We start from the raw sequence: 1,153,433 nt of genomic DNA on the forward strand, positions 1-1,153,433 counted from the left end.
TTGGTGTCTTGCGCGACGTCCATCGGCGGCCTCGTCGAGTCCAGCGTCCGTCTGCGGCTTCGGGTGTCCTCTTCGTCTGGTCCGGCGTCCGTCTGCGGCTTCGGGTGTCCTCTTCGTCGGGTCCAGCGTCCGTCTGCGGCTTCGGGTGTCCTCTTCGTCGGGTCCAGCGTCCGTCTGCGGCTTCGGGTGTCCTCTTCGTCGGGTCCGGTGTCCGTCTGCGGCTTCGGGTGTCCTCTTCGTCGGGTCCAGCGTCCTTCTGCGGTGTCCTCCCCGCTTTCCCGCGCCGAGTTTGAACACTGCGCCGGCATATACCGAGCGCAGTACACTTGTGTATAGTCGGGCAGGCTCAGCTACTCTCGCGCTCACGTCCTGTACGTCCAGGATGTGAGCGCGAGAGGAGCCGAGCCTGCCCGACTATACACCAGTGTACTGCGCTTGGTATATCTCGGCGCAGTGTTCAAATTCGGCACGGGAAAGCGGATATCGCGCACCCATGATTTTGCCCTGATTTTCAGGGCAAAAAAGTGCGCGGTATACGCCGATAAATACAGTAAATATAAAAAGGGCTCTAAAAAATGGTGATAAGTGTCCCATAAGTAAAATGCAGTAACGAGCTGCCAAAATGGGGATAAAGATGCAGCTGAATGTCCACTAGGCCAGGTGTAGATAAATGACTGACAGATGAATGGTCATATCCATAAAAGGGCTCCCAGAACTCTCACCTCAATGACAAAAGTATAGGGCATCAAAGATATCCTTAGTGTCAACCACCTCCTTGCAGCCACAGCGTCTTCCCACCTGTCACACTTCAATGGTGCTTCTCCTCGATCAATCCCTAATACACACTCCGGTCCAGAGGAGGGGGGAGAGAGAGAGAACAAAAAGCCTCCGATAGTGTAGTATGTAAACCCAGGGGAAAATTTTAATCAAGAATAACCTGCGCTTACATCAAATTACATCAAATAACCTGCGCTTACATCTCATCGCACCTGTGAAGTCACTGGGGTTCTTCCTGCAGTATTATTCATATGACATCTTTTAAAGTATGTGTATAGTCCAAACTTTTGTTCTAGATTTGGATCAAGTGGGGAAGGGTTAAAACCCTGCCAGGTTATTTTTTGCTGTCTGTGTTCCTTTCGGAGAGACTTCCCTTTACTTCTTGTCCCACAGACACAATGGGAAGTGAGAGGAAATTTCCTCTGTTATTGATAGATTTGGTTCACCCCATGACAGGAACGTGCTGTGCGATTCACATGCGATCCAGGTACAGTATGACTTAATTGCGCTGGACCACACTAAAAGTAATGCAGAGGAATGTGTCAGTGGTCCCTTAGGCCTCGTACACACGACCGAACATGTCTGCTGAAACTGGTCCGCGGACCAGTTTCCGCGGACATGTTCGGTCGTCTGTACGGCCGACCGGACCGGATTCCCGGCCTAGCGGACAGGTTTCCAGCGGACACATGTTTCTTAGCATGCTAAGAAACATGTCCGCTGGAACCATGTCCGTCGGACATGTCCGATGGTTAGTACAACTCATCGAACATGTCCGCTCGGCCGAAAGCCCTCGCATGCGTCGAAGTGATTCGACGCATGCGTGGAAGCACTGACCTTCCAGGGTCGCGCACGTCGCCGCATCATCGTCGCGGCCACGTCGCGACCACGTCACCGTGTTCGCTGTCCACTGGGATTTTGGTCTGATGGTGTGTACACACATCAGACCAAAATCCGGCAGCGGACATGTCCGATGAAACCGGTCCGGCGGACCGTTTTCATCGGACCGTCCGACCGCGTGTACAAGGCCTTAGACCAAGGGTTATTCATCTTGGAACAATAACTTTACAGCTTCTATAACACTGACACGTTCCTCAGGCCGTTACAATTCAAATCTGTAGGTTGAGTTAGACCTCCACATACTCCATCCACTGACAATGTCAGTTTCAGTCTTGCCTGAATATTCTGGTGTTTGATTGCGGTGCCATTCACCAGATCTCAAATTTAAAATCTCCTATACAAATACCCCTCATGAAAGGACTTTGAACCTGAAACACATTGGGTACTTTTGGGTAGCTTTTTTTGGATTTGGTTACCGGAAAGTGTTCTACATACGTACTTTTGTATTCTATTGCAAGATATTGTATTATGTTTGTGTCTGATTCACATGTTTATTTTAGTAATCATCGCATGATGATTTTTTAGTTTCTACAGGTGAAACTCGAAAAATTTAAATATCGTGCAAAAGTTTATTTATTTCACTAATGAAACTTAAAAGGTGAAACTAATACATGAGATAGACTCATTACATGCAAAGCAAGATAATTAAAGCCGTGATTTGTCATAATTGTGATGATTATGGCTTACAGCTCATAAAAAAAAAACAAATCCACAATCTCAGAAAATTAGAATATTGTGAAAAAGTGCAATATTCTAGACTCAAAGGTCCAGATTCTCGTAGAATCGCGCAAAACTCGGCGGGCGCAACGTATCTCATTTACGTTACGCCGCCGCAGGTTTTACAGGCAAGTGCTTTATTCACAAATAACTTACCTGTAAAGTTGCAGCGGCGTAGCGTAAATCACCCGGCGCAAGCCCACCTAATTCAAATTAGCCGGGTAGGGGGCGTGGAGCATTTAAATTAAGCGCGTTCCCGCTTAATCCTCAAAAAGGTAACTGCAAAAGAAGTTGGATATTCCCAAAGTGCTGTATCAAAGCACATGGATAGAAAGTTATGTGGAAGGGAAAAGTGTGGAAGAAAAAGGTGTAAAAGCAGCAGGGGTGATCGCAGCCTGGAGAGGATTATCAGGAAAAGGCCATTCAAAAGTGTTGTGTTTTTTAATTTCCTCATATCCCTCTCCCATCCGCTGCCGGGGGGAAAGATATAGGTTTACCTATTCTCTCCATGCCCATTTGGATGTTATATACATCCACCAGGTTAATCCATGGCAGCGGTGGTATTTGTTTTTTTCGTTTTGTTTTTTCAGCTGGGGGTCTAACAATGTACTTAGAGGGGTTTTTACTTCTCCACGTGATCCTCTCCAGGAGATGGCTTGTTTGGTCCCTTATTTTTGGAGGGCCTGATGAGTCCCACACAACTCCCGGATGGGCTTCTAGTTCCATCTTGGCGTTATTGAGTAATTGAGAACAAATTGCTAAAATAAAGCTAGGTTGGGACTTTGAGTGAGGCAATACCTAGTATATACCTCCATCCCCAATAGGTTGAATGAGAAGACTAAATTGTGGGACTTTTAGATGAAGCACACTGCTAGATTAAATGAACCAATTATGGTAAACATTGTTTATTAATTACAAAGAGGGCATGACATACACATAATATAAGATTGATAAATATAATGATTATGAGTCTCAACAAATAGAGTCTAGACAATGCAAGATAGTACCTAATTGTCTCAATATAGCATACATGGTAATGTATAATAATGTATAATGTATAATAATCATAGGTCTCACTAAATAAAGTCTAGACAATACATAGTTGTACATATTAGTCTCACAGTAACATAACATGGTAATAAACCTTGGGTATGTGAACCGAATTTGTAATGGTAGCAAATAAATATAATGACAATAGTGGTTGGTCCATTAAAATATTTAAAATGCAGATAGTAGGCATATACTGTGACATATCATTATGAAGAAGCTCTACGTGTTTCGTGGTTTGTACCACTTGTCAGGAGCAGATATACAGTATGAGGGTATCTATAATAGAATGAAGAAATGCCAAAATGATATAGTAGTAGTAAAAACTATATAAAACATATATAATGCATAGAAGAAAGAGGGGAAGCAATGAAGGTCCCAAACACTCTCACCTATCATTAGCATAATAATATGGTTGTAGGATGGTATCAATGGTAGGGGGCGGCTATAGAAGGCATCATCCCCGGGAGCTGAGACGGTTAACACCAAAGGCACGGCAACAGCACCAGCAGTCAATGGTGAATAAAAAGGTAAGGTGACCGGTCATCAGCTGGGATATGTGTAATTAATAGTAATTCATTGTACGATCAAATTCCCAGAAGTATCTGTGGAAATGAATAGGTAAAAAATGGGTTGGTGACACAGCTGATAGACTGGGAGGAACATTCCAGGTAAGTGAATAGAGAGATTGTGCAGGGAGTAGAAAACTTATTAACCATAACATAAAAGGCATAAAAGAACCCCAAAGTGAGGGTGTGGAATTGTGGGAGTAGTGACATAGAGGTAAACCAAGGTACCTGCAAGGGTATGTAGAAGGGAATATTCCACAAGGTGCAAACGTGTCATGGGGATAGAATAGCATGCAGTGTTGGAGCAGTGGGAAGAGATTGTATATAGTGGCCGTGAACCAATGGCGACCGCCAAGGCCACGCAGCGTCCTAAAGAGGAAGGGGCGGCGCCAGCGCCCAAGCAGCATAGAGCGCTCGGCGTTTGCCGCCCAAACCTCCCTCGTGGTGAACGTGGATGGACCAACATGTCAGCATCACGGTATCACAGGTGACGTCACCCGCTAGCCATGTGAGCGTGGCGTCGACCCTCAGCGAGTAATTCCCCCTGGTTTACAACCAAGGGAAGTGTTGCCATCCTCTTAGCCCAATATAGCCCATTACCAAGATGGCCGCAGACGAATTTCCGGCAGTCATCTGATCAACGGAAATTTCGCCTATGTATGCCGTTTGACGGCTTCACGTCCGTCACGTCTTGATGACGCGGCACGCCTTCTTTCATTCCCGCAGCAGAAAAAACAGGGCTCAGGGGGGAAGGGAGTCGATAGGAAAGAGGGGGGGACAGCCAGGGGTAGGGCATCGGGGGAGCCCGGTCTGGGTCAGGACGGCCCCAAGAACACTCCACGCATGAGGAAAATGCTTCCTCAGGAAGTTCTAAGTGTACCACCCTCTGATGAAAAGATAAAGTGGTGCCATAGTTCCCACGTCTCTTTAAATTTTTCTTGCTGTTGTTCCGTAGTGAGCACCAGGTCTTCCATTGCCCTGATGTCTTCCACCCTCCGGACCCAGCAAGCTATTGTAGGTGGCGTTTGACTTTTCCAGTGAAGCGGGATGCATGATTTCGCGGCGTTCAATAAGTGTCATATGAGCGTTTTTTTTATTTTTTTATACCTCTTAGGTGATATTGTGTTGACGTGTAGGAGGCAGAAGGCCGGGTCATCCGGTATATTGTAGTCAGTAAATTTCTGAATCGTGAGCCTGACTGTAGACCAGAAATGTGACAGTTTGGGGCACGACCTGTACCTTCGTACCTATGGAGTTCTTCAGGGCAAATAAGATAATACGCTGGGACTCGTATGGGGTAAATGTGCGATTCAGGTCTCTGTCCCACTTAGTTAAATAGGTCAGGTGCGCGTTGTCCGTCAGGGAGGTCAGGAGGTTATACATGGTGGATAGTGTCCTTGGGAGCACACCCTCTTCTGAACAGTAGGCCTCGAAGGTGGTAAGTGATTTGGGCAAGGACATTAGAAAGTGTCTCAGTTGAACCGCCGTCCAAAACGGCAATTGAAAGGCGCCCCTTTCATCTCGCAGCCCCTCCACAGAGGGCCCATGGTCATTCACCAAAAAGTGCCTGACTTGTGTACAGCGCAGATCTCTAAAAATGTTCCTGACCTGGGGGTCCAGACCTGGCGGGAATTTGGGGTTCCCTATAATCGGGTATAGGGGGGAGCTAGACGTGGATAGAGCCTGTTTGGAGAGCATCAGTGCCCCCACTCAGAGTGTCGTCCCTATCAACGGGTGATTTTTATCGGCAGTCGGGAGGTGCTCATAGCACCACGCGGCTCCCTGCAAGGGTATGTGTGTTTGCGACTGTTCGAGGCGCGTCCACAGTTTCAGGTCGAAGTGACGGCACCAGTCTATTATGCTTCCTAAGTGCATCGCCTGGTAGTATTTCTTTACATCCGGAACCGCTAGGCCGCCACTACTCTTCGTCAAGGATAGGAGGGCTCGGGGCAACCTCGGTTTCTTGTTAGCCCAAATAAATTTGGTGAACTGGCTGTGTACTTGTTTAAAGAACGCAGCTGAGATGGGGATTGGAAGTGCCTGTAGTAAATAAAGAAATTTGGGTAGAATGCACATTTTTTTCAGGTTACATCGGCCTAACCATGAGTGGAGGCCCTTGTGCCAGGACTCCAGCAGGGACCTGGTCTTAGCCAAGAAAGGGGGGAAATTTAGTGTAAAGGTATGTTGGAGTTCGGCCGGAACCCAGGTGCCCAGATATTTCAGGGCAGTCTCCGTCCATTTGAAATTAAAGTTGGACTTCAGCGTTTGCCGGATAGTCTGTGATAGCCCTACTACCATGGCCTCTGACTTACTATAATTGATTTTAAGGTTGGATACGTTTCCATATGAGTCGAATTCGCGGATGAGATAGGGAAGCGAGATTGACAGGTTTGTGAGAGAAAAGAGCATGTCGTCCGCATAGGCAGAGACTTTGTAGTGGGAGTCCCCCACCCTGAGGCCTTGAATATCCGGGTTATTTCTGACTTTACATAGAAATGGCTCTAGTCATAAGATAAAAAGGAGGGGTGACAATGGGCAGCCCTGCCTAGTGCCATTCTTGATTGGGAAGGGGTCAGACAGGATTCCATTTACTTTAACCTGTGCGGTAGGGGCCGAGTAGATTTGAGCTATCCACCTGATCATGGTTTCTCCAAGACCAACTTGTCTGAGGACCGAGAACATTTAGTCCCAGTTAACCTGGTTGAACGCTTTCTCAGCATCTGTGTTGATAAAGACTGAGGGAGTGTGAGGTTAGCTACATGTATTAGGTTTAGAACTTTGATTGTGCTATCTCTAGCTTCTCTAGTGGGGATGAAGCCCACCTGATCCAGGTGGACTAACTCTTGTAGGTGGCTAGCTAGTCGGGTTGCCAAAATCTTGGTAAACAGCTTGAGATCCATGTTTAGGAGGGAGATCGGCCTGTAGCTGCTGCATATTGAGGGGTCTTTGTCGTCTTTAGGGATGACCGTGATGTGTGCCCTCAGGGTATCACCGGGAAAGGCCATCGTGGACCCCAACTTGTTGTAAAAGGACACCATGTGGGGACTCAGAGTCGGGAGGAGTGTCTTATAACACTGTAAGGTGAGACCATCCGGCCCCGGCGCCTTACTTAGTTTAGTGGATGCCAGAGCTAGAGCCAATTCCTCTGGCGTGATCAAGGCGTCTAATTCATTCATCGTCTCTGGAGTCAGTGAAGGAATCTGGGCGGAAGATAGATAGGCCTCAATCAGGGGCTGCGTTCTGGGGGGGGCCGGAATATTATACAGCTTTGCATAGTACTCCCTGAAGGTGTTGGCTATTTGACGGGGTAAACTGACCTTCACATCAGTTGCTGTCTTAATGTGGGGGACGTAGGTTTGCATTCTGAGGTCTTTAACTGCCCTGGCCAGAATCCGCCCACATTTATTCCCTGACTCCCTGACTCCTAAGCTACAGGGCTGCCTTGGCCCAGCCACAAAGAAGCACACCAAGAGGGTGGGGGGGGGCATTAACCGCAAAGCTCCAGCAGGGGGAGGATAATCAGCCATGGTGGGGCTGCGTGGCCTGAGGGGGGGCACACCGCGGCGGTCAGTGCAGGGCAGCTCCGGATTGCAGGGCGCGTTGGTCCACTGTGCTTCATTAAGTCCAGGGTCACCACAGCTGTCTACCAGGAGATTTTGTAGCACTTCATGCTTCCTTCTGCAGACGATCTCTATGGGGATGCTGACTTAATTTTCCAGCAGCACTTGGCACCTGCCCACACTGCCAAAAGCACCAAAACCTGGTTCAATGACCGTGGGATTACTGTGCTTGATCGGCCAGCAAACTCGCCTGACCTGAACCCCATAGAGAATCTATGGGATATTGCCAAGAGAAAGATGAGACATGAGACCGAATAATGCAGAAGAGCTGAAGGCCGCTATTGAAACATCCTGGTCTTCCATAACACCTCAGCAGTGCCACAGGCTGATAGCTTCCATGCCACGCCGCATTGAGGCAGTAATTGCTGCAAAAGGGGCCCAAACCGAATACTGAGTACATATGCATGCTTCTACTTTTCAGAGGTCCGATATTGTTCTATGTAAAATCCTTGTTTTATTGATTGCACGTAATATTCTAATTTTCTGAGATTGTGGATTTCGGGTTTTCATGAGCTGGAAGCCATAATCATCACAATTATGACAAATAATAGCTTGAACTATCTTGCTTTGCATGTAATGAGTCCATCTCATATATTAGTTTCACCTTTTAAGTTGCATTAGTGAAAAATAAGAACCTTTGCACGATATTCAAATTTTTCGAGTTTCACCTGTATTTGTATTAATAAAACGATTTTACTAATTTCATTAGTATTTTTGCCAATTTAAAGTCCCAATAGGGGGTATTCAAACTCTCCCTAATAGAATTATAAATGACACAATGTATACAAATAAAAATGTTATTAAATACATAAAAATTTCTTATATTGTTTAAGACATGTGTAATAAAAATATGAAACAGCAAACTCTCTATATACACCTGTAAACAGCCCCTACAACAAGATGAGCAATTTACTTAATAGTCACAAAAATGTGTAATCATGAACTATGATAAACAATTAGGACCAAAGTATGAGAAAAAAGACACAGACCAACACGCTTTGCATGGTGGCTTCTTCAGGGCTTTTTTCGTTGACAGAGAGGTTGGTGCAATAGAGTTGCTGTAAAAGAAACATAAATACAGATAATATCTATTCATAGACAATAGTACAATAAAACATCACCGTCAGTTATTCATTTCTATGTTCATTCAAAAGACTTGGATTTAGTAAGTAGTAGTTCTGGGAAACCTCAAAAGAGGCCGTGCATGTTTCCACCAGGGCACTGCAGAATGGGTCAAATGTCTGTCTCAATCATGTACAGTAGGTCTGAAACCAGCCCAAGAAAATCTGTCCCACAAAACACATCAGAGGGGACTCACCCCCATCCCCCCCTCCTCCCCAGCAGAACACACTGATCAGCACTCGCAGCCATGGGCTTCCAGCCAGCACTGATTGGATGCAGGTCGGATGCTGGTTTTCCAGCATGCCTGCTCAACAGAAGCCAGTTGTGAGACCGGCTTCTGAAGAACAGACAGCTGTACACACGATTTTTTATAGATGGCGATATTGCATCTGCTCCTGAAGATTGAAGGTTATCCATGAAACGCATCAAATTATATAGATGCCACTATGATCATTAAATCAAGAGGGTTACCAACCATTTATTTTAATATGCTATACTGGCCTATATCAATGTGTCATGGTTTTGTTACTATTTTGTGTGCACGGATCCTTGAGTCTGGTGTTTTTATCACTATTATTATTGCGTCAATATCATTAATATACATGCTTTTATGCTACCATGTTACTATGTGTTGTATATTTAATAAATCCAATTATAATTTTACAAAATGTGGTTATGTTATGCTATTGTACATATGAGATTACACAATGTTATTAGGTTATTCTTTACTTCATACCTGTCAGCAGAGGTGTATTTAGGTTTTGTGCTGCCCTAGGCCTGACTAAACTCGCGCACCTCCCTCATTTAAATATGACACACCCCTTCCTGGCAAGGCCACACCCCTTTCTGTTTAAGACCCGCCCTAAAAAAATGAATGGGGACACCAGTTCTGAGGGCCGGTTGGGGGGGCAATGAATTCCCTTAATTTGCATAGATTTCCTCTCACTTCCTGTTTGGCTATGGGGTAGGAAGTGAAGGGAATGGGACAGGGATGGTAAAAAATAAACTGACTGACCCCCCCCCCCTTAATCTATCCAAAATTAAAAATAAAGTGTAGCCTATAGTTCTATTTTTAGCACAAATTTCTGATAATTTTATGGAGAAGACTAAGAAGATATAACCATGCCAATGGTGCAGCAGAACCCCCCCCCCCCCACAGTTGCAGAATGCCGGCCGCCTGCATACCAGAAGCAGTGCGGCTGCTTTATGGGGGTGCTAGACTAATTTGCCTCTCAGCCCAGTCCGCCCCATAAGACTGCCGCTACACTAACAGTGTAGTGCAAGCCGACGGGGACTCTTACCGTGCTGCCCCCCTGCAATGTGCTGCCCTAGGCCTGGGCCTTGTTGGCCTAGGCCAGGATACAGCCCTGCCTGTCAGCCACTCCATGTTCATATTGCAAATTCGGTCGCATACTTCATATAAAATCCCAAACCTTCTCCCCATGCTAATAGCAACCAGGGACTGCGGCACCTGCACCTGATGTTCTATGTCTTGGCCTCATACGAAGTCCCAAACCTCTTTCCTTTATCAATTAATCAGGGATGGAAGTATGTGTTTCCGATTATTTTTTGGTATTGTCCACTAACAGCATTAATAGAGTTTAATACTATTACTCTTGCTAGATCCTTTATTTGGGTTTTTACCGAAGACAGGCTCATGGGAATGGCAATGTTTGACACTATCTGCCCGGTTTATATTTTTTGGGACCAGGACTTTGTGAGTGTGGGCGGCTTATGGGCCTGGTTACTTGCTGGGGATCTCAGTCCCGAGAGCTGTGATGCATACTGGGAGCCCTCCCTTTCCATCTCCGCCCCTCGTGACATTGAGGTTCGGGTGGACGTCCCATTGCAAATTAATGCCACGCCCCTAGTGCCGGGCATGTGACGTTGACCCTTGACGTCATCACGCTATGTGTTTAACATCCAGGCGACTGTCATGGGGGAATTGATGCCAACTGCTGAGCAGCTCGATCTGCTCAGGTGGGGGCTGCCCTCCTTCCAATTAGCCGCCCACGTGACGTTGTTGCTCATCCATCGGCCGCGTTGGAGTATTTATATTCCTCCTAGTTGGATAGTATATTTCCTGTTGGGGGTCATGTCAGTGTGCACCATTCAGCCTATATGGAATCACATGGAAATTCTAGGTAATACCATGGCAGATATTCTGTCTTTGTTTTTGTCCCCACATTATTTTTTTTGCCATGTGTGCGTTTCAGTTTAAATATTGTTTTGAATGAATTCCCCTATTGGTTTACACTGTATCACTTTGTTATCTATTATTTACACTTACTATTAGGTTAAGAGCCCATTCACACAGGGTCGACTTTGGATCCGAATTCAAGTCGCCCCAAGTCGCCTCAAGTTACGCTGCATGAGAAAATCAATGTAAGTGAATGGGAGCCGTCTTAATGCACACAGAAACTGTACTGTACTACTTCAATCCGACTTCTAGGCGACTTGTAGGCAACTTGTACCCATTGATTTCAATGGAAGTCGCCTCAGAAGTCGGATCACTGTCTTAACAGAAGCAACAATACAGGAAGAGAATATACATTTCTCAGGCAAACCCCTCCCACAGAGCTGATTGTTGTTTGATTGGCCACTGGAAAGCCTCCTGTCCTAGAGGCAACTTGAAGTTGCCTTGTAAGTTGCCTCAGGTCGCGCTGTGATTCATACTCAAGTCGTGTTCAAGTTGCCTTCCAAAGTCGTGCTGGAAGTCGTGTTGACCCTGTGTGAATGGAGTCTTACTATCAATTGGTATTAGTACACTTTTGCCTATATTGATAACTATGTGACTTTTTCACATATAATTTCACAGTTACTCTTTAGTATTTTATATTTTAGGTACATGGTGATGTGGCTACATCACTTTTTAAGCTTTATGGTGGAGCATTCCCCAGGGATCAACGCTGTATCTTGGCATAGGGCAACAAGGCCCAGGCCTAGGGCAGCACTTTGCAGGGGGGCAGCATGAAAACAGTCCCCGCCGGCTTGTGCTACACTTTTAGTGCCAGTCTTATGAGGTGGACTGGGCCGCAAGACAAATCGGTATGATAGGGATGGCACAGACACAAGGGGCACTGACGTGGTCACCTATACCTGTCAGGTAGGTAGTAGGACTCTCCTGTAATCCTTTGCTTGGGTCAGTTGTACATATTAAGGAATCTTAATTTTATTTCTGTTGATTGCTGGCGAGAAAAATAAACAGATGGATTTATTTGTTCCTGCCCCCAATCCTTCCTTTGCTCACTGCCTGGACCACATACCTTCATCACTGTGCTATATGTTTTCTGCTGCACCACTGGCATGGTTATATCCTCTTAGTTCTCCATACATTTAGCAGACATTTTTGCTTAAAGTAGAACTATAGGCAACACTTTTTTTCCATTTTGGATAGAGTAATTTCCCTTCATTTCCTGACCCATAGCCAACCAGGAAGTGAGAGGAAATCTCTGCTGATTAAGGGAACCCCCCCCCCCCCCCCCAAGACCCTCAGAACTACCACGCTGGAAAATTTCAGGGCAGATCTTAAACAGGAAGGGGTGTGACCTTGACAGGAAGGGGTGGATCATATTTAAATTAGGGGTTGCACGAGTTTAGTCAGGCCTAGGGCAGCACAAAACCTAAATACACCACTGCCAGGGATATCCATTTCCTACAAGCGTTCCATCTATTTGCCCATGGGGTCACCGCCGTAGTTTTTGAGACTGATGATATGTTTCTCCTCCGTCGGTTTCAGCCCTTGGCGTCCTTCACTCACACACACATGGGTCATCTGTAAGTAACAATGGATGATTTAAGGTTTTCATCCTTAGTCCAATATACATTCCTATCTCCCTCTACCTGTCATCTGGTTAGCCCTTAATATATTTTACAGATTTTTTTTATTCTTATTTTTATAGATGGCGATATTGCATCTGCTTCTTAAGATTGGAGGTTATCCATGAAACGTGTACACACAGGTCAAGAGTCGGCCGATTCCCACCAAACCAGGCGATTTCAGTCCGTGTGTACAAGGCTTTAGATTAGGGGTCTCAAACTGTCACCCACTGCATTGCAAGGCTGACAGTTATAAGCATGACTCTCACAGGCAGAGGCATGATGGGACTTGTAGTTTCGCAACAGCTTGAGGGCTACCAGTTTGAGACCCCCTGCTTCAGATTGTTACATCTGTAAAGTTTGTGTCCAGACTCAGGATGGATGGAATGGTTGTACTTCACAGATTCTTGGCATGTTGAAGAATGATAAAAGACAGATATAGGGATCAACACTGGTAGTGTTGACGGAAACAATTAGAAGGAATTTAGTGACTGAAGTTATGGGTCTGCCATGAGAGTCAGGAAGGAAGACTGACCAATTTACGCTTCCTTCTAGTAAACAGGAACATCAGCCATTAGGAAGTTTACAGCTGGAAAAAAAGTAGGGAAAAAAATGCAGCCTATATAGAGAGAAAAAAGAGGAATAAGAAGCAAGAAAAAGACAGAAAAAGAAGAGGGAGGGAGAGTGAACAAGAGATATAACAGATAGAGGAATAAGAAAAGATAGAATATACTTCTATATGTAGCACAATACCCTAAGGGACTGCTTGGAATTACCTGCTCATCTGCACTGCCATGACCTAGTGAACATTCCAACCCACCTGACACTCTGGGTTCCGATGTCCTGTACCACTGTTAAGTAATAAATCAGACAATTCTGTGTATTTATGTTCTAATATTTACTTGACAAAATTAAGGGGTGTTGTCACAAAAGGGAAGTAATAGATCTGCTGAGTTTTAGACAACAGCACCAACTCAGCAAAGGAATTCTTCTGAATGACACAATGCAAGATATTAACAAATAAAACAGTATGTTATACACACTTCCTTAAAGTGGTTGTAAACAAAAAAAACACCACCTGCAAGACAAAGGCATAATGAGCTAGTATGCATAGCATACTAGCTCATTATGTAATACTCACCTCAGATCGCAGCCGTCCTCATACACTGCTCGGGCGGCCGACATCTCTCCCAGGGGTTACTTCCGGGTATCGCCGCTTCCGGCATGGTGATTGGTCAGAGCTTCGATGACGTTACTACTGTGCATGCGTGCGGGAGCCACCAGTCACAGCACGGCCACCTTTATGAACGGCACGATCGCTGTTTCTAAAGTGCGCCTGCACCGTTGTCTACGGTGCATGCGCCGTAGGCATCGTGCCCGTCATTATTGTAAATATCTCCTAAATTGTGGAGGTTTAGGAGTTATTTCGAGCACCTAATGGTAAGCCTTAATCTAGTCTTACCTGTAGGTAAAAGTGGTTGAAAAAGGGTTTACAATCACTTTAAAGAAATAATACTATATTCTAAAGGGATGAATACAGCTAACAGATCATACGGACACACTGTAAGAGATGAAACCTGGCCATATATGTGAGGAATACAGCGCAGGTCTATGAATATAATTAATGATGACGTGATGTCAAAATAAATTGTGTGTGTGGCTGCTGCAGCAAAAAAATGTTAGATGAACAAATGATATAGAATGTAAAGATGACTAATGCTGCGCTGCTAGTATACTGTGTATGTGTAAATCATTACCAACATGATATGGCAAACATTGTACAAACCACAAGAAAAAAAGTGCTTATGTGCTAAAATTACAAAGTGAAATAGTGCACAGAAATGTATATAGTCCGTATAGCTGTGGTCAGCTAAAAGATGGTTAAATATAACAAATCTTCATGTAAACACCGAGTTGTGTTGGAAAGAAAATCCACAATGAGTGTATGACAGCTGATTGAAGCACCTCCACCTCAAGTAAATATTCTGCTTACCGAACACCAAATAATAAATCGCATGTAGCACTGAATCTGAAAGCCTCCGTTCCCCAGCTAGGTTCTTCCACACCAGATGGGAAAAATATGGATAATCCTTAGCCTGAACGCACTCGTGCGTTGAACCCAGGAGTGAAAACAAGAAGGGCAAACATAGGGTAGTACTGCTAACAAAGCGATTTATTGATAAAATAAAATTTATGCACTCACATGTCCAAAGTAGTACATAGGCGTGTATTTAAAATGTAAAAGCCGGCCGGCTTAAATAATCCGCTCGTTCCTTCCGGATAGTCGCGGGCAAACAGTGATGACGTCAGCACGCCGTTCCTCCCTACGCCGTTTCGTCAGTAGAATGACATCTTCCAGGGGCACGAGCGGCGTGCTGACTCGCCACTACTTATGTGCATTCAGTGTCGATAGGACCGCCCAGACTTGACTTCCGGGGATCGTGGACACAGATCCGCCATTTTTGTTGAGGGATCCTAGCCCAAACAGTGTGTATCTCAACAACAGTTAGATGTTGGTGCTGACAATAATTCCCAATAATGGATAAAATTATATAGCAGCTGATCACTTTGGCTAAAAGTATATAAAAAATATATAAAAAAAAGGTAATGCATTGCGGTCATTCAGACTGATCGGATTGATCTGACTCAGATCGTATGCCGCAAACATTTCAACATTAAAACACACCTGGATTGATAGGTGTAACCTAGTTAAAAAGACACATTCAACCTAAACAGAATCTAGGTACAAGCACTTAATAAAGTGCCAATCCCGATTCAGCTATTGGCTGACAATGTGACATCATGGATATGAAATCAAATCAAAGAGAGGATTTATGTCATTAAATCCACTCATGATCCGATTGTATGACATTCTAAGATGCTCGATCATATATGGCAGAAAATGATCGGAACAACAAAGGCAAGAATCAATAAAAAAGGATTTTTTTTAAAAAATAGCAACATATCAAATTGAGCCGTTAAGGCACACATAAGGTGTAATGCTAGGAACAGAAAATTTGTGAAAAATGGAAAAAGTGAAAAAGAAAAAACAATTTTTTAGGGAAGTCCTGATACCCCGGATGTCAAGTCAGGTTCACAACGTATATTTCAGAGATGCTATTAAGCATTCCTAATGTGAGATGACCTAACTATTATCAATGAAAGCGTTGACATCAACGTCTATATTTAATCCGTATGGGGTGTATGTGCGGACACGGTGTATCCAGGCCATTTCTAGCCTGGATAGTTCTCTTACTAGAGAACCACCTCTCCAATGGGCATCATACTTGTCTATGCCCAGGAATAAAGTTCCCTCAGGATTCCTGTTATGACACAAATCGTAATGGTGTGATACTGAGTGATTTGGGAACCCTGATCGTATGTTGGTTACATGTTCCCCCAATCTAATCTGCATGGACCTCTTGGTTCGGCCTATATATTGCAACCCACATGGGCACTGTAGCAAATAGACTATACCCGTTGAGCTGCAGGTAATGAATGGTTCGATGGAATGCTCTCTCAAGGTGCTAGTTGACATAAACTTCAGAGTTTTTTTAGATGCAACCTTGTTTAATGTACAAATTTGACATCTGCGACATTGATGGTATCCAGAGATACCCCTCTGAAAAAAAGAAACCTTTTTAGTTGGTGGGTCAACCACATTTGGTGCTATTTTGTCCCTTAATGAAGGGACACCTCTGAATATAATCTGAGGGTTAGCAGGAAGAAAAGTGCTAATTAACCTGTCATTACCCAGCAGATGCCAGTGCTTTTTGATGATCTTCTTGATAAGATAATGCTGGGTAGAGTAACTAGTAACAAATGGTACAATGGGGCCCTCCCTGCGTGACCTAGTGGTGGAATCTAAAAGTTTTGAGCGGTCGATATCAGCAACCTCTTTCCTTACACTATCCAAGTCACTAGGTTCATAGCCCTTCTCAACTAGTCTGATTTTAAGGACTTCAGATTGAGATAGGTAATCTTCAAGAGACGTGCAGTTCCTCCTCATTCTGATGAACTGGCTCTTGGGTACAGAATTGAGCCAGTTTCTGTGGTGGCAACTCCCCACCGGAATGAAGGAATTCCTATCCGTCTTTTTAAAGTATGTTTGTGTTTGAAAGTTACCTCCCTTCTTATTGATGGTAAGGTCAAGGAAGTTAATTGTTTCCTTATCCATCTCATGGACGAGATGGATCCCCCTGTTGTTATTATTAAGGGAACCTATAAATTCATCAAGTTGGAGTCTAGTGCCATTCCATAGGAGGAGGATGTCGTCGATATACCTCGCCCACAACAAAATGTGTGGGTTCCGGTCCTTATAGACGACATCCTCCTCCCATTTAGCCATGAAAAGATTGGCGAGACTCGGCGCATATTTTGCGCCCATGGCGACACCTCTAATTTGCTGGTAGAAATTTTGATTGAACCAGAAATAATTATGTCCAGCGGCATATTCCAAAAGTTCAATCAAATAATCTCTCTGTACTTGAGGTAAATCAGAGAGAGCATCTAAATAGTATTTGACAGCTGATATACCCAACTCATGTGGAATGATGGTATATAATGAACTTACGTCAGCCGTCACCAGCCAGGTATCATCGCTAGGCTGAATCTGAGACAGCATATTAATAACCTGCTTGGTATCTTTCAGATATGATGGCATTTGTTGGACCAAGGGTTGTAAGAAATGGTCAATGTACTTGCCCACCCTGGACGTAACCGAGTCTATGCCACTGACTATCGGACGTCCAGGGGGGCAAGTGAGGCTTTTATGAATCTTTGGCAGACAATAGAGAATTGGGGTTCTAGGTGCCCTAGGAATAAGAAATTCCCGTTCCTTCTCGTTCAATATACCTAGATCAAAGCCTTTCTTAATTAACACCTCCAATTCATTTTGGTATTGATTCACTGGGTTGCCCCTAAGGAGTGAATAGGTGTTTCGATCATCAACCAATTTCATGGTACCTTCAATATAATTCGAACGATCCATGACAACAATGCCTCCTCCCTTGTCCGCTGGACGGATAACCAATTGGCTATTGTTACATAAGGAGTCTAGACCCTTAATTAATTCCTGGTCCATTTTCTGATTGGTTACCTTAATAGATTCCAAGTCTCTGAGTACAACATCCCTAAAGACCCTAAGGGATGGTGCCAACGTTCCTGGAGGATTCCATGTGGATGCGTTAGCCAACCCTGAATGGATGGAGGGATGTTGAGTTGTAACTCTATCTTGGTTAGGGAGGCCAGCGAAATATCGCTTAATGTTAATTTTCCGTATATAACGATGAACGTCCATATACGTAGAAAATTTATTCATTTTTTTAGGGGGGGCAAATTTGAGTCCTCTATCCAACAGTGACAATTCAGGTTGTGTCAAAGTGTGAGAACTCAAATTATAAATGCCCAAATCCCCTACATCCTTTGTTTCTTTGGGTCTTGTTCTCCTCCCCCCTCTGCACCCTCTTTGTTTTCTACTGGTCTTTTCACACCGTGATTGGCCCTGGGAAAACCCCATTGATCGTTTGTGCGAGTGCCTAGTTGGTCTAAAGGGAAGTCCCTTGAGGGGCCCAACCTATAAAGTTCTTGAATCTGGTTAGCCCTCTCATAATCTAGTTGACTGGTATTACGTGGTCCATCTCTATCTCTTAATGGATAAAATTGGTTTCTCACATCAGTATCACTGTCATCATCATAATCATCTCCACCTCTACCTGTATGATGGCGAATACCATGGTGACTTATAGGTCCCTGATTGGGGCCATAGTAATGGCCTTCAGCACCATGCCTTCCATTACCTCTTTCTCTCCTTGGGGAGTCACTATATTGGTGGTATTGACCTTGGTAATAAGCACCTCCATTACGTTCTGTATTACCCACATGTTTACCATGAGATGGTTTGACCCAACCCGAGTTGTATTCTTGATGGTAATTGTTGGGGAAAGTACCAGATGTTTTATTTGGAAGTGTATATGGAGTCTTATTTACTTTTTTGGCAATCTTTTTCTTTTTAGGAGTCTTGCCTTGATCTTTATTAACCCGCGGGGTTTGTGGGAGAGTGACCCTTGTGATGGGGGTCTCCTCGCCCTGCATAATAGCTTCCATTCGGGAATTAGATTCAGATTGTTCCTCAGCAGCCAGTTTCTTCTGCCATTCAAAAACTAGACTCGATTGGTAGTCACTAAAATCTCTATTATATTTTTTCTTTTTCTTTATTTTCTGTTCCTTTTCTTCTCTATCTAAAATTTTTAAAAGGTTAGAGGATCTATCCTTATATTCGTCACTCTCCTTATGAGATGACATTGTTTCCTTTAACGCTTTAATTTCATTATCTAGTTTGGTGAGCTTCGTATTTTTCCTGGTAACCAAAAATTCCAAGAAATTTACCCCTGCTTCATTAAAATATCGGAACCATTCCTGGAGATCTAGGTCGCCCTTTTGGGGGCTCACCTGCCATCTCAGGCTTCTTGGAACCATACTTAACTTGATATAGGTTTCCAAGAAGGCTACATCCCATTGTGTATGTATCTCAGCAATGGTCAGATTTTTCAGTCTGACAAACAGACCACTCAAATCCCCTTCTTGATACATCTGGAATACTCCATCAGTATTAACTCTTTTGGCAGCTCGGTATTCAAAAACATCCATAATTAAATATGTGATATAAAAGTGAAACAAATTACCAACCCAGATTAATCAAAATCTAGATGGAAAAAAATGTGATTCCAAACTGTTAAATGTATATGATATACAAACTCTACCTTATGTAGTGTAATGACCGCTGCTGTAAGTGGTATCTAAATAAAGTGCAATATATGTGAGGAATACAGCGCAGGTCTATGAATATAATTAATGATGACGTGATGTCAAAATAAATTGTGTGTGTGGCTGCTGCAGCAAAAAAATGTTAGATGAACAAATGATATAGAATGTAAAGATGACTAATGCTGCGCTGCTAGTATACTGTGTATGTGTAAATCATTACCAACATGATATGGCAAACATTGTACAAACCACAAGAAAAAAAGTGCTTATGTGCTAAAATTACAAAGTGAAATAGTGCACAGAAATGTATATAGTCCGTATAGCTGTGGTCAGCTAAAAGATGGTTAAATATAACAAATCTTCATGCCACCACAGAAACTGGCTCAATTCTGTACCCAAGAGCCAGTTCATCAGAATGAGGAGGAACTGCACGTCTCTTGAAGATTACCTATCTCAATCTGAAGTCCTTAAAATCAGACTAGTTGAGAAGGGCTATGAACCTAGTGACTTGGATAGTGTAAGGAAAGAGGTTGCTGATATCGACCGCTCAAAACTTTTAGATTCCACCACTAGGTCACGCAGGGAGGGCCCCATTGTACCATTTGTTACTAGTTACTCTACCCAGCATTATCTTATCAAGAAGATCATCAAAAAGCACTGGCATCTGCTGGGTAATGACAGGTTAATTAGCACTTTTCTTCCTGCTAACCCTCAGATTATATTCAGAGGTGTCCCTTCATTAAGGGACAAAATAGCACCAAATGTGGTTGACCCACCAACTAAAAAGGTTTCTTTTTTTCAGAGGGGTATCTCTGGATACCATCAATGTCGCAGATGTCAAATTTGTACATTAAACAAGGTTGCATCTAAAAAAACTCTGAAGTTTATGTCAACTAGCACCTTGAGAGAGCATTCCATCGAACCATTCATTACCTGCAGCTCAACGGGTATAGTCTATTTGCTACAGTGCCCATGTGGGTTGCAATATATAGGCCGAACCAAGAGGTCCATGCAGATTAGATTGGGGGAACATGTAACCAACATACGATCAGGGTTCCCAAATCACTCAGTATCACACCATTACGATTTGTGTCATAACAGGAATCCTGAGGGAACTTTATTCCTGGGCATAGACAAGTATGATGCCCATTGGAGAGGTGGTTCTCTAGTAAGAGAACTATCCAGGCTAGAAATGGCCTGGATACACCGTGTCCGCACATACACCCCATACGGATTAAATATAGACGTTGATGTCAACGCTTTCATTGATAATAGTTAGGTCATCTCACATTAGGAATGCTTAATAGCATCTCTGAAATATACGTTGTGAACCTGACTTGACATCCGGGGTATCAGGACTTCCCTAAAAAATTGTTTTTTCTTTTTCACTTTTTCCATTTTTCACAAATTTTCTGTTCCTAGCATTACACCTTATGTGTGCCTTAACGGCTCAATTTGATATGTTGCTATTTTTTAAAAAAAATCCTTTTTTATTGATTCTTGCCTTTGTTGTTCCGATCATTTTCTGCCATATATGATCGAGCATCTTAGAATGTCATACAATCGGATCATGAGTGGATTTAATGACATAAATCCTCTCTTTGATTTGATTTCATATCCATGATGTCACATTGTCAGCCAATAGCTGAATCGGGATTGGCACTTTATTAAGTGCTTGTACCTAGATTCTGTTTAGGTTGAATGTGTCTTTTTAACTAGGTTACACCTATCAATCCAGGTGTGTTTTAATGTTGAAATGTTTGCGGCATACGATCTGAGTCGGATCAATCCGATCAGTCTGAATGACCGCAATGCATTACCTTTTTTTTATATATTTTTTATATACTTTTAGCCAAAGTGATCAGCTGCTATATAATTTTATCCATTATTGGGAATTATTGTCAGCACCAACATCTAACTGTTGTTGAGATACACACTGTTTGGGCTAGGATCCCTCAACAAAAATGGCGGATCTGTGTCCACGATCCCCGGAAGTCAAGTCTGGGCGGTCCTATCGACACTGAATGCACATAAGTAGTGGCGAGTCAGCACGCCGCTCGTGCCCCTGGAAGATGTCATTCTACTGACGAAACGGCGTAGGGAGGAACGGCGTGCTGACGTCATCACTGTTTGCCCGCGACTATCCGGAAGGAACGAGCGGATTATTTAAGCCGGCCGGCTTTTACATTTTAAATACACGCCTATGTACTACTTTGGACATGTGAGTGCATAAATTTTATTTTATCAATAAATCGCTTTGTTAGCAGTACTACCCTATGTTTGCCCTTCTTGTTTTCACTCCTGGGTTCAACGCACGAGTGCGTTCAGGCTAAGGATTATCCATATTTTTCCCATCTGGTGTGGAAGAACCTAGCTGGGGAACGGAGGCTTTCAGATTCAGTGCTACATGCGATTTATTATTTGGTGTTCGGTAAGCAGAATATTTACTTGAGGTGGAGGTGCTTCAATCAGCTGTCATACACTCATTGTGGATTTTCTTTCCAACACAACTCGGTGTTTACATGAAGATTTGTTATATTTAACCATCTTTTAGCTGACCACAGCTATACGGACTATATACATTTCTGTGCACTATTTCACTTTGTAATTTTAGCACATAAGCACTTTTTTTCTTGTGGTTTGTACAATGTTTGCCATATCATGTTGGTAATGATTTACACATACACAGTATACTAGCAGCGCAGCATTAGTCATCTTTACATTCTATATCATTTGTTCATCTAACATTTTTTTGCTGCAGCAGCCACACACACAATTTATTTTGACATCACGTCATCATTAATTATATTCATAGACCTGCGCTGTATTCCTCACATATATTGCACTTTATTTAGATACCACTTACAGCAGCGGTCATTACACTACATAAGGTAGAGTTTGTATATCATATACATTTAACAGTTTGGAATCACATTTTTTTCCATCTAGATTTTGATTAATCTGGGTTGGTAATTTGTTTCACTTTTATATCACATATTTAATTATGGATGTTTTTGAATACCGAGCTGCCAAAAGAGTTAATACTGATGGAGTATTCCAGATGTATCAAGAAGGGGATTTGAGTGGTCTGTTTGTCAGACTGAAAAATCTGACCATTGCTGAGATACATACACAATGGGATGTAGCCTTCTTGGAAACCTATATCAAGTTAAGTATGGTTCCAAGAAGCCTGAGATGGCAGGTGAGCCCCCAAAAGGGCGACCTAGATCTCCAGGAATGGTTCCGATATTTTAATGAAGCAGGGGTAAATTTCTTGGAATTTTTGGTTACCAGGAAAAATACGAAGCTCACCAAACTAGATAATGAAATTAAAGCGTTAAAGGAAACAATGTCATCTCATAAGGAGAGTGACGAATATAAGGATAGATCCTCTAACCTTTTAAAAATTTTAGATAGAGAAGAAAAGGAACAGAAAATAAAGAAAAAGAAAAAATATAATAGAGATTTTAGTGACTACCAATCGAGTCTAGTTTTTGAATGGCAGAAGAAACTGGCTGCTGAGGAACAATCTGAATCTAATTCCCGAATGGAAGCTATTATGCAGGGCGAGGAGACCCCCATCACAAGGGTCACTCTCCCACAAACCCCGCGGGTTAATAAAGATCAAGGCAAGACTCCTAAAAAGAAAAAGATTGCCAAAAAAGTAAATAAGACTCCATATACACTTCCAAATAAAACATCTGGTACTTTCCCCAACAATTACCATCAAGAATACAACTCGGGTTGGGTCAAACCATCTCATGGTAAACATGTGGGTAATACAGAACGTAATGGAGGTGCTTATTACCAAGGTCAATACCACCAATATAGTGACTCCCCAAGGAGAGAAAGAGGTAATGGAAGGCATGGTGCTGAAGGCCATTACTATGGCCCCAATCAGGGACCTATAAGTCACCATGGTATTCGCCATCATACAGGTAGAGGTGGAGATGATTATGATGATGACAGTGATACTGATGTGAGAAACCAATTTTATCCATTAAGAGATAGAGATGGACCACGTAATACCAGTCAACTAGATTATGAGAGGGCTAACCAGATTCAAGAACTTTATAGGTTGGGCCCCTCAAGGGACTTCCCTTTAGACCAACTAGGCACTCGCACAAACGATCAATGGGGTTTTCCCAGGGCCAATCACGGTGTGAAAAGACCAGTAGAAAACAAAGAGGGTGCAGAGGGGGGAGGAGAACAAGACCCAAAGAAACAAAGGATGTAGGGGATTTGGGCATTTATAATTTGAGTTCTCACACTTTGACACAACCTGAATTGTCACTGTTGGATAGAGGACTCAAATTTGCCCCCCCTAAAAAAATGAATAAATTTTCTACGTATATGGACGTTCATCGTTATATACGGAAAATTAACATTAAGCGATATTTCGCTGGCCTCCCTAACCAAGATAGAGTTACAACTCAACATCCCTCCATCCATTCAGGGTTGGCTAACGCATCCACATGGAATCCTCCAGGAACGTTGGCACCATCCCTTAGGGTCTTTAGGGATGTTGTACTCAGAGACTTGGAATCTATTAAGGTAACCAATCAGAAAATGGACCAGGAATTAATTAAGGGTCTAGACTCCTTATGTAACAATAGCCAATTGGTTATCCGTCCAGCGGACAAGGGAGGAGGCATTGTTGTCATGGATCGTTCGAATTATATTGAAGGTACCATGAAATTGGTTGATGATCGAAACACCTATTCACTCCTTAGGGGCAACCCAGTGAATCAATACCAAAATGAATTGGAGGTGTTAATTAAGAAAGGCTTTGATCTAGGTATATTGAACGAGAAGGAACGGGAATTTCTTATTCCTAGGGCACCTAGAACCCCAATTCTCTATTGTCTGCCAAAGATTCATAAAAGCCTCACTTGCCCCCCTGGACGTCCGATAGTCAGTGGCATAGACTCGGTTACGTCCAGGGTGGGCAAGTACATTGACCATTTCTTACAACCCTTGGTCCAACAAATGCCATCATATCTGAAAGATACCAAGCAGGTTATTAATATGCTGTCTCAGATTCAGCCTAGCGATGATACCTGGCTGGTGATGGCTGACGTAAGTTCATTATATACCATCATTCCACATGAGTTGGGTATATCAGCTGTCAAATACTATTTAGATGCTCTCTCTGATTTACCTCAAGTACAGAGAGATTATTTGATTGAACTTTTGGAATATGCCGCTGGACATAATTATTTCTGGTTCAATCAAAATTTCTACCAGCAAATTAGAGGTGTCGCCATGGGCGCAAAATATGCGCCGAGTCTCGCCAATCTTTTCATGGCTAAATGGGAGGAGGATGTCGTCTATAAGGACCGGAACCCACACATTTTGTTGTGGGCGAGGTATATCGACGACATCCTCCTCCTATGGAATGGCACTAGACTCCAACTTGATGAATTTATAGGTTCCCTTAATAATAACAACAGGGGGATCCATCTCGTCCATGAGATGGATAAGGAAACAATTAACTTCCTTGACCTTACCATCAATAAGAAGGGAGGTAACTTTCAAACACAAACATACTTTAAAAAGACGGATAGGAATTCCTTCATTCCGGTGGGGAGTTGCCACCACAGAAACTGGCTCAATTCTGTACCCAAGAGCCAGTTCATCAGAATGAGGAGGAACTGCACGTCTCTTGAAGTTTACCTATCTCAATCTGAAGTCCTTAAAATCAGACTAGTTGAGAAGGGCTATGAACCTAGTGACTTGGATAGTGTAAGGAAAGAGGTTGCTGATATCGACCGCTCAAAACTTTTAGATTCCACCACTAGGTCACGCAGGGAGGGCCCCATTGTACCATTTGTTACTAGTTACTCTACCCAGCATTATCTTATCAAGAAGATCATCAAAAAGCACTGGCATCTGCTGGGTAATGACAGGTTAATTAGCACTTTTCTTCCTGCTAACCCTCAGATTATATTCAGAGGTGTCCCTTCATTAAGGGACAAAATAGCACCAAATGTGGTTGACCCACCAACTAAAAAGGTTTCTTTTTTTCAGAGGGGTATCTCTGGATACCATCAATGTCGCAGATGTCAAATTTGTACATTAAACAAGGTTGCATCTAAAAAAACTCTGAAGTTTATGTCAACTAGCACCTTGAGAGAGCATTCCATCGAACCATTCATTACCTGCAGCTCAACGGGTATAGTCTATTTGCTACAGTGCCCATGTGGGTTGCAATATATAGGCCGAACCAAGAGGTCCATGCAGATTAGATTGGGGGAACATGTAACCAACATACGATCAGGGTTCCCAAATCACTCAGTATCACACCATTACGATTTGTGTCATAACAGGAATCCTGAGGGAACTTTATTCCTGGGCATAGACAAGTATGATGCCCATTGGAGAGGTGGTTCTCTAGTAAGAGAACTATCCAGGCTAGAAATGGCCTGGATACACCGTGTCCGCACATACACCCCATACGGATTAAATATAGACGTTGATGTCAACGCTTTCATTGATAATAGTTAGGTCATCTCACATTAGGAATGCTTAATAGCATCTCTGAAATATACGTTGTGAACCTGACTTGACATCCGGGGTATCAGGACTTCCCTAAAAAATTGTTTTTTCTTTTTCACTTTTTCCATTTTTCACAAATTTTCTGTTCCTAGCATTACACCTTATGTGTGCCTTAACGGCTCAATTTGATATGTTGCTATTTTTTAAAAAAAATCCTTTTTTATTGATTCTTGCCTTTGTTGTTCCGATCATTTTCTGCCATATATGATCGAGCATCTTAGAATGTCATACAATCGGATCATGAGTGGATTTAATGACATAAATCCTCTCTTTGATTTGATTTCATATCCATGATGTCACATTGTCAGCCAATAGCTGAATCGGGATTGGCACTTTATTAAGTGCTTGTACCTAGATTCTGTTTAGGTTGAATGTGTCTTTTTAACTAGGTTACACCTATCAATCCAGGTGTGTTTTAATGTTGAAATGTTTGCGGCATACGATCTGAGTCGGATCAATCCGATCAGTCTGAATGACCGCAATGCATTACCTTTTTTTTATATATTTTTTATATACTTTTAGCCAAAGTGATCAGCTGCTATATAATTTTATCCATTATTGGGAATTATTGTCAGCACCAACATCTAACTGTTGTTGAGATACACACTGTTTGGGCTAGGATCCCTCAACAAAAATGGCGGATCTGTGTCCACGATCCCCGGAAGTCAAGTCTGGGCGGTCCTATCGACACTGAATGCACATAAGTAGTGGCGAGTCAGCACGCCGCTCGTGCCCCTGGAAGATGTCATTCTACTGACGAAACGGCGTAGGGAGGAACGGCGTGCTGACGTCATCACTGTTTGCCCGCGACTATCCGGAAGGAACGAGCGGATTATTTAAGCCGGCCGGCTTTTACATTTTAAATACACGCCTATGTACTACTTTGGACATGTGAGTGCATAAATTTTATTTTATCAATAAATCGCTTTGTTAGCAGTACTACCCTATGTTTGCCCTTCTTGTTTTCACTCCTGGGTTCAACGCACGAGTGCGTTCAGGCTAAGGATTATCCATATTTTTCCCATCTGGTGTGGAAGAACCTAGCTGGGGAACGGAGGCTTTCAGATTCAGTGCTACATGCGATTTATTATTTGGTGTTCGGTAAGCAGAATATTTACTTGAGGTGGAGGTGCTTCAATCAGCTGTCATACACTCATTGTGGATTTTCTTTCCAACACAACTCGGTGTTTACATGAAGATTTGTTATATTTAACCATCTTTTAGCTGACCACAGCTATACGGACTATATACATTTCTGTGCACTATTTCACTTTGTAATTTTAGCACATAAGCACTTTTTTTCTTGTGGTTTGTACAATGTTTGCCATATCATGTTGGTAATGATTTACACATACACAGTATACTAGCAGCGCAGCATTAGTCATCTTTACATGAAACCTGGCCAGCCCATACCTGCTACCCTAATGCCCCGTACACACGATCCGGAAATCGTACAAAAAATGCTGATTTTGAAATGATCGTACGATAATCGGATCATTAGTACAGAGCTTTTGAGAGCTGATCATGACAGTTCATCCGATATTATTCTATCGGACATGCACGGAAAAAAAAATCGTACGATGACAGATCGTACGATTTTCATTTAATCAGTACAGCTGTCATTCAAAAATGCAAACACATGACATACTTCTGAATTTTTATTCTGTAATACGAGAATTTGTGACATTTGTAAACTCATCAGATTCAACGTGCAATTAGTATGCAAAAAAAACAGACAACCATTCGTCCGATAATCTCATCGTGTGTACGGGGCTTAACCACTTAACGACCGCCGCATGTAAATATACGTCGGCAGAATGGCACGTACAGGCATACGTCCCTGCCTAGACGTGGGTCAGGGGTCCGATCAGGACCCCCCCCGGTACATGCGGTGGTCGGTAATCGCCTGGGAGCGATCCGGGATGAGGGGGAGGCTATTCATTTCTAGCCACCCCCCCACGATCGCTCCCTGGAGCTGAAGAACGGGGAGAGCCGTGTTTAAACACAGCTTCCCCGTGCTTCACTGTGGCGGCTGCATCGAATGTGTCATCCCTTTTATAGGGAGACACAATGAATGACGTCAGACCTACAGCCACACCCCCCTACAGTTGTAAACACACACTAGGTGAAACATAACCCCTTCAGCGCCCCCTGTGGTTAACTCCCAAACTGCAACTGTCATTTTCACAATAAACAATGCAATTAAATGCATTTTTTGCTGTAAAAATGACAATGGTCCCAAAAATGTGTCAAAATTGTCCGAAGTGTCCACCATAATGTCGCAGTCACGAAAAAAATCGCTAATCGCCGCCATTAGTAGTAAAAAAATAATAATTAATAAAAATGAAATAAAATTATCCCCTATTTTGTAAACGCTATAAATTTTGCGCAAACCAACCGATAAACGCTTATTGCGATTTTTTACCAAAAATAGGTAGAAGAATACTGTAACGGAATGACCCGGGACAAACAGAGACTTTGGAAGGATGAGGGGTACTCCTGTGCCAGCGTCATTAATAACTCTTATGTCTAGGGTCACCTTATGTCCGATAGGGCCATAGGGTGACTGAGAAATGATATCCTAAAATTACAGGACAGGGGACATTACTGATAGCTCATATTGCAGAAGATAGTGCAAAGTGTTGGTTTATTCTATGACTCATCTCTCTGTGTAGACTGTTGACATACTAATTGAGTCTGGTCCAGGATCTGGATCTCTCATTATGTATGCTAAATACTGTTGTGTGTGTGGAATGGAACTTGTCAAGCTGTATGCGGAGACAGAACGTCTGTCTAAAGATGTGGATTGAGGGGGATTTATTGTGTGATGGGTTTTTGTTTGAATTCTGTTAATGAAGGAATTTGACTTCTCAGGTGCAGTGATAGTTGCAGTGATAGCCCGGCGCCGAGATGTCTGGAATGTTTAGCAATTAGCCATCTGAAGGTGTATTGAATCCCCCCCAGGGTGTGAGGTGTGGGTGGAGAGTTTGATTGTTCCTTTCATGCCTTAAAAACTGTATATAAACTTGAGAGCTAACCATTAAAGTTGTCTTTCATTTGAAACCAGAACAGAGCTGTGTGTCTCGTGTCTGGGGGGAATTCTTATGGGCCGTGTTCGTTTGCCTGATTGTGGAGTGTCGATAAGCTGTCGTGGGTTGATGGAAGGTCGTAAACGGTGGTGACCGTTACAAGTGGTGGCACAGCAGTGGGATGTTTCCATCGTCAGAAGGACGGCTACAAGGACACAGGACAATGGAGACGCTGTATGAACGGCTGAAGCTCTCTTCCCTCAAGGACTTACTGGAGAGCCGGGGCAGATCGGCCTGCAATCGTAAGAGAAGGGACATTATTGCAGAGCTTGTCCAAATGGATAGAGCTGAAAGGCCCAGCGTAACAGAAAGGCCCAGCATAACAGACAGGACACCCGAGGAAGAATTTTTTGATCGGGCTGTTAGACGTGGACTGGCACAGTATGGACCTAATCCTCCACCGGAGATCATAGACTGGGTTATAGCGGATGTGGATGCCACTTGGCTACAGCAAAGAGATGCTGCAGCAGCAGCATATTGTGCATATGTTTTATATTTCCTATGCAGGTTCTGGACCCACCTACTATCAACACTGCAGAGAATGGGCAGCTAGATAGCTAGGGTTGTGTATGTTGTATGTCATATGTTATTTAAATGATGTCAATATTGTAAATGATGTTACAATTGTGTTCTTTCTCTTTTACCTACTTTTCTATACTGTTTAGCAGGTACCGGGCTGGCATTCAGGCTTGAATGCCTTAGGACACTGGGGACAGTGTCATTTCAAGTGGGGGGAGTATGTACTTTCAGTATGGCACTACGCTAAAGTTAGTGTGGAATGGGAGAGTTATTTTGCTCCCATTCACAATTTGCTCAATTCTGGACTGCTGTCATTCCTGAAGTCCTGTAGGTCAGTCTGCGCTCCAGGGGTGCCGATCTCACCCCTGGGCGGCAGTTGGCGCTAGAGGGGTTCTGGCAGAGAAACTTTCCCCAGCAGCCAATGAGAGGAGTTGAGCCTCGCTGTGCATGCTGGGAGAGAGTATTGTGATAGACGTGAAACTAAAATGAAAATTTTATGTTATGATTAGAAATATTAAAGTGTATTTCGGTAATATTTCTTTAGTATATTGCTTATTTTCCTTGATAAGTTCTATCAGAGATTGTTTTAAAGGGATTTGATGTTTTGTGAAAAGCAGAACTGTTTTCCAAATTAAGAAGCAGAGGACTTTTCAAATGAAGCTTCCCCATCCCCCATTGTAATTCACTCTTCTCTGCATTCCTGATCATTTCAAGAGGAAATTGTGACTTTGCTACATCCTGCCTTTTGGAGATGGAAAAGGAATTTGTAGCCTGGACTGTTTTTCCCTTAAAAGGCAACGTGCTGGTTTCCTGTGTATGGATTTGTAAATGGGCGATTTGCTGGAACTATTTCCCAACGAATATCCTTCCTCCTGCCCTGGACATGCCCCTTTCCAGCCCACCTCACTACATCCTTGCAGTTCTGATCGAGAGACCCCTATCATTTATGATGGAACAAAGACTTTGCCATGTGGATTAACAGAATGGGAGGGTAACTGGGTGGAGTAAAGGGTTATTGGGAGGGATTGATGGGTGTGTATTCTGTGACGACATAAGGAGAATAAAGCTAAGAATGAGAAGATTGCCATCAGCATTCTGCTCACATTTTCTCACATTCTCTGTGTGTGCATCTGTCTGTTCTTCTCTTCTCTCATCTTCCTGCTGTGCACTTCAGCTCCAGACCACAAGAAGCTGTGTGTGTGTGTGTGTGTGTGTGTGTGTGTGTGTGTGTGTGTCTCTGTTTGTTTCTGCTTATTTTAACAGATTATAGCAGTGAATCATGGCAAATCCAAATCAATTGACGCTCAACGTGCTTCTTTTGGACTTCAAGGACAGACTTTGTGGACGCACAAGAAACTGGCTGAGAATTGAGGGACCGTCTACCATTGAAAGGGGCGTCATGAACCCCTAAACACGGTAAGTGCGAGTTTTTTTTGGCTCCCTTACACCGTGTTACAGGCTGGACGGCCTCTGTTCCCATCTAGTTTGTCTACAAATTCCGAGCCTTTGAAACAGACGGTATAATTCTGGTCCAGAAGCGAACCCCGGTTTGTGTTGATTCACTGCTATTAATTTTTTTTGGTGTCTTGCTGCCTGTGAGTAGAAGGGTGCGAGTAGCTTGAGTAGAAGGGTGTGAGCTTGTGGGTTGTTTGCTGCCTGTGTGTAGAAGGGTGAGCTTGTGGGTTGTTTGACTGTGTGTGAAATCGGCCTACTAAGTTAAGGTACTGGTCGTGCATCGTCTCGGATTAAGGCGATGTGATAAAGGGGTGTGCACGGGGAGTGCATGCTGGCTGGGTTGAGCCTGGGACAGCTCTAAGGAAGTTGGCTGCGAAGATATGGGTTTGTTTTATTTTATGCTTGTGTAAAAATATTCCAAACCTCCTTGTTTAGATTAATTGGGGAACTGGGATTCTGGGGTTTATTTGAGTATGTCTGTGGTGAGATATTGAGTCAGCTTTTCCACATTTTGTCCTTGCTTTGAATAACGCGGGGATTTTTGTTTACTCAACTTCCCTGTGCTAGGAAAGGTGGGGGCTGAGCTGGAGGAGGTCGTTTTTGTGTGGCTTCTGCTAGCTGGCTATTTGTGTACATTTGTGTGTCTTAAATTGCTTTTTCCCTTACACTTCTGCCTTTTGTTACAGCTGGCTTGCAATAGCTAGCTTACTTAACCCTTTATCTAGACAAAGGCTGCTAAATTCTGTGTTTGGCTTCTTGCTCTGCCAACTGTGCTAATTTGTGGCCTGAAACCTTTTGCTTTTTGTCACAGCTGCATGCTAATTAAGGGTTTTCTGCCTAGCAGTCTTAACTCTTTGCAGTCTGAACAGGAAACTTTTTCATTTCTGTGCCTTTCCTAGTTAATTTTTTTTGCTGGGATGATCCTTTTGTCTTTCTCAGTATGTATGTGTTTTTATTATGCTGGATAACTGTGTTTGACTGAATAGAATATCTGTTTTTTTTTTTTTTTTATATATATATAAATCGACTGCTTTTGTCGCTGACTTCTGTTTTTAATATCTGGCTGAAGTTTGAAGTTTTTTCTCTCCTCCTTGCTTTGTCTTTACTTTTTCCTTGATTCCTGATTTCCCCCCCCTCCGCCATCTTCTTCTTAGCTCCTCCCTTTCTTCTCCAAATCCTTGCCGCTTTTTTTTCATAGCTCCCCCCCCCTCTGCCATCTTTTTCTTAGCTCCTCCCTTTCTTCTCCAAATCCTTGCCGCTTTTTTTCATAGCTCCTCCCCCCTCTGCCATCTTTTTCTTAGCTCCTCCCTTTCTTCTCCAAATCCTTGCCGCTTTTTTTTTTCCCATAGCTCCTCCCCCCTCTGCCATCTTTTTCTTAGCTCCTCCCTTTCTTCTCCAAATCCTTGCCGCTCTTTTTTCATAGCTCCTCCCCTCTCCACCATTTTCTTCTTAGATCCTCCCGTCCAACCCTTTCTTTGCTGCCTACTACACAGCCCTCTAACTTCCTCTCCCTCTATGTAGCATGCCAATTGTACTGACTGTGCTAGAAGTGATTTGATTGCGTCTAATGGTACATTGTGTCTGTAACATATAACTTATGGTGTCTTTCTTTGCATGCACTTTTCGTTTGGGTTCTCAACTCTGTGCTGGAATCGAACTCTTTCTTTCTTATTTCTTTCTCCTTTCTTCAACCCTTTTTTTCTTCTTCCCATTGAAATTCATTGATCCCTTTTCCCAATTCCTTGTTGGCAAGTGGTGAATGAATTCTTCTTATTATTATTTTTGCTGTTTTTTTTATATTTCTGGGATGCCTCCCTGATATAATATATATTCCTGCCCCCTCCCTGGTGGGGGGATAGAACTGGGTGTGTGAGGAATGTGGGAGGTCCAGACCCCTGCATCTGAGCTCTGCCACATTTGCAAGTTGGAGGATAGCCCCCCTCTTCCCCCCCAGGGACGACAACCTAGGAGACAGTTTTTTTGTAACACAGAGTTTTTTTTTTTTTTAACAAAAGGTTGCCTTGGGATATTGCACTGTCTATGTCCATTAGATTGTACGATTTCAGTTGCTTTGTCGCAATTAATAAACGGTAATCAGTAAATAATGGGATATTTCTCCTGAGGTTTAACAACTATGGAAAAGACATTGGATGCACATAATAAGCAATTGTTAAGTCTTTATTTTACAGTTAAAATCTTCTACAGAGAATTAATTTAGGTGAATTATTTCGTCCCGTTTTTTTTTATCCTTTTAATCGGATAGATTGAATGCGTGTTCTGTGGGGACCTGTCCCATCTGGGTTGCCCACTTACACTTACACTGACGATGCCATGCACTGTATTTTGACTTGATACATAGAGGGCTTTTTGCCAGTTTTGAAATTTATAATGTGATACCCAGGGCCTGTTATTGTCTTTTCGTTTCCCTCATGTTCTGCCCACGATGCCTGCTGGAAGCATGGGCCCCGCCCGACTGCTTGAGGCCGTGCCCCTTCCTTCCCCTTACGTTCTGCCCAACTGTATGCCCCGCTGGAGGAAGCATGGGCCTGCCCGGATGCTCTTCCCTGCTGAAGGCTTTGCCTCGTTCTGAACGCATATGGTGTCGCCTCCTGCCCGCTGCCCGCTGCCCATACTGGATTCTGTGCCCTCCGGCCCACGGGCCTTCTTCTTCATGCCCTCCTTAGTCTGTCCAGGGGGGGGTAACTACAATGCCACTTCGCTGGACAGACGCGTTGGGATGAGAATGATGTAGATGGGAGTGGCAGACCTACCTGAAGGTAGAATCCGCTCATATGCTGTCATGTGTGCCCCGACCTCAATGCCTTGACCTCATGGGGTGCCCAAAAGCGGTAGAGAGAGTGTGTAAATCCTGGCGTTCATGACTACAGAAGCTGTGTTCACAAGTCACAAATGAGGGATGAGGAGATTCTGGGTATCACATTGGAACAGTAGAACATTTTACATAGTACATTTAAATGGTTTTATTCCACATGCTGTGCCATGCCATCCTCAGGGTTAAGTGGGTAAGTGGCCCCAAGGGGGGAGCATTCAATACATTATCCCTTTCTGAAATCTTGTTTGAGACAGTCTCTAGATTAGATTGTTATGAGCTATGATTATGTGACCGCTTTTGAAAATAGGTAACTAATATTCGTGTACGAGTTTTTCTCACATTTCTGATGTAGGTACCGATAATTACCAATATCCCCTGGGTGATGATTAAGAGGTTCCTTCGAAAATATTCTCTGGAAGATGAGTGATATTATGGATTGTGCCGCCCAAATCTGAATGAAATTATATATCTTTTTTTCAAATACATGGGATTGTGACCACTGGGGTTTGTGGGTTGGAATATCTCAAAGGGGGGTCCCGGTTACATAGGGTAATTAGTTAATTCATGTCAGAGTGTAAAGAAGTTCTTTAATGAGATAATTAAGTTTAATTCTGCCTGTAAATGTTTATGAATATGTTTACCCCAACAACTGAAAATGTATTATGACATGTCAAAACATGCATGGGATTAGAACAAAGGTTTAATGGGAAAATTGTTGATTGAGATTGTGTGAAGAATTGTATACAATTCAGTCTATGGTAAACAACATGGTATTTTATGTTTAACTGAAATCCTACAGATCTGGTTGTAAGAATTAATAAGTAGAGGTTTGAGCAATGTTTACAACAGATTCTAAACTTGGGTTTGGTTTATTATAAGGTTCCCCAGAGAAAAATATTAAAATATGAAAGTTATGTTCAATCTAACAACTTTATAAAAAATATTATTATAAAAATTGTAAAAATAAAATTAAAAAATAAACAAGTGTTAAAAAGTTATTATAAAATGACATTTCTGATAAAATATAGATTGTGAGTAATTATGAGTGACTTTATCAGTAGAAAACAATGGTCGGTTCATGCGCAGGGACTGGTCAGTGGATTTCATGAGATTTGTCCTCTAAGCGATCTTTTGTCGCTATTGGAAGTTAAGGAATGTCATGTTATAATGTGGTGTACATGATTTTTGGCAGAAGTACAAACCAAATATGTTTTAAAATTTTTGAAAAAGAGTTAAAAATGAGAAAAACGATGCAATTCGATTGGATTGTATATGGTCTAAAACTTGTACAATCTGCTCCAAGCATGGGGGGGGAACAGATGTTTTCCCTTAGAGGTCATTAACAGCAGATCAGGTTACAGGCTGTGGTGGATTACAGGAGTGAGTGCTAGCTTGAAATCCGACACCCAGTCTAAGCATCCTCAGCTGCTGTGCTTTACAATGGCTCTTTTGCAAGTTTGAAGGGAAAAACAAATAAATATCAGAGTTTATGTTAAGTAAACTATGGAAGCGTATTATGAGGGTAAATCTTTCTTTAATAATAAAAGGTAATTTGTACACAATCTTTAGAAGATCTGCCCTTAATAATAAAATATTCTCTTTCTTTCTTTCTTTTTCTCTCTCTCTCTCTCTTTCTGTGGGTTTTTGCACCATTTGGTTTGAAGAATACCTTACTTAAAGGGTGTTATTTTAAAGAGAATGAAATATGGTGTTAATCTGCATAGCTTAAAAAAGGTCAGATAAAATAGTGAAAAATAAAGTAATAAATAAATAAAGTTTCTTTAGGAAATAAAATATTTAGGACAGAGCCCAATATAAAATTAAAATGCTAATGAAGGGAAATATAGTAATTTGGTGGGAACGGATGCTTTTATGAAATTTAACTTAGTAATGTAAATGTAGATTGGATAAATTCTGGTTGCTATGGTCAATAGAGGTTTGTTTACTATAAACAAGAATGCATTCCAGTATATTACTGAACACCTAGAGGCCACTTCACAAATGACTTTGTATAAAATTATGGCCTTATACAGGATATTAGGTGAACAAGGGGGGCATTTAGAATGTCACCTGCGGACAATATTTTGGGTGATAACACATTTGTACTCAAATAGGTATAGCAATTTTGTTTGTATTGGTTATGATAATGTTTTGTTATATTGACCATGTCCTCCATTACCGTCCTTGTCTGTTAAGAAATAACAAAGAGAATGAACTGATAAAATATTCATTTCAAGGGGGGGCTGTGATAGACGTGAAACTAAAATGAAAATTTTATGTTATGATTAGAAATATTAAAGTGTATTTCGGTAATATTTCTTTAGTATATTGCTTATTTTCTTTGATAAGTTCTATCAGAGATTGTTTTAAAGGGATTTGATGTTTTGTGAAAAGCAGAACTGTTTTCCAAATTAAGAAGCAGAGGACTTTTCAAATGAAGCTTCCCCATCCCCCATTGTAATTCACTCTTCTCTGCATTCCTGATCATTTCAAGAGGAAATTGTGACTTTGCTACATCCTGCCTTTTGGAGATGGAAAAGGAATTTGTAGCCTGGACTGTTTTTCCCTTAAAAGGCAACGTGCTGGTTTCCTGTGTATGGATTTGTAAATGGGCGATTTGCTGGAACTATTTCCCAACGAATATCCTTCCTCCTGCCCTGGACATGCCCCTTTCCAGCCCACCTCACTACATCCTTGCAGTTCTGATCGAGAGACCCCTATCATTTATGATGGAACAAAGACTTTGCCATGTGGATTAACAGAATGGGAGGGTAACTGGGTGGAGTAAAGGGTTATTGGGAGGGATTGATGGGTGTGTATTCTGTGACGACATAAGGAGAATAAAGCTAAGAATGAGAAGATTGCCATCAGCATTCTGCTCACATTTTCTCACATTCTCTGTGTGTGCATCTGTCTGTTCTTCTCTTCTCTCATCTTCCTGCTGTGCACTTCAGCTCCAGACCACAAGAAGCTGTGTGTGTGTGTGTGTGTGTGTGTGTGTGTGTGTGTCTCTGTTTGTTTCTGCTTATTTTAACAGATTATAGCAGTGAATCATGGCAAATCCAAATCAGTATATCTGTGGCAGACGCCATTTTCATTGGTTCTTCACGGGTTCCTGGTTCCAGGTGCGGCACCCACCTTTAGGGTGTGCGCATTCAACAGACCCCGGCGATATGGCCTACCAGACCGGGGTTGCATGCTACGCGGAGCTCCATGTTGCTGAAAGGGGCCCCAGTGACTTGCTGGGTCTCACGTGCTATTGAGGAGATCCCAGGCTGAGTGCCGTTCGATGGGGGGTCAGCTTGAGGAGAACCCGGAGGCAGGTTGTCCAACAGGGCTTGAACGAACTATCGAGGATCTGGTGACCGGAACATTGGCAGGTACACTTCAACTGTCACCTGGTGACCCTTACTTAATCTACTGGGAGGATTCGCTCAATCCGTTCGGTTCACTTAAAGTACTAGGCCTGTGGCAGAGGCCCTAGAGCCAGGTCTGTGGCAGAGGCCTGTTCCTCCCAGAAATCTAAAGTGATACTTCGCCTGCCAGGCTTGTGGCAGGAATCTGTCCGGGGGCACTTCACCCACTCTGGCTAGAGTGGCGACGAACTGTGACTACTACTACTGTGCTGTTAAGAGCAGGATTGCTCGGTTCCTATCCAGGCCTGATACCGCAAAGTTCTCTATCACTTCATCAACCTTTTTGCTCTACTTCATGTTGATGTTGGCCATGTTGGGCCTGGAAATAAAGCATTTTAAAACCTTATTTTATTGACTGGACATTCGCTCACTACTCTACTCATCAGCTACACCCCTGGACAACACTGAGAGGTAACTTAAATATGCCGATTCCCAAATCAAACAGCGGCCCCTGAGGGGGTATCGCTACACACCCATTGAAGTGAACAGCCTCAGATGATACACGGAGATTAACCAAATCTCCCTACATAGGTTTTTATATGTATATATGCTGTGTTCACATTTAGATACAGTTCAGATCGTGTTAGATTTTCTCTTCCTGGTTAACACAGAGTGTGATGTCTGGGCATACAACCAAGATAGCTAGCATTGCTGATTGGAGGAAAGGCACACACCCCCTCTCATCATAAGCAAAGACTCTCAAAGCTGTTTTGTAATAGGAGCTGCTCTCTGCTACTCTATTTTAGCAACCTCCTTTGACAAAAGATTAAGGCTGCTTTTGTCTAAAAAGTCAAAAAATATGTCAGGAGTTCTCAGGCTGATAACAGAGGAACCGTTAAGAAGAGAGCTGTAAAGCCTCGTACACACGATCAGTCCATCCGCTGAGAACGGTCCGAAGGACCGTTGTCATCGGTTAACCAAAGAAGCTGACTGATGGTCCGTTGTGCATACACACCATCAGTTAAAAAAACGATCTTGTCAGAACGTGGTGACGTAAAAACACAACAACGTGCTGAAAAGAACGAAGTTCAATGCTTCCAAGCATGCATCGACTTGATTCTGAGCATGTGCGGGTTTTAAACCGATGGTTTTGCATACTAACGATCGGTTTTGACCTATCGGTTAGGCGTCCATCGGTTAAATTTTAAAGCAAGTTCTCATTTTTTTGATTGAAGGTTAAATACCCTATAGGGCCTACACACGATCGGTTTGGACTGATGAAAATAGTACTTCAGACCGTTGTCCTCTGGCGATCCTATCGTGTGTACGAGGCCTAAGACTTAACTCGTTGAAAAGAGATAACAAAATACTGCAGATATATGTGCCCAGCTCAAATTTCATGAATCGGGTTTACATCCACTTTAAGGAAAGATAAGGCCTACAAGTAATAGTATAATGGCCCTTGTATTAGTAATAGCATTAATGTCCCTATTGCAGACTTGATGGTCTTCACCGGTACATAGGAGCCCAGTAACTGTAATTTGATTAGGTGTAGTGGGAAGCAATAGGTTTCTTGTACTGAGGAAGGCTAAAGATGTCTAAGCACAGTGTTTAAATAGGTTCAGCAAAGTATTCCTAGGGTTGAGATGTCTGTGCAAAGTGTCCCTGTCAAACCATGACAAAGGTTGGGCGATTGCCCTATCACCAAGGATCAGACCAATAGAAAGTGTTCCGGACAGTGACTTTTGTAGCGACACTCGTGCAGCGGATCCGCCGGCTCGATCACCCAATGTGAAGCTTGGTAAACCTACTGGCAGTCGACCAAAGTGGTGCTGAATGAACGGCAAAGTTAGGCACCTCTGGTACGGTTGGAAAGTGGTAGGCTGCGACCCCTCTTTCCATGCACGGAGAGGTCTGTCTCGCATCAGGCCCAGGAGCAAGAGCTTTGCGCTGGCTTTTCCTCCTGGGCCTGATAGTAGCAAAGATCCCTGGGATATGTAGTCCAAGCACATAATGCAAAGCAATTGTCAGTCTGAGGAACTACTCATCCCACAATCCCTTTTGTTTGTCTCACAAATATGATATCAAATGATAACACTAAGCACTAGAGGGACATGTAATGAATGGGAATACCAGAGGATCACTGTACTTTACGGTGGTAGTCCATGTTACTACATCTACAAGAGAAGATGAAACTACATTCTACTCTAGAATGAGGAGCCAACTATGAAAATACTGTAGGTGCACAATGGGGGAGATTTAACAAAACTGGAGCTTTCAGAATCTGGTGCAGCTGTGCATGGTAGCCAATCAGCTTCTAACTTCAGCTTGTTCAATTAAGCTTTGAAAATAAAACCTATAAGCTAATTGGTTTCAATGCAGTTTGTGACAGGGGGGCGGGGTCTCCAAGTGACGTCTCCAGGTGGCCATGCCCCATGGCTATATAAGAACCAGCAAACACAAGACCTGACACAACAGCAGGAGCAAGCGTCAGAGGAGGACAGGGTCAGCAGAGGAAGACGAACTGGGAGAAGACACAAAGCTACGACGAGGGACATTCTTCATAAAGGACTTTTCGAAAACCATCTTGTTTTTTGTAACCCATACTCATTCACATGGGGCGGCGAGGATCTGGGAGCCCCCTTGCTAAAGGGGGCTTCCAGGTTCTTATAAGCCCCCTGCCCGCAGCCCCCCACAACCACCGCACCCAGGGTTGTCGGGCAGAGGCCCTTGTCCCCATCAACATGGGGACAAGGTGCTTTGGGGTGGGTGGCGCAGAGTCCCCCTTGCCCCAAAGCGTTCGCTTGTCCACACACCTTTCCTGACCTGCCGGGCTGCATGCTCAGGTAAGGAACTGATATGGATTTTGGGATGGACCCCATGTTGTTTTCTTTGGTGTGGGGATTCCCCTCAAAATCCATACCAGACTCAAAGGGCCTGGAATGGTCAGATCAAATTCAGATCCTGTTCATTAAAGTCGGACATAAAGTCACAGCGATTTTCGTGTCGGATCAGTGTGAGCCTAATGCCGCGTACACACGATAATTTTTCAGCACGAAAGAAAATATTGTTTTTCAGCATGTCCAAAAAACAAAGTTTTTCCAACTTCATCATTAAAAACGACGTTGCCCACACACCATCGTTTTTAAAAAATGATGAACAAAGTGCGGTGATGTACAACGGCACTGTAAAGGGGAAGTTCCATTCGCCTTTGGGCTGCTTTAGCTGATTCCTTGTTAATAAAAGACGATTCACGCTTTTTTGCCTGTTACAGCGTGATGAATGTGCTTACTCCATTATGAACGGTAGTTTTACCAGAACGAGCGCTCCCATCTCATAACTTGCTTCTGAGCATGCGCGGGTTTAAAACGTAATTTTAGCCCACACACGATCATTTTTTACAACCCGAAAAACTAAATTTTTTAAAACGACGTTAAAACATGCAGCATGTTCGGGAAAAAAATTGACGTTTTTCAAAAACGGAAAAACGATGTGCAGCCCACACACGATCATTTTAAATGACGTTTTTTAAAAACAACGTTTTTTTCATGCTGAAAAATGATTGTGTGTACGCGGCATAAGAGCTATTCCCTTCATATTATTCTTTACCCATAATAATGTCCTCGGACATAACTCTTCTTCCAACCCAATAAAACTTCTGAATTGCGTTGTCAATGCTAAAATGTATTTGGTCCTGCCAAAGCTTTTTTTTTAACCGGAAAAGAGAAGGGTAAAAAAGGGAGAGAAGAAAGAAAAGATAAAGAGGAAAGGGTAAAGAAAAGATAAAAGCAGTGAGAAAGAAAAGAGGAGGGGAGAGAGAGAAAACGGAAGAGAGGTTAAAGCGGAGTTCCACCCAAAAGTAGAACTTCCGCTTAATCCACTCCTCGCCCCCTTACATGCCACATTTGGCATGTAATTTTTTTGGGGGGGAGTGGGGGCTTCAGGAGGAGTGAGACTTTCTGTCCCACTTCCTCCTTCCGCCGAGGGGCTGCTAAGGCGAATAGCCTAATCGCCTTTCTGCAGCCCCTCCCTGTAGGCGACAGGTCCCAGGCGATCGCCTGTCCAATTGGATGGCGCAGCACCGCTCGCGCATGCGCAGTGGGTGCCCGGCCGTGAAGCAGAAAGCTTTCACGGCCAGGTGCCCACACTTGGAATGAAGACGCCGGCCGGAGAGGAGCGGAGCCCCGGCTGGCGCGTCGCTGGAACGTTGAGCAGGTAAGTGTATGTTTATTAAAAGCCAGCAGCTACACTTTTTGTAGCTGCTGACTTTTAATAAACATAAAAAATTAGTGGAACACCCCTTTAAAGAAAAGAGAATGGAGGGGAGAGAAGAGAGGGGAAAGAAAAGATAAAAAAAGGAGGAGAGGGAAAGAAAAAGAGAACATTTAGAAAGAGAGAGAACATAGAGGAGAAAGGAATAAGAAGGGGGTGGTTAATTAAGAGTATAGTCGAAAAAAAGGGGAATTTAATAAAAAAAAACAACAATAGAAGTGAAGAGATACAAAATTCATAAAAGAATGGAATGGGACAGTCACTGATTGGTCTGAGCCCTCTCTAGGACTCCGCCCTGCTTTAACAAAGACAAATAGGATTGTTTGAACAGACATTAGCTTTGGTTACTTTGTTCTCACTGAAGAGTCAAATATTTATTCTTCGGTCCGGTGAAATGAGTGGAAGCAGAACATAATTCTCTTTAAACACTCGCTTTCATGTCCCCCCCCAGCTGGAGCTGAATTAATGGCATCCATTGATTAGGTGGGGAAACGGAGTCAGCAACCCCAGAATTAATGAACTGCGCTCCACTCAGATCCGATGGGAAATTAGGCTCCACAATTAGTTTCTACTTAACTCTTGCCACGCTGGGAAACTACAAGCCAGCAGCTTGGTGTGATTATTTCCCCCAGGTAGACACTTTGGTCCAAAATAAAAAATAAATTATTACCCATATTTATTTAGTGCTCATATATTCCACGGCACTTTTCTGGATACATACAGGTAATCACATCAGTTTTTGACCCAAAGAGCTTACACTCTGCTGCCTCCCCCCAGTCACACACTGAACTGTCAGGGTTGTGAGATGTAGAGACCGAATGTAAGGCCTCGTACACACGACAGAGAAACTCGACGTGCTTGGCACGTCGAGTTCCTCGTCTCGTTTTGGGATGAAGCCGCCGAAGAGCTCGGCGGGCCGCCTTCTCCTATAGAACAACGCGGCCAACGAGAAAATAGAGAACATGTTCTCTATTTTCTCGTCGAGCTCCTCGGCGGCTCCATCGAGCCAAAACTGTACAGACGACAGAGATTCTCGGCAGAATCCGGGTTTTGACCGAGTTTCTCGGCGAATTCTGCCGAGAATCTCTGTCGTGTGTACGAGGCCTAACAGTTAACATCACTCTATCCTTTATTCTATAACCTTTTTATGTTTCAGCTACTATTTTCGCCTTCACTGTCAGCCTGATTTAAAATGTCAGCAGATTTACAGGAGCCAATGGCGTTTCCATATAGAGGGTGGTTTGGTGACCAACGTGCGGCTCAACTAGAGTGGAGAAAATTATCTTAATGACCTGGTTGTTGGGTCTGGCAGGGGTACCTTGGGTCACGAGACCAGTTGAACAGATTAACAACCTGTAAAATTAAAGTGGAGTTCCACCCATAAATATAACATTACATCAGTAGTTTTAAAAAAAATGTCATTAGTCCTTTAAGAAATTTTTTTTTTTTTTTAAATGCCTTCAAAGTGTTGTTGCTAGGCAGAATAGTTAATCTTTCCACTTCCTGCACCTAGGTGCTTAAGCTTCCTAACCTACACCGCACAGACTCCTGGGAATGTAGTGGGTGTAACTTTCCAGGAGTCTGTGCACTCCCCAGTCTCGAAGAATCATGTGACTTGGACAGTACAGGTGCTGAAACCTGATCTGAAACCTAATTCACTGCTTGTGCAGCACTGAGCATGTGCGAGATCTGCAAGGCTGAAATCCAGGAAGTCATACAGTCTGGCTTCATGATGCCCACACTTAAGATGGCCCCAGTCAATTTCTATTTTATAAAGTGTCTAAATGCTGTAACAATCTAACAAAACGGACCTTAGTTTACAGACTAACTTTACTAGAATACATTAAGCTTGTGCATTACAGGGGTATTTATATTTAAAAAGTGAAATTGTGGCCGGAACTCCGCTTTAACTATTCTCATACAGTTCAGCTTTTAAAAGAAGTCCAAAAGATTTGTGCTAAAACATCTACACTATATTTACATTTCTTTGAATGTTCAATAAAGAGCTTTGATTACTTGGCCTACATTCAACTTCTTAAAGCAGATCTGTCATCAGATGTATACTACGTGTATTTCATGTTAATTGCGGTATGGTAACTCCTGTGTATGTGTAGCACTTCAGGGGGCAGATCCTCAAAGAAATTACGCTGGCGTATCTGCTGATACGCCGCGTAAATTTCAAATTTTGCATGTCGTATCTTTGTTTTGGTATACGCCAAACAAGATACGACGGCATCTGTGTTAGATCCGCCATCGGATCTTAAATGCAATTTTCCGGCGGCCGCTGGGTGGCGTTTACGCCGTAATCCGCGTCGAGTATGCAAATGAGCTTTTTCTGACGATCCACGAACGTACGAGCGGCCGTCGCATTCTTTTACGTCGTTTCCGTTCGGCTTTTTCCGGCGTATAGTTAAAGCTGCTATCTGGTGGCGTACTCAATGTTAAGTATGGCCGTCGTTCCCGCGTATAATTTTGAAAATTTTACGTCGTTTGCGTAAGTCGTCCGTGAATGGGGCTGGACGCCATTTACGTTCACGACTAAAACAATGACGTCCTTGCGATGTCATTTGGAGCAATGCACCCTGGGAGTTTTGACGGACGGGCATGCACAGTTCGTTCGGCGCGCGGACGCGCTTCATTTAAATGAACGCCCCCTACTCGCCGCATTTGAATTCCGCGCCCTTACGCCGCGCGAGAAATACACTACGCCGCCGTTACTTATGGCGCAAATTCTTTCAGGATTCAAACATTTGCAAAGTAAGTTACAGCGGCGTAGCATATCTCACATACGCTGCGCCCATGCAAATGAGGACCTGCCCCCAGGTATTTATTACTTCTCACAGAGATCACAGTACTCCCCCCCCCCCGACTTCCCCCATGTCTTTATCGCCTTCTCCCTTCAGAAGGATGGCACCATCTTTTGTTTAGGCATCATCCAGGGTCACCATCTACTCCCTGTACTGAGATGCTGGCTCAGAAAAGACACAATCACGTAAATCTTGGGGCCTGTGCAGTTCTTGGCTATATTCCCAAATTGCTGACACAGATCAGCCCTTGCTGCAGCCTCTCACTTTATGATTTGTTCTGATGTTGCAATCTGATGACTGTGGGAGAGAAGACTGAGGAAATGCTTGCCTGCAGCAGACTGATGACTTATCAGAAAATTATTAACGCAAATATGTAAAGTTACTAAGGAGCTCACTATAAATTAATATAGATTATTATTGCTGTGGTAAGTGCTAGAAGGTAATATTTCAGATAATTTGTAGCTGTTTGTTTTTAATAATTTCTCCCCGAATGTTGAATGCAGATTGTTCTAGCAGGAAATAAATAAACACTCTACCTCCAGCTCTGCCCACTTTCTGTCTGTGTATAAATTAAGTTGTAGAAATTAACAGTCAGCGTCCCGGAGCCCACATGCTGCATTGCAGGTCTAAGAACCTAATACTATCCAGCACACAACTACACTGCCTATTCCCACTACTCAGTGTTAAAGTCTATCTCCAGAAACAAAAACTTTAACCACTTCCATACAGGGCACTTATACACCTTCCCGCCCAAGCCAATTTTCAGCTTTCAGCGCTGTCGCAATTTGAATGAAAATTGCGCGGTCATGCTACACTGTACCCAAACAATTTTTTTATCATTTTGTTCCCACAAATAGAGCTTTATTTTAGTCATATTTGTTAACCTCTGCGATTTTTATTTTTTGCGCAACAAATAAAAAAAGAGCGAAAATTTTGAAAAAAAACTGTTTCTGTTAATTTATTTTGTAAATAAGTACCTTTTCTTCTTCAATGATGGGCACTGATATGGCTGCACTGACGGGCACCGATAAGGCGTCACTGACGGGCACTGATAAGGCATCACTGATGGTCACTGATGATGGGCACTTATAGGCGGCACTGGAATGCGGCACTAATGGGCACTCATAGGCGGCACTGATGAGCACTCATAGCTGGCACTGATGGGTACTTATGGGTGGCACTGGTAGGTGGGCACAGATGAGCACCGATAGGTGGCACTGATGCACACTGGTGGGTGGCACTGGTGACACTGGTGGGTGGCATTGCTGGGCATCACAAATTTTGTTGTGCCATGATGGTGCCAGTCAGTGCCCATTTGTGGGCACTGATTGGCATATGTTATTTATACATTTGTACATGTGGATGGCCATGGGGACTTACCTGGCCATCCACATGTTGGGTGCTTCCCTGGTGGTCCTGGGCGGCATCCTGGTGGTCCAGTGTGGGCATTTGAGGGGGGCTGCGCTGATAAACAATCAGCGCAAACCCCCCCCCTGTCAGGAGAGCCGCCGATCGGCTCTCCTCTACTCGCGTCTGTCAGACGCGAGCGAGGAAGAGCCGATCAACGGCTCTTCCTGTTTACATCGTGATCAGCCGTGATTGGACATGGCTGAACACGTGGTAAAGAGCCTCTGCCGGAGGCTCTTTACTGAGATCAGTGTTGCGGTGTGTCAGACTGACACACCACACCACCGATCGCCGCGATGCGCGCCCCCACGGGCGCACAGCGGCTGTTTACCTGCAGGACGTCAATAGACGTCCAGTCAGGATAACAAAACCACTTCCCGGACGTCAATATGCTACATATATTTCTTAAAAGCCACACAGGATATTAATCCACTTTGTGCGCACCAAATGCCTTTACAAACTCAGATGTTACCTTGCACAATTATCAGTTGCATCGTCACTGTGCTGTACATAGACTTTACGCAGAGCAGAGCTGTGGGAGGGAACAAGCAGGCTCCACCCACTATGGACTGACTGCTGAAAACTAGAAGAGGAGGCGGAGACAAGACCAGTCACCCTGCACATGGAGAGAGAGCTGCAATGACTGGTCTTTATTACAGGAAGCTCCTACACAGAGGTAAAGTGTCACACTGCATTACTGCACAGATATGGAAGAAATACACAAAGATTTAAATAAGATTCTACATGCCTTTTGTATTTAGAAAATATTTGCTTATGCAAGGGTTCAGATTTATAGCAAACGTGCCAAGGCTAACACCCTTCTGGAAGTGCTAGTTGCTCTGCTGTTAAGCCCAAGGCTTCAATACTCAAATATATATATATATATATTCAAATGTATAGCCAGGCAGATAGCATTTTTAAAAGGAGCTCCCCCACCTGAACACTGGAGGAGCGGGTCTCACTTGAGGCATGCATACGTACATGAATCATACATACTATATTGACAAAAGTATTGTGACACCTGCCTTTACACGCACATGAACTTTAATGATATCTTAGTCCATGGGGTTCAATATTGAGTTGGCCCACCCTTTGCAGCTATAACAGCTTCTGGGAAGGCTGTTCACTAGGTTTAGGAATGTTGGAGAATTTTTCCAGAAGCAAGGTCAGGTCAGGCACTGATGTTGGACAATAAGGCCTGGCTTGCAGTCTCTACTCTAATTCATCCCAAAGGTTTTTTTAAATAAACATACTTACCTCTACTGTGCAGCTTGTTTTGCACAGAGTGGCCCTGAACGCCATCTTCTGGGGTCCCTCTGTGGCTGTTGTGGTGAGAGCCAATGGCTGGACTGCCATCAATCTATCCAATGAAGAGCCAAGAAGCTCGCAGGACTTTCGAGGGTCAGGTAAGTAAACCGGGGGACTGGTAATTATCAGATGTTTTTCACCTTAAGGCATAGGATGCTTTAAGGTGAAAAAACAGGAAGGTTTACAACCCCTTTAAGGTCAGGACTCTGCACAGGCCAGTCAAGTACCTCTACCCCAAACTCGCTCAGCGGTGTCTTAATGGATCTTAGTTTGTGCACTGGTGCGCAGTCATGTTGGAACAGGAAGGGGCCATCCCTAAACTGTTCCCACAAAGTTTGGAGCATTAAATTGTACAATGGCATACCAGCCCCTTAAGGGTTACCTTCTCTGGAACAAAAGGGCTAAGCCCAACCCCTGAAAAACAACCCAACACCATAATCCCCCCTCCACCAAATGATTTAGACCAGTGCACAAAGCAAGGTCCATAAGGCCAGGGATGAGTGAGTTAGGGGTGCAGGACTGGCCTGCACAGAGTCCTGACCTCAATCCAATAGAACACATTTGGGATAAATTATAGCGGAGACTGCGAGCCAGGCATTCTCGTCCAACAATAGTGCCTGACCTCACAAATGCGCTTCTGGAAGAATGGTCAAACATTCTCATAGACACACTCCTAAACCTTGTGGACAGCCTTCCCAGAAGAGTTGAAGCTGTTATAGCGGCAAAGGGTGGGCCAACTCAATATTGAACCCTACAGACTAAGACTGGGATGCCATTAAAGTTCACATGCGTGTAAGGCAGGTGTCTCAATACTTTTGACAATATAGGGCTAGATTCAGAAAGAATTTACGCCGGGGTATCTATTGATACGCCGTGTAAATTCAAAGCTGCGCCGGCGTATCTTCTTTCTGTATTCAGAAAGCAAGATACCGTGTTTCCCCGAAAGTAATACCGGGTCTTATATTATTTTTGTCCACAAAAAAAACACTAGGGCTTACTTTCGGGGTAGGGCTTATTTATTTACGGAATGTACACATTTTACAAAGATTCTGTGTCCCCCTGTCACCCCCCAACTGTCAGGTCAGGAGTCATTACGGTATTTTGAGAAAGACATCTTGGCACTGTATAAGGTGCAGAACCATAGAAAATACCTTTTACCATAGGGTATACAGCTCCCTGGTGTACTGGTATTCACCTGCTCTTCTTTCGTCCTCCGGGAGGAGAGAGTGAGAGAGAAGAGATCGCGCTGACGTCAGCGCGCTCCGCACGCTGAGGAGGAACGGGCTGAAGACGTCAGGCGGGAGGAGAGAAGGAGAGAGAAGAGCCGAGGTCAACTGTCATCGGCTCGCTCTGTGCAGTAAGAAGGGACGGGCTGAAGATGTCAGGGGGAGGAGAGGAGAAATGAGAAGAGCCGGCCCGCTGCTTACAGTAAAGAGGGACGGGATGCAGACGAGGTGAGAAGAGGACGGATCAACAGTGGCTTTAAACATAACGGTACCATATTTTTCAACACAGTAAAAAACAGAAACAATGCAGCAATGTATAGGTTTGAAAAAATAGATTTTTAATGAACTTTGACTAGGGCTTACTTTCGGGGTAGGGCTTATATTGCAGCCCGTCCCGATAATCACGCTAGGGCTTACTTTTGGGGTAGGGCTTACTTTCGGGGAAACACGGTACGCCGAAATTAGGCTAAGATCCGACTGGAGTAAGTCTCTTACACCGTCGTATCTTAGTTGCATATTTACGCTGGCCGCTAGGTGGCGCTTCCGTCGATTTCAGTGTAGAACATGCAAATGAGCTGGATAAGCCGATTCAGAAAAGTACGTGCGCCCGGCGGATTTTTTTACGTCGTTTGCGTAAGGCTTTTTCCGCCGTAACGTTACTCCTGCTATATGAGGCATAGCCAATGTTAAGTATGGACGTCGTTCCCGCATTGAATTTTAAAAATTTTACGTCGTTTGCGTAAGTCGTTCGCGAATAGGGCTTTGCGTAAATTACGTTCACGTCGAAAGCATTGACTATTTGCGACGTGATTAGGAGCATGTGCACTGGGATACGTTCACGGCCGGCCCATGCGCCGTTCGTGAGAAACATCATTTACGTGGGGTCATGTTTTATTTACATAAAACACGCCCACCTCTTGACAATTTGAATTTGGCGCACTTACGCCGACAGATGTACGCTACGCCGTCGTAACTTAGGGCGCAGGTTCTTTGTGAATCCAGCCCCAGCCATACTAAGTTACGGCAGCGTAGCGTATCTGAGATACGCTACGCCCGCACAAACTTACGGCGGGCTTTCTGAATCTAGCCCATAGTGTATATGAGGTGTAGAAGAGCTGGTAATATTTCTGTGGTGCCTCTACTTGCTCCAGTTGGCACCCAGCAGGACTGTACAGGTTGTGTGTAGCCAATGCTGGCCTTGTGTAAATCCTCATCGTAACTGTCAGGATTGAGTTATCCAGGAAAGATGAAATCACTGCAATGTTCCGGATCACACTCACACTTCCATGACACAGACATCCTGAACATATCAAATGCTGCATCATTGTTTTCCGTGATGTCACAGCAAAGGCGACTCATAATGTCATGGAGCACCTGCAGGCCTCATCTACATGATCAATATAGAACTCCAGGAAAACAGCTAAATACACAGATGAGATACATGAGAGATGTTTTACTCACCAAAGGATTTGAAATTCTGTCAGTCCAGTCCTGAGATTTATTCAGCTCCACCAGAATGTAGAGGCAGTTTGGTGACCAGACCTTTCTCTTCTGAAGTTCAGCAATAAAAGAAGACAGAGAAGGAAGGGGCAGCAACTGTTAACCCCCTTGATGCCTAACCTGCATCCCTTCTCAGGCCCCTACAGACAGTGTACCAAGGTGCTTCATTAGGTTAGGTCCTCAGGTCAGTGATAGAAAAAAATTCTTCAGACCAAATTATAGGTTTGTTTTATTTCCTTAGCACGTGTCTTCTGTATTCTCCAACCTTTTTCTCCTTTTATGTTTTTTTCCCCCTTCTGATCTTTTATAACCACTTAAGCCCCGGATCTTTAGGCAGCTAAATGCCCAGGCCAGGTTTTGCGATTCGGCACTGTGTCGCTTTAACAGACAATTGCGCGGTCGTGCGACGTGGCTCCCAAACAAAATTGGCGTCCTTTTTTCCCCACAAATAGAGCTTTCTTTTGGTGGTATTTGATCACCTCTGCGTTTTTTATTTTTTGCGCTATAAACAAAAATAGAGCGACAATTTTGAAAAAAATGCAATATATTTTACTTTTTGCTATAATAAATATCGCCCAAAAACATATATAATGTTTTTTTTTTCCTCAGTTTAGGGCGATACGTATTCTTCGACCTATTTTTAGTAAAAAAAATCGCAATAAGCGTTTATCGATTGGTTTGCGCAAAATTTTATAGCGTTTACAAAATAGGGGATAGTTTTATTGCATTTTTATTAATTTTTTATTTTTTTACTACTAATGGCGGCGATCAGCGATTTTTTTCGTGACAGACATTATGGCGGACACTTCGGACAATTTTGACACATTTTTGGGACCATTGTAATTTTCACAGCAAAAAATGCATTTAAATTGCATTGTTTATTGTGAAAATGACAGTTGCAGTTCGGGAGTTAACCACAGGGGGCGCTGTAAGAGTTAGGGTTCACCTAGTGTGTGTTTACAACTGTAGGGGGGTGTGGCTGTAGGACTGACGTCATCGATCGAGTCTCCCTTATATAAGGGATCACTCGATCGATGCAGCGCCACAGTGAAGCACGGGGAAGCCGTGTTTACACACGGCTCTCCCCGTTCTTCAGCTCCGGGGAGCGATGGCGACGGAGCGGCTATAAACAAATAGCCGCGCCGTCGTCCCGGATCGCTCCCCGAGGCTTACCGATCGCCGCATGTATGGGGGGGGGGTCCCGATCGGACCCCCCACCCGCTAGAAGGCAAGGACGTACATGTACGCCCATTTGCCTGTACGTGCCATTCTGTGGACGTACATATACATGCGGCAGTCGGGAAGTGGATAATGGATCTTGCAGATGGCAATATAAAATAACACAGGTAACTTGTAAGGGGGCTGTAGGGGGTACACATGTGGAAGCATTGATTAGTAAAGGGGTTGTAATAGCCATGATCTCTAGCTGTCTTATGTAATCTGTCTTCAGTTTAGCTATGATTAAGCACTAAAAATTAGTGTGAAACGCGTCAGCTTGTATCCTGTGTTTTTCATTTTACAATAAAAGCAACAAGTTTTGGAGTGCGGCTGTCCAGAAATTCTTCCTTAGTTTTGCATTATCCTATGCATTGCCAGCACCCGTGGCTTTGGATTTGGTGAGGAGATTCCTAATTGGTATCCTTGAGCGGTGATCCTTTCTCTCTATTTGTCTTCAATTTATGACGGCCTCCAGAAGCATGTCCCTAAATTGTCAAAAATGTTTGTAACCCGATTGCAGTCTCTGACAATATGTCTGCAATCTGACCTCTCTTGTAGCAAGTCTCTGGCCATCTCACATACCACACCTCACACATGTCAAACACAAGGCCCGTGGGCCAAATCTGGCCCCACAGGCCTTGTCATGTGACCCTCACATACAGCCGCAATGTGGCGGACCTCAGTTTACTACCTCCGGCTCCTACACTCCGCTCCCCGCTGTCGCTTGTAAACACAGAAGCCTTCTGTGTTTACAAGAGTCACCTTTTCTCTTAGCCGCTTCTGGATCTCTGCAGGCACTCATGATGGGGACAGATCTCCAGAATCTGAGCAAGAGAAGGATCTGCTTGCAAGGCAGCACCACCTACACAGGGAGGTACTAGAGCTAGGCCACGTAGGAGAGAAAGATGCTAGGAAGCTTTGGGGAGGATTGGGGTTGCAGACTGTGCATAGCGCATCTCTAAACCCTGCACCCAACACACCTCTGAACTTTGTACATATTTCACCCCTAAACTCCGCACTCTCTAGGTAACGCACTCCTGAATCCTGCACTCTGTACTTGGCTCACCCCTGGAACTGCACTCTGTACAAAGCGAACCCCTGAACCCTTTACTCTGTATGTTGCACACACCAGATACAGCTGGCAACCATACTACTCATGTGGCCCGTGATGAAATTGAGTTTGACACCCCTACCATACCTACAGTCTCCGACAAGCTCCTGAAATATATATATATATATATATATATACACATATAAAAATGCAGTATCTGCAGTCCCTGACTATTGTCTACAGCAGGGGTTCCCAACCTTTTGAAGAGTAAGGACCACTTAAGCGACTTGGTAACCGGTCGCGGGCCACAATGAGCAGAGCGGGTGGAAAGGATGTCCATGTCACGTACACAGCCCACTATAATGTTTTTTTTTTAGCGGATCGGATTGGAGGTAGGACACAAGTCGGTTTACTTCTGCCACTCCTTGGAGGTGCATGGAGGGTCGAATTGGGTAAGACTGACCTGTGAAAGGGGCCCAAGGCTGCTTTCACACTAATGCGCTGCGGTTTTTCCTGCACTGCAGGTGCAACACAGTGTACCTTTTGGCTTTGCTGCACTTTGCAATAGACTTCTATTATATTCTGCAGGTTTGGTACACTTTCAGAAAGCTCAGGTAATAACAGAGGTCTATACACTTTCAGAAAGCTCAGGTAATAACAGAGGTCTATGGCTCAGTGCAGGTAACCCGCAGGTGCACTGCTCTGCACCTGCGGATCAATTTAAAATGTACCACTTAAGTACCGCCTAACGTAGATATACGTCAGCAGAATGGCATGGCTGGGCACAATCACGTAAGGGTATGTCCCCTTTAAGTGCCCAGCCGCCGGCGCGCGCCCGCGACCCGGTCCGAAGCTCCGTGACCACAACCGCGGGACCCGCGGACCCGATCGCCACCGGTGTCCCGCAATCGGTCACAGGAGCTGAAGAACGGGGAGAGGTGTGTGTAAACACACCTTCCCCGTTTTTCACAGTAGCAGTGTCAGTGATCGTCTGTTCCCTGATATGGGGAAATATGATCACTGACGTCACACGTCCAGCCCCGCCCTCCTACAGTTAGAAACACATATGAGGTCACACTTAACCCCTACAGCGCCCCCTAGTGGTTAAATCCTAAACTGCAATTGTCATTTTCACAGTAATCAGTGCATTTTTATAGCACTTTTCTCTGTGAAAATGACAATGGTCCCAAAAGTGTGTCAAAATTGTCCGATGTATCCACCATAATGTCGCAGTCATGAAAAAAATTGCTGATCGCCGCCATTAGTAGTAAAAAAAAAAATATTAATAAAATGCCATAAAACTATCCCCTATTTTGTAAACGCTATAAATTTTGCGCAAATCAATCGTTAAACGCTTATTGCGATTTTTTTTTACCACAAATCGGTAGAAGTATCGACCTAAACTAAGAAAAAAAAATGTTTTTTAATTTCTTTTTTTGGGGATATTTATTATAGAAAAAAGTTTAAAATTTTGATTTTTTTTCAAAATTGTCGCTCTATTTTTGTTTATAGCGCAAAAAAAATAAAAAAAATCGCAGAGGTGATCAAATACCACCAAAAGAAAGCTCTATTTGTGGGAAAAAAAGGACGCCAATTTTGTTTGGGAGCCACGTCACACGGCCACGCAATTGTCAATTAAAGCGACGCAGTGCCGAATCGCAAAAAGGGGCAAGGTCCTTTAGCTGCATAATGGTCCAGGTCTTAAGTGGTTATGGACCTTGCCTGTTTTTCAGACTTGGTGTTTACAAGATTAAAACAGTTTTTTTTTTTTGCTAGAAAATTACTTAAAACCCCCAAACATTATATATATATATATATATTTTCTAACACCCTAGAGAATAAAATGGCGGTCATTGCAATACTTTTTGTCACACCGTATTTACGCAGTGGCCTTACAAGCGCACTTTTTTGAATAAAAAAATAAGACAACAGTAAAGTTAGCCCAATTTTTTTTATATTGTGAAAGATAATGTTACGCCGAGTAAAATGATACCCAACATGTCACGCTTCAAAATTGTCTGAAAAACAGGCAAGGTCCATAACCACTTAAGACCTGGACCATTATGCAGCTAAAGGACCTTGCCCCTTTTTGCGATTCGGCACTGCGTCGCTTTAACTGACAATTGCGTGGCCGTGCGACGTGGCTCCCAAACAAAATTGGGTTCCTTTTTTTCCCACAAATAGAGCTTTCTTTTGGTGGTATTTGATCACCTCTGCGATTTTTTTATTTTTTTTGCACTATAAACAAAAATAGAGCGTCAATTTTGAAAAAAAAATCAAAATTTTAAACTTTTTGCTATAATAAATATCCCCAAAAAAAGATATAAAAAAACATTTTTTTTTCTCAGTTTAGGTCGATACTTCTACCGATATACCAACACAGGGGTTTTCCAGGAAAGTTTAAGAGGTTGTGTGTGGGGGCCATGCTTGGACATCTCCGGACTCAGTCTGCACAGATGCGGCTACTGCTGTGCCCTGGTTGACCAACATATCTCATGCTGGGTTACAGTGGTGTTAAGTTCAAGGCTGTGTATGCTATTGTTTATCGTTATGCTTAAATGTGGATATCCATGTGTGTGTATTGTGCCTAAGAACAGTGGAATACTATGCCTTTTCTTCTTTATGACTGATGGTTTATATTCTGCTGATGTTGACAGCAATTTCATGATGTAGGATTGCATCTGTTTATCTACAATTTAATAAAGAACCTGTTTGATTTAAAAATAACTGTTCTGTGGTCAGACAATTTGCAAATTGGGTGGTCACAATATTGGGCGGGGATGGAGAGGACCCAGCGTTCATGGTACATGTTGGTACGAATGACAAACTGAGAGGAAGGTGAAGACTCCTAAAAATGATTTCAGGGACTTAGGGAGTACAGCCATGGCCAAAAGTTTGCTTCAGTTTTTATGATGGCCATTTACATATACAGTAACTTGGTTTGAGAGCATTTTGCAAGACAAGCAAAATGTTTTAATAAATTTTGCCTTGATATACAAGCAATGTCTTGATATAAGGTAGCGTCATGTCACAACTGAGTATAAAAAAATAAGAGAGGAGCCTCGAAGTGTAGCAATATGGTTACATTTCATAAAGGTACAACATTTAGCAACTTATTGCTACACTTAGAGATGCCTCTCTTCTCTTTTATACCCTGTAAAAAAAATGCTTTGATATACAAGTGCTTTGGATTACAAGCATGTTTCTGGAATGAATTATGCTTGCAAACCAAGGTTTTACTGTACTCCAGACTGTTATGAAGTGATCAGATCAATTGCAATTCATTGCAAAGTCCCTCTTTTCCATGAAAATTAACTTAATCCCCAAAAAAATAAAATAATAATAATAATTATTCCACTGCATTTGTGAAGAAGGCTTTATGGCACCAAGAAAGTCAAATTGTGGGTTTGGGGCACCACCAATGCATAGCTTGTTTAGGAATGGCAGAAGGCAGGTGTGAGTGCATTTGCACGCACAGTGAGGTGAAGACTTTTGGAGGATGGCCTGGTGTCAAGAACAGCAGCAAAGAAGCCACTACTCTCCAGGAAAATCATCAGGGACAGACCGATATTCTGCAAAAGGTACAAGTATTGGACTTCTGATCATTTTCTCTGGTGAATCCCCTTTCCGATTGTTTGGGACATGCAGAAAAAACCTTATCCGGAGAAGAAAAGATGAGTGCTACCATTACTGTGTCATGCCAACAGTGCCTAAGAACACAATGCCTAAGAACACAATCATGAATAAAGAATGGTACAAAACATCACCCAAGAGCAACTTCTCCCAACCATACAAGAACAGTTTGGTGAGGAACAATGCGTTTTCCAGCATGATGGCGCACCTTGCCATAAGGCAAAAGTGATAAAAGAGTGGTTTGGGGAAAAAAACATTGACATTTCGGGTCCATGGCCAGTAAACTCCCCAGATCTTAATCCCATTGAGAACTTGTGGTCAATCCTCTAGAGCAGGGGTGTCAAACTGGCGTCCCTCCAGCTGTTCCGAAACTACAAGTCCCATCAAGCCTCTGCCTATGAGAGTCATGCTTGTAACTGTTAGCCTTGCAATGCCTCATGGGACTTGTAGTTTTGCAACAGCTGGAGGGCCGCCAGTTTGACACCCCTGCTCCAAGCACTGATTATGCAAGAATGGTCTGAAGCAACAGACTTTGTGAAACATTTGGCCATGGCTGTAGTTGAGGAGAAGGACCTCCAAGGTTTCTCTGAAACACTACCAGTGCCTCGATCAACACCAGAGAGGCAGCAAGACCTGAACAAGTGGCTGAGGAACTGCAGTAGGAAAGAGGGGTTTGGGTTCCTGGATAACTGGGCTGACTTCTTAGTCGCTTACCCGCTCTTTAGTAAGGACCTTAATGGGGATGGTGTAGCTCTATTGGGAATAAAGATGGTCACAAACTTAGAGGGGCTTTTACACTAGGTATTGGGGAGAGGGGGTGGGGACAGAGGAAGCATTAGCCAGCAATGAGCAAAGAACAGAGGGTAATAGTGGAGTCAACAGTGATAATACAGTTATAAAATCTAACCTTGGAGTGAATGTGTGGGCAATTGAAAAACAAAGCCAGAGGAAACATGAGGAAATAATATGCACTCATTCAACACCGAGGCGTATACACAAATTCTAGGAGCCTAGATAACAAAATAGAGGAACTGGAGCTGCTATTACACGAGGAGTACTTACTGAGAATAACAGAAACCTGGTTTGACAGCTCACACAACTGGCTGCCAAATATCTAGGGGTAATCCTTGTGTTGGAAGCACAGGGAAGATAGAAGAGGGGGAGAGGTGTGTAAATGTAAGGGTGGCAGAGAGGAGAAATATTGTGAATGGGACAATGGAAGAGAAGGAATCAATGTGGGTAGAACTTCAAAGAGAAGAAGTTAGTGGGAAATTAATAGTGGGGGTATTTGATAGGCCCCCCAACCTGAAGGAGGAAGACCTGGACCTACTATCATAGTTGGAAATGGCAGCGAGACAGGGAAATTTCATCATAATGGGGAACTTCATGTTCCAATTGGTGACTTCTCCAACTAGAGATAATGCCCTGCTAAAGCTATTCATTACGAACGATCAAAGTCTGATCTAAGATGTGGCAATACGGGACAACTTGGGATCTAGCAATCATAGGATGATCACATTTAGTGTAAACAATAGAAAAAGGAGGCACAAGGGAAGCACAAGAACACTAAATTTCAAACGAGCCAATTTTTCTAAACTGCGGTCATTACTACATGACATCAATTGGGACCAAATCCTAGAAACATTGAACACGGAAGAAAAATGGAAATGCTTTAGAACAGGGGTCTCCAAACTGTGGTCCTTTGCTTGCCTTTATCTGGCCCTTGGGGCAATATTTCTCCCACTGACACCAACAATGGGGCACAGTTTCTTCCACTGATTCCAATGATGGGATACTATTCCTCCTACTGATAGGGGCATTACTCCTCCTCCTCCTACTGACCACCAACCCTGAAGCCAAATTTATTCTCACTGATGCTCGGCCCAGGACATTTTCTGCCCCCACTGGCCACAATACGGCCCTCCTAAAGTCTGAAGGACAATAAATTGGCCCTTTGTTTGAAACATTTGAAAAGCCCTGCTTTAGAAGCATATTAAAACAAAAAAGGTATCACACAGTGCATGCCAATGGGCAATAAATATAGAAGAGCGAAGGTTAAACCTGGGTGGCTAAACCGTAATGTAAAAAGCCTCATTAAAGAGAAAAAAATGGCCTTTAAAATATAAAAAGGAGATGGATCACCGTCCGCATTCCAACACTACAAGGAATGCAATAAGAAGTGTAAAAACGCAATCAAGGCAGCTTTTTAGATATATCAACAGTAAAAGGTCAGATCAGAGCACATTGTCCACATAAAAGACGAGGATGGTTACGGATGACACAAAGAAGGCAACTGTACTAAATGCCTTCTCCTCCTCAGTTTCTACGAGGGAAAAGGAGGGGTATACCTACCGTGACAGCATTGTTAGAGACACGTTATAGGGCATACCCTCTTGGCCAAGAGAAGCCAGAGTGAAGAAGAAAAAGACTTTATAAAATTAATACAAATAAATCACCAGGACCAGATGGCGTATACCCGCGAGTCCTCCGAGAACTCAGTCAGGTTATAGCCAGACCATTGTTCCTAAACTTTGCGGACAGCATACGGACAGGAACTGTACCAGCTGATCTGAGAAAAGCCAATGTGGTACCAATATTTAAAAAAGGACAGACAAATCCCTTGAAACTACAGGCCAGTCAGCCTCAGATCAATAGTAGGTAAAGTATTGGAGGGACTATATCCAAAAATGTACTGAAGAAAAAAACATAGTAGTTATCAGCATGGGTTTACAAAAGGTTGTTCTTGCCAGACCAATCTGTTAACATTCAACAAGGAAGTGAGCTGCCATCTAGACAGGGGAAGGCCTGTGGATTTAGTGTACCTGTATTTAGCAAAAGCATTCGATAGAGTCCCCCATAAACTCTTCAAGGTTTGTTCTTGGGTAAAAAAATAGGTTATCCAAAAAAAGGTTGTCCAAAGGGTGATGATAAATAAAGTACAGTGGAACCTCGGATTGCGAGTAAAGCGGTAAACAAGCGTTTCGCAATAGAAGCACTGTATTTAAAAAAATCCTAACTCTGTTTGCGAGTGTTGTCTCGCAAAATGAACAGGATTCAGGCCAAAGCAGTGTGCAGTACCGCGCTTGGCATGAGGTGGGGGGCGCTGGAGCCGAACGGCGCCATTCGGAAATGCACGGAAAAGGCCAGAGGACAGCGCAGCAGACTATGGCAAACCTCGGGAATGGAGTCTTTCCAAGGTGTGCTCTGGCTTTTTCGGCCGTTTCTGAGGCTCTCCGGCGCCCCCCACCTCTGGCCGCATGCGGTATTGCATGCCATTGAAGTCAATGCAGAACAAATTATTTCAATTATAATCAATCTCAGTTTTTGAAGATAACACAAAATTAAGCAACGTCACATCAGGATATAGAAATTTTACAGAAAGACCTGAACAAAACAATGGAATGGGCAAATAAGATCTCAAGCTTGGACTCATCAGACCAAAGCACAGATTTCCACTGGTCTAATGTCCATTCCTTGTGTTCTTTAGCCCAAACAAGTCTCTTCTGCTTGTTGCCTTTCTTTAGCAGTGGTTTCCTAGCAGATATTCTACCATGAAGGCCTGATTCACACAGTCTCCTCTTAACAGTTCTAGAGATGTGTCTGCTGCAAAAGGTGGCTACTTTGAAGAACCTAGAATATGAAATATATTTTCAGTTGTTTCACACTTTTTTGTTATGTATAATTCCACATGTGTTAATTCATAGTTTTGATGCCTTCAGTGTGAATCTACAATTTTCATAGTCATGAAAATAAAGAAAACTCTTTGAATTAGAAGGTGTGTCCAAACTTTTGGTCTGTACTGTTATATATATATATATAAAATACAACTTTTTTTGGAATTGGGGTATGTCTGCAATCTCTGACCATTGTCTACAGTCTGACCATCTCTTGTAGTAGGTTTGCTGTCTCTGAATATCTTCTGTATCATGGCTGTAGTCTCTGCCTGTCATGTAGTTTATGTGAGGTTTTAAACCAGCTTTTGTATTTTTTCTGCAGGCTCAGGCCATCCCCCATAATATGTCTGCAGTCTTTGGCCATAATCTGCAGTCTCTGACCATCTTCTGTAGTATACATGCAGTCTCTGATCATCTCTTTTTGCACACCTCACATTTTTCTGTGCCATTTCATACACTGAATATTTTGTGCTCCTTTGGCCAGGGTTCAAACCTGAGGCTCGCTTTATCAAGAAAGTTGATTACCACTGAATAACCTTCTCTGCTCTCACCTTTTGTCAGCATATGACTGGGTTGTGAGTCTTTCATACTGGCAAACTATTCAACACAACAGCATCATATTTTGTGTGCAAATACAATCCGATTCCCCAAGCAGCCTTGTACAAGGCTCCACCCATTAATTACACATTTTAACTGCTGGACAATGTTAAATATAAAAATCTAATTATCTGATTTTAATTTTCCAAAACATCAAATCTAATGTTGCTAGGTAACAGCTCAGCGACGGTCAGAAAATAGAGCCAGACAGACAATGAATCAGGAAATGAAAAGTTTATTGCAGACAGCAAACTTTGTAGTTTCCTTGGAACAAAAAAACAAAACAAATAAAACAAAATATTTCAGGCAGAGACATTTGCTGGCTTCTTATATTTTTTAGGAATTGCAGAGCTTTATAAATTCCCCACTCCCCTCAACCACATTGACAATTACCAGGGGGTCTCTAGCTGTTGATTTTAATTTTACATGAAAATTCAGCTAAAGGAGCAAAATACTTATCTTCTGAACATCTGTCCAGCTGCCAAGATAAAAAATATAAAAAGCCAGCCTACAATGCTCCACCTATAACTGAAATATTGGTGTGAGGTTGGTAATATGTGTGCAGTTTCTGAAAATAGACATATTCCATATTACAATCACAAGAGGAGCAGGATCAGTAAAGTACTTCCTCCCCCCACATTGTTCAGGTGACATCACAGAATCAGTGCTTTTTCTTTCCGTTGACCCAACTGCTTGAAGCTACAGAAAAGCTCCTCAATGGTTATAAACTGAACAGATGGCACCACCTGGAGGCCACTGTCAGAACCACACATCACTGCCTCACTAGTGATACACTGGGCAGATGGTGGCACCTGCAGGCTGCTGTCAAAACTACACACCACTGGCATTTCTCCAAAGACTGGGATATTCAATAAAAAAAATAAAGTACTGTACTTATACTGGGATTCTTGTGAAAAAATATCTTTTATAACTCTTGCCATTATAAAAATACAACTTTAGCATTCTGTTTATGTAAACACATTACATCTGCTGCCATTAAAATGGCACGCTACCAAAAAAACAGCAACTTCTTTTATCTCTCATGGAATCCAACAAGTAGGATTTTACTGGCGATTTTCACCAGCCTTCCATTGGGACAAGAAATAAAGTCTCACTTCTTCAATTCTCCATAATGGAGAATATACTGGTGAAATCAGAGTCAACTTTTGATTGTTCAGGTAGACGAGGGGAGTCAAGTACTTATTTGCTAAGATCTAAGTGATGGAGTCAACAAAGGGCTACAAGTAACTGGTGCAATGTCTCTTCTGCAATAAAATAAAGCTACCCGATGCTCACAGCCTTCTTTGGAATTAACACCAAGCTGCGCAAATGCAACTTAATTTATATTCCAAAACAGTGCCTCTGTGCCGGGTTGACTTCACTCCTGCGGTGATGTAATCCCGCACCATCCAATGAAGACCCCCACACTTGAAAGAAGCCAGGAGGAAGTTCCAATTTCAATCTCTCCATGTTTCAGCGCTGTCCCCGACTTTCTTCTCTGTTCAGTGCCAACAGTTCTCTGCAGGCAGGATGACACTGTCATTCTGACCATTTCCTGTGAGCAAAGTCTTTCGTTTACATTCCCCCAAGAAGCGCATCATCACACAGACTAAGCTCACAGTACTCCAGGACGGAGCAGCATGCATATATTATTTAAGTAATAAAACAATTTCTTTATGCTGTACAGAGAAAGTATGGTTAACATTTTTTGAACCGGCAAACAAAACTGTAGGGAAAACGTTCTTATTGTTTTTTTCAGTAAAATGTATTGGGGGTGAGGAGTTTATAGCGCTCAGTTCAACTTCTACCAGAGCCAAGAGCTCTGTGTTGTTTATGGCCATATCTGAAATCAGCCATGGTGAGATGGGCTTGTTGCTAGTGAAAAACACTGCCATATATACCCACTCCGCTCCAGCATTACCTTTTGCAGCACTCTCCCTGAAAAGCAGTCCATCTCAGAACAAAGCTTCTTGCCATTTCTTCATACTGTAAGTTATTGTGCTGAGAACTGTAATAAACATCCCCCTCTGGGAGGTTTTCCCTGGAAAACCTTAATAGAAGGCTTATAATTCTCCAAGCCTTTTCTAAAAACCCTCTTCTCACCCTTAAAGCAGCCAATACTGGTCGAGATGCAGCTTGAAAGATAAGTTCAGTTTAAAACAAAGTTAATTTAATTAGTTTTGCCCCTTCCCCTGCACCCTCCACTGATGAATAGGTAATGTGATCTGATGGCTGCAGTTACGTGCAGTACCGCTATAGGTTTACATCCAGCAGGACAAGTCTTCATTGCCTTGGCCACAACTGCGCATTAGTGCCCCATAAACTTCTATTGGAAGTGCCTGGATGCCAGACACAATCAGACACAGTCCCATATACGTCCATTGGGCCGTAATGTTCAGAGCCAGGATAGTGAAGATCTCCAAGACTGGATGTAAACAAACAGCGGATCTGCAGCTGTAAGATTGAGGTAATGATGCATGTGTGGATGGGGAGGGTGGGTGAGGTTAGATCAGGGGAAGGAGGCAAAAAAGCATACGTGCACTTATCCTCTAAAGCTTATCGAATTGGTCAAGCTCAAATCTAAAAGCTCAAGTTAAAACCAGCTGCAATTATTGTATTGTGGATTAGACAATTAAATAAGTCCTCCGATCACATTGGGTAGAACAGTTCCTGTCCTCTGGTTTTACTACATTGTCAGAATAATCTTGAAAGACTAACCTGAGAATCTGTTGTGGCAGGTGCACAAAATTTTCCTCAGCAGACCCCATGTTTTAGGTACACAGGACTACTTAACAAGGCAGCAGCTCACAGCAACCAATCAGAAATAATTTGGCAGCTGATCAATGTACAATAAAATGAGCTGCAATTGTTCATGCACATCTTTGTTGCTCTTAATGATGTGGATAAATAGAGGGTTAAAAACATCTGTACGATTTTATCACAGCTGCAGAAATATAGATAAAACATTTTTAGTTCCATGTGATCTCTCAAAAAAAATGCATTTCGAGTTCAGACAATGAATTTCCCTGAAATCTCTTTATGCAAAGTCGTCCTTTAAGAGTAGCTGCCTCTCAGGCGCAGACTGGGAACAGTATGATTGGCCTATTGGTCTAACTTACTGAAACATTGGTCCAATCTCCAATGTTGTTACCGCCATAATACACTGAAGATGTGTGCACCATCATGGAGTGATGAAAAGATGGAAATATCATCCAATCACACTGACTGCAGCCCACCCGATACACAATATGGGAATCGATGAAAAGGCTTCAGAGCGTCCCAGTTGGAGCACCCTTTCTGTTCAAGACTGAGAGGTACGCCTCGTAGATGGTGTTCAAAAAGCTCTCATCATTCTGAAAAAAAAGAGACAAAACAGAAATTCCATTTTATTACATGTATTTATAGTCGACATATTCTGCAGTGTACAGAGAACACTGGGCTAGCCATTCACATCAGTCTCTGCACCAGAGGAGCTTACTCTCTATTGTCCCACTAGAGTTGCACACCATTTATATAGCTCCGACATATTCCCCTATGCTCTACACATAGACCGCTGAGACAGTTACATTATTTGAGCAAACTCCAATGTCCCACCACAGCCACAAACTCTTATGCCGCGTACACACAATCATTTTTCAGCATGAAAAAAAACGTTCTTTTTCAGCATGTCCAAAAAACGAAGTTTTCCCAACTTCATCATTAAAACGACGTTGCCTACACACCATCGTTTTTAAAAAAATGATCTAGCAAAGCGTGGTGACGTACAACACGTACGACGGCACTAAAGCTTTAGCTGATTCCGGGTTAGTAAAAGACGATTTGCGCTTTTATGTCTTTTACAGCGTGATGAATGTGCTTACTCCATTATAAACGGTCGTTTTACCAGAACGAGCGCTCCCGTCTCATAACTTGCTTCTGAGCAAGCGCGGGTTTTACAGGGAGTGCAGAATTATTAGGCAAATTAGTATTTTGACCACATCATCCTCTTTATGCATGTTGTCTTACTCCAAGCTGTATAGTCTCGAAAGCCTACTACCAATTAAGCATATTAGGTGATGTGCATCTCTGTAATGAGAAGGGGTGTGGTCTAATGACATCAACACCCTATATCAGGTGTGCATAATTATTAGTCAACTTCCTTTCCTTTGGCAAAATGGGTCAAAAGAAGGACTTGACAGGCTCAGAAAAGTCAAAAATAGTGAGATATCTTGCAGAGGGATGCAGCACTCTTAAAATTGCAAAGCTTCTGAAGCGTGATCATCGAACAATCAAGCGTTTCATTCAAAATAGTCAACAGGGTCGCAAGAAGCGTGTGGAAAAACCAAGGCGCAAAATAACTGCCCATGAACTGAGAAAAGTCAAGCGTGCAGCTGCCAAGATGCCACTTGCCACCAGTTTGGCCATATTTCAGAGCTGCAACATCACTGGAGTGTCCAAAAGCACAAGGTGTGCAATACCCAGAGACATGGCCAAGGTAAGAAAGGCTGAAAGACGACCACCACTGAACAAGACACACAAGCTGAAACGTCAAGACTGGGCCAAGAAATATCTCAAGACTGATTTTTCTAAGGTTTTATGGACTGATGAAATGAGAGTGAGTCTTGATGGGCCAGATGGATGGGCCCGTGGCTGGATTGGTAAAGGGCAGAGAGCTCCAGTCCGACTCAGACGCCAGCAAGGTGGAGGTGGAGTACTGGTTTGGGCTGGTATCATCAAAGATGAGCTTGTGGGGCCTTTTCGGGTTGAGGATGGAGTCAAGCTCAACTCCCAGTCCTACTGCCAGTTTCTGGAAGACACCTTCTTCAAGCAGTGGTACAGGAAGAAGTCTGCATCCTTCAAGAAAAACATGATTTTCATGCAGGACAATGCTCCATCACACGCGTCCAAGTACTCCACAGCGTGGCTGGCAAGAAAGGGTATAAAAGAAGAAAAACTAATGACATGGCCTCCTTGTTCACCTGATCTGAACCCCATTGAGAACCTGTGGTCCATCATCAAATGTGAGATTTACAAGGAGGGAAAACAGTACACCTCTCTGAACAGTGTCTGGGAGGCTGTGGTTGCTGCTGCACGCAATGTTGATGGTGAACAGATCAAAACACTGACAGAATCCATGGATGGCAGGCTTTTGAGTGTCCTTGCAAAGAAAGGTGGCTATATTGGTCACTGATTTGTTTTTGTTTTGTTTTTGAATGTCAGAAATGTATATTTGTGAATGTTGAGATGTTATATTGGTTTCACTGGTAAAAATAAATAATTGAAATGGGTATATATATTTTTTTTGTTAAGTTGCCAAAAAAATTTGCACAGTAATAGTCACCTGCACACACAGATATCCCCCTAAAATAGCTAAAACTAAAAACAAACTAAAAACTACTTCCAAAAATATTCAGCTTTGATATTAATGAGTTTTTTGGGTTCATTGAGAACATGGTTGTTGTTCAATAATAAAATTAATCCTCAAAAATACAACTTGCCTAATAATTCTGCACTCCCTGTATACGTCGTTTTAGCCCACACACGATCATTTTTTACAACCCGAAAAAACGACATTGTTTAAAACGACGTTAAAAAATTCAGCATGAATTTTTTTTTTTGTCGTTTTTTAGAACCTGAAAAATTATGTGTAGCCCACACACGATCATTTTAAATTACGTTTTTTTAATGCCGAAAAATGATCGTGTGTACGCGGCATTATACTTTTATATAGCTCTGACATTGTGTAGTGCTGTACAGAAAACACTAAGCTAGTCACATCGGTCGCTTCACCAGAGGAGCTTACACTCTAATGTCCCACAACAGTTACACACTATTATTTATATATATTTATATAGTTCTAACATCTTTCACAGTACACTGTACTGTATTTTGTACAGGATTTTTGCACAGGTTTTAAAATTGTACTCCAGCCTTCTCTTTAGTCTTGTACAGTTGTACAGGCTCCTCTCCTGTGCTGAAAATGCTTATTCTGATTTCACTGCACACTGAACTTCTCACAGACCGACATCCACCCATCTAAAAGGCATTTGGATACCTGCATAACTCCGATCAAGGGCCACCCCACTGCTTGCATTAGGGCAGAGGGCGCTACCGGAAAGTCTGGGGCAGAGTGCTGGGATGTTCTCAGGCCCTTCTCACCAGCTATGATGTGCCTACGTTGCATCGATAAACACAGGGACTAATTGATAACATCAATAGCTATAAAATGAGGTATGTAATGAAAGAGGAACCATGAAAGGCAAAAAAAAACTGATTAATCAGCTTTAATTCAGCAGAAAGCAGGTATTGAACTTTCTGGATGTTAAAAAGGAAAAGTAGAGCCAAGGCTCTTTTGGCCTTACTTGTCCTGAGGGTCACAGGAGTGCACCTAGTTCTGCACTCCTGTTTCTTAGATTCAGCAGTGGGCTAAAGTCTGCTGTTGACTGACATCACAGAGCTGCTCCAGACTCTGCAGGGATCCTGACAATAACATCGGGATTTGCCAAGATGCCTGACAGGCAGATCACTCAACCTCTCAGTATGCCACTGAGCCAGCCCCTACTCCTGGCCCCTCCAGAGCGTGGTGCTCCAGTGAGCACTAGAAAGGTAGCGCGCAGAGCGGTGACTAGCGAGAACTGAGTGATCAGCGGTCTTTGATTGCTCAGTTCTCAGTGTATAGCCGGCAAGGAACAACTGCAGTTGGGATCAGTGCTGCAGCCATCTAGGCGAGTATGATTGATTGTTATTTTTAATTCTCACACTTTTCTTGTAAGTATGCAAATTTTCTGTCACAAGCAGACAGTGTACAAGAGTCTGCTGATGTCCTCTCACCTTGATAAGATGCAGAAGGGTGTCACAGAGCTGGCTCTTGGTCAGTGCGCTGTTCTGATTGCTGATGCTGTTAGTGGGTGTGTCTATAAGCGACAGAGGAAGGAGTAGATTTGTGGTCGCATCGCTATCAGACAGCGTGGGTTTTGTCATATCGGCCGACTTCTGTGTGCTTGCATTTGTGAAAACCAAAGGAGACAGGAGGACAGATGGTGACACAGTAGCTGGGATCCGCTGTGGGGATATAACCTACACAACAAAAAATCACAAAACTGGCTGTTCAGAATTAAAAATTCTTTGACAGGTAAACATTATGTGTATTTCAGCTCTGTATTTACAAGTTTTCATTTACAATCTCCTGCAATGTAAGACTGAGAAGGAAGGGCAACACATCAAGCACAATTCTATCTGTAGAACACTAGAAGCTTCCTTTCAAAGAAAGCAGACTGATGGCCTTACAAGTGCACTGAAGCTATCCAGCGACAGGCTGCAGTTAGTTTGGCTCCCGTTGACTCAGTAGATTGTTTCAAGAAAAAGGCAGAGTCTAATGCCATGACTTTTTTTGTGGAGTTTAGAAACACAAACATGTGTTTGTGGCATAACACGTAGGGCGTAACGAAGGCAGCCGCGGACCAGAAGTGATGCAAGATCATTTGGTCCCAGTTTTTTGTACATTATAAGTGCAATTGTTATTGAATAAAATCGATACATATGTAAATACTGCACCATGGGAGGTTTTTTATATGCTTTTTCCTAACATGCATTAGATCGCATGAGTGATCCGGAGTCTTAAATGCACCAGAACCAAATTATATTATTATTATTTGCACCGACATCTGGAGGGTCCCTAGCAGACAGGAGGTCTGGCAATTACGCATTTTGCAATGTATGAAGGTGAAAGTTTGGTGAGCACAGAGGTGGCACGTGTGGTTTTATTTACACACACTTTAACGTAACAATGAGGTGTGGGAATTTATGGGCATTCAAGAAACATTGTGTTAATAATAAAAATTATAATAAATGAAAAATTCTTTAACACTTATGTTTTATAAGCAAGACTGGGTTATAATATAGATCGGGGATATGCAATTAGTGCACCTCCAGCTGTTGCAAAACTACAAGTCCCATCAGGTCTCTGCCTCTGGGTGTCATGCTTGTGGCTAGTCTTGCTATGCCTCATGGGACTTGTAGTTCTGAAACAGCTGGAGGTCCGCTAATTTCATATCCCTGATATAGATGGACTAACACATTAGTGCTTTACGTGTTGTATTTAGATTACATATTGATAATTTGCACTACTCTGTTTAACTTTAGTTGGTCAACAGCACAGCACTTTTTTCCTTACGATTTGTTTTTATTTTTTCACTGATTGGTTTGCACACATTATTGGTAGCGCAAGAGTTTGCTGGTTTTCATTTTTTGGTATCTACTGGTGTATAGCCAGCTTTACTGGGATACCTTTTGATACTTTTGTAAACTCACCTAAATCTGCCATCCATGTCACTTACTATCACCGCATCTTGGAAGTCCTGACTGGTAAAACCAGTACTGCAGTGGAGCAGTTTCTTCTGCTTAAAGGTAATTTTTTAATTTATTTTTTTAAATGCCAAACATGTTATACTTACCTCCACTGTGCAGCTCGTTTTGCACAGGGTGGCCCCGAACCTGGTCCCTCTGCGGCTGTCTCGGCTCCTCCCTGCAAGAACTAACCCACTTCATGCAAGCTCTCTCCCATGGGGGTTAGTTCTTGCAGGCTCGCTGCCGTGATACAGCCGGCGGCCATACCTGCAGACTGCATCGCTCGCCCCCCGGCGCACCGGGTCATTGGATGTGATTGACAGCAGCATGAGCCAATGGCTGCGCTGCTTTCAATCAACCATTGAATGAGCCGAGAAGCCTGGCCAAGAAGCCAGCGTGGTCACGGCGTGGGACTTTCGAGGGGTCAGGTGAGTAAACGGGGGGGGCTGGGGAGCCGGTAATCCTCTGATGTTTTTTAACTTAATGCAAAGAATGCATTAAGGTGGAAAAACGTGTGCCTTTACAACCCCTTTGACATCCTCTGAGGACCCCACTGATAACAGTCAACTGGAATTGTTCATGTTACCCAGGCAGTAACGAGGACAGGAAGAAGATTCAGGAGATGGGGGTTTTAATTTACTAAAACAGTGATATCATCAAGAAAACCTGCTGTAGCGTATTACCTGAAGCAGTGGATTGGACTCTCCCATCGGCAACTTCTCTGCCCAGGTCTGTTTTATTGCTGGCTGAGAGACAAGTGGGAACTTGGCAGCCAGGGATGGTTTGCTGCTGACCTGGTACTGTTGGTCCTGACGCACAAGGTTCAGTTTCTTCAGCAGCTCATGAGGAGAGATGGTTCCAGATGGAGGCGGCAGCTGGGAGGAGAGCGGCATTGCGGAGAGATTTGATGGAGTCCTTTGGCTCTGCTGTGCATCATCATAAAAGTGATGCGGGGCACTGCCTGTATTTTTCCCCGAGGTGCTGGTCGTGGCACTGGTTATAGGACCACTGTAATAAGGTTTTGAGGGGGTCAGACCTAGTTCAGAGTAGAGAACTGTGGAGTGGGTGCTGGCAAGTTTGTGCAGAAGGCTTTCTCCACCATCAGGCTTTTGTGCAGGAAAAGGGGAGACTTCTTCTATGGGCAGGAAGAGGCTGCTGAAGACGTCTCCAGGGGGATGGGAGCTCCCAATCTGACTATGCTGGTTCTCTGGGATCTCCGAAACTGGTATCAAGTCAGCACCACGCACCATCAGCTTCTGGATAGCGGGGCACAGCTGCTTTTCTCTGCATTCAGATAATCGATCTGGTTCTTCGTACGACAAGGAGCGAACCACTGCCGGACGGACCTTGGAGGGGTCCTGATATTCATGACCCTCTATGAAGGTCTTTTCTGCCTTTCCAAACAGAGCAGTCAGTGACAGGTGATGAGGTCCTGGATCTCCAGACTATGGAAGAAACGCACAATTTTCACAGACAGTTTTATGGTTGTTTATATAACAAACAAACAAAATCGACAATTTTTTTCACAGGTGAATGAAACAAAGTATATCTAAAACAAAATATTTTTTGGGTGATTTTTATACATAAGGAACATGCAACAGGAATGCTGTTTGACCACTGTCACTATAAGAGGTGCCCCCATTGAAAGATGTCCTATATAGACTCTGGTGACAAATGTATAAACATTGACATGGGTTCTGATCCTAAAACAAAGGATTTAGAATCAAATTAATACAGGTTGGATTCATGTGAACCGAGTTTGTTTCCAAGATACTTATATTGCCAAACATATTGGGACGCCTGCCTTTACACACACAGGAACTTAAATGGCATCCCAGTCTTAGTCCTTATGCCGCGTACACACGGTCATTTTTCGGCATGAAAAAAAATGTCATTTTCAGCATGTCCAAAAAACAAAGTTTTTCCAACTTCATCATTGAAAACGATGTTGCCCACACACCATAGTTTAAAAAAAATGATGAACAAAGCGCGGTGACGTACAACACGTATGACGGCACTCTAAAGGGGAAGTTCTATTCGCCTTTGGGCTGCTTTTAGCCGATTCCTTGTTAGTAAAAGACGATTCATGCTTTTTTGTCTGTTACAGCGTGATGAATGTGCTTACTCCTTTATGAATGGTAGTTTTACCAGAACAAGTTCCTCCACCCCAAACTCGCTCATCCATGTCTTGTAATTTGGTGGATGGGGGGGGTGATGGTATGGGTTTTTTTTTAGGGGTTGGGCTTGGCCCCTTAGTTCCAGTGAAGGGAACTCTTAAGGCATCAGTATACCAAGACATTTTGGACAATTTAATGCTCCCAATTTTGTGGGAACAGTTTAGAGATGGCCCCTTCCTGTTCCAACATGACTGCGCACCAGTGCACAAAGCAAGGTCCATAAAGACACGGATAAGCAAGTTTGGGGTGGAGCAACTTGTATGGTTTGCACCTCAACCTGATAGAACACCTTCGGGATGAATTCGAGCGGAGACTGTGAGCTAGGTCTTCTCGTCCAACATCAGTGCCTGACCTCACAAATGCGGCTCTGGAAGAATGGTCAAACATTCCCAACACACTACTAAACCTTGTGGACGGCCTTCCCAGAAGAGTTGAAGCGATTATAGCTGCAAAGGGTAGACCAAATCAATAATGAACCCTACCGACTAAGACTGGGATGCCATTCTTATCAGTTATCAAGGAAGGAAGCAAAAGAAAAATCTCACTGGTACTTCAGAAGGGGTGGTTCCTTTAAGGATCAAGAAGATATGGTGGGTACTGGCACATACTTTAGAAAAACCCCGGTCTCTCTGTTTCCAATAAAACCATTACCTCTCTTGTGCAGCACTAAGGAACTGTCAGCATGGTAGAGCAAACAGTTCTGCTGCACATGAGAGATAATGAACTGCAAAAAGCATTTTCAAAGATACACTAATCCTCACAGACCCTACTAGAAGTTCAAGTGATTGTAAAGTCTTATTTTTGTTCTTTTCTTTTTTTTTAAACATGTTATACTTACCTCCTCTGTGCAGTGGTTTTGCACAGAGAAGTCCAAATCCTCCTCTTCTTGGGTCCCACTTCGCTGCTCTGGGCCCCTCCCTCCTGTCGAGTGCCCCCACAGCAAGCAGCTTGCTATGGGGGCACCGGAGCTGAAGCTCTGTGTGTCCATTCAGACACAGGGCTGCCATATGGCCCCATCCCCTCTCTCCTGATTGCCTAACTGACTCTGATCGACAGCAGGGACTTGTGGACATTGATGGATAGATAGGGACCTCAGGTAAGTATTAGGGGGTGCTGAGGTGGCTGGTACACACAGAATGCTTTTAATCTTCATACATAGAAATCATGAAGATAAAAAAAAAAAAAAACTTCTGCCTTTACAACTTTTCATTTATGAATTCAGCACATTACAGAAATGTAATTAGCTCAAAAAGGCATGACGGGAGGATCTAGAAATGGCAGTTCATATTTGTACATCACCTTGCTTTGTTGCGTGCTGTTCACGTGCTCCGACGAGTCGGTGGGTTTCACCGCAATGGGTTTGATTAAGTTGGGGTTATTGTGGATGGCTGAGGAACTAGTTATTGCCTTAGGCTCGGGACACGGTTTGCACTGCAATAAGGAACAAATGGAAAGCAAAAATCAGAAGTGAGCATGTGCTAAAAGCAACACCAATACTGATAACAAATTTATTGAACTGTTCATTTGTGATGTCAAACATGCCCTTGCATTTTTATTAAATACAACTGATTGTTCTGCACACAATCAAAGAACAAGGATTCAGTTGCAATTTTTACATATTTACCTTTGACCATCTTTTAATCTTTTCTCTTCAGCCTTGCACAGTTGTACAGGCTTCTCTGCTGTACCGAGAAAGTTTACTCGCTGCACACTGAGGTTCTCACGATGTGCATTAGAATCTGCAGCAAGTCACATACAAACCCCCCCTTATTTTCTGCCTAGAGGATGTCTGGCTTCCTCTAAGCGCCTCTCTCCCCAGCCTAAATGACCATGGCACGCTTATTTCATTTATTCAATTTCAGTTATTTCAGTCATGGAGGTACAATATCAAAAGTGGGCACAACCTAGGGCAATCTGTATTCAAAGGCTGTATGCTTACAAAAGCCCAATCCTCCAATCAGGGCACCTTAATAAAGGCATATTTCCTCCCTAGAGCCAGCCTACTGCTCGCCACCACATCTAAAATAATGCATGTAATGAAAACAAAGGCTTAATTTAAAAACTTTCATAGCATGTTGATGAGGAAAGGGGGGGGGGGAGCGACCAGGGAAGGCAAAATATAAGCATATTATCATGTCCCTATGTATTACATTCAACCCACTATTGTTACTAGACCAATTCCCAACCCCTTGTCCGGTTCAGTTTGGTTTTTTTTTTTGGGGGGGGGGGGGGGGTCGGGTGTTCTCTCTGGCTCCGGGGTTGCGATGCGCAGCAGCCTGGCACCCCCGACCCTTTGGTGGGGGCGGGGACTGGCCTCCTGCGTCATGCTTCGACGCTGCAATAACAGCGTCATTGGCTTCCAATTGATGTCTCTTTTTTTCCATCCCTGACCACATACGAGATGGGTGGGGAACCCACTGCTGATGGCTCCACCACACGCAGCTGGGAATCTCCTCTCCGCCTTCTCTGTGTAGAACGGCCAATCAGGCATAATGTTGATGGGGCCCCACCTGGGAATGGGGGTATATAGTAGCCTTGGAGCAGCTGATGGTTCATTTGCTTGACTCAATCACAAGAAACCACACACCTGATCTTACACACAGGTCACTATTATTGCTGGGAGTTCAATCACCACCTCTTGGTATGTTTTTCCTCCCTTGTTTTGTTCCTTACACATTTTCCCCATGTCATCCCCTTATGGGAACACACAGATATCTTGCTACACTATTTTTACACTTTTGGATCAAGCTGTGACCACTGTGTTATTCTCTGTCCTTGGAGGGTTCCCCCGTCTCAACGCCGTGGGAGACACCATGCTCGAACCCCCCTTTTTCCTTGGCAGATACCAGACCTGGCCTTGAGGCTGTAGAGTAAGTCTCCCAACTGTCACCTCTCCTATTCATAAGGCATTATCATTTATCCTTGTTTATTTTTCTTTTCAGAATATTACTTTAAAACACTCCTGATGAATGGCTGAAATGCCAGGAAACACTGCATAGTGCCACTAGATGCCAACAGTTACCTGTCTATATTTCATATGTTTTTTAATTGATTTATTTTACCATGTTTATTTGCAATGTCAGTTTTTTATATTTTTGTATTGCATGCTATGAGCAGCATATTTAGAGTAAGTCTTGTGACTACCTATCTATTTGATACAAAATATCTGATATGTATTTAAGATTGTAATAATAAATCAATCATGTACTGTTACTTAATTTTTATGTTATTATTCCCTTTGACATGGCGTTCCCTCATTTAAAGTCCCACAAACCCCTCTTTTCTTTAAGCAGATTAAACTTCAGCTTTAACTTTCAGCACATTCTCATTATGATCGAAAGCTCATCAACTGGGGGGAAAAAAAATGGCTATCCATGGAAAGATGTTCTCTTGAGATGAGGCCAATTCAAACAATGTTAAAAACAATGAGCCAGGTAAAAGGAAGTTCACAACCACCTTGGCCCAGGGTATTTAGAATAAATCTCCTGGCCGCTTTACTGCGCAGCAGTCCAATGCCATGATGAGAGTGGTTTAAAAAGCAAATCAGTGCTTAGCCCATTCAGTACAAAGCAATGGGTTTGCTATAATCCTCATAAACCCCAGCCTATAATTACCTTTCCATTCATTCCCCTGTCACTCTGTTCAATTTTGGTTGTTAATAGAAATACCTGGTACTTCTGAATAGTGAGGAGCATGTGACTCATTCCATGTGACAGCGTTGATTAGAAGTCTTGTGTTTCTGATTCCGATGGTATACACAAGAGTTTCCTTTATTCCCAGAGGCTGAACAGAGTGACGGGGAGCGAAAGAAAGTTAAGCATATGCAGAGTCTGAAATTAACCTGTTGCTTTGTACTGCATTGGCAAAGTACAGATTTACTTTAAATACCTTAACCACTTGCCGCCCGCCCTATTACAGAATGACGGCGGCAAAGTGGTTTCAATATCCTGACTGGACGTCATACGACGTCCTCAGGATATTGAGCCGCTGCGCGCCCCCGGGGGCGCGCATCGCGGCGATCGTTGTTGCAGGGTGTCAGTCTGACACCCCGCAACACTGATCTAGGTAAAGAGTCTCCGACGGAGACTCTTTACCACGTGATCAGCTTTTCCTCACTCGCGTCTGTCAGACGCGAGTAGAGAGCCGATCGGCTGCTCCTCTGACGGGGGTTTGCGCTGATCGATTATCAGCACAGCCCCCCCCCCCCCCCCCAAGGATGCCCACAATGGACCACCAGGGATGCCCACCACAGGTATGCCACCCTAGACCACCAGGGATGATAATCACAAATAATGGATGGCAATCAGTGCCCACAATGGATGGCAATCAGTGCCCACAATGGGCATCACTGATTGGCATCCATTAGTACAACACATACATTAGTACGTTAGTGCCACCTATCAGTGCCCATCTATGCCCATCCATGCCGCCTATCAGTGCCCATCAATGCCGCCTATCAGTGCCCATCCATGCCGCCTATCAGTGCCCATCCATGCCGCCTATCCGTGCCCATCCATGCCGCCTATCAGTGCCGCATATTAGTGCCCATCATCCGTGCCTATCAATGCCACCACATCAGTGCCACCTCATCGGTGCCCATCAGTGCCCGTCAGTGCAGTACCATCAGTGCCCATTAGTGAAGGAGAAAACATACTTATTTACAATGTTTTATAACAGAAACAAAAAAAAACTTTTTTTTTTCAAATTTTACGGTAATTTTTTTATTTTTTTTGCAGAAAATAAAAATCCCAGAGGTGATCAAATACCATCAAAAGAAAGCTCTATTTGTGGGAACAAAATGATAAAAAATTTGTTTGGGTACAGTGTAGCATGACCGCGCAATTGTCATTCAAAGTGCGACAGCGCTGAAAGCTAAAAATTGGTCTGGCGGGAAGGTGTATAAGTGCCCTGTATGGAAGTGATTAAAGACCTTAAAATGACAAAAATATTTTTTTTAACCAAAAAGTCTATTCGAGTATGTATTCTCGACTCAAAAGTACTTTCCATTACTCTCAGCCTCCTGCAAAATCCTTTTATTTTTGCTGCTGCGACCTGACTTCCTGTAAGAGGGTGGCTACGTTCGCTCTCCACAGTCTCATTGTATGTAGGAACGTAGCCACCTTAGGGACTACAGGTTATTGGTTTTGTAGCAAATATGCATTACTTGCTGCAAACAAACAGAAGTGTAGGGAAAAGGAGGAAGAAATACTTTTCATAAAAAATTGATTACAGGGCCCCTAAAAAGGATTTTTACCGCCACTCACCTTTGCATACTCATCCTTTGCCTTGTTTAACATCTGCAAGATGTCCACTTCCTTTCCATCGGAGTAAAGAATCATGGGAGAGGCCCCACAGTTGGCTGCTTGTTGTGCCTTCATCTGCTCCTGTTGGGTTAAACTGAAGAACACACATTATTATCATGATTCTTCTGGGACAATCCTTTGAAGTTCAGGATAAGCAAATATTGTCTAAATACAAGACATGTGTATTCATACTTGAATTAGTGCCATTTTGCTTATTTGTTCCAGATCTGAGCAGTAATCCAGTGTGAAATTCTGCTACCTGTAATAAAGACCAGTCACTACTGCTCTCTCTTTGTATGGAGTGACTGGTCTTATCTCCGCCCCATCCTTTTTTATGCATTAGTGTACAGGCCTGCTGGGTTTGCCCCCCCCCCCCCCCCAAAGCACCTTGTCCCCATGTTGATGGCGACAAGGACCTCTTTTCCCACAACCCTGGCCAGTGGTTGCGGGGGGGGGGGGGGGGTCGGTCTGCAGGCAGGGGGCTTACTGGAATCTGAAAGCCTGCCTCCAGATCCCATTTTTCTCATTAAATTAGTGTTCAAAACTGATGAGATGTGCAACGGATTTGCACCGCAGTGTTTAGAAAATGCACAGGACTCTATTCACATTCACAGCGAATTTGCACTGTCGCTGCACCGCATATTTTTGAACTGGCTCCATGGAAAAAGACGGTTTGGTTCACGTGTCATTCGAATCGGATGTGGTTCAAAAACTGAGCCTAACTGTATATTCAAGCTCCACTGATCCCTCCCCTCCTTGGAACTACATGTCACATTAATCTGAGCTCCCCTTCAAGTCCTCTGGCTGCCCTTACAACACACAAATGCCCCTTCAAGTCCTCTGGCTGCCCTTACAACACACAAATGCCCCTTCAAGTCTTCTCTGGCTGCCGTGCATGTCTCATAACATAGGTAGTCTCTTTCCAGAAGTGTGCATGAAACAGTGGCTCTACAGAATCTTGCAAAGGGAATGGAGTCATCTGAAATAAGGAAACCTGGGTCAGTGAACCTTGCACCGACTCAGTCAAAACAAAAAGGAATGCTTTTAAAGAAGCAGCTATAAGTGTTTAGAGTTAGATAGAGTTAAAGGAAAAAAAAATTTTTGATGAAATTACTGTTTACAGGGTATAGAGACATAATAGTTAACTGATTCCTTTTAAAAATGATTAAAAATAGATAAAAATCAATCATAAAATGTGCCTGCAGTTTCAGTTTCGCTTTTCATCTAGTTTCATGCTTCTGTGAAGGACAGAGACACAGAGCCAATACAGGGCAGTGTTTGTTTTCACACCTTCTTGATTAGAGACCACAGAAAGAAGCTCCCAGTACTTTTTTCATAAGGAAACAGACAACCAGGAAGTGTGCAGAACAGAGAAGGATTACAGCAAAAACGAACAATGAGGAAATGAAACCAGGACTGCATTAGGGTAAAGGAAGCTATTTAGCAAAAAAAAAAAATTCCTTTAGTGACCCTTTAACACTTAAAGTGGAGTTCCAACCACAATTAGCATTTTTTAAATGTATGTCCTTTCATCCTGCGTTTTTACAATATAAAGCCGGTCACTTACTATTTTACAATCCGCCGCCGATCCGCATAGATATTCAAAAAAGATAGTTTATAAAACTATGTCTACACCGTTGTCCTTTTGCTTGTGGGCATTGTAAAGCCTACAAGCACTTACTTCCTGGAAGTTTTGGATGGGGAGTGATAATTGGACAGCGCACTGCATCCTGGGAAATGATGACACACATTTCCCAGGAGCATTAGAGGGAGATGATGTCAGAATCCTAGGTGATTTCAAAGGCAGATTTCATGGGACCGCATAGCAACAGGCATTTCCAGATGAGTAAAAAAAAAAATATATATATATATATATATATATATATATATATATATATATATATATATATATATATATATTTTTTTTTTTTACTTTTTTAGGTCTAATGAGCACAATAATGAAAAAAAAAATTGGGATGGAAACTCCACTTTAACTTCCTTTTTTTCTTATGGCTCAAGTACCCTGTGAAATCTCTACATGGACAAAATAAACAAACAAAGATGGGAGAACAGGAAGTCCATTCACAGCAATGCCTGGGTGTCACTAGGACAGGAAATTAAGATAATTTTCAACACTAGAGACAAACAAACAAAAATACGACACAGGATCCAATCCCTCCTCACTTAATCCCTTATGAAGATCAGCAAGGTAACTCAACAAGGTAAACGAAATTAGACCTGGCTTTAGTCTAATTTGTAAAAATGTAAGTTAGCATGGGACTTGCAATGTGCAACTGTAAGGTATAATATACAAGATATGTGGGGGGGAGTTGGGGAAAGGAGATAAAATTGGGAACTATGGAAAAAAAAAAAAAAACGAAAAAAGTTGTATGTCCAGCCAAAACTTTTCATTTTGGATGAAAAAAAAAAAAAAAAAAAAGGTGGAAACCATGTAGGGTTTTACTGCTATCTGGGACACCATTAGAGGGATTTCCCCTCACCAAGGATGAGCTCAGGCGTTTTCGCAATCACAGCAGTAAGACATTTTCCAATCTCTGCAGCTGTGGATCGGGAAATGTCTCACTGCCTGCGATTAGCGCTGTGGAGTGCCAACTTCCTGGCGGACTCTGCACATGCGCGTTGTGAACACACCTGAGCTCATACTCACCCCTCACTTCCTATTCCGCTGACAACAGTTTCAACAGACAGGAAATGATCACCTCAACTTGTCTCAGGGATGCAAAAATCTAGTAAGCGATTCTGTATAATATTTTTGTTTCCAAGATAAAGATGAAAAAGCACAGTGTTTTTCTTACTTTTTCATGAGCTCTGCTATTCTTTGGCATTCGTCTTTGTCATAGAACCAAATCCCATAGATACAAACTGCAATGAAAACAAAGAAACAAGTGTCAGTAAAACAAAAAAGCATACCATTATAGACTTCATAATAAATCTGTGTGCCTTTTCAGGAGCCACAACATCCAGTATTGCTGCTGGTGATCTGGTGACATACGTAGCTGGGAGCCTGACAAGGTGGGTAAGAGTATTTGATTGGCAGTGGCTCCTCCTGTCCCATAGCCCAGAACTCATCAGTGTGATTGACAGCAGCTTCCCATCTTGCATGTTTTTCAGACTGCAGTAGTCAGGAAATTCTTAAGGGATGTCAATCATCCTTGTAATGCCGCGTACACACGGTAGATTTTTGTGATGAAAAAAAAAACTTCATTTTTTTGCATGAAAAAAAAATATGTTTTTCAAACTTCATTTTAAAAAACAACATAGCATACACACCATCGTTTTTTCAAAGAGCTCTAGCAAAGCGTGGTTACGTTCAGCATGTACAGCGGCACTCTGTTCCATTTAAGCTTGCGTCATAACTTGCGCGGGCATGCGCAGGTTTAAAAACGTCGTTTTAGCTACACGTTTTATGACACAAAAAACGACGTTTTGAAAAACGACATAAAAAATTGAAGTATGCTCGAATTTTTTTTTTTTTTTAAGTTTTTCAGAAGACATAAAACAACGTTTTGCCCACACACGGTCATTTTAAATGACGTTTTTAAAAATTTCGTTTTTTTTCCCATCACAAAAAACAACCGTGTGTATGCGGCATAAGAGTGAGGTTTTCCCTGACCTGTGATGTTGGTGGAAGCCACCAAATGTCTTTTGCAGTCTCTGTCATAAGGAATTAGCATTGCAAGTTTTGGGGAAAAGAGGGGCTCTAGCCATCAGAGGACCATAGAGAATGCCTAATAAAAGGTCACTGCAGAGGTTTACGATTAAAAATGGGGCAAAATCCTTAGTGGTGGTGCCAGGTATATTAATAGTGGTTTACCTGGCTTTGAATTTGCATATTACGTTAAAGTGATGTAAACCCAAAATTACCGTCCAGGGGTCTCAAACTGGCGGCCCTCCAGCTGTTTCAAAACTACAAGTCCCATGAGGCATTGCAAGGCTGACAGTTACAAACATGACTCCCACAGGCAGAGGTATGATGGGACTTGTAGTTTCGCAACAGCTGGAGGGCCGCTAGTTTGAGACCCCTGGTTTACACCTTTCTTAATGGATAAGTTCACCTTTTAAAATAAAGAAATGCACTTTTTTTGCAGGTAAAAAAAAGCATTTTTATTTTTTTTTCTCAGGGGCCTGCAGATATCCAATGATCGCGGGTGCAATGTCAGGAAGCTGCACACTCTCGCTCCAGCTTTGTGCCAGTACCTCTGTATGGACTTTCCGTTGCAAAGCTAGAGGTAGAGTGCATGGACTACAAGGGTTCTCATCTGCGCCCTCGCAGTCCATTGAGAATTACAAGCTGTACGCTGCGTTGGAAGATGGGACTAGTTTCTTCATTCACAGATTCCAGAAGCCCCACACAGCTGTTGCAGTTGAGGGGAGCGTAACCCCTGCCTGCTGTCACGGGGGGTTGGGGGAGGGGGGTAAAGCATAGTAACATGTTACACCTGTATACAAGGTGCAACATGTTACTAAAAGTAAACCCATCCTTGTATTACATAATTGCAACTGTAAGCCACTGCCCTGCCATTATTAGCATTGTCAGCCTGCTGTGTGAGCTCCATCAGTTTGCTTTTGGACTGCCTATCAAGTCTACCTGACATGCAGCGCAACAACCAAGTTAAGAAGCGCACGCAACATTGCTGCTGCACATTAAGAGCCATTGGTTAGGGCACCCCATTTACACATGCGAATGGGGTCTTTTGTGGTTACAAGCAGGAGACTCAGCCGGGATTTCATGTGAACAGGAGCGCGTGGGAAGCCCCATTGAGCACAATGGGAGCCTGATCGAGTCCACAGCTATTCACAGCTGCACACGTGCAATGATTGCCTGTGGTCTCATTCGCAAGTATTTGCAGTTTGAAATGAGTATGCTGTTACTGACAGGATCACCTGGGATTATTTTTAAATTGCAGATTTAACAAGAAAACAACCTTTGAAATGATAACAGGGTAAAGCTTATAGGATTTTCTGTTTCAATGGTTTTTATTATTATTTTTTTTGTAAAAGCAAAAAAAAAAAAGATTGTTTGGTAGAACAGCAAACAAATCGTTGCATGCTCCAAGCATGCAACATAGAAAACATACAAATTTGGGGCTTATAAAGAATTATTGAAGACCATAACACTCAGGTTAGGTCTGCCATGAGGCCCCCAACATATTTTAACCAAGATATAAGGCAAGACAGTAACTAATTATAAAATACTGATGTAAAAATGCAGCGCTATAACTACATGTAATATCCAGAAGTGAACTGGGTGATGAGTAAACACACGATAATCAATTGTGAAAAAAAAAATGAATAAAATAAAACTTCACTAGTTAATGAATCCAGTATAAAAATATCATACTTGATTAGTACCTCAACCACTTGATGTTTAATGCACTGACCTTATGGTACCATATACTAGCACTGGATTCATTAATTAGAGAAGTTTTATTTTATTCATTTTTTTTTATACACACATATCAGTGGATTACTTGTGAGTAATAAAATGCCACTTAAAGCGGAGTTCCATCCAAAAATTCCGACATCGCGGGCGCCCGGGACAGGTAAGTGTCCTAATATTAAAAGTCAGCAGCTGCAGGGGTAGGTACTCCAACCATAGGGCGTGGATGCACACACCAGCGGCGGTGAGTCAAACAGACATGTAATGACACCCAAGTCCAAGGTCACGGTCTCCAATGGTGGAAAAATGCAGGCACACAAACGCAGCAGTGGAGTAGGCAAAACATCACAGCTGCTTTCTGTGGAGACACTGAACAGGAGGGAGGGGCCAGGATCACAGTAGAGATTATGAACTTGACTAAGCGAGGTTATGATTATGAGCAAGGCCTTATACACGCGAGCAGACATGTCCGATGAAAACGGTCCGCGGACCGTTTTCATCGGACATGTCTGCTGGGAGCTTTTGGTCTGATGTGTGTACACACCATCAGACCAAAATCCCCACGGACAGAGAACGCGGTGACGTATAAGACACCGACGTTCTCTAACACGCGAGTTCAATGCTTCCACGCATGCGTCAAATCAATTCGACGCATGCGTCAAATCAATTCGACGCATGCGCGTGATTTCGGGCTGCTGGTTATACGTCATAACCAGCTAACCATCGGACATGTCCGATGGACATGTTTCCAGCGGACAAGTTTCTTAGCATGCTAAGAAACTTTTTCCTGCTGGAAACCTGTCCGCTAGGCCCTACACACGGTCGGACATGTCCGCGGAAACTGGTCCGCGGACCAGTTTCAGCGGACATGTTCGGTTGTGTGTACAAGGCCTTAGCGAATTTCAATTTGTGAAACGCGTTAATCTCAGTCAGGTCTGCACTGATGTCTACGATGCCGTCTGATGATTTTTATCTTTAATAAAGTCTTCACTTTTGCTTCAAACCTGCGAGTGTGGTCAAACCTTTTCCTGTTCCAGTGGCTCCTATCCAGATTGCAGACTGGACATGCAAAGTGAGCTTGAAGCATTGGATTGATCTTACCAAAAGCGGTTTGCTTTGTTTTCTCTTCTCACAGAAGAGGGACCAGAGAAGAGGAGGATCCAGGCTGATCTGTGCAAATCTACTGCAACAGAGCAGGTAAGTATAAGATGTTTGTTATTTTTAAAAGAAAAAAATACGAGACTTTATGATCACTTTAACATCTGGGTAGGGCAAGGGTGTCAAACTCAATTTCATCGTGGGCTGCATCAGCATTACGATTGTCCTCAAAAGGGCCGGTTGTATCTGTAAGATTAGATGTCCAGCGCATTCCCTCCCCTTACATTAGATGTCTAGAGCCACCCCACCATCAGAAGTTGAGTCCCCTCCTCTCCCTTGCATCACAGTGCACCCACTTTCCTTATGCTGCTGCTGGGAAGAAGCTGGATGGATTGCTTGAAAGTAAGGGTCTGGAGGAGGACTAGAGGAGGGCTGGAGCTCTCCTACGGCTACAGGAGAGGTGCGAGGGCCACATGAAATGGCCTGGAGGGCCAAATCCGGTCCGCGGGCCTTGTGTTTGACACCTGTGGTCTAGGGACATTTTCCACTGGCCTATTCAGTAGGGCGACTAGTGTCTTTAATAATGTTAACTATTGGTGACCGAAAAAAATAAAACGAGTGAACCCCTATCCCAAAGCGCCGAACCCTGGGTCATGTCCACGTTGGTGTGCCCATCTGACCACAACCCCTAAAGCAGAAGGCCAAGGTTCCTAGATCCCTCTCCCACGCCACTTGATATTACAATCTAGTAGAGGGGGGAAATAAACGGTTTAGAGAACGGAGACACCCCCCCCCCCCCCCCCCAGAGAGCCCCATCCTGCATGCATCCATTTTCAAACAAAGTGCATACTGCCAGGTCAGAGCCATATTTTCGTAATGAGTTAAGAAAATGTTGTATTTGTCTTTGTAAAAAAAGGCCCCACCATGTTACCTAGAGCATTTGTGGGATAGAGGTATGAGAACACGACATGTGCCTTTGTAGCAGTTCTCAGTCATCTGTGAACAACGGTAACTCGTCAAATATTTTCAACATCCACTCCTGGGCCACTTTATATCAGATTTGCACCCTGACCCTGTGCCAAGCCAGACAAAAATATAGCTGTTTCATTTCTGCCACACTCAGGGAACCAGGCGTTTGGAAAGAGCTCACAGCCCAGTCACTGGAGGAAGAATTCCATTTGCGCCGGATAACAAGTGTGAAAAACTGACGTATTAACTGCTGGCCACTGAGAACCAAAGCAACATAAACGTTTTTTTTTTTTTCCAGAATGCTGAGAATGGGCACCTAAGGAAGCATGCCTCAGTAACTTTCCTGGATAACAGTCATTTTAGATGCATATAACTGCAAGACAGAAAGCTAGACTATTTTCTGCACTCAGGACTTACTCGTAGTATAAAAGACCTGTAGAATACGGTTGTGGATGGTACCAAATCTTAAAAGGAAGTCCAATTTGTTATTTGGAATTGATGAATAGGACTGGGCCCTGGGTAGGCAGCTCTAACGTGCAGAAGTTTACTTTGGGGGCACTAGGACTTGGAACTTAGGAAAACAGAAGCACCAGTGTCTTTTCAGATGCACTATCACTTAGACCTGCATAAAGACAATGAAAATGTCCACAGACGCAGAACAAGCACTGAAATCAGCAATTGAATTCCTCATCTCTATACTTGTTCTGGATCAGTGACCTAGAAAGCATTGATGCCAATACATAAGCATGACATCCAGGGAACTAGCATTTTCAAAAGGAAAGTTCAGCAATGGCAGCCTCTAGGATTCTTATACGACAGGATCCCTTGTACTGGAGGGCTAAGATCACAAGCTTCTGCAGACACCCCGTGTTGCCTTCACTTTAGCAGGACCGTTATTAGGACCCGACAGTCCACTTCCAGCCAGCCTAGCTCTGAGGAAGGGGGTGCGCCCCGTAACACATTAGCTATACCCTGTGTTCTGTGCACCATCACAGCACCCCCTCTCAGTATTCCTTTGAAGAGTCCTCAGTTCTGATACAAACACTGGGCTGGCTCTTGGGGGCAGTTATGCAAATATCAAAAAAGCCTTGATCAGGCTATTTGTTGTTATGAAAGGTCCAATATAAAATGAACACTGTACTGTATCACTTTTCATGTGACAACACTGGAGAAATTACACTTTGCTACAATGTAAAGTAGTGAGTGTACAGCTTGTATAACAGTGTAAATTTGCCGTCCCCTCAAAATAACTCAACACACAGCCAATAATGTCTAAACCGCTTGCAACAAAAGTGAGTACACCCCTAAGGCCCCATTCACACCCGAGCATAGCGTTTTCAGGTCCCAGAAATTGTTTGAGCTTCAGGCGTTTTGGAGCTTCTGGCTTCAGGCGTTTTGGAGTGGAGATGTGAACCATCTTCACAGAGAATCATTTTTTTCCCCCCTCCAGTGTTTTGTAGCCTTAGGCTTCCAGCTACAAAATGCTCAGGTATGAATGGGGTCTCAGTGAAAATGTCTAAATTTGGCCCAACGTATCAATATTTTGTGTGGCCACCATTATTTTTCAGCACTGCCTAAACCCTCTTGGGCATGGAGTTCACTAGAGCTTCACAGGTTGCCACTGGAGTCCTTTTCCACTCCTCCATGATAACATCACAGAGCTGGTGGATGTTACAGACCTTGCGCTCCTCCACCTTCCTATTGAGCATCTGTGGGGCATCCTCAAATGGGTTTAGGTCTGGAGACATGCTTGGCCAGTCCATCACCTTTACCCTTAGCTTCTTTAGCAAGGCAGTGGTCATCTTGGAGGTGCGTTTGGGGTCGTTATGTTGGAATACTACCCTGCGACCCAGTATCAGAAGGGAGGGGATCATGCTCTGCTTCAGTATGTCACAGTACATGTTGGCATTCATGGTTCCCTCAATGAACTATAGCTCCCCAGTGCCGGCGGCACTCATGCAGCCCCAAACCATGACACTCCCATCACCATGCTTGACTGTAGGCAAGACACACTTGTCTTTGTACTCCTCACCTGGTTGCCGCCACACACACTTGACACCATCTGAACCAAATAATTTTATCTTGGTCTCATCAGACCACAGGACATGGTTCCAGTAATCTATGTCCTTAGCCTCTTGTCTTCAGAAAACTGTCTGCAGGCTTTCTTGTGCATCATCTTTAGAAGAGGCTTCCTTCTGGGACGACAGACCAATTTGATGCAGTGTGCGGCGTATGGTCTGAGCACCGACAGGCTGATCCCCCACCACTTCAACCTCTGCAGCAATGCTGGCAGCACTCATACATCCATTTCCAAAAGATAGCCTCTGAATATGATGCTGAGCACGTGCACTCAACTTCTTTGATCGACCATGGCTAGGCCTGTTCCGAGTGGAACCTGTCCTCTTAAACTGCTGTATGTTCTTGGTCACTGTGCTACAGCTCAGTTTCAGGGTCTTGGCAATCTTATAGCCTAGGCTTTATGTAGAGCAAAAAAAATTTTTCCAGAGTTTTTTCGCCATGGAGGTGCCATGTTGAACTTCCAGTGAACAGTATGAGAAAGAGTGAGAGTGATAACACCAAATGTAACACACCTGCTCCCCATTCACCCCTGAGACCTTGCAACACTAACGGAGTCCCATGACACCGGGGAGGGACAATGGCTAATTGGGCCCAATTGGGGTGTACTCACTTTTGTTGCCAACGGTTTAGACATTAATTGCTGTATGAGCTGTGCACTCACTACTTTACATTGTAGCAAAGTGTAATTTCTTCAGTGTTGTCACATGAAAAGTGATACAGTACAGTGTTCATTGGGCACAAATTCTCCCAAGGAAAACTGAAGTTGGCCACATAAGCAAGTGTGAATGGGGACCAAGTCTTCCCCCCACTATTAAAAACTTAAAAAAATAAATAAAACACAACTCACTGGAGTAAGGCTCCAGAATTAACAAAACAATACATTAAAAAGTTTAGATGTGGTAGTTGCATTTGTTTTCTCTTTTCAGACTTTTCACCTGGTGAAGCCTTTTAAAAGGCTATTTTTTGAGTAAAGATCAAATATTGTTAAACAGTTGCATTCCTTATTTACATATAAAATATTTTAAACTAGTTTGCCACTTTTTATGGCTATAACACTGTAGTGTTTTTTCCCCCTGTGTCAAAGAGATAAGGGTGACACATATAGTGACCAAAACACCTGGTAAGATATTCGCATTTTCGATGCGAAGAGCCAATCTGATTGGACTAGGCCACTGGTCTTTGCCCTGTAGGACACCGCTATCAAACTCTTCTCTCTCCAACAAGAGAGCCTTTATCGGTGCTACTGGTGATGGAGACAGAATACAGGAGCATATGTGACGCTGTGAAGTGGCTGAGTGACAGGCAGACAAAGTCAATCTCCCTGCAAGTCACAATCAGTAAAACTCCACTAGACAGGACTGAAGCAGGGGGCAGAGGAAGCTACAAATCTAGAGAAGGAGATTGGAGACAACTCAGCGGACTCAATATCTGAGGCATGGGGGTTCCTGCCAAATCCTACTGAACACAAGAAGCATTTCTGCTTTTCAATCGAGACGAGAGCTTGGGGTTTATTTGTATGAACGGCAGTGGGCAGTAAGAAGATCCAAGATGTTTCACTCCCTCATCCGCAATGCCACGGATTCTTACCGGCCTATGCCCAAGGACATCATGGCTCCGCGACCCAGCATGTTCTGTAAAGGCAACGTAGTGTCTGAGATGGAGCTGGACTATGTCCACGTAGCTCCAGGAGGTAAGACTGAAACTTTATGATGGATTTTCATGGTGTTATATGACCCAGGCATGTTGAACTGGTGTTTTCCTGGCCTGATTGAGGCCCCAAACATCTCCATAGTTCTTAAAGCCTGGGTTTCCCAACAGTGGGCCAGATTCACAAAAGAGATACGACGGCGTATCTCCTGATACGCCATCGTATCTCTGTTTCCATCTATGCGACTGATTCATAGAATCAGTTACGCATAGATATCCATAAGATCCGACAGGTGTAATTGTTTTACACTGTCGGATCTTAGGATGCAGTACCGCGGCCGCTGATGGGGGGAGTTTGCGTCATAAACCAGCGTCGTGTATGCAAATTAGGAGTTACAGCGATCCACGACGGATTTTCGCGTTCGCTACGTCGCCGCTAGTCTAGTTTCCCGTCGCAAAGTTAGTCGTCGTTTTTGGTGCCTTAACTTTACACAGCAATCGTATTGCTGTATAAAGTATGGCCGTCGTTCCCGCGTCGAAATTTAAAAATGAACGTCATTTGCGTAAGCCGTCCGGGAATACGGAATTACGCTACGCGCGTCGCCGTTCGAAAAAATTACGTCACTGCGCGCAAAGCACGACGGGAATTGCGAAACGGAGCATGCGCAGTAGGTCCGGCGCGGGAGCGCGCCTAATTTAAATGGCACGCGCCCATTTGAATTGGCCCGCCTTGCTCCGGACGTATTTAGGATACACCGCAGCAAGTTTCCAGGTAAGTGCTTTGTGGATCGGGCACTAAAACTGGAAACTTGCGGCGGTGTATCGTAAATGGGTTACGTTACACGGCCGCAAATGTATGTGAATCTGGCCCAGTGTTCTTAAGTATTTTCGAAAAATGCTTTCTGTCCCCTTAACCACAGATGAAATACTGTATTACATTTAATGCTTGCAGGTGTTATAATAAAATCAACAAGGTGTATTAGATGGTTTTGAAAATAGGTGTCCCTCTGTGAAAAAATGTGGCCCCTTTAAGCGATATTCTGATGAGTCAGGTTCTTTGTTTTATTAGTTTTAAAGAGCAAATATAAATTGTGCATCTATAGAAAAGAATATCGGGTGGTCTGTATAATGCATATACATGATCTGATATGCACAAAGTTCAGAAATATATGATGACCCCCCCCCCCCCCCAGGGGAGGGAGATTGAGTACCCCAAGGTTATCATGGCCGGACTTAGATGGGAATATACTTGTGACTTGTCACTGGTTAAGAAATAGTAGGAATTATATTTAGCATGGATTGGTAGGATGCTCAATATGGAGATTTCTAATTGATACTGTACTATGAAATATTTGGCTGTCGGAAGCTGACTGTTTGTAATACTGATTTGTACAATAAAAACGTTTCTGTTAAAAGTTCAGAAATATATAGACTAAATAAGCAGCAAATCTGTTCTGGAAGGAACAGTTCTGCAGCATGCACAATTCAAGTGCATCTATACTCAGGAACACGATTTAATATATTGCAACCCAACAGTCCTTAGATGTGGTGACTGCATTCAGTTTTCTCAGGCACAGAAAACTACCAGCTGATCCTGCCAGAAATCCGGTTCGCTTGTAATTTCCTTTGCATTGAAAACCATTATCTTTTACAGTTCTCTTCTGTGAACTAACTGAAATCTTATGTATACAGCTCCCCTTAATGCATGGGGTCTCAAACTGGCGGTCCTCCAGCTGTTGCGAAACTACAATTCCCAGCATGCCTCTGCCTGTGGGAGTCATGCTGGTAACTGTCAGCCTTGCAATGCCTCATGGGACTTGTAGTTTTGCAACAGCTGGAGGGCCTCCAGTTTGAGACCCCTGCCTTAATGTAACGAAGCTTGGGAGGGGGGGGGGGGGGGGGGAGTTTATGCAGCAACTCTGCTCCTCCATACATACAATTTAATGATTAGGTGTCGTCGCCCTATGGCAGCAAGTGTGTTACTAGCAGGATAACCAGATGAAAAAGGAAAAAAAAAAAAGAAGAATGCAGCCATTACATCTAGAGGCCAATAGTGTATCTCACAACCTTTGAACTTCAGAATGAGGGACACTTGAGGAATGACGTAACCTTGCATAGCATGCTGTGGGCGCGATCAAACGCTTGACAGTGGGAGAAGCTTAAGGGTCATCATTAAACAAAACTCAAACTTTCTTGTACCTATAAAATATGCTTTTATTATTGTTCCACAAGCAAGGGTCTCACGGGTACACACAAACCTCAGCACATTCATTTTTTATTTATTTTTTTAAATGAAGAATAAAGGGGTGCACAATTCTGGGATGAGCTACGTACAGAGTGCCGGATTCTGGGATGAGCTACGTACAGAGTGCCGGATTATGGGATGAGCTACATACAGGGCGCCAGGTTCTGGGATGAGCTATGTACAGAGTGCAGGATTCTGGGATGAGCTACGTACAGAGCGCCAGGTTCTGGGATGAGCTACGTACAGAGCGCCAGGTTCTGGGATGAGCTACGTACAGAGCGCCAGGTTCTGGGATGAACTACGTACAGAGTGCCGGATTCTAGGATGAGCTACATACAGGGCGCCAGGTTCTGGGATGAGCTATGTACAGAGTGCAGGATTCTGGGATGAGCTACGTACAGAGTGCCAGGTTCTGGGATGAGATACGTACAGAGTGCCAGGTTCTGGGATGAGCTACGTACAGAGTGCCAGGTTCTGGGATGAGCTACGTACAGAGTGCCAGGTTCTGGGATGAGCTACGTACAGAGCGCCAGGTTCTGGGATGAGCTACGTACAGAGTGCTAGGTTCTAGGATGAGCTACGTACAGAGTGCCAGGTTCTGGGATGAGCTACGTACAGTGCTTTGCTTGGCACTGCATCCAACAGACCTGCAGCTTCTGCCAAATCTGCACTAGTGATGCAGCAGCCCATGTTTTCCTGAAACAGTTCATGATCACCAGTTCAACTAGCAGGGCCCTGGCCTGTAATGATTATTGCAGAATGCAGATAATATTAATGATTGCATCTGCAGTCATACAGTATCTATCTCACATGCTAAAACACACCTAGGTAGGTACCCAGGCCAGCAGCACCTTCTGTCCCCGTTTGTTTCTTCCTCCTTGGCTTGCTTTTTTCCCCACACTCTTTCCCCCAGTCTTAGGCCCAACCACCCAGTCCCTCCCTCCTGTGATGTGATTGTCCCTGCTCCGATTCCATATCCACTCCAGTGAGTCCACACTGCATAAGTTAACTTACACAGCAGACAGTCAGCTCCTTGGGCAACTGGGCTTTAGGTGAGATGCCTTCCAGAAGGTTCATCTGGCTCTGCTCTCCCGCCACAAACCTGCACTGCCTGGCACTCCACAGACAGACTCCCAGCTTCTCCCTCTGCAGCAGGAATAAGGACTAGTGGGCAGCGCCGCTCCCGGCCGGACCTACACAGACACGTAGAGCCTTGGCTGGAGAGACTGAGCAGGACAGTGTGAGCAGAATCATCAACATTATACCTCCCACACAGCAGGACAAGGGAGGGAAAAAAAATAATAAAAAAAGGAATCCATTGGACTCGTATCAGTTTTGTGATGTTCACATCCGTTTTCCAGACTACATTTTAGCCAAAGCAGGTAGATCTAAACACTTTAGCTTATTTTAAACTTTCCTGTGGTTGGAGGAGACGGCACGTGCAAAATTCCCAGCATGTTCAACATACGTAGAGGATGCTCGAGCAGTACGAACCATAGTGGGTCCTGAAAATGTAATACAAACTGCATCGTAAATTACAGTGGCAATAGGCGTAAATGTAGGTTCGTAAGACGCTCAGCTGCAATAGGGCAGTGAATGACTGGCAAATCACTTGAGTCTTTTTTTTTTTTGTTACATATCCCATACCATCAGCACAATTACGTTAACGATTGCAGCTTGAGTTTCCACAGTTGTTTCCTTCCTATTGTCCAACAATCTTCTCCCTGACATGCCCCAATTATTGCTGTGCATGTAAAGAGAGTTCCGAAGGCAGTTAATTACATGCGTTTAAAAAAAAAAGAAGGGGGAAGACCTTCGGCAAATCGGAGGATGCTGGGTATTTGTCAAAGCAGAAAAATCGAGAAGCCAGTTAGCAATTGCTTCCTTCTTCAGCAGATTTCCGCGTTTTTATTTTTTGCTACAATTGTGCGAGCGGTCTCTGCGCCTCGTGACCTTTGAATCCCGCTGGAGGCTGTGCTGTCAGCAAAGGCCATAATTACATGCAAATAACAGAAATTAAGGTATCAATTCTGCGCTTGCACAATTTATTATTTCTAAGGATACCCATACGTGGCAGGGGATTTGTTGTTATAGTAAAAAAAAATTATGTGCTGCAGAATTCAATTATAATTCGATCTTTTTCTCTTATTCCCCCTGCAAAGTCCCACAAATACCTGTTGAGCCTGCTAGTGGAGTCCATCTAATGCAGCTTGATGTGACAACAATGCTGCACTGTTCCTGGATTGAGAGCAGAGTTGCCACCCTCATGAAATGAGAAGATGCTGAAGGAGGTGTGGCCATCAGCATTCTCTCTGCCAATTCACACCGTAGCTTGCTAATCAGCACTTGGCTACATGTAGTCCTCCACCGCTTTTTTGGTTTAAGCACACTGCCTGTTGCTGAAACCCTCTCCTTGTGAGATGCAGTGTCTGCGCGGGAAAACATACGAAACACAAAAAGGAGGGTATGGTTCAGCTAGGGAAGGTAAAAGACAGTTTTTGGTTTACCTTTTGAGGTTTGTTTATCGCATAGTAACTGGATTTGGGGTTTGTTTAGACTGCCATATAAGATCCATTAATTGTACTTAAAAGGGTTGTAAAGGCAGTAGGTTTTTGCATCCACCATTCACTCCCAGCTCTTCTCTGCAGTTTGCGGCTGAAGTAGTTAAGTTCCTATATGCCGGTATGGATGAACTATGGTGTCTCCACATCCAGGGAGTGCTTCGGGGGGTCACTTTATCTCCACCATGCAAAGCCGCATGTACTGCATAGAATGCATGAAGGTAAAAAAAACTTGTGCCTTAAAGTGATTGTAAACCCAACCAGAGAACTTGCACCTACAGGTAAGCTTAGATTAAGGCTTACCTGTAGGTGCAGAAAATATCTCCTTAACCTACACAGTTAAGAAGATATTTGCAGAAAACACTGAACCGATATCTACGGCACATGCGCGCCGTAGACAACGGTGCAGGTGCACTGAGCGTGCCGGTTTTTTTGAATGGCATAATGCCGGAAACCCGCGGGAGTGACGTCAGAGCGCCAGAGCGGTGAAACAAGGAAGATGCTCCGAGGGGACATGGCGGCGGCGGGGAACGAGGAGCGATTCAATCTCAGGTAAGTGCCACATAATGAGCTAGCATGAATACTAGCTCATTATGCCTTTCTTGCAGGGTTTTATTTTCTTTTTTGGGGGGGGGGGGTTACTCTTTAATAACCACTTTGTGACTCAATCGTGTAAATCCTGTGCAGTTTTTGGCTGTGTTTACACACTTCTGCTTATACTGCAGCCTCCTGCCTGCAGCAGACTGACTACATCATCTCAACCTAGGCATAATCATTATACCAGACCTTAAAGCAGGGCTTCATCCAAAAGGGGAAGCTCTGCTTGTTTGCTCCCCCCCTACACATTTGGCAGTTTTTGGGTGGGGAGAGGGGTGGAACGGGTATCTGGTTTTGACAGGTACCCACAGCAATATGAGCCAGTAGTTTACCCCCCTTCCCACACAGTCTTCTGGGACACATCACAGGTCTTAGAAGACTACAGAACCATTCACAAGGCGCGTAGGAAAGAGGCTGTAAAGCTGCAAGGCTCCACTTCCTGTTTCCCTTACTAGAGATGCTGGCGCCTGCACCCAAAGCCGATTGAAGTCGGTTTGGGTGAGGACATCGCTGAATCCCTGGACAGGCAAGTGGTTCTTATTTTTAAAGTCAGCAGCTAAATTATCTGTTTTTTTTTCTAAAAGGAGCATGGAGCTCCTCTAAGGAAAGCTTCTAATTATAAAAAGGTGGAGCTTTCTGAAAAATGATACTGTTACAGTATGTTTTCACATGTCAGGTATTTATTCATGCAGATTTAATACTGAAAACGCCCACTTTAATCTGATCCCTTTACATAAACTGAATAGCTAAAGAAAACTGTAAAAGTTTCCCTTTAAAATAGCAATTTATTGCAGGTCTGTAAAATCCCTGAAAATGTATTGTATTAAGTGACACGGGTTCCGCATTCTCAGTGAGATACTTGATAATGATTTTGAGCCCCATAGGACAAGTGTCTTGGTGTATTCCCCTATACTTAATTCTTGCTTTCAGTAATTATAGCTGTAACTCCGCATGGCAGCTGGTGGATCCCTGGTTGGGGCGGTTCTGCTGCTGTCAGTGGGCGTCCATCTCCCAGGAGCAGTCCCTGTACTAAAAACCAAGCTGACTTTCTGCTTAGAATTTTAAAGCTGAACGCAAGGCAAACAGATAAACAAATACACAGATGAAATATATGCAAGAGCTGTTTTACCTGCCAAATATCTGTATTTCTGTCAATCCAGTCCTGAAATTTAAATAGCTCTTCTCAAAGCACAGTCCTGTCTCACTGGGCCGGAGACTGAAATTGTTCTCTGCTGTAGTCCAGTAATGCTTAGGCTGGTCAGACAGTTCAAATCTCAGCTGGTTCAGCCGGAGAAAATTCACAACGTCTATGGCCTGCTTTCAGATGAACATTCCGATCAGGTCCGCCTGTCAATTACCTGATCAGAAGGTTTATTCATCCCTATGGGCAGTTGGGTGTAAAGGGACTTGTGTCCTCTGAGCATGCTGATCAGGCCCCCCCCCCCCCCAAAAAAAAAAACCCCGGGAGAGGACTCCATCCTCTTCCATTTTGGCAGAGGAGTCTGTTTAATCTCAGCTGCCCACGGAGCAAAGCAGGTTCTGCCCATGTCCTCTGCAGATACTGAGAGGACACTAATGTATCATCCTCTCGTTCTGCTCTGATCAGCTCACAGATCCCCTGCTGATTGCAATAGCTTCTGCCCCGTGTGAAAGGGGCCCTACAGGTATTGTCCCTCCCACCAGCCTGTTATTGGATAGTAAAATACTAAGTAGCAGACTGATGAGCTCATCTCCGTCACTCTGCTCTCCTCCTATTAGCATGTCCCATGTTAGAATATGAACATTGCAGCACCACCGATTGGCCCCTGGTGTTGCTTCCCCCTGTCCCAGCCTAAGCTCTACTGTACAGTGACTTCAAGAGGCTTATAACAAATATATATATTTTTTAAATTGGCTGCAATTTGCATACATTTTTGTCTTTTATATCTACCAAGAGTTCACCTTTACAGACAAACTCCACTAAGCAGCACTGGTGTCTATTAATCCCATTAAAATATAACGTAAAAAGTTATATTTGTACGGTTCATTCAACGTTATGACAGTGGCGCTCCTAGTTATTTGTAAAACAGCCCCGCTTCTGAAATTATATTAAGGGTGTTGTACATTTTCTCTAAATAGCTTCCTTTACCTTAGTGCAGTCCTCCTTCACTTACCTCATCCTCCCATTTTGCTTTTAAATGTCCTTATTTCTTCTGAGAAATCCTCACTTCCTGTTCTTCTGTCTGTAACTACACACAGTAATGTGAGGCTTTCTTCCTGGTGTGGAGAAAGCCTCTTGAGGGGGCGAGCAGGAGTGTCAGAACGCCCACTAACACACCCCTCTTTTCTCCATCTGCAAAGTAGAGAGCGTCCTGACACTCCTGCTCGCCCCCTCAAGAGGCTTTCTCCACACCAGGAAGAAAGCCTCACATTACTGTGTGTAGTTACAGACAGAAGAACAGGAAGTGAGGATTTCTCAGAAGAAATAAGGACATTTAAAAGCAAAATCGAAAATGAGGTAAGTGAAGGAGGACTGCACTAAGGTAAAGGAAGCTATTTAGGGAAAAAAAATTCCTTTACAACCCCTTTAAGTATTCTATTAAACTCATCATCTCATTGATGTCTCAGCTGTAAGAATTGTAAACAGTAACAAATCTAATACACAAGCAGAGGCGGGTAACTGCAGGGCAGGTGTGAGGGAGAAGGGATCACAGCGATTCATCTGCATCCAACTTTGAAAAGAATAATTTCTAGTTGGCGTATGGCTGCTGGAAGGATAAGGAAGTGCTGTATATGCATAGGCAGTGGTGGAGGCCTCCAAGCTGTGCTTTCTGTATGACAGCCCATCAATCATCTAGAGGAGGGGGGTCTCAAACTGGTGGTCCTCCAGCTGTTGCGAAACTACAAGTCCCTGCCTGTGGAGGTCATGCTTGTAACTGTCAGCCTTGCAATGACTAATGGGACTTGTAGTTTCGCAACAGCTGGAGGGCCATCACACAGCTCCCGGTCCTGTCAGGGAGAGAAATGCTGATCATCTGTTCATACAATGTATGAACAGAAGATCAGTCATTTTTCCCCTAGTGAGGCCCCCCCTACAGTTAGAAGTTAGAACACACCCAGGGAACATACTTAACCCGCCCCCTAGTGTTAACCCCTTCCCTGCCAGTGGCATTTTTATAGTAATCCAATGCATTTTTATAGCACTGATCGCTATAAAAATGCCAATGGTCCCAAAAATGTGTCAAAAGTGTCCGAAGTGTCCACCATAATGTCGCAGTACTGAAAAAAAAAAAAAAAACGCTGATCGCCGCCATTACTAGTAAAAAAAATATTAATAAAAATGCCATAAAAATACCCCCTATTTTGTAAACGCTATAACTTTTGCGCAAACCAATCAATAAACGCTTATTGCCGTTTTTTTTTACGAAAAATATGTAGAAGAATACGTATCGGCCTAAACTGAGGAAAAAAATATGTTTTTTTATATATTTTTGGGGGATATTTATTATAGCAAAAAGTAAAAAATATTAATTTTTTTCAAAATTGACGCTCTATTTTTGTTTATAGTGCAAAAACTAAACACCGCAGAGGTGATCAAATACCACCAAAAGAAAGCTCTATTTGTGGGGAAAAAAGGACGCCAATTTTGTTTGGGAGCCACGTCGCACAACCGCGCAATTGTCAGTTAAAGCGACGCAGTCCCGAATCGCAAAAAGTGCTCTGGTCTTTGACCAGCAATATGGTCCCGGGGTTAAGTGGTTAAAGCGGGGTTCAGGGCATAATTATCTTTTTTTTTTGCAAGCTAAAATTAATCACATTAAATAGTTCGTGAAACGTATGAATAGCTCCCCAGACGTTCCAGAAATCATTACAAACACTTGCCTTATATCCTCCAGCTCATGTTGTGGCCGTATCCATCATGTGTGTGGGCATGTGAAGCCCAGTTCTTTTTTTCTACCTGGTTTTCAGGGAGAGGTGCATGCTGGATGATTTTACTCCTGGGAAATGAGTGTCATTTCCCAGAAGGCAATGGGGTCTTAGGACAGGAAGTTGAACCACCTAGGACCAGGAACTAGGCAGATTACGATTATTTTTTTATTTTTATAGAAAGTTAATTTTTAGGGTGGAACTCCGCTTTAACTAGAAGTTTGGGAGACTAAAGCCATACTTGTACGCCTGTAAAAGAAAGTACTGGCATTACAGATGTATTCAATGTATTCTGTCAATACAGACCTATGAACAGAATTATGCACCAGCTGGGACATCAGGGCGGCACAAATGCAGGTGTATTTTATGCTGTATTATATATTATATTGTATCCGGATCTCGCAGTGGACCGTGGTTCTATATCATTGGCTGTTTACATCATATGACACCGATGAACCGCTCTCCACATCGAGGCTTAGTTTTTATTGCTTACTATATAACGTGATGCGTCAGTGCGTCACCCGTTCCCCAGACGACGTCACATCTGACGAAACGTACGTCGGGTAGGAGACGCTCTGACCCACAGCGTTCCGGTCCACGAGGACGGGTGATTGTACAAGCCGGCCGGCTTACTTCTGTCTTTTAATCGTTCATCTTCTGTAAGGGTATTCTTTTTATATATTAAACCCAAATCTTATGGTACTTCACTATTGTCGGATCTATTCATTTTTCCGGTGGTTCATTGTGCCGTGGAAACTAGGGGAGCCCTCCATCATCAAAACTGGGGATAATCCCTTAAAGGCCCTGGCTGGGGTGCAGCCGCAAGCTAACTTTTAATATCAGTCTGGTAAGCGCATATTATTGACGGTGGTTCTTCCCTCTAGTGTGCTATCATATAAATCCATAAATATTTGTTTGGTACATCACTATGTGAGTTTTTCTTGGTATTTTTATGTCACTCCACCTACTGGAAGGATTACAACTTCTGTTTTGGACCGCAGCTCTGGTTAAAGACCCTGGCTGGGGTTCAGCCGCAAGCTTTTTATTGCTTGCCTTCTGGTAAGCATACATCTGTTACACTATTTTGGTGTTGATCACGGTTGGCTTCATTTGCAATTTTAATTATTTACACGTTCTTTATCCCACAAGTTTGAGGACTTTGGAGAACCTTTATTGTTTGGACTTATTTACATTGATTTTCAATTTTCATTTTTTCACTTTATCAGCGCAACTTATTCTTCTATTGCTTTGTATTTTGTGTGTATATCACATATTTGTTGCAGCTTATTTTTGGTGTTAGGTATATTTAGGTTTTTAGCGCAGTAATTATTTTTTGTTCATATTTTATGCTGTATGCCTATATTTAAATCAGAACTATAATAATTTTCTTATACAGGTCTGCTATGTCAGCGGTCAGTGGGGAGCTCTGGGAAATATTCAGCCTGGTGGCTTTTGGGTATTGATCCCTGGCCGTTTCTATTGGCCAAGCCAAGATGACGTCACTTCTGCACAGGTGCAAAAAAAAAAATATACAAAAAAAAAAAACACTCCAGTACATCTGTGCAATACATGCACATTTCCCTGTGCGAGAGCGAGCTTTAACAATGCTGCAAATACAGAAAAATTCCGGTTGATCTGCCAGAAATTCAGTGTACTCTCCAACTTTCTGCAATGAGGTAACGATGTTGCCTCTGCTGCAGTGAAATTCCAAACAATGTTGTCAGCCCCACCCAATTTATCCCTGCTAAACAATAGAGCGGCCTCTCTTTTCATCTCTAGCCAATAAGTCGATCATGACATGACCCTTGAAATGTATACAACTAAAACAAGGCCACAAATAGATCTTATACTCACATCGGGCATTCCTGTATAGCAGAAAGGGATCTTGCACCTGGAAGTCCAAATCTTTTGTAATAGGTTCTGTGCGGTTTTCCATACTCAGCCGGTTCATAATAGTGAAGCCATGTTTAGGAGATGCAGATCTACGAGCATGCGACATTAAGAAATAAATTAAAGTGGCTTTAAAGTCTAACAGTTTCTATAAATTTTTTAATCCAGAGATATAGAATATATATATATATATATATATATATATATATATATATATATATATATATATATATATATATTATATAAAGTAGTTTATACACACACAGAACATACAGTGCCCTGAAAAAGTATTCATACCCCTTAAAATGTTCCACATTTTGTTGTGTTACAACCAAAAGCTTAAACGTATTTTATTGGGATTTTATGTGATAGACCAACACAAAGTGGCACTTAATTGTGAAGTAGAAGGAAACTGATAAATGGTTTTCATCATTTTTTACAAATAAATATCTGGAAAGTGTGGCATGCATTTGTATTCAGCCCCCTTTACTCTGATACCCCCAACTAAAATCTAGTTCAATTGCCTTCAGAAGTCACCTAGATAGTAAATAGAGTCCACCTGTGTGTAATTTAATCTCAATATAAATACAGCTGTTCTGTGAAGCCCTCAGAGATATGTCAGAGAACCTTAGTGAACAAACTGAGGGAGAGATTTGCTAAAACTGTTGCACACAGCTGTGGATAGTAACCAATCAGCTTCTAGGTTTTATTGTGAAAGCCTAAGGCCACTTTCACATGGGCGCCTCCGTGGAACGGAAACCGCTTGCTGAGCAGGCGGATGATAGGTCCGTCTCCGCTCACTGTGCAGAGCTCAATTGGGTGAAACAGACCGCCTGTCTGTTTTTATCTGACCCGCCAGACAGATGGAAAATAGAACCACCATCCGCCTAGATTTTCCGGATAGGATCAGATCGAATAGCGATGGATGTCAGCAGAAATGTCACTGCTGACATCTGCCACTCCATAGGGGAGACTGGAGGGTACAATCAGGTCCACCTGAAAAACTGACAGGTGGACCTGATCGGACAGCCCTTGTGAAAGGGCCCTATGGCTCCTTTTAACACAAGTGGACCGATGCTCAGCGGAGACCTGCTGGGCATCCGATCCGCTGAAAACAGATAAGCAGTCAGTTTTTATCTGATGGCCCCATAGAGGAGAGCGGGCTGTGTCCGTGTCTGCTATACATAGTGTAGTGGACATGAACTTGTCATCCACCTGCTCAGCGGGAATCAGCAAAGAGATCCCCTGCTAAGCAGGTGGATTCCGCTTGGATGGATCCACTCCATGTGAAAGGGGCCTAATTGAATAAGCTGAAGTTAGAAGCAGATTGGTTACTATGCACAGTTGCACAAGATTCTGAGTGCACCAGTTTAAGTAAATCTCCCCCACAATGTCTTACAGGGTTTCTGTCTAAGCACTGACAAAGCTCATGCAGGTAGCTTGTTTAATTGTGCTTGACGGAAAGTCCAAGTGGGTCGCAAATTTAGTTTTCAATTCGCTTTGATTCAAGGGGTGATTGCCCATGGATCAATTGAAATATTCCTTTTCTGTATGAGGGCATGAAATTGGGGATTGGAGCAGCTATGTCTAACAGTTTTTTTACCTTAATGCATTCCTGGAGGGAGCAGGGGGCAAGGCCAAGCTGCGATATGTGTGTGTCCATGGATGTGCACACAGCCCGGCTCAGGAGCACACCTGCACAGGTGTCCCAACAGCACACGGTTTGTTATGAGCGCACCCACAGGAAGAAGGCGCAAAGAGCGCTGGTGGGAAACTCCAGAACAGGAGATAAGGGACTGCTCAGTGCAATACCATTGCATAGAGCAAGTAAGTAAAACTATTTTAATAAAAGAAAAAAGGAGCTTTAACATCACTTTAACGTTGATGATCTGCTGCAGATATTTCGATCTGTGGTAGTTACTTCTATCAGCCCATGAATACAAGCTATACAGAACACACAGGAGGAATGGATGTGATCTGCAATACTCACGGACAGAGGACTATTGGGGAGGACTTCTTGTCTACCTGAATGGAAAGTTGCAGGACAAGCAACATCAAATTTAACCTGAGATAATCAGATAAGCTTTCACTCATATATACGGTTAAAAAAATTAAATAAAAATAAAAAAAGTGGAGAAAAATTTTAATAAATATTTCTCCTATCCCTGGCTTCTGTCCAAAGCATCTGAAGAGCAAGACCTTTAGGGCCCTTTCACACTAGCGGACCGTATGTCCGCATTTTCATCCGTCCGTTTGCGGATGAAAATGCGGATGAAAATGGGACATACATGGGTCCCTATGTAATTTGTCCGCCTCTGCAAAGATCCGCATTTGCGGACGGAAGAAATCCTATTTTTCTTCCGTCTGCTGGATCGGATGAAAACGGAAATACAGTCCGTGTTCATCCGATGCCCCATAGGGGAGAGCGGAGGAAAGACAGGGCGGTCCCTGCACAGTGTGCGGGGACCGCCCTGTCAGCCGACGGCTCAGCGGGGATTTTACGGAGGATCCCCTCTGAGCTTTGCGGATCATTACTGATCCGCCCCGTGTGAAAGGGCCCTTAGGTTGGATTCACACCTATGCACATTTTTGGTGCTTTTGCACTACAGATTGTGTTCCATAGGAAACCATGTTAAATGGACTGTAGTGCAAATCTGCAAAATGCACTAAAACTGCATAGGAGTGAATCCAGACTTCGAATGGCCTGAATCCCAACCTTGAGAGAGTGCACGGGAGCATCTTTTCACAAAATCTGGGTTACTCAACATGCCCAGGATCCCAGCAGAAGGTCTACGATATCACCTTTTCATGTGTGGAAAGTGAGGGGGGCAAGGTAAATATAGCTTTTCAATTTCTCACAGGTTTTTCTTCGGAGCCCACAAGTGCGCGTTTTTTTTTTTTTGTTTTGTTTTTTAGGGCTTATTCACACTATGACATTACTGCATGCTGAATGTGGTAACATACACGCTAATGCGATGCCATGGTGTGGCTGGGCCCTCAGTGGTGAAAAGCGTTGTTTTCAGATGAAGGGACAGGTTAATATTTATTATATCAGACCTTATTATTATGTAATTTAACTCTCTGGCATCCGTCAATTTCCCTAAAATATACTGTTATTGTGGAGGGGAATAAGGAATGTTTTCCAGTGACAGATAACTGGAGATTCGGAAGTCTGTAAGCGCACAGCAAAGCATGCTGGGAGTTATAGGTTTAGAAGAATCTAAGTAATATACAGTACGACATACAAAACATATACACATATCTCATTCTCACCTAGTGTACACAAACAATGTCCCCTCCACCTCTGTCTTTTCCTGCAAGAAGGAAAGCAGCAATGTGAGGAATTTAACATATTTTCCCTAAAAGACCCCTGAGAATGTGTGATTCCCCAGATTCAATGTTTACAATATGTAAAGTCTATGCAAGCCACAATAATGAAATTCTCTGATCGGGTTCATTTTAGTCTTTTAAATATAACAATTAAAAAGAGTTTTGTTATATCTGTATATACCTATCAATCTGTCAGAAATCCAGTGAGCTCCTAAGGATTCATTCATATGAGTTTTTAGGACAATTCTAAATGTAAGTAATGATTTCAAATGGTTTAATTCAAACTGTGCATTTACCTGTGTATAGGCCTCATTCATACAGATGTTTGGAGGAGCAGGCTGGGTCTGGCATGAAAATCCCAACATGACTAGAGAGCTGCGGGTAGCGCATACAGTTGCAGTTACTCATGTAAACAGCAATGCTTTTTTAGCATCAGCATTTACTCGCACATATGTGTATGAGGAATACAACTAATGCAAAAAAAAAAAAAAGCATTGGTGTTTACACAAGTACAAAACTGAATAGCCATTCACCTCTACACGTGGTTGCATGCGCGACCCGTGGGGATCCACAGAAAATGTGTTTTTATTACGCTATACCCTGCCAGCCCTCTAAACATGAATGAGGCCTTCGGTGTATTTAAAGTAGCTTTGTCATGTCAATTTTTTTATACGCTAGGTTCACACTTGTGCAACCTGTGCTCTGCATTTTCCAATGTGTGGGGGTTCCATTAAGAATGAATGGCAACCCCACGCATCTGCTAAAGAGCAGCACATTTTACCTGTGGGTCCGAGAACGTGTGCAATTTTGTGAGCATTCCCAGCCTGCACAAGTATGAGCCTAGGCTTAAACACAGGAAAGTGATCTAGGAGGTATAAAGTTTGTTTGTACTTCTCAGATCGATTTCTCTTGGTTTTAGGCTCCGTTCACACCTAATGCCGATGCAGCGCCCAGCAGGGGTCCAGTGCGTCCAGTTCACTGTTTCAGGTCCGATTTCAGCCTACATTTTTGGCTGAATTCGGACCAAAAGACTCACAGGGCTCTTGTGCAAATGCACCAGAGCCACATCGGAGATATGTGAACCGGCTCCATAAAGAGCCATTCACATTCTCCTGCTATTGCGTATTGGATGCTAGGAGCCTGCATCCAATTCGTAATAGTGTGAACTCGGCCTAAAGAACACAAAAGCAGGAGAGGCTTGAGTGAATGTAGCCTTATGTGCCCTATGCAGACTTTTATCAGTTACAGTCAGCGTTCTGAGGAATGCAGATCACCTCCCCCAATTTTATGGTGAAGAGGAGAGAGGTGTTCTGTAGTCCTGTATGGATACAGTACAGAGAGGGAGCGCTGTCATCCTAGGATGTGGGTTGTGTGGATGGGATTAGTGTGGGAGGGGATGATTCTAAATTTAAACATAATATTGCACCCTGAACAATTTGGGAGGAACATTTTGTCGAGAAATAAAACCTAACACACTTTGATGTATTCTACAGTATCTGGAGAGCTGGTAAACCAATTGAGGCTTACCAAGGGTAACTGCAAAATCTTTTAAAAAAATTGGCCTTTAAAAAAAAAAAAAGTAAAACTGCATTGGGTGATGCTTAGTGCAACATAAAAAAATAACACTTATTTATCTGCGATGTGAACAGAAGGGGGCACCATCGCAGCAGAGCTTGGATCATCCACACTGACATCATCTGTCATCTTATTTTACAGTCTGCCTCTCAGATGAGTGACCTGATCCCTCACAGGAGTGCTGGGGAGACCCTGGGGGGGTTTCTGCATGACTGTGGTGGGGACATTAGAGTGTGAGCTCCTCAGGGTGCAGATGTGGAGTCCTGCCCCATTTTGGTGCGGATGTGATTTTAGCTATACATAATGTATGGCTGAAATCACACTGCAAAAACATTGCATGTGATGTGCACAGGAATGCGGTGCGATTCCCGTGCGAGTCACATACTGTATTCTGCACACATCAGTGTGAACCTAGGCTCAGACTTTGATAGCTGCACAAGGTTTCTAAGACCCTGTTCACTTTTGACGCACTAAACTGCACCTTCCCAGCACGTCAAAAAACATGTAAAATATTCTCCTTTTAATTCTATGTAACTTCTCACATCTGTGTGCTCTTTTTTTTTTTTTTTTTAAACAATGTGTTGAGCTTTTAGAAAGTCCTGCTTGCTGCATCAGTGTGCTTTGTCAAAAACACAGTCAATGTGCTTTTTTATTAAGTGCATTTTTGAGTCCCATGTTAATTTTTTCCAGGTAACCAGGGAAGAGCAAAACGCATGTAAAATGCATTTTGCGTTGTATTTTTAACATAGAGGTGATCGGTTTCTCAGGGCGCTTTTACAGCCGTGCACGTCAAAATGTGGCATGCATTTTAGAAAAATCCTGACTTCCAGCATGCACCTGTGAAACTTGGACACGTGACTCAGAAAATGCACCAAAAATGCACAGCAGTGCAATGCATTCTCCTTGAATTACAATGGAAGGAAGGTTTTTCATGTGCTTTTGTGGTGCTGTACCAGTGTGAAAGGGCCCAAGTTTGCTCAGGACAATACATGTTCCATCTCTGACACATGCGTGTGACTGTCCAGAGTCCTGAGGAGCCAATGAACAGCGCAGTGACTATGACAACCAACAAGCACTCACTTTACTGCAGCAAAGTAAGGCCCCAGGTTGGTTGCTATGGTTACTGCTCTGCAGGAGCCGGTGTAACCTATAATGAGCCTCTCTGGCGCTCAGTCTGCTCCCCCTCCCAGCAGGTGACTCACCCACTCGTTGGACCGGTGGCTGAAGGTGTAGAGGGCCACCTGACTCGCCACGTCCACGATACTCTGAATGTACGGGTCCTGCCTGCGCAGAGCGGCCAGACTGATATCCAAACCCCGGCCCATAGCGTCGCCACCGGAGGCCGCCATCTTTCCCAGCCAGGCCCGAGCAAGGGAACGCCGAGCAGGGCTGAGAGCGGCGCGCCGAATGGCGTCGCCATGGCAACCAGGAAGAGAGGAGTGTTGCCATGGAGACCAGTCGGAGCGCAGCGCTCCGCCCTTCTTGTGGAGGGGGGGTGGCAGCTTTTGGTAACGCCCCTCTCCGCCCACATCGCAGGTGATAATACATCTCGGTCTGCCCAGCGCGCCTTGCCAAAGTTTAGTGTTAGACACGCCATTCAGGGTTCACTTCTCGGTGGACACGCCCCACCCAGAGTGCAGGACGCGGTGTTTCCCGCCCACCACGCAAGGTGTTTATTTTTGACACGCCCCACCCCGCCCACACTGCAGGGCACAATAGCTCAGCGTTATAATGTAGTCTATGATTCCATCAGATGGCTGTCTTGTGTGCGCTATCATGTCTCTGATCAGGAGGCACATGATGTTGTCAGCTGCTCCCGCTGTACACAATGTAACACGGACAGTGCTTGCTCTATGTTCTGTGTATCATCAACAATTTTTTATTTCTTTTTTTGAACTCCGCTTATTTACCCACTTAGTACCGAGTCTCTTTCTGAAATTTGGTTTTTACAAGTTCAAATCATTTTTTTATTTTTATTTTGCTAGAAAATTAACCCCCAAACATTATATATTGTTGTTTTTTTTTCTAAAACCCTAGACTAGAGAATAAAATATCGGTCGTTGCGATACTTTCTATCACACCGTATTTGCGCAGCGATCTTACAAGCACACTTTTTTTGGAAAAACATATAGTAAAGTTAGCCCAATTTTTTTTTAGATTGTGAAAGATGATGTTACGCCGAATAAATCGATACCCATCGCTTCAATATTGCGCTATTATATTGGAGAAGTTTAAAAGATTCTACTTCTACAGGTTGCATGTTTTCAGTTACAGAGGGGATCTAGGGCTAGAATTATTGCTCTCACTCTAACGATCGAGGCGATACCTCGCGTGTGTGGTTTGAACACCATTTTTTGATGTGGACGCTACTCACGTATGCGTTTGCTTCTGCACGCACGGGGCACGTTACATTTTTTCTTATTATTTATTTAACTTTTTATTTTTACACTGTTCTCTTAAAAAATATATATATTTTGTCTCTGTAATTCCTATTACCGTATTTTCCGGCATATAAGACGACTGGGCATATAAGACGACCCCCTAATTTTCCAGGAAAAATGTTGATTTTGGGATATACTCACTGTATAAGACTACCCCCTTCTTACTAGTTACATATCATACTTACCTCCACTGTGCAGTTCGTTTTGCACAGAGTGGCCCCGATCCTCCTCTTCTGGGGTCCCCTGGTGGCGCTGGCAGCTCTTCCCTGCATCGTATAACCCCCTAGGAGAAGCACTCTGCCAGGGGGTTACTTTTTGCAGGTGCGCTCCCGAGTCCAGCATTTGCATCCATAGACACAGAATGCCGGACTCGGCCCAGCCCCCGTCGCTTGCGTCATTGGATTTTATTGAGAGCGGCGGGAGCCAATGGCTGCGCTGCTATCAATCTATCCTATCAAAACTTTTGGCACATGTGCGACTACGCATATTGTGTATTTGATCACCTGCCCGTGCGGAAAACAATATGTAGGTCGCACCATACTATCCTTTTCCGTACGGGTAGATGAACATGTCACTAAAATCCTAGGTGGAGGTACTAAACCCACTGTACCAAGACACTACAGAGAATACCATGATCGCAACCCGAGGGGCACACAGTTCTTAATCATTGATAGGTATGTGCCACCTTGGAGGGGAGGAGCTAAAACGAGAGAGGTATCCAAGCTGGAAACTTATTGGATCTATGAATTACAAACCTATGTCCCACATGGTCTCAATGTTGAGTGGGACATTAATGCATTCATCAATCAATCTTTTTTTTTAAAGGTTAACTTTTTTTTTTATTGTTTATAAAAAAACATAACAAACAAACACTACACAGGTGTATTATCCTAGCGAACATCGCTTCAGTCAAAGTGCAATACAATACTCGGGTATACAGGTAAACATTGTGAAATAGCATACAGAAAATATCATCACATAGCACAATCTACCCTAGTCAGGGCCTAGGCACTGGCAGTTCTGGAACCATAGTATCCCTATTAAGAGCTGTACCCTAGGGGGCAGGTGGTATGGTACTCTTTGAGTTAACCCAGGAGTCCCATACTTTGGAGAACTTTTTTGGGCATCCTCTAGCTTCGTATGTTAACTTATATAATGGTATCGCTTGGTTGACAATGGTAAGCCAAAGCTTTATATTTGGTGTGGACTGAGATTTCCAGTGCATGGTAATAGTTTTTTAGCATAAAATAGCACAATGCTTATGAAGGATTGTACGTTTTTGGATAAATCTTCATTATCAATGTATCCCAGTAAACATCTAAGAGGATTGCAAATATTAGGAATCTCAGCTACAGAGCTGATGAAAGCAGTAACATCCGACCAGAACTTCCTTATCGGAGCACATTCCCACATCAGATGGAAAAATGTTCTATCGGCCATTCCACATCGAGTGCATAAAGGAGTGGATAATCTCTTTAATTTATATAACAAATATGGTGTAAAATAGGATCTATACAATAGTTTGGTCTGGATCACCTTGTCCCTTGAGGAAATGACGGAGGTCACCTGCAGGGGAAGAATCTCCCCCCAGATCTCCACCGTCAACTCAGGTATGTCTGCGCGCCATCTTTGTTCAATGGTGGTAAGCCTAGTGGTCGTAGAGTGTAGTAGAGTCTTATAGTAAGACGAAACTATTTTGGTATGGGAGGGGTCAGTCAGTAAGTTTTCCAGTGGGGAAGTTTGTATCTCTATATTTCGTAGTCCGAATTGAGCAGCAGCGGTATGTCGTATCTGTAGATATTGGAAGTAGGCTGTGTGTGGGAGTCCAAAGTCTCTCTGGAATTCCGCAAAGGAACGGAACGAAGTGTCTGTAAATAAGTGTGATATTGTTTTTACCCCTTTCTTTAACCAGTATCCCCCATCAGTTCTCTGATTAAATTCTGATAGGCTTGGGTTTCCCCATAGCGGGGCATTGGGAGAATATATAGCTGGGGTACTGGGTGGTAACAGTTTAGAAACTCTAAAGATCCTCAGGGTCATGGCTAGAACAGTTCATCAATCAATCTTAGTTTGTTTGCATTGTGGCTCCTTATAGATAGGCTTAGTGGACCTATATATACCTTTTTGGAATTGGTGTAATTTTGAGCTATTGATCTAGTTCTTATTATTGTCAGTTTTTTTATTTATCTCGCGGTATCTCCACTCTACCAGTGGATTTAGCGTTGGGCATAAATGCATTTGCCAATGAATTTTGATATTTTTGCCCGTGAGTGTTTATTATATTATTTCTCCTGTTCCTTTTATACTATTTTTTATTTTTATTCTGTAAGCGTTAATTTTTAGTGGGTTTTTTAAATTATATATGTGTTAGCCTTTTAAGAGAGGCTTAGGACACTCGTTTACGGTTTATTTGGTTCTCACAAGCTTGGATCTGAAATGCACACATATTTCCTCCTACGAGTGTCCGCGAGGTGTCTCTAGTTCCGGTTTGACGAGCCAATGGGGCCTGAGTACCAGAGCGATAACGAGGCTTGGTTGTTTACCTCACGTACACTTCCGGAGGCGGATCCAGTTTAGCGTCACGCTGGTGGTGTTGCGTTCCAGCCTCCTTTTCATTGTGAGTCCTGGAACGCACGCCGTGGATGCCATTTTTGACCAAACCCGGAAGTAGCGACTAATTATCGTCCTTCCCTCATTGGAGCCATAATTCAGGTATGGGGGTCTATTTTTATATATAAGGGTCTATTTTAGCAGTGGGTCAGTACCCCAGATGACGTTCATGAGAACGAAATGCGTCAGGACAGAACATTGACCCCACTGCTTGATTGATTTTAAAGCGCTTGTTATGTTCACCTAAATGTGAGTGTAAACTTTTTAAATAAATACTGCAAGGTCATTTTTTACGGATTTACACCATGTGCACCCTTGTTTTTTCTTTTTGTTCCGTACATTTTGAAATACTTGGATGATTTATCATCATTACTGGAAGTGTCCATTATTACCATCTGGCTGGTTTCCTATTGAATGGATTTGTATTGAATAATACCCACACGAATGCCTTAGGAGTTCCATAGACTTATTCAACATTGGAGTCGATTTGGATTTAGACACCAGTACTTTATAAGCTTGATCGGCCTGATAAGTGTACACTTACTTGGGTCCGATCCCTCTGGTAAGCCTCTCAATATCACTATTTGGTGGTGGACCTTCTATCAATTTCTGATCACACACTTTCAGCTGGATTGTTTGGATTGTTTTCACAGACTTTAATCATCCTGCACTGTGCTTAGCTGATTGTATGAACACTTGTGGGTTTTCCCACTTCATTTGCTATAAGACTTATTAAGAGTTTTTTTCATTCCCCTTTTTTAGCGCTACACTTATTTTCTATGTTTGGTTTGTGTTGCAAAATTGATCTATTTTGTAGTGTTGGCTGCTATCTATTTCGGTTAGCGCGGTGAACATATGTACACATTGTATATATACTTTTGCATTTATCCAATCATAAGGCCGAGACAACGTGCAGAGGGGGAGAGCGCGTCTCAGCCGTGGGAATTTACCGGGCTTTGGTGAGTAAAATGGGGGGGGGGGGGCTGGGGGGCCGGTCAGTGACAGAAGTTTACAACCACTTTAAATAACCTCTTAAATATGATATCTGGGGTCAAAAACACCTCAGATCTCATATTTACACTAAAATGCAATTAAAAAAAAAATTAAATTAAATTTGAAGAACATTGTGTCGGGTGGAGCGGGGCACTTTCATACATATGTTTTGGACGTGTCCGGCTCTGGGGCTCTTTTGGACGGGTGTGTTTGATCATCTGTATGCCCGTCTGAAACTTTCAGTCCCCATGGCGCCTGCACTGGCTTTGCTGGACGTCATGGACGACGATCAAAGGTTCCATCATAGCAAGCTACTGATCTTATACCTCTTGTTCTATGCCAAAAAAGAAATACTTATCAACTGGACCTCCTCTGCCCCCCCTTCTGTGTCCGCGTGGGAGAATAGGGTAAATGCAGCGTTGCCACTATATAAATTGACCTATATCAGTCGTGGGTGTCCCTGGAAGTATGATAAGGTGTGGCTGCCATGGATGGAACTTTAATCAGCCGGGTGGCGGAGTGTCTCTTGGGATGGACTCCGCCGGTCCTGGTTCCCTGGAGCGCATTCCGCTTCCCTTACGCACTCTGTGGTCTGGGTTGCGATCCTGATTGTACTGTTGAGCGTGCATAGTATGTGAAATAGGTGATTGTCATGCTCTGTAATGCATTATTCTTGACTGACGAACTGTCTATATTGCTGTTATATTATATATCTGTTTTTCCTTCAATAAAGCACTCCTGATTGTTAAAAAAAAATTGAAGAACATTTTTTTTCCCTCTTAAGAGCTCCAATGGTATGGAGCTGGGTGGGGGCCATCTTCCCCTTACTCAGCTGCATGCCACACAGGGAGAAGGATCCGATCGGATCCGGTAAGCCGCGGAGGGCACCGGAGCAAGGCGGGAGGGGGGCCCTCTCCCGCCACCGATAAAAGTGATCTTGCGGCAAATCCGGCGTAGAGACCACTTTTATCTGAAACCGGACCGCTCAGGGTGCTCCAGTCCGGTCACATTATCGGCTCCTAGGACCGGCTTCAGCAGAGAGGAGGGACAGCCGACTACGGGTGTCCAATAGTAAGTCTCAGGCATTACAGCTGTTGTAGCTGCTCTCTCCTCTCTCTTGAAGTCGGTTGTTGGGGAGATCATGTGACCTGACAGGATCACCCCGAAAATAGTTAATTATATACATATTTCTTCCACAGGGGTAGTTAGTATAGGAGTTAGAAGGAGGGGGAGGGGTGGTGGTAGCAGATTTAATATTAGATTTAATATTAGATAGGTTTAGCCCAGACTTCCACTTTAAATTCTGCTTTAAAGCCCATAGAATATTTTAGTGTTTGGCTTTATCTACCTCTCTGTAGAGTATTTCATTTTAATATCTTTTATTTTATTATCTATTTTTATATTTTAGTCTATAGAGAATTTAAAAAAACATGTGCTCTTATGTAGTTATATATTTTTATTGATTTCTCTGCAGTGCTGTCCCAAATTATCATTTTATGATCTGCTTCCGTAACATATATTTTACTATATACATAATTACAGACAATCAGGGGAATTTACTATAGGCCTGTTTACACTAGCAATAGTGCTCTGACTGGAGAATCAAGGTGAATCACTTTTCAGACGGCACATGACAGGTGGTAAAGAGGTAATATGTCGCCTCTTTACCTCCTGGTTTACCCCCTAAAGCAGCGGTCTCCAAACATTCTAAACAAAGGGCCGGTTTATTGTCCTTCAGACTCTTGGAGGGCCAGACTTTGGCCAGCGGGAGTAGAAATTTTCCTGGCATCATTGTTGGTGAACATCTGGTATTAGGGGGAGGAATAGTGCCCCATTGCTGGTATCATAGGGAGTAATAGTGCGCTATTAATTTTGTCAGTGGGAGAAATGGTGCTCCATTGTCGTTGTCAGATGGCAGAATAGTGCCATGTATCAGTGGGAGGAATAGTGCCCCAAGGGCCGGATAAAGGCAGGCAAAGGACCGCATCCGGCCCACGGGCCGCAGTTTGGAGACCACTGCCCTAAAGCCTTCACCATTGCGCTGCAACACCATGGGGGGTTATTTACTAAAGGCAAATCCACTTTGCACTGAAAGTGCAGTCGCTGTAGATCTGAGGGGGACATGCAAGGAAAATAAAAAACAGCATTTTAGCTTGCACATGATTAGATGATAAAATCAGCAGAGCTTCCACCTAATTTCAGATCTACCCCTCAGATGTACAGCGACTGCACCTCCAAGTGCACTTGTAGCGCAAAGTGGATTTTCCTTTTGTAAATAACCCCCCATACATTGTACTCTCATCTGCAATAAACAACACTTACCTGCCTGTTTGCAGCGTTCCCGTTCATGTGCACTAGGCTGCGCATGCGCAGGTCAGCTAACCGTGATTGCATTTGCAAGATGCATAAAGGTGCCATTAGGAATTATTAGCACCCGTGCATGTTTGCATAAGGACAGCGCATTTTGTGCAGGAAAATGCACAACTTTTCACTCGCTCTGACACTGCACCTGATTTGACCGAAGGCTCAAACATATGTTTCTCTTACTTATACATTATTGTAGTGTTCATCTCTTATTCTTTATATCTTTATGTTATTTTGTGACTCTGCGCTGTACGCTCTCCAGTCACATTTTATTGTATAGTCCTGTCATTTCTAGATATTCAGCAGTTTACAGAGAGACATCAATGTTCCCTAGAAGTACTGTAGGCATATCTAGCCCTGGGGTAATTGCAGCATTAACCTTCATCCTATTTCTTCAGATTGATGAGAGGTGAAATCTGATTGGATGTAAGGGCATGCTGCACTATGCGGAACAATTGTTGTTTTTTTGCTTCCTTGCTGAACATTAACATATATCCATCCAAAATGTTTTTCTTAGTTCTAGATAACTTTTTCATCTTGATCCTGGAGTTCTGCCTTAAGGGCACTGAAATGCCGCGTACACATGCTCGGAATTTCCGACAACAAATGTTCAATGGGAGCTTTTGGTTGGAAATTCCGACCATGTGTAGGCCCCATCGGACATTTGTTGTCGGAATTTCCGACAACAAAAATTTGAGAGCTGGTTCTCAAATTTTCCGACAACAAAATCCGTTCTTGTAAATTCTGGTCGTGTGTGGACAATTCCAAAGCACAAAATTCCACGCATGTTCTGAATCAAGTACGAGACGGAAGCACTCGGTCTGGTAAAACTAGCGTTCTTAATGGAGATAGCACATTAGTCAAGCTGTAACGGACTGAAAAGCACGAGGCTGAAAAGCGCAAATCGTCTCTCACCAAACTTCTACTAAGACGACTGGTATTTAACTTCCCTTTTCTAGTGCCGTCGTATGTGTTGTACGTCACCACGTTCTTGACGTTCGGAATTTTCGACAACATTTGTGTGACCGTGTGTATGCAAGACAAGTATGAGCCAACATCCGTTGGAAAAAAATCCACGGTTTTGTTGTTGGAATGTCAGATCATCTGTATGCGGCAATAGGCAGCACTGATGGGCAATAGTAGGCAGTAGTTATAGCTAGCACTGATGAGGAGGAACTGATGGGCACTGATTGGCAGAACTGGTGAACACTGATTGGCAGCACTAGTGGGCACTTTTGTGACTGCACTGATAATCAGGACACTGATAATCAGTGCCCTGAGTATCAGTGTCGATGTGCCTTTAACACAAGCCAGTCATGGGCTCTCCTTACAATGTCACAGCTTGTGTTTACTGCATGGACACAGCTGGTCACGTGGTAAAGGGCCGCTGTAAATGGCTTTTTACCCGGATCTGTGATCAGCTGAGTCCAAAAGACTCAGTGATCACTAAGCGACCCGCCCGCCATCCTGCATGGACATCCCTCCTGGCAAAATAAGCACGCTCTGTAGCCGTATTTCGGCTATAGCGCAGGCAGGAAGTGGTTAAGTGAGGACATATGCAGAGGAAAGGTCACATTTGATCTACATATATATGAAATCGTAAATACAATGAAACAATGCATTGATACTTTGAGGGCAATGTACCAAATCTAAAGCAGCCAGAATCTGGAGCAGCTGTGCATGACAACCAATCAGCTTCGAGCTTTCATTTTCAAGATTAACTAAATAATTAAGCCCAGGTTCACATTGGCTGCGGGAATGAAGCCGTGCGAGTTCAGCTGAACTCGCACGATTTCACTCCCACTTGTCAGTCCCGATTTCAACCGCAATTTCAGAGACGTCTGTGCAGTAAACAATAAAACAGAAAAAAATGCGCTTGTCACAGAATTAGTGGTTGGTGATGACCAGAAATCACCCCGACTCAAAATCAATAGGGAGGCAGCAGCTTTTGTGCAGAGGCACTGGAAGAAATTGTAAAGAAAAAAAGAAGTTTAAAGCTGCGCCTTTAACCCAGGTTTCTGCACAGATGTCAATGTAAATCCCAGCCTGAAAAAGCAAAAAGTAGTACAGAAACTACTTTTTGAAATCGGTGCAGCGCCGCAAATGCCGCCGATTTGACATGTGATTTGATATGTGATTTGACATGTCAAATTGTACCAATGTGATCCAGGGCTTAAAGATAGAAGCTGATTGGTGACTATGCACAGTTGATTTACTAAAACTGGTGCACTCAGAATCGTAATTCGACAAATCGCACCCCATTGTCAGCAATGGAACCGTTCCAATTGGCGCGACTCATGTTGCAGCGACTTTGAAAATGGTTCCTGCACTACTTTTTGCCGATTTCATTGTGACTTTTGTTAAACGAAATCACTAGCCGTAATAAAATCGGAGTTGCAAATTGCACTGATCTGCAGCTTTAAAATTGTGCTGATGTAGTGCTTTTTTTCTTAGGATGCATCTCCTACGTTCAAAAAAGTGGCTTAAAGCATATCCTAAGGAAGGGCTTAATTTCCATGTTAAAAAGCATAGAGAATCTTTTTTTTTTTGCCTGCGGGCATCCTTTTGGGAAATTTCCCTTCACTTTCTGCTCTATAGATACAGTACAATTGCACGCATTTACGAAACGTGTAATCATTGTGTTTGAGATGCCATTCCTTGTAATGTCACCCCAAGCATGTCAAAACAGATGCACCTTTTTTGCATGAAATACATGCAGAAAAACATACAGTTTAACCTCCCTGGCAGTATTTTAATTCTGAAAGCAGTACAATTGTTTTGCATGGAAATTTGGCGTTTTATATTGTAGACCTATAATTCTTAGGCCTCATGCCCACTGACGTTTTAAAAAACGGCCTGTAAAGCTAGTACAGACGCCAGGAAAAAAGCTGCGTTTTTACCACAATTTTTCGCATTGAATTCAATGCACGTTTTGCCGCGCTAGTTTTCAGCCGCGTTTTTCTTTCTCTATTCAAAATCAATGGTTCCCTATGGGAGCCCATTGATTTGAATAGAGGTCGCACCAGAAGTCGGATCAAGATGATCCGACTTGCGGAGCGACTCGTATGTGGAGAATCTTGAAGGGGAACTTAACGCAAATTAAAAAAAAAAATTGTGTGAGGTTCCCCCCAGGGTGATATCAGACCCTTTGTTTTTAAGCTGCAAAAAACGCTCAGAAAAGTGGCTGTAAAAACATCCGTGGGCATGAGGCCTTAGAAGTAACTCACTTAAATTTGTCCAAACCAGAGTCTAGTAGACATCTCGGGTATGATGAAGTTTGAAACACGAAATCATTAATTATATATATATATATAATAAATAACTATAAATAATTATAACAAATAATAATATAATAATAATAATAATAATAATAATAATTCAATAATGTAATCAAATCAAAAACACTGAAATTTGCTCAGTTGCAGAATTGTCGCTGTCATTACTTTCAGTGTTTGATGACGAATTTCCCCACAAATCGCTATCGCTCAAGCCAACCATAGATGGATCGAATCTTGGCCAGTTCAGCAGGGACCTGCCTGGATTTGATCCATGTGTGGGCAGACTGGTTGTACTGAAGTCGATCCATCGCTTGACTTCAGTATAACCAGCCTGTCAGATTTTTGGCTTATGATTACTGCCAGTGTTCTGCCGATATAGCAAACTTATCAAAATCTCCAACCATGTCACTTCTGGTAATTCTCCAGCAGCAGATTATGACGAGTTGGCTCTACTGCCCATGCACGTGCGTGCACCTGACAGAATAACAGAAACTCCCAGCAGCTGTTGGAGAACTTGACAAATTTTCTTTGGATCTACCAATCGCTGCAGTGTGCATGCGCAAGGTAGGTTACTAATATTTTTTGAAAATTTGTCGAGTTTGTCAACAACTGCTTGGGTGTCTGTTATTCTGTCAGGTGCATTCGTGTGCGTGGGCAGTAGAGCCAACTTGTCAAAATCTGCAGTTGGAGAGTCACCTGAAGTGACGTAGTTGGAGATTTTGGCGAGTTGGCTATTTCAACAGAACATCGGCAGCTATAGTTCCCCTGGCCAGGAATGCTCCCCATGCCCCCCTGCTGGCAGAACACAATAGCACTGCACTGACTGTGCTGATGGGGGAAACTAGCAATTTTCTTTCCTGCAGCTCGTGGTAGCAGGAAAAAAAGTTGACTTATCTATGGCTTGCCTAAAGAATATTTTTTAATGCCAAAATGTGGAACAATGATACTGCTGTATGTTGGGACATTTCAGGAATTTATTCATGCAGACTTGCAACATTCCTAAGAGGTCCACTTGAACTGGTGTTTTTGCTGATGAGAGTCAGCAACACATATGAGGTTGATGATACATATATATATCATAATGGAGAAAGACATAATGAATATACTTAAAGCGGAGTTCCACTCAAAAATTGAACTTTCGCTTTTTGGATTCCTTCCCCCCTCGGTTGTCACATTTGGCACCTTTCAGGGGGATGGGGGAGGGAGCAGATACCTGTCTAATACAGGTATTTGCTCCCATTTCCGGCCAAAGATCGCTGCAGAATATGCGGCCATCTACACCATGTCTGGCCCCTCCTTCGTCCCCTCCGCTGTCTTCTGGGAGACACACAGGTCCCAGAAGACAGCAGGGACCAGTGGGATCACGTAGAACACGCAATTCTCGCATGTGTAGTAGGGAACAAGGCTGTGAAGCCGCAAGGCTTCACTTCCTGACTCCTTTACTGAAGATGGTGGCGCCTGCACTTGGGAGCCGAGGGACAGATCGGCTTTGGGTGAGGACATCGCGGGCTCCCTGGACAGGTAAGTGTCCTTATTTTAAAAATCAGCCGCTGCAGTAATTGTAGCTGCTGACTTTTATTTTTATTTTTTCGGCGGAACTCCACTTTAAATAAAAAAAGGAGCTTCACTGTTCTGAAGTTTTTGCATTCTCATAGGCAGCAAAGGTTACAGTGATCTCCAGTGTCTCTCTCTGAATGAAGCAATTATTTAACCACTCTGGCGGTATTCCCGAGTCTGGCTCGGGGTAGAAATCCAGTATCATAAGCGGTACCCCCGAGCCAGACTCTGGATTGCATCGCAGTATTCAGGCGGAGATTACTTACCTTGTCCCCTGGATCCGGCAATGTCTCCCCGCTGTGTGAGCGAGCTGTCTCCTCACTCGATTTACACAGTGCCGGTGTGCCGCCGAGCTCCGTTCCCTGCGACGTTACGACGCACGGGGGCGGAGATCGGCGCCAAATTCAAAAAAATAAAAACACAGTACACATACAGTATACTGTAATCTTACAGATTACAGTACTGTATGAAATAAATACACCCCCCCTTTGTCCCTAGTGGTTTACCCAGTGTCCTGCATGCACTTTTATATAATAAAGACTGTTCTTTCTGCCTGGAAACTGGAGATTGTCCATAGCAACCAAAAAGTGTCCCTTTATGTCAAAAGTGGTTTTAGACCAGCTAAAAATTGAGCGATAGTGATTTGTGGGGAAATTTGTCATCAAACACTGAAAGTAATAATTTTTATTATTATTTGTTATAATTATTTATAGTTATTTATTATAATTTATGATTTTGTGTTTCAAACTTTATCATACCCAGGATGTCCACTAGACTCTGGTTTGGTCAGATTTAAGTGAGTTATTCCTAAGAATTGCAGGCCTACCGTATAAAACGCCAAATTTCCATGCAAAATAATGGTACCGCTTTCAGCACATAAAATCTGAAAGAATCATACCGCCAGGGAGGTTAAAGTGGAGGTTCACCCGAAAAGTTAATTTTTAACCTTAGATTAATGCTCATTTTGTCTAGGGGAATCGGGTAGTTTTTTTAAAATCTAAGCAGTACGTACCGTTTTAGAGAGCGATCTTCTCCGCCGCTTCCGGTATGGGCTGCGGGACTGGGCGTTCCTATTTGATTGACAGTCTTCCGACAGGCTTCCGACGGTCGCATACATCGCGTCACGATTTTCCGAAAGTAGCCGAACGTCGGTGTGCAGGCGCCTTATAGAACCGCACCGACGTTTGGCTTCTTTCGGCTACTCGTGACGCGATGTATGCGACCGTCGGAAGCCTGTGAGAAAACTGTAAATCAAATAGGAACGCCCACTCCCGAAGACCATACCCGGAAGCGGCGGAGAAGATCGCTCTCTAAAACGGTAAGTACTGCTTAGATTTAAAAAAAACTACCCGATTCCCCTTGACAAAATGAGCATTAATCTAAGGGTAAAAAAAAAATTCCGGGTGAACTCCCGCTTTAAGCTGAAGTTTAGTCTGTTTATTTGCCCTCTCTGTTCCCTCCATTAATATGCTAATGATGCTTTGTAAATATTATCTTTAATTTGTCATTACATACGTTATTTTAGATCCAGGAATTTCATCACTGAGTCTCTGTGTGCTTCTATGCAATGCAGACGGATCATGGCGGGTAGGAGGGGTTGGCAGGGGGCTGTATATAGCTTTCTAAAAACATCACATCACCCTGCCTCAGTACTTCTCTCAGTATCCCATAGTCTGATGCAAGCAGTGGGCTGGTTCTTGGGAGGAGTTATGCAAATATCAAAGTGCCTTGATGGGTGGAGGTTGGTCTGGAGGAGTGGGCATTTCTACAAACTACATTTGAATGCAGACCGTCCTAGGGAACGCCCACTTGTAAACCTGAGCTTCCATGACTGGAGGAAGCCAAATCCAATAAATGAAAGGGGCAGGCCAGAGACAGTCAGGCTGGCTGGGAAGGAAAGAGCTAAGAGATGCTGGATGTTCTCCAGCCAGGAAATGAGGCGGGCTCTGTGTGACTTGCTGCAGCTTTCAATGCACATTTTGAGAAGCTCACAGTGTGCAGTGAAATCAGAGTAGACAATTTCCGTAGAGGAAAGGAGACTGTACAACTGTGCGAGACTGAAGGAAAGGATGGAGTTCAGCTTTAAATCCTAGCATAATAATTACAATGAATTACTTATGTGTTAATAAACTGTGGCTCTCGATAACATTAAATGATTTGATAGCTGGTATTAAGTAAATTGGATGATGAAACGCATGCTGTCTGCCAGGATTTCTGAATGGCAGGCGGTCAGGAATACGGCTTTCTAGATTTCAGCGTTAGAGATAAATCCCAGCAGTTGAATTTATGGGAGCAAATGCATAGGTGACAAAGTTAATAATTTAAATCACAAGAGGTCAAGATATGGGTCCAAACTAAAAATCCCGTCATGAAGATACCTACCTCTATCTTGGAGCTGGGCTTCAGCGAGTCAGTCTACACAAACCCCAAATTTTAGCTTTGTTTTTGTTGGGTCTCAGCAGCATGCTTTGATACACTCAGGGCTTTTTTTCAGGGGGAACTTGGGGGAATTCAGTTCCACCACCTCTGGCTCAGACCCTTTGGTGACTGCTCACCACAATCACTTGTAAACATAGAAGTCTTTTTTCTGTGTTTACAAGATACAGCTCTGCACTCTGTGTGCAACCCCCTGAACTCTGCAACCCCCTGAACACTGTATGTAATGCAATCCTGGTATTTAATGCCCCTTTAAGACCCTTCTACTGTTTGTGAAATCTGAACGGGGTCGTGGTTGAGTTCCTGCACCTATTTTCTGAGAAAAAAAGCTCTGGATACACTATATTTCCTAAAGTATCGGGACTCCTGCCTTTACACGCACATGAACTTTAATGGCATTCCAGTCGTAGTCTGTAGGGTTCAATATTGGGTTGGCCAACCCTTTTTCAGCTATAACAGCTTTAACTCTTCTGGGAAGGCTGTCCAAAAGGTTTAGGAGTGTGTCTATGGGAAGGTTTGACCATTCTTCTAGAAGTGCATTTGTGAGGTCAGGCATTGATGTTGTACGAGAAGGTCTGGCTCGCAGTCTCCGCTCTAATTCATCCCAAAGGTGTTGAGGTCCGGACTCAGGCCAGTCAAGTTCCTCCACCCCAAACTTGCTCATCCATATCTTTATGGGCCTTGCTTTGTTGGTATGCTGATGCCTTAGGCCCCTTTCAGACGGACGGATAGAATGGTGCTTTTAGCTGCGGATTTTACCGCAGCTAGAAGCACACAATGCTTTCCTATGACATCATTCACACACTACGGTTACCTGCAATGTTTTTCCCCGCGGTTTTGTGCGGATAGAAAAAATAGAACTGGATGCGTCCAGCTGCGAAATCCCGCAGCTATCGGCACATAACCGCAGGTAACCACAGTGCACTGTGTCAGCTGCGTTTGGTATAAATCTTGAGGAGGAACTCCACGGCAAATTTCAACTAAAAAAACGGCATGGGTCCCCCCTACAGGAGCATACCAGGCCCTTGGGTCTGCTATGGATTTTAAGGAGACACCCCCTGCGCCGAAAAAACGGTGTGGGGGGGTCCCCCCAAAATCCAAACCAGACCCGTATCCGAGCAGCAGCCCGGCCGGTTAGGAAATGGGTGGGGCGCCCCCCTCCTTAACCGTGGCAGGCCGCATGCCCTCAACATGGGGGGCGGTGCTTTGGGGCAGGGGGGCGCCCTGTGGCCCCCCACCCCAAAGCACCTGTCCCCATGTTGATGAGGACAGGGCCTCTTCCCGACATCCCTGGCCGTTGGTTGTCGGGGTCTGCGGGAGGGCAGCTTATCGGAATCCGGGAGCCCCCTTTAATAAGGGGGCCCCCAGATGCTGGCCCCCCACCCTAGGTGAATGAGTATGGGGTACATCGTACCCCTACCCATTCACCTGGCGGAAAAAAAATATGCAAAAAAAACAAAAAAAAACATGACACAGGGTTATTAAAGTAATTTATTAGTCAGCTCCGGGGGCCCCCCCTCTCTTCTTTAGCTCTTTTACGAGGGGGGGCTGCTTCTTCGATGTCTTCTGGGGGGGGATGTGCAGGTCTTCACCACCGTCTGGTTCTCTTCCGCCGGGGGCCGCTTTCTTCTTTAGCTCTTTTACAGCGGCCCCCTCCCGGTCTTCTCATTCGACGTCTTCGGCGGGGGGTGCCCGGGCTTCTGTCGCCTTCTGCCTTCTTCTTCTCCGATGTTGACACGGCGCCCGGAGCATGCTGGGACTGTGACGTCATAAGAGGCCTATATAAATCGGTGCGAGCCGCCGCACACGGCATTGCAGCGGTAGGAAGCGACGTGTCAACATCGGAGAAGAAGAAGGCAGAAGGCAACAGAAGCCCGGGCACCCCCCGCCGAAGACGTCGAATGAGAAGACCAGGAGGGGGTCGCTGTAAAAGAGCTAAAGAAGAAAGCGGCCCCTCCCCGGCGGAAGAGAACCAGACGGCGGTGAAGACCTGCACACCCCCCCCCCCCAGAAGACATCAAAGAAGCAGCCCCCCCTCATAAAAGAGCTAAAGAAGAGAGGGGGGGCCTCGGAGCTGACTAATAAATTACTTTAATAACCCTGTGTCGTGTTTTTTTTTACATATTATTTTTCCGCCAGGTGAATATGTAGGGGTACGATGTACCCCATACTCATTCACCTAGGGTGGGGGGCCGGCATCTGGGGGCCCCCTTATTAAAGGGGGCTCCCGGATTCCGATAAGCTCCCCTCCTGCAGACCCCGACAACCAACAGCCAGGGTTGTCCGGAAGAGGCCCTGTCCTCATCAACATGGGGACAGGTGCTTTGGGGTGGGGGGCCACAGGGCGCCCCCCTGCCCCAAAGCACCGACCCCCCCATGTTAAGGCATGCGGCCTGGCACGTTTAAGGAGGGGGGGACACTCGCCCGCCCCCACCCCTTTCCTGACCGGCCGGGCTGCTGCTCCGATACGGGTCTGGTATGGATTTTGGGGGACCCCCCCACGCCGTTTTTTTTGGCGCAGGGGGTGTCTCCTTAAAATCCATAGCAGACCCAAGGGCCTGGTACGCTCCTGTAGGGGGGACCCATGCCGTTTTTTAGTTGAAATTTGGCGTGGAGTTCCCCCTCAAGATTCATACTAGACACAGTGCTTGGTATTGGCAGGCATCCAAGTCGGATCCCCGTTCAATATCGTGCCGCGGCTAAACGCAACCGCAGCTAAAAGCACTGTACAAATGCAGCTGATCGCTGTGCCTGCAGAGTCTTGAATTCCAGCAAAACATAAACATGCTTTTAGCTGCGGTAAAACTGCCGTTCGTCTGAAAGGGGCCTTAAGATTTCCCTTTACTAGAACTAAGGGGCCAAGCCCAACCCCTGAAAAAAACAATCCCACACCATAATCCCCCCTCCACCAAATAATTTGGACAAGCACACAGGGCAAGGTCCATAAAGACATGGATGTGCGAGTTTGGGGTGGGGGAACTTGACTGGTCTGCACTGCACCTCAACCCGATAGAACACCTTTTAGATGAATTAGAGCAGAGACTGCGAGCCAGACCTTCTCGTCCACATCAGTGCCTGACCTCACAAATGCTCTTCTGGAAGAGTGGTCAAGCATTCCCATAGACACACTCCTAAACCTTGTGGACAGCCTTTCTAGAAGAGTTGAAGCTGTTATAGCTGCGAAGGGTGGTCTAACTCAATACTGAACCCTACGAACTAAGATTGGGATGCCATTAAAGTTCATGTGCGTGTAAAAGTAGGTTTTCCCAATATGTTTTTCAATATAAGTATCTTGGAAACAAACTCAGTTCACATGAATCCAGCCTGTATAAATCTGTATCTAAATACTTTGTTTTATGATCCGAACCCATGTCAATGTTGATACATTTGTCACCAGAGCCTATATACTGTAGGACATTTTTCAATGGGGGCACCTCTGATGGTGACAGTGGTCTAACAGCAAATTTCCTCACTGGGATGTTATTAAAGTTGCTGTGCGTGTAAAGGCAGGCATCCCAATACTTTTGATAATATAGGAGTTGATTTACGAAAACTGGAGAGTGCAAAATCTGGTGCAGCTGTGCATGGTAGCCCATCAGCTTCTAACTGCAGCTTGTTCAATTAAGCTTTGACAATAAATCCTGGAAGCAGACTGGTTTCTATGCAGAGCTGCACCAGATTTTGCACCTTCCAGTTTTAGTAAATCAACCCCACAGTGTATATCCTTGAAAAAAGGGCATGATGCTTCTCACCCAGGGCATGTAACTCCCACAGGGGACATACAGTAAGCCTGTGGACAGAACTTGTTTTGGCCTCTGTACTAATATTGCTCCTTAGGCCTCATGCACACTGGACGTAAAATGACACTTTTAAGTGCATCTGTTTTGTTTTCATTTCAGCTGTCAGCAATGGTATAAAAGCATTGAAAAAGTTATTTACAAATGAAATAGATTTTTTTTTTATTTTGTGCTTTTTTAATTCAGGGTTAATAAGGGGTTAAACAGAGGAACATTTGTTCATCCCTTTGATCTGCAGATGAAGAAACAGAAAGATACAAAAAGAAACAATGTTTCTATTTATTTTAGTGTTTCAGCGACTGAGCATTGTTGTTAATAAACATTGCCAGCTGCTTTTTTTTTTTGACAGCTCCAATTACCAGATTTCTTAAGGCCTCTTTCACACTGGGGCGGGAGGCGCGGTGGCGGTATAGCGCCACTAAAAATAGCGGCGCTATACTGTCGGAATTGCCGCGGGATTCGGCCGCTAGCGGTACGGTATTAACCCCTGCTAGCGGCCGATAAAGGGTTAATACCGGCCGCAATGTGCCTCTGCAGCGGTATTTAGGCGCTATTTTTACCGCTGTACCACCTGAAAAACTCAGTGTGAAAGGGGTCTAACACTTCAGCTGTCAACAGGGGAGACCCACTGACAGCAGAGGCGTCCCTAGGGGGGGCCAGAGGGGGCACTGACCCCCCCAACATCATGCTGTGCCCCACCATGTGCCCCCCAAAAAAAATTATTTTTTTTGCAATTTTTGTATTTTGCTCCCCGAGAGGGAGAGCGTCCCCAGTCAGCTCTGTGGGGGATTCCTCCCCCTCCCTGTGCTCGCCGACACTGCATAATGCGAGCGCTCACACAACCAGATATTCTAGCCTGGGCCGTGTTTAAGTGTGTGCACTGCAGACTGCAGTACACTGTAATCACTGAACTACATTATCTCCATCCCTTCTCTCCCCCCCATCTGTCTCCCTCCCCCTCTCCTGTTCTTTCAAAACATTCACAATTTACTTTCAGTTAGGCAGGTAATATATGGTGCAAATTTCTTTCCTGCATCCACAGATTGCAGGAAAGAAACTTGCATGATTCCCCCATCAACACAGACACTGCTGACGGGAATATCCCTCCTGCCCAGCAATTGTATTCTCCCGACAAACAGTGATTATCACTAGTGACTATACAGCAACCACTAGTGATAATTATAAGAGAATCTGCTCATTAATGGTTCAAATCTCAGCCAGTTTCTGCTGAACCAGCTGAGATTTAAACTGTCTATGGCTGGTCTTAGCTCTTAGGCAGCCCATACATTGATTAGCACTGTGGAGTGTCGGCTTTCTGGCGTGATCGGGCATGTGTGAGTTCAGACACACCTGAGCCCATCTCTATTGGTTGTAGACAGTTGAGCTCCCTGCAGGTTGCTTAGCAGCAGTGGAGCCTTCTCTGACATGCTGATCGGGATGCAATCCAGGTGATGCTCTTAGTCAAATCCTAGTCATAAATATCAGAGATTTTATTGATCAAAGCCCACACTTTACAGGCATAGAGCCCACATGGCTGCTGATCATACGGTTGATTATATTTATGTGGTTGTACTCTTGATGCTAATAAATACTGTGTTTATTAGATCTGACTGGGAGCATCACCTGGATCACATGCCGATCAGCATGTCAACAGAGAAGGTTATACAGCATTACTGCTGCTAGGTGACCAGCTGGGGGCTCGGCTCTCTATAACCAATAGTGCCAGCCTTCCCCTGCATGCACCCATAATGTCACCAGCACTAGGTCCTAATAGACTGCCGCCGCTGCCAAGGAGACAGATGCCAGACCAGCGCTGTAAATAGCAGGGACAGAACAACTGGGGATCCCCACTGTGGCAGAACACCAGGGCCCGGTGGCAAGACAACCTTTGCAACCCTGATAGTTCTCCCACTGCTTTGGACCCTTATATTCTCTTGGTGTGCTGGTGACATATATCTCTTGTTTTCTGCCACCCTGGGGGGCCCCAGTATAGTAGGAAGGGAGCTCACTGCAGAACATGTGAAAGGGCCCATAGTGGGATCGTAGTAAAGGGCCCCAGGATATATATATATATATATATATATATATATATACAGTGATGAAAATAAGTATTTGAACACCCTGCTATTTTGCAAGTTCTCCCACTTGGAAATCATGGAGGGGTCTGAAATTGTTATCGTAGGTGCATGTCCACTGTGAGAGACATAATCAAAAAAAAAAATCCAGAAATCGCAATGTATGATTTTTTTTAAACTATTTATTTGTATGATACAGCTGCAAATAAGTATTTGAACACCTGAGAAAATCAATGTTAATATTTGGTACAGTAGCCTTTGTTTGCAATTTCAGAGGTCAAACGTTTCTTGTAGTTTTTCACCAGGTTTGCACACACTGGAGGAGGGATTTTGGCCCACTCCTCCACACAGATCTTCTCTAGATCAGTCAGGTTTCTGGGCTGTCGCTGAGAAACACGGAGTTTGAGCTCCCTCCAAAGATTCTCTATTGGGTTTAGGTCTGGAGACTGGCTAGGCCACGCCAGAACCTTGATATGCTTCTTACAGAGCCACTCCTTGGTTATCCTGGCTGTGTGCTTCGGGTCATTGTCATGTTGGAAGACCCAGCCTCGACCCATCTTCAAAGCTCTAACTGAGGGAAGGAGGTTGTTCCCCAAAATCTCGCAATACATGGCCCCGGTCATCCTCTCCTTAATACAGTGCAGTCGCCCTGTCCCATGTGCAGAAAAACACCCCCAAAGCATGATGCTACCACCCCCATGCTTCACAGTAGGGGTGGTGTTCTTGGGATGGTACTCATCATTCTTCTTCCTCCAAACACGGTTAGTGGAATTATGACCAAAAAGTTCTATTTTGGTCTCATCTGACCACATGACTTTCTCCCATGACTCCTCTGGATCATCCAAATGGTCATTGGCAAACTTAAGACAGGCCTTGACATGTGCTGGTTTAAGCAGGGGAACCTTCCGTGCCATGCATGATTTCAAACCATGACGTCTTAGTGTATTACCAACAGTAACCTTGGAAACGGTGGTCCCAGCTCTTTTCAGGTCATTGACCAGCTCCTCCCGTGTAGTCCTGGGCTGATTTCTCACCTTTCTTAGGATCATTGAGACCCCACGAGGTGAGATTTTGCATGGAGCCCCAATCCGAGGGAGATTGACAGTCATGTTTAGCTTCTTCCATTTTCTAATGATTGCTCCAACAGTGGACCTTTTTTCACCAAGCTGCTTGGCAATTTCCCCGTAGCCCTTTCCAGCCTTGTGGAGGTGTACAATTTTGTCTCTAGTGTCTTTGGACAGCTCTTTGGTCTTGGCCATGTTAGTAGTTGGATTCTTACTGATTGTATGGGGTGGACAGGTGTCTTTATGCAGCTAATGACCTCAAACAGGTGCATCTAATTTAGGATAATAAATGGAGTGGAGGTGGACATTTTAAAGGCAGACTAACAGGTCTTTGAGGGTCAGAATTCTAGCTGATAGACAGGTGTTCAAATACTTATTTGCAGCTGTATCATCCAAATAAATAGTTAAAAAATCATAAATTGTGATTTCTGGAATTTTTTTTTTTGATTATGTCTCTCACAGTGGACATGCACCTACGATAACAATTTCAGACCCCTCCATGATTTCCAAGTGGGAGAACTTGCAAAATAGCAAGGTGTTCAAATACTTATTTTCCTCACTGTATATATATATATATATATATATATATATATAATTGCATTTTATAGTTGGCCCCCCTACTTTTGTCCCTGTCCCCCCATGTGCCCCCCCTAAATATGAAAGCTGGAGACGCCACTGACTGACAGCTCAAAGAACCGATCCTGAAATGATCGGTTTCAGGTATCAGTGCATTTGCACGAGTACCGATACTTGTGCAAACACTCGGTGCAACCCTAGTGCTGAGTCAGTAAAACTGATCCCATTCAGCTTCACTACAAATTAGGTCATTTGGTCACAAGCAAGGCACAGAGACTGGCAGCTTGCATCTGATGACACTCACACAGGTAATATATTTTGTGACAGATTGCTTTGAAATAAAAAAAAATTATTCTAAAAAAGTCATTGCATTATTGTCAGCTAAAATCCTGAAACAACACTTATTTTCCAATCCGTCCTCTTGGCAGCACAGTGGCATGCAGTCTCTTTAATCTGTCACATTCTCTTCCATATGAGCTGAAGACACTTTCCCGATTGCCAAGAGATGCTTTTTCTTTTTTCCCAGAAATTGGGCGAGCTCTTGCAGCCTAACGCCTTGTCAATAAAATTACCCTGTGACAGACCCATAAAACGAAATCTGTACCTACAACCATTAACGCTGCACGATCATTAATTACCCTTCTATTATCCTGGGATGCGCGTCGTCAGACAAGATGCTGTTAAAATACGGGGGCTTCAAAGCGAACATCTCGAAAAGCACTTTTTTTTGTTGCTGAAATTTTTACTAAGCAGATGGAGTTTAACAACGTCGTACAAAGCACACTCTGAAAATATCCCTTCCACAGATGATTCAAGATGCTCTGCTTTGGCAGTGAGAAATCACAAAATCAAGCCAGCTTCTGCCAATGTTTTTTGGGGGGGAAGGGGGGAGCATGAGGCACAATTTTAAGAAGAAACGCCAGACGAAAAATAAAAAACAATTTTAAAACAGTTAAAATGCCGCTTTTTACCTACAAATATATTTTCGTTTGTAGTCAGTCTCATAATAATAATAATAATGATAAAAAATATTATAATTACAGTTGAGGGTCGGATAGCCAGATTTGCGCAGGAGGCTTTTTTTAAAAATGATAATGCGCGCCATGGTTTTTGAACCATGTCCATCAGGCCTTGTACACACGAGCAGACATGTCCGATGAAAACGGTCCGCGGACCATTTTCATCGGACATGTCTGCTGGGATCTTTTGGTCTGATGTGTGTACACACCATCAGACCAAAATCCCCGCGGACAGAGAACGCGGTGACGTAGAAGACACCGACCTTCTCTGATACGGGAGTTCAATGCTTCCACGCATGCGTCGAAGTAATTCGACACATGCGCGGGATTTAGGGCCAGCGGACATGTCCGATGAGTCGTACTAACCATCGGACATGTCCGACGGACAGGCTTCCAGCGGACAAGTTTCTTAGCATGCTAAGAAACTTTTGTCCGCTGGAAACCTGTCCGCTAGGCCGGAAAACTGTCCGGTAGGCCGTACACACGGTCGGACATGTCCGCGGAAACTGGTCCGACGGACCAGTTTCAGCGGACATGTTGGGTCGTGTGTACAAGGCCTCAGACTTAGAAGAGTCAATAAGGAAAAGGAAGGGTGGGGTGGTTATACCAAAATAAATCAGAATGGGCTGCTGCTGTACGTAAAGATAGCCATACACTGGTAGATTTGCATACGAACGTTGGTATGAAAAATCTCATCAATACATTATTATTTTTTTCTAAAATTATTTTTTATTCAGTTTCAAAGTTAAAGGGGTTGTAAACCTTCAGTTTTTTTCACCTTAATGCATCCTATGCATTAAGGTGGAAAAACATCTGATAGTTACAGGCCCCCCAGACCCACGGTTTACTTTCCTGAGCCCTCGAAAGTCCCGCGCCGAGAAGACGCTGGCTTTTCGGCTCTTCTCAGCCCAGTCTTCTCGGCTCTTCATTGGATAGATTGATAGCAGCGCAGCCATTGGCTTGAGCTGCTGTCAATCAAATCCAAATGACGCGGGCGTCGGGGCGCCGGGCCGAGTCTGGCATTAGTGTCTATGGACGCAAATGCTGGACTCGGGAGCGAGGGGGTTTTCTGATGCGGGGAGGAGCAAAGACAGCCATCGAGGGACCCCAGAAGACGTGGTTCGGGCCACTCTGTGCAAAACGAGCTGCACAGCGGAGGTAAGTATGACATGTTTGTTATTTTTTTAAAGAAAATTACAAACCGAAATTGTTGGCACCCCAGAAATGTTTCCAGAAAATCAATTATTTCTCACAGAAAAGTATTGCAGTAACACATGTTTTGCTATACACATGTTTATTCCATTTGTGTGTATTGGAACAAAGCAAAAAAAGGGAGAAAAAAAGCATATTGGACATAATGTCACACAAAACTCCAAAAATAGGCTGGTCAAAATTCTTGGCACCCTTAACTTAATTTTGGTTGCACACCCTTTAGAAAAAATAACTGAAATCAGTCGCTTCCTATAACCATCAATAAGCTTCTTACACCTCTCACCCGGAATTTTGGATCACTCTTCCTTTGCAAACTGCTGCAGGTCTCACTTATTGGAAGGGCGCCTTTTCCCAACAGCAATTTTAAGATCTCTCCACAGGTGTTCAATGGGATTTAGATCTGGACACATTGCTGGCCACTTTAGAACTCTCCAGGGCTTTGTTGCCATCCATTTCTGGGTGCTTTTTGATGTATGTTTGGGGTCATTGTCCTGCTGGAAGACCCAAGATCTCGGACGCAAACCCAGCTTTCTGGGTTATATATTATATGACTGTATATTACAATTGCAAAAAAAACAAACCAAACAAAACACCAAAAACAGTGTCACAAGTGCTTATTTGACACTAGAACTAAACAACGTGCTCCAGTGACTTTCAAGGATGCTTAGATGATGTAGGGCAGGGATCTTCAAACTACGGCCCTCCAGTTGTTGCGGAACTACAAGTCCCATGAGGCATTGTAAAACTCAAACATTCACGGACATGACTAGGCATGATGGGAATTGTAGTTGCTGAACAACTGGAGGGCCATAGTTTGAGGACCCCAGATGTAGGGTATCAGCTACACAGGATGGTATTGGGCAAAGCTAAAGTAAGATGAAATTCACAACTCTCTGGGATGTGGCTTGGATATGGCACTTAAATCATGCTGATACCTTCGTCTGGAACCTTTAAAGGTAATTTACTAAATGAGAGGTTCAGGGTCGGTATTAGTAGAAGGGGCCTTGACCCAAATGTCCCAAACTTTGTGGAATTTCTTAGGGCAACCTCTCGCTAAATAGGTGGCCTTATATAGTGGCAAACTAGCACTGATTAATTTTTCCCATATGGTTAGATTTGGTGCGGATGGAGATTTCCACTGTAGTAGAATTGCTTTTCTTGTGTAAAACAATACCAATCCTATTAGGGTTCTGGAGGCTCTATGATGAGCCAGAGTTTCAAGCAGACCTAGATCAATACATTTTCTAATGCCACTAGAGACTGTTGTTTGTAAGTACAATATTTTTGAACAAATGGACTATTCTGAAGAAAAGCCTACATGCTCTGTTAGAATTTTGTTTGTTAGAAAAAAATGTTCCACCCACTCCTGTTTCCTCATCCCACCCTAAAAGCTCACAAAACTTGCCCACTTAGTTTCACACAGCAAAACAGCCTAGATGTCCTGGCTTTTTCAGTCTCCCAGACTTGTGTAGCTCCCTCAACTCTCTCAGCCCAATGAACATGGAACCTTTCCAATATGGAGCACTGTCTATTGAGTAGAGCAACTCGGCCTCCTAACTCGATCATGTCTGTCTTGAAAGGGGAGCACACTTCCCTCTTGGCTAGAGCTCCGAGCTTTACCCCAGCCTTGTTTATAACAAGTATGCACACCTGCACACTCGCACAGCCTGCAGGCAGGTCTCCAATAAGACCTAAACACAGGATTGAAGGCTTCGTCCTACCCAAGACACTTTGAAGCCTTCAAATTCAAGACCCCAATTACAAAACCTGGAGAAAATCAAATTCCCAGTTTTCTCCGCTCAGAGACATTACTCTGGAGGCCCACACCCTGCATTAATGCAAACCCTGTGTTGTTTTTCCCATATTTACACAGTGGCAGGGCCTCACACTGTCAGATTGTGTATGGCCATCTTAAGTCAAGCTAACAGTAAAAACCACCACCATATATGCAATGCCAGTGTATGCTGTCAGTTGCCACTGTCCAGCCGTCACAAATTCTCCACTCCTTCTGCTAGGGCTTTCTGGTATAGTACGCTGATACAATTTCATTGCATGGGGTACTAAGAATAATCCTTGCTGGATTATTCTTTGAGACAAATGGAATGAGTAGTTTCCTGACAAGATCAGTATCTGTCACTACTATAAGGAAATTCTTGGTGACTCCAAATGGACAAGGACAAACGATGGTTAAGGTGTCAAATGTTTCTGATTGCCCAACCAAGGGATTGAATGCAAACTTGATTAGCAGATACCAATCATAAGGGAACTTCTGGGTTCCAATACTCCAAATTTACAGATCTTCCAGCTTCTGGAGGGGTAAGTGCTTTAGATGTTTATAATAGGAATCCCAGTTCAACAGAGTCACCTGTACTCTGGTATCCAGAATGGTCTTTGTGTAGATGCCTTCTACCTGGACACGATGGGGGAAGGGTTTACTAGCTTGTTTGGGATTTTCCTTGAAGCAGCTGGGGCAGTAGATCCAGTAATTTGCACTCAAGCTCCTTTCCCTGCTTGTTTTTGCTTGTGTTGATGTCTCCATTGAGTTTTAGGGCCCTTTCATCCATCAGGAAACAGATGAATAAAAAAACTGACATACGGTCCGCTGGTGTGAAAGGGCCCTTAGGCAGTGGCGGCCCGTCCATAGGGGGCGCCTGGGCGCCGCCCCCCACCCCAAAGCCACTAACAAAAGAAAATAAAAAAAAAAATGAAAAAAAAAATGAAAAAAATTTTTTTTTTTTTTTGGCCCTTTAAGAAAAAAAAAAGTCCTTTTAGTGTTCGGCGCGGGCTCTGGGCGCCGGGAACAGTGCGATGTTAAGGCATAGGCATCATTGAAACGTCCTGCCAATGCTGCAGCAAGACGTTTCATTTGCAAGTTTTTTTTAAGCTCTGTGGCTATGTGCAGGACGCCACTCCAGCCAATCACATCGGTCCTGTGTCTCTCCAGCCCCTCACATTGGTTCCTTCTGCACTGCTAGGAAATTAGCAGTGCTTTTCCCGGGTGGGCGGCTGTGTCACTTTCAGTTTCAGTTCTCTGGCTCCAGGACATGGAGGTAAGTAAAATATTCTTATTAAAACCCTTTATTCTTTTAACCCAGTGTCTGTCCAGTGTCCATCCACATAGAGCAGCACCTTGCTGGATGTATTGTCAGCTTGTGTTCGAGAGTGGAGAGTGGAGGGGGGGCCATGCTTCACCCGATCTGAGAGGGCTCCCTGCTCTGCGACCTACAGCCATGCTTTACAAGTCTCTTATCTCTCTCTCTCTGTCCTTCTCTCTGTCTGTGTCTGTCTGTCTCTCTTTCTCTGTCCCTCTCTCTCTCTATATCTATCTATCTATCTAATTATCTGTCTGATTATCTATCTATCTATCTATCTATTTCTATCTATCTATCTATCTATCTATCTATCTATCTATCTGATTATCTATCTAATTATCTGTCTGATTATCTATCTATCTATCTATCTATCTATCTTTCTATCTATCTATCTATCTGATTATCTATCTAATTATCTGTCTGATTATCTATCTATCTATCTATCTATCTATCTATCTATCTATCTATCTGATTATCTATCTAATTATCTGTCTGATTATCTATCTATCTATCTTTCTATCTATCTATCTATCTATCTGATTATCTATCTAATTATCTGTCTGATTATCTATCTATCTATCTATCTATCTATCTATCTATCTTTCTATCTATCTATCTATCTGATTATCTGTCTGATTATCTATCTATCTATCTTTCTATCTATCTATCTATCTGATTATCTATCTAATTATCTGTCTGATTATCTATCTATCTATCTATCTATCTTTCTATCTATCTATCTATCTGATTATCTGTCTGATTATCTATCTATCTATCTTTCTATCTATCTATCTTTCTATCTATCTGATTATCTATCTCTAATTATCTATCTATCTATCTATCTATCTATCTATCTATCTATCTATCTATCTGATTATCTATCTAATTATCTGTCTGATTATCTATCTATCTATCTATCTATCTATCTATCTATCTATCTATCTATCTATCTATCTATCTGATTATCTATCTAATTATCTGTCAGATAGATAGATAGATAGATAGATAGATAGATAGATAGATAGATAGATAGATAATCAGACAGATAATTAGATAGATAATTAGATAGATAGATAGATAGATAGATAGATAGATAATCTATCTATCTATCTATCTATCTGTCTGATTATCTATCTATCTATCTATCTATCTATCTATCTATCTATCTGATTATCTATCTAATTATCTGTCTGATTATCTATCTATCTATCTATCTATCTATCTATCTATCTATCTATCTATCTGATTATCTATCTAATTATCTGTCTGATTATCTATCTATCTATCTATCTATCTATCTATCTATCTATCTATCTATCTATCTAATTATCTGTCTGATTATCTATCTATCTATCTATCTATCTATCTATCTATCTATCTATCTATCTATCTATCTATCTATCTATCTATCTATCTGATTATCTATCTCTCTGTCTGATTATCTATATATCTATCTAATTATCTATCTATCTAATTGTCTGACTATCTATCTATCTATCTAATTATCTGTCAGATAGATATATAGATAGTCAGACAGATAATCAGATAGATAGATATTCAATCTATCTATCTGATTATCTATCTATCTAATTATCTGTCTGACTATCTATCTATCTATCTGACAGATAATTAGATAGATAGATAGATAGTCAGACAATTAGATAGATAATCAGACAGATAGATAGATAGATAGATAGATAGATAGATAGATAGATAGATAGATAGATAGATAGATAGATAGATAGATAGATAGATAGACAGACATATAATTAGATAGATAATCAGATAGATAGATAGATAGAAAGTCAGACAGGTAATTTGATAGATAGATAATCAGATAGATAGATAATCAGACAGATAGATAGATAGATAGATAGATAGATAGATAGATAGATAGATAGATAGTCAGACAGATAATTAGATAGATAGATAATCAGATAGATAGATAATCAGATAGATAGATTGAATATCTATCTATCTATCTAATTATCTGTCTGACTGTCTATCTATCTGATTATCTATCTAGATAGTCAGACAGATAATTAGATAGATAGATAATCAGATAGATAGATAATCAGATAGATAGATTGAATATCTATCTATCTATCTAATTATCTGTCTGACTGTCTATCTATCTGATTATCTATCTATCTATCTAATTATCTGTCTATCTATCTATCTATCTATCCATCTATCTGATTATCTATCTATCTATCTATCTATCTATCTGATTATCTATCTATCTATCTATCTATCTATCTATCTATCTATCTAATTATCTGTCAGATAGATAGATAATCAGACAGATAATTAGATAGATAGATAATCAGATAGATAGATAGATTGATTATCTATCTATCCATCTCTTTATCTGTCCTATCCAATCTATCCCTCTGTCTAAATGCAGGTCACATTGTCTGTGAGTGACATTGGGGGGGGGGGGTTGGTTGGGGTTTTGTTTGCGCCCCCCCAAAAAAATGGAGCACCAGCCGCCACTGCCCTTAGGAGGTTGATGTGCATTGTCCTTCTGGGGCTAAGGTCTGAGGCCAAGGTGAGTGAGTTGGATGGTCGCTCAGAAACAGCAGGGGGGCCTTCTGTGAGGCTTTGGACCTCCACTGTTGTTTCCTTACTTTTTTGCATTTGAGTTGGCTATTGTAGGTGGGCTTGTGCATTTGCATCTGTAGTGTCCCATTCCTCTGCAGTTGAAGCTAATTTCTTTACTCACCAGGTTCTCAGCAGGAACAATTGTATGAGTGCCAGGAGCGTCTTGTGCTCCTACGCCTCATTCCAGGATCATGTCTGTCCACCTGCAAGGTGATTGATGTGGCAAGGCTCTGGGGTGGAGACAAAACCAAGAAAGCTTGCAGTCTCATGCTTGTGATAGCATGTGTAAAACCTGATCAAGCTCGCTGTTTGTCTGAAATGCTCGGCTAGATTGGATTTCCTTGTTGATGACCTCAGACCGGAGATCAACTATTCTCTGAACTTTGCCTACCTTTTTGACTTTGGACATTGACCATGACCATTCTGAACACAGAAGCTAGCTATAGTGTCTGACCACCTGCGTTAGAGGTAAGCGTGACAAGGAGACGATAACTGATCAGGTTCCAGAATACTCTTGACAGAAGATATGGTGATTTTGATTGCCAGTAGAGTCATTATCTTCATCAGATGGGTTACCTGGGTTTTCAGAAGCTCTATCTTGGGGCTGCCACTGACTGCATTAACCACCCTGATCACCCGGCAATAGGTTCTGACCTCAGACTCTTCTTTTTGTTCTCCAACATGGCTTCCTCTTTTTGCACAGTTCTAACTAATGCAGGGCGTCAGACCAGGAGTTAGATAGCAGGTAAAAGTAAAACAATTTAGATGTGCTGATTGAGCAAAAAGTTTAGTAAAAAAGAGCAAATACTATGAGCGGGACTGCAAGCACAACAAGCTAACTGGTATTTGTGATGCACCGCTGCAGATGAAGGTGGAACAGCAAGAGACTGGCGCATAGCAGGAGCAGGTACAGATAGCTAAGTCATAATGGTGAGTCTGGTAACACAGAAGGGTCAAGCAAAATAATAATCTAGACAAGTTGGGTCACATACGTGTAAATCAGAGTTCAAACTGTACTGAATCAGCAGTGAGAAACAGCAGGGTCAGAACAAGCCAGGGTCAGAAAAAGCCAGGGTCAAGCAAGATCACACAACGGTAGTTTTGCTATCACAAGTACTGGTGGTGTGCTGAGACAGGTGTTTGAAAGGCGAACAGTGATGAGCTGTCCAGTCACTTTCCACGAAAGGGTTGTCTTGGGTGAATTTTGCTTAGTCTTAAAAGGACAACCCGAATTCTCGTACTGTCATTGCTTCCCCCACCCCCCCTTCTTCAAGGGAAGCTCCCCCACTCCCAGGCTTACATGGATGTCGACGATGGAACTTCCTATTAAATTGGTCGGCATTAAGGTCATGAGCTGGGAGCCAAGATTGAGCCTCTGGGCTGAAGCCTTTCCAATTAACTAGATACTGCAATGAATTTAATACTCATCTGGAGTCAAGAATGGATGCCACCTCATATTCCTGACTGTCCCTGAAGTCCACAGTTTCTGTTTTTTTTTTTTTTTTTTTACTTGAAGACTGGAATCAACAGGTTTCAGCAACTAAGCAAGAAAGATATTTAAAATTGGCATAAATGGGGGAAGTTTTAGTCCAAGGGTCACGGGGTAACAATCTCTGAAGTTTCTTATCTGGTACATGCAGGGACAGATTTCTTGAAGATAGCCTTACTTTGTCACCAACTCTGTATGTAGATGCTTTCGTGTGCCTCTTGTTAGCCATTTTATTAAATACCTGCACAGAGTGAGAAATAGTGGGATTGACATTGGACCGGATTTTGGATTTTGGATTTTTTCGCACAGTTGGTATCCAGAACATCAGAAGATGGAAGATTAAAGGAACACACAAGAGGATGCAACCCGTAGACACAGAGGAAAGTAGAGATACCCGTGGAGGTGTTGGCACAATCATTGAAAGCTAACTCAGCCCAAGGAAGAACGTTAACCCACTCAATGTCATCATTGGCCAACAGACAGCGTAACATCTAATCTAGAATCAAATTAGTCCTTTCTGTTTGGCAATTTGTCTCAGATTGATAAGCTGACGAATATGATCCCTTGCTGAGTGCAGAGGGCCTCCCAAAACTGGGCTATAAACTGAGAGCCATGGTCTGAGATGATATTATTGATGCAAGATAAAAAAAGAAAAGACAAAGATGGCAGTTCTTTAGCTGATGGAAGTTTTGGAAGTGGAACAAAGTGAGCTATCTTGCTAAACCTGTCTACCACCAACCATATTGTGGAACATCCCTGAGATGGAGGCAAGCATAGGTGTGCGCAGCCTATTGCATTAGGGTCAAACACATGCTACTAATCACTCACTTTGTTTAATCAGAAAGAGAAGGGGTCAGTAAATTACATATTTACCGGCCCGTCCCCCATTCATCCTAAAACATCCCCGCAGCATCAGCTGCCGGGAGAGGAGAGGAAGCAAACCAGCAGTGGTGCGCCATGAAGGTGGGGCTAGGGCAGTAGGGGGAATCTATGCTGCACAGGATGATTAGGGTGTGCCTGGGCACATCTGGCACACCCTGTGTGCACGCCTTTGGAGGCAAGTCTGTGATAAAGTTCATGGATAAGTGGGTCCAGGGACAGGTAGGTATCATAAAAGGACTAAGAAGATGGAGGGCTTAGAGTTACTGCTCTTGCATCTAGCACAAACTTCACAGGTCTGAATGAAAGGTAACACATCGTGTTTAACCACTTCAGCCCCGGACCATTTCGCTGGTCAAAGACCAGGCCACTTTTTGCAATTCGTCACTGTGTCGTCACTGTGTCGCTTTGCATATTAGTTTATGTATACTGTGATTCTGTACTTGCCAAATATGCTGCAGAAATCTCCCTCCACTGAGTCTGACTGCAACCATTTTAACTGTGGCCAGCTGAAGCTGCTGCCTGTTCACTTACTGGATTTAGACAACACACAGAGGCACACCTCCAGCTCTGCAGCTCTCATTGGCCCTCTTATGACTCATCCCCCTCCCTTCCCGGCAAACTCTCACGAAAGTGTGAGAGAGAGCTGTGCATGATGTCATAAGCCTAGGCTTTTTACCAGACAAGAAACAGGAAGTGGGCTGTATATGGTATTTACTGACAGAACATTTTTTTTTTACTTCAAAGTTAAAACAACAAGAGCAGAAGATTTAATAGATGGAAAGTTGAAAAGATTACTGGAGTTCCACTTTAATGATACTACAGCATAGCAGTATTTTTAACGACAAATCTTACTAGCCATGTGATTAGCAAGTTTCATAATGAATGTTATGTCATGGTTGGGAATTGTAACACTGTTTCTGTGAAAATAAAATATTTATATATATATATAATAAAAAAAAAGCATACCTGAGGGAGTAGATGGAGAGATAACAAGACCTCAGAGATGTCCATTTGAAATCTATCTTCACAGATAATGAGTTATGGAGGAAGCAGAGGAGGGAACTCTGACAAGAAACTGTGAGACAAGACATCTGCCTTAACCGGCTCACATCTATTTACGGGGCAGAATGGCTCCCCTGCACGAAACCCTTTACCCATATGGGATTCCTTTAAGAGCCACCAGAGGGCATGCCTGTGCCCGCTGCATGGCGGGGGACCCGATGCACATGGCCAGCAGTCTCGATCGTCGCCGGGCAAGCCTGATCACGTGCATGTGTGCAAGCACGGGGATGTGTGTAAACACACACATCCCTGTGCTGTCAGAAGAGAGGAGACATGTCATTTTTTCCTAGTAAGTAGGAACAGTAGGAACAGCGATATGTCTCCTACTCAGTCCTATCCCCATACAGTTAGAACACACTGAGGGAACACACATTTAACCCCTTGATCGCCCCCTAGTGTTAACCCCTTTCCTGTCAGTGACATTTATACAGTAAACAGTGCATTTTTGTAGCACTGGTCGCTGTACAGGTGTCATTTGTCCCAAAAATGTGTCAAAAGTGTCCGATCTGTCCGTCACAATGTCACTGTCAATTGTCCCAAAAATGTGTCAAAAGTGTCCGATCTGTCCGTCACAATGTCACAATACCGCAAAATCACTGCCATTACTGGTTAAGTATTTTAAATAATAATAATAAAAATGTTATTAAAATGCCATAAATATTTCCCATAGTTTGTAGACGCTATAACTTTTGCGCAAACCAATCAACATATGCTTATTGCAATTTTTTTTTTTTTTTACCAAAAATATGTAGAATAATATATATTGGTCTAAACTGATGAAGAAATGTGTTTTTTAAAAAACATTTTTGGGGATATTTATTATAGCAAAAAGTAAAAAACATTTTTCAAAATTGTCGCTCTTTTTTTGTTTATAGCACAAAAAATAAAAACCACAAAGGTGATCAAATAGCACCAAAAGAAAGCGCAATTTGTGTGAAAAAAGAATGCAAATTTCATTTGGGTACAGCATTGCATGACCACGCAAATTACAGTTAAAGCGACGCAGTGCCAAATTGTGAAAAGTGCTCTGGTCGGGAAGGAGGTAAAATCTTCTGGGGCTGAAGTGGTTAGAGTGGTTGTAAACCCTTTACAACCACTTTTTACTACCGGTAAGCCTATAATAAGGCTTACCTGTAGCTACCGTGGATATCTCCTAAACCTACACGGTTTCTCCTAAACCTTGTAGGTTTAGGAGATATCCCCTGTATCAGCATGTGCCGACATCAATGGCACATGCGCACTGAAGCAACAGCTCGTTCGTGCCATTGCTTCAGCTGACATACCGTCACCGGCGGCTCCCGTACGCACGTGTGGGAGTGACGTAATCGTGGCTCTGGCCAATCACAGAGCCAGGGCCTGCTATACCCAGAAGCAGGGCTTTTTTTCAGGGGGAACTTGGGGGGACTCCACCACCTTTGGCTCAGACCCTTTGGTGCCTGCTCACCACAATCACTTGTAAACACAGAAGACTGGTTTCTGTGTTTACAAGTGACAGCTTTGTAACCCCCTGAACTCTGCACTCTGTATGTAATGCAATTCTGGTATTTAATGCCCCTTTAAGACCCTTCTACAGTTTGTGAAATCTGAACGGGTCGTGGTTGAGTTCCTGCACCTATTTTCTGAGAAAAAAAGCTCTGCCCGGAAGTAACTCCGGGATGGCAGTTGCTCCTTTTCTGCCAGCTAAATGCAACATCTGAATTTGACTAGTCTTACTTCTGGCTCAGATTAGATCGCTTGCAGTCCTAACCTTTGTAAATTTATGATAGTCTGCACAATGGGAGCACATGCATTCTAATGGAGAGATAATGGGCAGGTGGGCCTGGAGGTTCCCAGTGTGTCCCCTGACCAAATTTACACTAGTAGCAAAACCACCTATAACTGACCTTCACACAAGGAGCACATGGAAGGGCAAACGCATGAAAGACAAAATCAAAGAAAATTCCCATCTCAACTAACCAACCAATCTTCTTCCCAACCAAATTAACCTGTCCAACACGTGCTTGCAAGTGTGTGCTAACTAAACCCCTGTTTTTAATGTATACTGTTGGACAGGTTAATTTGGTTGGGAAGCAGACTGGTTGGTAAGTTGAGCTGGACATTTTCTCTGGTTTTGTCTTTCATGCGTATGCCCTTCCATGTGTTCCTTGCTGTGAAGGTTATATGTGGGGGCAGAGGCCATCTCTTTGTTTCAAATTAGATAGCCTGCAGCAGTTGAAAAACCAATGCAATCTATGCATTTTGGATTGCCGTAGGTTGCCATCTGCTGTGGATGGCTAGCTTTTTGGTAAATATTAAGCGCACCTGAAGTGTGTGAAACGCGTCTACCAGCATTCTGTTCCTGTAGTGTTTTTGGGATGTCGCAATAAAAGTTTTCTGGATCAATTGTGGTGTGTGGCCAATTCTTCTACATTCTTTGGCTAGCTTTTCTGCCAAGCAATGCATTCAAACACTGGCAAAAGCTACATGTATGTAACATAGTGACTAGTGTAATACAACACTTGTGTAAGAGAGTGACCCTTCTGTGTGTCACAGTTTGCCTTTGCACCCATAGCTCTGTCTGACATCTTTATCAGGTGACAGGGTCTTTACTCCTTGACTAACTACTGTCCATGACCTCTTCATGTAGTATCAGCACTGGTGACATGGTTCATCTGCCCACCCGACCTTACCCTACTAATCGGGACTTAGAGGAGCATTCTCCTCTTCTTATGATGGAGCTTGACATGATACAGTTGAGACCCTTCATTGTAAGCAGGCAGACATCCTCCACCTTTTATACTTTATCAGTTAGCTGTCTCCTAGATCCCAGGCCCTCATCTCTCACCCATGCCCCCCTCTTCCCCACAGAACACTGATTATTTTACAGAGACAGGAATAACTTGAGGTTCTCACACACACACACACACAGGAACTGCTGGGAACTTGGACATAAACTTTATTTAGCTTCATTATAAATAGGGTTGTCCCGATACCACTTTTTTAGGACCGAGTACAAGTACCGATACTTTTTTTCAAGTAGTCGCCGATACCGAATACCGATACTTTTTTTTAATGTCATGTGACCATTTTCAAACCACAATACAGACCAAAGATATTTTCTTTAGAATTATGAAGAACTGGTACATCATGGTGTGGGGCTGTTTTTTAGCATACGGTACTGGAAAACTACATATCATTGAAGGAGTGATCACTGTCAGTGCAGCTCATCGGTGCCAGTGCCCAAAAGTGCAGCTAGCCAGTGCCACCTATCAGTGCAGATCAGTGCCCATTAGTGCATCAGTGCAGGGAGGCAGCTTATTAGTGCATCTCATCAGTGCCACCCAATCAATGCCAGTGCCACCTATCAGTGCCATCCATTTATGAGTGCCATTCAATCAATGCCAGTGCCACCTATCAGTGCCATCCAATGGTGCCATCCAATTTGTGTTCGATGTCACAAAAAAAAAAAGAAAAAAAAAGTATTCTATTTTGGTAAAAAAACGAAAAGAACTCTGGACAGCCGCACTCCAAAATGACTTAAAATAAAGTTGGTCTTTTAATGTAAAAAGTACATACAGGCACTGCAAACAACGGATACAGAATGGCCATTCTATTTTGGTATCGGGAGTATTTGCGCGAGTACGAGTACTAGCGCAAATACTCGGTATCGGTCCCGATACCGATACTGGTATCGGTATCTGGACAACCCTAATTATAAACTGTCCATAAACTGAAGAGCTTGAAATTGCTGGCCGCCCTAAAAGCATTCATTGTTTGCTTTGTGGGCAGCATTAGATCATAAGAAGAAGCCCAGGGGAGCACTCCAGAATCCATATGTGCCTGGGAGGGCATTCCACAAGTAGAGACCCCTACATGGTACTTAAGATGGGTTTTGTCACTGGGAATAATAATATTTTGGGCCCCGCCTGTGTCCTCAAGGCTCCATGCGGCCCTTTGATACCTTTAGGCCCATGGGCCTGAAAGAAAGGATGATGGGATGGGTGATGGCACTTTATGCAAATTCCAGAGCAAGGGTAAAAGTAAACGGGAGACTCTCAGATTATTTTGAGATATGGAATGGGACCAGGCAGGGGTGCCCCCTGTCTCCACTGTTATTTGCTCTGGTGCTGGAGCCCTTTCTATGTAAAATTCGGGGAAATAGGAAGATCAAGTTGATAGAGATTGGATCCATGGAACATAAGATATTAGCGTACGCAGATGATTTATTGTTGTACCTTTCCTCACCTCAGGAATCCATGATTGAATTAATGAAGGAGATAGAGAAATTTGTTTTTTTATCAAATTTCAAAATAAATATTGAAAAGTCGGTAGTTATGCCAATTTATGTATCCCTGAGGTTGAGAAGAAAGTTACAGGGAGCTTTCCCCTTTGAATGGCGTACGAACGCCCTATCGTATCTTGGGACCTATATAACTCCAGATGTAAACCGGTTATACGATTTAAATTATGGTTCACTGGTTGTCTCAATAATACAAGATTTGAAGAAATGGAGAGGCCACACACTGACATGGTTTGGGAGGGTAAATGCACTGAAAATGAACATAATCCCCAGGCTTACTTACGTCCTACACGCCATTCCGATAACTCTGCCACAGAATTTTTTTAAGCAAATAAGGAGTGCCCTCATGACTTTTGTATGGGAAGATAAAACACCCCAGACTGGCATATGAGATGCTGAGGAGATCAAAGGGTGAGGGAGGGGTAGGTCTCCCGGATTTAGGGACTTACTACAGAGCCATGGCCTTGGTTCGTATTATGAATTGGTGCCATGACTCAGACAGTAAAGGATGGGTATCAGTGGAGAAAATGTTGGCAGGGAGAAACTTGGCAGGGGCACCATGGATTCAAGCCGCTTATAGGGGACTGTCGGAATATGTATCACCCTTGACCAAAACAACACTTACAATATGGGACAGAATGAATAAGACAGGAAGATTTGCCCCCCCGATATCGCCCTTGACACCCCTGGAGGGTTTTCCCTGGTTTCTCCCGGGGGAGGAAAGAGGTAGTTTAGGGTGTTGTGGTAGGGAGGGGAAAGGAAACTGTGCAGGAGTGGCACCACAAGGGAAACGTCTTCCATTGTGGGATTTAGTAAAGAATATGGGGGGGGGGGGGGGGTAGTAATGGCGGAATGGAAATGTGGTCAGTTGAGGGATTTGTTTAATAAATGGAAACATCAGATTAGACCTGCAAATCCCCTGAACACTTTTGAGGAGTGGTGTGTTAATCTATCAGAGCCGGGTCATATGCTATCTCGAATGTATAAGTTGGTGCTGAGTGCTCACGGTCATACAACTCCCTATTACATTCGTGAGTGGGAAAAGGAACTGGGCCATAATTTTACGACAGAACAAGTGGGGATTGATGGAGACAACACACCATTCCTTAATTAGCTCCTATATACAAGAGATGTCCTATAAATTTCTCATTAGATAGTACCGGACTCCGACTCGCCTGGTGCACATGTACCCGTCCGCAGATATTAATTGCTGGAGGGGATGCAACCAGAAGGGGTCATTTTTACATCTATGGTGGCACTGTCCCAAGATTAAGAAATTTTGGGATGAGATAACACCTTGGATAAAAAAGTTAACACTTAGGGCCCTTTCACACCAGCGGACGAACGGTCCGCTTTTCATAAGTCCGTTTACGGACTTACAATGGTTCCCTATGGGATCACGGCCATTAGCGGATGGAGCATCCGCTAACGTCCGTAATCACCCGCCTCCGTCAGGATCATTTTTTTTCAGACGGAAGAAAACCCTATTTTTCTTCCGTCTGACGGATCGGATCGGATGAATACGGACAGACGGTCCGTATTCATCCGATTCCCCATAGGGGAGAGCGGAGGAGAGACAGGGCGGTCTCTGCACTGTGTGCGGGGACCGCCCTGTCAGCCGACAGCTCAGCGGGGATTAACGGAGGAATCCCCGCTGAGCCAAACGGGCTAACGGAGTGGATCAATACGGACCCGCTCCGTGTGAAAGAGCCCTTAGAGCTATAGAGCCCTTCCCAGTACATTTCCTTTTTCATGGGATGCCATCATCTATTACATTTTATAAAAGAAGTGTCACTCCACACTTGCTAAATGCAGCTAAGGCACTAATTCCTAGATTCTGGAAACAATCGAGATGCCCCACGATAAAGGATTGGAAGGGGGAGGTAGAGAGGATTATGGAAGCGGAGAGATGGGTACATATAGTGAGAGATCAACAGGACAAATTTAAGGATATATGGGCAGGATGGTTATATTACTCCTCCGAAATAGGGACGGATTGACCCTGGGGGTGGGGTGAGGGGAGGAGAGCCAAGCCAGGGTTTTTTTTGGTTAGTTGTTGTTTCTTTCTCCTTTTTTTTTTTTTGAGATTTGGGGATATTGTGTGTATGTGAGTATTCCCCACCACCCCAGGGTGCTCTGGAGGGAAGAGTAAGGTTATGTGAAGGGCAGGAGGGTTACCTGCCCAAAAAAGGAAATTAAAAAGGAAGAAGGGAAAGAAGAGGAGGGAAGGGGGTGGGTAAGAGGAAAGAGAAGGGAGAGATTTTTTTTTTTTTTCCTTCTTTCTCTTCTCTCCTTTTGGGGGACTACGCAGGATATGCACAGAGTATGTAAATACTTGCTCAGGACGAGAGCAAAACTAAAATAAAGGGAAAATAAAGGGAAAGGAGAGGGGAGAGAGGGAGGAAGGGAAGAGAAAAGTCTCAAGTAATGGAAGGATCGGTGGGAGAGAGGAGGGTGGTTTTAGGGGGGAAGGGGAGAGATTTAAGAGAATTTTATCAGATTAAGGTGGAATTTTCTTGCTGTTTTCCCCTTGCCTTACTTTCTTGCTCTCCTTACTGAGGGGGACAGAGAAATATGGAGCATTATCAAGCTCCTTAAGTTTTTTTATTTATTTTTTTCCTCTCCCTAAAATAGAATGAAAAGGGTAAAACAGGAGTATAGATCCAGAGCAATCCAAGGGGAAAAGGGGGAACGAGTGTTATATGTTAAAAGGATTTTATAGGGGTAAATTGTATGCACAGGTTTTGTTTGTCTCTGTTTATTGTCTTTTTCTGTTTTGTTTTTTATTTTATTGTTTGTAAAATGAAATTTGATACAATAAAGGAAAAAAGTGATTATTAAAAAAAAGATACCTTCAGGCCCCAGAAACCTGTAGTCAGAAATGTCCCTGCTTTGGTGCCTCTTCCAGGCCAGTGAAAGAATAATGATCATTAAAGTGGTTGTAAAGCCCAAACATTTTTACCTGAATGCATTCCTTGCATTAAGGTTAAAAACTGTTTAGGTGTCAGCACCCCCCCCCCCTTTACTTACTTGAGCCCTCATTCAATTCAGTGCCAAGCACGTCTGCAGCTCTTCTCTCCCCTCACTTCTAGGTCTTGCTTGGCACCCAGTGCTGTCAATTAAAGCCAGTGACAAGGGAGGGGGGCAGGGCCAAATACCGCTGTCTACGTCAATGGACACACGAGTGCCCCCATAGGAAGTGGCTTCCAATGGGGGCACTGGACAGAGTGGAGGGGCCAGGAGCATTGACAGGGGACCCAGAAAGAGGAGGTTCGCGGCCGCTCTGTGCAATTCCATTGCACAGAGCAGGTAAGTATAGACATTTTTTTTTTTACCTTAAGGCTGGGTTCACACCTATGCAAATTGGTTGGAGCTTAAACCGCAAAACATTCGCATAACATTATAAAATACATTGATTTCAATAAGGCTGGTTCACATATGTACGATGCATTCGCACTGCGCATTGCCGAAAAAACGTGTGCGTTTTCCAGGCATTGCGGTGCGGCTCAGGTGCGAATTCAGGCCCATTATCTTCTATGGGCACGCATCTGATTCGCAGATGTAATCATTTCTCATCTGGATTTCTCTCATTCACCTCAATACACTTCCCCCTCCCCCTCCCCTCTCCCAGGTCTCCAAATTCGCAGCTAAAATGGAGATGATCTGCTGAACAGTTCTCTTATCTCTCTGCAGAGATAAGAGAGCTGAAATTCGCACCGCACTAGTGTATATCCGGCCTTACAATCACTTTCATTTCTGCTAGTTAAATTAGTTATTTATTTTACATATGAATATTTTCTCTGTGCCATCTTTGTGGAAGACCAGTTTCACACAGGCTTCAGCTTGTATAAGAGCTGCATAAATAGCAGGCTTTTACAAAGCATTTTCAGAGCTTTCAGCAAGCTTTGTTGAAGCTTTTAAAACATCCTTCAGCTCCATGTGTAAATGTTGAACACAGATCTTGATAGGGGTTCTGAAAGCCACTTTAATCAAGCTGCTAGCAGGCTCCAGCACTACTTGACAATCAGCACTTCCATTAGGATATGTGTATAACATTTCCAAAAAGGAGCTGAAGGGTGCTCCTAAGCCTTTTAGGCCGCGTACACACGGTCGATCAAAACCAATGAAAACGGACTGAAGGACCGTTTCATCGGTCCAAACCGATCGTGTGTGGGCCCCATCGGTCAGTCATCCTTCTGTCAAAAAAAGAGAACTTGCTTTAAAATGTAACCGATGGACTGATAACCGATAGGTCAAAACCGATGGTTAGTATGCAAAATCCAATTAAAGGCAGTGACAAGGGAGGGGGGCAGGGCCAAATACCGCTGTTTACGTCAATGGACACACGAGTGCCTCCATAGGAAGCGGCTTCCGATGGGGGCTTCTGATCGGACCGTTCTCATCGGTTGGACCGACCGTGTGTACGCGGCCTAAAGGCTTAGAAAAAGCTGCTTAAAACTTGGCATAAGGTCCCGGGCCTCCTTTGATCTGATGAGAACCTCCAGGGCCAGGGATGGCTGACATCTTTCTGTATGTAGTGGGTTGTGAGCAACGGCGGATCCAGGGGGGGGGGCAACAGGGCAATTGCCCCCCCCCGAGGCAATCATGTCACATTGGCTTAAAAAAAAAAAAAAAAAAAAAAAAAAAAATTTTTTTTTTTTTTTACTATTTTTTTTTTAAACTGCTTTGTGGCAACGGCGGATCCGGGGGGGGGGGGAACATGGCAATTGCTCCCCCGAGGCAATCATGTCACATTGGCTTTAAAAAAAAAAAAAAAAAAAAAAATTTTTTTTTTACTATTTTTTTTTTTAAACTGCTTTGTGGCAACGGCGGATACAGGGGGGGGGGGGCAACATGGCAATTGCTCCCCCCCGAGGCAATCATGTCACATTGGCTTTTAAACTGCTTTGCGGTGCCTGCAGCTCCCGCTGCCGAGTCTCTAACTCTCTCTCCCTCTCTCATCACCAGGGCTGGTAGGCTGCCTGTCCTGAGGCTGCTTTGAGCTGTAGCTGACTGCAGCACTCCCCTCTCTCCTGCGTGTATGACATCGGGCATCTCTGGCTGTGTGTGAGAGCTGGATCTGTGTTCGGCTGTGCTGCCTGTGCTAGACCTGCTCGTGTGATAGTAGATGGAGATGGAACACTGATTGAATCAGTGTTTTGTCTATCACACAAGCCCGTCTAGGGTGGGACTTTGCTAGAGCCGAACACAGACCTACAGCTCCTGTTTGTTCCATGACACACGTCGGGAGAGGAGATACCTGCTGTGTGTGATCGAGGCAATGCCATGGTGAGTGCCATGCACAGTGTGGCTGCATTAATAGACAAAAGTGGGGCTGCATTCATATACAAAAGTGGGACTGCATGTATATACAAAAGTGGGACTGCATTCATATACAAAAGTGGGACTGCATTCATAGACACAAGTGGGGCTGCATTCATAGACACAAGTGGGGCTGCATTCATAGACACAAGTGGGGCTGCATTCATAGACACAAGTGGGGCTGCATTCATAGACACAAGTGGGGCTGCATTCATAGACAAAAGTGGGGCTGCATTCATAGACAAAAGTGTGGCTGCATTCATAGACAAAAGTGGGACTGCATTCATATACAAAAGTGGGACTGCATGTATATACAAAAGTGGGACTGCATTCATATACAAAAGTGGGACTGCATGTATATACAAAAGTGGGACTGCATTCATATACAAAAGTGGCACTGCATTCATATACAAAAGTGGGACTGCATTCATAGACACAAGTGGGGCTGCATTCATAGACACAAGTGGGGCTGCATTCATAGACACAAGTGGGGCTGCATTCATAGACAAAAGTGTGGCTGCATTCATAGACAAAAGTGTGGCTGCATTCATAGACAAAAGTGTGGCTGCATTCATAGACAAAAGTGGGACTGCATTCATAGACACAAGTGGGGCTGCATTCATAGACACAAGTGGGGCTGCATTCATAGACAAAAGTGGGGCTGCATTCATAGACACAAGTGGGGCTGCATTCATAGACAAAAGTGGGGCTGCATTCATAGACAAAAGTGGGGCTGCATTCATAGACAAAAGTGTGGCTGCATTCATAGACAAAAGTGTGGCTGCATTGATATACAAAAGTGGGTCTGCATTGATATACAAAAGTGGGTCTGCATTGATATACAAAAGTGGGTCTGCATTGATATACAAAAGTGGGTCTGCATTGATATACAAAAGTGGGTCTGCATTGATATACAAAAGTGGGTCTGCATTAATATACAAAAGTGGGACTGAATTTATACACAAAGGTGGGGCTGCGTTCATATGCACAGTGAGGCTGCAATGGTGGGCACTGATGAGGCTGCATTGATCTCTTGTACCATGTGTTCAGTCTCTGACCATCCCTTGTACCATGCCTGCAGTCTCTGACCATCTCTTATACCACGTCTGCAGTCTCTGACCATCCCTTGTACCACGTCTGCAGTCTCTGACCATCCCTTGTACCACGTCTGCAGTCTCTGACCATCCCTTGTACCACGTCTGCAGTCTCTGACCATCTCCTTGTTCCATGTCTGCAGTCTCTGACCATCTCCTGTACCACGTCTGCAGTCTCTGACCATCTCTTATACCACGTCTGCAGTCTCTGACCATCCCTTGTACCATGCCTGCAGTCTCTGACCATCTCTTATACCACGTATGCAGTCTCTGACCATCCCTTGTACCACGTCTGCAGTCTCTGACCATCCCTTGTACCATGTCTGCAGTCTCTGACCATCTCCTGTACCACGTCTGCAGTCTCTGACCATCTCTTATACCACGTCTGCAGTCTCTGACCATCTCTTATACCACTTCTGCAGTCTCTGACCATCCCTTGTACCATGCCTGCAGTCTCTGACCATCCCTTGTACCACGTCTGCAGTCTCTGACCATTTCTTGTACCACGTCTGCAGTCTCTGACCATCCCTTGTACCACGTTTGCAGTCTTTGACCATCCCTTGTACCACGTCTGCAGTCTCTGACCATCCCTTGTACCACGTCTGCAGTCTCTGACCATCTCCTTGTACCACGTCTGCAGTCTCTGACCATCTCCTGTACCACGTCTGCAGTCTCTGACCATCTCTTGTACCACGTCTGCAGTCTCTGACCATCTCTTGTACCATGTCTGCAGTCTCTGACCATCCCTTGTACCACGTCTGCAGTCTCTGATCATCTCTTGTACCACGTCTGCAGTCTCTGACCATCTCTTGTACCACGTCTGCAGTCTCTGACCATCCCTTGTACCACGTCTGCAGTCTCTGACCATCCCTTGTACCACGTCTGCAGTCTCTGACCATCCCTTGTACCACGTCTGCAGTCTCTGACCATCTCCTGTACCACGTCTGCAGTCTCTGACCATCTCTTGTACCACGTCTGCAGTCTCTGACCATCTCTTGTACCACGTCTGCAGTCTCTGACCATCCCTTGTACCACGTCTGCAGTCTCTGACCATCTCCTGTACCACGTCTGCAGTCTCTGACCATCTCCTGTACCACGTCTGCAGTCTCTGACCATTTCTTGTACCACGTCTGCAGTCTTTGACCATCCCTTGTACCATGTCTGCAGTCTCTGACCATCTCCTGTACTATGTCTGCAGTCTCTGACCATCTCTTGTACCATGCCTGCAGTCTCTGACCATCTCTTATACCATGTCTGCAGTCTCTGACCATCCCTTGTACCACGTCTGCAGTCTCTGACCATCTCTTGTACCATGTCTGCAGTATCTGACCATCTCTTGTACCATGTCTGCAGTCTCTGACCATCTCTTGTACCATGCCTGCAGTCTCTGCTCATCTCTTGCTGCATGTCTGCAGTCTCTGATCATGTCTTGCTGCATACCTGCAGTCTCTGACCATTTCGGGCTGCCTGTCTGCAGTCTTTGGCCATCTCTTATTACATGTCTGCAATCTCTGACTATCTCCTATAGTATGTGAACTATCTGTGCATTGTAGTATGGTGCAAGGAAAGGTACAGGTAAATATTTTTAAGCACTGAGATGCACCGCAGGCCCACCCCAAATTGTTATAAATTTTTTCTTACAAAGTCATGTGGTGTAGTGAAACACACTTACAAAAACGTAACACCTGATGCAAAAAAAAAAATGTCCACACAAATGTGAGAACACAAGAAAGTGCACATGGTGTACACATATAGGTTGATTCAGGTAGCAGAGCCTATAGTTACGGCGGCGTAGCTTAGCGTGTTTAGGCTACACCGCCGTAAGTAAGCTAGGCAAGTACATGATTCTCAATGTACTTGCCTGCTAAGTTACGACGGTGTAGCCTAAATCGGCGGGCGTAAGGGCGCCTAATTCAAATTTGTTGGGGGGGGGGGGGGCGTGTTTAATATTAATGAGGCTTGACCTCACGTTTTTTACGTTTTTTTTAGACTGCACATGCGCCGGGCGCCTACACTTCCCAGTGTGCATTGCGGCTAAGTACGCCGCATCGGGCCTATTGATTTTGACGTGGAAGTAAACTACGTAAATCCTGATTCGCAGACGACTTACGCAAACGACGTAAACATTTCGAATTTCGCGGTGGGAACGGCGGCCATACTTAACATTACTATTCCACTAGGGCCTAGCTCTAACTTTACGCGGCCTATCTCTTACGCAAACGGCGTAAAAGTACTGCGTCGGCCGAGCGTACGTTCGTGAATCGGCGTATCTCCTCATTTACATATTCTACGCAGACCGCAATGGAAGCGCCACCTAGCGGCCATCCAAAATATTGCAATCTAAGATAGGACGGCGCAAGCCGTCGTATCTTAGATATGTTTAAGCGTATCTCTGTTTGAGCATACGCTTAAACATAAGTCGGCGTAGATTCTGAGTTAGGTCGACTTATCTACTGATAAGTCGGCCTAACTCTTACTGAAAGCGGGGGTTCACCCTATAAAAAAAAAAAAAAATTTTTTTCCTCTAGCATAAAATTAGGCATAGTAGCGCGAGCTACAGTATGCTTGTATTTATTTTTTTAGCCCGGTACTCACTGTGCAATCGTATATTGAAGATTCCGACTCCCCACGGGGAATGGGCATTCCTATCCAGAGGGAAGGTGATTGACGGCCGGCTCTGGCACGTCACGCTTCTCCGGAAATAGCCGAAATAGGACTTGGCTCTTCACGGCGCCTGCGCATAGTCTGTGCGCAGGTGCCGTATAGCGCCGTGAAGAGCTGAGACCTACTCCGGCTGTCTTCGGGGAGCGTGACGTGCCAGAGCCGGCCGTCAATCACCTTCCCTCTGGATAGGAACGCCCATTCCCCGCGGGGAGTCGGAATCTTCACTATAGGATTACACAGTGAGTACGGGGCAAAAAAATAAATACAGGCATACTGTAGCTTGCGCTACTATGCCTAATTTTATGCTAAAATCTTGTTATGGAGGGTGAACCACCGCTTTAATCTACCTACTGGTCCTCCTCTGAAGAGTAAGGACCCTTGGCCTGATCCCCTGGGGCACAAGGCTCTGAGGTACTCACAAGTCCACCTGGCCAAAACCAGGTGGACTCCTTTCTTTTCTCCCCCACCATAAGAATTATGCCAACCCCTGGATTTGGGAGTGGAAGCATTCACAGCTCACAGGAAAGGAGAGCAAAGCTGGATATCTTCAATATGACGATGCTTAGTCATAGTCCAATGAACAGACAGGTGACATGACAAACTGCAGATCTGCAATTCTGAGTGACTCTTGAGTGGCTGATTAGAATTTCAAATTTCCATGTTTCACCTTTTAAATGCCTCACGCCAACTTTCTATCATATCAATCTAGCAGTATTTTCAAGACTCTTCATTACAGAGCCGTTTTTGGCAGCTCCCTTCCACAGGGGAACGAAAAAGTTTAAATGTACATCAGCGTGTACTGACGGAGCGGATCGATCAGGCCAGCTATTGATAGGATCTGTCCGCAGCTTCCAGGTTTACAAACCAATCTATTGTCTCACTGAATCTCCATCCTGCCAAGTGTATGAAAGTGTCCCCAGAGGAGGATTAACGCTCATATCTATTAACTTGCAACAGTCAGCCTGTCTAGACCTGAACCTCAGAGGACGGCTGCGTGTCGGAAGACCATGAAATAATCCGCGGACAACACACAGGAGGGATAACTTGGAAATATAGGGATTCCCATGACCGACAGCTGCCAGACTCATATGGGACACATTTTGATCTTTGGTTCTTTTGATGGTACAGGAATGTTTCATTCTGAAAATTTTTTATTCAGCTAAATTGATACCATATGTTCTAAAAGGAAAAAACAATTGACGACATATTTCACACTGCAGATCTTTGGGAATCTTTGGGCATTTTTTCAGACAAAGCGCATTTTTTTTTTTTTTTACTCTTTTATTTTTGTAGCGGGGTATCTCCCTTTCTGATGTGATTCAAAAGACTACCATTGCTGATCGTGAAGGATCTCAGCTCCCTCCTGTGACCGAGTTGGGTTAGAGCCACCTATTGTTTACAATTCATCCTGGTACCGCAGTGAATGTTGGGGAATTGAGTTCAGAAGTAGGGATGAGCCGAACAACCCCCGTTCGAACGGACCGAACGTTTGTGCGAACATTTAGAACCCCATTGACGTCTATGGGACTCGAACGTTCGAATTCAAAAGTGCTCATTTTAAAGTCTAATATGCAAGTTATTGTCATAAAACGGGTTTGAGAACCCGGGTCTTGCCCCAGGGAACATGTATCAATGGAAAAAAAGTTTTAAAAACTGGTGTTTTTTCAGGAGCAGTGATTTTAATGATGCTTAAATAAAAAAATAAAAAATAATGAAAAATTCCTTTAAATATTGTACCTGCTGGTGTCTATAGTATGCCTGTGAAAACGTCTTTGAGAACCCGGGTCTTGCCCCAGGGAACATGTATCAATGGAAAAAAAGTTTTAAAAACTGTCGTTTTTTTCAGGACTCCTTAAAACTTTGGGCCAGATTCACGTAGAAGTGCGGCGGCGTAACGTATCATAGATACGTTACACCGCCGCAAGTTTTCATCGCAAGTGCCTGATTCACAAAGCACTTGCAATGAAAACCTACGCCGGCGGCCTCCAGCGTAAGCCCGCGTAATTCAAAGGGGCGTGTGCCATTTAAATTAGGCGCGCTCCCGCGCCGGACCTACTGCGCATGCTCCGTTCTGAAATTCCCGCCGTGCTTTGCGCGAACTGACGTCATTTTTTCGAATGGCGACGTGCGTAGCGTACTTCCGTATTCCCGGACGTCTTACGCAAACGACGTGTTTTTTTAAATTTCGGCGCGGGAACGACGGCCATACTTTATACAGCACATATTTGTGCTGTGTAAAGTTAGGGCACCAAAAACGACGACTAACTTTGCGACGGGAAACTAGACTAGCAGCGACGTAGCGAACGCGAAAAACCGTCGTGGATCGCCGTAACTCCTAATTTGCATACCCGACGCTGGTTTACGACGCGAACTCCCCCCAGCGGCGGCCGCGGTACTGCATCCTAAGATCCGACAGTGTAAAACAATTACACCTGTCGGATCTTAGGGCTATCTATGCGTAACTGATTCTATGAATAGATACTCTGAGAGATACGACGGAGTATCTGAGATACTCCGTCGTATCTCCTTTGTGAATCTGGGCCTATATTCATTGCAGCATCCAATGGCCCGGATTCAGAGAGCAATTGCGCCTGCGTAACCATAGTTACGCAGCGCAATTGCTGACTTGCGCCAGCGTTACGAATGCTCCTGATTCAGGAACATCGTAACGCTGACTGCAGCCTAAAATCTGCGTGGCATAAGGCTCTTATGCCACGCATATTTTAGGCTGCATTCTTGCGATGGCCGCTAGGGGGCGCTCCCATTGTGCTCAGTGTATAGTATGCAAATTGCATACTAACACCGATTCACAATGTTGCGCGAGCCCTGCTTACGCAAGTTACGTCGTTTCCGTACGGCGTGTTTAGCGTAAGGCTGCCCCTTCTAATAGTAGGGGCAGCCAATGCTAAAGGATACCTGTCGTTCCCGCGTCGCCAAATTTGAATTTTACGTAGTTTGCGTAAGTGATTCGTGAATGGCGCTGGACGCCATTCACGTTCACTTGGAAGCAAATGACGTCCTTGCGACGTCATTTGCCGCAATGCACGTCGAGAAAGTTTCCCGACGGAGCATGCGCTCTACGCTCGGCGCGGGAGCGCGCCTAATTTAAATGATTCCCGCCCCCTACGGGATCATTTACATTAGGCGCCCTTACGCATGGCAATTTTAAAGAGCGCACACGCAATTTACGGAGCTACTGCTCCGTGAATCGCGCGCAGCGCAGATAATTTGCGGGGGTACAGGGCAAAAACGCTGCCCTGTGCCTCCGTAAAAAAGGGGCAAATCTCTTTGAATCCGGGCCAATGTTTTTTCACCTTAATGCATAGATTGCATTAAGGTGAAATTTTTTTTTCTTTACAACTCCTTTAATGCTAAACTCCAGGCATTCCCCTCCTGTGTAGTTAGGCTGTGCCCGCACTGAATAGGTTAACTACTTATTTTATTTTAGGGAAGATAACAGCAGAGATATACTTATCTGATTCACTGATTCTTCCTGCACAAGACCAGTCTGGCATCCCCACACTCTAGCAGTCTGGAAACTGGACTGTTCCTGAAGGAACACAGAGGAAGACCCAAGACAAGATTCATAGACAGGAACAGTCCACCGCTGGACCATGGGGGAGCGCGGTTGTCAGGAGGATCGGCGGATCAGCTGAGTGTAAACGTTGTGCTCACCTTGCAAAAATGGGCAGTTCACCCATGCAGTGCGGGTACAGCCCAAACGCATGGTAAGAAAAATTATTTCTCCAGCAGTGCAGAGTATTTCAGGAGGGGAGAGTTAGATAAAGGAAGGAGCAGAGTCCTACAACAGTGCAGAGTATTTCAGGAGGGGAGAGTTAGATAAAGGAAGGAGCAGAGTCCTACAACAGTGCAGAGTATTTAAGGAGAGGAGAGTTAGAGGAAGGAGCAGAGTCCTCCAGCAGTGCAGAGTATTTCAGGAGAGGAGAGTTAAATAGAGGAAGAAGCAGAGTCCTCCAGCACCGCAGAGTATTTCAGGAGAGGAGAGTTAGATGGGGGAAGGAGCAGAGTCATCCAGCAGTGCAGAGTATTTCAGGAGAGGAGAGTTAGATGGGGGAAGGAGCAGAGTCATTCAGCAGTGCAGAGTATTTTAGGAGAGGAAAGTTAGATGAAGGAGCAGAGTTCTCTAGCAGTGCAGAGTATTTCAGGAGAGGAGCGTTAGAGGAAGAAGCAGAGTCCTTCAGCACCGCAGAGAGTATTTCAGGAAGAGAGAGTTAGATTAGTGCAAGTAGCAAAAGCCACACTGACAATACCAAAACAAAAACAGAAAGTTTTAGTAAGAGCCAGTTCACACAGGGGCAACACCACTCTGGGCGCGACTTTGCGAGGCGTCTTCAGAGCGACTTCAGCGCAACTTGGGGCGACTTACAAGGCGACTTCAAGTCGCCTCCAGACCAGGCGACTTTTCCAGTGGCCAATCAAACAGTAATCAGCTCTGTGGGAGGGAGGGGTTTGCATGAGAAAACTAGTTTCTCTTCCTGTAACGTTGCTTCAGTTAAGACAGGGGAGGCGACTTCCATTGAAACCAATGGGTACAAGTCACCTAGAAGTCGCCTTGAAGTAGTACAAGAACCTTTTCTGAAGTCGGAGCGACTTCAGTAGTGTGCATTAAGACGGCTCTCATTGACTAACATGTAATTTGACATGTTGCGTGACTTGGGGCGTCGCAAGTCGCCAGGTCGCGGTAGTGTGAACCGTCTCACTTTACCACACAGAAGCTGTTTTGCTTTAACAGAACATTGTGAGATCACCCTGACACATTTTAAGCCTCTGTTGCCAGAAAAGCTCACACGTTAAAGTGAGAAGCAGATGAATTACGTCATGTACCTGCCGCTCGGAAAAAGGCCAGACAGAAATCTCTATATAAACTGTCACGTCACAATAATAAAGACAAAATGGCAGAGTGTAGCCACCGTGAAAACAATAGTCATCCTTCAACGTTTCCAAGTCCTGCATGATTCAGACTCCTGTCTGCCGCCGAAGCCGCTCACATTTTTTAGCTATATTGGGGATGAATGAGTTGTATTGTGGTGCAGCACCCTGCGCGTTTCTCATAAATGTGAGCCTAAACGGCCAGGCTGAGGATGTCAAAGCATCAGGGTAGAGTAGACATCTTGGCAAGTGGACACAGGACGATTTCGCAATGTGCGTCTCCCTCATTGAAGCTCATAGCTTATTCATCCTTTATAAACGTGCTCTTCACCACATCATTACTGCTTTTGGCCTCAAAAGAAATAAGCCCCATTTAAGAGTTACTTCACGGTTTGGAAGAGAAGAAAAACACATGAAAAAAAAAAAATTTAATATGCCTACGTCTTTCTGTAAGTACCGACTCTTGAAGTTTCCACTTTGCTCAGTCAGAACTGTTATGCTGCCTACAGACGATTGGACATTCCGACAACAAAACCGTGGATTTTCTTCTGACGAATGTTGGCTCAAACTTATCTTGCATACACACGGTCACACAAATGTTGTCGGAAATTCAGAACGTCAAGAACTCGGTGACGTACAACGGCACTAGAAAAGGGAAGTTTAATACCAGTCTTGTTAGTAGAAGTTTGGTGAGAGACGATTCACGCTTTTCAGCCTTGTGCTTTTCAGTCCGTTACAGCGTGACTAATGTGCTATCTCAGAAGAGAAAAGGCCTATTTTAACGTGCATTAATCGCAGGGTGATACTGCGAATGCACCGAGCTTAGGGTGTGCCACCGCCCCGATATTAAGGGATTTTGAATGAGAACTAGTGGTTTGGGCTTTAAAGGCACACGGTATAATTGTATGAAAAAACTAGAAAATGTATTGGTATGGAAATATCATAAAATCAGTTATAAACATAAAATCACAACGGAAATTAAATGAATAGCTGGTTCTACACAGGTTAACACAATGATTATATGATCTCAAATACAGAAGCTTAAATATAAAGCAGAGTCATAAACATAATTTTGTAGTGTGTAACCCGAGTAGTGATCCGGAGGATATGGAGGGCTTGCTCTACATGTTGCGCGCTTTGGAATATCGCTTCCTCAGGAGCATAGATATTTGAGTCTAATAAAACATATACAGGAAACGTGGTAAGTTTACAAGTATATATACACATCAAAATTACAAAAAAATACTCTTTTTTTGTAATTTTGTCTAGGTAAGGCTCAGGGGCTTACTAGGAGGTTTCTGCTCCCCATTCTACTGACTCCATCAGCCACCTCAACCCGCAAACGGGTTTACTGCCTATGACAATACATTGGTTTGCAGCAATATATATAAAACAATCATAACAATAAAGTACAGCAGCAAAGTACAGCAACAAAGGGAGGGAGGGTGGGGACTCTTGTAAAAATTGTACAGGCTGAGGAACCAGTAAATCACATGACTTGACGTGATGCAGAAGACTCCTCCTTTTAACTTTTCCCCACCAATAACCCGTCACCAAATATATACCACCTCACCAACCCACCCCTTTACCATTCCTTAATGCTTTTGACGCCGATGTACTATCCCGAAGAAACCATCTCCAGTCATGATGCTTGCTCTGTTTATAACATAGGGCATTGCATTCTAACTGGCCCTATTTACACTTGTACACTCAGTTGCCCTACGCATGTGTTCTGTTTTTAAACATTATGGGTTAGTGTCTTGCTAAGTATTGCAGCTAGAAGATCAGCACAACTGTATGAAAACTGGGGAACTGGGAGCAAAGGTCCTTGTTCAGAAAGTGCTATGGGGTGATAAGGATAAGTGTCTGGTATGGACTTGGGGGGGACCTCCATGCCATTTTTTTGTTAATTTTGACACAGGGTTCCCCTTAAAATCCCTACCACTCAATTTTTTTTATTTTGGTGTGGGGTTCCCCTTCATATCCATGCCTGGTTTTTTTTCAATGATTTTATATATATATATATTGTTGGGATCCGGCAATATATTACAGCCGCAAGCAATTTTAAATTAATTTTTTTCCTTTAGAAATGTCATTTTGCTGCGTGACTGTTATGAACACGGGAAAGATGCGCTACTTTACATGCAGACTTAGGGGACCCCAGGCACGATATTTAAAGGAATATTTAATTGTTATTGTTTCACTTTAAGCATTATTAAAATCACTGCTCCTGAAAAAACATCAGTTTTTAAAACTTTTTTTGCATTGATACATGTCCCCTGGGGCAGTACCCAGGTCCCCAAACACTTATTATGGCGATAACATGCATATAAGCCTAAAATTAGCACTTTTGAGTTTTCATGTTCGCGTCCCATAGACTTTAATGGTGTTCACGTGTGCGCACAATTTTTTTGCCTGTACGCATGTTCTGCTGCTGCAAACCAAACCGGGGGTTGTTCGGCTCATCCCTATTGAGGAGTCAGATTGAGAGGTAGCATCTGTACAGTAAGGGGGGTTGGGGGTGAGAGGTTAGAGCTGTGAAGGGAAATCTGTGCTGAGTGGTTATTTGTTTATGGAGGGAGTAGGTTTGACTGAATATATAATTTATGGTTGATGTTGTTTACTAAGTGGCCCGTTGGCCCTTTGGTTCTTCTTGTTGTACTAGACTGGCGGGGTTTCTCTGACCGGTCCGGTGCAGGGGGGAAATTTTGTTATGATTATTCCATTCTTTGGTATGATGTGTCATTGTATTATTTTTGGTGCCAATACGTTGTTCTATATGCAATTTGTATCCATGTCTTTTATGCATACACAGTAATGCCTTTTCTTTCTATGTACGTTTGGTGCAATGTATTCTGTATATTGTTGTGATTGGCCCAATAAATTTTTTTCTGATTTAAAAAAAAATCTGTGCTGAGTGGGAATTGGGGCAGTTAGGGGAGATCTGTACTATGGGCTTGGGGGGGGGGGGGGGGGGATTTGTACTGGGATGATGGGGCTTCATCCAGACTGGCCCACTTTGACAGGTCTCTTCCATGGGGGCCGGAAAACTCCTGCACCCCCCGGTCACCCAAGCCTCCTCTCCCCATTCACTAGCCACTAGCTGTTCTACTTTATTAGAGTAGAACGGCTGGTACTGGTACTCTTATAGGCAGTACCAGTGGGGAAGCTAGACATTATTTCACCCGGGGAAAATAATCAGTTTGGTGCACCCCCCCATGGGACAAGATTAGGCAGAAGTGAGAAACTCCCAGGCCATAGCTGTTGAGTCAGCTGTCTGTCCCCTCCCCCATGCTCCTCTGTCATCCCCCCTGCTCCTCTGGTCCTCCCCCTGCTTCTTTGTTCCCCCCAGGTGAGCGCTGTGGGCAGGGAGAGGAGGTGAGCGCTGCGGGAAGGGAGAGACAGAGGAGCGGAGGGGGCAGCGGTCCGCTATCACTGAAGCCGGCCCACTGAGCCATCGGCCCACCGGGAAACTCCCTGTAGTCCCAATAGCCAGTCCATCCCTGGTTGTACCTGACCTCTGCTTTCTCTGAATCATGCACTCCTGACTTCCACTGCACTCTATGTACATTATATGCCTGACCCTTGCAAGATATGCTCTTGTACGATATTCTCCTGTCCCCTGCACTTCATACACTACATTGTTTGTTATACTAGTCCTCCTGACCAATGCACTGCCATCACTACCACCTAAAAAAAAAACTGCAATCTATCAGCAGCCACAAGAAGATTCAACAGTGCTCCGTGAGATGTTCAAAGCTTGGGATATTTTTTATAAGGTAACCCTGCTTTAAACTTTCCCACAACTTTATCCCTGACATGTCTGGTGTGTTTATTGGCCTTTATGATGATGTTTTGTCACTAAGGTCACTAAGGTTCTCTAATAAACTTCTGAGGGCTTCACAGAACCGCTGTATTTATACTGAGATCAAATAACACACAGGTTGACTCTATTTACTGTGAAGGTGACTTCTGAAGGCAATTGGTTCCACTAGATTTTAGTTAGGGGTAACAGACTAATGGGGCTAAAAATAAATGCACGTCACACTTTTCAGATATTTATTTGTAAAAAAATCTGAAAACCATTTATCATTTTTCTTCCACTTTATGTTGGTCCATCACATAAAATCCTAATAAAACACATTTGCGATTTTGGTTGTAACATGACATAATGTGGAAAATGTCATGGTGTACGAATACTTTTTCAAGGCACTGTATACTAAGAGGTATATATGTAGGCTATCATTGCTGCTTTAAGATTGTCAGATTGTAGGGTGTGGGGCTAGTTTTATTCACGCTGAAGGGCAGGTGAATGGGCCACGGATTTGGCGGTGGGAGAATGTTGTTTGTGTTATGCGCTCACCTCTATCGATCCTCACCTGAGTGATTCATACTTAGTTTCAAGTTTCCATACATAACGCTTTATTCAGTCTCAGAAGAGAATTTCAGGTCGGTCTGATTAAAAGACACAATAAAACGGAGTTCTACCACATCCAATCACAAGATTAAGTAACGAGACATTGATCTGGTGATATGTTGGATTAAACGCCCACTAAACCAGACACTTTTGAAGCTTATCGGAAATGATGGCGTTCAGAATAACGTTGGGAGAGGGTTTTATTTTTCCTGTGTTCTGTATCGTAGAATCAGTACCTCTAAAAGCTGCTTTCTTTGTGGGGGGAATTCAAAATTACTAAACTGAAGTGATCAAGAAATGTCAAAATTTCAAGTTAAGCAAAATTCTAAAGCTGAAATGAATGTTTTTGGCTGGTGCAATTTATAATCGAAAGACAGGATCTCTGACACAAAGAATTTCAGCACAGGAGAGGTAAGTATGCAGACAAGGGGGCTACAATTAGATTTGGAGAGTTAGGAGAAGTGTTAAGCCTAATACACGCAGCTGGTTTTCTAGACAGGAAAACTGCTTGGCCGTGTGTATTTTCAGATGGGAAAACTGGCCAAAAACCGCCAGATAAAAAAAGAGAACCAGCTCTCTTTTTTCCCCGCCGGGAAAACCAGCGGACTTTTGCCCGACATTTTTGGGCAGTTTTCCTATGGGAAAAACTGCAATGGAGCATACACACGGCCAGGATTCCCGACCAAAGCTCCATCGCAGTTTTCCTGTCGGGAAAATCAGCCGTGTGTAGGGGGAAAGATTGCCCGAGCAGGTTCTCGGCTTTCCATTCGGGATTTCCGACGGTAAACATTTCCCGTCGGAAATCCCGCACGTGTGTACGGGGCATTAGGGTTAAAGGGGGGAGTATAGGGAGGGTCAGTGTTACGATAAATGAAAAGGTTATTGTTAGGGTTACAGGGAACATTAGCAATAAGGATGCAGGGAGGGTTTTAGAGAGGTTTAGGGTTAAAGGGAGGGTTATACAGAGATTTATGGTTAGTATTAGGGGTAAATGGAATGTTATAGGGCAGTTTAGGTTAAGGATTAGTATTAGGATTAAAGGTGGGGCAACAGTAAGGTTTATAGGATGGGTTAGTGTTAGGATCAATTTGAAGATTAGCTAAATGTGAGGATTAAAGAGAGGGTTTTAAGGGGGTTTTAAGGGGGTTTAGGTTTAGTGCTAGGTTTACAGGGGGGTTTATGAGAAGGATTGGGGTTATTGTTAAGTTTGGGGCTAGTTTTAGGGCTACAAGGAGCGTTATAAGATGTGTGTTTGTGTTAAGGGGTGGATTAAAGGGAGATTTATGATTAATGTTAGGGTTGAAAAGTGTGTTATAATAAGATAATACATATGGGTAGATGGCGCATAATTAGAAGAGCACAGTCAATAATCGAAAGGTAAACATATCATGAGGTCCATGTCAATGACTTTAAAATGAATAAATAAAAAGTCCAATAAAAGTCCAATAGCACATTAGCGGCAGCAAAATCCTGAAGCAGAAGCGAACTCTGAAAGATATGTACAAACAAGAAGAAAAATGCGCCAAACTAAGTGCAGTAAGTCGGTATTTAATTCACATAATTTGTACACAGTAAAAATGGCTACTCACAAAACCAGTGATAACACAAGCATGTTAGGGAAAACGGCTGGTCCGGTCAGGGCCGTCTTTAATATGGTTTGGGCCCTGGGCAAACATTTTTTTTGGGCCCCCCTCCAGCTTATTTTGGGCCTGGTTGGTTCACATGTATGTTTTGGCGGTCCTCATTTGTGAAGGTACAGCAGCCCATTGATTTGAATGGGCTGCCATGCCTTTGTTTCCTGCAGAAAAAAGGTGCATTCAGCATTTTAAAAATACAGTTGCCTTGAAATCCATTCTGCTTTTGCACCATGCTACTTACCTGCAGTTCTTGCACACACAAACGCACTGTGTTTTTAAAAGCGTGACCTAAACGTCTAAAAATGCAGCAAGTTTGACAGTGCGGGAACTGCAGATAAGTCACAGCAGACAGCATAATGGACAGACAGTGCTGTATTTCAGTGCTTGATGGGCATAGGCGTGCCGTGTGCGCAGCCTATTACATGAGGCATGCGCTTTTCTTTGCAGGAAATGCAGGCATGGCGGCCCATTCAAATGAATGGGCTGCTGTGCCTGCGCAAATGTGGGCCGCCAAAACACATACATGTGAACCAGCCAGGCCCAAAATAAGCCCATCAAGCAGTTAAATACAGACAGTAATGCCATGTGCTCTGAGGCCTTACTCAGCCTGGACTGCAGGTCTGGTCTGTGATTTAAAGAGTTCCTCTATTTTACACATGGCATGGCATGGGGTCCCATGGTGCTAAAGCAGAATGGACAGACGGTGCTGTGACCTCCATGCCATGCCATGTGTAAAATAGAGGATCTTTTTAAAACACTGACCAGACCTGCAGTGAATCATCAAATATTATAAAGACTTTGGGCACACTCTACAGAAAACTTCTATATACAATATAGATTAGCAAACAGTGACATACCTTGAGGAGCAGGACATGAAGAAGTCAGCCTCGGGAAGAGTTTGTGTTATAAAATCACATTATAATTCACTTTTATATACAAGCAGCACCCAGTGGCAGGAAGGGAGAAGTGCACATCTAAAGGGAAGCCAGGGGTGCTGTACATTTTAAAACACTGGGAAGGGAAGCAGTACTGTCACTGGCTGCGTGCCGCTAATGATTTTCAGCCTGATTTGTGGGCAGCACAGGGGCTTAACGGGTGGCAGGGATCAGGAATTATGGGGCCACTTACACAGCTTCAGGCATGGGCCCCCTGGAGCAGAGAACCGGGCGGGGGTGCTGCCGCCTGAAATTGAGAAGCAGGGGGGGGCTGCCGCGAATTTAGAAGCGGGGGGCCCTTTACAAAAAAAGAAATAAAGAAAGAAATAAAGAAAAATATATATAAAAAAAAGGGGTGTAGCCATCCGGGGCCCTGGGGACCTCTGGGCCCTTTAATAAAAAGAAAAAAAGAAATAAAAAAAATATATATATATTTTTTTTAAAAAGGGGGTTGCCATCTGGGGCCCTGGGGACCTCTGGGTCCTTTAATATTTTTTTTTTTATAAAAATAAATTACAAAAAAAAGGGGGTTGCCATCCGGGACCTCTGGGCCCTTTGATAAAAAAAAAAATATATATATAAAAAATAAACATTTATAAAAAAAAAGGGGGGGTTGCCATCCAGGGCCCTGGGGACCTCTGAGCCCTTTAATAACAAATATATATATATATATATATATATATATATATATATATATATATAAAAAGAAATAAAAATAAAAAAAGAAATAAAATAATATGAAAAAAAAAATATATAAAAAAAAGGGGGGTTACTATCCAGGGCCCTGGGGACCTCTGGGTATAATAATAATAATAATAATAATAATAATAATACATATATATATATATATATATATATATATATATATATATATATATATATATATATATATATATATATATATATATATATATATATATATATATATATATAATAAAAGAAATAAAGAAATATATATAAAAAAAAAAAATTTATAAAAAAAAAAGGGGATTGTCATCCGGGGCCCTGGGGAACTACGGGCCCCTGGGGACCCCCAGATCTCTAAAAAAAAATTGGCCCTTTAATAAAAAATAAAATAAAAATATATTAAAAAAATATATTTTTTTTATTTAAAAATAAATAAAAAAAGGGGGGTTGCCATCTGGGGCCCTGGGGACCCCTTAAAAAATTGTCCCTTTAATAAAAAAAACCTCTAAAAAAAATTGGCCCTTTAATAAAAAATTAAAATAAAAATATATTAAAAATATATATTTTTTTATTTAAAAATAAATAAATAAAGGGGGGTTGCCATCTGGGGCCCTGGGGGCCTCCAGGGCCCCTGGGGACCTCCGGACCCCTAAAAAAAAAAAAAAAAAAAATGTTTTTTTTTTTTTTTTTTTTTTTTTAAAGGGGGTTGCTTTGGGCCCCCAACAGTGACAGGGCCCTGGGCAGCTGCCCCATTTGCCCTGTGGTAAAGACGGCCCTGGGTCCGGTGTCACAACATGTCATCAACAGCTGTAGGGGCTTCACAACAGGCTGGTCTCATATCCTGGTCCCATGGGCGATGGAAATAGAGGTCTGAGGTGTTCGGGAGCCTTTGGGGAACCCCAGGGAGTACAGGAGGCGTGGATGCTGTTTCAAAATGGCGTGCGTTCCAGCGTGGAACGCAACGTATCGCTGTACGACCGGAAGTGACGTGGGGACTCCGGGCAGCCAATGGGATGACGCGTTTCTCAGCCTCCGCTGGTTCATCAGATCTGAACCACTGACCACTGTCAGAATACAATAGTGCGGAGAGGAAGATCTCTGCATCCACATCCCTTGTGTGGATCTGTCAGATTTTTTTCCGTTCAGCCTGCAGGAGGAATGAAAACAAACTCTGTATGTATTTCCTGCTTTACTGGTAAGGAAAGGTTCATAGGGAGGTTTATGGTTCATGTTAGCGGTGAAAGGAGAGTTGTAATAAATTGTAGAGTTTAGCATTAGGATTACAAGGTGGGTTATAAGTTACAGTTAATGTTAGGATTTCTGAGATATGGTGGGGAAGGTTAAACTTTGAGGAAGTGTGAATGATTTGTATCAGTGATCGTATGTGTCCCCATGGGGTGCCAACATCCAAACTAGTTAAACACATCAGATAACCCCTAAATGGACTTTAAAGGCACTAACATAATAGATTACTTGAAAAGGTATAATTTATTGGACATAATACACAAAGTAAAAGTAAAATACATTGGAGGGGTTTCAGTTACTGTATACAAAATGGTGAACCCAAAGAATCTTAATCTGTTTGGTGATTTTGTATACAGCAACTGCAACCATTCCAATGTATTTTACTTTTACTTTGTGTATTATGTCCAATAAAATATATTTTTTCAAGTAATCTATTCCACGTAGGGGTTATCTGTTTGTGTTTGAAGAAATGTGAAGGTTAATGTAAGAGTAGTACACATGGGCCAAATTACAGACGGCATTGGCTCGATGTATAAAAACCGGCCGACATTTGGCCCGTGTGTACCGCAGCCAGTCCGACAGAAGCTGTCTGGCTTCTGTCGAAGGGGAATGATTGAAAAAGGTCTGTCGAATGGCTCCCAATCATCACTCTTAGCCAATGGTGGGGGGGCCGCCTCCCTGTCAGAACACAATAGCTCAGCAGGGGAGATCGCTGTGCTAACATTGCATAGTTAGTATAGTGGCTCCGACCTGAGCCGTCAGTTTTTTTTAGTTCAGCCCACTGGGTTAAATGAAAAAAAAAATAATTAGTAATGTGTACCAGGCTTATAGAAGCACATATATTCATTTTTTTTCCCATTCAACCAGAAGGTTGAATAAAAAATAAAATGATCCCAATACCCCATCAACACACATTAAATCTTCACCGCTGAGCTATTGTGTTTTGTCAGCGGGAAGCCTACCCACCATCAGAATAGAATGATCAGCGCCGCCGGCTATACAAGTGTGAGATTTGGGGTTATGTTTAGAATGGGCAGCCAATAAATAGCAAGTGAATGAAAACACCTTTCAGAGTGCTCTGAGTTAAGGCCCGTACACACGGTCAGACTTTTTGACAACAAACCTCCGACGGACCTGTTTTTGCAGATCGTGTGTACGCTCCATCGGACAAACTTTTTTGCTTTTTCATTGGACAAATGTTTGCTGTGTGAACAGACAAACTTTCTGGCAACAAATGTCCTACGTCGGCTAATCCGATCGTGTGTACACAAGTAGAAACACACATGCTCAGAACCAATGCTAAAGATCAGACAACAATAGCAGAAGTTGCCCAAAAGGTGGCGGTAAAGAGCAGAAAAAAACACATAGTGAGTCTATATTACGTTCGTGTTGTTGGCTGAAAAAGTCCTACCGTGGGTACGCATACCAAGTTTACGGACAACGCTCTTCAGAGCAAAATCCACTTGGAGAAGTCCATTGGGAGTCCGATCGTGTGTATGAGGCTTTACAGTGCTTTGTGCTAACTTGCTCAAACACACATATAACCATGCATCACCACAAAGCATACTGTAGGTCTGAAGAGGGCCTTCAAATTGTGACACATCTTCTTCTGAGTGTTTGGCAGAGAAAATTGATCATGTGGTGCTTTATGGCAAGGGGTTGAGGAGATAATATTGTGTTGACTTTTATGTGATGGACCCAGCTCACTTCTCAGGCTTGGAAGAATATTATTAAAAAAAAAAGAGTATTATTGGTTAAGCAGACTAAACATGAAAAGAATTTGCTGGCTCCTTCTTAAGAGACTTAGCTGGAGATAGAGTCTAGGAACTGTGCTTTAAACACATTGGCTCTGCAGAATTAAAGGGATTTTTTTTCACTCCGGAACCCAACGAGGAGTTAAGAACACCTGGCAACCGAACAAAATGAGCTAACGCTACTCGAGCCAGACTGAAATAATTCATGTCAGCGTCACAATCCTCCACACAGAGAAATAAAATAAAACTGTGCTGAGTACTGTTGGTTCTAAGCAGGCCATGTATATCTGGTTATACATACACCAGTGGAATTTTTGAAATGTTTAGTTTTAAAAAACATTAATTTGATTTGCTAATGATTAGTGGGGTCAAATCAACACTCATTTTCAACCATAGTGATGAGAAAGTTCAAAGGAGCAGAATGGAAACTTGTGAAAAAATTGTAAAGGGAATCTCTCACACTGCCACATCCGTATATATGTAAGGAACAAAAAAAATTGGTGCTACAAGAGACACAAAAAGGGTCGGACTTTGGAGGCATAGACAACAATGTGAAGGTTTTTAGAAAAATTATTTTACAATTTATTAGAAAAAAAACATGGTATAATCACATAAATTTACAATATGGTTAAAAATCATGTAGGATGATAAAGTATACATAGTGAACCCTTGCGTATCGACACATTTCACCGTGAGGCTTCTTCAAGGATATGAGCAAGGTTCAGAGAAGAAAACAAGTCTTACTATCTGGAATGAGATATACATAAATTATACATATGAAAAAAACACATAATATTGTCAGTCCCATGAGACAACCAACACAGAAGACACAGACAGACCAAGAGGATTCTTTTTCGATGTGTGGAGATGTGTGCCCTGTTACTGCTGATTGTCGGTTTGTGTCCCCTTATTGCTTGCCAGCATTGTGTGTCCCCTTAATGCCAGACAGTGGACAAGATCCACCTTACTGATGGTCAGCATTGTGTGTCCCCTTACTGCTGGGCAGTGGTGTGTGCCCACTTATTGTTTGTCAGGGGTGTGTGTCCCCTTAGTGCTGGCAAGTGGACAAGTATACCCTTGTTGCTGGCGGGTACCATCTTTTTGCTGGTCAGTGGACGAGTGTCCCATTACTGCAGGTAAGTGAAAAATGTGCCCCCTTTGCTGCTGGTCAATGATTAAATACCCTTTTACTTCTGGTCAGTGGACAAGTGTCCCCCTTGCTGCTGGTCAATCTTGTGTTCTCCTTTTGTTGGTGGTAAGTGGAAGCAGTTTTTGCTTACATTAGAAATCTTACCAGCCACTGCTTTGTACCCCACTGTTAGCTGGTCACTGCCTGCTGGCTGAAGGAGTCACACACTGTATTAGAAGGAAGGGCTACAAAATTCACAGTGTAAAGACTGACAAGTGGAGGTCTCTGGTCCCCCTTGTCCTGGCCCTGTGGACTAACAACCATGGACACTAGGCAGCAGGTACTGCCTGTGTTCTAGCAACCACTGGTTCTAGACTGCAGGGCTCTCTTTTGTCCTAGCAACCAAGAATACTAGGTGGCAGGCGCTGCCTGCTTCCTAGAAACAGATGTGTATGATAATGCAGGAGAATCTGTGTCCTATATTGAATCAACATGGGGCGTAGCATTTTAGTTTGAATACCAAGATAAATCTGTACTATATGGGATTAGTAGCAACTCTAAGTAGAAGTGACATCACTGTGCTGTACAAATATAGCAGTTATGGAAGGGACCCAGCAGGCCCCATCCACTACAGGCTGCTGAAAACCACAGGAAGAGGTGGAGACAAGACCAGTCAACCTGCACTAGGACATAGAGCAGCAGTGACCAATCTTTATTACAGCAAGCTCCTGCACAGGGGCTTGCTGTAAGTTTCCCCCTAGTTTCCCCCTAGATTAATGTACAGATCTGGAAGAAATACACATAGCACACCAGGATTCAAGTAGGAATACACGTGATAAATGTATTTAGACAACATTTGCTTATACCAAAGTTCATCTTTAAAAGTCCAAAAGGGAGCAAATAAGAGAAGTTTATTGTTGGGACAAGAAAGAAGAGCAGCGCCATCTAAGTGCAGGAATGTAAACACTTTAATTCCAGACGATTACATGAAACTCACAAGATGCAAGGGATGCGTGGGGAGAGGTGCCTCCGGTCACGGCTGCGCCGGTGGCTCACACTTCTTCACATCTTGTAAGTTTCATTTTATTGTCTGGAATTAAAGTGTTTACATTGCTGCACTCAGATGACACTGCTCTTCTTTCTTGTTTCTGTTTCTGCAGAGTTCCTTCTAGCTCTTACCTGAGCCTGCAGCCGTCCTCAGCCAGTAACACGATGTGCCCTTTCTAAAGGATATATAATGCTGAAGACAGCAGACATCAATGTAAACTTATGTAGGGAGATTTGTATCATCACCGTGTATTATCTGAGGCTGTTCACTTCACAGGGTATATGTGAGGGTTTGCATCCACTTTAATGCATTCTATGCATTAAGATAATAAACTTTCTGTGTGCAGCAGTGACAATCAGCCCCCTAATACTTACCTGAGTCCCCTCTAGATCCAGCGATGTTGTAGGAACATCTTGACTTCCCAAGACTCCCCTCCTCTTTGGCTGAGACAGCAGCATGGTACCATTGGCTCTCGCTGCTGTTATTTAACCACTTCTATACTGGTTAGAAAATTGCTAGAAAATTACTCAGAACCCCCAAACATTATATTTTGGGAAAAAAAATGTTTCATGAATTAAAAAATAACAAAATAATAAATTTAGCCCAATTTTTTTGCATAATATAAAAGATGGACATTCCTTTACTTATCTCCTGACCTCAACATAATTGAAAATCTATGGATAGACCTTAAAAGAGCAGTGCGTGACAGACAGCCCAGAAATCTCAAAGAACTGGAAGACTTTTGTAAGGAAGAATGGGCAAAGATACCTCAAACAAGAATTGAAAGACTCTTGGCTGGCTACAAAAAGCGTTTACAAGCGGTGATACTTGCCAAAGGGGGCTGTACAAGATATTAACTCTGCAGGGTGCCCAAACTTTTGCAGACGCCATTTTTTTGTTTTCTGTCATTTTGAAAGTGTAAATGATGGAAATAAAATCTAACTTTTTTTGACATATTATAAGAATGTCTAATCTGTAATTTGATGCCTTTTGGAGATTTTTCCATCTTTCCTTGGCTTCGTTATGCACATTAATACAAATTTTTACCTGGGGTGCCCAAACTTTCAATCCCCACTGTATATCCTTCCCTATATAGCTGTAGACTCTGTTTTCTATGTAACGCTTGTGTTTTTCTATTGCAATCTGTGTTTCATCACAAGCGGCTGGAAACCTAAACACGACTGTTCCTGTGTATATAAAACCTATACGTTATTTATGACATAACATGGCGAGCTTCAGTGAATTTCGAGAGAAGTCCGGCTAGGATGACAAGTCTTGCTGCACTGGGCTGATACTCCAGCCTGCAATCCCTGGTGTAAATTAGGGAGAAGAGTAGGCAGAGCTCGGAGAGGCTTTCCTCTTATCTGCTTGGAATAGAAATCAAAGTTTTAGGCTGTTACTGTAAACAAATTTCTGTAATTCCAATTTCACATTTCTCAGACGTGACGCAGGCCAGAAGTAGGAGCTTCGTATATTATAAGGGCCTCGTTCCTGAACGTCAGGCTATATAGTTTATAAGAAAACTCAGGATAATGATGATTACCACACTACTCCAGGTGAATCTGTTTTCATAATTTGTTGTGGATGGAGTGCAGAAGGGTAAGAACCTCCGTCAGGATTGTATTGCTGTCTTTGCCCCCTCACTTCCTCTCCTAATGACACCATCTGATTTGGAAGTGAGAGTGTGTCACCAGGACAAATCCCAAGGGGTGAGAAAGCAACAAAAGAAAGGCTTTCAGCCTTCTGAACTCAGCTGATTCACTCAGACAGTTTGGGTTTTGAATCATGTGTCCAGGTTTCAGATCATCTGAAACCCGGACACAATATTCAGAATGGACCACAAATGCCAAGTGCACAGGTGTGCACACAGGGGGTCACACCCCCATACACGAACAGGAGTGAGTGCTTGATCTGCTCCTCTTCCCACCCCTACCCCTCTGTTTGCCCACCCACACTCCAATCCCCAGAGGATATAGAAGGAAGGTGGCACAGGGTATTTATGGGGAAGGGAATGCAGTTTATGTAGAAGAAAGGGATTGCAGGGTATGAAGTGGGAATGAATTGCAGGAGGCACAGGGATATAGGGCAAAGGGAATGCATGGGGCTGCACTCTGCACAAATGACCCAAAAATAACTCCAAATACAGCCATACATATAAGATAAAGGATACAGAACACAAAATTGGCCAGGCACTTTATTGGTTTTACACATTCAAACTAGGGCTGTGGAAATTAAAGATTAATTCCTTGATTAATCGTTAATTTTTTTTATTGATCAAAATTCTTTTGATCGGTACTAGTGGTGCAACGGATTGTAAATGATCCGTGATCCGAACGTGTCACCATATGCGGATCGGCACACCATGTGATCCGCGGAGCTCTGCTGCTGCCTCGGCCATAGGAAAGGCCACGGCTTGGGCCTAGCTGCCGTAGAGGCGGCCATTTTGGTCCACCCAGCGGCGGCCTAGGTGAGCCTAGAGCGTCGCACTGAGGTCATCACCCGGCTTCAACTGCTCATGTTCGGCTGACTTATCTGGTAACAATAAGCAAGCACTAATCTTCCTATACCGTGGGGGAGACGTGGACCGTATTACAGTGGGGAGATGTCTGTGGATTACAGTGGGGAGATGTCTGTGGATATTACAGTGGGGGAGATGTCTGTGGATATTACAGTGGGGGAGATGTCTGTGGATATTACAGTGGGGGAGATGTCTGTGGATATTACAGTGGGCAGATGTCTGTGGATATTACAGTGGGGGAGATTGTGGATATTACAGTGGGGAGATGTCCGTGGATATTACAGTGGGGGAGATGTCTGTGGATATTACAGTGGGGGAGATTGTGGATATTACAGTGGGGAGATGTCTGTGGATATTACAGTGGGGGAGATGTCTGTGGATTTTACAGTGGGGGAGATTGTGAATATTACAGTGGGGAGATGTCTGTGGATATTACAGTGGGGGAGATGTCTGTGGATATTACAGTGGGGGAGATGTCTGTGGATATTACAGTGGGGGAGATGTCTGTGGATTACAGTGGGGAGATGTCTGTGAATATTACAGTGGGGGAGATGTCTGTGGATATTACAGTGGGGGAGATGACTGAGGATTACAGTGGGGGTGATGTCTGTGGATATTACAGTGGGGGAGATGTCTGTGGATATTAGAGTGGGGGGAGATGTCTGTGGATATTACAGTGGGGGAGATGTCTGTGGATATTACAGTGGGGGAGATTGCGGATATTACAGTGGGGGAGATGTCTGTGGATATTACAGTGGGGGAGATGTCTGTGGATATTACAGTGGGGATAGGCCTGTGGATATTACAGTGGGGGAGATGTCTGTGGATATTACAGTGGGGGAGATGTCGATTAATCGATTTTAAAAAAAACGATTAATCGAACATGAAAATTTTAATCAGTAACAGCCCTAATTTAAACTATTTAGAACATAATATAATAATACCATTATATTAGCAAATACCAAAACTGAGCTGTTTAGCCGTAATGACTCAAGCAAAACATAACTTTTAATAATAATAAAGTCCCCCTTCGATACAAAGGTGACAAACCACATAAAGTGCTTGCAATAGGTGGCTATGCACCTTTTGCTCACCAACCAACCAAAAGGCTGACAATCTACCAGAGTCCCTTTATATACTGAGGCCCCCAGGCCTCTGGCAAGAATCCTGCATGCCACTGGACACAAAGCACCTGTCCACAGGTGTTCCCTAACTAATTAAAGGGGGAGAAAACTTGGAGAAAAAAAAAACTAAAACCGTTCTAAACCTCAGTATTACATTTTAGGCTGCAGCAAACCCATGAAAGCGTGCTCAAATAAATTGTGCCCACTTTATACAGGAGAGTGATATACTGAGGAGGGAATTCAGGGGGGAGAAGATGTGGAGGATGTGAGGAGATGGTAGTAAAGGGTTTGTAGAGGAATGGGAAGGCAGAGGATATAGAAGAAAGAGGGTGACCTCCTCAACCAGATTTTATGCATTTTGTGAACCTGAAATCAAAGTGGAGATGTGGGAAGATGCGGAAAACACACAGGGGTAGATCCACATAGACTTACGACGGGCGTATCAGTAGATACGCCGTTGTAAGTCTGAATCCCTGCCGTCACAACTTTAAGCGTATGCTCAAACTGAGACACGCTTAAATGTTGCTAAGATACGACCGGCGTAAGTCTCCTACGCTGTCGTATCTTAACTGCATATTTACGCTGGCCGCTAGGGGCGTGTACGCTGATTTACGCCTAGAATATGTAAATCAGCTAGATACGCCGATTCACGAACATACGCCCGGCCGTCGCAGTAAAGATACGCCGTTTACGTAAGGGGTTTTCAGGTGTAAAGTTATTCCACCAAATACATGGCGCAGCCAATGTTAAGTATGGGCGTCGTTCCCGCGTCGAAATTTAAACATTTTACGTTGTTTGCGTAACTCGTCCGTGAATGGGGCTGGCCGTAATTTACGTTCACGTCGAAAGCATGACTATTTGCCGGCGTCATTTGGAGCATACGCACTGGGATAGGTCCACGGACGGCGCATGCGCCATTTATTAAAAACGTCAAATACGTGGGGTCACTAGTATTTTACATAGAACACGCCCCAACCAGCCTATTTTGAATTAGGCGGGCTTACGCCGGCCCAGTTACACTGCGCCGCCGTAAGTTTCAGCGCAAGTTCTATGTGAATACAGGACTTGCTGCTCAAACTTACGGCGGCGTAGTGTATCTGAGATACGCTACGCTCGCCTAATTCTACCTGAATCTAGCCCACAGAGTCCAAGTGCAGTAACAAAAATATTGTAACAGAGGTCCAGCAATACAGATCCGACCCAGCAGGAAGGTAACCTGACCAGGAACACTTACAAGTTGTAACAGCAAAGCGAAAGTTGAATGGTGGACCTCCGTTGACGACACAGATTATCTTGAGGAACGGAATGTGGTCTGGCCAGTCTGCACCCAAACAGGGAGGCTTCCAGGAAGGATGGCATTTTCTCTACTTCTCTGCAGGGAAAATGCATCAGGGGAGTACAGGCAGTACGGAGCCAGAGGTCCCCAGGGGCCCGGATGGCAACCCCCCCTTTTTTTATATATATATATATATATATATATATATATATTTTTTTTTTTTTTTCTTTTCTTTTTTATTATCATTATTATTATTATTATTATTATTATTATTATTAATATTATTATTATTATTATTATTATTATTATTATTATTATTAAAGGTCTCAGAGGTCCCCAGGGCCCCATGTGACAAACCCCCTTTTTTTTATATATATATTAATGTTTATATATTTTTTGTTTATATATATATTTTTTTATTTTATTAAAGGGCCCAGAGGTCCCCCTTTTTTTTTATTTATTTTTTATTTTTTATAAATGTTTATTTTATTTTTTTTATATATTTTTTTTATTTTTATTGTATTAAAAGGCCCAGAGGTTTCTTTTTATTTATTTTTTATTAAAGGGTCCAGAGGTCCCGGATTCCAACCCCCCTTTTTTGTAATTTATTTTTATAAAAAAAATATAATAATGTGTATATATATATATATATATATATATATATATTTTTTTTTATTATTATTAAAGGGCCCAGAGGTCCCCCAGGGCCCCAGATGGCAACCCCCCTTTTTAAAAAAAATATAAATATATATTTTTTATTTCTTTTTATTAAAGGGCCCAGGCCCCCGGATGGCTACCCCCCTTTTGGTGCCAGCATCCAATCAGATGGTTCTCTATGACCAAGGAAACCATAGAGAAGCTAGGTTCCTCTTGTCCTCCTCCACCTGCATTGCTGCTTTGGACGAGTGCCACCTGTGGTGAAGAAAATAGACTGCATCTGCATACACTCCCTTCTTCTTTGACAGATGCTGTCCTAAGCATCGCAACACAGTAAAGAATAACAAGAAAACTGCAATAAACGTAGTTAAGACAATGCCAACAACATCTAAAACAACAACATAAATAGAGTACTTTGCAGGCAGTTGTCTGCAATTAGACCATGTTTGATGCCGAACCTCCCTGTCCTCTGTAAAGTCACTGTTTTGATAGATATCTTCTGTCCATGACTCCGGAGCCTCGGGATGGTTGGGGGTTGATAGGGCAAGCCATACCCCCTTCTCCCGAACTTGAGGTTGAACCCTCAGAAGAGTCCAGACCGTCAGCAGGATCACAGGGGCTTTTATACTGTTCACAGGCACTGTACTAGAACTTCCTTTTTCCAAATCTGTGAAAGCTGGAGGTTCTAGCACAAGAGGGGGGACTTTCTGTATTGGTCGAACATACACAGAATCTTGTTCCTCTCTGTCTCTGGCAGGCTTGGCGGAAAAATCAGCACTCAACACGCAGGGTTGCAGCAGGTTATGGTGTAGTTGCCTCTTACTGGGGTTGGAACCCTCCGAGACCACATCGTACACTGAAGTTAGAGGGAAGGGCTGCTTCTCCACCCGATAGGCAGTGTGCTCCCACTTGGGATCCAGCTTACTGCCTCTTTCACTTCTAGTGTTCGCTACCAAAACCCAGTTTTCTTTCAGTAGCACCATCACTGCTCGGTGGCCGTAACAGCAAAGAGGCAGTAGAGTGAAGGATCTGAGGTGCCGACATCATCTGTCTCAAGGAGCAGAATGCAGCCTGCCTGGCTAGTATGCACCCAAAAAGGGAGGCTTCTAGGAAGGATGGCATGTCCCTACACTTTCCCTAGTCCTCCGAAACCTTTCCCAGATGCTATGCACTGTACCTGACAGAAGTGTGACCTGTCCCTATTATAGCCACTTGCAAAATGCAAGCCAAGCCCGGAAGCCAGACCCATGATGGCCCCCAAAGTCACAGGGGGTGCCAGCTACCAATCAGATAGCTGCCTCCCTCTGACGAGGAAACCATAGAGGAAATAGAATTCTATTGACTTCCTCCTCCACCTGCGTTGTCATACTGCAATGCTGTGGTACCCAATAAAACTGGTGGTGATAATGATTTCCTCACTCTGGTGAAGGGGGTATGGGGACATTTTGGGTAATCCGTTGGGGGGGGGGGGGCTTTAATTGTAAAAAGGGTTAGGACATGTAGCGCTACCCCCAAAGGAGCCGCTGATTAGTTTGGGATCGGCGTACCAGGTTGCCCCCTCGTTTTTGTCTAGGGTGATACTTGTGAGTGTGGATAAAGAGCGAGTGTCCAGACATCAAATAAGTTTTCAATGCTTTATTCCAAGGCCCAACACGGCCAACATCAACATGGCACACAATAGAGAAAGGTTGATGAGCAGGGAGAGAACTTTGGTATCAGGCCTTGGATATGAAGGAGAGCAAGCCCGCTCTCAGCAATAATTAAGCTCAACTCGTCGCCACTCCAGTCAGGGTGGGTAAAGTGCCCACGGACAGGCGATTATCACAGGCCTGGCAGCCGGAGCGCACCTGCAAATCACTGGGAGGAAACAGGCCCCTGCCACAAGCTCAGCAATTTGAGATATAAGCGATTAGATTGAGTGAATCCTCCCAGCCAGTTCAAATAGTGTCACCAATTGACAGCTTTAAGCATACCTGTCATATGGTGTGGTGATTGGATCCCCGATGGTTCGTCTAGGCCTCATGGACAACCTCTAGTTCTAGGTTCTCCCCGAGCCGATACCCATCGCACAGCTCCCAGCTTAGGATCCTCTCAGCAGAGGGTTTGGGACCCAGCAAGCCGCTGGGGCCACTCTCAATGTTAGGTTGAGGCTCTGCATGGTGCGCAACCTTGGTGAAGTAGGCCACGGTGGCGGGGCCCATGGATGCGCGCACCCTGAAGGTGATTGCCACACCCGAAACTCTGGCCCCGCACAGAACAGAACAACTAATGGCGGTTGCCACATATATACCCCCCCCCCCAGCATGCCCAACAAGGTAAACACTCCTCTGATTGGCTGCTGGGGAAGGTGGGCCTGTCAGAACCCCTCTAGTGCCAACTGTCGCCCAGGGGTGGTAACGCACCCCTGGAACGCAGACTGACCTACAGGACAGTTCTAAATTGACAACAGCCCAAATTTTAATACATTGTGAATGGGAGTAAACTAATCCTCCCATTCCCCATTAATTTAGCGTAGTGCCCATACTGAAAGTAAGGGGGCGCTACAGAATTTTTTTCAAGGATTTCTCAGTATTGTCACTTGTATCCCACATAGAAATGAAATAATCCAGCCGGGTCTGTAGAATTATGTGTTAGTGCAAAGTCACAGGCCGCCTAGTGCTGCCATGTGTCTAGTGGAAAGAGACGGTTTTTAGAACATGTGTAATCGGTTTATATAAAAGGCACGTGTCATGCTGAGGGAGATGGATCCTTTGTATACAGAGGAATGGCTCCAAGGCCTGACCCTGAATTGAGTAAAATCATTTCTGTTTATTTATTCACAAGCTGTATTGTATCTTAGAGCCGGGCTTGGCAACCATACCCGTGAACTTGCTGGAACAGAGTTTTAGCGCACACGGAGGGAAATGTGTTGATCCAGAGAATAACGCACGTTGCCAGTTAGAAGTATGAAGGTCTTGAGGGTTGTATCCATAACCAGGTCCCTTTCTCCAAGGAGACCCCCTTCACAACAACCCCAAGGCTGTAGTCACATGGCTTCTTGCACTATATTACAAGAATCACAAGTGAGTGTAAGCTACTCAGGGCCGGCCTTTGCGGTGTGCGAGCTGTGCGACCGCACAGAGCGCCCTGGGCAACATAGGGCGCCGTGCGGCCATCACAGCTCGCAGCAAGCTCTGCCACCAGCACAGCGCCCGGCCGCGAGTTGGACAGATCAGCAGGGAGATCGGAGCTCATTGAGAGCTCCAGAGAGAGAGAGAGATGAGCTGGGCGTATCACAGCCAGCTCTGACATCTCTCCCCCCCCCTTGCTTGCCCGCACAGCCAGTTAGAGGAGAGGAGCTGCTTTTACTCCTCCCCCTCCTCTCCTCCTTTGCTTGTGTCTGCCCCGCCCACTCTCCCCGGTATACAGGGGATGTGGGCGGGAATTTTCAAGCACAGCAAACAGAAGGGAAAGATGGAGGAGTGTACACTGATGTAGGGGTGGCCTTGATTTCTCTCTCTCTCTCTCTCTCTCTCTCTCTCTCTCTCTCTCTCTCTCTCTCTCTCTTCTATCTTTCTTTGTCTATCTATCTTGCCTTTGTTTCTTTCTATCTATCTATCTTTTTATCTATCTATCTATCTATTATCTATCCATCCATCCATCTTTTTATCTATCCATCCATCCATCTATCTTTTTATCTATTATCCATCCATCTATCTTTTTATCTATCTATCCATCCATCTATCATTTTTTCTTTCTTTCTTTCTTTCTCCTCCCTTTCTTTCTTTCTTTCTCCTCCCTTTCTTTCTTTCTTTCTTTCTTTCTTTCTCCCTTTCTTTCTTTCTTTCTTTCTTTCTTTCTTTCTTTCTTTCTTTCTCCTCCCTTTCTTTCTTTCTTTCTTTCTTTCTTTCTTTCTTTCTTTCTCCTCCCTTTCTTTCTTTCTTTCTTTCTCCTCCCTTTCTTTCTTTCTTTCTTTCTTTCTTTCTCCTCCCTTTCTTTCTTTCTTTCTTTCTCCTCCCTTTCTTTCTCCTCCCTTTCTTTCTTTCTTTCTTTCTTTCTTTCTCTTTCTTTCTTTCTCCTCCCTTTCTTTCTTTCTTTCTTTCTTTCTTTCTTTCTTTCTTTCTTTCTTTCTTTCTTTCTTTCTTTTTTTTTTCTCCCTTTCTTTCTTTCTTTCTTTCTTTCTTTCTTTCATTCTTTCTTTCTTTCTTTCTCCTCCCTTTCTTTCTTTCTCCTCTCTTTCTTTCTTTCTCCTCTCTTTCTTTCTTTCTCCTCTCTTTCTTTCTTTCTTTCTTTCTTTCTTTCTTTCTAGATGGGGGGGGGCGCCACAGGATTTGCTCGCACAGGGCGCCTGAACACCTAAGGCTGGCCCTGAAGCTACTCAAACCTAAAGAGCAAAGCCCAAGTTCACTATAAGAGCTTAATCAATAAGGGTCATAATCGCCTAATGGCACATAAATTAAACCTAACCTGTAAACTTTAGGTGGATGAAAACTCATCCACTAAATTCTCATATAATCTTCAACATATTACAGTTTTTCTCTATTGGTTTGGCTCATTTCTTGAAACAGAAATGACATTCTCAAAACTCTAAGATCATTTGGCAAAACAGTCTTACAGTTCAGCACAACACTATAACTCAGGTGCAAAAGCTCATATCTCTCCCAAAACTGTTCACTCTTGCTTCAAAACCATATTCCTTTCCCATATAAAGAGTCAGTGCCCTCAAAATGGCAAATATTTTTCTCAATTGCTTTGGCTCATTTCTTGATACAGACCGGACGTTCTCAGCTCTCTTGGTACTTTTTCCAAAATAACCTGGATGGTTCGGCACAACACCATGGTTCACCTTCAAAAGTTCATATCTTTCCCAAAACAGTTCACTCATGTGTCAAAACTAAATTTCTTTCTCATTCAAATAGTCAGTGCCCCCAAAATGCTTCATCCCTTTGGCATTGTGTAAGCACTGCAAGTCAAAATGTTTAGATGTTTTGTCTCTATGGCAGAGGACCATTGAAATATCTAACTGAATACAATTGTGTATAAAACTGAAAAAAAAAAAAAAATTGGGGTAAGGGTCGCCTCCAAGGTTTGACATCACACATTGCACTCATACTGCCAACGAAAAATTACTTTACAGTATTGTAACCATTATCATTCACACACAAAGTACCGTATTTATCGGCGTATACCGCGCACTATTTTGCCCTAAAAATCAGGGCAAAATCGTGGGTGCACGGTATACGCCGATACCCGCTTTCCCGCCACGAGTTTGAATACTGCGCCGGCATATACCGAGCGCAGTACACTCGTGTATCTTTGGGCAGTCTCGGCGCCTCTCGCGCTGATGTTCTGAGTGTACAGGACGTCAGCGCGAGAGTTGCCGAGCCTGCCCGACGATACACGAGTGTACTGCGCTCGGTATATGTCGGCGCAGTATTCAAACTTGGCGTGGGAAACGAGCGGGGAGGACGCGAGGACGCCGCAGAAGGACGCCGGACCCGACGAAAAGGACACCCGAAGCCGCAGAAGGACACCGGACCTGACGAAGAGGACACCCGAAGCCACAGACGGACGCCGGACCCGACGAGGCTGCCGCGCAAGACACCAAAACTGTAAGTAAAAAAAAGGATTCGGGGCAACTTTAGGGGTGCGCGGTATACGCGGGAGCGCGTTTTACCGCGATAAATACGGTAACTTCCATACTTCAGATTAAAAAGAAAATGTATACAGCATAATATATACGGAAATATAAATGCACAAACATGAAACAAGGAAAATTACATGTAGCCTACAATGCTGTAAATAAAGCTGGAGTTTTATAACTACTGTAACATCTCTTCACTGGTCGCTGTCCTCACCCTCCCTCTCCTGTCCACCGTCCTCACCCTCCCTCTCCTGGGCACCGTCCTCACCCTCCCTCTCCTGGGCACTGTCCTCACCCTCCCTCTCCTGTCCACCATCCTCACCCTCCTGCCCATCCACACGCTGCTGTCTGTCTGGCCACAGATTTTCGTCAACATCACAGCGTATATTCTCCCTTGCGATGCAACGAGGGAAGAAACAGCGTGCATGTTGCAACCATCCCCTACACTGATCTCTGTAATATCCTCACAGGCAGCGTCCATTGTATGGAGCGGGGACCTCTGATCTTGAGCCCAATGCTCATACACTCTCCACCTCCAAGCGGAGAAAAACTCCTCAATAGTATTGAGGAAATGATAGTAAGGTGGTAGGAACACCATATCCATCCTTGGATGAGCAGTGAACCAGGCCCTGATAAGCGGGCCATGGTGAAAATTCACATTGCCCCATACAATTATATTTTGTGGTAGGTGAGGCCCTATGAGACCTCTCTCATTTTCAGGGATCAAATCCAAATGAAGGTGGTCCAAGAAGATGAGGAGCTTCTGTGTATTGTATGGGCCAAGACTGGGGATGTGAGTGGCCACACCATTCTCAGAAATGGCAGCACACATAGTTATATTGCCCCCTCGCTGTCCTGGGACATCCACCGTGGCCCGGTGGCCAATAAAATTACGGCCACGTCTTTGGCCCTTGGCCAGGTTGAAGCCAGCCTCATCCACATACACGGGTATGTGAGAGGTCTCATTTCCTTCCAGTGCCATTATTCTCTACAATAGAGTAAAAGAAAACATCAAATCAGTCATACAGAAGAGTCATACACTAGAGTTACAGACAGCTACATAGGAATGTTCTATGTTCCACAAGTTCAATATACTACTGGCCAGTATTCCAGTGGTTCCAAACCTGGGGTACATGTTCTTCTAAGAATTGGGGACCCAGTCGAATACTGGGGCCCCCACCACAGCTTTAAATTTTCAGGGCCAACATGGTCCCGTAACCAGGAACACTGCGTGGCACGCGCACCCCTGTCTGGTAGGCCATCTCGCCCGGGGGCCGTGATGTGTGGTCACCCTAAAGGTGGGTGCCACCTCAGAAAAAGAACCCCGCCTCAATGGCGTCTGCTCCAGAAGTACCCTCCCCCAGCATGCCCCGCGAGAGAAACTCCCTCCCGATTGGCTGCTGGCAAGAGGCACCCCAGCCTGGACTCCACTGTCGCCCCGGGGTGGTATGACACCCCAGCAACCACAGAATGGACCCGCAGCACAGCCCAGCTGAAACAGAGACCCTTTGTAAAATTGCAATCAGAATCAGAGTCAACTACACTTTGATTATCCCTTAACTTTTACAGTAATAGCACCGGTACTTGGAAGTACACAGGCGCTACATCTACAATATTTTTCTTGTCATTGTTAGTATCATACGTAACATCCCACTGAGGTAAGATACTGTTATACTGTAGGCCTTTCACACACACTAAATGAATATGTAAATGAATAAACATATTTGTGTCCTGTCCTATACATTATATGATTCCATCATTGATTGTGAGGCCATGGTTTCATGACATGGTCTATAATTGTGGCCCAAATTTCATCAGGGACAGCATGGTGTCTTCGTGCTCCTCGCCCTCTTCCCCCTATTCCACCACCACACACCCTTACTCCTCCTCCTCTTCTTTTTCCTCGAGCAGACAGTTGCCATATGCCATTGTTCATTTACTTGGCCAGGTGACTCCATGTTCAGAAATTGTACTGGTCCTGCATGGTCAAGCTTTATATATACATGTTTGGCAGCATTCACAGTTATGGACAGCACCTGTCAGGTACAATAACTAAACATACTGTTTGATTGGTCATCTGAGACCAACTCCAACTCCTCCTTCGTTAGTCAAGTTCTAGTTGCACCTGACTGTCAATTGCTGTAATCATTTTATCAAATGTTCCAAGAGATTCATATATGGTATTCATGTTATTATGTTCCTGAATAATTTTGACAATTGAACAGACTATTGTGCATGTGATGACTTAAACAATGAAATGACGCTGACACGTTTTGGAGAGAACGACCATAAGACTGAAGAAATGACAATCAGTTTAGATCAACAAGATCTATTCAATTGGAAATTGTGCTAAATGTAGGCTACTTGTACTAAATCATTTGAAAAATGTACTGAGACAGTGAGACATGTACTGAGACATTTGCAATTTGATGAAATGAATGAGAAATGCCATTCAGTTGTGAACAATTGCGAAGTGGTTTGGAGATTTGTCCATGTTATTTTGAGAATGTCATTTCTGTTTCAAGAAATGAGCCAAAACAATGGAGAAAAACTGTAAAGTACTTTCCAAAGTAGTTTTCAAACATTTTAAATCTGCAGCTTTATTTAAAACCATCTCTGATGATTCTGCCATGTTCAAGCACTTCTTGTTATGCCGCGTACACACGACCGTTTTTCGGGTTCTAAAAAATGATGTTTTTAAGGGTCTAGAAAAAACAAATAGGTAAATTCAGGTACATGGGTGCAAACTTGCGGCGGCGTAGCTTAGCCTGTTTAGTCTACGCCGCCGTAAGTTAGCTAGGCAAGTACATGATTCTCAATGTACTTGCCTGCTAATATACGGCGGCGTAGCCTAAAGCAGGCGGGCATAAGGGCGCCGAATTCAAATGTGTGGAAGGGGAGCGTGTTTAATGCTAATCAGGCTTAACCTTGCGTTTTTGACGTTTTTTTGTTACTGCGCATGCACCGGGCGCCTACATTTCCCAGTGTGCTTTGCGGCTAAGTTCGTCGCACGGGCCTATTGATTTCGACGTGGACGTAAACAACGTAAATCCCGATTTGCGGACGACTTACGCAAACGACGTAAAAAATTAGAATCTCGCGGCGGGAACGGCGACCATACTTTAACATTGTTATTCCACCTAATAGATGGAATAACTTTAGGCCTGCTTATGCCTTACGGAAATGGCGTAAAACGACTGCGGCGGCCGGGCGTACGTTCGTGAATCGGCGTATCAACTCATTTACATATTCTACGCCGACCGCAATGGAAGCGCCACCTAGCGGCTATCCTAAAAATTGCAACCTAAGATAGGACGGCGCAAGCCGTCTTATCTTAGATATGTTTAAAGCGGTGGTTCACCCTAAAAACTACTTTTTTTTATTCCACTGCCCCCCCACATTACAATCCGATTAAGGCTCTTATTATTTTTTTCATGCTGTACATACCTTAGTACAGCATATTCACCCATGCATCCGGGTTGCGAGTCCCGCGGGAGTGGGCGTTCCTCACATGTGTGTGATTGACGTTTTGCCCAAAAACGAGCTCCCCCCCATCGCGTAAGCCGCGTCATGATTGGCGAAAGGAGCCGAACGGCGATGCGCATGCGCAGTATAGCGCCGACTCGCCGTTCGGGTGAATATGCTGTACTAAGGTATGTACAGCATGAAAAAAATAATAAGAGCCTTAATCGGATTGTAATGTGGGGGGGCAGTGGAATAAAAAAAAGTAGTTTTTAGGGTGAACCACCGCTTTAAGCCTATCTCTGTTTGAGCATACCTTAAACATAAGTCGGCATAGATTCTGAGTTAGGTCGACTTATCTACTGATAAGCCGGCCTTACTCTTACTGAATCTACCTAAAAGTTTTTTTCCACCCGATCATTAAAACGACCTTGCCTACACACGATCGTGACAAAAAAAGGTCTAGCAAAGCGTAGTGACGTACAACACGTACGACGGCACTATAAAGGGGAAGTTCTATTCGGATGGTGCCACCCTTTGGGCTGCTTTAGCTGATTTTGTGTTAGTAAAAGACGATTCGCGCTTTTCTGTCTGTTACAGCGTGATGAATGTGCTTACTCCATTACGAACGGTAGTTTTACTCGAACGAGCACTCCTGTCTCATAACTTGCTTCTGAGCATGCGCGTTTTTTTCACGTCGTTAAAGCCCACACATGACCATTTTTTACAACCTTAAAAACGACAATGTTAAAAACGTAGTGAAAAAATAGAGCATGTTCGAAAAAACCCAGTAAAGAGAAAGCCACGCCAAGCCACGCTCTGTGTATGAATGGACAATGTCCGTTTACAGGAGCACACCTGTGAAGCAAGCCTGTTTGAGTGCCCCCATAGCAAGGGGAGGAGCCAGAACCCCCGGCGGGGGGACCCAAATAAAAAGAGGACCAAGGCTGCCCCGTGCAAAACCATTACACAGAGCCTGTAAGTATAACTGTTTTTTTTTAATGTTATTTTAAAAGCGAATTTTAACTTTTAGAATTACTTTAACACATATTACATTCACTGTTGTCAGCCTCAGTTAATCCAAACAAACCTGAGACATCTACCCCCCAGTCACTCCAGCCAGCCACGCCCCACCAACCACCCATGGTCGGCGGCTCAGTCGGCACTTACCCCATCAAGGTCGTGGCTGTGGCTTCCCCTTTCTGTCTCCTCTGTGTCCTGGCTGTCACTGCTTCTCCTCCCGACCAATCGGGTCTTCGGACTCCAGGCCAATGGAATCTTAGGAAAATCAGGTCTCAGGACCCGCTTTCTAAATATTACTTTGCTAATGTCACACAACTGGGTGGGCTTAGGGCGCAGTGCCTCAGGCTCTAATCATGTGCTTCAAAAAAAGAAAACCCCCCAATGAAATCCGGCGCATGTAGATTAGGGGCCAGGCACATAGATTAGGGGGGTGGCGCCCCTACGCCCCATATAGACAGGCCACCACTGTTCCTCAGGCAGATTTCTGCCATTTCACCACAGCTTTCTTGTCTAATTGGGTCCGATCATTGTATGGAAAATGTGGGATTCCTTGTATATGCCTCCTGAATGCTGTCATTAGTGCTATATATATTTGAAAAGACTGCATATAATTTGGATGCAAAGTTCCAAATCATTGGCACCAAAATTTGTATAAAAAAAAATAATAATAATTGTAAAATCATTCCAGTCAAGTGAAAGGATACAAAATATTTGTTGTGTTGTCATTTGCTGTCATTTTAATAAAAACATATTTTCTGGATAGTTTTTGAATATTTACACAGCCACAATGAAATCTTCTCCCCCAAAAAATCACAAGCCTACAATGGGACAAATGAACATGAAAGGATCTCCATGGCTGAGCTGCTACATAACAGCCTATAGATGTTGATAAATAGAAGGAAAATGACAGTAAATACAGAACATTTGTCAATGGCAGAGTACATGGGAAGAATCCCTTGATAAGAGCACTGTCTCCCGCTCAATCTCCATTCTCCTATTGATTCCTTCATATGTCTCCCATCAATTCAAGGTTATAGGCCGAGGTAGATGTGATTATTGGCTCAGTGCATATTGCATTTTTATCAATCGCTGCTCAGATGACACATCACTTGACAGGCTGTTTGGCATCACCAATACACAGAGGACAAACATGGACGGTTGAAATTTAATTTATGACTTGAGGACACTGGCTACCCTGTGCTAAGTGGCCGTAATTCATAATATTTCATATTTCACACTTCACAGTTGTGCTTGATAAATGGTAGCAAGTGCCCTTCCCTTCTGAATTGCCATGAATCTAAGCCTGGGAATGAGGTGGGCCACACGTGTCCTTTGGTTCCAGCTCCACCTTCTCTTTTTCTTAAAGTGAATCTAAACTTAATCAGTAACATCTCAAACAATCTTTAAAATGTTAAAGTGTATCTACAGCTCCGGCATGCTCTACAGAAACAACAACAAACACGATCATTGGTGGTAACTAGGGTTGTCCCAATACCACTTTTTTAGGACCGAGTACAAGTACCGATACTTTTTTTCAAGTACTCGCCGATACCGAATACCGATACTTTTTTTTAAATGTGTCCCCAAATGCAGCCATGTCCCCCCACAAATGCAGCCATGTCCCCTCACATATGCAGCCATGTCCCCCACATATGCAGCCATGTCCCCCCACATATGCAGCCATGTCCCCCCACATATGCAGCTATGTCCCCCCACATATGCAGCCATGTCCCCCCACATATGCAGCCATGTCCCCCCACATATGCAGCCATGTCCCCCCTATATGCAGCCATGTCCCCCCTATATGCAGCCATGTCCCCCCTATATCCAGCCATGTCCCCCATAAATCCAGCCATGTGCCCCCTATATGCAGCCATGTCCCCCCTATATCCAGCCATGTCCCCCCTAAATCCAGCCATGTCCCCCCTATATCCAGCCATGTCCCCCCTAAATCCAGCCATGTCCCCCCTATATGCAGCCATGTCCCCCCCTATATGCAGCCATGTCCCCCTATATGCAGCCATGTCCCCCCTATATGCAACCATGTCCCCCCTATATGCAGCCATGTCCCCCCTATATCCAGCCATGTCCCCCCTATATGCAGCCATGTCCCCCCTATATGCAGCCATGTCCCCCCTATATCCAGCCATGTCCCCCCTATATCCAGCCATGTCCCCCCTATATGCAGCCATGTCCCCCCTATATCCAGCCATGTCCCCCCATACCTAGATGCCGCCGCCGCATGGGTTAAACAGCGTGCGGGGAACATCACAGATTTCATTTGAATAGCTGTAGTATTCCCCGCTGCGCTGCGTATAGACACTCCCCCTTGCTCGGGATTGGACAGATCCCAAGCAAGGGGGAGTGTCTATACGCGGCACGGCGGGAAATACTACAGCTATTCAAATGAAAGCTGTGATATTCCCTGCACGCTGTTTAACCCATGCGGCGGCGGCGTTGTTGCGGTATGCGACGGGGTCGGCGGCGGCATTCGTTGCGGGGGGGGGTGCTTAGGGGGGGCAAGTATTTTATTTAGGTATCGGGGGTATTTGCGGGAGTACAAGTACTCCCGCAAATACTCGGTATCGGTCCCGATACCGATACTGGTATCGGTATCGGGACAACCCTAGTGGTAACCTCACCGTCACCTTTGATGACGGCGGTTTTGCAAGCAGAAGCTCGGAGAGGACTGATAACCAAAATATACGAGGGACTGTTAGCAACAATTCAGAGCCATGCCTCCCTTAGAAGCCGCAGGAAGTGGGTGGAAGACATTGGGGAGATAGACAGAGACCAGTGGGAGAGGGCACTTGAATCTGCCCTGGTGGTATCTGTCTCAGCGTCGCACAAATTGTCGCAACTCTTTATCCTACACAGGGCTTACAGAACAGCGCCACAACTACATAGATGGGGAAAAAGGGATACCCCTATGTGCCCAAAGTGTAAGCCCAGCAGGGGGATTTCATACACCTGATTTGGAGATGCCCAAAGCTTCACAGGTACTGGGAGGAAGTATCACAGTGTATCACTAGAGTGGCACAGGTTCCAGTGCCACTGGATCCCCTATTATACTTGTTAGGGGCCATTGACCCTGGAGAGTACACAAAAGGAAAGTACTATATGGTAACAAGACTGCTGTATTTGGAAAGAAAACTCATAGCACGTTACTGGATGGCCCCGGGGGTTCCCCACAGAGAAGCAATGGATTGCATATGTCAACTCCCTGTTGGGTAGAGAACACCTGGCTTACAAACGAAGGAAAGCAGAGGGTAAATTTGAGGAGATTTGGTATTCCTGGTTGAGAGATGTGATTGTCGCACCACCAAAACTGGTGATGGATAGATTCTCTATGTAGAGAGCAGAGGATAGGGGGTGGGGGCGGGGGGGAGGGGGCGGGAGTTAAAAATATAGAGACGTACATTGGAATTTTATAGGAATGTAAAAATGCAGTATAATGTATGTCAATTGAAATGCAATGGATGCCGAATAGGCATATTTATGTATGAAATAAGAAAATAAATAAAAATAAAGTGGATTAAAAAAAAAAAAAGTGTAACTAAAGGCAACATTGTTTTTTCCATTTTGGATAGTGTAAGTGATGCCTCGTACACACGGTTTTTCCCAACGTGATTCCTCTCCAGCCTGTCTTGTATACAGACGATCATGCCAAATCCCACCCGACCAAAGCACGGTGACGTACAACACATACAACAGGACTATAAAGGGGAAGTTCAATTCAAATGGCGCCACCCTTTGTGCTGCAAAAAGCAAACATGGCAGTTTTCCCGTCTGGAAAACCGGTCGTGTGTACGAGGCATGAAGGTTATAACCCCACCATCAGTTTTTTTCTTGCTATCTGCACTCCATTGAGATTTCCCTTCATTTCCTACCCGTTTGCCAAAACAGGAGGTGAGAGGGAATCCCTCCAAAGTAAGGGTATCCCAGTGCGTCACCAGGGTCACCAGAATCAGTGTCCCCATTGGAAGATTTTCTGTGGGCTTTGTTTTCTAATGTCAACCCAAAATGTGGGATTTTATTTTACTTTAAAGTGGTTGTAGACATGACCTCAGATTATATGAAATCTGAACAGAGCATTTCCCTCTATAATGTGCACTTGTCTCAATTAAAAGCGATAAGTGTCTTTTCTGTCGGCTGCTTCATTCCTCTGCTATCAGTATGACTCACTTCTGACAAGTTTTCCTGACACCAAGAGAAAAATGGTGACATGGGAGGACCTCCAGCAGATTGACAGCCAAAGCTCTGTTCCTGTGAGCCATGTGAGGAGGAGCATTTACATTCCCTCCAATCAGCTCTCAGGGCTTTCCTCAATGAGCTCTGCAGAATGTAACTTCAGCTCTCCGCCCCCTTTTTCCTGAACTCTCAGACAAGCTTATAAATTCTGCACTTTGAATGGACATAGAGAAGAGAAGACTGCAGATAGATAGATACAACTTATGTAGGAGGATTTGTTTCATGTCTGTGTATCACCTGAGGCCAGTCACTTCACTGGGTATATGTAAGGGTTTTAAACCACTTTCACTTTCAATGATAATAGTAAACAGGACAAATAAAAAGGGTGAATGAATCTCCCTAACAGGAGCAGACAGCTATACAAACAGTGGGCCAAATCCTCAAAATTCCTGCCTAACTTAACTTTTCCCATTTAAGTTACACTGACTTAAAATTTCTACCTAAGTGCCCGATCCACAAAGCACTTACCTAGAAATTTCAGGCCGTGTAACTTAAATGTCTCCGGCGCAAGGCGGTCCTCTTCTGCAGGGGGCGATGACAATTTAAATGAGGCGCGCTCCCGCGCCGGCCGTACTGCGCATGCTTGTGACGTCATTTTCCCGATGGGCAGCGCGCGAAATTACGTTACGTCGGGCTTTGTGGATTGCGACGGGACAATAAAGTTGCGTCGGGTAAAAAAAAAGTTACGCGCCGGAGAAAAAAATTCAAAATTAAAAAAAAAACGCGGCGATCGAAAAAAAGATCTGTTTTTACAAGGTGTTACTAGTTTACACTTTGTAAAAGCAGAACTAATTTTACGTATGCAAACGTAAACTTACGCAGAAAACACAAAGCTGAAAAGCTTTGTGGATCTCCGTAAGTCCTCATTTGCATACGCAAAGCGGCATTTCGACTCGAAATGCCCCCAGCGGCGGATGCGGTACTGCATCCTAAGATCCGACAGTGTAAGTCTCTTACAGATGTCGGATCTTCTGCCTATCTTTGGAAAACTGCTTCTGAGGATCAGTTCCAAAGATAGGCACAGGGATATGCAGGCTGAACAGCAGTTCCGCCTGCGTATCCCTTTTGAGGATTTGGCCCAGTGTTCTAATCCCTCCCCACTATATCCAAAACTGGGAAAAAAAGAGGTTGTGCCTTTAGTAACACTTTTCATTTTAAATGTTTTTTTTTTGATTATATTGAAATTGTATATCAATCCAATTGTTTTTTTCTATATTTGGAAGGCATTGGGAAGGATTAGAACACCTACCAGGTTTTTAGTGCTATCTGGGGCTCTGCTAAAGAGATTTCCCCTCACTCAGCTCTGTCGGTTCAAAAAAAAAAATTATAGAAATTTCAAAAGGGTACCGTGTTGCATGACTGCACAATTGTCATTTAAAGTGTTACACCCCTGAAAGCTGAAAATTGGCCTGGGCAGGAATGTGGTGAAAGTTTCTGCTATTGACGTAGTTAAACACAAATAGGGTGACCCAATAAACTGAGGGCCTCAGCTGCAAGCTACATATACAAAGTCAAACAAGAGAGTCAGACCAATGAGCAGAGAGTCCAAAACATTCAACAATAGTGTTCATTCAGCAAAACACCATGAAATGGCCAACACGTTTCTGGGGTGCAATGGTATGCTCCCTTCAGGGCTCATATATTGCATAAACTTATAAGAACTCAAATGGCAGAAACATCACAAGTTATTGTTTAAAGACTGAAAATAAATCACCCAGGTGCCCATAAGCAAAGTAGCTCCCCAAGTGTATGCAATATTTGAGCCCTGAACGGGGGAGGGGTGCCTTTGGACCCCCAAAACTTGCTTAATGCTTTATGTTGTCTTGGTGACTGAACAGCAGTGTTGAAAAGTTTTGGATTCTCAGCTCATTTGTCAGATGCTCCTTTTTGAACTTTGTATACACATACAGGATCTCACAAACGTGAGTACACCCCTCATATTTTTGTAAATATTTTATTATATCTTTTCAACTGACAACACTGAAGAAATTTGATGTTTTTTTCATTTCTGCTATAAAATTGTATAAAAGTAATTTTTATTTTTCACTGATGTGCACTGATGAGACTGCACTGATGGGCACCAGGGCTGATGCAGGGATTTTTGGCACCCTAGGGAAAACCTCATTTTGCAGTCCCCATTGGCTCCACACCTGACTCCACTCCCTTTGCCCTGGCAATGTGACAGGAGGTGGCGCTATACTGGAAGCATCAGCTCTGCTTCCTCTAGTGCTGGCTCCAGTGCTGCTCTGTGCCTCTAATTGCACAACCGGTCAGACGGAGCAACTGCCTGAGACTGAGTTAGTTACATGCTGCAGCCTGCAGAGTATGCAGACGCAGAGGGAAACCAGTGGCTGGGCACCCCTAGGCAGCAGTGCGCCCTAGGCGGTTGCCTAGTTTGTCTAGTGGTAGCTTCGGCCCTGATGGGCACTGAAAGCTGCAATGATAGGCACTAATGAGGCTGTGCTGATAGACACTGCTGGGTGGCACTGATAGGCGCTGATAGGCAGCACTGATGGGCACTTATAGGACAGCCTCACTAGAGCCACTGTGCCCTGTATGAATTAGTTTAATTTTCCCGATCATGATCCACTAATGAGTTGAATCCACCGTCTCAGTTACACACATTCCACATTTATATACATAAGAAGGCTATTATTCCACCAGAGGATGTCCTGTTTTAAGATGAGATGTCCTTGGGGACTTATGAACACTTCTTCTGTTGCAATGCTATCTCTACACACATTTACAAGGATGATAATAAATACACAAAAGCTGTGAAGTGTGTCAGGACTATGCTACGATATGTTGAAGAGTGATGAATGTGATACTATACATTGATGCTGGTATCCTTGGGCATAATATTCCAATTAAGGTTTAGCCAATGTATCATAAATGGTTCCTTTAGCACAAGGGTGTCAAACTCAATTTCATCGTAGGCCGCATCAGCATAATGATTGCCCTCAAAGGGCCAGTTGTATCTGTAAGATTAGATGTCCACCGAATCCACTCCCCTTACATTAGATGTCAAGAGCCACCCCACCATCAGAAGTTGAGTCCCCCACTCTCCCTTACATCACAGTGCATCCCCCTTACTTTATGCTGCTGCTGGGAAAAAGCTGTATGCATTGCTTGAAAGCAAAAAGTAAGAGTCTGGAGGAGGACCAGAGGAGGGCTGGAGCTCTCCTACAGCTGCAGGAGAGGTGCGAGGGCCACATTAAATGGCCTGGAGGGCCGGATTCGGCCCGTGGGCCTTGTGTTTGACACCTGTGGTCTAGGAAATAATTTTCAGTATGAGCTTTGAGCAGTTGTTCCTAAAATGATATTTTGAGCCAGGGCCGATCCGCCCTATAGGCTCACTATGCAAGCCGCTTAGGGCCCCGCAAAGCTGTGGAGGGCCCCCCAAATTACTAGAGGCCCCACCTGGTGAGAAGTAATTTTCAGCCCATCACCCCGCTTCTCAAGTCGCTGGCTGCATGTGAGAAGAGGTAAGAAGTCAGCACCCCACGCTTCTCACTTTAACCACTTGCCGCCCGCCAATGACATATTGACGTCGGCAAAGTGGTTGTAGAATCCTGACTGGACGTCATATGACGTCCTCAGGATTCTGAGCCGCTGCGCGCCCCCGGGGGCGCGCATCGCGGTGATCGTTGTTGCAGGGTGTCAGTCTGACACCCCGCAACACCGATCTCGGTAAAGAGTCTCTCACGGAGACTCTTTACCACGTGATCAGCCGTGTCCAACCACGGCTGATCACGATGTAAACAGGAAGAGCCGTTGATGGCTCTTCCTCACTCGCATCTGACAGACGCGAGTAGAGGAGAGCCGATCGGCGGCTCTCCTGACAGGGGGGGTTCGCGCTGATTGTTTATCAGCGCAGCCCCCCCTCGGATCGCCACAGTGGACCACCAGGGAAGCCCACCCTGGACCACCCTTTTGCCAGGGAAGGGCAAAAAAAAAAAGTCTGTGCAAAAAAAAAAAAGTCTGGGCAAAAAAAAAAAGTCTGTGCAAAAAAAAAAAAAAAAAGATGCCAATCAGTGCCCACAAATGGGCACTGATTGGCAGCAGGGGTAAATCAGTGCCGCCCCACAGTGTCCATCAGTGCCACCCCACAGTGTCCATCAGTGCCACCCCACAGTGTCCATCAGTGCCACCCCACAGTGCCCATCCATGCCCAGTGCCCACCTATCAGTGCCCATCTGTACCACCCATAAGTATCCATCAGTGCCACCCATAAGTGCAGCCCATGAGTGCCCATCTGTGCCGCCTATGAGTGCCCAGTGCCGCCCATCAGTGCTGCCCATGAGTGCCCATCAGTGCCGCCTATGTGTGCCCATCAGTGCCGCCTATGTGTGCCCATCAGTGCCACATACCAGCGCCGCCAATCAGTGCCACCTCATCTGTGCCCATCAGTACTACCTCATCGATGTCCATCAGTGCCATCTCATCGGTGCCCATCAGTGCCGCCATATCAGTGCCCGTAATTGAAAGGGAAAACTTACTTATTTACAAAAAATTACAGAAAAAAATAAAAACTTATTTTTTTTTCACAATTTTCAGTCTTTTTTAGTTGTTTGCGCAAAAAAAAAAAAACGCAGAGGTGATCAAATACCACCAAAAGAAAGCTCTATTTGTGGGGTAAAAAAGGACTCCAATTTTGTTTGGGTACAGTGTAGCATGACCGCGCAATTGCCATTCAAAGTGCGACAGTGCTGAAAGCTGAAAATTGGCTTGGGCGGGAAGGTGCGTAAGTGCCCTGTATGGAAGTGGTTAATGTAAGATGTCACTTCCGACAGCAGAACACCCCTACCCCACTTCTCAACTTTAAATGTGACATGTCATTTTCGGCAGCCCTCACCTTTAAATGTGACACGTCATTTTGCTTAGGGCCCCAGGGAGGTCAGGATCGGCACTGTTTTGAGCATTTATATATTGTGATTAACATCATATGAACCTTAATATATGTTATTTAGATATGAATACTGAACACTCTGCTCTGACGTGGTATTCTGGGAACAGCTCACAATGTGCCATCCCTTTGGCTGGAGAACAGATAGTACAGATATTGTTATGGTGTTGGAACATGATGTAGCAGATGACTGGATACATATAGATTAAATCATTGGATATGTTTTTAACACTGGTCATGTTTTTGTGACGGTTTTGATTTTTACTATTTGGCATTTAATTTAATATTGGCATTGGGAAGCAGGCAACGTATCTAATCCTAAAGATTGAGGGTAAAATAGATATTGTGCAGTTGGCTTTTAATAGTTCAGGAGTCCATAACCTTTTTTTAATGAATGGGCAATTATTTTTTTATGCCTCTACAATAAAGACACCACTGTATTTTTATTTCCTGGTAACTAGAATCATAACTCTGTTAACCTCCCTGGCAGTATGATTATGATGTCGCGTACACACGACCGTTTTTAATGTCATGGAAAAAACTATGTTTTTTTTTCGACGTGATTCTTGTCAAGCCTGCCTTGCATACACACGATCGTGGAAAAAAAAATGCTCGAGCACAGCGCGGTGACGTACAACACGTATGACAGCACTATAAAGGGGAAGTTCCATTCAGATGGCGCCACACTTTGCACTGCTTTTGCTAATTTCCTGTTAGTAAAAGTTTGGTGAGAGACGATTCGCGCTTTTCAGTCTTCGTGCTTTTCAGTCTGTTACAGCGTGACGAATGTGCTATCTCCAATACAACCGCTAGTTTTACCAGAACGAGCGCTCATAACTTGCTTCTGAGCATGCGCATTTTTTTCCCGTCGTTAAAGCCTACACACGACCGTTTTTCACAACGTGAAAAACTACGAGAAAAATTAGAGCATGTTTTAAATTTTTAATTGCCATTTTTCACGTTGAGATAAATGCTCTGGAGCCTGCACACGATCGTTTTTAATGACTAATTAAAAAAATGGCATTTTTCTCGTCATGAAAAATGGTCGTGTACGCGGAATGTCAGATTTTTGATGCTGAAAGCGGTACATTGTTTTGCATGGATATTTGGCGTTTTATATTGTAGGCTTGTAATTCTTGCGCCGTGTACACACGATCATTTTTCGGGTTGTAAAAAACGATGTTTTTCAGGCTCTAGAAAAAACAATGTTTTTTTTCAACTTGATCATTAAACGGTCTTGCCTACACACGATCGTGAAAAAAAAATTCTCTAGCAAAGCGCGGTGACGTACAACACGTACGACGGCACTATAAAGGGGAAGTTCCATTCGGATGACGCCACCCTTTGGGCTGCTTCAGCTTATTTTGTGTTAGTAAAGAGAGGCACCGAGACCCAGTTATTATGTCATTTGACCTTAAATAAGGTAATGGATTTTATATTTTTATTAGCTTGCTGATGAGGGAGGAACCAGGGAAAGAAGCACAGTGGGAATTTCAACTAGCAGCCTTAGGGTCATCAGTGAATCCCAACCACAGCACTACCTACCTGGTAGAGCTGCACGATTAATCGTCAAGAATCGTTATCGCAATTGTTTTCCCGTTGACAAATTATTTCCCGATCTTTCTATGCAGAGAATTCTCTCTTCTCTTCTGAAGCCACAGCTGTAAAATCCGGGCAGTCTGCCAAGTATCAGAACATTCTTTATCAGTGTAACTTTAAGTCTAAACATTGTATCAATTTGGCTTTTACATCAAAGGAATATACTTCTGTGTGTAAATTAGGAACGTTTAACCACTTAAACACCAAACCTTTTTCTGACATGTGTTGGTTTGAAGTTCAAAATATTTTTTTTTGCTACAAAATTACTTAGAACCACCAAACATTTTATATATATATATATATATATATATATATATATATATATATATATATTAGTATTTTACTAGAGACCCTAGAGCATGGGTCTTCAAACTACGGCCCTCCAGTTGTTCAGAAACTACAATTCCCATCATGCCTAGTCATGTCTGTGAATGTCAGTGTCTCATGGGATGTGTAGTTTTTCTTTTTTTAGAAGCACTTGATTGAAACCAGAGGCTCTAGTAGGTTTAAAACAAGTGTGGGCTTGAGAGGAGAAGCGATCACTTAAAGGGTCTCAGTGGCAGTTGGTGGATTGTTTGCCGCCCTCCCCAAAAAATATATAAACATATACCACCAGCCGCCGCTGATTGATATTTGGCTCCTGTCTAGGTTGGCTCTAGTATGTATGAATGGGAATTAAGAACCTTAGATTGTAAGCTCCTTGCAGGCAGGGACTGATGCGGATGTACTATATACAGTATGTAAAGCACTTCATAAATTGTTACCTATAAATAATTATGTAGCCAGGAGCTATATATATATATATATATATATATATATCTGCAATCAGGAGACACTGTGTGGCTTTGCTGCGCGCGGGAGCCGTTTCCCTCTAGTGCTGAGTTGGCGCTGACCTGTTGCATCATTGATACAGAGACCAGGCAGAGCAAAGCATCTTGGGACATGTAGTCAAAATGGATACGATTTGCCCTCTTGCTGAATCATCAGGAACTACAACTACCAAATGGCGGATGGGGAAGACCCACCCATTAGCTGTTCAGCGGCAGCCTGGAGGCCACTCCTATCCCAACTATCCATCGGTGACATCAGATTTATGTGATTCCCTGAGCTATATTTTAAAGAGACAGTCACCACTATCATCACCATCATCATCATCATCCTTTGTTCCAGTGTGGTAAGCGGGCAATAGCCCAACCTTATAGACACTGTATATAGACACCCTTGCATCCTGCAATTTCTATCAGGTTTAATGTCAAGGATCTAGACCAGGGGTGTCAAACTCAATTTCATCATGGGCCACATCAGCATTATGATTGTCCTCAAAAGGGCCGGTTGTATCTGTAAGATTAGCTGTCCAGTGCATCCCCTCCCCTTACATTAGATGTCAAGAGCCACCCCACCATCAGAAGTTGAGTCCCCCCACTCTCCCTTACATCACAGTGCACCCCCTTTCCTTATGCTGCTGCTGGGAAGAAGCTGGATGCATTACTTGAAAGCAGAAAGTACAGGGTCTGGAGGAGGACCAGGAGGGCAGGAGAGGTGCGAGGGCCACATGAAATGGCCTGGAGGGCCGGATTCGGCCCGCGGGCCTTGTGTTTGACACCTGTGATCTAGACCTAACATCATAGAAACTATATACATACATCTCTACCTCCTATCACCCTGCTTCTACTTGTAGTTCTACAGAGGGCATCATCTTTAAGTCAGTGATCACTGTGAATCCAGTTACAGTTTGTTTCTACACAGGAAGATTATTTCTCTTTTATTCACAACAAATTAATTCAGGTAACTTTGCTTTGCTATTCAAAAAAGGTTATAATATTGTATTTACTTTTCTGCATCTATGTGTTGAGGAACAGTTGCGTTTAGGCAGTTGCGTTTTATAGGCCTTTTTTTTAAGGCAAAAAAATGAGTTCAGACGCCAAAGTTACCGACGTTTCAGACGCCAAACGTGTCTAAATGCATCTAAATGCGACTAAACGCGGTAACCCGTGTTTAGCCGGGTTTCGTTTATAGGCGTTTTTTTCGTTTTTGGAGATTAAAAAAACGCTTCTAAACGCAAACGTGGCTAAATGCAGCATGTAAACGCGGCAACGCAGACATTTTAACCGTGGGTTACTATCTGTCAAGTTAAATTCAGGAGAGGTTGTAAAAACATCCCGTGTACATAAAGCCTACCAGGGTCATGGCAACAAGGGGGGGTACCGATGTAGCCTGCGACCCTCATGAGGGCAACGCTACAATTAAACTGCAGATTATTCTTTTTTTACCTCCAGCAGCATCTAATAAACACTAAAATATGAGTTTTTAAGTAGAATTACTCTTTAGAGTTATGCTTTTTTTAGATTTTAAATATCTTGTCTCAATTTTGGCTTTATTGGTCCTTTGAGTTGTATACATTTTCAGTAATCTCTTTGTGTTCTCTAAGGCCTTCCTGGGCCCGGCAAAAGAAAACAAATCACATTTACTTCACAATGTGAACATGACTGGAGTGCTCTTCATTTCAATTTGCATCTCTCTCCGCTCTGCCTTTTCCGCGCCTCCATATATATTAGTTGGAAAACAAACGCTTCGGGAAGATATTGCGCATTATCTCTGTGTTGTGGGCCTTTATCTTGCATGTATCTCGCTGTAATCTGATGATTGATGGAATGTTCCAGAAATCTTGCCTGTGTCGCTCCACGTTCCATGATTTCTCTGTCTGGCTAATGTATTTACTGTGAATGAGACGCTTGGATGCTGATTTTTCTCATTATCTGGTGTACTTAAAGGAGTAGAGCCCTCAAAGGAAAAAAAATCCATCTACTGGCTCAATGGACACGATCTGCCTGCTTTAAATCCTTCTTAAAGCCTAGTACACACGGGCCGAATGTTGGGTGGCATTGGCCGGTTCAATAGAAACCGGCCGACATTCTGCCCATGTGTACTGTAGTCATTCTGAAAGAAGCCGGACATTAGGGGCTTCTTTTGTAGGGGCATGATCAAAAAAGGTCTGACGATCGGCTAGCACTCTCAGCCAATGGCTGAGAGCACTGACAGGAGTGTTCTGTCAGGGGGCCGTCCTCCTTTTAGAACACAATAGCACAACAGGGGAGAAAGCTGTACTAACATTGGATAGTTAGTACAGCGGCTTAGTGTGTACAAGGAAGTTGTAATATTATTGAAAGGCCCACTTAAAAAAGGTGGTAGGGCTGAGACTACCTGGCTTAGTCTGGCAGGGTAGAATCTTTCATCTATGCTGTTTAGCTTTGCTGGAGGAATCTGTCAGATTTATTTTATTAAGCCTGTGTTATGGCCAGCTTAAGGCTTCCTATCAGTTTTTGCAGACATTAAAAAATGGAGGATATGCAACCATTTTTTTCTGATTTCATAATTCTTGTAGCAAAACAAAATGTCTGCGTCAAAATTAAAAAATGCAGGAAAGCATTGTATAAATTCAACAACATCCTTTGGGTAGCGCTTACAGAAAGGCATTCTATTTATAGCGGGGAACGTTGCAGCCAATCATGTGTCAGAAATGACAGAAATATTATTAGTGTGCAACCTTGCATGTAAACGCCTCAGCCACACCGCTGCCTGTCACTTAATGTAGGAGTTAGGTTGGTCCTCTTGTCACATGTGCGGCAGCCTGATAGGTCTCCAGCTGTGCCACCATTAGCTGCTACCTGATGGGTCTGCAATGCGTCGCCACCAGAGTCTTGTGTTTATGGAGAGAGTGGCTTTTCAGAGGGCCAGAAAATCTAAAATGGAAGTTATAGTATTTCTTGTGAAAGAGCTGCAGATATTTGGGGTACAGGACTGCAAAGAGCTAACATTGTTATAAGATTTGTTATAAAGGAAAGTGCTATCACAGGGCAGCCATATTGGTTAACAGCAGAGACATACTTCAATGCCCCCCCCCCCCCACCACCACAGTCATACACTATTAGTATTATATATTAAAGAGGAGGTCCAGCCTGGGTGAAAAAAAATACAAGGTACCAATACTGTAGCTGTTGACTTTTAATATTAGGGCACTTACATGTCTAGGGAGCCGCAATGTCGGCACCCTAACCGATCTTCAGATCCCTGGGTGCAGCCACCACCATTGCTGGTATCCATCTCTCAGTCGTTCAGACACAGACCAGTCTATTGCTTTGTTTTGTTTGTTTTTTATTTAAGTGGATTAAACCTAGATGGGGATTTGGGAATTATGGAATGCTCGGGATTATTCAGTGCAAACCTGCTTGCTTGGGACTCCTATATACACTCTTGTATATACACCTCAATCTTCTCTCCTGCACACTTGCTACACACTATTCCTCCTCCAGCACTTTACTTGCTGCAGACTGTTAGGCCCCGTACACACGACCGAGTTTCTCGGCAGAATTCAGCCAGAAACTCGATCAGAGCCATATTCTGCTGAAAAAAACCCGGTCGTGTGTACACTTTTGGCCGAGGAAACCGATGAGGATCTCGTCGGGCCAAATAGAGAACATGTTTTCTATTTCCTCGTTAGTCAATGAGAAAACTTGGCTCGCCGAGATCCTCGGTGGCTTCACAAGGAACTTGATGAGCAAAACGATGTGTTTTGCCCGTCGAGTTTCTCGGACGTGTGTACGGGGCCTCACTCCACCAGCACTTCCCTTGCTGCAGACTGTTACTCCTCCAGACTAGCTAGCACCACATAAGTAGGCCTGACACGACTTCAGCCAGGCCTCAGTGGACCTCGGGCCCCTGTGGTGTAGTAATAGTTCTAAATATTCTCTTCTATTCAGCTACCACTCCATGATAGCCAGTGGCATCTTCAGAGCATTATAGGCCCCCGGGCAATACAGTGCACTGGGCCCCTGTCTACACAATCGGGCACGAGAATTTACTGACAAAAATCATGAAATTTACTGGCAGAACCACATTTTTTTTACTGCCACTGCAAAAAAAGTACCTAAAATTATAGTTTTACAAATTTCTTCATTGACATGAAGGTTAGGTTACTATAACCCAGCCTGCTCAGAGTTTCCTCTTACATCAGAGTCTGCAGGATTCCCCCTTACAGTGAAAGGGAACTCTTATGTAAAGGGGAATGCTGCAGATCATGATGTAAGGGGGAACTCTGATGTGGAGGGGGACTCTGGTGACCAGAGACCACCTTATATCAGAGTTCACTGCTTTCTCTTTACAACAGGGTCCTTGCACTGTAGGGGGGAATCCTGCAGACTCTGATGTAAAGGGGAACACCAGGAACTCTGATGTGTGGGGCACTCTGGTGACCAGAGACCACCTTCCGTAGAGTAAATACACTAAGGTAAGGGGGGTCACTAATATTTTTGTATTCACTCCCCCCTTACATCAGCAACCACCCACCCCTTAGACTGGCCTGGCGGCGCTATCACTGACCTCCTCTCAGGTGCAACATGCACGGCTCAGTCAGATGGCTCCAGCTTGGCTGCTCTGGTTTTATCCTACAGTCTCCTCGTGTCTGACTTCTCCCGTGACCCCCATCTCGGCAGCGCTCCCACTCTTGACTCCTCTTCAGACTCTTCCTCAGAGACTGTATACACGATACAGTTCTACAGTTCTGACCCGCTGCTCTCCACCATTTTTTACTGGGGTCGCTGGGCAGCCGATTGGGGGCCCCCCAGGCAAGTGGGGCCCCCGGGCAACTGCCCAGCGTGCCCAATGGAAAAGACAGCCCTGATGATAGCTCTCTTCAGGTCCTGCCAACCAGCCTGGCTGCAATAACCTCTCTCCACTGCCCTTTTCACAGTCCTCTCTTCTGGTTCTGCACCCATCTTAACACCTAAATACTCCTCCCCAGCTGGGCTGACCCCAGATATTTAAGGAGGGCTGCCCCCAGATATTTAAAGAGGGCTGCCCCTTGCCAATCTAAATTGGGGATTGGTCAAGGCTACTTAAGATATCCCAGGTAGCCCCACTTCTCCTCCCCTCCTCTCCTTCTAGCACTTTTTGGAAGGAAGAGGGAGGTGACAGTTAAGTGATGCTGCCTGTGAGTCACCAGCTGCTACCCTGAGCTGCTCCCAGCCCAGAATGAAAACAAACCGGCCGAGCAACCAGCTAGGCCTGCCTAAATTCTCCTACTCTCAGAAAAATCCTCACTTTAGCACTTACCTAGCTAGAGGGTGCTACATTATTATACATTTATATAGCTCTGACATATTCCAAAGTGAGTCGGTCACATCAATCTCTGCACTAGGGGAGCTTACACTCTAATGCCCCTACTACAGTAACACACTATAATAATTCTACATATATTTCAAATAGATCTAACATATTCTGCTGTGTTGTACAGAGAACAGTAAAGCCTAATACACACAGGCCAAATGTTGGCCAGGCTGTCAGTTTTCTTTTCGTTCAACCCAAGGAGCTTACAATCTTTTATCCTCACCGCAGTCACAAACTATTATTTAGGATACCAATCACAGCCCTGTGCTTACTTACGTATACATTTGTGATTTGCATTTCTTCAAGCTCTACAGATTTTAATGTATTTTGCAAGTAAATATGTACTGTATGTTCCACAGGGAAACATATGTAGTTCAGTACATACTGTACATCCTATGCATTTATCTATGGTATCTATCTATCTTTAACTATCCATAGCTCATATGTATTTATGACCTACGTATGTATGTTTTTCGGTCTCTAACAATCTATTTTTAGAGCTATTTCTATATATCAATCTATCGATCTATCTAGGCCTTTATTTCTCAGACAATAGGTGCAGGAACTCCTCCTTTTTGAGTCACTATTTTTTTTTGGGGGGGGGGCTTTGGTAGGAGTGGGACTTCCTGTCCCACTTCCTCCTTCCACTCAGGGACCGCCTCTGCGACTTCTCCTCTCGCTTTAGGCAGCCCCTTCCTCTAGGAGATCTCCTGGGACACGTGGCAGGTCCCAGGAGATCGCCTGTCCACTCAGGGAGCGCAGCCCCTGGCTCGCACATGCGCAGTGCGTGCTCGGCCGTGATGCCGAAAGCTGTCATGGCCGGGGGCCCACAAAGTGAATGGAGGTGCCGGAGGAGAGGGGGGGGGAGCGGAGCTCCGGGTGGCCGCATCGCTGGACCGTGGAACAGGTAAGTGTCTGTTTATTAAAAGTCAGCAGCTACACTTTTTGTAGCTGCTGACTTTTAAAAAACCTAAAAAGACTGGAACTCCCCTGGAAATAGATGGAAAGTTGAATAAATTACTCAAGGTCCGCTTTAGGCTGCAAAGGCTATTCACATGCCATGGCCGTGATGCTTTGCTTCACACCTGTGTCAAAAATTTGAACGGCTGCCAAATCCAACCCACTAGAGTGAATGAGGATGCAACGCAAGCGCCCCGCAACCGCGTGCAATGCATGTGGTTTTGTGAATGGTGTAGAATGGGTTTAAAACAGGCGGTGAGGAGGTGTCATATCGCCTCACGAATTGTCAAATGCCTCTGAAAAGCAAGCTGAATGTGGACTGCTTGTCAGAGGCACTGCATATTAGGCAAATTAGGCACACGTCTAAACCTATCCTTTGGTGGTTGCCAAAGAATTAGAACTTATACAACCTTTCCGTTCACACCTGAGCAATTTCAAGCGTGATTTGAAGCGTCACCAGAGGTGCTTATTTATTTATTTATTTATTAAAATGCTTATAAAACACAGCGCAGTCTTACACACGTGCCTCGATGTGCTGGCGGGATAAAAACAGAACAGAAAAGGGGCAAAAACTACATCGACCAAACAAGTGACAATAAAACAATAACAATCAGCGAATAAAAAATATAAAACATACAAAGCTAAATATATAACATTTTTGAGCTATCAGAATACTTAATATTTAAGTCACCCCGAAAGCCTGGATATATAGCCATGTTTTTAACAATCTCCTAAACTTTATGCTTGATAATAGGATTTCCCCTTCCTGCTCGTCAGTAGATTTACTCTGCACTTCTGATGAACAGGGAGGGTATCAAGGAGTCTTAAACTGACCCCGTTGCTTTCAAAATCTGTGCCCAAAAAACAAGCACCCTGTAAAAGAAGAGCATTAAAACCCCCCTCCCCTGCCACCCGTTACCCATAATTTTGCTTTATTACAGAGTTATAGTTTCCACCAGGATGCATCCAACACATTTGGGCATGTAGGATGCCTGAATCCCTCCTGCTATAAACAGTGGTTCATGCTGCTGGCATGGAAGCACAGCGCAAGTTGGGGGATCCAGGTCACTCCTAAAAAATGGCATGTTATGATTTGTTGGAGGCTGTAGCTCTCCAAGAGAGTGAAGAGATGAGGAGCAGTTGGCAGGACAGGTGAGCATTCATTTTTTTTTTACAGGTTACAGGCAACATTTTTTGCAAAGTTTGTGGAAGTGACTGAGTCTCTGTAATGAGGCTTTATCATAGTCACACATCATTCCTTCTAACTTTCAGGGCCCATTCACACCTCTAGGTTGTGGGAATGCGAGTGTTTCCACAATGCATGTTATGTGCATTAGCGCTTTGTAGCGATATTCAATTTCAATGGCATTCTAATGCAATAGCCCAACACCTCCGAAGCACATGTTGCAGCTCACTACTAAGTGTGGTTTTGGAATTAAATGTTGCTTGTCTGATTTTTGGTCTATTGACGACCCATTCAAATGAAAAGCACCAAGACAGACTAGTGTGCGAATGGGCCCTCAGTGTCGTGAAAGAACATCAGTTCATCCAGAGGCGGGACAAGATTCTTTGGCACCCAATGTGAAAAGAACAAAGTGCAGTCCCCACCCCTCATAAGTTGTGAATTACTTCAGCCGTAAAGATTGCAGGTCCTGCCCTTTTTGCACCCTTCTAGTAAAGTGCTTAAGCAAGGCAGCCATCTATTATGCCTACCACCTAGACCAGCCCTGTGTTCAAAACATAAATCTAGGACCGCACAGCACACATGTGTATGATTTACTAGATAGGTTCAGGTAGAGGATTCCCTATGTACATTCATACGCCTGTAAGTGTGCCATATTAATTTATACCTATTCTTGTTCATTTCACTTTATTAAATGTGATCCAATTTTGTTACTTATATCTGTTCCATCTTTTCCCATAAAAAAAAAAAAAAAAAAAAAAAAACAAGTGTAGCATGACCCCCCAAGGGCCTGCTTGGAATTACCTTCTCATTTGCACTGCCATGACCCGATGAACATTCCAACCCACCTGACACTATGGGGTTGATTTACTAAACCTGGAGAGTGCAAAATCTGGTGGAACTCTGCATTGTAGCCAATCAGCTTCAAACTTCAGCTTTTTCAATTAAGCTTTGACAGTAAAACCTGGAAGCTGATTGGTTTCTATTAGGGATGTTCCGATACCATTTTTTTAGGACCGAGTACAAGTACCGATACTTTTTATCAAGTACTCGCCAATACCGAATACCGATACTTTTTTTAAATCTCATGTGTCAGTAGTTTATTTATTTATTTTTAATTTTTTTTTTTTTTACAATTTTTTAGTTTATTTATTTTTTACAATTTGTTTATTTTTTACAATGCTTTATTTTTTTTAAGGGGGTGGGGGGGGGGAAATATACATTGTCAGTGTGTTTTTTATTTTAATTTTTATTTTTTACAATTCATTTTCCTTTTTTTTATATTTTTTTGTATCAGCCCTGTTGACCCTGGGGGGTCTTTGGTGAGATATCAGGGGTCTTACCAGATCTCTGACATCTCCCCTCTGAGACAGGGAAAGGGACTAGGGACACAAATTCCCCAGTCCCTTTCTCTACAGCCTCAACTGCGCTGAAAATGAAAGGAGAGAAGCCAGCGGCTTCTTTTCATTCATAAACTGAAACATCGTAATCACAGGAGGTTACAATGTTTCAGTTATGTAAATGTACAGAGTCAGTGATCACTGACTCTGTATATTCCGCCACTCTCCATCCTGACAGATCGAGGGGAGACACGGCGGCAGCAAGGAGGGGGGCATGACGGCGGCAGAAAGGAGTGGGGACACCGCGGCAGCAAGGAGGGGGGCATGACGGCGGCAGAAAGGAGTGGGAACACGGCGGCAGCCAGATGGGGGACACACGGTGGCAGGACGGAGGGGGGACACACGGCGGCAGGACGGAGGGGGACATGACGGCAGCATGGGGGGACACGGCAGCAGGACAAGTACTCGGGCAAATGCTCGGTATCGGTCCCGATACCGATACTAGTATCGGTATCCGGACAACCCTAGTTTCTATGCAAAGCTGCACCATTTTTGTAAATAAACCTATAGGTTCTTTAATCTTTGCACCACCTTAAAGTAATAAATCAGACAACTCTGTGCGTTTATGTTCTGGTAATGTTTACTGTAACAATTCGAAAAAGATAATAGATCTACTGAGTTTTTGGGCAACACAACAAAGGAATTCCTCCAAATAACACAAACCAAATATTTACAGGTAAAACAGTCTAGTATATACACATGTACAGTGGAATTCTGCTTGCACCTGAAAAGATAAACTTGTTAGATGGCTATACTGACACACTTCTAAAGGGGGCAAGCTAGGCCAGCCTATAACCCTTTAACCCTAATGAGAGGTCAGACTTAATGGCAATCGTATAAGGACCCTTGTAGCAATAATGACAGCAATGTACTCATTGCAGATCTGATGGTCTTCACCGGCATGTAGGAGCTCTTTAATTGAATTCAATAAGGTGTAATAGCAAGCAATAAGATTTCTTGAAATGGTAGTAGCTAAAGGTGTCTATGCACAGTGTTCAAGATAAGTTCAGTAAAGTATTCCCAAGGTAAAGATGTCTGTGCAAAGTGTCCCAGTCAAACCGTGAGAAAAGGATTTGTAAAGGTGGGCAATTGCCCTGTCACCAACGACCAGGCTGATTTAGGACCCTCCGGACAGCCGCTCCTGCCATATCGTTCTCCCAATGCAAAATTCTGATCATAGGTTGGCGGGCCGCCGAGGTGGTGCTGAATGGATGTCTGACGAACAGCAAGCAGCGGTAGGCCCCTCTCACCCGGGTTGGAATGTAATACACCACGTGGTAGGCCGCAACCTCTCTCTCCTTGCATGGAGAGGTCCGTCTTGCATCAGGCCCAGGAGGAAGAGACAGCAGGGCAGGGCTTTGGCTTCTTCTATAGTTCCTCCTAGCAAAGATCCCTGGGATATGTAGTCCAGGTACGGAGTCATGTGGAGAAATTAACAGTCTGAAGAACTACTCATTCCACAATCCTTTTAGCTTGGCTTACAAACATGATGTCAGTTGATAACACTGGGCACTAGAGGGACATGCAATGCATAGAAATATTGGAGGAACAATTTTTCTTTATACCTGTAGTCCACATTGCTACACATGTTTTTTGTTTCCATAGTTGACATGCATTACAAACAAATGATGTATTATCCTTACAGGTGAAATACACATTATGCACCAGGATCTTTTTATGTTGACAAAAAACATACAGAAGCAATGTTATGTGCGCCACTTACACTGCAAAAAAAAAAAAAAAACGCTTTCACTTTGTGCCGTGGAGCCATAGCCATGGAGCTCTGAAGCACATCACTGGTCATATCTTACAGCCTTAAGCCCTGTACACACGATCAGTTTGTCTGATGAAAACGGACCGATGAACCGATCGGACGAACCGATGCGCTAAAGAAAAAAAAAAGAAGTGGGTAAAAAATAGAACCTGTTTTGAATTTTTCCTATGGATTAAAAAACAATAGAAAAAAAACGATCGTCTGTGGGGAAGTCCATCGGTCAAAAATCCACGCATGCTCAGAATCAAGTCGACACATGCTCGGAAGCATTGAACTTAATTTTTTCTCAGCACATCGTAGTGTTTTACGTCACGCGTTGGACCGCGTTGGACACGGTCGGATTTTTGACTGATGGTGTGTAGGCAAGACTGATGAAAGTCAGCTTCATCGGATATCCGACGAAAAAATCCATGGGATTCGATTCCATCAGATATCTGATCGTGTGTACAGGGCATTAAGCCTAGTACACACGATCAGAATATCGTACAAAAAATATTACTTTTGAAACGATCGTAGGATAATCTGACCTTTAGTACCAAGCTTTCATCTGAAGGGACAAACACGAAAACATTTCTAGTACAATACCAGATCATACGATTTTCATTTAATCAGTACAGTTTTTGTCTGAAAATACAAATACATTACATCACTTCTGAAATTTAATTTTGTTGTGCAAGAATTTTGGTACTTTAGTAACCTATACATTTTCAGGACTAGCATGCAAAAAAATGGACGATCATTCGTTCTATAATCTCAGCGTGTGTATTAGGCTTTAGCTGAGCCTTCATTCCTGCCAGGACCCTGTTTATAATCACAACAGTTTGCAAAAGGATGGAGAGCTTGACTGAGGAAGCAAAGTGCATTGTGTGCAATAGCTAAATGTGGTCATGACTATAAAAGAGAATGCAGCATTGTTTTATAGACAGACCCCATTTTGTATCAAAGAACTGTAATTTTGTTGTCTGCTGAAAAAAAAAAAAAAGCCAGTAGATACATTTTTATGTTCTGTAATATTTTCCTGCACTGTGCGCCCTGCTGATGGTTCTCCTCACATTAAAGTGGAACAGCCTGTAAATTACTTGGTGGATGCTGTGGAATGAATCTACAGAGAGCATACCCTCACGTGAGCAAATGCGCTAAAAAAAATAAAAGAAGTGGGTAAATATGTTTAAGGACTTCGCTTATCATGGAACATTAACTCACAAATGGTGCAGAACCTACGGAGGTCCTTTAATCCGCAGGGAGCATGCAGCATCCATCCAGGGCGCCTGGCAAGAGCGAGATACATCGCATTTCCCAGCTTTGCTGATCTCACAGCAAGAGATGGTCACGAGATGCCAACTGGCACGATGTGCAAATCTGCAGTACTCAGCCTAAATTGGAGCAGGCCTGAATATTTCCCCAAGTGTCATTTTTCTTCTTATTTTTTTTAATTGCAGACTGCAGTTATATTCCTTAATCAATGTAAGAAATAGGCACGAGTCGTTGGCAGGAGGTTGTTAAAGAGTACCTGTGGTGAAAACAAAACTAGTGTGGGCCGAACCACTCATTTTTTTAATTAATGTATCCACATCGATATAAAAATATGTGATTTTTTTGTTGTTTTCATTGGAACCTGCAGGGAATTGCAACCACGGTCAATGCATCCTTGGTGCAATGCACAGTCTCCTCCAGACTGCCCCCCCCCCCAGGTATGTACAGAACCACAGACCAACGATTATGGGGTTGAAGCAAATAAAAAATGGACTTGAGATATACAAGTCCCTCTGATGTGGTGGTCTTCCACAGAACAAATCACTGTGAATATATGCATGAAGGATGATGTGGCTGTAGAGGCGGAGCCACGCACAGCCACTCTGAATCAAAATACAGAATACTGTGGGAAAAAGAATCCTGCAATTCAGGTAAGTAAGGGGTGTACACCCTAAACATGTATGTAACATAAAACACGGTCCCCACGTTTTTCCAAACTTATATAATGTTGCCCTACTTATATAAAGTTGCCTGGATATACATTAGGTATAGTGTCAGCAATAATATTGAAGTATAACTAAAGACAAAACTACTTTTATTTTTTTAGAGAATGCAGAGGAGTTAGAACACTTGTCAGGTCCTTATTGCTCTCCGTGAGCCCTTTGGGGAGATTTACAGTTGAACCTTGGATTAAGAGCATAATCCGTTCCAGGAGTATGCTCGTAATTCAAAGTACTCGCATATCAAAGTGAGTTTTCCCATTGAAGTCAATAGAAACGAAAATAATTTGTTCCGCATTGGCTTCAATGGGATGCAATACCGAATGCGACCAGAGGAGGGGGGGGGGCGCCTGCACCTCAGGCCAAATGAGGTACTGCAGGCCAATGTTCAGCTTTTCTCGACTCCTGCGCCCCCGTACCTCAGGCCAAATTAGGTACTGCAGGCCCATTTTCGGCTTTGCTCGGCTTCTGTGCCCCCATAACTCAGGCCAAATGAGGTACTTCAGGCCTATTTAGCTTGAATTCTGCTCGTCTTGCGAGTCAACAATCGCAAACCGAGTCACAATTTAAAAAAAAGTTGCTCGCAAATCAAAACGCTCCTTAACCAAGTTACTCTTAAACCGAGATTCCACTGTACCTGTTTAATTTGCTGTTTACAATTGTGGAGGACAGTCTCTCATTTTGGGTTGCCATCAGAACAGGAGTAGATTGGAAATCTTTGAATGTGAACACTATTTTTGGTGACCAGGGTAACAAGGGATTTCATCACTTTGGAAAGATTTCTTCATACTTCCAGTCATGTAGAACAGGAAGTGTCCTATGGGACAGGAAATGAAGAGAAATCTCCCCAATGGGACACAGATGGCAACCAAAACCTGATAGAGGTTACAATCCCCCCTTACTCTATTCAACATTAAAAAATACTTTTTGCCTTTAGTTCTACTTTAACAAGTCTTCAAATCTAAAGCTGTGGTGTCTACTTTAGCAAGATGACCTTTCTGGCACAGAAGAATAGAAGTCTGTGTAATATACAGTATGTAACCATAATATGGTCAGGTATTATTGTGTGTAGATGAAATTCCAGTAGGTCAAGGCTAGAGTTGAGCGGACACCTGGATGTTCGGGTTCGGGTCCAAACCCGAACTTAAAAAAAAAAGTTCGGGTTCGGGAACCCAAACCCAAACCCGAACTCCGAACCCCATTGTAGTCAATGGGACACAGACTTTTAGAAAAAAAAATGTGTGGAGGTCCCCGCAAATTCAATAACCAGACCCTTTAGGTCTGGTATGGATATTTAGGGGAACCCCGCCGTCAATTAAAAAAAAAAAAAACACCCCCTCTGGTAAGCCCCGGTCTTCCCTCTTCCTGGGCTTCCCCAGTGACGTAGCAGAGGGTACGTCAGAGGGTGCGGGGTCACGTGACGGGTGGCCCTGCCCCCTCTATATAAGTAATGTCACAGCTTCAGTGCGCCATTCGCTGGGCTGTGTCCAGTGGTGAGAGGAGGTCGGGGATGCTGCGCTCCGGATGGATCTTCTCATCGCTGGAGCGGAGATCACCCGGCCGTCGCTCAATCTTCTCATCGCTGGAGATCACCCGCAGCCGTCGCAGGATCGGGACAACGTTGGAGCAAGAAGCCGGGAATGAGTGGATTATCACCGCTGGAGTTTTTTTTTTATTATTATTAATAAAGGACTTTATTCTACGGTGTGTGTGTGTGTTTTTTTTTACAAGACTTTACACTTCCTTCGAGAAATGGTAGGGGTACAGTGTACCCCATTACCATTTCACACAGGGGGGGGGGGGTCAGGATCTGGGGGTCCCCTTTGTTAAAGGGGTCTTCCAGATTCTGATAAGCCTCCCGCCCGCATACCCCCACAACCACCGGGCAAGGGTTGTGGGGATGAGACCCTTGTCCCCATCAACATGGGGACATCCTCCCCATGTTGAGGGCATGTGGCCTGGTGCGGTTCAGGAGAGGGGGGGCCGTACTCTGTACCCCCCTCTTTTCTGCGGCCGGCCAGGTCAACGTGCTCGGATAACGGGTCTGGTTATGGATAGTTAGGGGGAACCGCACGTCATTTTTGTTTTAAATTGACGGCGGGGTTCCCCTTAATATCCATACCAGACCTAAAGGGTCTGGTTATTGAATTTGCAGGGACCTCCGCGCATTTTTTTTCCTGAACTCCGATCCCGGACCCAAACTTTTTCCAATTATTCGGGTTCGGGTTCGGGAAAAACCCAAAGTCCGTACCGAACCCGAACTTTACAGTTCGGGTTCGCTCAACCCTAGTCAAGGCCCAAGGTGATTATTAGCAAGCAGTGTATTTGCTGGCAATTGGGTAGGAGTGTAGAGCATGACCAAAAGATGTGAAGAATGTCCACTGGTGTTGTGGGACCATGGTGGCGTTGGGCCCAGTCACTAATCTAGACTACTTTTCTAGTACGTGCGTTAATTTGTGCATGCTAGACAATCTACGTCCATGGTCACACATTCATACACATGTATATGTGTATACAAGTATTGGCGTATACCCAAGTACAGTCATTGGTTCCTATGGTCGACAGTATGCTGCAACTGTGGCTCCTAGGCAAAGAAACGTGCCCAAATTTGACTTTGTACCACCCACGGTGCCCATGTGTATGAGACCTTAAGCCTCGTACACACGATCGGGTTTCCCGGTGGACTTTTTACCGCCGAGAAACCAGAGAGGAAAGCCGGGAACCTGCTCTGTTCAGTCTTTCCCCTACACAGCCGGTTTTCCCTGCGATGGAGCTATGGCCAGGAATCCTGACCATGTGTATGCTCCATCACAATTTTTCCCATAGGAAAACTGCCAAAAACTGCAGGACAAAAGTCTGCCGGATTTCCCAGTGGCAAAAAAGAGAACTGGTTTTGTCCAGCGGATTTTGGGCAGTTTTCCCATCGGAAAAACTGTGAGGAGCATACACACGGCCAGGATTCCCCGGCCAAAAGCTCTCCTCACAGTTTTCCCATCTGGAAAACTGATCGTGTGTAGGAGGCTTCAGGAATAGCTAATGCATGCAGTAGTCTGTCAAGAAGAAACCTGTTGATCCAGAGGTTGTAAACCTCATCGAGTCTGAACAGCACGTTGAAGAGTGGGAATTCTACTAAATGGTCACTTATTCAGTTGCAAGTTTGATTTCAAAGGAAAAGAAGTAAACCTTGATCGTAGAAATAATGAACATACTTCATACCCCCTCTGGGGCCACCACAATGCATCTACAGAAGTATACAGAGTATGGAGGTGCAGGTGAAACCAAAAGAGTCATCATACACTTTACAATCTGACCATGTAATCTTTGTATATTCAACTTTTGATCTACCATAACATATGTAATATATATGAGGGCCTACCTAATCTAACCAATCAATTTGTATCCAGACATGTCCTTGCACTACATATGGTCAAAAAGTGAGGTCCTATAGTTAGCTCCCTCCCCCCAGCCTGTAAGTGAGTTATATACTGTGTTTTATCATATTCGCTCCCACTTCTGCCTTCTCTGCCTAGGTGAGGATGATGCCTCTTGCACTGCCCCTTCCCCCAACCATGGGACACATCACATTTCCCAGGAGGTTTCAGGACCATTTACAGAATGCTGAACAAGTTCATGCATTTGCAGTGGGGAGCTGGTTGTGGTTCCTTAGAAATTCTTGCCCCAGCACTTGCATTTTACTTTGCATTTTGCGCCCGCCGTGTAGAGCTGACTGCGCAGGCGCCGTATAGCGCCGACTCGCAGCTCGGCTATTTACGGAAAACTGGTGACGCGCCTTGTGCGACATGGGAACTTTTTTACAACACGTCAATCATCATCTAGGAGGATGCATGTGATCAGCACAGGGCCAATCAGCACTGTCCTTACAGAGGGTCAGGGGTCCTGCAGCCTCATAGGAAAATCAGGGGAGAATGAAAACCTATCCTACAAGCTTTAACCAGACACTGATAGAAGTCACAAGACTGCTCTAACTGCTGACGAGAAAAGGTATTTAGCAGTTTATATTGACTAAAACTGAATTCCCATGTTCTGTGTACTTTGGGAGACCAGATATAAGGAATGCAGAGTCCATGGTTTTAGTAACACTTTAATTTGTGAAGATCGATCCCCACACATTTACCATCCTTTTATTCACTATGTCCTGTGAGTAAAAACTACTGTGTCACACATTTCACAGAGCCTGCCTTCTGAACTACAGAGGTGCTGAGAGAAGGAGTTTCAGTGGGCAGAGGCAGTACCGAAATCACTGCTTGTAGGCAGCAAAGTACCATAGGATATGACGTTTTTAGAAATGAAAGTGAACAGCAGAGCAGAAGCTGCAAAGCATGCAGGGAATCCAGGAAGTTATGGAAAGCATGAAAGAAGATTTTCATGTAATATTATATTGAATGATCAGATATATTTATTGTTTGTATTATTACTATTACAATGATGATGTTATGAAATGAAAGACTATGCTGATCATAGATCTTATTTTAAGGGAGTATTTATTAGGTGAGATTTGTGCAGTGTTTTCACTCCTAACCATTCATTTTAGGAACACAGCCTTTTGGCTCGGGACACACAAAACCACCTCCTGAGGCCTCCATCTTGTCATGATAGGCTCTGTACTGCAGAGCATGGATACTGGCATACAGTTCTATTCTGCCAGACAGTGAGTGGAGAAAAGGCAATGCATGCAGCTGTTACCCATGGCAACCAACTACAAAAACAGTATGTCTGGTTGCTATATGAACAGAAAAAAAAGACACCCAGAAAAGGGTAGATATGTTCGTCTCCATATACAATATGTGAAACTTTGTTGAGGTATTTATTGAGGTAAAGTACCGGTAGTCATTTATTGAGGCATTTATTGAGATAATGTAGTAATTTACTGAGGCAATGTAGTAATTTCTTGAGGTATTGTAGTAATTTATTGAGGTAATATAGTAATTTATTGACATAAAGTAGTAATTTATTGAAGCATTTCTTGAGATAATGTAATAATTTCTGGAGGCATTTCCTAAGGTAATATAGTAATTTATTGAGGTATGTCTTGAGGTAATGTGGTAATTAGGACCCTTTTCACACTGGGGCCATGGCTGCGTTAGCGCTAAAGAGCCACCTGTTTAAACTGCACTTTTTGGCCACTAGCGGGGCACTTTTAACCCCAAAGAAAGGGTTAAAAGCACCGTGTTGCGGTGCTTCCAAAACGCTTTTCAGGCGCTTTGGAAACGCTGCCCATTAATTTCAATGGGCAGGGCATTTTCGAAAAGCTAAATACAGCGCTCCCAAGCCTTCTCACAGATGTTGCTTGCAGCACTTTTCCTAACGTCCCGCAAGCACACCACCCCAGTGTAAAAAGTCACACTGAAATGAATGGGAGGTGGTTTACATGCGCTATTTCTAGAGCTAAAATGCCTAAAACCGCCTTAGTGTGAAACGGGTTTTATTGAGGCAAAATAGTAATTTAATGAGGTAATGTTGTAATCATAATATATTGAAGTATTTATTGAGGTAATATAGTAATTTATTGAGGTATTTATTGAGGTAAAGTAGTCATTTATTGAGGTAAAGTAGTCATTTATTGAGGTAATGTATTAGGGTATTTATTGAGGAAATATAGTAATTTATTGAGGTAAACTTTTTTGGAGGTATGTATTGAGGTAATGTTATAATGTATTGAGGTATTTATTAAGGAAATTTTGTAATTTATGGAGGTATTCATTGAAGTAATAATTTATTGAGGCATTTATTGAGGTAATGTTGTAATGTATTGAGGTACGGTATTTATTAAAGCGGGGGTTCACCCTAAAAAAAAATTCTAACATTACTTGAGCCAAAGTCAAAATTTAGGGTGAACCTCCGTTTTAAGGTAAAGTAGTCATTTATTGAGGTATTTATTGAGGCAATGTAGTCATTTAATGAGGTATTTATTGAGGCAATGTAGTCATTTAATGAGGTATTTATTTGGTAATGTATTAATTTATTGAGGTAAAGTAGTCATTTATTGGGGTATTTATTGAGGTAATATAGTAACTTATTGATGTATTTTTGAGGTAAAGTAGTATTCAGTTATAAATCATTTGCCATTGCCAATGTTCGATACTGAAGAAACTAAAACTGACTGTTTGCTCTGCACACATTACCCATAACTACGGCTTTATTATACAGGCCGTACAGCGATTGTAGAGCATTCCTCAGATATCTTTACATAGTCTGCCCCAAACAAGATGGAGGCCTGAGGTAACCATTTTTATATTAATAAACAGAGCAGACCTGTGCAGATCAGAGAATACACAGTGGAAGATTTGGAGGAAGGTTTAACTGGTGAGGTTATACAGACATTTGTCATTCATTTTTACTAGGACCAAGCCCAGGTTCACACTGAGCTGCGGGAATGAAGCCGTGCGAGTTCAGCTCTGATTTCGCTCCTGCATGTCAGTCCCGATTTCAGGTGCAATTTCAAAGACATCTGTGTGGGTTTCTACACAGATGTTAATGGAAATAGCACCCTGAAATCGCAAAAAGTAGCACAGAAACTACTTTTTGAAATCGGTGCGCCATCGCACTGATTACAATGGTACCATTGCTGGCAATTGCCGCTGATTTGACAAGTGAGCTGACATGTCAAATCGTACCAATGTAAACCAGGGCACAATGAGGTCATTTTATAAAAGGGAGGGGTCTCTGTTACCCATAGCAACCAATCAGAATCCAGCTTGCATCTTTCCAAGATGGATGGGAGGAGTAAACCTGGTTGCTATGTGTAACCACCATTTTCTCAGTTTTCCACAATCTGCACCAAACTGGTTTTCACTGGTTGGTAAACAAAATAATGGAATAAGAAAGAATTAACGTTTAGAAGGTGATATTACCTGGGGGTTCTATATACCCTATAATAACAGAGGGTCTCTGTGAGAGAAAGAGGAGGCCTGCGCTGTCTCTGTAGGCCTAAAGATGACTAGATTCGTAAAACCCTCCAATCCTGCTTGGAAATGCACTCCTGGTGAGACTTGATTTTAGTGTTACTTGACATTACCACAAAACAACAATAAGTTGCCAAACTGCAAAATACTGTTACAAAAAAATCTCCTGAAGAAAGATGTAAGTTGAAGCAGGCTGCTATAGAAGACAGAGAGGCTTCTCCTCCTCGGGTTCCTGAAGACTCCTGCAATGGTGCAAGGGACTTCTGGAGACTGCCCCAATGTTACAGAACACTGCTGGCAGCTTACAAAAGACAGTAAGATAGCTACTACCGAGTTACTTTATATGGCTACTTGATTACGAAAGACTGTTAAAGGGTACTCCCAAGTATCTTTAGGCCTTGTTCATGCGAACATACTATATTGTATGCTGGGGGGAGGGCCGTGTTTGCCCGCACACTGATGCACGCGTGTTCCATACATCTCTATGGCAGGCAGACTCTTTCATGTCAATTGGGACACAGTGGCTGCATAGACACAGTCACTGCTTCCAATTTGACAGCTGTGTAAGTGCAAGGCCCCAAAAGCACAGCGTACTAGGCCATTGCACCTGCATTTGCACCACTTTTAAATTGGGATCAGCGATTCTGTCTGCTGAGTCGCTGTTTCTCCGAATTGACATGAATGAAACTGCCTGCCACAGGGATGCGTGAAACACCTGTGCAACCCTGTGCGGCCCTTGGAGCCCCTGCAGACAGTGGTCTTTTTTCCTATTTACTCAAGCCAGTAAATTAATAATATTCATTAGAGTGTCTCATAGAAATTAATGGTTTAGCGTATTTCTCTCACAGTATTCTTACGTTTTTCAGTGCTGTCTGTCTCTCTTTTTTTTTTTTTTACTCTAATCTTTTATAATGTACCTCACTAAGGCCCCATACACACGAGAGGATTTATCCGCGAATACGGTCCAGCGGACCGTTTCCGCGGATAAATCCTCCCGAGGATTTGTGCGGATTTCCATGCGATGGAGTGTACTCACCATTGCATTGAAATCCGCGCCAAAATCCTCTGGCGATGACGTGTCGCGCCGTCGCCGCGATTATGACGCGGCGACGTGCGCGAAGCTGTCATATAAGGAATTCCACGCATGCGTCGAATCATTACGACGCATGCGGGGGATCCCTTCGGACGGATGGATCCGGTGAGTCTATACAGACCAGCGGATCCATCCGTTGGGATGGATTCCAGCGGATAGATTTGTTTAGCATGTCAGCGAATATTTATCTGCTGGAAATCCATCCCAGGGGATAAATATCCGCGGAAACAGATCCGCTGGAGTGTACACACCATAGGATCTATCCGCTGAAACCCATTCGCTGGGATTTTTCAGCAGATGGATTCTATCGTGTGTATGGGGCCTCAGAGAAATATCAAATGTGGCAAGTCCATGTTAAGAGGGCTGTGGGGAATTAAAGCGGAGCTCCACCCTAAAGTGGAACTCCCGCTGATCGGAACCCTCCACCCTCCAGTGTCACATTTGACACCTTTTTAGGGGGGAGTGGGGTGCAGATACCTGTCTAAAGACAGGTATTTGCACCCACTTCCGGCCACACAGTCCGCGGGCAGAACGTCAGTTCCCGTCCCCCTCCCCCGTTGTGTTCTGGGAACACTCTGCTCCCAGAACACAGCGGGAGCCAGTCAGACGGCGCAGCGTGACTCGCGCATGCGCCATAGGGAACCGGGCAGTGAAGCCGGAGCGCTTCACTTCCTGGTTCCCTCACAGAGGATGGCGTTGGGGCAGCAGAGTGACGAGCGATCGCTCGTCCTCTGCTGCAGACGGCGCTGGACTCCAGGACAGGTAAGTGTGCTGATATTAAAAGTCAGCAGCTGCAGTATTTGTAGCTGCTGGCTTTTAATATTTTTATTTTCAGCGGACATCCGCTTTAAAGGTGCTGTAGTAGCAATGTGTCTCCAGGCTATGACACTCTCTATGCATCTCCTGTAGTATGTCTGCAGTCTCTGACCATCTCCTGTAGTACATCTGCAGTCTCTGATCATCTCATGTAGTATGTTTACAGTCTCTGACCATCTCCTGTAGTACATCTGCAGTCTCTGATCATCTCCTGTAGTATGTCTGCAGTCTCTGACCATCTCCTGTAGTATGTCTGCAGTCTCTGACCATCTCCTGTAGTTCACCTGCAGTCTCTGATCATTTCCTGTAGTATGTCTGCAGTCTCTGATCATTTCCTGTAGTATGTCTGCAGTCTCTGACCATCTCCTGTAGTTCATCTGCAGTCTCTGACCATCTCCTGTAGTACATCTGCAGTCTCTGATCATCTCCTGTAGTATGTCTGCAGTCTCTGACCATCTCCTGTAGTATGTCTGCAGTCTCTGACCATCTCCTGTAGTTCACCTGCAGTCTCTGATCATTTCCTGTAGTATGTCTGCAGTCTCTGATCATTTCCTGTAGTACGTCTGCAGTCTCTGACCATCTCCTGTAGTTCATCTGCAGTCTCTGATCATCTCTTGTAGTATGTATGCAGTCTCTGATCATTTCCTGTAGTACGTCTGCAGTCTCTGACCATCTTCTGTAGTATGTCTGCCGTCTCTAACCATCTCCTGTAGTAAGTCTGCAGTCTCTAAGCATCTCCTGTCACTTGCCTGCTGTCTCTAACCATCTTCTGTAGTATGTCTGCAGGCTCTGACCATTGGCCCCCTGAGGTTTGTGCAAGGTGCAGTGTTTGACCCTTGTGTAGAGCAATGTGACCCATAAAAGCTCATGAATAGAGCAGTGTGGCCCCTGTACAGCACAGTGTGGCACTTGAACTTCTCTGGTCCTTGTGGGCGCAGTGGCCCCTGAAAGGTTCAGTGTTTGGCCCCTGTATAGAGCAATGTGGCCCACAGAAACCCATGAATAGAGAGAGCAGTGTGGCCCTTAGAAGTAGCAGTTTGGCCCCTGTGTATAGCATCGTGCGTGGGCCGTTCACATCCCAATGCGTCCACTGTGGCCCCCGTATAGATCAGTGTGGCCCCTGGAAGCAGCAATGTGATTTTAATCAGTGTGCTCTCTGCATCGCGCATTGTGTTCTCCCTGGAAGAAGACGTGTGGCCCCTGGAAGCAGTGATTTGGCCCCTGTACAGCGCAGCGTCTCCCGACAACAGCAGCAGCACATCTGTCCAGCAGCAGCATCAGCCGGAGGAGGGGGGAGGAGGGGGATGGGGGGTGAGTGACGCCGACGGAGGGCTGAGCTGTCTCTCCCTCTGCAGAAGCGGCCGCTGCCAGCACACAGAGCATGTCTCCCCCCCGAGCCTGCTCTACACTGCTGGGGGGCCCGGGGCCCTAGACTCCCCCACGGACCATGTCCAGCAGCATCCAGGCCAGCATGGGGATCAGGTAATTTAGACTAAGAGACAGATAGATGGGGAGGACATATTACTGAGGACCCCCAAATCTAAAGAGCTTTCATCCCTGGACATAGAGACCTTCACTGCTGGAGACACAGGGACCCTCATCACTTGAGATCCTCATCTCTGGACACAGAGACCCCTCATCATTGGAAACCTCTTATCTCTGATCACAGAGACCCCTTATCATTGGAAACCATATCTCTGGACACAGAGACCCCTCATCTTTGGAGACCCCATCTCTGGAGACAAGGAACCCTCATCATTGGAGACCACCATCTGTGAAAAGAGAGAGCTCTCATCGTTGGAGACCCCCCCATCTCTGGATACAGAGTCCCTTCATCCTTGAGGATCCCCATCTCTGGACACAGAGAACCCCTATCTTTGGAGAAAACCCCCTTAGACATAGATCTCCCATCTCTGGACCCATTATCATTTCTTGTAGCTCCCCCTCACCTTCACAGGTGTCCAGGGACTGCCCCCTCCCTGGTAGGTGGCATAGAGACCCCCATACAGTACCTCAATCACTATATCACTTCCCTCCTATCTCATTTGTTTCTGGTGACCACAGATAGCCCCATCATCACAGAACACGGCCCCCTTCTTCACTTACTGCTCATTGCACCCAGCTACCTATCTTCCCTGAATAATCACTGGACGCGTCTATCCCCCCACCCTTACACACCATTCCTGGACCCCAAATAATTTCTAAGGACAACTCCTACCCCCCAGACACCCAAAATCACACCCCAACTCTACAAACAGACGTTCATTGTTGGAGAGCCCCTCTCCAGTCCCTTGGAGGGACCCCAATATTACTGACCTCCCCCATCACCAGACTGGACCCAACACCCTACCTTTACTGGACTTGCCTCCCTCCTGTAAATTAGGCACCTACCTCTGGACACAGCTCCATCCCTCCTTCCTCCCTGTCTCCTGGACACAGATACCTGGATCTGGCCTTCTGCAGGGGATTCAGCTGGGACCCTCTTCTATTCCTCAATGGTCAATGAAAGCCGGACAATGTACATCCCAGAGGGAGACCACCAAGGTGAGGGGTCTTAGACCACCATCCCCCAGTAAACCTGTTCCCCCATCATGCTTGTTGGTTCTTCATCCCTCCTTTGGGCCACCGAGATGATGTGGAACTACAAGTCCCAGCCTGAGCTTCTGCCTGGGACTTGTAGTTCCCCTGCACCCTCTGGGCCTATCTCTCTCCCCATGAGCCCTTGTCATTAAGGTCCTAGCAGTGGTTGTCATAATGGTGATTCACGGGTCCTTCAGGCAGCTGTCATGTTCGATGCAATCCACAGGTCCTTCAGGATGCTCTGACACCATCCTCTGTTGTCTAGAGCTGGCATGTACGTGCTGTAGCATGCAAAAAAGTCTATTTCGAGGCGGTGGGGTGCATTTTATCAAAGCTAGCCCCCCTCCTCCTACCCCAGCCTCTCTCCTATCAGCATTTTTGGAGGGCACGCTGTCCGAGAGGGCCTCATCTCCTGAGCGCACATCTGCTGGCTCAGGCCTGGTCAAGCAGAGAAGGTTTGTTGAGGTTGTCTGCAGTGTGTCACCTCCTCGCTTGCTGTGTGTATGGTTTGTAACATGTATTTTATCAGTTGCCAAAAGATTTCTGTGTATTTTTGCTGTATGTGGCATGGCACTTGCAACATGCATTTATATATCTTTCTATATATTTGTACATGTGGAACTATTTATACCTTCCTATGTTTGATTTGTTGTTCCCTAATTGCATTTACAGTTTATTTTTCAACATATGAATTCTTAGGCCGGGTACACACGGACAAACATGTATGGTGAAAGCGGTCCGTCGGACCGTTTCCACCATACATGTCTGCCAGAGGGCTTCTGTACGATGGTTGTACACACCATCGTACAGAAGTCCGCGCGTAAACAATACGCGGGGCGTGTCCGCGGTGTCGCCGCGTCGATGACGCGGTGTCGCCGCGACAATGACGCGGCGACGTGGGCGGCCCGCCTTTAAAATGCTTCCACGCATGCGTCGAAGTCATTCGACGCATGCGAGGGACGGCGGGCGCCTGGACATGTACGGTAGGTCTGTACTGACGACCGTACATGTCCGAGCGGGCTGAATTCCAGCGGACTGTTTTAAAACAAGTCCAGGAATATTTGTCTGCTGGGAAAAGGCCCGGCGGGCAAATGTTTGCTGGAATTCGGCCCGCTCGCGCCCACACACGACCAAACATGTCTGCTGAAACTGGCCTGCGGGCCAGTTTCAGCAGACATGTTTGCTCGTGAGTATGGGGCCTTAGAGTTCATTGTTGCCTGCATGTCTATGCACGCTAGGATATTTTATATCTGCCCCCCTTCCTGGTCTCTTAATCATTTGCCTCTTGTAACAATAACTCGCCTCCATGCCCACCTGCAGTGCCTGGGGACCACATGCACCAAGTGCCCAGGGCGGCCGGTTGGCACTGCAGGGCTTACAGGCTCGGGCCTGGACACGAAGGCTGCCTATCATTATGACGGATAATACCGATCATATTAAATAAACAGATTGCTCTCTTCATCTTGTTATTGCATTACCATAAAGCCCAGAGCAGCCGCTGACTCGCAGTGCTCGCTGGGGGAGGGGGTTGGTATGCTTGCCGGGGTTGTGGTAGTCAAAAAAATGCTGTTTATTTCAGTGCTTAAAAGGGAAGAGTAATAATACTGTATCTCAATTATTTATAACAACGTAGCGATTTTAAGTATCGCACGTGATAATCTGGTGGTGCATCCAATGTTGTTGTTGCTCAGCATGCTGGAAAATCTTCTACAGACTATTCTTCTTCTTTTCCGAAAGAAAATGAGAACGATGCTGTCACTGCGCACTTGTTGGCCAACTCCTACTGGCTTTTCTGTATTTTTAGGATGCAACGATTTAATTGGAGGCGGATGTTCTAATTTCACCGCCGTGCATTATTTGGGAAATTTTTAGACCGTGCTGTTTTCGCCTTCACAAATTTTAATGTGTCTCAGGTTTACTCTTCTTTATCATGTTGCTTCTTTTTTTTTTTTTTTGCGGTGCACATACAAAAAAGTCAGTTTCCAAGAATGATCGCACGGGTTCTCACTCTTGGCGACTGCTGCTAATTGTGAGCTTTTTATGAATCGTTTATGAGGAGAGCAGAAGGCGGATTTGTAGGTGAAGATAATGCAAATCAAAAAAAATTAGCTATTCGTGAGGCAGACAATTGATAAGCAATAAATCAATAACTATAAAGACTTCATGTTTCAGTGCGTGACCTGAACGCTTCGATGAGCAAGTGATTGATAGATGAGATTGCAATTATGGCTTGGTGAAATGACGTCAGGATCTGCCTGTCTTTAGAAGATTAGAAGACAGTTACTGTTAGTAAATGGAATCAGCGTGCTGGAAAATATCTGACGCAGAAGAACCCACGGAAAAGGAATTGGCGGAGTGGCCAAAATAATCCATGTGGAAACAAATATATGATACAAAAATATCCAGCGATAGACCGGTGTGACTCTTTTGAAGGATGAAAAAACTTTTTTTTCGTCCTCATGGGCGCAATGTCGAGTTTAATCGAGAGCTCCGCCCATTTCAGCGCTCAGCCCTCCCCAGGCTGGGATAGCTGACACTATCCAGATACACCTGGGTGATGTCTAGATTTGGCGATATGCACTGGACCAGTGCTGTGGGGAGGCCCCAGAATTAACTCTTTTCTAGCTAGATCTATCATAGTTAATGTGAAGGGACAAGCGTTGTCCAAAGTTGGCGATTCATGGGACCCCGAAAAGTCCATTCACTCACATCTTTTTTATATCTTGGCATATCCCCTCATTCTCTGCCACTGGGCTATAATGAAGGTTTCACCCTCTTGAAGTTCAGCCCCCCAGTTATCGGTTTGCTCCTCAAACCAGGAAATATTTTTGGGATCCAGCACGGGCTTTAAAATTACTGCAATGATAAAAAATTGAGATAACATTTCTGGAAGGAACTGTTGATCGGTTTATGTAAGACTGTTAAAAAAAAAAAACTGAGGCAACCAAACCTAGCTCATTACCTTTTTGCTGTAGATAAGGGAACCAGCTTTTTCCTTGTACTTGTCCTGTTGGGGGGAGAGACACGTTACTCTAGGTAACCAAAACATGCAGATATTTCATGTTCGATTGGCGATCAGCTAGTGATTAGTCAGACTCTGGGTGTCCGTTAAATAGTCGTCTTGTGCGAGTTTTCTCTTGAGGTTGTGTGCATCAGAAAACAGGCCAGACTTTTTTTTCCCTGTTAAGCCCGTACACACGATCCGAAAATCGTACGAAAAATTCCGCTTTAGAAACGATCGTACGATAATCGGAACGTTAGTACAGAGCTTTCGAAAGCCGATCAGAACAGTTCAACTGATATTATTCTATCGGAAATGCACGGAATTTTTTTTTTTGTACAATGCCAGATCGTACGATTTTTGTTTAATCCGTACAGTTGTCGTTCGAAAATGCAATACAAATGCATTACAACACATAGTTACATAGTTAGTTACATAGTTAGTCAGGTTGAAAAAAGACACAAGTCCATCCAGTCCAATCACAAAAAAAAAATACCGTATTTATCGGGGTATTGCACGCTCCGACGTATAGCGCGCACCCCTAATGTAGACCCGAAATTCCTGTAAAAAAAAAACATTTTATTACTTACAGTTTTGGTGTCTTGCCCGTCGTCCATCGGCGGCCTTGTCCGATCCGGCGTCCATCGGCGGCCTTGTCCGGTCCGGCGTCCATCTGCGGCCTCGGTGGTGTTCTCCCGGCTTCTCCCGCGCTGTCTCCGAGTCAAATGCCCGCTTCCCACGCTCAGTTTGAACGCCTCCGCCGACATATACCAAGTGCAGTACACTCGGCCACGCTCGGCTTCTCACGCATAAAAATCACAGAGCGTGACCACGAGCGAAGCCGGGCCTGGCCGAATGTACCCGAGTGTACTGCGCTCGGTATATGTCAGCGGAGGCGTTCAAACTGAGCGTGGGAAGCGAGTATCGGCGTATATATCGCACACCCACGATTTCCCCTTATTTTAAGGGGGGAAAAAGTGCACGGTATACGCCGATAAATACGGTAAACAAACAAAATAAAAAACACAGTACAATCCCATACACCCAACTCCATACCCACAGTTGATCCAGAGGAAGGCAAAAAACCCCAGCAGAGCATGATCCAATTTGCTACAGCAGGGGAAAAAATTCCTTCCTGATCCCCCGAGAGGCAATCGGATTTACCCTGGATCAACTTTACCTATAAATCTTTGTACTCAGTTATATTCTGTACATTTAGAAAGTATCCAGGCCTTTTTTAAAGCAATCTACTGAGCTGGCCAGAACCACCTCTGGAGGGAGTCTGCTCCACATTTTCACAGCTCTTACTGCGAAGAAACCTTTCCGTATTTGGAGGTGAAATCTCTTTTCCTCTAGACGTAAAGAGTGCCCCCTTGTCCTCAGTGTTGACCGTAAAGTGAATAACTCAACACCAAGTTCACTATATGGACCCCTTATATATTTGTACATGTGGATCATGTGTAATTCTCAACATTCAGTTCCTCTAATCTCTCCTCATAGCTGAGCTCCTCCATGCCTCTTATCAGTTTGGTTGCCCTTCTCTGCACTTTCTCCAGTTCCCCGATATCACTTTCGAATTTTTATTCTGACGTACGAGAACGTTCGTGACTTTAGTCATGTAATGTAATGTAATGTAATGTTTTTGCTCTAAAAATTGGAAGTTTTAGGTACTTAACCCCTTGGGTGCTTTGTGGAAATTGAAATCTGTCATGTTTTATTCTTGCTATGCCTTAGCTGCTTGTTTAGAAATATGCTGGGTTGGCAGCCCGCGTGCACGATACACTTGGATCGCCACGGCCCCACACACAGAGCACATAAGGTAGAAGAGAGCTTCTTTGGGAAGGTATAGAAGGTCTGTAGCGATTCTTGCTAAGGTCGCTGACCTCGTGTTAATTCTGCAAGTGAGTCATATGATGGAGAGATTGGATCTCTGGTGGAAAATGGGGGGCGGCGTTGCGGTGCAGCTATCTGAATATTCTGCTTTAGAACTACGGGGCAGAAGCACATAAGAAATTGGTGAACTGTTGCTAAATTTGCACATAAACTCTGCTTCTCTTATCTTTTTGTATGAAATTGTTTGCCTAAAATGAATCTAGTTCACTGTGTTGAGTTGCAGACAAACAATGTTAAATCACTCTGGCCTTTTAAACCCATCCTGCCAGTGCAGATCAGTCAGCAGTGGAAAACTCTGCCTGCTGTTTCCATTTCCTAGAAAGCTTTCTTCAGGTAGTAGCTCTGCCTTTGCCTGAGCACTGTAGATAATTGTTTAAAATGGTTGTGCCCCCCCCCCCATGAGTTTACATGGAATGCTACTCAAACACTCTTATCTTAGCTAACGTTGTCGTATTTATAAAGCAGTGAAGCTTTTAGCAAACCTTCACTGCAGGTGAACAGGATGGATTTGATTGAAATCGTATCTTTTAAAGAGCAACTGTTATCTCTGACCTACAGCAGCTCCTCCTCTCACCCGCTGTTGACTCACCGACAGTCTTATTCACTTTAATGGGACAGCTGGTGATGCGGTGGTGACACAACAAGGTGAGGGATGTGGCGGCAGCAGGTGAGTGGATGCCCGCTAACAGGCGCTTCCATGAAGGATATGAAATGACAGGTGCTCTTTAAATGTAAGGACTTATTCTTGCTGGTAGTTAGAATTTTTAATATTTGCAAACAAAAAGGTGTCCTATTTAGAATAATAAGTTGTCAGGTTAGACCCGGTTCACACAGAGGCGGCACAACTTTGGGGGTGGCTCGGCAAGGCGATCTTGAGAGGCGACTTGCAAAATGACTTCTGTATTGAAGAAGTCGTACAAGAACCTTTTTCTAAGTCGGAGCGACTTGCGTCGCTTCTATTAGAACGGTTCTATTGAATAGAGCGGAGCGAGACTTGTCAGGCGGCTGAGTTGCCTGACGAGTCACCCCTGTGTGAACCAGCTCTTAGGAAAACAGTGATATCAAAACCGATTCAATCATACAGTTTGTAGTGTACATCGATTTGCAAAACAATGGGATAAAGGGATATTCCTGAACTTTGTTTTATCTCATGGTTACTGTGACATTGTGTGAATGCATCAATGCAGTGCATGTTATCTCAGCTTGCAGAGCTTGGATTCATTGAATGAGTTTACCAAAAATGTAAATATTGCAGAATATACAGCCTCATTCTACATAACTAAGCTCCATTTCATGCTGAATAAACTAAATTATTAATGCATCTTAAATAGAAAACTGTCTTTAGATGTTTACTCCAAAAGCATCTTAATAAAATTTTAAAGAAATCAAACAAATCGATTTAAATAGAAAAAAATAAATAAATAAAAAAAAAATCTGATTTAAATAACAAATAAACAAAAAAACATTGATTTATATCCACCCTGCAGGTGAATCTTACAGGTGCATCTGTTTTCAATAACAATAATGGATTCAGTGCTGCTGGAGGTTTAATGAAAGTCACTTTCCGTGCTTTATAAATATGCCCCTAGTTGTACATCAGGAATTATTTGAACCCATACTGGGTTATGGTAAGGAGGTTTCTCCCATTGCAGTCCAGGGTCCACTCTGTGAAATGGTGTTTAAATTGAGGGGAAAAAAAATATATATATATATATATATATATATATATATATATATATAGGCTCCCCTTGCATATTGATTGTAAGATTTTTGTGCTATTCATTACTCTGACTTCACTGCACACTGTGAGGTTCTTACAATTTTCGTTAGAAGCTGCAGGACAGCCGGCATCATCTTGCTCTTTCTTCTCCAGCCTTAGGCCCCGTTCACACCTAGGCGTATATACGCCTGTAGTGTGAACGCCGCTGCCGCCCCGACACGCCAGAGGGATGCTTTAGCATTGCCCTCTATGGAGATGGTTCACATCTCCACGCCGAACGCCGGACGCCTGCCGCCTGAAAAAAGGTCCCGGACCTTTTTTTCAGGTGTCTTTCGGCGTTCGGCTAGGAGATGTGAACCATCTCCATAGAGGGGGTCACAGGCTGCATTCACAATCGCGGCATTTTGTCGCCGCAAATCGCGGTACAAAACGCCGCTATTTGCCGCCGCAATTCGCGGGACAAAACGCCGCGATTCAGTACGCTATAGTGTGAATGCAGCCTTACTGTCCCAGGAGCTTCCGTACACCTCTCAAGGGCCCTCAGTCCGAATGCAAGCAATGGGCTGACTCTTAGTTATCGTGGCAAAATGCCACGATGAGAGCGATTTAAGGCTAGTACACATGGGCCGAATGACAAGCGACATCGGGTGGTTCAATAAAAACTGGCCAACATTCGGCTCATGTGTATGGCAGCCCATCCGACAGAAGCTGACTGGCCAGCTTTTGTCAAAGGCTCATGAGCCAAAACGGTCTACGACCAGCTCAAAATCAACGTTCTCAGTCAATGGCTGAGCAAACTGACCATAGTGTTCTGACAGAGGGGCATCCCCCTGTCAGAACACAATAGCACAGCAGGGGAGATCACTATACTAACATCGGATTGTTAGTACAGTGTCTCCGACTTGAGCCGTTAGTTTTTGTTTTTTGGGGTTGAACGGAAAAAAATTGTGAGAGTGGATGTAAACCCACTGTCATCGTTTCTAAACGACTGCCATAGTGCTGATCTATAAGGATTTACATGCCTCCTGCATGTATCCTTACCTGTCAAATGTCTCCCCTCTGTCTGTTATAAGAACTGAAAAACTGCAGATTCTGTGGGTGGGTCTGTTGTCTGGCGCTCGGTAGGTGGAGTTGTGATGTCAGTAGACTCCCCGCCCACCTCTACACTTCCCTTGTCAACATGCATTTTCTCCTGTGTATTCCTTACACTAAATTTTGCTATGATCACTAACATCCAGTCAAAATCCAGAAAAGTAACCACATGACTTCAGAAAAGGAGTGGGGGTGGGAATTAAAAAATAATGTCTGTCTCCAGGCTAGTGCATGAGATATGTAAATAACCTGTCACTCACAGCAAGGGGGAAGAACGGACACAAGTTTTCTCCTGTTTGTCCGTTTATCTCACTGAAAAAATAAAAGAGGATTGCTCAGAGCTGGATTAACTCTTTGTGGCAAGACTGGGCACAGATGATAGGAAATCTTATACTCTACATTGTGACAGCAAAAAAATAAAAAAATAAATTCAGGTTTACATCCACTTTAAGTGTGGAAGTTTAAATATGCATATAGACCACCATTAGTAATGCCCACATGTGATGCTGAGCCTCTGATTGAAAGAAATGAATTCCAATGAAAAGGGTGGACCAGGGACAGTCAGGCTTGGGAGGAAACAATGCTGGACGTCCTCCAGCCAGGAAATGAGGTGGGCTGTGTCTGACTTACTGCAGCTACTAATGCACATTGTGAGAAGCTCACAGTGTGCAGTGAAATCAGAGTAAAGAAATATCAGCACAAAGGAGGAGACAGTCTACCTGTGCAAGTCTGAAGGGATGGTTGGAGTTCAGATATAAATTAGAAAAATTTTACGTAATTATCGATCTGTGCGTCTATCCTAACTTGTCTGTACGGCTCTAACTTGTCTGTGTGTGTGTATATATATATATAAATAATATAACATCATTTTTTATTTTATTTTATTTTTTTATTTTTTTAATCAGCAGTTTGAAACCCAGATTGATCTAGCAGGCAGATGTCATTTTCCATAAAGAGTAGAAAAACAGAGTGCTGAAACTTTCTTTCCGATCAAAGTGAGAGAGGATCACCTTGGCAACTGATATCATTAATATAGCAGGTTTAGGATGACGGAACTGAAAACTGTATAGCCAGGATTGCGCAAAAGCTGTGAACAAGCAGGCGTAAGTAGAGCCGCAAAGACAAGGAGACTTACTACAGCTTGGAAACCCCTTTGAAATATCATAACCCCCAGTTTTCTAGAGATGTAAGAACTTACCTCTGTGTGCAGTATGTACCTGCTTACCATGTTTGTCTGAGTTTCCTCCTTTTTTGACCACTTGCACTTTTAGCATTTTTCAATGTGTTCTCTAAGTATTTCTTAAATGTTCACAGAGTGTCTGAAAAGTGTTCACTTTATTAGATTATGATTCATAGGAGATTCTTATCAAACCCTTTGAGCCCAATTAAACACTCACGTTGTAGTAATGTACGTAACAAGCGTTGTGGTGACATTCATTTTGAATAGGCTTCCTCTGGTATTAAGTGTGACATAAAGCACGTTAATGCACTACAAAGAAGAAATATCAACCCTTTTGCGGGGTACACACCATTTGTTTATGTCGCTCAACCCAGCGCTCTGAGTGATACAAAAACATACAGGCCCGGATTCAGATAGAATTGTCTAGCTATAGGCGGGCGTAACGTATCGCAGATACGTTACGCCGCCGTAAATTAGGGCGCAAGTTCCGTATTCAGAAAGGACTTGCGCCCTTAGTTACGGCGGCGTAACGTATGTGTGTTGGCGTAAGCCCGCCTAATTCAAATGTGGATGATGTGGGCATGCGCCGTTCGTGAAAAAATCCCAGTGCACATGCTCGAAATTACGCCGCCAATAGTCATTGCTTTAGACTTGAACGTAACTTACGTACAGCCCTATTCGCGAACGACTTACGCAAACGACGTAAAATTTTCAAAACTCCACGCGGGAACGACGTCCATACTTAACATTAGCTACGCCTCATATAGCAGGGGTAACGTTACGCCGGAAAAAGCCTAACGTAAACGACGTAAAAAAATGCGCCGGCCGGACGGACGTACGTTTCTGAATCGGCGTATCTACCTAATTAGCATATTCATTGTGTAAATATACGGAAGCGCCACCTAGCGGCCAGCGTAAATATGCAGCCTAAGATACGCCGGTGTAAGACACTTACGCCGGTCGGATCTTAGGGAAATCTATGCATAACTGATTCTCTGAATCAGTCGCATAGTTACGACCACGCACACTCAGAGATACAACGGCGTATCCGGAGATACGCCGTCGTATCTCCTTTCTGAATCTGGGCCGCAGATTGCTGTACTAACACATCCACTGTTAGTGCGGTGACCTACCCTGCTGAGCTACCCCGCCCCCGGTGCCAGAACATAGTGATCAGCCTTCCTTGGTTGTGAGACCGGCTTCTGTCAGATGAGGAGCTGTACACACAGGCCAAAAGTTGGCTGGTTCCTGCCGTACCTACCATTTCCAGCCGATATTCAGCCTGTGTGTACCCAGCTTAACAATAAACTTCTCTTATTTGCTCCTATTTTGGTGAAATATACGTTTGAATTTTTTGTGTTATCTCTTTGGTAAGTGCAAGAAAATACCCTTTGATGCCAGATTTTTTGTGAGCCGATAACTTCCTGTGCTGTCCGCCTGTGCTGCAGTCTTATCAATTACATTGTTCCCAGCTCTCTTTGTGACTCACAGAACGCCCCCCCATGCTATGAAGAAAAGGGGAAGGTTTCTGTAGTCTTGTCCTAGGGTGACGACAGTGTTTGTCTATAGATACTGTATGGTGATTAAGCGTTGTCACCCAGGGACAGGAAATTAGTTATTGAATCACCAACTAAAACAGAAAACAAATTCCACCATCACAAATATGCTTAAACGCTTTGTAAGCATCTTATTATTTGGGTGTTTGTTGGCTTTTTACATCTGTAACCAGGAATTCTGTACATTCTGTTTAAAGTGTACCAGGCTGTCACAAATCTAGCTTATCAATCTGAGACATCTTTAATGAAAGCCGTGTGTTAAGATATTAGTAGATCCAACGATATGAGCAACAGAAGTTATTTTCTATTGATTGATGTGTTAGGCCGCGTACACACGATCGGTACATCCGATGACAACGGTCCGACGTGCTGAAAAAAACGAAGTTCAATGCTTCCAAGCATACGTCGACTTGATTCTGAGCATGCGCAGGTTTTTAACCAATGCTTTTGCATACTAACGATCGGTTTTGACCTATCGGTTAGGCGTCCATCGGTTAAATTTTAAAGCAAGTTCTAAATTTTTTGACGGAAGAATAACTGACCGATGGGGCCCCCACACGATCGGTTTGGACCGATGAAAAGGTCCTTCAGTCCGTTTTCATCGTTTTTGACCGATCGTGTGTACGCGGCCTAAGAGGTAGCAGGGATAAGCTCACTTTTTAGAGCCAGTTCTCAGTACAGAAAAAAAAAGGTTTGAAAAAGAAGTGTTCTGAATCCACACGTTTACTTAAAGCGGGAGTTCACCCATTTAAAAAAAAAAAAAAAATCTCCCCTTAGCTTCCTGCTCGTTCAGTCTAGGGGAATCGGCTATTTATATTAAAATATGAGCTGTACTTACCCGTTTTCGAGATGCATCTTCTTCCGTCGCTTCCGGGTATGGGTCTTCGGGAGCGGGCGTTCCTTCTTGATTGACATTCTTCCGAGAGGCTTCCGACGGTCGCATCCATCGCGTCACTCGTAGCCGAAAGAAGCCGAACGTCGGTGCGGCTCTATACTGCGCCTGCGCACCGACGTTCGGCTTCTTTCGGAAAATCGTGACGCGATGGATGCGACCGTCGGAAGCCTCTCGGAAACCTGTCAATCAAGAAGGAACGCCCATTCCCGAAGCCCATACCCGGAAGCGACGGAGAGGATGCGTCTCGTAAACGGGTAAGTACTGCACATATTTTAAAATAAATAGCCGATTCCCCTAGTAATAACGAGCAGGAATCTAAGGGGGAAAAGTGCCCTCTAAGGGTGAACCCCCGCTTTAAAGTGGAGTTCCACCCTGAAAAAAAAAGTTAAAATAAAAAAAAAAAATGTTTTATACTCACCCGAAAATACCTGTTGCTATGCGGATGTTCTTAATCTGCCTCTTCCTTATCTGCGGTGGGTCTTCTTCTGCATCCTCTTTTAGTGAATGGGGCGCGCTGCCTTCTGGGAACTGTGTGTATCCCAAAGAGCAGCCGCCCATTCACAAAGCGGCGCGAGTCTCGCGCATGCGCAGTAGGAAACGGGCAGTGAATCCACAAGCTTCACTGCCTGTTTCCCTTACTGAGGATTGTGGCGCCGGGACATGCAATGATCCGGATCGGCATCGGGGGCACCTAGGACAGGTAAGTGTCCTTATTAAAAGTCAGCAGCTACAGTGTTTGTTTAAAATGGCGGGTGGAATCCCGCTTTAACATTTGTTAAATGGAACTTCCGCTTTTTGGAATCCTCCCACCCTCCGGTGTCACATTTGGCACCTTTCAGGGGGGAAGAGGGAGCAGATACCTGTATAATCCAGGTATTTGCTCACACTTCTGGGCATAGGTCAACGTGGTGACCTACACCATGTCCTGTGCCTACTCTGCCCCCCCACTGTCTTCTGAAAGACACACAGGTCCCAGAAGACAGCAGGGACCAGTGGGATCACACAGCGCAACTCGCACATGCGCAGTAGGAAACCAGGAAGTGACTTCACTTCCTAATTCCCTTACTGAAGATGGCGGCGCCTCCACCTGAGAGCCGAGGGACAGATCGGCTTCGGGTGCCGACATCGCGGGCGCCCAAGACAGATAAGTGTCCATATATTAAAAGTCAGCAGCTACAGTATTTGTAGCTGCTGACTTTTTTTTTTTTTTTTCGGCAGAACTCCGCTTTAAGCCGGCCATACATGAATTGAAATTCGGCCAATTATGCAGGGCCCAGACAAATTTGATCCATGCATAGACAGAGTGGTTGTACAGAAGTTGATCTGCCAATTGATCTACCAAATTTCTGCTTTAGTCGGAGGCTAAAGCTACCCGCTGGTTGAGCGAAAAAAATTACTTAGGCTCAGCCTAACACTAAACTTTACTCTTACCTAAATGGGTGACTTCAACCCTCAAATTAACCCTTAATACTTCTTAGCACCAAACCCTAAGCCTAGGTTCACACCTTTGCGTTTTTGCAGCCTGTGTTTGCACGGGGGCACAGAATCCCATTCATTTGAATGGACTGCCATGCCTATGCCTGCCAAAAAGGTGCATGCAGCGTTTTCAAAACATGGACCGCAGGGAAATCGCATGGTCATTTCCCGCACCTGCAAACACGCTGCTTTTTTTACATGCATGGGGGTGCCATACAGAATGAATGGCAGCCCTGTGCGTTTTCTCACAGCAGCAAATAATTTATGTGCATATACTTCCAAACTCAAATGCTCAAAAATGTACTTTCCACGCCATTACATGCGCTTTTTGCACTGGATCTTTCTGGCAGCTTTTGGAAACAGGTTACAGCTCTTATATGAGTATTTAATTACGCCCGCGTGCACGAGTCTTTACAATGACTTTTCAGTCAACAAAAAAAAGGCAAAATTTAGCAGCACAGTAAAATGAGGGGGAGCAGAACAAAAAGCATCTTTGAAAATTTGTCCCATTGATTTCGGTATCCTGAGGCGGAACATTGCGTCACACCTGGAAAGCCACTGGAGTTTTTCCCGAAGCAGTCGTTAATCATGTGACATCTTTTCCGTCATAAATAAAGGGGGGAAAAAAAGCCTGGAGAGGGAAGGACAGATAATCAATAAAAAAAAGTACAGAAGCTCGGGGTAAAACCATCACCCCTCCCCCAACCAGGAACATCTGTCGAGTCCAAAGGGATTTCATTTATTTTTATTATTTTCTGGGAATAAATTTAGGACGGTTTTCAGTGATTTAGAGATAATGCAGAAAAAAGACAGCATCCAGTTCCTTTCCTTTAGGAAATTATAGGGCTTTCACACCCCCTGTGTTGCCTGGATACACGGAGCCCTTGGAGCGAGAATAGAATCCTGCGGAAACCAAAAGTTCTAGAATTATTTCATGTCTGTATCGTCGTGGTTACATAATGGCCTTACTGTAGATGATCTGTCAAATGGTTTCTTTGTATCTGAACATCAGTTAAGGGAAATAAAACAGCATAGGTCAAGGAGCATCATCATGATACATAGGCTGGAAGCCTGGTATGCTGGATTTTTTGGTGTAGGGAGCCCATGCTGTTAGTTTATGGCTGAAAATTATTATTGTTCAGGCTAAATACTTGTTATTTAAGCACAGAAAAATACCTGTTTATCCTGATAGAATTCCAGTGTTGTTGACACTTTCCGTGTACTATACTGAAATCTCATGCAATGATATCAGCCTTCCCAGATAGCAACAGTGAACTACAGAACACCTCCTCCTTTTATAATGCAGATGGGGGGAGGGGCGGTGTTTGTAGTCTAAATCAGGAGTGCAACCTGGGGTGACAAAACCAATAGATGCATGGCAGTGAGTTGTCACCCTAGGAGAGGAAGTTGGGGCCAGATTCACGTAGAATCGCGGCGGCGTAACTTATCCTAGATAGGTTACACCGCCGCAATTTTTCATCGCAAGTGCCTGATTCACCAAGCACTTGCGATTAAAACTACGCCCGTGGCCTCCGGCGCAAGGCGGGCCAATTCAAATGGGTGTGTGCCATTTAAATTAGGCGCGCTCCCGCGCCGGACCTACTGCGCATGCTCCGTTTCCTAACTCCCGCCGTGCTTTGCGCGCCGTGACGTCATTTTTTTAAATGGCGACGCACGTAGCGTACTTCCGTATTCCCGGACGGCTTACGCAAACAACGTTAAATTTTGAATTTCGACGCGGGAACGACGGCCATACTTTAGACAGCAATGCACTTGCTGACTAAAGTTAGGGCACCAAAAAAAACTTTGCGACGGGAAACTTGACTAGGGACGACGTAGCGAACGCGAAAAACCATCGTGGATCGGCCGTAACTCCTAATTTGCATACCCGACGCTGGTTTACGACGCAAACTCCCCCCAGCGGCGGCCGCGGTACTGCATCCTAAGATCCGACAGTGTAAAACAATTACACCTGTCGGATCTTAGGGATATCTATGCGTAACTGATTCTATGAATCAGTCGCATAGATAGAAACAGGGATACGACGGCGTATCAGGAGAAACGCCGTCGTATCTCTTTGGTGAATCTGGCCCTTTATTTGTAGCAAGATCAACAGGTGAAAATAAAGGGAAAAATCTGGAAAATAAAAACAACAAAAAAAAAAAATGATGCGCCCACCACATCTAGGGACTGGTAAGATGCAATTTATTACATTTTTGGTTTTGGGTTTAGACACAATTATCATTTTACCCCCGAAACCCTTAAGCTGAAGTTAGACTTTTACGCACAGATAATGCACAATGATTTTCTAAGGGATCAATAACTTACATTTTTTACATGATTTGTTTCTCTATCGCTCAGGGATCAAGATTCTGTAGTGTTTTGTGCTGGCGGCAAAATTGCCAGCGACAATCGTTCTTTATTAGCCTTTGTGGCTTAGCTACAAACCATGGAAGGAGAGCAATTTGTAGCAGAGCACAGCCCCATGCTGTAGCACTGCCGTCAGCGACTCAAGCGATTAAATCACTAGCTGCAGCACTGGCATTGGTAATTTGCAAAAGTGGTTATTCAGACATCAGCCTAAAGCCTGGTACACACTAGGGGACAGATCCACAAAGAAATTACGCCGGCGTATCTATTGATACGCCGGCGTAATTTCAAAATTCCCGCGTCGTATCTTTGTTTTGAATCCTCAAAACAAGATACGACGGCATCTCGGCTTGATCCGACAGGCGTACGTCTTCGTACGCCTTTGGATCTTAGATGCAATTTTTCGGCGGCCGCTAGGTGGCGTTTCCGTCAAAATCCGCGTCGAGTATGCAAATTAGCTATTTACGGCGATCCACGAACTTCCGTCGGGCCGGCGAATTTTTTTCCGTCGTTTGCGTTTAGCTTTTTCCGGCGTATAGTTAAAGCTGCTGTTTTGAGGCGTACTCAATGTTAAGTATGGCCGTCCTTCCCGCGTACAATTTTGAATTTTTTGCATCGGTTGCGTAAGTCGTTCGCGAATAGGAATTTGCGTAGAATGACGTCACTGTCGTAAGCATTGGCTGGTTCCGGTTTAATTTCGAGCATGCGCACTGGGATACCCCCAGGGACGGCGCATGCGCAGTTAAAAAAAAACGTAGTTTACGTCGGGTCTTGACGTATTAACATAAAACACGTCCCCATCACTTCCATTTGAATTCCGCGCCCTTACGCGGCAACAGATACACTACGCCGCCGTAACTTACGGCGCAAATTTGTTGAGGATTCAAACAAAACAAAAGTAAGTTACAGCGGCGTAGCGTATCTTAGATACGCTGCGCACGGCGCAGATGTATGTGGATCTGGTCCTAGAAGTTTTTTTTTTGTTTAACCCAGCAGGCTGAACGTAAAAAACCTGACAGATTGCCACACTAACACAAGCAATGTTAGTGTGGAGATCTCCCTCTCTGTGCTTTTTTATTCTGACAGGGGGACTGCCCTCCCGCCAGAACACACCAAGTGGCGCACGCAGCTGTTGGCTGCCAGCGCTGATCACATGCAGGTTGGATGGTTTTCATGCATGCCTGTTCGTCAGAAGCTGGTTGTGAGACTGGGTTTAGCCTAGGTTCACACTGAGCGCGGTAATGAAGTTGTGGTGAACTCGCATGATTTCATTCCCGGATGTCAGTCCTAATTTCGGGGACGATTTCAGAGACATCTGTTTGGGTTTCAGCACATATGTCAATGAAAATCGCACCCTGAAAATCACCAAAAGTAGTACAGAAAATTACTTTTGAAAATTGGTGCGGTGCTGCAAGTGCGGCGTCACACTGATTAGGTTGGTGCAATTGCCTCCTATTTGGCATGCAATTTGACGTCAAATCGCATGCCAAATTGCACCAATGTGAACCAGGGCAAACAGAAAGCTGTATAAACAGGCAGAAAGTTTCGGCCCATGTGTACAAGGCTTAACCTTCACACTTAAAGGCGCCTTTCACACCGGGCGTACTGCGGCTGCAATACGCTTGCTCAACATTGGATCTGTCCACTGAACCCTGCTGAGCAAGTGGATGACAGGTCTGTGTCCGCTCCACTTATTCAGAGTGGACATAGACACAGCCTGCTCTCCTCTTTGGGTAGTTGGATGGAAACGAACCACCTGTCTGTTTACACACGACTGCCTTCCCATCGGATCCATCTGTCTATTTTTGGCAGCTCAGATTGGATGTCGGTGCATGTAAACAGACACATGTCCGTTTACACCCGCCGCTCTATAGGGAAGAATGAAGGTTCTGATCAGGCCCACCTGAAGAACTAACAGGCGAACCCGATCAGAACGTCTGTGTGAAGAGAGCCTAATACACACGACCGTTTTTCGGGTTGTAAAAAATTACGGTTGTCATTAAAAACGATTGTGTGTGGGCTCCAGAGCATTTTTCACGATGTAAAAAATGGGCATTTAAAATTTAGAACATGCTCTAATTTTTCACGTTGTTTTTAACGTTGTCGTTTTTAACATCGTAAAAAATGGTCGTGTGTGGGCTTTAACGACGCAAAAAAAAACCGCGCATGCTCAGAAGCAAGTTATGAGACGGGAGCGCTCGTTCTGGTAAAACTAGCGTTCGTAATGGAGATAGCACATTCATCACGCTGTAACAGACAGAAAAGCGCGAATCGTCTTTTACTAACATGAAATCAGCAAAAGCAGCCCAAAGGGTGGCGCCATCCGAATGGAACTTCCCCTTTATAGTGCCGTCGTACGTGTTGTACATCACCGCGCTTTGCTAGAGCATTTTTTTTTTTCACGATCGTGTGTAGGCAAGGCCGTTTTAATGATCGGGTTTAAAAAAACTTTGTTTTTTCTAGACCATTAAAAATGTCATTTTTTACAACCCAAAAAACGGTTGTGTGTACGCGGCATAAAACTTCAAGCTTTTAAGTGGTTCTAAAGCCTTAAGGTTTTTTACTTTAAAGCAGAGGTTCAGCCAAATTTTTGTACCCAGCAGCTACAAATACTACAGCTGCTGACTTTTAAAAAATGGACACTTACCTGTCCAGTGCACTGCAATTATCTTCAGCCAAGCTCGTCCCTTGGCTGCACCTGCTGCCATCCTCGTTTAGGGAATCGGAAAGTGAAGCGTTGCGGCTTCACTGCCTGGTTCCCTACTGCGCATGCGCGCCGCGCCATCACTGGTCCCTACTCTCTCCTGGGAACAGTGGGCTAGATTCACAAAAGAGATACGACACGTCGGCGTGTCGTAATTTCGCGCAAAACACGTCGGGAAATTTGCGAACGGAGCATGCGCAGTACGTCCGGTGCGGGAGCGCGCCTAATTTAAATAGTACCCGTCCCATTTGAATTGGGCCGCCTTTCACCGGACGTGTTTACGATACACCGCCGCAAGTTTACAGGTAAGTGCTTTGTGGATCGGGCACTTAGACTGAAAACTTGCGGCGGTGTAACGTAAACGGGTTACGTTACGCTGCGCCGCAGGTACGAGAATCTGGCCCCGTGTGTTTCCCAGAAGACAGCGGGGGCAGCGGGTAGAGGCGTGTCTGCTGCAGTCCCGTATTCCCGGAAGTGGGTGCAAATACCTGTCTTAGACAGGTATCTGCACCCCCCTCCCCCCTGAAAGGTGCCAAATGTGACACCGGAGGTGGGGGGGTTCCGAAAAAGCGGAAGCTCCATTTTTGGTTGGAGCTCTGCTTTAATGCATTCTATGCATTAAAGTGAAAAATTTCTGTGCTGCAGCTCCCCCCCCATAGACCCACCCTTTTTCTTACCTGAGCCTGATTCGATCCATCGATGTGGACGAGCGCAGCGGCTCAAGCTGCTGTCTCTCTCCTCATTGGACTGCTGCTGTCAATCAAATCCTGTGACATGAGAGCGTGGGGTGGGGCCAAGTCCTACTGTCTGTGTCCATGGATGCAGCAGTGGGACTCAGGAGCCCCCAGGGAAAGTGGCTTTCTGTTGGGGCACCCGATGAAGAGGAGGGGCTTGAAGCGCCAGCAGGAGACCCCCGAAAAAGAGAATTGGGGCTGCTCTGTGCAAAACTATGTATAGAGCAGGAGGGTATTGTCATGTTTGTTGTTATTTTTTGTTTTAAAAAAGAATAAGATTTACAACCAATTTATACCAAACCCTAACTTTAACATAGATCTAAACCCTAACTAGAAGACATGTTGTTTGCTAAAGTGCTGTGTATCATAAACAAGTACCATTTTTTTAAATAAATAATTTTTTTAAATACTTTTTTCATCCTCTTTTTATACATGAATTTATCTCCTCCAGCCACTGTCTACATCAGGGGTCTCCAAACTTTTGAAAGAAAGGGCCAGTTTATTGTCCTTCAGACTTTTGGGGGGCCGGACTATGGTCGGCAGAAGTGGAAATTTTCCTGGCATCATTGGAAATAAACATTGCCACATTTGGTATTAGTGGGAGGAATAGTGCCCCATTGTTGGTATTATTGGGAGGAATAGTGCCCCACTGTTGATGTCACTGTAGTGGGTATAATGGTGCCCTACTGTTGATGTCAGTTGGCAGAATAGTGTCTCATATCAATGGGAGGGATATCTTTCAAGGACCAGATAAAGGAAAGCAAAGGGCCACATTCGGCCCCCGGTCCACAGTTTGGGCACCACTGGTCTACATGCACTCACTCCAGTGTTGGCTGCATGTCATTCTCCTGAATCTAGGGTTTGTGGTTGCACCACCCTGTCTTGGGATACACGGCACCAGCAGAGGATTCGGATCCTGTTCCGGCCGTCATATCGGCTCCTTTGCCGTTTCTGCTTCTCTGGGGCTGTTCCATCACCCAGTCTTGCTGGGCCTCTTTGGGATCCTGTTAGTGTGGTGAGCGGATATTTGGCTCTTTGAGACCTTTGGATGGACGTTGACGCTGATATTCTGTTTGTGTTTTATAATGTCAACATCGATAATCTAATACATCCACAAAGAAAGAAGGGATTCTGAAACGCGTAGGGTGTGGCCTTAGGATTCAGTCTACGACAAATCCTGGACCCATGAGTATTACTAGAGATATTGCCGTTGATGTTGACACATTGTTCATTAGCCACCAATTCTTGTTTACATTTCATTTTAAACTCTTTGTATTAATAAAATTAATATTTTTCTATTTTGTATTTTTACCTGTTGTTGATTATATACTGTGATTGATTCAATCACTAGGGCTATTAAAGTCCCCGCAGGGGGAAAAACATTTCCACTATTTCTCCGATAGTGATAACAGCAGACCATGCCAACGTGCATGGTTTCTTGTAGTGTTCACAAGGGATGCATGTGAAAGGGAGGCAACACAGGAGAATGATTGAAAGACATAACAGGAAGTACCTGAACAAGGACCATCATGGCAGGACCACCAGGTATTCTTTTCACGAAAGCTGCAGATTTAATGAATGAAAACAAATGTTGCAATTATATGGTGATGAGCAACACAGTTTTCTTTTGACATGAGTTGGAGACACTAATGACCCCTTTCACACTTAGGCCTTGTCTCCGCTGCTCGTTTTAGGTGTTTAAGCGCCGCTTTTCGGCCCCTAGCTGGGAGCTTTAAACACCAAAGAAGGGGTCAAAAATTCCTGTGTTTCGGCGCTTCTGAATCGCTTTTCATTCTAATGGGCAATGCTTTTTGGGAGCGTTAAATGCAGCGCTGCCAAAGATGCAGGACTTTTCGGGAATGTCCCCCATCCGATCGTCGGATCGTGTGTACGGGCCTTTAGAATGAGTTATGCAAGAAATAAAATGCCTTGATAGGTGGGTGTCATCCTGGAGGAATGGGCATTAGGCTTCATGTACATGTAGATATTCCTAGGTAGCATCCACATGTGAGGTAGGGCCTCCATGGTGGAAAGAACTGAAATCCAATGAATGAAAGGGTGGGCCAGGGACAATCAGGCTGTGTAGGAAGGAGCTAGATGATGCTGGATGATATGGGCTCTATCTGACTTTCTGAGCTTTTATGATACTTTCAGAATACACTGATCAGTGTTGCTGGCTACAACTGGCAGCACTGATCAAGTGGCAAAAAATCGATCGTTAGACTTCTGTACAACCATGTATTACAATTTGGCTGGTTCCTGCTGAACATTGTGAATTTCGATCCATGTATTGCTGCTTTGGTCCATTGAGTTGAGGAGGAGAACAGGCACAGCGATCAAGTGATTGGTTTTGCTCCCTCACAATGTTACTCCGTGAGGCAGGTGGGCTGATGAGCGATGTGTTCCTGATTGCAGATTCCAGGTTGATTAATTGGAGATATTTCACGAACATGACATGTTGGGAGTCTAGAGGCCAGGAGTTTGGAAATATTATATTAGTCGGTGTGTGGGACAGATGTGAAGATCACTGACGTATCGCGTGTCCAGATGTTTTTCGTGATGCGTAACGACGAGACCCACAAAATTTCTGAGATCGTTTTTTTATTAGGATGGCAGCCTGGCTGAGCTCTGTCCTTCCTCTGCAGCTGAAATTACGGCATCTGCAAGAAACTACGTTTATTATAAAATAACCCTGCCCTGCCCTTGATTAATGTTTTCATCTTCCCATCTATTAAATCTTCTGCCCTTGTTGTTTTAACTTTGGAAAGTAATTTTTTTTTAATCTGCCAATAAATACCTTAGGCCCTTTTCACACTACAAAATAAATCCGTTTTAATAATCCGTTTTAAAATCCGTCAGATAATGTTAAAAAACGGAAGTTATACGTCCTTTATAAAATATCATTAAAGTCTATGGGATTTTTTTATGTTCCGTAAAGATCCGTAATAGTCCGTTATAACATACGGACGTTAGTTATAACGGAATATGTGACGGGTCTTGCACTATTTTTTGTAAATTATTTGTCCGTTGCAAGTAACGGATATATTAACGTCCGTTATATTTTAACATTGAAGTCTATGGCACATGGACGTTAGTAAATGTCTCCGTAAATGTCCGTTATGTTAACGGACGTTAATTTTACTGAGCATGGATATTCAGGGGAACCCCGCTGTCAATTTAAAACAAAAATGACGTGCGGTTCCCCCTAAATATCCATAACCAGACCCTTCAGGTCTGGTATGGATATTCAGGGGAACCCCGCCGTCAATTTAAAACAAAAATGACGTGCGGTTCCCCCTAAATATCCATAACCAGACCCATTATCCGAGCACGTTGACCTGGCCGGCCGCAGAAAAGAGGGGGGGACAGAGTGCGGCCCCCCCTCTCTCCTGAACCGCACCAGGCCACATGCCCTCAACATGGGGAGGATGTCCCCATGTTGATGGGGACAAGGGTCTCATCCCCACAACCCTTGCCCGGTGGTTGTGGGGGTATGCGGGCGGGAGGTTTATCAGAATCTGGAAGACCCCTTTAACAAAGGGGACCCCCAGATCCTGACCCCCCCCCTGTGTGAAATGGTAATGGGGTACACTGTACCTCTACCATTTCACGAAGGAAGTAAAAAGTATTGTAAAAAAAACACACTGACACAAAAGAATAAAGTCCTTTATTAAAAAAAAAAAAAAAAAACTCCAGCGCTGAAAAATCCACTCGTTCCCGGCTTCCAGCGTTGTCCTGATCCTGCGACGGGTGCGGGTGATCTCCCGCGATGAGAAGATCCAGCGTCGGGTGATCTCCGCTCCGGCGATGTGAAGATCCATCCATCTGGCGCAGCAGCATCCCGGACCTCCTCTCACCGCTGGGCACAGCCCAGCGAATGAGCGGCTGAAGCGGTGACATTTCTTATATAGAGGAGGCAGAGCCACCCGTCACGTGACCCTGCCCCCTCTGACGTACCTCTGCTACGTCACTGGGGAAGACCATGAAGAGGAAAGGTCTTTCCGCTTCATGGTCTTCCCCAGTGACGTAGCAGAGGTACGTCAGAGGGGGCAGGGTCACGTGACGGGTGGCTCTGCCTCCTCTATATAAGAAATGTCACAGCTTCAGCCGCTCATTCGCTGGGCTGTGCCCAGCGGTGAGAGGAGGTCCGGGATGCTGCTGCGCCAGATGGATGGATCTTCACATCGCCGGAGCGGAGATCACCCGACGCTGGATCTTCTCATCGCGGGAGATCACCCGCACCCGTCGCAGGATCAGGACAACGCTGGAAGCCGGGAACGAGTGGATTTTTCAGCGCTGGAGTTTTTTTTTTTTTTTTTTTTAATAAAGGACTTTATTCTTTTGTGTCAGTGTGTTTTTTTACAATACTTTTTACTTCCTTCGTGAAATGGTAGAGGTACAGTGTACCCCATTACCATTTCACACAGGGGGGGGGTCAGGATCTGGGGGTCCCCTTTGTTAAAGGGGTCTTCCAGATTCTGATAAACCTCCCGCCCGCATACCCCCACAACCACCGGGCAAGGGTTGTGGGGATGAGACCCTTGTCCCCATCAACATGGGGACATCCTCCCCATGTTGAGGGCATGTGGCCTGGTGCGGTTCAGGAGAGAGGGGGGGCCGCACTCTGTCCCCCCCTCTTTTCTGCGGCCGGCCAGGTCAACGTGCTCGGATAATGGGTCTGGTTATGGATATTTAGGGGGAACCGCACGTCATTTTTGTTTTAAATTGACGGCGGGGTTCCCCTGAATATCCATACCAGACCTGAAGGGTCTGGTTATGGATATTTAGGGGGAACCGCACGTCATTTTTGTTTTAAATTGACGGCGGGGTTCCCCTGAATATCCATACCAGACCTGAAGGGTCTGGTTATGGATATTTACCGGGAACCGCACGTCATTTTTGTTTTAAATTGACGGCGGGGTTCCCCTGAATATCCATGCGACTTCTGGAGCTGGACTTCAAGAAAGGGTGAAATGTTTTTATTAACGGACGTTAGAAAGGAATGATATAACGGATGTATACGGATATATACGGATAAACATTATCCGTTTTCAATAAAGGAAGAATGGTAAAATATTTATCCGTATGTATCCGTTATTAAATCCGTTAATAAACGTCCGTTAATAGGTGTAAAACGGATATTATAAAACGGACATACAATCCATAGTGTGAAAGAAGCCTTAGCCCACAGCCCACTTCCTGTTTCTTGTCTGGTAAAAAGCCTAGGCTTATGACATCATGCACAGCTCTCTCTCTCTCACTCTTGTGAGAGTTTGCCAGGAGGGAGGGGAATTGAGTCATAAGAGGGCCAATAATGGCTGCAGAGCTGGAGGTGTGTCTGTGTAAATCCAGGAAGTTAACAGGCAGAAGCTTCAGCTGCCCACAGTTAAAATGGTTGCAGCCAGACTTAGTGGAGGGAGGTTTCTGCAGCATATTTGGCAAGTACAGAATCACAGTACGGTATATGTAAAATAATATGCAAAAGTGGTTGGAAAGAAGCTTCAGAATGGTGAAGATGTTTTTATTACAAATTATGTGAGCAGACTGCAGTTTCTCTTTAACTTGTGAATGTTCCTGTACTTTGTGTGTGTGTTTGTGTTTTTTGTAAGGTTTTTTTATGTGTAATGTTTTTTTATTTGTAATGTTTTTTTATTTGTAATGTTTTTTGTGAGGAAAATAATTTTGACAAATTGTGTAGTTTTTGTTTGGGTGGAGAAATTAATGATGTCTGCACAGGTCTTACATTGGCCATACACTTCCCAATCCCATAAAAAATTTCAGCACAAACAACATTTTTACTATATATTATTATTATTATTTATGATTTATATATAGCGCCAACAGTGTGCAGGGCTTTATAAGCTCTATGTATACCTTGGCTGAGTCATAGAGAAGATTCATGGTGGATCCCAACACACTGCAGGCCCTAACAGCTCTCCAGCAGGGTTCAGGATCAGCACATAACCTCTACCTATCGGTCCAGCAAGTTTTGGAGAAAGGGGTAGAGCCAATTGAATTTCGGCTGCCTATGTGTCTACATTTACTTATCACATACTTATAAACATATAATTATTCCAGACCCTAGGACGATGTCACCCTTGCCCATGTCACACACCTGACACTGAGATCACACCCACTTTCTGGGTAGTCCCTCCCCTAATTTTGCAGTAACTACTTGCTTGTGGCCTTGATCCTTCCAGTTAATACCTTTTGATTTGGGCCTGGTTCACATCAGCCTGCAGGGTAAAATACAGGCGGCTGGGCGTCTCATACCTCACACAAGTCGCCACCCATGGGGCGGTCAGGTCCTTCCAGTCCCTCAAAGAAACCTTTGCCCTGCCTAACCACATGTTTTTTCGCTACCTTCAACTCCGACACACACTCAACACACAGTTCAAGGACGCTGTCCCTGTTCTCGAGATCCCGCTGCCATTTGACATCGTTCTTGGCAGAGACCCCCAAGAAGGTGATCTCCCAGTTCTACACCTATCTTTTGGCACCCTCGGCCGCCGCTACCGCCCATCAGCTGAAGTCCCGCTGGGAACCTGATCTGGGCGAGGTGTCGGCTGAGGACTGGGACGAAGCTCTCGCTAATTGTAGAACAGTCTCCCCCAAGATTTTAGACCGCCTTACCCACCTGTATATCCTCCACCGCTCATACTTGACACCTTACCGCATCTCTAGATTTAGACCAGGACACAGCCACAACTGCCCCGGCTGCGACCATCCCAATGCCACATTCTACCATCTTCTCTAGACATGCCCCTGCGTGGAGGGATTCTGGACCCAGGTGGTCCGGTTTCTCCACGACCGCATGGGATCCCCATTGTCTCTTTGCCCCCGTCAATGTGTATTGGGACTCTTCTCACTGTCTGAGGCCGAAAAATACCTGAATATATTTTTACAAGAAACATTATTCCTTGCCAGGCTCCAGATAGCCAAGACATGGATGAGGGGACCCCCCCCCCCCCCCCCCCGTTACAGCAGTGGATCAGAGCTGTTAATATTACACTGCCTTTTAAAAAGTTACTATAAGTCCACAGGGGATGCCCAGAAAAATATCATAAAGTTTGGGACAGATGGCTGGGGGAGGCCTCCACCTGCGATGCTCCCGACTAGTTATGCTCCTCCATGGTCACCCCGGGTGCTCCCCCCTGCCGACCCTGCATCGTTCTGCCTCTTCCTACGCTATTTTATGTATGCACATGCAATGCTTCTTTTTCTGTCATGTTTGTATGTACAACAATGGGATGTATCTGAAATTGTAGTGCCTGTTGCACTGGATATCCGTATGTCTGTAATTTTTTTTTCTCTATGCTCAATAAACATCGTTTTGATTAAAAAAAATAAAAATACAGGCGGCTGTCAGTGTGAGCTCCAGCAGAAAGCAGCGTGATGTACATTTCATTGCGTTCACGCATTGCACTTGCTTTTTCTTTTTTAATGTTGTTTGAAGTGTCACATTGACACTTCATTTATATCCTTGCACATCAGCGGGGTGCTTTGCGCTGCAGTGCGGTGAAATGTGGTGCCATCCAGTGCGCTGAGAGAAAATGGAGACTTGCTGCACTTTTACTGCACATTACTGCAGCATTGAGATGTAAAGAGGGCACATAAAAAAAACAATTGTTTTCCAGTGCGCTAAATGCAAGCTCTTACGCGATTATGCCCTGTCCACACACGTTGTATACTGCAAAGGCCAGCACTACACGCTACTGGTGCGATTCCGTGCCAATCACTCAGAATGTTACCTCAATGCACCTCGCCAACAGAGTTGTGCCACGCCATAGTGCACTGTTAAGGAAAGGTGCAGGTCTGGTTTCTGGACCGCTGAGCCGTGTGACAGCCCATCCATTTTGAATTGGCTGCTTAACACAGCAAATGTTGATGCGCAAAGAAAGTACTTTTAAAGCACTGCACATCAATGGTAATGTGTGGCTCTGGATTTAACGTGCATGCTCAGTAATTCTCATAAGTGATATTGGGGCAAAGCACCTAGACGCAGATTACACAGATGTCTTCATTGTGATCTTTTTCACAGGTCTCCTCTTATGGATTTATTTATCATTTGCGGCGTTTGAATCGCTCCCAGGTTTGTGACATCTAAATATCTGATTATACTAAGCATTTTTTTTTATTACTTTATTTACCTATGTTATTTAAAAAAATATATATATAAAAAAAAATCTAAAAAAAAAAATTACAGGATGGCTTAGAAAAGCTGAAGAGCTCAACTGGGAGAAAAGTCAGCTTCCATCCAGCATTGGGAGCTTTCCCTGCTCTGTTACTGCAGTGCTGTATGTTGTGGTGGGTGGGGAGGAAAAAATACAGTATAAACAGCACAAATCTTGGAAATATATATTTTTTATGCTTTTCGGAATCTCTCATAGATTTCCTGACACTGCCCTTATCTGTTTGCCAAATAAGGCTCCTGCGTTTGTTTTCCATACTGATCACTTTCTCACCAACTGTTCTTTATTGTGGTCTGTTATGGTTATTCAGGTGCCTTTTTGTTTGTATTTATTTGTTAGTATTGCAAAGCTTGACCATCACAAAGGAATGTATTTATAAAGCAGTGAAAGTGATATTCACCAAACCTCTGCAGGTGATTGTTTTAAATGACAGGGGTTGTCTTTCCATCAGTGAATGTTTGGCAGTCACTAAATTTCCTCCTCAGCTGGCCATAAATTTGACAGATTGTTCAATTCCCATACAATCTTTAGATTGATCAAAACGATAAAATGACAAACCAAACAATACATTCAATTTGTATCTGATCAGACTTAGGTAGACTCTGAACTACATAATTGATGGTAGATGGAAATGAGATTGCACAGCCATATTGTATAGTAGTGTATGGCCAGCTTTACTGTGCTAGCACATGACAGTAAAGCTGAGTATACATGTATCAAACTTTATGTTCAACATGTGTAACCATTGGCTTCTGTCAAACAGTCCTGCTGAAAAAACAGGATTTAATCAGCCACTGCAGCCAATGGCCGCAGTGCTGCTCTGTGTATTCTAACCGGGGGGAGGGGGGGGGGAGTCAGAATACAATAGCGCAGCCGGCAAGGTCTCTGCATCCACATCTCTTGCGTGGATGGGGATCTGTGTTCGAGTTAAATGACAAATAAAAAGAGCTCTGCATGTATACCCTGCTTAAAGAGGAGCTCCATTAAATTTTGTGTTTGTTATAAGTCAGCACCTATAAAAACTGTAGCTGCTGACTTTTAATAAGCAGACACTCACCTGCCCCAGGATCCAGTGATGTGCTCACCCGAGCCATTCTTTTCCTCACTCTTCTGTCCTCGGCGCCGGCATCTCAACTGCGGGCATCCGGCTGTGACAGCTTGCGGCTTCACAGCCGGGTGCCCACTGTGCATGCGCAAGCCGTACTACGCATTGCGAATAGTCCCACAGTCTTCTGGAACCTGTGATGTGTCCCAGAAGACTGCAGGAAAGGAGGGGGAAAGGAGAACTCGGATTGCCTAGGTCAGTGATGGCGAACCTTCGCACCCCATATGTTTTGGAACTACATTTCTCATGATGCTCATCCACGCTGCAGTGTAGCTGAGCATCATGGGAAATGTAGTTCCAAAACATCTGGGGTGCCAAGGTTCGCCATCGCTGCCCTAGGTAATCTAAGCAGAAGCAGGTAATGGTCAAACCGAGGTACCTGCTCCTTTCCCCTCGCAAAATAAAGTGCCATTTGATGAGGGGAAGGGGTGGAGGATGCATTAAAGTGGAACTTCCCCTTTGTTCTTTCCAAGAGTCTCATGCTGGCCACACATGTATCAATCAATCTGCCATTCATTTTGTCCTGCATACAATCAGAATCTGTGATTACATTTGTCAATATTGACACTCGATAGGTGCCAAACATTATTTTAATTTTGTTTGATTTGTTTAAATGTAATCATTACCTATGATTGTTAAGCAATAAAAAATCTGAATAAAAAAAATTTCAGCCTGAATTTTGGGCTGAATTCGGACCTGAAAACGGACCAAAAGATGCCCAGCATTTTGTGCAAAACGCACCGGATCTGCTGCGGAGATATGTGAACTTTCTCCATAGAGAACCGGTCAAAATCTCCTGCTATTGCGAATTGGATGCGGAGAACCCACATTGAATTTGCAATGGTGTGAACCGGGCCTTAGAAATTATTGGTGTTGAGGAGAGATTGAGGAAATGCCTCCTGCTGTCTGCAGAAGACTGATGATATCATCTCAGCCTAGGCAAAGTCCCTGACTGGAACCCAAGGATGGCTTTGTGATGATCAGGACATTGTGACATTTCATGAATGTAACAATTCAGACTTGTAGAGGTATTGGTGGAAACACACATATAATATAAAATATTATTGTTTAAAGCTGAATTTTAGCCCCCTCTTATAGTTATACCGGGTCCTCTCCTGTACTGATATTTCTTACTCTGATTTCACTGCACACTGTGAGCATTAGAAGTTGCAGCAAGTCAGAAAAAGCTTGCCTAATTTTCTGGCTGGAGGACATCCAGTATCATCTTGCTCTTTCCTTCCCAGCCTGACTATCCCAGGCCCACCTCTTTTATTCATTGGATTTCAGTTCTTTCCATCATGGAGGCTCCGCATCACATGTGGACGTTGCCCTGGGCAGCCTGCATTCAGATAGAGTCTGTGCAGAAACACCCAATTCTCCACCCATCAAGGCATTTTGATATTTACATAACTCCTCCCAAGAGACAACCCACTGCTTGTATCAGGGTTGAGGCCGGGTTCACACCGGTGCAAATTGGATGCGGCTTCCCTTCATTCAATTCGCAAAAGCAGGAGATTGTGACAGGCTCTCTATGGAGCTGGTTCACATATCTCCAGTCTTTTGGTCCCTTTCCGGTCCGATTTCAGCCAAAAAATATGTGCTGAAATCGGACGTGAAACGATGAACGGGGACGTACCGGACTCCTGCGGCTTAGATTATTATAATTATTATACAGGATTTATATAGCGCCAACAGTTTGGAAGACAATACAATTACAATACAATACAGGAGGAATCAGAGGGCCCTGTTCCTTAGAGCTTACACTCTAGAAATGTGAACCCAGCCTGAAGGCTCATGAGAGGGGCAAGGTGCTGTGATGTTTTCAGAAAGCTTTGTACAGCACCCTGCCAGCCCCTCCTACCCGCCATGACTTGCCTGCATTGTATAGAGATGCACAGATACCCAGTGATGACGTCACTTGATCTAATATAAGGTATGTAATTAATTTTCATTAGCATGATTTCATTGATGAGGGTAGGAAGGAACCAGGTCAGGCAAAACATAAGCAGATTAAAGTTCAGCTTTAAGAAAATGATGGACTCTCTGTAAAGGGTTTAGAGCAGATCCCTCAGCCTGATTCAGACATTTTTGCACTTTGTGAGGTATCCGTTGTGTTTACGTGGAATTCCTGTGAGGAAGATTTACAGCAAACATAGGAGGAGACAGAGTTGTCTGGCAGATGTGGAGGGTAAGCAGCAGGCAGGACTGTACAGAGGGCTCAGCATACTGTGTGCTGGGTGGGCTTCATCTTTATTTAACCCTCTCCCTCCCTGGCAAGATATCACTCTGATGTCCGCAGTGAAAGGGCAATGCGGTGCAGCGATAAGCTAGCGCAGTCAGGCGTTACATGAACACAAAAGGATAACTCGATTTCATGTCACATCGGTGGAAAATGAACCTTTTCCAGGGAAACAGCTGTTAGTTAGATTAGCCTATCTGAGGCCAGAGAAATCCTAGAAGCTAGGTTTACAATATCTACAAGTTACAACATTTAAAGTAGATGTAAACCCTACTGGATGACATGTACAGTAGTTTTATTTTTGCACTGTGTGTCATAAATTAATGTTGATTGAGTTCACCTTTTTTCATTCTTTGTTAGGCTGGATTCACACCTATGCATTTTTAGTGCTTTTTGCATTTTGCACTGCAGTCCATTTAACATGGTTTCCTATGGAACATGATCTGTAGTGCAAATCTGCAACATGCAAAAAGCACTAAAAATGCATAGGTGTGAATCCGTTGTGCTGCCTGTGTGTGAACCGGCTCTTACAGATACAACCGGGCAACCATAATGCTGATATGGCCCACAATGATACTGAGTTTGACACCCCTGGTTTAAAGGGTCAGTCCATGCAAAGCTGGTATTTTAGTGTTTGGTAGATGCTACAGTTAAATCCCCTGACTGTGGTTTCTCTATTAGTGCCATCTCTGTGCTGTGTTCCCAAGTCTGCACACCTACTGTGCCCATTATGAGGGCTTCCCAACATCCCTGCACTGACTTTTCAGCTTTCTGGACTTGCTTTGCCCATATAAAAAATGCAACAGAAAGGGTGGGTATATCCCGTGGGAAAAGACTAAATAGTCCAGTGATGGCGAAGCTTGGGACCCCAGATGTTTAAGAACTATATTTCCCATGATGCTCATGCACCCTGCGGTGTACTGGAGCATCATGGGAAATGAAGTTCTAAAACATCTGGGGTGCCAAGGTTTGCCATCACTGAAATAGTCAATGGTGGAAGAAACTATAGTAAGCAAATCTTCACTGGAGATAGAAGAAGACAAGGGTGACTCCGATCCGTTCAATATACCATTAAAGCATTGTTTGTATCTGTTTAACTACATGCCGACCAGCCACCGCAGTTCTACGCGGCAGGTCGGCTCTCCTGCGCGAGAGCACGTTGTATAACGTCGGCTCTCGAAGCGGCCACTAGGGAAAAAAAGGACGCCCATTTTGTTTGGGAGCCACGTCGCACGACCGTGCAATTGTCAGTTAAAGCGACGCAGTGCCGAATCGCAAAAAGTGCTCTGGTCTTTGACCAGCAATATGGTCCGGGGCTTAAGTGGTTAATAAGTGCAATAAAATACCTGTTGATCCTGCCAGAAATCTTGTGAGCCAAGAACTTTCTGTGCTCTCTGCGTCAGCTGTACTCTTATCAGTTACATTGTTCCCAGCTTTCTCTGAGAACTGGAGAACACCTCCCCACTATGTTATGGGAATGAGGAAAAGGGAAGGTGTTTGTAGTCTTGTCCTAGGATGACAACACTGCTCTTTATTAGATACAGTACAGAGCATTGTCACCCTAGGACAGAATGAGCAGATGAAAATAGAATAAAAAAAAAGCCCAAAAAAAGAACTTAGGGCCTGATCCACAAAAAACGTCCGTAACTTAACTTTTGCTATTTAAGTTACACCGCCGCAAAATCTCTACCTAAGTGCCTGATCCACAAAGCACTTACCTAGAAATTTTCAGCGGTGTAACTTAAATCCGTCCGGCGCAAGGCGTGCCTAATCTAATGGGGCGAGTCCCATTTAAATTAGGCGCGCTCCCGCGCCGGACGTACTGCGCATGCTCCCGACGTTATTTTCCCGACGTGCTTTGCGCGGATTTACGTTGCGCCGGGTTTTGAGAATCGCGACGGGCGTAAAAAAAAAAAAAGAGTTGCGGCGGGAAAAAAAAAAAAAAATGACAGCGACGTAAGTGCTAATTTGCATACCCGACGCTGGATTTCGACAAGAAATGCCCCCAGCGGCGGCCGCGGTACTGCATCCTAGGATCCGACAGTGTAAGTCCCTTACACATGTCGGATCTTCTGCCTATCTATTGGAAACTGATTCTGTGGATCAGTTCCATAGATAGAAACAGGGATACGCTGGCGTATCCCTTTTGTGGATCTGGCCCTTAGTAGCTACATTCCTTTTTAGTTTTAGTTTACTATCTCTTGGTAAGCTTCTCTTTGGTAGATACACCAATGTTACTTGTTAGTTTCTTGGGGGGGGGGGGGCAACACAAAGCAAACTCTGTTGCAGCTCTGCATAGAAACAAATCAGCTTCCAGGTTTTATTGTCAAAGCTTAAAGGGTCACTAAAGGAATTTTTTTTTTTAGCTAAATAGCTTCCTTTACCTTACTGCAGTCCTGGTTTCATGTCCTCATTGTTCGTTTTTGCTTTCATGTTGCTGTAAATCCTCTCTGTTCTGGACACTTCCTGGTTGCCTGTTTCCTGATCACCACAGTACTGGGAGATTTCTCACGGTGGTCACTAATCAAGGAGGTGTGATTACTGTGTGTAAAACGAAACTGGATTGGTGCTGAGGAGTTTTAGACAAAGTATCACTGCTCTCTATTGGCTGACTGCCCTCTAGTGGCTCTCTGTACATCAGAGAACCAGCAAACAACAGCAAAAACGAAACTACACTGCAGGCACATTATATGATTGTTTTTTATCTATTTTTAATCATTTTTAAAAGGAATCAGTTAATTATTATGTCTCTATGCCCTGTAAACAGTCATTTCAGCTAAAACAATTTTTTCCTTTAGTGACCCTTTAAAGAAGTTGTAAAAAATTTTTTTTTTTGCTGAAATGATTCCTTTTAAAAACGATTAAAAATAGATAAAAATCAATCATATAATGTACCTGTAGTTTCTAGTTTCGTTTTTGCATTTCCTGCTTCTGTGATGTACAGAGCCAATACAGGGCAGTGATGGTTTGGAAAACAAAACTGATTGGTGCTGTAGGATTTTAGACACATAGTAATCACACCTCCTTAATTAGTGACCACAGAGAGAAAGCTCCCAGTACTGTGGTTATCAGGAAACAGACAACCAGGAAGTGTGGAGAGCAGAGAAGAATTACAGCAACTTGAGAGCGAAAACGAACAATGAGGAAATCCAATTACGTGGGCGTCGGGGGTGGCGCCGAGTTCTGCATTTGAATGCTGGACTCGGAAGTGCACCCGAAAGGTAACCACCTCGGGAGAGAGCTTCCCAGAGGAGGTTATCTGATGCAGGAAGGAGCCGACAGAGCCGCCGAGGGACGCCAGAAGAGAATGTTCGGGGCCACTCTGTGCCAAACTAACTGCACATTGGAGGTAAGTATGACATGTTTGTTATTTTTTTTTTTTTATCCAACCTATAGTATCACTTTAATTGAACAAGCTAAAGTTAGAAGCTGATTGGCTGTAATGCACAGCTGCACCAAATATTAAGTGCTTCAGTTTTAGTAAATCTCCCCCAAAGTATCAGGAAGAGACAAGCTTGTGTAAACAGCAATGGTTACAGAAGTCCTCATTAGTAAATAATATGATGGAAGGAGCCCCTGGGTACATCGCAGTGTTGGTTTGTCAGATGCGTGGCTGCATTGCAGTTGGCTCGGAGGCATGGCTGCAGCTGTCACTAAGCACCCTGCACGCGCCTTGGAAAATGTAATGCAATGCAGCGCATGAAACTCACATGTTGCCACGGCAACCAAGCACCTCTCTCTAAAGCCAGCATGTGCTGCTGCGGCTTGCAGACACTACGGATGCTGCACCATATTTCCCCAGCAGCCTGCCCCTTTAAGAACACAAGCTGTGAAAAATTGGAGCATCAGGCTCGGAGCTTGTCGATAGTAAAATCCCAGCGCTATGGTAACCTGGGATCACTGCCGCCTCTGGATCCGCAGTGCTTATGTAATTTCCAATCCTCGCCTGAACGCAAATCGCAGAGCTCAACGTCGGCAGTGAATATTTTATTTTCTGGCATTTATCTCAGCTCGTTGGAAAAAAAAAAAAAAAAAATCTTTACTTTTTGTTACAGCCAATGATTTTTTTATCTGTATTTAAATATTCAGGTATTTTTTTTTCCTCTGTTGTGGTTTCAAGTGGCTGAGCTATCGCAAGCGAGAGGCCGGGAATGAAAGTCTTATTAGGAGTCGGGCAATGTAGAAAGCACAGAGCGCGGTTATTAAAGTGCTTTGACCTTGCAGAGGTCGTGCAGGCTGTTCTGTATGATCCTGTCATGCAGATTTCACTAGGAAAGGCAGAACAAACTTCTACATGGGCGGGTGCGGTGGATGGGGTGCCCAGTAATCGGATCAATGTCCTAATCTTACCTAAAGTCAGTTCCTAAAGGCCCATAAACAATCAGAAAATCGGACGAGAAATACTGCTTTCAAATCGATCGTACAATAATCTGATCGTTAGTAAAATAATCCGAAGGGACAAACACGAAAAGTTTTCTCATGCGATAACAGATTGTACGATTTACGTTTAAGCAGTACAGTCATCTGAAAATAAAATACAAATGCAATACAATACATTATGCCACTTCCATATTTGTATTCTGTCGTACAAGCATTTTTGTAACCTCTTTTTTTTTTTATATGGCGACTAGCATGCAAAAAAAAATAACAGGCGATCATTCATCTGATAATCTCATTTTGTGTACCAGGTTTAAATCTCTCCATTGACTGTTGGATAACCACTTCAGCCCTGGAGGATTTGGCTGCCCAATGACCAGGCCATTTTTTGCGATTCGGCACTGCGTCGCTTTAACTGACAATTGCGCGGCCGTGCGACGTGGCTCCCAAACTAAATTGGCGTCCTTTTTTCCCCACAAATAGAGCTTTCTTTTGGTGGTATTTGATGACCTCTGTGTTTTTTATTTTTTGCGCTATAAACAAAATTAGAGCGACAATTTTGAAAAAAATTCTATATTTTTTACTTATTGCTATAATAAATATCCCCCAAAAATATATAAAAAAACTTATTTTTTTCCTCAGTTTAGGCCGATACGTATTCTTCTACCTATTTTTGGTAAAAAAAAAATCGCAATTATCGATTGGTTTGCGCAAAATTTATAGAGTTTACAAAATAGGGGATAGTTTTATTGCATTTTTATTAATTAGTTTTTTTTTATTACTAATGGCGGCGATCAGTGATTTTTTTCGTGACCGCGACATTATGGCGGACACTTCGGACAATTTTGACACATTTTTGGGATCATTGTCATTTTCATAGCAAAAAATGCTATAAAAATGCATTGTTTACTGTGAAAATGACAATTGCAGTTTGGGAGTTAACCACTAGGGGGCGCTGAAGGGGTTAAGTGTGACCTCATATGTGTTTCTAACTGTAGGGGGCGGGGCTGGACGTGTGATGTCATTGATCACCTTTCCCTATATCAGGGAACAGACGATCAATGACAGCGCCACTGTGAAGAACGGGAAAGCTGTGTTTACACACAGCTCTCCCCGTTCTTCAGCTCCGGGGACTGATCGCAGGACTCCGGCGGCGATCGGGTCCCGCAGCCGCAGTCACGGAGCTTCGGACCCACGGCTGGGCACTTAAAGAGGACGTACAGGTACCTGATTGTGCCCAGCCGTGTCATTCTGCCTACGTATATGTGCAGGAGGCGGTCCTTAAGTGGTTAAAGGTGGATATTGTAACAACAGTTTTTGTTATTTATTATTTCATGGGTTATTTATTTTCGCCTTGTTTTTTTGGCAGTAGTTCTGCTTTAACCAGTTGCCATCTGGCCTATAACAGATTGACGGCTGGGCAGTGCGGCAATCCGTGGTGCGGTGTGTCGCTTGGACATACCTACCGCATTACCTATCACAGTAAAGAGCCTATGATGTAGGCTCTTTACCATGTGATCAGCTGTGTCCAATGCAGCCTATCAGTGCCCATAAGTGCTGTCCATCAGTGCCACCTATCAGTGCTGTGTATTAAGCCCCCTACACACAGGCAGAATGTGGGGGGACATTTGCCGGTTCCAAAAAAAGTCTGACATTCTGCCTGTGTATATGTCAATCTGTTCGACAGAAGCCGGGCATTCGGCCGGCTTCTGTTGGACGTGCATGCTGGGAAACCAGCATCCGACTGACTCTGGATCAGCGCTCTCAGCCAATAGCCCTAGGACATAAGTGGGAGTTGTTCTGTATTTATAGATAGCTGGAACATTGTAACAGATAACTCCAAAACAATGTTGTTTCATCAAAAGTGGACTAAAATGTTGCCACCATCCTGTACATAAATGTGTAAAAAGGTTCCCCCACAGAGGGTTGGGATTTTGAAGGCAACTGAATATAGGTACAAAACCAATTTGATAGTAATGTAGTTTATTAAATATTGTAAAAAAAAGTCAAGAATGTGAGAATTGACTGGTTTAAGAACAATATCAGATAACATAAAAGTTACAATATTAGGAAATTGACAATGATGTTGTCTCCTAAATAGAGATTAGGCCCGATGCGTTTCAGGATCTTGTCCTTTCTTCAGGGGCATTCCCTAATGGAGAACAGTGTGCTTTCACACTGAGGCGCTTTGCAGGTGCTGTTGCGCTAAAAATAGCGCCTGCAATGCGCCCGTAAAGAGCCTTTCCTTTCTATCTATGCTTGTGTAAACAAGGACGCTAAAAAAAGTCCTGCCAGCCGCATCTTTGAGACGCGGTAGGAGCGGTAAAAATACAGCTCCTATAGCCCAAAAATCGCGGGCTATAGGAGCGATTTAGTGTGAAAGTAGCCTAACAAAAACATACATTAACGTTGGAAACAGAGAGACAAGGGACATGTAGGGAGCATTGTTTGCAAACAAGGGCCTAATCTCTATTTAGGAGACAACATCATTGTCAATTTTCTAATATTGTAACTTTTATGTTATCTGATATTGTTCTTAAACCAGTCAATTTTTATGCTTCTCACATTCTTGACTTTTTTTTTACAATATTTAATAACCTACATTACTAATAAATTGGTTTCGTACCTATATTCAGTTGCCTTCAAAATCCCAACTCTCTGTGGGGGACCCCTTTTTACACATTGTAACAGATAACAGTCAGATAACAGTCAGCAGAGGCAAGAGAGCACAAGAAGTTATCCGGATTGGTTGACTGGATTTTTGACAAAGTAGACCTAAAGGGAGCAAGCAAGAGAAATCTACCTGATAGGGCCCAAGTGGGGTGAGACGTTACAGGCAAGTTACAGCTTCATTGTACAACCTGTGGCAGGTAATGAATCCTGCAACCCACCTGTTCATGGAGAACAGATTCTCTGATTCTTAGAGGCCCCTGCAGATGTAACAAGGATGGATGAGTGTGTCAGACCTGTAGTGCAGCTATAGATGGAGGGCAGCAGTTTGTAGTCTCTCGTTGTACGGTGGGACATGTTGTTCATGAGATGTTAACCCCCATGGCGGTATTCCCGAGTCTGACTCGGGGTTACATTTCTGTGCTGCGATCGGTAACCCAGAGTCAGACTCGGGCTCGCCTGGCTGAATCCACAGGCAGGGTTTACTTACCTTGTCCCTGGATCCAGCGATGCCACCGAAGTGCCTCTGTGTGCCGCCGATCTCTGTTCCCTGCGACGTTACGACGCACGGGGGCGGAGAACGGTGCCAAATTCAAAAAGGTAAACAAACACATTACATACAGTATACTGTAATCTTATAGATTACAGTACTGTATGTAAAAAATACACCCCCCCCCCTTGTCCCTAGTGGTCTGCCCAGTGCCCTACATGTTCTTTTATATAATAAGAACTGTTCTTTCTGCCTGCAAACTGTAGATTGTCCATAGGAACCAAAAAGTGTCCCTTTATGTCAAAAATGGTTTTAGAGCAGCTAGAAAACAGCGATAATAAATTATAATCACTTGCAGAATTGTGCGATAGCGATTTGTGGGGAAATTCGTCATAAAAAAATTAAAGTAATGACAGAGACAATTCTGCAACTGAGCAAATTTCAGTGATTTTGAGTTGATGACATTATTGAATAATTTTTATTATAATTATATTATTATTTGTTATAATTATTTATAATTATTTATTATATTATAATTTATAATTTAGGTTTTTTTTTAAATTCATACCCGGGATGCCTACTAGACTCTTGTTTGGTCAGATTTAAGTTATTCCTAAGAATTACAGGCCTACAGTATAAAACGCCAAATTTCCTTGCAAATAATTGTACCGCTTTCAGCACCTAAAATCTGAAATAATCATACCGCTAGGGAGGTTAAAGAGGAAGTAAACCCTGATGAGTGTTACTTCCTCTTTGTTTCCCTGCAAAGGTAAAGCATAATGGGCTACTATGCATCGCATAGTAGCCCATTATGTGACACTTACCTGCAGCAGAAGCCCGCGATGTCCCTGTCTTCCTCATGAGTAGCGAGCGGGCATTCTTCACCCCTCTTCCTTCCGGGGCCGCAAACTCTGGCTCTATGAGTGGCCGGAGTCGTGTGATGTGACGTGACGTCACTCCCGCGCATGCGCGTGGGAGCCTCCACTTACAGCATGACCCGAGTTAGAAACGGCACAGCGTGCTGTTTCTAACTCTGGCGCATGTGCAGAACAAATCGCCATACGGCGATTTGCAAATATCTCCTAGACCAGTGATGGTGAACAATGGCACTCCAGATGTTTTGGAACTACATTTCCCATGATGCTCAACTACACTGCAGAGTGCATGAGCATCATGGGAAATGTAGTTCCAAAACATCTGGGGTGCCAAGGTTCACCATCACTGTCCTAGACCGTTCAGGTCTGGGAGATATTTCTTGCACCTACAGGTAAGCCTTAATCTAGACTTACCTGTAGGTTAAAGTGGTTGTAAAGGGTTTACAAGCACTTTAATGAGATGCTGAAAATATCAATTCACTATTACCTTATTTACCTCACATAATAAAAGCACTCTGTAATTACCTCAAAATACACAGAATACATCTTCGGAAGTGATGTAATGTCATGTATTTCATTGTAATGTATTCTTTCATTTCCGAGCATGCGTGTTCTTGGTCACACCATTTTTTTCATACAAACACCATACTAATTACACGAAAATCGTTCGTTCTGTTATTGTACATGAAAAATTGTTGTGTTTGTCCCTTTAGATATTTTTGCATGAACTGCCATGATCGACTCTCAAAAGCTGTGTACTAACGATCAGATTATTGCACGATCGCTCCAAAAGCGGGATTTTTCATTAGATTTTCTCTTCTCATCACTAGGCATTAGGCTCCATTCACACCTATGGAGGCTTGATGGTGTGCGCGCATTTTTATATGTGTTGATGTGTCCTGCATTTAGGGAAGCCTGTTCATTTCAATGTGTTGTTCTATGTGTAAAAATCGCACCAAAGTAGTGTAAGCACTTTTTTTAGATCGCACTGCACCAAAACGCAGTAATTTGCTACAGTGCCTTATGACGTGCAATTTCTCATACACATTGGCAAGGTACGTTAAGATGTCATTAAGAATTAATAGCAACACAGAGTATCTGCAAGAAAGGATGCGTGTTTATGTGTACTGCGGGAATGCGCGAGATTTTGCTTGTGTTGCTGCATTGCACAAATGTGAATGGAGACTTTGGTCAGGAGATACAGTACTACAGTCACTTTTTTATTTTTTTTTGGCAGGGGGTAGTCTTATGGAGGGCATACATGCTTTGATTTTTATTATCTCATCAATGTGTAATTCTATCAAAATGATTGAATCTGTAAACAATCGAAAAGTCATCATTTTCCTTTCAACCAATTTAAACTCAAATTTGATTGGATTGATTGAGGGCCAGGGTGGAAAATCATCAATCAGTTTGTATCAATCAGCAGCAGAGAGATGCCCTATTAACTACTTAACCCCCGGACCATATTGCTGGTCAAAGACCAGAGCACTTTTTGTGATTCGGCACTGCGTCGCTTTAACTGACATTTGCGCGGTCATGCGACGTGGCTCCCAAACAAAATTGGCGTCCTTTTTTTCCCACAATTAGAGCTTTCTTTTGGTGGTATTTGATCACCTCTGCGGTTTTTAGTTTTTGCGCTATAAACAAAAATAAAGCGACAATTTTGAAAAAAATGTATATTTTTTACTTTTTACTATAATAAATATCCCCCAAAAATATATAAAAAAAACTATTTTTTTCCTCAGTTTAGGCCGATACGTATTCTTCTACTTATTTTTCGTAAAAAAAAATGGCAATAAGCGTTTATTGATTGGTTTGTGCAAAACTGTTTACAAAATAGGGGGTAGTTTTATGGCATTTTTATTAATATTTTTTTTTACTAGTAATGGCGGCGATCAGCGATTTTTTTCGGTACTGCGACATTATGGTGGACACTTCGGACACTTTTGACACATTTTTGGGACCATTGGCATTTTTATAGCGATCAGTGCTATAAAAATGCATTGATTACTATAAAAATGCCACTGGCAGGGAAGGGGTTAACACTAGGGGGCGTGGAAGGGGTTAAGTATGTTCCCTGGGTGTGTTCTAACTGTAGGGCTGGTGGACTCACTAGGGGAAATAACTGATCGCTGTTCATACATTGTATGAACAGACGGTCAGGCATTTCTCCCCTGACAGGACCGGGAGCTGTGTGTTTACACACACAGCTCCCGGTCCCCGCTCTGTAAGGAGCGATCGCGAGTGCCCGGCGGTGATCGGGACCGGCGGGCACGCGCGCGGGAGTCAGGAGCGAGCGGGGGCCCTAGTGGCCGCTTCAACTGCCGACGTAGAGCTACGGGCTCTCGCGTAGGAGAGCCGACCTGCCGCCGTAGAACTGCGGCAGCTGGTCGGCAACCAGTTAGTGAAAAAGATCATACAGTAAAACCTTGGATTGCAAGCATAATTCGTTCCAGAAACATGCTTGTAATCCAAAGCACTTGTATATCAAAGCAAATTTCCCCATAAGAAATAATGATAACTCAAATAATTCATTCCACAACCATTTATTTATAAGTCCTTCAGTTTATAGTCCATATAAAAAGATCATAGGGGGGGGACAAATTAGACAAGGTTGTTTGATTGTCCAGTTTACCCCTTTCAGAGGCGTCCTCTGCTCCTTCCCCTACTTCTCTCATAAGCACTAAAATGTATTCTTCTATATAGACTTCCCAAGCACCCAGCTATAAATCATACACTGTATCTGGTATACATCAAATCATATAGATACATTGTATTATGCAGAAACCCTTATCTTTATTTTACATATTATAAAGGCTTTTTAAACTCTCCGGTATCTCTGGGACCCGTCATTATTTCATTAGATAATCTTGTACATTAACAGATATCTATAGCGTATTATATATACATTGTTAACATTTTGCGCAGCTGAATGCAGTGAATTTATTTGTGTTTAGTTCTGGTCCAGTGCCTTATCCACATATGAACAAAGCTCTTCATATACTGTATTATATATGTCAATTTTGGGCATCTAGGCAGAGTGGGGTCTAAACAGGGTATCTGCTTTGCCTCCCCCCGCACCCCATTGACATTAATAAGGATTGCAATAGGACAGATTTCAGCATTGTCCTTACTGGCCCCATCCTTTGTGGAGTGACAGGCAGGTGCACAGCTTTGACCAATTTCACCATCCCCCAGGTTTATTGCAGCAAGACTAATGCTGGACCCTGGACATCCACTGTGCCCTGGGCTCCTGCCTGGGTTGAATCTTCAATTTCAGCACGCTTCACTGGTGCCTAGGCAAACGGCTCACCCCTGCCAGTTCACTGTGTATCTAAAGGCAAAACAACGAGGTAAAATTTGAAGCAAACCGAGCGCACTGGATAGTGTAGGTAAAACACCTTTTAAAGTGGTCGTAAGCCTACAATAATAAAAAAAAGTACTCCACTCAGGAGCTCTTGGCAAATATCACACTGCCTTGATGGTTCGGTATTAGTCTGGAGGAGTGGCCACATTTTCATCCAGACTGCAGTAGATAATACCCATATGTAATGCTGTCTCCATGATTGAGGGAACAAAAGTGAAAGGGGCGATCCAGGGACAATAGGGCTGGGGAAAGGGCTAGATGATGCTGGATACCCACCAGCCAGGAAATTAGGCAAGCTGTTGCTGACTTGTTGCAGCTTCTAATTCACATTATGAGAAGCTTGGAGTGTACAGTGAAATCAGAGGAAGCAATTTCAGTAATGAGCCTGTACAACTGTGCAAGACTTAAAGGAGTTCACCGTTTGTAACATTTTACACCCATATTCAGGGTGCAACATGTTACAAATACACCGGCCCCCGCACACCTTCCCTGGCCGTGTCATCTATTCAGTTCTGTGAATGAGAAAACTACAAGTACCAACAGCCTTTGTGGCGTCCTCAATGAACTACAAGACTACTGATTGCTCTACGTAGTTCATTGTGCTTCCTGCCAGAGTGTAACTGCCAGCCGCGTATCGGAGGTATCTGCTGATTGTAGGTGCAAATTGCAACATCCATCATTTTATTCTCCAGGGCCTCTGCTTTAAGAAAATATATAGGGGTTGATTTACTAAAGGAAATTAGACTGTGCACTTTGCAAAGTGCAGTTGCTCCAGAGCTTAGTAAATGAGGTAAGACTTTACTTTGCAAAGAGTACCCATCACATGCAAGTGAAAAAAAAAAGAGCATTTTTGCTTGCACATGATTGGATGATGGAAGTCAGCAGAGCTTCTGCTCATTTACTAAGCTTTTAAGCAACTGCTCTTTCAGATTGTATAGTCTATTTGCCTTTAGTAACTCAACCCCTAATGTTTGGGGAAACATGTATGTGAAAAATGTCAAAGTTGATCCAGACAACAAATAGTTAAACACATATAAACCTTACTAAAGGGGGACAGTAATGGTTTTAGGTCTAGTTAAGGTTTGACACTGTTTTACATCAGACTTTCTTTTAGGCCTGGTTCACATAAATGCGACTTGAGTTGCACAGAATCGCATGACAAGGGAAATCTCATTGTTTTCAATGGTGTCCATTCCAATCAATGCATCTCAGAGCAGTGCGATTTCAGAAAAGGTTCCTGCACTACTTTGCTGCGATTTACAGTGCGACTTGGCCCCATAGAATATGCAGTAACATTAACCACTTGCCGCCCGCCAATGACATATTGACGGCGGCAAAGTGGTTGTAGAATCCTGACTGGACGTCATACGGTATGACATCCTCAGGATTCTGAGCCGCTGCGCGCCCCCGGGGGGTTCGCGCTGATTTTTTATCAGCGCAGCCTCCCCTCGGATCGCCACATGGACCACCAGGGAAGCCCACCCTGGACCACCAAAGAAGGGCAAGAAAAAAAAAGGGGGGCAAAAAAAAGTCTGGAAAAAAAAAAAAGTCTGGAAAAAAAAAGATGCCAATCAATGCCCACAAATGGGCACTGACTGGCAACATAAGTAAATCAGTGCCGCCCCACAGTGTCCATCAGTGCCGCCCCTCAGTGTCCATCTGTGCCACCCCACAGTGCCCATCTGTGCCACCCCACAGTGCCCATCTGTGCCACCCATAAGTGCCGCCCACGAGTGCCCATCTGTGCCGCCCATCAGTGCCGCCCATGAGTGCCCATCAGTGCCGCCCATGAGTGCCCATCAGTGCCGCCCATGAGTGCCCATCAGTGCCGCCTATGTGTGCCCATCAGTGCCGCCTATGAGTGCCCATCAGTGCCGCATACCAGCGCCGCCAATCAGTGCCACCTCATCTGTGCCCGTCAGTACTACCTCATCGATGTCCATCAGTGCCATCTCATCTGTGCCCATCAGTGCCGCCATAACGTACTTATTTACAAAAAAAATTACAGAAAAAAATAAAAACGTAATTTTTTTTCAACATTTTCAGTATTTTTTTAGTTGTTGCGCAAAAAAATAAAAAATCGCAGAGGTGATCAAATACCACCAAAAGAAAGCTCTATTTGTGGGGAAAAAAGGACGCCAATTTTGTTTGGGTACAGTGTAGCATGACCGCGCAATTGCCATTCAAAGTGCGACAGTGCTGAAAGCTGAAAATTGGCTTGGGCGGGAAGGTGCGTAAGTGCCCTGTATGAAAGTGGTTAAAGTCGCATCAAAGTCGCACCACATAACCACACTGTAAATCTCATCAAAGTCGCATCGCTGTAGTGTAAACCAAGCCTTACAAATAAAGTTGCTTATGAGCATATTGGGTATTTTTGTTGTTGAAAATGGATTTCATGTAAATATTGTGTTCTGTCATATGCGTCCTGTAGTGTCAGGGATACAGTACTTTGCAGTGTGTATAGACTTGTGGTTTTTCAGGCTCTTGTGGGGGGGTAGAAATCCTTGGGAAATTCTCCCAAGAACACTAAATGAGTTTCCTCGAATGTCCCTTGTGAGAGTATGCTTCTGGGTGCGGCACTGTTTATATTCCCTGAGAACCGTCATTCCAGCCTAGTACACGCTCACTTGGGTATACCGGCTGATGGATAGCTGAGAAAGAACATGGAGCTTCCCAGGACCTCTTGTTTGGTTTAGAACACCACCTACAATTGGCATTTTACTTTCTGGTGGCTATTGGTGGACTGGGTCATGGCCAGTAGTTTGTGTCTCTGCTCCTCCCACAGTGGTGAGATTTTTTGCTGCAGTAAGGCTACTTTCACACTGAGGCGCTTTACAGGCGTTTTAGCGCTAAAAATAGTGCCTGTAAAGTGCCTCTCCTGTCACTCCATCGTGAAAGCCAGAGTGCTTGCACACTGGGGTGGTGACCTTTGGCGACATTAAAAAAAAGTCCTGCAAGCAGCATTTTTGGAGCGGTTTAAAACGCCTCTGCCCATTAGAAAGAATGGGCACCACTGCTGAAGCGCCTGCAAAGCGCTACACGGCAGCGGCGCTATTAACCCTTTCCTCGGACGCTAGCAAGGGTTAAAAGCGCCCCGCTAGCGGCCGAAAAGCACAGCTAAAACTTGCAGCGCTTTACCGCTGACACACTCACCGCCCCAGTGCCCTAAATTGTGTAGTTGTGTAGTTTGTGTCTTTACCTGCCATATTTTTTTTCCAGGCTCTTATATAGCGCTGTCAATTTACATACAGTATATATTGTACATTCACATCAGTCCCTGCCCTCAAGGGGCTTACAATCTAATAGGGGTGCAACGGATCAAAAAACTCACGGATCGGATCGATCCTCGGATCAGGAGTCACGGATCGGATCATTTTCGGATCAGCGCAAAAAAAAAAAAAAGGGTGTTTTCATTGGTCCAAAAAAAAAAATGTGTGTATATATATATATATATATATATATGTATATATATATATATATATATATATATATATGTATGTATATATATATATATATATATATATATATATATATATATATATATATATATATGTATGTATATATATATATATATATATATATATATATATATATATATGTATGTATGTATATATATATATATATATATATATATATATATACACACACACATACATTTCAGGGGTGGATTAAAGAGGAAGCAGGTGAGGCTGTTTGGGACTTGTTAAAAGTACAATCTTGATGTTTTTACAGCTATATATATATATATATTATATATATATATATTTTCTGTAAAAACATCAAGATTGTACTTTTAACAAGTCCCAAACAGCCTCACCTGCTTCCTCTTTAATCCACCCCTGAAATGTGCTCTTTCCCCCCCCCCCCTCCTCTCACACCAGTGCTTCTCTGCTAATATTCCCTCTCCATGTCGGCTTGCCAGAGCCCAGTGCACAGCGTGACACGCCTCCCCGGGGAGGCGTGTCACGCTGGGCTCTGGCAGCAGACTGGCCGCCGCTCCGGAGCTAGGCCGAAGCCGGGGACTTTCCTAGGCCTAGGCTCCGGAGCGCTCCGCGGATCGCGGGGTGTGCCGATCCGAACGGGGTGGCCCGTTTGGATCACGGATCGGTGACGATCCGTTGCACCCCTACAATCTAAGGTCCCTAAATCACATTCATACACATATTAAGGCCATCGCAAATTTTGGGGCCCCTTACACAGCTTTAGGCAGGGACCCCCTGGAGCAGGGGCCTCTTCTCTCCTGCCGCAAGATGATAAGCGCGGGGGGGGGGGGGGCGGTTTGGTAACGAAAGTACGAAAGTGTCATCTCTTCTCTTCTCTCTCCTGCCGCGAGATGAGATGATAAGTGGGACGGGAGGGGGGTTGGTGCTGACGACCAAAACAAAATCAAGTCAAGTCTTCTCTTCTCTCTCCTGCCACGAGTTTCTAAAGGTGGGGGGGGGGTGTCAGACGGAAAAAAAAAGGGGGGGACAGGCCAATTTAGACTGGAGTCATCTAACCTACCAGCATGTCTTTGCATGTTCTGCCTTTATGGGTCTCCTTCCACACTCCAAACACCAGAAATGTAGTGCCGTGGTTGGGATTCGAACCAGCACCCCTAGTGCTGTCAGGCAGAAGTGCTGACCACTTAGCCAATGTGCCAGCCATTATTAAAGCTAAATTCCAGGCATGGTTTGTGTTGGATAGGCACATTGCTCCAGCTTGGACCAATGTGTATTTACTGTACATGTTTCATACCTGGCCTATCCCTGTAGAAGCAGAGAATCACTGTAGTAGCTGTAGCTACTACAGTGATTCTTATTGTCTCACAGATTCTGGGCTAAATTACTGCCCTGCTGCATAGTAACCAAGGGGGGGGTTACATTTGTAACCATGAAAAAAAAAAAATAAATAAAGAACATAGGGCCAGATTCAGATACATTTACGTTGCTCCACGGCAGCGTAACGTATCCCATTTACGTTACACCGCCGCAGGTTTATAGCGTAAGTGCCTGATTCACAAAGCTCTTACCTGTAAACTTGCGGCGGTGTAACGTAATTCCGCTCCGCGCAAGCCCGCCTAATTCAAATGGGGCGGGCACCATTTAAATTAGGCGCGTTCCCGCGCCGAACGTACTGGGCATGCTCCGTCGGGAAAATTACCCGACGTGCATTGCGCTAAATGACGTTGCACGGACGTCATTTGTTTAGACGTTAACGTAAATGGTGTCCAGCGCCATTCACGGACAACTTACGCAAACTACGTGATTTTTTAATTTCGACGCGGGAACGACGGCCATACTTAACATTGCTTAGAACACCTAGGAGGTAGCCCTAATTTTACGACGCGTATCTCGACGGAAACAACGTAAATTTAGATCGACGGGCATCACGGACGTTCGTGAATCGTCGTAACTAGTCATTTGCATATTATACGCCGACCGCAATGGCCTCGCCACCTAGCGGCCGGCCTAGAATTGCATCCTAGGATCCGACGGTGTAAGTCAATTACACCTGTCGGATCGGGCTATCTATGCGTAACTGATTCTATGAATCAGGCGCATAGTTAGGACGGGATCACAGAGACGGGATCGCCGTCGTATCTCTTTTGTGAATCTGGCCCATAGTACCTGGAAATCAGCTAATGTATAACTCCTTCATAGCTGTACTCCACATTATTTATTTATTCTTCATTGTAGAGAATTTGTCTGGAGACGGTGACGCTACTATTTGACTTTGTGGTGGCTTGGCATTTGTCTCGACCTATAGGTCCTGATGTATCCATCCAACACTGGAGATTCTGATAGGCACAAGATATTAGTGCATAGTTAAACTTGACAGCAACCACATACAACACCGAAATACAGTTAAAGTGGGTTCTGGGCATAATTTTTTTTTTTTTTACAAGCTAAAATTAATCACATAAAATAGTCCATAAAACATATTAATAGGTCCCCAATCGTTCCAGAAATCATAGCAAACACTTGCCTTATATCCTCCAGCTCATGTTGTGGCCGTATCCATCATATGTGTGGGCATGTGAAGCCCAGTTCCTTTTTCTTCCTGGTTTTCAGGGAGAGGTGCATGCTGGGTGATTTTTAGGCACAGTAAGGCCCAGAGACTCCTGGGAAATTAGTGTCATCATTTCCCAGGAGGCAATGGGCTCTTAGGACAGGAAGTTGAGCCACCTAGGACCAGGAACTAGGCAGATTACGAAATATGCCTAGTAGCAGCCAGATAGAAGTGAGTAAAAAATGTTTTTTTTTTTTTTTTTTTTTACATTAAAGGTAAGCTTTTAATAGAAAGTTCAATTTTAGGGTGGAACTCCGCTTTAACTGAAATGTGTAAAAGTGTATAGACCTGCAGCAGAAATGATGTGTCTTCTGTTTAAATGCTGCTATTGATGAACTTAGCTAGGCGCCCGGCTGTTTTTCTGATCTGCAGCTTGGTGTGATTGGTGTATGGGGCCGCTGCTTCAGTCTCATGATTCTGACCTGTGCAACCTCCCTCTCATGCTGCAGTGTGTAGGTGAGTCTCTGCATGGTCACATCAGAGCCACTCAACAGGTAGGCCTCATCACTGAGAATGCAGGCTTCTCTTGCTGGATCTGCATGTTCCATTTAATACTGATGAGATGGCAGGTGTGTTGGTGAATATGTCACTCTTTGCATAAACAACATTTACAATAATGACTGTACCGATATCAGATGAAGGCTGTACAATAGCTTTTTTTTTTCTTCTGTTGGCGAGGTCATGTAAGGTATGCACAGCCGAGTGCTCAAAGTCTGCTGTGGGAAATATTGCAATGTTCAATCCTTTCTGCTGCTTCGTTTTGGTGTCAGTGAAGGAGCAGAACGTGCACTTTTATTGCAGGTACATTCTACATATCAGAATAAATAGTATCCCTACTAATCACTACTAAATGAAACAAATTTAAAAGAAATCTATCAATCAACAGAAAGCCGCTACCACCTAAATGTGCTATCACTACACCGTATATACTATAGAAAGCATAATGAAGGCCTCTTGAGCCCCCTAGGGAAAGAGAGCCCTGACTGATGGGGGCATGACCAGGTACTGGACAAGGCGGTGGCCATGGTGGGATTGGCTACGTGGGGGGTTGGGTTGGGCCCGAGCTCCGATAAAAGGGATCGCCCCAAGGAATTCTGGGTCCTTTGGAAGCGCGCTGGGAAGAGCTCACGGGGACCCGCACCTCCCTGCGCCCGGCTGGGCGGGAGGTTTCCGCGGGCCGCCTGCCACCACAGCCCAAATTCGTCTCCCTGCGCCCGGCTGGGCGGGAGACTCCTCTACCGGTCCCGGTCAGTCTACTGCTCCTGCCTCGGTTGCTGGGGTCCACGGTTGCTCCTGTCGCTGTTCGGCCGCTCCCCTTGGCCAACCGGGCTCCTCAGGGTCGTTGGTCGGTTCCCCGCCCCTGGACCTTTCCTGCCGTTCAGCTCCTGCCGTGGTGGATCCTGCTCTGGACGTCCCGCCTGGACCCGCCGCCGGTGGCCCGTCATCGTCTCTGCATCCACGTATCAGTGAGTATGACTGTGATTTGATTTGGGGTAGACCTAATGACGCTCCCGTATCGGGCCCACCAGATGATCACATAGCCACGGTCGTAAAGTCGGTCTTGTCCCAGATGGGGGTCTCGGGTTCCGCGGCGGGTTTGGGCTCCGTCTCGGGCGGTGCTTTGTGGGCGGTTTCTCCTACGGGCGCGCACTTGACGGATGAGGTTAAGGGTAAAATCTGGCGTCGCGAGTTTGTCGATTTTATCGCGCTCGTCCCTCCTGACAGGGAGTCGATCGACAAGTCACGTCGGGTGGACGTCGCGGTGCAGGGTGAGAAAGCTAAGCAGCTTCCTCGGACGTTCGGGAACTGGCTACAGGGGTTTTGCGCTTACGCGGGAGTGCTTTGTGAGCGGTTCCCGGAGTTGGCCGCATCCCTATTTTGTTATTTGGACCTGGTTTGGGGTGCTTACAAAGTGTATGGGGGTCAGTGTTGGTTCAATTATGATACGCAATTTCGCCAGAAGATGGCGGCGCGTAAGGAATTCCGTTTTGATTGCCAGGACGGTAGCCTGTGGCTGCTGCTCATGTGCCCCCACAGGCCTTCGTCCTTTCAGTCCCCGGCCGGCGCTCCTCCTGGAGCGTCGGCCGTCCCCAAGAAGGGTATCTGCTGGCTCTTCAACGAGAGCCACTGCAAGTGGTACACCGCGTGCCGCTTTAAGCACGAGTGTTCCGGTTGTGGTGGCGCTCACCCCGCCAGCAGGTGCTTCCGGAAGGGAAATCAACCCCTTGCCCGGCCGGGAGGCAAGCCTGACCTACCTAAATCGGAGGTCGCCAGTGTACGTGTCAGAGATCCTTCCCTGGCTAGACCAGTACCCCCTTCATAGGGAGGCTTTGATTTTGAGGGACGGCCTGGACCGCGGTTTTTGGATACCCTTCACTCCTTCAGATGTGCCTACCATGTCACCCAATTTAAAATCCGCAATGGAGTTCGAATCCGTCGTGGCTGCCAAGCTCCAGAAGGAGCTGGAGCTAGGGCGGATGGCAGGCCCATTTGATTTCCCTCCTTTCCACAACCTGAGGGTGTCCCCTCTCGGTGTGGTCCCAAAGAAGGTGGATGGAAAATTTCGCCTTATCCACCACCTGTCCTACCCCGCTGGATCCTCGGTCAACGACGGCATAGACAAAGAGGAATCTCGGGTCCAATATGCCTACTTTGACAGGGCCCTCCAGCTGGTCAGGGCTGCCGGCCAGTCGGCATTGTTGGCAAAGGCGGACATCGAGTCCGCTTTCCGGCTCCTCCCAGTTCACCCGGACTGCTTCCACCTCCTGGGCTGCTACTTTCGGGACAGCTACTTTTTTGACATGTGCCTGCCTATGGGCTGTGCCATCTCTTGTTATTTCTTTGAATTGTTTAGTAGCTTTCTCGAATGGGTGGTTGCTCAGGAGGCTGGTTGCCAGTCCTCGCTGCATTATTTGGATGACTACCTCTTCGTAGGCCCAGCGCACAGTGATCGGTGCCAGCGTCTCCTTTCCGTTTTTCAGGACACCTGCAGACGGTTTGCCGTTCCACTGTCCGCTGACAAGACCGAGGGTCCCGTGACTGTCCTGGCCTTTTTGGGCATAGAAATAGACACGGTTGCCATGGTCTTTCGGTTGCCCAGTGACAAGCTGGCCAGGCTCCTCTCCCTGGTCCGCTTGGCTAGAGGGGCCAAAAAACTACAATTGAAACAGCTCCAGTCTCTGCTGGGTCACTTGGTTTTTGCCTGTAGGGTCATCCGCATGGGGAGGGCTTTCTGCAGACGCCTGGCTTGGGCCATGAAAGGGGTGGCTGCCCCCCACCACTATGTCCGTATCACCAAGCCCATGCGGGACGATTTGGGGATATGGCTGTCTTTTCTCCAGGCCTACAACGGCCAGTCTTGTTGGCTTCGGGAGGAGGTGCCGAACTCGCAGCTGGAGCTGTACACTGACGCGGCTGGCTCCTGTGGTTTCGGTGCCTTCTTCCGAGGGGAGTGGTCTGCCGAGTGCTGGCCGGCCTCATGGGCCCGCTTGGATTTGTTGCGCAATCTCACCCTGCTGGAGCTGTTCCCGATCATTGTCGCCGTGGAGCTATGGGGCGACCGGTTGCGCAACCACCAGGTTGTTTTTTGGACCGACAACATGAGCGTGGTGCAGGTGGTTAACAGACAGTCCGCCAGCTCCCCTCCAGTCGTGTCGCTGTTGCGTTTTTTGGTTTTAAAATGTTTGCAGTTTAATATCTGTTTTAGGGCCAAGCATGTCCCCGGGGTGGATAACGATATCGCTGATGCTCTCTCCCGTTCGCAGGTCGCCCGGTTCCGCTCCCTGGCTCCGTCGGCTTCCCTGGAGGGCCTCCCCTGTCCGGCCTACTTATGGAACCTCGTTTCCGAGGTTTGCTAGACCTCCTCCGGGCGTCGTTGTCCCCGCAAACTTGGTCCGCATACTGTCGGGTGTGGGACGAATGGGTCCATGCGTCGTGCGGTGAGTTTTCGTTTTCTTCCCCCCTCGACAGACGCATGGCCTTGTTCACTTACCTTGTTTACTTGCAACAAAAAGGTGTTTCGGGTTCTACGGTTTCATCTAACATGTCGGCTCTGTCCTTCTGGTTTCAACTCATCGGGTGGGAAGACATCACAAAATCCTTTTCGGTCCGTCGGGTACTCCGGGGCTGGAGGCGCGTTACCCACCTCCCCGATTCGCGGCGGCCGGTTTCCCTTCGGATCCTCTCCGGTATCCTTTCCCTGCTTCCATCCGTGTGTTTCTCGCCGTTTGAGACGCTCCTTTTTCGCGTGGCCTTTTCTTGGGCGTTCTTTGGGGCCTTTCGCATTGGCGAACTGGTGTCAAAATCCACGTCTTCGGCAGGCGGAGTCCTAGCCGAGGACGTATCCACCTCCGAGCAATGCGTATCGGTGCTGTTGCGCACATCGAAGACTGACAGCCTCGGCAAGGGTAAGAGGATTGTTCTGTACCCTTGCGGTGGCCCATTTTGCCCTGTGGCACTAGCCTCCCCTTTCGTGGCTGCCCGCCCCTCGTCTCCCACTTTTTTCGTCCACGCTGATTCCTCGTCCCTGAGCAGGTTCCAATTTTTACGGGTTTTCCGGCGTTGCCTTGATTTATTGGGTCTCCCGTCGCGCGAATTTGCGACCCACTCGTTTCGCATCGGCGCAGCCACCGCGGCTTCTGGTATGGGTTTTTCCGATACGGATCTTCAGCGTCTAGGTAGGTGGGAATCGTCTCGGTTTTCTCTGTACGTCCGCCCACACTTGTTATTTTAATTTCAGATCCCCGCCCGGCACAAGTATGGATACTGGGGGACTCCTTTATCCACTGGGCCGCCCGTCGGTCGGCTTGCCGTCACGGTGGCAGCAACTTGGGTTTCGACAATGGCATTGCCAGGATCCGTTGGCTCGGGCTCCGCGGGTTACGCTGGTTTCAGGTCCTTCCGGAATGCGTGCGTCTTCGGGCTCATGTTTCCGGCCCCATCGTCTTAGTGCTCCACGCCGGCGGGAACGACGTCGGCTACGCCCGTTCCGTGGATCTGATTTCCGCAATCAAGAGCGACATCGCCCAGTGTTTCGCAACATTTACAAATTTGGTCCTGGTGTGGTCGGAAATCGTGCCTCGTTTGCTTTGGGCTCGGGAAATACCTGGCCCACAACTGGAACGCTTTCGGCGAAAAGTTAATGCTCAGGTCTCCAAGTTTGTTCGCCAGATCGGGGGATTTGTGATTCGACACAAGGACTTGGAAGGTGCCAATGGAGATCTGCTGAGATCGGACGGTGTCCACCTGAATGACATTGGCCTGGACATATTTAACCTGGGCCTTCAGAGTGGGGTGGAACTAGCGCTGGCTGCGGTGGGGCGCCCCGTCAGTTAGCCACTGACGGGCGGTGGCGGTTTTCTTGACCTTGCCAGCAGGAAATGGCCGTAGTGGGCCATGCCCCTTTATGGACACCGGAAGTAGGCGGCCTGTCCAGCACTTATGGTAAGGACAGGCCCCTCCCCCCTTCCGGAATTGTGCTCACAGTAATACTGTGACTGGCACTGGTTACAAATGGTTTAAAGTTGTTATGTTTGCGTTAATAAAGCTGTGGCCTTGCCCTTTCCAACTTAATGGTCGTAAGAGTGTTTATTTATTGGATGAAGGGGCAAGGGGGGGGAAGGTTTATTTACATAAGTTTGTATTAAGGGGTACCTGGTAGCATTGCGCCTCAGCAGTCATGAAGGCCTCTTGAGCCCCCTAGGGAAAGAGAGCCCTGACTGATGGGGGCATGACCAGGTACTGGACAAGGCGGTGGCCATGGTGGGATTGGCTACGTGGGGGGTTGGGTTGGGCCCGAGCTCCGATAAAAGGGATCGCCCCAAGGAATTCTGGGTCCTTTGGAAGCGCGCTGGGAAGAGCTGCCCACCCTCCCGCCCCTTTTGTTATGGTACGTCACAGCTTGCTGCGGTTTTCTTGACCTTGCCAGCAGGAAATGGCCGTAGTGGGCCATGCCCCTTTATGGACACCGGAAGTAGGCGGCCTGTCCAGCACTTATGGTAAGGACAGGCCCCTCCCCCCTTCCGGAATTGTGCTCACAGTAATACTGTGACTGCCACTGGTTACAAATGGTTTAAAGTTGTTATGTTTGCGTTAATAAAGCTGTGGCCTTGCCCTTTCCAACTTAATGGTCGTAAGAGTGTTTATTTATTGGATGAAGGGGCAAGGGGGGGGAAGGTTTATTTACATAAGTTTGTATTAAGGGGTACCTGGTAGCATTGCGCCTCAGCAGTCAAGCAAATACTAGTGAATCGCTTTCAAAAGTGACACGTGCAATACAGACGGCCCCCGGGTTACAAACAAGGCAGGGACTGTAGGTTTGTTCTTAAAGCGGGGGTTCACCCTAGAATAAAAAAAATAATTTTTTTTTTTTATTCTATCATAAAATTCGGCATCGTAGCGCGAGCTACAGTATGCCGGTCTTACATTTTTTATCCCCGTACTCACTGTTTAATCCGACCTAGACGATTCCGTCTGCCCACGGGGAATGGGCGTTCCAATCCAGACGGAAGGTGATTGACGGCCGGCTCTGGCGCGTCACGCTTCTCCGGAAATAGCCGAAATAGGCTTGGCTCTTCACGGCGCCTGCGCATAGCCTGTGCGCAGGCGCCGTGAAGAGCCGAGACCTACTCCGGCTGTCTTCGGGGAGCGTGACGTGCCAGAGTCGGCCGTCAATCACCCTCCCTCTTGCTAGGAACGCCCATTCCCCGCGGCAGACGGAAACGTCTATGTACGATTAAACAGTGAGTACGGGGATAAAAAATGTAAGACCGGCATACTGTAGCTCGCGCTACGATGCCGAATTTTATGCTGAAATGTTGTTCAGCAGGGTGAACCACCGCTTTAAGGTGAATCTGTTTGTATTTTGGAACAGGTACATTTTTTAAGTGTAGCACCAGCCAAAAAAACTATTTTTGAGACTTTGAACAAAAATTCCGACCGTGTGTAGGCTCCATCGGAGTTTTGCTGTCGGAATTTCCGCCAACAAAAGATTGAGAGCTGGTTCTCAAATTTCTCAAAATCCGATCGTCTGTAGCAATTCCGACGCATGCTCAGAAACAATTCAACGCATGCTCATTAGCATTGAACTTAATTTTCTCGGCTCGTCGTAGTGTTGTAGGTCACTGGGTTCTTGACGGTCGAAAGTTCAGAGAACTTTTGTGTGACCGTGTGTATGCAAGCCAAGCTTGAGCGGAATTCTGTGCCAATTGTCACCACTGTGCCCTTTAATTGTAGCCACTGTGCCCATTGTTGCCTATTGTTGTCACTGTGCATGTCACTGTGCCCTTTAATTGTTGCCACTGTGCCCATTCTCACCACTGTGCCCATTGATGCCACTGTGCCCTTTGTCGCCACTGTGCCCATTGATGCCACTGTGTCCTTTGTCGCCTCTGTGCCCAATGTCGCCGCTGTGCCCTGTAAAATGCACTTACCATTCTCCTTCCATGTCCCTCGATGTCCTCTCCCGCGTTGGTGACACTTCAGCCAATCAGGTTACCGATAACCAGAATCGGTGAACCTGATTGGCTGAGGCGGCCGTCAGTCTTATCCAAGGAATGCACCCCCCCCCCCCCGTACGTTCCGAGGATAAGCTTCCGGGAGACAAGAGCTGTACTCGGAAAGCCTATCGGAGTCGCTGGCTCTGATAGGCACTTCCGCACAGCCAACCAGCTGCCGTTATTCAGGTGGTTGGCGCTCAAGTTCCGGCCATCAGAATTAGACCAGTGGCAGCTGGCAACAATAACATACATTCATGCAATGCATGAATTTATGTTATTTCAGTGGCGGTGCGGAGCCACCAGAGGGGGCGGCGCTCCAGCGCCCTCTATAGACGGACCGCCACTGCTGGACTGCATGTGGTGTGAACTGGCCCTCAATCACCCACAAACACTATAATATCTTTTTTTTTTTGTGGAGCAGTAATGATGCATTCTGTATTGATATAATAATTGCTTACATAGTTTTCAGCATTCCTTCCTTGACAACGGTTGGGCTGGTAAGCAGAAAGACAGTGGGCCTCACTAATCAGATATGTAAATACGATCATACATCTATGCTCACGGAATCTATTATTTGTCTGCGATGTGTACATGTTCACAGGCTGCAGCTTATAAATGTGAAATTCATTAAGCAGCTGGCTATAGAATGTTGGCTCCAGTATCCAAAAGTCTGCCAGCTATGCAATGGCATGGATAAAGCAAAAATGTGATTCCCCTCCCCCCCTCTATGGTTTTTGTGTGCTGTCTTTAGATGCAGAAATCATATGCAGAAAACTGCATCTAGTGCACATGGGTACCAGTAAATGCGACTGTAAAAAACCCCCACATAATTACCATATTTAGGTAATTGTACTGTACAGGGGTAGGTTTGTGTGCATTTACAAAAGTAAAAAAAGTAGTCAGCGCATCAGTTCTATAGGTGGTGGTTAGACTGCAGTGATAAATGCTCATGCGTTCAATATACAGTTTTTTTGGATATACCTTTTAGTTCAGTGTATACATTTTTTATTGGCTTACTAAGCAAGTCACATTATTTATATAATACGGTATGTATATATATATATATATATGGGCACTCTCACACTGAAGCGGTGGGGGCGATCTTGCATTTACCACTGTGACACATCTCTTTATCTATTTTAGATACATTCCATCTGCATCCACCCCTGATGAGCGAGCAATGATCTCGCGAAACGCGCTTCGGGTTCTCTGATGCATGCATTTGTATATACTGCATTGTATAACGTTTGTATCAATTTTAATTACCTGCAAATCCATTGGCTGAGCTACCATGCTGTATTATTCATGTATGTACATCTATTTTAATAAAACATTTATACTGTTACTATTTTTGTTACTCAGTGGCAAACTGTGACCACCTCATTTAAAGTCCCAAGGGCGACTCTTTTTCTGCATATGCATACAGGGATGGAGGTGTATCACCGGTGACCGCAGACCTTTTATCTTTATTTCAATGGGAGCGGTGTAAACCACCTCAAAGATGCTGCTTGCAGGACTTTTTTTAATGTCCCGCAAGCGCACCGCTCCAGTGTGAAAGCACTTGGTCAGGAGAGGCGCTTTACAGGCACTATTTTTAGCACTAAAATGCCTGTAAAGCGTCCCAGTGTGAAAGTGGCCTAATTTATGCTGGAAAGCTTGGCCTGTTAAAGGAACTGAGGAATTAATATATCTACTTGCAGGATCAACAGGTAATACAACTATGTTACAGGCAGGACTCAGAAAAATAAAACTGCTGTGCTTTTGCCCGAAGTCTCAGCATAAATGACATCTGCAGTGGGGGCCCTGCTATAATGTGAGCAGCATGGCAGATTTAGGTCTTGTTAGCATGTGCAGCAGTTCTAAACATACATCTGAATAGCAATCTGTGGTGAATTTCTCTTTCAAAGGCAGTCTAGAGATGATTTACAGGCATTTAGGAGGAGATAATGCTGCTGTTGCCCCTCCATCCGCCTCCAGCCATAGAGTGATCACTTGTAACGTGTGTTACATAACATGGTCCTTGCCCCCCCCCCTTAGGAGAAAAGGAGAAAAGCTACGATAGTTTTCTAGCAGAAGAGCCTAAAAGGGTAAGGCTCCATTCACATCTAGGCGTTTTCACGCCAGACGCCCGACGCTCGTGCCGCTGGAGGGGAGATTTCACATTGGTGTCTATGGAGATGGTTCACATCTCACGCCGAACGCTGAAACGCCTTACTCCTGCCGCCTGAAAAAAAGTCCCGGACCCTTTTTTTCAGACGGCATTGGCGTTCGGCCATAGACCCGTTTTGTCGCGGCAAATCGCGGGTTAAATACACCGCAATTTGTCGCGGCAAAATACGCCCAAATACCCTGCGTTACAGTGGTCAGATCCGGGAAAGGGGACAAAATAGAAACGTGCACTCTGTTTTCAGGTGCACTTATTCTTCAAAAAGTCCCCTAGCAAACAAATCTACATTTTAGCAATTTCTTTTTGAGGGTTTAGACCCACTAAGGCTGGCCATACATTATACAATTTTCTTATATAATTTCCTTTAGGTTTACCTTCAACTATGTAGCTCAAGGGCCTGTCTGATGGCATACAATTTAAAAGTGTTTAGGTACTACCTCTTATTATATGGTTTTGGGAAAGCTAAAGGAAAATTTTACAAGAAAATTGTATAATGTATGGCCAGCCTTACAGTATATAATTGACCTGCTCTATAATATAACATCCCTGATAAAAGCGGAATGATGCTTTAACTGGAGAGCAGCGAGTGGCGCTCAGCTTTGGAGTGCCAGTAAGGACTCTTATCAGGCAGGCGTCTGAGAGCGGTATTACCAGCCGAAGAGAGGATAACCCTATTTGGTAAAGTGAAGGAACAGCGGGGAGAGAGTTCCCAGCTGTATACACTCTTCCCCTGAGAACACGAGACAAAGAGTGGCATGGGAACATCCATCCAGAGGCCAGGGACAAGAACTGCGGCTGCATTAACCCTGCAAATGCCCTGCTCAACTCCCTCTCATATTGACTTCCATAGATTAAAAAAAAAATACATCCACTGAGTTACAAAAATATATTTCAGAACTTTTGGTTGATCCACCCTTCTAAGCCGGTTCAATATACTGACATGGGTTTTTATTTCCAGAGGTGGAAGTTCTTTACTCTTGCCTCCTTGCCAGGCGAGTTCTTGCTGAAACCTGTTCTAACCTTGCTGGCATGAATCTCCCAGCTGCTAGGTTTTATTATCACTCATTTCCTGTATTTATAGAGTGATGAACATATTGCATACTTCAAAACATACATACAACAATCCCTCTGCCAGAAGAGCTTACAGTGCACACTCTAGGGCCAATTGGCTGATAAGTCAGGACCTAAACCTTATTATAAACCAAACCTTGTCTACACCTGATAATACACCAAGCCCATTTGAACCTTCTGTTTTAATCAGCTAAATATATTCCAGGTGCATAAAAACAAAAAGTGTTCAAAGTTTTAGGGCTCATACCCTATGAACATTTTCGTCCGACTAACTTTTGTATGATTTTTGTATAATGTGAACACAACATTCTACAGCCGATTTCGACCTGCTGAACGAAAAGTTCCAAAAGGGACAAGCTCCATACAAATTCTCGTATGGGAACAGATTAAACGATTTTCGTTTAATGTGTACCATTTGTGTACGAGAAAAATCAGACATGAAAAGCCGCACATTATCAGAAATAAACAAACAAAAGCCTTTCCTTAAAGCGGAGCTCCGCCGTTAAAAATATATTAAAAGCCAGCAGCTACAAATACTGCAGCTGCTGACTTTTAATATATTGACACTTACCAGTCCTGGAGTCCAGCGACGTCTGCAGCAGAAGACGAGCGATCGCTCGTCTATCTGCTGCCCCCACCGCCATCCTTGGTGAGGCAATCAGGAAGTGAAGCGTTGCGGCTTCACTGCCCGATTCCCTACCGTGCATGTGCGAGTCGCGCAGTGCCGCCCTTACTGGTCCCCGCTGTGTTCTGGGAGCCGTGTGTTTCCCAGAACACAACGGGCGGGGGCGGGAAGTGACGCACTACCTGCAGAGAGGACTCCCGGAAGTGGGTGCAAATACCTGTCTTAGACAGGTATCTGCACCCCCCTCCCCCCTGAAAGGTGTCAAATGTGACATCAGAGGGGGTAAGGTTCCGATGAGTGGAAGTTCCACTTTAGCGTGGAGCCCTGCTTTAAAGACTCTATGGCAGACTACGTGTGGGTTAATCCCACCTCCTCTCCAATGCTATAGGACCCCACTCCCATAAATTTGAACTCACAGACAGAGACTGCGTTCCTTTTTTCTCCTAGAAGAGGCCTCAGCATCTTGCCCCAGGCTAGGCATCTGTTTGGCCAGAAGAGGCCTCAGCGGAGAAGACACAGTACCCAGCGTTCAAGGGAAGCACACTCCTATAGGCCTGGCCAAAATTTCAGAGTAAATTGGAGCAGAGGCCAGTCATCCTTCCAAAAACCCGCCACACAGAGCTCCACGTCCTTGCTGTCACCGCCGATCGCGGGTACCCGGCAGACATCGCGGCCGCCAGGCACACACATCGGCTCCTCAGTGATGCACCGGGCACAGTGTTTACCCGCTGCGTGCCCCCAGCGACGCGCATGGGTAATGCACATAAAAGGACGTCCAGGGACGTCCACCCGGCACTTGAGAGCCGCGCTGTGGACGTCTTTCGTCTATAGCGCGGCTCTCAAGTGGTTAATCTCAGTATAAATACAGCAGCTGTTCTGTGAAGCCCTCAGAGGTTTGTTAGATAACCTAATGCCCGGTACAAACAATGAGATTATCAGAAGAATGATCGTCGTTTTGTTTTTTTGCATGCAAATCTCAGATCGAATCTGATGAGTTTACTAAAGTCACAAAAATTCTCGTACATCAGAATGAAAATTCAGAAGTGATGTCAAGGGGTATGAATACTTTTTCAAGGAACTGTATGTGTGTGTATATATATATATATATATATATATATATATATATATATATATATATATATATGTAATAACAAAAATCAGCAGAAAAAATAGCTAAAGGGAGGAAGGATTAGTGCTAATTAGAATTAGCTATGGATTCATATGAGGTTAAATAGGAATACATAAAAAGAAAACCTTGCAAGGTTTGTTTAAGGTGATGTCATATGCAGATGAATAGCCACTCATTTGATCTACATATAGAATGTAATAGTAAACACAATACGATAATACGTATATTTATTTTACTAGCTCAATGACACTGCAGATTGCCAGTGTCATTTTGCGCTTTATTTTTGTGGGTCATAGCACATAGGTTGGGGTCGTGGGTCTCAAATGAGCCGGACATAAGCGATGTGTCCTAAAGATTTAGTTGACCTTTTTTTGGACATATCTCTTATGATGAAAAGTGTAAAAGTGGAGCTTTTATGAGATTTTAGTGATTGAGTTTACATCTACTTATTTCACGCATTAGTTGGATAAAGCCATTGATCGGGGCTTTGTACCTTTTATACGGCAAAGTAATATTTAATCTTTGCTCTCTTGGGAGAGAATTCAACCGTCATATTGTCATAATCTACAGTATTTTAAGAGATTCTTAACCTTGTTTTTATCTTTGCCTCACATTCCCATCACCAATTATCCCTGAGCCTCATCTATGTTATCAGCAAAGTCTAAATGGGAGGTGAGAGCTGCCTTTAAATAGAACTTTCACACACTTTACGTTGCATTTAGCAAAAATTAGGTCACTAAGGAACAACCTGAAAAAATGCATCTGGCAAATTGTGCACTTGAAAAAGTCTCAGTAGATGGGAATGGACTTCTTAGGTGGGACCAACCTCCAAGGTCTAGGGGCATGCATTGCCCTCATGGACGGGAGGCTGGTTAAGAGCTATGAAGTAATTAATATTTAATACAAGGCACTTTCACCCCCTTCCTGCCCAGGCCGATTTACAGCTTTCATCGCTGTCGCATTTCGCAGTATCCATCAGATGGGTACACTGTAGTCATAAAGGGATGGACATGGTCAGCAACAATACTCGGTAGGCCATAGCATTTAAATGATGATCAATTGGTACTAAGGGGCCCAAAGTTTGTCAAGAAAATATCCCCCACACCATTACACCACCAGCCTGAACCATTGATGCAAGGCAGGATGGATACATGCTTTCATGTTGTTTGTGCCAAATTCTGATACTACCATCTGAATGTCGCAGCTGAAATCTAGACCCATCAGACCAGGCAACGTTTTTCCAATCCTCAGGTTCCTGTTAGCTGACAGGAGCGGCACCCAGTGTGGTCTTCTGCTGTTGTAGCCCATCTGCTTCAAGGTCCGATGTGTTGTGCGTTCAGAGATGGTATTCTGCATATCTTGGTTGTAACGAGTGGTTATTTGAGTTACTGTTGCCTTTCTATCATCTCAAACTAGTTGAACCCTTGTTCTCTGACCTCTAGTCAACAAGGCATTTTCCTCCACACAACTGCCATTCACTGGATATTTTCTCCTTTTTCAGACCATTCTCTGTACACTCTAGAGATGGTTGAGCATGAAAATCCCAGTTTTTGAAATATTCAGACCACAGCCCTCCTGGCAACAACAACCATGCCACATTCAAATTCACTTAAAGCGGAGGTTCACCCTAATAACATCTATATCTGACCAACCTCCTTATACTTGTAACAAGTACAGTCCGCAATTTGTTTGTTTTTTTATGCTGTACGTACCTTGTAATCCATCTTTTCAATCTACTTCTCCCCACGGGAGTAGGCGTTTCTATGGGGGGATTGTCAGCTGGGAGGTCGCCCAGATGATTGACGTCTGTTCCCCCCGGCGGATAAGGTCCCGCCCCCGTATTGCGTAGGCGCGCACGAGTTACGGGGTTTCCGAAAGAAGCTGAACATGCAGAGATGTGAGTTGGCTCTATACGGCGCCTGCGCTCTCCATGTTTGGCTTCTTTCAGAAACCCCGTAATTCGTGCGCGCCTACGCAATACGGGGGGCGGGGCCTTATGCGCCAGGGGGAACAGACGTCAATCATCTGGGCGACCTCCCAGATGACAATCCCCCTAGGCATTGAAACGCCTACTCCCGCGGGGAGAAGTAGATTGAAAAGATGGATTACAAGGTACGTACAGCATAAAAAACAAAACAAATTGCGGACTGTACTTGTTACAAGTATAAGGAAGTTGGTCAGATATACATGTTATGAGGGTGAACCTCCGCTTTAAATCCCCTCTCTTCCCCATTCTGATGCCCGGTTTGAACTTCAGAAAGTTGTCTTTACCACGTCTAGATGCCTAAATTCATTGAGTTGCTGTCATGTGATTGGCTGATTAGCAATTTGTGTTACCTAGCAATTGAACAGACGTACCTAATAAAGTGGCCGGTAAGTGTATATGTATCTAACTCATTATTTGTGGCCCATAAATGCCAGTACAAATGATCCCTTTTTGGAAAGTAGACAGTCCAGTGTATTTAGTAGGAAGCATGGTGAGTTTTTTTAAGTTATCATTTTTTGTCACAATTAGGAAATTAAGACATTTAAAAAAAAAATATATATATATATATATATATATATATATATATATATATATAAAAATATATATATATTTTTTTTCACATACCGTTATCAGAGACACTGACTGGTGACATTATGTGAAAAATAAAAAACATTTTTTTCTTTTTTTTTATAATTTTTTTATTTCTTTTTTATACTATGACCAGATCGATACAGTGTTACTCGAGAAACACTGCACTACTCTGGGGAGGTGATCAGAATTTTTTTTTTTTTGTACACTGATTGCTTAGAATATTGAATATCAATGTTATAAACAACCATTTTTACTTACTAAAATTGATTCATTCAGTGTTTACTATTGTGATTAGCTGTGATTAGCTACACATGGTACAGATGGGCTGTGATTGGCCCTGTCAGTACCATGTGATCACTGTGACCAATCACAGAGATCAACACAATAGTACACAATGAATTACATGAATGAAAGCCATTATTGTGTACAATTGTTATGTGATCCGCTGTTATTGGCCACAGCGATCACTTTGTACTGGGAGCACACATTGTGCCTGGTGGACACAGCGGGTGACAGATTGCACCCAAATCTAGTGAAGTGAATGAGAGCTGTACACTACTGAAGTCGCTCCGACTTCAGAAAAGGTTCCTGTACTACTTCAAGGTGACTTCTAGGCAACTTGTACCCATTGATTTTAATGGAAGTTGCCTCCAAGTCGGATCTCCATCTTAACTGAAGCAACTTTACAGGAAAAGAAAAAAGTTTACTCAGGCAAACCCCTCCCTCCCACAGAGCTGATTATTCTGTGATTGGCCACAGCCAAAGTTGTCTGTCCTGGAGGCAACTTCAAGTCGCGTTGTAAGTTGCTCAAAGTCACGCTGAAGTCGCCTCCAAATCGCCTTGCAAAGTCACGCTGTAAGTCGGGTTGCCCCTGTGTGAACCGGCACTTAAAGCCAACTCCACTCACAACTATTATTTTAGTTTTGGGGTTGGCACTGCTGGGTTAAATTGCACTCCCACAATTTTTTATATATATATATGTTGACTGAAGTTTTAAGGTTTTTTGATTGCAGCACCACTTTATTTATCATTTATTTTTATTTTTTGCAATTTTCTTGTTTCCACGTTGGTGTAATTTTTTCACTATTATTTATTTAATAAGGGTTTCAGCGCAGATTTTTTTCCTTTTTATATTATAATGGGTTAAATTGCGAGCTGTCTTCTTATTTCTTTTGGAGGTTCCAGTGGTGAGATGTCCCTGCAGTATTTTGTGCCTCTGCCCTTCCCACGATGTCAAAATCACTTTTATTTTAGTGTATTTTTATGATAGCAAAATATCAAATTCTGATAACCATTGGACAATAGTAAACACCACCACTGAAAATGGTCCAAAAAGGTCCAGTCTTTGAATTCCAATAAAAATATTGCAACAATCTGTTTTAAGAGGGTGTGTATTCCATTACTCTAAAGCCCTGTACACACGATCGGTCCATCCGATGAAAACGGTCTGATGGACCGATCGTGTCAGAACGCGGTGACGTAAAACACAACAACGTGCTGAAAAAAATGAAGTTCAATGCTTCCAGCATGCGTCGACTTGATTCAGAGCATGCGTGGATTTTTAACCGATGGACGTGCCTACAAACGATTGTGTTTTTTATCAGTTAGGTATCCATCGGTTAAATTTAAAACAGGATTGCTTTTTTTTAACCTAAGGATAAATAACCGATGGGGCCCACACACGATCGGTTTGGTCCATCAGACCGTTCTCATCGGTTTGACCGATCGTGTGTACGCGGCATTACTGTATGACAGCTAAAGACCAGTTTAATTTGTCAGCCAGTACTAAATTAGTGCTCAATACAATAAGCTTTATTTACAATACGCAGACAGTAAATTATGCAGAGGACTCTTGGTTTAATGGGCCGCTTTAAGTGCTGCATAAAAGGTTCATGAATATTATAGCTGCGTTAATTTTAATATAAAAGCCTGAAAATGAAAACAGACCTTTCCTGCAAAATTAAACAAACTCCCATTAATAATACAGTCTGAATTAAGCTGAACGGCAGTGCGGTCATAGCCGTAGCACCCAATTAATCGTTTAATTTTTATAATTCGTTCTAGAAATAGAGAATAAGATAATCGATTGATACAGTGACAGCTTATCACTACCAAACTGAAGATTTCTCGGCAGAGAAGAAAATAATTTGCTGAGTCACCCAAAAATTTTTTTTTTTTTTGAGGAATCTTTAGATTTTTATTGTCTATCCAGTCCTAAAATGTACACAGCACAGGCCTGGCTGGCATGGGAGGAGACTTGATTTTTATCTCTGGTAGTTTAGTAACACTTAAAGTGTTTGTAAACCCTATAAAAAAAAAACCTGCAAGACAAAGGCTTAATGAGCTAGTATGCATAGCATACTAGCTCATTATGAATTACTTACCTTACATCGAAGCCCCCACAGTGGTCCTCGTACCCCCTCTGGCCAGTGACATCTTCCGGGGGTTACTTCTGGGTATCGCGGCTCCCACGCTGTGATTAGCCAGAGCCGCAATGAAGTCACTCCCATATGGGAGCCGCCGGTAACGACACACTGGCTGAAGCAACGGCACATACGTGCCGTTGCTTCAGTTTGCTCTAGTGCGCATGTGCCGATGACATCAGCACATGCAGGGGACAGGGGATATCTCCTAAACCGTGCAGGTTTAGGAGATATCCTGGGTAGCTACAGGTAAGCCTTAATATAGGCTTACCTGTACCATAAAGTGGTTGTAAAGGGTTTACAACCACTTTAAAGCGGAACTCCACCAGAAAGGGAGGTTCCTCTTTAAGGAAACGGGAGGAGCGGGTACCCAATTTTGACAGGTACCCACTTTGACCGTCTAGGCGATCTCTGCCTCTGCCCTCCCTTTCCCCTTTGCAGTGTTCTGGGACACATAACAGGTCCCAGAAGACTGCATCCACCATTCACGCATGTGCAGTGTGCACCCGGCTGTGATGCCGCAAGCTGACACAGCTTTTTGTACCTGTTGAATTTTATTTTTTCCACAGGAGACTGGAACTCTGCTTTAAAGGTCTTGCCCTCCCAGCCTTTGATTTGACAGTGAAAGGAGAAGCAGGAGACTGATGAGATATTATTTCTGCTGTCTCCTTCCATTAGCATGCTCCTTGCAATGCAGCAGAACTGACTGGCTGACTGTGTCTCTTCACAATCCCCATGTCGGAGCCTCTCTAGAGACTAATACCAGGTCAAGTTCAGTTACTTACACTGCTTGTATTTTAAAAAATACATGTTATGATTTGTTAATGAATATAGAACAGCATTAAAGCGGAGGTTCACCCTAAATAACAACATTCTACCATAAAATACAGCATAGTAGCGTGAGCTACAGTATGCCTTTATTTTATTTTTTGGCGCCGTACTCACAGTTTAATTCCATAGTGTAGTTTCAGACTCCCCGCGGGGAATGGGCGTTCCTATGGAGAGGGAAGATGATTGACGGCCGGCTATGACGCGTCACGATTCCCGAAAATAGCCGGAGTAGGTCTCGGCTCTTCACGGCGCTATACGGCGCCTGCGCACAGACTAGGCGCAGGCGCCGTGAAGAGCCAAAACTTCACTACGGCATTAAACTGTGAGTACGGGGCTAAAAAATAAAATAAAGGCATACTCTAGCTCGCGCTAGTATGCTTGATGGCATGCTAGAAAAAAAAAAAATTCTTAGGGTAAACCCGCGCTTTAAGGATACTTTATTACTATTGTGTTAAAAAAAAAATTCATACGTTTTACTCAGAGGTTTTTTTATGCATTGTGTTAAAAATGTAGGGCCAGATTCACGTAGAAGTGCGGCGGCGTAAACGTATCGTAGATACGTTACACCGCCGCAATTTTTCTTCGCAAGTGCCTGATTCACAAAGCACTTGCAATGAAAACCTACGCCGGCGGCCTCCGGCGTAAGCCCGCGTAATTCAAAGGGGCGTGTGCCATTTAAATTAGGCGCGCTCCCGCGCCGGACCTACTGCGCATGCTCCCTTTTGAATTTCCCGCAGTGCTTTGCGCGAAGTAACGTCATTTTTTCGAACGGCGACGTGCGTAGCATACTTCCGTATTCCCGGACGTCTTACGCAAGAAGGAAACATTTTTAAATTTCAACGCGGGAACGACGGCCATACTTTATACAGCACATACGTGTGCTGTGTAAAGTTAAGGCACCAAAAACGACGACTAACTTTGCGACGGGAAACTAGACTAGCAGCGACGTAGCGAACGCGAAAAACCATTGTGGATCGCCGTAACTCCTAATTTGCATACCCGATGCTGGTTTACGACGCAAACTCCCCCCAGCGGCGGCCGCGGTATTGCATCCTAAGATCCGACAGTGTAAAACAATTACATCTGTCGAATCTAAGGGCTATCTATGCGTAACTGATTCTATGAATCAGTCGCATAGATACTCTGAGAGATACCACGGAGTATCTGAGATACTCCGTCGTATCTCTTTTGTGAATCTGGGCCGTAATGCTTGGGGCAGATCCACATACATCTGCGTGGGCGCAGCGTATGTGAGATACGCTACGCCGCTGTAACTTACTTTGCTATTCTTTGAATCCTGAAAGAATTTGCGGCGTAAGTTACGGCGGCGTAGGGTATCTCTCACGGCGTAAGGGCGTGGAATTCAAATGCGGCGAGTAGGGGGCGTGTTTTATTTAAATGAAGCGCGTTCCCGCGCCGAACGAACTGTGCATGCCCCGTCCGTCAAAACTCCCAGGGCGCCGTGCTCCAAATGACGTCGCAAGGACATCATTGTTTTCGACTTGAACGTAAATGGCGTCCAGCCCCATTCACGGACGACTTACGCAAACGACGTAAAATTTTCTAAATTATACGCGGGAACGACGGCCATACTTAACATTGAGTACGCCACCAGATAGCAGGTTTAACTATACGCCGGAAAAAGCCGAACGGAAACGTCGTAAAAGAATGCGACGGCCACTCGTACGTTTGTGGATCGTCGGAAATAGCTAATTTGCATACTCGACGCGGATTACGACGGGAACGCCACCTAGTGGACGTCGAAAAATTGCATCTAAGATCCGAAGGCGTACGAAGACGTACGCCTGTCGGATCTATCCCAGATGCCGTCATATCTTGTTTTGAGGATTCAAAACAAAGATACGACGCAGGAATTTTGAAATTACGCCGGCGTATCAATAGATACGCCGGCGTACTTTCTTTGTGGATCTACCCCATAATGTTTAGTGATTCTAAGTAATTTTCTAGCAAAAAATACGGATTTTAACTTGTAAGCAACAAATGTCAGAAATAGGCTTAGTCATGAAAGGGTTAAACTCATCTAAACCATGTACAGAAAATGCTCCATATAAGCGTTCTTTTCTGTCTAGGGAACTGACTGATTTTTATATCCCAGTGTGTATAGAGCCTTAAGCCCCGTACACACAATCGGACCATTGTCCGATCCTACCTTTGTCCGACCAAAATCACATCAGAATTCCATCAGAGTAAAAGAGAACATCTAAACTCTGATGGAATTATTATTATACAGAATTCATCGGAATTTCCGATGGGGCACACACACGGTCAGAAATTCCGATCGTGTGTACGGGGCTTTAGCCTGCAACGATCCTACATTGTAGTGCACATAAAATGCAATGGGGTGAGCAATCCCTTTGAGTGTCTTTAATGTTTGATTGGAGTTCATTATTTTCTCTACAAATACTATCAGTCGTTTGGGAATGTTTGGATCATTTGTTGCATGTTGCGGGCCCAGTTTTATCTATCGGAATGTTCCGGCAGACCGTTTCATCGCTGTGGACGCATCAGTCTTTGTGGAGAGCATTGACATTGTATTTTGAGTCATCCTGGGGTCAGTGTCTGCCGTGGTATTTTTAGTAGCATAAAGCAAATAAAAGTGTAATTTTGGATAGCGATGGGTCAGCTTGTTTACATCATCGGGCTGGGAATGTTTCATTTTATACAACTCTAGAGGAACACAAATGTTTTCTGCCGTTAAACTACAACTCCCAGCATGTTATCTTTAGTAACATTTTATGCCAGGATGTGGCGAAGCTGCTTGTAATTTTCTGTTAACATTTTTTAAAATGGATCCGTTGTCAGATATATATTTTTATGCGCAGCATGCTAAATAATGTGTAACACTTCCAGGTAATTATTACCTCTTAGGCCCCGTACACACGACCGAACATGTCCGCTGAAACTGGTCCCCGGGCTCTTTTCAGTGGACAAGTTCGGTTGTGTGTAGGGCCTAGCGTACCATTTTCCAGCGGACATTTGTCCAGCAGACCGTTTCCCAGCGGACAAAAATTTCTTAGCATGCTAAGAAACATATCCGCTGGAAACCTGTCCGTCGGACATGTTCGGTCGTCTGTACAGACTTACCGTACATGTCCGAGCGGCCGCCATCCCTCGCATGCGTCGAATCACTTCGACGCATGCGTGGAAGCATTGAACTTCCAGGGCCGCGCACGTCGCCGCGTCATCGTCGCGGCGACGTCGCCGTCTCATCACCACGTATCGTGTACGCGCGGATTTCTGTATGATGGTGTGTACAGCGGACCGTTTTCATCGGACATGTTTGCCCGTGTGTACAAGGCCTTACTGGGATCACGGTACTTCACCTGACAATACCTTCATCTTCTTTTCTCTCCAAAGGGACAGTCTTATCTTGAGATGCTGGCTCAGAGATCACACAATCATGTAAATCCTGGTGCCCTTGTAGCGCTTGACACAAATGTCTGGCGCACATCAGCCCTTGCTGCAGCCTCTTATCTTGTGACTTGCTACGAAGTTACAGTGTTGCATTCTGATCACTGGAGAGAGGAGACTGAGAAAATGCTTCCTCCTGCCTGCAGCAGACTGATGACATCATCTCAACTCAAACAGAATCACTGGACCAGCTTTTTAATAACATGTGGAGCTTGTTCTGAATAATGATATTGTTGCTGTATGTTGTGGCGTGTCAGGAATTTATTCAGGCAAGGTCATGTAACTGGGTACAGGTCACATGGCCATTAATTGGCAGGCCCTCCCTGAACACTGCTTCTCCAGGCTGAGATTTTTCCACCAATCCCATGACTCTTCTCTCCAGCGTTTTGTCTTGATGCCTGAAGAAGTTGATTGCGCGATTATATAGATGCACTTGGCTTTTAAGTTTTAGCAAAGCTCCGGCCAAAATATTTTTTTTGATTGGTGGAGTGAAGAGTGCATTGAGTGTGTGGATGGGGGAATCAAGTCCTTTCTTTTTCGTTCAACCAACTGGTGGAACAATAACTAATGTATGGACAGTTTAAATCCTGGATTCCACTCCACATCCTTCAGGCTTTTTCTTGGGTAAATCCAAAGCCAAGGATGAGTAACTGCACATACTTATATAAATGCACCTATTATGTGAAGCTGTCATTGTCGGCAGGTAGTTATAGAGACCAAGCTGAGCAATGTGCGAAGAGAAAAAAACGTGGATGATGAGTAAAAAGATTACAGACTTCAGTAGCTATGTTTTGATTTTTTTTTTTAAGTGTATCTAGCCTTACAATTTACACATCACATAAATCAATAGGACAAGTCAGCATTATCAAATCACATCCCTGTTATGGATAAAAAAAAAAAACTCTTTCTAGCCACTGCTACAAAAAAAATTCTGCTTCTTATCGCCATCATGTGACCTAACGCCACATGGTCCCTTCCAGGACACTGTAGTCGTTGTACAAAAGTATGTAGCCGAGTGTTGCGGGCTGAGTGTGTGCAGCTGTGAGCTTCCCTCCCTCCTACCTTTACTCTAATGCTGGCCATACACTATACGAAAAATCGGGCGAAAATCGGTCGTTCAGACAGTTCGTTCGTTTTTCGTACAGTTAATGGGCACAAAATCGATAATGGTTGGGACGTTTTTGAGCCGAAAAAACGAAGGACAAGTTTGGAAATTTTCTGTCGAACGAACGATAAATCTGAAGGTTAATGTGTTTCCCGTCCGAACTTTCTGCAATAGGTATATGTAAAAAAAAAAAAACGAACCAATTTTTTTAAATTTATGTCCACTTAACGATTTTTCGGTCATTACATGATGGCACTATCGTTTGCGCTCACGACCGAACGTTCGTTTTTTCAACAGTTCGTTCGGACGATTTTTCGTGGAGTGAATGGCCAGCATTAGACAGAGTGTGCTGAAGAGCTCCCCCTCCTTTCACTGGCATGCTGCTGGAGCGGTTTTGAGATAAATCCCCTGCTTGCTTTTTTACCTTCTTCCCCCACAGCAGCAGTGTTTTAGCCAATCATGGGAGGGAGAAACTTGCTATGTAGGTTCCAAGGATCATGGGAATGGTGGTCCCTAAAGGAGCACCGCCTGATAGAAGTGAATGTAGGATTCTGACCTGTGAACACCCAAGACTTCCTGCTTATGAAAGGAGGACAGAGAACTTTTCTTGGACAAATCTGTGGGGATCTGGGCAGAACAATGTGGGGAACCAATTAGTGCAGAACTGTTGCAGGTGTCTGTGCAGGACACCAGGCAGACAGTGCTGGGAAACCAGTGTGAGTGGACCTGTGCTGTGCTTGCCTACACTGAGGACAGAGTCTCGGAGGAGATCTATGAGCAGAGGTGTATTTAGGTTTTGTGCTGCCCTAGGCCTGACTAAACTCGCACACCCCCTAATTTAAATTTGACACACCCCTTCCTGGCAAGGCCATGCCCCTTTCTGTTTAAGACCCGCCCTGAAAAAATTGAGTGGGGACACTAGTTCTGAGGGCGGTTTGGGGGGGGGGGGCAATGAATTCCCTTAATTTGCATAGATTTCCTCTCACTTACTGTTTGGCTATGGGGTAGGAAGTGAAGGGAAATTTCTGCAATGGGACGGGGATGGTAAAAAATAAACTGAAAGGGGCTATAACCCCCCCCCCCCTTAATCTATCCAAAATTAAAAATAAAGTGTAGCCTATAGTTCTACTTTAAGCACAAATTTCTGATAATTTTATGGAGAGGACTAACAAGATATAACCATGTCAATGGTGCAGCAGAACGCCCCCCCCCCCCCACAGTTGCAGAATGCCGACCGCCTGCATACCAGAAGCAGTGCGGCCGCTTTATGGGGGCGCTAGACTAATTTGCCTCTCAGCCCAGTCCGCCCCATAAGACTGCCGTTACACTAACAGTGTAGCGCAAGCCGGCGGGGACTCTTTCCGTGCTGCCCCCTTGCAAAGTGCTGCCCTAGGCCTTGGCCTTGTTGGCCTAGGCCAGGATACAGCGCTGACTATGAGCACTATGAGTACATATGTACAGGCATATGTATACATAAGTAAAGGCAAAATATTTTATGCATAGATTAGGGGAGTGTTAGAACCATTATCAAGTTTTTAATAACTGTGATAGTCCTTGTTGGAAATATTCACCCTCTCTTGGTGATCTGTTACTTTCACAGAAAGTGATGGGAAATCCAAAGTTTTTGAATTATTGCTAGAGCGAGTAATAAGGGGAAATCCTCCAATTGGGACACATGCTCTAGCAACAAACCTTAGTTTGGAGAAAAGGAGAGTGTCAAATATATGGTGTAAGGCACATAAAAAAGTAAAGGTCATCCCAAATTTTGAATTGTCACCAGAACAGTAAGTGAGGGGAGATTTTCCAATGAGGACACTTGTTGATTCCATAACCTTGGAGGGACTTCCTCTCACTTCATGTTGTGGTTATGGAACAGGAAGTGAAGGGAAATCTTGCTTACTCTATCCAAAATGAGAAAAAGATTTTTGCTTTTAGTTAAACATTAAGGTGGAGTCCCGCCCATTTAAAAATTAAAAGTCAGGAGCTACACATACTGTAGCTGCTGACATTTAACATTAGGACACTTACCTGTTCTGGAGTCCAGCGATGTCGGCTCATACTAAATGTACCAAGCTTTGTGAATAAAGCGGTGTTCCACCCAAAAGTGGAACTTCCCCATATCTGATTCCTCCCCCATCCGGTGCAACATATGGCACCTTTTGGGGGGGCGGGGGGGAGCGGGTACCTATTTTTTACTCTGTCCTCGCTTTTAGGCCCCATTCACACCTAAGCGACAAAACGCCCGACGCGGGACGCTTCTGTCGCTTGAGGGGAGAATTCCCATTGCCGTCTATGGAGATGGTTCACATCTCATAGACGCGCAACGCCTGTCGCCTGAAAAAAAGTCCCGGACCCTTTTTTTCACGCGACAGGCGCGTTTTCCCATAGACAGCAATGGGAATACTTTAGAAAAAAAAAAAAAAAAAAAAGAAACATTTGTAATCGCGGCAAATCTGCCGCTACACGCGTACGCGGCTGTCGCTTAGGTGTGAATGCAGCCTAAGGAGACCGGGCCGCGGTGAAGTACATCTGCAGCTCGGCCCCCCTCCTCCTCCTTCCCCTTCTGCCAGGCCAGTGAGAGAGCAGTAAGGACACGGCCGTGAAGCCTTGCCCTTATGCCCTGTACACATGATCGGTTCATCCAATGAAAACGGTCTGATGGATTTTTTCATCAGATATCCGATGAAGCTGACTTTCATCAGTCTTGCCTACGCACCATCAGTTAACAAACCGATCGTGTCAGAACGCCGTAACGTAAAACACGACGACGTGCTGAGAAAAATGAAGTTCAATGCTTCCAAGCATGCGTCGACTTGATTCTGAGCATGCCTGGATTTTTAACTGATGGACGTGCCCACAGACGATCGTTTTTTTCTATCGGTTAGTTAACCGTCAGATAATTTTAAAACAAGTTCCCAGTTTTTTAACCGATGGATAAAAAAACTATGGGGCCCACACATGATCGGTTAGTCTGATGAAAACGGTCCATCAGACCGTTTTCATCAGACAAACCGATCGTGTCTACGCGGCATTATCCTTTCTCACAGTGCAGCATTCTCCCTATTTACTGTAAAAAGCATTAAAAGGTACAGAGTGAACATTTCTACTACTATCATATAGCAAAAATATGTTGAGATTTTTCATTATATACAATTATGATTAGGGTAAGCACTGAGCTATATGCATCACAAACTGATAATCTGGTCGCTTTTTATTCATATTGTTATTCTATTAATACGTTGCATGATTCAACTATATTATGAATCACATACACTTAGGGCCAGTTCACACCACATGCAGTCCAGTGCATTTTTGTTCTGCATCAAAAACGAATGGAAAGTAGGTTATATGGTTTCTGCACTTTCTGGTAAATACAGTTTTATACAGTTTTTACAAATACCGTTTTCTGGTAAACACACCTATGCACACTGGTACTAACTAGTAATCCAACATTTCTCTTCTCCCCTAGTTTCCCTCCCTCACTCAGATAATATGACCCCAGTGCTGATGGAAAGGGGAAGGGGGCAAACAAGGATGCTGAGTATCCTTGCTTATCAACTGCTGATGTCCTTGGTTGTTAGGACACCTGCGGCTGGAAGGTTGTAAAAATACATGATGAAAACCTGTGTCTTTGTGTAACTTAACCACTTAAGCCCCGGACCAATATGCAGCTAAAGGACCAGGCCCCTTTTTGCGATTCGGCACTGCGTCGCTTTAACTGACAATTGCGCAGTCGTGCGACGTGGCTCCCAAACAGAATTAAAGTCCTTTTTTTCCCACAAATAGAGCTTTCTGCGGTTTTTATTTTTTTGCGCTATAAACAAAAATAAAGCGACAATTTTAAAACAAATTCAATATTTTTTACTTTTTGCTATAATAAATATCCCCCAAAAATATATATAAAAAACATTTTTTTCCCCTCAGTTTAGGCCGATACATATTCTTCTACATATTTTTGGTAAAAAAAAAAATCGCAATATACGTTTATTGATTGGTTTGCGCAAAAGTTATAGTGTTTACAAAATATTGGTTCGTTTTATGACATTTTTTTTATTATTTTTTTTTTTACTACTAATGGCGGCGATTAGCGATTTTTTTTCGTGACTGCGACATTATGGCGGACACATTGGACACTTTTGACACTATTTTGGGTCCCTTGTCATTTTCGTGACTGCGACATTATGGCGGACATATTGGACACTTTTGACACTATTTTGGGGCCCTTGTCATTTTTACAGCGAAAAGTGCTATAAAAATGCACTGATTACTGTAAAAATGTCACTGGCAGTGAAGGGGTTAACCTGCAGGGGCGCTGAAGGTGTTAAGTGTTTCCTAGGGAGTGTTAACTACTGTGTGGGGACGTGGCTTTGCGTGTGACGTCACTGATCGTCATTACCTATGACAGGGAATAGACGATCAGTGGCAGTCACACTAGGAAGAAAGGGGAAAGATTTGTTTAAACTTACCTCTCCCCGTTCTTCAGCTTTGTAACCCGATCACGGGACACCGGTGGCGATTGGGTCCCGCGGGCGCGGTCACGGAGCACAGGACCAGGTGGCGCGCTTGCGACCCACGGCTGGGCTCTTAAAGGCAACATACAGGTACATGCTTGTGCCCAGCTGTGCCCTTCTGCCGACGTATATCGATGTGAAGGGGTCCTTAAGCGGTTAAAGGCAGGATTTATCCACATGCTGGCTTGTATACAATTTTTAGGCATTCTGCCAAGACACCCCTGAAGAAACCCGAAGACACCCTGGTTTAAAAAGGTTGTATTATATTATAGGCTGAGAGCTGTTTGTATAGCTGTGCGAAGTTCTCTTTCTGTGATGTGGCAGATTGTCAAACCTCTACCTGCAGTAGCAGCCCAGCTCTCTGTCTTTTTGGCCTTTTGGAAAATAAAGGCATTAAAGACATTAATTCTCCAGCCTGCGTCCTTTTAAAGAAGCCTTTTGCACGGCGCCAGTGCTGTCTGCCAGCCAGAGCCTCCCCCCCTTCTCTTCTCTGTTGACATAAACACAGACATTCGGCTAAGTTAGTGGATGGCAGAGCCCAAGAGCAGTCGGGTCATGCATACATGTCTGACAGTCCTCAGGTGTCTGTTTGCACCTTAACAGACAAGCACACCTAGAACTACAACTAAAGTGGACCTTTCAATAACTTTATAAATGATACGTTCCTGGCATTACAAAATATAAATCAGCGGTATCATTTTTCGGAAAAGCTCCACCTTTCATCAAAAAGTAATCCATGACCTCAAGGTCAGTGACTTTGTCCAAGCCAAGCTGATGTCATCAGTCTGCTGCAGCAAGGTAGAAGAATTTCTTTAATCTCCTCTGCCACCATGATTAGACTATAACATTGTACCTTTGTAGCAGATCACAAGATGAGAGGCTGAGCTGTGTCAGACATTTGAATACAGGACATGTCATAGGTCCCAGAAGGCTTCAGGACCATTCACAAACCACAGCATGGCTCGCACATACACAGTGGGAAACCAAGTGTGAAGCTGCAAGGAGTCCCAGCTGGCTTCCCATGTCGGCATCAGGGACCCAAAGCCTGGCAAAGAACTGGCCTGGAGGATGCCGCTGGAACCCTGGACAGGTAAGTGTCCTTTCATTAAAAGTTAGCAGCTACAGTATTTGTAGCTGCTGACTTTAATTTTTTTTTTTCAAACAGTGTGAAGATTTTTTTTTAAAGGGGTTGTAAAGGTACAATTTGTTTTCACTAAATAGCTTCCTTTACCTTAGTGCAGTCCTCCTTCACTTACCTCATCCTTCGATTTTGCTTTTAAATCTCCTTATTTCTTCTGAGAAATCCTCACTTCCTGTTCTTCTGTCTGTAACTCCACACAGTAATGCAAGGCTTTCTCCCTGGTGTGGAGTGTCGTGCTCACCCCCTCCCTTGGAGTCCACTAAGGTAAAGGAGGCTATTTAGGAAAAAAATAATTGTACCTTTACAACCCCTTTAAGAACTATGTGCAGTATACATGTGGCATCTGAGCAGATCCAAGTCAGGGTACAGGGCACAATATGTTACTGCGTCTGAATATGTGGTAAAATAATGCACAACTTTCCAGAAAACAAAACAAAAATAAACCGGTGTAATTCATGAAGAAACTCCCCTTAAAAATGTGCAAGCATTATCTTTACGAAGTATGCCTTAAATACTGCATGAAACCATGTTTTAAGTTGTCGCAAGCATCCTGATAATCAGATTGGCAGCACATACCACCGTGGTAACTTTTCCTGTTGCAGTAGATATGCTCCTTAAAAGATGGTGCAAAAAAAAAAAGCAACATGGGTATGGTCAATTGCACCAAGCACATTAGGTATTCCGTAAATATTTTTTTTTTTTATTTGATCCCACTCCTGGCGAGATTCAGGAAAAAAATCTATTGGGCTGCTATTGCACGGAAACCATGTAGGACTTGGGTGAGGAGACGGTAAAATGAGGCCTGGGAAATCCCACTATCTCTCCAGCTACCATCTGGTATGAGGCTTTTCCAAAAAAGTGTAAGGTGGCCAGAAGCTCATGGCCAGTATGGCAAGGCTTCCCTGTGTTGAGGGCTCAAGGCACCCTATGAGTTGGGCATAGAGAGCTCCATGATAAGTGGCTTAGATAACCTGAACTTCTGCAGGGTATCAACATCTGAGAACTGATCCAGTAGTGTACACTCTTTAAAACCCCTTTCACACAGGGCACATGCGTTTTGACAGACTCCGCTAACTCAGCGGGGATCGATCCGTTGATCTCCGGTGAGCAGGCAGATGCCAGGTCCGTTTCCACTCATCGTGCTGAGACGGGCCTGTCAGAGCCCTGCTGTCCTCTATAGGAGATCGGATGATAATGGATCCGTCTGTCCGTTTTCATCCGATTCCCTCTGATCTAATCCGCCAGACGGATGGAAAATACAAGCTTTGTCTGGACTTCTCCTTTAAGAATATTTCCTTTAAAAGGGCCACTTGAGATCTCCTCCTCCTCTGCATTGCTTTAAATTCCGGAAGACTGGATTCAAAGGGCTCCATCCTATTTGATATGCGGTCTGCCAGCCTCCAGAAACAACAACACTAAAGGCCCGTCATTTCATAAATGTCTTACAGGACAACTTCATGTCCCAATTGGTGGATTCCCAAACTAGAAAGAATGCCCTGTTGGATCTATTAATAACGAACGTTCCAAGTCTGATCTCAGATGTGGCAGTACAGAACAACTTGGAATCTAGCGATCATAGGATGATCACATTTAGCATAAAGTATAGAAAAAGGAGGCACGAGGGAAGCACAAGAACACAAAATTTCAAACAAGACAATTTTTCTGAATTGGGACCAAAATCCTAGAAGCATTGAACATGGAAGAAAAATGGGATTGCTTTAGGAGCATATAGAACAAAGGTATCATACAGTGCATTCCAATGGGCAATAAATATAGAAGAGCGAAGGTTAAACCTGGGTGGCTAAACCGTAATGTAAAAAGCATCATTAAAGAGAAATAAGTGGCCTTTAAACAATATAAAAGGGATGGGTCACCGTCAGCATTCCAACACAACAAGGAATGCAATAAGCTGTGTAAGAGCGCATTCATGACAGCTAAAAAAGACTACAAGAGACACAGAGGAGAAGAGTAAAAAAAAAATACATAAAAATCTCATAGGTGTATTAACAGTAAAAAAGCAAAATCAGAGCACATTGCCCACATAAAAGATGAGGATGGGAGGATGGTTATGGATTACACAGAAGGCAACTGTACTGAATGCCTTCTTCTCTCAGTTTTTACTCAGGAAAAGGAGGGGTATACCGACCGTGACAGTACTGTTAGTGTCTTATCACAGGACAGGATTTGTACCAACTGAAAAGCCAATGTGGTACCAATATTCAAAAAAGGACAGAGACAAATCCCTGGAAATTATAGGCCAGGCAGCCAAACATCAATAGTCATTAAATTATTGGAGGGGACGAACAGGGACTATATCCAAGAATTTGCTGAAGAAAGAAAATATCAGTAGTCATCAGCATGGGTTTATGAAGGGTCGTTCTTGCCAAACCAACCTGTTAACATTCTACGAGGAAGTGAGCTGCCATCTAGACATGGGAAGGCCTGTGGATTTAGTGTACCTGGATTTTGCAAAAGCATTTGATACAGTCCCCCATAAATTATTAATTAACAAACTGAGTTCTGCAGGCATGGACCATAAGGTTTGTTCTTGGGTAAAAAACTGGTTACAGGGGCGTGTCCAAATGGTGATGATAAATAACATGCACTCAGACTGGTCTGGAGTGGTAAGTGGGGTACCCCAAGGTTCTGTCTTGGGAACAATTCTATTCAATTTATTTATAAATATTGATATAGAGGATGGGATAAATAGCTCAATCTCAGTTTTTGCAATGTCAAGCTGCAGCCACCAAAGCCGGCAGAATATTAGCACTCATAAAAAAGGGGATACCACTTTATAAAACTCTGGTTAGGCCACATGTGGAGTACTCTGTCCAGTTCTGGTCACCGGTCCTCAGAAGGGATGTGCTGGAACTGGAGAGAGTCCAAAGGAGGGCAACAAAAATAATAAGGGGGCTGGAGGATCTCAATTACGAGAAACGACTGCAAACACTACATTTATTCTCGGTGGAGAACCGACGCTTGAGAGGAGATATGATAGCTATTTACCTTAATGGCAATCCCAGCATAGGAAACAAACTTTTTAGTCTAAAGGAGTGTTAAGCCCTGTACACACGATCGGTTTGTCTGATGAAAACAGACCAATGGACTGTTTTCATCGGACAAACTGATCGTGTGTGGGCCCCATCGTTTTTTTTCCATCAGTGAACATGTTTTAAATTTTTCCTATGGATAAAAAAACGATAGAAAAAAACGATGGTCTGTGTGCAAGTCCATCGGTCAAAAATCCATGCATGCTCCAAAACAAGTCGACGCATGCTCGGAAGCATTGAACTTCATTTCTATAAGCATGTCGTAGTGTTTTACATCACCGCGTTTTGGCACGGTCAGATTTTTGACTGATGGTGTGTAGGCAAGACTGATGAAAGTCAGTTTCATCGGATATCCGACGAAAAAATCCATCGGATTAGTTTCCATCAGATATTCGATCGTCTGTACAAGGCTTAAGAGTAGACGGGGCCACACAATAAGATTGGTGTAGAAGAGGTTTAACCTTAAACTGTGCAGAGGGTTCTTCACTGTCGGGGCTTTAAGGATGTGGAACTCTCTTCCACAATTGGTGGTGGCAGCGGGGACGGGGAGTATGGATATTTTTAAGAGACTCTTGGAAGTACATCCTAAAGATCACAACATACAGGAATATGGGAAATAATTATAGACATTGACACACGAGCACCTACACAGGTTGAACTGGATGTACTATTGTCTTTATTCAACCTTACCTATGTAACCCCTCACTAAAATCTAGCTGACACCTGCTCCAGCTTGCACTTTCCCGCCTATTTTTTTAAACCAGTCACTGGGGGGTCTGACCATTGCCATAGTTACCACATAGTTATTGCAAGCTATGACCAGTACTTAAAGCGGGAGTTTACCCATAAATGTATTTTTACCCTTAGATGGATGCTCATTTAGTCTAGGGGAATCGGCTAGTTGTTTTAAAATCCGAGCAGTACTTACCGTTGTAGAGGGCGATCTTCTCCGCCGCTTCCGGGTATGGGTCTTCGGGACTGAGCGTTCCTTCTTGATTGACAGTCTTCCGACAGGCTTCCGAAAGGCTTCCGACGGTCGCATCCATCGCGTCACGAGTAGCCGAAAGAAGCCGGACGTCGGTGCGGCTCTATACTGCGCCTGCGCAACAACGTTCGGCTACTTTCGGAAAATCGTGACGCGATGGATGCGACCGTCGGAAGCCTGTCGGAAGACTGTCAATCAAGAAGGAACGCCCAGTCCCGCAGCCCATACCCGAAAGCGTCGGAGAAGATCGCTCTCTAAAAAGGTAAGTACAGCTTCGATTTTAAAACAACTAGCCGATTCCCCTAGACTAAATGAGCATCCATCTAAGGGTAAAAATAGCAATTTAACGGTGAACCTCCACTTTAATAACCGCATTTATTTATTTCCTATTGTGAATTGACTTCAATGCCTTTTTAATGCGGTATTCAACAAGCGTTTTTGGTGTTTGCGCTAAATACAGCATACGAGCAATAGTAAATTTACATTTTCATTATCACATGCGTTAGGTGGTCACATGACCATCATAACAAATGTGATAACCTTTCATGAATTGTGCCTAATGTCTCTGCTCCCATGATCAACTGTGGCCATGTTGTGCTTTGTGTAATCATGATGTTTTGGAGTGTGTAGATAAAAACATAGCATTTATTAGGGGATCACACTCTGGTCAGCAGATTAGCTGCACTCCCATGGCTAAAAGCTTTAATCGGTAGTATATTCTATATTTTGCATTTATTCTAAACCCCCAAGACATGGTCTACTTTCTGAACATCACAAATTTCCATATTGCCTTTCTGTTATATGGCCCTGCTACCTAAATATCCCTGAATTGGACGTCTGTAGAAAATTCATCATGATTCTGTAGATGCTGTATCATATCAAATATGATCCAGGGTTACAGAAGCACTGTGAAAAGCCTACTGAATTGTTGCTCCACTTTAGGTAAAAGTTTCAGAAGCAGCTTACTGGCTGATTTGTGGTTTTCTAATTAGCCCGTTCTTTAATATCCAGCTCTTACCTCCCTCCATGTTATGGCATGTGAGGCTCCCGTATATAAATAAACCTATATATACAAGATTAATGTCAACAAATATCATCTATGTATGAACTCTTTATTGTTCTCATTAATTATGCAAGCTTCTTCCAGTAGGAAATATTTTATTGTGCGCTCAGGAGACACAAATGTATCTTCCATCATGAGCCGCGTCTAAAGCTTTCCGCAGCGATTACGACATCTCTCCAGCAGTGAGTAACGATCGGCAAAAACCGCACGATGCCGGGAGCGGGGTCCGCTCCATTTGTCTGCTGCAGCCGAATCACTGACAGTGGAAAACTCATATCGTACACTACTTGGAGATTTCTCATCTGCACCAGTGAGGATGGGAATGTATTTGACTTAAAAGTTGTCATTAGTACAGCGTGTGGTGCAGTTGGTAACGTTGCTGTGGGTCAAAAGGAATGTTTGCAGCTTTAAATATATATAAAAATAAACTTGATTGAATAAGTGAAAAGTGATGAGCGCAATAAATGCACTAAACAGTGATCGACAGTTAAACACTGATTAAATATATGCAAACAAAAATAAAATGAATAGAACCAAGTGAAAATTATAATCAAATGTGAATTAATTCCAAAACCCTAAATAGAATAGACACCAATCAAATAATGGGCCATATTCTGAGTAAAGTTACGATGGAGTAACTCAGGATACTCCATCGTAACTCCCTTTTTTGACCCGTGTATCTATGCTCCTGATTCTCAGAATCAGTTTTGCATAGATACACTTAAGATCCGCCATCTGTAAGTCACTTACACTGGTGGATCTTAAATGCAATGACGCCGGCCGCCGCTAGATGGCATTTAAGTGAAGGAGTCATTTGCGTATGCAAATGATCCTTCTACGCCGATTCACGAACGAGTTTGCGTCGCGTAACCGTCGCTAACGTCGTTTGCGTAAGCGGAAACTTACCCCTGCTATATGAGGGGTAAGTTTCCGCAAGTCTCGCGTAGGCCATGTTACGGATGGCGTCGGGTCCCCGTCGTGTTTTTTCGTCGGATACGTCGTTTACGTAAGTCGTTCTTGAATACGACTTTACGTCAATGACGCACACGTCGGCGTCATTGACGTTTTCCGCCGAGAACTGGAGCATGCGCACTGGGCTTTTTGCAGCCCGGCGCATGCCCAGTTCTTTTGTATCGGGGGCGCGCTTCATTTGAATAGAAGCCGCCCCCTTGGAGATCCGCCAGGCTACGCCGGGACACTTACACTCCGCTGTCCCAACTTATGGAGCAAGTGGTTGGGGAATACAACACATGCTCCAGTAAGTTGGGACAGCGGAGTGTAAGTGCCCTAAGCGAAGCAGGCGGATATTTACTCAGAATATGGCCCAATGTGTCCAATGAACCACTGTATGTAACAAAACACACAAATAGAGCCTCTGATGAAGTCACGTGACGTTACGTAACGCGTAAGGAACGAAAGCTAGACGTGACCGGAAGTGATGCGGAGCCCTGTCCGCCCAGAAGTGTTTGTACTTGGCGTTTTTGATATTTATGCTTGTAAGCAGTTTTAGCCTCTAATAAACCCCCTCTCTGTTTGATATACTTCACGATGGAAGTCTTCATGTTTTTGTTTTCTTCCTGTTAATACCTGCATTCCATGGCGAGTCTCCATATTTCTGAAGACCAGGTTCCATAATACAGTGGATAGGACGTTGCAGCCTCCATTTATCTGGTTTGAGAAGTTTTCAGGCGATTTTCCCACAAGAGGGAGGTAAGTGCTCTGTGAGCCCACCATTTGTGAAGACACATTTATATTGCCATTCAACTACCTTCATTTGACAGCTGTTTTTTGGATGGGACTTTATATTGAATTTTTTTTCATTTTTTCAACTTTACCTATTTGTGTGTTTTGTTACATACAGTGGTTCATTGGACACATTATTTGATTGGTGTCTATTCTATTTAGGGTTTTGGAATTAATTCACATTTGATTATAATTTTCACTTGGTTCTATTCATTTTATTTTTGTTTGCATATATTTAATCAGTGTTTAACTGTCGATCACTGTTTAATGCATTTATTGCGCTCATCACTTTGCACTTATTCAATCCACTTTTTTGTCGTTAGCACATTTAGATTTGAGCAGCAGTTTGATTGCATATTTATATTTTTTCTACTTTATATTATTTATTTATTTTCACTATTGGCTAGCGCTTATGATACCTTTTTTTATATAAAAATAAACTTGCCACTACTGAACAATATGAATTGTTACAGCCGAACTCCAGACAAACCTCTAAATACACAGATGATATATATATGAAAGCGGTTTTACCTGTCAAAAGATTTGTATTTCTGTCTATACAGTCCTCGGATTTACACAGCTCTGACACACAGCACAGCCCTGACAGGGAAAGGGACCTAATCTTTCTCAGGTGCAGTTTCACTTTCAATTAGAGGTCTCCTCCTCATCCCATGACTGGGCAATGAAACAAAAATCAGCAGCGTTGCTGCATTTTGGTGTCATTCATTTTGTGTTGCAGTGCATTACAAAAAAAGGATTGCGTCTGATTTTCATTGCAGCAGGCTGCCTTGACACAAAGCACATTAACGCATGTTACATAGTTACATAGTAGGTGAGGTTGAAAAAATACACAAGTATTTGTGTGATTATATGTCAGTATTACCTTGTATATCCCTGTATGTTGTGGTCATTCAGTTGCTTATCTAATCGTTTTTTGAAACTATCGATGCCCCCCCCCCTGGAAGGTGGGAGAATCTGTCCACAGGACAAATATTAGTCATGCACTCCACAAATCTAGCCTTTATAGAGGAGTGGCAAGAAGAAAGCCATTGTCAAAAGAAAGCCATAAGAAGTCCCGTTTGCAGTTTGCGGCGTATAGTTACTACTGCTATTATGAGGCGTACTCAATGTTAAATATGGCCGTCGTTCCTGCGTTGCCTTTTGAATTTTTTATGTTGTTTGCGTAAGTCGTTCGCGAATAGGGATTTGCGTAGAATGACGTCACCGTCGTAAACATTGGCTTGTTCCGGTTTCATTTCGAGCATGCGTACTGGGATACCCCCACGGACAGCGCATGCGCCGTTAAAAAAAAACGTTGTTTACGTCGGGTCACAACGTATTTACATAAAACACTCCCCCTTCACATCCATTTGAATTCCGTGCCTTTACGCCGCCAAAGATACACTACGCCGCCGTAACTTACGGCGCAAATTCTTTGAGGATTCCCAAAAAAAACAAGTAAGTTACGGCGGCGTAGTGTATCTTAGATACGCTACGCCCGACGCAAATATGCGCCGATGTACGTGAATCTGGCCCATTGTGTATACAAAATAAGGAAAAGATTTATGTCATTTTTAATAATATTATATTTTTTTTACTAGTAATGGCAGTGATCTGTGATTTTTAGCTGGACTGCGACATTTCAGCAGACAGATCGGACACTTTTTTGGGACCAGTGACATTTATACAGCAATCAGTGCTATAAAAATGCACCGATTACTGTATAAAGTACACTGGCAGGGAAGGGGTTAAAACCAGGGGCGAGCAAATGTTCCCTAGGGAGGTGCTTTCTAACTGTGGGGGCAGTGGACTGACAAGAAGTAGAGAGAGAATGCTCTTCCTAATCACAGACAATCTCACTCTACTCCCCTGACAGAATGGGGATCTGCTTTATTTACACTGGCAGATCCCCATTCTGCCTCTCTGTGGAGCAATTGCGGGTGGCCGGGGGACATCAAGTCCACCAGACCTGCTGATTGGCTCCCATGCTAGCGAATGGGCGCGCCCACAGATTGCCCTGTACCCACCTGACGTACAATAACACGATTTGCGCAGCCGAGCCAACCTGCTGCACTATAACTGCCACGACTGATCGGGTGGTTAAAGCATATTCATGTGTTAGAATGGCCCAGTCACAGTCCAGACCTAAATCCAATTGAGAATCTGTGGCAAGACTTGAAAATTGCTGTTCACAGACGCTCTTCATTTAATCTGACAGAGCTTGAGCAATTTTGCAAATAATGGGCAAAAATGTAATTCTCTGCAAAGCTGGTAGAGACATCCCCAAAAAGACTTGCAGCTGTAATTGCTGTAAAAGGTGGTCCTACAAAGTATTGACTTGGGGGCTGAATACAAATGCACGCCACACTTTTCACATATGTATTTAAAAAAAAAAAAAAATCAAAACAATTTATCATTTTCCTTCCACTTCACAATTATGTGCCACTTTGTGCTGGTCTATTACATAAAATCCCAATAAAATACATTTACATTTTTGGTGACAAAAATTAAAAAATGTAAGTCGTATGAATACTTTTTCAAGGCACTGTACATCAATGAGTAGAGTTTTGATTTAACTTTTAATCTAATGTTTTGCCTTCCCTTCCCCTCATCACTATGTTGCTCAAATTTTTAAATAATACTTTACCATTTGCATTACAAACTTTATTTTACGCTTAAAGCGGAGTTCCACCCATATAAAAGTCAGCAGCTACAAAAACTGCTGACTTATAATAATCGGACACTCACCTGTCTCACGGTCCAGCGATGCAGGCAAACAAAGCCCCGCTCCTCTCCCCCTCCTCTTCGTAGCGCCGGCATTCTGACTGTAGGCGCACGGCTGTGGCTTCAAATCCGGGAATGCACTGCGCATGCGCAAGCCGCACTGCGTGTTGTGATTGCATGGAGGGAGGAGGGAGAGGTGGACTTCCTTCCAGCGCCGTGGAATCCCCAGTAGGAAGTTGGAGCTGAATGCCTCTAAAAAGAGGCTATCCGCCCCCCCTCCAAAATAAAAATTACATGCCAAATGTGGCATGTCAGGGGGTCACCTTCAATTAAAGTTCAATTTTTGGGTGGAAATTCACTTTAACCGCTTGCCAACTGCCTCACGCACTTATACATTGGCAGAATGGCACAGGCAGGAAAAACAACGTTGTAACGGAATGGCCCGTGACACCCAGAGACCTTTGAAGGATGTGGGGTACTCCTGTGCCAGCGTCACTAATGACTCTTGGGTCTAGGGTCATCCTATGCCCCTTTTGGGCATAGGGTGACTGAGAAATGATAATTCATGTATTGCAGGAGATCTGGACATATTACAGGTGATTTCATTCTGACCCACAACAGGTCAATAAGAGACCTTCAATGCTTAACATAGACTGTTGAGATGCTAAGTAAGTCTGTAAAGGTCAGATGTCTAAGTTTTAGGTGTTAATTGAGGCTGGCTCCTGAAAGACATTCCATTGTGTGATGCTAATGACACTGTATGGTGTGAAAAGCTTATTGTCAGAGACAGAACGTCTGACATAGGAATGTGTATTATGCAGGTGAATCGCTTATTGTCGGAGTCAGGACGTCTGGGGGATAATTAACTTATCTGAATGTCATTATCTAAAAGAATGTTTATGAAGCCCCATTGTGTGATGTTGGGGGTTGAGAGATTCTTTGTTCCTTTGATTAACTGTAACATGTCTGTACTGTATATAAGAGAGCTAACCATTAAAGCATGTGTTCATACATTTTGAAACCAGAGAACAGAGCGTATGTCTCGTTTATTCTGGGAAATGGAATGGGTCGTGCCTGTCGGATTGTGGAGTGTCGGATAAGCTGTCGTGGGGCGATGGAATGGAAATCGTAAACGGTGGTGACCGTTACAAACGTATATATACATTGCTTTGAATCTGCCGCCTAGCGGGCGCTGCGGTCTCAGTGACCGTGCCTGTGGGACCCAGGGACTCGATGTCCGCCGGTGTCCCGCGATCGGGTCACGGAACGGCAGAACGGGGGGATGCCCTTGTAAACAAGGCATCTCCCAGTTCTGCATAGTCGCACAACACTGATCATCTGCTCCCTCTCATCGGGAGCAGCGATCAGGGATGTGTCACAGTATGACCCGCCCCCACACAGTTAGAATCACTCCCTAGGACACACTTAACCCCTTCCTAGCCCCCTAGTGGTTAACCCCCTTGCCTGGCAGTTACATTTATACAGTAATCAGTGCATTTTTATAGCACTGATCGCTGTATAAATATTAATGGTCCCAAAAAGTGTCTGATGTGTCTGCCATAATGTCGCAGTCCCGATGAATATCGGCGATCGCCGCCATAACTAGTAAAAAAAAAATGTATAATAAAAATACCATAAAACAACCCCCTATTTTGTTGAAGCTATAACTTTTGCGCAAACCAATCAATATACGCTTATTGCGATATTTATTTTTTTACCAAAAATATGTAGAAGAATACGTATCGGCTTAAACAGAGAAAAAAATTGCTTAAAAAAAAAAAAAAATGGGGATATTTATTTTAGCAAAAAAGACAAAATATTGTTTTTTTTTCAAAATTGTCGCTCTATTTTTGTTAATAGCACAAAAAATAAAAACTGCAGAGGTGATCAAATACCACCAAAAGAAAGCTCTATTTGTGGGAAAAAAAGGACGTAAATTTTGTTTGGGAGCCACGTTGCACGACAGCGCAATTGTCAGTTAAATCGACGCAGTGCCGAATCGCAAAAAATGGCCCGGTCATATGGCAGCCAAATGGTCCGGGGCTTAAGTGGTTAATGTCATCACTGGGTCTCAGTGCTTCTCATTGCAAAGCACATAGCTTCCTGAAAACATCATACCGGTAGTACTCCTCTGATGAGCCCCAGTCTTAATACAAGCTGTGGGCTGGCTGTTGGGAGGAGTTATGCACAATATCAAAATGTCTTGATGGGCGGATGCCAGTCTGGAGGAGTGGGTGTTTCTAGACAGACTACCCTAGGTAATACCCACATGTGATGCTAAGCCTCCACAATTGAAAGAACTGAAATCGAATGAATGAAAGGGGTATTGACTTGCTGCAGCTTCTAATGCTCAGTGTACAGTTATATCAGAGTAAGCTATTTAAGTTCATAAGAGGAACCTGTACAACTGTACAAGACAGAAGGGAAGGCCGGAGTTCAGATATGTATTTATTGCATGTCATGTATCTTGAGTTTTTGGATAATAGCGTCCTATTAATTTAGAGGCCTTATTTGAACTGGTATGAAATTGTGATTTTGTTTAATTGTTCTCAGGTAATTCTCCCAATGGCTCCCCACCTTTGTCCGAGATTCAAAGTATGCCAGTTGGACTGGGACGGCGGTGTGGTGGGGACGGGCACAGGAGAACTCAGATGACTTGTCACGGCAGTGAGCGCTCATTGAGGGGGAGGGTGGTCTGACACCTTGTTATCATGTCCTGGAACGACCCCATTTCCAGCTCTCGTCTGCAGGGCCACACAGGCTGCATAGTAAAATCTACACGTTCAGAGAAGGCAGTTTGTGTGTACTCTACAAGACACAGCACTCGGGGCTGCCTGATGCTATCTCAGCACATCTGTGTATATTACCTAGAGGAGCAAAAGTATGCCCACTCCATAAACAATATAAGATGTAAACAAAGAGTGAGATGACTGTGTGTATTTAAAGCTGAACGCCAGGTAAACAGCTAATCACACAGATGAAATGTATATAAGGCCCCTTTCACATGTACGGATCCCGTGAGGATCCATACATGTCTCATACGCTTGCTCAGCGGGGATCGCTCCGTTGAGCCCCGCTGAGCCGGCAGATGACAGGGCGGTCCCCGCACACTGTGCATGAACCACCTTGTCAGATCTCTGCTCTCTCATATGCAAAAAATATGACAGGCTGGTTGTACTGTAGTTGATCGATGGGTCGACTTCAATAGAATCAGCCTGCCCATAGATGGATTGAATCTCAGCTGGTCCCAGATGAATCAGCCAAGATTCGATCCATCTACGACGTGCTTAACTTTGTAGGAAGTCCCAAGGGAAAAGGATGCAACACATTTCTGACATGAAAAAGTCACCAGGATTTACATGATTGTGTCATGAGTCCACCGTCCGCCATCAGTCCAGGAAGTAGATGGTGACCCTGGATGATACCTGAAAAAAGCTGGTGCTGTCCATCTGAAGATAATAACAGATTAAGGCATTGTCAAGGGGAGCAATGTGATCTCTGCAGGAGGTAAAAAATACCAGCACAATAATCACCAGCACAACTCTGTACCCCCAGGAACATCTATACTCACCGGTACAACTCTGTACCCCCAGGAACATCTATACTCACCAGCACAACTCTGTACCCCCAGGAACATCTATACTCACCAGCACAACTCTGTACCCCCAGGAACATCTTCACTCACCAGCAAAACTCTGTACCCCCAGAAACATCTATACTCACCGGTACAACTTTGTACCCCCAGGAACATCTTCACTCACCAGCACAACTCTGTACCCCCAGAAACATCTATACTCACCGGTACAACTCTGTACCCCCAGGAACATCTTCACTCACCAGCACAACTCTGTACCCCCAGGAACATCTTCACTCACCAGCACAACTCTGTACCCCCAGGAACATCTATACTTACCAGCACAACTCTGTACCCCCAGGAACATCTTTACTCACCAGCAGAACTCTGTACCCCCAGGAACATCTATACTTACCAGCAGAACTCTGTACCCCCAGGAACATCTATACTCACCAGTACAACTCTGTACCCCCAGGAACATCTATACTCACCAGTACACCTCTGTACCCCCAGGAACATCTATACTCACCAGTACACCTCTGTACCCCCAGGAACATATACCGTATACTCACCAGTACACCTCTGTATCCCCAAGCACACCTTTCTATGACCAGCGCATCTCTGTACCCCCCAGCAAACTCCTGGATCTACCAGCAACCTCTGTACCCACTAACATATCTCTGTATCCACCAGCATACATATATACCCACAAACACATCTCTGCTTTCCCCACACAAAATTATCTCTGTTCACACCAGCACATTTCTGTACCCCCCCCCCCCCCCCAGAAAACTTCAGGATCCACCAGCATACCTCTGTACTTCCCAACATAACTCTGTACTCACCAACACATCTCTGTATCCATCAGCACTCCTCTGTACCCATCAGCAACTTTTGTACCCCTTCAGCACACCTCTGTACCCACAAGTACATCTCTGTCCCATGTTACTGACTATTTTTGCCAACACAAAGTAAATGGCAAAAATATGTAAGCCTGTACACCTGTCACAGCAGAGAAATGCTGGATATTTTTATTACATGTGATAATGTCTGAGGATGCCTGCAGACAAGACCCTGATGCTGGCATCAAAGGATGAAAATGTTCTATTTACAGATGAAAGGCTTCGACCACAAAACGCTTTCATCGGCCTGCAGAACTTTCTCAGGCGACTTTGGTTGAACTTTAAGGAAACAATTGTTTCGGGTCCTCTTCTAAAATTATGAAAGTTGGCTCTGCAGAATAAGGAGATTTATTCAAGTAGGAAAATTTGTTCTTGGTCGATATTAAAGCTGTACTCCAATATTTCTTTCAGTTTTGCACAGTGGTACAGGCTCCTCTCCTGTACTGATATTGCTTACTCTGATTCACTGCACTCTATGAGCTTCTCACAACATGCATTAGAAGTTGAAAATATAAACAGACAACTTCAGCTTTAACCTTTTAAAAGTGGGATTCTGCCTTCTGATGATGTAAAGTAGACCTGTCATTATTAAAATACTAATATATATATATATATTATTTTTTTAATCCAAACCCAAGCATTTTATCGTCTCACATTAAAATATTTATTTTCTATCATACACTATCGCAAGGGTCTCCAAACCTTCTAAACAAAGGGGCAGTTTACTGTCCTTCAGACTTTAGGGGGGCCGGACTGTGTGGGGAAAATAACGCCCCATCATTTGTTTCAGTGGGCATAAGTGTGCCCATCTTCGGTGTCATTGGCCTAAATTGTGCCGCATTGTTAAGCTGGGTTGCACAAACCCCCCATCCAAAGTGACTCCTGTCAGTTTTATCGGGAGGAATTGTGCCCCATTGCTGGTGTCATTGGGAAGAATTGTACCACATTGTTGATATCAGTGGATGAGATAGTGCCCCAAGGGCCAGATAAAAACAAGCAAAGAGCATCTGGCACCCGGGCCGCGGTTTTGAGACCACTGCACTATAGGATTGTACTAGACCTGGGACACCTATGGGCGCTCCAAAGAGAATAGTAATGTGGCGTGCATAGTGCCCCCTCACCCTCCTGTCAGGCCCTGTTCCAAACCACATTCCACATACAGCGGACTGAAACCCGAACACATGATTCAAAACCCGGGTTTGTCTTTTGTTTCCAGCGGTTTAGACAATAATGTGTTGAGTTATTTGGCTCAAATGCAAGGTTTTAACACCCCAACTGCGCACCACCTTCATATGTCAATGAACCCTAATATTGCAGCCAGTCACAGTTCTCCAATCACCACCACACCAGACACAGCAGAGCTGTGTAGCTAGAATCAATCAGTATTCCTGATTACCACCACACCAGACCAGTGCAGCAAGCAACAGTTTTCCTGATCACCCCCACAACAGTCCCAATGTCACCAGACCAGTGTATGCACTGGTCAGTGCATGTCCCTGATTGTCACCATAGCAGTCCCAGTGTCACCAGACTAGTGTAAGTCAGCAACAAAGTTCCTGATGGCCGCTACACAAGTCCTAGTGTCACCAGACCAGTGCAGCTTGTTGCCTGGACCGATCCTTTGCCTGGTTGCTGACCATGTCTCTGCCTGCCACCTGAACTAACCCATCTGCATGGCCAACTGACTATGTTCCTGTGAGACACCAGTCCCAGCAATCCCCTGTGAACAACTTCACTCCTGGAACCACAGGAATTCTTTTGTTTATCCTTTCTTCAGCTTCCTGTACTCTGTGGCATTCCCTAGGCATAACAGCAGACTAGGCTTGCTCGGCAAATAGAAGCCTGGATTGCTATAGGTGACGCTACACCAAACTATATTTATTCCCTGGCAACTCGTACAGAGGCAACCCTAAGAGCTCATTCGCACAGGGGCAACACGACTTTGAGAGGCAACTTGGACACGACTTGAGTATGAATCACAGCGTGACTTGAAGTCGCCTCCAGGAGGGGGAACTTCATGCCAAATTTTTAATAAAAAACGGCATGGGTTCCCCCTCCAAGAGCATACCAGGCCCTTAGGTCTGGTATGGATTTCAAGGGGAACCCCTGCGCTGAAAAAATGGCGTGGGGGGGTCCCCCCAAAATCCATACCGGACCCTTACCCGAGCAAGCAGCCCAGCCGGTCAGGAAAGGGTGTGGGGACAAGCGAGCGCCCCCCCCTCCTGAACTGTACCAGGCCGCATTCCCTTAACATGGTGACCCCACCTCTTATGACGTCAGTGCCCGGAGCATGATGGGACTGTGATGTCATAAGAGGTGGGGTCACCGTGTCACATCACCCGGTGACCACGCCCCATGCCTATATAAATGCAGTTTTTCCGGTGTAGGGGGTTCCCCTTGAAATCTATACCGGACCTAAGGGCCTGGTATGCTCCTGGACGGGGAACCCATGCCGTTTTTTTATTTAAAATTTGGCGTGGAGTTCCCCCTCATGATTCATACCAAATTCCAGCTATGTGGGAGGGAGGGGTTTACTGTTGACACTGGGGCGACTTCCTTTAAAGTCGCCTCACTATGAATGGGGATCCGACTTGGAGGCGACTTCCATTGAAATCAATGGGTACAAGTCGCCTAGAAGTCGGATTGAAGTAGTACAGGAACCTTTTTCGAAGTCGGCTCCATTCACTTACATTGATTTCTTCATGCAGCGCGACTTGAGGCGGCTAGGGGCGACTTGAAGTCAGATCCAAAGTCGGACCTGTGTGAATGGGCTCATACAGTACATTGATTTTGACACAATTGATTGTTTTGTGTGATACACAAGCTACAATGTGCAGTACAGACAGTGAAAAAGTCTCACATGTGATACTGCCATACTTTGGAGGAGTAAAACAATGTGTTTAGGTTGAAATGTTAACCCCTTCATGCCGACCATACGCAAATATGCGTTCATGGCTTTAAGGGTTTTTATACCGCTGCAGGCATCACCCCGGTACCGTTTTTTTAAGAGCCAGCGGTTGACTTTTTAGTGATAACAACCAATGCGGCTGAAAGCCGCTTGGCTGTTATCCTAAAGAAGCGGGAGGGGACCTTCTGCCGCTCTTTCCAGGCCTCCCATCCACGTCTTGTTAGCTTGTTAGAAGGTGATTCCAACCATGGGAAAACATGCGAGGATAAAAAGGTTCCACAACGGTGTTGCTCCAATGATATCAATAGCCAGAGAAAATGATCCCAGATGATGTGTTAGCACACGAAACGCGTTGGGTCGTCTCCACTGCCGCCTCACATATGTATACATGCGTGACTTGTACAGCCTACATGTGAGTGTACCTGTTTTTATTTTATTAAAAAAATTTTTTAACTGAATTACGCTATGTGGCCACTTTTCTCCTTCATTTTCTCTGGCTATTGATATCATTGGAGCAACACCGTTGTGGAACCTTTTTATCCTTGCATGTTTTCCCATGGTTGGAATCACCTTCTAACTAGCTAACAAAACGTGGACATCAACATATCCCCTGTGTGCCTGATTCAGAATCACACATACAAGCTTGATCTGACTTGCAGTGGCGTATGTCACTACAAGTCCACCCCTTCTGGTAAGCCTCAATTTCTACCTGGTGGTGGTCACTCTTCACTGTAAGGAAGAAACCAACTTCCATATATTGTTTTATCAGCATTCACGTGGTGGAATTTAGTTCAATGGACTTCAGCACATTTATTGAGCATCCCATAATTTTTACGGTGGAATGTTAAACATATGGACTTTAATTTTATATATATATTAATCTCTGTAACTGTTATTGTGATTTGTGATTTATATTCACATGTATATTGCACATCAATATGTTTTTATGACACATATTATTTAAGCGCTACACATTCCTTTTCCATATTTACGTTCTAATTTGTTCTTTTTTAGCAGTGCTAGCAGCTGTTTTTTTGCAGGTAGCGCAGTGCATACCACATTTTCTTATGGAGATTTTAAGTACCGTAGTTTGTCGTCATTTCATGAGTGTGCGCAATTTCAAGGCATATCTTGTTAAGTATCTATTTAATCGGCGTAACATCTTTCACATTATACAAAAAAATTGGGCTAACTTTACTGTTTACTGTTTTTATTTTTATTTTTTGTTCATGAAAGTGTCCTTTTTCCCCCAAAAAATGCGTTTGAAATTTGCAATGATCGCCATTTTATTTTCTAGGGTCTCTGCTAAAAATATATATCTAATGTTTGGAGGTTCTAAGTAATTTTCTAAAAAAGAAATACAGATTTTTTCTTGTGAGCAACAAAGGTAAGAAATATACTTAAAGGATCACTAAAGGAAACAATTTGTTTTGCTGAAATGACTGTTTACAGGGTATAGAGACATAATAGTTAACAGATTCCTTTTAAAAACGATTAAAAATAGATAAAAATCAACCATATAATGTGCCTCTAGATGCAAAAACGAAACTGAAACTAGTTTAGTCTTTGCATGTTATTTCATGCCTCTGTGCTGGACAGTGCCATAGAGAGTCATGGCATAGGAAAACGAAGCTAAAATCTCCCATGACTTTTTTCATAAGGAGCCAGACAACCAGGAAGTGTCCAGAACAGAGCAGTATTACAGTAACATCAGAGCAAAAAAAAGCAATGAGGACATGAAACCAGGACTGCAGTAAGGTAAAGGAAGCTATTTAGCTAAAAAAAAAACAATTCCTTTAGTGATCCTTTAAGCCGCGTACACACGACCATTTTTCATGTCATGGAAAAAAACAATGTTTTTCTCGACGTGATTATTGTCAAGCCTGCCTTGCATACACACGATCGTGAAAAAAAAATGCTCGAGCAAAGCGCAGTGACGTACAACACGTACGACGGCACTATAAAGGGGAAGTTCCATTCGAATGGCGCCATCCTTTGGGCTGATTATGCAAATTTCCCTTCTCTAACTTGCTTCTGAGCATGCAAGTTTTTTTTCCCCATCGTTAAAGCGTATACACGAGTGTTTTTAATGACAAGAAAAACGTTGACGTGCAAAACGACGAGAAAAGGTAAAGCATGTTCTAATTTTTTAATGGCCATTTTTGACGTCAAGAAAAATGCTCTGGAACCTACACACGACCGCTTTTAACGACCAATTAAAAAAATGGCATTTTTCTCGTCATGAAAAACGGTCGTGTGTACGCGGCATTAGGCATGAAAGGGTTAAATGTGTCTATGCTGTGTGTGAGTAATATCTTATTAAATTGACAACCATGTGTGAAAAAAATAATTTACATTTAAGTCTTTCAAAGACTCACCATAGCTCCTAAAATACCTTTGGGTGTTTACTTTAAAAAATGTGGTCATTTGTTTTCAATGTTCTGGTGCTACATGGCCTGTCAAAAAGTCTCACATGTGGTATCGGAAGAAGTAGCAGAATACGTTTTGGAGTGTAATTCTAGGCTTTATGTACAACCTCTCCTGAACGATTTTATTCAGACAGATAGTAACCCATGTTTAAAATGTCCGTTTTGTCGCGTTTACATGCTGTGTTTGCATTTAGAAACGTTTAAAAAAAATATAAAAAATTCAAAATAGCCAAAAATGTAGAAAGCCTATAAACGGAATTTAGTGCTTAACCGCTTGCCGACCAGCTGCCACAGTTAAACGGCGGCAGGTCGGCTTGGCTGTGCGAGATCACGTAATATTACGTCATCTCGCATTTCAGCCAATAGCGGCGCCCCCGCTGGTGCCGACGCGTGTGCCCGGTGGGCATGTAAATGAGACGTTATGTTGCACAGCTTGAGCTGCATGTGAATATGGAGAAAAAAAAAGAAATAGAAGAATTCATACATAAAATACTATAATTTCATGTATTGATCTCCTAAAGTTACCAGGGTATTATATATTTGCCTATAGTAGCCCTACATATTATTATTATATTCAGGGCCTGTATTTTAGTCAGGGAAAAGGGGCAGCTGTCATTGTTGTGGGGCCCAGAGCAGCTGCCTCATACTTGCCAACTATCCTGGTTTACATTTTCTTGTCCCTTGAAGATTTAGTCCTGTGTTGTGTCCCGATATCTCAGTGTGAAGTGCTGCTGCCTAGCTCTGCCCTATTGTTATGTACGGATAACTCACCTGCAGACCCTGTGTTTACATGTAAATAACCGGCATTCATATGTAAATAGTGGTGCCATTCATATGTAAATAGCTGTGCCATTCATATGTAAATAGCGACGGTCGGCTGCATTAATATGTAAATAAAAGCAGCATTTATATGTATATCATGCCCCCCTGAGGTCATATCCACCTACACCTATGCTGAATGCTGCCCACTTGGGGGGTAAAGAGGCATGCTTGAAAGTCCTGCCTGCAACTGCAGTCATTCAGCCTAACATCTGCCTGTTCTGCAAAGGTAAGCAAATTGGTGGGGGGGGGGGGGGGCAGTGTGGGGTGTCTAGAAGTAGGCATAGAAGGAATTACAGTTTGGGGTACACAGGTGAGTAAGGAGGGGATGAGCAGAGGAGGCAGGTAGAGAGGATGGGGGAGGTTTGGGGTACAGAAATTAGCAGGGGTTTTAGGATGCAAACGTGTACTGACAGGGTGGATAAAGATGTAGGTCGCGTGTAGGGCAGCCCATTCATTTCAATGGGTTGCTCTATGCGCTAGAAATGCAGAAGAAAGTCCTTAACCCTTTTTCAAAATCACACGATGCCACAGCACATGTCGGCAGATGTGTGAGGGTGTCATTAACAATTAATGGCACTGCTGTGTATCTGCTAAAGGACAGCATGTTTCTGTGGTGTCAGGAAAGGCCCAAGAAATGTTTTGCCTAGGGTATTAGATGAAGATCAGACTATAACTGGAAAGCTGCAGAAATTCAGCAAAATTCCTCAGGGTTCACTGACTTTTTCTTGCAGCTGTACACCCTGATTTATATCCTGAGCAGAGCTCTTCTCCAGATGGGCACCTTTTGGCAGGCTGACGTCAGTGCGTGGTTTACTCTCGCTGTTGCTCGGCTCCTTCTCTGAAAGTGAGTCAGATTTCAGTAATTGTTCCCAGACTCCCTTCATGTAAACAAATATTCGTGTTCCTCGCACAAACGCACAAGCTTTCTGTCCCGTGGCGAGGATAGAGTGCCAGTTACAAAGTAGCTCACGGTAAACAGCCCTGCGGACTGGGGGATGTCAGTTTATACAATCACAAGTCTTCTGCAACCCGAACATTCCTGGTAAAGGAATGAAGATTCCTTCTGAATGGAAAGACTGATACAATGTGGAAAAATAGAAGACTCCTTTAGAGCGATCTTGAAATCGTTAAAGTGGACCTGTCATCAGATTTATTGTTTAATGTTAAACGCGCCGTGCGCAGATATGTGTCTGTTACCTCTCACAGAGATTACAATACTCACCTGACAATGCCTTTGTCTGCTTTTCTTTCTAGGAAGGAAGGCGCTATCTTTGTTCAGGCATCATCACTATCTACTTTCTGGATTCAAATTCTGGGTCAGAGTTTATTATTTACATGATCCCAGTGTCTGCAGTTGCTTGGATGTGTTCAGAAATGTCTGACACAGCTCAGCCTCTGCTTCAGCCTCCCACCTTGTGACTGATGATACAGTCTGATTATTGGGGAAGAGGGGGACTAAGGAAGTGCTTCAACCTACCTGCAGCAGGCTGATGACATCACCTCAGCTGAGGCAGAAGCACTGAACCTTGGTTGGCTTTTTGATTATAAAAGGTGGATCTTTCCTGTAAACTTATGTTGTACTGTTACTGTATATTGTGACATTTCAGGAATTTATGCATGCAGACTTAGTGAAAGTGAGAGATCTACAGTGAGCAGTCTGAAGTATCTCCATGTTTTCCTGCGTGATTTAGTCAAAGGTCAGAGAAGAGAAAAGTTTCTGGGGAGGGAAGGGGGCTTCACTGTCCATATTAATGGTGGTATAAGGGATCTAACATGTCTCAAGAGCAGTTTTTTGATTTATTACCTAGCTACGCATAACCTTTGAAAGGTGATTAAGAAAAATAAATATTTTTCTAGTTTAGCACCATGTCTAGTTTATTCTGGTTGCAATAACATTTTAGAAAATACAAGTGGATGTAAACCCAATTCACGAAGTTTTAGTGGGGCACATATATCTGAAGTGTTTTTTTATCTCTCTTCAAAGCCCTAAGTCCAGTGGCTTTCTCCTGCACCATTCTTCTATCAGCATAACACCTGACAAGTTCTCTGTCAACTGTGATAAAACCAGGCTGAATTTTGTGTCAGAGTGGGTGCTATAAATAGAATAGCAGAGAGCTGGTATATTCATAGCACATCTCTGCAAGTCTCTGCCTATGTGGAGAGGGGGTTGTGCCCTTCCTCCAAGCAGCTGCCACAGTGTATGGCAAGAATACACACCCACATGTGAATCAGGACGAGGAAATTCTAACAGGAATTGCACTTTCTAAACAGTATATAAAGCTGAAGACAGTGGATATACATGTAAAACTTATGTAGGAGGATTTGTTCCATCCCTCTATCATCTGAGGCTGGTCACTTCACTGGGTATATGTGAGGTTTACAGATGAAATGCATGTATAGTGTAGTGTTTGCCTTGTGTGGTTGCCTTAGTAAAAGTATAAGCACCTGCGTTACTGCTTTATGAGTAAATATTGTTTACAAGAAGCTGTGATGATACAATATTGGAGCTTCCATATTTAATTTTTTTACGACCCATTTACATATGTGCAGTGTGTTAATGCACATCACATACACATGTTGCTTTAAGGCAGTCCATTGAAAACAAAGGTTTTCATGGTGCACCAAACATTCACACATGTGTCACAGAATTTCTGTGCAATTCACTATGTTGTGTTGCAGCGCATTGTTAATGCATGTGCATAGGCTTAGTGTGTTGGAATGTTATTTAAAATAGCGGTACCGCACCGTCTACAGGTGAAACTCCAAAAATTTTAATATCGTGCAAAAGTTCATTTATTTCACTAAAGCAACTTAAAAGGTGAAACTAATATATGAGATGGACTCATTACATGCAAAGCAAGATATTTCAAGCCGTGATTTGTCATAATTGTGATGATTATGGCTTACAGCTCATGAAAACCACAAATCCACAATCTCAGAATAAAATATTACATGCGATCAATAAAACAAGGATTGTACATAGAACAATATCGGACCTCTGAAAAGTAGAAGCATGCATATGTACTCAGTACTTGCTTTGGGCTCCTTTTGCAGTAATTACTGCCTCAATGCGGTGAGGCATGGAAGCTATCAGCCTGTGGCACTGCTGAGGTGTTATGGAAGACCAGGATGCTTCAATAGCGGCCTTCAACTCTTCTACATTATTCAAACTCATGTATCTTGGCAAATTTGCTGGCCAATCAAGCACAGTAATCCCACGGTCATTGAACCAGGTTTTGGTACTTTTGGCAGTGTGGGCAGGTGCCAAGTCCTGCTGGAAAATGAAGTCAGCATCCCCATAGAGCTTGTCTGTGGAAGGAAGCATGAAGTGCTCCAAAATCTCCTGGTAGACGGCTGTGGTGATCCCGGACTTAATGACGCACAGTGGACCAACACCAGCAGATGACCTGGCTCCCCAAATCAACACAGACTGTGGAAACTTCACACTGGACTTCAAGCATCTTGCAGTGTGTGCCTCTCCATTCTTCCTCCATACTCTGACTCCTTGGTTTCCAAATGAGATGCAAAATTTGCTCTAATCAGAAAAGAGGACTTTGGACCACTGAGCAACAGACTGGGTCTGTTTTTCTTTAGCCTGGGTAAGACACTTCTGACTTTGTTTGTTGTTCAGGAGTGACTTGACAAGAGAAATACGACATTTGAAGCCCATGTCCAGGATCCGTCTGTGTGTGGTGGCTCTTGATGTACTGACTTCAGCCTCAGTCCACTCCTTGTGAAAGTCCCCAACACTTGTCAAAGGTTTTTTCCTGACAATCCTCTCAAGGCTGTGGTCACCCCTGCTGCTTGTACACCTTTTTCTTCCACACTTTCCCTTTCCACATAACTTTCTATTAATGTGCTTTGATACAGCACTTTGGGAACATCCAACTTCTTTTGCAATTACCTTTGGAGGCTTTCCCTCCTTATTGAGGGTGTCAATGATGGTTTTCCGCACAAATGTCAGGTTAGCAGTCTTTCCCAGGATTGTAATTCCTGCTGAACCAGACTGAGAGACCATTTAAAGGCTCAGGAACCCTTTGCAGATGTTATGGCTTAATTAGCTAATTAGAGTGGGACACTTTGAACCTAGAATATAGCACCTTTTTACAATATTCTAATTTTCTGAGATTGTGGATTTGGGGTTTTCATGAGCTGTAAGTCATAATCATCACAATTATAACAAATCACGGCTTGAACTATCTTGCTTTGCATGTAATGAGTCTATCTATTTTGCACAATATTCAAATTTTTCGAGTTTCACCTGTATATAGAACTCAAATGAATGCTAGCTTTATGAATTTAGCACTGCATTAATATTTCATGGAAAGCAGTTGCACTTCCCTGGTTGTTTGGAGTTGGTAGGCCCTCAAAAGGGCCGGTTGTATCTGTAAGATTAGATGTCCAGTGCATCCCCTCCCCTTACATTAGATGTCAAGAGTCACCCCACCATCGGAAGTTGAGTCCCCCACTCTCCCTTACATTACAGTGCACCCCCCTTACCTTATGTTGCTGCTGGGAAGAAGCTGGTTGCATTGCTTGAAAGAAGAAAGTTGGGGTCTAGAGGAGGACCAGAGGAGGGCTGGAGCTCTCCTGCAGCTGCAGAAGAGGTGCAAGGGCCACATGAAATGGCCTGGAGGGCCGGATTCGGCCCGCGGGCCTTGTGTTTGACACCTATGCTGTAAGCTACGCCCGGGTTTCTATCTGTGCAGCATTGTTTTCTTACTTTGTGAAGTTTCTGCACAGCGCGGAAGTGTGGGCATCTGAAGCTACAGTGTCCTTCTTCCTGAATTTGTGCATGCTGGCTACCCAGCATGCACCTGCCGATCAGTTGCATGCTGGGTAGCATGTGCAGTGCAGTGCAATTTGGGTCAGCTGGCATGGCATAGCAATGCCAAGCTGACCAAGATTTTCCATAGACGCCAATGTTTAATGTTAATAAAGCTGTGTGCTGCCAAGCTGGCCAATAATTTCCATAGAAGCCATGCCAAGCTGACCAAGATCTCCCAGGAGCCAATGCAAAACTGGAAATTATGTCTGCCACCGCGGCCCCCTAGAGGAGGAATGGAAATTTGATATAGGCATAAATCAGGTAAGTGAACAGAAAAAAATAATAATAAATTGCCAATTCATTTTAAGGATGCACATTAGTGCTGCATGGTAAGAGTGAAAAAATTGTGTGTGTGAGCAGCCACATTTAGCTTGTCAGGAGCATCTAGTGCTACTACTCCTCATTCCAGGATTTTGGCTATGGCACTCTCCATGTCTGTCTGTCCACCTGCAAGGTGATTAATGTGATCAGTCTCTGGGTGGAGACCAAGGCTGTTATAAGCCAGCCAAACCCTTAGGGTCCTTTCACACTAGAGGACCGTTCGTCCGCTCATTACAAGTCTGTTAACGGACTTGTAATGAATCCCTATGGGAACGCGTCCGTTAGCGGATGGAGCATCCGCTAGCGTCCGCGTCAGTCGGGATCCGCTTTTCCGAACGGAAGAAACTCTATTTTTCTTCCGTTCGGCGGAGAGGAACTGATGCAGACGGACAGACGGTCCGTCTGCATCAGGTTCCCCATAGGGGACAGCGGAGCAGAGACAGGGCGGTCCCTGCACTGTGTGTGGGGACCGCCCTATCCACCGACAGCTGAGCGGGGATCCCCGCTGAGCCGACGGAGACACACGGAGCGGACCCGGAAACGGTCCGCTCCGTGTGAAAGAGCCCTAAATTGCGTGTTACGAGAGTGTTACGTGTTTAATCCCTGATCAAGCCTCCGTCTGTCTGCCTTGTTCTGCTTGTTTGGATTTCCCTGTGTATGACATTGAACTGGATATTGGCCTATTCCCTGAACTCAGTTGACCTTTTACCTGGGCTGTCATTGAACCACTGTGCCTATCTGCCAACTGCAATTATCTTTTTGCTTTGCTCAGTTCGCACCTGCCCTAGTGTGGTGGCCAGGCACTATAGCATTGTGTATGAGTCGACCTGCTATAGGTGAAGAACACAGTAGCCAGCTATAGTGTCTGACCACCTGCATTGGTGTAGACGTGACATAGCTGCAGGATTTGTCAGTCTCCTTTTGCTTTCAGTGGGGCTGCTGCTTGCAGCTTATTGCCGCGAACTCCCACTGGGTCTCCTGCATATAATCAGTAATGGCCCAATTCGCTAGCATGAATGAGGCCTAAGGCCCTATTCACATGGGGCGGATCATTAATGATCCACCCCGTAAACCTCTGCTTGCTCAGCCGCTGAGCCGTCGAATGACAGGGCGGTCCCCGCACACTGTGCAGGGACCGCCCTGTCTTTTCTCCGCTCTCCCCTATGGGGGGATTGGATGAACACGGACAGACGGTCCGATCCGCCAGACGGATGGAAAAGTAGGTTTTTCCTCCGTCACACCTTGGCGGATCGGAGTGGGTCATGTCACCGCTGACATCCGCGGCTCCATAGAGGAGCACGGAGCGCCCGTTCAGGTCCGCCAAAAAAACTGGCAGGCGGACCTGAACGGGCCGCCCCTGTGAAAGAGCCCTAAATATCTCAGAGAAACCACAAATGATCAACTAATTTAACAGCAATAATTACTCCCCAAAGCAGACTCTCCCAACAGAGCTAATTGCAGCTGCTTATATGTTTTGATCCTGGAGACTTTCTGCATCCAGGGCTGATCATTGCAGGTAATAGTTTCATGAGAGATTACATGTGAGCAGCCACAATTAGCTGCAAGGAGTTGTCAGACTTCCATTGCTTTCATTAGGGCTGGCACCCGCAGCTACTCGCCAGTAACCCCTTGGATCTCCCACTGTTATCGGTAACAGCCCTATTCGCAAAAGTGCCCAGGGACCCACACTTCACAATATGTGTGTACTCTACTGGGGGGAGATGGGAATCTTTAGCCGGCATTATTATTTATGCAAGTATTTCCTTGTCCTGGTGTCACAGAGATAAGGAGTGGGAGGAAGAACTGGCAAGCCCAAAATTGGGCTACAGAAGGAAATACTGTAGAATTGTCCAAGGCTATTGGTTGTCCAGTCATTTAAAACAGCAACGCTGTGTGTAATTGTGATTGACAAGCATGAGGCCCCGTACACACGACCGAGTTTCTCGGCAGAATTCAGCCAGAAACTCGGTTCAGAGCTGAATTCTGCCGAGAAACCCGGCCGTGTGTACACTTTCGGCCGAGGAAGCCGACGAGGACCTCGGCGAGGAAATAGAGAACATGTTCTCTATTTCCTCGTTGTTCAATGGCAAAAGTCGGCCCGCCGAGTTCCTCGGCGGCTTCCACACTGAACTCGACGAGGAACTCGATGTGTTTGGCATGTCGAGTTCCTCGGTCGTGTGTACGGGGCCTAAGACTTGTGAGTAACTGATGAGAAGATCAATGAACAGAAGACGAGAGGGCGAAAAGGAAGAAGGCAGAAGCTGTTAAGACATCTCTCTCTCTTGCTTTTGCCCCCTTTTCATTGTCTGCTTACCTAGGGAATTGTAGACATAAACAGGGGACATACTGCCAACCGCCTGCTGTATCCAGCCCATAAAATATAAATTGACATAAAGTAAAAGCCATGTTGGCCTAGAAAATAATAACATAACAGTTACTTGGATACAAAACAAAAGTTATTCTTAGTAAAGGCAGTTCTTTATGTAATGTCAACAAAACATTGGAAGACTGAAATCTCTTCCATTAATTCTCCTTTCCTGAACTAATCTGCACTGCTGGTGGACTCTGATTCTCCTCTATCTAACGCTCCTCTACAAAAATCCACTGTGCTGCTGGAGGACTCCATCTTTCCTCTAACTCTCCTCTCCTAAAACTCTGCACTGCTAGAGGACTATATGTATCCCTCTGTCTAACTCTCCTGTGCTGAAATACTTCTCAATCCAAGCGGACTCTGCTGTTTCCTCCATCTAACTCTTTTCTCTTAAAATACTTTGCTCTTTCCTCAAATTCTTTTCTCCTGAAACACTCTTCACTACTGGCGGACTCTGTTCTTTCCTCTCTCCACTGTTTACTGCTGGGAAACTCTCATCCTTCCTCTACCTAACTCTCCTCTCCAGAAATACTCTGTGCTACTGGTGTCCCTTCCTATATCTAATGGCCCATACACGCGATCAGAAAATTGTACGAGCGATGGTACATGGTACCAGCGAGTGTGGCTGTGTACAGTGACGTCGCTATGATGGTGTGGGGTGACACCCAGGGCCGGCCACCTGATTGCTTCCACCGCTTACTAACACAGCAGAGCGGAGCAGGAGAATGAAAGTAGTTCTGCACAGCAGGGGTCGAGAGGTGCGGGGGCTGTGTAATGCATAGTAGTCCAGAGGTGTGGAGGCTGTATAATGTGCAGGGGTCCAGAGATGTGGGAGCTGTGTGTTTTGCTGGGGTCCAGAGCTGCGGGGGGGTTGTGTAATGTGCAGAAGTCCAGAGCTGCTGGGGGCTGTGTAATGTGCAAGGATCCAGAGGTGCGGGGGCTGTGTAATGTAAAGGAGTACAGAGGTGCCGGGGCTGTGTAATGTAAAGGGGTCCAGAGATGTGGGAGCTGTGTGTTTTGCTGGGGTCCAGAGCTGCGGGGGGGTTGTGTAATGTGCAGAAGTCCAGAGCTGCTGGGGGCTGTGTAATGTGCAAGGATCCAGAGGTGCGGGGGCTGTGTAATGTAAAGGAGTACAGAGGTGCCGGGGCTGTGTAATGTAAAGGGGTCCAGAGATGTGGGAGCTGTGTGTTTTGCTGGGGTCCAGAGCTGCGGGGGGGTTGTGTAATGTGTAGGAGTCTAGAGCTGCTGTGGGCTGTGTATTGTAAAGGAGTACAGAGGTGCCGGGGCTGTGTAATGTAAAGGGGCCCAGAGGTACAGACTGGGTAATGTAAAGGGTTTCAGAGGTGCGGGGGCTGCGTAATGTAAAGGGTTTCAAAGGTGCAAGGCTATTTAATCTAAAGGTGTCTATAGGTGCAGAGGGCCGTGTAATGTAAAGGGGTGTAGAGATCCAGGGCGCTGTGTAATGTAAAGGTAACCAGAGGTGCAGGGGCCTTGTTATGTAAAGGGGGTTTCCTACGTTTTACCTGTAGTTATAACTGCAGTCCTATAGACTTATATTAGGTTGCACGTTTTTTTCTGCATTTTCTGAAAGCGCACCAAAAGTCCCGCATGCTGCATCTTTGGCGCACTTTCAGAAAACAAGAAAATTGTTTTTGGGGGGGTGACACCATATTTTACTGCATCAGGTGATACCAACCCTAGTGATGCCACTGGCTACATATTTCCCAGGGACTTTCCCCTCATGTTTTTGGGGCTGTGGTATGGAAGGTATGGTGTTCCACACATGGTGAACATGCACAAAAGTCAAACGATTTTGGATTCTCATTTATAATTTTATTTACTCACTAACCCAGAAGAACTTTATTAAATCACCACAGCAATCATTATTGGGACGCCCTGTTGAGGGGACATCGGAATACCTGTCGGATGCTTTATGAAGTGCTGCTAACCAGACATGATAGGATTATATGGAGTGCACTTCTCTCTTCACCTATCTTTTTCTTCCTACTTTTTTCCTTTCCCTCTCTTTCTTGTTTTTTTTTCTCCTCTTCTTGTCTTTTTGCTCCCTTGATCTACCAGGGAGTTATACATTATGAGACTTGTTGCAAATGAGGTGTGGAATTAAAAAGCACCCCAATTGCTGCTCTAGCTTCTTGCGTAGATCTCTCGCCTCCACTAATTACATAATATATGATTATATACAGGTGCATCTCAAAAAATTGCAATATCATCAAAAAGTCAATTTATTTCAGTAATTCGATTCAAAAAGTGAAACTCATATATTATATAGATTAATTACAGACAGAGTGATATATTTCAACCATATTTTTCTTTTAATTTTGATGATTATGGCTTACAGCTAGTGAAAACCAAAAACTCAGTATCTCAGAGAATTAGAATATTGTGAAAAAGTTCAATATTGTAGACTTGTGGTGTCCCACTCTAATCAGCTAAACACCTTTAAAGGTTTCATGGCTCAGTAGGTTACACAATCACGGTGAAGACTGCTGACTTGACAGTTGTCCAGAAGACAATCATTGATACCCTCCACAAGGAGGGTAAGTCACAAAAAGTCATGGCTAAAGAAGCTGGCTGTTCACAGAGTGCTGTATCCAAGCATATTAATTAAGAGTTGAGTGAAAGGAAAAAGTGGGGCAGAAAATGTGCACAAGCACAGGGATAATCGCAACCTTGAGAGGATTGTGAAGCAAAGGCCATTCGAGAATTTGGAGGAGATTCACAAGGAGTGGACTATGGCTGGTGTCAGTGCTTCAAGTGCCACCACACACAGATGTATACAGGATATGGGCTACAACTGTCACATTCCTTGTGTCAAGTCGCTCCTGAACCAGAGACAACATCAGAAGCGTCTTACCTGGGCTAAGGAGAAAAAGGACTGGACTGTTGCTCAGTGGTCCAAAGTCCTCTTTTCGGAGCAAAGTAGATTTTACGTTTAATTTGGAAATAAAGGTCCCAGAGTCTAGAGGAAGAATGGAGAGGCACAGAATCCAAGTGGAATGAGGTCCAGTGTGAAGTTTCCACAGTCAGTGATGATTTGGGGAGCCATGTCATCTGCTGGTGTTGGTCCACTGTGTTTTATCAAGTCCAAAGTCAGTACAGCCCTCTACCAGGAAATTCTAGAGCGCTTCATGCTTCCCTCTGCTGATCAGCATTATTGAGATTTATTGAGATGCCGATTTCATTTCCCAGCAGGAATTGGCACCTCCGGACCTAAACTCCATAGAGAATCTGTGGGGTATTGTCCAGAGGAAGATGACACTAGACCCAACAATGCAGACGAGATAAAAGCCACTAGTAAAGCAACCTGGGCTTCCATCAGGGCCGTATATAATTTTTTGTTCAGCAGCAGATACTAAGTAAAAATATTTTTAAATAAAATAAACTGCGCCAAAATTATAAAGACTGTAAAAAGGAAAAATTATGTGTGTGGCCCCAATCACATCCTTAATTGTATTGTATCAGGTCCTTTAAAAATCAAACCTGATTTCAGTTGTTTCCTTTTTCCAGTATTTATGAACGCTGTCCTGTAAGGTTGGCTATTATCCAGTATTAGTGTCCAAACTGAATAGGTGCAAAGTGAGTGTGCTACCTACCTACAAGAAGATGGTGCAATTTGCACTTCCTAAGTAAGGTTGGCTATTATGGTGCAAAGTGCACCATGTTGTGTCATACAGCGCACTCACTGACTTTTTTTTACTTTTACAGATTAAATGAAAAAAGGGGGAATGCACTGCCTACCATAGGATGGTGAACTAATAGCCAATCCTAAAGAGGAAGTAAATCTTCTGTTTTTCCTTATTTTTTAAAATACACCTGCAAGAGAAAGTCATAATGAGCTAGTATGCACAGCATACTAGCTCATTATGTGTCACTTACCTGAGATCAAAGCCCCTGAAATCCGCCTCGGTCCCGTCCACCACCATGTCCCCTTGTCTCTGTTTCCAGTTATCGCCTCTCCAGCACTGTGATTGGCCAGAGCGGCGATGACGTCACTCCCACACATGCGCGAAAACATGGCATTATCCCAGTTAATGCCATTCACAAAAACTCCGCAGACAGCGGTGCCGGTGTCTGTGAAAATATCTCCATAACCGTGTAAGTTGCAAGAGTGGGTTTACAACCACTTTAATGGGCAGGTACAACAGGCACCATCTTGTAGAAGGTAGCACACTCACTGTGTTCACATGTGCTTAATTTTCAATTAATCACAGAATAAATAAAAAAAACAATCAACTGAAAATTTACCAGCCTTGAATACACTGACTTTTCTTTAGGATAGGTTCACATCTAAGCGGGTGCGAGAAGGTATGTAATTGCACACCTTCCTGCGCTGGCAGAGGAAAAACACACTACTGCTTAGGAGATACGCGGAGGTACACTACAATGTGGGAAACCCTCAATCCATGCACGTTTCATGCACCTCATTCAAATTGTACCCTGCTTGCAATCTGCAGTAGGTGTCAGTGCTATCTTAATGACACCCCAAACAAAGGTTGCAAACCAGTTTTTTGCCTGCACCGGATCGCATTCACAAAACAACCATGCAAAGAGGTTGCAGTGCGGTTCCAAAATTGGTGCATGCATGCGATTTGAGCCCATTAAAAATGCTTGGTTTCACACTATAAGTTTCATGTAAATCGCACAGTAACTGCACCGCATTCCTTTGCAATTCACATTCGATTCTGTGTGGTGGGATTTGAGCCCATTTTGAATGGGCTGAATTGCACCACATGGTACCAGGCACCTTTTTTTGAAAACCAACCATGCCATCTGGTCCTGACAAACACTGCGTTTGCAAGGTTCTTTTGGGGAGTTGTCAACTTTGAATTGACACCTGCAGCAGATAAAAAACACGGTGTGATTGCGGTGCCGAAATGCACAGGGATCATACTGTTTCCTGTACCACATATGTATGAACCAGGGGTAAAACAGGGCCAAGGCATGCCACTGAGGGCAGCAGAAAGTCCAGCCTGGCTCTGGCATTGGCAGACATGTTGTGGTGTTAACTGGTGAATCAGTAAGCTGGTGAGCACCACAACAAGCTAGTGGTGGAAAGCTGGACTGTCAGTAACACAAACAATAGAAAACTTGGCTTAGCTTCAGTCAACTGTTAGTAACACAAGCAATGTAAAATTTAGCCCAGCCAGCCTCAATCACATACTTTGCCAGTTGCCACACAGAATCACAGACAGTCTCTCACTGACTCAGGATTACCTAGTGTGAACAGCAGAATGCCAGCAGCAGCAGCACAGCAGTCTGAGAAGTGGTAAGTCTGAGGACACTCTCTGAGACTCTCTGAGACTAAGCCAGAAGAGAAAGAGGGACATACCTGGATAGGACAGCAGCAGTTCATCCACATGGGGGGCCGGCAGCTACACAGCACTTTTCAAGTACTCTGTGCTTCAGGGCCCAGGCAAAGCTCCTCTCTCAAGCTCAAGGTGGGAGTGGCACTGCAAGCCAACGGGATTACATGGTGTGCAGTGGGCAGGACAACACACACCGCCGGCTCCCACTGTGCTGCCTGGTGATCTGTCAGCCTTCAGCCTGAGCCCGATAGACTGGCTTGGCGGTGTACCACAACATGCGTGCGGGTATGCCTAATGATCTACTACACTTGCTGCAGCGGCATTATTACACTCTGTGTGCCACTGACTGCAGTGCTGCTTGTTGCTGGTGCCATGTGCAGCTGCAGAGCAGGGACACCATGCATTTAATTGAGGTTTGTACACCCCTGACCCCCCTTATCTACGCCCCTGGCTTCCATAACACCTCAACAGTGCCACAGGATGATCGCCTCCATGCCACGTCACATTGATGCAGTTATTCATGCAAAAGGAACCCTGACCAAGTATTGCGTGTATACTATACTGTACATGGACATACTTTTCAGTAAGCCAACATTTCTGTATTAAAATGTTTTTTTATTGCTCTTATGTAATATTCAGATTTTCTGAGATCCTGAATGTTGGGTTTTCACTAGCTGTAATCCATAATCATCAAAATTAAAAGAAAGAAATGCTTGAAATAAATCAAGCTGTGTGTAACGCATCTACAGTATATAAAATATATGAGTTTCACTTTTTTAATTAAATTGCTGAAATTAATGAACTTTTTGATGATATTCTAATTTTTGGAGATGCACCTGTAGATGCTGGCCACATGGCCACGCTGGCATGGCTCCCCCCTCTTTCTTCATATTGACTCCAAAAGAGCGACAGAGAAACCAGATTATACCTACTCTACTGTTTTTTTTGTTTTGTTTTTTTTTTGTCTTTCTTTTATTGTTTATTATGATGTAGCTTTTTTAGCAAAATAATGTATAAGGTTTAAAACTGGAGCTAGCAGGGTGGGACTTTGAATGAGTCACGCAGTCAATAAAAATAATTGATAATGGGCATTTAATGCATACCAAATGGGAATAATACAAAAACTTGATTAATGTCACAGTATAAATCTGTATCCATACATAAAGAGCATAAATAATACATATCCATAGGGAAGGGCCATGGGTATACACCTCATGGCTTCCCGTAATTTGGAATAGAGAACGAGATACATCAACAGTTCATTGGTACAAAGTACATAATTGTAAAAAATTAAAAACACATGATCGATTTAAACATGGCGAATACAAAAGCTTGATGCATTTCATGGAGTTAATGTCCATTCTTCAGGAGCAAACATGTGTATATCTGTAATAAAGGGAAAATAGGAGATATAAGGAATACCTAGAGAACTGTCCCAATGAAATAGACCAAAAGGGAAAGGGGAAAAAAACATACACTGTATCCCCTGAAAATAATATACTCACAAATCACTGTGCATAGAGGGTGCAAGGCAACAGGATGGAGACCCCCTTTAGGAAAGGGGGCATCTTTTCCGGGAGCTGTGGTAGTGAGAACTGCATGCACTGCCCATGCAAGGCGACGCCAAAGGGACACATAACCCCCAACAGGACATTCTCCAGAGTATGACAAAAGATATGTGATTGTCTTGAGGGGCTGCCAAATGATAAATAAATAATTGTAATTGATATGCAACACACAACCATATCGGTTAAATTAACAGAAATAAAGCTATATATATATATATATATATATATATATATATATATATATATATATATATATATATATATATATATATATATATATATATATATATATATATACATATATAGATCCCCAAACAAGGGGATAAGGAATAAAAAAAAATTAATCAATTTCCAAATGGTGTTGACAGTTCACCTATTCAAGATTGTAATATAGGGGCGCACATGGCACAAACCCCCAAACGTCACGCTGATCGTGTGGGAAGGGAGGAAATGCACCAACAGCCGAGCGTTCGCGCCGCCAGACGCTTTATGCAAACCCCCTCACACTTCACAGGTGGAGGATGCACCCGGCGTGGCAGCGCTAGTAGGAGCAACACACACGCCAACCGCAATGTATAAGGTTTGCTTGCTAAAATATATCTCTGTTTTTGCCACAATACCCATTCCACCTTGATGCATGTTTATTGTATGCTGATACACTGTACAAGTTTTGTAATTTAATGTAAAAAAACTTTCAATAAAAATTATTGAAAAAGAAAATGGTACAGGAAAATACCGCTTTTAAAGCGATTGTACACTAATCTGATTGTTAGTACACAGCTTTCAAGACCTGATCACAATAATTAATACAAAATGATCCATTGGGACAAGCACAAAAATGTTTCTCATACGATACCAGATCGGTTTTCGTTTAATCAGTACAATTGTCGTCCGAAAATACAATACAATCTCTTCTGAATTTGTATTCTGTCGTAAAAGGATTTTGGTAACTTTAGTAACCTCTTTTTTTTTTTTTTTATATGAGACTAGCATGCAAAAAAAAAACAAAAACAGATGATCATTTGTCCGATAATCTCATTGTGTGTACCAGGCATTAATCTCCTCTCCTAAAATCGTGTGCCCTAAATTAAACTGGAAAAGTTTTCTTGGCAGTGCTAATATAATCTAATGATGACAAACTCGCAGCTGTCTGTGATTGTAGCTGGCCTCCTGGATGACTAGTGAATGTGCAGCTAACTTTCATTCCACTCAGTGATCTTGCAAGAGTGGTTTATGTCTGTTGGCTAAAATACATCAAATAATAACCAAATATGATTGTTAAGTTTTGATAAAAAGACTTATTAGAAGATGATCTTTAGACATTGTTTTTGGGTATTGGTCATTTATAACTAGGATCAACTCTGAAAATCTTGTATCGCAATCTGTGTCCATCTCTATGCACTTGCGCCTACAATTGCCTTGCCTGCAGCAAAAGGGTTATTGTGACATGGGTGGAACTCTTCCTTGTTTCATATTTCATCTACGGTGCGTCCTGAATTTGTAATCATAAGCAACATCATTTTTATGTTCTATAGACATTAAGACGGATCTCTGCTTTCCTCCTTGTCATTCTTAGAGATTGTGTGGGCTTTCAGACAGGCGAGATTCAATCGAGCAATATTCATGTGGGCTACATCGGCGGCGGGGTGGGGGAGCTAACAGCTTGTGCCTGTCACTTCAATATAATGTCTCTTACATAATGTCTTGAGGTCTCTGCTCTTTCTTCGCAATGTGGGCCCAATGCAAACTGGGACTTTCTGATGTGCTAATCTTATTTTATTTTTTTCATAGCTTAGTCCTTTTGTGGACATCCTTAAAGATACTAGTGAAAATTTGGTATAAGCATATGTGCCTAGGTTTGGTTTGCGAACAGTTATTTAAACCTTGCTTAAAGCGGAGTTCCACCCAAAAGTGGAACTTCTTCTTTTTTGTCTCCCCCATTCCGGTGCCACATTTGGGGGGGCGCATAACCTGTCCCCACTTACGGGAGTCTGGGCCGCAGCGAATTATGTCACATCGCGGCTTCCTCCGCCTTTCCCCGTCGCCGGGCCAGTAGGAGAGCGCAGCAGTGCGTGAATGCTGGGTTCCCTTACCCACAATGGCGGTGGCAGCACCTGACAGCTTATAGAAACTTCAGCTGCGGTGCCGACATCGCTGGCCTGCAAGTGGCCAGGAAAGGTGTGGGAAAGAGCATGTGCCCTCCCCATACCAGGCCAGGTCACATGCCTTTCAGCATTGCGGGGGGAGAGGCGTGCATTGAAAGAGGGCCGAAAAGCGTCCCAATTACCTTGTCCCTCTGTTGAGGGACATTGGTCTCTTTTCACCAAACTTGTGCTCATTCCTTCAGGAGGGGCAGACAACCAGGTAACCCCTTATTTTAAATGGAGTCCCCTCATATCCTTCCCCATGCTGAAACTGAATTTTTAGTTCTCCCTAACAGCTCCAATACACATTGACAATATGACTGCTGTATGCACCACCATTTTATATATAATGGTTGGGTTACTTTTTGCCAAAGCCCCGGAACTCAACTCAATAAAAGCCTATGTGTCCATGCACACATAGGCTTTTATCAGACTTTGAGAACAGCAGAGTTTAGAGGCAGTGAAATCTCGTGTCCTGAATGCAGAAGAATCATGTTCAGGACGGGGAGCTTTTGCGCATAAAAAATACCATACGCTCCTAATGGTCCCTCTGTATGTAGAAATGTAGCCACCCTCTCTTGCTCACTCCCACAATGGACTATAGAATATGGACTATGGAATTTGTAGTGTGCATAGGGCACTACACATGACCGTAACTAATGTAATGTAGACTGTTTTTTCTAAGCATAGAGGAGAGAGGGGGAAAAAGAGGAGGCTTTGGGAGCTCACAGTGGACATTACAAGGAGGCAGAAAAACACAGTAAGAAACATATCTTGAAGAACAGGTCACAGGGCCAATAAAGTGTTTGTAAAGGCGCATTAAGATAAAAAAACTTCTGTCTGCAGAAGCCCCCCCCCCTACCTCAGCCCCCCTAATACTTACCTGAGCCTATCTCAAAACAGCGATGTTGCACGAGAGACTCGGCTTGCTGGGACTCTGCCTCCTGATTGGCTAAGACAGCAATGGAGCGCCATTGGCTCCCGCAGCTGTCAATCAGTCAGTGAGGCAATGAGTGTAAGTAAAGAAAACGCTTTCTTTTTTGAGGCTGAGCCAGAGATCATGTTCCCTTTTTGTCCTATTCTATCAAGATGGCATCCCCTTACCCTCATTGGTTTGGCTTACTGATGTTTTTCAGCTTCTGGATCTCTGGCAGGGTTATGAGTGGAGACGAGTTGTTCCTAACTATCAGCAGGACAGTTACAGGATGATATCAGGTTCCCCACCTATTAACAGGGTGGTATTCATGGCACACAGCAAACTGAGTACCAGCTTTCCCAGTCATCGGTGGTACAATGTGAGACTGTACTCCCAGCTATCAGCTGAATGGTCCTAGGATGAGTTTGGATTCTCCAGCAAACAGCAGGGTGGTATTCATGGCATGCATGTGTTAAGGTGCATATCTGAGAGCATTCCTAAGCCATCAGCAGGACTATGTTTGACCAATTGCTGAGCTTACAGCAGGTTGGCCAATATGCCCAACATGTGCATTGATCGCCCAGAGGAAGAGGTCTAAGATATGTAAGTATGTGTGGCTTGAGGTCAACACAAGGCACTTGACCAGACACCATGTGGGCTGTAAAGGGGTAATTCCCTTTTTGTCAAAAGAAAAAACGAAATAAAAACATATTGAGAAGACTATCCTCTCTGGGTGTACATTGCAACATTTTCTCAAAGTTTGGTGCAGTTTCCTACCTTCTCTTTTTCTGTCCTGAACAGGTAACTGTTTGTTTCATCATGTCCTGCTTTCTGTATAGCAGGGTTTAGTTCCTTAGCCATCTGGTGGAATTCCATAGCTCCCAAATGTCCATGAGTTCGAGTGACTGTCCCTGATTTGGAACAAAGTCCCTCTGCCCTATTTCCTCTACATGTGGCTCTTATTTTGGTCTGATATATATATAGTTGTATGTAAAATGCACTTTTTATCTTTCAAAAATTGTTTTACAATGCTAAACATTTCATTTCACCCAAATTATAAATTGCTGCATTTGTAAATTTCAAAAGCCAGTATAAAGAAATAGTAGTCGTAAAAAGAAGCACTTGCGGGTTTAACAAATTTTTATTTATTTTTTATAATTCTCTTTCAAGGGGACATAACGGGGTTTGTCCTGTGCCTACATGTTTTTGCTAATAGGTGTTCCCTCATTCCCATGTCAAAAAGTTGGAAAGTTAGAATTACAGTGCTAAAATGTCAGTATTCCTTTAGCAGTGGTTAACCCCTTAGGGTTTTTCCTTTGTTGTCCAACCTAGGAAACTTCAGCAGATGAATGTGGAAGATCCTTTTTAAAGCTAATCTCCAACTTAATTTTCACTAAAACTGAATGGAATGATCTTTTCCAGCATAGCTCTGTACCATGTTGCTCTGTTGTCTGCAGATCCCCTGATATTCTGAGTTTAGTTGTTGCTTTTGACATGTGACACTCTGTATATCCTGCTGATAGATTTTGTTACTTCCACAGCCCCTTCCTGCACACTCCCCTTTGCAAATGATGTAAATTTCTCATAGCTCTAATGGTGGGTGGGATTGAATACATCCTAATTAGCATTCAATCCCGCACAGTTAAACCTAAGAAAGAGTCCAAACCTCCCAAGTCCACCTCACAGATCACAGCATTATTCAAGAGGGAAATCTCTTTATACACAGCCTGTTCTAAAAGCTAGTTGTGCTGCTGCTTGGTAGGATTGAATGGATCACAGAAGTAATATATTCCGACCAGGGAACAGGGAGAGTCCCACTCCTCTGATCCCGCCCTCCCAGAGCCCTGCTCCTTGAGAAGTTATTAATTTACATATGAAAGAAACGCCTTCATAATAACTAGGGTTGTCCCGATACCACTTTTTTAGGACCGAGTACAAGTACCGATACTTTTTTTCATGTAGTCGCCGATACCGAATACCGATACTTTTTTTAAATGTCATGTGACAGTTTTCAAACCACAATACAGACTAAGGATATTTTCTTTAGAATTATGAAGAACTCTAACTCAAGACATTATAAAAGAATAAAAATTAGTAAAAATGAATAAAAATGTTTTATTTGCTTGTCACGCAGTAGTAAAAAACTCAAAGAATTTTCATAGAACATGTTGATAAATACAAAAAAAGTATTCTATTTAGGTATCGGGAGCATTTGCGCGAGTACGAGTACTCCCGCAAATACTCGGTATCGGTCCCGATACCGATACTAGTATCGGTATCTGGACAACCCTAATAATAACCTCTCATAGCTCTTCCTCTGTAGTCTTGCAGTAAGCCATTATTCTTTGTCATGCTGCAAGACATGAATGACACAGGAGGAAGTATGGCACATTTACACCTTTCACTACCGACATGAAGGCCCAAAAACCCCCACAGTAACCCTAGGACCTACCCACATCAAATTCCAGAACTGGTACACGTAACTCCCATAACCTACCCTGAAAGGATCATGACCTGCAGTATCAGGACTGGAAAAGGAAGGAAATTCAGCCAGGAGGAGGAGTGACATGAGACATGTGCAGAGCGGAACAATTTGTTTCGGATAGATTTGCCTCGTTTTAGTTTAGTTTTGCTGATTTTTTTAGGAATTCCTTTAGTTTTGTTAGTTTAATTTTGTTTTATTTATTCATTTTCTAATTGGTTGAAAAATGAGTGACTAATTCAAATTCTGTGTGAAGAAAAGCTGTTTGTTAAGAAGCAGGCCGGAAGCACCCACTGAGAGCTGAAATATAAAATTCAAAAAAAAAAAAAAAGCGTGGGCCCCCGCCCCCAATCCATACCAGTAGCCAATTTTTATTTTTTTAAATGACATTGTCCCACCCCCTAAAATCCATACTAGACCCTTACCCAAGCTTGCAGGCCAGGAAAGGGGGGGGCATGTTGATAGGGACAAGGGCCTTTTCCCCACAACAAAAAAAAACTCCAGCCTTGTCGAACACTCCCGCTGCTGACATTTTAGAATAGCTAAGGGGCAGAGTCACCAAATGACATCAGCTGGTTACCCCACACATTCTGACATCATCGACCCAGAATTCCACTGTTGGTGATTCCACAAGGGGACGGAACATCATTGGGTGACTCTGCCCCTTAGCTATTTAAGCAATGGTAAACGGTGAAGCAGGAAGTTAACCGGAGTGTTTCGACAAGGTCGGAGGTTTTTTTTTTGGGTGCGGTGGGTGGCGTGATTGATGATGGATCTACACCAGGGGACATTTTTATTTTTGAATAAATTAATTGGTAAAAACCTGTGTTGCATCTTTATTTGCTTTTTACACTTTTGGTGAATGGGTAGGAGTATTATGTACCCCGTACTCGTTCACATGGGGGTGGGGATCTAAGGGCCCACTTGTTTCCAGATTCCAATAAGCCCTCTGCCTGCAGAACCCTTCAACTATCGCCCAGGTTTGTGGGGAAGAGGCACTTGTCCCTAGTGTCTGGTATTGATTTTGGGGGGGGACCCCACGCCGTTTTTTTCTGAATTTTCTACTGCATTTGTTTGTTTACCATTCAGCTCTCAGTGGGGAAACCCGCTGACAGCTGATGAGTCATCAGTTGTTAAGGACGCAGCGTCCTTCTCAGCCCGCTCCTTAACAACCAGCTGTTCTTCACACAGAATTATAATATTTTTAACAACATGGAGTTCTCCTTTAGACTTTCGCAGTATCGCTTTTTGGCAATGATTTGTTTGACATGACAGGTCCTGGTCACAGTCTAACCACTTTATGCTGTGACTTCTGTGTTGGTTCCTGTGCCTTCCTTTCTGGTACTTCCCTTTGGGTTGTCAGTCCTTCTGTGGACCTCTTAAAGCTGTACACTCCCTACCTTCTTGTATTTCTTACTGCCAGTTTTCTGCCAAATTGCTGTTTTGAACCATATTCATCCTTATAGTCTGCCAGTGCCAAGACAGTAAGGGGCATTTTTTCAGGTAAGTTTTTTTCAGGTGTATTGGAAGCTGATAAATAGGCTCTTGTCATTAAGCATCTCCAGATCTGCATGTATCATGCACATCCTAAACTGGGCCTGTGTTGCTTGTGCCTTGGCAGGCAAAACCCTGTATAAATTCCGGCTTTATTCAAGCAACCAGGAAAAAATATGACAACAACCAACAGGTTGTCACAAGTAGCCAAGACAATATAAGGGCTTATGTACACCACAGCATCTAAACTGGAGTTTAGGAGCTTTTAGCGTTTTTTTATGCCAAAGCTCCTAAACTCGACCCCATAAAAGCCTATGGAGTTAATTTACTAAAATTGGAGAGTGCAATATCTGTGCAGCTCTGCATAGAAACCAATTAGCTTCCAAGATTTTTTGTCAAAGCCTAATTGAACAAGCTGAAGTTAGAAGCTGATTGGTTTCTATGCAGAGCTGCACCACATTTTGCACTCTACAGTTTTCGTAAATCAACCCCACAGTGTCCATGTACACATAGGGGCAGATTCATCAAAGAGATACGACGGCGGATCTCCTGATCCGCCGTCGTACCTCTGAGTCCAGCCGGTCGGATCTATGAGGCTGATTCATAGAATCAGATTCCGCATAGATCTCCCTTAGATCCGACTGGTGTAAGTGACTTACACCAGTCGAATCTTAGGCTGCAATCTACCGCCGGCCACTAGGTGTCGTCGCTTTTTTTTACGCGTCGGATATGCAAATGAGGAGAACCGCCGATTCAAGTCCGTACGCCCGCCCGTCGCTTTTTTTTAATGTCGTTTGCGTTCGGCTTTTTCCGGCGGATAGCTACCCCTGCTATATGAGGGGTAGCTAATGTTAAGTATGGCCGTCGTTCCCGTGCCGAGATTCAAATTTTTACGTCGTTTGCGTAAGTCGATCGGGAATACGGATGGCCGCAATTTACGTAGCCGCCGCAAACAATGACGTCCTAGCGACGTCATTTGGAGCATGCGCACTGGGAAATTTCGCCGGCGGCGCATGCGCAGTTAAATCGGCGCGGGAACGCGCCTGATTTAAATTGTACACTCCCCCTAGCCGCGGAATTTGCATTCCGCCGGGGGAGTTACGATCCGACGGTGCAATTTTCGAGGTAAGTGCTTTGTGAATACTGCACTAGCCTCGCTAAATTGCACCGGCGGATCGTAAAACACGTAGATCGAGCGGATCTAAAGATCCGCTGATCTACATGAATCTGGCCCAGAAGCTTTTTTAAAGATTTTAATAGCTGCTGTAGTTAGGGGAGGTTCACCCTCCCTCTTCTGAACGCAGAAGAATGGCATTCAAAACAGGAACGTTTTGACCGCTGGCCGTAAAACATGGAAAATAATTGCGCTGTGATTTTGCCGCATTTTGCTTGTCTCCTGGCGGTCAACCTAGTCTATATGTACATGAAGCCTCCCTGTGCAAGGATCCTCTGCTCTGGCAATGTCCAGCTTTTTCCTTCCAGATTCAGTCAACTGGTCTCAGATCCTTCTTAGGCCAATTAACCCTCTTCAAACAATTCTTTGGGTGAAGTTGAGAATGATGTATATGCAGGTTTCCTCTGTATCTCCCTTTTGTGAGGATGCCTAAAATGAAAGATCCTGCAGAGGTACCTGCAGTGCAAGTATTTTTAACACTGCCAGCAGAATGTGTTGCAGTTTTTCCTATGATATCTAAGCTAGAAGCTTATTATAAGAGTGGTGCAAATTGAAAAGGACAGAGCAGCAGAGTGGCTTAGTGGTCAGTTCAACCCCATCAAGGACACTTCTACCTGCACTGCAGGATGTCAAATCAGCACTTTTAAGGTTTCCGGCATAATGAGTCACCTATTTGGTTGACGTGGCCTTCATGAGATTAGCCAGATGCATGGAGTTGCCATGGAGGATACTGTGTCCTTCAGGTCTATACTCAATCATGGTTATTAGATGTGTCCTTGGGGGTAGCGTGTCCTCTGGTGGTAACTTTATGTGTTGATCTTGACCTTTAAAAGATATATTACCTGGGAATTGTGGTCCGTGAGCCTGTCTTAACTCGTGCTTCTCTTCAAATGCAAAATATAAAACTGCCCTCTTCAGGGGCAAGCTTCAATTGATAGAAAAGAACTGAGATTGCATTAGTCTGACCTCCAGAGTAGATGTCTGTCCAGTGAAAGAAGACTGCAGTTCACAAGTCAGTGCCTAATTAACACTGAAGAGGTTTGCTCCTGCAGTCCCAGTTTGGAGTCCAGGAACAAGTGGAAAAAGAGATGAGTCCTCATCCAGGATGTCAGAAAGGAGCTCCACTTTCAGGAAGACAGGATTCCTATTGGTTGTTTTTCAGATTGTGCTGACAATGAGCCAGGAAGTTAGCCAGGATCAGGGCCTTTAGGAACCTCTGGCAGCCAGATGGGTCACTGTCAGCCCAGTTTTAAGTAAAGGCTGACTCCATGAAGGCAGTTTTTTTTCCCTCAGGCAGGAAGTTTGCCAGGATCTGGGCCATAGGCTACGAGGCATATTTGGTGGCCTGCAGCTCCAGGTGAGATCTCCTTTAGTCCAGCTGGAGTAAGGACTGAGCCATAAAGGGCTATAACCTCAGCCAGGATCGGGGCCCTAGGCTCCAAGGAACCCTATGGCGGCCTGCAGCTCCAAATGGGATCACTTTCAGTCAGGGGCGGACAGACCATTGGGGCTCTCGGGCACTGCCCAAGGGCCCCATGCCACTAGGGGGCCCCATCAGGGTTGCCAGGCTCAATAAAACCAGGGACAGTATGTAAAAATCTGTGTTTTTTTTACATCTGTCCCTGATATGTCTGAAACCGACATGCTTTTGATGTAAAAATCCAGAGATTTTAACGGCCCTGCCTCTGCACTGCCTCCTGGCATGGTGGCCATCTGTAAGCCCGGGGGCCCCATAGTCTTCTATTGCCTGGGGGCCCCATGAGTTGTCAGTCTGCCCCTGCTTTCAGTCCAGTTTTGAATAAAGGTTTAGTCGTGAAGGCAGCCTTTCTAAAGGCTTTTTCTTCAGCCAGGAAGTTTACCAAGATCTGGATGTAGGCTATGAGGGACCCTTATTTGGCATTCTGCATAGTCCAGATAGTGTTTATACCCTTACCGGGATGCAATCTGAAGTGGCTTTGGAATCCTATGAGAACTAAAAGTATTATTCTCCTCATATGCTAGGCCACTATAAATAACTGGCTCCACGCCCTGGATATTGGGATACTCCAAGCTTGCTCACAAGCTGCAGCTTTGTTTAGAGATTTAGGTCATCTCTTTGAAACTCTCTCTAGCAGAACCAGAGGGAAGGTGATATCATCCAGAATCATCGCTGGATGGATTGTGCCAGCTAGCCGACTGGCTTATAGGGCTTAAAGCGGAGTTCTATGGGGTAGGAACAAGGGCGTAGCTACCTGAACGTATGCTGCCATGCAGTTCATCAGGAGAGGAAATTATGGTATTTAATAAGAACTTTGGGCCAGATTCACGTAGAATCGCGGCGGTGTAACGTATCGTATATACGTTACACCGCCGCAAGTTTTCATCGCAAGTGCCTGATTCACCAAGCACTTGGTGAAAGCCTGCGTAATTCAAAGGGGCGTGTGCCATTTAAATTAGGCCCGCTCCCGCGCCGGACCTACTGCGCATGCTCCGTTTTGAAATTCCCGCCGTGCTTTGCGCGAAGTGACGTCAGTTTTTTCGAACGGCGACGTGCGTAGCGTACTTTCGGATTCCCGGACGTCTTACGCAAGAAAAAAAAAAAATTGAAATTCGACGCAGGAACGACGGCCATACTTTAACATGGGCTGTGTAAAGTTAGGGCAGGTAAAACGACGACTAACTTTGCGACGGGAAACTAGACTAGCAACGACGTAACGAACGCGAAAAACCGTTGTGGATCGCCGTAAAACCTCATTTGCATACCCGACGCTGGAATACGACGCGAACTCCACCCAGCGGCGGCCGAGGTACTGCATCCTAAGATCCGACGGTGTAAGACAATTACACTTGTCGGATCTAAGGGCTATCTATGCGGAACTGATTCTATGAATCAGTCGCATAGATACTCTGAGAGATACGACAGCGTTTCAGAGAAATGCCATCGTATCTCTTCTGTGAATCTGGCCCATTGTTTTTGGAATAGGACAAGGTTAAAGCCCTATCCCTGCTGGGTAGATTTCCCTTCGCTTCCTGTCTTTTAAGCATATAAATGACGCAATAAGAGGAAACAGAATTCATTTGTCAGATGTGACCTGAAACAGTTGTCCTAATTGGAGGATTTTCCCTTTTTGAGCAAATCCAAAAGCTCTGAAGTGTCACTAGAGCATAAGGACACCTCAGAGCTTTTGGGTTTCCCATCATTTTCTCTCCCAGTGACAATGGTGACCAGGGCAAATAAAAAGAGCAACTCTCCCCAGCGGACACACAGACAGCATTAAATGCCCGACATATGTTTACCATCCCTCGCGCTCGCACTATCCAGAAAAAAAAAACCTACTGACTACCAAACTGGGTTATTTTTGTATTTTGTTATTATTATTGATCTTTTGTTTTTGCAACTTTCTAAGTTACAGTGTTTAAAAGAGAAGTATAGGAATTTTTTTTCCAGTTTCTTACTTACCTTGATGAGAATGCAGCATCTGTCCGATGCTGCATCTGTCCCCCGACAGCTCTGCACTCATTTTTTTATGGCATTTTTATTAATATATTTTTTTTACTAGTAATGGCGGCGATCAGCGTTTTTTTTTCGTGACTGCGACATTATGGCGGACACATCGGACACTTTTGACACATTGTTGGGACCATTGTAATTTTCACAGTGAAAAGTGCAATAAAAATGCACTGATTACTGTAAAAATAGCAGTGAAGGGGTTAACCACTACGGGGCCCTAAGGGAGTGATTCTTACTGTAGGGGGGCGTGGCTGTAGGTGTGACATCACTGATTGTCATTCCCTATAACAGGGAACAGACGATTAGTGACACTGCCACACAGAAGAACGGGGAAGGTGTGTTTACACACATCTCTCCCCTTTTTTCAGCTCCTGTGACCAGAGCGCGGGACACGGCTGGGCTCTTAAAGGCGACGTACAGGTACGTGCCTGTGCCCAGCCGTGCCATTCTGCCGACGTATATCGGCGTTAGGCGGTCCTTAACCACTTAAGGACCGCCTCCTGCAGATATACGTCGGCAGAAAGGTACGGCTGGGCACAAGCACGTACCTGTACGTCCTCTTTAAGTGCCCAGCCATGGGTCGTGGGCGCGCGCCCGCGACCCGGTCTGAAGCTCCGTGACCGCAAGACCGCGGACCCGATCGCCGCCAGAGTCCCGCGATTGGTCCCCGGAGCTTCACAGTGGCAGCTTCATTGATCATGTGTTCCCTAATATAGGGAAACATGATCAATGATGTCACACGTCTAGCCCCGCCCCCCTACAGTTAGAAAAACATATGAGGTCACACATAGCCCCTACAGCACCCCCTAGTGGTTAACTCCCAAACTGCAATTGTCATTTTCACAGTAAACAATGCATTTTTATAGCTTTTTTTTGCTGTGAAAATGACAATGGTCCCAAAAATGTGTCAAAATTGTCCGATGTGTCCGCCATAATGTCGCAGTCACGGAAAAAAAAAATCGCTGATCGCTGCCATTAGTAGTAAAAAAAATAATCCTATTTTGTAAACGCTATAAATTTTGTGCAAACCAATCGATAAACACTTATTGCGATTTTTTTTACCAAAAATAGGTAGAAGAATACGTATCGGCCTAAACTGAGAAAAACGTTTTTTTATATCTTTTGGGGGGATATTTATTATAGCAAAAAAGTTAAAAATATTGATTTTTTTTCAAAATTTTCGCTCTACTTTTGTTTATAGCGCAAAAAATAAAAACCGCAGGGTTGATCAAATACCACCAAAAGAAAGCTCTATTTGTGGGAAAAAAAGGACGCCAATTTTGTTTGGGAGCCACATTGCACGACCGCGCAATTGTCAGTTAAAGTGACGCAGTGCCGAATCGCAAAAAGTGCCTAGGTCCTTTACCTGCATAAAGGTCCGGGTCTTAAGTGGTTAAGTGGTTAATGTAATATATTTTCAGTTTATCAGTCCTTAGATGTGGTGGCTGTATTCAATTTCTTTTTTCAGGCTAAGAAATTTTTTAGCAAGTACATAAAATACCTGTCCATCCTGCCAGAAACGTTGTGTCCTTGTCACTTCTGTGAGTTGAACTGAATTTTAAAACAATGGCCCAGATTCAGTAAGAATCTGCGCCTTTCTTACGCAGGCACAGGGCAGCGTTTTTGCCCTGCGCCCGCGCAAATTTTCTGCGCTGCCCGCAATTCACGGAGCAGACGCTCCGTAAATTGCGGGGGCGCTGTGTTAACTTGCCCGGCGTACGGGCGCCTAATGTAAATGATCCCGCCGGGGGCGGGAATCATTTAAATTAGGCGCGCTCCCGCACCGAGCGTAGAGCGCATGCTCCGTCGGGATACTTTCCCGACGTTCATTGCGTGAATGGCGTCCAGCACCATTCACGATCCACTTACGCAAACAACGTAAAATTTGAACGTCGCGACGCGGGAACGTGGCCATCCTATAGCATTGGCTATACACAGATCACAATGGGAGCGCCCCCTAGCGGTTTTCGCTAGAATGCAGCCTAAAATATGCGTGGCATAAGAGCCTTATGCCGCGCAGATTTTAGGCTGCAGTCGGCGTAGCGATGTTCCTGAATCAGGAGCATTCGCTACGCCGGAGCAAGTAAGCAATTGCGCCGTGTAACCTATGGTTACACGGGCGCAATTGCTTCTTGAATCTGGCCCAATGTTCTCAGCCTTCCCTTCCCAGCAGAGTTCCCAGGTGTGCAGACCCAGGAACTTGGCACATGAATGGTGGTAACACCTCATAATGGGAACAGCAGGGGTGCAGACCTGAGACCTAGCTGAGATGGTGGAAACCCTTCATAATATTCACAGCAGGTGTGCAGACCCAGGAAATGAGCACTGGGATGGTGGGTGCCCCTCTACCCAAAGATCTTACCCATAAAGTTCCCAAGAGATATGAAACGGTCAGGGGATTTAACTATCCATCATCTACTAAACACTGAAATATTAGTTTGTGGTAAGATAACCAAGGTAGGACACACAGCACGGATATTGATATTTTAGAACCTGGTTGGTGATTTGAGCCCCAGAGAGCTGACGATTGGCCACAAGGAAAGAAGCAATATTTAGTGGAGTGCACACAACGTGTTGCTCCAGGTCTATATTTACTCTCTATTATTACATTTCTTTATGAAAGCGGAAGAGTGAGCACCTTGCATGGCAAAGCAAAGTTCAAAGTCTGCATCCCAACGTCATTGTCCCAGCCATTTGTTTTTAGCAGCAGAAAATCAATGTCGGAGGAGATTAATTGCTTTGTGTAAGCAGAGGCTTATAAACCATATAATTCACATACTTGTCATTGCTCACACCAAATATTACAATATGTAAATAGCGCAGTGCTTCATATTCATATACAAGCAACGCTGAAGGAGAGCTCCAATATAGGGCACTAAAAAAAGAATTACAATTTTAAAGAATAATAGTGGACCTGTAAGTAACTTGACAAGTCAGCCTGCATACATTCCTGGCATTTCACAATATACAGCAATAGTATCATATTTTCAGAAAAGCGCTGCCTTTTATAATTAATTCAGTGACTTTGCTTAGGCAGAGATGATGTCACCAGTCTGCAATACTGTAAGGCAGGTCATGGATGATGCGATTCTTTTTTTCTGCAACCATGGGTTGCAGGAACAAAACGTGCTTAATTCCCCCATTAACACAGTTAGGCCCGGATTCACATACATTGGCGCATATATATGCCGGCGTAGCGTATCGAATATACGCTACGCCGACGCAGCACAGAGAGGCAAGCACAGTATTCAGGAAGCCAGTGCTCCCACTCGCTCTCAAATCTACGCTGGGTTTCCTCGGCGTAAGCCAGCGTAGGTGGAAGTGGGCGTGAGCCATGCTAATGAGGCGTGACCCCATGCAAATGATGGGCCAAGCGCCATAGAAGTACTTAAAACGAACGGCGCATCCGCCGTCCCTTGGCCGCATCCCAGTGCGCATGCTCAGGATCACGTCGAAACAACTGCCTAAGATACGCCAAATCACTGCCTACGACGTGAACGTAACCTACGCCTAGTCATATTCACGCACAACGTAAACGACAAAAGATACGACGGCTTGTGTTCCCTGGTCCATACCTTTGCATGAGTTGCGCCTCCTATATGGGAAATAACTTTACGCCGGACGTACACCTTACGCAAACCGCGCATATTATGCGTCGGGCGCAACTATGTTCGTGAATCGGCATATCTCTCTCATTTGCATATGTGCATAGAAAATCAATAGGAGCGGGAAATGCGCCCAGCATAAATATGCGCCCACGATACGACGGCGTAGGCAAGTTACGTTGGTCGTAGGAAGCCTATTTTCAGGCGTATCTAGTTTTGTGGGCACGGCGCACAGATACGACGCACAGCACTTATCCCGAGATACGTCGGCGTAAGTGCTTTGTGAATCCAGGCCATTGTGTTGATGGGGTAATCCCTCCCACAAAGCTATTGTGTTTTCCTGGTGGAGGGGTGCAAGGAGCCTGCCGGGAGAACACAGTGATAGTTGCTAGCGGCTATAGCTACTGGCAATAATCACATGTAAAAATCCAGCATGCTTGTTGATCCCAAGTTGATCAATGTTTAAATCCCTGCTGAATTGGCCAAGATTTGAACAATCTATGGCCGGAATATATCAAGTCACAAAGTGAGAGGCTACAGCAGGGGGCTAATCTAGGTCAGACATTTGTGGACTCATTTAACCACTTCCAGACCGCCGCATGTATATGTACGTCAGCAGAATGGCACGTACAGGCACATTGGCGTACCTGTACGTCCCTGCCTAGACGTGGGTCGGGGGTCCGATCGGGACCCCCGCTACATGCGGCGGTCGGATTCCCACGGGGAGCAATCCGGGACGACGGCGCGGCTATTCGTTTCTAGCCGCCCCGTCGCAATCGCTCCCTGGAGCTGAAGAACGGGGAGAGCCGTATGTAAACACGGCTTCCCCGTGCTTCACTGTGGCGGCTGCATCGATCGAGTGATCCCTTTTATAGGGAGACTCGATCGATGACGTCAGTCCTACAGCCACACCCCCCTACAGTTGTAAACACACACTAGGTGAACCCTAACTCCTACAGCGCTCCCTAAAGCGCCCCTAAAGCACGGACATACGGTCCGGCTTCATCCGATCCCCCCATAGGGGAGAGCGGAGAAAAGACAGGTCGGTCCTTGCACAGTGTGCAGGGACCGCCCTGTCATCCGCCGGCTCAGCGGGGATCAACGGAGCGATCCCCGCTGAGCAAGCGGAGGTTCACGGGGCGGATCATTACTGATCCGCCCCGTGTGAAAGGGGCCTAACTGACCATAAAATCTATTTGTGTGCATAAGTGCTAGTATGTACAAATCAAATTTGGGGCCGGTGATTTTAGGTTTCCAATAAGCATGTCATATGGATGAGACAAGGGGCCACTGTTCAGTCAGTCTGTGTTTTGTTAGGTGACTGATTGTGTGTAGGTGGCACAAAATCCGTACAATGTCAGCAATTTTTGTTTAGAGTAGAGTAGGGCAGTATAGAACCCTTGCCAGGTTTTTATTGCTGTTTTGTGGCTTCTGCTGGGGATGCTCTCTTCACTTTCTACCCTTTGGGCACTTGTCACCGGACAGGCAATGAGAAAAGAACTCCCTAATTGGACACAAACAGCAATTTAAAACTTTTATGAATTATTTTTTTAAATTTCAAGTACTTATATAAAACTAATACATGTTGCAACTCTAACCCTAATGCCGCGTACACACGATCATTTTTCCGCATGAAAAAAAGGGGCTAGATTCAGGTAGGGGCGCGCAATCTAACGGCGGCGCAGCGTATCGTATTTACGCTACGCCGCCGCAACTTACAGGAACAAGTGCAGTATTCACAAAGCACTTGCTCCGTAAGTTGCGGCGGCGTAGCATAAATGGGGCCCGCGTAAGCGCGCGTAATTCAAATGTGTAAGGGGGGGGGGGGCGTGTTTTATGTTAATGTGTGTTGACCTGACGTGATTGACGTTTTGTACGAACGGCGCAGCCCCCCAATACTTACCTGAGCCCCATCTCTGTCCAGCAATGTCCACAAGTGTCTCAGGCCGTCCAAGACTCTCCCTCCTGATTGGCTAAGACACAGCAGCAGCACCATTAACTCCTGCTGCTGTCAATCAAAGTCTGAAGTCCGCTCTCTGCTGACGTCACTGAAATCAGTCCAGGCACCGCATCATCACGACAATACAGTCTGGTGCCTGGACTGATACCAGCCTCTCAGCAAGATGCTGAGAGCCTGAGACGGCAGCTACTCGCTTCTCCACAGCTCAGCGCTTCAGTGAGTGCAGGGGGGGGGGGGGGGGGCAGAGCAGAAAGCTGCTGGCTGACAGCCAGCAGCTCTCTGCTCTGGGTGCTGAGAGAACCAAGCCATCGGCAGTGTTCGATCGCTTGGTTCTCAGTGCAGAGGCAGCAGGATTGAATTGCTCCATGCTTGTCCTAGGTTAGTGAGATATTGCAGATAGCGACAGCCAGACAGATAGTATTTTCAGAAATACAAAAAACATCCTACATGTGTCCCAGATTTCTTGTAGCAGCCGGTGCACCTCGGCCTTGTGGTTCTTTATCACCTCTGATTCCGTCACCCTTCTCCAGCAGTACAAGGCCTGACGACAAGACCTGGACTGCGTCTCAGCGCACAGGAATAAATAATTGCGCTTTTTTCCAATGCTTACATGTTTTGCATTCCTGTCAGTATCCTCAATATGGGGGTTATTTTTAGCCACCGTACCAAAGGAGAAAAACAAGAAGGAAGCCTGCCCAACGCCTGCTGATGTGCGTCCGCTCAGAATACAAAGCAGCCTCACTTTTACCTTCTTAGGAGTGACAGCGAGCTGCGTGCTGGAGCGGGATCAAACGGGACGCAGTGACAGAGTGGCGGCAGGCTAATGTCCTGCTTAGTGGTTCAGCGATGCATTGCCTGTCCACTTGACAGTGGCGGGAAGACAAAAAGCAGGCCTGCGATGAGGGAGACACAAAATGCTGGGATCTTAGAAGATGCCCTGCAGGTCTCTGCTGTGTTAAAAAAAGAAACACAAGAGTAGACCCAGTCAGATCACAATTGAATCAGAACTTCCATTCAGTCTTGCACAGTTGTACAGGCTCCTCTCCTGTACTGAAATGTCATACTTCGATTCCACTGCACACTGTGAGCTTCTCATAATGTGCATTAGAAGCTGCAGAAAATCAGACAGAGCCCGTTTGATTTCCTGGCTGGAGAACGTCCAACATATTCTAGCTCTTTCCTTCCCAGCCTGACTGTCCCTTACTCACTTATTAATGTGTCAATGACATTGTAAAATAAAAGCTTTCTGCTTTCATTAACCACTTGCCGACCGCCGCACGACCGTTGTGATCGTGCCCGCGGGACCTGCGAACTCGATGTCCGCCGGTGTCCCGCGATCGTGTCACGGAGCTGAAGAACGGGGAGATGTCAGTGTAAACACAACTTCTCCCCATTCCTAGTGACAGGTCACTGATCGTCTGCTCCCTCTCATCTGGAGTAGCGATCAGTGAAGTGTCACTCATAGCCACGCCCCCTAACAGTTACAATCACTCCCTAGGACACTCTTAACCCCTTCCTAACCCCCTAGGGGTTAACCCCTTCACTGCCAGTCACATTTACACAGTAACCAGTGCACTTTTATAGCACTGATCGCTGTATAAATGTAAATGGTCCCAAAATAGCACCAAAAGTCTCCGATTTGTCCACCATAACACCATAATGTCACAGTCACGATAAAAATCGCTGATCACCGACATTACTAGTAAAATATATATATATATTAATAAAAATGCCATAAAACTATCCCCTATTTTGTAGAAGCTATAACGTTTGCACAAACCAATAAATAAATGCTTATTGTGATTTTTTTACCAAAAAAAAATATTTTTATTTTTTGGGGATATTTATTATAGCAAAATCTATAAAATATTGTTTTTTTTCAAAATATTGTTTTTTTTTGTTTATAGCCCAAAAAATAAAAAACGCAGAGGTGATCAAATACCACCAAAATAAAGCTCTATTTGTGGGGAAAAAAAGGAACGTCAATTTTTTTTGAGCCACGTCGCACGACCGTGCAATTGTCAGTTCAAGTGCCGAATCGCAAAAAACTGCTCTGGTCTATGACCAGCCAAATGGTTCGGGGCTGAAAGGTTAATTAAATGTCTGTTCCTTCAATCATGGAGGCTCAGCATCACATGTAGGTCTAAAATAAGGTTTGTCCCTATGGGTTAACTGCTCATTTTTTCAAGGGGTGGTCAGAAAGCCTTATACTCACCCGATCCTCAGTTGCAGTGGAAAACGGTGCTTCCCCCACAATTCATGTCCAAAGCAGGTCTACGGGTGCAATGACGTCAAGAATAGTCCCCTGCACAAGACTGCCCGGGGCGGAGGCTGATCAGAGCATTAGATAAGTATATCCCTGTTCTCCGATCTCCTAGACAAAAACAAGCAGTTAACCCATGCAATGCAGACGCAGCCCCACTGCATGGGAACAAAAGAATAATTAGCTGCAGTTCAGCTTTAGACACCCTAAAGTCACAAATTTAGGTTTGGACGGAGCGATCCCCCACTGAGCCAGTGGATTCTGGTAAGCAGAGGCGCCCATGTGAAAAGTGCCTAAGGTGGCATGAGTCACTGCATCACTGGATCTCCTATCAACCCCCTCCTTGCTGCACTGTTCTTTCCTAGTGAGCCGCTGCCCATCACAGCATCAAGCCTGGTACACACGGGCCAAGTGCTGGGGCAACATCAATAAAAAATGGCTGACATTCGGCCCATGTGTATGGCAACCAGTTGACAGAAGCAGTTTTTTTTTTTGTTTTTTTTTTTAATAAAGCTTTGTTAAAAAAAACTGGCTTCTAACTTTTTTAGCTGGCTCCTAGATTCCAAACAAATTTGTCAAGCCCTTAAATATATATATTACTACTGTGCCATTCCTGAATGATATGAAATGGCCATAATCTACCTGATAAACCAGAGTTTTTGTGTTTGCCTGTTTTATTTCACAAATTGACGCACTTTAGTAATGCTGAGGTGATTTAAAGTATAACTGAAGGCCAAATGTTCTTAGTTTTAGATGTGGAAAGGGATTTAACACCTGTTTTATTGCTGTCTGTGACTCTGTACTTGTCCTAGTCACCTAAAGCAGGGTTTGACAGATTTGCTTGGAATCTAGGAGGCAGCTAAAAAAGTTAGGAGCCAGAAAACGCACCCCGTCCCGGCAAGCTTGCGCGCAGAAGCGAACACATACGTGAGTAGCGCCCGCATATGTAAACGGTATTCAAACCACACGTGTGATATTGCTGTGATCGTTAGAGCGAGAGCAATAATTCTAGCTCTATACCTCCTCTGTAACTCAAAACATGCAACCTGTAGATTTTTTTAAACGTCGCCTATGGAGATTTTAAAGGGTAAAAGTTTGTTGGCATTCCACGAGCGGACGCAATTTTGAAGCGTGACATGTTGGGTATCAATTTACTCGGCGTAACATTATCTTTCACAATATAAAAAAAATGGGGATAACTTTACTGTTGTCTTATTTTTTAATTAAAAAAAGTGTATTTTTTCCCCAAGTGTGCTTGTAAGACCGCTGCGCAAATACGGCGTGACAGAAAGTATTGCAACGATCGGCATTTTATTCTCTAGGGTGTTAGAATAAAAAATATATATAATGTTTGGGGGTTCTAATTAGAGGGAAGGAGATGGCAGTGAAAGATTACACATTAGAACGGCTGTTTAACTTGTAATGCCAACGGCCACCACCAGATGGCGCCAGCTCACAGAAGGAAGAGCTTGGGACTTCACAAGGCCTCTTCACAAGGCCTCTCCCGCTGCGATCGCGCAGTGGGAGAGGTGGGGGGCGCATGGAGACACAGGATCCTGTCCCTCCGTGTGCCCCCACCTCCCCCGCCACGCATTCGCGGCGGGCCCGCAGCGGCCGGCAATCATTGTAGGCCGCAAAGCCGCGAGCGCCAGGTCACAATTTCTTGTCGCAATTGCGACCTGGCGCCCGGATTTTGTCGACCCCTGACCTAAAGTGAAAGTAAATCGCACATTTTTATTGCTCACTAAAACAGAAAAAGAGGGGAAATCTTTCAATGAGAATACTAGTGCTTGTGATTTCCTCTCACTTCCTGTTGTGGTTATAGAAGAGGAAGTAAAGGGAAATCTCTGCAATGGGACACAGCATAAAAAGAAAGAAAGATCTGACAGGGGTTATAACCCTCTCTTAGTCTATCCTAAAAAAAAAAGTTTTGCTTTGAATTTTAAATCCTTCTAGCATCCCAGCTAGTGTGTGCCCCCCTCCCCCCTTCATATCACATTGCTCCCTATCGTTGCTCCTGTCCCCCACAGTAATTATGTATCATTTCATAATTTCATCACCAGTAGGTACACTGCTATAAACCATCCTGTACTGTCATCACGGCCGGTGACTTGTCCCTAATGTTCCCCTAACGGGGAAGTTCCTTCAATGACTGCGCAGGCGCAAACTTGCCGACGGAAATCTCCGAACCTCGCCCGGCATCCAGGCTCATTCTTTAACATCCCTGTGGATTGGAGGATGTTAAAAAAAGAGCCAGGAGGCCGAGCGAGCAGACCAAGCGAAGCAAGGATGTGAGGCCGACTGGCCACTTACCTCGAAATCCACGTCACCCTGGATGCCGGCCGAGGTTCGGAGATTTCCGTCAGCAAGTTTGCGCCTGCGCAGTCCTTGAAGGAACTTTCCCGTTAGCCGGAACCATCTCGGCACATCAGATTGCGCCTGCACTGGAACTTCCACGATAGCTGCAACCAGCTCGGCAGATCACCGGCTCAGTGTTGTCATGGTGATGCATCCGTGAGAATTCTGAGCTGTCAGTTATTTTTTTGGGACTGTTTGTAAAAAAAGGAAAAAAAATGATAATTTTGGATTGGAAAAACCTGACAGCGATTGGAACGTTGTGCTAAAATGACAGTATCCCAGGGGTGCTTGTCTGTCCTCGTATTAAACTTGTCCTTGATGTGCTGTCAGTTACTATCATTATAGCCTTGTAAACATGTTTTTACTATCGCCTCCATAATTAGAGCGTGCGTTTCATCAGCTCGGTTACAGAACAACAGCAGAAAACAATGTGCCTGACAGCTCAGCCCCTGAACACCAGCTGACCTCAAGAGTTGTCTTTGACAGTCTATCCTGCCCAAGGCAACCAATGAGATCCTCCCTATCCTTGCCCTAGTACTACACAGTATACATTTTAGCTATGATTAGATTGCCCAGTTTATAGCTATCTCACATACAGCTGTCTCACCATCAACAGGGGGGGGGGGGGGGGGGGGGGGGTGCAGTGAAATCAGAGTAAGCAATTTCTGTAGAGGAGAGGAGCCTGTGCAGGACTGAAGGCTGGAGTTCAGCTTTTTAAAGTTTTGGATGGAGTGTTGGAGGGTTAGAACCCCGGTACGGTTTTCTTACATCACTAAACGAAAAAAAACTTTTTTTATATTGTAATCTATAAAGATGAACAGAGTTTATTGTTTACGTCATTAAATAAGATCTTACCAATAAGGCGCCTTTCACAGACCTAAACGGACACTCCATACAGGTCTATGGAGCAACGGATGTCAGCGGTGACATGTCTGCTGACATCCGACCCGCTAAAGTCTGACGGATGGAAACCCTATTTTACATCCGTCTGGTGGATCGGATCGGATAAAAATGGACTCTGCGATTATAGAGGAGAGCAGCGCCACTGACACAAGGCACTATTTCTCCCACTGACACCAACAATGGAGCACTATTCCTCCCACTGACACCAACAATGGAGCACTATTCCTCCCACTGACACCAACAATGGAGCACTATTCCTCCCACTGACACCAACAATGGGACACTATTCCTCCCACTGACACCAACAATGGAGCACTATTCCTCCCACTGACACCAACAATGGAGCACTATTCCTCCCACTGACACCAACAATGGGACACTATTCCTCCCACTGACACCAACAATGGAGCACTATTCCTCCCACTGACACCAACAATGGAGCACTATTCCTCCCACTGACACCAACAATGGAGCACTATTCCTCCCACTGACACCAACAATGGGACACTATTCCTCCCACTGACACCAACAATGGAGCACTATTCCTCCCACTGACACCAACAATGGAGCACTATTCCTCCCACTGACGCCAACAATGGAGCACTATTCCTCCCACTGACACCAACAATGGGACACTATTCCTCCCACTGACACCAACAATGGAGCACTATTCCTCCCACTGACACCAACAATGGAGCACTATTCCTCCCACTGACACCAACAATGGGACACTATTCCTCCCACTGACACCAACAATGGAGCACTATTCCTCCCACTGACACCAACAATGGAGCACTATTCCTCCCACTGACACCAACAATGGAGCACTATTCCTCCCACTGACACCAACAATGGAGCACTATTCCTCCCACTGACACCAACAATGGAGCACTATTCCTCCCACTGACGCCAACAATGGGACACTATTGCTTCCACTGAAAACAAAGATGGGGGAAGATGTTTAGGCTACTTTCACACTGGCAGTGCTGGCCAGTTTTTGAAGGGCCTAAGCGATATTTTAGCGGCGCTATTGCGCTGTTTTCGGTCGATACCGGGCCAGTTTTTACCACAAAAAAAGGGTAAAAACTCCAGTTTTGCAGACCTTTCAAAGTGCTTTTCAGGCGATTTGGACGTGCTGACCATTCATTGCAATGGCCGGGCATTTTGGGAGCACTGAATACACCGCTTCCAACCCGCCTTAAAGATGCTGCTTGCGGGACTTTTCGTAACGTCCCGCAAGCGTACCGCCCCAGTGTAAAAAGACACACTGCAATGAATGAGAGGTGATTTTCAGGCGCTTTGCAGAGGCTATTTCTAGCGCTAAAGCGCCTAAAAAACCGCCCCAGTGTGAAAGGGGTCTTACTCCCAGGACATTTTCTACTCACACAGGCCACAGTCTGGCCCCCAAAGTCTGAAGAACAGTAAACTGGCCCTTTGTTTGGAGACCCATAGTCTATAGGTACACTATAGGCAAGACATGAAAAATAATCCTTTACCTTATCACATTACTTGCCCAAGAATCAAGACTAACTTTGTAAAGAAAGTCATTTTTTTGAGGGGGGAATAAAATACAGATATACAGTAAAACCTTGGTTTGAGAGTAACTTGGTTTGAGAGCGTTTTGCACTTTTTTTTTTGACTTGATATACAAGCGATTGTCTTGATATAAGAGTAGCGTCATGTCACAACTGAGTATAAAAGAGAAGAGAGGAGCCTCTAAGTGTAGCAATATGGTTACATTTAATGAAATTACAACATTTAGAAGCTCACATGGTTGATGAATAAAATGGGCACATCTAAGTATGCAGGGATCCAGGGTAAAGCTGTCCATATAGACCGTTCTCCTTACCGCCATTGATGTCGTCCCTTCCATGAGCGGTTCAAGCCTCGCTTTCAGATCGCTCTACTGCAGGGTAGTCTTCCCGGTCACAATTGCAGACTGATATCGGTGAGAGCCAACGGTCTATGTGGATCGCTTTACCCCGGATCCCTGCATACTTAGATGTGCCTGTTTTAATCATCAACCATGTGAGTTGCTAAATGTTGTACCTTCATTAAATGTAACCATATTGCCACACTTAGCGGCGCCTCTCTTCTCTTTTATACTTTGTAGCTCCTGCTGGATTTTGCTTTTAATCCCCTTGGGGAGGCCGCCATTTGTGGATGGACATTTTATTGTTACACATCGCTATAATCTTTTTATATGAACTATAAACTGAAAGACTTATGAATAAATGGTTGTGGAACGAATCATTGGAGTTTCCATTATTTCTTATGGGAAAATCCACTTTGATATACAAGTGCTTTGGATTACAAGCGTACTTCCGGAACGAATTATGCTCGCAATCCAAGGTTTTACTATATATTTTTGTGGAATCAGCCTTGTCCAGCCGATGAGTAATCAGTAGAAGGACGTCACAGGAACATTCTGTTATTTCCTACAGCCATGAATAATATATAGTAATAATAATTTGGTATAATCTGTAATGTAACCTTCTTGTCTTCTGTTCCCTTTCCAGGCTCTAACTACACAAACCCTCTTCCGGCATTGGGCACCATGAACTCCACCCCTGGCCTTGCCACGGAGCATATCCCCACCCCAGGTGCTGCCCTCTCCTGGCAAGCTGCCATCGATGCCGCCCGACAGGCCAAGTTAATGGGCAGTGCCGCCAATGCCACCATATCCACGGTCAGTTCTACGCAGAGGAAAAGGCAGCAGTACAGCAAGCAAAAAAAACAGGGAGCCACAACAGCGACACGGCCCCCGCGGGCGCTACTCTGCCTCACCCTGAAAAACCCCATCCGCAGAGCCTGCATCAGCATCGTAGAATGGAAGTATCCTTTGTATGTTCGTTCATGTGTCAACCTGTTCATTTATTTGCTGCCAGGGATATAGCAAACCGGTGTATTTCAAGTCATCAATTATGCTGCAGTTTCTGAGGAAAACATTGCACTCTTAAAGCTAGATTCACAAAGAGTTAAGCCGGCGTATCAGTAAATACGCCGTCGTAACTTTGAATCTAAGCCGTCGTACATTTAAGTGTATTCTCAAATTGAGTTACACTTAAATGTAGCTAAGATACGACTGCCTGCGCCGTCGTATCTTAGCTGTCTAGGGGCGTGAACGCTAATTTACGCCTAGAATGCGTGAATCAGCGAGATACGCCTATTCACGAACGTACGCTTGCCCGTCGCAGTAAAGATGCGCCGTTTACGTAAGGCGTTTTCAGGCGTAAAGTTAGTCGAACAAATAGCTGGCCTAGCCAATGTTAAGTATGGACGTCGTTCCCGCGTCGAATTTTGAAAATTTGACGTCGTTTGCGTAAGTCGTCCTTGAATGGGGCTGGACATAATTTACGTCCACGTCGAAACCAATACGTCCTTGCGGCGTACTTTGGAGCAATGCACACTGGGATACGTCCACGGACAGCGCATGCGCCGTTCGTTAAAAACGTCAATCGCGTCGGGTCATGGTTTATTTACATAAAACACGCCCACCTCTTCACAATTTGAATTAGACGCGCTATCTAAAATTAAAAGAAAGAAACTGCCTTTAGTTCTACTACAATTTTAAAGTATATGTCTATACAAACCTTTTGGTAGAGTTGTAAAGAGTATGGAGGTGTTGAAACCCCTGTCTGGGATTTATTTAATTTTTTTGCTGCCTGTGACCAATCCTATTCTATTGACACAGCAGGAAGTTAGAGGAAATCATTTAAATTGATCTGTCAAAGGCTTTAAAATATAATTTAATATATGTTTTTAATTAAATTTAAATACTTGTTTGCATTTTTATTGTTTTCATGGGAAGTAATAATAAAGCTAAACTCCAGGCAGATATTAAAGTGCTTGTAAACCCTTTACAACCACTTTAACCTACAGGTAAGCCTAGATTAAGGCTTACCTGTAGGTGCAAGAAATATCTCCTAAACCTACACGGTTTAGGACATATTTACTATAATCACGGGTGCCGCTGTCTACGGCGCATACTAGCTCATTATGCCTTTGTCTTGCAGGTGGTGTTTCCCCCCCCCCCCCCCCTGGGTTTACTTCTTCTTTAAGGACATAAAATAATTCAGCTCTGTCCTCATTAAAGCGGGAGAAAAGCCGCTGCTGTTTTTTTTTTTTTTCCATACCTGTAAAGCAAAAGCCATAATGAGCTAGTATGCACCGCATACTAGCTCATTATGAAATACTTACCTTGGAACGCGGTTAGGGGAACTTACCTGGTCCACGACGAGGGACATGTCATCTTGCCTTCGGCGTGTCTTCCGGGTATCGCCGCTCCAGCGCTGTGATTGGCTGGAGCGGCGATGACGTCTGTCCGGCAAGGTCCGGCGGCTGCCGGGCCTTTATCCGAAGATCCCCGCTGCGCATGCGCCACTGCAGTCAGCGGCGCATTGCGAGTTGAATATCTCCTAAACCGTACAGGTTTAGGAGATATTCTTTATACCTACAGGTAAGCCTTATTATAGGCGTACCTGTAAGTGAGAGTGGTAGTACAGAGTTTACTACCACTTTAGGCTCCATTCACACTAATGCTTTTTTTTTATAAATAAATAGTGATTCTGCGCAACATATCACACTAATGGAATAGTGATATCACATAAACAAGATAAATGTAAGAGCTGACAAATAATCAGCATATAGTATTAAATGCAAAGAGAATAGTGAGTCCAAATATAAATATATATATACTCAAATAGTGAATAGTGAGTCCAAAATATATAATACTCATAAGGCGAATGTGCAAAAATATATAAAGAATATTGTGCAAAAAAACCGGAATGGAAGTTCAATCCCAATAGTAAACACAAATCAGCTGTCAGGGCAGATATTCTGAATGCACTGGATGAAGGTGAGCACCAGCTCTATGGTGTGAGTGCACGGCCGTGCGATAGAAGATAAACCAGATCCCTGGCTGAGCTCCCGGGACTCTTACCTCTCAGCCCTCCTAAATGGGCATTGATGTACAGGTCACTCGCAGCCTTCTATGGGTGGTCCCTGATGTTTCCTCTCTTGATCTGATGGATCCTTCCTTAATTGGGACAGATGCTCCTCGAAACCAGATGGATGATGTGGGTTATAAGAGAGAGAGAGAGGGGACTCCCATAGTGAGGTAACGTTTGGTGCAGGTAAAATATGTTTATTGAGGAAAAACCTGCACTTACATTAAAAGAAAAATAAAAGTGCAACGAGGAAACAAACAAGCGGCGTTTGAATCGCCAGCTTACGTCACTCCGGGTGTACGTCCTCCAATTCCTACGCGTTACGACACCACGTGTCTTCGTCTGGGGAATCTCCCTTTTTTTTATGCATTTTGCAGAAATGCAGGGAATTTTTTTAACATGGTTTCCTATGGAACATGTTCACATCAATGCTTTTTTGTGCCTCTGCGTTTTTGGAAAGGGTCAAGGACTTTATTTTCCTGCAAAAAGCAGCGTTTTGCATGCAATAGAATTCAATGGACCTGCATCCAAAACGCAAGTCCCGCGATTTGCGTTTTTTTTTTAACCTGTTTATAGCTGGTTGTTAAAGGAAATGTAAAAAAAAAAAAATTACTGGCAAAAAAAAAAGAAAAAGCAAATCGCGGTAAAAACGCACGTCAAAAAACGCAGCAAGCACCGCAAAAAGCATTGCAAAAATGCTTAAAAGCAACATGCATAGGTGTGAATCGAGCCTAAGGCCTTGTTCACACATTTTTTAGTGCATTTTGTTTTGCAGAAACACACTACATTCCATATAACATGGTTTCCTATGGGTCATGTTCACATCTGTGCATTTTATGAAAAGGGCTTTTTTCTGTTTTTTTCTTCCATAGACTTCAGTGGATCAAAACGTGTATTGAAAAATGCACCTGGAATATGCAAACTGCAACCTGCATAGGTGTGAACCATGCCGAATACATCATAAAATGTATTTTCTAAACACAAGGAAGATGAGTACCTGAATTTGATCTGGTATCAGCCTCTTGCAGTCCCTATACAGCAAGGCTGAGTGTGACAAGAAGAAACAAAACAACAAGCCAGTCAGTTTATGTGCTGATAAGATACTTGCTGACAGAAGGATAGAGCAGAGTGATCAGAGATATGACCTCATCACTGTACTGCTTCACCGTTCACTATTCAGCCACAGGCAAAGTGTGGGTCTGTTCTAGGATGACCTCAGAGGAGGTTGAATGATGCTGGTCATCAGACTGAGGACACCTAGTGTCAGAAAAGGGTACTGTGCGCTAGAAATCTCTGGCTTGAAGACTGAATTTTGCATCAATAGCTGGTTTTGTTGGACTATTCCATTACTAGCTTATAGTTCTATTTTAAAGATTTGTTTTCTCTTTCTTTTTCCAAAATTCATTTGACCCCCTTGGAAAGTGTTGGATTGTGCAGGGTGCTGGTTTTCATGGTATCGTCTACTCTACAAGATCATGCCCAAGATTAGAGCATTGCTTTTTGTATGTGTTTCCTAAAGTTTAGCAGCAGTCCCTGACATTGTATTATCCCTCACACACCAACAGTAAATCAGTAATGCTAGACTGAGAGTGACGCAGGGCAAGGGATGGAGGGGGACGGGTCCAAGGCTCCACATAACAAAGGCTTTATTTTATTTCTGCTTAAAGTAATTCCTATTAGAAAGTGCCTCTGATGCCTTTGTATTGTTTATTGTCCAGGAATTTACTTGTGTACAGAAAATGAACTCCTCAGCAGCAGAACTTTGTCTCAGTAAGTCTTATAAATCCCACAAACTTTTATCCATGTACAGTATCTGTGAATGTAATTAGTTGTTGTAAAAGTTTGCAGACCCTTATAGAAGCTGCAATGGTGGTGTTGAACTCGTAGGAGGTTTTACCGTAACTTAGGGGGACTGTCATGGTTATTCTGGCACATGTGTGCCCGACACTGTTTGAACTGAGTGGAGGGTCTTGGCATGAATTGCCTCATCCATTTTGGCATATGTTTTTCAGCAGAAAGCCCAATGAACTCTTCACCATCCATTGGCAGCAGTGACTAGAACCAATCAGCATGATATTTTCGTCTAGCCAGAGCTCTGGGTTGTCATAAAAGGCAAGATGCTCAAAATCCACGATCATCAGTTTTCAATTTCCCACCTTGGACATCCATCCTTCACAGTCAGTATCTAGGTGATTTTAGACCACCACTCTTCTCTGGGATAGAATTCTGCTCTTTTTTGTGGCCTTAAAATGTATCTTAAAACATTTTCTTTACTCCTAGAAGTGTTAGAACCCCTGTCTGGATTTTATTGCAGTCTATCTGCCCTCCTGGGGAGATTTGTCCTCTCTGTATGTTCTGTGACCATTGCCACTGGTACAGAAAGTCATGAGAAGTCCAACATTTTGCAGTTGCTACCACTAGGGGGTGAGTTTTTGGTTTGGTCTGAACACTGCACTCCTGTGACCCACAGGAGAAGTAAAAAAGAGGGGAGATTTTGGGACTTTAGATGACAGGAGAAGTATGGCCAAAAGAACTTTGCCCATAGTTCTCCTTAAAGGGGTTGTAAAGGTTCGTTTTTTATTTTCTAAATGGGTTCCTTTAAGCTAGTGCATTGTTGGTTCACTTACCTTTTCCTTCGATTTCCCTTCTACATTTTTTTTTCTTTGTCTGAATTTCTTACTTCCTGTTTCTCCTCAGTAAGCTTGCCCCCATCATCTGGCTGGGGGTTATACAGTAAAGAAAGCAGGAGTATTTGAAATAGAGAGGGAGAAAAAGAGGGGCGAAAAAAGGAAAAAGAAAAGAAGAAAATGGAATACAAAGGGGATTGCACTCACATGGGCCGCACCTGTGTATATAGTGAAAAGAGAACAATAACTACAGGTAGGTATTGATGGTCGGACTTTGAGGCCAAGGAAGTATATTTAAAAGTAAATTTTAATATCATCAATATAGTATACAAAAACACATAATGATAAAATACAAATGCAAGGAATGACCACTGTACACAAAATCCTTAGAAGTCGCCGACGCACGTTTCGCCGTGGGGCTTCTTCAGGACGATGACAAGGATTTCGTAGAAAAGTGTATAACAGAGAACAAGTGGTTATATAACAGATGGTCTCTCGATGGATGCATCCAAAAGGCACGTAAAGCAGGCGGTATGATACAACCGACAGGGAATCTTGCACTGACTCTGAAGTCAAAATAGAACGTATTTCAAACTTAGGTTGGCACCACGGATATAGTTACGCATTGTCTGTACTAAAATGCATGACCCTGTAGCCAACTGGGACAATAACCCTGACAGAAAAAAGACACCATTCACATGTGGCAGGTCCCCAATATACTGGTTCCTGTTTTGGGCATCAACGTTTGAGCCTATACTGGTGGTATCAAACTGCTGTCCAGAGGTCGGGTATGTGTCCCAGGGTGTAAACCTACGTTACACGACTGGCTGGGGGTTAGTCAGCCAGAACAGCTTACTGAGGAGGAACCGGAAGTGAGAAATTCAGACCAAAAAAAAAAAAACATTTAGAAGGGAAATGGAAGGAAAAGGTAAGTCAACCAACAATGCACTAGCTTAAAGGAACTCATTTAGAAAATAAAAAATGAACCTTTACAACCCCTTTAAACAACTTTTTAATGGCTGACCCAGTTATGGCAAGCTTGCTATCATGCTGTTGATTTAAAATGTTTACTTGATATATTGTAGATATTGTGTCAGTGTATGGCCTTAACCCTTTCCACAGACCCTTCGAAATCATTATTTTGCTGACTATTTTTGCCAACTGTGTGGCCTTAGCTGTCTATATCCCCTTCCCTGAGGACGACTCCAACGCCACAAACTCCAACTTGGTAAGTTTCCTAAACTATTTATTAACATGATCCATTTTATTCTCATTGCTGTATAATGCATTAATATTGTATATACATCTATGGTGTAAATAACCTGTAGCTCTCTGGTGGTTGAGGAACTACATATTCCAGCAAGCCTGTGGCGCCATTCTGGGGTTTGTAGTCCCTCCCTATCTACAGAACCAACATTGCACAAGGCTCTCTCACTGAGAACCTGGTTTGAATTTTTATCTTTGCGTTTTCAACCTTAGGTCTGCTCAGTCTGTGAATTGATTATTTGTTGTGTTTGCTGATCGGAGGTTCGATGCACCTTGCTAGTCCTGTATTGTTTGGTACAGATATTGTAGATGTCTTCATAGTGTTATTTGAAAGTCAAGCAAATATTGTGTCTCAGAAGCTTCTGACAAAAGTAGCAAATATTCAGCTCCCTGGTAATATACAATATCTGCAGAAGCAGCATCAATATCAGCAAAACATGTGAGAAGATTTTTTTTTAGATGAGATAGGAGGTTTCTATACTATTTTGCACATAATAGGACCCTTCTTTGTTTTTAGAACATGTTATTTTTTTGTATTTGTTTTTTAATGTATTATATTTGTTTTTTAATGTATTATATTTGTTTTTTGGTCATGCATAATGTATATTTGTATGTGTGTGTGTATACAGTATCTCATTTATGTAAATATTTTATTATATCTTTTAATGTGACAACACTGAAGAAATTACACTTTGTATAACAGTGTACATTTTCTGTCCCCTCAAAATAACTCAACCCACAGCCATTACTGTCTAAACTGCTGGCAACAAAAGTGAGTACACCTCTAAGTGAAAAGGTCCAAATTGGGCCCAAAGTGTCAATATTTTGTGGGGCCACCATTATTTTCCAGCACTGCTTTAATCCTCTTGGGCATGGAGTTCACCAGAGTTTCACAGGTTGCCACTGGAGTCCTCTTCCACTCCTCCATGATGACGTCACGGAACTGGTGGATGTTACAGACCTTGCGCTCCTCCACCTTCTATTTGAGGATGCCCCACAGATGCTCAATAGGGTTTAGGTCTGTCGACATGCTTGGCCAGTCCATCACCTTTACCCTCAGTTTTTTAAGCAAGGCAGTGGTCATCTTGGAGATGTGTTTGGGGTCGTTATCATGTTGGAATACTGCCCTGTGGTTCAGTCTCCGAAGGAAGTGGCTCATGCTCTGCTTCAGTATGTCACAGTACATGTTGGCATTCATGGTTCCCTCAATGAACTGTAGCTCCCCAGTGCCGGCAGCACTCATGCAGCCCCAGACCATGACACTCCCACCACCACAGTTGACTGTAGGCAAGACACACTTGTCTTTGTACTCCTCACCTGGTTGCTGCCACACACGCTTGACACCATCTGAACCAAATACGTTTATCTTGGTCTCATCAGACCACAGGACATGGTTCCAGTAATCCATGTCCTTAGTCTGCTTGTCTTCAGCAAACTGTTTGCGGGCTTTCTTGTGCATCATCTTTAGACAAGGCTTCCTTCTGGGACGACAGCCATGCAGACCAATTTAATGCAGTGTATGGTCTGGGCACTGGCAGGCTGACACCCCCCCCCCCCTCCACCCCCTCAACCTCTGCAGCAATGCTGGTAGCACTCATACGTCTATTTCCCAAAGAAAACCTCTGGATATGATGCTGAGCATGTGCACTGAACTTCTTTGGTCGACCATGGCGAGGCCTGTTCTGAGTGGGACATGTCCTGTTAAACCGCTATATGGTCTTGGCCACCTTGCTGCAGCTCAGTTTCAGGGTCTTGACAATCTTCTTACAGCCTAGGCCATCTTTATGTAGAGCAACAATTCTTTTTTTCAGATCCTCAGAGAGTTCTTTGCCATGAGGTGCCATTATGAACTTTCAGTGACCTGTATGAGAGATTGAGAGAGCGATAACGACAAATTTAACACACCTGCTCCACATTCACACCTGAGACCTTATAACACTAACGAGTCACATGACACCGGGGAGGAAAAATGGCTAATTGGGCCCAATTTTGACATTTTCTCTTAGGGGTGTACTCACTTTTGTTGCCAGCGGTTTAGACATTAATGGCTGTGTGTTGAGTACACTCACCTCCTTTTATTGTAGCAAAGTGTCATTTCTTCAGTGTTGTCACATGAAAAGATATAATAAAATATTTACAGAAATGTAAGGGGTGTACTCACTTTTGTGAGATACTGTGGGTATATATATATATATATTTTAAATAATAACCCTATACTGTTCTCCTCTGTATAATAACACATCACCTCTTCTGCAGCAAACCTCCACTCTAGAGAAGGCCACACATGTTTATATTAGGCCAGGTTCACACTATTGCCGTTTTCCTGCAGCCACGTTTGCATGGGCACAGAAGCCCATTCATTTGAATAGTGCTGTGCGGCTCCCAGCATGAGAAAATGCACTGCAGTTTCCAGCACGTAGGGGTGCTTATCAGAATTAATGTCACCCCCATACGCCTGCTAACAGCAGCAACTTTTTGGTGTGGAAAAGCATGCGATTTACGTGCAATCCCATGCCTGCAAAAGTGTGACCCTTGCCTTACAGACTGGTCTAAAAAAAAATTTTTTACCTTAAAGCGGATGTGCCATGGGAACAAAATATTAAAAGTCAGCAGCTACAAATACTGCAGCTGCTGACTTTTAATATTAGGACACTTACCTGTCCTGGAGTCCAGCGCCGATCGCAGCAGAGCACGAGCGATCGCTCGTCACTCTGCTGCTCCCCCCGCCATCCACGCTGAGGGAACCAGGAAGTGAAGCGCTGCGGCTTCACTGCCCGATTCCCTACGGCGCATGCGCGAGTCGCGCTGCGCCCGCCGATTGGCTCACACGCTGTGTGCTGGGAGCCGAGTGTTCCCAGCACACAACGGGCGACAGACGGGATGTGACGGAATGCCCGTCTTTCGCCCGTAGCGTGTGGCCGGAAGTGGGTGCAAATACCTGTCTTTAGACAGGTGTCTGAACCCCCCTCCCCCCTGAAAGGTGTCAAATGTGACACCGGAGGGGGGGAGGGTTCCGATCAGCGGGACTCCACTTTAGGGTGGAGGACCGCTTTAAAGTGGTTCTAAAGGCATAAGGTTTTTTACCGTAATGCATTCTCTGCGTTAAGGTAAAAACCTTCCAGTATCAGCTCACACTAGCCCCCTAAATACCTGGATCCTTAGTCGATGCAAGGCCATTCCCGTCTGCAGCTGCGCTACTCTCTCTCTTCCTCTGCTCACAGGACACAGAGGCAGCAGTGGGAGCTATAGGAGGAGTGAGGATTGAGCAGGGGGCAGGGCCGAGCCATGCTGTGTGTGTTTGTGGACGCACACAGCCCAGCTTGGTAGCACACAGCTTGCAATGGGGGAACTCATAGAAGAGGAGAGCACCAGCAGGGGATCCCAGAAGAAGAAGGTACCTCTCTGTGCAATACCTTTGCACAGAGTAGGTAGATATAAAATATGTGCCTTTACAACTGCTTTAACCTTTCCTCAAATGTTACAGTGCAATAATGAAATGCACTCAGATTAGGTTGAACAGCACAGAAACAAAAATGTGAGAAAAACAAATGGACAACTTTACAATCTGTGTATCTCTAACGCGGTGCTGGGACAAAGTCTTTTATCACCACCCACCTTACCCCCATGAGCTGTGAATGACTTCAGGATAGGATGCAGGTCCTGCCCTTTTTTAGAGAAAAGCCCAAGGTGGCCGCCTTTCCTGCCTACCTACCCTCCAGCTTGGCCCTGATCTCACGAAAGCTATTTCAGCTTTTCCAATTACCGATTTACACTGTGTTTACTAAAGTATAACTAAAGACAAAACTTTTTGTTTTGGATAGAATGGAGAACCATAAGAACCCCTGTTAGGTTTTTATTGCTGTCTATGCCCCCATTAGGGAGATTCACCCTCTCAATTTGTCATGTTTACCATTATCATTGAAAGTAAAAGTAAAGGAAAATCCCAAATTTACGGTCGTCCCCAGAGAAGTAATAAAGGGGAAAATCTTCCAATGTGGACACTAGTTCTGGTGACTTGGTGGGCCCCAAGGGAATCCCTTAATTTGTGGGGATTTCCTCTCACTTCCTGTTCTGGCTATGGGAGAGAAAGTGAAGAGAAATCTCACCAATGGGACACAGATGTCAAAAATCTGACAGAGGTTATAACCCTCCCTTACTCCATCCAAAATGAAAAAAGTTTTGCTTATAGTTCTTTAGGATCTAGATCAGCCATTCTAAATCAAGGTTCCATGAAATCCTGGGCTTCCTTCAGAGGTTGCTAGGGGTTCATTGAGCTGTGGCTGACTGACCCTCCCATTTGATAGGACCTGCCTAATTCCAGGGCTTATATCATTTGGCAACGGCATGGCACGATTGATCTAACTAGCAATTTTCCCACCAATTGATTTTAGCAGTTGATCCCCATGATCTGAAAATGATTTCAAGGGTTCAGAAAGGTAAAAAGGTTAAAGGTCTAATTCTGATTGTACAACTAGATTGTGCCACGTGTGGTCAGGTATGGGGTCCAATGTATTTATTCCAGTAGCAACGTCTCTTCTCTCTGTGTCATACTGGAGAAGAAGGAGGTTGGGGCAGTGAGGAATAAGCGGCTACCTATAGCAACCAATGACAAATCAGCTTTCATTGATGCTATATTCCTATTGGCTGCTGTGGGCAGTGCACTTTTCATATTTATTCCTCATTGTTCTCTTTTACTAAATGAACTAAAAAAAGTGGTTCCTCTACCTCGCTCTTGTTTGCTATTTTGTTCTTTAACAACTGGTTAAGCGGATATGTTTGGTTGGATGTGGGAATGCGTCTGAACATTCGTGATTGTGTTTCTTGGCGGATGTGCACTAATTGTAATTGGTGGAATTTTCGTCATGCTCTTGTAGTTTTCAAATTTTCCTGTTTTGTGGTTTGTTTTTGCCCTATCATTTTAAAAATAGCACTGAGCAATGGAACTGTTTGCAGCCTATTAGGCACTTGGTTGTTTCATTTTCTGCAACTCCGTTTTATTTTGTTGAAAAATACCTTTACAGTGTGGAGGAAAGTATTTACTGATCTGATAACTATATAGACATTTTCTGCAACAGTATTGCATGCGTTACTAGTGCAATTCGAGCTGCCGCCCGTGAAGCAGTGTAGCACTGCTCCCGTAGGGATTGCTGTGTGTGAACTTCCCTGGGTCTCCCCCTGATTTTCCTACTGCCATTTACTAGGTGTTTTCACACAACCAACCTTATGTTTCAAAGTACCATTGGGGCAGACATATAGGCCCAGATTCACAAAACACTTACGCCGACGTATCTCGAGATACACTGCGTAAGTGTAAATATGCGCCGTCGTATCTATGCGCCGTGCCCACAGAACTAGATACACCTGAAAATAGGCTTCTTCCGACCGACGTAACTTTCCTACGCCGTCGTATCGTGGGCGCATATTTACGCTGGCCACAAGGGGCGCTCCCATTGATTTACGATTCGAATATGTAAATGAGGGAGATACGGCGATTCACGAACGTAGTTGCGCCCGGCGCATTATATACGCGGTTTGCGTAAGACTTACGTCCGGCGTGAAGTTATTCCCTATATAGGAGGCGCAAGTCATGTTAAGGAATGGACCAGGGAACACAGCCGTCGGATTTTACGTAGTTTACGTAGTACGTGAATAGGGCTGGGTGTAGGTTACAATCACGTCGTAGGCAGTGATTCGACGTATCTTAGGCAGTTGTTTCGACGTGATTCTGAGCATGCGCACTGGGATGCGTCCACGGGACGGCGCATGCGCCGTACGTTATTCGTATCTTTATGACGCTCAGTCCTTCATTTACATGGGGTCACGCCTCATTAGCATGGCTCACGCCCACTTCCACCTACGCTGGCTTACGCTGAGCAGCGCTGGCGCAGCGTATATTAGATACGCTACGCCGGCATAAATATGCGCCAATGTATGTGATTCCAGGCCATTATGTAGAACTGTTCAAGGGCCTAGGAAAAAAGGTTAATGGCTTCCTTCCTTTCCCCAAACACTATGTAAAGTTTTTTTGTTTTTTAAATTGAGGGTGAAAGGGTAAGAACTCCTGTCAGTTTATTTACTGCTGAAGAGCGCAATGGTACAACATTTAAGATCCAGAATGTTTTTAATGAAATCATGGGTTGTAAAAGAGATCCAAAATTTTATAGGGGTAAGACACTACCTCTTTATCAAGGCTTCAATACAAGTAAAAAATATAAAGCGTTTATACGGAATGATAAAACAACATGTTGCAGATTCATATTATAGGAGATATAATTTAGAAAGGGGATTTTTTTTTTTGAAATTGTAAGAATACCATATAAAAAGCGATCTTTGTACAATTATATCACACACCAGAATGTCAAAAGAACAATAAAATGAAATATGTAGAGCTATACAACATACACAATCCCAGAATGGAAAGGTCTAATATAAATGCTCACAAAGGACATACGATTACTGTATATATTCTGTTTTTAAATTTCTGTGCTTTGTGAGCATTTATAATAGTATTTTTTGTTTTGTTGTGGTTCTTACTAACAATTAAAGGAAATCTATGGTCACCACAGCATATATTTTCATTCTTTAACATCAACATTGAAACAGCAGTACAAATAATTGTTATTATTGACAATCCAATGTACAGTTGGGGCCCTTTCCCAAGATACGGATCCCGTGAGGATCCGTACCTTTCTTATCCGCTTGCTAAGCGGGGATCGCTCAGTTGATCCCCGCTGAGCCCGCAGATGACAGGGCGGTCCCCGCACACTGTGCAGGGACCGACCTGTCAGATCTCCGCTCTCCCCTATGAGGGGATCAGATGAACACGGACCGTCTGCAGATTTTCCTCCGTCTACAGAATCGGACCATAGCGGGGACCGATGAGATCGGGTGTCAGCGGAAGTTCATCTGCTGACACCCGCTATCCCATAGGGATTCATGTATGTCCGTATTTCATCCAAAAACGGATGGATGAAATACGGACATAATACAGAAATACGGATTCCCTACATGCTTTGCAGCATCCATTTCTAAAGACTACATATCCCATGGTACCATGCTCCCTGCTCAGTCATGAAATGAATGGATAGTCAGTGATCACTGACTCTGTGCCTTCAGAAAAGGGAGGAGCCGGTAAATGACAGATTTTCTAGGCTCCTTCCTCCACTCTCCATCCTGACAGATCCGGGACAGGGTTGGACTGGAGGAAGACAGAGGGGGACTGGAGGTGCACAGATGACATGGAAGGGGACTGGAGGAGCACAGAGGACACAGAGGGGGACTGGAGGAGCACAGAGACACGGAGGGGGACTGGAGGAGGAGCACAGAGAGAGGGGCCAGAGGAGCACACACCGGTGGACACGAAGAAGGATATAGGGAACAGTCGGGGTGATTTTAGCGTCGGTGGGGGGATTTACAAGCACTGATGTCCCTGTATAGATTTTAATAAAGCAGCTGAAAGCCGCGGGAGGGAGAGGAGGAGAAGCGGTTGTGAGCTGCTATATTGAAATCTATACAGGTAGATCAGTGCTTGTAACTCATCCCCACCGCACCGATCATCCCAGGTATCGAGTCAAGCATCGGATCATTTGCACAATTACAAGTACTCGTACAAATGCTCAGTAGTGGCACCAATACCTATACTAGTATCAATATCGGTGCAAGGCCATTAAAAATTTAGAACATGCTCTAATTTTTCTCGTTGTTTTTCACATCTTGTTTTTTCACGTCGTGAAAAACGGTCGCGTGTAGGCTTTAACGATGGGAAAAAAACACGCATGCTCAGAAGCAAGTTATGAGACGGGAGCACTCGTTCTGATAAAACTAGCTTTTGTAATGGAGATAGCACATTAGTCACGCTGTAACAGACTGAAAAGCACGAAGACTGAAAAGCGCGAATCGTCTCTCACCAAACTTTTACTAACACGAAATTAGCAAAAGCAGCCCAAAGGGTGGCGCCATCTGAATGGAACTTCCCCTTTATAGTGCCATCGTACGTGTTGTACGTCACTGCGCTTTGCTCGAGCATTTTTTTTCACGATCGTGTGTATGCAAGGCAGGCTTGACAAGAATCACGTCAAGAAAAACTTCATTTTTTCCATGACATTAAAAACGGTCGTGTGTACGCGGCATTAGAGTTAAATACTTTGGCTTATGTTATGCTTTAGAAAGTATCTTGTGCTGGTGCAATGAATCTATATTCACATCAAAGGTAACATTTTGTAACAGAAGAATGAAAAAGATCTATAATTACCCTAAGGATATATTTACATAAGATGTGGTGGTATTGTGTTGGGTGGCTATTCCAGTGCAGTCTCATTGCATGATAAGGCAAAATGTCTTGTCTCCTTATGTGCCTGGTTCACACCAATGCGTTGCTGACATTTTAGTAAAGTTATTTAACCACTTCCATACTGGGCACTTACGCCCCTTCCTGCCCAAGCCAATTTTCAGCTTTCAGCACTGTCGCACTTTGAATGACAATTGCGCGGTCGTGCTACACTGTACCCAAACAATTTTTTTATCATTTTGTTCCCACAAATAGAGCTTTCTTTTGGTGGTATTTGATCACCTCTGCGGTTTTTATTTTTTGCGCTATAAACAAAAGAAGAGTGACAATTTAAAAAAAAAACACTATTTTTTACTTTTTTATTTAATAAATATCACAATTTAAAAAAAAAAAAAACTTTTTTTTTCCTCAGTTTAGGCCGATATGTATTCTTCTACATATTTTTGGTAAAAAAAAATCGCAATGATCATATATTGATTGGTTTGCGCAAAAGTTATAGCGTTTACAAAATAGCTGATAGATTTATGGCATTTTTATTTTATTAATTTTTTTACTAGTATTGGCGGCGATTTGCGATTTTTTTACTGTCACCGTGTCATTGCGGCGAACACATCGGACACTTTTGACACGTTTTTGGCGCCATTCACATTTATACAGCGATTAATGCGATAAATATGCACTAATTACTGTATAAATGTGACTGGCATTCAAGGGGTTAACACTAGGGGGTGAGGGAGGGGTTAATATGTATCCCTAAATTGTGTTCTAACTGTGGGGAAGGGGGGTGACTGGGGGAGGTGACCGATGCTGTGTCCCTATGTACAAGGGACACAGATCGGTCTCCTCTCTCCCCTGACAGGACGTGGAGCTCTGTGTTTACACACAGAGCTCCACGTCTTGTCCCTGTAGCCGCCGATCGCGAGTCCCTGGCGGACATCGCGACCGCCAGGCACGCGCATCGGCATCTCGGGGACGCGCCGGGCGCGCGCGCGCGGCCGCCGGCGCGCTCGCGCGCCCCCCAGTGGCCGCAAGAATACAGGACGCCAAATGACGTCCTGTTGAATTTTCAGAGTAACCGTGGAGCCGTCATTTGACGATGGCCCGGTACTCTAGTGGTTAAAAAATGAAGAAGTGGTCGGTGCAATGCACCGAGATTGGTGCAGCAATACTGTGCTGATTTGGGAGGACTGCACTGCATACCAGCTGCTGCTTTGTAATGCATTGGCTTGTGTGAATTATCCCTGAATCTACAGACAGGGAAATATATCAGGTCTGCTGGCAGAGCAAAGAGAAGCTGTGATGTTATGAGACAGATTTACTATAGGATTGCATCTCGATTCATAAATCCCTCACTTTGTCCTTGGAAAGTAGCAGCGTGCCAGTGTAACAAGACCGGGCCGCTTCTTTGGTGTGTATAGAAAAAAAACTACAAGTGCAGAATTAAATCTGAGAGCTCTTTCACACCATAACACATGTTGCAATGCACAATAATGCAGTGTAGATGTACATATGTTGCCTTTCAGAGTTAAATGCACCCCACATCTACAGTTCAGGCCGAGAGATCCTTTCACACGACTGTTCCGATCAGGTCCACATGCCATTTTGTCAGGTTATAGATAGGCAAGTATAATGGACTTGTGTCCATTTACACCCATCTACCTCTGATCCTATCCAGTCAAAACAAACAGAAGGGGATCCATCCCATTCCATCTAGGCGGTCGACAAAATGAGGTAGTTGGGTGTAAATGGACAGCCAATGGACAGTTTACACCCAGACAGCCCATAGAGCCTAGCGGGTTCTGACCGTGTCCGCTCTGCATGAACTGAGCGGACACGGACCTGTCATCCACCTGCTCTGCTCAGATTAGCAGGGGATCTGTGAGTGGGTCCCCTGCTGGTCGGAACGAAGTCCGCCCTGTGTAAAAGGGGCCTAAGCCAAGGTGTAACAAGTAACAGCAATAATGTCACTTTGCCATGTGTGCTCCTTTAGTTGCCCGTTGTGCTGTCTATCTCATAGACCCGATATTTAGCCCAATGGCCAACTTATAGAGCTCACACAGCAGGCTGACACCAATTATGCTAATTGGGAGGCAGTGCCTTAACTGGCCATACACTGATCATAATTTGGCTGGTACAGCAGGGCGCATTTCAAACAGTTTGTAACAATCCCTGCTCAACAGAAGTGAATCATTTGATTGACCTCTGTTGAAGGGCAATGTTATAACATTTTCCAATGATTAGTGGTGGCAGCCAATCATCTGCAGCCACTGAAAAGTGTATTTCTACAATGGCAAGCACCGCTATCAGGATACAATGCCCTGTCAGGGGTGGAGGTGAAAGGTCCCTCACCTAGTTTGTGGATGGATAAACAAAAAAAAGATACTAATGTATAGCCATTTTGAATGATGCCAGCCACCACCAACTGGAAGTGCCATTACAGGCAAAATCTCCAATTAAAGTGATACTAAAATCTCTTTTTTTTTCTTTCAAAATAACAAACATGTTATACTTACCTGGTCTGTGAAGTGGTTTTGCACAGAGCAGCCCTGATCCTCCTCTTCGCGGCTCCCTCTTCAGTACTCCTGGCTCCTCCCTCCTGTCGAGTGTCCCAACAGCAAGCAGCTTGCTCTGGGACACCTGAGCTGAGCCTGTGTCGATTCAGACATGGAGCCGCGGTTCGGCCCCACCCTCTTTCTCTCCTGATTGGCTAACTGACTTTGATTGACAGCAGCGGGAGCCATTGGTGCCACCAGATGGCCAAGGCATTCTTGCACATCGATGGATAGAAATGGGGCTCAGGTAAGTATTAGGGGGGCTGAGGGGGGCTGCTACACATAGAGCGTTTTTTTATCCTTGGAAGTGCAATCACTGTAGATCTAAGGGAGTTCATGTTCCAGGTCCCTCAACAGGTCCTGTGCACAGGGGCACTGCCAATGCCAGTAATGTCTTAAGCTTTTTTTTAGAGAGAGAACTTATTTTATTTCTTTAACAAGATAGGTGCACTTTAAGGAGAACATCTGCTGGCATGAGTCAGTAAATTTGTCAAGTCGCTAGTGGCGTAACACTCACCTGTGCTGAAGATTTGTGTCAAACGCCAGAAGCAGCTCTGGAATTGAATCCAGCCCAGCCAGATAATCTTTCTAGTCACGCTCCGCACTGATCACAGCGACTTAATACATTCATAGGTGGCTGCCAGAGCTGGGGATGAGTCAGACTTTGTTATTCCTGACCAAAACGCTCGTATTTCAGCAAAATTCACTCCGATCCCCCTCACCCCTGCCGCAGATTGATGTAATGATCGCACCTTGACTGATGGGTTAACTCTTACCAGAAGGGGGAAGAAGGGGCGCCCACCCTGCTGGCGCTGAAGAGGTTAATTGTCAGATAACCTTATTTCTCCCCTGGCGGTTTGTCAGTGTGACATCGTTCGACACTGACGGGCAGGAGATGCCGCCATGGATTTGTCTCTGCGTCATGTGAGTGATAGAACACTCAAGCGTCCAGCCTGCCTGTCTTTCCAGATCCTCCATATTGTTCTTAGAATTTGTTGTCTGGAGCCACGTTGAATTCATGTGAAAGAAAATATATATTACAAGACCGATATTAATCTAAATACTGTAAAACCATTAAAAAGGATTTATGCATGTAATAGTAAAGTCGCCTTACTGTATCTATATGTCCATTTCAAAGCTCCAGACACAAAATCTTGTATTCAAACATACGGTGGGGAAAATAATTATTTGATCCCCTGTAGACTTTGTAAGTTTGCCCACTTATTTGCCCACTTACAAAGAAATGAAGGGTCTATAATTTTTATCATAGGTGTATTTTAAATGATAGAGACAGAGGGCCAGATTCACAAAGGAGATACGACGGAGTATCTCAGATACTCCGTCGTATCTCTCAGAGTATCTATGCGACTGATTCATAGAACCAGTTACGCATAGATATCCCTAAGATCCGACAGGTGTAATTGTTTTACACTGTCGGATCTTAGGATGCAGTACCGCGGCCGCCGCTGGGGGGAGTTCGCGTCGTAAACCAGCGTCGGGTATGCAAATTAGCAGTTACGGAGATCCACAAAGGTTTTTCCCGTCGTTACGTTGGCGCAAGTCTTAGATTCCCGTCGCAAAGATAGGGCTGCTTTAACATGGTGTAAAATTACTCCACCATGTTAAAGTATGCCCGTCTTTCCCGCGTCGCTTTTGAATTTTTTTGTTTTCCCGGCGTAAGTACGTTACGCACGTCGCGATTCTCAACACGTCGGCACGTTGTAATTTCGCGCAAAGCACGTCGGGACATTCGCGAACGGAGCATGCGCAGTACGTCCGGCACGGGAGCGCGCCTAATTTAAATGGTACCCGCCCCATTAGATTTGGACCGCCTTGCGCCGGACGTGTTTACGATACACCACTGCAAGTTTCCAGGTAAGTGCTTTGTGGATCGGGCACTAAAACTGAAAACTTGCGGCGGTGTAACGTAAACGGCTTACGTTACACGGGCGCAATTGTACCTGAATCTGGCCCAGAATATCAACCAAAAATCCATAAAAAAAAACAGGATACAAATGTTATTAATTGAGTTGCAGTTTAGTGAGTAAAATAAGTATTTGATCCCCTACCCACAATAATTCTGGCTCCCACAGACTGGCTTCAGTATGTGCTCATGTGATACACAGAATAGAAGGTGCTCCTAACAACAAATGTGTATAAAAGACACCTGTCCACAGAATCTCTTTCTTCCATTCAAACCTTACCATCCTGGGCAAGACCAAAGAGCAATCATAGGATGTCAGGGACAAGATTGTAGACCTGCACAAGGCTGGAATGGGCAACAAGACCATCAGCAAGAAGCTTGGTGAGAATGAGACAACTGTTGGAGCCATTATTTGCAAATGGAAGAAATATAAAATAACCATCAATCGCACTCAGTCTGGAGCTCCATGCAAGGATTTGCCTCATGGTGTAAGGATGATCATGAGAAAAATGGGATCAGCCTAGAACTACACAGGAGGAGCTTGTGAATGATCTCAAGGCAATTGAGACCACAATCACCAAACAAACCATTGGCAACACAATACACCGCCATGGAGGGGCCAATGAACTGGACCATGTATTGTAAAAACTTGGATGAGAACCTTCTTTCCTCAGCCAGAACACTGAAGATGGGTCGTGGATGGGGCTTCCAGCATGACAATGACCCAAAACATACCGCCAAGGCAGCAAAAGAGTGGCTCAAGAAGAAGCACATTAAGGTCATGGAGTGGCCTAGCCAGTCTCCAGACCTTAATCCTATAGAAAATTTATGGAGGGAGCTGAAACTGATTATGTTGAAAAAGTAGAAGTGACATCATCATGCTGTACATAACCTGTGCAGAGAGCAGGGCTGCGGGAGGCACCCAGTAGGCTCCACCCCCTACAGGCTATATGCAGAAAACCGCAGGAGGAGACAAGACAAAACCAGTCACCCTGCACAAGGAGAGAGAGCAGCAATGGCCGGTGTTTATTACAGGAAGCTCCTGCACAGAGGTAAAATGTCACACTGGAATGGATTACTGCACAGGTTTAGAAGGAACACACAGAGCACACCAAGATTCAGGTAATAATACGGCTCTTGTATTTAGAAAATGTTTCCTTATCCCATTTCTGCTTACTGTAGCTGTGTTCAATCTAAACACACAATAGCACATGCCTATGCTACGGCTGCAGCTGTCAGCCATAACTATGGTATTAAAAGTTGCAGCGGGCGATTCAGTATTTCTCTAAAAGTGACTCAAGCAGCTGATCAGCTTCTGGTTGCCCCCCTCACCTCCCGCAGGTGCCTTTCCAGGCATATAGGTGGATTCAGGTAGGCGGGCGCATAGTTGTGGCGGCATAGCGTATGGCATTTACACTACGCCGCCGTAAGTTTGCAAGGCAAGTACTGTATTCACAAAGTACTTGCCTGCAAATTTATGGCGGCGTAGCGTAAATGGGGCCGGCGTAAGCACGCCTAATTCAAATGAGGATGTGGGGGCGTGTTTTATGTATATGAAGTGTGACCTGACGTGATTGACGTTTTTTAAGAACGGCGCATGTGCCGTCCCTGTACATATCCCAGTGTGCATTGCGGCTAAGTATGCCGCACGGACGTATTGGTTTCGACATGGACGTAAATTACGTCCAGCCCTATTCATGGACGACTTACGCAAACAACGTAAAATTTTCAAATTTCGATGCGGGAACGACGGCCATACTTAACATTACTAGTCCAGCTATTTGATGGTATAACTATACGCCTGAAAATGCCTTACGTAAACAGCGTATCTGTACTGTGTCGGCCGGGCATACGTTCGTGAATCGGCGTATCTAGTGATTTACATATTCTACGTCGACTGCAATGGAAGTGCCACCTAGCGGCCAGCCTAAAAATTACACTTTAAGATACGACGGTGTAAGACACTTACGCCGCTCGTATCTTAGCCTAATTTAAGCGTATCTGGTTACCAGAATACGCTTAAATTTGCGTCAGGCGCAGATTCTGACTTAGGCTGGCGTATCTAGTGATACGCCGGCCTAAATCTTTATGAATCTGCCTATTTCTCTACAATTGGAAAGCCCAGTATCCGATTCGGCAGTTCCACTGGATGACCACTGGAGGGTCTTTGATCATCTCTGTGGTCTAGGTCTGAGACTGGAAGTGACGGCTTTTTATCACTTCCAGTTAGGGATAGTTGTAAACAAAGCTATTTTTTAAAAGCATGAGATCATGCTTTTAAGTGTGTAGGAGAGATCTGGCGTTGTATAGACCCCCAGATGTCTCCTCAAAGAGTACCTGTCATGCTTTATCGCTGCCACGAGGAATGTTTATGTTTTTATTACAGCAAAAAAAAGTTTGGGGGCAAAGCAGGAAAAGGCTCTGTCTCCAATCGAGTGTAGATGAGAAGGGGGACACATAGAAGACCAGAATTTAAGGAGTGGAGCTGGAGGTTAGGAGGGGATGGAGTAAGTTGATTAAACGTTCAGACAAAAAATGGGGGGCCAAGCCATGAAGAGCCCTATAGGCGAGCAAGATATCTTAATATGTAAGTAAAACCTGACGTGTAACCAGGGCAAAGACTCCAGGATAGAATAATATGATTCCTTGTACCAGACCTAGTCGGGATTCCGGTGATGTGTTGCCATTCAGATGATATGGCACCCCAACGCACCTTGCTGATAGACTGCATTGTGGTGTGTCGCAAGAAATTCACCTTTTTGGTACCTTACGGTACTTTAGGCGGCCCATTCAAATGAACAGTACCACAACAGTGTGAATGGGCCTTGAGGGTTTACATCTGCTGTAATCTTTAGAATTCATGACAATTAAGTATCAGTTTTGGGTGGTCTGTCCCCAAGCGTGATGATGTATGTCCTGCAATAATCACCCCACCTCACTATTCGCCATGTGGAATAGAACCCCAATTTATTGCCGCTTTACTTTTCTACTTAAACTTTTGCTGTCTATGTAGTCAATAATGTAATTATTCTGGATCCCCCCACTGTCGTGGGTTTGCAGCTTAATTAGATGTTAATTAACCTTCTTTGTAAAAATTAAATACCCACATGGCATCATACAATAAATTCCGCTCGCTATCAATACCGCCTCAATTGTTTTCACCAAAGTCTCCAAGTGCCGGCCTTTTGTGAAGTGACAGATTGTTAAACGGAGCCGCGTTGTGCGTTCTATTCTTTTCCCAAATGCTGGGGAGAGGTGTGCGTACTTTTACACAAATCGCTGACGCTTAAATCCCCCCACTCCACTAAAATAAACACTTCACACTTTAAAGAACAAAAAACAATCTCAGTTTCAGTTAAAAAGAACCAAATCACAAATCTTGGCAGGTTTCTGTATTAAAGACTTTGTTTTTGTTTTGTTTTGGGCAGTGTAGGGAACAGTTATGCCCAGTACACACAATGAGAAAATCAGACTAGAAAACCTGCATTTGGTGTAATCATTTGATGTTCCTTAGTACACAGCGTTTGAGATTGACATAATTGTGAAGTGGAAGGAAAATTATAAATTATTTCCAATTTATTTTACAAATTAATATCTTAAAAGTGTGTGCATTATGTATTCAGCCCCCTTTACTCTGATACACTTAACTAAAATCTAGTGGAACCAATTGCCTTCAGAAGTCACATAACTAGTAAATGGAGTCCACCTGTGTGTAAATTAATCTCAGTATAAATACAACTGTTCTCTAAAGCCCTCTGAGGTTTGTTAGAGAACCTTAGTGAACAACCAGCATCATGAAGGCCAAGGAACATACCAGACAGGTCAGGGATAAAGTTGTGAAGAAATTTAAAGCAAGGTTAAGTTATACGAAAAATCCTAAGCTTTGAAGATCTCATGGAGCACTGTTCAATCCATCATTCGAAAATGGAAAGAGTATGGCACCACTGCAAACCTACCAAGACATGGTCGTCCACCTAAACTCACAGGCCGAGCAAGGAGAGCATCAGAGAAGCAGCCAAGAGGCTCATAGTAACTCTGTAGGAGCTGCAGAGATCCATAGCTCAGGTGGGGAAATCTGTCCACAGGACAACCATTAGTCGTGCACAAATCTGGCCTTTATGGAAGAGTGACAAGAAGAAAGCCATTGTTGAAAGAAAACCATAAGAAGTCCCGTTTTCAGTTTGCGAGAAGCCATGTGGGGGACACAGCAAACATGTAAAAGTAGGTGCTTTGGTCAGATGAGATCAAAATTGAACCTTTTGGCCTAAAAGTAAAAGTCTATGGCCCGGATTCATAAAAACTTATGCCGACGTATCTTTATATACGCCGCGTAAGTCCACGGATGCGCCGTCATATCTATGCGCCATATTCACAGTACAAGATACGCCTGAATCTTGGCTTCCTACGACCGACGTAAGTCTTCTACGCCGTTGTATCTTAGCTGCATATTTACACTGGCCACTAGGGGCGCTTCCATTGATTTATGCGTCGAATATGCAAATTACCTAGATACGCCTATTCACGAACATACTTGCGCCCGTCGCAGTAAGCTACGCCGTTTACGTAAGGCGTATGTCCGGCGTAAAGATAAACCACCAAATAGTTGGTCTAAGTCATGTTAGGGTATGGACGTCGGAACTGCCGTCGGATTTTACGTTGTTTACGTAAGTCGTACATGAATGGGGCTGGGCGTAGGTTACGTTCACGTCTTATGAATTGAGCCGGCATATCTTAGGGAGTAAATTCTATGTGATTCTGAGCATGCGCGCGCATGCGCCGTTCGTTCGGCACTTCATTTACACAGGGTCACGATTCATTTTAATACAACATCTGCCTACTTTGAATTAGGCGGGCTTACGCCGGCCCATTTACGCGACGCCACCGTAACTTACGGAGCAAGTGCTTTGTGAATACTGGCCTTGCCTCTCTATGTTACGTCGGCGTAGCGCATATGAGATGTGCTACGCCGGCCAAAAGATGCGCCCTCTACGTGAATCTGGGCCTATATGTGGTGGAAAACTAACACTGCACATGATCCTGAACACATCAACCCCACCATGAAACATGGCGGTGGCAGCATTATATTGTGGGGATGCTTTCCTTCAGAAGGGGCAGGGAAGCTGGTCAAAGTTGATGGGAGGATGGATGGAGCCAAATACAGGGCAATCTTAGAAGAAAACCTGTTATGCCACGTACACATGACCATTTTTCATGACGTGAAAAATGATTTTTTTTAAAATGGTCATTAAAAACTATTGTGTGTAGGCTCCAAAGCATTTTTCATGATGTGAAAAATGGGCATTAAAAATTTAGAACATGCTCTAATTTTTCGCGTCGTTGTTCACGTTGTTGTTTTTCACGTTGTCATTTTTCACGTCGTGAAAAACGGTCGTGTGTAGGCTTTAACGCGCATGCTCAGAAGCAAGTTATAAGACGGGAACACTCGTTCTGGTAAAATTGTGTCACCGGGGCGCATTGATGCGTAATTGTCTATAAAAGCCTTTCAAACATATGAAGTGCGTGTAATTATATTTCACTACATCACAGAAACAACTGAAACAAAGATCTAAAAGCAGTTTAGCAGCAAACTTTGTGAAAACTAATATTTGTGTCATTCTCAAAACGTTTGGCCACAACTGTACAATACAATAGAAATACAATACATCAGTTCCAAAGTTGCATTCTGCCTTGAGAGAATTTTTGTAACTTTAGTAACCTATTTGTTTTCTATACGAGACTAACGTGCTAAAAAAAAACGGGGGGGGGGGGGGGTTTCATTTGTCTGATATTCTCATTGGGCTGGATTCAGGTACCTTTGCGCTTTTTTTGCGGAGGCGCAGGGCAAAGTTTTTGCCCTGCGCCCCCGCAAATTTACTGCGCTACCCGCGATTCACGGAGCAGTAGCTCCGTAAATTGCGTGTGCGCTCTTTAAAATTGCCCGGCGTAAGCGCGCGCAATTTAAATGATCCCGTAGGGGGCGGGAATCACTTAAATTAGGCGCGTTCCCGCGGCGATCGTAGAGCGCATGCTCCGTCGGGAAACTTTCCCGACGTGCATTGCGGCAAATGACGTTGCAAGGACGTCATTTGCTTCAAAGTGAACGTGAATGGCGTCCAGCGCCATTCACGAATCACTTACGCGAACTACGTAAAATTCAAATTTCGCGACGCGGGAACGACGGGTATACGTAACATTGGCTGCCCCTGCTAATAGCAGGGGCAGCCTTACGCGAATGACGCCGTACGGAAACGACGTAAACTGCGTACGCAGGGCTCGCGCAACGTTGTGAATCGGCGTTAGTATGCAATTTGCATACTATACGCTGAGCACAACGGGAACGCCACCTAGCGGCCATCGCAAGAATGCATCCTAAGATATGCGGGCATAAGAGCCTTATGCCGCTCATATCTTAGGCTGCAGTCGGCGTAACGAGGTTCCTGAATCAGGAGCATTCGTTACGCCGGGGCAAGTAAGCAATTGCGCCTGTGTAACTATGGTTACGTAGGCGCAATTGCTTCTTGAATCCAGCCCATTGTGTATACAAGGCTTTACTCTCTTTTATTAATGTCTTTGTCCTCAATGGGGAGATTCACCATTTCTATTGGTCTTGGTCTCCACTGTCACTGAAAAATGTATCGGAAATCCTATCCAGTGGCTACCAGAACAGGGATAGAGGGCAAGCCTTTCATTGGGGGCACCTGTTCTGGTGACAACTGTCTAAGAGGGGATTTCACCTCACTTCTATTGTCTACAGGGCAGAAAGGGAAGAATAATCTCCACAAATGGACTCCAGCAGGGCAGATTATTTCAGCAGAGAAGAGTTAGATGGAAGGAGCAATGTACCCCGAACAATGTAAGTGGCAACTCTGCGGACCCTGACATAAAAGGGAACTGTGATGTAAAGGGCAATGCTGGAGAGTGCAGACCCTGATGTAAGTGGGAACACTTTGGACCATGATATTAGGGGGAATACTGCAGATTCTAATGTAAGGGGGGGCTCTAGTGACCAAAGACCACCTTCCATCAGAGTCCCCCTTTACCCCAGAGTCCGCAGCATTCACCCCTACATCATCATCTTCAGCATTCCCCTTTACATCAGAGTTTCCCTTTACATCAGGGTCCACAGAGTTTCCCTTTACATCAGAGTTTCCCTTAACATCAGGGTCTGCAGAGTCTCGCTTACAGTGTAAGGGGGAACCCTGCGGATTCTGATGTAAGGGAGAACTTTGCAGACTGTGATGCAAAGGGGAACTCTGGAGTCTGATGTAAGGGGGGAATTCTGTGGATTGTGATGTAAAAGAGTGTAAGCTTCTCTGGTTCACAGACTGATGTGAATGGCTGGTGTTCTCTCTGAAGTGTTTTGGTATTTTTTGACCTTATATAGACAAATAGGAATCTTAAATATGTTTTCTGGGATATCGTAGGACTTTGATTTGTATTTTGCATTCTAAAACATTAGTATAGCGTGTGCCCTCCTCGCCCCCCACTGCACTTCCTCAGAGTATCACAAAATCTGTCATCTCTTGCCTCATTTTCAGTACATCTCAGGGCCTCTGCGCTGATCCACTGTGATATATGCCGCTGTTTGGTCTCCAGTGCGATCACTTTGGTGACATCTGCTGTATAATATCATCAGGATTTCTGCAGTTAAGGATTTGCATGTCTCTGTTTAATGGAAATCTCTCCCCTTCCCCCCCACATGTCAGTCGCTTCCCCAGCCCCCATCCTCCCTTCTTCTGTCGTTGAGTGACAGCGCTGTTTGCTCTTAGCATATCTACATGCTGCTATGTCACCGGGGCGCATTGATGCGTCTTGTGAGGTAAGAGGTATCTCCGGCCTCAGGAAATTTCAATTTAGAAAACGCTTCTTTTCCATATTAGTAATTTCAGCTTTTTAACGCACCATTAGATCTGTCATATTACATTCATTGCATTAAAAAATTACTATTAACATTTACTCAATACTCAACCCACATTCAATAATGTAGCTTAAAAACGTACCATGTCGGTAAAAAGTTGAGATGTGTGACATTTGTGTAGGTTTGCCATGTCAGTTGCTCTAGGTGAGCTTTTATTTTACTTCAAAAGTGGTAATAAAATAAATTCTACCTAAAGGAATAATTTGCTGGACAGGAAGTTAGCGTAAAAAATACTGCTCTCCGCTATACAACTGAAGGCTGGCTTGGGGGGACCACTCTGGATTCGTGAACAGGTTCGTTTTTGTAGCTGCTGACTTAAAATTGTTTGTTTCTAGGGTGAATAACTGCTTTAAAGTGGAGTTCCTACTAAAATAAAAATATTAAAAGTCAGCAGCTACAAATACTGCAGCTGCTGACTTTTAATAATCGGACACTTACCTGTCCCAGGGTACAGCTGGGGAACGAAGCCCTGCTCGTCTCCCACTCCTCTCCGTGGCGCCGGCATCACTACTGTGGGCGTCTGGCTGTGACTTCACAGCCGGGCACACACTGCGCATGCGTGAGCCTCGCTGTGCACCGTGATTGGCCGAGCAATCATCTGGGACCTGTGACGTGTCCCAGATGATTGCCGAGAGGGAGGGGGGAGAGGAGACCTTCCTTCCCGTGCCGCGGTGCTTAGGGAGGAAGTGGGAGCTGAAACCCTCTAAAAAGAGGGTTTCCGCTATCCCCCCTCCAAAAAAAATGATATGCCAAATGTGGCATGTCAGGGGGTCACTTTACCTTAAAGCGGAAGTTCCATTTTTGAGTGGCGCTCCGCTTTAAGTACATACATGCTAAGTAATGTGTAATACTTCCAGGTATTTATTACCTCTCACAGAGATCACAGTACTCCCCCTGACAACGATTCATCTGCTTTTCTCTCCAGAAGGACAACGCCATCTTTGTTCAGATATTATTATTATGGGTTACTATGTACTTCCTGGACTGGGATGCCAACTTAGAGATGACACAGTCATGTAAATCCTGGTACCTGTGCAGTTCCTGGCTGTGTTCACAAATGTCTGACACAGATCAGTGGAATATGTTTTGTGACTTACTACAACATTGCAATGTTGCAGTCTGAAAGTAACTGATAGGTCCACTTTAGGATTCCTTCCAGCAGAAAAGAAAAGATTTGTAAATTGGGAACTTTCCAGGTTTCTCTGTGATGTACACAACATGATTTTGCATGTTTGTTCTGCTATTCTAAAATTCTCATTCAATATTCTGATAGAATCTTGCAACTACTGAACATTTTTCGGTAGTAAAGTATTTTTCCGTATTTCAAGTATTTCTATCACCAATTTTTTTATCAAAGATTAAAGCAATCAGATTTGTTTGAAAGTTTACATTTTCTTCTTTTAACACTGAAAAGGGTCAGACTGAGGCAGGCAATTTCCAATTTGTGTTGCATTTACAAAAAAAGTCAGTGCATGTTTGGCCAGCATAAGGTAAACAGATGATATTAACAAATAATAGATATGCTCATGTATTGTACCTAGAAGCATTGTTTCAGTCTTGTATGACTGAGCAATCAGACCAAAGTTTTGGCTGGGGCAACAAATTTACTTAAAGGGGTTGTGAAAATTAGTTTTTTATTTTCTAAATAGTTTCCTTTAACCACTTGCTTACTGGGCACATATACCCCCCTCCTGCCCAGGTGAAATGTCAGCTTCCGGCACTGCGTCGCTTTAACTAACAATTGCGCAGTCGTGCGACGTGGCTCCCAAACAAAATTGATGTCCTTTTTTCCCCACAAGTAGAGCTTTCTTTTGGTGGTATTTGATCACCTCTGCGGTTTTTATTTTTTGCGCTATAAACAAAAAAGTGCGGCAATTTTGAAAAAAAAAATTTTTTCTCAGTCTAGGCCGATATGTATTCTTCTACATATTTTTGGTAAAAAAATAAAAAAAAATTGCAATAAGCAAAAGTTATAGCGCCTACAAAATAGGGGACAGAATTATTATTATTTTTTATTATTTTTGTTTTTACTAGTAATGGCGGCGATCTGCGATTTTTTTTTGGGACTGCGACATTATGGCGGACACATCGGACACTTTTGACACATTTTTGGCACCATTCACATTTATACTGCGATTAGTGCTATAAATATGCACTAATTACTGTATATATGTGACTGGCAGGGAAGGGGTTAACACTAGGGGGTAAGGAAGGGGTTAAATGTGTACCCTGCATAGTGTTTCTATCTGTGGGGGAAGGGAACTGCCTGGGGGAGGTGACCGATCTGTGTCCCTATGTACAAAGGACACAGATCGGTCTCCTCTCTCCCTGACAGGACGTGGATCTGTGTGTTTACACACACAGATCCACGTCCTTGTCTCTGTAACCGCCGATCGCGGGTGCCTGGTGGGCATGGCGGCCGCCAGGCACGCGCATCGGCATCTCAGTGATGCGGTGGCATCCCATTAGCATCCACACTGCGGCCGTACAAAGTCGTACGGCCGGCAGGAAGTGGTTAAGCTAGTGCATTGTTGGTTCACTTACCTTTTCCTTCGATTTTTCTTCTAAATGTTTTTTTTCTTTGTCTGAATTTCTCACTTCCTGTTTCTCCTCAGTAAGCTTGCCCCCTCAGCACAGTGATGATGTCACTGCAACTTTTAGAAGGTATTTTAGAAGGTATTCTCTAGGTTTGAAAAGGCATTTGTTGCACACAAAATGGATTTATATCTTATTAAAGAATATACAGTTGCAATAAAAAGTATGTGAACCCTTTTGGAATGATATGGATTTCTGCACAAATTGGTCATAAATTGTTATCTGATCTTCATCTAAGTCACAACAATAGACAATCACAGTCTGCTTAAACTAATAACACACATAGAATTACATGTTACCATGTTTTAATTGAGCACACCATGTAAACATTCACAGTGCAGGTGGAAAAAGTATGTGAACCCTTGGATTTAATAACTGGTTGAACCTCCTTTGGCAGCAATAACTTCAACCAAATGTTTCCTGTAGTTGCAGATCAGACGTGCACAACGGTCAGGAGTAATTCTTGGCCATTCCTCTTTACAGAACTGTTTCAGTTCAGCAATATTCTTGGGATGTCTGGTGTGAATAGCTTTCTTGGGGTCATGCCACGGCATCTCAATCGGGTTGAGGTCAGGACTCTGACTGGGCCACTCCAGAAAGCATATTTTCTTCTGTTTTAAGCCATTCTGTTGTTGATTTACTTCTATGCTTTGGGTCGTTGTCCTGTTGCAACACCCATCTTCTGTTGAGCTTCAGCTGGTGGACAGATGGCCTTAAGTTCTCCTGCAAAATGTCTTGATAAACTTGGTAATTCATTTTTCCTTTGATGATAGCAATCCGTCCAGGCCCTGACGCAGCAAAGCAGCCCCAAACCATGATGCCCCCACCACCATACTTCACAGTTGGGATGATAATTTGATGTTGTGTGCTGTGCCTCGTTTTCGCCACACATATTGTTGTGTGTTTCTTCCAAACAACTCAAATTTGGTTTCATCTGTCCACAGAACATCCATACTTTTTATTGCAACAGTATTTAAATTAAAGTTTTTCTGCCCAGAGCTCAGCTTTAAATGATCTGTGCAGGCTTACAGGGAATTGTAGTTCCTCAAAAACTCTGGCGCAAACAGCTGTAGGGTTTGACTGATTTCACTGCGTCAGGAATAAAGGGAAGTGGCCATTGACCTGTTATTTATTTTTCAGTCTTTAAGATGCTAATCAGGTTGGTAGGTAACGGTTTGGTTCGGAATCCAATCAATTTACAAGCTGACTGATTGATCCGCCGCAGGAGCCCAGTTCTGTGTATTCATAAAACACTGAATTAAGTGATCATTATTGCACGGCTTGGGTGGATCAATACACCGTGTGATGCGGCTCCGACACAAACATCTCTCTCTCTCTCTCTCTCTCTCTCACTCTCTCTCACTCTCTCTCATGCTCTCAAATAGTCCAGAGAGACCTGACTAATCCACAGGCTATTGATTACAGAGAGCATATGCCAAACTCTGGGATGTCAGGGAAACCACTATCGAGCCTGGGGGGTCCTGTGTATCACATAAAGATAAAAAAAAAGGAAAAAGAATGTCAAGTGCCACGGTTGGTATATTAATCACGCCGTCAAATCGTAATTGCCGACCCAGGTGTCTTTTTTTTTTTCAGCCTCCCTTGTTGGATATTGTTTTTTTATAAACTAAATGCTTCCATTATCAAGCTGGCTTTCACTCTGATAATCACGTACATCGTGGGTAAATTACACTGCGCAGGTGGTCACCATTTCCCTCTTTTCGCCTTGGTATGATTACAGGTTACATCAAGCTTACTGAGCTTAGAGGTTTTATGATTTGTCAGTGTGGTGATTAGATTGCAAGCTTTCCTGGTCCTTGGTGTATGCAGGTTATTTTCAGGTTGTAGAGGAAAGAGTTTATAAATAACAGCATTCGGAATTCTTTCTGCATACATTCTGGACACAACTTATTGTGTGACTTTCATGTTTTTTTTATCTTGCTGTTCCATATTTTCATGACTATCTCTGGTATAGATCTGTAGAGTGTCCCTCGAGCTGATTTCTGTATTTGAAGTAGTGTTAATGTCAGGTGTAAAGTCTTTGTAAGCAGCATTGCTGAAGGCATAAAGAGGGGGCAGGACTGCATGTGACTTATCACTAAATAAACACCTAGGAATGTATAAAGTGCAGCAGAGGTGGCTCTAGGCTTTGTGAGGCCTTAGGCAAAAAGGCCATGAGGCCCCTTAGACATAAGGCCCCATAATGCCCATAATGGGAAAAATAATTTAAGCAAGAAAAATGGCTGCAGAAAATGCATGGATCTAGCACACAGGTGATCAGCACCACTTCCAGGGCACCCTCCTCACCCATCAGACATATTCAGCCAATGCAAGAGGGGAGAGAGAGGGGGAGGTGAGAAAGAGAGAGGGGTAATAGAGAGATCTGATGATGCTGACATTACCGTGTTGCTCCGAAAATAAAACCGGGTCTTATATACATTTTTGCTACAAAAAACACACTAGGGCTTATTTTCGGTGTAGGGCTTATTTGATTACGGCATTAAAGTTGTTGTAACCCTAAAAAACAAAACAAAACAAAAAACAGTTCCTTTTAAAGCATGATAGATAGCACAGTGCATGTGCTGCATCATTTACCCCTCTCCATGTTCTAAAAATCAATCAAGAATAAATCAATAAGAAATTAAAAAGTTCCTGTGTCACCCCCCACCCCCCCACCCCTCCCACTGTCAGGTCAGAAGTCAGTTTAATCATTAAAAAAAACATCTTGCTTAAAATCCTTATCAAATACTTTTAATAAAAATATTATACTAGTACCTACATTAGTGTGTCAACTAATCCACTGTCCACAGTTTTATACCATAAGAATACCTTTTACAGCTCCCCTGGGCATTCACGTGTGATCTGTTCTTCTTCTCCGAGATCCCCGCTGACGTCAGCCCCCTCCGTGTACTGCAGAGGGAGGGGCCGCATACATCAGTGGGGGGGAGAGGAAGAGAGAGAAATAAAACATATTATTAAACCGTAATAAACGGAGACACTGCACCAGTATACAGTAATGGATTACAGTTTTTTGTGAACTTTGATAAGGCTTATTTTCGGGGTAGGGCTTATATTGCAGCCCGCCCTGATAATTGCACTAGGTCTTACTTTCGGGGTAGGGCTTATTTTCGGGGAAACACGGTAGTATTGATCACAGGCAAATTAGGTGGCCCCTATAAGTGCAAGGCCTTAGGCGACCACTTAATTTGTCTAATTAGAGAGCCGCCTCTGAAGTGCAGTCAGATATACTGTAAGTTATCATTTTAGGTACAGCGTGCTCTGTAATTTGCCAGTGTAACACTTCCAGGTATTTATGACCTCTCGCAGAGATCACAATACTTTCCCTGACAGTGTGTTTATCTGGCTTTCTTTTTCCTTCAGAAGGACAGCTTTAATTTTTGTTCAGGCATCACCCAGGGTAACATCTACTTTCTGGACTGAGATGCTGACTGAGATGACGCAATCATGATACCTGTGAAGTAGCCTTCGTGTTTTTTGCTGTGTATATACTGTACTGTACATGTTGTCTCTCCCAGATCAGCAGTGTCTCCTCCCTGTACTCCAATTGCTGCCTTTCACCCTCTGACCTCACTGTCTAAAAATCCACTCACAAAGCTCACCTGCAAATCTTTTCACTCTTTGAACAGCCATTGTAAAAGTCCATCATACTTTAATACCTTATTCTATTGGCTGCTTCTTATCCCATGCCAGCATAGTTAAACCCAAACAATGACCTTCTATTATTTGGTCCCTTTCGGGCCGTTAATTATACCAATGAAAGTGTTTTGTTATATCTGTTTGTAATAACAATTCAATCTGTGCATTTGCCTAATATATCCTGTCATTTTGATTAATTGCTAGTCTTTTTGACAGCATGGAGCAAGGCCTTTGGGAGCAGTGGTGGAAGGGGTTAATGTGTCTTCGGTTGAGAACGTTTTGTGCAATCCACATATGGCTGTACATGTTCATCTGGTGACATTATCTGGGAGCCTGTCTGTCTACCCTCCTCCCCTTATCTCCTCTGCATTGCAGGAGTCACACATGGCGCTGCTGGGAGAATTTATAGGAAGAGCCGTGCGCGCGTGTGTGTGCACCTTGTCAGGCCTTGTATGGGAAGATATGTGTGTGAAAGTGGCCCGCTGGGACAAGACGCCTCTGTACCCACTTCCAGCACTTCTCTAACCTGGAACACTTGATATTACAGCAGTGGAAAAATCATATGCTGATCTTCAGTTTGCACCCCTCTTTATGGCCCATTGTACCAGAGACCTGCAAGAATCAGAATATTCATTTTTTTTTTTGTAATCTATTCTTTTTAAAGGTTTATAGGCAGATAGAGGGACATCAACTGACAGCTCATATATGATATGGCGCATATTCATAGTTGAATAAACAAACGTGTTTGAGTAGGTGACACATCAGCATTTTATGTAACCAAATATGAGGATAGGGAATATGGAGAAGGGTTTAGATCAGTGGTCTCCAACCTGCCAGCTGGATTTGCTTGCCTTTATCTGGCCCTTGGGTCGATAGTCCTTCCACTCATATGAGGCACTCCCCTGACTCCAACAATAGGACATAATTCCCCCCACTGATATAAAAGATGGAACGCTATTCCTTCCACTATTCTCTACTGACCACAAGCTCTGTGTAAAATGTTTACTCCCACTGTCCACCAAGTCTGCAACATTGTTCACTTTCACTGATGCTTGGGAATTTTCTACTCCCACTGGCCATAGTCCAGGCTTGATAAGATGTAAAGGAACTTTGTGTAGAGAGTTTGGAGACCCCTGATAAAGTATGGATACTGTAGAAAGAGCGCAAGAGGATTAATGATATACAATTGTTACATCAGTGGTGTCGCTAGGGGGTGGCTTTTTGGGCTATAGCTCAGAATCTGGGGCCCAAAGCCCAGAGTTTCTGCAGGGGTCCCCAACCACAGGACTGCAGCCCACTATCGGGCCATGGCCTCTCTGCAGCCGGGTCACGAGTGCATCAGGCAGCACAGGAAAGCCAGAGAGTGGGCAGGCAACACGGAAAAGCTGCCCTGCACCACCGCTATTCCGCCCTCACTGTGCAGCCGTGGGCAGCAGAGATATCATCGTCTCTCACTGCACGCCCTCTCTCTGGTGACCCTGATGTAAGGAGGGGCTCTCTGGGGACCCTGATTTAAGTGGGAGGCTCTCTGGGGACCCTGATGTAAGTCGGGGGACTCTCTGGGAACCCTGATGCAAGGGGGAGGCTCTCTGGGGACCCTGATATAAGGAGGGGCTCTATGAGGACCCTGATGTAAGGAGGGGCTCTCTGGGGACTCTGATGTAAGTGGGGGGCTCTCTGGGGACCCTGATGCAAGGCTGAGGCTCTCTGGGGACCCTGATGTAAGTGGGGGGCTCTCTGGGGACCCTGATGTAAGGGGGATGCTCTCTGGGGACCCTAATGTAAGGGGTTCTCTCTGGGGACCCTAATGTAATGGGGGCTCTCTGGGGACCCTAATGTAAGGGGGATGCTCTCTGGGGACCCTAATGTAAGGGGGGGCTCTCTGGGGACCCTGATGTAAGGGAGAGGCTTTCTGGGGACCCTGATGTAAGGGGGAGGCTCATTGGGGACCCTGATGTAAGGGGGAGGCTCTCTAGGGACTCTGATGTAAGGGGAGGCTCTCTGGGGACCCTGATGTAATGATAATATATATAATGTAATATATATAAATATATGTATATATATACACATGTGTATGCCCACACAAGCGTATGACTTTCTTTACTTCGCTGCTATAGGCTCTAGCCCCAGATCTTTTGTAGACCTACCAACGCCCAATGTTACAATGATATTACAATATGCACAAAAAATAAGGAGATAAAAAATGTGTGTAAATGCGATCTGCATACCACAGTGTTCATAGTGTAAAAAATACAGGATGAGTGTTGCCTACACACCATTGTTTTAAAAAAATGATCTAGCAAAGCGCTGTGACATACAACACGTACGACGGCACTATAAAGGGGAAGTTCCATTCGCCTTTGGGCTGATTTAGCTGATTCGGTGTTAGTAAAATACGATTTGCGCTTTTCTGTCTGTTACAGCGTGATGAATGTGCTTACTACATTATGAACGGTAGTTTTACCAGAACGAGCGCTCCCGTCTCATAACTTGCTTCTAGAGCATGCGCGTGTTTTTTACGTCGTTTTAGCCCACACACTATTATTTTTTACAACCCAAAAAACTACATAGTTTAAAACAACGTTAAAAAATGCAGCATGTTCGAAAAAAAAATTGTCGTTTTTCAGAACCTGAAAAATTATGTGAAGCCCACACACAATCATTTTAAATGACATTTTTGAAAAACAACATTTTTTTCATGCCGAAAAATGATCGTGTGTACACGGCATAAGTCCACGTTCACACCAGTGCAACTTGTCATGCGATTTCACAGGTCAAATCGCATGACAAGTCGCACACTATATAGATATAGATACCTATATCGCTATAGTTAAATACAGACAATGATATATATTGTGAATATTATTCCAGGTGTGCAGTAGACAAGATGCTAGAATTTAGATGCCCCAGAGCTCACAATCTATGTGCAGACTGGCTTAGCAGTTTGTGTCAGTCAGGTTTGCGGGCCTTCTACAATGGAGGCAGTGACTACTTCTCAGTGAGTAAATGTTCTGACAACGGCCAACAGACCCCTCTTGCTTCATTGGAGACACTTGGGCCTAGAACTGCACTGGCTTTCCCAGAGTCCTTTGCTGCATTTTTTCCCCATGTCCTCTCCTCTCCCTCTCAGGGCCGAGGATCCTGTCAGAGCGAGAGAGGGGGAGATAAAAAACCTGACAGTTTTATTTTTAGGCCTGCAGATTTTCGCTCCTTCCCCTCTATCCTGGCTACCTGGCAACAGCCTATTGTCATAGCAACGCCTCTGATAATGAGATAGACTCTCAATTTGTGCTTTCTGCAGATGCGTTAGGGGCATCTCTAACTAGCATCGTTATATCTCTTACCTAATAAACCACCAGTGGACTTTTATCACTGCAGCCCGTGGGAAAAAGCATGCTGAGCGACCATCTTGTCATCTTTGCCCTGTTGCGTTGGCCTGTAAAACAGCAGTAAACACCCCAGTTAGTGCCCACAAACATCCTCCCTGGCATTACATTGGAAACACGCATATCTTCTACCGCCTTTTCTTTTAAATGGGACTGCGCCGTACAGATCCTAGCACTGTCAAGGCGGCCATGTTGCTTTAACTATGACATGCAAAGGCTTTTGAGAGGCTGTATATGGAAAATTACAGGAATAGTTAAGTGTAGTAAAAGACTGAGGGGGCACAGCGTGAACGGCGGTGTTAAATATGTAATTATGCACTTTGAGGAAATAAGTTGCTCGGCGGGAAGGTCGGAGTAACAATGCACCTTAATAATTCCAATTTCTGCCTAACACCGGGCTCCTTTGTATTTTTACAGCAATAAACAGATTGGCAATGTGAGCGAATATGTACAGCGCCGTGCCATGAACCTCGTATTTTGTCGCGGTTCAATATCAACACCAACAAACAACGGAGGGAGACCTGCCGAGTCTGATTGAACTACGTTACCCATAATGCTTCTGGTCAGATTGTACATGGACAAAAGTATGTTTATGTACCAAGACCAATACTGGAGATTTTGCAGAACAGTCTACTTTATATCTTAGGGAGCATCACCAAGCTAAAGTGTCTTTTTTAGTAGTAAATTCCTGGCATATCACAGTATGCCAGGCATATCCTGGCATATCACAGTATAATGTATTAGAAATCTCCACCATCCTTGAGCTGCAGTGACTTTGTCTAGACTGAGATGATTGCATCAGTCTGCTGCTGGCAAGAGGAAGCATTTCCTCAGTCTCCTCTCCCAAGTGATCAGACTGCAGTATTGTAACTTTGTAGCAAGTGTGATATAGGGATTGGTTAGCTCAATTGTAGATGTGTTTTTAGCTAAATCCATGCCAGTCCGAACTGTGTTTTAAGTGCACGGCAGCCCACTTTTATTAAACAATATTAAATTTCCAATCCAAGGTTGCCCATGCATGGATTTCAACTTCACAAAGCAAACAACGGAAAAATATGTAGAGCCACCTGGCTCTTTTTCATCAGCTCCACGGCTGTTAGCAGTGGTCTCCCTGACCACAGGTTCCTAAGAGCCCATTCACACAGGGGTGACTTTGGATCCAACTTCAAGTCGTCCCTAGTCGCCTCAAGTCGCGCTGCATGAGAAAATTAATGTAAGTGAATGGAGCCGTCTTAATGCACACTACTGCAGTCGCTCCGACTTCAGAAAAGGTTCCTGTACTACTTCAATCCGACTTCTACGCGACTTGTAGGCAACTTGTGCCCATTGATTTCAATGGAAGTCGCCTCAGAAGTCGGATCACTGTCTTAACTGAAGAAACCATACAAGAAGAGAACATACATTTCTCAGGCAAACCCCTCCCTCCCACAGAGCTGATTGTTGTTTGATTGGCCACTGGAAAGTCTCCTGTCCTGGAGGCAACTTGAAGTTGCCTTGTAAGTTGCCTCATGTCGCGCTGTAATTCATACTCAAGTCGTGTCCAAGTTGCCTCCCAAAGTCGTGTTGCCCCTGTGTGAATGGAGTCTCAGGCTCCCTCAGCCTTGGTTGCAACACCTTGCTGTAGTGGCCCACTCCTGGCCGCCTGATAAGGATTTCCGGATCTTCAAACTTGCTCCCTCTAGAGACTTCCAGATTTCCTCCAGTCCCCTGGACCCACTAGCCACCTCAGCTTTCTTGGCCTCCCAGACCCGCATAACTGTCCTGACTTTCCCAGTCCTTAGGCAAGGAATCCCCCTCACAAGGGAATCAGTTTCTGGCAGGAACACCCAGCTCTATGGGTGCCTCCCGAGTCTGGGGATACCACGTGTGTGAAACTTTTCACAGCATAGATGCATAGAGGCGCCCAAAATCCAAACGAGCACCCTTTGACTTCCATGGAGCATTATGCATCTAATTTTCTGCCTACCTATCCCATTTTTGGAGGCCCTGGAGCATCAGGATAATGGAAACACCCACAAAATGACTCAATTTTGGAAAGCAAACACTCCAGGGTATTTTCTGAAAGGCAAAGTGAGTCTTTTGAAAATGTAATTTTTTGCCACAACTTTTTGGAAAATTCAGGAAAGAAAATGAAGATGTATTTCCATGAATGACAACCTTGTTTACTACTGTAACTGCATTCTATGTGATTGGTCTCAGCGATTACATGGTACCAGGGCTGCTCACAGCGGCCTGGTACAGTGATCGGTGATCCGATGTGTCCGTTGGACAGATCGGTTGCAGATTGCATCTCTGCACGCCCTGACTAGAGCACTCACCTGGCTGTTTATGTTCATTGGTTGGGCAGGCAGTGGTTAAAAAGCACCTACAGCTTGAGTAGAAAAGCCTGTCCCCTGCCAGCAGAAGAGAAGGAACCTTGCTCTCTTTGTGGAAGCAGTGGTCTCTCTGCAGAAGTCTGACAAACTCCCTGCTGAGTCACAGCTAGAGCTCTCCAATCAGCCGGGAGCATGAGCTTACTGATTGGATAGCTCCAGCTCTGGGTCAACAGGGCGCATCTAGATTTGTGAAGGCATCTAGATTTCTCCTGCTCTACTTAAAGGGGTGTTCCAGTCATTTTTTATGTTTATTAAAAGTCAGCAGCTACAAAAAGTGTAGCTGCTGGCTTTTAATAAACATACACTCACCTGCTCCACGCTCCAGCGACTCGGCGGCCGGGGCTCCGCTCCTCTCCCTCCCTCTCCGGCCGGCATCTTCATTCCAAGTGCGGGCACCCACCCGTGACAGCTTTCGGCTTCACGACCGGGCACCCATTGCGCATGCGCGAGTGTCACTGCGCATGCGCGAGCGGCGCTGCGCCATCCAATTGGATAGGCGATCGCCTAATACCAGAAAAACAATCTCTGGCCCTTTCCATAAAATGCACAGATGTGAACTACATCCATAGGAAACCATGTTATATGGACTGTAGTGTGTTTCTGCAAAACTGAAAACGCACAAATGCATAGGTGTGAACCAGGCCTTAATGATCATGGTATCACTGTGCTTGATTGGACAGCAAACTTGTCTGACCTAAACCCCATAGAGAATCTGTGGGGTATTGTCAAGAGGAAGATGAGGGACATCAGATCGTATCAGTGCAAGAGGCTGATCGCCTGATCGATGCAGTAATTCATGAAAAAGGAGCCCCGACCTAGTATTGAGTATATACTATACTGTACACGGACATACTTTTCAGTGAGCCAACATTTCTATAATACAAATCCTTTTTTTTATTGGTCTTATGTAATATTCTAATTTTCTGAGATACAGAATTTTAGGTTTTCACTAGCTGTAAACCATAATCATCAAAATTAAAAGAAAGAAATGCTTGAAATATATCACTATGTGTGTAATTAATCTATATAAAATATTTGTTTCACTTTTTGAATTGAATTACTGAAAGCAATCATTTTTTTGGATGATATTCTAATTTTATGAGATGCCCCTGTAAACGTGTTCATTGTCCTGTCTGAGTTCTACATCATGGTTGATTTATTTCTTCTGTTTTTTCATAATGATATATTTTTGGGAAATTTGCTGAACTTTTGTGCCTCCTTATCATGCAACACTGGAAACCTTCCTTTCGTCTTCCCGAACAACCAGAAAAATATGTTTTTTTATTGTTGTTTATTGACACAGCGGTAATGGCTACTAACAGCATTTTGTGGTAATCGTTTTGTGCTCCGTATTTCGTAAACATCGGCATTGATTACTCTGTTTCCTCTCTGAGACGTCACTCTGCGGTTACAGAGCTTCAGTATCTCGGACAACAAGGTCTGTGAGTGCTGAGCCCTCTGCTTAAATGTTTTATTTACAAAAATCACACATTTGAGCACAAAAGATGAAAGTAGATGGAAACTCAATCACTTAAATTTCATAGACGCTTTACACGTAATTGTCATTTAAAAAGATGCTTTCAATGTTTTTTAAATCTGCAGGTTTCATTATAATAATCCCTGGAGATTCTGCCATGAAAGTCCTTGTTCAGACAACTTGTTATAGTGACAACATTTTGTATCTGTCTCCCAACTGTGCTTGTGTTGTCACCCGGCCACATGCGTCCCCTGTGGAATCTACAAGCAGTTGTGCCAACATATGTTGCACAGGTATGGTCCATTGTTGTCACCATCAGAAAGCTGGCCCAGAGAAATGATGTGCAGCTGACACTAAGGCCCCTTTCACACTGGGGCAGGAGCCCCGGTGGCGGTATAGCGGCGCTATACTGTCGGATTAGCCGCGGGATTCGGCCGCTAGCGGTACGGTATTAAGTACCCCCGCTAGCAGCCGATAAAGGGTTAATACCGCCCGCAATGCGCCTATTTCCGCGGTTTCTCATTGTTTTAAATGGGAAGGAGCGGTATACACGCCGCTCTTCTCACCGCTCCAAAGATGCTGCTGACAGGAGATTTTTTTCTCTCCCGCCAGCGCATCGCCTCAGTGTGAAAGCCCTCGGGCTTTCACATTGAGTATGCAGTGCAGGAGTTTTTCAGGTGGTATAGCAGCGCTATTTGAAAAACTCCTCAATGTGAAAGGGGTCTAAAGGAAGTGCATTTAGGGCTAAACACAATTAGGCTTGTTATGATAGCGTATGTGTCAAGGCACATTATGTGCATTAGTGCATTGCTTTGCCATTCATTTACAATGGATACAATTTACAACTCACTCAGGGCCCATTCTTGCTAGCGGTTTGGGGGCAGTAAAACCCTGCAGTTGACCTGTGCTTTTAACACCCCTTTATTTACAGAGGCAGCAGCCAGAGGTGTATCACGAAGGCAATACAGGTACTAGGGCTGGGAAAAAAATTGATTTGATTAAAAAATCTAATTGGTAGGTCAAATCGATTCATATTAAAAAAAAAACGATTTGTTCGATTTTTTTTTTCCCCCAGGACCGGCGCTGACACGCACCGGTCCTGAGGAGCTGCGGGCAGGAGTTTTGAGGCGAGGCCGCTGCTTCTGCCTAGTCCGCGAGCTCGGACGCTGCGGACTAGGCCGAAGCCGGGGCCCCGCCTAAAAACTCCTGCCTGCAGCTCATCAGCTGTTAAACAAAAAAAAAAACTTGATTCGAACCGTAAAAGTTTTTTATAATAAAATCGTAGCCTAGGTTCACATTTGTGCGAACACAGACATTGCATGTGATTCGACCCACACATGGCTGAACTTGCATTGAATTTGCACAAAAAAAGTGCAGGGACTTTTTTCCCCCGCACTGAAATCAGATCGCATGGGTGTTCTCACCTATGCAATCCAATTCCTGTAAAAATCCATAGTTTGTACTGCGATCTGTGAACTGATCTAGGGGTGTCATTAACAATGTATTGACACCCACAACGGTTCACAGAAAACAATGGGAGAGATGTGATGCAAAAACCGGCGCTGGAATCCCACAAGTGTGAACCTAGGCTCAGAGATCAAAGCTTGTGTACATATATAAGCCCTAAGGCAACACAGCTCCGACCACAACACAATGCACAGTAACGCACTACCATGCAATGTCTCAGAAAAAGTGTTTTGTGTCAGTTTTTTGGTCCTTTTCTGTGCATTGGCCTACTGAACCTACTGAAACACACATTGACGCATGAAAAAGCATGTGCTAATGTGCATGCACTGACGTGAAGCATGGGTTCAGAAAAGTGTTAATGGGACCCATCACAGGAAGTGGAAAAAAGAAGCTGGAGGTGATCAGCAGCACTTGGATGGAAAAAAAAGGTATAAAGTTGGATGATTTTGTTTATAATATGATATGAGATATATTTATAAAGTAGTGCATCTGACATTCACCAAACATCCTCTGCAGGTGAATCTAGCAGGTTCATGTGCTTTCACTGTCGGTTTTTCAGGCAGACACGATTGGACCATCCATAGCACTCTATGGAGCGGCAGACACCCGCCGGCATCCTATCCGATCCTGTCTGCTAAAAATAGACGGATGGGGTAACGTCCGGCGGATCGGATGACAGTCGGATGGAAACTGACAGGCAGTCCGTTTCCATCCGACCGCCCAATGAAGAACAGCGGGCCGACCCATAGAGAACTATGGGACCTGTCAAACGCCTGCCCCTTAGTATCAATTGAGCATTGTTTAAACGCCACGGGCTACCTGAGTATTATTGTTGACCATGTACATCCCTTTATGACTACAGTGTACTATCTTTTGATGGCTACTTCAGATATTGCACTATGTCACAAAGCTCAAATCATCTCACCACTGGTTTCTTGACCATGCCAGTAAGGTCACTGTACTCCAATGGCCTCCACAGCGGCGATGTGGGCAGGCCTGCCATTTAAAGGCTTCCACGCATGCGAGGGACGGCGGGCGCTCGGACATGTACGGTAGGTCTGTACTGACGACCGTACATGTCCGAGCGGGCAGGATTCCAGCGGACGGTTTTAAAACACGTCCAGGAATATTTGTCTGCTGGGAAAAGGCCCGGCGGGCAAATGTTTGCTGGAATTCGGCCAGCTCGCGCCTACACACGACCGAACATGTATGCTGAAACTGGTCCGCGGACCAGTTTCAGCATACATGTTTGGTCGTGTGTACGGGGCCTAATGCCCCGTACACACCATCACTTTATGTGATGAAAAAAAACGACATTTTCTGTGAAGTAAAAAATGACGTTTGTGAAACTTCAATTTTCAAAGACGAAGTTGCCTACACACCATCGTTTTTCTCACAATGTTCTAGCAAAGCGAGGTTACGTTCCACCACGTTTTTCCATTGAAGCTCACTTCATAAGTAGCTTCTAGGCATGCGCGGGTGAAAAAACGTCGTTTTAAACAACGTTTTTGCTACACACGGTCAATTTCTGTGAAGTAAAAGTTGACGTTTTGAAAAACGACACATAAAATTGAAGCATGCTTCAATTTTTTTGGGTCGTTTTTTAGAAGACATAAAACGACGTTTTCCCCCACACACGGTCAATTAAAGTGACGTTTTTAAAAACGTCATTTTTTTTCATCACATAAAGTGATGGTGTGTACGGGGCATGAGAGTTAGGCCGACTTATCAGTAGATAAGCCGACCTAACTCAGAATCTACGCCGACTTATGTTTAAGCGTTTGCTCAAACAGAGATACGCTTAAACATATCTAAGATACGATGGCTTGCGCCGTCCTATCTTAGATTGCAATATTTCGGATGGCTGCTAGGTGGCGCTTACATTGCGGTCGGCGTAGAATATGTAAATGAGTTGATTCACTTTTTTTTTTCGATTCACGAACGTACGCCCGGCCGACGCATTACTTTTACGCCGTTTACGTTAGGCATTATCAGGCCTAAAGTTATTCCATCTATTAGATGGAATAACAATGTTAAAGTATGGCCGCCGTTCCCGCTTCGAGATTCGAAATTTTTACGTTGTTTGCGTAAGTCGTCCGCGAATGGCGATTTAAGTCGTTCACATCGAAATCAATAGGCCCGTGCGGCGGACGTAGCCGCAATGCACACTGGGAAATGTAGGCGCCTGGCGCATGCGCAGTAAAAAAAAACGTAAGGTCAAGCCTTATTAACATAAAACACGCCCCCCTTACACACATTTGAATTCGGCCTTACGCCCGCCCGCTTTAGGCTACGCCGCCGTAAGTTAGCAGGCAAGTACATTGTGAATCATGTACTTGCCTCGCTAACTTACGGCGGCGTAGCCTAAATTCCTTAAGCTACGCCGCTGCAAAGTTACGCCAACGTACCTGAATCTACCTAAAAATGTCTGATGAGAACACGGGACCAAAGATCTAAGAGTCCAAAATCTTTTAATATTAGTTTTGCCTCATGATACAGTAACAGCACAGCCGGCTGTTCTATATATCCTTGTTATGAAGAAACACTAATTCAAAAAGATTTTGGGCTTTTAGATCTTTGGTCTGGCGCTCTCATTAGATGTTTTACACACAGGATGTGTATGACATGGCGTGCGTTGCCTTACTGTCACAGACCGACCATCTCGGTCACCCGTGGTGCGCTATTTTGTCTTTGATCTCCTGCAGCTGACACGGTTCCACTAGAACCTGGACACATTGTAATCCTGACAGTCTGCTGACACCTGCCTGATGCAGCTGGAGAAGCAGATACAAGACGCTGCTTCATAGTAACCCTTCTGTGTCTGCTGGAGAATTGAAAAGGCTTATTGCCAGAGATGTGTGTTTCACTCAGTAGTGTCTATTTTTTTTACCCTCCAAGCTTGTACACGGGGCAAGGAGGGGTTTCCATCACTGGGACTCACAGACAAACTACCTTTAGGTCAATATTGCCTTCTATATTGGTACCCAGCTTAATAAATTGTGTGACTGATAGGGATAAGCAAAAATGAACAATTTAAATAAATATTTCAGGAATATCAATGGAAATGGTTTGCGCAAAAGTTATAGCGTCTACAAAATAGGGGATAGTTTTATGGCATTTTTATTATGATTTCTTTTAATTAGTAGTGGCGGCGATCATCGATTTTTATTGTGACTGCGACATTATGGCGGACACATCTGACACTTTTGGGACCATTGTCATTTTAAAGCGATCAGTGCTATAAAAATGTACTAAATGCTGTGTCACTGGCAGGAAAGGGGTTAAACACTAGGGGGCGATAAAGGGGTGGGCTACCTAGAACATGACAGAGATCACTGCTTCCAATTACAGGGAGCAGTAAATCTCTGCCATGTTGCTTTGCAGAACAGGGAAATGCCTTGTTTACATAGGCATTTCCCTGTTCTGCCTCTCCATGAGACGATCGCGGGCACCCGGCGGACATCAAGTCCGCGGGACCCGTGGATGCGCACGGTGTCAGCGACCGGTGCCCGCACGTTGACAAATTCAAAGCAACATACAGGTACGTTGCTTTGCGCAGCCGTGCCATTTTGCCGACGTATATTGGCGTTAGCCAGTCGGCAAGTGGTTAAAGTGTACATAAACCCTATGGCTTTAGTCACACCTGAGCGTAGTGATTTACTGGCATTTTTTGGGCTTTTTTAAAAGCGTTTTTTTGCAGCTTATTACAAGCATTTTTAAAGTGTTTTATGTGTTTTTGTTTAGCCAATAGAAAGCACTAGGGGAAGTAGAGGAAGAGGAAATTAGGGGTGGAGAGCTGCTGTTTCAGCAGAAAAGGCTTGTAAAACACTTGTAAAATCGCTCAAGTCGGGCGTTTCTATTGAAGTTTATGGGGCCAAAAAGGCTTGTAATGGGATAAAAATAAGCTCATGTACATTTCTTAGCTTCAGGCAGTTTGCTTCAGGCGACAGCATGCTCAGATGTGAACAGGGGTCATTAAAAAATATGGGATTTGGCGTTTTAGAGGTACAAGCTTCAAGCAGAAAATCGCTCAGGTGTGAACAGGGCCTAACAAAGAATTTATCTTACCGGTATTTGTTCCCATTAGGTCTGTTAAATATACTTTTTAAAAGATTTACTATATCTGGGTCCCCCCACCACACCAGCTCTTTTCTCTGTACAGCACAGTCGCCACTATTTTACAAGGTAATATCTAGGTTTTTAAAGGCATTTGGTACACACAAAATTGGTTTATATACTTCGTGGCTATTTAGGAATATATTTATATTTAATATATATTTATATAAAAGTTTTTGTGCCTGGAGTACAACTTTAAGGAACTAAAGTAGGTGCAAGCCCTAACTTAGGCCCCTTTCACATTGAGGAGTTTTTCAGGCGGTACAGCGCTAAAAATAGCGCTGCTATCGCGCCTGAAAAACTCCTTCACTGCCTACTCAATGTGAAAGCCCGAGGGCTTTCACACTGAGGCGATGCGCTGGCGGGAGACAAAAAAATCTCCTGTCAGCAGCATCTTTGGAGCGGTGAGAGGAGCGGCATGTATACCGCTCCTTCACCGCTCCTTCCCATTGAAAACAATGGGAAACTGCGGCAATACAGCCCGCAATGCGCCTCTATAGAGGCGCATTGCGGGCGGTATTAACTCTTTATCGGCCGCTAGCGGGGGTTAATACCGCACCGCTAGCGGCTGATACCCGCGGCAATTCCGGCGGTATAGCGCCGCTATTTTTAGCGGCGTTATACCGCCACCGCAGCTCCCGCCCCAGTCTGAAAGGGGCCTAAATGACTTATAGTTTGCTTTGTGCGCTGTGTATCATAAACAATGTAAAACACTTCTCAACACATCCACACATAATACTGCTAGCACATGCCTACATTTATTTTTAAATATAACAAAATATAAAATGTTATTTTAAAAAAAACAATTCCACATAAATTCTAAAATGCTGTACCTAGTGGGGTTGTGGACATGGCATAAAAGAAAAAAAAGGGGGCAAAGTAGCCCACAGGTTGGACTTTAAGGGCACAATGAACAGTGGAGGAGGTACAAAATTATTTCAATATTTATTCATAACAATACATGGTACAAAGAATATCTATATTAGAATTAAAAAAAGCATATGTATAAAATACATGACAAATGAATAATATAATGAGCCCCTGTGCGTCAACTCGTTTCGCTGTCTAGCATTGTCAGGACACACGCAGGGATTGTTGGAGAGAAACCTTAGAAGCCTTAAAAGAAATTCAGCCTGCTTTAGTCTCCAAAGGAAAAACAATCTCTGCTGTGCTTTTTTTAATAATATGATCATGACAACTCCCTTGTAATAGGCACTCCCAAAAATGATATAGTGTCCATCCTTTCCACCTCCTCACCACCTATATATACTGTGCAATGGTTGATCTTTTTTGATCTCCTATAATCCACTATTATTTATTTCGTTTTTGCAGTATTGAGTATTAAAAAATAATAATAATGCAGGAACACAATTAATTGTCACCTTATAACAGGTAGTGCCTGAACAAGGAATTTTATGGTAGGATCATCAAGAATAATGTTAATGAAAACTGCAGCTTTAAATACTAATAATTACTTTTGAAATTATATTACCACTTTCGAGCATATATAATATTTAAGTGATTGGGTTTACATAGACTTTAATGTAACTAATTTACAGTTTAAAGATGCATTTTCTTCAGAATTGTCAGGGCCATGCCACACAAGAGTTTTTTTTAGAAGATGCAGATTGCTAAATGTAACAGTCATGTAATTAGCAATTTACAGCCACACATTATAAAGACTAGGAAGTGATGGTATCCCAGGATAAAAAGCGGAAAAAAATTAATCCTAGCAAAAAAATAAAAATTGCTGGTAACTTAGCAACACCATACAAATTAACGGACTGTTCTTTAGTGATTTTCTAGCAATTTATCCCTAGTGAAAAAAATCTTGAACACGCTCACTCCTCCTTTATGACATTGCTATAAAGAAAAATACTTTATATGAAACTATTATATAAACAATAATATGTAATAATGTCATTGTTGCTACTAAACTTGTCATATGTAGCTATATACTTTATGGCCAAACGTATATAGCCTCCCCTTCAGGAGTTTCCAGTGAAGGGTTTTGTAATACTATAACATACAGGTGTATGGAAAAGTTTAGGAACCCCTGACAATTTCCATGATTATCATTTATAAATATTTGGGTGTTTGGATCAGCAATTTCATTCCCCAAATGCTGGGCTGTTCCTGAATCCTGCATCACTCCCCCAGCCTTTTCGTGGTCACCCATCAGGGCTGTCCCTGGAGCCTGTGGCTGGCCAGTTGGGATGTTTCTAAAGCCCCCGGCCGCCCATTCAGCCACTTCACAGCAGACCATTCAGCTCACAGCATAGGTGGGGGGGGGGGGGCAGAGACTAGAGGTCAGCTGACTGGTGAGGAATGTGAAGTGGGAGGGGTTGGAAGAGACCCTATCTAATGAATTTGGCATAGGTGTCACTGCTACAAGACACCACAAAGTCAGAGACACAGTGAGTAACACAACCTGTGATTAGAGTTGCCATTAAAAGTCCCCACTACAGTTCTCAGATAGGCAGCTGACCTTGATCAGAAGCACCTAAGTTGACTGATCAGAACTCCCCCCAGCACTGCCACTGATCCCACTCTCTGGGAAGAAAGACTGACCCCCCCCCTTTTTTTTAGATTTGATATGGTTGTGCACAGATATCACAGAATATGTATCACCTGCAATTAAATAAGATAGGTGTGATATAAAGATGTAATATAAGATGCATAAAAATAGGGGGTGACCTCATCAATATATTGATTCACAGGATGACACCTATTGCACAGTTAAACATGGTGATTGAGAAGGAAGGAGGGATAGAGAGACAGTGGGTGGGAGTTTGGGGGGTCTGGGAGAAGGAGATAGAGGCCATACCCACATAGGTTTGGATATTAAAGAAGTTATAAAGTATTTTTGGGGATAGAGTTGAATAGATTATATAAATAATATAAAATATAGAGTAACATACAGTAATATGGAAGAGGAGGAAGACTGATAAAAGGACCATAGAGGACTGTATAGAATGGAGTTGTCAGGGAACTGAAACTAACCAGGAGGCAAAGTCTAAGGGAGTATCAATTTTGATCTCCAATAGAGTGGCCTGGTCCCTGGTGGATAAGCGTCTGGACCCAAAAGGCATATTTCTCTTTCTTAAGGGCAGTATTGGAGGAGCTAAAGTGACACTGGCCACGTTGTATGCACCAAATATACATCAGGACACATTTATGAAGAAAGTGCTCTCAAATCTATTAGAGTTTGCAGAAGGCAAACTGATCCTAGGGGGAGACTTTAATATCTCCCTAGACCCTAGGATAGACACCTCCGTAGGGACTTCTTCAATCCCGGGGGGGACCAGAAAGGGTGTATTGCGGAAGCTGCATGAGGTACAATTGGTAGATGCTTGGAGGACTCTACATGCAGAGGAAAGGGATTACATTTTTTTTTCTAACCCACATCAAGTATACTCCCGCATAGAAATATTTTTGATCCCCTATTATTTGATTTCTTCAATATCGGAAGCCACTATAGGAAACATAACGTGGTCGGAACCTTCCCCCGATCAGCTTGTGCCTCTCCCTATCCAATGCGGTCTTCTCCCAAGAAAGACGCTGGCGTCTGAATGAAGGTCTATTACAGGACCCTGAAGATGAGGAGGTGGCTAGGGAAATTGTGGCATATTTTCAAGTTAATGATATGCCGGGGAGTGACCCAGGAATGGTGTGGGAGGCGCACAAGACTGTGAACAGGGGAGTTTTGATTAAATATGGATCAATATTGAAGGGAAAACTAGAAAAACAGATCAGGAAATTGTTAGAAGAAATTCAGGAACTGGAACTCCAACATAAAAAAAACACAAGTAATCTCTGTGGGAAGGGAATTAAGAAGACAACTTACACAGATTCTGCCATTTAAAGCTAAAGCAATAATACAGCGGGGTAGGAAGATGAATTATGAACTGGGAGACAAGTGCAGTAAGCTGTTAGCTGGGAAATGAAAGGAAAAAAATCTGTCAACTTATATCCCACAAATCAAGGCAAAAGAGGGACAATAAGTACGGAAACCTAAAGACATAGTAGAAGTATTCAGAGAATATTATTCCTCCCTATACAATTTGGTACAAACACCAGCTCCAGTGTCAGCGATAGAGGAATACCTTTCCTCAGCAGGTCTCTCGAGATTGCCATCTTCAGCCCGAAGTAGCTTAGAGGTCGCTATTTCATCTGAGGAACTGAAGGCAATACTTAAAACAGTTAAATCTGGAAAGGCGCCCGGCCCGGATGGATATACTATAAGATATTATAAGGAATTTGCCTCAATACTAAGTGACCAGATGACTAAGGTCTTTAATGCTCTGGGCCAGACTGCAGCACTACCGCCGGCTGCGCTTCTAGCATATATTTTGGTAATTCCAAAGGAGGGGAAGGACCGGGCGGAGTGCGGCAGTTACAGGCCGATTTCATTATTGAACACAGACTTAACGAAAATATTGGCATCGCGTCTTCAACCATGGCTCTCTCAGTTGGTGGATTTGGACCAGGTGGGTTTTTTACCCACACGAGAAGCGAGGGACAATACGATAAAAGTCCTTAAAGGAGTTGTAAAGTAAAACATTTTTTCAGCTTAATGCAATTACATTTTTAGTAGATATCCTTTGTTTTAAAGATTAATACAAAAGTAGAAAGAGAAATAAAAGGTAAACATAGGTGAATATATTGTGAAACAGGATAGAACATTAGGTAAATCTATGGATATCTAGAATTGGGGATGATAGATGTATGTGTGTGTGTGTATATATATATATATATATATATATATTCTGATGAAATGTGAATATGACTATGTATCTTCCCCTTCTTTTATTCATTCTGTTGTGTTTCCTGGATAATTCCTCCTTTTCTTTATATAAAACAAAAGACATAAATTTGAAAGAATGTATTTTGGACCATTCCTCCTTACAAAACATCTCCATTTCAGTTAGGTTTGATGGTTGCCGAGCATGGACAGCCCACTTCAAATCACCCCACAGATGTTCAATGATATTCAGGTCTGGGCACTGGGATGGCCATTCCAGAACATTGTACTTGTTCCTCTGCATAAATGACCGAGTAGATTTTGAGCCGTGTTTTGGGTCGTCTTGTTGAAATATCCAGCCCCGGCGTAACTTCAACTTTGTGACTGATTCCTCAACATTATTCTCAAGAATCTACTAATTTTGAGTGGAATCCATGCGACCCTCAACTTTAACCAGATTCCCAGTACCGGCCCTGGTCACACAGCTCCACAGCATGATGGAACCTCCACTAAATTTTACTGTGGGTAGCAAGTGTTTTTCTTGGAATGCTGTGTTCTTTTGGCGCCATGCATAACGCCCCTTGTTATGACCAAATAACTCAAGCTTTGTTTCATCAGTCCACAGCACCTTATTCCAAAATTAAGCTGGCTTGTCCAAATGTGCGTTTGCATACCTCAAGCGACTCAGTTTGTGGCGTGTGTGCAGAAAAGGCTTCTTTCGCATCACTCTCCCATACAGCTTCTCCCTGTGCAACGTGCGCTGAATTGTTGAATGATGCACACCATCTGCAGCAAGTTGATGTTGTAGGTCTTTGGAGGTGGTCTGTGGGCTGTTTTTGACCGTTCTCACCATCCTTCGCCTTTGCCTCTCCAATATTGCACGTGGCCTGCCACTTCTGGCCTTAACAAGAACTGTGCCTGTGGTCTTCCATTTCCTCACTATGTTCCTCACAGTGGACACTGACAGCTTATATCTCTGCCATAACTTTTTGTAGCCTTCCCCTAAACCATAATGTAGAACAGTCTTTGTTTTCAGGTCATTTGAGAGTTGTTTTGAGGCCCCCATGTTGCCACTCTTCAAAGGAGAGTCGAAGAGAACAACAACTTGCAATTGGCCACCTTACTTTTTCTCATGATTGGATGCACCTGTCTATGAAGTTCAAGGCTTAGGCTGGGTTCACACTACTACACTACTTTCATCCTACTTTGCTCTGTGTTCAATGTTTCCCTATGAGAGCGTCTTGTAGCGTCCTACACAAGTCGGTCCGACTTTGAAAATGCTCCCTGTACTACTTTTGGTCCTACATTGATCCTACTTCAGGCCCATTGAATATCATTGAAGTCGGACCAAAGTAGTATCCTGTTCATGAAAGTAGGATGGATGTAGGACCAATGTAGGACCAATGTAGCAGAGCAAAGTAGGATGAAAGTAGTGTAGTAGTGTGAACCCAGCCTAAGGCTGGGTTCACACTACTACACTACTTTCATCCTACTTTGCTCTGTGTTCAATGTTTCCCTATGAGAGCGTCTTGTAGCGTCCTACACAAGTCGGTCCGACTTTGAAAATGCTGCCTGTACTACTTTTGGTCCTACATTGATCCTACTTCAGGGCCATTGAATATCATTGAAGTCGGACCAAAGTAGTATCCTGTTCATGAAAGTAGGATGGATGTAGGACCAATGTAGGATAAATGTAGGACCGATGTAGCAGAGCAAAGTAGGATGAAAGTAGTGTAGTAGTGTGAACCCAGCCTCAATGCCATTTGTGTGTTCCAATTAATCAGTGCTAAGTAGTTACAGGTATTCAAATCAACAAAATGACAAGGGTGCCCAAATTTATGCACCTGTCTAATTTCGGTTTGATGCATATTGCTCATTTTCTGTTAATCCAATAAACCTAATTTCACTACTGAAATATTACTGTGTATTTGATAGATCAAAATGAAATTGCTGATCCAAACACCCAAATATTTATAAATGACAATCAAGGAAATTGTCAGGGGTTCCTAAACTTTTGCATACAACTGTAAAATGATCATTTAGACAATTGTGCGCTCCCAACCTCTTCAGGCATAAATGATCCCGTGTAGCCCTAGTAGAATTTTGTGTTTGGAAAAATTATTTTTCTTAACATCCATTAGATTTTTTTAATAGTTATTGTGCTCAAGTTCATCATTGTTTTCAATTATAGTGACAAGAAAAATCATTGAAGAATTAATTTTTTTTCTCAAATTAACAAAATTCTAACAGTGAATGTGGTTCTCGTTCAGGGAAAATTGTACTTATTGTAATGCATATTTGCATCACAAAATCAAACATTGAATTTGAAATACATTGACTTGGCAATTAAATAAACATTTTCAGGGTTTTCATAGGAAAATTGTCAAGTATATTATAATGCTATCAAATTCTCTTACATATTATTTTTCAGAATTTCCATACAAACATTTGAACAAAATTCTACTGGTGTATGGCCAGTTTTAGTTTTAGCCACCCTTTATGCCTGAGAAATTTGTTGTGAGATTCCCAAAGGGGGACAATAATCAACATGAATAATCCCATTCTCAGCCGGCCTGTTCACACCTGAGTGGTGTGATGTTAAGCTTGAAAAGGTAGTTGAGTTTGATGAGTTAAGCCTGGTACACATGGTAAGTTTTTTTCGTTCAACCCAGTGGACTGAACGAAAAAAAATTAAGAGCTTGTGAGGATCAGGCTGTCCTAACTATGCAATGTTAGTAACGCATTCTCCCTTCTGTGCTTCTGTGTTCTGAAAGGGAAAACCCCCGCCCCCCACAAAACACATGTCAGCGCACCCATTGGCTGAGAGCACTGATCGGATGCCAATCGGCTGCTGGTTTTCCAGCATGCTTATTCGACAGAAGCTTGTCGTGAGATTGGGTTCTGTCAAACAAGGACACATGGCCCGAATGCCAGCAGGTTTTTACTGTACCGGCTAATTTCAGCTGATATTCAGCTCATGTGTACAGGGTTTAGATGTGGAGGAACTTGAGCACAGAGCCCTGACCTCAACCCTACTGAACACCTGTGGGATGAATTAGAGTGCCAATAGTGAGCCAGAATTTCTTACCCAACAACAGTACCTGACCTCACAAATGGGCACACCTTGCCACATATATCCTTCAAAATCTTGTAGAAAGCTTTCCTAAAAGAGTGGAGACTGTTATATGTGGGAGGGGGCAACTCTATATTGATAGTCATGGTTTTGGAATGAGATGTCCAGCAACTCGTATAGGTGTGATGGTCAGGCGTTTACAGACAAAGCTGCCCATACATGCATAGATTTCTTCTCTTCAGTGTGCAACCTGAAAGAAAGCAACCTAGCAGATCCCTCATCTTTGCTAAAGAGTGCGGATGGATGAACATCCCGGCTGCCTATTGTATTCTGGAAGCTGGCACCCAAATACGCCAGAATACCTAAGCATTGACTGAAGCTCAATGGGCTGCAGTCACTGTTCAGTCAACAGTTCCCTGCCTGGTTCATCATATCTTCAGCCATGTGGTGCTTGCAGAGCCACCCAAAATGGAATTTTGGCCAATTCAGCAAACAACTGTAAAAATGAAATCCACATATAGCCATCTTTTATCAAGGTGGCTAAAGACTGATAAACAAAAGAAGGGACGAAGAGCAAGAGAGATAACCGATATGACCATAGTTTTAACCTGCTGGCACTTGTAGTTCTTCAAGGGCTAGAGAGGTATACTGTGCTCTTTTTTTGGTTATTTGCTGCTTATTTGCAAATCCCTAAAAACGTTTTCATTATTTGTCAGATACTTTTTCTCAGCTTTCAAAAGGCTGCAAAATGGTTGACGGTAATGCCGCGTACACACAAATGGATTTCCGATGGAATTTTCCGTTGGAATTCCGATGAAGCTGACTTTCATCAGTCTTGCATACACACTATCAGACTAAATTCAGACCGTCCAAAAGGCGGTGACGTAAAACACTAAGACGAGTCGAGAAAAATGAAGTTCAATGCTTCCGAGCATACGTCGACTTGAGCATGCGTGGATTTTTCTCCGATGGATTTGAAAAAAGTCAGATGGGGCCCACACACAATAATTTTTTCCAATGAAAAAAGTCCATCTGACTTTTTTCCATCAGACTTTTTTCATCGGAAAAAACGATCGCGTGTACACGGCATCAAAGATACATCAAATCGACCCAGGATCACCTTCTCTCTATAGTTGTTGCCCTTTTCGCAGAAAGGTTCTTTGTTCTAATGACACTCGATGGAGCTTTGGTCACATGATCAGATGAGATGCAGATAGTACTTAGTGCAGATAGTGGGCCATATTGATGACTTTGATAACCTGATTCTCTGCAGTGCGCATTATTAGGTTGTCTCAAAGCTTTGTACGTCCAAGGCTCGGTTCCCGGGCACTGTGCTGCATTATTGATTAAATTCACTAGTTTGTGCCTTATGAGGTCAAAGTGTTTGTATTTAAATGTTCCCGAGAGTAATATGAAGATTAAACGAATGTCGGGAATTTGTTAACCCCTATAGTACCAGAAAACAAAACTCATAGAGAATTTATTACCCCTGTGGTACTGCCAAGGATAAAAAGCAGATGTAAACCTTAAAGCTGTTCTTCAGCTTTTTGTGAACTTTAAGTAGTTTGGTTGGACCAAGATGGTCCAAATGAACTATGTACTTCACTAAGAGATGCAGTGTCTCTCAGCACTGTATGAGCTGTGTGCCAGCAGTGGGCTGAAACTTCCCATTCCACAACCAGAACAAAATTGGGTTGAGCGATGCTTAGCCATTCCTAAGAAGCTTTGTATTTTCTGAACTATTACAAAGCTTCCTCTGATTGGCTGAGGTAGAGAGGGGACAGATAATGTTACTTTTCTGCTTTAGCCAATTATAGGAAGCATTGTTTTCATTCAGAAAATACAAAGCTCACTGTGATTGGCTGATCACTTCTAAGCCCAACTCAGTGTTGTTTCAGGAGTGGGATGGGAAGTTCCTATCCCATTGATGAAACAGAAGTGTTGTATACAGTATGGAGCTGAGGCTACATACGGTTCATATACCGCTGACAGCCACTGTTGGTGAAGTAAATAGCTCATTTTGTTTGTTCTCATGGTGGGTTTCCTGAAGGTGACAACAGTGGACCATGCCTGTGTAATGTGTGTAGAAACAGACACTTTTAGTCTCCTTTACAAGTCCAAAACCATCACAACACTAGCAAGAAGACAGCTAGAATTAAAGTGTTACTTAGGTCCCATTCACACCTCAGCGTTTTGTAGCTTGAAACTCTAAGCTCCAAAACGCTGGAGGGGAAATAATCAATTCTTCTCTATGGAGATGGTTCTCATCTCCACTTCATGTCGCCTGAAGCCAAATGCCTCAAGCTCAAAAAGTTCTGGAGTTTTTTTCTAGCTTGAATCAGGCAGATTTGAGCTTTTTCGGTGCGTTTTTATACTCATAGAAATGAATGGAAATGTGTTTTTGACGTGAGCTTTTGCGCAATTTTGAATAGTAATAATATATGAATAAATGAATGTAAATAAATACACAAATAACTAAAAATCATCATAAATAAGTAAAATAAATAAATTATATGTAATAATACATGAATAAATAACAATTAACCCCTAACCTATTAAATAAAATAAAATATAATTATAATAATAATAATAATAATAATAATAATAATAATAATAATAATAATAATAATAATAATAAAATAACAACAAACACCCAAACCCGAACAAAAAAATATTATTAATAATATTAATAATAATAATAATAATATTAATAATTGATTTACTTATTTTGTGTTAGGCTGTTTAATTATTTATTATTATTTAATTTTTTTAAGAGGTAGGGGTTAAAGTTAAGGGTTTATTATGGATTTACTGTTACTAAGTATTTATTGAATTAATTTATTTTTTTAATTATGGTTTTTATTCATTTGTGTATTTATTTTACAATTATTTCATTATTATTATTATTATTATTATTATTATTATTATTAATAATAATAATAATAATAATAATAATAATAATAGTATTATTATTATTATTATTATTATTATTATTATTATTATTATTATTAGTAGTAGTAGTAGTAGTAGTATACCTAACCCCAACCTAACCTTAAGTCTAACACCTTAGCCTAACTAAATTAATAATAATAAAAAAAGAAATAAAAGCTAATTGAAAAGCTAAAAAAGCTGAAATACCTAGCAACAAATACCTATCAACGTAATTTCTCTATTGACTAATAAAAAAAACAGAAACGCTTAAAGCGCTGTATAAAAATACGCAAGTCAAAAAACGCTGAAAAAGCATTAAAAAATGCTACGCTCAGGTCTGAATGCGGCCTAAACCCACAACAGTAAAATCAGTCTGTATATGTAGTAAAGCATGCTTGTTATACTCACTGTAGAACCTAAGGGATTAATCCTGAGCATCATGTAAACAGGCTGTTTGATCCTGTCTTCTCTGATCCTCCCCTTCTTTTACTGTTCCCAAACCATCTGATGAGCCTTGAAGACACTGCACATGCTCACTTTGGTGTGTATTGCTAGAGAGGTCTTTTTTTTTTTGGGGGGGGGGGGGGTGCATGCAATCAGCACAGGGCCAATCAGACCATCCTGTCTGGCAGGACAGGAGACCTGATTTTTCAGTAACACTTATAGGTTTGGTTCCTCCCCCAGTCTGTGTTGGACAGTGAAAGAGATACAGCACACTGATAATCTCACTTACCTGTCATTCTGCTCTCTCCTCCAATCAACACATCACTTGCACTGCATAGAACTGATTGGCATTTGTGCTTCTTCTCTCTCCCAGTCTGAGCCCTGCTATAAAGGGAGGCTGGTACCGTGATGTTAATGATTACAAAGCTGCATTAATTACAGTATCTCACTAAATTGAGTACACACCTTGCATTTTTGTAAATATTTTATTAAATCTTTTCATGTGACAACACTGAAGAAATGACACTTTGCTACAATGTAAAGTAGTGAGTGTACATGGGCCTATGCCCATGGATCGGGGTCCTGGTGCACACTGGAATGGATACAAAACAAGCCACAATTGTACCTTGCACTGCCTCCTAGCACCCTGCTGTGCCAGTTTATAAAGCAATATCTTCTTTAACTTGGCTAGAACTTTTTTTAGCACAGTTCTGGGAAGGCTTTTTTGTAATAGGATAAGAGAATAATGATTGTCAGATAAAAAGGAGCCAGTCAAACATTTGGAGTTTTCTGAGCCGTGCGTTGTGCTGTAATAGGGCCCACATCTCGAGCGGAATGTCAGCTGCGCCTGAAACTACTTGTCAGGGGTGTAATTCTCCCGCTGCTATTTCTCACCAGTCTGTCACTGACAGGGCATGCCAAGCGCTCTCCTGCACCTCTTCCCTTTAATTGAAGGTTCCGCACTAATAATAAGCCACTCCGCTCTATTCCAAATGTGTTAGTTTTTACAGATAGCCAGCAAGTATGTGAAGCGAGGGAGCAAACACAAGCTGTAGCCGAATCCTTAGCAAATATACCCGGGTCATTCCACATGAGATAGAATCTATTATCTGCTAAGAACTATAATGCTGCTCTGGGCACAAAAACCTTTATTCAAATATATCCATCAATTGCCGCAAAAAATGGAAAGCCACTTTATGTGCAGCAACTGCCTTTTCAAGTCCAGATAATATTACCTTGTAAAAGTAACAGTGGCATAATCCCTGTGCTGTACATAATGGCCCAGATTCTCGTACATTGGGCGTATCTCTGCGTCGGCGTAACATATCCGATTTACGTTACGCCGCCGCAACTTACACGGGCAAGTGCTGCATTCTCAAAGCACTTGCTCCGTAAGTTGCGGCGGCGTAGCGTAAATCACCCGGCAGAATATAAATTCGGCGGGTAGGGGGCGTGTATCATTTAAATCAAGCGCGTCCCCGCGCCGAACGAACTGCGCATGCTCCATCCGTAAAATATCCCAGTGTGAATTGCTCCAAATGACGTCGCAAGGACGTCATTGGTTTCGACGTGAACGTAAATGACGTCCAGCCCCATTCACGGACGACTTACCCAAACGACGTAACTTTTTAAAATTTCGACGCGGGAACGACGGCCATACTTAACATTGGCTGCGCCTCATATAGCAGGGGCAACTTTACGCCGGCAAAAGCCTAACGTAAACGTCGTAACTTTACTGCGTCGGCCGCGCGTACGTTTGGGAATTCGCGTAACTAGCTAATTTGCATACTCGACGTGGAATTCGAAGGAAGCGCCACCTAGCGGACAAAAAAAAAAGCAGTTTAGATCCGACGGCGTAAGAGACTTACGCCTGTCGGATCTAATGGATATCTATGCGTAACTGATTCTAAGAATCAGGCGCATAGATACGACGGCTCGGATTAGGACTTACGATGGCGTACATGGCGCTGCGCCGTCGTAAGTCCTCTGAGAATCCGGGCCAATATGTGCAAAGAGCAGAACTGTGGGAGAGACCCGACAGGCTCCAGCCACTACAGGCTGCCTGCAGAAAACTGCAGGAGGGCGCGGAGACAAGACTAGTCACCCTTATAAAAGGGGGCTCTGAGGGGCTGCTGCACTACAGAAGTTTTTCACCTCAATGCATTAAACCTTGAGGGTTTACAACCCCTTTAACCACTTAAGGACCCCTTCACGCCGATATACGTCGGCAGAATGGCACAGCTGGGCACATCCTCGTACCTGTACGTGGCCCTTTAAGCCCAGCCGTGGGGTCGGGCGGGCACCGCCGGCATGCGCACGCGATCCGGTCCAAAACTCGGTGACCACGCCCGCGGGACCCGATCGCCGCCGGTGTCCCGCAATCGGTCCTCCGGAGCCGAAAAACGAGGAGAGGTGTGTGTGAACACACCTTCCCCGTTCTTCACAGTGGCACTGTCATTAATCGTATGTTCCCTGATATAGGGAAACACGATCAATGACATCACAAGTCCAGCCCCGCTGGGGGTATTTATTAGAGGCAAAAAGTAAAAAAATATAGATATTTTTTTCAAAATTGTCGCTCTATTTTTGTTTATAGCGCAAAAAATTAAAACCGCAGAGATGATCAAATACCACCAAAAGAAAGCTCTATTTGTGGGAAAAAAAGGACGCCAATTTTGTTTGGGAGCCACATCGCACGACGTGGAATTGTCAGTTAAAGCGGTGCAGTGCCGAATCGCAAAAACTGGCCAGGTCCTTTACCTGCATAATGGTCCGGGTCTTAAGTGGTTAAAGCGGATCTTCACTCCTCCTCTGATCCTCTGCACAGATAGCGCTCTTTTTTCTTCTTCTTTATTTAAAAAAATTGTCCAGCCCCGCCCCCCTTGAACATCATTCACCTAGGGCAGCGAATGCCTTTGCAGTTCCTGGCTGTGGTCACAAATGTGCTGCAGTCTCTCGCCATACGACAAAGTTAGGGCTCTTTCACACATGCGGAACGTATGTCTGTTTTTCATCCACCCGTTTTCGGATGAAAAACGGACATACATGTATCCCTATGGGATAGCAGGTGTCAGCGGATGAACATCCACTGACACCCGATCTCATCGGTGTCCGCTATGCTCAGTTTCTGCAGATGGAGGAAAACTCCTATTTTTCCATCCGTCTGCGGATCAGATCGGATGAACATGGACAGAAGGTCCGTGTTCATCTGATCCCCCCATAGGGGAGAGCGGAAATCTGACCATTTATGGTAACAAAAATCCCAATAAGTGTATATTGATTTGTTTGCACAAAAGTTATAGCATCTACAAAATAGGGGATAGATTTATGGCATTTTTATTTATTTTTTTACTAGTAATGGCAGTGATCTGTAAATTTTAAATCGGGACTGCAACATTATAGTGGACAGATCGGACACTTTTGACACATTTTTGGGACACTTGACAATTATACCGCGATCAGTGCTATAAAATGCGCCTATTTCTGTGTAAATGTCACTGGCAGGAAAGGGGTTAATACTAGGGGGTGATCAAGGGGTTAACTGTGTTCCCTAGTGTGGGTTCTAACGGTGGGGGGATGGGACTGACTATAGGAGATCACAGATCGCTGTACCTAGCTAGTGGGATGTGGGTGTTTACACCCCCCCCCCCCAGTGCAGCTGGCCCGCGTGCTTCTCCGGCGGCACACACCTGCTATCCCACTTAAAGGAGCTGACGTACAGCTACGACGGTTTGCGGGATCGTGCCGACCTGCTGCAGTACAATGACGGCGGCTGGTCGGCAAGCGATTAAGTGATGACACTTTAAGGAGGAGTTAAGCCCCCCACGAAAAAATTAAAAGTCAGCAACTACAAATACTGTAGCTGCTGTCTTTTAATATTAGGATATTAGCAGTGCTTTAAGTGGGCCAAAAGAGGTGCCGGTACTCTATTAGGCGCCGGTGCTCCCCCCCCAATACTGAACATGAAAATACCCTTGGCTGCGTGTGATGGGCACAGTGGCTGCATTTGATGGGAACAGTGGCTGCATTAGATGGGCACAGTGGCGACAATTGATGGTGGCACAGTGGCTGCGTGTGGTGGCACAGTGGCTGCGTGTGATGGCACAGTGGCTGCGTGTGATGGCACAGTGGCTGCGTTTGATGGGCACAGTGGCTGCATGTGATGGCACAATGGCGACAATTGATGGCACAGTGGCAGTGTAAGGGGGGGGTCGAGGAAACGCACAGGACAGGAGTGACAGGACAGAGGAAAGGGAGCCAGGAGCGCACTCGGCAGCAGTGAGTCGGCTCCGGCGGGGCGGCATACAATTTCTATTGTGACTGCGCTGCCTGTCTGACACACATTACCGGCCCGCAACTCGACAAGCCCACCGGCTGCCTTCCGGTACTGTAAACCCACGTACTGGGCGCACGGAGAGGTGCTGGTACTCTCCAGGGCCATTTTTGGAAGTGGCGGTACTGAGTACCGCCGCGTTCAGGCCCAGTTAAAGCACTGGATATTAGGAATATTAGGACATTTACCTGTCCAGGGTTCCCGTAATGTTGACACCCCAGCCGATTTTCGGATCGGCTGTCGGTGCTGCCGCCGCCATTCCTTGTAAGGGAAGCAAGCAGTGAAGGTTTTGGCGGTGGAAAAAGGAGGTGGGGGCCGCAGCGTTGTCTCCCGGAAGTAGTAAAGGGTACCTGTCAAAAACCGGTACCTGTTCCCCCTGAAAGGTGCTAATCTGGCACCAGAGGGAGGGTGGGCAGATAAGCAGTGGTTCCACTTTTCGGTGGAGCTCCACTTTAAGTAATAACAAGGTTATTGCCATATAAACAGGACCATAGTAGAAATGTATAAACTGCTGTGGTCCATGGGGGGGGGGGGGGGTACAAGAGCTTAAAAATAATTCTGACATGAAGCTGAACATCGATACATATGTATCTTTATTAAAATCCTGACCCTTCTCCGCTCCATATAAAAAAAAGCTTTATCTGGCATTCCTCTTTACCTCTGAGTTAGATAATTCCACATTCTCAGTTCTTGTGAGGTAAGGTGGCGCCGTGGGTTATAGAACGCTCTCGCTGTACAGTGTTGTTACTTGTTGACGGGTCATGAAGCTGTCTCCCCTCTCTACAGACAGCGAGAGATGCATTTATTATTTACCGGAATGTAACCGTTCTAGCCACATAAATATTTTATCATCATGTTTATCATCTGAAATAATAATTGCTCTGTATTGATAGCAGGAATATTACTGCAACAATGTTTCTCCAGAGCAGGTTAATAGAGGGGAAATCTTCCAATGGGGGCAATCAATCCAGTGACAACTGTCCCTCGCTTTGAAGAAATTTCCTCTCACTTCCTGTTGTGACTACATGACAAGAAATTAAGGGAAACTTCCCGTATAAAGCACTGATGGCAAACTATAAACTGACAGGAGATTTGAACCTCCCTTACTCTATCCAAAATGACAGATATCAGCATGTTGGGTTAGAGATTACCGCTAACAAACTGGCTCCCTTGGCGCCATTCTGGAGCTGCTTGTCCCTTCCTGAATTCAGTAACTTGGCTTTAGCTGATGTAATTTAAAGGGGTTGTAAAGGTACATTTTTTTCCCTAAATAGCTTCCTTTCCTAGTGCAGTCCTCTTTCACTTACCTCATTCTTCCATTTTGCTTTTAAATGTCCTTATTTCTTCTGAGAAATCGTCACTTCCTGTTCTTCTGTCTGTAACTCCACACAGTAATGCAAGGCTTTCTCCCTGGTGTGGAGAAAGCCTCTTGAGGGGGGAGGGAACAAGCAGGAGTGTCAGAACGCCCACTAACACACAGCTCTTTTCTCTATCTGCAAAGTAGAGAGTGTCCTGACACTCCTGCTCGCCCGCTCCCCCCTCAAGAGGCTTTCTCCACACCAAGGAGAAAGCCTCGCAATACGGTGTGTAGTTACAGACAGAAGAACAGGAAGTGAGGATTTCTCAGAAGAAATAAGGACATTTAAAAGCAAAATAGAAGGATGAGGTAAGTGAAGGAGGACTACACTAAGGTAAAGGAAGCTATTTAGGGAATTTTTTTTTACCTTTACAACCCCTTTAAGTTTATTATTATTTCACAAGGGCTCATAAATGAAAGAAAACCACATTGTGCATTTAATGATGGGTCTGTAGAGTGCCGTTAGGGCCACACTCTGTACAGGTGCAGAGTATTTGGGCAGAGCTGTTTGGTTATATAGCGGGTCTCGAATGGGAGTCAGCGGAGTAATATTACTTCCTGTCATCTCCCTGAGGTCTGACATCCTCCTACTGCAGAGCTCGACCCCTCTGCGTCTGGCACAGCTTCTTCTGTGAAATATTTCATTTTCTATAAATATTCAGATTATCACAAACAGATGGACTGTACTGGGATAAGCGAGGGAACAGCAAACCTCTGAAAATGCTGTTTGTATATCCTTTAAACGATGCCCATGGTCAGGGATTCTTCCTGGCAATCTAGAATTGAAGGTGAACCTGTCACCAGCCTAGGCAATTGGTATTGAGCATATGATTAAAAAATGTGTGGGCGGAGGTTACAGTCAGTAAAAAAAAAACACACATCAAAGTGACTGGTCGATCCAAAGATGTAGGCAGTTGATGTTTTAAGTAAATCCTTGACTTTTCTCTTAAATGTCAACCTTGTCTTCACTCCCCCCGCCCCCTTGTTAGCCTTTATTGGGGCTTCCCATTACATTGAGGGCTAATCACACTTTGTCACTGTGGTGCGTTGCGGTAGAGTGTAGGTTACTGCAATGCATGTTATGTTCATTAGCATATTGCAGTGCCATTCATTTTGAATAACACCTCAACACACCAGGGCAATACAATGCATTGTGTTGCAAAAAAATGGTGCATATCTGTTTTTTGGGTTATTTTGGTATATTAGCAGCCGGTGATGGTACAAGGTCATACAGTGCCCAGGACAAAGATGTAAAAATACACCCCCCTCCTATATTGCGCATGAGTCAGTGTCAAAGGGAGCAGCCAATCAAGGAAAAGTGCTTAGATGGAATGACTAAGGCTTGATTCACACCTATGCATTTTTAATGCTTTTTGCAGATTTGCACTACAGTGCATGTAGCATTGGTTTCCTATGGAACAGGTTCTGTAGTCCAAATCTGCAAAATGCAAAAAGCACTAAAAATGCATAGGTGTGAATCCAGCCTAAGGATTTGAGAAGGCAGCATAACAAGGCATAACAAAGCACAAAAATAATCATACATCTAAAGCAGTGATGGTCAACTTGAAAATTTTAAAGGCCCTCTGGCTGGCCCTGTCACAGTGTGTCATATGACATGGCCGCTGGGTGCTGATACATATGACCAATAAGTTAACAAAATCAGCACCCAGTAGCCATGTTATGTGACATAATGTGACAGTGCACTGCCAGCCAGAGCCATGATAGAGTTCCTGTGTGTTTATGCTACCATCCATGATGCCGGAAAGACAGACAGAGTGCAATGTAGTCTATTTACAGACACCCCAAAGCACACCTGTGTTGAAGCCTTGAAGGCACTGGCAGCCCCACGATTGGATCCGCTTCCCCCAGTGTCATCTTAAGAGCATTATAGGCCCCCGGGCAATACAGTGCACTGGGGCCCTGTCTACACAATCATGCACAAGAATTTACTGACAAAAATCATAACATTTACTGGCAGAACCGCATTTTTTACTGCCACTGCAAAAAAAGTACCTAAAATTACAGTTTTCAGTGCCCAACAATGCAAATGTCAGTATTTAAACTATAAACATATAGCTAGTGCTATTAGAAATGTGTTTAAGTTAAACAAAAGTAAAAAAAAAAAAATGTCTTCATTGACATGAAGGTCAGGTTACTATAACCCAGCCAGCACAGAGTTTCCTCTTACATCAGAGTCTGCAGGATTCCCCCTTACAGTGAAAGGGAACTCTTATGTAAAGGGGAACGCTGCAGATCATGATCTAAGGGGGAACTCCGATGTGGAGGGGGGCTATGGTGACCAGAGACAACCTTATATCAGAGTCCACTGCTTTCTCTTTCCCACTTACATCAGGGTCTGCAGACTGAGTTCCCCCTTGCATTGTAAGGGGGAATCCTGCAGACTCTGATGTGGGGGGTACTCTGGTGACCAGAGACCACCTTCCTTAGATTAAATACACTAAGGTAAGGGGGGTCACTAATATAGGAGGGGGAACCTTTATATCAGTGCCCCCTTACATTTTTGCATTCACTCCCCCCTTACATCAGCAACCCCCCGCACTCGTGGAGGACCGGATCTTCTCTGTGATTTCCGCGAACTGGGCATGGGCAGTTCTAACCCGTCACTCTCCATAATTTTTTACTGGGGTTGCTGGGCATTCGGTGGGGCCCCCCAGGCAAGCGGGGCCCCCGGGCAACTGCCCAGCGTGCCCAATGGAAAAGATGGCCCTGGCTTCCCCTCTGTTCCTTCTGCTGGACACCGTCAGCTGAGCTTAGCGGTCTCTCTCTGCCTGAAGGCGTCCCCTGCTTGCCTCACACTCTCTCAAGTCTCACTCTCCGGGCCTCGGCTACTACTGGGTGTGGAGCGGAGCTGAGCGGAGGAAGATCACTCCACTGGGGAAGGCAAGGAGATAGGCAGGCAGGCGGCTGGCTGGTGACTTGTCGTTAAAGTTCCCCTATCGAGATGGTTCCTGTAAGGACTGCGCAGGCGCAATCCTTGCCAACGGAAATCTCCGAACCTCGGCCGGCATCCAGGCTCATTCCTTAACATCCCCGTGGATTGGAGGATGTTAAAAAAAGAGCCAGGAGGCCGAGCGAGCGGAGCGAGACATCTGAGCGAAGCGAGGACGTGAGGCCGACTGGCCACTTTCCTCAAATTCCACGTCGTCCTGGATCCCGGCCGAGGTTCTGAGATTTCCGTCGGCAAGGATTGCGCCTGCGAAGTCCTTACAGGAACCATCTCGATAGCCGGAACCATATCGTCAGGTCACCGGGACTTGAGCCAAGGCAGAAGAACATGCGAGCGGAATGGTCATGTGCCCGAAACTAAAAAAAATAGTCCCTCCGCTCCGACCAGCACATGAACATCAGAAATGGGCACAGATAATGGAAAAAATACACCCCCCCCCCAAGCCAGTAGGAGCGGTGGAGCAGGGGTTTGTCATTTTTTTTTATTCTGCACTGACTGTCTTTGAAATTGGTCCAGGGACTGTCTGATCACCTTACCCTATTTTAAGTGGCCTTGACTGCAGATTTGTGTGTTCCCTGATTCTAGAACTGAGGTGCTCAGTGGGGGGAGGTTTTAAAGCAGACTATCATGTGACAAGAAGTTGCAGTGCTGCAAAGAATAAAGCAGAAGCTAGAAGATTGGGAGAATTTATAAGATTAGCACAGGATTTATGTGTGCTTGAAGTTTCTCTGTGAAAACCTCAAGATATTTGTTAATATAGTTGCTACAGCATTGGTGGCTTCCAGGTATATTGAGCAGCAATTCTCAGCATTACCTGCCTGGGGGTGAGATGCCTGCTGAGTCCTCCAAAAATGATGACATGCTGCTTCCTTTTTTATGAATGTATTCAGGAGTTTATAAAATCATTTTTGTATCTCTAGACTGTTGCACCACGTCCTGGGTCAGTGTCTATTTATCACAATGACTTTGTACCCATAACCCATCCCCTGGGCAGTCTATTGTTCTATTAGCCAATTTAGGCAGAAAAAAGTTATAAAAAGCAGCAGCCAGGGGTTGATCAAACATGGTGGCCAGGTGCAGAGGACATGGTGGAACGTAGAGACGGTGAATGGCGTCCCCTGATCCAGTATGAATGCTAGATTTTCATTTATAACTGCAGTCTTTCTTTAACACACTTGAAGTATTATTCTAGTGAATGTTATTTTTAGTGAATTTCAGTTGAATGATTTCCAAAAACAAAAGAGTCAAGCTGCATGGTGAGGAGAGGTGACCGCGTGCCGTACAGCCCAGGGCCTGCATGTGTGCCAGTCACGCCATTCTGCTGATCTCAGCACAAGTCACACTGCGCCAGTCTGCAGGTGCAGCCAACGTCTCCATACGTTTCTATCCCGCAGCGGAGAAGAAAATGTTCCCCATGAAGGTCTATTTATAAACAGCACTCAGCTGAAACTTGCCTGAAACGCACAAAATGGAAATGTTATGTGCAACAACAACACTGTGTACATTGTGTCTGACACAGTGGGGAGAAAGGGACTTATTTCTCATTTTGTAGATTTGTCTTACAATATACTGCCTGCTCGAAAATTAAAGTCACGCTCAATAAAACTTTTCCCAACAAAAAGTAGGCAATTATAGTGGTTATAATGATGTTTTTTCACCATCTGTGTCCCATTGCATAGATTTCCCTTCACTTCCTGTCACATAGCCAAACAGGAAGTAAGAGGAAACCGCTGCAAATTAAGGGAATTCCTTGGGGACCCCCAGGTCACCAGAATTAGTGTCCCAACCGGAAGATTTCCCCTCTATTCAATTTCTGGGGACAACCCAACATTTGGGATTTTCTTTTACTTTCACTTTCAATCATAATGGTAAACATGACAAATAGAGAGAGTGAGACCCGGTTCACACTGGGGCGACACGACAGGCGGCTCAGCCGCCTGACGTGTCGCGTCCCATTCAATGCTATGGAACCGTTCCAATAGGAGCGACGCAAGTCGCTCCGACTTAGACCCCATTCACACCTTCGCGTTTTGTCGCATGTAGCGCGACGCGAACAAACGCCAGAGGGACGAAAAGCAATGAAAGTCAATGGGGATGGTTCACATCTGCACGCTGATGCGCCTGACGCGCATCGCCTGTAGTCAAAAGAAGTTCCGGACCCTTTTTTGTCGCGCAATACGCGCGATATGCGCGTATTTGAGCGTTTTTGGTTTTCCATTGAAATCAATGTAAAACGCCAGATACGCGCGTATTGCGCGACAACAAGCGTTTGCTACGGGCGTTTCGTCAATAGAACTTGTCGCCCATGCAGAAGATTAAAAAAATCTACCAACATAGCAACAAGTGATGAAAAGATGATAGTTTTTCCTATTGGCTAAAAAAAAAACGTCTAAGTACAAAAACGTCGGACAACGCTGTATGCAAATGCGCATATTAGCATGAATACGCGCGAAAAAAACGCCGAAAAAAAACGCTGGAAAACGCCGCTATTGCCTACGCCTAGGTGTGAATGCAGCCCTAGAAAAAAGGTTCCTGTACTACTTCGGGGGCGGCTCGGGGCGACCTCCATTGACTTCTATGCAGAAGTCGTTTTGCAAATCGCCTCTGAAGTCGTCCTCAGGACGACTTGCAGAGTCTCCCCCAAAGTCGTGCCGCTGCTATGTGAACCGACTCTCAATCTCCCAAACGGCAATACAAACTGATAGGGGTTTTAATCTTTCTGCAATCTATCTAAAACTAAAAAAAAAAGTTTTGCCTTTAGTTATACTTTTAAAGAGACACCTTCACTTTGTCCATGCAAGGACGTTTGCCCATCTGGGGGTCAGTTTAAATTGGTCAGTAATTTCATACCTCCCAACATTTTGAGATGGCAATAAGGGACACCAACTAGCAAACTAGGTAGGCATAGGACACGCCCCCTGTCACACTCCCTTAAAGGAGAATTAACCAAAAAAAGTTAATCAAGTCACAAAGTGGGCGGCTGTATGTAACAGGGGGCCGATCTGTGTTAGAGATTTGTGAACAGGATTTACATGATTGAGTCATCCAGCATCTCAGGCCAGGAAGTAGATGGTGGTCCTGGATGATGCCTTAGCAAAGATGGCTCTGTCTTTCTGGAGAAAATAAAGCAGATGAATATATTTTCAGAGGGAATACTGTGATTTATGTGAAGGATCATAAATACCTGGAAGTGTCACACACACATTAATCAGCATGCTGCTCATAACAAGAAAACATATACAGTATGGCATATACCCATTTTGGGTGTTGTTGAATTTGAACTGACTAGCATTGCACAAGAACAAGGATTTCTTGGCCCCCACATAGTACACAGTTATTGCTGGAGATGTTCCTTGTTTGATCTGAACCTCCTTCAGACTCTCTCGCTGGGGGTTAAATAAAGTGTTTCCTGACAGTTAGGCAGCTGATTGGCGCTTGTCGGAAGATCTAGGTTAATAGAGTGACGGCTCCCTCAGCCTACAGAACTTGTCCCAATTCTGAAATCATTTTCTCAGCAAAGCCAGAAGGTGAAGCAACCAGTGACAGTGCACTCTTCTAGTAGGAGAAACAGCGAGGAAGCTAAATAGAAGCAGGCTATGGGCAGGGTTCCCCCTTATGTCCCCCTCCTTAACTGCACTTTTTTTACTGTCTCCCCGCTGCCCTTGATAAAGCAATTGGGGCCTGTTTGCACCATCAACCGTGCATGCTTTTTGCATTAGTTGTCATTCAGTGCGATGTAAGCATCATTGTTGTGACAGAACAAATAGCACAGTGTTGCATTGACTCGTTTAAGGACTCATTTTTCAGTGTGTAATGTTTAACATTAGAGTGAGTTGTGTGATCTGTGTACATTGCAAGGATTTTCACAAACTTTGTTACCTTTTGTTAATCTGAAAATATAGCTGTGGTTTGTCCATGCCCTTGTGTATGGGGGTGGCTTTAGGCTGCATTCACACTCTTAGCGTTTTGTAGCCTGAAGCCTGAAGCTATAAAACGCTAGAGGGGAAAAAATCCATTATTCTCAATGGAGATGGTTCACATCTCCACTCCAAAACGCCTGAAGCCGAACGTCTGAAGCTCAAACATGTTCTGGACCTTTTTTTGTCGGGCTGATTTGGGCGTTTTTGAACGTTTGTATTCCCATAGAAACTAATGGAAACGCTCAATTCAAGCGTATAGCGCGACAACGAGCGTTTCTACGGGCGTTTTGTTGCTTTAATCTGTTCTGTGAAATAGAACATTCACCCAGGAAGAAGATAAAAAAAATCTACAAACATAGCAACAAGTGATGAAAGAGATGATCATTTTTCCTATTGGCTAAAATAAAAACAACGAAGTTCAGAAACGTCGGACAACACTGTATGCAAACGCGCAAATACGTGTTAATACGTGCAACAAAAGTGCGACAACACGCCTGAAAGTACGCCGGTGTATCAGTAGATACGCTGGCGTACTTGCTCTGTGAATCTGGCCCACTGTTGTGCTGTTTTGTCTTTCACGCAGTTCCCCCTGAGACTGAATACAGGTTCTCTTTTCTGTAGTTTTTAGAAATTTTCTCAGAGGTTCCATAATGAACATGCTGACAGCGGGAATTCAAATCTATAATTAGCCGCAGTTCAGAGTGGTGTGTTTGTTTTGATTCGCCACTCCTTGATGGGGATGAAAAGGTGCAATTCACCTGATATTTTTAGCCCACCGGCAGGAGGATGACGGGGAAATTGCCATCCGCTCTGCTACATCCAGTCAGCAAGTAAAACTTGTCAGTTATCCGCTAACGCTTTCCAGGAAACATCGCAGCTCTGCTAAAGTCCCAAAGTCAATTTATTGAGCTTAATACAGTATGTGTGTTATATACGGTAATTCTTTGCAGCCTCAAAGTTTTTACAATGCTTCTGATGCTTATCTACAAAGGATGAAACTTCTTTGAAATCAGATTTACAGTCATTCAGTAGACAAATAATCCGTGAGCTGTAAGAAAAATGTCCACACATGATGTACTTTGATACAGGGTTGAATTATCAGTCCTGTTCTCCAAAAGGAGCTCACTTTTTTACTGTCCTCACTAAAGATGGGAAGGCCTGGAAAAAAAAGGGAAAAATGTTTTTAGTTTTATTTTCATGGAAAAATTTTAAAAAAAATATGACGTGGGGAATATGTTCTTTTACAATGATAAGTGATATATCTAATATGGCATTCAAACTATATAACATTAATGGAAAATTTCTGAGACTTTATGTAAAGTCTTAAAGTGTTACTAAACCCACAACAGTAAAATCAGTCTGTATATGCAGTAAAGCATGCTTCTTAGGCCGGGTACTAACGAGCAAACATGTACGATGAAAGCGGTCCGTCGGACCGTTTTCACCGTACATGCCTGCCAGAGGGCTTCTGTACGATGGTTGTACTAACCATCGTACAGAAGTCCGCGCGTAAACATTACGCGGGGCGTGTCCGCGTCGTCGCCACGATGATGTCGCGGCGATGACGCAGCGACGTGGGCGGGCCTGCCATTTAAAGGCTTCCACGCATGCGTCGAAGTCATTCGACGCATGCGAGGGATGGCGGGCGCTCGGACATGTACGGTAGGTCTGTACTGACGACCGTACATGTCCGAGCGGGCAGGATTCCAGCGGACGGTTTTAAAACACGTCCAGGAATATTTGTCTGCTGGGAAAAGGCCCGGCGGGCAAATGTTTGCTGGAATTCGGCCCGCTCGCGCCTACACACGACCGAACATGTATGCTGAAACTGGCCCGCGGACCAGTTTCAGCATACATGTTTGGTCGTGTGTACGGGGGCCTTATACTCACCGTGGGACCTAAGGGGTAATCCCGCGCATTGTGTAAAAAGGCTGTTTCATCCTGTCTTGTCTAATCCTCCCTTTCTTCCACAGTCCCCAATCTATCTCCTGATAGTACTAGGAGTAGGAAGCTCTCTGCACATGCTCAGTTTAGTGTGTAGTGTTAGAGAGTTTTTTTTTTTTGGGGGAGGGTGCATATGATCAACACAGGGCCAATAAGCAGTGTCCAGACAGAGGGTCAGGGGTCATGCAGCCTCATAGGACAAACAGAGGAGAATGAGACTCCTACAAGCTTTAACCAGTGCCCGGCTGGACAGTAATTGAAGTCGCACGACTGCTATATACTGCTGATGAGAAAAGGCATTTAGCAGTTTATATTTACTAAAATTATTGCATTTCCATGTTCTGTGTACTGTGGGAGACCAGATATAGTGAATGCAGGGTCCTGGGTTTAGTAACATTTTAAAGCGGGGGTTCACCCTATAAAATAAAACAATTTTTTTTTCTTCTAGCCTAAAATTCGGCATTGTAGCGCGAGCTACAGTATGCCGGTCTTAATTTTTTTATCGCCGTACTCACAGTGTAATCGTACATCGTAGATTCCGACTGCCCACGGGGAATGGGCGTTCCAATCCAGACGGAAGGTGATTGACGGCCGGCTCTGGCGCGTCACGCTTCTCCGGAAATAGCCGAAATAGGCTTGGCTCTTCACGGCGCCTGCGCATAGTCTGTGCGCAGGCGCCGTGAAGAGCCGAGACCTACTCCGGCTGTCTTCGGGGAGCGTGACGCGCCAGAGCCGGCCGTCAATCACCCTCCCTCTTGAAAGGAACGCCCATTCCCCGCGGCAGACGGAATCTACGATGTACGATTACACTGTGAGTACGGCGATAAAAAAATTAAGACCGGCATACTGTAGCTCGCGCTACAATGCCGAATTGTATGCTACAATGTTGTTCTGCAGGGTGAACCACCGCTTTAAGTTCTCTCAGCTGAAGACAAGCAAATCTGGAATACAGTTCAAGTAACATTGTACTTCTCAAAGAAGAGAAGTATACATTTCTGCCACTAGGAGGCAATGCAAGGGAAAGGCTCCAGTTTAGTTTGCATGTGGGCTCCTTGTTGGGTGATTGTTGGGCTACAATAGATTATAGTTTCTGTCCTCTCAGGCATTAATTGACAGGTAAGAGTAAATGTGTCTGAAAAATGTGTTTATCTTTTTTAACCTTTTAATGATTCTTATTAATGTTCTCCACCATCACAGCCTAATGTTCCATATTATGGACCCCAGACCCTGGGGCCCCATTTTGCTGCACCTGCCTGTCTTGTTTTTTAAAGCATTCTTGATGTTTTGACAGTTATTTTTGGCCCTTGCCCCTGGGGATTCTGGGTTCAGGCTCAGTGCAGGGTCTCCGCTGAGGTCAGAGATTCTGCCCTGATAACAAGTTGGGGAAGTGGCTCGCTGGGTGGTCTCTAATTGCTGCTACAATAACACGATCCTCAGTCGCCAACATAAACGTAGCGGAAATATGATTATAGAAACAAGGCTTTACCCGCTTTTTCTGCTTTTTCCGGTAACCTCACATGTTAAATAAAAGCCGCAAACTGCACGTATCGCAGTGGGCCACCACCATTAGACTTCATAATTTGCATTTAATGAACGTATTCATTTTCATATTCAGCTTATCTGCTCAATCCGTCGTGGGTCTTCCAGGCGATCATTCAAACACAGCCCAGGTCAAAGTGAGTGTGTGCGCTGAGCAAGCTTTCTGCTCCTTCACGCCACAACAGAATAGAGTGTGACGTGCGTTCAAACGCATTGACATGCATTTTTTAACACGTGTTTTACTGCATGTTGAACTTTGTTTTTTAAATGCATTTTCTTCTGTACAGACAACATCAAGGGTCAAAATACTTACTTTTTTTGTATTTTGATTGGTGTGTTGTGCTGGTGCACAATCCTATTTTTTTTTTGTACATTTCCAGCATGACTACATTTTACCTCATTACACATTAATGTGGTGTGATTGAGGCACAAAGACATCATTTTGTTTTTGGAGTGTCCTTGCATTAAGCCTGCATTGCTCAACATACAGTAGCTCAAACGCAGCTTCCGTTTCCTGCACCCCTTTACCTCAGGCCAAACGAGGTACTGCAGGCCAATGTTCGACTTTTCTTGGCTCCTGCACCTCAGGCCAAATGAGGTACTGCAGGCCTATTTTCAGCTCTACTCGGCTTCTGTGCCCCCGTACCTCAGACCAAATGAGGTACTGCAGGCCTATTTAGCTTGAATTCTGCTCGTCTTGCGAGCCAACACTTGCAAACCGAGTCAAAATTTTATATTTCTGAGAAATATGCAAAAAGAAAATCAGGAAGGGGGCAAATACGTTTTCACACAACTGTATGTATTATTTGACAGAATTAAGACGAAAATGTTGTTTTCTGTGCGGTCTGTGAGTCGATACACATTCACTGATTTGTTTTCAGACCCTCCCAGATACCATCAATCTTCCCCCTTAACTAATGAATCAATTACAGGCATTGTACAGTGCATTATCCATCATCTGATGGGATCCAAGTGGGGCCTTATCTCCGGGCCCAGTTATCTGCGAAACTGCTCCTTGCCACGGACGTGCAGCGCGATAATCATAATGCTAATGAACTCTTAAATGATGAGATTATTCCCTGAGGCCAAACACTAAATACATTATTACAATGACTTCAGATACAAAGTAAATATATAATAGATGTGTTGCATCAGGAGAGAGATAATCTGGGATCAGTTTGGGATTCGGGTTCTGGGACACAATGTGTGCAGGAGCCACGTGGAGTCTGATCAGGTCCTTTTTTTTTTTTTTTTTTTTTTAAAGCTTTAGCCTTTCCTGTAGTCTTGCACAGATGTAAAGGCTCCTCTCCGCTACTGAAGTGGTTCTAAAGCATTCCTTGCATTTCGGTAAAAAAATGTTTAGGCATCCGAATTTCCTCTAAGGGCCCATTCATATGGGCGGACCGTTTAGGTCCGCCTGCCAGTTTTTTAGGCGGACCTGAACGGGCCCTCCTCTATGGAGCCACGGATGTCAGCGGTGACATGCCCGCTGACATCTGACCCGCTCCGATCCACCAAAGTGTGACGGAGGAAAACCCTAATTTTCCTTCTATCTGGCGGATTTGATCAGATGCCAACGGACTCTACGGACCATCGTCATCCGATCCCCCATAGGGGAGAGCGGCACTCTGACAGGTCGGTCCTTGCACAGTGTGAGGAGACAGACCTGTCATCTGCCTGCTCAGCGGGGATCGACAGAGCGATCCCTGCTGAGCAAAGTGGAGCCCGCACACTGACAGTCCCGTGTGAAAAGGGCCCTTACTTACCTAAGCACTCATTAAATTCTGCAGCTCTTCTCTCCCCTAACTTTTGGGGTCTCGCTGGCTTTGCTAGGGCATCGGGAGGCATTGGCTCCCAGTGCTGTCAGTCAAAGCCAAGACAAGGGAGCAGGGGCCAAGTCCTGCTGTCTGTTTCAATGGAAGGAGCAGCAGGCCACGGGAGCATGCACGAGTGCCCCCATGGGAAGCGGCTTCCCAAGGGGGCACTGGACAGAGAGGAGGGGCCAGGAGCCAAGAAGAGGAGGTTACAATGCACAAAGCAGGACAATATAGGCATATTTTTTATTTATTTTTAATGTTTTACTTTTACAATCATTAGAAATTGCTTACTGTGATTTCACTTCTCACAATGTGCACTAGAAGCTATTTGCCACTGGGTCTCTGTGCTTCCCTATACAATGCAGGAAGATCATGGCTGGTGGGAGGGTTGAGCAGGATGGTCCCCTCAAGACCCCCCAGTCCTGATACAAGCAGCAGGAATTATAGCAAATATCAAACTGCCTTTAAAAGGAGAGGTCAGTCAGGCGGAGTGGGTGTTCCTTGGCAGATTGCATTTCCATGTAGACTGCTCTAGGTAATGCCTACATGTGATGCTGAGCGTCCATTGTTAAAGAACAGAAATCCAATTAATGAAAGGGTGAGCTTTTCAAGTCAGGCTGGGAAGGAAAAAGCTAGATGATGCTAGATGCCCTCCTGCCAGGAAATAAGGTTGGCTCTATCTGACTTGCTGCAGCTTCTAATGCACATTGTTAGAAGCTCACAGTGGCTGATTTACTAAAAACAATGCGCTGCGCCGGTTCATGGCTTAATTGGCACGCCGGATGAATCCTTAATTAGGCGCATGAACCAGCGCAGCACAGGGCGCAATGCAATTAATATGTAAAGCTGCCGCCGAACTCCCTTTAGAAGTCTATGGGAGAAATCAAAAGTGTTAATTTTAAAGGTTAATATGCTAGTGTTTGTCCTAAAAAGTGTTTGGGGACCTGAGTCCTGCCCCAGGGGACATGTATCAATGCTTTTTTTATTTTTTAAAACGGACGTTTTTTCGGGAGCAGTGAATTTAATAATGCTTAAAGTGCAACAATAAAAGTGAAATATTCCTTTAAATTTCGTACCTTAGGGGGGGTGTAAGGTAAGCATGTGAAATAGCGCATGTTTCCCGTACTTAGAACTCTCCCTGCTCAAAATGACATTCTGAAGGAAAAAAAGTCATTTAAAAAATCACTCGCGGCTATAATGAATTGTCGGCTCCCGGCAATTCATAGCAAATTCATTCATAAAAAAAAAAAAAGCGTGAGGTCCCCCCAAATTCCATTACCAGGCCCTTCAGGTCTGGTATGGATATTAAGGGGAACCCCGCTGTCAAAAAATAAATAAAAATGATGTAGGGGTTCTCCCCAAATATCCATACCAGGCCCTTTAGGTCTGGTATGGATTTTAAGGGGAACTCCACCCCAAATTTTAAAAAAAATGGCGTGGAGTTCCCCCAAAAACTTACGCCGGCCCCCTTATCCGAGCACATAACCTGGCCTGCCGCAGAAAAGAGGGGGGGGGGACGAGAGAGCGGCCCCCTCCTCTCCTGAACTGTACCAGGCCACATGCCCTCAACATGGGGAGGGTGCTTTGGGGTCCCCCCCAAAGCACCTTGTCCCCATGTTGATGGGGACAAGAGTCTCATCATCTCATTCGGTCTTCTCGTCCACATCTTGCACGGCTTCTTCTTCCCCTGGACGATCCGCTTCCAATTGAAGTTCCTGTTATGTGACGCTCCTGTGACCCTGCCGCCCTCTGACGCCACGGGGAAAGTCATAAGAACTTCCGTGTGGTACGTGTGGTACATGTGCATTAGAGGGGGGCAGGGTCACAGGAGTGTCACACAGCGGGAACTTCAATTGCAAACGGATCTTCCACATCTTGCACGGCATCTTCTTCCCCGGACGATCGGCTTCCAATTGAAGTTCCCGCTGTGTGACGCTCCTGTGACCCCGCCCCCTCTGACGCACATGTACCACACAGAGACTTTCTTATGGCTTTCCCTGTGGCGTCAGAGGGGGCGGGGGCACCGGATGATGCCACGGTTTTATGAATTAAAAAATAACAAAGCAGTAAAGTTAGCCCAATTTCTAGGGATAATGTGAAAGACGATGTTACACAGAGTAAATAAATACCTAACTTGTCACGCTTTAATATTGCGCACACTCATGGAATGGCGCCAAAGTTCGGGACTTAAAAATCTCCATAGGCGACGCTTGATTTTTTTTTTACAGGTTACCAGTTTAGAGATACAGAGGAGGTCCAGGGCTAGAATTCTTGCTCTCGCTCTAATGCACGCGTCAATACCTCACATGTGTGGTTTGAACGGCGTTTACATATGAGTGCAAACTACTAGGGACAGGGGCGTTTTTTTTTTCTTTTTACGGATTTTTTTTTAGTTTTGCACTTTTTTTTCCTTTTTTTTTTTTGATCACTTTTATTCCTATTACAAGGAACGTAAACATCCCTTGTAATAGGAATAGTGTGTGACAGGTCCTCTTTATGGAGAGAGGCGGGGTCAATAAGACCCCACATCTGTCCTCCAGGCTGGAAAGCATGAGATCGGAAAAAACCCACTGATCTCATGCTTTCAGCCGCAATCATGTTCGTTCAGCACAGTGGTGTAGGGGATAGCACTTTCACCTAGCAGCAAAAAGGGTTGCTGGTTCGAATCCCGCCCGTGACACCATCTGCCTGGAGTTTGCATGTTCTCCCTGTGCCTGCGTGGGTTTCCTCCCACAATCTTAAAACATGCTGTAAATCGGATCCTGTCTAAATAAGCCCTAATATGCAGTAGTATATTTAGGTTTTGTGCTGCCCTAGGCCTGACTAAACTTCTGCACCTCCTAATAGAAAAATTACCCACCCCTTCCTGTCAAGGCCACACCCTGTTTTTTTATGACCCGCCCAGAAATTTTCAGGGGGGGGGACACTGGATTCCCTTAATTTGCATAGTTTTTCTCTCACTTCCTGTTTGGCTATGGGGCAGGAAGTGAAGGCAAATCTCCGCAATTGGACAGAGATGGTACAAAATAAACTCCCTCCCTCAATCTATCCAAAATGAAAAAAAAAAAAAAAAGTGTTGATTATAGTTCTACTTTAAGCACAAATTTCTGATAATTTTATTGAGAGGACTAAGAAAATATAACCATGCCAATAGGCCAGAATACAGCGTTGCTAATATGTATGAATGTGTGTGTTAGGGCCCTCACAAACACCACCCAATGTTAAATAAAAAAAAATCCTAATTTGCAAATAAGTATCATCTGCTCATTTTTTGGGGATGTCTGCACCCCTGATAGGGTGAAGACACCTCACAAATGTTGTCACTTTCTACTTCAAATTCATTCACTTCCTGTCACATAGCCAAAAAGGAAGTGAGGGTAAAACCTTACTAATATATATTCTTGGGGACACACAGATCAATCTAAATAGTTTCCCATTATGTAAATTGCACTCTAGCATTTTGCTGTGTACACCCCGAATTATTAGGGATCTTGGACTTTGGGGTCCATTTACTAAAGGCAAATCCACTTTGCACTACAAGTGGACAAGCAAGGAAGAAAAAAAAAAAAAACTTTGCTTCTACATGATTGGATGTTAAAATCATCTTCCCCTCAGATTTTCAGAGACTATGCTTGTACTGCAGAGTGGCTTTGCCTTTACTAAACCCCAAACTAACTAATCATTTGGGGTGTACACAGCAGTGCTGGAGTGCAATTTACTTAATGGGGACACTAGTTAGATTGACCTGTGCGTCCCCAAGAAAAGACATTGGTAGGGTTTTAACCTCACTTCCTGTTCAGCTGTGTGACAGGAAGTGAAGCCAATTTTAAGAAAAGGGACACAAAGCCCAACCCAAAAAACACAATCAGGGGTTATAACACTCACTTGGCTTCCCTCAAACACCCACAATTAAAACAATTGCTAATTGTGGGCTTCCGTCCAGCTCTGGCCTCTTTTTTCCCCCATTCTGCATTCTGTCCGTCTTCTCTTCCTGACTGTAAATAATTCTTCTAATGGAAATCAATTCTCTTAAGGGACGACGTGTGTGAGACATTTCCCGGCCTGTGAGAGAAAAGTGTGTTCCCGTACAGTAGTGTCACCTGACCAGCACCCCTCTGCCCACAGAGAATGGAAGAACAGTACTTATTATTCAGTCCTTAGTAATATACACATGGCGCTTGTGCGTCAATACCGCCGGGTGCGAGGGAACGGATCACCTCAGAGGACAGCCAGGTCATTCCTCCAGAACTCCACGTCCCAGTCAGAGCTTAATTAGATTTTTTATTCGCTCAGAGCGACCCAGATTACCATGCCATGCCGTGCCAAACTCATCCCACCATTATCACTGACCCAGGCCTTGCTCTTAAAGTGTTCATTCTGCCAAAAAATTATTTTTTTGTTACAGTTGGTGGCTGATTTCAGTTTTTTCTGTCAGTCATGAAGGTTGAGTGTCACCTGTGGGTGTTACCTGGGTACAGTCATACCAGTGTTGGCAGTGTATATGTATTCTTTAGATTCTTGGCCAAGATATTAGCTTTTATGGGTCATTTTATTGTTTGATAAAGTTACGTTTTATTACATGACATATCCATCTTGGTGTGTCACATATTAAATGTCTTTGAACATATGACAGGGGTTTAGCAGTCAAAGCCGTTTTTTTTTTATGGAGGCATTTATTAGTTCTTTTACACTGACGACTCTCTCTCTCTGTATACACACACACACACATTATATATGTGTTTATATATAATATTCACTGGCCAGTTTATTAGGTGCACCTTGCTAGTATCGGGTTGGACCCCCTTTTGCCTTCAGAATTGCCTTAAAGCGGATGTGCCACGGGAAAATAATATTAAAAGCCAGCAGCTACAAATACTGCAGCTGCTGACTTTTAATATTAGGACACTTACCTGTCCTGGAGTCCAGCGCTGATCGCAGCAGAGCACGAGCGATCGCTCGTCTCTCTGCTGCTCCCCCCGCCATCCACGCTCAGGGAACCAGGAAGTGAAGCGCTGCGGCTTCACTGCCCGGTTCCCTACGGCGCATGCGCGAGTCGCGCTGCGCCCGCCGATTGGCTCACACGCTGTGTGCTGGGAGCCGAGTGTTCCCAGCACACAACGGGCGACAGACGGGATGTGACGGAATGCCCGTCTTTCGCCCGTAGCGTGTGGCCGGAAGTGGGTGCAAATACCTGTCTTTAGACAGGTGTCTGCACCCCCCTCCCCCTGAAAGGTGTCAAATGTGACACCGGAGGGGGGGAGGGTTCCGATCAGCGGGACTCCACTTTAGGGTGGAGAACCGCTTTAATTCTTTGTGGCATAGATTCAACAAGGTGTTGGAAACATTCCTCAGGGATTTTGACTACTCCCACCTGCCTGCATTACATAGAGAAGCACAGAGACCCAATGATGACATCATTATAAGTAAAATAGGGTATGGAATGAAAAGTTTTTTATTTCATTAGCTTGTTCATAGGGGAGAAACCAGGGAAGGTAAAATATAAGTCGTTTAAATATTAAGTGGTTCTAAACAATATTCCAGTGTTTGTATCGCTCCCTCACCTTCCCCTTCCCCCTCCTTATACTTACCTTTGTTGGTCCAGTAATGTGCCCATCTGCAGCAGCACTGGTTTCTCTCTCTCAATGGAGAGAGATGCAGCAGTGTGAGCTATTGGCTCCTGCTGCTGTCAATCAAAGTCTGTGCAGAGGAAGTTGAGGGGCAGGGCCCGACCTGTGCTGTGTGTCTATAGATGCACACCGACTGGCTCAGCAGGGAGCCCACAGGCATAAAAAGTAGATGAAAGATGGATAGCCGCACTCCAAAAAACCGTCCAGGTTGTCTTTTATTCAAATAAACAGCAAATACATCACCAAATCATAAAAACAGGAACAGGGGAACAGCCGACGTTTCGCACAAGATCAGTGCTTATTCGTGTACTCCTACAGGAAGCGGCTTCCTATGGTGGCACAGTAAGAAGAGAAGAAAAAAAGATGGAGCTTTTACAAATGCTTTAAAGTGATTGTAATTAAATAGTAAACATGGCATACTAACCTGCTGAGTGGCCACAATCCTCCTCTTCTGGGTTTCCCCACCGGCGCTCCTGGACCCTGAAACCCCCCCCCATTTAAGTGCCCCCATAGCAAGCAGCTTGCTATGTAAGCATTGACGTGGACTTGATCCCTTGATCCTAAGCAAGACTTTGTGTGTCCATTGACACACACAGAGCAGCTCAGCCCCACCCCCTGCTCCCTTTTCACAGGCAGGAAAAAAGTTGCTTGAAAAACACAGAAAAAACACATATTGCTCATGTGTTTATGCACAATAATGCATTATATTGGCCAGAATGTTCATTAATTATTCTGGCCATTAAAATGCAGTAACTCGTGAACATGTGGAAACTCATCTAGCGTTGATTCGCGTTCTTTTTTTTCCTGCCCAAATGCTTCTCTTCTAATATGCCCTTAAACACTTATGTGTGTAAAGACACCTAGGCTAACATAAAAATGCATTTTCAGGTAGAAATAAAACATCAAACGCCTGTAAAAGCGTTTTTTTTTTTTTAAAGCCAGTGTGCATGAGGCCTAAACGAGCAATACAACTGTTACAGGGGGGCCAGAAGAATGAAGTTAATGCTACTGACAGACTGCATCATATGACATTTTTGGTTTTGTCCAGAGTCCCAAAAAAATGAATATATCCCACCATCCACACAGTTGAGTTGAATAGAAGAATGCTCCCCACCTAGACATTGTATTCTGACATTGGGGATTCTCAGAATACACTGATCATTGGCTGTAGCCGTTAATAGAGAATAATTTTCCAACAAACGCGTTTGGCAAAAGTTGATCCTTATGCCGAAAACACACGACCGTTTTTCATGACGAGAAAAATGCCATTTTTTAAACTGGTCATGAAAAACGGTTGTGTGTAGGCTCCAGAGCATTTTTTGCGATGAGAAAAATGGGCATTAAAAATTTAGAACCTGCTCTATTTTTTCTCGTCGTTTTTCACGTCGTCGTTTTTCTCGTTGTGAAAAACGGTCGTGTGTACGCTTTAACGAGGGGGAAAAAACGTGCATTGCTCAGAAGCAAGTTATGAGATGAAAAATTAGCATAATCAGCCCAAAGGGTGGCGCCATTCGAATGGAACTTCCCCTTTATAGTGGCGTCGTACGTGTTGTACGTAACCGCGCTTTGCTCGAGCATTTTTTATCACGATCGTGTGTATGCAAGGCAGGCTTGAGAGGAATCACGACAAATCACATTGAGAAAAACATTGTTTTTTTCCATGACATGAATAACGGTCATGTGTACGCGGCATTAGATTGACTTATATTGAGCAGGACTGGCCATACATGGATTGAAATTCATCCAGTCTCTGATGAACCGAACAAATTTCAATCCATCTCTTACCAGTTTAAGAGGTGGCACATCAGAAGTTGCCTGCTTTCAGACCACATGTCTCTCACTGAAACCTCAAAGAGCTGTACAGGAACGGTATAGCTTAATTGTGTGAGCTGCTATCTAAGGCTACTATGAAAAATACAAAGTATCTTTGTGCAAAATTTCATATAATTATATATTTACAGATTTATTTTGTTTTTATTCTTGATATAATAAAATAAAAATATTACTGAAGAAATATATATATTATGGGCTAGGTTAAGATAGCCCGCCGTAAGTTTGTAAATAAAACATAACCCCACGTAAATGACGTCTCTAACGAACGGTGCATGTGCCGTCCGTGAACGTATCCCAGTGCGCATGCTCCTAATCACGTCGCAAATAGTCAATGCTTTCGACTTACGCAAACGACGCAAAATTTGACGCTGTCCCGACGTCCATACTTAACATTGGATACTCCTTATATAGCAGGAGTAACCTTACGCCGGAAAAAGCCTTGCGTAAACGACGTAAAAAAATCTGCCGGGCGCACGTACGTTTCTGAATCGGCGTATCTAGCTCATTTGCATATTCTACGGCGAAATCCATGGAAGCGCCACCTAACGGCCAGCGTAAATATGCACCCTAAGATACGACGGCGTAAGAGACTTACGTCGGTCGTATCTTAGCAAAATTCCGGCGTATCTTGCTTTCTGAATACAGAAAAACGATACGCCGGCGCATCCTAGAAGTTACGCAGCGTATCTACAGATACGCCAACGTAACTTCTTACTGAATCTAGCCCTATATGTATAATATATCGATATAGTAAAAAATAAATGAAATATATAATCATACACTCAATTTTAATATTTAATACCCTTCGGTGTAGTAATACATATAAAGGGACGGGGTAATGTGCTCCCATAATAGTGTCAGTGAGATATTGTATGTCATTCCACGCACACAGTGTACCTCAGCCGATTTCATCGTAATTTTCCCATCAGATTTCTGTACAATTCTAAATCATTGTTGGACCTTTTCACGCTGAATTTATAGGGGAGATTAGGCATTCAGTAGAACTAATTTAACAGGCTTATAAACAGAGCAGGCAATCCCAGAATCCTCCCTACGGAGAGGCGTAACTAGGCCAAGGCGGCTCCTGGGACAACCAAGTTCGGGATCAGAGCGATTCTAGAAGAGTTGTTGTGGGTGGAGCAATGCCAAAGATTTATCTTATTCTTCAAACCTGTGATGTGGAAGAGGCACAGATAATCCGAGGGCCTCGAGATGGTGGGGGACTACTGATCCCAGCATGTCCTGCAAGCCTTATGCCGATTACACACGACCGATTTACGGGGTGTAAAAAATTACGTTTTTTTATGTCATTAAAAATGATCGTGTGTAGGCTCCAGAGCTTTTTTCCCAAAGCCAGTTCTTCTATATACAGTAAGCCCAAAGGAGCTGGATGGCTCATCCTATGGAAGATAGCAACATAGGGCCAGATTCAGGTAGGAGATACAACGGCGTATCTCCAGATACGCCGTCGTATCTCTGAGTGTGCGGCGTCGTATCTATGCACCTGATTCTTAGAATCAGTTACGCATAGATTTGACTAAGATCCGACCGGCGTAAGTCTCTTACGTCGTCTTATCTTAGTTGCAATTTTACGCTGGCCGCTAGGTGGCGCTTCCGTATATTTACGCATATGCAAATTAGGTAGATACGCCGTACGTTTGCCCGGCGCATTTTTTTACGTCGTTTACGTTAGGCTTTTTCCGGCGTATAGTTACCCCTGCTATAGGAGGCGCAGCTAATGTTAAGTATGGACGTCGGGACCGCATCAAATTTTTCACATTTTACGTCGTTTGCGTAAGTCGTCCGTGAATGGGGCTGGGCGTAAGTTCCGTACACGTCGAAGCCAATGAGTCTTTGCGGCGTCATTTGGAGCATGCGCACTGGGATACTTTCACGGACGGCGCATGCGCCGTTCGGAAAAAGCGTCATTTACGTGGGGTCACAATAAATTTACATAAAACACGCCCACATCTTCCACATTTGAATTAGGCGGGCTTACGCCGGCCTATTTACGCTACGCCGCCGCAACTTACAGAGCAAGTGCTTTGTGAATACTGCACTTGCCTGTCAAAGTTGCGGAGGCGTAGTGTAAATAGGATGCGCTACGCCCGCACACAAATACGCGCTCCCTACCTGAATCTGGCCCATTGTCTTCAGGTTCTCCATGTTTTTATGATGTGGCTTGGAAGTCCCTCAACACATCGAGCTCCAGAGCAGTCCACATTCAGACAAAAGATTGTGTGCTGACAAAAAAGTGTCAATTGGGACCAAGATAAATAAGGAGATGACCTCTGATGGTGCCGTAATACCATTATAAAACCTGAGTCCTACATCGATCCAGTGCTGTACCTGGCTGCCAGTCTTCTCTCTCATCTCTCTGATCTCCGATTGTGAAGCAAAACTTTACCGCTTAGATGAAACGCTTCATCCCTACAAATCAACCGTGGTAAGAATCTGTCATCCTCCATGTCGTCTAAGAGCATGTGACAGAAATCTAAACGTTTTCTTCTGTCACTTACATGAAGAGCTTGTACTAGTTGCCATCGGTATGGCTTCAGAGGTAAACGTCGTCTTAACACACACCAAACAGTCATATGAGGGATCGCAAGTGTATGAGAGATACGCTACACCAGCCGCAACAATGCGCCACGCTACGAGGATCTGGCCCTGTGATTTTAGTAATAAACTGACCTTTAATAATAGTATTCTATTTTATTCCATCCCAGAGCAGGAGGTCGTGGGCCACATCAGAGGGCTCCGCGGGTAGGGTGACCAGACATCCCCAGTTTCAGGGGACAGTCCCCTGATTGAGGACACTGACACCTGGACCAAGTCTGTCCCTGGTTTTGTCCCCAGATTGGATTTATAGGAGGCAAGGGCAATTTCAAAGACAGTCAGTGCAGAATTGAAATAAAATGGCTCAAATCCTGGCCAGCCACCTGCCAATCTCCTTGCCTTCCCTGGCAGAGTGATCTTCCTCCGCTCGCCATCCAGTAGTAGCCGGGGCCCGAAGAGTAAGACTTGAGAGGCTGTGAGGCGGGCGGTGACGGGCAGAGAGTCGCTGATTGTTGCTATTACTAGTAAAGACAAAATATGTCCCCGGATTTCATTTTAAAAATCTGGTCACCTTATCCGCGGGCCACATGTGGCCTCCGGGCAACTTGTTGGGCACCCTTTGTCTAGGCCATGCCTGTTCAAGTAGTACAGGTTTTATTCATTGGCTGTATGTGGTTGTACAGATATAAGATTTTAAAATCAGGTCATTCTACTTCTACTCACCTTCCCAATATACCATTCTGTTTCCCAGCTCTTGCTTTGACATAACAGTATCCAAGACCAGTGCCCTTCAATTTTATACAGAATTCTGTAATGAATACTAGCTGGGAGTCAAAAGTCAGCAACTCTAAAAGAGCATTTAAACCCAAGAACAGAAATGTGACATATTGCAGCTTACCAGTCCTTGGATGTAATGGCTGCATTTGTTTTCTTTTTTCAGACTTCTTTTTTTTTTTTTTTTTTTATCAAAGTGAATGGGCTGCCAACACACCAAAACACATCAAAATTATGCATGCACCCATTCCGAATTGCATGTTAGTGCATTGTGTTGCACTTAAACGCACATCTATTGCCAAGATGCTTTTCCGCATCGCACCAACACATGTAACACATGGTACAGTAAAGTGCACTTGGGCAGTGGCGTCACTAGGGTTGGTGTCACCTGGTGCGGTAAAATATAGTGTCACCCCCCCCCCCCACCCCCAATAACATTTTTCAAATATTTTTTACCCTACTGTTTGCTCTCTGTTCTCCTTTCTTCCCATTTTCTCTCTCTCCCTATCCATCTTTCTTGTTCGTTCTATCCCTTCTTCTTTCTCTCCATTTTTCTTTGTCCCCTCTCCCCACCTCTCTTTCTCCAGAACCGGAATTCACATCTCAGGAGCCTATAGGCCAGGGGCGTACCTAGAGCATTTGGCACCCGGGGCGGATCCAATATCTGGCACCCCCCCCCCCCACGTTAAAATGTAAAAACACCCCACTGTGCCCCCTGCATACCTCTGCATCCTTCAATATCTTTTTGTTACTACTGTGTACCCCTCTCCACAACTGCACCTCTGGACCACTTTACATTGCACAGCCCCCTGCATCACTGGACCCCTTTACATTACACAGCCCCCTGCATCACTGGACCCCTTTACATTACACAGCCCCCTGCATCACTGGACCCCTTTACATTACACAGCACCCTGCACCTCTGGACCCCTTTACATTACACAGCACCCTGCACCTCTGGACCCCTTTACATTACACAGCACCCTGCACCTCTGGACCCCTTTACATTACACAGCACCCTGCATCACTGCACCCCTTTTACATTGCACAGCCACCTGCACCTCTGGACCCCTGCATGTTACACAGACCCCCTTCAGTGCAGACACCCCCCCTTAGTGCAACCCCCCCTCAGTGCAAATCCCCCCCCTCAGTGCAACCCCCCCTTAGTGCAAACCCCCTCGGTGCAACCCCCCAGTGCAAAGCCCCCCCCTTAGTACAACCCCCCCTCAGTGCAAACCCCCCTTAACGAAAACCCCCTCAGTGAAAACACCCCCTTAGTACAGCCCCCCCCTCAGTGCAAACACCCCCCCTTCAGTGAAATCCCCCCAGGTGCAAACACCCCCCCTCCCCATTCAGTACCTCAGATCATCGCAGGCAGCGCCACGGCACATGGACAGAAGGTCCCCTCGGCCCCTCCCCCTCTGTACACACAAACAGAGAGGAGGGGGCTGTGCCTGTGTACCGACAGCCGAGCACCGCTAACAGCCCGTGGCTGTGAGAGGAGGGGATGGATGGTGCTGCGGTGTCACCCCGCAACCCCCCCTCCTCTTGTACCCCCCCCCCTCCCCCCACATGTCAGCTAAAAAAAAAAAATTTTTTTTAAATCGGGATGTGTCACCCCTCTAGGGGGTGTCACCCGGTGCGGGCCGCACCCCCCACACCCCCCTAGCAACGCCTCTGCACTTGGGTGTGAATGAGACCACTAACTCAGGGAGGGTGAAAAGAAAATCTGATTGGTTGCCGTGTATAAGAGAGCCTGTCTAAGATATTTCTTCTTCACACACCTTGCTCTCATAAACTACTTGACTTACTTTGCCGTCTGCGGAATTGACAGCTAAACAGATGCAAGGAGCAGCGTAGCTAATGAAGCACTCCGTGTATAAACTGTGAGTAAAATGCTCCATAAGGTAGAGACATGGAACATGCAGAGACAGATGAGGTCTCCTCACCGTCGTAAATACAGCTCCATCCTTCTCTGTCAGATTAGGTGAGCCAGCCATGCTGGAGTAATCCCTGCGTCAGCTCTGTCAGTGCTGAGCCTATCAATTCGCTAAAGACCCCTGACATCACTGAGGCATCTGCTGCGCAGGGCCTGATAACTCAGTGATGTCGGCATTTCTTGGATGGAATTTTGGATTGCATGGTAAGGGTTAATACCCCTGTCAGATTTGTATAGCTGTGTAGGTGTGAAAAGGGAGGTAAGGCTGTACAGATGCCGGTATATCAAAAAAAATATATATATATAATAATGACCAATTGGAAGATACTAATGGGTAGATTCAGAGAGAAAGGATTAAACTTGCGGCGGCGTAGCTTAGCGTGTTTAGGCTACGCCGCCGTAAGTTAGCGAGGCAAGTACTTGATTCTCAAAGTACTTGCCTGCTAAGTTATGGCGGCGTAGCCTAAAGCGGGCGGGCGTAAGGGTGCCTAATTCAAATGTGTGTAAGGGGGCGTGTTTTATGTTAATGGAGCTTGACCTTACGTTTTTGACGTTTTTTTTCAGCTGCGCATGCGCCGGGTGCCTACATTCCCCAGTGTGCATTGCGGCTAAGTACGCCGCACTGGCCTATTGATTTCGACGTGGACATAAACTACGTAAATCCCTATTCACGGACGACTTACGCAAACGACGTAAAATTTCGAATTTCGAAGCGGGAACGGCGGCCATACTTTAACATTACTATTCCATCTATTAGATGGAATAACTTTAGGCCTGATATTGCCTTACGGAAACGGCGTAAATGTACTGCGGCGGCCGGGCGTACGTTCGTGAATCGGCGTATCTACTAATTTACATATTCTACGCCGACCGCAATGGAAGCGCCACCTAGCGGCCAGCCTCAATATTGCAACCTAAGATAGGACGGCGCAAGCCGTCGTATCTTAGATATGTTTAAGCGTATTTCTGTTTGAGAATACACTTAAACATAAGTCGGCGTAGATTCTGAATTAGGTCGGCTTATCTACTGATAAGCCGGCCTAACTCTTTGTGAATCTACCTATTTGACTTCAGAATAATAATATAGCACTCAATTTAGGAAAAGCCTAAAGTTGAACCCTGCCTTCCCTTCAGTCTTGAACAGTTGTACAGGCTTTTCTCCTATACTGAAATTGCTTATTCTGATTTCACTGCACATTGTGAGCTTCTCATTAAAAGCTGCAGCAAGTCAGATAACGCCTGCCTCATTTCCTGGCTGAAGGACATCAATCATCACCTAGCCCTTTCCTTCTTAGCCTGTCTGTCTCTGGCTTGCCCCTTTCATTCATCGGATTTCAGTTCTTTTAATCATGAAGGCTTAGCATCACATGTTCCTACCCTCAGGAAGCTATGTTCAGGACCCTGCTGGCCCCTCCCACCAGCTTTTCTTTTTTTCTCCCTACATTGTATAGAGAATCACAGCAGAACAGTGATGGTTTCACTGGGCCTAAAATAAGGTATATAATGAAAACAAAAAGGTTATTTAATATTTCATTAGGATATTGAAGAGGATGAAAAGGAGGGACGTAGGCCTTGTACACACGACCGTTTTCCTCGACAGAATCCATCAAGAAACTTGGTGGCAGAGCTTTTTTGCCGAGGAAACCGGTCGTGTGTATGTTTTTCATCGAGCAAACTGTCGTGGATCTCGATGAGAAAAAAAGAGAACAAGTTCTCTTTTTCCTCGTCGGGAGTCTCAATTTCCTTGTCGTGTTTCTCGTCGGGCTGGTTTACGACGAGAAACATGTTCGTGAGATGGGAGCGCGCCTTCGGTGAAAGTAGGGTTTGTAATGGAGATAGCACATTTGTCACAGACTGAAAAGCGCAAATCGTCTCTCACCAAACTTTTACTTAACACACAGTAACATGAGATTAGCAAAAGCAGCCCCAAGGGTGGCGCCAGTGGAATCGAACTTCCCCTTTATAGTGCGCGTTGTACGTCACCGCGTTTAAGAACGACGAGATTTTGTCTTGACAAAGAAAGCTTGTCAAGATTCTCGACAAGCCTAACAAGTAATTCGTCGAGGAAAACGATGTTTCATTTACGACGAGTTCTTCGGTCGTGTGTACGAGGCCTAAGGAAGGCAAAATATAAGCAGATTAAACTTCAAACGAAAGTGTTAATAAAACTGTATATGCAGAATAGCATGCTTGTTATACTCACTGTGGAACTTAAGAGGTTAATTTGGGGTTAATTATTTTTGATCCTGTATGGACAGATCCTCCCTCTCCTTCAGGGACTCTTTTAGCAAGCCCATATAAGACACAGTGAGGCCTCGTACACACGACCGAGTTTCTCGGCAAAAACCAGCAAGAAGCTTGCTGAGTTTTTTTTTTGCTGAGGAAACCGGTCCTGTGTACACATTTCGACGAGGAAACCGACGAGGATCTCATCGGGCCAAAAAGAGAACATGTTCTCTATTTCCTTGACGGCAATGGGAAAATTTGGCTCGCCGAGATCCTCGGCGGCTTCATAAGGAACTCAACGAGCAAAACCTCAGAGTAGTAAAGCTGCACATGTTATGTTTGGTCTCCATTGCTGGCTGGAGAGAACATTTCCTTGTTGAGCTGAGCTTTTCAGGTCACATGGTATTGACATCACACATTTGGGCATGTATACAGATCCTAAATGACAGCCCAGTCCCTCCCTCCTCCTCCGTGCCCAGTAACTAAAAAAGAACACAGTGGGTGGGATGTTACATCTTGATTCATGGATGATCTGCCTCCCATAACATCATGAGGACACAGGCTGTAGTGGAAATCTCCTCCTACCTGAACACTCAGCACTCGGGCAAACCCCTTCAGTTTATCATGTGAACTTGGTATACAGATCAGCAAAAAGGGTATGTAGTGGCAGTATTTTACTGTAAAAAGACGATTTCTAAGCTGTGGGCACTTTCATATTACTGGGTTTAGTCTCTGTGATTATCTATGCAATATAGGCAGGTCGTGGCTAGTAGGAGGGGGTGACATGGTGCTGTACATGGCTGAAAACATCACAGCACTCAGTACTCCTCTCAGGCGCCCTCAGTCCTAGTGAGCTGCTTCTTGGGAGGAGTTGTGCAAATATAAAAATGTCTTCATGGGGGGATGTCAGTCTGGAGATGTGGGTGTTCCTAGACAGAATGCATTTGCGTAAAGACCGCCATATGTACCATCCAGATGTGATGCTGAGCCTCTACAATTGAAAGATTTGAAATCCAATGAATGAAAGGGACAGACCGGGTACAGTCCGGCTGGGGAGGACAGGGCTAGATGGACATGAGTCTTTTTTTTTCAACCAGACTATGCAATTATGTCTTCCAGCCAGGAAATGAAGTGGGCTCTATCTGATTTGCTGTAGAGTCTAATGCACATTGTGAGGAGCTTGCAGTGTGCAGTGAAATCAGAGTAAGCAATTTCTGTACAGGAGAGGAGTCTGTACATAATGGACTGTAATAGTTAAGGGAAGACTGGAGTTCACCTTTAAGCAGGAGATGTTTTCTAGAGAGATTATGAAACAGATTTTTACTATCTGCTCCAAGCATCTGGTTACCGTAGAAACGACAAAAGAAGATGAAGGGAAACAATGTGAAAGATGCTGGAAGGCAGAGAGATATATGCAGAGCCGTTGCAGCCGTAAAGGTGTGCTGAATGACTGAGGAGATTGGGTGGGGGGGGGAGGGCCTTATAAATGAGGCTGATTCTAGGCTTGTGTGCCCGCAGCACTGTCGTGAGACGGGCCTACCCGGACCACACGGTTTTGTGCTAAACAAATATTCCTCCTAGTAACTAGATTTCCATTGGCTAAAACAAAAATGCTCAAGCCTGAAAATGCAAAAGTTTGTACAAATGCTCAAAAACAGAGTGCAAAGAAAAAAAAAGACTCTTATAGAAAGAGATTAAGTTGTACAATGTTTCACAGAAAGTGCAACAGTTTTAGGCTTGTGTCAGCACACCTTGTATTTTCTTAACCACTTGCGGACTGTTCTCCCGCAATGTACTCCGGACAAGCGGTCTGCACAGACAAAACGATGTTCCCATAAGTCGCTGCCTGCTTCCGGATTTATGGTGCGCGCATGCACACTCTAAATCCAGCACCTGCTGTTTGTACACAGCAGGAGCCTGTCAGCAAACCCCAACCAATGATTCACGGCCGGGACCTGCTGATTGGCTGTGTGTAGTCACAGCCCAGAGCCCTCTCTTGACAGTCAATACAGGGCTCCGTACAGAGGGAACAATCCCTGTGTTTCTTATCTCAGCAAAGCAGGGATAAGAAACAAAGAGATCTGTAGTTTTGTTGCCGCCATCTTGATACACCCCGCACTCGTCCACAGTAATGATACAGTGAGAAGGTGGCAAGCGGACATCTTGTTACACCCACCAGCGTCTTGCATTTTACACTTATTTTTAACAGTAAACGGAGCTTTATAGTGAAATTCAGTATTTTGAAATCCCTCTGTTTTGACGTTTATTTTTCAAAAGCAGCGGTTTTCTGTCAGATTAGCAAACCTGTGAGATCAACAATTCAACATCTAAACGGTCAGACGGACTTTTATATTTCAATATTTTCATTGAAAATAAGCAATGTTGTACAAGGCACAAGTGACAAAGACTAAAATAACAGTCAGACGGACTTTTAAATACTGCATTTCACTATATAAGCTTACTGTTTACTGTTAAAAATAAGCGTAAAATGTAAAAGTCCGGTGGGTGTAACATGATGTCCGCTTGCCGCCTTCTCGCTGTATCCTTACTGTGGATGAGTGCTGGGTGTAGCAAGACGGCGGCGACGAAACGTCACTTCCATTACAAATTCAAATGGGTTACCTAATCTGACGAAACAGGGGCATAGACGACAAGGGTGACAACGCTGCCCTGTCTCAAAAGGCAGCCTAATGTTGTCACTCTCCAACAGGAAATGACATACAGCAAAGAGCTAAGGATAAAGAGATATTTAGAAGGATTTGCAGGTGGAATAACAAAGTTCTTTAGCAATTTCAATTTTTTTCCTGTAGTTCTACTTCAAATTAAAAAACAGTCCTGACCTACACTTGACATTTGCTACAGGATTGAGTGACCTCTATGACGTGCCATAACATTGAGTGATATGCCTGACCCTGATCATGACTGGTCCTCTTTATTAGCTAGATTCAGGTAGAGTTAGGTTGGCGTATCAGTAGATACGCCGACCTAACTCTGAATCTGCGCCGACCTAAGTTTTAGTGTATTCTCAAACAGAGATACACTTAAACCTATCTAAGATACGACGGCTTGCGCCGTCCTATCTTAGGGTGCAATATTTAGGCTGGCCGATAGGTGGCACTTCCATTGCGGTCGGCGTAGAATATGTAAATCACTAGATACGCCTATTCACGAACGTACGCCCGGTCGACGCAGTACAGATACGCCGTTTACGTAACGCTTTATCAGGCCTAAAGTTATTCCAAGAAAAAGTTGGAATAGTAATGTTAAAGTATGGCCGCCGTTCCCGCTTCGAAATTCGAAAATTTTACGTAGTTTGCGTAAGTCGTCCGTGAATAGGGATTTACGTAATTTACGTCCACGTTGAAATCAATAGGCGCGTGCGGCGTACGTTGCTGCAATGCACACTGGGAAATGTTGGCGGACGGCGCATGCGCCGTTCCAAAAAAACGTCAATCACGTCAGGTCAAGCCCCATTAACATAAAACACGCCCCCTTAGCCGAATTTGAATTAGGCGCGCTTGTGCCCGCCCGCAGGCAAGTACTTTGTGAATCATGTACTTGCCTCGCTAACTTACGGCGGCGTAGTGTAAACACGCTAAGCTACGCCGCCGCAAAGTTAGGACACCCTACGTGAATCTAGCTATATAATGAGATTTGAAGAGCCTGTGCAGCTGCTGACACACCACACATGGAAAATTCAGAAATTGCTAAACATTTATAATACGGCCATTCTGGAAAGTGTAGTTAAAAGATTTTGGAAATCAGATGAAGAGTCATATAGCCCGTCCAATTTCTCAAATTTTACAGGTTGCCATGAGTGAGATCTGGAAGCATATAGAGCACTTCATGTTTACAGGACAGAAAGTCTGCTAAAACTACCTTATTCTAATTGTAACTGCCCATTGCAGCTCACAGCAGCCTCAGGAGAGAAGCGGTGCACGCTGGAACCCATTAATGCTTTGGGCTTTTTAACAAAAAAATAAGCTCCACCCACTGATATTAGATTTAGAAGAAAATCTAGACACAGAACAGTATAGAGAATGAAGATGACAGTAGTCTGAAGCCAACCTAAGTGAAACATAGCCTCACATGGAGAGCAATCTCTGATTTTTAGTAGGATACAAAAGGAGGAGTTTCCCTTTAAACAAAAGAGCTGATCCCCTCTCCCTGCATCGCGGAGCATCATCCCCTCGCGCTTACTGAAGATGGGAGGCAGTTACCAGAGCAACGGGATAAGATTCTGGTCTCCATGGTGATGCCGGGTCATCGCATATCACCTGGCATTCTCTGGAAGGAAGAAGACACATGGACCGCCGTTCTATGGCTGCCCGTCAGCGGCCCTGTCCTCCCCCGCTTTCTGGGCTGCTTATTTGTACTTGGGTTGAAATATCAAACTTTGCTTAGCGATGGCTGCCTACGGGGCTCTTGTTAAATCAAGCTTTGCTTTACTGCACTTAAAGTGATAACAGCAGTGCCATGTAAAAGCGTTATATTAGTATCAGATCCAGAATCCATGTTAAGTAAAGTATGCTCAGTGATGTGTCGGTGTAACTCTTTCAGGTATTTATTATTTATCACAGTACTCCCCCTGACAATGCCTTTATCTCTCCTTTCATCTACAGAAGGCCAGTGCCACCTTCTCTCTGGTATCATCTGTTTCCTGGAGATTCCAGCTCAGAACTGAGAAAGTCCTGTAAATCCGGGGGCCTATGCAGTTCACAAATGTTTTTAACGCAGGTCAGCCACTGCTGCAGCCTCACATTGTGACCATCTCCAAAGTTACAATCTGATTTTTGGCCAATAGGAAACAAATGAAATGCTTCCTTCTGCCTGCGACAGACTGATGCCATCATTTTAAGTTAGGCAAAGTGGTAGAAACCTCCTTGGTGCCACTTGATAAGGTATCTTAAACCAATTTTGCAGAAAGGTTTGGAGGCAGGTCTGAATCAGGCCCAAAAAAAAAAAAAATCTGCAAAAACATTCAGCATTGTGCTATAAATCAGCAGAGAGGACACACAGTGGCTTATGTGAACTCTTTATGGGCCAGATTCAGGTACAAATACGTTACGCTGCGGCGGCGTAACGTATCCCATTTACGTTACACCGCCGCAGGTTTACAGCGTAAGTGCCTGATTCACAAAGCTCTTACCTGAAAACTTGCGGCGATGTAACGTAAATCCGCTCGGCACAAGCCCGCCTAATTTAAATGGGGCGGGCACCATTTAAATTAGGCGCGTTCCTGCGCCGAATGTACTGCGCATGCTCCGTCCGTCAAATTACCCGACGTGCATTGCGCTAAATGATGTCGCAAGGACGTCATTGGTTTCGACGTTAACGTAAATGGCGTCCAGCGCCATTCACGGACGACTTACGCAAACAACGTGAATTTTAAAATTTTGATTCAGGAACGATGGCCATACTTAACATTGGCTAGGCCACCTAGAGGGCAGCCTTAGTTTTATGCAGCGTATCTCGACGGAAACAATGTAAATTTAGAGCGACGGGTAAAGCGTACGTTCGTGAATCGCCGTAACTAGTCATTTGCATATTCTACGCCGACCGCAATGGAATCGCCACCTAGCGGCCGGCCTAGAATTGCATCCTAAGATCCGACGGTGTAAGTCAATTACACTTGTCGGATCTTAGGGCTATCTATGCGTAACTGATTCTATGAATCAGCCGCATAGTTACGACGGGCGGGTCACAGAGATAAGACGGTGTATCAGGAGATACGCCGTCGTATCTCTTTTGTGAATCTGGCCCTATGTGTTTAGTGGAGGTGCATTGTGGAGAAGGTGCAGGGCTTAGATGAAAGTTGCGTGGCTTAAATTTTTTTTAAAATAACATACCTAAAACTTTACTCACTTTTCAGCTTGGGACTCAGGTTTCTGCGTCCTTCAGAGCATTATTTGCTGCCAGTCCAAATCATAAGACCCTTCATGTCAAGGACAAGGCTATTAGTAAGTGGGAGGTATCAGTTTTTTCTTACTATTTCAATGAATTTAAAGTAGAACTATAGACAAACTTATAGAGTACGTGAGGGTTATAACCCCTGTCAGTTTATTTTTTGCCATCTGTGTCCCAATGCAGAGATTTCCCTCACTTCCTGTCCCATAGTCAAAACAGGAAGTTAGAGGAAATCCCTGCAAATTAAGGTAATTCCTTGGGTAATTCCTTACCTCTGCTGTATTTTTATCCTTATGGAGATATAATAAATTCGGACTGATTTAAAGAGCATGTATGGAGTTGCGGATTGTCCTTTATCTAATTCCTTGGGGACCCCCAAATCATCAGAACTAGTGCCCCCATTGGAAGATTTCCCCTCTGTTTTTTAATACATTTTTTATATATTTGTTTTATGGGGAAAACCCAAAGTTTGTGATTTCCTTTTACTTCCTATGATAATAGTAAATGGGACAAATAGAGAGGGTGAATTTTCCTAACGTGGGCACAGACAGTCACCTTTAAGCTCCGTACACACGAACCAAATGTCGGGAGAGAATGAGCAGTTAGAAAAAGGGCCGACATTCGGCCCGTTTGATTGTGCCGCCTTCTGACGAACATTTTTTTTTTTTGTCGTTCAACCCACTGGATTGCACACAAAAAAATCTTTAGTGTGTACCTGCCATTACTTGCTTAGTTGCTGTGCTTTTCCTTTCATTGTTTATTTACTTGCAATGTTCTTATATACAAGTAAATGACATGCATAAAATGAATTGACTGAACATATAATCTTACAGGAATATTTTTTCATGAAATGATAGATCTGGCAATAATATGGTCGCTAGAAAGTAGTGTATTGATCAAGGAAATATTTAGATTAGTCTCTGGTTATGTGATTTTGTCCGTCTCTTGAGCTGCGGGTTGTCGTTTTTTATAGAAAATGTAGGTAACATCTTAAATCTTCCCATCCACAGTACTGTATAAACAGATTATAGTGGAACTAAACCTATAATTTTAACTGTTTTTCAAGGTATGCCGTGAATGATAACAGTTTCAGTAACTTGTACGCTTAATCAAATCTTCAAGCCATCAAATGGCTGGTGTCATAGCAATCACATGTACAGCACCATGATAGCTGGAGATCAAACAGGGCAAAGATGGCAGCTTCCTTGGCTGTAGAGAATAAGAGGGTTTAGTTCCACTTTAAAGGATCAATAAGGGCATATTCAGAAGTCCTTAGTGTCCTGGTGTGTTGTGTTAACACATAATGAGTTAAAGTTAACTAAAGTCTCATATTTGTTTCCTAATAAAAAATAAAAAACATGTTATTCTTACAGCCCAGATCCTCCCACTTCTGTGCTCCTGGCTTCCCCCTCCTGTGGAGTGCCCCCACAGCAAGAAGCTTGCTATGGGGGCACCTGAGCCAAGCTTCAGCTCTGTGTCCATTTAGACATGAAGCCGTGGCCTGGCCCCGCCCTGCCCCTTTCTCTCTAAGGCCCCTTTCACACTTGCGGACTATATGTCCGCTTTTTTATCCATCTGTTTGCGGATGAAAAAGGGACATACATTGGTCCCTATGAGATTGCGGGTGTCAGCGGATGAACATCTTCTGACACCCGATCTCGTCCGCCTCCGCAATGATCTGATTCTGCAGACGGAAGAAAACCCTATTTTTCCTTCCGTCTGCGGATCGGATCGAATGAACACGGACACACGGTCCGTGTTCATCCGATCCCCCCATAGGGGAGAGCAGAGAAAAGACAGGCCGCTCCCTGCACAGTGTACGGGGACCGCCCTGTCATCCGCCGGCTCAGCGGGGATCAACGGAGCGATATCCGCTGAGCTTACGGAGCATACGGAGACGGATCATTACTGATCCGCCCCATGTGAAAGGGGCCTTAATTGGCTCACTGACTTTGATTAATAGCATGGGGAGCCAATGGCACTACACTGCTGTCTCAGCCAGTGAGGAAGGAGAGTCTCGGGCAGCTGAGTCTCTGGATCTAGTAAGTATTAGGGGGGCTTAGAATGCATTAAGATAAAAAACCATTTGCCGTTACAACCACTTTAAGGTAACCTATTTTAATGAATAAACTGGCAACCCTTGTAAACATGCACTATTTTTGGCCCAGTACACAGTAGTGCATTACTGTTCTCTGCTGGGCTTCCTGCAAGAGCTCAAACGCAGTTTATAGCAAGAAAATTATTAATGTGTAAATCTCTCTCACCTTCCTTCCGGCTATAATTATATCACTAGCCGCGCTTTTAGTTTTTCCAGTGTTTTTTATTATTATTTATTTTAATTTTTTTAGCTGTATTTTACTGACTGTGTAACGCTCACACAGCACTCCTTGTGTTTCCACTGTCAACTGCCAATCTCCCTCCACCATGCCCACAGCACAGAGTTTAGGAACTTGGACAGGCACAAAGGAAGGATAATCTGAGGAAGTAAGATTAGCATTCCTGACCCCTCTTAGAAATGCTTGCTCCCTGTCTGTCATGGTTATCTGATGGCTTCAACACCGTCTCAGTCATTGACTTGGAGCAAGTACACAAAACAAGAGCTCTGACTTTACCTTAGCTTCACACTAGTAGTATTACAGCCATAGACAGCCAGGAAGTTGGTATTTTCAGAAGGTCAGCAGTGCCAGCACCACCCTTTATTCTAAGAAGAGCTTTACATCAAAGCCAAACAGCAGACAATTTTTATTTTTATTCTATTATTTTTTGCGTTTTGGATGGACTGGTAAAATGTTACAATTTCTGCCAGGCTTTTATTTTTGCCTGTGACCCCCATTTTATCTCAATTTCTGTCCCTGTGACACCCATAGAACAAATAGTGGTTGTAATTATCTATTGGACAGGAGGGCATAGAAAGCTAAACCAACATTGTCAGAAATTCTATCTCTTCCCTTTTCTATTGATTACAGTATGTGTTTTTTTGTTTGTGTCCCCATTGGAAAGATTTTTTATCACTTCCTGTCTTGACTAGGGTGACCACATGTCCCGGATTGCCCGGGACAGTCCCGCATTTTGCAGGTCTGTCCCGGGCACCTTCATTCCAGGACAATACAGTGTCCCGGAATGAAACTGACACAGCCACCCCCCAAGCCAAACCAATGCCCCCAAAAAAGGCTGCCACATCATTACTCACTGGCAGTACTTGTCCTGGCTGGGAATGCCTGGAGGAGCACAGTCCCCACCCCCTGCTTGTGATTGGAGAAATCATAAATCCCGCCTCTTGTGTCCAATCACTGTGCTGTGATTCGTTACACCACAAGCTGATTTTTGGGAAGGGGGTGTCCCTGAATGGTAGTTTGGAAATGTGGTCACCCTAGTCTTGACAGGAACATTATTCTGATATTTCCTAACGTTAGAAATCTTTTTTTTTTTTTTAAAGAGACAGATCTTGTGACTTAAAATACTATAGAGAAAACGTAAAAAATTCATAAATTAGTTTGCACGGAGCACCGGTGGTTTGATCTTTGCTACACATACACACGAAGCACACAGAGTCCCTGCCTGAATCAAAGATGGCAGCTGGTGCCTCCAACTTTGTAGGATGTGTTGTTGTAAGGATGAGCTCCCCGAGACTGTCAGGCTTTAGCAGTTGATAGGTAACTAACCTACCCGTGGTGCCCATGTGACTTCTAATTTAACTGCGTTTTGTTGCTGCTAGCAGCATCGCTTGACGTGCACAGCCCGCATCTCAGGGTCAGTCGGATGATAATAAAGTAGGTAAAACGGCGAGGCGTGAAGTGGAACCACTCGGCAAATTGCTAAATTAGCTCTCCCGGCGCTTTGATTGACTATTTTAATAAATATTACACACTTAGAACGACAACGGCGGTATAAATGGCTTCAGATCATCAGATGTGCGCAGAGTTGCCTGGAGAATCCGTCGCCTGTTACAGCTGTTTCTAGTAAAATGACTCTAAAGCCATGTACACACGATTGGTTTGTCCGTTGAAAACAGACCGATGGACTGTTTTCATCGGACAAACCGATCATGTGTGGGCCCCATCAGTCTTTTTTCCATCGGTGAAAAAAAATAGAACATGTTTTAAAATTTTCCTATTTATAAAAAAACGATAGAAAAAAAAACGATCGTCTGTGTGGAAGTCCATCGGACAAAAATCCACGCATGCTCAGAACCAAGTCGACGCATGCTCGGAAGTATTGAACTTCATTTTTCTCAGCACGTCGTAGTGTTTTACGTCACCGCGTTTTGGCGCGGTCGGATTTTTGACTGATGGTGTGGAGACAAGACTGATGAAAGAAAAATCAATCGGATTAGATTCCATCAGATATCTGATCGTGTGTAAGCGGCTTAAGGATGCATTGCGTCTTTTTTTTAAGGGTCACGCGGAAAATTTAATTTTTTTGTATGCATGTTTATTTCTATTTGAATCTTGATGTGTTTTGTGTATTTTTTTCAGATCTGTGCAGTAATCCAATGTGAACCTTTACCTCTGTAGCTCTGAAGCTTCCTATAATAAAGACCTGTCTCTGTTGCTCTCTCTCCTTGTGCAGGGAGACTGGTCTTGTTTCTGCCCCTCCTGTACTGTTCTGCAGGCAGCCTGTAGTGGGTGGGGCCTGCTGAGTCCCTCCTACAGCTCCCCTACTGTTATGCACAGCACACTAATGTCACTGCTACTTTTACAAGAAAATATCTTGGTTTGCAAAGGCATCTGGTGCATGCAAAGTGAAATTATATACCTAGGCCCGGATTCACATACATTAGCGCATATTTATGCCGGCGTAACGTATCTAATATACGCTACGCCGACGTAGCGCAGAGAGGCAAGCACCGAATTCACAAAGCACTTGCCTCCCAAACTGCGCTGGGTTCCCTCGGCGTAAGCCGTCATAGGTGGAAGTGGGCGTGAGCCATACGAATGGGGCGTGACCCCATGCTAATGATGGGCCGAGTGCCATACAAGTACTTAAAACGAACGACGCATGCGCCGTCCCGTGGACGTATCCCAGTGCGCATGCTCAGAATAACGTCGGAACTACTCCCTACGATACGACGGATCACTGCCTACGACGTGAACGTAACCTACGCCCAGCCCTATTCACTTACTACGTAAACAACGTAAAATAAGACGGCTGTGTTCCCTGGTCCATACCTTAGCATGAGTTGCGCCTCCTATATGGGGGAATAACTTTACGCCGGACGTACGACTTACGCAAACCGCGTATATTATGTCCTCCCCAGTCTGTGCTTGGCAGGACGTACCAAGCGCAGGATGCGCAGCTCCAGAAATCCACGAATGAGCACTTGCATGCAGAGTTTGCTCTCCTTATCTCGTAAAAACACCTAGCTACAAGAGGGAGCAAACTGTACATGCACTAGTGGAAAGGAAGGTTTGGAGAACTCATATGTGGATTTTCAGGGCTGCCCATCCAACACTGGGTGTCTCCTGTCATCTGCAGGATGGAATGGGAAATCAATAGCATCAGCACCTGAAGAAATGGGCATTTGTTTGAGAACACATTTTATTATATTGGGGACCCTGTGGTGCATTGGGACCTTTTTGAGAAATGTGTGTAAGGTTAACCTGTAAGGCCTCGTACACACGACCGAGGAACTCGTCGTAAATGAAACATCGTTTTCCTCAACGAGTTCCTTGTCAGGCTTGTCGCGAATCTTGACAAGCTTTCTTTGCGTACACACTGTCAAGACAAAATCTCGTCGTTCTCAAACGCGGTGACGTACATCACGTACGACGGCACTATAAAGGGGAAGTTTGATTCCACTGGCGCCACCCTTGGGGATGCTTTTGCTAATCTCATGTTACTGCGTGTTAAGTAAAAGTTTGGTGAGAGACGATTCACGCTTTTCTGTCTGTTACAGTGTGACGAATGTTCTATCTTCATTACAAACGCTACTTTTACCGAAGGCACGCTCCCGTCTCATACTTTATTCTGAGCATGCGCGGGTTTCTAAGCATACACACGAACGTGTTTCTCGTCGTAAACCAGCCCAACGAGAAACACGACGAGGAAATTGAGACTCCCGACAAGGAAAAATAAAACCTTTTTCTCGTCGAGTTCCATGACAGTTTTCTCGACGAAAAACATACACACTACCGCTTTCCTCGGCAAAAAAGCTCTGCCACCAAGTTTCTTGATGGATTCTGTCAAGGAAAACGGTCGTGTGTACGAGGCCTAAGGCACTTTGTTGGTGGGGTCTCTATGGGTGAAAATGCCTTGCATGTATGTAATGGTTGGTTGGTGCACATTGTACACAGAAGGAGATTGTTCCATTGAAGACAGGGCTGCTGATCTGCTATTTAAAACTAGTCTGGAGCTGTTCATGGTGCTGAAATGATCACATCGGCTTTCTAAAGGGAGAAGCACAATGGGAACATACAGTACATGAATGAAATACTGTTACTATACTGCTACCACACTGCCACCAAATTAGCACCACACTGCCACTATACTGCTACCGCACTGCCACCAAATTATCACCACACTGCCACTATACTGCTACCGCACTGCCACCAAATTAGCACCACACTGCCACTATACTGCTACCGCACTGCCACCAAATTATCACCACACTACCACTATACTGTTACCGCACTGCCACCAAATTAGCACCACACTGCCACTATACTGCTACCGCACTGCCACCAAATTAGCACCACACTGCCACTATACTGCTACCGCACTTCCACCAAATTATCACCACACTGCCACTATACTGCTACCACACTGCCACCAAATTAGCACCACACTGCCACTATACTGCTACCGCACTGCCACCAAATTAGCACCATACTGCCACTATACTTCTACCGCACTGCCACCAAATTATCACCACACTGCTAGTATACTGCTACCACACTGCCACCAAATTATCACCACACTGCCACTATATTGCTACCACACTGTTACCACACTGCCACCAAATGACCGCCACACTGCCACCAAATGACCGCCACACTGCCACCTGGGCAATCCCCAGGCTACGTGAGTTTACACTCTTGTGCATTAATCACATTATTAGTCCATGCTTTTCTTGGCATAAAAACTTTAAAGAAATATTCCTACATTATGCTTTTTTCATTAATGCCATAGATGTTGGCATTAACAAAAACAATGGGATTGGCTGCTCCAGGCAAACACTTTTAGTCTTACTCTATTATTTTATTAGTGAAAGTTGAGTTTAGGAGTGGAAAGGGGAGGTTCTTTGGTGGGCGTATAGGAGGAAGTGAGCCCTGACAGGGTGTCACTGACAGTTTTATTCTAAACAGCAGGCAGGAGGGGGAGCAGGACAATTGAGCCTGCCTTAGTGTGGGGTCTGAAAAGTGCGGTCATGCTCATAGTGCTTTGCAGTCATCTAGCACAGCTGGTTCGTGGGGTGGGTTGTCAAATGAGTTCTTTACAAACAGCCCCGTGGGGTTGATTTACTAAAACGCAATAGCCAATCAGCTTCTAGATTTTTTATTATTTTTGTAAAATCTTAATTGAACAATCTGAGTTAGGCCCCGTACACACGACAGAGGAACTCGACGTGCTTGGCACGTCGAGTTCCTCGTCGAGTTTTGGGATGAAGCCGCCGAGGAGCTCGGCGGGCCGGCTTCTCCCATAGAAGAACGAGGACAACGAGAAAATAGAGAACATGTTCTCTATTTTCTCGTCGAGTTCCTCGGCGGGTCCATCGAGCCAAAAGTGTACACACGACAGAGATTCTCGGCAGAATCCGGGTTTTGACCGAGTTTCTCGGCGAATTCTGCCGAGAAACTCTGTCGTGTGTACGAGGCCTCAGAAGCTGATTTTGCGTTCTACAGTTTTAGTAAATCAACCCCCTGTATATACATTATATTTGTGTATATTTTGTCAGTGTCCTGCTTTCTTTAAAGCGGAGCTCCATCATTTTTTTCTTTTAAAGCAGCTACAAATACTGCAGCTGTTGACATTCATATAAGGACATTTACCTGTACAGGGCACCTGCGATGTCGGCACCCAAAGCCGATCCAGCTCTCGGGTGGAGGCGCCACCATCTTCGGTAAGGGAATCAGGGAGTGAAGCCTTGCGTCTTTACTTCTTGGTTCCCTACTCGTGCTGCGCATTCCCACTGGTCCCTGCTGTCTTCTGGGACTAGTGTGTCACCCAAAAGACAGGGGAGGGGGTTTGGGGGGGGGGGCGGAAAAGGTGCTGGAATTGGAGTAGATACCTGCGGGTGGCTTGGGTATCTATGCCCGGAAGTGGGAGCAGAATACCTGTATTAGACAGGTATCTGCTCCCCCCTCCCCCTGAAACGTGTCAAATGTGACACCGGAGGGGGTGGGAGGGTTCCGAAAAGCAGAAGTTCCATTTTTTGGGTGGAACTCCACTTTAAGGAGCTTCATGAGTCTGAATATGTAAATTTCACACATAACAGGTCATCACCACCTTTTATCATTAAAAAGCCATCCATGAGCTCCAGTCAATGACTTTCCCTAGGCTGAGATGATGTCTGAATGATACCTGAACAAAAATGGCTCCGTCCTTCTGGAGAGAAAAGCAGATGGAAGACAGGGACAGAACTAAAAGTCAAAAGACCCCGTAGCAAAATGTGTGCGGCCTGTGCTACATCCTGTACTGGATTGGTGTAATTTTGTGTGTGCTGAGCGTTGTTCCTTGTTAGCTGCAGAGCTCGCCCGTCTCTGGCATGATGTGAAGAGTATGGAACTTTTGTCCCTCTTACATGCAAAGTTTATGGCGCTGCATGGTTAATTCTGCAGAGCGTTGCGGTTGTTTGCTGTTTATCACATAGCTGGCTCTCTGCCCTCCATCTTAACAAAACACTGATAATTGCACGTTTCAACGCGAGGTGTTCTTGTTAACCTGTTCCTTGCTGCGCTCACCGACGGCACCACTGAGGAATGCGTTCGGCAGCCAGCAGTGATTTTTGTGTTCAGAAGAGTTAACCGATTTTAGACACTTGTTTTCCTTTTTATGGCTCTGTAAAAAAAAAAAAGAGAGGGAGAGAAACAAATATAAAACAAAGAAGGCCTCCGCTGGGAGCACGGTGCCTGGCAGAACAGACCACGCTTTACTGTACAATTTGCCCGCCTTGTGGTGAAGTATAATTGAGTGTTGTCAGGGCGCAGTGACTGGGGACACAATCCGCCTGTGTCACCCTGATCACAGCCTGTCCCGCGATGGTAATCAGGGGGCCCTTTTTATAGAAGCTGCCTGCGATTCACAGAATCAAGCGCATTGTCACCCACCCGACCATCACCTCTCACATCGGGAGACTGCCTAAGGCCTGAGAGCACATTGCCCCCCCATATTTGGAGCGTAGTGTCTGTTCTATTGGAATCTATGAGGGGAAAAAAATGCACCAAAGCAATGTAGAGTCTGCCAGTACAATCCTTTCCTCCTGGAAGTGCCAGTTACCTGGCTGCCATCGTGATCCAGAGACTTCACTGCTAAGTCAAATTCAGAACTAGTATGTATACTGGTCATGTGTAAATATTTGGGGAGGTTTGGGTCTTTAAATGAAGCACATTGTAGATGTGCTTCCATCCCGGGTTCCCAAAATTCCAGGGTTGCCAAAATTCCCAGGTTCCCAAATTTCCCTTTTTTTTTATTATACTGGTCATGTGTAACTTAGTTCCCTCTGACTTTGCCTGTTATGTACTTACAGTAAAGCGGTTGTATACCCGCAATATATATATATATATTTTTTTACACCTTCAAGGCAAAAGGCATAATGAGCTAGTATGCACCAAAAGCAGTCATAAAAACATGTAGCTAAGTATGATACTGGTATAAAAATGTGTACAACGATGCCACTGCTGAATCCAGATGAGGAGGGGTTAACATCAGTCCGTCGGCATGTAGATGTCCCGTGAAGGGAACTCTCACAACTCCCAGTGGATGGTTGTAGAATCCCAGGTTGATAGAGGGAAGTGTAACAGCCCTTGCGTGTGGCAGATAGTAAGGTCCCGCTGGCATGCAGATATGGAGGCACAGCAAAGGAGCCCTTCACCTGATCCCCGACGGAACTCCCTGAAGCCGGCGGAGAGGTGAGTACAAATCAAAATAATTTTGTTCGATCAAAAAAATTTGAATCGATCAACAAAATTTAAGATTAATCGATCTAATACATAGATAAATAGATAGATAGAATATAGATAGAATAAATAGATAGATAGATATGAGATAGATAGATAGAATATAGATAGAATAAATAGATAGATATGAGATAGATAGATAGAATATAAATAGAATAAATAGATAGATATGAGATAGATAGAATATAGATAAGTGGGGGTCATATATGAAGACTCATATCAGAAATCTCTCCCCGGGGGGAACACTATGATCAGTGGTAATGTTTGGCCCCCCAGCGAGGTGGGTGGAGTCATGTACTGTTTGATTTTGGCTTCTATGACGTAATGGTGGAGTTTTACTTTAAATCATCAACTTTACTCTGCTGCCATATTGCAGGCTGCCACACCGCAATGCGCCGAAGGCCCCCGCCTCCAGCACAGGAGGGGTTAATAGTGGCATCTTCACGGCTGTGCAGCCCGGTTGCCATGGCGACTCGGAGAAGAGTTTTGGGGGTCTTTTGCAGAAGATTTGTCACGCTTCAAATAGAGAGGAAAAAGAAAACAGCAACTTGGCTTTGCAGATAAAGGCGAATTTGATTGTGTTTAACGACGGGCATTACTTTAAATGTAGCGCCATGCCAAGGGCCAAATTTATAAGCAGCCCTTAAAATTGTGAGCCACTGCAGGCAATAAGTAGCATAAGTTTGAATGTTGTGTATTTGTTCTAAAAAATATTTGAGGTCCACTCCACCAAAAAGTGATGTTTCTGTTAAAATTTTAGTTTGTTGGGTTAAGCCACCTTTTGCCTTCTTATATCCTGTCTTGTTTGTTTTGCGGCTCACAGTGGTGAGATCTTCCTGACATAGTGCCACTGCCCATCAATTCCTGCCCAGAAAAGATGGAGACTGCCCTTCTTATCTCAAAAGACCCTGACATCTGCTTTTCCCTCCAGAAGCAGGACGCCATATTTGTTCAGGCATCATCCAGAATCGTCATCAACTACACTGCAATGCCACCTCGAGGACAACACAATCATGTAGCTCCTGGTGTGTGTGCAGTTCGTTAGTACAAATGTCTGAAACAGATCAGCCCCTGCTGCAGCCTATCACCTTAAGGCCCCTTCCACACGGGGCGGATCTGTTGCAGCGTAGTCCGCCAGCTCAGAGGGAGATCTCTCCGTTGATCTCCACTGAGCCGGCAGATGACAGGTCCGTCTCTGCTCACTGAGTGGGGAGGGGCCTGTTGAGAGCTGCTGATTCCTATGGAGAGATTGAACAAAAACGGACAGCATGTCCGTTTTCATCAGATCTCATCCGATCCATCAGGACGAATGGCGAACGATATATCGCCATACGTCTGATTTTAGCGGATCGGATGTCAGCGGACATGGTCACCACTGACATCCCTCGCTCCATAGACTTGCATGGAGCATCCTTTTTAGGTCCGCCAAAAAAACTGACAGGCGGGCCTGAACGGTGCAAGGGGCCTATGACTTGTTACAATGTTGCAGTCTGATCACTGGGGGAGAGGAGACTGAGGAAATGCTTACTCCTGCATGCAGCAGACTGCTTATATCATCTCAGCATAGGCAGAGTTACTGACTGTAGCTAGGACCTTCAGAATTTAGCCTGGTGTATTAAAATGCTGCCATTAGCACTTAGTGATCTTTAAAGTGGTTGTATAGTATTTTTTTTTACTTTTACCTATAATAAGCCTATAATAAGGCTTACCTTTAGGTAAAAAGAATATCTCCTAAACCTGTACGGTTTAGGAGATATTCCCCTCGCAATGAGCCTCTGACTTCAGCGGTGCATACGCAAAGGGGATTCTCGGTTGAAAGCCCGGCAGACGCCAGACCTTGCCGGAAAGAAGTTTCCCGCATGCATGTGTGGGAGTGACGACATCGCGGCTCCAGCCACTCACAGCGCTGGAACCGCGATACCCGGAAGACACGCCTAGGCAACATGTCAGCTCCCTCGGCGTGGACCAGGTGAGATACCGACGCCTCGTCCTAAGGTAAGTATTTCATAATGAGCTAGTATGCGGTGCAGGTGTATAAATTTTTTTTTTTGGGGGGGTATACAACCGCTTTAAGGGGTGCAAAAAAAGTAATATTTTATGTTATAATCCATGACCAAATTTATAATTGGGGATCAAAAAGAAAAAAGAAAATAAAAATTGTTATGGCCATAAACCATAGCAACTAATCAGAAAATAAATTCTCCTGACCGATTTGCCTAAGTCTGGTTGCTAGGGGTTACTGCATTTCCCGCCCATCATTGCATATTGCACCATTGTTCTATAAAGCTGCCACAAGTAGTTTTGGCTTTCTGTTTGTGGAACATTCATGTTGCAGACCAGTTGTGGTTCCCTAAACCCAGTGTAACCCTTTATTTTCAATTGGCATAAGCTGCAAAGGAAATTAAGTGTTGTACAATTTTTACGTCGTCCCTCCTGGGCCTGGTTATTGCAGTTTTTTCTTTGCTTTTTTTCTGAACTGATCTTACCACTTTTCTTTATATTTTACACTTTGAGTATGTAGATCTTCTTACAGACATTCATAATCTATAGGAATTGCAGGTGAGATTTAGCAGAAGCCAAACATAAGCAGCTTCTTTCCAGATCCTTATCAATAGACCCCTTTGTCTGTGGCGGTTGTCACAGTCATTGATTAGGGATCTGTAAAGCAAGAGAGAGTTCAATTATCAGCTAGAAGATGGACGTGTCTGACTCTGTGCATCATCTTCCCCCATACCATCGCTCTATACTTATCCGACTACTGCCAAATTCCCCTGTGTTATGGCTAAAACAGAGTTTTCTCCAACACTCCTATATAAACCGACTTCTCTTCTTCCCCTGAGACTGGCGGAAACACTTGTGCAATCAGATTTGGCCTGAGGGGTTCCAGCTTTACCGCCCGCAATACCCAGCGTGATACAGGAAAGCAGTAACTGATTACAACTGCACATCTCATCGGTTAGGATGCTGCAAAAACCTAACTTTTCTTTTCTGGAATGCATGACTCTGTTCATTCCTCTATCCTCTTTTCTGAAATACTCTGCACTGCTGAGGGACTTTGGGGTTGATTTACTAAAGCCAAATAGACTGTGCACTTTGCAAAGTGCAATTGCACTCTGCAAGTGCAGTTGCTCCAGAATTTAGTTAATTAAGTAAAGCTTCACTTTGCAAAGAATACCCAATCACCTTCAAGAATCACCTCCAAAGAATTTGTGCTTGCACATGATTGGATGATCTAAGTCAGCAGAGCGTCATTTACTTAGCTCTGTCTGAAGCAATTGCTCTTGCAGAGTGCAACTGCACTTTGCGAAGTGCACAGTCTATTTGCCTTTAGTAAATCAACCCCATTGATTCTTCCTCTATTCAACTCTCCTTTCCTGAAATTCTCTGCACTGCTGGAGGACTCTGCTAACTCCACAATCTAACTATTCTCTCCTTCAATAGAAGACAATCAAATTATCAAATTCTGATGAGCAAGGACAGCCACACACTGATCGAAAAAAAAAATAGTTTCTATTGTAAAATTTTGCAAATATGTAATTTTTCTTCATAAATTTGGGCCAACATTTATACTGCTACATATGCTTGGTAACATATCCCAATTAAGTTATAGAGGGCCAGATTCTCAAAAGAGTTACGCCGGTGTATCTACTGATACACCGGCATAATTCGAAATTCCCACCGGCGTATCATTGTTTTGTATTCACAAAAAAAGATACGCTGGAATTAGGCTAGGATCCGACTGGTGTAAGTCACTTACACCGTCGGATCCTAAATGCAATACAACGCTGACCGCTAGGTGGCGTTTACGTTCAGGTCTCATTTGACTATGCAAATGAGCCTGATACGCCGATTCCCGAACAAATTTGCGTCGCGTTTACGTCGTTTCCGTAAGCGTAAGGTTGCCCCTGCTATATGAGGGGTAACCTTACGCCAGTCCGCCGTATGCCATGTTAAGTATGGAGTCGGGTCCGCGTTGTCTTTTTCCGTCGGTTATGTCGTTTTCCTAAGTCGTTCTTGAATACGATTTTACGTCAATGACGCTCACGTCGGCGTCATTTGACGTTTTCCGTCGTGAGCTGGAGCATGCGCACTGGGCTATTTTTCACGCCTGATGGCCTTGAGATACCAACAAGAAAGGACAGTACAAATACCCCTCAAATTACCCATTTTTGAAAAGTAGACAATCCAAGGTATTTAGTAAGAGGCATGGTGAGTTTTTTTAAAGTATTTTTTTCCCACAATTCTTGGGAAAATTAAGATATGTATATATATATATATATATATATATATATATATATATATATATATATATATATATATATATATAATATCTTTATTTCTCTCACAAAGCACATGCATACTTGCAATTACACCCCAAAACACATTCTGCTACTCCTCCTGAGTATAGCGATACCACATCTGTGAGACTTTTACACAGCCTGTCCACATACAGGGGCCCAACTTCCAAATATCTCCTCCAGGCGTTCAAGGAGCATAAATTACGCATCTAATTTGATGACAACCTATCACACTTTTGAAGGCCCTGGACACCAGGACAATAGAAGCATCCACAAAATAACCCCATTTTGGAAAGCAAACACCCCAACGTATAATCTATGTGGCATAATGAGTCTTTTGAACAGTTATTTTTTTCCAGACGTTTTTGAAAAATTTTGAAAAAAAATTAAAACACATTTTTTTTTACACATAGCAAAAATGACACCCCTAAATACATTCTGCTACTCCTCCTGAGTATGGCGATACCACATGTGTAAGACTTTTACACAGCCAATCTGGGAAAAGTAGTACATACAGTAATCTGTAACTCACTATTCCCACAATCTCCTCCTCACACTTGATCGGTGTGAGGCGGAGAACCCAGTAACGGGCAGTTATCCGAGGTTCGTTTACATTTGTGACCGGCTATGATTGGACACAGCCAGCCACGTGGTAAAGAGACAATTTCGTTGGCTCTTTACCCTGATCAGTGGTTGGGGTGTGTCCCGAGGGACACGCCTGGTCCCCGATCACCATGCTGCTGCGGGCCCTCAGGGAAGTGAAGGACATCATATGATGCCCGCCCTAAGAGGGAGAGTGTTCCTGCCGGCATAATTTGTCTATGGTCCGGTATGGAACTGGCTATACAATTTCCTTTAGGCCCCGTACAGACGACCAAACATGTCTGCTGAAACTGGTCCGCGGACCAGTTTCAGCAGACATGTTCGGTCGTGTGTAGGCCCGAGCGGGCAGGATTCCAGCAAACATTTGCCCGCCGGGCCTTTTCCCAGCGGGCAAATATTTCCGGACTTGTTTTAAAACAGCCCGCTGGAATCCTGTCCCCTTGGACATGTACGGTCGTCTGTACAGACCTACCGTACATGTCCGAGCGCCCGCCATCCCTCGCATGCGTCGAATGACTTCGACGCATGCGTGGAAGCATTTAACTGGCAGGGCCGCCCACGTCGCCGCGACGGCGCGGACACGCCCCGCGTATTGTTTACGCGCGGATTTCTGTATGATGGTGAGTACAGCCACCATACAAAAATCCCCGGGCATACATGTACGGTGAAAACGGTTCGGCGGACCGGTTTCATCGTACATGTATGCTCGTCTGTACGCGGCATTAGATTTACCAAAACTATGTGATATGAGAATACTCATAAACAATCTATTCAATTTGTACCAGGTAAGGCAGGTCCATGCACTACATAGTTGACGATAGAGCTAAAGGAGATTGCATAATAAGATTGTATAGTGTATGGCCCTGGTGCACACCCCTTTGCCACTTATTGTGTGGCCCTTGGGGCCCTCTGCTGACCTAAGTCTGTTATACCTTGCATGGGTGCTTCTTTAGGTCAGTGAAGGTAAACAGTTCTTTAGAATGGGTTCTAGTAGTTAAATGGTTTGTTTTATTTATTTCCTGCTATCTTATCCTTTTTCCTGTGCTGACCCTCTCTTTTCAGTTTTTATGTTTTTTCCATTCTGATTTTTTTATGATGGACCCTGCTAAAAGAAATATCAAATGTGGCACACAATAATATTTCATTGGGCTGTAGGGAGCAGAAATGTGGAAGTATTGCGCTGCAATAGCAGTGATCTCATATAATGTGTCTCTAGTGACTCCCAAGTCTCCAAGAACTCCGATAGCATGTTTTGACCATCACTTGTAGCCATAGGCGTGCGCAGCCTATTGCATTAGGGTGTGCACCCCAAAGCCCAAGCACACTACCGATCACTCACGATGATCATTCAGAAAGGGAAGGGGCCAACAAACCACTTATTTAGTGGCCCCTTCCCCACTCCTAAAACATCCCAGCAGCAACAGCCAATAGAAGAGGAGGGAAGCTGGCAGCACTGCAGGGGGGAAAGATGGGAGCCAGCAAGGGCAGTAGGGGGGATCTGTGCTGCACAGGGTGATTAGGGTGTGCCTTGGCACACCTGGCACACCCTGTGCGCACGCCTATGCTTGTAGCATGTCTGCAATATGTGAGCGCTTTCTGTTGCATTACAATCACTGTGTGTTGTATGCAACCCTTTGCTGATATCGGTACCACACTTGAGGCCTCATACACACGACCGGGTTTCTCGGCAAAAAACAGCAAGAAAACTGCTTCTTGCCGAGATTCCCGTTCGTGTGTACGAGGCAATTAGGTTTCTCGTCTGGAAATCAGGCAAGAATCTCGACGAGATTCTCGTTTGCCTGTTTCCAGACGAGAAACCCGAGGGTGTGTATACTTACCTGTCGCCGTGGAAACCCGCGCATGCTCGTTATGACTTTGACGCATGCGCGGTAGCTTCCACGGCATAGGTAGGGTGAAGCAAGATGGCGGCGACGGCATCGAATGTGACGAGCGCATGCTCGTCATTCGCGATGACGTTACTACGTTCTTTCCTTTCAAGAGAACCGCGGTTCTTTTGAAATGGAAGTCAGTACACTCCGGCGGCAAGAGTTTCTCGTCAGGGAAAACTACTGTTTTTTCCTGATGAGATTCTCGGACGTGTGTACGAGGCCTGAGACCTACTGCGTCAAGAAAGTTGACCATCACCGGTGTACGGTCATCTCTCCTCTCCTAAACCACTCTGCACTGTTGGAGAACGCAATCAAATTTGAATTGATTGACCTTTTGGTTTGCCTCGAGTTTTACATTGAAGTATTGTTAAAAAACAAACATTTGTATCACTGTGCACTTCTGCTACTTTTTATACATGTTTTGAATTGGATGTGACGGGCAGGGGATGGGGTGCCGCTGGCTGGACTTGTCTCCCACACTTGTCACTTGACAATAGAAAGGTCACTCTGTCATTTATACATCCTCTTTCCACCGCTGATATTAATAACCGCTCTGTTCTATCCAGATCTTCTATGTTAATATCTGACATTTAGACACGCAATCTGTTTAACTCTTTCCTGAATCACAGTTGTCTGTGGAGAAGGCTCACCTTGTTGGAGCTGATTTATTGTAATACATTCCCAGTTTTATATCATTTCATTTCCTTTTGGGGATAAAAGTTATTTCATCTTGACCCCATGAACCAGGCAGATGAAATAATCCCCATTCTGACATCCAGTATTTTTTACATATGAAATCTAGTCAGATATTAAAGATTCATATTAGTGTAGCTCAGTAATCATTAGGCCCCGTTCACCTGGGCATACTTAAAGCGGAGTTCCACCCAAAAATGGAACTTCCGATTTAAGAGCAGCTGACCCCCTGACATGCCACATGTAATTTTTTTGGGGGGCGGAAACCCTCTTTTTAGAGGGTTCCAGCTCCCACTTCTTCCCGGGGCTCCGCGGCGCCAGAAGGAAGTTCACCTCTCCCCCCTCCCTCTCGACAATCTTCTGGGACACGTCACAGGTCCCAGAAGTTTTCCCGGCCAATCACGGCGCCCAGCGTGGCTTACGCATCCACAGTCACAGCCGGGCGCTCAAAGTCATGATGCCGGCGCCACGGAGAGGAGGGGGAGTGGAGCGGGGCTTTCGTACGCCCGCATCGCTGGAACCTGTCCAGGGGTCAAGTCCTGGGGAAAAAAGTGTGGGAACTCCCACCCAAGATCCACTCCCCCACCAAAACAAAAATGATACGCTGATATGCATAATTACTAAACCGCAAGTTCTTTCTAAATGCCGCAATAACTCGCGGCAGACCTCCACAATGTCTCCTGGGAACAATGACAAAAGGAGACATTGCAGCATCGAGGAAGTGACAGAATACCCGCACACTACCTGATGAATCCATATACAGGAAGCGGCCAGTAACATAAAGGATTACTAAGGTTCGCCTGCCCCTGACAGTGACTCGAGCTGGGCATCGCCGCTTAGTGAAGGATCGGCTCGGCTGCTCTAGTCCTGCAAAGGGAACTGAGTTCCTGCTGTGAAAAAAGTGCAGGAACTCCGTTCCCACGCGTTCCCGCAGGACTTGAGCCCTGAACCTGTCCGATTAATAAAAGTCAGCAGCTACACTTTTTGTAGCTGCTGACTTTTATATGGGTGGAACTCCGCTTTAAGCATACACCTGTGTGAGGGCCGTGTTTTGCCTGCATGGAATGTGGAATGTGTATAATATATAGTTTTTGAGGAAGGGGGGCAAAATAGGCTTTCTTTTGGCAATATTGTCTTATAAAAATAATATCTTTCTGTTTTGACGGGCGTTCGTTTTTTTTAAAAAAAAACAGCAGTTTTACTACAAATAAGACTTAATTTTATTCTAGAATTTGTCCCCTTTAAAACGACACAAATGATACAAAGCTTTTTTTTATTTTTTATTGTTACACAACAAACATGAAATTGAAAAAAAAAATGAAAGAGGTATTAAATGCAAAAGCAAACATTTATTATATTGTAGCTTACCAATTCTTATGCCGCGTACACACGACCGTTTTTCATGACGAGAATTTTTTTTTGTTGTTAAATTGGTCGTTAAAAAGCAGAGCTTAGATTGGGACAGGGAAGGGCAGTACCAGGGACATTGCTAGAATTGTAAAAGACCTGGGGCACCCTTGGGCACGTTGAGGAGAAGAGTTATGCGGCGCATGTAGTGTGAATGGTGGGTGTGGTTATATGGTGATTAAAAGTGGAATGGTTAAATGAAAGCTAAGCTCCTCACTGTATACTGTACATGGCACACCTATACCACTGTCCGCGTACCCACAAATGATGCTTTAATTACTATGTCACCCAGACCAGACACTCATATATATTTTAGCAAAATCTATTTTTTTTTTTAAATCTTTCATTAAATATGTTGGCAGGGGTATTTAATGCACAGTGCAGAGGTCAGAAGTATGTAGCGCACAGGTAGCAGGGGTCAAGAGTTGTGTAATGCACAGAGTGCAGAGGAAAAATGTGTGCAGTGCACAAAGTGCAGGTGACGGGATATGTGAAATTCAGAGAGCAAAAGCAAATATCCCACCCCAGAACCTCATATACATGTTATATTTACGGAGATGCACCAAAAAAGCTACTGCTTTACCTACTAAACTAAAACATTTATTAATTTGCAAGTTACTACTTCAGTTCCTGACCTGTGTTTCCCTTATAAGTTCCCATATGTTAAAGTGGAACTTCTGTAATTTTTTCATCTTTCCATCTTTTAAATCTTCTGCCCTTGTTATTTTAACTTTGGATAGTAAAAAAAAATGTTTGCCAGTAAATACATTATACAGCCCACTTCCTGTTTTTTGTCTGGCAAACAGCCTAGGCTTATGACATCATGCACAGCTCTCTCTATCTAACTCTTGTGAGCGTTTGCCTGGAAGGGAGGGGTGAGTCATTAGAGGGCTAATGAGAGCTGCAGAGCTAGAGGTGTGTGTCTGTGTAAATCCAGGAAGTAAACAAGCAGCAGCTTCAGCTGCCCACAGTTAAAATTACTGCGGCCAGGGTCAGTGGGGGGAGATTTCTGCAGCATATTTGGCAAGTACAGAATTCCAGATTATATAAAATAATATGCAAAGTGGTTGGAAAGAAGCTTCAGAATGGCAAAGATGTTTTTATTACAAATTATGTGAGCAGACTGCAGTTCTTCTTCAACCACTTCAACCCTGGAAGGATTTGCCCCCTTAATGACCAGACAATTTTTTGTGATACAGCGCTGCGTCGCTTTAACTGACAATTGCTCGGTCGTGCGACACAGTACCCAAACAAAATTGATTTTTTTTTATCAAAAATAGAGCTTTCTTTTGGTGATATTTGTTCACCTCTGCGGTTTTTATTTTTTGCGTTGTTAAACAAACAAAGAGCGAAAATTTTGAAAAAAAAAAAAACATTTTGTTTTACTTTTTGCTATAATACATATACCCCAAAAATATACCAAAAAAACAAATTTATTCATCCGTTTAGGCCGATATGTATTCTTCTACAAATTTGTATTTAAAAAAAAAAATATATATATATTGATTGGTTTGCGCAAAACTTATCGTGTCTACAAACTATGGGATAGATTTAGGGACTTTCTTTGTTATTATTGTTTTTACTACAAATGGCGGTGATCTGCGATTTTTAGTGGGATCGCGACATTGCAGCAGACAAATCTGACCCCAAATTACACTTTTTGGGGACTGGTGACATTATTACATTGATCAGAGCTATAAAAATGTAAAAATGACACTGGCAGGGAAGCGGTTAACTCTAGGGGGCGCTCAAGGGGTTAACTGCGTTCCCTAGGTGTTTTCTAATTGTAGGGGGAATGGGCTGGCAGGGACATGACAGAGATCACCGTTCCCAGTGATCTCTGTTTATTATTATTATACAGGATTTATATAGCGCCAACAGTTTACGCAACGCTTTACAATATAAAAGGCAGACAATACAGTTACAATACAATAAAATACAAGGATTAAGAGGGCCCTGCTCAGAAGAGCTTACAATCTAATAGATAAAGACAGATCCCCATTCTGCCTCTGTATTAGGCGATCGCAGGTGCCCGACCCACGGGCACGCTCCCGCAGCATGCAGCGGGCGCAAGTGCGCCCCATCCGCTATCGCGCCTGTGCAAGCCACCACACAGCTATGGTGATTTGCGCAGGAGAGCCGACCTGCCGCTGTATAACGACGGGGGGCTGGTCGGCAAGCGGTTAACAAGGAACTTCTTGCTGCGATGAAAGAAACAGACCTATCAGAGGCTGGGGGAGGGACAGGACCTTTAAGTGTTACTGAACTGCAGAAGAATAAAAATCAGGTCTCCTCCTTTGCCAGACAAGGCTGTGCTATGTGGTACTAGCTGTGTAAGCCTGGATGGACAGAAATGCAAATCCCTTTGCCAAACAGCTTCTATACAGTATATACATTTTATCTGTGTATTTAGCTGTGCAGTTGTATTTTAAAAGATAAGAGCTCTTTTGTATCTTTATTCTTCTCAACTTCCCCCTCCAGTAATCTCATAACATAACATAAAATGCAGCTTTCCATCCATATTTCCAATTGAGCGCAGACTGTGGCTGCACTGTGGGCGAGGTGCAGGAGTGAGAGGTTTCTGAAGAGTTGCTGTAATTCGGGCTAAGATTACCCTGGAGCAGGTATTATTATGTCAGTATGTTGTATCTCAAAGATGCTGCAAAGGGGAAGTACAGTAAAAGATATTATTATTTCCTCTAAATTCTGCTGCCACTATTGTCGGTATTGGCTTTTGTGGTAAAGCACACCATAACTTTACTACTCTTACTGTAAACAGCCTCTTCCAAAACCAGTGATAAAGTATTTTTCTTCCCCAGCCTATTTTTCCACTGTAGCCATCTGTGAAAGACATAAAATTATATAGGTCTGGGTGTTGGGAGTTTGTTTTCTGCGTGTCAGAAGAAAATTATATTATGGTAAAAACTAATATAATGCTTTAACCACATGCCGACCGAAGCGCGCAGATATACGTCGGCAGAATGGCACGGGCAGGCACAAGGACGTATATATACGTCACCTTTTAGAAGCAGCATTGAGGATGCCCGAGCTGCGAGCTCCGTGACTCCGACCGCAGGTCCCGCGGACTCGATGTCCACGGGCATACCCGCGATCGTGTCACGGTGAGCAAGAAGGGGAAAATGCTTATGTAAACAAGCATTTCCCCATTCTTCCTAGTGACAGGACAGTGAACACAGCTTCCTGTAATCGAAGAGGAGATCACTGTCGTGTCACACATAGCCCATCCCCCCTACAGTTAGAACACATCCCTAGGCACACTTAACCCCTTCAGCGCCACCTAGTGGTTAACCCCTTCACTGCTAGTGTCATTTTCACAGTAATCAGTGCATTTTTATAGCACTATTCGCTGTAAAAATGACAATGGTCCCAAAAATGTGTCAAAAGTGTCCGATGTGTCCGCCATAATGTCACAGTCACGATAAAAATTGCTGATCGCGGCCATTACTAGTAATAAAAAAAAATATTAATAAAAATACCATAAAACTATCCCCTATTTTGTAGACGCTATAACTTTTGCGTAGACTGATCAATAAACACTTATTGCGATTTTTTTACTAAAATATGTAGAAGAATACGTATCGGCCTAAACTGAGGAACAAAAAAGTAATTTTTTTATATTTTTGGGGGATATTTATTATAGCAAAAAGTAAAAAAAATCTTGAATTGTTTTCAAAATTGTCTCTCTATTTTTGTTTATAGCGCAAAAAATAAAGACCGCAGAGGTGATCAAATAATACCAAATGAAAGCTCTATTTGTGGGAAAAAAAGGACGTCAATTCTTTTTGGGAGCCACGTCGCACGACCGCGCAATTGTCAGTTAAAGCGACGCAGTGCCGAATCGCAAAAAGTGGCCTGGTCTTTGACCAGCAAAATGGTCCGGGGCTTAAGTGGTTGAAATCGAGGAGCTGCTGAAATAAGTAACAGATTTCCTTTTACATTTTAGTTCTATCCTTCGGGTGCCAACGCTGCTTCTCCACAGATACAGTACAGTGATTAGGCATTGTCACCCTATGACAGGAAGTGTGTTACTAGCGGACATCACAGGGTGAAAATAAAGGATAAAACTAAAAAAAGAGCATGAAGCTTCCTCACTCACCGACACATTCCATTCCTACATGCAGAAATGGTCCCAGATTATTAAGTGACCCATCCAACTCCCTCAATGGCAGAAGATTTGAGAGACCACTTCCAGGTCTTCAAGGTGTTTGGAGCAGAGGGAGACGACCTATAAGATATTGCTTTTTTGGTATAGGACCCCGGAGATCTTACAAAAATACGACCCCAAAGCTTCCCGGGTGTGTTGGAGGTGCCGGGCTGACGTTGGGTCCCACTTCCACATTTTTTGTGAGTGTCCCATGATTCAGCCTTTCTGGTCCTCCATTCAAACCCATCTACGAGAGCTTTTTGTAACTACTCTCCCTCTGTACCCGCTCCACTATCTTTTGAGCTTGCCGTTCCCTGATATCCCCAAACATGCCCAAAGGCTGATCACCTTTTTTCTCCTGGCAGCAAAAAGGGCTATACCTATGAGAAGGTTGTCCCCCTCCCCACCCAACCTTGCACAGGTTTTGCAAACATTGGTACAAATACGCAGGATGGAACACCTGACTGCGACAGTCCATGATACTCCCTCAATTTTCCAAAACTTGGGATCAGTCGAAGCTTAACCCAAGTGCCATTTCACTACCCCTCCAGTAGTGCAGTACACTTCTAAGCATAGATGCTAAGTTTTATGTTTCCTTAGTCCTGTTAGCCTGCTCTTTTTGTGACTCCATGGTGATCCCTCCCTTTCCTCCCATTCTCCCTCCTTCCCTAGGTGGGTCCTCCTTGGAGCATCCTGGTTCCTCAGTTTGGGTGCCCTGGCCCTGGGACCCAACTGACATTGGATCCAGAGTGCAATAATTCCTTTTATGTGAAATATTGTTTTTGTTTGTACCGCCTGCTCCCTCCCCCCTTTTTTCCAACCTCCCTGGTCTATACAGTTGAATTATTTTGCTGTTACGAATTTATCTATGGTTTTAACACCTGTTATATACCTTTTCAATTAGCATTCTTATAAGCTGTACTACATGTTTAGCATCTCTTTTTATTTTATTTTATTTTTTGTTTTTGTTTTTTGATAACATTTAATAAAGATACAATTTATAAAAAAAAAAGAAAACAAATGCAGCCACTACATCCAAGGGCCTGTATCCTATCTATCGTTTTGTCTATTTATCTAATATCTGTTATTTATGTATTTGTCATCTAAGAGCCGGTTCACACTGGGGCGGCACGACTTCGGGGGCGACTCGGCAAAGCGTCCTGAAGACGACTTCAGAGGCGACTTGCAAAATGACGTCTGTATAGAAGTCAATGCAAGTCGCCCCGAGTCGCCCCCAAAGTCGTACAAGAACCTTTTTCTAAGTCGGAGCCACTTGCGTCGCTCCTATTAGAACGGTTATATTGAATAGAATGGGACGCGACTTGTCAGGCGGCTGTGTCGCCTGACGAGTCGCCCCAGTGTGAACCGGCTCTAAGTGTTTGATTTACTATGATGTTGCCACTCTATTCATCTGCTTTATATCCTCTCTGTATCAGCGATAGAGGAATTAAGAGCACAAACTAAAAATTGTATTTCTTTTCATGCAGTTAGAGGCCTATGAATTGCAATTTAAATAGCAACAATCTTTGCACTTTTTCTAAAATGATTGCAGAACGTGGTCATGTGACCATTTTACATACAAATAGCGCCTAGCGGAGATGCTGCTTCTTAACGCTTTTTCATCTATTGGTCAACTAAACGCATGTGGGAGAAGCGTTGCCGCCATCACTGTTATGACACGTTTCTTTGTAATCTTCATTCATCACCGTCTTATCTCCACAAGCCTTCTTCCTCTACGGACTTGACCTTCAGATTTCCAGCAAGGTCAGACGCGCTCTGACAAGGAAGAGAGGAAAATTACCCCTGTGTGTGACAGCCGACGCTGGTACTGAACAGGCACCATTCAGTGCTCGTCTGCGCATTAAGAGGCAAGGCTGGCGGCGATGGCGGAGGACGTCGTCCCCCCCAGCTCCAATGCAGGGAGGGTGATGGGGTAATTGTGCATGAAATATGACTGCCATCATTTTAGATGAATAAAGAGAAATAAATGTGTTGCTGTTAACCTCTGTGGTGCTGGAAGGATATATTGATGATGGACATGAGGGCAATCCAAGGATTCCGCGGTAGCTGTGATGGTTGAATGGTTAATTGCAACTCGTAAATTATCAACCTCATCAACCTTTTTTGGTTTAGTTTTTTCAGGTACACAATTATTACAATTTTTAAAGCACTTTACAGTCATGTATGACAATCGTGCTTTAAGGTGGAACTGTCACTTCCTTTAAAAGTCTCCGTTAATAAATCATTGACATGTCAATAACAATATACAGCAACAGTATGACTTTTCAGGAAAGCTCCACCTTTTATCATTAAAAAGCCATCTTTGAGCTCCAGTCAATGACTTTACCTAGGCTTAGATGATGTCCTCATTCCGCTGCAGGCAGGTGGAAGCATTTCCTCTGTCACCTCTCCTCCAGTAATCAGACTGCAACCATAGGCATGCGCACAGGGTGTGCCAGGTGTGCCTGGGCACACCCTAATTACCCTGTGCTGCGCAGATTCCCCCTGCTTCTTTGCTGTAGAGAAAGAGACTAGGGAATCTTTGTCCTCGGTCCCTTTCTCTGTGTCAAAAGTGAGACATCAGGGGTCTGTTTGGATCCCTGATATTTCACCAAAGCCCCCCAATGGGGCTTCTAAAAAATAAAATTTAAAAAAACCATTGTAAAAAAAAAGTAAATAAATAATAATTATAAAAAAATAAAATTGTAAAAGAGTAAAAATAAACAAATAATTAAAATAAACTATTGACGCCAATCTCTGCCCTCCTGACTCTCTCTCTCTCTCTCTCTCTCTCTCTCTCTCTCTCTCTCTCTATATATATATATATATATATATATATATATATATATATATATATATATAGAGAGAGAGACACATGTGAGTTTGAGCTTTGGGGTGCACACCCTTATGCAATAGGCTGCGCACACCTATGACTGCAACATTGTAACTTTGTAGCAAGTCACTAGTTGAGAGGCTGCAGGAGGGGACTATCTGTGTCAGAGATCTGAGAACACAATTCCAAGAACTGCACAGACACCAGGATTTACATGATTGTGTTACTTCTGAGCCGGCGTCTCAGTCCAAGAAGTAGATGGTGAATCTGGGTATTGCTTGAACAAAGATAGCGCAGTCCTTCTGGAGAGAAAAGCAGATGAATTCAATATCATGAGGGTGTACATTGATCTCTGTGAGGGGTAATAAATATCTGGAGGTGTTAAGCTCATCACACACCTAACCTGTAGAATCTACATTAAATCTACTAACAGCTATTCTGTAAAAGGGCCAACCTGATTGAATACAGAATAATTGGACAGTTTAGGTAGGTCATTTTTTATTACATAGTTTTGGTAAATGTGAAGGTAAAAAGATTATACAGACTGTAACGTGCATGGTGATCATTACACTGATATGCAAGTCCAGTGAAAATAGGGCAGAGTGGTCCCCTTGCCACCCTGTGAAGTTGTCAGAGACGGGATGTGACAGTTATAGGTGGAGTCTGGTTGGCTGTTAAAACTAGTGGTGACTATTCCCTGAGGACTCCAAGTGACATGTCTTTGCGAAAATTCCTGGCTTTGTTCCTGCAAGGTGTGCAGGATCAAAGCCAGGAAGTGTTCCAGCTCCTCCTGTTACATCTTCCATAATATAAGAAAAATCTAGGAGGAATGATAGGAGCTCCTCATAATGGCTACAGCAGGTGTGCATACCTGGGGGCTCAGCACAGAGATGGTGGGAACCCCTCACAATGGGCACAGTTAGTTTGCAGACCTGGGAACTATGTTTAGAGATGGTGAGAACCAGTGGCAGCAGGTCAATACAGTCCACCCTAATCTACATGCAGGGTGAAGTATGCATGGATTTCAATGTTTTTTTTTGAAGCACGTGATTAGAGGCTCTAATTGGCTTCAAAAAAGGGTGGGCTTGGGGTGCAGAGCACTGCGCCCTGAGCCCACCCAGTTGTGTGACAATAGCAAATTAATATTGCCTATTGTCTTACTGATTCTCCCCCCCCCCCCCCCCCCGGTCAATCAGGAAGCAGGTTCGGAGACTCGACTGGCCAGGGAGTCTTAGGACTCCTGTCCAATCGGGCCACAGGACCCACTTCCTGTTTGGCCGGGAGGAGAAGCAACGGCCCCAGAATAAAAAGCAGCAGCCCTACCATGTGTATCTTAAGGGAAGGTGGCCTTAGATTGCCGCCTTTCCATCTGTCTCCCACGCGCGGGGGGATCGCTGCCCCAAAATATTGTGCACCAGCCGCCACTGGGGAACCCCTCATAATAAACTCAGTAGGTGTGCAGACCTTGGAACTCAGCACAGGGGTGGTGGGAACCCTTCATGGTGGGCACAGCAGGTGTACAGATTCTGGAACTTAACACAGAGATCACACCAGTGCAATCCCAGAGAGGTATACGAAGCTGTGGTTTTACTGTGTGGAACCTTGGTGGAATCTCCTATCAACAGTTTTCTCAGTGTTGATTGTCTCTCCAGTCTTCGGTGAAGGATCTGCAACCTGTATTATAGGAGAGAGCTGCAGATCCCAGGCCCCCCTCTGTCCCTCCCACTCCACCTCTGAACGCCGCTGTTCATCAAGGTGAAGGCGCAGATGGGTGACAGGCAGAATTTGCTGGGTAATGAGGCAGGCAGGAGGGGGCGAGGAGGAATAAAAGTCTTATTAGGGGAAAGCACAGGCTGGGATTAATAGCGAATACGCCTAATGTCCTACAGGACCTGCTGCAGAAGAATCAATGAAATAATGGTGGAGATTCATGGAGGGGCCAACTTACTCTGATAACATGCAATGCTTCAATGGATTCCTGCACATATATTGAAAGAGAAAAACCTTTATGGAAAAATTACAATATGCAGAAAAGGATTTTCTGATATACCATCTATCATATATCAGCCCACTCAGAAGCAGTGAGAATTTCGTAGACTAAAATCGACTAAAACATTTTAGTCAACTTACTTATTAACATTTTGGTCGACTAAAATACGACTAAAACAAAAACAATTGAGATGACTAAAGTATGACTAAAACTAAAATGGCATTTTAGTCAAAAGACTAAAATGGGACTAAAACTAAAACGCCATTTTGGTCAAAAGACTGATGCCGCGTATACACGATCATTTTTCAGCACGAAAAAAAAAAACGTTTTTCAGCATGTCGAAAAAACAAAGTTTTCCCAACTTCATCATTAAAACAATGTTGCCTACACACCATCGTTTTTAAAAAATGCTCTAGCAAAGCGCGGTGATGTACAACACGTACAACGGCACTATAAAGGGGAAGTTCTATTCGCCTTCGGGCTACTTTAGCTGATTCCGTGTTAGTAAAAGACGATTTGCGCTTTTTTGTCTGTTACAGCGTGATGAATGTGCTTACTCCATTATGAACGGTAGTTTTACCTGAACGAGCGCTCCCGTCTCATATCTTGCTTCTGAGCATGCGCAGGTTTTTTTATGTCGTTTTAGCCCACACACGATCATTTTTTACAACCTGAAAAACGACATAGTTTAAAACTACGTTAAAAAATGTAGCATGGTCGATTTTTTTTTTTTTGTCGTTTTTCAGAACCTGAAAAATTATGTGAAGCCCACACACGATCATTTTAAATGACATTTTTGAAAAACAACGTTTTTTTCATGCTGAAAAATTATCATGTGAACGCGGCATAAGACTAAAACCAAATAGATGACAACGGTCTGATGGACTGTTTTCATCAGACCTAACTGATCGTGTGTGGGCCTCATCGGTTATTTATCCATCGGTTAAAAAATTTGAAACTTGTTTTAACCATCGGTTAAAAATCCACGCATGCTCACAATCAAGTTGACGCATGCTTGGAAGCATTGAACTTCGTTTTTTTCAGCACGTCATTGTGTTTTACGTCACCGCGTTCTGACACGATCGTTTTTTCAACTGATGGTGTGTAGGCACGACTGACCATCAGTCAGCTTCATCGGTTAACTGATGGAAAAATCCATCAGACCGTTCTCATCGGATTGACCGATCTTGTGTACAGGGCATTACAATTTAATTATACCCATTCGATTTTAGATGACTAAAATGAGTTTTAGTCGACTAAAATGAACTGGGGTTTTTAGTCGACTAAAATGAACTGGGGTTTTTAGTCGACTAAATGTAGGACATTTTAGTTGACTAAAATGTCCTGGAGATTTAGTCGACTAAATACGACTAAAACTAAAACAATTCTAAAACAATTCCAGAAGACTAAAATAGGACTAAAACTAAAATGCCATTTTAGTCCTAAGACTAAAACTAAATTGAAATTTGCTGCCAAAATGAACACTGCTCAGAAGTGATATTTTAGTTTTCAGTGGAGTCTGGTGTGCTGAGTCAGTCCCTGGCTTCTTTTTTGTCAGATTTTCCTGCAGTCAGAGCTCTGACAAAATTGAAATTCACAATTTATGTTCCTCTTGTTACATTCTCCATTACAGCCCTCATAATAAAATAATCGCCGGTGTTTCTGACATAAAGGTTAGAAATGGTAATTGATTATGATACCCAGTGCACAGAGCAAACAAAATGCTTAGATGCCAACTCTTGGACCTGAGCCCCCGAGGATGCTGCGTCCCATGCCATGTCCCAGGATCACAAGTGTCACCTTTGTTCAGTTAATGCACACAGCATAAATGGCTTAGGCTGGCCACTCTGGTAAGTGGGCAGGTAACCATGTAGATGTTGTCCGGTCAGGTTTTAGGTCTATTCTGCACAAAATATGCTGCTATACTCTAAAGACCCACTTTCCTAGGATTGCTCCCTTCTTGCATGTGAGCAGGTAGGCTGATTAACCAAATCAGCATATTTACTGACTTATTTTCAAGGTTTATCAATTAGAAGGGGATCTCTTCTTTTATCAGTAAAAAATCTCCACTTATCAGCTAGGCTTGGCATAAATGGCCCAGCTCCTTCTCATACCAGCAGCCCAGTGCAACATCCTTACCAATAAGTTCTCTAGGAGGTTATGACAATTACCTCTGAAATTGGAATCATTCATGACATTATAATTTGGGAAACTTTGCTAAGCACATGTTAGGCATCGTGCCAGAGTGAATTTATTGTGTGATTGGAACTTTATTCCAATGTAGTATATGTATGCACTGCATTGTAGTCCAGGGTGGAATGTACCCCAATGAAGTATTTTTTTTTATATAATTTTTTTTAAATATTTTATATTTTTCAACAAAAAATTGGTAGTGGTCATTATCTAATGGAGCAGTTTTACTAATTACTGTAGCTAGTATATTTCCCTCTTCTTAAAGCAGATGCTTAAGGTCAGAGGCGGTTCTAGGCTTTGTGAGGCCTTAGGCAAAACTTAGACATGAGGCCCTATTCACACCCATAATGGGAAAAATAATTCAAGCAAAAATGGCTGCAGAAAATGCACACAGGTGATCAGTACCACTTCCAGGACCCCCCCCCCCCCCCTTACCCATATTCAGCCAATGCAAGAGGGGGAGGTGAGAAAAAGAGAGGGGTAATAGAGAGATTCGATGACGCCGACATTAGTATTGACATTAGTATTGATCACAGGCAAATTCACAGCGGCCGCGTGGCCCCTGTGAGTGCGGGGACTTAGACGACCGCCTAATTTGCCTAGTTAGAGAGCCGCCTCTGCTTAAGGTGATTATAGCCCTATTAGTGCACTTGCGACAGAAACAGATACAGCACTTTTGTTGTATGCTGTTCAGGAATTTGTCCTCTAGGGTACTTCTACATGCTGCCCAAGCAAGGAAATCCTGGCAGACCCATCATAACAGGTATGAATACACTTACCAAACAGATACTATCGCTATATTGATGGTATTTTCATCTTATGGTGAAGATCTAAAACCGTTTTACTTATTGATCAACACTTTTTACCCATCAATCAAAGCTAAACATGGATTATTCAAACACACACATGTCAACTTCCTAAACACCATAGTAGACATCAGGGATGACAAGCTTCACACCCCCAACACACTAAAATGGGCCATCATGCCCAGCCAGGCCATCAGATACCACCAAATGAGTTCAGCCCCAGAAAACAGAGATAAACAGCTCAGAACATTAGCAGACTCCTTCCATAAGAAGGGTTACAAAGACCAAACCATCAATACCAGCATAAACACGGCTCTGAGGGGATTAAGTTTGCATTTGTTGCGCTATACAAGTTAGGCCCCGTACACACAACCAGTTTCCTCGGCAGAATTCAGCTTCCGACCGAGTTTCTGGCTGAATTCTGCCGAGAAACCCGGCCGTGTGTACACTTTCGGCCGAGGAAGCCGACGAGGAGCTCGACGAGGAAATAGAGAACATATTCTCTATTTCCTCGTTGTTCTATGGGAGCTCTCGGCCCGCCGAGCTCCTCGGCGGCTTCAGGGCTGAACTGGCCGAGGAACTCGATGTGTTTGGCACGTCGAGTTCCTCGGCCGTGTGTACGGGGCCTCACTCACTCACTCACTCAAACACGGCCTTGAAAACCAGAAGAAAAAATCTACTTCTATGCAAAGAGAAAAAAACAAACAAGACTGTACCTCTAGTAACCACATACAATACAGCACTAGAAGGGGTAAGAAAGATAGTCAAAGATTCACAACCCATCATAAGACTACCTTTCACACTGGGGCGGTGCCAGCGTTAGGGGTAAAGCGCTGCTCATTTTAGCGGTGCTTTACCGGTTATAGCAGCGCTTTGGCGCTGCTTTTCGGGTGGTAGCAGGGCACTTTTAAGGTTGAAGGGGGTTAAAAGCACAAGTGATGTGGCACGTCCAAAGCGCTTTTCAGGTGCCCATTCAGGGGTGGTTTAGGAGCGGTGTCCTAAAGATGCTGCTTGTAGGACTTTATATCCCGTCCTGCAAGTGCACAATCGCCCCCCCAGTGTGAAAGCACTCTGGCTTTCACACTGGGGTGGCTTGAGAGGCAGTTTTCAGGCGCTTTACAGGCGCTATTTTTACAGAACTGTACTTGAACGCTTTATGAACGCACTGGCATGCACCAGAACACACCTAAACTCTCCAAAAACACACGTTTTTATTTAGGGCCAGTTCCCACCATAGAAACGCAGTTTCATTGGCTGCATTCCAGATACTTTTCTGCATGCACATCTTTTTTTATTTGGTAACCGATCCCAGGCCACAATGTATTGTGGGGTTTTACTGCATCCAAACCATAACCCTTTCCCGCCGAGCGTACGCATATATGTGTCCTCAGCTTTCGGGGGTTATATCGGGATGATGCCCGCCGCTGTAGACATCATACCGGTACCGTTGTTTAAAGCCGGCGATTGGCTATCCAGGCATAACAACCGATGCGGCTAAAAGTCGCTCGGTTGTTATGCCTGAGGAGCGGGAGGGGACATCCCCCCCTCCCGCCGCCTCTCACCGCTCTGACCGGGCCTCCCGTCCCATCGGGAGACCCGATCCGCGATCTGGCGCCTCCAGTGTCCAGGCGCAGACTGAAACTAAGCCGTAAACAGCTTTGATTTAGTATTCCGCAATGTAAACACGGAAGCGATGTCATGACGTCACTTCCGTGTTACTCGGCTGCCAATGGCGCCGGATTTAAAAAAGTAAACAGTATTCAGAATCGCCGTTTTTGCCGATCTCCATACTTTGAAGTACAAAGGAGGGATCGGGGTCTTTTAGACCCCCGATCCCTCCATAAAGAGTACCTGTCACCACCTATTACTGTCACAAGGGATGTTTACATTCTTTGTGACAGCAATAAAAGTGTTCAAAATGTAAAAAACAAAAATACAATTTAATATTATAAGAAAAAAAAAATTAAATAGCCCCCCTCCCCGCGAGCTCGCGCAACAAAGAAAACGCATACGGAAGTCGCGCCCGCATATGAAAAAATGTGAGGTGTCGCCACGATCGTCAGAGCGAGAGCAATAATTCTAGCACTAGACCTCCTCTGTAACTCTAACCTGGTAACCGTAAAAAAAGTTTAAAGCGTTGGCTATGGAGATTTTTAGGTACCGTAGTTTGTCGCCATTCCACGAGTGCGTGCAATTATAAAGTGTGACATGTTTGGTATCTATTTACTCGGCGTAACATCATACTTCACATTATACAAAACAATTGGACTAACTTTTCCCAAAACGTTGCGTTTAAAACACCACTGCACAAATACCGTGTGACATAAAATATTGCAACAATCGCCATTTTATTCTCTAGATTCTCTGCTAAAAAAATCTATATAATGTTTGGGGGTTCTAAGTAATTTTCGAGCAAAAAATACAGATTTTATCTTGTAAACACCAAATGTCAGAAGAAGGCTTAGTAATGTATGGGATAAATGTAAATGAGTCCCTGTTTTCGCACTGATGTACTGTGGTTTACCCATACTGCGGGTGCGACTCAGTGCAGCTGTGGCTTTCCTGCGGGTTAGCTGCGCTTTGCCATAGCCGTCTATTATATCCTGCATTCAGGCGTTTTGATGCGCTTACAGAAAGTGCACCAAAGTGCAGTTATTATTTTAAGCAATTATTGCTTTGTGTCACTACAGAAATTGTCTTTGAGATTAGAGAGGTACAGGGGCCCTTAAAGGTTTTTCTATGGGGCCCCATCATGCATGGTTATGGTTCTGTACTTTTCTTTAAAAAACTAAAATCTCTGAAAGGGAAGATTTCACCCAAGAGAAAACATGGCCTCCCCTTTAATGTGGGGAGTTCATGTGAGGACAGGAACTCGGTGACCCAAATCTGATCTCCATAATAACCAGATCTCACATGGCAACATCTGTGCAGAAGAAGTGAGAAAATCATGTTTACCCATGAATCTTTTTACAAGCCCAAACCTTCATTCCAATCCGCACCCGCAACAAAATTGTAAAATTGCCGCTGCAAAAAAAAAAAGGTGCATCCTGTTACATAAAAGCGGAACATTTATATCTACGAAGCTGCCCATCCATCTCATTACAGAATGCAGCAAAAAGTAATCAGAGCGTTCAATCGCCATGGAAACAATGGTTGTAAAAAAAAAAAAAGCAGTTGGAACCTTTTTTTTTTTTCTTAATTATATTTTTTGTTTATAGTACTGGGTAGAAAGAATGCGTTCACCTGTGACATGCAATTTGTACGTCGGTCGACATAAATTCCTGATTTATCCAGAGAATATAGTCTCCATGGAAACAGAGAGTTAAAAAATATATATTAACTCGATGACAGTTTAACTCGTCTCACTGTGTTTGTTAACCTAGGCATTTTATATGTGAGATAATGGAGCTGTTCAACTGAGCTGCTTATGGGCCTGTGTCAGCGGGTTGTTGTGCGCTTCAAGTGGCTTTTGATTTCCTATAAGTCTATGAGAATGCAAAACTCACTTGAAGTAGGTCAAATAAAGGTCACACTGTCAAATTGCGGCGTATTTAACCCGCGATTTGCCGCGATAAAACGGGTCTTTTTTTTTTGACAACACATTGTTGTCTATGGCCGAACGCCAATGCCGCCTGAGAAAAAGGGTCCGGGACTTTTTTTCAGGCGGCAGGCGTACGGCGTTCGGCGTGAGATGTGAACCATCTCCATAGACACCAATGTGAAATCTCCCCTCCAGCGGCACGAGCGTCAGGCGTCTGGCGTGAAAACGCCTAGATGTGAATGGAGCCTAATTCCTAGATTCTGGAAACAATCGAGATGCCCCACGATAAAGGATTTGAAGGGGGAGGTAGAGAGGATTATGGAAGCGGAGAGATGGGTACATACAGTGAGAGATCAACAGGACAAATGTAAGGATATATGGGCAGGATGGTTATACTATTCCTCCGAAATAGGGACGGACTGACCCTGGGGGTGGGGTGAGGGGAGGAGAGCCAAGCCAGGGGGGGAGGTTTCCTTTTTTTTTGTTGTTGTTTCTCTCTCCTTCTTTTTGGAGATTTGGGGATATTGTGTGTATGTGAGTGTTTTCCACCACCCCAGGGTGCTCTGGAGGGAAGAGTAAGGTTAAGTGAAGGGCAAGAGGGTTACTTGCCCTAAATTTTTATTTTTTTGGGGGACGTGCGCAGTAGTATGTTTATGCTTGCACAGGATGAGAGCAAAACTAAAATGAAGGGAGGAAAAGAAAGGGAAAGGAGAGGGGAGAGAGGGAGGAGAGAAAGAGTGAAGAGGGAAATCTCAAGTAAATGGAAGGATCGTGGGGAGAGGGGAGGGTGGGATCGTAGGGAGAGGGGAGGGTGGGGTCGTGGGGAGGGTGGGGTCGTGGGGAGAGGGGAGGGTGGGATCGTAGGGAGAGGGGAGGGTGGGGTCGTGGGGAGAGGGGAGAGTGGGATCGTAGGGAGAGGGGAGGGTGGGGAGAGGGGAGGGTGGGGTCGTGGGGAGAGGGGAGGGTGTGATCGTAGGGAGAGGGGAGGTTGGGATCGTGGGGAGAGGGAAGGGTGGGATCGTAGGGAGAGGGGAGGGTGGGGTCGTGGGGAGAGGGGAGGGTGGGGAAGGGGAGAGGTTTAAGAGAATTTTATCAGATTAAATTGAAGGGGTTTTTTTTTCTGTTTTCCCCTTGCCTTACTTTCTTGCTCTCCTTCCCTCCTTCCTGAGAGAAAAAGAGAAATATAGGGCATTATTAAGTTCCCCCTTTTTTTTTTGAAAAGGGTAAAACAGGAGTATAGATCCAGAGCAATCCAAGGACAAAGGGGAACGAGTGTTATATGTTAAAGGGATTTTATGGGGGTAAATTGTATGCATTGTTTTTGTTCGTCTTTGTTTATTGTTTTTTTTTTGTATGTAAAATGAAATTTGTTATAATAAAGGAAAAAAGTGATTATAAAAAAGGAGACCTCCTTGTGACTTGCTTTTGACCATTTATGACTTGAAGGCAAGTCATAAATGTGAAATTGAACTTTCACTTTTCGGAAACCATCCCACCCTCTGGTGTCACATTTGGCACCTTTCAGGGGGGAGGGGGCTGCAGATACCTGTCTAAGACAGAGATTTGCACCCACTTCCAGGCACAGAGTCACGCCATCCCCCCCCCCCCCCCCGCTGTCTCCTGGGAAACACACTGTTCCCAAGAGAGAGCAGGGGACCAGTGAGGACGCGCCGCACCACTCACTCATGCGCAGTAGGGAATCGGGCAGTGAAGGCGCAATGCTTCACTTCCTGATTCCCTCACCGAGGATGGTGACGGGGGCAGCCGAGAGACGATCGATTGCTCGGCCTCGGCTGCCGACATCGCAAGCGCGCTGGACAGGTAAGTGTCCATTTTTTAAAAGTCAGCAGCTGCAGTATTTGTAGCTGCTGGCTTTTAAAAAAAAAATTTGGGTGGACCTCTGTTTTAATTGTAGGTTGAAGGCACCTGTCAGTGAATTCTTGATATCAATCTGAATTTTATTGAATTTTAGTAGTACTCAAATATACATACATTACTACTATGTTCGTAGTACCCCAGGGAAGGTACTACCCTTGTCTTCCAATATCGAGGAATAACTACTTTAGCTGCTGAAATGAAATGTCCAAGCATCTCCTCTCTTGCCTTTTTTAAGGAACCTGGGAGCATGTTTAGGAGAGCCACTCTGGGGATGCGCAAATTACTGTATCCTCCAATTTTCCATATAAATCAAAAATTTGCTTCCAGAACCTTCTCACCGGCGGGCAATCCCACCAGACATGTAACATGCTACCCTTTGCCTCGTGACAACGCCAACAAATGTCAGGTATATCTTGATTGATTTAATGCATTATAGAAGAGCACCTATACCATCTACTCACCACTTTATATGCCTTTTCTTGTGATCTTATATCTATTGAGGTTTTATGGGTCAAAATAAAACTTTTTTGCCAGTCTGCTAAAGCTATATTCTCTTGGAGTTCTTTCTCCCACTTCCGCGTGAACGGTGGAAGATCTGGATGGATTGAAAGCAAAAGGATAGAGAACATTATAGAAATTGAGTGTGATAATGGTTCTTCTTGCAGTAGCAAAGATTCAAATGCAGTTGGTTCAGCATATAAATCTTGTTTCGATGGAATTGATCGTATATAGCATAAGGCTTGATGTCTCTGCAACCATTGAGCAGGGTTCTGGGAGGTCTTAGTCGATGGGAAATCTACCACTGATAGTGAATCTGTCTGGAGAACTTGAACAATTCTTCTATGTTCTTGTTTATACCAGGGCCCAAACTTAATTGAGTGTAAGGCTGGTATAAAATCCGGCGTTCCAAAAAAGGGAGTCATAGGGCTCATCTGTTTTGATATTTTATATATGGGTATCAATCGGTCCCATATATACAGTGTTTGCCTAGTAAGGTCTACTGGTATTGAAGGGCCTTTTCGAAGAATAGACGAAGTCCATGGAAGGGCGCATAAGTCTATAGGATTCATATGTCCTTCCAATTGAACCCATTGCTTCGATGTGGAGTGGTGAAACCAGTCAGAGATACGTGCTAATATAGTCGAAACATTTGGTACCCCCACTCCACCTCTGTTTTTTGGTAGAGATAGTGTCCCGAAGCTAATTCTTGACTGGACTGAATTCCAGATAAACGTAGAAAAAAGTCGGTGTATTTTACGGAAGAACACTGTCGGAAGGTGGATCGGGATTGTTTGAAACAGGTATAGAAGACGGGGGAGTATGTCCATCTTAAGGGTATTAATTCTACCAAACGAGAGACGTTGTCAGGGTCGTTTGAATTTTATTGAGCATTGGGAGAAAATTTAGAGAGTATAGTTGTGCTGGTGACGCTGAGATACTAATCCCTAGGTATCGAATCGACTCCATACACGTCTTAAATGGAAATTTCTTCGATATTTGCTTCATTTTTGCTTGCGGGACAGATATATTGAGAAGTTCCGATTTGTTGCAATTAACTTTAAAATAACTAACTTCGCTAAATCTCTGGAATTCTGAGAGTATATATGGGATAGAGGTCTGAGGATTTGTTACAAATAGCAACAAATCATCTGCAAATAGGGCCAGTTTACCTACCTGAATGCCCGTTATGTTTTCATTTTGTCGCAGTGCATTTGCAAGGTGTTCCATTATTATAACATACAATAATGGGGAAAGAGGACATGCCTGACGTGTTCCATTGGAAATATGAAAAGCTCCATTCACCCTAACTCTAGCCGAGGGCGAATGATAAAGAGACATAATCCTTGCCATCATACAGGGACCCATGCCAATCTGTAGAAGAGCGGCTCGTAAAAACTTCCAACTAACCCGGTCAAACGCCTTTTCGGCATCGACTGTTAACAGACATAGAGAAATCTCTTGAGTGCGGGCATAGTCCATCAGCAGGAGGGCTTTAAGCGTATTGTCTCTTGCCTCTCGACCACTGACAAAGCCAACCTGATCTAAATGGATTAGTTGAGGCAACAGTGGTTGTAGACGACCTGCTATAATTTTTGAGAATATTTTTACATCTACCCCAATTAGAGATATAGGTCTGAAATTTGCGCACAGCGAAAGATCTTTATCTGGCTTTGGGATGAGTGAGATATGCGCTTCCAGCGTTTGTTTCGGAAAAGTAGATCCGTTTGCTATAGAATTAAATACCCTGGTTAGAAAGGGAGTAATAAGAGAAGAAAAATGTTTATAAAATGTTGGCGTAAAGCCATCAGGGCCTGGACTTTTACCTCCCGGGGTATTAATTATAGCTTTGGTAACCTCTTCTTCAGTGATTACGGTTTCCAACTCTTCTACTATATTTTCCGCCAAAGTAGGTATCGGAGTATCTACTATATAGGATGTTACTTTATCCTCTTCATTATCGAGTGAGCTTGAAAGTTGGTTTGGGGGGATTTTGTATAAAGACTGGTAAAAGTCACTAAATGTTTCCCTAATTAAAGAAGGTGAAGATATTATTTCACCATTTGAACCCTGGAGCTTTGAAATAAAAGTAGGAGTCTGATGTGGATTCAGAGAACTAGCCAACGACTTTCCACACTTATCGCTAAATTTATATTGGTGTAACGCCACCTTACTTGAATATGTGCGGGCAGAGGACTCATATAGTTTACGCAAACATGTCCGTGCTGAATCAACCTCTAGTAGAGTTTCTGTCGTGTTTAATTTCTTATGTTCTGTTTCTAGGGTTCTAAGCTTTTGAAACGCCTTTGTAATATCTGCTGACCGCTTCTTTTTCATTCGGGTACCTAATTGAATAAAAGACCCTCTTAAAACTGCTTTCATAGCTTCCCATTGAGTGGGCAGTGTCGTGGAATCTAGAGCATGGTCTGACAAGAAATTTGAGATAGTTTCCGCTATTTGATTAGAGCACTCTGTATTCTCTAGTAATGCATCATTTAAGCGCCATGTCCATTCTCTAAGTGGGACCGAGGGGATAGTAAATTCCAAAAAAAGGGGTGCATGATCTGACCAAACCATTGTACCAATATCACATGTTGGTGACCAATCCAAGCAGTTATGGTCCACAAAAAAATAGTCAATTCGACTATAGGATTGATGGACCGTTGAGAAGTATGTATAGTCTCTTAATTTAGGATGTAGTATCCTCCAAACATCTATCAAATGATAATCATAGAGAGTACGCTTCAATGTCTTCAACCTAGATACCGAAACCGCCTTTCTTAGTGAGGAGGTATCAATTTGCGGGTCCATTGGAAGATTAAAAGTCTCCCCTCCATGAAGCCAGACAGTATTTCCAAATATCTCATTGCTATTTGGCTTTGATTGGTATTCGGCAAGTATATGTTTGCCACTGTAAATTTTTTTCCCCACAGGATAAACTTAACAAAAACATACCTTCCCTGAGGGTCTACCATATCGTCAATTAATTCAATAGGCAAAGTCTTATGGAACGCGATAGAGACTCAGTGAATTCTTAATGATCTCAGAAGCCTCCCAACTGACATCAAACTGATGCCATCAACACAGGCCCAAAGCCTCCCATCTCAACACAGAGAAATATAAAGGTGGCCACACATGGATCAATATGATTATTTAGTTGATCATTTGAAGCAACTAAAATGATTGAAGTGAATACGAATCGTAAATCACAAGTGCAGACTCGTGGGTTTGCAATCAAATGTGATGCTGGTGAATTGATTGGCTTTGGCAGAAGTTAATCAGTTGTTTCTGATCTATCAAATGAATAGCTGTGCGTATCTCAAACAACTGGTCGCAATACAGATCAATTAAATTATCATTTTAAATGGATCATAGATCATATTTATCATTGATACTGTATATGTTGCATCATTCGATATTTTAGGTGATGATAAATGACTTGGCTATACTTGAAATGATCGAAATGAGTATAGCCACCCTTATCCTTTCTACAGATTTTCTTTTTGTTTTTTGTAAAGAAATGTAATGTCTTTTCAGAAAATCACATCAGTGTGTATTCTTCTGTAAACTTTGTTTTTATGTACAGTTTCTAATTTTACCACATATGCAGGCTGCTGCAGGGGCTGATTTGTGTCCAATGTTTGTCAACAAAGCAAGGGACTGCACCAATATCACAGTGTTCTCTTGAACAACACATTCATCTGCTTTTCCCTCCAGATGAATGGTACCATCTTTGTTAAGGCATGATTCAGGGTTACCATATTCCTCTTGAAGTGAGATGCCAATACCCAGATAGAAAGGATAACTTGCCACGTGTTTGTGGCAGTGTTGAATTGTAAGTCTGTTAACTTGCTGCACATTTTCACTGGCATGTTGTACACTTGCAGAGCACTTGAAGCATAAGTTCTAGTTGACACTTTTCTAATTTATATCAAATTTGCGTGGCAAGTCTCTAGCAAGAGCAAAGTTGCAGTGGTGAGTCTACAGCAAGAGCTCTGCAAGTCTACAGCATGATAATTCAGCCACAGTGACCCCTGTGGTGGGATGACTATTGCACAACATAACTGAACCCGAACTTGCAGCAGACTTGCAGAATGTTTGCAAGGAAAGTTGATCTGGAGTCATGCAATGCAGACTTGCTGCAATTGTGCAACAAACTTGTGAAGTCTGGAAAGTCTAGCAATAGTTTAGCAAGCCATTTGTTAAACTTGAGCAAAATTGATTGCTATCTGGGTACAGAAATGCCAAGTGTAATGTAAATCTTGGTGCCTCTGCAGTTTTTGCCAGTGTCCATAAATGTCTGACAAAGGTCAGCCCCTGCTGCATCCTTTTACCTTGTGAATTTTCTGCCTGCACCAGACTGATCACATCATCTCAGCCTAGTCAAAGTCACCAACTGGAGTTTAAAGATGACTATTTAATGATGCTGTATATTGTGACGTGTTAGGAATATATTCATGTAAACCTGGAAAGTTACTGGTAGGTGCACTTTAAAGTGATTCAAAAGTCAAAACAGTTTTTATCCTAATGCAGAGATTACAGACTTACTACAGGAGAAGGCCAGAGACTGCAGATATACTATAGAAGATGGTCAGAGACTGCAGACATAGTACAAGAGATGGTCGGAGATTGCAGACATGCTACAGAAGATGTCCAGAGACTCCAGACATACTACAGGAGATGGTCAGAGACCGCAGCCATACTACAGGAGATGGTCAGAGACCGCAGACATACTACAGGAGATAGCCAGAGACTGCAAACATACTGCAGGAGATGGTCAGAGACTGGAAACATATTACAAGAGATGGCCAGAGACTGCAAACATACTACCGGAGATGGCCAGAGACTGAAAACATACTACAGGAGATAGCCAGAGACTGCAAACATACTACATGAGATGGCCAGAGACTGCAAACATGCTACAGGAGAGGGTCAGAGACTGCAAACATACTAAAGGAGATGACCAGAGACTGCAAACATACTACAGGAGATGGTCAGAGACTGCAAACAAACTACAGGAGATGGTCAGAGACTGCAGACATACTACAGGAGATGGTCAGACACTGCAGACATACTACAGGAGATGGTCAGAGACTGCAGACATACTACAGGAGATGGTCAGAGACTGCAGTCATACTACAGGAGATGGTCAGAGACTGCAAACATACTACAGAAGTTGGTCAGAAACTGCAAACATTCTACAGGAGATGGTAAGAGACTGCAGACATACTACAGGAGATGGTCAGAGACTGCAGACATACTACAGGAGATAGCCCGAGATTAAAAATATACTACAGGAGCTGGTCAGAGACTGCAGACATACTGCAGGAGATGTTCAGAGACAGCAGAAGTACTACAGGAAATGGTCAGAGACCGCAGAAATACTATGGGAGATGGCCAGAGACTGCAAATATACTACAAGAGATGGTCAGAGACTGTAAACATACTATAGGATATGGTCAGAGACTGCAGACATACTACAGAAGATGGCCAGAGACTTGGTTACTACTACAGGAGATGGCCAGAGACTGCAGACATACTACAGGAGATGGTCATAGACTGTAAACATACTGCAGGAGATGGTCAGAGACTGTAAACATACTACAGGAGGTGGTCAGAGACTGCCAACATACTGCAGGAGATGGTCAGAGACTGTAAACATACTGCAGGAGATGGTCAAATACTACAGACATACTAGTGGAGAGTAATTGGGTCATCAAAATGGCTGTTTTAATCCCAGGTCTGGGTAGACATCATTCAAGGAGTTAGTATTGCCTTTCAACAGTACTTAAGGAGGAAAGCGGTGTATAGGGTCTGCAGAACTATAAGCTTTGAAAGGTGTTGCCATTCCCTTGACTCTTCTGGCCACCCACCTTGATTCATGGGGGCATCTCTTCTCTATCCTCCAGGTGACTCTTACTGAGCCATCATGTCCTGTTTTGGGGTGTATGGGGGTCTCTAGTGTTTGCATGTGTCACATGCTTTGACTTGGGACCCCCCTTTCCTTTAGACACTTGTAGCAGGGGATGAGTGGCTGTGATTAGTAGCCGTGACTTTATAATTATTGATCAGAGATGTTACAGAATATTCACCCTCTGTCCCTCTGTTGGAAAGCCAGCACCTTCAGCAAACTCCAGATGAGTCACAAGATTCTGTTGTAGAATTTTGATGAGCCACTCGCTGTGTCATCTCTATGTGACATGCGTTTGTCACTCAACCTCACTGTGCACGGAAAGAAGAAATTCCGCACACGGACAGATCTTTTCAGATTCATTTAAATTTTTTTAACTCAAATCTCTCCATCCCTCGACATCTATGGAAATAAATGCACTGTAATGTAAAGAGGAACTCTAGGCCCACATTAAACATGATTTAAAGGATTAGTTCACCTTTAATTACCTTTCCCAAAAAATGTTTTCGCTGCATCAGTGTCCTCCATACATTAAAATTTTGTGCTCCATTTTTCAAATACTACATATATATTTGTATACACAGTCTTTTTTTTATATAACACTGTATCCCTATGATGTATTGGGACATAAAATACTCCTTTAAACCACTTAACCCCCGGACCATATTGCTGGTCAAAGACCAGAGCACTTTTTGCGATTCGGCACTGTGTCGCTTTAACTGACAATTCGTGCGACGTGGCTCCCAAACAAGATTGGCGTCCTTTTCCCCCCCACAAATAGAGCTTTGTTTTGGTGGTATTTGATCACCTCTGCGGTTTTTAGTTTTTGCGCTATAAACAAAAATATAGCGACAATTTTGAAAAAAATGAATATTTTTTACTTTTTGCTATAATAAATATCCCCCAAAAATATATAAAAAAACATTTTTTTCCCCTCAGTTTAGGCCGATATGTATTGTTCTACATATTTTTCGTAAAAAAAAATTGCATAAGCGTTTATTGATTAGTTTGCGTTTACAGAATGGGGGTATTTTTATGGCATTTTTATTAATATATTTTTTTTACTAGTAATGGCGGCGATCAGCGATTTTTTTTCTGTACTGCGACATTATGGCGGACACTTCAGACACTTTTGACACATTTTTGGGATCATTGGCATTTTTATAGCGATCAGTGCTATAAAAATGCCACTGGCAGTGAAGGGGTTAACACTAGGGAGCGGGGAAGGGGTTAAGTATGTTCCCTGGGTGTGTTCTAACTGTAGGGGGGGGGTGGACTGACATGGGGAAATGATTGATCTTCTGTTCATACATTGTATGAACAGAAGATCAGCATTTCTCTCCCTGACAGGATCGGGAGCTGTGTGTTTACACACACAGCTCCCAGTCCTCGCTCTGTAACGAGCGATCGCGTGTGCATGCTCTAATTTGCTACAGCAGGGGAAAAAAAATCCTTCCTGATCCCCTGAGAGACAATCGGATTTACCCTGGATCAACTTTACCTACAAATCTTAGTACTCAGTTATATTCTGTACATTTAGGAAAGAATCCAGGCCTTTCTTAAAGCAATCTACTGAGCTGGCCAGAACCACCTCTGGAGGGAGTCTGTTCCACAGTTTCACAGCTCTTACTGTGAGGAAACCTTTCCGTATTTGGAGATGAAATCTCTTTTCCTCTAGACGTAAAGAGTGCCCCCTTGTCCTCAGTGTTGACCGTAAAGTGAATAACTCAACATCAAGTTCACTGTATGACCCATTATATATTTGTACATGTTGATCATATCCCCCCTTATTCTTCTCTTCTCAAGAGTGAATACATTTAGTTCTTCTAATCTTTCCTCATAGCTGAGCTCCTCCATGCCTCCTATCAGTTTGGTTGCCCTTCTTTGCACTTTCTCCAGTTCTCCGATATTATTTGATGAATCTTATTTCCCAGCCCTGATGAAGGGGGGGGGGGGGGGGTGACGGATTTGGGGCAATGATCCCTTGAAAAGCAATGGCTTTCCTTTCTGTCCTCCTTTCATATGTAATAAAGATTTACTGAACTCCTATTACATCTGCTGTTTTTTTTTATCCTGTTCATATTCTTTAGACTGCTCTTGGGACCCCCAAGGATACTCTTGCATGTAAATCCTAATTCCTCCTTATTTGGGTCCAGTGCTCCACCAACATGCCCATCATCAAATGTGTGTTCAGGAAAAGATGACAGAAATGTGGTCTTGGCCGGGAGCCTCCTGTGTCCCCCATTCAGCGGGGCTCTGGGGTGTTTGCTTTAACTTCGTACTTCCCCCCCAGCTAGCACAGCTCTGAGATCCCAGAGAACAGGCAGCGTTCTCAGCAGACCAAAATAGAAATCAGTGGGAGAGAGACAGATCAGCCATCTGCCTGGATCCTGGCGGGCTGCAGAAACCCCTTCACTGCCATCACCAGGGGTTAACCCATCCGATGCCAACACCAGAAATGAACCCATTTGATGCCACTATCAGTAGTTAACCCATTCGGGGCCACCACCCAATACAGTCACCTGAGTTTAAACCATCCACTGTCACCATCAAATGTTAACCTATTTGATGCCACCACCAGAACTTAACCCATCACTACTAGTATTCACCCCTCTGCTGTCACCACCAGCATTTAACCCCTCCTCTGCCACCACCAGATGTGCCACTATATCTGCTACCAAAACTAATGGGAAACCCTTTTTGTCTTGCTTTCCTCCTGAGATTAACTTTTCTGTTGCCGATGCCGGGTATTAACTGCTCAGTTTCCAACAATGTAGATTAACCATTTTAATTTTTTTATTGCATATTAACCCTTTTATAGAGAAATTAATCTCTCCTTTGTCACCTCCAAAGGTTATGCTGCCAGCAAAGTAAGGCTGGCCATACAGCTGGTTGAATGGAAAAAAATGACCCAATGCCCCCATCCACACACTCCATGTGAATGGGGTAATCACTCCCACTGTGCTATTGTGTTCTGACAGCGGGGAGCCTACTCCACTATCAGATCATACTGGTCAGGCTATAGTTGGTGGAACCAATCATTCAAGAAACACCAACAGGCCGGTTGTACAGAAGTTGATCGGTAGAGTGACTTTGCTTTGGTGGCTTTTCAGCAGCATTGCCTATTGATTTTAATGGCAGGGGCGGTTTAGGAGCGCTGCAGGTGTAGCGCCCCCAAAGACGATGCTTACAGGACTTTTTTTCCCACCTGCAAACGCACCACCCCATGTGTGAAAGCACTCAAGCTTTCACACTGGGGAGGCATGGGAGGCAGTTTACAGGTGCTATTTTTAGTGCCAAAATGCCCGTAAAGCGTGAAAGGGGTCCTACTCGAATCTCGGTGTGTTTTGTTGTATTTCCAGATCTATGCAGTAATTGCAGTGTGAAACGTTTTCCTCTTTGTAGGAGCTTCCTGTAATAAAGACTGGTCTTTGCTGCTCTCTCTCCTTGTACAGGGTGACTGGTCTTGTCTCCGCCCCCTCCTGTAGTTTTCTGCAGGTTTTCCATCAGATATGGTGACCCATCAGAATTGGTAACGGAAGTGATGTTTTGTCACCGCCATCTTGCAACTCTTCCACAGTAACGATACACAGAGACGGGGGCAAGCGGACATCTTGTTATACCCACCAGAGGTTTGCATTACACAATTATTTTTAACAGTAAACAGAGTTTATAAGAAGAAATACAGTATTTAGAATTCGACTGACTGTTTAGATGTTGAATTTTAAAAGCAGCGGCAAACTTGCTGATCTCACAGTTTTGACAATCTGACAGAACACCTCTGCTTTTGTAATTCAACATGTAAATAGTCCGATGTATTTCCAAATACTGTATTTTACTATATAAGCTCTGTTTACTGTTAAAAATAACCGTGAAATGCAAAACTCTGGTGGGTGTAACAAGATGTCCTCTTGACCCCTTCTCGTGTATCATTACTGCGGAGGAGTGCGGGGTGTAGCAAGATAGCGGCAACGGAACATCACTTCCGTTACCAATTCTGACAAATCGCCTAATCGAATGGAACACAGACAGACTGTAGTGGGTGAGAAAAAATGATCCGCACTCCGGTTGTTGCTCTTTAAAAATTCCTCTTTTTTATTGACAAGCCACAGTGAACAAACGCAAATGAAAACAGTTGACGTGTTTCAGCCTATAAGGCCTTAGTCATAACCATAGAGTAGGTGGAGCCTGTTGGGTCCCTACCAAAGCTCTGATTTCTGCACAGGCTATGTACAGCAGAGTAATGATGTCACCTCTGCTTTTTACAAGGTAATATATGGGATTGCAGAAGCATTTAGCGTACACAAAGTGGATTTATATCCTTTGTGGCTATTGGGTATTATAATTAAATGACATTTTATATGCCTGAAGTTCAGCTTTATTCCTCCTGCTCCAATAAACTGTTATAAGGGTAAAGGTGACCTGGCAGTGAAAGGTTAATGGCAATTCTCAGTAGTTGCTTGTAGGGATTTTGAGTGAATTTTCAATTGAGATGAGATGAGAAATGGAAAACATTTCTTTTGAGGAGACGACTGTTTAACCTCTGATGCCACAAAACACATTATTTATTGCAAGTGATTGAGAGTATTATGGTCAGGTAACGAATTGAAAGTCTGTACCCACATCTCCAATCATCTTTCACATACCAAACTAGAAGAGCTACAACTCCAAGTCAAAGCCAGTCACAGCATGACAGAAGCTTCAAATTCCTTACGGAGCTATGGACTGGCAGCTATTGAATACTTGTGGCCCTCATAATTTATGCAGAATTTTCTTGCCCCTGTGCTCCTGGCTTACTGTTTTCAATTATTCATGACATCCAAGGCTTAATTACCAGCATCCCCAACTGTGATTTTACAATTACCATATGGGTATTTTGGTGAATGGCACATCTAGAGTAATCTAGCACATACAGTACAGGAAAGCATAAGCTTTAGGGCCCATTCACACTTGTGTGTTGTGGCTCCACATGCTAAAATGCATGGCAATGTGCATTGGGGTGTGCTGCGCTGCATTGCTAAGGGAAATGTAAATTTTTTCAACAGTTGCAGTGCATTGGCAGAATATTCACAACAATTTGGTTACCTCAACGCAGTGCACATTGAGTTCTATTACACATGGCACCATCTATGGTGAGGCAAAAGAAGGAAAATGCAGTGGTGAGATCCAAGAAGGGTCTGAAATACAATTTATACTTGTATTGTACTATCATGTGTGTAACAAAGTTAAAGAACAGTGAAGGACTAGGAGAAAGACTTTGTGGAAAGTGGTCACCATATAATGAGGCTCGGCAGACACCATACTGCAGGCATGTCCAAAGTCCGGATCGCGGACCAATCGCAGTCCGGTTTTGAATGGCCCGCCTGGTTATCTAAACCTATATATCTTTTGTGGCCCCCCAGGATCTCCCAGGGCCAGTGCCACAAAAGATATATTGGCTGGCTGGCCCGGAGGGAGGAGGCGGGACGAGTGTCATGCACACAGGGGCGTATTTCCTGTTTAAACGGCAGCCTCTGTAATAGGAAGTCCCGTCTCCGGCTCTGCCATTGGATGACTGTTCTGTCCATCAAAGGAGGCGGGACTTTCTCTTAAAGAGGTCGCTGTGTAAACAGGAGATTCTCCTGTAGGTTATCTTTGGCACTCGTCCTGCCACCTCCATGTCTCCTCCAAGGCTGCACTGATGGCAATGGTGAGTGCATTCCTGGCAATGGTGAGGGGATTCCTGGCAATGGTGGGTGCATTCCTGGCAATGGTAGGTGCTGCATTTCTGGCAATGGTGGGTGCTGCATTCCTGCCAATTGTGGATCTGCAGATAGGCACTGACCCTTATTTTGCAAAAATTTTTTTTTTTTCTTGAAACTTCCCTCTTAAAGTGAAGGTGCGTGTTATACGCCAATAAATATGGTATATCCAAATAATACGCCTGAGCTCATCTCTTTACTCACACACAGCCACAAAGGCAAGTGTATTAGTGCTCGAACGAACACACTTAAACCAAATTTTAATGGTTCAAAGAATGTCAGGAAAAATGGTCGGCCCTCACGCATGTTCACTTCAAGTCTGGCCCTCTTTGAAAAAAGTTTGGACACCCCTGCCATACTGTATTAAAGCTGAAGTTTAATCAGCTTATATCTTGCCTTGGTCCCCTGCATCATCAACATGCTAGGTACATTTTTTAAGTAAAACTTTTCACTTTTCATTGCATACTTAATTTTAGACCCAGTGATATAATAACAACGTCTCTGTGCTTCGCTATGCAATTCAGGTAACTCAAGGCTGGTGGAAGGGGCTGGCAGGGTGTTGTACAATGTACACGGCATCTCAGTACTCCTCTCAAGAGCCCTTAGCCCTGATGCAAGCAGTGGTTTAGCTCTTGGGTGAATATTTGCTCTAGCAAATATCAAAATTAGTTCTGTCGTAATGCCACATGTAATGGTGAGCCTCCATGGTTGAAAGAAATGTAATCCAGTAAAAAAATGTGTTGGCCAGGGACAGTAAGGCTGGGAAATCTTATATTTTAATATAAGCTTCTATTTTGCCTTCCCTAGTCCCTCCTTTCCATCCTCATCAACATGCTAATGAAATATCAAATAACTTTTTCATTTTCAATATATACATTATTTTAGTCCCCGTGAAGTTATCACTGTGTTGCTCTGTGCTTCCCTTTGCAATGCAGTAAAAAAAAAAAAAGACGATGGGATGGCCCAGTAGGGTCCCATACACTGAGAGCAGGAAGCTGTGGTAACATCAACATGTGATGCTAAGCCATCATGACTAGGGATGCACCAATACCGTTTTTTACCCTTCAGCCCTGTGAGCACCTTCAGCGGCCGTGGTTTGCTATAATCGGTGGGACTGGGTCCCTACAGATATGGATTTGACTAAATATTTACTTTGTGAGGTTTTATAACATTTTAACAAACTGTCTATTGCTTCACTACATGGTGCTTTACTTTCTTTACTGGGTTCAGACAGGAGAAGTGGGGAAAATCGCATGTGATTCTATAGCGATCGCATTGCATTCCTGTTCAAACTGTATGTGATTATTTGCAGTGCGATTTGCACCCATTCATTTTGTATGGACACAAATCGCACCACAAAGTATTGTTTTTGTTGTCGGGAGGGGAGCAATTTCACAAGTACGGGTACTCGTGAAAACACTTGGTAGACCAGTATTGGTATCGATGCATCCCTCCCTATTCATGACTGAGAGAAATGAAATCAAATGAATGAAAAGGGGTGGGCCAGGCAAAGTAAGGCTGGGGGGAAAAAGAGCTAGATGATTCCAGATGTCCCCCAGCCCAGGGTGGGCTCTATCTGATTTGCTGCAGCTTCTAGTGCACATGAGGAGAAGCTCACAGTGTGCAGTGAAATCAGAGTAAGTAATTTCAGTACAGGAGAGGAGCCTGTGCAACTGTGCAAGACTGAAGGGAAGGAGTTTAGACCTAAAAGACAGTAAAGGACTAAGAGACTGTATGAGGGGAGGGTGGCCATATGGAAGGACTGACAGATATATGAGCCCCACTGTGGAGATAATAATGTTGTCTATAATGTGATGATATGGTGGTGAGGAGTTCTCCATGGGTGTCCAGATTTTGGACACCACAGTGGTCAGAACAAAATGAAGAATTGGCAATCTGACATGAACTGTGGTGTGACAAGAGTACATCCTCTGCCTTAACCTTTTGGTGATACAAGTCTCCCCTCCATCTTCTCACTCAAAGTTGGGATTTGAGATTGTGCATTCTCCCTGCGGAACATATTTTACATTTCCTGGGTACAGTTTTACATTTCAATGCTAGTTATTTTTGAACTGGAATTCTGATTTAAATTCCTAGCTTGTGTTCTGCTTTGAGCTGAGAAAACATCTATTGTTGCCGTGTGATTTCAAGGCAGAAGTCCCAGAAATTCAAATAATTACATTTTCCAGATCTCTCTGAGAGAAATGCAAACCCTCACCTTGGCACACAATGGACTCCTAAGAGGAGAGGACCACTGGGTCATTGAAGGGCATGAGCGGTCCTCTCCTGGTCTGTTTTCTACTTCATATCCATCACTCTGGACTCAAATCACTCATTGGACAGCTAAATGGCCCTTGCAAAAATATTTGTGGCTTTTAGCTGATTAATCAATAAAATGCAAATGATTGCAAAATATTATTTGAACTAAAACTTCCCAATTTTTTTAAAGCTGAAAATCTTGGGGTCCCCGACCCTGTATATTTAGTATATGATGCTTGTTTAATCTAGGGGAATGTAACTTTGAGAATTTGTTTTACCTTATTCCTTGGTTTTGCAGGTTTTCCCCCCTAGCTGATTCCAGTATTTACGACCAATCCCATGAAGCTGCTCCTTATTTCTGGTCATGTATCACCATCCTGCAGATGTCATCATGTACAATGCAGGACCAGTGCCCTGTACTGTATGTGAGGGCCTGCCTTTAAAGGCCTTCTGTTACTTGCTTGTAAACTAACCATGCACTTGACTCTTAAAGTGGTTGTAAACCTCCGACATTAATTATTAATAAAATGGGTACTTCAATCCAGAGCACCAAGTGTAATTTCTCTCTGCTGCTTCATTCCTCTGCTATAAGCATGAGACACTTCTGACAGGTTTTCCTGACACCAAGAGAGAAAATATGGTGATTGGGAGGGCTTTGACAACCTCAGCTCTGTATCCGTGTGCTTTATTTGGGAGGGGGGGTGTCCCTTCCCTCCCCTCCAGTCAGCTCTCAGAACTCTCCTCATTGATGTAACTTCAGCTCTCCGCCGCCTGCTTTTTGAAGCTGAGCGATCCTGTGTAAATTCTTCACTTTGTTTGAATTTTTTTTATTTATGAGTATACAGAAAATACAATAAAAAATCTTGAAGAACATACTCCAATATAATTCAGTTGACAAAGGCTAAAAGCCAACTCTGACGATAGATTACTCAGGCGAGAGCAAACAGTTTACAAAAAATATATTATAATGAAGATCCGAATAAGGATTCAATGCCTGGACCTCCCAGTTCTTTTACAAACCGAGGGGTATGGAGCCAAAGGAAAGGAAGAAGACAGACCAGAAATTTTAAAAGAAAGGAAAAAAAAACTAAAAAAATCCTACACTACCTTGGGCTGTAGGAAAAATAAGACACAATATATAGAGCATTGAAAACATTTAGTCCCCTGTGAAGTATCATGGGGCTAGATTCAGATAGATTAGCGGATCTTTAGATCCGCGTAATCTATCTGATTTACGATCCGCCAGCGCAAATTTGAGAGGCTAGTGCAGTATTCAGAAAGCACTTACCTCGAAACTTGCGCCGGCGGATCGTAACTCCCCCCGGCGGAATTCAAATTCCGCGGCTAGGGGGAGTGTAGTATTAAAATCAGGCGCGTCCCTGCGCCGTTTTACCTGCGCATGCGCCGTCCGCAAGTTTTCCCGGCGTGCATTGCTCCCAATGATGTCGCTAGGACGTCATTGGTTTCGGCGTGAACGTAAATTACGTCCATCCGTACTCCTACCAGCATTAAGGAGATGGGGTATCACTGACCTTTTACATTTCCCAACTCGCAATAGTGTAGCATGGAATAATACCGGAAGAGGGTCATCTTCTTACTGATGTTGTACGGCTTCGGCTATAATAATCCGGACTTCTACCAAAAATGGTTTAATGCGGAGGCATTCAGACCAAATATGTTGGAATGTTCCCTTTTGTCCACATTCCCTCCAGCAGTGTGGAGACACCAAAGGAAAGATGCAAGACAGCTTGTCTCAGACCCTATACCACCTTGTTAAGAATTTAAAGCAAGATTCCTGCACCTTAGAGCAGACAGTTTAGTAATTTTAGCAATTTGGTTTTCCGAAAGGCTACGACCACGTTCATGTTTCCAGCCTACAATTTAATATGGGACTGTCTAAGGAAAATTCAAGTAATAGCTGGTAAAGCTGAGATCAGTCTAGTCAGTTTCTCCGTCCACGTACACAAAGCCTCAAAGGTGGTGAGGGAATACATAGACCTTATTATGCCTCTGAGGTTCCTAAAGAGACCCCGCAGCTGCAGGTGCCTCCAAGAGTCTGATGGGCTAGTGCCCCATTTTTCCCTCAGCACTGCCAAAGGTTTTAGCTCAGTACTCACCAAGAACTAGAAGCACCTAACCTTCACGGAACCCCCCCCAGGGGCCAAAAAAATCCTGATGTTCCCCCAGTGATGAAAGAGGGGAAGGAAATGGGGCTAGTTTGTGTTTCTTAGTTATCCTGTCCCAGGTGGCAAAAGTAGAGTGAGACAATGGAGATGTGGAGCCTGGCAGTCCTCTATACATACAAAATTCTGCACTTTAAATGGATTTAGGGGAAAGACGACTGTAGATAGACATGTGCAACGTAGGAGGATTTGTTTCATTTCTGTGGATTGTATAGTCACTTCACTGGGTAGGGGTTTACAACCACTTTAAGAAACAGGGGAGGAGTGCCCCCCAGATGTAAAGCAAAGGGAAAATACAATCTTGAGTTGTCGCCAGAACAGAGATGGAGGGGAAAAATTCCAATAGGGATTCCTGTTCTTGTGATAACTGTCTAATGCCGCGTACACACGATGCCCGGACAAATCACAACATATTGAACATGTTCTATATCTAAAGTCCAATGAAATTCATCTGAATTTAGGATGAAAAAACTCAGATGGGGCTACACACGATTGGAAAATCCGATGGAAGAAGTCAATAAGACTTTTTCCATCGGAAATTCCGATCGTGTGTACGGGGCAATAGAAAAGATTTCAATATGTCCCAGTTGACATGGATTTGCCAGAATGAAGCTTCATCTTGGCCCTCTATACTGCTAATTCGTTGTCATGAACTGGGATCACAGTATTTCAGGTCATGGCCTATGACCTTATTTGAGTTACTGCACTTGCGCACTAACACAAATAGTCATTAATTGCAAAGATCTTGGCCACAAGTTGGGGGTCCTCAAATATTTAGAGGTAGGGTCTGTGCTTGCCCACCCAAAAAGTTGGTAGATGCAATACAGACCCTGGAACCAACAGTGTCCCAGGATCCAAGACTATAATGTGGGAAAGAATGTAATTCTTCTCACTTTTGAGTGAAATTTCCTCTCACTTCCTGTTACATCTCCAGGACAGAACATGAAGGAAAATCTCCCAAAGTAGACACAGACAGCAGTTCCCTACTGTTTCCAAAAGTATATACATTGTAAAATAAGGTTTTGGTTTTAGATGTTTTTTTTAACAGGTTTTTATAAATGTATTTCCATCACCCTGGCCTCTTCTAAATTGTAGAATAGATTGTACATGCCTTTATTCTGAGTTCCTGGTGCATAACCTGGGATTATGTGACATAGTTTTCCCCCAGTATTAAGGGCGGGAGGGGTAGCTCTGGCAACCGTCCAGAAGCCATTGCGACTTTGTGAACATCTGCTAGGAGACGCTGATCCTGTAAATGGAGGAAATGAATCAGGGATGAAGGTTATTACAGCTGCTGGAAACCCTGGCCGTAACGACATGGGGATAAGCAGGATTCATGCTGGATGATACCCTCTAATACGCTCACGCTGGATGCTGGATTCTGGCAAGGGATCCCTATTTCTGGGCGAATAAAATTTTATCCAGCTACATGATGAATCCTGACTTCTGAGTGGGCTAATACGTGTCACTCTGCCTTCGTAATGGGCAGAGGCATACTCCTATAGACAGATAGATAATGTATAAATATATAGATTATATATAGACAGATTGCACGTAGAGGACCAATAAGAAGTTAAGATGGAGCGTGTCGGTGTGATGGATGTTCCCGACTGTAGCGGAGATTCGGCGTGCTCGGACTGGTACAGACTCCGGCTCAGCGGGTAACATATGGTTCTGCTGGAATTAAATTGAACATAACTCCCCCCCCTCTGAGGAGCCGACATGTTCAGAGGAGACGGCAGCGTGATGGAGAGCTCACTTCTGCTCTCGCTATCCAACAGATTCCACAATGGAATTAATTTATTACCCCGATTATCAAATGATGCCAAAATCTCTTTAACTAAAGTTTGTGTCAGAGAATTAAATTTCAATCCTCCAGAATGAAATCCCAACACAGAACCCCCATTGTCCGAAAACAAAACAGTCTTGCAGGGGCTCAATCATCATTAGGGCTGCTGTTCTTGTTAATGTTGGGGTTGGTTGGTGTTATTTTCATGGAGTAAAACAAGCAGAGAGGATGAGATGACATTAAAAAGAGATCCGTGATCTGTTCACACTAGTACACAGGAAGGTGTGACAATTACGCGTGGCCTGCTGAGCTCATGGGCCCAATAGTATTCACTCAGATCTGCTCCTGGTAGCTGTAGTGAGTATCTCATCGCAGAGATATCAACAATGGAATCCCCGAAATATAAAATCATGGGGGGGGGGGGGGGGGGGTTCAATTCCACAAAATTTACCGGACCCTAAAATATCAATCTGGGTGAACCCTGATACGCAGATCTGTATTTTTTATATTACCCTTGGCTACTCTGACAGTCTCATTCTGGGGAGTTAATAATAATTGTTACAGGGGCCATGAAGTGCCTTTTCTTCTAAAAATGGGACCCTGGGTTTCCTCTAGTGACAGATCATGTGATCAGTGCCATGGCCTTATTAAGTATGAGTCTAATGCCACGTACACGATCGGAATTTCCGATGGAAAAAGTCAGATGGATTTTCCGATCGTGTGTAGCCCCATCAGAGTTTTTTCATTGGAATTCCATCGGACTATAGATATAGAACATGTTCTATATTTTTCCGATGGAACTCCTTTGGAATTCCAATGTGATTTGGCTGGGCAAAAGCCTGATCGTGTGTACACGGCATAAGGGATTTGTGGGACTGACTTTCAGACAGAGCCAGTCAATCAGCCTAAAAATGGAACCTCCCTTTCTGGCTGCTCATTGGTTGTATTCTCCACCACTCAGAGCTGACTGATGGGACACCCTGTTTGATTGAAATTGTATCTCATTGGTTATTGATCAGGAAGGCTGAATGATTGCAATCACACACAGTCAGATACTAGACTGACAAACTACACATAGGTGTATGTGCACAATTATTAGGTAACCAGGCACCTCCTATATTTATAGACTGGGAGAATGTCATCAGTCTGCTGCAGGCAGGCGCAAGCCTTTCCTTATCGCTCCCCTCCAAAGATCAGACTGCAACATTGTAGCTTTGTAGCATTAGACTTCTAATACTTTGAAACAAAATATATTAAACGCTGAGCCTAGCTTGTTGTGAGGTCAGAACAGGGGCTGTAGGGATTGCTGCCAGTTGTAGTGCCCCTCTAGTTGGCAGTCTCGGGTTGGCAGTCAGTTCAGCACTGAAGCCGCTTGTAGTAAAGTGATTGATTCCCTGCAGCGATGTAATTGATAATTGCTGTGTAGGAGTGATGTCCTGTCTGAATGAATATTGACAGAGCCATTTCAGCTGTTGCTCTGTTTGTGAATGGGGCGAGAGGATGGCGCAGGCCACAATGATGATTTATGGACCATGTATCTCTAGATGATGGCTATGGGTATCATTGTTTTTTTTTTCAGAGGTGGATATATTCTTTAAACAGTATATTTTCAGTGATTTTACAAGTATCTGGAAGTATTTTAATAGTCCTTTATTAAAACGATCAGTTCACTGAAAAATATTTAATTTAGAAAAAAATTTGGGCTGTGGAGTATCGTCCTGTATCCGACACTCTCTGACGAATTTTCCACTCACTGCTTTCTCCATAATGTCAATTTTTTATAAAAAAAGGGGATATTGGGAGCCCTTTCTAACAGTCGTAATGATGTGCAGGTCATCTGTTACAATGTATAGCCTGATCATGGGGGGAGAGGGGACTGAGGAAATGCTTCCTCCTGCCTGCAGCAGACTGATGATATCATCTTGGCTTATGCAAAGTCACTGACTGGAGTTCTTGGACGGCTTTTTAATGACGAAAGGTGGAGTTTTTTCTGAAAGATGATGGTGTTACTGTGGCGAGTAACACTGTTACTGTATCAGAATTTTATTCAGGCTTGCAAACTTGGGGCTTGTCTCCAATGGCACCACATTATGACTGCCTTTAGGTTTAGAAGTTGGAAGGTCGCTCCACTTCCTGCTCTTGAATGGCACACTTGGCTTATTTTTTATTTATTTTTTGGATGAGCCATAGAACTTCTACTTCCTCCTGCATTGTGCTGTAGGAGGCAGTTAAAGCGGAGGTTCACCCTAAAATAATTATATACCATCCCGTCCAGCATACTAGCGTCAGCTAGTATGCCTTTTTTTTTTTGCGCTGTATTTACCGTTTAATCCTTCAGTTTCTTTTCAGACTCCCGCGGGGAGAAGGCGTTCCTATGAAGAGGGGAACATGATTGACGTCCGGCTATGGCGCATTACGCGTTCCGAAAATAGCCAAAATAGGACTCGGCTGTATACGGCGGTATACGGCGCCTGCGCAGTCAGCTCCTAGTCCGTGCGCAGGCGCCGTATAGCGCAGTGAAGAGCCGAGACCTAGTCCGGAATGCGTGACGCGCCATAGCCAGACGTCAATCATGTTCCCCTCTTCATAGGAACTGAAGGATTAAACGGTAAATACAGCGCAAAAAAAAAAAAGACATACTGTAGCTGACGCTAGTATGCTGGATGGGATGGTACATAGATGTTTTTTTAGGGTGAACCTCCGCTTTATTAAGGGGAAGAAAAAGAATAATGTGCATAATGTATGAACATGCTCTGAAATACTTTGCTTGATATGCTCAAATTAAGCATTTTCTGGAATCTTTAAATCGCACTTCTGATCTTACTACATCTACGGCTATGGAACAACTCTGCAGAACCTTTGACAAACACTCTGGTCACATATCATTGATTTATGGACTGCTGTCTTCTGGTACCCAAAAAATGGCCTATATGACTAAGTGGGAACAGGATATTGGTATGGAACTGGACATGGCGGACTGGAGTAAGCTGATCCAGGGAGCCTCTAAGTCATATATCAACACCTCTATAATAGAGGCTAATTATAAAGTACTATTGCGTTGGTATATGGTACCTGCACGTATTGCTAGCTTTGTCCCGGGGGCGTCTCCGCAGTGCTTCAGGGGGTGCAGTGCGGATGGTACTATGTACCACATTTGGTGGACGTGCCAAAGGGTGAGACGTTTTTGGATACGCACTTATAATTTTATCTACTCTCTAACCCAGGTGAATCTTGTTAAGTCGCCTCTCCATGCACTGCTGGGACGCCTGGTGGAGGGAACAACAAAACACTTGAGAAAACTGATAGCTTTTATCTTTGTGGCAGCTAGAATAACCATTGCGAAGTCTTGGAGGTCCCCCACTGTCCCATTTTGTCTACTTAAGTCTAAATTGTCTTGGATTATGGTGAACGAGAGGATGTCAGCCATTCTGAACGACAGAGTAGCGGTTTTTGACAAGGTGTGGGACCCTTGGATCTCTTATCTCACGACGGTACATTGATCTGTGCCAATGAACGGGTTTATACTATTCTGATATCTCCCTCTCGCCGCCGGGGTAGGGATGCACCATCCTCCCTTTTCTTTTTTTTTCCCTTTCTTCTTCTCTTTTCTTCTTTTCCCTCCTTTTCCTCTCTATCTTGCTTACTTCTCTTCCCTCTCCTTTTTATACATTTATAAGGCTGTTTCCCATGGTTAATATATTGAATCAGCTTTAACTGACTGTTACTTGTTGACCCCATGGGTCTAGATAGTGCCTCAAATGACAGACCCGGGGCAGGGTCTAAGTTATCCGTCATGATAGATGATTGCAGTAAGAGTATTAAAAGTTGAGTTAATGATTTGCTTGTGACCTGCAAACATTTGTATCTATGCTAGTCCTCCGAATAGAGGCTATGATTGTTTCTCCCCCTCCCCCTCTCTTTTTTATTTCTGTACACCCTATTTTTTTTTTTTTTTTTCTTTCTCTTTTTTTTTTGTCTTGAAAAAATTTAATAAAAAACTATTGGAAACGAAATACTTTGCTTGCCTTTTTTCCTATCTTCTTTTGTAAACTATTATGCTGCGTACACACGATCTGGCTTTTGCCTGGTCAAATCACATCGGAATTCCATCGGAAAAAAAAGGACAAGTTCTATATCTAAACTCTGATGGAATTCATCTGACTTTTTCCATCGGAAATTCCGATCATGTGTACGAGGCATTAAGCTGGATTCACACCTATGAATTTTTAGTGCTTTTTGCATTTTGCAGATTTGCACTACAGTCCATTTAACATGGTTTCCTATGGAACACGTTCTGTAGTGCAAATCTGAAAAATGCATATGTGTGAATCCAGTCTTATGTACATTCTGTGAGCTGCAGGACGTTGCCATGGGTTACAGCGTGTCAGAACATGCTACACAAAAAAAGACATGTCCAATTTTTTTAATCCTACACCTCTGCACTGCTTTCGAATTGAAGCCAAAGGTCATAAGGAATAACTGCCTTGTTCTTGCGCTGGGACTGTGTTGGTCATCGCTGCCTTAAAGTGGTTGTAAGTCCTTACATATACCCAGTAAAGTGACTGTCCTCAGGTACTACACAGAGATGAAATCCTTCTACATAAGTTGTATATGTTTATCTGCAGTCTTCTCTTCTCTGCACCTGTTCAAAGTGCTATATTTACAGCTTGTCTGAGAGCTCTAAAAAAAGGGTGCGGAGAGCTGAGGTTACACTCTGCAGAGCTCCGTGAGGCAAGCTTTGACAGCTGATTGGAGGGAAGGATCACACCAGTGGCGGCTGGTGCTCAAATTTTTTTTGTACCATCAAACGCAGCCACTGTGCCATCAAACGCAGCCACTGTGCCATCAAACACAGCCACTGTGCCATCAAACGCAGCCACTGTGCCATCAATTGTCGCCACTGTGCCATCAAACGCAGCCACTGTGCCATTAATTGTCGCCACTCTGCCATTAATTGTCGAAACTGTGCCATCAAACGCAGCCACTGTGCCATTAATTGTTGTCACTGTGCCATTAATTGTCGCCACTGTGCCATCAATTGTCGCCACTGTGCCCATCAAATGTCGTCACTGTGCCCATCAATTGCCGCCAGTTTTCCCCGTAAAATGCCACCAGTTTGCCCCTTAAAATGCCAGCAGATTGCTCCTTAAAATGCCGCCAGATTGCCACTTAAAATGCCGCCAGTTTGCCCCTTAAAATGCCGCCAAATTGCCCCTTAAAATGCCGCCAGATTGCTCCCTGCCCGGCACTTACCTTTCTCGGGTCAGCCATCCTCCCTCCACGATTCCTCAATGTCTTCTCCCGCCCTCGATGTCACTGGCTCTGATAGACACTTCCAAAACACACCCACCGCTGTTATTCAGATGGCCGGCGTTCAACAGGGGGCCGGCCACCTGAATAGTGGGCGGCAGCGGCGTCAATACATATATTCATGCAATGTATGAATCTATGTATTGTTGAGTGACGGTGCAGGACAGAGGGGGCGGCGCTCCTGCGCCCACTATGGACGCACCGCCACTGGGTCACATCCTCCTGTACACAGGAACAGAGCTAAGGGTATCACTCTGCTGGAGCTCCCTCCCCTGTCACCACTATTCTCTTGGTGTCAAGAAAACTTGTGAGAAGGAACTCATACTGATAGTAGAGGAACAAACACAAAGCAGACAGAAATGACTATTTGAGACAAGGACAAGTTTACAATCACTTTAACGGTCCCTCTAATTCCTATACTGTGAACATGACATATTGGAAACGATTGGAAGAAAACGTTCCACCAATCCTGACAACCCTAAGCAAATCTTTTCCAGAAGTTAAAGCAGAAATCACAGATCCCGACCATGCAGAATGGAGACGATGAAGCTGTAGACGCATGGCATCACACATCATTACGATTTTATCGTCCGGAGGGGTTCCGCAGCCTTGGCCTGCACTGCAGCTGCGCAGAGTTGTAAAAGCACTTACAAAACTATCAATAATTCAGCAATTTCCTTTTTCTCTGGTGCGGAGAAGTACAACATGTTCTATCAGTGTCGTCGCTCAGAAAAAGAAAAAAAAAATCACTGCGCACATTATTCAGAATTGTATCCAGCAGATTAAATAATAGTCCTGACCAGCGTTTCATAATTTAATAATAACACCTTGTAAATGCGTATCTGAGTGCAGGCTTCAGGTATATCATGAGTAAAGAGCAACGTTTTTACCAGCTGCAAGCTCCGCGCCAGAAAAGGCGCTCATGTTAAAGGAGCAGTCTTTTACGCCGTGTTATCTGGGAGTTACTGTATTTATTGGCGTATAACACTCACTTTTTTACCCTGAAAATAGAGGGTAAACTGTGCCTGCGTGTTATACGCAGGGGGCTGTGGAAAGTTTTTTTCCTGAAACTTCCCTCCTAAAGTTAGGGTGCGTGTTATACGTCTGTGCGTGTTATATGCCGATAAATACGGTATATGCCAGTAGGCCAATGCCACAAACTGTAGAACTGCTATGACCAGCACCTGTGACATACACATTAAAGTGGACCTGTCATTTGATACATTTCTCAGTAATGTGTCAGTGTAAAATTTTCAGGTATGTGCGATGACAGACCTTGCATGTGATTCGCACCGCATTGCTATGCAGATCAAATGTGATGTTTCTGCGATGCAAATTCAGCCATACAAACTGTATGGCTGAAATCGCATCGCATCCGCTTCAAAATGGTACAGGACCTTTTTTTGGTATGCACTGGAATTGGATAGCACGGCTGTTCACACCTATGCTATCCGATTCCTGCATTTGACACTTTTTACTGAAAACCGATCTGAGGGTGTCATTGACACCCCAGTGGTTCGCAGATGTCAGCATGAACCAGTGTATAATTCAGGTGCGATACGGGAACCGACACTGAATCGCAGGGTGTCCCGCATCGCACCAGCGTGTCCCGCAGTGAACCAGTACTTTATTACCTCTTACAGAGGTCGCAGTACACCACTCACAATGCTTCATCTGCTATTCTGTCCAAAAGGACAGTACAATCTTTGTTCATGCATCATCCAGGTTCTTGGCTGTGACTGATGGCATGATTTCTGTCCAAGCAAAGTCTCTGGGCTGGAGCTCAAAGATAGCTTTTTGGGGATTTTCTGAAAAATTATACTGTATTTCTATATTGTGACATGTCAGGATTTGTTTTACAGTGCCTTCAAAAAGTATTCATACCCCTTGACATTTTCCACATTTTATGCGATAGACCAACATAAAGTTGCACATAATTGTGTTATGGAAGGAAAATGATGAATGATTTTCCTTTTTTTTTTACAAATAAATATGTCCGCCGGACCGTTTTCAGCGTACATGCACGCCCGGAGATTTCTGTATGATGGCTGTACACACCATCATACAGAAATCCGCGCGTACACGATACGCGGCGACGAGGCCGCGCCGTCGCCGCGACGATGACGCTGCGATGTGCGCGGCCCTGGCAGTTCAATGCTTCCACGCACGCGTCAAAGTCATTCGACGCATGCGAGGGATGGCAGCCGCTCGGACATGTACGGTAAGTCTGTACAGACGACCGAACATGTCCGACGGACAGGATTCCAGCGGGCATGTTTCTAAACATGTTTAGAAACATTTGCCTGCTCGAAAACAGTCTGGCGGGCAAATGTACGCTGGAATCCTGTCCGCTCGGCTGTACAGACGACCGAACATGTCTGCTGAAACTGGTCCGCAGACCAGTTTCAGCAAACATGTTCGGTCGTCTGTACGGGGCCTTACAGGCTTTCTACAGATTTCCCTGTATTTGTCTCCATTTAGCTTCCCACAGGGATGGACTGGCCATAGGGACTACAGGGAGTTTCCCGGTGGGCCGATGGCTTAGTGGGCCGTTTTTTTTTTTTTCAAACTCAGACTCTTTCAGACCCCCCTTTCTCTCAGTCCCCCCCCCCCTCTGTCTCTCAGTCCCCGTGTCTTAGTCCCCCCTCTTTCAGCCCCCTCCTCTGTCTCTCAGCCCCCTCTGTCTCTCAGACCTATCCTCTGTCTCTCAGCTCCCTCCCTCACCCCCTTTCCCTCAACCCTCTCATGATATACAATAATGGATGTAGGGGCCTTTTGGTGGGCTTGATTTTTCGGGGGGTGGGGGGGCAGCATTTTATTGAATTAAAGTGGGCCGGTCTGGATGAAGTCCAGGGCCAAATTTTTTTCCCAGTCCAGCCCTGGCTTCCCATCAACTCTGACCAGCTTCCCTGTCCCTGCTGAAGAAAAGCATCCCCACAACATGATGCTGCCACCACCATATTTCACAGTGGGGATGGTGTGTTCAGGGTGATGTGCAGTATTCGTTTTCTGCCACACACAGCGTTTTGCTTTTAGGCCAAAAAGTTCAATTTTGCTCTGATCTGACCAGAGTACCTTCTTTCACTTGTTTGCTGTGTCCCCCCACATGGCTTCTCGCAAACTGCTAATGGGACTTCATATGGCTTTCTGTGAACAATGGCTTTCTTCTTGCCACTCTTTCATAAAGGTCAGATTTGTGGAGTGCACGACTAATAGTTTTTCTGTGACCAGATTCTCCCACCTGAGCTGTGGATCTCTGCAGAGTTACCATGGGCCTTTTGGCTGCTTCTCTGATGCTCTCCATGCCGTCAGTTTAAGTGGACGGTCATGTCTTGGTAGGTTTGCAGTTGTGCCATACTCTTTCCATTTTTGGATGATGGATTGAACAGTGCTTAGTGAGATGTTCAAAGCTTGGGATATTTTTTTAGAACATAACCCTGCTTTAAACTTTTCTACAACTTTATCCCTGATCTATCTGATGTGTTCCTTGGCCTTCATGATGCTGTTTGTAACAAACCTCTGAAGACTTCACGGCATTGCAAAGTGTAAGCAACCTAGGGTAGGGGAAGGGGATAACTTTGTATTACCTTGGATTACCTTATACAGTTTGTGCATTACCCTATCACAGGTGAACTTTGTACACTTTTGTCCATCGTTACCCTTTAATTAACCCCCTCCATTCTGCAGCCCCCCACATGACAGGGTTAATAAATATGGCTGCAGAGAGCTGATTTCCTGAGGGTGCGCTAATGAGCCTCTCTTAATAGTGTTTATGAATAAATTATAAGCAGCTTATTAAGAAGCGCTGTGTGGCATGTCTGCTGCCTGGAAGTGTGTCCGGGCATTCACAGTCTTATTTGTAATGAGTCACCTATGCGGCTCGCAATGCAAAATATAATCTGGAGCTCAGTGTGACTCCCTGTGAGCGAGGACCAGCGTGCCACTGCTTCATCTGACGTGTACATCTCCCAATCTGTTCACACTTTACACTCTGAGATATACATTCAGTTTTCAACATCTGCCTGAGATCTAAACCTAATCAACAAAAATCTTATACATGGTTTAACATGTTAAAGGGTCACTAAAGGAAAAAAATTTTTTGCCTAAAATGAATGTCTGCAAGGTAGACAGACAGAATAGTGTAATGATTCTGTTAAAAAACAAATAAATACCTATTAAATTCCTTCATCTATATCACCTCCGGCATTCTAGTTTCTGTTCTCTCATTCACTTCCTGGTTTGAATCGCTCGTTCATGTAAGAACTACATTTCCCAGTATGAATTGCGGCACGCCCAGTAATTCACACCTCCTTGAAGTCTCTAACACGTAGAGAGCGTCCTGCCACACAGATGTAGTTCCCAGGAGGGGGCGAGCACGTTACTGACCACCGCAGTAAAGCCTCCCATCACGGTGGTCAGTAACAGACAAGCAGGAAGTGAACAGAACTAGAGCAACTTCTGAGCAAAAACGAACAACGAGGAAGTGAAAAGAGGAATGTCTGCAGGTAAAGGATGCTTATTATGAAAAAAAATTAAAATTCCTTTACAACCCCTTTAATGTGATTCAGAAATTAGTTTTTATTTTCAGCTTTAATTTAAATAGTCCTTTTGTGATCCTGTCTTGAAAGTCCTTGTTCGGGCACAGGGTGAAAGCACTGTGTTACCGTCTCCTGAAGTGCTCCTGCATTACGTCCCTAGTGAAGAGAACGAGTGGTTGTGCTGACACACATTGTTCAAGCATGGTCTACTGTTGTCACTATCAGGAAGCAAGTCCAGAGCAGAAAGTTGCTGAGAGAGGAAGGAAGAGATCAGCAGCACTGAGATGAGAAAAAAAATTGTGAAAACAGGACTTTTTGAAAAAAAAAAAGCATTTGTTTATAATACATGCTTAGAGCACTGGGTTTTCTGGACCACACTGGCCTAAACAATTTGCATCACTAACTTAAACTGTATGTTGCATTCACTACATACAGTATGCAGTGCCGCATTTCGGCAGCCGAACGATGTGAAAAACGACGGAATAAATTAGAGCATGTTCTAAATTTTTAATGCCCATTTTTCACGTCGAGAAAATTCTCTGGAGCCTACACACAATCGTTTTTAATGACCAATTTAAAAAATTGCATTTTTCTCGTCATGAAAAACGGTCGTGTGTACGCGGCATTAGTTTTAGTCATAGTCTTTGACTAAAATGCCATTTTAGTTTTAGTCCTATTTTAGTCATCGTATTTTAGTCTACTAAAATCAAATGTGTTTAGTTAAATTGTAATGCATTGTTTAAGCATTTCTTTAGAGCCGGTTCACACTGGGGCGATTTGTGATCCGACTTGAAATCGCCTCAAGTCGTCCCAAGTCGTGCTGTCAAGAAAAACAATGCAAGTGAATGGGAGTGGTGTTAATACACACTACTCAAGGCGATCCGACTTCAAAAGAAGTTCCTGTACGACTTCAATCCGACTTGTAGGCGATTCCTACCCATTGATTTCAATGGAAGTAGCTTTCAAGTCTGATCACTGTTCATAGTGAGCCGATTTTTCCAGAAGCAGAGAGGAATTTACCCAGAAGCCACCAGGTACTCCCCTGTCCCCAGGCAGCCCCCACCTTCTTGGCACGGATTACTTTCACTTTCTTAGTACGTTGTCTCTGTTTGCAGCATGGCTGCCAGAGTTAGGAAAGAGGCCGTGGATAATGAGTCCCTTATAAGGCTGGTAAAAGAGACACCATGCCTCTACGACAAGAGGGACCCCTTTTACAAGGACCAAATGAAGAGGGACAATGCCTGGCTGGACATTTCTCGCCTGACCTTTGAGGATTGGGGCATATTGTCTGAGACCGACCGCACTGCCAAAAGTAAGTTTAACCTTTTTATTATATGTCTATTTTCCTTGCCTAGGTAGTTCCATACATGCCACTTGTTTGCACAGAGAATGGCAGCATGAACTCCCTCTTGAAGACAGCAACAATAGAGCACACCGGCATCAATAGATCCCCTGGCAGGAACAGTATATCCCATGCTGGCAATAGTAGATGCAGACAGGAACCATAGATTCCCCAAAAAAGTAGATCCCTAAGAGGAACACTACTTCAAATGACAAGAACAACAATAGATCCCTGATCGGAACACTAGTTCACATGATAACAACAATAGATCCTTGACAACACTAGATCCCTGGAAGGAACAACAGATCCCTCAACAACAATAGATCCCTGATCGGAACACAAGTTCACATGAGAACAACAATAGATCCTTGACAACACTAGATCCCTGATCGGAACACAAATTCACATGAGAACAACAATAGATCTTTGACAAAGCTAGATCCCTGGCAGGAACAACAGATCCCCCAACAACAATAGATCCCTGATGGGAACACAAGTTCACATGAGAACAACAATAGATCCTTGACAAAACTAGATCCCTGGCAGGAACAACAATCCCCCAACAACAATAGATCCCTGATCTATTGTAACGCACAGAGAGCATTTTAGACACAGGAAAACAGGGAACAGGGAAGAAGAAATCAAACAGGAAGAAGAATGATGTCAGAAGAGCTTAGTAGCTCTGATTGGCCATTTCTGACATTCCCTGTCCTGGAGGCGATTTATAAATCGCCCCAGATCGCCTCAGGTCGCCCTGTGGTTCACATTCAAGTCGTGTCGGAATCGCCTCTGGAAGTCGCGCTGGAAGTCGGATCGCCCCAGTGTGAACCGGCTCTATGTCCAAACTCGTTATATACTCCTGGAGTAAAAAAAATGGAATATGTTTTTATTTATGGTATTAAGTTTTAAACAAACTCACAGATACAGATTTAGCTACTCTAGACGGTCTGAGGAGGACAAAGCCAGTAATGCTGCACAGTGGTCTGGACAGTGGCTTGAGAAAACCTGTAATTCTGCACAGCGGTCTGGATGGTGGTCTAAGAAGGCCTGTAATGCTGAACAGTGCTCTGATTGGTGGTCTGAGGAGGCCCGTAAAGCTGCAGAGTGCTCTGGATGGTGGTCTGAGGATGCCTGTAATGCTGCACAGTGCTCTGGACAGTGGTCTGAGGATGCCTGTAATGCTGCACAGTGCTCTGGATGGTGGTCTGAGGATGCCTGTAATGCTGCACAGTGCTCTGGATGGTGATCTGAGGATGCCTGTAATGCTGCACAGTGCTCTGGACAGTGGTCTGAGGATGCCTGTAATGCTGCACAGTGCTCTGGATGGTGGTCTGAGGATGCCTGTAATGCTGCACAGTGCTCTGGATGGTGATCTGAGGATGCCTGTAATGCTGCACAGTGCTCTGGATGGTGATCTGAGGATGCCTGTAATGCTGCACAGTGCTCTGGATGGTGGTCTGAGGATGCCTGTAATGCTGCACAGTGCTCTGGATGGTGATCTGAGGATGCCTGTAATGCTGCACAGTGCTCTGGACAGTGGTCTGAGGATGCCTGTAATGCTGCACAGTGCTCTGGATGGTGGTCTGAGGATGCCTGTAATGCTGCACAGTGCTCTGGATGGTGATCTGAGGATGCCTGTAATGCTGCACAGTGCTCTGGATGGTGGTCTGAGGATGCCTGTAATGCTGCACAGTGCTCTGGATGGTGGTCTGAGGGGGCCTGTATTACTGCACGGTGCTGGATGGTGGTTGTCTAAGGGATGGCCCTTAATGCACAGTGCAATGGATGCTACTGCCAGGCCGTCTTCAGGTCAGCTACGAGACAGAGCTTCTGCAGAGGAGACGAGCGGCCACGTGATCTTCCCAGCTGACGTCAGAGGGCGATCACGGCTCCTCCCACAGAAGCCATCCATCGGAGCAGTAAAGCAGCCGCGAGTAATATGACTGGCCTGAAGACAGGTCAAAATGGGTATTTAGAACGCAATTTTTTTAAAACATGCTATGCTATGCCAGGCTCTAATAGGGGGGCTGGCATAGTCTTCTATAAATGGGTTAACAAACACTTTAATATTAGGGTTTTACCATCTTTTGTGCTGTTCTTCAGCAATCTTTCCAATGAAACATCAGTTAGGATTCTCCTGATATCCAAAATCAGAAAAACAAGTCATGGTTTCCTTTTCAGTGCTCCATTTTAAGCCCCTGTCAGCTTTTGCTGCCTACGAAATGAGCACATGGCTCAGCCTGGAACTTGGTATGTTTATAGTGAGTGATAGACTTGAATCCTTCAGAGAATGGGAATTTTATCTTTTATCTATAAACTGGGTCAACCAGGGATTGGATCAGTCAATCTTTATAGCAGCTAATCAATGTATTTTAAATTCTAGGACTGTTTCCTTTAACCTAATGTATTGATCTGAGTAACAATGTGACTGACCACCGTCCTAGAATCAATGTCTCCCCAGGTTGTGACTCTCTTGTATTTCATTGTATCGACTGGGAATCCTGTCGACACTTTAAATATAAACTGTACTTTTCAAAACTGGTCAATATATTGTTTTTCAATCTTCTGGATCAACAGACATGCAGAAAAGATTAATAGGAGATCAATAAAAAGAAAATTTGGAGCTTTTATTTAAAGGCTTACTTGGGAATGTCAGTGCTCAGCGGCAAGGAATTTATCCAGCACTGTCATCGACTGTTGAACTGTACTGATGCCTCCATCAGTCTTCAAAAATTATTTTAGAGTGTGTTGTTGGAATTCAGTTTAATGCTTGCTAAAGAGTCATTTGGTGATCCTGCCTTGAAAGTCCTTGTTCAGGCACAGGGTGAAAGCACTGTGTTACCGTCTCCTGAAGTGCTCCTGCATTTCATCCCTAGTGAAGAGAATGAGTGGTTGTTCTGACACACAAAAAGATGGGAGTAAGTAGGTTTGAGTTGACTTGACAATAGTCAAGATTTGCATATTATTTAAACTGCCTAAGGGCTCTTTCACTCGGACGGCCCATTCAGGTCTGCCTGCCAGTTTTTTAGGTGAACCTGAACGGGCGCTCCGTGCTCCTCTATGGAGCTGTGGATGTCAGCGGTGACTTGCCCGCTGACATCCGACCCGCTCCGATCCGCCAAAGTGTGATGGAAGAAAAAACTACTTTTCCATTCGTCTGGAGGATCGGATCGGGTGAACACGGACAGACGGTCCGTGTTCATCCGATCCCCCCATAGGGGAGAGCGGAGAAAAGACAGGGCGGTCCCTGCACAGTGTGCGGGGACCGCCCTGTCATCCGCCGGCTCAGTGGGGACCGCCCTGTCATCCCCCGGCTCAGCGGGGATCAACGGATCGATCCCCGCTGAGCAAGCAGAGGTTCACGGGGCGGATCATTACTGATCCGCCCCGCGTGAAAGGGGCCTAAATCTTTAGATCCACTCATTGGTTTAATTTTCTTCACAGTGGCCTCCGCTTGTGTAGTTTTTCCTCATATGCTCAGTAGAAACAGCCCATGTTTGTTTATTTCAGCAGTCATTTAGCAAGGATGCATGCACAGGTAACATTCAGTACTGTTCAAAAGTTTTAGGTGTCAAGAAATGTTGTAAAATAAGAATGCATTCAAAAATACATTTTTACATTTTTTAACAGTTTTACAAAATGCAAAGTGAACGAACACAAGAAAAATCTAAATCAAATCAATATTTGGTATGACCACCCTTTGGCTTCAAACCAGCGTCAATTCTTAGGCCTCGTACACACGACGAGAATCTCGTCAGGAAAACCCCGTTGTTTTCCCTGACGAGATTCTTGGCAAGAAACTCTTGCCGCCCGAGTGTACTGACTTTCATTTCAAAAGAACCGCGGTTCTCTTGAAAGGAAAGAACGTGGTGACGTCATCGTGTACAATGAGCATGCACTCGTAACATTCGATGCCGTCGCAGCCATCTTGCTTCACCCTACCTATGCTGTGGAAGCCACCGCACATGCGTGAAAGTAATTTTGAGCATGCGCCGGTTTCCACGGCGACAGGTAAGTATACACACTCTCGGGTTTCTCGTCTAGAAACAGGCAAACGAGAATCTCGATGAGAAAAAAGAGCAGGTTCTCTTTTTTTCTCGTTGAGATTCTTGCCTGATTTCCAGACGAGAAACCTGAATGCCTCGTACACAAAAACGGGAATCTCGGCAAGAAGCAGTTTTCTTGCTGTTTTTTGACGAGAAACCCGGCAGTCGTGTGTACGAGGCCTTCTACTTGCACACTTAATACACTTACACAAATTTGAGTCAGATGATAAAGACCTAAAACTGGGTGAGGAACAGTCAAACTCTGCTACTAAGGCGAGGTCGTGAAAAACAGTTTTCTGTCACAGGTCATACACCATGGCAAGACTACAGCAACAAGACACAGGGTAGTTATACTGCATCAGCAAGGTCTCTCCCAGGCAAAGATTTCATGTGCTGTTTTGAAGAAACATAAACTAGCAACATTAAAGACAAAAGATGCAGCGATCTGCCAAAGAAACTTAATGAGCATATAAAAGACACATCATGCTTACTTTGACATCAGAAGATGTCCAGCAGTGCCATCAGCACAGAGCTGGTGGAAACAGTGGGTACACCCTATTACTGTCTGGGGAAGTCTGGTCTACAGTGATCTTCATGGAAGAATTGCAGCCAAAAAGCCATCTCTGATGAGGAAAACAAGGCTAATCAATTCAACTATACACAAAAACATAAGAACTGGCATGCAGAAGAATTGCAGCAGGTGCTCTGGGCTAATGAGTCGAAATTTTTAATATTTGACCGTAGTAAGAGACAGGTTGTTTGTGAAGTGCTGGAGAGCTGTGCAATAATGAGTGTCTGCGGGCAACTGTGAAGCATGGTGGAGGTTCATTGCAAGTTTGGGGCTGCATTTCTGCAATTGGAGTTAGAGATTTGGTCAGTATCAATGATGTTGTTAATGCTGAGAAATATAGGCAGATACTTATTCATCATGCCATATTATCAGGGAGGAGTGTGATTGGCCTCAAATTTAGTCTGCAGCAGGACAATGACCCGAAACATACAACCAATGGCATTAAGAACCATCTTCAGTGTAAAGAAGAACAAGGAGTCCTAGGAGTGATGGTTTGGCCCCCACAGAGCCCCGATCATCGAGTGTCTGGGATTCGATAAAGAGACAGAAGGATTTGAGGCAGCCTCAGAAGATCTGTGGTTAGTCCCCCAAGATGTTTGGAACAACCTACCGGCCACATTCCTTCAAAAACTGTGTGCAAGTGAGAAGAATTTATGCTGTTTTGAAGGCAAAGGTTCCTCACGCCAAATATTAATTTGATTTGGAGTTCTGTTCATTTACTTTCCATTTTGTAATTAAAAAAATAAATAAACTATTAACACTTCTGTTTCTGAAATCTTTCTTACAGCATTTTTTCACACCTGTCTAAAACTTTTGCACAGTAGTGTACATAAAGCCACTGGAGGACAAACCTACAACTCTGCATGTAAATCGACAGTGATGATCATTTGACTGAGAAAACAGTGGCCCAGATTCAGGTAGAATGGAGCAATATTTGCGTGGGCAAAGAGCAAAGATTTTTCTCTGCGCCCACGCAAATATTTCCATTTGCCCAGCGATTCACGGAGCAGTAGCTCCGTAAATTGCGCGGGCGCTATGCTAATTAGCCCTGCGTAAGGGCGCCTAATGTAAATGATCCCGCCGGGGGCGGGAATCATTTAAATTAGGCGCGCTCCCGCGCCGAGCTAACAGCGCATGCTCCGTCGGGAAACTTTCCCGACGTGCATTGCGGCAAATGACTTCGCAAGGACGTCATTTGCTTCTAAGTGAACGTGAATGGCGTCCAGCGCCATTCACGGTTCACTTACGTAAACGACGTGAAATTTAAATTTCACGGGCGGGAGGCGCAGCTATACTTTAGCATTGGCTGCGCCTGCTATTAGCAGGAGCAGCCTTATGCTAAAGGCGCCGTACGGAAACTCCGTACCTTGCGTACGCAGGGTCCGCGCAACTTTTGTGAATCGGTGGTAGTATGCAATTTGCATACTACACGCCGATCACAAAGGCCGCGCCCCCTAGCGGCCAACGCAAGAATGCAGCCTGGGATGTGAAGGCATAAGGAGGCTTATGTTTGTCACATCCTAGGCTGCATTCGGTGTAACGAGGTTCCTGAATCAGGAGCACTCGTTACACCGGAGCAAGTAAGCACTTGCGCCGCGCAACTATGGTTGCGCGGGCGCAAGTGCTTCTTGAATCTGGGCCAGTGACGTTAACATTGAGCTTCTAGGAAAATTCATAAAAGATGCTGCTTCTGTTTGGGGAGGGTCTTTCTCCCCTTCCTTCCACCCTCTCCCAATCCCCCTCTTTTTTATTTTTCCCTCTCTTTTTTTTTCTTCTACTATACGGTCTTAGGGACCGGTTTTCTCACTCTCTTCTCTATGCTTCGGTTTGGAAAATATAAAACTGTTTGGGAAATGGGCCGGGCGCTTCTAAGTAACATCCTACAATGTGCATTGATCTCAGCGGTTGCCGATGGTTCATTAGATAGTCAACCTAGCAGCAGTTTCTGTACTAGTTTAGATGTGATGTGCTGTTATTACTTCATGGAAATGTTTTTTCATGTGATGGGTTGTGCACAGCCCTATGTCTATTTCCTTAACTGGAAAATAAAGAATTAAAAAAAATTATGATTTTTTTTTTAGCAGGAAATACTGTATGTGACAACCGCTAATGTATGTGACAACCGCCTTGAATTAAGTAAAGTACTCAGTGCTGTGTTTTCTGTCCCTCTGCAGGAGCGGGTGGAGTACCTCTTCCTCATCATTTTCACAGTGGAAGCTTTCCTCAAAGTCATTGCATATGGGCTTCTCTTTCACCCCAACGCATACCTCCGGAATGGCTGGAACTTGCTGGATTTCATCATTGTGGTTGTAGGGTGAGTTGGAGAGAATTAAACGCATGCTTCTTGCAGACACATAAAGGCCCAGATTCTCGTAGATCGGCGTATCTTTATGCGGGCGTAACGTATCCTATTTACGTTACGCCTCCGAAACTTAGACGGGCAAGTGCAGTATTCTCAAAGCACTTGCTCCGTAAGTTGCGGCGGCGTAGCGTAAATAGGCCGGCGTAAGCCCACCTAATTCAAATTTGGAAGATGTGGGCATGTGTTATGTAAATGTTATGTGACCCCACGTAAATGACGCTTTTTCCGAACGGCGCATGCGCCGTCCGTGGACATATCCCAGTGTGCATTGCTCCAAAGTACGCCGCAAGGACGTATTGGTTTTGACGTGAACGTAAATGACGTCCAGCCCCATTCGAGAACGACTTACGCAAACAACGTAACATTTTCAAAATTCGACGCGGGAACGACGTCCATACTTAACATTGTTATGCCGCATGTACGCCTCATATAGCAGGGGTAACTTTACGCCGGGAAAAGCCTAACGTAAACGGCGTATCTGTACTGCGTCGGCCGGGCGTACGTTCGTGAATTTGCGTATCTAGCTGATTTACATATTTCTAGGCGTAAATCAGCGTACACGCCCCTAGCGGCCAGCGTAAATATGCAGTTAAGATCCGACGGCTTAAGAGACTTACGCCGGTCGGATCTAATAGAAATCTATGCGTAACTGATTCTGAGAATCAGGCGCATAGATACGACCGCTCAGACTCAAAGATACGACGGCGTATATGGAGATACGCTGTCGTATCTACTTTGAGAATCTGGGCCAAAGTCTAATTATAGGTAAAACATTTTTAGTTTTCAATAAAGCAGACAAGTGTTATAAGTAGAACCTCTGTCAGGGTTAATGCAGTCTGTGCCCTTATTTTTGACATTTCCGCGTACTTCCTCTCAGAATAGGAAGTGAGGGGAAAAAGAGTCAATCTACTGGTAGGAACAACAGGTAATAAAACTATTTTACAGAGAGGAGCTCAGAAAACCAAAATTTGTGTGTTAATTTAACATAATATATGTACATTTTCATTTTGCCCAGGGTTCCACTTTAACTATTCGTGTCAGTGGATCAGTTTAGTGTCACCTAAAGATTTTATATCTTGTGATTACCACCCTGTTGTTATATTATTGTTGTTCAGTATTTCCATTGCTAATCTATTCTTTCTTTGTAGGCTTTTTAGTGCAATTTTAGAACAAGCAACAAAGGCAGATGGTGGCAGTGCCCTTGGAGGGAAAGGGGCGGGCTTCGATGTGAAGGCACTGCGAGCATTCAGAGTGCTGAGACCCCTGAGGCTGGTATCTGGGGTACCCAGTAAGTAGATGGAACTTATATCTGCATTTATTGTTAAGGAGGCAACACAGGCCCTCCTCCTGCTCCAGCCTATCCCCTATATGTCAAAGCCCAGCAGAGCTAAGTATTTGCGTTGATGCCATTGTCCTAGGTGTTAGAGGGAGGTCAGATCATGACTGTGTGGACAGTCTCACTATTATTGGCCTATGAGCAGTTGTAATCTAATCCATTTGAGCAACCAAAACTGAGTTACACTGTATCTAAACCCAAGAACAAAAATGATTTTTTTATTCCAAGTAAAGCTCATTCACTTTGAAATGCAAGATTCAAATTCTGCTGGCACATTGGTGAAGAATTGGAATACATATTTTTTTCTGACTACGAAGCGATGTAGCGCATACAAAGCTGGGGGGGGGGGGGGGTTGCAGAGATGTTAAAGTTTATCTAAACCCCCAAAATAAATCCAAATTTTCAGGATTTTTATTCTTCAATTTTCATCTGGTGATCCTGCCAGTAACACATATCCTGTCCCGTTGTGACAATGCTTACTCACTGTACTGTATCTACAGAGAAGAAGCATTCTCCCCTTAGGACAGAATTACAGAACACCTCTCTTCATATTTATAAGGTATTTTGTAGTGCTCAGAGGTGTACTAGGCAGGAAGTTATCTTGCTCTATCTGGTAGTGATGTCTGCCATCCGGACAGTCTGAGCCAAAGTAGTCGCGTAAACAAAAACAAGAGAGAGAAGCAAAAACGAGAGACTCTCATAAAAGACTTATAGAAGAACGTGCTCCTATATCAATACCAGACTGACGCCACTGCTTGTTCTGTGCCCCCTATTCTGCGTTAAGTTTTGTTATCTCCACCGTGGTGTGACACCCTCTTGATTGGTTCCAGCATGGGCATTCACAGCTCTGACAGAATATGTCTTCGTTGCCATGTGGAGCCCACTAATTAAGCAGTAATGCCTTCCCATGCCAAGCCAGGGACCGGGGGGGTGCCCGCTGCTGCCGATAACAGACAGCGCGCGTTGCCATCATTTAGCCGTGGGCTCCTTGCCAAGTAGGTTTTCTTTTTTTTTTTTTTTTTGCAGTCTCTGAAAAGCTCCATCAATGTCAGCAAAAGTCTTTTCTGTACATAAAACGTTCTCTGCCACTGCGAGCGATCGCCCGGCCGTTCATGTCTCAATTCCCCGAGGCTTGCAGCAACATGTGCTAAATTGGCAATATAATAATCGGCTGGAAGGCACATTGCGCTCATTGTAATGTCTACCTCTTAATGGAAGACATGCTAAACAGCTTTTTACATTTCCGCTCAAACCTATGCAGATTGCTGGTAACAGACGGTGGAAAATAAAAGAAAGGAAACGTTTTTTTATTCCTGACTTCCCGGCCATTGTTTTTAACGCTGAATATGAAATCAGATTAAAGAGGAATAGTATTCTCTTTTTTTAACTATACAAAATAGACCAACGTACTGTATATATATATATATATACAACAATACAATATTGATGTGTCTTATGTTTTAAGTGATCTTTTTTCAATTTTTATACTAAATGGTCAAAATATGTGGACCCTCTTCCAAATGATTAATGTGAAGACTACAGCATACAAAGACATTTTAGGGAATTGTGCTCTTTCAACTTTGGGGGAGCCCCTTTTATGCTCCAGCATGACTGTGCCCCTGTGTACAAAGTCAGCTCCATAAAGACACAATGGGGTAGATTTACTAAAACTGCAAAGTACAAAATCTGGTGCAGCTTTGCATAGAAACCAATCAGCTACTAGGTTTTATTGTCAAAGCTTAATTGAACAATCTGACGTTAGAAGCTGATTGGCTACCATGCACAGTTGCACCAGATTCTAAATGCTCCAGTTTTAGTAACTCAACCCAGTGGTGGAGATTTACTAAACCTGGAGCACTCAGAATCTGGTGCAGCTGTGCATGGTAGCCAATCAGCTTCTAACTTCAGCTTGTTTGGTTAAAATGGTAGTAAACCCTTTTGTACCATTTTTACCGACAGGTAAGCTAATAATGAAGCTTACCTATAAGTAAAATGAATATCTCCTAAACAAGCACAGTTAAGGAGCTATTCCAGTGAGCTGCAGCCGGTGATGTCACCAGCGCATGCGCTCTGAACGATTGGCATATCCGTGCTGTTCCTTTAGGGCAGGAGTCCCCAACCCCCAGGCCGTGGCCTGTTGCTGACTGGGCTGCACAGCAGGAGATGAGTGTCGACCACCGTCCGCACAGGCCTATCACAGACTGCCGTCTCTGCTCACCTCCTGCTATGCGGCCATGCCCATGTGTCCTCTCCCGACTCCTCCGCCCGCTCGGTCAACAATATCATCCTATCAGCAGGGCAGGGGGCGGAAAGATCTGCATATCGAAATGGAGAGCTCCTCACACCCTCTGCCCTGCTGATAGGATTACATTGTCGGGTGGGAGGAGGAACTGGGAGAGGACACACAGACTGTTAACAGCCTTTGCCCTGCAGGTAGGAGTTCTGAGCAGAGGAGTCAGAGATTGATGTTAGAGAGTAAAGGAAGGGAGGGGGTAAACTGCAGGGGCACTGTAATGTAAAGGGGGCTGTGATGTGAAGGGGGCACTGTAATATAAAGGGGACTGCACTGTAAAGAGGCACAGGATTTAGGGGCACCTAAATCCTGCACTCTGTACACAGCTCACCCCGAAACCCTGAACTCCATACACAGCTCACCCCTAAATCCTACACTCTGTACATAGCTCACCCTTAAACTCTGCACTTCGTACACAGCTCACCCCTAAACCCTGCACTCCATACACAGCTCACTCCTAAATCCTGCACTCTGTACACAGCTCACCGCTAAATCCTGCACTTCGTACACAGTTTAGCCCTAAACCCTGCACTTCGTATACAGCTTACCCCTAAATCCAGCACTTCGTACACAGATCACCCCTAAACCCTGCACTTCGTACACAGATCACCCCTAAACCCTGCATTCCGTACAAAGCTCACCCCTAAATCCTGCACTTCGTACAAAGCTCACCCCTAAATCCTGCACTTCGTACAATGCTCACCCCTCAATCCTGCACTCCGTACACCGCTCACCCCTCAATCCTGCACTACGTACACAGCTCATCCCTCAATCCTGCATCCTGCGGCATGACTAGTCATTTATTTCTGGCAGCCTGTCTTTAGGAATACTACTCCTATTGGGCTCTGTTCCTAGCTGCACTTAGTTAACCTTTATAAAAGATAGATGAAGGATGGATGTCCGCACTCCAAAAACTGTACAGGTTGTCTTTTATTAAATGAACAGCAGATACATCACCAGATCAAAACAACAGGAACAGGGGAACAGCCGACGTTTCGCACAAAAAGTTAACCTTTATAGCTGTGTGTGCTCTGCTCTGCTCATTGCTAATAGCAAGTTCTAGCAGTTTTCTGTCTATTGGCGGGTCCCCTCACCTCCCCTGTCCAGCTGTTTTCAATACTACAGTTATGTTTAATGTTGCATTCTTTGCTACCAGTTTTAATAATCCAATGGAATTTAAAATGGATAACTTTTGTTTCCATGCAATAAAGTTTTGTGGTATTGAAAGTAAGGCTGACATATGTGTTGTGTCTACAGGTCTACAGGTGGTGCTGAATTCTATCATTAAGGCCATGGTGCCGCTGCTGCACATCGCCCTGTTGGTGCTGTTCGTCATTATCATTTATGCCATTATCGGGCTGGAGCTGTTCATGGGCAAGATGCATAAAACCTGCTACTTCCTGGTCAACAAAGGTGAATCTTAGTTTTGGATAGTGTAAGGAATTGTTAGAACTTATTAGTTTAGTTGGATTTATTTATTTATTTTTGCTGTTTCTATACTAATGGGGAGATTTCCTAGAGACACAACAGGTAATGAGAGTCACTTGAAAGAGAAACGTGTGTCCCCAATAGAAGATTTGCTTTCATTTTCTGCTACTGTGGCAACTTTGCTCTCTTTAGGATTCTGAAAGTATGTGATGTATAGAAACACATAAGAGCGATGAAAAAAAAAAAGTGGCCTATTGAATCTGCACCATTTTTTTTTAATGTATATATGTTTTGGGTGTTTTTTCGTTTCTTTCTTTTTTGTTAACTTTTTGTCTGAGTTTAGGTCTATGTTTGTCTCAAGCATGTTTGAATCCACTTACTGTTGATTGACTCACTACCTCTGCTGAAAGTCTGTTCCAAGCATCAACTGCTCTTTCGATATATCTTATAAGATGAACTTGAACTTGCACCCTGCTATTTTGAGGTCTTGTCCCTGTGTTCTTGATATTGGCTTCATATAAAAAATACTGCCTTCCTGAACCTTATTCACCCCTTGATATATTTTTAAGGTTTTAATAATGTATGTCTCCCCTTTCCCTTCTTTCCTCTAGACTACAATGTTATGTTTATGAAGTTTCCCTGATATGTTTTATCCCTCAGACCTTTCACCATTTTTGTTGCCTGTCTCTGGACACATTCTACTGTATCTTATCGGTGTCTTTTTGTAAGTGAGGTCTCCAGAAATGCACACACAGGGTTCCATTTACTAAAGCATATTGCATGTTGTAGTTGGGTCACGTCACACATTTTTCCCAAATATCGCATAGGATACTGAAACTGTCAATTTACTATCCCTTTATGTGGTATTTACCTCAACAAGCTAAAGGAAATAAATAAATGCATACTTTAAATAAGTACTGGTCCACAACTTTCAGCTGGTTGTAAAGAAGCTGGCACCTGCTGCGTCCTTAACAACCATGTCTCATATGCTGTCCATGAAATTTCGCGCTGATAGCAGAATGTAAACAAAAAAAAGCCAACATTCATCCTTATTTTATTTTTTAAAACTGTGCTTTAAAGGATAAATATGTGCATTTATTATTTTTGGTTTTGGGAGCCTGTAAAGCATTGCACCAGTGACCAGCAGATTGCTGATGCCATGCAGGTCTCCTGCAGATTTGTCAGTGTATCGGCTTGCTCGTACCTTCCTTGTACGAGTAAGCCGATACATCCTGACAGGAAGACTCAATGAACTTTGAGTTGTTTCTATTCACAGAGGTTTGTGAATAAGTGACTATGAATAAGTCTGTGAATGAGGACTGGGAATAAGTCTTTTTTGAATCTTTGAATTGTGGCAGAAGACACAAGGAGAAGATTCCCAGTCTGCTGTCACAGCAGGGATGGGGGGGGGGGGGGGGGTGCGGCGGCTGCTGCATTCTTAACATGTTATCTGTTACACCATGAATATGTGTGTAACATGTTATGATCTTTATCTTTAAATAAATGACAAGAAGCTTATCTCATCTTTTAATAAATGAGCAGAAATTTTCCTTGCAGGTGATTGGGTATTCTTTGTAAAGTGAAAGTTTACCTAATTTACTGAGCTCTAGAACAACTGCACTTGCAGAGTCTATTTGTCTTTAGTAAATCAACCACTATGTCCACAGCACCACCCTGGTGCAAAACATTAGTGATATAGTACAATAAATCAATTAGATTAGTCTAACGTGATCTGCCCTCATAAAGCCATGCTGCTTTGGGTTCAGCAAGTTGTGTGTTTTAAGGTGATAAATGACCAACAGATGTTAAACTCACTTGCCTGTAATTGCCAGCTCCTACCTTGCTGCCCTTCCAGTACCAAGTACAATGTATGCTGTCCACCATACTTCTCCTGTTAGAAGAGAATGATTAAAAAGATCTGTTAAAGGAGTTGTAAATTAATTTTTTTTTCACCTTAATGCAATCTATGCATTAAGGTGAAATAACATCAGATATTTTATGTTTTACTTACCTGACCCGTCGAAAGTCCCGCGCGGTCCCAAGATCCTCTTCGCCGCTCAGCCTGGCCGCTGATTGGCTAGAGCGGATGGATTGAGAGCAGCCCAGCCATTGGCTGGCGCTGCTGTCAATTACATCCAGTGATGGGGTGCGCCGAGGGGCGGGGCCGAGTGATACAGTGAGCGGCTATGGCCGCTCGCTGTATCACGGGAGCGCGCCAGCAATTACTCACCACCATGCGAGCTCTTGCATGACTGTGGTCAGTAATTGCTGGGAGGACTAGAGACAGCCTCCAAGGGACCCCAGAAGACATGGATCGGGGCCACTCTGTGAAAAACTAACTGCACAGTGGAGGTAAGTATAACATGTTTGTTATTTTAAAGGAAAACATTTTTTTCCTTTACAAGCGCTTTAATGGTCCAACAACTATACCTCAAAGTTCTCTAAGAACTCTGGGATGAATACCATCAGGGCCTATTGCGTTATTTAACTTTAACCGAGTCAGTTCCTCTGCTACCGCTGTCTCTAGAGATCTTGAAAATTAACTGCCATTACTAAAACCAATATCAAACCTTAACTTGTTAATTATAACGCCGCATACACATGCTCGGAATTTCCGACAACAAATGTTTGATAGGAGCTTTTGGTCGAAAATTTCGACCGTGTGTAGGCCCCATCGGACATTTTCTGTCAGAATTTCCGACAACAAAAATTTGAGAGCTGGTTCTCAAATTTTCCGACAACAAAATCTTTTCTCGTAAATTCCTAGCGTGTGTAGACAATTCCGACGCACAAAATTCCATGCATGCTCTGAATCAAGTAGGAGACGGAATTGCTCGCTCTGGTAAAACTAGCGTTCGTAATGGAGATAGCACATTCGTCACACTGTAACGGACTGAAACGCACAAGGCTAAAAAGCAGGAATTGTCTCTCACAAAACTTCTACTAACACAAGATTAGCAGAAGGAGCCCAAAGGGTGGTGCACTTGGTATGGAACTACCGTTTTATTGTGCCGTCGTACGTGTTGTAAGTCACTGCATTCTTGACGTTTGCAATTTCCGACAACATTTGTGTGACCATGTGTATGCAAGACAAGTTTGAGCCAACACCTGTCAGAGATTTATCCAGGGTTTTGTTGTCGGAATGTCCGATATTGTTTAGATAGTGTGCTACATACAGGTCTCCCTCAAATAAGTGTTGTGCCCAGTTTTCATTTTAGTGATCCCATTAAATGGTATTTATTCCTTCCATCAATGATGGAAATACCTAAAAAAGGTTTTGTCTCCTTTCCTAATAGATGTAGCAATCTGCTCCTCTTTCTGTGCTTTGGCAGCATTAAAGAGGTTGTTACCCTCAAAAAAAAACCCTGATCCCTCATAGTAGATTAAACAACACAGTGGGGTGGATTCAGGTAGGGGCGCGCAAAACTGCGGCGGCGTAACGTATGACATTTACGTTACGCCGCCGCAAGTTTTACGGGCAAGTGCTTGATTCACAAAGCACTTGCCTGTAAAGTTGCGGCGGCGTAGCGTAAAAGGGGCCGGTGTAAGCGCGCATAATTCAAATGATCCCGTAGGGGGCGTGGATCATTTAAATTAGGCGCGTTCCCGCGCCGAACATACTGCGCATGCGCCGTCCCTAAAATTTCCCGATGTGCATTGCGGTAAATGACGTCGCAAGGACGTCATTGGTTTCGAAGTGAACGTAAATGGCGTCCAGCGCCATTCACGGACGACTTACGCAAACAACATAAAATTTTCAAATCGTGACGCGGGAACGACGTCCATACTTAACATTGGCTGCGCCTCCTAATAGCAGGAGCAGCCTTACGCCGAAAACTACGTATGCAAACAACATAAAAAACGTCCGCCGGGCGCACGTACGTTTGTGAATCGGCATAAGTATGCAATTTGCATACTCTACGCTGACAACTATGGGAGCGCCACCTAGCGGCCAGCGTCAGAATGCACCCTAAGATACGACGGCGTAAGAGACTTATGCCAGTCGTATCTTAGGCTACAGTCGGCGTATCTAGCTTTCTGAATACAGAAAGTAGATAGGTCGGCGCAACTTAGCAATTACGCGGCGTATCTATGGATACGCCGGCGTAATTGCTCTCTGAATCTACCCCAGTGTTTTTACTGACTAATCTGTCCCTCTCTAAGAATTTGGCTATATTGGTCTGCCTATAGAAAGTATCCAACAACATATATATATATATACACTGTTCAAAAAAATTAAAGGAACACTTTGAAAACATATCAGATGTCAACGGGCAAAAATCTCATGCTGGATATCTATACTGATACGGACTGGTTAATGTGTTAGAAATGAAAGGCTGGCACATCAATTAATGGAAATGAAAATTATCCACCTACAGAGGGCTGAATTCAAAGACACCCCAAAAATCAAAGTGAAAAAACTATGCAGCAAGCTAGTCCATTTTGCTGAAATTTCATTGTAACAACTCAGAATGGTCCTCAGTAGTTTGTATGGCCCTCAAGTGCTTGTATGCATGCCTGACAACATCAGGGCATGCTTCTAATGAGACGACGGATGGTGTCCTTGGGGAATTCCTCCCAGATCTGGACCAGAGCATCACTGAGCTCCTGAACAGACTGAGGTGCAACCTGGCGGCACCGGATGGACCAAAACATAATGTCGCAGAGGTGTTCTTTTGGATTTAGGTCAGGTGAGCGTGGGGGCCAATCAATGGTATCAATTTCTTTATCCTCCAGGAACTGGCTGCATGGTCCAATGGGTCCAAGGATTTCTAATGGCAGTCAGGGTGCCATTATGTAGCCTGTAGAGGTCTGTGCGTCCCTCCATGGATATTCCCCCCCAGACCATCACTGACCCACCACCAAACCGGTCATGCTGAACGATGTTACAGGCAGCATAAAGTTCTCCACGGTTTCTCCAGACCCTTTCATGTCTGTCACATATGCTCAGGGTGCTCTCATCTGTGAAAAGCATGGGGCACCAGTAGCGGACCTGCCAATTCTGGTGTTCAATGGAAAATTCCAATCGAGCTCTACAGTGTCTGGCAGTGAGCACAGAACACACACGAGGACGTCGGGCCCTCAGGCCACCCCCATGAAGTCTGTTTCTGACTGTTTGGTCAGAGATATTCACACCAGTGGTCTGCTGGAGGTCATTTTGTAGGGCTCTGGCAGTGCTCATCCTGTTCCTCCTTGCACAAAGGAGCAGATACCGGTCCTGCTGATGGGTTAGGACCTTCTACAGCTCTGTCCAGCTCTCCTAGAGTAATTGCCTGTCTCCTGGAATCTCCTCCATGCTCTTGAGACTGTGCTGGGAGACACGGCAAACCTTCTGGCAATGACACGTATTGATGTGCCATCCTGGAGGAGTTGGACTGCCTGTGCAAACTTTATAGGGTCCAAGTATCGCCTCGTGCTACCAGTAGTGACACTGACCCTAGCCAAATGCAAAACTAGTGAAAAACAGTCAGAAAAGATGAATAGGGGAAAAAAATGTCAGACACCTCCACCTGAAAAAACATTCCTATTTTGGAGGTCGTCTCATTGTTGCCCATCTAGTGCACCTGTTGTTAAATTCAATTAACAGCAAAGCAGCTGAAACTGATTAACAACCCCTTTTGTATACACCCCTCCCGCTCTGCTACTTAACTGACCAGAGCAATATCCCAGGAGTCCTGATTCAAAAGTGGTCCTTTTTCTTCTAAACTGTAAAAAAAAAAAATGGTTGATCATGTCTGTTCCTGTGTCCCCATTAGTTTGCTGACCATTGTAATCATGGCTGCTGATCCTGCTGCTCTCCTTTATCCCCCTCTTTCCCTTCCTCCCTGCCTGTCAGCAGCTGTATGTATGAGCCTTCTCTGCCCCCCCCCCCCTCTTGCTGCTATTTGTAGCTGGCAGTAAAGGTAAAGAAATAATAATGCCAGCCCCTCTGTTCTATCAATCCATCCTACACTGTGTAAATGTTTTTATAAAGCGATGCCTGTAAATACCTTATCTCGGATCTTTTATAGCTGGTCGCGTGACTTCTGGCCATGCTCCTTCCCCATCTAGGGGCTACAGCAGGAGGGGCTGAGAGGCCACATGACCTCCCTGAGTGACATCAGAAGGGGATCTCCACCCCTCCTGCTGTAGCCCTTAGATCGGGTGAGGAGAGTGGCAGGAGGTTAGTGACCGGCCATAAAAGATTTGGCATCGATGTATTGATAGGGGGGCAGTAATAATTTTTTACCTTTACAACCACTTTAATATTGTGTGTCCTTTTGTAAATTTGTATACACTTCTCTATCAAATACACTTTATGTTTCCTTGAATCTTCTATATATTTTTTTTTTTCCCTTAGAGCCGGTTCACACAGGGGCGAACTGTCAGGCGACTCAGCTGTCTGACAAGTCGCGGTCCGCAGTAGGAGCGACGCAAGTCGCTCCGACTTAGAAAAAGGTTCCTGTACGACTTTGGGGGCAACTCTGGGCGACTTGCATTGACTTCAATACAGAAGTCATTTTGCAAGTTGCCTATCAGGTCGTTTAGTGAACCATATTTTTTTCTTCTGTTTACTCTTACTAATTTGCCTGACATATAATCTAGTTACCTCCTGAATGGTAGACTTCACAGTGCCCACTGATTACTGACTCCTGTCATTTTACTCCAACCTATTTCATTCTTATTTTAGAAATTCACCCATTTTGGCAAAATGTGTCCTTTTGAAATACTAAAAAGATCTCAAACAAGTTTATTTTACTGCTATTACTGGCAAGGACGAATTGTCAAAATGACAGCCAGTAATTGCTTTGTATTAAGCAGCAAAAGCAGGTGTCAAAATGCAGCCATTTCTGTGTACGACACTTTTTCCAGATAGTCTATAAGGACTCATTCACAGTTGTGTCAATACCATGTGTTTATGTAGCATTTATTCAGCTTATTTAAAGCCTCATTACCGCCCTTTAACACCTGCCATGAATATTACAATGGCACCACACAGTGTTGTTCACACAGGAGAGGTAGTGCTGTGTCGTGTTAAAAATGAAGCAGCGTGTCGCTTTTTTGGGGCATCAACGCTTGTCAGCCACCTCCATTGATTTCAATGGTAATGCTCTATAACCACACTTAAACAGCACCTAGAGCATTTATGGCGTGTTAGTAATTAATTTATGAAGTATTAGCTGGGCATTTGGGAAGACAATGGAGTCTACTGTATCCCAGAATGCACATAATAAAGAATTAGGGCACAGCAGCTTCAGTCACTTCCTGTTGGTACAGAGTAGCACTGTGGTAACATCCTTTGCTTCTTTCTAATGGCTTCCTGATGACGTAACCCACGAAACGTACGTCGAGGCGCACACTGGTCACGCACACTCACGTCACTTCTGGGTCAGCTGGGTGTTGGTGGTGGAACGCACGCCAACCCACACGGCGACGGAGACCTCTCTAACTGAATACGCTCAGCAGCCTCAGTGCCGGGACTTGGGCACCGGACACAGTAAGGAGCCATTTGGCTGTTATTGTTTTTACATTTATTTTAAATAAAGCAGTGTTACACTATTGCGGCCCTTTCTTTCATATCATGCGGTACTTGGCATCTGCTGTTTGGAACATGATCGTTTGGTATATGATCGGGTGATTGGATTTCTCCGGGCCTGCAAAGATTATGTAATCTGTGTTAAACAAGCTTTATTGACCACTTTTTAATTAAAGGGCCAGTACTGTTGGTAAGGAGCCATTTTATTCGATCACGTCGAGTGGAATATGTGTTGTATGGTGAAGGTTTCACTTTGGTCATCCACTTCCATCACGCAACTATTTAATATTTACTATCAAGGACTTTTCATTCATCACTGGATATCTATTTGCACATTTGCACAAATTATATTCCTCTCATAATTTTGCATGGACGTTTTTTCCTATTGAATATCACTGTTTCTACATGATATTGTTTATTTATGATATATATATTTACGATTCATATATTTTCACTTATTTATTTAGACACCAGCGCCCCCTACCCTCACATTTCCAATTTATTTCAGGTCACTGAATTTTTGGGGAGCAGCTATATTTCATTATATTTTAATATATATATATGTATATTAATTTAATTATTCACACCGATTAATTATCCACTGGTTTTATACCATTTAACTGTTTCTGTGGCGCGAGATTTATACCATTCCATTATTATTCTGCTGCTTTTCTTTTAATTTCAATTTTGCTAAGTTAATTGTTTTTTTTAATTTATATTGAAAGTAAAAAAAAAAAAAAAAATAACAAACATTATATACTTACCTGCTCTGTGCAATAGCCCTGACCCTGCTCTTCTCAGGTCCCACACTGGCACTCCTGGCTCCTCCCCCTGCCAAGAGCCCACCATAGCAAGCCACTTGCTATGGGGGCACTCGTGCGGGTTCCCTTCCAAGCCAGTTCTGTGTATCCATTGATCACGGAGCACAGCTTGTCCCTGCTCCCTCATTGTTTGCCATGACTGACAGCAGTGGGAGGTGTCTCTGAGCCAATGATGAGTGTGACAGCCGCTGCTCTTGTGCACATCTCTGGATTGGGATTGGCCCGATTAAGTATTGGGCAAGGGAGCTACACTGCAGAGAATGTATTAAGGTAATAAACCTTCAGACTTCAGAACCACGTTAATTCACTTTTGTTACTTCAGTATCACATAACAAGAAAACTTACAAAACTGAAACAGAAAAGGCCTTTTGTTTTATTTTTGTGTATAGATTGTAGGGCCGAAACAACTAATCGATTAATCGACAACTAATCGATTATGAAATTAAACGATTACAATTTTCATAATCGATTAATCGGCCAGTAACATAATGGGGTTAAAAAAACTAAAATTAGCCCTTTATAGTAAAAAAAGCAAATCTCTACTGTAAATATTACTTTCACTGTCCCACAGTAAAAAAAATGAACCCCTTACAATAGCGATTATTTGCTCTTTTTGTACTTATTTTTGTTTTTTTAACCCTCATTATATTGCTAAACATCTCAGGCCTGGGTCACACCTCTGTTTTTTGGTGCTTTTTGCAGAAACACACTACAGTTCATTTACATGTTTTCCTATGGGACACGTTCACATCCATGATTTTTTTTCAGCTGCTGCGTATTTGGAAAGGGCAAGGAGTTTTCAACGCAAAACGGTGCTATTTTGTTTTTGCTCAATATACTTCAATGGAGAAGCTGCAGAAAAGTATGTTTTGGCCCGGATTCACATACATTGGCGCATATTTATGCCGGCGTAGCGTATCTAATATACGCTATGCCGACGTAGCGCAGAAAGGCAAGCACCGAATTCACAAAGCACTTGCCTCCCAAACTGCGCTGGGTTCCCTCGGCGTAAGCCGTCGTAGGTGGAAGTGGGCATGAGTCATGCTAATGAGGCGTGACCCCATGCAAATGATGGGCTGAGTGCCCTACAAGTACTTAAAACGAACGGCGCATCCGCCGTCCCGTGGACGTATCCCAGTGCGCATGCTCAGAATCACGTCGGAACTACTCCCTAAGATATGACGGATCACTGCCTACGACGTGAACGTAACCTACGCCTAGCCATATTCATGTACTACGTAAATGACGTAAAATACGACGGCTGTGTTCCCTGGTCCATACCTTAGCATGAGTTGCGCCTCCTATATGGGAAATAACTTTACGCACTCAAGATATGTCGGCGTAAGTGCTTTGTGAATCCGGGCCAATGTGTTTTTGCAGCAATTTGTGTTTTGTAATCTGCCCAACAACAAATTGGGCCAAAAAAATTTAAAAATGCAAATTTTTTTTTTAAGGCTATTATGCGGTTAATCGAAACAATAATCGGCCAACTAATCGATTATGAAAATAATCGTTAGTTGCAGCCCTAATAGATTGTATAGAAAATATATATACAGCATTGCTTTAAGAATCCCTAGTGCATTGCTTTGCTATCTTAAAGTGATATTAAAGTTGATTTAAAAAATAAAAAGAACAAACCTGTTATACTTACCTGCTCTGAGCAATGGTTTGCCACAGGGAAGCCCTGATTCTCAATATCTCGGGCCCCCTGACGGCTCTCCTGGCCTCTCCCTCCTGCCGAATGTCCCCATAGCAAGCTTGCTATGGGGCAGCCGAGCAGGCTCACTCCTGCACCGCTGGTCTGTCTATCTATTTAGACATAGAGCGCGGATCGGCCCCGCCCCCGATCTTTCCTCATTGGCTCACTGGCTGTGATTAACAGTAGCGAGAGCTACAATGGCTCCCCCTGCTGTCTCAGCTAGTGAGGATGCAGAGACCTTAGAGAGAAAGCCTGCAGGTTCTGAGGATTCTGGTTGTAGACCCGCTTAGCTTATGTCTCCTGAAATACCAGATGTGACAGGTTTGTCTGAGCCTCTATGTATGTCTGGTGTTGTGGCCACTGTAGGTGCATAAATCTCTGCTTATTTCACTAAGGATGACTTAGCTGTGGCTCTGGCTGGCCTAGAGGGGAAGATTCCTGGCATGCTTTCCTCCATGGCACACAAATTGGGAGTGTTCCCCTTTAGATAGGGAGCCTTTATTGGGTCCCTTTTGGTGCAGGGGACCTGGTCTCCTCAGGAAAGAGTTTTAACGATTAATATTCTGGAGCTTCAGGCAGTTTGTCTTGTGCTAGTCTGCTGGACAAGTAAGCTGCGGGGGCTTACAGTCAGAGTTCAGTCAGACAATGCCAAGGTGACAGACTATTAACCATCAGGTTGCCACAGGAGGCGGACTTCCGAGATGGAAGCAGATTGTATTTTGGCCTGGGCAGAACATCATGTTCTGACCCTGTCAGCTGTACAAATTTTTTTTCCAGGTATAGAAATTTAGCAGGTGAGTTTTCTAAGTCGCCAACAACTACTTCCGGTAGAGTGGTCTCTTCATCTAGAGGTATTCAATGCAATTTGTCAATGATGGGGTAAACCAGATGTAGATCTACTAGCGTCCAGGTTCAGAACAAAGCTGGACAGGTTTGTCTCCAATATGAGAGATCTGTGGGCATTTGGGATGAATGCCTTTGCAATACCACAAGACCATTTCTCCCTAATTTATGCCGTCCCAACAGTTTAGATTCTTCAGCATCTGCTATGCAGGATCTGGGAAGAAAGGACAGCAGTGATTTTAATTGCACAAGCCTGGCCAAGGAGGGCATGGTATGCCGACATTGTGAACTTGGAGGCGAATGGCCCTTGGGCGCTTCCGGTCCGGCCAGACGTTCTGAAGCCTTAGGGTCCAATATTGCATCCTGCTTTACAGTCACTGGTTTTAACAGCTTGGCTATTGAAACACTGATGCTACACAGAAAAGCTACATCCAGGAAGATTTAACATAGGACTTCGAGGTCTTATGTGTCCAGGTGAGACCCGGAAGTTTCATCCCTGTATCTACATGATTGGTCTCATTTTGGCTTTTCTCCAATTGGGAGTAGAGATGAGGTTGACCTTAAGTACCTTTTAAAGGCCAGATATTGGCTCTGGTGTTTTTTTTTCCAGAGACCAATTGGTTCCCTCTTATTAAAGGCAACTGAGGCCTCGTACACACGACCGAGGAACTCGTCGTAAATGAAACATCGTTTTCCTCGACGAGTTCCTTGTTAGGCTTGTCGAGAATCTTGACAAGCTTTCTTTGCGTACACACTGTCAAGACAAAATCTCGACGTTCTCAAACGCGGTGACGTACAACACGTACGACGGCAATATAAAGGGGAAGTTTGATTTGACGATTCAACGGTTTACGACGAGAAACACATTCGTGTGTATGCTTAGAAACCCGCGCATGCTCAGAATAAAGTATGAGATGGGAGCGTACCTTCGTTAAAAGTAGGGTTTGTAATGGAGATAGCACATTAGTCACGCTGTAACTGACTGAAAAGCGCGAATCGTCTCTCACCAAACTTTTACTTAACACGCAGTAATATGAGATTAGCAAAAGCAGCCCCAAGGGTGGCGCCAGTGGAATCAATCTTCCCCTTTATAGTGCTGTCGTACGTGTTGTACGTCACCGCGTTTGAGAACGTCGAGATTTTGTCTTGACAGTGTGTACGCAAAGAAAGCTTGTCAAGATTCTCGACAAGCCTAACAAGGAACTAGTCGAGGAAAACGATGTTTCATTTACGACGAGTTCCTCGGTCGTGTGTACAAGGCCAACTTGTTCTCTTTTTTTCTCGTCGAGTTCCACAACAGTTTTCTCGACGAAAAACATACACACAACCGTTTTCCTCGTCAAAAAAGCTCTGCCACCAAGTTTCTTGATGGATTCGGTCGAGGAAAACGATCGTGTGTATGAGGCCTGATACTGCCTTTGGTCACTGCGTTTTGCGGGCGGCAAAATAGTTCCTTGGGCCTGACGGTGGCTACTGTGTCTCCCTCCCCTCATAGGCATTGCTTTAGGACATCCCAGGTAGTCCTGATTTATAGCCTGCTCTATGTCCTGTGATGCACGATAAAGAAAATTGGATTTTTATACTTACGTTTAAAATCCATTTCTTGGAGTACGGTACATCACAGGACACAAAAGTCACTCCCCTCTTTTTGGGGGTTCAATGCTTACTACAAAACTAAGGAGCTTTCTAAGTAGGAGGGGTTATATAGGAGGACCTCCGGTTTATTTTTTCTGCCAGTGTGCATTAACCCAGGTAGTCATAATTTATAGCCTGATCTGTGTCACTTGATGTACTTGGATTGTAAATGGATTTTACAGGTAGGTACAAAAATCAAATTATTACTGTGGTCCATGGCGGTGCACAGGTAGGAGAGCTAAAGTAGATAATTATAATAATAATAATTTAATAATTTGTGTAATAATTTGGATCTCCCGTCACTTTTTCTCCTGGTGAGCCCTTCTCCAATCCACCCAATACAAGAAAAAAAAGACATGGCCTTTGATACACTTTCAAATGAAAAACATTAGCACATGTGAATCTATGTATTATTTCTGCCTTACAAGATAAGACCAAATCTGGAGATATTTTTTCACCCAGTGCAGCCAAGTAGTGTCATCATCATCCTGTGGGACATTGCTATGCTATGACAATAAATAACCAGCTTGCTAAACATACGTCCCAAAGCTGTGGCTGGGACTGGACTCCAGAACAATTGCCTCCAGGTGATCACGTATTAATTTAGTCACCAGGGAATTCAGAGAAAATAAACATCCCATTACCAGCTGTCTTGGGAGTAAACCAGCCAGCTCCTTCCCTTGCTAAGCTTATTAAAAAGCTGCCGCCGGATCGCAATACGTAATATCCGTTTCCTAGCCTGAGGATCGATGAGAGCTAATTCATTTTTCTTTCAAGTAGTGCTCATTCAATGACAAACACAAGACTTTTATATTGCTTGCATGTTGGTAATGGATTCTCAATTCAGCCATTGGTTAATGTACTTCTGTAGTGACTACCAAGCCTCTAGTGCAGTGGTGTCAAACTCAACTTCATCGCAGGCCGCATCAATATTATGGTTGCCCTCAAAGGGCCGGTTGTATCTGTAAGACTATATAAATTTATCCAGGGCTTTTTTTTCTCAGAGATCTGAGCTCTGCACCATCTCCCACCACAGCCCTCATCTCTCCCCCCCAACAGCTTCCTCACATCTCACCTACCCAGCCAGCTCTAGTACCTCCTGGCAGTATAGACGTGCTCCGCCTCTCTCTCTCTTGCAGTGAGATCATTGGTTAGAATCTGTACACCTGGGTATAGATGGAAATCACAGTGCAGTTTACCATGTAATGCCCCATCCCACACTGCACCTGCATTTACATCTTCCTTGTCCCTGCCATGAGTTCAGGTCAAACAGGGATCAGTGGGAGCCGCCAAAAGGAAAGCTGTCCTTGTAAACTCAGAAGCCTTCTGCGTTTACAGGTGACAGTGGTGAGCGATGAGTGAGAGCAGGATGTGGCGGAACAACATTCAAATTTCACAAACAGTAGAAGGGTCTTAAAGGGGCATTAAATATCAGAATTGCATTACATACAGAGTGCAGAGTTCAGGGGGGTTACAAAGCAATCACTTGTAAATACAGAAACCATACTTCTGTGTTTACAAGTGATTGTGGTGAGCAGGCACCAAAGGGTCTGAGCAATAGGTGGTGGAACTAAGTTCCCCCAAGTTCCCCCTGAAAAAAATCCCTGCTTTTAAGTAGACTGAACATTTAATTTAAAGAATGCTGACAAATTGTACACTGCCTTATCATGTTTCTAGAACACATAAGCCTCCCTACCATAGACATTTAAATGCATATGTACTATACCCTCTAGGCCTGTATGGTTTGAAGCCAACTAACCTACCAGACAGTTTTGCGGAGGGGGGCGATCACTGGAGCGCCTAGAGAAAACCATTGCAAATGCATAATATATGTAGGCTATCCCTGCTAGCATTTAGACCTAGAACCCCAGCACTGTTAAGCCATAATGCCATTTACCCTCCATGGTTAAAAGCCATTTTATACAAAGTGTATTTACCAGAATAATAAACACAAGTCCTGGATTAATAGAGTGTGTGAACTTTATGTGAGTTTATAAAGTTCTTAATCTAATTGTGGGAACTTTTAAAGTATGTATTTTTTTTTCTAAAGAACAAAACAAATACATTTTGGCTGGTCTTCTCCTAGCAGCCACAAGAGCCACAAGATTTTGTAATCTCCAGTTTTAGTAAATCAACCCCTATATGTCCCTCTTGTGGCAACTAGGAGAAGACCAGCACTCTTGAGCGTTTTAGTAAATCAGGGATATGCAATTAGCGGACCTCCAGATGTTGCAGAACTACAATTCCCATGAGGCATAGCAAGACTCTGACAGCCACAAGCATGAACCCAGAGGCAGAGGCATGATGGGACTTGTAGTTTTGCAACAGCTGGAGGTCCGCTAATTGCTTATCCCTGTAGTAAATCAACCCCAAGGTAAGAGAGCTCAAGAGCCTTCTCAAACATGGCTATTGCAGCCGATCATTAGAGGTGTCTAAATCCTTCCAAACAACGTCTCACTAAATCTGCTTTAGGCTGGGTTCACACTACTACACTACTTTCATCCTACTTTGCTCTGCTACATTGGTCCTACATTTATCCTACATTGGTCCTACATCCATCCTACTTTCATGAACAGGATACTACTTTGGTCCGACTTCAATGATATTCAATGGGCCTGAAGTAGGATCAATGTAGGACCAAAAGTAGTACAGGGAGCATTTTCAAAGTCGGACCGACTTGTGTAGGACGCTACAAGACACTCTCATAGGGAAACATTGAACACAGAGCAAAGTAGGATGAAAGTAGTGTAGTAGTGTGAACCCAGCCCAAAAGAGACATTTGGTCCTATTTGGTTCACTGGTGGTTCTCAAAATCGTAAATATAGCTTTTTTTTTTTTAACAACTTGATGGGACTGGAAAAATACATTACAGTCAACTCATCACACTCTTTGCTGAGAATATGCTGAACAGTCACACTTATTGTTGGCTTCTCTCCCTTTAGACGTCCCTTCAGAAGAGGAGCCCTCGCCCTGTGCCCTTCCAAGCAATAATGGACGCCACTGTCCCAATGAGACCCTCTGTGATTCTGGCTGGGACGGGCCCAAGCACGGAATCACCAATTTTGACAACTTTGCATTTGCCATGCTCACCGTCTTCCAATGCATTACCATGGAGGGCTGGACAGACGTACTCTACTGGGTGAGTGAATGACTTTGTTGGATCGAACCAAAATGGCACTAAGAAAAGCAACTCTGCTTGCAGAATCGGTTTGCAAAATATTTTTTTTATCTGATGAAGATTCCCAGAGTTTTTAAAGCTGAACTCTAGGTAAACCGCTAAATATACAGATGAAATACATATAAGAGAGCTGTTTCATCTGACAAAGTAGTTTTGTTTCTGTCTATTCAGTCCTGAAATTTACACAGCTCCATGCAGCACAGCCCTATAACACTTAGACCCCATACACACTATTAGATTTTCCGCAGATTTTTGTCTTCAGATTTACCAAAACTATGTAGTGCAAGGGCCTGCCTGATTACATACAAATTGAAACTCTTATGCCTTGTACACACGATCGGAATTTCCGATGAAAAAAGTTAGACGGAATTTTTTCATCGGATATTTCGACCGTGTGTGGTCCCACATCAGACTTTTTCCCGTTGGAGTTTGGAAATAGAACATGTTTTATTTTTTACAATGGAAAAAAATCCTATCGAAAATTCCGATCGTCTGTGAAAAAAACACAAAACACGCATGCTCAGAATTAAGTCGACGCATGCTCGGAAGCATTGAACTTAATTTTTCTCGGCTCGTCATAGTGTTTTATGTCACTGCGTTTTGGATGGTCGGAATTTGGTCTTACAGTGTGTATGCAAGACAGCTTGAACTCCGATTCCGACTGAAAATTCCATCTAATTTTATCCCATTGGAAATTCCGATCGTGTGTGCAGGGAATTAAGGTTTGACCTCATATTATATGGTTTTGGTAGATCTGAAGACAAAAATCGGCAGAAAATCAAATAGTGTGTATGGGGCTAAACACATCTTTTCCTTTTCAAGGCCTGTGAATGGACTGGAAGGGAGAAACAGCAGGTTGATTAGCTCATCTCTTTGTCATTCTCCTATCAGCAACTTTGTTTGCACTGCAGGACAACTAACTTGCACCTTGTAATGTGTCTACCTCCTTTTATTTGAGGTTTAGTGATTTTGTACACACTATAGGGAGAGTCAGGAGAGCTGCAGGATTGAGGCTAGGTTCACACATGTCCGGCTGCGGTTTGCAGTCCAGAGTCTAGTGCATTTTTGTTCACTGGTTCAGGTGCAAATCTTTGCCTGAATTTGCAACTGAACTGGACCCAAAAACACACAGGACCCTTTTCAAAACTGCACCTGGACATGTGTGAACTGGCTCCACTGAAAGCCGGTCACATTCACATGTTATGCGAATCGGATGCGGTTAAAACTTGTCCTTGTTGAGAAAAACGACTTACAAAAAGCTAACCTGGCTGCCTTGTTATGCTAGTAGAAAACTAACAACTTTTTTGCCTTTCATTTAATTCACTCTCTGGGATTGTGTTTAGATGCAGGACGCCATGGGATATGAGCTGCCCTGTGTGTACTTTGTCAGCCTTGTCATCTTTGGATCGTTTTTCGTTCTGAATCTGGTTCTTGGTGTGCTGAGCGGGTGAGATACAATATTTCCTTGTTTTGTGAATTAATTTTTTTGTTTTGCTTTTTCATTTATTGTAATTTTCGTTGAATTGTCACTTAAAGTGGATGTAAACCCAATTTTTTTTTTGATGTCACAATGTACAGTATAAGATTTCCTATGATCTGTGCCCAATCTTGTCACAAAGAGTTAATCCAGCTCTGAGCAATCCTCTTTTATTGTTCAGTGAAATAAAACGGACTTGCAGAGAGGTTATTTACATATCTCATGCACTGGAGACAGGCATTATTTTTTAATTCCCATCCCCACTCCTTTTCTGAGGTCATGTAGTTACTTTTCTGGATTTTGACTGGATGTTAGTGAACATAGCAGAATTTAGTGTAAGGAATACACAGGAAAAAATGCATGTTGACAAGGGGAGTGTAGAGGTGGGCGGGGAGTCTACTGACATCACAACTCCACCCACAGAATCTGCAGTTTTTCAGCTCTTATAACAGACAGAAGGGAGACATTTGACAGGTAAGGATACATGCAGGAGGCATGTATATCCTTATAGATCAGCACTATGGCAGTAGTTTAGAAAGGATGAGAGTGGGATTACATTCACTTTAAGAGATTTATTATGTATATTTCTAATATTATTTTTTAACTCCTTTAACATAAGTTTTATTTATGCTTTTTTCTCACTTGCTTGCCTCCATGTTTGTCTCATTATTCTCTAACAGATATTTAATTCCATTTTTGTAGAAGATGACACAAAGCTGGTCTCTGGATACAACCGAATCCAGTTGAGCAGTGCAGCAAAATAAATAAGAATAATTTGTTAATATATTTTGGGAGCTTGGTCATTGTTAGTTTTGCTGGTTCATGACCATAAAGGGCTCCAGAGCATTTTTTCCGACGAGAAAAATGGGCATTAAAAATTTAGAACATGCTCTATTTTTTCTCGTTGTTTTTCACGTCATCGTTTTTCTCGTTGTGAAAAACGGTCGTGTGTAGGCTTAAACGACGGGGGAAAAAACGCACATGCTCAGAAGCAAGTTATGAGATGGGAAATTAGCATAATCAGCCCAAAGGGTGGCGCTATTCAGATGGAACTTCCCCTTTATAGTGCCGTTGTACGTCACCACACATTTTTTATCACGATCGTGTGTATGCAAGGCATGCTTGAGAGGAATCACGTCGGGAAAAACATAGTTTTTTTCCATGACATGTACGTGGCATTAAAGTTTCCAGCAAAAGTGGAAGCAATCTGATTACCAGACAATATTGTTGAGCAAATTGATGTAGATTTAAACCCAAACACCAAAATATCTTCAGCTTCTTTATTGCTGAAGTTTAGTCTGTTTGTTCTTTCTCCCCCTTATCAATATGCTAATGACATTTTTTAATAGAAGCTTTCTCTTTTCATTACATACCTTATATTTGACCCAGAGACATCATCACTGGGTCTCTATGCTTCTTTATGCAATGCAGGTAGAGTTAGACAAAAACGATTTTTATACTTGTGTATATCAATAAACATGAATAAATATATTTCAAAATGTGTATCAGTAATTAATGCATAAAGTGCTTTGTTCTTAAACAAGTCCTTAGCGGATCTTCCCCTTTTCGCTTTACACCTCCACCTGTAAAAACCTGTAAAAACTTGAAATCTAAAAAGTCCAATCCTTATAAAAGGAATCTCCAAACATGCTCTGTGCTCAAACCTTGGATCCTGCAGATCTACCGCTTCCTCTTAACACCTACTTCACCCGTGCGATTGTGCCCTCCACTCACCAGCAAGTTTTGACTCTTTAGCTGTACAGCTACAGATTTTGTGTGCTCCACATCATGGATGAAAAGTAATGATCTTCTTGAAACTCTCCTGTGGGTTTGATTCCTTGTGCTTGGCCTCCACTACTGTACCACCATCTGGAATATGCTTACTCATTATGCATTAAGAACAAAGGAATCCTAGCATAGCACAATACTGTTTATTAAAACCACACACCTAGTTAAAATTGCATTCACCTGATGGATAATATATCAGAGCAATGCTACACTCTAAACTCAGAAGTGCCGCCGCAGTGTGCACTCAGGGCTGGTGCAAGGATTTTTGACACCCTAGGCGAAACCTCATTTTGTTGCCCCCTGACTCCACCCCTTTTGCCCTGCACCCATCAAATGCAGCATCGCCAGTACCCATCAAATGCAGCCTTGCCAGCGCCCATCAAATGCAGCCTCACCAGTGCCCATCAAATGCAGCTTACCAGCGCTCATTATTGCAGCCTACCAGCACCCATCAATGCAGCAACAGCGCCCATTAATGAATGTTTACTTGCTTCATTCAGGAGTCAGGACACAGACACTGTCCTCTGCCACTGCTGCACCTCTGACACTATGTGCAAACGGAGAGGCGGCTGCTGCTGATGCCAAGACTTAGTTGCTTGCTGCATAGAGAAGAGAGTAGGATCACCAGTGGCCGGGTGCCCTAGGCAGCAGTGTGCCCTAGGCGGTCGCCTAGATTGCCTTGAGGTAGCACCGGCCCTGTGTGCACTTTATGGGCCGGATGTGATGTCACCGGAACCAGAAACATTCTACCAGTTGCACCTCACCCAGGGCCTCTTCAGGAACTGAAATAACAAAATGCCATAATGGGGACAATGTCAGTCTGAGCAAATAGGTGTTTCTAGGCAGACCGTTTTCATGCAGATCGCTCTAGGTAACACCACATGTAATGTTGAGCCCCCATTAGTGAAAGAACTATAATCCAATGAATGAAGGGGGTGGGCCAGGGACAGTCAGGCTGGGGAGGAAAGAGCTAGAAGATGCTGGAGTTCCATCAGCCAGAATATGAGGCAGGCTCTATCTGACTACAGCATCTAATTCACATTGTGAGAAACTCAGTGTAGAGTTCAATCAAGGTAAGCATTTTCAGTACAGAAACAAAGCCTGTAAACTGCGCAAGACTGAAAGAAAGGCTGGAGTTCAGCTGTATTGCTATTGCCTGCTCTTTCTCTATGAAAGTGGCGATTTTCCTTGTTTGCGCTCTATTTCTCTCCAGTCCCGGCCGGAGCCCTCGTCACACGCTCTTGCCATTTTAGCAGACTGCAAATTACAGGCTCGATGACGGAGACGCAAGCACTTGAAATCCTGAGCTTTATTCATGATCACCGTAAACAGCTGCCGCCAAGAGCCGCGACTCCTTTATCTCCCGGCAGATACAATTGCAGCCTTTTCATCTCGCAAATAATACCTTGAATAAAAATGTTTATTGCTGATAATGCTGCGCACAGCGTGTCGCTCGCCTGCTCAAGTGACAACGCGGGAAGCAGAGGAAGATTGCCTGATAACCTGACGCTTTCGTTTCGTAACACTGAGTGAAAGCAAGGGAAGAGGATGCTCAAAATCTGCTCTGTGGTTTGAAGACATTCTGAGTTAAAGATGATTCTCTGTATTACTGCATCTTGCGCTGTAAGCAAAGTTTTCTGTATTTTCATATTCTTCCTGCCCTGTTTCACACTGGAGCATTTTGACATGCGATTTGACATGTCAAATCACATGTCAAATTGGCGGCAATTGCTGTCAATGGCACCGTCCTAATCGGTGCGATGCCGCATCAGGAAATTAGAAATAAATCTCTCTTTTCCTTATTGTCACTAGTACAGGTATCCCTATCGGAAAAATGCATTTTCACCTCCTATTCAGACCCCTTCTATTCTCTTTCTACAATTCCTGTTGGTCAGTTGATGACCTTGAATGGCTTCCAATACCATCTCTATGCTGATGACACCAAATCCTCTTCACTCCTACCACTTCCTAAAAGTAAATTTTTCATAACCTGAGCTCATAATATTTCAACAGCCCCCCACAACAATTTCATTGACATCAATAAACCAAGTATCAAAACTTTCTCTCATCCCAGGGTGCCAGGTGTAATCCTGAACCTGGACTCTTCTCCTTTTGGCCCCACATTCAATCATTGTCCAAATTGTGCTGACTTCACCTCTGTAAAATTTATAAAATGCAATGCCCTCCCCTCCTTTATTAACTAAGGGCACCACAAAGATATTAATTCTCTCCCTTGTTGTCTCTTGCTTCAGCTATTGCAGCTCCCTTCTCATAGGCCTATCTTTACACAGGCTGTCCCCCCCCCCCTTCACCTTATCATGATTGTCAGTGCCAGACTCATCTACTAAACCAACTGCTCAATGCCTGCCACCACTCTCTGAAAATCCCTTTCACTTGCCCAACTACTGAAATCCAGTATTCAAAATCATTAATCAAAATCATCTCAAAATATCACACAAACTGATATATCTGCTCATCTCAAGGCCTCCTGGTCTTTAGCTCCCTCATCACCTCCTCCCATGCTTGCCTCTAGGACTTCTCCAGAGCTGCTGTTATCCTCTGGAACTCCCTAACCCAATCTATCTGGCTGTCTACTACTCTATCTGCCTTTAGGGGATTCCTAAAAGCCCATCTTTTCAGAGAAGCCTATCTTGCCTTCACCTATTAACTGAACTTTTACTTTCTCCATCAACTCTCGTTCAAAGATTTTTATTGAAAGATCATTAGAAAACAACAATTATACTATAACTATTATGTTATATAACAATCTCATGTATAACAGGAATTACATGTTGGAACATTGTAATGATGAAGTGATATACAGATGAGAGAATTAATATGCAATAGTAATATTCTATAAGGTAATCTGAAACTATATCAGTTGTAAGTTAGAACAGTAAATAAAGACATTGTGGCCCAGATTCACGTAGATGGGCGCAAAAATGTGCATTGCTCCAAATGACGTCGCAAGGACGTCATTGGTTTCGACGTGAACGTAAATGCTGTCCAGCCCCATTCACGGACAACTTACGCAAACAACGTAAATTTTTACATTTTCGACGCAGGAACGACAGCAATACTTAACATTAATATTAAGGAGAAAATCTCCTTAATATTAAGAACAAAAAAAAATTATAAAAAAAAGGTAGGAAAGTTAAAAGGGGTATGGGGATTCTGGAGGCATAACCTTTTTTCAAAAATGATGGTTGTAGTGGTATGGAAAAGCATTTGTTACCATGACTTAAGTACTTGATTTTCGAAGTTAGTAGGTAGACAGTGTATGACCCATGGTCTCCACATAACCTCAAACTCAGTTAAATGATCTTTATCCAAAGCTGCCATTTTCTTTTCTCCATCAACTCATCCTCGCACAGTTATTACCTTTTTCTATCACTACCAGGGCTGATCCGCCCTATAGGCTCACTATGCAAGCCGCTTAGGCCCCCGCAAAGCATTTTCGGCCCCTCACCCCCCTTCTCAACTCGCTGGCTGCATGAAGTGCCACACCATAATATTCAACTTCAGATAAAAGATTACAGTAAAACCTTTAATCTTTAATATGACTTTCCTATTCAGCGGAGATCATGTGATCTAAGTCTATACTAAGGTTGACCATCAGAGTTATATGTATAGTGAGGTGAGGGGCGCTATATCAAAATAGTGGATGCGTGTCACAATGTGCGTTTGAGTAGTACACAGTGTAACTGTGTACCCAAATCTATGTGAAAAACCAAACAGATTATAGTCTAAACTCTATAAGTACAATAGTGCCAAATGCTGTGGAAAATAAATAAAATATAAAAAAATAAAATAAAAAAAAAAAAAAAAAATTTTTTTTTTTTTTTTTTAAAAGAATGTCCAGCAAATAAATAGTTAAGTGCAAAATGGATCCAGTGTTGTATCAAGTCCAGGTGCAAAATGCAAATAATCCAATCCCAAATCGCAGGGAAAAGTGCAAATGCTAAAGTGCTTGTGAATCTTCAAAATAGCCAAAGTGCGAGAAAGAAGTGATCCGCCTTCACCTATAGGTCACCAGAATAATAATGGATGGCTCCTTACCACACGGTGTTGACCAGATTACTTAAAATATGGTCGATCAGGCTTGTTTTAAATGAGGATCAGCAGGGTCTCATTGGGTTCCAATGTCAGCGATTGCAGCAAATGGTGTACCAAGAAAGGAGAAGAGATACCACCATAGTGTAAAACCATTTAATATACAAAAGTTAAAATTACAATGCCAAATGGCCTCTTACTGTTGCTGGTGCCCGTTCCCGGCACTGAGGCTGTAGGTGGTGGGGATAGTAAGACAAGATAAGAGATGGCCGCGTCCTGGTCCACTAGCGTGCGTTCCAACGCTAGTTGTCCATCAACCAGTGAGACCGGAAGTGCGTGGCTATGCGTGTGCGCTCGGATACCAGCAATACTTAACATTAATATTAAGGAGAAAATCTCCTTAATATTAAGAACAAAAAAAAATTATAAAAAAAAGGTAGGAAAGTTAAAAGGGGTATGGGGATTCTGGAGGCATAACCTTTTTTCAAAAATGATGGTTGTAGTGGTATGGAAAAGCATTTGTTACCATGACTTAAGTACTTGATTTTCGAAGTTAGTAGGTAGACAGTGTATGACCCATGGTCTCCACATAACCTCAAACTCAGTTAAATGATCTTTATCCAAAGCTGCCATTTTCTTTTCTCCATCAACTCATCCTCGCACAGTTATTACCTTTTTCTATCACTACCAGGGCTGATCCGCCCTATAGGCTCACTATGCAAGCCGCTTAGGCCCCCGCAAAGCATTTTCGGCCCCTCACCCCCCTTCTCAACTCGCTGGCTGCATGAAGTGCCACACCATAATATTCAACTTCAGATAAAAGATTACAGTAAAACCTTTAATCTTTAATATGACTTTCCTATTCAGCGGAGATCATGTGATCTAAGTCTATACTAAGGTTGACCATCAGAGTTATATGACCAATTATTATATACCAATTGGAAGGCCTAGGAGGGTGCAGAATCAAACTCAACTTTGGCACACAAAAAAAATGAACTTTTTAAATAACTTCAGCCACTGACTGAATTGTCTTTTTTTGACCTTAGTGGAGGGGACTTGCCTCATCCTATTGTCCTCCTCTAACCTCCAGCTCTCCATGAAAGGGTCTTGTGACTCCTCCTAACTAACAGGTCTCATGAGCAAAGATCATTTACACGCCTGCAGCGTTTTCATCTGAAGGACCATGAGATGAACATGACATTCCCTCTAAAGCCATAAAAAAATAACCCCAGCCTCGCACAGGCCGGGTATTGATATTCTACTCGGGATTCCGTTCCCCTTTACTCCCACCAACTTTTATTTCACTCTTCTTTTGCTTTGATCACAATTTGACATTTCCAAACCACAAACGGAGCTGCTTGCTGAAACAGAGGCTGATTTCTCTGAGATCACGCAGGATTATTGAAGAAAGATTCCCTTAACCTTGTTAGGAATGTTAAAAAGGGTTTGAAAATGTCAGAGAATTTATTTCAGGAAAGCTAATTGAAACTTTGGTTCTTTCTGGAAGGAAAGTGGACTTTCTTGTTGGGTCCTTACTCAGCGTATATAAATTGAACACAATGATATAGTTACGTTTGGTTACTGAAATATCTGTGCTACTGAACTACTATTATTTTTATTATATTATGTATAGTATGGTTGACTACATGGTCCTTTCCACAATCACCATATCTCCTATTAGAGGGATCCTTTAAGTCTTTCTGGGGTGTGAAAAAGCATTCTTACTGTGTAGCACCTATAAGATTTGTCCTGTTAAAAGAATATTCTGTCCCTGTGTGGAATATTATCTGTTTTAAATTATTTACAATACAGTTTTTTACCCCCCCCCCCCCCCCTTACACACACACACTATTTATTTTATTCTGCTTTTTAAAAGGGTGGCAAAGACTTATATTTTACAATACCTGAGGGTTGGGTTTAGCCAGGTCAAAATATTTGAACTATTTATACAGTATCTCACAAACGTGACACATTTTTGTAAATATTTTAGTATACTGTATCTTTTCATGTGATCACACTGAAGAGATTACACTTTGCTACAATGTAAAGTAGTGAGTGTACAGCTTGCATACCAGTGTAAATTTGCTGTCCCCTCAACATGGCACCTCATGGCAAAGAACTCTCTGAGGATCTGAAAAGAATAATTGTTGCTCTACATCAGTGGTTCTCATCCTTTCTAGTGCCATGACCCCTTGATAAAATTTCCCAAGTTATGTGGACCCCTAACAGTAAAATTATTTTCGTAGCATGGGTTGTCAGCACCCAAGGCAAGACAAGTAATTTGCACCCCTAACCCACAGACATTTAGTGCTCCCTGAGTCCCTTCCACTTGTACAGTATTAAAACCACTTATGGTACATTTTATGATTTTTTTCCCCATCCCTCTCTCTAGCTGTATTTCTTGTTCTTTCTCTTTTTTTCTCTCTCTCTTTTTTCTTTGTTCCTCCCCCTCTTTTCCTCTCCCCTCCATTAGTCTCTATTTTTATTCCTTCTCTTACTCCATGATGGGGGGGAATGGGATGAGTAGCAGTGCTGGCGGGGAGTTAGGATCAGTGGCAATGCTGATCAGCCAACTTAGGTGCTCTTGGTCAAGGTAATCTGCTGATCTGAGAACTATACTGGGGACTGTTATTGGCAAATATAATCACAGGCAGCGTTACTCACGGTGTCTCGTAGCAGTGACACCTATGCCAAAATCAGAAGATAGGGTCTCCTCCAGCCCCTCAAACTTCACATTCCTCACCAGTCAGCTGGCCTCTAGTCTCTGCCCCCCAGCCATGCCGTGAACTGAATGGGTGGCTGAGAAGAGGCTGAGCGGGCGGCCGCAGGCTCCAGAAACAGCCCAGCTGGGCGGCAGCAAAAAGGCAGGGAGAGTGTAGCGGGTTCAGGAACAGCCCAGGATTTGGTGACCTCTGGCAAATCTTCATTCAACCCCGAGGGGGTCCCGACCCCCAAGATTGAGAACCACTGCTCTACATGAAGATTGCCTAGGCTATAAGAAGATTGCCAAGACCCTGAAACTGAGCTACAGCACGGTGGCCAAGACCATACAGTGGTTTAACAGGACAGGTTTCACTCAGGCCTCACCACGGTCAACTAAAGAAGTTGAGTGCACGTGCTCAGCATCATATCCAGAGGCTGTCTTTGGGAAATAGACGTATGAGTGCTGCCAGCATTGCTGCAGAGGTTAAAGGGGTGGGGGGGGGGTCAGCCTGTCACTGCTCAAACCATATGAAGCACACTGCACACTGCACTGTCTGCATCACTGTCATCCCAGAAGGAAGCCTCTTCTAAAGATGATGCAGAAGAAAGCCCACAAACAGTTTGCCGAAGACAAGCAGACTAGGGACATGAATTACTGGAACCATGTGGTCTGATGAGACTAAGATAAACTTATTTGGTTCAGATGGCAGTAACCAGGTGAGGAGTATAAAGACAAGTGTTTCTTGCCTACAGTCAAGCATGGTGGTGGGAGCTGCCAGCACTGGAGGGGCTACAGTTCATTGAGGGAACCATGAATGCCAATATGTACTGTGACATAATGAAGTAGAGCATGATCCCTTCCCTTCGGAGACTGGGCTGCAGGGCAGTATTCCAACATAACGACCCCAAACACACCTCCAAAATGACCACTGCCTTGCTAAAGAAGCTGAGGGTAAAGGTGAAGGACTGGCCAAGCATGTCTCCAGCGCAAGGTCTCTAACATCCACCAGCTCTGTGATGTCGTCATGAAGGAGTGGAAGAGGACTACAGTGGCAACCTCACGTTTTACTCACTTTTGTTGCCAGATAATAAAATAAAAAATATATACAAAAATGTGAGGGGTGTACTTGCTTTTTTTTAGATACTATAGGTGTTATTATAATACATTCATCTGTAATCTTAGATTTTTTTCAGGCACAAAAATCCCCTCTATTGCTGCCCTGGGCTTGTGACAAAGGATATACTTCATGGGTGGGAAATTGTGTAGTCATAGGCAGGTTCTATTTTGTGAAAGGCAGTTAATATGGAAGAAAGCAGATATTGAAGAAGCAGAGAGGGTTAGCTCTCCACAGTATGAACATGTCAGACATCATTTAAGATACTGTATGGTAATTTAATAAAAAAGATAGTTTTCAGATTTTTTAACACTTCAGCTTTCAGTAAAATAATACCTTGTTATCTTGTTTCCTATTCAGACACGTTCTGTTATGTACTGACAATGCTCTTTCTCTGTCTCCCAATTGTGCTCCCGCATGCTCACCCTGTCTACAGGCACTTTCTCCAGCATTGGTTGCTCATTATTGCTCTTAAAGGGCCTCCTGATAGTGACAACAGTGGACCATGCCTGCTTATTGTGTGTTGCCACGTTTAGGCAAGTGTCAACACACAATGAGCAGACATGGTCCACTGTTGTCACTATTAGGAGGCCCTTTAAGAGCAATAATGAACGGCCGACGCTGGTAAAAGTGCCTGTAGACATGAAGTGGCTAAAAAAGGCTAGAGGAGATCAGCACTACTGAGAGGGAAAAAAAGAAACAGATAAAAACAGGATTTTTTCAATTTCTTTTATTTAAAACAATTTATTTTAATATACACAGCGCTATGAGCAAACTAAATGCCATCTAGCTAGGGTTCCACCACTTTAACTGTGTAACAAGGTCTGTAAAAATATAAATAAATACATATTTCAGTCTGTGCATACTGTTGAACTGTTGAGTGATGTAAACCCGATTTATGAAATTTGAGCTGGGCACATATATCTGCAGTGTTTTGTTATCTCTTTTCAAAGTCCTATGTCCCCTAGCTTTCTCCTGCTCCGTTCTTCTGTTATCAGTCTGATAACTCCTGACAAGTTCTCCATCACATATAATAAAAGCAGCCAGAGTTTTGTGTTGGCGGGGATGCTATAAATAGATTAGCACATGGCTGTGTCAACAACAGAGCTGAAAGTCTCTACCTATGAGGAGAGGGGGTGTGTATCTTTACTCCAATCAGCTGTCTTGACTGTATGCCCAGGCTTCACTGCAGTGCTATGCAGGAAGAGAAAATCTCATAACATGATGTGCACTTTCTAAACAGTATATAAAGATGAAGATATGCATGTAAAACTTATGTAGGGATATTTGTTTCATCCCTGTGTATCATCTGAGGCTGTTCATGGGTATATGTGAGGGTTTACATCCACTTTAAACTGTGCAGTCTCTGCTCCTTCCCTGTATTAGTACATGGAGAGACATTCCTTGGCAATATAGGCACCACTGGCAGTTTGAATGCAACATGTGTTGAAGATTTTACTATGTTCCTATTCTTTGGCTTACTGGACTCTTTTTTTCCTGTGGTTGTCCTGTGCCTGCCTCATCAGAGAATTTTCAAAGGAGCGAGAGAAGGCCAAGGCCCGGGGTGATTTCCAGAAGTTGAGAGAGAAGCAGCAGCTAGAGGAGGACTTGAAAGGGTATCTAGACTGGATCACACAGGCTGAGGACATCGATCCTGAGAATGAAGACGAGGACATAGATGAAGACAAACCACGGAACAGTGAGTGCTTCTTTCAGTACCTTTGGTACTCTCTGATTATACATTAAATATACCAGTAGTAATAGGGGGCACTTGGCATGTGTTCCTTTATGCACCAGCACCATGTGAGGGTAAATATGTGTTCTCTGCTGTCGTTAGATCGACCTTTTGTCTAATGGGCTTGTTGGAAAACATTTTTGGATTAGCCTGCTGCAGCTGGTGCAGATCAAGATCAGTGCAGAGAGTCCTGCTGTCAGAATACAATATCCCAATGGGGAGGATTTCTCCACCTTATTTGCTGGTGCTGGCTGATGAAAAAAAATGAGTAATCTATGGCCAGCTTTACCCATGCTCTCTTGTCACCACTGCAGGCTCCAGAACAATTCTGTTCCACTTTCCCATATTCCAGGTTGTAGAGGAGGGTAGGTTCTTGCTGCTGTCTGTCAAACTGCTAGGAGGTGGGAGGAGCAGAAGCTTGACTTTTCCAGGAGTAGTGTGTCTTTATGGGCTAGCATATATTACATTTCTGCTGTTGGGTTTATATACACTCTAAATAAAGTGTTTATCTTGATACGCCTCCTTTAAGGACTTATCAGGCCAGCGACAGATAATTCTGCTAGCATGCGGTGACTGCCAGCATTTGTCCCGCATCCCTCCGCATTTGTGTCATTGCTGTGATTTATGGCCTGACCTCTCCCTCCAATGACACAAAACGGACAACCTGCTTGACTCTGTGATCAAAACATATCTTGCCCTTAATGAACTGAGACATTTGTCCGGGGAAGGAGGGCAGAAACAAGTTGAGTACCGCATGCGAATTCTCTCAGGCCCTGTCTCCCGTCCTTTATTGGCATCCGCTAGAGCGTAAAATAATTCTCCGCTAAATTTAACAAGATTATATGGAAAATTCAGCCCTGGAAGGCATCCTGCATGGGCTTGTCTGAACGCTGGGGCAGTGTGACACAAACTGATCATCTCCTGCCAGACAGGGGGATTGTGCTTGCTTATCCATGTGTCTGAAATGTAAACTGTCTGGGGTGTATACAGCAGTGAAAACCATTACAGCCCTATAGCACATTTAAAATTGAAAAGGATATTCTGATTGGCAGCATAGGTTTTAGTTTAGACATTCTAATACTGTACTATATAAAAATGTAAAACAAAAGCCCAGTCTGTCTTATAATATTTTATATTGGGCATGAGGAGACCAGTCTGTATATTTAAAGGAGAACTCCTCTGTGCACTCTTGCATCTACACTGACAACATGTCCTAAACCTAAAATCAATTTGAAGAAACAACAAAAACATGTGAAAACTCCTGACTGTGTTTAGGATATATATATATATATATATATATATATATATATATATATATATATATATATATATCATTATATGTAAAGAGTACAGAGATGCTGAGGAACATAAAACGGATCTCTTTGAATGCTACGACTTAGGCTGGCTATGAATTATACATTTTTCTTCTACAATTTTCCTTTAGATTTGCAAGACCATATAATAGGAGGTCAAACCTAAACACTTTCAATTTGTATGCAATCAGGCAGGCCCTTGCACTACATAGTTGTAGGTAAATCTAAAGGAAATTGAATAATAAAATTGTATCATGTATGGCAAGCCTCACTAAAGATAAAGAGTGGATACACAGGTGTATAATTATTTTAATCTGTCACCATGTGTATGATTGTTACAGCTATAGGGACTCTATACATTTCCTGTAAAATATTATATATTTTTTTAATTCTATTCCTTTTTTGTCCTGAAGATGTATTTATATTGGACCTCTCTGCTTTTCAGTGAGTATGCCAACCAGTGAGACAGAGTCTGTGAACACTGACAATGTAGGCAGTGGCGATGTGGACGAAGAAGGCTGCGGAGTTCGGTTGGCGTGAGTATTATTATGCATATTTTTCAATGTCTTTTTCCAAATAGGTGTGTGTGTGTACCTATGTGACTAGCCTAACACTAATAATATTTTCTACCAATAGTTTGTTTCTTATTCCATTTGCATGGTTTGCTCATTACGGATGCACTTTTGCCTTTCTATATGGGAACACACAGTGCATAGGTGTATCTGGCTGAACCCAGCTCTATGCAGGGCTTGCATACGGTTCAGCCTATAAAGCATGCATTAAAATATGTGGGAGTGTCACTGCATAACCAGTACAACTGTAATTTTGGAAGAAATGCAGCACTGTACTGGAGGAGAGTGGGGCAGATAAGCCTTTTATTTTGGTTAATTTATGATAAAAGTATAACTAAAAGCAAAACTTTATTTTTATTTTTGTATAGAGTGGAGAGGGATTAGAACCCCTGCCAGTTTTTATTGCTGTCTGTGTCTTTGTTAGGAAGACCCGCCCCCCCCTCTCTATTTGTCCTGTTTACCATTATCATTGAAAGTGAAAGTAAAAGAAAATCCAAAATTTTGGGTTGACCCCAAAGTATTAATAGAGAAGAAATCTTCCAATGGGAACACTCGTTTTGCTTACCTGGGGGTCCCCAAGGAAATCCCTATATTTGCAGAAATTATTACTTACTTCCTGTTTGGCTTTAGAACAGGAAGTGAAGAGCAATCTCCGCAATGGGACAAAGATGGTAAAAATAAACCTTAAAGGGGTTATAACTCTATCCAAAATGAAAAAAAAAAAGGTTTTGTCTATAGTTCTACTTTATAATTATGTAACATTTAAGGTGTATAATAATAAACTCCACCCTCTATACCAGATAAACCATGCTTTCCATACCAGTAAAGGAGATGGACATTTAAAAAAAAAAAAAAATGTTATTCAAAAGAAACTCCAGATTTAGCCAAAAGTGCAATTTGTAATTGCATGACTGTGCTAAAAAATAGGTCCATTTAAAAAAAATAAAAAAAATTATACTGAAAAAGCAGATGAAAAAAAGTGATTGTTACAACCACAATAATATTTTTTGTTTTATGACTGCAGTTTTCGAGACCAAGAAAAAGATACAAGTTCTGGTATCCTCAGCATCTCTGTTGCACTAGCTTCTTCCATTGGTGCTGTCAATCTTATGTGAACAGTACCATCTAGTGGCCAAAGGTGTCAGACACTGCTCATTCGCAGGATGGCAAGGGATGCATAACACCATAAATTATTTTATGTCCCAGACTTGCTAGAAAAGGATGCAGGGCTTCATATATTGTTTTATAACTCAAAAATGTTAGAAAGGATGCAGTGCTTTATACATTATTTAATGACAAACTGTTCTTATATCATTAAGACCTGCCAGCAGTGATGGGAAGCCTTGCAGGCAGGTTTTTAAAGAGCTAAGTGAACCCCTAGAAAATTTATTTTTACACAAAGGATTGTTGCTTATCTGACATTCCAGAGGTGTAGATGTTGATACAGACTATATTATAGTTCCCAAAGTTGTATATGGTAGCTGTAAGTAGGTTAAATCACACAGAGTTGGGTGTATAAAGGATCCAGAATATTCAGTCTTAAAGTATAACTAGCGGCAAAAGTTTTGTTTTAGTTTTGGATAGAGCGCTGACGGATTAAAACACTTGTCAGATTTTTTTGCTGTCTTTGTCCCCATTAACAAGATTCTCCCTCTCTGTGTCCTGTTTACTACTATGATTGAAAGTAAAGTAAAGTAAAAAAAAATCCCAATTTTTGGGTTGTCCCCATAAAAGTAATAGAGCGGAAATCTTCCAATGGGGACACTAGTTCTGGTGACCTGGGGGTCCCCAAAGAATTCCCTTAATTTGCAGAATCTTCCTCTCACTCCCTGTTTAGGCTATGGGAGAGGAAATGAAGGTAAATCTCCACAATGGGACACAGATGCTAAAAATAAAAAATCTGACAGGGGTTATAACCCTTCCTTGCTCTATCCAAAATGAAAAATAAAGTTTTGTTTATATCTATAGTTCTACTTTAAAGTGTATGTAAAGACAATAAAAAAAAATATTGTGTTTTGAATAGAGAAGAAAAGGGTTAAAAACCCTAACAACGTATTGCTCTCCATGCCCCATTGGGAAGATTTCTCCTTAAAGGATCCTATTTATAAAAAAAAAAAAACTAACCTTTACAACCCCTTTAAAAAACTATTTAGAACAGCTGCCCCCATTGGAATATTTCTCCTCTATTCCAGTTCTGGAGACAACTCTAATGCCGCGTACACACGATCATTTTTCGGCATAAAAAAAAAAGAAGTTTTTAAAAACATAATTTAAAATGATGGTGTGTGGGCTTCATATCGTTTTTCGGCTTCTGAAAAACGACAACAACATTTTTTCGAACATGCTGCATTTTTTAAAGTCGTTTTAAAAATTTTCGTTTTTCGGGTTGTAAAAAATGATCGTGTGTGGGCTAAAACGACGCTTTAAACCCGCGCATGCTCAGAAGCAAGTTATGAGACGGGAGCGCTTGTTCAGGTAAAACTACCGTTCATAATGGAGTAAGCACATTCATCACGCTGTAACAGACAGAAAAGCGAGAATCGTCTTTTACTAACATGGAACCAGCTAAAGCAGCCCAAAGGCGAATAGAACTTCCCCTTTAGAGTGCCGTCATACGTGTTGTATGTCACCGCGCTTTTTTCATAATTTTTTAAAAACGATGGTGTGTGGGCAACATCGTTTTTAATGATGAAGTTGGAAAAACTTCGTTTTTTGGACATGCTGAAAAACAAAGTTTTTTTTCATGCTGAAAAATGATCGTGTGTACGCGGCATTATACTTCATTGTTTGTTTAAACTTATGTGTCAATTTAGTTCCCAAAAATACCATAGAACATTCCCATCTGCATATATTTCCTTTATAGCTCTGTGTACAATTCATTCTGCTCTATCAATATTTCCCTTTCTAGACACCCATTCAGCTTCAGAGCGCAAAACGTGTATGTCATGAGGAGTTATAATCTGGAGTGAAAAAGCACATGCCCGGCATTTTGATGAGAATGTTCCTCCCTGCTTGTCACTGGATAATGCAAACGTTTGGTGCTGTGATGTGCTGATCAGTTGCTTGATCACTGTTCCAGAAGCAGGTATGATAATGTAATCAAGCAACTGATAGGCAGACTGCAATTCTAATGGCTACACCATCCAGTGTCCAGCTCTGTCCCCTGGAACATGCACATGTAAAGGGTGCCTAGGACAGTGTTTCTCAACTACAGTCCTCAGGGCGCCCCATTAGGTCATATAAGCTTTTTTTTCAGATAGTGTGGAGAGGGATTAGAACACCTATCTGTTTTTTATAGCTTTCTTGGGTTCCTGATGGGGGATTCGCCCTCTCTATTTGTCCTGGTGACTGTTATCACTAAGAGTGAAAGTGAAAGAAAATCCCAAATTTTAGGTTGTTACCAGAGAGAGGACCAGAGATTACCTCACTTTCCCTCACATCCTATTTTGGTTATGGGACAGGTAGCGAAAGAAGATCTTCTCAATGGTACACAGGTGGCAGAAAAACTGAAAAGGTGTTTGAACCCTCTCCTATTCTATTAAAAATAATAAAATCAGCCCATAGTTCTTCATTAAAGCTCTTTATTACTTAATGTAAGAAATATGACTTTAGTTCTCCTTTAACTTATGGAAAAGTTGATGTTCTCAGATGCTGTGGAATCTGATATACAAACTCTCACATGCTATTCTGCTACAGCTGCCATGGTAACAAGCTAGGGAGGAATACTAAGTACAGTATGCCTTTAAATAAAATGTATGTTTTAGTGAGAAAAAAAAAATATTTGGATACACAATTAATTTAGCAAGCTTTATTGCAGATGCTTACCTTCTTCAGCTCTCTAGATTTAGGCCATTCTGGAGCTATTGTAGCAGTTGAGCACTATGCGGGATGATCCGCCTTTGTGATCACATGATTTTCTCTAGCACCCCCCATGGCTGTGGTGTGTCATCGGAGATAAAACTAAAGAGAGTGCTGAGGATACCTGCAACTTTGTTTCTGAGCTGACTACAGGAGCAAGGGAATGAGAACCGCATTGTCTACAAAGTATCATTGGTATGGTTGCATTTAGAATTTTTGTTTGCAGGTGGAATTGAAAAGGTAATATTTAATTATATAGAAGACCCATACACTGTTGTATCTACCCTACCCTCCTCCTCTGCAGATCTGTGTATATTGTAGAATTACAGGTTCTCTTAAGGCACCCTAAGACTTGTAGTACCACCACAGCACCACGGGTTAGCGCACCATGCATGGATACACTATAACAGTAATGTCTGCCATCGTAGCCACGTGCCTGCAGCATACAGCGCGTGTAAAAACCCTCTGCTCACCTCCCGCTGTCGCCATCATCTCACGTTACCGCCGCTGCCGTGAAGAATGCAGGCGGCGGCGGTGCTTGGAGAAAGCAGTAATTGTCAGGAATAATGGCAGCTGTGACTCAGCATCATTTTCTATTTTTCTTCTTTATGTCTTTCAGGCACAGAATTTCCAAGTCTAAATTTAGGTAAGAATACTGCTGAAAAGCTGCTGCCAATGACTCTCTTTTAAATGACAGCTGCTCCGTCCAATCACGTAGCAGTCAGGCATGCTAAATTCACTCACACAGTCAAAGATCAATAGCTGCAAGGCCCAATCACTGCACAGAATAGAATGCTCTGTTCACACACAGGGTGAAAGACAGGTACTCTATCCAATCACAGCACAGCCTGGCACGCTGCATTCAGTCGGAGATAGGCGACCGCACTGACCAATTCTAGCACGGCGTATAATGCTGGATTCAGTATGGACAGATGCTTCTTCGAATCACAGAACAGTCCTAAACATGGACTGTGCTTTGGTGTGGTAGGTGTGGTAGGTGTGTGAAGAAGGTGAAAGTGGTCCTTGTATGGATGTTGCCTATGGATTAGCCATGTTTAATCAAGGGCTTTTTGTAAATCTAATTGTAAATGGTAACACTGGATGAGAAGCTTTACCGTTTTTAGAGCTAAATTAATATTAAGTCTATAGATTTGTTAGGTTTTAATTTGTAACACGTTTAGCTTTCATAGTGGCATTTTTTATGTTTATCCCCAAAACATATGATTTAAATAATGTCTATTTTCTGTTAGCTAAGTTCTTATACTAGCCTTGCTTCTGGTTTTGTATAATGTCCTTGGACCCTTGGTGCTAATGTCTTCAGCACATGAAATTTTGCAACTAAAAGTGATGTTTTGGTACAGAGATTATCCTCACTGAAAACTGAATACTAAGTCATTTGCACTAACCCCTACTGTAACAGAACGCTTGGCACCCCACTTAGGTGCTTCCACCAAACTGCCTCCTCCCCTCCAAACTGTTCCAGCAGGCCGAGAGCTAATAGCAGCCCTTTTACCCCATGCATCGTACACAGACAAGACGCTGAGGTAAAACCAAAGGAATGACCGTTTAATGAACAGAAATACAGGTTTTTATTCACTTCAATAGTACTTCAGTTACCACATGAACACTAAAACCAAATATTGACCCAAAAAATCACACAATGGTTAGATAAGGAGATAAAGTTGACACAAGGCTAATCCCATCATAAGAACCTCCAAGAGTTAGCTAAATTAGTCAACAGACAGAAACAATAGGTCACTCAATTTACTCAATTAACAATGGGAATTCACACCTAGGAGGCACACAATAGGAGAAACACAAACTTGTGTATTCTGTCCACTAGACAACTCATCAGAAGACTAACAATGTTTCAGCAGTCTGGTAAAGTGGAATTGATTTATGTTTATAGATTTATTGAGGCAGGATGTTGATAAATGTTGATAAATATTGTGAAGTGAAGAAGCCTCTCCAGCCCAGTCTGCAGGAGGGCCACCATATTCCCTCTGACCATTAACCTGTACAGGATTAATATTACATCTTTCCATCCACACCAGAAGGGAATCTTTATTGTCCTTATTCAGAAAGGTAATTAGAGCCTTGCTCTCAGTGTCCATTACGTGGTTATCCAGTATTAGAGAATGATCTGCTGGGCCATTATCAGTGGGTGGGAGGCAAGCCCCTCCAAAAGTCCCCTTCAAAATCCCCCTCCAAAAGCCCCTATCCCGGTTGGGTCTGTCACTTTTCTCCCTCATCGAAAGGCGACTAACAAGGTACCAGACCACCACCTGGTCTGGACCTGCGTTAGTCGAGCAGAATGAACCCACATAGGTGGTCAACATAATTTCCATTCTGGACCACTATGAAGAGTTGTTATCAGTAGTTGTGGGACAGGGGTTGTGGAATCTCTGTCTGGCTGCCAGCGCTTCAGCTAATTGGTTTTTACCTTTCCAGGGCTCATTCTGCTGATGGGGAGGGTGGGCCAACTGCCCCAGCTCCCTGGAGCCATGAAGACACATGAGATTAGTGAGGCTCTGCCCTGTTGTCAGTACTGCAGCTGGGTGGTCTTTACTGTTACAGGTCTCAGTCTGCTGCTGGGAAAAGGGCGGACTTCCCCAGCTCCCTAAAGCTGTGGAAACACTGTAGGTACTAGTCAGAGTCCAGTGGCACTCTGCCTTGTTGCCAGCGCTTCAGCTGGAAGTAGGAGCTTCACTACATCAACATGTCGCTGGGGAGAGGGGTCACCTGCTCTGGCTCCCTGGAGCTCTGGAGTTATTGTCAGTGCTGGGCAGAGATTAGTAGCACTCTGTCCTGATGCCAGTGCTTCTGCTGGGGAACCCACATCATTTGCTCCAGCTAACTGTTGGAGAAAGCCGGCCTCCCTCCCCACTCACTCCCAGACTGTGGATCTGCCACTGGGGAGGGGGAATGGCTTCCTCCCCTCCCTTCATCTCAGACTGCCGCTGGGGAGTGAGGACAGCTTCCTACCCTCCCTAGTCCTTGAAATGCCACTGGGGAGTGAGAACGGCCACCTTCTCTTCTAGACTGTGGGTCTGCTGTTTAGAGATGAACGACCACCTTCTCTCCCTAGTCCCCAAGGACTGCTGCCAGTGTTGGTCAGAGGTCTGTAGCACTCTGCCCTGATGCCAGCTTTTCTGCTGGGTTTGCAGACAAGGGTGCGCAGAGCGGGGCAGAACTGTGCCCTGCGACTTGTGCTTTAGCTTAAGAAGTTTGTTGTAACTCCACAGATGATGCTGGCATGAAATCTCATGTCCTTGTCAGTTAAGTGTAAGTGAGGCCAGCTGCTTCTTCTCTCAGGAAGGCTGAAGCTGCTTTTGGTGCTGGGCAGAGCTCAGTGATGTTCTGCCCTGATGGCAGCTTTTCCACTGGCAGTTCGCTGGGTTGTTCTTCCTTGGCAGAAAAGTCTATTAAATCCCCAGTCTCTGGAACTGGATAGGGTTTCACCATCTCTTCTCCCTGAATCCTAGGAGCCACTAAAGATGCTGGTCAGAGGTTGGCAACACTCTGCCCCAATGCCAGCACTTCAGTTGGACAAAGTCAAGCAGCCATTTGTAGGCAATCTCCAGCTCCCGTTCCTAAATGGCTAGAAACTCTGAATCTTCCTGTGCCCAGAGCACTTCCGAGATGTTCAGCAACTGGTCTCTGTACTCCATCATTTCCTCCAAACGCCTTTACAGATTGCTCCCACAGGGTTTTTGGACAGCCTCCTGTACAACAGCCCCAGGCTGCCATAGCCAAAGTCTTCCGCTGGTCGTCCGCTATGGCACACTTGGGCTACATACCAGCGGAGGGCTTTGTAGCTTTTGTCCAACCGCCTCCCGACTCCGGACCAGCCTGTTTAACGCATCTGTCCACTTGTTGTGTGGTTGTTCCCCCATTAACAGCACTCGTACTTCATACTGCAACCAGTACCTTTCTTGGATGGAGGGGAGAATTTTTCCAGAGTTGCCAGCGGACAGAGTCATACCATCCCAGCAGGACCTGCACTGACATTGGTCCTCTGTGCTGTATCCACATCTCTCACAACCTCCTTCTGAATTCCTCTTCCATGGTGGCTGGTATCTGTACCTCTCCTCTTCTGCTATCCAGACCTTATATCCCGGGGGTGGTTTGGATGTCCCAGACTGCAGAAAGCATCCCAGCACTTGCCACTAAATGTGATGAAAGGCCTGGTAACCCGCTTAGGTGCTTTCGCCAAAGAGTGCCTCCTGCCCACCAAACCGTTCCAGCAGACCAAGAGCTAATACCAGCCCTTTTACCCCAAACATTGTACACAGACAAGATGTTGAGGTAAAACCAAACGAATGACCATTTATTGAACAGAAATACCAGTTTTTATACGCTTCAAAAGTAGGTCAGTCACCAAATAAACAATAAAGCCTTGAGAAGCAAAACTGCAAGATTATAAACACTTAAGCATGGCGATTTATATTCGTACAAATGCTCATGCCTGACTGGTGCTCTTTAATCTGCAACTCTAACCCTAATCCCAGTATAACAGCCACGAACCTTGCCCTGTACCAAGGACAAAGACTGCCACCAAAATACAATGCGCCCAAGTAATCAGATCACGTTATCATTATCTAGGTGTAGCAGGCTCACTCAGCCGTAGTGGGGTGACACTTAGAAGGCCTCATCTTCCACCCACTCGTTGCTTGCAAAGGAAGCCTCTCACAGGACCCCTCCCAGTAGTACAGGGGTTAGAAAAATCTGCGGGTACAGAGTCATTCACTAATGCCAGCTCTGCTCACTGGATAATTACTGGTTGTACAAGATACTTAGTACTAATTACAGGCCGCCCACTCTGAAGAGCTAAACCTGCTTAGCAACTGTGCTGACAATGGACCCGAGTAATTGAGTGGAAAGGGGGGCCCTGTGATGCTTAAAGCAGCTCAAGGAGAATGAATTCAGGTCAGGACAGAGCTTGCGTTCATCCTCCTTTAACAAGAGGCGACCTTCGAGGACTGGTTGTCAAACAACGCAAAACAATGTGTGTCACATTTCCTGGCGGCAGGGGACTACCCAGAAAGGTGGGGGAGGGATTTTTTCAAACTCTTTATTCTTGTTCTTATTTTTAGTTTGTCAGGTGGGCTGTTTTCTTTTATTCAAAAGGTCAGAATTCAGTGTTTGCAAATAATTTAGCACTTAAGGAAGTCCAAGTTACCTTTATTAAAAAAAGAATGCAAGTAGCAAACACAGGAAAAGGTGCAAAATTGGAGATAATACCGGTATATATATTTTTTATCAGATAGATAGATAGATAGGATGATACAAGCATGAACACCAATATAGTTATCTTTTATTGGTCAGACTGACATCTGATACTCAACACCATGAGCTACTTGTAGAGTCTTTATGTGACAGGTAGTTAGATATGTATGTTAAAACATTTTCCCAGTTGTGAAATCATTTTCAATTGCAAGTGTTAGTAAAAAAAAATTTAAAAATAGTAAAGTACATCTCTGCAATATATGCACATTGGTCCATGGTTTTTCTCTAGAAATGATACATGGCAAAAAAAAACATACCGTATTTGCCGGTGTATAAGGCGACCGGGCGTATAAGACGACCCCCTAATTTTACAATTTTTTTAAGATTTTTTGCCAGTATTCACTGTATAAGACGACCCCCCTTCCGAGGCTTCCGACGCTTCACATTTCTACCTTCTGGAGTCATATTCTTCTTCATTCTTGCTGGAGGTGGAGCCAATCACGGTGAGCGATGTATTCTATTAATGAATACAAAGCCTGCTTGGATTGGCAGAGGCTGTAACATCATCAGCCCGCACCTCTCTGACTCTCAAAGCCAATCCGAGCAGGCTACTGTATGTAGCCTGCTCGGATTGGCAGAGGTTGTTACTCCAATCCGAGCAAGCTCTGTATTCATTTGAATACATCGCACACTGGGATTGGCTAAGCGGTATTTACTGTATGTAGCCGAAGCTACATAGAGTATTACCGCACATCCAGTAGGCATGCGAGCAGCTGACCCGGCGTATAAGACGACCCCTGCTTTTTGGCCAGTTTTTTTAAGTGTAAAAGGTAGTCTTATACGCCAGCAAATACAGTACTTTTATTTTTTTATGATGAATTTCCCCACAAATCGCTATCGCACAATTCTGCAAGTGATTATAATTTATTATCGCGGTTTTCTAGCTGCTCTAAAACCATTTTTGACATAAAGGGACACTTTTGGTTGCTATGGACAATCTACAGTTTGCAGGCAGAAAGAACAGTTTTTATTTTATAAAAGTACATGCAGAACACTGGGCAGACCACTAGGGACAAGGGGTGTGTGTATTTTTTACATACAGTACTGTAATCTATAAGATTACAGTATACTGTATGTAAGGTGTTTGTTTACCTTTTTCAATTTGGCGCCGTTCTCCACTCCCGTGCGTCTTAACGTCGCAGGGAACGGAGATCGGTGGCACACAGAGGCACTGTGTGAATCGAGCGAGCACACGCTCGCTCACACAGCGCGGTGGCATCGCTGGATCCAGGGACAAGGTAAGTAAACCAAGCCTGTGGATTCTGCGAGGCGAGGCCGAGTCTGACTCGGGGTTACCGACCGCAGCACAAAAATGTAACCCAGAGTCCGACTCGGGAATACCGCCAGGGGGGTTAAAAAGGTATTCATACCTCTTGAAATTTTCCACATTTTGTCACGTTACAACAAAAAACGTAAATGTATTTCATTAGGATTTTATGTGATAGACCAACAGAAAGTGGCACGTAATTGTGAAGAGGAAAGAAAATTATAAATGATTTTAATTTTTTTTTACAAATAAATATGTGAAAAGTATGGCGTGCATTTGTATTCAGCCCCCTCTAAGTTAATACTTTGTAGAACCAACTTTTGCTGCAATTACAGCTGCAAGTCTTTTTGGGGATGTCTCCACCAGCTTTGTACATCTAGAGAGTGAGATTTTTGCCCATTCTTCTTTGAAAAATAGCTCAAGCATCTGTGAACAGCGATTTTCAGGTCTTGCTACAGATTCTCAATTGGATTTAGGTCTGGACTTTGACTGGGTCATTCTAACACATGAATATGCTTCGATCGAAACCATTCCATTGTAGCTGTGGCTGTATGCTTAGGGTCATTGTCCTGCTGGAAGTTGAACCTTTTTTTATAACCCAACCCTGCTTTAAACTTCTCCACAACTTTATCCCTGAGCTGTCTGGTGTGTTCCTTGGCCTTCATGATGCTGTTTGTTCACTATGGTTCTCTAACAAGACTCTGAGGGCTTTACAGAACAGCTGTATTTATACTGAGATTAAATTACACACAGGTGAACTCTATTTACTAATTATAGAAAACATGTACAACGCACTGGAATAATCCCCTTGGACTTTAAAGTGGATGTAAACCCACTCTCATTCTTTCTAAACTACTACCATAGTGCTGATCTATAAGGATATACATGCCTCCTGCATGTATCCTTACCTGTCAAATGTCTCCCCTCTGTGTCTGGGTCTGTTGTCTGGAGCTCTGTGGGTGGAGTTGTGATGTCAGTAGACTCCCCGCCCACCTCTACACTCCCCTTGTCAACATGCATTTTCTGTTATGTACAGTGGGGATCGAAAGTTTGGGCACCCCAGGTAAAAATTTATATTAATGTGCATAACGAAGCCAAGGAAAGATGGATAAATCTCCAAAAGGCATCAAATTACAGATTAGACATTCTTATAATATGTCAAAAAAAGTTAGATTTTATTTCCATCATTTACACTTTCAAAATTACAGAAAACAAAAAAAATGGCGTCTGCAAAAGTTTGGGCGCCCTGCAGAATTTATAGCATGCACTGCCCCCTTTGCAAAGCTGAGAACTGCCAGTGTCATGGATTGTTCTCAATCATCATCTGAGAAGACCAGGTGATGTCAATCTCAAAGGTTTTAAATGCCCAGACTCATCTGACCTTGCCCCAACAATCAGCACCATGGGTTCTTCTAAGCAGTTGTCTAGAAAACTGAAACTGAAAATAGTTGACGCTCACAAAGCTGGAGAAGGCTATAAGAAGATAACAAAGCGTTTTCAGATGTCAATATCCTCTGTTTGGAATGTAATTAAGAAATGTCAGTCATCAGGAACAGTGGAAGTTAAAGCAAGATCTGGAAGACCAAGAAAAATATCAGACAGAACAGCTCGCAGGATTGTGAGAAAAGCAATTCAAAACCCACGTTTGACTGCACGATCCCTCCAGAAAGATCTGGCAGACACTGGAGTTGTGGTACACTATTCCACTATAAAGAGATTCTTGTACAAATATGGTCTTCATGGAAGGCCTTGTACTCACGACCGGATCTGTGCGCTGGAAACTGTCTGCCCGACAGTTTCCGGCGTACAAGGCTGATTTGTGTTTTGTTCCGCTGGCGTGTACACACCAGCGGACCAAATTCCCGTCGTACCGGAACGCGTGCACGTAAACTACGTACGACGTCACTATAAAGGGGAAGACCAAAGTTAATGGCGCCGCCCTCTGTTCCTCTTTTGCTAGTTACGGGTTTGCTCGTGTTAGTGAAGGTTTGGTTAGAGCTGATTCGCGCTTCTCGGTCTCCAGGCTTTGACAGCGTGTATTCACGGGTTCAGTGCGTGTGCTTGCGGTAACGTAGTTGTCATTCGGCTATAGGCAAGCAGGTTGTTTCTGCTTTAGCAGTTGCATCCTGTGCGCTCGTATCTGTTTGTCACGCGTTTGTCGCAGGTAGTGCTGGATTTGCGAGTGCTTTCTGTTTCAGTGTGTTCTTGACTGACCAGCCGGCCGGTTTGAAGCCATGATGGAGCAGCAGCGTCAATTTTCGCGAGTTGGTGCTGTTTATGGGATGGCTGCTGGATATGTTCATTTGTCCAGTACTTTGGCCAGAAACAGGGGGCGGAGGCGTTTCTGGACCAAGAATTGGTTGCGCCAGCGTGACCAGTTCTCACATATGCCTCTGCTTAGGGAACTCCAGGAGAATAATCCTAATGACTTTAGGAATTTTCTCCGCATGACGGACCCCGTATTCAACCGTCTGCTGGATCTTCTGTCCCCCTATATCACGAGGCAGGACACTGTGATGCGCCAAGCCATCACGGCCGAGCAGAGGCTTATTGCCACGTTGCGGTACCTGGCGACTGGGAGGAGCCTGCAGGACCTCAAGTTCTCGACAGGCATCTCTCCGCAGGCGCTTGGGGTCATCATACCGGACACGTGTGCTGCCATCATCAAAGTTATGCATGAGGAGTATATTAAGGTAAGTTTCCTGGCTCTAATAATGTGGCCAACTAACTTTATTTTTATTTTCCCAGATATGCTGTGTGTTTAACTAACGTTACCTTTTCTCCCTATGCATGTTGATATCAGCTTTACATGTTTTATTCTTGGCCTACCTGCATATTTGTCCCTTACCCAATATTAACCTGTCCAGCATGCTATCCTAGGGACAAACCCACCTTGCCATTTTTTCAAACAGGACTTTTTGGTTTTTGTGTCCCCCCCCCCCCCCCCTTCAAACTTTTATTGTCCCCATCAGAGGGCTGTGGAGTCTCTTAATGAAGTGGCCCTATATATTTCATTTCCCAAATTCTCCATGCACATTTTTCTAATGCAATTTTAATACTGTGAACTGTCACAAGGATGCTTGTAGGATGTTTTTGTTACAAAGTACTAAATCTCTTTTTTTGTTTGTCCCCACAGCTACCCTCCACACCACAGGAATGGCAGTCTGTGGCTTCCCAATTTGCCCAGCGGTGTGATTTTCCAAACTGCGGTGGAGCAATAGATGGGAAACACGTCCGCATTGTGCCCCCACCCCGCTCGGGGTCCTACTATTATAATTACAAGGGTTATCATAGTATTGTGTTGATGGCGGTGGTGTCGGCACAGTATGAGTTTCTATATGTGGACGTGGGGAAGAACGGCCGGATGTCTGATGGGGGAGTGTTCGCACGGACTGATTTCTATGATCGTCTCCAAGCTGGTGGTCTGGCATTGCCACCAGATGAAGATAATGTGGAAGGACTTCCGTTTGTGTTCCTAGCGGACGAGGCTTTCGGGCTTGGTCCTCACCTCATGCGGCCTTTTCCCCAGAGGACCCTCACCTCAGAGAGGAGTGTGTTTAATTTTCGGTTGGCCAGGGCTCGGAGGGTAGTCGAGAATGCCTTTGGGATACTCACCAACCGGTTCCGCCTGTTCAGGACATCGATACATCTGGCGGAATATAAATTGGACACCGTTGTATTTGCCTGCTGCATTTTGCACAACTTTTTACGCAGGCACTCCCAGACGTACCTACCCGACATCGGTTCTGAGGCAAGACTACCCTCAGATCCCCTTCCCGGGCTGGACACTGGTCGCGCTGGCTTGGCCCCCCAATCAGCTCGTGAGGTACGCGACAAATATGTTGAGTACTTCATGGGTCGGGGGGCCATTGCTATGCCAGATCATATTTCTTTCTAATTCGGCCCCCAAAGAAAGGAATATTCTCTCAAATAATAAATAATTAGACCATTGGACTTTATACAGTTGTTTGTCATTAATGCTTTTTCTCTTTTTCTCTGTCTTCCTGGTTCTCTAACTAACTTCTTCAATTGTAATGCATAATTGATTTCTCCACTTTTAGTAACTAACCACATTTTGCACAGTATTCACTCATCTACAAACAGGGTATTGAGTCTAGAAATAATAAGCAACTCCATTTGTAAATTTTGAGGTCAAGTATTTTAATTTTTGCTTGTTCATGACCCCAAAAATTATTTTTTTTTTTTTTCATTACTCCCTGCTTTTGTACTTAGGAGTCAAAAAAATTTTTTTTTTTTTTTTTTTTTTTTTCAGGTAATTCAACCAAAAATATTATGCAGATTATACATTTATTAACAAGTTCACTTTTTTTTTTATCAAATATAGTTAGATTTATTGTTTACATATATATATATATATATATAGATTATATTTGGTGGGGTGTTTAGCGCCTTAATTTTTTTTTTGGGCATATTTTTTATGCACAAAAAACAATAATTTTTTTAACATTTTTTTTGTTTTTGGTGTGTTTTTCTAAAACTAAATTTTTAGGTGAGAATTTGGAGTCAAATCTCTACTTCACTAAATTCAGTGATTAGAGAGATTTATAATTCTATATATATATATTTTAAATTTTTTACCGTTGTTTATTCTTTATGGTCTAAACTTTATAGTATCCCAAAATGTTCAACATGGTCAAAAAGTAACAAAATCCTATTCCAAAAATATAAAAACTCACAACAGCAGTCAGTCATGGTGTGCTTTCACACTGGAACACGCCAAAATTGGAAGATACACACATTCAGTGCAAACTCGCCAAATGTCATTGGTTCAACAGACAAATGGCCACATGTGCTATCTGACATCATGGGTGATCAATGTCTGTGTTTTGTGGGAGCAAACCCTTCCTCTCAACTACTTGAGGATGGAGGAGGGGGTTGGACCCACAAAGCACAGACATTAGATATTCTGTGATGGCAGATAGCACATGTTGGCACACTGTGTGTGTATCTTCAAATTTTGGCGTATTCATTATTCAAACTGTAAAAATGTTTGTGGGGGCGGGGGATGGGCGGGGGGTGTTTCAGTCTTTGACACGGCCCATCATGTCAATAATGTTCTTAAAATTAGATTCGATGACCATCATTCTTTGCCGCATATTGTCCATTTCCGTGCTGCATTCCAAAAGCACATTTGTTACATTCTGTTCCATGAGAAACATCCTTTCACGCATATTGTGCATTTCAGTGCTGCACTCCATTACCTGCTGAATAATTATAGCAGCACTTGCACGTGAAAATATTGGCACACCATCCTCCTCCCCTAAAACCAACAAAAAAAAAGGCATTTACAACATTATTTTTCGATGAGGCCTATCTACATATGTTTTTTTGAATCAAGCTAGGGTGACACTGACCTGATGGGCTTCTCCTTTCCACCTCTTCGACATCTTCTATCACTCCTCCTTCTTCCACCACCTCCCCATCATCTTCAATCACTCCTCCTTCTTCCACCACTTCCCCATCATCTTGGACTCCTCCTTCATCCATCAATCCACCTTCTTTCAATTCGCCAAATTGTTCTTCCGCCACTTGCCCTTCATCTGCTATGACTTCTAAGTCCAAAATTACTTCTTCCTCCTCTCTTCCTTCCTCCTTTCTTCCTTCCTCCTCTCCTTCCACATCCTCTTCTCCTTCCACATCCTCCTCTCCTTCCACATCCTCTTCTCCTTCCACATCCTCTTCTCCTTCCACATCCTCTTCTCCTTCCACATCCTCTTCTCCTTCCACATCCTCTTCTCCTTCCACATCCTCTTCTCCTTCCACATCCTCCTCCTCCTCCACATGTTGAGATGGCAGATTTTGGCCTTGTCTGGCCCTCTCTGCCTCCTCCAAATGCTGGCGACTTCTTTCCCCTGAAATAAAACAAAAAAAATGTAGACTCATCAGCACACAGATATTGGAGAGCATAAATCGCACACATTGCTTAGAAGATGCTTTCATTTAGTTACTTTTATCTTTCACCAAACCTACATTTAGCAATTACTTCTATATGGCAAGCTCTGATCCTGCCCCTTTTTAGCAAAGTGACACACATGGATGTCCCCCCTAAACTGTATTTCTGGGAGACCCTACCAAAACCCATTTTTTATTTGTGGAGACACAGGTGCTCTGCATTGCAGATGTGAAAACATCTGCTTTAGTACCACTGTTTTTAGAATGTATCCTGTTTGCCTTTCCCATTCTCATACTTTTTTTTTCTAGAACTAGCTTTTACACAATGTTTACAAACAAAGTTTTTGGCCAGTGAGCCATGTCCAGGTGTGTTGTTCCTGGAATAACCGAGCCTTTCTGATAAACTATGTGATGTTACGTTGTTTACTAAGAACACTGTTTGTAAATATGTAGTTATTTATGTCCTAAAAAATAAATGACAACATGTCTTTAAAATTACAAGCAGGCCAAGGAGGCAGATGGTGAAATATACATGGCAACACATTATTGCAGACAATCACCCCCCCCCCCCCAACCCCAATATATATTTACTTACTTTTACGCAGAATTTTAAGTATTTTCTTCATCTGATGTGGCTCCCTCAATTTTAAGTCTGACCATCGTTTCCTCAGCTGTTCCTTGGACCTGGTGATCCCAAACATCCTCTGCATTCTCCTCGCCACCTTGTCCATAATATGTGCCTTTCGGCGGTTAGGGGTCTTGTATGGCCCTAATTCACCATCATAGTCCTTCTTTCGCATGATGTAAACTAACTCCACCATTTCCTGGAACCGCATATTAGTGGCTTTATATCTTCTTTTCCTTGATCGGGACGTCCCTGCCTCTGTCCCTTCACTTGTGGCATGAGAGCATCGTGCCCGCTCGTGTGACATCGCCATCTTTCCTTTCCCACAGAGATTATGGGCGTGGAAAAGATGAATTCTTACGCCATGGGCGGAGAAGAGGGCGGCGTTTAATACATACGCGGAGTGTAGAGAATGCAAACAACGTGTTTACGTCGGTTACGCGGAGAATCTTCGAGCGCATCCAGAACATACACAGTTAACGCCATATTTCCTAAACTCATTGATTAGGGGCCTCGCAAAGGTGACGAGGGCGGGGTTTCATAAATACGCGGAGTGTTTAAAAGGTTTACGCCGTGATTACGCATCTTACGCGGTAATTAGGCGAGCGTGAGAAACGAGGAGCGAGAGACAGGAAGGTAAGGAAATTAAAAATGTGATCAGCAGAGGCCTTGAAAATGTAGACACATGGGATGGGGGTTTGGGCTGTTGGTTGCACCCTTTTTAAGCTATTCTGTCTATGGGGTACCACAATGTTATTTTGGTATCCAAATGCTTTTGGACACCTCACAAAATAGAGATGTGAACAATGCTGTACCTCATTGACAAGTTTTTGAATGGTGTATTCAGATCAGGCAAAGTATTGTTCAAGTGTTGGTTGTACAGAGGTCATTAGGAAGTGTCTTTTATGTCATCCATTGTCAGGGGCATGAGATTTACACATGAAAGAGTGCCTAGATGAAAACTGTCATTTGTAAGCATTGTTTAATTTTATATATTTAAAATATTTACTGCAATGTGAACAATGGCTCTGCATCTAGCAAATCAATGTTTGGTACAAGCAATGCGGCCGAGCTGCCAATCATTGTTTAAACAAGAGAGACTGTGTTTGTAATTAGATATAGGTAATAAATTTGAAGACACATATTAGATCAAGGTCAACGCTGATCCTTTGGAATATTTATTTTTCTGTGGTTTATGTTTTTGTAATCTAGACTCAAAAAGAAATATAATTTGGGAAAAATTACAATGGACCTCCTACAAAGCAAGGAATCTATAGAGGCCTTACTTCAAAAATACCAGGACACGCCCATCCTGTGGAATTCAAAGCACTCTTTATATTGCAATAAAGAGGTACGAGCGGCAGCACTAGAAGAGCTAGCAAATTATATGCAAACTTGGGTGCCAGGATGCACTGCCAACATGGTGAAGGATAAACTTGCCAACCTCAGAAGCACATACAGGAGAGCATACAAAGCTAATAAAAGCCAAAAATCGGGAGCAGCAGCAAGACAAGCAAAGGAACCCAAACTGTGGTATTATAAACAGATGGCTTTTTTGCGGGACGAAATGGAAGGCAGGAAAACGATGTCCAGTCTTTCTTCCAACCTTTCCTCCATGCTACCTTCCAGCGGACATTCCCCAGATGACCACAGCCCTGCAGAGTCGGAGGAAGAGGGCCTGGCTGACAGAGATGCAGATCTGCCACCCTTCGATGAGGAGGTATAGTAGTTTCCTCTATATTTATGGCGTAAATAATTCTTGGTGGATTAATGATTAGATATTGTAAAAAAAAAACCAAGCTGGGAAAAAGCAAACAAAAAGGTGTACAGACAAATAGGTGTCAGGGATGACAACTGCAGGGGTCAGAAGTAGAGTGTATTCAAGTAATAATGAACAGAAAATACTAAACGAAAAACATGAAAATGAGTGTGGTTTTATTTAGCGAAATTGTAAAAAAATTCCTTTTTTTTCCACACAGGAAGAAGAGATCAGCCAGGAGGTGGCAGATCCTCAGGTGTCTGTCAGCCAGGAGGAGGCCGGGGTCAGTGGCAGCCAGGAGGAGGCCGGGGTCAGTGGCAGCCAGGAGGAGGCCGGGGTCAGTGGCAGCCAGGAGGAGGCTGGGCCCAGTGGCCTGCAGCAGGTCCACCCGGCCAGGAGAACCACCACCAGCCAGTCTTCTCCCCCCCAGGTGAGGCCATCAGGCCGAAGGAGGCAGTTGAGGCCTGTGGAGGAGGCAAGCCTCCGCATGATCCAGGAGGCAAGCGCCATCATGAGGGCCCCCCTCAACCCCACAGAGGCCTTCAGTGCCTCATTGGCCCATGATTTAAATGAAGGGGAGGAGGACCAGAGAAGACTGGCAAAGGCCCTGATGAACCAGGTCCTTTGGTGGATGCAGAGGGGCCTGCTGACCCCAGACACTGGGCTATGTGATCCAGCCCGGCTTGCGGAACACCATCCTCCTGCTGCCACATCAACCCCACCTGCAAGACCCCGTGTTCGATCCGCTGGAAGGCTGCCTGGAGGGAAGGCTGGAAAGAGGAGGAAACGTTGATTTTCTGCCTTCCATTTCCTTCCACATAAAGGACATCTTGTTTGTACTACCACAGTTTGGGTTCCTTTGTTTGTGTGCTGCTGCTTCATATTTTTGTGTTTGGCTCCTGAGGCTTGGAAGTTTATCCTTCACCATGTTGGAAATGCAAGTTTGCATATAGTTTGCTATCTATTCTAGTGCTGCCGTTCTTTTTATTTTTTGTGATGACATTTGCCTGAATAAAAGGCCTTTTGCTTTCATTTGAAAACATGCCTATTGTTTGATATACTGTGGGGATTATTAGGCAGCAAACCTTTAATAAATATACAATGGGTAATTTACAAAGGACACACTCCTTGGGGGGGGGGGGGGGACATTTGGTGTGCCAACATGGTTTAATATTCTCTAATGAAACACCAAAAAAAAAAATTAATTTAAAAAAACATGTAAAAAAAAAATTGTTTAAATGGTGACATAACTAGAAACAAAAAAAAAATAAAAAAAATGCACATTCCTTTACAAAAATGACTACTCTAAATTATGGAGGACCACCAACCAAAACACACGTCTGGCATAGAAAACATTATTAAAGGATTACATCACAAGCAAGAAATGTGACATTTCAGTATGGGACAACTCTATTGAAATTGCATCAGCAAGAGAACGGGGTTATTCTAGCAAGAGAAGAATTAAGAAAACGAGGCTTTAAAATGTGGTTTAGTGCGCCTTTTTAAGACATTGTTCTCTTGCTAGAATAAAAGGTTTCTAATGACGAATGTGCCATATCCCAAAGAAACGCGAGTTTTACCTGAACGAGCGCTCCCGTCTCCTCATTTGGACTGAGCATGCGCGGGGTTTTTGTACGCTGCTTTTGTGTACAGACGACCGAACATGTCTGACGGACACGATTCCAGCAGACTGTTTTAAAGCAAGACCAGGAAACAGTTGTTCGTTGGAAAACGGTCTGGCCGACGATTGTTTGCTGGAATTCTGTACGTTACTGCCTACACACGAACGAACATGTCCGCTGAAACTGGTCCGCGGACCAGTTTCAGCAGACATGTTTGGTCGTGAGTACGAGGCCGAAGAGTCATCAGAAGAAAACCTCTTCTACGTCCTCACCACAAAAATCAGCGTTTGAACTTTGCAAATGAACATATAGACAAGCCTGATGCATTTTGGAAACAAGTTCTGTGGACCGATGAAGTTAAAATAGAACTTTTTGGCGAGAACATTTCACGAGTAGAAGGAAAATGGATTCAATAAAATTTCAGCAAATTTTGGATGGTAACTTGATGCCATCTGTGAAAAAGCTGAAGTTAACCACTTAAGGACCAGCCCATGTACATATACGTCCACAATATGGCACGTACAGGCACATGGGCGTATGGGTACGTCCTCCCCTATTAGCGGGTGGGGGGTCCGATCGGGACCCCCCCCGCTACATGCGGAGGTCGGGTCCGCTCGGGGAGCGATCCGGGACCACGGCGCGGCTATTTGTTTATAGCCGCTCCGTCGCGATCGCTCCCCGGAGCTGAAGAACGAGGAGAGCCGTGTGTAAACACGGCTTCCCCGTCCTTCACTATGGCGGCGCATCGATCGCGTCATTCCCTTTATAGGGAAGACACGATCGATGACGTCATTCCTACAGCCACACCCCCAAACAGTTGTAAACACATACACAGTGATCCCTAACTCCTACAGCGCCGCCTGTGGTTAACTCCCAAACTGCAACTGTCATTTTCACAATAAAGAATGCAATTTAAATGCATTTTTTGCTGTGAAAATGACAATGGTCCCAAAAATGTGTCAAAATTGTCCGAAGTGTCCGCCATAATGTCGCAGTCACGAAAAAAATTGCTGATCGCCGCCATTAGTAGTAAAAAAATAAAAAAAAATAAAAATGCAATAAAACTATCCCCTATTTTGTAAACACTATAAATTTTGCGCAAACCAATCGATAAACGCTTATTGCGATTTTTTTTACTAAAAATAGGTAGAAGAATACGTATCGGCCTAAACTGAGGAAAAAAAATGTTTTTATATATGTTTTTGGGGGATATTTATTACAGCAAAAAGTAAAAAATATTGCTTTTTTTTCAAAATTGTTGCTCTATTTTTGTTTATAGCGCAAAAACTAAAAACCGCAGATGTGATCAAATACCACCAAAAGAAAGCTCTATTTGTGGGGAAAAAAGGACGCCAATTTTGTTTGGGAGCCACGTCGCACGACCGCGCAATTGTCTGTTAAAGCGACGCAGTCCCGAACTGTAAAAACCCCTTGGGTCTTTAGGCTGCATATTGGTCCGGGGCTTAAGTGGTTAAAGAGAGGAGGGCTTCTACAAATGGATAATGATCCTAAACACACCTCAAAATCCACGGGGGATTACATCAAGAGGCGTAAACTGAAGGTTTTGCCACGGCCTTCACAATCTCCTGACCTCAACATAATTGAAAATCTATGGATAGACCTTAAAAGAGCAGTGCGTGACAGACAGCCCAGAAATCTCAAAGAACTGGAAGACTTTTGTAAGAAGGAATGGGCAAAGATACCTCAAACAAGAACTGAAAGACTCTGTTTGCTGGCTACAAAAAGCGTTTACAAGCTGTGATACTTGCCAAAGGGGGCAGTACAAGATATTAACTCTGCAGAGTGCCCAAACTTTTGCAGATGCCATTTTTTTGTTTTCTGTAATTTTGAAAGTGTAAATGATGGAAATAAAATCTAAACTTTTTTTGACATGTCATAAGAATGTCTAATCTGTAATTTGATGCCTTTTGGAGATTTTTCCATCTTTCCTTGGCTTTGTTATGCACATTAATACAAATTTTTACCTGGGGTGCCTAAACTTTCGATCCCCACAGTATTCCTTACACTAAATTCTGCTATGATCACTAACATCCAGTCAAAATCCAGAAAAGTAACCACATGACTTCAGAAAAGGAGTGGGGGTGGGAATTAAAAAAGAATGCCTGTCTCCAGGCTAGTGCATGAGATATGTAAATAACCTGATGTTGCAACTGTGATGAGGTGACCTCAGACACACACACTGCAATTCTGCCCAGCTCTCACTAGATACATCTAACCTAAATCAGATCACTTGTCTGTCTATATTCTGCTTTCTGTTCTGTGTTTTCACTGCAATATACATGCACTGAACTGTGGATCACACCTCATGATGAGAAACATCCAGTCAAAACACAGTAAATGCAGCCAATCCTGGGAGAGCTGGAAGGGAGAGGAGGGGTGGGGCGAGGGATTTGAATTGTGAACTTTTTACACAGGATGTGCCTCTGTCTCAGGCTAGTGCTTGAGATATGTAAATAACCTGTCACTCACAGCAAGGGGGCGGAACGGACTTAGGTTTTTCTCTGTAAGTCCGTTTTATTTCACTGAACAATAAAAGAGGATTGCCCAGAGCTGGATTAACTCTGTGTGGCAAGACTGGGCACAGATGATAGAAAATCTTATACCCTACATTGTGACATCAAAATAATGATATTTTCTTCGGGTTTACATCCACTTTAAAGGCAGAAAGTTTGAGTAGTACACAGTAGAGTAAGTTTAAAAGGCAGTGACGCCACTTTAATCAATACATAGCATAAACAAACGGGCAACCAAAGCCCTACATTGGTAAAAAACAGAACATACATATACATGAAATATATACATTGCACAATAAGAGATTGCAATCAAACCCAGTTGGTAAAGGTATTCCCATAAGTTGCCAGAGTCATGCTGTGGTCAGTACAGAGGGTAACACCCAACATGTTTCGGAAACGTTACTGTATATTTATTCTTCAGGGGAGTTTCAATTCTGGGTGACTGCCTTTTAAACTTGCTCTACTGTGTACTACTCAAACTTTCTGCCTTTAACCACTTAACATCCGCCCGCCGTCAAATGACGGCGGGCGGAATGCTCTATTGTTCCGACAGGACGTCATATGACGTCCTGTCTTTTAAAGCCTCTAGGGCTATTCCTAGTAAAAAAAAAATAAAGAAAAATCATTATGTCCCCTATTTTGTAGGCAATATAACTTTTGCGCAAACCAGGTTATTGCATTTTTTTTTTTTTTACCAAAAATATGTAGAAGAATACGTATCGGCCTAAATTGACAAAAAAATATATATTTTTTAAAAAAATGGGATATTTATTATAGCAAAAAATATTGTGTTTTTTTTTCAAAATGTATGCTCTTTTTTTGTTTATAGCCCACAAAATCAAAACCACACAGGCTATCAAATACCACCAAAAGAAAGCTCTATTTGTGGGGAAAAAAAGGACGTCAATTTTGTTTGGGAGCCACGTCGCATGACCGCGCAATTGTCAGTTAAAGCGACGCAGTGCCGGAAGCTAAAATCTCGTCTGGGCAGGAAGGGGGTGTATGTGCACAGTAGGCAAGTGGTTAAAGTCCAAGGGCATTATTCCAGTTGCACATATTTTCTATATATATTAAGATGTTGGCAGTTCCCTACACCCTTCCCAGAAATATATATCTCTAACTATTTACAAATTAGGTGACTTCTGAAGGCAATTGGTTCCACTAGATTTTAGTTAGGAGTATCAGAGATAAGGGGGCTGAATACAAATGCACGCCACACTTTTCAGATAGTTATTTGTAAAAAAAAATGAAAACCATTCATCATTTTCCTTCCACTTCACTTATGTGCCACTTTGTTGGCATATCACATAAAGTCACATGACAAAATTATGAAAATTTAAGGGGTATGAATACTTTTTCAAGGCACTCTATGTTGTTGTTTTTGCCCAGGCATACACTTTAACCACTCGAGGATCATTCGAGGATCATTCACAAGCTACTTTCACACTGAGGCCTCGTACACACGACCGAGTTTCTCTGCAAAAACCAGCAAGAAACTTGCTGTTTTTTTTTGCCGAGGAAACCGGTCGTGTGTACATTTTTCGATGAGGAAACTGTCGAGAAACTCAACCAGCCAAAAAGAGAGCATGTTGTCTTTTTCCACGACGGGAATGGAGAAAATTGGCTTGTCGAGTTTCTCGACAGCCTAACAAGGAACTCGACAAGCAAAACGATGTGTTTCGCCCGTCGAGTTCCTCGGTCGTGTGTACGAGGCCTGAGGCTTTTTTCAGGTGCTAAAGGGCTAAAAATAGCACCTGTAAAGCACCTGGGAACAACACTTTCCCTGCCAGCCCAGTGTGAAAGCCGGAGTGCTTTCACACTGGCACGGTGCGCTTGCAGGATGGGAAAACAAGTCCTGCAAGCAGCATCTTTGGGGTGTTGCGGGAGTGGTGAATACACCACTCCTAAAACGCCCCGGCTATTGATATCAATGGCCAGTTCTGCTGAAGCACCCGCAAAGCCCCAGTGTGAAAGTGCCCTTAAAGCGGGAGTTCACCCTTTTTTTTTTTTTTTACATTTAGATTGATGCTCATTTTGTTAAGAGGAATCGGGTATGGTCTTCGGGACTTCGGGACTGGGCGTTCATATTTGATTGACAGGCTTCCGACAGGCTTCCGACGGTCGCATACATCGCGTCACGAGTAGCCGAAAGAAGCCGAACGTCGGTGTGGCTCTATACGGCGCCTGCACACCGACGTTCGGCTACTGTCGGAAAATCGTGACACGATGTATGCCTCCGTCGGAAGCCTGTCAATCAAATAGGAACGCCCAGTCCCGCAGCCCATACCTGGAAGCGGCGGAGAAGATGCATCTCTAAAACGGTAAGTACTGCTTCGATTGTAAAATAAACACCCAATTCCCCTTGACAAAACGAGCCTCAATCTAATGTTAAAAAAAAAGTTTTTTGGGTGAACCTCCACTTTAAGGGACTTTATTTTTTCTTCCTGGGTGCATATATACACCCCAGGATCTTCTATTTGCAGTCCCACCAAGATCAGTCAAAGTAATCATATGTAAGAAATAGTTGCTTACACATCTCATTCATTGTAGCACAGAACCACTTTCCATCGCTGTTAAAATGTTGCAGTCTGTTCCAGCTGATCTGACACAATTTACTATGTCACTGCCCTGGAGGTAACATGCAACAGTTGAGGAACAGCTGCTTTCATCAGGGCCTTGTCACACAGGTCCACATTTTAGCTAAGTGGTAAGGTACACTTTGCCATCCTAAAGGGAGTTAAACAAGGACAGATTTGTCAGTGCAGCCATTAAGGGGTTATAAAGTAATTCAATTTATTGGCTTGGATGTGCCCTCCTGCGCGCCCTTGTGTATGATTCAAAGGGCATCTGTGCATACAAATATATGCAATGCAGAGGGCAAAGCATAAATAAGACCTATCCAAGGGTAATACATATAAATAGCAACCCTTCATGATATGAATAGGGATAGAAGAACCTACAAGAACTGTAATATATTTAATACAAATTATAATACCATATGATAGTATTATTGCTATGGTAAAGGCTAATGTGAATTACCTTAGAAAATGAATTAATTTCTAGAAGCCAGGTCTAATTAAAAACCAGAATACTCTTTTGGAATATGGAACAGCTGAAATCATTAAGGGCCCTTTTACACAATTGCAATGTGGTAACACACTAAAGTAACACACTATAGAGTGTAACGGTGCACTGTGTAACACATTTTGTTATATGTCCAATTTTTTGGATATTGTGGTGCATTGTCAGGCCATTATTTTTTTTTTTTTTCAAAAGTTTTTATTTATAAACAGAGGAGCCGGTCCGGACCGGACCACAACATATACAGATAGTCCAACGTAGTCAGCAAAATCAACATATAATCAAAGGAAGACAGACAGCAAAACATAAGGCGTTCCGGTGGTACATTTGGCATCTTTCAGTAGCGAGTCTCAGTAGGGTTCACGCCCTCCAAAGATGGCAGCGGGAACCCCCACTCGAAAGCCACTGCGACTCCCCTTCACAACATTCGGTGTAGTCCTGACAGATCATTACTGTCTATTTCAATTAGTGAAAGAAACAGGGTAGTTTTTTGGGACTTTGAGTGAGACAGTGGCTATAGGCGGCCAGTGTCTCCATCCCTAGTAGTTGTATATAATGGTGAGTGAGAGGGACAATATGGAGGGATAAGGAAAGAATATGTAACAATATGTAATAGCAAGGTAACTGAGGGACTATGAATGAGACAGCGGCGTGGCGAATGAGCACGCAGCGTGGCGTTGGTTTGGATCTGCGGCGCTTCTCCTGGCTCTTACAAATGCATCCCTGCGGAATACCTGGAACGTTAAGGGTTACAACCCATTCTACACCCCAACTACGTCTACCGTTTGTGGGTTCCTTTCCTACCAAAGGTCCAGCTACCAGCGTCTTCGGCCATGGTGCCGCCGTAGTACCATTACCTCAGCTCCCCCCGGGGATCAGTTTTCCCACAGTACTCCTAGATGCCAACACTGTTGGCTACTATCCATCCAATGATGAACCTACCCGTAGATACACCCAGGTCATACTCGCTCCTGATGAGTGGAAGTTTATCCACGAAACGCGTCGAGCTGTATACAAGCTTTGTACCGATGTTGTGTCACAATAACCATTTAACACCATATGTGGTTTACCCCTGAGAATTATGAATCAGTGAATTCCTACCCCGACAATTATTATCATGTTAATCATGCTTCTAGACATCTACTGTATGTCTTTATATGTTTTTTTTGTCCCATTATGTACTATTACTTGGGTATAGCAATGCATATCATGTTTCATCATAGGTACAATCAGGTTTTATGCTATTTATTATATGATTTACCAATCATGCCTGTTAATATGTGTATAGTATCTATTGTTAGAAATGCTAACTGCTTGTTATGCTCTTATGTAGTCAATACATTTTAATTCACCAACTGATTCATTTTTTCCATTGGTGTGTTTCATCTAAAGTCCCGCCATCCCTATTTCCCCGCCTTTCCCATTTCCCCTCCCTTCCCCCTCTGTCCCTTTCCCAGGTACCTTACTTACCAGTATTAGGGCTAGAGACGGTGGCTTATTTCACTAGCCGCTGTCTCATTCATAGTCCCTCAGTTACCTTGCTATTACATATTGTTACATATTCTTTCCTTATCCCTCCATATTGTCCCTCTCCCTCACCATTATATATTCCAATTAGTGGGCGTGTCCGCCTGAGTTTAAGTGTGGAATAAGAATTAAGGTCCGGGAGGCCCAGCCCTCTCACCTATTTTCCATGTTTTCCTCAAGGGAGTGGAGTAGAAAATCAATAGGGGTAGCGGAGAGAAGAAGAGGGAAGTAAAGAGGGGAGAAGAGAGGTTGGGAGGGGGGGGGGGGTGGCTGCACAGGCAAGGGTGTCCCCAGGCGCCCCTAAATGGCGTAATTTGCGCAATGGGTTATTCAGGAGTCAGGCCATTATTTTGAATGGGCTGCTTTAAAACAACACACATTAAAGCACACCATAATGCACATTGAAACAGGTGTGTTTATGCACTGCAAAAACATAAATGGGCCCTAAATATAGGCACTTTATCACTTCTATAGTGCGCAAATTTCAGCACACTTTTTTCTAGAAAATTACTAAGAATCCCCAAACATTTTATATTTATATATATATATATATATATATATATTTATTTAGCAGAGACCCAAGGGAAAAAAATGGCGGTCATTGCAACTTTTTTTGCCACACTGTATTTGCGTAAATTGCGCAGCAATTTTTCAAACACTTTTTTTTTGTGGGGAAAAAAAACACTTTCCTGAATAAGAAAAAACAAAACAGTAAAGTTAGCCTAATGTTTTTATATAATGTGACAGATGATGTTACGCCGAGTAAATAGATACCTAACATTTCACGCTTTAAAATTGCACACACTCGTGGAATGATGCCAAACTTCGGTACTTAAAAATCTCCATAGGCAACACTTTAAAAATATTTACAGGTTACATGTTTAGAGTTACAGAGGAGGTCTTGGGCTAGAATTATTGTTCTCACTCTAACTTTTGCGGTGATACATAATTTTTCATTTTTTTTCTTTTTTTTAACTGTCACCATCGAATTTATTATTATTTTCAGCATTTCAAAAAATTCCAAACATTATCTTGAAACATATACAATGCAATTCATCAGTTCCCCTCCTCTCCCCTCCAATAGCAAAATAGACCTTTAAAAAAATGTTTTGATCACTTTTATTTCTATTACAAGGAATGTAAACATCCCTGTAATAGGAATAGTGCGTGGCAGGTCATTTTTTAGGGAGAGATGTGGGGTCTATAAGACCCTACATTTCTCCTCTAGGCTGGAAAGCCTGAGATCCCCCCCAAAACAATAAACAACCTCAGGCTTTCCAGCCGAGTCCCCATTGTTTATTTCCACTGGCCCCGGACGTGACGTCATGACGTTGTGCCTGGCCCTCCGGGAGTCATAGGGACTGCCAGGGACCATTTGTCCCTCAGAAATCTCTATGACTAACTTCCGCCGGTAGTGGATTCCTTCTCTGGTTCACAGATTGTATTGGCGAGCCGGAAGAAGCACCGGAGAGCAGCGGGAGGGGGGGGGGACGTCCCCTCATGCTTTCTATAAGAACAATCAAGCTGCCATGATTGTTCTTAAGGTGAAGGGAATCGCTGACTGAAAAAAAATATATCTAAATGATGCCTGTAGCTGCAGGCATCATTCAGACATCATCACTCATATGACGGCCTGCGATATGGAAGTGGTTAAATTGTGTGACTTACCCTGCCATGGAAGAACAGCCAAGAAGCAAATCTATATAACATATTTTTTAATGTATAAAGAAGTATATGTATCAGTCAAAGCTGAACTCCAAGCAAACAGCTAAATACATACATTGGCCCAGATTCACAAAGCACTTACGCCAACGTATCTCGAGATATGCCGCGTAAGTCTATCTATGCGCCGTCGTATCTGTGCGCTGTGCCCACAATCTGAGATACGCCTAAAAATAGGCTATACAGAAAAAAAGGAGATGCATATCTTCCAGAGCTTGCTTCTGCTTCAGGATTGCTGCCGCTAGTGCCTTTGGACTATTATTGGATATTTTTTTTTCTTCCTTTGTTCCTCCTTCTTTCTGACATGGACCTTACGATACGCTATTTATCCTAATTGCTGATCATGCTCTTTTAATCATGCGCCATCAACCAATTTGCCTAAAAATAGGCTTCCTACGACCGACGTAACTTTCCTACGCCGTCGTATCGTGGGCGCATATTTACGCTGGGCGCATTTTCCGCTCCCATTGATTTTCTATGCACATATGCAAATAAGGGAGATACGCCGATTCACGAACGTAGTTGCGCCCGGCGCATAATATACGCGGTTTGCGTGAGTCGTACATCCGGCGTAAAGTTATTCCCCATATAGGAGGCGCAACTCATGCAAAGGAATTGACCAGGGAACACAAGCCGTCGTATCTTTTGTCGTTTACGTTGTACGTGAATATGACTAGGCGTATCTTACATTCACGTCGTAGGCAGTGATTCGACGTATCTTAGGCAGTTGGGATGCGCCCACGGGACGGCGCATGCGCCGTTCAGTTTAAGTACTTCTATGGCGCTTGGCCCATCATTTGCATGGGGTCACGCCTCATTAGCATGGCTCACGCCCACTTCCACCTACGCTGGCTTACGCCGAGGAAACCCAGCGTATCTTTAACAGCAAGTGGGAGCAAGTTCTTTTTTTAATCCAGTGCTTGCCTCTGTGCGCTGCGCCGGCGTAGCGTAAAAGAGATACGCTACGGCGGCATAAATATGCGCCGATGTATGTGAATCCGGGCCTATATATACAATTTATTTGGACACAGGCACAATTTTTGTTTTTTTCAATTATTTACCAAAATATATTCAAGCTATAGTTATATAATGGATATGGACTGAACGTGCACACTCTAAGGTTTAATTTGAGGGTTTGTACATCCAAATCGGAGGCAGGGTTTAGGAATTGCAGCTCTTAACATTAGCCACCCCCCTATTTCAATGGACCAAAAGTATTTGGATAATTTAATCAAAAGCTGTTTTATGGCCAGGTGTGTTATTTGCATTTGGAATCTATTTCTGTGAATCTACATCATTCGTTCAAAGGAGCTGTCCATGCAAGTAAAACAGGCCATATATATATATATACACACACACTGTTTTCGCTACCAAAGCATTTGCATTTCTATACATCCAATCCAGGGATTTCCATAGCTCTGCCAAAGGGCACAGCCTTGTCTGGCTGGGCAGGAGACCTGATATACTTTACATGTCTTTTCCCTCCCCCAGTCTGTAACTGGACAGAGAAGAGAGAAGCAGTAGAATAACTATCAGCATGTTCATTGCACTGGAGAGCAACGTATTTTATTAATGTCAAATTTGTGTCTTTTGTATCTGCCTAAAGTCCAGCTTTAATAACAATATAATAGACATACATTGGGCACATTATTTGTCTTTGTGGTAAAACACATCAAAGAAAAAAACATCACACAAGATCAGAACTATCTCTCAAGGGTGGGGTATCTCACAACCCTCAAGGTTTGGTCATCTTTGCCTTGTCACTTCTTGTGTAACACCTATCCCTGTTTCCTACATTCTGCAGCCGTTACTGGCGGCGATGGAACCGGTTTTGTCGAAGGAAGTGCCGGGCAGCGGTGAAGTCTAACGTCTTCTATTGGCTGGTGATTTTTCTGGTTTTCCTGAACACGCTGACCATTGCTTCCGAGCACTACAACCAACCTGACTGGCTCACCGAAGTACAAGGTATGTAACAGCACCAAGCCAAGATCAATTATTGACCCTTTCACACAATGTAACACATAAAGGGAGCCTCATTTACACCAGCTGGAAAACATAGTGATGTTTCCAGAACAATCAATCAGATACTTTTATTTTTAATTATGCTTTCGAAAAGGAAGATTTCATCGGATTGGCTATATTTTCTATCGGAAGGCGTACAGAAGTATATAACTTAAAGTAAAAGTGAAGCCAATTACTAAAATCTTATCTAAGCGGAACTAAAGTCTTATTTTGAAAAACTGCAAGCAGACAGGCTCTTTATTGCAGAAAATGCATGCAATATCTCTTCTGCAATAAAATAAATCTATCTGCCTACCTGCAGTTCTATTTAGAATGTTTACTGAGCTGGGCAGATGCAGCTCAGTTTACATTCCAGCACAGCTCCTGTGCAGACCAAACTGGTTATTTACGTGCTGATCAAGCTGTACAATTTACATGCAGACCAAGCTGCCCAGCAACAGTTAGGCCGCGTACACACAGTCGGACAAAACCGATGAGAATGGACCGAGGTTCAGTTTCATCGGTCCAAACCGACCGTGTGTATAGCCCATTGGTCTATTGTCCTTCGGTCCAAAATTTTAAAACATGCTTTAAAATGGAACTGATGGACCGCTGCCCGATCGGTCCAAACCGATGGTTAGTACAGAAAGCATTTGTTCAAAACCCGCGCATGCTCAGAATCAAGTCGACGCATGCTTGAAAGCCTTGAACTTTGTTTTATTCAGCACGTTGTGTGTTTGACGTCACCGTGTTCTGACCCGATCGGTTTTTGGAACAATGGTGTGTACGCACATCAGACCATCATGCCACTTCAGCGGTGAACCGATGGAAATGGCCCGTCGGACCATTCTCATCGGTTTGGAACGACCGTGTGTACGCGGCCTAACAGTCATAGGTGCTGGATTAAATAACCCTGCTGGGGGTGCTTACAATGGTCAGCATTTATTTCTATAGTTCAAACCTTTTTTTTCTAAAGGAAAAAAAACCTGTTGCTTGAAATTGTCAGTTAAACTTGAGATTTAATTTGTTTATCTCCATACTTGCCCGTTTAAAACTACATGGTTTTTCTAAGACTACCCTGTCTAGAGGGTGACAACACTGCTGTGAAATTTCACTGTAGAACGAACAGTGTTGTCACGCTTTTACGCAGCGTGGGATAATAATGGTTCTACTGGCAGGAAAAACAGGTCATAAAACTATGTTACTGGAGGACTCAGAAAAACCAAAACTACTGTGTTAAAGTGTAAGGCCTCGTACACACGGCCGAGGAACTCGACGTGCCAAACACATCGAGTTCCTCGGCCAGTTCAGCCCTGAAGCCGCCGAGGAGCTTGGCGGGACGAGAGCTCCCATAGAACAACGAGGAAATAGAGAACATGTTCTCCATTTCCTCGTCGAGCTCCTCGTCGGCTTCCTCGGCCGAAAGTGTACACACGACCAGTTTCCTCGGCAGAATTCAGCCAGAAACTCGGTCGGAAGCTGAATTCTGCCGAGGAAACTGGTCGTGTGTACGGGGCCTTAGTCCAGGCAAAAACTCTAAATCTGCTCTCTACCACATTCTAATGCCCTGTACACACCATCACTTTATGTGATGAAAAAAAACGACACTTTCTGTGAAGTAAAAAATGACGTTTTTGAAACTTCAATTTTCAAAGACGAAGTTGCCTACACACCATCGTTTTCTCACAATGATCTTGCAAAGTGAGGTTACGTTCCACCACGTTTTACCATTGAAGCTCGCTTCATAAGTAGCTTCTGGGCATGCGTGGATGAAAAAACGTCTTAGAAAACGACGTTTTTTGCTACACACGGTCAATTTCTGTGAAGTAAAAAGTGCACTTTTGAAAAACGACACATAAAATTGAAGCATGCTTAAATTTTTTTTGGTCGTTTTTTACAAGACATAAAACGACGTTTTCCCCCACACACAGTCAATTAAAGTGACGTTTTTAAAAACGTCATTTTTTTTCATCACATAAAGTGATGGTGTGTACGCGGCATAAGCCTAATCCATTTAACCGTGTAAAGCAAAAATAGCTGTACTTACCTATTCTGCAGCCATTCGGGTCCAGTCTCCAGCAGGGTAAGCTGTGTGCAGGAGAGGACCGAAAACTTCTGTGAAATGCCTGGGAACTGATTTCACCCATGGACTTACTATGGGGCTTCCGTTGTCGGCTTCCTCTCCTGCACCCGTCTCCACACTGAAGCCTCCGCTGACAGCTGATGCTGGGACTGGATCAGCTGCAGAACAGGTAAGTATAGTGATTTTTTACAGGGTTAGATAGATTAGGTTTAGAATGTGGCAGAGAGCAGGTTTAGCATTAGTTAGGTTTTGCCTGAACTTCCACTTTAATGCTACTGACATACTACAATATATACTGTATGTCATGTTTTTTTGTTTTTTTTTTCCATTTTAAGGCTGCGTAAGTGAGTCTGTTACTGCAAATCACTGACTTCCCTGATCTGATTGTAACTTCATTTGTAACAACAGTTCTTTTTTTTTTTTTCTTTTCTTTTTTTTTTCTTTTAGAAAAATGATTTCTAGCCCTAGTTAGGTTTTTGATAATGGTAATTAGTTCCTTTCTCCTTTGTGATGAGTTATTAGTGTAATAAAGAACAAAATATGTTCACTTGTTAATGGAATACGCTAGTAATGTTTTGAAACATTTTATCTTGCATGTTTCAGATACAGCAAACAAGGTCCTCCTGGCACTCTTCACCGCCGAGATGCTCCTGAAGATGTACAGTTTGGGGCTCCAGGCATACTTTGTCTCCCTATTCAACCGATTCGACTGCTTCATCGTCTGTGGGGGGATTCTGGAAACCATATTGGTAGAGACCAAAATCATGTCCCCTCTGGGCATCTCTGTCCTACGCTGCGTACGTCTTCTCAGGATATTCAAGATTACCAGGTACCCCCTCCACCACATCCGTGACTGGGAGTTGTATGGCTGTGATATGCAGAGAGACCACAGCTTTCATAAAGAGGGCCCTCCTCTGCAGCATGCTGGCAGAGCACAGGCTTTTCTGGTCAGGCTGTGGTTGTTTTCTACAAAACAAACTGTAAGACTTTTGCACAGCTTTTGTACTGATGCACCTGAAATGTATTTACATGATTTAAACTGAAATTTCAATTGGGTTTTAAAGCTGAACTCCAGCCAAAAAGCAGTGACTTATATATTCAAGTCACATGCTTGCCTTGTCGAAAAACGCTCTTCTTCTTTTTGAAGTTCATTTTGTTAGCCTTTTTTTCCCACAAACATGTTCCTTCGGCTGGCCATACATTATACAATTTCCCCTTAGATTTACCAAAACCATATAATTAAGTCAAACCTAAACCCTTTCAATTTGTATACAATCAGGCAGGCCCTTGCTCTACATAGTTGAAGGTAAATCAAAAGGAAATTGAAAATGGAAATTGTATAAAGTATGGTCAGCTTTATTCTCCGTGTGCAGGGCAACTTCCATGTAGTAGGATCAGACTTGCACCCTCCCTATGGCTCCCAATCATGTTCCCTCCACTCTGTAGTTTAGATAAGGGAGCAGTGACATCATTTACTCTTTTTGACCCGCCCACAGGCACTGTATACACACACACACTTAGAACGTCACTGCATTTCCTATTCGGGACATGACCACAGTGCAGTTTTAGGCAGCAAATAATGACTTCACATGGCAGAAAATGTAAGACACTAATTAAAAAAACATAATAATTTTTTTTTGGGAATGGGGGCAGGGAGTTAGAGGTGCAAGGAAGGCTCAATCCCGGAGTTCAACTTTAATAGGGTGTGCTACTCCAGAGCAAGCAACCACTCGGCATGCTCTACACAGGTAAAATAAGGGATGCATTTTTTTAATAGTTGCTTAGTGTTTCTTTATGTGTCTCTCAGGTACTGGAATTCCCTCAGTAATCTGGTGGCCTCTCTGCTGAATTCTGTGCGCTCCATCGCTTCCCTGTTGCTTCTCCTTTTCCTCTTCATCATCATCTTCTCCCTGCTGGGGATGCAACTCTTCGGGGGAAAGTTCAACTTCGACGAAATGCAGACCCGCCGCAGCACCTTCGACAACTTCCCGCAGGCACTGCTCACTGTCTTCCAGGTGTGGCCTTAAAGAAGCTTTCCCTTTAAACATTTCCGTCCCTTCTTGATGGTTAAAGGAGAAAGGTTTAGTAGGATGAAGTTCTTTTGCTGTTACACTTTATAACTGAGCTTTCATCCCATCTTAGTTATTCCATGTTTTACTGACCATGCAGCTTAAAAGGGTTGTAAAGTCAGAAGGTTTTTTTTATCTTAAAGGCAGTGCCGATCCTGACCTCCCTGGGGCCCTAAGCGAAATGAAAGTTGAGAAGCGGGGGGGGGGGGGGGCGCTGCCGACAGTGACATGTCACATTGAAGATTAAAGTTGAGAAGCGAGGGGAGGGGGTGTTCTGCTGTCGGAAATTACATCTTACAATAAAGTGAGAAGCGGGCGGGGGGGGGGGGGGCGAAAATGGCTTCTCACCGCCTCTAGTAATTTGGGGGGCCCTCTGCAGCTTTACGGGGCCCTAAGCGGCTTGCATAGTGAGCCTATAGGGCGGATTGGCCCTGCTTAAAGGGGTTGTAAAGGTAAAAAAAAAATCCCCTAAATAGCTTCCTTTACCTTAGTGCAGTCCTCCTTCACTTACCTCATCCTTCGATTTTGCTTTTAAATGTCCTTATTTCTTCTGAGAAATCTTCCCTTCCTGTTCTTCTGTCTGTAACTCCACACAGTAATGCAAGGCTTTCTCCCTATCGTGGAGTGTCGTACTCGCCCCCTCCCTTGAGGGCAGAGGGGGCAAGCAGGAGAGTCAGGACGCTCTCTACATTGCAGATAGAGAAAGGAGCTGTGTGTTAGTGGGCATCCTGACTCTCCTGCTCGCCCCCTCTCCCTCAAGGGAGTGGGCGAGCACGACACTCCACACCAGGGAGAAAGCCTTGCATTACTGTGTGGAGTTACAGACAGAAGAGCAGGAAGTCAGGATTTCTCAGAAGAAATAAGGACATTTAAAAGCAAAATCGAAGGATGAGGTAAGTGAAGGAGGGCTGCAATAAGGTAAAGGAAGCTATTTGGGGGAATTTTTTTTTACCTTTACAACACCTTTAATGCATTCTATGCATTAAGGTAAAAAGCCTTCTGTGTGCAGCAGCCCCACCAACACTTACCTGAGGTCCATCTCTGTCCAGCGATGTCCACAAGTGTCTCAGCCGTCCAAGATTCTCCCTTCTAAATGGCTGACACACAGCAGTGGCGCTATTGGCTGCCACTACTGTCAATCAAAGTCAGCTAGCCAATCAGGGGAGAGAGTGGGCAATCGAGTCAGGGTTTCGTGTCTGAATAGACACAGGGAGCTGTGACTCGGCTTGGGTGTCCCCATGCAAGCTGCTTGCTGTGGAGGTACTGAACAGGAGGACGGGTCCAAGGTCACAGAAGAGGGATCTGAGAAGAGGAGGATCCAGGCTGCTCTGTGCAAATCTACTGCAACAGGGCAGGTAAGTATAACATGCTTGTTATTTTTATAGGGAAAAAAACAAGACTTTGCAATCACTTTGAGCACAGAAGTGTGGCTTTTGCTTTTGTTTTAGAGGGTTTATCAGCTGAATCACTTTACTGATCATGATTACATTTACCACAAACAAGTGTGTAGCGCCCAACCCTCTAATACATCATAAATAGCACCACGACTCATTCTGGAAAACAATATATGTATCCTGACAGCTTGAGTTTTTTTTTCTCCTGCTCTATACCTACTTAGCTGTGGCATGCTAATGAGGAGAAAGAGCTACAAACACTTTTCTAAAACAAAGGTAGTTTGGCTATTTTAAATAAAAGTAATGTTTAGTGGATATGTTCTCCAATATCTGGTAATCTGTGTTAAATTAAATTAAAAGTTTTGTTTTGTCATTCTTCTACCTTTTGCTTTATTTTCTCTCATGCAGATCCTTACTGGAGAGGACTGGAATTCAGTGATGTATGACGGGATAATGGCATACGGCGGACCCTCATTTCCTGGGATGCTCGTCTGCATCTATTTCATAATCCTCTTCATCTGTGGAAATTGTATCCTGTAATTCAAGTGCAGGGAGGGAAAGTTACTCCAAAATTGTGGTCTGAGCCACACCTCCATCTTATTTTCAACCTAAAATTACATAAAATAGCCATAAGGCCACACCAGAAGTAATCCACACAGATATGGGGGTTATTTACTAAAGGCAAATCCACTTTGCATTTAAAAGTGCACTGAAAGTGTACTTGGAAGTGCAGTCGCTGTTGATCTGACAGGGACATGCTAGGAAAAAAAAAAAAAAAACATTTTAGCTTGCACATGATTGGATGATAAAATCAGTAGAGCTCCCGCTCATTTCAGATCTTCCCCTCAGATCTACAGCTACTGCACCTCCAAATGCACTTGCAATGCGCTTGTAGTGCAAAGTGGATTTGCCTTTAGTAAATCAACCCCATGGTTACATTGTTGTCTATTGATGGATTTCATTGGCTATGGCATGTCATGTTATGTTTTACTGTATACCTTAAATAAAGAATAAAAAAATATATATACACACCCCCAGTGATCTTTATGCCCTTTAACCTCCTTGGCGGTATTCCTGAGTCTGGCTCGGGGTAAGATTTCAATACAAAAGCGGTATCCCCGAGCCAGACTCGGGCTCGCCTCGCAGCATCCACAGGCACAAGTTACTTACCTTGTCCCTGGATCCTGCGATGCATCCCCGCTGTGTGAGCGAGCGGCGTCCTCGCTCGATTCACACAGTGCCTGTGTGCCGCCGATCTCCGTTCCCTGCGACGTTACGACGCACGGGGGCGGAGAACGGCGCCAAATTCAAAAAAGTAAATAAACACATTACATACAGTATACTGTAATCTTACAGATTACAGTACTGTATGTAAAAAATACACACGTCCTTTGTCCCTAGTGGTCTGCCCAGTGTCCTGCATGTACTTTTATGAAATAAAAACTGTTCTTTCTGCCTGCAAGCTGTAGATTGTCCATAGCAACCAAAAGTGTCCCTTTATGTCAAAAGTGATTTTAGAGCAGCTAGAAAACAGCGATAATAAATTATAATCACTAGCAGAATTGAGCGATAGCCATTTGTGGGTGAAATTCGTCATAAAAAATTAAATAACGTAATGACAGCGACAATTCTGCAACTGAGCAAATTTCAGTGTTTTTGATTTGATTACATTATTGAATAATTTTTACTATAATTACATTATTATTTGTTATAATTATTTATAATTATTTATTATATTATAATTCATGATTTTGTGTTTCAAACTTTATCATACCCAGGATGTCTGTTGTTTGGACAGATTTAAGTGAGTTATTCCTAAGAATTGCAGGCCTACAGTATAAAACGCCAAATTTCCATGCAAAATAATTGTACCGCTTTTGGTACAAAATTCCAGACATAATCATATCGCCGGGGAGGTTGATTACATCAATTGACCATGAAGCCAGGAATGTAAGGTCCACTTTACAGACAGGTTTTGGAGATGAAATATAATTTTTGGAGGGAGATGCAAAGGGACGAGACTGAGCTCCACGGTTTTTATAATAATTTTGTGGGTGTAAGCTATTAAGGTTCTCTCTGAATTCCTGAACTTCTACATCAGATATCCTCCTGAATGTCTTCTTGGCCATTGCTGTGGACAACCTGGCCGATGCTGAAAGCCTGACCTCTGCTCAGAAGGAGGAGGAGGAAGAGAAGGAGCGGAAGAAACTTGCTCGGTAAATTTCTCCCTGACCCCCTAACAGAGTGTTGTACTATATTTAGATCAGTAAAAGCTTAATTTTATTGAGCTTTAGATTAATATTCTGGTAATTTTCTACTTTTCCTCTTATCTCACATGTCTCACAGGCTTTAAAGAGTTTCTCCAGCAATAAAAGTATTTTTTTTCCAGTTGTTTTGATTTGGGGGGCTTTTTGTGATTTTATTTTTAGATCATTAACCTTAGTAGAAGAACTGATGGTTGTTTTAATGTGAGTCTCAGCCTTTCTCTGCTCAGCCTGAAAGTAAAACTCAATAGAACAGTCACTGTCACACCCAGAAAGCAATGTAACAGAGTTTATACACATAGCTTCTTAAAGTTCCTAGTTTTTTTTACAGTAAAAGGTTCCTAGTTTAAAAGTAACATTTAAATGAAAAGAAAACAAAAAATGTCACAAAAAATATTTACAGAAACCGTATTACACAAACAGAAATTAGCAGCAGTAAAATAAAAATGTTTAAAAGTAAAAAAATACTTAAAAGAGAAGTATGTTTTTTTTTTTTATTCATGCTTACCTAAGTGGATGTAGCATCAGACCGATGCTGCAACTGTCCCCCGCCGTCTCTGCACTGAGAACCGAGCCACTGAACATCGCCGATGGCTCGATTTTCACAAGATCCCCGAGAGGAGAGCTGCTGACTGACAGTCAGTGTCTCTCTTCTCTGCTTCTCTACACTCACTGGAGTGCTGAGCTGTAGAGGGGCGGGAAGAGTCTGTCTCAACGAGTCGCTGAGATTGCCATCAATCAAGATAGCTGGTGAATACAGACTTGGAAGTCGGGATGACACTCTGCCTCAACTGATGGCAGTGACGTCAGCAGAGAGTGGACTTCAGACCACTCAACGCTAAAAAAGGGTCACAGGAGTGCAAAATGAATTGCACTCTTGTGACCCAGAGGAGATGCCCAGCCTAAAAAGCTCAGACTGGACTTCCCTTTTAATTGGATTTTGCCTGGTACAGTGCAGAATTCAAAACACTTGAAGGTTAAGTCCAGTCTGATGCTGCAAGAGTCAATGGCCTTTATAAATGAATAGTATTGCTTAACTAGAGCTCCAGCTTCTGCTGCAGCCATATTTTCTTGTCCCTGCACAGGCAACCCCGGGCCAATGAAAAGATCTAAGGGGTGTGTTATAGGTGTGCAGGAGTGTTATCTTGATGCAGAGGCGTAACTAGAACCTTCAGGGCCCGGTGCAAGAATCCATGAAGGACCCCCTTAACCCCCTCCTCCCTCCAAGCCCAGGGCCCTTCCCATTGATCCTGGGGCCCTTTTACTATCATCATGGGGCCTTTATTACGGTCCTGCATCGGGCCTCCTTCCTGCCATCTTGGTTAGGGTTACCACCTTTTCTTTAAGCCAAACCCGAACACTTTTTTTGTAGTATACACTATGCATACAGTACATTTTAAACATGGTTAAGCCAGAACCACATATACAGGCAGTCCCTGAGTTACAAACATCCGACTTACATACGACTTACAAACGGAGGGAGACAACAAGATGTGAGAGGAAATCTACCCCTAGGAAGTGAAATTTACTCCTGTAAGAGTTATCATTAGGGAAAAAGGTGTCTCCAACTTGATCACCAATCCTTGTTTCGACAACAACCCAACATTTTCAAAATCCAATTGTCACAGGGACAAAAAGTGAGGTGAAATCTTCTGAACACGGGCACAGACAGCAAAACAAATGTTACAGGGGTATTAACCCTTCTGTATGCTATCCAAAAAACATACAAATTATTTTTTTAATGGTTTACACTTAAAAAATGTACCTGTTCCAACTTACATAAAAACTCAACTTATGAACAAACCTACAGAACTTTGTAACCTGGGGACTGCCAGTAATTTGCTCTGGAGAGTTTGTCTGACACACTGTATCCAAAGGATGCATATATTGGATGAAGAAGTTGATCTAACCACCCCTGGTAGAGTGACTAGAAATCCCATACATGAATTAAAATGTATTCATTCCTTTTTCTTAGAACGGCGAGCCCAGAGAAGAAACATGAGAAGGAGACGATTGGAAAATCTCCAGTTCCAGCTGTGGAGGAGAACAAAGAGAAGATCGAGCTGAAGGCTATCACTGCAGATGGCGAATCACCTCCTGCTACCAAGGTGGGAATGACATTACTGGAATGCCCCACCTCCAGCCAATCACACACTTCTATAGAACTAACTTTAAGTAGCTCATGCAAACCACTTCATTTTCCTAGTCATCTATCATCTACTGATTGTGAAAGCAGTTTTTAAGAACACACCTTTGACCATTGTTCTTCATCTCCTTCCTGTAGATTAATGTGGAAGATCATCCATCCAATGAAAATGATGAGAAGTCTCCATACCCCAGCAGCAATGAAAACCCAGGTAACCGCAGCAAAAGATTCTGGAAAGATTGCTAAATTGCTGAGAAATATCTGATTTCCACAGAGAAATAGCTAAATTTGAATAGTGCTTATAAGCGGCGAACAGCTAGGTCTGAATTTTGCAAACTGAACATACAAGACAGTATAAATCATACAGGTTATGATTTCACTGCCAAATCACTGTGTAGTGCAGTAAAGTCTAGACACTATGGGGCAATGATCTGCATAATATTGTTCACCTATCTGGACTCTTGGCAGGCTATTGTAACCTGCAGTCCAAATAGTCATAATGTAAACCATGTTTTTAGAGCTAGAATTCAAGAATTGTATGTATACAGAAGGTCTCATTAGTCACTAAAGATAGAATAATTCAAATTTTTAATGACGTTTAAAATAGCCATACAGTAGCACTGTTTCATCCCTAAATACATGGTAAGCTGATCATGTGACCCGAACTGTGTAACAGAATATCTTTCCAGTCTTGGAGTTTATAAATGTAGTTTTGCCGTAGCAAAAAAAATGTCCCTTTTACTGAATGACAAGCAAACTCATAGGCCAGCCTGGAGGATTTAGATTCACTAAAGTCATCTTTTTTGCTTGCTGTACCTGCTATCTTGAAGAATCCTCTCTTAAATAAAATGATTGTGTATTACACAGGGGGGGAAGAGGAAGAGGAGGAGCCAGAGATGCCTGTTGGCCCTCGTCCTCGTCCACTGTCTGAACTGCACATTAAGGAGAAGGCTGTTCCCATGCCCGAAGCAACCGCTTTCTTCATTTTCCGTCAGGACAACAAGTAAGTCCAAAATTCTACAATAAAACTGTGGTATTTAAAAGATCCAAGTCATTTAGAGGCATATAGCAAACTTTTTACCTATTTACCTATTTACCTATTTCTGTTCTTTAAATGTCTGGACCATTTTCAGAAATCTTTCAATTTCATACTTCGTGGGAAATGCTGACTTTACCATAATGAACTGATATGCTTCAGGGATACTGTATATGCACAGCTTACATTTACATACGTTTTCAAGTTACAAAGGTTGAGACTCACGATGCAGTAAACCTAAATATGTGTCTGGGATTGCTACATTCCTGACATGTAACAATATACGTAACAGTATAATTTTTCAGTAAAGCTCCACCTTTTATTATTAAAGTGTAAATAAAGGTGACATTTTTTTTGTTTTTGGATAAAGTGGAGAGAGATTAGAACACCTATACTGTCTATTAGTCATGTTTACTTATTAAAGGATTGACCAAGTCAAAAAATGTGCAGACTTTGTGGGCACACAATGAGAGGGAGAATCAGTTAAAAAGTATACATTTTATTACAACATAGTTAAAAAAACATATAAACAACATACAAACAACACCCTGTATACCCAATATTGCAGTTATAGAGGACTGGACCTATGGTACAAAGATTCATTTAATAATGTATCAAGGTAAGAGAAGAATTTCTGATCCAGTAATGCCTCCAAAAACTTTTCACTAAAATATTAGCTTCCTCGGGACTGGGTAGGTGCTGGTATATTGAAAAACAAGAGAGTACATGTATAAGTATTTAATCTAGTATATATCTATATAAGTATTAAAATATGATTGTTACAACATTTCATTAGGAGGAGTACATATACACAAAGACTAATTACATATAGACATAACAACGTGTATGCTTGCCTGGTAAACTTGTGGCTCATGGTATGGGAGAACTTGACCAAACTGACGACAACCGAAAAAAAACAAAGTTGCATATGTGTGTCTATGGTAGTAGGATACACATTTATCATATGGTCTATTGCAGGAGTCTCCAAACTTTTCAAACAAAGGGCCCGTTTATTGTCCTTCAGACTTTAGAAGGGCTGGATTGGGGCCAGTGGGGGGGCAGAAATTGTCAAGGGCCCAGCATCAGTGAGAATAAATATGGCCTCAGGGTTGGGGAGGTCAATAGGAGAAGGGGTAGTGTCCCTATAGGAGGAATAGTATCCAATCATTGTTATTAGTAGAAGAAATAGTGCCCCCTTGTTGGTGTCAGTGGGAGGAATAGTGCCTCATATCAGTGGGAGGAATAGAGCCCCAAGGGCCATATAAAGGCTAGCAAAGGGCCACATCTGGCCCTCGGGCCGCAGTTTGGAGACCCCTGGTCTATAGTAAATACTACTTGTCATGTTTACTGTTATCATCAAAGAGGGAAAGTAAAAGACAATCCAAAATTTTGAGTTATCCCCAGAACAGGAATTGATGGGAAATCTTCCAGTTGGGGGGGGCACTAGTTTTGGTGACCCTGGTGACAACCAGGCATTCCCTCACTTTATAGGGATTTCCTCTCACTTTCTGTTTTGGCTGTGGGACAGGAAGTGAATGGATATCTCTTCAATGGGATAGGACACAGATAGCAAAAAGAAAACCTGACAGTGATTATAACCCTCCCTTACTCCATTCAAAATGAAAAAAAAAAATGCCATTAGTTCTATGTTATGGGCTTGTTCTCACTTATGCAGAGATAGGCATTTTTCTGCACTTGAAAAATACCAATTTGCAAGGACACACAGAAAACAATAGTTTTATGCATGCCCTGTTCACAGTGAAATGCAGGCAGCAGCTGTGGAGAATTGCTGTGCAGAAAAATGCAACATATCCGCATTATTACGCAACACATTGCATAGAAATGAATGAAATTTTAGTAAAGTAAAAAAATACAACAGGTAAACAATGCCTTGCATTGTAAAAATGCAACCCAGTGGATTAATTATGTAAACTCCCTACTTCTAAGAGAAAGACTGTCATATGGCCGTAGGGGGGAAATGAGAAAATTTTTACTTATATGGCAACCATGGTTGGAGGATGCAAGTCTGGCTTTACCACAACTGATAATAGATAGACTCCGGAGATAGGGAACTTAGTGGAGTAAAGAGCAAAATTTTCAAATAAAAAGTAATTTGATTAAAAATGAAACCCCCCCCCCTCCCCAAAGCCCATCCAACGCCAGCCCAAACAAGAAAACGGAACATGTTCCTGTGCAGCTAATGTGAACCATCCTTAAAAAGCTGCACTTTATCTCCAGTAAACGACTTTGCCTAGGCTGAAATGGTGTGATCAGTTTGCTGGAGGAGCGAATAACTGCACAGCCACCAGAATTTAAATGATGGTGTCATCTCTGAGCCGACATGTCAGTATAGAAAATAGATGGTGACCCTGGCCCCTGGGTGATGCCTGAACAAAGATGTTGCCGTCCTTTTGAAGTGAAAGCAGATGAAGGCATTGTCAGGGAGTAATGTGATCTCTGTGAGGGGTAGCACATGCCTGGAATTGTTACACTGACACTGTGACACATTAACCGTAGCATTTTGGCACTAAAACTTATTTGATGACAAATCCACTTTCAGATCAATACTTCCTTCAGGTCTGGGATTTGGACAATCTGTCATTTTGTGTATGGTTCATACAATATGTTGAATGGCTCCTTTTGATGCACACAGTACAAACCCTAAATATACACAGCCCATTCAGAACTCATTGTTATGTTGGTTGATATCGAAGTCCAACAAGGAGGTTTGTCAGCTTGTAGTCACTTTATAGGTGGACATTTCAGTATGGATTAACCACTGTCGACTCAAAGCCTCCCATGTGTCAGCATGATCCTTTTAATCTTATAAAATCTGTCCTTTCCATAGGTGTCCCTCCTTCGGGGAACTTGTCCTAATTTTTTCCTTTAGATAACCTTATTAATTAACTGCATTGTACAAACCTACAGCTACTGACCTGTGCTAGAGATTGTCCCACTTACACAGATTCCAGCCAAGAGCACCCAGAGGTACTTGGCCATGTATTATAAAAGATATTTATTATATCCATTAGCTGGAATAGTCAGAAATCCAGGGTAACATGTTCATCCAAATTTAAGATCAGCCACACTGAAAGCAAAGAGTTCGCAAATCATAAGTCATCTGTTCTGACAGTAAATTGGAATTTGAAATGTATATAAACCCTAGCAATGAACTTCTATAAGACCCCTTTAACACTGAGGTGCTTTGCAGGCACTATAACGCAAACAATAGCGCCTGCAAAGGGCCCTGAAAGAGCTGCTGCTATCTCTCCAATGTGAAAGACCAGAGGGCTACATCAATATACTAATGACATTTTTACTTTTTTTTTAATTTCCATAAAATCTGATTTCATTACTTACCTAATTTTGGCCCCAGCGATGTCATCAATTTGTCTCTGTTCTCCCCTGTGCAATGCAGACAGACCAGCAGGGTGCAATAAAATAGCATACTGAAAACATCACCGTACCCTGCCTCAGTACTCGTCTCATGAGTGCTCAGCCCTAATGCAAGCAGTGGAGGAAAAATTGGTATTCCCAAGTCTAGATTATGAGCTCTCAAAGAATATGTATGTGCTTTAAATAACATAACCAAAGTAATATTTTAACATGTGTGTAGGAAATTAAAATGTTTTCTTTTTAATCTCTTTCTCCATTTCAAAGTCCCTCCTCCTGCGGAAATGGTTTCCCACTCTAATGGCCCATTTTTTTCCTCCCCTTTTTGTTTGTCTTGCAGGTTCCGCCTCCACTGTCACCGTATTGTCAACAACAACATCTTTACCAACCTGATCCTCTTCTTCATCCTCCTAAGCAGCATATCACTGGCAGCCGAAGACCCCGTGAGACACTACTCCTTCAGGAACCAAGTATGCACAATGTCCTCCTCATGTCTGGGGTATGGGAGATCCGACCTGACCCCTCCCACCCCATTACTTCCACCAAGAGCTCCACCATGGCCGTACACTTTCTCCTTTTGGCGCGACAGACGGGTCATTTACAAATGCAGAAAAATTTGTTGTGATGTCTTTCGCATTTTCTAGGCTTATTATTCCTCCTTGCAGAGCTAGTTTAAATCTTATATTTCAGTTTTTAGTGGAGTCTGGTTGGCAGTCAGCCAAAATATTTCTTGAGGTCTCCTAAAGTGTGATCTCCTTAACATAGTTCTCTGGATTTTTGGAGCTTATTCCCACCTTAAAATAAACTCCAGGCATATATGAAAGACACAATATAATGCAAGGAGGATGCTGATAAGCGGAGAGAGCAGAGTGACAGAGCGAACGGATCATCAGTCTGCTGCTTCTCCTTTACTGTCCAAGAATATATAAGCAGGGCCGTTCGAAGACATTTGGGGGCCCCAAGCAAAAAAAAAAAAAAAAGTGACATTTCAAGTTGAGAAGCAGGGGGGGGGGGGGGGGGGTTGGCGTCTTACCTCTATCCTCCGCCTCACACGCACAAGCCGGCATATCTTGGTGTCCGCACAGGGGCTCCAGCAGGGAGGGCCCTTGCCGCATCGCTGCTGTGTCCTCCTGCAGTCCGGTCAGCCGTGTACCATAACCGTGTGATACAGGAGATTCAGTTTGCTGTTCCCGGGGCTGGACTGAAAGGAAGTGAACACTCAGTGTGTGCACTTCCTGTCAGTCCGGCCGGGAATAGGAACCTGGGGCCCCTGGCAAGCTCAGGGGCCCCAGGCAAATGCTTGCTTTGCCTGTCGGGTTCCGACGGGCCTGTATATAAGTGAAAGTGAAACTACAGCAAAGAAAAATCTGGTCCCCTCCCCTGCCAGGTAGTGCTGTCCTGTCTAAATTTTAGAACTGGGTGGACATAAACACAATTATCTGGCAGGTAATTACTCTGATGTTGACTGGTGTAATGGCACTGTTAGAACAGTAAATTGCTGGAAGTTTATAAACCTATTAGAAGACAATTTTATGATAAAATTTTTAGAGAACTAGAAATTATGCTCTGCTGGCCCTGATAATCGCAAACATTGCAGAGCTTATTACTAATGTTCATATAAAAGAACATCTTGGTAGCAGTGACAACAACATGATTTCATGTACTTTACAACAAGCACATACCAGAAAGATACAAACTTAATTTTAAGAGAGCAAATTTTCCAAGGCTAAGGGCTGCCTCCAAAACTTAGACTGGAAGCAATAATTGTCATTGAAAAATACAGAGCAGTAATAGGAATGTTAAAAATATACAAACACACTGCAAAATGCTGTGTTTTTAAAAAGGGGTTCAAGTGTATGTCCGTGAAATCAGTTTTTGCTTTGGAGTGTGGAAGGGTTAGAACCCCTGTTTAACTGCAATCTAAGGTTCTTTTACAGACTCTTACCCTCACTTCCTGTTGTGCTGAAAACATTTTATAGACCGGAAGTGAGGGTAATTTATTGTTAAAAAGTCATCTGACTTTGCCTAGGCTGAGATGATGCCATCTGTGTGCTGCAAGCAGGAGGAAGTGATCAGACTGCAACTTTGTACCTAAAGCCTCGTACACACGACTGAGGAACTCGACGGGCGAAACACATCGTTTTCCTCGTCGAGTTCCTTGTTAGGCTGTCGAGGAACTCGACAAGCCAATTTTCTCCATTTCCGTCAAGGAAATAGAGAACATGCTCTCTTTTTGGCTCGTCGAGTTTCTCGACAGTTTCCTCAGCGAAAATGTACACACGACCGGTTTCCTCGGCAAAAAAATATCTCCCAGCAAGTTTCTTGCTGGTTTTTGCCAAGAAACTTGGTCGTGTGTACGAGGCTTCAGTAGCAAGACACAAAGTGAGAGGATGCAGCAAGGACTGATCTGTGTCAGACATTTGTTAACACAGCCAAGAACTGCACAGACACCAGGGTCTTCCGGATTCTTCATCTCTTGAGTGTCTCAGTCCAGATAGTGACCCTGGGTGATGCCTGACATGGCATCATCCTTCTGAAGAGAAAAATTGATGAAGACATTACTAGGGGAAGTACTGGTATTTTTTTAAAGACTACTTTGAAGTAAAACGGTGTCAGTCCTATGTAGGATTAAAAAAAAACAAGAACGTTCCTGATTTGTAAATGGCCCTCGTCACTCCCGATCTTAGGAGTGCTGCATTTCTTGAACTGTGAAAATTAATTCAGTAATTGTTATAATTGATATATTCCGGCAATGGTGGCGCTGCAGTTTCATTCATCATTAATAACCTTTTAAAGTTCATCTTTTCATTAGTTATGTGTTTCTGTAGCATCAATTTTGATTTAACGACTGAGGATTAGCAACACCTACAGGTTAACAGTGGGCAATGCACTGTTTGTTAACTATTCTTTTACTAGGAATTGTATTTTTTTTATGTTTGTTTCTTTGTTAGCTAAATTATTGAACTGTAAAGAAATGTATGTTTTTGGTTTTAGTCAGTATCCCACTTTGTCCGCGGTGTCTTTTGAGAGTGGAATACCTGCTTTAAAAAAATAATTTCAAGAAAAAGGTAATTTTAGTATATATACAGTGTGTATATATATATATATATATATATATATATATATATATATATACACACACACACACAGTTGCTGGAAAAAGTATTCACACCCCTTGGAATTTTCCACATTTTGTTATGTTACAACCAAAAACGTAAATGTATTTTATTGGGATTTTTGGCACATATTTGTGAAGTGGAAGGAAAATGATAAATGCTTTTGATTTTTTTTTTTACAAATAAATATGTAAAGTGTGGCGTGCATTTATATTCAGCCCCCGAATACTCTGATACCCCTAGCTAAAATATAGTGGAACCAATTGCCTTCAGAAATATCCTAATTAGTAAATAGAGTCCACCTGTGTGTAATTTAATCTCAGTATAAATACAGCTGTCCTGTGAGGCCATCAGAGGTTTGTTAGAGAACCTTAGTGAACAAACAGCATCCTGAAGACCAAGGGACACACCAGACAGGTCAGGGATAAAGTTGTGGAGAAGCAGGGTTACATTATAAAAAAAATATCCCAAGCTTTGAACATCTCATGGAAGAATGTTAAATTCATCCGAAAATGGAAAGAGTATGGCACAACTGCAAACCTACCAAGACATGGACGTCCACCTAAACTGAGAGGCCGGGCAAGAAGAGCATTATTCAGAGAAGCAGCCAAGAGGCCCATGGTAACTCTGGAGGAGCTGCAGAGATCCACAGCTCAGATGAGAGAATCTATCCACAGGACAACTATTAAGCCTCGTACACACGACCGAGGAACTCGACGGGCGAAACACATCGTTTTGCTCGTCGAGTTTCTTGTTAGGCTTGTATGGTGGAAAACTAACACTACACATTATCCTGAACACACCATACCCATCATGAAACATGGTGGTGGCAGTATCATGTTGTGGGGATGCTTTTTTTTAGCAGGGACGGGGAAGCTGGTCAAAGTTGATGGGAAGATGGATGGAGCCAAAAACAGGGCAATCTTAGAAAAAAACCTGTTATAGTTGGCAAAAGACTTGATATTAGGCGGAGGTTCACCTTCCAGCAGGACAACGACCCTAAACATACAGCCAGAGCTACAATGGAATGGTTTAGATCAAAGCATATTCATGTGTTAGAATGGCCCAGTCCTAAATCCAATTGAGAATCTGTGACTTGAAAATTGCTGTTCACAGACATTTCTCTATCCAATGTGACAGAGCTTGGGATATTTTGCAAAAGAAGAATGGGCAAAGATTTCAATCTCTAGATGTGCAAAGCTGGTAGAGACATGAACAAGTGTGTAAAGTGAAATTCCGCGCCTAACTAATAAAAAACAGTTAAATATATATATAAAATATATACAGATATTAAGAGTGTAAATAAATAAATAATAAGCTGCTCCTCAATAACACAAGTGGTATGTGGACATGATAGAATATAAATAGAGGGCGCTAGGCCCATACAAATTAAGTAAAGTGCCGTAACAAAGTGTCTATCTAGCAATAAAATTGCAACATAGATAACACAAAAAATATATATGAAAGAGTCCCAACAGTTGCAGTCAACCTGCACTTGAAACCACGCGAGTGAATTCAAATATGATCAAAAAAATATAAAAAATAAAAAATAAAACAGTGAACAAAGTCCAATTGTAATGATAGTTCTGTGAAAGAAGAAATGCCACCACCGCTTCAGTATAATTATCAATTCCACCCAAGGTGTTTTAGATAAGGTATGCTCTTACCAGAGCTCGTTGACCCCTTTAGTGAAAAAGATGGTCAACTAAGCTTATGCAGGATTGTGCCTGCAACACTTGAAGATATGGACAGACCACTTTGCAAATCCAGGAACCTCACACGGGATTATATGTAAAAGAAGAGAGGCCAGATAGCCAAATAGCGTGATACCGTTTTATTTAAAATTTTAAAATAGACATAAAAATCTGCCAAATGGCTCCTTACATTAGGGGGTGCCCACCCGGCACTGAGGCTGCGGACCTGTCACCGCTCGAAGCGGTTCTTTAGTCGGATACGCTGGGGAATGAGAGCCGCCGCTCACATGTAACGCCAAACGATCCCTTCAACAGTCCAAAGCACGGGGGGTACGTCACGTGACCAGGCTGCCTCCGACGTACGTTTCGTTATGTTAACGTCATCAGGGGGGCGTGCCTGGTCACAAAGCATGATGGTATATGTAGTCAGAAAAGCACAATGATTGGTGGGCCGAAACTAATTGCAGATACAGCCTCGGTGCCGTGTGTCATCAATAAAAAATATATATAACACCGTAGGTAGGTTACATTACATTCATCATATTTAAACAAGAAAAATAGAGAAATGCACAGAAATATAGAATGGCCAAAATACCATGAATTCAAGAGTATTCCGCTGTTGCGATACATCTTAAATAAAATACAGATCTCGCATCCCTCCGGACGTGCAGATTCAAAGATAAGTGCCAGAAAAACTTTACTCCATAAAATTCAATCATGATCACTCTAAATGATTATTAATACAAAAACATCTTAAATGCACCAAAAATGAATAAATATAATTAAAAAATAATGAATAATGAATATATATAAAAAATTATTTAGTTGTCTTTGATACATATACAGACCGGATTCAAACAGGGTAAAAAGAAATATCTCCCAATACTTAGTGATAGATCACAAATATCACTAGATCCCTCCAGACATGTGATATGAATGAAAGGGGATTAGAGAGTATTCAAATTATTTCGATCTTATTTCCAATATTAGATTGAATAATTGAATATAATGATGATCTCTACAAAAGGGGGGATCGCACTATTAACTAGCCCCAATCAAATACCAGCGTACAAAAATATTATATAAATAAAACCATACGTGAATATCTGGCAACCCTAAATAGTCACTGACGACTATAGATGATTAAAAATAAAAAATAATAATTAATCCATAAAAAATTGAATGAATAGGGAGGAGTGAGGGAATGGAAACTGGAAAGAGGAGAGAACACTCAATCATCGGTTAAGAAACAATTGAGGTCCAACTCCACATTCAGTCCTAAAGGTTGCATGGTACGTAATCTGTGTACCCATTTCATTTCGTTTTGGGAAACACTCCGTAACATATGTGTACCTCGCCAGTTTCTTTCTATTTTGTCTATGCCATAGAACTTACATAAACTGGGGTCACTTCCATGGAAATTGGCAAAATGTCTTGAGACACTATGATTAGGGAAACTTTTTCTAATATTTGTTAAGTGTTCATTAATGCGGATCTTAAGTTGGCGAGTGGTCCGGCCAACATATTGTAAATGACATGGGCATTCAAGCACATAAGTCACATGATCAGATCCACATGTGATTAGGGGTTTGATCTTGAAAGATTCGCCTGTTACATTAGAACTAAACTCGATTTTTTTCTTTTTGTCACCAGGATTCCGTGTAGTTCTACACGCTTTGCACCTAGTGCAGTGGTGAAAACCGGATCCATCTAAAAAGGTCACCAATTTTGTTGGTGGATCAGGAACATTAGGAGCAATTTTGTTCCTGAGGCCTGGAGCTCTCTTATAGATGAACTTTGGCACCTTAGGGATGGATGTGATCAGGTCTTTGTCCTTCCTCAAAATATGCCAATGTCGTTTAAACACAGCTTCTACCTGTCGATATTGCCTATGGAATCCACTAATAAAAGGTACTTCATTTTTATACTCTTTTCTCGGTTTGGGGACCAATAGAGATTGTCTGTCAAGAACTGCCACTTGGTTATACGCTTGATTTAGTGTAGTTTCAGAGTAACCTTTTTCCAGAAATCTAGTGGTTAGTATATTAGCCTGAGTCTCAAAATCATCATTATTATCACAGTTCCGTTTTAACCTCATATATTGCCCTTTCGGGACTGCTCCTATCCAGGAGGGATGGTGACAACTATGGGTGGGTACAAACCCATTACGGTCTGTAGATTTGAAGTAGGTAAGTGTTTCAAATCTCAGGTCGTTCTTTTTTATAGTAAGATCCAAATAGTTTACCAGATTTTTGCTGATTTCAGCTACAAAAGTAAGTCCATAATTATTTAAATTCATTTGGGCGATGAATATGTCGAGAGATTCCTCAGAACCTTCCCAAAAAAGAATAATATCGTCGATGTAGCGTTTGTAAAAATGTAAAGATTCTGGTCTGTTTGAAAAAATTGTTTCATGTTCCCACTTATTCAAAACAATATTTGCGACACTTGGAGCATATCTCGCTCCCATTGCTACACCGCCCACCTGATTAAAAAATTGATTGTTGGCCCAAAAGTAATTATTTTTCATTGCTAGTTCAAGTCCCCTTATCAGGTAATTTATTTGTACCTTCTTTAGCTTAGAAAATTTACCTAACGCCCATCGAAGGGCAATTAGGGCATCAGAATGTCTGATATTTGTATAAAGGGATTGAATATCCACAGTAGCCATAATGGTGACTCGGGTGGCTGGTAAGGTTTGAAGTGCCACAATCAGATCCCTACTATCCTTAAGATAGGATGGACTAGCTGAAACCAGGGGTTTAAAGAAACCATCAAGGTACTCTCCTAGACGGGAAAAAAGGGAACCTATTCCACTTATTATCGGTCGACCAGGGGGGTTAACCTTGTCTTTATGGATCTTAGGTAAAGTATATAAGACTGGAATTTTAGGTGCATGTAAGACAATATAATCTGCCTCTTTAGGGTCTAGGATACCTCTTTCTAGTCCCTCATTCACCCAAACAATCAGCAGATTTTTCAGCTTAAGCGTGGGGTCGCCCCCAAGAAGCTGATAAGTGTTACTATCATCAAGTTGATTCTTCATTTCTCGATAATAATACTCTTTGGTGAGAATTACAAGGCCTCCGCCTTTATCGGCTGGTCTAACCACTATGTTTCTGTTAGTTTCTAAATTCTTTATTGCTTCCCGAAATTGTTTGGTAGATTTAGATGGAAGGACTGTCATTGCACGAATATCGTCCTGAACTAAGGTCCGAAAAACCTCAATGTAGTGATTGGAACCATGCCGGGGGTTGAATACCGATTGGTTCCTCAATCCACTATGAATAAATCTATCAGATTTAGGTGGTCCAGGTTTCTGCGTATTTCCTGCAAAGTGTTTTTTTATATTAAGTTTCCTAATATGTTTTTCTATATCAATAAAGACTTCAAATTTATTGATGTCCTTATTAGGTGCAAATTTAAGGCCTTGTTGTAGAACCTCCAGTTCAGATTTGGAGAATTCTATTCCTGCCAAGTTAAAAATGCCCTCAGTTAATCCAACCTTTTTCTTTTTCTCTCTCCCTCTTCCTCGTCGTCCTCTCTTTCTAAATACTCCAGATGGTGGATGGGTGATTTTGGGGGGATGCGGTATGTATCTTTCCACCCCCTCCCACTCTTAATATCTGTATATATTTTATATATATATTTAACTGTTTTTTATTAGTTAGGCGCGGAATTTCACTTTACACATTTTGAGGTTTAATAATCTTTGCTTTTTTGAACCATATTTTCACGCAGCCATGGATATCTTTAATTTTATGCGAGAACGTCATATTAATTTAGAGGAAATTTTTCAAGAAACCCCAAGTTCCAACATTGATCTAGATAAAGGGTTTAAAGAGTTACAATTTGATATGGAGAAACAGATCAGAGTGTGGTGGGATATTGCCTCATTTGAACTTTATATAAGTAAAAATCTCACCCCCAGGCACCTCAGGTGGGATATCAGTCCCAATGATGGGAATGATAATTTACAATCTATTGAAGAATGGTACCAATTTTTTAATGCTTGTGAGCAGAAACTTATGCAATTGATGGTCCAGAGACGGAAAACAAAAAATACGCTTCTGGAATCCAAAATTGCAGACCTTAAAAAACGGATGGAGCCATTTAGTTCCAGTAGTGAATATAAGGATAAATCTAAGATTTTGCAGATACACCTATCAAAATATGATAGTGAAATTAAAAATAAAAAATTAAAGAAATATCAGAGAGATGCACAGGATTTGGAAGAAAATAAAATCTATAAATGGCAGGAGACTCTCAGACAGGGTGCCCCTTTGGAACTGAGTAGAGATGGAGATCTTATTCCACAGCCTAATAAAAGTGCTGAAAAGAAAAAAACAGTACAAATATCAAGCACCCCTAAAAAATCGGCCATCAAAAATTCCAAACACACCACTCCTTATTATAAACCATCGACTTATCCTCCACCTAATGCCTACGGGTATCCCCAGCCAATTGAAACCTATAATAGGTTTGGGGTATTAGATGATAGGAGCCAAGACTATCACTATTACGAACCCTATCGCCCACCCTACCCTCCCAGACCACCTCGGGGTGGCCACAGAGGGAATTTTCGAGGTAGGCCGGCACCTCATTATAACCAACAACAGGGGGGGGGGGATGGGAGGGGGTGGAAAGATACATACCGCATCCCCCCAAAATCACCCATCCACCATCTGGAGTATTTAGAAAGAGAGGACGACGAGGAAGAGGGAGAGAGAAAAAGAAAAAGGTTGGATTAACTGAGGGCATTTTTAACTTGGCAGGAATAGAATTCTCCAAATCTGAACTGGAGGTTCTACAACAAGGCCTTAAATTTGCACCTAATAAGGACATCAATAAATTTGAAGTCTTTATTGATATAGAAAAACATATTAGGAAACTTAATATAAAAAAACACTTTGCAGGAAATACGCAGAAACCTGGACCACCTAAATCTGATAGATTTATTCATAGTGGATTGAGGAACCAATCGGTATTCAACCCCCGGCATGGTTCCAATCACTACATTGAGGTTTTTCGGACCTTAGTTCAGGACGATATTCGTGCAATGACAGTCCTTCCATCTAAATCTACCAAACAATTTCGGGAAGCAATAAAGAATTTAGAAACTAACAGAAACATAGTGGTTAGACCAGCCGATAAAGGCGGAGGCCTTGTAATTCTCACCAAAGAGTATTATTATCGAGAAATGAAGAATCAACTTGATGATAGTAACACTTATCAGCTTCTTGGGGGCGACCCCACGCTTAAGCTGAAAAATCTGCTGATTGTTTGGGTGAATGAGGGACTAGAAAGAGGTATCCTAGACCCTAAAGAGGCAGATTATATTGTCTTACATGCACCTAAAATTCCAGTCTTATATACTTTACCTAAGATCCATAAAGACAAGGTTAACCCCCCTGGTCGACCGATAATAAGTGGAATAGGTTCCCTTTTTTCCCGTCTAGGAGAGTACCTTGATGGTTTCTTTAAACCCCTGGTTTCAGCTAGTCCATCCTATCTTAAGGATAGTAGGGATCTGATTGTGGCACTTCAAACCTTACCAGCCACCCGAGTCACCATTATGGCTACTGTGGATATTCAATCCCTTTATACAAATATCAGACATTCTGATGCCCTAATTGCCCTTCGATGGGCGTTAGGTAAATTTTCTAAGCTAAAGAAGGTACAAATAAATTACCTGATAAGGGGACTTGAACTAGCAATGAAAAATAATTACTTTTGGGCCAACAATCAATTTTTTAATCAGGTGGGCGGTGTAGCAATGGGAGCGAGATATGCTCCAAGTGTCGCAAATATTGTTTTGAATAAGTGGGAACATGAAACAATTTTTTCAAACAGACCAGAATCTTTACATTTTTACAAACGCTACATCGACGATATTATTCTTTTTTGGGAAGGTTCTGAGGAATCTCTCGACATATTCATCACCCAAATGAATTTAAATAATTATGGACTTACTTTTGTAGCTGAAATCAGCAAAAATCTGGTAAACTATTTGGATCTTACTATAAAAAAGAACGACCTGAGATTTGAAACACTTACCTACTTCAAATCTACAGACCGTAATGGGTTTGTACCCACCCATAGTTGTCACCATCCCTCCTGGATAGGAGCAGTCCCGAAAGGGCAATATATGAGGTTAAAACGGAACTGTGATAATAATGATGATTTTGAGACTCAGGCTAATATACTAACCACTAGATTTCTGGAAAAAGGTTACTCTGAAACTACACTAAATCAAGCGTATAACCAAGTGGCAGTTCTTGACAGACAATCTCTATTGGTCCCCAAACCGAGAAAAGAGTATAAAAATGAAGTACCTTTTATTAGTGGATTCCATAGGCAATATCGACAGGTAGAAGCTGTGTTTAAACGACATTGGCATATTTTGAGGAAGGACAAAGACCTGATCACATCCATCCCTAAGGTGCCAAAGTTCATCTATAAGAGAGCTCCAGGCCTCAGGAACAAAATTGCTCCTAATGTTCCTGATCCACCAACAAAATTGGTGACCTTTTTAGATGGATCCGGTTTTCACCACTGCACTAGGTGCAAAGCGTGTAGAACTACACGGAATCCTGGTGACAAAAAGAAAAAAATCGAGTTTAGTTCTAATGTAACAGGCGAATCTTTCAAGATCAAACCCCTAATCACATGTGGATCTGATCATGTGACTTATGTGCTTGAATGCCCATGTCATTTACAATATGTTGGCCGGACCACTCGCCAACTTAAGATCCGCATTAATGAACACTTAACAAATATTAGAAAAAGTTTCCCTAATCATAGTGTCTCAAGACATTTTGCCAATTTCCATGGAAGTGACCCCAGTTTATGTAAGTTCTATGGCATAGACAAAATAGAAAGAAATTGGCGAGGTACACATATGTTACGGAGTGTTTCCCAAAACGAAATGAAATGGGTACACAGATTACGTACCATGCAACCTTTAGGACTGAATGTGGAGTTGGACCTCAATTGTTTCTTAACCGATGATTGAGTGTTCTCTCCTCTTTCCAGTTTCCATTCCCTCACTCCTCCCTATTCATTCAATTTTTTATGGATTAATTATTATTTTTTATTTTTAATCATCTATAGTCGTCAGTGACTATTTAGGGTTGCCAGATATTCACGTATGGTTTTATTTATATAATATTTTTGTACGCTGGTATTTGATTGGGGCTAGTTAATAGTGCGATCCCCCCTTTTGTAGAGATCATCATTATATTCAATTATTCAATCTAATATTGGAAATAAGATCGAAATAATTTGAATACTCTCTAATCCCCTTTCATTCATATCACATGTCTGGAGGGATCTAGTGATATTTGTGATCTATCACTAAGTATTGGGAGATATTTCTTTTTACCCTGTTTGAATCCGGTCTGTATATGTATCAAAGACAACTAAATAATTTTTTATATATATTCATTATTCATTATTTTTTAATTATATTTATTCATTTTTGGTGCATTTAAGATGTTTTTGTATTAATAATCATTTAGAGTGATCATGATTGAATTTTATGGAGTAAAGTTTTTCTGGCACTTATCTTTGAATCTGCACGTCCGGAGGGATGCGAGATCTGTATTTTATTTAAGATGTATCGCAACAGCGGAATACTCTTGAATTCATGGTATTTTGGCCATTCTATATTTCTGTGCATTTCTCTATTTTTCTTGTTTAAATATGATGAATGTAATGTAACCTACCTACGGTGTTATATATATTTTTTATTGATGACACACGGCACCGAGGCTGTATCTGCAATTAGTTTCGGCCCACCAATCATTGTGCTTTTCTGACTACATATACCATCATGCTTTGTGACCAGGCACGCCCCCCTGATGACGTTAACATAACGAAACGTACGTCGGAGGCAGCCTGGTCACGTGACGTACCCCCCGTGCTTTGGACTGTTGAAGGGATCGTTTGGCGTTACATGTGAGCGGCGGCTCTCATTCCCCAGCGTATCCGACTAAAGAACCGCTTCGAGCGGTGACAGGTCCGCAGCCTCAGTGCCGGGTGGGCACCCCCTAATGTAAGGAGCCATTTGGCAGATTTTTATGTCTATTTTAAAATTTTAAATAAAACGGTATCACGCTATTTGGCTATCTGGCCTCTCTTCTTTTACATATAATCCCGTGTGAGGTTCCTGGATTTGCAAAGTGGTCTGTCCATATCTTCAAGTGTTGCAGGCACAATCCTGCATAAGCTTAGTTGACCATCTTTTTCACTAAAGGGGTCAACGAGCTCTGGTAAGAGCATATCTTATCTAAAACACCTTGGGTGGAATTGATAATTATACTGAAGCGGTGGTGGCATTTCTTCTTTCACAGAACTATCATTACAATTGGACTTTGTTCACTGTTTTATTTTTTATTTTTTATATTTTTTTGATCATATTTGAATTCACTCGCGTGGTTTCAAGTGCAGGTTGACTGCAACTGTTGGGACTCTTTCATATATATTTTTTGTGTTATCTATGTTGCAATTTTATTGCTAGATAGACACTTTGTTACGGCACTTTACTTAATTTGTATGGGCCTAGCGCCCTCTATTTATATTCTATATAGAGACATGAACAAAAAGACTTGCAGCTGTAATTGCAGTGAAAGGTGGTTCTACAAAGTATTGACTGAATACAAATGCATGCCACACTTTTCACATATTTGTAAAAAAAATATGAAAACCATGTATCATTTTCCTTCCACTTCACAATTATGTGCCACTTTGTATTGGTCTATCACATAAAATCCCAATAAAATAAATTTACGTCTTTGGTGGTAGCATGACAAGGCGCTGTGTGCGTGTGTGTGTATATGTATGTATATATATATATATATATATATATATATATATATATATATATATATATATATATATATATATATACAGCGGAACCTTGGATTACGAGCATAATCCGTTCCAGGAGAATGCTCGTAATCCAAAGTACTCGCATATCAAAGCGAGTTTCCCCATTGAAGTCAATGGAAACTAAAATAATTTGTTCCGCATTGACTTCAGTAGCATGCAATACCGCATTTGGCCATTGGTGTGGGGGGGGGCGCTGGAGAGCCTCAGAAACAGCCGGAAAGGCCTGAGGACAGCTCGGCTGACCTCTGTAAACTTCGGAAAGGCTTGGGAACGGAGTATTTCCGTGTCTTTCTGAGCATTTCCGAACGGCTCCGATCGGCCTCCCCCCCACCTCAGGCCAAACGCAGTACTGCACACCGCTTTGGCCTGAATCCTGCTCATTTTGCGAGATAACACTTGCAAACCAAGTTACGATTTTAAAAAATACAGTGCTCGTATTGCGAAACGCTCGTTAACCACGTTAAAAGCAATCCGAGGTTCCACTGTGTGTATATATATATATATATATATATATATATATATATATATATAGTTGTACTACAATTACCTTATAGTTTGCTTGGAATTATTACAGATATACATAATTATATAAAACATAAAACATAATTGCTACTGTCACACAGGTGCGTAGTGGTGGTGGGGTGTCAAGAAATCAGCCAATAGCTAAACTTTGCCATGTTCTACATTACTGATTGGTCCTCTTGGCATTCTCATCATCCCCCTCGAACTCCAACTCGCATATGAAAATCGGATGCCAGAAAGTTTGGGGGTCTGCGTCTCTCCTATCAGTCAGAAGATTTGGTGCATTTTTCAACACCCATCTGCCTTCTGTATTTGCTTGTGAGCTCACCCAATTGCACCATATGGCCACACAGCCAACACATGGATTTTGCACATTTTCAGAGAAAGAAAGTAACATTGGCTGCATTTATCATTCAGACAATTTTACATTCTCCAGTGCAACTTTAACCACTTCAGTCCCGGAAGGTTTCACCCCCTTCGTGACCAGGTAACTTTTTGCGATACAGCACTGCGTTAATTTAATTGACAATTGCGCAGTTGTGCGACGTTGTACCCAAAATAAAATGGATGACCTTTTTTTTTACCACAAATAGAGCTTTCTTTTGGTGGTATTTGATCACCTCTGCGGTTTTTATTTTTTGTGCTATGAACAAAAAAAGACTGACAATTTTGAAAAAAAACACAATGGGGGTTATTTACTAGAAGGGTTTGTCTCTTCCTTCCAATCAGCTCTCAGACCTCTCCTCGCTGAGCTCTGCAGAGTGTAACTTCAGCTCTCTGTCCCCTTTTTTGTGACAGCTCAGACAAAGTTTATAAATTCTGGGCTTTGAACAGCTGAAAGATAGATTTAGGCCTCGTACACACGACCGAGTTTCTCGGAAAAAAACAGTAAGAAACTTGTTGGGATTTTTTTTTTTGCTGAGGAAACCGGTCGTGTGTACATTTTTCGACAAGGAAACTGTGGAGGATCCCGTCGAGCCAAAAAGAGAGAACGTCTTCTTTTTCCTTGACGGGAATGGAGAAACTTGCCTTGTCGAGTTCCTTGACAGCCTAACAAGGAACTCGACGAGCAAAACGATGTGTTTCGCCCGTCGAGTTCCTCGGTCGTGTGTACGAGGCCATAGAGCTTACATACACTAATTAATAGTCCCCTTAAGGCAGGACCCAGACACCATAGAGAGGCAAGTGCAGCCTCACAGGGATGAATACTTGGGTAACATAGCCACTTAGTTTAATGGACAGAAGGGTGAAAAAATAAGATTTTACAGGGTCTAACTTTTTAACTGGAGTTCCTCTTTAAATGCAGCAAGTGTTCATTAAGTTCCTCCAACTCACACATTTTGTTTTCGCAGGTCCTCTTTTATTTTGACATAGTTTTTACCACCATTTTCACCATAGAGATAGCCCTGAAGGTAACCCAGCCTGGGACCGTCTCTACATCCTCATCATCTGTTCTCTCCTACGCTAACACACTCACGCTGCTTCCTTACTTGTCCACACATCTATTAACCACCTTCTGCTCTGTCTTTCAGATCCTAGGGAACGCCGACTATGTGTTCACTAGCATTTTCACATTAGAAATCATCCTGAAGGTAAAAATTACATCAGCCGGTTCACTGCTAAAGGAGACCTGCACTGTGAAAAATTATGGCAGCCACTGTGACCAACCACCTTCTGGAAATGTAATTGCCTGGCTGGCTGAGAAATGATTCTGGAGAGCAAGCATGCAGCTAAGGAAGCCACAAAACCTGCATTTCTGTTCAGGGTTAAGACTCCAAAAGTACTGAAATCAAAGAATTAACTCGACAGCCAGGCAGCTAGCATTCTCAGAAGGGGAAGCCAGCAACTGAGCATGTGCAGGGCAGGGTGAGACAGTGTATTACTGGGTTTTAAACATTATAGACACGTATTTTTAATGTTTTACATAGCTATATCTGCAGAAGGGGCCAGTCTGAAGTGATCTAGTTGGATTTAATTTTCTAACTAAAGTTCCACTTTAATGGTTTCCCAACAAAGTAAGGCATGCCATGAGTCATAACTGTCAAAAACAAACACAGAAAACAAAAATAATCCTTACAGGGGTTCTAATTCTCCTCTATTTCATCTAATTTAAAAGGCCTAATTCCTATGTATAATTATGTAGATGGAGGAATCCATCTGTGTTCAATACACATGATCTGCTTCCAATTTAGTAATATAGCACAATGACTTTATGGTTCCTGTCACCTCAGTGCACACCAGCTCAGACCCATGCTAGTTTCTTGCCTTAAATACAATGGCTAGGTGATCTATCCTGTAATTGTTTTTTTTTCAGTAGTTACTTAAAGTGGACCAAGTCATTTTTTCAACTTTTCATCTATTAAATCTTCTGCCCTTGTTGTTTTACCTTTGAATAGTAAAAGATTTTTTTTCTGCCAGTAAATATCTTATACAGCCCACTTCCTGTTTCTTGTCTGGTCATTAGCCTGGGCTTATGACAACATGCACAGCTCTCTCTCTCTCTCATTCTGGTGATAGTTTGCCAGAAAGGGAGGGGGTGAGTCATAAAAGGGCCAATGAAAGCTGCAGGGCTGCAGAGCTAGAGGTGTGCCTGTGTAAATCCAAGAAGTGAACAGGTAGCAGCTTCAGCTGCCCACAGTTAAAATGGCTGCAGCCAGACTTAGTAGAGGGAGATTTCTGCAGCATATTTGGCAAGTACAGAATCAGAGTAGATATAAAATAATATACAAAGTGGTTGGAGGGAAGCTTCAGAATGGCAAAGATGTTTTTATTACAAATTATGTGAGCAGACTGCAGTTCCTCTTTAACATAATGCAGACACTAGTATAGGGTGCATTTACAGATCTAAAGATGCAGAGAAGAAGCATTTAAGTATTCCTAAACCACGTAGGAGAGCTTATCAGGAAGGCATATTTGCATGTTCTCTTTTGCATGTTCTCTCCATGCTTTGTCTCTTGTAATGTGACATCACAATGACCACGCCGTGTCTCACTGGTGCCTTGTGTTTCAGATGACGGCTTATGGTGCATTCTTGCACAAGGGCTCCTTCTGCAGGAATTACTTCAACATCTTGGACCTGCTGGTGGTCAGCGTTTCACTCATCTCCTTTGGCATACAGTGAGTATTCTCCTGGAGGTTACACCTCCACTGATCTTCTATTCAGTCGTTCATTCTTCCTTCTCCCGTCCAGGTCCAGTGCCATCAATGTGGTGAAGATTTTGAGGGTCCTCAGAGTTTTGCGACCACTCAGAGCCATCAACAGAGCCAAAGGGCTCAAGGTAAGCGATGAGGACCTCCGCAGCTTTTTACAGCAGATGGACCAGTGTAGGACAATTTATAGACCCAATCACACACTCTACACATACAAGCACACATATTACATAAACACGCATGCATGCACACAAGCACATGCACTACACATATACTTAATGCGGGGGGGAAGGGGGGGTTTAACTCCTCCCAATTCTATCTATTAAATAGGGACCCCTGTAACTATAGGTCTCCCACTTTGGAGAGATTTCCTCGTTTTCTGTTGTGTTTCCCGAACAAGAAAATACGGTAATTCCCCCCCCAAAGGGAATGCAGACCGCAAACAAAAAGTGACAAAGATTGTAACTATTCTCTACTCCAGCATTTTTTAACTGGAGTGCTGTAGCACCCTGGATTGCCGATAAGTTTCCACTGGGGTGCCGCAGCTAAAAGGACACGACCGCTTTCCTCGGCAAAAAAGCTCTCCCACCAAGTTTCTTGATAGATTCTGTCGAGTTTCTCGGTCGTGTGTACGAGGCCTGAGAGGGTATCTGCTGCTTCAGAGTTTTCATGGCAAAAACATGCACTTCCAGCCAGTAAAGTGTGTCTTTGCACTGTCCTCTATTATCAGTTGGTGATCATACACAGGGACAATATGGTTAGTTTCACCTATTTTAATCATAAAAGTGTAATGCAAAAGCCCACTGGAGACTCTTAAAGATCCTTTTTTTTAGCTTTGTTGGTAAAGTGTGATATTCTGGGATGTATAAAGTGTCTGTTTCTTGGATAAACATTTAACACTTTATTTTTATGTCTGTGTTCAGCATGTGGTCCAGTGCGTATTCGTTGCTATTCGCACCATTGGAAATATTGTCATCGTCACCACTCTACTACAGTTTATGTTTGCCTGCATTGGAGTACAGCTGTTCAAGGTAAGGTCAGAACACACACAAGCAGGCACACATACACACAAGCCAAATCACATACAAACATAGAAAGCAGGTGTGTAGGTGCTACAAAGTTCCCACATAACAGCTTTGCCCGGTGCTCAGACCTCGACGTTGCTGACACCTCCAACATACCAGAATAAGGAAAGGGATGGTAGGCAGTCAAGATGACATGCAAAAATAGTATTCCTTTATTGTAAAAACAGCATAAGCATTTCGGAAGTTAGTCTTTAGTCATGGCCATGTGTAAGACTAACGTCTGAAACGCGTAGGAAGTTTTTACAGCATTGTACATGTCTTAATATATACACACACACACACACTACACATACAGACAATCACAAACAAATACACACCTGCACACATTACATATACACACTACATACTACACATGCACACACATATGTAAACAAATTACATATACACACAAACACACACTACACACACACACACACACACACACTATGCATTCACACGACCAGACACATGCCCACAAGTACATAGACGTACTACACATACCCAAGCAGCCATACACATGCACAAACAGATATACATAGACACTCCACACATGCACACAGATACGTGTGTTGGATTGTGCTTTTTGTAGTTCGTTTTTCTTTTTTATTTCCTAAGGGCAAGTTGTACAGCTGCACAGACAGCTCGAAGATTACAGAAGCCGAGTGCAGGTACGTGCGTTGTGTAACAATGTGTGTTATGTTATTACAAATCCACAACATCTGCTGTTCTCAATGAGTAAACAGAAGGGTCGATTTACTGTAATTGTTTTACCACAGCCCTGAAGAGACACTGTTCTAAAGGAATATATACAAGGCAACCTTTAAGTTAACCTGGTCATTTTAAACTTTTAAAATGAAAAAAAAGTAATATTTGAGTGCAGGCCTTGCAGGGTGCCTGTGATTGCCTTAGCAAAAAGTCTCTCCTGTGCACCCGATAGACCTCATAGTGATAGATCTGTTGTTGTTGTTGTTGCATACATTTGATATACGTTTATATTGTGTCCTGCAGGGGGAGGTTCATCAGCTACAAAGATGGCGATGTGTCACAGCCAATGGTTCAGGACCGGAACTGGGAAAACAGCAAGTTTGACTTTGATAACGTCCTGGCGGCAATGATGGCACTTTTCACCGTCTCCACCTTTGAAGGCTGGCCGGAGTGAGTCTTTGGGATGAGGAGAGCTGTATGGATTTGGAGATGGAGCTTTCAGGAACAACTTTAGCTTTAAGGGAATGTGTCACAAAGTTTGATCCCAGTGTGTGAAGCTTCAGATAGAAGCTATCTTTCTCTGACTCCTGCACCACCCAGTGCTTCTGCAGTGAAGCTAAATATTACCGGTGCACTTTTACCTCATGCCGCGTACACACGACCATTTTTCACTACGAGAAAACTGCCATTTTTTATATTGGTCGTGTGTAGGCTCCCTAGCAGTTTTCTCGACTGAAAAACTGCCGGCAAAAAAATTTAACCCAGCTGTCTTTTTTCTCGTCGTGTTTCCCGTCAGTCTTTTTCTTGTTGCGAAAAACGATCGTGTGTATGCTTTTCCGAGGGGAAGAAAACGCGCATTCTCAGAATCAAGTATGCAGCCCAAAGGGTGGCGCCATTTGAAAGGAATTTCCCCTTTATAGTCCCGTCGTACGTCACCGCTCTTTGGTCGGACGTATTTTTGCATGAACATGTGTATGCAAGTCAGGCTGTAGAGGAATCACATGGGGAAAAACTTTGGGTTTTTTTCCTACCAAGAAAAATGGTCGTGTGTACGAGGCATCAGACTTCTCTCACAGGTCTTCTGCTCTGAGTCAGATTTCCTTTTAAAGACCTTCTTTAGCTAATTCCTTTTTTATTTTTCAAAGAATTAGAGCCACTGTCTGGTTTTAATTGCCTTTTTTGGTCCCATATAGAGAGTTTTCCCCCTTTTTCCAGCTCCAGTGACACCCAGTGTGACAAGATGTGACATGTGATCTGATATTCTCCAGCAGTGACACAAATGAAAATATTAGCAATATATTTTAGTAGTGGTAGTTATTTTAGACGTGGGTTAGATCATCTGCCATATTCTGATTTCTGCTAGTATTCCTGTAAGTGTAAGGTACATTCCCCTTACTTACTATGTGATCACTGAGACAGGAAGTGAGATTTCCTCAATTACAACTATTCCCAATCTTATGTCCCTGTGTATAATTTGTACTTATATACTATATGTACTTGGGGAGAGGCATAATTGTTAATTATATATTCAAGCTCTACTACCTGCTTAGTAGTGTAGCTTAGTTACTAAACACCTCAGCTCTGAATGGTTCACTGCACTCAATGCAGTTACTTAGTAACCTATCCTGTAATTGATTTTTATCCTGTGTATATAGGAGGTAGAACAGGGTGTCAGTGGCACAGGAAGTAAGGGGAAACCTAACTGATGGTAACAAAAAAGCCTGACATAAAAAAAATATATAATCTGATATATATATATATATATATATATATATATATATAAAAATATCTATCTATATATAGATAGATATAGTAGTATTGGTAACAGTCTTTCTGCAACCAAAGTCTTTTAAGGATCTATAGAATGATGTATTTCACACGTAATATGACTATTTGATTGATGTGCACTGACATATTATTAGCTTGTGTGTGGGAAGTGCTTTTTTGACAAGCATTAATATAAATAGTCAATTATCTTTTTAAAAAAAGGTATTTTTTTATTATATTTAATTTATTATAGTTATTACATATCCCGAAACAGGGTCTAATGACTTCCCACGTAATACCATTGTTTAATTGGAATTCATTGCAGCTTTCTATTTTATTTTTTGGGCCCTGCCAAATTAAATTCCAGTGGAAGAAAAAAAAAAATCAGCAGATGGGTTTTGCGTCGTCTCAAGATTTTTGGCACAGGCGCAGATAACCAATTAGGTTGATCCGTCCAATAAACATCTGTTTCAATTAAAGACAAGACTGCGTCAGAGTCTGCTAAATGGTTCATCCTAAGTGACGTTTTTTTTTTTTCATCTATAAGTATTTTTTTAAAGGCCAGTAGACATAAAAATTAGAAATGTAAAGTGTATCTAAACCCAGAAACAAAAATATTATATATTGCAGCTTACCCGTCCGATGCGCATTTGTTTTCTTTTTCAGCAGGCTTTTTTTCCCTTTTTGTTTACCTGTTGATCCTGTCAGTAACATGCTTTCTATCCTAAGGTGACAATGCTTACTCGCTGTACTCTATCTATGGAGGTGTAGCGCTGTCACCCTAGGCTGCTCCTAAAGTATTAGTTCAGCCCAAAACTAAAGTCTCTAAGGCCCCTTTCACACTGAGGCGCTTTGCAGGCGATATAACGGAAAAAAAGGGCCTGCAAAGCGCCCTGGAAGAGCCGCTGCTGTCTCTCCAGTGTGAAAGCCCCAAAGGGGTTTCACACTAGAGCGGTGCGCTAGCAGGATGTTAAAAAAAGTCCTGCGGCTATACTGCCCGGCAAATCGCTGCTGCAGCGGCGCTTTGCAGGTAGTTTTAACCCTTTCTCGGCTGCTAGCGGGCGGGGTAAAAAGTGCCCCGCTAGTGGGCAAATAGCGCTGCAAAATTGACGGTACCGCCCGCTAAAAATATTGCCGTTTTGCCACTGACGCAGCCACCACCCCAGTGTGAAAGGGACCTAAATCAAAAATCGCTATATATACCTTTTTTGAAGCCGTTCTGGTCCCACACTGAGCTGTCAGCAGCGGCTTCTCTGTGTAGGCGGGTGCAGAAGAGGCAGCCCACAACCGAAGCCCCATAGTAACACTATGGGTGATGTCATTTCCCAGCCATTGTTGGGTGTCTACTGCACAGAGCTTCCTTCGCTGGAGACCGGACTGGAGCGGCTTCAGAAAATATAGATTGTGGCTGCAATATTTTGAGATTTTAATTTTAGACCGAACTTCCACTTTATTACTAAGCAGGAGGCGGAGCTATGATAACAACCGTCTCATGTCTTTTCCTTCACTCCAGGCTGCTATACAGAGCCATTGACTCTCACACAGAGGATATTGGCCCCGTCTACAACCACCGTGTGGAGATCTCAATCTTCTTCATCATCTACATCATCATTATCGCCTTCTTCATGATGAACATCTTCGTTGGTTTCGTCATTGTGACCTTCCAGGAGCAAGGAGAGCAGGAATACAAGAACTGTGAGCTTGACAAGAACCAGGTAAGGGGATGGGCACTGACCCTGATAGAAAGTGCAGTTGAAGTTGACTTTAATGACCTTTAGTAGCCTGAATACAGAGTGGGGCTGAGGGGTAGATAGAAGAGGTGCAAAAAAGTGCAAGACCTGCAATCTATGCTGCTGAAGTACTGAACAGCTTATGATTGGGGGGAAGGGGCACACTCTGGCCTTTTTTTGCCTTGGGATCTAAAAGATTTTGCTCTGGCACTGACTGCATATTAGAAGACATTTGAAATAATGCTTCTCACATAAGGGAATGCAGTCCATGGCAGTCTGTCCCAACTGCACCTGTTTGCTTTTTTGTATTAAAAAGTCAAAACTTTTTTATGTTTGTTTTGGTTGGAGCGTGGAAGAGTTAGAAACTCTGCCAGGTTTTGATTGCTATCTGTGTGACTGTTAGGGAAATTTACCCTCTCTAACTGAAATGTGATGAGATAATGCTAAATTTTGAATTGTCACCAGAGCAGGAATAGAGGGGAAATCTTCCAATGGCAATACTTTCTACAGAGACAGCTAATGCCTAGAACACACATTCAGAAAAACGGCTGAAAAATACCACTTTCGAAGCAAACGTACGATAATCTAATAATCTGTACTAATAATCTGATTAGTACATATTAGGACAAACACACAAAAAAAAAATTCATATGATACCAGAACGAACAATTTTCATTTAATCGGTACAGTATTTGTCTGAAAAAAATCAGAAGACCAAGACCACGCATGCTCAGAAACAAAAGAATACATTACATTACAATACAACGCATTACATCACTTCCAAAGTTGTATTCTGTCATAGAGGAATTTTCGTAATTTTCTTTAGCCTCTTAATTTTCTATATGAGACTAGTATGCAAAAAAAAGGACATCCGACATTCTCATTTTAAGAGGGCATTTCCCCTGACTTTGGAGAGATTAACGCTCACTTCCTGTTTTCTCTACAGGACAGGAAGTGAAGGAAAATCCTCCTTGCGGAACACAGATAGGGCTTTTACACACAGGGTGAGCCTGTTCAAAGTAATTACCGGCCTATTTCCGCCTAGACAGCCCAGGTGCAGTATACGGCGTACAGAGGTATGCAGAAAATAGTTTTCTATTTTGTTTTAATAGGCCTTTAGTCCTGTTTCACACCTATGCAGGTTGCAGTTTGCATATTACAGGTGCATTTTTCAATACACGCTTTTGATCCATTGAAGTCTATGGAACCAAAAAGCAGAAAAAAGTCCCTGTTCCTTTCCATAAAAGGCATAGATGTGAACGTGAACCATAAGAAACCATGTTAAATGGACTGTAGTGTGTTTCTGCAAAACTGAAAACGTGTGAACCAGGCCTTAGGTGTGAACCAGGCCTTACTCTGTACTCATGTTTATGTTCGCACCACAATATATACTGGTACAGCAGCACACAGCCTGTACACTACACCTGGGCTGCAATTATGTTGAATGATCTCAGCCGCCTGTGTGCAAAAGCCCATAGCAAAAAAACTCCCTCATAACTCCCTACACTATTAAACAAATTAAGTTTTGGCTTTAGATCTTTAGCTGAACTCCAGGTAAGTAGCTAGTACATATACATGAACAGCCTTAGGGCTCTTTCACGCGGGCGGCCCGTTCAGGTCCCCCTGCCAGTTTTTTAGGCGGACCTGAACAGGCGCTCCGTGCTCATCTATGGAGCCGCGGATGTCAGCGGTGACATGCCCGCTGACATCCGACCCGCTCCGATCCGCCAAAGTGTGACGGAGGAAAAACCTACTTTTCCATCTGTCTGGCGGATCGGATCGGGTGAACACGGACAGACGGTCCGTGTTCATCCGATCCCCCCATAGGGGAGAGCGGAGAAAAGACAGGGCGGTACCACCCTGTCATCCGCTGGCTCAGCGGGGATCAACGGAGCGATCCGCCCCATGTGAAAGGGGCCTTACTTAGCAAATTATTTGTTATTGCACTTAACCAGTCTTGTGATCTGACCAGAGAGCACAGCCATGCTGCAGTTGAGCAGTATAGATTAGTCCAGGACACTTCCCCAGCCTGCTGATTGGACAAATAAGAAGCAGCACACTGATGAGTCACCCCCCCCCCCCCCCCCAGTGCTCTCCCCTCCTGTAAGCATATTCACAGTGGTAGACTGATAGTACTGTGCACTGCCACAGGGACTGACTGGCTGCTGTTTATCCTCCCTTCACCAATAGGTCTGCTCTGTAGGTGATTACAAAAAGGTGATGTAAAACAAATTCAGATAATCATACTAACTGTGTGCACTAAATACAGTTTTTTTTTTCAACTGGAATTCCAGCCAAAATATTAGTTGTTGGCTTTGGATTGGATAGGAATGGATTAGAACCCTTTTTAGAGTTTTATGATTGGTTGGAGTTCCACTTTAAAAAATAAGTACATTTAGAATAGGTATTTATACATACTGTGCTTTTTTTGCAACTTGGCATTTATCGCTTTACATGTAAACTCTTTGTATACAACATGGTTATGAAATTACTGTGCTTTTTGTTTTTTAATAAATAAAATCCAGCAAATCTGCCACAATCTAGATAGTAGAGGTAAATAGTGGCGCTGGCACCTATTGATCCAGTAAAAAAAACAGTGATGAAAACGTGCAAATGTCATTAATCAAATTGCAATGAAATAAGTCCACAATGAACAGATGAAAGATATCCACTCCACACCACGTGTCACCGCTCCCCACAAACGATGTACACTCACCAACATTAATTGCCTCTGAAAGACCAAGCAGTCCTTGCATGGTACATAGTTTAAGTTTATTGACATTTTACGAAATATGTTGTCTCTGCTTAATTTGTGATCCTAACATTGGAAACTGTATACCTGTATACAGTACATTTGTTACTATCAATAAAATCTTTAATGAAAAAAAAACAATAATTGCCTCACACTCTCAGGTTTGGCAATCAGGCATGTTACTCCTCAGGGTTGTGGGAAATCCCAACTTCTCCAATCTCATGGGGTGATGAAAGACTCTCGTATATAAGATAAAAAGAATACTCCAATAGTGCAAATAACGTCTGATAAATTTATTACAAAAACATAAAATAAATCCACAGGTAATTGCACTCACATGTAATAAAACTATAACTCGCATTGGGTGCAGAGTATCAAACATATCATGACTGCGGCCGTCCCAAGGCAACAGTTCTGTGTCTCACCCCACCAATGTCGATCTCCTAACCAGACAACATGGCGCTGCCATGATTGATCTGAAATGACAGGTGCTCTTTAAATGTAAGGACTTATTCTTTCTGGTAGTTAGAATCTTTAATATTTGCAAACAAAATAAAAGTTTCCTATTTAGAATAATAAGCTGTCAGGTTAGTAAAACAGCGATATCAGAACCGCTTCAATCATACAGTTTCTAGTGTACATAGATTTGCAAAACAATGGGCTAAAAGGAATATTCCTGAACTTTGTTTTTATCTCATGGTTACTGTGAAATTGTGTGAATGCATCAATACAGTGCATGTCATCTCAGCTTGCAGAGCTTGGATTCATTGAATGAATTTACCAAACATTTTAATATTGCAGAATATACAGCCTCATTCTACATAACTAAGCTCCATTTTATGCTGAATAAACTAAATTATTAAGGTATCTTAAATAGAAAACGATTTTTACTCCAAAAGCATTTTATTAAAATAAATGTAATACATTTTTTTTTATTTAACCTCCCTGGCGGTATGATTCTTTCTGAAAAAACATGCTGAAAGCGGTACAATTATTTGCAAGGAAATTTGGCGTTTTATACTGTAGGCCTGTGATTTTTAGGAATAACTCACTTAAATCTGACCAAACAAGAATCTAATAGGCATCCCGGGTATGACATTTTTTTAAAAACAACATTTTAAATTATAATATAATAAATAATTATAAATAATTATAGCAAGTAATAATATAATTAAAATAAAAATTATTCAATAATGTAATCAACTCAAAATCACTGAAATTTGCTCAGTTGCAGAATTGTCGCTGTCATTATTTTTTTTTTTTTTTATGACGAATTTCCCCGTAATTTCGCTATCGCACAATTCTGCAATTTATTATCGCTGTTTTCTAGCTGCTCTAAAACCATTTTTGACATAAAAAGACACTTTTGGTTGCTATGGACAATCTACAGTTTTCAGGCAGAAAAAAAGGTTTTTATTATATAAAATGACATGTAGGACACTGGGCAGACCACTAGGGACAAGGGGGGGGTGTTTTTTTTACATACAGTACTGTAATCTATAAGATTACAGTATACTGTATGTATTGTGTTTGTTTACTTTTTTGAATTTGGCGCCGATCTCCGCTCCCGTGCGTCGTAACGTCGCAGGGAACGGAGATCGGCGGCACAGGAGGACGCTGTGTGAAACGAGCGAGGTCCCGCTCGCTCACACAGCGCGGTGACATCGCTGGATCCAGGACAAGGTAAGCCAGCGCACGCTGCAGGCTCTGCATATCTACCCCGAGCGTGACTCGGGGTTACCGATTTTGGTAGAAAAAATCAACCCCGAGTCACGCTCGGGGATACCGCCAGGGGGGTTAAATAATTTTTTTTTTATTTAAATAAAAATAAAAAATTCACTGTTATGCTGTTCCAATTGTGGACCTATTTACATTGGACTTTGATTACCGACATTTTCACCTTTCCATCACTGTCTTTTTTTTTAGTGCATCAATAGGTGCCAGTGCCACTATTTACCTCTACTATCTAGATTGTGGTAGATTTGCTGACTTTTATTCCATATTAATTAAAAGTGGCAGCTTTAGTAGATGTTAATTTAGTCTTGGCGCAGTGGTAGGGTCATTTGAGTAGTGAGGTTAGCTTCAGATCCTGTTGAGTAGACCAATAAATAAATTCAAAGAAATGTATTTGCTGTTTTTTCACCTGTTTGAAGTTAAGCTTTTAGCTTTTAAATATCAGAATATTTTATGGCTCCCGATGGTCTTGAATAATATTCTAACTGATAGATTTCCCCTGTCTGTTCCTGCAGCGACAGTGTGTGGAGTACGCCTTGAAGGCCCGGCCCTTGCGCAGGTACATCCCTAAGAATCAGTACCAATACAAAGTGTGGTACGTTGTCAACTCTACCTATTTTGAGTACCTCATGTTCGTGCTGATCCTCCTCAACACCATCTGCCTGGCCATGCAGGTAAGTTCAACCCTTGACCGTCCCTGAAAAAAAGGTGAGGGCCTTTATTCCATATGCCTGGGGTTTACTGGACTCTTGAAACTACCAGACCACAAAAACAAAAAAACAACAGGTTAAACAACGAACACAGCTACAGTATGCTGAAAAAAAGAAAAGGACATGTTGCATTTTTGTGCACAGCTTTTTTTTCAACACACTGTAATGCGTCACAGTACTATGCAGTGCTTAGTAAAACCATAACTTAAAAATAAAAATAAATATGCAAAAAAATCCACAGTAACGTGTGCACAAAATACCAGGGCATGGGCATTACGTGCAATCTAACACATGAGCGTTGGTGTGAAGCCCTTAAGGTACTCTCAAACTAAAAAAAAATCTTTATTATGCTTTCCTTTTACTGTATGGTGAAATCTTGACAAAATTTAATTGCAGCAAAAAATCCTAATTTCATTGATCCTTAGCCCTAGGTGAAATGCACCATCCAGACAAAAGCAGAATATAAAATAGGGTATAAACAGGTATAGTGATGAACCTTCCGTAGGTCCACGTCATGAAGGTCTGACTGTAAATCTCAGAGTAGTGTGGGAGCATGGCACTGACCGTGACTAAAACCTTTTTTGTCTTTTATGATTAGCACTATGGGCAGAGCTGTTCCTTCAAGGAAGCCATGAACATCCTCAATATGCTGTTCACCGGCTTGTTTACAGTGGAGATGATCCTGAAACTCATTGCTTTTAAGCCAAAGGTAGGTACTAAATGGCTGTGGGCATCTGCAATTTGGGGATTCAGTTTTTTTATATTTCTTTATAATGCCAGCTTTGCTTTTCTGAGGGGGCTTTATGTACAAGACATTTCCTTACTAAAGAGGACCTGTCAAGATGGTAATTATCAATCACAGCTGAAGGTTCCATCCAGTGGCAAAGGCAGCTGGTGCCCTATTCATTAAAGATGCACTAGTTAAAGGGCATGTTACTGTCCATGATCTTGCAGCAATGTGTTCTGCCCTGGAATTAGCAGGACTTCCAGGTATTGGGCAGCAGATGCCTCTGGTGCTGTGGAAGCCTTGGTTGTGTCTGTCTTGACAAATGTCTATCCAGCAACCCAAACACAGTCCGGAATGTATTTAGGATATGCTGTTTTTTTCTTTGCTTAAAATCCCATAAATGTATTAACCCTTCAGCAATTTCCCTGAGATTTTATACTCCCCTCTAGCACCACTTATTTCGAGACATATTTAATAACAGCTGGTAAAGGTAGAACTGGTTTCAGATAGAACCCTTTTCAAGTTTTCATTGCTGCAGAGATTTCCCCTCACTTCCTGTCCCCTGTGACAGCTGTTCAGAAGTGAGGGAAAATGTTCCTAATGAGGATGTACAGTACATAGCAAATAAAGCCTGCCAGGGATTCTACTCTTCCCCATCAAAAAAAGGAGTATTATTGTGTTTCTGTGTTGGAGAGATTTCCCCCCCACATTCTATCCTGTTGGTACAAAAGGAAGTGGGGGTAAATTTCCAAAATCTGGACATAAACAGTAAGGGCCATTCACATTTGTCCATTCCTGTACTTTAAGTTAGGGCTTGTTCACACCAGCAGTATTGCCTAATGCAAGAACAATACAATTTTATGTCCTATGGTTTCAGTTCACACCATCATACTGCATTGGTATGCACTGAAAAAAGTAGGAATGTGTTTCATAAGAAAAAAAAAAAAGCAATTAAACAATGCATTGCAGCACACGTTCACAACGCACACAAGGGTGTGCATTCAGTGCACACACTGACAAGCACTTTGTGAGTCCTTGACACATGCTTGTTAACTTTTATTGTGTCACACGTTATTGGTTGTGGTGTGCTGCAATATATGTCAGTGCTGCTTTGCCTTAGTGCGCTGGGGTGCTATTTAACATGAATGGCTCTACAATGTGCTAACACATGTAATGTGTGCTGTGTTACTATCTTAAATGAATGTGTGCAAAAGTGTGTTTCGGCCCTAATAAAAGCCTGCCAGGGGTTCCCCAACCTTCTATAAAATTATATATTTTTTTGTGTTCTGTGCCTCTGTTGAGGAGATTTCCCTACTCCCCCTCCCAATGGCATAATGGGAAGCAAGCATAATTTCCCCGGTATTAAAACCTAAAAGAGGTCCAATCCCTCCGTCAGTTCCAATTTGCTGATCCTTTTGAGTATTAACGATAACAATTACAATTACTAGCCTGTAATTTGGGTAATATTTAAAGATATTTCTCTAATGTTCAAAGCTGAACTCCAGGCACAAAATTGCTCATTTATATATATTTATTCCTCCATAGCAACAAAGGATATAAATCCACTTTGTGTGCATCAAATTCTTTTTCAAACACAGATATTATCTTTTAAGAGCATCAGTGACCCCATCACTGTGCTTTACATAGCTTGTGCAGAGAGCAGAGCTTTAGAAGGGACCCAGCAGGCCCCACCCATTTTAGGCTGTCTGCAGAAAACTAGGAGAGGGGGCGGAGACAAGACCAGTCACCCTGCACAAAGAGAGACCAGCAGTGACCGGTCTTTATTACAGAAAGCTCCTGCAGAGAGATAAAGTTTCATACTGGATTAACGCACATATCTGGAAGAAATATACAAAGTACACCAAGATTCAAGTAAGAATGCACATCACTCTTGTATTTAGACAGTATTTGCTTATCCAGGAGTTCAGCTTTATCATAAATTTTCAAATGACCTGTCCACCCAAAACTGATATTTTATTCACAGATGGATATTTAGAGACGAGGAGGCCTATTTATAACGGCTTGCTAAAGAAAACCTTCCCACTGCACATCTAGGCATTTTATAAAAGACCCCTTAATCATCTCCTAAGTTCTTATAACTCTTATGAGTTCTCAGCTCAGCTGTGCCACAGAGTCTCATTTGACATGTTGCATTCCCTGAAATGTAAACTTAAAAGAGAAATCTAGAAGGGAGAGTGAGACTGCATCAGGCCTCATACACAAGACCGGTCGTGTGTACATTTTTCGACGAGGAAACTGTCGAGGAACTCGACGAGCCAAAAAGAGAGCATGTTCTCTCTTTCCTCGACGGGGATGGAGAAAATTGGCTTGTCGAGTTCCTCGACAGCCTAACAAGGAACTCGACGAGCAAAACGATGTGTTTCGCCCGTCGAGTTCCTCGGTCGTGTGTACGAGGCTTCATAATTGTAAGTTTATTGGGTCGACTTGGGAAATCTTACATATAATAAATGGAAGGCTACGCTGCATCAGCCTGTAAATAAAATGGAAGCTTTGGGTGGACTCATTTTTTTAGCAGCTCTCTCGGAAATAATTGCAGTTTTGTTCACTTCGTATACAAGGTTTGGAAGAATTGTGTCTGTCCAGTGCTGTGAGCTTATAGAGTGGAACTTTGCAAAATAAAAAAATACCAATATGATGCAGTCTGTCATTAGTATTAAAGTGGAAATTCAATCAGAAAATGAAGCCCTGCTAGATAACTTAAGGCTGACCCCTTTTGCATGTATATCTATGTAAAACATTAAAAATAGGTGTCCATACTGTTTAAAATCTAGTAATACACTGTCCCACCCTGCTCTGCACATGCTCAGATTATCTCCCATTTTAGGCATTTTTAGGCCCTGCTGAGTTTGTAGAGGCCGATCTGCTGACAGCCTTAAAGCGTAATTAAACCCTATTATCCTTTACAGCCAAGGAAGCTGCTTCAGTTTGATCTGCAACTGCCATGGTTCTGCACATGTGACCAGTTATGACACCAGACAATTGACAGTTAGGCTGGGTTCACACTGTGTGCAGACCCGGCTCATAGCAGGGTTTCTGGTGCCACCATCTCCACGTTTAAGCCTGGGTTCACACTATTTCGAACATATAGGTGGATTCAAAAAGACTTAGGCCGGCGTATCAGTAGATACGCCGGCCTAAGTCTGAATGTGCGCCGACGTAACCAGATACGCTTAAATTAGGCTCAGATACGAGCGGCGTAAGTGTCTTACACCGTCGTATCCTAAAGTGTAATTTTTAGGCTGACCGCTAAGTGGTGCTTCCATTGCGGTCGGCCTAGAATATGTAAATGAGTAGTTACGCCGATTCACGAACGTACGCTTGCCCGACGCAGTAAAGATACGCCGTTTACATAAAGCATTTTCAGGCCTAAAGTTATTCCATCAAATAGCTGGAATAGTAATGTTAAGTATGGCCGTCGTTCCTGCGTCGAAATTTGAAAATGTTAAGTTGTTTGCGTAAGTCGTCCGTGAATAGGGCTGGACGTAAATTACATCCACGTCGAAACCAATAGGACCGTGTGGCGTACTTTGCAGCAATGCACACTGGGATATGTACACGGACGGCGCATGCGCCGTTCCTAAAATACGTCAATCACGTCAGGTCACCCTCCATTAACATAAAACACGCCCCCTCAGCCGAATTTGAATTAGGCGCGCTTACGTCGGCCCGTTTTACGCTACCCCGCCGTAACTTAGCAGGCAAGTACTTTGTGAATCACGTACTTGCCTCGCTAACTTACGGCGGCGTAGTGTAAACACGATACACTACGCCGCCGCAAAGTTAAGGCGGTCTTTCTGAATCCACCTAATAGACATCGCATGGGATTTGCACCGCATTGCTGTGCAGATCACATGCAATGTCTATGCAATGCAAATTCAGCCATACAGTTTGTGTGGCTGAACTCACATTGTATTCGCACAAAAATGCTGCAGGAACCTTTTTTTTTCGATCACTGGAATCAGATCGAATGGGGGTTCACACCCATGCAATCTGATTCCTGTCCGAATTTACAGTTCGCACTGCAAACCTATCTGGGGGTGTCATTAACTTTGTATTGACACCAGCAGCGGTACGCAGAGGGCAGTGTGAACTGCCTGTGAGGCAGATGCGATGCGGGAACTGGCACTGGGCTTCGCGGCCGCCCCAGAGATGTGTGAACCAGCTCCATTGCAATCCGGTCACAGTCTCCTGTCAAGCAAATTGGATGCGGTAAACTTGCAACCAATTTGCATAAGTGTGAGCCCAGCCTTAGACAGTTTGGTTAAGGACACAATGTAACAGTTAGCAATCCCGGCATTCCAGGAAAGTAACTGTTTTTTGAAACTGATAACTTGATGGATTTAGTTCCGCTTTATGATTTACTGCTGTTCAGTGGCTCTGGGCTTCAGCAAAATGACAGCTTCCAGCAAGAAGGAAACATGCTGTAGGCCACAGCACACACTAATTTTGGTAGCATAATTTTTAATGTGAAATATATGTTCCTTGCTGAAGAACATTATTTTAAACAAGTTCCACTTTAACACAGCAGATCTTGTTTTCCAGTAACACAATTTCATAACCTGCTGATCCTGGTGGAAAATCTGTTATCTTTCCCACCTCCTGTAACAGAGTGACAATACTGTTTGTAGTGAAATTGAAGCTAAAGCTGGGTATACACCTCAAGTTTTTTTTGTTTTAAGCAGTGGAAAATAAAGGGGTCTACTGGCTGGATCAACAGTTAGTAAAACTATGTTATAGTGGGGACGCAGCAAAGCCTTTTTAGAAAAAAGGTATTCACACGTCTCATCCTATCACATATCAAGAAAAATAAAAGGATTATTCCTTTATAAGATGATAGTGAGCGAAGCCATAAAAATCATTGCTTTATGCCCTATAAGCCAGATGCACATACAAAACCACTGGTGTATAGTGCAATTATAGCCTAATATCATAGCGTCCCCTCTCCAGGGACTGATGTGGTAATACTAGTGAGAGACTGTGCCTTATATGTCATTTTTCATTTTGTACAGAGTTCCACTTTAATGACATTCTGGGACTCATAGGTGCACACCATTGATAATGCAAGCCATTGGTTCATTGTAAAGATTGGATCAGCAGGAAGAAGATAGAATTCCACCTGTTCAGCTCTGATACAGGTGCACAAACAGGACTACAGCTACCAGAATTAGTAGACTTTTGAAATTATATTAGCATATCAAGGCTCCTATGAGATTTTAGTGAATGGGTTTACATCTACTTGAAGGAATTTAATCTGGACTAAAAATAGTGGGCCAGATCCACAAAAGGGATACGACGGCGTATCTGCTGATACGCCGTCGTATCCCTGTTTCTATCTATGCGACTGATCCACAGAATCAGTTACGCATAGATAGGCAGAAGATCTGACAGGTGTAATAGTTTTACACTGTCGGATCTTAGGATGCAGTACCGCGGCCGCCGCTGGGGGCATTTCTCGTCGTAATCCAGCGTCGGGTATGCAAATTAGCACTTACGGAGATCCACAAAGCTTTTTCCCTTCGTTAAGTCGCCGTAAGTGTTAGTTTGCCGTCGCAAAATTAGGGCTGCTTTTACAAAGTGTAAACTTAGTACACCATGTAAAAGTATACCCTTCTTTCCCGCGTCGCTGTCAAATTTTTTTTCACAAAACTCGGCGCAACGTAACGTAACGCAAAGCACGTCGGGAAAATAGCATCGGGAGCATGCGCAGTACGTCCGGCGTGGGAGCGCGCCTAATTTAAATGGGACTCCCCCCATTTGAATTGGCCCACCTTGCGCCAGACGGATTTAGGATACACCGCCACAAATTTCAAGGTAAGTGCTTTGTGGATCGGGCACTTTGCCCCGAAAATTTGCGGCGGTGTAACCTAAATAGGTTACGTTCCGCTGCGCCGCCTGGCTGTGGATCTGGCCCAGTGTTTTTTTTATATTTGCCTAAAGTTTAGTATGACGTCACCATTGGGACACGTATGAAGTTTTCTAATCCAAATTATCCTTGCAGCAATGCATTCTGGTCCCTCTAGTCCTGTTTATCCCACACTGTCTGTACCCTGGGACTTTTACCTCTCTCTCTCAACGGTGTGAAATTTGTACATGATCCTCATATATTTCCACCTAGGAACCTTAGTGACCCCATCTAGCAGTCATCCATTACTGGGGTCACACAATCTGTCATGTTTCAGAAGTGTGTGTAAACTTCCGCCTTAAACTTAAAATCTGGTGAAGGCCATGTTAAAAATATAATGCAGGACAAGTATGATCTACAAAGGCAAATAATTCCAACAAATCTGAATTCACCTTTACCAGTGTTTTTACAAACCACTAATTTGATCACTCTAACTATGCCTTTGTTAGGTAAGTCTGCCAAAATGCACTAATATGCTGTGCATACTTGAACAAAATTTCAAGAAGCTCCTGGGTGCCCAAAATGTTTTCATTTGTTGCAAGGGTTTAGTTCTACTTTATAAGTATATTGTACTGTAAACAACTGAACTTCATCATTTGGAGGGAGGTCCACATATTTTTTGGAAATATTGTGTATATAAATACTCAATATTGTTTCCCAATCATGGCTCAATGCTTTTAAAATTTCATTGTAAAACACAACATTTCAAAAATTCACACATTCCGATGTATGACGTTTGATGGTTGTTCATTTGATGTTTATTGTGGGCAAAAGTTTTGTCCCACTCTAATTTCCACCCAATAATGTCCCCTAAAGCCTCTCCTTGACATCATCTTGTGTGTATAAACTGTAAGATCACCAAGAAAATTCACACAATATAATCATTCAAAACAGACAACCCTTGTAAATTAAGTCTATTTAAAGCTGACCTAACTATCCGAAGAAACTTTCACTCGTAGCGATTTCACAGCTCATATTGATTGCTAAAGAATGTGAGAAATATGAGAGCACCAAAGAGTCCAGTAAGGCCCCTTTCACACGATCGGACCGTTCGGGTCCACCTTTCAGTTTTGACGGCAGACCTGAACGCCGCTCCATGCAGTCCTATGAAGCGTCGGATGTCAGCGAAGACATGTTTGCTGACATCCGACCCAAACCTGCCAAAATCGGACGGATGGCGATACGTCCCCATCTGTCCATGGCAGATCGGATCGGGTGAGATCTGATAAAAATGGACATTTTTTAAAGTGCACGTTGCACATGTAGTTTGCACTTGTAGTGCAAAGTGGATTTGCCTTCCGTAAATAACCCCCATTGTCTTACTTTTGATTTTAAGTTTAAGGCGGTGTCGCATTGACTGGGAGCCCTATGCAACTTCCAGCATTGCCCCTCCATAAAACGAAAAGGACCTATGGTAGAAGATTTAAAATGACATTGTAAGAGTACTTTAAACTGAGTATCCATTTTAGCATACTGTGTGTTTATGTTATTTGCAGTACAATGTTTCTGTTGTGTTACAATCTAGGAGACAAAAACTGTGAGAGCAGATCTAAGGCCTGGTTCACACCTATGCATTTTTTAGTACATTTTCAGTTTTGCAGGTTGCACACTACACTCCATATAACATGGTTTCCTATGGATGTAGTTCACATCTGTGCATTTTATGGAAAGGTCAGGGACTTTTTTCTGGTTTTTGGTTCCATAGATTTCAATGGATCAAAAACAAAATGCACCTGGAAAATGCAATCTGTAACCTGCATAGGCGTGAAACTCATGTGATAAGCTCACATGTGGCTATGATGCCCCCCGCAGGGATCAGTATTTGTACCTTTGATATTGCTGAGCTCCAGTTGGTTAGATTTGGATACAAGGAGGCAATACAGTCCAAGCTGAACTATGTGCTATTGTAGGGAGCTCCAGATGCTGTACCCTATAGGGGGGGTTTCAGTGAATAGTTTTACTTGTATCTTGTGGAGTTTTTTTGCAGGTTGGTCTTGTTTTTAGCTCTGGGTGCCTTTCGCTGGACCAGCTACCTCTCCCCCCTGTGCTGCCACTAACAATTTTGCTCCTTTTTTTAGGCTCTGACAAGTTCTTCTTCTGCTCTAACCTCCATTCTGTTTCCCAAATATAGTACACCAGGACACACTGACCTCTTTTATCCCCCTCCTAATACACAGACATCAGGACACACTGACCTCTCCTCTCCTAATACACAGACATCAGGACACACTGACCTCTCCTCCTCCTAATACACAGACATCAGGACACACTGACCTCTCTTCTCCTAATACACAGACATCAGGACACACTGACCTCTCCTCCTCCTAATACACAGACATCAGGACACACTGACCTCTCCTCCTCCTAATACACAGACATCAGGACACACTGACCTCTCTTCTCCTAATACACAGACATCAGGACACACTGACCTCTCTTCTCCTAATACACAGACATCAGGACACACTGACCTCTCTTCTCCTAATACACAGACATCAGGACACACTGACCTCTCCTCTCCTCCTAATACACAGACATCAGCATACACTGACCTCTCCTCTCCTAATACACAGACATCAGGACACACTGATCTCTCCTCTCCTCCTAATACACAGACATCAGGACACACTGACCTCTCCTCCTCCTAATACACAGACATCAGGACACACTGACCTCTCCTCTCCTCCTAATACACAGACATCAGGATACACTGATCTCTCCTCTCCTAATACACAGACATCAGGACACACTGACCTCTCCTCTCCTAATACACATACATCAGGACACACTGACCTCTCCTCCTCCTAATACACAGACATCAGGACACACTGACCTCTCTTCTCCTAATACACAGACATCAGGACACACTGACCTCTCTTCTCCTAATACACAGACATCAGGACACACTGACCTCTCCTCCTCCTAATACACAGACATCAGGACACACTGACCTCTCTTCTCCTAATACACAGACATCAGGACACACTGACCTCTCCTCTCCTCCTAATACACAGACATCAGGACACACTGACCTCTCCTCTCCTCTCCTAATACACAGACATCAGGACACAGTGACCTCTCCTCTCCTAATACACAGACATCAGGATACACTGACCTCTCCTCTCCTCCTAATACACAGACATCAGGACACACTGACCTCTCCTCTCCTCCTAATACACAGACATCAGGACACACTGACCTCTCCTCTCCTCCTAATACACAGACATCAGGATACACTGACCTCTCCTCTCCTCCTAATACACAGACATCAGGATACACTGACCTCTCCTCTCCTCCTAATACACAGACATCAGGATACACTGACCTCTCCTCTCCTCTCCTCATCCTAATACACAGACATCAGGACACACTGACCTCTCCTCTCCTCCTAATACACAGACATCAGGGCACACTGACCTCTCCTCTCCTCCTCCTAATACACAGATATCAGGACACACTGACCTCTCCTCTCCTCCTAATACACAGACATCAGGGCACACTGACCTCTCCTCTCCTCCTAATACACAGACACCAGGGCACACTGACCTCTCCTCTCCTCCTAATACACAGACACCAGGGCACACTGACCTCTCCTCCTCCTAATACACAGACATCAGGACACACTGACCTCTCCTCTCCTCCTAATACACAGACATCAGGGCACACTGACCTCTCCTCCTCCTAATACACAGACATCAGGACACACTGACCTCTCCTCTCCTCCTAATACACAGACATCAGGGCACACTGACCTCTCCTCTCCTCCTCCTAATACACAGACATCAGCATACACTGACCTCTCCTCTCCTCCTAATACACAGACATCAGGACACACTGACCTCTCCTCTCCTCCTCCTAATACACAGATATCAGGACACACTGCCCTCTCCTCTCCTCCTAATACACAGACATCAGGACACACTGACCTCTCCTCTCATCTCCTCCTAAAACAGACTTAAAAAAGTAGAACTATAGGCAAAACTTTTTTTACATTGTATATAGAGCAAGGGACCCCTGTCAGTTTTTTTTTTGTGCTGTCTGTGTCTCATTGCGTAGATTTCCCTTCACTTCCGGCCCCATAGACAAACAGGAAGTGAGAGGAAATCTCTGCAAGTTAAGGGAATTCCTTGGGAATCCTCAGGTCACCAGAACTAGATTTCCCCCTATTATATACTTTTCTGGGGACAACCCAACATTTGGGATTTTCTATTACTTTCAATGATATTGGTAAACATGACAAATAGAGAGGGTAAATCTCCCTAATGGGGGCACAGGCAGTGATAAAAACTGACAGGTGTTCTAATCCCTCCTCACTCTATACAAAACTAAAAATGTTTTTCCTTTAGTTATTTAAGAGTCTGGCATTTGTGACTGCTCTATCGTAGGAATCAGATCTCTTCCTGGTTCTTGTCCTTCCTTGACTTGGGGTGGGAGGGCCAAAGCATAAGAGACGTGTGATCCCAGTCACACTATACATATACATAAACCTAGAAAGAAAGGTGCACAAAATAGGGGCCCACAGTGCACTTCCGACACCAAAGAGTATGATCAACTGGTTCTAAGCCCCAATGAATGGGTAATAGATGTAGACAAAGATAAAAACCTAATATTGGCACAACAAAGGATAAAGTTATATGCAGAGCAGCTGTTTAAGTATAAGATGAGGAAAAATCATCAAATAAAATAGTATAAAAAATACACCAATATTTAAAAAACAATAAAGGATCTATTGGTGAACAGCGCCAATGTTGGATAAGTGTCCAGCTTCACATCAAATACATAAATAAAATGATGACGTGGCAGAAATAGTCCTAAAGTGGTAAGTGCTTCTAGGATTAAGTGGGTAGTGCACCCTCCACCAACTCCAAATCTTCACCAACAGTGGCACTCGACCCCTTTGGGGTTCTCACTCACCAGAAGGATGAATAAAAGAAGCCTTGAAAACAAATTCTTTTTCACTCAGAACTTCGTCACCACCTCAGAAAGCAGCAGGGGTTAATTCCCAATGTTGATTAATTCCCAATGTTGGTTCATCTTTTCCTCATGTGCCCATTAGAGCCTCTAATGGGCACATGGGGAAAAGATGAACCAACATTGGGAATTAACCCCTGCTGCTTTCTGAGGTGGTGACGGAGTTCTGAGTGAAAAATAATTTGTTTTCAAGGCTTCTATTATTCATCCTTCTGGTGAGTGAGAACCCCAAAGGGGTCGAGTGCCACTGTTGGTGAAGCTTTGGAGTTGGTGGAGGGTGCACTACCCACTTAATCCTAGAAGCACTTACCACTTTAGGACTATTTCTGCCATGTCATCATTTTATTTATTTATTTGATGTGAAGCTGGACACTTATGCGACATTAGCGCTGTTCACCAATAGATCCTTTATTGTGTTTTAAATATTGGTGTATTTTATATACATAAACCTATACATATTTACCCACCAGCAACCTGTTTCAGAATGAACTTTGATTTGCTTATTTTTTTTATATAAAATATATACATCAATCAGCCCAGGTCCCATTCTGACAGCCTGACAAATGAAAATTGCAACAGATATGTCATGTGCAGTTGTTAAACTATAAACTGGCATTTTTTTAGGATTAATAATTCCCTGTTATAATCAGCCTGTATATTAAACCATATCTGATACTTAATATACAACCATATCTAGTGCCAACTCTTGTTTTCTGACTCACGCATGTTGTCTGCTTTAGCGGCTGTACAATGAGATATATCTTCTGCTTCAGTTGTGAGATATACAATATACAGGGTGAAGTCTGCAGTTAGATCTCATATATAGAGAGGCATCAGGTATATGTGGAAATTTGTTTGGTACCAGACCTGATATAAACAGCAATATCTGGTGCCAGCCATAGGCGTGAAAACAGGGTGTGTCGGATGTGCATGGGCACACCCTAATTACCCCATGTGCATTAGCATTATCCAGGGGCAGCAGCAGGTGGGTGGTTGGGGGTGCCAATGGCCAGTGTAAACCCCCTATTATATTAAAGGCTAGGTTCAACTTTAGGAACACATTACACCCATTTTTTAGGGTGTAACGTAATATGGTCCCAATCAACTAACTCCGACAAACCAGAGCCTCCTCCCTGTGGCATTCATGTGTGTTTAAACTTTGGGGCCAGCGTTGTATATTGCAGACCTTTATCTGCCATATCTTATATACAGTATGTAAAGTCACGTTTATTGCCCTAATAGACAAAGCCATATCTGGTATTCTATATTATGAGTACAGTCATATCTGTTGCCAGATCTGTTATGCTGAGCTGTGTCTAGTGTCAGATCTAGTGTGTGGAGCCTTTCATAGGTCAATATCTGGTTTCAGAACTGATATAGTTTCAGATTTTTTTTATGTATTTATGTACAGCCATATTTATTGTCAGATATGCTGCTGTCAGATATGATGAGTGCAGTTGTACCTGGTCCGTTGATCTGTGTCTGGTTTCAGAACTAGTATGTAGAGCCATACGTACAACAATATCAGAGCTGATAATCAGAGCCATAGCTTGTGTCAGATCTGATATCTTTAGAACCACATGTATTGCCAGATTTGATATGCTGCCAGATCCTATATTTAACCCTAATTTGTCCTAGATTGTATTCACAGAAGCATATCTGGTGCCGGATATGATATACAGAGCCACATTTCTTACTAGATCTAATATATACAGTCATATCTGTCCCAAATATGTTATGCCTAGCTGTGTCTGCTTTCAGGCTTAGTGTGTAGAGAGATACATAAAAGTATGTATTGGGCCAGATATGATATACAGAACCACATCTGGTGCCAGATCTTATCATATCTGATGTCAAAACTGTAATGTGGAGTTGTGTCTGGTGTCAGATTTAGAATGTAGGGCAATATCTGATCACAGAATCGTATCTGATGCCAGTTGACTTTAGCTGGCTACACACAATTTTATACAATTGTTATACAATTTTCTTGTACAACTCTCCTTTAGATTTACCAAAGCCATATAATATGAGGTCAACTCGAAACACTTTCAAATTGTATGCAATAAGTAAGGCAAGCCCTTGCACGATATGGCTGAAGGCAAATCAAAAGGAAATTGAACAGCACAAATTGTATAATGCGTATCCTCCAGCTTTACATTTATTTTTTATAGATTTAAAGTTCATTGTTTTATTGTGAAGTCACTTTATTTGACCTTTATGTGTTTTGGCATTTCTGTTGCAATTTCTCATTAACTGGTGACATTATATTATGGTGGAGTCTTCTAAGACCTCATCCTCACATAGCTGAGTATTTCTACACTTTTGGTTGTTTTCAACCTAAATTCAATTGCTTTACGAAGTTGAGGGGGTTAGTGTTGGTGGAGATGCAGAGACATCTAGTGGTAAGGGATGGTTGTTGCATGAATTGGAACATCAACTAAAATCCCTAAATCTAAAATGACCACATTTGTTACTGTCAACCTTACAAACAAATATACTTGTTATCACACATCATTAAAACATATTGAAAACTCATATTTTTTTAAGGACAACAACGTGTAATTTAACTTTCCTGACATTTCATACCATATAGCAGGCCTGTGAAAATATCAGCTTTGCACATAGTATGCAGTAGGAATGTTCAGATTTGCTTGTTGCCATGGGACATCTGAAGACTTACAGTAGCTGTATACAGTTATATTATAGGCAAAGTGTTGTGGACAGCTGACCATCACACCAATGTGAGAATGTTGGACATCCTATTCCAAAACCATGGGTATCAATATGGAGTTGTCCATCCTTATGTCCCATTTGTAAAGTTAGATCCTGATGTTAAAAGAGAAGGCCTGACTCATAATCAGAGTTCCAATTCATCACAAAGGTGTTCAGTAGGGTTGAGGTCAAGGCTTTGTGAGGGCCACACAGGTTCCTCCACACCAAACTGGTCACACCATGTCTTTATAGGGCTGGCTTTCTGCACAGGCGCACAGTCATTCTGAAGAGGTAAAGAGCCCTCCCTAAACTGTCTAAAACAGGGGTCTCCAAACTGCGGCCCGAGGGCCAGATGTGGCCCTTTACTAACCTTTATGCGGCCCTTGGGGCACTATTCCTTCAACTGATATGAGGCACTATTCCTTTCACTGACACCAACAAGGGGACACTATTTCTTCTACTGATATCAATGATGGGATACTATTCTTCCTCCTACTAATAGGGGCCCTACTCCTCCTACTGACCACCAACCCTGAGGCCAGATTTATTCTTACTGGTGCTGGGCCTGGGACATTTTCTGCACCCACTGGCTACAATCCGGCCCCTTCTAAAGTCTGAAGGATAATAAAGTGGCCCGTTGTGTGAAAAGTTTGGAGACCCCTGGTCTAAAACATCTTTGTACCCTAGTGTTTGTCAGTGACAATGACATGACTATTTCCTTGATTGTATGCATCTAGTTTTGGAATGGGATTTCCAACAAGCTCATTTGAGTGTGATGGTCAGGTGTTGACAAACTTTTGGCCAAATAGTGACTGATTTTCTAAGGAAGTTGATAATCTTTACATAATAAATCATGTGTGTCAGTTATGCAGTCATGTGAAAAGCAAACCCATATTTGCTTATTTAATTTGCACATGATAGGGTATTCAACGTGAACAGAAACATTGCTTTTCAAATGATTACACATTCTCCTTTAGCGAAGATTCTCTGCTCTTTCAGCACATGTATCATGAGCTGTCTATGTAATGCTCGCCTTAACAAAGCATTTTGTGTAGGTTAGGTTGAATTTATGCAAAGGCCCTGTTGGTTGCTGTCCTTTAAATGTGGGTTTTAGCTGCTGGTGTTCATCTAAAACACAATTTGCTATATAAAGTACAGTCCAAATAGTAAATTTCACTCTTTTTTATATTTTGTAGCTAATGTAGGACTAACTAGGGTATGCCATCAACATGGTGGACAGCATGTCTTAGGCACCTGCATTGCCGATGCTGACCTCCCTGGGGCCCTAAGCAAAATGACATGGCACATTAAAGTTGAGAAGCGGGGGGCGCTGCTGACAGTGACATGTCACATTAAAGAAAGTTGAGAAGCGGGGGGAGGGGGTGTTCTGCTGTCGGAAATGACATCTTACATTAAAGTGAGCGGGGGGTGCTGACTTCTTACCTCTTCTCCCATGCAGCCAGCGAGTTGAGGAGCAGGGTGAGGGGCCGAAAATGACTTCTCACCAGGCGGGGCCTCTAGTAATTTGGGGGGCTCTTCGCAGCTTTGCGGGGCCCTAAGCAGCTTGCATAGTGAGCCTATAGGGCGGATCGGCCCTGGGCACCTGATTATAATATTGAGTAAAGTCCAAGCATATTTGGATATCTTCAGTTTGTCAGAGATTTTTGCAGCCATTTTTAGAATTGAATTTAAGCTAAATAAACAGATACATATATCTGTGTATGTATATGCTTTCACCTGCTAAAGGATTTGTAATTCTCTTCTGCCGGCCTTGACATTCAGGCACCTCCTTGCAGACAGCACAGCCAGCACCTGGACTTCATCCATGTGCACATTTTGCAATCTATAAAATCAAGTATCCCTCTATTGATATAGCTTTAGGAATGTCTCTGCCTGTGCAACAGTGTGCAGAGTGTTAAATAAGATGTATTATTTACCCATGGCAAGTAGCAAAATATGAATCCTTCCCACTGGGCACATTGAATGCTTCAAGAGCCTGTGAAAGTACACATTTAAAAAAATTATTAAGACATGCTGTTTGTGAAGTTGAATATTTCTCTGCCTTATAGCATCATCATAGGGAGACCTGGACTATAAACAACTGTAATTCATCTGAAATCCTAAATTAATCCAACCTTGCTTATTCTGGTCACAATGGAAGATACATTAGCATCATTGTCCTTGTCTTGCCTGTTTTCTGCTGCTTTTGTGTCTGTATTTAATCCCAGCCTTAGCATATGTTTGTCTTCTGTCCTGTCAAACAACACAGACTGCAAGTCAAGCCAGCCATACATTGATCAAAATGTGTCCGGTTCAGCAGGAACCAGACACATTTCCATCCATGTATGGGCACCCTGATTGTACAGAAGTCAATCTACTGATTGATGCCTGTACAAGCAGCCTGTCAGGTTTTTCACACTCAATCACTGATAACTGGCAGCACTGATCATTGTGTTGCGATGGTGAGGATGGCTCCCCACTGTCAGAATACAATAGCACAGCCCGAGAATTCCTCCATCCATATTGAATGTGTGGAATAGAATAGAATTATGGCAGTTGCCATTTCCTACTTGTTTTTTTAAGGTATCATCTCCAAACTTGTCAGTTACAGCTTCCATATTTTACCATGATAGATTATTTTTAAATGTAACTAAAATAAGATGAAGTCCAGTACCTGACTCGTCCCTCCTACATCATTCTGATTGACAACATGGAGTATACCAGGCATAGCTTCAGTTGCATTATGGGAGATTATTGTATTTTTAGCAACAACAAGCAGGAGAAGCATAGGTCAGCAGCAACAAAAAGACTTCTATGTTTACTATTAACAACTGGAGCCTTGGGCACCAGATAATTTATTGACTTGTAATAAAGCTAGTAAAATAACTAAAACCTCCACTTGACCTGGTGCAAAAGGTCAAGCAAGTGTCTTCTTGGTCATTCAAGTTACATTAGCAGTCTTCCTGGGTTGAATAAATAAAGAGTAATAGAAGGGCTGGAAATACTTTTTTTTTTCCTGGAGAAAGCACTATTAACCTAGGCATTTGGCCATGTGAAGCTGTTCAGTTCTGTTTGGCTAAGATTACATGACCAAATACCAAGGCTTTTGGTCATGTGGGCAACCCAGAAGGGAGCCTGGAGCAGGATTTCCTCCAGGAATGGTAAGTATGTCACCCTTTCTGTTACTTTTGTATTTATCCATCTTAGCATTTGAGTGGGGGTCCAGTTTAAGGTAGCCTTGGACATGACTTTGCATTTGCCCAAGTGGATAGATCAGCTGGCCCCACCTCTGGGGAAATAATGATCAGCCGGTCCCCTTCCCCCTTCCGAGGCATAAACGGATAGGCACTGTAGATTCAAGCATGCATCTTTATGTACTTGTCCATGGAAAAAAAAAACTTTGGGCAAATTGGTCACTAGTGCTGTCCGTCCATCCTTCTATCCCCTGAGGTCTTTGGCCAGTAGAACAGATACCTTCATTATTCTGAATAATTTAATAGACTGTTGCAGTCTCTTTGATTTAGCTTTGAATCAGTATTTGTATGATGATACCACCTCAGTGTTCAAGGAGACAAGTGATTGATTTTTTACAAAGTTTTCTGTTCAATATTTGCTCATAAGAATGTACCAACAATGCACAAAACGGCTAATTTATTATTTATTGACTGTCACAGACTCACAACTCCAGAGTGTGTGCAAGTACAACAGATAAAGAAAATATTGAGCCACAGATGTAATATGTTCCAAATTAACTTCTCAAAGCTTAACTCCAGCCAAATAGCTAAATATACAGAGATGTGAAGTGATATCTGCCAAATAATTTTTAATTCAGTCCAGCCAGTCTTGTAGTTCAGGCATCCCTGCAGACAGCACAGCCAGATTTCTGCTGTAGCCATTTTAAATATTTAAAAGACAAATATTCACTTATTAACTTTGTTAACCTAAATAAACACTCCTTTGTGTACTTCTCTGAAACTGATTTTTTAGATTTTTTTTACTAATGGCTCAATTACCCCTTCATATTGGAGGTAAGCCCCACCCTGTCCATTCAAAGCACCCTCTTTGGCCTCTAAAACGCTGTCATTGGACAAGGTAATGGCAGCTGGGTGGGAGTTATTCTTAAAGTTAGGACAGTTTAGCAGTTAACTGAAACCAGCACTAGAGGATGTACAGAAGAAAGTCTATAAAAGAAAGGGGGACAAGCTATAATCTATGGGCCAGATTCACAGAAGAGATACGCCGGAGTATCTACTGATACTCCGGCGTATTTTCAAATTTGCCGCGTCGTATCTTAATTTGTGATTCACAAACAAGATACGACGGCTTTTGGCTAAGATCCGACAGGCTTACGGCTTGGTACGCCTTCGGATCTTAGGCTGCAATACTTCGGCCGCCGCTGGGTGGAGTTCGCGTCGTTTTCCAGCGTCGGGTATGCAAATTAGCTTTTACGGCGATCCATGAAGGTTTTCGCGTTTGTTACGTCGTCGCTAGTCATTTTTTCCCGTTGCAAAGTTAAGCCTGTTTTTACATGGCTTAACTTTAGACGAGCCATGTTAAAGTATGGCCGTCGTTCCCGCGTCGAATTTCAAAAAAAAATTTTTGCGTAAGACGGGAAATACGAAAGTACGTTACGCACGTCGCGTTCAAAAAAATGACGTCACTTTGCGCAAAGCACGGCGGGAATTTCAAAACGGAGCATGCACAGTACGTCCGGCGCGGGAGCGCGCCTAATTTAAATGGTACACGCCCCATTTGAATTAGGCGGGCTTGCGCCGGACGCCTTTACGTTACACCGCCGTAAGTTTACAGGCAAGTGCTTTGTGAATCAAGCACTTACGCTGAAAACTTGCGGCGGTGTAACGTAAACGGGATACGTTACGCCGCAGCGCAGGTACCTGAATCTGGCCCTATAATCCCACATTATTGTGATTAAACCCACTACCTCAAAACTTAGTCTATCGCTAGACGTACAGTATGTGCAGTATTATGGATCCAACAATTATATACAATATCAAAGAAAGTGCTTGATATTATTAAACAGACAATCTCTGTAAAGAAATCAATGACATAAGGTGCAAATGCTTGCAAATGATGCAAGAAGTGTGTGCTGACACTATGAAAAAAGTGCATAGTGCAAGAATAAATGCCTTCTTTTCACTAACAAAGTTCATAAGTGATCCAAAAAAATCACATGTGATCCAAAAGATGAAGTTCATGTACAATCCCACAACAGAAAGTTCAAATGAGGTGGTCAGAAATCCAATCAATGGAAATCTTAATCGTGTAGAAAATACCCGGTGTGCTCCTTCATCATTCGCCCCAAACTGACTCACCAGAAGTAATGGATGGTCAAATTAGAAACCAGCAGAAGCACTGTTAAACATCAAACATGAAGACTCCCCACTCTGCTGCTACTGATAAACCTTCTCGTGGGGAGTCTTCCTGTTTGATGTTGAACACAGAGCGCTTCTACTGGTTTATAATTTGACCAGCCAAGTCCTTTTTTTCTGTTGTGGGATTTTAAATGAACTTCATCTTTTTGATCACATATGATTTTTTTGGATCACTTATAAACTTTGTTGGTGAATAGAAGGCATTTTTTTTGCTCTAAGCATTTGCACTTTATGTCGATGATTTCTTTACAGATTGGTTAATAATATGAAGCACTTTATTTGATATTGTATATTATATATTGTATATAATTGCATATAATTGTTGGATTCATGACACTGCACATTATTATTATTATTCAGGATTTATATAGCGCCAACAGTTTACACAGCGCTTTACAATATAAAAGGGAGACAATACAGTTATAATACAAAGAAATACAAGAGAATTAAGAGGGCCCTGCTCTGAAGAGCTTACAATCTAATACGTCTAGCTATATAGACTAAGTTTTGAGGTAGTGGGTTAAATCACAATATTGTGGGATTATAGATCTGCGCTGCTTGTCCCTCTTTCGTTTATAAAAAATGTTGTTGATTCACCAGAATTCAGACTCCATCAATATCTGTGGCGCTAGATTCCTCCCTATTCACAGAAGAAGGTGTAAGGTTTTTGTACATCCATCTGAAACTGGCTTTCCCTTCTTACTAAGGGCTCAACTACTCCCAAACACTGGGGACAAGCTCACCATGTCAAATCAAAGCAACCTCATTGTCCACTTGACATTCTCAGATGGTAATGACAAATGAGTGGGGCTTAGTCCTAAAATGTAGGTCTATGAGAAAAATTCAACTGTCTTCAGAGGCGTGTACATCTAAGGGTTTACTGTCTAATAGTAGTGACTGTACTTTTGTGGGTTCACTCTAAGTGGTAGAGCTAGATCAAGTTGTGAGAAGTATTGCAAAAAATCTTAAAGCTCTGTCAGTAATCTTATTCTTTTATCTGAACTTCATGGGGCTCAATATTTAAGTCATTATATCCTGTCAGCTTCTGCTCTTGTCTGCCACTGTTGATACATTGCTTTAACTTTCCAGATGGTTCATACGTTCTTCATGTGTGTGCTTATGTGTTTGTGCTCTGCCCAGTGTGAGCTTATATACTTTATACTGCACTGTTGTTCCATCTGTCTGTCTGCATTCCTGTTTTCTGTGCCATAAACTTACCTTTTCTGCTCTGATCCGCAGCTTGTCAAGACCCAAAATATTGTCACTTCCATGCTCCAGTAGGGAGAATGCTGAGCACATCTCCCAGTGACGCATTTAGAATTCTCCCTACTTGAGCAGATGAGATTAGGCACTTAAATTTGGCTTTTTGAGCATCAGATGGACTGGGCAGAAAAGGTAAGTGAAATTTATAGGTATTACTTAAAGTAGCTTGTAATACTTAGACACAATTAACTGTATTTGTTCTGTAACATTGAAGGCCTTTCCTAGCTTCTCCAAGCCACTTCCTCAGTTTTCTCAGTGGCTTGGAGAAATCCAAAAACACCTATACAGTTGAATGTGACTAACGACTACTAGCTATACCATTGATTTGATAAATGAGAGCCACCACATACAAACCCAAAGTAGCTTATCACAAACCTGAACAATTTATACTGAGTATATATTTAGTCAAACAATGCAGAGCTGAGGTCAAAATGATTAGTAGATCTAGAAATATTGGTAGCTGAAGTTCTATGCAAATCTCAACTGAGCCTGTGATAATTCAACTTTATCCAAACCTTCCTACCAGTTCTTTCATGTGATCTGTTTCTTCACTTACCAGTTGGAAATCATTTAATTTGATAGGGGTGGGCCAGGCTCACATTTTGCATTTAAAGCCAAGATATGTACATACATTCAACTGCCTTAATATCTCTGGATCTACTGACTGTTTCAGAAGAAGGCAACCCTTGCTGCCCCATGCTGTTATCATTTGTATAGTTTTAATGACCCATGATTGTGACAGGTTTACTACAAAGGACAACACCATACAAAACGGATATTTCATGCTTGACTCGTTACTAACCAGTTGAGTCCCATACTGGCTCCTTACAGCCTACGGTTGCGAGATCTTACCACCAGAGCAGCCAAACCTCTAATAAGGCCAAATGATAGTGTTACCCTCCTCCAATGACCTCTGCATAATGCAGAGTAAACAATGTAGGTGTGCAGGTACAAGAGCATGACATCTTCATTATGGCTCTTGTAGGAGGGGGTGAGACACAAACAGGGGGAAGATCTCACAACTGAAGTCTTTGAGCAACAAAAGAAGCCGACCCAAAACTGAAAAAATCATCCTGCCTGTTACTATCCATATTTCATCTAAAAGTGCATTTTAATGTTTTTTTTTCTTATCACAGCTTGGTTTGGTCCTTGAAAGTGGACCCATCACCTTTGTTTAATAAAAGTTTGAAATAGGCTGTGCTCATATTCATGACTGGGGTATGATGTGTAGATCAGCGATGTGCAATCCTTATGAAGACAAGACCCCTAAATTCTACAGTGTGCTTGACCTGATACCCCAAAAGACATACATACCATTTCAAATTGTTACAGATCTGCACCCTAGTTGCTGATAATGTACAGTTGGAGTCTTATTCTATGGATTGCGCACCTCTGATATAGAAGTAATTTTAAACATCGATACTACAGACCAGACCAATCTCATAGTGTAACATGACCAAAAATGCAATGTGCACCCATTATGTCAATTCCACACGGTGTGTCCCAATGTTTTATAGACTGTAGACTGGGAGCAAGTACATCTGCCACTTCTCACCATTAGCTAATCTATCCTAATGTCCGAATCACTGTGATCCCTGGGCTCTGCTTGGTATTATGGGTGGGGGGAGGGTGGGCTATTGAGGGATGGGATGATGGCTGACCCTCTTGCTGCCAGAAGCGCTCTGCATGGCATTAGATGGCAAGCTCTGCTGGCAAGGAGGGGTTGTGCAGTGCTGCTTCCATGTTTGAGTCTGTCTAACAATCCTTTTTAATTCCCCACCCTGCCTTGCCTTCTGACCTATGTAGGGTTATTTTAGTGACCCCTGGAATGTCTTTGACTTTCTCATCGTCATTGGCAGCGTAGTTGACGTCATACTCAGCGAGACCAGTGTAAGTATTTCGGGGCAGGTCTGTTCCTTTCTCTCTTCCACCCCCTGCACTCCCCTCACTCCTTCTCTCTCCCCTTCTCCATGCTGGTTTGGGGCTATCTTTACCTTCCTTCCAGTTTCTTTCTAGTGGTATTTCAGTCCCCCCCTCCCAAAACCCCACCTTCCCTCCAGGGAGAAGGGAGAGAGGGAAGGGAAAATCCCCAGAGTGCCCCCTGCCAGTTAGAGTGGGGAGGGGGTAGATCAGGGTTTTTCTCTCCCTCGTCTCCTCCTGATCCTGCTTTACTGGAGTGTCAAATGTGTAGCTGAGACACAAGAGGAGACAAAACATATCACTACGATGCCTCTTAAAACCTTTTTACCTTCTTTCTTTTGTTTAGACTTCTTTATTTTTGCGTTTTTTTTCCCTTGTTCACACTTTTTTAGTTTTTCTTTCCTTTGATTTTGTCTTTCTCTCTCTTTTTTTCTCTCTCTTTCTCTCTCTCTCTCTTGTTCACTCTCCCGTACCTCCTGGGCTTCCATTCAGCACTATTTCTGTGATGCATGGAACACATTTGATGCACTTATAGTAGTGGGTAGCATTGTTGATATAGCAATCACCGAAATAAACGTAAGTAACTTACCTCTCTCTCCGTGACTGTGACTGCATCACCCCCCTTTCCCCTTCGTTTGTCTTTTATCATTTCCTTTTTCTTTTACTTTGTTTTCTTACTTTAATTATGTTTTTCTGATTATTTTCTATTGATTTTCCTGTTACCTTCTGGAAACATTCAGGATTCTTGCATAAGCTCCTCCTGGCATGATATAAACTGTATAGCAGGATTGGGCTGTCATGGAGTCACTTTGGCTTGCTGACACAGAAGGATTGAGTCACAGGCACTGACGAAAAAGTTAATTAAAAAACAGATTAATCTTGGCCTACACTAATTCCTCTGTGAATAGTGCTTGAATTAAATAAGGTCATAACTGTTTTTGGTGACGTCTTATTGTTACTGTCATTAAGCTATGCAGTGCCAAAACCCTTGGCAGTGCTGTATAAAATCAGGGCTCATGGGGACATTAAGTTGAACCCCAGAAAAACTTTAGATGTGGATGTAATGAGGAAATGAGGAACCTCTGCCATTATTTAATGGTCTCTATTCATTTAATGGGGAGAATAAGGCCTCATGCACACTGGGCGTTTTAAATGTCGCTTCTAGAGGCCTCTTTTTAGCCTCTAGAAAAAAAACACTGCCTGTGCGTTCAGGAGCAGCAGGATTTTAACAGAAAAAAACACCAAACAGGTCTAAACGCTCTTGGGTATTCATTTCAATAGCCAGAATACATTTATATTCTGGCCAATGAAATGGATAAACGCCAAGCGCTTGACACACTTAAACACACCTAAACGTGCTTGCATAAAGGCGGCTCTAAGCACGTTTTTGACACTGCTTTTTATCTGCCAGACGAAAGGCAAACACCCAGTGTGCATGAGACCTTACCCTCACTTCTTGCATGATCACTAGGACAGGAAATTAGGCAAGATCTCCCAATGGGGAAACTTGCTGTGATCAGTGCTATCTCTTCCCTTTGGGGTGATTCATCATACTTCCTGTTCTGGTGGGACACAGACCTAAAAAAAACAAAAAAAAAACAGATAGATATCCAAACCTGTCAGGTTGGTTGGTGGTCCACTTCACACAAATGTACAAAACTGTAGGAATGTCCAAATAGATAGATAGATATCATTTTTTTCCCTCTATTGCTTGCCTGCCTGAAAGTGGTGTTGATCAATTTAGTAAAAACAGTCCAGGACCCCAACTTTCAGAGGCCATATTGTGCTCTAACCCTTCAGATCACATGTTGATAGAATCACTAACCAGGCTAATTTCATCGTTAAGCTGTTCTCTATTTTAATTTTTTTTCTTTCCATATTTAAAACATTGCATTGACCTCCATCTGTGCCCCAGGAACCAGGGGACCCCAGCCAGTTCCTGCTATACAGTTGTGGCTCTGTTCTGTTTATCTGTCACCTAGCATGATTAACCATTTCCTTTTTTACAGGGCTCCCCCTTTTCTTCCTTCCCCTTCTCCAGCCCAATAGTTCAGGGTTAAAAAGGGCTACCTCCCCCACTCATAGGCCCTTTTTTAGAAGCCCAAGACTCTCTCTTTATAAAATGGCTACAGACACTACACGTAACTGTGCTTACACAGCAAATGCATATATATATATATATATATATATATATATATATATATATATATATGTATTTGCTGAGTAAGCACAGTTACGTGTAGTGTCGGTAGCCATTTTGTCAGTTTGATGTCAGGAGTTAAGGAAAGACCTATCAGCAGATCCTAGTCTGCTAAAAAATATGGCTACCACAGTTTTACATTAAGAAAAAATTAGCACATTCTCCATATACCTAGTTTTAAAAAAGAGTTTTAAAACTGCTTTTAAATTTGTCTGAATTCCTGTAAATAGTAGAGCACCTAGGGAAAATCAAGATGGTTAAAACAAAGTGTTTTTTTGTATTATAATTCACCAATATATAGATATAAGTAGACTAAGCTAAAAATGAGGTAGATAAAGGCATGTATAGACATTTCCTTTTTTTTAACAGCAATTGTATTCCCTTTATTCATTAAAACTAACCTCTATGTAAGGCCAATTCTTTTTCTACGTTTTGAATGGGGTGGAGAAGAATTGGAACCCCTGTATAATTCTGATTTGTAATGCTATCCAAGACTCTAAAAAAAAGGTCTGAGATGAAAGCTCCATGACACAGATTAATTACCCAGATGCAAATTTATAACCATGTATAATAAAATAAAAGACTTTAAAACGGGCCCAACATGTTTTGAGGTCCAGAGACCACTCCCTTAATTAGAGCTTAAAGATGAAAAAACAGTGTACATTGACTGGACTAAAATACAAAGTATGAAAGCTGAACGATGAGAATCAAATAAAATCTATTCTTGCAGTGGGGCCCCCCCTCATACTGCAAGGTGTAAAATGCTTAGTCTATAGGTACAGAGAAGGTGTGTAACTTACTCTATGCCTCAGTACGGCATGCTCCATCGCTGTTCTCAAGCTCTGGGCTATGAGCAGTGCCTCAGCATCATCATGCACAGTGCAGGGCTACTAACCCTGCTTTATATGTGAGAAGGTGATCATGTGACTTTGGGCCAAAGCTGCTTAGAGTGTATGCTACAGAGGTCCAGTCGCATCGGTTAAGGAAACCTGTCAGAGCCAGGAGTTAGAAAAGTAATACATTTTATCCCTGCACCCCTAGACTAAACAAGCATGTAACTCGTGTTGTGAGAGAAGTAAAGTAAGCCCATACTTTGTATTTCAGTCCAGTCCATATACGGTGGAACCTCAGATTGCGAGTAACGCAGTTTACAAGCGTTTCGCAATACGAGCAATTATTTTTTTAAATCCTGATTCCATTTGCGATCGTTGTCTCGCAAGACCAGCAGTATTCAAGCCGCTGGGGTGTGCAGTACCGCATTTGGCCAGATGTGTGAGGCTCCGGTGATGCTCGGAGACACTCCATTCCCGAGTGTCTCCGGCGCCCCTGCACCTCTGGCCACATGCGGTACTGCATACACCGGCGCCCCCACACTTCTGGCTACATACAGTACTGCATAGACCAGCAGTGGCTGTGGAATGGATTATTTGAGTTTCCATTATTTCCTATGGGAAAACTCGTTTTGATATGAGTCCTTTGACTCCTATGAGTCCTGTGGATTACAAGCATGCTTCTGGAACTAATTATGCTTGTAATCCAAGGTATTACTGTACATTGTTTTTCCATCTTTAAGCCCTGTTGAAGGGGGTGGTCTCTGGCCCCTGAAACATGATGAGTCCATTTCTCTGTTGAAGATTGCCCCTCAATTCCATTGTCATCAGGGCAGGAAGTAATGGAAAATCTATCTAACAGAATCTCAGATAGCAATAAAAACCCAATAGGGTTTCTAATACTTTCCCACTACATCCAAAAATAAGAAAAAATGTTTTGGCTGTAAGACCATGTGTCTGCTCATGCCAGTTTTTTTAAGTGAAGTGTCCTCAAAACCTATGCCTCCACCAGACATCACAATGCAATGCCAACTCTCGGCATTGTGGTGTGCTATTAGGTGGGGCTTGTGCTTTGGGAATTAATAACCTAAAACTTTAAATGGAAGACTTCTTTCTCTAAGGGTATTAATAGGTTTACTTTAAGTAATATATTGTTTGTCACTGCTGATCTTTGTCTACGAATATCAATTCCCTGACTGTCTCTAGTTTCAAATCTTTCCAAATCACTGACCTGAGACAAGCATATACATTAGAAAGAGGGAGTGTCTGAGAACTCCTCATCTGATAGCTTGTTGGGTCATTGACTCAGAAAGTCCTGAAGCCATCAGATCAGCATGACAACACCGGAGTAGTATTCTCAGGAGAGCATTCACCATATTATCTGATTGAAGGTTTATTTTAAAAGTGTTAGTAATAACAGACAGTTAGTTGGGTGTAGAAATGTACCCCCCAGTATATTACTGATAATCTGTCTGATGAACCTTTTTTAGCCCTTTAATTCATAAACTTGTAGCCAGGCAGCTGTGGGTTGTCACCTCTGTATGTCACCAAATATGACAAAACTGAAAAGTTTATTTCTATTGAAATTCATCTCCCGTCTCACCTCACCCTCTTCCTTGCCCTTTTCTATCACCTTTCTTCTGTACTACACGGGTCACCCCGGTGGAGGCATTTATAAAGTACTGTCTCTGCTTGTGTGCGCTGTTTAGGTTTAGTTGTAGCTAAATAAGTTTGCCTAAATCGAATGTAGATTTAATAGGCTGGTCCTCCCAAATCTGATATTGCAATGGATGTGGTTTCCAGTAGGTTGAGTGGACTGCCAATGTATTTGTCTTTGGGATTCCAGCAGTAAGATCTTCCATACAGAAGCTTGTGTCTGTTTTTCTTCTGTAATTTATGTCTCTGCCCCTCTCACAATGGAGCGATTTCCCTGCAGTAGTTCGTGTTGTTCCCCCCTCCCTACACTGTTGCAGTATTTTGTGTTTCCATCTCTCCTACAGTAATACGATTTTCCTACAATAGTTTGTGTCTCTCATCCTTCCACAAAGATGCAATCTCTCTCCCAGTACTATGAGCCCCTGCTTCTCCCACAATGGAGGGATTTCCCCACAGTAGTTTATGTCTCCACTCCCCCAACAATGGTAACATTTTACTTTAGTAACTTGTGTCTCTGCCCCTCCCACAATGATATGATTTCCCTCCCAGTAATTTGTGCTTTTGCCCATCATTCAATGGTGAAATTTCTTTACAGTAGTTTATATGTCCACCCCTCCCACAACGGTGAGATTTTTCCTTCGCTAGTTTGTGTCTTTGCCCCTTGCACAATGGAGAGATTTCCCTGCGGTAATTTGTCTCTTCTCCTCCCACAATGGTGATATTTCCCATAAGTGATTTGTGTCTCCACCCCCCTTTGGATGTGGGGTAGAACAGTAGTCTGTGCCCCTGTCCCTCCCACAAGGCCATAAAGAAGGTGTCTTTCTTGCAGTTGGTCAATTATTGTGTGTTCTCCAGTTCATGCAGTGACCATGACACAATCCTTTGGCTTTTTAATGGTTGTGTTGGATGGGACTGTAAAATCTGATGTAAACAGACATTATGTGGATTTCTGAAAACTGGGGTTCCCAAGATATTTAAAAAGTCAGAACATTATACAGCTTGCCGGCAAACCACACAATATTGAAATATGAGTTCTGGGTGGAGGCGGCCTTTAAAGAAGATGACGCACATCCCTAGATTTCACCTCACAATTGCCCACTCTTGCCTAAATATTTTCAAATGTATTCCTATTTATATAAAGCCACAAAATTTAGTTTTTTTTTATTTATTTTTGAGGAGAAGGAATAAGCATGAATTTGGTAATAAGTCAATGATGTCACGAGCATCCTATCCTCTTGTGTACAGAACAGGTAATGCCCAGGCTGCAGCTGATTGAGTCAACACAATTGGCAGGAGTGGCATCTTCCTTCTAGGTTTGGAACAAACCTGGGCCTTGCTGAGCATTCCCTACATTTCCTGTCTGTGCAGACTACAATAAGTGTAAGGAAATTCCTCCAAAGTGAGAGGTCCCTTTAGATATTTGTTACCATATCACATGTCCCCACTGGACGATTTCCCTCGATTCCTGCTCTGGTGGCAAATCAAAATTTAGGATTTCAATACACTATAACACTTAATATAGCATTCTTGATTTTGATTCACCTGTGCTGGTCAGTATGCACAAGATTCATATTCCAGCACAATTAAAATCAACCACTGCTGGAGAATAGAGGGAGCACAGCAAAAATAAAGAAATATAATTCATGTATTACTAAAAGTTGCAAAGCAAGGAATGAATTTTAGGAATTCACATCAAAAGCGAATTTATTAAAAACATAGTTTCTTTTTTATACATCATGTGACACAGAGTAATGCAAATATTCAATACCTACTGGGTTATACGCCATCTCTAGGTGAATGGACACTGGTAGACAAAGTCTTAGACAGGAAGTGATCCCCTATATAACCCCTGCCATACAGGAAGTACATCAGTTTTTTACCAGTGTCGGCACGTACGTTTGAGCTCTCTGAGCTCCAGGTCTCTAGTCCCACAAACAGTTCTTAAATCAATCAAGTGATTGATTGATCGGATCTATTCGACACAGGCTCTATATGCTTAGATAACTGTATCTACTTATCCAGTCCTTTCAGGTGCAGTCTGTCCGCTCAGTTGTAGCCTCGCTCCAGACTGGAGACTTTCTAGCCTCCATCGATATAAAGGATGCGTATTTACATGTACCTATCTTTCAGTTTCATCAGAGGTTCCTGCTATTTGCAGTAGAGAAACTTAATTTTTAGTTTGTGGCTCTACCCTTCGGGCTTGCCACAGCTCCCCATGTGTTCACAAAGGTCCTAGCACCAGTACTGGGTCTTTTAAGGGCCCAAGGGATCTTTGTGCTCGGGTATCTGGACGACCTCCTACTCAGAGATCACTCACTACACGCCCTAGAACAGAGCATTACCTGCACAGTGCGGTATTTGGAAAGATTAGGCTGGGTCATAAATACTGAAAAGTCAGCCTTGAGACCAGCTCAAAGTCTCAAGTATTTAGGTTGGATCCTAGATACGGTCCAAGCAAGGGTACTATTGCCACCCGTAAGGATCTGTACCCTAAAGGATTAGGTGCGTCAGATAAGGGGCACATGACAACCCTCCATTCGGCTCTGTATGAGTCTTCTAGGAAGGATGGTGTGCTCCTTTGAGGCAGTGCCCTATGCCCAGTTCCATTCCAGGCCTATACAACAAGACATCTTGTTGGCTTGGAACAGGAGAGGACAAGCCCTGGATTATCCAATGTTCTTATCTCTTCGGACACGCTTAAGCCTAAACTGGTGGTTGCAGGATCAGAACCTGAGAAATTGAAGATCCTTCCTCTTGGTAACTTGGAGAGTACTGACTACAGATGCCAGTCTCTCAGGCTGGGGAGCAACCCTAGAGGGGCTCACAGCTCAGGGGAAATGGTCAAGGACAGAACAGATCCTGCCCATCAACATCCTGGAATTACAGGCAGTATGTCCAGCCCTATGGTCCTGAACAGTGGAGCTTCAGGACTGCCCTATCAGGGTTCAGTCAGACAATGTCACTGCAGTGGCCTATATAAATCACCAAGGCATTCAGCTCTGAAGGAGGTGAACCACATACTAGCCTGGGCAGGGGGACATGTGCCAATTCTATCGGCAGTCCATATCCCAGGAGTAGATAACTGGAAGGCAGATTATCTCAGCCGCCAGCAGATCTGCCTGGGGGAATGGTCCTTACACCCAGGAAATTTGCCAGTGGTGGGGATGGCCAGAGGTCAACCTATTGGCATCCAGGTTCAACAACAAGCTACAGCAGTTTGTGTCCCAAACAAGGGATCCTCTGGCAATCGGAGCAGATGCTCTGGTAGTTGCATGGAGCCAGTGCTCCCTCGTTTATGCTTTCCCCCCAGTCCCTCTCCTTCCATATTTGTTGCACAGGATTCAGAGAGAGGGGGTTCCAGTCATTCTGGTGGCACCAGCCTGGCCCAGAAGGTCCTGGTTCCCGGAGATTGTGAGACTGACAATAGCAGGCCATGGACGCTTCCATGTAGCCCCAATCTACTGTCTCAAGGTCCTATATTCCACTGCAATTTACAGTCTCTAAATTTGATGGCATGGCTATTGAAGCCAGGATGTTGAAGGACCGTGGCATCTCAGGACCAGTGGTGTCTACCATAGTGACTGCTAGAAAAACTGTCTATCATAGATCTATCATAAGGTCTGGAAAACTTATATTGCTTGGTGTGAAGCCAGAAAATGGCATCCTCAAAAATACATGATTGGGAGAATTCTCTCTTTTCTACAGTCAGCTGTGGAAATCAGATTGGCTTTGAGTACAATCAGAGTCAGATTTCAACCCTGTCAGTATTCTTCCAAAAGCCTTTAGCCTCCCATTTGCTGGTCCAAACCTTATACGTTAGACTTGCTGTCACGCAAGCTAGCCTTCCTGATGGCCATCACCTCAGCTAGAAGGGTGTCGGAGTTGGTGGCCCTTTCGTGCAGGGAACCATACTTGATCCTTCACCACGACAGGGTCGTGTTACGACCTGTTCCATCCTTTCATTTAAATCAGGACATTATTTTGCCTTCTTTTTTCTCTCAGCCTCGTTTGGCAGAAGAGAGACGACTGCATTCCTTGCAAGTTGTTCGGGCATTTAAGGTTTATTTGTCTAGATCTGCGGAGATTCGAGGATCAGACTACTATTTTGTTTTACCAAAAGGACCCAAGAAGGGGCAGACAGCTTCCAAAGCTTCCATTGCCAATTGAGTCTGTCAATTGGTCACTCAGGCCTATGGTCTGAAACGTAAAGCTCCTCCCTCATTCTACCAGGGGTGTAGGAACACCCTGGGCTTTTTGCCATCGGGTATCTGTGGCTCAGATTTATAAGGCTGCTACCTAGTCTTCAGTGCATACTTTCACAATATTTTTTCAAGTGGATAGTCAAGCAGTCGAGGATTCGGCTTCGGCCACAGTGTACTGCTGGCTGCCATATAAGGTCTGATGCCTATTGTTTGGCAGGGTGTCTCCCTCCCCTCAAGGCTATTGCTCTGGGACGTCCCAGTGGGTAATGAATATTAGCCTAACTCTGTGTCCCATGATGTATGAAAAAGAAAATAGTGTTTTTTCATCATAAATACCTGTAAAATCCCTTTCTTTGAGTACATCATGGGACACAGAGATCACTCCCCTCTTTTTTGAGGATTCAGTGCTTGCTACAAAACTACTTCCTGTACTTCCTGTATGGAAGGGGTTATATAGGGGATCATTTCTGTCTAAGACTTTGCCTACCAGTGTCCATTCATCTAGAGATGGTGTATAATCCAGTAGGTAATGATTATTAGCCTAACTCTGTGTCCCATAATGTACTCAAAGAATTTTTTTTTACAGGTAAGTATGACGATAAAAAATAAAAATATTTTATTAAGATCTCCAATATCTTAAAATTGCAACTTCATTCTAATTATTTAAAGTATATAAAGTAAAAACAGTTTTTAAATATGACATGGAGCAGATATGGAGGTTAGGTGTTGTGACTTCACTGACTATATTATTGTTTTCAGTCAGTGTTTTAGAAATGGTTGACTCCAGAGACAACCAGGCAATTAGCATTTTTAGATGGAGGTCAGGAATATCAACCTCCACACTTCTCTCAGTCTAGATTAATCCCTTTAATAATTAATTTGTGTTTTCACTGTGCTTAGTGTTCATTTTAAGTCAGAGACTCACAGCGTGGTGAAGACAGAATTGGTAGGGGCACTCTGGTCCCTGCACCCTTAAAACATCAGCTTTTATTCAGCTCCTACAGATGTCAGCACAATTGCACTTCTGAAATTGTTATTGGTTGATTGTGAGTGTGAGTAGTGATCAATCGCTACAATTATGGAGCAAATGCCTACCTATGGAATGGGGTATACAAGTAGCAAGAAGTAGCCGCTTAAACGAATTTAAGCCTTAAAAGAAAAATACAGTGATAGAAGACACTTAATACTCTCTCCATACTCTGCTATCTTCTAACACTACTGCTAATGGCAAAGTCCTCAGCATGTGACACTCTTTTGGATCGCTTTAAGCTCCCACATTGATCATTTTCATTGCTATTACATTGTACTTGTGTACTTCATTCCAGAGGGAGCCATTGGGTTCACAAATGTAGTAATGTGTATCAACTCTTAGCAATTAATCAGTACTGATTTTTAGAAGTTCAACCAAGCTGCTTAAAATTTCCCATGGTCTCCTAAGCTTGTATATGACTTTTCCTCAACAAAGAATCTCTCTACACTATTGTAGAAATTTGATAGGCTGCACTGTAGAAAGTTAACTTGACACCTTGTATTAAGTTGGCTGACCACATTGTAGCAGGTTGACAGGCCACCTTTTACCAAAGTCCTCCATCTCTTGGGTAACTTCTTTTGGCAGCAGATTTAAACCACATTCATCACAAGTCCATCCAGTCAGCATGGCAGATGGGTGTTGTAGTTGTGGCAGAGATCCAAACTCCAGAACTGTACAGGGTTTACTATTTGATTGTATTTTGTCCCAAAATTGCTCCTGTCCTTTCTATCTACCTTCTTCTCCTCCTCCTCTCCTGCTACCCCCCCCCTCCCCACCCCACCTCATTGTTAATCATATTGCTGTACTGTGCCCCCGTGTGGATTTAGCTGGTATTACATCTTACCTCTGTCTGCCTTTCTTTAAAGACAGGTGAACACTCTCAATGCCACAATATGGTAAGACCAAGATCCGTTCAGAGCACTGTGCCCCCCACTTTTATTTTCTTCTCTGACACACGTGTCACAGCTGTGTGCCCCCTGACCTCAGGGCTCTTCTATCTCCGATCCTTGTCCAGTCTCTGTGCATGTCCTTTGGCCGCCATGTTGTACTTGTGTCTCTTGAAATGTGATCTTGTGTGGTTTATTGTGTATTAATTTCTGTACTTTGTAAGCTTTCTCTTGGACTCCTCCTCCGCTTGGGCAAGTTTGGCAGACAAAATGAAAGTTGGCTAAACTTTTAAGCCATATTAACCAGGAGAGGACAGAATCGGCAGAGTTTTTGTTGCAGACAAAAGGCAATTATTGTTTAATGCTCCAGAATAAGAGCTTGTGAGACTGTCCAGTTAGACTTCCTTACAAACCAAATCTCTGATCTTTCAAATGTCTTCAAAAGCTGTCCTGAAAACATTTAAGCTGCAGTAGTCAAAAAACACTCAGTTTTCATTCCACTTTTATATAATGCACAAAAGCAGGCTTTTTTATAGGGGCTTCCTGGTAGAACCACAACATTTTGTTACTTGACTGTATGCTGTGTGCCCTCCAGTGACAAGTGCAAAGGACCGTGCTTAGGAATCAACAAGGGACTACAGAAATGAACAAGGGGCCATAGAAAATAACTAGGGACCATAAGAATTAACCTGGGACCATGGTAATTAAGCAGAGGCCACAGGAATTAGGCAGAGGCCACAGGAATTAACCAGGGGCCATAGAATTTAACCAGGGCCAATAGAATTAACCAGAGGTCATATAAAAAAAACAGAGGCCAAAGAAATTTAACAGAGGTCATAGGAATCGACCCGAGGCCTAGAAATTAATCAGGAGTCATATGAATTAACCTGGGGCACAGAAATTAACCAGAGACCATATGAATTAACCAGAGGATATAAGATTTACCCAGAGGTCACATGATATAACCATAGGCCAGAGCAGTTAACCAGAGCCCACAGAAATTAACCAGAGGATATAAAATTTACACAGAGGTCACCGGAATTAACCAGAGGATGCAGGAATTACAACAGGAATAATTAAGAGGGCACATAGATTAACCATGATTTAAATGGTGGACAATCGACAGATAGGCTTTGTTTCTCGGTCAGTCCAAATTCATATTTTTCTAATTAATTTATTAAAGTATACCAAATAGGGTAAAGGTTGATTCTTTTCCCTGTGGATTTAATAATATAATAATAATTTTATTTAATAATAAAATAATAATAATAGTTGACACACATACATCACATATCTAAACTTTGCAATATCTTTAGATATTAAAGCGATCCTGCTACCCTTACAAGTTAGCAACCATTTTGTAGTCTGAGACAATATTTTGTTGTCAACTTCATGGTCTTAATCAAGGCCTCAATCTTCTTTATTGTAGCACAGCTGATTTTACAAAAGGTTTAATTTATTGCCAAAATGCTGCTAACATATATGCACTGAATTACGCATCTGTCTTAATAAAAAAACAAAACTTGTGAAACTCAAGCAACATTTTTTTTTAAGTTTTCATTGAGTAGAGAATGATTTGATTTGCTGTCTGATTCCCATTGGGGAGATTTCAGTCCAATTTACAGGGCTATGTTAGCCAATGTGAACTCTGCTCCTACTTCAGCAGAGATCACATATCCACATGCCTTTTTCTTAAGACCTATGCTTAGCACAGAAGGGAGCCTGGAGCAGCATTTTCTCCATAACAGACAACTATTTTAGTCAACTGTGTGTTTATCCATTCCAAAAAGTCTGATAACATACTGTATGTAGGTTTATACTTTTGGATATAGGTCTACTTTAAATACCCAACAGATCCTTATGGATCATTTTATCTCAAATGAAATAAAATCAATTTACATGAACCAGTCCAGACACTGGGAATTTATAACAATTTAGGAAGCAGTCCAGGTTGACCATCTCCATGTCTCCAAAAAGATGTTAAGATAATTGAGACAAATTGTGCTAAGCAGCCACTCTCTAGCTTGCACGACATCTAATTATTCATAACTGTCCAACGCTGTCTGGCGTTTTCTGGAGTGCAAGGTGTTAACAGCCTGGCACGTCGTCAGCAAAAAAAACTTAGCGGTTCTGTCCTCTTTTTTTATGTTTTTTTTTTCTTTGCAGCAGCTGTGTTGGGGGAGAGGAAGGGGATTAGGGTTACATGAATACCAGAGTGGTGTAGACTAAGTTTGTAACTTTATAATAAATTTAGAGAAATATTAGCATTTCTCTTTGTTGTTTAAACTTTAGATGTCCCATGTAGTCGTATGTTCTGCACAAAGCAGGCTGAACAGAAATAGGGGAGAGATTAGGAAGCAGACATAGGCTTAAAAGAGGACCTGTCTATTTTACATAGTGTAGCTATTTCATTGGTCATTATCCAGTAGCCTTCAGACTATCCATTTTCTAGATCCTGGGTACCCCACCGAAGCATAATATATTTTGTTTCTGAGTGGTATACCCAGGAGCAAGCAAATTATCAGGATTTACACTACATGAATGGCTGCCATTAAGTAAACATTAAAAAAAAGAAAGAAACGCAAATTTCTGTTTTGATCTCCCTCCTCATTGGGGTTGGAGACCTACAGTATTGCCAACCGCTAACTAATCATAGTGAATTTTGGTCTGCTGTTGATTAGCACTGCCCTGGATATTTGAAGATTTGGGTGACAGCATTGGCCCAGGATCTCTCTTGATCGAACCGAGATAGGTTGGCAATACGTAGACAAGTCAGCAATGCAAACTGCAGTTTCTTGTTTTAAAAAGACCCTATAATAGTTACCAGAAACATGTTCCAGAGCCATAAATTAGATCCCTAATTTACTATTTAGTTAGTCACTGACCTGGGACAGGTGCTTCTTCTGGGTTAAGGACTCCCTAAAAATAAAGAAATATGATGATAGCCTTGTAAAATGCATCCTGAAAAATAAGTCAGCAAATGCAGTACAGATATTTATAACCTGACCTTTTTTCTTAATATGAGGTTGAGGCATAGGATTTATTTGGGGGTTCTTTAGGGAATGCAAAACATTATGTTATATTGACAGACTCAGCAAGCTCAATATTCTCCCAATGCAGTGTGCTATTGGCTAGATAACTTTCTAAAAAGTCACCATAAGCCTTGAGATATCCTCTGTGATTTACCACAGAATTGGTAGCTTTAATAACATATTTTTTAATATACATAGTTACTTCTCAGGCAACTGTTGCTGCTCAGTTGCTCAGGATGCGGGATAGCTAGGATCTGAGGTTGTTGTTAACCCTAGACCTCAGATTTTGGGCAGGCAGAAAGGAGAGTATAATAGGCAGTGACTTCTCTCACAATGTGGGTGTCCACATTGCTTGCTGCGGTGTGTGCTATAATCCATGTTCACTGTATGTTCTAGCAGGGTGAGGAGAACTCCAGAATCTCCATCACATTCTTCAGGCTCTTTCGAGTCATGCGTTTGGTGAAGCTTCTCAGCCGAGGAGAGGGAATCCGCACCCTGCTCTGGACCTTCATCAAGTCTTTCCAGGTAATGCAGTGCATCTGAGCCCAGACATGCCCCTTTCTATGTACAGGTCTGATCACATGACATGGTGAGCAACATTTCAAGTTGCTCTGGGGGGGGGGGGGGGTATAATGATCCAGGAGCCTGGTTTTGTTTTTATGACACACTTCTAACAGTATGGGTCATAAAGCTCCTTTAGGTCTCAGATGTGGAAATAACACAACCTGGCGCTAGTGGTTAGCAGGTCAGCCTGTGTCCCTGCTTACCATCTAAAATTACCGTGAGGACAAATGGATGCTCTTTAGCTGAATTGTTGCAGACTTTTTCTTGTTGACCATATCTGTATTTCTGGTTTTCTACAGGCTCTTCCCTATGTGGCTCTACTCATTGTAATGCTGTTTTTCATCTATGCTGTGATTGGAATGCAAGTAAGAATTTATATAATGCAACACAATTGACCTAACTCTAACCTAAAATGTAATTGTCTATTTCTCTGAGTCTCTTGTGCCTTCCTTCTTTCCTTCCTTCCTTCCTAGCAGTATTTGTTATTTATTAATTTTGCTCTCTTGTATTCTACTACATGTGTCTTTGTTCCTTACCAAGCAATAGTAAAGTCCCTTAATGCATTGGAAAGTGGAACGTTTGGAGTTTAAGTGATATCCTTTTTGATAAACATACATTATTAGGGTTCAAAGCTGCCATACAAGCGAATGGTTGTATGTAGCATACTCTTGTAAACACCAATGTCTCATTCATCAGCTTATCGTATGAGGCATTTAACAAGTGCAACATCTTCAGGTTTGTGAAATATGTCGTACCTGCGTGGGTACGTGCCAGTTGAAGGAAGCATCAGAGTTTGCAAAAGTACAGCTGCATACAGCCATTCACCTGTATGGAAGGCCAAACATGCTACCTGCGGTTTCGCAGGAATTTTACATTAGGTGTATATAAAATGTCGACAAATGTCCATGAACCAGTAAAAGTTATAATAGGGCCTATTTTATGGCACAGCATTTTTTCACTACCCCTTCTTAGCACCCCATTCAAAATCCACTCACATGCTAAGATGACTGTCTTAAACCGTCATGTACAGTATGTGGAACCTGACAATAAAATATATTTATGTATTGTTGTAAAACCCAATAAAAACTTACTGAAAACAAAAAATAAACATGAATGCTTAGGCAAGATGCAAGCTTTTAAAACAACTGTAATATTCCTGACAAGGCATAACTAGGCATCTGAGCACCAAAAACGCTATTTAAAAAAAAAAATTATATAAAAAAATCAAAATCATCCATATATGTCTCCATGCTTTATTGTGATGATAAATAATTTAGAAAAACACCATGCTAGCATTTCTGACATAGGTAAGTGCAGATGATTCATGTAGCATTTAGTTCCTTGAATCCCTTAGCTGAGGCATGCAAGCAGGAGGGTGTACGTAGCTGAGAAAGCCCCTCCTCCTCTTTCCAGATGAACTCTGCATCTTCTGAAGTTGCACAATTTTTGGTCTAGCTGGAGTTCTGAAGTGTCATGAAAAACAAGCTGCTCAAAATCTACATTCATAATTTTTTAATTTCCTATCTTGGGCATCCTTTTTTCAGATTCACTGAAATCTTAGTTATAATTAGTTATAATTAATCACTTTTCTTCTCAGATATTTAACTCTGTACTTTGTTGTGGCTTTAAAATGTATCTAAAGTCATTTTTATTTCTTGACAGTGTTAGAACCCCTGAAGAAGCTCACTTTATTTTGTTGAGAAATCACTTTGAAAAACACCCCCCAGCAGTTTTAGCCATGGCCATCTTGAGTAAGGGAAGATGATTCATGTAGCATTTACTTCCTGGAATCCATTTGACCTTAGTTCAGGCATGCAGGTGTTCCATCAGAATTGGCGACCCGTAAGATTAGGTAACGGAAGTGATGTTCCGTCACAACAACGCAACAGCCTTCTTCGTACACAGCTTATATAGTGAAATACAGTATTTTGAAATCCGTCAGACTGTTTTGATGTTGAATTTTAAAAGCAGCGGTGTTCTGTCAGATTAGCTGAGATCCGCAGGCTTGCCGCTGCTTTTAAAATTCAACATCAAAACAGTGTCAGATTTCAAAATACTGTATTTTACTTTATAAGCTCAGTTTACTGGTAAAAATAAGTGTGAAATGCAAGAATTAGCTGAGTGTAAAAAGATGTCCACTGCCGCCTTCTGACTGCAGGCTTACTGCGGACGAGTGCGGGGTAAAGCAAGATGGCCGTCACGTGTTGTGACGAAACGACATGTCTGTTACCAATTCTGACAGGTCACCGATTCTGAGGGAGCACAGACAAGAGAGTGTGCTTAGCTCCTGAAGACAACTGGGGTGTATGACATCATTTTTCCAAGCATGGAAACAAGAAAGTAACTGAAGAAATGTAAAAAAAAACGTTTAAAACAAGTAAATATGATACACTTTCCTATCTATTTAATAATGCTAGCAGCATAAGGATTACAAATAGTCAATGTTGATTGAGAGAGTGAATATCCAATTAAACATGTAATTTGTAAAAGCCTGCATCTTTAATAATTCAGCCAGCTATGAATAATTTATACATAGTTACATTTGCCCTGCTTAGACAATTGTAACTACAGTATGTATGCACCATACCTGGCCGATGCCCGTGGAAGCTAGAATTCACTGAAGTAGACACTGCTACTCCAGTGATCTCCACTTGCTTCTGGGTCCCATGCTGAGTGGCTGGCATGCTGCATTCTGAACACAGGAGGTTGGCCGTTTGCCATGGGTGCCATTCAGAGGATGCTTTGCATTTTCTGAATGAATGCAAAGCGTTCTCTGATTGGACGAGTTGCAGAGGCAAGGTGGCGACAAGCATGTTCCTTGATGCTGACCACTGGATGGTAGAGACTTAAAGCGGTGGTTCACCCTGCTGAACAACATTTCAGCATAAAATTCGGCATCGTAGCGCGAGCTACAGTATGCCGGTCTTACATTTTTTAACCCCGTACTCACTGTTTAATCGTACATAGACGATTCCGTCTGCCGCGGGGAATGGGCGTTCCTAGCAAGAGGGAGGGTGATTGACGGCCGACTCTGGCACGTCACGCTCCCCGAAGACAGCCGGAGTAGGTCTCGGCTCTTCACGGCGCCTGCGCACAGGCTATGCGCAGGCGCCGTGAAGAGCCAAGCCTATTTCGGCTATTTCCGGAGAAGCGTGACGCGCCAGAGCCGGCCGTCAATCACTTTCCGTCTGGATTGGAACGCCCATTCCCCGTGGGCAGACGGAATCGTCTAGGTCGGATTAAACAGTGAGTACGGGGATAAAAAATGTAAGACCGGCATACTGTATGTAGCTCGCGCTACGATGCCGAATTTTATGATAAAATAAAAAAAAAAATGTTTTTTTTTTATTCTAGGGTGAACCCCCGCTTTAACTCTGCTGTGTTGCAGCTACTTGATTATTGTTGTAGAAGCAGGAATGAAAATGTTATCAAACTGGGCAGACTGCAAAGTCTAAAGTCTACACCATGCATTGTCCAGCTTCCTGCTTGGAACATACATGTCCAAAGGGTGCCCAGGAATCTCTTAACATTGAAATCATCAGGAAATGTATGTGTCACTCCCCCTGCTGGCTGTTATGAATAGCCAAAAAAACAGCAGCTGCAGCTACAGGGATGTACTGGGGATATGTACATATTTTCAATGTAATAAAAAATATTTCAACAATATTAATACAGCATGTTGAATCACTGGGTAATGCTCTTTATTAACACTCAATGTAATGAATGTGAGTTTATTACTTCTTATCCCTTTCACTGTCACTGAAGCATGTCATACGGCAGCAGCAGCGGGAAGTTTGCACACACTCCTGGATGTGTTTAAATCTGATAAGCCCACTGTCAGCTGTCAATCAGGTGGGATGTGCCTTGATCGCTTACACATATGAACATAAACGCACTCTTTGGGGGGCATATGTACAAACGTGTTAATTGCACTACATATGTTTCATATCGCTGCACATGCTGAAGTGAAAGCAATAATTCTAGGGCAATTATTCATGGTTAACTAAATAGATGTCTTGTAGGGTCTTTTAACCACTTGAAGACCAGGCCTTTTTCTAACACTATAAAAATCTGTATTTTTTTGCTAGAAAATCCCCAAACATTAAATCATTTTTTAAAACAGAGGCCCTAAAGCATGAAATGGTGGGGGTTGAAATTTTTTATGTCACGCGGTATTTGTGCAGTGGTTTTTCAAACGCATTTTTTTTTTAAAGGCAATTTAACTAATTTTAAAGCACAAAAACACAGTATAATACCTGGTTGTTTGGGATAATATAAAATATGATGTTACGCAGGGTAAATAGATACCAAACCTGTCATGCTTTATAATTGTGCAAGCCTGTGGAACGGCGACAAACTACATACATTAAATTATCCATAGGAAATGCTTTAAAAGCCTTTACAGGTTACCACTTTAGATTTGTACAGGAGGTCTGGTGCTAGAATTGCTCGCAATCTGATATTCACGGTTGGAGATGGGCCAAAGGACCCACTGTTCGGTTCTCGCCAGAATTCTCAAACATCGCAAAAGTTCAGATACGGAACAACAAACCCCATTGAAGTCTATGGGACCCTAACAGGAAAAAAAATCTCCATTTTGAAGGATTATATGCAAGTTATTGGCCAAAAAAGGGCATGGGGGCCCGGGAACTGCCCTGGGGGACATGTACCAATGCAGAAAAAAGCTTTTAAAAAACATTGTGATTTTTTTTTAAATCCAAACGAAACTAAATTGAAAACTCAGCACTAGAGAAACAGTACAGACATCCATAGCAAGACATAATATAAGGAGACATCTTGCAATTGACGTACATCAGCATCGGTACATAAGCATATCGGATTCACAAACAGTTCACCAACAATGTATACACTCGGTCACATAGTTACTGAAAAAAGCCGTAAGCCCCAGGTGGTCAACCCCCCCCCCCTCTGCTATTGCCTAATTACATAAGTAACTTATCCATAATGAGGTCTACAGGAGCTAACCCCGGAACAGCCAGCCATGGAGCCCATAGTTTTTTTTTAAAAATACACTACCCCTCTATTGGTAGATATATTTTTCCAGCCTGATGGTGTTGCCCATTTGCGCCAACCACTCCTTCACCGTAGGGGGGTCTATTCACTTCCAGTGTCTCAAAATTTTCAGTCTAGCCTGGAATAGAGCCCTAGCCACGGCTAGTCTAGAAGATACTGTACCTCAGCAGTCATTTTGTCTATAATTCCTAGTAAACACAGTTTAGGGTGTTCTACTAACTGGACCTGAAACACACAGTTAAGAATCTTTAACACCTCTCTCCAATAAATGTGCAATTTGGTACATCTCCACAGCATGTGGATCAGTTTGCCATGATCTCTCATGCATCTTGAGCAAGGTGGATCCTCCCTAACTCCCATTCTGATCAGTCTAGCCGGTGTATAATGGACCCGCAAAAGCACATACAATTGGGATAACCTTTGGGCCACATTTAAAGAATACAGGGGAACTGCCGCAAGAGCCTCGTCCTATTGGTCTTCCTCAAATGCTCCTACATCTCTTTCCCATCTGGAGATCACCGTAGCGGTATTGTCCTGGAGGGATTTGTTGAGCAACATAGAGTAGCTGAAGGAGATAAACCCCTTATACGAGGTCACCTCCCACATATAATTACAAATTGGTGTGGGACTCTGTGTCCACGAGTCAGTTCCCAGTTGGGCCCTAACCGCGTGTTGGAGTTGAAAATAATAAAATTGCATGGAGGCGGGGAGTAAAAATTCTATCTGAAGGGCATGAAAGGGCATAGCCTGCCATTCCTAAATATTGGATACATATGAGTAATCCCATTATGTTTCCATTTTGCTCCAGATTGTAATTTCTCCATTTCCACATACCGCCCGTTCCCCCAAATGGGGCTAAACCTGGTGAATCCCTCGAAGTTTTGAACTGCCCTAACCTTGTTCCACATTTTCTGCATCAAATTATATGTGGGGTAAGCCTTATTAGATTTGGCAAACTGTAAAGCCTCCAGGCCCTCAGAAATCTCTCCCTCAGTAGTAATCCGCAGAAGCTGCGCAGTGGAGTCCGCCAAGTTCAATACAGGATCAGTATCCAGGCCTATAACTCTGGCTATGTGTTGTAGTTGCGAGGTCAGATAGTAAAGCCATGGGTTTGGAAGAGCCAATCCACCTTTGGGACGCTGCAACTGTTCCAGTTTCACCCTGGTTGTAGAGTTGTGCCAAATGAGAGACCAGAAGAGTGAGTTAATAATGCGAAAATGCTTCAATGGAGTTGTGGAGAATGTAGAGGATATGTGGCATCAAGATCATTTTGATCAAGTTTATCCTGCCTACTGGGGAAATTTTCAATCTGGACCCCACCTTAACCCGGTCCCGACACCGGTTCAGCAACGGTGACAGGTTCAAGGCTAGATATTCCCGAGGATGTGGTGTAAACTGCATCCCTAAATATCTAAACATAATACAGGAATGTCCATTAGGGACCCTGCAAGTGGGTCTGGTATCTTATGCAACAGCATAAGAGACAACTTGGTCCAGTTAATCACTAGGACCGAATAGTGGCCAAACCTCCGGATGACCCCCATGGCTTCTCTCAAGGAAGACGACGTGTCTCCCAGCAAGAGCATGGTGTCATCTGCGTACAACATTAGTTCAATTTGTGCAATTCACCATACCTAAACCCCTGAATACCAGAGTTAGAGCGGATACAGGCCGCTAAAGGCTCAATAGCAAGAGCAAACAAGAGCGGGGATAAAGGGCACAAAATAGGCTAAAGTACATAGATACTCTCTGATTGCAGCCTTCGGGGAACTATAAAAACATATCTCCCTTCCCCATCCACCCGACAGTCAAGTTCCTGGTAGTCAAGTGACCCATGTATCAAAACACTCACCCCCCGTGAAAATGAGGTGTGAGTGGAGTGATAAACCCTACCCACCTACCGGTAACCCAGGCGAGACAGGGAATCATTGGGGTAAGGGATCTCGCGCCAACAAAAATAAGTGAATAAAAGAATAAATGAATAAAGCTGCTCCCCACGAAAATTCAAACTTGAATCTAATGTATGGAGAATGTGGATAGGGGGCGCTAGTGAGCCAAATACATATACAAAATAAATCAAAGATATACAATTAGATACATAAAGTGCATGTGCAATGATAGTAATAACAAACTTGTGATAAGATAAAGGAAAAAGGTGTGCAAGTGCACACAAAAAAAGGGTCCATATAGTGAAATGAATGATCTATTTAAAAGTCCATAGAAATCTGGGTTTTCACTGTGCCTGTGGTAAATAAATCAGTAGAATTCCACCTTCACCGACCTAAGACACCCAAACGTGTGTAAACAGATGGACCCTTACCGCATGGAGTTGACCTAGTTCGTTAGAAAGAGGTCAAATAAAGCTTGTTTGTCACTTAAGGACAAAGATAAGAATGCCTGGAGTTCCTGCTGGTCAGCTGGTATGGAGCATCATAAAATATAAAAGAGAAATATCGCCATCGTATAATACTGTTTATTTAGAAGTTAAAACATAGAAAATGCCGAATGGAGGCTTACTTTTTGCGGTGCCCGCATCCCGGCACTGAGGCTTGAGGCTATGTGAAGCTGCGGGTAGTGTGCCCGGAATATGGAGAGGATGATGTCCGCGCTGGTGGAGTCTCCGGCGTGCGCTTCACCTCGCTTGAGCCGAGAAACCAGCCGGACCAGAAGTTTACTTTGCGTGGTCTGCGTGTCGTGGTCTGCGGACATCATCCTCTCCATATTCCGGGCACACTACCCGCAGCTTCACATAGCCTCAAGCCTCAGTGCCGGGATGCGGGCACCGCAAAAAGTAAGCCTCCATTCGGCATTTTCTTTGTTTTAACTTCTAAATAAACAGTATTATACGATGGCGATATTTCTCTTTTATATTTTATGATGCTCCATACCAGCTGACCAGCAGGAACTCCAGGCATTCTTATCTTTGTCCTTAAGTGACAAACAAGCTTTATTTGACCTCTTTCTAACGAACTAGGTCAACTCCATGCGGTAAGGGTCCATCTGTTTACACACGTTTGGGTGTCTTAGGTCGGTGAAGGTGGAATTCTACTGATTTATTTACCACAGGCACAGTGAAAACCCAGATTTCTATGGACTTTTAAATGGATCATTCATTTCACTATATGGACCCTTTTTTTGTGTGCACTTGCACACCTTTTTCCTTTATCTTATCACGAGTTTTTTATTACTATCATTGCACATGCACTTTATGTATCTAATTGTATATCTTTGATTTATTTTGTATATGTATTTGGCTCACTAGCGCCCCCTATCCACATTCTCGAGACAGGGAATCAGACGTGAGGTGCGTCTCCTGCAAAGCACATATACCAGGTAGATATTTGCGCAAAGAAGCTTGAGGTGGTCACCCAGCCCCCTAACGTTCCAGGACACCACAGGTATTGCAGTCATCATCCCCCATAGAAACCATGAACAACAGGATAAACATTAGTCTTTACAATACAGCATGTCAGATTACCTGCCCTCCCTTTCCGATCCCACCAACCGAGTGTAAGCCAGGTTTCAAACATGCTATTAAAGGCCCAAAGTGTCTCAAATCTGTAAGGTTGAATTCTCTTAATTAAACTTTGAGTGCAACCGCACTCCTAACTCAGTGCGTGTAGTCTAGAGGGTCAATGCTTGGATCAGGTTCTCAGGCATATATTGCCAGGCCCCATTGACCATGTAGACCCAAATGTCAAACTGGTTGTAACTGGTTAATAAACATTGAACAGTCAAGAGTGTAAGTAGGACAACAGGTCCCGTCATCCACTGGCCACAAAACTGCCAACAGAAGAAACACGTCCGTAAGAACGTGGTGCATTTAGAACTCTGGAAAAAAAGGTTGATTCTCACATGCTCTCCGTGGGGAGAAATCGCATTTCAAATCAGCTATTGTACCCAGCTCGGCATTGAGCAGGGGCATCTATAGTGCAGAAAACATTGAAATGTAAGAAGTCATCAGGTCATTTTCAAGACACACAAAAGTAAGGGTAGGTCTGGAATCTGGATTGAGTCAGTCCTCTTCAGCCGCCTGTTTTCTGGCCTGACGCAGAGCGTTTTCATTGAAATCCAACCATCCAAAGGCATCGGTAGCACTCTTAAAGAAATGTGCCTGGCCTCTTGCAGTGATCCGGAGCCTAGCAGGGTAGAGCATCGCATATGGGGCCTGTAATTTCTGCAGCCTTTTTTTCACCTCAGTGATGCAGGCTCTGCGTTTCTGAACATCAAAGGAAAAGTCAGGGTAGAAAGAGATACGTGCTCCATTGAACCTGACGTTCTGCTTCTCCAGGGCCAGACGCAATACAATCTTTCTGTCTCTGTAGTGCAACATGCGCGGAGGGTGCCCAGGTGGTAGAGGTCTCGTGGGAACCCTGTGTGCTCTCTACACCGCATACAAAGCTGTAAATAACTCCTTCCCAAAGACCTCCAGTAGCCTTTTGCCTTACAGGTGGACTAAAAAAAAAATTTCAGCTGGTATACAACCGCTTTAACTCACATTAGTTTAACAATAATAAAAGTAAATAGAAAAAACGTAGTCAAAACATAGCCAAAGTTCGCTAACCGGAACGCATAGCCAGACAAGCCAGGAAGTCAGGAAGCCAGGGATCAGCATATTGGAACAGCAAGCAGGATCTGGAACCAGAAGGGATGTTAGCCAAGCAAGTCTTTCACAGGCATGCAGTATAGAGTCTCTGTGATGTTGACCAGGCAAAGGCAGAGAAGATCTGAGCTGGACAGCTTAAAGGGGTTGCAAAGGTTTGCATTTGTATTCAGTCTCCTTGAGTCAATACTTTGTAGAACCATCTTTCTCTGCAATTACAGCTGCAAGTCTTTTTGTCTCTACCAGCTTTTCACATATAGAGAGAATTTTTTTCCCATTCTTCTTTGCAAAATAGCTCAAGCTCTGTCAGATTGGATGGAGAGCGTCTAAACAGCAATTTTTAAGACTTGCCACAGATTCTCAACTGGATTTAGGTATGGACTTTGACTGAGCCATTGTAACACATGAATATGCTTTGATCTAAACCATTCCATTGTAGCTCTGGCTTTATGTTTAGGGTCATTGTCCTGCTGGAAGGTGAACTTCCGACCCAGTCTCAAGTCTTTTTCAGAGTCTAACAGTTTTTTTTCTAAGATTGCCCTGTATTTGGGTCCATGTCAGGGTTGGGCTAACCCCTTCTTCTCTGAGCTGGCCGCTCAGCTGTCGGTTAATTGCCAGCTCCTATCTCTCCACAGTGAATCACCAGTAGATGATATACTGCTCGTCAATCCTGCATCATTGCTTTCAATGGGAAGGAACGGTGCAGGATCGGTAAACACACCGCTTTTCTCACCGCTCCAAAGATGCTGCTAGCAGGACTTTTGGAGCGGTCCTGCTAGCGCACACACTGAGACTGCAGGGCAGGAGTTTTTGAGTCAGTATTTAGGCACTATTTTTTGCGCTAAAAACGCCTGAAAAACTCCTCAGTGTGAAAGGGGCCTTAATCAGCGACATTGGCACCAGGGGATTGATAGCTATTGCTAATCCAGGACTGATTAATTTAAAAAAAATTCAGCCGGTCAATGGAGTCTGTGGACACACACACTCTTTCATCTGTCACAAAACCTCTGGCAGCACTGAATGCCCGTTCGGAAAGCACGCTGGATGCAGAACAGCACAGCAGCTCAGTTGCATACTTGGCAAGTTCTGGCCAGTGGTCTATTCTCATGACTCAGAAACTCAATGGATCATCTACTGGAAATCTCTCCATGTCTGTTTTCGCCCCTAGATAATCTTCCACCATTTGATACAGACGCTGCCAGTGGGATTTTGAAGCTGACAGCCATGGGAACCAGACTAAAACAATTTTGAAATGTATCACTGAGGTGGCCACCTTTTGCCCCCGCTCCTCCTTTGACCAACAGAAGCCTCAAAACTAGCTTTTTCATGAGACTATAACCTACCAGAGTCTGAAAATGTGTTACATAAACTCCTCTTTAAGGCATCCTCAAGATATTTCCTCCTCTACTTCCTCTGTGGAGATGGGATGAGTTCCGTGACTTTTCCTTTGTAACTGTGCTCAAGGAGGGTCTCCAACCAATAATGATCCTTATCCTTTTTCTTTATTTTTATTTTTTAAAGGTATTTTATTTGTTTTCAAATAAACATTACCAACATACCAAAGAAAGGGTACATATACAGTAATTCAGTTTGCAATATCAGATGATACTAATATAGACACAAGGACATTTGCTTCATACCCAGAGAGTAAACAATAATTACCAGAAAACACAAGTAACACCGTAACAAAACAGCTGGTGATTAGGGCATTTTAAAAGAAATCTATCACTCCAATCAAAATGCAGAATAATGCAACATAAGAGAGGATATAACACAGGGCACATATCTGTAAACGTATGGGGGTGTACCTTCCAGTCTTGTTAAACTTCAATCTCCCCCGAGACCTTAGAAGTCCACTCCGACCATATATTATAATTTTTTTTTGTACAAGCTATGGCAGTATAGGTCAGTTTATACATGGGCATTGCTTGATTGACCAAATCTACCCACATCTGTAAAGTGGGGGGCTCTGATTTTTCCAACGAAGAGCAATTGCTTTTTTTGCATAAAATAGAGAAATCGGACCAGAACCTTTCCGGGCGGCACCTAACTCTTCCTCTTCCAGATCTCCAAGTAGACACCTGGCCGGGTTACATATATTGGGCAAAGCGAGTTTTGTCTCTATAAAGGAGGTAACATCTGACCAAAACTGACGTATTTTTGGACAGTCCCATATCATATGGAAAAAATGGCCTATAGCAGCACCTGTAGCAGCCAGGAGATTCTAGCCTACCCATCTTATATAAACGGGTTGGAGTAAAATATATTCTATGCAAATAATTCAGTTGTATCTCCTGCAGCTATGACTCTCGTTAACTGGTCACCTAAAGCCTCATCCCAGGTCTCATCCTGCAATGTAGGTATTCAGTTTGCCATTTAGTTTTAACCTTGAGTAGTCTGGGAGTAGACAAAGATAACAACAAAGAATAATACCTGGTAATCAATTTAGAGTGATCAGTGTCATACAATAAAGCTTCCAGAATTGATCCTTATTCTTGATGCCACAAATTCTCAGGTCCATTCACAGGCTTTAAACAATAAGGGAGACCATGCACTACAAGTTTGCGCATGCATGAGAAGCATGAGAAGAGTCCTTGGGGTCACTGAGGATTACAGTATTTGGAACTGCCCCCTCCCAGCCACGTACTACTCCCAAGGTTTATGGGGACTGAAAACCATCTCTTAAGGTTTGATGTATGTCTTCCTATGCTTCAATGCCTCCAAAACTGCCATAATCATCCTGCTCCTCCCTCTCCTCTTGTGTGTTCTGTGGCGTCGAAAGAATGGTTTCTGCATTAAGCGGGTCTTGAGAGGAAAATAAGTCCTATTTTTCCTCTTGCTGCTTTGCCTGGAGGGCCCTGTCCATAATACTTTGCAAAGTCTACTCCAGCAAGAACACAAGAGGGATTGTGTCACTGATGCATGCATTGTCACGGCTCACCATCCTTGTCTCCTTCTCAAATGGTGACAGTACAGTGCATGCATCCTTTATTAGCAGCCATTGGCGTGGGGAAAAAGAGCAGAGGTGCCCTGAGCCTGTCCTTGTGCCATACTCACACAGGTACTCGTTGACGACCTTCTGCTGCATGTGCAGCCACTGCAGCATTGCCAAAGAAGAGTTCCACCTGGTGGGCATGTCACAAATGAGGCAGTTTACGGGCAGGTGGAATTCCCGCTGAATTTCAGCCAACCCGAACACTGGCTATGTATGACTGCCTGAAATGGCTACAGACTCTTCTGGTCTGCTTTAGAAGATCTTGCAAAACTGGGTACCCGTTTAAGAAACACTGCACCACCAAATTGAGGACATTTTCCAGGCATGGCACATGTGTCAACTTTCCCTGTCGAAGGGTGGGCAGAAGTTAAGAGCCATTATCGTACACCACAATTCCTGTCTCAAGCTTCTGTGGCGTGAACCACCTCTGGGCCTGCCCCTGCCGTACTCTAATAATCTATGCTCTGGTGTAGCTGTTGTCCCCTTGACAGACCACCTGAAGCACTGCATGGCATCTTTTAGCATGACTCGTTTTATGGCATCTTGAATGCTTCGGGGTTACTGGTGGTAATAGGACAGTCGAGTAGAGGGCATGGGGGGGGCTGACAGATCTCGCTTCATCCTTGCCAGCTGTATGGAGACATGGCGGAAAAGCAAGCTCCAGCACTAAGCCCTGTCCTGCATCCTTCCTAGTTGCAAGCAGAGTTACCCAGTGTGCTGTGAACAAAATATATCGTCCCTAACCATGCTTGCTGGACCACGAGTTAGCAGTAAGGTGGACCTTGTGACTGACTGCCTTGCCCAACGATGCCAAAACATTGCCTTCCATGTCATGGTACAGAGCTGGAATGGCCTTACATGAAAAGAAATAGCAACTGGGAACCTGCCATTGTGGTACAGCTCATTCTGCAAATTACGTAAGGGGACAGAATTTATCAGACGGAAAGACAGGAGTTGTAAAGCCAGCAATTTTGACAAGCTGGAATTTAGGCGCTGGGCATGTGGGTGGTAGGGAGTGTATTTTTTTTTGCACTGCAGCAGCTGAGGCAGAGAAATTTGCCTGCTATACTCTACAGCTGGTGGTGTGCTGCTGGCAGATGTGTTGCAAGGACTTGTGACACCCTTCGATTTACCATCATCCCTTTCAGTGGAAGCTGCTAAGAGATCATGAGATATAGTGGGGTTACACATGAGAGGTAAGAAGTGAGGAGGAGAAGAATTTGGCCCTTGTGTGTGGCTTTCAGGTGCTCTTACCAATGGACTAAGTGGTGGGAGGCAGGGGCGGACTGACAACTCATGGGGCCCCCGGCCAATAGAAGATTATGGGGCCCCCGGGCTTACAGATGGCCACCACGCCAGGAGGCAGTGCACAGGCAGGGCAGCTAAAATCTCAGGATTTTCACATCAAAAGCATGTCGGTTTCTGACATATCAGGGACAGATGTAAAGAAAACACAGATTTTTACATACTGTGCCTGGTTTAATTAAGCCTGGCAACCCTGATGGGGCCCCCTAGTGGCATGGGGCCCTCGGGCAGTGCCCGAGAGCCCTAATGGTCAGTCCGCCCCTGGTGGGGGGTTAAATGCCTTGTCAAGCATGTGGTGCCCAAATGGCTGGTGTTTTTGCCACGCTTGATCTGCTTGCGGCAGAGATTACAACAGTGTGATCAGCTGCACTTATGCTGATAAAGGCCCACACAGCAGAGCTCTGGGAAGTGGGCCGGGAGATAACAGCTCCACAATCGGATGGCATGATGCCTGCATCTGAAGGACATCCTGCCTCGTTGGGGTTGTTTCACCACCTCACTTTCCTCCTCTGCTCTATCCGGCACCCAAGTTGTGTCAGTAACCTCTTCATCAGCATCCCCTCCATTCTCTTTATCACTGGAGCCAACTTGGCAATACGCTGCGGCTGAGGGAACATGACTGCCAATTTGTTGTTTATCAATTTGATTTGAGTTTATTTGATGCACTTTAAATTGAGGATTGCCTGTAACAACTCTAAAATATATATATATATATATATATATATATATATATATATATATATATATATATATATATATATATATATTGTAAGGGGTTAGCTCGATAGCGGGTGTGTGACCCCTTGGATGGGTTCACCACACACTGAATTTATACAGACAGGCAGTCGAAGTGGGTTGAAAACAAAGATCTTGGTTTATTCTTTCATCTTGCTGGAAACAATTGCAAGCATCCAAACAGCATAAACAAAAACAAACATAAAATAAACCCTGACCACTGTGGGCGTCTACCTTCCACACAGGAACCTATCTATGGAATCTGGCTCAGCCTAGTGCTGGGCAGACAGTGCTGGTCATACAGCAGAAAAACAATAGTCTTTTGATTTTTATCAATTTCTTCCTCACCTCCTCGGAAGACATTAAGCTACTGCTCTCTCTCACTCAGAAAGCCTCAGCATGCAGCCCATTAGTGGTAATCTTCTGGACTACTTATAGAAGCCTTAATTGCCTCATTCTGAACAGCTGGAGTCTTCTAACGGCCTTTAGCCTTCCTGGCTACATTTTGCAGCCGACGCCTAATAACAATTAGTGTATTGTCTAAACAAGGCAGAAATGTAGGTCCCGTCTGTGACAACACCCACAGATTTACCTGACTTCCTGTCACAATATATATATATATATATATATATATATATATTGGAAACACCACTTCGCAGTCAGAAAAAAATGCAGCTGACAATTTAAAAAAAGGAAGCAGGCAACAACCAGAAAAAGGGGGTATATGGCAGCACTGTATACAACACTAAATGTAATGTAATGCTGTGTTAATCACTGCACTACACTAACACACTACACTGACACGCTATTCTCACACCTATACTAACAATAAACTAACACTCTGCACTCAAGAGTCACAATGAGTGAATAGCGGACACACTAACTGCTAGTAGCAACACAAGCCCTGATCTTTCTATCTCCACTCGAACACACCACAAGAGCTGGCTATGGGAAGTTAGCTTTTATAGTGTGGGGTGGGACAAACTTATGCTCGACTCGAACTGTTTGCCCATCTCTGTTTACAGTAATACCTGAGATGTGTGGCGTGATTGCTGTTTATGTACTGACGTGGAACCGACCCATGCATTCACCTTTTTTTTTATTATTATTTACAGTAGTTTCTTTTTTTTATTTTTTATCACTTTTATTGTTATCACAAGGAATGTAAACATCCTTTATGGTATCAATGGGCAGTGAAAGGTCCTCTTTACTGACACATCTGGGGTCTATTAAACCCCATATCTCTCCTCTTCCCTTAAAAGCTTTGAATCATACCAAGATCAGTATGATCCAATGCTTTTTTCAACCAGTAGTGGTTTGTTTACAACTGGCAAAACCGGAAGTGTCAAAATATTTGTTGCTTCCGGTTTCTTAGACCAAAGGCCTTGTACACACGGGCGAGAATCCCTTCGGAAAAAACGTTGGTTTTCTCGATGGAATTCTTGTCAAGCTTGATGGGATTTTCGCCAAGCTTTCCTTGCATACACACTGTCAATCCAAAATCTCGTTGGTCTAAAGCGCAGTGACGTACAACATGTACGACGGCAGTATAAAGGGGAAGTTCCATTCCAATGGCGCCACCCCTTGGGCTGCTTTTGCTGATCTCGTGTTACTGCGTGTTAGTAAAAGTTTGGTGAGAGACGATTCGCGCTTTTCAGTCTTCGTGCTTTCAGTTCGTTTTCTGCGGTTCAGTTTGTGCTTGTGGGTTTGTATCTTGTCTTTCAGGGCGTGTAGTCAGGTCGTATCTGTTTTTCAGTGCGTTCTTGTCTGCTCGTTTCTGATTTTCAGGTCGTTCTTCATAGGCCTTGCTGTTCTTCAGTGCATTCCGTTTAGTTTGTTCTGATAACTCGACAGTTTTCTAGCCATGTTGCTGGTACGTTCTCGTCATAGAGTTTGTGCTGTGCAGGCGCTTGGTGTTGGTCTTTTTGTCTTGGACCATGACCAGTCCATGAACAGGGTGAGGAGGAGTTCATGGTTGGTTGCTCCAGCGGGACCAATTCTCTCACATGCCTTTGTTGCGGGAAATCCAAGAGAATAATCCTAATGACTACAGGAATTTTCTCAGGATGTCTGACCCCGTTTTTCAGCACCTGTTGGCTTTGGTGTCACCCTATATCACCAGGCAGGACACCTTCATGCGGGAAGCCATCACTGCTGAGCAGAGGCTAGTCGATACGTTGCGATACCTGGCGACTGGGAGAAGTTCAGGACCTGAAGTTCACGATATGCATCTCCTCCCAGTCTCTGGGACTCATTATCCCAGACACCTGTTCTGCCATTATCCAAGTCCTGCAGAAGGACTATATGAAGGTAAGTTTTCTCCTTTAAAACATCTCATTCTATGTATTTAATGTATGCTAATGTATTGTATTTCTTTCATCATTCCCTAATTACCATGATTGTAATATGCTGTGAATGTCCCCTTTGTCCTCATGCATGCTGTAAGTTTTTAATGCTCCTTTTTTGGCCTAAATGAATATTTCCCTTCACTAGCCTCTCCAGCATGCTATCCTGGACCCATACACACCTAGCCTAGTCACTTAACAATGTATTTTGTCAGATCCATTGTAGTGCTTTACCCCCCCCCCCCCTTAAAATGTGTTCAAAAGTGTATTTTCACATACAATTCTGAGTGTTGTTTTTTTGGGGGGGGTCCCAAACTCATCTAGCCCCCCCTAAAAAAAATTACAATGGGCCATTAGAGGGGGTGAGGAATCTGATAATTGGGCCTTCTATTTTTGTATTTAAATACTCCTTAAAATAAATGTTATAATGATGTTGGCCAAGAATGTTTTTTTGTATAATCTGCTTGCAATGTTATGTGCAAAAGTACAATTTTTTTTTTATCTTATTTGACTCCACAGGTTCCTTCCAAGCCACAGGAATGGCAAACTGTGGCATCCGAGTTTGCCACGCGGTGGGACTTCCCCAACTGTGGAAGGGCAATCGATGGGAAGCGCGTTCCACATCGTGCCACCACCCCGTTCGAGTTCTTATTACTTCAACTATAAGGGGTTTCATAGCATTGTGTTGATGGCAGTGGTGTCAGCACAATATGAATTCCTCTATGTGAATGTGGGGAAGAATGGCCGGATGTCGGATGGGGGAGCCTTCACCCAGACCTTGCATTGCCACCAGATGCAGAGAATGTTAAAGGACTCCCCTTTGTGTTTCTGGCTGATGAAACCTTTGGACTGGGACCGCATCTCATGAGGCCATTCCCTCAGAGGACACTCACCCATGGCCCATGCTTGCCATCATAATCCGACTTTTTCAATATGTCAACCATTTCCGCCATCTCCGTGAAGGACATGTTAGATGCCCTGCTCCAATTTGTGCACACACGGATGCCCCACGCAACCATCCGTCAGCTGGATACTAAAATTGGGACCTTGAGAGGCACATATAGAAAGGAGCACTTTATGGTCCTGGCTTGAAAGAAAGAAAGTTACCGCTCCAGGTGGATTGTGTTAGGATGATCAGTATGGTCTCAGAAGATCAAGGGTGCTAACAATGCACAAGGCAACAAATGGAAAAAGAAAATATGGACAGCTGCACTCAAAAACCTTGATGGTTGTCTTTATTTAAAAAAGGAAAAATGCACTAAAAGATACAGCACACAACACGGGAGTAAATCATCTGACGAGTTTCGCACTATAAATTAGTGCTTAATCATAGCTCGTCCTGGCTTCTCAAAGGTCAGGAGCAGCAGCAGCAGCGGATGTATATGTCCCAAATCTGTGATACTACAACAGATTGGCCTTTCTAAACAACCACCTTGAAGCAAGGCCATCACTCTCTAGTCTTCCCTCCAGCCTTCCCTGCAGCCAAGATGATCCTTCTCTTGAGCAAGAAGAGCCTGACATCCTGGAAGACCCGGATGTGGACATCTGGAGCCCGGTATAGTATTTTCAAAAGATTTATTGTGATAAAATTAGTGCTGTAAAATAGATGTTAATATGGAAAAAAATGTTTGATTAAAAATTGTTTTACATATCAATAGACAGTAATGGTCCAAAAAGTTTGGGAGAAGAAGGAAAAATGCTGGGGTCAGAATAATAGTCTTTTCTATTTATTAACATTAAATTTGCAACAGTCATGAGCTGAAAAATTGTGTGTGATTGTTGAACCAAAAACTAAAACTATGTCCCTTTTTTATACACAGGATGAGGTCAGCCAGGATGAGGGTCTGGAAAGTGTCAGGCAGGAGGAGGCTGGGTCAAGTGGCAGCCAGGAGGTGGCAGGGCCAAGTGGCAGCCAGGAGGTGGCAGGGCCAAGTGGCAAAACAAGATGTCAGGTGCCTCCCATCCGCCTTCCATCAAGAAGGACTAAGAGGGATAGGAGCACAAGTGATGCAGCAATGATTGGAGAGGCACATGCCACCCTCCAACAGCCAACCACCCCTGAAGAGGGCTATGCCACCCTAGTTTGTGTCAAGTTGAACTAGATGGCGATGGGCCAATGACTAGTATGTGAGCCCCTGCTTATAAGCTTATTAAATAAGGGGTTGATGGGGACACTTACACCAAATACTGCCATTTGTGAGTACGGCCATTCTCCTCCACCTCCTTCTTCTTCAACTCCTCCTCCACCTCCTTCTCCTCCTCCTGACACAAGTACACCTCCAGAGGCACAGGCTCCAACCAAACGCACATGGAAGGCTGCAAAAAAAGGCTGCAGGGAAGGCTACCAAGAAGACTACAGGGAAGGCTACCAAGAAGACTAGAAAGTGATGGCCTTGCTTTAATGTGGTCTGACAGAAGGCAGGCTGTTGTAGTACCACAGACTTGGGACATATATCTCACCTGTTGGGAGTCCAGGACCAGATTGTGCTCCCAACTGTATGTGCTTCTCAAGGTCCCAATTTTAGTGTCCACACAGGCTTGATATGTGCCCTGGGGTCCCAAGGATGCACAAATTGCAGCAGGTTCTCCAGCTCTGCCTTCTATTTATTTTCTTATGTACCAGAATAAATGGAATTTATTTTTACAGGTAATACTCGCCTATGTGTTTTTATTAAACTACAACATTTAGCTTGTGAGTAGGCAGGTACATTTAAAATAAAAAAGGCCTAATTAAAAAGGGACAGATAACACCAAACAATCTCCTTGAAGGTAAAAAAAAATACAAGATAATAATGTTTAATTGTGGTAATTAAATCATGGAGATCACTAGAAACTAAATAATAATTTAAAATGCAGATCTGGATTCAAAATTTAGTTAAAAAAATAAATAAAAAATAAATTGTTTAAGGAAATCTTGCTCTATAAAAAATAAATCTAAATTTAGTTAAAAAAATAAATAGTTTAAGGAAATCTTGCTCTATAAAATATAATTCAAAATTTAGTTTAAAAAAAAATTGTTTAAGGAAATCTTGCTCTATAAAATTTAAATAAATATTCATGAGATCAGCATTAAAAATGTTGCAAAAAGATAGTCATAACTCTGTGTGTATATCAGCAACAAAACAAGTTCATTATTGTTAATTTTATTGTACCATTATAAAGAAGATTTTAATGCGCAGCATTTAAACAATGCAATAATTTACAGCGTGACTAATGTGCTATCTCCATTACGAATGCTAGTTTTACCAGAAGGAGCGCTCCCGTCTCATACTTGATTTTGAGCATGCACATTTTTTTAAAGACTTGGAAAAGCATAAACACGACCGGTTTTCTCGTCGGAAAACAGTCTGACGAGAATCCCGGCGAGAAAATAGAGAGCAGGTTCTCTATTTTTCTCGCCGAGATTCCTGGCAGTTTTCCCGATGAGAAACCATACACAAGATCAGTTTTCTCTTCAAAAAGCTCTCCCAGCAGTTTTCTTGCCGAGAGTGTACGAGGCTATAGAGTCAATCAGGCAGCTCTATGGTCAGCCAGCCCGGAAGAGTTGGGAGAGCCCAGGAAGGCGATGGAGGGGGGGGGGGGGGGGCCCCCCCTACTGCCACTTGTAATAGGAATCCGGCGGCTATTTGGCTGCTAGGATTGCTTTTAAATTAAAGTGCTCCACTGGCCAACAAATTAAAATGAACAGGATGATGCCTTTAGCTACAGACATTATCCTGGTATAACCACTGAAAGTCCCTTGACATGGGTACATCGTGGGACGGCAAGTGATTAAAGTGTTGCCTAAATTTGGGTTACCTAAGTTCTTATTTGTTTCATGGCCATGCGCAACTTTAAAGCTTGACATGGTTGGTCAAGCCTCCTCTTTTATATTTTATAGAAATTGGGTAAAATTGCATATTTTTGTGTGCCTTAAAATTAATTTCGGTGTATTTTTTGTACTGAAAGATAATTTTCTACTTAAAATGTTTTTTAACTACTTGCCGACCGCCCACCGTCCTTTTACGGTGGCAAGTCGGCTCCCCTGCGCGAGAGCCTGTAGTATAACGCAGGCCACATGTGTGCAAAATGGGTTACACTTTCCTCATCGATTCTTCCCAAGAAACCACTCTCTCTCCCTCTCTGTATTGTTTATTCTCTCTCTCTCTCACACTCCCTGTCTGTTTCTTTCCTCTTGATTTGTTTCATTTTTCTCTTAACAGTTTATATTAATTTTGCAGCTGTCCTGGGGGCACACATCAATAATAATTTTGACTAATGAATGCAATTTTGGAATTCTGCCCCCTGTATTGAAGATATCTGAAGATTTGCATTGTTTTTCCTCTGCAGGTTTTTGGGAAAATAGCTCTTAACGACACAACGGAAATTAACAGGAACAATAATTTTCAGACCTTCCCTCAAGCTGTTCTGCTGCTGTTCAGGTGAGTAGTGCTGCAGATGGCACATTTTCAGTTCTAGAATGTTTTATTCATAGTGTCAGGTGTTTTATAGGGTCACTAAAATGTTTAGATCTTACAATCTCTGTATTGCACAGATATGTAGAAAGCCAATGTATATCTAAACACTTACTATACTGGCTTTATGAATAGATGTGTCTTCGTTATCCCCCTTTGTATATTTTGCATGAAATTCTCTTTGACAAATGAAAATACTCGCCAATGTTAATTGCCATGTAAATTGCCCCATTTCTGAGGCAAAGTAATCAGCGCTTAGTTTGTGTTGGCCACTTTGTAGCATACTCTTTTATTGTAAAACAATATTGTAGACTACAGCACAATTACTTAGTATTTGTGTCCTTGGTTCTGTTTTGACCTCGTTGGTTGATGGCATTATTCTGGCAGATGTGCTACCGGTGAAGCATGGCAGGAGATAATGTTGGCTTGTCTTCCCAACAAGATGTGTGACCGGAATTCTGAAAGTCCCCCACTTCTCGAGGATGACTACTCCTGTGGAAGCAGCTTCGCCGTCTTCTACTTCATCAGCTTCTACATGCTCTGCGCCTTCTTGGTGAGTGCCTGCTCTACTAAAGATAGTATGTAGACACATTTTAAAACTCATGCTAATCATCTAGTTTTATTTTGAATTGTTTCGATTTATCCCTAAACCGCTAAGTTTATTCCTAAACTATTTGACTCTGATATCTTCTAAGCTCATTTTCAGTTTTCTATGTTCAGCTTTGAATCCTCTAAGTTATTCCCCAATCCTCAATACTAATTCCTAGTTCTCTAAATGTATTCCCAACCCTCTTGGTTCATTCCAAACCTTTTTTGGTTTATTCCCAATCCTATAGGTTGATTCCCAATTCCCTAGGTTCATCCTCAATCCTTTATGTTAATCCTCAATCCTCTAGGTTAACCCTTTAACCCTCTAGCTTAATCCCCAACCCTCTAGGTTCATCCCTAATCCTCTAGGTTCATTCCCAATATTCTAGAGTTATCTCCTCCTATCATTTCCATTTCCTATACTCATACGACATTCTTCAATTTCATTCCAAATTCTATAGATTTCTCCCCAATAATCTAGGATTATTTCCAATCCTCTGGTCTATTCCCAATCTTCTACACTCCTAACCAATCCTCTAGGTCAGTGTTTCTCAACTCCAGTCCTCGGGGCGCACCAACAGGTCTTGTTTTCAGGCTTTCCATTATTGTGCACAGGTGATTTTATCAGTTTCACTGCCTTAGTAATTACCACAGCAGTTTGATCTGAGGGAAATCCTGAAAACATGACCTGTTGGTGCGCCCCGAGGACTGGAGTTGAGAAACACTGCTCTAGGTTAATTTCCCGTTATCTAGGTTCATCCCAAATCCTCTAGGTTAGTTCCCAGTTCTTGATCTTGGAACCAACTAAGTGACTTTTAGTGAGTCATCAAGACTCATTCTCAATTATCTGGGCTCATGCTAATGCTCTAGACTAGGGGTCTCCAAACTTTTTTAAACAAAGGGCCAATTTACTGCCCTTTAGACTTTAGGAGGGCCAGACTGTGGCCAGCGGGTGTGGAAATTTTCCTGGCATCAGTGGGAGTAAACCTTGTCACATTTGGTATGAGGGGGAAGAATAGTGGTCGTTGTATCAGTGGGAGGAATATTGTTGGTGTCAGTGAGAGAAATGGTGCACCATTGTTGTCAGTTGGCAGAATAGTGTCTCGTATTAGTGGGAGGAATAGTGCCTCAAGGGCCAGATAAAGGCAAGCAAAGGGCCACTTCTGGCCCCCGGGCTGCAGTTTGGAGACCACTGCTCTAGACCAGTGGTCTGCAAACTGCCCTTTGCTAGTCTTTATCTGGCCCTTGGGACACTGTTCCTCTCAATGAAATCAACAATGGGGCGCTATTGCTCCCACTGACACCAACGATGGGGCACTATTCCTCACACTGATACCAATGATGGGGCACTATTCCTCTCACTAATACCAATTTTGGAGAACTCTTCCCCCTACTAACACCAATGATGGGACATTTCTCCTTTCACTAATACCAATAATGATGGGGCGCTACTATTCTTTTCACTGATACCAATGATGGAGCACGATTTCTCCCACTGACACCAATTATGGGGCACTATTCTTCCCACTAATACCAAAAATGGGGAACTATTCCTCCCACTTATACCAGTATTGATAGGGCACTATTCCTCCTCCTCCTACCTACCACAAGCACTATGTAATTTATTTACCCACATCTCCACCAAGCCTGGGGAATTGTTTATTACCAGTGAATACGTGATATTTTCTACTCCCACTGGTCACATTCCAGCCCCCTTAAAAACTATTATAAAACTTACTTTTATTCCATTAACCACTTTCATTCCGCCCTATTGCAGTTTTACTGCTACAGGGCGGCACCTGTGCGCCGGATCACGTGTATATATACGTGATCCAAAAGTTCCGGGTAGGGGGCACGCATACACCCCACCCGCAGCTCGCTTCCGCTGTGATTACACACGGAAGCCGTTCTGTGGGTGCAGGGTACTCAATGTCCTCTGGCACCCGCCGATCATCAGGCAGAGACAGAACTGCAATCTGCCTATGTAAACAAGGCAGATGCCCATTCTGACAGGAGGGAAGGCATGAATCCTGTGTCTCTGCAAAGCAGGGAATACATTTAATCTCTTTCCACTAGTAAAAGCACCTCATACAGTATAGTAACACTGGCTAGCCACACAGTTAACCCTATGCTCCTGGTGCTAATCCCTTCCTAGCCCGTATTGAAGAAATGGATTCTGGACAGCCGCACTAAAATATTGTAATGAATAATCAAACTTTCATGTGACTGACGCATTTCACAACATCATTGTTGTGTAGTCATAGCTAAATGACCACATATTATTTAACAAATATATACCAGAATCAAACATGTCACATGATGCATTCAATGATTTTAAATTGCAAACACATGTGGCCAAAAAGGGGGGGGATGCATACATACATACATGCGAGGCCCCTGGGAAAACATGGAATTAGACCACAAAACGAGATGGTTAACATAAACCCCAAAAAAAGGAATTGCTATATATAAATGTACATATCAAAGATATGCATGTGTAAGAAAATCCAATATCCCAAAATAGTAAAAAAATTTAAAAACACAATAAAGGCATAGTAAACCATCACCATGTATAATACGGGGGAAACACATGAAATCATAAAAATAAATAGCAGCTGTCCAGAATCCATTTCTTCAATATTGCTTGTGCTAATACTGCACTTGGCTTCCACTAATGAGGGTGTTGTTTTTAGTACACCACCTGGAGAGGTTCACCCCTTTGTTCCCTTCCCAGCCCGTGTCATTAGTACAGTGACAGTGCATATTTTTACCGCTGATTACTGTATTAGTGTCACTGGTCCCCAAAAAGTGTCAGTTAGTGTCAGAATATCCACCACAATATCTCAGTCCCGCTATATGTCGCTGATCGCCGCTATTACTAGTAAAATAATAAAAATAACTAAAAATACCCATACATATAGTTTGTAGACGCTATAACTTTTGTGCAAACCAATCAATATATGCCAAAAATAGGTAGCAGAATACATATTAAAGAATTTTTTTTTTCAATGTTTTTATTGGATATGTTTTATAACAGAAAATAAAAAATACAGTGCCTTGAAAAATTATTCATACCCCTTGAAATTTTCCACATTTTGTCATGTTACAACCAAAACCGTAAATGTATTTTATTATTCAATATAAATATGTGAAAAGTGTGGCGTGCATTTGTATTCAGACCCCCTGAGTCAACACTTTGTAGAACCACCTTTCGCTGCAATTACAGCTGCAAGTCTTTTTGAAGATGTCTCTACCAGCTTTGCACATGTAGAGAGTGAAATTTTTGCCCATTCTTCTTTGCAAAATAGCTCAAGCTCTGTTAGATTGGATGGAGTGCGTGCGTGAACAGCAGTTTTTAAGTCTTGCCACAGATTCTCAATTGGATTTAGGTCTGGACTTTGACTGAGCCATTAAACACATGAATATGCTTTGATCTAAACCATTCCATTGTAGCTCTGGCTGTATGTTTAGGGTCGTTGTCCTGTTGGAAGGTGAACTTCCTCCCCAATCTCAAGTCTTTTGCAGATTATAACAGGTTTTCTTCTAAAATTGCCCTGTATTTGGCTCCATCCATCTTCCCATCAACTCTGAGGCCCCGTACACACGAGAGGATCCATCCGCTGGAATTGATCCGCGGACCGGCTCCAGCGGATAGATCCCCTGGTGTGTACAATCCAGCGGATCTCTTTCCGCGGATTTTTATCCCCTGGGACGGATTTCAAGCGGATAAAAATTTGAAGACATGCTTTCAAATCTATCCGCTTGAATCCATCCCAACGGATTGATCCGCTGGTCTGTACAGACTCACCGGATCAATCCGTCCGAATGAATCCCCCGCATCCGTCGTAATGATTCGACGCATGCGTGGAATTCCTTATATGACAGCGTCGCGCGGCAACGGCGCGACACGTCATCGCGAGGGGATTTCAGCGCGGATTTCGATCCGATGGTGAGTACACTCCATTGGATCCAAATCCTCACAAATCCTCGAGAGGATTTATCCGCGGAAACGGTCCGGTGGACCGTATCCGCGGATAAATCCTCTCGTGTGTACTACAAGCTTCCCTTTCCCTGCTGAAGAAAAGCATCCCCACAACATGATGCTGCCACCATCATGTTTTACAGTGGGGATGGTGTGTTCAGGGTGATGTTCAGTGTTAGTTTTCCGCCGCACATAGCGTTTTGTTTTTAGGCCAAAAAGTTTAATTGTTGTCTCATGTGACTAGAGCACCTTCTTCCATGTTTGCTTTGTACCCCACATGGCTTCTCGCAAACTGCATACGGGACTTCTTATGGCTTTCTTTTAACAATGGCTTTCTTCTTGCCACTCTTCCATAAAGGCCACATTTGTGGAGTGCACTGCTAATAGTTGTCCTGTGGATCTCTGCTGCTCCTCCAGGTTACCATGGGCCTCTTGGCTGCTTCTCTGATTAATGCTCTCCTTACCCAGCTTAGGTGGATGCCCATGTCTTGGTAGGTTCGCAGTTGTGCCATACTCTTTCCATTTTCAGATGATGGATTGAACAGTGCTCTGTCAGATGTTCACAGCTCAGGATAATTTTTTATAACCGAACCCTGCTTTAAACTTCTCCACAACTTTATCCCTGACCTGTCTGGTGTGTTCCTTGGCCTTCATTATGGTGTTTGTTCACTACATCATGAAGGCCAAAATGTGGAAAATTTCAAAGGGTGTGAATACTTTTTCAAGGCACTGTATGGTTTTTTTTTTGTTTGTTTATAGTGCAATTACTTAAAAATGCAGAGGTGATCAAATACCACCAAAAGAAAGGTATATTTGTGGGGAAAAAATTACATAAATTTTATTTGGGTACAGCGCACAATTTTCAGTTAAAGTAACGCAGTGCCGTATAGCAAAAAAATTCCTTTTTACATGAAGGGGGGTAAATATTCCAGAAGTCAAGTGGTTAAAGAACCACACAAAAATAAACAGAAGTCCTAACCCTTGCATACTCTATCCAATTACAATTTAAAATCTCTTATTGTTTCCTGTCCAGGGGGCTGAAAATAAGGGGAACTCTGCCCAACAGGGAAATATAAAACAATGAAAGCCCGAGAGAAAAACAAAAAAAAGACAAATCCTATTGGTTGCTATGGAAACATGCAGTTTTTATTTAAGTCTGTAATTTCTGAGGGTATTATCGGTGCTATTCTATATTTATCTTTACAGATCATCAATTTGTTTGTCGCGGTCATTATGGATAATTTTGACTATCTGACGCGGGATTGGTCCATATTGGGCCCTCATCATTTGGATGAATTCAAGCGAATATGGGCAGAGTATGATCCGGAGGCTAAGTAAGGATGGAAACTAACAGCATATTGTGAGAGTGACCTCTGATATACAGTGATTGAGACCCTGTAGACAGTGGCCGTAACTTTTTAGTTACACTGGCTTATTGATCCTGTGCTGTCAAGCAAATCGTATACTCAGGCAATTTACTATGTGTCCACGATGTTGTGCACAGGCTACAACATACAGTACTTTGCAAAGGTTTTAGGCAGGTATGAGAAAATACTGTAAAGTAAGAATGCTTTCAAAAATCTATATTTCTCTTCCGTCCATGGACGGACACAGCTTCCTTATACTCTGTAATTGTAGGGTTATGTTCCGTAGATTAGGAGAGGACTAGGCAGAATGTTAACAGTTCACATGAATCTTTAGCAGAGCTGAAACAGCCCTGCCAAGGGGGCGGTCCCTCTGGTCATAACCCCTCTCACTGCAGTCAGCATTTCAGTTTTTTTCTGCCCTTTGGACCCATGGTCCTGAAGAAATTTTATCTTTTATTTTTTATTTTCTTATTTTGAGATCTTCTATCAACTGCCGGCTGGGTGACAGGCTGGATAATATAGATCATTGTAGTCCCCCCTGTCTGGCCATCGAGCGTGAGCAGGCCTTAGCTACGTGCTGGGTCGGCTACGACATACCCCATTGCTCCAGGGGTGGCCGATGAGCTATATGCTCTGGGGTTCACATATGGCTGGGCTACTGCTGTCTAAGTCACAGTGAACCATGGCCGACAGCTACGCTGTACTGCTCGGATGTAGGTCTGTCATAAAGGTGCCAGCAGTCCTCGCAGGACGGGTAAGTACTTTCCTCCTGTCTTGGCAGGTTGAAACAGCTGGGCTTTCCGGGGGGTCGATTAAGGGGTCTCTTGCCCTCCTTTTCATCTTTCACCTGCCCCTCCCCTCCTCCCCTTGCATTGTTGTGTGGCCTTCATGTCCACCTTAGTGTTTCTCAGCGCCGTACAGGACTTGCTGAAGTGCGGGGTAATCATACTTTTGCCGCTGCAGGAAATGTTTCAGGGATTCTACTCAAATCTGTTTGTGGTCCCGAAGAAGGACGGAGTCCGTCGGAAACCTGGACCTCAAGGCCCTCAATATCTTTGTAAAGGTTCGGAAGTTCAGGATGGAATCAATTCGCTCTGTGGTCACTGCACTCCATCTGGGGGACTTTCTGGCGTCCTTGGACATCAAGGACGCATACTTGCATGTCCCCGTCTTCGCAAGGCATCAGAGGTTCCTGCGCTTTGCAGTAGGGGAAGACCACTATCAATTTGTGGCTCTCCCTTTTGGCCTGGCATCGGCACCAAGGGTTTTCACCAAGGTGCTTGCTCTATCGGCCATTTACATTCCGGGCGTAGACAACTGGCAAGCGGACTACCTCAGTCATCAGATGCTGGACCAAAGGGAATGGTCACTACACCCGGATGTATTTCACCTCCTTTGCCTGAGATGGGGCGAGCCAGATGTGGATCTCCTGGCTTCTCGACTCAATCGAAAGGTGTCGAGGTCCGTAGCCAGGTCAAAAGATCCTTGGGCGGACGCAACAGATGCGTTGGTATGCCCATGGGGACAATATCGGCTGCTTTACGCATTTCTCTCATTGAAAAACTGCATCCTCGTCTGCTTCACAGAGCGGAGTCCAAGGGGATTCCGATGATCCTAATTGCCCTGGATTAGCCTCGGCGTCCCTGGTATGCCGATCTGATAAGACTAGTGGCGGACGTTCCTTGGCGTCTGCCATTGCGAGAGGACATTCTGTCACAAGGTACCATCCTTCATCCTGCTTTACAGTCGCTGGCTTTAACGGCAGGGCTGTTGAAAGCCAGGTGCTGAGGGACTGAGGCCTGTCGGACTCAGTAATTTCCACCATGGTGAGGGTTCGGAAGTCATCTTCCTGGAAGATTTACCACTGCACGTGGAAGGCTTATAACTATATGTGTGAAGAGATGGGCTGGCATCCACGTACATACTTGATTTCTTGGATCCTGCTGTTTTTACAGCGTGGCGTGGATCAAATACTTGCCTTAGGCACCATTAAGGGGCAAATTTCAGCATTGGCTGTTTTCTTTCAACGACCCTTGGCGACTTACTCACTGGTGAGTACTTTTGTTCAGGGGGTTCGACATATAGCTCCGCCAGTTCAACCACTACCTCCGTGGGATCTGAATCTGGTGCTCTCAGCACTTCGGGAAGCCCCCTTTAAGAACATCAGAGAGATTCCTCTCTTGACACTCTCCCAGAAGGTCAGACTAGTTTCTGAGTTAGCAGCCTTGTCTTGCAAGTCCCCCTACTTGATCCTCCATAAGGATAAAGCAGTGCTACACCCACAGCCTTTGTTTCTTCCGAAGGTGGTTTCAGATTTTCATCTAAATGAGGACATTGTGCTTCCATCCTTGTGTCCTCGGCCATCAAATCCCAAAGAGGCTGCGTTGCATTCCTTTGACGTGGTACGTGCTCTACGGGTGTATATGTCTGCTCCATTTCGGAGGTCAGACTCACTGTTTGTGTCTGTATCTGGTCCCAAGAAGGGCCTGGCGATCTTGTCGGACACCATTTCTCGGTGGATCAGACATATCGTGATTCAGGCTTACACCCTGAAAGGACGGGCGCCTCCCATTCCTGTCACAGCGCATTCGACCAGGGCAATTGGTGCTTCCTGGGCTTTTTTAGGTATGCAAGGCGGCGACCTGGTCGTCCATTCACACTTTTACCAAGTTTTACAAGGTTGATGTGAGTGCATCTTTGGATGCTTCTTTCAGCCGCAAAGTTTTGCAGGCGGCTGTTTAATGGTTGCAACTCCTCCGTTGAGGAGCTCTGGTTTGTGTTGGGGTGAAGTTAGTTTTGATTGATGTTCCCACCCCTCGTTTTTTGACAGTGCTTGGGGACGTCCCTACAGTTACAGGGTATAAGGAAGCTGTGTCTGTCAATGGACATAAGAGAAAATAGGATTTTTGTACTCCCTGTAAAATCCTTTTCTCTGACATCCATGAACGGACACAGCACCCACCCCTCCTTGTTAAGTTTGTACTGCTTTTTGACGAACTGAGCTGCTGACTGCAGTGAGAGGGGTTATAACCAGAGGGACCGCCCCCTGGGCGGGGCTGTTTCAGCTCTGCTAAAGATTCATGTTAACTGTTAACATTCTGCCTAGTCCTCTCCTAATGAATGGAACATAACCCTACAGTTACAGAGTATAAGGAAGCTGTGTCCGTCCATGGACGTCAGAGAATAGGATTTTACGGTGAGTAAAAAAATCCTATTTTTAATTGTTTATTTTTATTATTTTACAAAATGAGTGAGCGAAGAAAAATATAGATTAGTATTTTGTGTGACAACCCTTTGACTTCAAACCAACATCAGTATTTAGACTTTGTACACTTGCATAAATTCAGGGATTTTGTAGCATTCGAGTCAGTATGATTAACCAATTATACCAAGCAGGTGCCAATGATCATTATTTGATATATAGGTTGAAACACATTCATAACTGAAACAGAAACAGCTGTGTAAGCCTGGGTTCACACCATCGCAAGATCCGTCGCACAGCCGGGGTGTCCGGTGCGTGTTGGTTCACCGTTTCAGGTCTGATTTCAGGCCGAATTTTGGGCTGAATTCGGACCTGAAACGGACCAAAGAAGGTAAAAGTTTTTCCAGCAAATCGCACCAGACCTGATGCGGAGATATGTGAACTGGCTCCAAAGAGAGCCAATCACAATCTCCTGCATCCAATTCGCATAGGTGTGAACCCAGCCTAAAAGGCTTCAAACTGGGTGAGGAAAAACCAAACTCTGCTACTAATGTGAGGTTGTGAAAGACAGTTGCATGTCACAGGACATACACCATGACAAGACTGAGCACAGCAACAACACACAAGGTAGTTATACTGCATATATTTAACAGCGAGTTAAAAAGTAGTAACAGTAGTGGCTGGTGAACATTTAGGTCAACATACAACCTAACAATGGAGGTATACTACTGATAGGTCCAGGACTACCGTGATGTGACCACCATAGCGGATGTCCAGGACCACACACAACGCATTTCAGAATAGCTTCTTTCTTCAGGGGTTATACATTGATAGAACATATTACTTCTATAATGGAATGAATAAAGAATAAATAAATCACAAAAAAAGTGCATCCATTAATTTGTTCTTATGTGACTTGTACAGGATTGAACTTACGTGTTGCATTTGTTTTTTTTATAAACTTCTTTCAACAGCCACAAAATAGTTAAAAACAGTCAGCGATGTCCATCCAAGGTGGAAACTCAACGAGTTCATAGTCACGGCTCTAGAATTCATACTTATCCATAATGTATTTTTGTTCCAGGGCTCCTACTTCCTCCAGGTGCAGGGGGTGGCTATGGGGACTTGCTGTGCCCCCTCCTATGCCACCCTGTACCTGGGGGAGTGGGAGCAGAATTTCTTGTCTTTTGGAATTCTTTGGCCATATTAGCTTATGGTACAGATATATAGATGATATCCTGTAGGTGTGGGATGGACCCATTGAGACTCTCCACCGCTGTCTACAGGCAATGAAATCCAATGAATTCCTTACTTTCACAATGAATTATACTCTGCATTCCATTCCCTTCCTTGACATTACCATCTCAAAGGGTTCGGTTGGTGCACTTTCTAGTGGACTTTTCCATAAACCCACAGCAGGGAATGACATTCTTCACTTCTTTAGTTTCCACCACAGACCCCTTGTAAACTCCATTCCTTACAGCCAATATTTACACATCTGCAGAAATTGCTTGAGCGACAGCTCCTTTAACCAGTTGCCGACTGCGTCACGCAGATATACTGCGGCACAATGGCTCTCCTGGGCGAAATCCCGTACGGGTACGTCCTACCTGTTTTCGGCCACCAGAGGGCGCACGTGCCCGATGCACGGTGGGGGACCTGATGCACGTGGCCGGCAGACACAATCGCTGCCACCCACGCGCGATCGCGTGCACGAGCACCAGCACGGGGATTTGTGTGTGTAAACACACAAATCCCTGTGCTGTCAGAGGAGAGGAGCCATTTGGTTTCTTCCTAGGAAGTAGGAAAAACTATATGGCTTCTCTCCTAGTCACTTCCCCACACAGTTAGAACATGCTGAGGGAACATATATTTAACCCCTTGATCACCCCTAGTGTTAACCCCTTCCTTGCCGGTGACATTTACACAATAATCAGTGCATTTTTATAGCACTGATCACTGTATAAATGCCAATGGTCCCCAAAAAGTGTCAAAAGTCTCCAATTTGGACAAATTCGGGGAGGGGTCTGCACATGGCCAGGTGAGGGAGTGAGAGACAGAGCTCTTGGCTCCAGCCTGCTCCGTATGAGACTGATTAACTGACTGACACCCCAGCGATGTATCAGGATTAGTCTGGTGGGACCTCAAGGCTATCTCTTGGTGAGACTACAGCGGAATGAATTTGGGGTGACAGAGGGAGACGAGAACCGCACGATTAGCAGCCCAGCTGGTGCGGCTACCCAGAGATGTGTAGTTGCAGCCAGAGATCCACAACCCGGAAGTGAGAAAGGGAAGGTAGACGTGCTGCTGCAGCCTAGGGAGAGCACACCTATGCAGCCAGTCCAGGGGCAGATGGCGGTGAGAACCAGTGTGGAAGCGCTACAGACTATCCCACATAGCCCCAGAACTGCGGTAGAGGGGGAGAAGGAAGCAGTGGTGTGGAAAATGGAGGACCTAAAGACATTTATACAGGCTCTCCCCACACGGGCAGACATAGAAGCCCTCCCCACATGGGCAGACATAGAAGCCCGTATTAGAAAAGTGGATGATGCACACCGCAAGGAGCTGGTCCGGGGTGAACTACAAATACTAGCGGAGTGTGTGACCGATGGGAAGAGTGCATATCAAAGCCTGGAGCAGCAGGTGAGCACACTGGAGAGAGACAGTTACACCCAAAAAGAGATTGCGGTGCCAGTACAGTTACTTTCGGAGGACCTCGAAGACCGGAGTAGACGCAACAATGTGCGCCTGCGAGGAATCCCAGAGGCATCAGACCAGGAAAACCTGCAGGACATGGTAAAATCTATTTTTGAAAATATACTAAAAGACGCTATGCCTTTAAATTTGGAACTTGATGGAATCCATAGAGCATTGGGTCCAAGGACATTAATCGCCTCCGTGACGTGGTGTGTCATTTGCATTATTTTGCACATAGGGAGGCCATCTTGCGGAAAGCCTAGGAGACAGGAACAATAGACTTTAAGGGGGGCCAGTTGAAAATTCTACCAGAACTATCAAGAGCTACATTGCAGTGCAGAGCCCTACTACGCCCAGTGTTAGAACGGGTACGAGACTGGAGTGGGACATATCGGTGGAGGTTCCCAATTTAAGTGCTGATAAAAAAGGGCAATCTATCTTTCTGGTTGCGTTTCAGAGCAGACTTATCAGACCTTTTTCCTTTCTGGGAGTTGATCAATTTGAGGTTCCAGGCACGGGGTTAGGACACACAGGGCCAGGGTTTTTATATATATATATATATATATATATATATATATATATAAGCATACACATAAGTATATGCCAATTCCTTTTTTTTCCAGCAGATGTATTGAACTGAATTCTCGGACTGGTGAGAATTATAAGTAGGGCTGGAAATTTTTTCATTTTGAATTTTTACTACTTTATTATTGTAATTGATTTATGATAAGAAAGGTGATATGGTGGATCTATAGAGGATCTGGGATGTGCTGGTGGGGGGTAAGAAGGATTGCACGAGATAGTATAAGGATCACCACACCTTCCCTGGGAGGGAAGAGGGAGGGGACATATAGATTCTCTGTTTATTAATATATAAGTATATGCCAATCCCTTCTCTCTTTCCTCTAACAGGGGTATTGTAATGAATATTTGGATTTATGAGACTTATAAGCCTAGATAGAAATGTTTTTTGTTGTCTGAATTATTATCCAACCTTTTTTTTTTTTTTTGACAATAAGAAAGGTGTGATGACGGCTGAATAGAGGATCTGGGGTGCACTAGAGGGAAGAGGGGGGGGGCAAGGGGGTCGGAGTATAAAAGGGGACTGCACGAGACAGCACAAGGAAAAACTACACCTAAAATATGAAAAAGAAAGGCCATACAACATGCCCCCCCCCTGTACCCCTATTCATGTGGGTTTTAGCTATACACATATACACAGAGTATTGCACCCTTTTTTTTGCACCAGACCCATGTGTTTTTTTTCCAGTTTTGGTGGTGGAAGCTTAGATAAAAGGGAATTAGTAACACAGACTTGGTAGAGCCGACACTGTTTAGCACTAAGGCCCCGTACACACGACCAAACATGTATGCCGAAACTGGTCCGCGGGCCAGTTTCAGCATACATGTTCGGTCGTGTGTAGGCGCGAGCGGCCCGAATTCCAGCAAACATTTGCCCGCCGGGCCTTTTCCCAGCAGACAAATATTCCTGGACGTGTTTTAAAACCGTCCGCTGGAATCCTGCCCGCTCGGACATGTACGGTCGTCAGTACAGACCTACCGTACATGTCCGAGCGCCCCTCGCATGCGTCGAATGACTTCGACGCATGCGTGGAAGCCTTTAAATGGCAGGCCCGCCCATGTCGCCGCGTCATCGCCGCGTCATCCTCGCGGCGACGACGCGGACACGCCCCGCGTATTGTTTACGCGCGGACTTCTGTACGATGGTTAGTACAACCATCGTACAGAAGCCCTCTGGCAGGCATGTACGGTGAAAACGGTCCGACGGACCGGTTTCATCGTACATGTTTGCTCGTGTGTACCGGGCCTAAGACACATAGGAACACAGCACATAAGTGCACTAGACCCCCTGTGGGGCCCACCCTTTTTTTTGCACTAGACCCCCTATTTTTTTTTTTTTTTTTCAGTTTTGGTGTTTGAAGTTTAGATAAAAGGGAATTAGTAACACAGATTTGGTAGAGCCGACACTGTTTAACACTGAGGCCCCATACACACGACCGAGTTTCTCGGCAGAATTCAGCCAGAAACTCGGTCGGAGCTGGATTCTGCCGAGAAACTCGGTCGTGTGTACACTTTTCAGCGAGGAAGCCGTCGGGCCGAAAAGAGAACATGTTCTCTATTTCCTCGTTGTTCAATGGGGAAAGTCGGCCCGCCGAGATCTCGGCGGCTTCCACACTGAACTCGACGAGGAACTCGATGTGTTTGGCACGCCGAGTTCCTCGGACGTGTGTACGGGGCCTAAGACACAAAGGAACACAACACATAAGTGCACTAGACCCCCTGTGGGGCCTTTTTACTTTTTTTTCTCAGTTTTGGTGTTTGAAGTTTAGATGAAAGGGAATTAGTAACACTGACATGGTAGGGGCGACACTGTTTAACACTAAGACACAAAGGAACACAACACATAAGTACAAGAGTACAATAATAAAAAAAAGTCAATCACTAAAGGGGATGTTATATTTTACTTCCCGTTGACATCGGAAGATGTCCAACGGTGCAATCCACACAGAACTGGTGGAAACCAGTAGGACCCAGGTACACCCATCTATTGTTCTGTGAAGTCTGCTCAGAAGTGGTCTTCATGGAAAAAATCCATACATCAGACATGGTATCAAGGCTAAACAACTCAACTATGCATGAAAACATAGGAACAGAAAAATGCAGAAAAATGGCAGCAAGTGCTCTAGACTGAGTCAATCTTTTTAATATTTTGGCTGTAGCAGGAGGCAGTTTGTTCGCTGTACGGTTGGAGAGCGGTACAATGATAAGTGTCTGCAGACAATGGTGAAGCATGGTGGAGGTTCCTTGCAATTTTGGGGCTGTATTTCTCCAAATGGAGTTGGAGATTTGGTCAGGATCAATGGTGTCCTCAATGCTGAGAAATATAGGCAGATACTTATCCATCATGCCATACCATCAGGAAGGCATGTGATTGGCCCTAAATTTATTCTGCAGTGGGACAACGACTGAAAGCATGCAGCCAATGCCATTAAGAACAGAGCCCTGATCTCTCAACATTGAGTCTGTCTGAAATTACATGAAGAGACAGAAGGATATGAAGCAGCCTACATCCACAGAAGATCTGTGGTTAGTTGTCCAAGATGTCTGGAACAACCTACCTCCCGAGATCCTTCAAAAACAACTGTACCTAGAAGAATTGATGCCAAATATTGATTTGATTTGAAATTCCTCTTATGTTCATTTTACTTTCAATTTTGTTAATTGATAAAAATATACAATTAACACTTCTATTTCTGAAAGCATTCTTAATATACATATTTTTTTCACACCTGCCTAAAACTTTTGCACAGTAGTGTATATATGCAAAAGAATTTACTAAGAAGTATGGTTTGCTATGAAATGTGCACTTCAACATCTGAATGTATGCCAGCTAAACAATGTCACTTCTATCATTTTAGCGAATTTAAATGTGCATGCCATGCAGTGGCGTCAGTAGGGGGGTCTAGCTGCACCGGGTGACACCAGCCAGAGGGGCGACACCTGTGGGCGGTGGCACTGCCGGCGCTAACGCCGCATGGTCCTCACCCCTACACTGATCTGTGTCTTGCCGACTGTCTCACACAGTGGAGCAGACCAATGCTGCCCTCCCCCTCCTCTCTGTTTACATCTACAGGAGGGGGAGGTGGCTTCAGTTCGCTCTGTGGCGTGAGAGGGAGGAGGGAGTCCAAGGGACACACTGCTGTATCCCGTGCTGTTCTGAGGTCTGTAAATTTAATATACTAATGTTTTTAATGCATGCGGGGGGATCTGCACTGATTTCAGCGGTGGTCTGCACTGAGGGTGGTCTGCACTGATAGAGGGGGGGTCTGTACTTGGTATGGGGGGGTCTGTACTTAGTGGGGGGTTCTGTACTGAGGGAGGGGGGTCTGTACTGAGAGGGGACTAAAGTTGGTGGAGAGGGGATAACACCAATTTTTTCCATACCGGGTGACACCAACCCTAGTGACGCCACCCACATTTTTAAAAAGTCTCAGTGATCCATGCATGGACAAGTATTGCACATGGGGATGAGTTTACAAGAAAAATATAATTTATACTGTGACCAATTTCAGTATTTTTTACCTAGTTATAGCAACGCTACAAAAATGTACCACACAATGGTCCCCGTAATAAAAGACTGAATTCTGAAGCAATATAGCCTCCAGCAACATCTTTAGTATTCAAGACTCTCCAGAATCTCAGTCTCTGGTCCCCTCCTACATGTTGTGGTTTCACCTGCCAGCTTCTAGGTCACTACAGGACACCAGGGTTGCCGGAAATAACACTTTCTAAGCAGCACACAACTGAGTTTTTCACTGGCTCTAGTACACGTCATTAATTGCTTTTCATGCACTCGCCTCTTGGACAGGCATTTGGCTAGTCCAGGGAACATTTTTATACTGGCCTGAAGGCCTGCCGCGCCATTGCACATGGCACTTTAAAAAAAAAAATTGTAATGTTCACTGCATGTGTGTGTGTGGTTTTGCACAGAGACTGATGCCGCGTACACACCATCACTTTATGTGATGAAAAAAAAACGACATTTTTAAAAACGTCATTTTAAATGACCGTGTGTGGGGAAAACGTTGTTTTATGTCTTCTGAAAATGTAAAAAAAAATTGGAGCATGCTTCAATTTTTTGTGTCGTTTAAAACAACGTTTTTAAACCCGCGCATGCTCAGAAGCAAGTTATGAAGCGAGCTTCAATGGAAAAAAGTGCTGAATGTAACCGCGCTTTGCTAGAGCATTTCGAAAAAACGATGGTGTGTAGGCAATGTCGTTTTTGAAAATAAAGTTTCAAAAACGTTGTTTTTTTTACTCCACAAAAAAAATCTTTTTTTTTATAAAAAAAAACGACCGTCTGTACGCGGCATGAGGGTGCAGGTTATCGGGGCCCACCCTAATGTTGAGGGGGAGGGGCTGACCTGTCTCCGTCATCATTAGTAGAAAATGGTAAAAAGAAACTGCGCTAGGATAACTACAAATTAATGATGGCCTGAAGCTCTACAGAGGTAAGCAGCAACTAACCTGAAAACATAACAGTGTAAAAAAGTGAGAAAAATATATATAGTTATAGCTATATGTGCCACACCTAAATGCCAACTTTTTAATAATTTCTGTTGTCTCTAGGGGGCGCATCAAGCACCTGGATGTAGTGACACTTCTACGGCGGATACAGCCTCCTTTGGGTTTCGGCAAGCTGTGCCCGCATCGTGTGGCGTGTAAGGTAATCTAATGACTCAAGGCAGGAACTAATTATAACATAATTGTATCATTATCAATAAGTACTCTTAAAACATTCATTGGTACCTAAAGTATAGCCACTGTCAAAGTTTTTATGACCTTTTAATTATTGGTCATCCTTGCCTCCGTAGATTATCATATAATGGCACATTCTCTGGCATGTAGGATGTAATTACTGGGAGTGCAGAACATACAGAAGTCTCTAGGCTCGAAAGGTTAGGAGGATCCACCATAACCACTCCTCCCTCCTTCTTCACACCATGAAAGCCATACATTTCTAAAGATGGAACAATATTTCTCTAAAAAGCCCAGGAGATTTGTTTTCTAGGCTGAGAGTGTTTCATTATAGATGAAGGTGGAAGACTTTTTAGTGAACCTGTGCTTTGCCCAGGTACTGGAGTGCACACCAGTAGCATTTATTTACCTTTCCTTCACTCTATTGCCACAAAGTTTGCAGTGATCCCATGTAACCTCCAAGTTGCTTATTGGAACTTAGAATGGTCCAAGGGGAGTCTCCCCACCCTCTCGTGACGGCACTGTGAGCAAATCACCAGACATCAGCGTTGTCATGTGACAGAAAACAGAATGAGTCACTTGCTTTCCATAGCTTGAAGTAAGAAGTATTTTTCTTCACTCCCAATGGCAGAACAGTACATCTGGGGCATTAAAAAAAGTAAATGTGCTGCTGAGGAGGCCTGGCATTGAAGGAGTTGTAAATGAAAAAAAAAATTCACCTTAATGCAATCTATGCATTAAGGTGAAAAAACATCTGATGTTGAAGCCCCCCCCCCCCCCCCCCCCCAGCCCCTGTTTTACTTACCTGACCCGTCGAATGTCCTGCGCGCTCCCGATATCCTCTTCGCCGCTCAGCCTGGTTAGAGCGGATGGATTGAGAGCAGCGCAGCCATTGGCATCCAGTGACGCAGCGCGCCGAGGGGCAGGGCCGAGTGATACAGTGAGCGGCTATGGCCGCTCACTGTATCACGGGAGCGCGCCCACAATTACTGACCACCATGCGAGCTCTCGCATTACTGTGGTGAGTAATTGCGGGGAGGACCAGAGACAGCCGCCGAGAGACCCCAGAAGACATGGATCGGGGCCACTCTGTGCAAAACGAACTGCACAGTGGAGGTAAGTATGACATGTTTGTTATTTTAAAGGGAAACATTTTTTTCCTTTACAAACGCTTTAAGCTGAATCATTTTTTTGCCACCAATGGGCAAATCTCCATTTTGCTTTGAGTATCTGTTTAACATTGTTTTCATTATATTTAAAAATGTTATATTTGTACTGCCAGATAAGAAACATAGACTTTTTTTTTGCCTTCTATCTCCCGTTCAGCGTCTGGTCGCCATGAACATGCCTCTAAACAGCGATGGGACAGTCATGTTTAATGCTACTCTCTTCGCTTTGGTTCGGACTTCTCTATGCATTAAAACTGATGGTAACTCTGCCTCCATGCTATTTTCTGATTGTCAAAAATGTACTTTTGTCTTTGTTATTGATCTAATGCTTTAGTAATAAGACATTGCAAAGTGTCAGGGTGACATCAAAGATCAGTGAGCCACACCAACCAATAAGGTTTCAGTCTAGTGGAGTTGGATCATGAAATGTGGTTGCTGTTTGTTTTTTGTTTTTTTGCAGTTTTACTTTATTTGTAAGCCTATAAGTGAGTAACAGTCCTCTTGGGTCTGTTTTCCAATTCACAGGTAATCTGGAGCAGGCCAATGAGGAACTCAGAGCTATCATTAAGAAGATCTGGAAGAGGACCAGTATGAAACTGCTTGACCAGGTGGTGCCGCCAGCTGGGGGTAAGTGAGCTGTGCCAAACTGAAAATGGCCATCCATTCACATCCACTACAGACAGTGGCATACCTAGTATATCTGGCACTGGGACTGGTACATTTTTAATATCCCTGCCCCCACACACGTGCAGAAAAACAACTAAAGGAATAAAGCGATTTGTGGGTGTGACCAAACTGTGCTGGCAGGTCCTGCGCACCCCTTTTCAACTCAGGTGACCAGAACATTTTTGCAATTTTCCCTTATTTGTTTTTTTTAAACAGGGTTTAATAACCAGGGCAGAACCAGACTTTCTGCACTGGGCGAGCGTCTCTTGCATTTGCCACTGGAACTCTGCTTCCGTGGCGACCGGCTCCTGGAACACTTCTTCGATATCACCTAGTGTCAGGTGGGTCCTGGTGGTGGTTTGAACTACCCAACGTGAGGATGTGCCACTTATCAGGCAGGTTAAGGGTTCCCCCAGGCATGTTATTTAAAGGAATGTTGTGCAAGGTCTTTCCCCTTATCCGCCACCTCTAGATGTCTTCTCTAAAGCCTGATACACACTATAGGTTTTTTTCTGTTCAACCCAATGAGTTAAACTGAAAAACTAAAAACTGTCAGCTCCGGTCTGAGCCTCTGTACTCACTATGCAAAGTAAGTACAGCGATCTTCCCTGCTTGGGCTGTTTTGTTCTGACAGGGGGATGCCCCTCCCCCCACTAGAACACTCGGCAGGCGCTCTCCTCCAAAATGTCCGGCTTCTGTCGGACAGACTGACATACACACGGGCCGAATGTCGGACTTTTATTTTTATTTTTTTGAACCGACAAATGTCTCCCGATATTCAGCCGTGTGTACCAGGCTTTGGACCCATTCTCCCACTAGAAGCTACTTAGAAGTAAAATCCCAGGCATGGCGATTTCTGAAATAATTTTTTTACGTTTATTTGATGTATGACACATGGCCTTGATAGCATTATCAATCATGATGTATTGTGCCTTGTCACTTTCGGTTGTGTTCCTATGTTCTTTAAAGTAATTGTAAAGCTTTATTTTTTTTTAATCACAAACAAGTTATACTTACCTGCTCTGTGCACAGGGCGCCCTGAACCTCCTCTTCTCTGGTCCCCTGCCGGTGCTCCTGGCTCCTTCTCCCTCCCGAGCGCCCACATAGCAAGCCGCTTGCTAAGGGGGCACTCGTGTGAACTCGATCCTGAGCCGCAGGCCTGCCCCTCAAAAAAGCTTGGGGAGAGAAGACAGAGCCACTACAGATAGGCACAGTCCTGCATCGAGTGAGCACCCAGATCAGCATAAGGAGGGGGGCTGGGGCAATACTTCTACTAAAACATTTTCTACCTTAAAGGGGTTGTAAAGGTTTGTGTTTTTTCACCTTAATGCATCCTATGATGACAAAAACACCTGGCAATCACCTTCCCCCCAGCCCCCCTGTTTTACTCACCTGAGCCAGTTCACCTAGTGAACCTCGTCCCCGGCGTCCTCTTCTTCACGGAGTCCTGGCATTGATTGGATAGATTGATAGCAGTGCAGACATTGGCTGCCACTGCTGTCAATCAAATCCAATGACGTGGGGGCGGGGCCGAGTCATACATTCGGTGTCTATGGACCGCAAGGTAACCACCTCGGGAGAGCTCTTCTCCAAGGGGGTTATCTAATGCAGGGAGGAGCCGTGAGAGCCGCCGAGGGACCCCAGAAGAGGATGTTCGAGGCTACTTTGTTCAAAACGAGGTGCACAGTAGAGGTAAGTATGACATGTTTGTTATTTGAAAAAAATAGGAGTTCCAGGCTTTTTTTGTTTATTAAAAATCAGCAGCTACAAAAAGTTTAGCTGCTGACATTTATTAAACAGACGCTTGACACTCTGGGCACCCAGCTGTGACAGCTTGTGGCTTCACGGCCGGGCACACACTGTGCATGGGCGAGTCGCGCTGCGCTCTCCCAGTGGACAGGCAATCTTCTGGGACCTTTCACGTGTCCCAGAAGATTGCCGAGAGGGAGGGGCCACCTAGGGGGAGAAGAGGAGTCGCTTAGGTGGCCCATAGGTGGAAGCAGGAAGTGGGACAGAAAGTCCCACTCAAAACCAAGCACCCACCCCCCCACCAAAAAAATGACATGCCAAATGTTGCATGTAAGGGGGCGAGTAGTGCTTACAGCGGAAGTTCCACTTTTGGGTGGAACTCCGCTTTAAAGGAACACTAAAGAGAATTTTTTTTTTTTTAAATAACAATCATGTTATACTTACCTCCACTGTGCAGCTCGTTTAGCACAGAGTGGCCACGAACCTGGTCTTCTGGGGTCCCTCGGTGGCTGTATCGGCTCCCCCACATCCCCCCCCCCCCCCGCAAGAACTCTTCACCTTCATGCGAGCTCTCTCGCATGATGGAAAGTTCTTGCGGGCGCGCTCCCGTGATACAGCCGGCGGCTATAGCTGCTCACTGTATCACTTGGCCCCCCGGCACGCCGCGTCATTGGATATGATTGACAGCAGTGCGAGCCAATGGCTGCGCTGCTTTTAATCAACCAATGAATAAGCCGAGAAGCCGACCGAGAAGCCAGCGCGTTCACGGTGCGGGACTTTCGAGGGGTCAGGTAAGTAAACGGGGGGCTGGGGGGCCGCTAATGTACCTTTTACAACCCCTTTAAGGTAAAAAAAATTACACTTTAGAACCACTTTACTTTACTTATATAGGTTAGTTGAGTCAGGCTTTATGAACACCTTTTTGGTGTGCTTACATGCAAAAACCTTGGTATTGGGTATACTTTGTGTTTTTATAACCATATTGTATGTTATTATACCTGACTGAACTGTATTAGTATGGAATGTATGATGGCTGGGTAATTATCTGCATACACCTTGTCCAAAATAAATAATTTCAAAGAAAAAGGAATTTTACACTTCTAATAAAATTGCTGCTCTCTATATCACACACAATAAAAAAAAAAAAAAGGAACATTGGGCCAGATTCACAAAGGAGATACGACGGAGTATCTCAGATACTCCGTCGTAACTCTCAGGCCCCGTACACACGAGAGGATCTATCCGCTGGTATTTATCCGCGGATCAGTAATGATTCGACGCATGCGTGGGAAGTCTTTACCTTCAATCGTTGCGCACGTTGCCGCGTCATCATCGCGGCGACAGTGCGACACGTCACCGCGGATGGATTCCGCGCAGATTTCGATCTGATGGTTAGTACAACCATCAGATCAAAATCCGCCAGAGGATTTATCCGCGGGAACGTTCCGGAGGACCGTTTCCAGCGGATAATCCTCTCGTGTGTACGGGGCCTCAGAGTATCTATGCGACTGATTCATAGAATCAGTTACGCATAGATAGCCCTAAGATCCGACAGGTGTAATTGTTTTACACTGTCGGATCTTAGGATGCAGTACCGCGGCCGCCGCTGGGGGGAGTTTGCGTCGTAAACCAGTGTCGGGTATGCAAATTAGGAGTTACAGCGATCCACAACGGTTTTTCGCGTTCGCTACGTCGCTGCTAGTCGCAAATTTAGTCGTCGTTTTGGGTGCCCTAACTTTACACAGCACACGTATGTGCTGTATAAAGTATGGCCGTCGTTCCCGCGTCGAAAATTAAAAATTCATACAATACGGAAGTACGCTACGCACGTAGCTGTTCGAAAAAATTACGTCACTTCGCGCAAAGCACGGCGGGAATTTCGAAACGGAGCATGCACAGTAGGTCCGGCGCGGGAGCGCGCCTAATTTAAATGACACACGCCCCTTTAAATTACGCGGGCTTATGCCGGAGGCCGCCAGCGTAGGTTTTCATTGCAAGTGCTTTGTGAATCAGGCACTTGCGATGAAAACTTGCGGCGGTGTAACGTATCTACGATACGTTACGCCGCCACACTTCTACGTGAATCTGGCCCATTGTTCTTTGGTACATGTTGTTCAGTAAAGTTCAGTGATCCCGCCCCAATCTGAACCCAGGTTTGATTGGCTCATCATTATATTGCACCAGTTAGTCACTAAGTAGAAAAAGAAGATGATGACAGCTCCAGAACTACAACTTTAAATAGACGTCAGCAATGGCAGCTGTGATATTCCCTTTTTCAGAGGTTTACACTAAATCTGATTTTAGTTTCACCCATACTCATACGCTTAAATTCTGAGGATGTTCTCGTTCCTTTCCAATTTTTCGATTCTACTCCTGCAGATGACGAGGTCACCGTGGGGAAGTTTTATGCCACCTTCTTGATTCAGGAATACTTCCGCAAGTTCAAGAAGCGCAAAGAGCAGGGGCTTGTGGGAAAACCATCTCAGCGCACTACTCTCTCCTTGCAGGTAACTGTGTGTCCATAACAACCTTGGTCATTCAACAATCCAATTGACAAAATATGTTTTCAGTTTAATGACATCTACAGTATATACACACTTGTATTCTGTCAGCAGGAAGTGTGGCTAAAGGAAACCTGAGCAGTTTAAACTGAGCACATGATACAAAAACAAATGTGGGTATAGACATCGGGTGAAAAGAGCACATCAGCAGATCCAGGTATACAGTTTACATGCCTGAAGTTATATTCAGATGTCATCTTTTTCTGTAAAAATCAAAAAGGGGGTGGGACACAACTTGACTTTTACAGAAAAGCTAAGCTGACTGTATCTCTGAATTGAGTAAGACAGCCCGTATATTCATCATTGATGTGTATGGGGGAATCACTCCTGCTGTGCTATGGTGTTCTGACGGCAGTCTTCCCCAATATCAGAATACAATGATCAGTGCTGCCGGCTATAGTCGGTGGCAGTAATCGTTTGGGAAAAAAAAAGACAGGCTGGTTGTACAAAAGTCAATCAGTGGATCTTCTTCTGTACAGCCAGGGTGCCAATACATGGATCAAAATTTGACTGATTGCTGCACCGGCTGAATTTCGATCCTTGTATGGCCGACTTAAGGGGTTTCAACATGTACTGTAGTTTGTACTAAAGGTCACCACATGTATAATTTAACATGTACTCAGTTTGAGTTGCTCAGATATAAAATTGGTTTATATTAAAGTGGAGGTTCACCCGGAAATTAAAATTTTTAACCTTAGATTGATGCTCATTTTGTCTAGGGGAATCGTCTAGTTGTTTTAAAATCGAAGCTGTACTTACCGTTGTAGAGGGCGATCTTCTCTGCCGCTTCCGGGTATGGGCTGCGGGTCTGGGCGTTCCTAATTTGATTGACAGTCTTCCGACGGTCGCATCCATCGCGTCACGATTTTCCGAAAGTAGCCGAACGTCGGTGCACAGGCACAGTATAGAGCCGCACCGACGTTCGGCTTCTTTCGGTTGCTTGTGACGCGATGGATGCGACCGTCGGAAGCCTGTCAATCAAAATAGGAACGCCCAGTCCCGCAGCCTATACCCGGAAGCGGCGGAGAAGATCGCTCTCTAAAACGGTAAGTACAGCTTCGATTTTAAAACAACTAGCCGATTCCCCTAGACAAAATGAGCATCAATCTAAGGGGAAATTTTTTTTTATGGGTGAACTCCCACTTTAAGTGAAAACATTATAGTGATTTCAGTGTGCATGGTTCATGAGTCATTATAATTTTTACTCACTGAAGTATTTTCTTGTGTGTATATGTATGTGTATATATATATATATGTATTAGAGGTCGACCGTTATGGGTTTTTCTCTGGCCGATGCCCATATTCAGAAATCGGGGTGGCTGATGGCCGATATATGATGCCGATTTTTGCGGCCTATATTTTAGGCCGATTTTTTTTTTTTGGCAGGTGGCACTGACAGGTGGCACTGGCTCGTGGGGCACTTACAGGTGACACTGGCAAGTGGCACTGATTGGCAGGTTGCACTGGAGGGCACTAATTAGCACTGGAAGGTGGCACTAGCAGATGGCACTGATTGGCAGGTGGCACTGGCAGGCACTAACAGGTGGCACTGGCAAGTGGTACTGGTTGGCACTGATTGGCAGGTGGCACTTATTGGCACTGGCAGGTGGCACTAATTGGCACTGGCAGGTGCCACTGGATGGCACTAATTAGCACTGGCAGATGGCACTGACAGGTGGCACTGGCAGATGTCACTGATTGGCAGGTGGCACTAATGGGTGACACTGGCAATTGGCACTGATTGGCAGGTGGCACTAATTGGCACTGATTGGCAGTAGTTAGCACTGGCAGATGGCACTAGTTGGCACTGGATGGCATTGGCAGGTGGCACTAAATGGCTTTGGCAGATAGCACTGGTTGGCACTGGCAGGTGGCACTGGATGGCAATAGTTGGCACTGGCAGGTGGCACTGGGTGGCACTAGTTGGCACTGGCAGATTGGCACTAGCAGGCACTGGTTGGCATTAGCAGATGACACTGGCAGGCACCAACAGGTGGCACTGGCAAGTGGTACTGGTTGGCACTAATTGGCAGGTGGCACTAATTGGCACTGGTAGGTGTCCAGGTGGCACTAATTGACACTGGCAGGTGGCACTGGATGGAAGTGGCAGGTGGCACTGGATGGCACTAGTTAGCATTGGCAGGTGGCACTGATTGGCAGGTGGCACTGGTAGATGTCACTGATTGGCAGGTGGCACTAACAGGTGACACTGGCAAGTGGCACTGATTGGCAGGTGGCACTAGTTGGCACTGACAGGTGGCACTGGATGGCAATAGTTAGCACTGGCAGATGGCACTGGTTGGCATTGTCAGGTGGCACTGGATGGCACATGGTACTAGTTGGCACTGGATGGCACATGGCACTAGTTGGCACTGGATGGCATTGGCAGGTGGCACTGGTTGGCGCTGGTTGGCACTAGCAGGTGGCACTGGTTGGCGTTGGCAGGTAGCACTGGATGGCATTGGCAGGTGGCACTGGATTGCACTAGATGGCACTGGCAGGTGGCACTGGTTGGCACTAGCAGGTGGCACTGGATGGCACTAGTTGGCATTTGCAGGTGGCACTGGATGGCATTGGCAGGTGGCACTGGTTGGCACTGGTTGGCAATAGTTAGCACTGGCAGATGGCACTGGATGGCACTAGTTGGAACTGGCAGGTTGGCACTAGTTGGCACTGGCAGGTTGGCACTGGCAGGCACTGGTTGGCATTAGCAGATGCACTGGCAGGCTTCACAGCCGATAATGAAACTGCTCTCTGCAGTGCCGTGAAACTGTATGGGGAGAGAGAGAGGGGAGCTCACAGATTGAGCGTGATGTCGAAGGTGGGCGGGACCCGGGGTGGGGGGACCCTAAATGGCCAAATATCGGTCGACCTCTAATATATATATCATATAGCTGGCCTAAAATGTACCTATCTATATGCTGCACATTGGGGACACTTTCTCCTATGGAACACAGAAAACTTCTCTATTCCAATTTTTTTTTTTAAGTTTTAGATTCAAATATACTTTATCTTTTAAAGTTATAAGTATGGCTGATCTTTTATTGCTGAAGTGACGGCTCGTGGGCATTAACCTCAAAAGCCACATGATCTTACCGGTTGAGGAGGGACAACTATATAAAAGGCCAATTTTGCAATATAAAAAAAGTCACATCAAATCAAATGGCGTCAAAGTGCAAAACTCGTATTTTGTTTAAGAAACTGTATATATTACTCTATAGATAAAGGTATATAATATAGTATAACCCCAGTTCCAAAAAGCGTTGAGACGCTGTGTAAAATCTACATACAAACAGAACAATGATTGAACAATGATTTGCAAAACTCATAAACCAATATTTTATTCACAATAGAAAACATATCAAATGTTTAAACAGAAAAAAGTACCATTTAAAGAAAAAAAAATAAGGTAATTTAGAAATTGATGGCACCAACATGTCATAAAAAAGTTAGGACAGGGCCATGTTTACCACGGTGTAGCATCCCCTCTTCTTCTAACAACACCCTGTAAACGTCTGGGAACTGAGGAGACCAATTGCTGGAGTTTTGAGAGAAGAATGCTGTCCCATTATTGCTTGATAAAGAGTTTTAACTGCAGTCCTTGGTCTTCTTTGATGTATTTTTTGTTTCAAGATGCCCCAAATATTTTCAACTGGTGAAGGGTCAGGACTGCAGGCAGGCCAGTTATGCACTCGGACTGCAAATATGAAGCCATGCTGTTGTCATAGATGTAGTATGCGGTTTAGCATTGTTGTGCTGAAATATGCAAGGCCTTCCCTGAAAAAGACGCCTAGATGGGAGAATATGCTGCACTAAAACCTGGATATATCTTTCAGCACTGATGGTGCCTTTCCAGATGTGTGGGTTGCCCATTCCATGCTGCTACTTTTGAACTGTTTGCTGAGAACAAGCCAGAAAGTCCCTCTCCTCTTCAGTCTGGAGGACTGTGATTGCTAAAATAGAATGTTACATTTCAACAGTTTTCCACTTTGCAACAGATCATTTTAAATGAGCTTTGGCTCAGGCCCCGTACACACGTCCGAGGAACTTGACGTGCCAAACACATCGAGTTCCTCGTCGAGTTCAGTGTTGAAGCCGCCGAGGATCTCGGCAGGCCAACTTTCCTCATTGAACAACGAGGAAATAGAGAACATGTTCTCTATTTGGCCCGACGAGTTCCTCGTCGGCTTCCTCGCTGAAAAGTGTACACACGACCAAGTTTCTCGGCAGAATCCAGCTCCGATCGAGTTTCTGGCTGAGTTCTGCCGAGAAACTCGGTCGTGTGTACGGGGCCTCAGAGAAGACGGCAGCATTTCTGGATCATGTTCAGATATGGCTTCTTTGCATGATAGAGCTTTACAATGTATTTTTGGATGGCATTGAAAACTGTGTTCCCAGACAGTGATTTTTGGAAGTATTCCTGAGCCCATGCAGTGATGTCCATCACATGCCTGTTTTTAATTCTTGTCCATTTAGGGGCCTGAAGATCGGACATCCAATATTGCGTTTTCTGACTTGTCCCTTGTACTCAGAGATTTCTCTAGGTTCTCTGAGTATTTTGACGATATTATGTACTGTAAATGACGGTATATGTAACCGCTTCAATACAGGGCACTCCCCCCTCATGCCCAGGCCAATTTTCAGCTTTCAGCGCTGTCACATTTTAAATGACAATTGCGCGATAGTGTAACACTGTACCCAAACAAAATTGTTATAATTTTGTTCCCCCCAAATAGAGCTTTCTTAAGTTTAAGTAAGTTTTATCCTTCACTGATGGGCACTGATATGCAGCACTGATGGGCACTGATGGGCAGCACTGATGAGGATGGCACTGGCAGGCATCTTTAATGGGCACTGATTGGCATCCCTCGTGGTAATGGGTGGGCGTCCCTGGTGGTCATCCCTGGGGGGCTCTAGTGGGCATCTTTGGTGGGTCTGCACTGATGATTAATGCGCTGATTATCAGCGCAGACCCCCCCTGTCAGGAGAGCAGCTCCTCTACCCACACCTTATTCCTCTATTCACACGTCAGTGTGAATAGAGGAAAAAAACAATAAATGTCACTTTCTGTTTAGATGTGATCAGCTGTGATTGGACACAGCTGATCACATGGTAAAGAACCTACGTCATAGGCTCTTTACCAAGATTGTGATGCGGTGTGTCAGACTGACACACCATACCACCGGTCGCCGCGCTGGGTGCGCACAAGTGGCTTATCCTGCTGGATGTCATATGACATTTAGTCAGGATAAAGAAACCACTTTGCGGCCATCATCAAGTGGTTAAAGTCTTTGCAATTTTACGTTGAGGAACATTATTCTAAAGCTGTTAGAGAATTTTTAGATGCAGCTTTTTCACAGATTGGTGAACCTCTACCCATCTTTACTTCTAAGAACCTATGCCCATCTTTACTTCTTAGACACTCTGATGCCTCGTACACACGACCAGTTTTCCAGACGAGAAAACTGCCATTTTTTAGATTGGTCGGGAAAACCGGTCGTGTGTATGCTCCATAGCAGTTTTTCCGACGAGAAAACTGCCCGCAAAAAAAAAATAGAACCTGCTCTTTTTTTTCTCGTTGTGTTTCCCGTCAGTCTTTTTCTCGTCATAAAAGCCGCTCATGCTTTTCCGAGGGGTAAAAAAACATGCATGCTCAGAATCAATTACGAGACGGAAGCGCTTGTTCTGGTAAAACTACCGTTCGTAATGGAAATAGCAAATTTGTCACGCTGTAACGGACTGAAAAGCGTGAATCGTCTCTCACCAAACTTTTACTAACACGAGGATCAGCAAAAGTAGCCCAAAGGGTGGTGCCATTTGAATGTAACATCCCCTTTATAGTGCCGTCAAGCGTTTTTTTTTTTTTTTTTATAACAGAGAAACCGATCCAGCCGGACCTTAACATTACAGTCAATGCATCAAAATTGACATGGAGAAAGAGACATATATACTACACACATGTTTTTATACATGGTGGATATCTCAGTTGACCCCCCGCTGGGCCCGCACCCACCGTAGGAGGTCGCGGGAACCCAGGCAGGTGAGCCATCAGGAGTCCTTTCCTTCCCCAGCGCACAGCCCCAACAGGCCGTTTACATCAATCTGTATCAAGAGTTACAATGACTTATAGTCGTACTAAAATCCGTGTAGCTGGGTCCAAACGGTCCAGTCCCTCCACCCATTTTCCTGTTTCGAGATAGTAACATAAAGCAGATAGTACTAGAAAGGAAGAAAAGAGGGGGGTGGGGTGTAAGAGGGGTAGTAGAAAGAGGGGGGGGGGGGGTTTCACACGAGCAAGGACTTATGAAGGCGCCCCGGGGGGCGTAAGTGGTTTATGATCTGGAGTCACTCAGAGCTTCTGAGGCTCTGTCCCTCATCTGAATATTTAAACATATTCCAGATTTGCCAAGTTTTGGTGTATACCTCTCTGCTCATCCTGATCCAGATCCTCCATCTGGCTGAGTTCATCTACTGTCCTGAGCCACAAAGCTATGGTCGGCGGCTGAGGGGATTTCCAGTGTAGAGGCATGCAGGCCTTAGCTGCGTCTAGGAGATGGTGCACAATTGATTTTTTGTAAGACCCAGCAGGCATATCGGTTGAATGTAAGAGAAAATATGCTGGGTCATCCGGCACTGTACGCTCTGTAAATTTCTGGGTAATGCGGCGCACCTCATCCCAGAATCCCCTGATCCGCGAGCATGAACAAAACACATGTAGGAGCGTACCCCTTTCTTGTCCACATCTCCAACAGGTGTCTGCGGAGCCAGGGAACATCTTACTCAGGAGGTCCGGGGTTCTATACCACCGCACGAGTATCTTATAGTTTGTCTCCTGGATTTTGGCACATAAGGAGGATTTGTGGGTAAATCTAACTATGTTTTGTTTCTTGATGGGCGAAAACCACGTACCCAGATCCCGTTCCCATTTTGTAAGAGCCGGAATCTGGTATTCCCCAGGGGGAGTCATCAGTATGGAGTACATCAGTGAGAGTACATGAGGGAGCACCCCAGGTTCCTCTCAAAGTTCCTTCAGAGTCGTGAGGGGGGTCTGTGGTCCTCGGGGGAGGAAGGCTGTTCAGGAAGTGGCTCAGTTGGTTTGCTCTCATGAAGTCCAGTCTATATATCCCTGTGGGGTCTGCTAACTCTGTCACTGATTTCCACCGTCCCGCAACACTAAAGTGGGATGCCTGAAAAAGCCCTGTTCGTTGGATGTCAAGGAATTTCTTGTCCCGTAGGCCGGGTTCAAAATTAGGGTGTCCAATAATTGGTCTGAGGGGGAGGTCTGGTCGGATAGTGAGAACTGTAAGAACAGTCGTGCACATAACCTGATCGTGTTTCCCACCACCGGGTGTTGTGCAATCTTCGAGGGTAATGCAGCGAGGCACCAGGGGGCTCTATGTAGCAGTATCTCTCCCTGTCCCTGTTCTATTTGTGTCCAGAGCTTGGTGTCACCATGGCGGCACCAATCTAGGAGCCGTCCAAGATACACCGCCTGATAGTAGGTCCGAACCTCCGGCAGCGCCAATCCGCCCTGAAGCTTCGGCAGGGAGAGCACCCCCCTGTGGAGACGTGACTTCTTCCCGGCCCAGAGAAAGTGAGAGAATGCAGAGTGTATTTGTTTGAAATAACTACTCAGGATGCGAATCGGAATAGCCCGCATGAGGTAGAGGAATTTGGGAAGTATGGACATCTTGAGTATGTTACAGCGGCCTACCCAAGAGTGTAGGCCGCTGGTACATTGGTCAAGTCATTTTTGAACTTCCCTCAAAAGGGGAGGAAAGTTCAACTTAAACAGTTGCGAGAAGGAAGGGGGAATACATGTCCCTAAGTATTTCAGTGCAACCTCCGTCCAACTCAGACGGAAGTTGTTTTTGAGATGGGAGAGTTGCCGTGGTGGTATCCCCACTCCCATGGCCTCCGACTTAGTCAGGTTGATCTTCAGGTTAGATAGCTGTCCGTATCTGTCGAATTCCCGCAGGAGAGATGGTAGAGAAACATCTGGTTTTGTCAGGGTAAACATTAAATCGTCCGCGTAGGCGGATACTTTGTGCTGCGTGTCTTTAATCTGTACACCAGTGATATCGGGGTTTAGTCGTATGTGGAATAGGAAGGGTTCTAGGGAGAGTGCAAATAAAAGGGGTGACAGGGGGCAACCCAGAAAGTACTCCGTTGGCTCTAACTCTCGCTGTCGGCTCTCTGTCTACCGCCGAGACCCAGTTCTGCATTTTGTCTCCCAGGCCCACGTAGTGCAGTGTTGTCTGCATGAACTGCCAGTCAACCCGGTCGAATGCCTTTTCGGCGTCTGTCCCCAGGAATAAACATGGTGTTTTACTGTCAGTCACTATATGCAAGAGATTGAGGACCTTAGTGGTGTTGTCCCTTGCCTCTCTGGATGGAACGAATCCCACCTGGTCCAGGTGGATTAAGTGCTGAAGGTGGGTTTGCAACCTGGTTGCCAGGATTTTAGTAAACAATTTAAGGTCTACATTCAGGAGGGAGATCGGGCGATAACTCCCGCAGAGGGCCGGGTCTTTGCCCTCCTTGGGTATCACCGAAATTTGGGCCTGTAATGTGGCAGTATGAAAAGATTCCCCCAAGCCTGGGTCATTATACAACTTTACCATATGCTGGCCAAGGGAGGGTAGTAGAGTTTTGTAATAGACAATGGTTAGGCCATCAGGACCTGGGGTCTTCCCTGGTTTCGCACTTTTTAGGGCGAGTTGAAGCTCAGACAGGGTAATCAGCTCCTCCAAGCTCTCTCTCGCTTCAGACGGCAGGGAGGGCATGAGGGACGATGTGATTTGCTCCAGAGCAGCCTCCCGGGCAGTCAGGATCTTTTCTAGGTTGTACAAGGAGTCATAAAAATTCTGTTTATGGTCAGTGTTGGACATGATGCAGGGGATGTAGGTAGCGAGACGTTGCATGCATTGGCCAAAAGCTTGCCGCATTTGTTGCCAGACTCGTATGTTTTCCGTCTGCAGATTTGTAATGCCGATTTAGCTTTAAAGTGTAGGACGTCCGTCACCTGGGAGTGGACTAAATCAAGTTCAGCGCAGAGCTGTCTGGTAGGGGTCAATTTGTGTGCCGTCTCCAGCAAATGCAATTTAGCAAGGAGCGTGGCCAACTGTGCAGATCTCTCACATTTCAGTCTCGCACCGTGCTTTATAAGCACCCCCCGAATAACGGCCTTATGTGCTTCCCACACTACTCCCGTAGTGCTGTCTGGAGTTACGTTCGTGTCGAAATAGTGTGTCAGTTCCCTGACTACGTCTGCCATGACCTCCGAGTTCTGCAGGAGACCCTCATTAAGTCTCCAAACATACCCCTGTCCTCCCGCAGAGTCGGAGATGGAGCATTTCAGGGTAATCGGGGCGTGATCAGACCAGGTGATCGACCCAATAGATATGTCTCGGACCGCTTGTAGTTGTCCGTGGGGTAGCAGAAAGTAATCTATCCGCGAGTATGTTTGGTGCGGCTTAGAGAAAAAGGTGTAATCTCTCTCCCCCACATGAAGCAGGCGCCAGGCGTCTACCAGTTGCATAGAGTGGAGAGTGTCCCCTATTCTTCTGCGCATATCTCGGGTTGTGCAGGACTTCCCTGAGGATGTATCCTCAAGCGGGATCAAGGGAATGTTTAGGTCACCCCACTATCAGAAGGCCCTCCGCGAAGCGCCGGAAGTGGTCCAGTCTCTTTTTAAGGAAAACGTCCCGCTGGGTGTTGGGAGTGTACAAATTGGCAAAGGTCACTTTCCTGTCCCCTTTCATGCCCTTCAGAAACAAAAATCATCCCTCTTTGTCCGTGCGGACCTCCAATGGTTTCCATGGCACTCTCGAGGAGATGAGAACGGAGACACCCCTGGACTTCGCCTCCGTATACTGTGAGTGGTAGGTTGTGGGGAAGTGTCTATTTTTCAGTATTGGCAGGTTACTTTCACTAAAATGGGTCTCTTGCAGTATCACCACATCAGCCTGTCGTGGAGCAGCATACGTCTCTTTTCGAGTGTATTGAGGCCCTTCACATTTAGTGAAATAACAGTAAGTTCTTCCATGCTCGTGCGAATTGGGGGTGGGGTGAGGGGAAAAGGGAGTGCCCCGATGGGGGAACGGAAGAGAGGAGAGGTCTCTAGAGGAGGAGAGAGAGCGGAGAGGGGTGAGAACAAGAGAGAAGAGTAAGGTCAAAAGGGCATACACTAGGGCGTGTAGCCAAAAAGGGTTTACTAAAGTAGCCTAAACGGCTAAGGCGCTCTCCGGTTTAACCCGGAAGTCGAGCGCAGTCCTAAGTGGGGTAGAGACTAGAAAGGGCCAGGAGGTGAGCCCCCGACCCTCCCCACCCAATCCCGGCAGGCAAGTATGGTGTTTTAGCAGATAATACATCTCGGCATAATGGGTACTTCTATGGCAATGCAACTGGTCATCAGATATAGCATTAGACAGACAAGTCACGTAAAATAAAATACAATAACTAAACAAAGGAGACAAGTAAACATCCTAGCAACAGGTGCAAAAGGTGGACCACAGGGATCCTCAACAGGGGGGCAACAAAAAACAGTGCCCCTCACTCCCCACCCCCGTCTCCTCCGTGTATTCTTCCCCTCTCTCCCCAGAAAATTGCTCCCAAACAGGGGGGTAGAGTATAGTTCGCTCTTCACCCAACAATAATTCAGCGTCCCACCCCCGTTCTCCCCAGAATCAATGCATGAACCGCGGACTATGTGTTCCCTTCCTCCAACCGGACTCCAACGATGCACCTCTGCCCCCAGTCCCATCCAACATCCCACCCACCCCCTCCCAGGGGAGCCCCGCCAGTCCGATCACCAACACCCACGTCTCTCATGCGGCATCACACCATGCCGGGGTAGTTACAAGTTCAGGGTACTGTTCCGCATGCCCCCACCCCACCACCTCACGGAAATCACAGGGCATCCCAGATATAAGGGCGGGCGGGGAGAGGGTCTCCAACGGGCGGATGTGACAGTGGCCAGGCCTACAGACGGGAGCTGCGGCACCGCAGGGGGCTCCATCCATCGGGGTCAGTCCGGGGGGGGGGGCAGAAATGGGACTAAAGTGCTGGGGGGGGGGGTTATCTCCCCCAAGGGGGCTAGGCAATGGGAGCAGGACAGCGTCAACATAGGCGAGTCACTAAGGGAAGAGAGGACAAGGGGTTTCAACCTGAGCGCTTCCATTGAGAGGAGAAGGTGGGAAGATCTGGGGTCAGAAAAGCGTGGCCCAGGGCCTACTGACTTGGGGCTTCGCCCAGGGTCTAGTTACGTCGCCGTCCGCCTCTCCGCTGTCGGGGCTGTAAGGGTCCTCGATACGCTGCCACTCCCGATCGTCCGATTTGTCGAGGTAAGAACTGGAGCCAGTCGGGCACCGGGATGGGATCCGTCCCCAGGAATCGGAACAGGGCTGGAAGGTGTGTCGCCGTCTGGAGCGTGAAGGCGTTGTTATCCTTGCGGAAGGTGACGGCCAGGGGATAGCCCCAGCGGTAAGTGTGGTCCGTTTGCCTGGCAAGGTCCAGTAGGGGTCTCAGCAGCGCCCTGCGGCGAAGTGTAGCTCTGGACAGGTCTTGCATGATCCTTATACGCGCGCCTTCCACCTCAACGTCCTCCTGGTCCCAGGCCCGGCGCAGGATGGCTTCCCGCTGGACATAGCGGTGTAGCCGGCACACTATGTCGCAAGGTCTGTCCGGGTCCGTCGGCTTGGGGCCTAGCACTCTATGTGCCCTGTCCAATTCAATCACAGCATCCGGGTCCCCCAGTACTCCCCTGAAGATCTCTGTCACCCGGGCCCCAACATCCTCCACCTCCGCCGCCTCTGGTATACCTAGGAGCCGCAGGTTGTTGCGGCGGCTCCGGTCTTCCACGTCCTCTAAATGAAGCTAGAGGGAGACCGCCGACTCATGGTGGTGGTCCCGGGCCTGTTCAAGTGCAGCCACTCAGGCCTCCAAGGAGGCCACCGATTCTTCTCCTGTTACCACCCGGTCTGTGAGGTTGGAGACTTCTCCCCTTACCTCTTGTATGTCCCGCCTGTGTGTTTCTTCTAGGCGCAGGATCAGGGCCTCGATGTCGGACCTGGTAGGAAGGGCCTGTAACAACGCCCGAATGTCCTGGTCTATCCCCCCTGCCTCCAGTATTTGTGAGGCGGGCATCTCGTCTGGTGGGGTCTCCGGAGACTGGGCCCCGGTGTGTGTCTCACAGGTAGGTGTCCACTTCACTAGAGTCCGGTGTTCGGGCCTCTCCCTCAGCTCCACGTGCAGAGCCGCGTGGTGTGGCCGAATCGCCTCCGGGGGGAATCTCCTGTAGGGATTTAAAGTATTTCTGGATCTCACCCGAAACCTTGCCAGTCGGGGTCTCCTTTGTTGCCGCTCTGGTCTTGTACCTTTTGGCAGAGTACATGCCAGTGTAAGGTATATTTTAGCCGGTAATTGGGGGATCAGGCCGGAAGCTCTGTGTTAAAGCAGCCTCACTCAGCCATGTCCAGGCCACGCCCCCAAGCGTTTTTTTTTAATGAACGTGTGTATGCAAGGCAGGCTTGAGAGGAATCACGTCGGGAAAAACTTTGGGTTTTGGCATGTCAGGAAAACCGGTCGTGTGTACGAGGCATGACTCTCTAAAATGCTCTTTTTATACCCAATCATGTTACTGACATGTTTCTAATTAACCTAATTCGTTGCAAAATGTTCTTCCAGCTCTTCCTTGTTAGTACCACTTACTTTGCCAGCTTTTTGTTGCCCTGTCTCAAGTTTTTTGAGACATGTTGCTGCTATCTGTTTCAAAATGTCCTTATTTTTATCTTAAAGCGGTGGTTCCCCCTTAAAAACAACTTTTTTTTATTCCACTGCCCCCCCACATTACAATACGATTAAGGCACATATTTTTTTTTCCCTGCTGTACATACCTTACTACAGCATATTCACCCGTGCATCCGGGTTGCGAGTCCCGCGGGAGTGGGCGTTCCTCACATGCTGTTGATTGACGTTTTGCCCAAAAACGAGCTCTCCCCCCGTTGCGTATGCCGCGTCACGATTGGCGAAAGGAGCCGAACGGCGATGCGCATGCGCAGTATAGCGCCGACTCGCCGTTCGGCTCCTTTCGCCAATCGTGACGCGGCATACGCGACGGGGGGAGAGCTCGTTTTTGGGCAAAACGTCAATCAACAGCATGTGAGGAACGCCCACTCCCGCGGGACTCGCAACCCGGATGCACGGGTGAATATGCTGTAGTAAGGTATGTACAGCAGGAAAAAAAAAATATGTGCCTTAATCGTGATGGAATGTGGGGGGGCAGTGGAATAAAAAAAAGTTGTTTTTAAGGGGGAACCACCGCTTTAAAATGGTAAATTTTCTAATTTTAAACAATTGATATGATTTCTATTTTCTGTTGTGAATAAAATATGGGTTTATGATATTTGCAAATAATTGCATTCTGTTTTTATGTAGATTTTACAATATCCAAACTTTTTTGGACTTGGGGTTGTATGCCATTCACACCTGTGAACCACCTACCACCTTGTATATAATTGTACATGCCAATCTGTAAAGCTGTGTACGCCACCCTGTACATAGATGTATTTACCACCCATATATATGTACATACCACCCCATGTAATTGTGTACACCACAATGTATGTAAGTGTATATATCTGTATACAGGCATACCCCACTTTAAGTACACAATGGGACCAGAGCATGTATGTAAAACGAAAATGTACTTAAAGTGAAACAATACCTTTTTTCACTTCTAGGGTATAGTGGGGGGTCAGGGGGTGTAGTGGGGGTGTTGGGAGCTGTAGTTGAGGTCTCAGGGGCTGTAGTGGGGGTGTCAGGGGCACACTGGAACAGGGCGGGCTATGCTCTCTGAGCTTCAGCTCCTTCTACTGCGACTGCAAAATGTCTGAACAGTGCTTGTAAGGCACTTTACATACACTCACGGGTATGTCCTTACTCGCGAGTGTATGTAAAGTGAGTGTACTTAAAGCGGGGTATGCCTGTATACCATTTTGTATAGTTTTATATAGTTTCATCTTCCAACCTCTATGTACTTGTATATAGCACAGTGATCCTATATGTAAACGCTGCCCTCAAAATATACATTTTGTTGTAATCTGTACACCATGGGAGCCAAATATTCTATATGAATATAGAAGGGCAGAAAGATTTCCATGACAGTATATTATATGTATACTGGTTAAAGCAAGTATCCCCTCAGTACAAATTTAACATAGAATATTATAGGTCTGTCTACATAATCCCTCTGCCAGTAATATACTGGGTATGTGGCCTAATGAAATCTAATGGCGGAGATAGATTGTTCAGGGCCCACTGACTAGAGTGTGTGCCAGATTAGGATTTTCCTTGAAGTTGGTGTAAGTTGCATGTTTTTTTTTTTTTCAAATTAAACTTTTTATTAAGGTTGTAAGCATACAAGTGTCAATAGGACAGAATTAATAAACATTAATACAGTATTCTGTGACAATGCAAGACACAAGTTGCATAATTTTATTGATTTATCTACTGCTATCATTTGCTGGGGGAACTCGGCCATGGCACATTGTCCAGATTTTTGTGGTTCCCCCTCAGGCCGGACTGCGCACGCTGCACGATATTGGGCCTGAGATTCGTCGTGCTATTTCCGGAGATTTGACTGCAGAGGAGGAGCTGGACAAAGCCATGAAGGAGGCAGTGTCCGCCGCATCTGAGGACGACATCTTCCGGGTGTGTAGTTCGAATGGACATGAGTGTACTGGGCAGGGGAAGAAGGGGAGGCACTGCTGGGGGCCCAAGACTTTTGCAGTGCACACAGAGGCACTCTAAGAGCCCGCTTTACCCAGAAAGGGCAGTTGCTTATCTGTTACAATGGTGTTTGTCATTCTGTAACATTGTATTCATCATCTGTTACACAAACACTGTATATGTCATCCAGGAACATTCAAACCCCTATAACAATGTATTCATCAGTCTGTAACATTGCATTTGTCACTATGGAATCCACCCATTCAGTTCAATTCACAAAGCTTTACCACAAGAATGTCTCTATATTTTATTCATTTGACCAGTTTTTCAAAATCTCATTGGACTTCACTGAAAATAACTTCCATTTAAAAAAATATATATATCCTTATTCTGATGTTTTAGCTTTGTGAATTGAGCCTGATGCTTCCATCATCCTGTTACCCTCTGTCAGTCATCCTGCAACACTATAGGCTCAATTCACAGGAAAAAAAACTGAGGCCCTGTACACACGATCAGTCCAAACTGATGAAAACGGACTGAAGGACCAAAATTTTTCAGTCCAAAGCATGGTTAGTACGCAAAAGCATCGGTTCCAAACCCGCGCATGCTCAGAATCAAGTCGACGCATGCTTGGAAGCATTGAACTTAATTTTATTCAGCACGTCGTGTGTTTTACGTCACTGCGTTGGACTCGATCGGTTTTTGAACTAATGGTGTGTAGGCACATCAGACCATCAGTCTGCTTCATCGGTGAACCGATGAAAACGGTCCTTCAGTCAGTTTTCATCAGTTTGGACTGATCGTGTGTACAGGGCCTGACAGTTTTTTTTCTGTTGAGTTGAATGAGATTTAAAATGTATACTGCTAAAATAAAGAAACTTACCCATGTATTTAAGGTTTGTGAAATGAGCCTTATATACTGAATATTGTGTTCATTGGTTTGTAACTTTGTATCAGTCATTCTGATGCAACATTGCATCTGTTATCGTGTAATATATCCATTGTTCTGCAACATTATACCCTTCACTTTGTAACACTGTATCTTACATTCTCATTTTATACCCTCACATCCTGTACCATTTTATTCTTCACTCCTTAACATTGTATCTCCCATTTTGTAACAATGTATTATGCATCCTATAACATTTAATTTGTCATTTCATAACACTGTATCTCTCAATCTGTAACACTGTCATCCTTTAACATTTATCCTTCTGTCTCTAAAATTATCTTGTGACAACAGAAATATGGGAGCCAACTTGTTTTTTGTCGGAGCTGTATTCTGCATCCTGACATCGCTAGTTGGCTAGCCACTGACCTGGAACAAGCTTGCAGCCAGTGAAGTGTGAACTCGCATCCAACATGCTTCTTCCTGGTCAGTGACTTATCAGGTTGTAAAAAAAAATGAATAAAGATGACAGCTCCAGTGTGTGCATGTTAAAAAGACAAGTCAGCAATGGGAGATCCTATGCTTCTATCCTGTCCTGCTTCTGTTATTCATCTTGTAACACTATATCCATTGTTTTGAGGACATTGTGCCCATCATGCTTAATTATCACTTGTAGTCACTTAGGAATGCGATACCTAACTACCAAGGCCTGAGGTGTGCCTTAGCCTAGCTGGTCAGTATGCCTATAAGTGGGTACCCAGAAGCCCCACCCGATGCAGGAGATGAGAGAGGAGGAGGGATAAATAGCCCTCAGACTCCTCCTACAAATACAGGCTAGCCTGCGGCCAGCCTTCACACATATGACATTCTATAGTTCTGTAATGTTGTATCTTTTATCCCAGGGTCTCCAAACTTTCTAAACAAAGGGCTGGTTTACTGTCCTTCAAACTTTTGGGGGGCTGGAGTAGCGAGTGGAAGTAGAAAATGCCCCATCTCAGTGAGAGTAAAAAAATTACATAGGCCCGGATTCTCGTAGCACTTACGCTGGTGTATCTTGAGATACGCCGCGTAAGTGTCAATGTGCGGCGTCGTATCTATGCGCCTGACTTTGAAAGCAAGATACGCCTGTAAATAGGCTTCATCCAACCGACGTAAGTTTCCTATGCCGTCGTATCGTGGGCGCATATTTACGCTGGCTGCAAGGGGCGCTCCCATTGATTTACGATTCGAATATGCAAATGAGTGAGATACGCCGATTCACGAACGTACTTGCGCCCGGCGCATTAATATACGCGGTTTACGTACATCGTACGTCCGGCGTAAAGTTAAGCCTCATAAAGCAGGTGTAAGTCATGTTAAGGTATGGACCAGGGAAAAGCCGTCGTATTTTACGTCGTTTACGTAGTAGTACGTGAATGGGGCTGGGCGTAGGTTACGTTCACGTCGTAGGCAGTGATTCGACGTATCTTAGGCGTTCGTTCCAGCGTGATTCTGAGCATGCGCATTGGGAAGCATCCACGGGACGGCGCATGCACCATTCGTTCAGCCCATCATTTGCATGGGGTCACGCTTCATTTAAATGGATCACGCCCACTTCCACCTACTTTGAATTAGGCCGGCTTACGGAACTTAGAGTAGGGTTTGTGGGAGCCCCTGATGATAGGCACAGCATGTGTGCAGAACTGGGAACTTGGTAGAGGGATAGCAGAAAGCCCTCATAATGGGCACAGAAATGGTAGGAACCCTTCAATATAGGCACAGCAGGTGTGCAGAGTTGGGAGCTCAGTGCAGAGATTTTCCTGAGAAATACATGAAACATTCAGGGGGTTTAACTCTACAGCATTATTTTGCTTGCCCAACCACTGTACACTTGCTAGACTTCATTGTTCAGTACTTTGTCATTTATTTTCATCATAAAGTCAGATTCTACCCAAGTCAGTACTGTATTTTGACTTTTTCTTTTGTCTTGGCAGAGGGCGGGAGGCTTGTTTGGGAATCATGTAGGATATTATCAAAGCGAGGTGCGAAGTGCATTCCCTCAAACCTTTACTACACAGAGACCTTTACACATCAACAAGACATCTGCCGGTCCTGGGGACATAGATTCGCCCTCCCATGAGAAACTGGTGGACTCCACCTTCACTCCCAGCAGCTACTCGTCCTCCGGATCTAATGCCAACATCAACAATGCCAACAACACGGCCCTAGTATGTCTTCCCAATCTGCCTGCCTACCAAAGCACAGTCAGCACTGTAGAGGGACAGAGCTGCCCGCTGCGCACACATGGGTCCTGGAAAATCAGCTCTAAGAGGTAAGAGGATTTTGTGAAAGAAAATTTGCTTACCTGTCATCTGACTGCTGGCTTGTGTGCCTAGTCTGATTAGGACTGTGGAGGTCGTCTTCATTAAAAGAAGGGCCAGTTCCATATTCCATGATTAGAATTGTGGACAGAGCTGGTCTTTACCAATAGAGGATCTTGCTCGTAGTCTGTTTAGTACAATAGAAGCTCTCACACATAGCCTGTTTGGAACTGTGGATGAAGCTGGTCTTCACCAATAAAAGAATTTCCTTGTAGCCTATTTAGGACTGTGGATAGACCAATAGAATATTTTATATTTTAATGCCTCGTACACACGATCTGAATTTCCAATTACTTTTTTTCATCGGAAATTCCAATCGTGTGTGGGCCCCATCGGACTTTTTTCCATCGGTGTTTAGAAATAGAACATGTTTTATTTTTCTCCGATTGAAAAAAAACTATAGAAAATTTCTTTCGTCTGTGTGGACGGAGAAAAAACCCACGCATGCTCAGAATCAAGTCGACACACGCTCGGAAGCATTGAACTTAATTTTTCTTGGCTCGTCGTAGTGTTTTACTTCACTGCGTTTTGGACGGTCGGAATTTAGTCTGACAGTGTGTATGCAAGACTGATGGAAGTCAGCTTCATCAGAATTCCGACGGAAAATTACATCGTGTGTACAAGGCATGAGTTTGTTTAGAACTGTGGATTCAGCTGGCGTTAACCAATGGAAGATTTTTCTCCCAAGTCTGTTTAGAACTGTGGATGGAGCTGGTCTTCGATAAAATAACATTTTAATTGTAGTCTCGTTAGAACTTTTGATGGAGCTGGTCTTCACCAATAGACGATCCTGCTCACAGTCTGTTTATAACTATGGATGGAGCTGGTCTTCACCAATTGAAAATCTTGCTTGTAGCCTGTTTAGAACTATATATGGATCTGGTCTTCAATTAAAGGTTTTCCTTGTTGTCTGTTTAAAGCTATAGATGGAGCTAGTCTTCACCAATTGAAGATCTCACTCATAGCCTGTTTAGAACTATGAATGGAGCAGGTCTTCACCAATGGAAGATCAAACGTAGTTTGTTTAGCCGCTGAAAGAAGAGCTTTAGGACAAGAAATGTCCTTTTAAAATATGGAGCCCTTAAAATTATTAAATATCATCAACACTTGCTTGTATTAAAATGGCAAATAGAGAATAGGCAATACAGTACCTCTCACAGATTGCACATCTACACACCTTCCTAATAATTAGCAAAGCTAACACAAGAGTAGGGCTGGGTGAAGATATAATTGAATGAAAAAACTGCTAAGGCAAATTCCTTTCCTGCAACCACAGGGTAATCCCTCCCTCTGATCCATTGTATTATCTCGGCAGGGGAAGCCATCCCCATTGGGAGAAGACAGCGAATATTGCTAGCAGCTATACCAGCTGCTAGGGATAATTGCATGTAAAATATGGCAGGCTGATTGTACCCAAGTTGATTAATCTATTAACTTGGTACATTCAGCCTGCCCATACATGGTTTGAATCTCGCCCGGTTCCTGCTGAATCTGACAAGATTTGAATCGTCTATGGCCAGCCTAAAGCCTTGTTCACACGGGCTGAATTTCGGGCAGCATCGGCCAGAGCAATAAAAACCGTCCGACATTCAACCCGTGTGTACGGCAGTCGGTTTGTCGAAGCGGCATGACCTAAAAAGGTCTCCCAAACGGCATCCGATCTGGGCTCTCAGCCAATGGCTGAGAGCGCTGACCAGTGTGTTCTGGCGGGGGGCGTCCCGCCTGTCAGAACACAATAGCACAGCAGGGGAGATTGCTGTACTAACAACATTGCATAGTTAGTATAGCGAGCTTCTCCCGAGCTGTCAGGTTTTTTTTTTTTTTTCGTTCAGACCACTGGGTAGTAGTGTGTACTAGACTTAAAGGGGTTGTAAAGGTTCGGTTTTTATTTTCTAAATAGGTTACTTTAAGCTAGCGCATTGTTGGTTCACTTGCCGTATTTATCGGCGTATACCGCGCACTTTTTTGCCCTGAAAATCAGGGCAAAATCGTGGGTGCGCGATATACGCCGAGTATGAATACTGCGCCGACATATACCGAGCGCAGTACACTCGTGTATAGTCGGGCAGTCTTGGCTCCTCTCGCGATGACGTCCTAGACGTACACGACGTCAGCGTGAGAGTAGCCGAGCCTGCCCAACCATACACGAGTGTACTGCGCTCTGTATATGTCGGCGCAGTATTCAAACTCGGCGCGGGAAACGAGCGGGGAGGACACCGCAGAAGGACGCCGGACCCGACGAAGAGGACACCCGAAGCCACAGACGGACGCCGGACCCGACGAGGCCGCCGATGGACGCAGCGCAAGACACCAAAACTGTAAGTACAAAAAAACTTTTTTCCACAGGAATTTCAGGCAACTTTAGGGGTGCGCGCTATACGCGGGAGCGCGCTATACCCCAATAAATATGGTACCTTTTCCTTCAATTTCCCTTCTAAATGTTTTTTTTCTTTGTTTTCTTTGTCTGAATTTCTCACTTCCTGTTCCTCCTCAGTAAGGTGTTCAGTAAGCTGTTCTAAATGACTTTCCACCGCTCGGATGATGGTGGAAAGCTTACTGAGGAAAAACAGGAGTGAGAAATTCAAACAAAGAAAAAAAACATTTAGAAGGGAAATCGAAGGAAAAGGTAAGTGAACCAACAATGCACCATCAAAAAGGGCAACATTTGTTTCTAAGATGAAAACAGGATTATGTTATGTGACTGTAACGAGACCCTTGCTCGCTCGGTTCCACTCTCCCGACACTCCTCTGCTGCTATTGAATCAGATTGCAGATCGCAACGTCTGATGATTCGGTCATTCAAGGCTCCAGGATCCGAACTACAGCATGTGCCGTTCGAAATCCATCAGAACAAACACCAGGCAGGCTGTATGTAAGTTCAAACATGAAACTAATTTATTGGAAGCACACAACACACTTTTATACAGAAATTTGAACATCCCGCCCCCAACAACCGCTTTCCTATTGGTCAATTGTAAAGTACATGGTAGTTCTCCATTAGATCCTCTTAGCCATGCAAATGAGGACTTAAAACAGGGTCAGCAGGAATTGGTCATATATCTTGAATAGAAGGACTGCTATGTGTAATGAGACAGAAGCCCCAGGGGGCAATCAATGTACACAAACAGCCAGACACAGAACAATGGAGCCGTCTGGAGGGGGGGGTAGCCTTAAGACAGGGCAGAAGACCCCCCACTGTGTAACAGATTTCAAGGAGAAACACTTCCGCATCCCAAGGTCCATGACAGTGACCACTTTATACATAAACGCAGCTTTATTTGTTAAAAAAAAACACACACACACGCAAAGCAGAAAATGGACTTGGCAGTTTCAAAGTCAACACTCCTGAGCCGTTTAGACTTATACCATGTTGGCATATATTTTGGTAATTTTCGGTGTTCAACTATTAATTATTTATTAAAGTGATTATAAATGCAATGTTTAACAAACAGGTTTATACTTCTGTGCTCTATGCAATTAAATTGCACAGAACGGCCCAAACATCCTCATCTCAGATCCCTGCCAGTGCTTCATATTTTATAGGTTTAACAAGAATGTTTTCGTTTTATTTAACCATGCCCCTTTAAGCCCCTCCTACTGTTAGAGCAATTTGGCCACACACACTGTTCGCCCTGGTGAGTGTAGCACGCCACATTACTACTCTCCCTGGGACACCCAAAGGTGTCCCATGTCTTTTACAATTCTATAGTGCAGTGGTCTCCAAACTGTAGCTCAGGGCCAGATGTGGCCCTTTGCCTGCTTTTATCTGGCCCTCGAGGCACAATTCCTCCTAATGACACCAATAAAGGATCACAATTTCTCCCAATGATGCCAACAATGGGGCCCAATGACACCAATGATGGGGCACAATTTATCCCAATGAGAGCAATAATGGGGCACAATTTCTCCCAATGATACCAATAATGGGGCACAATTTCTCCCACTGACATTAAAGATGGGGCATTGTTTTTTTACCACTGATGTCAGGACCTTTTCTACTTCCAATGGCCACAGTCCGGCCCACCTAAAGTCTTAAGGATAGTAAACTGGCCCTTTGTTTAGAAAGTTTGGAGACCCCTGCTATAGTGTATACTACACAAAGTTGCCATGCACCACTAAATCATTCAGGTTCAGTTTGAGGAAAAGGTTGCAACCAGGGGAAGATTCGGGGAATGGGGGGCACGGGGCAATTTTAGTCATTACCATTGTATGGAATAGTATTCAGTAATGAAGCAGAAGGTGAGTGACACAAGTGAGGGAGGGGGACAGTAATGAAGGTGACACAAGTGGTGGGCAGTAATGAAGAAGAAGGTGACACAAGTGGGGAAGGGGGGCTGTAATGAAGGAAAAGGTGACACAAGTGAGGGACAGTAATGAAGAAGAAGAAGATGACACAAGTGGGGGACAGTAATGAAGAAAAAGGCGACACAAGTGGAGGACAGTAATGAAGAAGAAAAATGTGACATAAGTGGGGGAAAGTAATGAAGAAGAAAGGTGACACAAGTTGTGGACAGTAATGAAGCTGACAAGTGAGGGGATATGAAGGTGACACGGGAACAACTGAGGGAATGGTAATAAAGAAGGAGGTGGCACAAGTCATCATTATTATCATCTTTTTTTGGGGGCCGGTGAGGTGGGGGGTGCGGGATTGGATGTGGGGGGTTGTTGGGGGGAGGGTGTTACTGAATGTCAGTTTGGATATGTGGTCACCCTAATCAGGAGACCCGTGAGGAGATCCCTTTTTTCCACAAATAGAGCTTTCTTTTGGTGGTATTTGATCACCTCTGCGGTTTTTATTTTTTACGCTATAAACAAAAATATAGCGAAAATTTTGAAAAAAAAGTACTATTTTTAATTAATATTCCCCAAAAATATATAAAAATATTTTTTTTTTCCTCAGTTTCGGCCGATACGTATTGTTCTACCTATTTTTGGTAAAAAAAATCACAATAAGCGTTTATCGATTTGTTTGCGCAAAATTTATAGCGTTTACAAAATAGGGGATAGTTTTATTGCATTTTTATTAATAATTTTTTTTTTACTAATGGCGGCGATCAGTGATTTTTTTCGTGACTGCGACATTATGGCGGACACATCGGACAATTTTTACACATTTTTGGGACCATTGTCATTTTCACAGCAAAAAGTGCTATAATTGTTTACTGTGAAAATGACAATTGCAGTTTAGGAGTTAACCACTAGGGGGCGCTGTAGGGGTTAAGTGTGACCTCATATGTGTTTCTAACTGTAGGAGGGCGGGGTTGGACGTGTGACGTCATTGATTGTCTTTCCCTATATCAGGGAACAGACGATCAATGACACTGCCACAACGAAGAACAGGGAAGGTGTGTTTACACACACCTCTCCCAGTTCTTCAGCTCCGCTGACCGATCGCGGGACACCGGCGGCAATCGGGTCCGCGGGTCCCGTGGACGTGGTCACGGAGCTTCGGACCGGGTCGTGAGCGCGCCACCGGCGGCGCGCTCGCGACCACGCGGCTAGGCTTAAAGAGACACGTACAGGTACGTGATTGTGCCCAGCGGTGCCATTCTGCCGACGTATATCGGCATAAAGGGGTCCTTAAGTGGTTAAAGTGGTGTTCCGGCCAAAAACAAAAAGAATAAAAACCTGCAGCTACACATACTGCAGCTGCTGGCTTTTAATAAATGGACACTTACCTGTCCTGGAGTCCAGCGATGTCGGCACACGCAGCTGATGTTTCCATCAGCTGTCGGGTGCTGCTGCCACCATTGCGGGTAAGGATACCCGGCAGTGTAGCCTTTCGGCTTCACACTGGGAACCCTACTGCGCATGCGTGAGGCCTGCTCCTCTCTCCTACTGGCCCGGCGGCCGGGGGAGGAGGAGGAGGGAATGGCCATGGCTGGGACTCCCGGAAATCGGAAAGGATACTTGTCTTTGACAGGTATCCTGTCCCCCCTCCCCCCGAAAGGTGCCAATTGTGGCACCGGAGGGGGGGAGGAATCTGATTAGCGGAAGTTACACTTTTGGGTGGAACTCCGGTTTAAGACTTTTATCACTGTGGTTGGCTGTTGGCAGGTCACACTATTCTTCCCTACCTCCTCCGCGCTGAGGCATCATATTAATAGGTCACTTCCTCCCAGCAGCATAGTTGGAAAGAAAGAATAGTGACATTGTCTGACAGAATTCCATTTCCAGTGATTGGCATTCCTTGCAGGTGCGAAACGTAATATTGGTTGTGAATATTTTGTCTGGGAATATTCTGTTATAAAGTATACAAACTGCCTATGATCTTTTTCAATAATAAAGTTATATGTGGTTAAAATGATCCTGTCTGTTTGTAATGTAATAATCTAATCTGGAATGATAAACCTTTCACTGTTTTAAACAAACAAGGTTAGGACTGTACGATACGTTAAATACAGTTCTCTAAGTAACACGTTATTTTCTGGCAGTGCCTTTCCTGAGACTAGAATCTGGATCCGCCCCTGGTTGCAACGCTATTTGCAACTTTTCTCTGCTGTTTACTTTCAATTCCTAAGGACTACATGTCCCATGGTACCTTGCTGACTGCAAGCCGTGATTCCTGTACTGATTTCTCCCCTCAGCACCTCCTGTAATTCAGAAAGCAGGCTCTGTGAAATGTGTAAAGGGAACGTACAGGTACATCCATTTGCCGACCGCTGCCATTCTGCTGATGTATATCGGCGTGCAGCGGTCGTCAAGTTGTTAAGCATTATGTTTTTTTGCACTTCTCATAAACTATTTGCACTAAAACTGTGGGTCTGTGATGTCATTCAAGCATGTTTCAGGAACTGGGAGCTAAATTGTTTAGGCAGCCTTCCAGGAATAGGGGAGGATAGGGAGGACCTCAATGGCACATTGCAGAGCTGGTGATAGGAAGATGACACAGGTAGTGGTATCATGTTTTGGGCCACGTGGTGTGGCAGGGTTGTTTAAAATTGTTCAAGTAGCTGAACAGGAATTGGCAGGTATAGTAGTTCACATCTGTGCATTTCAGCTGTTTGTCTGAAGCACCACTGTAAATCCAGCAGCGAGTGTTTAGTGTAACTCTTCCAAAGTGGTTGCTCATGTCTCTGTTTGATACCAAGGCTGTCTTTCTTGTCTCTCTCTATGTGACTGTCTCTCTCTGTTTCTCTCTGTGCTGTCTCAGGACATGTCACCACAAGGGCTGGGGACGGTAGGTGTCTGTCAGTCTCATACGTCTGTTCCATGTGTTCGGTGGGGGGTTCAGAACTTTTTAAATGGGCCAAACCAGGAGTGCTGTCACTAATATATCCCACCCCCTTCACAGTTCAGTGTCCCGGGACAGCCGACTGCCGATCATCTGCCGTGAGGAAGCATCTCAGGATGAGACATATGATGCCAGCGAGGAGGTGGAGTACAACAGTGAGCCGAGCCTCCTATGCTCAGACATGTAAGATCACAGACACACAAAAGGCATTAAAGACAATGGGGGTGATTTACTAAGAATAAGGCACTGCACCAGTTCGAACGTTATTGGTGCACCGGAAAAGTAATTAATTGAACGTGCGAACCGGCGCACATTGAAGCGCAAATAACGATAATAAATACCCGCATATGTAAACTGCAACTGGCGCTAGGGTAACTCAGTTAATTAATCTTTTTGGTGCTAATTGCATTCCTATCACTTCTAATATATCTTTTTTTTTTTACCCAAATCTTTTTGCCTCACTTCCTGAGTGTAAAATGCATTACTTATATGGAGCATGCATCTGCAAAACAAATTAACAAAACACATAAAACATAAAAAAATTCCAAAAAATTTTTTGGTCAACAAAACAGAACTTGGAAAAGAGCAAGAAAAGCAAAAAACACTTGTATGCTAGTTTGAGACACTAAGAGCTGGTTCACACAGGGGCAACACACTTGCAGGACGACTTTGGGAGGCAACTTGAACACGACTTGAGTATGAATCACAACGCGACCCACAACACTACTTGAAGTCGCCTCCAGGAGGGGAAACTCGATGCCAAATTTTAAATAAAAAAACGGCATTGGGTTCCCCCTCTAGGAACATACCAGGCCCTTAGGTCTGGTATGGATTTAAAGGGGAACCCCCTACGCTGAGAAAACGGCGTGGGGGTACCCCCCAAATCCATACCAGACCCTTATCCGAGCACGCAGCCTGGCCGGTCAGTAAAGGGGGTGGGGACGGGCAGGTGCCCCCCCCTCTCCTGAGCTGTACCAGGCGTCATGCCCTCAACATTGGGGGGGGTGCTTTAGGGCAGGGGGCGCCCTGTGGCCCCCCACCCCTAAGCACCTTGTCCCCATGTTGATGGGGACAAGGGCCTCTTCCCGACAACCCTGGCCGTTTGTTGTCGGGGTCTGCGGGTGGGGGGCTTATCGGAATCTGGGAGCCCCCTTTAATAAGGGGGCCCCCAGATCCCGGCCCCCCAACCTATGTGAATGAGTATGGGGTACATCGTACCCCTACCCATTCACCTGGTGGTAGAAAAATGTCAATAAAAAAACACTACACAGGTTTTTAAAGTAGTTTATTAGGCAGCTTCAGGGGTCTTCTTCCGTCTTCGGGGGTCTTCCAACTTCTCCCTTCTGCCGGGCACCACCGCTGTCTTCTTTCAGCTCTTTTACCAGCAGCGGCCCGGTCTTCTCACTTCTTCCGACTTCTTCGCTCTCTTCTCCCGCTCTCCGGTTCTTTTTCTCTTCTGCCGGGCACCACCGATGTCTTCTTTCAGCTCTTGTCTTCTACGCCTAGAAGTCGGATTGAAGTAGTACAGGAACCTTTTCTGAAGTCGGAGCGACTTCAGTAGTGTACATTAAGACAGCTCCCATTCACTTCCATTCATTTTCTCGACCGCGCGACTTGGAGCAACTTGGGGTGTCTTGAAGTCGGATCCCGGGTCGCCCCAGTGTGTAACAGAATATGGTTTTGAGGTCTGGCCTCTTCCCGACAACCCTGGCCGTTTGTTGTCGGGGTCTGCGGGTGGGAGGCTTATCGGAATCTGAGAGCCCCCTTTAATAAGGGGGCCCCCAGATCCCGGCCCCCCAACCTATGTGAATGAGTATGGGGTACATCGTACCCCTACCCATTCACCTGGTGGTAGAAAAATGTCAATAAAAAAACACTACACAGGTTTTTAAAGTAGTTTATTAGGCAGCTTCAGGGGTCTTCTTCCGTCTTCGGGGGTCTTCCAACTTCTCCCTTCTGCCGGGCACCACCGCTGTCTTCTTTCAGCTCTTTTACCAGCAGCGGCCCGGTCTTCTCACTTCTTCCGACTTCTTCGCTCTCTTCTCCCGCTCTCCGGTTCTTTTTCTCTTCTGCCGGGCACCACCGATGTCTTCTTTCAGCTCTTGTCTTCTACGCCTAGAAGTCGGATTGAAGTAGTACAGGAACCTTTTCTAAAGTCGGAGCGACTTCAGTAGTGTACATTAAGACAGCTCCCATTCACTTCCATTCATTTTCTCGAACCGCGCGACTTGGAGCAACTTGGGGCGTCTTGAAGTCGGATCCCGGGTCGCCCCAGTGTGTAACAGAATATGGTTTTGAGGTCTGCCCATTTTGCTGAGAAAATGAACAAACGGACAGTCTCTTAAGGATTTAAACATTTATTAGTCACAACATCTTGAGAAATATTTTGCAAAATAATACAGCACAGACCAGCAAGTGAAACTAACAACCTACAAACACAGATTGACAAGATCAAAAATATTTAAGTGAAATAACCCCCCCCAAAAAAAAGAAAGAAACAAAAGTAAAAAATACTTGCTCTAAAACCCATCTGTTTTGCAAAGACATAACAAACAAAATACATGTGTTACAAATGCTGTAAGGACACACACACACACACCGAGCATGCCCAGAACAACCCAAATGCAGCTAGCACAAAATAAGCCACTCCTCTGTCCAAAATTAAGCACATCATCCAGCATGCTACAAAATTACAGATGGGACAAACAACCCCCAGTCCAAGGGGGCAAACAAATACCATTGCAGTCTATGAGAACTGACTTGTTAATTTTGGTAGTCCCCACTTGGCTGGCTTATATTCTAGTTATTGGCCTTAAAATGGGTATGGGGGTCCAGGTCCCATCCTGAGGGACATATATCAATGTCGCCAATTTGGACAACCCCAAAAACTAAACAAGGAGAAGTGTCTTTAAAAATGCAAAATTGCTTAAAAGTTAGTAACTTGGGGGGGGGGGGGGGGTTTACTCTGCCTGTAAAGTGGAGCATCTGTAGCATGTATCCAAAATGGTGCTTCAAAGATGTACAGCTTTAGAGAAGACTTACAACCCCGTCTGCCCCCCCCCCCCCCAATACATAAAAGGCCATTTGTGTCTGTTAAGGCTTAAAATGAGAACCCCCGCATGAAAAAAACCACCCCAAACTAAAAAAATATTCTGCCCCTCCCACACACTAACAAACCCCTAGCCTAACACACAGCAAGCCAGCCCATGAAAGGGGGTGGATGCTTGGAGGCAGGAGGGGCTTGGGCACCCCAAAAGTCAACCACCTTGTTCCCCTATTCAGGGGGACAAGGGCCTCTTCCACACAACCCTAGGCTGGGGTTGTGGGGGTCTTTACAGAATGTGGATAGCCCCTTTAAACTAGTGGGTTCAAGGTGCTTTGTGGTTGGTATTGGGCTGAGCCCAACATGCCCCAAAGGCAGCCAGCTATTTCGCGTGCATGTGGCCTTGTATGGTTTCGGTGGGGGTTGGGTGGTCGCTCTTCTCAACCCTTTCCTAGCTGGCCCTGTTGTATGCTCTGACAAAGGATGTGGTTTGGATTGGTGAAGGCAGCTCCCAGCCTTTTGAGAATGGAGTGGAGTGTGGCATTCCCTTTTAAAAGCAAAAGTTAGCCCATGGAATTTCAAGGGGTTAAGAGGGGGGAAGACAAGAGCATTGTAGAATGGAGTGTGGAATTCCCCTTTTAAAAGCTAAGCTAGCCCAAGGAAATCATATGCATTAGAGGGGGAAGGTTAAATGCCCTTTTAGGAGGAGCTAGAGAAGCGAGAGTCTTTTTACATAATTTTAACAAGGTGCATGTCACATGTTGGCAACATAACATGCTAACATGACCCGTGTGCAAATCTCCTTAAAAATGCATAAAGGTGAACCAATGTAAAAAAAATTGTCAAGTTTAGAGGTGTTCCCGTTCAACCCATGCAATTGCATGTACGTTGCTTAACATTTGCTAAGATTTTTGTTTTGCAGTGAACAAACGCATGTGAACGAGCGCAACAGCTGCATGCGCACTGCTTACATTGATCTCATGCAGTTTTAAACATACTTGCAGGCACAGCAGGCTTTCTCTGAAAAAGTTACTTTCTCATTCTATTACTAAACTTCCTCCCATCACCCCATAATATTGGCACCTCCATCTTCTGTCAATATTGAATTGGAGATGCCGTGCGCCAGGTCCATAGTGTCTCACAGATAGCATTCTCCCGTGCACCGAGATTGCCATAGTAAATAGGGGATTCACGCTCTGTTACCGGCGCACCATTTCGTAAATATGGAAATGTGCGTTGCGCCTCTACTGATGGCTTTTGTAAATCATCCCTAATGTTTTATAGTGGGTATTAATAACTTAAATAATATATTTATTTATTTTACTAGATACAGGCCTTAATGCAATAACATACTATATTGGAGCCCCCCTTTGAATAATTGTTGGGTGGGAAGATCAAATATTTTTTTTCCAAAGGTTTTAGTGAGAGAAATAATTCACTGATTGTCAAGCTCCCCAAAAAAATCAATACTGATGGGCATCTGGCTTAGACAGCCCATTGCTGCAAAGAAAAGGAAGGTCATCCTACCTAGAGGCTGCAGATAAAAATGAATAATGGTTATAAGGGAAATCATTTATCTTAAATCTTGATTATGCACACACTTACCAATATCTGCTCCTAACCATCACTCTTACCTTTCTTATTACACACACACCACTGGGGTATCACACCCTCCAACTTGACCTTCCATAAGGTAGAAAATACTCCTGACATTTTTTCTTTCTACATTTCTGATTACACTCACCACAGACGTATCACACCTTTCAACATGACCCCCTTAAGGGAGAAAATACTCTGATCCTTGTCTTCTTGCTAACTTTCTGAAAACACCCACTATAGGGATATCAGACCCAATGTCAGCAGACCATATTGCAGTCTTATCTCATGCTTTTAAAATTCCCTACAGGTTCTCAGATCAAGATGAGGAGAGCCGGCAATTGACCCCATCAGAGGGAGAAGTTGAGAGAGGGCTGTGTCCATCTCCCAAGAGAAGCTTCCTGCGTTCTGCCTCATTGGGTAACTGTAAACACCATTGTATTGATTTTACTATGGTCTGTAGTACACTATATAACAACACAGATAGGGAACTGCCAACAGTAAAATAATGGCCAGTGTTGCTCATCTGTTACTTACTTTGCAGGCAGGAGGGCCTCATTCCATTTGGAATGCCTGAGAAGATACCGGAATCAAGGTGGGGACGCATCACCCAAAGCCGTATTACCGCAACTTCACCTGGTGCACCATCAGGTATGTCCTCCTGGGCACAGCATTAACACAGTACCCCTGCTAATTAAATGCTTTATGACTTTGATACCTGCAAACCATTTAAACCTCTAAAGGAGCACATCAAGCCACATTTTTGCTTTAAATTTGGATTAATCCAGCAAGTACAGATATTTCAGTTTTTGGTAGATGCTGGAGAGTTAGACACCCTGACAGTCTCTTTAGACTCTTGGTGGCTCTATTGCTGAGATCTCTGCACTGAGTTCCTGGGTCTGCATATCTGCTTTGCCCATTATGAGGGTCCTATTATCCCTGTGTTGAGTTCCTGGGCCTTAACACCCATTATGAAGGCTTTCCACCATGTCTGCACTGAGTTCATGGCTCTACATTATGAGGGTTTGTAACCAGCCATGTGCTGAGTTTCTGGTTCTGCAGACTTAGGCCTCGTACAGACGAGCGCATCTGTCCGATGAAAACGGTCCGTGGACCATTTTCATCGGACATGTCCACTGGGATCATTTGGTCTGATGGCTGTACACGCCATCAGACCAAATTTCCCGCGGACAGACGACGCGGTGACGTGGCGGCGACGATGACGCGGCGACGTGCGCGAACCCGGAAGTTCAATGCTTCCATGCATGCGTCGAATCACTTCAACGTCATGCACGGGTTCTCGGGCCAGCGGACATGTCCGATGAGTCATACTGGCGGACTAAGAAACTGGCATGCTAAGAAACAGTTGTCCGCTGGAAACCTGTCCGGTCGGCCGGAAAAATGTCCGGTCGGCTCTACACACGACCGAACATGTCTGCTGAAACTGGTCCGATGGACCAGTTTCAGCGGACATGTACGGTCATGTGTACGAGGCCTTACTGTGACTATTATAATGTCACGTACATACATTTTAATGTCATGGAAAAAACAACGTTTTTCTCGACGTGATTCTTGTCAAGCTTGCCTTGCATACACACGATCGTGAAAAAAAAAATGCTCGAGCAAAACGCGGTGACGTACAATAGGTACGACGGCACTATAAAGGGGAAGTTCCATTCGATTGGCGACACCCTTTGGGCTGATTATTCCAATCTCCCTTCTCATAACCTGCGCGTTTTTCCCCTGTCGTTAAAGCCTACACACGACCGCTTTTCAGGACGTGAAAAACGACGAGAAAAAATAGAGCATGTTCTAAATTTTTAAAGCCCATTTTTCACATTGAGAAAAATGCTCTGGAGCCTACACACAGTCATTTTTAATGACCAAAAAAAAATAGAATTTTTCTCGTCATGAAAAACGGTCGTGTGTACGCAGCATAAGGGTTTTACCACCATACCTGCACTGAGTTTCCAGGTCTACACACCTTCTGTGCCCATTATAAGAGTCTCCTGACTCCAGGACTATATGTGATGGACTTCATAAGAAAAACATTTCCCCCACGCCCCCCCCCCCAGTTATAAATACTTGTTACTTTTGTTGCATTCATTTAGAGGTACCACAAAACCAGATTTACATTTTATATTTGCCAAATGATAGTACTAATTGCATAAGTAACTGTATAGCCAGACAACTCTGGCTCTATCAGTCAAACAAGTTTGTGCTTTAGAGCCGGTTCACACTGGGGCGATCCGACTTCCAGCGCGACTTCCAGAGGCGATTCCAACACGACTTGAATGTGAACCACAGGGCGATCTGGGGAGATTCACAACACGACTTGAAGTCGTCTCCAGGACAGGAGACATTCCAGTGGCCAATAAAACAACAATCAGCTCTGGGAGAGGGAGGGGGAGGGAGGGGTTTGCCTGAGAAATGTATGTTATCTTCCTAGAAAGTAGCTTCAGTTAAGACAGTGATCCGACTTCTGAGGCGACTTCCATTGAAATCAATGGGTACAAATCGCCTACAAGTCGGATTGAAGTAGTACAGGAACCTTTTCTGAAGTCGGATCGCCTTGAGTCGTGTGTATTAACACTGCTCCCATTCAATTCCATTGTTTTTCTCTACAGCACGACTTGGGACGACTTGAGGCGACATGAAGTCGGATCGCAAGTCGCCCCAGTGTGAACCGGCTCTTAGATATAATTTATCTTTTGTAATTTAGGCTTCTTTAATATCACTCAAAATAACCTACTCTGTCTCTTTTCTGTCTTGTGTGCAGGCATTAGCGGTGGCCGGCCTCAGTCCTCTGCTACGGAGGAGTCACTCGCCGACTGCGTTTTCCCGCCTTTGTTCTACTCCACCCGCCACGCCCTGCTCACGAGGGTGGGCACAACAGACTGTGCCAGCAGTGAGGCTACATGGAGACCCGGGGTCCAAAGAAAATGTACACAGCAGCTTCCCCTCTGTGCACTGCAGCGACTGCAGCCTTGGGCGGGACCGTCCCGCCTCCCTTACAGTCCCGTGCCATGTGCGGGAGCAGACGCGGCAGCACCACGGCAGCGCCAGCAGTTTAGTGGAAGCGGTAAGGAGAAAACAGAAAACACTGTGTTGGGTTTCAATTGCTGCCCATGTCCCCTTTGAGGAGATTTATTTTCAAATCCTGTCCCGGTGAGGAGACGTTAAGGACAGGGGCAGTATAAAAACTTATTTTCCAGTACAGAGGGAAAAGGTTTTAACTTCTGTAAGGATTTACATTTCTTTCTGTGTCTTCTTGTCCTCTGCCCATCATTTACATTACATGACATTTCTCCCAATGTGCACTAGAAGCTGCAGGTAGAGCCCACCTCATTTCCAGGGTGGAGAATGTCCCACATCATCACTGGCTCTTTCCTTCCCAGCCTGACTTTCAGTTCTTGCAATCATGGAGGCTCAGCATCACACACAGGCCTTAGCTAGGGCCGTTTGCACTCTAAAGTAGCCTGCCTAGGAACACCTACTCCTCCAGACTAACACCCACCCATAGATATATTTTGATAGTTGCATAACTCTTCCCAAGAGCCAGTCCACTGCTTTTATTCGGGTTGAGGACTCATGATTGGAGTACTGAAGTAGGGTGCTGTGATGTTTTCAGGAAGCAAATGTCTGCTCTTCCCACCAGCCATGACATGTGTGTATTGCATAGAGAAGCACAGACGCCCATTGATGGCATTACCAGGTCTAAAATAAGGTATCTAATGAAGATGGGAAGATTATATTTGAAAATGTTATTAGCACGTTGATGAGGTGAGAAAGGAGGAACCAGAAAAGGCATATACAGATTAAACCTCAGCTTTAATAAGACGACCTTTAAAAAAATAAAAGTAAAAAATGGGAATAAAGAAGGAAACGTTAAAAAAATCCTGATTGCTTTGTGTACTGGACATATTATACCAAAACATTTTTTAGTAACCTTATGTGCGGTCACAAATAAAACACCTAACAGATTAATATAAAAAACAAAGATATTGGGCCTTTTACGTGTTGACGTAATGTGCCATGGCCAGGACTCCCGGAAGTGGGGACAGGATACCTGTCAAAGACAGGTATCCACTCCCCCCTCTTCAGACAAATAGGGAGAAAAATGTGAGGAATTTCTACTTTTGGGGAAAAAAATTATTCCCATGCAGTGGGGCTGTACCCACTCTGCATATGTTAACCTCTTAAAGCTAAGCTTAAGATCATGTGACCGCCATGATTGGCTGTTACGTGATCCGAAAACTCCGGCTCGCAATTTCCGATTGGGAGCTTTCGGTTAGTCGACAGTAACTGTGCACCCGCTCTCAGCAGAAGTGCATATGCAGCCTCTCCGCACTAAGGACCAGGTGCCGAGATGCAGCATATTTACGTACGGCTGGGGTCAAGAGGTAACTGCTTGTTTTGTCTAGGAGCACACCGAAAGGCTATACTCATCTGATCCTTGGATCCTCCAGAAAACAGCCCTCTCCCATGTTCCTGCCATTCTCATGTCACGGTTTATGGGTGTGATGATGTCAGGAACAGTCCACCACACAGGACCACTAGACCATGGAGTAGCAAGAGCGTCAGGGACTGATCTTACACACGGAGGATCGGCAGATAGGGTAAGTATATCTCCGCTCTCCTCACCCCTAGACAAAAACGAGTGGTTAACTCATGTAGTCAAAAACAAAAATTAAAATAGAACTATGGGCAAAATCTTTCATTCATTTTGTATAGAGTAAGGGAGGGTTATAACCCCTGCAAAGTTTAATTTTTGCCATCTTTGATCCATTGCAGAGATTTACCTTCACTTCCTGTCCCATAGCAAAACAGGAAGTGAGTGGAAATCCCTGCAAATTAAAGTGGAGTTCCACCCAAAAGTGGAAGCTCCGTTAATCTGCCTCCTCCCCCCTTCTTGCACCTTTCGGGCGGGAGCGGGTATATGTTTTTGACAGCAAGATCAGTCTTAAAATCCGGGCCCTTCCTCCTTCCCCTGCCGCAAGGCCATTCAGAAAGCGCAGTGTGCTTTATGCATGTGTAGTAGGGAACCGAAAGGTTTCACTGCCGGTTTCCCTTACCACGAATGGCAGCGGCAGCACCCGATAGCCGATGGAAACATTGACTAAGGTGCCAACATTGCTGGATTCCAGGACAGTTAAGTGTCCTAATATTAAAAGTCAGCAGCTACAGTATGTGTAGCTGCTGGGTTATAATTGTTTTCTGGGGGCAGCGGAACACCGCTTTAAGGGATTATCTTAGAACCCCCGGGTCACCAGAACTAGGGGTTAGAAAGTTTCCCCTTACTTTTCTGGGGACAAGTTGGTATTTTCTTTTACTTTGACAATGATAATGGTAAACAGGACAAATAAAAGGTGGATCTCCCTAAGGGAGGGCCTCACAGCAGTAAAAACTGACAAGCATTGTAATCCCTGTCGCCTCTATCCAAAACTTAAAAAAAGTTTTGCCTTTTATTTATACATTAAAACCCACAGAAGTTCTAACCTCTCCCCACTCCATCAAAAAATAAATTGGCTGCAGTTTATATTGAAGTGTAGTAGAATTTGATGGTCATTAATATTCCTCTTTTCTCTTTCTCCCTCCTGGCCCCTCGACACTTGGATTGGTGAAGGTGCTGATCTCAGAAGGATTGACGCAGTTTGCTCAGGACCCTCACTTCCTACAAGTGGCTACGCACGAGCTGGCGGACGCCTGCGACATGACGATAGAGGAAATGGAGTCGGCTGCTGACAGCTTCTTGAATGGCAAGCCCAGCCCTAATAGGAAGCTCTCCCCTTTCCCCAAACGCAGGGACCAGGGTGTGGACTGCGCAGGGGGTGGGTCAGAAGAGCCAGAACTCTCACCAGGCTGTCGGAACAGCAAGGGCGAGTCAGAGGACTGCCGGGTATATATGAGCAGCCCATAGTGGACGCTCCTCGCATGGACATGAGCCGCAGATATGGCGACACGACCAAGGGTGGATGTTTTGGAGGAGTTTCAAGCTCCTTTTCTCTTTTCTTTCTCTTTTATTTTTTTTTCTTTTTTATTTTTTTTCAGTGTTCCTAATGAGTTTGTTTCAGAAGTGCCTCACTGTTCTCGTGACCCGGAGTGACCAGAACAGAGTTTTTTCATCTATTTTAGTTGGGGGCGGGAGGGGGGAGACATCCAGAGCTGACGGTCACTGCAGTTTTGGGAGTGGCAGACCGACTGGAATTCTTCGGGGGTCTTACGGACAACCTTGGAAAAGAGTCTCAAAATCAAGAAATGTACACCTGAGGACGGATCCATGGGGGACGCCTTAATTACACCACAAAGCTGTTTTATTGTACCTGGCGCTGACTGTCCATCATCTCTAATTCACTGACCATCCTTGACCCAGATGAAAGAGGACCTGTTACTTTTCAATTATCATGTTTGCCTGTTCAGTTTACCGATGGCGGTGGCATTTTCATAATGTGGCTGTTTCCAGTTTGACCTGCTTCCCTAGATATTTGGCCTGATCGTTGGGAGAGGGCCTGTGGTGGCCACGCTGGGACTTTCTTACTGCATATGCCTGTCAACATCCACAACTGCTTAATTAAACAATTAGCGCACTTTTAACACGTCTTTAAAGGAAATCTGTATTGTGGGAAATATAAAGTCTTCTTTGGCTGACCTCTGCTTCTGAAATTGCTAGCTGCCTGGCCTTCAAACTTATCAAATACTCTGATTTAATACTCTGTGTCAATGAATTGGTATAAGTATGATCGTACCTGACAATGCAATTTGCATTTTTACAAGGAGTTCAGCATCTGCAGCCCCTGTATTTCTCACAGTGAAGGTTTCACTCGATACACCCACACAAGTCAAGCACATTTACAAGTATAACTTTTCATCTTTTCCTTCTCTGGCTGAGCACTGACTGCTTCATTGAAAGCCTCAAGCTTCTGTCAGTCTGGAGTTCCAGGATTATTTATTTTACTCATTTATATTGCTCTGACACTTTTTTCCACAATGCTTCACAGAGACATGCATGGTCCCAGCCCCAAGAACTGATAGAAGGGCCAATTATAGATGGAAACTACTACTACTAGTATTTTTTGGACTGTTTGGGGAAACCAGAGGAGGGGAAAAAAACACTAAGAGAGAGTATACAAACCCTGATAGTGTATTTTGTGAGAATGTGAGCGACAAAGTAAAATTGCACTTAACTACCACACTGCCAAGGCTGTTCACCTTATAATAGCGAAAGCATCCCAATAAACGTGCATGCTCTGGATCCCTGTTGGGGGATGACCATTAAGTAAACCATTCTTCAAGGGATGTCTTTCTGGAGTATGGAAGAGTTAAAAACCTCTGTCAGGTTTTTATTCCCCAAAATGTTAAAACACAATAAGAGCACTAGGATTGTGAAATAGTCCACGTAGCTATTTTGATTCATTCTATGATCACATGAAACAGTTGGCGCATTTAGGAGGCTCAAAATACTCCCCTGCATCGGGACTTGAATAATGCATGTGGTTAAATCTCAGAGGCACAATTATCAGGATACAATGGCTAAACAGTGATGTATGCCATATCTCCAGAGTTAGTGAGACAGCACATAAATAGTAGGTTATGCTGTTTGACTAAGTCTGGAGATATTTCCTACATCACTGTTTAAGTAAAGCAGAAATCTAGCCAAAAATGTCCTTCAATCAAATTTGCTTCTTTCTTTCACACTCCAGTCCTACTTCACAGGGACTGCATAAGGCTAATACCAGGTCAGATTCAGATACTTACACTGCTTGTGTATTATTGATTACATATTTGCATTCATTTCTTTCTTATATCTGCCTGGAGTTCAGCTTTAAGGTATCCCGGCAATTCTGATGAATTAAAAGCTACTTGGACTCTTTCACTATTTGGTCTGGTGCTCTGTTGTGTTTTTACATTTTGAGCCACTTTCTGGGAGGAGAGCCTTGCTTTACATGATCAGCCTCACCAGAACCAGTAGGTTTGTTAAATGTTTTCTCGGTTTTACCGAGTGATTATGTATATAGTCCCTTGGGTGTGTTTTGAGTTAGTTTTTTTTCCTGTCTGTGCCCCAGTCGGGGAAATCTCACCCCCACTTCCTGTGTTGGTAACTGGTGCCAGATAGGACAGGAACTGTGGGTAAATTTTCACAATGGGAATGAAGGTTTTAGTGAGGATTTCCCCCAATTCCTGTTCTGTAGGGTCTACAAGACATAATTGATTGGAATTGTCCCCAAAGGGGACTCATACAACAACTACCTTCTCCACTGTACCCAGAGTTAAGACAAAAAGTTTGTAGTGGACTTGTAGTAGAATTAATTAATGCATGGACCTTCATTTTAAGTATGGTGTGGTTTGATATACAAGCACTGATTAAACAGAGGGTTTGGCAGCAAACATCAACTGAAAGCGGATAGTCTCTTTAGGTTTTTAGCACTTAACAAAGACATTCTTCAATATAATGTAAGAAAACATACATAAAAAATGATGCCTTTGTATGACCCTGTTATAAACATAGAACATAGAAGTCATTGACGGCAGAAAAGAAAGCAAGTGCTCCATTAATTATGCTCTTGTTTTCAAAAAATTTAACTGAGGATAGACCTGTTTATCCCATGCATGATGCCGTGTAGGTCCTGGTTCAATAATGGCTGCTCTGGTCATATAAGATATTATTTCTAATGCCGCGTACACACGATCGTAATTTCCGATTAAAGATGGACTTTTTTCATTGGAAATTCCGATCGTGTGTGGGCCCCATCAGACTTTTTTCCATCGGTGTTTAGAAATAGAACATGTTTTATTTTTTTTCGATGGAAATAAACTATAGGAAATTCCTATCGTCTGTGTGCAAATCCGAAGGAGAAAAAATCCACACATGCTCAGAATCAAGTTGACGCATGCTCGGAAGCATTGAACTTAATTTTTCTCGGTTCGTCGTAGTATTTTACGTCACCGCGTTTTGGACGGTCGGAATTTAGTCTGACAGTGTGTATGGAAGACTGATGGAAGTCAGCTTCATCTGAATTCCGATGGAAGTCAGCTTCATCGGAATTCCGATGGAAAATTCCATCGGAAATTCCGATCGTGTGTACGTGGCATAAGTAACAGTATATTCATACAAGACAATATTTCTTAGTAACATTATATCTGAAAAAAATTCTGCCTGGGAGTTGAAATACACAAGGAAAAACAGGATTATTTAAACTCTTTAATTTTTTTCCCCTGGCACACTACCTTGGAATCCTTGTATTATGCAAGGACCATCCAACTGAGGGCTATAATAAAAATTAATTTAAAACACCTAATGTTACATAATTTATGAAGCCACAAGCACCTTCTGAAAATATCTTGGTAATTGAACACCTATTAATACCATTGTGCTCTGTTCAGTGATATTCAAGGCCCTGTTTAGGTCTCGCGATTTGGGATCATGGGCAGAATCGATGCAATTTTGCCTACGATCCCAAATCACAACACGCTGTGCATGTTTGGGTGTCATTATTCTTCAATGGCACCCCAAGCGTGATGCTATTCTAACGCAATTGTCATGTGGTGGTTGGTCGTAGAAAACCGCACCTTCACAAATCCCATGAAGCTTGTCACCCAAAAAGGAACAGGAGCATCATTTCAGGTGACAAATACACATAGGGCAGTCCATTAAATTAAATAGGCTGCACTTTGTGACACGAAGAATCACATGAAAATGGCATGTCAAAATGGGGCTTATGCCGTGTACACACGAGAGGATTGATCCGCGGATACGGTCCGCCGGACCGTATCCGCGGATAAATCCTCTAGAGGATTTCCGCGGATATTGATCACCATCGAATTGAAATCCGCGCCGAAATCCCATCGCGATGACGTGTCGCGCTGTCAGGGTTGTACACACCAGCGGATCTATCCGCTGGAACTGATCCGCAGATCAATTCCAGCGGATAGATCCTCTCGTGTGTACGGGGCCTTAGGCTCCAATCAAATTTGGCGTTTGGGATTTCCAGCAGAATCACTGCCCGGCATCTGAAATCGCAAAATTCATTTTCAATGGCACCTAAAACACCTTTTTGTGATGCATATGTCAAAATAGCACGTTGCACTATTATTGTTTTAGTTCAAATTGATTATAATAATAGCGCCCTCTATACTTACACATTTCACCTAAAACACGGTGCAGTTTTACCGCGATTGTCGTGAGATAAATAGCATGGCAAAACGCAAATACATCAATGAGACTGGCTGCACAGGTATGCATGTAACTCCAAACACGGTTAATGTGAACTAAGCCTAAGTCAAATGCACCTGTCAACAAAGTCTGAATAATCTCATGCCGCTTGTAAAAAACAACGTTTTTCAGCCCCTAGAAAAAACAATTTTTTTTTCCAACTTCATCATTAAAACGACGTTGCCCACACACGATAGTTAAAAAAAAAATGCTCTAGCAAAGCGCGGTGACGTACAACACGTATGACGTCACTATAAAGGGGAAGTTCCATTCGAATGACGCCACCCTTTGGGCTGCTTTAGCTGATTCCGTGTTAGTAAAAGATAATTCGCGCTTTTCTGTCTGTTACAGCGTGATGAATGTGCTTACTCTATTACACAGTAGTTTTACAAGAACGAGCGCTCCCGTCTCATAACGTGCTTCTGAGCATGCGCAGGTTTTTCACGTCGTTTAAGCCCACACATAATAATTTTTTATAACCCGAAAAACGACATTGTTTAAAACGTTGTTAAAAAATGCAGCATGTTCGGAAAAAAAAATTGTCGTTTTTCAGAACCCAAAAAATTATGTGAAGCCCACACACGATCATTTTAAATGACATTTTTAAAAAATGTAGTTTTTTTACAAGCCGAAAAATGATCATGTGTACGCGGCATCAGAATCCAGCCCTTAATCGATTGTGTTCAGTAATTTCAGTGACTTTTGGTTTTAGTATAATAGCCTAATTGTCAATAGAGTTCTTTAGGAAACTATTAAATTCAGAATGGAATAATCTTTGGACGGACACACCTGTCTGGGGTTTTCCTCCTGTGGCTCTAAAAAGTAATAATTATCTGTTTACTGAGCTAAATATATAGAAATATGTTCATTGCACTTAAATTGTAGCATAGTCACTGATAGCACCATCATGAAGGAAACATTTTTCTGCTTAAATAGTTACTGTCAGGCCTCTATAAATTACATGAAAGAAAACTCATCCATATATTATATATTACCTCTGGAGTGGCCTTTATCTGACTGTCTCATTTTACTGCCCAGCAATATAAGTACGTTTTATGGCATATTTTAGCAAGTCCAGATTTCTCCTTTAATATAACCGACAGAAAGTGAAAGAACAGCCAAATATGGTGCCATCTTCACCTAACCTTTGCTTGATAGCACAAAGATAGTTCAACTAAATGGGGGAAAGAGTGAGAGGGAGTAAAGTGGGTGTAAAGCAGGGCTCAAGTCCTGCGGGAACGCGTGGGAACGGAGTTCCTGCACTTTTTCACAGCAGGAACGCAGTTCCCTTTGCAGGACCAGAGCAGCCGAGAGCAGCCGAGCCGCCCGAGCCAATCCTTCACTAAGCGGCGATGCCCAGCTCGAGTCACTGTCAGGGGCAGGCGAACCTTAGTAATCCTTTATGTTACTGGCCGCATCCTGTATATGGATTCATCGGGTAGTGTGCGGGTATTCCCGAATACCCGCACACTACCCGATGAATCCATATACAGGAAGCAGCCAGTAACATAAAGGATTACTAAGGTACAGTGGATCGGAAAAAAAAAAACATGCGGTTTAGTAATTATGCATATGAGCGTATAATTATTTTTATTTTGGTGGGGGAGTGGATCTTGGGTGGGAGTTCCCACACTTTTTCCCCCAGGACTTGACCCCTGGTGTAAAGCCTCAACAAATACCGCGATTATAGCCCTTGGTGCTGCCCACTGACTCCTGGGAAATGATGACACACATCTCCCAGGAGCAGTAGCGAGCAGAGGCGCAGAGGGAAATGGCATCAGGCGCCGGGGTGAGGAAGGGGAAGACTAAAAGGGACCACATAGCAACAGGCATAACTGAGCCCTCATTAGATCCAGCGCTGTGTCTCTCTGCAGCTCTTCTCTTCCCTCACTTCCTGGTCTCATAGGCTTTGCTGAGGCTACGGGAGCCATTAGCTTCCCTTACTGTCAATCAAAGCTAGTGACGAGTGCGCAGGGGACGGGGAGATATTCACATTTGTAGTGGCCGGTGACATCACTGGTGCATGTGCACTGTGCTCTGAATGGACTGCACACTGGAGTATGCTGTCCTTTGAGAGAGCTGTGCCATGACTCAGACTTCCGTGCACATGTCTAAGAGTGACATCTTCATAGCCAGGCCATTCAAATGGCTGGAAAGCACAAACACAGAAAGAAGACCAGGTAAAGATAGAAGTTCCACTAGCGATGACAGGGCTTCATTTTAACCACTTACAGACCAGCCACCGCAGATAAACTGCGGCAGGGCGGCTCTATTGCGCAAATCGCCGTACTGGTATCATGCTCCGTGGAATAGCTAAAGCAGGCAAACGCCCGCGGTGTGTCACTGGAGCCAATGTGCGTGTCAGTAGGCCACCTGCAATTGCCCTACAGAGAGCCAGAAGGGGATCTGCCAGTGTAAACAAAGCAGATCCCCGTTATGACAGGAGAGTAGTAAGAGATCGTCTGTTCCTAGTGATTAGGAACAGCGAGATAAATCTCTACTCCCAGTCAGTCCACTGCTCCCACAGTTAGAAACACCTCCCTAGGACACACTTAACGCCTTGATCGCACCTGGTTCTAACCCCTTCTTTGCCAGGGTCCTTTATACAGTGATCAGTGGCTATTTTGAGCTCTGATCACTGTAATAATGTCACTGGTTCCAAAAAAAAATCAGATCTGTCCGCTGCAATGTCGCAGTCCCGCTAAAAACCGCTGATTGCCGCCATTACTAGCACAAAAAAAAATTATAATAAAAAATGCAATAAATCTATACCCTATTTTGTAGATGCTATAGCTTTTGTGCAAACCAATGAATATTGATTGGTTTGCACAAAAGCTATTATTGTGATTTTAGCAAAAATATGTAGAAGAATAAACTAATGAAGAAATTATTTTTTTAAATTTTTTGGGGGGATATTTATTAAAGAAAAAAGTTAAAAATATATAATTTTTTTTGTTTATAGCGCAAAAAATAAAAACCGCAGAGGTGATCAAATACCACCAAAAGAAAGCTCTATTTGTGGGGAAAAAAAGGACATCTATTTTGTTTAGGTACAACATTGCACGACCGCGCAATTGTCAGTTAAAACGACACAGTGCCTTATCGCAAAAAATGGCCTGGTCATTAAAGGATATGTAAAGGTTTGTTTTAAAAAACAAACATGCCATACTTACCTCCTCTGTGCAGTTGGTTTTGCATAGAATGGCACTGATCCTCCTCTTCTGGGGTCCCTCTGCGGCACTCCTCCTCTTCTCAAGTGCCCCGTTGGAGAGCCGCTCTCTCTCTGGTCACTCGTGTGGGTGCGCTCCCGTGTCCTGCTGCTGCGTCTGTTGACACAGACAGCAGGACTCGGCCACGTCCCTGCATCATTGGATTTGATTGACAGCAGCGGGAGCCAATGGCTGCACTGCTATCAATCTATCCAATCAGGACCCGAGACACCGGCTGGAGCTGGTGTGCTCGTCCCCGTCGGTGGAAAAAAAACAGGTTCATGTAAGTAAAATGGGGGCTGCTGCATTACAGGAGGTTTTTCATCTTAATGCATAGAATGCATTAAGGTGAAAAAACTTGAGGGGTTACAACCCCTTTAAGGGGCTAAATCCTTCCGGGGCTGAAGTGGTTAAGGTAAGGCTGTCATACTAGCACATTATGTCTTAAACCACCCAGGGACCCAAATGTGTTTTTTATTTGGACTTTAGACCAGTTTAAGGAATTCAGGGCAGTTTAAGGGCAGTCAGGGGTATTAGAATCAGCAATACGATTTTCTTTACTTCTTTCTGCTGTATCTGATAACCAGCACCTTGATGAGAAGTGAGGGTGAATCTCTCTCAATGAAAACACACACAGCAACAAAAAAAAAACTGACAGAGGTTCTATCCCTTCCTTTTGTTACTACTATTACTTCATGCTGCATTTACATTTAGAATGTAGTAGGAAAGGCTGTCTAAATCCCCATTGGGGGGAATTTGCCCTCTGTTCCTGCTCTGCCTAAAACCTTTCAGGTAAAAAAGAAGTTAGGTGAAATCACTCAAATGGGGACACAAACAACTTATAAAAACTTGATAGAGGTCTTAACCTTCCCTACACCATCCTAAACTACAAAGAAATATTTGTCAGGGGTTTGCAATTTACATAGTCAATCATGATACACCTTCCCTTAAGCCTTCCTAAATATTAAAAGCAGACCAACATTGGGAATTTTGAAAACCTGATGGTTTTGGTACCTATGATCTTTTATGGTGCAAACTTTTTTTTTTTGTATCATCAAAGTTTTACAGTGACCCAGCAAAAATAAATAAAAAATAACAGCAAACATGGAACAGTCCGCCAGTTATTTGAAATACGTTACTCTAGAGTCTGTCAATGTGGAGCTTCCTTTAAAAATGTGGTATTTTTGTGAAGCCATTACAAATAACACAACGTTCGGTGTTCCTGACTCCGCCCAGCTTTCTGCTATAGGGCTTGTGACGGGTCCGCCATTGTTGTTTCTCCATTGCTGATTATTCTACGTGTCAATGAATGTATAAAAATTGCAGTAAGTTTGTGTTCTGAAACTGCTCTGTGACTCAATGGTTCAGCTTTACGTGTGACAGAACCACTTCCAAATGTCTTTATATTCTTTTCCAATGGGGTGTGTGTGCCGGATGTGAAATAATACAGTTCACTAAGTCTTCTATCTCTACTGAACCTGTACTGTAAACGGTCAGTTTTTTAGAAAACAAAAACCTCCAGTCAATACTTTTTTTCCGTTCTGGATGAAGCGGGAAAGGATCAGAACCTCTGACCTTTCTTGTTCCGGTGACACCCATTCCTGAGTTACCTGTCATTGTGTCACTGGGACAAGAAGTGAAAGGAAATCTCCAGCAGAAACCAGGCAGACATGGTGACTCTTCGAACTTCATGCGAAACCGAGACAAAAGGTTTTGGCTGGCGTTTGGGGTTTAATCTAAGAATAACAACAACATCTCAGCTATTACTCTCCTAAAAATTCTACACTGTACAGTTTCCAGGTTGTAATACAATTCTATTTTATGCTAGCCCTTGTTTATTACGATAATGGTAGATTAAACGTGGTTATCCCAGGTATCGGAATACCTCTGTACAGCAGACACTGCCACTGTAAGGAAAGATTTAGCAAAAAAATAATAACTAGAAGTTTATGCAATTCAGAGTAGTAACTACCTGTTTCCCAAATGGATGAGTGTATATTTAAAGTGGAGTCATTTAAAGTAGGCCACCATTACACAACCTAACCATTTACTAGAGGCTCGTACCTGAGGTTGTGGGTTTCTATCAAATTCATGGAATGCTGAACTAGTGGCCAAGCTCAGACAATGGTCCACCTGTGTGTATCACAGGTATGCTTTAAGTAGGGTCTAATGTTGAAAGCTCCTTCTGTAGTATATCGCTTGGTCGGTGAGTTGTACAAGATCCTATTTTCTCTTTCTGAACAGAAAGTTGTCCAAGGACCCCCTCCCATTTGCTTCCATTATTCCGGCCTTCCTGCCGGGGCCCTTTAACTCACCTGTCTTGGGCTCCTGTCCATTGCTCAGCTCTCGGGTCTCAGTCGTAAACCTCCCCGCCCCCTCCCCCTCCTTGCACGCAGCATCCAATCTCCGGCAGAACGGGCTCTGAAATAAAAATTAAAAAAAAATAAAAAAGATATTTAAAGGTTGATCTTTGGGACAAATGTATATTTATGTAAGATTGCATTTTTACCTAAAGGAATGATGTTGTAAAAATGGTTAAGAAATAAAATTTATTTAAAAAAAAAAAAAAAAAGGATTGTTGTTTTCCTTATTTCCATCAAACAAATAACTGCAAGCGAGAACCAGGTGTCATAGGGTGTTATAAAGCGCAACTACTAAAAATATGACATCATAGCATAATTTACAGTGTCACAGGGTAAATTACATCCAATCCGTTACTGTACCCTTGCATTGTATGGGGAGCAAATATCCTCTACAATGTTCCAACAAGGTCTCGTTTATGCAAAAGACAGTCCTTCAAGGTAGAATATGACATCACAGAGCAGTATGAAAGGTAACAGGGATAAATATGATGTCACACAGACCGAGAGCGACAGCGCAGTGGACCGGACCCCCCCCCCCCACGACCAAGAGCGTCAGCGGGTGAACCGGGCGACCTACAGCCGAGGCAGAGCAGGACATCATAGTGGTGGAGCAGGAGTACTTAGGGACAGTATCGCCCCACAGACGTGAACAGAGGAGGTGGGAGAAAATCCAGTGGGATTGGGAGGTGTAAGGCTGTCAGGGAGAGATGGCTGGTAAGTGAAGTGCAGCCTGAAGGAGAGAGTGTGAGAGACTGATTGGAGAAGCACTGAAAGTTACTAACTGACTGACTGCTAGTCGAGGCTGTGCAGAGGGACAAAGAGCCACAAACCAAAAACCTGACTGACAGTGTATGTGAGTACCCAAGTATTGTGTGTATTGTGAGTACCTGAATATTATGTGTCAAAATACAAGGCTGAGGGATCATCATCAGCATTCCAATGTTACAAAGAATGCAACAAGAAATGTAAGGGTGCAATCAGGGTGGCTGAGATAGAACACAAAAGGCACATAGCAGAGGAGAGTAAAAAAAAATCCCAATAAATTCTTAAAGTATATAAATAGTAAGAAAGGGAGGTCAGATCATATTGGTCCCATAAAGAATGATGAAGGGAATCTGGTTACTAAGGATGGAGAGATGGCGAAGGTATTGAATTTATTCTTCTCCTTGGCCGTCACCAGAGAAACGGGGGGCTTCAGTAACCGAAACTGCAATGTTTATCCTCATGACACGTCACAGGAAGCACCCTCATGACTAACAGAGTATAGAATTAGAAATAGACTTGAAAAACTTAACATTAATAAGTCACCAGATGGCTTGCACATGAGGGTCCTTAAGGAACTCAGTCAAGTAATTGCCAGACCATTGTTCCTAATTTTTGAACAGTCTACTGACTGGAAGGGTACCAGCAGATTGGAGAAAACCCAATGTAGCTCCAATATTTAAAAAATTACCAAGATACATCCCAGGGAATTACAGACTAGGTAGCCTAACATCAATAGTATGCAAGCTCTTGGAGTGGATCATAAGGGACTATATACAAGATTTTAGCACTGAAAACTGTATCATTAGCAGTAATCAGCATGGATTCATGAAGAATCATGGGACAGCACAAAGGACTAAGGAATAAATAAATAAATAAACATTACACAATTCTTTTCATGTTGGCTAATAATGGCCACTGCGTTTATTAAGGGGTTACCCAAAGATAAACAATAAACATCCATAACAGGAAAATATTTAATCAATTACATAATCATAAATTATTTAATTTATTAATATTATCACGTAGTCCATCCAGAAATGAACTGGTTGACAAACCCCTGTGACAGGAAGTCAGGTAAATCTGGGGGCGTTTTCACAGACGGGAGATACATTTCTGCCTTGTTTAGAAAATTCACCAATTACTATCAGGTGTCGGCTGCAGAGGTATTGAGGTATTGAGGGGATTAACTCCAGAGATAAAACGATAATTCACCTACTCTGCAAGACTGTGGTCCTGCTGCACCTGGAGTATGCCATCCAGTTCTGGGCACCAGTCCTCAGGAAGTATGTGCTGGAACTGGAGAGAATCCAGAGAAGGGCAACAAAGCTAATAAAATGACTGGAGGACCTTAGTTGAGAGGAAAGGTTACGAGTAGGGTTGTCCCGATACCGATACTAGTATCGGTATCGGGACCGATACAGAGCATTTGCGCGAGTACTTGTACTCGCACAAATGCTCCCGATGCTTCGCCGATACTTTTTTTTATTTTTTATTTGTAGAGTGGCCGGGAGGAGTCGGTGGCTGGGAAAGGTAGGAGTGGGCGGGGGGAGTGCGGGCAGAGTTTGGCTGGAGAGGGAGCGGGCAGCACACACTGGGGGGTGTCAGGCCGGCGCCCCCCTTCCATGACTGAAGAGGACAGAAGAGCGGGCATAGCGGGCGGCATGGCGGTGACAGGGAGGCAGCAGCAAATGAATGAATATTTGCTTAACACTGAACTACCTCTCGCTGAAGCCTGGCTTTGCGTGGGGGGAGGGGGGGCGTCGGCACACCCGGGACCCGACCGCTGCTCTGATCAGTAGATGCTCTAGGTACGCCCTTGGCAGGCAGAGTCTGTGGAAGGAAATGCGGGTGGAGTCTGGCTGGAGAGGGCTTGCACAGTTGGTGGACGGAGTCGGCGGGAGAAGAGCGAGTCCTCACCTGCAGTTAAACTTGGTAAGCTGGCAGGGGTATAGGGTGCAGCTGCATCAGGGTCGTGACCGGTGCAGTCACATTCAGTCGCCGTCAGCGGCCGAATGTCCCTACGCTCATCTTGGTACACCCTGCACTCGGCTGCAGTAAGCAGCAGCAGACATCTTGTTACACCCAGCCTGAGCTATATGGGCTGGGTGTAACAAGATGTCTGCTGCTGCTTACTGCAGCCGAGTGCAGGGTGTACCAAGATGGGCGTTGCAGCATATATTTTTTTTATAAATTCAGTGTAATTTTTCGCAACATTTCAGTGCCAGCCACCTGTCGGTGCAATCAGTGCCCACAAATGACACCAATCAGGTGGCACTGATAGGTGGCACTTGTGGGCACTGATAGGTGGCACTATTTGTTCCCATCAGCGCCAGTCACCAGTCAGTGCCCATAAGTGCCACCTGTCAGTGCCACCTATCAGTCCCCATCTGTCAAACTGCCACATGACATTGAAAAAAAAGTATCGGTAATCGGTATCGGCGAGTACTTGGAAAAAAGTATCGGTACTTGTACTCGGTCTTAAAAAAGTGGTATCGGGACAACCCTAGTTACGAGCACTGAGCTTATTCTCTCTGGAGATATTTATCATACTTAAATGATTTAGATCATCAAACAAATGTTATTATTACACAAAGATAACCCGAGGTAAATCCAAGATGCAGTTTTCAAATTATTATTTAATTTATTAAGGGAAAAAAGCTGTTCAAACCTGCCTGGTCCTATGTGAAAAAATAATTGCCCCTCCCATGCTGAATCATTAATGAACTGTGATTGACCACATTTTTTTTGGAAAGCTGAGTTAAATTTCACTTACCACACCTAGGCCTGATTAATGCCAGACCTGTTGAATCCAGAAATCACATAAATAGAAGCTGTCTGACAAAGTGAAGCACGCTAACAGATCACAAAAAGACACACATCATGCCACAATCTAAAAGATTCAAGAACAGATTAGAAACAAAGTAATGTACATGTATTGGTCTAGGAAGGGTTTCAAAGCCATTTCTAAGGCTATGGAACTCCATTGAACTACGTGTAGAGCCATTACCCACAAATGGAGATAACTTGGAATAGTGGTGAACCTACAAAAAGTACTCCAAGAGTAAGGATGAGCCGAACACCCCCCTGTTCGGTTCGCATCAGAACTTGCGAACACACCAAACGTTCGTGTGAACTTTAGAACCCCATTAAAGTCTATGGGACTCGAACATTTGAAATCTAAAGTGTTAATTTTAAAGGCTAATATGCAAGTTATTGTCCTAAAAAGTGTTTGGGCACCTGGGTCCTGTCCCAGGAAACATGTATCCATGCAAAAAAAAGTTTTAAAAACGGCCGTTTTTTCAGGAGCAGTGAATTTAATAATGCTTAAAGTGAAACAATAAAAGTGTAATATTACTTTAAATTTCGTACCTAGGGGGGGTGTAAAGTCAGCATGTGAAAAAGCGCATTTTTCCCGTACATAGAACTGTCCCTGCACAAAGTGTCATTTCTGAAAGAAAAAAAGGCATTTAAAACCGGCTTTGCGGCTCTAATGAATTGTCGGCTCTGGCAATTACAGAGATGATTCATTCATAAAGAAAAAAAAATGTGTGGGGTTCCCCCAAATTAAATTACCAGGCCCTTCAGGTCTGGAATGGATATTAAGGAACCCCGCCGTAAAAAAAAAAAAAAAAAAAAGATGTAGGGTTCCCCGCAAATATCCATACCAGGCCCTTCAGGTCTGGTGTGGATTTTAAGGGGAACTCCACCCCAAATTTAAAAAAAACATGGCGTGGAGTCCCCCTAAAAATCCACACCAGACCCTTATCCGAGCACGTTAACCTGGCCGGCCGCAGAAAAGAGGGGGGACAGAGTGCGGCCCCCCCTCTCCTGAACCGCACCAGGCCACATGCCCTCAACATGGGGAGGATGTCCCCATGTTGATGGGGACAAGGGCCTCATCCCCACAACCCTTGCCCGGTGGTTGTGGGGGTCTGCGGGCGGGGGGCTTATCATAATCTGGAAGAGCCCTTTAACAAAGGGGACCCCCAGATCCTGGCCCCCCCCTATGTGAATTGGTAATGGGGTACACTGTACCTCTACCATTTCACAAAGGAAGTGTAAAGAGTTAAAAAAAAAAAACACACTGACACCGTAGAAAAAATCCTTTATTAATAAAAAAAATAATAATAATCCAGCGATGTGAATCCACTCTCGGCCCGGCCTGCTCCAACATTGTCTTCTATCCTGCGATGGATGATCTCTCCAGCGTCAGATGATCAGTGGTCCGTTCCAGCGATGCAGAAGATCCCGTCCGTCCAGAGCGCAGCAGGGGAGCTCCACTCTCCGCTGGACACAGCCCAGCGGAATGACGCGCTGGAGCTGTGACAGTTCTTATATATGGATTTTTTTTTTTTTTTAATAAAGGATTTTTTCTACGGTGTCTGTGTGTTTTTTTTAACTCTTTACACTTCCTTCGTGAAATGGTAGAGGTACAGTGTACCCCATTACCAATTCACATAGGGGGGGGCCAGGATCTGGGGGTCCCCTTTGTTAAAGGGGTCTTCCAGATTCTGATAAGCCCCCCGCCCGCAGACCCCCACAACCACCGGGCAAAGGGTTGTGGGGATGAGGCCCTTGTCCCCATCAACATGGGGACATCCTCCCCATGTTGAGGGCATGTGGCCTGGTGCGGTTTAGGAGAGGGGGGGCCGCACTCTGTCCCCCCCTATTTTCTGCGGCCGGCCAGGTTAACGTGCTCGGCTATGGGTCTGGTGTGGATTTTTAGGGGGACTCCACGCCATTTTTTTTTTTATTTGGGGGTGGAGTTCCCCTTAAAATCCACACCAGACCTGAAGGGCCTGGTATGGATATTTACGGGGAACCCTACATCATTTTTTTTTTTTTTTTTTACGGCAGGGTTCCCCTTAATATCCATTCCAGACCTGAAGGGCCTGGTAATTTAATTTGGGGGAACCCCACACATTTTTTTTTTCTTTATGAATGAATCATCTCTGTAATTGCCAGAGCCGACAATTCATTAGAGCCGCAAAGCCGGTTTTAAATGCCTTTTTTTCTTTCAGAAATGACACTTTGTGCAGGGACAGTTCTATGTACGGGAAACATGCGCTATTTCACATGCTGACTTTACACCCCCCTAGGTATGAAATTTAAAGTAATATTACACTTTTATTGTTTCACTTTTAGCATTAGCACTGCTCCGGAAAAAACAGGCGTTTTTAAAACTTTTTTTTGCATTGATACATGTTTCCTGGGACAGGACCCAGGTGCCCAAACACTTTTTAGGACAATAAATTGCATATTAGCCTTTAAAATTAACACTTTAGATTTCTCCCATAGACTTTAACAGGGTGTTCCGCGGCTTTTCGAATTTGCCGCGAACACCCCTAATTGTTCGTTGTTCACCGAACAGGCAATGAACAGGCGACTCGAACTCGAAGCTCATCCCTATCCAAGAGCATGACGACGACTCATCCAGAAGGTCATAAAAGAACCCAGGACGATATCTAAAGACCTGCAGGCCTCACTTGCCTCAGGTAAGATCAGTGTTCATGATTCAATAATAATAAGTAAGCGACTGGGCAAAAATGGCATTCATAGGAGAGTTCCAAGGCCAAAGCCACTGCTGACCAAAAAGAACACAAACGCTCATCTCACATTTACCAAAAAATATCTTGAATATCCCCAAGACTTTTAGGCAAATATTCTGTGGACTGATAAGACAAAAATTAAACTTTTTGGAAGATGTGAATCCTCTCTGGCATCTGGCATCAAACTAACACAGCATTTTAGAACATCATACCAACAGTCAGACATGGTGGTGGTAACGTGATGGTCTGGGGCTGCTTTGCAGCTTCAAGACCTGGATGGCATACCATAATTAAAGTGGAGGTTCACCCTCAAAAAAAATTCTGACATCACACGGAGCCGCGCCATCCTACCGACAGAATGCCGGTGTTTTTTTTTTTCTCAGCACATACCTCTTAATCACGATGTTGACCTCACGGCAATCCCGCAGGAGTGGGCATTCCCAAGCACTGCCTGTGATTGACAGGCTTCCGAACGGCGCATACTGCGCGTCACAGGTTGCCGAAAAAACCCGAACGTCGGTGCGGCTCTATACGGCGCCTGCGCACCGACGTTCGGGTTCTGTCGGCAACCTGTGACGCGCAGTATGCGCCATTCGGAAGCCTGTCAATCACAGGCAGTGCTTGGGAACGCCCATTCCCGCGGGATTGCCATGAGGTCAAAATCGTGATTTAGGCCCCGTACACACGAGAGGATCGATCCGCTGAAATTGATCCGCGGATCGGTTTCAGCGGATAGATCCGCTGGTGTGTACGATCCAGCGGATATTTATCCGCGGATATATTTCGGGCCGACCGATTTCCAGCGGATAAAAATTTCTTAGCATGCTAAGAAATCTATCCGCTGGAATCGGCTCCAGCGGATCGATCCGGTGGTCTGTACAGACTCACCGGATCGATCCGTCCGAACCCATCTCTCGCATGCGTCGTAATGATTCGACGCATGCGTGGATATCCTTATATGACAGCGTCGCGCACGTCGCCGCGTCATCATCGCGGCGACGGCGCGACACGTCACCGCGGACGGAATTCCGCGGGGATTTTGATCTCCTGGTTAGTACAACCAGGAGATCAAAATCCGCCAGAGGATTTATCCGCGGATACGGTCCGGAGGACCGTTTCCGCGGATAAATCCTCTTGTGTGTACCCGGCATAAGAGGTATGGGCCAGATCCACAAAAGGGATACGCAGGCGTATCTGCTGATACGCCTGCGTATCCCTGTTTCTAACTATGCGGCTGATTCAGAGAATCAGTTACGCATAGATTTTCCTAAGATCCGGCAGGTGTAATAGTTTTACACTGTCGGATCTTAGGATGCAGTACCGCGGCCGCCGCTGGGGGCATTTCTCGTCGAAATGCCGCTTCGGGTATGCAAATTAGCACTTACGGAGATCCACGAAGCGGTTTCCCGTTGTGAAGTCTCCGTAAGTTGTTAGTTTGCAAACGCAAAATTAGGGCTGCTTTTACAAAGTGTAAAGTTAGTACACCTTGTAAAAGTATACCCTTCTTTCCCGCGACACTGTCAAATTTGTTTTTTAATTTTTTTTTTCCCGCTGCATCTCTTTTTTTTCCAGACGCAACTTTTTTTTACCCGGCGCGATTCACAAAACTCGGCGCAACATAATTTCGCGCAAAGCACGTCAGGAAAATCGCGTCGGGAGCATGTGCAGTACGTCCGGCGCGGGAGCGCGCCTAATTTAAATGGGACTCGCCCCATTAGATTGGGCACGCCTTGCACCGGACAGATTTAAGTTACACAGCCGAAAATTTCTAGGTAAGTGCTTTGTGGATCGGGCACTTAGGTAGAAATTTTGCGGCGGTGTAACTTAAATAGGAAAATTTAAGTTAAGCAAGCTGGCTGTGGATCTGGCCCTAAGTGCTGAGAAAAAAAAAAAAAACACTGGCATTCTGTCGGTAGGATGGCGCGGCTCCGTGTGATGTCAGATTTTTTTTTAAAGGGTGAACCTCCACTTTAATGGAACCATGAATTCTGAGCTCTACCAGAAAATACGAAAGAAAAATGTTATTGAAGTTTTACAGGAGTACAACATCATATAACAGAAGTATAGGCTAGGGCTTGCCAGGCTCACCTAGCCGCCATTTCCATTTGTAGCCAGGAACAATAAACAATAAGTAGGACCCAATGCTTGAAAGAGAACAGGGTTCATGGTCTAATAATAGGACGCCATTGAAGAGGCCACATGAAGGAAAAAAGGATCAACATTCGTTAATAGTTTATTTGTATCAATTAACAAAATTAATTAAAAAAAACTGAAGAGAAATCAGCATAAATTCTTCTATGTACACTTATAGGCAGGTTGTCTACTGTGTGTTGGCTAGTCAGCTTCAGCTGCCCAAGTCAGGGAGAATGGGTTAATGTTTTACCACCTTCTCTGGGAAAATTTGCAGGCTTTTAGGGTCTGGCCTCCCATCCTGTGTATTATAATAGGAAGAAAGGTCCAGGTCCCCAGACACTGGAACTATCTAAGAGGAAGAGAGTTGCCGGGACTTGTTTTCTACTCCAGGGACTCATCAGGACATCATCATTATGGACACTACCTGTCTGGATCTTCCGATTATGAACTTTACCCTTAAGGACCTGTACAGGTATGCTGGGGCAGTCACATTTAGTGTTAGTTAGGGGAAGGATGTTTTATTCTGTTGCAACTGTTATGCCAAGTTGTTTCAACTACTTTGAGCCTGATCTGAAGTTATTTAAAAAAGGGTGCATGTTGGGTTTAGGTGTATCCTAAAGAATTAGGGTAGGTAGAAGCACTACGAGGTATGAGTAACATCTCTACAAAAGGTTAACTCGGCAAGACAGGGGAGAAGCAGTAGTTGCATGGAAAACCGAAAAGAAGAACAGCTACAACAACCAAATCATTTGGTGTGGTACCTGGTTAGGTGACAGCTCCTCCATTAGTGAAGGGGTCAGTATGATGACTCCCTCCCATGCTGTTTGTCTCCTCTGGTCACCAGGAGCATACTAGCATTATGGTGATCTAGGGCCTGGTCATTAGGTATGGGAAGGAAAGAGTTTATCAGCACTTGTGGAGCCCGCTATGTGCTCGGTGGGACTCCATTCTGTTACTGAAAGTAAAGTAACAGAAGTAGGCTGGACTGGTGGAGTGTGCACAGGCTCTGCACATCCCTCCTAATGCAAAACCTACAAACCCGGAAAAACCCGTCTTTTGCCCGTGACTTTAGACAGGTATCTGCACCCCCCTCCCCCCTGAAAGGTGTCAAATGTGACACCGGAGGGGGGGAGGGTGCCGATCAGCGCGACTTCACTTTAGGGTGGAAATCCGCTTTAATTTATTTTTATTTTTTTATTGCATTTTAGTATAAATATGAGATTTGAGTTCTTTTTGACCCCAAGTCTCACATTAAAGAGGTCCTGTCATGCTGTTTTGATTAAAAATAAAAAGTAAAATAAATAAGAAAGAAAAACGCGCTCCTTCCTGCCGAGCTGGCGTGCAGAAGTGAACGCATACGTGATTAGCACCCGCATATGAAAACGGTGTTCAAACCACACATGTGAGATATCGCTGTGATCGTTAGAGCGAGAGCAATAATTCTAGCCCTAAACCTTCTCTGTAACTCAAAACATGCAACCTGTAGAATTCTTTAAACGTTGCATATGGAGATTTTTAGGGGTAAAAGTTTGTCGCCATTCAACGCCATACAACTTTTGAAGCGTGACATGTTGGGTATTAATTTACTTAGCGTAACATCATCTATGACAGTATAAAAATAAAATTGGGATAACTTTACTGTTGTCTAATTTTTCTATTAAAAAAAGTGTTTTTTCCCCCAAAAAAAGTGCGCTTGTAAGACCGCTGCGCAAATACGGTGTGACGAAAAGTATTGCAATGATCGCCATCTTATTCTCATATGACGTCCAGCAGGATAACAGCCGCTGCGTGCCCGTGGGGGCAGGCATCGGGGTGATTGGTACTGCGGCACGTCAGTCTGACACACCACTACACCAATCTCAGTAAAGAGTAGCGTTGAGCAGAGCCGATCAGCTGCTCTCCTGACGGGGGGGGGGGGTCTGCACTGATTGTTTATCAATGCAGCCCCCCTCGAATGCCCGCCCAGGACCACCAGGATGCTGTCAGGACCACCAGGGATGGCCACCACACTGGACCACCAGGTATGCCACCCTAGACCACCAGGTATATGCCAATCAGTGCCCAGGCAGCTGCAAATCAGTGCACATCCGAAATGCCTGCCAGTGCCATCAGTGATGCCTATCAGTGCCGATCGGTGCCACGCATCAGTGCCATGTATCATTGCCCAGCAGTGCCGACTATCAGTGCCCATCAGTGCCCAGCATTGCTGCCTATCAGTGCCACCCATAAGTACCCATCAGTGCAGCCTTTCAGTGTCCATCAGTGTCGCCTATCAGTGCCCACCAGTGCCATCCATGAGTGCCCATTAGTGCTGCATATCAGTGGCACCCATCAGTGCCGCCTACTAGTGCCCATCAGTGCCGCCTATTAGTGCCCGTCAGTGCCACCTCATTGGTGCTACCTCATAGGTGCCGCCTTATCAGCGCCCGTCAGTGAAGGAGAAAACGTACTTATTTACAAATTTTATGACAACATTTTCAGTCTTTTTTCAGTATTTTTTGATTTTTTTAGCAATAAATAAAAACCCCAGAGGCGATCAAATACCACCAAAAGAAAGCTCTATTTGTGGGAACAAAATAGTAAAAACTCTGTTTGGGTACAATGTAGCATGACTGCGCAATTGTCATTTAATCAGCGACAGCCCTGAAAGGTGAAAATTGGCTTGGGCAGGAAGGGGGGTGTAAGTGCCTGGTATTGAAGGTTGGGATTGTCCCCAGAAAAGTAAACTAGGGGGAAATCTTCCAATGGGGACACTAGTTCTGCTGATCTGGGGGTCCCCAAGGAATTGCCTTGATGTACAGGGATTTCCTCTCACTTCCTGTTTGGCTATGGGACAGGAAGTGAAGGGAAATCTCTGCAATGGGACACTGATTGCGGGGGTTATAACCCTCCCTTAATCTATCCAAAATAAAAAATAAATAGTTTTGCTCATAGTTCAACTTTAATGTAAAGTGTCACACAGACAGAGCATTATGAATCATATGTTACTATTCAGAGGACAGGTCTGAATATGAAAGCCCCGGACCAATAAGAAGGTGTAAAGGGAAGATGACATCACAGCAGTATTTTCCATTATTACAAGATAGAGCTAACAGATTAGGACTTCCAGGGGCAGATCATCATATTACAGTAACTGACATATACAGCAGTATTTCTATATCTATGTATCACGTGGCTGTATCATTGATCCCAGGCTGGGACTTGTAGTCCTCCATCCACCTTCTACCGAGATTCCCATCCGGGAAAACTGACACTCCGCTCCTCCCAGTGTGCAGCTCTGGCCCCGCCCCTCTTATGAATACATGGGATTCCCCCAGCACTGAGTTCCCGGAAAGCTCCTCCCTCACCTGGCCTGGCCGGCTCTCTGATTGGCTGGAGTCGTGCTGGTAATTTGCATAGTAGCCGTGTGAGTCTAGTAGGAAGTTGTCCGGGTGCGCTGTCACTGATCCAGTATGGGGGGTACTGAGCCAATCTACCGGGCTCTGATCGGCCTGTCTGTACTTATCACCGGTGTATGGGGGCTGCGAGTGATCAGGCAGGGGGACAACTGCTCCCAGACGGTAAGTACTTCCCCAGTTACGGGGAGTCACTCCCTACCATGACTTCTGTGCTTGTCATACTTGTGTCCACCTGATTGTTCTGTTCTGACAGTAATCGGCCGATATTTCCTATCAAGCTGAGTGATTGATTGTGTATGATTTATCCAAATATAGAAATCATCAGATGGGGGGTAAAACTTCTATCATTTCAAAGCCTTTCGTGCGTTCTATTTCTATTTCAGTAAATTATGAAACAATCACTTCCTTGATGGAATACACTGCTGTCTATGGAAGTGATCGTCTCTATGAGGATACAATGTAATACAGAATGGTGTGTGGGTGGAGCCCAGGAGAGAACAGCTTCTCCGATTGGCTGAGATATGAGAAGAGTCTTGTGTTTACTGATTTGTATTTCCACCACAAATATAACTAAAGACAAAACTTTTTTTTTTTTTTTAGTTTTGTATACCCCTGTCAGTTTTTATTGCTGCTGGATCCCTATTCTGGAGATTCAGCCTATTTGTCCTGTTTAATATGATCATTGAAAGTGAAAGTGAAAGAAAATCTCAGAGATTGGGTTGTCCCCCAAAAAAGAAATAGAGGGGAAATCTTCCAATGGGGGACACATGTTCTGATGGCCTGGGGGCTTCTAAGGGATTCTCTTAACCACTTGCTTACTGGGCACATATACCCCCCTCCTGCCCAGGTGAAATTTCAGCTTCCGGCACTGCGTCGCTTTAACTGACAATTTCGCGGTCGTGCGACGTGGCTCCCAAACAAAATTGACGTCCTTTTTTCCCCACAAGTAGAGCTTTCTTTTGGTGGTATTTGATCGCCTGTGCGGTTTTTATTTTTTGCGCTATAAACAAAAAAGAGCGACAATTTTGAAAAAAAATACAATATTTTTTACTTGTTGCTATAATAAATCGCCCAATTAAAAAAAAAAATCTCAGTTTAGGCCGATACGTATTCTACATATTTTTGGTAAAAAAAAAAAAAAGAAAAAAAACGCAATAAGCGACTGGTTTGCGCAAAAGTTATAGCGCCTACAAAATAGGGGACAGAATTGTTTTTTTTTAAATTTTATTTTTTTACTAGTAATGGCGGCGATCTGCGATTTTTATTGGGACGGCGACATTATGGCGGACACATCGGACACATTTTTGGCGCCATTCACATTTATACTGCGATCAGTGCTATAAATATGCACTAATTACTGTATAAATGTGACTGGCATTGAAGGGGTTAACACTAGGGGGGTGAGGAAGGGGTTAAATATGTTCCCTATATAGTGTTCTAACTGTAGGTGGAGGGGGGGTGACTGGGGGCGGTGACCGATCTGTGTCCCTATGTACAAGGGACACAGATCGGTCTCCTCTCCAGAGACAGGACGCTGTCTCTGTGTGAGCCGGCAATGAGAGATGATCTCAAATGTTTACATTTGAGATCATCTCTCATTGGTTGCACAGATCGCATAGCAAACGGCCACTCTGATTGGTCGTTCGCCGCGATCTGTGATTGGCTGTGTCCAAGGGACACGGCCAACACAGAGTTTCCCCGCTGCGCGCTCGGGAGCGCGCGCCAGGAACGCCAAAAGGGGCGGACGTCAACTGACGTCCACTTGGATTTTCAGGTCCGCGCTATAGCCGTCATTCAGCTATAGCGCGGGCCTGAGGTGGTTAAAGGGGTTGTAAAGGTAAAAAAAAAAATCCCTAAATAGCTTCCTTTACCTTAGTGCAGTCCACCTTCACTTACCTCATCCTTCAATTTTGCTTTTAAATGTCCTTATTTCTTCTGAGAAATTCTCCCTTCCTGTTCTTCTGTCTGTAACTCCACACAGTAATGCAAGGGTTTCTCCCTGGTGTGGAGAAAGCCTCTTGAGGGGGCGAGCAGGATTGTCAGGACACTCTCTACTTTGCAGAAAGAGAAAGGAGCTGTGTGTAAGTAGGCGTCCTGACACTCCTGCTCACCCCTCAAGAGGCTTTCTCCACACCAGGGAGAAAGCCTCGCATTACTGTGTGGAGTTACAGACAGAAGAACAGGAAGTGAGGATTTCTCAGAAGAAATAAGAACATTTAAAAGCAAAATGGAAGGATGAGGTAAGTGAAGGAGGACTGCACTAAGGTAAAGGAAGCTATTTAGGGGAAACATTTTTTTACCTTTACAACCCCTTTAATTTGGAGAGATTTCCTCTCACTTCCTGTTTTTGCTATGGGACATGAATTGAATCAAAATCTCCGCAATGAGACACAGATGGCAGAAAAAAAACTAACCCCCCTTATCCTAAATGGGGGGGGGGGGGGGGCGTTTTACCTACTCGCCCCCCCCCCCTTTTTTTTTTTGCAAGAGGTAAAAATGCAATATACAAAGTTAAACAAAGCTTATTGTCCATAAAAGGTATTGCAACATTAATGCCCGGTACACACGATCCGATTATCGGACGAATGAGCGTCCTTTTTTTTTTTTTTGCATGCTAATCTCACGTCGAATCTGATGAGTTTACTAAAGTCACGAAAATTCTCATACAACAGAATAAAAAATCGGAAGTGATGTCATGTGTTGTAATGCATTTTTGAACGACAGCTGTACGGAGTAAACGAAAATCGTCCGATCTGGCATCGTACGAAAAACAATTCCGTGCATGTCCGATAGAATAAAAATCGGATGAACTGTTCTGATCGGCTCTCGAAAGCTCTGTACTAATGATCCGAAGATAGTTTTGAAAGCTGCATTTTTCGTACGATTTTCAGATCATGTGTACAGGGCTTAAAGTGGAGTTCCACCCATAAATATAACATTACATGAGTAGTTTTAAAAAAATGTCATTAGTCCTTTAAGAATTTTTTTTTTTAGATGCCTTCAAAGTGTTGTTGCTAGGCAGAATAGTTAATCTTCCCACTTCCTGCACCTAGGTGCTTAAGCCTCCTAACCTACACCGCACAGACTCCTGGGAATGTAGTGGGTGTAACTTTCCAGGAGTCTGTGCACTCCCCAGTCTCAAAGAATCATGTGACTTGGACAGTACAGGTGCTGAAACCTGATCTGAAACCTATTACACTGCTTGTGCAGCACTGAGCATGTGCGAGATCTGCAAGGCTGAAGTCATACAGTCTGGCTTCATGATGCCCACACTTAAGATGGCCCCAGTCAATTTCTATTTTATAAAGTGTCTAAATGCTGTAACAACCTAACAAAACGGACCTTAGTTTACAGACTAACTTTACTAGAATACATTAAGCTTGTGTATTACAGGGGTATTTATATTTAAAAAGTGAAATTGTGTCCGTAACTCCGCTTTAAGGCAAATAAGTTGGCCGTGATGGCATACATGACATACAATTATAACATAGATTTATTGGGCAAGGGGATTCCAAATCATGGCAAGTAAATCTATATTGTCCGGGTGGAGGAGCTCCAAATGTCCCAAATTTTGTTGGACTTTTTAGGACATCCCCTGTGCACCAACACCAACTTCTCATAGGGCACAAGTACCGATACAGCGATTACTGACTCATTCAACTGCAGGATCGGGGCACCAAGCGTTTTTGCCCTGCGCCCGCGCAAATTTACTGCGCTACCTGCGATTCACGGAGCAGTAGCTCCGTAAATTGCATGTGCGCTGTGTAAACTTTCCCTGCGTAAGGGCGCCTAATGTAAATGATCCCGTAGGGGGCGGGAATCATTTAAATTAGGCGCACTCCCACACCGAGCGTAGAGCGCATGCTCCGTCGGGAAACTTTCCCGACGTGCATTGCGGCAAATGACGTCACAAGGACGTCATTTGCTTCAAAGTGAACGTGAATGGCGTCCAGCGCCATTCACAAATCACTTACGCAAATTACGTAAAATTTGAACGTCGCGACGCAGGAACGACGGGTATACTTTAGCATTGGCTGCCCCTGCTATTAGAAGGGGCAGCCTTACGCTAAACACGCCGTATGGAAACGACGTAAATTGCGTACACAGGGCTCGCGCAACATTGTGAATCGGTGTTAGTATGCAATTTGCATACTATACACTGAGCACAATGGGAGCGCCCCCTAGCGGCCATCGCAAGAATGCAGCCTAAGATATGCGTGGCATAAGAGCCTTATGCCACGCAGATTTTAGGCTGCAGTCGGCGTTACAATGTTCCTAAATAAGGAGCATTCGTAACGCCGGAGCAAGTAAGCAATTGCGCTGTGTAACCTATGGTTACACAGGCGCAATTGCTTCTTGAATCTGGGCCATTGAGAACATATGGTCAAACCTTAAGAAGCAGGTGAACCAAAAAAAAAAACCACACAAATTCTGAGGAACTCCAAGCTTTGATTATGCAATAATGGGCTTCCAACAGTCAGGATGTGGCCCATAAGTTGATTGACAGCATGCCAAGGGTGAATCGTAGAGGTTCTGAAAAAGAAGGGTCAACACTGCAAATATTGACTCTTTGCATAAACTTAAAGTGGTTGTAAACCCTTACAGACCACTTTTACCTACAGGTAAGCCTAGATTAAGGTTTACCTGTAGGTACAAGAAATATCTCCTAAACCTACACAGTCTAGGAGATATTTGCAGAAAAGACTGCACCGATCATGTCTACGGCGCTAGTGCGCCGTAGACAACGACGCAGGCGCACTGAGCGTGCCGTTAGTGAAGGCGATTGTGCCGTCACTGACAGCTCCCGCGCGCATGCAGGAATGATGTCATCGTGGCTCTGGCCAATCACAGTGCTGGAGCCGCGATACCCAGAAGTCACTCCGGGAGTAATGGCGGCGACGGAGGCGGCGAACAAGGGCCGCTGCGGGGGCTTCGATCTCAGGTAAGTACCTCATAATGAGCTAGTATGCTATGCATACTAGCTCATTATGCATTTGTCTTGCAGGGTTTATTTTTTTTATGTTTTCAGGAGACTTTACTTCCTCTTTAATGTAACTGACAATAAAAGCCTGTGACACTAAGAGCCGGTTCACACTACCACGACCTGGGGGGAGACTTGTCACCCCAAGTCGTGCGACATGACAAATTACATGCAAGTGAATGAGAGCCGTCTTAATGTACACTATTGAAGTCGCTCCGACTTCAGAAAAGGTCCTTGTACTACTTCAAGGCGACTTGTAGGCAACTTGTACCCATCGATTTCAATGGAAGTCGCCTCCAAGTCGCCGCCCCTGTCTTAACTGAAGCAACTTTACAGGAGAAGAAACTCGTTTTCTCAGGCAAACCCCTCCCTCCCACAGAGCTGATTACTGTTTGATTGGCCACTGGCAAAGTCGCCTTTCCTCTAGTCGCCTCGCAAAGTCGCGCCCAGAGTCGTGTTGCCCCTGTGTGAAACGGCTCTTATGGAATGCTTGTAGTTATACTTCAATATCCAATAGTAACATCTGACAAAAATATCTAAAGACACTGGCCTGGATTCAAGAAGCAATTGCGCCTGTGTAACCATAAGTTACACAGCGCAATTGCTTACTTGCCCCGGTGTAACAAATGCTCCTGATTCAGGAACCTCGTTACGCCGACTGCAGCCTAAGATATGCACGGCATAAGGCTTTTATGCCCGCATATCTTAGGCTGCATTCTTGCGATGGCCGCTAGGTGGCGTTCCCGTTGTGCTCAGCGTATAGTATGCAAATTGCATACTAACGCCGATTCACAACGTTGCGCGAGCCCTGCATACGCAATTTACGTCGTTTACGTACGGCAGTTTTCGCGTAAGGCTGCCCCTGCTATTAGCAGGGGCAGCCAATGTTACGTATACCCGTCGTTCCCGCGTCGCGAAATTAGAAATTTACGTAGTTTGCGTAAGTGAATCGTGAATGGCGCTGGACGCCATTCACGTTCACTTTGAAGCAAATGACCTCCTTGCAACGTCATTTGCCGCAATGCACGTCGGGAAAGTTTCCCGACGGAGCATGCGCTCTACGCTCGGCGCGGGAACGCGCCTAATTTAAATGATTCCCGCCCCCTACGGGATCATTTAAATTGCGCGCGCTTACGCCGGGCATTTTGCCGGCGCGCCCACGCAATTTACGGAGCTACTGCTCCGTGAATCAAGGGCAGCGCAGTAAATTTGCGGGGGCGCAGGGCAAAAACGTTGCCCTGCGCCTCCGTAAAAAAAAGCGCAAAACTACCTGAATCCAGCCCACTGAAGCAGCAGACTCAAGGTCCATAAAGATGTGGAATAATTCTTCCAGTTCTCACAGCTAATGAAGTAACTGTTCTAATAAATCCTAACTCTGTCCAAAACATATAATTTTGGGTGGGGTAGGGAAAAATATGCAGCCTATATGAATAGTTTAACTCTCTGTATGGCTTCTTCAAGTGTTATTGCCCAGTGGTACTTTTTTGTATAATATTCATTTATTTTGTACGTAATAATTAGTGAATTTTCTGTTTAGATGATACGTAATGCTTTTGGTGTCAGACAATATAGAATCTCTGATCAGTGATGTCTCTGTAGTACATCCGCCATCAGTTGCTTCCTGTACTGTGGTGCAATCCGCCTTCAGCAGTAATTAACTGATTGCGACACACACCGCTTGCAATGTGTTTATGCTTCTTGTGTCTCGGATCTACAGGGGGTGTGCAATGTACCACAATGTACCCACAGTGGCCAATCAGAAAAAATCTTTCATTGTTCCGACTGTATTCTCAATGGATGGTGAAATATTTTTGCTGGTTACTTTGTTTTACAGTTTATATTTATCATACATTTTTGCACTGTTCTATTAGAGCCCTAATTTGCCCCCCTCCCCCTGAAGGCCCTCTGATGTATCTTTTTACTTTTTTATTTTAAAATGACTTATTCCTGAAGTCTTCAGACTAGTCAGATGATCTTTTGCAAGGTCCTTAGGGGCAGTTCCTGGGGCTCACAGTATGTCCTCAGTCTTCCAGGTTAAATGAAGCTAGGTGTCATTCAACCTGGGAAACTGAGGACATCTAGGGGCAGAATGGAATCACTGCAGGTGTGAGTTTCTTCTCGTCACCAAGTACAAACCACCATAAAGTAGTGCTATAAATTGCCACAAGGCATTAGCACATAACCTCTTTTTCGTGTCCTTTCTAACACATTCCGAGAGCCCCCCAATCCCGGGGCACATGGGGGTTGCATATATTATCTTTTCTGCAGGTCAGAGGTGGCTGCTGCTTTCATTTCACAGGGCAGTGTGGGTGCTTCAATATCTGCATTGTATGTAAAAGCAGGATGTTTTAGTGATGGGCTTAAACTGCTAGTACAGCCCCAATGCCAGTGCCTTGATTGGCCGCATAATAACCATATAACTTTAAATGTCTATATAGAGGGCAAATGGCAAAATAGGATGAGAATTGTCACACTGGAGATGCCTTGCCAGCGGCAGAATGGCCAAAGTACACCTTCCATAATAGGTGTCATCACCTCTCTGTCTGAAATTTTGCAGCACCTCAGTTCCTAACAAGGGAGCATCTCATTGGTTCAGCCAGTAAAAAGGTAAGTAGTGTCTTAATGATTCTGTCACTGGGGAGTTGTTCCCAGCGATTGTTATTGTCACATGACCCTAATGAGAGCTCCAATAACCAACCGGTGAAAAGCTGTAAATTTTCTTTATGTACAGCCAGGGGCGGACTGACCACTCGGGCACTGTCCGATGGACCCATGCCACTAGGGGGCCCCATCAGGTTTGCCAGCCTCAGTAAAACCAGGGACAGTATGTAAAAATATGTGTTTTTTTTAAAAAAAATCCCAAGATTATAGCTGCCCCGTCTCTCCAGTACCTTTTCAGTGTGTGTGTGTGTGTGTGTGTATACTGTGTGGCCCCCTAATCTCCTATTGCCCGGGGGCCCATATTCTCCTATTGCCCGGGGGCCCCATGAGTTGCCAGTCCGCCCCTGTGTACAACATGGTAAGAAAATTGTTTTGGGCAAAATGATCAGTCTAGTGTCTAATACTGTGCCCCTTTTTGTGTCTTGCAGGGTATCCAGTGCACCATAAAGACCAACAGTAAGTGCTTATCATACTTGTGACTTTTTATATGACCATTCCTGAGAAGTTATAGACAGCAAGCTATGTGTGCGTACATAGTAGTTTTCTTCGGTCTTCATGATTTATTCTAAACTCTGGTTTAAAAAAATGTAAATAAAAAATTCAAATTAGATGTATTCTTACTATACAGTACATCCTTCTTTTTTTTTTGCTGCTGTGATGTGACTTTTTGTGGCTACATTCACGTTCCACGGTCCCACTGTATGTAGAAACCTAGCCACCCTTTCTTACTCCCTCCCGATATGGACTATGGGATCTGTAGTGTGCAGAGAGCAATGCACATGACCAGGGGAGGGCTGGGCCAGGGGGCAGGGTGGCAATTGCCCCAAATTATGTTTAAAATGGCCGGCAGCCGCTGCCCTCTACCTTTTTCTTTTTTATTCTGGTCTAGGAAGTTTGGCCGGGTGCACAGCCATGGCGACCGACCACTAGCTGTTGCAATCCGGGAGTTGTAGTCCGTGCTCAAGCTCCAAGTGGGTGGAAAACAGAGCAGCGCAGAGGAAACTACAACTCCCTGGAATCGGATTCTTGGAAGCAGGCAGAGGCAGGGCGTGCCAGGGAGTCAGGACATGGCGTGCAAGGGCCTGCTGAGCTGAGATCACTGAGGTGAGAGACCCTTACACCCCTAGCTGACCCTCCATCCCCCCCCATACACCCCATGTAACCTTCCCCAGTGATCAGGCTGCATTGATGGGCACTGGTGAGGCTGCATTGAAAAACCAGGTGGACCATGGATGGTGAGCTGATTCGGCGGTTCAATGGGTCACTTCACTTGACTCGCCCCCCAGGCCTAAGGCTGCCAGCCCTCACCTGCACATGACTGCACCTATTGTGCATTGCCCATGCCAAACAAACAGAAGTGAGGGGGAAAGGAGAAGCTGAGGAGCTCACAGGGAATGTTACAAGGAGGCAGAAAAAGCACTGTAAGAAACCCTTTGATGAAAAACAGATTACAGGGCAATTAAGTAGTCATTGTTTAAATTTGTGTGCTTGATTTTATAAAATGATTTTATATATATTTCAGTCACTAGGTGGCATCACATACAGGATAAGATTACTGTAGATGTATTCTATTCCAGCCTGTGGGAGGGAAAACTTTAGTTTAATCACAACCTTTCACTGAATCTACAGTCTGAGATATGAGCTTTTGTGAATTATGGAGGAACATGTACATGTATTAAATATGGCTATGCCTATGAACATCTACTGTACTGCAGGAGTCTCCAAACTTTCTGAACAGCCAGTTTACTGTCCTCATGACTTTGAGGGGGCCAGACTGTGGCCAGTGTGGGTAGAAAATGCCCTGGCATCAATGGGTGTAAATAATGCCCCATCATTGTCTTTAGTGGGAGGAATATTGCCCCATTGTTGGTATTGGGGAGAAAAAAAAGCACCCCATCATTGGTGTCAGTGGGAGGAATTGTAGTGCATTGGCATCAGGGCAAGGAATAGTGCCCCATCATTGGTGTCAGTGGGAGGAATAGTGGGGTCAGTGATAGGAATAGTGCCCTATTGTTGGTATCGATGACAGGAATTATGCCCAATTGTTAGTGTAGAAAGAATAGTGCATTGTATCAGTGGGAGGAATCGTGTCCTGATAAAGGCAAGCAAAGGGCCACGTCCAGCCTCAGGGCCTCAGTTTGGAGACCGCTGAATAATTCTACATGGTTTTTAGGTACTTAGAAGATTCTTGCCTATATTTTTTATATTGAATTGTGTCTAAAGCCAAAACTATTACCTCGTAAAATGAGAGAAAAAAAAAGGTTTTGGCTTTTGATTTACCTTAAAGGGGTTGTAAAGGTTTGTTTTTTATTTTCTAAATAGGTTCCTTTAAGTAAGTGCATTGTTGGTTCACTTACCTTTTCCTTTGATTTCCCTTCTAAATGTTCTGTTTTCTTTGTCTGAATTTCTCACTTCCTGTTCCTCCTCAGTAAGCGGTTCTGGCTGACTAACCCCCAGCCAGAACGACTCAGATGATGGTGGAAAGCTTACTGAGGAGGAACAGGAAGTGAGAAATTCAGACAAAGAAAAAAAAACATTTCGAAGGGAAATCGAAGAAAAAGGTAAGTGAACCAACAATGCATTAGCTTAAAGGAACCTATTTAGAAAATAAAAAATGAACCTTTTACAACCTCTTTTGAGCTGGTCACAAATAAAGCTAAAACATGAGTGCATGGCTTTATTCATCTAATGCAGGGGTCCTCAAACTACGGCCCGCCAGTGTGATTTACCCGGCCCGTGGACTGAAACTAGTGACAGGGCAGTGGCGATGAAACTGACAGGTTCTGAGAAGGGACACAGGCAGAGCCGCAGGGGGAATTCCACCCCTCCCTCTCCTTGAGCAGAGCATTCACCTGGCAATGCCTGCTCTTATTGGCTACATTCAGAGCCAATAGCTGGCAATCTAGTGCATTATGGGAATTGTAGTCCTGGATACCAGCAGGCCCCATGATGATTCCCTGAGAGAAGTTCAGCCCCCAACATGCCGAACGGGAGGGGGAATAGGAAGAAAGGAGAAGAAATGCCATGAGGCTGTCGAGTGGAGGGAGCCAGTGATTCTTTTATTACCCTCCAAAGTAAGGCTGCATTCACATCTAGACGGACGAAATCGCGGCGTTTTGTCGCCGCAAATCGCGGTAAAAATAGCGGCATTTTGTACCGCGATTTGCGGCGACAAAACGCGGGTATTGTCCGCCTAGATGTGCCCCAAGATGACCCCCTCTATGGAGATGATTGCCATCTCCTAGCCGAACGCTCGAAGACGCCTGAAAAAAAGGTCCGGGACCTTTTTTCACGCCGCAGGCGACAGGCGTCCGGCGTTCGGCGTGGAGATGTGAACCATCTCCATAGAGGGACATGTATTTCCAGCCCTCTGGCGGCAGAGGCGTAGCGCTACAGGCGTAAAAACGCCTAGGTGTGAATGGGGTCTAAGAACTTACCTCCCATCTATCTGGCTGCTCCCACTCTGTCCTCCACTCCACCTGGCTGCTCCCACTCTGTTCTACCCTCCACCTGGATGCTCCCACTCTATTCTACCTTCCACCTGGCTGCTCCCACTCTGTTCTATCCTCCACCTGGCTGCTCCCACTCTGTCCTCCACTCCACCTGGCTGCTCCAACTCTATTCTACCCTCCACCTGGCTGCTCCAACTCTATTCTACCCTCCACCTGGCTGCTCCCACTCTGTCCTCCACTTCATCTGGCTGCTCCAACTCTATTCTACCTTCCACCTGGCTGCTCCCACTCTGTCCTCCACTTCATCTGGCTGCTCCAACTCTATTCTACCTTCCACCTGGCTGCTCCCACTCTGTTCAACCCTCCACCTGGCTGCTTCAACTCTTTTCTACCCTCCACCTAGCTGCATCCACCCTGTCCTTCCTTCCACCTGGCTGCTCCAGCTCTATTCTACCCTCCACCTGGCTGCTCCCACCCTGTCCTCCCCTCAACCTGGCTGCATCCACCCTATCCTTCCTTCCACCTGGCTGCTCCCACTCTGTTCTACCCTCCACCTGGCTGCTCCAGCTCTATTCTACCCTCCACCTGGCTGCTCCCACCCTGTCCTCCCCTCAACCTGGCTGCATCCACCCTATCCTTCCTTCCACCTGGCTGCTCCCACTCTGTTCTACCCTCCACCTGGCTGCTCCCACTCTATCTACCTCTACCTGGCTGCTCCAACTCTATTCTACCCTCCACCTGGCTGCTCCAACTCTATTCTACCCTCCACCTGGCTGCTCCCACCCTGTCCTCCCCTCCACCTGGCTGCATCCACCCTGTCCTCCCCTTCATCTGACTGCTCCTTCTCTGTCCTATCCTCTCCCCTCCCTTTGTGTTAGGGGTCTGTGTGATGGGGGGGGCCTGTTATTGGGGGCTCGGAGAGAAGTTTGTGTTGGGGGGCTTTGTGATGGGGGGACCTAATACGGGGGAATCTTTGATGGGGGGATCTGTAATGGAGAGGAATCGGTGATGGGGGGGGTTCCCTGATAAGGGGGTCTTTGATGAGGGGAATCTGTGAAATACTAATAAGTTTATGTTGATTAAAATTGTTCTTTATTTTAAATATTGTATTGTTTTTTCCTGTTTTTTTTGTACTTCAAATAAGATGTGTGCATAGGTTCATATTTTTTTTTAAACTATAGTCCGGCCCCCCAACAGTCTGAGGGACCATGAACTGGCCCCCTGTTTAAAAAGTTTGAGGACCCCTGATCTAATGCATGGTTTTCTTGGCCACTTGAAGGAGATTACTAAAATGTAAAATTATATGAACGTCAGGGACGATCAGGGATGATCAGTAATCGTATGGGAGGATCAGGGATGGTCAGTAATCGTATGGGAGGATCAGGGATGGTCAGTAATCGTATGGGAAGATCAGGGATGGTCAGTAATCGTATGGAAAGTTCAGGGATGATCAGTGATCGTATGGGAAGTTCAGGGATGATCAGTAATCGTATGGGAAGTTCAGGGATGATCAGTAATTATAGAAAATATATTTCAGTCCAGATTAACAAAGGAACAATTTCTCATTGCTTGAATTTTCAGCACTTTGTGCTCAATAATGCAGTCATGGATAGAGTGTGTTGTGATTCTCAAAGGCTTTACCCTTTGCCATCTTCTCTATCAGATTCCTGCCTCGACTTTGACTGGTTTCGGGACTACACTTGGACTCCGGCCGCCCCGTCCCATATGGTAGTTACAGCGGGGATTGGCCAGAATGAGATGGGTCGTAGAGTGGTGCGTCTTCATATAAACTGGACTGTCAGTGTTGATGGTAAGTAATGTGCTAATGCAGACAAAAAACATAAAATTCACTGCAGGTTCCCTCAAAGTATGCTACTTACTGTGCATTGTGGTGCACCATAAAAAAAGTATTTGTTCTATTGCTCCGCCTTAAAGCAGCGTGTGTTCACGGGTGAAATATTGCGGTGGATGGAAGGGAAGTGGCTCTGCTGCAGAAGCTGAGAATTCTACTTCTTGGTACAGCTATTGGAATAAAAGGCAAAGCAGCGCTGTGGTCCAGCTGCACGAGGGTTCCTAGAGAACTGCAGCAGCATAAAAGTTGTTCAGATGTCACAGAAAGCAACAAGATTTATGATACTATTTAACCACTTAAGCCCCGGACCAATATGCAGCCTAAAGACCCAAGGTGTTTTTACAGTTCGGGACTGCGTCGCTTTAACAGACAATTGCGCGGTCGTGCGATGTGGCTTGCAAACAAAATTGGCGTCCTTTTTTCCCCACAAATAGAGCTTTCTTTTGGTGGTATTTGATCACCTGTGCGGTTTTTATTTTTTGCGCTATAAACAAAAATAGAGCGACAATTTTGAAAAAAATGCAATATTTTTTACTTTTTGCTATAATAAATATCCCCCAAAAACATGTATAAAAATTTTTTTTTTCCCTCAGTTTAGGCCGATACGTATTCTTCTACCTATTTTTGTAAAAAAAAAAACGCAATAAGCGTTTATCGATTGGTTTGCGCAAAATTTATAGTGTTTACAAAATAGGGGATAGTTTTATTGCATTTTTATAAAAAAAATTTTTTTACTTCTAATGGTGGCGATCAGCGATTTTTTTCGTGACTGCGACATTATGGCGGACACTTCGGACAATTTTGACACATTTTTGGGACCATTGTAATTTTCACAGCAAAAAATGCATTTAAATTGCATTCTTTATTGTGAAAATGACAGTTGCAGTTTGGGAGTTAACCACAGGTGGCGCTGTAGGATTTAGTGTACACTTAGTGTGTGTTTACAACAGTAGGGGGGTGTGGCTGTAGGGATGACGTCATCGATCGAGTCTCCCCTATAAAAGGGATCACTCGATCGATGCAGCGCCATAGTGAAGCACGGGGAAGCCGTGTTTACATATGGCTCTCCCCGTTCTTCAGCTCTGGGTAGCGATCGTGACGGAGCGGCTAGAAACAAATAGCCGCGCCGTCGTCCCGGATCGCTCCCCGAGGGAACCCGACCGCCGCGTGTAGCGGGGGGGGGGGGGGTCCCGATCGGACCCCTGACACACGTCTAGGCAGGCACGTACAGGTACGTTGATGTGCCTGTCCGTGCCATTCTGCCGACGTATATCTACATGCGGCGGTCGGGAAGTGGTTAAGAAATATTGAACAGCTTTAAAATGGTCCCTAACCGATACCAACAGAAAAGGGCGTGTGTGTGTTTTTTTTTATCAGATTTTATTTTAAAGGCTCTTTTTTAGAGTTTGCAGAGAAACATGCTGCTATGCGATTATTTACAAATGTAAGAAACACAAAATAACTGTCAGTCTCCCTCGGTCTGGGGCTCCATGCAAGATCTCACCTTGTGGCGTTTCAATAATTATGAGAACGGTGAGAAATCAGCCCAGAACTACAAACTCAATGGGCCAGATTCACATAGATGAGCGGCGGCGTAACGTATCATAGATACGTTACACCGCCGCAATTTTTCATCGCAAGTGCCTGATTCACCGAGCACTTGCGATGAAAACCTACGCCGGCGGCCTCCGGGCGCAAGGCGGGCCAATTTAAATGGGCGTGTGCCATTTAAATTAGGCGCGCTCCCGCGCCAGACCTACCGCGCCTGCTCCGTTTCCGAACTCCCGCCGTGCTTTACGCGAAGTGACGTCATTCTTTCGAGCGGCGACGCGCGTAGCGTAATTCCGTATTCCCGGACGGCTTACGCAAACGCCGTTATTTTTTAAATTTCGACGCGGGAACGAAGGCCATACTTTATACGGCAATAAGATTGCTGTGTAAAGTTAAGGCACCAAAAAAAACGAGTAACTTTGCGACGGGAAATTAGACTAGCGGCGAGGTAGCGAACGCGAAAAACTGCCGTGGATCGCCGTAACTCCTAATTTGCATACCCGACGCTGGTTTACGACGCAAACTCCCCCCAGCGGCGGCCGCGGTATTGCATCTTAAGATCCGACAGTGTAAAACAATTACACCTGTCGGAACTTATGGCTATCTATGCGTAACTGATTCTATGAATCAGTCGCATAGATACTCTGAGAGATACGACGGCGTATCAGGAGATACTTGCGGTGTAACGTAAACGAGATGCGTTACGCCGCAGCGCAGGTACCTGAATCTGCACCCTTATGTTTTGGAGGTGTATTTCTGCTAAGGGGACAGGACAACTTTACTGCATCAAAGGGACAATGGACGGGGGCATGTACCATCAAATTTTGGGTGAGAACCCTCATTTAAAACGGTTGTGGATGGATATTCCAGCATGACAATGATCTAAAACACATGGCCAAGGCAACAAAGGAGTGGCTCAAGAAGAAGCACATTAAGGTCCTGGAGTGACCTAGCCAGTGTCCAGACCTTAATCCCATAGAAAATATGTGGAGGGAGCTGAAGGTTCGAGTTACCAAACGTCAGCCTCAAAACCTTAAATGATTTGGAGAGGATTTATAACTTTTTTGACATGCATTTTTCTGGATTTCTGTTGTTGTTGTTATTCTGTGTCTCTCTCTGTTCAAACTAAACCTACCAATAAAATGATGGACTGATCATTTCTTTATGTCAACATAAAAAATCAGCAGGGGACCAAATACATTTTTTCCCCTCACTGTAAGAGCTTATGATCTAATAGGGTGGGGCAAGTGGTACAGAAGGTCGTAGTTGTAGGGAATGAGCTGATGGAAGTGATAAAAGATTTATTGGAGGCAAGATAGGCTTCCCTGAAGGGATGAGTTTTAAGGGATTGCCTAAAGGCAGCCCAGGTAGGAGATATCCAGACAGATTGAGGTAGAGAGTTCCAGAGGATGGGAGAAGCTCTGGTGAAGTCCGGGAGATGAGCATGGGAGGAGGAGATGAGGGAGTTTGGGAGTAGGAGGTCTTGAGAGGACGGTTTGGGTGATATTTGGAGACCAGATTTTTAATGTAGCTCGGGGCAGAGTTGTGAATGGCTTTGTATGTTGGTGTTTTGAATTAAATTTGCTGGGCAATCAGATGCCAGTGTAGGGATGACACTGAGCAGTTGATAAGGTAGATGAGTCTGGCAGCAGCATTCATGATAGGCTGCAGAGGGGATAGCCTATGGAGAGATAGGCCTATGAGAAGGGAGTTGCAATAGTCAAGGTGAGAGATAACGAGGGTGTGAATGAGTAGCTTAGTGGTTTCATTTGTTTAAAAAGGTTCAGATTTTAGAGATGTTACGGAGGTGAAGTCTACAAACTTTTGACAATGATTGGATTTGGGGGTGAAGAGACGGAGTCTAGGATTACACCTAGCACCCTGGCAGGGGTGGCGGGATTGATGTTTGCATTGACCTTGATGGGAAAGTCATGGAGAGGGGCAGGAGGGGATATTATCAGCTCGGTTTTTTAGAGATTTCGTTTGAAGGGGTTGTAAAGGTTCGTTTTTTATTTTCTAAATGGGTTCCTTTAAGCATTGTTGGTTCCTTTTTCCTTCGATTCCCCTTCTAAATGTTTTTTTTTCTTTGTCTGAATTTCTCACTTCCTGTTCCTCCTCAGTAAGCTGTTCTGGCTGAATAACCCCCAGCCAGAACGGCTCGGATGATGGGGGCAAGCTTACTGAGGAGAAACAGGAAGTGAGAAATTCAGACAAAGAAAAAAATAAATTAGAAGGGAAATCAAAGGAAATTAAATTTTCAATATGCTATTCAGGGACCTAAGAGGAAAAAGAAAGCCGCTCCACTTAAAGATCTCATACAGGATTGCTGGGATTTTAAGATGCTGGATTATAAAGCGTTGAAGATGCTCATTGAGTTGGAGGAGGAATTACGGAAGGCTGCGTGTAACCCCATACATGATTTAAGCCCCTCAGTCAGTGTCCATCTACAGTATGTGTCTAATGAAATTATATATATTTTTTTAGAAGGTCCAGGGTTAAGGCCCGTACACACGGTCAGACTTTTTGCCAACAAACTTTAAAATCTGCAAGTTTTCAAATTTGTCCGTTTGTGTATACGCTCCATCGGACCAACTTTTTCTGGTTTCATTGGACAAAAAGTTCTGTCTGCAAACGGACAAACTTTACGTCAACAAAAGTCCGATGGTGCCTAGTCCGACCGTGTGTACAGCAAGCAATCTGACTTTTGTACAAAGTACAAACACGCATGCTCAGAAGCAAAGACCAGCCGCAAGCGTTCTGTCTGGTAGAACTAGCGTTCGAATTTGAAAGTGCACATTCGTGACGCAGCAAGTTCTGAAATCAAGAAAAGCAGCGCACATTCTCTTCTTCTTTATAATGAAAGCGGCTTTGCTGGTGATACTGACGGAGTAAAAACAAATGTCTTTACTTTGGATTAGTGTATTTTGGTGTATATGAATCAAACATATTTTTATATATTTTTTTGTGGGTCAAGTTAGCACAACCCCATTGCGCAATATGTCTGCTTGACGAATGGATGTTCAGAAACAAACAAAATTGCACGAAAATCGCGAATGCACAGTCGAAACCTCTACTAACTCCCAATTAGCAGAAGGAGCCCAAAGGGTGACGTCGGAGAATTGAACTTCCTCTTTTAAACTCTCGTCAGTACGTTGAAACGTCACTACGTTCGTGTTTTTTTTTGCCGAAAATGTCCGAGCGTGTATGTATGCTATGGGTGTGACCGGACAACTCCCTTCGGACAAAAATCCAAGGGAAAGTTTGTTGGTTGTCCGTGTCATGGATATGCAATAGTCTGGCAGCTTACCTGTTTCCATCTGTCCATTAGAGGTCTGACTCTGTTCTGGTTACCTTCTTATCTCCTCTCCTTCCTGTATGGCCCCACCCAGGCCATCCCAGGAAGTCTATATTAACTGTTGCACTACAGGCCTACAGTGCTGTTCAACAGTGTTGTTTGCTTTAGTTCCTGTCTGCAGTGTGCTACGATTATCTTCCTGTGTACCGTTTTTGGCTCGTCCATGACTTCTCCTGTTTGCCTGTGATCTTGACCTTTTGCCTGTCCCTCGGTTACCCATGTCTGCCTGTTGCCCCGACCTCGGCTTACCCATCACTACCACTTGTCTGCTTGCTGCTTCCCCTCTCTCCCTGCGGAACGTGACCTAGGGGATCCCTGGGGTCGCGACCTCAATCCAGCTGCGGCAAAGGCCATCCTCACCACTAGAGGCTCTGGTGAACACAAATCTGGGTCTTAGACTCTGCGCCCTGGGTGATCTTGGGTTCACACTTCCTCTCTTATCGCAGCAGTCGGTCATAGGTTTCACTACCCTGTGGTGCATCCCTGACCCCAACGGGGTGCACTTGTCACCTGGCCACAGGTGACCTGACAGTCCGACCGTGTGTACAAGGCTTTAGACTTTATGTGTATGTACAGTTGTGATATATTTAATATATTTTGAAGAATTAAGTTGATTTCTGCTGTCTTTCATCTGTCACAGCCAGCATCCTGGAGCTCCAAGGGGTGGACATCACCGTACTAAAACGCTCCACCCAAATGACTCGCTGCGTCCAATTCCAGTTCAATAACCAATTCGGGACACCGCGCAATCCAGATGGGCAGCCGGTAAGTGAAAGAATGTTAGTGGGCCACCCCATTCAAAACTGAGGAATTTTGGGATAACAAAGAGAAACAATAGATGGGCACTCTCTCTAAAAAAAAAAAAATATGTACCTGCCAAGTATTTCTAATTGTGGTGTCCTCATATGGGCAGAGGGTGAAGCCACCATAAAGAATGCAGAACTGTTTCATTTCCAATGTCCTTTTACCTATGAATGCACATTTTTTCTAAAAGTCCATGCAAAATGTACACTGATATGTACAATGTACGCTTTACCGATAACGCGGTCAGCTGGCAGTGTGAAATAGCTCTTGAGATAATTCAGCTTCACTCCATGCCCATATAAATATAGCCTAGAGAATGTATGGACCCCCCTTCAGCACAGACCCCCCCATTCCACACAGACCCCTCCATTCAGCACAGACCCCCCTTCAGCACAGACGGACCCCCCTCCCCCATCCCATTCAGTACCTCAGATCAGCCATCAGCACGGCACAGGCACATAACATTATGACCACCCACTATAACTCATCGAGGCATGGACTCTACTAGACCTCTGAAGGAAAGCTGTGGTATCTGGCACCAAGCTATCAAATCCTGTAAGTTGTGGGACAGGTCAGCATGGGCACCCTGACTGGTCTGGCTACATAGCCCCATACACAACAAACTGCGAAGCACTGCGTGTCCTGACACCAGCAATAACTGTTATTGTCAGCTACAGTAGTTCTTCTCTCGAATAGAACAGCCCTCACTTCTCGCATTCATCAGTGAGCCTTTGGTTACTAAAAACCCTGTCGCCGATTCACCAGTTTTCCTTCTTTTGGTAGGTACTGACCACTGCAGACCAGCAACAACCCCACACAACTTGGCCGTTGTCAAAGTCGCTCAAATCCTTTCGCTTGGCCATTTATTATTATTTTTTTCTGCTTTCAACACAACAACTTCAGAAACATGTTCGCTTGTTGCCTAATATATCCCACCCACTTTCAGATGCCACTGAAATGAGATAATCGGTGTTATTCACGTTACTGGCCAGTGGTCAAAATTTTATGGCTCATTAGTGTGTAGTTCTAGTTATGCGATCTGTAAAACCTGGTACACACTGGGTTGAATAGAAAAAAAAATGTATGGCTCTGGTCGAAGCTGCTGTACTAACAGTCTGATGTTAGTATAGCGATCTCTCCCACTGCGCTGTTGTGTTCTGACAGGGTTTTCCAGCAAACTACTGTTTTTTGTCGGATCGACTGCCATACACCAAGGGGTGAATGTCAGACCTTTGTTATTGAGCCGCAACTTGTGTATGGGGCTTAAGGTTCTGGGGTTGTAGGGGAGTTTGGTGTCTTGTGTGATAGTTATGGGCAGATGGTGGGTAATTTTAATTAGCTAGTGGTATCAGGTCTGCCCATAGATTCCAGCAAGGACCAGTCGAATTTCGATCCATTTCTGGGCATTCCCACTCGACAGAACAACAAAAATGTTGGAAAACCTTTGCCAATAAAGCAGCTGTCGCCATTGCTTCAACGCAGATTAGTGTTTCCTGACAGCGGAGGCGCACCGCTGTCAGAATATGGTGAGGGTTCTCCTCGATCTACCTCGCTTGTGTGGATGGAGGAATCGGTTATTTTATTTATTTATTTTTCCTTTTTCTTTTTCCTTTGGCCACTGGCTGGAAGGAAAAAACTATTAAATTTGGGCAGTTTATGTCTCCCGACCTGACCTCTCAATGGTTGAATCCTTATGCCCCGTACACACCATCACTTTATGTGATGAAAAAAAACGACATTTTCTGTGAAGTAAAAAATTACGTTTTTGAAACTTCAATTTTCAAAGATGAAGTTGCCTACACACCATAGTTTTTTCACAATGTTCTAGCAAAGCGAGGTTACATTCCACCACGTTTTTCCATTGAAGCTCGCTTCATAAGTAGCTTCTGGGCATGCGCGGGTGAAAAAACGTCGTTTTAAACGACGTTTTTTGCTACACACGGTCAATTTCTGTGAAGTAAAAGTTGACGTTTTGAAAAACGACACATAAAATTGAAGCATGCTTCAATTTTTTTTTGTCGTTTTTTAGAAGACATAAAACGACGTTTTCCCCCACACACAGTCAATTAAAGTGACGTTTTTAAAAACGTCATTTTTTTTCATCACATAAAGTGATGGTGTGTACGCAGCATTAGGGGTAGATATCGACACAGTAATCTCACGATAGAAGAACTCTGGCCCTCGCTATGTATTACTGGGGTTTAGTGGCACTTGCCCCCGATCAGCAGTTGAATGTACTGTATTTTGTGGCTGTGTCATTGTTTGTATAGTAATTTGCCATTTATTCCATCATTCCAGTGGCAGTTTTTCTACAACAACTTTGAAGTAATTCCAGGCAATACCTACATTGTGACCGTGCAGCACCTACCCAGACAAGAAGGAAATAATGCCAAGGTGCAGGAATTCACTGTGCCATGTAAGTCTTGTACTCTGAGTCCTAACTCAATCCCCACACCATTTTCTCTTCCTTTGTGACCTGGTTTTCCTCTCTTCACAGGGTGTAATGAAGGTGACATGATGCAGACAGACACATGCTGTGATCTAGGTATGGTAGTGGACTCCTAAAACTCTCTAATTCCTTTCAGCTGTTGGCTGCCATGGAGGGCTCCTGAACATTGGTTACTCTGGGCCAGATTCACATAGAACTGCGGCGGCGTAACGTATCGTAGATACGTTACACCGCCGCAAGTTTTCATCGCAAGTGCCTGATTCACAAAGCACTTGCGATGAAAACTACGCCGGCGCAAGGCGGGCCAATTCATATGGGCGTGTGCCATTTAAATTAGGCGCGCTCCCGCGCCGGACCTACTGCGCATGCTCCGTTTCCTAACTCCCGCCGTGCTTTGCGCGCCGTGACGTCATTTTTTCGAACGGCGACGCGCGTAGCGTACTTACGTATTCCCGGACGTGTTACGCAAACGACGTTAAATTTTAAATTTCGACGCAGGAACGGCGGCCATACTTTAGACAGCAATACGATTGCTGTGTAAAGTTAGGGCAGGTCAAATAATGACTTACTTTGCGACGGGAAACTAGACTAGGGGCGACGTAGCGAACGCGAAAATCCGTTGTGGATCGCCGTAACTCCTAATTTGCATACCCGACGCTGGTTTACGACGCAAACTCCCCCCAGCGGCGGCCGCGGTACTGCATCCTAAGATCCTACAGTGTAAAACAATTACACCTGTCGGATCTTATGGATATTTATGCGTAACTAATTCTATGAATCAGTCGCATAGATAGAAACAGAGATACGACGGCGTATCAGGAGAAACGCCGTCGTATCTCTTTGGTGAATCTGGCCCTATTAACAGTTAAAGTGGACCTACTGTGAGGGCAATATTACTAACTTGATGCAGACTAGCAGCCATTTTTCTTTGAGTCTCCCCGAAACCAATATTTATTACCTGTTGCTCCCAATAGTATTGCTGTTATTTTTCCACCTCCTGTAACAGGGTAACAATACTGTTTGTTCTGCAGTCAAATTGCACAGCAGAGTTGTCACCCTGTGGACAGGGAAGTCGCACAGGGGCGACTCGTCAGGCGACTCAGCCACCTGACAAGTGGCGCTCTGCTCTGTTCAGTGAAACGGTTTAGTAGCTATGACTAAGCATTGATATCCAATGCGAAACGCGTCAGGTGTTTTTCCCACTGTGTGCTGATACTTGTAGTGCATTTTTCCTTTACCCAATAAAGGGCACGTCTTTTTTAAGAAATTGGAGTGCGGCTGTCCATATCTTTCTTCTTTTGCGGAATCGTTCTAATAGGAGCGACTCAAGTCGCTCCCACATAGAAAAAGGTTCCTGTACCACTTCGGTGGCGACTCGGGGCGACTTGCATTGACTTCAATACAGAAGTCATTTTGCGAGTCGCCTCTGAAGTCGTCTTGAGATCGCCTTGCCGAGTCGCCCCCAAAGTCGTGCCGCCCCTGTGTGAACCGGGTCTTAGAGGGACATGATTTCCAATATACTTTGGTTGAAAGACAAACAAATTAAAGCCCATCTCCAGCTAACACGTTTTAAGCAGTTACAGCAACCATTTTTTGTCTTTTGGGGAAAAAAAAACGGTTTAAACCATCTGAAAAGGAGCTTTTAAATTCTCCCGGCATTAGTTTATGGTTTCTCCCAAGCCCCTAATTGTCACTTTTGGTCAGCTTGGCCCTTTACAGGAAGTGGGAAAAACAATGGATTTACTGGCAGGTCAACAGGTTATAAATCGCTATTGTGAACAAAAAAAGAAAAAACTCTGCGCTAGACCCACAAAAAGTAAAAATACTTAATAAAAAAGTATCATAAAAAAGTGAAAAAATATGTGATACAAGAAGAGGGATGCTGCAGCCTATATAAGTTTAAATACCTAAATCTCAATTGTATGTATGTATGTATAAATCGCTATTCCTTTATCAGTAGGTATTTTGGTCCAGTGGAGACTTCTTGGTGTCAAACAGATTTTATTAAGGTGCAATATTTATATATTCTTTTCAGGGTATTGTTGGTCACCAAATATTACTATAAAGCATCAAGAGGAAAACCTAACTGTTGAATTCAACTCACGGTGGAACGCCAAGGAATATGGAGTACATGTTAAAGTCAGAGGTTCATTAGATACGGGATCTGGACATGTTATTATCAAAGAGGTAATCAGTAAAAACTTTTGGTAATATAATCATGGGCGTCCGCTAATTTTTTTTTTTAGAGGGGGGCGCTTCGGCAGCGGTGATACACAGTCGCATTTAACCCTTTCTTAAAACACTAACGGGGGGTTAAAAGCACCCAGCTAGTGGCCGAATAGCGCAGCTAAAACAATAGTAAAGCACCGCTTTTTAGTAGCGCTTTACCGATAACGCGGTCAGCCGGCAGTGTGAAATAGCTCTTGAGATAATTCAGCTTCACTCCATGCCCATATAAATATAGCCTAGAGAATGTACAGACCCCCCTTCAGCACAGACCCCTCCATTCAGCACAGATGGACCCCCCTTCAGCACAGACCCCCCCATTCCACACAGACCCCTCCATTCAGCACAGACCCCCCTTCAGCACAGACGGACCCCCCTCCCCCATCCCATTCAGTATCTCAGATCAGCCATCAGCACGGCACAGGCACAGCAGGTTCCCTTCCCTCTGCTCGCTGTGCCTGTGTGACATCCAGGCCGAGACCGCTCAGACACCCCGCGGCCGCTAGACTTGATTTTCCAGGGGGGGGTCAATTGCCCCCCTTGCCCTATGGAGCGGATGCCCATGAATATAATGTATGTTCAAGCTCCCAAACCTAACATGTTATATCCGCTCTGCGGCCCGTTCTGTGTTGGCTGAAGGATTGTTTAGGGGAACCTGTCAGTTCAACTTCACGTTTGCCTGTAGCTGACTTATTTTGAAGTTGCAGACTCTGGGCTGTCATATAGATCCTCAAGTCTTCCTCTAAAGAATCGCTGACCTGAAATGAGTATGCCAGTTAGGTGTCTTGACACTTAACTGTTTTTTGCCTGCTTTTTCTAGGTCAATGACTCCCTGCATAGTGTAGCAAGGATGACGATGACAGTCATGGAGCATTTACCTTCAAAAACAAGTTGGTAACTGCACCTTGGGTAGGTGTTAGGTTTTGGAGTTTGCTGTTCATAGGGGAATCAAAGATTTTGGTATTTATATTATAATTCATATAAGAACTGCTATATGTTGTCTGGTGTTTAGCAGCAAATTTGGTGTACTGTTGACGTGCATTTAAAATGTCTTATCATTTTTTCTTTCTCTTCCTATAGGGCCCACCTATTCAACGCTTACAAATTACTTTCCCTCATATTGGGGGTCACATAGATAAGGAATGCGTGTATAACATTTCGGTAATGTATCTACCTTGTTGTATATGTTTACTGTTAAGATCGAGGTCAAACGTGATGTTCAAAATCTTGTAGGCGGAGTCAGTTAATGACTTCTTATGTCTGCAGATCCAACAGACCTCCCCGACATCATTTCTGGCTTTGTTCCTGTACACCTGGATTTTGTGTTTCTGACAACCTTGTGTGTTCCAGCTTCTCCTATTACATTCTCCATTACATAAAATAAACAATCCAGCAGGGATATTGAAAACCCCTCATAATGGGCACGGCAGGTGTGCAGAGCTGGGAACTTAGTACAGGGATGCTGGGAGCACCTAATAATGAGCAAGGCAGGTCTGCAGAGCCGAAACTCAGCAGAGTCCCGAAAAAATAGAAATACTGGGGTAGATTCAGGTAGCTTCGCGCAGTTTTTACAGAGGCGCAGGGCACCGTTTTTGCCCTGCGCCCTCGCAAATTATCTGCGCTACCCTTGATTCATGGAGCAGTAGCTCCGTAAATTGCGTGGGCGCTCCGGCAAAATGCCCGGCATAAGCGCGCGCAATTTAAATGATCCCGTAATCATTTAAATTAGGCGCGTTCCCGCGCCGAGCGTAGGGCGCATGCTCCGTCGGGAAACTTTCCCGACGTGCATTGCGGCAAATGACGTTGCAAGGATGTCATTTGCTTCAAAGTGAACGTGAATGGCGTCCAGCGCCATTCAGGATTCACTTATGCAAACGATGTAAAATTTAAACTTCGCGACGCGGGAACGACGGGTATACGTAGCATTGGCTGCCCCTGCTATTAGCAGGAGCAGCCTTACGTGAAACCCGATGGACGGAAACGAAGTAAACTGCGTACGCAGGGCTCGCGTAACGTTGTGAATCGGCGTTAGTATGCAATTTGCATACTATACGCTGACCACTACGGGAACGCCCCCTAGTGGCCATCGTAAGAATGCAGCCTACGATACAATGGCATAAGAAGCCTTATGCCATTCATATCTTAGGCTGCAGTCGGCGTATCGAGGTTCCTGAATCAGGAGCATTCGATACGCCGGGGCAAGTAAGCAATTGCGCTGCGTAACTATGGTTACGCAGGCGCAATTGCTCTTTGAATCTACCCCACTGTCAGGAGTTTAACTCTCCAGCATCCACCGAACATCAAAATATCAACATTGGGTGGCTTGGCCCTCGTTGCACATTGAAAGCTAATTCCATCAACCTCATTCTTTTTCCCCTGCCAGCCATCATAATTCCAAGGAGAATATTTCTTTCTTTTATATTGTTTTGTGCTTTTAATGTTTTCAGCTTTCAGCACTGTCGCACTTTGAATGACAATTGCGTGGTCATGCAACACTGTACACAAATACATTTTTAATAATTTTCTTCACACAAATGGAGGTTACCGGAGCTGAAGAACGGGGAGGGCTGTGTGTAAACACAGCTTCCCCATTCTTCACTGTGGCGCTGTCATCGATCGTGTGTTCCCTTTTATAGGGAAACACAATCGATGATGTCACAGCCACACCCCCCTACAGTTAGAAACACAAATGAGGTCACACATAACCCCTTCAGCGCCCCCTTGTGGTTAACTCCCAAACTGCAATTGGCATTTTCACAGTAAACAATGCATTTTAAATGCATTTTTTGCTGTGAAAATGACAATGGTCCCGAAAATGTGTCAAAATTGTCCGAAGTGTCCACCATAATGTCGTAGTCACGAAAAAAATCGCTGATCGCCGCCATTAGTAGTAAAAAAATTTTTTTATAAAAATGCAATAAAACTATCCCCTATTTTGTAAACGCTATAAATTTTGCGCAAACCAACCGATAAATGCTTATTGTGATTTATATTTATTTTAATTTTTTTACCAAAAATATGTAGAAGAATACATATTGGCCTAAACTGAGGAAAAAAAATTATTTTCGATATTTTTGGGGGATATTTATTATAGCAAAAAGTAAAAAATATTGAATTTTTTTCAAAATTGTCGCTCTATTTTTGTTTATAGTGCAAAAAATTCAAACCGCAGATGTGATCAAATGCCACCAAAAGAAAGCTCTATTTGTGGGGAAAAAAGGACGCCAATTTTGTTTGGGAGCCACGTCGCACGACCGCGCAATTGTCAGTTAAAACGACGCAGTGCCGAATCGCAAAAACTGGCCGGGTCCTTTAGCTGAATAAAGGTCCGAGTCTTAAGTGGTCAATAACTGCTGTGTTTTTTTTTTTTAAAGGATAAGATTTTTATTTTTATTTTTGTTACTGTAATTGTTCTCCTTCACTGATGAGGCTGCACTGAAAGGTGCCACTTATCGGCACTGATGAGGAGGCACTAATATGCCGCACTTATCAGCACTGATAGGTGGCACTGATGGGCAGCACTGATGGGCAGGCACTGATTGGTGTCACTGATGGGCACTGCTGTTGCTTTACTGTAATGCGTGCCCTGATTACCTGTCCTGGTGTCCACTGTAAAAAGATGCCGTTGATCGGCTCTCCTCGCTATGCACTCTGTCAATGTGAGACGAGAAGATCTGATTACTGGCACTTCCGCATTTACATGTGAGCGGCTGTGATTGGACACAGGCAATCACATGGTTAAAGAGCTGTGTCATCGGCTCTTTACAGAGATCGGGTCGCACCATATCCTAGGAACACAGCATGATCGGCACACTGCGCGCCCCCACGGGCACGCGAGAGCGGACGTTTGGGGTGACATCCTGCCTGAACTCCGGGCAGGCAGCAAGTAGTCAATGACAAGGAAGCATTAAAAACACTTGTAAGATGGAAGTGAAAAACAGGCATATCAATGAATCCATAACGTCAAGTAGTCATGCCTCCTGGGAGTAAAGACAGCTGCAGGTGGAAGTTCCAGCCGACCAGTGGTGGGAAACACTGTGTATCTGATCCAAGATGGAGAGCCGTGCTGTCAGGACCAGCATGAAATCCAGGCAACCGAAAGTGACGTCAGAGTGTGCAGAACATGTTTTGGAGCATGCCCAGTCACTCGCTTCTCCTCCTTGATTTGAAGGAGCAACTGGGTATGATCCAAAACATGCCCCACCCACTCTGACATCACTTCCGGTTGCCTAGATTCCATGCTGGTCCCGACAGCATGGCTCTCCATCTTGGAGACAGTGTTTACCACCGCTGGTCGGCTGGAACATCCACCTGCAGCTGTCTTTACACCCAGGAGGTATCCCGCTGGACCAGGGCTGGTACAAGGGTGGGGCCAAGTGGGCACCTGCCCCTGGCACTGTGGTGAGGGAGTTGGCAGTCCTGGAGCCCCTCCTCACTGACGGAAATGATCGCAATTTCACTCCTGTCACCAAGGAGCAGCTGCCGACATTCGCTGAAGTGAGGATTAGGCTTTGTACTCCCTCCAGCCTGCACGGGGAGATACAGTCGGCAGACTTTCCTTCCTCTCTCTCCTTATCACTGGAGAGAGGAACGAGACGCTGCCTTCATTATGGAGAGCTGTGAGTACTTGTGGGAGAGGGACGAGAGGGGTGACACCTGATGTAAGAGCACGCTGATGGGGACACGCAGATGTAAGGGGACGCTAATTAGGACCCTCTGATGTAAAGGGGCATGCTAATGGGGACTCTCTGATGTAAAGGGGAGCGCTGAAGTGGGCACCTGATGTATAGGGGGACACTGCTGGGGGCACCTGCTGTAAAGGGGAACTCTGATTGGGACACCTTATGTTTGATTTTACTTGAAATGTGGATGTGATTGGCCTACTTTAAAGAGGATGTCCGCTGAAATAAGTGGTGGTAAAAACCATGTACATTCCATCACATCTGCAAAGGAGTGAATGAGCATTTCTGCTCTGTGCACCATTAGCCCCGCCCCCTTCACCTGGGATGGGGGGCAGTTTGTCATCTTCGCCTGTTTTTCACTTCCATCTTGTAAGTGTTTTTAACCTTTCCTTGCCATTAAAGTGTTTTATTACTGCACTTAGAAGCACCTTCTTCTCTGCTTTTGTTTTTCCTATAGAGTGTGCTTCCCTCTGCTGAAGTGGTGCATTAATCACATTTTAAGAGCCAGTCATGTACTGTTTGTTAAAGTCTCCTTGTTATCCAGAGCGCCCTATTCTCCACACGCCTTTTCTGCCTAACCTGACTCTGATCACTAGACAGATTGAAGGGTGTTAGGAAGGAAATGGAGATGACAGGATGGCTGCTTCTCCCACCTAGAGCTCAACCTGGGCGTTAAACTGACCTCCCGTTCACATAGCTTGCTCTGACCGCCGCTAAATGTCCGGCCCGTCGGTGCACGTGATGAGTTCATGTGCACACGGCCTGCTGACATTTTAACCCTGTCATGCTTGAAGGGGTTGTACCGGGGTAATGCATGCAGTAGTTTTTTAGAGCCGGAAGTTGGCTTCTTGGGATAACAGGCACTCGGCCCCCCCCACCATATTCCGTGGCTCACCCATCCCACTGGGAGGCCCAAGCAACCAGCCAGCACGTCCGCCGGCTGGCCAGAGAGCTGAACGAAGCCGGAATCGCTAACAACATGACATCACTTCCGGTTTACAAAAGACTTAAAGGCGCCAAAATACCTGTCACTGCTTAATACTGTCACAAGGGATGTTTACATTCCTTCTGACAGCAATAACAGTGATCAACATTTTTATTTTTTCCCAAAGAGACAGTATAAAAATAAAAAAATACATTTAAAGCACCCCATCCCTCTGTGCTTACACAGCTGGTGTGGGGGCTGTGTAATGTAAAGGGGGCCAGAGGTGTGGGGGCTGTGTAATGTAAAGGGGGCCAGAGGTGTGGGGGCTGTGTAATGTAAAGGGGGCCAGAGGTGTGGGGGCTGTGTAATGTAAAGGGGGCCAGAGGTGTGGGGGCTGTGTAATGTAAAGGGGGCCAGAGGTGTGGGGGCTGTGTAATGTAAAGGGGGCCAGAGGTGTGGGGGCTGTGTAATGTAAAGGGGGCCAGAGGTGTGGGGGCTGTGTAATGTAAAGGGGGCCAGAGGTGTGGGGGCTGTGTAATGTAAAGGGGGCCAGAGGTGTGGGGGCTGTGTAATGTAAAGGGGGCCAGAGGTGTGGGGGCTGTGTAATGTAAAGGGGGCCAGAGGTGTGGGGGCTGTGTAATGTAAAGGGGGCCAGAGATGTGGGGGCTGTGTAATGTAAAGGGGGCCAGAGGTGTGGGGGCTGTGTAATGTAAAGGGGGCCAGAGGTGTGGGGGCTGTGTAATGTAAAGGGGGCCAGAGGTGTGGGGGCTGTGTAATGTAAAGGGGGCCAGAGGTGTAATGTTATCTCCATTTATTAGCAGGTGAATGCGGCCCTCCACGCATTCACATACATTGAATCTGGCCCTTAAGTGGAAAATGGTTGCTGACCCCTGACATAGATGAATGTTATTCCTATAATGACGGGTCCTCTTTATTACTAACATTACTGTTCCTCCTGTATTTCTGAAATGACTGGTTCTTTTTAAAAGTGCAGCTCTCATTTCCACATCTTTTTGGTTGTAGGTGTGGCCTTACATGTCACCTTGTAATAATGACTGTGTACGTCAGACCTACGTGCCTCCGTGTGCTACGGAAACACCACCCCCTCCAGGTGACTTATATTTTATGCCTGTTTAAAGAAAAAAAAATTTACATACAATTTTTTTTTTCCTGTAAAAATAATAATAATAATAATAAAAAATGATATACATACACAGAATGGACAGGGACACTACTGTATAACCTATGCAGACATTTTTAAATTTCCACATCACGTTTGGGCGGGGCGAAGGGTGGCACATATCGTCAGTATGTCCTCTTATGATAGCTGGAAATGGGTTTTAATGGGTTCTTAAGATGTTTTTTTGTTCAGTTTGTTATTTTAGGTATTGTAATCAAAAAAGAAAAATTGATATTAAAAATTATAGTCTTTCCCACCAACCCCCCCCCCTCCCTTAAGGCAGCATCTCTTATCCTAGCACCAGGGGGGTGCCCTATTTGTCAGCTTTCTAAATTGAAACTGCTGGCCAATGGCAATGTTGTCTGGCAATCCCCACGTGACATTGGCTGCTCCCTCGAGGCCAATCCATGAGCACCCACATCTTAAAGAGGAAGTAAACCCTCTTAAAACAAGAACTCTGCAAGAAAAAGGCATAATGAGTTAGTATGCATAGCATACTAGCTCATAATGTATTACTTACCTGAGATCCCCCGCATCGGTGCTCGTTCCTCTCCCCCCATCGCCGCCATCTTTCCCCGAGTGTCTTCTTCGTATCGCGGCTCTGGCGCTGTGACTGGCCGGAGCCGCGATGACGTCACTCATGCGCGTGGGTGCCGCCACTAACGGCATGATCGCCGTTGGTAACGGTGCACCTGCGCACTGATGTCTACGCCGCATGCGCTGTAGACATCAGTGCATGTCTTTTGGAAATATCTCCTATACCGTGTAGGTTTAGGAGATATTTGTTGCACCTATAGGTAAGCCTTAATCTAGTCTTACCTGTAGGTCTAAGTGGTCTTTAAGGGTTTACAACCACTTTAATTTTAATGGCATCAGCAATGTTTGTACCTTTTTTTTAGCTTTAGAACTAATGCAAAAAAAGCATACCACAGCTCTACATTAGCACATGCGGCTTGCTCAGCCTGCTACATGTTCTAAGAGCCGACTGTCTCCCTGACTCTGGGGTCCTTGACAACCACTTTGACTTCAGATGGAACCACTCCTTTCTATTCAGAGTGCTAAGGCATGGTCTGTTATCCAAAGGACAAATCCACCATTCCTAGAACAGCCTTCCCTGCCTGATTACTATACATAAATTCTAGTATCCCATTTATTGCTACAAGTAATTTATATTATTTCTGATGAACCTGCAGAACCGATAGAACGCTGGTACTTGTGGTCTGTTGCCGTCCTGCTGACTATTCTATTGTTTGCCGGCATTTTCTTGGGGTTATGCGCTAAAGGTAAGGACCAATAGTCTGTATGATTGTATCTAGGATGTTGGCGCAATTATACATTTTGGCTATATATATATATATATATATATATATAACTGTGTGATGTCAGTACAATATTCTGTAGGTTTACTAAAACGATATAAAGTGAGAACCACCCCAACAAGTTCATTCCATTCAGGGCCGCCATCAAGAATTATGGGGCCCCTTACACAGCTGCCGCCTGAAATTGAGAAGCGGGGGGAGGGGGGCTGCCGTGAATTGAGAAGCGGGGCGGGTGCTCTTTACAAAAAAAAGAAGAAATAAAGAAAAATATATATAAAAAAAGGGGGGTAGCCATCCGGGGCCTTGGGGACCTCTGGGCCCTTTAATAAAAAGAAAAAAAAGAAATAAAAAACATATATATTTTTTTTCCATCTGGGGCCCTCTGGGCCCTATCTATCTATATCTATCTATCTATCTATCTATCTATCTATCTATCTATCTATCTATATATATATATATATATATATATATATATATATATATATATATATATATATATATATATATATATATATATATATATATATATATATATATATATATATATATATATACAAATTTATTATTATTTATAAAAAATAAAAATAAACAGGGGAGTTTCCATCCAGGGCCCTGGGGACCTCTTGGCCCTTTAAAAAAAAAATATATATATATATATATATATATATATATATATATATATATAAAAAAATAAAAAAATAAACAATTTATTAAAAAAAAGGGGGGGGGGGTTGCCACATGGGGACCTCTGAGCCCTTTAATATAAAAATATATATATATATATATATATATATATATATATATATATATATATATAAAAAGAAATAAAATAATATAAATTTTTTTTTTTATAAAAAAAAAGGGGGGTTGCCATCTGGGGACCTCTGGGCCCTTTTAATAATATATAAAAATATATATATATATAATAAAATATATATATATATATTTTTTTTTTTATTAAAAAAAGGGGGTTGTCATTCGGGGGCCTGGGGATCTCCGGGCCCCTGGGGACCTCCGGACACCTAAAAAAATAATAACAAATAAAATGGCCCTTTAATAAAAAATAAAATAAAAATATATTAAAAAAATATTTATTTTTTAATAAAAAATAAATAAAAAAAGGGGGGTTGCCATCTGGGGCCCTGTGGGCCTCCGGGCCCCTGGGGACCTCCGGACCCCTTAGGCCCCGTACACACGAGAGGATATCCGCTGGAAACGATCCGCCGGACCGTTTCCGCGGATAAATCCTCTGGCGGATTTGGATCTGATGGCTGTACACACCATCAGATCGAAATCCGCGCGGAATACATCCGCGGTGACGTGTGGCGCCGTCGCCGCGACGATGACGCGGCGACGTGCGCGACGCTGGAAGGTAAATACTTCCACGCATGCGTCGAATCATTACGACGCATGCGAGGGAGGGGAGCGGACGGACTGATCCGGTGAGTCTGTACAGACGACCAGATCAGTCCGCTGGACTGGATCCCAGCGGATAGATTTTGTAGCATGCTACAACATTTTTATCCGCTGGGAAATGTCCGCTCGGACGTACAGACGACCGGATCTATCTGCTGGAACTGATCCGCGGATCAATCCCAGCAGATAGATCCGGTCGTCTGTACGAGGCCTCACAGGTGTACTGCCGTACAGGCCCTTGTACTAATTCCATTAGTAGTTTGGTCAGGCCCTTGTACTGCATTGCTGTTGGTAACGCTGGCCATACACTAGTAGATTTTAGGATGAGAGTATTTATTTGAATATTCGTATGTAAATTATTTTACAGTCGATGAGTGGACAAATGTTTTGAAAATGAATTTGCTTTTAACATTCAATTTTAGAATGAATGTAATTCCCGAAAGAAAGCCACATACTGTACACTGTATGAAAATATGTTTGTTTGCATTACTGTGGTCTAAAACAAACATTGATAAAAAAAAGTATTTAAATTTCAATGTATTTTATGTAATAGACCAATACAAAGTGGCACATAATTGTAAAGTGGAAGGAAAATTATTATTTTTTTTTATTTATTTATTATTGCATCATTTATTTGTAAAAAAAATATCAGACTTGACTTCAGCTTTAAGTAGATTTTGCAGTCCTCAGCCAATGGCAGTATTCACATCTGTTCTTTTCTTCTCTGGTTTTGTTGTGGGTGTTCTGCAGATTGTGATTCACAGTTCCTAGTGCCAAATCTAGCTCCGTAGGCAGTGTGACTCAGAGTGCAGAAATATAGAGGGAAACATTTTTTTTTCTCTAGTAATGAGTATTAATGTTGTATCTTTGTTTTTTATTCTTCTCTTTCAGATTGCTTCACCTCTCCAGGTAATTGCAGTAAATGTGTGGGACAGAATGCGTGTGACATTATGAAAATACATTGCCAAACATTTAAAGTATACCTAAATCCAAACATTGTTTGGGGTGGAAGGGTTCAATACCCAATATAGGGTATTTCAATAAAGGGTTAAAAATACAGAAAAAAAATGATCATTGTGTAGGGTTTGCTCCCATTTATAAAGGAAGGCTAGAAGCCACATTACTAATTAGGGGGCGATAACGGTGGCACTGAGTTTACTCTGTGGCACTGAGGGGATATGATGATGGTACTGGGGGGGGCATAATGTTGGCACTGGGGTTACTTACTAATCCTATAATGATGAGCAGCACAGTGGAGCAGTATAATAGAGGCACTATAATGGCTTCTAGTTCCCCCTTTCATCTTGTGCTTCTGACCTTTTTAATCTTTGAAGTTTTCTTAGCTGTTCCTTTCTCTGTTGAAACATGTGTATATCAGGACAAAAACGAAAATAGGAAAATCATTGACATCTCCCCATATTTTATTCCTTTAAAGACCCTACAAGTACAGAAAAATAGCTGTTGATCTGACATAAATGCAATGCAAAAATGAGAGAGAGAGACTGCCATAACATTTTTTAAATATAATGCTTTGAGACACATTCAGGAATCAACCAATGGATGGTTCCTGACTGTGTTTTGGATAGTTGTTTTGGGATGTTGCACTGTACGATACACCCCAAGATTTGGTTGGCTATTCTTTCTGCATATAATTGCTTTGAAAAACAAAAAGCAGGGCGAAATATATTCATATAGGCCCGGATTCACAAAACACTTACGTCGACGTATCTCGAGATACGCTGCGTAAGTGTAACTATGCGCCGTGCCCACAATCCGAGATACGCCTAAAAATAGGCTTCCTACGACCGACGTAACTTGCCTACGCCGTCGTATCGTAGGCGCATATTTACGCTGGGCGCATTTGCCGCTCCCATTGATTTTCTATGCACATATGCAAATGAGGGAGATACACCGATTCACGAACGTAGTTGCGCCCGGCGCATAATATACGCGGTTTGCGTAAGTCGTACGTCAGGCGTAAAGATAAGCCCCATGTATGAGGCACAAGTCATGCTAAGGTATGGACCAGGGAACACAGCCGTCGTATTTTACGTCGTTTAGGTAGTACGTGAATAGGGCTGTACGTAGGTTACATTCACGTCGTAGGCAGTGATCCGTCGTATCTTAAGGAGTATTTCCGACGTGATTCTGAGCATGCGCATTGGGATGCGTTCACGAGACGGCGCATGCGCTGTACGTTATTTGTATCTTTATGGCGCTCAGTCCATAATTTACATGGGGTCACGCCTCATTAGCATGGCTCACGCCCACTTCCACCTACGCTGGCTTACGCCGAGGAAACCCAGCTTAGATTTGGGGGCAGGTGCTTCGTGAAGCCAGTGCTTGCCTCTGTGAGCTGCGCCGGCGTAGCGTAAAAGATATACGCTACGCCGGCATTAATAATGCGCCGATGTATGTGAATCCGGGCCATAGTCTATATAATGCTGAATCCTGTGTTTGGAGTTTTCCAGTAAAAGGCATGCCTAGACTTTTAATTTATATTGGGCACACTAAATATTTTAAAACTATATAGACACACCTCAAAATTTTTGAGTTCAGGTGCCCAAAGCCATCTCACTATATACATGGTTTGACTAGTTTTGGTGTGGACAAACTCAAGTGACCTGCACAGAGCACTGACCTCAACCCTACTGAACACCTCTGCAAAGTTGATTGTGGCCAGATCTTCTAATCCCACATCAGTATATTGCCTACCAAATGGGCACAAATTCCCACACGCTTCAAAATCTTATGGAAAGCCTTCCCAAACATGTGGAGACATGTTAATGCCCACGGTTTTGGAACTTGATGTCCAAGATGATCATAGAGGTGTAATGATCATGTGTCTACATATTTTATGTCTAGATTGCAAGTCTCTCACATAAGTCTTTTTTCTAGTCTTTCACTTTTGCTGATATTCCCTTTTCTCCTCCACAGAGAAAGTCAAACCAGATCCATGGTATAGACCCATTCCTGATCCAACCATAAAGAAGGTGTGGTTGGTGTACTCTGCAGATCATGGACACTACATTAAAGTGGTGATCGGGCTGGCCGATTTTATGCGATCAGCGTGGGGCTTGGATGTGGTACTAGACCGCCTTCATGTTCTTGAAATGAGCACGATTGGTCCCATGGCTTGGTTGGACCGCCAAAAAGACGCCATAGAGAAAACAAATGGAACAATTCTAATCCTTTGTTCCAGAGGCGTGCAAGAGAAGTGGAAGGCAATGCAGAATGTTAAGGAGCAAAAGATGACTTTAAGGGAGGACAGAGACCATCCAATAGAGGACCTCTTCACCCCTGCCCTATCACTTATTCTCCCAGACTTCCAGAAAGCAATGCCCTATGATCGCTATGTGGTAGCATACTTCAGCAGCATCTCCACTCCAGCAGACATACCCTCACCGTTGGAATTGTGCCCAAAATATTCATTGACTGAAAACCTGCAAGGACTTTTCTTCCGGATCCAGAGACAAGAGCAACACCAACCATATGTACAGCTAACTGTCAACCATGAGGAACATAGAAGCTACCAACGTTTAGTAAAGGCGATAGAGGGGTGCAGGAAATGGCAGGAATGTAACTTGCATTGGTTTGAGAAAGAGTGTTTGTTGATGCCGACTGAGGACACAGAAGACACAGAGGAGGAAGAGGATATGGATGATAACGTCACCCGCAAACTCTCCCCATTGATTCGTCGCCCTGAAACCTCAGTCTCTATGTTGGAACCACGTATTTTGATTCCAGATCTAGTAAAGGTTTTAGATCCTACAATTGTGATTGGAGCTTCAAGCACTCAAGTTGAACCTTGCCTGTCTGATATAGATCCATTAGTGTCAGTTGTACAACCATTCATTCAAGAAGTAGCATCAGCAGTAATCTGCATTCAAGAACCACGCTTGATAGGAGAAGCTCCATCGCTTGGAGAACTCAATAAAGGTCTACTGAGACAAGATGTTTCTATCCAATCGGACCAGGGTGTCCTGTCTATAGAACAGCTCAGGGAAGCCCAAGAAAGGTTTTTCCAGAATTCCTTGGAAGATCCAAACTTGTCCTCTGCCATGGAATTTATGGATGCTCAAGGTCAAGATTTGGTGAACCCCATTTATGATATGGCTAGAGATCAGGCAGTTAAAGCTGGTGAGCAGTTCCATGAGATTTTGCTTGATGGTCAGTTAATTACCCCTGCAGTGGACCCTGGTACAGGTCTACCTGATAGGCGATCTATACAACTTGCAGATCAGGGATACAGCACATGGAACCCATATGAGATGGACTTAAAAGCAATACAAATGGAGTCATTAAAACTCTTTCTGCAAAATGAGGGGGGCTTACAGAACTTTGAAGTATGAAAAAAGGCTTGGGTAGTCAATGAGGCCAGCTGATGAAATTTCACCTGTTCCGGAAGAATGAAGGGGCCATCACCTTTTAAAGGGGACAGTTTCAAACATTTTAAAAGTGCCTAAATTAACCTTTTGGAATGTAGTGTTTATAAAGAAGTATTGAAACCATGAATAGGTTGTAAAATAACTTTCTAGCCAGTGCTTTGCTTGATCACACTCAGGCCACAGAAGGTTAGCAGCTGTGTAAGCCCATGGGTAGGACGTAAATACAGGGGAAAAGGTTCAGGAACACTGCTGTTTCATGCCATATCTAGGTAAGGAGGAAGGAACTCTTCTAGAGTTAGGCCTCGTACACACGACAGAGTTTCTCGGCAGAATTCAGCAAGAAACTCGGTCAGAGCCGGATTCTGCCGAGAAACTCTGTCGTGTGTACACTTTCGGCCCGATGGAGCCGCCGAGGAACTCGTCGAGAAAATAGAGAACATGTTCTCTATTTTCTCGTTCTATGGGAGAACTCGGCCCGCCGAGCTCCTCGGCGGCTTCAGGGCTGAATTTGCCGAGGAACTCGATGTGTTTGGCACGTCGAGTTCCTCGGCCGTGTGTACGAGGCCTAAGAGGTCACACAAGCCTGTGGAGACATTCACTTGTAACTATGAAGGAGGCCAAAGAGGAAACTTGATACATCCAGGGGTAAGGTAGAAAACCCATTTCAAAGACCCAGGACACAAAATACTGTCCTAATTTTATTTTTTACAGGCCCTACCCTATAAGTTGCTGGGGTAATGCACGCGCCTAAAGAATAAAGCACAAATATACTGAACCATAAATGTAGGCAGATGTCTTCTTGATCTCCTTCTTTTGATATACAGGGTGCGCCATTTATATGGATACACCTTAATAATGGTTGGTGATATTAACTTCCTGTTTGTGGCACATTAGTATATGTGAGGGGGAAAACTTTTCAAGATGGGTGGTGACCATGGCGGCCATTTTGAAGTCGGCCATTTTGAATCCAACTTTTGTTTTTTTTCAATAGGAAGAGGGTCATGTGACACATCAAACTTATTCGGAATTTCACAAGAACAACAATGATGTGCTTGGTTTTAATGTAACTTTATTCTTTCATGAGTTATTTAAATTTTCTGACCACTTATAAAATGTGTTCAATGTGCTCTCCAGTGACATGTGGTGAGTGCTACGCTGTGGGCTCTTGCTGAATGAAGCTAGGACAGATTTCATGTATCCACATTTTGGCAAATCCAACACTGAACCAGTTTGACAAAACTTAGCAAGCAGTTTGCTAACTGTAGCATGGGAGATGGGTGGTCTCGTAGGCTGTCTTGCATTGAAATCTGCTGCAATGACCCGGTTACTGCGTTCACCAGACATCAAAACAATTTCTATCTGCTCCACACGTGTTAACCTCGGCGACATGTTAATGGCTGTAAACAAAGAGAAACTTGTAAATAACTCATGAAAGAATAAAGTTACGTTAAAACCAAGCACACCCTGAACTTTTTTAGCTGGCTCCTAGATTCCAAGCAAATTTGTCAACCCCTGGTTTAGGAGATATTCACCCTCCATTCAGCCACTGACGTTAGCGGCGCATGCGCGGGAGTGACGTCATGGCGGCTCCGGCCACTCACAGCACCGGAGCCTGTGAAACCAGAAGAAACAAATGCCCGCTGTCAGAACACTGATTGGTGTTGCAGGCTATAGCCAGCGGCATTGATCATTAGGGAAAAGTCTGACAGGCTGGTTGTACAGAAGTCAGTCAGTAGATCAACCTCTGTAAAAACCAGCCTGCCCATACAGAGATCGAATTTGGCCAGTCCCTGCTGAACTGGCCGAATTTGATATATAGTCATCTTTATACTTTAAAGTGTTACGTAACCCACAACAGTAAAAATCTGTTTGTATATGCAGAAAAGCATACTTGTTATACTCACTGTGGAACCTAAGGGGCTAATCCTCTGCATTGTGTAAAAAGGCTGTTAGAGCCTGTCTTCTCTGATCCTCCCCTTCTTCCACAGTCCTTAATCTATCTCCTGATAGAACAGAGCCTTGGGGGCAAGCTGCATATGCTCAGGTTTGCTGCGCTATGCTAAAGTTGATCCAGGGAAAATCCGATTGCCTCTCGGGGGATCAGGAAGGAATTTTTTTCCCCCGCTGTAGCAAATTGGATCATGCTCTGCTGTTTTTTTTTTTTTTTTTGCCTTCCTCTGGATCAACTGTGGGTATAGAATTGGGTATATTTTTTTCTTGGAAGAGTGCATAAGGTCGGCATAGGGCCAATCGGCACTGTCCAGACAGAGGGTCAGGGGTCCTGCAGCCTCATAGGACAATCTGGAGAATAAAAATGCCTCCTACAAGCTGTAACCAGTGCTCTGCTGGACACTGATAGAAGTCACAAGACCGCTGTAACTGCTGATGAAAAAAAGTATTTAGCAGTTTATATTTACTAAAATGATTGCATTCCTATGCTCTCTGTACTGTGGAAGACCAGATATAGTGAATGCAGGGTCCTGGGTTTACTAACACTTTAAAGCGGAGGTCCACCTAAAAAAAAAAAAAAATTAAAAGCCAGCAGCTACAAATACTGCATCTGCTGATAAATGGACACTTACCTGTCCAGGGTGCTCGCAATGTCGGCAGCCGAAGCTGATCAATCGCTCGGCTCTCAGCTGCCCCCGCCGCCATCCTCGGTGAGGGAATCAGGAAGTGAAGTGCTGCGGCTTCACTTCCCGGTTCCTTACTGCGCATGTGCAAGTCGCTCTGCATGCCCTCACTCGCCCCCGCTGTCTTCTGGAACATGTGTTTCCCACTTCTGGGCAGGGGCCTATGCCCAGAAGTGGGTGCAAATACCTGTATTATACAGGTATCTGCACCCCCCTCCCCCCTGAAAGGTGCCAAATGTGACACCGGAGGGTTCCGAAAAGCGGAGGTTCCATTTTTGTGTGGACCTCCGCTTTAAGTGCAATTAATGCCCTCAGTTGCAAAGTGTTGATCCTTTGTGTCCAAAACAATTGGCAGTCACCTTAGCCTCAGAAATGTTTAACTCTCACTTCAAAACTAATTGTATATGTTTTTCGTAATTTTAATTGTAACATTGTTGCTTTATAGCTCCTGTGCAAAATGTGATGTTGTGAATGATTTATTTAGTAATTTCTAAGGTTATTATGTTGTCTTTACAATAGTGAACACACTGCACTGTCTTCATTTCTTGCATCTCTGTGTCTAAACCATTTGCGATTTTATATATGCGTATAAATAAATATTTAAGTGTTATTAAAGCTGAACTCCAGGCATGTAAGAGAGCTGTTTTACCTGCCAAATGATTTGTATTTCTGCCAATCGACTTCTTAGATTTACAAAGCTCTGCCACACAGCTGTCTGGCAGGGGAGGGGATCAGATATTTCTCTATTGTAGTTTCACTTTCACTTACAGGACTCATTGTGCCCCCAGCCTGTGAATGAACAGCGAAGGAGAAGCAGCAGACTGAAGAGCTCATCGCTCTGCTCTCCCCTACTATTGGCACAATCCTTGCGCTGTAGCACACTCGATTGACTCCTTGTGCTGCTTCTCCCTTTCCTAGTCAGAGCTGTGTTGTACCGAGACTTTAAAAGGAGGATATAAAAGTAAACATGACTCCTTGCAGCCCATAAAAGAAATATTTTATACATAGGATTTTGGCAAGGGTGAGGGTGTCATTGGAGTCTTGGAAAGCTGAGATTTTGGATCTTGATCTTTCCCAGGATTTCATGTTGAGGCCCAGTTACGTCACTGGTGCCTGTGGGAAGCTAGGGTCTAGGGTAGTTTTCACATTTTTATTTTAGTGTTTTTTTAATGGTTTCAGTTAGTGTTTTCATTGCAAAGTGAACTTTGCAATTTTTTTTTTTTTTTTTTGGGGACAGGATACAGTAGGGGATGAATGGAACCCCAGTGCCTGTTCTATGTACATAACCATGAAAGGAAACTTCTTCAAAGTGGGTTCAGGTGTGCCTATCGGAAGATTCCTTTTTTTGATTTGGGAAAAACATCAAGTCTGGGTTTACACTGCTGCGCTATCCGACATTGCATGTGATTCACACTGCACTGCTGTGCAAATCGCATGCGATGTCTGTGCGATGTGAAGTCGGCGATACATATTTGGACCAAAGTCGTGCAGGACCCTTTTTTTGGTTCGCACCAGAATCGAATCACAAGGGTGTTAGCGGGGCCGCTAGCGGGGGTTAATACTGCACCGCTACCAGCCAAATTCCGCTGCAATTCCGACGGTATAGCGCCGCTATACCGCCACCACACGTCCTGCCCCAGTGTGAGAGGTGCCTAAATCTTCACCAGGACAAATAATTAAAGCGGAGGTTCACCCTTGGAGAGCACTTTTTAGCCTTAGATTCCTGCTCGTTTTGTCTAGGGGAATCGGCTATTTGTTGTAAAATATGAGCAGTACTTACCCGTTTACGAGATGCATCCTCTCCGTCGCTTCCGGGTATGGGCTGCGGGAATGGGCGTTCCTTCTTGATTGACAGTCTTCCGAGAGGCTTCCGACGGTCGCATCCATCGCGTCACGATTTTCCGAAAGAAGCCGAACGTCGGTGCGCAGGCGCAGTATAGAGCCGCACCGACGTTTGCCTTCTTTCGGCTACGAGTGACGCGATGGATGCGACCGTCGGAAGCCTCTCGGATGACTGTCAATCAAGAAGGAACGCCCGCTCCCGAAGACCCATACCCGGAAGCGACGGAAGAAGATGCATCTCGAAAACGGTAAGTACTGCTCATATTTTAAAACAAATAGCCGATTCCCCTAGACCAAACGAGCAGGAATCTAAGGGGAAATTGTTTTTTTTTTAATAAATGGGTGAACTCCCGCTTTAAGTGAATCTTCAAAGCAGGGACACAAACAAAAGGCAATAGAAAGCTGACCAGAAAGGGGAGGCTGTATACTTTTGTACTCCACCCACCATATAAGAAAAATGGGCAAATGCAGTGTGATTTCAAGTTCTGCTTCCATTTAAGATCAGCTTTTCCCCCTCCTGAGATTTATTTAGGACAAATGCACTTGACCTCTTTCTAAGCTGCACCTACCTGCTTCTTTTATATTCTCCTTGTCTTGTTATGTAAGAGAAGTAGTCCTGGTGTGAATAAAAGCCCCATCGACACAGGCCCTTACTCCGATAGACAGAAAAAAGAACCAAGTCACTTAATTGGGTCTCGTCTAGGCCTGGTCTGATTTCAATAATGTACATTCCGATTGGTCACCAAGGGTTACCCTGCTCAGAACCTCAGTACAGTATGGGGGAATTTTGTGGAGAAGCCACATTTTTGTTCCAGAAAAGCAACCACTTTGTTACATATTTAAAGAACAATAGTCTAGGCCAGCCTTTCTCAACCTTGTTCTACCAGAGAAACCCCCTAAAATAATTTTCAGGTCTTCGGGAACACATACTAAAGCCAATTTATCAGAGGTTGATGGGAATGTCCCCTACATTGGTGGTATGTAGGAAGAATGCAAGACATACAGCAGTCATAATGGCACCTCTACAGACAGCTAAAAATATAATTGGGTCATGCTGCTGTTCTGCCAAGAAGGTGCTGGTCCTGGAACTATGCAAATACCATCAGATAGGAAGTCAATCAGCCACAGCTCAAGAAAACACTGGCAACCTCTGAAGGAACCTTCGAGAGCCATGGAACCCTAGATTGAAAATGGCTGATCATGGAACCCTAGATCAGTGTCTCTCAACTCCAGTCCTAAAGGCACCCCAAAAGGTCATGTTTTTTAGGATTTCCCTCAGATGAAACAGCTGTGGTAATTACAAGGCAGTAAAACTGATCAAATCACCTGTGCAAAATAATAGTAAGCCTGAAAACATGACCTGTTAGGGCGCCTTGAGGACTGGAGTTGAGAAACCCTGCCCTAGATTGAGAATGGCTGGTGAATCATCTATGCCAGTGGTCATCAACCCTGTCCTCAGGGCCCACTAACCGGCCAGGTTTTATGTATTACCTTGGGGAGATGCAGACCAGAATACTGTACTGCAATCACTGAGCAGCAAATGATATCACCTGTGATGTATTTCAGTTATCTTGCAAACCTGGCCTGTTGGTGGGCCCTGAGGACAGGAGTTGATGACCACTGATCTATGCCAAATAAGGGCAACCAATTTGAAGACCACGGACCATTTTAGCGGGTACACTGTTGTCCAAACAACCTTTCCAGTTCTACACCAATCTTCAAACCATAATAATTACACACAACGCGATCTGTGAGCTTGACACCATTTAATTACCGTCCACAAAATACAGGCACTGGTCACGCACATGTGAGGTAAAAGTTGCATCAGTAGAAAGATTTTCCGTTTGATTTTGTTCACTTGGTGAGCCTTAACCATTCATTAAGCCATCGCTAAACTTCTTCATTTAAAGCGGGGGTTCACCCTATTAAAAAAAAAAAAAAATTTTTTTTTATTCTAGCATAAAATTCGGCATCGTAGCGCGAGCTACAGTATGCCGGTCTTACATTTTTTATCCCTGTACTCACTGTTTAATCCTACCTAGACGATTCCGACTGCCCACGGGGAATGGGCGTTCCAATCCAGACGGAAAGTGATTGACGGCCGGCTCTGGCGCGCCACGCTTCTCCGGAAATAGCCGAAATAGGCTTGGCTCTTCACGGCGCCTGCGCATAGCCTGTGCGCAGGCGCCGTGAAGAGCCGAGACCTACTCCGGCTGTCTTCGGGGAGCGTGACGTGCCAGAGTCGGCCGTCAATCACCCTCCCTCTTGCTAGGAACGCCCATTCCCCGCGGCAGACGGAATCGTCTAGGTACGATTAAACAGTGAGTACGGGGATAAAAAATGTAAGACCGGCATACTGTAGCTCGCGCTACAATGCCGAATTGTATGCTGAAATGTTGTTCAGCAGGGTGAACCACCGCTTTAAGGCCTGTAGAACTGTCTTTGTTACTGATAGCAACCAAAATGATGCGTTACAACCATACCAGAATGCACTGGCAGAATTTGATTGGCTGCTATGGGCAGTACAGGCTGCTTGAGATAGTGATTCTCTCAAACATCTATTAAACAAGGCCTGATTATAAGGCTGGATTCACACCTATGCAGTTTTAATGCTTTTTGCAGATTTGCACTACAGTCCAGTTAACATGGTTTCCTATGGAACACGTTCTGTGGTGCAAATCTGCAAAATGCAAAAAGCACTAAAACTACATAGGTGTGAATCCAGCCTTAGTTTCTTAATTTCTTGTCTGCTCTATCCGGTTCAAATAACTGCACCTGTGACTTAATCAAACCAATGTCATCTTTGCACACAGAAATAAAGTTTCCACTCTCATGTAACAAGCACTAATATATTAATATATTCTTCAAAAATACCTCTTTTTTTTGGAACCCATCACATGCATTGTACAGAGTCCATGACACAGCGACAACCCCAAAAACGCTGGCAACGTATCCAAGCTGCAATTTTGTTATTGGCAGTTGATCTTGTGCATTGCTGAGCAGGAGAATCGTGACAGACAGCCCTTGGGTAGTGGGAATCGGATACGACATGGGACTCCTGAGTGCCTTGTTGCATTGACAATCGAAAAAGATGGTTTATTAGACCAGCCCTTGAAGGGGGGGTCGCCCTTGAAGGCGATGTTTTTGCAGGATACTTTGTTAGCTTTGTGATGTCACAATTGACCTGTTCACTTTGATGTCTAAGGTCAGATTATGAGGTAACGAGGAAATGGTGAGCATCCATTGTGACATCATCGTAGAACAAGGCAGCTATTTTTGAGCACCATTACATGTCTCTCTCCATTTTGTTTATACCGAGAGGTGATACACAAATACAATAGTCCTGAACGCTGGTGTTACAAAACGATCCAAATACCAGAAAAAAAAAGTTCTTAAGAAAATTGTTTTCGAAAAATACAGATCATTTAGGAAATGGAGACCAGAAGATATCTTAATACTTCATTATGTCTTCTGAAGGTTCACACTTAGATTAGCATGCATGTTCAGCTCACCTTGACGACCTGGAGAATGGGGGGCGTGGCAGCACTCAATGCAATGTGTCATTTAGACCCTTCAAGCAATTTAATAATGACAAAACAAACCCCCTTCATTTTCCTCCCTTTAAGGAAGGCTACTGATTTTAAAACCACAGAAAATAATTATTTGCATATTGGAAATTTTATACAGACTTCAACACTTCAATTACCGTAATAATGTATTTCACTTCAACACTGCCCCCCTCCCACACGCACAAATTATATTTCTGAAATAAAACTATCAGGGATTTAAACACCCATATACAATCATTTCTGAACACAATGAGTGCACTTCCATGTAGTATAATACAATAATTATTAAAACTTGTTTATTTATCTATCAAAAAAAAAAAATGAGGAAAACCTTAAAAAAATTACAGTTTTGATTTACAAATGTTTGTTCATGTCTTCGGCAACTTATGGCAGAGCTGGAGCACTTACAAATGTAATTTTGCATTCACTGACTTGCCTGAGACTGGGTTCAGGATTAAAATTGAAATGTGACCTACAGATCTTCCTCCTTTTATATATATAGAAAACATAGTGAATTGACCAAGGTGGCAATTCACTATGCATTATCCCTAAGGCAAGCTGAACTCCAGACAAACACTAAATAAACATTTGAAATACAAATTTATGAACTGTCTTAGTGATTTGTAACTCAGTACAGCATGCCACACAGCACAACCAGAAGGGCGACAACAATTTCTCTGTTAGAGGTAAGGAATAGAGTAGTGTCACCTCCATACCTGCCTCCTGGACAATGGAGATATAGCATCTCTCTGGCCTGGGCATGCAGGAGAGTTCCTAGTTATATGAAATATATTTCATTATTTTAAAGAACTACACTTTTTCATGAAATGTTATTTTTCAATATTAGCTTGAAGTTCAGCATTAAAGCCCAACTCCTTGAAAATTCTTCCTTGCAGTAGGGCTGTGCCCACATCGAAAAGGTTAACTGCTCCTTTCGGGGGAAAAAAAACACTTTTACTCACCCAATTTTGATGATGACAGGAGACTGCTGGAACATGGGGGAGTAGATGCTGCCGGGACTGGTCTAGCGGCGTGGAGGATTGGGTAGGTAAAACGCATTTGTTGTGCCCCCTAGACCTAGGGGGGCACTAAACCAGTGCAGCCCCACTGCAAGGGAGAATTTTGAAGTTTCCCAGAGTTGGACTTTTACCACATTCTGCAAATTAAATTACCCATTTTACTAGCAGAATATCAATTCCCCAAAGATTAAAAGAATATGGAGAACCTAGTAGTAGTAATGCCCTGTACACACGATCGGACCTTTTGTCCGACCAAATTCACATCGGAATTCCATCGGAGGAAAAGAGAACATGTTCTCTATGTAAACTCTGATGGAATTCATCGGAGTTTCCGATGGAATTACTCTGATGGGGCATACACATGGTGAGAATTTCCGATGGAAAAAGTTTGTCAGACTTTTTCCATCGGAAATTCCGATCGTGTGTACGAGGCATTAGTCTCATTCAACTGGCCTTCTTTCCTGATGTTGAAGACCTTTATCTATTTATCTCAGAAGCATTCTCCGCTGAGGACGCTCACTTGGAAGTTTCGAAAGATTATCTACATTACAGACCAAGTCCAGTTGAATGTGACATGGTGACTGAGAACCCTCACAAAGATGCTGAAATATATTTCCCAACAGGTGAAGACCACCAGACTTCTCCCTTACCAAATTGTACAACCCCAAAATGTACGGTATCTATTAATTTGGCAGTGCCTAACAAAGGAGGTCTGTGTATTTATCGTCCTGTTTTGATACCACCCATGTAAACATCAATTACATACACAGTGAACAAATCCTGATACTAGAATATTGAAGTGAGTTATTTGCAGAGAAAGGAGAACTTCAGGTAAATAAATCACCTACAGAACAATTTTTTTTAAGGGTTGGACCTTTGAGCTTATCAACACTGGTTTAAAAAAAAAAAAAAATTTACACCTGATTTTTTTCTTGTAATAAAAATACCAAATGGTAACGTAGTTTTTCCTTGATGAGTCTTGATGTTTTCTTGGCAGTGTTGGCAGTTGAAGTACAAAAAACAAAAAGGGTCCATTGTGGGGGGCCTGTGCTCTGTTCAAGTTTAGCTCTGCGATGTCACGGCCAATGTGTTGACGTAGGCGTGAGGCCCCATATCATTTTCAGAGACACAGTGGCTGAACTGTCCCGGTGGTCGGTCTGCAAGGCCTGGCTCTGGGGTGCTGAGAAGGCAGCAGAGCTCGAGGACCTCCAGCCAGCGGCAGACCAAAAAAAATACATTTTTCAGCATAAAAACGGAGAAGGGTCGGTTGGGCGAGCTTAGCATCAAGAAGCACCGGACTGCCAGGAGAGGGCCATCCACCATAGTGCCACAGAGGAGGCGAAGGAAGAGACGACAGCAGCCAGGGGGGGCTCCTGAGTCCAGCTCGGACAACCACAGGACTGGTGATGCCAATGCCACAAAGTATACAGCCAGTAATGGGTAACGGATGAAAGGCATGAGGGGTAGTTTGCCTTCCAACATGGGTTCCAAGAGGGCATAGCTATCCAGTAGGTCCAAACAGGAGGCCATGAGGTAGCCAGTAGCTCTCTGGTGCTGCCATCCGCGTGGATCGACACTCAATGAGCGGACTAATGCCCAGAGCAGAGGAACTGAGAGCGAGACTGTAAGCCGGAACCCAGTGCTTCCCAGGGGTACACCGGCCTCGATCTGATCCAGTATTGGGGTGCAAAGTATCAAGACCACTTTGGGCGTGAAGGCGATGGCATAGATGAGCCAAGCCAGGTGACTATAAGCAAACTGGCCTTTCTTGGGCCTTTGGACTTGACCATAGCCCGAGGAGCTGAGCGAGCCCTGGAATGCTCTTTGGCCTCTGCTGTTTTTGGAGTAGAATATCCCCCATCCAGCTACCACCACCAGGTCAGTGGCAATCCAGGAGCACCAGTACAAGTCCGTGCCAGCAATCAGGTAGAGGTCCAGCAGTGCGCCCTGAGCCAGCAACAGCAACACAGACAGCATCTTGTAGCAGCCACGCACAGCACAGCCAGGGCCCCCTCGTGGCAGCCTCCCTGGGCCCCCATGTGCAAACTCCCCGGCAGTCATCCCCAGAGTGGAAGAGGTGGAGGATGAGTCCAAGGAGGGGGGGCACGAGGGGGCCACGGGCAGGGGGGAGAGTGGTGGGGGCAGGGTGCCGGATGATAGTGCTATCTCAAGATGAAATTGGGACACTATAGCAAAGTTCCACCAGAACAAGGGAAAGGGCCCTGGCCCTTAAAATATGTTCTTTAACTCAAGGGTCAGGCATGATGGCAAAAATCTAATATAAAGGGCAGTTATGGTATAGTACAGCTGGCAACGAATCAGGATGTAGCACGCTGACAGGTGCAGAGAGCATCTGTGATGTATGCAGGGGCTTAGTATCTATAAGAAGTGAGACTTGGTATATTGATGAGGGGTGTATTTGTGATTTATAGGAGGTATTGTAAGTAGGTTGAGAGATGGAGGGGTTAAAAATATATAGGAGATGCGATAGGATAGAGTGGTGCAGAGCGTATAGAATCTACAAGAGGTGTGACAGCACAGTGCAAGATAACGGTGGTATAAGATCTATAGGATGTGTGAATGCAGGGTGATGGGTGCAGGAGGTATAAGATCTATAGAGGGTGTGACAGCAGGAGGTATAGGATCTATAGAATGTGTGACAGCATAGTGATGGGTGCAGGGGGTATAGGAGCTATAGGGGGTGTGACAGCAGGAGGTATGGGATCTATAGAGGGTGTGACAGCAGGAGGTATGGGATCTATAGAGGGTGTGACAGCAGGGTGATGGGTGCAGGGGGTATAGGATCTATAGAATGTGTGACAGCATAGTGATGGGTGCAGGGGGTATAGGAGCTATAGGGGGTGTGACAGCAGGAGGTATGGGATCTATAGAGGGTGTGACAGCAGGAGGTATGGGATCTATAGGGGGTGTAACAGCATGGTGATGGGTGCAGGGGATATAGGATCTATAGAATGTGTGACAGCATAGTGATGGGTGCAGGGGGTATGGGATCTATAGGGGGTGGGGCAGCAGGAGGTATGAGATCTATAGGGGTGTATGATCTATAGGGGGTTTGACAGCAGCGTGCAAGGGGTATAGTATCTATAGGGGTTTACAGCAGGGTGTATATGATCTATAGGGGGTGACAGCAGGGTACAGGGGTATAGGATATATAGGGGGTGGCAGCAGGGTGATTGGTGCAGGGGGTACAGAATCTACAGGGGGGGTGGTGGTTATAGTGGTACAGGGGGGTATAGGAAGTGTAGTAAGAGAGGTGGAGGTGTATAGAATCTATAGGAGGTATGACAGCCCACCAGTAGGGCAGCGATAGGAGTTAGTAGGCTCAGCACCCCTCTCCCGGCGGAGGAGCCCGGATTGGAGTGTACTGGGGGGGTGCACTGACCTGGGGGTGCAGTATTGGAGGAGGGGGTGACACCCAGGGAGGCTGCTAGCTGCTGTGCGAGGAGGCCGATGTGACATCCCGTGCTGGAAGGCTCTCGGTTGGCGGCAGATGCAGGATAAGGGGGCTTCGGGAGGTGTCACGGGCCCCCAATCTCAGCAATCAGGATGATGATGATGATGAGCAGCGCCAAACCTCCGCAGGAGAGAGACGGTGAGAGCCGCGACCCCTGCTGGAGGAGAGGAGAACAGCAGAGGAGGAGCGCTGCCCGGCCATGGGAAGCTCAGTGCGGTCCATGTACCATCATATTGGGGGGCTGTGCTGTATATTGTATATCATTAAACATACTCTATATTAAATGTTGCTGGGGCGCTATACAGTATATTATCATACTAGGAGAGCTGTACTGTATATTATACATTCTGTATTACACAAGGGGTGGTGGTACACAATATGTTCAATGTACTATCATTATATTATATTTCCATATTATTATACATCATATTGGGGGCCGAGCAGTGTTGCCAACCTACTAGATTGAAATTTACTGGCAAGACACCCGAAATTTACTGGCGCAGCCATGATTTTACTGGCATTTCACAAAAGTTACTAAATTTTATTTTTATGTGCAAATTTCAGTATTTAGGCTACAAACAAGTACGCTAGGCAAATAACAATGTGATTTAAGGTAGCTATTAGGGTAAAAAAACATATTTTTGATATATAAGGGCAAATTATTTAGTCACATCGCCCTCTGCCACCAACACCCCCCACTGCGGTGCCACCAACAACCCCTGTATCCATCCCCCACCCTCTGTGGTGACACCATCCCCCTCTGCGGTGCCACCATCACCCCCTGCCTCCAATCACCCCATGCCTCAAATCACCCCCTGCCTCCATCCCCCACCCTCTGCGGTGCCACTAATAACCCCTATCTCCATCACCCACCCTCTGCGGTGCCACCATCCCCCTCTGCGGTGCCACCAACACTCCCTGCCTCCAATAACCCCCTGCCTCCACCCCCCTCTGAGGTGCCACCAACAACCCCTGTCTCCATCCCCCACCCTCTGCGGTGCCACCACCCCCCTCTGCGGTGCCACCAACACTCCCTGCCTCCAATCACCCCCTGCCTCCACCCCCCTCTGCGGTGCCACCAACAACCCCTGTCCCCATCCCCCACCCTCTCCGGTGCCACCATCTTCCTCTGCGGTGCCACCATCACCCCCTGCCTCCATCGACCCCTGCCTCCATTCCCCTCTGCGGTGCCACCAACAACCTCTGTCTCCATCCCCCACCCCCTGCGGTGCCACCATCCCCTTCTGCGGTGCCACCAACACTCCCTGCCTCCACCCCCCTCTGCGGTGCCATCAACAACCCCTGTCTCCATCCCCCACCCTCTGCGGTGCCACCATCCCCCCTCTGCGGTACCACCAACACCCCCTGCCTCCAATCACCCCCTGCCACTAACACCCCCTGCCTCCATTGCCCCCTGCCTCCACCCCCCTCTGCGGTGTCACCAACAACCCCTGTCTCCATCCCCCACCCTCTACTGTGCCACCATCCCCCTCTGCGGTGCCACCATCACCCTCTGCCTCAAATCACCCCCTGCCTCCATCAACCCCTGCCGTGCCACCAACAACCCCTGTCTCCATCCCCCACCCTCTGCGGTGCCACCACCCCCCCTCTGCGGTGCCACCAACACCCCCTGCCTCCAATCACCCCCTGCGACTAACACCCCCTGCCTCCAATCTCCCAATTCCCCCCTGCCTCCATTGCCCTCTGTGGTGCCACCGCAGCCACCATCACCCCCTGCCTCCAAACTCCATGCGCAGTTCCAAGCCGAACCGATCTCGGCTATTTTTACTGGCAAATTCCCGCAACTACGGACATTTACGAACGGGGGAAAAAAGTGCCCGTTTTTACGAACTGTCCTTAAAAATACGGACGGTTGGCAACACTGGGGCAGAGAGAGCTGTACTGTCTATATATATATATATTTTTTTTTTTTCTTTCAACGGAAAGGCAGTTCCATGTCAAAAAAGATCATAATTAGATTTATATTTTAGTCTACATTACACAGGGGGATGGGGAGGTGGGGGGTATTATATTACTGTGAGTACCATATACTTGAAGAGCTGTACTGTATGCTATATTATAATAATATATCATATGCAGTTAAAGGGGTTATAAAGGTTCAGGGTTTACAAAAAAAAAAACATGTCTAATGCCACGTACACACGATCCGAAAATCAGACGACAGATCGTCCGACTTTTTTTCCGTTTACTAGTCGCAAGTAGAAATTAAATAGGTTGCTAAAGTCACGAAAATTCTCGTACGACAGAAAAAAAATTCGGAAGTGATGTCATGTGTTGTAATGTATTTGTGTTGTATTTTCGGACGACAACTGTACTGACCAAACAAAAATCGTACGATCTGGTATCATACGAGGAAAATTTTCGTGCATGTCTGATAAAATAATATCGGATGAACTGTCATGATCGGCTCACAGAAGCCCTGTACCAACGATCCCGATTATCGGACGATTCTTCCTCGGACAACATTTTTCGTACAATATTTGGATCGTGTGTACGTGGCATTACAAACATGTCACACTTACCTCCGCTGTGCAGTTTAAGACCCCGGGAAACCTAAAAAGATTCACCAAGCCTTTCTAGTAGAGCTGCACGATTCTGGCTAAAATGAGAATCACAATTTTTTTGCTTCGAATAAAGATCACGATTCTTGCGGTGTAACATCATCTTTCACATTATACAAAAAAATTGGGCTAACTTTACTGTTTATTTTATTTTTTTATTCATTAAAGTGTATTTAAATAATAATAAAAAAAAAGTTTGAAAGACCGCTGCACAAATACAGTGTAACCTAAAATACAACCGCCATTATATTCTCTAGGGTCTTTGCTAAAAGATATATATATATATATATATATATATATATATATATATATATATATATATATATATATATATATATATATTATATATAATGTTTGGGGGTTCTGGGTAAATTTCTAGCAAAAAATACTGATTTTAACTTGTAAAAACCAATGTTAGAAAAAGGTATTGTCTTTAAGTGGTTAGACTGCCTTCATCTACAGACAGAAGTTCATCCCTTTGATCTAAGAACAAACTGTTTACAATGTTTCTCTTTATCTCCGATATTGAGATAAACTTGGCAGGCTGTCTGGATTTTTTTTTGTCAGCTGTCAGAAGTGAGCACAGAACTTCCTGCACTTGTAATCAGAAAATGCTGTTTTAAAGAGGAACTGCAGTCTGCTCACATAATTTGTAATAAAAACATGTTTGCCATTCTGAAGCTTCCCTCCAATCACAAATACTGTGATTCTGTACTTGCCAAATATGCTGCAGAAATCTCCCTCCACCAAGTCTGGCTGCAGTCATTTTAACTGTGGGCACCTGAAGCTGCCGCCTGTTCACTTCTTGGATACACACAGAAGCACACCTCCAGCTCTGAAGCTCTCATTGCCCCTCTTATTACTCACCCCCTCTCCCTTCCTGGCAAACTCTCAGGATAGTAAGAGAAAGAGAGATCTGTGCATGATGTCATAAGACTAGACTTTTTACCAGACAAGAAACAGGAAGTGAGCTGTATAAGGTATTTGCAGGCAAAAAAACGTTTTACTATCCAAAGTTAAAACAACAAGGGCAGAAGATTTAATAGATGGAAAGGTTAAAAAATTACTGAAGTTCCACTTTCAGATGGGAAGAGGGGTAGAATCGTGATTTTGATTCTTTAATGATTAAGCGTACAGCTCTACTTTCTAGCAATCAGCCTGAAATTGTGTTCCCCCACCTCCCCTGCAGCTGTAGGGATACGTTCAATACCATAGAACCCAATTCCCTCATTATATTACCCCAGGGAAAGGGCTGCCTGTACACCTCCATTATAGCACCCCAATGGGATCTGGTGAGAGTGCACCTTCAATAAAGCACATAGGGGTGGTCTAGGGCCTCTGCACTCCCATTATATCACCCTGGGAAGGGTTGCCTGAACACACCCTTGAAGGGGCGAGGGGTGACTGTACACAACTATTATTTCACCCCAAAGAGTATACGTGCATGTACACCATCTAAAGGGCCCCTTGGGGGGGGGGGGTACACCCCCAATAAACCACCACAGGGGTGACAGGTGCTTAAATATAATTTTACTCACTTAGAGAAGTGGTGCCTGTACACCCCCATTATAACCACCCCCTCCAACCTTTTTTGGAATCCATCAGAATTGTGTCTTTGGAGACAGTTGAGGGTCATTATGGAAATCATAGTTAGAGTGGAGCTTTCTATTTACAGGCCAACCTGTCAGGCAGTTGCTATACAGCGCAATGTAACCCTTCCCCCATTGGTTGCACACTGACACGCAGAGACATAACTGGGTCACAGAACGTAATCAGGCCATACACAGCACAATAATGACTAAACTCATCTGCCTCCTACAGGTATCTCAAAGTGACAGTTCCTGTGTCTTTATCACTCTTCAGTTCCACCTCGTCCCTTCATTTACAGTTCATATGGAATGAGAGTGAAACTTCGGTGGTTTTCGGTTGTGTTTTTTCAAAGTTCACTTGTTTATAAACTGTGTTTATATATATACAGGTCATTCTCAAAAAATTAGCATATTGTGATAAAGTTCATTATTTTCTGTAATGTACTGATAAACATTAGACTTTCATATATTTTAGATTCATTACACACAACTGAAGTAGTTCAAGCCTTTTATTGTTTTAATATTGATGATTTTGGCATACAGCTCATGAAAACCCAAAATTCCCATCTCAAAAAATTTGCATATTTAAACCGACCAATAAAAAAAAAGTCAACCTTCAAATAATTATGTTCAGTTATGCACTCAATACTTGGTCGGGAATCCTTTTGCAGAAATGACTGCTTCAATGCGGCGTGGCATGGAGGCAATCAGCTTGTGGCACTGCTGAGGTGTTATGGAGGCCCAGGATGCTTCAGTAGCGGCCTTAAGCTCATCCAGAGTGTTGGGTCTTGCGTCTCTCAACTTTCTCTTCCCAATATCCCACAGATTCTCTATGGGGTTCAGGTCAGGAGAGTTGGCAGGCCAATTGAGCACAGTAATACCATGGTCAGTAAACCATTTACCAGTGGTTTTGGCACTGTGAGCAGGTGCCAGGTCGTGCTGAAAAATGAAATCTTCATCTCCATAAAGCTTTTCAGCAGATGGAAGCATGAAGTGCTCCAAAATCTCCTGATAGCTAGCTGCATTCACCCTGCCCTTGATAAAACACAGTGGACCAACACCAGCAGCTGACATGGCACCCCAGACCATCACTGACTGTGGGTACTTGACACTGGACTTCAGGCATTTTGGCATTTCCCTCTCCCCAGTCTTCCTCCAGACTCTGGCACCTTGATTACTGAATGACATGCAAAATTTGCTTTCATCCGAAAAAAGTACTTTGGACCACTGAGCAACAGTCCAGTGTTGCTTCTCTGTAGCCCAGGTCAGGCGCTTCAGCCGCTGTTTCTGGTTCAAAAGTGGCTTGACCTGGGGAATGCGGCACCTGTAGCCCATTTCCTGCACACGCCTGTACACGGTGGCTCTGGATGTTTCTACTCCAGACTCAGTCCACCGCTTCCGCAGGTCCCCCAAGGTCTGGAATCGGTCCTTCTCCACAATCTTCCTCAGGGTCCGGTCACCTCTTCTCGTTGTGCAGCGTTTTCTGCCACACTTTTTCCTTCCCACAGACTTCCCACTGAGGTGCCTTGATACAGCTCTCTGGGAACAGCCTATTTGTTCAGAAATTTCTTTCTGTGTCTTACCCTCTTGCTTGAGGGTGTCAATGATGGCCTTCTGGACAGCAGTCAGGTCGGCAGTCTTACCCATGATTGCGGTTTGGAGTAATGAACCAGGCTGGGAGTTTTTAAAAGCCTCAGGAATCTTTTGCAGGTGTTTAGAGTTAATTAGTTGATTCAGATGATTAGGTTAGGAGCTCGTTTAGAGAACCTTTTCATGATATGCTAATTTTTTGAGATAGGAATTTGGGGTTTTCATGAGCTGTATGCCAAAATCATCAATATTAAAACAATAAAAAGGCTTGAACTACTTCAGTTGTGTGTAATGAATCTAAAATATATGAAAGTCTAATGTTTATCAGTACATTACAGAAAATAATGAACTTTATCACAATATGCAAATTTTTTGAGAATGACCTGTATATATATATATATAATGTTTTTTTAAACACTTAACACTTAAACAAAAGTTAAAGGGCCAGATTCATAAAGACTTACGACGGGCGTATCAGTAGATACGAAGTCGTAAGTCCGAATCCATGCCGTCGCAACTTTAAGCGTATGCTCAAGCTGAGATACGCTTAAAAGTTGCTAAGATACGACCGGCGTAAGTCTCCTATGCCGTCATATCTTAACTGCATATTTACGCTGGCCGCTAGGGGCGTGTACTCTGATTTACGCCTAGAATATGTAAATCAGCTAGATACACCTATTCACGAACGTACGCCCGGCCGTCGCAGTAAAGATACGCCGTTTACGTAAGGGGTTTTCAGGCGTAAAGATAAACCACCAAAAACATGGCGCAGCCAATGTTAAGTATGGATGTCGGAAACCGCGTCAAATTTTTCTAATTTTATGTCGTTTGCGTAACTCGTCCGTGAATGGGGCTGGCCGTAATTTCCGTTCACGTCGAAAGCATGACGATTTGCCAACGTCATTTGAAGCATGCGCACTGGGATACGTCCACGGACGGCGCATGCGCCGTTCGATCCAAACGTCATTTACGTGGGGTCACACTTAATAAACATAAAACACACCCACAGCTTACGCCGGCCCTAATACGCTACGCCGCCGTAACTTCGGCGGAAAAATCTTTGAGAATACCATACTCGCCTCTCAAAGTTTTGGCGGCGTAGCGTATAGGAGATACGCTACGCCCGCCTAAAGGTATGTGAATCTACCCAAAGTGTTTATTAACCCAACATTTTATATTCCTGATATGTGCCTGTTGTACCATGTACTTGTAGGAAAGAGAGTATCTTGTTTGTATTACATAGTTAGTCAGGTTGAAAAAAGACACAAAAAAATAAAATAAACAAACAAAATAAAAAACACAGTACAATCCCATACACCCAACTCCATACCTACAGTTTGTGTGAAATCCCTGGTGTTCCTGCCAGTCCCTCTGCTTTCCCATTAAAAACTGACCACACTAAGCAGGAGAACATAGCGTAGCCAGCTCTCTAGCTATGCTGGGAACTCAGGGTATAGCATTTGTGGCACTTGCAACTCTTGGGGTGCTGTGGTGTGTTGGCACCTAATTCATGGTCTGTCATTAACGTGCAATAAACTGACATTAACAAATGTAAAGAAATTAAACAGGTCCTAACTGAATGGCTTTCTGTTTGCTCTGTGCCATTTGTTTTTATATCTCCTGCCACTTCTTTGCAGTCACTTCCAAACTGCATGCACTCCAGAGATTGCTGCATGGCATTTCTCTTAACAGTGGACCATGGCTGTGTAATGTGTGTTGAAACAGCCACTCTGACAAGGACAGAGTGTTGTCACCCTATAGCAGGAAGTATCTTAAAGAGGAGTTCCATCCAAAAATGGACCTACCGCTTTTTGGAACCCTCCCCCCCTCCGGTGTCACATTTGGCACCTTTCAGGGGGAGGAGGGAGCAGATACCTGTGTAATAAAGGTATTTGCTCCCACTTCCGGGCATAGATCACTGTGGTGATCTACGCCACGTCCGGCACCTACTCCCCCCCAGTTTTATGGGAGACACACAGGTCCCAGAAGACAGCAGGGACCAGTGGGAACGCACAGCGTGACTCACGCATGCACAGTAGGGAACCAGGAAGTGACGCTGCTTCACATCCTGATTCCCTTACCGAAGATGGCGGCGGCAGTGCCCGAGAGCCGACAGACAGATCTGCTTCGGCTGCCGACATCGCGGGCGCCCTGGAAAGATAAGTGTCCATATATTAAGTCAGCAGCTGCAGTATTTGTAGCTGCTGACTTTTAATATATATTTTTTTCAGCAGAACTCCGCTTTATTGGCAGGATCACCAAAGATTGTTTTAATGAAGGCTGCAATTGAAAAAAATATTGTAAACTTTTTTTTATGACATTAAAGGAGTTGTAAAGGAAATTTTTTTTTTGCCTAAAATGAATGTCTGCAAGGTAGACAGACAGAATAATGTAATGATTCTTTCAAAAAACTAGTAAATACCTATTAAATTCCTTCATCTATATCACCTCCGGCGTTCTAGTTTCTGTTCTCTCATTCACTTCCTGGTTTGCGGCGCTCGTTCATGTAAGAACTACATTTCCCAGTATGCATTGCGGCACGCCCAGTAATTCACACCACCTTGAAGTCTAAGGCCCCGTACACACGATAGAATCCATCCGCTGAAAAATCCCAGCAAATGGGTTTCAGCGGATAGATCCTATGGTGTGTACACTGCAGCGGATCTGTTTCCGCGGATATTTCTCCCCTGGGATGGATTCCAGCAGATCGAATATTTGCTGACATGCCAAACAAATCAATCTGCTGGAATCCATCCCAACGGATGGATCCGCTGGTCTGTATAGACTCACCGGATCCATCCGTCCGAAGGGATCCCCGCATGCGTCGTAATGATTTGACGCATGCGTGGAATTCCTTATATGACAGCGTCGCGCACGTCGCCACGTCATAATCGCGGCGACGGCGCGACACGTCATCGCCAGAGGATTTCGGCGCGGATTTCAATGCGATGGTGTGTACACTCCATCGCATGAAAATCCGCCGAAATCCTCGAGAGGATTTATCCGCGGAAACGGTCCGCTGGACCGTATTCGCGGATAAATTCTCTCGTGTGTATGGGGCCTAACACGTAGAGAGCATCCTGCCGCACAGATGTAGTTCCCAGGAGGGGGTGAGAACGTCACTGACCACCGCAGTAAAGCCTCCCGTCATGGTGGTGAGTACCAATCAGACAAGCAGGAAGTGAACAGAACAGAGAAGAAATAGAGCAACTTCTGAGCAAAAACGAACAATGAGGAAGTGAAAAGAGGAATGTCTGCAGGTAAAGGATGCTCATTATGAAATTTTTTTTTTCCTTTACAACCCATTTAAGACCCCTTTCCCACTTTTCAGGTGTCTTAATGCTAAAAATAGGGCCTGTAAAGCGCCTCCCAAACCACCCCAGTGTGAAAGCCAGAGTGGTTTCACACTGGGGCGGTGCGCTTGCAGGACGGGAAAGAAAGTCTTGCAAGGAGCATCTTTGGGGCAGTGCGGGAGCGGTGTATACTGTAATTAATACTGTATATTAAAATGAGCGGAGTGCCTGCAACACGGGCGCTATTAACCCTTTCTTTACCGCCAACACCCACACAGCCCCAGTGTGAAAGGGGTCCAATACCTGAAAAGTTACATGAGGTTTTAATGATTGGGTTTACATCTACCTTAAGGGTGCATTCAAACCTATGCATGCATTACTTCCCCAAAGTTTGATGCTACATGTTGGTCGCTCGTGCTGAGAGTGCATTTGTTGGTGTGTACATTCTTTTTTAACAGGTTCCCAAATCGCATCCACATAGCTAAAAATGCAACTGACCATCATCACATACTCCAGTAGACATCTGTGGTGGAAAAAAAAAAACAGTAATGTCCACTTGTTTGCACCGAGGACCCATATGAAAGGAATAGGTAGGTACACGCAGAAACGCATGTATAGCAATGCGCATCACACATGGAGTTTCAACGGGCACTGTAAAGCGCTTGCATAGGTATGAAAGTGAAAGGTGCACTTATGACATTCGTAATTATGCTTTTTTTTTTGCATGTCAATGCGTCGATGTAGACCTGCGACATAATATAACCACTGTGAACGTTAACCGGAGGCGATAAAGAAAGCAAATATTAATCTCAATAAAAATTTATTGTCAGGTAAAATCAACACAGAAAATCCAACCCTTGCGATCTGCAGAGATACATTCATGATGCTCAAAATCAAACATCCCAATTTATACGTCTTCTATTTAATGGCCTAAAAGAGGTGTGGCTGATCAGTTTGTGGGGATTTGGGAAATGCCATGCAGGGAGTATGTCCTGAATGATGAGAAGCAGAGAGTTTGTGATAATTCTGTAAGAAATTGCACAATAATCGCTGTGGGTCAGCACTGTTAATGATATTATCCACATGGAGTTACTCCAAGCATCTGAAACTGGATCATCTTTACAAGGTGTGGCCTTCATGGCACTTCTCCAATTCAGTCTTCTCTGAAAGACAGACTCTAACCTGCATATACCCTATAAAACCATCCTATTGGGCAATCTAAAGCCCCGTACACACGGTCGGACTTTTGCCCAACCAACTTCAAAATCCGGCACTTTTCGTATTTGTCCGACCGTGTGTACGTTCCATCGGACCAACTTTTTTGTCTTTCATCGGACAAAAAGTTGGGTCTGCGAACGGACCAACTTTCTGGCAACAAAAGTCCGATGGTGCCTTGTCCGACCGTGTGTACAGCAAACCATCGGACTTTTGGACAAAGTACAAATGCGCATGCTCAGAACCAATGTTAAACTCAACCAACAATAGCAGAAGTTAACCAAAGGGTGGCGGTAAAGAGCAAGTAAAACCATGTGATGTTGGGAAAGTGTTAGAAAAGTTTGCAGAAAAGTCCGAGCGTGTGTATGCTATGGGTGTGATCGGACAAATCAATTAAGACAAAAATCCAAGGGAAATTTTGTTGGATGTCCGACCGTGTGTACGAACCTTAAGACTATCGAACATTATCCAAATTGTTCCAGATCAGCCACCCCTCGCCCCTTTTTTTCTTCTCTTTCTCTCCACCCCCTCCACTCCCCACCCTACTCACTCTGTACAGGAGCATCTCCAAACCCTTTGGACACTGCTACATGCATTAGTGTTCTCTGAACCCACTACCTTTCAGGAATGCAAAGTACAGCACAGTCAAGCGCCATGCACACTGGCATAAATAACGTTGCTTCTACAGAAGTTTTGTGTTCTGCCTGTAGAAGCAGCTCAATGTTATCCTATGTGTCCATGTACATTAAAGGACGTTAAGAGGCAGAAAAAAAAAAACTCTTCTGGTTTGCGTTTGATTGGAGCTTGGAGGCAATAAAAAATAAAAACATTAAAACTCTTCTAAACTTTGTACAAAAAATGCTCTCTATGAGCGGATTTTGCTCCTGAGAGAACAGACGTTTTTTAAGCCCAGTGTGCATGGAGCCTCAGAGCTAGTTCCCACAGGGGCGACCCGTCAGGCGACCGTTCTAATAGGAGCGACTCAAGACGCTCCGAGCTTAGAAAAAGGTTCTTGTATGACTTTGGGGGTGACTTGCATTGACTTCAATACAGAAGTAATTTTGCAAGTCGCCTCTGAAGTCGTCTTGAGATCGCCTTGCCGAGTCGCCCCTGTGTGAACCGGCTCTAACTCAACTTTTTATTTTTACTGAAAAGTTTTTTGTTTTTTTTATTATTAAAGTAAGCAAAATACAAAATACATCCAATAATGCAGGTAGAAGACATGACCAGTATAATAAGGCACATCTAAAAAAAGACATACATTCGAAAGAACAGATCTCTGCAAGCAGCAACAAGAACAGTGATATCCTGACAGCAAAGCCTGCTCATATAATTCTGTGATAAACACCCGTCATGAATACCACAAGGGTAGCATTTAGTATTGGATTAACCAGATAAACAAAGAAAAGAAAAAGAAAAAAAAATAACAAAAAGAAAATACAGAAATCACAGCAACACAAAAGTAATCTGTAAATGAAAAATAAAACCAAACAAGTTCTTCTCTGTTACATTATACACCGATACCAAACTATGATTGTTCCAAGATACGATGCAAAAACCAAGGGTTCCATTTAGCATCAATAAGTTGCAGGGTGTCCCTAAGAGTGTGATGAATCTTCTCCGTGAGCATAATCTGGTCCACTCTAGACCTAACTCAACTTTAGCTGGCTATGATGTTATAAAGCTGTACCTTGTTTTCATTCTTCTGTTTATTCTCCAAGATTGTAATAAACAAAGATTAAACCATAAAAATTTTAATAGAATATATTAAAAATGGACTAAGCCTGACAATCTCAATTCACTAAAGCAACACAATAAATACAATCAGAAATAAATCAATTTTGAATTTAAATAAATCTCAATATCCCTGAATTGACATCTATTTGCAATTTAATAAAATTGCAGTTTGTCTCTTTACAGTGCACAGTTGTATTGGGATAAGGCACAGAAAGGGTGGCTTTGTGTGGCAGAACTATTCCTGGACCAGGAATTAGAGGAGGAGGGGGAAGTGGGCTGCTTTATTAGGAGTATAGGCAGTGTTGACCACAGTAACTATTAAACCGTCAATGAGAAAACTATCTGATGCCAATGCATTGGGCAACGGCACAATAACTATCTATATGTGAAAAGTCCCCACGCTTTTTTCACAAAACTATTACGCAAAAAAAAAAGTACTATAATACCAACATCAAAACAATATTCAAAGGAGCTGCTGTCACTGTGACCCGGTTCACACAGGGGTGGCACGACTTTGGGGGAGAATCGGCAAGGCGATCTCAAGACGACTTCAGAGGCGACTTCTGTATTGAAGTCAATGCAAGTCGCCCCCAAAGTCGCCCAAGAACCTTTTTCTAAGTCAGAGCGACTTGAGTCGCTCCTATTAGAACGGTTCCATTGAACAGAGCGGAGCACGACTTGTCAGGCGGCTGAGTCGCCCCCTGTGTGAACCGGCTCTAAAGGGTGTATATTACCACACCTTCAAGCAATAATGATTAAAAAAATAGTGATATGTTCCACTCTATATAAAATAAAAAAAATACTGAACCACTAAGCAAAAAATAAAACTAAAAAAGTGAAGAAATTCCTGTGAATGAGTATACCGCAGGTCATTATATATAACGTGTGTTTGCATAATATCATTTGATATGCCAAAAAAGAATATCAATGCTTTTATCAATAGACTTCGAAACAGTCTATTCAGATCCACTAACACGGTGGTTATCAACCCTGTCCTCAGGACCCACTAACAGGCCAGGTTTGCAAGATAACTGAAATACATGGCAGGTGATATCATTTGCTGCTCAGTGACTGCAGTATTCTGGTCTGCATCTCCCCAAGGTAATATATAAAATCTGACCCGTTAGTGGGCCCTGAGGACAGGGTTGATGACCAGTGCACTAACAGATAACATGAAAAATAGAAGCACATATATAAATGAGGTCCCAATCAATCAAAAATCCCATAAGTGTTAGTGACTTCTGTGATTTTCAATTTTCCTATACAATGTATGACCAACCACCACCACAATAGGTAAATGGGTGTACCCTCACCTCATAAGTTGGACCTCACTGTGTTTTAAAGAGGAAAAACAGCACTTATGGTACGCCACAACGCACACCCCAGGTGCTCTCTAAGCTGAGAGGAGTTTCATTTCCTCATCACTTTGGGCGGAACGTTGGCGCCATCTTGGACTACTGGTTTCATAGCTCTGCTATTGTATATGAGCTCTCATAAAGCGACATCTTTGTGAGTGTAGCTTTTAAAAGATTTATTTTATTTTAATAAAACATATGGTTTTACGCTATGAAGTTTCTTCTTGCTCTTGTCCTTTGAGTGCCTTACTAAAGAAGACCTGCATAGGTCAACAGAAACACCTGGAATGTGCATTGTGGCCTCTTTAAAATACAGTGAGGCCCAACTTCTAAAAGGTGAGGGTACACCCATTTAATTATTGTGGTGGTGGTTGGTCACACATTGTATATGAAGATTGAAAATCACCCATCCTAGAGCATCCAAATACTTAAGAGTGTAATATTTAATCTATTGTCAAGTTTGAAATACGTCAAAGTCAGATATATGCTTACCCCAGCTGTAATGTATTATCCTGGACCCACTTTATTGATCTGTGTAGCAAGTTTTGTTAAGTTCATTTAATTTCTGTGTGCATACATTTTCTGTTTCTTTATGATTTTCTATATACAAATAGTTAACTCACTCAATTGGAGGCCTAGCCATGCCTACAGATTGAACCCAATAGGGGTAGGCTGGTACAGGCTACCAAGCACTGTATTGTTATAAGAACAATCTTATGAACCAAGGTAACTCGGTTACTAAGGATTAATGTGACAATTTTAATCTGTACTGTTAAGTAAATACTTTCAATAAAAATCTATTGTTTAAAAAAAAAAAAATAACAGAGAAGTGATCAACATATATTGTGGAATTTTTGATTGATTGAGCCCAGGTTCACACTGGGTGCGATTTCATTCGATTTGAGATGCGATTTCACATGTGAAATCGCATCTCAAATGCCGCCAATTGTCGGCAATGGCGCCGTCCTAATCGGTGCGACGCCGCATCTGCGGCGCTGCACCGATTTCAAAAAGTAGTTCTTGTACTACTTTTTGCGATTTCGGGCCGCGATTTACATAGACATCTGTGCAGAAACCTGCACAGATGTCTCTTAAATCGCGGCCGAAATCGGGACTGCCGGCGGGAGTGAAATCGTGCGAGTTCAGCTGAACTCGCACGGCTTCACTCCCGCAGCCCAGTGTGAACCAGGGCTCAGACTTCATTTATATGCGTTTCCCTTTTTCATGTTATCTGTTAGTGGATCTGAAGAGGCTGTTTTGAAGTCTATTGATAAAAGCACCTGTATTCTTTTTTGCCATATCAAGTGATATTAGGCAAACACCTGTTGTATATAATGAAATGTGTTATACACATGCACAGGAATTTTTTCCACTTCTTTCTTTGGCTTTGAACCGACTAGGTTCTTTCTTTGAACCACTAGGTTCAGTATTTGTTTTATTTTTGAAATATTGCATTGTGTAGAATGGAGTGCATAAAGGCACAATAATGCTTCAGATTTACATACCATAATAGGCTGTTCCGTTAGTCATTAAAAAAACGTTAATGTTCCAGCACTGTTGAGGACACGCCTCCTAGCTACTCTCTTATGAGTTTAACACCCTACTTGGGCTGTACGGATATTTATGATTAAGCCCCAGTAGGGGGGCGAAAAAGCGTCAGCGAGAGAGGAGCTGGGTGGAGTGCCCCCAACAGTGCTACTTTGTAGACTGGTTTGGGAAGAGCGGCTTCTGGAGAGGCAAGCACTCACAGCTAAGGTAATGATAGCGGTGGACTTTTGAGCGGTACTGGGGAGACAGTGAGTAATATTAAAACACTCAGGGTTTCCTGTATTCATATGCAGGAATGTGAATATTTAGTCCTAAATTAAACTAATTCTGCAGACTAAGAGGGTTTATACAATATTAGGTAGATTCAGGTACAAGGCTAGTAATGATTCTCAATCTTCTTACCTGCTAATCTACGGCGGCGTAGCCTCAAACGAGCGGGCGTAAGGGCGCCTAATTCAAATGACTTGGTGGGGGGCGTGTATCATGGCAATGAGGCTTGACCTCACGTTTTTGACGTTTTTTGTCACTGCGCATGCCCCGGGAGACTACATTTCCCAGTGCGCATTGCGGCTAAGTACGCCGTACGGGCCTATTGATTTCGACGTGGACGTAAACGACGCAAATCTCGATTCGCGGACGACTTACGCAAACGACGTAAAAATTTCAAATTTCGCGGCGGGAACGGCGGCCATACTTAACATTACTATTCCACTAGAGCCTAGCTCTAACTTTACGCGGCCTATCTCTTACGTAAACGGCGTAAAAGTACTGCGTCGGCCTGGCGTTCGTTCGTGAATCGGCGTATCCCCTCATTTACATAATATACGCCGGCCGCAATGGAAGCGCCATCTAGCGGCCATCAGAAACATTGCAATCTAAGATAGGATGGCGCAAGCCGTCGTATCTTAGATATGTTTAAGTGTATCTCCGTTAGAGAATACACTTAAACATAGGTCGGTGCAGATTCAGAGTTAGGTCGGCTTATCTGTAGATAAGCCGGCCTAACTCTTTCTGAATCTACCTATATGTGTCCCCTTTAACTTCAATTGGACTGATGAGCTAGGATGAGCTAGGAGACAAGGGTGAGAGACCCTGAGCTTGTGTTCCATCAACTGCCTGGTCTCATTATGATAACACATGCTGTCTCCAAGCTCCTGAATGTACAATAACAAGTAACATGGTCTCGTTTACATTCCACTCAGCAGTGGGGCTCTGACCATGTCGAGAGAAAATCCTTTGGCACCCAAGACAAAATACCAGTGTCCCTCCACCGTAAGCTGTGAACTACTTGAGAATCATAGTTTTCATGTCCTGCCATTTCTGTGCTCACCTCCTGCTGATTCGCCCAAGGTGGCTGTCTCTTCTGCCTACCTCTTGGCTTGACCCTGGGCTCTGATATCTTATTCCGTTATACACATTCAGGAGCTGGAAGCAGAGTATGCTACCAGCGGGTTTCTAAGCTCTGATCGCAGCTTCAGGATTTTTCTTAGACAAAATCAGGAAGCTAAAGAAGGGATCAAATCATTTTTTTTCCCCGGACCTGCAAGGTAAAGGCATAATGTGCTAGTATGTGTCGCAGACTCTGGCTGTGTGACTAGCCTGGAGCCGCGATGATGTCACTCCCATGCATGCGGGAGAACTGTCATTCACGGCACAGGATTCTGAAAAAAGAAATGGCATGGGTGGCGGGCGTTCCTTCAGAACGCATTCGCCGATGATGTCATCGGCTGCATATATAGAAAATAAATAGACAGTGCACGTTTAGGAGATATTTACAGTACCTATAGATAAGCCTTGTTATAGGCTTACCTATAGGTACAAACTATGCATGAGACTTTACTTCCTCTTTAACCGGTTAACGCCCGCCGCATGTACATATACGTCCACAGAATGTCACGTACAGGCAAATGGGCGTACATGTACGTCCCCACCTTTCCGCGGGTCGGGGGTCCGATCGGACCCCCCCCCGGTACATGCGCCGGGCGGTAACCTGCGGGGAGCGATCCGGGATGAGGGCGCGGCTATTCGTTTCGAGCCGCCCCCTCGCGATCGCTCCCCGGAGCTGAAGAACGGGAAGAGCCGTATGTAAACACGGCTTCCCCATGCTTCACTGTGGCGGCTGCATCGATCGAGTGATCCCTTTTATAGGGAGACTCGATCGATGGACGTCAGACCTACAGCCACACCCCCCTACAGTTGTAAACACACACTAGGTGAACCCCAACTCCTACAGCGCCCCCTGTGGTTAACTCCCAAACTGCAACTGTCATTTTCACAATAAACAATGCAATTTAAATGCATTTTTTGCTGTGAAAATGACAATGGTCCCAAAAATGTGTCAAAATTGTCCGAAGTGTCCGCCATAATGTCGCAGTCACGAAAAAAAAATCGCTGATCGACGCCATTAGTAGTAAAAAAAATTAATAAAACTATCCCCTATTTTGTAAACGCTATAAATTTTGCGCAAACCAATCGATAAACGCTTATTGCGATTTTTTTTATCAAAAATAGGTAGAAGAATACGTATCGGCCTAAACTGAGGAAAAAAAATATGTTATATATGTTTTTGGGGGATATTTATTATAGCAAAAAGTTAAAAATATTGCATTTTATTCAAAATTGTCGCTCTATTTTTGTATATAGCGCAAAAAATAAAAACCGCAGAGGTGATCAAATACCACCAAAAGAAAGCTCTATTTGTGGGGAAAAAAGGACGCCAATTTCGTTTGGGAGCCACGTCGCACGACCGGGCAATTGTCTGTTAAAGCGACGCAGTGCCGAATCGCAAAAACCTGGCCTGGGCATTTAGCTGCCTAAAGGTCCGGGGCTTAAGTGGTTAAGTACCTTTTCTTTCTTGTCCAATAAGGAACACAGAAAGTCTTTGCTTCAGGTTATACTGCCACCTACAGGAAGAGACTTCCTGTGTCCATCAATGGAAATAAAAGAAAATAGGATTCTTATACTCTCAGTAAAATTGTTTTCTTGGAGTCCATTGAAGGACAAAGGAAATTTCCTTCGTAGCCGGCACGCAGATGTATGTCGCCAGAATGGCACGGGCAGGCAAAAGGACGTATATACACGTCCCCTTTAAGAAGCGGCATTGTGGACGGGTGCGCACCGCAAGCTCCGTGACTCCGACCGCAGGTCCCGCGGACTCGATGTCCACGATCGTGTCGCAATCGGAAGCAGTGATCACTGTCCTGTCACACACAGCCCATCCCCGCTACAGTTAGAACACATCCCTAGGGCACACTTAACCCCTACAGTGCCACCTAGAGGTTAACCCCTTCACTGCCAGTGTAATTTTCACAGTAATCAGTGCATTGTTAGAGCACTGATCGCTGTAAAAATAACAATGGTCCCAAAAATGTGTCAAAAGTGTCCGATGTCCATAATGTCCATAATGTCGCAGTCACAATAAAAAATAAATAAAAGAAAATCGTTGATCGCCGCCATTACTAGTAAAAAAAAATTATTAATAAAAATGCCATAAAACTATCCCTTGTTTTGTAGACGCTATAACTTTTGCGCAAGCCGATCAATAAACGCTTATTGCAATTTTTTTTACCAAAAATATGTAGAAGAATACGTATCGGCCTAAACTGAGGAAAATAATTTTTTTTATGTTTTTTGGGGATATTTATTATAGCAAAAAGTAAAACATATTGCATTTTTTTCAAAATTGTCGCTCTATTTTTGTTGTTTATAGCACAAAAAATAAAAACCGCAGAGGTGATCAAATACCACCAAAAGAAAGCTCTCGTTTGGGAGCCACGTCGCACGACCACGCAATTGTCAGGTAAAGCCGAATCACAAAAAGTGGCCTGGTCTTCGACCAGCAAAATGGTCCGGGGCTGAAGTGGTTAAGGCTTCCAGCATCTCTTACTGGATGGGAAAGAAATTGCCATATTCTTAGTAACCCTGCACATTTCTGAATACATAAAATCCTTACATAAGCTCAGTTATTACAGGTTCTCATTTGGACCTTGCTGTTAATGTTACTAATAAAGTGTAACATTTAAAACACTTTTTAAAGGCTGAGTTCCCCTTTAAAAAAATAATAATAATAAATGCACATATTTTTGCAGGTAAAAAAAAAAATGTGCATTAATTATTTTTTTTACTGGAGCCTGTACCCACGATCAGCAAATTGTCGGGCTTCTGCAGAATCTCAGTATAGTTGTCTGCCCATACTCCTGTACGGGCTGACAGTTGCTGGAGAGCAGGAAGATCAATGTACTACTACAGCGCTCTCACAGTTTATTGAGAACTACAAGCCATCTGCCACAGTGGAAGATGGTAGTTGTAATTCGTTCACAGATCACTCTTTTCAAATGGTGAGAAGATCCATGCCCACTGTCACGGGGGGGAATTAGAGGGGCACAGGCAGGTGCTCTTTGGGAACATGTTATGTGTTACACCCTAAATACAGGTAGAACATGTAACATGTTACAAAGGTGAACTTATCCTTTTAGGATTGCCCCATATGCTGTATGGTGCACACCTTTCACAAAAGAAACACAGACTGGTTCAGTCCATTATAGAATAAAAATGCTGTGATCATTTTCTAGGACACTCTGGGCAATAGAATTTTGCAGTGCATGCATAGAGTCTTCCAGTTGAAGGCCCTGAAGCATCTATGTATATTTTCCTTTGATTCGTGAAATGGGAACTGGGGTCATCGCGCCTCTCAGATTTGGGGATTCAGGCCTTCTTTCTTCAGCACCAGCTCCACAGCCTGCTCCACGTCCTGTACCACATGGTGTGCCTCCACCAGGCCAGGCTCTAGCTGGAAATCACGGTGCCCGTGGAAAACGGTCTCTGTGATGCTCTCTCTTGGGTCTGCCGGCACCTCTTTTTGATTTCCATAAACACCGGTACACACCAGTATGGACTCACAGTTCTGCGGGCGGCCTGATGAAGAGCCTTCTCTCTGTGTCTGCAAGTGACGATTGTAGAGGTTGGCGCCGTAAATATCCGCCATGGGATTATCACTAAGGAAGACAGAGCAAAGGTCAGTTCGAACGGAAATTAAAGCTTACCCTGTGATGTTTTCTGACATAGAAATATGTGCTTTGTGAGGATGGATATGTCGTTTACTCCTTCTACTCTCCCTCCTTTATCCCCTCTATGGACCAGAGCAATTTTTACATTTCTACTATGTGACTGTTCATTCATCAATATCTTTGTCATTATTTAAAGTGCATCTATGGTTAAAAGGTAACATTTATTTCAATATTCTCTAGCCTACTCCTATTAATCTGAATGATATGGACGTTTGTAAACTTAATTTGTGAAGATCCCTAGTCATTTACTTCCTTGAATCCTGTGAATTATTATTATTTTAATGAAAGTTGCAGATTTTAAAATATTGAACGTGACCTTTGAAATGGAATTAATATATTAAAATAGAGCTTCACACAAAAAGGGGAGTTCTGCTTTTAGCATTTCTCCCCTCTCCCCTGCCAAATTTGTATGTAATTTATTTTGGGAGGGCAGTGCGGGTACACAGTTTTGACAGGTACCTGCTCCCACATTTGCTCGGATCGCCTAAGCAATCCGAGCGGAAGTTCTCCTCTCTCCTTCCCTGCAATCTTCTGGGACACGTCACAGATCCCGGAAGACTGCCAGACTACTCAGTAGACACAGCACGACTCGCGCATGTGCAATGTGCACCTGGCTGTGAAGCAGCAAGCTGTCACAGTTGAAATGCCAGTGCCTGGGAGAGGACCGGGAAAGCAGATAGCTGGATCCTGGGACAGGTGAGTGTGTATTTATTAAAAGTCAGCAGCTACACTTTTTGTAGCTACTAACTTTAAAAAAAAAAAAAAAAACGACTGGTACTCCTCTATAAAGATTATATGAGCGTTTAATCATTTACATCTACTTTATTGAGTTTAAATCTACTCTAAAGTAAAGTAATCAGACCATACACAAATTTAATAAAGACCACATCAGCATCACTAAATCACATTATATCTGAGAGTTTCATCAACCCCTTTCTTGCGTATGCAAAATTAAAGAGAAGATCAACAGGAAGAAAGCAGTGGACATATATTGTCCCAGTGGCGGCCCGTCCATAGAGGCGCCCGGGCGCCGCCCCCCATCCCCCAGTCAGTAAAAAAAAATATATATATATATATTTTTTTAAACATGTCCCTTTAAAAAAAAAAAAAAATCCAAAAAAGGGCCTCATATGTGCACTGTGTCCGCGCGCCGGGCACAGTGCAGAAAGAGTAGCGCCACGTCTGTGCAATCACGGGATTGCAGACGCGGCGCTACATTGGAAGCCAAAATATGGCATTGTGGCGTTCTCCATCGCGCCACTTGCTTCCGGCGCGATGGAGTGTATTGTTATCGCCGAGCGGGTGCACCCGCTTTCAGTGTGCACCCGCTCGTCTCTGTGCTCGTTCCGACGTCACTGGCAAAACAGGAAGTGACGTCGGAACTGCTTGAGCTCAGTGCGCCCGACCGAGGAGAGGAGCAGGTAAGCTGAGCTATGCCTGCCTGCCTGCCAGCCATGTAGCCATGTCGTATGGAACACAACAACACCCCACACAACACCAGCCTAGGTGACAGCATCCAACCAACCCCCTCCCCCCCCCCCCCCGCTTATTCAAAGACGTTTTTAGCTAATATTCGGCTGCTGGCATCCATCCTCCACACCCCCCCACCCCCCCTGCTTAATCCAATTTTTTATTTTTTTTACTATTTAATATTCAGTGAAAATAATGCCAGGCAACAACCGCCGCTATTTGTGCTGTAATAAAAAGTTTTTTTTTCAATAACTGGGGGGGGGGGGGGGGTGGTCTGGTGGGGTAGTGTTACCGGCCGCTATTTGTGCTGTAATTAATTTTTACATAGAAAATAAGTGTTGTTAATAAGTGGGTAAATAATTTATAAAAAAAGTTTTTTTCAATAACCCCCCCCCCCCCCAGTTATTAAAAAAAAAAACTTTTTTTATACTTAATGTGCAGGGAAAATATCGGCCGTCAACACCACACCACCCCCCGCTTGCAAATTGTCCTGCGACTTGGGACTGGAAAGTTGCAGGATGAGTTGGACCCGATGATTTCCAATGAGAACTGTTCATATCTGTGCAACTTTGAAGTAGTCCCTGCATTACTTTTGTCCCACTTTGATGTGACTTGAGGTCCATAGACCTCCAGAATACATAGGCATTGCTTCAAGTCGCTGCAAAATCGCACCAAAAAATTGTGGCAGAATCTTGCGACTTTCAGGCTAATGCAGTCTGAAAGTTGCACAATTCTACTGCAATTTTGATGCGACACAGCAACGCCTGTGTATTCTGGAGGTCTATGGACCTCAAGTTGCATCAAAGTGGGACCAAAGTAATGCAGGGACTACTTTGAAGTCGCACAGATATGAACGGTTCTCATTGGAAATCATGGGGTATGACTTGTCATGCAACGTTTAAGTCCCAAGTCGCAGGACAAGTAATGCCTGCAGTCTCTGGTAATCTTGTGCAGTATGTCCGCAGTCTCTGGTAATCTCCTGCAGTATGTCCACAGTCTCTGGTAATCTCCTGCAGTATCTCCGCAGTCTCTGGTAATCTCCTGCAGTATCTCCGCAGTCTCTGGTAATCTCCTGCAGTATCTCCGCAGTCTCTGGTAATCTCCTGCAGTATGTCCGCAGTCTCTGGTAATCTCCTGCAGTATGTCCGCAGTCTCTGGTAATCTCCTGCAGTATGTCCGCAGTCTCTGGTAATCTCCTGCAGTATGTCCGCAGTCTCTGGTAATCTTTTGCAGTATGTCTGCAGTCTCTGGTAATCTCCTGCAGTATGTCCCCAGTCTCTGGTAATCTTCTGCAGTATGTCCCCAGTCTCTGGTAATCTCCTGCAGTATGTCCGCAGTTTCTGTTAATCTTTTGCAGTATGTCCGCAGTTTCTGATAATCTCGTGCAATATGTCCGCAGTCTCTGATAATCTCATGCAGTATGTCCGCAGTTTCTGATAATCTCGTGCAATATGTCCGCAGTCTCTGATAATCTCATGCAGTATGTCCGCAGTCTCTAGTAATCTCCTGCCCATTTTGAGTCCTTCATTACTAACAGTGTCATATTTTAGTTTGTTTGCACCGATCTGTAAGGCTGCGCTATATACCATGATTTGTGATGCTGGGGCTGTATACTCTGTGCTGTGACGCTGAGCTGTATACTCCTGACATTGAGTGGAAGCAAGTGGAATACAGGGGACGGAGCGGTGGATTCTATAAGGGGTGTGGCTTATGAGAAGTGGGAGGGACCAAATGTGGAAGGGCGGGGTATTGCGCCCCCCCATCCTAAAACTTCACCAGCCGCCACTGTATTGTCCCATGTACATATAAAAACAAACTAGATAATACACATTATTCTACACTACAAAAAATGACATTGGGCAGTCCTTGTCAAATAGAGCCGTTACTCTGTCCAATGTAAGGTAAATAACAAGTGACAGCAAAAAAGGTTGACATTCCCACGCTCACTTGGTTTTTGGCATCTGGAAACTTGCAGTCATCGGATAGAACTTGTCCATGCTCCCTGTACATACATTACAGCAAAGGACCAGGACAGATGATCTCAGCATTTATGTAAAACTATATTATTATGAAAACCATGCACAAAAAAAGTACTACCTGGGAACTTCCCCACTCTGACATGTTTCAGCCATTAACAGGCTTAGTCGTATAACCTGCAACTAAGCCCATTCCCAGGTGATACACATCAGCACAGGGAGGTTCCTAGATGGTGCATATCTGTGTATGATTTCTGGAATAATAAAAAGTTGTATAGAAACTAATAGTAAATTACAAGTTTGCTTTAGAGCAGGCAGTGTAAACCTCCTGTAGCCACCTTTCCAGTATTCTCCTGTACAGAAGCCCCATAAAAACTGGAACTTCCAGGAATTGGAAGAACATGCAACTTCCCTCAAACCCGATACTTTTTTTTTTTAACAGAGATGCCTCAAACCCGATACTTGCCTTGCCAGTGTAATGTCGCATTATCTGTCATATGACAGTGTTCCAGTCCAGAGATCAGTTGTAAGACCATATCACAGTCACATGGCAGGAGGTCATACCCAGTACCTCATTGGTGTTTTGGGGTGTGGGGGAGTATGTGAGCTCCTTCCATGTGACAGTGGTGGGGTCTAACAGGTCATACTTGGGGCTCACAGTTTTTCCCTTTTGTTTAAAGTGTAACCACTTACCCAACAGCATACAAAGTCTGTATTGGAGTGTCCCAGCCACGCTCTCTTGCCTGGCTCATAATCAGCTGCTCCGCGAAGCTGTATGTCACCATGCTGGGTTTGCCAATCAGGGCCTCGTAATGCAGCTCTTTCCCAGTGATTTTATGGTACAAAGTCTCCAGGCACACCAAGAACGTCCCATGTCCAAACCTGAACAGGAGAAATGAGGACAGATCATATATAGGGCTACAAGAGATTAAAAATTCGCTCCTGCCAAACCAAAAAGCAGCATTGGGACAGAAATCTGATGTATTTTCTGCCTCCTACACCCTCTTGCTTTCTTTAAGATGACATCTGTGCAGCCTCTTGCGACAGGGCCTTGCTCATGATTTGAGGGTTATCCAGAATGCCTCCCTTATTAAAGAGGAACTTCATCTTATCTTAACATATCTTAAAAATTACACCAGTGGCATCTTTAAAAATGTGTAGTAATCTACAAACAGATTATATATATATATATATATATATATATATATATATATATATATATATATATATATATATTTAAAGTTTAGAAAAAAAAGAAAAACATTTTTGTAGTTATAAGATTTTGCAAAATTTTTAAAAATGTAGAAAAAAAATTATAACAATTTCAATTGGGTACAGTGTTGCATGACCGCGCAATTGTCATTCAAAGTGCACTGCACTGAAAGCTGAAATTGGCCTGGGTAGGAAGGGAGTTTAAGTGCCCAGTAGGCAAGTGGTTTAGAAATCTTGCTGTTTATATACAATGAGAATAAAGTATTAGTAGTTATTACACTTTGAAAAGATACTGCCTTTTACATCTCAGAATTTGCGCCTTTCTGATTTCACCTAAAGCAAGTAAAATAGTAATAGAAAAACAAATCTATGGGGGAGAACTTGTCTGCCTGGGGTTCCTGTTATACACCCTGCACCGACTATAGCTTGTCCCAAGTTATTTTTGTTATATATAAATTCTTTATTTACATTTTTTCTTCCACAAAGACAGCATTACAAAATATACATCTATACAACAGTTCTGTTATTTTATACATTAACGTTAATTACTCTTTCGCAAACAATAATAAACGTTTTAATTTCTCCTTAATTTCTCATAATTTTAACCACCCTTTTATATTGGTCTGCTATAATACCATATCTTTGCTATATTTTCATTCACCAGGGCCCCGCCCTAGTTAACCCCCTTGCAAGAAAGAGAAGAAAAAATACCATAGAGATTTAAGCATAGAAAAAAGAAGAAAGAGAACCCCCCCCCCCCCATCATTCTCCTCATGCTGATAACAGAGGAACGAAGCAGCAGAAAGACATAGCACTTCAGGCTTTGGAGAGAGATAAGTAAACACTACAGATTTATGCACAGGGGTCAGATTTCATGAATGGGGTTTGCAAACACTTTAAGATTCCTTTTTTTCTGAGCCTATGGTTTTATAGATCCGGGGGAATGATACTGCTGTGTGTATAAAATGCCTGCTCACCTGGGCATTTTTGCCTCCGCCATCCAGAGAAGATCCATGTTGCACGCCAACACAGGAATGTGCGGGTATGGCGGCTGCTTCTGCCACTCGGTCGGCCTGCCAGAACTAAGCAAGACATCCAGGATTAGCTGCAAGCTGGTCTCCCAGCGCACTGGCTCCCCCAACAGAACGATGGCTGCAAAGACACAGATGGTATTACTGGTCAGCTTCATACCATGTGTTAGATACAGACAGGAAATTTTGCAGTGTGTTAACAAACAATCTGACTGCCGTAGCCTCAATCTCAGGAGATTTGCTGGAATGCATCTGTTAAAGAAGCGACAGACTTATTACTTTTAAAAGCTTACAAGGTACTCTGGTGATCGTTAGTGAAAATCAACACAGCTTCATCTCTGGTGGGCAACTGGGCAATGTACAAAGGCCATTCATAGACAATAGTAATTAAACTCAGTTCTCACCTTCTACAGTAGGGAAAGTCAAGAGAGGGGACGGAACCTACAAGAGAGAAATTTGGCATCTGTAATGAGTCAAGTCATAAACCCAGGATGCTCCTGTGCAAATGAAAATACTAATTATATATATATATATATATATATATACACATACCCACACACACTAGTGTGCAAAAGATTTAGGCAGGTGTGTAAAAATGCTGCTAAAGTAGAACTATAGTCAATTTTTTTTTTTTTTTCGATAGAACCATTGGAATTGGAAGATTTCCCCTCTATTACTTTTTTGGGGACAACCCAACATTTGAGATTTTCTTTTACTTTCACCTTTAAAACAGCATAAATTAATCTAGGTACACTTGCACACAGTTTTTTAGGAGGTTTTTCCAAACATCTTGGAGAACTAACCACATCTTCTTCTGTGGATGTAGGCTGCCTCAAATCCTTATGTCTACTTTTGTAATCATAGACAGACTCGATGATGCCGAGATCAGGGCTCTGTGAGGAGCAAACCATCACCTCCAGTACTCTTTGTTCTTGAGATAGTTCTTAATTACATTGGCTGTATGTTTGGGGTTATTGTCCTGTTGCATAATACATTTGGGGTCAACTACATGCCTCCCTGATGGTATGGCATGATGGATAAGTATCTGCCTGGATTTATCAGCATTTGAAAACACCATTGATCCTGGTTGGCCAGGGAAACTTAATACAGCAGATGAAAGACACTTCATGCTTACTTCCCTTCGATAATGGAAGATGTCCAGCAGTGCCATCAGCACAGAACTGGCCGAAACCAATGGGACCCATCTAATGTCCAGAAGTGGTCTTCATGAAAGTGCAGCCAAAAATTCATACCTCCGACGTGGAAACAAGACTAAAAGACTATGCATGAAAACATAGGAACTGGGGTACAGAAAAATGGCAGCAGGTGCTCTAGAAGTAGACTAACAAGACGAAATTTGAAATATTTGGGCTGGAGAGCGATATGATAATATGCGTGTCTGCAGACAAAAGTGAAACATGGTGGAGGTTGCATGCACATTTTGGGCTGCACTTCTGAAAATGGAGTTGGAGATTCGGTCAGGATCAATTGTGTCCTCATGGCTGAGAAATACAGACAGATACTTATCCATCATGCCACACCATCAGGGAGGTGTGTGATTGGTCCCAAATGTATTATTTAGCAGGACAGCAACCCCAAACATACAACCAATGTCATTAATAACCATCTTAAATGTGAAGAAGAACAAAGAGTCCTGGAAGTGATGGTTTGGCTCCCACAGAGCCCTGATGCCTGTCTGGGATTATATGAAGAGACAAAAGGATTTGAGGCAGCCTACATCCACAGAATATCTGTGGTTAGTTCTCAAAGATTTGTGTAGTTTGTCACACAAGATCTTTCCCCAGAAGTGGGAGCAGATACCTGGATTTGACAGGTATCAACTCCCCCCCTGAAAGGTGTCAAATTGGCACCGGGGGGGGGGGTTGGATTCGATCCATGGAAGTTCCACTTTTGGGTGGAACTCCACTTTAGGTGATAAAAAAACAAAACAAAGCTGCTTTTTCTGAAAGCATTCTTATTTTACATCATTTTTTTTCCACACAGTACTGTATGTGTAATATATATATATATATATATATATCACACACATATCCAGATGGATGGGAACAGCATTCCTGCACTGCAAGACTCAGTACCTACTGGGTAAGAGTTGCCAGGCTAACCGCTAACCTACCGAGAAGTAGACAGACACAAATACCCACAGGCCCTCCACTCTTTGGAGATCTTTGCGCTGGAAGAAGTACTAAAGTGCTTTTGGAACTAGCCTGACCAGTGACTTGGATCATCACCTCCTTTTGACTTTGAGATAGCTGCCTTGAAATTGATAAATTGAGAGCGCAATACCTGTTTTCATCATCATTAAATATTTATAACATTTATTGCACTAGATGTATGCATGATTTGTGCTTTTTTTGTTTAACACAGTCATGGTTTCTTTTTGATCCTTGCCAATTGTGTCATTTAACCCTTTTTGTGTCAGGCGTTGCTTCAGTGGAAAACCTGTGACTGCAATACTTTGCTTTTAATAATATCTAAGATTGACAGGCATTAGGTGTACGCTGAAGAATACAAAGGCGACTAAGCTCCAACCTCAGCCTGCTCCTGGACAGTGAAGAAGCAGTAGCTGACTATAAGGTCATCCCTCTGCACACCCTGCAATCTCTAGTTTACTATCTGTACATTAACAGTTTCCATTACCGGCACTCACCAGATTCTTAGGCCTGCGAGTTTCATCCACCATATCCAGTAGTGGAAAAGCCCTTCTGATATCTTCAATTGTGACTGTGTCCCGGAAGCCTAGGCTGTACAATGTCAAGGAAGCATAGAGGTTACAAAGTATTAAACAAGCATTTTGCTAAACTGATGCACAAGGAGAAGAATGCTTAAAAAGGATAAAAAAATGAAAGAAGAACTTCAGATAAAAACTTTAGTTTTGGATTGAGTGGGGAAGGGTTAGAATCTCTGTTGGATTTTTATATGGTCCCGACTTGACAGCAAATGATTATTTTTAAACAGTAATCACAAGAACAGATTTGGAAGACTTCCCATCTACTGCTGTTCTAGAGACACCTAGGCGTGTAAAAGGATACTCCTTGGCAATCTCTTCCACTGGTCCCTGACCGGACACCAGGACCCGCTTGTCATGGAACTGACGGAACATTCGAAAAGGACTGTGGGAAAGGATGACCTGATCATGGGACACCTGAAGAAACAGCAAATATTAGCAAATGAAATGCTACCCGCTCTGTATAGAACAAAGCATCAGGTTCACAAAAAATACATACCATATATACTCAAGTATAAGCCAAGTTTTTCAGCACATTTTTTTGTGCTGAAAATGCCCCCCTCGGCTTATACTCGAGTCACCTGTTTGCGCCTGATCTCCCAGATTTGGGGATCCGGTACTGGCCGGCCGTAGGTTCCCTGGACACAAAACTTGGCACACATATAGCCCTACTCTTTCTCTACAAGTGTGCAAAGCTTGTTGTCCAGGACACCTACGGCCGGGGAGCACTGATTTTTCAAAGCCAGGCACCCCTTCCATAGACTCCTATGTTAAACTGTAATTTCTCTGGTGATTTTGGGGACCCGGTACAGGCCAGCCGTAGGTTTCCTGGACCCGGAACTTGGCACAAACAAAGCCCACTTTCTCCTTAATAAGTGTGCAAAGTTTGTTGTATGGAGGACCTACGGCTGGAAAGCACCGATTTTTCAAAGCCGGGCACTCCTTTCATAGACTCCAATGTTAAAGTCAGTCTAGTCATGGGCACAGTGAGGCATGCATATGGGCACAGTGAGGCATGCAGTTGGACACAGTGAGGCATGCAGATGGACACATCGAGGCATGCAGATGGACACATCGAGGCATGCAGATGGACACATCGAGGCATGCAGATGGACACATCGAGGCATGCAGATGGACACATCGAGGCATGCAGATGGACACAGTGAGGCATGCAGATGGACACAGTGAGGCATGCAGATGGACACAGTGAGGCATGCAGATGGACACAGTGAGGCATGCAGATGGACACAGTGAGGCATGCAGATGGACACCATAGGCTTATAATCAAGTCAATACGTTTTCCCATTTTTTTGTGGTAAAATTAGGTGCCTCGGCTTATACTCGAGTATATACAGTATATTTAAAAACATAGGGGTAGATTCAGTAACATCTGCGCTTTTTTTTTACGTAAATTGTGTGTGCGCTCCGGCAAAATGCCCGGTGTAAGCGCGCGCAATTTAAATGATCCCGTAGGGGGCGGGAATCATTTAAATTTGGCGCGTTCCCGCGGCGATCGTAGAGCGCATGCTCCGTCGGGAAACTTTCCCGACGTTCATTGCGGCAAATCACGTCGCAAGGACGTCATTTGCTTCAAAGTGAACGTGAATGGCGTCCAGCGCCATTCACGAATCACTTACGCAAACTACGTAAAGTTCAAATTTCGCGATGCGGGAACGACGGGTATACGTAACATTGGCTGCGCCTGCGAATAGCAGGGGCAGCCTTACGCAAAAACCGCCGTACGCAAACGACGTAAACTGCGTACGCAGGGCTCGTGTAACGTTGTGAATCGGCGTTAGTATGCAATTTGCATACTATACGCTGAGCACAACGGGAACGCCACCTAGCGGCCATCGCAAGAATGCAGCCTAAGATATGCGGGCATAAGAGCCTTATGCCACGCATATCTTAGGCTATAGTCAGCGTAACAAGCTCTCTGAATCAGGAGAACTCGTTACGCCGGGGCAAGTAAGCAATTGCGCTGCGTAACTATGGTTACGCAGGCGCAATTGCTCTTTGAATCTGGGCCATAGTTAAGCCCTACTCTTTTACCTTAACAAATTACCAATTAATTATAAAGTGACTCAAATAAAATTGTGGTTGTGCGTTATTGCAAACATTTACATGCATGAATCACCATACACATAATCCAGGGACAAATGAATAATATAAATGCACAGCGATATAAATCAACAATTATATTGTGCGTTAACAATACACATAAAACATTACTAGTGTTGTATAGACGCGCTAAAGTCCATACATTATCAGCAATCCAATAGTGTCTCTGTTTAGAAACAGAGGTGTTATTGGCTTGCTGATAATATATGGACTTTAGCCTAGGTTCACATTGGAGCGATTTACCATGCGATTTGAGAGATCAAACTGCATGACAAGTCGCAGCCTATTTGAGGCAATGGCACTGTTCCAATTGGTGCGACAACGATTTGCAAAAGTAGTTCCTGTACTACTTTATGCCGATTTCAGGTGCAACTTCAATAGACATCTGTGTATGAAGCCACACAGATGTCTATCAAGTAGCACCTGAAATTGTGCCGACCTTGATACTTTGAAATGGCGCTACTTCAAGTGAAGTAGCATGATTTAAAAGTAGCGCCAATGTGAACCAGGGCTTAGAGCATGTATATAGCTCTGGTAATGTTTGATGTGTATTATTAACGCACAATAGAATTGTTGATTTATATCACTGTGTCAAAGAAACTGTCCTTTAACCACTTAAGCCCCGAGCCTGTTTTTCAGATTCGGGATTTACAAGACTAAAACAGTTTTTTTTTTGCTAGAAAATTACTTAAAACCCCCAAAAATTCTATATTTTTTTTTCTAACACCCTAGAGAATAAAATGGCGGTCATCGCAATACTTTTTGTCACACCGTATTTTCGCAGCGATCTTACAAGCGCACTTTTTTGGGAAAAAATTAACTTTTTTGAATTAAAAAATAAGACAACAATAAATTTGGCCCAATTTTTTTATATATTGTGAAAGATAATGTTACGCCGAGTAAAATGATACCCAACATGTCACGCTTTAAAATTGCGCCTGCTCGTGGCATGGCGTCAAACTTTTACCCTTAAAAATCTTGATAGGCGACGTTTAAAAAATTCTATAGGTTGCATTTTTTGAGCTACAGAGTAGCTCTAGGGCTATAATTATTGCTCTCGCTCTAACGATCGCGGCGATACCTCACTTGTGTGGTTTGAATATCGTTTTCATATGGCGGCGCTACTCGCGTATGCGTTCACTTCTGCGCGCGAGCTCGTCGGGACGGGGTGCTTTAAAAAAAAATTTTTTTTGTTTTCTTATTTATTTTTATTAATTTTATTTAAAAATTATCACTTTTATTCCTATTACAAGGAATGTAAACATTCTGGTGACACACTCTGGTGACACACATTACAGCGCCTTTTCGGTCTACCAACAGGCACTACTAAAGGAGACTGTACAATTAAATTGCAACATGTGGCCAACTCAAAGCAATAGCACAGTACGGGTGTGTCCTGGACAGTAAGAGCGGTTCACTCATCCATTTTGCTGTTTTGCTCACCTCAATCCCAAGGACTCGGCTCAGCTCTTTCGCTCTCTCCTGGCGTAGGCAATTCCCAGCATTGGTTACAAAGACAACGGGTACTGCCAGCCGCCCATCTCTTCCCAGCAACCTCCTGAATGCCTCAGCCGCCCCTGGGATGGGATTCCGGCCTCTCACCAACACGCCATCAATGTCGAAGAGGAGACCAAACCTGGGTGACCTCTGGGAGACAAGAAGCAGAAGAAATTACATATAATTTTTTTTTTTTTCAAAGGTTTCACCCAGAGAAAAAGTTTAGAAAAAGTTGCAGCGGTTTCTTGGGAACAGTTAGCCAATCACAGCTTTGCCCAAAGTTACCAATTGGATGCCAGCTTTAGTTTTCCAACCAATGGAAGCTGCAAACTAACTTTTATACAAACACTTCTCTGGACCCCAATTTTCCAAAATGAGTCATAGAGATACTTACATGGACATCTGATGATGTCAGTCCTCTGTGTGCTGCCAGCACTCCTGATGGTGAAATCCCCTGTGCCCAGCAGGATAATCTCTTCTTCACCAACCTGCAAAACATCTGTGGCCAGGCTGCCATTACACCTATCCTATCCTAAAAGGAGGACACCTTACAAACAGCCTACTCTGCACCTATATGGACTCAGCACCAACCACATGCCAACCTGTATCAGATCATGGCACTGGCCAATAATGAGCAGGAAGTAAAATAAATAGGTGTACAACGCCAATATCACTCTGTACTGTATATGGAGGTTTGAGGGCCAAGTGGCATTTAAAATACTGAGATGCCAGACACTGGTTAGTATGACATGCCAGTGTTACCAGCTATACTTTACAGTAAATATACATGATTAATATTATTCTTAACCTGGCACTGTTCTATGTAATGCCCGGTATACATATGTATGTTGTGTAATATTTTGCCCTGTTTAGAAGCTGGCATTATCCTATACTGACACTATGCAGATTTATGAATATACCCTGTGCACAAGCTGACTCTGCCACCTTCCTATACTTGCTCTCCTCCCCTGGGCACTTCCAATATGTGCCCCCCTGATACAGCTTCAACCCCCAGCTCTGGGCAATGTTTAATGTGTGCCTCCCTGATACAGCTTCAACCCCCAGTCCTGGGCAATGTATTATGTGTGCCCCCCTGATACAGCTTCAACCCCCAGTCCTGGGCAATGTATAATGTGTGCCCCCCTGAAACAGCTTTAACCCCCAGCCCTGGGCAATGTATAATGTGTGCCCCCGATACAGCTTCAACCCCCAGCCCTGGGCAATGTATGTGTGCCCCCCTGATACAGCTTCAACTCCCAGCTCTGGGCAATGTATAATGTGTGCCACCCTGATACAGCTTCGACCCCCAGCTTTGAGCAATGTAAAATGTGTGCCACCCTGACACAGCTTCAACCCCCAGCTCTGGGCAATGTATAATGTGTGGCCCCCTGATACAGTTTCACTCTTCCCCCACTAACAGTGTGTGCCCCCGTTACAGCTCACTTCCACACCCCTTGCCGTGGGCACTGCCAGTGTGGGCCCCTGATACGGCACACCTACACCCTCCCTGAGTGGCTCTCCTCAACCTCTGCTCCTCCCGGTCACCAACAACCCTGCCACAAATGTCACCAGCGCTGTCTGTCAGCAGAGACTACAACCCCCAGCATGCACCTCCCCCCTCACCGGACGTTGTGGTCCAGACTTGTTATTGTATAAATAGTAGTAGAAATGTAAAGTTTATAATATTTCTCAATGACGGTAAGTGTGTACACTCGAAACGTGTTCTATTCTTTGAAGTAAAACGAAGAAAGCTTAAATATTGGAGTGTATTTTGCCTCATGTGGTGAGAATACACGGGGGCGGCCATTTTTATGTAGCCCAAACTTTCTTTTAGCTCAGCCCTTCTCAAATCAGGTTCCATTGACATCGTTGTAGAGAAAGGCTGTCAGATCCGACCGAGCTCCGGTGAAGTGAACTTCGGTAAAGAAGGACCTCGGCCAGGACAGTGTAGAGAAGAGCAATGGAAGGGGGAGGCGGAATGTCATCCATCTCCCACACTCCTCACTGGGCCAGCACCGCCCACAGCCTGGTGGATTGATTGGAATGGAAGAACAGTCCTTTTACTGGGACTTTGCTGAGAGCAATACAGGGCACAGAGGGGATCAGAACGGAGGGTAGGGGCTGACTTTAGAAAAGTGAGGGGTACACAAGTGTGCCAACATGGGGGTTTGAGGTGTAAAAGTGAGCAGTGAGGGGGGTTTTGGGGTACATAGGTGATCATAGGGGTGTAGAGCTGAGTAAAGAGGGGTTGGTGTACAGAGAAGGTGGTTTGGGGGTACAGAGGTGAGCAGAGAAGGGGGCTCAGGGTACGGAGGTCAGTAGAAGTGGGGGTTTGGAGTACCGAGGTGAGTAGATGGTGGGGGGTTTGGAGTACAGAGGTAAGCAGATGGGGCGGGGGGTTTGGGGTACAGGGGTGAGCAGACGGGGGGGGGGGATTTGGAGTACAGAGGTGAGCGGAGAAGGGGGCTCAGGGTACGGAGTTGAGCAGACGGGGGGGTTTGGAGTACGGAGGTGAGCAGATGGGGGGGGGGGTTTGGAGTACAGAGGTGAGCGGAGATGGGGGCTCAGGGTACAGAGGTGAGCGGAGAAGGGGGCTCAGGGTACAGAGGTGAGCGGAGAAGGGGGCTCAGGGTACAGAGGTGAGCGGAGAAGGGGGCTCAGGGTACTGAGGTGAGCGGAGAAGGGGGCTTGGTACAGAGGTGAGCACGGGGGGATTTGGAGTACGGAGGTGAGCAGACAGGGGGAGATTTGGAGTACGGAGGTGAGCAGACAGGGGGGGATTTGGAGTAAGGAGGTGAGCAGATGGGGGGATTTGGAGTACGGAGGTGAGCAGATGGGGGGGGGGGGATTTGGAGTACAGATGTGAGCGGAGAAGGGGGCTCAGGGTACAGAGGTGAGTGGAGAAGGGGGCTTGGTACAGAGGTGAGCAGACAGGGGGGGATTTGGAGTACGGAGGTGAGCAGATGGGGGGGGGGGGGTTGGAGTACAGAGGTGAGCGGAGAAGGGGGCTTGGTACAGAGGTGAGCAGACAGGGGGGGATTTTGAGTACGGAGGTGAGCAGACAGGGGGGGATTTTGAGTACGGAGGTGAGCAGACAGGGGGGGATTTTGAGTACGGAGGTGAGCAGACAGGGGGGGATTTGGAGTACGGAGGTGAGCAGACAGGGGGGGATTTGGAGTACGGAGGTGAGCAGACAGGGGGGGATTTGGAGTACGGAGGTGAGCAGACAGGGGGGGTTTGGAGTTCGGACATGAGCAGATGGGGGGGGGGGGTTTGGAGTACAGAGGTGAGAAGACGGAGGGAGGGGGGGGTTTGGAGTACAGAGGTGAGCAGATGGGGGGGGGGGTTTGGAGTACAGAGGTGAGCAGAAGGGGGGGAGAGTTTGGAGTACAAAGGTGAGCAGACTGGGGGGGGGGGGGGATTTGGAGTACAGAGGTGAGCAGACGGAGGGGGGGGATTTGGAGTACAGATATGAGCAGACGGGGGTTTGGAGAACAGAGGTGAGGAGAAGGGGGGGGGGGTTTGGAGTATAGAGGTGAGCAGACGGGGGGAGGGTTTGGAGTACAGAGATGAGCAGAGAGAGGGTACGGAGGTAAGCCCCCACCCAAGTGGAAGTTCACATCTGTGCTGCTGCATCTAGGGCATTCCTTTCATTTCAATGGGCTTCCCAACCCACAGAAAAACAGGGAGGCTGTGAGCAGTGTACACTTCACGTGGTGCCACTATCAGTTGGATTTGAGTGGAAATCAGTTGCTTGTCACATGATTAATTTTCCATCCATGTGTGGGTGTAATTTCACATCTTAATTTAGGACCTTTTTTTATGTTTGGATTATGAATATTAAAGTTGTTCTTTTATAATTTGAATATTGTAAGTGCTTGCTTTTTACTTCGAAATGAATCTGTATGCTATGTTGTACATTACATTGACCTAACGATGTGTTCATGGTCTCATTGGTTGCTGGTTTTAATGAAGTTCCCCTTAAAGGTAGGCCCAGTCAGATAAAGTGATATCTTTTTTTGTGTAGAAAAGCAAATGTAATTCAAAATTTGCATTTTTTCACAAAATTATCCTTTATCTCTTAATTGCCGGCTGGCCATCTATATACGGCCTCCGGGCGGCGCGCGCGCAAGCATGCCTGCCGCGTCAGTCAGGTGCTGGAGTGCACGTGCCTGGCGCCCGCGATCGGCGGTCACGGAGACAGGGACGTGGAGCTCTGTGTGTAAACACAGAGCTCCACGTCCTGTCAGGGAGAGGAGACTGATGGTGTGTCCCTTGTACATAGGAACAACCATCGGTCACCCCCCACAGTAAGAATCACTAATTAGGGAATACATTAACCCCTTCCTCACCCCCTAGTGTTAACCCCTTCCCTGCCAGTCACATTTATACAGTAATCAGTGCATATTTATATCATTGTTCGCTGTATAAATGTGAATGGCCCCAAAAATGTGTCAAAAGTGTCTGCCGCAATATCGCAGTCCTGAAAAAAATCGCAGATCGCTGCCATTACTAGTAAAAAAAAAAAAAAAATTCCCATAATTCTAGCCCCTATTTTGTAGACGCTATAATGTTTGCGCAAACCAATCACTATACGCTTATTGCGATTTTTTATTTTTACCAAAAATATGTAGAAGAATACGTATCGGACTAAACTGAGAATTTTTTTTTATTGGATATTTATTATAGCAGAAAGTAAAAAGAATTTTTTTTTTTCAAAATTGTCGCTCTATTTTTGTTTATAGCGCAAAAAATAAAAACCGCAGAGGTGATCAAATACCACCAAAAGAAAGCTCTATTTGTGGGAAAAGAAGAACGTCAATTTTGTTTTGGAGCCACGTCGCACGACCGCGCAATTGTGATTCAAAGCGTGGCAGTGCTGAAAGCTGAAATCTCACCTGGGCAGGAAGGGGGTATACTGTATGTGCCCAGTAAGCAAGTGGTTAATCACCCCCTATGTTAGGCAACTTTCACACTGAGGCGCTTTGCAGGCCCTATAGAGCTAAAAATAGCACCCGCAAAGTGCCCTAAAGCTTCCCCTCGTTTCAGATCTACCCCTCAGATTTACAGCGACTGCACTTTCAGTGCAATTTCAAGTGCACTTTGCAGTGCAAAGTGAATTTGCCTTTCATAAATGACGCATAGTAAACTGGCAGAATGGCACGGCTGGGCGAAACCCTGTATGATTATGTTGTTCCCTTCAAGAGCCACCAGGGGGACACGCACGCCTGCTGCACAGCGGGGGATCTGATGCACGTGGCTGGAGGGCGCGGTCTCTGCCAGCCACCCGCGATCGTGGGCACGGGAGCCAGCATAGGGATTTGTGTGTGTAAACCCTGTTCTGTCAGGAGAGGAGACGTATCGTTTGTTCCTACTAAGTAGGAACAGCGATATGTCTCCTCCCCCAGTCAGTCCTATATCCATACAGTTAGAAACACTAACTAGGAAAAATGGTTAACCCCTTGATCGCCCCCTAGTGTTAACCCCTTAAATACCAGTGAAATTTACACAGTAATCGGTGCATTTTTATAGCACCGATTGCTGTATAAATTTCAATGGTCCCAAAAAAAAGTGTCCGATCTGAATGCCACAGTACTAAAAATTGCAGATCATCGCCATACTAGTAAAAAATAAATAAAAAAAATTATAGAAATGCCATAAATCTTTCATGTAGTTTGTAGACGCTATAACTTTTGCGCAAAACCAATATACAGTTATTGCGATTTTTTTTTTTTACCAAAAATATGTAGAAAAATATATATTGGCCCACACTGATAAAGACATTTTTTTTTTTTTCAAAATTTGGGGGATATTTTTTTTTTTTTTTTTTTTCAAAATGTTCGCTTTTTTTTTTTGTTTATAGAGCAAAAAATAAAAACAACAGAGAAAGCTCTATTTGTTTGAAAAATAGGACGCAGATTTCATTTGGGTACAGCATTGCATGACTGCCCGATTGTCGACGCAGTGCCAAATTGTAAAAAGTGCTCTGGTCAGGAAGGGGGTAAAATCTTCCAAGGCTAAAGCGGTTAAATGTAACCATATTGCTACACTTAGAGGCACCTCTTTTCTCTTTTATAAACAGTGGGGTAGATTCAGCAAGCAATTACGCCTGCGTATCCATAGATATGCAGCGTAATTGCTAAGTAGCGCCGGCGTATCAACTTTCTGTATTCAGAAAACTCGATACGCCGACTGTAGCCTAAGATACGACTGGCATAAGGCTCTAATGCCGTCGTATCTTAGGCTGCATTCTGACGCTGGCCGCTAGGTGGCGTTCCCGTAGTTGTCAGTGTAGGTATGCAAATTGCATACTCACGCCGATTCACAAACGTACGCACGCCTGGCGTTTGTGTTTTACGTCGTTTGCGTTCGTCGCTTTCGTCGTAAGGCTGCTCCTGCTATTAGGAGGCGCAGCCAATGGTAAGTATAGACGTCGTTCCCACGTCGCGATTTTCGAAATTTACGTTGTTTGCGTAAGTGGATCGTGAATGGCGCTGGACGCCATTTAGGTTCACGTCGAAGCAAATGACGTCCTTGCGACATCATTTACCGCAATGCACGTCGGGAAATTTTCCCGACGGAGCATGCGCAGTACGTTCGGCGCGGGAACGCGCCTAATTTAAATGATCCACGCCCCTACGGGATCTTTTAAATTACGTGCGCTTACGCCGGCCCCTTTTACGAAACGCCGCCGCAAATTACGGAGCAAATGCTTCGTGAATGAAGCGTAGCTCCAGTAATTTACGGAGGCGTAGCGTAAAAACGGTACGTTGCGCCGCCGTAGCAGTGCGCGGCCCTACCTGAATCTACCCCAGTAGCTCCTGTTTGCTTCTAATCCCCCTGTGGAGGATTCCATTTGTGGATGGACATTTTATGGTTACACAACCAGGTCACATTAAAAATGTGCGCTGAAGCGCAAGATCACCTTTATTTTTATTTCATTGTTTGTGTACAGTGAACACTTTTTTAGATATTGCAGCTTTGGGACACCTATCCATTTATATTTATTGATTTCCTTTTGCTCACAGTAGCGCGAAAGATCACTTCACATTTCTAACCTGGTCACATTGCTATAATCTTTTTATATGGACTATAGACTGAAGGACTTATGAATAAATGGTTGTGGAACGAAGTATTGGAGTTTCCATTATTTATTATGGAGAAATTTGCTTTGATATACAAGTGCTTTGGATTACAAGCATGTTTCCGGAACGAATTTTGCTTGCAATCCAAGGTTTTATTGTACAGGGCGGAGGTTCACCTTCCAGCAGGACAACGACCCTAAACATACAGCCAGAGCTACAGTGGAATGGTTTACATCAAAGCATATTCATGTGTTAGAATGGCCCAGTCAAAGTCCAGATTGAGAATCTGCGGCAAGACTTGAAAATTGCTGTTCACAGATGCTCTCCATCCAATCTGACAGAGCTGGAGATATTTTGCAAAGAAGAATGGGCAAACATGTCACTCTCTAGATGTGCAAAGCTGGTAGAGACATTCCCAAAAAGACTTGCAGCTGTAATTGCAGTGAAAGGAGGTTCTACAAAGTATTGTCTCAGGGGGGCTAAATACAAATGAACACCACACTTTTCACATATTTATTTGTAACAAATGTTGAAAACCATTTATAATTTTTCTTCCACTTCACAATTATGTACCACTTTGTATTCATCGACTCTATTACATAAAAAAGGCCAAAAAAATACATGCTACATGCGGCGGTCCGTAAGCCTCGGGAAGCAATCCGGGACGACGGCGCGGCTATTCGTTTATAGCCGCTCCGTCGCGATCGCTCCCCGGAGCTGAAGAACAGGGAGAGCCGTATGTAAACACGGCTTCCCCGTGCTTCACTGTGGCGGCGCATCGATCGAGTGATCCCTTTTATTAGGGAGACTCAATCGATGATGTCAGTCCTACAGCCACACCCCCCTACAGTAGTAAATACACATTAAGTGAACACTAAATGTTACAGCGCCCCCTGTGTTTAACTCCCAAACTGCAACTGTCATTTTCACAATAAAGAATGCAATTTAAATGCATTTTTTGCTGTGAAAATGACAATGGTCCCAAAAATGTTTTAAAATTGTCCGAAGTGTCCGCCATAATGTCGCAGTCACGAAAAAAACGCTGATCGCCGCCATTAGTAGTAAAAAAAATAAAAAAAATAAAAATGCAATAAAACTATCCCCTATTTTGTAAACGCTATAAATTTTGCGCAAACCAACCGATAAACGATTATTGCGATTTCTTTTACCAAAAATAGGTAGAAGAATACGTATCGGCCTAAACTGAGGGAAAACATTTTTTTTATATATGTTTTTGGGGGATATTTATTATAGCAAAAAGTAAAAAATATAAATTTTTTTTAAAATTGTCGCTCTATTTTTGTTTATAGCGCAAAAAATAAAAACCGCAGAGGTGATCAAACACCAACAAAAGAAAGCTCTATTTGTGGGGAAAAAAGGACGCCAATTTTGTTTGGGAGCCACGTCGCACGACCGCGCAATTGTCTGTTAAAGCGACGCAGTCCCGAACTGTAAAAACCCCTTGGGTCTTTAGGCAGCATATTGGTCCGGGGCTTAAGTGGTTAAGGCACTGTAAGTCTGTGTAAGATATGTAGAATGAGAACAACAGTTCCAATCAGAGGATGCGTACACCACTGTATAGTGAAGGGTGTCAGAAAACTTCTATATTCACCATGTAGGCAATCACCAGTAACTGAGTGAACTCTTACCAGAATCTATGGATTATTACAATAATGACCTGCAAACAGTTTCTTAGTATTAGATGCTAAGACCCAGGTGGTTTCTTCAGATCCTCATAATATCTCCGATTCACCAATGGTGTATTAGATATACACTATGGGGCAGATTCACAGAGCAAGTACGCCGGCGTATCTACTGATACGCCGGTGTACTTTCAAATTTCCTGCGTCGTATCTTTAGTTTGAATCCTCAAACCAAGATACAACGGCAATTGGGTAAGATCCGACAGGCGTACGGCTTCGTACGCCTTCGGATCTTAGATGCAATACTTCGGCGCCCGCTGGGTGGAGTTTGCGTAGTTTTCAGCGTTGGGTATGCAAATGAGCTTTTTCCGACGATCCACGAACGTACGCGTGGTCGTCGCATTCTCTTACGTCGTCTCTAGTCGGCTTTTTTCGGCGTATAGTTAAAGCTGCTATTTTGCGGCGTATAGATAGACTTGCCATGTTAAAGCATGGCCGTCATTCCCGCGTCGAAATTAGAATTTTTTTTTTTTTTGCGCAAGTCGTCCGTGAATAGGGATGGATGTAAGTCACGTCGAAGTTCTAAAAATGACGTTGTTGCAACGTCATTTCGCGCAAAGCACGGCGGGAAATTTCGATACGGAGCATGCGCAGTTCAATCGGTGCGGGGACACGCTTCATTTAAACGAATCACGCCTCCTACCCGCCCCAATTTGAAATACGCGCCGAGAGATACACTGCGCCGCCGTAACTTACGGCGCAAAATCTTTCTGGATTCGACTTAGAGCCAGGTAAGATACGGCGGCGTAGCGTATCTCTGATATGCTGCGCCTGGGCATTTCTCTGTGAATCTGCCCCTATATTGTCAAAAGTATTGGGATGCCTCCCTTTACAAGCACATGAACTTTAATGGCATCACAGTATTAGTCTGTAGGGTTCAATATTGGAGATGGCCCACCCTTTGCAGCTATAACAGCTTCTACTCTTCTGGGAAGGTTGTCCACAAGGTTTAGGAGTGTGTCTATGGGAATGTTTGACCATTCTTCCAGAGGTGCATTTGTGAGGTCAGGCACTGATGTTGGACGAGAAGGGCTGGCTTGCAGTCTCCCCTCCTAATTCATCCCGAAGGTGTTTCTGTCGGGTTGATGTCAGGACTCTGTACAGGCCAATCAAGTTCCTTCATCCCAAACTCGCTCATCCATGTTTTTATGGACCTTGCTTTGTGCAATGGTGCGCAGTCATGTTGGAACAGGAAGGGGCCACCCACAAACTGTTCCCACAAAGTTGGCAGTGTGAAATTGTCCAAAATGTCTTGGTATGCTGACATATTAGTGGAACTAAGGAGTCAAGCTAAACCCCTAAAATACAACCCCACACCATAATTCATTCTCCACCAAATTATTTGGACCAGTGCACCCGACTTCCCCTGTTGGCATGACTAATGCCTATTTATGAGGTAAATAGGCTCCCTTCCAGCCACTTTCTGCTGGGAATCGGTCAAGGACCTCATAAATATGCCAAGAAGCTCCTCCTAGCCTCCACCCACTACATTTGGAAGCTTCTCCAAGGTGCCAGAAAACAGGGGGAGGCACCAGAGATGCTGCTTGCTGAGTCATCCAGCCCTCCCTGAGTCACTCAACCCTGACCCAGATTTACCCAGGCCTAGATCTCAACCAAGCCAATTTGCCTACAATAACAGCTAACTATTTACATCTAGCACACTAGCTAGAGGGCTAGAATTCATGGTAAAATGCAAATGTGACACAAGCTATTGTAACACACTAGTCTGAATGGACTCGGAGACAATGAAACAAGTTTTTGTCTGGACAACAATTAACCAAAATAAGAAAAAACAAAAAAATATAAAACAGTAAAAGACAGTTAAATCAATAGTCAGATTTCGATTACAGAAAATTCACATTTTTATTTTGCGCTCAGTCGGAATCGTACAGTTTGGTATTCTTCGATATGCAGTCACACACACTTCTGTTCTGATCCAAAAGCAACATTCATTACAAATTATAAACACCCCCCCTATCAGCTGTACATAGTCAATAGGATACATTTTAAACTTGATTTTTTTTTAATTACCATTTTACCGCACATCCTTGTTTGGATTATTGATGCGTGTGCAGATATTCCAACCATGATATAACTTCTATGTTGCAAGCAGTTTAAAAGCATAGAGCTCCATAATATGTACAATCCTACTATGCAAGGCTTTTACACTTGTGTGCTTGTAAATAAAAGATACATATGTGTAATTTCATTAAATTATAACTTTTATGAGCCCACAATTCACCAAATGCAGCAGACGCTTTAGTAAACATTTAGGAAATTCAAGCTACATATAATGTGAATGCCCCACCACCCATTTACTGCCCCCCTGAAAAGAAGTCTGTGGTGAAAAATACTCTTCTGAGAATTTTGAGAGGAGGTCTGCAGGCATTCAGGAGGCAATATTGTTAACGCCTAATACCTGTTTTTTGATGGCTGTTGCAATTTTGCATTGTGGGAACCTGAGCAAACGTGAGCCAAGCACTTGTCCAGTCTCCAGCGGCAGAAGCTCTGCAGAGAACACAGCCGATAATGGCTGTGAAATGAATAGAGAGTTACTATGGGGCTTCCGTTGTCGGCTGCCTTTTCTGCACCGGCTGCCTCCACAGCGAATCCGCAGTGAAAGCTCAACGTGGGATCGGGTCGGATTGACTTCATAAACAGGATGTATACTGATTTCTTCTTTACAGGGTTAGTTTTAAATTGTGGATGTCTGTAGATGCAGGAATTTTAGTGTTAGGGTGGACTTCTACTTTAAGAGCACAATCTTAATTTGACATCCATGCAACTGCTGGTACGTACAAACCCACACGGCTGTCAAATTGGGAGCCGTGGCTATGGTCATGCAGCCGCTATGGTCATGCAGCCGCTGTGTCCCAATTGACACAGCGACATGAATGGGACTGCCTGTGGAATGCACAGAACACCTTTGCACCCCCATGTGGGCAAACACAGCCCTAGCATAGTGTATGCTTAAAGCGGAGTTCCTCCCAAAAGTGGAACTTCCGCTCAGTTTTGGCAAATGGTAAAATTGGCACCTTTTGGGGGAGGGGGAACAGGATACCCGTCTTTGACAGGTATCCTGTTCCCACTTCCAGGAGCCACGGATATTGATGTCACCACTCGGCTCGCTCTTCCTCCCCTGTAGCCGGGCCAGTAGGAGAGAGGTGCGGAGCCTTACGCAGTAGGGTTCCCGGCGTGAAGCAGTAAGGCTACACTGCCAGGTTCCCTTACCTGCAATGGCTACGGCATGCACCTGACAGCTGATGGAAACATCAGCTGCAGAGCTGACAGGTAAGTCTCCTACTAAAAACCAGTAACTTACATTATGTGTAGATGCTGGCTTTTCATTTTTGCAGCAGTGGGCGAACCTCTGCTTTAAGTACGTGCAAACGAGGTAAGAGCGACAATGCTCACTCACCTACCTAATGGGAGTGTTGACTACCACTTTAAGCAAGCTGCCAGCAGGCTTCAGCAGGCTTTTCAACAAGCTTTAAGAAGTGCTGAAGCCTGCTAGCAGCTTGCTTAAAGTGGCAGACAGCACTCCCATTAGGATCTGTGTTCAACATTTACAAACTGGAATTGAATGATGCTTTAAAAGCTTCAACAAAGCTTACTGAAAGCTCTGCAAATGCTTTGTCAAAGCTTGCTGTTCACACTGCTCTTATACAAGCTAAAGCTCATATGAAACAGGCCATAGGGAGTTAATATGAGAAGTTCTGTGTTAGGTTTTCACACTTTAGGTATAGCAATTGAAAAGTTTAAAAAAATCTTGCAGAAACTCTGCAATTGTAACATAATCTGTATGTATTTTTTAATAGAAAAAAATGCTTTTTATAGTTTTTTATTTCAGCAAATACAAAGCATTTTATATTCCACATGTGTTGACAGTCCCCAGTAACTGAAGAGTCGCAACATATAAGTAGACACTTGTGAAGCATAAAATAAAATGAACGTTTATGGGAAAACAGCTAAATATGTATTTCTACATTCATTTCGCACTTGGCTTGATTGGCAAAACATTTGAACATACTTTTTTTAAGGATCCTCTTCCCGCCATATCATTTCCTGAATAGTGGAAATGCTCTTTAAAAATAATTCCAAAATATTTGAATGTATTGTGAGCTACGGTAATTGCAGCTGCAGTATCTGCTTTACATTAAAATCTTAAAGTATTTTGCATATTAAAGCTTAACAATATTCACACTATGGAAAATAATCATTGCGTGTTAAATATTAATATTAAATATTTAGCAGTATATGTTGATGTTCCAGAAGTGCACACACCATGGTGCTGCCAGTAGCAAGAATTAAAATATTTCTAGGAAATACTACTTTTTATATGGCACAAAAAAAGAAATATATTACATGTTTGCTACTGGCAACATAATACTTAATACCATTAAAAAAATTTAAACAATTATTATGTATTTATTACTAATTATTATTTCAATAAAGCTAGTATAAGTATGTGAATTGGTCATTATAGCCTCGCTTTATAATTCCTTGAACAGCAAAAACTCAAAAATGATAGAGTGCCAGAACTTTATATATATATATATACAGTGGGGATCGAAAGTTTGGGCACCCCAGGTAAAAATTTGTATTAATGTGCACAACGAAGCCAAGGAAAGATGGAAAATCTCCAAAAGGCATCAAATTACAGATTAGACATTCTTATAATATGTCAAAAAAAAGTTAGATTTTATTTCCATCATTTACACTTTCAAAATTACAGGGAAAAAAATGGCTTCTGCAAAAATTTGGGCACCCTGCAGAGTTAATATCTTGTACTGCCCCTTTGGCAAGTATCACAGCTTGTAAACGCTTTTTGTAGCCAGCCAAGAGTCTTTCAATTCTTGTTTGAGGTATCTTTGCCCATTCTTCCTTACAAAAGTCTTCCGGTCCTTGTAGATTTCTGGGCTGTCTGTCACGCACTGCTCTTTTAAGGTCTATCCATAGATTTTCAATTATGTTGAGGTCAGGAGATTGTGAAGGCCATGGCAAAACCTTCAGTTTACGCCTCTTGATGTAATCCCCTGTGGATTTTGAGGTGTGTTTAGGATCATTATCCATTTGTAGAAGCCATCTTCTCTTTAACTTCAGCTTTTTCACAGATGGCATCAAGTTACCATCCAAAATTTGCTGAAATTTTATTGAATCCATTTTACCTTCTACTCATGAAATGTTCCCTGTGCCACTGGCTGCAATACAACCCCAAAGCATGATTGATCCACCCCCATGCTTAACAGTTGGACAGAGGTTATTTTTATTAAATTCTGTACCCTTTCTTCTCCAAACGTACCTTTGCTCATTCCGGATAAAAAGTTATATTTTAACCTCATCGGTCCACAGAACTTGTTTCCAAAATGCATCAGGCTTATCTATATGTTCATATGCAAAGTTCAAACGCTGGTTTTTGTGGTGAGGACGTATAAGAGTTTTTCTTCAGATGACTCTTCCATGAAGACCATGCTTGTACAAGTATCTCTTTATAGTGGAATAGTGTACCACAACTCCAGTGTCTGCCAGATCTTTCTGGAGGGATCGTGCAGTCAAATGTGGGTTTTGAATTGCTTTTCTCACAATCCTGCGAGCTGTTCTGTCTTTTCTTGGTCTTCCAGATCTTGCTTTAACTTCCACTGTTCCTGATGACTGCCATTTCTTAATTACATTCCGAACAGAGGATATTGACATCTGAAAACGCTTTGCTATCTTATAGCCTTCTCCAGCTTTGTGAGCGTCAACTATTTTCAATTTCAGTTTTCTAGACAACTGCTTAGAAGAACCCATGGTGCTGATTGTTGGGGAAAGGTCAGATGAGTCTGGGCATTTAAAACCTTTGAGATTGACATCACCTGGTCATCCCAGACGATGATTGAGAACAATCCATGACACTGGCAGGTCTCAGCTTTGCAAAGGTGGCAATGCATGCTATAAATTCTGCAGGGTGCCCAAACTTTTGCAGACGCCATTTTTTTGTTTTCTGTAATCTTGAAAGTGTAAATGATGGAAATAAAATCTAACTTTTTTTGCCATATTATAAGAATGTCTAATCTGTAATTTGATGCCTTTTGGAGATTTATCCATCTTTCCTTGGCTTCGTTATGCACATTAATACAAATTTTTACCTGGGGTGCCCAAACTTTCTATCCCCACTGTATATATATATATATATATATATATATATATATATATATATATATATAGTTTTTCCTTTTTTTTGGAATTTAACTGGAGTTCTGCTTCAACCCCATTGGGTAACAAAAAAAGGAGAGGATAAACTGGAGAGGTATACTTTTATACAAGGAACCTCAACAATATACATTTATATCATCATATAAATGACTATATTTAGCTATGTACACGATAACATTATATACTGTACAATGACAAAAATTAAATCTCTTTAAAAAATACAAAAAAAAACGGGATCCATTTTGTCTTCCACTGGGAGAGCAACTAGGGAGGAAGAGCCATTCAGCAATGCTGATTTTAAGGCATCATTGGTATCAGTATCAGACTTTAACTTTATCTATAAATGTTAGTATCTAGTTATATTAAGTGTATCTAGAAAATAATTCAGGGCTTTTAAAAAAAAAAAAAAAAAACAATACCCTGTGAAGGGAGTGTATTCCACATTTTCACAGCTCTTACTGTAAAAAAAAACTTTAATAATAGATGTATTATCATAATTTTTACCCCTTTAAAGTGTGTCTAAACCCAAAAACAAACATTGCAGAATACCAGTCCTTGTGGCTGACTGAATACATTTTCTTCTTTCTTTTCACAGGTTGGATTACAAATATTGTAATCTTTTTTTATGTCCATTACATGCTGGATGATGGGATTAGTTGTTAGAGAAGAAAGATACGATTTTTTGCTTTCATTGCAGTTCTCAGGAAGTGACATTTCTGTTAGGCCCCTTTCACACTGGGGCGGGAGGTGCGGTGGCGGTATAGCGCCGCTATTTTTAGCGGCGCTATACTGTCAGAATTGCTGCGGAATTGCGGCAGTATTCGGCCGCTAGCGGTGCGGTTTTAACCCCCACTAGCGGCCGAAAAAGGGTTAATACCGCCGGCAATGCGCCTCAGCGGTGTCCCACTGTTTTCAATGGGAAGGAGCAGTGGAGGAGCGGTAAATACACCAAAGATTCTGCTGGCAGGACTTTTGGAGCGGTCCCGCCAGCGCATCGCCTCAGTTTAAAAGCCCTCTGGCTATCACATTGAGACTGCAGGGCAGGAATTTTTCAGGCGGTATTTTTAGCGCTCAATTCCTGTTCAGCTTAGTGCTGGCTTTACACCCTTCAATGTAAAATGGCCATACAGCATGGAGAACACCAAAGGAAAGTGATAAACTAGCAGCACAAGGAAAGAAAATATTTTGCAGGATGTTATCACTACTTATAGGGGATGTCCAGTAGTTTTGTACATATTTTCTTTCTTTCGTATAGTCAGGATAAGGATATGTTTTTTTTTTAGTCAGGTAAAGAGGGGATGTTGCCTATAAATATTTTATAGCGCTGAATCCAGCCAACAGGTGAAACCTTTAATTATTTTTCACTTATTTTTCCTTTGCTGTTCTTTACAGATCTTAACAGCTCAAGTTAAAATGTATGCAAGTAAATGAGTGTTAGTGGCTCCTTACCAGAAAGGGTTTCAGTCAAGACAGAGCAAAACTGAAAGAAGGAACTGACTGCAACTCAAATTGCTCTGCGAACATTTTGTCGTGTATTAAACGGAAAATGTTATACTAACCTGGCGGTAATTTTCCTTTCCTGATGCATAAACATGACAGCATATACGTATGGGTAGGCTCCGCCCCCGCCCAATTCCAGGACCAGTTATACTATATAAGTCGCCTCCCACCAGGCAGCATTCTCATAACTTATCATCACTGTAACCCCCTTAGGGAGGGATCTCTATGCCAGTGTTTCCCAACTCCAGTCCTCAAGGCACACCAACAGGTCATGTTTTCAGGATTTCCCTCTGATGAAACGGCTGTGGTAATTACTAAGGCAGTGAAACTGATCAAATCACCTGTGCAAAATAATGGGAAGCCTGAAAACATGACCTGTTGGTGTGCCTTGAGGACTGGAGTTGGGAAACACTGCTCTATGCTGTCAGAAAAGGAAAATTACCATCAGGTAAGTATAACATTTTCAGTTTTCCTGACACAAGCATGACAGAATATACATATGGGATTTAACAAGCACCACCTTTTCAATATCATTGCAATACCTTAGATTGTGAGTCTGTAGCAGGCACTTCCTGGTTTTCCTCCCGTGGGAGTGGGCATGTCGCTTCATCTCCCAGCACCCCAGTGCTTGCTGGGACTATTTAGCAACGTCTCCTGGGAGCACAGCGTCACGCTTCCCAGGAGACGATTCAGAAGGCAATCCCGGAAGTATTTGCTTGTGGGCTTCACAGTGCCCACAAGCAAGATGGAGCCTTTAAAAAGAAATGGAACCTTACAGGACAAATTTTTATAAATAATTCTTTACGGCCGAATGTGCATGCGAATGGCTATGAAATTCAGAGACGTGAGTACACTCATAACTTTATTAAAAGCGGTAGATGCACAGATAACAAAAAAATCGATTTCCCGCGGAACCCCGGCTTTAAGTTGAGGATTAGATCTATCCCACACTAACGACTGAAATGTATTGTAGCTAAGGCCACTGAGTCCACTTTAAAATGGGCCCCAAACATGTTGAATGTAGACCAGGTCGCAGTTTACATATTAGTTCTGGGGGTACTCCCTTGATTTCTGTCCATGGATGCGCAATCCTTCTGGTAAAGCGGTCTCTGCACTCAATTGATGGATTTGTCCTAGCCCTCTAAGCCCCTTGACTAACTTGATCCACACCCCTGCAATTGTCTTTAATGGACAGTGTTTGCCCTCTTCTGATGCTGCTAGGCCTGAAGAGAACATTGTTTGCCCTTTGAAGAAGGGCCACCTCCATGTCTCTCTTTAACCTCAAATCCATTTCCAATGCTTGTGGTATTTCAGACACTTTTGTTTGGATATGCCTGAAGGATGATGTCCTAACCCAGATGCAAACCTCTGTATCGTGCTGAGGAAGAGACTAGAGCCCATAGGCATGCGCAGGGGGTGTGCCGAGTGTGCCTGGGCACACCCTAATGACCCTGCACAGTTTAGCCCTGCTGATATTTCACCAAAGCTTTTAAAAAATATAAATAAAATTGTAAAAAATAATACAAAAAAATTATAATAAAAATAAAAAAACTACTGACACTGTCCACTACCCTACTAAATGTTAAAAGTATTAAATTTATTTAGAGTGTGTGTGTGTATATATATACACACGCATGAGTGTTTGCATTTTGGGCTGCACACCCTAATGCAATAGGCTGCACCTATGTGTGCACCTATGTATGCTAGAGCCATTCTGCCTGATAATGGCAGCAACAAGGTAGTTTTACGGGTTGACGCTTATCAGAGATCCTTCTTCTAGACATATTAGCCATCCGAAATACTGAGTTCCTGGACATACTGAGGAAGTCTTATCCAGCTGAATGGAGAGTGAGACAACCTGTTCCTCCCTATTTGGAATACCCAAGGGGAAAGAACAATCTGCACAGGTTTTTCGGAATTGGTGAGGACATGACCGAGCCTCATCTACCCTTTAATCCCATATCTAGGCTTTAAACAGTAGTCTAACCGGCTGAGCAGTGAGGAAAAAAAAGAATGCTGCCTGGTGGGAGGCGACTTATTTATATAGTATAACCGCTCCTGGAATTGGGCGGGGGCGGAGCCTACCTATACGTATATATGCTGTCATGCTTGTGTCAGGAAAATATGTATTTAAATACTTTATCATTTAAATGTTTACTTGCAAAGCAAATATTGTAATGTGCTGCCACTTAGCATTGTTATAGTTATTCTATGTGAAAAAATGTGTAGCTTTAAAATAGATTTAATTGCTAACTATGCAACACTGCAACCACTGCATGGATGCAGTGGTTGTCAAATTAAATTGTTTTTGAGATACAATTAGATTGTTTTTGACATAATTTATATTTCTTGAAAACAAAATAATGGTAAATGTAAAAACAATATTTTAAAGGTATATTTTTTAATTCTGTTGTCTGTATATTTGATGACACCTTGGAGGCAAAACATGTTGCATCTAACTCGAAGAGCTTGTTGTTTTTGCATTCTGGTGGGGTGTTCCTCTTAAAGCAGAGGTTCACCCAAATAACATCTATATAAGACCAAATTCTTTATACATCTAACATGTACAGTAGGCACTTTTTTTTTTTAGGCTGGACATACCTTATTATCGCTTTTTTCAATCCGGCTTCCGGGTACTCACTCCCGCGGGAGTAGGCGTTTCTATGCTGAGCCGCAATGTAATCTGGGAGTTCGCCCAGATGATTAATGTCCTTCAGAAAAAGTTCCCCCTGGCGGATAAGGCCCCCCCCCGTATTGCGTAGGCGCGTCACAGAGTTTCCGAAAGTAAAGTAGCCGAACATGTAGAGCCGCGAGTCAGCTCTATACGGCGCCTGCGCAGTCAGCTCTACACGGCTCCTAGTCGATGCGCAGGCGCCGTGTAGAGCTAATTCCCAGCTCTACATGTTCGGCTACTTTCGGAAACTCTGTGACTTTCGTGACGCGCCTTTCTGAAGGACATCAATCATCTGGGTGAACTCCCAGATTACATTGCGGGAACGCCTACTCCCGCGGGAGTCAGTACCCGGAAGCCGGATTGAAAATAGCGATAATAAGGTATGTACAGCCTAAAAAAAAAAGTGCCTACTGTACATGTTAGAAGTATAAAGAATTTGGTCTTATATAGATGTTATTTGGGTGAACCTCCGCTTTAATGCCAGTCTATAAAACAGCAGAGACTGAAAAAAATTACGGCACTCCTTACCTCATTGTGCACCATTCAGGAGTGATAATTATGAAACCTAAAACAGTATTGAAAACATACTAAGTCTGCACTCCCTCCACCATTTCCTTCTCTGTGTTGTCTGATATCCCAGAATTCTTCTGTCCCAACTTCTATCGCTCACAGTTGTCTCCATTAACACACACTCCCCTCCTGTTAATGAGCCCTTTTTTGGTCCGGTGTTGTGTTAAGTGGTTTCCTTAAGGGAAGAAATGAAAGCACTCTGTATTCCAGCAGCTTTACGGGATGTCAAATAATGGGTCTCCGATCAATTGTAAGCCTTCACCTCCTACTGGCTGTTGCCCCAGGTTTCACTGGCTAAATCTTCAATGAACTTGTCCCAGTTCTTCTGCCACATTTCCATGAGCTTATCCTTCCCTTCCGCGGACAATGAGCTGTAGCTGTATGCAGGACACAAACAGTAAAACCAGATTTTAGTGTGATTACAAACTTCTTTCTGCTGAAGGCAATTTTCTCCATATCCTTAAAGCGGTGGTTCCCCCTAAAACTAATTTCTAACAATAGATTCCTAAGACCCGTTACACTGCGGGTAGGCTGGCTTTTTTTTTTTTTTTTTCGTACATACCGAGATCTCCCCGTCTCGTCCCTAGGCGGTGGGCGGAACTAGTTGATTGACGTTCCTCGGAGGGGCGCGTACGTGACGTCACGACTTTCCGAAAGAAGCCGAACGTCGCTGCGCATGCGCCGTATAGAGTCGGCTCTATACGGCGCATGCGCAGCGACGTTCGGCTTCTTTCGGAAAGTCGTGACGTCACGTACGCGCCCCTCCGAGGAACGTCAATCAACTAGGAACGCCCACCGACAAGGAACGAGACGGGGAGATATCGGTATGTACTAAAAAAAAAAAAAAAAAAAAGCCAGCCTACCCGCAGTGTAACGGGTCTTAGGAATCTATTGTTAGCAATGTGTTTTAGGGGGAACCACCCCTTTAAAGAGGAACTGCAGTCTGCTCACATAATTTGGAATCAAAACATCTTTGCCATTCTGAAGTTTCCCTCCAACCACTTTGCATATTATGTTATATATACTGTGATTCTGTACTTGCCAAATATGCTGCAGAAACCTCCCCCACTAAGTCTGGATGGAGCCATTTTTACAGTGGGCAGCTAAAGCTGCTGCCTGTTCCACTTCCTGGATTTCCACAGACACACAAAGGCACACCTCCAGCTCTGCAGCCCTCATTGGCCCTCTTATGACTACCCCCCTCCCTTCCTGGCAAACTCTCATGGGGGTTCGAGAGAGAGAGAGAGCTGTGCATGATGCCATAAGCCTAGGCTAATGACCAGACAAGAAACAGGAAGTGACTGTATAAGGAATTTACAAAGTTTAAACAACAAGGGCAGAAGATTTAATAGATGGAAAGATGAAAAAATTACTGAAGGTTTGCTTTAAGATCAGGGGGCACGAATCATGAACTAACATTAAAATATAACTAAAGGCAAAATGTTTTCTTTAGATTTGGATAGAGTGGGGTGGGATAAGAACATATGTCAGTTTTATTGCTGTCTAGTTCCCCCAATATGGAGATTCACCCTCTCTATTCGTCCTGTTTACCGTTTTATAATTGAAAGTGGAAGAAAAAACCCTACAAGAGAAATACCAACTCCAAAATTCAGAATTTTTGCATTATGTTCAAATTATACGTTTCTTGAAATCCATACAGCGTGCATCTGATATTACCACTTCTACCTCAATGGGGTATTTGTGCAGATCCTTCGATAAGCCTTTATAACATACTGACTTCCAAGTCAGAAAAACTGTTCGCCTGAACATAATTGGGGGCTGAGAGTAAGTTCTCCTTGAGAAAGCTGGAAGGGTCCATTACCTCCTGGTTTAAGCAGTCTACCTTGTCTGGCTATAGGTTGGGAAGGCAGATAATCCGCAGTGTCTGTCCCCCCTGGGAGTGGTCGTCCTAGGGGAGCTATTAGTAACTCTTAGGCCGCGTACAGACGAGCATACATGTACAATGAAACCGGTCCGCCGGACCGTTTTCACCGTACATGTATGCCCGGGGATTTCTGTATGGTGGCTGTACTCACCATCATACAGAAATACGCGCGTAAACAATACGCGGGGTGTGTCCGCGCCGTCGCTGCGACGATGACGCGGTGACGTGGGCGGCCCTGCCAGTTCAATGCTTCCACGCATGCGTCAAAGTCATTCGACGCATGCGAGGGATGGCGGGCGCTCGGACATGTACGGTAGGTCTGTACAGACGACCAAACATGTCCGAGCGGGCAGGATTTCAGCGGGCTGTTTTAAAACGAGTCCAGAAATATTTGCCCGCTGGAAAAAGGCCCGGCGGGCAAATGTATGCTGGAATCCTGTCCGCTCGGGCCTACACACGACCGAACATGTCTGCTGAAACTGGTCCGCGGACCAGTTTCAGCAGACATGTTCGGTCGTGTGTACGGCCCATTAGGTGTGGAACAGTGAAGCACTGTTTGAAACCTGGCAGTGCTCTTTGAATACCTTTCCATTGCATTTAGGAGGATGGTGAAAAAGTCCAATACTATTAGCGGGTAAATGTCACACGACCCTCCAATAGGGATGAGTTAAACTGAGGGTTATTATTTCCTCGAAATTACCTAAAAGAAAATGGAGGGATTTCAATGAAATTTACCCATTTTGTCAAAATACAAGGTTTTAAGACTTAAATGTCTCATGTGGGGTATAAAAGCTCCTATCAACTATTCTGAAACTGATCTTGTGCTGAAAATGACCCCATTAGCTTCATTATTTTCAGTTTTTGCACATAACTTAAAAACAGCTAGGTAGTTTACATGTTTTCCTTACGTGATTGAGTTCAGTGCCAGTTGTTTGAGTGTCTTCAGATCAGCCTCCATCCCTCCAAACCCCATGAACACCTCGTAGAAGTCATATGACAATCCTTGGGATCCAAAGACAGATGGGTCATCAGAGCTTATGACCAGTGGGTGGCCATCAGCCAGGAGGGCAGCTGCTGGGTGGTTGCGAAGGTCAGACACCAAGAGAAGGACCTGAAGGAGAAATTAAATCAGATAGAGGAGAGTGATGAGGGAAAAAATGTACACTATATGATTAAAGTCATGTAGACAAGTTTTGTTCCAGAAGGATTGTACCTTTGCGCACAGAGCCAGGCCCATAAAGACAGGTTTTGACCAGTTTTATGTGGAGGAACATAAGTAGCCTGCACAGAGACCTGACCTCAACCCTACTGAACACCTTTAAGCAGGGCTGCTGTTAGAAGTCACAGAGCCCCATACAGCCTGCCTGACAGGGCTCCACCTCTGAAAATATCAAATTATATTTTTGCTAAAATGCCACAGATGCAATTCTATGCTTCACAGCCATGGCAGAAATTATACCTCCATCAAAAAAGATTGATTAAGGTGAATAGCACTGCTCTGCACTAGTGCAGGCTTAAAGCAGGCAGTTGTCCTGGCTGGACTTGCCGCTTTGTAAATGAACAAAGACTTTTTGCTATGCTATTCTTTGAATAGCGATCCAAATGCTGATTGTTCTTCAGAGAAAAAAGCACATTTGAACGAATCCTTAATTTTTTTCTAATTATTTTTTATAATTGTAATATTTTTAGATTATTTTAGAATTAAATATTTGATTTGTTTATTTTATTTTTTTATTTTTTTAACTGCCCTGTTGGGGGGCCTTTGTGGAAATCTCTTTGGACCCCTGATGACTCATTTTTATGACAGAGCTATGGACTGAGAACAGAGATTCATCAGTTCCTTTCTCTGCAGCCTCAGCTGCACTGTACAGTGAATGAATGTGAAGCACTCTGAGGCTTCCTGTTCATTCACAAACTGAAACACACGTCACCGCACCGCATCACGTGCTAAGACCCGGAAGAGACGGGTACACGCTGCTGACAGCCGGCCGGCTTATCTGTTTTATGCTCGAATGCTACTGAAATGATGTAAGTGCGCATTCTTCTTTTATTCATTAAACATCTAAAGGATTTTACACTATGCAAGTCTCCCTTGGTTCTTTTTGCATTTCTGTGAGTGCTGACACCCTTTGATGATTAAGACATTGGTGAAGATTTGGCTGTTCTGTTTATCCTGATGGATGTTCCCATTGTGTTCCTACTGTGAAGGATGATTGCTATCTCATAGCACTGCTGGGTTTGATCTCCTTGAGATCTCAGGCTCTAGTAAGGGTCAGTGTTTGATGGTGGTGGAGGTCCTTTGTCGTCATCTACTGCACCGTCCTGTGGATCATTTGCACATTTGGCAGACTTCCCTTATCTTGGTCTCAATTTGGACTTTATTTTCTGTTTTTCACTATATTCATTTCCTTTTATATTTATGCATATGTCGTTTGGTATTCACTGTACGTTATTGATCACTGTTTACCTTATTGTGCTTACTGTATACATATATATCAATGGGCATAATGTTTTTTCACATTTAGCGGGACCCTCTTTTTAATTTTCTATGTATTCTGATGTTGTGTAACATCTTTTGAGTCGCAGCTTTAATTTAATCTGTTCACGTTTGGTACGCGCAATTTTTTCCACTATATAAAGCCAGCAGCACTGCAAGGGCTTGTGGGGAGGCAGGGGGGTGGGGGAGCAGATACTGATCCCTCTGCAGTGCAGCAGGAGGGAGAAAAAGGAATATAAATTTAAAATTTACAATGACCTACAATAAACACACCATCACCTTTTTGGATGTTCGACTTTATGTGGACACAAATGGATATTTGTGCAGCACCCTCTTCCGGAAAAGTACAGCCGGTAATACGGTGCTGCACGCAGACAGTTTCCATCCACTCCCGTTAAAAAATTCCATTCCATACGGGCAATATCTGCGACTTTGTCGCAATTGCTCAAATGACTTTCTCTTCTTTGAAGAAGCCTGAAAACTCCAGAGCCGACTTCTGGCGAGAGGTTATAGCAGGTCATGTCTACGCAAAGCCTACAATAAGACAAGTATAAGGTCTAGACATGAGCTTCTATATAGAAAAAAACCCATATGTGGCTCAGACCGTGAAACCACTAGGATCATCCTACGCTTCTCAAGACAATACAAAGCTATACAAGAAATAATTCAAAAGAATTGGACCATTCTAACAGATGATTTGAGGTTGAACAGATTAATTTCTGATCATCCCTCAATCACCTATAAACGCGTAATTTCAATCAAAGATCGACTTGTTCAGAGTGAATATAAAAGCGCCCAAAAGAGAGACATGCACTGTCCAGCTGTTGGCACCTTCCCATGTAGACATTGCCCACTCATGAGAATGGACAAGACTTTTCGTTTACCTAATAGAGAAACGTTTAAACCCTCGCACTTCACCAATTGCCAAACACGTGGTGTGGTATATCTGATGGAGTGCGAATGTGGTGCATTCTATATAGACAAAACAAAGCAAGAATTTTGGCGACGGGTGTCTAAACATACATACAGCATGGAAATTGGCAATTGGTATCTTCCAATTGGAAGACACGTTGTGACTCAACACAACTATAAAGTACCTAAAGTGTCATTCGCCGCACTCTATCGGATTCATATTCCCGACCGAGGCAGCGACTGGAATAAAATCTTGCTTTAACACGAGCAACGATGGATTTTCAGATTGCATGCTACAGCTTTCCCGGGACAAAATTAATCTTCTTCATTTGCCCCCTTCTTAAAGGGTTTTGTTTCCGGCAAAACTCAATAAAACAATAGAACTATTCAAGCATGCCCAGTACAAGGCCTATTGATAATTATTAATTAAATATATCCTTGCACTCTTTAAACTTTTTCTTTCCATTTTTCATTTACCTATTACTTGACACGTTTGTGTCTTTTCTCTTGTTCCCTTCTGATTGATGACGATAATGCTTTCCATCTCATGTCTCACAATTTAGGAGTCTAGTCTATTTCACATATGGGCACTGTATGTTACTGATGTCTTTTTAGATAAATACTCATGTACTGTTATAAATCGGACAATGTATTTTCTGGAGGAGGGACAATATGTATGTAATATGTATGGCCATACTTACAATATGATCCAAATGTATTCTTGTTATAGTTTATTTCAAAGTTACAATGTAACGTAAATGCATCTTGGTTATAATTTACTCCAAGGTTAATGTTAAATATTGATAATCATTTCTTTCTGTATCCTCTTCTCTTCACATCATTAGTTATGTGCCTCTCCTTCTCCCAGGCTTGCCACTGACCCCTCGGCCCCGCAATCAGTGCCCCTCGCTCTGTTGGTCATATGTGGCTTCCCAGCAGGGGGAGAATAGCGGACCAATCTGTGCTCTTCAAATGCCCCACCATGTGGTCGATGATTCGCCGTCTGGTGTGGGCTGTCTCCCCCTGCTGGCGGCATTCGCATATACTTCCGAGCGCCTGTGACATACATCGCACACAGGCGGCAACACTATGCGTGCGGGATGACGTGTTGACGTTGCGTGGCTGCGCCGGAAGGAGCTGCAGCGGCCGAGGATATTTCCCTGCGAACGCCGAGGTAGTCACTGGGGGATTCTTCCCGAGGTGGTGAAGACACACCTGACTTCGATAAGGTAGGAGGCAATTTGCCTATGGTGAGAGTGTGACCCTGCAGCTAATTATCTAATTAAGGACTATTTAGTGAGTGCACTGTGATTTCTCAGATGACTCTGGATACCCTAGTGTGCACTGACATTTCCCCATGGTAAGCACACCACTACATGAGACTATCTCAATAATTGCAATTAACTTCTTGTCATGGTCTTACCTCCTTGCAGGCTTCTTATCACTGACATGTGCTGGCAGCCATCTTGCTTCTTGGGATTCTTATAACTTACCACACCCTGCGGCTCCTCCTTCCCACTGGGAGGAGCTGGATGCTCAGCATATATATATGAGGGCTGCTGCAGCATTCCCTTGCTTGGGCCTCCTCGTCTACACTCTCCTGTGATTGTGCTGCTTGATCTTGGTTACCAACCCGGCTTCCACGGACTATCCTTCTGGCTCCTGATCCCCGGCTTCGTTCGGACTATCCTTCTGGCTCCTGATCCCCGGCTTCGTTTCACCACCTCTCTCTGACTACGGACTCCGGCCTGGCTGACTCCCATTCCTGGCTATCGACCCTGGCTCCGGTGGAAGACTCTGCTGACTGTTTGATCATCCATTTGGACTTTAACCTTGCTGTTTTGTTTTTAATAAAGCCTTCCTATTTCATTTATCCGTTGTTGTACGTCTGATTCATGCTTCCGTGACACTTCTCTTGGATAAATGTTATAATTTTCTTATTCTCCTATCCGCAGATTGTGGATAAGATATTTCTTTGATCTTGCGTTTCTTTTTATGAAACCTGGTCTCTACTAATCTGACAAAATTCAATGGATATGCCAGTGCCTCTGGCTTACTAAGGTAACTCCATTTTCTCTTGTTTGATATGGCTATTAAATCTTGGGACTATTTGAACTAAATTGTCACTAATTAGTTGTCCCATAACAACACTGCTACAATGTATTTTTATTTTGAGTGAAATGCTTTGTTTCTCTCCCCATTACCTTCCCTATCACCTGGAGCGAAATGTTATGTTTTTCTCCTCATCATTCTACTTTTATTCCCTCTTCACACCTACTATCCTCACATCACCCACACACAACACCCCATATGGGTCTCACATCTACATATTCACATAGTTTTCACCTATTTTATGCTTTGCACGCTTTTCAATTAATATTTTCCCCCAAAACTCTCTAGAAGGGCATATCACCCGTTCACATATTCATCTCACACATCACCTCACATCATTTAATTTCACTATGTCATCTTAATATTCACTCATCTCCTTTCTTATTTCCCTTATCTTTCATTTCACACATCTTAACCAAAAATGAAACCTTGAACCAACATCTAAATAAAATAAAATATTTTTAAATATGATTAAAATAACTATATCTAAAAATAATAAAAATTAATATAAATTCACATGTATTGATGTATCTCCTTGGACTATATGAAACAAAAAATCAACTGTAGCGTTCCCTTGAAGGGACCTTTATGATAGTCCTGACCTAACTATATATTTACAAAAATAACAATGGCCCGGATTCACATACATCGGCGCATATATATGCCGCCGTAGCGTATCTCTTTTACGGTACGCCAACGCAACGCAGAGAGGCAAGCATGGAATTCACAAAGCAAATGCTCCCAATGTTGCGCCGGCGTAACGTAAATCCGTAGGCGTACGCCGGCCTAATTCAAAGTAGGTGGAATTGGGCGTGATTCATTTAAATGAAGCGTGACCCCATGCAAATGATGGGCCGTTGAATACGTTGAATCACTGCCTACGACGTGAATGTAACCTACGCCCATCCCTATTCACGTACTACTACGTAAACGACGTAAAATACGACGGCTGTTCCCTGGTCCATACCTTTGCATGAGTTGCGCCTCATAGATGGGGAATAACTATACGCCAGACGTAAGCCTTACGTAAACCGCGTATATTAATGCGCCAGGCGCAAGTACGTTAGTGAATCGGCGTATCTCACTCATTGCATATTCGAATCGTAAATTAATGGCAGCGCCCCTTGCGGCCAGCGTAAATATGCGCCCACGATACGACGGCGTAGGAAACTTATGTTGGTCGTAGGAAGCCTATTTTCAGGCGTATCTAGTTCAGTGGGCAAGGCGCACAGATATGACGGCGCACATTTACACTTACGCGGCGTATCTCGAGATACGTCGGCATAAGTGCTACATGAATCCGGGCCTATATGTTTTAATGCTTTGCTGCAGGTGTCCTATCCTCCCCCCGGCCTAATATCAGGGGTGCTACCCCTATCCAGTGACTCCTTGTAAGTTACATGTGACCATTCCTTTGTTTGGGGGTGACCTTTTTTTGGAGTGTGGAGGGTTCGGGACACCAGCCTGTGGATCTTCTGGTGCCCTCTTTACTTTGATGGATGAGTTCGGTGCAGATTGTTCTATTCCTAACCATACATACTGACTTGGTAAATTTTGTTAATCTCTTTTATAAATTGGCTTATGTTTTCTTCTTTCCCCTGCCCTTTCCCCCTTCAAACTATGGAGGTAAGGCAGGTAGGATATCTGTAGAAACATCTAATAATTTTTATAAATCTTTTCCAGCTACAACAAAACCTCTGAAGAAGACCTGTTTAAAGGTCGAAACGCGTTAAAAATTGCCATATGCTTGTATACACACATGTCAAGCTGTACGACATTTGTTGTTTTTTGTCATTTATTTATATGTATGGGAATTTTAACCACTTTTGTACCATTGTAACTCATATCTTAACTATCAGAATATCCCTTTTTGTATGTGTCATCACACAATAAAAACTTCCTTTTTTTATATACGTTGTCTACAATCCATTAATTGAGCTGCCCAAAAACCCCACTGGAGGAAATACCCTTGAGAAAAAGGAATATAAACCAATAGCGCTGCAAAAGGTGGCAATAAAGCAGTACAGCTGGCCCTCCTACTCGGAAGGTAACCTGGTCCCCTTTTGAACTGATGGGACCCAGGCCTGGTACAGGAGGGCTTACTTCACTGCTTTATCAGCAGCCATGCCTTTGAGATAAATTATAATGCCGATAGTAAGACAGGTCTTCTCATCCAAAATCAGTACTTAACCTCACAAATTCCCAAAGACATGCTCCAAAATCTTGTTGAAAGCCTTACCAGAAAAGTGTGGACTTTTAAAACTGCAAGAAAGAGCAACTCTATGGGGGTTATTTACTAAAGGCAAATCCACTTTGCACTACAAGTGCAAAGTGCACTTGCAATTGCAATGAAAGTGCGCTTGGAAGTGCAGTCGCTGTAAATCTGAGGGGTAGATCTGAAATTAGGGGAAGCTCTGCTGATTTTATTATCCAATCATGTCCAAGCTAAAATGCTGTTTTTTATTTTCCTTGCATGTCCCCCTCGGATTTACAGCACCTGTACTTCCAAGTGCACTTTCAGTGCAATTTCAAGAGCACTTTGCAGTTGTAGTTTGCACTTGTAGTGCAAAGTGGATTCGCCTTTCGTAAAGTCACTACCAAAAGGCCACGCTTCCTGATGCGCTTCACCCTACCCACCAGAGCTTAATCATAGAGTAGAGAGCCTGGAGCCAGATAGGGAAGTTTTATGCATCATCAGCTGCAAAGGCAAGACAGGTGAGGAAAATGAAAATTAATGAAAATCAAAATGAAAAAAGAGATGAAAATGAAAGTCAAAAATAAAATAGTAATGAGAATGATATTCTCATTACTATTATTATTCTCATCACTATTTTTTTTATTTTTGACTTTAATTTTCATTTATTTTTTCATTTTGATTTTAATTTATATTCATTGCATTTCAATTTTTCATTCAGTCTTTTTACTTAAAGTGGTTGTAAACCCACTTTTTTGACTTTTACCTACAGGTAAGCCTATAACAAGGCTTACCTGTAGGTAAGGAGAATATCTCCTAAACCTGCACGGTTTAGGAGATATTCCCCTCGCAATGCGGGCGGCGCATGCGCAGGGGGGAATCCACGGCGAAAGGACCGGCATCCGCCGGACCCTGCCGATTTTAAATCTCCCGCGCGCACGCGCGGGAGTGACGTCATCGCCGCTCCAGCCAATCACAGCACTGGAGCGGCGATACCCGGAAGACACGCCGGAGCAAGATGACATCCTGCTCGGCGTGGACCAGGTAAGTGGTGTTCACCTCGTTCAGAGGTAAGTATTTCATAATCGGCTAGTATGCGGTGCATACTAGCCGATTATGCCTTTTGCCTTGCAGGTTTAAAAAAAAAAAAAAAAAAAGTTTAATGCGGTTTACAACCGCTTTAATCTGTTTTGTGTTTGATTACACACAATGGGCCAGATTCTGGTACCTGCGGCGCAACGTAACCTGTTTACGTTACACCGCCGCAAGTTTTCAGTGTTAGTGCCCGATCCACAAAGCACTTACCTGGAAACTTGCGGCGGTGTATCGTAAACACGTCCGGCGCAAGGCGGGCCAATTCAAATGGGTCGGGTACCATTTAAATTAGGCGCGCTCCTGCGCCGGACGTACTGCGCATGCTCTGGTCGCAAGTTTCCCGACGTGCTTTGTGCGAAATTACGACGCGCCGGCGTGTTGAGAATCGTGACGTGCGTAACGTACTTACGCCGGGAAAACAAAAAAATTCAAAAGCGACGCGGGAAAGACGGGCATACTTTAACATGGTGGAGTAATTTTACACCATGTTAATAGCAGCCCTATCTTTGCGACGCGAATCTAAAACTTGCGACGACGTAACGACGGGAAAAACCTTTGTGGATCGCCGTAACTGCTAATTTGCATACCCGACGCTGGTTTACGACGCAAACTCCCCCCCAGCGGCGGCCGAAGTATTGCATTCTAGGATCCGACGGTGTAATTCAATTACACCTGTCGGATCTTAGGGCTAGCTATGCGTAACTGATTCTATGAATCAGTCGCATAGTTAGAACGGCCCTAAAACAGAGATACGACGGCGTATCAGGAGATACGCCGTCGTATCTCTTTGGTGAATCTGACCCTATATTCTTTACCTGTCTTGTTGTATAGCGGCAGATGATACAGAAGACTTCCCTATCTATATCACGGAATTATAAAACTCTAATGGCAGAGGAAGGGCTGGAGGTCCCGGCATACATAAAAAAATGGGAAAAATAATTGGGAACACGAGGGAATAAACAAAAATTAGGAAACATTTTTAGGTACATAGCTCCGCTGTTGACTCTAACAAAGCAGAGATGAACTTTAAATGCCTTACAAGGTGGTATATAACCCCAGACAAAATAAGTAAATATCAAACAGGGAAATCACCATATTGTTGACGGGGATGTAAAGTAGTGGGAACGATGGCACATTTATGGTGGGATTGTACAAAAATAAAAAGCTATTGGAAAGAAATCTTACAGTTATTAAAAGAAATTACCAACAGAGAAATAGTAGAAGAATCTTGGATGTGGATAGAAAGTTCAATAAAGCAATATAAAGAATCAGTGATACCTCACCTGATCAATGCAGCTAAAAGTCAGATACCAAGATACTGGCAAGAAACAGAATGCCCCACAATAAAAGATTGGCTTGGTAGGGTAGAAAAGACATATAACATGGAATATCTAAGATACTGTGGAGAGGAGGAAATAGAGGGAATGATAAACAGATGGAAAGAATGGAAGGCTTTTAAGAAGACAATGAGATATGTGGAGGTTGTAGGAGGATAAGAACTGGGAGAAAGGGAGAAAACTTAGGCCCCATACACACGATAGAATCCATCCGCAGATAAATCCCAGCAAATGGGTTTCTGCGGATAGATCCTATGGTGTGTACATGCCAGCGGATCCGTTTCCGCGGAGAAATCTCCTCTGGGATGGATTCCAGCAGATCGGATATTTGCTGACATGCACAACAAATCCATCTGCTGGAATCCATTCCAACGGATGGATCCGCTCGTCTGTACAGACTTACCGGATCCATCCGTCCAAAGGGATTCCCCGCACGCGTCGTAATGATTTGACGCATGCGTGGAATTCCTTATATGACAGCGTCGCGCCGTCGCCGCGTCATAATAGCGGCGACGGCGCGACACGTCATCGCCAGAGGATTTCAGCGCGGATTTCAATGCGATGGTGTGTACACGCCATCGCATAGAAATCTTCCGAAATCCTCGAGAGGATTTATCCGCGGATACGGTCCGCTGGACCGTATCTGCGGATCAATCCTCTCGTGTGTATGGGGCCTAAGATATGGGATGGATGGGGGACGGAAGGAGAAAGGGCGGGAGCGGGAGGTTTTACAAGGGGGACGTAAAAGGTATACATCAAATGTAATCATGTTTGAATTTCTGGAAATTGTTTTTGTATATGGATATAAATAAAATAACTAATAAAAAAAAAAAAAAGACTTCCCTATCCGGCTCTAGACTCCCCACCCTACAATTAGGCCCCAGTGGGCAGGGGTGAAATGCGTCGGAGGGGCATGCCTTTTTGGTGAAGACTCACAGGCTGAAGCCGATCTTGATTCTTAGGTAACGGTGGCTTGTCTGGAAAGCAGAGTCTTTTTTATTTGTTGTAAGGAGCAACTGTATATTAACAGCCATGGTTCTGGAATGGGATCTCCAACATGCTCATAAAGGTCAGGTATCCACAAACGTTGGCAGTATAGTGTACAGTATATTGGTCGTGCCACCTCCAGCCACCAGGATGAAAGACAGCACCAAGATATTCAACAACAGTACTTGTATCCTTACAATTAGCTACCTGGTTGGAGATGGGACAGATTTCAAGGGGGACATTCATCTTTAGTGACATCTCTCGGGCCACTGGATGTTTTAGGAGGGCATACCCATGGCCAATTCTCGATGTGTTCAGCAGCAGGGCATCCAGGACATTCTGGTCCACATCCATGCCTAGCCAGCCTGCAAAAAATGTAAGTGATGACTGAAAACCAGATATAGATCATATTTCTGAAACACATACATGATAAATCAGCTTCAATCCAGAGATTTCCCCCACAGTTTTTTACTGCCATTAGATGTCCTCAGTCTGATAGCCAGCATCATTCAACCCACTTCCTTTGAGTCTGCTCCCAGCCTATGACTAGATCGTGAAAAGAGAAGAAGCACAATGATGAGCTCATCTGTCTGCCAGCCTGCTTTCTCCTCCTATCAGCATGCTTCTTGTCAGCACATAAACTTATTGGGTTCTTGTGCTGTTTCTTCCTTTTACACTACAGCCCTGCTGTACAGAATATGCAAGAGACTGACACCAGGTCAAATTCAGGTACTTACACTGTATTAAATACTTTTTTTAATAGTGTGTTAAATAATACAAAACTGCATTAACCACTTAAGGACCGGACCAATATGCTGCTACATGACCCAAGGGGTTTTTACAATTCGGCACTGCGTCGCTTTAACAGACAATTGCGCGGTCGTGCGACGTGGCTCCCAAACAAAATTGGCGTCCTTTTTCCCCCACAAATAGAGCTTTCTTTTGGTGGCATTTGATCACCTCTGCGTTTTTTTTTTTTTGCGCTATAAACAAAAATAGAGCGACAATTTTGAAAAAAATGCAATATTTTTTACTTTTTGCTATAATAAATATCCCCCAAAAACATATATAAAAAATTTTTTTTTCCTCAGTTTAGGCCGATACGTATTCTTCTACCTATTTTTGGTAAAAAAAAAAATCGCAATAAGCGTTTATCGGTTGGTTTGCGCAAAATTTATAGCGTTTACAAAATAGGGGATAGTTTTATTGCATTTTTATTAATTTTTTTTTTTTTTACTACTAATGGCGGCGATCAGCAATTTTTTTCGTGACTGCGACATTATGGCGGACACTTCGGACAATTTTGACACATTTTTGGGACCATTGTCATTTTCACAGCAAAAAATGCATTTAAATTGCATTCTTTATTGTGAAAATGACAGTTGCAGTTTGGGAGTTAACCACAGGGGGCACTGTATGATTTAGTGTTCACCTAGTGTGTGTTTACAACTGTAGGGGGGTGTGGCTGTAGGAATGACGTCATCGATCGAGTCTCCCTATATAAGGGATCACTCGATCGATGCAGCGCCATAGTGAAGCACGGGGAAGCCGTGTTTACATACGGCTCTCCCCGTTCTTCAGCTCCGGGGAGCGAAAGCGACGGAGCGGCTATAAACAAATAGCCGCGCCGTCGTCCCGGATCGCTCCCCGCGGGAACCCGACCGCCGCATGTAGCGGGGGGGGGGGGGTCACGATCGGACCCCCCACCCGCTAGAAGGCAGGGACGTACAGGTACGCCAATGTGCCTGTACGTGCCATTCTGCCGACGTATATATACATGCGGCGGTCGGGAAGTGGTTAATGTGTGTCTCTTATAACTGACTATAATTCCGGTATAATGTTAACCACTTGCCGACCAGCCGCAGTCATTATACTGCGGCAAGTTCCCGCGACCGTTGTAGCTGTACATCGACTCCTTTAAGCAGTTAGAAACACACTCAATCACCCCCTAGTGTTAACCCCTTCCCTGCCAGTGACATTTTTACAGTAACAGTGCATTTTTATAGCACTGATCGCTGTAAAAATGCCAATGGTCCTAAAAATGTGTCAAAAGTGTCCGACGTGTCCGCCATAATGTCGCAGTCCCGATAAGAATCGCAGATTGCCGCCATTACTAGTAAAAAAAATAATAATAAAAATGCTCTAAATCTATGCTCTATTTTGTAGACGCTATAACTTTTGAGCAAACCAATCAATATACACTTATTGCATTTTTTATTACCAAAAATATGTAGAAGAATACATATCGGCCTAAACTGAGATAAAATTAGCTTTTTTAAAAAAAAAATGGGGGATATTTATTATAGCAAAAAGTTTAAAAAAATATAGTTTTTTTCTAAATTGTCGTTCTTTTTTTGTTTAAAGCGCAAAAAATAAAAATCGCAGAGATTGATCAAATACCACCAAAAGAAAGCTCTATTTGTGAGGAAAAAAGGACATCAATTTTGCTTGGGTACAGCATTGCACGACCGCGCAATTGTCAGTTAAAGCGTTGCAGTGCCGAATCGCAAAAAATGTCCTGCCGGAGCTGAAGTGTTTTTTTTGGATTGACTTTAAGGCTAGGTTTACACTGCTGCGAATTCAAAATCGTGGTAAAATCGAGATTTTAATGCGATTTCGCGGCTGCGGTTTTGCCGCGATTTCAGAGACATCTGTGCAGATTTCTGCACAGATGTCAATGTAAATCGCGGCCCGAAATCACAAAAAGTAGTACAGGAACTACTTTTTGAAATCGTTGCAGCGCCGCAGATGCGGCGTGGCATCGATTAGGACGGTGCCATTGCCGACAATTGTCTGCAAATGCCGCTGATTTGAGATGCGATTTGACATGTGAAATCGCATTTCAAATCGTACCAAATCGTACCTAGTGTGAACTAGGGCTTAAATAGTTTATAGTTCTGTCAACCTTTCATTGCTGTCCATAATCCTGTTGTGGAGACTTCACCTCAGTTTCTGTCCCTGTGACAACAGAAATGGAATGGAGGGAAGTAGTAGTCACTAGGGTTGTCCCGATACCACTTTTTTAGGACTGAGTACAAGTACCGATCCTATTTTTCAAGTACTCGCCGATACCGAATACCGATACTTTTTTTTAAATGTGTCCCCAAATGCAGCCATGTCCCCCCACAAATGCAGCCATGTCCCCCCACAGATGCAGCCATGTCCCCCCACAGATGCAGCCATGTCCCCCCATATATGCAGCCATGTCCCCCCCATATATGCAGCCATGTCCCCCCATATATGCAGCCATGTGCCCCCCATATGCAGCCATGTGCCCCCCATATGCAGCCATGTCCCCCCCATATCCAGCCATGTCCCCCCCATATGCAGCCATGTCCCCCATTATGCAGCCATGTCCCCCCCATATCCAGCCATGTCCCCCCCATATGCAGCCATGTCCCCCCATATGCAGCCATGTCCCCCCATATCCAGCCATGTCCCCCCCATATCCAGCCATGTCCCCCCCATATCCAGCCATGTCCCCCCATATGCAGCCATGTCCCCCCCATATGCAGCCATGTCCCCCCATATGCAGCCATGTCTCCCCCCATATGCAGCCATGTCCCCCCCATATGCAGCCATGTCCCCCCATATGCAGCCATGTCCCCCCCATATCCAGCCATGTCCCCCCCATATGCAGCCATGCCCCCCCATATGCAGCCATGTCTCCCCATATGCAGCCATGTCCCCCCCATATGCAGCCATGTCCCCCCCATATCCAGCCATGTCCCCCCCATATGCAGCCATGTCTCCCCATATGCAGCCATGTCCCCCCATATGCAGCCATGTCTCCCCCCATATGCAGCCATGTCCCCCCCATATTGCAGCCATGTCCCCCCCATATCTGTCCCCCCCCATATCCAGCCATGTCCCCCCCATATATGCAGCCATGTCCCCCTTACCGTACATGCTGCCGCATCCCCGCTGCCGCGCTGCCGCCTGGTTAATACGGGCGGGGAACATTACAGCTTTCATTTGAATAGCTGTAGTCTTTCGCGCCGCGCTGCGTATAGACACTCCCCCTTGCTCGGGATTGGACAGTTCACCCGAGCAAGGGGGAGTGTCTATACGCGGCGCAGCGGGAAACACTACAGCTATTCAAATGAAAGGTGTAATGTTCCCCGCCCGTATTAACCAAGGGGATGTGGCAGGATGCGGCGTAGCGGCGGGATGCAGCATGGCGGCGGGGGGGGGGGTGTGTGCAAGTATTCTATTTCGGTATCGGGGGTATTTGCGGGAGTACGAGTACTCCCGCAAATACTCGGAATCGGTCCCGATACCGATACTAGTATCGGAATCGGTCCCGATACCGATACTAGTATCGGTATCGGGACAACCCTAGTAGTCACTCAGAGATAAAATGCCATGGATGAGTAATAATAACTGGATACAGGTTTTATCCCTCTCCATTGTCTGAAAATGAAAATGTTGCAGTCTGTTTCCCCACTTAGAGCTTTCCAATCACTTTCTGTCCCAGCAATTTAATCTCCCCTGCCCCAGCTGCATATACTCATCTATCCTTTGTTTTCCAAACTGCTTTTTTTATTTGACAGTTGGGAAAGAAAGAGCTATATATGCTCTGAGTCCCTCTAATCAGTGTTTACATAGGGCTGATGATTCTCCCTGCCCCCCATGTGACTACACTAGGCCAACCACTAAGCACCAGTGCTGTCACATGACAGGGAACAAAGACAGGAAAGGAGGGAAAATCTCTCTACGGTACAGACAGCAGTAAAAACATAACAGAGGCATTAACCCTTCCCCACTGCATTCAAAGCTAGAGAACAATGGAACAATAATTTGCCTGCAGTTGGTTTTTTAAACAAAATTCCACTTTTTAACATATGTTTTAAAAAAATATATTATCCTGGAAGTTAAACAAATAAAAAAGTGTCTTTCGTGGCAACTCTCACTTCCTCTCCCTCACACACAGCAGTCCTCTTTGGGGAAAATGACAGTTGTTGTAATTTATCCCACTTGCTGTGAGCCCAGGATTTCATCAACTTGCCATGGTGGTCATTATTGTACCAGCCTGGGCTCAAAGTACAATGCTTCACTGCACTGCTCTCTGCGGTATTGAAGACCACCTTCTGCCAAAGCAGGGAGAAGAAGAAAGAGGATCACCAAGATATGTACAAGGGGAATAATAATAATCAATTTTATGACTACAAGAAAACATTGACATCATACTTTCCCGCCCTCACTTGCTTACTAGTCTCTCCGGCGTGAAAAAAGTAAGGCAGGGTAAAACCTGTCTGGCTGGGGATGTTGAGAGCATCTCGAAGTTGATAGAGTGAATGGCCTGCATCTTCTTGGCCAACCTGCAATAAGCAGAACGATTATTGGTAGAAATACAGATGGTCAGTACAAAGAGCATTCAAACACCTACAATGCACTGTAGGTACAGCCAAAATAAATGGACACTCCTCCAAATTGAGTTCAGGTGTGCATCTCCAACCTTGTGATAATAGATTAGGGGAAGGCTCTTTTCTGTTCAGGCACGACTTCTGTACAAGGCCAGCTTCTTCTAGACATTCTATGACCAGCTTGTTGTGGAGGAACTTGAGTAGCCTGCACAGAGCCCACACCTCAACCCAGCTAAAAAACGTTTGAGATTAACTCTAATTCTGAATGTGAAACAGGTGTTCTTGTCCAGGGCTGGACTTACCATTGAGCTTGACTGGGCTCAAGCCCATGGGCCCCGTCCAATAGGGGGCCCCCTTAAACAATTTTTTTTTTTTTTTTTTTAGGGGTCCGGAGGTCCCCAGGGCCCCGGACCGCAACCCCCTCTTTTTTTATTTATTTTTTATAAAAAAAAATGTTTTTTTAAATATATTTTTTATATATATAACATATATACCGTATTTATCGCGGTATAACGCGCTCTGGCGTATACCGCGCACCCCCAAAGTGGCCCCCAATCCTGTGGGAAAAAAAGATTTTTTGTTGTTTTGTACTTACAGTTTTGATGTCTTGCGCGGCGTCCTTCTGCGGCCTCGTCGGGTGTCCTCTTCGGCGGGTCCGGCGTCCGTCTTCGGCGGGTCGGGCGTCCATCTTCGGCGGGTCCGGTGTCCATCTTCGGCGGGTCCGGTGTCCATCTTCGGCGGGTCCGGTGTCCATCTTCGGCGGGTCCGGTGTCCATCTTCGGCGGGTCCGGCGTCCTCCCGCTCGTTTCCCGCCACGACTTTGAATACTGCGCCCGCATATAGCGAGCGCAGTACACTCGTGAATCTTCGGGCAGGCTCGGGCGCCTCTCGCACTGACGTCCTGTACGCTCAGGACGTCAGGACGTCAGTACGAGAGGCGCCGAGACTGGCCGAAGATTCACGAGTGTACTGCGCTCGCTATATGCGGGCGCAGTATTCAAACTCATGGCGGGAAAGCGGGTATCGGCGTATATCGCGCACCCACGATTTTGCCCTGATTTTCAGGGCAAAATAGTGCGCGGTATACGCCGATAAATACGGTAATTATTATTATTATTAAAGGGCCCAGAGGTCCCCAGGGCCTCGGATGGCAACCTCTCTTTTTTTATGTATTTTTTTATAAATGTTTTTTTTTTTTATTAAAGGGCCCAGAGGTTTCTTTTTTCTTTTTATTAAAGCGGTGGTTCACCCTTAGAGGGCACTTTTTAGCCTTAGATTCCTGCTCGTTTTTACTAGGGGAATCGGCTATTTGTTTTAAAACATGAGCATTACTTACCCGTTTACGAGATGCATCCTCTCCGTCGCTTCCGGGTATGGGCTGCGGGAATGGGCGTTCCTTCTTGATTGAGAGTCTTCCGAGAGGCTTCCGACGGTCGCATCCATCGCGTCACGATTTTCCGAAAGAAGCCGAACGTCGGTGCGCAGGCGCAGTATAGAGCCGCACCGACGTTCGGCTTCTTTCGGCTACGAGTGACGCGATGGATGCGACCGTCGGAAGCCTCTCGGAAGACTGTCAATCAAGAAGGAACGCCCGCTCCCGAAGACCCATACCCGGAAGCGACGGAAGAAGATGCATCTCGAAAACGGGTAAGTACGGATCATATTTTAATACAAATAGCCGATTCCCCTAGACCGAACGAGCAGGAATCTAAGGGGAAAAGGGGAAAAATTTAATAAATGGGTGAACTCCGCTTTAACTTCTTGACCACTGGGCACTTAAACCCCCTTCCTAACCAGACCAATTTTCAGCTTTCGGTGCTCTCACAATTTGAATGACAATTACTCAGTCATACAACATTGTACCCATATGAAATTGTTTTCTTTTTTTTCCCCCACAAATAGAGCTTTCTTTTGGTGGTATTTGATCGCCTCTGGGTTTTTTATTTTTTGCGCTATAAAAGAAAAAACACTGACAATTCTGTAAAAAAAAAAAAAAAAATCTTGTTTCTGTCATATTAGCGGGTATTGCAGAGTATTGGCGGTATTGCAGAGTATGGGGGCGGTATTGCAGAGTATGGTTGGGTTATTGCAGAGTATGGGGGGGTTATTGCAGTGTATGGGGGGGTTATTGCAGTGTATGGGGGGGGTTATTGCAGCGTATGGGGGGGTTATTGCAGAGTATGGGGGGGTTATTGCAGAGTATGGGGGGGTTATTTCAGATTATGGGGGATATGGGGGTATTGCAGAGTATTGATTTTATTGCAGAGTATTGCGCAGGGAAGGATGGCTGGATCTGTGACTGCATTTGTCACAGATCCAGCCACAGCAGCTGCTGCTGCTTCCGTTCTCCCCCCTCTCCTCTCACACTGTACCGATCGGTACAGAGAGGAGAGGGTGGAACCGGTGTCATTACATGACGCCGGTTTGTTTACAAGTGATCGCTCCGTCATTTGATTCTGGGAGGATTTCCCAGGGACGTCCTCCCAGAATAACTCCACCGCGCTGTAGACGTCTTTTGTCTATGGCGCGGTGGGGAAGAGATTAAAGGGCCCAGAGGTCCCCAGGGCCCCGGATGGCTACCCCCCTTTTTTTAATATATATTTTTCTTTATTTCTTGTTTTTTTTGTAAAGGCCCCCCCCCCACTTCTCAATTTGCGGCAGCCCCCGCGCTTTGCAAATTTCAAGGCGGCAGCACCCCCCCAACACATTCCGTGCACAGGTGAGAGGCACCCCCCCTCGCTCAACAACTTTAATGCGCACCCCCCCGCTCAACAACTTCAATGCGCCCCCCCCGGCTCAACAACTTCAATTGGCCCCCCCGCTCAACAACTTTAATGCACAGCCCCCCCGCTCAACAACTTTAATGCGCCCCCGGCTCAACAACTTCAATTGGCCCCCCCTGCTCAACAACTTCAATGCGCACCCCCCCGCTCAACAACTTCAATTCGCCCCCCCGCTCAACAACTTCAATGCGCCCCCCCGGCTCAACAACTTCAATTGGCCCCCCCGCTCAACAACTTTAATGCGCACCCCCCCCGCTCAACAACTTTAATGCGCCCCCGGCTCAACAACTTCAATTCGCCCCCCCTGCTCAACAACTTTAATATGCGCACCCCCCCCCCCGCTCAACAACTTCAATTCGCCCCCCCCGCTCAACAACTTTAATGCGCACCCCCCCCCCGCTCAACAACTATGATCCCCCCTCACTCAACATCTTCGATCCCCCCCCAATTCTAAGCCCCCCTTCAACACTCAAGCCCAGGGGCCCCCACCACCATAAGTCCTGCCCTGTTCTTGTCCATTATCACTACCTGAACTCACAATTTTTTTCTTTGGATAAATGAACACACATTCTTTGGGCTCTTTCACACGGGCGGACCGTTTTTTAGGCGGACCTGAACGGGCGCTCCATGCTCCTCTATGGAGCCACGGATGTCAGCAGTGACATGCCCGCTGAAATCCGACCCGCCCCGATCCGCCAAAGTGTGGAGGAGAACCCGATTTTCCATCCGTCTGGTGGATCGGATTGGGTGACAATGGACTCTATGGTCCGTCGTCATCCGATCCCCAATAGGGGAGAGCGGCGCTCTGACAGGTCGGTCCCTGCACAGTGTGCAGAGACCGACCTGTCATCTGCCGGCTCAGCGGGATCGATGGAGAGATCCCTGCTGAGCAAAGCAGAGCTTGAAAACGGTCCGCCCGTGTGAAAGGGCCCTTGACACACTCCAAGATCTTGTGGAAAGCTTTCCCAAAAGAGTAGAGGCTGGTAGTGCCACAAAAGAGATCACCTCCATGTTAACACCTATGGTTTTGAAATGGGATGTACCACAAGCTTATATATCTCAATAGGTATTTAAAGGGGTTGTAAAGGTAAAAAAAAAAAATCCCAAATAGCTTCCTTTACCATAGTGCAGTCCTCCTTCACTTACCTCATCCTTTGATTTTGCTTTTAAATGTCCTTATTTCTTCTGAGAAATCCTCACTTCCTGTTCTTCTGTCTGTAACTCCACACAGTAATGCAAGGCTTTCTCCCTGGTGTGGAGTGTCGTGCTCACCCCCTCCCTTGGACTACAGGAGAGTCAGGACACCCACTAACACACAGCTCCTTTCTCTATCTGCAACGTAGAGAGCGTCCTGACTCTCCTGTAGTCCATGTTTTAGCAGCTTAAAATAAAAAAATACATCCCAATTAGCACTTCAAGCCCTGATGAAAGGAATTTTTTCAACCATGTGTTTGTTATCCTGGATCTTTTTTAAATAAAAATATTTCTGCTTATAAATACTTTGCAGGCACCCAAAACAGGAGCACATTTATATAGGAAAAGACGGTTAATGGTAACTTCCAATGAACAGGGGTTCAAAACTTCTCTCAACTTTTTATGCCCTGAGGGAAATTTCCCATCAATTCAGGTCTTGGTGAGCACCAAAAAAGTGGCGGGAAAATCCCCCCACTGGAGACATGGTTCTACTCCCTCACTAATCCTTTTCAAGAAAAAAGTTTAGGGCCAGATTCACAAAAGGGATACGACGGCGTTTCTCCTGATACGCCGTCGTATCCCTGTTTCTATCTATGCGACTGATTCATAGAATCAGTTACGCATAGATATCCCTAAGATCCGACAGGTGTAATAGTTTTACACTGTCAGATCTTAGGATGCAGTACCGCGGCTGCCGCTGGGGGGAGTTCACGTCGTAAACCAGCATCGGGTATGCAAATTAGGAGTTACGACCGATCCACAACGGTTTTTCGCGTTCGCTACGTCGCTGCTAGTATAGTTTCCCGTCGCTAAGTTACACTTTTTTTTGGTGCCTTAACTTTAGTCATTGCTGTCTAAAGTATGGCCGTCGTTCCCGCGTCGAAATTTAAAAATTAACGTCGTTTGCGTAAGCCGTCCGGGAATACGGAAGTACGCTACACGCGTCGCCGTTCAAAAAAATGACGTCACGGCGCGCAAAGCACGGCGGGAGTTAGGAAACGGAGCATGCGCAGTAGGTCCGGCGTGGGAGCGCGCCTAATTTAAATGGCACACGCCCATTTGAATTGGCCCGCCTTGCGCCGGAGGCTGCGGGCGTAGGTTTTCATCGCAAGTGCTTGGTGAATCAGGCACTTGCGATGAAAAATTGCGGCGGTGTAACTTATCTAGGATAAGTTACGCCGCCGCGATTCTACGTGAATCTGGCCCTTAGTCATTAACCCACACATTGTGCTTCACAAGCAGGACTTACCAAATCAAAGCCAGCAACAGTGTCAGGGAACTCAGATATCAGCTGAATCGCAGTGTGAATGGCATCCTTCACTTTAGAAACATCCTCGTGTCTGTTGAAATAAAAAGCAACTAAAGCAAAGTAAGAAAGGTCAATAGACATCCAACCCTATCATATATTTATATAATACCTACATACTGTATTACTCAACACTTCACAAAATAAAACTAGATTGGTCTCCTTCCCAGAAAAGCTTACATTCGAATGACCCACTGCAATCACACGGTATTATTATACATAATAATACCAGTGTCTGCATCAGAGTAGGTTACACTCTAATGTCTCACTACAGTCACACACTGTTATTAATATACACATATAGCTATGACATACAGTATTCTGTAGTTTTGTACAATATTCTCTGTATCCAAGAAACTTATAGCCAGATTCATAGAGAGTTACGCCGGCGTATCAGTAGATACGCCGTCGTAACTCTGAATCTACGCCTGCGTAAATTTAAGCGTATTCTGGAAACCAGATACGCTTAAATTAGGCTAAGATACGAGCGGCGTAAGTCTCCTACGCCGTCGTATCTTAGGGTGCAATTTTTCCGCTAGCCGCTAGGTGGCGCTTCCGTTGAGTTTAGCGTAGAATATGCAAATGACTAGATACGCCGAATCACGAACGTACGTGCGCCCGTCGCAGTAAAGATAAAGCTGCCCCCTAGGTGGCGTAGCCAATGTCCGTCGTTCCCGCCTTTGAATTTTAAAATGTTTACGTTGTTTGCGTAAGTCGTCCGTGAATGGGGCTGGACGTAATTTACGTTCACGTCAAAACCAATACGTCCTTGCGGCGTACTTTGGAGCAATGCACACTGGGACATGTACACGGACGTCGGGTCACCACCCATTTACATAAAACATGCCCCCTCATCCTCATTTGAATTAGGCACGCTTACACCGGCCCCATTTACGCTACGCCGCCGTAACTAAGGAGGCAAGTGCTTTGTGAATACAGCACTTGCCTCTCTGACTTACGGCGGCGTAGCGTAAATACGATACGCTACGCCGCCGGAAAGATGCGCCGCCGTACCTGAATCTAGGTATTACACTCTAATTTCCCCCCCACTATTATTATACATCTATATAGCTCTCATATATTCTGCAGTGCTGTATAGAGAACACCGGGCCAGTCACATCAGTCTCTACACCAGAGGAGCTTGCACTCTAATGTCCCTACTACAGTCACACACTATTATTATTAATATACATTCATATATATTTGACATGTCTTGCAGTTCATTGAGTAGATTGAGAATTTTGCCTGCTAAAGCCCTGTGTATCATAAACTACTGTCTTGTGTTTTTTATTGAAATTGTATTTTACTGATTTGTATTAATAGGCCTTCCTGGCTATGGAATGCCCATAATATCACAGTATTACCTGTGAACTGTATAAATGATCTTAAGCCCAATGAAGTCCGGGTGAGCATTAATGAACTGCCTGGCCACATTCCTGTAGGTGTCCACTAGCCAGAAGCTGTCATGAGTTGTACCGTCCAGCTCATATACCTATGGGAGGAAATATTGCAATACATGTTATTTGGGACAAAGGGTCAATAATGAGCAGAGTGATCTTAGCAAATTAATTGTGTGAAGTTACTGCTTTAGTCAGCTGCCTCTGTGAAATTTGCCTGAGAATAATCTAGCTATTTTTAAAAAGGGTGTATTTTTTGGGAGGTGGTAGTGCATGTACAGAGTTGGCCTAAGACATTGTGCTGCCTGAGTCCAAGAATGAAATGCTGACCGCCCCCCCCCCCCCCCCCAAAAAAAGGGGTTGAGAGGGGGTGAGTGTAAGAGACAGACTGAGTGAGAGAGAGGGGGAGTTGAGAAAGGGGTGGGAGACAGAGGGGGTTGAGAGAGAGAGGATGGCTGAGAGAGTGGTTGGGTGAGAGAGAGAGAGAGAGAGGGGGTGAGTGTGGGAGAGGGAGAGAGAGAGCGGGGGGAGTGAGAAAGAGGGTGAGGAAGGGGAGGGGGAGTGAGAGAGAGGAAAAGGGGGTGGGGGAGTGGATGAGGGGGACTGAGAGACAGGGGGAGTGAGAAAGAGAGAGGTGGAGTGTGAGAAAGGGGGGAAGAGAGAGAGAGAGGGGGTGGAATGTGAGAGAGGGGGGAGAGAGAGGGGGTGGCTGAGAGAGATGGGGAGTGAGAGAGAGGGTAGAGTGTGAGAGAGGGGGTAAGAGAGAGAGAGGGGTGGAGTGTGAGAGAGGGGGTTAAGAGAGAAAGAGAGGGGGTGAGAGAGAAAGAGAGGGGTGAGAGAGAAAGAGGGGGTGAGACACGGGGGGCTAAGAGACAGGGTGCTGAGAGACGGGGGCTGAGAGAGAGAGGGGTTGAGTGTGAGAGAGGGGGTGAGAGAGAGAGAGAGGGGTGAAGTGTGAGAGAGAGTGGGTGGGTGAGAGAGAGAGGAGGGCTGAGAGACAGAGGGGGGCTGAGAGACAGAGGGGGGTGAGAAATGGGGGGGAGTGAGAGAGAGAGTGGTAGAGAGTAAGAGAGGGGGGGGGTAAAAGAGAGAGGGGAGGGCTGAGAGATACCACAGCCCTGTTCCTATCTGCAGTCCCTTCTCTGCCCCTCAGTGCAGGCTCTGTGTGTGGGTAGGTATGTGTAGGATGCCCGATACCTGATGGCCAGCAACAGGCAGTGCCCAGTCTCCTTGATCTGGAGGTGCTCTGCTCCTTCCAGAGCCTCCACCTTTCGCTCATCCTCTTCTCTGGGCCCCCAGTCAGCCTGTCCTCCGGGCCTCACTGTTCATCTTGGAGCAGAGATCAGACTGGAAGAATCCAGGTTCTGGGAGCGCCGGGGAGGCTGCACCCGCTCCTGTTCACCTTTTTGGTGGACAGGGAGGGGGTGGAGCTCTTCTCCCTCCCAGGCTCTCACAGGTCTAACTGCTTTGCTCACTGGCCACCTTCCCTGAATCCCCATGGCTTTGCCGCTGTTTGCTGCCATGCTCCTACTGCCACGAAACTCTGCATTAAATCAAGTAGCCCAAGGGGCAGTGTGTTAGGCACTCTGCTGTACTTCTCAAAATTCCGCCTGGATCCAATGGACCCTCCGGGACCCATGGTAAGGGCCGGCCCTGTGCATTTAGCATAGTTTAGAGTATTTAATTTGGTGTTCTTTGTATTTGTGTTTTTTTTTTACATATCTATTTATTATTTTTTACTGTTGCAGTGATTTCTTTTATTTTACTTATTTTTTTCTTTCTGTGGAAAAAAAGGCTAATGTAATTAGGCTAAAAATGGGTATGTTTATTTGGCACGGTAAAAGGAGTACTGTAACGCTCAGGAGCTATTAAAAGCCTATGGCAGCCTCAAAAGCCACCAAGAACCACATTCATTTTTGGAAAATAACGATCTGCACCAGCACAACTTGGAAGAGTAATAATCTAAAAATCTATTTCTTTATTCACATAAAGCAACAGGCATTACAGGCCGATGTTTCAGGATTTTGCAGGATCCCTTTTTCAAGGCAGGAAGATCATTTTGCCTTGACAAAGGTATCCTGTGACCAGTGGTGAATTTTGGTTTTGTGCTGCCCTAGGTAAGACTAAATCGTGTGCCCCCCCCCCAATCTAAGTTTGTGCCACCCCGTCCTTCTCTTTTTTTTTTTTTTGTAGGGTCTATGTAAGGTCTCTGGTGGACTTTGGGGTAGTAACATGCAGTCTCTGGTATTACTGGTGTGCGTCGGTCAGGCAGCACAGAGCCTGCCAGAGCTACTTCTGGGATTGGAGGCAGCATCTACTGCCGCCTCCTGCTTCCGTTTCGCTCCCCTGTCACATAGCAGTCAGTCCATGACCACTCCTGGTATCACCCCTCTGGTGGTTGTCCCCCGGGTGCAGTCCACACCCCCGTAGCAACACCACTGCTTCTCTGCAGTCCTCTTTGTGTCTCCTCTCCCTGAGGTCAGCGCCGCCCCTGAAAAATGTCGCCCAATGCAAACGCCCAGTTTGCCTTGTGGTAGATACACCCCTGCCTGTGACATCCCAAAACATTGGTGTGTCGTGCCTGTTACTTAATGTGAATAAAGACAAGATTATCACTATTACAAGTTGGGCTGGTGCAGATACTTATTTTCATAAGACTGCACAGTGGGGCGTCCACCAATTCACTACAACACCCTACATAAACTGTGGGCGGTCCTGTGCCATGGATACAATACAATTTCTACCTTATTTTTTGTGTTCCGCATTGACTGCAGTGCATTTTGCCCATTTCTGACTTCCACCAAAATTTCAGATGAATGAAAACTGTTGCTCCTCCCTAACTCTCACCGGTAGTAGCATGGCTCTCAGTTCAAGGTACTGGATGCCATCGTCGTAGAGCTCCTGCAGACTTTCGTAGATATAAGCTTTGAAGACTGGAGCATAGGAAATTAGGCCACCTGCGGTAATGAAAGCACCCTCAAACCTGCGCCAGACCACATCTTGGGTGGGGTAATCTAGTTCCGGGGTGTCGGTTAGCAGAGTCAGGTTCCTGATCAGGCTGAAATACACATGAATTTTTGGTCATGTTGTATGCTTTAAATAGCGGAATGAACTGACAAAGTATGTACAAAACGTTATTTTTAAACACCATAGTGCAAATCTTTTTTGAAGGAAGAGGTCCTGTTGAGAGCAATAGTTTCCCTCATGCCTATACATTCTGCCTGTGCTGGAAACCGCAACGCAAAATTCATAAAAATTGGTGAGAATGAGACATTCCGTGGTGAAAAAACAATTATCTATGGCCAACATAAGTTTTGCAGTGCCAGTATGCATTAGTTTACTTGACAATAACTTGCCTACCAAAATAAATGCAGCAAATCTTCTCGTGTGTGTGGACATTCCATGGGATATAAAGGTCAATGGCAGGGAATGTTGTGTAAAGGCCTCAGGAATGGGGAGGGCACAAAATGGCAAAGGGTTCGAGCTCAGGCGGAGGGATTGTGTTCTAGCAAAAGAACAGGAGCAGGGCAGGGACTTGTGCTTTGGCGCCAACATCCAGCTAATCACAGATACCCTGTTACACACATTCCCAGTACACTGACTGGGCATTCTCTAACAGCTCATTTTATTTTTAAAGTGTCCACAGCCTTTGTTTAAAAACCTATCCCCTGCCAGCATGCTGTACAGAAGAACTTGTTCTCATCGTGGAATCCAGTGTTGCCAACCTACCAGATTGAAATTTACTGGCACGACACCTGAAATTTACTGGCGGAGCCACATCTTTACTGGCATTTCACAAAAGTTACTAAATTACATTTTAGGTGCAAATTTCAGTATTTAGGCTACAAACAAGTACGCTAGGCAAATAGCAATGTGATTTAAGGTAGATATTAAGGTAAAAAAACATATTTTTGTTATTTTCGATATAATAAGGGCAAGTTATTTAGTCACATCACCCCCTGCCTACATCCCCCTCTGCCACCAACACCCCTTGCCTTGACCCCCCTCTGCGGTGCCACAATCTCCCCCTGCCTCCAATCTCCCCCAGGCCCCCTGCCTCCATCGTCCCCTGCCTCCATCCCCCTCTGCGGTGCCACCAACAACCCCTGTCTCCATCCCCCACCCTCTGCGGTGCCACTATCCCCCTCTGTGGTGCCACCATCACCCCCTGCCTCCAATCTACCCCTGCCTCCATTGCCCCCTGCCTCCATCCCCCTCTGTGGTGCCACCACAGCCACCATCACCCCCTGCCTCCAATCTCCATGTGCAGTTCCAAGCCAAACCGATCTCGGCTATTTTTACTGGCACATTCCCACCAAACACGGACATTTACGAACGGGGGAAAAAAGATCCCTTTTTTACAAACTGTCCGTAAAAAATACGGACGGTTGGCAACACTGATGGAATAATTTTCACCTTAAGATATGTGAAAGAGTACAAAAAGTCACCAAAATTATTGTTTTAAATAGAGCCCTCAAAACAGAAACATTTTTGACTGACCTGTTATCAAACTCAGTGACATCTGCCACGGTTTTCCTATATGTCTCCAGCAGCAGCCAATTCGAACAGCCCGGTAGCAGCTGACCCGCTGGAGACTCTTTGGAGAAGATGAATCTCACTCCTGCGTTGTCGGTAAAACAAATGTAACAGTCCGGTATGTATGTTGCATTTTTCACCAACCAATCAACACTTACAACTGCAAAATCGTGCAAATGAAGTGCGCCCCCTGCAAACAGAAGAATTACTTAAATTATACAATGAAACACAAGTCATACTGCAATTTGATATTATTAAGGCTGCATTCACATTGTAACGCCGCGTACGCTGCGTATTTTGCCGCGATTTGTTTACTTTTTTTTTTTTTACAGATAATTTCCATTGATGTCTATGCCCGAACGCCAATGCCGCCTGAAAAAAAGGGTCCGGGACTTGTTTTCAGGTGGCAGGCATACGGCGTTTCGGCGTGAGATGTGAACCATCTCATAGACATCAATGGAAATTCACCCCTCCAGCGGCACGAGCGTCGCGCTTCAGGCGTATATACGTCGAGGTGTGAATGCAGCCTTAAAGTGACCTGTACATTTCATTCAACAGCTACTATATCCTAAAACTACACAAAAATCCAAACCTTGATTCTTGTAATATAGCAGACTAGAATTTGTTATATCATGCTTGTGTGATTAGATCATTGCTTTAAAAAGTTTAAACAATCTAGAGCAGGCATGTCCAAAGTCCGGCCCGCGGGCCAATCGTGGCCCGGTTTCGGACGGCCCGCCTGGCGATTTTAACATGTATATATTTTGTGGTCCCCAATGAATCCCCGAGCGCCGGGGGCCACAAAAGATATAAATGCTTGCTGCCTTGGAGGAGAGGGACGAGTGCTGTACAGGATACAGGAGTATTTCCTGTTTACACGGCATCCTGTGTAAAGGGAAGTCCCGTCTCCTGCGCTGCCATTGGACAACTGTTCTGTCCATCACAGGAGGCGGGACTTTCAATTAAAGAGGCAGCCGAGAAAACAGGAGTTTCTCCTGTATGTTGGTGCTCGTCCTGCCCCTTCCCTGTTTCCTCTGCAGGCTGCAGATGGACATGAATCAGGCTGCACTGACGGCAATGGTGAGTCTGCATTCATGTCAATGTGGGTGCTGCATTAATGGAAATGTGGGTGCTGCATTAATGGCAATGTGGGTGCTGCATTCATGGCAATACAGAGCGTGCTGCATTCATGGCAATACGGTGGGTGCTGCATTCATGGCAATATGGTGGGTGCTGCATTCATGGCAATACGGTGGGTGCTGCATTCGTGGCACTTGTGAGGCTGCAGATGGGCACTGATCCTTATTTTGCTTCAGAGTTCTTTATTTAAAATGTACGATTTCTTCCTGAAATTTCCTTTTTTAAAGTGAAGGTGCGTGTTTTAAACCGATAAATACGGTATATCCAAATAACACGCCCAAGCTCATCTCTTCACCACACACAGCCACAAAAGCAAGAGAATTCTTGTTGGGCAGTGTATTAGTGCTCTAACAAACACAATTAGACTGAATTTTACTGGTTTAACGAATGTCAGGCAAAATTGTCAGCCCTCAAGCTTGTTCACTTCATCAAATCTGGCCCTCTTTGAAAAAAGTTTGGACACCCCTGATCTAGAGCAAACTTTTTAAAGCAGGGTTCCTCCAGAGGTTGGTGCTGAAACTGTGCAGACACTGCTACTCAATCTGCCATCGCTCATTGAACACCTAGCAATGTCACTTGGCAAAAACCAGTGGAGCCCCTACTCTCGTCTCTTAGGTAAGTAACTATTGACACCAATGATACTGTATTTTTAAGTGTCTGTAAGCGGTCCCTCTCCACTAACCACCAACATAAAGGGGTCCTTCCCCACTGACCACCAATAAATTTACGTAAGGGGGCCCTCTCCACTCACTATCAATAAAAGAGATTCAAGGCATATTGGGAGCAAGAAGCTGGATGAGAATCATTTACTAGCAGATAAGAGGTCTTTACTAGAACAAATGACCCGGTTTGGCAGCTCTCCAATAACAACGGTCGCTCCAGATTCAGAAAATGTTATATACATTTGTTTGGCATTATCTAACTGTTGTGCTCTTTCTGGCTCAACTATACTGTATATAGACCAATCGTAAAGGGGGCCTTCTCCACTAACCACCAGTATAAGGGGGCTCCTCTTCACTGACCACCAATATAAGGGGGGCCTTCTTCACCGACCACAAATGTAGTCAACACTTCATGACTGAACAACACTGAAGGGTACTTTTTTTTTGGCCCCCAATAGGAGTGAGTACTTCTCCCGCTTACCCACAATTGAAAACTTCCATACTGACCACAAGTATAAGGCCTTGTACAGACGGGCAAACATGTACGATGAAAACGGTCCGCCGGACCGTTTTCAGCGTACATGTCTGCCCGGGGATTTCTGTATGATGGCTGTACACACCATCATACAGAAATCCGCGCGTACTCGATACGCGGCGACAAGGCCGCGCCGATGACGCGGCGACGTGCGCGGCCCTGCCAGTTCAATGCTTCCACGCATGCGTCAAAGTCATTTGACGCATGCGAGGGATGGTGGCCGCTCGGACATGTACGGTAGGTCTGTATAGACGACCGAACATGTCCGACGGGCAGGATTCCAGCGGGCATGTTTTAAAACATGTTCAGAAATATTTTGTCGCTGGAAAAAGGCCCGGCGGGCAAATGTACGCTGTAATCCTGTCCGCTCGGGCCTACACACGACTGAACATGTCTGCTGAAACTGGTCCGCGGACCAGTTTCAGCAGACATGTTCGGTCGTGTGTACGGGGCCTAAGAGGGCACTTTTAACCACCATTGCAATGTTCCTTACTAGCCACCAATGCAAGAGGTACTTTTCCACTAATCACCAATGTAAGGGAACACTACAATTTTTGTTTTACAAAAAGCAGCCAATAGAGATGTTTTCTGTATTACAAAGTGCCTTGTGACACCTCTCACCAAACTCGGATTTATGATCGCAGAGCGTGGCTGCTTGTTCTTTCATAGATAGGACCAATAATCCACTGTTAGGTAGTGATGAACAGTCATATGACTATTGTTAACAGGAATGAACCCAGCAAGGCCATCATGGTTCCTACCTCAGAGTTCTTTCTGACAATTCTGTTCTCTAAACATAAAGAACCATGGAGATGGTATAGTACTTTTATGACTATGCTATAATGGCTGAATCATTATAGATCCACCAAGTACATGTTCCCATAATCCTCTGTTACTCAAAGCATGGAGTTGGTGCTGCTTTACTAAATGACCTATAGGAGGTAAAGCTGCTGACCCTGGACTTGGTTTTGTAAAAGCAAGACTGACCTTGGCAATGGTTCTCTCTCACCTTTTGGCATCTTTCTTAGAATCCTAAATACTTTGCTCTGCTGAATAAGGCTACGGGCCTTGAAAAAATGCATGCTGGGAGGAAAGACCCCTGTGGCATCCGCCTGACTCATTTCATTCGCTTTAATCTTCATCAGATTTCTGTTGGCTTCTGTTTCTCTCTCTCCCAAGATGATGCTGCCTCCAACCCGGCGACTGTTCTCCTTTTCTATCAGAGCATTCCTGTCCTCCCATGGTGGGAAGCCGTGGCCAAGGCTGAACAGGAAGAGAAGAAGGATCCACTCTGGTGATCTTTCCATCTTATTTCTGGAAAAAAAGGACACATTTTTTATTTTTAGGTTTAAAAAATTAAAATTATATCAGTGTATCTAAATTTTTTATTTTACTGTTGTAGCACTACTCCGGAAGGAGCTGCTGGTTAGATTTGGTTGGCACGTTACCTCTATCTTCCCGCCGTCTAGGGTACTGGATGAGAGCTGTAATAAAGTCAATACCCACACGACAGGTGTCTTTTCTGTGTTTTTATTACCCAACAGGGTAAAAAATGGTATATAGTAGAAAAGTGAAGGGATAGAAGGAATGGAAGGTGACAGATTCAGGTGTAACTGGTTCCTGGAAACAGTCCTGCTTCCAACAACAACTTTCTTCGCCACTCTAGCCAGAGTGAATATAGTGCATCTGGATAGGCCTCTTTCACCAGCCTGAGTGTCACTCCGAAACTTTAGGGTAAAGTCTCTGCCACAGACCCTCCTAAAGGTGGAGATAGTTTCGGTCCAAAATCCTCAACTGGATTCGGCACCGGATCTCCTTCAAACAGCTTTAGTTATGTCAGGAACTGATAGGCGACCATCGTCCAGCCTCTCAGAAACAAAGTGTCCTTCGATGAGCAAGTAGGCCTCTCCTGAGACACCAGCCTCGTGCTCGGTATCCCCCAGACAGGTTCCCCATCGATCGGCTTCCTCCCAGGGGACGGCTGCCGAAGAGAAGTATCCACACGACACTGACCTCACTGCTGCCACCTGCCATCTGGGGGGGGGGGGGTCTGAGAGTCCCCAGACAGCAAGCATGGGCACACAGTACAGCCAGAGCTGGAACAGAGGCCTTCAATTTAGCCAAATAAACATGGTCAGAGGCAACTAATGCCCTGTACACACAATCAGTTCATCCGATGAAAACGGTCTGATGGATTTTTTCATCAGATATCCGATGAAGCTGACTTTCATCAGTCTTGCCTACACACCATCAGTTAAAAAAACGATCGTGTCAGAACGCGGTGACATAAAACACAACAACGTGCTGAGAAAAATGAAGTTCAATGCTTCCGAGCATGTGTCGACTTGATTCTGAGCATGCGTTGATTTTTAACCGATGTATTTCCCCACAGACGATCATTTTTTTCTATCGTTTTTTTAACCATCAGATCATTTTAAAACAGGTTCTAAGTTTTTTCACCGATGGGAAAATAACTGATGGGGCCCACACACGATCGGTTCGTCTGATGAAAACGATCCATCACAACGACCGTTTTCATCAGACGAACCGATTGTGTGTACGCGGCATTACTCTCTGACCCCCTCTAAATTTACAGCAGCACCTGCTATGAAAGTAGCCAGGCGCTACACTGTGTTAAGTTTTTATTAGGGCTTATGTTGAAGGTGTGGTTTCGCTGCATTTCCTTTCCTCAAATGCAGGTCAACTAAATCCAACAGATTTTATTAGAGCAGTACATATGTCAAGTCAGAGGTTGTGTTTGACTTGCTTTGGATTGCGCTGCCTTTCTCTGGATGCAGCATGTCCTACTGAGGTATATTTGAACTGTAGGCACACACCATCAAACACCTTGTTTGCCATTCAAATGTATGTGTTTGCATTCAAATACAACATGTAGCAAATGCAATGTATGAAAAGAATGTTGACAAGAGCCATTACTGTCTGTGACACTGCTGGGTTAATTTGACCTCTCTAATTCTCCTGGGAACCATTGGCACTGGTACAAAAATGTATAGGAAATACAATATTCTAAGTTGCCACCAGAAAAAGGAATAGAGAGGAAATCTTCCATTGGGGATAACTGCCTGAGGGGGAATTTATCCTTACAAATACTGCAGTTGATGACTTTTAAAAAATGGACACTTACCTGTCCAGCGCGCCTGTGATGTCGGCAGCCGAGGTGGAGCAATTGCTTGTCTCGCGGCTGCCCCTGCCACCATCTTCGGTGAAGGAATCAGGAAGTGAAGCATTGCGGCTTCACTGCCCAATTCCCTACTGCGCATGCGCGAGCGGCGCGGCCTGTCCTTACTGGTCCCCGCTCTCTCCTGGGACCAGTGTGTTTCCCAGAAGATAGCACGGTGGGGGGACGGGAGGGGACGTGACTCACGTGGGAGTCTATTCCTGGAAGTGGGTGCAGATACCTGTATTATATAGGTATCTGCACCCCCTGAAAGGTGCCAGATGTGACACCAGAGGGGAGGAGGGGTACTTTTTGTGTGGACCTCCACTTTAAGGAAAAAAAGAGGGGGGGGTGTTTGTATTGGGTAGGGTGGGTTAAGCCCCCTGTGGGAATTGTGTTTCCTGCCCCTAAATTCTTTGTATGATGGGTGGTGCATCATCGTTCCATACAGGGTACGGTACTTAGAGGTTTTTGTAGGGGAGGGGATAGAAATCTTCTATAGTGTGTGGAGAATCCTTTTTTGTTTTTTATTTTTGTCTATCATATTTTGACTACAACCCCCCTGTTTATTTAGGGAGAGTGCTACACACTAGTATTAGGTGGGATTCCCATCTCTTCAGATTTTTGTATACACAGGCACTGTGCCAGCAATGTGAGAAGTTTACATGCCAGAGAACACGCTGAGCCAACAGGTATGTGTATTTTTTTGCAAAAGAGACATTATACTGTACATGTCTCGTCTGCAATAACGAGCATGCCTACTTGCAGCTTGTGACAGTGGAACTTTAGTTCCACTTTATGTAATTGTTTTGAGAAATGGTTAAATTGATGGGGTTAGTTCCACTTTAACTGATTTTCCTTCAGACTGGGTTTACACATATGTGAATTGGATGCGTTTTATCCAATTTGCAAAACATGTGAGTGTGACAAGCTTTCAACTGAGCGGTTCACACAAGTCATGCAATATAATAATCATGCAATACAGTAACTAAATGTTACAATAGTAGAATATAACACAGTACTCCTTTTATATGCAAATAGCTAAATACACAGATATAAAACCATATAAGGGAGCCCATTTACCTGGCAAGGAATTTATATTCTCGTCAATCTAGTCCTGGGATTTACATAGCTCTGTCTAAAAGAGCAGGAGACCTGATTTTTCTCTGCTGCAGTAAATAACAGTTACAGGTCTTGTCTCTTTCCCAGCCTGTGACTGGACGGTAAGAAGAGAAGTGGCAGAGACCATTTATCTGTGATTCTGCTCTCTCTTAGGCCCCATACACACGATAGAATTTATCCGTGAATACGGTCCAGCGGACCGTTTCCGCGGATAAATCCTCTCGTGGATTTCGGCGGATTTTCATGCGATGGTGTGTACACACCATCGCATTGAAATCCACGCCGAAATCCTCTGGCGATGACGTGTCGCGCCGTCGCCGCGATTATGACGCGGCGACGTGCGCGACGCTGTCATATAAGGAATTCCACGCATGCGTCAAATCATTACGACGCATGCGGGGGATCCCTTCGGACGGATGGATTCGGTGAGTCTGTACAGACCAGCGGATCCATCCGTTGGGATGGATTCCAGCAGATGGATTTGTTGTGCATGTCAGCGAATATCCGATCTGCTGGAATCCATCCCAGGGGAGATATATCCACGGATAAAGATCCGCTGGCGTGTACACACCATAGGATCTATCCGCTGAAACCCATTTGCTGGGATTTATCTGCGGATGGATTCTATGGTGTGTATGGGGCCTTACTATCAGCATGCTCCTTGCACTTCAGTACAACTGATTGAATCCTTATGTTGCTTCTTCCTCACTCCTATTTTCCAGTAGACTACAGGAGCCTGATGGAAAAAGAAAATATGGACAGCCGCACTCCAAAAAACCTTGATGAATGAATGAATGAATGAGCTATGAGCTATGATTAACCACTTCCCGCTTGGCCGATTGTAAAATGACGTCCACAACGGACCTCTACCGATCCGGGTGGACGTCATATGACGTCCTGGGCTTTGCGGGTGGATATCTGAATGATGCCTGCAGCTAGAGGCATCATTCAGATATCCTTCTCTTGTGCCGGCGATTCTGCACAACGTAAGAATAATCATAGCGGTGGTTCCGCCGCTAGATCGTTCTTACAGGCGGCAGGAGGGGACATCCCCCCCTCCCGCCGCCATCCGGTGCTTCTCCGGGCTCTCCCGTGCCATCGGGGGCCCGGAGAATGAATCGTCCGACGCTGGCAGGAAGCATAGAGATGACTGGTGACCAGATGGTCACCAGTCATCTCTATGACTGTCGGAGGACCCGGGCGCGATGTGATGACGTCACGTCCGGGTCCCCGTAAGTAAACAAAGCCGCAATTGCGGCTGCTAAGCAACAGTAAGCATGAGATTTCATGCTTTCCAGCCTGGAGGAGAGATGTGGGGTCTTATTGACCCCGCATCTCTCCATAAAGAGTACCTGTCACACACATTCCTATTACAAGGGATGTTTACATTCCTTGTAATAGGAATAAAAGTGATAATAAAAAAAATAAAAAAATAAAAAAGTGTAAAAAAATGAATAAATATGTAAAAAAAAAAAAAAGAAAAATTTTTTTTTTTTTTAACGCCCCTGTCCCCAGTAGCTCGCACGCAGAAGCGAACGCACACGCAAGTCCCGCCGACATATGTAAACGCCGTTTAAACCACATATGTGAGGTATCGCCGCGTGCGTTAGAGTGGCAGCAACAATTCTAGCACTAGATCTCCTCTGTAAATCTAAACTGGTAACCTGTAAAAAATTTCAAAGCATTGCCTATGGAGATTTTTAAGTACCGAAGTTTGGCGCCATTCCATGAGTGTGCGCAATTTTAAAGTGTGACATGTTAGGTATCTATTTACTCGGCGTAACATCATCTTTCATATTTTACAAAAAAATTGGGCTAACTTTACTGTTTTGTTATTTTTTTAATTCATGAAACAATTTTTTTCCAAAAAAAAGGCGTTTGAAAAATGATTGCGTAAATACCGTGCAAGATAAAACGTTTCAATGACCGTCGTTTTATTCCCTAGGGTGTCTGCTAAAAAAACATATACAATGTTTGGGGGTTCTGCGTAATTTTCTAGCAAAAAAATTATGATTTGTAGGAGAGAAGTGCCAGAATAGGCCTGGTATGGATGTGTGTATAAAAGCCCTGTATGGAAGCGGTTAAGCACTAATTTATAGTGCGAAAAGACAACCATCAAGGTTTTTTGGAGTGCGGCTGTCCATATTTTCTTTTTCCATTTGTTGCCTTGTGCATTGTCAGCACCCTTGATCTCCTGAGACTACACTGATCATCCTAACACAATCCACCAGGAGCGGTAACTTTCTTTCTTACAGGAGCCTGATGCTAGGTCAAATCCTGGTACTTGCACTGCTTGCATTAAAAAAAAATGTATTATGTATTATTGAATACAGAGCTGGAGTAATTTGAGTATTGTATATCTGCCTGGAGTTCAGCTCTAAATCCTCGTTTTGGCATACTTACAATATGTGAATGCGACAGACCAAACTTCTTAAAGTGGTTGTAAACCCACTATTTGGACTTTTACCTACAGGTAAGCCTACAACATGGCTTACCTGTAGGTAAGGATAATATCTCCTAAACCTGCACGGTTTAGGAGATATTCCCCCCGCAATGCGGGCAGCGCATGCGCAGGGGGGACTCCACGGCTGAAGGACCGGCATCGCCGGACCCTGCCGATTTTAAATCTCCCGCGCGCACGCGCGGGAGTGACGTCATCGCCGCTCCAGCCAATCACAGCGCTGGAGCGGCGATACCCGGAAGACACGCCGGAGCAAGATGACATCCTGCTCGGCGTGGACCAGGTAAGTGGTACACACCTCGTTCCGAGGTAAGTATTTCATAATAGGCTAGTATGCGATGCATACTAGCCTATTATGCCTTTTGCATTGCAGGTTTGGGGGGAAAAAAAAAAAGTTTATGCGGTTTACAACCGCTTTTAAAAAGAAAAGAAGGGAGCAGAAGGGGATTTTATCCCAATTAGAACCACTGAGGTCACATGTATGTGCTCAATTTCCTTTGGAAACTCCATTAGACAAATCCCTGAGTGTGTCCCTTTCACTTCTTCTTCTCTTTTAAGACTTGCTGCTTTGTGGTGGATGTATGGTGCTGAAAGCAGCAGAATAATTTATAAAGTGCTGTGTCTACCAAGTTATAGCGTGACCCCATGTGAGCAGACAGCTGATTGTATAGACACGTACACTATATTACCAAAGGACGCCTGCCTTTACATGTACATTATATTACCAAAGGTATTGGGACGCCTGCCTTTACACGTATATTAGGGCTCGATTCACACCTATGCATGTTGCTTTTGAGTGTTTTTGCGGTGCTTGCTGCATTTTTCGACACACGTTTTTACCGCGATTTGCGTTTTTTTTTTTTTTTATATTTCCTTTTAAAAAAAAAAAACGTAAATCGCGGTAAAAACGCGGTACTTGCGTTTTGGATGCGGGTCCATTGAATTCTATTACATGCAAAATGCTGCTTTTTGCAGAAAAAAAAGTCCCCCAACCCTTTCCAAAAACGCAGAGGCACAAAAAAGCATTTATGTGAACATGTTCCATAGAAAACCATGTTAAAAAATGTCCCTGCATTTCTGCAAAATGCATCAAAAAAACGCATTAGTGTGAATGGACAGTTCACACCAAGTGCACTTCCATGCAGTTCTGTTTTTTCTGCACCAATACAGTCAGTTTCCGGTCAGTTTCTTCACCGGAAACTGACTGGAACTGACTGCACTGGTGTGAACTAGAGCCATTGGAGAAAAATAGAGAACATGTTCTCTATTTTCTCGTTGTGAGATTCTTGGCAGTTTTCCTGCCGAAAAACCTGAGAGTGTGTATACTTACCTGGTTGCTGTGGAAACCCGTGCATGCTCGAAATGACTTTGAATGTGGCATCGAATGTGACAAGCGTATACTCGTTGTACGCAATGACGTAACCACGTTCTTGCCTTTCAAGAGAACCGCGGTTCTTTTGAAAGTAGAGTCTGTACACTCGGGCGGCAAGAGATTCTTGCCAAGAATCTCGTCGGGAAAAACAACTTTTTTTTCCTGACGAGATTCTTGCCCGTGTGTACAGGGCTTCAGAATTCAGGCACCTTTGAACTTGCATAACATAAAAGCCCCGGAGAGTGTTTGAACCCCCAAAACACATTGCCTCTCTTATTCTTCTGATTATTAAATAAAAACACTCTGGACTTTCTCACCATTGCTTTTGCTTCCTTGCTGCTTTCTAAATATTCAGATTTCCGACCTCTTATATTTGGGGGTACATTAGTATTTGTGAACAGCCTCACCAAAGAATTCTATTTAGTCATTCACAACATTGGATATTCAAAGTAGGAGATTTGACATCTCTTATGCATGTACAGCAAAAAGAAAAAAAAGAAACACTTCCTTTTTTTTACATTCCAAAATTAAAAAAAACATTTTGCCTATTCACACACTTTAATCTTTGAAAGAGAGAAGTAGCTCAGAATAATTTACAGATATATAAAAAAGCAACAAATGACATTCTGTACTATACCAAAAAAGATCAGTGGCCCAGATTCAAAGAGATTTGCTCTTTTTTTGCGGAGGCACAGGGCAACGATTTTGTAGCTCCGTAAATTGCGAGGGCGCGTCGGCAATGTAAATGATCCCGCCGGGGGCTGGAATCATTTAAATTAGGCGCGTTCCCGCGCCGATCGTAAAGCGCATGCTCCGTCGGGAAACTTTCCCGACGTGCATTGCGGCAAATGACGTCGCAAGGACGTCATTTGCTTCAAAGTGAACGTGAATGGCGTCCAGCGCCATTCACGATTCACTTACGCAAACGACGTAAAATTCGAACGTCGCGACGCGGGAACGACGGGTATCCTTAGCATTGGCTGCGCCTGCTATTAGCAGGAGCAGCCTTACGCTAAGCACGCCGTACGGAAACGACGTAACTTGCGTACGCAGGGCCCGCGCAACAATTGTGAATCGGTGTTAGTATGCAATATGCGCTGATCACAATGGGAGCGCCCCCTATCGGTCAACGCAAGAATGCAGCCTAAAATCTGCGTGGCATAAGAGCCTTATGCCACGCAGATTTTAGGCTGCAGTCTGCGTTACGATGTTCCTGTATCAGGAGCATTCGTAACGCCGGAGCAAGTAAGCAATTGCGCTGCGTAACCTATGGTTACACAGGCGCAATTGCTTCTTGAATCTAGGCCAGTGTTGTTACATTTGTTTCTGTATTTTAAATATCAGTAGTTGCTGGCAGAACATTTCCCAAAGTCGAATTCAGCTCTGTATTCTTCATTATTACATGCAAGAAGTTTAAATGCCAGCAGTAACTGTATAGCAACTCAGACTTGGAAAAGGAAGAAGTACAAGAAGCCAATCTGTTGTGCTGCTTTGCTGTAAAGAAGCATGCTCAAGGGAGGACTGAACAGAATGACAGAAAGATGTCCTTTATTGTCCAGGCACGGGCCAGGGGAAGGGGCATGATTTCTGAACTGCAGCCGATAATCAGGCTATCTTCTGTGCCAGTGCTGTGTGGCAGAGCAGTGAAAATCTCAAGACTGTATGTACAGAACTTAAAAAGCGCCAATAGCTGATGTAATATTTGGAGCAGCTGAGGTTGTTCATCGCATAGTTTGCTTTTCTGAGTTAGTGCTGCACAGTGATTGTGCTTCTTCTATTGCTTTCCGCAGAAAGATTTATTTGCACAGACTCTGCACGTGGTTGTGGTACTTACTTACAAACAAATGTAATATATATATCCAAAATCATGAGGACACAAGGGCCCCCTTAATTAAAGGGCGGTGTGTGCCTCTGAAAGGCTGGATGGGCATATGACACTTATTATTTACTAAAGGAAAATCCACTTTGCACTACAAGTGCACTTGGAAGTGCAGTCGCTGTAGATCTGAGGGGAACATGCAAGGAAAAAAAAATGTTTTTGCTTGTAAATGATTGGATGATAAAATCAGCAGAGCTTCCCCTCATTTCAGATCTTCCCCTCAGATCTAAAGCGACTGTACTTCCAAGTGCACTTGTAGTGCAAAGTGGATTTGCCTTTTGTAAATCAACCCCTTTGTGAGTAAAGACTGCAAATGTACTACAATTGCCGTTATTTCTTCACTTGTGTTGCTTGCGGTGCCTCTGCACGCCAGGAGTCCAAAAAGTAAACAGAGAAATGTGTGCGGGTGGTAATCTACTACAGCCTAACATAATGTAAGTATGCCATACAGAGCAGCAAGCATCCTACCTTGTCCAGCCAGGAGCCTTGAGTGTGATATCAGGGTTCACAGAGGCGAGACCTCCTGCCAGACCTGCTGGCTCAGCAAATACCCAGATTCAGTACGAGTGGGTGAGTTCTATGAAACAGAGATAGGAGCTGCGTATAGCAGTGATGTGTGTGTGAGTGAGAGTGTGTGCGTTTATAAATTACATTTTTTCACATACTGTAGGGGAAGAAGGTGGAGATTCTTTTAAAAACCTTAAAGCGGAGCTCCACCCTAAAGTGGAACTTCCGCTCATCGGATTCCTCCCCCCCCTTCGGTGCCACAATTGGCACCTTTCAGGGGGGAGGGGGTGCAGATACCTGTCCAAATCAGGTATCTAACAAGTACTAAGTCATGTTTTTCTTGAGGATCAAATACTTATTTTACTCCCTGAACTGCAACTGAATTTATAACATTTGTATGATGTGTTTTTTTCTGGACTTTTGGTTGATATTCTGTCTCTAGCATTTAAAATACACCTTTGATAAAAATGTATAGACCCTTAATTTCTTTGCAAGTGGGCAAACTTACAAAATCTGCAGGGGGATCAAATAACAATTTTCCCCACTGTATAAGACACAAATGCAGCTCTGTTTTTATTAACACGTCTTTAAAGGGGTTGTAAAAGTAAAGGTAAGCATAGGATGCATTAAGGTGAAAAAACATCCGACGGTACCGCCCCGAACCCCCGTTTTACTTACCTCACCCCTCGAAAGTCCCGCGCGCGTCCATAGTTACATAGTTAGTCAGGTTGAAAAAAGACACAAGTCCATCCAGTTCAACCACAAAAAAAAACAAAATAAAAAACACAGTAAAATCCTATACACCCAACTCCATACCCACAGTTGATCCAGAGGAAGGCAAAAAACCCCAGCAGAGCATGATCCAATTTGCTACAGCAGGGGAAAAAATTCCCTCCTGATCCCCCGAGAGGCAATCGGATTTACCCTGGATCAACTTTACCTACAAATCTTAGTACTCAGTTATATTCTGTACATTTAGGAAAGAATCCAGGCCCTTCTTAAAGCAATCTACTGAGCTGGCCAGAACCACCTCTGGAGGGAGTCTGTTCCACATTTTCACAGCTCTTACTGTGAAAAAACCTTTCCGTATTTGGAGGTGAAATCACGTCCCTGTGATCCTCTTCGGTTTCCAGCCTGGCCGTTGATTGGCTAGGCTGGACGGATTGATAGCAGCGCAGCCATTGGCTGGCGCTGCTGTCAAACACATCCGATGACGCGGCACGCCGGGGGGGCGGGGCCGAGTGATACAGTCGGCCGGTAATGCCCGCCGCTGTATCACGGGAGCGTGCCCGCAAAAGCTTTCCACCATGCAAGCTCGCTCGCATGAAGGTGGAAAGCTCTTGCGAGGAGGAGCCGAGACAGCCGCCGAGGGACCCCAGAAGACAGGGTTCGGGGACACTCTGTGCAAAACGAGCTGCACAGTGGAGGTAAGTATAACATGTTTGTTATTTTCCCCCCAAAAATTTTTTAGTGTTCTTTAACCACTTAAGGACCGCCTCATGTAAATATACGTCAGCAGAATGGCACGGACAGGCACATGCACTTACCTGTACGTCCTCTGCTTGACGTGGGTCGGGGGTCCGATCGGGACCCCCCCCCCGTACATGCGGCGATCGGTAAGCCTCGGGGAGCGATCCGGGACAACGGCGCGGCTATTCGTTTATAGCCGCTCTGTCGCGATCGCTCCCCGGAGCTGAAGAACGGGGAGAGCCGTATGTAAACACGGCTTCCCCGTGCTTCACTGTGGCGGCGTATCGATCGAGTGATCCCTTATATAAGGGAGACTCGATCGATGACGTCAGTCCTACAGCCACACCCCCCTACAGTTGTAAACACACACAAAGTGAACCCTAAATGTTACAGCGCCCCCTGTGTTTAACTCCCAAACTGCAACTGTCATTTTCACAATAAAGAATGCAATTAAATGCATTTTTTGCTGTGAAAATGACAATGGTCCCAAAAATGTGTCAAAATTGTCCGAAGTGTCCGCCATAATGTCGCAGTCATGAAAAAAATCGCTGATCGCCGCCATTAGTAGTAAAAAAAAAAAAAAAAAAAAAATGCAATAAAACTATCCCCTATTTTGTAAACGCTATAAATTTTGCGCAAACCAACCGATAAACGATTATTGCGATTTTTTTTACCAAAAATAGGTAGAAGAATACGTATCGGCCTAAACTGAAAGAAAAAAAAATGTTATATATGTTTTTGGGGGATATTTATTATAGCAAAAAGTAAAAAATATTGCATTTTTTTCAAAATTGTCGCTCTATTTTTGTTTATAGCCCAAAAAATAAAAACCGCAGAGGTGATCAAATACCACCAAAATAAAGCTCTATTTGTGGGGAAAAAAGGACGGCAATTTTGTTTGGGAGCCACGTCGCACAACCGCGCAATTGTCTGTTAAAGCGACGCAGTGCCGAATTGTAAAAACCCCTTGGGTCATGTAGCAGCATATTGGTCCGGCCCTTAAGTGGTTAAATATTGGTAGATATTGCAATGAAAGCTGATTTTGTTGTTTTATCTTGAATCAGGCAATTCATCTGATCTTGTTGTTTTTGGCTAGAGTTCTGCTTTAACGTAAAACAAAAGCCTGACAGAAGGAATACAGGCATGAACATCCTTCAGCTTTGCATGATTTGGCCCCCTATTTCCAGGACACAGTACAATTTACTACAGACTGTAATTTCTGCATTGATTCACAATTGCTGTGACAGCGAGACTGGGTTACATCATATTAAGTCATGGGATTGAGCCGCCATCGCCCCCCGAGGCTTAAGCTCTGTGCTTGCTTTCACGCTGACAGAGTACAAGGCAAACTTTTCATGACCTCGGTAAATAATGGTGACAGCAGGGGCTCATGGGATACATGTCCCAGAGTAATCCAGACAGAGTGGGACAAACTTATAATGATGAAGATGCTCCGACATTTTATGCGTAGATCTGGGAGAGGTCTCTCTTCTAGCGGATCTGAATGAGAATTTGATTAGCCAGATCTTCATTGTTCTTGAGACCTGTGTCTGGACTTCAAATTTGAATTTGTACTCAGCAACTCATCTGAGAAAAAAAATAATAAACATGCATCGTGGCCTAAATAGAACAGTTAGCCTTCATCTCATGTAGAAGAGCTTTCCCTCATTTACTAACCTCTGCAGCAACTGTGGGCCAGATTCAGGTAGAAGAGCGGCGGCGTAACGTATCCTAGATACGTTACACCGCCGCAAGTTTTCATCGCAAGTGCCTGATTCACAAAGCACTTGCGATGAAAACTATGCCGGCGGCCTCCGGCGTAAGCCCGCGTAATTCAAAGGGGCGTGTGCCATTTAAATTAGGCGCGCTCCCGCGCCGGACCTACTGCGCATGCTCCCTTTTGAATTACCCGCCGTGCTTTGCGCGTAGTGACGTCATTTTTTCGAACGGCGACGCGCGTAACGTAATTCCGTATTCCCGGACGGCTTACGCAAACGACGTTAATTTTTAAATTTCGACGCGGGAACGACGGCCATACTTTATACAGCACATACGTGTGCTGTGTAAAGTTAAGGCACCCAAAACGACGACTAACTTTGCAACGGGAAACTAGACTAGCGGCGACGTAGCGAACGCGTGGATCGCCGTAACTCCTAATTTGCATACCCGACGCTGGTTTACGACGCAAACTCCCCCCAGCGGTGGCCGCGGTACTGCATCCTAAGATCCGACAGTGTAAAACAATTACACCTGTCGGATCTTAGGGATATCTATGCGTAACTGATTCTATGAATCAGTCGCACAGATACTCTGAGAGATACTCCGTCGTATCTCCTTTGTGAATCTGGCCCTGTATTTGCAAAGTGCACAGTCTATTTGCCTTTAGTAAATCAATCCCTAGGTGAATATTCTGAACTACACCAGCCTGTATAAGAAATACCCAAAGAGCAAAATTGAAGTTTAGAGGTGCAAGAAAATCAATAAAAATCAGAATTACAAAAAATATCTATTTTATTTCATAAACATAATTAAAAAAGAAATAATTGAAAAAGGGAGCCCCTGTGGTCACAATACAAAATAATGGTTGCCTCTACATGTTTCACCACAATCATGGCTTCTTCTGTTCTTCTGGAGCTTTTTTACAAAAAAATTATAATAAATTACATTTTACATTTTAAAATTTAAAATTTTAATACATTTAAAATTTTAAAATGTATTTTATTATATTTTTTTGTTTTAGTGGTATTGTACTAAGGTCCTACAAAAGCTCCTGAAGAAGCCACGATTGTGGTGAAACACGTAGAGGCAACCATTCTTTTGTATTGTGACCACAGGGCTCTACCCCCCCCTTTTATAATTATTTATGTTTTAATTATGTTTATGAAATACAATTTATATCTTTTGTAATTCAGATTTTTATTGATTTATTTTCTTACACCTCTAAACTCCAATTTTGCTCTTTGGGTATTTCTTGTACTATTCCAATGTTAAATTTACACCAGCCTGTAGTTCTCAGGAGCACAGGGTGGCAAGAGATACTACGTTGTCACCCTATGTCAGTATCATAGGTGTCCACAGCCTATTGCGTTAGGGTCAGGGGTCAAGTCCTGGGGAAAAAAGTGTGGGAACTCCCACCCAAGACCCACTCCCCCACAAAAAAAAAAAAAAAAATGATACGCTCATATGCATAATTACTAAACCGCATGGTTTTTTTCTTTTCGATCTACTGTACCTTTGTAATCCTTTATGTTACTGGCCGCTTCCTGTATATGGATTCATCGGGTAGTGTGCGGGTATTCCGTCACTTCCTTGATGCTGCAATGTCTCCTGGGAGCTTTTGTCATTGTTCCCAGGAGACATTGCGGAGGTCTGCCGCTGAGTAGCCCTGGTTATCGTGGTCAGTATAGAGAGGGCATACAGTAAGTGGAAGTTTCAGGGAGGTTTTTTTTACAGTTTAGAGGGGGGCAGATTACACAGCACAAGCACTCTGCTGTTTAATCTGCTTTAAAGGTCAACGATCAACGGCTCTTCCTGTTTACATCGTGATCAGCCGTGGTTGGACATGGCTGATCACGTGGTAAAGAGCCTCCGCCGGAGGCTCTTTACCGAGATCGGAGATGCCGGGTGTCAGACTGACACAGGCGTGCGCCGGCATGTAATCCTGCAGGACCTCAATAGATGTCCAGTCAGGATTTCACAACCACTTCCCGGACATCAATTGACTATTGACCGGGCGAGAAGTGGTTAAGCACTTCCTGTCATGAGGAGGAAATTGTCTCCCAATGGTGCACCTGTGCTGTCACCTATCACACATACCCCTGGTGGAGACTATAAGTGGCTGTGCCAACACATTGTGTGGGCATGGTCCACAATTGTCACTGTCAGGAAGCGGATTCAGAGAATTAGGTAACACTTCACCAAAATCTACAGATTTTTTTCCAAAATTCAGGGAAAATAAAAGTCTTGATTTTACTTTTATTGTTATTATGTTGTGGCTGAGAGCAAAAATCTTAAAAAATATATATATTACTTAATCTCTGACTGAATCACTCCTGTCATGAAAGAAAATTATTCGTCAAGTCCTAAGGGGTTAAAGAGTAACTGGAAACAACAAAGCCAATCAGAGCGCTCACATGTCTGATGCCTCAGCAGTTGGGAAACATGTTCTTGTTAATAGTAATTTATGTGGATTGTTTCGCTCTTTTTCAGGATAAAGCTGCAGATTTTCCTGAAAGGTTTATGGTGCGGAAGGCACCGGTGGTTGCTCAGGTTAATTAAAGAGCATTTCATGGCAGAGAAGATCCGACTTCTCCTGTGGATTTGGCAGCAGGTCAAAGAATTTCATTCATCAGCGGAAAGAGGAAATTTTGTAACATAAATTAACGTGGCAGGTGAGATTGGAAACAATAGTTGGATAACCCTTTCTGGACCGCACATGAGAAACACTGGAGGGGTCTCACAGCTGCTGAAGAAGGAACTAAAACTCAATGCGTGACTTCACTACCAGTTTCATTTCTGATTTGCTGTATATTATATATTCAACAAAACTGGTCCAAAAAGATCAGTACACCCACTCTTCAAGTACCACCACTGCGCCAAAAGTAACCTAAGAGCTGGTTTACACAGGGGCGACTCGTCAGGCGACTCAACCACCTGACAAGTCCCGTTCTGTTCAATGGAACTGTTCTAATAGGAGAGACTCAAGTCGCTCCGACTTAGAAAAAGGTTCTTGTACGACTTTGGGGGTGACTCGGGGCGACTTGCATTGACTTCAATACAGAAGTCATTTTGCAACTCGCCTCTGAAGTCGTCTTGAGATCGCCTTGACGAGTCGCCCCAAAGTCGTGCCGCCCCTGTGTGAACCGGGTCTTAATTTTACCACAGCTGCTACTTTAAATGAATCAAATACAAATAAGCATTTACAATGTAAACTAAAGTAAATAGTAGCGCTAAACTGTAGAAATAAATAAACCCAGTGACAGGTGATAGTGATCAACACAAAAACATAAATAAACAACAAAAAATAAAGTTTGTACAAAAATAGTCCATAAATGTGACTGGATTGTCTCAAACAAGGAAAGCTGAATATATCCTGATGTGAGATCTTCAAAACTTCAACCACATCGTGTGCACTCAGTGGGCCAGATTCATCAATAGATACGACGGCGGATCTCCTGATCCGCCGTCGTATCTGTGAGAGCCGACGGTCGGATCTGTGAGATCCCACGGTCGGAGCTATGCGACTGATTCATAAGAATCAGTTCCGCATAGATCTCCCTTAGATCCGACTGGTGCAAGTGACTTACACCAGTCGAATCTTAGGCTGTAATCTCCCGCCGGCCGCTAGGTGTCGTCGCTTTTTTTTCAACGTCGCATATGCAAATGAGGAGAACCGCCGATTCACGTCCGTACGCCCGCCCGTCGCTCTTTTTCAACGTTGTTTGCGTTCGGCGGAGAGCTACCCCTGCTAATATGAGGGGTAGCTAATGTTAAGTATGGCCGACGTTCCTGCGCCGAGTTTTACATTTTTTACGTTGTTTACGTAAGTACGTCGGGAATACGGATGGCCGTAAGTAACCTAGCCGCCGAAAACAATGACGTCCTAGCGACGTCATTTGGAGCATGCAATGACGTCCTAGCGACGTCATTTGGAGCATGCGCACTGGGCTTTGCATGCGCAGTTAAACCGGCGCGGGAACGCGCCTGATTTAAATTGTACACTCCCCCTAGCCGCGGAATTTGCATTCCGCCGGGGGGAGTTACGATCCGACGGTGCAATTTGCGAGGTAAGTGCTTTATGAATCATGCACTAGCCTCGCTAAATTGCACCGGCGGATCGTAAAACAGGTAGATCTTGCGGATCTAAAGATCCGCTGAGCTACATGAATCTGGCCCAGTGTCTCCACTCCCCTTTAGTTAAAAACTCACCAAATGACGATGCCTTGCACTCTCATGCTCGACAAAACAGCATTAACCCTTACAGGGTTAGATATCCACCCATATCCAGATGTGACACGCGATATCGTGGACTCTTGCTGATGGAAACACACAATCCATTCCACAAAATTGTAATGATCGATTTTGCTTTTAAATGTCCTTATTTCATCTGAGAAATTCTCACTTCCTGTTCTTCTGTCTGTAACTACACGCAGTAATGGGAGGCTTTCTCCCTGGTGTGGGGGCGAGCAGGAGTGTCAGGACGCCCACTAACACACAGCTCCTTTCTCTATCTGCAAAGTAGAGAGTGTCCTGACCCTCCTGCTCACCCCCTCCCCCCTCAAGAGGCTTTCTCCACACCAGAAGAAATAAGGACATGTAAAAGCAAAATGGAAGGATGAGGTAAGTGAAGGAGGACTGCACTAAGGTAAAGGAAGCTATTTAGGGAAAATTTTTTTACCTTTACAACCCCTTTAAAATGAAGAAAAACACTGTGATAATTGAATCCCTTTTTAATATTGGCAAGGTGTTCTGCCACAGGGATTTTGAGGAGTCTCTTGGTCCTCCCCACATAAAATAACCTGCATGGGCACCACAGTAATGTGATAAATTCTTCTATAGAAAAAGATTCATCATCACTATTCGTGACACTCCTCATGCCCCTATTGCTGGTCTGGACGTGGCTGTACGACAACTAGTTTTTAACGCTTGACGCTATATCGGAAGTGACGCTAGGAGGATCACGACCTTTCGCTGTGAGATTCAGTTCACCTATGCTGTGTCCACTGAGACCACATTACACCAGTACTTGCTGCTGTAAGTGGATGCCTCTAGGTTTCATTGATTTGAGCTTATGTGAGTACAATGTTTGAAGCTGTTTTAACCACTTAAGCCCCGGACCATTTGGCTAGTCAAAGACCAGGCCACTTTTTGTGATTCGGCACTGCGTCGCTTTAACTGACAATTGTGCGGTCGTACAAGGTGGCTCCCAAACAAAATTGACGTAGTTTTTTCCCACAAATAGAGCTTTCTTTTGGTGGTATTTGATCACCTCTGCGGTTTTTATTTTTTGTGCTATAAACAAAAATGGAGCGACACTTTTGAAAAAAATTCAATATTTTTTCTTTTTGCTATAATAAATGTCCCCCAAAAATATATAAAAAAATGTTTTTTTCCTCAGTTTAGGCCAATATGTATTCTTCTACATATTTTTGGTAAAAAAACATTGCAATAAGCGTATATTGATTGGTTTGCGCAAAAGTTATAGGCCCGGGTTTCACAGACATCGGCGCATATATATGCCGCCGTAGCGTATCTCTTTTACGCTACGCCGACGCAACGCAGAGATGCAAGCATGGAATTCACAAAGCAAATGCTCCCAACATTGCGCTGGCGTAACTAAATTCGTAGGCATAAGCCAGCCTAATTCAAAGTAGGTATAAGTGGGCGTGATTCATTTAAATGAAGCGTGACCCCATGCAAATGATGGGCCGAACGAACGGCGCATGCTCCGTCCCGTGGACGCATCCCAGTGCGCATGCTCAGAATCACGTCGAAAATACTCCCTAAGATACGTCGAATCACTGCCTACGACGTGAACGTAACCTACGCCCAGCCCTATTCACGTACTACGTAAACAACGTAAATAACGACGGCTGTGTTCCCTGGTGCAGCCATTTGCATTGATGCTGCTTACTTACACCTGCTTTATGAGTTGTAACTTTATGGCGGACGTACGACTTACGTAAACCACGTATATTAATGCGCCGGGCGCAAGTACGTTCGTGAATCGGCGCATCTCACTCATTTGCATATTCGATTTGTAAATCAATGGGAGCGCCCCTTGCGGCCAGCGTAAATATGCGCCCACGATACGACGGCGTAGGAAACTTACGTTGGTCGGATGAAGCCTTTTTACAGGCATATCTTGCTTTCAAAGTCAGGCGCAGAGATACGACGGCGCATATGTGCACTTACGCGGCATATCTTAAGATACGTCGGCGTAAGTGCTACTTGAATCCGGGCCATAGTGTCTACAAAATAGGGGATAGTTTTATGGCATTTTTATGAATATTTTTTTTTTACTAGTGATGACGGCGATCAGCGATTTTTATCATGACTGCGACATTATGGCGGACACATCGGACACTTTTGAGGCCATTTTTGGGACCACTGTAATTTTTACAGCGATCAGTGCTATAAAAATGCACTGATTACTGTAAAAATGACACTGGCAGTGAAGTGGTTAACCTGTAGGGGGCACTGAAGGGGTTAAGTGTGAACTAGGGAGTGCTTCCAACTGTTAGGGGGCGTGGCTTGCCGTGGCATGTCACTGATCGTTGTTCCCGATGACTGGGAACAGACGATCAGTGACATGTTACTAGGAAGAACGGGGAGATGTTGTGTTTACACTGACATCTCCCTGTTCTTCAGCTCTGTGACCAGATGGCGGGACACCGGCGGACATCAAGTCCACGGGTCCCGTGGGCACAGCCACGGAGCTCGCGACAGGGTCGCAAGCGCGACACTGCCAGCGCGTGCACGACCACTAGGGCGGCATGAGAGTGCAAGGCATCGTCATTTGGTGAGCTTTTGACCAAAGGGGAGTGGAGACAGTGGGCCAGATTCATGAAGGGATACGACGGCGGATCTCCTGATCCGCCGTCGTATCTCTGAGATCCGACGGTCGGATCTATGCGACTGATTCATAAGAATCAGTTCCGCATAGATCTCCCTTAGATCCGACTGGTGTAAGTGCCTTACACCAGTCGGATCTTAGGCTGCAATCTACCGCCGGCCGCTAGGTGTCGTCGCGTTTTTTTAAGCGTCGGATATGCAAATGAGGAGAACCGCCGATTCAAGTCCGAACGCCCGCCCGTCGCTTTTTTTTTACGTCGTTTGCGTTCGGCTTTTTCCAGCAGATAGTTACCCCTGCTATATGAGGGGTAGCTAATGTTAAGTATGGCCGTCGTTCCCGCGCCGAGATTCAAATTTTTACGTCGTTTGCGTAAGTCGATCGGGAATACGGATGGCCGGAATTTACGTAGCCGCCGAAAACAATGACGTCCTAGCGACGTCATTTGGAGCATGCGCACTGGGAAATTTCGCCGGCAGCGCATGCGCTGTTAAATCGGCGCGGGAACGCGCCTGATTTAAATTGTACACTCCCCCTAGCCGTGGAATTTGCATTCCGCCGGGGGAGTTACGATCCGACGGTGCAATTTTCGAGGTAAGTGCTTTGTGAATACTGCACTGCACCGGCGGATCGTAAATCACATAGATTACGCGGATCTAAAGATCCGCTAATCTATGTGAATCTAGCCCACTGAGTGCACACGGTGTGGTGAAAGTTTTGAAGATCTCACATCAGGATATATTCAGCTTTCCTTGTTTGAGACAATCCCTCCTCATCAACATACTAAAGAAATTTGAAAATAAAGGTTTCTCTTTTCATTACATATCGTATTTTAGACCTGGTGTTTTAACCACTTCAGGCCCGGGCCAATTTTGACACTTTGTTTCTACATGTAAAAATCATAATTTTTTTGCAATTTTTTGCTAGAATATCACAAAGAACCCCCAAACATTATATATGTTTTTTTCTTGCCGGCCTGCCGCAGTATAATGACGGTGGCTGGTCGGCAAGTGGTTAAAGCGAAACCTAAACTCAACTTTCCTTCAATGGTCCCTATCCCTCACTGGCGCTGACATCTTCTGGGTGCCGGTCTTTAGCCATTCTCATTGGCCAGTGCAGGATAATGTCACACCTGTGCATTAGTCAGTTATCCCACTGTTCTGTCAAAACAGCCAACTCGTCAAAATCTCCAACCACATCACTTCTGGTGACTCTCCAGCATCAGTAATTGGAGATTTTGAGGAGTTTGCTGTTTTGACACTACACCAGCAGCGAATACACAATGGTGCACGATATAATGAGCTGAAATGGTTAGTCCTGCTAGTAAACAACAACATGGCCGCCTCCAAGGCAACGATAACTTTTTCCTCCTTAACTGCTGTTCTGTCAAAACAGCCAGCTCGTCAAAATCTCCATTTACTGATGCTGGAGAGTAACAGGAAGTGACGTGGTTGGAGATTTCGACGAGTTGGCTATTTTGACAGAATACGGGCACACTGGGACCTTGCCAGTGATGTAAACTGAGTTGCACATGCACAGCTAAGTTTACATGCCAGATAACGTTGGAAGGTGTATTTTTTTTGCGTGTCTCTTCTGCAATAAACAGCCTGCCAGTTTGCAGTTTCTGAAAGTATAACTTTAGTTCTGCTCAAAATATATACATCCTGTAGACCAGGGTTTATCAACCGCGGTTCTGGGGGACCCTAGGAAATCATTAGAAGTCCCCGGGGGTTCTGCCGCAAATCCACTTTGTGGCAGATGTATATCAGCCCTATGTTTTTTCCAATACACTGAAAGTGAGTACTGTCAGCTTGCATATATATCTGGTGCCTCCTCTGTAGTTCTGGCTCCTGTGAGCTCAGAGGGTGGTTCCAGGAGTGGAGAGCAGGAGCATATCACTGAACTAAGAGGTGAGATGCTGTGTATAGGGTGAGATGCTCTGTATGGCAACACTGAATTCAGACTGCAGAGAGTGGGATCATGTGGCTGAAACAGTAGGGGGCATCCTCTGTATGGCAGTGCTGATTTCAAACTGCGGAGAGGGGGAGCAGAGAGTGGGAGCACATGGCTGAATGTAGCAGGAGGTGACATCCTTTGTATGGCAGCGCTGACTGCAGAGAGTGAGAGCATATGGCTGGATCAGACTGAATATAGCAGGAGGTGAAATGATTAATAGCTTTATGGTATGCCACACCACAACGCTATTATGATCTCACTTCCTGCTATATTGAGTCTGATCCAGCCACGTGCTCCTGCTCTCTGCTCCCCCTCTCCGCAGTCTGCTTTCAGCACTGCCATACACAGGATGTCACTTCCTGCATCAGTGACAAGCTCCCACTCTCTGCTCACTCTCTCCGCAGTCTACATTCAGCACTGCCATACACAACATATCACCTTCTGCTTCGGTGATGTGCTCCAGCTCTCTTTATTACTCCCAGCGCCTCCCTCTGAGTTCACAGGAGCTGCAACTACAGAGAAAGTATTGGGTATCAATGACGGTACTTATTGTCAGTGTGCACTGAACACATTGGGTGAATATACATGCACAACAATGTTGATTTGCGGTGGAACATCTATATGTGCTTGGAAGCTGTTATGCTTATCATATAATTTGTTTAACTCACCGTTGTTTGTATCATTTTGTTGGGGCAATATACTTACTGGGCCAGATTCACAAAGAGATACGACGGTGTATCTACAGATACACCATCTTATCTCTGACTTACACTGGTCCTATCTATGCGCCTGATTCATAGAATCAGATACGCATAGATAGGGCTCGATCCGACAGTGTTACAATGTGTTACACTGTCGGATCTTTTTTTCAATTTAAAAATGGCGCCGGGGGCGTTCCCGCTGATTTACGATAAATAATATGTAAATCAGCGAGATACGCAAATTCACGAACGTACGCGGACCCGTCGCAGTGTTCTTACGTCGTTTCCGTAGCGTTTTTCCATCGTATACTTACCCCTTCTTTTATCAGGCGCAGCCAATGTTAAGTATAGCCGGCGTTCCCGCGTCGAATTTGAATTTTCCTACGTCGTTTGCGTACGCCGATTCACGAACACGCGCGTCGCAAGTCCCGCTCACGTCGCAACCACTGACGTCCTAGTGACGTCAGTGGGAGCAATGCACGCCGGGAAATTCCCCGGACGACGCATGCGCATTTAAATCGGCGCGGGAACGCGCCTGATTTAAATAGTACACTCCCCTAGCCGCGGAATTTGAATTCCGCCGGGGGATTTAGGATCCGCCGTCGCAAGTTTGGAGGTAAGTTGTTTGTGAATTAGCCACTTGCCTCCTAAACTTGCAGATCTTAATTCACGTAGATCGAGCGGATCTATAGATCCGCTGAGCTACGTGAATCTGGCCCACTGTATATATAGTAATAATATCAATAGGCAATGACATGTTTGCTTATCACAAGAGTAGACTCTTTGCCCTGCTTAGTGCTGTACAGTGGCTGTGCTTTACTGCTTTTCTCCCTGAACGATATTCTCCCACTATGGCCGAAGATTGTACAATATCCTGGTATAATTGGGTTTATGATTAATCCTCAGTACTCATTTAGGCTGCATTCACACCTAGGCATTTTTACGCCCGACGCTATTGCAGCCTGAAATACGCTGGAGGGGTGATTTAACATTGTCGGCTATGGAGATGGTTCACATCTCCACGCTGAACACCGAAACGCCGTACGCCTGAAGCTCAAAACAAGTCCCGGACCCTTTTTTTCAGGCGGCTTTCAGCGTTCGGCATAGCCGACAATGTTAAATCACCCCTCCGGCGTATTGTAGGCTAAAAAACGGCGCGTTTTGTCGGGGCAAATCGCGGGACAAAATGCTGCAATTTGTCGCGGCACATTCGCCTCAGGCTCGGTTCACATTGCTGCGACTTGGGATCAAACTTGTGAGACCACAAGTCGCATGACATGTGAAATTCAATGTTAGTCAATGAGAACTGTCTTAATTAACACTACTGAAGTCTCTCCTACTTTATAAAAGGTTCTTCTACTACTTGAAGGCAACTTCTTGCCCAACTTGTGCCCAACTTGTGACTTTAATGGAAGTCCCCTCCAGGTCGGATCCTCATCTATATTGATGTCATTTGGATCCAACATTACAGGAAGATTACCCAGGTATTCCTTCAAAGTCGCATCAAGTCGCTAGCAAATTGCCTGGCAATGTCGCATCATAGGTCGCGGCAGTGTGAAACTTGGTGTTGGTAATGAATGTTTTCACACACAGGGGAACAATTTACAAACACACATATGAAGTACAGAAATAAAAGTATGGAACAGCAATCATGCAACAATGTCACCAACAGTATCAAAAAAGACTCAGGAAAATGTTACAATGATTAGTCACAGAGAGTCCCCCCTAGACTGACATGTGTAATCTGAGTTCACACCTCACCAGCTTTGCAAGTGTCGCCCTGAAGTGCCGCTAAGTGCTGGCATGGGTGGCAGCACCTCTTGCCAGGTAAGAGGGTGAAGGCTGGTTTGGCTGGAGAGACTAGCAGTTCTATTGAAGTGACAGAAAACAGAGGAGGTGAGGGGCAGCAAGAAAGAGAGGTAGAGGGGCAGCGAGAAAGAGAGGCAGAGGGACAGCAAGAAGGAGAGGCAGAGGGACAGCGAGAAAGAGAGGCAGAGGGACAGCGAGAAAGAGAGGCAGAGGGACAGCGAGAAAGAGAGGCAGAGGGACAGCGAGAAGGAGAGGCAGAGGGGCAGCAAGAAGGAGAGGCAGAGGGGCAGCAAGAAGGAGAGGCAGAGGGGCAGCAAGAAAGAGAGGCAGAGGGGCAGCAAGAAAGAGAGGCAGAGGGACAGCGAGAAAGAGAGGCAGAGGGACAGCAAGAAAGAGAGGCAGAGGGACAGCAAGAAAGAGAGGCAGACAGACAGCAAGAAAGAGAGGTAGAGGGGCAGCGAGAAAGAGAGGCAGAGGGACAGCGAGAAGGAGAGGTAGAGGGGCAGCAAGAAGGAGAGGCAGAGGGGCAGCAAGAAAGAGAGGCAGAGGGACAGCAAGAAAGAGAGGCAGAGGGACAGCGAGAAAGAGAGGCAGAGGGACAGCAAGAAAGAGAGGCAGAGGGACAGCAAGAAAGAGAGGCAGACAGACAGCAAGAAAGAGAGGCAGAGGGACAGCAAGGAAGCGAGGTAGAGGGACAGCAAGAAAGAGAGGAAGAGAGGTAGAGGGACAGCGAGGAAGAGAGCCAGAGGGACAGCAAGAAAGAGAGGCAGAGGGACAGCAAGAAAGCAAGGTAGAGGAACACCAAGATAGAAGGTAGAGGAACACCAAGACAGAAGGGAAGAGGAACCACAAGACAGAGGGGTAGAGGAACACCAAGACAGAGGGGTAGAGGAACACCAAGACAGAGGGGTAGAGGAACACCAAGACAGAGGGGTAGAGGAACACCAAGACAGAGGGGTAGAGGAACACCAAGACAGAGGGGTAGAGGGACACCAAGACAGAGGGGTAGAGGGACACCAAGACAGAGGGGTAGAGGAACACCAAGACAGAGGGGTAGAGGGACACCAAGACAGAGGGGTAGAGGGACACCAAGACAGAGGGGTAGAGGAACACCAAGACAGAGGGGTAGAGGAACACCAAGACAGAGGGGTAGAGGAACACCAAGACAGAGGGGTAGAGGAACACCAAGACAGAGGGGTAGAGGAACACCAAGACAGAGGGGTAGAGGAACACCAAGACAGAAGGGTAGAGGAACACCAAGACAGAGTGGCAGCAAAGAAAGAGAGACACACAGACCTGACCTGTTATTTTTCTGCAGTTGTATCCTGGAGCTGACAGAAGCCTCTGACTCTCCTCACAGAGCACAACAGCTGCCATCTGGAGCCTCCCCCCTCCTCCAAAGGCCAACGTCACAAGAGTCCTAAACCAATGGCGAGAGAAGCAGGCTAATCCCACAAACTGTCCCTGAGTTGAGTTGCCTGTCAGGGACACAGAATGAAACAGTGGGAAGTTCAGCAAATCACACAAGCAGTCCAGTGCATCAGACTGCCTGCATGCTGGTGTGGCGGAAGCAAAAACAAGAAAAAGGAAATAACTGAGAACACAAAATAAACATGCTATGAGAGCAAGAACTTTAACCCATTCACTACTTGAAGGCACAAAAGGATTAAGGGCCATATCCTCAAAAGAGATACGACGGCGTATCTACTGATACGCCGTCGTATCCCTGTTTCTATCTTTGGAACTGATCCACAGAATCAGTTTCCAAGAGATAGACAGAAGATCCGACATGTGTAATTGAATTACACTGTCGGATCTTAAGGATGCAATTCTAGGCCGGCCGCTAGGTGGCGAGGCCATTGCGGCTGGCGTAGAATATGCAAATGAACACTTACGGCGATCCACGAACGCTCCGACGGGCCCGTCGCTCTAAATCTACGTCGTTTACGTCGAGTTACGCCGTGTAAAAATAGGGCTGAGTCCTATTTGACTAAGCCCTATTAAGTATGGCCGTCGTTCCCGCGTCGAAAATTCAAACTCTACGTCGTTTGCGTAAGACGTCCGTGAATGGCGCTGGACGCCATTTACATTACCGTCTAAGCAAATGACGTCGGAGCGACGTCTGTTAGCGCAATGCACGTCGGGTAAGTTACCCGACGGAGCATGCGCAGTACGTCCGGCGCGGGAGCGCGCCTAATTTAAATGGGACTCGCCCCATTAGATTCGGCACGCCTTGCGCCGGACACATTTAAGTTGCACCGCCGCAAATTTCAAGGTAAGTGCTTTGTGGATCGGGCACTAACTTGGACAATTTGCGGCAGTGTAACTTAAATGGGAAAAGTTAAGTTACGCCTGATATTTGTGGATCTGGCCCTAAGTGACTACTTTATCCACACTGCTTTTCTACATACACATGTAGCGCTACCCCAGTAAGGTCTGCTGGTAATTGTGGTTCGTCTCCCACCCTGCACAGCCAGGCACACAAATTTTCAGTCACAGCGAGTCAAGAAGCAGTCTTGCGACTTTATTTTTTTATTCGGGGAATAGAACTTGGATGGGGATAGGGTACATATGTAATGCAAAGCCCTCAGCCTGATTTTGAGGGACTGTCCCTGATTTGGAGCAATGTCCCTCTGTCCCTCATACCTCCTCATTTGTCCCTCATTTTCATTTTTTTATCTATCAAAAAGTGATTTTCCAGTGATTTTCATCTGATTTCTAAGTTGCTGCATTTGTAAATTCTAAAAGCCAATATAAAGGAACAGTAGTAAAAAAAAAAAGCACTTGTGGGTTTAACCAATCTTTTTTTGTACACTTCTGCTTTAAGGGGGTGTGGCAAGGGGTGTGTCCTATGCCTGCATACTTTTGCTGATAGGTGTCCCTCATTCCCATCTCAAAAGTTGGGAGGTATGGTAATGCCCACTTGATTAAAGAAAATTGGTAGGGATTTAACTATATACACTCCAGTATATAGATATATCCTCTTTTCCTCGACCTCCAGCGCATACACTTGCTTGCTGACTATCACTCCCAGGACCAGCTAGCACTGAACACTGGTTCTGTTAGGCCCAAAAGCAAAAGTACCTTTGCAGGCAGTGGCCCAGATTCAAGAAGCTGTTGCGGTTGCGCGGCACAATAGCTGTTTTGCTCCCGCGTAGCGAATGCCCCTGATTCAGGAACATCGCTACGCGGACTGCAGCCTAGGATATGACAGACATAAGCCTTCTTATGCCTTCATATCTCAGGCTGCATTCTTGCGTTGGCCGCTAGGGGGCGCGGCCATTGTGATCGGCGTATAGTATGCAAATTGCATACTACCACCGATTCACAAAAGTTGCGCGGGCCCTGCGCACGCAAGGTACGGAGTTTCCGTACGGCGACTTTAGCGCAAGGTTGCTCCTGCTGTAGCAGGGGCAGCCGATGCTAAAATATAGCCGCCCTTCCCGCTCGTGAAATTTAAATTTCACGTCGTTTACGTAAGTGAATCGTGAATGGCGCTGGACGCCATTCACGTTCACTTAGAAGCAAATGACGTCCTTGCGACGTCATTTGCCGCAATGCACGTCGGGAAAGTTTCCCGACGGAGCATGCGCTGTTCACTCGGCGCGGGAGCGCGCCTAATTTAAATGATTCCCGCCCGGGGGCGGGATCATTTACATTAGGCGCCCTTACGCCGGGCTATTTAGCATATCGCCCGCGCAATTTACGGAGCTACTGCTCCGTGAATCGCGGGCATATCAAAATATTTGCGTGGGCGCAGAGCAAAAATCGTTGCCCTTTGCCCACGCAAATATTGCGCGGATCTACCTGAATCTGGCCCAAAGACTGCAGGCCCCTATGGTGTAGCAAAAAGAGAAGTCGTTTGTGCTAGCTGTCCTACATGTTGCTACTGCTCCCAGTACCACCTCTTCAGGCACTGCCAGCCCTCCTGGCTGCAGCTGCCTCTTTCCACTGCCTGTGCCACCACAGTCATCCTAACTGGCTCTGTACCCATCCCAGACAGTCCTCTCAGGCATGCCTCCCTGTCCTCCTGACAGTGTGTCACTCACCAGCCTCTTGGCTGTTCCTGTTGCTCCGGCAGACTTGCCCGGAAGTGATCTCCTGCTGTCTTCCTTGCTCCTCCTGGCCAAGGACACCTCTGTGGGCTCTAAATGAGGGTCCCCCTTACTGCACATGAGCCCAAGCCCTCCCCCCCCCCCAGACTGGGGAGCTCCCTCAAAAGCTACGATCAGAGGCGGCTCTCTAATTAGGCAGATTAGGCGTTCGACTAAGGCCTCGCACTCCCAGGGGCCTCCAGCCGCCTAATCTGCCTTACACATGTGTAGCAGTGTCAGGGAATGTCTTGCGGTCGGTGTTCCCAGAATCCCAGGGCCGTCCTTAACGTGGGATCCACGGTGCCTGTGGATCGTTTTCCCTGGCCAGGGGCGGGCTGAACACCTGAGCACTGCCTGGGCCAGTGCCGCGGATCTCTGCCATGTGCAGAGCACGGATAATGTCTGCATGTTTAACAGTCGTGCATCTACCTAATCTTCTCTCCAGGATGGACCTGTAACCTGGCAGAGCTGGTGCCACAATCATCGAGGAGCCAGTCGGCCAGTCTCCCTGGATAGGAGAAGGTCCAGTGGATGGATCCCATCCCGGGACACCTGCTGCAGCCTGGCCGACCGCCCAGAGAGAAGGTGAGTGCCCGGCCGTCCTGCCCTCCTGTGTGCCTGGATAGGAGGAGCGGCGGGGACAGCTGCACATGGAGGAATTGATCTTTTCATATTCCTCCTGCAGCCGCTGAATGACCGCTTCTTCTGTGGGCGTTCATTGGCTGCAGAAAGATTAATGGAAAGATCAATTCCTCCATATGCAGCTGTCCCCGCCGCTCCTCCTATCCAACTTATTTTACTGCCAATGTGCTCCCTGGTTTCTCCCAGTTCTCCCTGCATACCCCCTCTGCTCTCTGGCTCCCCCCAGTGCTCTCTGGTCCCCCACTGTGCTGTCCAGTCCCCCACTCCCCCCTGTGCTCCCTGCCCCCCCCCCACAGTGTTCTCTGGTCCTCTCTGTGCTCCCTGCCCCCCCCCCCCAATGTGCTGTTTAGTCCCCCCCCCCCCACTACTTCCAAGCTCCCTCCAGTGCTCTCTGGTTCCCTCTGTGCTCCCTGGCTCCCCCCCCCCCAGTGCTCTCTGGTCCTCTCTGTGCTCCCTGGCTTCCCCCATGCTCTCCCCCCACTGTGCTGTCCAGTCGTCACCCCCCCCCCATAGCTCTTCAACTCCCCCCAGTGCTCTGTGCTCCCTGGCTCCCCCACACTGATATCCCCCCCACAGTGCTCTCTGGTCCTCCCTGTCTCCCCCCCCCCAGTGCTCTCCGACACCCCTGTGCTCCCTGGCTCCCCCCCCCAACAGTGCTCTCCAGCCCCCCAGAGCTCTAGCTCCCTCTGTGTTCCCTAACCCCTCCCAGGTCTCCCTCTCTCTCCCCCTCCCCTCACTCTCTCTTCCACTCTCTCTTCCTCTCTCTCTCCCCTTCTCCTCTCTCCCTCCCTCTCTCTGCCCCCATCCCTCCCTCCTCCTCCCTCTCTCCCCCTCCCTCCCTCTCTCCTTCTCCCTCTCTCCCTTACCCTCTCTCTCTCCCCCCTCCTTTCTCCCCTCCCCCTCTCTCTCCCTCACTCTCTCTTCCTCTCTCTCTCTCCCTCCCTCATCTCTCCCCCCCTCTCTCTCTGCGCTGGAATCCCCCCACTCTCCTTCCTCTGTGGATGTGGAATGATTCCGTGACACTCCCTGTCACCTTGCTGGGTCTCAGATGTTGTATTGGCTGCATATATCTGATGGGTGAGGAGGGTGCCCTGGAAGTGGTGCTGATTGCCTGTGTGCTAGATCCACACATCTTTCTGCATCCATTTTTTCTTGCTTGAATTTTTTTTATCCATTATGGGCGTGAGTGGGGCCTGTTGTGTCTAAATTTTGCCTAAGGTAAGGTGACCAGATTTATAATATGAAATCCGGGGACATATTTTTATTTTTTTACTAGTAATGGTGGCAATCAGTGACTCTCTGCCTGTCGTCGCCGCCGCCCGCCTCAGAGCCTCTCAAGTCTTACTCTCCGGGGCCCCGGCTACTACTCGGTGGGGAGCAGAGGAAGATCACTCTGCCAGGGAAGGCAAGGAGATAAGCAGGCAGGCGACTGGCTGGGACTTGAGCCAAGGCAGAAGAACATGTGAGCGGAGCTGAATGGGCATGCAACTGAAACTGAAGAATTTTCCCTCCGCTCCGACCAGCACATGATCATCAGAAAGCACATGATCATCAAAAATAGACCCCCCCTAAACTAGTAGGAGCAGCGGAGCAGGGGTGTGTAATTCAGATTTTTTTTTATTAATTTTGCACTGACTTTGAAATTGCCCCAGACCCTGTTCAAATCCAATCTGGGGACAAAACTGGGGACAGACTTGGTCCGGGGACAGTGTCCTCAATCCAGGGACTATCCCCTGAAACCGGGGATGTCTGGTCACCCTGGCCTAAGGCCTCACAAAGCCTAGAGCCGCCTCTAGCTACGATAGCCTAATACACCATCTCCAGCTTCCACCTGAACTCACAGCCCATCTTTCTAGAAGGATCCAGTACATTCAAGAAATAGGGGGGAGGTCTCAGTGATTCTGCCCGTGAGTCATCCAGCTCTCTCTAGATCTCTTCCCAATCCAGGAAAAAACATGGACAGGCTTGGCTGCCAGCCAAGCCTGCACAAATTTACCTGCACTAGAAAAAAAAAAAGGACAGTGTTTACAATTCCATACCTCCCAACTTTTTGAGATGGAAATGAGGGACACCTATCAACAAAAGTATGCAGGAATAGGACACACCCCTTGCCACACCCCCTTAAAGGAGAATTGTACAAAAAAACAAGATTGGTTAAACTCACAAGTGCTTTTTTTTCGACTACTATTCCTTTATATTGGCTTTTGGAATTTACAAATGCAGCAAGTAAGGAAGATTATAATAAAGCAGGGTTCGACAAAATCCGGGCGCCCGGTCGCAATTGTGACTAGAATTAGTGACCTGGCGTTCGGGGAAGAAAGCATAGGTCTGCAGAAGGCCACAAAGCCGCGGCCTCAATTACCGGCCGACACGATCGCATCCCAGTAATTGATGCCGCGGCTTTGCGGCCTTCTGCATGCCTATGCTTCCTTCTGTGATCTGGTGCCATCTTGTGGTGGCTGTTGGCATGACAAGTAAACCAGCAATGCTAATGGAGCTTCCCCAGTGTTTTCACTGCCATCTCCTTCCCTCTAATTAGAGCCCCCCAAACATTATATATATATTTTTTATTCTAACACCCTAGAGAATAAAATGGCGGTCGTTGCAATACTTTCTGTCACACCGTATTTGCGCACTTTTTTGGGAGAAAATACACTTTTTTTAAAGAAAAAAATTAGACAACAGTAAAGTTATGGAAATGGAATCTCGCGCCAATATAAATAAAATAAATTAAATTAACAATATGTGAATAGCCAAGCTGCTCTCTGTGAAATTGCATAAATGCAATTGTAAACAGTGGAGTAAAATTTAGAGGCGCTAGCTGATAGTGTGTGTACACTAAATAGATAATAAAATTGTATGCATCAAATAATCAAATATAAATGAGTGAATGAATCAATAACATGTGAATAAATAGTGACCATATATATAAAGAAACCACAATATTATTTGAAATTCAAAATGTGGAAGTGCACAAAAAGAAAAACAAGAATAATTGTGCCAAAACTAAAAATAAAGTCCATATATATATGTGATGAATCTTCAAAACCATAGACAGAGGATCTTCCACCTTCACCAAGATAAAGAAAGACCACCAAAAGTGCTCATAGATGGCACCTTACCGCAAATAATGGACCACTTTAATTAAAAAGAGGTCAATCAGGCAGATAAAGATAGTATTCCAGACCCAGATCTCTCAGTCACGGTAGTCTTGATAAAACAATACTCCACGCCACATGGGATAATTAAAGCAAAAGAGAGAAAATCGCCATAGAATAATATTGTTTTTATTGGGTAAAAACAGAGAAAACAAACGCCAAATGGCCTCTTACTTGATGGGGTGCCTAGCCCCGGCACTGAGGTTGAGGGCGTGGATGTAAATGGGAGAGTAGATGGGGTCCCGTAGCCAGCATGGAAACCGTGCAGAGCCGCACTGAACGCTGTTGGCGTGCGTTCCACCCTCCGAGAAGAGAGAGCCAGCGGGACCAGGAAGTGGGTGGGTCGAGCGTGACCTGTAAGCCTCGACGTACGTTTCGTGATGATGTCACGTCGTCAGGAAGCATACAGCGTCGCGCTCTGGGTCTGTTTTAAAGGCCCATCAATCAACTAAAGTGGGAGGGGATCAGAGGGGCGGCAACACTCAGTCCCGGATCAAGCAACTGGACATAATACAAATAAATGTATCTGGGCCAGCAAGCAAAATAACAACAATAAAATAATAAAACAATATTAACAACGATTGACATAGTTTATGTATATAAAATAGGATAGCCATAAGGACATAAAACTGAAAAAACACAAGAATGCGATTTACGCCCATATAATGGTAATCAGTTTTGTCTCATTGACAATGAACATATTCCATGTGTAAACCCATGACAGATATAAATTGTAAAGTATCAAAAATATTGCCAATCTACTCCAATAAAGATCTAGAGTTAATTATATTAAATATAGACAATAATGTCAAATTATTTAAAATATTTAAAATACTTAAAATATTTAAAAATTGTACATAATCAAGGGGTATATATAAATCCATCATATAGGAAATTAAATATACTTAATAATTAGACGTAAAAATTACAGTATTAAATAGATATTAACTGTATAATCAGGAAAATTATTTTATTCATTAGTTAAAAAACAGTTTAGGTCCAACTCGATATTTAAACCTAAAGGGCGCATAGTGCGTAATCGATGCAGCCACTGGGTCTCATTTTGGGAGACCTTCTTGGTCATATCTGTACCCCGCCAGTGGCCAGAAATTTTGTCAATACCATAAAAAATCATTTTTCTTGGATCTCTATCATGGCACTCATCAAAGTGCCTAGACACACTGTGATTAGGATACCCTTTAAGAATATTGGCCACATGCTCATTTATGCGTACCTTAAGTTCCCTTGTGGTGCGACCCACATATTGCATTTTACAAGGGCACTCCAAGACATATGTGACATACCTGGAGTGACATGTAATTAGTGGCTCTATGGTAAATTCCTCATTAGTTACATTTGATTTAAAAGTGGTTTTTTTTTTTTCCCTTGTCTATTGGCGGTTTTGCATGACCTGCAGCGGGTGCAATAGTGGAACCCTGAACCATCCAAAAATGTCATCGGTCTTTCCGGAGGGTCTGGTACATTAGCTGCTATTTTATTTCGTAACCCTGGTGCCCTCCTATAAATAAAGGAAGGTTTGGGCGGTAAATTTTTTTGGCCAAATCTCCATCTTTTAGAAGAATCGGACAAAACTTCTTAAATATTTTCTCTACACTCCTATATTGTTGGTGAAAACCTGAGAGGAAAGCCACTTCATCATGTCGTAACGGTTTCTCTCTAGGTACCAACAAAGATTCCCTATTCATATCAAGCACTTCTTTCTTAATATTAGATAGAACAGATGGTGAGTAGCCCTTCTCCACGAATCTGTCGGTTAACAAGTCTGATTGGTCTTTGAAATCCGCAATTTGGTCACAATTTCGCCGAAGCCGCATAAATTGCCCCTTTGGTATAGCTCCCAACCACTTGGGGTGATGGCAGCTATTCAAAGGGACAAAGCCATTCCGATCCGTAGACTTAAAGAAAGTCTTCGTGGTCAATTGGTCACCATTTTTGGTTATAGTTAAGTCCAAATAATTGATAGAGGTCTGACTACACTCTGCGGTGAATCTAAGACCATATACATTGATGTTCATTTTTGCCAAAAAAATATCAAGAGTAAGTTTGGACCCTTCCCATACAATAACAATATCGTCTATGTATCTCCTATAGAGTATCATAGATTGATCATTGTTTCTAAAAATGGTTTCTTCCTCCCATTTGTTGAGAACCAGATTGGCTACACTGGGGGCATAACGAGCCCCCATAGCCACCCCCTTTATTTGCTTATAGTAGCTGCCTTGTGCCCAAAAATAATTATTCCCCATGGCCTGACGTAACCCTTCCATCAAAAAATGGATCTGGGCTAGAGGTAATGAAGATTTTTCTGTTAGGGCCTCTGTGACTGTCAAAATACCATCATTCTGTCTGATGTTGGTATATAATGACTCAACGTCAATAGTGGCAAGCCAGGTTTCTTCTGAAACTCTAATAGGGGATAGAAGTAATAGGAGCTCCCTGCTATCTTTCAGATAGGATCTACCCTGAATCACCAATGGCTGCAGGAATAGATCTAAATACTCCCCAACACGTGAATAAAGAGAGCCAATCCCACTAATAATGGGTCGACCCGGGGGATTGGTCTTACTTTTATGAATTTTTGGCAGGATATACAATACTGGGGTGACTGGTGCTTTGGGAATGAGATAAAGTGCCTCTTTAGTAGACAGAATAGAACGTGTGGTCCCATCATTAACCCAAACGGATAATTCAGCTTTTAGTTTAACAAGCGGGTCACCAGGTAAAAGGTGATAGGTTTCAGTGTCACTAAGTAATCGCTGGATCTCACCATAATATTGCTCCCTAGTGAGCACGACCACTCCTCCACCTCTGATCCCCTCCCACTTTAGTTGATTGATGGGCCTTTAAAACAGACCCAGAGCGCGACGCTGTATGCTTCCTGACGACGTGACATCATCACGAAACGTACGTCGAGGCTTACAGGTCACGCTCGACCCACCCACTTCCTGGTCCCGCTGGCTCTCTCTTCTCGGAGGGTGGAACGCACGCCAACAGCGTTCAGTGCGGCTCTGCACGGTTTCCATGCTGGCTACGGGACCCCATCTACTCTCCCATTTACATCCACGCCCTCAACCTCAGTGCCGGGGCTAGGCACCCCATCAAGTAAGAGGCCATTTGGCGTTTGTTTTCTCTGTTTTTACCCAATAAAAACAATATTATTCTATGGCGATTTTCTCTCTTTTGCTTTAATTATCCCATGTGGCGTGGAGTATTGTTTTATCAAGACTACCGTGACTGAGAGATCTGGGTCTGGAATACTATCTTTATCTGCCTGATTGACCTCTTTTTAATTAAAGTGGTCCATTATTTGCGGTAAGGTGCCATCTATGAACAGTAAAGTTAGCCCAATTTTTTTTATATTGTGAAAGATAATGTTACGCCGAGTAAATTGATACCCAACATGTCATGCTTCAAAATTGCGTCCGCTCGTGGAATGGCGACAAACTTTTACCCTTTAAAATCTCCATAGGCGACGTTTAAAAAATGATACAGGTTGCATATTTTGAGTTACAGAGGTAGGGGCAGATCCACAGAGGAATTACGCCGGCGTATCTCTTGATACGCCACGTAATTTCAAATTTTGTGTGTCGTATCTTTGTTTTGTATCTACAAAACAAGATACGACGGCATCTCGGATGGATCCGACAGGCGTACGTCTTCCTACGCCGTTGGATCTTAGGTGCAATTTTTCGGCGGCCGCTAGTTGGCGTTTCCGTCGAATTCCGCATCGAGTATGCAAATTAGCTAGTTACGGCGATCCACGAACGTACGTCCGGCCGGCACATTTTTTTACGTCGTTTGCATTCGGATTTTTCCGGGGCGTATAGTTAAACCTGCTATTATGAGGCGTACTCAATGTTAAGTTTGGCCGTCGTCCCCGCCTCGCATTTTGAAATTTTTACGTCGTTCGCGTAAGTCGTTCGCGAATAGGGATTTCCGTAGAATGACGTCACTCGTCGTAAACATTGGCTTGTTCCGGTTTCATTTCGAGCATGCGCACTGGGATACCCCCACGGACGGCGCATGCCAATGGCTCTCCTGCAACATCGATGGATCGAGATGGAGCTCAGGTAAGTATTAGGGGGGCTGCTGCACACAGAAGATTTTTTATCTTAAAGGGGTTGTAAAGGAAAAAATGTTTTTTCATAATAAGCATCCTTTACCTGCAGACATTCCTCTTTTCACTTCCTCATTGTTCGTTTTTGCTCAGAAGTCGCTCTATTTCTTCTCTGTTCTGTTCACTTCCTTCTTGTCTGATTTTAATGACCACCGTGACGTGAGGCTTTACTGCGGTGGTCAGTAACGTGTTCACCCCCTCCTGGGAACCACATCTGTGCTGCAGGACGTTCTCTACGTGTTAGGCCCCGTACACACGACCGAACATGTCTGCTGAAACTGGTCCGCGGACCAGTTTCAGCAGACATGTTCGGTCGTGTGTACGGCCGATCGGACAGGATTCCAGCGTACATTTGCCCGCCAGACCGTTTCCGAGCAGGCAAATGTTTCTAAACTTGTTTAGAAACATGCCCGCTGGAATCCTGTCCGTCGGACATGTTCGGTCGTCTGTACAGACTTACCGTACATGGCCGAGCGGCCGCCATCCCTCGAATGCGTCGAATGACTTCGACGTATGCGTGGAAACATTGAACTTCCAGGGCCGCGCACGTCGCCGCGTCATTGTCGCGGCGACGGCGCGGCCTCGTCACCGCGTATCGTGTACGCGCGGATTTCTGTATGATGGTGTGTACAGCCATCATACAGAAATCTCCGGGCGGGCATGTACGCTGAAGACGGTCCGGCGGACCGTTTTCATCGTACATGTTTGCCCGTGTGTACAAAGGCCTTAGAGACCTCAAGGAGGTGTGAATTACTGGGCGTGCCGCAATGCATACTGGGAAATGTAGTTCTTACATGAACGAGCGATGCAAACCAGGAAGTGAATGAGAGAACAGAAACTAGAATGCCGGAGGTGATATAGATGAAGAAATGTAATAGGTATTTACTCGTTTTTTAACAGAATCATTACACTATTCTGTCTGTCTACCTTGCAGACATTCATTTTAGGCAAAAAATGTTTTTCCTTTAGTGACCCTTTATGCATAGATAATGCATTAGTGAATGAGCTCGACTGCTCCTCTCTCTGTATATATATATAAGTATGAATGCTTTGACTAAATGAAAACAATGTACTGTTTATGTGGTGTACCCTTTTACTTCAGCAGCTGTTTAGCAGGGATAGTGCATAGCCTGATACACAAAGAGACACTGCAGAGAAAGTCTATATATTTGAACAGGAAATAAAATGAAAATAAGGAACAGCAGATATGAACGTCACATCAAAATTAAGAAAATGTTACACTCAGAATGTGCCATTTCTAATTATGTACTACAATATCTCTTCATATGTTTCTTTTCTATCTCAGTTTTTAAGGGAAGTGATGGGCTGTATATCATTGGAGTTGCCTCGCTCACTCCGGGTTATGTAAACAGATCATGAACAGAGCATAGATTCTAATGGCAATGACCTGTCAAACTTTTAACTCTGTTCCTCGGTATATGAGGGTGACATAAATAATATTTTACCTCTATTTCAGCTACTACATACATACCTTACAGGGCTCAAAATGTTAAGTCCTGAACTACTAGCCAGGCCTCAAGGGTTAGTCGCCACCAGTTGCCCCACCCAACCCCTAGCCTGCCCGCCCCTAAACACACCCTCATAAATTATCTCATGAAATGACACTTAAATGTTTTATACAGAATTAGGTTACAAACCATAAATATTAACAACAACTTTATCAGTGCCCCTCAGCACAACCTCACCTGTGCCCACCATTGCAGCCTCACCTGTGCCCATCAATGCAGCCTCACCTGTGCCCACCATTGCAGCCTCACCTGTGCCCACCATTGCAGCCACACTGTGCCCACCATTGCAGACACACTGTGCCCATTGCAGCCACACTGTGCGCAGTGCAGCCACACTTTGCCCACTGCTCACTATTGCAGCCACACTGTGCCCACTACTGCAGCCTCACTGTGCCCATTACAGCCACACTGTGCACACTATTGCAGCCCCACTGTGCCCACTATTGCAGCCTCACTGTGCCCACTGCCTACTATTGCAGCCACACTGTGCCCACCATTGCAGCCTCGCCTGGGCAGAATGCATCCCAGCATTGTACCCGCGTTCTGTCTATCACAGGTGCATGACAGGAGGAGGCGGGGCTGTGTGTGACAGCAAGCAGAGCGGAGGCAATTGCAATGTAAGCTGTAACAGCGTGCTATCTGCGCTCTGTTATCCCGCGGCTCTCCTCTCCCTCCATGCTCTCTTCCCCCGCTGGGAGAAAGGCTCCCAGTCAACCCGCCCACCGGCGGTGCTCGCCTCCTTGCTCCCAAGCAGCCCAGCTCCTCGCCAGCCCTCATTTTCCACTTGCAAAATGCGAGTAGTCAAGTGGAAAATTTGAGGGCTGCTGTATAATCAACTGTTTATTTAATGTTATGGATAGAAAAGTCCACCAGCAACACGGATTCGTTCAGGAGAGGAGAGTTACATAAAGGAAAGAGCAGAGTTGTTCAGCAGTGCAGAGTATTTCAGGAGAGGAGAGTTAGATAGAGGAAGAAGCAGAGTTTTCCAGCAGTGCAGAGTATTTCAGGAGAGGAGAGTTAGATAGAGGAAAGAGCAGAGTCCTCCAGCACGGCAGAGTATTTCAGGAGAGGAGCTTTAGATAGAGGAAGGAGCAGAGTCCTCCAGCAGTGCAGAGTATTTCAGGAGAGGAGTGTATGAGGACAGCTTTAGCTAGAGAGGGAGGAGCAGTGCAGAATACTTCAGGCAAGGAGAGCTAAAATGATGAAAGGGTTTGGATTCATGTAGAACTATACTGCATCTGAGCACCATAGACATTATTAATACTATTATAGCACTGCCTTCTTGGGGGTTTCTTAGAATTTCATGTTCATCTGCGCCATCGTGACCATGTGAACTTTCCAGCCCTCCTGACACTTTAGGTTCAGACATGTTGTGTATACCTTTAACTACTTTTCGACCAGCCGCCGTAATTATACGGCGGCAGGTCGGCTCTATTGCGCGAATCGCCATAGGGGTACATCGCTTTGTGCAATAGATACAGTGGGCACGCGCGCCAGAGCCGATCTGCATGGCTGGTGGCCGGCCACCTGCGATCGCTCCAAAGAGAGCAAGAACGGGAATCTGTCAATGTAAACAAACAGATCCCTGTTCTGTCAGGGGAGTACAGAGTGATTGTCTGTTCCTAGTGATTAGGAACAGCAATCTCTCTGTACTCCCAGTCAGTCAGCCCCCCCCCCCACAGTTAGAAACACCTCCCTGGGAACACATTTAACCCCTTGATCGCCCCTAGTGTTAACCTCTTCCCTGCCAGTGTCATTTATACAGTACTCAATGCATTTTTATAGCCCAAAAAAGTGTCAAGTGTCTGATCTGTCCACCATAATGTCATAGTCCCGCTACAAATCACTGATCAACGCCATTACTAGTAAAAACAAAACAAAACAAAAAAATGCCATAAATCTATCCCATATTTTGTAGATCCTATAACTTTTGCGCAAACCAATCAATTTACGCTTATTTTGATATATTTTTTTATAAAAAATATGTAGGAGAATACATATTGGACTAAACTAATGAAGTAAAAAATATTGTTTCTTTTTTCAAAATTGTCAGTCTTTTTTTTGTTTATAGTGCAAAAAATTAAAACCACAGAGGTGATCAAATACCACAAAAAGAAAGCTCTATTTGTGCAAAAAAAGGACATCAATTTTGTTTGGGTACAACGTCACATGACCGTGCAATTGTCAGTTACAGCAACGCAGTGCTGTATCGCAAAAAATGGCCTGGTCATTAAGGGGGTAAATTCTTTTGTGGCTGAAATGGTTAAATAACAAGGTATATTGGTTAGCTCTCTCTGGTTTTTCTTATTCAAGAGGAGAGTCTTGTAACAGGGTATTAGTCAGCCAAATCCTGGATAAACAGCCAAGACTTCGTTGAAAAAGTCCCCCAAAGCAATTAAATGACAATTGGCAATGACAGAAATATAATAAATAATGCATCTCAAAAGGGCTAATGGTTGCTGAATATAACACCACTACTATTAGGGGATCCACAGGCCGGCCAATTATATCTTTAATCCAAATGAAAGATGATCAGGCCAGACTGGGACAAAAAATAGGCCTGGCCATTCTAGACTGTGCAGCCCGGGGGGGGGGGGGGGGAGGCGATTAATGATGGGATGTGGGGTTCCAGCACCTTGTACCTCTGGACTCCTTTACATTACACAGCACCTTGCAACTGTGGACCCCTTTACATTACACAGCACCCTGGACCCCTTTACATTACACAGCACCCTGCACCTCTGGGCCCCTTTACATTACACAGCACCCTGCACCTCTGGACCCCTTTACATTACACAGCACCCTGCACCTCTGAACCCCTTTACATTACACAGCACCCAGCACCTCTGGACCCCTTTACATTACACAGCACTTTGCAACTCTGGACCCTTTTACATTACACAGCACCCTGCACCTCTCTACATTACATAGCACTGCACGTCTGGACTCCTTTACATTACACAGCCCCCCATAGTTTGTTACACAGTCACCCCCCTAACAGTTCTGGACCCCCTGCATGTTACACAGACCTCCCTACAGTACAGACCCCCTCCCTACAGTACAGACCCCCTCCCTACAGTGCAGACCCACTACAGGACAGACCCCCCTTATATTACAGACCCCCTCTACAATACAGACCCCCCTACATTACAGCCCCCTCTACAATACAGCCCCCTCTACAATACAGACCCCCTCTACAATACAGACCCCCTCTACAATACAGACCCCCTCTACAATACAGATCCCCCTACAATACAGAACCCCCCCCCTACATTACAGACCTCCCTACAATACAGAACCCCCCTACATTTCAGACCCCACCCCACATTAAAGAACCCCCCTACATTTCAGACCCCCCCTACAATACAGAACCCCCCTACATTTTAGACCCCCCTACAATACAGAACCCCCCTACATTACAGACCCCCCTACAATACAGAACCCCCTACAATACAGAACCCCCCCCTACAATACAGACCCCCCCTACAATACAGACCCCCCCTACAATACAGACCCCCGCCTACAATACAGAACCCTCCCTACATTTCAGACCCCCCTACAATACAGAACCCCCCTACATTACAGACCCCCTACAATACAGAGCCCCCCATACATTACAGACCCCCTACAATACAGGACCCCCCTAAATTTCAGACCCCCCCACAATACAGAACACCCCCCTACATTATAGACCCCCTTCAGACCCATAATGTACCTCAGATCAGCGAGGGACTGCATGTCTGTCGCCTCCCCCTGTGAAGACATAAAGGAGGAGGGGGCTTCACTCTGCTCTGCTGTGTGAGACAGCCGAGACTGATCAGCTCATCAGAGCCGCGGCCACCGTGCCAGAGAGAAGGGGGTTGTTGCGGGTCCCGGCCCCCTGATGTGCCGTAGGGTGTCACTGTCACTCAAGTGCGACTCCAACTCGCAGCTGAGAGTGCACAGGGGGAGACGTGACATGCGGCCCACGGGCTGCCGCGGGGTTCTTCAATAGCAGGGACAGGACAGCTGGGGAACCCCACAGTGGCAGAACACCAGGGCCCGGTGGCAAGACAACCTTTGCAACCCTGATAGTTCTCCCACTACTTTGGACCCTTATATTTTCTTGGTGTGCTGGTGACATACTGTATATCTCTTGTTTTCTGCCACCCTGGGGGGCCCCAGTATAGTAGGAAGGGAGCTCATTGCAGAACATGTGAAAGGGCCCATTGTGGAATCGTAGTAATGGGCCCCAGGATATATATATATATAATTGCATTTTATAGTTGGCCCCCCTACTTTTGTCCCTGTTCCCCCATGTGCCCCCCCTAAATATGAAAGCTGGAGACGCCACTGGTGGTAAGGAGGCGAGACAGCCACCGAGGGACTCCAGAAGACCAGGTTCGGGGCTACTCTGTGAAAAACGAGCTGCGCAGTGGAGATAAGTAAAACATGTTTGTTATTTAAAAAACATTTTTTTTTTAACTTTAGTGATCCTTTAAATACAAGCTTACAGAGAAACCACAATGCACCATAATGTGCTCAGAAATAGACTGATAACAACCCTGCGCCACCATCAAAAACACCCTCTTCCAAACTGCCAGCACTAATGGCAGCTGCCCAGTCCCACAGTAAACTGTGGCACTAAAACACTCATATGACAAAAAATACACCATCAAAAGACAATACCATTTACACTGGAGATCAAAATTAGAGAACAACCTACAATTTCCCAAATGTCCAGGTCACTGCTTAATCTTATTTAAAAATGATTTAAACAGGAGTAAAAGAGCAGTTTTGTTAAGCATATTTCACGAGTTACATATATTTTGAAGCACAGAATAAAAAACTTTAATGAGATTTGAAAAAGAACAAATTCAGATATTAGAGAACGCTTTTAGATACCTCCCATTTTTTGGTGTCGTCTAGCACCTTGTGCTACATTCTTCAATGATCTGACAAACCCTATTTAAAGTGGAGTTTCCATCCCAAAAATTTTTTTTCATTATTGTGCTCATTAGACCTAAAAAAGTAAAAAAAAAAAAAAAAAAAAATTTTTTTTACTCATCTGGAAATGCCTGTTGCTATGCGGTCCCACAAAATCTGCCTTTGAAACCACCTAGGATTCTGACATCATCTCCCTCTAATGCTCCTGGGAAACATGTGTCATCATTTCCCAGGATGCAGTGCGCTGTCCAATTATCACTCCCCATCCAAGACTTCCAGGAAGTAAGTGCTTGTAGGCTTCACAATGCCCACAAGCAAAATGACAACGGTGTAGATATAGTTTTATAAACTATCTTTTTTTTAATATCTATGCGGATCGGCGGCGGATTGTAAAATAGTAAGTGACCAGATTTATATTATAAAAACGCAGGATGAAAGGACATACATTTAAAAAATGCTAATTGTGGTTGGAACTCCGCTTTAACTGGCAGCCTAACCTTCCAGTTTTCGCAGACTTTGCAGGATGGTGAACCGTTACAAAGTGACCGAAACCCTCCGGCAGCAGGTTGTCCAGATTAAGGCGAACGGGATAACCCTTTAAGCCCTAGCCAAGAGAAGTTTGTCATTCAAAATCTGTCTTTACAACGTCACAAACTCATTCAAGTCCCACAAGAAGGCTGGTCTTCCACGAAAGACAAATGCAAGAGATGACAGGATAATGCAGAGAATCTCAATGGGCAATCGGTCAACCACTTAAGACCCGGACCTTTAGGCAGCTAAAGGACCCGGACAGTTTTTGTGATTCGGCACTGCGTCGCTTTAACTGACAATTGCGCGGTCGTGCGACGTGGCTCCCAAACAAAATTGGCATCCTTTTTTTCCCACAAATAGAGCTTTCTTTTGGTGGTATTTGATCACCTCTGCGGTTTTTATTTTTTGCGCTATAAACAAAAATATAGTGACAATTTCGAAAAAAATTCAATATTTTTAACTTTTTGCTATAATAAATATCCCCCAAAAATATATAAAAAAAAATGTTTTCCTCAATTTAGGCCGATACGTATTCTTCTACCTATTTTTGGTAAAAAAAATTGCAATAAGCGTTTATCGGTTGGTTTGCGCAAAATTTATAGCGTTTACAAAATAGGGGATAGTTTTATTGCATTTTTATAAAAAAAAAAATGTTTTACTACTAATGGCGGCGATCAGCGATTTTTTTCCGTGACTGCAGCATTATGGTGGACACTTCGGACAATTTTGACACATTTTTGGGACCATTGTCATTTTCACAGCAAAAAATGCATTTAAAATCCATTGTTTACTGTGAAAATGACAATTGCAGTTTGGGAGTTAACCACAAGGGGGTGCTGAAGGGGTTATGTATGACCTCATCTGTGTTTTTAACTGTAGGGGGGTGTGGCTGTAGGTGTGACGTCATTGATTGTGGTTCCCTATATAAGGGAACACACGATCAATGACAGCGCCACAGTAAAGAACGGGGAAGCTGTGTTTACATACAGCTCTCCCCGTTCTTCAGCTCCTGGGACCGATCGCGGGACTCCAGCAGCGATCGGGTCCGCGGGTCCCGCGGTCACGGAGCTTTGGACCGGGTCGCGGGCGCACGACCCACGGCTGCGCTTTTAAAGAGGACGTACCTGTACGTGCTTGTGCCCAGCCGTGCCATTCTGCCGACGTATATGTGCAGGAGGTGGTCCTTAAGTGGTTAAACACTGCAGCTGTGATTGTTCGAAAGTTCACCGCTGAACAGAGTAAGGATCTGTCTCATCATACTCGATGCATAGGATGCATTAAAGTGGAGTTCCACCCATAAATATAACATTAAATCAGTAGTTTTAAAAAAAAATATTTAGTCCTTTACGAAAAAAATTTTTTTTTTAGATGCCTTCAAAGTGTTGTTGCTAGGCAGAATAGTTAATCTTCCCACTTCCTGCACCTGGGTGCTTAATGCTTCCTAACCTACACCGCACAGACTCCTGGGAATGTAGTGGGTGTAACTTTCCAGGAGTCTGTGCACTCCCCAGTCTCAAAGAATCATGTGACTTGGACAGCACAGGTGCTGAAACCTGATCTGACACTGCTTGTGCAGCACTGAGCATGTGCGAGATCTGCAAGGCTGAAATCCAAGAAGTCATACAGTCTGGCTTCATGATGCCCACACTTAAGATGGCCCCAGTCAATTTCTATTTTATAAAGTGTCTAAATGCTGTAACAACCTAACAAAACGGACCTTAGTTTACAGACTAACTTTACTAGAATACATTAAGCTTGTGTATTACAGGGGTATTTATATTTAAAAAGTGAAATTGTGGCCGGAACTCCGCTTTAAGATGAAAAAACATTTACCTTTACAACCCCTTTAAGTAAAACATTTTTAACCTTTAGAATCACATCAAGACAGACCAGTTCACAAAAAGCAGACCAAAATTTAAGGTTCATTCATCCCATAAAATGCACATGCATTTTCCTCAAAGTGAAGAATGCATTTTTGGCACATTTGTAATGTTGGAATGTAAAGTAATGTGCAATTTATATGCATGTTGCTTGTGCTTTAAATAATTTTTTTTCCTATTTAATTATTTTGTAACATTCAAAGCAAACTCACCCATCCATACATGTGTCTATTATTTACCGTATTTATCAGCGTATAACATGCGCCGGCATATAACACGCACCCCAAGTTTAGGAGGGAAGTTTAAGGAAACAAAAACTTACATTTTAAAAACCCCTTATCAGTGTCCATCTGCAGCCTTGCACAGCATCCATCTGCAGCCTTGCACAGCGTCCATCTGCAGCCTTGCACAGCGTCCATTTGCAGCCTTGCACAGCGTCCATCTGCAGCCTTGCACAGCATCCATTTGCAGCCTTGCACAGCATCCATCTGCAGCCTTGCACAGCGTCCATTTGCAGCCTTGCACAGCATGCATCTGCAGCCTTGCACAGCATCCATCTGCAGCCTTGCACAGCATCCATCTGCACCCTTGCACAGCGTCCATTTGCAGCCTTGCACAGCATCCATTTGCAGCCTTACATAGTGTCCATCTGCACCTTGCCCAAAATTGTAGCACGATGTCTTTTTAAATTTAGCGCCGCCGAGATACACAGAGCCGGATGTCCTTTGTATTCGGCTCCTCTCTGCTCGTCTCGCAGTCCTGCCCAGTCCCGCCCCTTGGCCCGGCTCCAATGATGGACACAACAACGGTCCAATGGCGTAAAGGCTAGGAGGCGGGACTGGGTGTGACTGCGAGTGGAGCCGAGCCTAGCCGAGCACACAGTACACTCGGCTCTACGTCGTGACGCTCCTCTTGCCCTCAGAGACAGCGGGGATCAGTGTATAACACGCACCCACAATTTACCCCTGATTTGAAGGGGAAAAAAGTGTGTGTTATACGCCGATAAATACGGTATATTGTTGAGAAATCACTTTGAAAAACACCCCCTAGCATTTCTCGCTGTGGTCATCTTGAGTAAGGGAAGATGATTCACATAGCATTTACTTTATGGAATCCATCTGCCTGTAGCTCGGGCATGCCTGCAGAAGGATTTGCTTAGCAGAGAAAGTCCCTTTTTTCCTCCTGAAGACTTCTCGGATGTATGACATAATTTGCCTAGGCCTGGAACCAGGAAGTAACTAAAGAAATGTATATATATAAAAAAAAAAAAAATAAGGAAGTAGGTTTAAAACAAGTAAATTTGATATACTTTCCTAACTATTTACTAATGCTATCAGCATAAGGATTAAAAAGAGTAAAGCCTCCTACACACGACCGGTTTTCCCAGCAGGAAAACTGCCAGGAGAGCATTTGGCCGGGAATCCTGGCCGTGCGTATGCTCCCTAGCAGTTTTGCCGACAGGAAAACTGCCCAGGAAAAATAGAGAACCCGCTCTATATTTTCCCACCGGGATTCCCGGCAGAGTGTTTCCCGACAAGAAAACCGGTCGTCTGTATGCTTACCTGTTCCATTGGAAACCCGCGCATGCGTGGTAGCATACAAGTTTTGTGTGGGGTGTAGCAAGATGGTGGCGACGGCATTGAATGTCACAAGCGCCGGCTCGTCGTAGTTGATGACGTCACCGCGTTCTTGCCATTCAAAAGAATGGTGGTTCTTTTGAATGGCCGTCTGTATGCACGGCAAGCTTGCCAGGGCTTCAATTCTAAAGTAAAGAAACAACATATTATCCCCGATCCTGTTCTTTTTAAGTCCCCCGCCGGTGGTCCTGCCTCCTCCACCCTGCAGAGTGCCAACAATAGCAAGCCTCCTCCTTGGCTTGGCCCGGCCCTGCTGTCTCCTCATTGGCTCACTAGAAGTGATTGAATGCAGCTTGCCTGTGATTGACAGGCAATGGCTCCTGCTGCTGGGTGAGCCAATGAGGAGAGCTGTAGCGCTGTATCTAGTATAAGGGGGGGAGCTGTACCCAGAAGGCTTTTTTACCTTAAAGAGGTTGTAAATTCTCGTGTTTTTTTCATCTTAATACATCCTATACATTAAGATGAAAAAACACCTGCCAGTCACCGGCCCCCCCCAGCCTCTCGTTTTACTTACCTGAGCCCCTTCATCTCCTTGGCACATCCCCGTCGTCCTTCACTCCACGGAGTCCCGGATTTGATTGGATAGATTGATAGCAGCGCATTCATTGGCCCCCGCTGCTGTCAATCGAATTCAATGATGCCGGCGCCAGAGGGAGGGGTCTAGTCATACACTCAGCGTCTATGGACGCCGAATGAATGACTCAGGAGCGCGCCCACAAGGTAACCCCCTCGGGAGAGCGCTTCTCCTAGGGGTTATCTAATGCGAGGAGAAGCCGCGAGAGCCACAGAGGGACCCCGGAAGAGGATTTTCCAGGACGCTGTGCAAAACGAGCTGCACAGTGGAGGTAAGTATGATATGTTTGTTATTTAAAAAAAAAATTAAAACAAAGCTTTAGTATCACTTTAATGCAAATAATGCATTAGGAGGTATAATACTTTGAGGTATAATAACCACATTTTGACCATGCAAAAGTCCGCCGTGAGTCCGTCGGAAGTCCGACAGAAAGAAAGAGAACAGGTCCATCGGACTTCTGAAAAAAAAGTCTGATGGAGACTACACACGGCCGGACTTTCCTAGAAAAAAAGTCAGACGAAAAAAATTCCTATCGGAAAATCCATTTGCATTGAACTTCTTTTTCTCGCCTAGTCATAGTGTTGTACGTCACTGCATTCTTAACGCTCAAAAGTTCAGAGAACTTTTGTGTGACCGTGTGTATGCAAGCCAAGCTTGAGCGGAATTCCGCCGGAAAAACCATCCAACTTTTTTCCAATGGAAATTCTGCTCGTGTGTACAGGGCATAAGCTTTATGAATAGAGCTTAGAGTGATATAGATATTGAAACAACTTGATGAGTGAGTCGCACCAGTCTAAGGCCAGATTTTTATCTTTATTGCTTTTAGAGAGGAAGAGGTGCTGTTTTAGAGCTTTAACACTAGAGGGCAGCACAGATCTATGTACATTAGCTTTAGGATGTTCCTAACAGCCTAAAAAGCTGAAAACACACTTTTGTGATCTGGTGCATTTTGAAGGGTACCTCAATGCACTACAAGCAGCACAGCTCTGACGTACAAGCATTACAGCACACTGCAATATATTCAAAGATAAACTGATAACAACCCTGTGCTGCCACCAAAATACCCCCTCTCTTAAATTGCTAGCACTAATATGATCTACCCACTCCCACAGTAAACAAAAAAAGAAGAAAAACTAGTGCAGCTCTAAAAATAAAACGCTTATATCACAAAATTGCATACTAGCACATTATAACATTACCTTGCAGGGGAACTGGATTAATATTATTTTTTTTAAAGAATTTCCTACCACTTTAACCACTCCAGCCTCGGAAGGTTTTACCAACTCCCTAAACAGGCTATTTTTTTAGATACAGCACTGTGTTGCTTGAACTGACAATTGCGTGGTCGTGCGACGCTGTTCCCAAATAAAATTGATGACCTTTTTTCCCACAAATACAGCTTTCTTTGGGTGGTATTTGATCACCTCTGTGGTTTTTATTTTTTGCGCTAGAAACAAAAAAAGAGCAGCAATATTCCTTACGTTCTGCTATAAAACATTCCCAATAAAAAAAATAAAAAAATAAAAATTTCTTCATCAGTTTAGATCAATATGTATTTTGCTACATATTTTTGGTAAAAAATCCCAATAAGCATTTATTGATTGGTTTGCGCAAAAGTTATCACGTCTACAAACTGTGGGTTAGATTTATGGCATTTTTATTTATCTTGATTTTTTTACTAGTAATGGCAGCGATTTTTAGCAGGACTGCGACATTGTGGGGGACAAATCTGACCCTAAGTGACACTTTTTGGGGACCAGTGACACCAATACGGTGATCAGTGCTTAAAAAAATGCACAAATTCCTGTAAAAATAACACAGGCAGGGAAGGGGTTAACACTAGGGGGCGCTAAAGGGGTTAAGTGTGTCCTAGGTAGGTGCTTTCTAACTGTGGGAGGGGGAGTATTACACTGGAGGAAAACTTGAAACAGAAGATCTCTCTTTTCCTCACTGACAGATCAGTGGTGTACCTTGTACACCGCTGCTCCCAGGGTCGGATTAACATAGGGGCTATTGGAGCTGCAGCTCCAGGCCCCTTTCTCAAGATAGGTCAATTTGCCCCCCAAAAAAGGGCTCACAGAGACCCCACATTTGGGAGCTAGGTAGATGAAGACCTACCCCACCACTGGTTAAAATATGAGGCTGCTATCATTTATGGTCCCGGAGATACGGGGATACTTGCGCAGCCGGTCAGAAGCTAGATACAGAGCGGCCAGTATAAATACAAGCTGACACACTCTGCAGCAGACAGAGGATGAGATCACAGTGCTTATAATAATTAAGTGGTCTTGCATAGCAAGAGCACTTATTGTTATCTCACATATATATTATTATTATTCTTATAGCTAAATTTGCCCCCCTAACTCCTCCCACAGTTTTTACACTACATAGACGAGTAATATATCGAATCGTGCGGATTGTTCCCGATCGGTGGGCTATTACTGTGTGGAAAATTTCGCCGAACCGTTCGCGAAATATTGTAATTTTTGCGGCAAAATTTTCCCATAGAAATGAATGGGGAGCGGTAGAGTGTGGGATTTCTAAAAATGAAAAATCATTACATGATTTGTAAACTGCGACCACACCCTCATTTTCAAGCCGACCTACACAAATCTTATATCAAAACGTTCAGCTATCCCTGCTGCCTCCACACGTGTTCACGGCTAAGTGATTGATCAAACCGTTTTCACAATATGATAATTTGTTTGCAACCTACGCCATCCATTATTTCAATGGAAGTCAATGGAGGTCAAAGTTTAGAAAACTAAAATCATCTTTGGAATTTGTAAACTGCGACTGTGCCTTCAATTTTATTATTTCAGAGACATACTATACATCAAAATGTAGGTCTGGGTCTTGTGATTCGTAAAATATAAAGATATTCGCTGTACGATTCATAGTTTTTAAAATACAACCATTTGAATAGGACAAGTATTTAAGAAAAATCCAGGATCTGAGTCTCTGCTTAGAGGCTGCATGCTTATGTTTACATTGGTTTCCTAGGAGACGCTGAGGTAATAAAAACTCCTCACGCACAGCTGTAAGGGGATTCTATAGCTCCTCCCACACAGTTGTGAGGTAGTTGTGAGGTGTTTTCTGTGAGGTAAATACCTTCATACACACAGTTGTGAGGTAGTTGTGAGGCGTTTTCTGTGAGGTAAATACCTTCATACACACAGTTGTGAGGTAGCTGTGAGGTGTTTTCTGTGAGGTAAATACCTTAATTTGAAGGACAAGTATTAAAAAAAAAATCCTCAATTTCTGCTGTGTTTACAGAGAGCCTGCAAACCAAACAATTGGTTTCCTAGGAGACGCTGAGGAGTTTAATAACACCTCACAAACAGCTGTGAGGTGAGTTGGCTCCTCCCACACAAGGCTGAGGGAACTTTCCTCTGCTTGCAAGGGTCTCAAACTGGTGGCCCTCCAGCTGTTGTAAAACTACAAGTCCCATCATGCCTCTGCCTGTGGGAGTCATGCTGGTAACTGTCATTCTTGCAATGCCTCATTGGACTTGTAGTTTTGCAACAGCTGGAGGGCCGCCAGTTTGAGACTCGAGTGTGTTTGCATATGTTTACATTGGTTTCCTAGGAGACGCTGAGGTAAAATCCTTCATACACACATCTGTGAGGGCTTTCTATAGCTCCTCCCACACACTGTGAGGTGATATGGCTCAGTTTTTTTTGGCTCTGCGTAACTTCTGCATGCTCTGCATATAGCAACCATACATAGCAACCAGTCCATAGAAACCAGTCCATAGCAACCAGACCATAGCAACCAGTCCATAGCAACCCTCCATAGCAACCAGTCCATAGCAACCAGTCCATAGCAACCAGTCCATAGCAACCGTCTATAGCAACCAGTCCATAGCAACCAATCCAGAGCAACCGTCAATACCAACCAGTCCATAGCAACCAGTCCATAGCAACCAGTCCATAGCAATCAATCCATAGCAACCAGTCCATAGCAACCAGTCCATAGCAACCAGTCCATAGCAACCAGTCCATAGCAACTGTCCATAGCAACCAGTCCATAGCAACCAGTCCATAGCAACCAGTCCATAGCAACCGGTCCATAGCAACCAGTCCATAGCAACCGTCCATAGCAACCAGTCCATAGCAACCAGTCCATAGCAACCGTCCATAGAAACCAGTCCATAGCAACCAGTCCATAGCAACCACTCCATAGCAACCCATCCATAGCAACCGGTCCATAGCAACCGGTCCATAGCAACCATCCATAGCAACCAGTCCATAGCAACCGTCCATAGGAACCCGTCCATAGCAACCAGACCATAGCAACCCTCCATAGCAACCAGTCCATAGCAACCGTCCATAGCAACCAGTCTCTAGCAACCACTCCATAGCAACCACTCCATAGCAACTGTCCATAGCAACCATTCCATAGCAACCATCTATAGCAACCAGTCCATAGCAACCAGTCCATAGCAACCAGTCCATAGCAACCACTCCATAGCAACCACTCCATAGCAACCGTCTATAGCAACCAGTCCATAGCAACCAGTCCATAGCAACCAATCCAGAGCAACCGTCAATACCAACCAGTCCATAGCAACCAGTCCATAGCAACCAGTCCATAGCAATCAATCCAGAGCAACCGTCCATAGCAACCAGTCCATAGCAACCAGTCCATAGCAACCAGTCCATATCAACTGTCCATAGCAACCAGTCCATAGCAACCCGTCCATAGCCATCAGTCCATAGAAACCAGTCCATAGCAACCGGTCCATAGCAACCAGTCCATAGCAACCAGTCCATAGCAACCAGTCCATAGCAACCAGTCCATAGCAACCAGTCCATAGCAACCACTCCATAGCAACCCATCCATAGCAACCGGTCCATAGCAACCGGTCCATAGCAACCGTCCATAGGAACCCGACCATAGCAACCGTCCATAGCAACCAGTCTCTAGCAACCAGTCCATAGCAACCACTCCATAGCAACCACTCCATAGCAACCACTCCGTAGCAACCACTCCGTAGCAACCACTCCATAGCAACCAGTCCATAGCAACCAGTTTTTGATGGGGCAAATAGGATGGTGCAGTTTTGATGGGGTAGTTTTTAATGGAGCAGTTTTTGATGGGGCAATGGACTGAACTGGCTCGACACACTGTTGGATCACATTTACATCTCCAGGGGCACCGTCTCCAGTCAGGAGTATTGGTGGAGGCAAGACCACGCCGCACAATTTCCCCAGAAATTGTATCTTTTCTAGTTATTTGTATATTACTTATGGTAATTAACCCCTCGCCACCCAGGACGATTCTGACACTTCTCTCCTACATGTAAAAATCATCATTGTTTTTGCTAGAAAATTACTCGGAACCCTCAAACATTATATATATCTATATATATATATATTTAGCAGACACCCTATGGAATAAAATGGTGGTCTTTGAAACTTTTTATGTTACACAGTGTTTTTTTTTTCGGAAAAAAACAGTTTCATTCGTAAAAAAAACTAAAACTAAAGTTAGCACGATTTTTTTTGTATACTAAGCAACGCTTTTTAATTTTTTTACAGGTTACATGTTTAAAGTTACAGAGGAGGTCTAGTACTAGAATTATTGCCCTCGCTCTAACAATCGTGGCGTATGTAACCTGTGTGTATCTGGCTCTGATACTAGCCAGTGCCTCACCAACCACTGACTAGTATCTCTCCCCAGCCTGCCCTGTCCCCACACACCCTCTCACCTGCTGACCTGTGGATGGGGGAATCACTCATGCAGTGTTATTGTGTTCTGCCTGTGAATACAATGATCAGTGTTGCTAACTATAGCTGGCAGCACTGATTGTCTGATTGTTTTGGGAAAACACTGACAGGCTGGTTGTACTCAAGTCAGTTAATAGGTTGACTTGTGTAAAACCAGCTAGCCCATACATAGATCGACTATGGCTGGTCTCTGCCTAATTGGCGTAATTTCAATCCATGTATGGCCCGCTTAACCACTGCGCATTCCCTAAACATTCCTCTACAAACCTTTAAATTTTTCCTTTCCAAATTCCTTCATCTTCCTCACCTGTACATAGTGCCCACGGTCATACTCTCCACACTTCTCTCCTGTACATAGTGCCCACTGTCATACTCTCCACACTTCTCTCCTGTACATAGTGCCCACTGTCATACTCTCCACACTTCCTTCCTGTACATACTGCTCACTTTCATACCCTCCACACTCCTCTCCTGTACATAGTGCCCGCTGTCACACACTTCTCTCCTGTACATAGTGGCCACTGTCGTACCCTCCACACTCCTCTGCTGTACATACTGCTCACTGTCATACCCTCCACTCTCCTCTCCTATACATAGTGCCCACTGTCATACCCTCCACACTCTTCTCCTATACATAGTGCCCACTGTCATACCCTCCACACTTCTTTCCTATACATAGTGCCCACCGTCATATCCTCCACACTCCTCTCCTGTACATACTGCTTACTGTCCTACTCTCCACACTCCTCTCCTGTACATAGTGCCCACTGTCATACCCTCAACACTCCTCTCCTGTACATATTGCTCACTGTCATACCCTCCACACTCCTCTATTATACATAGTGCCACTGTCATACCCTCTACCCTTCTCTCCTATGCATAGTGCCCACTGCCATACCCTCCACACTCCTCTCCTATACATACTGCCCAATGTCATACCCTCCACACTCCTCTCTGGTACATACTACCCTCTGCAATACGCTGTATGGCACCAATAACTTATTTTCCTTGGAAAAAGAAGGTCTTCAATCTTCAGCTAGACACTTTAGTTTGTGCACTTAGCATTCCTGTTTGGTAGAGTGAAAATGCAGTATGCTGGCAGCATCTGGGTAGCAAGACGAACACTGTGATGGTTTAACAGGGTGTAAGTGTGACTCAGGCTCTACAGTTGTAGGCAAAATAGGCAACGTTGTCTGAATGCAGTGTCTCTATATCCTTTGTAAAATGGGCAAGTGCCCTCTCACAATCCAGCGATCAAGGCCCAAACGAAATGTCATGGATCAGGCAGACTCTTCAGGTAGCCAAAATGGCTACCTCAAAACTCGAATGCTTCACGCCGCCTGTACAGGTACACCTGGAGAATGCACCTGGGATCCCCCTCTCAGGCAGGATTTACCTTTGCTTGGAAGGAACGGTACGCCAACCCGGGAGGCAACACCTCTCCCCTTGGTCCGGTCTACTCCTTGCCTTGTGGCATATGCCCAGCTCCCAGGCAGCCTCTTCATCTCCTTTACTTCTTTTTCCCCAGAGCATGCTGGGATCTTCAGTACTGTCCCCATAGAAGACTATGGGGCTGTTTGTGTTAAGGACTATGTGTCCCACAATCCGTTGCTCTTTTTGCAGCTCTGTTCATTGGCTCCCTCCCCCTGCCAATTGAAAAGCCGGTATTTCTGCGAGTGCCGCTCTCACACACACACAGAGTGAGGGGGGGGAGTAGGAGTAGAGGGAGGGGGAGAATTCCACCGCAGGAGCTGACAGGCTTCTCTCTCTTCTGAGAGACTGTGTCATCCCGGCGGGGGCTGGTGGGAAGTGCGTGGCACCTGCTACACCTGCGTCATCATTGACACATATAGATGCAGCAAACAGCCTATTTCAGAAATGAAAGGCACTGTCCTCTAACCCAATGCACTGATATGAAGAGCTTTATACATGACCATGGTATATAGTTTTCATGGGCCTTTAGCATTCTATGATCCTACATTGCAGTGCAAATAAAACACAATGGTGTGAATGGGCACTAAGAAGAAGCAATGTCACATACAGAGTTACAGTTTGTGTGTTGAGCAGTCTTGTTGTGGCACGGCGCACACTGCAGACAGCACAGGTGTGGAAGACTGTTGGTTGGTACTGTTCGTGACTTGACATTGTTCTCCTCATAAGTGGGTCAGTGTCACAAAGTAACAGATCTGGCAGCTGCTCCACCCCACTGCAGCTGGTTTTATCCAGAGCTCGGGACAATAAGGGGACACCGGGGGTGGTGTCAGGCTGAATGCACACATGAGGTCATTGTGCCCCACTGGAACCTCCGGGAACCCCATTGCCGCAGAGAATGTGTGTGTGTCACTAACTCCAGCTCCCGACTAAAGCTGGCTGTAGATGTTTTTTTTTTTTCTCCATGCACACAAATGAAAGAGCGGGACCTGGCAGTGTCAGAATACAATAATCGTCAGCTACAGCCGCTGATCAATACAAGTTTTCAAGTCCCCTGTCCCTTCCACAGATTTCAATGAAATAATCTGTTGAGCAAGGTCAGCCACACACTGATCAAAAATTGTCTGGCCTCTGCTGAGCTATCCAAATTATTTAAGCTGTCTATGGCCAGTTTAAGGCTGGTCATACATTATACAATTTTCTTGTTCAATTTACCTTCAACTATGTAGTGCAAGGGCCTGCCTGATTGCATACAGACTGAAATAGGTAGATTCAGGTACATGGGTTTAACTTTAGGGCGGCGTAGCCTAGCCTGTTTAGGCTACGCCGCCGTTATTTAGCTAGGCTAGTATTGATTTTCAATCTTCTTACCTGCTAATCTACGGCGGCGTAGCCTCAAACGAGCGAGCGTAAGGGCGCCTAATTCAAATGACTTGGAGGGGGGCGTGTTGTATGGAAATGAGGCTTGACCTCACGTTTTTGAAATTTTTTGTCACTGCGCATGCGCCTGGCGACTACATTTCCCAGTGCGCATTGCGGCTAAGTACGCCATACGGGCCTATTGATTTCGATGTGGACGTAAACGACGTAACTCCCGATTCGCGGACGACTTACGCAAACGACGTAAAAAATTCGAACCTCGCGGCGGGAACGGCGGCCATACTTTAACATTGTTATTCCACCTCATAGGTGGAATAACTTTAGGCCGCCTAAGGCCTTACGGAAACTACGTAATTCGACTGCGGCGGGCTGGCGTACGTTCGGGAATCGGCGTACAAGCTCCTTTACATAATCTACGCCGGCCGCAATGGAAGCGCCACCTAGCGGCCATCCGAAAAATTGCAAGCTAAGATAGAACGGCGCAAGCCGTCCTATCTTAGCTTTGTTTAAGCGTATCTCTGTTTGAGCATACGCTTAAACATACGGCGGCGTAGATTCGGAGTTAGGTCAGCTTATCTACTGATAAGCCGGCCTAACTCTTTGTGAATCTACCTAAAAGTGTTTAGGTCTGACCTCATAATATATTGTTTTGGTAAATCCAAAGGAAAATTGTACCAGAAAATTGTATAATGTATGGCCAGCCTAACTCTGGGGAAGTGGCATCAAATAGTCGCACCACCCAAAAGTGATATACTGGAGAATGGAGTGCTGAATTTCCTCCCTTCCCTGGATTGTAGGTGTCATAAAATACTAGATGGAGCCTTTTAGCTAGATTCAGAGAGAGTTAGGCCGGCGTATCTACAGATACGCGGCGTAGATCTAAATATGCGCCGGCGCATTTTTGTTCCGTACCCACAGAACAAGATACGCCTGAAAATAGGCTTTCTCCGACCGACGCAACTTTTCTACGCCGGCCTAACTTGGGCGCATATTTAGGCGCGACGCATCTTCTGCTCGCATTGATTTCCTATTTAAATATGCAAATGAAGGAGATACGCCGATTCTCGCATGTAAGTGCGCCCGACGCAGGCTAAGCCCTGTGCGCGCAAGTCATACGTCAGGCCTAAAGTTATTCCATCAAAAAGGTGGAATAACTTTGCACCAGACGGACACAGGTCAGCTGGAGAGCAGCTACAGCAGCGTTACGGACGAGCTGAGCAAGCAGAGCACCCACACTTGCAGGACAACACATCTGTGTGCCAACAACTGGGGATCAAGCAGTCAAGAGAATCATGTCAGAACATAGGACCCACCATCACTGGTGGCTCCTGTGAGGGTAAGTGATACATATACACTGCACTAAACAACGCACTGTCCTCTATACTACACTGTACACAACACTACACAATACTGTGCACTGCACTACTCTATATTATACACTGCATAGCCTCCTCTGTCCCCATATGAATATTTGAGGTTTCCCAGAGATATAAAAGGCCAGCAGGTGATGCCATCCTACAAACTTCACAAATGATGAATAAATCATCTTTGGGTGGACTGACCTATTAACCGCTTAACGACCGCCGCATGTACATATACGTCGGCAGAATGGCACGGCCAGGAAGAACGACGTGCCCGCACGTCGCTGCCTAGACGTGGGTCGGGGATCCGATCGGGACCCCCCCGGTACATAATCGTTAATCGTGTGGGAGCGATCCAGGATGAGGGGGCGGCTATTCGTTTCTAGCCACCCCCTCGCCATCGCTCCCCGGAGATGAAGAACAGGGGGAGCCGTATGTAAACACAGCTTTCCTGTGCTTCACTGTGGCGGCTGCATCGATCGTGTCATCCCTTTTATAGGGAGACACAATCGATGACGTCAGACCTAAAGCCACACCCCCCTACAGTTGTAAACACACACTAGGTGAAACATAACTCCTTCAGCGCCCCCTGTGGTTAACTCCCAACTGTCATTTTCACAATAAACAATGCAATTTAAATGCATTTTTTGCTGTGAAAATTACAATGGTCCCAAAAATGTGTCAAAATTGTCCGAAGTGTCCGCCATAATGTCTCAGTCACGAAAAAAATCGCTGATCGCCGCCATTAGTAGTAAAAATAAATAAATAATAAAAATGCAATAAAACTATCCCCTATTTTGTAAACGCTATAAATTTTGCGCAAATCAACCGATAAACACTTATTGCGATTTTTTTTTACCAAAAATATGTAGAATACGTATCGGCCTAAACTGAGGAAAAAAAATGTTTTTTTTTTATATATTTTTGGGGGATATTTATTATAGAAAAAAGTAAAAAATATTGAATTTTTTTCAAAATTGACGCTCTATTTTTGTTTATAGCACAAAAAATAAAAACCGCAGAGGTGATCAAATACCACCAAAAGAAAACTCTATTTGTGGGAAGAAAAGGACGCAAATTTTGTTTCGATACAACATTGCATGACCGCGCAATTACCAGTTAAAGCAGCGCAGTGCCAAATTGTAAAAACACCTCTGGGCATTTAGCTGCATATTGGTCCGGGGCTTAAGTGGTTAAAGAACTCTGCTAGGGATTGTTTGTATGGGAAATATTCAGTATGGAGCGGTGATTATGTGGAAAGTTCTGAAACTCAGAACAACTAATAAGTTACTGCTTACTGTCAGATCAGGGAAAGATAAACACTCATTGGTTTCTGCAGGTAGCTGCACTTTGCTCAGTAACCTTTGCCCTACTTATTAAAGTGGAACTTAAAGTGGTTGTAAACCCTTACATATCCACTGAAGTGACTAGCCTCAGGTGATACACAGAGATGAAACAAATCCTCCTACTTAAGATGTATCTGCAGTCTTCTCTTCTCTACATCCATTCAAAGTCCAGAATTTATAAAGTTTGTCTAAACTGCCAGAAAAAGGGGGCGGAGAGCTGAAGTTACACTCTGCAGGGCTCAATGAGGAGAGCTCTGAGAGCTGATTGGAGGGAAGGGACACACTCCCCTTCACACAGGAACAGAGCTAAGGCTGTCAGTCAGTTGGAAGTCTTTCCCCTGTCACCATTTTTCTCTTGGTGTCATGAAAACTTGTCAGAAGTGATTCATGCTAATTGCAGAGGAATGCCACAACAGACATAATTGACACTTTGTGCACTTAATTGAGACAAGTACACACTATAGAGCAGGGGTCAGCAAGCCGTTGATCGTTGGGAAGCCGACCTGGTTGATCGGGAACACAGCCCTACACAGACCTTCTCCCAGCCACTGCCGCTCTCCTCTTGACTGTAACGCAGAGATCGAGAAAAGTCACAGTACTGAATAGAGGACGGGGGCAGGAGCTGCTGGAATTAACGTTTTACATTAACCAGCAGGTGATTGGTTGCCGGGCTGTCCTAGCAACCAATCACCAGCTTGTTAATGTAAAAAGTTAACTCTGTCAGTTCCCGCCCACGCCCTCTATCCAGTACTGTGACTTCTTCTGTTCTCTGCTCTGCTATTCACCCGTGTGAGATAGAGATTGCTACCTACACACTGGTGGGGACAGAGGACATTACATAGGGGATTGAAGAGGACAGAGTACATCACACAGGGATGGCAGAGAACATTATATTGGGTTGCAGGGGGGGGGGGGGGGTAAAGGGGACATAGGAAACTGCATGAGGGGGGCACAGAGAATACTACAATGGGGGGGGGGGGTAGGGGACAGGGGACATTGCATGGGGGGCGCATAGAGGAGACTCTACGGTGGGGGGAGGGGTGCGTGGAGGGGACACTGGATTGGGGCAGAGGACACTACATGGGGGGGTGAAGGGGACAGAGGACACTGCATGGGGGGGCACAGAGGACACTGCAGTTGGGGGGTGAAGGAGACAGACGACAATACCGTGGGGAGAGGGTATGAAGGGGTCAGAGGACATTGCTTTGGGGGCAGAGGACACTACAGTGGGGGGAGGGGGGGACAGAGGACATCGCTTTGGGGGGTAGGGGACACTAAAGTGTGGAGGGGGTGAAGGGGACAGAGGACACTGCATTTGGGGGAGGTGCAGGAAACACTACAGTTGGGGGTGAAGGAGAGGGCTGTGCACTGGGGGGGGGGGGGTGCAGAAAATACTACAGTGGGGGGAGGGTGTGAAGGGGACAGAGGACACAAAAGTGGGGGGGGGAGGTGAAGGGGGAAGACTGCATTTGTATGGGTTCAGAGGATACTACAGTGCAGGGAGGGTGAAAAGGGGACAGATGACAGTGCTTTGGGGGGGCAGAGGACACGAAAGTGGGGGGGGGGGGGGGAAGGGGACAGGGAACACTGCATTGGCATGGGTGCAGAGGATACTACAGTGCGGGGAGGGTGAAAAGGGGACAAAGGACGCTGCTTTGGGGGGGAACAGGACACTGCAATAGTAGGAAGGGCCGAGGGCACTATAGTGGGAGGGGGGATGTGATGTGAAGGGGGCAGGACACTGCTATGGGGAGGCAGATGACCCTATTGTATGGGGGGGGGGGGGAGGATGCAGGATTGGCACACAGAGTGGCCAGGTATTAGCATCACCAGAGCTGTCTGTTTACATACAGAAGAGGCAACCAGCGGAAGGGGCCCAAGATGGTGGCATGGGACCCACTGTATGGCACCTGAATAACAAAATGCAGTGAGATTTTTTGCTGCGCAAGCAAGTACGTATGTGTTTTAAATAGAACCCTAAAATACAGGTATGGTGGAAAAAACTATAGTGGGAGAAGGGAGGGGGGGGGGGGTTGAGTACTGCTATAAAGCGGATCTTCATTCCCGCTTTTTTTAACCCCTGATTTTCTGATTGTGGGTCTTGCACATTTAAGGTACTCATCCGCCCAGCAGATCCAGCGTTGTCCTGCTGAGATCCGCTTATTTTCTTCCCTCCGCTCGGTCCCACGCTGCCATCTTCTTCTGTGACTTCATCAGGATGCACCTAGCTCTTTCAGGTTAAGCCAGCGGCTTCATGATGATGCTGCCTGGCTCCGCCCCCTCGTCCTTTCTCAATGAAAAAATGATGTACATCACATATCCCAGGAGGTGCAGAAGCAATCTGCAATCTGCAATCGCACAAGACATGGCCCAGGTGCTGGTATGTGTGTGGCCCCGGGGGGGACGGGGGGGGGGGCGTACAATACCAGTAAATGTGAGTCAGACTGTGTGTGACTCAGATGTCAGAGACTGCTAGGTCCCTTCTGGGTCTGAGCTTTATTATCTTCTCCCAATCCTGAGGAACTTCCAGAAAATATTCCCACCATGACTATACATGAGCATGGCGCCTGGAGGTGCACACTGCAGGATGGGGTTGTTACGTTTTCAATGTTTTAAAAAAAAAAAAAAATCCACAAAGAATAAAGAAATCCAAGGGATATTACAAACATTGTGGATTTTCCACTATATACTGTAGATTGCATATGATCAACATCATAATTACCAAACAAATAGAAGAGAAAAGACGTGTAAACTCTACGGGCCAGATTCAGGTACATCTGCGGCGGCGTAACGTATCGCATTTACGATACTCCGCCGCAAGTTTTACGGGCAAGTGCTTGATTCACAAAGCACTTGCCTGTAAAGTTGCGGCGGCGTAGCGTAAATCCCCCTGGCGCAAGCCCGCCTAATTCAAATGATCCGGGTAGGGGGCGTGGATCATTTAAATTAAGCGCGTTCCCGTGCCGAACGTACTGCGCATGCGTCGTTCCTAAATTTCCCGCCGTGCGTTGCGCGAAATGACGTCGCACCGACGTCATTTTTTGAACTTCGACGTGAGTTACGTCCTTTCCTATTCACGGACGACTTACGCAACAAAAAAAAAATGTTTAATTCCACGCGGGAACGACGACCATACTTTAACATGGTAAGTCTATCTATACGCCACAAAATAGCAGCTTTAACTATACGCCGGGAAAAGCCAACTAGCGACGACGTAAGAGAATGCGACGGCCGCGTGTACGTTCATGGATCGACGGAAAAAGCTAATTAGCATACCCGACGCGGAAAACGACGCAAACTCCACCCAGCGGGCGCCGAAGTATTGCACCTACGATCCGAAGGCGTACGAAGCCATGCGCCTGTCGGATCGAAGCCAAAAGCCGTCGTATCTTGGTTTGAGGATTCAAACTAAAGATACGACGCGGCAAATTTGAAAGTACGCCGGAGTATCAGTAGATACTGCGGCGTACTTCTTCTGTGAATCTGGCCCTACATTTGTAACATGCTGCGTCATCTACGGAGAAAAGATTTTGCCCCATCCTAGCCTCCTTTTAAGGAGGCTAGGATGGGATTGTGAAATCGCATGACAAATCAGAATCAGTGACTTTCAGCGCTGCACTGATTCCCAAAAGACATCTGTGCATACCTCCCAACTTTTCAAAAGTCAACTGCGGGACATTCATTTGCACTCACCTGACACATCAAAGTTGTTGAGCGGGATGGCGACCACCAGACATTACAGTACACAAGTAGTGGGGGGAGCATTAAAGGGTGACATCTTCTTACCTTCTCCTCCCGTGCTGCCTCCACTGGCTCCTCTTCCTGTGCGGGAAAAGTTCCTATATCGCGGGACCACGGGAAGACAATGGGGTACATTCAGGTACCGCTGCGCACTCCTTACGGAGGCGCAGCGTACCGTTTTTGCCCTGCGCCCCCGCAAATTAACTGCGCTACGCTTCATTCACGAAGCAGTAGCCACGTAATTTGCGTGGGCGCTCCTCAAAAATGCCCGGAGTAAGGGCGCCTAATGTAAATGATCCCGTAGGGGGCGGGAATCATTTAAATTAGGCGCGTTCCCACGCCGAGCGTAGGGCGCATGCTCCGTCGGGAAACTTTCCCGACGTGCATTGCGGCAAATGACGTCGCAAGGACGTAATTTGCTTCAAAGTGAACGTAAATGGCGTCCAGCGCCATTCACGATTCACTTACGCAAACAACGTAAAATCTAAACTTCGCGAAGCGGGAACGACGGGTATACGTAGCATTGGCTGCCCCTGCTATTAGCAGGAGCAGCCTTACGCGAAACCCGACGGACGGAAACGACGTAAACTGCGTACGCAGGGCTCGCGTAACGTTGTGAATCGGCGTTAGTATGCAATTTGCATACTATACTCTGAGCACAACGGGAACGCCACCTAGCGGCCTGCGTAAGAATGCAGCCTAAGATATGACGGCAGTCGGCGTATTGAGGTTCCTGAATCAGAAGCATTCGATACGCCGGGGCAAGTAAGCAATTGCGCTACGTAACTATGGTTACGCAGGCGCAATTGCTCTTTGAATCTACCCCAGTGTCTATGCGGGATAGTCCCACAGAATCCGTGCAGGTTGGGAGGTATGATCTGTGCAGGAACTGCACAGATATCTCTGAAATGGCCCCCGAAGAATTGTGCAAGTTCAGCTGAACTCGCAATATTTAAATCCAGCAGCAATGTGAACCTGGGCTAAAGGTCAGTTTTTTTTTATTAAAATCACATAGCAATGGGCATATCTGTTATAGTTCTCCACTGGTTACTCTGGGCTACTTTCAAACTGATCTGCAGGTGCAGCGAAGTGCACCACACCTGTAGGATATAATCAGGACCGCCATCAGGGGGGTACAGGCAGTACACCTGTAAAGGGCCCGGATGGCAACCCCCTTTAAAATGTGTTATTTTATTTTTTTAGTTTTAAGGGGTCCGGAGGCCCACAGGGCCCCAGATGGCAACCCCCCCCTTTTTTTTATTTATTTTTTATTAAAAAAATATATAGTTTTTAAAATATATTTTTATTGTATTTTTTATTAAAGGGACAATTTTTTCTAATTTTTTTTAGAGGTCCGGAGGTCCCCAGGGGCCCAGAGGCCCACAGGGCCCCAGATGGCAACCCCCCCCTTTTTTAATTAATTTTTTATAAAAAATATATATTTTTTTAAATATATTTTTATTTAATTTTTTTATTAAAGGGACAATTTTTTTTTATTTTATTTAGAGGTCCGGAGGTCCCAGGGGCCTGGATGACAACCCCCCTTTTTTTCATATTTTTTTATATATTTTTTTATTTATTGAATTTTTATATATATATATATATAAATATATATATATATATATAAATATATATATATATATATATATATATATATATATATATATATATATATATTAAAGGGCTCAGAGGTCCCCAGGGCCCTATGTGGCAAACCCCCTTTTTTTTATTTTTTTTATAAATGTTTATTTTTTATTAAAGGGCCCAGAGGTCCCCAGGGTCCTGGATGGCAACCCCCCCCCCCCTTTTTCTTTTTTTTATAAATGTTTTTTTTTTTTTAATATATATATTTTTTATTTATTTTTTATTAAAGGGCCCAGAGGTTTATTTTTTATTTTTTTTATTAAAGGGCCCAGAGGTCCCGGATGGCAACCCCCCCTTTTTTGTAATTTCTTTTCATAAAACAAAAATTATTAAAGGGCCCAGAGGTCCCCATACGGCAACCCCCCTTTTTAAAGAAATAAATATATATTTTATATATATATTTTTTATTTTTATTTTTATTAAAGTGCCCAGGGCCCCAGATGGCAACCCCTTTTTAAAAAAATCACGCCCACCAAAAGGCCCCTACATCCATTATTGTATATCATGACAGGGTGAGAGAGAGGGGAATGAGAGAGAGAGGGAGGGTTGAGGGAAAGAGGGTGAGAGGGGGTAGGTGAGAGAGGGGGGTGAGTGTAAGAAAAAGAGAGTGAGTGTAAAAGAGAGGGGGTGAGTGTAGGACCCCTTTTACACTGAGGCTTTTTTAGGCGCTTTTGGGCTAAAAATAGCGCCTGTAAAGCGACTGAAAAATGCTTCCGCTGCAGTCCCAGTGTGAAAGCCTGAGTGCTTTCACACTGGGGCGCTGCCAGGGCGTTAGAAAAAGTCCTCCAAGCAGCATCTCTGTTTTAAAAAATGGCCCACTGAGCCATCGGCCCACCGGGAAACTCCCTGTAGTCCCTATGGCCAGTCCATCCCTGGTTGCTGGCTGCAGTTGTCTAAGCTGAGAGTGTCTGTTACTCTTTCACAGTGCCCAAAGCCAGCACTAACAAACCCGCCTCCAAACACACAGGCAGATGGGAGAGGGCTCAATCTGCCCAGCGCTATGCCTCAGAAAAGGAAAGTTGGGGCTGGAAATCTGAAGTCCATCAGCCTCAGATAGATCTGAAAGAGAGGCGCTGACTGCCAAGCGGTGAGTGAGCTCACCATCCTTCCCTGTCTGTGACTAAAGTCTCCCCCTTATCTCTCCTGCCTCTGAGTAAGTACACTAAGGCAAATCATGGTTCTCGGGAGCACCCCTCACATCAGAGTTTGCCTTTACACCAGAGTCCACAGTGTTTCCCCTTACATCAGAGTCTTCTCCGTACATCAGAGTTCTCAGTGTTCCCCATTAAATAAGGGTTCCCAGAACATCCCTCATGTTGGAGGCCCCGAAGTTCTCCCTTACATCAGAGTCTGCAGAGTCCCCTCTTATAGTGAAAGGGAACTCTGCGAGTTCAAATGTAAAAGGGGAACTCTGTGAATTGAGATGTAAAGGGGGACTCTTGTTGTTAACTTCATATGATTAGAAATGTTATTTAATAGCAAAATATATGTATAGTTTATACTATAAAAAAAATTGCTATGCGTCGCTAAAGTGTTCGGGTTTGACTTGAAGAAAAGGTGGCGACCCTATGCACAGCGCTGCACGTGAATGAGGGTAAACTGCAGCGCATCAGTGTAAAGGCAGCCTTATGCCTCTCTCACACAATCGGTCCAAAAAATGGACAGGCTGACCCAATCAGACCCTCCATTCACCTCTATGATGGACTTGTGTCTGTTTACACCCCCGAATACCTCCAATTCTATCCGTCTGGGTGAATCTGAGGGCCCATAAAGTAGACTGGTCTGTGTCTTCTCTGAATACAGAGGGGGACATGGACCTGTCATCTGCCCACTCTGCTCATTGTGGCCCGCAATCGGTTACCAGGTCACTTAAGTGTGAAGTATGCAGTACTGTGTATAATGTATAGTGTAGTGTGTGTACATTGTATTGTGTTGTGTAGTATACAGTGTACTCTGTATGATGAATTGTGGTGTGTTGTGTACATTGTATTGTGTTGAATAAAGTGTGTGGTGCAGTATAAAGTGTGTTGTGTAGTCTAGTATATAGTGTGTAGTGTACTGTAGTATACAGTGTGTTGTGTACTTTGTATAGTACACAGTGTGTAGTGTACATTGCATTTTATAGTGTGTAGTATACAGTATGAGTTGTAGTATAACTTGTGTACATTGCATTGTGTAGTGAACTATACAGTGTGTAATATACAGTGTGTTGTGTACATTTTCTAGTGTAGTGTACATTGTATTGTGTAGTGTAGCATGCAGTGTAGTATTATACAGTGTTTTGTGTAGTATACCGTGTGTAGCATACAGTATGTAGTGTAGTATATAGTGTGTTGTGTACATTGTATTGTGTAGAGTAGTATACAGTGCGTTGTGTACATTGTATTGTGTAAAGTGGTATACCTAAAGGTGGGTGCCACACTGGAGAAGACCCAGATCAATGGCGTCTCCCCCATAAATACCCTCCCCCAGCATGCACAGAGAGGAAAACCCCTCCTGATAGGCTGTTGGGGAAAAGCACCCAAACCTCGACTCCACCGCTGCCACCTGTCGTCCTGGGGTGGAATCAGCACCCCAGAAGCGACAGAATGAGCCAACAGCACAGCCAAGCTGAAACAGAGACCCAAAATTAAACAAATCAGCCTGGTCAGAGCTAACTAACTCTCTGACCCCCTCTAAATTTTAATTAGCGCCGATTCTTAAAAGTAACCAGGCGCTACAGTAGTATACAGTGTGTAGTGTAATGTAGTATATAGTGTGTATTTTTGTTGTGTAGTATTGTATTGTGTAGTATACAGTGCATTGTGTATTGTAGTATAGTATTTTGTTGCGTGCATTGATTGTATTGTTGTGTATATTGTATTGTGTAGTATACAGTGTATTGTTGTGTATATTGTATTGTGTAGTATACAGTGTATTGTTGTGTATATTGTATTGTGTAGTAGTGTATTGTTATATAGTGTTGTATACATTGTATTGTTGTGTACATTGTATTGTGTAGTATACAGTGTATTGTTGTGTAGTATTGTGTTATGTTGCTCAGTACAGCGTTTTGTTGTCCGGAGTAGCGAAATAGTGGGCGGGGTCCAGAGGGCGGGCTCCTCTGTGCCACGACCCCTCCCCTGTCTCTTTACAAATCCCGCTGCTCTACTCAGGGCCCCTCCCTTGACCCCGCCCCACTCACATTGTCCCTGCACGCTGGAGAGTCCTGGCCCTTCCTTCTGCCCCGCCCCGCTCACTTTGTCCCTGCACAGTGGTCCGCTCAGGCTCCGCCCCTGTCCCCGCCCCACTCACATTGTCCCCGCAGCTGGGCGCACGCCGTGTCCGGGCAGGGGGCTCCGTTGGGCTCGGGATGCCCCCGGATGAGGGTCTGGGGGAGCTACGCTCCTGCTGGCGGGTCCCGGCCATTGCCCACTTCTGCTCTCTTTTCCGCACCGCATTCCGTCTGCCCGACTTCAGTATAGAGGTGAGTCCTGGGAACAGTGCTCGGGTCGGGGGTGGGGGCAGTGCTTATTATAGTGCTTGGGGGGGAGGAGGACAGAGATAAAAGTTCGCTCGCAATGTTGTTGTGTGATTAGGAGGACTTCCATCTGTTGTACTCCTCGGGGCAAAGTGATGGGGGTGTAGAGGGGTACACTACTGGGGTGTCCGAGGTATACTTAGGGGGTGTAATAACTGTCCGGGGGTACGGTGGGTGTAGAGGGAGTTTCAGTACTGGGGGTACTTGAAGTGTATAAGGGTAACCGTGTAGAGGGGATAACCGTACTGCTGGTACTTAAAATATAGTGTGCTGGGGGTATGGGGGGGTTCAAAAATGAAGAAAGGTTAATAGAACTGGGTGTGGCTACAGTGCATGGGGTAACAGTGCTGGGGTTGTCAAGGGTATTAGGGATGTATAGTAAAAATGCTGAGGGTGCCTTGAATCTAGAGAGGATAACAGTGCTAGGGGTACTTGAAGTGTAGAGGGGTTCACAGTGCTGAGGGATTATGGGGTGTAAAAGGGTTAACAGGGCTGGGGGGTATCTGAGATGTAGGGGGGCTCACGGTGCTGGGGTGTAGGGAGGTTCACGGTGCTGGGGTGTAGGGAGGTTCACGGTGCTGGGGGGTATCTGGGGTGTAGGGAGGTTCATGGTGCTGGGGGGTATCTGTGGTTTAAACAATGGGTGTGTAACAGTACTGGTGGCACGTATTATAGGGTACCAGCTCCAGCACTTGTTAACCCCTCTACAACCTAGATACCCCCAGAACTGTCACCTTATACTCAGTACCACCAGTTTTGATACCTCCAGTTCGTTTACCCTATCTACACTCCAGATATGTCCAGCACCAACTTCTCTATACCCCAGATAGCCCCAGCACTTGTTAACTCTTCTACACCCAAGATACCCCAAGAACTATCTGGGGTATAGAGGGATTTGCAATTCTGGGGTGTAGAGACATTCATTGCTGGAAGTATCTGGGGTGTAGATGGGGTAAACATGCTGGAGGTATCTAAATTGTAGAGGTGGTAACAGTGCTAGGGGTGTAACCGTACTGGTGGCACCTAGTATAGGGTCACAGTGCTGGGTTTTTTTGGGGTGTAGAGGGGTTCGCAGTGCTGGGGGTTTCTGGGGTGTAGAGGGGTTCGCAGTGCTGGGGGTTTCTGGGGTGTAGAGGGGTTCGCAGTGCTGGGGGTTTCTGGGGTGTAGAGGGGTTCGCAGTGCTGGGGGTTTCTGGGGTGTAGAGGGGTTCGCAGTGCTGGGGGTTTAGATGGGGTAACAATGCTAAGGGTGTAACAGTACTGGTGGTACTTAGTATAGGGTGAGAGCCCCAGCACTTGTTAACTCCTCTACAACCCATATACCCCCAGAACTGTCACCCTACATCCCAGATATGTCCAGCACCAAATGTCTCTACACCCCAGATATCCCCAGAACTGTGAATCCCTCTATACCCCATGAAGTGTATAGGGTAACAGTGCTGGTGGGGTTACATGAAGTGTATAGATTACCAGTGCATGAAGTGTCTAGGGTAACAGTTTGGGGGGTTCATGAAGTGTCGAAAAGAAACATTTTGGGGGGGGGGGGGTTCATGAAGTGTCTAGGGTAACAGTTTGGGGGTTCAGGAAGTGTATAGGGTAGTAGCTCTGGGAATATTGGGGACTGACATTGTGGGGTAGGAGGGGTGATGCTGGTATGTAGCAGACTTGTATTGGCCCAGAGTGGGCATTATCTGTGGGTATATATTCAGGTGTTGGGGGTATGTGAGGTGTAGACCCCTCTGATGAGAGAAGTACCCATGGGCACTGATTGCCCTGTCCTAGGATGTGTGGGGTCACGTCAGGGTACTCGGCCATGTGGCATCTCCTATGCTCTGCCAATGCTTTCTTGTTTTGGGTGGCTTGTGCCCCTCCCGAGCCTCGTGTTGTGGGTGGGGACTGGACTTCTCTCTGACCCATCTGGCTGCCAGACGCTACCAGGCAGCAGTTGGTCCCAAAATGTAGGACTCCGTCTGTCAGGCATCGTGTCACATCTCCCGTCTTTGTGTCTCGGGGGTCATCTTCCACAAATCCCGTTCATCCTGCAGAAATCTCTAAAGCCCCTACACTAACACTTCTCCCTGCTGTTAGCTTCCAGCCGTTATGACATCACATGAGCTGAAGAGTTGTGATGTCATAGGTCTAGCGTTGTCTTTAAGCAGACACTTGATTGGGCGCTGTGGTCCTTCTGCAACCTGATGTAAAGCTTTAAAAATATCAAAGTATTCAAATTGTTTGCACCCAAAGAGCTTACACTCTAGGCTTGATGTTACTAAGTGATCAAAGTTGTTTAGTTGTTCACATCATTTGTTACAATGTCTCTCAGTCATTTTATTTACATGCATGTAGCGAGTCTTGTATCCTTTTTCATAAGTATTTATTTTTAAAGCCACAACATTTTTTTTTTTTTTATTTGTTGTTAGTTTTGTATAGAAGAGTGAATAGACACAATTCTGTCCTCAGTGCTGCCTGGGGAGATTGCCCAAGTCTAATTCGCTTATATTTTGCCTCCCCCAATCAACATGCTAATTACTTTTTTTAAATAAAGCCTTTCTGTTTTCATTACATGCCTTGCTTTAGCCACAGTGATGTCATCACTGGGTCTCCGTGTTTCACTATTTAATGCAAGCAGATAGTGGTTGGTGGGAAAGGTGCAGTGCATTAGCCACCTGAAAACAATCTTGCATCTGCCTCCACACTCCTCTCAATAGCCCTCAGCACCAATACAAGTGGTGAGTTGGCATCTGAGAAAGTTATGCAAATATCAAAATGTTTTGCCACGTATGGTAAATGCATGGGCATCAAGTTTGGTCTGTTGAATTGAGGAATGATGTGAATTACACGTACCTACCTCCCTAACTTACATTACCTTGGTCCCATAGATATCTGAGAGAGACCTGACTGACCACTGAGCCTTTGCACACATGCCATGAGACCCGGGACTCTGCATATATATCGGTCAGGGCAGGGGTGGACTGACAACTCATGGGGCCCCCCGGGCAATAGAAGATTATGGGGCCCCCGGGCTTACAGATGGCCACCATGCCAGGAGGCATTGCATAGGCAGGGCAGCTAAAATGTCAGGATTTTCACATCAAAAGCATGTTGGGCTCCTGCGAGGTTACTGTCATATTGTTAAACAAATTTTGCGAATGTAATGTATTATTTTGTAAACATGAAAACCCTTTAATAAACACCATTGAAACCAAAAGCATGTTGGTTTTGGACATATCAGGAACAGATGTAAAAATACTGATTTTTACATACTGTCCCTGGTTTTATTGAGCTTGGCAGCCCTGATGGGGGCCCCCTAGTGGCATGGGCAGTGCCCGAGAATGCCAATAGTCAGTCCGCCCCTGGGTCAGGGACAAAGTATAAAGGCCCATTGGTTGTAAACCCTTACATATACTTGCATCAGGTGACAGACTAAACAAATCCTCCTAGTTGTATCTGTTTATCTGCAGTCTTCTCTACATCCAAAGAATGTTATACAGCTTATCTCTGCTTCCAGAAAGCAAGGGGGCGGGGAGCTGACTTTACACTTTGCAGAGCTCGGTGAGAGCTGATTGGAGGGGAAGGACACCCCCCCCTTCTTAAAGCACACAGGAACAGAGCTGAAGCTGTCATTCGCAGGCTGTGTGCTGAAGGTCCCTTCCTGGTCACTTTTTTTTTCTTGGTGTCAGAGAAACTTGTCAGAAGTGACTCATGCTGATAGAAGAGGAACAAAGCAGCAGTCAGAAATGGCACTTGGTGCTCTGGATTGAGACAAGAACACGCTATAGAGGGATATGCTTTGTTCAGTTTTTTTATTGAATTTTTTTATTTATTTTTTTGTCAGAGGTTTATAACCATTTAAACTTTTTGTTCCGGTGCCTTATTGCACGTGCCTTTATACGCATTATGGCACCTGTTAACGTACGTTGCATTATGGGAACCTTGTCATTATGAACACACCACGATGATTAATGACCCACCACAATTGGCGGTCTATAGTGCCTCGGGCTGTACTGTGCAATGGGGTTGATTTACTAAAACTGGAGAGGGCAAAATCTAGTGCAGCTCTGCATAGAAACCAATCGGCTTCCAGGCTTTTTTTCTTTTCAAAGCTTATTTGAACAAGCTGAAGTTAGAAGCCGATTGGCTACCATGCAGAGCTGCACCACATTTTGCACTCTCTCTCTCTAGTTTTAGTAAATCAACCCCCCACCCCCTGTGTTAGGTTGGCATTCACAGGGAATGTCACCACAACAATGCCCTACACAATGGTGTTCATTGTGACAAGTACTACACCCAAGTGTGAATGGGCCCCTAGTCTCTTTTTTTTAGACTTGGGCCTGCTGGCGGTGCCCTTTGCTGGCGATTAAACGGGTTCACACGATGGTCAAAAGGGGCGATTCTAAATGTCAATGGAAAACATTTTGTTTGCCTCCATTAAGAACAAGGCGAGAACATATGTATTTGATCATTAGTACAAATGCATGGGGCATATTTCACGTTTGGGGGTTCATGTGTACAAGGGGTGATGGTGGTGTAAGAAGAGGGATTGGGGGGATATGCAAGTTTCGTATATCTCCAGACCACATGTTTGTTATGTGGTATTGAGCGTTTGCTGAAGTGTGCCTTTTCTCTGTTGTCAATTGTCCATGAAGGGTTAAGGCGGCGGAGTGTGGGGCTGTCCTTGCTCCCTCCCGTGGCTCTTTTGGGATGCAATCTGCTGGATGTAATGGAAGGGTTTTGTTCTGGGTCCTGTTGATAGTTGGTGGAGGGGAGTGCGCTGGGTGGAGGGGCTTTGGCACTGGGGGAAGCCCCTGTGTTTGTTTTGTTCTGGCCACTTTGTGTCATCTAGGGCCAGCACTGCTTCTGGGAGGGGGACAATATGACTGGGGGAAAGGGCTGTGCACAAGTTGCATTAACCCATTCAGATTATCACTTTACGTCTTTAACTTTTTTTTCTGATGCTGCAACTTGCAACAATTGTACCATGAGATACAAAGTTGTACATCCCACCAGCTGTGGGAGAAGACAACTATGTCTGATTGTTGGATAAAAACCTGTTCACACTCGCATTGAAAATCCAAACCATGAGATGGTATGCTGTGTAGTCTTTGCATCAATACTCCCTAAACAGGATTGTTGGGATAGTGATAAGAGCATTTTTTTGTCTGTCTGCGCCATGGAAAATCTCCATATGTGGTCACCCCCGGTAATGCACACCTGACCATCACACCTACATGAGCTTGTTGGATATCCCATTCCACAGCCATGGGCAGCGATATGACTTTGCCCACCTATGTGGCTTTACCAGCCTCCACCCTTTCTGGGAAGGCTTTCCACAAGATTGTAGAGGATGCCTGTGGGAATTTGCGCCCATTTGCAGGGTGAGGTTCTGATGTTGGGATAGTAGTCGGTGTTCCAATTTATTACAAAGGTTTTCAGAGGTGTTGAGTTCCTCTACACCAAGCTGGTCAAACCATGTCTTTATGGAGATCGCTTTGTCGTGCAGGAACAGAAATGGACCTTCCACTTAAAGTGGGAGTTCACCCATAAAACAATTTTTACCCTTAGATGCCTGCTCATTTAGTCTAGGGGAATCGGCTAGTTGTTTTAAAATCCGAGCAGTACTTACCGTTGTAGAGGGCGATCTTCTCCGCCGCTTCTGGGTATGGGTCTTTGGGACTGGGCGTTCCTTCTTGATTGACAGTCTTCCGAAAGGCTTCCGACGGTCGCATCCATCGCGTCACGAGTAGCCGAAAGAAGCCGAACGTTGGTGCGGCTCTATACTGCGCCTGCGCACCGACGTTCGGCTACTTTCGGAAAATCGTGATGCAATGGATGCGACCGTCGGAAGCCTGTCGGAAGACTGTCGATCAAGAAGGAACGCCCAGTCCCGCAGCCCATACCCGGAAGCGGCGGAAGAAGATCGCTCTCTAAAAAGGTAATTACAGCTTCGATTTTAAAAAAAAATAGCCGATTCCCCTAGACAAAATGAGCAGGAATCTAAGGGTAAAAAGTTGTATGTCCGGGTGAACCCCCGCTTTAATTGTCTTTGTTTGCTGTAGTATTACAGTACATTCAGGGGCGGCTTCAAAGATGTCCGATTCTGAAGCCGCCCGCACAGCATAATGAGCTAGCATACTAGCTCATTATGAATTGCTTACCTTAGATCGAAGCCGTCCTCGTCTCCCCCTACGGCTGCAGACATCTCTCCGGAAGGCTACCTCTGGTTATCGCCGCTCCGGCACTGTGATTGGCGCAGCAACGTTTACAGGAGCAGCGAAGACCTCACTGCGCGCGGGAGCCGTCAAAGCCGGCATTACCCCTTCACAAAACCAGCATTCTCGGTGCGCCTTTGTCTACAGTGCGCATGTACCATAGACATTGGTGCATCCTTTTTGGCAAATATCTCCTAAACCGTGTAGGTTTAGGAGATATTGCAAACACCTACAGGTAAGACTTAATCTAGGCTTACCTGTAGGTAAAACATGTCAGACAGGGTTTACAACCACTTTAATAGAAGTCAAAACAAGCTGTTTTTAAGTCCCCCCAAAGTAGTACAGGTACCTTTTTTCTAAGTCAGAGCGACTTGTCGATCCTATTATAACGGTTCCATTGTACTGAATGGAGCACGACTTGTCACGCTGAAAAGTCGCCTAACGGGTCGCCATTGTGTGAACGGCACTTGCTAAAACCTCCTAAACTCGGGGTCCATATACTTTCAGCCATATAGTGTGTATTTTAGGACGAGTACCAATACTTTACCTCAAGTACTCGCCCACACCAATTACGACACACATCGCCCCGCATTCCTGTTAAATTCGCATGCATTTTTTTTTTGCAGTGCAATTTGATCCTTTTCATTTTGTATGGACTCAAATCGCATGAAGCCATGCAAAAAAGGTATCGTTTTTGGCGATCAAGTACTCGTGCAGATGCTTGGTATCGGCAATGCAATTGGTGCAACCCTAGTGTATTTAGTATTGACATGACAGTTGGGATTTTCACATTTCCTATGAGTCCTTGTGTTTATGGCATGTAAGTGATCATTTCAACAAGCTAACGGGGTGGTGCCCATGGATGCCGCTGTTTGGAAAGTGTAGGGCTTACTTTGTTTTCCCTCCAAGCCTGTAATTGGGCGATCGGCTGGAATATTAGATGTGCATGTTGGGTTGGGTAGAGTCTTTCCCTTCCAGAAATCAGATCCCTGTGTGTATGGCCAGCTGTAGTGAAGTCATTATAGCCTCTTGTCAGTTGGCAGGGTGATGCAGCTTCCCTTTGTAGTGTTAATGTGGTTGGAGGAGCCTGAAAAACTTCACAGGGAGGGGGGCGTGTAACTGTTCACTTGCTGGAGCCGACTGCCTCTTGCAACAAAAAGTTTAACTTTTCCACTTTGCCGTATTTTATTGCCTGAAAGGTCGGACCCCTCCTGGGGCACTGAGGGGGCTTCTTGAGGGTTCTAGCTTTCATCAGTTGTGCTGTATTTCATTTTCTAGCACAGGGGTAATGCTTGGTGTGTGTGTGTGTGTGTGTGTGTTTCATTCTAACGGACGCAGTGCCTTTGCAAAGCTTTGTGAAAAATGGCTTTCCTTTTGGGTGTAATGACATGCAGTTTTCGATTCAGATTCAAAAAGGCATCACATCTAGATGTGCATGGCAGCCCAAATTATGAAGATGGCAAGTTTGTTTCTTAAAGGGGTTGTAAAGGTAAATTTATTTTTTATTTCACCTTCGTGCAGTCCTCTTTCACTTACCTCATCCTTCCATTTTGCTTTTAAATGTCCTTATTTCTTCGGAAAAATCCTCACTTCCTGTTCTTCTGTCTGTAACTACACACAGTAATGCAAGGCTTTCTCCCTGGTGTGGAGTGTCGTGCTCGCCCCCTCTCTTGGATAACAGATAGAGAAAGGAGCTGTGTGTTAGTGGGCGTCCTGACTCCCCTGTAGTCCAAGGGAGGGGGTGAGCACGGCACTACACACCAGGGAGAAAGCCTTGCATTACTGTGTGGTGTTAGACAGAACAGGAAGTGAGGACTGTATCTTTTGGCTTGCACCTATTTCAGGTTGTGATTAAAGGAGTTGTACATTTTTTTTTTTTTTTCTTCACCTTAATGCAATCTATGCATTAAGGTGAAAAAACATTGCATAACGCCATTGGCTGGCGCTGCTGTTAATCACATCCAGTGACGCCGAGGGGCGGGGCCGAGTGATAGTGAGTGGCTATGGCCGCTCGATGTATCACAGGAGCGCGCCCGCAATTAGTGACCACCATGCAAGCTCTCTCGCACGACTGTGGTTACTAATTGCGGGGAGGACCAGAGACAGCCGCCGAGGGACCCCAGAAGACATGGATCGGGGCCACTCTGTGCAAAACGAACTGCACAGTGGAGGTAAGTATGACATGTTTGTTATTTTTTAACTAAAATGTTTTCCTGTACAAACGCTTTAATGCATTTTTAATGAGTTTTTGGGAGGTGTCGGAGGCGAGAGAAACCAGCAGATGCATCAAAAATGCATAAACTGCATTTTTTTTTTTTGGTGCATTTCTATTAGTCTATGGAACCAAAAACACAACCTGCTGCAGGAAAAAAGTCCCTGAACATTTGCAAAAAAGGGCACTGGTGGAAAATGTACAGATATGAGTGTGACCCATAGGAAATCTTGTAAAATGGACTGTAGTGCATTTCTGCAAAACTCTGACAATTGGATAGCCGTAAACCAGGCCTTAAGAACGTCATGTACATAGGCAGTTACCGAATAATCAGGCCATGCTCACACTTATGTGCACACTATAGCGTGTATTAAAGCAGCACTGACTATCTGCCTACACCCCAAAAATTTTAAATAAGGTGCTCCTCTGCTCTCAACTCCTGGGCCCCTCTGTTGATGGGGGGGGGCCCAGGGAAAAGTAACCTAATTCCTGGTAAGCGGGTGTGTGGTCTAGTAATATAAATGTATTCATTTCTGCAGAAATGCACCATAACGCTGCCCAGGTCTTTCTGAAGCTCTCGCCAATGGTTCTTGAACAGCTCTTCTGATTCTTTTTAGTCCTTTGTCAGAAACCTTGAGGAGCACCTGGTCGTGGCCGGTTTATGGAGAAAAGATGTTCTTTTCACTTCCGGATTATGGCCCCAACAGTGCTCACTGGAACGTTCAGAAGATTATAAATCCTTCTGTAAGCAATGCTTGCAGTTGCGACAATAAGGTTGCAAAGGTCTTGAGAGAGCAGTTTGCTTTTACCCATCATGAGATGTTTGTGTGACACCTTGGTAATGAGACATCTTTTTATAGGCCATCAGCTGACACTGAACCAGCTGATATTAATTTGCGCTGACAAGGGGCAGAATTGCATTCTAATTGATGTATTTCAGCCGGTGTTTTTGGCTTTCCATGCACTTTAAAAAAATGTTTTTATATATTTTTTTTATTTTCTTTTGCACCTCCCTTTCTTCGTGTGTTAAATACTTCTTTCTCTGTGATGTTCCATTTTATTACACAACTTAATTTCTGAACTTCTTTGTTTTCTTTGTATGTATGGATTGCATGGGTTGTTGCCAACATGTAGTAAACATTTAATGTCAATAGGACCTTTTGGAAATATATTTACCTAGAAAAATGGTGACGTGTGCAATACTTATTTTACCCGGTGTGTGTGATAGAGAGAAAAAAAAAATATATATAATATATTATATTATAATATTATATATATTCTCTAATCTATTAGGGCTGTTGCTGATTAAATTTTCATGTTCGATTCATTCTTTCTTTTATTTTTTTTAATTATAACGCACATACATTTTTCGGATCACCACCATATATAGTCCCCACTGTAATATCCACAGACATCTCCCCCACTGTATAGGAAGATTAGTGCTTGCTTAGTCTTGCCCGAGAAGCTGGCCGAACATGGGCTGTTGAGGCCGTGTGACGTCAGCACGCCACTCTAGGCTGCCGCTGGGTGGACCAAGATGGCCGCCGCTCCGGGCCGAAGCTGCGGCCTTTTCTAAGGCCAGGCAGCAGTGGAGCTCCGGATCACATGGTGTGCCGATCTGCATATGGTGACCCATTCGGATCACGGATCATTTACGATCCGTTGCACCACTAGTACCGATCAAAAATGTTTATGATTAATTGAGGAATTAATCTTTCATTTCCACAGTGTGTGTGTGTGTATGTATATGTATGTGTGTGTGTATATATATATATATATATATATATATAAATTATACTGTTGATGGGATGTTGTATTCACTTTTTTTACCCCAAATTCTAGTCAAAGCTGATTAAAACTGCTCTGTTTTATTGCCGGCTTTAAGGTCTGCTATGGCTCTGGTGATGTGAAGCCAAAGATCTGAATGGGGATAAATTCTAAACCAAGAAGAAATGCATCTCTGTTGTCCATAACTAACCCAACAAATTCAAGCTTTCTTCTTCTTTTTTTATTTTTTGATTTTATTTTTTTGAAAAATGAATTGGTTACTTTAGCCTCAAAGCCATTTACTTTGCTATGATTTTTTTTGTTTTGGTATAAAAAAAAAAAAGTATTTCTAAAATGTTTGATTTATTTTCTGTACATGATGAAAAATCTAACTGCAGAAACAATTTGCACTGGCGATTTGTAAAGTTTGAAGTTAATTTCTGGGTTGGGGAAAATGTAGCTTTCTTTTTGTTTGTCAAAGTGAAGAGAACTCGGTGGGTTTCCCTTGTGTGAGCGGAGGGGATAATCCTGCAGCCGGCCTGCTCCAGCTCTGCGTGTTTGTAGGTCGATGTGAGTGCACGCACGTGGCATTGTGTTATGATGGGGATGGACGCTAAGCTCTACCCATTTCATGTAGATGGTGGACGCCCCCAACTCCTCCCCGATTGATGTAGGGGGGGTCTGGGCTGGAGCACAGATTGCTCCTACCATTGCTGCACGTAGCCCGTGCTGCCAGCATAATGAATGTGTGATAATAGCCTTTCTCGTACGATGCCAGATCGTGCGATTTTTAGTTTAACCAGTACATTTGCCGTTTGAAAATACACAATTCCATCACTTCTGAATCTTTATTCTGTTGTACGAGAATTTTTGTAACTTGGTAAACTCTTAATTTTCGATATAAAAATAGCATGCAAAAAAGACGATCATTCGTCCGATAATCTCACCGTGTGTATTCGGTATTAAGGTGGCCATATGCGTAGAAATTTGATCGATTTTTAGGTACGAACATTCATGAACTTTTGAAATCTTGAACAAATACACACATGCGGTACTGTTCTGTATTTTTGTGGTCTACTGAAAATGCTGATCAGAAATATACCGTATAAGCCGACCCGAATATAACCTAATTTTACCACAAAAATGGGAAAACGTATTGACTCAAATATAAGCCTAGGGTGTCCATCTACATGCCTCACTGTGCCCATGACTAGACTTGTCTTTAACATGGGAGTATATAGAAGGGGTGTCCGGCTTTCAAAAAATCAGTGCTCCCCGACTGTAGGTCCCCCAGACAACAACTTTTGGACACTTGTAGAGGAAGAGTGGGGCTACATGTGTGCCAAGTTTGGGGTCCAGAGGACCTACGGCCGGGCCACTACCGGATCCCCAAATTTCCAGGAGAAATGACCGTTTAACATGAGAGTCTATGGAAGGGGCCCCCGACTTTGAAAAATCAGTGTCCCCCCGGACAACAAACTTTGCACACTTGTAGAGGAAGAGTGTGACAAGTTTGGGGGTCCAGGGGACCTACGGCCGTCCGGTACCGGGTCCCCAAAGTCTAGGAGATCAGGCGCAAAAAGGTGATTGAGTATAAGCCGAGGGGGGGGGGCATATTCAGCACAAAAAACTGCTGAAAAACTAGTCGAAGGCCCCTTTCACATTGGGGCGTTTTTCATGCGGTACAGTAGCGCAGCGCTAAAAATAGCGCTGCTATACCGCATGAAAAATCATGCCCTGTAGTGTTCAATGTGAAAGCCCGAAGGCTTTCACATTGAAGCGGTGCGCTAGCAGGAGCGCTCCAAAAGTCCTGCTAGCCGCATCTTTACCGCGGTATAGGAGCGGTGTGTTCACCGCTCCTATACCGCGCCTTCCCATTGAAATCAATGGGAAAGCGCGGTAATACCGCCCGCAACGCGGGCGGTATTAACCCTTTTTCGGCCGCTAGCGGGGGTTAAAACCTCACCGCTAGCGCCCGAATATCGCGGTAAACACGACGGTATAGCCGCGCTACAAATAGAAAAAAACATAGTATCAAGCGCTCTCCCCATTAATATCTCTATAGACCATAAACAAAGGATAAAGGTTGGGAACAGTAGAACTTCAAACTAATTTTGTGGAAATTAAAAAATGAAGAATATATAGTGCTCATATGGAATTACTATAGTCCATTAATTAAAAAGTCCACAGCACTGAATAATGAAACGATGCTTTGCTTAGATGGCTGCCAGCTGACAGATGAAGCGATCTGTGAAGCAACAAGAAAAGAGACACAAAGCAGCGCCCTCTGAGCGTAGCAAGTGTGTTTAATATTGGGAATGTTTAAAAAACATATGAATCACCTACTCACATGTCTGATGTAGGTAAACAGCATAGTACATTGTAAGGGGTTCATCCGCGGGGGTCCCGGAGAAGACGAGATGTCCTCACGCTGACATGTGGTGTCCTGATCCGTACTGCAGCGTCGATGGGAACCAAAAGAGCCCTCGGAACTGAAGTGCGCAGTGCAGGTCTCCACTGTGTACAGCTGTGGCTGCAGACTTCACATCCGGGCGCGGGAGGTGCACGCGTTCGAGACTTTCCAGTCTCTTCTTCAGGCATAGTAGTGGCCATCTTTCCGGAGCTCAATATGTATACAAGGGAAAGACCGCCCTGAGTACTCCGATTGGCCAGATCTTGATTACGGAACATCTAATACCCCCCACGAGACTTATATACAAAAGTACCATTAAAAACAGCATTTATATAAAAACATTTATACGAAAAATATATATATATATCTCTCAGTTGATTAAGACAGCGGCGGTTTGCCTAAGTAGTCATAAAAATAAAATTAAGAAGGCTCTATATTAATACGGTAATAATATGATGGAAATTAATAAATAATATAATATAATAATAAGAAATATATATATAAGTAAATAAGTAGAAACAAATACAAATTGCTGCACAAAAAGGCTGCACAAAAGTGCTGCACAACAACTACCGCTGTGTTAACCTCCCTCATACACACGGCATATAATATATATACTGCCTAACTGGGGGTTACATATAGTAATTAATATACATATATAAAGAATATATATATATATATATATAAAAAATATATACATATATAAAAAGAAAAGATTATTAAAATATATTAAAATATTAATATCTAAAAATGTTCTAAAGTGAGGAGGGGGGAGGGAAAAGGAAGAGGGAACTATGGCGTTGACGTCACCTATAATCACTCTTAAAGTTTTATCTGAATCAGGTATATTCTGATGGACTTTATGTATTATCAGCTATATTGTATTGATAGAATATTGTAATCACATTCTAGATCACACTACCCCAGCATCACAATACCCCAGCAAAATATATTCATAATAGAATATTAATCTCTATACCCTCGTTTAAGCCTCCAGGTGAGAGGCTATCGAGGGTAAATATCCAGAAATTCTCCCTCTCACATAGACGCTTATAGCGTTCAGCTGGGGGGAGGAGTCTGGATATTGCTGGATATTTGCCTACAAATAGCGCGGCTATACCGTCACCGCGGCTCCACGCTGCAATGTGAAAGCAGCCTTATACTCGAGTATATACGTTAATGAATGCAAATTCTTTGATCTTTATTTCATCGATCAAACGTAGTCAACAAAATTCAATCAGACCATCCTATTGAGAGCACACATGATCAAATTGGTTTAGGTGCCTTGAATTAGTGATTGTATGATCATAGCCATATGTGTGGCCACCAATATTCTGGCCATAAATGTTTAGATTTCATCTTGTTGATTTTGGAAGAAACATTTTTTAAAGCTTATCAAAATGGTCCTTGTGGTGGCCGCATTTGTTTTATTTTAGGCAGTTGTTTCCTTTTTCTTTTCCCATGGTGATCCTGCCAGTAACGCACTTTCTGTCCTGGATTTCTTGTAGTCGACAGTTGATTTTTGGCCAGAGTGGATTTGATTTAAATCAAGCTGATTCTAAATCGCTAGTAAAAAGGCTTGATTTAAATCATAATTTTTAAAGAGCAACTGTCATCTCTGTCCCACAGCGGCTCTTCCTCTGACTCGCTGTTGACTCACCGACAGTCTCATTCACTTTAATGGGACGGCTGGTGATGCTGCAGTGACACAAGGTGAGGGACGTGGCGGCAGAAGGTGAGTGGATGCCCGCTAACAGGCGCTGCCATGATGGATCTGAAATGATTTAAATGTAAGGCATTATTCTTGCTGGTAGTTTAGCATCTTTATTATAAATAGGAAACCTTAATTTTGTTTGCTAATATTAAAGTGTCAGGTTAGTAAAACGGCGCTATCCAAACCGCTTCAATCATACAGTTTGTAGTGTACATAGATTTGCTAAAAAATGGGATAAAGGAATATTCCTGAACTTTGTTTTTATCTCATGGTTACTGTGAAATTATGTGAATGCATCAATAACAGTGCATGTTATCTCAGCTTGCAGAGTTTGGATTCATTGAATGAGTTTACCAAAAATGTAAATATTTCAGAATACAGCCTCGTGCTACAAAACTAAGCTCTATTTCATGCTGAATAAATAAAAAGTAAATATTGAATTTTACTCAAAGCATTTTATTAAAATTTGATAATGTAAAAAATCAGATAAAAAAAAAAAATCTGATTTTATTTTTGTGCATAAATCATAGAAAGAGTGTGTGTGTGTGTGTGTGTGTGTGTGTGTTGTTTTTTTTTTGTTTGTTTTTTTTTACTCATTTTCGGCCCCTTTAACTTTTGTAAATGCACAGAAAGCGCTTTGCAACCTTTCGAAGAGTACCATTATTTCCTATGAAATGGCTCTATCTATCCCTGTGTAATACTGTAAATATGAACCAATTTACTCTTATGTATGCGTTCAAAGAGGTGTGGGATTGGGGGGAGGGGGGATGAGGAGAACATTCATATTCCCCTAGGTGGATGCAGCATTGGTCCCCCGCAACATCCCGAGAACTGAGTGATCAAAGACTGGTGATCGCTCAGTTCTCAGTCTTCAGTTGGCAGAAAGCAGTGACTGTGAACCAGCGGCTCACTGCTCTACTCTGGGTATAGGATAGTGTGTATGGAGGTTTCCTATTTGTGTGGTGGTGGTTGTGGTGTGTGTGTTGTGTTTTTTTTTTTTTTTTTTGTGTGTGGGGTGTTTTTTTTTTTATTTGTATTTACTTCCCCCAACCTGACTAACTATGTAACGTATTGCTGTAACTCATTGCAACACAGAGCTACAAAGCCAGCCTGTTATGTCTGTATTTCAGAGGTCATATTTAGGTGATCCATTTCCATGTTTGAGGACCACACAAACTATGTATTTCATAGAATTTAATGAGATATATTTGTATATGACCGAAAACCAAATGTAATTTTTATTTTATTTTTTTATGCTTTTTATAGTTTTATTAAAGTGGGTCAGGATATTTATTAAATTTTTTTATGTAATGATATTGTTAAATCTTGCCACAAAATAACCAAAAACGACATGCAGAAAATGTCAAGATCCCAAAGTTGGAAAAGACTGGATTTTAAAGTTTGGAGCATTCCAATGCTGTTAGCATAGGACCGCACAGGACGCAAACCGCAGACTGCGTACAGTGCCCAACACGCAGCGCTGACACTTGTAAAAAACAGTGTTAAAAGGCTTATAAAACTTTTAGTCAGATTTGGCTGCCTGACAAAATATCTATTATAGTTACTGTACAGAGGCTTGCTCAGTCTATCTAAATTTCAGCATTTGGATAGCGCCCAGATATTGCACATGTTGAGGTTTTTAAAAGCCTTTGTATGGTGGAAACATTTCCTGTTCTGTAGGATGGTGTAGAAAGTTTGTAAAATGTGCTTTATTTCTAGAACCGTTTAATATGTTTGTTGTTAAACTTTGATCGATCGCATAGGTTTCTGGTGTTCTGGCTGTACGTTTTTTTTGACTATGCCACAAATATTTTGGACCAGGGTGGTACTGTGTTTTTATTTTATTTATTTTTTTTGATGACAATAAGGTTGACATTTTGGAACATGATTTTGCTACTTTCACACTGGGGGTAAAGCGCCGCTTTTTTTAGCGGCGCTTTACCGTTGTTTGTCCCGATTTTTGGCCGCTAGCGTTGTGGTTTTAACCCCTGCTAGCCGCCGAAAAAGGGTTAAAAATTACACTTTGCAGCGTTTTGCGAGCGGGTTGGAGGCGCGACCCCATTGTTTTCAATGGGCATGGGCACTATAGGAGCGGTATTTTTACCACTCCTACCGCGCCTCAAAGATGTGGCTGGAAGGACTTTTTTTTTTTTTTTTTGCGTCCTGCCAGCGCGAAAGCTCCAGTGTGAAAGCTCTATTAATAGCGCCTCAATGTGAAAGTAGCCTTATAATTGCTGGAGTATTGACCGGATCAGTGGAAATTGCAGGTTAGTGTTTCCAAATGCAAAATAATGCTGTTAGACCGGGACCGGCCACAGAGGGAGAGGGCGGCCACATTCTCCATACTGCGTCTCTAGTTCTGTCTGCAGGTGGCATGACCTCCACCTCTCTGTATCCCCGCATTAGTTGGACTGGATTGGTGCCAGCAGCAGCTGCAAGAGACTAAGTAGAAAAGCTCTGGTGTACGGACAGTAAACTCCTCTCCTGTATTATCTTTAAGCTTTTTTTGGTCAAGTTCAGTTTTGTAAAGTCCACACACACAATACTTAACAAGTCTGATCAAGGGCATAACACCATTTGTAACAGGCCAAGCAACTGGGAGCTCAGGACAGTAAGGGCTTGTTTACACTTGCAGTTTGGGGGGTGGTAAAACCATAGTTGGGCAGTGTTTTTTAAACCCGCACCCCCTTTAACTGCAGTGGCCAGGGGTGTACACATGTTGTGGCTGCAGCAGGAATTGTATATCTCATCACGCTTGGTGGGTGTAGTGCCCATCATATGTCACCCACCCATCTGCAAGTGTCCTGCAACCTTGTGCAGTACAGCAACCAAGAGGTTAAAGCGGGCAATGAGGCGGCATTGTATCATCTCCTCACCACCTGCTTTAACCCCTTGGACCCCACACTAGTGGGTCCCTTGCACAATGGCTCCATTCACTTGAATGGGTTGGGTTTGGCGGCCGTAGCGCCCGCTAAAAGCAACAAGTGGTATAATCCTGACACAACATGTGTACACCCTTGGCTGCTGCCTCCGCAGCTAAAGGGGATAGGGATTGGGGGTGGTCAAACCAAGGCTCAACCACAGGTTGACTTCTCTATTAAAGCGTGTTATAAAGCTCAGTGGTACTGAGTCCATTACAGAGGTAGGGAGGTGAGGATTCTGGAAAACACTGCAAAAATGAACTGTTGGCTTTTGAAGCCAGGAAAAAAAATAATGCAGCAGCTTGGGAAAGTCACTGCTGCCATTAAAGCTGAACGCCAGGCAGATTCACAGATGCACTCTAAAGTGTTACTAAACCCAGGACCCTTCATTCACTATATCTGGTCTCCCACAGTACACAGAACATGGAAATATTTTAGTAAATATAAACTGCTAAATACCTTTTTCTCAGCGGTATATAGTAGTCTTTTAACTTATATCAGTGTCTGGTTAAAGCTTGTAGGAAGAGTTTTCATTCTCCTCTGACTGTCCTATGAGACTGCAGGACCCTGACCCTCAGTCTGGACAGTGTGGCTTGGCTCTGTGCTGATCACATGTACCCTCCAAAAAAAAAAAGGAGAAAAAAAAATAAAACGCAGCATGTGCAGAGTGCTTCCAAGGCTCTGTTCCTTTAGCAGATGGACTGGGGACGGTGTAAGAAGGGGAGGATCAGAGAACACTTTACTGCATATACAGATTTTACTGTTGTGGGTTTAGTAACACTTTAAGTGCTGGTTCACACTGGTGGGATTTCTAATACGACTTGAGTCACGGAATCAAATGACAAGAACAATTACCATATATACTCGAATATAAGCCGAGGCACCTAATTTTACCACAAAAAAACTGAAAACGTATTGACTCGAGTATAAGCCTAGGGTGTCCATCTGCTTGCCTCTCTGTGCCCATGCCTAGACTGATGTTTAACATGGGAGTCTATGAAAGGGGTCCCCGGATTTGAAAAATCGGTGCTTCCCAGCCGTAGGTCCCCCAGACAACAAACTTTGCACACTTGTAGAGAAGAAATGGGGCTACATGTGTGCCAAGTCCAGGGGACCTACGACCGGCCAGTACCATGTCCCCAAAGTCACCAAAGAAATTACCGTTTAACATAGGAGTCTATAGAAGGGGTGCCGGGCTTTGAGAAATCTGTGCTCCCCGGTCAACAAACTTTGCACACTTGTTGAGAAAGGGTGGGGCTACATGTGTGCCAAGTTCCGGCCGGTACCGGGTCCCCAAATTCCAGGAGATCAGGCGCAAAAAGGTGACTCGAGTATAAGCCGAAGGGGGGCATTTTCAGCACAAAAATGTGCTGAAAAACTCGGCTTATACTCGAGTATATACGGTACATTATATTGAGGGTGATCATTCACATTAATGCAACTCTGTGGGGTGTGATGATTTTTTTTTATTATTATTTATTTATTTAAAGGTTTGTGTGATTTCAGTGCATTATGGCTCCATAGAAGATAACTGCACCCAAAGTCGCATTACATAATTACACTGAAAATCTCATCACAGTATTATGAGCTGAGCATAAGGCTCCATACACACTTTAAGGTTAATCACTGGATTAAAAAAAAAAACAGGTACCGGTAATAGCTTTATCTGCAAAAAGCACAAAAATGCATAGTTTTAAATCGGGCCTTTGTTTTTCCTTTTACTGCAAAAATGCTAATGGCCCGTACACACAATCCGAATATTGTGTGAAAAATGACGTCCGAGGAAGAATCGTACGATAATTGGATCGTTGGTACAGAGCTTTCGAGAGCCGATCATGACGGTTCATCCGATATTATTTTATCGGACATGCACGAAAATTTTTCTCGTACCGTACCAGATCGTACGATTTTCATTTAGTCAGTACAGTTGTCTGAAAATACAATACAAATACATTACAACACATGACATCACTTCCGATTTTTATTTTTTTTTCTTCTGTCGTACGAGAATTTTAGGGACTTTAACCACTTAAGGACCCCTCACTGTATATATACGTAATTTTTTTTTTTTAAAGATGGATATCTCGGTAATGCCAGCAGCTGCTGCCACAACCATCTTCTTTTAAGTGAGCGGTTCTGTAAACGATAACTGGTCTCCGGCGGATTCACCGCAAGATCACCGTTGGCGGCGGGAGAGGGGGGCCACCCCTTACCGGAGCCGTCGGCAGCGGCGGTGGCGATCGGGTCCTCTCTGCTGCTCGGCTGGGATACGAGTGAGGGCAAGATGGCCCCCACCCGTCCCCATAGCAGGGCAGAAGCGACGTCAAAACGTCACTTCCGCCCATGCTTCTTAAAGCAGTATTTTCTTGTCGTTTTTTTCAATTTTTTTTTTTATTTCATTCAAGTCTAAATATGAGATCTAAGGTCTTTTTGACCCCAGATCTCATATTTAGAGGACCTGTCATGCTTTTTTCTATTACAAGGGATGTTTACATTCCTTGTAATAGGAATACAAGTGACACTTTTTACACAAAAAAAAGAATAAAATAAATATAAGAAAACCAAAAAACTCTTTTTTTTTTTTAAAGCGCCCCGTCCCGACGAGCTCGCGCGCAGAAGCGAACGCATACGTGAGTAGCGCCCGCATATGAAAACAGTGTTCAAACCACACAAGTGAGGTAACACCGCGATCGTTACAGTGAGAGCAATAATTCTAGCCCTAAACCTCCTCTGTAGCTCAAAAGATGCAACCTATAGAATTTTTTAAACATCGCTTATGGAGATTTTTAAGGGTAAAAGTTTGACGCCATTCCACGAGCGGGCGCAATTTTGAAGCGTGACATGTTGGGGATCATTTTACTCGGCGTAATATTATCTTTCATAATAAATATATATATATATATATATATATATATATATATATATATATATATATATATATATATATATATATATATACTTTTACTTTTTGTCTTATTTTTTTTAATTAAAAAAAGTGTTTTTTTTTTTCAAAAAAAGTGCGCTTGTAAGACCGCTGCGCAAATACGGTGTGACAAAGTATTGCAATGACCGCCATTTTATTCTCTAGGGTGTTAGGAAAAAATATATATAATGTTTGGGGGTGTTAAGCAATTTTCTAGCAAAAAAACAGTTTTTTAATCTTGTAAACGCCAAATCTGAAAAACAGGCAAGGTCCTTAAGTGGTTAATAACCTATTTAATTTCTACTTGCGACTATTATGCGGAAAAAGTCGTACGATCTGTCGTACGGTATTTGGATTGTGTGTAAGGGGCATAAGGCTCTTAAACGCTCTTAAAACAGTGCAAAGACGATACTGTAAAACGCTTTAGCTTTTTTTTTTTTTTTTTTAAGAAAAAAAAAAGTGTGCCTGGAGTGTTCAGGTGTTTGAACTTGACTTTGTATCAGCCTCTTGCAGTACTTGTACAGCAGAGTTCAGACTGGGGAGAGATAAGGAGCTGCTTATCCTTTCACTGTCCAGTCACAGATTTGGTGGAGAAATAGGACCTGCCTGACAGGGCTGTGCTGTGTGGTTGTAAAGAAATAAAAATACATTGGCAGGTAAACTAACTCTCGTATATGTACGGTATCTCTCCGTAAAATAACTCTCATAATTTGACTTTGAAGTGCAGCTTTCAGTTTGTGTGTGACACACTTGCACAGGTTTTTTTTATTGTGAGTGGAGCTGCACTCCTTCCTGACATCGATTATTGCTACCTCTGCCTTCATCCCACAACAAAGATTCTTGTGGCAGTCGTCGCTCATCAGTTGCACGTCTCCCAGGCTGTTTTGTACGCATCGCTCGTTACCACGCGGCCAACTGGGAGATCCCCAGGTGCAGAAGGCCGGAGCCTCAGTGCAGCGCAGCAGCTGCCAGGCTGATTATAGGGGTGTGGTGGGACCTATAAAGCCGCCACAAACCCTGAGAAGTCTCATCAGCAGTCGTGTCACACGGGTCCTGGAGGAGCCCAGGCAGGCTCGGTGCATAAACAACCCCGCAGCATCCTGTCACACCATTAACTCCTTGTAGACAGGGAGTGCTCACAGCTGACACTTCATTTGTCTCTCATTAGTAATATTGTCATTATCATCGTATCGATGATTTAAAATATCTCTGAGCCACTGCAGACTGAGTCTTGCAAAAAAAGTTTGTCAACTGCTCGCATTCAGTATAAATGTTCTACCTTTTTCTGAAGGGAAATCCTATAGGTTCAAGACCCCCCCCATTCACACTGCGAGCGTCGGCCGACAGTGCTAAAGCGGCACTAGAACAAGTGGCGCTTTAGCGCCAACAGCCGGCGCTCACGGTGTGAAAGGGGTTTTGAACCTATAGCTTTCTCTTCTGTATAAATGTTCCACCGTTTTCTAAATGTGAGCAGTTCACATTTAAACTCTTTTACCGCTCTGCACCAGTTCACGTACCTACCTAGTATGTGATTACACAGTGGGAGCCAATTTGCCAATCCTTCAGGAGAAAGGCAGAATGGCTGGCTGCCTATATTAACAAAGCAGGCGGCCGTTCTGTGAGGGGAATGTGCTGATGCCAAGAAGGAACACAGATCTTTACATTCCCCCAGTCAAAGCTGATCGCCAACCTTTACTAGTAAAAGATAAAAACATACCAATCAACATACGTTTATTGTGATACATTTTTTTTGTACAAAAAAAATATATATATCAGAATACATATTGGCTTAAATTTACAAAGAAATTTAAATGTGTGTGTGCGTGTGTGTGTGTAATTAATAATTTTGCCACCCAAATGCCTGCAAGATTTCACATCCTGTGGAGAAGTTATTGCCCTGCTTGGCTTGGTATCGTCTGAAAATACAGAGATTTAACTGTTTACCCCATTCTCCAGGACGTTGTACAGTGAACGATATTGGGGAACTGTGTTTAAATGCTTTTTCGAGATGCAACACGTCTACGGGCCTTCCTTTATCTAGTTGGCAACTCGCCTCCTCATAGAAGGTTAATAGATTGGTTTAGCAAGAACGATTCTTCATGAATTCATGCTGAATACTGCTAATGAGAAAAAATAAGTTATTGCTAAAATCTTGTTTATAGTCCCTTATCCCCTCCAAGAGCTTGCATACTATTGATGTTAGGCTAACTTGTCTGTAATGACCTGTGATCGCTGTTTTATAAATTGCCACTTGAATGGTTGCCAACCAATCATGAATGCTGTTGAACCAGGTCTCCTGAAATTTCCACAAAATCAAAATCCTCCCCATACAACAGTATCTCAAGTTCACCCATCTTGTCCCCCAGGCTCCTGTCATTGGTGAACATGCCAATCCCTTAAACTTTTTGGCCAACTTTACTCCCAGCAGATTTACAACCTCCTCATTTAGGTACAGTCTGTCCCTTCTACAGTACTGTGACCGACTGAGAAGCCCAGTCCTCCAGGAACCCAAACCCCTCCTTACTACACCAGCGCCTTGGCCACTTTACTTCCCTAATCTCCCACAGCTTTCTGGTGTGGCTCAAGGTACTGGTAGTATTCCTGAGAATACTACCATGGAGGTCCTTGTTCCCTCAATTTAGCTCACAAGTCCCCAAAACACTCCATCTGCCTCTGATTTTTGTCATTTGTGCCAACGTGCACCATGACATCCGGGTCTTCCCCAGCCCCTCCCAGTAACCTGTCCACCAGATCCGTGATGTGCCCGAATGCCCGGTAGACGGCATACAGTTCGGTGCTTACTGTATGACTGTCACCCATCTACTCTTTTCTAGTGCCTGCACCTCTTTCTCTCCGCCCGCCTCTGTGCTTGCCCCTGCCGGGGTACGTTCCTGGCTCTCCTTTAGTATGGAGGGTCTTTTTAGTGCTGACAGTTGCTTCCCTGGATTCAGAACCTGGGCTTCCAGGGAAACAATCTGCTTACATTTTGCACAGCAGTATTCACCCTCGATCAGATGATCAAGGAGCGCATACAATGCCGCAAGATGTACACAGAGTCACCTCTCCACACCCATCGGGCATCGTACCTATTTAATGAGGATTGGGAATTATACCCTGATTGCCTTATATATATATATATATATATATATATATATATAATCTCTCGCGCAAAAAAATAAACTGCGGAGGTGATCAAATACAACCAAAAGAAAGCTTTATTTGTGGGGAAAAGACACAAATTTTATTTGAGTACAGTGTTGCACGCCCGCACAATTGTCAGTTAAAGCGGGGTTCGACAAACCCTGTGCCCCAGGTTACATTTGCGACTAGAATTAGCGACCCGGCACCTGGGGCAGCACAGCTGGTGGTATCCTGTCTGTGCACCCCCCGCATGACCGCGTTGGGCCACACCGGCCAGTAATTGAGGCCACGGCCTTGTGCTATATATATATATATGTACACAGTGCCCCCTTGAACTTTGCGACCTTTTGCCACATTTCAGGCTTCAAACATAAAGATATAAAACTGTAATTTTTTTTTTTTTTGAAGAATCCACAACAAGTTTGACACAATCATGAAGTGGAACGAAATTTATTGGATATTTCAAACTTTTTTAACAAATTGGGCGTGCAAAATTATTCAGCCTCATTAAGTTAATACTTTGTAGCGCCACCTTTTGCTGCGATTACAGCTGTAAGTCGCTTGGGGTATGTCTCTATCAGTTTTGCACATCGAGTGACTGAGATTTTTGCCCATTCCTCCTTGTAAAACCGCTTGAGCCCAGTGAGGTTGGATGGAGAGCGTTTGTGAACAGCAGTTTTCAGTTCTTTCCACAGATTCTCAATTGGATTCAGGTCTGGACTTTGACTTGGCCATTCTAACACCTGGAAATGTTTATTTGTGAACCATTCCATTGTAGATTTTGCTTTATGTTTTGGATCATTGTCTTGTTGGAAGACAAATCTCCGTCCCAGTCTCAGGTCTTTTGCAGACTCCATCAGGTTTTCTTCCAGAATGGTCCTGTATTTGTCTCCATCCATCTTCCCATCAATTTTAACCATCTTCCCTGTCCCTGCTGAAGAAAAGCAGGCCCAAACCATGATGCTGCCACCACCATGTTTGACAGTGGGGATGGTGTGTTCAGGGTGATGAGCTGTGTTGCTTTTACGCCAAACATAATGTTTTGCATTGTTGCCAAAAAGTTTGATTTTGGTTTCATCTGACCAGAGCACCTTCTTCCACATGTTTGGTGTGTCTCCCAGGTGGCTTGTGGCAAACTTTAAACGACACTTTTTATGGATATCTTTAAGAAATGGCTTTCTTCTTGCCACTCTTCCATAAAGGCCAGATTTGTGCGGTATACAGGGACTTATTGTTGTCCTATGGACAGAGTCTCCCACCTCAGCTGTAGATCTCTGCAGTTCATCCAGAGTGATCATGGGCCTCTTGGCTGCATCTCTGATCAGTCTTCTCCTTGTATGAGCTGAAAGTTTAGAGGGATGGCCAGGTCTTCGTATATTTGCAGTGGTCTGATACTCCTTCCATTTCAATATTATCGCTTGCACAGTGCTCCTTGGGATGTTTAAAGCTTGGGAAATCTTTTTGTATCCAAATCTGGCTTTAAAGTTCTCCACAACAGAATCTCGGACCTGCCTGGTGTGTTCCTTGTTCTTCATGATGCTCTCTGCGCTTTAAACGGACCTCTGAGACTATCACAGTGCAGGTGCATTTATACGGAGACTTGATTACACACAGGTGGATTCTATTTATCATCATTAGTCATTTAGGTCAACATTGTATCATTCAGAGATCCTCACTGAACTTCTGGAGAGAGTTTGCTGCACTGAAAGTAAAGGGGCTGAATAATTTTGCACGCCCAATTTTTCAGTTATTTGTTAAAGTTTCAATATCCAATAAATTTCATTCCACATCATGATTGTGTGTGTGTGTGTGTGTGTGTGTGTGTGTGTATGTGTGTGTATATATATATATATATATATATATATATATATATATATATATATATATATATATATATATATATATATATATATATATATATATATATATATATATAATTACACCCTAGAGAATAAAATGGTGGTCGTTGCAATACTTTGTCTTACAAGCTTACTTGTTTGGGAAAAAATATTATTTTTCTTAAATAAGACAGCAGTTAAAGTTGGCCCAGTTGTATTTTTATTTCTTTATATTGTGAAAGATAATGTTACGCAGAGTAAATTGATACCCAACATGTCACGCTTCAAAGTTGCGTCCGCTCGTGGAATGGTGACAAACTTTTACCCTTTAAAATCTCCATAGGCGACATTTAAACAATTCTACAGGTTGCATGTTTTGAGTTAGAGGAGGTCTAGGGCTAGAATTATTGCTCTCGCTCTACCAATCCTTCACATGTGTAGTTTGAACACTGCTTTCATATGCGTGCGCTACTCACGTATGCGTTCGATTCTGCACGCAAGCTTGGCGGGACGTGGCACGTTCCTGGCTCCTAACTTTTTTTTTTTTAAGCTGGCTCCTAGATTCCAAGCAAACTTGTCAAGCCCTGAGTTAAAGTAATGCAGTACCATATCACAAAAAATGGCCTGATCATGAAGGGTGTAAGCTTTTCTTAGCTGAAGTGATTAAAGTTAGAGTCAACTCCCATCTCTGACTTTTACCTATAGTGCATCATTTAGTAGATATTTACTGTACATGCCAGCCGGTGACAGCGCATGCGCTCTGAACAGCCACCCTGTCGGTTCCTTCAGAGTCTTGTGTCGTAAAATACACCTCCCGCGCACATGTGTGGGAGTGACGTCACTGCGGCTCTGGCCACTCACACAGCTGGTGTCCGCGGACCCAGAAGGAAGACCGGGGTGAGGATAAAAACGCCTTCAGTGATGACGGCGCAGCGCTGGAAGGCTTTGTTTTCAAGTAAGTTTCACATGATTTGCTAGTATGCGATGCATACTAGCACATGATGACATTGCCTTTTAGATTAAAAAAATAAAACACCCAGCGGTTTACTACCACTGCAACATCACCATGCAGTGCTTCAATCCTAAACTTACTAGACTGTTTCAACCTAAGGTTACTATGCAAACCTTTCGAGTATAAAAGTTGTCAGCCCAGCATCTCCGCACTATTGGACTATAAAGGAAAGTTTTGGTGGTCCAGTGTCATCTACCCACCTCTTCCTGCAGCAGTAGTTGATGTGACGGGTTGCACAGGATTTCCACTGAATGAATCATATTGCATCATGTGCAGCATGCGGCTCCTGCCTGCCCCTGTATGATGCCTCCATCACTTCCCACTCAGGCATTCTCACACCTCCATCTCTATGGGGAATTGGGGTGTGGAAAGTCCCTAATTTGGGACAGCCTCCAAACATGCTTTTATGCTTGCTTCCCAAGTCCAGAGTCACCATGAGACCTCTGCCACAGGCCTAGTACTTGGATGAGCTCGATGATTGAGCAAATCCTCCCAGTAATTAGCGTTGGTCACCGGTTGACAGTGCAAGTGTACCTGTCAATGTTCCGCTCACCAGATCCCCGATGGTTCGTTCAAGCCCTTTTGGATAACCTGCCTCCGGGTTCTCAAGCCGATCCCCCACCGAACGGCGCACAGCCTGGGATCTCCTCAGTAGAAGGGGGACCCAGTAAGTCACTGGGACCCCTTTGTGGCATTAGTTGCTCTAGGCCAGAAGGGCCCAGAGTCTGGAACTCCGCGTTGCCAGGTAGGCCATAGTGGTGGGGCCCGCAATGTGCGCACACCCTAAAGGTGGGTGCCGCACCTGGAACCCGCGAAGAACCAAGAACGGCCTCCGCCACAGAAATACCCCCTCCCAGCATGCACAGCGAGGCTCAACTCCTCTCATTGGCTGCTGGGAAGAAGCGGCTCCGCCTGGATCCCCTCTGGCGCCATCTGCCGTCCAGAGATGAGACCATATCTCTGGACACAGACTGACCCACAGGACATTCCAGAATCTGGCGACAGCCAAATTTAACAAAATTAAGAATGAGGGCAACTTATCTCTCTCATTCTCCCACTAACTTTAGCGTAGTGCCCTTACTGAAAGTAAAGGGGGCGCTACACAAGTTTTTACTGTAGTTGTGTATAGCATGGCTCGACAAATCCCGGGCCGCCAGGTCGCCATGGCGACTAGAAATGGGGTCCTGGCGACTTGGCTTGGAAGGGGGGGGGGGCCCCATCTGGTGGTGAGCCGTTTGTATTACAAGTTATTACCACCAGATGTGTAAGCTGGCGCCATCTGGTGGTGGCCGTTGGTATTACAAGTTGAACAGCAATTCTAATGTAATTTTTCACTATTTTCACTGCCATCTTCTTCCTTCTAATTAGAACCCCCAAAAATTATATATATTTTTTATCCTAACACCCTAGAGAATAAAATGGTGATCGTTGCAATACTTTCTGTCATGCTGTATTTGCGCAGCGGTCTTACAAGCGCACTTTTTTTCGGAAAAAATTACACTTTTTTTAATTAAAAAAATAAGACAACAGTAAAGTTATCCCCTATTTTTTTTTTTAACATTATGAAAGATAATGTTACGCCGAATAAATTCATACCCAACATGTCACGCTTCAAAATTGCGTCCGCTCGTGGAATGCCGACAAACTTTAAAATCTTCATAGGCGACGTTTAAAAAAAATCTACAGGTTGCATGTTTTGAGTTACAGAAGAGGTCTAGGGCTAGAATTATTGCTCTCGCTCTACCAATCGCGGTGATACCTCACATGTGTGGTTTGAACACCGTTTACATATGCGGGCGCTGCTCACGTATGTGTTCGCTTCTGCGCGCAAGCTCTTCGGGATGGGGCACGTTTTCTGGCTCCTAACTTTTTTAGCTGGCTCCTAGATTCCAAGCAAATTTGTCAAACCCTGGTGTATAGAATGATCGCAGTGGAGATCTTGGCCTTTCTTGTCGGGTGCTGAGGATTTGGCAGAACACTGCAGACCGGTCTGTTGCAGGGGAGTCCGGTATACTGCAGTTGGAGTGGAGGTCCCGCAGAGCCTCACACCTTGCTGCGTGCTGTTGTTGGGAGCTTTTGTTATGGGGAAGTAATGGGGGATGACGCCCAGTGGGGGGGTTGTGGATGGTTGTAAATACCCAGCCCCCCCTTTAGGCCATTTGCTTTTGATATGTCAAATAGATCCTTTCATGGGGCTTTTTTTGAAGTGAAATTTAACATCTTCTGTTCCCTGGAGGCCACAACTGATTTGTCAAGTTCTGTTCTACAGCGGGGGGGGGGGGGGGGGGGGGGTAGATGGAGAGACTGGCTGAGGATTTTATAATGACTGCCATCAATTATTAGTGATCTGTCAGTATTGAAATCTCAGAGTAGCTTGGCTAGTGCAGAAAGTATGGGCTTCCGTTGTGAAGGCTGCACAGCATATACTGTAGACATGTATGTTTTGGCTGGGCCAGTCTTTTAATGTTTTTGTGTGACTCTTCTGTTGCTTAGGCTACTACAGCCATTTACAAATTACACAGAGGCCAAACGGAAATATGCAAAATGTACAGTGGGGAAAATTAATTATTTGATCCCTTTTTGATTTGCCTACTTGCAAAGAAATGACGGGTCTATAATTTTTTATCATAGGTCTATTTTAAATGATGGAGCCAGAATATCAACCAAAAATCCAGAAAAAGCATGATACAAATGTTATAGATTGAGTTGCAGTTCAGTGAGTAAAATATTAATATTTGATCCCCTACTAACCGACAATAATTCTGGGTACAGTATGTGCACATGTGGTACACAGATTAGTCCGGTCAATTTTACAACCACTCATTAATGTGTATAAAGGACACCTGTCCACAGAATCTTTCTTCTGTTCAAACCTCACCATCCTGGGCAAGACCATAGAGCTGTCAAAGGATGTCACGGTCAAGATAGTAGACCTGCACAAGGCTGGAATGGGCTACAAGACCATCAGCAAGAAGCTTGATGAGAAGAAAACTATTGGCGCAATTATTCGCAAATGGAAGAAATATATAAAATAACCATCAATCTCCCTTAGTCTGGGAGCTCCATGCAAGATTTTTCCTCATGGAGTAAGGATGGTCATGAGAAGAGCGAGGGATCAGCCCAGAGGAGGAGCTTGTGAATGATCTCAAGGCAGTTGGGACCACAGTTGCCAAACAAACAACTGGTAACGCAATACGCCGCCATGGATTGAAATTCTGCAGCGCCCGCTAGGTCCCTCTCCTCAAGAAGGCACATATACAGGCCCATCCTGAAGTTTTCAAATGAGCATCTAAATCAGGGGTCTCCAAACTTTTCAACACGAGGGCCACAAGTATTCGGGGGCTCAAAATGTCTGCATGTCTATGTCCATCAGAGTCTCCCCATTTATATCCGTGTCCCCAGCATATTTTTCACCATTATCAGTATCCCCAGCAGAGTTTTCTCCATTATCAGTGTACTCAGTAGTTTTCCTCATTATCGGTGTCCCCAGCAGAGTCTCCTGTACATGTACAGTATTGTGCAGATTTAACCACTTGAGACCCGCGCTATTGACAAGACGTCAACAGCGCGGCTCTCAAGTGCCAAGTGGACGTCTTTAGACGTCCTTTTATGTGCATTACCTGCGTGCACTTCTGGGGGGGCGCGCAGCGGGTAAACACTGTCCCGGCGCATCGCTGAAGAGCCGATGCGTGTACCTGGCGGCCACAATGTCCGCCGGGTACACGCGATCGTCGGGAACACAGCAGAGACATGGAGCTCTGTGTGTAGAGACCGATCTGTGTCCCTTGTACATAGGGACACAGCATCGGTCACCCCCCACACAGTTAGAACACACCCAGGATACACATTTAACCCCTTCCTCACCCCCTAGTGTTACCCCTTCCCTGCCAGTCACATTTATACAGTAATTAGTGCATTTTTATAGCACTGATCGCTGTATGAATGAGAATGGTCCCAAATTTGTGTCAAAAAGTGTCCGATACGTCCGCCGCAATATCGCAGTCCCAATAAAAATCGCAGATCGTCGCCATTACTAGTAAAAAAATTAATAAAAAAAAATCATAATTCTGTTCCCCATTTTGTAGGCGCTATAACTTTTGCGCAAACCAGTCGCTTATTGCGATTTTTTTTTTTTTTTTTATTTCTTGGGATATTTATTATAGCAACAAGTAAAAAATATATATATTTTTTAAATTGTCGCTCTTTTTTTTGTTTATAGCGCAAAAAAAAAAAACCGCAGAGGTGATCAAATACCACCAAAATAAAGCTCTATTTGTGGGGGAAAAAGGACGTCAATTTTGTTTGGGAGCCACGTCGCACGACCGCGCAAATGTCAGTTAAAGCGACGCAGTGCCGGAAGCTGAAATTTCGCCTGGGCACGAAGGGGGTTTACATAAAGCAAGTGGTTAAGGCCCCTTTCACACTGGGGCGTTTTTTGTGTGAAGCCTCATCTGCAATCCCAATGTGCTGGTAAAGCACCGCTAAGACCCTGTTGTTTTAGGGCGTTTTTTGCAGTGCCTCAGTGTGAAAGGGTAAGGAGTTTTTACAGCGCTATCAATTCATTTCAATGGAGAGGGGCGTTTTTGGAGCGTTTTTCAGCGCCCGAAAGCTGCTCCAAAGATGCTGCTTGCAGGACTCGGTGTGAAAGGGTCCATTGAGACGCATGGAGAGCATTTTAATAGCGCCATTTTTAACGCTAAAACACTGTAAAAACGCTTCAGTGTGAAAGGGGTCTAATGCCTATTTCACGCTTGCCTGTACAAGCCGACTTGTTCACTGTAGAATCCGACTTCAGCTCTCCTGCACCTCCCGACTCCCGCCCACTGCTACACATGCAGGCTGTAAGTTAGGATTCCTAATGTAAACAGTGGGCGGGAAGCCAGGAGGACCACGCTGATGTCGCCTTCTAGCAGCCAATCAGTTCAGCACAGCAGCCAATCCTCTGGCAGCACGAGAGGGTGTGCAGCTGCTTTTGGAAGCCAGCAGATCGGCAGTGCTGTGTTGGCAGAGTCTGGGCAAGCTGGGGGCCGGACCAAACACACCCACGGGCTTGGGTTTGGAGATCCCTGATCTAAATGATTCAGAGAAGGATTGGGAGAAAGTGCTGTGGTCAGAGACCAACATTGAGCTCTTTGGCATTAACTTGTCATGTTTGGAGGGGAAAAAATTCCAACTATGACCCTAAGAACACCATCCCTACAGTCAAGCACGGAGATGGAAACATGATGTTTTGGGGCTACTTCTCTGCTAAAGGTACAGGCCGACATTTCCGCATTGAGGGTCCAATGGACGGGGCCATGTATTGTAAAATCTTGGATGGGTACCGTCTTTCTTGAGCCAGAACACTGAAGATTGGTCATGGATGGGTCTTCCAGCATGACATTGACCCAAAACATACCACCAAGGTGACAAAGGAGTGGCTTCAAGAGAAAATGCATTAAGGTCATGGAGTGGCCTAGCCAGTCTCCAGACCTTAATCCTATAGACACTTTATAGAGGTAGCTGAATCTTTGATTTGCCAAGTGACAGCCAAATAACTTTAAGGCTTTAGAGAGGATTTGTAAAGAATAGTAGACGAAGATCGCTCCTGAGATGTGTGCAAACCTGGTAACCAACTACAAGAAACTTCTTACCTCTGTGCTTGCCAACCAATGTTTCTCCACCAAGTACCAAGTCATGTTTTTCTTGGGGATCAAATACAAATTTTACTCACTGAACTGCTACTCAATTCATAACATTTGTATCCTGTGTTTTTTTTTTTTTCTGGATATTTGGTTGATATTCTGTGTCTAAGGCTCCATTCACACAAATGCGTTTTTTGATGCATTTTTCAGGAATGCAGGGACATTTTTTAACATGGTTTCCTATGGAACATGTTCACATCAATGCTTTTTTGTGCCTCTGCGTTTTTGGAAAGGGTCAGGGACTTTTTAACTGCAAAAGGCAGCGTTTTGCATGCAATAGAATTCAATGGACCTGCATCAAAAACGCAAGTGCCGCGATTTTTGCCCCGATTTGCGTTTTTTTTTTTTTTTTACCGGTTTATAGCTGGTTGTTAAAGGAAATGAAAAACAAATTACTGGCTAAAAAAACTCTGCAAATCGCTGTAAAAACGCACGTCAAAAAACGCAGCAAGCATCGCAAAAAGCATTGCAAGAACACTCAAAAGCAACATGCATAGGTGTAAATCGAGCCTAACAGAATATCAAAACAGGTTTTGTTTTAAAATGTCATGAGAGCTGGTTCACACTGGGGCGACTCGTCAGGCGGCTCAGCCGCCTGACGAGTCGCGTCCCATTCTATGCAATAGAACCGTTCTAATAGGAGCGACACAAGTCTCTGCGACTTAGAAAAAGGTTCTTGTATGACTTCGGGGGTGGCTCGGGGGGATTTGCATTGACTTCTATACAGAAGTAATTTTGCTAATCGCCTCTGAAGTCGTCTTCAGGACGACTTGCAGAGTCGCCCCCGAAGTCGTGCCGCCGCAGTGTGAACCGGCTCTTAGCAGGTTGAATGGGGGGGAGTGGGGCTGGAGAAAGCAGAGAAGACAGATTACATTTCATCTGTCAAGAGATGATCTACTGCCATAAGCAAGATTCTGGTATTGAATTAAGATCTCTTTTACACTGAGCGCCTGTGCTAAAGCGCTGCTCACTTTAGCGTTGTTTTAGCAGTTTTTCCTTTCGGCCGCTAGCGGGGCGGTTTTTACAAAAGAAAGTCCCATTTTGCGGCTCTTTCAAATCGATACCCACTTATTGTAATGGGCAGGGTGTTTTGGGAGGGTTATTTACAGCGCTCCCAACCCGCCCTAAAGATGCCGCTTGCAAGACTTTTCGTAATGCCCCGCAAGCGCAAACCCCAAGTGTGACAGACACACTGCAATGAATGGGTGGGCGGTTTTCAGGAGCTTTCCAGAGGTTAAAGCACCTGAAAACTGCCTCAGTGTCAAAGAGGTCTCAGTATATGTTCATTATAAATGGTGCGAAGAAATGGAGAATAAGGATTTTAGGAGTGATGTGTGTTTTGGATCTTCTGTGCTAAGGGAAGGGACTCTGGGTTCAGGTAGCAGAATGTGATATTCCAGCCACACAGAGGTTAAAGGGGTAGAGGGTGCAGGAATTTGGCTGCTGCTGGGTCAGAAGTTCAGCCGGACATCGGCATGTGTCTGGTGGGCGGTAGAGGGGGAGGTTGACTCGATCCTACACAGCCTCTGCCATTCAGCCCCTCCTGGGCGCAGAGGCCACATCTGTCCTGCATGCAGAACTGACGCATGATCGTTGTACAACCTGGAGGTATGGCTGCTCTGCCCCGAGAGACGTCAGCAATAGGTGGGCACTTTGGACTTGGTGGAAAGCTATTTTTTATCTCAAGTTTTTCCAGTATATTGGAGGAATCTGAGAATTTCTAAAGCAGAACTCCAGCCAAACCTGCAGGTTACATGTTTCCTACGTTGGTTTCCCAGTTGCAGCTTTAGAATGAATGTTTGGAAGTCTGCATGAATACATTTTGTTTGGTTACAATATACAGCGACGGTATCGTCTTTCCTGAAATGCTCCACCATTTTTATAAAGGCATTCTGGTGCTCCAGACCAGTGTCAAGGCTGAGATGGTGTCATTGGTCTGCTGCAAGCAGGAGGAAGCATTTCCTCAGTCATTTCTGAGCTGGCATCTCAGTCAAGGAAAAAAGGTGACACTCGATGCCAGAACAAAGATGGCACTGTCTTTGTGGATAGAAAAGCAGATATATTCTTTGTCTGGGGGAGTACTTTGCTCTCTGTGAGTGAAATACCTGGAAGGGTTACACTGACACATTACTAAGCATGGCTCCACTTAACATGACAATTATATCTGCAGACCTCTCAACCTGCAAAAACTAATTTCAGGGAGGTGACTCTCCGCGCTGTCGCCAACCCCCCCCCCCCCCCCCTAATGAAATCCAGTCTCACCATTGCCAATTAAATGCAGCCTATCAGTGTCCATACGTGCCACCTCATCAGTGCCTACCAGTGCAACCCAGCAATGTCCATCAGTGACCATCGGTGTCCAATTTATGCCACCTCATCAGCGCTCCTGGCTCTGTCCTGCCCCCTCCCCTGGCCACAGACAGACGGAGCACCCAGAGTGGCTGCCATGACCGTACTCCATTCGGCCACTCGGGCTGCTTTGTCTGTGGCTGAGTGACAGGCCCAGCCAGGATCTCCCGGGAGACTTGGGATGTCTGTATCTGATGATGGATACAGTTTATTTTTTTGAGGAGTGACCAATCAGGATTCACTCTGGTTTCAGGCCAGTACAAGATGGGGTCTTGAGTGGTTGGCACTTGCTGAGTGAGGCTGTAGGTGGCAAGTGCAGAAATCCAGAACAATCAATCAAAACATGCCAATGTGACCAATAGAAGTGTCTTAAGCAGACCATTCATTATGCAATTTTTCTTATTCAATTTCCTTTTTAGATATACCTTTAACTATGTAGTGCAAGGGCCTGTCTGATTTGCATACAAATTTAAAAGTGTTATGGTTTTGAGCTCCCATTATATGGTTTTGGTAAATCTCTAAAGTAAAATTATACAATGTATGGCCTGCCTTAGACTGACTGTAGGTGGTCTTATAAAGGATGATCATATCTGCAGAGACTTGTGGGGCAAATGGGCATCGTCCTGGGACCTTCGTTTTGGTGTAGGAGAAACTGCCCCCCAGTATATGTTCTTCTGTCCTAGGTCTGGCAGGGGTTGGGGTGACTCCTCACCCGGGTTCAGAAGACGGAGGGGCCCCTCTCTTGTCTCTTCTCCCTTTTGTCTTGCTCTCGGCAGGAAGGCACAATGAGGCTCCATCTCTCTGCAGGCCTCGGCCTTCTGTTAAAGGTCTCCCTTTTATCGGCTCTCCTTTTTATGGCCTGTTTAAATCTGCTGCTTGAAGCAGGGAGGGTTTCCCTGTGCATGGCTAATGGGGGCTCTTTACAGCCCCCCTCAAACCTCAGTAAAGCAGAAAATACTGTAATATGTACATTGTGAAGCACCATCTGCCTTGTTCCCCTTCTATTGCTTTTTGGCATGCCTGAAAAGACAAAGCTTTCTGTTTTTGATTGCTGTACAGACTCGCTAGCAATTGCACACAATGCTGTTGCATCCAGCAACTTGCTGGTCCGTATGTTTTAGTGCCTGGTCGGAAACTGTACCTTGAGCTGGCATGACTGATTTTGTAGGTTGCAAGAATGGTGTTCTAACCTGGCCTCTTTAGGGGGATTATTTACTAAAACTGGTGCAGCTGTGCATACTAATCAATCCATTTCTAACATACAAATGTTATTATTTATTTTTTTAGCAAATCTCCCCCATGAGTTTACAGACTTCCCGTAAGGTTCAAATATTGGTAAGGGTCTGTTCACAATTTTCACTATAGTCCCTGTCCTAGCATCAGTATGGAGTCAAGACTATACTGTGTATATACACAAAATTGCTATGACCTCTGTGAGTTCCTAAGTGTGCAAAGCTGTTGTACCCATTATGTGGGATTCCCAGTGTCCCTGCACAGAGTCCCTGGCTTCACACACCTTCTGTGCTCATTTTGAGGAATTCCCACCATACCTGTATTTATTGAGTCTGCCTGCACACTTGCTTTTCCCATTATGAGAGGTTCCCGCCATCCCTGCACTGAATCCCTGGTTCTGCCCACCTGCACTACCCATTATGAGGGGGTCACACCATACCTATGCTGTGTTCCCAGATGTTCACACCCTGTGCCTATTATAAGGGACTCCCACCATCCCTGCTTCATTTTAATTTCTATTATGGAGACTGTAATACCAGGACACACAAGGTAAGTGGGGGCATTATAAGAAGCTAGGGGCCAACTCGCCCAACAATGTTCTATCTATAACAGTTTAGGAATGAGTCGTCGTCCCCCCCCCCCCCCCCCTTTTTTTTTTTTTTTTTTTTTTTAAGCCCATAAGGCCCCAGCTAGGCCCTCTAGGTACCCCTCTGACATTTCTCTAGCCTGTTTTGTGATGCTCTCGGAATTTGTCCAGACACCCAGCACAACATGCCATGGCGGATTCATACATTATCTCTAGAAGCTGCGTGCTTGGCTCCCTGACGGGTGACGATCTGCCATGGTGCTCGCTGCTACAATGATTAATGATCTGCTGTCTGCAGAATACTAAGTCTGCCTTCTGTAACCAGCGGAGAATATGTCAGAGTGCTGCTCCACGGGGATGGTGTTTAAAGAAAAACAAAAAGCGAAAATGTGCTTTCTTCACATAGTCACTTACTCCTCCATTCTTCCTCCATTTCATCTCGCCAGCTTTTCAGAATTTGGTTCCAATTTTTGCAGATGGTTTTTGTTCTGTCTCTAGCCTGATCTCCTCCTTTTATTTCCCGTTCGCAGGAATTGGAAGATGCGCTGTATCAAAACGACGTGGAGTTTCTAAGTGAGCTTGTGGCGAGTCTTCTTCAGGGCTGCTACCAGCGCCGTGATATCACGTGAGTGCCATGCGTTTAAAAAGGTCCTGACACATCAAAAGTTACAGCAGTGATTACATTTTTCAGAAAAAAAAAACATTAAAATGTCACCAGTAAGCTTCAGGAATCGAAAGTTTGTATCTTTTGTATGAGAGCCAAGTTCAGGGTGCTGAACTTGGCTCTCATTTGGAAAGATTTCAGCTAATGTACTGACAATGTCCAGTATCTACAGTAACAAAGGTATAAAGACCTGTAATTTTCTTCGTAATGAAACTGACTGAATAATTTTGAGTGTTGCAGCTTATGCATATGTCTTGGCCATCGTCTTCCATAATCCTCGTCCTGCAGCTTTCTGATACCTGAGTGTATTCCTCTTTGCAGGGCGCAGACCTTTCATGTGTACCTGGAGGACATCATCAGCTACCGATGGGAACTAGAGGAGGGAAAACCCAACCCCTTCAGGGGAGTCAATTTCCATAAACTGCCACTGCGCACTAGGGTGGAGATTCTGCACCGACTCTGTGACTACAGACTGGACGCAGATGATGTGTTCGAACTCCTCAAGGTATCTGTTGCTGTTTTATGGAGTCACTTCGCTACAGTATAGGTGGGAAAATGTTGCTAGACCATTGTTTTCCATTTTCTGATTCGCTGGCTGTGAATCGTCAAAAGCATGCACCCAGTGAATGCGGAGCTTCAGCCCGCCTACTTGTTCTGTTTCAGTGGTATCAGGTGGTGGTGTAAGGATGAAGTTGACAGCTCTGTAGTTGCTTGTGGCCAGTTCTTGTATTTGTGACTTGACAGGTACCTCTAAAGGTCCTAGGGCTCAATTCACAAAAGAATATTGCCTGAGCTAATTGGATCACGTGACGCATGTTTTCCAGTTATCGCATTCGTATTTTAAAATGCCAATTCAATCAGCTTATGCAGTATTTGCTGCACAATTGAAAAATGCATGGTAAATACCGCATAAACTAAAGCTAAACAAAGTCACAAAGCTAAATACATTTGTTGAATATGTCATGGTCTAGCCACGTGTTCAAGGAATTGTATAGCACTGCTTGTTAAGAAGTTGGCACCCGCTAGCATGGTTGTTAAGGAGTGGGCAGCTGCTGCCTCCTTGACAACCGATGAGTCATCGACTCAGTTGCTGGCAAAGAAATGAGGGGGGGCAGGATCTGCGGGCATTCTCGGATAAGGGTCTGGTATGTAATTTTTTTTTTTTTTCATTTTGGCATTAGCAAGAATGACTCCAGATCCTGCACCCCCCCCCCTTCCCATGTGAATGAGTATGGGGTACCAAAAAAGTGCGCAAAGACACAACACAAGTTTTGTACAAGTCCTTTATTAAAAAAAATATATATATATATTTTTAAATACAGGACTTGAAGAAAACTCGTGTCTTTGCGCACTTTTTTGGTGAATGGGTAGGAGTACTATGTACCCCCATACTCATTCACATGGGAAGGGCATTCTGGGGGCATTCTCTTGGATAAGGATATGGATTTTATTGGCTTGGGCCCATGCAATGAGGGAAGCTAATGCCAAATGAGAGAGAGAGAGAGAGAGAGAGAGAGAATTCTTTGTGACTTGAGCCCACAGTCATTAGTGTTAGGGGTTTATTTGTTTTATATATTTTTTTCATTATACAGCAAAAACCCCCACATAAAACATATCCATCCCATATCCCCACCTATCATCAATACAATAACAAAACCTAAAAAAAGGTGCTTTTTGTGATTGCCTCTGGGAATGCAGTAAGGGAAAACAAAAGGTGTGATCTGACACTATAGCAACAAATACAGAGCAGTCATTGATCAGTTGGGGACTTCTTTTCTGGCAAGAAAATGTTACAGTAGCTACCAAGCAACTTCCAGCTATCGTTTCTGAAGTGTAACATTAGAAATTAAGTAAAGATTGTGATTGGTTGCATGGGCATTTATAGGCCCCAGTCTGTACCTGATTTGTAAATATTGGTATAACACAAGCTGTAACCAGCGGTGTGTGCATGCTAGAAATGCCCATGACGCCCTGCTTGTTTCCAGTATATGGGAGTCACATCAGCAAAGTTGGCTTACGTTTTACATCGGTAAATGTCGTATTGGATTAGTACTGTCATAACACGTATTCTGTTCTGTGTGTGGTAGGGTCTGGACGCAGACAGTCTGCGCGTGGAGCCCCTCGGAGAGGACTCGCAGGGGAATCTGTATTGGTATTTTTATGGGACCCGCCTGTACAAGGAGGAGCCATCATGGGAGAAGCGGCAGCGGGCGCTGGAAGAGTAAGAAAACGCACTTATTATACTTTTTTTTTTTTTTCTTATACCACTACAGCCCTTGTACCTTTTTTATACCCGTTATGAACTAGATACTAGAACCATTTTTACATTGCCTTATGGGTTTGTTTTATTTGAAGTTAAACTGGTTATCTTAAAGCTGAACTAAAATCATAAATTTAATTGTTCCCTAACACTTCCATTCATGGAATTCTGTGAATAAGTGTCTCTCAATTTCAAAGCCGCACTGGTGTGAACCAGGGCTTAGTAAATTACTGTATGTAATCCGTGACCCTTGTGAGGCTACATTTTGATTGCTTCTTCTGCTGCATAATACAAAGCATTTCCCATGAAGAGGGGCTAGACTTTACATTCTAACTTGGATTCTCTATTTTCCATTGGGACAAAGGATTAAACATTTTAAATAAAAGAAAATTCTATTTATTTCCTGTTGTACAGTGCCTTAAAAAAGTATTCATACCCTCTTGACATTTTCCACATTGTCATGTTACAAACAAAACCATACATTTATTCTATTGGGCTTTTATGTGAAAGACCAACACAAAGTGGCACATAACATACCTTTTCTTGCAACTGTATGTAAAAAAAAAAAGTGATTTCTGCACAAATTGGTCATAAAATGTGATCTGATCTTCATCTAAGTCACAACAATAGACAATCACAGTCTACTTAAACTAATAACATACAAAGAATTAAATGTTACCATGTTTTTATTGAACACACCATGTAAACATTCACAGTGCAGGTGGAAAAAGTATGTGAACCCTTGGATTTAATAACTGGTTGAACCTCCTTTTGGCAGCAATAACTTCAACCAAATGTTTCCTGTAGTTGCAGATCAGACGTGCACAACGGTCAGGAGTAATTCTTGACCATTCCTCTTTACAGAACTGTTTCAGTTCAGCAATATTCTTCAGTTCATCACTTTCTTGAGGTCATGCCACAGCAAATCAATCTGGTTGAGGTCAGGACCCTGACTGGGCCACTCCAGAAGGTGTATTTTCTTCTGTTTAAGCCATTCTGTTGATTTACTTCTATGCTTTGGGTCGTTGTCCTGTTGCAACAGCCATCTTCTGTTGAGCTTCAGCTGGTAGACAGATGGCTTTAAGTTCTCCTGCAAAATGTTTTGATAAACTTGGGAATTGATTTTTCCTTCGATGATGGAAATCCGTCCAGGCCCTGATGCAGCAAATCGGGCCCCAAACCATGATGCCCCCACCACCATACTTCACAGTTGGGATGAGGTTTTGATGTTGGTGTGCTGTCCCTCTTTTTCTCCACACATAGTGTTGTGTGTTTCTTCCTCAACTTTGGTTTAATCTGTCCACAGAATATTTTGCCAGTACTGCTGTGGAACATCCAGGTGTTCTTGTGCAAACTGTAAATGTGCAGCAATGTTTATTTATTTGTTGGACAGCAGTGGCTTCCTCTGTGGTATCCTCCCATGAAATCCATTCTTGTTTAGTGTTTTATGTATCTTAGATTTGCTAACAGCGATGTTGGCATATGCCAGAGATTTTTGTAAGCCTTTAGCTGACATTATAGGATTTTTATTCACCTCATTGAGCAGTCTGCGCTGTGCTCTTGTAGTCATCTTTACAGGACGGCCACTCCTAGGAAGAGTAGCAGCAGTGCTGAACTTTCTCCATTTATAGGCAATTTGTCTTACCGTGGACTGATGAACAGCAAGGCTTTTGGGGATACTTTTATAACCCTTTCCAGCTTTATGCAAGTCATGAATTCTTAATCGTAGGTCTTCTGAGAGCTCTTTTGTGCGAGGCATCATTCACATCAGGAAATGCTTCTTGGAAAAGCAAACCCAGAACTGTGTGTGTGTGTGTGTGTGTGTTGTGTTGTTTTTTTTTTTTTTTTTAAGGGAAGGGCAGCTGTAACCAACACCTCCATTCTTATCTCATTGATTGGACTCCAGTTGGCTGACACCTCACTCCAATTAGCTCTTGGCGATGTCCTTAGTCTAGGGGTTCACATACTTTTTCCACCTGCACTGTGAATGTTTACATGGTGTGTTCAATAAAAACCTGGGAACATTTAATTATTTGTGTGTTATTAGTTTAAGCAGACTGTGATTGTCTATTGTAACTTGAAGATGAAGATCAGATGACATTTTATGATCAATTTGTGCAGAAATCCATATCATTCCAAAAGGGTTCACATAATTTTTCTTGTAACTGTATCTGAAAAGTGTGGTGTGCATTTGTATTCAGTCCCCTTTTACTCTGATACTGCCTAACCCATATCTAGTGGAACCAATTGCCTTCAGAAGTCACCCATTAGTAAATAGTCTACCTGTCTGTAATTTAATCTCAGTATAAATACAGCTATTCTCAGAGGTTTGTTGGAGAACCTTGGTGAACAAACCGCATCATGAAGGTCAAGGAACACCCCAGATAGGTCAGGGATAAAGTTGTGGAGAAGTTTAAAGCGGGGTTAGGTTTAAAAAAATATCCCAAGCTTTGAACTTCTCAAAAGAGCACTGTTCAATTCATCACCTGAAAATGGAAAGAGTAGGGCACAACTGCAAACTTACCAAGACATGGCGGTCCACCTAAAACTGAGAGGCCGGGCTAGGAGAGCATTTATGAGAGAAGCACTCAAGAGGCTCATGGTAATTCAGAAAGGAGCTGCAGAGATCCACAGCTCAGGTGGGGAAATCTGTCCACAGGATAACTATTAGTCGTGCACTCCACAAATCTGACCTTTATGGAAGAGTGTATGAAGAAAGCCATTGTTGATAGTAAGCAGTCCTGTTTGTAAGAAGCCACGTGGGGGACACGGCAAACATGTGGAAGAAGGTGTTCTGGTCAGATAAGATCAAAATTAAACTTTTTGGCCTAAAAGCAAAACTCTGTGTGGTGGAAAACTAACCCTGCACATCATCCTAAACACGCCGTCCCCACCGTGAAACTTGGCGCGGTGGCAGCATCATTGTGGGAATGCTTTTCTTCAGCAGAGACAGGGAAGCTGGTCAGAGTTGATGGGAAGATGGATGGAGCCAAATGCAGGACAATCTTAGAAGAAAACCTGTTAGTCTGCATAAGACTTGACTGGGGCAGAGGTTCACCTTTCAGCAGGACAATGACTCCAAACATACAGCCAGAGCTACAATGGAATGGTTTAGATCAAAGCTATTTCATGTGTTAGAATGGCCCAGTCAAAGTCCAGACCTAAATCCAATTGAGAATCTGTGGCCAGACTTGAAAATTGCTGTTCAGACTCTCTCCATCCAATCTGACAGAGCTTGAACTATTTTACAAAGAAGGATGAGCAAAAATCTCTCTAGATGTGCAAAGCTGCCAGAGACATCCCCAAAAAGACTTGAAGCTGTAATTGTGGAGAAGGGTGGTTCTACAAAGTATTGACTGGGGGGGCTGAATACAAATGCACGCCACACTTTTCATATCTTTATTTGTAAAGTTTTGAAAACCATTTATCATTTTCCTTCCACTTCACAATTCCAATACATCTACGTTTTTGGTTGTAACATGACAAAATGTGGAACATTTTTAGGGGTATGAATACTTTTTCAAGGCTCTGTATCTTTAGAACAGGAAGTACATATAAATCTCCCCAGTGAGAAGACAAGATAAGTGTTCTTAAATCTTTTTACTTTATCCAAAATAAAATAAAAAATGCTCAGGAGAAACTAGACACCTTTTCTGTGGAGGCAGTTTATTCATTTTCTATTGGCCCTCTTTTTTACCTTTTTTCTGTGGGTCAGAGAAGGGGAGGTTTGTCTCCCATGATGCAGTCTTGGGTTTCCCTTCTGGTAGGATGTGTTGGTAGTAAAATGTGGTATTAGGGGAGGTACATAGCGAAGACCTTGTGAGGGGGGTCTGCTCCTGAGTGAAGGTTCTAATCATATTGTTGCTTTTTTCAGAGCCGCTGCCGTGCCAGAGAAGCCTGTGAGGAAGAGAGGGCGTCCTCCCAAAAAGAAGCCGCTGCTGGAACAGGCTGTGATCTGGTGAGTGATTTGGGGGGGGGAACGAACATCGGAGGCACAATGGTCCTGTTAAGATGCAGTGCAGCGTTTGCGATTGGCTGTTGTATTTGATGTCACATTTCTGTTACACAGCTAATCCAGCAACTTCCTTCCATGGGCCAGTGAGTTTAAGGCAAAACCATTGACAAATCTTTATTTTTTTATCTTTTTTAACCAATTCATTGTTGGTGGAACTCCAGCCCAACACTAACTGTATGTAAAGTGATTGTAAAGGCAGAAGGTTTTCTTTATCTTAATACATTCTATGCATTAAGATAAAAAGCCTTCTGTGTACAGTAGCCCCGCTAAATACTTACCCAAGCCCCATCTCTATCCAGCGATGTACATGAGTGCCTCGGCCTATACGGGACTCTCCCTGCTGTTTGGCCAAGACACAGCAGTGGCACCCTTGGTCCCCACTGCTGTCAGTTAAACTCATTTAGCCAATCCGGGGATAGAGGGGCATGGCCAAACCACAGCTCCGTGTCTGAATGGATACAGAGCTGCAGCTCGACTCGGGTGCCCCATAGCAAGCTCCAGCCAGGGACCCGAGAAGAGGAGGATCTGGGCCGCTCTGTGCAAAACCACTGCAACAGAGCAGGGGAAGTATAACACGTTAGCTCTTTTTTTTCCCCTATTAAAATAACATTTATAATCTTAATTATTTTCCCTCCCCCTTACTGCTAACTATCCTGTCTTATGTGTAAAAATAATGTGTATACTTAAAGCAAACCTTCACCCTAAATGACGTCTTGTGCTGGGTTGTCTTCTCCCCCCCCCCCCCCCCCCCTTCCCTCTCTTACAAATGGGCATTATTATTTTTTTCAAATATACTTTATTCGTGCTGCCAAGCAGCAACTTTCGCTTTTCTTGCCTAAGCAAAAGGGCGCCCAGCCCCTGTGCCTGTGCAAATGTGCTGCAGGGCTCAGTTTCTGAGCCCCCCCCCCCCCCATGGAGTTCCCCACGCATGCATGAAAACCCGCTGCATGTGTGCAGTGCATCAACTGGCTCTACTAGGGCCTGTAGGCACACCTGCGCATGCACAGTAATGGTGTTGCTGGAGAGGGGTGGCCAGAGTGGGACTAAAGTTCTGCTTTAAACTCATTTTAGTCCATGCCTGTCCAGTGACGTGATCCCCTGTGTCAGTAAGTGACGATTGCAGGGGAGAGGTGGGAGAACTTGACAACAGCTAGGAATTCTGGGAGTTGTGACATCACTCAAAGATTCCCTTGGTCCAGCTGTGGTCGGGGCTCCCTCCTCTCCCCTGCTACCCCCGGGTTTACAATTGCTTAAAGATAGATGAAGAAAAAGCACCAGCCGCGCTCCACTCTTGGCTACTCTTCACCAATGTTCCTTGATGTTTCACCACTCCTGGCTTGCGGATAGGGGTAGTCCATAGTTTAGAGTGCAGTGCGGCTGATGCATCTTTTCTTATTTCTGCTGGGGAGTGGAGATGAACTACAGTGGTCACATCCAAATTGTCCATGCACAGGAGGGGCGATTCGTAAGCGGAGCTGTGGATTTGGTATGTCTCCACTTAGAGGGAGATAAGATCACAATGTACAAATGCCTAAATGGCCTGTATAGTAAACTTGATGGAAAGTTGTACCCCCACAAAAAAACAAGGGCACTTTTACACCTGGCCTAACCTGTATAAAAAAGATCTGTGTACCTATCAATTTTTAATCAGCTATGGTCCGGTTACTTGGTCCTGCAGCTCCGGGTTAGGTAGCTCTTGATAACTGCTGTAAATGCCAGGAGCTGTGACCTCACCCATGAGCTCCCATAAATCAGTTGTTGTCGGTGCTTCCTCCTCTCCCTTGCAGCAGCCACACATGACCGGACAACTGCACACTAATAAAAGGCAAATGTACACATGTTAGGCAAGATAGGTAGCAGGAGGGAGGGTGGGAACATTTTTAGAAACTTTGGCTTGAATGCCGCTTTAACGAGAGTCTGCCATTTGTTTTTTAATGCGCCTGAAGTCCAATTTTAATGATGTATATGTAAATTGACCGTACTATACAAGTACCTGAAATAACTGGTAGCCGTTCTATTCCAGTGATAAGCCAGAACTGCCAGCTTCCGCAGCAGTGGAAATGGAACCACCCAGGAACGGTAAGATTACAATTTTTTTTTTTTTTTTTTTCTCCCTGCCTTTTGCTATGGTTTTGTTTTTAGGATCTATTAAGGCATTGCCTAGATGTGCGGACACCTCTCCAATCACTTGTCAAATGTGGACTTGCCAATAAAAAAAACTTTAACAAAGTTCTCCATTCTGAGATTTTTTTTAGCTCTGCTTTTGAAGTTTTTTTTATAAGATAAAGAATTTTCTCTACTCATCAGCCTCGTTGCTATAACCTCTTTCTGTGTGTTTTCTCAGTCGGCTCCCCCGGTGAGGGATTTTGGTGTCTACTTTGCCAGACGGAGGATGAATGGAGGAAGCTGACTGAGAGCTTCCGGGACAAGGTTTCCCCAAAAGAGCACCACCTGTATAAGATTCTAAGTGAAGAATTCCTCCCGGAGATCTGCAGTATGATATCTCAGAGGGTAAGTTTATGAGCATGCTGGGTGATGGGGATACTGTATCCGGCAAGGAGGAGAGGGGCTGCTGACTAACATCCTGTTTTTTTTTTTTTTTTTTTTTTTTATGCAGAACACAAAGGTCCAGAATAAGCAGGACCATTTCGCCTGTAGGAGGTTATCCGAGCATCCTGGGTTTGACGCTTTTCAGCGAGAGGTGGGTACCCATGGTATATGTTGGTGCTATAAAGGTACTTTTGCAGGGGTAAGAAGCAATAGCCTAATGAAGAATGGAAAGATTGTTTAAAGGTGTGGGTTCGCCCTCTGCTGGACACTGCTTGTAATTCTTATTTGCTTAAAACACAAATATTTTTGTTGCAGTGATCCATTCACATTAAAAACCTTATACTGTAATGCTCTCCCATAGTCACACATTATTATTATTAATATTATTATTGCATCGGTCTCTGCATCAGCGTATTCTACACTCAAATGTCCCCACAGTCACACACTGCTATTTATTTATGTAACTCTGAAATACACTGATCAGCCATAACGTCATGTCAACTGACAGCTAAAGTGAATAACATGGAATATTTTATTACAATGGCATCTGAAGTCAATTAAATATATTGGGCAGAAAGTAAACCTGTTGTCTGTAAATTTGATGACCCGTGTCCACAGCCAAAAGCTCCTACAAATGGGCACATGAGCACTCCAACTGGCAAACGGAACAATGGAAGAAGGTGGACTAGTCCATAAATCACATTTTCTTTTATATCATGTGGATGGAATGTGTGTCACATGCCTGGGGAAGAGATGGCACCAGGATACACTATGGTAGGGGCATCCAATTAGAAGTCCCTTGAGGCATAGCAATACTCTGACAGCCACAAGTATGACGTACAGAGGCATGATGGGACTTGTAGTTTTGCAACAGCTGGAGATTCTCTAATTGCATATCCCTGCATGGGAAGAGGCCAAGCCAGCAGAGGCAGTATGATGCAATATTCTGCTGGGAAACTTTGGGTCCTGCCATTCATGTGGATGTTGCTTTTGACAAGTACCAGCCACCTAAAAATTGCTGCTGACCAAGTACATCCCTTCGTGGAAATGGTATTCCCTGATGGCAATGGTCTTTCATCAGGATAATGCACACTGCAAATACTGTTCAAGAATGGTTTCAGGAAAACAGGGTGTTTTCAGGAGGAGGACTATCATTGGCCACTTCTAAAGCCAATCACAGTCCTGCTAGCCCCGTCCACCATCTGAAGGAAATTGACTTGCTTGGTTGCCACTACCAATTTCTGAAAGAAGGGATTTCACTGTGATTGAGAAAACCACAAACGGGTCACAGTTTGTGGAATTACTGTTGACCTTCTGGGAACTTTGTTGAACTTATTCCTGAACCTTTGCGTCACTTAATACTGAACCCCTGCACTCTGTGTACCTTTAGCCACAGCCAGTATTCAGCGCAATGAAAATCGCACCCAACTTTTGCTGCGACACAGTTTTTCTCAGCTCCAGGGGCCCAACTTATGATCCTGCACACTGGCCCACTGCTTCCAGAAAATGCCCCTGACCTGAGCTCATCATTGCGCATCCATTTCAGATGCTTGTTTGTGACATCACGTACATCCCATACATCATTACATACAAGCACAGAAGCTAGATGCGAGAGGTGGAACAGCAGGATGAGTGTGCCAGGACAGGTAGATTTGTCTCATCTCTGCTTCTTTTCACAGGAAGCAGAGGTGGAGAAAATGAGCAGGAGGGGTTACAGAGGTGGGACAGATGAGCAGGAGGGTTCAGTGTTGGGCCAGTTGAGAATACCGGTTTAGTGGTGGGACAGAAAATCAGGGGGGGGGGGGGTGTAGAGCAGTGGGACAGATGTGTATTAGATGCGGAGGGCTCAGTGTTGGGCCAGATGAGCAGGGGGTTTGGTGGTGGGACAGATGAGCAGGGGGTTACAGTGGTGGGACAGATGAGCAGGGGGTTACAGTGGTGGGACAGGAGAGCAGGGGGGGACAGGTGAAACAGATGTGCAGGAGGTACATTGGTGGGGAAGATGAGCCGATAGGTTCAGTGTTGGAACAGATGAGAAGGTGATTTAGTAGTGAGAAGAGCATGGAGATACGGCGGTGGAGCGACAGATGAGCAGTAGGTATAGTGGTGGGAGGGATGAGAAGGGGGGGGGGGGGGTTCAGCGGTGGGAAAGAAAAGTGCGGGGGGGTACAGTGATGGGGCATATGAGCAAGGGGTTACAGTGGTGAGAAGGATGAGCGGGGGGGGTTCAATGTTGGGGCAGATGAAAAGGGGGTTCAGCGGTGGAACAGAAGACCAAGGGGTTACAGCTGTGGGGCAGATGTGAAAGGGAGTGCATTGGTGGGACGGATGAGCAGGGGCTTACAATGGTTGGGCAGAAGAGCAGGATTAGCGGTGGGGCAGATTTACAGGGAAGTACTGTGGCAGGGAAGAGGAGAAAGAAGGTGCATTGGTGGGACAGATGAGTAGGGGGTTATAGCGGTGGAGCAGGGGGGTACAGAAGTGGGGCAGATGTGCAGAGGAGAAAGGAGGTACATCGGTGGATCACATGAGCAGGGGGTTATAGTGGTGGGGCAGATGAGCAGATAAGTTTAATGTTGGGACAGATAAGGAGATGGTTAAGAGGTGAGACAGATGTGCAGAGGGTTACAGTGGTGGGGCAGATGTGCAGGGGGTTACAGTGGTGGGGCAGATGTGCAGGTGAATTGGCTATGGCTGATCTGAGGTGTAACGATGCAGGAATTGGGGCTGATCTGAGACATGAGTGCAGGATGTTCATTTCTCACTACTAAAGTACTTTACAGCATTTTATTTTATAAAAAATCCTTATGGTGATTGAGAGTGTGAAGTTTACATTTTTTGTTCTAAAACCGGCATGCTCAATTTCTGTGAAAACATTTTTCGGTACACTGTGCTCAAAAGGTTGCCTACCTCTGGCATAGACAGGCCACACATTATTTTTGCATTTGGAACAGATAAAAAATGCTTTAAACTGTATATTTACCATATAATAATAATAATAATAATAATAATAATAGCACTTTAATACTTGTGGCCCTGTTAAAGCATTATTTGTGCCTTGCAGGGGGTGGATGGGTCTCAAGTGCAGGAGGAAGAGGAGGAGCGGCAGCTGTTGCTGGGGATGCAGAGGAAGGAGCAGGAACTGTTGCAGAAGGAGGAGAGGAAGAGAGCAATGGCGAACAAGGTCCGATCTGTAGAAGGTGAGTGGTCGGGTCCAGATCCTGTTACATTGTATTTTCTTATTTCCTGGGGTGTTGTGGCGATCAGGCCAAGGTAGGGAAGGCTAGAGCTCTCCCTTGTAACATTTTATTTTTGGCCCTGAAATAAATGTGTCCTGTTTCGGTGTGCAGAGCGGGCTAGAAGACGAAAGCTGCGAGAGGAGAGAGCCTGGCTGTTATCACAGGGCAAAGATTTGCCTCCAGAACTGACTCACCTGGAGCCCAACTCCCCGCTACGTGAGGACTACATTGTCCCCGATCTGTGAGTGTCTCATCTCCTATGTTTTTATGTTCATGATTTTAATTTTGCGTGATCTCCAGTAAGAAATGCTGTTGTTTCATAGTTTGCCAACAGCCCCAAAACTAGTGCTTTTTTATTAGTATTATTAGTATTCTACAGGGTTTATATAGTGCCAACAGTACACCCAGCACCTTTAAAAAGAGAAGGGAGACAGTACAGTCACAATACAGTTCAATATTAGAGGGTTAGAAGGGCCTTGCTCATAAAAGCGTACAATCTAAAAGGAGAGGTCAAGTGATACACATGGTAATAATTGTAAGAATGGGGGGTAGAAGTACTGGTGTTTGTTTGTTTTTTGGTGGAAGATGATTAGGTTTCCCTGAAGAAATTAGTTTTTGGGAATTGTCTAAAAGAGGACAGAGTAGGAGATGTCTTGACAAATTGTGGTAGAGAGTTCCAGAGGATGGGGGAGGTTCTGCTGAAGTCCTGGAGGGATGCATGGAAGAGGGTAGCAAGGGACCTAGAGCAGGTCTTGGTAGAAACAAAGGATGGCTTGGGTGATACTTTGAGAAGGAGTTGATGCAACGAAGTTTTAGATGTAGAATTGTGAATTTTATTATGCATCCTGAGTAAAAGGTAAGGCTGCTTTAATCAGAGCCTAATCTGGAGATTCTTGCCTTGACAGTGCTCCTTTTAAACTTTGACCTTGGGATACATTTTTAGGAATGTGACCACCCGTTTAAGGCTTTTGCTTTTCCATTAAGGCATAGCTGTACTGCACCAAGGCACGATTTTTCTGTTGTGGGAGAGCCAACTCCTGACTCTCTGAACATTAAGACTAATGCCACGTTCATTTTTCGGCATGAAAAAAACAACGTTTTAAAAAAATGTCATTTAAAATGATCGTGTGTGGGCTTCACATCATTTTTCGGGTTCTGAAAAACGACAATTTTGTTTTTTTAGAACATGCTGCATTTTTTAACCACGTTTTGAACTATGTCGTTTTTCGGGTTGTAAAAAATGATCGTGTGTGTGGGCTAAAACGACGTTAAAAACCAGCGCATGCTCAGAAGCAGGTTATGAGACGGGAGCGCTCGTTCTGGTAAAACTACCATTCGTAATGGAGTAAGCACATTCATCACGCTGTAACAGACAGAAAAGCGCGAATCGTCTTTTACTAACAGGAAGGGCGTCCTCCGCATGGAACTTCCCCTTTATAGTGCCGTTGTACGTCACCGCGCTTTGCTAGAGCATTTTTTTAAAACGATCATGTGTGGGCAACGTCGTTTTAATATTGAAGTTGGAAAAAACAATGGCCCAGATTTAGGTAGGGGCGCGCACTGATACGGCGGCGCAGCGTATCGTTTTTACGCTACGCCTCCGTAAATTACTGGAGCTACGCTTCATTCACAAAGCATTTGCTCCGTAATTTGCGGTGGCGTATCGTAAAAGGGGCCAGCGTAAGCGCGCGTAATTTAAATGATCCCGTAGGGGGAGTGGATCATTTAAATTAGGCGCGTTCCCCCGCCGAACGTACTGCGCATGCTCCGTCGGGAAAATTTCCCGACGTGCATTGCTGTAAATGACGTCGCAAGGACATCATTGGCTTCGACGTGAACGTTAATGGCGTCCAGCGACATTCACGAACGAGTTACGCAAACGACGCAAAATTTGAAAATCGCAACGCAGGAACGACGTCCATACTTACCATTGGCTGCGCCTCCTAATAGCAGGAGCAGCCTTACGGCGAAAACGATGTAAAAAACGAACGTCGGCCGCACGTACGTTTTGTGAATCAGCGTAAGTATGCAATTTGCATACTCTACGCTGACAACTACGGGTGCGCCACCTAGCGGCCAGCGTCAGATTGCACCCTAAGATACGACGGCATAAGAGACTTATGCCAGTCGTATCTTAGGCTACAGTCGGCGTATCTAGCTTTCTGAATACAGAAAGTAGATACGCCGGCGCTACTTGGCAATTACGCTGCGTATCTATGGATACGCAGGCGTAATTGTTTTTTCTACATGCCGAAAAACTTTGTTTTTTTTTTCATGACGAAAAATGATCGTGTGTACGCGGCATAAGTTAACTACACTCTGCCGCGTCCAGCTCTGATTTGCAGAAACTGGCTGTAGTGATATATGTAGAACTCGTAGTTGGGGTAAACTTTGTGGACTCTTTATTGATTTTTTACATGCAATGGATAGCAGTCACTGAGAGATTGAAAGCTCCCAAAATTGACAATGCTATGGACAGCATCATTATAAATGAGAGAATTCAAGATCCTCTGGCTGGGCTGAGATGTCCTCAGTTCATTCATCTTGGCAGATGCCAAAATTGTACCCTGGACTGCGTGTATGCGGTTCAGTGTACAGTGTGAAGAACTAGGTAAGGACAATCTAATCCAGAAGAGACCCAGTATAGCATGTCTCTTCCTTTTTTTACAAAAGAAGAAAAAAAAAAAAAAAGTTTACAAATGGTTGCCAAAGTTCTTTTTAGGATTGACAGACTCTGTTTTCTGCACTATTCACATTTTTTCCATATTTCTTCTCTCCTCAGACTGAGCTTTGAACTTGATGACCATTATACAGGCATGTACAAAGGTGAGGGGTGCCACTTGTTTCCTTGTCGCTGATTCTAAAAACCAAAGAGAAACCCATCTTTTGCAACAGAGTAATAAATGTAATCAATATTGCAAAAAGCTAAAACGTGCATTTATTTTCTTTTAATTGGAGCCTGCAAAGCATTGCAACTGCCATCAGCGGATCGTGAGTGCAATGCTCTGACTCCTATAGACTATTCCTCCAGCCCAGGTCTGCACAGAGGTACAGACCTTCAGCTTTTAGAGCCTAAGAAAGTATCAGTGGACTGTAAAGCCAGCCATAGACTGTGATTTTTTTTTTTTTTTTTTTCCTTTCCTGCAACCATTATTGCTTGTGAAAAGATCTAATTCTGAGAAGTTCTGATCTTTTTGTTTTCTTTGGCAGTTTTGGATGCTGTAAGGGCACATAAGGATTCCTGGCCCTTCCTGGAGCCGGTGGATGAGTCTTATGCTCCCAATTATTATGATATTATCACGGTAAGCTCATTGTAAAAGCATGTAACATCACACACAAGCCAGGGAGGTGGCCAACTGTTCTGAATTTGGGGGGGGGGGGGGGGTGTTCTCAATATCGCACAGAGCAAAAAGTCTCATTGAAGCCATTAGCGATTTATGCTCAGCAGGCAGGTAAGGATTTCATGTGATTTCTGGATCACCAACCTCGACCAAAGGGAAGAGTTTCCTGCTAATTGATGTGCTGTTTCTATTTTGTTGCACTATAACTCAACCAGTATTGGTATTACAGTTGCCCTAGGGTGGTAATCATTCACCCACTAATAGATATGTGACCATGTCTTTGACAGAGAAAAATTGGACTTTGTAGGCACAACCCGATAAAATTAATGATAATTTAATAGAAAAATACAAAATACATAGCAATTGCACTTAATACAAAATAAGACACAAAAAAACTAATAGTTATAATAGAACCCCAATCTTATCACTCTAGGAAAAAAACGCTCAATAGCCACAGGGCTAAGTGTAATCAATACAGTAAAAGCGCTGGGTGGCGTGATGATTTCAGAGGATGATACTAGATGGATTCTTGAATGATTAAAAGATCAGCTCGACATGTTTCGCGACTTGACAAACGCCGCTTCTTCGGGAGCTTCTGAATATTAAAAGACATATAATGTTGCCATTAGACATAAGTATAATACATATGTACTACTGAAAAAAGCCTATAATATAGGCCTACAAGTGACTGATAGTGCATGTATTTGTAACCATTATACTCACCGATAAACGGTGTTGATGTAGTTTGAAGAGAGAAAAGCTGACCTACGGCGTCCCAATACAATCATTCAAGAATCCATCTAGTATCATCCTCTGAAATCATCACGCCACCCAGCGCTTTTACTGTACTAATTACACTTAGCCCTGTGGCTATTGAGCGTTTTTTTCCTAGAGTGATAAGATTGGGGTTCTTTTATTACTATTCATTTTTTTGTGTCTTATTTTGTATTAAGTGCAATTGCTATGTATTTTGTATTCTTTTTTTTTTTCAATCAAGTTTAAGTTTATTTTGAAAATATAAACGGTACAATCGAGTTCATACATCAAGGATAACATCACAATGCATTACAGGAAGATACATTTCGACATCACATATTCATAACTATACTTAGGTCACAATCGAATAAACGATCTTTATTCAAAAATAAACAGATTTGGAAGAAATAAAAAGATCATGTGTCCACAAACCGTTATAACGGAAATATAGTATTTACCCTAAATTTTCCTATATAAGGTTCCCCTGAGAGATATTCAAGTGCAACGTAAAAGTTGATACTTGTGATACCATAACACATGTGATATTAGTCAATAAAATAGAGTTCATTCTTAAATGACCCTCATATAACCCCCTTACCTTAGTAAGAATCCAATCATTTCACTAAGAGTAGGACCCCACCTTCTGTCCTAATACTCCCACCGTCTTCTCTCTTTTTCCCCCTACTTACTTATTGTAGAGCAAATTCACTTTGTGAATTAGAAGTAGATCAATGAAAATTTTTTTAAATTGAGAAGATTAATATTATGACCGACAACTCGTTAATTCCGGATCAGTGTAATAACCTTACGATACCTTAAAGCATCACTAAACATTTAAAGTAACAAAATGTTTGAGGAATTGACACCATTTTTAAGATTAAGTCTATGGATCCCGATAACTCAAAAAAAAATATGGCAAGTCCGGAAATCTCAAAATACTCATGGCGACAAAAGGTTCAATCAGAATGGACTAAGTAAAAAATATAGGAATATAGAGGATTAAATCCTCAAACAACACTATTATGTAATGAATGTACTTTACGATAGCAAATAAAATAAAAAATAGAGTAAAGAACTCCAATCATAAGAAAAAGATATAGAAAACCAAAAAAGGAAAAATAGAATGGAAATTTAGAAAAGAGAGAGATAAGAAAAGGGAGCCTACCTGCCAATTCCACATCACAAAAAGCAGTAAATCGTCTTATGAAACTATAAGTTGTTTATGATACCCATGTATTGTAACCATGGTCCCCAAATTTCATTGAACTGGTCTTCAGAATCTAACATCAAGCCTATCCTCTTCTCTTGCTCCATTATCCAAGTCACCTTTCTCTTCATATACAATATCGAAACAGACGTCCTTTTCCAGGCAGCAGCTATAGAAATTCGAGCTCCTACAAGTATAAACAATATCAATTTCCTGGTAGACTTGTGAGCTTGCGGTATAAGTCCATTTAACAAAGCAATCGATGGAGATTGATGAATATTACAACCAGTTATCCTTCTAATAATGTGAAAGACCATATTCCAGAATTTACGTATTTTCGGGCACTCCCACCATATATGAATCATAGAACCAACCCCACCACATCCTCTAAAACATAGAGGAGATTGAGAAGGATAAATATTTGCTAATCTCAAGGGCACCAAGTACCATCTAGTGAAAATCTTTAAATTTGCTTCTATAAGTGACACATTAGTAATCCCTTTTATAGATCTTTCAAAATTAGAATACCAGTCCTTTATATCCCAATCAATCTGAAGATCCCTCTCCCAGGCTATCATATGTGGTAATTTTTGACTATTATCAGCTAGTGATCTATAAATAAGAGAAATCCCCCCTCTTCTTCCTATGGCTTGGTCACATCTAATTTCATAAGCTGTCATAGAGCCCGAAACGGCTTCATCCAACCAAAGCTTTGTAGCATACTTATAAATATGAGAAAATCCCGTTGTTTCAGAGTGAGGAAGACCTAGGTTTTTCACAAAATATTGTTCGGTATGGGGACCTGAATGAGAAAAGAAACGTCCAATGCGGTACACCCCCTTGTCAAGCCACCATTTGAAGGATTCCCCTTCTAACTTAGAGATGAAGTCAGGTTCTCTAAATAGATTGGCTAAAGGATGACCCTTGGTAATCAAAGAAGGATCTTTTTTAAGGGAGTCCCATAGTACCATGGCTTGAGAGAGAGCTGGTGACATAATAGGAGGTCTACTTTTGGGAGTAACCCACAATAAATCTTCTAATGTGTAAGAGGGAGTAGCCTGTTCCTCCAAACATACCCAATCTGGTCTATCCCCTCGGACGTATACATCCGAAAGTTGAGCCAATCTAGCGGCCTTGTAATACCACATTAAATTTGGAAGGCCGAAACCACCCTGTTCAGGCAGATTAAAAAGAGATCGCGAAGAAACACGCGGATTCTTCTTCTTCCAAACAAATTTAGTAATTTTGCTCTGGAAGGCTTTCAAATGGTTTGTCTTTATTGGTATAGGGAGTGAACGGAACAGGTATAAGATCCTAGGTAGGAGAGTCATTTTAATGGAACTTATCCGTCCTATCCAACCTATGTTATGTGTATTCCACTCTTCTAGATCAGTTTCAAGTTTTTTGTACATGGGAGGGTAATTGGCCTGATAAAGATCTTCGAATTTCGAAGTCAAATTAATACCTAAATATTTAATGGACGATGTATTCCAGCAAAAAGCATAATTTTTCCGAATGAGGGAAACTATAGAATCAGAGAGTGACACATTAAGGGCCCTGGATTTAGCAATGTTGACTGTAAGACCTGAAACTTCAGAGAAGTCATCTAATAGTTTATATATAGCAGGTAAAGAAGAGCCTGGGGAGGTGACAAACAGAAGATCATCTGCGAATAAAGCGCATTTATGTTCCTTCCGGTTACAGTTAATCCCCTTGATATTCGGGTCATTCCTGAGTGCTATAGCTAGGGACTCTATTACAACAGCGAACAACAGAGGGGATAGGGGACAGCCCTGGCGAGTACCCCTTTTAATTTTGATAGTCTCCGAAAATAATCCCAGCAGTCGGATCTTGGCCTCAGGCGAAGAATATAGAGCAGCTAGAAAACCCAAAGTCCTGGGACCAAAACCCCACCTTTGCAAAATCAAGAACATATACGACCAGGAAACCGAATCAAAAGCTTTCTGTAAATCTATTGACAAAAGCATACCTTCCTGTTTGTCTTTCCTAATCCAGCCAGTTTGCAATATTGAAATTAAGTCCACCGCCCTCCTGATCTGATCCGGGGCTTGTCTATTAGGAATAAAACCTACCTGATCTTTATGTATATATAGACCTATGAAGTTCGAGAGTCTATTAGCCATTATTTTAGTCATTATTTTTAGGTCATTGTTAATCAAAGATATTGGTCTATAATTCTCAACTAAGCTGGGATCTTTGTCAGGTTTAGGGATTACAGAAATGTATGCCATATTAAGTTCACTGCCTATTGGATTACCTTCGGACAAACCATTGAAAAACCGTGCAAGATAGGGTGCTAAGAGGATCGAAAACTTCTTGTAATAAGGAGACGAAAATCCATCAGGGCCTGGTGCTTTGTTAGTCTTCAACCCTTTAATAACCCCTATAATTTCCTCAACCGTTATAGGAGCTTCCATTTCGCTACTATGTAAATCCGATAATTTTGGGAGATCTAGGCCGTCAAGGAATTCTGCAATTCTGCTAGAGTCACAACCACCATCGGAATGATAAAGCCTCGAGTAAAAATTTTGAAAGGACTCCATCACCTTTTGAGGGTTTAGAGTAAGGGAGCCATCGTTATGTTTAATCTTAGGAATGATCCTAGATCTAAACCTGGGAGAAAGTTTATTGGCCAACATCGGGCCAATTCTATCTCTCAATTGATAGAATTTAGTCCCGGACCACTTAATGGCTTCATCCGCTCTAACCGTAAGTGCAAGATTAAGAGCAGTTCTGGCTGCGTCTAAAGCAGAAGTAGGAAAACCGATAGGGTCCCTTTTATGTTGCGAGATTAAAGTATTAAATTCACGTTCTAGCTTCTCTATTTCCATTTTTTTCATCCTTTTTTGTCTGGCCGCTATCTGTATTAGTTTGCCCCTGATCGTTACCTTGTGAGCTGCCCACAATATTTCTGGGGAGATCTCGTTAGTATCATTAACCTCAAAGTAATCTTTTATGGCCTGTTCAATTTCATTAGCTATATTGGGGTTTTTCAAAAGTGATTGATTAAGGGTCCAATGAGAAACCTTCTGCTTAGCGTGTACCCTTTTCAATGTCAATACGACCATGGAATGATCAGACCATGGGACATCTATTATAGATGAACGTATAGCGCTAGGGATATAATGAGTAGATAAAAAGATATGATCTATCCGCGAAAACGACCGGTGGGGATTAGAGTAGTGCGTATAATCTTTCGCTGACGGATTTAGTTCCCTCCATATATCCGACAATCCGGATTGGTGAATTAAGCGAGCTATTTGTGTGCTGGCCTTGGTTGGTCTGATCAATTTAGTCTTTGATGGACCAGATTTATCTAGCCCTGTATCAAAGGCCAAATTGGAATCACCACCCATAATTATGATTCCCTCCATTAAAGACTGAAGTGTCCCAAACAAATTGTCAAAAAAAGATTTTTGTCCCTTGTTTGGGGCATAGTAGGAAATGAAAGTGTATAAGTTTCCATCAATCGTGCCCTTAACCAGGACAAACCTGCCTTCCGGATCAACATACTCTTTAGACAAGGTAAAATTGCAGTGTTTGGAGAACAATACAGCTACACCTTTGGTTTTATTTTCAGCTTTGGATAAATAAAATGTAGGGAAGTTTTCATGTAAGAACGAGGGGGTGTACCGCCTTGGAAAGTGAGTTTCTTGAAGAAGTACTACATCAACATGAATGGTCTTATAGTATTGCAATGCTTTTTTCCTTTTGATTGGAGAGTTCAACCCCTGTGTGTTATGAGAAATAACACTAAGGGAAGATGGAGAACTAACTGAACCAGCCATGTATTAAAATAGTATGGATCCCAAGCATTGAGTCTAACAGGGGTGTGATGGTTTCATAATCAAGACCGTAAGAGAAATAAGTATTTGATGAGCCATAAAACCGCATCATTAACCTCATCCCAATATGAGCATAAATTGGCAGGTAGGCTATAGAGGAAGAAAGATCAAGGAAAACAGAAAAGGTCAAAGGAAAAGAATATAAAAATAAATTTATCAGGATTAACCAGAACATTATAGGGCCTAACGATGGCCCTGAGTAAAGGGAAGGCAATGTCCCCCTCCCTTCACTCAAAAACAGAAATTTAGAATAGCCCATAAAGAGGGCTACAAACTCACACCCCAGGACGACCAAACGTCAATCTAAGGAGTGAGTTGAGGCCTAGCGACTCACCACTGACCTGCTATTATTGACTAATGATATATAAAACATTGTAATCCCTTTAAAAAAAGGGGAAGAAAAAAATGAAAAATACAACTTCTATATAATTCACACATCAATCGGGGATGGCATTAAATGCATGTTCTCCGTATATGAGTGGAGAGGAAGAGAAAGAAAACAAATGAAAATTATCTTCTCTCTCCCTCTCTCCCACTCCCCATAGACTAACACATCCAAAATACTTATATATACTCATACTCTAGAGTAGAGACATAGTTACCAGCAAATGACCCAAAAATAAATAAATAGGTAAATAGATAAAATAAATAAATAAACAAAGGAAAGAAGGAAAATGAAAAAATTCCCCTTCCATCCTCATTCAGGTAACAGAGTCATCTTTAACCTTCCTGTACTTGACTTTTGTCCATGTAGATGATGTCGGACTTATAGGGGTCTGTCTTTTAGTCGAGCCCTGCTGGATCGGAGAAGTGTCCATATCAGGAACAGTAGATATTATATTGAGACTTATCAGTAGACGTTCACCTTCTTGAAAGTTGTGGACTGCATAGTGGTTGCCTTTATAAGAAAATTTCAGAGCAAAAGGAAAAGCCCATTTATATCTGATCTCTTTCTGTAGAAGGGCTGATAACAGAGGTTTCATCGATCTTCTCTTCTGTATCGTATAAGGAGAGATATCGGAAAAGATTTGAATATTGGCTCCTTGATAGGTTAGTTCCCTTTGACGCGAACATTTCATTATCTCCTCCTTAGTAGAAAAATAATGAGGTTTAATCACTATATCTCTTGGCAAGCCATCTTTCCGTATAGGTCCCAGTGACCTATGAGCGCGGTCTAAGTCCAACTTGTGGGCTGGAATGTGCGGCAACAACATTTTGAAAATATCCTGTACTGCAGAGTCAATATCAAGAACAGATTCAGGAAGGCCTCTGATCCTAAAATTCCCTCTCCGAGATCTATTTTCAAGTTCATCGATCCTGGCTTGTGCTAATTCCAGCTGATCCTGCATGTATTGTAGGTGATCGGCATTTTGAGTTGTCCTAGCAACATTAACATCCAAATTATGTTCAATAGTTTCAATTCTTGAACCTAGATTTTGAAAATCAGCTCTAATTTCTCCAGTTATCCTTTCAGCAGTTTGTGCCAAGCCTCTTTCCAGCATTTCAGATATTCTAGCATACAGTTCAGACACATTAAAGGTAACATCAAGAGCCTGTTTACTATTTGTTGTAGCATTTACTGTTTCACATGAGGGAATCAACATAGACGACAGTTGATTAGATTTCCCAGGGATCGGTTCCTGAGGTAAAGTGTGGTGTATTATAGAGGGAATAGGATCCATATGTGATGAATTCACATTTGCTGTGCATTGAGCATACGTTAGAGGTACTGTTGACATCTTAGAAGGATCCCTTGCAACAGCAGCTTGCTTATTGTTTACTTTGCCCTTTTTCTTATTCCTATATGATTTAACAGGCATGTACCAGTCTCTGGATATATCTACCACAGAATGGTAATATGGTAATGTTCAATTCTTATGTATATCACTCTAGTATCTTTGTATTATAAAAAGTCAGTATGATTTCATCCCATGACAGAGGTCAGTGGTAAGGCAAGTCCCCTTTTAACAAGCCTTCATCCCAGCAGCACGAATTGTGAGGTAAAATAATCGGCTGTGAGGTGAATAATCATCACAGCCAGAGGGCCTAAGGAACATTGCAGATGCTGACTCTTACCTCTTGTACATATAGTAGATATAAGAATATGAGGCTTGTGATTTAAATATGTAAATAGGTCAGGTTTCCAGTCCTATAACTGCATATATGGAAAAAATTGTTTGAACAAGAGAGTCAAACCAAAAGAAAGGACTATAAGGAAAAACACCTGACTAAATAATTATTCAAAAAGTAGAAAATTTTTAATTTTAAATATTAATAGTACATATATTGGAAGAACTTGGTTGGATAAGGGACAATATTATTAAAAGATTGGCTGCGGTGCGGTTCACCAGCTAAAGGGTATATTGAAACCAGCAAGGCAGCCTCCACATACTAACAATAAAGAAAAAATATATACAAAACATATAAACATAAAGGCCATCCGGATATCAGATAGGGTGGAGGGATATATATTACAGGGAAATCCCTGAATGAAGTAACCAATAAACAAATTTATTGAAAAAATAAAGAAAATATATTATCCCTCCAATCTCATCTGAAGCTCGAGCTGTTAAAGGAAATTAGGTAAGAAAGCAGAGGAAGCAGAGATAAAGAAAAGAAGAAACAATGTAGCAATTTAATAACAATCCAGGAGGGAGCAGGAATTCCTGTGTATATCCTCATGTAATTAATGTTGAATGTATTGCGCTACATATAGATTCAGATCCGAAATATTGTATCTCTGCTATTTGATATAAGGCAACTGTAGCTGATGGATATTCACATATCTTGAGAAAAAATAAGGGACAGGAAATTACCTGTATACGTCCTTACAGAATGAAAGTGCAAAAAATTGCAGCAATGCCTGGAAATGATTTGATTCCTGAGGCAGAAAGACACACATATATTTCAGAGAGATCCCTGAAAATCCAGCATATGATTTCAGTATTTTCCAGTAAATGTGTTCTCATATATTATATAAGAGAAAAGCATTGATTCACAATGGGTACTTTACCAGTCCTGGAACAGTCAGGTGTTTGCTTCTGCCGTTCTTAGTTGTAATCCACAGGTGGAAAGATCGCAGCGTCTGTGTATCCAGCCAAGCAGGTTGAGACAGATTCTCCAGCCGTTTGCAATCTTGTAGGGGATCTGTTCAAGTGTAGATAACACACAGGTCAGCTGATGTCCTCATACTCTGAAGATGTTACTTCATGTGGGTCATTCACCGTTGCAGTGATTAGCTTTATAGCTGGTTTTACTGTTATCCCCAAAGGCTCACATCCGTGGATTTAAAACAGGGGTCAAATCATATTCTTTGTCCAGCAAATAGTTGCCTGAAGATATAGCTCTGCTTTCCGTTGTGTTGTATTGGTTATTGTATTGGTTATGCAGTCTCAAACAGCTGTTTAAGCCTCATCGTGTGAGAATCACACAGACATACAAGTCTGTAAGATGGCCGGATGGTCAAAATAAAAAGATCCTCGCCGACTAGTTTCGCATGGTCAATGCATAGCTTCGTCTGGGCGCTCTTGTACATATAGCATTTTCTTCACACAATACTCCTCTGGCGGATATTGGGTCTGTCTTTAAGCATTCAAAACCAGGGAACATAAATGATATAGGGCCTGGCATCCAACTCAGAGCCTCCTATAGGTGCTGTGTCACAATATAGACAGTGGTGTCTTAAAGGCCACAAAATGGCGTCTCGAAGGTAGCTTCTTGTTCCTCTCTCTAGTCGTCAGTCAGCTTTCTAAAGCGAGTTTCTTTAATCCGCTTGCGTGACTGCATCGAGTGTGGTCTCCCCTCACAGAATATCAGTCTCAGGCGATTCACAGAGCGATATTTTGATGGATTGGCCGAGAAATCCCCAGATGCCAGTCAGAGCTGTTAGCTCAGGCATCCATCACGATGCATGCAGGCCACGCCCCTTGTATTTTGTATTTTTCTATTAAATTATCATTAATTTTATCGGGTTGTGCCTACAAAGTCCAATTTTTCTCTGTCAAAGACATGGTCACATGTCTTTTTCCACAAACCTCTATAACTCAACCAAGTAAAGCTTATTTGCCTTCTGTACTGTAATCCATGCCCTGGGCCAATTATTAATCTTTCCAATCCTGGCTTCATGGTCCTAACTGCGTCCTCTCTCATTCCTAGTGTCCGATGGACCTGTCAAGAGTGGAGCAGAGGTTATCCTCTGGGTACTATCTCACAAAGGATCAGTTTGTCGGCGACATGAAAACCATGTTTAGGAACTGCGTCAAGTACAACGGGTTGGATAGCGGTAAGTCAAAAGAGAAAACATTGCTTTAAAAACGGCGTCTAAAAATATTGTTGAAGTTCATTGTTTTTGGGGGGCGGTATTGTACAAATATTACATATTCATGAACAATTTACATCATCCTCACATTTCATATTGCTGTTGTCACCAAAGTGCCACAACCATAGACCTTCCTAGCAATGTAGTAGCATGACAAAACCGTATCTGTTCATTCTGCTGCACAAGTGATTCGAACCGTGCTCCTTACATTATCACACTAAAGTTTTTATTTCTTACGTTCAGATACATACACATGGCACTGGTATGCTGTCATTATTCCTGCACCTGTAACTATGGCATGCCTGTGTCCTTGGGAATTAATATATATTTTTTTCATAAATATTCTACTCTTAATCGTGCAGTTAAAATGTAATTCTTTGTGTCACCATCTACATGCCATCAGTCTTCTGTAGGTGGGAGGCAGCATTTGTAAACGTAAATTTGACTGAATCTGAACTTTGACATATTGCAGAGTACACACAGATGGCTGAGAACTTGGAGCAATGTTTTAGAAAGGCGTTACTCAAACACCTTCCAGAAGACGAAGGCGATTCTGATGGCGATAGCTGGATTCGAATCGACAACAGGGAGAAGCCCTTCAAGAGGCGGAGCCAGGCAAGGCGGTCAAAGGTCGGGGGTTGGAGAAAGTCGAAGTTGGAAAGCGGCCGGAAGAGGCAGAGCTCAGAGAGTAGCTTGGTGCATCAGTCCTCACCCAGCGAGGATGGAGAGGACCATTTGCCACCATCCACCAATAAATCTGCAAAAGGTCAATCGTACACTCGCCCCCTGCATTATGGAGGAACGCAGAGGCCGCCTTTCTACCCAGTGGACATGGTAAGTGGTGGAACTTTAAGATTTCAATATTAATATTTCCATCTTTCTGTACAGTTCTATCTAAACAGAGCAGACTGTACAATTTGTAACATTTGGCTATCTTAAAAGCCGTCTTAAAGGGTCACTAAAGGAAAACATTTTTTTAGCAAAATCGCTTCCTTACCTTACTGCAGTCCTGGTTTCATGTCCTAATTGTTCGTTTTTGCTTTGATGTTGCTGTAATTCCTCTGTTCTGGATACTTCCTGGTTGTCTGTTTCCTGATCACCACAGTACTGGGAGATTTCTCACTGTGGTGACTAATCAAGGAGGTGTGATTACTGTGTGTCAGCACCAATCCAGTTTCGTTTTACAAAGCATCACTGCCCTCTATTGGCTCTTTGTCTCTGTACATCAGAGAACCAGGAAACAGCAAGAACGAAACTAAACTGTAGGTACATTATATGATTGTTTTTTATCTATTTTTAATCATTTTTAAGGGGAATCAGTTAACTATTATGTCTCTTTTTTTTTTATTTAAACTTTGCAGACTGTATGCCATGATCTGCATGCCTTGCAAATGGCAGAACACAATTTGTTAATCGTTGCTCTCAAATAGTGGTCCAAGTGCCTTGTCTGTTAAGCCAGCCTAGGATAAAAGAGAAAAAGATCTAAAGACCAGTGTATTGTTGAATTGAGCTGTCCTCATTTGTTTAAACAGATCTTTCAAGCTGCTGTGCCAGTGATGGCACTGTACCACACTACTCTAGAGCAGGCTGCCCGAAAGTGAGCAATTTGTGCCACCATCCACCAGTGGCAAGAAAGGGCTTTTCCCCTGAGGGCCAGTGGCAAGGGAGGGCTTTCTCTGGCCAGGAGTGAGGTTGTTTGTTTCTTCTCAAGTAGTCTGAGTGCCATGAAAAGTTTTCAAAATGATGTATTGTATAATAATGTTGTGTCTTGGAAGGTTTAGCTGTTGAATGAGAATTGTTCATTCACAATTTTTTATTAATTTTTCTCTCTTCAGCCTATTGCAAGGTCTCCTGAAATGTCAGACAACAAACGGCTGGACTTTAGACCCTCTCAGGAGCCACACAATTCAAGACCTTCATTCCCAGTGAGGACACCTGATCATGATGATAAACGCCTTCCAGCCCCATATTCTTCTGGTTATACATCACAGATGGGGCCGCTGGTACCAGATCAAAAAGCGCCCCCATCTGCCAATTCATACCAAACGTATAGACGTGGAACGCCTATGTGGCATGAAAACAGACAGCCAAGCCACCCTGCTGGTGCTGGGCAACAGCACTTCCCCCAGCCAGCAGGGGCACACTTCATAAGACCTCCGAGGTTCAACTTGAATGGTCGATACTTGTTCAGTGGCTTTGGGAATTCTATGATGGACAGTCCAGAAATGGTTGAGATGCAGAGATTGACATCTTTTGTTTGTCCTCCTTCGTCAAGCTATTCGTCACAATCAATACCCCCATCTTACCCATCCCAGCCTGCATCAACACCATACCCATCTCAGTCTGGAACTACATCCAACCAAAACCAGCCAGCATCGTCAACGTATCCATCTACCTCGTTCTCAACTCGGTCAACACCCCCGCCACAGCCATTCCAGGCTCAGTCCACACCATATCAAACCAAACCAACACATGCATCATTCCCAACAAAGTCTACATCTACTCCATATCCAAACCAGTCGGCACCCTCATTGCGCCCCACCCAGCCATCGACTGGTGCATATCCTTCACAACAAGCACCCAATACTCAAACGAACCAGCTATCCCCTAGCTCCCACTCATGCCAACCAGATCCCTCTCCTCAACCAACCCCTAATCCACATTCAACCCAAGCAGGACCTTCAAGCATTTCAGAACCAGAATCCCCACAACCGCTTTCCCAGCTAGCATCTGCCCCATGCCCAACGCAACCGGCATCTATATCCCACCCAGCCCAACAAATATCTCCACCACACCCATTTGAGCCTACATCTGTCCCATGCCCCAACTCGCCAAAAACTAATAACTGCCCAACCCAAATAATACCTTCCTCACATCCAACTCAACTATTGTGTACCCCATACCCAACCCAACCAACACCCCCACCAGATCCATCACAGCCTTCTGCTATGTCTAGCCCTACGCAACCATTGTGTAAACCCTGCTCAACCCAATTGGCACCTGAGCCATCCCAGCCACAGTCCACCCCCTACACATCACAGCAAATTCCTACCCCCTACTCACCCAAGCCATCTCCTAGTCTCTCTCCATCCCAGCCAGCAACCTCCTCTCTGCCAGCTCAGGCACAGTTAGACCTTTGCCCATCTTCACCACCCTCTAACCTCCACCCAACCACACCACCCCTTACACCATACCCATCTCAGGAAGGTCTTGCTCATTACCAGCCAAGTGAAAAACTCAGCTTAAATAGTAAACCAGACGTGAGCTCTGTAACTTCTGACCAGGATTTATTGAATGCGAAAGGTAAAGTAATATGTAATTACCACTTCATGCTTTCCAAATGTGTGTTTAGATTGTGGAAATATAAACCAAGTCTACATAGTTATATTGTCAGTCACTGTTCATTTTTGTCAGGCCTCTGCTTCTTTCAGTTTAGCTTTACTTAAAGTGTGTGTGTGTTTGTGTGTTTGTGTGTGTGTGTGTGTGTGTGTGTGTGTGTGTGTGTGTATATAGCCAAAAATGTGTTTTTGTTTTTTATATGGCACAAGACATGTAGTCCTAGGCCATAGGTCATATGTTGCTACCTTCAGGTGATTAGACAATGGCAGAATCTTAGCTGGAAACACCACCAGAGCATCCCCATATAACCCCACCCACTCTGTGGGACTCCCATTTTTTGCTAGTTCACTTGGATCTAGGGCAGGGATATGCAATTAGCGGACCTCCAGATGTTGCAAAACTACAAGTCCCATAATGCCTCTGCCTCTGGGTGTCATGCTTGTGGCTGTCAGAGTCTCGCTATGCCTCATGGGACTTGTAGTTCTGCAACAGCTGGAGGTCCGCTGATTGCTAATCCCTGATCTAGGGTGTCAAACTCAAATTTATCTTGGGCGGCATCAGCATTATGATTGTCTTCAGAAGGGTCAGTATCTGTAAGATTAGATGTCCAGTGCATCCCCTCCCCTTACGTTGGATGTCAAGAGCGACCCCACCATCAGAAGTTAAGTCCCCCACTCTCCCTTACATCACAGTGCACCTCCCTTACCTTATGCTGCTGGGAAGAACCTGGATGCATTGCTTGAAAGCAGAAAGTAAGGGTCTGGAGGAGGGCTGGCAGCTGCAGAAGAGGTGCGAGGGCCACATGAAATGGTCCGGATTTGGCCCGCGGGCCTTGTGTTTGACACCTGTGCCTTAGATGATGATTTTCTTCTGCTATGGAGAAGTTTCTAAACAATTGTTTGTTTCTCTGCACTACTTTGATTGAAACTTTACTTCTATCAAGATCCACCAACTGCTTATTGCCCAAGTGCTCCCAATCAGTTTTTGGATCAGTTACCCTTGATGTGCTTCTTGGGAACTGTACCCGGACCCCCAAGTAGTGGGTCAGCCTGTAATTTTTTGCTTTGGGCCCTGGATTCTGCATTTGACACTTTCCTTGACATCTTGTCCAAGTGTAGTGCGCTCAAAACTTCTTATTTTTAAACCTCTGCACTGATTGTAAGAGAAGTCAATAAAAAAAAAAAATCGATTTGTGTAATCTCTTTTGAGTAGAAGGCTGCAAACTGTTATTGTAGGAATACACTAAATATCCACAGAAATTCAAACCAATGCGCTTACTCTTATAAAGTGCATAATCAAATGTAACACATTTGTGCAAAAAACATATAAAAGTGCTTATGTGCAAATTCATCCATATGAAAAAGGTGAATTAATAAAAAAAAATACGAAAACCTAACAAAAATTAATAAGCCAACTCAATCAAGCAGATCAACTCCTGCCTTTTGACACCACTTCAGAAACCACCACCAAAAAAAAGTGATCAGTGCAATAAAACTATAGTCGAAAAACAGTGCATCTGGATATCCAAATTTAGGCAGACCTCCCGCTGCCTGTTTTACAGCTACTTCAGTGTAGTAAGCACCAGGCCCGTCGGAACAGGAGAGGCAATGCAAGCAATTGCCTGGGGCCCCCGAGCTGGAAGGGGGCCCCAACTAGGGTGCCCACGTACATTGTCCAGAATAAAAGAACACGCGTGCTGACTTCTGTAGTCTATGGCTGCAGGGAGATTGAGTGGATCTGTCAGGTTGATGTCGGGATGGGCGGGGCCAATATCCGGAGCTCCGCCCCTTTATTAGACAACCCAGAGCATAGTGAGCGGGAAGTACAGGAAGTGAAGGTGCCCAGCAGCTGACCAGTGTCTCTCTCCCTCTGCCTTTATGCTACAATGGCAGCCGATCCCCAGCCTCCTGGTATTCTCTCCCTGCACTCAGCTCAGTGCTGTGCTGTCAGCTCTCCTTCCTGCATGATCTTCTATTTACCTCGTAAGTTTGTTACTCCTCCCCCTTCTAGATACTGGTCCTGCTCACATTCTCCCTTCTTTGTCCCAGTGATTGTGCCCAGAATATGTCTCCATGCAGTCACCCCTGTGCTCTCCTTCTGTCTCACATCACAGTGGATCTCATTCCTCCAACTCACTGTCCCAACAAGCCTGTGTCTTGTTTTCTACTATCCTCCTGACTCAGCCCATCTTATCCAGCATGGCTTCTCACTCTCTTCTAGTGTCATTCTTCCTCAGTTCTGATACAAATCTCCCATCCCCCTATCTAATGTAACTTCCACTCCCCTCTACACTATCATCACCCCTTACACACTCCCATCCCCCTCTATACATCCATGTATCACACAGCCCAGACACCACTATGTAACCCTTCACTGACTGATCTGGTTACTGTGTCCCATCACCCATAGCTTAAATCTGTCATTATAGGAATCTGAGCAATAGTCCAAATGTATTCATAACTCCAGATCAGTCCTATTCCCTCACCTATAATAACCTCCTCGCTGGGCTCACACGTGTGCGATCACAGACATCTCATGTGATTTGCACCGCATTGCTGTGCACATCATATGCAATGTCTGTGCGATGCAAATTCAGCCATTCAAACTGTATGCCTGAAATCGCATTTACACCAGAATGGTGCAGGACTCTTTTTTTGGTCCTCACTGAAATCAGATCTCATGGGTGTGACACTTCTGGGTGTAAACACCCATGCGATCCGATTCCTGCACCATTTTACAGTTTACACAGCAATCTGAGAACCGATCTGGGGGTGTCATTGGCTTTCTATTGACACTCGCAGCAGTTCGCAGATGTCAGTGTGAACTGTCTGGTGCGATTCGGGAACCTGCACAGGATTCGCAGGCTTTCTCACATCACACCAGTGTATACCCAGCCTTAATCATTTCACTAGAAGGTTAGTGTAGGGATCAGGTAGGTTAGTGTAGGGATCAGGTAGGTCAGTGTAGGGATCAGGTAGGTTAGTGTAGTGGTCAATGTAGGGATCAGGTTGGTCAGTGTAGGGGTCAGGTAGGTCGTGCTGGCATCTTTATGCTTCCCACATTGCTTTTATTTATATTTTACCATTTTGTGATCACTTTTATTGGCTATATTTACACTGATTTGTAAGATATTTTTATAAATAAAATTCATTGGTTGATCTACACCATATGCAGCCCTCTTTTATATGTCATGCTATGCTGGGGCACTAGTGATTCATCTTGCCCCACCATCACCCCTTCCATCCACCCGGCTGTTGGTTTTCTGCTTGCTGTGGTTCTGCGCTGTGCGTGCGGGGGGGGGGGCCTCCATGTCCATTTTGCTTGGGGCCCCCTAATTCCTTCAAACGGCCCTGGTAAGCACACAAGTTGCTTAACAGAGATTGTGGCCACACATAGGCTCACACACATTGTATATCACCCCTCTGGCCATACCACAAGTCCTCAGCCTTGGCTCCAAGATCTTCAGAGATGTGCCACAAAACGCAGATTAAATGCCTCCAGTACTGCTTGCCACTCTATGTTCCTCCAACATAAGCCGCTCTCCTGCAAAAACAAACTCCCATGGTGCATGAACCCATGTACTTTTTTTATTCACAAATAGAATGCACACTTACAATTTGGTTTTAAGCTTCAAGCATATCAAAATCGGTGCACAGATTGCACGCTGCTCCAGACTACAGCCATGCGTGATGACGTCAGTGCCCAAGCTCCACCCCAGAGCATAGTTGCACTATGCACGAGAAATAGTAACAGGACACCGGTCATTTTGCAGGTTTGCAAAGATGCCACCTGGTCCTCTATTCTAACTAACAAAATTTGGCTAAACCTATACCGTAACCTCTTGCCGACCAGCAACGTACCCAGACGTTGCTAGACTTCAAGTTGTTATACAGTACTGGGATGATGCCTGTAGCTGAAGTTAAGCTCTTGTGAAATAAATCTTGGCAACTAACTAGCTACTGGATTGCTTTTACAAGCAGCTGGAGGGGACGTCCCCCCTTCGGCTTCTGCTGGCTGATCATAGAGATAAAGACTGGAACCACTTTGTTTCTGATATACTGAACTGGAAGCAATGACCTTACTTGAATTCCAGTTTCCCAGGATGTAAATGGCGCAATTTTTAAAAATGAAAAGCATTTGAAAACGCCAATCCTGGTGTGATTAAATGCTTTTAAGGGTAGAGGAGGCATTTTGGGGTCTTTTAGGCCCCAGATGTCTCTATGCTGTTGCAAGGATGATTGCATTCCTTGTGACAGCAATAAGTGATCACAAAAAAAAAAAAAAGTTTAAAGCAACACTAAAAAATAAATGTTTTAGTGGCCCCGTTCTTGTGCATGAAGGCAAACGCACGCGTCGGTCCTGCATACATGCCAAAAGCAATCCTCCCACACGTGAAGTATCTTCTCTCCGCACAGGCTATGTACAGCACGATAATGATTTCATGACTACTTTTACAATGCAATATTGTGTTTGCAAAAACATTTGGTGCACACACATTTATAGAAGTGCTAGGGGTACAGTGTTGAGATATTGTATGGTTGATAGTTTAGTTAGAATTTCTCAGGACTACTGCAGATAAAATGCCTCTTGATATTTCAGTGAAGTTCTCAGAAGGTTTTTTTTTTTTATTTCGTAATGAAATGTGCATCTAAAATGCCGTCCTTCCTTGCAATAATATAGAATTGCTCCCATTGTTGCACGACTCTTATATGAAAACCTACTTTGTTTTTCAGGCTCGTCTCTGCCTTCACCATCATTGCCTCCTCCAACTCTGCAAGCAGAGACTCCGCCCACACCAGATGTTTCACCAACTACAAATGGAGGACATGTGACAGTTCTGCCCACACAGGAGAACCCTCCACCTCCAAGCAGCATATTGCCTAGTGGTGCAAAGAATGGGGAAAAGCAGTGGACTTCTGGTATAGGCAGCCAAGTTGAAAAGGACATGGATGCAAAATCCGGCTCTTATAATGGTTTTGATGCAGCTGTGCCACAAAAGCCAGTTGAGATGCCCATGCTAAAGAAGCAATTGCTTGGTGTCACCAAAATGGCACTGCAGTCAGTTAAACACCAAGACACTACACCGCACCAGCCTTCAGTAAATACTTTTGTACCAAAACACCAAAATGACACGGCTCCCATTTATCCATCTGGTGGTAACAAACCTGGACCCGTTATGGACCAAAGTTTTGGTTTTCAAAGGCCCCCTGGTTACCAGCCATCTCAGTTTTCGCCTAGATTTGGGAATGTACACCAACAGCCTCACCAAGCATCATATCCTCGGTTCCACCACCAAGCTGAGGCATATCCATACCACCACCCACAGCATGCCCAGCAACCCTATCAGAATTACCAGCGCCCTCCCTATTACACTCAGGAATACCAGAATTGGCATCACTCTGCCCAGCAGGCTCCTCCGCATTCAGGGGGCTATTCCCAGTCGAGTGGGTCAGTGGGCATGCAGGGCATTGGAGACATGAGGAATCTTCTCATGTCTCCTCTGCTGGAGGGAGAACCTAGGGCAGTCCCTGGTGACAGCTCAGAAGAGATGGAAGAAAAGAGTGAAGGTTCTTTGGAGAGGCCAGAGAGCCCAAAACAATTCCTGGACTTGGACAGTCACAAAAGACAAAGTGGGGGCTTAGCCTATGGCGTTCCAAGCAATTGGGGCAGCTCAAACTTCCGACCGCCATCGAATATGATGACCCAATCTCATTACCTGCCCCAGAATCACTACCAACCCCATGGGTACTCCCAGCAGCCCTTGCATCCAGCTCGCCACCCTGTGCATGGACAAACCAATGGCCAGCCTAGAATGGTGCCCAATTACCCGCACATGGAGAACAGGGGCCATTTCCATGCCGTGATGATGGAGCAGAGAGGGAGCATGCCACAGTTCCAGGAGATGTACCATCAACAAGGGTAAGATTGAAAGCAGAACATTGTTTTACTAGTAGGAACTATTAAAGGGTGTCTAGACCCAAAAACAAACTGTGTACTATCTTGCAGCTTACCAGTCCTTGAATGGTGGTGCCTGTATTGGTTTTTCTTTTTTCGGACTAAGAACTTTTGCAGCATGTACAGGAAAATACCTGTGCGAATTCTAGTGTCTAACTTCCTTTTTTACGGAACTGAAATTTCAATGCTATCGCATCAAAAGAAAAACTGCGCTTAACTGGTTAACGCCCGCCCACTGTATATATACGTCCTGTTTTTAAAGATGGATATCTCGGTAAAGGCACTAGCTGCTGCCACAACCGAGATATCCATCTCTTCTTCAGTGGGCGGTCCTGTAAACGATAACTGGACCGATCGCCGTTATAGGTGGCGGGAGAGGGGTCTCCCGTGCCCTCCGCCGCTTACCGGAGCCGTCGGTAGCGGCGGAGGCGATCGGGTGCTGCTGCCTGTTGTGTGAGGATGCGAGTGAGGGCAAGATGGCCCCCACCCGTCTTCATAGCATTGCTGGGCGGAAGTGACGTCAAAACGTCAGTCCCGCCCAGCGTCTTAAATAGACATTTTTTTGTTGTGTTTTTTTTTTTTTTTTTTTTTTTTTGCATTTAAGTCTAAATATGAGATCTGAGGTCTTTTTGACCCCAAATCTCATATTTAAGAGGACCTGTCATGCTTTTTTCTATTACAAGGGATGTTTACATTCCTTGTAATAGGAATAAAAGTGATACATTTTTTATTTTATTTTTTATTTCAGTGTAAAAAATTATAAAATCAATAAAAAGAAATAAGAAAAAAATTTTTTAAAGCGCCCCGTCCCGACGAGCTCGCGCGCAGAAGCAAACGTATACGCGAGTAGCGTCCGCATATGAAAACGGTGTTCAAACCACACAAGTGAGGCATCGGCGCGATCGTTGAAGTGAGAGCACTAATTCTAGCCCTAGACCTACTCTGTAGCTCAAAAAATGCAACCTATAGAATTTTTTATGGGTAAAAGTTTGACGCCATGCCACGAGTGGGCGCAATTTTTAAGTGTGACATGTTGGGTATCATTTTACTCGGCGTAACATTATCTTTCACAATATATAAAAAAATTGGGCCACATTTTATTGTCTTATTTTTTTTAATTCAAAAAAGTGAATTTTTTCCAAAAAAAGTGCGCTTGTAAGACCGCTGCGCAAATACAGTGTGACAAAGTATTGCAATGACCGTCATTTTATTCTCTAGGGTGTTAGAAAAAAAATATAGAATTTTTGGGGGTTTTAAGCAATTTTCTAGCAAAAAAACTGTTTTAGTCTTGTAAACGCCGAATCTGAAAAACGGGCTCGGGGCTTAAGTGGTTAAAGCGGGAGTTCACCCGAAATTTTTTTTTTAACCTTAGATTGATGCTCATTTTGTCAAGGGGAATCGGGTAGTTTTTTTAAAAACGAAGCAGTACTTACCGTTTTAGAGAGCGATCTTCTCCGCCGCTTCCGGGTATGGTCTTCGGGACTGGGCGTTCCTATTTGATTGACAGTCTTCCGACGGTCACATACATCGCGTCACGAGTAGCCGAAAGAAGCTGATAGTCGGTGCGGCTCTATACGGCGCCTGCGCACAGACGTTCAGCTACTTTCGGAAAATCGTGACGCGATAGATGCGACCGTCGGAAGCCTGTCGGAAGACTGTCAATCAAATAGGAACGCCCAGTCCCGCAGCCCATACCCGGAAGCGGTGGAGAAGATCGCTCTCTAAAACGGTAAGTACAGCTTCGATTTAAAAAAAACTACCCGATTCCCCTAGACTAAATGAGAATCAATCTAATGTTAAAAATTTACATTTCCGGGTTAACCTCCACTTTAAACATATCTACTACTGTTAAACAATCCTCATTCTACGTTACCACTTTATGTGTATACATGATTTCAGCATCAAAGTTACATCGGCAAACAAAACAACTTTTGCGCTTAAAAAAAAAAAGATATATTTATTTCCATCGTGCAGGTAATTTAACCAGTAAAGTCCGTCAATGATAATATACCTTCACCGTGAAAATATAACTACAAAAAATTCAAAGAAGTCTTAGTGTTCCACTGTGGATTATGATTCAAAACGCCACTTTATATTCCCCCAGTGTCACTCACACATGCTCTTTATGCTCTCGCCTTAAATTCTGACCGTATGTCATTTATGTCAAACTTTCCCCACCAGGGGGCAGAATTCCTCAGGATTCTTCCTATTGTATTCCCAGGGATATACTGTTCCCCTTCAAGGATCTTATATTCAAAATGCCTCTCTATGCCTGTTCGTCTCCTTACCGATCTGCAGATCAGACCTACACAATCTGCTTCCGTAACCAAGTAATAAGCCTCCTTCTTCCTCTTTGTAGAAGGTACACACTGGTTGGCTTGTCCTGGAATTCTTTTGTTTCAACTAAGCCGAATGGCAGATGACTGGTGACGTCCTTACCAGGCCCATTTTTGTTAGCTGATGTTGAAATCGGGTTTACACAGAGGGCCAGATTCAGAGAGCACTTACGCCGACGTATCTGTTGATATGCCGCGTAAGTTCTAGGATGCGCCGTCGTATCTATGCGCCATATTCTTGAAACCAGATGCGCCTGAATTCTGACGTAAGTCTTCTACGCCATCGTATCTTGGGTGCATATTTACGCTGGCCGCTAGGGGCGCTTCTATTGATTTACGCGTCGAATATGTAAATGACCTAGATACGCGGATTCACGAACGTACTTGCGCCCGTCGCAGTAAGCTACGTCCGGCGTATAGTTATCCCTCATAAAGCAGGGGTAAGTCATGTTCTGGTATGGACGTCGGATTTTACGTCGTTTGCGTAAGTCGTACATGAATGGGGCTGGGCGTAGGTTACGTTCACGTCGTACGCATTGAGCCGTCGTTTCTTAGGGAGTATATGCAACGTGATTCTGAGCATGCGCCGTTCGTTCGGCCATTCATTTACATGGGGTCACGGTTAATTTTAATACAACACGCCCACTACCTTCCAAACTTGAATTAGGCGGGCTTACGTTGGCCCATTTACGCTAGGCCGCCGTAACTTAAGGAGGGAGGGCTTTGTGAATACTGCTCTTGCCTCTCAGTTACGTCGGCGTAGCGCATATGAGATGCGCTACGCCCGATCAACAATACGCCGAGCTACCTGAATCTGGCCCCATGTTGGTAACTTTAGGTAGTGTCATTGCACTATAACTAAGATTGTGTATGGTGGCTGTGGGCACACACGACAGTGCTGATGAGTTACTACGATTTCTAATTATTAAAGGCCAAGTTCAGCTTTCACCAAAAATAAGCACACGTCTTTTTGCTGGTAAATGCACATTTCTTTTATTTTTTTACCCCAAGATTAGCAGATTGCAGGTGCAATGGCAGGCTCCTGCAGACGCTCGGTACCGGTGTCTGCCCGTACCTGGCACTGGCAGACCGTTACTAAACGGCAAGAAGAATTGCTAAAAAGTGAGGACGCTCACCGCCCTTGCAGTTTATTGAGAACTGCAAGCTGACAGTAGATATAGTTCATTTACAAAACAATGTGAATGAATGATGCGGTCATGTGTGCGGTGCCCTGCACAGCCATGCTGTTTTTATATTCAGTGGAGGGGGGGGGGGTGCAGGAGCTGGAACATGCTGTTAATCTGTGGCAATCCCAAACTGCCCAGGTGTGAATGGAGCCTAAGGGTAGATTATTGCGTAAGCGCATATCGGTGCTGGACAAATCCCACCATGGCGACTAGAAATTTGCATCCTGGTGGGAGGGGGTTGGTTTGTTTTCCTTCCTTCCTTCTTTGTTTTTTTGGTCTTGCTTTGGGAGGGGGGTTGTTGGGGGGGATATAAAATTACAAGGGAGGAATAAGTAACGCCGTGAGATTTAAAGGACAGAGATGCTCAACAGATGGGTCCTCCTCCTCCTCCTCCTCCTTTTTCTTTTTCTTTTTCTTCTTCTTTTTCTTCTTTTGGAAGTACATGTATAGGAATACATGGAATGTAATCTACTGATACTGAAGAGTAGAGGTGGGATATGTATCTAAAAAATTTAATTAAATTGATGGGACGAGAAATGTACCATGTATAGATATGTAATGGAAGATGTGAAATGTATCAGTTGTATCTCCTTCGAAATATAAATAAAGAATATAAAAAATAAAAAAAAATTTGCATCCTGGCTCCTGGGCCTTTTGTCAGCTGTCCTCATTCGCCTCCCACTTGCTGACCACACTATAGCCCAAAAAACGCTTAAGACGCAGTCGTCCAATTCTGGTAGGGCATCTATTGATGTCCTCCCAGAACCCTTTGGACACCGCTGATTGCGCTAGAAGGCCAATTACAGCGGCCCTTTACCATGTGATTACATGTGACCAGCTGTGATTGGACATTTGTAAACAAATGCTGGTTATTGGCAGTAGTTTCCTCAGGGCTGTCAGTGCTGAGGAAAGTACATTGGCTCCCCGCTGCTGTCAAATCAAGTGTAAATGGACGCAGCAGCAGGACTCGGTAGCGCGTCCGCACGAGTGCCCCCATGGAAAGCAGCTCTCTGTGGGGGCACTCGATGCGGGGAGGAGCCAGGAGCGCTGCTGAGGGACCCCAGAACAGGAGGAGTTGGTCCGCTCTGTACAAAACCCTTGCAGAGAGGAGGTAAGTATAACATGATTTTTTTTTAAACGAACCTTTACTAACCCTTTAATTTGCCATTTTGTGGTTGGGAATGGGTTAAATTACATTCTAAAACCATAACTGGGCTTTAAAAATGGCCCACTTTCTCCTACTTGTAAGGCATGTGCTATGTCCGTGTTCCGCCTACACATCACTAACTTGAAAGGATTCAGCTAGTGGAATTGCGTAGTTATGTTTTTCCTCCTCCTCTTCTCAGAATGCGTCTCCAGATGCAGCTCCCACCTTTCCACAAGGGAAGAGCCCTCTCACAGGGAGACACAATGCACAGACCACCCACGGTGCCCCTGGACCAGGTGAGTAGCTGCCAGCATTTTATTTTACTCCTTTTATACCTTCACCTGTCTGCCAACATATTTCACAGTACTGTAAAGCTAACCTATAATTTGAATAAAAGTGAACAAACACTACTGGCAAGCCTCTAACGTGCCTGGATCCTGGGAACCCATCAAACAGACATGACTTTTCCTGACTTGGAGCCAAGCTCCTCCTTCAGCAGACCCATGTGAGCCTCATGGGCATTTAAACCCTCATATTGGACTGCTGAATGGCAGAGACTGTATCATTTTTGGGTTGAGAAGAGGGAAGGACTGACCAGGTATTAGATTGGTATCCTTGGCAGGGTCGTCTTTAATATTGATTTGGACCCTGGGCAAAAAATCTTGGGCCCCTGAGCTAAAATAGCCAGGTCACATGATATTGACATCACACATGTGGGTGTGTATACAGGCTGCATCGGAAATCTCCTCCTACCTGAACTCTCAACACTGGAGAAACTGTGCAGTTTATCGCTGACCGTGGTATACAGATCAGCTAAAAAAACTATATAGTAGCAATATTTTAATGTAAAAAGATTTATAAGCTGTGGGCAGGCAGAAGAACTATTTTTTATATTGCTGGGTTTAACGCTTTAATGACCACAGTTGCAGACAGGACCTTCAAACATGCACATTTTTATCTCCCCAGTGGGCAGCATTCAGTATAGGTGATGGTGGAAATGACCTCAGGGGGGTATGATATACATATGCATACCGCCTCTATTTACATATGACTGCTGCCGGTCTGCCTCTATATACATACGAATGCCACCATCATTTGCATATCAATGTTGATATTTACATGTAAACACAGGGTCTGCAGGTAAGTCATCTGTACACAATAGGGCAGAGCTGGGCAGCATTAGTAACATAACTTCACACTGAAATATCAGGACACAGCACAGGACTAAAACCTTAAGGGATGGGGGAATTTAAACTAGGATAGTTGGCAAGTATGAGGCAGCTGCTTTTGGCCCCCACAACAATGACGGGGCCCAAGGCAGCTGCCCCTTTTGTCCTGCTTTAAAGACAGCCCTGATCCTAGATACACCTTCCTCCTTGCAGTCTGTGTGGCTTGTTTTCTATTTTTTTTGTGGTTTCTTTACACGGTCCTAAAAATGCTCTGGTAGGTTAATTAGCTTCTGTCCAAAATTGTTGGCCTCATTTGTGCCACATGCAAGTAAATGGCTCAGTGTTCTCTGTACAGCACTGGAATATGTCGGAGCTATAGAAATGTTTAGTAATAGTGTGCGACTATAGAGGGGACATTGGTGTGTAAGCTCCACTGGTTTCCGAGAATGATGTGACTGGCTGTGTGTGTGTGTGTGTGTTTTTTTTTTTTTTTTTCTTTTCTGCACAGTACTGCAGAATGTCAGAGCTATATACACAAATCAGCCATGGCATTATGACCACCGACCATTCTATTGAGTAGCTTCCTTTTGCTGCTAAAAAAGCCCTGACCCATCTAGGTATGGACTGCAGAGTAACCTCCACATGAATGGCAGGACCCAAGGTTTCGTTCCAGCACATTACCCAAAGCATCACACTGCCTCTGCCAGCTTGCCTACTTGACATACTGCATTCTGGTACCATGTGTTCCACATGCCACCTGGCTATTCTCATGATCTAATGGCAAATGAGATTCATCAGACTAAGCCGTCAGCATGGACGCAGCAAACAGCGATGCACTGTTTTTTTGACACCTTTCTATCGGAACCAGCACAATTTTTTTTTTTTTTCAGCAATTGAGCTACAGTAGCTCTTTTGGATCGGACCACACAGGCAAGCCTTTACTCACCACATGCATCAATGAGTTTTGGCGGCTTATGACCCTGTCGCTGGTTTTCCCTCCTTGGACCATTTTTGGTAGGTCCTGATGAAACGTCCCACAAAGAGCTACAGTTTTGGGGGTGCTCTGACCCAATCTAGCCCAGTGTTTCTGAACTCCAGTCCTCAAGGCGCCCCAACAGGTCATGTTTTCAGGCTTTTCATTATTTTGCACAGGTGATTTGATCCGTTTCACTGCTTTGGTAATTGCCACAGTTGTTTCATCTGAGGAAAATCCTGAAAACTGAAGACTCGAATTAAGAAACACTGGTCTAGCCATTACAACGTGACCCTTGATAAAGTAGCTCAAATCCTTGTGCTTGACCCCCCCCCCCCCCCTTTTTTTTTTTTTTTTTACTTTTTTTCTTCTTTCTACACCTCAACTTCAGGGACATGTTCACTTGCTGCCTAATCTATCCCACACACTTTCAGATGCAGTTGTAATGAAATATTCAATGTTCAGTTTACCTATCAGTTCTCAAAATGTTTGGTGTAAATTTATAATAATATTATAATTGGTGAGTGTATGCTTCTCTGGTGCAGAGACTGAAGTGAATGGCTCGTTTTTCAGTGCTACAAAATACACAATATTGCCAAAAGTATCGGGACTCCTGCCTTTACATGCAAGTAAACTTTAATGACATCCCAGTCTTGGTCTGTAGGGTTCAATATTTAGTTGGCCCATTCTTTCCAGCTATAGCAGCTTCAACTCTTCTGGAAAGAGGTCAGGACTCTGCAGGCCAGTCAAGTTCCTCCACCCCGACCTTGCTTTGTGTGCTGGTCCAAATCATTTGGTGGAGGGGGGATTATGGTGTGGGGTTGTTTCTCAGGGGTTGGGCATTGCCCCCTTAGTTCTTAGGGTGTTGGCATAGCAAGACATGTTGGACAATTTCATGTTCCCAACTTGCACCAGTGCACAAAGCAAGTTCCAAAAAAGACATGGATGAGTGAGTTTGGGGTGGGTGAACTTGACTGGCCTGTACATAGTCTTGACCTCAACCTGATGGAACACCTTGGGGATGAATTAGAGTGGAGACTGCAAGCCAGGCCTTCTCACAAATGCTCCTCTGGAAGAATGGTCAAACATTTCCCCTTGACACACTCCTAAACCTTGTGGACAGCCTTCCCAGAGGAATTGAAGCTGTTATAGCGGCAAAGGGTGGGCCAACTCAATAATCGAACCCTACAGACTAAGACTGGGGGATTCCATTAAAGGTCACATGCAAGTAAAGGCAGACGTTGCAATACTTCTGGTAATAGTGTATGTCAGTATTGGGAATATAATAATAAAGTAATTGATGACAACTATGTCGCAATGAATTGCATATTAAATGGTTTGTTCATTGCCTGACATTAGGATTATTTGTTTCACAAAAAATATTCTTGATTTTCTCCTTTCTACAGACCTAGCCGAATGGACTTCAGAGTCAGTCTTTATGAAGTATAGAAGGGAAGAAAGCCCACTAGACCAAGTTTCCGTTGCCCTTTCCGGCCCTGTGTGCCTTCTAGGATTCCCTACCAATGTGGCCTAATCTTGTGGAACTACTGCAGCCCCCCCCTACGAAGTGACCTCTTAAATAGCAGCCCCAGTATGTGGTTGGATAACACTGAATTGCTCTGTGGGGGCCGGCTCATAGACAGCTATTCTCAGGAAGTGAGGAGCATGATTTCACTGCATCCTCTGTTTACAAGCTACGTCTTGCTGCCTTCATCCACACGTTTTTTCCCTGATGTTTGTGCTGGAGTTTTTTTTTTTGGTCATTTCATGTTTCTTTCTGGGATCGTTTTTTGTTTTGAAACTAATGTATTATAGCGTTATGGATCGCTTCTTTCCCGGCACTGGTGTGGGTGAGCAACATAGACTTTGCCCAGTGATGAGAGAGATTCATCAGTTGAGGACCAGGAAAATTAAAATACAAGTCGCCTTTTGTTTTTCATGGGTACGCGTAACTGGAACCATTCATTTGTGGTATACTTAATTCATATGAAATGTTTTTTGGTAATTTTTTTTCTATTAAGTCTGGTAACAACATTTTTATACATTGCAGCTGTCAAAGCTTTTGTTTTGTGAACTTTCTAGCTGTAAACTACGGTATTTCAAACGGTGATTCATCATTGTTTAAAGTATCGAATGAGGCAGCACGCGTGGTATTGTTTCATGGTTTTGCGATCCGCTAAAACTGTCAATTAAAAAAATAAATAAATACAATCAATCAGTGATGAATGTAAACTGTTGATTTTTATAATCCAAACGGTATTGCAGTTTTGCACAGATATTTGAGCGATCAAATGCAGTTGGCAAAATTTCATAGCAATTTCATAGCAGTGGATATTTTCTATAACATGACGTGTGGCAACCATAAGAGAGGCAGTCACAAAATCATAGCAATAATTTATGGGGCAGAGGAAAACCAAAAACTAATGTCAAATATTGCACCTGACCATTCCTGTGATCTGGTGGCTGCATTCGTTTATTTTTTCAGGCTGTTTCCTATTTATTTTCACTTGTTTCAAGCGAATAATACACTTCCTGTCTTAGGGTGGCTATGTTTACTTCTCCATTGTTTACTATGAGGGTAGACATGGTTGTTGCACAGGCTGGAATGAAATTTACCCAAGAAGAACATAATTTATTATTTTTTGAAGGATGCAGTTTGATAATTAAGGTGGCTGTGAAACCTCAATGCCTTGAAAGAGCCGCTGCACTCCCTAAGCAATCAATACCCTTCCTGATATGCTCCAAAGTTAAATCACTTTTTTTTTTAAGCAATATTGCTGCCTTTCTTTTGACCGCAGTCCAACTGCACTGGCAAACACAAAGTTGCTGGTGGGTGTGCACAGTATTTTCTTGCTCCGTTATTCATGAGAAGGCATGTGAGTGGAATGGAAGATAAGAGGCAGGACTGAGTGAGGCGGAGCTGGCTGGCTGGGAGTATTGAGTCAGACAACTGCTCCCAAGCATGTGATATACCTACCTACATACATGCCTCGCATGCCTGACAATGGAACAGGCAAGTGTCAGTGAGCAGTCACGTTTACCTGCTCAAAGCAATTGTCAGAGATGAAGGGTCCTAAATGGTTTGATTAGACCGTCATTTCAAATCAATCATTTATAAAAGTAAAAAGTGGATGCCTGTAATTATAGCAATCCTATGGGAGAATCAATCTAACATTATATGTTTCTCCTGTAGGTGGCAGTAGAACCCTAAATTGGTTATCAAGCTGTATCTCTCAATGAACCCAGAGAAAAGGATTTTTTAATATAAGTAGCAAAATCATATTTCTGCAGCCACCACATCTAAGGACTTTTGAGTTTCAATACATTACATTTTTGTTTTTGGTTTGGACACACTTTAAAAATCAGAAACTGAAAGTTGCCTGCAAGACAAAAGTATTTTACTTGCCTCTCTGGTGGTCTGTGCCTTTTGGTCCCCCTTGGTTCCATTGCTGCAGTCTTTTAATTATTCAACATTTCCATTGTCCCCGACACAGCTGGTCCCTTCTCCTACCCTACATCACTACAGGATTCAGCAGTGACATAAGGGGTGGCAGATGAAAAACCATGGCTTGTCGTTTGTGTGCATTTGCAAATCCTATGCAACACAACCTCGGTTTTTCTCCTGAGTAGCTGGGGAACTGTTGCTCTTCATCCAATACTTGCATAGGTGTTGAATGTTGAAGAAACTGCCACCGCCATCTGCCGGAGAAGTGTGTGTATAACGCTTCTTTTCTGCTGGCAACCTTTGACCACAGTTTTTTTTAAACTTTCCTGGGTCACTTATTCAGAAACCAGTGACCTTCCTGTGTTGGCAGTAGGGAAAATGTCCCGCTGTACCTACATTTTACCAGACTAAGCAAGGTGATAGAACTTACTTTGCGTTCTCCTACGAACATGTATTGATTACACATTTTCTTTTAGTAGAGCCAAGCTTTTGGATTTGCTCAGTTCAGTCTAAATTATTCCATTTTATTTTTCTTCTAAAAGGTTTAAATTGAATTGTTGTAACACACAAGATGCAGTGATACTGAAACATTCCATATCTGTACAAAAGCAAATTGCCATTATGTTAATATAATTGCTTTTGGCCTATATGCACAGGTGAATTTCTGGTCACTGCATTGTTTTTCAATGACCAGAAAGTCACTTGTTTCCTAGGGTAAATGTTTCCCTCCAGGGCCAGAACTCCATATCTGATGAAGTGCTGCAGTGTCTACATATATTTTTTTTTTTTTTTTTTTTGGAGTACAAAGATCTGATTTTTTTTATTTGTGTACCCAGCAAAGAGATTTTTCTATGAAGTTTTTTTAAATGCAAGCTGTTTGTCCCTGTATAGGAGATTCTCCTCTTTCTAACACCCCTTACCTGGAAAGGAAGTGAAGGGAACTTTCCCTAGTGAGGACATAGCAACCCTTTAACCTTACCACACATGCTTTAACTGCTCTTTTTGGTTTAAGTATGCATTGTGGATTCTTTAGCATATACAGCATTATGCCCAGGCCTTGGAATGAGATTATTCCATGTATGCCTAATTTGGTTTCAGCGGAACTATGGATCCGTGTCTTCAAGTGACTTGGTGGCATCTAATCTGCTGTTGGCCTAAAGGAACCCTGTCAGGTTACAAACATCCTACTGAAAGTTCCCTGCTAGAAAGAAGGTATTCTACTCCCCTCTCTGGACGCCTACGTTCCCTCGCATTCCATCGCCGCACCCTTCGTAAGACTCTTTGGTGTTCAACGGTTCTGGAAATGTGGGATGCCTTTGTCCCTGTAGGGGTACTGTGGCTCCTTCCTCCAGCCCCTACACCACTACAGGACTTTATATTGTTGGGGGGGGTGCACAGGGGATGGATCTACAGCTGCAGAGGGGGACATGAGCCACCAGAGATGCAAGTATAAGAGCTCTCCCCTAAAGTATGATGCCTTTGTCACCGATGGGGGTCTCTTTAATGCTTCTAACCTGCATTGAAAAAATTGAACAACAATCCATTCTCCAAATAAATAAAACAAATATGTGTTTAACGTCAGTACCCAAATGTGTATTTTGTACATAAGGATAGCCCCTCCCTAGATCTCTGATCATGTGATACTACTGTGGCACCCATCTCACGGTGCCCGAAATCCGTCACTGGAAGTCGAATGTTCCCTCATACCATATCTGCCTTCAAAGCCTGCCGGACTTCACCAGGCCTCCCAGAAAATGTGAATTATATTTATTTGCTTTGGTGTTTTTTCATATCCTTCTTTTTTCTTTTTTTTTTTTTTTTTAACCTTTTGTATATATTTGATTATTGTTTCTCTTTAGAATTTTTTTTTTTTTGGTCCACACAACCTCCAGTTACCTCAGCAATTCCGTGTGTGATACATTGTATTTGTTTTTTGTAATGAAGTTTTGATTGAATATTTTTTTGTTTTATACCATGAAGAAAAGCAGATTAGATTTTTTTTCACTGTGAAGAGATGTCCTCTGTATAAAATAAATTCTTAGAATAAATTCATTAGTTGACTTTGCTGGGATTGTCTACTTTGTACTTATTTGTTGTCATAATGTATTGAGAAGGGTCAACAGTTTTTTATATTTATGTGGTTTGAAGAGCCAGTCCATCTTGGCAGCTTGTTTCTGAGTAGTGGGAAGCACTTAAATGTAAGGCAGGTACTGGGCCGATCTTAGGCAGGGTGCTTTGCACCCAGGCACCTGCTGAGGTGGGGGCGCCAAAGTGCCAAGGTTTCTCCCCTCCCTCCTTGTTTGTGTCAATCCAGAACTAGTGGTCTGAGCTTAGATGTGTGTCCGTCCAGAACTGATGTGTGAGCATAGGGCAGCCCGGGAGTGCTCGGGGGAGGGGCCGCACCTCTTCCTGACACAAGGGTTCTAGTTTTCAGTGGCTGCTGATATGCAGGAATCAATTCCTCACAATGGGAGTCTTGGATCCTGCACTGTCTCCACCAACTCCAGTTGGAATGCCTCCACCTCCCATCTCTATCTCGGGCTGCACAGGGAGAGAACCGAGGTGAGTCAGTGTTCAGTGTGCTGTGGGATGGCATCTCCAGCATCCCATTACACATGCTCTGGGCTGTCCCTGCGCCTAGATGTTTTATGGCATGATAGATTGCATAGGATACACAGCCCCTGCCCATTCCTGTGCCTCAGTAGTCCATTTACAGATGTGACGTATAATGAGATGTGAGGTAAATGGTAACCAAATGAATCCGCCCTTCCTATGTTCCCACCATTGCGCTTGTGAATAATAAATCCTAAAAAAAGCATCCACTATAAATCAATAAACATGTGAGAAATCTAAAAAAATAATCATTGGCGCTGAAGATACTCCTAAACAATACCTATGTTTACCAAACTATTCAGTGATACTATCTTTTGAAAATGACACCCTGTGACATAAGTGATTATATGCACAAACAAAAATATCATATAAAGTCCCAAAAATGTATCCTTAAATCCCAGTGCATGAGATCTCTTCTAATCTTCCACCACACCCAGTGTTCGGTGATTCCTCTCCCGTTGGATGCAAAACTCACCACAGCAAGTTGCCCCACACTCTCGTGTTTGTCGTGTAAAATGTAAACAAAGTCTCATAAATAGGTATAGCCGGTGATCTGACATGCTGGTTCCAGCTATCGTGGAAGTTCCAGCGCATGCGCGAACTGATGCGCTGAGATGGTTCCAGCCATCGGGAAAGTTCCTTCAAGCACTGCGCAGGTGCAAACTTGCTGACGGAAATCCCCGAACGGCGGCCGGCATCCAGGGCGACGTGGATAGTGAGGTAAGTGGCCAGTCGGCCTCACGTCCTCGCTGCGCTCGGACGGCTCGCTTCGCTCGCTCGGCCTCCTGGCTCTTTTTTTAACATCCTCCAATCCACGGGGATGTTAAAGAATGAGCCTGGATGCCGGGCGAGGTTCGGGGATTTCCGTCGGGAAGTTTGCGCCTGCGCAGTCAGTGGAGGAACTTCCCCCATAGGGGAACATTCAGGACAAGTCACCGGTTTTCCAGATTCCAACCAAATATCTGTCAGATTGCTCCACATGCAAATATGTAAAGAAAAGCTCCAATGGCGTGATACCGTAAAAAAACTGTTTTAATAACACACTGTAAACACTTCAACTTATTGCACTCACAAGAATCTCAGAAAACTTGAGCATTAAATTGAATCACAGCAAACTTGTAAGATAACTGTACCAAAACTGAGTGTATTGGTCGCGGCAGACCCAAGGTAAACCACTGATCTCTCACCGCCTCCCTGCAGCTTCATAACTATCTCTGAAATTATAATGAGATTAGGGCCGAAACAACTAATCGATTATGAAAATTGTAATCGATTAATTTTATAATCGATTAATCGGCCAGTAACATAATGGGGTTAAAAAAAAATAAAAAATTAGCCCTTTATAGTACAAAAGAGCAAATATCTACTGTAAATATTACTTTCACTGTCCCACAGTAAAAAAATTAACCCCTTACAGTAGCAATTATTTGCTCTTTTTTGTTTTTTTTTTTAACCCCATTAGGTTACTAAACATCTCGGGCCTGGGTTCACACCTCGGTTTTTTTGGTGCTTTTTTGCAGAAACACACTACAGTTCATTAACATGTTTTCCTGTGGGACACGCTCACAGGCCATTATCCGATTAATCGAAACAATAATTGGCCAACTAATCGATTATGAAAATAATCGTTAGTTGCAGCCCTAAATGAGATGTACCAAGAGCCCTTTCACAATGACAGTGCTGGGGCATCGGTGGTAAAGCGCTGCTAGTTTTGGCGGCGTTTTACCGTCATTTTAGAGGTACATTTAACTCCCACTAGCGTCCAAATAAAGGGTTCAAAGGCGCCAGTGCCGAACCGCTTTGCAGGCACTGCTCCTAAAGCACCTCAAAGAAGCTACTTGCAGGAATTTTTTTTTTACATCCTGCCAGCGCACCGCTGGCTCTCACACTGGGATGGCAGATGAGGCATTTTTTCAGGTGCTATTTTTAACGCTAAAGTCCCCGAAAAATGCCTCCAGTGTGAAAGAGGTCTAATGGACCATCTCCTGTATTATGTCTGCAGTCTCTGACCATCTAAAATTACCACACCAGAAATATTTCTGCACCCAGGCGCTTGTGACCCGAGAATCGGCCCTGGGCTGGGCAGGTATAGAAGAATAAATCTCAAGTTCTATGTGTTGGTAATTTGCTAAAACTTACAAAATCATGAAAATGCAGTCTGTGCTATCACTTGCAACCAGTAACATCGCTGAGCATGCAGCCTATCCATCCACTAGAGACCAGTGATGTCGCTGAGCATGCAGCCTATCCATCTACTAGAAACCAGTGATGTCACTGAGTGTGCAGCCTATCGGGAAATAATATGAAGAGAGACAAAGCGGGTGTTCTAAGGGTGACCTGATTGTATCTAAATGATTATAAATTTATACCAAAAAACTTTTATTGTACATCAAATAAAACCATCCTAAAATAATTGGGTCCACATATGAAACGTACAAAAAAAGAGGAATAATTAATGTCCAGTGCAATAGTTCAATTATGCGTTTCGCTGTAATATGCTGCTTCAGATTGCCAAGTATGCTTGCGACAGTTAATTCAATACAAGATTCATTAATAAATTAATGGTTTGAGAGCGTTTTGCAAGACCAGCAAAATGTTTGATTTGATATACAAGCGATGTCTTGAGATAAGAGTAGCGTCATGTCACAACGGAGTATAGAAGAGATGCGCCGCTAAGTGTAGCCATATGGTTACATTTAGTGAAGGTACAACATTTAGAAACTCACATGGTTGATGGTTAAAAAAACACCCACATCTAAGTATTTCAGGGATCTGGGGTAAATCTGTCCAACATCCTGCTGGATTTTGCTTCGAATTCCCTTGGGGAGGCTTCCATTTGTGGATAGACATTTTATGGTTACACAACCTATCACATCGCTATAATCTTTTTATATGGACTATAAACTGAAGGACTTATGAATAAATGGTTGTGGAACGAATCATTCGAGCTTCCATTATTTCTTATGGGAAAATTTGCTTTTATATACAAGTGCTTTGGATTACAAGCATGCTTCTGGAACAAATTATGCTCCCAATCCAAGGTTTTACTATATTCGATTTTCTGCAGATTTTTTTTCTCTGCAGATTTACCAAGATCATATGAGGTCAAACCTTAAAGGATCACTAAAGGGAAAAAAAATGTTTTGGGTGAAATGACGGTTTACAGGATATAGAGACATAAAAGTTAACTGATTCCTTTTAAAAAATGATTAAAAATAGATTAAATTCAATCATATAATGTGCCTGTAGTTTCACTTTCGTTTTTAAACTGGTTTCATGTTTATGTGAAGTAAAGGGACCCACAGAACAAAAACAAACAAATCCAGGGCTGTGGGTCCCTTTTTTTGTTTTTAAAATGAATCTGATTGGTTCTGAGGAGTTTTAGACACACAGCTTGGACCACAGTGAAAAGCTGCCATGAGATTTTTCATAAGGAGCCAGACAAGCAGGAAGTGTGGAGATCAGAGCAGAATTACAGCAACTTCAAAGCAAAAACGAACAATGAGGACATGAAACCAGAAAAAATTGATCCTTTAAAGGCATTGTAAAGATTCCTCTTTAAAAAAAAAAAAAAAAAAAAGTCATACCTCCGCTGTGCAGTGAGAGGCCCTGATGATCCTCCTCTTCTCGGGTCCCTCTGCGGCGCATCTGGCTCCTCCTCTTCTCGAATGTCCCATCGGAGAAGCACTCTCCTACGGAACACTCATGCGGGCACCCTCCCGTGTCCTGCTGCTGCGTCTGCTGACACAGACAACAGGACTCGGCTCCACCTCCCGGTGCCCGCGTCATTGGATTTGATTAACAACAGCGGGCGCCAATAGCTGTGCTGCTATTAATCTATCTAATCAGGACACAAGACCCCAGCCAGAGCTGGGGTGCTCATTCTCGTTGCGGGAATTAAGGGGCTCAGGTAACTATAGGTGGGTTCTGGGGGGGCTGCTGCACCAAAGAAGGTTTTTCACCTTAATGCAGGGGTCTCCAAACTTTTCAACACGAGGGCCACATTGTAGATTTTACAAGTATTCAGGGGCCGAAAAAAAAAATCAGTTATGTATAAAAGAAATGAATGTTTAAAATTTAAATAAATGTATATATACATACATGGATCGATTTTGTAATCAGCTTGATATGACTGAGAACAAAAGAGAAACAACTTTAGCAAAACAACGCAAAGACATTCAAAATAAACTTGGGCCTTTAAAAAAAAAAAAAAATCGAAGAAAAATAAAATCAGTCTGCAACTTTCAACACAGATCTGGCAATTTTGTGTAAACAGCATAACATAACGCAAACAATTTTGTGCTTCATGGTCACAAAACAAAAAACGTTTTCAAATTTTATGTGAACGATGGAGCTGATTTTTTAATTTCAAAATGTCACCGTACTGAGGTTTCAAGCTTGAGGAGCCAATTATTAGAATCGACTTCAAATGATTATCTGATAAATTTGCTCGATATTTGGACTTGACATACTTTGTTCACACAGGTAGTCTACGAGCAAATTGCTTCAAATTTGGAAACTGCTCATGCTGAAAAGATTTATAAAATTTGATCAAATTTCCTTCTTTATGTTTGTCTTTGAGCGTGTCATCTGATTGTAGGTCAATAATTTCCAATTGAAACCGACTTGGGAGTGTTTCAACATTGCAGTCAAATGGATTTTGAAACGGTTTTATATCATCTGCTCTATCATCAAGATCAGAAAATCGCTCCTGAAATTGTTTTTGCAAGCCCTGAATGATTACAGTTGCAAATGGAGAAGGAAATTCTGTTTCGCTTTCTTCATGAAATTTTTCACAGCATGGGAAATTAACCAAATTATGGACTTTCACCTGTCCTTCAAAAAGCATGAGTTTTGCCCTGAATGACTTGACATGCACAAATAGGTCACAAATAAAATTGGTTTTACCTTGCAATTTCATATTCAGTTGATTCATATGGTCTGTCAAATCTGCAAAAAAATTCCAATTTCCAAAGCCAGTCAGTGTTTGACAAAAGTGGGTCCGGTCGATTATTTTCTGTTAGAAATTAATTAATTTCTTATCTGAGCTGAAAGAAGCGTGATAGAACTGTTTCACAATTAAGCCATGAACTGCTGTCAACGTAGTTTGAGTCAATTTCTTTTAGAAAATCACTAAACTGGCGTTGATTAAGCCCATTAGATCGAATAAAATTTACTACTGAAACAACAGGTTTCAGAACACAACATATCCAGATATTTTCCATTCAATGCTTGCTGATGGATAAAGAAAGAAAGTTTACCGCTCAGAGGTCCCATAGAACAGCAAAGTGGAGTCCAAACACTTGGGTGCAGGCACTGCAATAGTATGCAAAAATGTATAAGAAAGAACCGGGATGGCCGCACTCCAGAAATAAAAATTTGTTCCTTTTAATAAAAACTGGTCACAACATGGATGTCACAGCAAAAAATCAGGAAAAAGGGCAAACGCGTTTCACACTCTCATACAGTGCTTATACATAGCTTGCTGATGGATAATGCAATGCAGGAACATGGGCTTTGAGAATCCACCAAACTCGCAAGTTTTTATTATTTGTCCAACTAAACATTTCTTCGCCCTAGACATGTTTTTTCCTCCATCAATTGTCATGCATTGCAGTTTATTCTACTCCAGGTTGTATTCCGTCACAGTTTTTTTTGCAGTTCTTTGAAGATGTCTTCTCCAGTTACTGTGCATACTATGCACTGATGCTAACTCTTGTGTGACATCAAATTCGCTGTCAACACCACGGATGAATACTAAAAGTTGTGATGTATCACACACATCAGTTGACTCATCAAGTGCGAGAGAATTCACCAGAACATTTTTTGCTTTTTCTGCAATTTGATTAACTATATTGCTTGTTATATCATCAATTCTACAAGCAACAGTATTTGGGCATAACTCTTCCACTGCTTTCCTCATACACTCCTTGATAAGATCTCCGTCAGTAAATGGTTTTCCTCTTTTAGGCTGGATTCACACCTATGCAGTTTTAGTGCTTTTTGCATTTTGCAGATTTGCACTACAGTCCATTTAACATGGTTTCCTATGGAACACGTTCTGTAGTGCAAAGTGCAAAAAGCAGTAAAACTGCATAGGTGTGAATCCAGCCTTAGCCAAGACATAAGCTGCTTTATAACTGGCCCGAGGTAAAGCTTAATTTTCACTTTTCTTTTGCGTAAATAGAGCTTTTTGGGAAAGCAAATTGCGTTGCATCGATAATTTTTTTCCCGAACGCTGTGTTCCTGTGAATTTGGAATACCTGTGTTCGTTTTGTCTCATAGTGCCGATGCAAATTGTACTCCTTCAAAACTGCAACAGTTTTCATTTGTTTCTATGGGCATCCCATATCCCTTCCTTAACCAAGTTCATTCCTCTAATACAATAACAAATACAAGCAAAAGGTCTAATGGTTGTCTGACAGCAGGGTGAAATATGTGGATTTAGTAACTCATACCAACCACCCGCTACATTAGGGAGAAATCAATAGATCTCTATCAATCAACCAGAATGACTACTCCTGGCAAGGAAATTTGTGAGGATCTCCCTGCCTAAACTACAGGGTGCTACATCACATTACGTGTGTGAGTTCAGTATAGTGCACTGATTCCCCCCTCTATTGATTGCAATGCTTCTGTTGTATTCTGGGTCACTATGATTGCAACATTTACCTGGAAGCAGTTTATGTACCGTTCATGTTTTAACACACATGCTGTTGTATATTTCAATAAATATTTTCCACATCTGTAATGATTGATAAATAAAGCAGTTCTGTTCTTTTTCCTTAGGCTTCCCATATACTGGCCAGAAGAATCTTGTGGTTAGCAGTTGTCTAATAGAGATCATCAAAAGGTTAAAAAAAATCACGGATCCTAGATGTAAACAGGATTTGCCGGTTATCAGCAATCTTCCCCTCACGCTAACAGCACGTGAGGAGAGGAGAGTCGAAAAACTGGCAAATCCACACAGGGGACATCTACACTGACTATCAGGACACTGGTCACCAGTGCAGCCCCAACAGTGCCCACCAGTGTTGCCAATCTGTGCCCACCAGTGATACCTGATAGGTAAATCCCAGAACTTAGGTTTCCAATAACATGTTTACTGCTGAACCACATTCAAAAAGATGTATTTAATATCCAAGCCTATAGTATTAGACTTGTACAGTACATGGCGATACGTTCAAAAATAATTGATCTGAGTAGCTAGAGAGAACAATACAATTTATATGTTTTACTAAAAGGGTGGAAACTAGCTAGCTAAAGTGTCTTTGAAGTCAAAACTTGATTGAACTGCAAAATAATTGTTTACATAGTTGTAAATTCCAAGGCTCATTGGTTGACCAAGCCTTTAAAAGCAGAGTTAGTTTGCAAATGAATGTGTAAATATAGCCTTTGAACACAATCAAGACAATTGTTACACAATATGGGGCAGATCCACAGAGCGAGTACGCCGGTGTATCTACTGATACGCCGGCGTACTTTCAAATTTCCCGTGTCGTATCGTTGTTTTGAATCCTCAAAACAAGATACGACGGCTTCTGGGTTAGATCCGACAGGTGTACGTCTTCGGATCTAAGATGCAATTCTTCGGCGTCCGCTGGGTGGCGTTCACCTCGTTTTCCGCGTCGGGTATGCAAATTAGCTATTTCTGACGATCCACGAACGTACGAGCGGCCGTCGCATTTTTTTACGTCGTCTGTAGTCGGCTTTTAGTTAAAGCTGCTATTTCGTCGCATATAGTTAAACCTGTCATGTTAAGTATGGCCGTCGTTCCCGCGTTTAATTCGATTTTTTTTTTTTGCGTAAGTCGTTCGTGAATCGGGATGGACGTAATTCACGTCTATGTTAAAAAAAATGACATCCTTGCGACGTCATTTAGCGCAATGCACGGCGGGAAATTTAGGGACGGCGCATGCGCAGTTAATTCGGTGCGGGGACGCGCTTCATTTAAATGAAACACGCCCCCCTAATCGCCCTTACGCCGCCAGAGATAGACTACGCTGCCGTAACTTACGGCGCAAATTCTTTGGGGACTCGAACCGGCCAAAAGTAAGTTACAGCGGCGTAGCGTATCTCACATACGCTGCGCCCATCTATTTGTATGTGGATCTGCCCCTATGACTTCTAACAGAATATACAACCAATAAGAACACACATAACATGGAGTTTTTTTTATAAATTTGATATGTGCACCAGGCATTCGCCTGCAGCTTCTCAAGTCGCTTCGCAGGAACTCTTGTGGGATGGCAGAAATAACTTCTCGTAGTCGCCCTTCAAGTTCTTCTAAAGTCTTTGGTTTCCTAGAGTAAACTTGTTCCTTTAACCCCCCTGACGGTAAACCCGAGCGCGACTCGGGTCTGGTTTTTTATGTTACTATCGGTTAGTCCGAGTCGCGCTCGGGATGAATGTGCAGAGAGCGCAGCGGTGTTCCTTACCTTGTCCAGGCGATCCAGCGATGATCTATCATTGCTGTGATCGCCGCCGAGACACACACCGCGCCGTCCATCGCTCATCTGACTTCCTGGTTCCGTTCCCATGCACCGCAATGGTGCATGGGAACGGAACTGGGAGGGAAATTCAAATGTTGCACCAACACAAACACATAAAAAGGTGGTGATACAATGTAATCTGAGAGGATTACACTGTATCACTTTGAAAACTGACACAGTGCCCTTTCATTGCCCCTTGCCATTGTCATTGCTGACATATAAAACCTTATAAACCATATAAAAAATGGCATCAAAAAAGCGCTGTCCTCCAAATGCGCTTTTGGACCAGCTGAGCGACAGCGATAGCGGCAGCGACACGGAGTTGCTCGCAGATCAGAGCGACAGTGAATCATATGGAGATTTATCATCTGGATCTGACACTGACACTGATATAGAAAGTGACGCCGCAGATGATCCCGCACCTGACCTGAGTGATGTGCGCACTTGGTGTCCTATAGACAGTGATGCGGACCAGACAGCGCCCCCGAGGTTCCGATTTACTGGATCTCCTGGGATGAAGGTAAATGTGGAGGCCGACAACCCTATGGCGTATTTGAAACTCTTTTTATCTGAGGAGGTCATTTTACAAATTGTGACGGAGACCAATCGCTACCACGATCAGCAATCTGCTACGCTGCGTGGCAGATTTTCCAGGTCCAGAAAATGGGAACCGGTCACCGAGGAGGACATTTGGAATTTTTTGGGACTCATCATCCTTCAGGGGGTGGTGGGCAAACCGCTCCAGAAGTGGTACTGGACCACCAATAAGATGCTGGCCACTCCGTTTTTTGGCACTGTGATGTCCGAGTATCGCTTTTCACTAATAATGAAAAACCTGCACTTCGCCAACAACGAAGAATTTGACGAGGCCACACATCCTGCGCCAAAGCTGAAAAAAATCTGGGAGGTGTGCCAGATGATTGTTGCCAACTTTCAGCGGACCTATGTGCCAGAAAGGGACGTAAGTGTGGACGAAAGTCTGATGGCCTACAAGGGACGCCTGAGTTGGATCCAATATATTGCGTCCAAAAGAGCGCGCTTTGGGATAAAATTTTACATGCTATGTGAATCATCCACCGGCTATATATGGAATTCGGTAATTTACACCGGGAAAGGTACCAAATTCAATCCCAGGTACAGCCGCTATGGGATGGCCACGTCTTCTGTCCTGTCACTGCTGGACCCATTGCTGAACCAGGGATACTGCGTGACAACAGACAATTTTTACACGTCACCAGAACTTTATGAGGTTTTGCTCCTCAATAAAACGGACGGGTATGGTACCGTGAGGCCAAACCGGCGTGACATGCCATCTACGTTTGGCAAGAAAAAAATAAAAAAAGGAGAGATGGTTGCCTTTCAAAAGGGCAAAATGATGGCAATGCGCTGGCGAGACAAAAAGGACGTGTGTCTCATGAGCACCGTGCACAGCACCTCCACTGCCATGGTCCGCACAAAATACGGAAACGAAGTGCTGAAACCACAAGTCGTGATCGACTATAACCACACAATGGGAGGTGTCGACCGAGCCGATCAGGCGATGACTTTTTACCCGGCGATGCGAAAACAACAAAAGAAGTACTATAAAAAGATTTTTAGGCATCTCCTTGAACAATGTCTTTGGAACGCCTATATCCTTTACAAAAAAAACACGAACATACCTCTTGTTCATTCGGACTTTATTTGGAAGTTGGCTGAGCAGATCTTTATCAATCACCCGACGGCATCAGTGTCTGCTAACAGACACGGACGACGCTCTGTTGACGTTGGGAATCCAGAGCGCCTGACAGGTCGTCATTTTTTGGAACCTGTACCGCCAACCGCACGAAAGTTAGCGCCTACCAGGATGTGCGTCGTTTGCTGCGCCAAGAGGGATGAAAATGGGAAAAAAGTCTGAAAAGAATCAAGGTACTATTGCCCAGATTGCAATGTCGGACTTTGTCTATTTCCTTGCTTCAAAGTGTTTCACACTATGGATGTGTATTGAATTTCTTTCTTTGACTAATTTCTTTATTTTTCATTGCTTTGTTAAATAAAATTATATTATTGATTAATTATAATTCATGTGTTTTGTGTTTCAAATTTATCACATCTGGAATGTCTACTAGAGTCTTGTTTTGGTCAGGTTTAAGTAAGTAATTACTAAGAATTGCAGGCCTATAATACATATCACCAAATTTCCATGAAAAAAAATGTACCGCTTTTGGTACGTAATTCCAGACAGAATCATACCGCCAGGGAGGTTAACCAACCCCAAAGGAAAAAGTCGCAGGGTGTTAAATCAGGGCTTCTGGCCAGCCACTCATGCAAACCACGTCGACCCAACCATTTCCCAGGAAAATGTTCATTCAGCCATTCACGAACAATAATAGCAAAATGTGGAGGAGCACCATCTTGCATAAAAATCAATCAATATTCAATATTCTCCCAGGTATTGACGACTGGCCAGATTTCATCTTGCAGTATAGTGAGATACCTTTTTTGGCATTCGTGGTATCGTGAATGATAAAAGGACCCACAATCCTATCTGAAGTCATGTCATAGATTAAGGAACATACATTAAAGAATTGAGAAAAAAGTAACTTCATATAATTTTTTTTTATAAATAGTTAAAAATAGGGAGTTACTTTTCAATCACCCAGGGCTTTTTTTCAGCATGAACTAGGGGGAACTCAGTTCCACCACCTCTGGCTCAGGTCTTCTGCTCCCTGCTCACCACTATCACTTGGTAACACAGAAGTCCAGCTTCTGCGTTTACAAGTAATAGCTTATCTCCCAGAAGCTCCCACAGGTCAGATCTCCTGTGCAGATCCCACTGAGTGCCGGACAGGCACAAGGGAGATACAGAACAGGTGCACAGGGTTCAGTGCAGTCATGGGCAAGAGATGGCGCGTGGTAGGCTGCACCCTCTGTGGTCTCAATTTTTTCCCTGGTGACCAGTTGTTGATGCTCCTACTGCATGATCTCCCTTGTAAGTGACTGTAGTATAGTATAGTACGCTGGGAGGTACTAAAGCTGGATGGGTGCTTCAGCTTAATATTGCAACTAAAATAAGACATGTGGCAGATGGTGGAGCTTTTAAGGAGGGGGGAGAAGATGAGGACAGAGGAGGAAGGGGTTGTATGAAGAGGGAAGAGCTACTATTTGATGCCATTTGGGGGATCTGATATTGCAGACCTCCTGGAAGACGGGGATATTAAGAGACATATCTGGTCACTCCCTACCCAGGATGACCTGTAAAAATTTGCTAATATAGTTGAAAGGGCCTTCAAAGAATATATAGCACAACTTAAGTCAGACACCACACACCTGGGGACGAGATTGGAGATGTTGGAGCAAAGATTCGATGAGGCGCTGCTCCCTATCTCTGAGCTTCAATCTAGATGTGTTGCACAAGACCAGAAAAAAGAGACAGTGTTGAGTCAACTAGATGACTTTGAGAACCGCAGTTGGTGGGCTAATATCCGCATCCACGGCCTACCAGATGCTAAAGCCCCGAGAGACATCATACCTACCTTAGTGGGTGTATTCCGGGAAATCCTGGAGCTTCCTGACACCGTCCCCATTGAGATCGACTTGGCCCATAGGGCTCTCAGGCCTCGTTCACAGGACGTGGCTAATCTCAAAAATTGCACAAATACACTTTCAAGGACCGTATTTTGCAGAAAATGCGTAAGAAACCATACTTTGACTTTGACGGTGGCCCACCTGTATTTCTATCAGGACATATCCAGGCATAACCTCATGCAGTGCAGGCCTTTGCTGGCTGCCATTCAGGAGGCAGGCCTTACCTATCGCTGGGGTTTTCCCTTTTACCTCCAGGTGACTAAAGATGGTTGACAAGCTACGCTACGCACTAAGAATGACCTTCCCCACTTCTTGTCCACTCTTGAGCTGGACCTGGTAGATTTTCCGGACTGGAGAGGATCGTCAAAGTTTCCAGCACTCCAACTTCCCCAACCAATGGCTGCCAGCTAAGCGAAAGGGCCACAAAAGGGTTCGCTAGCGTCCTGCTTCTGGTTTCTCCCAGGCCCCTCTATCCCGAGGGACTGACAGATGTGACTGTGTTGATTCCCCCCTCACGTTACTTTTTGCTCCTTTTTTATTTTTTCTCCCTAAAGCCTGACTGCCATGGGGTACTCCTAACATCTGCAAATGACACTGAGACTCTGGCTCATGCTGTGCCCTAAGTCCAGAGCCAATTGTAGAGACTGCTAATACTATGGCTCATGGCCGAACTCTGAGTTAGAACTCAGATTAAAGAAATTCTGGGCCTTGACGTTCCCTACTCCCCGATCCATTTTTTCCTGCACATTCCTCCCATACCAGTTAGTCAGTATAAGAAGAGTGTGCTGCCCCACTTATTGAATGCATTCAAACGGTTGCTACCAATCTATTGGAAGCAAACACACGTCCCTGGTCGGGAGAAATGGGTGCGTGGGGTAAATAAGATCAAGGAGGCTGATGACTGGATTGCGACCTGTAAGGGTACTCGAGAATGTTTCACCAGCACTTGAGCACCATGGTTAAAACATACTCGTGATTCAGCTCATGTATCCTCCAGTTTGGACCTGGCGTTGCTAGAACTGGCGGTGCCATCTCTTAGACAGGGTATTCAACCTTAAGAGTAGTAAGCTAGGATTTATACATAGTGATTGATGTGGTACTGATTACTGGCTCCTCTTACTCTGAATGATTCTGACAGTAATGCAAGGCTTTCTCCTTGGTGTGGAGAAAGCCACTTGAGGGGGGAGGGGGCGAGCAGGAGGGTCAGGACACTCTCTACTTTGCAGATATAGAAAGGAGCTGTGTGTTAGTGGGCGTCCTGACACTCCTGCTTGCCCCCTCAAGAGGCTTTCTCCACACCAGGAAGAAAGCCTCACATTACTGTGTGTAGTTACAGACAGAAGAACAGGAAGTGGGTATTTCTCAGAAGAAATAAGGACATTTAAAAGCAAAATCTAAGGATGAGGTAAGTGAAGGAGGACAGCACTAAGGTAAAGGAAGCTATTTAGGGAAACATTTTTTTTCCTCTACAACCCCTTTACGCTCTAGTGGTACATGCAAGTGGAAGAAATTGTGTCAGTCCCGACTGCGTTTTCAAGGACATGGCAGCCCATTTTTTTTCAAAAGAAACAAAGTTCAAAAAATAAACTTCAGAATCCCTGGCAGGGGTGTTCAGCATTAAAGTCCTGCTTTAGAACCAGCATTCAGCCTTCCTGGCTAAAAACACAGCACTTCTGCTCAGGCCTTACACCTTAGGCCTTGGTCTGTCTTCCCCAGACCGGACGTTCAGCACCTCTGTGCTTGCAGCTTCGTGCTGCACTGGCTCCCTCCTGACTCCTAGGCCAGAACTCCTGTCTGCCGGGCAGAGCTGTCTCTAAGGATGAGCACTGACCTCTATTCCTGAGATGATTATGAAGCCAGCGCACAAGTGTGCAACTAGCAAGCCTACGAAAATCAGGCATACACTGCTCATATGCACCTGTGACATGGGGTCGCATCTCCACAACCCCTAAGCGAAAAATGTCCAAATTGGGCCCAAAGTGTCAATATTTTGTGTGGCCACTATTATTTTCCAGCACTGCTTTATCCCTTTTGGGTTGCCACTGGAGTCCTATTCCACTCCACCATTAGGACATCACGGAGCTGGTGGATGTTAAAGATCCTGCAATACTCCACCTTCTGTTTGAGGGTGCCCCACAGATGCTCAATAGGGTTTAGGTCTCGAGACATGGCTGGCCAGTCCATCACCTTTACCCTCAGCTTTTTAGCAAGGCAGTGTTCGTCTTGGAGATGTGTTTGGGGTTGGTATCATGTGGGGATCATGCTCTGCTTCAGTATGTCACAGTACATGTTGACATTCATGGTTTCCTCAATGAACTGTAGCTCCCCAGTGCTGGCAGCACTCATGCAGCCCCAGACCATGACATTTCCACCACCATGCTTGACTGTAGGCAAGACACACTTGTCTGTACTCCTCACCTGGTTGCCGCCACACACGCTTGACACCATCTGAACCAAATAAGTTTATCTTGGTGTAGCACTACCCCCGGAGGAGCTGCTGGTTGTTTTGGGTGGCACATTTACCTCAAGGCTCCCCCGAATTCCTAGGGGTGGATAATGCGTATTGCATTTGGTAGAAGTAAAGGAATGTCCACGACAGGTGCTCTTTATTACCCAGCTGGGTAAAAACAATAAACTTGTGGTGAGGAAAGTACAGTTGAAGAAGAAAGGAGAATAGCAGAATCAGGCGTGATGGTAGGGAAACAGTCCTGCTCCCAAGCGTAACACTTTTCTGCGCCACTCCTGCGTGAGTGGGTTTAGCGTACCCGGACAGGCCTCTCTCACTGATCTGGCAGCCGGAGTATAACTCGAATATTTGTAGAATAAAGTCCCTGCCACAGACCCTCCTTGGTAAACTTGAACTTGAGGAAAAGTCTCTGCCACAGACCCTCCTTGGTGAACTTCAGAGAAAAACCCCTGCCACAGGCCCTCTCTGATTTGTAGTTACGGAGATAATCCTCCTTAGATGAATTACGCCTGGATCTCCTTCAACTCGTCGCCCAGGTACTGACTGACAGGTGATCAATCCTTCAGTGTTTGGCTACCTCGATCCCCTGTGGTTTGCCAAGGCCCTTTTGGATCGCCAGCCTCTCAATGGCGCTCCTCAGACGGACTCCCCACCGAACAGCAATACAGCTTGGGATCCTCAAAGGTGGGAACCCTGTCGCTCACTGGGTCCCCTTCGCTGTTCAGATGCTCCGGGCCAACATGGCATGCACGCCCTGGCCAGGTAGGCCATAACGCCGGGGCGCCGTGATGTGGTCACTCTAAAGGTGGCTGCCACACTCGAAGAAGAAGACCCAGAACCAATGGCGTCTGCCTCATAAATACCCCTCCCCAACATGCACAGCGAGGTCAAACCCTCCTGATTGGCTGCTGGGAAAGAGAACCCGAACCCTGACTCCACTGCTGCCACCTGCAGCACTGGGGGTTGGAAGAATACCCCAGTGCAACAGAATAAGCCCACAGCACAGCCAAGCTGAGACAGAGACCCTGTTTTGCACATGACAATTTGGATCAGAGTTTAACCACTTTAGCCCCGGACCATTTGTCAGCCTAAAGACCAGAGGTGTTTTTACAATTTGGCACTGCGCTGCTTTAACTGGTAATTGCGCGGTCATACAATGTTGTACCCAAACAAAATTTGCGTCCTTTTTTTCCCACAAATAGAGCTTTCTTTTGATGGTATTTGATTGCCTCAGCGATTTTAATTTTTTGCGCTATAAACGGAAAAAGACCACAAATTTTGAAAAAAAAATATATTTTCTACTTTTTGTTATAAGAAAAATCGAACAAACTCAATTTTAGTCATACATTTTGGAAAGTAGACACCCCAAGGAAATTGCTGAGGGGCATGTTGAGCCCACTGAATATTATTTTTTTTTGTACCAAGTGATTGAATGACAAAAAAAAATTAAAATTACAAAAAGTTGTAACTAAATGATATATTGCTCACACATGCCATGGTTATATGTGGAATTACACCCCAAAATACATTCTGCTGCTCCTTCTGAGTACGGGGATACCACATGTGTAGGACTTTTTGGGAGCCTAGCCATGTACGGGGCCCCGAAAACCAAGCACCGCCTTCAAGATTTCTAAGGGCGCAAATTTTTCATTTCACACATATGACAGTTTTGAAGGCCATAAAACGCCTAAATAGCACAACCCCCCCCCCCCCCCCAAATGACCCCATTTTGGAAAGTAGACACCCCAAGCTATTTGCTGAGAGGCATGTTGAGTCCATGGAATATTTTATATTTTGCCACAAGTTGCAGGAATATGACAATTTTTTTTTTTTTTTTTTTGCACAAAGTTGTCACTAAATAATATATTGCTCACACATGCCATGGGCATATGTGGAATTACACCCCAAAATACATTCTACTGCTTCTCCTGAGTATGGGGATACCACATGTGTGGGACTTTTTGGGAGCCTAGCTGCGTACGGGACCCCGAAAACCAAGCACCGCCTTCAAGATTTCTAAGGGCATACATTTTTGATTTCACTACTCACTACCTATCACTACCTATCACAGTTTTGAAGGCCATAAAATGCCAAGATGGCACAAAACCCCACCAAATGACCCCATTTTGTAAAGTAGACACCCAAGCTATTTGCTGAGAGGCATGGTGAGTATTTTACAGCGCTCATTTATTTTTGAAAATTAAGAAAGACATATTTTTTTTTCTTTTTTCAATTTTCAAAACTTTGTGACAAAAAGCAAGATCTGCAAAATACTCACCATACCTCTCAGCAAATAGGTTGGGGTGTCTACTTTCCAAAATGGGGTCATTTGGGGTCATTTTGTGCCATCATTTTGTGCCATCTGGGCATTCCATGGCTTCCGAAACTGTGATAGGCAGTAAGGAGTGAAATCCCAAATTTACACCCTTAGAAAGCCTGAAGGCGGTGCTTGGTTTTTGGGGTTCTGTACGCGGCTAGGCTCCCAAAAAGTCTCACACATGTGGTATCCCCGTACTCAGTAGAAGTAACACAATGTATTATGGGGTGTAATTCCATATATGCCCATGGCATGTTTGAGCAATTTATCATTTAGTAAAAACTTTGTGCAAAAAAAAAATTCTCTTTCCCGCAACTTATGTCAAAATCTAAAATATTCCACGGACTCGACATGCCTCTCAGCAAATAGCTTGGGGTGTCTACTTTCCAAAATGGGGTCATTTAGGGGGGTTTTGAACTGTCCTGGCATTTTATGCACAACATTTAGAAGCTTATGTCACACATCACCCACTCTTCTAACCACTTGAAGACAAAGCCCTTTCTGACACTTTTTGTTTACATGAAGACATGTTTTTTTTTTGCAAGAAACATTATATATTATTTTAAAGCAAAGGCCCTACAGATTAAAATGGTGGGTGTTGCATTTTTTCCCACGCAGTATTTGTGTAGCGATTTTTCAAAAGGAATTTTTGGGGCAAAAATACATATTTTTTTATTTTAATGCACTGTTGCTGTCACGCTAAATAAATCTGCGCTGCAACTGAATGGCGTACCTGCTAAGCAAATGATGGTTAACAATAAAACAAACATTACAGTATAACATACCATACCTGCATAAAAAGTTATGCCACGTACACACGGTCAAACTTTTCCACAGGCAAGCCTCCGTCGGAATTTCAACCGTATGTACGCGGCATTAGGAGCAAAATCACTTCTCCGCCCCTAATGCCCCCATGCTTCGGTATATATGCTTTTTTTTTTAACTGTGGTGGTGAAATCACCTCCTACAGCGTTGGAGTCGCGGCTTTATGTATCGTGGGAGCAAACGCTGTTGCTGTCACGCTAAATAAATCTGTGCTGCAACTGAGTGGCGTACCTGCTAAGCAAATGACGGTTAACAATAAAACAAACATTACAGTATAACATACCTAAGCAAATACAATAAAACATGGTAAAAATAGAGAGAACAATAGATATAGAACAATAGTGAGTGGACAGTAGAGAGTGAACATAAGAGAACAATTAAGAGAGAGGAGAAAAATACAACCACAACTATTTTTGGATTTTTTATTTTATATATTTTTTTGTGTTCTTGTGTGAGTTTTTAAATATTTTTTCCACTTTTTTCACTTTTATAAAAACTGTAAAAAAAACTGTAAACTGAACGTTGCAGATTATGGTCTCTCAAAATGTGATGGCCATCACATCTTCCGAGACCCTGTGTTAGTGTGCCTAGGACTGTGTGGTGCTGTACCCTACGCTAAAACTCAACTAGTGTGTGGTAGCGTTTGAAACATTCACCAATGCAGGCACCAGGTTGGTCAGGACAGGAGGGACAATAAAAGCGGGTGTCACGCCTAAATCCGCGTTTGCTGCAGACACGACATCCTCTTTGGGGGGTTCTTTGGGTAGAGGTACCAGGGAGGACAAAAGGAAAATGCCTCTCATACAGCCGACTCACTACATTTGTGTTGGGAAGGTGGGGCACAGCACCGTCTGGAAACAGAAGGGCTGCGACGATCTCTTCCTGGAATTTTAGGAAGCTCTGTATAGCACATGAGCGTTAAGCAAAGCCAATTGAAACAAATAAACAGGCATTTTTTTGTACCAGCGTCTGGCCTTACGGGCAATTAGGTACGGGCCGGCGCCAACAACTGGTCATTGAGGTCCACCCCTCCCATGTTAAGGTTGTACTCGTGGATACAGAGGGGTTTCTCCACAACACCAGTCGCCGTAGGAATTTGGACTGCCGTGTCTGCGTGAAGCGAGGACAGAACGAAAACATTCCGTGAATCCCTCCACTTCACTGCTAACAAATTATTACACTGTAAGCAGGCTCCCTCCCCCCGACTAAGAAGGGATTCTACAAGTCATTGGGGGAAGCCCCGGCGATTAGGTCTCACGGTGCCACATGCGCCTATTCCATAATCAAAAAGGTGACTAAAAAGTGGCACGCTTGTGTAATAATTCCCACACTATCTTACCAGCGCTCCCTATGTAATCTGGGCAGTTCTCCAGCTCTACTTGGCTATCTTTTCCCTCGTAAACCATAAAGCTAGATGTATAGCCTGTGGCCCTGTCACAGAGCTTATACATCTTGACCCCGTATCTGGCATGCTTGCTGGGAAGGTACTGCTTGAAAGACAAGTGTCCAGAAAACGTAATCAGCGACTCATCAACGCAGACAACTTGATGGGGATTATACAGGGCTGCAAAACGTTCATTGAAGTGGTTCACGAGGGGCCGAATTTTGTAGAGCCGATCGAATCCAGGGTCCCCCCGAGGACGACAGAGTTCATTGTCACTGAAATGCATGAACCGCAAGATCTGCTCGTATCGTGTCCTGGCCATGGAGGCAGAGAAAATGGGCATATAGTGAATTGGGTGCGTGGACCAATATAACCGCAGCTCACTCTTTTTAGTAATGCCCATGAGGAGGGATAGGCCCAGAAAGATCTTAAATTCGGAAACCGTAATTGTTTTCCAATCTCTGGCAAGGGACAGCTGGGGATTAGCGGCGATGTATTAACCAGCATACAAATTGCTTTGGTCCACAATAGATCTATAGAGATCTTCGGTGAAAAGCAGCGAATAAAAATCATGTGACGTAAAATCAACTGTTTCCACCTGAATTGTGGGTTGGCCAGTGAATGGGGGAAGTACGAGTGCTGCAGAAGTGGTGGGTACCCAATCAGGATTGGCGAATGCAGCAGGAAGGGCACTATGGGCACGACGGGCCTGTCTTTGTCTTCTTGGTGGCAGCGAGACACTACTTGTGCTTGCCACCTCGCCAGCTTGAACTGCACTTATGGGACTCGCCACGTCACCATGTGATACTGCAGTGCTGGATGTACGACCAGGATGTACTAGGCCGCTGGTGCTTGCCAGTTCACCAGAAGGAATAGCGGCGCTAGTACTTCTCTGCTCCATACGAGAGCCCTGCGGTTCTTGCACCTCAGCGACAGCAGAAGATCGGGGTCTGGTACGCCTGACCTTGGCAGGGACCACAACTCCGTCGTCAGAGCTATCTGTCAGGGAGCCGCTGTCGTCTACAGGATCGTATTCTGAGACAGAATCTGACAGATGCGTGACCTCCTCCTCACTATCTGTCATGCTTTAGAAACGTGTAGGTCTCTTCACTAGTATACCTTCGATTTGCCATTTTGGGCTCTAAATTTAGCGGTACAGTAGTAAGATTCACAGGTAAAAAAGCACCTGACCTGTCAGCGACTGAGTCAAACGCTACCAAAAATCTGCTAGCGATCGCAGAGATCAGGCCTGACTCTGCGAACGCTGCAGTTATATGTTTTTGTGTTTTGTGACAGTGATCGATCGATCGATACTGCACTTGGGTGGGCTGGGCGAAAGGGGCTAAATGCAGGTGCTACAAGGTATCTGGGCTGATCCCGCTAACAATGCGTTTTTGGGAACCCTAAACTGCAGGGGACGCTAGTATAGATCTGATCAGATCAGGTATCGATCCGTTCAGATACTATACCACTAAGGGAGGCGTATGGTTCGTGCGTGGGTGTTAGCGCTACTGGCACTAATCTGACGCAGCCTGGGGCGACGCAGACCCTATCTGGCGCTAAAACCAAACTTTGATCACCGGCCGGGCGATCAGGGGGGTTAAACCTTTATTGGGAAACATATGGCGGGCCTTGACGCTATAAAAAATAAACTAGCTAAAATAATAAACTAGCTAAACTGCGGCACCCGTGACACTTATACTGTGATCACTGGTGACAGGGGGTAATCAAGGGGTTAAACCTTTATTGGGGGGGGGTTAGAGGGGGTCCCTAGACTTATTAGGGCCTAAGACTAATTGCCCTAACAATTATTTTAGTCACTAATGACACTAGTAGAGCGATCAAAAAAAAATATGATTGCTGTACTGGGTGACACAGTGACAGGCAGTAAAGGGGTTAATTTGGGGGGTGATCGGGGGGTGAATTGTGTGTCTACGTGACCTGGTGTCAGTGTAGTGTTGTGCAACTCACTTTTAGATGTTCTCTCCCTCTCGGTATGGAACGAAAAGACCGACACAAGGGAAAGAACATTCCCCTGTCAATGGAAAGAGGGATCACCGCTCCAGGTGGATCTCTGCAGACAATTAGAGGAGCCTCTCAGGAGTCCAAGGTGCTGGCAATTCACAAGGCAGGATACAAAAAATGGAGATAAATGGACAGCCACACTCCAGGGAAACTTAAAGTAGTCTTTTATTAATAAAAACTGGACATGCAAATCCAAAAAATACAGTCACAAGAAGGGACAGCCAACGCGTTTCGCACACTGTTAGTGCTTAGTCATGGCTCAGCGCCCCCTCGCCGTTCACGCGCGCAACGTATAGCTACGGGCTCTCGTGCAGGAGAGCCGACCTGCCGCCGTAAAACTGCGGCGGCTGGTCGGCAACTAGTTAACTACACTCTGATCTCCCTCTAAATTTAACTAGCACCAGTACTATAAAGTACCCAGGCGCTACACACTCCTCCCACCTGAATAGACACTGTCCTCAGTGTCCCAACAAAAGGTATTCACTCCTGAATACCAGACCTGAATCTGCATTATAACACAAAATGATAGTAGGAAAGAAGGAATGGAGTGTACATGTCAATTTTACTCCGCTGCTCGACACTCAGGAAATGTTTGTTGTGACACGTGACTTTGTTCTAAATAAAAAGTACACAAAAAATAAATACCCCCAAAAGAATGCTCTATCTGTCTCAAATAAATGATACAAATTTAGTTTGGATAGTGTTGCATGACCATACAATTGTCAGTGTGAAGGAACTAAAAGCTGAAAACTGTCCTGGGCAGGAAGGGGGTAGAAAAGTGCCCAGTAGGCAAGTGGTTAAAAGGTAGATTTAATGATGTATTAATGATTAGCGAATTAATATGTGGTAACATGTATATACATAACACAACATCACGCAGCAAAATCTCCTGGATACTGTATACAACACAGCTCAGTAGATTTCCTTCCACTTCTCTGCGAATGATTAACAGACTGTTTCAGGAACATCCATTTTTTGCTGTGCATCAAGAAGCAGAAAACTGTCCAGAACTTTATATGTATGGAGAGTTCTACTTTGCAGATACATAAAGAGTGAGCCAGATCCATATATAGAAACCAGGGCAATCATGGGATAATCTATAAACCTTAAACTGAAGGCGGCATTGTATAGCAGGAGCAGTTCTCTCCTCTCCACCCCTTTTTTCCCTGTCCCTCCCAGAGGCCAATCCCGGAGATTTGCAAATACAAAAAGGAATCCTGAATGTTTACGAAAAAAAAAAAAAGGAGAAGAGAGGCTGGGGACTTTCTGGGTGACAAATCCAGGTGACCACACTGAGCAGGTAGAGCAGAGATCAGATTCTGCCGCATCAGAAATAGGAAGTTTTGAGTTTATTTAAAGTTTGTTTTTTTTTGTTTTTTTTCCTATGACAGATCTGCTAAGTGAAGAAGAGCTGCTAAACAGTAAACCGTGCACAAGAACAATTCTACATTCCAAAAAAAGTAAGTTGTCTCTGTGTTAAATGATTCTATGTTTTATTTTAAGCCCCAAAAAAAGTATTTTGACAGCAAAATGTCCACTTCCCCTTATTAGGAAATGCAGGGCTGACTTTGTTTTTCAGAGCTGGGTGGTGACAAAAACTTTACAAGTCTACTGGCTTGATGACAACTTTTAGGTGCTTTTGATAAAACTTCTACCTGTTTTGTGACATAGCTTTGTGCAAAGGATCTCTAAGCAGTCTCAGCCCATCAGTTTGCGCACGCTCTTTAAGTGTTCTGCGGAATGCTTACGTCTTGCTAGGTATCGCAAGGATTGTGGGAGGTTCCTCTGTTGAGACAACTCCTCTGCGACAAAAAACTACATTTGAGCTTTCACTGCTTGACAGAAGAGTAAACCTTTAGGGCTTGTACAGATATCAGGCAACATAACAGTTGATGATAAGAAACCCAAAGACAAGAGTTTAATACATTGCAGCTGCATACCAATCCTTAAAACGGAACTAAACCCATCCATTTACCTAACCAAAACTGTTACATTCAAGACATGCCGCCCGTGAATGATAATTGTGACAGTTGCTTGTGCTCTCAACTAAATGGTCAAGCCATCAAATGGCTGCTTTCATAACTGCTCACATGCAGCACCATGGCAAATGCAGATTAAACATAGGTTAGATGGCAACATCCTTGGCTGTAAGCCCATGTTCACAATGAGCTGCGGGAGTGAAGCTGTGCGATTTCAGCTGAACTTGCACGATTTCGCTCTCACTTGTCAGTTCCGATTTCGGCTGCGATTTCAGAGACATCTGTGCAGGTTTCGGCACAGATGTCAATGTAAATCGCGACGCCGCAGATATGGCGTTGCACCAATTAGGTCGTTGCCATTCCCGGCATATGCCGCTGATTTGACATGTCAAATCGCACCAGTGTGAACCAGGGCTTAAGGATAGGAGTTTTTAGTTTAGCTCCAAATATAGTGGCTGCATTAGTTTCCTTTTTATTTTGTATTTTTAATTATTATTTTCCCCTGGTGATCTGACCAGTAACACACTTCCCCTCTTAGGCTACTTTCGGACTGGGGCAGGGGTGCGTTAGCGGTAAAGCACTGCTAGTTTTAGCATCGCTTTACCGTCGTTTTAGGGGCGCTTTTGGCCGCTAGTGGGACGCTTTTAACCCCCGCTAGCGGCTGAACAAATGGTTAAAAGTGTGCGTGTTGCGGCGCTGCCGAATCGCTTTGAAGGGAATTCGGCAGCACTGCCCATTCATTTCAATGGGTTGGGCGTTTTGGGAGCGGTGTATACACCGCTAACGCACCCCTGCCCCATTGCCTTTCTAGCTAGTTTCCTCCTGTGCTTTTCAATAGTGTCTTTCTATCCACATTGGGTAAATTCCCCACAAAATACTCCTGCTGAGAGCAAAATAGCACTAAAACAGTCCTATTTCAGGGTGATGGAGAAGACGCAAGACTACACTGGGAAAGTATAGACACATTTTGAAGCTACCATGGAACAAACCAGTTCACCTTTAATAATAACTGCCTCTGCAGGTAAGGGGTGTGAGTGGAGAAAAACTAATTGTGCACAGCTTTGACCAAAGTTAAATAATGACTTTGCTATAGGTGTAGGCTATTTACATACCTGATGAAGCCTGACTTGAAAACTCCCAGAGGTCGCATTATGTTATGCCGTCCTGCCAGGTTGCTAGGATGTTGCTAAGAGACTCCCAGCTGTTACTGCTCACCTCCACCATCACAGGTGCAAGCTCCCAAATGGAAAGCTCAGAGCTACTGGATCAGGGGAGAGAAATTGAATGTGAGGGGGATGGAAGCGGAGGAAGAGCTTGCTTCTGTGATGCTGGAAGTGAACAGTATAAACTGGGAGTCTCTTGGTAACATCCTAGCATTAAGGCAGGACAGGATAATGCAATCCATGGGAGTTTTCCAGTCAGGCTTCACAAGGTACCTAAATGGGAGTTTTCCAGTCAGGCTTCACAAGGTACCTAAATGGCCTACACCTATAGCAAAGGGCATTAGCCAACTTTGGTCAAAGCTGCTTTTCTCTACAGACACCCCTTACTTGCCCAGGAAAGGTGAACTATGCCTTTAAGTGTTTGTTGTAGGAGGGAACAGGCAATACTGTATATTTTCATCCTTAAAAATGTAATCCCCTTCATAGACATAAGGCTACCACTATTGTTCCAAATCGATCTATACCCTTTGTTGCATTAATAGACCACAGCGTGACCTTTAGTGCTGCAAAGGAACCACAAGCCCCAGCAGGCCCTCTGATAGTATACTAACTTGCATTGCCCAACCCATGAAGAAATAAAATAACATACTGTATATATTCCTCATGAGCCTTCACCACCCAGGCATGTTTTATTGATGTCAGTGGCGGGCTGCCAGGGTGGCTAAGGCAGACAATGCAATGATCTGAAGCAATTCTCTGGCACTCATTAACACAATTCGCTACAGAACATTCTAAAAACATTTTGAAATACAATAAAACAGAGTCCATTATCCACGTGGAACCTGCTGTGTTGCCTGGCGATTGTGGAACAGTTCATGCGCAGTGGGTGGGGACAGTGGAGATAATATGAGAAAGCTGAAGGGAGAGGGATAAGGCCGCCTCAGTGTCCCCTTCATTGGCACATTGTTACAAAGGCTTGTGGCCTGGCCTAGATTTGGACTGACACTGCAGCTAGATGGTCTCCATGGCAATGGGCAGCACAGCAAAAGGTTTCCATGGCTATGGGTTTTTGTTCCGTTCATTGTGGAGCAGCCAGGCCAGAGGGCAGCATGCCCAAAGACATTGTACACCAATACTGTGGCGCCAGTAATGGGGCACCATCGGGTAACCCTGTCATGCCCTGATGGGGCCCCTCTCATCAATGGGGGAGGTTTCATCCAGAGATATCACTAATTATTGTCATATGAGGCAAGCTCAGGGCACATTGAAGTGTATCTGTGAGAGTGTATGAAGTAAATTATGATCAGGCCTCATATAAGCATTCAATTATTAAAGGCTTTCTAATTGAGTCCACAAAATGGCTGAGGTTCCCTCTATGCACTGTAAGAAAAATGACTTGTTGCCCCTAGCAACCAATGGGCTTCCAACGTTTATAGTTGCAGCCATGTTATGCAAATTGGACAGGGATTTTGATTGGTTGCTAAGAGCAGTGGGAATTGGGTCTCTTGGTCTCACTTTCTTGCATCCACCTGAAAAATAGTAATTGTCATTACCGTAGATACCTTGAAGTCTCATTAAGGGCCGGTTCACACTAGTGCGCTGTGCGATATCGCATGTGATTTGCACCGCACTGCAATTGCATACTACAGATAGTATGCCTGAAATCACATTGCATTCGGACTAAACTCGCATCAGGACCCTTTTTTTGGTCCGCACCAGAATCGGATCACATGGGTGTTCACACCAATCCATTTCCGAACTGACAGTATGCAAACTGAAATGGGGGTGTCATTAACAGTGTATTGACACTCCTCAGCAGTTCGCTTATGGCAGTGTGAACTGCCGTGCGAGTTGGGTGCAATGCGGGAAGCCGCAGTGGATTCTCAGGGTTCCCGCATCGCACAAGTGTGAACCCAGCCAGGCCAGTTAAGACCAGGAACAGTGTGGGAAAGGTGTGTTCCGTGTGCGTTTCCTGCCCCGCGTTCAAAATGCACTACCTTTGCGTTCTTCCCTGTGGGGACAAAGACAGCAATAAAAACCTGACACCCCTCCCAAAAAAAACTAAATAAGATTTGGGTTTAGATACACTTTAAGGAAAAGTTATGTCCCTGGAAGATAACATCTGAGTGCCCACAGATAACTTCCTGTCCAGTAATCCCATTGAAGGCCACTACAGGCAAGCTTCTGGTGAGACACACTGCAATTTAAAGATAAACCCCAGTGTCTCCTTCAGTCTTGCACCGTTGTACAGGCTCTTGTCCTCTACTGATATTTCTTTCTCTGATTTCATTGCACACTGTGAGCTTCTCACACTTTGCATTAAAAACTGCAGCAAGTTAGATAGACTCTGCCTTATTGTCTGGCTGGAGGACGTCCAGCATCAAAGCTTTTCTTCCCCACCTTGAGGTTCCCCTGTCTACTCTTTAATTCATTCGATTGAAGTTATTTCAATCATAGAGGTTCAGCATGCCATGTGGGCATTACCTAGGACGGTTTGCCTCCAAAATGACATCAGCCCATAAAGCCATTTTGATACTTGCATAACTCCTACTATAAGCCAGTGCACTCATTGTTTGCAATGGGGCTGAGGGCTCTTGAGAGGTGTACTGAGGCAAATTGCTGTGATGGTTTCAGGAAGTTATGTACAGCACCATGCTGATCCCTCTCACCAGCTATCACCTGCCTTCATTGCATAGAGATGCACAGAGACCCAGTCGTGGAATCACTGGGTCTAAAATAAGGTATGGAATGAAAACATGTCGATGGGGGGGGGAGTGGAAAGGGAAAAAAAATCGGATTTCTTTTGAGCTTAAAATACAATGCCAGCCTGATTTTGGTAAATGGGATGACCTAGAGCGTTTGGATCCTGATTTCGTCATTGGCTGTGTTGGGTACAGCTGTCCTCTGACAAAGTCACTAGGACAAAGGTCCCACTTCTGCAATTCATGTCACAAGATAAAACATTGTTGGCTGGTGTGCAGGGGGCTTTGAAGAGGTGCTGACATATCTGAGGTCCAGTCCTATCCTCTCATCCCCTTTAGATAAGAGTGTTTGCTGTGGTCACCTGCCTGCCAGTCACTTGGTCGCCGAGTTCCCATGACGGTACAGAACTGGCCGTGTAAAAGACAACTATTGATCCCCCTAGGTGCCTCGGTCCAACCTTTCCTAAATATGAATGGTTGGCATAGGTGGTGAAAAATACATTTATTTGAAGCATACAAATAGCCAAAAATTATTTTCTTTTTAGTTTTGGATAGGGTGTGGAAGTGATTGTAAACGATCATTTTGTAAAATAACCCATTCAGTTTAAAATACCATTTTTCCATTTTTTATAAGCGATCACAATCCCTCTGGTCTCAGCAGCATAAGAGCTGGGGGGAGGAAAATAAGCAGCAGCACACTGAGCTTCCCAGTGAATGGCTGTGCAGTGGGGGCGTGGCAGCACAAGTCTGATTATTGGAGGAGAGCACAATAAGTTCAAGGCATAACTAGAAAACTGACAATGTTGGCCCGGATTCACATACATTGGCGCATATTTATGCGGGCGTATCGTATCTAATATACGCTACGCCGGCGCATCGCACAGATGCAAGCACAGTATTCACAAAGCACTCGCCCCCAGTCGCTGTTAAAGATACTCTGGGTTTCCTCAGCGTAAGCCAGCGTAGGTAGAAGTGGGCGTGAGCCATTCTAATGAGGCGTGACCCCATGTAAATGAAGGACTGAGCGTCATAAAGTTACGAATAACGTACGGCGCATGCGCCGTCTTGTGGACGCATCTCTGTGCGCATGCTCAGAATCACGTCGGAACTACTACCTAAGATACGTCGAATCACTGCCTACGACGTGAACGTAACCTACGCCCAGCCCTATTCATGTACCACGTAAACGACGTAAAATATGACGGCTGTGTTCCCTGGTCCATACCTTTGCATGACTTGCGCCTCCTATATGGGGACTAACTTTACGCCGGACGTAAGTCTTACGCAAATCACGTATATTATGTGCCGGGCGCAACTACGTTCGTGAATCGGCGTATCTCCCTCATTTGCATATGTGCATAGAAAATCAATGGGAGCGGCAAATGCGCCCAGCGTACATATGCGCCAACGATACGCCGGCGTAGGAAAGTTACGTCGGTCGGATGAAGCCTATTTTCAGGCGTATCTCAGTTTATGGGCACGGCGCATAGATACGACGGCGCATACTTACACTTACGCGGCATATCTCGAGATACGTCGGCGTAAGTGCTTTGTGAATCCGGGCCATTGTGTCTTCCTGTATAGTGTAGTCTGTTTTTTGTATTTTTATAGGAAAGCAAGGGGACTAGCAGGAGCACCAGGGATTTCACATAAAGGAAGCAATACAAATAGAACAGGATACTTTCTCATACAAGTACATGATAGTCACATATCAGGAATATGAAGTGAAGGATAAGCAAATGTTGTCCAAGTATAAAAATCACAAGTATTCTTCCTTGAATCTTGGTGTGCTTTGTGTATTTCTTCCAGATCTATGCAGTCATCCAGTGTGAAACCTTAACCTTTGTGCAGGAACTTCCTGCAATAAAGACTGGTCATTGCTCCTTTCCCTTCTTGTACAGGGTGACTGGTCTTGTCTCTGCCCCCATCTGTAGTTTCTGAGCACACTTAAAGCACACAGGAAATATAAAAATTTGACCTTGGCGTGGGGATGCCCCTGCACAGCGAGGATTAAATGCTTATTTATGATTAGGGGACTAGGAAAAGCAGTTTTACTTACCCATCCCTAAGCTCCTGCAGGCTTCTCCATGCTGCTTTGGCCTCCTCTACCCTACACTCTGGTGGCTGGATGTGAGGACGCTGATGAACAGTCCACTGCTGGAGCATAGAGGAGTGCCTATCTGCTGGCGGAGTGAAATATTGCATTAGTAAATGTGCTTTTCATGTCTCCATGAGCATTTAACCTTTAATGCTCTTAATGTACGGTGTTCCTTACTTCACCATAACCAAGGAAAATGGTTCATCTACTTCACAGGAAGATCTTCCACCAGGCTGTACCTGTACAGAAGGGTTGCCATCTGTTCGAGATTCACCCGGACAATTCGGATTTGGAATCATGCGTCCGGGTTTCCGGGTTATTGTCTTTTGTGTCTGCTACACTCTCTTTCATGCTGCCCAAAGCCAGTACTAACAACCCCCCCCCCCCCCAACACACAGGCAGATGGGAGAAGAGAGAGGGCTCGATCTGCACCCGTTTCTCCCACCCCTACCCTCTGTGTCTGCCCACACTCCAACCCCCAGGGCTGTGCCTCAGAAAAGGAAAGTGGGGGAAAGTCCAGCAGCCTCAGATACATCTGGATGAGAGGTGCTGACTGCCAAGGGGGAGATTAGCTCACCATCCATCCCTGTCTGTGACTGAAGTCTGCCCTCTTTTCTCTCCTGCCTCTGAGTGAGTACACTAAGGTAAATCAGGGTTCTCAGAGCATCCCTTACATCAGAGTTCCCGTTTATACCAGATGCCACAGTGTTCCCCCTTACATCAGAGTCCTCTCCGTACACCAGAGTTCTCATTGTTCCCCCTTAATCAGGGTTCCCAGAGCATCCCTTATGTCAGAGTCCAAAGAGTTCTCCCTTTCATCAGAGTTTGCAGAGTCCCCACTTATAGTGAAAAGGAAACTCTGTGAGTTCAGATGGAAAAGGGGAACTCTGTGGACTCTGATGTAGAGGGGGACTCTTGTTATTAACTTCATATGATTAGACATGTTATTTAATAGCAAAATATATGTATATTTAATACTATAAAACAAAATTGCTGTGCGCCACTAAAGAGTTTCGGGCTTGACTTAAAGAAAAGGTGGCAACCCTACTGTACGGTAATAAGCCTCTCCGACCTCCAGAGTGACTTATTGCCACCTGTGGGGTCAGAAACAGCCAGAGAATCGCAGGTGATGTTATCCGTCCATGTTATGACATTGTCACACTGACAAGGTGTCTCCAGCAGCTGAGGCACCAAATGTTAGCAAGGGAGGAGCAAAGATGACCTAAGTGAAAATGGGAACCTAGGAAAGGTGACGTTCCCCTTCCTCATCTGTTTGACTGACATTAATATGAATTGCAATAGCCAGAAATAAGCTGCTCCGGCAACATTCTCTGTACTGAACCCATCAGACACCAAATGTCAATGCCAGGGCAAGGTCCTTTATCACCTAAGGTAAAAAGGCCAAAATGCACCCTGCCTATGAACTGTGCCTGCCCTTTTTGTGCACCTTTCCTGCTGAAGGGCCCAAAGCTGCTCCCTATTCTACGTCCTGGCCTTGCCCACTGTATAGAATACGTAACTTCTTGTTTAGAGACAGGCAGGTGCGCAGTTTGCACCAATTTCACTATCACCCTAGTTTGTTGCAGAAGCATGAAGGTTGTGGCTGGGCCAGTTTCTCCTCCTCTCTCTCCAACCAACTTTTAACTGCTGGAGGAAGAGCCAAACAGTGCATCATTCTTGTCTTGCCCCCCACCCCGCCGCACCGACCCCCTCCCTGTCCTGATCATCACCCCCCTTTGTGTCTCCCTGTGTGCCTGCCCCCCCGGCCCCATAGTGCTGCCAGATTTCCTCTTCTGCCAGGCGCTGTGGGTACACAGCGTCAGGACTGAGAGCAGGAGAAGGGGCCAGTAAATATGTAATTTACTGGCCCCTTCCTTTTCTGAATTGGGCACAGAGAGTGATTGGTATGGATCGCTCCTGTGTCCATTGATAAACTTATACATCAAGCGAATGATACTCCTTCCAAATTCAGGAAAATATGGTCCTGCTGGCAGCACTTTATCACTACTGATGAATATACCAAACTTATGGCCTAATCACTCACAAAAAGGCTGACAGGAATGTAGTTTGGAACTCTGGGCCTTATTTCTTTCTTTCTTCCCCCCCTATAATGACCATTAAGGAAACCACCTACCTCTTCCAAACCTCCTTTAACCACTATCACCACTCCCCTTTATTACCGTTATTATAACCATATTGAACAATATGAGCAAAAATATACACTCTGGACACTGGTATTAAAACGTGGAATTACACCTTAACAAATACGGTAAGTTGAGGCAATTATAAAGACAATTATAAATTAAAATCAGAGAGTCTTAGCTTTTTTGGGGGTTTATGTTTTATTTTTGTTTTTGTTTGTTCAACACGTTCCGGAAAAAAACGTAAAAGTACCGTAGATACTGTTTATACTTTAACTACACCAACATATTAGTTACAATATGTTTCACTTTAGTAGAATTGTAATTCCTCTTGACTGTATAGTCATGCCGGGCTCATAGAAGTGAGATTGATCCCTGGGTACTTTTTTATGTTTTATGATGCACATAAACAAAGATGATATCTGGCTTTTTTTTTTTTTTTTTTGCAGTATTTGGAGTTTTCTCACAAATATATTTTTTTGAGCTGCTTTTCAGTGATGCTCTGATGAATATTGTCACTATGAACTGTTTTTGTTTTTATTTGTATTTTACATTATTTATTTATTTTAGTCTTACCTTAAATCTTCAGCTAAGCAGCCAGGAGAAACAAACCGCAACCATCCTGTACAACAGCGGCACCATGCCTGAGAAGATCAGGTCAGTCACACTACTGTATTGCACTATGGAATATGGCAGTGCCATACATTTGAATGAATGAACTAATATTTAAAGATGGCTGACATAAAATGATCATACTTCTCACACCTTACTAAAGGTCACCAATACTATCCGTCTGCTGTTTTAAATGCCCTTCACGCATTGTGATTCTATATATTACCCGTACCTGTCACTAAGTGATTTATAGTTACCTAGAATAGGGAACATTAAGGGTAAGGGCTCGTTCTCTGCGGTTTTACCTCCCAACTAAACAAGGGCATGCAGCCAATCAGGGCTGTGCACATGCTGCGGCCGTGATGCCGTTCGTGGTACCACTGCTGAAGGCAACCTCTCCAAGTGAATTGAGTTTTGCTGAAACCTTACATTTGAATTTTTATTGGGGTGTGACAGATGATATAAAATCACATAACCCAAATCCAGGTGTCAGGCAACAGGAGAATACAGAACCTTTTTCTACTGGAAGCTGAGGAGGAATCGCCTGACCAGATTTAGGTGTCAGATAATAACAGGTGATAACAGAACACCTTAACCGTTGCAGATTATGACAAATCACACAGTCTGTCCGGGTAGCAGTTGATGAAAGATCACAGGACTGGTTCCTGGTGGAGATCACATGTGCAAGATATAGGGTTTAGTTACACAGGGCCAGATTCATGTAGAAGTGCGTCGGCGTAACGTATGGTAGATACGTTACACCGCCGCAAGTTTTCATCGCAAGTGCCTGATTCACAAAGCACTTGCGATGAAAACTACGCCGGCGGTCTCCGGCGTAAGCCCGCGTAATTTAAATGGGCGTGTGCCATTTAAATTGGGCGCGCTCCCACGCCAGACCTACTACGCATGCTCCGTTTCGGAATTCCCGCCGTGCTTTGCGCGCAGTGACGTCATTTTTTCAAACGGCGACGCGCGTAGCGTAATTCCGTATTCCCGGACGGCTTACGCAAACGACGTTAATTTTTAAATTTCGACGCTGGAACGACGGGCATACTTTATACAGCAATACGATTGCTGTGTAAAGTTAAGGCACCCAAAACGACGACTAGCTTTGCGACGGGAAACTAGACTAGCGGCGACGTAGCGAACGCGAAAATCCGTCGTGGATCGCCGTAACTCCTAATTTGCATACCCGACGCTGGTTTACGACGCAAACTCCCCCCAGCGGTGGCCGCGGTACTGCATCCTAAGATCCGACAGTGTAAAACAATTACACCTGTCGGATCTTAGGGATATCTATGCGTAACTGGTTCTATGAATCATTCGCATAGATACTCTGAGAGATTTCGTATCTCCTTTGTGAATCTGGCCCACAGAGATTACATGACTAGTTCTAGTTGGTGGGAAACCACACAACCAGTTCTAGGTGAAGGATGATGGGGGGAATTACAAAATAATTTGCAGGTGTCAGTTGATAAGAGATCACATGCCCAGTTCCAGGTAGTAGATCAAAGATCACAGGAATAGTTCCTGGTGGAGGCTAATGAGCGATCACATGTCAGATGTCAGTTGATGTGACCACATAACCAGTATTATTATTATTTTTTTTTCAAATATTTGTATTGGATTTTAAAAGATACAAATACATATCAATGCAACAGTTTGTATAGGTAAAGTTATATAGAATGCAGTATTTTCCATCGAAAGATCATACAAGCCCCAAATAGGGGGGGAATACAACCATGTTAGAAATTTGTTTTAGTAAATATTGTAACATGAGGAGGAAATTAAAAAAAATAAAAATAAAAAAAATAAATAAATAAATAAATAAACACATGGGAATTGGAAAGTAAAGGGAAAGCGTAATGAGCCCTTATGTAAAAGATCAGGAAAATACTGATTGAAAAAGAGGAATCATGAGAGATAAAGATCAATATATTCATATAATCAATCACTACAAGAGATCAAACCTACAGAAAAAGTGAGCAAACCCAATATGATATTAGTTGTCCATGAAAAATCTGAATTCTCTAGACTTCATGAATTGTGACCAGCATGCCCATTTGCTATGGAACTTTCCGGAGGGATTATAAGATTGGTGGATCAAATCTTCCATATTTGCTATGTGCTGGACCTTACATAACCAATCAGAAATAGAGGGGGGAGTAGGTTGCATCCATTTAGCGGGAATGCATAGCCTTGCAGCATTGATAAGGTGCAAGATTATTGAATCTTTGTAAACAGAGTTAGGCAAGGTAGAGTGGTGTAATAAGTATTGCTGAGCGGTATGATCTGGAGCATAAGTAGTGATTTCATATATCAGGTTGTGGATCTTTTACCAAAAGGGTTTAATGTCACTACATTCCCACCATATATGGAGCAATGTTCCGGGAGCAGATTTGCAGCGCCAGCATAAAGGGGATACATTTGAGTTGAATTTACTAACAATATAAGGGGTTCTATACCATCTTGAATACAATTTGTATCCATTTTCTTGGGTCAGCACATTTAGAGAACCCTTGTGTAATCGTCGGAAGATAGTTTCCCATTGAGAGAGTGGATACCCTGCGCTGCCAGGTGTGCGTAAATGGTAGCTGCTGACACGGCTTATTCAAAAAAGCAAAACAACCAAAAAAATACGTATGTGTAGCGCTAAAATTACAGGTTCCTGTTTCATATAGAGGCTTGGAGTGCAAACTGCAGCGCCATCTTGGATAGGTGATGTGCTGTCTGTGATTGCTGATTGTTTGGGTATAGCTTCCGGCTTACTCCTGGGGACCTATTCCATATAAGGACCTACCCACCAGTTGGACCTACGCTTCCTGCCAAGGATTGCTGTTTGACAACCGTCATATAAAGCCTTGACTGACCTCTTTTGGCATATGCCACCAGTGGTCAACAAGTTCCGGTAAGCCTGCACTTTTTCCGGTGATGGGATTGTCACGTTAAAGGAGTCACGCTTTTTCTATTTATTCACCTTTTCACTTGAATGACTTGTGGATGTTGATGAACTTTGCTATATACCTCGGATCATCACACTTAGGAGTTTTTGTTGGACTTTGTTTTCATGTTTGATACCACCTTAGGTGTATCAGTTCACGTGCCAGTTGACACTGTTGTCACCCCTCGCTACAGAGGAATCTCACATGTTTCACAATTTGTGTCTAACATTTATTAATGTTATATGTGTTTTATTTTTTACTATACACATTTTTTGGTATTTTGATATTCATTTATTAATTTTAGCGCTACACATACGTATTTTTTTGGGTATTTTTTTGATAGTTTCCCATTGGTCTATTGAAAGGGAAATTTTTAATTCCTCTTCCCATTTGAGATTTGCGGTGTCTTTTTTGAGATCGAAGTCTGAATAGAATAAAGCGTGTAATGTGGAAATTTTATGTTTTTGGGGAGATTTTTTAAGACATATATTCTCAAATGGAGTCTTAGGTCTGTGCCAAGTATGGCTCATATTGGGTTTATTCATGAATTGTGTAATAGTCTCAAAATCATTCTGGGAAATACTAGTGTAGGGATGTTTAGCAAGGAAGCATTCATATGAGATAATGGAACCCTGTTTTAAAATTGTGTCGGCCCTCAATATATCATCTTGATGTGGAATAATAGGGACAGTGGCAGACAATTCCAGAGGTATTTCTGGGTTGCCTATTAATGGGGTCATGGGACCATATACAGAAGAGATATCAAATTTTTTACAAAGGGATCTGAAAATTTGTAACGTGGTTCCGGTAACTGGGTGAGAATTGATCCTCTGTGGGAGTTTACGGGGGTGAATCCATGGTAGGTGTGTCGATGGGATATGGTAGGTGTATGAGGATTCTCCTAGAGTAATCCAATCCTTAATATCACTATGAAGATGCCAATCAATAATTCGAGTCATATGGCATGCCCAGTAGTATTTTTGTAAGTCCGGTAATCCTATTCCTCCCATTAGTTTGGGGATAATGAGTTTATCCCACCTGATTCTAGGCTGTCTCATGTTCCAAATAAATTTTAGACACATCTGCTTAAAGTTTCTGAAAAAAGCGCAAGGAATTTTGATTGTGATTGTTTGCAGCAGATATATAAATCTTGGAAGAACGTTCATTTTAGTTATATCTGCCAAACCAGGAGAAAAATCCAGAACCCCATTAAAGTAGATCTTTTTTGACCGTATTAAGCATGGGTATAAAAATTTTGTCGTATACATTTTTCACATTAGGCGTTAATTTAATTCCCATGTATGTTAAACATTCCTCCTCCCATTTAAAAGGGAAGTTTTGCTTACATAGGGCAACCGTAGGTTCTGGTAAAAAAACATTTAAGGCTCTCGATTTAGCGAAATTTATTTTTAGATTAGAGATATTGTGAAATAGGGAAAAATCTTTTAGTAAATTGGGGATTGTAGTGATAGGGTTGGACAGGAATAAAAGGATGTCGTCCGCAAATGCTGCCAGTTTATATGTTTTTTCTTTAATAGTGATACCCATAATATCATTATTCGCTCTTAGTTTACACAGAAATGGTTCCAAGATGAGCACAAACATTATTGGTGAAAGTGGGCATCCTTGCCTCATGCCGTTCGACACAGAGAAGGCCTCCGACAGTCCGCCATTAACTTTGATTTTGGCCGTGGGAGATGAATACAATAATTGAATAAATTGAAGTAAACGATCTTTTATGCCTAGAGTTCTTAGTGCTTCCTGCATGTAGTCCCAGGCTATCCTTTTGAAGGCCTTTTCTGCGTCGAGGGATAATAAAAATCCTGGTGATTTAGAGTTCTGAAGCCAATTTTGAATAAGAATTGCTTTTGTAGTATTGTAGTATTGTCTCTTGCCTCCCTGCGAGGAATAAATCCTACCTGATCCAGGGAGACAATACTAGGCAACAAGGGTAGCAAGCAATTGGCAATCATTTTTGCGTACAATTTTATATCCACATTTAGGAGTGATATTGGCCTATAATTGGAAACTAGCGTTACGTCCTTATCTGGTTTAGGGATTACTGCTATATGAGCCTCCAATAGATTTTTGGTAATAGTTGGGGGAGCAGGAATGGAATTGAAAGCTTTTAAAAAATTTGGGATAATCGCTTCCATGAAAGTCTTGTAGTAATTGACTGTAAAGCCATCTGGTCCCGGGCTTTTGCCTGTATTAAGTTGTTTGAGGGCTAATAAGGTTTCAGATAAATCTAAAGGTTTTTCCAGATTTTCAGCAACTTCAGAATTAATAGGTTTAGGACTATATGATTTCAAAAAATCAGAGATCAAATCATTTCTATTAGGTGAATTTTTTGGATGGGTAATAGTGGGTAAATTATACAGATCGGAATACAATTTTTGGAAATGGTTCGCTATTTCAGTAGAATTGTTGTAAATCTGCCCATTAGAATTAGAGATAGAATATATGTTGTTATGTTTTTTTTAATTTTTCGAATTAAGGGAGTTAGCTAGAAGTTTACTGCTCTTGTTGCCAAATACTTAAAAAAAAATTTGTGATAGATTTAGATTGCGTTTAATTTTTTTTTCCAGTAACAATAGAAGTTCTTCTCTGACTTTTAGAAGTTCTGTAAGGGTATCCTTAGCCAATGATTGTTTATGTTTATTTTCCAAGAAATTGATTCGATTTGTGAGAGTATTAATGCAAGTCTGTCTCAATTTATTTCTCCTAGCAGCCAAAGAGATCAATTCTCCCCTAATTACGCATTTGTGAGCTAGCCATATGTTTAGAGGATGAATATCTGTCGAATCATTCTCAGCAAAATAACCAGTATTATAAAGGAGATCACATGTCCAGATGTGGGGTACAGTTACATAGAGATAAAATGACTTTCCAGGTGAAAGATGATCAGGGATTTGCAGGTGTCAGAGATCACAGGCAAGTTCCAGGTGGTAGTTGATGAGTGATCACAATGCCAGTTTCCGGTAGTAGTTGATGAGAGTTCTCATGACAATTTGCAGTCAGTGATGGGAAACCACTTGGCCAGTTACTGGTTACAGCTAGTTGGAAATCACTAGTGGCAGTTATTCGGAGTTTACATGACCAGCTTTAAGCAACAGTTGAAAATGGACCACATTCCTTTTTCAGAATTCCGGGGTTGCCAGTGATTGGCAGCTGATAGTAGGGCATACTTCAGAGAACTGGTGCATTTTCTAGTGGAAGAAACCCAATCGCAGTGTTTCAGGCCTGCAGGTTTCTGGAAGTTTATATTTCTGCCTGCTTTTTCAGATATCTCTTAATAGGAATAATTCTGTATTACAGCTTACCGGCTAAACTGATAAACGGCGGGATCGCCGGTCTGGTGGGAGTCACCTGCGTCTTCCCGATAGATCTGGCTAAAACACGACTACAGAACCAGCAAGGACAAAGCATCTATCGTGGGATGTAAGTGGATGGTGGAGAAATGGTGGAGCTGCAAAATCTGCAAATTGTACATACTTATCACGTCTCTTTGTACAAGCTCCCAGTGTAGTCAAAAAATCATGGCAGCTGCTATGCTAAACTTCTTAATAACATATCTAGTTGCATGACTGTTATGTTAATCCAATTAATTCTATTATTATACAGGTTTTACATAGCACCAACAGTTTACACAGCGCTTTACAATATAAAAGGGAGACAATACAATTACAATACAATAAAATACAAGAGCCCCTGCTCAGAAGAACTTACAATCTAATAGGGTGGACAAGTGGTATAAAAGGTTATAGGATGGGAATGAGTTAGTTAAAGGCGTGATAGGCATCCCCGAAGAGATGAGTTTTCAGGGATCGCTTGAGGGCAGTCAGAGTAGAATCCTGACAAATTGAGGTAGAGAGTTCCAGAGTATGAGAGACGCTCTGGAGAAGTCCTGGAGATGAGCATGGGAGGAGGAGACAAGGGAGCTTGAGTGCAGAAGGTCTTGAGAGGAGCGAGAGGACAGTTCGGGTGATATCTGGAGACAAGATTGGTGATGTAGCTCCAGGCAGAGTTGTGAATACCTTTGTATGCTGTAGTTGGTATTTCGAATTTAATTCACTGGGCAATCAGAAGCAAGTGTAGGAATTGGTGGCAGACACTGAGCAGTTGGTATGGTACATGAGTCTGGCAGCAGCATTCATAATAGACTGAAGAGAGCATAGTCTATGGAGATGTAGGTCTATGAGGAGGGAGTTACAATAGTCAAGGTGAGAGATAATAAGGGTGTGAATGAGTAGCTTGGTGGTTTCATTCGTTAAAAAGGGGTGATTTTTAGAGATGTTACGAAGGTGAAGTCTACAAGCTTTTGAAAAAAATTGTATTTGGGGCTGAAAGGACAGATCAGAGTCTAGGATTACACCTAGTTCCCTTGCATGAGGGGAGGGATTGATGGTTGCATTATTGATTTTGATGGAAAAGTCAGGGGAGGGGGCACGGGCAGCTTGGTTTTAGAAAGATTTACCATAGTTTATGGAAGTGGTGCGACATCCATGCTGATATGTCAGTTAGTAAGTTAGTAATGCGAGAGAAGACTTAAAGGGTGAGGTAAGGAGTAGAGAGATAGATTTAATCGAAGTAGAGATGGTATTGGAAGTCGTGGGAGGTTATCAAGTGACCAAGGGAGAAGGTGTAGATAGAGAAAAAAAGGGGCCCAAGAACAGAGCCTTGGGGTGCCCCTATAGAAAGAGGAAGTGGAGAGGAGGAGACAGAGTTGTAGGTAACACTGAAGGAGCACTGTGACAGGTAAGAGGAGAACCAGCATAGTGCAGAATCTTGGAGGCCAAGGGAACAGAGTTAATTGAGAAATAAGGGCGGTCAAGAGTATTAAAGGCCGCAGAGAGGTCAAACTCTTAGTATGGATTACTGGCTATTGGTTTTAGCAGTAAGCAGTTAGTAAATCATTACTGAGTTTTAGTAAGGCAGTTGCTGTGGAGTGCTGCAAGCAAAAGCCAGACTGTAAGGGGTCAAGAAGGTTATTTTCAATCAGGTACGAGCTAAGAAGGTTGTAGACGAAGGGTTCTAAAAGTTTAGAGGTGAATGGGCGCAATGAGATGGGTCCTAAGTTGTTCAGGTTGGTGGGGTCCAGTGAGGGCTTATTAAGTATGAGAGTAATCTGTGCATGTTTTAGAGAAGATAGGAAAGTGCCACTAAAGAGGGAGAGATTAAAGATGTGAGAGAGCATAGGATAGAATAGGAGGGTGATCGTAGTAGTTGTGAGGGAACAGGATTCAGGGACAATTGGTTAGTTGGGCATCTGAGAAAAGCTTTGTAACCTCTTCAGAAGTAGCCAGTTCAAAAGAGGAGAGTGTTGACTGTGTTGTTAGACAAGGTATGTTGAGTGGGGAAGATGTATGCACAGTGGGGGTGTCCTCACGTATTGCATCAATCTTTACTTTGAAGTGATTGGCAATCTCTTGGGCAGTGAGTGAGTTAGAGGGTAGAGGGGGTGGGGGACATAGCAGAGAAATTAAGGTAGAGAAGAGTTGATGGGGACTGGATGACAAGGTATTAATAAGAGACAAAGTAGGTTTGTTTGACAGCATAGAGGCAGGAATTATATTTTAGAAGGGCATATTTATATAGAGTGAAGTCCTGAATGGCTTTAGTAGTTTAAGTCCAAGACCCAGCACATGTGTGGAGATCACTCACTGCCTGCTTGTCTCGGGTCAGATTATCACAGTGAAACCACAGGCTCAGCATAAGAGCCAAGCAATTTACATTTTCACAAGTAGGTCAGCAATGATAGGCTATGTCAGGTTTAGCGCTGCATGCCATTTCAGTTCAATATAGAAATGGAAGTTTGATGTTTCTCTGTCACATGAGCGGGGGGAAGAGTGTGTAGTGCTACCCCCGAAGGAGTCGCTGTTTGATTCAAAATCGGCTTTCTAAGTTACCTTCTTGACTTGGTCTAGGGGTGACTTCTATGAGTGTGAAAAAAGAGCAAGTGTCCAGACACAAATTCAGTTTCAAAGCTTTATTCCAAGGCCCAAACTGGCCAACATCAACAAGACACACGACAGGAAAAAAAGGCTGATGAGCGTAGGGAAACCTTAGTATCAGGCCTATAGATATTTGGAGAGAGCAAGCCTGCTCCCAGCAATGATGCAGATCAATTCGTCGCCACCCAATCAGGACGGGTAAAGTGCCCCCGGACAGGCAGTTATCTCAGGCCTGGCAGCCGGAGCGTCACTTGCAAAAAATCACTGGGAGGATACAGGCCTCTCCCACTGACAGTTTAAGCATACCTGTCATACAGTACGGCGACTGGATCCCCGGTGGTTCGTCTAGGCCTTCCGGACAACCTCTGGTTCTAGGTTCTCCAGAGCCATTTCCCACCGCACAGCTCCCAGCCTGGGGATCCTCTCAGCAACAGTCTGGGACCCAGCAAGCCGCTGGGGTCCCTCTCTAATTAAGGTGCATGGTGCACGACTTTGGCGTGGCAGGACGCGGTGGCGGGGCCCATGGATGCGCGTACCCTGAAGGTGGGTACCGCACTTGTTCACTCGGGCCCGCAAGAACAACCAGCCAAAAGCGTCCGCCACAGATATATCCCCCTCCCAGCATGCCCAACGAGGAAAAAAAAAACTAATTGGCTGCTGAAGAGGTGGATCCCCCAGAACCCCTCTAGCGCCAACTGCCGCCCAGGGGTGTCAACGGGAGTGATTAAGCCTCCCATTCCCCACTAATTTTAGTGTAACGCCCGTACTAAAAGTATGGGGGCGCTACAAGTGTTTGATTCCCAAAACATTGCTCGTATCACTCACCCATTGCTAATCTAAAGAGCTATTGCCATTAATTTCCATGTTGAGCAGATAGGGATCAGCAGAAGAGAAAGAGAGGTCATTGTGCTATGGATGTCAGTCCCAATATATGGCAATTGAAAAAAAATATTGCCTAAAAATGAAAAAAAATTGCTATATATATATATATATATATATATATATATGCTGAATATTATTATTGTGCTAAATTAAGAAATGCTCAAAAAAGTGCTCAAAACAGTGAACAAACAATAAATACTAAGGGCCAGATCCACATACATGTAGATCGGTGCAGCGTATCAGAGATACACTACAGCTACACTACAGCGCCGTACCTTACCTGGCGCATTTTCGAATCCTCAGCGATTTCACGCCGTAAGTTACGGCGGCGTAGTGTATTTCTGGCGGCGGATTTCAAATTGGGCGGGTTGGGGGCGGGTTTCATTTAAATGAAGCGCGTCCCCGCGCCGAATGAAATGCGCATGTGTCGTCCAGGAATTTCCCGCTGTGCTTTGCGCGAAATGACGTAATTTTTTTTAACTTAGACGTGACTTACGTCCATCCCTATTCACGGACGGCTTACGCCAAAAAAAAAAAAAAATTAAAATTTCGACGCGGGAACGACGGCCATACTTAACATGGCAATTCTATGTATACGCCGCAAAATACCAGCTTTAACTATACGCCGGAAAAAGCCGACTACAGACGACGTTAGAAAATGTGACGGGCGCGCGTACGTTCGTGGATCGTCGTAAAACGCGGAAAACGCCACCCAGCGGACGCCGAAGTATTGCATCTTAGATCCGAAGGCATACGAAGACGTACACCTGTCGGATCTAACCCAGAAGCCGTCGTATCTTGTTTTGAGGATTGAAAACAAAGATACGACGCGGGAATTTTGAAATTACGCGGCGTATCAATAGATACGCCGGCGTAATTTCTTTGTGGATCTAGCCCTCAATCTTAAATTAACATCCATATATAGGTGAATTACCTAAGTAACAGTCCATCTTACTCTTTTGTTCTGTGAAAAACATACAGTAAAACCTTGGTTTGAGAGTAACTTGTTTTGAGAGCAAGATATTTTAATACATTTTGCCTTGATATACAAGCAATGTCTTGATATAAGAGTAGCGTCATGTCACAACTGAGTATAAAAAAAAAGAGAGGAGCCTCTAAGTGTAGCAATATGGTTACATTTAATGAAGGTACAACATTTAGCAACTAATTGCGACACTAAGGCCCCGTACACACGAGAGGATTTATCCGCAGATACGGTCCAGCGGACCGTTTCCACGGATAAATCCTCTCAAAGATTTCCGCTGATTTCGATGGGATGGAGTGTACACACCATCGCATTGAAATCCGCGCGGAAATCCTCTGCCGATGACGAGTCGCGCCGTCGCCGCGATTATGACGCGGCGACGGGCGCGACGCTGTCATATAAGGAATTCCACGCATGCGTCAAATCATTACGACGCGTGCGGGGAATCCCTTTGGACGAATGGATCCGGTAAGTCTGTACAGACGAGCGGATCCATCCGTTGGAATGGATTCCAGCAGATGGATTTGTTGTGCAGCACAGCAAATATCCGATCTGCTGAAATCCATCCCAGAGGAGATTTCTCCGCGGAAACAGATCCGCTGGCGTGTACACACCATAGGATCTATCCGCAGAAACCCATTTGCTGGGATTTATCTGCGGATGGATTCTATCGTGTGTACGGGGCCTTAGAGGTGCCTCTCTTCTCTTTTATACCCTGTAAAAAAAAATGCTTTGATATACAAGTTCTTTGGATTACAAGCATGTTTCTGGAACTAATTATGCTCACAAACCAAGGTTTTACTGTATTAGAAAATTTGGTGTGGCCCGCACCAATCCCTGTGGGCACACCCTCGCCCTGGATAGACCTCTAAACTATAAAAGGCCTTAAGCGTGTTCGTTTTTAGGCCGGAAAGACATTATAACCACAGATATAAATCATTATCACTCCATGCACAGACCTTTAGCCAGAAAAGTCCATGTATGGAGTGATTCTGATTTATTACCTGTGGTTATAGCTTTTTCCCAGCTTTAAAGGGAACATGTGCTCCTAGGACCTTTTAAAGTTTAAAGGTCAAGCCATTAAGGTGACAGCAGGCTCACAAGGGTTGGTGGAAGTTGCACCAAATTTTATAATGTTTCTCACAGAACAAGAGTGGAAAATGGGCAGTTACTTGTGGACATTAATGTAGAATTCATTATGTATTGTTTGTTCACTATTTTTGAGCATTTTTTGACATTGAGTATGTAGTTCTTGATATGATGGCACAATTGTAATATTTTCCATATCTGAGATTATATGTATGTGTATATATATATATATATATATATATATATATATATATATAAAAGCACAGCACACATTTTTTATTTATTTTTTACTGTTAAGAGGTGTTGTTTATCATCTTAAAGTGCTAGTAGCAGGAATGTAGGTGAATAGGTGAGTGGGATGGAGGTGATAATATTGCACATATATCTGTGTATGCAGATATACTGGATGTCAGCTAGTCATGTAACAGACACATGATTTTGTCTAGCACAGAGAATCAGGCGCAGTTAGTGAGCGTGAGGATAGGGGAGGGCAGGAGGTCATCTAGGGCCATCTATCTCATCAGCTGATTGTCTGAATCTTTCCACATTCCATTTCTTTTTGTTACCTGTGCAATCCGATTATTGTCAGTTATGAGTAATCCAGTCCTGAAAATTCCAGGCAAGTGGAATCTTGTGTTTCCCTTGTGTGCAGACAAGGTGCACATTGTATATTCTTAGCTGTGGAAGTGGGAGGGTCTCATTCATAGACGGAGACATGTTCACCCTGCGTTTTTAGCACAGGTCAAAGCGCTGCAGCGCTTCTTCACGGTCTACGTGTCGCTCTCCAAATACTTCAGGTGCTGACATTCATTGATTCCCTGCAGCTCAGTGGGGAGCCCTGAATGTGGGGTAAACGGGTGTAAAACCAAATCCAAATGAAATGTGTTAAAGGTGATTTTTTTTATCTACGTAAATTTTGTCTTCTTTAGTTCATCCTTTCCCTCCTCTTTAACATACCAAATGAATTAAAGGGGTTGTAAAGGTTAGATTTTTTTAAATAACAAACATATACTTACCTACACTGTTTTGCACAGCGTGGCCCCGAACCTGCTGTTCTGGGGTCCCTCTCCGGCTCTCTATTCTCCTCCGCGCTTCAGATAACCCCCTCTGGGAAGCGCTCTCCCAAAGGGATTACCTTGCGTGTGCGCTCCCGAGTCCTGTATTCGGCATCCAATTGCAGGACTCAGCCCTGCCCCCCGGTGCCCGCGTCATTGATTTGATTGACAGCAGCGCAAGCCAATGGCTGTGCTGCTATCAATCTATCCAATGAAGAGCCGAGAAGCCCTGGCAATGATCGAGCGCGTGCGCGACGCGGGACTTTCCAGGGCTCAGGTAAGTAAAATGGGGGGCTGGAAGGAGCAGTAATCATCGGATGTTTTTTCACCTGAATGGATAGAATGCATTCAGGTGAAAAAACATGAACCTTTACAACCCCTTTAAAAGAAAAAAAAAAAAGACTTTTCAGTGAGTCAGTCAGTCAAGTGGATTCAAACATGCTTGGGACAAACAGATCTATAAAAAACACAAAACATATATAAATAAAAAAAATGGGGCAGACTCAATGGAGCACTTTTTTCTACCATCACACTTCTAGGTTTCTGCTCATAAATTGATATTTTTTCACTTTAACTTCCAGCTGTAAAGCTTATCTTTACTGTACAGCACAATACAACAAGCCACGATGAGTAACCAACATGTACATTTCATCCACTTCAAAGTACAGCACAACTGTTCCTTGGTTGCTAGGGGTTACCACACTTGTTATAGAATACTCAATCTGCTGCTTCAAACTCCCAGACATTTCTCAGAAACCGCCAGGGTGGTAAATTTCCTTTAGTGGAGTTTTGTAGCTGGCATCCCCTCCTCCTTCCTGCGATGATTCACACCACTTCCAGCATGGAGCAGAATCTGTTTGTTATTAAAAGGAGAACATCTTGTGGTGACCGCACCCCGACAGTGCAAAGCTCTCAGCAAAGTGTACAATCAGTAGTGTTTTATAAGATGATAGCCTGTGTGTATAGTGGAACGGGTAGAAGAGCTCTGGACAAATGTAAAAATTAGCCTTTATCCCATTTATAAATATATCTAGTTATGAAACATGTTTCAATTAAGCCATAGTAATTGCTTAAAATCTTTCTCTCACTTCTCTATTCCCCTCTTCTATCCCCTTCTGCCCCCCCTCCCCCCCACACACACACTTCTCTCTCCCTCCTTTCTATCCCCCCACTTCTCTCTCCCTCTTATCCCCTCACTCCCCTTTCCCTCTTATCCCCTCACTCCCCTTTCCCTCTTATCCCCTCACTCCCCTTTCCCTCTTATCCCCTCACTTTCCTCGCCCTCCTAAATCATGCTTCCCTCTCCCTCTTATTCCCTCTCTTCTCTCTCCCTCTTATCCCCTCACTTCCTTCTCCCCCCTATGTCCTGCTTCTCTCTCCCTCTTATCCCCTCACTCCCCTTTCCCTCTTATCCCTTCACTTCCCTCTCCCCCCTATGTCCTGCTTCTCTCTCCCTCTTATCCCCTCACTCCCCTTCCCCTCTTATCCCCTCACTTCCCTCTCCCTCCTATCCCCTCACTTTCCTCGCCCTCCTAAATCATGCTTCCCTCTCCCTCTTATCCCCTCACTTCCCTCTCCCTCTTATCCCCTCACTTCCCTCTCCCTCTTATCCCCTCACTTCCCTCTTCCCCCTATGTCCTTCTTCTCTCTCCCTCTTATTCCCTCACTTCCCTCCCCCTTTATCCTCCCCCCCCCCACACAACTCTTTACATCTATGTTTTTATCTCCCATACCCACTCTCTCTCTCGCATTTCTTCTCCCTCTTACTGTGCTCCCTCTTCGCCCCTCTTTTCTCTCTCGTTCTTCTTTATCTCCTCCTCCGCTCTATTTTTCCTCTCTCTTTTTCTATTACTTTTTCTCCCGCATCCCCTGCCTATACCTTCTATACTCCCCCATCCTACTTCCTCTCTCTGCTTCACATTCACCTCCTCATCTCTACGTATCCCTCTCTCTACATTCTCTCTCTTCCTTCACCTCCACTCTCTCCCCTTATCTCTCTTCTTTCCTCTATTTCTCTCATCCCCATCCCTCTCTCACTACATCCCCTTCCCATCCTCTCTTGCACCCCTCTCCTCTTTTTCTCCAATTTTCTTTTTTTACACCTGCTCTTCCTTCTTCCTTTCCCTCTCCCCTCTATCTCCCTCCCTTCCCTTCCTCACTCCCTCTCTTTTTCCCCCTGTCTCTCTCCTCTCTCTCACAGGTTTGACTGCCTCATAAAGACAGTTCGCTCAGAAGGATTCTTTGGAATGTACAGAGGTATTGAGTGGGAATCAGATCAAAGTGTTATGATGCAATGTTATTTTACTAAAACAGTGTCCCAGAGGAATCCCACAAGTCCTTGCATAGGCAAACATCAAGGGCTGTGATGCAACAGTCAGCAGTCTTGTGATCCCATCTCGCTTAATATCTGTTATATTCACTGCCACACAACTTGTGCTCCACATTTTCTACTCATAAATATTCATGTAAGTATGACAAAGGGACACTCCACTTTCCCCAGCAATGGCAAAAGTGAACTGCACCAGCTGTCAAAAGTCCCAGCTTTTCTAGGCTGTCAGTGGTTGCCAGGTGGGACATGCTGGGACTTATACCACAACAGCTAGAAGGCTGCACGGTGTAAAAATCTGCAAAATTCTCCAGAATATCAGGAAAAAGATCTCTTCTGTTCAAACACTAAATACAACAACCAAATCCACACCCAAATATATCCAAATATAACCTGTACATACAATTATATCCATATATTTGTATACAACTATATCCATTCATATCTATATATGAGTATATCCCTATATCTATATACAACTACAGTATATCCATATACAGCTATAACCTTAGATCTACATACATCTACATTATATCCACATATCTATATTTAACTATATCCATATGTATTTATACAACTACATCCCTATATCTATATACAACTACATCCATATATCTATATCCACATATATCTATATACAACTACATCCATCTATCTAGATACAACTACATCCATCTATCTATATACAACTATATTATATCCATATATCTATATACAACTACATCCATCTATTTATATATATACAACTACAGTATATCCATATATCTATATACAACTACATCCATATATCTATATCCACATATATCTATATACAACTACATCCATCTATCTATATACAACTACAGTATATCCATATATCTATATACAACTACATTCATATATCTATATCCACATATATCTATATACAACTACATCCATCTATCTATATACAACTATATCCATCTATCTATATACAACTACATCCATCTATATATATACAACTATATTATATCCATATATCTATATACAACTACATCCATCTATCTATATACAACTATATTATATCCATATATCTATATACAACTACATCCATCTATCTATATACAACTACATCCATCTATCTATATACAACTACATCCATCTATATATATACAACTACATTCATCTATATATATATATACAACTATATTATATCCATATATCTATATACAACTACATCCATCTATCTATATACAACTATATTATATCCATATATCTATATACAACTACATCCATCTATCTATATACAACTATATTATATCCATATATCTATATACAACTACATCCATCTATCTATATACAACTATATTATATCCATATATCTATATACAACTACATCCATCTATCTAGATACAACTACATCAATCTATCTATATACAACTATATTATATCCATCTATCTATATACAACTACATCCATCTATCTATATACAACTACATTATATCCATATATATATATACAACTGCATCCATATATCTATATCCACATATATCTATATACAACTACAGTATATCCATATATCTATATACAACTGCATCCATATATCTATATACAACTACATCCATTTATCTATATCCACATATATCTATATACAACTACAGTATATCCATATATCTATATACAACTACATCCATCTATCTATATACAACTATATTATATCCATATATCTATATACAACTACATCCATCTATCTATATACAACTACAGTATATCCATCTATCTATATACAACTATATTATATCCATATATCTATATACAACTACATCCATCTATTTATATATATACAACTACAGTATATCCATATATCTATATACAACTACATCCATATATCTATATCCACATATATCTATATACAACTACATCCATCTATCTATATACAACTACAGTATATCCATATATCTATATACAACTACATTCATATATCTATATCCACATATATCTATATACAACTACATCCATCTATCTATATACAACTATATCCATCTATCTATATACAACTACATCCATCTATATATATACAACTATATTATATCCATATATCTATATACAACTACATCCATCTATCTATATACAACTATATTATATCCATATATCTATATACAACTACATCCATCTATCTATATACAACTACATCCATCTATCTATATACAACTACATCCATCTATATATATACAACTACATTCATCTATATATATATATACAACTATATTATATCCATATATCTATATACAACTACATCCATCTATCTATATACAACTATATTATATCCATATATCTATATACAACTACATCCATCTATCTATATACAACTATATTATATCCATATATCTATATACAACTACATCCATCTATCTATATACAACTATATTATATCCATATATCTATATACAACTACATCCATCTATCTAGATACAACTACATCAATCTATCTATATACAACTATATTATATCCATCTATCTATATACAACTACATCCATCTATCTATATACAACTACATTATATCCATATATATATATACAACTGCATCCATATATCTATATCCACATATATCTATATACAACTACAGTATATCCATATATCTATATACAACTGCATCCATATATCTATATACAACTACATCCATTTATCTATATCCACATATATCTATATACAACTACAGTATATCCATATATCTATATACAACTACATCCATCTATCTATATACAACTATATTATATCCATATATCTATATACAACTACATCCATCTATCTATATACAACTACAGTATATCCATCTATCTATATACAACTACATCCATATATCTATATCCACATATATCTATATACAACTACATCCATCTGTCTATATACAACTACATCCATCTATCTATATACAACTACATCCATCTATATATATACAACTATATTATATCCATATATCTATATACAACTACATCCATCTATCTATATACAACTATATTATATCCATATATCTATATACAACTACATCCATCTATCTATATACAACTATATTATATCCATATATCTATATACAACTACATCCATCTATCTATATACAACTACATCCATCTATCTATATACAACTATATTATAGCCATAAATCTATATACAACTACATCCATCTATCTATATACAACTACATTATATCCATATATCTATATACAACTGCATCCATATATCTATATACAACTACATCCATTGATCTATATCCACATATATCTATATACAACTACAGTATATCCATATATCTATATACAACTACATCCATATATCTATATCCACATATATCTATATACAACTACAGTATATCCATATATCTATATACAACTACATCCATATATCTATATCCACATATATCTATATACAACTACAGTATATCCATATATTTATATACAACTGCATCCATATATCTATATCCACATATATCTATATACAACTACATCCATCTATCTATATACAACTATATATCCATATAACTGTGAATAACAATATCCCTATATCTATTCAAAACCAAATTCATATATATCTATACAGTAGGTGAACCCGATTTTGTGTCAATCTCGCTCTCTTTCTCGGCGAGATTGAGCACCTACGAGCCCCATCGCGGGAGCCAGCGCCGAGCTGGCTTGCCGCGATGGAGACAGAGCCGTCATAGAAGCGACGGGAGATCCGACTTGGATTCCCGCCAATTCTACACGTGTGCGGCGTTTGTTATGAATCCTGAGGGGGAAGTCCCCGCCGGATTTTAAATAAAAATCCGGCATGGGTCCCCCCCTCAGGAGCATACCGGGCCCTTAGGTCTGTTATGGGTTGTAAGGAGAGCCCCCCTACGCCGAAAAAAACGGCGTAGGGGGTCCCCCTACAATCCATACCAGACCCGTATCCAAAGCACGCTACCCGGCCAGCCAGGAAGGGAGTGGGGATGAGCGAGCGCCCCCCCCTCCTGAGCCGTACCAGGCTGCATGCCCTCAACATGGGGGGGTTGGGTGCTCTGGGGCAGGGGGGCGCACTGCGGCCCCCCCACCTCAGAGCACCCTGTCCCCATGTTGATGAGGACAGGGCCCCTTCCCGACAACCCTGGCCGTTGGTTGTCGGGGTATGCGGGCGGGAGGCTTATCGGAATCTGGGAGCCCCCTTTAATAAGGGGGCCCCCAGATACCGGCCCCCCACCCTAAGTCAATGAGTATGGGGTACATCGTACCCCTACCCATTCACCTGCAAGAAAAGTGGTAAAAACACAAATAAACCACACAGGGTATTAAAATATTTTATTAGTCTGCTCCGGAGGCCGCCCCCTGTCTTCTTTATTAGCTCTTTTACCAGGGGGAGCTTCTTCTTTGACGTCTTCGGGTGGGTGGGGGCCGCCGTCTGGTTCTCTTCCACCGCCGGGGGGGGGTGGCTTTTAAAAAAGCCCCCACCCCCCCGGCGGGTTTCCTCCGGCGTCTTCGGCGGGGCTCTTCTTCTTCCGCTATCCCGACGGGTCTTCTCCGCTATCCGGGGGGTCTCCTTCTATGTTCGCCGCTCTCCGCTGTTGACTCGTCGCACCCCGGTTCTTCGTCTCGCAGTCCGGTCCCTTCTTCCGTGCTGTACGTCTTCTTCTCCTTCCGTGCTGTGAGTTCTTCTTCCGTGCTGTGACGTCATGTTCTTCACTTCTCTTCTTCTCCCGATGTTGACACGCCGGCTCTTCTCGCTGAAATGACGGATGCGCGCCTTGCATCGGACCTATATAGGCCTCACAGTCCCATCATGCTCTGTACCTACCCATGTGATACCTACCCACGTGGTAGGTATCACATGGGTAGGTACAGAGCATGATGGGACTGTGAGGCCTATATAGGTCCGATGCAAGGCCCGCATCCGTCATTTCAGCGAGAAGGACCGGATACGGGTCTGGGGCTCTCCTTACAACCCATAACAGACCTAAGGGCCCGGTATGCTCCTGAGGGGGGGACCCATGCCGGATTTTTATTTAAAATCCGGCGGGGACTTCCCCCTCAGGATTCATAACAAACGCCGCACACGTGTAGAATTGGCGGGAATCCAAGTCGGATCTCCCGTCGCTTCTATGACGCGCTTGCTGGGATGTGCTGTCACTATTCCAGTGAGTGCGAGATGTCGGCGAGATCTCGGCACCATGTCGCCGAGTATCAGCGCGACGCTGTCGTGCTAAAAACACAATATCACAAACACCTACTGTATACGACTATATCCCTATATCGATATACAACTACAGTATATTATATATCTTTATACAGCTATATCCATATACAGTATTTCACAAAAGTGAGTACACCCCTCACATTTTTGTAAATATTTTATTATAGTTTTTCATGTGACAACGCTGAAGAAATTACACTTTGCTACAATGTAAAGTAGTGAGTGTACAGCTTGTATAACAGTGTACATTTGCTGTCCCCTCAAAATAACTCCACACGCAGCCATTAATGTTTAAACAGCTGGCAACAAAAAAGAGTACACCCCTAAGTGAAAATGTCCAAATTGGGCACAATTAGCTATTTTCCCTCCCCGATGCCATGTGACTCATTAGTGTTACAGGGTCTCAGGTGTGAATGGGGAGCAGGTGTGTTAAATTTGGTGTTATCGCTCTCATAATGGTCAACGGAAGTTCAACATGCCACCTCATGGCAAAGAATTCTCTGAGGATCTGAAATAAAGAAGTGTTGCTCTACATAAAGATGGCCTAGGCTATAAGAAGATTGCCAAGACCCTGAAAATGAGCTGCAGCACAGTGGCCAAGACCATACAGCGGTTTAACAGGACAGGTTCCACTCTGAACAGGCCTCGCCATGGTCGACCAAAAAAGTGTGTGTGCTCAGCGTCATATCCAGAGGTTGCCTTTGGGAAATAGACGTATGAGTGCTGCCAGCATTTCTACAGAGATTGAAGGGGTGGGGGGTCAGCCTGTCAGAGCTTAGACCATACACCATACGCCACACACTGGATTGGACTGCATGGCTGTCATACCAGAAAAAAGCCTCTTCTGAAGATGATGCACAAGAAAGCCCATAAAAACAGTTTGCTGAAGACAAGCAGACTAAGGACATGGATTACTGAAACCATGTTCTGTGGTCTGATGAGACCAAGCAAAACTTATTTGATTCAGATGGTGGCAAGTGTGTGTAGCGGCAACCAGGTAAGGAGTACAAAGACAAGTGTTTCTTGCCTACAGTCAAGCATGATGGTGGGAGTGTCATGGTCTGGGGCTGCTGGCACCGGGGAGCTACAGTTCATTGAGAGAACCATGAATGCCAACATGTACTGTGACATACTCTTTGGAGACTGGGCCGCAGAGCAGTATTCCAACATGATAACGACTCCAAACACAAGACGACCGCTGCCTTGGTGAAGAAGCTGCGGGTAAAGGTGATGGACTGGCCAAGAATGTCTCCAGCCATAAACCCTATTGAGCATCTTTGGGGCATCCTCAATGGGAAGGTGGAGGAGAGCAAGGTCTGTAACATCCACCAGCTCTGTGATGTCATCATGGAGGAGTGGAAGAGGACTCCAGTGGCAACCTATGAAGCTCTGGTGAACTCCATGTCCAAGAGGGTTAAGGCAGTGCTGGAAAAGAATGGTGGCCACACAAGATATTGACACTTTGGGCCCAATGTGGACATTTTCACTTAGGGGTGCCGGTGTACTCACTTTTGTTGCCAGCGGTTTATACATTAAAGTGGAGGTTCACCCAAAAACTAAATTTTTTAACATTAGATTGAGGCTCATTTTGGGAAGCAGAATCGGGTGTTTTTTTTTAAATCGAAGCAGTACTTACCGTTGTAGAGATAGATGTTCTGGGCGTTCCTATTTGATTGACAGGCTTCCGACGGTCGCATACAGCGCGTCACGATTTTCCGAAAGTAGCCGAACGTCGGTGCGCAGGCGCCGTATAGAGCCGCACCCACGTTCGGCTTCTTTCGGCTACTCGTGACGCGATGTATGCGACCGTCGGAAGCCTGTCAATCAAATAGGTCCCGAAACGGCGGAGAAGATCTATCTCTAAAACGGTAAGTACAGCTTCGATTTTAAAAAAAACACCCGATTCTGCTTCCCAAAATGAGCCTCAATGTAATGTTAAAAATTTTTTTTCGGGTGAACTCCCGCTTTAATGGCTGTGTGTTGAGGGGGCAGATTTACACTGTTATACAAGCTGTACACTCACTACTTTACATTGTAGCAAAGTGTCATTTCTTCAGTGTTGTCACATGAAAAGATATAATAAAATATTTACAAAATTGTGAGGGGTGTACTAACTTTTGTGAGATACTGTATCTATATACATCTACAAAAGACATGCTGAGCTGAGTCATACATGATACACCACCGTCTACTGATTATATGGTCTTAGATATACAATAGGAAGTGACCGTGTTGTCCTCCCTTCTCTTTTCAATATACTGTGTTCTCTAGACTATAGGTGTTGTGTTATGTTCCTTTGTGTTCTTAGGCCTTTCTAGCAATGGCCATTATTGTTATGTATATGCTTTTTTAATTCATTTTGTTTCTCCTGCAATAAATTTATACATGTTTTTACTATATCATGCCTATAAAGTCCATCATCTGCCATTCTAATTTTTCAATCTGATATATCGGGACGTGGCACTGTTTTTTGTTTTTCGTATCCACAGTTCCACTCTGTGGTGATGCAAATTTTTATTTTTTATACATACATCTACAATATATCCATATAACTAAATTTAACTAAATCCATATATATCTACTATATATACAACTACATCCATAGATCTACTGTATATACAACTACATCCATAGGTCTATATACAACTACAGTAAATCCATATATACAACTATACAACTACATGTATACAACTATACTGTATATTCATATAACGATATCCCTATATCTATTCACAACTTTATTCACATATATACCCGACTATACTTTAGGTGTATGTTATGTTTTCTTCTTTTGTCCTTATTACATGTATACAATGTTTAAAAATATGGTGCACAGCTATTTGTGCTAATTGTCACCTTTTATCCTACTGACAGGTGCGGCTGTAAATCTAACACTTGTGACACCAGAAAAAGCAATCAAACTTGCAGCTAATGACTTCTTTCGAAACATTCTTTCTCAAGAGGGGTATGGTTTATTAATTCTAATTTCCTGTCTTGTTCTCCTCTCCTCTGCACTGTACTGCTCTGTAAAGCTCTATTCTGTCTAATGCCTCGTACACACGATCGGAATTTCCGATGAAAAAAGTCAGACGGAATTTTTTCGTCGGATATTTCGACCGTGTGTATACCCCATCGAACTTTTTCCGTCGGAAATTTCCGACGGAATTAGAAAGAGAAAAAATTTATATCGGAAATTCCATTCGTCTGTATGGAACTCCGACGGAGAAAAGAACACGCTTGCTCGGAAACAATTCCACACATGCTCGGAAGCATTGAACTTAAATTTTCTAGGTTCATAATAGTGTTGTGCGTCACCGCGTTTTGGATGGAATTTGGTGTGTCCGTGTGTATGCAAGACAGCTTAAGTTGAATTCCGTCGGAAAAAACTATTGTGTGTTTATGGGCATAAGACTATTTGCTTAGCTCTGTCCTGCTCTCCTGTTCTCTGTTTTGCATCTCTCTGCTCTGCTGTCTTCCGCATTGTTTACTGACCTCTGTACTGTGCTTCTCCTTTTTCCTCTGCTCTGATCTGTTGTTTCATGCTCCCCTCTGCTCTTTCCTGCTTTTCTGTCCTCTGCTTTGCTCTGTTCTGCTCTCATCTGCACTGTTCTGCTCTCATCTGCACTGTTCTGCTCTCATCTGCACTGTTCTGCTCTCATCTGCACTGTTTTGCTCTCTTGGCTTCTTCTTTGTTTTGTCCTGCTCTCCTCTGCTCTGTCCTGCTCCCCTCTCTTATCTGCTGAACGGCTCCCTTTCCCTCTCATCTGCTTTATCCTGTTCCCCTTTCCTTACCTTTGCTCGGTCCTACTTTCCTCAATTCCCTGCTTTTCTCTTCTCCATCCTGCCCTCTTCTGCTCTGTCCTGCCGATATATTCTTCTCTATTTTAGTTCTCTCTTATGTTCTATTCTGCTCCCCTTTACATAGTTTTGGTCCTCTTTTGTCTGCACTGTCCTCACATGTGTGTTCTGCCCTGTTCCCTTGTGCTTGGCCCTGTCCTGCTGTTCTCTCTACTCTGTTCTCTCTTACTCCCTTCTGCTAAGCTCTGTTTTATCTCATCTGCTCTGTTCTGCTTTGCTCTGCTCTGTTCTGCTTTCCTCTGCTCTGTTCTGTCCGGCTCTCCTCTGCTCTGCTGTGTTCAGTCCTTCCCCCTCTGCTTTAATTTCCTATGCTTTGTTTTTCCCTCCTCTGTACTGTAGTTTTTTCATCTCCTCTATTTTGTTCTGTCCTGCTCCACTCTGACTTGTCCTGCTCCACTCTGACTTGTCCTGCTACACTCTGACTTGTCCTGCTCCACTCTGACTTGTCCTGCTCCACTCTGACTTGTCCTGCTCCACTCTGCCTTGTCCTGCTCCACTCTGACTTGTCCTGCTCCACTCTGACTTGTCCTGCTCCACTCTGACTTGTCCTGCTCCACTCTGCCTTGTCCTGCTCCACTCTGCCTTGTCCTGCTCCACTCTGACTTGTCCTGCTCCACTCTGACTTGTCCTGCTACACTCTGACTTGTCCTGCTACACTCTGACTTGTCCTGCTCCACTCTGCCTTGTCCTGCTCCACTCTGACTTGTCCTGCTCCACTCTGACTTGTCCTGCTACACTCTGACTTGTCCTGCTACACTCTGACTTGTCCTGCTACACTCTGACTTGTCCTGCTACACTCTGACTTGTCCTGCTACACTCTGACTTGTCCTGCTACACTCTGACTTGTCCTGCTCCACTCTGACTTGTCCTGCTACACTCTGACTTGTCCTGCTCCACTCTGACTTGTCCTGCTACACTCTGACTTGTCCTGCTCCACTCTGACTTGTCCTGCTACACTCTGACTTGTCCTGCTCCACTCTGACTTGTCCTGCTCCACTCTGACTTGTCCTGCTACACTCTGACTTGTCCTGCTCCACTCTGACTTGTCCTGCTACACTCTGACTTGTCCTGCTCCACTCTGACTTGTCCTGCTCCACTCTGACTTGTCCTGCTCCACTCTGCCTTGTCCTGCTCCACTCTGACTTGTCCTGCTCCACTCTGACTTGTCCTGCTCCACTCTGACTTGTCCTGCTCCACTCTGACTTGTCCTGCTACACTCTGACTTGTCCTGCTACACTCTGACTTGTCCTGCTACACTCTGACTTGTCCTGCTCCACTCTGACTTGTCCTGCTCCACTCTGACTTGTCCTGCTCCACTCTGACTTGTCCTGCTACACTCTGACTTGTCTTGCTCTTCTGCCCTCACCTCTGCTCTGTCTCTTCTGTGCATTGTTTGGCTCTCCCTTCCTCTGCTCTATCCTTCCCTCTCCTGCTCTTCCCTGCTCCCATCTGCTCTATCCTGCTCCCCAATCCTATACTCTGCTATGTTCTCTTCTCAGCTTTGTCCTGCTGTTCTCTACCCTAATCTGCTTCATTCTGTTCCGTCCTTATACCTTTGTCTCTCTTCTGTGTGTTCCAATCCAAAATTAAATTTTTATGACCAACTGTCCAAAAAATGAGGGACGGGTCAGACTTTTTAGGGCCCATCAACATAACATGACACCTGCCAACAGTGATATTATGATCTTATTTTTGTCACTGGCCCTTCATAGATAACACTTTCCTAATGATATTTTAACATGCATGTGTGGTGACAATGCTCAGGCAGGTTGGTATCAGCCTGTGCAAGACTGGCCATCTTATTATGGCTGCCCACTATTTGGAAAGCTGTCCCCAAAAAAATCTTTAGTTCTACAGTCTAGAAATATTATAAACTTTGTAGCTGTGATTTTGCAGAAAAAAACAATAGTTTTTAATGATTCTTTGTTTTTTCCCCACTTTTTTTTTCAACAGCCTGTATTTTATTTGGATTATCTGTAAATTCCTGAACTGTTGGCAATTCTGGAGCTTCTCTGCTCCATTATGTTGCTATTTTTTTTTATCTTTTTCTGTTATGTTTCTGTAGGAAACGTTTCTGTTTGTTTCAGTTTTGTTTTGTTTTATTATTTTTAGTTTGTTAAAATAAATGTATATTTTTGTATAAGATGTTCTGTTTTCTGATAAAGTACAGTATATAAAATATTGCTCCATTATGACCTGTGGGTCTGTCACTCCCTCTTGTGGTTGCAGAAAGGAACTGACGCTGATCAGAGAAATGTTGGCTGGATGTGGGGCTGGGACCTGTCAGGTGGTGGTGACGTCCCCCATGGAGATGCTGAAAATCCAGCTGCAAGATGCAGGACGCCTGGGTAATCTGGGGTACGGGAGAGCCTCATGCTGGAGAATATACAGTATCCACTTTAATTTACTTTCAGGGTTGACATCATAGTAGCCATATTGCAGGCTTAGTAAATTTCCATGATAAATTAAGGTTATGAATACACTAGGAACTAGTGACTACATCAAAGCGTTTGGCACAAATTGTCACGATTTCCTGGTGGATTGAAAAACTGAATGTATTTTCAGGGAACAATATGGTGCTCATTGTACTTTCTACAACTGAACTCTGGGCTTTACTGTTGCAGCAACACAGAAAGTTGTAGCTGGTGATGGACAGGCCACTATCTCTCAGCCTGCCGAAAAACCATCCGCCCTACGGATAGCAAGAAACCTTCTCCGTACCCAGGGCATCTCTGGAGTGTACAAGGGTCTGGGGGCAACACTACTCAGGTGAGAAAAACAGTCCTTTGTGCTGATGTAAAACTAAAATACCAGCTCTGAATAAATGTAATGCTTCTCTCTCCTAAACAGAGACGTCCCATTCTCCGTCATCTATTTCCCACTCTTTGCCAATCTCAATAAACTGGGACAAAAATCGCCCCATGAAAAGGCGCCATTTTACCACTCGTTTTTTGCGGGATGCATTGCTGGATCTGTGGCTGCCATTGCAGTAACACCACTCGATGGTAAGTGCATAGACTTCACAATCTCAAAACCTAAAGACTAAAGGGCTGTGCACACGAAGGGACATGACTGAAAAAGGTCTGCCGATCAGCTCTCTCAGCCAATGGCTGACTGGTGTGTTCTGGCAGAGGGGCTGCCCCCCTGTCAGAACACAATAGTTCAATGGGGGAGCGTGCTGTACTAACATCGCATACAGTTTTAATTTCGTCTACTAAAACTAATAAAACATTTTAGTCGACTAAATGAATACTATTTTAGTCGACTAAAATACGACTAAAACAATTGAGATGACTAATATACGACTAAAACTAAAATATCATTTTGGTCAAAAGACTAATGCCGCGTACACACGATCGGTTCGTCTGATGAAAACGGAACGTTTTCATCAGACAAACCGATCGTGTGTGGGCCCTATCGTTTTTTTATCCATCGGTGAAAAAACTAGGAACTTGTTTAAAAATTATCTGATGGTTAAAAAACCGATAGAAAAAAACGATCGTCTGTGGGCACGTCCATCGGTTAAAAATCCACGCATGCTCAGAATCAAGTCGACACATGCTTGGAAGCATTGAACTTCATTTTTCTCAGCACGTCGTTGTGTTTTACGTCACCGCGTTCTGACACAATTGTTTTTTTAACTGATGGTGTGTAGGCACGACTGATGAAAGTCAGCTTCATTGGATATCTGATGAACAAAACCAACAGACCGTTTTCATCGGATGAACCGATCGTGTGTACAGGGCATGAGACTAAAACTAAATTGAAACTTGACTTCAAAATGAACACTGGTCTGTAGTGCATGTTCATACCTCAATGCCATAAATAATAACATATGAGATTTTTCACTTCAGCAGTATATAATGAGTTTGGAAATTGTAGAGAAATGTTCACTAATGCATTACAATTTATTTACACCCATTCGATTTTAGTCACCTAAAATGATTTTTAGTCGACTAAAATGTACTGGAGATTTAGTCAACTGTATACGACTAAAACTAAAACAATTGCAGAAGACTAAAATGGGACTAAAACTAAAATGCCATTTTAGTCCTAAGACTAAAACTAAAACTAAATCTAAATTTGCTGCCAAAAATTAACACTGATCACATGTTAGTACAGTGGCTCCTGAACTCTTCAGTTTTTTTATTTCAGCGTGCTGGATTGAATGAAAAAAAACTACATATTCTACGCCGACCGCAATGGAAGCGCCACCTAGCGGCCAGCCTCAATATTGCAAGCTAAGATAGGACGGCGCAAGCCGTCGTATCTTAGATATGTTTAAGCGTATCTCTGTTTGAGAATACACTTAAACATAGGTCGGCGCAGATTCTGTGTTAGGTCGGCGTATCTACTGATACGCCGACCTAACTCTTAGGCCGTGTACAGACGACCAAACATGTACTATGAAACCGGTCCGCCGGACCGTTTTCACCGTACATGTTTGCCCGGGGATTTCTGTATGGTGGCTGTACTCACCATCATACAGAAATCCGCGCGTAAACAATACATGGGGCGTGGCCGCGACGATGACGCGACGATGACGCGGCGACGTGGGCGGCCCTGCCAGTTCAATGCTTCCACGCATGCGTCGAAGTCATTCGACGCATGCGAGGGATGGCGGGCGATCGGACATGTACGGTAGGTCTGTACAGACGACCGAACATGTCCGAGCGGACAGGATTCCAGCGGGCTGTTTTAAAACAAGTCCAGAAATATTTGCCCGCTGGAAAAAGGCCTGGCGGGCAAATGCATGCTGGAATCCTGTCCGCTCGGGCCTACACACGACCGAACATGTCTGCTGAAACTGGTCCACGGACCAGTTTCAGCAGACATGTTTGGTCGTGTGTACGGCCCATTACTGAATCTAGCTATAAGTGTGTTTGTCCGAGCTCTAATACACGGCCCAACAAGAATTCTCTTGCCTTTGTGGCTGTGTGTGGTGAAGAGATGAGCTTGGGCGTGTTATTTGGATATACTGTATATATTTCTTTTGTGGCCCCACCGAATCCTAGAGCGCTGCTCAGGACCAAGGATGAGCTTGGGCGTGTTATTTGGATATACCGTATTTATCGGCGTATAACACGCACAGGCTTACCATTACCATGAATGCAGCCTCACTATTGCCATGAATGCAGCTTCACCATTGCCATAAATGCAGCCTCACCATTGCCATGAATGCAGCCTCACCATTGCCATGAATGCAGCCTCACCATTGCCATGAATGAAGCCTCACCATTGCCATAAATGAAGCGTCACCATTGCCATGAATGAAGCCTCACCATTGCCATGAATGCAGCCTCACCATTGCCATGAATGCAGCCTAACCATTGCAATCAGTGCAGCCTTACCATTGCAACCAATGCAGCCTCATATGTGCCATAAATGCAGCCTCACATGTGCCATAAATGCAGCCTCACATGTGCCATAAATGCAGCCTTACCATTGCCATCAGTGCAGCCTGAGTAATCCTACATCTGCAGCCTTGGAGGGCAGAGGGAGGGGGGCGGGACGAGTGTCGACAGATTACAAACAGGAGTATCTCTTGTTTACTCTTTGGCCTCTTTAATACAAAGTCCCGCCTCCTATGATAGACAGAACAGTTGTCCAATGGCATCCCAGGAGATGGGACTTCTAATAGAGACACTGCTGAGTAAACAGGAGATTCTCTTCATGTAATCTGACGGCGCTCGTCCTGCCCCCTTTCTGTCCCCTCCAAGGCAGCATCGATAAATACGGTATATATCTTTTGTGGCCCTGGGGGCACAAACAATATATATATCCAAATCCCCAGAGGGGGCATATTAAATCAACAGGGCGCCGCATTTGGCCCGCGGGCCGGACTTTGGACATATGGATAAAACAGGAAAGGCATAGGTGGCGCTGCTGGTGGCAATCAAATGGCCAGATACAAAGAATGCGGGTTCCCAAAGGCAAATGTGTCTATCTGGGGTGACCTGTGTTAGGGCTAAATCCAATGGTATATGGACTCCCTATGAACACCCACTACATAAAAACTCGGGTGCATAAAGGTAACCCTGTTAAGGGTAGGGGTATAAAAAACTGTGTGCCAAATAAATTGTGGCTAAGCCTGGACCACCAGCCTCCGCTGGTTTCCAGGTAACGTGTATGAAAATGTGAAAAAAAGGGGAGAAGGAAAAAATGTGTAAAATAATAATATTCAAAAATACTCCTGTGTGAGTGGTCAGGATCCTGTGCAGGCCAGCAGATTGCTGGATATATCTGTGCCCGTGTATAATCAGTGCTGTGTGTATAATCGGTGCCGGACTTTGGACATGCCTGGGCTAGATGAAATGGTGGACATCTTCTAGCCATGAAATTAGTTGGGCTCTATCTGACTTGCTGTAGCGTTTGATGCTCATTGTGAGTTGCTCAGTGTGCAGTGAATTCAGTGTAAGCAAATGCAGTACATAATACGAGCTGTCAGTGTCAAACCACTGCCTTGCAATTAGCAGTGGTGTTGTCAGGCTGCTGTGCACACTCCTTCAGTTAACCATTGGGCTGCCTATCAGGTCTGCACGTGCCTTTTGAAGGCATGATACCCCCAAAAAGCATGGGACCTTAATCCCTTAGTGTGTAGTGCTATGGTTTGGCTTTAGGTATTTTATTAACACTTTAATAAACAAGACATTATAATTGTATATATGTGAAATCTTTCAGTGCTAAAGACGCGGATACAGACACTGAAAAAAGGAATCGGTGAAGATACGTATAATGGGATTATTGACTGCGCCAGGTAAACTTTCAGCAAGAACACTGAATTTATGGCCCTCCATCTTGAGGGGAACTACAAATTGCAGCATGCTTTTCCAGAAAGGCACAGCTTTGTCAGAGGCAATGCTGTAAGAAAGCAAAGTAGATTTTGATCACTGGAGGAAACGTCTAGTATTCCCACACTATGAGGAGAATAATAATCCCAAATTGTACTGGCAAAGAATAGGAGTGATAGTAATCCCATGCCATACAGGAGGAGAATAGGAGTGATGGTAATCCCACACAATACAGGAGGAGGAAGTGATAGTAATTTCATGTCACAAGTAGAATAGGAGTGATAGTAATGTCTTCATTGTACAGGAGAATATGAATGATAGTAATGCCATGTAGTTCAAAAGCAGAATGGAGTGAGAATAATGCCATGATGCCACACAACAGGAAAATAGAAGTGATGGTAATCTCATACTGTACAAGAGGAGAACAGGAGTGATAGTAATGCCACTTTGTATTGGAGGAGAGTATGAGTGATGGTAATCCCACTCTGTACAGGAGGAGAATAGGAATGATAATAATCCCACACTGAATGATAGTAATCCCATATTGTACAAGAGGAGAATAGGAGTGATAGTAATCCCACACGGTAAAGGAGGAGAATAGGAGTGATAGTAATTCCACACTGAATAGGAGGAAATAGAAGTGATAGAAATCCCATGCTGTACAGAAGGAAATATAAGTGATAGAAATACCATGCTGTACAGTAGCAGAATAGAAGTGATAGTAATCCCATGTTGTACAGGAGGAGAATAGAAGTGATGGTAATCCCATGTTGTACAGGAGGAGAATAGAAGTGATGGTAATCCCATGCTGTACAGGAGGAGAATAGAAGTGATGGAAATCCCATGTTGTACAGGAGGAGAATAGAAGTGATGGTAATCCCATGTTGTACAGGAGGAGAATAGAAGTAATGGTAATCCCATGTTGTACAGGAGGAGAATAGAAGTGATGGTAATTCCATGCTGTACATGAGGAGAATAGAAGTGATGGTAATCCCATGCTGTACAGGAGGAGAATAGAAGTGATGGTAATCCCATGCTGTACAGGAGGAGAATAGAAGTGATGGTGATCCCATGTTGTACAGGAGGATAATAGAAGTGATGGTAATCCCATGTTGTACAGGAGGAGAATAGAAGTGATGGTAATCCCATGCTGTACAGGAGGAGAATAGAAGTGATGGTAATCCCATGCTGTACAGGAGGAGAATAGAAGTGATGGTAATCCCATGCTGTACAGGAGGAGAATAGAAGTGATGGTAATCCCATGCTGTACAGGAGGAGAATAGAAGTGATGGTAATCCCATGTTGTACAGGAGGAGAATAGAAGTGATGGTAATCCCATGCTGTACAGGAGGAGAATAGAAGTGATGGTAATCCCATGCTGTACAGGAGGAGAATAGAAGTGATGGTAATCCCATGTCATACAGGAGGATAGCTGTATTTTGTATTTTCTCACACTGATCGCTATCTTTTGCCCCTTTCCTCTATAGGAAGATCTGGAGGAACGAAGGTCCATCCGCATTCATGAAGGGTGCCTGGTGCAGAGCCCTGGTCATCGCCCCACTCTTTGGAATAGCACAAGTTGTGTATTTTATTGGAATAGGTGAATTTATTTTGGGATATTCCAAGTAAATATTAGCAGGAAATCTGGAATCTCTCATAGAGAACAAACATCAACAGAACTTTCTTAAGAGCCTGAATGATTAGAGAGAAGAGATGGAGCCATCCAGTAGCTTGTTTTAGAAGAGACTTCTTTTCATCCTCAACTTTCTGCATTTATTGATGTTGTCTCGATGGGTAAAGCAGCGTGGCTTATTCAGAGGGGGGGGGGGGTGCATTTTATCTATCTGCAGCTGCATCACCACAAATATGAAAACCTCTAGTAATTTCTGCTTATTTCTTTTACAAATACTCAGCCTGAGTCCATGTAAGTAAATGCTCAAGCCACCCAAAAGTCACATTTCATTGGTTGGTAAATGCTGGAGCATTACACTCCTGACAGTGTCTTCTATCCTTTGGTGACTTTGCTGGTGAGATTTCTGCATCAGGGTTCCCTCCATTCCTGTGCTACAATCCTGGGTTTTCACACCAGCTGTGCCCCTTAGGGTGGTCCCCACTATCTCTGTGCTGAATTCCTAGATCTGGACACCTGCAGTGACTATTATGATAGGGTGACCAGACATCCCCGGTTTCAGGGGACAGTCCCTGGATTGAGGACACTGTCCCCGGACCAAGTCTATCCCCAGTTTTGTCCCCAGATTGGATTTGAACAGGGGCTGGGGCAATTTCAAGAACAGTCGGTGCAGAATTAATACCAAAAAAAAAAAACAGAATTACACCCCCCCCCATGCTACTAGCATAGGGGGGGTGTATTTTTTCCCCCCTGTGCCCCTTCTGATGATCATGTGCTGGTCGGAGCGGAGGGAATATTTCTTCAGTTTCAGTTGCATGCCCATTCAGCTCCGCTCGCATGTTCTTCTGCCTTGGCCCACAAACTATTACTGACTCGGCTTGCTGAAGTAGCCAAAGTTACGGAATGTGACTTATCCTGGTTCTCCTCCTTTTTGGAAAACCGATCACAAGTGGTGAAACTGGGACCGTTCACCTCCGAAAAACGCACGGTGTCATGCAGAGTCCCTCAAGGATCCCCGCTGTCGCCGGTGCTGTTTAATATCTATCTTTGCCCTCTTTTTGAAATCATCAGCAGCCAAAAGCTGCTCTACCACTCTTATGCGGATGACACACAATTGTATTTTCGCATCTGCAACAAAAAGGATCACCATCTCGGTCTAGAGAAATGCCTCTCTTTGATAGAGAACTGGATGACAAAGAGTTATCTTAAACTCAATGGTTCGAAAACAGAGCTTCTCCTGTTTCACGCCAATCGGAAGAATCAACTAGCAACAACCTGGATACCTCCGCCCATTCTGGAAAAAATATTCGCCCCTAGCACCAAAGTCAAAAGTCTCGGGGTCATCTTCGACACCTACATGACAATGGATGCACAAATAGGGTCAGTAGTCAGCGGATCGCACCATCTGCTACGCCTACTACGCAGACTTATTCCATTTATTCCTAAAGAAGACATAGCAGTCGTGGTGGGAACAATTGTTAACTCCAGGCTGGACTATGCAAATGCCCTTTACCTCGGACTCCCAAAGTACCAAATCACTCGCCTGCAGGTCGTTCAGAATACGTCCGCGCGGCTTGTGACGGGAAAAAACCATGGGAATCAATTCCCCCCTCACTGAGAAGCCTTCACTGGCTACCAGTGAAAGACAGAATCTCTTTGAAAGCACTCTGTCTAACGCATAAATGTATTTGGGGAAATGCCCCCCGATACCTGTGCGAAAAAATAAAAGCCTACAACCCCAATCGCGTTCTGCGATCCTCCAACCAAAATTTACTCCAAATCCCCAAAACCAGATACAAGTCCAAAGGAGAAAGAAGATTTGCTGTCCAAGGCCCTCGACTTTGGAACACTTTGCCAACCTCCATTCGGTTGGAGGAGAACCACTTGGCGTTTAGGAGAAAGATCAAAACCCACCTCTTTTGAGCTCAAAGGAGAAGTGCTCAAACAAGCGCCCAGAGGCGATTCAGTTCGCATGTGCAGCGCTATATAAGTTTTTCACTCACTCACTCACTCAAGTCCCGGCCAGCCGCCTGCCTGTTTATCTCCTTGCCTTCCCTGGCGGAGTGATCTTTCTCCGCTCCCCAACCAGTAGTAGCCAGGGGCCCGGAGAGTAAGACTTGACAGGCTGTGGGGCGGGCGACGGGGATGGTCAGAGATTCGCTTATTGCCGCCATTACTAGTAAAAAAAAAATAATATGTCCCCGGATTTAACCACTTTAACCAAAGACAGATTGACGTTGGCAAAGTGATTTCAATATCCTGAGTGGACGTCATATGACGTCCTCAGGATATTGAGCCGATGCGCGCCCCCAGGGGACTGACACCCCGCAACACCGATCTAGGTAAAGAGTCTCTCACGGAGACTCTTTACCACGTGATCAGCCATGTCCAATCACGGCTGATCACGATGTAAACAGCAAAAGCCGGTAATCGGCTTTTCCTCACTCGCATCTGTCAGACGCGAGTAGAGGAGAACCGATCGACTGCTCCTCTGACAGGGGGGGTTTGTGCTGATCGATTATCAGCACAGCCCCCCCGAGGATGCCCACTGGACCACTGTAAAACACTGTAAAACTGGACCACTGTAAAACAAAGGTATGCCACCCTAGACCACCAGGGATACACAAATAATGGATGCCAATCAGTGCCCGCAATGGATGCCAATCAGTGCCCACAATGGGCATCACTGATTGGCAGGCATTGTTTGGCACTGATTGGCATCCATTAGTACAACACATACTTTAGTGCCACCTATCAGTGCCCATCTATGCCCATCCGTGCCACCTATCAGTGCCCATACATGCCGCCTATCAGTGCCCATCCATGCCGCCTATCCGTGCCTATCTGTGCCGCCTATCCGTGCCCATCCGTGCCGCCTATCCGTGCGGGTTTGTGCTGATCGATTATCAGCACAGCCCCCCCCGAGGATGCCCACTGGACCACTGTAAAACTGGACCACTGTAAAAGAAAGGTATGCCACCCTAGACCACCAGGGATACACAAATAATGGATGCCAATCAGTGCCCGCAATGGATGCCAATCAGTGCCCACAATGGGCATCACTGATTGGCAGCCATTGTTTGGCACTGATTGGCATCCATTAGTACAACACATACTTTAGTGCCACCTATCAGTGCCCATCTATGCCCATCTGTGCCACCTATCAGTGCCCATACATGCCGCCTATCAGTGCCCATCCATGCTGCCTATCCGTGCCGCATATTAGTGCCCATCATCAGTACCGTCAGTACCCATCAGTGAAGGAGAAAACGTAGTTATTTACAATGTTTTATAACAGAAACAAAAAAAAACGTTTTTTCCAAATTTTTAGTCATTTTAAAAAAAAATTGCAGAAAATAAAAATCCCAGAGGTGATCAAATACCACCAAAAGAAAGCTCTATTTGTGGGTACAAAATGCTAAAAAAAATTGTTTGGGTACAGTGCAGCACGACCGCGCAATTGTCATTCAAAGTGCAACAGCACTAAAAGCTAAAAATTGGTCTGGGCGGGAAGGTGTATAAGTGCCCTGTATGGAAGTGGTTAATTTAAAAAATCTGGTCACCTTACATTATGAGTGGTTAGTACCATTCCTGCTCCAAGTTCCAAGGTCTGTATACCTCCTGTGACTATTGTGAGGAATACTGATATTTCAGTGGTTGGTGAATGGTGGGATGTTACACCCCCTGACAATCTCTTCTATCCTTTGGCAAATCTATTGGTGCGATTTCTGCGCTGAGTTCCCAGGCCTGCACACTTGCTGTGCCAATTATGAGGGGTTCTTAACCTCCCTCCACTGAGTTCCTGGATCTCCATACCCGCTGTGCCCATAGAGGGGTTCCCACTATCCATGTGTTCTTAGCTCAGCACACCTGCTTTGTCCATTATTTAGGGGTTGCCACACATGTTAGTGTTAGAGAAAACAGCAGCCCAGCAGGCTGTACCTGCTAAATTCTATTGACTCATTTTATTCAGTTTTGATTTTTGCAGCAAGCGCCTTATAATTACACTGTCAGTAAAATCATTTTTAACCAGTCATTGGCAGTCATTAACCAGTCATTGGTAGTATAATTAGTATTATTAGGCTGCATGTAATGCACTATAGTAAACATTAAATACTAAATTATTTAGTATGGAACTTTATATATTCATTATAGATATTTTTACATTTAAATGTTCTTTTCCAATTAATTTGAATGTGCAAGTAACTATTTGCTGAAATAGAACTTTTGCAATGCTTCCACCTTGTGGCAGAAATTGATTATTGCAGGTAGTAAAATATTGCAAGTAGACACCTTCGTGTTAAATGAAGATCTACACAAAAAAAACGTACTATTCGCCATCAAACCTTGCCTGATTCTATGCCTTCCATCTCCCTTGCTGTTGGTCCACCATTGTGATGTATGGCCTTGCTAATCGGTGTGGTAAGGGCCAATTTCCACGTTAAGATTTAATTTGCACAATGGGACTTCTTCCAGCCATAAGGTTGCACAGGTGCCTAATTTGCAGTTAGATTATGATTTTATGAAAGGCATATTTTAAAAGAAGCAGTTAAAAAGATAATTTGCTTCTGTTTTATATGTATAGAAAATACATATATGTTTTACCATTATACAGCAAGATCAGGGCCGCCATCAGGGGGGTAGAGGCAGTACACCTGTAAGGGGCCCGGTGGACCCCAGGGGCCCGGATGGCATCCCCCCTTTTTTTTCCGTCAGCACCCAAAGCCCCCCCGACCTCTAAGGGGCCCGCTGGTCCCCAGGGCCCCGGATGGCATCCTCCTTTTTTTTTCCGTCAGCACCCAAAGCCCCTCCTGACCTCTAAGGTGCCCGGTGGTACCCGGGTGGCATCCCCCCTTTTTTTTTTTTTTCATCAGCACCCAAAGCCCCCCCCCATGACCTAAGCATGGCACCCCCCTTTTTTTCTGTTCGTCCCCCCAGCTTCTCGATTCGCGGTGGCCCCCCATTCTCAATTCGCGGCGCCCCCCCCCTGCTTCTCAACTTGCGACACTTCCCCTGCTTCTCAACTTGCGTCACCCCCGCTTCTAAACATGCAACAGGCATTTTAGGCCTTATTTGCTGCTTTGCCGCATACTAGTTAATTGGTGTCAAACTTTCTAGCTGCCATTTTTAAAAAGGGGTTTGTATTTGGCTATATATTGTTTTTTTTAAATATATGTTAATAAGGTTCTTCCTTGCTTTAAAAAAAAACATCATGCAACTACATTAAACACCTTTATCGCAGCTGGGATTTTTCAGAAGCTTTAGTTTTATCAGTGGCATTACCTGAACTCAGTATGTGTGCTTACTTGTCACATGCCAGCTAAAATGACTATAGGGCTTGGAGTGGGAGTGGCTGCACTGTAAGGCAGGAGAGGGAGGGGCTTGTGTAGGTTTATAGGGTAAACAGGCTTTGCAGACTTTGAAAAGCAAGGTCACCCTCCTTATACTATGTGACTGTAGAGAAATGCAGGGCTGGGCAGCGCATATACTGTATGTGTACATTAATGTGTATGTCAAGACAAAAACATACTTTTTAGTTTTGGATAAAGTAGGAAATGATTAGAACACCCACTAGCAGGGGCGGACTGACAACTCATGGGGCCCCCGGGCAATAGAGTATGGGGCCCCTCTGGCTTACAGATGGCCACCACGCCAGGAGGTAGTGCAGAGGCGGGCAGCTAAAATCTTGGGATATTCACATTAAAAGCATGTCAGTTTCGGACATATCAGGGACAGATCTAAAAAAATAAAAGATTTTTACATACTGTCCCTGGTTTTACTGAGCCTGGCAACCCGGATGGGGCCCCCTAGTGGCATGGGGCCCTCGGACAGTGCCCGAGTGACTCAATGGTCAGTCCGCCCCTGCCCACTAGGTTTTTACTGGTATTTGGGATTTTTTCTCACCTTCTGTCCCATTGACAACCATTTCACCATACATGAAGTAAAGGAAAAGCTACAAGAGGAATAAACGTATGCCCTGTACCTGCGATCGGATATCTGATGGAATGTAATCCAATGGATTTTTTCGTCGGATATCCGATGAAGCTGACTTTCATCAGTCTTGCCTACACACCATCAGTCAAAAATCCAACCGTGTCCAACGCAGTGACGTAAAACAGTACGACGTGCTGAGAAAAATTAAGTTCAATGCTTCCGAGCATGCGTGGACTTGATTTTAAGCATGTGTGGATTTTTGACCGATGGACTTCCACACAGACAATCGCTTTTTTCTATCGTTTTTTTATTCATAGGAAATTTTAAAACAAGTTCTATTTTTTTTCACCGATGGAAAACAAAACCGATCATGTGCACAGGGCTTTAGTGGTTACAACTGTTTCCTACTTTTTATCTAAGACTAAAAAATAAATTTGGTTTGACTTTAAATTACAAATCTGGCAGGTTAATTTTATTATTATTATTATTATACAGGATTTATATAGCGCCAACAGTTTGCACAGCGCTTTACAACACGGGGCAGACAGTACAATTACAATACAAATCAATACAGAGGGATCAGAGGGTCCTGCTTATTAGAGCTTACAATCTAGAAGGGAGGTTCAAGTGGAACAAAAGATTAATAACTGTGGAGGATGCGCTGATGGAGAAAATGAAAATACAGTTGTTAGGTGTGGGGAGGGTAGGCTTCTTTAGGGAGCGTCTATAAGCTAATAAAATTAATTGTAGGTTTCAGTTGTGTATCTAGCTGTTGTACTGCAGTTTCCCCTCTTAACTCTCCCTCAAGATTCTTCTGATCACTTATTGCAGGTACCACAAACATGTTCATATCTAAAGCGGAGGATCCCTCAATTTTTTTTTTTTTTTTAAAGCCAGCAGCTACAAATACTGCAGCTGCTGACTTTTAAAAAATGAACACTTACCTGTCCAGCGTGCCCGCGAAGTCGGCAGACGAGAACGAGCAATTGCTGCCATGCTCGGTGAGGGAATCAGAAATTGAAGGCTTGCGGCTTTACTGCCTGGTTCCCTACTGCTCGTGCGCACGGCGCACCATCACTGGTCCCCGCTCTCTCCTGGCAACACTGTGTTTCCCAGAAGACAGCAGGGGGGGGGGGTGACGCGAAGGGGCGTGACTCCCACGGGCGTCAATACCCGGAAGTGGAGCAAATACCTGTTTTATACAGGTATCTGCACACCCCTGAAAGGTGTCAAATGTGACACTGGAGGGGGGGGGGGGTTCCGAAAAGCAGAAGCTCCACTTTTGAGTGGAACGCCGCTTTAATGGAAGGGTAGGCTGCAGCATTGTCACTTTTTATCACAAAACCACAAGGCTGTATACTGTTAGACACCACAAACATGAAAGTAGAAGCAGCGCCACACCTTTCTTGTCCCTCATTGCATCTGGTCAGGTACATCATTTATAGAATGATTCTTCCCAGCTGTAGGGCACCAGGCCTGGGGTAACAGATTGTCTTTTGTTTACAGGAGATAGAGGTGAAAAAACGTCCATTTTAAATGTAAATTTTGGTCTGTATAGTTTTGGTTAAAACATTATTTTTTATCAAATTTCTGTAAATCTTATTGATGTCTAGTATATAATATACATAGTACTGTCTGACTTTATTTGGAAATCAATAATACATTGTTTAAATGTGTGAAGGGTCCAGTTTCTTATCTATAAAAGAGGTGTTACTCTATAGCAACACTATCCATATGTTTGGGCCAACATGAGATGAAGACAATACATAGGTCACCATGTCACTTTGAGAAGGGGAACCTGCAAAGCCCCCAAATTATTGGCATTCTTTTGACCTATGTGATGATGCTTTCACAATAAATATATGAAATGCATTTTTCTGCAGGGCTGGTGACTTTGCATCTTGTCATCTGAATCTATCAGAGCTCAATCTGTAGCTATCACTATTCATGTACTGTCAGGAGTGGAGTACCCAAATTGGAATTTATCACAATTAAAATATCTGACATCAATCTAGTGGAGGGTCACTGATGACTTTGTCAGTGTACTTCACACATTTACTGATGACATCAACCGCAGAAAGATGCAGGAGCCAGGCCGGGTCCCGTGTTGTGCCACAGACATCATAATACAATACACATGCCATACATCACACAATAAAGCTTTGCAGCTTCCTATGTTATCTGCTTATGAAACTGAACAGATATATGGCAGACTGGCAGATAAGGGGTTGTGGAACCACATATCAATAACACTAAAAAATGACCTTGAATGTGTTTGAACACACCTGAGAATGTTTAATAGACCAGACAGTGATGAAGACTACAATGTTTTATTAATTAAACCGCAATACCCTAAAATACCAAAATGAATCTAGTAAAATCACTTTTTACAAAAAAAAGGACATTATTTCTACACATTACCTATGTTTTTTAGCACACATCTCAATATGACTAATCCCCTTACATATTACAACTCGTTCTTAAAAAATATAATCCTCTTTTCAGTAGTCCACTCATCGGATAACATGAAGGAAGAAGGGGAGTAGTCTTTCCCCAACAATCTAGCGTTCTCAGGATGATGGGGGCAGGTTAAAGTGTAACTAAAGATAACACTTGTTTCTTTAGTGGAGAGGAAATGGAACACCTGTCAGGTTTTTATTGCTGTCTATGCCCGCATTAGGGAGATTCAACCTCACTATTTGTCCTGTTTACCATTATCACCGAAAGTGGAAGTAAAACAAAATCCCAAATTTTGGGTTGGCACCAGAACAGTAATAGAGATGAAATCTTCCAATGGGGACACCCTGGGATTCCCTCACTTTGGAGGGATTTCCTCTCACTTCCTGTTATGGCTTTGGAACAGGAAGTAAAGGGAACCCCCCCCCCCCCCCCAAAAAAAAAATAACAACTAACATCAGTTATAACCTTACCTTACTCTATCCAAAATGAAAGAATTTTTTTTTGCCTATAGTTCTACCCCAACATTAAACCATTGCCTCTCCGAACATCACACTAATGAGTCAGAAAATCAGTCAGACAGTGGAAGCACCTGGGACACTTTGTGGAAATCTGAGGTCAGTGAGCATGCACAGTCGGTCTATTGGGATACTACTATAGTGGATGCTAATGTATGTTACAAACATAAGTTTTGTCTTTGTACTGGATACTGTCAGCCAGACAGGATGCTCTTGAATTACACATTAGTGGCCTGGATTCAAGAAGCAATTGCGCCTGTGTAACCATAAGTTACACAGCGCAATTGCTTACTTGCCCCGGCGTAACGAATGCTCCTGATTCAGGAACCTCGTTACGCCGACTGCAGCCTAAGATATGCGCGGCATAAGGCTCTTATGCCCGCATATCTTAGGCTGCATTCTTGCGATGGCCGCTAGGTGGCGTTCCCGTTGTGCTCAGCGTATAGTATGCAAATTGCATACTAACGCCGATTCACAACGTTGCGCGAGCCCTGCGTACGCAATTTACTTTGTTTCCGTACGGCGGTTTTCGCGTAAGGCTGCCCCTGCTATTAGCAGGGGCAGCCAATGTTACGTATACCCGTCGTTCCCGCGTCGCGAAATTTGAAAGTTACGTAAGTTTGCGTAAGTGAATCGTGAATGGCGCTGGACGCCATTCACGTTCACTTTGAAGCAAATGACGTCCTTGCGACGTCATTTGCCGCAATGCACGTCGGGAAAGCTTCCCGACGGAGCATGCGCTCTACGCTCGGCAAGGGAACGCGCCTAATTTAAATGATTCCCGCCCCCTACGGGATCATTTAAATTGCGCGCGCTTATGCCGGGCATTTTGCCGGCGCGCCCACGCAATTTACGGAGCTACTGCTCCGTGAATCAAGGGCAGCGCAGTAAATTTGCGGGGGCGCAGGGCAAAAACGTTGCCCTGCGCCTCCGTAAAAAATGCAGAAATCTACTTGAATCCGGGCCAATATATATATATATATATATATATCTATATATATATCGGATATAAAAAGTGTACACACCCCTGTTAAAATGTCAGGTTTCCGTGATATAAATGTAGCACCCTAATGTTTAGGCAGGATTTCTCCTAAATTTACCTGACAGGTATTATTGCCTTGGCCAATTGCGAGGGATCAACTGATTTCACCCTAAGTCTGGAATCGCTGCACTTCTCTCTTCTGTCACTATATGGCCAGGTATCTGGTGACATTAGATAAGACAAGGGCATTGCAAGGACAGATTAGGAATAGATAAGAGTATCTCAGCCAATGGGCAGGGATTTTGTTGGGGCCCTTGGCCTGCTGGGAGAGCCTATTTATTTGGGTGAGGTCAGGTGATCAGGGTTCTGTGCCACCTGGACGTCTATCTTGGTGGACGTGTGTTGTGCTGCCCGGGCTTCTAGGTCGGAGTTGGGGCCTATCCTAAACACATCTAGCTGCTAGGCTGTCTGAGGGCCTATCCAGAAGCAAGAGAGCTTTGTAGGGTTGGGATGCTTGCAGTCAAACCAGAAGTGACGGTTCTGCCAGCCTGAGAACCTGTCGTGGCCGGAGGTAAAGGGGAAGCTGTCGCCACTAAGGGACCAACCACTTTGTTACCAGGGACCACAGTGAGTAGCTGAAGCAAGTACCGGAGCAGTATTCTCACCAACCAGGGATGGTGAAGAATCAAAAAACTTCAGCAGGTGCCAGGCCAGTGACCCAGCCAGTGGGGTGACGCGTGAGGAGTACCAGGGACCCAGCAGGGAAGCTGGGGGTTATTCTTGAGAAAGATACTAAAGTAAGAAGGTTAGAAGAGCTAAAAGGATTCAGTGGCAGTGAATCAGCAAGTCTAGTGAGAGAGACTGGGAGCTCGTGGGCTGAGAGTCTACAATAAGAGAATGTATAAGAGTAAAGGAGTTTGTTACAATCTGTGTTAGGAACTGTTCTAAGACTGTTGCCATAGGAGACAACGCTCCTACACATGCAGATGTGGTGTTTGCCGGATGCCGTTCCCTGCATGGCTGTCTACCTGTAGAAGTTTCAGTCTGTTAATTGACACTGTAACTTCCTATGGGTGTCCTGGCCCTAACCCACTGTTCTGTTCAAGAGAAAATAAATCTCTTTGCATTGAAGAAGTGTCTGGCGCCCATGAATCTACCTTACATTACCCCCACCATGCCTTGTAACCCACTCTATTCAGAAGGATGTCAGCTGTCCTTGGCTCTGGAGGTTCTCATTAGACTAAAGGAGGCCTGGGACCTTGCTACATTTGTCACCCAACGTGGGGCAAAGGCATTATCCTCACAGCAGTCACCCATAGCAACCGGCTACATTGGGATTTCGTCTGGCTCATTGGGAAGGTGGCAAGTAACATCTGTACCTCTCATAAACTGTGTTATTGTGTATTCTGATAACATGGGGAAGAACCAACAAGTCTAATTGCTCATGGGACAGGATCAGCCTAGTCTTTTGACACTTCCCGCCAGCGCTGTATAGGTTAAAGCAGACTCCATTACAGTTGTGGAGTGCCGCAGCTCAATGGAGGCGGACATGAACGTTTCCAGAGGATAGGGAAGTGCTGCCACGTTTGCCTGGTTGTGGGTTGAAGAGAAAAATGGCGCAGTTTGGAAGCGAGATGGCGGATTGGAGAAAGTATGGGCTGGGTGTTGGTTTTCTGCCTATGTGAGTCTAAACCTGTTCTGACCGACACCGGAGTGCGATACATACGGAAGGGTAATCTTGCCCTGCACACGACTGGCAGCTATGAGGCCTTGGGACTGATCTGCGGGAAGTGTTCCAGTCTGGTCACGCATCTGAGGCCTTGGATGCTCTGTGGACTTGCAGTGAACACCTGATTCAGATAGCCGCACCAGCCCAACATCTGCGGATACTTCAGGCCGATTGGGACAAGACTGTCGCTATCCCGGCTGGGAGTGATATCACAAGTCTACCTGCCATCACCCGAGTTGTGCAGGAAGCTGCTCCTCCTGTCTAGGCGGCTGCCCCAGGACCCAACGTTCCGATCGCCCCTCAAGGCCGTGGTCGGGCCCTTCTGCTCGCTTTAATGTCTGAGCCCTCGGGGGAAAAGAGTACTGGAGTCAGTTAAGCTTGTAAGGGGTGAAAACAGTGTGCCTGTAGGGGAGGTGACGCCTGTATCCATTAAAGGGGATAACACAATTGTGTCAGTTAAAGCATGCACCAATCGCAACTATATCCTGACCGAAGAGTGCTCCGCCATAACTAATTCAGACATCCCATATGATGGATTATCTGAACTGTTCTCGGACACTCTATCTTGGACAGGGAAGTGGAGCGAAAGTGATGAGGAGCAGATGAGTGAAGTAGAGGAAGATGAAGTTCCCATTGCCACAGCCACTAGTGTGAAAATCGAGCTGTCTGCTAATACAGCCCCGCTGTAGACCCAGCAGGGAAGCGGGAGTGACGCTTGAGGAAGATACTAAAGTAAGAATATTAGAAGAGCTTGGGATTCTGTGGCAGTGAATCAGAAAGTCTATTGAGAGAGACTGGGAGCTCGGGGGGCTGAGAGTCTACAAGAAGTGACTGTATAAAAGTAAAGGAGTTCGAAACAATCTGTTAGGAACTGTTCTAAGACTGTTGCCATAGGAGACAACGCTCCTACACATGCAGATGTGGCGTTTGCCGGATGCCGTTCCCTGCATGGCTGTCTACCTGTAGAAGTTTCAGAGTCTGTTAATTGACACTGCAACTTCCTATGGGTGTCCCTGGCCCTAACCCACTGTTCTGTTCAAGAGAAAATAAATCTCTTTGCATTCAAGACGTGTCTGGTGCCCAAGAATCTACCTTACATTACCCCCACCATGCCTTGCAACCTACTCTATACAGAAGGATGTCAGCTGTCCTTGGCTCTGGAGGTTCTCATTAGACTAAAGGAGGCCTGGGATCTTGCTACATAAAACAAATTAGACAAAGGTACACCACTTCCCATATTGCTTTTATCCTGAACTGTGATCCCTTTAAATGTTTGCCGGTTTTTATTAATTAAAAACAACCTTTTTTTCACCTGCACAGTCAGAGCATCGTTTTCTTTTTTTTCCATGTTTCGGGGGATAAAAGTTTTTGAGTGCCTCCTTTTTGCCTTCTATCACCCTTAAAAAGTGGAGGTTCACCCAAAAAAAATTTTTTTTTAACATTAGATTGAGGCTCGTTTTGTCAAGGGGAATCGGGTGTTTTTTTTACAATCAAAGCCGTACTTACATCTTCTCCGCCTCTTCCGGGTATGGGCTGCGGGACTGGGTGTTCCTATTTGATTGACAGTCTTCCGACAGTCGCATACATCGCGTCTTGATTTTCCGAAAGTAGCCGAACGTCGGTGAGCAGGCGCCGTATAGAGCCGCACCGACGTTCGGCTTCTTTCGGCTACTCGTGACGCGATGTATGCGACCGTTGGAAGCCTGTCAATCAAATAGGAACGCCCAGTCCCGAAGACCATACCCGGAAGCGGCGAAGATCTATCTCTAAAACGGTAAGCACTGCTTCGATTAAAAAAAAACACCCGATTCCCCTTGACAAAACGAGCCTCAATCTAATGTTAAAAACATTTTTTTCGGGTGAACTCCCGCTTTAAGGGGTACTGCTTACCTGAATCTGTTCAACAATACCCGAAAGCGTTGTGGATCTCCCGGGCTGCTTGTTCCCCCTGCACGTTTGGGATACCAACATCAGAGCATCCTGCAGCCGTGGACTGTCGGGTCCATGGGCTATAATTGTGGCCAACATCATCAGGATTCTTCAGAGAGCTTGGTACACATGCCGATTGGGATTATCCATGCTCAATTGACCCGTTGTCGCCGACAGTTAGGTCCAACCGTTCCAGTAAGCGTATCTAGTCACATCAGACTTGAGAGGAAATTCCATGTGATGGTCTATATGGCTGTATATCTTCACCGTGATATTCATTATCCTATTGTGACGCCCATTTTTCTTTGATTGTTTTTGTTTCACATGTGGACATATTATTATATAACCTTTTTTTATTGTCTTATGCGGTTGGGTATTAACCAATTATATATATATATATATATATATATATAGTGCCATTTTCACATTTAGCGCTACACATTCACTTCTAGGATATGGTGATTAATGGAGGCTTCACCTCCGTTAGTCCCAGTGCGCACATACATGAAAGTTATTCTTAGAAAAAAGAAAGAAGGGGTCAAAGGACTTTATATGAGGCGAAGGTGTGTGTCTGAAAATATCTCAAAAGGTAAAAAAATGGATCATATGTCACGATCCTAACAAGGAGGCCTCTGTTGCCATGCGAGACTGCTGGATAATCAATCCAATAAATGAAATAGCAGTGATAAACATGAAATTATATAATGTGTATCATATTAAATGGTACACGGATCATGCAGACAAAGGCATAATTCAAATCATAGTAGTTAAAATAACATATTTAAATTTTTTCTTTTTTGATATACATGATTAGTAAAGCAGTCACAATCAATAAACGGACATACAGATATAGTGAACATAATTATCCTATGGAAAAATATATACAGTAAGATTAATAAAAATTAATTGTTGGACAAACTTGACTTGGCATCCCTGAGTATGGACTTGACGCGTTTCTTGGTGTTTAAAGCCAGTCATCAGGAGTGGGGTGCGTAAATGTCAACTGGAATGGTAAATAGATAAATGAATGGAAAGTTAGGTCAATAAAGTCTCAGGTGGGCTAGATCATGCTTTCAATAGGAGAGCAGAGTGGGAAATTGTATACATTACCATTGGCAAAGCCCAAAGTGGATACCCCCAAAAAGTCCCACAGTTGGAAATAGACTGATAGTCCCGGATGAACTGTCTCCCCCGAGGTAGAGGCGGTGGTGTCACCTCACACATTCATATACACACACTCACGCCTTCCATTCCCTATGCATCAGTGTTGTAGCACACCTAATAAATTTTCATTTCATCTAGTTTTTTGATAATACACATATCCCCCACCATTCACCAAAACGCCACCTTTGGATTAATTTTTATTATACACGGTTTGCATCCACTTCCTTGATCTGGTTTCTCCACTTTTTTTCTAGCTTTGCACTCTTTTGCTTTGAGTCCCATCACCCATTCGTTCTCTTCTCCGCAGTACCCGTTTTGTGTTCCCTGCCTACGTCCTAGTCTGGTAGTGCATCGTGGCTGTTCATGTTCATCCTGGGCTGACTTTTCCCACCACCACAGGTTTTTGACTCCCCTTTTTCCATCTTGAGAGCCATTTCTGTGGGGGGGGGGCTCAACCACCGCCTCTACCTCAGGGGAGGCAGCTCATCTGGGACCATCAGTCCATTTCCAACTGTGGGACTTTTTGGGGTATCCACTTTGGGCTTTGTCACTGGTAATGTATACAATTTCCCACTCTGCTCTCCTATTGAAAGCATTATCTAGCCCACCTGAGACTTTATTGACCTAGCTGTCCATTCATTTATCTACTTACCATTCCAGTTGACATTTACGCACCCCACTCCTGATGACAGGCTTTAAACGCCAAGAAACGCATTGAGTCCATTCTCAGGGATGCCAAGTCACGTTTGACCAACAATGAATTTTTATTAATCTTACTGTATATATTTTTCTATAGGATAATTATGTTCACTATATCTGTATGTCGTCCATTTATTGATTGTGACGGCTTTATTAATCATGTATATCCAAGATGAAAATTAAATATGTTATTTTAACTACTATGATTTGAATTATGCCTTTGTCTGCATGATCCGTGTACCATTTAATATGATGCACATTACATAATTTCATGTTTATCACTGCTATTTCATTTACTGGATTGATTACCCAGCAGTCTCATATGGCAACAGAGGCCTCCTTGTTAGGATCAAGACATATGATCAATTTTTTGACCTGTGAGATATTTTCAGACACACACCCTCGTCTCATATAAAGTCCAATGACCCATTCTTTCTTCGTATTCAGGGATGGAGGCTTGGCTTATGTTATTCAAGGGTTCCATTGGGTCATTTTCTGTTTATCGTGAAAGTTATTCTTAGTCAACTTAAACTCCACCATGTTACTACAAAAAAAGATAAAAAGTTGCTCTAAAATATAGATATGAAAAATCAGCTTTCAAACACTTTGTTGCTATAATTTATTTAAATTCTCCATTCTGAAACTGTTCTTGTTTCTGCATTGGACTGCTGTGCAGAGATTCATATATCAGCAAAGAACTAAAAATGCCTCCCTCAGTTCTTCACTGGAGGACAGGAAATGTCATGTGACCTCTGAACAGCAAATGATTAAAGAACATACACAGCTGAATTTTTTTTTATATTACATTAAAATACAGTGGCAGGATCTTTATACATAAAGAGAAGGGATGATGGCAATTAAACATCATATGTCTAGTATGACTTTAAGCAAACCAATCTCCAATCTGTATTTTTTTTGTTAGTTCTTTTAGCCATTTGCTTTGAGTTACTTTGTGAACACATCTAGACAAGTACAAGGAGCAGATCAGACAGTTTCAGTTAATGCAATAAATAAAGGCAAATTCACATATGATTGATGCTATCACAAAGGTTGGACTGGGACAGGCCTGTAACACGAGGGCAGAACACTGACACACAAGCACTGAAGGAGGAAGATGGTGCTGTTATTACAAGGCACAACCTGTCCTACAGCTTGTTCTGGACCACATGGCTCCTTACTAAGGGTACCAGATGACACAAGCTGGTACACAAACCCTTTCATAGGAGGCACAAGCTTTGTGGGGGGGGGGGGGTTGACCAGAGCTACAGGGAAAGCCTGACATATTCAATTCTTCCATTATAGAAGAGGCTTCAGACTCACTGTAAAACATAGAGGACAAAATATATATTAAATTCTAGGAATGTGATCACAGATCCTGTCAGAGGCCACTTCTATATACAAATAAAACATGCTAAGCTCATAAACTGCAACAACTGAAAAAAAACACAAGAAAGAACATTAATATTGAGGAATTTCACTTTTCTGTACACTAGGGGGCAGTATATGGCATCACTCAGTCCAGGAACTTGCGGTTTGGGTTCACACCAAACAAAGCAATTCGAATTTCTGGCATCATCTGAAAGAAGAAAAAAAAAAAAAAAAAGTATTGTTACTATAAAAAGCAAGGTCACATAATCCTCAGACCAATCTGTCCTACATAAAAGGAAATCTTCTCTCCTGAAATATACACTGCTGGAGGCTGCTACTTCCTCCTCTGGCCACTGCTGGAAGACTCTGCTCTTTCCTATTACTTTCCTGAAATACTCCATGGATAAAAGAACATCAACTATCCAGAAACACGCACCTGCTGGGCGATGAGGTCCAGCCGGCTTTCCAGTGTGTTCACCACCTTGATCTTGCCATCTGCGTTGTAAAGCTCTATACCGCCAGCACTAAGGAGAAGAAAAAGGACTCCAATGAGGGAGAAACGCATACAACTCTTTTTCAAGTTTATTCAGGCTGGTAGTGCAACAACCGACCAGGTTTTAAACCGACTATAGTCATATGGAGAGGCCATTACCGATTGGCTTGTATAGTTTATTTACACACCATGGAGTACTTATGTACAGCTTGCCATTATGGCACATTTGAATTGAACAGATTTCTTTGATCATACTTTCTTGCCTGGCTCAGATCAGTTTCAGCACCAAGATCTCAGCACATTGAGTGCCAAATTTTGCACCTTATAAAGTACAGGATCCCATGGGTTTAACAGGGTTTGGTATTGGAAGAGGCCACAAAAATCTTAAGTCTTTGTTTAAAGCAGGGGTTCACCTGATTTTTTTTTTTTAAAGGCACCAGCTACAAATACAGCAGATGCTGACTTTAAAAAAAAAAAAAAAAAAATTAAAAAAAAAAAAACTTACCTGTCCAAGTCGCCGGCAGCCGAGCGGTAGCTTGGCTTTCGGCTTCCCTCGCCGCCATCCTCGGTAAGGGAATCGGGAAGTGAAGCGCTGCGGCTTCACTGCCTGGTTCCCTACTGCGCAAGCACGAGTCACGCTGTGCAGTTCCCACTGGTCCCTGTTGTGTTCTGGGAGCCAAGTGTTTCCCAGAACAGAGGGGGCAGGAGTCTATACCCAGAAGTGGTGCAAATACCTCCGGGTTAAGTACATTGAGGCACTGCCCCCAGAGCAGCTGAACTGTATGCTTCATAGGTGTTGGTGACTTGAGCCTTTTACATTTAGAACCCCTTAACATTTTTTTTTTCTTGTCCCACTAGCTTTATTGCGCCGCCCCCACCACCCGACTTGAGTCAACGCAGTGTCCAACTGCAGCAGCTATTGTCACTGCAGCCTGTAAGGAGAGGAACACTGATAACAGCAGCAGTCAAATAAATCTTGTGAGTAGGGGCTGTAGCCAAACCGCACTGTGTGTCTATTGACACGCCCAATCCATAGGTGCTCCACCATGCAGAGCAAGTATATATATATATATTTTTATATATATATATATATATATATATATATATATATATATATATATATATATATATATATATATATCTAAGCGACTTTGAACGTGGTGTTAGTGCCAGACGGGCTGGTCTGAGCATTTCAAAATCTGCTGCTCCACTGGGATTTTCTTGCACAACCATCTCTAGGGTTTACAGAGAATTGTCAAAAAATAATTAAAATAATAAAGTAAACAGCAGTTGTGTGGCATTGATGCCAGAGGAGAATAGTCAGACTGGTTTGAGATGACAGAAAGGCAACTCAAATAACCATGGTATGCAGCATACCATCTCTGAACACACAACACATCAAACCTTGAGGCTGGGTTTACACCACAGCAGGGATCCAGTGTTGTTCCTGTTCACCATTTCCGGGTCCGATTTGGCCCAGAAGACGCACAGGACTCCTGTGCAATTCACAGAAGAGCTGTGAGAACTGGTCAAAATTTCCTGACATGCGAATTGGATGCAGAGGAAATTCACAATAGTGCAAGCCCACCCTGAAGCATAAGGCCACACAGAGTGCAACTTCTGTCATCTAAGAACTGGAAACTGAGGCTACAATTAGCACAGGCTCACCAAAGCTGGACAATAGAAGATTGGAAAAACCTTACCGGGCCTGATGAATCTCGATTTCAGCTGCAGCATTCAGATGTTGGGGGCAGAATTTGATTAAACCATGGATCCATCCTGCCTTGTATCAACAGTACCAGCTGGTGGTGTAATTGTGTGGGGGGATAAATTTATTGACACACTTTGGGCCCCTTAGACCCCTTTCACACTGACAAGTTAAGTTTTTCAGGCGGTACAGCGATGCGCTGGCAGGCGAAGAAAAAAAAAAAAAAAAAAAAAAAAAAAAAAAAAAAAAACCTCCTGTCAGCAGCGTCCTTCCCATTAAAACTGCGGAGGCGCATGCATTGCGGGCGGTATTAACCCTTTATCGGCCGCTAGCGGGGGTTAATACCGCACCGCTAGCAGCCAAATCCATTCGCTTCTGAGCGCGAGCTACCGGGGCATTTTTAATTTTTTTTTTTTATCACTTTTATTCCCATTACAAGGAATGTAAACAAGTACTCTTTAGGAAGAGATGTGGGGTCAATAAGACCCCGCATCTCTCCTCTAGGCTGGAAAGCATGAGATCGGGAAAAATAAATCACCGATCTCATGCTTACTAGCCGCAATCGCTGCTTTGTTTACTTCCGGGAACCCGGGCGTGACGTTATAACATTGTGCCTGGGCCTCCAACAATCATAGAGATGAATGGTGACCATCTGGTCACCAGAAATCTCTATGCTTGTCATCCGGCGCCAGACGATTCTTTCTCAGGGCCCCCAATGGCACATGTGGAGAAGAACCCCCACCTGCTGTCAGAGGAGAGGTGTCAATTCAGCAATAGCAAGACTCCAGTGATGACTGTTCAAGGGAATATTTTTTTTCTTCTTTTAGAAGGTAGAGCTCTTACATCTCAGGGGCCAAGCATCCATCCTGATCAATGACCACCTCCACATCTCTTTTCGTTGCCGCCTTGTAGATGGGAATATTTTTCTGTACCGAATTCTAGAAGAGGAAGAGAAGCAGCACATTAAAGACACAAAACTTGTGTTTAAGAGAGCCTGATGGAACAGTCAGGCTTTCCAGTTACAATGAGTCTTTCCTTCCCTCCGCCTGTTTCCATGGTAGTGTAGAAGAGTGACCGGTTACAGGGTCACCAACCTCCCCTATACTGGGTTTTACAAAGGCACACTACCCAGGAAGTTACATTTCAGTGTGGGGGGGGGGGGGGGGGGGATGCTGGAGAGCCCCCAGTTTGTCTATTGGGATTTTATTGAGAAGTTCTCTGCATCAAGTTCCTGATCTGCACACTTGCAGGGCTCATTATGAAGGTCGGAAAACCCACTGTGCCCATTATGTGGGATTGCCATAATCCCTGGTCTGCATACCCGTTGTGCTCATTATGAGGGGGGGGGGCTGCCACCATCCTTGCACCAAGTTTCTGGGTCTACACACCTGCTGTGCCCATCATAAGAAGTTCCCACCATCCCTGTATGCCTGCTGTGCCCAATACAAATCTTACAACATTTAGAATGAAACCCAGCACAGGATACACAGCTAATGGGGTGTTGCCATGCATGTCAAAAGGACACATTGATCAATCACTGGATAACTGCCAAACTAGTAACATTTTCCCTGTACAACCCATCTTCTGTCCCATCTTGTTGGCTCTCACCCTAATAAGTGGCATGTCCTCCTTGCGACATCGGATAACGACCTTGGATTCCAGCAGCTGGTACAAGCCCTGGGGACAGGCAGAAGATCAGTTAGAAACTGAGACCTTTTATGAGTTTATAGAGTACAGATAAATCACATCCAACCTTTACCTGTAAAACGAGTCCATCGAGCAAAGACTGGTACCGTGCTGGGTCCTTCACCACTCGTGCCAGCCGCTGCTTCGCCTCATGAAGGAGATCCTAAGAGAATAACGACCAGTTAAAGAATGGACAACACGGGACATAAAAGTCTGGTGTGTTAAATCCAGCGTGTGAACATGCAAATGCAAGTCAAAACAGTGGCCATACACAGCTCAAGGGAGGCATATTTGGCTCTTGATTGATGACCAGTAAAGCTCAGATCACTGAGGTATAACCACCATTATCTTTAGCAAAAAGCTGACATTTATTCCATCAACATTCTAATGAAATTTTTAAACAAAAACATGTTTTCATTACATACTTTAAGACCAAGTACTATTCAACACAAGCAGATCATGGCTTGGGGGGGGGGTATAGGATACTGTACATAGCTTTACAGCTCCCTGCCTTAGTACACCTTTCAAGAGCCCTCAGCCCTGATGTAAACAGTGAGCTGGCTCTTGGAGGGGAAAAAAAATTATAATATTGAAATGCCTTGATGTCAGTCTGAAGAAATGGGAGTTCATAGACAAACCGCGTTTACATGTGGACTGTAACAGACTCACCCGGGACAGAGGCTTTTGGAGGTGACTGAATGCCAACCTCTTGCCTACCAACTATGGGCCCTGGCATTTGAGGGAGCAACAAGCATTTAGGAAGATGTCCAGTTTTGTAATGCAAAAAGACATGGAGGTCATTATGGTCCCTGCTAGCTTGGGACTCCGTGGACAGATGTATGTGAAAGAAAGGTTGGTTAATGAGATCTGGACAACCCTGGGTCTACTAGTCTAAGGTGGGGTGAGATCACTGTTTGTATCATTAATTATGCCAATTAACTCACCTATTGTCTGCTAGCAAACTACTGTGGGGTTTAGGGATGAGCCAAACACCACAAAAAAAAACAAAAAAAAAAACTGCTAGGTGTCTATAGTATGCCTGTGAAGTGGCGCGTGTTTAGAACTGTCCCTGCACAAAATGACATTACTGTAAGAAAAAAGCAATTTAAAACTGCTTTTAATGTAATGTCTGTTCCCTGCAATATTGATGAAAATCATTGAGAAAAGTAGCATGGGTTTCCCTCCCCCAGGTCGTTACCAGACCCTTTGGCCCTATATACTTTTGAACAGCAGTATACAGGCGGTGCAAACAAGACAGGGACTGTAGGTTTTTTGTTAAGTAGAATCTGTTTGTAATTTTGAACTGGTACTTTTTTTAAAGTGTAGCTCCAGCCATAAAATCTATTTTTAAGCTTTTCGGAAAATATAGAGAAGGGTCATCACCCCTGTAATATTTGTTTTGCTGTCTGTGCGCATCTGTTCAGAAGATTGCACCTCACTTTCTATCCCAATGACAAATGATTTTTTGAAATTTTTTTTTTTTTTTTTTTTAGTGAACATCAGTGGACAGGAGACACCTCTTACAGAAGAGAATTTCCCTTCCTAGGGGTAGATTTCCTCTCACTTCCTGTTGTCTCCTTCCGTTTGCAAGTAGGAGTCGTTTGTAAGTTAGATGTTTGAAAGTAGGGGCCTGCCGTATATACTCTACAGAAATTTGGGCCCTAGGTGTTGGTGTTGCCACAACACTGTTAGTCCTCACAGTTAGTCTTGGTGGGCGCTGGAATGCCCTGCTGTGAACTATATCAAGAATTGTAATTACATGCCATTGTTGAACAGTGGTAGAAAAATTGGGCCTTTGGTGCTGGCACTGGTGTCAGAACACTGCAAGTCCTCACAGTTACTCTTGGTGGGCGCAGGAATGGGCCCTGCTGTGAAATATTAGATCAAGAATTGTAGTTACATGCCCCTGTTGAACGGGGGCAGAAAAGTTGGGCCTTAGGCACTGATGCTACAACACTGCAACCCCTCACATATACTCTAGTTGGAGCGCAGTAATAAGCCCTGCTGCAAAGTATTGCATAAAAAGAAAATTGTAATTACACGCCCCTGTTAAACAGGGGCAGAAAAATTGGGCCTTAGCCACTGGTGGCAGTGCCCAGAACCAAAAATGTTCTTACAAGCCATCAGCATGATGATCATTGAGGAGGAAAAGGATAGTCAATTTAGCATAACAGGATAGGCAGTCTTGAAGGGATTTGACATGTCAAAAAAATTATTCAGTTACATCAGAATCAGGTGCTTGGTAGTGATCCAAGCCAGATTCATTTTTATGAAGGTCATTCGATAGAGTCAGTGGAGAGGCTTCGGATCGGTTACAAAGCCTCCAGCAGCACTGAATGTGCGCTCCGAAAGAACGCTGGATGCAGGACAGGCCAGTAGCTCAATTGCGTACTGTGCAAGCTCTGGCCAGTGATCCATCCTCAAGACCCAGTAAGTCAGAGGATTTTCAGTGGGAAAGGTGTCCAAGTTTGATCTTGCCCCTAGGTATTCCCGCACCATGTAAAAACAGACGCTGGCGATGGTTGCTGGAACCGGTCATACCTTGGGGCTGCAGACTATTTTATATAAAAAAAAAAAAAAAAAAAAAAAAAGAAAAAATCTGAACGCATCGGTCAGACAGCCACCTTCTCCACCGCTCCTTCAGTGACTGACCGAAGCCTCAGCAACACGTTGTCCAGGACCAGGATTTTGTAACCTCCCAGTCTCTGGGAACGCGTTGCACAGACCTTTCTGCAAGGCCTCCCGAAGATGTTTCATCTTCTGCTCCCTCTTCGCCGGCAAGATAAGGTCCGCAACCTTACCCTTGTAACATGGATCAAGGAGGGTTGCCAGGCAGTAATGATCCCTCTCCTTGATAGCAAGAATATGAGGATCTTTCCGCATGTTTTGCAGGATCAGAGAGGCCATACAGCCTAGGTTTGCTGAGGCATTCGGTGCAGAGTCCTCTGGGTCACTGAGGACGACATGATCGGCAGCCACGTACAAGTCCATGGGTTTCTTGGGACTAATTGATCCCCTGAAGACTGCTGCAAAGCATCTGAACGCTATAATGTTTTACAAATGCATGAGAGGAGGACCAGACGGCAGCTTTAGAAATATCTTCCCATGATGCCCCCGCTCTTTCTGCCTATGGATCTCATTGAATGAGCACCAATTCTAGGAGGGATGCGACCTGACGCTTTGTATGCTTCACAAATAGCTTCCCTGATCCACCTAGCAATAGATCTTTTAGACCCCTTCTTGGGGCCACTGAATAACATCAACAGCTAGGAGGACCTCCTAAAACCACTAGATTTCTCTAGGTAAAGCAGAAGACATCTCTGTCTAAAAGACTAAATCTTTCCTCCTCCACATTCTTGTGACAGGTACAGAAACTAGGCAGGACTACCTCCTGGGAACTATGAAAGTTTGAAGATACTTTGGGCAAATAGAAAGAATCAGGCTTGATCACTACCCTGCCCTCTAGAATCCTCAGGGAGGGGATCTTTACAGCAAAGAGACTGCCGATCAGAAATCCTTCTCCCTGATGCAATAGCCAAAAGGAAGGAAATTAATTTCAGGGAAGCCTCATGCAAAGGTTCAAAACTGAGCCCTTGTTCGAGCATTTAACACCAATCACAGATCCCAAGGAGGCACCCGTTTGATGACCTTGGGTGTATGTCTAGATCTGGCTGAAAGGAACCTCCTGACTGACTAAAGGATCCTCCGCTAGTTTGTCTGAACAAAGACAGGGCCGTAACCTGAACCCTAAGGGTGCTGACAAAGTCCTTTCTCTACTCCCTTGTGCAAAAAATCCAATATACAGGGAGTGGAAAAATAACCTAAACCGGATTTCCTTTGCCAGGAAATAAAAAGTTTTCCAAAAACTTTCCCATAGATTCTCCCTGTGACCAGCTTGTGGCTGTCCAGGATAGTTTGAATAACTTTCTCTGAACACCCTTTCAACTGCAAGATGAGCTGCTCAGTCTCCAAGCCGTCAAATGGAAGGTCTGAGGGTTTGGATGCAACACTGGCCCCTGATGGAGTAGATCCTTCCGATCTGGTAGGGGCCAGGAAGGATCCACAGAGAGGGCCTTCAGAGAGAAAAACCCAACTCCTCCTGGGCCACAAGGGAGCAATCAGAACTTCTGCCCGATTCTGAACCATTTTCCAAACTACCAGGAGGTAAGAGGGGAAAATGAGGGAAGGCGTAGGCCAGAGCAAAATCCCACAGGAAGGAGAGAGAATCCACCCCCAAGGACCCTTCTCACTGGAGAGAGAGACAAGAACGCCGGCAGTTTTCGGTTGAGACTGGAGGCAAAAAGATCCACTGCAGGATGACCCTCATCTTAGTAAAATCTCCCGGAACGTGCCTTGATGCAGCTCCCAACAGCTGGAACTGACGCTCACTCTGCTCAGATAGTTCGCCAGCGTATTTTACTCTGAACCCCTGATGTGGACTGCCCTGATTGAAACGACATTGATCTCTGCTCAGGACAGAATCTGTTGCCAACCACAGTTACCAGAACCTAAAAAAGGAAAACGTGTCGGTGCTCCTGGAGGGTCTGGAAACACAAAACTACTGAGGGTCAGAGGGAGGGGCCTTTTAAATTGTATCTGATTTGTGTCACATCTCGTTTGAGTACAATGTTTGGCATAAAAAGGGCTGGCATTAGCTCTTGATCTGCTCAAAACTGTTTGAGGGCAGAAGGAAGCATCTAGTCAGGGTGCCCAAGCAGTTTCGTCACACAGACTTACACCCATGTATGATATTAAGCTTTCAAGACTGAAATCCAATGAAAGAGGCAGGACAAGGAAACATAGGCTGGGGAGGAAGGAGCTAGATGCCGATATGCTTTAGCCAGAAAAGGGACATGGGCTTTGGACTCCTTGCCAACTTCTAATGCACATTATGAGAAGCTCATAGGGGTTGATTTACTAAAGGCAAATCCACGTTGCACTACAAGTGTACTTGGAAGTGCAGTCACTTTTGATCTGAGGGGGGCTCTGCTGATTTTATCATCCAATCATGTACAAGCAAAATATTCTATTTTCCTTGCATGGCCCCTCATATCTACAGTGACTGCACAGTGGATTTGCCTTTAGTAAATCAACCCCATAGGTGTGCAGTGAAATCAGAGTTTAGGTAGTTTCAGCAAAGGAGCCTGTAAAAAAAAAAAAAAAAAACAAAAAAAAAATAAAGTGTAAGGCTGGTGTTCAGCTTTAATCATTTAACCACTTAAGGACCGCCTACTGCACATATACGTCGGCAGAATGGCACAGCTGGGCACATCAACGTATATGTACATTGATCTTTAAGCCCGGTCGCAGGCGGGCTTCCACGACCAGGTCCGAAGCTCCAGGACCCGATTGCCTCTGGAGCCCCGCGATCGTTCCCCGGAGCTGAAGAACGGGGAGAGCCGTGTGTAAACACGGCTTCCCCGTTCTTCACTGTGGCGGTGTCATAGATTGTGTGATCTCTTTTATAGGGATCAATGATGTCACACCTACAGCCACACCCCCCTACAGTTGTAAACACAAATTAGGTTGACACATAACCCCTTCAGCGCCCCCCTGTGGTTAACTCCCAAACTAAAACGGTCTTTTTTCACAGTAAACAATGCTTTTTTTGCTGTGAAAATGACAATAGTCCCAAAAATGTGTCAAAATTGTCCACCATAATGTCGCAGTCACAAAAAAAAAAAAAAATATATATATATATATATATATATATATATATATATATATATATATATATATATATATATATACACACACACTCTTTTTATAAAAATGCAATAAAACTATCCCCTATTTTGTAAACGCTATAAATTTTGCGCAAACCAACCAATAAACGCTTATTGCGATTTTTTTTTACTAAAAATAGGTAGAAGAATACGTATCGGCCTAAACTGAGGAAAAAAAAAATAGTTTTTATATATTTTTGGGGGATATTTATTATAGCAAAAAATCTTGCATTTTTCTCAAAATTGTCACTCTATTTTTGCTTATAGCGCAAAAAATAAAAACCGCAGAGGTGATCAAATACCACCAAAAAGGAAAGAAAAAAATAAATAAAAAAATAGATGCCAATTTTGTTTGGGAGCCACGTCGCACGACTGACATTGTCAGTTAAAGCAACGCCGTGCCGAATCGCAAAACCTGGCCTGGTCCTTTAGCTGCATTTTGGTCCGGATCTTAATGGTTTTCAATGCACTTTAACCACTTAACAGTCAGAGGTGGATTCTGAAGTTGATCTAGCAAGGACAACACTCCTGTCCTGGATTAGCTTTGCTTGCAGTGTGGAACAAGGAACAGTTTATACATGGGGAAGTTTGGGTACTGACTATTGGGTTTAACAGAACAGAAAAAAAAAAAAAAAAAACAAGGGGGGGGGGGGGGGGGGGCGGAGGAATGTCTGGTGCAAGATGTGGAAATATCTGCTCAGAACTCCTAAGCATTGCTGCCATCAGAGTCTTCCTCTTTCATGATCTCTGAAACAGATTTGTGCAATGAAGCAATAGAAGACAGAACATGGCTGAGCTTTACACGAGTCTCCTCACCAGAGGCAGCACAAGCCACCCACACAATACGGAGTCTCCAGTCTTAGCACATGTGTGCAGAGCCAAAACAGTGGCTCTACATACACCACGCAGTACAGAGGCTGGTGATAAGGGGGCGCTCCGCTTACATCAAACTGTGCTGGACAGAAGGAAGATCTACTTACACTGATCAGGTCATCGCGAGCTTTTAGAACCTTCAATCGGGCTTGGTTCAGCAGATTGGACATCTGACTGAAAAGACAAATGAGAGAAAAGAATATGTAAAGGAGAAGAGGGTAGAGAGAGAAAAAAATAAAAACCCACACAAACATATCCAGCAAGCTGCAGAATTAAATCATGTAAAGGGCGCACTCCTGGTGGCCATATTGTACTCACATTTTTTTCTGCTGCTCAATCTGCTTCTCCTTCTTCTCATAATACTCCATGATCTTTAACCTCTGCGTTTGCACAAGACGACCCTTTTCAATGTTAAACTCCTCCTCTGCCTGAGAAGAGACATGTTACAGAATCAAAAATTGTATTCTTAGATGAAACAGTGTTTTACACTAGATCACTCTCCTCTCCTGAAATACTCTGCACTGCTGGGAGGACTCGGCTCCTTCCTACATCTAACCATCGAATCTTGAAATACTCTCCGTCTTCCTCCAACTCTGCTAGAGAACGCTACTTCTTCCTCTATCCAACTGTCCTCTCCTGAAATACTCTGAACTGCTGGACTGACTTTGCCTATCAAGGCACATCTGCTATATACCTGGAGGATTCAGAGTATGTTACAGGTGGTAGAAACCCTGGTCTTCCTCGGACACTCACCTTGGCATCAATCTCTTCTGCCTTTTCATTGGCCTCCTGCTCAATGAAAGCCATCATGTGCTTGATCTAGAACACAGAACACAAGACATCAGCATGAAAGACACAAGGCATGGCTTACACACATTGGAGACATAGCTTTCTATCAATTTTACAGGCAATGATCATTTTTGGGGTAAAGACCATTTATCAATCCAGATGTTTTTATTTTAAAGTAATTCTTGTTTGAGAGCGTTTCAGCAGATCAGAGGGAGATGAGATCTGCGACACTGTAGCGAGGAATGTAACAAGTCACTGTCCTCAATTCCTCTGTACTCAACACCATCATTGTGGTTGTGATGGATCAATCACGACAGACCAGGAGGGTTAAACACTCATATCGTTCAGGCCATACAGCCATTGAGATTCAGATCCCCAGATAATAATCCAAAATCTGACTGCTGGTGCAAATGATTGGATGATAAAGTCAGCAGAGCTTCCCCTCAAAAAAATAGGCAAGGCAGATTACAATTTCACCACATTGAATGTATGAAATAATCAGATCTGATAGATTTACTGTAGATGTATGAGCAGAATTAGCCTGTAAAGCAGGGCTTGACAAATGTGCTTGGAATCTAGAACCCAGCTAAAAAAAAGTTAGGAGCCAGTCCCCTCCCCCCGTTTAACCACTTGCCTACTGGGCACTTTCACCCCCTCCCTACTCAGGCCAATTTCAGCTCTGTCACACTTCTGTAGCATGACCGTGCAAATGCCTTTCACTGTAACATATGAAAACTTCACACAGATAGAGCTCTTTTGGTGGCATTTATTCACCGCAGGTTTAAAATCGTTTGCAACATTTTATAACCAAAATTAAGAAAAAGTTTTTTTCATATATTTGGCAAAAAAGTCATTTTTAGTCTTCACTGATGCACGGTGACACTGACCGAGTTGTCCAGCTCAGGGCCGTTGCTGAGCCAAGTTCAGCACCGCCGATTCCTGCGTCTCCCCAGACAGCTCGGCTTGGGCCCACACCCAGTGATCCTGTAGGAGGAGCTCCAGGAGCCAAGAGCGGGAGGCTCAAGTCTACACCGCCATGGTG

At 44.0% G+C, this 1,153,433-nt stretch overlaps 9 protein-coding genes across 16 annotated transcripts in view; 4 read left to right on the forward strand and 5 right to left on the reverse strand.

Annotated features, from left to right (window-relative positions):
- Nucleotides 1-60,054: 60,054 nt before the first annotated feature.
- Nucleotides 60,055-104,381, reverse strand: DCP1B (decapping mRNA 1B). 2 transcript variants are annotated; one of them, XM_040345324.1, is made up of 9 exons: nucleotides 104,142-104,344; nucleotides 101,308-101,348; nucleotides 97,999-98,126; nucleotides 78,458-78,524; nucleotides 75,603-75,735; nucleotides 71,638-71,769; nucleotides 68,845-69,606; nucleotides 66,647-66,892; nucleotides 60,055-63,189 (listed from the first exon to the last, which is right to left on the reverse strand). In XM_040345324.1, the coding sequence occupies exons 1-9, from the start codon at nucleotides 104,286-104,288 to the stop codon at nucleotides 63,106-63,108; spliced, it is 1,740 nt and encodes a 579-aa protein (XP_040201258.1). In that variant the 5' UTR covers nucleotides 104,289-104,344; the 3' UTR covers nucleotides 60,055-63,105. The 2 variants fall into 2 exon arrangements, with proteins under 2 accessions (XP_040201258.1, XP_040201257.1); XM_040345323.1 differs by lacking the exon at nucleotides 101,308-101,348 and having other exon boundaries at nucleotides 104,142-104,381.
- Nucleotides 104,382-218,665: 114,284 nt separating this feature from the next.
- CACNA1C (calcium voltage-gated channel subunit alpha1 C) lies at nucleotides 218,666-754,489 on the forward strand. Of its 4 annotated transcripts, none has more exons than XM_040345319.1 (48): nucleotides 218,666-219,858; nucleotides 356,317-356,632; nucleotides 362,496-362,601; nucleotides 525,099-525,238; nucleotides 526,435-526,574; nucleotides 530,173-530,328; nucleotides 545,800-545,996; nucleotides 547,379-547,482; nucleotides 558,698-558,870; nucleotides 560,665-560,755; nucleotides 565,269-565,295; nucleotides 591,793-591,953; nucleotides 594,676-594,901; nucleotides 595,880-596,087; nucleotides 597,944-598,064; nucleotides 599,637-599,751; nucleotides 601,775-601,907; nucleotides 602,084-602,156; nucleotides 602,813-602,948; nucleotides 606,715-606,844; nucleotides 622,131-622,190; nucleotides 623,609-623,715; nucleotides 623,789-623,876; nucleotides 624,672-624,779; nucleotides 625,428-625,480; nucleotides 625,821-625,967; nucleotides 628,798-628,999; nucleotides 634,016-634,174; nucleotides 634,809-634,919; nucleotides 657,006-657,089; nucleotides 667,904-667,933; nucleotides 671,353-671,481; nucleotides 671,820-671,885; nucleotides 692,867-692,958; nucleotides 693,379-693,544; nucleotides 698,768-698,895; nucleotides 709,979-710,075; nucleotides 711,434-711,536; nucleotides 711,802-711,903; nucleotides 716,071-716,198; nucleotides 730,830-730,964; nucleotides 733,845-734,182; nucleotides 741,385-741,411; nucleotides 741,526-741,648; nucleotides 746,415-746,524; nucleotides 746,649-746,755; nucleotides 748,884-749,186; nucleotides 751,731-754,489. In XM_040345319.1, exons 1-48 carry the CDS (start codon nucleotides 219,810-219,812, stop codon nucleotides 752,022-752,024), a joined length of 6,399 nt encoding a protein of 2,132 aa, XP_040201253.1. In that variant the 5' UTR covers nucleotides 218,666-219,809; the 3' UTR covers nucleotides 752,025-754,489. The 4 variants fall into 4 exon arrangements, with proteins under 4 accessions (XP_040201253.1, XP_040201252.1, XP_040201255.1 ...); XM_040345318.1 differs by lacking the exon at nucleotides 657,006-657,089 and adding an exon at nucleotides 657,612-657,695; XM_040345321.1 differs by lacking the exon at nucleotides 741,385-741,411.
- A 19,214-nt stretch (nucleotides 754,490-773,703) lies between these two features.
- On the forward strand, nucleotides 773,704-811,095 carry IL17RA (interleukin 17 receptor A). The gene is made up of 12 exons (XM_040345325.1): nucleotides 773,704-773,893; nucleotides 781,802-781,829; nucleotides 786,489-786,635; nucleotides 792,224-792,348; nucleotides 794,686-794,803; nucleotides 794,885-794,932; nucleotides 796,872-797,023; nucleotides 798,143-798,223; nucleotides 803,693-803,780; nucleotides 805,043-805,132; nucleotides 807,476-807,493; nucleotides 809,522-811,095. Exons 1-12 carry the CDS (start codon nucleotides 773,786-773,788, stop codon nucleotides 810,934-810,936), a joined length of 2,418 nt encoding a protein of 805 aa, XP_040201259.1. The 5' UTR covers nucleotides 773,704-773,785; the 3' UTR covers nucleotides 810,937-811,095.
- A 9,305-nt stretch (nucleotides 811,096-820,400) lies between these two features.
- TMEM121B (transmembrane protein 121B) lies at nucleotides 820,401-823,659 on the reverse strand. Its single transcript, XM_040345326.1, has one exon. The coding sequence runs from the start codon at nucleotides 822,094-822,096 to the stop codon at nucleotides 821,098-821,100; it is 999 nt and encodes a 332-aa protein (XP_040201260.1). The 5' UTR covers nucleotides 822,097-823,659; the 3' UTR covers nucleotides 820,401-821,097.
- Nucleotides 823,660-842,219: 18,560 nt separating this feature from the next.
- On the reverse strand, nucleotides 842,220-857,272 carry HDHD5 (haloacid dehalogenase like hydrolase domain containing 5). The gene is made up of 8 exons (XM_040345327.1): nucleotides 855,933-857,272; nucleotides 855,485-855,688; nucleotides 852,225-852,337; nucleotides 851,843-851,936; nucleotides 849,579-849,615; nucleotides 849,121-849,295; nucleotides 847,625-847,813; nucleotides 842,220-843,413 (listed from the first exon to the last, which is right to left on the reverse strand). The coding sequence occupies exons 1-8, from the start codon at nucleotides 856,053-856,055 to the stop codon at nucleotides 843,110-843,112; spliced, it is 1,239 nt and encodes a 412-aa protein (XP_040201261.1). The 5' UTR covers nucleotides 856,056-857,272; the 3' UTR covers nucleotides 842,220-843,109.
- Nucleotides 857,273-875,111: 17,839 nt separating this feature from the next.
- Nucleotides 875,112-933,755, reverse strand: ADA2 (adenosine deaminase 2). 2 transcript variants are annotated; one of them, XM_040345329.1, is made up of 11 exons: nucleotides 933,532-933,755; nucleotides 908,213-908,517; nucleotides 904,831-905,056; nucleotides 903,178-903,388; nucleotides 900,298-900,425; nucleotides 898,877-898,967; nucleotides 893,497-893,605; nucleotides 888,492-888,649; nucleotides 878,059-878,261; nucleotides 875,528-875,642; nucleotides 875,112-875,440 (listed from the first exon to the last, which is right to left on the reverse strand). In XM_040345329.1, the coding sequence occupies exons 2-10, from the start codon at nucleotides 908,508-908,510 to the stop codon at nucleotides 875,531-875,533; spliced, it is 1,536 nt and encodes a 511-aa protein (XP_040201263.1). In that variant the 5' UTR covers nucleotides 908,511-908,517; nucleotides 933,532-933,755; the 3' UTR covers nucleotides 875,112-875,440; nucleotides 875,528-875,530. The 2 variants fall into 2 exon arrangements, with proteins under 2 accessions (XP_040201263.1, XP_040201262.1); XM_040345328.1 differs by having other exon boundaries at nucleotides 875,112-875,642; nucleotides 933,532-933,754.
- A 41,463-nt stretch (nucleotides 933,756-975,218) lies between these two features.
- Nucleotides 975,219-1,056,128, forward strand: LOC120932717 (cat eye syndrome critical region protein 2). Its single transcript, XM_040345331.1, has 18 exons — nucleotides 975,219-975,440; nucleotides 1,012,027-1,012,121; nucleotides 1,012,482-1,012,665; nucleotides 1,014,248-1,014,381; nucleotides 1,018,295-1,018,378; nucleotides 1,020,459-1,020,514; nucleotides 1,020,780-1,020,946; nucleotides 1,021,053-1,021,136; nucleotides 1,024,050-1,024,185; nucleotides 1,024,336-1,024,465; nucleotides 1,027,007-1,027,050; nucleotides 1,027,435-1,027,526; nucleotides 1,037,550-1,037,676; nucleotides 1,038,185-1,038,546; nucleotides 1,039,548-1,041,015; nucleotides 1,045,785-1,046,970; nucleotides 1,051,876-1,051,972; nucleotides 1,055,225-1,056,128. Exons 1-18 carry the CDS (start codon nucleotides 975,327-975,329, stop codon nucleotides 1,055,228-1,055,230), a joined length of 4,566 nt encoding a protein of 1,521 aa, XP_040201265.1. The 5' UTR covers nucleotides 975,219-975,326; the 3' UTR covers nucleotides 1,055,231-1,056,128.
- A 25,768-nt stretch (nucleotides 1,056,129-1,081,896) lies between these two features.
- On the forward strand, nucleotides 1,081,897-1,124,943 carry SLC25A18 (solute carrier family 25 member 18). Of its 3 annotated transcripts, none has more exons than XM_040345333.1 (11): nucleotides 1,081,897-1,082,253; nucleotides 1,082,345-1,082,413; nucleotides 1,091,607-1,091,693; nucleotides 1,097,909-1,098,031; nucleotides 1,106,756-1,106,811; nucleotides 1,114,932-1,115,022; nucleotides 1,118,145-1,118,263; nucleotides 1,118,540-1,118,684; nucleotides 1,118,766-1,118,920; nucleotides 1,122,597-1,122,672; nucleotides 1,124,194-1,124,943. In XM_040345333.1, exons 3-11 carry the CDS (start codon nucleotides 1,091,677-1,091,679, stop codon nucleotides 1,124,333-1,124,335), a joined length of 924 nt encoding a protein of 307 aa, XP_040201267.1. In that variant the 5' UTR covers nucleotides 1,081,897-1,082,253; nucleotides 1,082,345-1,082,413; nucleotides 1,091,607-1,091,676; the 3' UTR covers nucleotides 1,124,336-1,124,943. The 3 variants fall into 3 exon arrangements, with proteins under 3 accessions (XP_040201267.1, XP_040201266.1, XP_040201268.1); XM_040345332.1 differs by having other exon boundaries at nucleotides 1,091,626-1,091,693; XM_040345334.1 differs by having other exon boundaries at nucleotides 1,081,897-1,082,236; nucleotides 1,091,626-1,091,693.
- Nucleotides 1,124,944-1,140,537: 15,594 nt separating this feature from the next.
- The window catches only part of ATP6V1E1 (ATPase H+ transporting V1 subunit E1), an 18,280-nt gene continuing 5,384 nt past the window's right edge, over nucleotides 1,140,538-1,153,433 (reverse strand). Inside the window, exons 2-9 of the mRNA XM_040345335.1 lie at nucleotides 1,152,356-1,152,421; nucleotides 1,151,921-1,152,030; nucleotides 1,151,710-1,151,776; nucleotides 1,145,077-1,145,166; nucleotides 1,144,926-1,144,994; nucleotides 1,144,161-1,144,255; nucleotides 1,141,553-1,141,640; nucleotides 1,140,538-1,141,324 (exon numbers count right to left, since the gene is read on the reverse strand). Coding sequence (XP_040201269.1) covers nucleotides 1,141,262-1,141,324; nucleotides 1,141,553-1,141,640; nucleotides 1,144,161-1,144,255; nucleotides 1,144,926-1,144,994; nucleotides 1,145,077-1,145,166; nucleotides 1,151,710-1,151,776; nucleotides 1,151,921-1,152,030; nucleotides 1,152,356-1,152,421 — 648 coding nt within the window. The 3' untranslated portion in view covers nucleotides 1,140,538-1,141,261. The remainder of the gene's footprint in view (nucleotides 1,141,325-1,141,552; nucleotides 1,141,641-1,144,160; nucleotides 1,144,256-1,144,925; nucleotides 1,144,995-1,145,076; nucleotides 1,145,167-1,151,709; nucleotides 1,151,777-1,151,920; nucleotides 1,152,031-1,152,355; nucleotides 1,152,422-1,153,433) is intronic.

Source organism: Rana temporaria, chromosome 3, assembly GCF_905171775.1.
Source record: "Rana temporaria chromosome 3, aRanTem1.1, whole genome shotgun sequence".
In the NCBI taxonomy this organism is placed as follows: Eukaryota; Metazoa; Chordata; class Amphibia; order Anura; family Ranidae; genus Rana; species Rana temporaria.

Excerpts from the sequence above, each read along its gene's own strand:
- DCP1B (XM_040345323.1), bottom strand. The coding sequence starts at position 104,359 with ATGGCGACGCCATTCGGCGCGCCGCTCTCAGCCCTGCTCGGCGTTCCC. Across the intron at positions 98,127-104,141 it reads GCCACCGGTCCAACGAGTGG|ATCTGCATCTCCTAAACATG; the intron begins GTGAGTCACCTG and ends GCATGCTCGTAG. Across the intron at positions 69,607-71,637 it reads ACAGCACGCAACAAAGCAAG|TCTGGAGATCCAGGACCTCA; the intron begins GTGATGTACAAA and ends TTTCTTCCATAG.
- CACNA1C (XM_040345319.1), top strand. The coding sequence starts at position 219,810 with ATGGTCAATGAAAGCCGGACAATGTACATCCCAGAGGGAGACCACCAA. Across the intron at positions 560,756-565,268 it reads GGCTGCGGAGTTCGGTTGGC|GCACAGAATTTCCAAGTCTA; the intron begins GTGAGTATTATT and ends TATGTCTTTCAG. Across the intron at positions 606,845-622,130 it reads ACTACTCCTTCAGGAACCAA|ATCCTAGGGAACGCCGACTA; the intron begins GTATGCACAATG and ends TCTGTCTTTCAG.
- IL17RA (XM_040345325.1), top strand. The coding sequence starts at position 773,786 with ATGGGGGGTACTGAGCCAATCTACCGGGCTCTGATCGGCCTGTCTGTA. Across the intron at positions 794,933-796,871 it reads AGACACATGCTGTGATCTAG|GGTATTGTTGGTCACCAAAT; the intron begins GTATGGTAGTGG and ends TATTCTTTTCAG. Across the intron at positions 798,224-803,692 it reads AATGCGTGTATAACATTTCG|GTGTGGCCTTACATGTCACC; the intron begins GTAATGTATCTA and ends TTTTGGTTGTAG.
- TMEM121B (XM_040345326.1), bottom strand. The coding sequence starts at position 822,096 with ATGACTGCCGGGGAGTTTGCACATGGGGGCCCAGGGAGGCTGCCACGA.
- HDHD5 (XM_040345327.1), bottom strand. The coding sequence starts at position 856,055 with ATGGCAGCCTGGCCACAGATGTTTTGCAGGTTGGTGAAGAAGAGATTA. Across the intron at positions 855,689-855,932 it reads TGACATCATCAGATGTCCAT|AGGTCACCCAGGTTTGGTCT; the intron begins GTAAGTATCTCT and ends CTTGTCTCCCAG. Across the intron at positions 852,338-855,484 it reads GCCGAGTCCTTGGGATTGAG|GTGTCCCATGATCAGGTCAT; the intron begins GTGAGCAAAACA and ends CTGTTTCTTCAG.
- ADA2 (XM_040345329.1), bottom strand. The coding sequence starts at position 908,510 with ATGGAAAGATCACCAGAGTGGATCCTTCTTCTCTTCCTGTTCAGCCTT. Across the intron at positions 903,389-904,830 it reads GTCACTGAGTTTGATAACAG|CCTGATCAGGAACCTGACTC; the intron begins GTCAGTCAAAAA and ends TGTGTATTTCAG. Across the intron at positions 893,606-898,876 it reads CTGTTGCTGGCTTTGATTTG|GTTGGCCAAGAAGATGCAGG; the intron begins GTAAGTCCTGCT and ends TGCTTATTGCAG.
- LOC120932717 (XM_040345331.1), top strand. The coding sequence starts at position 975,327 with ATGCCCCCGGATGAGGGTCTGGGGGAGCTACGCTCCTGCTGGCGGGTC. Across the intron at positions 1,024,186-1,024,335 it reads CAAGGTCCGATCTGTAGAAG|AGCGGGCTAGAAGACGAAAG; the intron begins GTGAGTGGTCGG and ends TTCGGTGTGCAG. Across the intron at positions 1,046,971-1,051,875 it reads GAGATGTACCATCAACAAGG|AATGCGTCTCCAGATGCAGC; the intron begins GTAAGATTGAAA and ends TCCTCTTCTCAG.
- SLC25A18 (XM_040345333.1), top strand. Across the intron at positions 1,098,032-1,106,755 it reads CAAAGCATCTATCGTGGGAT|GTTTGACTGCCTCATAAAGA; the intron begins GTAAGTGGATGG and ends TCTCTCTCACAG. Across the intron at positions 1,106,812-1,114,931 it reads ATTCTTTGGAATGTACAGAG|GTGCGGCTGTAAATCTAACA; the intron begins GTATTGAGTGGG and ends TCCTACTGACAG.